Below are 950,826 nucleotides of genomic sequence, written 5' to 3' on the forward strand. Positions count from 1 at the left end.
TCAAATAGGGTCTTTTAGTTAAGTTAAAAATCACACAACACCATGTTCTAGTCCAACAGATTTATTTGGAAGTACAAGTTTTCGGAGTGCTGCTCCTTTGTCAGGTAGCTAGACTGACGAGGCAGCAGTGTTATGAAAGCTTGTACTTCCAAATAAACCTGTTGGACTAGAACATAGTGTTGTGTGATTTTTAACTTTATCCACTCCAGCACCGGCACCTCCACATCATGGCTTTTATTTAAGGCCATTCTGAGTCATGTGCCAACATGATGCAGCCAGAGGAGACATTTTGCACACTTTCTGAAATCCTGAGCTGTTGATTTTCTAATTTTCCAAATGGATTAACTGATAAATAAAGGACAGATCTTAGAATCCTACTTTGTGGAAGCAGGCCATTCAGCCCATCGAGTCCACACTGCCCCTTCAAAGATCATTCCACTCAGACCAAACCCCTCACTCTATCCCTGTAACCCTGCATTTCCTATAGCAAATCCATCTAAGCCTGCACAGCCCTGGATATTATGGGCAATTTAGCATGGCCAATCCACCTAACCTGCATATCTTTGGACGGTGGGAGGAAACCAAACTATCTGGAGGAAACCTACACAGACACAGGGAGAACGTGCAAACTCCACATGTACAGTCACCCAAGGCTGAAATCAAAACCAGGTCCCTGGCGCTGTGAGCAGTAGTGCTCACAATAAGCCACCTTTACTTTTAATGGAACAGAAGAAATGAGAATGGCATGGGTAGTTTTAATGGAAGAACTGCATTTCTAAGATACATTGTGCATTTGCTGTTCCAGTTTCAATTAAGTATATATTTGCACTTGTAATAGAAGACGATTCACAGTCCATGAGTCCAAAATTATACAAAATATTTAACATGATCACAGAGTGCATATTTAGTCTGGCGACTAGTATTGCAGAAGCTTTAAAGATGTACAGAGAATAATTGTGAAGAAGGTATATTAAAAGAAAGTGGAGAAGTTCAGAAGACATGCATGTGGCCAGGTGTCGTGTGTATGTAATGTCCATGAGTGGACTGTGAATACAAAGACCATGACGACATGTCCAAGCTGAAATATCAACTTATCAGTTCTCGCCACAGTTGTGGCCTGATTTGCAAGACATTTCCACCATTTTCTTTTAACATCCCTTTTAAATATATTTCAGTGCTAAAATGTTGGGTAGGAAACATGAGAAAAGTATCGAATTTATAAGACACAGGCATGCCATTTAGAAGTACAGACCAAAATTATACAAAATATTTAACATGATCACAGAGTGCATATTTAGTCTGGCGACTAGTATTGCAGAAGCTTTAAAGATGTACAGAGAATAATTGTGAAGAAGGTATATTAAAAGAAAGTGGAGAAGTTCAGAAGACATGCATGTGGCCAGGTGTCGTGTGTATGTAATGTCATGTTGTCATTGATTGTGTTCTGCAGTTATAATATACTTTATCCATTTGGTATGGAGTTGTATTTTGCAAATTTATTATCCCTCTGTTTCTCTCATATAATAGCACATATCTTTCTAATAGCAGACAGAATATAAAAGCAAGAATTATTCTAGAACTGTATAAAATACTTGTTGGACCACAGATGGAGTACTACATATAGTTCTGATCACCACATTACATAAAGGATATGATTATGCTAGAGAGGGAATTTACCAAATTGATGCCAAAAATTGAGAATTTTATCTATGAAGAAAGTTTGGTAAGGCTGTGGTTGCTTTGTTTTGAACAGAGAAGTCTGCAAAAGATTTAACAGAAATATGTAAAATTATCAGAGGTGTACCTAGAGTGGGAAGGAAGGACCTATTCCCTGAGCAAAGTAGCCAATAACCAGTGACATAAAAGTAAAGCAACTGATAAAAGACTTAAAACAGAGTTGAGCAATGTTTCTTCTATGTTTTTTCCACTGCACAGACATCTGAGATCCATGCATTCCAACACGTGTGCACTCACAGAACTCCATTAGACAGCAGCAGACTTGGGAAAGATAAGTTATGTCTTTTTTCTTTACAGCCCTACCTGCTATATTTAAATATCCAATTGGAATTTTAGTGGATGGAACGGCAAATAGGTATGTAAGTATGTGGGTGAATGGGTAAGTGAGTAAGGGGTAGTCTGGGTAATTGGTCAAATGGTTAGGAGGGTAGTTGTATGGTTGAGAAAGTAGTTGCTGGATAATGGAGGAAACTGTGTCCCAGTCAGTGAGTTATTCTGTGGTTGGGAGGATAAGTTGGGTCCAGGAGAGTATGTATTTAGGTGGTCAGGAGGGTAGTCAGGTGGTCACAAATGGCAGTGAATCAGCTATAGTCAGGTTAAATTGGTATGGTAAGTTGGATGGTTGGAAGGGTAGTTGGGTGGGTGAGTTGTCAGATGCTCAGAATGCGGGTGAGAGAGGGTTGAGTCATGTCAGGAATTAATCATAAGAATTAGTCATGTCAGGAAGGTACTTAGTGGATTAGAGAAGTATTGCACCAACTCAGTGGGAGGTAGTTAATTTCTGGGGGAGTCAGGTTTTCAGCTAGGTGGTTGGGGAGAAGTAGTCAGAGATCTGGGGTTGGGGTGAGATTGTGGACCCAAATAAGTTGTTACGCTATGTGCAGTCTAAGTTTTAATATGTCTAACATTTTCTGGGTAACTGTTCACATTAGTACACACAAACTGTCTGAAATCTCCAATTCTAACTCCGTTCTGGAGATACTTGTGGAAGGTTTGCAGAAGGTGATTTGTCTCAAATACTTATGATAACCCCTCTTAGTCAGAATGTTTCACAGTACTACTGTAACAAATGCATCCTTTAACAGCTCATGTCACTGGTACTATGTTCGAACTTCAATTTGAAAGCTTAACTAGAAAATAGCATTTAATATCTGTTGAAGTCGCTCAATACAGCAAGTCGGATGTCAAGTTTATACTGACAATTACATAATATTTCCAATTTATAGTGCTCTTCAATTTTCAACTAACACTATAACAACATGAGTGTCACTTGGAATGGAATAATTTCTGTCAAACCTGAAGTGGATCCATTTTTCCCAACTCTACTAATGCAGGAAAGAAGTAGAAGTGATTCTGGGGAATAAAACATGAGCCATTGTCGGTAGCGATGAACACAACAAAAATGAGCTAGATCTTCATTTTACCAGGACGTTGCTGGGACTGGAGGGTTTGAATTATAAGGAGAGGCTGGATAGGCTGGGACTTTTATAAAATAATACAGGGTATAGATAAGATGAATGGCAGCTGTCTTTTCCCTAGGGTGGGTGATTTCAAGACGAGGAGGCATATTTTTAATGTGAGTGGAGAAAGATTTTAAAAATACATCACAGGCAATTTTTTACATAGACAGTGTGGTTGGTGTGTGAAACGAATGTCCGGAGGAAGTGATGGATACAAGTACAGTTACAACATTTAAAAAAACATTTAGATAAGTACATGAATAAGGAATGATTGGAGAGATATGGACCAGGAGTAAACAGTGGGACTAGTTTAGCGTGGGACTAGTTTAGTTTGGGATTATGGTCGGCATAGACTGGTTAGACTAAAGGGTCTGTTTTCATGCTGTATGATTCTATCTCACTACCTAGCTCAAGCGATTCTAATCAAAATGTAGATGACCTGCTATCTACCTACAGTAAAAAAAAACAGATGTTAATTCCTATAATGAAAATTCCAAAATTTCTGGGTACAAAATAGAAAACTGTAAACAAATCTTTAAAACAGGCTGCATTTGAGAAATTTTGCCAATAGATACATTGTGATTTTACTGTTACTTTGATTCATCTGCTGTAAACATTTTGAATTCAGTCTCCATTTGCAAAGAGTTTTCAAATTAGCATGCTCCTAAAAGTGAAAAATAATTTCATAGCTGAAGATTGATTATTGATATTTTAAATTAGGCATAATTCACCTTGATTTCATTTTTGTATTGTTGAAGTGTAGACCAACAAAACTTGTGCATTCATATAACATGGCATTGTACAGTCAGTATCTTAAGATGCACAAATATTAAATGTTCCCTTTGCTTGTAGTCATCTGTCACATTTCCATGTGGAGTTGGTTTGGTTTCATTGCAATTTGGCTACATATATTAAACTAGATTTATATTTTCTGTTCAATATTTAGTTACACAACAGTCTTAGAAGGCTTATAGTTGATATTCCTTATTCGCATATTCTTCCCTGAAGTAATGAGGGCACCAAAACCCTGTTGATGAGCAAAAGCATATGCAGATCGACGTGCACTAGGCCGTTTCAAACGCCTAACCACTGGTTTTGGAGGAAGTGTTTTGATTTTCCTAATTTTAAGTTGCAGCTGAAAAGAAATTGCAATTGATTCAGTGTCAGTTCATAATTATACAGTAAATAGATTAAACAGCAAGTTTACCTCAAATAAATTTCCACGTACACCATTTGAAAGTTAAAGTGTCAAACATTTGCTAGAGGTTTATAAGATGATCAGAGGAATAGATAGAGTAGACAGTCAGAAACTTTTTCCCCGGGTACAACAGAGTGTTACAAGGGGACATAAATTTAAGGTGAAGGGTGGAAGGTATAGGGGAGATGTCAGGGGTGGGTTCTTTACCCAGAGAGTGGTGGGGGCATGGAATGCGCTGCCCGTGGGAGTGGTAGAGTCAGAATCATTGGCGACCTTTAAGCGGCATTTGGATTGGTACATGGATGGGTGCTTAATCTAGGATAGAAGTTCGGCACAACATCGTGGGCCGAAGGGCCTGTTCTGTGCTGTATTGTTCTATGTTCTATGTTCTATGTGTTACAAATACCACTGTATTTGCCATTGTCAACAATTCATACCAATATAGTATGGTCTGAAAATGTCAGGATAAAAGGTGAAACTATTGATGCAAACTTTGTGCGTAGAAGTCCACAAGGTGAAATGAATCATTTAAAATACCTGTTAAGTCTGATTTATTTTGACATATAATTGTCACATTTACTGAGCTATATGAAAAGCATTGTTTTGCATGCTATCCAGACAAATCATACCTTACGAAAGTACATCAGGGTATTCTCAAGTTGTAATGCCTATCCTTGTGGCAGGAATACAGATCCACTAGTTGTGAAATTGCTTAGTCCTGTCTATCACTAGCCACTAAACCATGTTTGGTATGCTTCTAAGCCTATGTTGTAGCTTCACCAGTTTAACAGCCCTCACTTTCTCCCATCAACTTGACATCTCAATATTAGATGCACCTGGTGCTGCTCCTAACATACCCCTCTTCCTTAACTGAATCAGGTTGAAAGTCACATGTCATCAGGTTCTGTCTAACAGGTTTATTTGAAATCACAAGCTTTTTGAGTGCTGACCCTTTGTAAGGAGGACAGACATCCTTCCCTAACAGACATTATTAAATGGATAGGCTTTTGCGACAATCCAACAGGTTTCAAGATCATCTTTAAATTTCAGATTTATTCTGAATTCAAATTTATTCCGAATTCAAATTTCACATTTTGTTGTAGTGGATTCCAACCTAGGTCTGTTTTACACTGGGGAGACGAACCACAGACTGGGTGACTGCTTTGCCCAATACCTTAGCTCTGTCTGTAAAGATGACCCCAAACTTCCAGGTACCTACCACTTCAACAAAGCGGCATGCCAATATTTCTGTTTCAGGCCCACCGTAGTGTTCCAGTGAGGCTTAATGCAAGCTGGAGGAACAATACCTCATCTTCCGCCTAGATAGGTTACAATCTTCAGGAATTACCAATTTTAACAATTTCAGAGCATGTTCTCTTCCATGTTTGTTAACTTTCCCCTACACCCTTAGTTCCTATTTGGTATGAGTTGCTCCCAACACAGCCAACCCATTTTCAACAATTTATACTTCTCATGAGTACTCTAACAAGCATAATCGCCTTCTTGGCTTTTCATCGCAATGTCTTTGTTTGCCTTTCCTTGTTTCTCTCTAGGCACTGTAGCCATGCACTCTATTTACAAAACCTAATCATCAGTGCTGCCCCCCAGGCGTCTCAAAAACACTAAAAAAATTATTCTCCTATGATTCGAGCTATCCCACCTCAATTCTAAACATAGCTAGATTTAAACTAAAACCCAGTTTATATTTTTAAAGTTGAAATCATGAAGATTGTATTATTGTTGTGGAATATTCTCTCAAGTAATAGTTAAAGATGTAATTACGAATAACAAACAGTTTTCTTTCAGATAGCCTTATTCTAAGTCATTCTATTCTATTCTCATTAAGAACATACTTTATCAATGGAGGTAGGTCTTAGCTCAGCGCTGAGGTAACGCACAATTATAATTGGCAGGACACACATTACTGCTGATAGAAAGATGGTCAGCCATACATGTGGTTGGTTCAAGGCATTCCTTGCAGTACCTGTACAAGATAAAATAAAATAGCAGGGTCAATTTAAAATATTCTATGCAGTTACTTGGTCAATGATAATATTTTCTAATGTATTCTCAATGGAATTTTTATAAACTCGTTCAGTTGGTTATTTTCAGCTTCTTTTTGCTGCAAGGTGTGAGTCATCCTCTTTCTTTTGCTGCTTCCTTACTTCCATGTGATGGTCCATGCTTGATGAGAACTGTAGCTGCTGGGCCAAATCTAAATGTAGGTGAGACTGTGGAATATTCAGCACTTCATTCTAATGTGGAGAAACTTTGTGATGCATGTTGGAGAGATACACCAGGGTTTTTACGCCGTTGAGATACCGAACAGCCTAATAATTGCTCCATAATCAAACTTATGTTCCTATTCTTTAGTTATGCCTCTGTTGCTCAGTTTTTCTGGGATTGCAGAGGGTTTACTGACCAAATGTTCCTCAGCAGTCTGTTTGCCACATTTCTGTGACATTCTGGGGGAACAGTTGAGTGCTGAGGATAAAAACATTCAGACAACTAGTTAAGTATTGTGGTATCCACTTTTATGTAACAAATAGTTGTAATGAAATAAAACCAGATTAACATAGGTAATTGGTTTGTTCTTGGTTAAACTACACCCAACTTAGTTGATCCTCAGTAGTTAGTTAAACACAATATCCACTTTAGAACTTCATGCTGACTCTTCCCAACGAACCTACTTTTTTTCCATGTGATTACTAATTCTATCCTAAATAATTGTTTCTAGAAATTTCCCTACCACCAAAGTTAAAGTAACTGGTCTGTATGCATTTGAAGCATGGTATTGGTATTTGTGATGTTTCTACTTCCACCAAGGCCTTGAATAATCAAGTGCTTTTCAGCTGATTATGGAAAAATGCCAGTTGTTTTCAGGAAACAGCCAGGAGGTTCTTGCCTTTGCTGGGACCTTCTGGGCTTAAATATCTAGTTGCCATATTTAAAGGCTATCTGGACAAACCTTCACTCACTGCTAACCTTTATAGAATCATTTGGAGGCACTGTTAGTCGCTCCTAACCACCACACCCATCATCCTATTTGTCCCTAAGTAAGCAATAACTACCTTCAAAGTTCAACCGCACCTTGTTACATGTTCTGCTTTAGGCTGTCCAGAAAAGAAGGAAGGCTTGCTTCCCCAGGCACAGCAGCTGTTTGCCTTCCCATCAGAAGTGGATGGCTATGGCCGAGGATGCCAGTACCAGCAGACCCGGATCCAGAACAAGAAGAGGGATGAATGATCCCTGCACTTCGTAAGGTTAGGTGCCACATCTACTCAGTGGAAAGAGACTCATATCACTCAGTGTAACTGTACCACTGCACAGGCATGCCACTTTGAGCAACTGTCTGTTGCTCCCAGCCAAAGACATCCTCCTAGTTTAGGTATAGCCTTTTCAAAATCAAAACAAAATTACGCAGTTGTACAAGACAGTGAGATTTAGTTTTGACTTGTGAACAAAAATGTTTACCACTCCAAATTCCCCTTTTTCATGCCCATCAAGTCTTGCAAGCCTTGTCACTACTCTGCAATTGTCCCTACTTCAGCCAATCCCTTCCATGTCACAAATTAATTTTCCATTTTATCCACGAGCCCTTTGCTACTCAGGTCCTAATGTCCCACCTGATCATTTACCCTCCCATAACTATGATCACCTGTACTATCACATTCCTTGATACTCTCCCCAACCTTGTCTTATCAAACACCATCCTATCAGATCAAACTCACCCAAGACAGTGACCATACCCTCTCCAAGAGAAATTACTGCCAAACACATCACTGCACATGAGTTTCTTACAAAGAGGACTATATACTGAACAGCCATTTCCCTTTGACACTCCCTTTCTAGCCATTGCCTCAGACTCCCAGGAAAACAACTTTTGCAAGATCCACACTTTCAAACCTGCACAAACAGTGTTCTACTCTTGAACAAATAATGCTCCCACCCGTCCCTGATTAAATCTCACGCTCTGCTTTTGGCACTTATATGTGGTCTTCAATAACCTTTGTTAAGAAAATTTAAACTTAGATTTAGTACTGGTGGAGATGAGGTACTATAATTTCCTGCATACTGTAGAAGTTTGGACACATATTTGAATTGGGTCAGGGTTAACAAGCTTAACTTAGTGTTCCTTTTAAACATTTATAAGGCATGGCCAACCACAGCACCATAAGATTATCTGCAGGACTGTATCAGTATGTACTGACTCTTGCCTTTTGAGCATTTTCAACTTTAATTGTTCCACAATCAGCAGCTCTACCTTCAGCTGATGGGGCTTTTAACTCTGAAATTTTTGCTCTAAATTCATCTTACTAACTTGTTACCTCCTTTTAGATTTTGCTTAAAAGCTTATTTCTTTGATCAAAGTTTTAGTAATCTAATTTAACATCTGTTTATGTGGCTCAGTGTTAAAACTAACATAAAAATGGAACCTGTTGCTGCTTTATTTAAATTTTCTGATAATACATTGACCTCTAGAGTCATTTGGATGTCCTGTTATCTCCCATTGTAAAAATAGAAATATACATGTGTTGCACAGATTATATTCGTATTTTGTGAAGGTGATCACTTCGGGATGGGACCATTTGCCACAGCAGATTCGTCGCCGATGATTAGCCACTGCCCTTTGACCGCCGAGGACGCTTAGCCACTGCCCATTGGCCACTGAAGACAATTCCACAAATAAGTAGATTCACCGCCAATGATTAGCCACTGCCCTTTGACCACCGAGCATATCTAAACTAAATAAAATTATTGTTATATTGGTTAAGGTAATGTTTGCATTGTTTCAGTAACAACTTATTTTTGTTACAGGAGAGTTTTTTTTAAGTTTGTATTTTTTTTCATTTACCCTCAAGTCTTCAAAACGGAAACAGAAATTATTAATAAACGTGGAAATAAGAATTTTTATCATGATGGTTTTATATATGTTTTTGATAAACTATCCAAGAGTGATTCAAGTATTAAGTTTTGGCAATGTGAACAAAGGGGCCGAGGTAATGGACAGATCCACACCAAGAGTGGCACTGTGATATAAACAATAAATGAACACACACATTCCCCTTCCGCAGCAAGTGTCCAAGTTGCGAAAGTGAAAACAAACTTAAAACTTTGTGTAGAAGAATCGCAGGAAGTATCTAGCATCTAGAATGTGTAGCTGATGTCCCTCAGTCAGTCCAAGCATCTTTACCGATGACAAGCAGCATGAAGAAAATAATTCGACAAAAAAGGAATGATATTAGTTTAGCACCACCAAACCCTACTGATCTTCAGCATTTGGTGATTCCAATTACATACAAAGTATATAAGCTGGATAACAGAGCAGAAGAAAAATTTCTTTTGGCGGATAGTGGTCAGCTGAAGGTAGGGCTGCTGATTGTGGAACAATTAAAGTTGAAAATGCTCAAAAGGCAAGAGTCAGTACATACTGACTCAGCCCTGCAGATAATCTTATGGTGCTGTGGTTGGCCATGCCTTATAAATATGATTTGATGCCTTATAAATGATACATCATTTAGCAGAATTGATGTGGTTTGTGGATGGTGCCTTCAATGTAGCCCTTATTTTATTCTCTCAGGTATATTGTATTTTAGCAAAAAGACTTGCTGGGGTTCATCTAATATTGTATATACTTCTACCAAATAAGCAGCGTTTAACGTATGTATGCATGTTTGAAATGGTGAAGTCCTTGGTACCTAATCCCAGACTGCAGTATATCCATTGTGACTTTGAGCAGGCAGCTATCAGTACTATGAGAGAATGTTTTCCTGAAGTTAGAAGTAGGAGCTGTTTCTTTCATTTGGCACAAAAAATGCATAGATATATTGCTGCAGTTGAAGCAACTTGTCAATACAACACCAATCCTGATTACGCTTTAAAAGCAAAAATGATAATTGCTTTGGCTTTTGTGCCACTTACTGACCTTGATACCTAAGTAGAAGCACTCGCAGATTTTTTTGCCTCAAGAACTACAACCAATACTAGATTGGTTTGAACTTAATTATATTGGACTCTACAATAGACGTGGCAGTAGCCGAAGGGCACCTTTGTTTCCCTATGATATGTGGTCGGTCTATGAGACAACAATAAACGATGAAGATCGCACAAATAATCACACTGAAGCTGCTCATTGGAGAACTGCTTTTGAACTCGGAGCTCACCACCCAACCATATGGAAATTTATTGGAACATTAATGAAAGTGCAAAAGGGGCGAGATTTATATATGGAACAGCTGATAGCGGGTTACCCACCACAAACAAAGCTAAAAAAAATTCGAGCCGCAGACGATAGAATAAAAAAAATTGTTCTTGAAAACGGTGAAAGGGATTGTTTGGAATATCTTAGAGGAATAGTGCATAACTATCAATTACTTTAACATAAAAATTATTTGTAACAGAAGTGATAACTATTAAAAGTACATACCAATAAAAGGAAATGAGGTTGGAAACATCAGATACATGCCATTGCTGTACATTGTAAAAGTTATTGCAAAGTAGACAGCAAGACTTCCCCAGATAAAAAAATGGTTGATAGCTGTCCAAAATGATGTATCCAGTGCGATCTGTTACCAAACAGCAAGGTTATTGCAGTCAAATTTCTATGTCAATTATTCATCATTAAATAAACATTTATAAACTTAGGGCAGAGTCATTCAGTCTCAAAGGCAGTAATCCTGTGCATGGGACACAAACTTAATTAGGTAGAACTGTGGCCAATCGGAATGGCACCACCTTCCTGTCTCCACTATATTTACATTGTAGACAGGAAGGCCTAAGTTCTACTTTCTTTCCCTGCCACCAACTAACCACTTGAGAGCCACTTAAGGAATTATCTCCACTTGGTTGTGACTATTTCAGCCTCAGCCAGGACAACAAAAAGGGACAGCCAACTGATTGACAACCAATATGATTGGCTGTTGATTTTGGAGGATTGGGGCTGTTGATTTGCACTAATCTATACATGACTAGGGGACTGTATGTGAAGCTGGGGATGGGTCTTAAAGCAGAGTAATAGCTGTGAAAACTTATCTCCTGCCCTTGCTTCTGACTCCTAGGACCCCACCCTATAGCCACCTAAATCCCTACCAATGACATTCTTTTGTTCCACTATTGCTCTATCCTTGGGATGCTGGAGCAGCAACAGCCACTGGCAGCTGGGTCTTTCTCAACCTGGGTTCTAATTCTGTAGAAACCTGACTGCTGGAAGATCTGATGGATTGCACATCCTAACATGGAGTTAGTTTACCTCCACTATTCTTTCTCACTTTCAGCCTTAGGCTGAAATCAGGAAAATACCAGCCTACGTCTTTTGAAAACCAACACATAATAATTTTGCAATATCTTTGGTACTTTACATTAAGATATTTGATGAGACATTGGTCATTATTCAGCATTATCTCAAAAAGCAGAAAAACATTTCAACATGAATTTGTGTGCTGTAACCAAGATATTACTTAACATAAGAACTTGGTGCAAGAATAGGTGGTTCAGCCCTCAATGCTACTCTGTCATTCGATATCTGATCTCATCTCATCCTTAGCTCCACTTTTTTACCCACTCTCCATAACCTTTCACTCCGTTATTCATTAAAAATCTTTCTGTCTCTTGCTTAAATTTACTCAATGTCCTGGAACTGCCCACAAGAGGAAACATTCTCCCCATGTCTACTTTATCAATTGCACTTAGCATCTTATATATCTCAATAAGATTTCCTTTCATTCTTCTAAATTCTAGTACAGGCCTAAACTGCTCCACCTCTCTTCATAAGACAAACACCTCACCTCTGGAATCAATCCAGTGAATTTCCTATGTGTCCAATGCAACTACATTCTTCCTCAACTAAGGGGACCAAAATTGCACACAATGCTGCAGATACATTCTCACTAATGCCTTGTATAGTCGCTGCAACACTTCCCTACTTTTATACTCAATCTCTTTAGCAATAAATGCCAAAACTCTATTTGCCTTACTAATTACCTGCTGCACTTATATATTAGTTTTCTGTGATTCTTGCACTAGAATGTCCAGGCCTCTGAACACAAAGTAATTGGTACAAAGACAATTATTTTTCAGAAATTGAATTATTTCTATTAAATAATTCATGAGCTATAATGATGAATTTTGCCACAAAATCCTTTCTGCTAACCACATTAAACCATCAGGAAATTTACCACTGAAGGTACAATCAAGGCGAATATAAAGACAGCCCTGTTATAAGTGCAAACAAACTCCTAAAAAGAAACAAGCCTAACAGGCCTTTACTTTGATGCATACAACATACAAAATGACTGTATCAGCAAACATCTGAGCCAATATTGCAACTGAAACCCCCGGATAGAAAAGAATCACATTAGCAATGCCAGCAACAAGCCTGTAACTCTTCATAACAACGAATGCACACAGACTAGTACATAACTACAATTTTATCAACCATTGTTATTGCTGAACTTCATACGTGATAATATATTCCAGAACATACAAGTTTGGTGGGAACATGTAATAATCAATGTTGATCAGGCACCCATTCAACACTCTACCTGATTTTACTAGAGAAATTAATGGGACTTCAAGTAGCTAAATCCCCTGAACCTGATAATCTACTTCTAAGAGTGTTGAAATAGGTGACTGTAAATGTAATGTGTGGCGATCACCTTTCAAAAAATTGTGGCCTCTGAAGTGGACCTTGCAAGTTGGAAAGTGGTACATGTAACCCCACTATTTGAGAGAGAGAAAGTGAAGGACTGAAAACCTGCTAGCCTAATGTCAACCACAGGGAAAAAGGCTAGAATCTATAATAAAGGTTGTGATAGCAGAGCACTTAGAAATAATGGTAGGATTGAGCAGTCATCAGGATTTATGTAAGGGAAATCCTGTTTGACAAATCTATTAGGAGTTCTTTGAGGAGGTAAGTGGAATAGATAAAGAAGCAGAGGATGTGGTATATCAAGATTTCAGAAGGTTTTTGGTAAAATTCTACATAAATAGTTCTCTGTGGAGAGAAACAGAGTTTCACAAACTAGTATAGTAGGCCTGGATTTGTGTTTCTGAGTTGAGGAGAGATGTAGCTGGCTTGCCATGTCCACATTGGATGGAATGTTCAAGGATGACAGGACAGTCAAGCTCTTACTCACCAGTACAAAGATTAGGAGCAGCCACTGGGAGAGTTGAGCTGTTTAAAAGAGCCACCATAGTTCTGTGAGACTTTATCCCAGCCATTTTGTTAAACATTAAGCCATCCAGTCCTTATGCCTCATCCCCCCCATCCATTCTCCAATGCCAACTAATGCCTCCCTCAGCAACTTCCAAAGGCTGTTCATACCTTTCTACCAAAACATGCTCAATTCATTCCTTTGGCCCCATAGCCCATATCCCAACTTAATGCCAACTCATGTTAACTCATTCTGCCAATTACCCCAAATGTTAAGCTAATGCCAACCTGTGCTGCTCCCCCCACCACCACCCCCGACCACCACCAGGACCCCTCATAGCCCCATATGTCAATCCATGTCCACCTCTCCACCACTATGGCCCCTCATATCCTTTATGCCAACATAATGCTAACTCATGCCAACCCACCCACCAATCTTTGCCCTTTGACTATTCACGCCAACACACCCAGAATTTACTAACAGGCAGTCCATTGCTAATAGTAGTCTTGGTGAAGTAAAACAAAATCAACGTCTACTTTTGAGTTCACTATCAAAACACACTTTCATTTGTGAAAGCCCACTGAAAATATTTAATCTATTCAAGTACTTAATCTCTTAATCAGTTTCAAAGAGAACTAATTCTTCAATTACCTCTTTGAGCTATCAACAAAATGAATTTATGAAACTGTACTGTGGATATCAATAGTTTGTAGTGTTGGAAGTTGGGTCCTTATAAAACTGATTTTCATCTATTTTATTCTATGTAGCATGAGAACTCACTTATGGCTGCTGTAACACATGCCTCTGTTCCCAAAAACAGAAGGTCAGAAGTCACATGACACCAAGTTATAGTCCAACAGGTTTATTTGAAATCACCACCTTTTGGAAGGCTACTCCTTCACCTGACATCACCTGATGAAGGAGCAGCGCTCTGAAAGGTGGTGATTTCAAATAAACCTGTTGAACAATAACCTGGTGTCATGTGACTTCTGATCTTCTCCACCCCAATCCAACACCGACACTTCCACATAATCCCAAAAAAACAACTTCTTCAGCAATTACAAAGGCAAGTTAAAGATAATAGATAAAAAGACTATCAGGCCACTAATTTATTGGTGCCCCAAGTTGTTTAGGAAAAACAGAAATCTTTTCTTCAGAAAAATGAAGACTGATTTTAAGATGGTACTACACAAGAGGAGGCAATAGTTATCCTAACATGTCAGTAGTTGTCCTGTGCTCACTGATTTTAAAACATTAAACAAGCTATTGACACAGCATAAATTATCATTCCCTAAGATAGTTTATGTCAATAAGAGGTCAGACTCAGAGGAGTTGTTCTTGATAGATGGCAGTGCTTACCAGATAGCTACCTCCTCTAGATCAAAAGTGGATTGTGAGAGGATGGAAAGGACCAAGGCAAGAAATCCCGAACACTTTAGCTAAAGAGCAAGATGTTGTCTTCACAATTTTAATGAAATTGACACACACTGTGCCAATTGTCTGTTCATCTTGAACTATCCAGATGTAACAGAATTGCCAGGAAGGTGGTGGTGATAGTGATGGAGGCTACTGAACAAGGGAGCTGAGCAGTTCACTGGGACTTCCACCAAGAGGTGGTAATCAGTTAGGGAGAGCAGCTGGAGCATTCAAATGGTCTCTTGCTGGGGAAAAAAAACTGATGTTTTGGTGGAAGGAGGGCTGATGGGAAAGAGGAGGGCACATCAACAAAAGATTTCTCAGCCCAATATAGGTGATACGCTTCATTCCATGTACATGGTGCCTGTGGAATAAAGAATCCCCGTTTCTGGGTTATCATGTGTTCAAGTCACATGTAATTTACATGGGTTGTATATGTTATTTTGTCTGATTACTTAACATATCATTTCTAAACTGCTGCTTCTCGACAAACTCAATAATCTGAAAATTCCTTACAAATGGTGAACTGTCATTATTAAGGAACAGTGGTTACAAACCCTCAAAATTGAACAGCGGAGAACAGCGAATTATTAATAATGTCATTTTGATAACCCTTAGGGTAACATCAGTAATAGCTTTTGTAACTGCTCAAACATGTCTTTATTTTACCTCTGTGAAAAGGCAACCTATTTGAAAAGGTTGCAGATTTAAATAACTTGACAACTCAAGTTTTTCTTCATCCTTCTCTGACACAGGGAGGCCTTACATAGAACATAGAACAATAGAGCACAGAACAGGCCCTTTGGCCCACGATGTTGTGCTGAACATTTGTCCTAGCTTAAGTACCTATCCATGTACCTATATAATTGCCGCTTAAAGGTCACCAATGATTCTGACTCTGCTACTCCCACAGGCAGCGCATTCCGTGCCCTCACCACTCTCTGGGTAAAGAACCTACCCCTGACATCCCCCCTATACCTTTCACCCTTCACCTTAAATTTGTCCCATTGTAACACTCTGTTGTACCCGGAGAAAAAGTCTCTGACTGTCTATCTATTCCCCTGATCATCTTATAAACCTCTATCAAGTCACCCCTCATCCTTCGCCGTTCCAATGAGAAAAGGCCTAGCACTCTCAACCTGTCCTCATACGACCTATTCTCCATTCCAGGCAACATCCTGGTAAATCTCCTCTGCACCCTCTCCAAAGCTTCCACATCTTTCCTAAAATGAGGCGACCAGAACTGCACACAGTACTCCAAATGTGGCCTTACCAAGGTCCTGTACAGCTGCAACATCACCTCACGACTCTTGAATTCAATCCCTCTGCTAATGAACGCTAATACACCATAGGCCTTCTTACAAGCTCTATCCACCTGAGTGGCAACTTTCAAAGAGCTATGAACATAGACCCCAAGATCCCTCTGCTCCTCCACCTTACTAAGAACCCTACCGTTAACCCTGTATTCCGCTTTCTTATTTGTCCTTCCAAAATGGACAACCTCACACTTGAGTGTTGAACTCTATTTGCCACTCCTCAGCCCAGCTCTGCATCATATCTAAGTCCCTTTGCAGCCGACAACAGCCCTCCTCAATATCCACAACTCCACCAATCTTCGTATCGTCTGTAAATTTACTGATCCACCCTTCGACTCCCTCTTCCAAGTCATTAATAAACATTACGAGCAGCAGTGGACCCAGAACTGATCCCTACGGAACTCCACTTGTAACCGGGATCCAGGCTGAATATTTACCATCTACCGCCACTCTCTGACTTCGACTGGTTAGCCAGTTCTCTATCCAACTGGCCAAATTTCCCACTATCCCATGCCTCCTGACTTTCCACATAAGCCTACCATGGGGAACCTTATCAAATGCCTTACTAAAATCCATGTACACTACATCCACTGCTCTACCCTCATCCACATGCTTGATCACCTCCTCAAAGAATTCAATAAGACTTGTAAGGCAAGACCTACCCCTCACAAATCCGTGCTGGCTGTCCCTAATCAGCAGTGTCTTTCCAGATACTCATGAATCCTATCCATTACTTTGCCCACCACCGAAGTAAGACTAACTGGCCTATAATTCCCGGGGTTATCCCTATTCCCTTTTTTGAACAGGGGCACAACATTCGCCACCCTCCAGTCCCCTGGTACCACCCCATTGACAGTGAAGACGAAAAGATCATTGCCAACGGCTCTGCAATTTCCTCTCATGCTTCCCACATAATCCTAGGATATATCCTGTCAGGCCCGGGGGACTTGTCTATCTTCAAGTTCTTCAAAATGCCCAACACATCTTCCTTCCTAACAAGTATCTCCTCTAGCTTACCAGTCTGTTTCATACTCTCCTCTTCAACAATATGGTCCCTCTCATTTGTAAACAATGAAGAAAAGTACTCATTCAAGACCTCTCCTATCTCTTCCGACTCAATATACAGTCTCCCACTACTGCCCTTGATCGGACCTACCCTCGTTCTCGTCATTCTCATGTTTCTCACATACTCATTAAAGGCCTTGGGGTTATCCTTGATCCTACCCGCCAAAGATTTTTCATGCCCTCTCTTAGCTCTCCTAATCCCTTTCTACAGCTCCTGGCTATCCTGTATCCCTCCAACCTTGTTTCCTCAACCTTATGTAAGCCTCCTTCTTCCTCTTTACAAGACATTCAACCTTCCCTTGTCAACCAAGGTTCCCTCACATGACCATCTCTTTCCTGCCTGACAGGTACATACATATCAAAGACACATCGTATCTGTTCCTTGAAAAAGTTCCACATTTCAACGACATCCTTCCCTGACAGCCTATGTTCCCAACTTATGCTCCTCAGATCTTGTCTTGTAGCATCGTATTTACTCTTCCCCCAATTATAAAACCTACCCTGTTGCACGCACCTATCTCTCTCCATAACCAAGGTGAAAGTCACAGAATTGTGGTCACCATCACCAAAATGCTCACCCACTAACAAGCCCATCACTTGTCCCTGTTTGTTACCAAGTACCAAATCCAATATGGCCTCCCCTCTGGTCGAACAATCTACATACTGAGTTAGAAAGTCGGACAATCTACATACTGAGTATGTAGATTCTTTTTTATCTTTAAAGGCTAAGTATTTAAATAACTTCACAGCTTGACATTTTGCAGACCTTATCCATTCTTCAAGAGTATTATAATCTCTCAAAAGGATTGCAATAGACACACTGCAAATTACGGCCCTTGCTGCAGGAAAATGGGATCTGCCCTGCTGATTTTGTATTGAAATGACTCTCATCCAACTCCATTTGTCCTACTGTTGAAAATCTGATTTGGCAAAAATATTGAGCAGGACTTCAGGATCTAGGTCAGTTGGCTTTTTGGAGTCTCCATGGAGTTTCCTCAGTATGCCAGTAAATCACATTGTTTCTTTACTTTCTTGGTAAAACGTGGCAGATTTGTAAAATGGAAATACCATCTTGGCTTATTGTTACATCAGTGGTGAACGACAGCTTGATGGAGCCACAGTGATATGTGCAAAGCCAACCACTTTTGAAATCCTGCATGCAGAAATTGTCACATGTGATGGCACTACCTAAGTGCCATCACATTAAGTGTGAGCTATTTAAATGTATTTACAACTGAGGCATATTGAGTTGGCAAAAAAAGTAAATATTATCATTTGTTTTCATAATAACATAAATATCCAGGGTTTCTTTACAAAAAATGTGAATACTCAGTTACCTGTAGAGTAACGGCCACAAGCAAGCATGTCTGAGCAATTAAAGCAAAAGACTGATAGTCAGATACTGTCTCTCCATCATCTCTCACTGCTTCAAATAGTGCACCATAGGGAATAAAAAAAAGAACCAAGGAACTATAAACTCCATGGATAATACATTTCACAAAAACCAATTTGTTGAAATAACGATTAAACTGTCCAGGTTCATAAAGTTGAGGATATGCCATACTCCAGCGGTCATTTACATCCTGCAACACAAAATCAGTTCCAATCAATATTGAATGACAAGCTATAAATAGATCCTTGGCATGTGTTCTTTTATGTTAGATTTTGCTTATATATCTACATATTTTTATCTTGAATTTCATCCTCCTCTCCCAAAACTGCAATATAATTCTGAAGCCAACAGTACTTCAGCCAGCTGCTTACTTTTCATGTTCTTTTTTATTCACACATAGGACATGGGTATTGCTGGCTGACAGCATTTATTGCCATTCCTAGTTGTCTTTGACAAGGTAGTGATGAGCTACACTCTTGAACTGTTGCAGTCATATATTGTAGGTAGACCTACAATGTCATTAAAGGGGAGATTCTAGGATTTTGACATTGAAACACTGAAGGAACAGCAATATATTTCCAAGTCAGGATGGTGAATGACTTGGAGGGCAAGTTGCAGATAATAGTGTTTCTACACAATAGCTGCTCTTGTCCTTCTAGAGAGAAGGTTGGAAAGGTGCTGCTTAAGGATCTTTGATCAATTTCTGAAGTGCATCTTATAGATAGTACACGTTACTGCTACAGTGGTGGAAGGAATGGATGCCTGTGGATGAGGTGCCAGTCAAGCGGGCTGTTTTGTCCTGTACGGTATTGAGCTTCATGTGTGTTGTTAGAGCTGCACCTGTCCATGCGAGCAGAAAGTATTTAATCTCACTCCTGGCTTGGGTCTGTAGATGGCGGTCAGGCATTGGAGAGTTAGGAGGGGAGTTACTCACCATAGCATTCCTCGCCTCTGACCTGCCCTTAAAGACACTAGTTTGTGTGGTGAGTCCAGTTGTGTTTCTAGTCAATGATAACCCCAAGGCGTTGATAGTGAGTGATGGTAACATCATTGAAAGTCAAGAGGAAGTGGTTGGATTGTCTCTTATTGGAGATGGTCATTGCCTGACATTTACATTTTGTTATTGTGTTATGGGTGCAAATGTTACTTCAATTTGTCAGCCTGGATATTATCAAAATCTTGTTGTATCTTATCAGGGAACATGTAGTGCGGACCAAGTAAGGATGGCAGTTTTCTTCCCTAAAGGACATTAGTGAATTACTGAACCAGAATGGGTTTTTCTGACAATTGACAATGGTTTTACGATCATCATTGGACTCTTAATTCCGGATTTTTATTGAATTCAAATTCCACCTTCTACTATAGCAGGATTCAAACATGGGTACCCAGAATATTACCTGGGTCTCTGGATTAACAGTCCAGAGATAATATCACTTGACTGTTGCCTCCAGCAGCCGCAGATGGTTGGGCCGAGGTCACTATTCTAATGAACTCCTGCAGACATGTCCTGGGGCTACAATTACTGATCTTTAGCACCCACAATCATGAATTAACCCTAAGTGTGATGGTTAGAAACCTATTCATTCATGTGGGGTAACATAACTGAAGCAGACTCTGTACTCACCCCATATTTATATAAATGCAATATTTATATTGCCTGTCCCGAGTTGCCCTTGAGAACTGCCTTCTTCAACCTCTGCAGTCTATATGCTGTGGTCAACCACAATGACTTAAGGAAGGGAACTCCAGGATTTTGACGGAATGATAATGAAGGAATAGCAATATATTTCAAATCAGGATGGTGAGTAGCTTCAAGGGGAACTTGAAGGTGGTGGTGCACCCATGTATCTGCTGCCTTTGTCCTTCTAGATGGAAGTGATCATGGGTATGTTAGGTGCTCTCTGAGGATATTTGGTGAATTTCTGCATTGCATCCTGTAGATTGTACACATTGCTGCTACTGAGTGTCAGGGGTGGAGGGAGTGGATGTTTGTAGATGTGGTGCTAATCAAATGGGCTGCTTTAACCTGGATAGCGACAAGCTTCTTGAGTGATGTTGGAGCTGCAACATCCCCAGATACCCCAACTTAATCTAGTCCCATTTGCCAGCACTTGGCCCACATCCCTCTATGTTGTGAAACTTGAAAGGGTTCAGAAAAGATTTACAAGGATGTTGCCAGGGTTGGAGGATTTGAGCTATAGGGAGAGGCTGAACAGGCTGGGGCTGTTTTCCCTGGAGTGTCAGAGGCTGATGGGTGACTTTATAGAGGTTTACAAAATTATGAGGGGCATGGATAGGATAAATAGACAAAGTCTTTTCCCTGGGGTCGGGGAGTCCAGAACTAGAGGGCATAGGTTTAGGGTGAGGTGGGAAAGATATAACAAAGACCTAAGGGACAACTTTTTCACACAGAGGGTGGGACGTGTATGGAATGAGCTGCCAGAGGAAGTGATGGAGGCTGGTACAACTGCAACATTTAAAAGGCATTTGGATGTGTATATGTATAGGAAGGGCTTGGAGGGATATGGGTCGAGTGCTGGCTGAAGGGTCTGTTTCTGTGCTGTACATCTCTATGACTCTATTCAGGCAGGGACTCTACCGCTGCAACACAAGGGACTGTAGTGAAACTGCTGAAGCAATATTATTCTTAAACTTATCATTTTACATCTTGATTTTCTATCATCAATTAAATAACTGTTTAAAATATTTTATATTCAACAAACAAATTATGTTTTATAATATCTCAAACAACCACTTCAGAAATGCTAGTTTCAATATTTACTACTGGGTAGGAAAGCACTTAAGTGAGCAATGTAGGCATAATACCAGGTATGCTTGCATAAGTTTAATAGCCAGGGCTACATTTTCATGGAACTTGTTGACATCTTGTATAAAACAGCCAACAAGAAATAGTGGGCCACCTGTTAAGATCATGACAGGTGGGGACATTACCAGTGACTAGAAGGAATGGAATTGGAACAATATGAGTTGGAAATTCTGATGGAGTGTTAAGTCAGGAAAAGAAAATATGTGACAAGAAATAATTTATCTGTCAAGCTGACAGGAAAACTTTGATTTTTTAAATTTCATTTAAATTTCAATAAGGGCTAATCCCTTATTGCTGAAAATGTGTTGCTGGAAAAGCGCAGCAGGTCAGGCAGCATCCAAGGAACAGGAGAATCGACGTTTCGGGCATCAGCCCTTCTTCAGGATTCCTAACAGGCCAAACCAGTGAGGAATAGGAGTCAGAGCCCTCGTTTCCTCCAAGCTATGGAAGTTAGAAGTTCTTACATAAACTGACCACAGGTCGAGTTACTGCATGTGCATTGCTGTGGAAAGAATTTGAAAGAACCTGCACGTTTGCTGAATACTGCAAAAAGAAATTGGGGAGATTGTTGCTCAGGACTATAATGGCTTCAATAAGATACTTTTGTTTAGTTCCTTTATGGACCATGAGAAACTTAGGAGAGTTGATGAATTATTGGTCTTATCACTGCTCCCCTTTTCAGACCTCAAGTTAAAATCACAAATGACACCTGATGATGTCATCAGTGCTTCACCTGTACATTTAATGGTCACCCCTACTACTGTTGTGGCAGATAATGTAAGGACAGCCCAAAGAGAGTTAAAAAAATGTAGTGACATACCTGATCAAACAGACTCATTGCTAATACAGGAAGAGATGTATACATTAAATTGTACAGTGTAATAAACCATTCATCATATACAGTCTGTAGAAAAAAAAGAATAGCACTATTAAGATTTATTAAGCCTGAAAATGAACAATTAGTTATATAGCACATTCAGATACACAGATTTTCATGAAATAATTCCAAAATAAAACTGAGAACTAAATAGAAATCATGTCAGTTCTCAAGTTATTTAGATTACAATGTATATTTCCACTGAAATTTTATTTAGGCACCAAATAGCTAGGAGAGGAGATAATATACTATTTGCATTTGAATTTTTGATTAAACCTAAAATTCAATACCGTAATCACATAATTGTTGATAAGACAGTGTGAAGTGGCAGGGTGTATTAATGTAGAGATTAGGTGAATATGGAATAAAAGCAGTGTGGAATTAACAAGTGATTTTAATTTCCATATGGAATGGGGTAAGCAGCTAAGTTCACATCAGAAATATACATTTTTTGAGTGTGTTCAAGATAGATTTCTGCAATATATCTTGGAACCATCAAGAATGGAAGAGAAATTAGATTTCTCTAGAATTTAGAAGGTTATGGGTGATCTGATAACCGGAAAAAACAACACAATTAAAGATAAACTATTGCCACTAGTTGGAAATTCTGGAACTAGGGACATAATCTGAGCACCATTTATCAGCTTTCACCAGCACATTTAATAGTCACCCCCACAAACCGACGTGCCAGATAATGCTAAGGCAGCCTGAAGACAGTAAACAATAGAGACCGGACTATTCTTGAGTGGTGTTAGGAAGCACTTCTACATACAAAAGGAGGTAGAGATTTGGAACTTTATGCCGGATCAATTGTTTATTTTAAGTCTGAGATAGATGTTTTGATCAGCAAAGGCAGATATATGGAATTTGGCAACAAATAAGCCTTGATTTCACTGAATGGCAGAACAACCTTGGTAGGCTGAATAGCATGCTCTGTTCCAATAATTAATAATAAGCAATGAGCCAGGTTTGGATAACAAGCTTCTGGTGTGTTAATATTTATATCACAGTGACCAGAAATTGATTGAATTCAATGCATTGCATGAAAAAGGGAAAGGGCAACACAATACTAAAATTACATAAGGCCAACAGGACAAGACTGAGTTTGCCCAGAGTAAACTAGACAAATCCATTACTGGTTAAAAATTATGCACATTTGGTGTGAAATGTTGAAAAACTAATCTAGCATGATATAAAACAGATTTATTCTTTTAAGGGACAAGAGGTCCAGTTTCTCTTGCCTCAAAAAAGCCATAGATGACTTATGAGGAAGGGACATCATCAAATTAGAAAAGAAAACCTGCAATAATGCATAACATAGCACAGATGCTGGCAAATGGGAGACTCTAAGTTATAGGATATAGGAGCAGAAGCAAGCCATTCAGCCCATTCGATCTGCTCCACGATTCAATGAGATCATAGCTGATTTGATAATGTTCAACTCTCTTTTCCTGCATTCTTCCCATAACCCTTGATTTCTTTACTGATTAACAATCTGTCAATCTCTGAAACTACTTAACAACGCAGCCTCTGCATCCCTCTGTGGTAAATAATTCCACAAATTCACTACCATCTATGAGAAGAAATTCTCCTTATCTCAGTCTTAAAAGTGCATTCTGTTATTCTGAGATTATTATTACTGGCTGCTTTCAATTGGTAAACTTGTGTAATGAAGAAATTACTTTCTTAAAGGTGTAATGTTCCAATTGACATTTCTCCTTACCCTGAGAATCATCAATTCACATTTCTGCATGAATTATATGAGTGCAAAACATAGATTTTGGAGCAGACTTACCTGTGCAGAAAATCCACAGAAAAATCCGTACCAAAAGTGAACAAATGTGAAGGCAAAATTTTTATAGAAAAAGTAACTGAGAAATCTGCACATGCGAAAATATGACCATCTTCCATGGACTAATAACAGACGTTGTAGATAACGAAATTGAGCAAAGGAGAAATCACTTGAAAGGACAGCCTGTGTTCCTTCTTCACCACTTATACCAACTCCAATGTGAGCAGCTGTGGAAAAATGAATTAGATATTATTTGAATAACTTTGCATCTTCATAAAGAATCTGGAACATTGAAGCTGGAATGGAATAACTAACCAGGGGATCATAAATCAGAATCTCTGAAATGACTACCAGTCATGTAATTTCTCGTCCATACAGGAGTATTCCTTTAAGAAACACAAAAACATTCAGCCCACCCCCAGCCTAGCCTCCAGCTTCATGAATCAAAATCCTGCCGAAATCTCCTCAGAATAATGTACCTAGGACACTAACTGTTTCTCTGATCCTGTTTGATTGTTTCCAGCCTCTAAAAATTAGCTCTTTTGGAAGCTGCCATTTCATGCTTGTTGTGGGAGGCCAGCTGTCAATGGGCTTATGGCTCAAGTTCACGAACAACATAAAAAAAATCACCAAGCTCTTATATCGTCAAGGTTGGGGAGCTTGGTACAAAATGCTGTCACAGTTTAAATGTATGTGATCCTTTATTGCCTGTGATCTGTAGATTATGTTTAGAAAGAGGTGTGCTTTTTCTTTCGAAGGTTGGGGGGGGGGGGGGGGCAGAGGGACAGTGAGAGCTAAAGGATGTTTTGTTCTGATGTGAAGACATGTAAGTCCCCTGACCCTGATGGCTTACATCCTTGGTTCGTAAAATAACAAGCTCCAGAGTGAATGGATGCAGTTGAAATTTTTCAAAACCTTTTGGACATTGGAGAAGTATTGGAGGTTTGGAAAACTGCTAAGGTAACACCCTTATTCAAAAAGGGAGGGACCCACAAAGCAGATAATTATGGGCCAATAAGCCTAATATCTATTGTTGGAAAAATGTTGGAATCAATAATTAAGTAAGTAATAACAGTACATTTGGAAAATCATCATGTAATCAGCAAGACTTCATGAAAGGAAAACCACTTCTAACCAACTTATTAGAGTTTTTTGAGGAAGTCTCAACCAGAGTAGATAGAGTGGAGCTAGTAGATGTGTTGCATTTGGTCTTCCAGAGGATATTTGACAAAGTACCTCACAAAAGGTTGCCATAAGAGCCTATGGTGTTGGCATGGATAGAGAATTAGCCAATGGATAGGAAATATCAAGTGGGGATAAGGGATTCTTTTTCAGGTTGGTGACCTGTAAGTAGTTGGGTTCTAATGGGATCAGTGCTGGGCCTACATCTGTTTGCAATATAAGTTAATGATGTGAAGGAAGACACTGAATACACTCCTGGATGACACAAATATAGGTGGAAAGGAAACTTGTGAAAAGGATACAAACAGTTTACGCAGAGCTGTTGATATATTAAATAAGTTAGCAAAAAGTTGGCAAATGGAATACAATGTGGGAAAATGTGAACTTCTTCATTTTGGAAGGGAGAATATCTGCAGAAAGCTACAACCAAAAGGCACTTGGGAGTACTTGTGCATGAAACACAGAAGGTTGGCATACAGGCAATCAAAAAGGCTAATTGAATGTTGACCTTTTTTCAAGGAGGTTGGAGTATAAGAGTAAGGAAGTCTTCACTGCAAGTTACACGGTGCTGTTGAGACCATATCTGTAACATTGTGAGCTGTTTCGTCTCCTTAGCAAAGGAAAGACGACATTGGCTTCAACAGCGGGGGAGGAGGGAGCTGTTCGATGGGACGGTTTCACCTGAATCTTGTTGGGGTCAAAGTCCTTACAAATCACTAAGACTGTGAGTAAGGCGTCAAACTAAATAGTCAGCAGGTGGAAGATTATGGTAAGAGTTAAAGAAGCGTGGAGGCTGAGCAGTGGTTAAAGTTTCCAGAACAAGTAACAGGACAGGCAGTATGAAAAAAACATCATGAATTTAACTTCAGGCACAGCAGATAAGGGAACCACTTTGTGTGCAGTGTATGAAAAAAGGTAAATGAGCTTATAGCACAGATTGAAATTGGCGGATATCACAGAGACGTGGCTACAAGGGGATCAGGGCTAGGAACTAAACATCCAAAAAACAAATCTTATTAATAGGACAGGCAGATGGATAGATGGGGCAGGGTTGTCTTATTAATAAAAAATGAAATTGAATTAATAGTAAGTGATATGGAGTCAGAAATCTGTGTGGGTAGAGTTCAGAAACTGCAAAGGAAAAAAGACCATGATGGAAGCTGTGTATAGACCTTTGAGTAGTAGCCAGGATGTGGGGAAGAAAATAAATCAGGAGTTAGAAAAGGCATGTAAGAAAGACAACAGTACAATAATTGAGGACGGGGTGGCTTTGATATGTAGGTGAACTGGCTTGGTAGCGGGTGTCAAGAAAGGAATTCATGGAATGTCTATGAAATGATTATTTTTAGAGTAGCTTTCAGTGGAGTATACGAGGGAACAGGCAATTCTGGATTTAATGAGGCAAACTTTATTAGAGCATGTAAAGTGAAGGAACCCCAAAGGGGTAGTGACCACAATATGAAAGAATTCAACTTGCAGCTTGAGAGGGAGAAGATTTGAATCAGAAGTAACAATATTACAATTGAGTGAAGGTAACCACAAAGACATGAGGGAGGAGCTGGCCAGAGTTGATTGGAATGGAAGCCTAGCAGGGAAGGCGGTTCAGCAGCAATGGCAGGGGTTTCTGAGGTAATTCAGGAGGCACAGCAGAAGTTCTTCCCCAGGATGAAGAAGGGAAATCAGGAATAACATAAATGCAAAAGAAAAAGCTCACAATGTGGTGAAGATTAGTGGGAAACCACTTGATTGGGAAGCCTTTAAAAACCAGCAGACTATAACTAAAAAAGCAATAAATGGGAGAAGATAAAATGTGATTAATTTAGCTAATAATTTAAGATTTCAAGAGTTTTTTTGTGGATATTTACAAGGTAAGAGAGAAGCAAGTGTGGATATTGGGCTGCTGGAAAATGAGGTTGGAGAATTAGCAATGGAGAACTAAGAAACGGAGCTGAACAGAATAGGTAAAATCAGCAACATACCAGAACTTCAAGACAGTCGGGGGCAGAGGTGTGAACAATGGCCATTATTAATGTGTTAAATCACCCAGATTGGATAGACTACACCCCAGAGTTCTGAAGGAAATCGGTGAGGAGATCACAGAGGCATTTGTGGTGATCTTTCAAGAATCTCTGAACTCAGGGAGGGTCGTAGAGGATAGGAAAGTGGCTTATGTAACACCCTTTCTTGAAGAAAGGAGGGAGGCAGAAGACAGGAAACTAATGAAAACATAGGCCATTTGCCTGACCTTGTCATTGATAAGATTTTAAAAGTCCATTATCAAGGTTGAAACTGCAGAGTACTTGGAAGTGCATGACAAAATACGGCTGAGTCGGCATGGCTTCATTAATGGGAGGTCATGCCTAACAAATCTGTTAAAATTCTTGGAGGGGGTAACGAGCAACTTTGACAAAGGAGAGCCAGTGGACATGATCTATTTGGATTTCCCAGAAGACCTTGACAAGGTCCTGCACAGGAGGCTGCTAAATAAGAGCCCATGGTATTAGGGGTAAGGTACTGCATGGATAGAGGATTGGCAAAAGGCAGAGAGTTGGGATAAGGGGTCTTGTGGAGTTCCACATGGGTCTGTGTTGGGACCCCAGCTATTCACATTATACATTAAAAATCTGGATGAAGGAACTAGGGGATTTTTGCTAATTTGTATATATGAAACAACAATAGGTTGGAGGGGGAAGTAATATTGAGGAGGTGGGAGGCTGCAGAAGAACTTGGACATGCTAGGTCAGTGAGCAAGAAAATGGCAGATGGAATACAATGTGGCAAATTGTCAGGTTATACATTATACAAGAGCAGAGCTATACTACTGAAGTTGTATAAGGTTCATGTCAGACCACATTTGGAATGTTGTAAGCATTATTTCTGGGCCCCAAATTAAAGGAAAGGTGAGCTGGCTTTGGAGGGGGTCCAGAGGAGGTTTACAAGAATAATCCAGAGGATAAAGAGCTTGTAGAATGTGGAACAGTCTAGTTCTGTACTCAATGGAGTTTAGAAGGATTTGTGGTGGGGGTAATACTGTGATGCCTGGATAGAGTGGACATGGGGAAAATGTTTCCACTAGTAGCACAGACTAGGACTGGCGGCACAGCCTCAGGGGAAGGGATGGTCCTTTAGAACAGAGATAAGGAGGAATTTCTTCAGTCAGAGGGTGGTGACTCTTAGGAGCTCACTGCCACAGAAAGCTGTGGAGCCCAAGTCATTGAGTGCATATAAGACAAAGATAAATGACTTCTTGACTTGTAAGGGGATTAAGGGTTTTAGGGAGATAGCAGGAGAATGCAGTTGAGAAACATATCAGTCATGATCAAATGGCAGGATAGACTTGATGGACTGAATGGCCTAATTCTGCTCCTATATCTTATGGTCTTGTGGAAAGATATTATTTCATTTGAGGTAGTTCAGAGACGGTCCACTAGAAGGATTATCTTATCAGCAAAGGTTGAACAGGTTTGGACTCTACTCATTTTGAAAAATGAAAAAAGATCTCATTGAAACACATATGATTTCAAGGCACTGACAGGGTAAATGTGGAGAGGATATTTGCCCTCATGGGAGAGTCTGGAACCAAAGGGCATAGTCTCAAAACAAAAGGGTGCCAATTTAAGACTAAGATGAGAACGAATTTCTTCTAACAGAGGAATGAGGATCTTGGGAACTCCTTGCCACAGAGAGCTGTAGGGCTGAGCCTTTACGTATATTTAAGGCCGAAGAGCCAAACAGCCTATTCCTGTCCCTATTTCTTACCGTCCCACTTTGATGGAGTATCCTGGTTAAATAGTTTTCAGGAACATTTTGTAAACGTCAAAAATAAAAGCAATTTTATCACACACTTTTCCTTTGAATTAAACACAGGGTCAAAAACATCTGATCTCATTCACATAGCCTCACAAATACGTATATCCATACACATAGAGCATACAGATTAAAGTATTGCATTGTTACTAATTATATTGATCACAATCTCTGATCTACGATGTTCATACGGCATGGTCTTTGAATACATTTGACACTTTAAAGTTAAAGTGAGAGTCTTGTAAAGGGGTCATAGGAGATATTGAAGTTTCCTGCAGATTTCATAGCTTTACACTGACACATGTTATGTGTTCTAACCTGCCAGCTTGTTTCCAAGTCTGATTCAGAGACTGGCTGAACTGATAGTTCTGTCACCTTTGGTGGACCAGCATGCAAACAACTCTTAACTGATTTGTGAAATTGACAAGGTAAAATGCTCCTCAAAATGTTAACTAAGGTATGGTGTTCTCATTAACTGCATATCCTATGTTGGTAAATGAACACCTCTGAGAGTTAAAATCATTAGGCGCAAAATCAATACAACTCCCTCCTAATATTAATTAATCTGCTCCTACTTTTGGTGGATTTAATCTGCTTTTGAGGGAGGTCATACTCAGGAATAGACTTGGAGGATTCTGGGACTTTGGCTGGAGCTATGATTTACTGAGTAAGATTAGGTCAGTCTGCTGCTCAATCAATCTGTAGGACAGATCTTCCAGTTTTGCCAATAGCCTCAGATGTGAGAAAGGGTTGACAGGGTGTGCCCTTCTGATGCTTGTGTTGATGCTGGGTGTTCCTTCTGGCTTTATTCCCTTTTGACTTTCCGTAGCTGTTTGATACAATTGAGTGGCTCCTCTGTCAATTTCAGAAGGTTGTTAAGAGTCAAACAGTGGCGTGTACCTGAAGTCGCATGTAGGTTAGACTGGGTTAGGATGGTATTTCCTTCCCTAAATGGACATTGGAGAGCCAGAAGAGAGCCAGACAATCCAATAGTTTTGCATTCAATACTATTGAGACCTCAAATACCTTGGTGTGGAAATCAATTGGTCCTGAGCACCACAATCTAAGCATGTCGCTCCTCAGTTTCCCAAATTTAAAGCCAATGATTCACAAAAATTATTGAGGTCATGATGTACCACTGAACTTATGATTTACACAACACTATATGTACTCTAAAATCAAAGTACTGCTTCAAAAAAATGTTTGTTCATAGAAAGAGTAGTAATTTAACCCTCAGGTGAAGGCAGGTCACCAGACAATGGATATCCTTGTATCATGCGAGCTGCCCATGATCATTGGCCTAAAGGATTTAGACAGGTCTTTGACACATAAATTGCCAGCCCCCAAAATAAAATACATTAAGCTGTAGTTGGGAAGTGAGTGTGTTAAGCAAGAGACAGAGACAGACAGCAAGCGCATGATAGTGTCCAGAAGAACGAGCCATGACCTTACTAACACAAGACCGCAAATTTGAGGGGAGAACAAAGATTGTTACTACCAACAAGTATGAACCATCAGGGATAAACACCACACTATTCCAAACTGCAGAGGTTCACCATCACTTTCTCCATTTTACAGAATGGCTTAGGAATCAGTAAAGTGTTCTCATCTGCTATGGGTCATATTTTTCCATTCTTTGTTTAATTAAGTAATGTAGCACATTAAACTGTTACTTCTTAACACACTCAATAAACTGTCTGAAAATTCCTACATATAATCTACAGCCTATATTAGATAACTGTGACCACGAACACCAAAATCTAAAATCACGAAGCAAGCATTTTCACTTTGTGTCACTCTCCTGCCTTCTCTCATTAACCCTGCAGATTGTTCCATTTCAAATAATTGTCTAACTCTTTCCTTAATGCTTTGATTGAAATGTCTCTACCACACTTCCTAACAATGCATTCCAGAGTCTAGCCACTAGGTGTGTGAAAAACATCTTCCTCATATCACATTTGCTTCTTTTAAAGCTGCACACTCTCATTCTTGATCCTTTCACAACTGGAGGCATTTTCTCTTTACTTCTATGTTAAAACCTCTTATGATTTTGAATACTTTTATCGATCTTTCTTGGCCTGAACATCTCCAAGGAAAAACATTCACGGTCAGCAGTGGGACCAGGTCATTCAGCCCCTTAAACCTGCTCCACCATTCAATAAGATCATGACTGCTCTGACTGTAACCTCAAATCCACATTCTCACCTACCCAATAATCTTTCAACACCTTGCTTAACAAATCTATCTAACCCTGCTTTAAAAAGATTCAAGAATTCTGCTTGCATCACCTAATCAGGCAGAGAGTTCCAAAGAGCCATGACTCTCTGAGAAAAAAAATCATCTAATCTCTCCTTAAAATAGATTACACCGATTTTTTAAAACATTGACACCTCCCATTGATTCTCCCGTAAGAGGAAACATCCCCTTCACATATACCTTGTCAAGACCCTTCAGGATTTTATATGTTTCAGTCAAAGGAAGAATGCAAATTGTAGAGATTCTGCCCACAAACCTTCATTTTTAAAAAAAATATGGGCCAGTACCAGAGAAATGGCGAATTTCAAATCACACAATCAGTTAGACATTTTGTAGTGCAGAACCTCAATATTGTTGAAATAACTAGCTGGATCATTGAGGAATATATTCTCTGGAGTTTAGAAGAATGGGCGGGTGAGATTTTTATAGAAACCGATACAATTCTAACAGGACCAGTGAGACTATTCCTCATGGCAAGGGAGTCCAGAACCAAGGGTCACAGTCATAAGGTACAGGGTAGGCCATTTAGGAATAAAATGAGAAGAAATGTCTTCACCCAGAGAGCCTATGGAATTCTGTGCCACAAAGAATAGCCAAAAATAACCTTCTAACTACACTAATTCCATTTTCTTGCATTGGCCTTGTGTGCCTTGGCATCACAAGTGCAAATCCAAACTTCTTCAATGTTTTTACAGTTTCTGCCTTGACCACCCCTTACAGACAGTGAGTTCCAGATTTCCACCAGCTTCTGGATATAAAATATTTTTCTCACATTTCTTCTGTCCCTTACCTTAAATCTATGCCCCCGATCATTGAACCCTCCATCACGGGAGACAGTTTCTCTCTGTCATCTATGTTCCTCATAATTTAAACATCGCAAGCATGTCTCCTCTCAACCTCCTCTGCTCTAAGGATAACAACCTAGTCTATCTAGTCTCTCTTCATAACTGAAAATCCCCAGCCCAGGCAACATCCTGGTAAATCTCCTCCACACCCTCTCCAGAGCTATAACATCCATCCTATAAACGTGGATTCCAGAACTGCTCACAGTACTCTAGATGTGGCCTTACCATCATTTTATACAGTTATGGGATCATCTCCCCGCCCTTAAAGTCTATGCCATGACTAATAAAGGCAAACATCTTAACCACTTTATCTACCATTCTTCCTTAAGGATTAGAAGACATGCATAGCAAGTTCTCTCTGATCCCTTAGTGATTCCCTAGGCTCGACCTTTTCTTTTGTTTCAACAATTATACTTTCCATTTATGTAAAGTTATCAAGTGAAATTTCTGCAAAAAAATCTGAATATCCAATTCAGTGTTATTCTCACTTACCTTTGATCATGCTTACATCATTTGCACCATCTCCAATTGCCAATGTTATTGCTTTTTTGTACTTTTTCACCAGTTCTATCACCTGAGCCTTCTGAAGGGGTGTTACACGACAACAGATAACTGTTTTACAAAGACAAGCTGTTTTTAAGAAGTCTATTTCCATATCTTCCAAAGCATATGCCTGTATTTGGAGAGAAATACACATTACCAGTGATTCAGTAGAAATTCGTAATTTTATCAAGTGATAGAAACTATCTAAAATGATTCTTTTTTCAAAGGGTTTAATGACACAATCATTGTGTAGCAATGATTTTAAAGGCATCTCTCATCCTGACATCGCTGTAATAATAGTGAAGTCCTGCTACCTAACGAAATCACCTCAGTGTGATAACACCACCAAACATATCTTCTCTTCCCTGCCCTTTCTAGCATTCCAAGGCACCACACCCTTGTGATATCCTGGTCCAGTCCAGAATTCCCCCATGCCCATTCCTTTCCATGACCAATTTCCACACAAACGCAGATTAAACATCTGTTCTTTTAATCTCTCATTCTCTTCTCACCATCCAAGGAATCAAACACTTTTTATGTAATATTCCCTAAAAGTTGCGCATGTGCAACTGTGCCCCAGAAAATCAAAACCTACACACGCCCCCTATTCTTTCACGTGCCAGATGGCCAGACATAGAGAGACAATAAAGGAATCCTTCCCAGACCTCCACACAACATGTTCCCAATGGCACGTACAGACAGCTATAAATCCTAGGATCTTCCATGTGCCAGAACAAAGCCGAGGTTTCTGAATTCACTACTCTGCTATACAATTGCTTCCAGCTCTAGACAAATTGTAAAAACTACTGATTGTCGAGCATGCTCTGGGAAGGGGAAGAATGTAAGGTCACATCACCTCTACTTGAGGTCAAAAGTTATAGGAACAAGGCACGAGACCTGAGAAGCAGGCTGCCATTCCATGGAAGTAAATATATCAATGTATATAGACAAATTTAAAATATGTCCAAAAGAAAAGCTTCAAGTCTTCAAGTTCCCTAAAAAAGAAATCCCGTGCACATTTCAAGAAGCAATGTTTTCCAAGGTCATCAAGATCAAAATGCCACCTTCAACACAGAAATATAACATACAAATCAGTGAGATTTTCATTTATTATGAAACGGATAATGTCATTTGCACTATTTGCTTTGAAGCAAACACCGGAGTTTAGTTCAGCACTGATAAAAAATGGCAGGATATTGGACTACTGAAAACAACATTTAAGCCAAAAAGTGAATATAGATGCCATTAATTAGTTTATGAAACCAAAGCATAGGTTAAATTTTACGAATGCTCATCAAAACACCAGGAAATTGTGAGACGAGGGTGAAGCATACAGAGCACATAAAGACAAATTCTGATATGGTGGAATTTCTCACTGATAATGTCATATTTGCAGTAAATATGAATGCATACTTGTTTTCTGTACAAGAAAGTCATGATCATGTGTTGAAGTACAGGTCGTTCTCCTATCATGCACATTTTGTCAACCCAATTTAGTTGGGCGAATTGGGGAATGATTTTTTTTTTAAAACGCGAACTCCCGTTGGCTTTAAGTGATTCCATTCCTGGTTACCTTAAATCCACTCGAAGTGTTTGCTTCAGGTCAAGAAAATGAGGTTGGATGTTGGGCCAAATTTTTTCTGACTTTATTGCTGATGTTTTCAAGAACATTTTTAGAAATTATTGCAGGAGAAAGGATTTGGATTTCAAGATTCTTCTCATTCTGGACAATGCACCAAGCCATCCTCTCACTATTGGTGAGCTTTCTAAAAACATCAAAGTGCTATTTCAACCTCTGAACACAACCTCCCTCATTCAACCCATAGACCAGGGTGCAATAGCAGCTTTTAAAGCTTATTATTTAAGGTGCAAATTCAGGAAGCTGATTGCAGTTACTAAGCAGGATAATAAGGACAGTGTTCTTCAATTTTGGAAGAGCTTTAACATTAAGAATGTTATTGACATCATTGTGGAGACATGGGGTGATGTCAATAAGGACTGCTTGCATGTTTTGCAGAATCTTCTCCCAAATTTTCTTCATGATTTTGAAGGCGTTGAATTGTCAGAGGAGTTCTTGCGAAGCAAGTTGGTTTTGAAGAAGTGGAGACTGATCTACAACAACTTGTGGCTGCGGAGGAAATTGAAGCTCAAAATAAAGAGGATGAAGTTCTTCTTTGCACTTCTCTTTTGTCTTTGATTCTGGGGAAAGTTGAGAAGCAATTGCAGCTCTTAGAAGATAATGATGACTATGCAGAACGCCGCAGGATAACAGATCATAGCATAAAGTCTTATCTGGCTTCTTTGTGAAAGAAGAAAGGTGGCAAAGCAGCAAAAACTAGACGTCTTTTTAAAGCCAACCCCCAAGAAACAGTCTGAGGACAATGAACCACAGCCACCCATTTCTGAAATAAATATTTTCTTTCGTCGTAACTCTGCATCCATAACTGCACTGGAAGTAATGATGATGCTGATGATGACCCTCAGCCCCTTAATATAGTACTGGAACTCAGCAAACTCAGAAACTCCTGAAAGAGTTAAATTTATTGCATTATTTCATTAAAATATATGATTTTAACATTTACTTAGACTGTGCTATTACTTGTGTTAGGCTAGGTGGTTTGCTCAACTCTGTTTTTCCCATAGACCCCGTTATTTCTATTGCGTGATTTCATATAACACGAGCTTGCATGAGAATGCAACACTGCGTGACAGTAGAACAGAATAAACAGTTTAACAACAACTCAGGCAATGCTATTTTCAAAGACCAAGATCAATAAACTGAATATTTAGTATCAAGGTAAATGTGTTTATTGAAGTGAAGCAATTAAGAAGGTTCTGCCTGCTCTCATCTGTGATGTGGATATTGCTGCAAATCTTCAAGATTCAACTGCTATGTAACCACTTGGAAAGCAGATTTCCAGAAGAGGAATTATGACAGTGACATGTATTTGCTAAGGCTGCAATCGCTGACACAACCAATTATGAATTTTGAAAAGACAATATTATGGGACTGATATCAAAATAGTCCACTTTTATAGATTAGATTACTTACAGTGTGGAAACAGGCCCTTCAGCCCAACAAGTCCACACTGACCCTCCGAAGAGCAACCTACCCAGACCCATTCCTCTATATTTACCCCTTCACCGAACACTAGGGGCAATTTAGCATTGTCAATTAACCTAACCTGCACATTTTGGGACTGTGGGAGGAAACCCACGCACACATGGGGAGAACGTGCCTGAGGCAGGAATTGAACCCAGGTCTCCGGCACTGTGAGGTAGCAGTGCTAATCACTGTGCCACCGTGCCACTCATTATACCCAACTATGATGAACATATGGCCAAAGACATATGTGAAGAATACTCTGAGTTCAAATTTATAGTTGTGAAAAAATCAGACATTTAGTCATTTAATGAACTGTGCCCTAAAACAATGACCAGTTTCAAGAAATGTCCATTCTTCTAGACATTTGTACAACATTTCAGTCATTAAATGCTGACTGAGAGTGTGGATTTAGCCACAGCAATTTAATTAAGTGCAAATCCAGAAATAGATTAGAAATAGGCCACTTACACAACTTGATGTCAATTAACTTGTATATTTCATCTGGACAAAATATCAATACAATTAAAGACAGGAGAGAAAAGTTCCCAACAAAGGATTAAATAAATTACTAGTATCTCTTTTGGTCATTCAGTATATGTGGTGTACACACTGCCCTCACTAAACAGTCCTCAGATTATCAGCTGAATACCTATAACAAGTAAATATCTATAACTGTGAAATAATATGAATATACATTTTTAATATTTCACATTGCATAATACTGCTATGTGCAGTCAGAATGCCTGTGTATGTCAGGGATGTCCACAAATAAATTTAAAATGTAATATATATAATAAACAAACTTTGAAGAAAATCACAATATCACTTCTGCTCAGTGTAGACAGTATACCACTCAAACTATACTAGCCTAGACAAAATAGAGGGAATGTTGTTTCCAGATGAAGTGGTGATGTATGTGTACTTCTGTTCAAGTTACTCTGTTGCAAGTTCTGACCACAATGTGGACTCCCTTACATTTAGGAGAACAAATATGGATTTGTGACAGCTTTACAGAACACTTTTGTTCAATCTGCAAGCATGATTCCAAACTCTTAGAGGTTGGTCATTTTAATTCTCCACTTTGCTCTCACGCTGACATTTCTTCCTGATTTTTCCAATGAAGCTCAACAAATAGCACTGCATTTTCCATGCCGTTCAAACTCAACATTAAGTTCAATAATTTCAGACCATAAATTCTCCCCTTCCATTTAGTTTCCTTTTCTTTCATGCTTTGGTTTTCTCTTATCTTTGCTTTCACACCGTAGCACACCTTCCTGAGGCATATCTTTTGTTTTGGTTTTTTCTTTTCTTCATTATCAACATTCCCTTTGCCCAAGATTAAATCTTAAATCAGTCAATCTTTCCTGTCTTCCACCCTATCACAGACCTTCCATGCCCTTGTCCCATCCACTCTTTACTCAAAAAGCTTATTATATCACTAGCATTTTCCAAGGTGAAGAAATGTACTGTTTTTAACAGATTTTAGTAGAAAAGATTATGAAGTTGTCTTCCTTTTCAGGCTATTGATTCCAATGATCTCACATGGTCAAGTCTTTTTAACCTAGGGCATGGACTGTTGCCTATGTTAGTCAAGATAAATTAGGATTGAGTAGAACTAGTACGAATTAGGTTTGTAAGTCTACTTTAATCGATTTTAATCTTTCCTATATTACTTTTATTGGATGGTGTGATGGTTAAATTGATACTGTGATTCGATTTAAAAAAAATAAAATTGAGTGGTTTCTGTAACAGCAGCAAATCAGAATGTTAAATTGAATCATGGGTGGTATTTTGAACTTCTATTCCTATTTATCTAGAAAAAGTGAAAGGAAGGTCTTATTTAATCAACTTGCTGGGATATATTATGACACACCTCCACAGCCTGAAGTCAGACTTGAATCCAGACCTTCGACTGGTGCATGACCACTGCACGACAAGACCCCTAGAAAGGTACTTATTAGTTAAGCATTTCTTCTGATCTTTAATTAATTTCAGAAGTGCAATTACAGGAATGTAGAATGGCAATTTGCATCCTTAAAGGGACACACCTGTTTACAAACATGTATGCCTCAGCAGAAAAAAAAACAGTGGGATATATTTTATTTCCCTCTGCTTGGCAGAGACGGTGAAGCAGAAGTAATACTGGATGTGTTAAACTTGACTTCTTGTGCCTGATCATCCACACTATATCCCAGATTTGGTTGTGCTGCACAAACTCAATTATTAATCAATCAAAATTAGTATCCAGTATTGTATGTAGGACTCCGATACTACTTTAACTACCTATTGTCTGCTATGTACATCCCATTCAATAACACTCGTGAAAGTAACAGAACAGGATGCTAAGGTTAGCATAAACAGAAATATCTGGAAAAAGTCTGGCAGCATCTGTGGAGAGAAAGCAAAATCAACATTTCAGGTCCAGTGACTTTTAGAAACATACAATCATTTTATAGTACAATAGGAGGCCATTTGATCCATTGTGTCTGTACTGGTTCCTAAAAGAGCTACCCAGCTGGTCCTACTGACCAGTCCTATCTCTGTAGCCCTCTAAATTCATGACTTTCAAATATATTTCCAACTCTTTTTGGAAACCTCCTCTGCAATTTGCCCCCACCACTCTCCCAGGCAGTGCATTCTAAATCCTAACAACTCTCTCTGAGTAAAGAAGTTTCTCCTCATCTGACTCCTGTCTTGCTGACAATCTTGAAATTATGATCTCTAGTTACTAACATAGTACTAGTAGAAACAGAATTTCCCTCTTTACCCTGACAAAATTGTTCATAATTTTGAACATGTCAATAAACTCACCTTTTCAAATTCTCTGCTTCAAGGAAAATAAGCTCAATATCTTTCATCTTTCTTTGCATTTAAAATCCCTCATTCCTGATATCATTCTAATAAATCTGCTTTACACAGTCTCCAAGGCTTTAACAACCTTCCTTAAATGTCCAAGAACTAAATAGTCCAAATGTGGTCTGACCAGCGATTTGTAGAAGTGCAGCATTGCTTCCTTGCTTCTATTTATAAATCCAAGGATCCAATAAACCGTTATGCCCGAAACGTCGATTCTCCTGCTCCTTGGATGCTGCCTCACCTGCTGTGCTTTTCCAGCACCACACTCTCGACTCTAAACTCCAGCATCTGCAGTCTTCACTTTCATCTAACTGTTTCAATTAGCCTAGCCACCTTCAGGGAATCAAACACTTGAAACTCAAAGTCTCTCTGCTCCAGTTCTCCCCTCAAATCTCTGTAATATCTCTCCATATTTCTTCTACCAAAAAGTACTATCTCACATTTCTCTGTATTGAAATTCATCTGCCAGATAGGTGTCTGTCCATTTGGCCAACTTGTCAATGTCTCTGTGAAGTCACTCAGTGTCATCCTTATAATTCATTATTCTCTCTAACTTAGTAGGGTTTGCAAATTTAGAAATTTTGCTCTCAACGTCCATCTCAAAATCGTTGGGAACACCACTTTCAACTTGTCTCCAGTTTGAGAAATGCCCATCCATACCTACCTTCTGTTTCCTACCTTTTAGCTCATTTCTAACCTATGCTGCCAAGGACTCATCAATCCCAAACCGAAACATTTACAATTTGCTAATGGTTCTGAAGGTGGTTCACTGAACCCAAAATGATTTTCCGCTTTCTCTCCACAGTTGCTGCTGTTCTATAGCTATTTCTGTTCTTGTTTCAGATTTCCAGCATTCAGTTTTTTTTGTGCTTTGCTTAGGGTGCTAAGATATTTTGCAAGTGCTAGGAAGGTGCCGGATAGCTGAACTCTTCCCCACTGTGAGAGATATCATTCTTGCTTTTATGGAAACTTTGTATACAAAAAAATCAGTGGAGTGTGTGCTACATTGTGCACAAATATTAAGACTGATTTATCAAGAATGTCTGATGGACAGTCAGGAGACAGAAGACGATTTCCCAGTTAGGAAGCAAGAATGGCTGACCACACCATCGAGAGGGATCACCATTATAAACAGATCACAATCACATTCAGACTGCCTGGATGGGGTCCACCTACTTAGTAGCCTGTTTCTGGCAGTTGTTCCTCCTCTTGACGAACCAATTCTCACCTTCCTCCTCCCAGACCTTCAACTGAGAACACTCGGAGACTTTCCTACTGATCTCAAATCCTCCGCCAGACTTGTCAACATATTATTAGTGGGTTAAGCAGCACAGCAATTCCAAGCTGCACAGTAAGCTCTATATGTTATAGCTCTAATCAGATATCTCCACAAGATGACTAGAATGTTTTCAACCTCATCATATTCTCTGGGATAGCATGAGCTATCATGGAAATTCTGCCAAGTTTCTCAATAATCACATTCAAATATTACTCTTCAATAAACAAAGGTAAATTACACCACCTTAAAGGTGCGATGCAAGGGTTTCTTACCAGTAAGTCTCCACTGATGACTAGCCCATACTCCCCATCAACATTTTCTTCAGGTATGAAAGTTGGTTTCTTTAACTGCTTGATGCTGATTTCTGTTTGGTCCTCCTTTCTCATTATTGCTGAAGCTTTTCTATGTATAGAAGAGTATGAATTATGTACCAAATACATGATGAAGGAAAACTTACAAAAATGTGTCATCCTTCTGAACACAGAGAAGTAGTAATTTGATTTGATATAAGATATAGATTAAGTTCTCTCCACCTTAAAATGTTAAATCATTAATTTTACTTTATCTACATAGGATACAGGCATAGAAATAGGCCTTTGGTCCAACCAGTTCAAGTCAGTGTTTATACACAAATTGAGAATTACTTAATCTAAATCAATAGAAACATAGAATATAGAATCAGGAGTCAGCCATTTGGCTCATCCAGACTGCTCCACCATTCAATATGATAGCTGATTATCCAAGTTAGTATTCCTGTATTCCTGCTTTCTCCCCATATTCTTTGATCCTTTAGTCCCAAGAGCTACATCAGCATCTTTCTTGAAATTCTTCAATACTTTGGCCTCAATAGTTTCCTACAGCAGAGAATTCCACAGCTCATCACTTTCTGGATAAAGACATTTCTCCTAATCCTATCCTAAAAGATCTACCCCTTATCCTTAGACCATGACCGCTGGTTCTGGGCTCCCCAGTTATCGATCATCAATCCAACATTTACCCTTTCTTAACCTGTTAGAGTTTTATAAGTTTCTATGAGATCCTTCCCCAACCCCCTGTATTATTCTCAACTCCGGAAAATATAGTCCTCATCAATTCAGTCTCCTCCTGTTGGTCAGTACTGCCATCTGAGGAATCAGTCTGGTAAACGTTTTTTGTACTCTCTCAATAGCCAATATATCCTTCCTTGGATAAGATCAAAACTACACACAATAATCCAGGTGTGTCTTACCAAGGTACAGTACAACTGCAGTAAAACGTCCCTGCACCTGAATTTGAACCTTCTCACTATAGAGGTCAAAGTATCATTTGCCTTCTTCAACACCTGGTGCACCTGCATACATGTTTACTTTCGCTAGCTGGTGCATGAAGACACTGTGCATTTTTTTTCTCTCCCAGATACAGCTTTCCCTTCAATGCATCTATACCATATCTTCAACCACTCTCTCTCGTAGGAAGCTCACATTCTCATAAATCTTACAGTAAAGAAGTTAGTTTCTGAATGTCCTATTAGATTTCTTGGTGACTATGATAATGATGGTCTATATGCTTGAACTCAAAAGAAGAAGTATTCTCTTTGTCTCCACTCCATCGAAACTTGCTATAAAATTAAATACCTTCACGAGGTCATCTTCTTTTAAGACAGAAGCCTGTTGATTATGCCATGCATTTCTGGCATAATTCTTGTAAATCTTCTCTCCTCCTTCTCCAAGCTTATAATATTACAAACTAATAAGAGTGCTAGAAGTGCATGGAGAAGAATGTGGCCTGAAAAAGGTTCAATACAGGTATAAGTTTCAAACAGAAAATGCTGGAGAAACACGGCAGGTCTGGACGCATCTGGGTTCAGCTTTGAACTGTTCTGAAGAAGGGTTATGTTGGTCTCAAAATGTTAATTATTCCACATTCCAAATTTGATGCCAGACTGCTGAGTTTCTCTAAACCTTTCTGTTTTACAGATGTAGGTTTACTCGCTGAGCTGGAAGGTTCATTTCCAGACGTTTCGTCACCCTACTAGGGAACATCTTCAATAGGCCTCAGGCAAAGCACTGCTGAACATTCCTGCTTTCTATTTATATGTTTGTGTTTCTTTGGGTTGGAGATATCATTTCCTGTGGCCAAGTCACTTCCTGTTCCTTTTCTCAGGGGGTGGTAGATGGGGTCTAATTCAATGGGTTTGTTGATAGAGTTCCGGTTGGAATGCCATGCTTCTAGGAATGTCTTTGTTTGGCTTGTCCTAGGATGAATGTGTTGTCCCAGTCGAACTGGTGTCCTTCCTCGTTCGTATGTGAGAATACTAGTGAGAGAGGGTCATGTCTTTTTGGTGTTCATGTAAACTGGTAGCTAGTTTTCTGCCTGTTTGTCCAATGTACTGTTTGTTACAGTTCTTGCATTTTATTTTGTAAATGACATTAGTTTTGCTTGTTGTCTGTATAGGGTCTTTCAAGTTCATTAGGTGCTGTTTTAGTGTGTTGGTGAGTTTGTTGGCTACCATGATGCCAAGCAAAACTAATGTCATTTACAAAATACCATACAAGAACTGAAACAAACACTACATTGGACAAACAGACAGAAAACTAGCCACCAGGATACACGAACACCAACTAGCCACAAAGAGACATGACCCTCTCTCATTAGTATCCTCACACACGAATGAACAAGGACACCACTGCGACTGGGACAACACATCCATCCTAGGATAAGCCAAACAAAGACACACATGAGAATTCCTAGAAGCATGGCATTCCAACTGGAACTCTATCAACAAACACATCGAGTTAGACCCCATCTACCACCCCCTGAGAGAAGGAACAGGAAGTGACTTCACCACAGGAAATAACATCACAAACTTAAAGAAACCCAAACATATAAATAGAAAACAGGAAACATCAGTAGTGCTTGGCTTAAGGCCCACTGAAGATGTTACCTAGTAGGGTGATGAAACATCTGGAAACGAACCTTCCAGCTCAGCGAGCAAACCTACATCCAAAACCTCAACCTGAGCTACAAATCTTCTCAAAATTCACTTCCTGTTTTATTTCAGTTTTTAAGCATCCACAGTATTTTGTTTTTATTTAACATGACTTTCCTATTTTTTAATTGTATTCCTCTGGAAAAAAATGCCAAGTGCTTAATATCTTTTTAATGGTCTTGCTAACCTGTGATGATTTTGGTATATTTACATTCCAAGATTCCCTTGTTTCTCTGCTTCACGTCGACTTGCACCTTTCAAATAAAAAGTGGCCTCTAGTTCTTCTTAAAAAAAATCAGTGTTGATATTCAATTGCCAATTATTTGTCTATTCTATAAGTTAACTTTAATACCTAAATACATAAACAGGACAAACTCCAGGAATTTTCCAGTAACCACCCCATCTGGAATAAGTGGTGCTGAGGAAGAGAATCCTTACTTTGCACATTTCTGAAAGATGATTGTAATACTCCTTTGGTATGGGAAGCCACTTCAGGTACCCACCAGCCTGAAGAGATCAATAATCCTGGTGGGAATTACCTGTTTCAGCTGGAACATGGAGGCTACAGAGCCCCAATCTACCAAAAAGATAGAATGGCCAATTCAATAACATGATGGTAAAAACCTCCTGTAAGCATTTATATTTTAGGGAGTTCAAAGCAAATTTCAAACACTGCATCTCGGTCAGGCCTATTAACAGTTTTGTAAACTGACAGATTGCAGGCTTAAGAAAATAACAATTTCTTCTCTCTGGCCATTGTTAGAACTTGGACAGCCAGGCAGTGGGGTATAAATAAAAGTCATTGGACAGTTGCGCACTTTGCATATTATGTATCTCCAACCATCTCTTTCAATCTGCATGCTATCATCACTGGAGGAGGGATCAAATCCCAGAGAAGAATAAAAAAGAGTAAAAGACTAAAAAGAGTAAATCTTATGTATGATGCATACTGTCCAATTAATCTTGCATACTTCAAATTGGAGGTCCAGTACGATCAGCATGTTTATTTCCATGAATTATGTTTTATTTCTGTGTGGAAATGCCCCCTTTTTATTTCCAATGCTCATTTGACCAAAAGACCTCTAAAAAAATACAATTTTATTCACTTGTGAGACGTGGGATTTATGGTCCATTCCGAGCTGTCCTTGAGAAAGTAGTGTTAAATTGCCTTTTTGAACCATTACAATCCAGTTCAGGAAGGTAGACCTACAATGCTGTTAGGATGGAAGTTTCAGGATTTTAACCCAGCAACACTAAAATCATATGGGAAGTTGCTTGGGGGGTGGGGGATCTTGCAGATAGTGGTATTTATATTCATCTACGGTCCTTGTCCTGCAGATAGAAGTGGTTGTTGGTTTCGAAGGTGTTGAATTTCACACCTTGGTGAATTTCTGCAGTGGATCTTGTAGACAGAACACAGAACATAATAGCGCAATACAGACCCTTTGGCCCTCAATGTTGCGCTGTTCTGTGGAACCAGTCTGAAGCCCATCCACCCTATACTATTCCATTCTCGCCCATATGCCTATCCAATTGCCATTAAAATGCCCTTAACGTTGGTGAGTCTGCTACTGTTGTAGGCAGTGCATTCCACACCCAACTAGTCTCTGAGTAAAGAAACCACTTCTGATATCTGTCCTTTATCTATCACCCGTCAATTTAAAACTAAGCCCCCTCGTGCTAGCCATCCGAGGAAAAAAGCTCTCACTGTCCAACCTATCTAACCCTTTGATTATCTTATACCTCTCAATTAAGTCACCTCTCAACCTTCTTCTCTCTAACGAAAACAGCCTCAAGTCCCTCAGCCTTTCCTCATAAGACCTTCCCTTCAAACCAGGCAACATCCTAGTAAATCTCCTCTGAACCCTTTCCAAAGTTTCCATATCCTTCCTATAATGTGGTGACCATAACTGTACACAATACTCCAAATGTGGCCGGACTAGAGTTTTGTACAGCTGCTGCATGATCTCATGGGTCCAAAACCCAATCCCTCTACCAATAAAAGCTAACACATCTTTCTTAACAAAGCTATCAATCTGGCTGGCAACTTTCAAGGATCTACGTACCTGGGCACAGAGATCTCTCTGCTCATCTACATTGCCAAGGATCTTACCATTAGCCCAGTACCCTGCATTCCTGTTACTCCTTCCAAAGTGAATCACCTCACATTTTTCCACATTAAACTCCATTTGCCCCCTCTCAGTCCAGCTCTGCAGCTTATCTATGTCCCTCTGGAACCTACAACATCCTTCATCACAATCCACAACTCTACCAGCCTTAGTGTCATCCGCAAATTTACTAAACCATCCTTCTATGCCTTCATCCAGGTCATTCAAAAAAAGGACAAACAACAGTGGACCCAAAACAGATCCTTGTGGTACCCTACTAGTAACTGAACTCGAGTATGAACATTTCCCATCAACCATCACCCTCTGCCTTCTTTCAGCTAGCCAATTTCTGATTCAAACCACTAAATCACCCTCAATCCCATGCCTCCGTATTTTGTGCAATAGCCTATCATGGGGAACCTTATCAAATGTTTAGATCAGAGTGGTGCTGGAAAAGCACAGCAGGTCAGGCAGCATCAGAGGAGCAGGAAAATCGACGTTTCAGGCAAAAGCCCTTCATCAGGTTTCCAGCATCTGCAGTCCTCACTTTTGCCTAACCTTATCAAATGCCTTACTGAAATCCATATACACCACATCAACTGCTTTTCCCTCATCTACCTGTTTGGTCACCTTCTCAAAGAACTCAATAAGGTTTGTGAGGCATGACATACCCTTCACAAAACTCTGTTGACTATCTCTAATCAAATTATTCAACTGTAGATGATTATAAATCCTATCTCTTGTAACCCTTTCCGACACTTTACCCACAACTGAAGTAAGGCTCACAGGTCTCTTCTTCCCTTCTTGAACAAGGGAACAACAACAAGGGAATAACCCCTTCTGCCTCATGAATGATCTGAAGTTCACCCAGCTCCAGCTCCAGTTCCCTAATGCGGTTTTCGAGGAGCTGGAGTTGGGTGCACTTCCCACAGATTGCTGCTGCTATGTAGCGTTGGTAGTGGAAGAACTGAATGTTTGTGGATGTGGTACCAATCAAATGACCTGCTTTGGACTGTTTCTTGAGTGTCGTTTCAAGTGCAACCATCAGCACAAGTAGATGCATTCCATATTATTCCAGACTTGTGCATTGTTGGTGCTGAACTGACTTTGGCGAGTCAGGAGCAGGTGGTGAGTTGTTTGTTTTCAAAGCCTCTGACCTGGTTGTAACCACAGTATGTATATAATTAGTCCAGTGAGTTTCTGTTTAATGGTAACCCCAAGGATGTTGACAGTGGGAATTCAGTCATGGTAATCCCACTGAACATCAAGGGGAAATAGTTAGATTGTCTCTTGTTGGAGATGGCCAATCTTTGTCACTTACTTGGCATGAAACTTATTTGCTACTTGTCAGTCCACGATACTGTTCAGGTTTTGCTGCATTTGAACATGGGATGTTTCTGTATCTGAAGTTGTGAATTTTGCTGAATATTGCCCAATCACAAGCAAACATCTCCACTTCTGATCTTAAGATGAAGGGATAGTCATTGATGAAGTAGCTGAAAATGTTGGGTGGCATAGTGGCTCAGTGGTTAGCACTGCTGCCTCACAGTGCTCGGGATCTGGGTTCAATTCGGGTCATTGTCTATATGGAGTTTGCAATTCTCCCAGTGTCTGCTTGGGTTTCCTCCGGGTGCTGCGGTTTCCTCCCACAATCCAAAGATGTGCAGGTTAGGTGAACTGGCCATGCTAAATTGCCCTTAGTTTTCAAGGATGTGTAAGTTAGGTGTATTAGTCAGGGGTAAATATAGAGTAATAGGGTAGGGGAATGGGTCTGGGTGGGTTGCTGTCTGGAGGGTCAGTGTGGATTTTTTGGGCCAAATAGCCTGTTTCCAAACTGTAGTGTTTCTATGATTTGGTTAAGGAGATTGTTCTGAGGGGCTCTTGTGGTGCAATTTTAGTGTCCCTATCTCTGTGGTCTGGGTTCAAGACCCATCTGCACTGTGTCACATCATCTCTGGCCAAGTTGAAGAGAAAATATTGAATTTGAGGAACTCCTGCAGAGAGATTCTGGAGCCGACATGACAGACCTCCAAAATATTGCAACCATATTCCTTTGTGTCAGGCATTGCTGATGAAGGGCTTATGCCTCAAACATCGATTCACCTGCTCCTCTGATGCTGCCTGACCTGTTGTGCTTTTCCACAACCACACTATGGACCATGATTTCAATGGTCAAAGCATCTTCCCATCAACTGTAGTTTGAAGGGAACCTTCATGTCAAACTTGGTCAAATGTGGTTTGATGGCAAGAGCAGCCACTCAGACCTCACCTATGGAATTCAAATCTTTTACCCATGTTTGTACCAAGGCTGTAGCTCACCAAGGCCCACTTTATCCCAACTCTCTGTCTTTATAAATTAGCCAATAGTCTATCCATGCTGACACACAAACCCCAGCGTGCCGTGGTGTATTATCAAAAACACTTTGGAAATCCAAACATACTAAAGCTACTGATTGCCCTTTACCTTTCATGCTTGTTACCTCCTCAAAGAATTTTAATAAATTTGCCATACATAATTTCCCCTTTGGGAGGCAAAATGCTGACTCTGCTTGAACGTATTAGGTATTTTGAAACATCCTGCTATTATATTTCTTAAAATAGACACTAAGATTTTCCAAATGATAGCTGTTAAGCTCATTGGCCTATTGTTACTTGTTTTTTAGTTTCACTCTCTTTGTGAATGAGGGTGTTATACTGGTTTACCCTCAAAGTTTATATCTTATGTCTCTATAATTTCTTTTTGTTCATCTTGATTGTTAAAATGTTCCCAATCCTTCAGATTACCATTTGCCATACTGCACATTTGTCTTTCAATTTTACACTATCCTTAACTTTCTTTTGTTAAGCTTTTTTAGAATCCTTAACTATATGAAAGAATTTACACAATTAAAGTATATTTGCAACATTGAATTCTTGGCCTTGTTTCTTGGACAAATCTGGAATTTTGCCACATATTCCTCATATTATTTTCCAATGTCACAAGAAAGAGTCAAATTTAGCGTATTTACCTCAGTTCTACACATACTTCTTCTGAATTGTTGCCGTCAATGATGAATATGTTTTTCATGTCTTCATTCAGCATATTACATGCATAACCAATATTTACAGCTGTCTCTGTAAGAAAAAAATGTTCTTTTCTATTTCATAGTTATTTTAAAAAATGCTTTTTCACAGCAAAGTCCAGATAGTTACAAAGCCTCTATTAAAGCTATGTTATTTAATACCAGATTTATTTATTAACAGAACTTCAACTCATATCTCCATATCATTAGCACAGGCTTCTTAATTATTATTCGAGAAATACAATAATGTGACTGGCCCTCCAATTAAATATCTAGAATATTAAAATAGCTCAGCAGAATTTTAACTGCCAAAGGAAGACAAAATCAGATACATTTGGGATGTGATGGGATGATGGAATTGTTTGGCCATTAGTGTCCAGGCCAACATCACCGGCATTGAGGCATTGGCCCTTGATCACTTACAATGAGCTGGGTAAATCATCCATGTGACTGACACAAGATTCTCTAAGCAGGTGCTCTACTCCCAACTTCAAAACAGCAGGTGAGCTCAGGTGGACAGAGGAAGTGCTTCAGATACCCTGAAGGCCTCACCGGCAAAATGCAACATTCTGACATCTAGAAATCATCGGTCCAAGACCAACCAAAGTGGAGGAGGAGCATCTGGAAAGGAATTGAGCACCTCGAGACTTGTTGTTGGGAAAAAATGGAAGTCAGGCGGAAACAGCTAAAGGAGTGCGCTGCCACACCCATACCCCACCCACTCCTTTCTGAGACCACCACTTACGCCAAGTGTAACAGAATAAAAACTGAAAGAACTACAGATGCTGTAAATCAGAAACAAGAACAGAAATTCCTGGAAAAGCTCAATAGGTTTGGCAGCATTTGCAGAGAGAAATCAGAGTTAACATTTCAGGTCTGATTCAGAACTGGCAGTTCTGAGGAAGGGTCACCGAGTCGTGCTCGTCTGCAAGGGACCACCGATGATAATACCAAAATCTTCCTTTCATTCAACTCATTAGAGCCAGGTTCAGCCTGGGGCAAATACCACACATTCCAGCTATTCCCAAAATGCTACACAGAGTTATAGAATCATAGAGCATAGAAACAAACCCTTTAGTCCAACCAGTCTATACCGAACATAATCCCAAACTAAACTAGTTCCACCTGCCTGCTCCTGGTCCATATCCTTCCAAACCTTTCCTTTTCATGTATCCGTCCAAATGTCTTTTAAACACTGTAATTGTCCCCGCATCCACTACTTTCTCAAATTTGGCCTTTTTCCCTCATTACATACATGTTCATTCATACATTTTTGAAAATATATTTCAATCATCTGTTAGAACTTTGACATACATTTCATTCTAATAAAAGACCCAAATAAAAAAATGAGCAAAGTCAGGAGCATTGGCAACACAATCATTACATAAGAACATTTAAAAAGTCCTGATATTCAAGTTTGCTTGCAAAACTGGAAAAGGAATACACATAAGAGACCATATACATTTATTTTAGATTAGATTAGATTAGATTCCCTACAGTGTGGAATCAGGCCCTTTGGCCCAACAAGTCCACACCGACCCTCCAAAAAGTAACCCACCCAGACCCATTCCCCTCTAACTAATGCACCGAACAATATGGGCAACTTAGCATGGCCAATTCACTTGGCCTGCACATCTTTGGACTATAGGAAGAAACCAGAGCACCCGGAGGAAACCCACACAGACATAGGGAGAATGTGCAAACTCCACACAGACAGTCCCCCGAGGCTGGAATCAAACTGGGGACCTTGGTGCTGTGAGGCAACAGTGCTAATCACTGAGCCACTGTGCCGTGTACGATTTTTTTGGATCATACCTTGAAAATCAGAAAAAGGTACACTGTGTTTGAAATAGGGGAGACTGCAAAATGGTTTGCCACTTGGAAAATCTAACTGAAGTGTATGAGAAAATATACAGAACCTACCTAGCTTCTGAATGAATTATGCATTGTCAAGATAGTTGAGACAGTGGCAGAAATTTGATTCTAAATATTGAGAGATAAAAGTCAGACTTACCAGGTTTTTGAATGGCAACAAGCGAATCTCAGCAGTGACTGTCACGTCATTCTTTTTGAATGCATTAGCATGCCGTAGTTATCTAATCTTGTCTCATTGATATGTAGTTTCCCATTCTACCAAAGCTGGATTAAAAACTAACTTGAAAGTCAGAGTGGATAACTGCAATTCCAGCTTGCCGCTTGCTTTACCGGGCATCCATCTTGGCCACCAATCACAAACAACTCAGGGATACTCAATTGGCAGTAACCACCTGTATTCACCACCGTTTGGCATAGACACGTCAGTCTTATCGCTCCCTCATGGCACATCGACAATCAACTTACAATGCAGTTCTTTTGTATTGAGGATACAGTATGCACCAGCAGCTTTCATTGGGATGCTGCTATGAGCATAGTGAATCAGATTGCAATTATTGGTGAGTCAGTCGGGGACTGCACAGAGGTCAGTTCGAGGTTTAGTCACCCATATGTTGGATCTGTCCATTCAAATTGGTTATTTTTCTTGAGAATGTAACGAGGAGAATTAATCAGGGGAGCCAGTGTATATGATTTACTTAGACCTTCTGAAGGCTTTTGATAAGGTCCCATGTAAAAGATTAGTAAGTAAAATTAAAGTGAATGGGACTGGGGTAGATTAATGACACGGATAGAGAACTGGTCAGAAGACAGAAAAACAAAGAGAGTAGGAATATGGTTCACTTTCTGTGTGGCAGTCCGTGACTAGTGGGAAAGCACAGCGATTAGCATTTGGATTCCAGATATTCACAATAGAGAGGAACCTCAATTATCCGAATGAGATGGGCGGGTACTATTTCGTTCACATAATTTATTATTCGGTTAATTGATTTTCTCTGGGGCTTAGAGTTTCCTGTGAAGCCTGCTCCCCATTCAAGAGACTAGGCAGCAGCACACGGCGCACAAGCCCCCACCCGCCTCCAAACCCCATCTGCTCCCACCCCTTCCCCCAACCCTGTCCACCTCCATCCCGCCCCCTGCCTGGCCACAATTCCATCCGAACCTACCCACCCCCCAAACGAGGGCAATGTTGGGGAGATTTTCTAGGAAGGGAGGTGGTTCAGGGTACACCCCTGTGTAGAATTCCAGGGAAAGTGTGGGAGACAGAGGATGGGAGGTCAACCATTTGGAGATGGTACTTGGACTGTCCAGGACTGTTCTCGGCAGTATTTCAATGAGCCAAGTTCGGTTTTAATCATTGTACTTGTAAACAAAAGACACGATCAAGGTTGAAACAACTCTGTGACATAATGTTTCTATCGGGACCTCGAGATCTCCTTTGAATAATCCGATATTCGGATAATCAAGATTCCTCTGTATATGTTAATGGTTTAGGTAAGGTCAATAATTGTAATATTTCCATGTTTGTAGATGTCACAAAGTTGGGTGAGAGGGTGAACTGTGAGGAGGCTGCAGAGTTGAGTACGTGGTCAAATTCATGACAGATGAAGTACAATGTAGATAAATGTAAAGTTATCCACTTTGACGGCAAAAACAGGCAGGCAGATTATTAACTGAATCCCAAAAGATTGGGAAAGGAGGAGGTGCAGCAAGATCTGGGTCTCCTTGTAAACCAGTAGCTGAAAGTAAACATGTAGGTACAACAGGCTGTGGAGGCAGCAAGTAGTATGTAGACCTTCACAGTGTGAGGACTTGAGCACAGGAGCAGAGGCATCTTGCTTTAATTGTACATTGTCTTCGTGAGACCACACCTAAACTAGTGTTTGCAGATTTTGTCTCGTTATCTGAGGAAGGATGCTCTGGCTATTGATGGAGTGGTTATGAGACTGATTCCTGGGATGGCAGGACTTACATATGAAGAGAGAAGATTGGCTAGGAATTGATACAATGGAGTTTAAAGGAATGGGAGGAAGTAGGGAAATCTTGCAGACTCTGGAAAGAAACAGGATGTTCTTGAGGACTGGGGAGTTCAGATTAGGGATCACAGTCTAAGAATACTAAGAATACTACAGTCTAGGCCATTTAGGATTGAAATATGAAGAAATGTCTTCACTCAGTGAGTGATGAGCCTGTGAAATTTTCTGCCGCAGAAAGTGGTTGAGCCCAAAATACTGAATGTTTTCAACAGGAGTTAGAAGTATCTCATAACATGAAAACATACTGGCAACGCAGGAGTGATGTGCTCAGCAGGGAATGTGAGGAAGAAAGTCTTGATTACTTTGTTGCCTTCATACTCATGCAACTCAAAAATGGAAATGCTGGAAATGGACAATGGCTGCGACCACGCCCAGAATGGGCTTAGTAAGTGTTTTGTTACTGTCGAAGAAAATGCACTCCATTTGTACCACAGCCACATTTGCTTCCTCAGTGCATGCCTCCGTAACCAACTCATCCCACACGGACTCCAGACCACCTTTAAACCAGCAGAGTTCGGACCCGAACAGGACAAACAGTACAGACTACAGATTCAAAAACACCAGCAACAGTTCTCCTTCAAGATCCTCCGCTCCACGCTTGCAGCAATGCGCCGTCACCTAACCTCTCTCCAGTCATCCCTGCCTCAGCTGAGGGCCACACTCTCTCAGAATCGCAAAGGACCCACTCTTTACTACATCCTCAGGAGAATTCATACTCTCAACAAACAGTATTTCAATTCCATCTCAAACATCAACAACTGTAAGTACAACAAACTTTTATCCACCCACCTCCATAACCAGCGCTCCTCAAACATTCCAGAAGATTCCCCGGGCCTCGGAAACGCCATTAGCCATGCGGCTGACGCAGCTACCACCCCCACGCTGAGCGATGATGTCACTTCCGCCCACATCATGGCCACTCCCACAGCCACTTCCGGCCCTCACATCATCGCTGATGCCACACGCTCAGTGACTTCCGCCACCCCTACTGCCATGATCACCACCACTTCTGCCTCCACCAGCGCCACTCACCTGCATTCTGCTGACACGCCCCCCCACAGACCCCACTGTCACTATTCCCACACCCCAGAACCCCGAGGGCAACATTACCCCAGCTCATGCCTCCACCCCCATTCTCCCCACCATCACACCCACTCCAGGTACTGGCTCCGACCCCACTCCCAGCTCCACACCCACACCAGATCCCAGCTTCCGGCCCTGCCGAGTCTTCACCATCCCTCCGGACCTCCCACTCACTGAGGACGAACGATCAGTCCTCAGCAAAGGACTCACCTTCATCCCCCTCCGTCCACGCATCAATGAATTTAATACACGACGTGACATCAAACAATTCTTCCGTTGCCGCCGCCTCCGAGCTTACTTTCACAATCAGGACTCCCGCCCACCTTCCGAGGACCCCTTCGCCCACCTCCAACACACTGCATCCACCTGGACACCCCGCGCTGGCCAATGACCTGCCCTCGACCGCTTCATTTCCAACTGCCGTCGGGACATTAACCGCCTCAACCTGTCGTCCCCCCTCCCCCACTCCAACCTCTTACCCTCACAACGCGCAGCCCTCCAATCCCTCTGCTCCAATGCCAACCTCACCATTAAGCCAGCGGATAAAGGGGGCGCAGTGGTAGTCTGGCGCACTGACCTCTACACCGCTGAAGCCAAACGCCAACTCGAGGACACCTCTTCCTATTGCTCCCTCGACCATGACCCCACCCCCCATCACCAAATCATCATCTCCCAGACCATACAGAACCTCATCACCTCAGGAGATCTCCCACCCACAGCTTCCAACCTCATAGTCCGGGAACCCCGCACTGCCCGGTTCTACCTCCTTCCCAAGATCCACAAGCCTAACCACCCTGGCCGACCCATTGTCTCAGCATGCTCCTGCCCCACTGAACTCATCTCTACCTACATTGACACTGTCCTATCCCCCCTAGTCCAGGAACTCCCCACATACGTTCGAGACACCACCCACGCCCTCCACCTCCTCCAAGACTTCCGTTTCCCCGGCCCCCAACGCCTTATCTTCACCATGGATATCCAATCCCTCCGTTTTGTCCTCTCCAGACGTCCCCAACAGTACCCTTCCACTGACACTCTCATTCGTTTGGCCGAACTGGTCCTCACCCTTAACAATTTCTCCTTTGAATCCTCCCACTTCCTCCAGACCAAAGGCGTAGCCATGGGCACACATAAGGGCCCCAGCTATGCCTGTCTCTTTGTTGGCTATGTAGAACAGTTGATCTTCCGTAATTACACCGGCACCACTCCCCACCTCTTCCTCTGCTACATTGATGACTGCATTGGCGCCACCTCATGCTCCCGCGAGGAGGTTCAGCAATTCATCAACTTCACCAACACATTCCACCCTGACCTTAAATTTACCTGGACTATCTCTGACACCTCGCTTTCCTTCCTGGACCTCTCCATCTCCATTAGTGACAACCGACTTGACACTGACTCCCACCGACTCCCATAGCTACCTGGATTACACCTCTTCCCACCCTATCTCTTGCAAAAATGCCATCCCGTATTCCCAATTTCTCCGCCTCCGCCGTATCTGCTCCCAGGAGGACCAGTTCCACCATAGGACACACCAGATGGCCTCCTTCTTTAGAGACCGCAATTTCCCTTCCCACGTGGTTAAAGATGCCCTCCAACGCATCTCGTCCACATCCCGCACCTCTGCCCTCAGACCCCACCCCTCCAACCGTAACAAGGACAGAATGCCCCTGGTGCTCACCTTCCACCCTACAAACCTTCGCATCAACCAAATCATCCACCGACATTTCCGCCACCTCCAAAAAGACCCCACCACCAGGGACATATTTCCCTCCCCACCCCTTTCCGCCTTCCACAAAGACCGTTCCCTCCGTGACTACCTGGTCAGGTCCACACCCCCCTATGACCCACCCTCCCATTCTGGCACTTTCCCCTGCCACCGCAGGAACTGTAAAACCTGTGCCCACACCTCCTCCCTCACCTCTATCCAAGGCCCTAAAGGAGCCTTCCACATCCAAAGTTTGACCTGCACATCCACCAATATCATTTATTGTATCCGTTGCTCCCGATGTGGTCTCCTCTACATTGGGGAGACTGGGCGCCTCCAAGCAGAGCGCTTTAGGGAACATCTCCGAGACACCCGCACCAATCAACCAAACCGCCCCGTGGCCCAACGTTTCAACTCCCCCTCCCACTCTGCCGAGGACATGGAGGTCCTGGGCCTCCTTCACCACCGCTCCCTCACCACCAGACGCCTGGAGGAAGAACGCCTCATCTTCCACCTCGGAACACTTCAACCCCAGGGCATCAATGTGGACTTCAACAGCTTCCTCATTTCCCCTTCCCCCACCTCATCCTAGTTTCAAACTTCCAGCTCAGTAACTGTCTCCTTGACTTGTCCGGACTTGTCCGACCTGCCTATCTTCTTTTCCACCTATCCACTCCACCCTCTCCTCCTTGACCTATCACCTTCATCTCCTCCCCCACTCACCCATTGTACTCTATGCTACTCTCTTCCCACCCCCACCCTCCTCTAGCTTATCTCTCCACGCTTCAGGCTCACTGCCTTTATTCCTGATGAAGGGCTTTTGCCCGAAAGGTCGATTTCGCTGCTCGTTGGATGCTGCCTGAACTGCTGTGCTCTTCCAGCACCACTAATCCAGTATTTGGTTTTCAGCATCTGCAGTCATTGTTTTTACCTACTCCATTTGTGAGTCAGGCACTTCCACACTACAGGCTAACATCATTTGCAATCAATAGTACCCTACACGTGAAATGCTGCAGTGTCTAATTGTGTGTGGTACAAGTACAAGTCACAAACAATCTTAACCATATCAGTGGTGATTAAAGATTGAAAACAGCCATCTATGTGAAGCAGAGGTGACCTTAAAAGTTGAATTTACAAGCCACTACTCACAAAGATAATCCAAGATCTCGTAGGCTGTACAGGGTTATGGAATTGATTTCCTCACCTTGAACTGTAAGTATTCACCACAACGCTCGTACATATAATGAAGCCTTTTTTTGGGGTGCTATGTGGGATGGGGTAGGAGTAAATGCAATTTCTGCTTGTTTATTGTTAGATTTTGCTGTTGCTACATAAAAATACACATTTTGAACTGTTTTTTGAACAGCTTTCCAGAGACTGCCTGCTCCTGCCCCAGCCCCATAGAACTCACCTTGACTTACCTTGAATTGATTTTTTTGATAGTGACACATTGAACAATGCATTACATTGGGCATTGGGGAAAAAGAAGCACTCCCTTAGACAGAATTCTATGGTGGGATGAGGCTAAAGACAAGTAACTTATGTAGGAATACATTTACAAATGTGCACCTGATTTGTGACAATGCCAACAATCTTTCCTGAAAAGCATCTGTTTTTGGTTCCTCCCCAAATACAATGTATGAATATAGAATATGGAACAGTACATCAAGGAACAGAAACTTTGGCTCACCATTTCTGTGCCAACCGTGATACAATTTTCAGCTAATCACATCTGCCCTTACATGTTCTATATCCCTGTATTCCCTGCCAGATCATGTGTCTGTCTAAATGCCTCTTAAACCTTACGAATGTATCTGCTTCTACTATCTCACCTGGCAACACATTCCAGGCACCTACAGTATAAAAACTTTTCCTCATCCAACTCTTCTTGTAACCTTAATGTTACCCTAATGCCTCCTTGTATTTGACATTTCTACCTGGGAAAAGACTCCAACTATCAATTGTATTCACGCCTCTCATAATTTCACATACTTCTATCAGGTCGTCCAAGAGCCTCGAACACTCTTGCAAAAACAGGTTTGTCCAACCAGTCCTTATAGCTAATACACCCCAAACCAGGCAACATCCTGGTAATCTCTTTTGCACTCTCTCTAAAGCCTCCACATCCTTCCTATATTGGAGGGACCAGAATTGTACCTAATAATTCAAATGTGGTCTATCACGACTTGCCAATTTTTATACTAAATGCCCTGATTGATGAAGGCAAGGGTGCTGTACACCTTCTTTACCCACCTTTCTCACTTGTGTTGCCACTTTCAGGGAGCAATGGGTTTGCACCCCAAGATCCCTCTGTATATCAATGCTTCTAAAGATCCTGCCATTAACTGTATACCTTTCTCTTGCATTCCTCTCCCTCTCCACTGCCTGGTCATAATCCCCCAACTCCACACAGCCCCCTTCTACCTCTTTCCCAAAATCTACAAACAAGACTGCCTGCTCCTGCTCCACAGAACTCACCGTGTCCTACCTTGTCTTGATTGTTTTTCTCCTGGAGTGCAGTCTCTTCCTGTGATTACATCTGTGATTCTTCTGACGCTTTACATCAGTTTCAGACTTCCCAGGTCACGGATTCCAGCTGCCTCTTCTTCACTATGGATGTGCAATCCCTTTACATGTCCATCCATAAGACCATAAGACATAGGAGTGGAAGTAAGGCCATTCGGCCCATCGAGTCCACTCCGCCATTCAATCATGGCTGATGCGCATTTCAGCTCCACTTGCCAGCACTCTCCCCGTAGCCCTTAATTCCTCTAGACAACAAGAACCTATCAATCTCGGCCTTGAAGACATTTAGCGTCCCGGCTTCCACTGCACTCCGTGGCAATGAATTCCACAGGCCCACCACTCTCTGGCTGAAGAAATGTCTCCGCATTTCCGTTCTGAAATGACCCCCTCTAATTCTAAGGCTGTGTCCACGGGTCCTCGTCTCCTCGCCTAACAGAAACAATTTTCTAGCATCCACCTTTTCAAAGCCATGTATTATTTTGTACGTCTCTATTAGATCTCCCCTTAATCTTCTAAACTCCAACGAATACAATCCCAGTATCCTCATCCGTTCCTCATATGCTAGACCTGTCATTCCAGGGATCATCCGTGTGAATCTCCGCTGGACACGTTCCAGTGCCAGTATGTCCTTCCTGAGGTGTGGGGACCAAAACTGGACACAGTACTCCAAATGGGGCCTAACCAGAGCTTTATAAAGTCTTAGTAGTACATCTCTGCTTTTATATTCCAACCCTCTTGAGATAAGAGACAACATTGCATTCGCTTTCTTAATCACAGACTCAACCTGCATGTTTACCTTTAGAGAATCCTCGACTAGCACTCCCAGATCCCTTTGTGCTTTGGCTTTATTAATTTTCTCACCATTTAGAAAGTAGTCCATGCTTTTATTCTTTTTGCCAAAGTGCAAGACCTCGCACTTGCTCACGTTAAATTCCATCAGCCATTTCCTGGACCACTCTCCCAACCTGTCTAGATCCTTCTGTAGCCTCCCCACTTCCTCAGTACTACCTGCCTGTCCACCTAACTTCGTATCATCGGCAAACTTCGCTAGAATGCCCCCGGTTCCCTCATCCAAATCATTAATATATAATGCGAACAGCTGTGGCCCCAGCACCGAACCCTGCGGGACACCGCTCGTCACCGGCTGCCATTCTGAAAAAGAACCTTTTATCCCAACTCTCTGCCTTCTGTTAGATAGCCAATCCTCAATCCATCCCAGCAGCTCACCTCGAACACCATGGGCCCTCACCTTGCTCAGCAGCCTCCCGTGTGGCACCTTATCAAAGGCCTTTTGAAAGTCCAGATAGACCACATCCACTGGGTTTCCCTGGTCTAACCTACTTGTTACCTCTTCAAAAAATTCCAACAGGTTTGTCAGGCATGACCTCCCTTTACTAAATCCATGTTGACTTGTTCAAATCAGACTCTGCTCTTCCAAGAATTTAGAAACCTTATCCTTAATGATGGATTCTAGAATTTTACCAACAACCGAGGTTAAGCTGATTGGCCTATAATTTTCCATCTTTTGCCTTGATCCTTTCTTGAACAAGGGGGTTACTACAGCCATCTTCCAATCATCCGGGACCTTTCCTGACTCCAGTGACTCTTGAAAGATCTCAACCAATGCCTCTGCTATTTCCTCAGCAACCTCTCTCAGAACTCTAGGGTGTATCTCATCGGGGCCAGGAGATTTATCAATTTTAAGACTTTTTAACTTTTCTAGCACTATCTCTTTCGTAATGGCAACCATACTCAACTCAGCCCCGTGACATACTTTAATTTTTGGGATATTACTCATGTCTTCCACTGTGAAAATTGACGCAAAGTACTTGTTAAGTTCTCCTGCTATTTCCTTATCTCCCATCACTAGGCTCCCTGCATCAGTTTGAAGTGGCCTAATGTCTACTTTTGCCTGTCGTTTGTTTCTTATGTACTGAAAGAAACTTTTACTATTATTTCTAATATTACTGGCTAGCCTACCTTCATATTTGATCCTCTCATTTCTTATTACACTCTTTGTTATCCTCTGTTGGCTTTTGTATCCTTCCCAATCTTTTGATTTCCCACTGTTCTTAGCCACTTTATAGGATCTCTCTTTTTCTTTAATACATTTCCTGACTTCCTTTGTCAGCCAAGGTTGTCTAATCCCTCCCCGGTTAATCTTTCTTTTCTTGGGAATGAACCTCTGTACAGTGTCCTCAATTATACCTACAAACTCCTGCCATTTTTGCTCTAGTGTCTTCCCGGTTAGCCTCTGCTTCCAGTCTATTTTAGTCAGTTCCTCTCTCATGCCCTCATAATTACCTTTATTCAACTGTAACACCATTACATCAGATTTTGCCTTCTCCCTTTCAAACTCCAGACTGAACTCTACCATATTATGGTCGCTACTTCCTAAGGGTTCCCTTACTTTAAGATCTTTTATAGAGTCTGGTTCATTGCAAAGCACTAGGTCCAGAATAGCCTGCTCTCTTGTGGGCTCCATGACAAGCTGTTCCAAAAAGCCATCCTGTAAGCATTCCATGAATTCCCTTTCTTTAGATCCACTAGCAACATTATTTACCCAGTCCACCTGCATATTGAAGTCACCCATGATCAATGTAACCTTGCCTTTCTGACATGCCTTCTCTATTTCCCGGTACATGTTGCGTCCCTGGTCCTGACCACTGTTAGGAGGTCTGTACACAACTCCAATTATGGTTTTTTTGCCTTTGTGGTTCCTCAATTCCACCCACACAGACTCCACATCATCCGACGCTATGTCATTCAATACCATAGATTTAATTTTGTTCTTAACTAACAAGGCAACCCCACCCCCTCTGCCCACCTCTCTATCTTTTCGATAAGTTGAAAAACCATCAGGATGGTCTCAACACTCTCTACGTTTTCCTAAAACAAAAAGGGCCTAAACCATCCCCAAACTCCACCACCCTCCTCCACCTAGCTAAGCTTGTCCACACTTTGAACAATTTCTCCTTTAACGTATCCCACTTTTTTCAGATCAAAGGGGTCACCATGGGTACCTGCAGGACACACAGCTATGCCTGTCTCTTTATGGAGTACATGGAACATACCTTGTTCCAGTCCTACTCTGGCCACCATTCACAATATCGGTACATCTAATATCATCGGCGCCACTTCCTTCTATGGTCTGGAATTGGAAAATTCATCAATTTCGGTTTGGTTTCCATCCTGCTCTCACCATCACTTGGTCCATCTCTGACTCCTCCTCTCCCTTCCTCGACATATGTGTTTGCATTTCTGGGATAAGGTGGCCACCAATATCCACTACAAATCCACCGACTCCCACAGTTACCTCAATTATACATCCTCCTACCCTACTTCTTGCAAAGAGTCCATTCCATTTTCTCAGTTCCTCCATCTCGATTACATCTATTCTGATGATGCCAACTTCAATAAGGGCACATCCAAAATGCCTGCTTCTTGCCTTAAACAAGGTTTCCCCATCATCATGGTTGACAGGGCCCTCTGCCAGTCCGATCAATCACCCATATTTTGGCGCTCACTCTCTCTCTTCCCTCCCATAACATCAATAGGGTCCCCTTGTTCTCAACTACTATCTCAATACGGTCCACATTCAAAGGATCATTAGCCACCATTTTCTCCACCTCCAGCAGGATACTAGACATATTCCCCTCCTCTCTCTTGTCAGCCCTCCACAGAGACCACGCCTGTGTGTGTGAATGTGTGTGTGGGGCCTATGGGTGGGGGAGGTTGGGCGGTGAGTACAGGCAACTCTCAAGGACGTGGTGTACAGACAAAAACTGAGGGCTTTTCAAAAAATAAAACTTCTCTATTCTTTGTTCTAATGTTGAATTTTATTTATGATTCTCTGTAATAAGTGCTATGAGCTAGTAAGGGTAGGAATAGGAGGATAGAGCAGATGAATGCATGGCGAGGAGCTGGTGTATGGGAGACGGATTCACATTGTGGGATCATTGGCATCTCTTTTGGGGTGTAAGTGACCTGCACAAGAAGGACTGATTGCACCTGAATTGGAAGGGGACTAATAGACTGGCAGTGAGATTTATTATAGCTGCTCAGGAGGATTTAAACTAGTAAGGTGAGGCAGAGGAAGACCCAGGGAGATACGGAGGAAGGAGCTCAATCTGAGACTGGTAAGTTGAGAAAAGAAGTGAGTTAAACAGTCAGGGCAGGCAGGGACAAAGCAGAAAAGAAGGTAGAACTGACAAATTAAACTGCAATTATTTCAATGCAAGAGGCCTAACAGGGAAGGCAGATGAATTTAGGGCATGGTTAGGAACATTGGACTGAGACATCATAGCAATTACAGAAACATGGCTCAGGGATGGACAGGACTGTCAGCTTAATGTTCCAGGATACAAATGCTATAGGAAGGATAGAAAGGGAGGCAATAGAGGAGGGAGCGTGGTGTTTTTGATAAGCGATAGCATTACAGCTGTACTGAGGGAGGATATTCCCAGAAATACATCCAGGGATGTTATTTGGGTGGAACTACAAAATAAGAAAGAGATGATCACCTTATTGGGATTGTATTATAGACCCCCTAATAGTCAGGGAAATTGAGAAACAAATTTGTAAGGCGATCTCAGTTATCTGTAAAAAAAAATAGGGTGGTTATGGTAGGGGATTTTAACCTTCCAAACATAGACTGGGACTTCAAAAGCATTCAGGGTTTAGATGGGGAGGAATTTGTTAAGTGTGTACAAAATACAATTCTGATTCAGTATGTGGATGCATCTACCAGAGAAGGTGCAAAGTTTGACCTACTCTTGGGAAATAAGTCAGGGCAGGTGGTGAGGTGTCAGTGAGGGACCACTTTGGGGCCAGCGACCATAATTCTATTAGCTTTAAAATAATGATGGAAAAAGATAGACCAGATCCAAAAGTTGACAAAAATTGGAGAAAGGCCAATTTTGACAGTACTAGGCAAGAACTTTCAAAAGCTGATTGGGGCAGATGTTCGCAGGTAAAGGGACGGCTAGAAAATGGGAAGCCTTCAGAAATGAGATACAAGAATCCAGAGACAGTATATTCCTGTCAGGGTGAAAGGAAAGGCTGGTAGGTATAGAGAATGCTGGATGACAAGAAATTGAGGGTTTGGTTAAGAAAAAGAAGGAAGCATTTGTCAGGTATAGACAAGAGAAATCAAGTGAATCGTTAGAAGAGCACAAAGGCAGTAGGAGTATACTTAAGAGGAAAATCAGGAGGGCAAAAAAGGGACATGAGACAGCTTTAGTAAATAGAGTTTAGGAGAATCCAAAGGATTTTTACAAATACATTAAGGACAAAAGGGTAACTAGGGAGAAAATAGGGCCCCATAAAGATCAGCAAGGCGGCCTTTGTGTAGAGCCGCAGGAGATGAGAGAGATAATAAACGAGTACTTTGCATCAGTGCTTTCTGTGGAGAAGGACATGGAAGATATAGAATGTGGGGAAATAGATGGTGACATCTTGAAAAATGGCCATTTGACAGTGGAGGAAGTGCTGAATGTCTTGAAACGCAAAGAAGTGGATAAATCCCCAGGACTTGATCAGGTGTATCCTTGAACTCTATGGGAAACTAGGAAAGTTATTGCTGAGACTCTTGCTGAGATATTTGTATCATCAATAGTCACAGGTGAGGTGCCAGAAGACTGGAGGTTGGGTAATGTGGTTCCAATATTTAAGAAAGATGGTCATGACAAGCTAGGGAACTATAGACCAGTGAGCTGACGTCAGTGGTGGGCAAGTTGATGGAGGGAATCCTGAGGGACAGGATGTACATGTATTTCGAAAGGCAAACACTGATTTGGGATAGTAAACATGGCTCTGTGTGTGGGAAATCATGTCTCACAAACTTGATTGAGTTTTTTGAAAAAGTAACAAGTAGGATTGATGAGGGCAGAGTGGTAGACGTGATCTATTGGACTTCAGTAAGGCGTTCAACAAGGTTCCCATGGGAGACTGGTTAGCAAAGTTACATCTCATGGAATACAAGGAAAACTAGCCATTTGAATACAGGACTGGCTCAAAGGTAGAAGACAGAGGGTGGTGATGGAGGGTTGTTTTTCAGACTGGAGGCCTGTGACCAACGGAGTGCCACAAGGATCAGTGATGGATCCACAACTTTTCTTCATTTATATAAATGATTTGGATGTGAGCTTAACAGATACAGTTAGTAAATTTGCAGATGACACCAAAATTGGAGGTGTAGCAGACAACGAAGAAGGGTACCTCAGATTACAACAGGATCTTGATCAGATAGGCCAATGGGCTGAGTGGTAGATGGAGTTTAATTTAGATAGATGCGAGGTGCTGCATTTTGGGAAAGCAAATTTAGCAGGATTTATACACTTAATGGTCAGGTCCTAGGGGGGGTTGCTGAACAAAGAGACCTTGGAGTGCTGGTTCATAGCTCCTTGAAAGTGGAGTTGCAGGTAGATAGGATAGTGAAGAAGGCATTTGGTATGCTTTCCTTTATTGGTCAGAGTATTGAGTACAGGAGTTGGGAGGTCATGTTGCGGCTGTACAGGACATTGGTTAGGCCATTGTTGGAATATTGCATGCAATTCTGGTCTCCTTCCTATCGGAAAGATGTTGTGAAACTTGAAAGGGTTCAGAAAAGATTTACAAGGATGTTGTCAGGGTTGGAGGATTTGAGCTATAGGGAGAGGTTGAATAGGCTGGGGCTATTTTCCCTAGAGTGTCAGAAGCTGAGGGGTGACCTCATAGAGGTTTATAAAATCATGAGGCGCATGGATAGGGTAAATAGACAAGGTCTTTTCCCTGGGGTGGGGGAGTCCAGAACTCGAGGGCATAGGTTTAGGATGACAGGGGAAAGATATAAAAGGAACCTAAGGGGCAATTTTGTTCACACAGAGGGTGGTGCGTGTGTGGAATGAGCTGCCAGAGGAAATGGTGGAAGCTAGTACAATTGCAACATTTAAAATGCATCTGGATGGGTATATGAATAGGAAGGGTTTGGAAGGATATGGGCTGGATGCTGGCAGGTGGGACTAGATTGGGTTGGGATATCTGGTTGGCATGGACGAGTAGGATCGAAGGGTCTGTTTCCAAGCTGTACATCCCTATGACTCTAAATACTTAAGCATTCTGTACCTAGGTACCCTGTGCCTAAGATAGTGCCAAAGCAGCAAGATTATAAACTTTTCATTGCACTGATTTGAGTGCACAGGATAATAAAGGTAATTCAATTCAGTTCAATTCACTCTGGAACACCATTCCTCCTCCACTCACAACACCTCCTCGCTAATCCCCACCCCCAATGGCTCACAGCACTTTCCCATGCCATCGCAGAAGGTGTAAAACCTACTCAGTTACTCTTTCCTTCTCCACTATCCAAAATCCCAAACATACCTTTCAGGTGAAGGAGCAATTTAATTGCACTTTACTCAATCTAGTTTACTGTATTCGCTGTTCAGTGTAGTCTCCTCTACATTGGTGGGATGAAATGCATACTGAGCAACTGCTTTGTAGAACATCTATGTTCTGTCCACTAAAATGCCTCTGAGTTTCTGGTTTTCTTTCATTTCAACACACCATCTCGTTTCCTGGCCAACATCTGTCTCATGCTTGCTACCATACTCCAGCAAAGCTCAGTGCAAGCTGGAAGAACAATACCTCACATTCTGCTTGGGAGCCATGTAACTTTTGGAATCAATATCAAGTTCAATAATTTTAGGGCCTGAGCACCTTCTTCATTGTCCTCACCAGAACCTCCACACACCAGACTTGTCATCACATGGACTACTATCACAACCCTTTGTCAGCCACTAACTGTCCCCATCAACAGCTATTCATTCTCTCAGGTTGACCTTTACCCATTCCTGTGTCTGCCCAATTATTTTTCTCTCTCTCCGGGCTCCATCTCCACCTATTGTTTATTCTTTCCCCTTTCCCCCAGCCCTTATATAGAAAATACACCAATCTGTCCAAACTCCAATTAGATCTAAAGAAGGGTCACTGGGCCCAAAGCATTAACTCTGTTTTCTCTCCACAGATGCTGGCAGACCTGCTGCTTTTTTTCAAGAATTTCTGATTTTCAGCACCAGTAGTTCTTTGGGTTTTTTCTGGTTGGTTCACTGACACTTTTATCTAAGTCATTTATATTATAAACGACAGAGATCCCAGCACTGAATCTTGTGGAACACCACTGGTCACAGACCTCCAGCCAGAAAAACATCCGTCCACAACTACCCTCTGTCTCCTGTGATCAAGCTAATTTTGTATCCAATTTTCTAACTTTCCATGGATTCCATGCAAATTAATCTTCTGAACCAGTCTAACATGAGGCAAGTTTTCAAATGCTTGTGTAAAGTCCATGTGGACAACATCCACTGCCCCACCTTCATTAATCAACTTTGTAACTTCCTCAAAAACGTCAATTAAGTTTGTGAGACAAGATCCCTTTCACATAAAACCATGCTGACCATCCCTAATAAGTCTACTTTTTTTCAAATGAGTGTAAATCTTGTCACTAGAACTCTTCTCTAATAATTACCATACCACTGCTGTGAGGCTCACTGGTCTATAATTTCTGAGATTATCCTTATTTCCCTCATTAAACAGAGAAACAACATTGGCTATTCTCCACACTTTTGGGACCTCACCTGTGGCTAACGAGGGTACAACGATCTCTGTCAAGGCCCCAGCAATCTCCTCCCTTACCTCCTTCAATATCCTGGGATTGATCCAATCAGGCCCCTCCCCCAAGTCCCTCCTCCCTCCCTTTTATCCTTGCCTGCTGGACACACTTTCCTCATTCCTGAAGAAGGGCTGAAGCCTGAAACGTCAATTCTCCTGTTCCTTGGATACTGCCTGACCTGCTGCGCTTTCCCAGCAACACATTTTCAGCATCGATCCAATCAGGCCATGGGGACTTTTCTACCTTAATGTTTTTCAAGAAATCCAACACCTCCTCCCTTCTTAATATCGACAAGCCTCAGAATATCAACATACTCCTCCCTAATCTTACCTTAGTGAATACTGATGAGAAGTACTCATTAACAACTTCCACTCACTTATTCTGGCTCCATCAATAAATTCCCAACTTTGTCCTTGAGTGGATATACCATTTCCCTAGTTAATATTTTGCTCCTAAAATATGTATAAAATCTTACTTGCCAAGGATATTTTGTGGCCCTGGCAAATTTTCCTAACTTCTTAAGTTCTTTTCTGCTTCCTTTCTATTCCTTAAGAGCCTTGTTTCATTCCAGTTTCCAAAACTTACATGTACATCTTTGCTCTTGTGACTTAAGCTTCCAATATTTCTTGTCATTCAAGGTTCCTAAATCTTACCATCCTTATCACCCACAGCATCAGATATGGATTTACACTCAAACAGCTACTTCCAATTTAATTTCTCCAGTTCCTGTCTAATATTGTTGTAATTAGCCTTCTCCCATTTTAGCACTTCCATCAGATTTATCCTTACCGATAACTTCCTTGAAGCTCACAGAATTATAATCATCATTGAAACTTCAATCACCTGGCCAGGCTCAGTCTCCATTACAAAGTCTTGTACAGTCCCTTCCATTGTACTATCTGCACATTGTTTCAAGAAACACTCCTGGATGCACCTAACAAACTCTGGTCCATCTATGTCACTAACACTAAGGAAATCTCAGTCAATCTAAGGTAAGTTAAATCACCCACTACAACAACTCTTTTCGCAGCAGAGAACGGTGGGAGCTGGGCGGAAGTAAAGTCAGAGCGCAACGCCGGTTGGGAAGTTAAGTGATTGTTATTTGAGTGGGTGTGTTCTAGACCCAGGTCTTACAAAGTAGGGCCTCTCTCCCACCCTCCTCCTCTAACCTAAATTAAAAGTCCACAGACTTGCCCCAAAAAGAGGGTCCAAGGAAGTTCCTGTGGATTGAAGAATGAGGCTTTAGCTCAGGAGTCTTTGACAAGGAAATTGAGTGATGTGATTACGCCACAGTTGAAGAGGGTGAAGACATGACTGCCAAGCTGGTTCAGTGTGCGTTGTGCTTGATGTAAGATGTCAACGACTCTGGTGTGTCTGGCTCGTATAAGTGTGGAAAGTGTGTGCACGTTCAGCTACTGACAGAGCATATTGCAGCACTGATGAAAGAACTCGAGGACCTTAGGCTCATCCGAGAGAACGAGATCTTTCTGGAAAGGATCTTCAGCGAGGTTATTACACCGACCATACCAGAAGAGAGCAGACGAAGAGGAGGGCAGAGAGGAGACAGGTGCAAGAGACGTCGGGGGAAGTACCTGTCAGGAACAAGTTGAATCTTTTGGAAACAGTAGAGACAGATGACACTGCCAGTCTGCGAGGCCGCCAGGTCTGTCAATCAAAGGTTGGCATGGAGACAGCCCGGAAGAGTTGGACATCGCACAGAGCCGTGGTAATAGGGGACTCCAAAGTGAGAGGAACTGACCGAGGTTTTTGTGGCAGCAGGCGGGACTTAAGGATGGTGTGTTGCCTTCCTGGTGCCAGGGTTAAAGACATCATTGACAGAGTGCAGGACATCTTCAAGGATGAAGGTGAAGAGCCAGAGGTGGTGGTACATGTCGGCACAAATGATGTCGGGAAGAAGAAGAAGAACATACTACAGCGAGACTTTGGAGAACTAGGAAGAAGGCTGAAAAGCAGGACGTGCAGGGTGGTTATCTCCGGTTTGCTACCAGTTCCTTGGGCTGGTGAGGCCAGAAACAGGGAGATAATGGACTTGAACGTGTGGCTGGGGAACTAGTGCAGGAAGCAAGGACTTAAATTCTTGGATCACTGGGGTATGTTTTGTGGTAAGCATAAATTATATAAGAGAGACAGTTTGCACCTTAATAGGTTAGAGACTGGTATTCTGGCAGGCAGGTTTGCACTGCAACACAGCTATGTTTAAACTAAGTAGCGGCGGGGGGGGGGGACAAACTGGATGTTTAAGGAAATTGAGGGGAAAGTTAGAACAGGGGAAGTCAACAAAGACAACTGTACCAATGAGGCAGAAAACTCAAAAGGGGATCATGCTGTAAGGTTGAGTGAAATAGGAGTTGATGGGAAGGGTGAGGGCAGTAACAAATTAAAAATACTATACATGAATGCACGAAGAATTAGAAATAAGATGGATGAGCTTGAGGCTCTTTTGGAAATTGGCAGATACAATATTGTGGGAATAACTGAGACGTGGCTTCAAGTGGACAGGGCCTGAGAAATGAATATTCAAGGCTACACGTGCTTTCATAAGGACAGACTGACGGGCAGAGGGGGTGGGGTGGCCATATTGGTAAGGGATGATATTCAGTACCTTGTGCGGGGGGACCTAGAATCAGGGGATGTAAAGTCAGTGTGGATAGAGCTGAGAAATTCTAAGGGTAAAAAGACCCTCTTGGGAGTTATCTACAGGCCCCCAAACAGTCATCTGGATGTTGGATGTAAGTTGAATCAAGAGCTGAAATTGGCCTGTCGCAAAGATGTTACTGCAGTTGTTATGGGGGATTTCAACATGCAGGAGACTGGGAGAATCAGGATGGTATTGGACCTCAAGAAAGAGACTTTGTGGAATGCCTCCGAGATAGATTCTTAGAACAGCTGGTGCTGGAGCCTACCAGGGAGAAGGCAATGCTGGATCTGGTATTGTGCAATGAACCAGAATTGATCAGGGACTTCGAAGTGAAGGAGCCATTGGGAAGTAGTGACCATAATACAATAAGCTTCAATCTGCAATTTGAGAGGGAGAGGGTACAATCGGAAGTGACAATATTTCTGTTGAATAAAGGGAACTGTGGTGCTATGAGGGAGGAGCTGGCCAAAGTTCAGTGGTGCAATACCTTAGCAGGGATGACAGTGGAGGAACAATGGCAGATATTTCTGTGCATAACGTAGAAGATGCAGAATCAGTTCATTCCAAAAAGGAAGAAAGATCCTAGGAGGAGGCATGGAATGCCGTGGCTGATGAGGAAAGTTAAGAAAAATATAAAGTTAAAAGAGAAAAAGTATAACATAGCAAAGATAAGTGGGAAAACGGAGGACTGGGAAGCTTTTAAAGAACAACAGGATTACTAAGAAGGAAGTACGCAGAGAAAAAATGAGGTACGAAAGTAAACTGGCCAAAAATATAAAGGAGGATAATAAAAGCTTTTTTAGGTATGTGAAAGGCAAAAAAATGGTTAAGACTAAAATTGGGCCCTTGAAGACAGAAACAGGGGAATATATTACGGGGAACAAAGAAATGGCAGAATAATTGAATTGGTACTTCAGATCTGTGTTCACTGGGGAAGACACAAGCAATCTCCCTGAGGTGACAGTGGCTGAAGGACCTGCACTTAAGGGAACTTATTTTTACCAGGAATTGGTTTTGGAGAGACTGTTAGGTCTGAAGGTTGATAAGTCCCCGGGGCCTGATGGTCTACATCCCAGGATCTACTGAAGGAGGTGGCTCGAGAAATCGTGGATGCGTTGGTGATTATTTTCCAGAGTTCGATACATTTGGGATCAGTTCCTGCGGATTGGAGGGTGGCTAATGTTGTACCACTTTTTAAGAGAAAGTGAGAGAGAAAGCAGGAAATTATAGACCAGTTAGTTATAGACCAGAGGGCACTGGAGGCCCAGTCTCTGGATTCATTTAAGAAAGAGTTGGATATAGCTCTCATGGATAGTGGAATCAAGGGTTATGGGTATAAGGCAGGAACAGGATACTGATTAAGGATGATCAGCCATGATCATATTGAATGGTGGTGCAGGCTCGAAGGGCAGAATGGCCTACTCCTGCACCTATTGTCTATAACTCTGTTGTATTCACATCAATCCCTGATCTGCTTACATATCGGTTCCTGGCTATTGGGAGGCCTATAGAATAACCTCATCATAGTAACTGGACTCTTCTTATTCTTAAGTCCTACACATATGGCCTTGCTGGATGAGCCCTCCAAGATATCCTCTCTCAGTATAGCTGTGAAATTCTCCTTAATTAATAATGCAACTCCTCACTCCTTTTATATCTCTTTCTATCATGTTTGAGATATTTAACCCTGGAACACTGAGGTGCCAGTCCTGCCTTTCTCTCAACTAAGTTTCTGTAATAGCTACCACATTATAGTCCAGGCCCTGAGTTAATCTGCTTTATCTGTTGTACTTTTTGCATTAAAGGAAATGCATTTCAGATCGCCAGTTCTGCCATGGTAATTAACCTGGCCCTGCCTGCTCTTCCTATCAGACTTGCTTGATTTAACTTCTATCTTCTCCTCAATACATTTGCTGATGTACTGTTCTATTTCCTATCCATTGCCACACTCATTTAAACCCTCTGAATTAACAATATCCTTCTTGTTTCACTGACTTTAATTCACAGAATTGTGACAGCTCGAAAGGAGGCCATTTGCTTCATCGCATCTGCACTGGCTCTCTGAATAAAGTTTCAATTGGTGCCATTTCCCTGCCTTCTCCCTATATTGATGGTGAAGGGCAACTCTTGGTTTGCATCCCTTAATTGGATGCACAGCTAGGCTTTAAATATGAAGCTGGCAATAGGAAGCCTTGGAGGTCCTGGTAGTGGTGAGTACTGTGGGTAAAACTGATACAATGAGTGGGATGCCATGGGTTGTGGTGCACAGAAATCAGGCAACAATAAAGTGAGAAATCTCGCTTTGTGAGAGAAACTCAATGAAACTCAATAAAATTGACAATTGGTCTATGTCTGGTAAAACTCAGCCCATAATTGTAATAACCAAAAGCAATGATTATTATTTACTGTTCTAGTTTAAGAGAGGTGGAACAAGGAACAACAGAAGCTACTTTCACTATTACTGTATGGTGTTGTTTGCCTTTAGATCGCAATCAGTCAAAGGTAAATGAGGACCTTTAGTACTTTCATTAAATCTCACATTTGCTGCAACTTCCCCCTTGCAAATAGTAGGTTTGAAATCCAATGCACTATCCCATGGAGTCGTGACAACCATCATTAAAAAAAACTGTCAGAAATCAAAATACTTTTGAAATGCTAGCTATTTCTTTCTTTCAGTAGCAAATCATAAAATGTATATACCTTGTTTGTCACCCGTAAGGACCCAAATCTTGATATTTGCTTTTGAGAGTGTTTCAATTGTCTGTGGAACACCATCTTGGAGTTTATCTTCAACTGCTGTAGCACCCAACAACTGCAAAAAGAAAAGCTGATGGAAACATGTTGGAAAATAAATTTTCCTAAATATCTCTCATATAATTGTCCTTGTTTATAAAATTATGAGAGGCATGAACAGGGTGGATAGTTGGGGTCTCTTTCCTAGAGTGGAAATGTCAAATTCTAGGGGGCATAGGTTTAACGGGGAAGGGAAAAAGTTTAAAGGAGATGAGCAAGGCAAGTTCTTTTTACACAGAGGGTGGTAGGTGCCTGAAATGCAGTGCCAGAGAGATGGTAGAAGCAGATACAATAGCAATGTTTAAGTTAAAAATCATACAACACCAGGTTATAGTCCAACAGATTTATTTGGAAGCACTAGTTTTCGGAGCGCTGCTCCTTCATCAGGTGATTGTGGAGTATAAAATCTTATATTCCACAGCCACCTGATGAAGAAGCAGTGCTCCGAAAGCTGGTGCTTCCAAATAAACCTGTTGAACCATGACCTGCTGTTGTATGATCTTTAACTTTGTAAACCTCAGTCCAACACCAGCACCTCCAAATCATAATGTTTAAAAGGCATTTGAACAGGCACATCAACAAGCAGGGAACAGAGGGATACAGACCATGTGCAGGCAGATGTGACTCGATTAGAATGGCATCATGGTTATCAAAGACATGGTGGGGTAAAGGGCCTGTTTCTTACCTGTGCTGTTATGTCTTATGTTCTATCACTGTGTTTGAAGGCCAGTATTGGCAGTGTTTTGCTATCATGTCATTGGAACTGTTTTAAGTTTGTTTTATGACAGTAATTATGTGACAGTTTTCAGCTTTTTATTCCAAATATTTATTTTATATATAATGTGTATCGTTATTTCTGATCATTTTCCCTACTTCCATCTTTAAGTTGTACTGGTGAAGGAAAAACACTGTGCTCCTATTCATTAAGATGCCAATTGCCTGGTGGCAAATTTATGCGGTTACACGCTTGTACATCTAATAAGTTACACTGCAAGTTTTTTTAGAACTGAGGGATGCAGAGGAAAAAAAAGCCTAACAGTCCATGCAGTGAGATGCCACACTCTGGCAGTTTCTACACAAACTAATGAATTTACTTTGTTCTACTCATCATGAACAAATTTCTTACAGAATTCCTGAAGTAGACATTAGGCTGCTATTTAATATATGCAAGGAGTCTAAAGCCCAGATGGGCCATCGAATGGGCCTAATGTTAGGAGTTCCAAATCTGTATTGGTATGTTAAAAGTGGGCACAATCGATATCAATTTCTACTCTGTTGTTTAGTAATGAGCTTAGGGGTATGAAAGATGTCAGGAATGTAACACTTTACACAGGCGGATGCAGTACATTGTTTGGAATGGCTCATTCTGTAGTGGACCTCATGATCATGTAGCTCTCAATTGTGGTTCCAAGTAGATGTCACCAGGCATCTTGGTGAGGATAGGCCACATCTTGGTGAGGATAGGCCTTATCGGGATCATTCTCATGGTGAGCAGCCATACGCTCTAGGTAAGCACAACGGCAAACACATTGATCTACTCTATCTCTTCATCAACTATTTTCTGTTTCTTGGGAAGGTTCAAGTGGCATATTGCACAATGTCCAAAACACCTTGAGCCTCTGCAACAGCAATGCCTCTGAGAAGGAAGCCTGTGAACCCGCAGAAGATGCATTGACACACCCTCAACCAGCATAGGGACATTTGCTTTGTTGGGAACTCTGGTGAGATGAGGTGAGACATTATCTTTGAGCATGTCACTGGCTTGAATGGAAGAAGAAATGCCCAAAGTTTCTGGCACTCAAAGGACTGTCAAGGAGTAGGCACTTGAGTCCTGCATAAAAAATGAGCATCCATGCTCAGCCAAACATTGCAAGGGCAACCTTCAGAAAGAACCGGGGACTATTAGTCAGGTAAGCTTGGACCTTGGACCAGATGGCAACCAGACAGTGATCTTTGGTTTTAAAGATAACAAGGTGTGAGATCCAGGTACTTATTAAGAGAATAATGCCACAAATGATGTAGATAATATTAAGTAGTTTACCGTTAAGTCTTTTTCAATTTCTTCATACAATTCAGACAGTAGTTCTTCACGATTTTCTAATGAAGTACTTGCTTCCTGGTACCGTTCTTGCCAGTTTGTAAAATATACTTTATTTAATTCTTTATATGCCAAGGCTAATGTGCGTAAACCATCACCTGCAAACTCCTATAATTTTGAAATTAGACTTTAGTCTGTGACTACATGGTAACAAAGCTATCCTATAAAACAGACATACTGCTCAATGATCTCAAAAACTCTGACAGGATAAATACAACTCACAATCCTAGGTTGGAATAATGGGTACTCATGAGTAGCTTTAAAAGGGTTGGGGTGCGCGCCAAAGATACTGACTGCTGAGAATGATTCTGAGCATGATGCTGCTGATTATCTGCCAATATTAACACATGCATCATCAAAAGAAGTGCCTTACCATGCACTTTCTCCTGTCCTTGCAGGAGAAAGAGGCACATAATACCCTGAAAATGTGGAAGGAATCCAATAGATAAAAAGACACCCATTCTGCAGAATATCGTAGTAAAGGTGGAGTGTGTAATGGTAATAGTCAGATCACGGACCAGAAAAATGTTGGCATTGGCAAAATGGTACACACAGAAGACAGGGATTGCCAAAGGCAATGTGCTTGTCTTCAGGATGAATTGTACTCAACCTTCTTGACAGTGTGCCATACAAAATTGTATTGTTTTATCTCCTGCTGTTTGTGATCTCCACCAATCGCCCCATCTGTTGTTGGAGTTACACATATGTACAGCATTCCTTTGCTCCACATGTCTCATGTATATCGACATGACAAGGTCACCATTCACCAAATAACAACAAAGGCACCCATAAATTAACAAATCAAAATAATTTAAACAGTTTAAAACTGAATATTACTACTACTGATTTTAATGATGTATTATATATTCACTTACATCAAGATGTGTTGTAGTTATGTCTCTTAATTGTTGAGATGAAGCACTAAGTCTCTCAAACACAATGGTGTCAGCCCCCTTACAGTATAAATAGAGTTTCCCATCAGGATGTCGAACTAAACAACAAAATAAAACATGAGGTAAACAAATGAATATTGCACATTACTCATAACCTCAATGAAGGTAAAATGATTTATATTTATTTCAAAAATAACAAACTCACCTACAACAGACATTCTTTTCCTTACATTATCAAAGTCCAGAATAGAAAGCAGTTCATAGACTACAGTTTTACCCATTTCAACTAGAGTTATTGTCTCAGGGGTACGGGACAAGAAAACAAAGCCAAAATTTCTTGCTGCAGTGACAAGTGCACCTTCATCTGGAGACTGAGCCTGATATATCAGGATACCTTCAGGAAAAAGGAAAGCATGTCATAAAGTGATATACATCAGAGAAAATTGCAGTTACATCTAATACCAAAGGGTTAAAATTGATTACTCAGGGGTTAATTAATTAAATAGAGATCGATGTTTTTACTCAGAGAGCAGTGCAGGTGTGAAATACCCTGACTGTAATAGTAGTAGACTTGCCAACTTTCAAGGCATTTAAATTGTCATTACATAAACAAATGGATGATAATGGAATAGTGTAGGCTAGATGGGCTTCACACTGGTTTCACAGGTCGGCGTAACATCAAGGGCCGAAGGGCCTGTACTGCGCTGTAATGTTCCATGTTCTAATATAATTTATTTCTTACAAAAATACAGTAGATTTTATATAGAGTCATAGAGATGTACAGCATGGAAACACACCTTCAGTCCAACTCGTCCATGCTGACCAGATAGCCCAACCCAATCTAGTCCCACCTGCTAGCACCCGGACCATATCTCTCCAAACCCTTCCTATTCATCTACTCATCCAAATGCCTCTTAAATGTTACAATTGTACTAGCCTCCACCACATCCTCTGGCAGCTCATTCCATACAGGTACCACCCTCTGCGTGAAAAAGTTGCCCCTTAGGTCTCTTTTATATCTTTCCCCTCTCACCCTAAACCTATGCCCTCTAGTTCTGGACTCCCGACCCCATTTATCCTATTCTATTTATCCATGCCCCTCATAATTTTGTAAACCTCTATAAGGTCACCCCTCAGCCTCCAACGCTCCAGCCTGTTCAGCCTCTCCCTATAGCTCAAATCCTCCAAGCCTGGCTGTTCAATAGATAGCATTTCTTTAAAATGTTAATTTGATTGCATTACGGCATTCTGCCGTTTCCTGCAGTTCTGCTATGCTAATTATCACATATAAAATCTGAGATTTTGTTAACACAAGGTAAGTAAGGAGATTAATCTGAGAAATGGTCGGGATATGCCAGATGGCGGTGGCAAAGGATGAGGGCAGTGGTAGTAAGCGGTAAGGTGGCACTGAAAGATGGGGGCGGCAATAGTCAGGGCCACGAGGGATAGTAGCAGCAGCGATGTGGTAGTCAGGGCTAAAACTTTGAGTGGCAGCAAAGTCTGGCATGCCCAGGTAGATCTTAGCCCCTTAGCCCATGTGGATGAAAGCATGCTCTGCGCAGGAGGGAGCAAGCCCTCTTGGGGAAGCCCAACTTGGAACATCTGCAGTCCCATGACTCAAGGGACCATAATGTTTGCCATTTTAACTTTGATTTCTTTATTTCTCAATTTCTGTAACTAAGATTTTGTACCTAAGATGGTGCCGTGTGAGGTGACATTGTATAATTTTTGTTATACTCTAGTACCTTGTGCTTGTGTACACATTATAATAAAACCTAAATCTAAATATCCTGCTTCTTCTCACCACAGGAAAGTAAAAAGAAGCTGAACCTCAGCACTTGCCATATCCAATCAGTAGTTTCTGCCTCAGATTTGCTGCCGGCCACCTCCTTAATTATGGTTATGTTTAAGTCATGCTGTTGATAAAGCCATCAAGCTGTTATTTTTAAATTTTAATCACCATCTCACTATAAGCCCTGTAAATGGTATGATTTGTCGTTTATTGATTATTGCTGAAAAAAGACCTATTTTGTTGAATATTTTGTTTTGCATTCATCAGAGTAATTCTCATGAATTTCAAAGAGAAAACAATCTTTCTATCCTGCAATTCTCTGGTTCATTTGTCAGGGCAATGCCTTTCCCAATCAAAGTCAAGATTAGAGTGGTGCTGGACAAGTACAGCAGGTCAGGCAGCATCCAAGGAGCAGGAGAGTCGACATTTCAGGCAAAAGCCCTTCATTGGGAATAAGGCCTCATTCCTGATGAAGGGCTTTTAACCGAAACGTCGACTCTTCTGCTCCTCGGATGCTGCCTAACCTGCTGTGGTTTTCAAGCACCATTCTAATCTTGACTTTGATTGGGAAAGGCATTGCCCTGATAAATGAAACAGAGAATTGCAGGATAGAAAGATTGTTTTCTCTTTGAAATTCTTGAGAATTACTCTGATGAATGCAAAACAAAACATTCTAATCTCCAGCATTTGCAGTACCCACTTCCACCTTTTCCGATCAAAGTCAACATGCCTTGTTTAAATTTGAGCAAAGATTGGAAATTAGCTCTCAGTAATCATATAACTAGTGCAACGGCCATGGCAACAGCTCTACCAATGAAGGTCCACTTGCTAATCAATCAGCCTGCTCTTCTCATCCTGTTAAAAAAATACTATTTTCCCATTGTAAATTATCCTGATGAATGTAAGACAAAATTATTCAAGCCCTCTTTGGTCCATCAAGGCTGAGGTGGGTCGGAGAGTGATAATGAAATATGAGGCCTTTAAGGTACTGCAGTGGTCTGAACAAAATGTAAACATTGCTAAAAGGAGACAAGAAATAAATATTTAATCTTGTATTCATCAGGACTAGAATGCAAGAAATATACTTGAAAAAAAGGGACCACAATTTATACAGCATGAGAAGGTGGTGCTCATTGATTGGGGAACCATTGGAATGGCAGCAGGTAGAGATAACTATTAATTATCATTGTCAGGATAGGCAGGTAGATACTGATTGGTCATGGTATTGCCATGCGAGTGCAGTAAATATCGGCAGTCTCCATGTCTCACTTTTGTTCAATTTATGTACAAATTCTTTTTGCCAACATAAAACAGAGTCTAGTTTATTAATATATGTAGGTCTAGCATGTGCAAATGCATTACACTACAAACCTGGCAGATAATCTTTAAATTGATTTTTGGTATTGTTCAGATTATTTAAAAAATGGTATCAATAGCAGAATCATAGATAATAGTGGATACATGGAGCACAGATGTCTCACAAGGTTATCAATAAGATTGATCCTATAGCCAGTGGAACTGCATGAATCCCAATGTGTATGTCACCCAGTATAGTAGCTCAGAACCCTACTGGCTGATTTCTCGACTAATATACCAAGGATAGGCAGCCTATTTGATTGCTGCATTTCAATGGTAGATGCGAGTGAGGATAAGGTTTATTAAGCTATGCAAAGAAATTCTTTAATGTAGCTCTGAACTGAAATATCACAATGGTCATATATCAAAAGTATACAAATTAGTGGTCATTTCATTTAAGACACACTATCATAGTTAGCAACAAAGGTTTGAGCAAGAGTTCGGCCTAGACAGGATCCCATGGCAATGCTAGCTATTTGTACATATATGGCACCATTGAAACAGAATTTAACTACATGAATTGCAAAGTTCCTGAATTCCCTGAAAACAGATTCAAATAACGTGGACATATAGGTTTGACCCCTGACAAGGCAGACATACCAGAAGTATACAAGGGATCAGAACCTTCAATTATCCAGAGAAATTGGGATATGGCTCAGCTAGCAATACCCACATCTCACAAGCGAATAAAAACCTAAATCCTACAGAAGGGAAGAAACGGGGAAGACTCAGAGTACCAGTATTCAATATAATGAAGGCTTCTGGTAGAGTTAAGAGTAACTGATATCATTGGCTGGCAGGCAGGTAGGTCCAGTGATCAGACGGCAAAGTTTAATGTAACTGGCAACAGAACCAGAGGACAGGTGACAGAGTTTTAATATAATGAGTTGCTATGAGCTAAATATACTGTCATCAGGAATGGTGGAATTCTAATGTATATAAAAGGACTGGATTTAAAATTAGAAAGGAACATTTTCAAAGCCAGAAAAAAGAGAAATAAAGAAAACGGTTCATTCATTTGTCCTAAAGTCTCATTTGTCATTGACTTCTCTTTATATTGCAATAATATCTTTTTGCTTTTGCTTCATAAGTCAACACATACTCAGTAGTTTCTAAAGCCCAGTGAATACAAGCCTAATCATCCCAATCTTTCCCGCAACAGTCCTGTCAGCCCAGGAACGAGGCTGATGAACATTTGATGCACTCCATCAATGACAATTGTATCCTTCCTTCGTCATGAAGATCAAAACTGCACACAACACTCCAGGTGTGGTCTCGCCACAGACCTATACATCTCTAGTAAAACATCCTTGCTCCTGTACTCAAATCGTCTTGCAATAAAGGCCAACATGCCATTTGTCTTCCAAACTGCTTGCTGAACCTACCTGCTTCCTTTCAGTAACTGTGTACGAGGACACTCAGGTCTAGAGTACATCAACATTTCCCAAGCTATCATTAAATAATACACTGCTATTCTGTTTTCTTTCTGACTGAGGTATAGAACTTCACACTTATTCACATTATATTGCATCTGCCATGTATTTGACCTCTTACCTAACTTGTCTAAATTGACTTGAAGCCTCTTTACATCCTCCTCACCACGTACAAATCACCTACTTTTGTGACATCAACAAATATGGGAATATTACATTTGATTCTCTCATCTAAATCATTGATATATATTATGAATAGCAAGGGCCCAAGCACTGATTACTGCGGTACTCTTCTTATCACCGTCTTCTACTCTAAACACCCATTTTTTTCCTACTCTGCTTCCTGTCGACTAACCAGTTCTCAATCTATACCAGTACACTACCCTAAATATCCTGTGCTTAAATTTGTACACTAGCCTCTTATGTGGGATTGTGTAAAAGCTTTGTGAAAATCCAAGCACATATAAATTCACATTGATTAACTTTATTGAATCTTTTGACGTTTTCTAAGTGTCCTGTTATCCCATCCTTTACAATAGGGCTTAGCACTTTCCAACTGCTGATGTTAGGCTCACCTGTTTGCAATCCCTTATTTTCTCTCTCCCCTCCTTTTCAGATAGTGGGGTTACATTTACACTCTCCAATCTGCTGAGAGTGTTCCAGAATGTACAATATTTCAGAAGAAGGCAACCAATGCATCCAGTAATTCCATGGTTACCTCCTTTAGAACACAGAGATGTAAATTATCATACACTGGGGTTTTATTAGCTTTCAGCCCTATTAGTTTATTCAGCACTTTAGTTCCACTTTCTCATAAGATTCTTCAATTCCTAGCGTTTCTAGGAAATAATAAGTGTCTTCTTCCATGAACAGAGACTTGAAGTAAATGCTTAATTACTTTCCTGTTTACTTGCTCTCCATTATAATTATTCTGTTTCAGATGTAAGGAGCCTACATTTGTCTTCACTAATCATTTTCTTTTTACATAATTATAAATGACTTTACAGTCTGCTTTTATGTTCCTTGCAAGTTTATTCTTATACTGTATGTTCTCATCTTAATAAATTTCTTGGTCCACCTTTGCTGAACTTAAAATATTCCCAACTAGCAGGCTAACCAATACTTTTAACAAATTTATATGGCTCCACTTTGATCTAATATTATCCTTAATTTATTTTGTTAGCCATGGTTGAGCCATTGTTTCTTGTGTTTTTGTGCCAGAAATGAATGCACAACTGTTGCAATAGATGTGTTTCTTTGTTAAATACTGTCAATTTGCCTATCCAACATCATGCCTTTTTTAAAAACTATCTAATATATTGTAATGACTTGGAAGTGCCAGTGTTGGACTGGGGAGGACAAAGTTGAAAATCATACAACACCAGGTTCTTGCTCAACAAGTTTATTTGGAAGCACTAGCTTTTGGAACATTACTCCTTCCTTACAACTACCCGATGAAGGATTGGCGCTCCAAAAGCTAATGCTTCCAAATAACCTGTTGGGATTATAATCTGGTGTTGCGTGATTTTGAATTTAATATATTGTAGACAACTTATCACTCATTCCTTTGCGGTATGCTATGTTTAGATTTTGGACCCTAGATTTGAATTTGACCACTTCGCTTTCCATCCCAATAAAGAATTGCATTAAGCTATGGTCGCCCTTCTCTAAAAGAAGATGCATAACAAAACAGCTAATCAACCCCTGCTCATTGCACAATACCAAATCTAGGATAACTTGTTCCCTAGTTGGTTCCTTAATGCCTTGATCTATAAAAACATCTTGTCTTTTGCTAACACAAGGAATTCATTCACTACAGTATTATTACTGGTGTGGTTTGCCAAGCCTCTATAGATAAAAGTAATCCATGATATGTAGCACTCCATTACATGTTTCTCTAATTTCCTTTGTTTTAGTACTGTTCATCTTACTAATACTGTTTGGAGGAGGCCCATAACCAAATCCCACTAATGTCCACCTTTGTTGCTTCTTAGCTCTACCTACATTTTTTTAATTTGCTCAAAGGATGTGGGGATTAACGGCTTAGCTAACAGTTATTGACCATTCTTAATTTCCAGGAGGTAAGAGTCAGCCATATTGCTTTTGGCCTCAAGACACATGTAAGCTAGACCAGATAAAATTGGCAGATTTCCTTCTGTAAAAGGAATTAGTGAACCAGATAGGTTTTTACAACGATCAACAATAGTTACATGGTTGCCGTTAGGCTAGTTTTTCATTCTAGATTTTAACTAAATTCAAATTTCACTATCTGCCATAGTTCATGTCCATCTTCGCGAGTTTGGATCACTAGTCCAGTGACATTACCACAGATTTGTTTGCTAGCTCAATATCCTTTGTCACTATTACACTTTTGTCTTTTGCTAACAATATCACTCCATCAGACCTTTCCTAAAGATTGAATACCCCTGGATGTTGATTGCTGGCTTTGGTCACCTTGTAGCCCTAACACTGTAATTGTAATCACATTATACCTGTTTTCAATTACTAGCTGTGTTAATTTAGCAACTTTACTGCTAATGCTACATGCATTCAGATACTGTAACTTTACATTTCTCTTCCTAATGCATTTTTAACATAAATTTTTCATACAAAAGCCCTACATGTTACCAGCCTTCATTTCCTCTGACTCCATTTTTGCTTTCTATTTTTCTACCTTTCATTTCCATCTTTGTTTTCCTTCCTCTTTTCTCCCACACAGAACTAACACATGTCCCTAAATGCTTTGCCAGGATATTGGTCCTCATCCTCCTGGGGTGAAGCCTCTTCAGCTTGAACAGGCCCCATCTTCCCCAGAATCAAACTCAATGCCTTAGAAATTCAAATGCCTCCCATCCACATCACCTTCCTAGTCATGCAATCCTATTAATTAATTCACTAGCATATGGTATGGGACATAATCCTGAAATTATGAATTTGCATTTCAATTTATTTCCTAACTTTCTATGTTTTTCCTGAAGGACTCCATCCCTCTCTTGTGATGATACTATGACTTTAAGAGGTATATTTTGTTCTGGATTGAGGCAGATGTGTCGAACAGTCTGTTCCAAGCCAATAAACAACCTTGGGGTATTGGGGCTTGTTTTTTTTAAAGTTGTAAAAAAATAGAAAGAGCATGAATGGGTAGAGTAGGCTTGCACAGAACCAAGATTTTGATTCAGCTTTCAGTAGTTATTGGGGTTCTGAAAGATTGAAAGATTGGAGTGACTGGGCTTGTATACCCTTGAGTTTAGAATGCTGAGAGGGGATCTGATCGAGACGTAAAAGATTATTCAAGAATTGGACACTCTGGAGGCAGGAAGCATGTTTCCGCTGATGGGTGAGTACTGAGCCAGAGGACACAGTTTAAAAATAAGGGGTAGGCCATTTAGAACAGAGATGAGAAAAAACTTCTTCACCCACAGAGTGGTGGGTGTGTGGAGTGCTGTGCCTCAGAAGACTGTGGAGGCCAAGTCTCTGGATACTTTCAAGAAAGAGTTGGATAGAGCTCTTAAGGATAGTGGAATCAAGGGTTATGGGGATAAGACAGGTACAGGATACTGATTCAGGATGATCAGCCATGATCATAATGATTGGTGGTGCTGGCTCGAAGGGCAGAATGGCCTACTCCTGCACCTATTCTCTATTGTCTATTGTCATACATCTCTCTCTGCTATAGTAAAACACTTGAATTCTCTCTTTCTGCCAGGAGTTTCTCTTGATGTTCTTTCCTACTGGACTGGAGAAACATTGAGTGTGAGACAATCTACTGAATTTGCCTTTGTCAAGGAGGAGTTTATGGGAAGTTATTACTTTGGAACAATATTGTATAGTATACAATATTGCTGATTAGTAGTTAAATAATCTATTATTGTATTAAGTTTTCCAATAGAGTTAAAGTTATACCAATTCTTCTTTCATTTGTTTGTAGCTTAAATATAGAGTAAGAATAAAGCATGTTTTGCTTAAAGCCAAGTAGTGTAACCAATTGAATTATCTCTGGAACACAGCACCTTACACTTACCTTTAAGTGAGATAAAAGTTAGATTCTAGGCTATGTCCTGATATATTTAAGGGGGGTTTCATATGGTCCATAATACTCTTATCTAATTTGTTGGAACTTACATGGATCAGACTTCTGCCTGTTTACCCTTGCCCTTCAGAGTCTGAATGTAGATATTTAATGACATCTTTGACTCTGGCAGCAGAGAGACAACATACCATACTAGTGTTGTATGTTGTATCTGTTGCCCCTATGTTAGAATTCCCAATAGCTATTGTTCTCCCACTCTATTTTTTCCCCTCAGTCTCTGCAGCAGCATAGTCCAACAGATTTGGCCTTTACTGCAGTCCCCTGGGAAACCATCTCCGAGCACTATCCAAAATGGAAAATCTATTAAAAAGGGAGATGAATCTCAGGATAGCTGTACTACCTGCCTAATGCTTTTACACTGTTTGGTGGTCACACTTTCTCTTTCTGCACACGCACTCATTATTTGTGGTATGACCATCTCACGGTATATACTCCATAAAGGCACAAATTTTAGGAGGCTCCATTGGATATCATTGGAAAGGAGACACACTGTTGAAGTTTTTTGTCATGCACTCATCACAACAGATGTAAGAATACAAATTCCAAACAGAACAATAAATTATATTACATGAGAAAAGGGTGCTCTAAGGTTGGCAAATGGACTCTGGTTGAGGTGTTACTGTGAATAACATACCAGTAAGTTATCCGGCAGGATTTTACTTAAATTTTAAAAATGCAACATGTCTTTGGTTGATCAAGGCATTGCTGCAGGGTATTCTTTTTATTTACTCATTCATGGAATGAGGGCGTTGCTGGCTAGGTTAGCATTCATTGCCCATCCCTAATTTCCCAGAGGACAGATAAGAGTGCAGCATATTGCAGTGGTTCTAGAGTCACATGTAGGCCAGATCAGGTAAGGATGACAGGTTTCGTTCCCTAAAGGGTATTAGTGAAACAGACGAGTTTTTTTCAACAACTGACAATGGTTTCATGGTCATCATTGGACCCTTAAATACAGATTTTTATTGGATCTAAATTCCACCATCTGTCATGGTGGGATTTGAACCTGGATGCCCAGAACATCACCTAGGTCTCTGGATTAATAGCTCAGCAATAATAGTACCAGGTTGCCACTTCTCTCCAAATACACTAGGAAAGAGCTGCCCCCATACTTCTATTTAGTTGAAAAAAGTACAGTATTTTGACCTATTCATTTTGTTATCTTTTGTGATAACTGAGCCACATTGTGAGCTTGTCTTAAACATTAATATAATTCTTCGTATACTTGGGATTGTTTGGTAAGATTAGATTAGATTCCCTACAGTGTGGAAGCAGGCCCTTCAGCTTAACCAGTATACACCGACCCTCCGAAGAGTAACCCATTCAGACTTATTTTCCTCTGACTAATGCACCTAACACTATGGGCAATTTAGCATGGCCAATTCACCTGACCTGCACTTCCTTGGCCTGTGGGAGGAAACCCACGCAGACACAGGGAGAATGTGCAAACTCCACACAGGCAGTCGCCCAAGGCTGGAATCGAACCTAGGAGCCTGGCGCTATGAGGCAGCAATGCTAACCATTGAGCCACTGTGCCATCTAAGTGCTATCTAATTATGGAATCACATCTCATTTTGGCCACCACATTCTGAGTTTTGCAAGTAAGGACTGGTTGAGTACAATCAGTACTCTGTTTGCTGTGAACAGACCAAATGGGGTTTGATTTAATCCACTATTCATTGAAACATACTGTCTACATGCCTGCATCACAGTTGAACTGAAATTCATAGGCTACATTAGTCATTTGTGTGGTAGGTGCAATGACTTTTGGGCTTGATAGCAGCATTCTCTTAAGAGGTAACACTGTGGCGTAATTGTATTAAACTGTTAGTTTCATCTTTGCTCAAAGTTTTGACATACCTTAGCCTTTGAGAGTAATCTGAAGAGACTGGACACTTTCCATGAGCAAAAATGATAGCTTATGGCTTATTCATGAGTGATATTTATCAAGCACTAAACTGATTGGGATAGCCACTAACCCCATAGGATAGCTCTGATGCATTCTATTTTGACATCATCAATCTCACCCAGTGTGCAAAAGACTTTGGGCTCTAATTATGGGTTTGCTGATAAGGCCAAGTTAGCAATGCATGGAACTAGTAGGAATCCCAACATGTAGACTGACCAGTGAAGGGAGACTGTAGTAGAAATCACAGTAACAAATTTCTCAGCTACCACATAAAAAAACCTTGTGAGACTGCTCCATTTTAAAACTGAATCTGAAATAGGTTGGAGCCATGAAGGTGCAGAAGAAACTTCTTAAAGTAGCTACAGTTACAAATATAGCAAACATATCATCCACATATCAGAAAGATACATCAGGTAAGTTAGGGGTCACTCCAATGAAAATGCATTTCTCATCAAGCCAATGAAAATGTTAGCAAGACCTGAACCTAAACTGGATCAACTGACAACACCATCTAACTGGGGATACATAATAACTGCAAGAGTTGTTGATAAGCTAATTAAGTTAATATAGTTTCAGACAATGGAGGCACATCTAGATGGTCATGACATAGTGCCAAGCACAATGACTATGGTTTTCTCGAGTGGCATGTTAGTGAATAGGCTCATAAGGTCGAATGAACACTTGGACATTCCACTGCTATTGATATGCATGCATTATATAGTCTTTGTAACTGGAAGATTTGTTCAGGACTTGTTGCAACTAACTCCACGGCTTGGCTGATTCACATTGTGCAAAACCTGTCATAGCTAAGTATGACATAAAAAGACATCAATTTTGTGTGTCTTCAGAAGCCCAAATATAAACAGATTAATGAACCATCAGAATGTATCCTATCATATGCACTGTCTTCCAAGTCTAACAAATGATTTTGAAATTTGCTTTTGAGGTGGGCTGAGTGGATGTGCTTAGTGACAGAGATATTACAAGTTTCATGTTCTATACTTCTTGTTTAGTGTCTAGTTTAGTGGGTTGGCCCTCACTAGGTTTCACTATTAAAGCTTATCTAGCAATGGCTTCTCTTTCTAATTTTTCACTGCTATGTTTAGGAACCATCTATTCTTGACTTTCGTCCTTCTTTTGTTTACATACTAACCTTTATCAGTATAATCCACATCAAGAAAATTTTTTTGTAGGACGTGGGCATCACTGGCTGGTCAGCATTTATTGCCTGTCTCTAGTTGCCCTTGAAATTCTGCGATCCACTTGCATCCACATACATGTTAATAGTATTGAGTAAAAGCATGATGTTACACTATGGTTATTAGAGGAATGGCAAGTTATAAGGATTGTGGGGCTTATTCCTGGCCACTAAGGGATCTCATCCCACTGCCAACGGTATTTTATCAACAGCAAGGAGGAACTTACATCTGCTGTCCTAATGATAAAATGCTCAATAGCTAATGCTCTCCCATGGGAGAGTCCATGCCTTCTGGCTGGGCCACGGGGCAACCAGGTGGGCCAGTGAACGGCCGCCAGTGGTAAGGGCTGACTCACTTAAAGCATTCTTTCTAGGCTCTTGATTGCTTCTCTCACCCTACTTGCCTCAGTTCCACTTCCCTTTAGTCTAATTTTTCTGTTGGTACAGGACCCATGACAATCCCAACAAGACCACTGCACACAGTTCTAGGAAGTGACACAGCACCAGAAAGGACCAGAAGCCACGGCTTCTCACAACTAGCTGGTTGAACTTTCTATCTGGTGGCTGGACCAAATGTCTCCATGTAAAATCCTGATCTTTACTTGCAGTTCAAACATTAATATTAGTTCCTTCCGGTTGGATACTTAATCATTTTCCTTAGGTCCTTTCTGTAATTACTTTAAACCTAATCATATAAACCTCTTTATTTACCAGATGTTCTCCCATGGAAACATATTCTACATCATTCAAAAGTGTCTGTTTCATTCAGAACTAGATCGAGCATTGCTTCCTTTCTCTTTGTAGTAGAAATACACTGATTAAAAGAACTTTCAATATACTTTTAGGAATTATTTATTCTTATTGCCTTTAAATTGTTTCTTCTCCAGTCCACAAACTTTACTTCATAGTATCTGCTGGAATGAACAGGGTGGTGAGTGGACACAGAGAAGTGACTTGGAGGCCACATGCCAGATTCGCAGCAGGTAACTATCAGTCATGAGGTCAGGTGCAGCAAGGTCAAAAAGTAGAAAACTCATCTGTTGGCAGTGGAAGTTCTATGACATGATTAACTGCCAACTTACAAATGACTTAAACGTAAATTAATAAAATTTATTCTTGTCATGCATACTTTGGAATCCTGACCAGCGAAACTTATTTGTGGCAGTCTTGGTTCACTGAGAAAGTCATTTGGACTTCCAAGAAACTGGTTCAAGGTTACTGGATTTAACTTGAGACATTTTCTACATGCTAAAGTTTGCTGACCTGACATTCTGAGAGCTTGGCTTTAGATAGGAGCTTTAGTCTCCAGAAGAATTCTTTCATTGAAACACTGCTCTAAGTCTCTAAGGGAGGTTGCCTTTAAGGAAAGGAAGAAATAGTAGTAGCAAGGAATCATCCACCATGTCATAGAGTCATAGAGATGTACAGCAGAGAAACAGACTCTTCGGTCCAACTCCTCCATGCTGACCAGATACCCTAAATTAATCTAGTCCCATTTGCCAGCACTTGGCCCATATCCCTCTAAACCCTTCCTATTCATGTACCCATCCAGATGCCTTTTAAATGTTGCCATTGTACCAGCCTCCACCACTTCCTCTAACAGCTCATTCCACACATGTACCACCATCTGCGTGAAACAGTTGCCTCTTAGGTCCCTTTTAAATCTTTCCCCTCTCACACTAAACTTATGCCTTCTAGTCCTGGACTCCCCCGTCCCATGGAAAAGACCTTATCTATTTACCCTATCCATGCCCCTCATGATTTTATAAACCTCTGTAAGGTCACCCCTCAGCGTCTAATGCTCCAGGGAAAATAGCCCAAACTTATTCAGCCTCTCCCGATTGCGCAAATCCTCCAACCCTGGCAACATCCTTGTAAATCTTTTCTGATCCCTTTAAAGTCTCACAACATTCTTCTTATAGGAGGGAGACCAGAATTGCACGCAATATTCCAAAAGTGGCCTAAGCAATGTCCTGTACAGCTGCAACTTGACCTCCCAACTCCTATATTCAATGTTGTTTTTCATTTTTGAAGGCATGTGCATGCTGGAATGTGACAACTCCAACCTCAGTTGAACCTCTTGATGCCTCTAAATCACTTTGTGTGATAATGTAGGAATATTCACCCTGGAGCTTAAAACACCTTTTGTTTTGGAGCTTTGTTAATAAGCCAGCAAGCCCACCTCCAATTAACCAAGGGCTTTAACAATAGTCCATGATCTTGCAAAGCCCTCAGGAAATGCAGGTTTCTTAATTTCAGAAGAACCCCAACCCACATGATTCAGTGACAAGACCATGGCACCTGCATCCATGACCTTGTTGCCATAGAATTATGTTGAGCTGACCACCATGGAACTCCAATGATTTCCAGGTCCATCAGCTTGTAGCATGACAGTCAGTGAACAGAAAGCCAAGAGGAAATCTGAAGAAGCATAAGTAAATTAAATTAAAAGAACTTTTCACCCAGTGATGGTTAATATTTAGAATGCAATGCTCGAGAGGGTAGTGTAGGCAGGTTCAATTCAAGTAATTAATAGGGAAATAGATGTTTATTTGAAAAGGAAGGATGTGTAGTGTTATGACAGAAGACAGAATAGCATAAAGTGGAATACTCACTTAGAGAGCCAATGTAGACATAATGTGCTGAACGAATTCCTTTTACAATGTAACGATTCTGTGAGTCTCTGTAAATCCGGCACTACTGCTCTATACAATGCTTTGGTCTTGCTCCTTCCCACTGCTCCCCAATTTGTTCTCACCACACCTGCAACATTTTTTCATTGAGGGGCGAGAGGGTCAGCAAGGTTCCAGCAGCAAACAGTAAGACCAGAAACAGGCTCTGCTCCCACCACTAGGAGTCGATTCAAGGTGTGTCATTCCAGACAGTCTCTGATTGTCTGAGAAACAGAATGCTTGATGACAAAGACCTTAATTCCAACATTGAGCTCATGGAAAGTAATGTTCAAAGACATAAACTATGTATAGCAAGCATCCACAAAATCCTGCAATTGCAGTAGCAGGATAGGAACTTCAGGTCTTGCCTTCTCAACTTTGTCCTTCACATGAGGCTTGGTGAGCCACAGGTTAAACTCACCACCAGACATTTCTCTCTAATGAGAGAACAATTCTATGATATCTTTGGGACCATGGTGACTTCACCTTTATGTCTATACATATAGGGAGGCAATGGCCTAGTGGTATTATCTGGACTGGTAATCCAGAGACCCAGGTAATGTCCTGTCCTGATTTGAATCCTGACGCAACAGACGGTGGAATTTGAATTCAAAAAAACATGTGGAATTAAGAGTCCAAAGATGATCATGAATCCGTTGTCAACTGTTGGAAAAAACCCATAGGGCTCACTAATGTCCTTTAGGGAAGAAAACTGCCATTCTTACCTGTTCTAGCCTACATGTGACCCTAGGCCCACAGCAATATGGTTGGCTCCTAACATCTTGCTGGGAAAATAGGAATGGGCAGTAATGGCGATGCCGTCATCCCGTGGATGAATAAAAAAGCCTCCAATTTCAATGTCCTCCCTCAGACCAACATCCTGAACATGAAGGCATTGAGTGAGCTGAATGATCTACATGCCTGACATAAGATTTCCAAAAACTAGTTATCTACAATGAGCTTTGTTACAGCAAGCAGTTACTAGGAGGATAAATAAACAACTTCAAGGACATCCTCAAAACCTCATGAATGTTCTCATGAAAAAATGCAACATTGCCACTGTTTCACAGTATCTTTTGCTCAAGACTGCACATTTGGAGAAGCAGCAGCCGCAAAGGCACCAATCATCTTGAACATTTCTGGCAGGCCCAGGTAGAGTCTAAACCCAAACAGCTAAAAGAGCAGGTGAAAACCTGAGCATCTCACCCACTCGTTTCTTCAAACACAATCTTCCTTACCCATCACGTATGAGCAATTCCAACATTGTTCAGCCTTAATGTCGCTAGTCCTCAGTCTCAAGGAACTATAAGTAATATTTTATAGTTTAAAACTGTCTCTGCATGTTTATTTATTATTTGTTTACATAACTATCATTATTTTCAATGTTAAAAAGAGAAGACTAAATGTTTCAATGAGTAACCTTCAAAGGAAAAAGTAAAATTCAATAACTTTCATCTTTATTAGTGAACCTGTTCTTTCTCAAGAATGAAACATTTCTTACCTTTCTGCTTTTCTTCAGGCATGACTGTATGACAAAGTGAAAGCAGACGAAAAAATTCATGGACTTCAGGATCACCAATTTTAACAGCTTCCAGGAGACTATGGTCATAGAACACAAATTTTGGGTCGGCCATAGGATTAAATGAAAAGTCCACCTTCTCTGTTTTCTTTGGAAATGAAATATGAAAACATTTTAGCTTTTTCTAAATCAATATGTATTCCTTGTGCATCAGGTATACAGAACTACTGACATGTGAACTCCATGATTGCCTACAGGAAAAGGATCATTCCCGTTTCCCGTGAGTCAAGCAGTAACACAAATCCTAACACAGATTTCCAAAACTAGTTCTCTACAATTAGCTTCATTACAGCAAGCGGTTACTAGGAGGATAGATAAAAGACTTCCAGGACATTCTCAAAGCCTCATGAATGTTCTCATGGAAGATGCAACATCGCCACTGTTTCATGGTATCTTTTGCTCAAGACTTCACATTTGGAGATGATAAAATATAGTTATATATGTAATTCAATGCAACAATATAAATTAGTTGATCATTTTAATTAACAATAGCACACAATATTGATGTGCAGTGTACACAGGGCCTGTTCTGCAAATAATACAAAATTATACAATGTGAATTATTACATGATAAAACATTTATGCAATAAATACAAGAGCAAACAAATGTAAAAAATACACCAATGTGGTACAATGCTGGTACCAAACCTCACTGTGTCAAAAATCAATTATGTCAGGTGGAACGCTGATTTACATACTAACCATTAACATCAGTGGAGAGTAAAATTAGACTAAATGTGTCTGGAAGAATCAGTTTCTCGTGATGTTATGCTGAACTGAATCTTATATTCTTTACCGGGAAGACATTAATCTTTTAAATACCTTTGATGCTACTCATGGCATCAGATTTTCCTTTAAAAATTCACTAAATCCTATCCCCATTTCTGACAGATTGCATTTTTGCTGGGAATAGAAATGAGTGAGTGAAAAATCCAAGCTCAACCTGTGTTAGTATGGTAACTTTCAGTACCGCATCAATACGGACACCCAGGTCTGTTTGATGTTCAAGACTTCCCATACTCACCATTTAAGAAAAAATGTTGAGCTCAATTTTCCCATTTTGAATTAAAGTTTTGTCAAGTAAGATTCATGGCTCAACCATGATCACAGCGACTTTTCTCACATAATCTTCCACCCTTCACCTTATTTGCTATGCATTTGGGTTTTACTGCACCCTTCTCATGGAAGTGCAATGCATGAGAGGCAGTCATGCTTGCCATTACCAAAATCTTCCAACAGTCATTCGGAGCACCACTTCACATGCTGCAAGCCAGGAATGATCCTTCACACTATGGTACATGACCTTCATTGCTAAGGACATGCCAAGAGATGGACATTGCCCAGAAAGGGAAGGTTGCCTTCTGCTCTGCTGATGGGACCAGGGGGTACTAGTGGATGGGGGCAATGAGCAGAAGGGCAGTGCATTCACTTTCATATATCCTTCCCAATCTTGTGTGATCCTGTCCTCAGTAAAAAAAAAAGAACCATACCAGCCTCTTTGACAGAGCATGCATGTTCCACACTAGCAATTAGTCTAGATTACAAAACATATTAGATTACTTAATTAGTCATGATTTGGAAATGCCGGTGTTGGACTGGGGTGTACAAAGTTAAAAATCACACAACGCCAGGTTATAGTCCAAGAGGTTTAATTGGAAGCACACTAGCTTTCGGAGCGTCGCTCCTTCATCAGGTGATAGTGGAGGGCTCAATCCTAAAACACAGAATTTATAGCAAAAATTTACAGTGTGATGTAAAACTCCGTTATCTCACTTTTTAGATTAGAATCAATCTAAACATCATGGCATAGACAGAGAACACAGGGGGCTAACACCTTCAACATATTGTTGGACTATAACCTGGTGTTGTGTGATTTTTACTTAATTAGTCTAATTCATTAGCAGAATCTTGATTTTAAGAGTAAGTGTGGAGGCTCACCTAAAAGCAGGAGGTACTTTTGTGTGGGACGGGTTGGGTTTCCCACATGATGATGTTTTTCTTAGCTTATTACATATGCATAAAATGTCAAGTTTTATTACTTTTTCTGTCGTAATTAACGTTTTAGTCTTTTGCTGGATTCCGACTTTATCCCAATCTTTGGAGACTTTTGCCTCCTTAAATGCTTTTTCTTTCAACTCAATACTCTCCTTAACTTCCGTGGTTAGCCATGGTTGGTTTATACCTCTCTTGGAATCCTTCTTCCTTACTGGGATATATTTCTGTTGGGTCATGAATTACCTCCTTAAATGCCTGTCACTCTTGGCTACTGTCATTCCTGCTGATCTAGCCACTTCGTTCTTCATTTCATTGTAATTTCTTCTGTTTAAGTTAAACACAGGTGGTACCAACCCAAGTTTCTCACTCTAGAACTAAATATTACATGCTATCATGTTATAATCACTGTTTCCTTGGGAATCTTTTACTCTGACCCCATTTATTAGACATGCCTCATTATCCATTACCAGATCCAAAATAGCCTGCTCCCTGATTGACTCCATGACCTATTGTTCTGGGAAACTAGCCCTAGTGAACTTGTTAATTAGATGTCTGAATTTGATTAGCCCAATAGACATGAAGATTAAATTCACCCAGAATTATTGCTATATTCTTTTTATATGCTCCTAAAATTTGTTGATTTGTTGCTTTTCCTACAGAATGGCAACTGTTTGGGGATTGTACACTACTCCCAACAATGCATTCTTTCCCTTCTTTTTTTGCTTCCACCTAAATGGACCCCACATCACCCAAACTTAAATCAGCTGTCACAACTGTCTTCATTTTGTCCCTTATTTACAGAGCACCCAACCACCTTTCTTTTCGCTTCAGTCTTTCCAAAGGTTAAGTATCCCTCAATGTTAAGTCTCCAGTTTTTATCTCCATATTTCTGTCATGATGATGACACCATATTCATTTACCTTGATTTACCTTCCAAATGTGGAGGAGCCAGTGTTGGACAGGGATGAACAAAGTTAAAAATCACGCAACACCAGATCCAACAGGTTTATTTGGAAGCACTAGCTTTAGGAGCACTGTTCCATGTGCTGGCATGGAACTAAAGAAAAAATGATGGTGCTGAAGGAGAGGTTGAATATCACAGATAACTTGTGTGAAACCTCCATTCTGCTACTACCAGCCAAATATCAAGCACCAACGTCTTACGTAAATCTTGGGTAAGGATGGTGGCTCATTACACAAATAAACTGTTATATTTTTCTATGCAGCATCCAGATCATACTCCCAAGCCAGGACAGAAAAAAATAAGTCCAAGCCCATCTCCAAAAGCCCCTCAAACCATACCTCTAAAGAACAACAATCACAAGTTTAAAGAAATGCACTATTAAAGCCTTAACCTAGCCTCCACCAATGCAGAACCATTCACTTTGATGAAACATCGATTCTCCTTCTCCTTTGATGCTGCCTGACCTGCTGCGCTTTTCCAGCAACACATTTTTAAACTTCGATGAGTAATCTATTGAGAATTGTCTCGGGGTCACATTTAAGTGAGCACAGTAGTCATACAAGCTTGGAGTTAGAGGAGGTTAAAAAAAAGCTGAGGTCTCTGTCACTTGGAAGATTGTTGGAGCACAGGCCCTTGTTTAGCCCAGTACAGTTTGTAATCCACTCAACATGACCGTTAATGAGCAGATGGAGATACATATCCAAGCATCAGGGAACATCAGGCATCTGCCAGAGACCATGTTCAAAGTGGCGCAATGGACAGAGGAATTCGCAATGTTCTGAATCCGACACACATGCTGCCTCTGTGGAATGGGTAGCAGCAGCTAGAGAAAGCTATGCTCAGCAGAATAGATAGAATCTTTAAGATTTGCATGGATCTTAATTCCACCACTCAAGCCATGGATGGTTCATTTGCTCTCTAGGTAAGAGGTGGATGTGGGACACTGGACTCCCACCGAGTATGCCATCCACTCGATTGAAGAGGGTGGGGAAACTACTCACTGACAGGAAAGAGGGGCAACAAAGTGATATCTCCAGAAGTGTCCTGCTGCACTTTCTCTCTGCCCAGGATCCAAATGCCTTCAACAAATCATGCCAAAGAGAGTACCAATAGGCACTAAACAACCAGAAGTCACCCATCAAAGTTTATCTGAAGAAGCTGGTAGTCAGCAGGCTTGTACAAGCTCAGCTGCCAAGGTGACATTAGGAAAAGAAAGATCACCAACACTGAAATTACCCATGCATGGGTGTCAATATTCTATACAATCTTACACTCGACAAAAATATAGCAATTTTACAACAGATTGTGTTTTTTTTCAATCTGTTAAGGCGACTGACTACTTACATTTTCCTTGTGGATCACCTCACATGCTCTCAGGCACATCTAGTACAGCAGCACAAGAGCACTGAGTCTATAATTCTCTGTTATCCTCTGGGAGGAATATAACACCTGGAAAGTTGGAGCTTTAAGCGCGATGTCATTATACTCAGCATAATTTAAACTCTCTACATATGGATGTATGAACAGTCACAAGAGTAAGGCTCAGTTTCTTGAGCCTTCTCTACCAGTCAGTGAGGTCATGGCTGATATTGTTTAACATTTCTATCTACAAATGAAAATTATCCCCTACCTTCCCCCAACTTATCAATTATCTATATATCCCTGTCTTAAAAATGATTGAAAAATATGTTTCCGTCACATTTTGAGGAAGTGAGTTCCAAAGGAAATGACCCTTTATGAGGAAAAGATTCTCCTCAGCTATCTTAAAGGGATGAACCCTTCTTTAAACAGTAACCCTGAGCTCCTGAATCTTCCTCAGGAGGAAATATCCTTTCCACATGGACCCAGCCAATACTCCTCAGTATCTTGCATATTTCAGCGAGTTGTATCCTACTCTTTTAAAGTTTCAAAAATTCATTTGTGGAATGTGGACACTGGTTGGCCAGCACTTACAGCCTGTTTCTAGCTGACATTGAGAAGGTGGTGGTGTACTGCCTCTTGAGCTGCTGCAATCCACCTGCTGTGGCTTGACCCACAATGCCATTGGAGAGGAAACTCCAGGATTTTGACGCAGCAAAGGAAAGGAACGATGATATATTTCCAAGTCAGGATGGTGAGCAACTTGGAAGGAAACTTGCAAGTGGTGGAGATCCCATGAATCTGCTGCCTTTGTCCTTCTAGATGGAAGTGGTCATGGAGAAGGTGCTGTCTAAGGAGTTTTGGTGAACTTCTGCAGTCCATTTTGTAGATAGCATACACTGCTGCCGAGCGTCGGTTGCAGGGAATGGATGCTTGTGGATGAGTTGTCAATCAAGCAAATCACTTTGTCTTGGATGGTGTCAAGCTTTTGCAGTCTTGTTGGAGCTGCACCTATCCAGGAGTTGGGAAGTATTCCATCACACTCCTGACTTGTGCCTTGCAGATAGAGGAAAGGTTTAGGAGTCAAGACATGAGCTACTCACTGCAGTATTCCAAGCTTCTGACCTGCTCTTATAGTCATGAATTATATCATAAGTGCAGTTGAGTTTCTATCAATGGTAATCCCAAGGATGTTGATCATGGGGTTTCAGTGAAGCTACTGCCATTGATTGTCAAGGGGTACTTATTAGATTGTCTCTTATGGTCATAGCCTGGCAGTTTTGTGGCTTGAATGTTACTTGCAACTTGTCAGTCCAAGCCTGGATATTGTCCAGATCATGTTGCATTTGAACATGACTGCTTCAGTATCTGAGGAGTCATGAATGGAGTCATGAACATTGTGCAATCATCAGCAAACCTTCTGATGGAAGGAAGGTCAGTGATAAAGCAGCTGAAGGTGGTTAGGCCTAGGACATTATCTTGAGGAACTCCTGCAGATGTCCTGGAGCTGAGATGACTGACTTCCAACAACTACACCCATCTTCCTATGCGCCAGGCATAACTCCAAGCAGCAGAGAGTTCTTCCCTTGATAACCACTGATTCCAGTTTTGCAAGGTTCCTTGATGCTACATTCAGTCAAATGCAACATTGATATCAAGCGCTGTCGTTCTCACTTCTCCTTTGGAATTCAACTCTTTTGTCCATGTTTGAACCAAGACTGTAATGACATTAGGTGCTGAGTGGCCCCGGTGGAACTCAAACTGGACGTCAGACAGCAGGCTATTGCTCAGCAGGTACAGCTTGATAGCATTACTGAAGACAGTTTCCATCACCTTATTGATGATGAAGAGTAAACTAATGGGACAATATTGGTTAGATTTGTCCTGCTTTATATATATAGGACATATCTGGACAATTTGCCACATTGTCAGTTGGATATCAGTATTGTAATAATATTGGAATAGTTTGGCTCGAAGAGTGGCAAGTTCCGGGGCAAAAGTCTTCAGTATTATTATCGGAATGGTGTCAGTGCCCACGGCCTTTGCAGTATCCAGTGTCTCCAACTGTTTCTTGATATCACATGGAGTGATATCTGTGATACGAGGGACTACTGCAGGAGGCCAAGCTGGATCATTCACTCAGCACTTCTGGCTGAAGATTACTGTGAATGCTTCAGCCTTATCTTTTCCTGGGCTCTTCAATCATTGATGATGGGGATACTTGTGTAACCTCCTCCTCCAGTGAGTTATTTAATTGTCCACCACCGCAACTGGATGCGGCAGGGCTCCTCAGGTACCATCCTCCCAACTTCGTATCACTTTTCCTCTTTGCTGGGTCTGTGCTGTTGGTGGAACAAGGCATATCAAGAGCTTAGATCTGATCCATTGGTTGTGGATAAGCTTACCTTTATTGCTTATTGCTTATGTTGTTTGGCTTGCAAATAGTCCTTTTGGTTTTATCACCAAGTTGACACCTCATTTTTAGTTATGCCTGGCGTTGCATCTGGCATGCCCTCCTACACTCTCCATTGACCTAGGGATTGATCCCCTTGCTTGATGGTAATGGTTGAGTGCACTTTTCCACCATCTTTGCTGGGTCTGTACTGTTGGTGGAACAAGGCATATCCCGGGATGGTAATGGTGACGACAGGAACACTGTCTGTGAGGTATGATTCCATGAGTATGACTATGTCAGATTGTTGCCTGCCCAGATTGTGAGACAGCTCTCCCAATTTTGGCACTGGCCCCCAAATATTAGTAAGGGGAACTTTGCAGGTTTGACAGGGCTGTTTCTGCCATTGTCTTTTCCAGCACCTAGGCTGATGCCAGCAGACACTAGAACGTCAAACCCTTCCTCATAAGATTGCACACCCATTCTAAATGTTAGTCTAGTATATCATCTTTAACTGCTCTAAGCGCATTTATGTATTTCCTGAATAAATTCAGCAATAATGTACTTAGTACTCCATATCTCACCAATGTCCTATATAGCTGAAGCATAACCTTCCTACTTTTGTATTCAATTGCCCTCACAATAAAAAAATAATGTTCTACTAGCTTTTCTAATTACTCAATGTATCTGCATACTAACTTGTGTTGCCTCTCCATTTTAGCTCCGCAATCTCTCAGAATTTAGACAATGTTTCCTTTTTATTCTTCCATGAAAGTGGTCAAATTCATACTTTCCTGTATAACACGCCATTTTTCAGATTGTTCCTCACTAAATTATAACAAATAGAGACCTCAGTACAGATCCCTGTGGTATTCCGCTTGGTATATACTGCCAACCATAAAACTACTCACTTATGCTGATTCTTTATTTCCACAAGCTGGCCACCTTCGATCTATATCAATATGTTATTCTCAACATCATTAGCTGTTATTTTTAGCAATATGCTTTGATGTGAAACCATGTTTTAATAATATAAGAACTAGCAAGGGTGGGTTATTCAGAGTCATGCATTCTTGATGAAGGTCTTATGCTTGAAACATCGACTCTCCTGTTCCTCAGATGCTGCCTGACCTGCTGTGCTTTACCAGCACCACACTTTTTGACTGAACTACTGTATCCACCCGGACAAATCCAAGCATGTGCATCAACTTCAGCAGACATATTTTCTGCTCCATAATGACCCTGGTTGACAAATGGCAGCATGTATCCTCAGCCTCAGTCAGGAGTTACTTAACAGAGCCGTCAGCAACTGAACAGAGCGTAGTCCTTGTCTGTCAGTAACCATCTTTGTAAGGTATCTTGTCTTTGAAACAAAGAAGGGACATGAGACTTTTTAAGGATCTCGGCATCATGGCAGCTTCCAGGGTTACTGGTGCAGACTTCTAAGATACAACACAAATGATCACAGATGGCTTGCGAATTGATGGACTGGAATCCTTTTCTATTAGTGAAGTCAGTTGCGTTATGATGCAGCCCTCTCAATGCAACATGTTTAGAGTCTATAGTTCCCAGCACCTGTGGGAAATGAACTATGTTGGACAAGTCTATTACCTGAGGCACAGCACTGACCTCATCATCGGACAACAAGATGAAGCAGTACGATCTTGTGCAAATGGGAATGGTAACAGCCTTAACAAATCTATAGGTCGAAGGTTGAGACCCCACTAAGATCCCAGTAACTCGGAAGAAGCGAGTTGCATAAAGGTTTAGATTAACTGTCACCCTCATGGCCATCCACTTCTTCATGTAGCATTTGGCACACACTTTGTCAGGGGCCTGAGACAACCGAAGTCTGTGGAGATATTGCGCCTTGTTCATTTGGAAGAAATGGAATCTAGGATAATAGATTCTGGGCCTCTTGTACCTCCTGTACACCAAGGTGCAACCACTTGAAGTGCACATTGTGCAGGTATGAGATTGACAAACCATGATGCCATACAGCAACAGGCCCACTCCCTTAACCAGTAACTGCTGATAAGCATGACAAGCTGCCCAGCTTTGTATCTGTGCCAAAAAGCAAGTCAAGACAAACACTGTGAGCCTTTAAGGTCTTGCTATGGTGGCATAGCATGAACAGAAAAGCCAAGGCAAAGCATTACAAGTAAGGCAGAGGTACTGCAATCATTCAACTATGTGAAAAACATTTGAGCGAGTGAACAACTTAGAAGCCCTGCCAGCAAATCGGGTGCCTATCTGTACGCACAAAGTGTCCTGACAGAAGGATTCTAACGAAAGATATTGGTGTGCTCTAAGTTGCAGCACTGATGTTCAGAAATGTATTGTACATGACTCATACGTGCCATGATGATGCAGAGAGGCTGGTATATGTTCCATGCCAATGTCCACAGGGAGGAGTTCATTCAGTCACTGCCCATGGAGTATGCCCTGAGATGTTGGTGACTGCTGTCTAAGATGTAGAGTCACAGGAATAAGCAGAGAGCAGGAGTCGCTGAGACACATTCTGAATTATATTTCAGGAATCAATGCTAACTCCCTGGCAGGAGGGAAAATAGGAAACAACATATAATTGAGGCCAGATTAACTAATAATGAGATGTTACTTGTCGCAAATAACCCTATCACCACTCACTGGTGATGTTCTCACCTCGCCATTCAACACTTGCTTAGAGTGTAAGACTGTTTGCCCTTAATATCGAAAATGTAATTACTGCTGATCTCGCCCAACTTTTCAAAATTCTTGCCAAAACTTTCGTTATTCAGGGGCTGAGAAAGTTCCACCCTAAATATCAAACAAACACTTTCAAAATTCTGCTGTGGACACTGCAATTGAATTTAACATAATTTTGTGATAGTTCTTTGGTTATGAAATTTTAGGGCACTAATAGCTCAGCAACATTTCTAAACATTTTGAAGACAATAATTTATAAGTCAAGCTGTATAACTGCATACTTAACTCTTTATGCTATCTTACATGAAAGATATAAATGTAGAATAAAGGAGAAAATTCCTTACTGCAGTAATATCAATCCTTTGCCCAGATAAATCGTGCACGTTTCCTGTGAACACATAAATGCAAGAAATGTTTTCAGCTGGGAAAGGTAAAACTCTTCGAAATGGGATCCTTCACATGTTAAAAAGTATCACATTCAAGTTGTACAACTTAATTCCACTAACAGGCAGATAGCAATTTCAATTACCGATAAACTGGTGTTAATAACAACTTGCTCTTAATTTCTTCTTTTTCTACTTTTATTTATCTATTTTTGAGGTGCTCCAGTTACCATAGAGTCAAAGTCATAGTCTTTATGGCACAGAAGGAGTATAAAAGCATAAAATGCTGGCAGTACTCAGCAGGTTGGACAGTATACGTGGAGAGATAAAACATATATAATGGTCCAAAATATTCTTATGAAATGCCAAAGATCTGAAATAGTTTTTTCTCTTGACAGACGCTGTCAATGTTGTCAGCTGATATCAGTGTCAGACATGAAATGTTAGCTTGCTGTCTGTCCATGGATACTGCCTGACCTGCTCTGATTTCTGACAACTTTTGTTTTCAGTACAGATTCCAGCATCTGCAGTACTTTGCTCTTACTACTGCAAGTACTTATGAAGCCCAACAACTCAGATGCATTTCTAACTGCCCCCTCAATATGTACTGTCATCTTTAAGATCTGTGCAAATTATTCTGAATGCTAGACTTTGTACGACAAGTATAATTTAAAATGTCTCATTTAACTTGCAGTAAAATGGGGAATGGTGGAAATATGTCCATGCAGTCTGGCTGCCATCACAGTGAAGCTCGAAAAGGAATCTATTAACGTCAAGAGACAATCTTTATACCTGCATGCAGTGACTCACAGTAAAGGAAAAATTGTTTTGTGAGACATGGTGTTAGTGGGGAGGATAGGGAAGAGGAGGATGAAGATAATACTGCTGTGAAGATGAAAAGAAGAAAACATTACTGTGGAAAACTATGATACTTGAAACAATTAAATTTGCTGTTTGAATAGAAGGGTACAGAGCAGACAAGACTTCTGAATATTAATGGAGCAATATATCATCAAATTGAGCCTTCCTTGTGGAAAATTCAGTTTGAGTGGCTGGACTTTCCAAGTTTCATCAAGGGAAACAAGGTTTTGTCAAGGGCAGGTCATGTCTCACAAACCTAATTGAGTTTTTTGAGAACGTGACCAAGCATGTAGATGAGGGTAGGGCAGTTGACTTGGTGTACATGGACTTCAGTAAAACCTTTGATAAGGTTCCACATGGTAGGCTGTTGGAGAAAATGCAAAGGCATGGGATTAAGGGTGATTTAGCAGCTTGGATTAGAAACTGGCTTTCTGAAAGAAGGCAGCGAGTGGTGGTCGACGGAAAATATTCAGCCTGGAGTCCGATAACTAGTGGTGTGCCACAAGGATCTGTTTTGGGACCACTGCTGTTTGTCATTTTTATAAAATGACTTAGACGCAGACATAGGTGGATGGATTGTAAATTTGCAGATGACACTAAAGCCGGTGGAGTAGTGGACAGTTGGAAGAATGTTACAGGGGACTTGGATAAACTGCAGAATTGGGCTGAGAGGTGGCAAATGGAGTTCAATGCAGCTAAATGTAAGGTGATTCACTTTGGGAAGAATAACAGGAAGGCAGAGTACTGGGTCAATGGAAAGATTCTTGGTAGTGTGGATGTGCAGAGGGATCTTGGAGTCCATGTACATAGATCCCTGAAAGTTGCCACCCAGGTTGATAGTGCTGTCAAGAAGGCATATGGTGTTAGCAAGTTTTGAGAAGATTTGTAGCTCAGGTTGAGGTTCTGGATGTAGGTTTGCTTGCTGAGCTGGAAGGTTCATTTCCAGACGCTTCATCACCCTACTAGGTAACATCTTCAGTGGGCCTCAGACAAAGCACTGTACATGATTCCTGCTTTCTATTTATATGTTTGGGTTTCTTTGGGTTGGTGATGTCATTTCCTGTTCTTTTTCTCAGGAAGTGGTAGATGGGGTCTAACCTGATGTGTTTGTTGATAGTGTTCCAGTTGGAATGCCATGCTTCTAGGAATTCTCATGTGTATCTCTGTTTGGCTGGTCCTAAGATGGATGTGTTGCCCAGTCGAAGTGGTGTCCTTCCTCATCTGTATGTATGGACACTAGTGAGAGAGGGTCATGTCGTTTTGTGGCTAGTTAGTGTTCATGTATCCTAGCGGCTCGTTTCTGCCTTTTTGTCCAATATAGTGTTTGTTACAGTTCTTGCACAGTATTTTGTAAATGACATTAGTTTTACTTGGTGTCTGTATAGCGTCTTTCAAGTTCATTAGCTGCTGTTTTAGTGTGTTGGTGGGTTAGTGACACCAAAGGGTCTGAGTAGTCTGGCAGTCATTTCCGAGATGTCTTTGATGTAGGGGAGAGTACCTAGGGTTTCTCGACGTGTTTTGTCTGCTTGTTTGGGTTTGTTGCGGAGAAATCGGCGGACTTTGTTCATTGGGTACCCATTCTTTTTCAAAATGACGGCCAGACTACTCAGACCCCTTGGCATTATGGTAGCCCACAAACCCACCAACACACTAAAACAACAGCTAATGAACTTAAAAAGACCCTATACAGACACCAAGCAAAAGTAATGTCATTTACAAAATACCATGCAAGAATTGTAACATACACTACATTGGACAAACAGGCAGAAAACTAGCCACCAGGATACATGAACACTAACATACCACAAAAAGGCATGACCCTCTCTTACATACAGATAAGAAAGGACACCACTTTCACTGGGACCACATCCATCTTAGGACAAGCCAAACAGAGACACGCACGAGAATTCCTAGAAGCATGGCATTCCAACTGGAACTCTATCAACAAACACATTGAGTTAGACCCCACCCACCACCCCCTGAGAAAAAGAACAGGAAATGACCACAGGAAATGACATCACCAACCCAAAGAAACCCAAACATATAAATAGAAAGCAGGAATCGTGTACAGCGCTATGCCTGAGGCCCACTGAAGATGTTACCTAGTAGGGTGACGAAACATCTGGAAATGAACCTTCCAGCTCAGTGAGCATACGGTTTATTAGGTTTCATTGGTAGAGGGATTGAGTTCCGGAGCTGCAATATCATGCTGCAACTGTACAAAGCGCTAATTTGGCTTGTACAGTTCTGGTTGCCATATTTCGGAAAGGATGTGGAAGCATTGGAAAAGGTGCAGAGAAGATTTACCAGAATGTTGCCTGGTCTAGAGGGAAGCTCTTATGAGGAAAGGCTATTCTCATTGGAAAGAAGAATGCTAAGAGGGGATTTGATAAAGACATACAAGATGATCAGAGGATTAGATAGGGTAGACAGTGGAAGTCTTTTTTTCTAGAATGATTACGTCAGCTTGTACGAGGGGACATAACTATAAATTGAGGGGTGATAGATTTAAGACAGATGTCGGAGGCAGATTCTTTACTCAGAGAGTGGTAAGGGCATGGAATGCCCTAGCTGCCAATGTAGTTAACTCAGCCACATTAGGCAGATTTAAACAATCCTTGGATAAGCACATGGATGATGATAGGATAGCGTAGGGGGATGAGCTGAGAATAGTTCACAGGTTGGCGCAACATTGAGGGCCAAAGGGCCTGTTCTGCGCTTCATTGTGCTATGTTCTGTGTTCTATAGTGCTGCAGGGAAAAGTTAGTCAAATGGAACTAGGTACAACTTTGGAATTTTCTTTATTCATTCATGGGCAGAGACGTCACCGTTAAACAGCATTTACTGTCCATCTCTAATTGCCCAGAGGGTAGCTAAGAATCAACCATATTGCTGTAGTTCACATGTAGGCCATACCATGTGATGACAGCAGTTTCCATCCTTGAAAGACGTCAGTGAATCAGATGGGCTTTCCCAAAAATTAACAATGGTTTCATGGTTATCATCAGACTTCTAATTCCAGATTTTTACTGAATATAAAATCCTTTGCCATGGCAGAATTCGAACTCAGGTGCCCAGAACATTATCTGTATCTCTGGATTAATAAATCAAGCAATAATACCACTAGGTCATCACCTCTCATTGTAATATTTCATATCTGACAGAAGTGTACTAAAGTAATAAGACATATCTTGATTGTATTAATTCATAGAAGAGTGCACTTCCTTCAGTATTTGCTGCCTCTTAAGTATTGTTTTGATTATATTGATTTTGGTTGTTACAATGCTTTCTTAAGATGAGAAATATTTTCCTTCAGGAATTTTGGGTGGTTGTTTGGGAAACTGATTTTTTTAAAAAAAAGATATCTACCTGAATCCTAACAAGGCGAACTTCCTTATGCTTCCATCCTAAACTATTTAGTTTAGTTTATAATGCAGGTCAATATTTCTTCTACCAAAGTGCATCACCTCACACTTCTCCCTACAATTCCATTTGTAACTTGACTGCCAATTCTGCTAATTATGGCCTATGACAGTTGATTGGTGTCACCTTGGATGTTAGCAACACCACCAAACTTAGAAATGTTGGCACATTTTAAAGTTTTACTCTACATCTGAGTAATTTTATACATCATGAAAGCAGCCATTGCAACACTGAACCTTTGGGAATAGCACATACTATCATCCACATTAGAAAATGACCATTGATCACAACTCACTGTTTTTTTACATCTCTATCAACCTTTTAACCAAAGTGAAAGTGATCCTTCTGTTTTATAAGTCTCAATTTTTAAAATTTAAATGTGATACTCAGTTAATATCTTTTTCAAAAAAATCATATAAACAGTGTGCCTTGTTTTCCTTTCATCTAACTTCTCTTTTACTTCATTAAAAAACTAAATTAATCAAGTAATTTGCATTTTACAGATCTATTCTGGCTCTCATGGCAAATGGAGAGTATTGCATCACCTCCTTGACCTACGTCTTATCGATAGTAAAAAGACGTTGGACAAATAGGAAGTGAGTTACTCAACAAAGCATTCCTAGCTTCTCACCTGTTTTGCTATAATGCCCCAGAGTCATTCTTCCAAATGAGATTTGCTCATGGGGAATCTGTGGAATACACACCGGTGAGGATTTGCCTGGGAAGATTAGATTAGATTCCCTACAGTGTGGAAACATGCCCTTCAGCCCAACAAGTCCACACCGACCCTCCAAAGAGCAACCCATCCAGACCCATTCCCCTACTCCCTACTAATGCACCTATCACTATTTAGCATGGCCAATTCACCTGACCTTTGTGACAGTGGGAGGAAATCCACGCAGACAAGGGGAGAATGTGCAAACTCCATGCAGACAGTCACCTGTGGCTGGAATTGAACCCAGATCCCTGGTGCTGCAAAGCAGCAGTGCTAACCACTAAGCCATCATGCTGCTCATACTCAAATTGCTTGGGCACCCAAAAGAGGCCAAATGCCAGTGTTAGAGTTGAGTACAACTATGGAAAATCCCAGGGTGTAAGGTATTATTTGGGCAAATAAACACTGAAAAAATTAAAAACACAGCGGTTTTTAAAAAAAATTTATTACTGAGAAATAGTAGGAAAATGAAACTGGTTCTCAGTGATGCTTCTTATGCAAATCTCTGTGATGAGTTCTCAAGCACAGGAGTGTCTATTATTTTTCTTGTAGGAAAAGGAGGTAAATGTAACCCTTTAGTCTGGGAAGCTAAAAAGATTAAAAGAGTAGGAAAAAGTACCTTAGCAACAGAAACCCTCGTTGTTGGTGTAGTGGTAGGTATAGTGCTTTTCTTAGTGAAAATATCGGAAGAAATTTCAGTAAGGGATTCAGCAGTAATACCCATTGAGTTCGACACAGATACTAAGTCATGATGGAATAACATACATTTCACAAGGTATGTGAATGAAAAATGACTAAGCATCAATATCACATTTTTAAAACAGATACTAGTGAATACACAAAGCTCCAAATTGAAATGGGTGGGTAACTGCAGTCAGATATTTGACTGTTTTACAAGGAAATAGCAAGCTCTAAGAAACTGTAGCGCATCATGGAAAAAGGACACTTAGAATTTTAAATTGCAAAGAAAATAATGGGAATAGCTGGCAGGTGGGACTAGATTGGGTTGGGATAGCTGGTTGGCATGGACAAGCTGTACATCTCTATGACTCTATGACGAATACAGGTAGACAACCCTTTATCCAAACTCCCAAAATCCGAAAATCTCCAAAATCCGAAGGTTTCTTGTGAAGTTTTAATCTCATTTACAAGGTTGTTTGGCACGCAACAGTTAACCCAACTCCACACCCACTCGATGCATGTCAGTCGATGCTGGCATGGCCCAGCACTGGCAGGATTCAATTCTGTCTCAGGGCCTGTTACTCACAGTGAGTCTGCTGTTCGGTAAGATTTTTCAAAATTCCACCGTTGAACTGTCACTTATTCCGAAATTCAAAAAATCCAAAAACCAGCTAATCCCAAGCATTTCGGATAAAGGATTGTGTACCTGTACATTGTCATTTCATATATTTTGTTTTGACTGTTTTTATTTTATATGTAAAATATATGTATTAATTTACTTAAAAAGAAAAGAATGAAATCAACTAATCAACTTAGTGGGCGGCACGGTGGCACAGTGGTTAGCACTGCTGCCTCACAGCGCCTGAGACCCGGGTTCAATTCCTGCCTCAGGCGACTGACTGTGTGGAGTTTGCACGTTCTCCCCGTGTCTGCGTGGGTTTCCTCCGGGTGCTCCGGTTTCCTCCCACAGTCCAAAGATGTGCAGGCCAGGTGAATTGGCCAAGCTAAATTGCCCATAGTGTTAGGTAAGGGGTAAATGTAGATGTAGGGGTATGGGTGGGTTACGCTTCGGCGGGGCGGTGTGGACTTGTTGGGCCGAAGGGCCTGTTTCCACACTGTAAGTAATCTAATCTAATAAGATCTAAAGGGATGCCTGAGACTTCATGGAATAAGGAGCAGGGATTAAAATACTGATTAAGGGTTAATTGGGTATGAATTACTTATATAAATATGGAGAGTACAGGCTTTGGGGTGTCAAGAGATAAGTAACATCTACATCTAACAATTGCCAGGCAGTGACCATCTCCATCCAGAGATAACCTAACCATCCCCTCTTGGTATTCAATTACATTGTAATCATTAAATACTCCACCTTCAACATCATGGAGTTACTGTTAGCAGAAATTGTCATATAATTGACTCATTTTCCCCAACAACTGCCTATCATCTATAATGAAGAAGGTCTGGTTACATGGAATGCTGTTGACTTGCATGGAAGATTATGATTCTAATAACACTCAAGAAGTTTACCACCATTCATGCTCAATAAAGCATCCCACTGCATTGACACCCAATTCATCAACTTAAACATTCGACCCTTTCATCATTGACACACAGTAGCAGCAATGTGTACTATATATGACACACTGTAACAACTTACCAAGGCTCCTTCAACTTTCTAAATCTGTGCCCGCTACCAACTACAAGGACCAGGGTAGCAGATGCATGGGGGTAATACCATCTACAAATTCCCTGCCAAGGTACAGAACAACCTGGCTTAGAAATGTATCACTGCTCCTTCACTGTTGCTGAATCAAAATCTTGGAACTCCCTCCCTAACAGCATTGTGGGTTTACTAACACAACACGGACTCTAGAAATTCAAGAAGGACCCTCACGACAACCTTTTCAAGAGCAATTATAGAGGACAATAAATATTGGCAGACCTGCAACATTCACATCCCATGAATAAATGAAAAAGGGATCTGGAAAATTCTGTGCAACTCTGGACCATATTATAGGAAAGATGTGAAAACATTAAAAAGATTTACAGAATTTCAGAAACAATTTACAAGAATGATTCAAGGAATGAGAAACTGCAGTTATGAGGACAGATTGAAGAAGTTGGAACTGATTCTCCTTCGAGAGAAAGACTAAAAGGTGATTTGATACAGGTTTTCCAAAACCATTAGTGGGCTGAATAGAATAGACAGAGAAGCCATTCACCATCCTGACTTGGAAGCATATTGCTACTCCTTTAATGTCACAGGGTCGAAATCCTGGAACTTCCTCCCTAACAGGGGGGAAGTGAGGACTGCAGATGCTGGAGACCAGAGTTGAAAAGTGTGGTGCTAGAAAAACGCAGCAGGCCAGGCAGCATCCGAGGAGCAGGAGAATTGACGTTTCGGGCATCAGCCCGAAACGTCAATTCTCCTGCTCCTCGGATGCTGCCTGGCCTGCTGCGTTGTTCCAGCACCACACTTTTCAACCCCACTTCCTCCCTAACAGCATTGGAGGCATACCTAAACAAAATGGATTCTAGCTGTTCAAGAAGGCAGCTCATCATCACTTTCCCAATGGCAATGGCTGAACCAGCAAAGTCCATATAACTGAATAAAAGTAAAAAAAAACTTGTTGCAATTCCTTACCATACATTTTGCCATTAATTGTGCATTTGTTGAATATCATGATATTCTGTGTCAGGGTCCCTGTTTTATCAGAGAATATATACTGGATCTGTCCAAGCTCCTCAGTTAATGTTGTCGTACGTGCTAATGCAGGAGTGTCCTTCTTTGGGTAATACATTTTGGAATCCCAATCAATGTAGAAGCTGCTGCCCAAGCGGATAACTTCAATGCTAGTGTAAAAAACACAGTTCAAAAAATCAATCATTTATTTTCTTTAAAATATTGACAATTTACCTTAAAAATGAAACAAATATCCATTGGGGTACTGCTTAAACATACAATTAAATTTAATTTTCCTTTTAATGATACATATTTCATTACAATAAGCCATGCTCTTAAGATATACTTGAAGTGCTCATACTTCCATCAGTTAGAACAAGAGAACCAGACAAACTAAACAGCATAGAAGGGGGCCATTCAGCCCATCTTGTTCATGATGAAACTAAAGATGTCAATGAAGAAATTAAAAATAATAAGATAAACTGATGAATAAATCACAAGGTGGATCAAAACATGAAAAGCAAAATACTGCAGATACTGGAAATCAGAAATAGGCAGAAAGTGGTGGAGAAACTCAATCAATCTAGCAGCATCTGTGGAGAGAAAGAGGATTAATGTGTTGAGTCTACAATTATTCTTCTTAAGCGTCAAAAACGTGTTGTCTTCCATGGCATAGCCATCTAGTTTCTCATTGTCAGCATGTTTAGGTTACATTAAGAAACATGGGCCACATTGATTTGTCTGTGAGCCAAAACATGGAACTGAAGTATAGTTATATTTTGTCACCTCCCAGTTGCTTGCTATTTCAACAAGCAATTCTTGAGGTACAAGTCATTCTCTGCCATTTCCACCACCTCCAGCAGGAGGCCACCACCAAACATACTTTCTCCTCCCCTTCTCTGTCAGCATTCCACAGGAATCATTCCCTTCATAACACATTCAGTAAAATCGATTGTCTCACAGGCAACATTTCTCCAGACCAGGAGGAAAGAACATCAAGAGAAAATTTTCAGAGAGAACACAAGTGTTTTGCTGTAGCAGGGATAGTTGTATAGCAGCTTTCAAACCTCAAAAGCTAGTGAAAGCTTAAACTAAAATCCTAGTTCTATGGGTGCTTGCCCCCACCCCATTCATGCTGCTTTTATTGTTCCAACCTTAAAGAAAAAAACCAAGGCCTCACAAGCTGTTTACTTTATTGGTTTGGACCAGATTGCTCTGACTTATTTTCTTCCTAGAACCTTTCTTACACCTATTAAAGCCATAGTGGCATCAAACCTCCCCCTTTTAAAAGAAAACCATCAATATACAGAGATGGCTTCACTTTTAAAAACCTTTACTTTTACATGATCAATGCACTACAATATATATACATTACACTGACTCTAAGCATGCAAGCATTCAATACTACAGTCCATTTCTTCCCACCACCAAACATCTCCATCTCCACTCATCAAAGTCGTGATGAGTCAGCAATTCTGCTTCTTGTCCTGCCACGTATATAAATTTAAAATTAAATGGCTGCATTAATAAGCTCCAACTAAACAGCCTGGAATTCTTATCCTTAATTTTTTCTAAAACTTTTAGGGATTATGCTTAGTACATTCAATTGTCTAAGACACTACCCAGGCAACTTAATTGTTGAAACATTACAACGCCAACACCAAACTCAATGTTTCCTTCTCAATTAGAGTCATGGAGATGTACAGCACAGAAACAGACTCTTCAGTCCAATCATCCACGGTGACCATATATCCTAAACTGACCTAGCCCCATTTGCCAGTATTTGGCTAATGTCTCTCTGAACCCTTTCTCTTCATACACACATCCAGCTGCCTTTTAAATGTAATCATTGCACCAGCCTCCACTACTACCTCTGGCAGCAATTCCATACATGCACCCACGCCCTGCATGAAAACGTTGCCCCTTAGTTCCCTTTTAAATCTTTCCCCTCTCACCTTAAACCTATGCCTTCTAGTTTTGGACTCCTCATTCCCGGGGAAAAGACATTTTGTCCACTTACCCAAACTACGCACCTCATGATTTTATAAACCTCAATAAACCACAGCATCCGACACTCCAGGAAAAACAGCACCAATCCATTCAGTCTCTCCCTAAAGCTCAAACCCTCCAACCCTGGCAACATCCTTGTAAATCGTTTCTGAACCCTTCCAAGTTTCACAACAGGTTAGGAACATGGCATCAATCTCAAAGGAGGGTGCCTGTAAACAGGAAAGTGACTTGAAATGTGTATACTTCAATGCAAGAAGTATACAAAATAAGGTAGGTGAACTTGCAGCGTGGTTGGTACCTGGGATTTCGATGTTGTGGCTATTACGGAGACATGGGTAGAACAGGGACAGGATTGGCTGTTGCAGGTTCCAGGGTTTAAGTGTTTTAGTAGGGTCAGAGGTGGGGGTAAAAGAGGGGGAGGTGTGGCATTGCTTGTCAAAGATAGTATTACAGTGGTGGAAAGGACGATGGATGAAGACTCGCCATCTGAGGTAGTTTGGGCTGAGGTTAGGAATAGGAAAGGTGAGGTCACCCTGTTAGGAGTTTTCTACAGGCCTCCTAATAGTCCGAGAGACGTAGAAGAAAGAATTGCGAGGATGATTCAGGAGAAGAGTGAAAGTAATAGGGTGGTTGTTATGGGGGACTTTAACTTTCCTGATATTGACTGGGAAAGCTATAGCTCGAGTTCGTTAGATGGGTCAGTGTTTGTCCAATGTGTGCAGGAGGGTTTCCTGACACAATATGTAGACAGGCCAACAAGAGGTGAGGCCATACTGGATTTGGTTCTGGGTAATGAACCAGGCCAGGTGTTAGAATTGGAGGTAGGTGAGCACTTTGGGGACAGTGACCACAATTCGGTGACTTTTACTCCAGTGATGGAGAGGGATAAGTATGCACTGCAGGGCAAGAGTTACAGCTGGGGGCAGGGAAATTATGATGCGGTGAGGCACGACTGAGGATGCGTGGCTTGGAAAAGTAGGCTTCAAGGCAAGGGCGCAATTGATATGTGGAGCTTGTTCAAGGAGCAACTATTGACTGTCCTTGATAAGTATGTACCTGTCAGGCAGGGAGGAAAGGGTCGTGTGAGGGAGCCGTGGTTTAATAAGGAATTGGAATCCCTTGTTAAAGGGAAGAGTGCGGCCTATGTAAAGATGAGGCGTGAAGGTTCAATTGGGGCAATTGAGAGTTATAAGGTAGTCAGGAAGGATCTGAAGAGAGAGCTAAGAGCAGCAAGGAGGGGACATGAAAAGTCCTTAGTTGGTAGGATTAGGGAAAACCCAAAGGCTTTCTATAGGTATGTCAGGAATAAAAGAATGACTAGGGTAGGAATAGGTCCAGTCAAGCATAGTAGTGGGAAGTTGCATGTGAAGGCTAAAGAGATTGGGGAGACACTGAATGAATACTTTTCGTCAGTATTCACTCAGGAACAGGACATTGTTGCCGATGTGAATAATGAGTCACAATTAATTAGAATGGACGGCTTTGAGGTATGTAGGGAAGAGGTGTTGGAAATTCTGGAAAGGGTGAAAATAGATAAGTCCCCTGGGCCTGATGGCATTTATCCTAGGATTCTCTGGGAAGCAAGGGAGGAGATTGCAGAGCCATTGGCCTTGATTTTTATGTCCTTGTTGCCTACAGGAATAGTGCCAGAAGACTGGAGGATAGCAAATGTGCTTCCCTTGTTCAAGAAGGGGAGTAGGGATAACCCTAGTAATTATAGGCCGGTGAGCCTCACTTCTGTTGTGGGCAAAGTGTTAGAGAGAATTGTAAGGGATAGGATTTATGAACATCTGGATAGGAATAATGTGATCAAGGATAGTCAGCATGGTTTTGTGAAGGGCAGATCGTGCCTCACAAACCTTATTGAATTCTTTGAGAAGGTGACTAAGGAGGTGGCCGAGGGTAAAGCAGTAGATGTGGTGTATATGGATTTTAGAAAGGCGTTTGATAAGGTTCCCCATGGTAGGCTACTGCAAAAAATTCGGAGGTATGGCATTGAGGGTGAGTTGGAGGTTTGGATTAGGAATTGGCTGGCTGGAAGAAGACAGAGTGTAGTAGTTGATGGTAAAGGTTCATCTTGGAGTGCAGTTACTATCGGTGTTCCGCAAGGATCTTTTTTGGGACCATTGCTGTTTGTCATTTTTATAAATGACCTGGAGATGGGGCTAGAAGGTTGGGCGAGCAAATTTGCGGATGATACGAAAGTCGGTGGAGTTGTTGATAGAGAGGAAGGATGTGGCAGGTTACAGCGGGATATAGATAAGTTGCAGAACTGGGCAGAAAGGTGGTAAATGGAGTTCAATGTGGGTAAGTGTGAGGTGATTCACTTTGGTATGAGTAATAAAAAGATGGGGTACTGGGCTAATGGTCGGATACTTGGTAGTGTGGATGAGCAGAGGGATCTTGGTGTCCATGTACACAGATCTCTGAAAGTTGCCACCCAGGTAAATAGTGCAGTGAAGAAGGCATATGGCGTACTGGCTTTTATTGTTACAGGAATTGCTTTCCGGAGTCCTGAGGTCATGTTGCAGTTATATAAGGCTCTGGTGCGGCTGCATCTGGAGTATTGTGTGCGGTTTTGGTCGCCATACTATAGGAAGGATGAGGAGGCACTGGAACGGATGCAGAGGAGGTTTACCAGGATGTTGCCTGGTATGGTAGGAAGATCGTATGAGGAAAGGCTGAGGCACTTGGGACTGTTTTCATTGGAGAAAAGAAGGTTTAGGGGTGACTTGATAGAGGTGTAGAAGATGATTAGGGGTTTAGATAGGGTTGACCATGAGAACGTTTTTCCATGTACGGAGTCAGCTATTACGAGGGGGCATAGCTTTAAATTAAGGGGTGGTATGTATAGGACAGATGTTAGGGTTAGATTCTTTACTCAGTGAGTCGTGAGTTCATGGAATGCCCTGCCAGTAGCACTGGTGGACTCTCCCTCTTTATGGGCATTTAAACGGGCGTTGGATAGGCATATGGAGGATAGTGGGCTAGTGTAGGTTAGGTGGGCTTGGATCGGCACAACATCGAGGGCCAAAGGGCTTGTACTGCGCTGTATTCTTCTATGTTCTATGTTCTAAAGTTCTTCCTATAGCAGGGAGACCAGAATTACATGCAGCATTCCAAAAGTGGTCCTGTACAGCCATAACATGACCTCCCAACTCCCATACTCAATGCACTGACCAATAAAGGCAAGCATAACAAACACATTCTTCACTATCGTACATACCTGTGATTCCACTTTCAAGGAACTATCAATCTGCGCTGCAAGATCTCTTACATCAGCAACAGTCCCCAGGACCTTATTGTTAAGTGTATAAATCCTGCCCTGATTTGCTTTTCCAAAATGCAACATCTCATATGATGTGAAATATGATGTGGAATATTTCTGTTGCTGACTATTCAGCTTTTTGGAAAAATACCCAATAGGCCTTTCTATCTTCTTGTCACTTCCTCGAAAAAGTACAGCACCAACGCCAACATCAGTTTTTATCAATAGTCCCTGGAATGTCGGAGACTGAGGGGTGACCCTACAGAGGTTTATAAAATCATGAAGGGCATGGATAGGATAAACAGACAAGGTGTTTTCCCTGGGATGGGGGAGTCCAGAACTAGAGGGCATAGGTTCAGGGTGAGAGGGGAAAGATATAAAAGGGACCAAAGGGACAACGTTTTCACACAGAGGCTGGTACGTGTATGGAATGAGCTGCTAGAGGAAGTGGTGGAGGCTGGTACAATTACAGAACTTAAAAGACATCTGGATGGGTCTATGAATAGGAAGAGTTTAGAGGGATATGAGTGCTGGCAAATGGGACTAGATAAGGTTAGGGTATCTCAGCGGCATGGACCAAAGGGTCTGTTTCCATGCTGTATATCTTTATGACTCTATGATAGTCACCTTGAATAGCTTTGAGTAATTAGGTGACTAATGCCAGAGCAATGGTCAATTCAGCTTTCAAGTTGTCAAATGCCTTCTGAGATTTCTCCGTCCATTGAAAGTTTCAACACTTTTTCAATAAGTCAGTCAGTGGATCAACCACATTGCTAAAATTCGGTACGTAATTCCGATATAAGCTAGTTAGTCCCAGGAATCATAGTACTTCCCTCTTCGTCAATGGTTTGGTAAACTCCCCAATAACCCAGATCCAGCAGTGATTCTTGCAACACAATGCTGGTCACAGGTCTCCAGTCCAAAAAGCCACCATCCACCACTACCTTCTGTCTCCTATCTTTGAGCCAATGGCTAGCTCTCCCTGTATTCCATGTGAACTAACCTTGCTAACCAGTTTACCATGTGGAACCTGGTCAAACCTATGCAATCTGGGCAAATGCGAAGTGATTCATTTTGGAAGGTCTAATTCTAGAGCGAGCTATACTGTATGAAGAGCCTTGGCAAAAGTTGATGAGCAGAGAGATCTGGGAGTTCAGGTCCATTGTACCCTGAAGGGAGCTGCATAGGTAGATAGAGTGGTCAAGAGGCATATGATATGCTTGCCTTCATCGGACAGAGTACTGAGTATAAGAGCTGGCAGGTCATGTTAAAATTGGACAAGACTTTGGATTGGCCGCATCTAGATTACTGTGTACAGTTCTGGTTGCCATATTATCAAAAAGATGTGGACGCTTTGGAGACGGTGCAGAGAAGGTTTACGAGGATGTTGCCTGGTATGAAAGGTGTTAGCTATGAAGAGAGGTTGAGTAGGTTAAGATTGTTTTCATTAGAAAAAAGGAGACTGAGGGGGGACCTGATTGAGGTCTACAAAATCATGAAGGGTGTAGACAGGGTAAATAGAGATAAGCTTTTTCCCAGGTTGAGGGATTTAATAACGAGAGATCACGCATTCAAGGTGAGACGAGAAAAGTTTAAGGGGGACATACACAGAAAGTACTTTACACAGAGGGTGGTAGGTGCCTGGAACACGTTGCCAGCAGAGGTAGTAGAGGCAGGCATGGTAGATTCATTTAAGGTGCATCTGAACAGATGCATGAGTAGGTGGGGAGCAGAGGGATACAGATCCTTAGGAATTGGGTGATAGGTTTAGACAATGGATTTGGATCGGCACAGGCTTGGAGGGTGTACATTTTCTTTGTTCTTTGTTCAATCAATTAATACTATTGTAAAATGTTCCTAAAATGTGAGAATATATATCAAGAATGCTGGTTTTATCACTGCCTGAAAGTTTCCAATTACCTGACATATATGACATATCTGGTAAGAATCAACCACATATCTGTGCAGTCCAGGCCAAGAAAAAATGTTTTTTCATTTTGTCTAGAGCTTTCCTTTCTCCTAAATGACCTTATACAGGTACCTCATGAGCTACCACTTTTCTACAACCACTGGTAATAAAACTTAATGAACTTTTGCCCATTTTTCATCACCTGAACATGTATTAGTCTCTGTTTTCTCATCAACACTTCATTTCTAAGATAGTAATAGTCTGGGATTTATTCAGATTATACTTCTGTGTATGCTGTTTGATACAACTGCTTTAGTGTTTCATCCTTCTGTTGTAATTTAGCTCGCTTCTCTGAACTAAAAATATTCATCTTGTTCTCTACCTGTCCTTGTTTTTTCTCAACAATTTGATCAAACATCGTCTCTGGTAATTGTTCTTCAATTTCCTTATCTTTATTCCGTGATTTCTACTCCTGTTTCAATCTGTAGCTATGTGATCTTGTTACCACACAGTCAGGTAAAATTCCAGGATGCACTTCCTGTAACACCTTAGTTGCCTGATTTTCCACTGTCTTTTCAACCACAGTTGTCATCACTCCCACCTGTGATCGAGCTATAACATTACCAAGGATAAACTGTATTTCTAAATCAATAATTTCTCTATTACTCAGACCACAACTTCACCACTTTTCACCAGACTCTCCAACCTCACTTTATATAATGGATCACTATTCTTCTCACCATGAATTCCAAATATCACCACCTTTTCTGACAACACTCCTTCTGAATTACGTATATTTTCAACTCTCAACACAAAAGACTGACTTGCTCCCATATCTCTTTAATTTTAAATTTCTTTACTTGCACTTCCTGGCACACATGAGTAAACCCCACCCATGCAAGAAAATTCTTTAAAAAGATCTCGCACTTTCTTTTCAACCAACTCCTGATCAGGTTGTACATTCTTCTGCAGCTTGTTAGCTTCCACTATGCTTTCCTTTACCACTTCAACAAAGCTCACTGACGTATGCTATTTTCTCACATTTGTGTTTCCACTGCTTTTTCTAAAACCACCAACACTGCGACTTCATGTGGCTTATTTTATGACAGTGAAAGTACCTGAGCTTTTTAACTTCTCTTTTCCCCTCACGTGTTTCCGTTTTACTGTGAGATAAACTATCCTCATTATCTTCAATGAGATCTCCTTATCCCTTACCACCTGAGGATTTATCTTTTCCCCAATTTCTATCCCTCACAGATCCAAGTTGATATCAGAAGCCAAACTTTGATTTCTGAACCAACTCTGAACCAATCTGCCATTTCCACTATTAACTTACAGTTTGAACTCTGCTCTTCCACGGAGTTCTCGCTACTTCAGGAACTGAATTTTTAAACTCTTCCAAAATAATTGTCTCTCCAAGAGCATCATATGTTTAATTTAGTTTCAATGCTTTTATCCACCTATTAAAGTTGCTTTGTTTGATCCTTTCAAACTCTATGTACGTCTGACCAGGTTCCCTCATTAGATTCCTAAAACATTGTCTTGTAGCACAAATAGCCAAGTTTCAGGTATTGAGACTGGCTCTAGTGCAATGAGGGGTACGTCGGGTTCCAAGAGATCAATTGTGTGAGAGGATTCTCTAGTCTAAGGTACAGACAGACGTTTCTGTGGCCAGCAGCGAAAAATCAGAATGGTGTGTTGCTTCCCTGGTGCCAGGATCAAGGATGTCTCAGAGAGGGTGCAAAATGTTTTCAAGGGGGAAGAGGGGCCAGCAAGAGGTCATTGTCTACATTGGAACCAATGACATAGGAAGGAAAAATACTGAGATTCTGAAGTGTGATTACAGAGAATTAGGCAGAAATTTAAAAAGGAGGTCCTCAAGAGTAGTAATATCTGGAATACTCCCAGTGCTACGAGCTAGTGAGGGCAGGAATAGGAGGATAGAGCAGATGAATGAATGGCTGAGCAGCTGGTGAATGGGAGATGGATTCACATTTTTGGATCATTGGAATCTCTTTTGGGGCAGAAGTGATCTGTACAAGAAGGACGGATTGCACCTAAATTGGAAGGGGACTAATATACTGGCAGGGAGATTTGCGAGAGCTGCTCGGGAGGATTTAAACTAGTAAGGTGGGGGTTGGGACCCAGGGAGATAGTCAGGAAAGCGATCAGTCTGAGACTGGTACAGTTGAGAACAGAAGAGAGTTAAACAGTCAGGGCAGGCAGGGACAAGGTAGGACTCATAAATTAAACTGCATTTATTTCAATGTAAGGGGCCTAACGGGGAAGGCAGATGAACTCAGGGCATGGTTAGGAATATGGGACTGGGGTATCATAGCAATTACAGAAACATGGCTCAAGGATGGGCAGGACGGGCAGCTTAATGTTCCAGGATACAAATGCTACAGGAAGGATAGAAAGGGAGGCAATAGAGGAGGGGGAGTGGCCTTTTTGATAAGAGATAGCATTATAGCTGTGCTGAGGGAGGATATTCCCGGAAATACATCCAGGGAAGTTATTTGGGAGGAACAGAGAAATAAGAAGGAGATGATCACTTTATTGGGATTGTATTATAGACCCCCTAATAGTCAGAGGGAAATTGAGAAACAAACTTGTAATGAGCTCTCAGCTATCCGTAAGAATAATAGGGTGGTTATGGGAGGGGATTTTAACTTTCCAAACATAGACTGGGACTGTCATAGTGTTAAGGGTTCAGATGGAGAGGAATTTGTTAAGTGTGTACCAGAAAAATTTCTGATTCAGTATGTGGATGTACTACTGGAGAAGGTGCAAAACTTGACGCACTCTTGGGAAATAAGGCAGGACAGGTGACTGAGGTGTCAGTGGGGGACCACTTTGGGGCCAGCAACCATAATTCCATTAGATTTAAAATAGTGATGGAAAAGGATAGACCAGATCTAAAAGTTGAAGTTCTAAATTGGAGAAACACCAATTTTGACAGTATTAGGCAAGAACTTTCAAAAGCTGATTTGGGGGCAGATGTTCGCAGGTAAAGGGACGGCTGGATAATGAGAAGCCTTCAGGAATGAGATAATGAGAATCCAGAGAAAGTATATTCCTGTTAGGGTGAAAGGAAAGGCTGGTAGGTATGGGGGATGCTGGATGACTAAAGAAATTGAGGGTTTGGTTAAGAAAAAGAAGAAAGCATACATAAGGTATAGACAGGGGAGATAAAGTGCATCCTTAGAAGAGCATAAAGGCAGTAGCAGTATACTTAAGAGGGAAAGCAGGAGGGCAAAAAGGGAACATGAGATAGCTTTGGCAAATAGAATGAACGAGAATCCAAAGGGTTTTTATAAATACATTAAGGACAAAAGGGTAACTAGGGAGAGGATAGGGCCCCTTAAAGATCAGCAAGGCGGCCTTTGTGTGGAGCCGCAGAAAATGGGGGAGATATTAAACAAGTATTTTGCATCAGTATTTACTGTGGAAAAGGATATGGACGATATAGAATGTAGGGAAATAGATGGTGACACCTTGTAAAATGTCCATATTACAGAGGAGGAAGTGCTGGATGTCTTGAAACGCACAAAGGTGGATAAATCCTCAGGACCTGATCAGGTGTACCCTAGAACTCTGTGGGAAGCTGGGGAAGTGATTGCTGGGACTCTTACTGAGATACTTGTATCATCAACAGTCACAGGTGAGGTGCCGGAAATCTGTAGGTTGGCTAACGTGGTGCCACTGTTTAAGAAGGGTGGTAAGGACAAGCCAGCGAACTATAGACCAGTGAGCCTGACATCGGCGGTGGGCAAGTTGTTGGAGGGAATCCCGAGGGACAGGATGTACATGTATTTGGAAAGGCAAGGACTGATTAGGGATAGTCAACATGGCTTTCTGCTTGGGACATCATTTCTCACAAACTTGATTGTGTTTTTTGAAGAAGTAACAAAAAGATTGATGAGGGAAGAGCAGTAGATGTGATCTATATGGACTTCAGTAAGGCGTTCAACGAGGTTCCCCATGGGAGACTGATTAGCAAAGTTTGATCTCATGGAACACAGGGAGAACTAGCCATTTGGATACAGAACTGACTCAAAGGTAGAAGAACGAGGGTGGTGGTGGAGGATTGTTTTTCAGACTGGAGGCCTGTGACCAGTGGAGTGCCACAAGGATTGGTGCTTTTCGTCATGATGATTTGGATGTGAGCAGAAGAGGTACAGTTAGTAACTTTGCAGATGACACCAAAATTGGAGGTGTCATGGACAGTGAAGAAGGTTACCTCAGATTACAACAAGATTTTCAGCAGATGGGCCAATGGGCTGAGAAGTGACAGGTGGAGTTTAATTTAGATAAATGCAAGGTGCTGGATTTTGGGAAAGCAAATCTTAGCAGGACTTATAGACTCAATGGTGAGGTCTCAGGGAGTGTTGCTGAACAAAGAGACCTTGGAGTGCAGGTTCACAGCGCCTTGAAAGTGGAGTCGCAGGTAGATAGGATAGTGAAGAAGACGTTTGGTATGCTTTCTTTTATTGGTCAGAGTACTGAGTACAGGAGTTGGAAGGTCATGTTGCAGCTGTACAGGACATTGGTTAGGCCACTGTTGGAATATTGCATGCAATTCTGATCTCCTTCCTATCGGAAAGATGTTGTGAAACTTGAAAGGGTTCAGAAAAGATTTACAAGGCTGTTGCCAGGGTTGGAGGATTTAAGCTATAGGGAGAGGTTGAATAGGCTGGGGCTGTTTTTCCTGCAGCGTCGGAGGTTGAGGGGTGACCTTATAGAGGTTTACAAAATCATGCAGGGCATGGATAGAATATATAGACAAAGTCTTTTCCCTGAGGTCGGGGAGTCCAAAACTAGAGGGCATAGGTTTAGGGTGAGAGGGGAAAGATATAAAAGAGACCTAAGGGGCAACTTTTTCACACAGAGGGTGGTACGTGTATGGAATGAGCTGCCCGAGGAAGTGGTGGAGGCTGGTACAATTGCAACATTTAAAAGGTATTTGGATGGGTATATGAATAGGAAGGGTTTGGAGGGATATGGGCTGCGTGTTGGCAGGTTGGACTAGATTGGGTTCGGATATCTGTTCGGCATGGACGGGTTGGACTGAAAGGTCTGTTTCTATGCTGTCCATCTCTATGACTCTATTCCTGGTACGAGCTCATTTGCACTTAAGTTAGCTTTTTTCACCTCATCACCTCATCATCCACCCCAGATACTTCCTCTGATAGAGATACAAATACCTCACTAGCTCTACCTACCAATTGTTATTGGATCAACAGCCATTTCATTTGCTTAGCTACTTTCTAAAATGAAACGAGAAAGGCTTCTGCATTCATCTTGTTGAACCTAGGCAATGCTTGGACATATTTAAACAGTCCCCACCAGGTCTTTGGCTGCAATCACTGTCCTCATCACTACTCCTACGCTTCACCTCTACACCTATCATTTTAGGTTGATTTTGAGTTTTCAGCTCCAACCTCTAAAGTACAAAAAATCTCTCTTTTTCCCATTCTCTCTCTCTCTCTTTGTTTTTCTTCTGCCAGAGCTATTCTTCCTTTTACTTATTCTTTTGTCACTTTCTTTTTCCTTGACCATTGCCTCTAATTCAAGCAGCTTCATTTGCAATTGAATTTTAGCCATTCTGGCAATTGTAAATGTTGAACTATTGTGACAATTATCTCCCCATTTTGCAAGGACAAAGGCAACCCCAACCCCAGTTTGTTTCCCAATTCCAAAAAGTTTGCCTTGCTCACTTTCTGTAAAACTCCAGAAGAGACTTCTTTCACCCTAAGGAAACACTTAGTGACTGAAAGGGTGTTTACTACACAACACCCTATTTAAACCAATTGAATACAAGACCCCATAAAACATCAACACTCACCACTTTGAATTCAATAGTCCTAAACCCAACCTGGAATTAGAGATTTTGATCCCGTCAAAAGCCCCCAATTTATATTGAGCAGAGCCTAAACCCCAACATTTTCTTACTTTTAAAGGCCAGCATTAGGCATTTGTGTTCCCAACGCAATTCTATTGGTCAAACTACCAGGCTTGAAGCAAAACACAATTTATTCCTACACTCCAGTTAAAATACATTTTCAAAATGCACTGCAGCAATGCATCAAGAATCCTTCGACAACACCTTCCAAACGCTTTCCACCCAGAACTACAACGCAGCAGATGCATGGACCACCAACTGCAAAGTGACTTCCAAGTCATCCTTGGTTGGAAATTTTATGAATAATACAAGGAACAGCACTTTGCAATTTACATGGCCTTTCTTGATCTCACGAAAGCTGTTGATTGCTCAAAGGCTCATTGAGTATCCTCCTCAAATCTGACGCCCTCGGAATTATTTTACAATCCTCTCCTTACTTCAGGATTACTTGGAAGCTGAGGTCCTCAGCAAAAGAACCACCACTTACACTGTCTCAAAGAAGTCTGTGTTACAGAAGTTTGTGTCATTGCACTAACTCTCACTACGTCCTTTCCCAACCAATTCCAAGAAAATAACACCTTTCTCCATTGATTGAGATCAATGGTGAGATCTTGAAAAATTTGGATGATTCTCCTTATCTTGGGAGCATATTTTCAATGAAGTGGCACATAGATGACAAAATTCCTCACGTACTGCAACATGCATGCTTTGTCTTTGGTTAATTGAAGGAAAGAATATTTGCAGACCAGGATATCAAATCTGAGACTAAGGTCATGGCTTAGCAGAAGCAAGACCTTCACGCTCCTATAGTAATACTTTGACAATCTACAGCAGCACCTCAAAGCATTGCAGAAAACACCAGTGAGGCCCCCATAAGTTCATCCAAATTCAGTATAAGAAAGGCAGTCCAACGGCTGCATTCTCTCCCCAGTCAATTTGCCCAGTATTGTGGAGTTAATTACACAAAACCAGGTCTGCTGTGTGGGAAATATAGCCTGAATGTTTGAGATCTGACATCTGAAGCAACTGCTCCATTCGGAATGCTATCATGGCAGAAGACTACCAGGAGGACAACAAAAATGCTGTAGGGATATTCTCAAAGCATTTCAGAAAACATCCCTGCTGACTTATGAGAATTCATAAGTTGGAGTTGACCAAATAGAGAACTTTCACCTGGGAAGGTATTTTTAGGGGATGTGACGGTGTGGTATTGTTGCTGGACTTGTAACCCAGAGAGGTAAAAACAATGGCTGCAGATGCTGGAAACCAGATTCTGGATTAGACTGGTGCTGGAAAAGGAGAAAGTGAGGACTGCAGATGCTGGAGATCAGAGCTGAAAATGTGTTGCTGGAAAAGCGTAGCAGGTCAGGCAGCATCCAAGGAGCAGGAGAATCGACGTTTCGGACATGAGCCCTTCCTCAGGATTCCTGAAGAAGGGCTCATACCCGAAACGTCGATTCTCCTGCTCCTTGGATGCTGCCTGACCTGCTGCGCTTTTCCAGCAACACATTTTCAGCTCTGGTGCTGGAAAAGCACAGCAGTTCAGGCAGCATCCGAGCAGAAGGAAAATCGATGTTTCAAGCAAAAAGCCCTTCTTCAGGAATACAGGCAGAGTGCTTGAAGGGTGGAGAGATAAATGAGAGGAGGGTGGGGGTGGGGAGAAGGTAGCATAGAGTACAATAGGTGAATGGGGTTGGGGATGGAGGTGATAGGTCAGGGAGGAGGATGGGAGAAGGTAACAAAGAGTACAATGGGTGAATGGGGGTAGGATGAAGATGATAGGTCAGAGAGGAAGGTGGAGTGGATAGGTAGAAAGGAAGATAGGCTGGTAGGACATGGGGACAGTGCTGAGCTGGAAGTTTGGAACTGGGGTGAGGTGGGAGAAGGGGAAATGAGGAAACTGGTGAAGTCCACATTGATGCCCTGGGGTTAAAGTGTTCCGAGGCGGAAGATGAGGCGTTCTTCCTCCAGGCGTCGGGTGGTGAGAGAACAGCGGTGAAGGAGGCCCAGGACTTCCATGTCCTCGGCTGAGTGGGAGTGGGAGTTGAAATGTTGGGCCACAGGGCGGTGTGGTTGATTGGTGTGGGTGTCCCAGAGATGTTCCCTAAAGCGTTCTGCTAGGAGGCATCCAGTCCCCCAAACGTAGAGGAGACCGCATCGGGAGCAACGGTTACAATAAATGATATTGGTGGATGTGCAGGTGAAACTTTGATGAATGTGGAAGGCTCCTTTGGGACCTTGGATGGAGGTGAGGGAGGAGGTATGGGCGCAGGTTTTGCAATTCCTGCAGTGGCAGGGGAAGGTGCCAGGATGGGAGGGTGAGTTGTTGGGGGGGTGTGGACCTGACCAGGTAGTCACGGAGGGAACGGTCTTTGTGGAAGGCGGAAAGGGGTGGGGAGGGAAATATATTCCTGGTAGTGGGGTCCGTTTGGAGGTGGTGGAAATGTCAGCGGATGATTTAGTTTATGCGAAAGTTGGCAGGGTGGAAGGTGAGCACCAGTTGGGTTCTGTCCTTGTTACAGTTGGAGGGGTGAGGTCTGAGGGCGGAGGTGCGGGATGTGGATGAGTTGTGTTGGAGGGCATCTTTAACCACGTGGGAAGGGAAATTGCAGTCTCTAAAGAAGGAGGCCATCTGGTGTGTTCTGTGGTGGAACTGGTCCTCCTGGGAGCAAATATGGCAGAGGATCCAGAGATCCAGGTCATGTTCTGTGGACCTTGCTTTGAATCATACAAGGACAATGAAATTTGAATTCAATAAAAATATGAAAATACATGTCTAATGACCACGAAAACATTGTTGATTTTGTAAAAACCCATCTCGTTCACTAATAGCGAATCTAGTATGTACTTTAATACGTAATCTAGGGAGGAAAAGTCTGCTGCTTATGCCTGGTTGACCTACATGTGACTCCAGATTGATGACAACATGGCTCACTCTGAATGGCCCTTTGAAATGGCCTTGCAAGCCACTCTTGGTGATTGATATTAAAATCGATAAACAAAAGGGTCTGTGGCTTTGCCACCTTCACTGCTTCCTCCAAGTTGTACTCATCAGCAAAGGAGTGTAAATTAACAGGAGGTTCCATGTCCATGTTTGAACCGATGCCATGAGACTTCATGGGATCCAGAGTCAATGTTGAGGTCTCACAGGGCATCTCCTTCCTGACTGTATACTCCTATGCCATCACAAATGCCGAGCCAGTCCCACTGTGGGACAGTAAATACCAGAAATGCTAATGGCACTATCTGGGACATTGCTAGTAAATATGATCACCATTACTGATGGAACTAGTCAAGTGGGCGGCATGGTGGCACAGTGGTTAGCACTGCTGCCTCACAGCGCCAGAGATCCGGGTTCAATTCCCGCCTCAGGCGACTAACTGTGTGGAGTTTGCACGTTCTCCCCGTGTCTGCGTGGGTTTCCTCCGGGTGCTCCGGTTTCCTCCCACAGTCCAAAGATGTGCAGGTCAGGTGAATTGGCCATGCTAAATTGCCCATAGTGTTAGGAAGGGGTAATGTAGGGGTATGGGTGGGTTGCGCTTCGGCGGGGCGGTGTGGACTTGTTGGGCCGAAGGGCCTGTTTCCACACTGTAAGTAATCTAATCTAATCTAAAAAAAGTCCTAAATGACATAGCTGCTAGAAGCTGTGGGAAAAACAGAAAGAAATAACATACTTTATCTCATCCTCACTAATGTGCCAGCTGCAAATGCATCTGTTCGTGACAGTGTCAGTAAGAATGACCATAGCATAATCCTTGTGGGTTATAGTGAGAATACGCTTAATCATGTGGTATAGCACCATCACTAAATGAACAGATCTAGCAGCTCAAGACTGAGTATCAAAGAGTCGTGTGGGTCATCAGCAGTAGACGAACTGTGCTTCAACACAATGTGCAACCTCGTGGCTCTGCATATCCACTGTCTCCCTGTGTGGAGATGTTGGTACAATGGTAGTGCTGCTAGACTAGTAAACCAGAGACCTAGACTAATGCTCTGGGAGCATGGGTTCAAATCCTACCATAGCTGATTGTGAAACTTGAGTCCAATAAAAATCTGGAAATACCAATTATCTGTCCTCTGAAATAGCTCCAACAAGCTATTCAGTTTAAGGGACAATTAAGGATGCACAATAAATGCTGGCCAAGCCATTGAATCCACATCCCATGCATATATACACTTAATAAGCAATTTTATCACTAACATTAAGTCACAGGATCAACTCTGGTTCAAAGAACAATGCAGGTTGACATGCCAGGCGCAGTACCAGGCATATTAAAAATTTTGTGCAACTTTGTGAAGCTACAAAACAGGAATATTTTGTATCAAACAACATAGGCATAAAAAGACAGACAGAGCTCAGTAATTTCATAACCAATGGATCAGATCTAAGCTCTGCAGTCCTGCCATATCCAGTAGTGATTGGTGGTACACATCCAAATGTCTCACTGGAGGAAGAGGCTACACAAAATTTCCCTTGCACAATGATTGGAGAGCACAGTACATCAATGCAAATGAAAAGGCTAAGCATTTGCAACAACCTTCAGCCAGAAGTTCCAAGTACCTAATCCATCATGGATACTTCCAAAGGTGACGAGCATCAGACCATGGGGTTGGGAGTAGTATATCAGCATTGACAGAGGATTAACTAACTAATGGAAGACACAAAAATAAAACAGAGGCGTGCAAATGCTGAAATTTTGAAACATAAAACCAAAACTGCTGTGGTTTGGCTGCATATACAGAGAGAAACAGAGTTAACATTTTGAGACAATGACCCTACTTCACAATGGGAAGAAGGAGGAGTGGGCTGAATGGGTTGGGGAACTGTGAGCTGGGAGGCTGTTGGGGGTGGGGTTGGTCTCCAGATGAGTTGAAGGGGAAGGAGGTAAAAGCAGGTCAAATAGAGTTGGGGGACTATGAACTGGAAATGTGTTGGAGAGTTAGATCCCTAGAGGAAATAAGGGACCAACAGACCATTGGGATAAAGAGTGTTTTTTTCAGAATGGTAACCTATAACCAGTGGTGGACTATGTGGTTCAGTGTTGGGCCCACAATTATGTACAATATATATTAATGACTTGAATGAGGGAAGTGAACATACATTGAATGATTATTTCGCTAAGTAGTGGAGTGTAGAGATATGGGGAAAAAGGCAGATTAGCCCAAGATAGCAGAGCCAGTGCAGGCACAGTGAGCCAAAAGGTTTCCTTCTGCATTGTAATAATGCTGTGATTCTGTGACTATAGCCACGTTTCCCGATGACACAAAAATAGCTGGAAAGACAAGTAAGAACTGGCTCAAAGGTAGAAGACAGAGGTTGCTGGTGGAGGGTTGCTTTTCAGACTGGACGCCTGCAACCAGTGGTGTACCACAAGGTTCAGTATTAGGTTCACTGCTTTTCGTCATTTATATCAATGATTTGGATGTGAACATAGGATGTATAGTTAGTAAGTTTGCAGATGACACCAAAATTGGAGATGCAGTGGACAGTAAGAAGGTTACCCGAGATTTCAATGGGATCTTGATCAGATGGGCCAATAGGCTGAGGAGTGTCAAATGGAATTTAATCTTTAAAAAGTGAGTTGCCACATTTTGGAAAACCAAATCAGAGTAGGCCTTATACACTTAATGATAAGATCCGAGGGAGTGTTGCTGAACAAAGAAACCTTGGAATGCAGGTTCATAGCTCCTTGAAAGTGGAGTCGCAGGTGGGTAGTATAGTGAAGAAGGCGTTTGGTATGCTTTCCTTTATTGGTCAGTGATTGAGCACAGGAGTTGGCAGCTGTGCAGTACATTGGTTAGGTCACTTTTGGAATATTGCATGCAATTCTGGTCTCCTTCCTATCAGAAGGATGTTGTGAAACTTGAAAGGGTTCAGAAAAGATTTACAAGAATGTTGCCAAGTTTGGATGATTTGAGCTAAAGGTTGAGGTTGAATAGGTGGGGCTGTTTTCCCTGGAGCATCGGAGGCTGAGGGATGACCTTATGAGGTTTATAAATTTAAGAGGGGCATGGATAGAATAAATAGACAAGGCCTTTGGGTTGGGGGAGTCCAGAATAAGAGGGCATAGGTTCAGGGTGAGAGGGGAAAGATATAAAAGGGACCTAAGGGGCAACTTTTTCACGCAGAGAGTGGTGTGTGTATGGAATGAGCTGCCAGAGGAAGTGGTGGAGACAGATACAATTGTGGCATTTAAAAGGCATCTGAATGAGTAGATGAATAGGAAGGATTTAGAGGGACATGGGTCAAGTGCTGGCGAATGGGACTAGATTAGGTTAGGATATCTGGGTGACATGGATGAGTTGGACCAAAGGGTCTGTTTCCATGTTGTATGTCTTTATGACTCTATGATGAGGATGATATAAAGAGTCTACAAAGGGATACTGATAGGTTTAGTGAGCAGGAAAAAAGTTTGCAGATAGATTATAATATGGGAAAACATGACGACACTTTGATAGGAAGTCTCAGAGATGAAAAAGACTGCAGAGAACTGCAGCAAAAAAGGAGTTTGGGGTTCTTCGAGCATAAATACAAAAAGCTTGCATCCACGTTCAGCAGGTATTAGTGATGGAAATAGACTGTTGGCTTTTATGTCCAAAAGGGAATGGAATATAAAAGAGAGGAAGGTGCTGGCCTTGCTGAAACTATGCAAGGCAGTAGTCAGCCACCACACCTGGAATACTATGAACAATTTGTTGCTCATGTGTAAAGAAGTCATGCTGGCATTGAAGGCTCACTTGGTTGAGAAGGTTACTAGGCTGGTATCAGGAATTAAGATTATGGGGAAAGGTTGAGTAGATTATCCTTTAGGTAAAAGAAAGACAAATCCAACTTGGCCAATAACTGCCCCACACTGATGATTGAGTCTACTCTTAATCATCAGTAAAGTGATGGAAGAAGTCATCAACAGTACTTTCACACAGCACTAGTATATCAATAACCTGCTCACTGATGTTCAGTTTGGATTCTGCCTGCCATAGTTCAAACATGGATGGAAGTGCTGAATTCTAAAGGTGAGGCCAGAGTAGCTGACCTTGACAATAATTTGACTGAGATTGGTTTAGGTGTTCAATCAAAACTGGAATTAATGGGAATCAGGGCAAAACTCTCTGCTATTTGGAGTTATGCTTGGCACAATGGAAGATTGCTGTGGTATTAGATGTCAGTCACCTCAGCTATGGAATATCTCCGTAGGAATTCCTCGGGTAGTGTCCTAAGCCCAACCGCTGTCAGCTGTTTCAATGACCTTCGCTCAATCCTAAAGTCAAAATTAGGTGATGTTGGCTCATGGTTGCAAATTTTCAGCAACATTCGAAGCTCCTCAATACCGAAGCAATCCATGGACAATATCCTGGTTTGGGTTGAGAAGTGGCAAGTGATCTTTGTACACAAAATTGCCAAGAAATGACTATTTTCAACAAAGAAGAATGTAAAAATTACCCCTTGAAATTCAATGGCATTGCTTTGCTGAATCCTCCACTATCAACATCCTAGGAGTTACCATTGACTAGAAACCTACCTCTTTACTTCCGAAGGAGTAGTCCATCATCTTCATGGCTTAAGTCAGGAATGTGTTGGAATACTTCCTGGTGGCCTAGATGAGTGCAGCTGCAACAATACTCTAGAAACATGACTCCATCCAGGACAAAGCAGCCCACTTGATAGGCATCGCATCACATATATTCAGTCCTTCCACCACCAATTTGCCATAGCAGTCGTGTGTAGTTGCTCCAAGATACACTGCAGAAATTCACCAAGGCTCCTGAAACAGAACTCCCCACACCCTACACTATGACCATCTATAAAGACACGAGCAACAGATACAGGCTAACACCACTACCTACAAGCTCCACTCTGAACTATTCATCATTCCTTCGGAATTGATTAGGAACAAACAATGTACATTTGTAAAGGCAGAGTTAAGAGTAACTAACCAAGCATATTGAGGTGGGAATCCTCTAAGAATTCTGTGCATTTTAATAAGATTACCACACATTGTTCATTGAATATTGGCTCATTTTCTCCTCACTGAACAGCCTATGTGGCACGGGGATCAGTCTAGTGAGCCTTTGTTCCACTCCTTCAAAGGCATGTTTTTCCTTAACAAGGTCAAAACTGCACAACTGGTGAATATCTAGCTTACTCTTACACTCAAACTCCCTTGCAATAAATGTTAACATGTCATTTGCAGTCCTAACTGTTTGCTTACCTACAAATTAAATTCATGTGACTTGTTTGCAAGAATATCCAAAACTCTCCAGTGCTGTACTGAGGGAGTATTGCACACTCAGAGGTGCAGTCTTTCAGATGATACGTTAAATGGCGGTCTCATCTGCCTGCTCAAGTGGATGCAAAAGATCCAATGGCACTATTTTGAAGAAGAACAGGGGAGGTATCCCCAGTGTCCTGCCCAATATTTATCCTTCCATCAACATCACAAATATAGATTATCTGGCCATTATCACATTTCTGTTTGTGCAAATTTTCTGAGCAAACATTAGCTGATACATCATGCAATAGGCTCAACAGTATGGGGGAAATAGAAGAGCTGATATGTAGACAGATTTCAGAAGTGTAGAAGTAATAGGGTAGTGATAGTCAGAGATTTCAACTTACTTAACATTATCTGGGGTAGTTTTTAATATGAAAAGTTTAGAGGGAGCTCATTATTAAAATGCATCCAGAAGAGCTTTTTAAGTTAGTATGCAGAAGGCCCAAAAGGAAGGAGCAATCCTAGATTAATTTGAGGTAATGAAGATGGACCACTATCAGTGTACAGAAGCATGTTGCAGATAGTGATCATAACTCCTTTAGATTCAAGATTGTTATGGAAAAGGTCAAGAATGGGCCTGAAATCGCAGTTCTGAAGTGTGAAAAGGTGATTAATAAGATCAGGTATGATTTATCCAGATGGACTGGGAGCCAATACTTTTAAATCTCTGTCAGAGCAGTAGATGCATTCAAGAAGGAAACTGGGAGAATTCAGAGTCAACATGTTCCAAAAAAGACAACGGGTGAAACCAATGACTGCTGCGAAACCTGGATATCAAGAGACATACGGGATTGGATAAAGAGAAAAGGGAAGCTTATGGCAGATACCAAAGATTAAAAACAGCAGAAGTCCTAGATAAATACAGAACATACAAGGGAAAACTTCAAAAGGAAATCAGGGGAGCAAAGAGGGGGCATGAAAGAATAATGGTTGGTAAAAGAAAAGAAAACCCTAAGTTATTTTACAAATACATTAAGAATAAAATGATAACTAGGGAAAACCTATGCCCCATTAAGGACCACAGTGATAATCAGTATGTGTAGCCATAGGCCAAAGGTGGTGTTTTAAAGGAATACTTTGTGTCGGTGCTCACTAGTGAGAGTGATGATGTGGAGCTCAAAATCAGGGAAAACTATGATATACTTAAAGAAATTAGCAGAGACAGAGAAGAGGTTCTCAGTAGTCTGGCAGGCTTAAAAGTAGATAAACATCTGAAACCAGATGAAATGTATTACAGCATGTTGAGTGAGGCAAGGGAGTCAACATTAGCAATAGTTTTCAATTCTTCCCTGGCCGGTACAGAGGTGCCAGATGACTGAAGGACAGTCAATGTAGTACCCCTACTCAAGAAGGAAACAAGAACTAAACTACGAAACAGACTACAGGCTAGTCGGCCTAATTCTAGTGATGGGAAGACTATTATTTGCAATTCTGAGGGATATAAATTAATTTGTACTTGGAGAGGCAGGGATTACTCAAAAACAATCAGCATGGGTTTGTTAAGGGGACGTCATGCCTGACCAACTTGACTAAATTTATTGAAGAGATAACCAGATGTGTAGATGAGGAAAATACAGTTAACGTAGTCTACTTGGACTTCAGCAAGGCTTTTGGTAAGGGTCATGTGGGATTGTAATAGAATGGTAAAAGCCTGTAGTATCCAAAGAAATTTGGCTAATTGGATACTGAATGGCTAAGTGGCAGGAAGTAGAAGGTGATGGTCAACAGGTATTTTTGTGACTGGATGCCTGGTCCAGTGATGTTACTCAGGAATCAGTATTTGGGCACTTATTGTTTGTGATATACATAGATGATTTCGAGACTTGAATGCAGGAGGGCTCTTCAGCAAGTTTGCATATGATACAAAAATTGGAGAGGTAGTAAGTAGTAAGGACAGCCTTAGATTAAAAGTGGAGACAGGTGATTTGGTCAGATGAGCTGATAAGTGGCAAATGGAATTCAATCTGGATAAGTACTGGGTGACGCACTTGGGCGGGACAAATAAGGCAAGGGAATACATAATGAATGGTAGAACTCTGGGAAAAACTAAGGATCAGAGGGACCTTAGTTTGCATGCACAACAGTCTCTTGAGTTAGCAGGACAGCCAGATAAAGTGGTTATGAAGGTATATGGGATACTTGCCTTTATCAGAACATCCATATAGAGCTCGAAGTTTATGCTGGAACTGTATAAAACATTGGTTTGGCCACAGGTAGAATATTATGTGCAGTTCTGGTATCCACATTAGAGAAGGAGTGTGATTGTGCTGAAGAGCAGATTTATCAGAATGTTGCCTGGTATAGAGAGTTTTAATTGTAAGAAAGCTTCGATAGTCTGGGGTTGTTTTCTTTGGAGCATTGGAGACTGAGGTGGGAACATGATTGGGATGTATAAAATTATGAGGGACATAGACGAGGTAGACAGGAAGAAACTTTTTCCCTTGGTGGAGGAATCAATGAGTGGGGGCATAAATTTAACGTATGGGACAGAAGGTTTAGAGAGGATGTGATGAAAATCTTTTTTCACCAAGAGGTTGGTGGGAATCTGGAACTCACTGAAACCCTCATAACATTGAAAAAGTATTTAGATTGCAATTGCGATGACAAAGCATTTAAATGCTATTGGCCAAGTGCTGGAAAATGGGATTAGAATAGTTAGGTGGTTATTTTTGACCAGGACAGATTCTTCTCTGTGCTGCAAACCTCTATGACTCTATTACAATGTAAATACAATTTAAAAGTACTTTATTGGCTTTAGAGCACTTTGAAACACCTGTTGGTCCTAGAACGTGCTAAGTAAACAACAGTTTTCTTTGTGAAAAATCAATTTTACTAGTCTTTGAATTTTAAGCTATGTTCCAATTCCCAACATTATGTAATGTCTGCCACCTTCTTGCCCAATCCCTTAACCAGTTTAGATCCTTTTTGCAGCTTCTTTGTGTTATTTCACTGGTTCTGTATTGCCACCTAACTAAAGCATTAATATAGATTGTAAGTAGCTGAAGCCGAAGCATCAACCTTGCAGAATCCACAAGTTCACCATCATTCCTTGATGTTTTTACTAACTTTTCTAATTTCTCTTCTCGTTTGCTAATCTCTTTCTTTTTACATTTATGCAAAAGGAGATCAGAAATGAAGAAATGAAACAATAAGAAGGCACGCTATCACCAGTATGGTGATAGTGGTGTCCTCCATGGATTCACATTAGGGCCTCAGTTTCTCCTTAAATTTGAAGAAGGAATAGAGAGAAATAAACATATGTTTGCTGGTGACACTAAGTTAGGCATCATACTAAATTGTGTCGGAGGCAGAAGAGAGAGGTTTTTCTTTAGATTACTTACAGTGTGGAAACAGGCCCTTCGGCCCAACAAGACCACACCGACCCGCTGAAGCGCAACCCACACAGACCCATTCCCCTACATTTACCCCTTCACCTAACACTATGGGCAATTTAGCATGGCCAATTCACCTAATTTGCACATTTTTGGATTGTGGGAGGAAACTGGAGCACCCGGAGGAAACCCACGCAGACACAGGGAGAACATGCAAACTCCACACAGATAGTCACATGAGGCAGGAATTGAACCCGGGTCTCTGGCGCTGTGAGGCAGCAGTGATAACCACTGAGCCACCGTGCACCCACAGTTGAATGGTCAACTGTTCCAATGTCCTCTGAACAAAAATCATTGTCTCTCACTCAATGTTTTCTCATGCAGCCAACTCAAAAGATCTTAATCATACACAAAGTAAACTCTGACCACTTGCTTGTAATATTTACCAACCAGATTCACCTACTCCTTATACAGCTACTTCCTCTGCATTCACTCTTGAATTCTAAGTTTTTCCATGTCCTTCTCTACTCTCTCTGGTTCTTGGCAAAAGTTCTTTATCAGAATCTGTTTCAGACCCCAACTGCTATTTTTTCTTTAGATGATTGGAAGAAGTGAAATGTTAAACAGCTAGAAAAAAATTTCTTAAGAGTTGCCTAGTGGATAGTCCAAGCTCAACTGGACAGCATTTAGACACCAAACTCTCAAAAATGTACTTCTAACATTCAAAGAACAATGGGATGAAAAGCCAATGTGTAATGATATATGTTGTAATTTTGGATTTGATTGTTTTCAAAAAAGAGAAGCAGATGAATGTGCATGGGTGCAGTGAAGGTTTTTTTTAAAAGTATCATAAAATATCCTGCAACAGTGACTGAAATGCAACAGTTCCAAGAAGACATATAAAAGCAATTAAGCCTGGAAGCTTGATTGGGAAGGTGTAGAAAAGTCCTGGGCGATAATGAAATAAGGTATATACTTTTATGTTTATGATGGGCAGAATAAAGAGAATAAAACGATTCATTTTGTTTTGCTTTTAGTTCAGAAGAAGATGATTTAGTTCAAAGGAGAACAGTTTTTTTTTCTCAGCAGGAACTTTTTTCAGTTCAGAATTGAAAGCATTTGGGCCATCAGAACTGGAAAGATTCATGCCATCAGAATCAGAGTGGAATCATAAAATTGTCTCAATGCTTCAAAAAAAGGAAACTAGAAAGTGTTAGTTACATAGAAAAGTAAAGAATTGAGAAAGAAGTATCCTTTCTCTGGATTTGAGTCTCCACAACAGTAGCACTGGGAAACAGGTTGAAGCATTATTTTAATGTTGTTAACATCTTTCCAACTAGTGAATTGGCTGGGCAGGAACCTGCAGGTAGTATTGTTTCCCTGTATCTGTTGGTTGCCCTTATCCTCTGGATGGTAGTCGTTATGGGTTTGGAAGGTGCTCAGGATTTTTGCAGTGAAGTCCTGTAGTGCATTTCAGATAGTACACACTGCTGCGACTGAGCATTGGTGGTGAAGTGACTCAATGTTTATGGATATGGTGCCAATCAAGCTGCTTTGCCCTGGATCGTGTCAAGCTTCTTGAGTGTACTTGCAGTTCCATTACCCAAGCAAGTGGGAAGTATCCTATCACAGTCTTGATTTGTGCTTTATAGAAGATTGGCAGGCTTTGGGGAGACAGGAGATGGGTAACTTAATGCAAGGTTCCTCGCCTCTGATCTGCTTTTATAGTCACAGGGTGTTCATACGGCTCATCCAATTCGGTTCCTGGTCAGTACCTCCCAGGATTTTGATAGTGGGAGATTCAGCAATGGTTAAGCCATTGAATGTCAGATTATCTCTTAGAGATGGTCACTGCCTGACAGTTTTGTGGAAAGATTCTTTTTTCTCAATTCTTTACTTTTCTATATAACTAATGCTTTCTAGTATCCTTTTTTTGAAGCATTGAGACAATTTTATGACTTGCCCCATGACATTCCAAATCTAGACATTGTGCAGGTCTTGCTTCATTTGAACAACAACTACTTCAATCTTTATTCAGAGAGTAGTAAGGGTATGGAATGCTTTGCCTGCAATGCTGGTAGATTCGCCAACTTTAAGTACATTTAAGTCGTCATTGGACAAGCATATGGACATACATGGAATAGTGTAGGTTAGATGGGCTTCAGATTGGTATGACAGGTCGGCGCAACATCGAGGGCCGAAGGGTCTGTACTGCACTGTTATGTTCTATGTTCAATATCTGAGCAGTAGCCAAACATTGTGCAATTATTAGCAACATCCACACTTCTAATCTGATATAGTGGGAAGGTTATTGATGACTCAGCTAATGATGGTTGGGCTGAGGACATCACCCTAAAGAATTCCTGCAGAAATGTCCTGGAGTGTGTATGACTGATTTCCAGCAACCACACTTATCTTGCTCTGTCTCAGATATGATTCCAACCAGCAGATAGTCTTGCCCCAATTCCCACTGACTTGCATTTTGTTGGCACACTCTGTCAAATGCAGTCTTGATATTAAAGGCAGTCATGTTGGCATCACCTCAGGGATTTTGCTCTTTTGTACATGCTTGATGGAAGTTGTTATGAGGTCAGGAGATGAGTGGTTTTGGTGGAACCCAAACTGAGCATCTGTGACCAGGTTAATGCTAAGCTAGTGCTGCTTAATAACATTGTTGATTACACCCTCAAAACCTTTAGTAATGATTTACAATAATTGGCCTGGTTGCATTCATCCTTTTGGTGCACTGGACTTAGCAGCGCAATTTTCCACATTACTGGTTTGATGCTAGTGTTGTAGCTGTACTGGAACAGCTTGTTTAGGGGTGCAGAATGTTCTAGAACACAAGTTTTCAGTATTATTACCAGAATGTTATCAAGGTAATATTCTTTGTCATATTATAAACAGCCTTTATACTATTCAGTGGCTCTAGCTGTTTTGCAATATCATGTAGAGTGAATCAAATTTATTAAAGACTGGCATCTATGATGTTGGAGACCTTTGGAGGAGGCAGAGATGGATTATCCACATGGCACATCTGGTTGAAGATTTTTGCAAATGCTTCAATCTTATCTCGCACTGATGTGTTTGGCATCCCTATTATTAAGGATGATGACATTTATACTCTCCTCCAGTCAGTTGTTTAATTGCCCATTGCTATTCATAACTAAACTTTGCAGAACTGATTGGATTAACTCAGATCTGATTTATTAGTTTTGCAATAACTTAAAGAGTGGGAGAGTCATAAAGCATGTAAACAGACCCTTAATCCAACTCATCCATGTTGATCAATTTTCCCAAACTAAACTAGTCCCATTTGCTTGAGTTTGGGCCATATCCCTCTAAACTTTTCCTATCCAGGTACCTATCCAAATGTCTTTTAAATGCATCTTCTTCTGGCAGTTCATTGAACATACCAACTACCCTCTGTGTGAAAAAGTTGCTCTTCAGGTCCCTTTTAAATCTCCTCTTACCTTAAAAATAGGCCCCTTAGTTTTGAACTCACCCAGCCTAGGAAAAAGACGTTTGCTTATCTATACCCCTCATGATTTTACAAACCTCTAAAAGGTCACCGCTCAATCTCCTACAACCCTGTGAAATAAGTCCTAGCCTAACCAGCTTCTCCTGATAACTCAAACCCTCTAGTCGTGCTCACATCCTAGTAAACCTTTTCTGAACCCTCTTCAATTTAATAATGTCCTTACTGTAGCACTGTAACCAGAACTGTACACAGTACTCCAAAAAATTGCCTCAATAATGTCCTGCACAATCTCAGCATGACGTTTCAATTTGTATGCTCAATATTCTGAGCAATGAAGGTAAGTGTGCTAAACACCTCCTTAACCACTCTGTCTACCTGCGATGCAACTTTCAAAGAAGTATGAACTTGAATCCCAGGTCTTTCTGTTCTACAACACTACCTAAGGCACTAAATTACACTCCATTTGTCACTCTTCAGCCCATTGGCCCAATTGATCAAGATCCCTTTGTAATCTACTCACTATACCGCCAAGTTTGGTGTCATCCGCAAACTTACTAACTATGTCTCCTAAATTCTCATCCAAATTGTTTAAATAAATAACAAACAGTAGATGCAGCACCAAAATCCCTGTGGAACATCACTGGTCACAGACCTCCAGTCCAAAAAATAACCATCCATCACCACCCTCTGTTTCCTACCGTCAAACCAATTACGTATCCAATTGACAAGCTCTCCCTGAATCCCATGTGATCTAACTTTACTAATCAGGCTTAACTAAAATCCATGTAGACAATGTCTACTGCCCTGCCTTCCTCAATCTTCTTTGCTCTACCTATCACTTGCTGCTTTGTAGCTTCAGCAGGTTGTCATCTCATTTTTACATACGTCTGGTGCTGCTTCTGGCATGTCCTCCTGCAATTTGTATTGAGTCAGTCTGATCCCTTGACTTAATAATAATGGTATAGCAGGGGATATACTGAGCAATGAGGTTGCATTTGTCTGGGAATACAATTCTGCTTCTATGGATTGCCTACCTGGCCTCATGATGCCCATTGTTGAGTTACTATATCTATTCAAAGTTTGTTCTATTTAACATGAATGTATGAAAAGGAAAGGAGAGGCCAAAGTATACATTGGTCCCTTCGAGAATGAGGCTGGGGAAATTAAAGTAACAGGGAACAAAGAAATGGCAAAGCAATTTTCACAATAGATGACCCTCATAATATTCCAAAATTACAAAATAACCAAGGAGTCCAAGGTGGTGGTGAAGAATAAAAATGAAGACAACAACTATCACTAGAGTAACACTTCTAAGGAAACTAAAGGGAGCTCTGGATTTGGTGAGTTGAATCCTAGATTTTAAAGAAAGTAGCTATAGAGATTTCAGTTGCACATGTAGCCATCCTATCAAAATTCTTAAGACTTTGGTATAGTCCCGGAGGATTAGAAAACTGCAATCTAACATCCTTATTCAAAAACGTAAAGGAGACATTTCAGATAGCCATAGACCAGTTTGTGTAAAATTTGCCATTGGAGAAGCTATTAGAGTCCACTATAAAGAATATAATAGCATAGCATTTAGAAATAAATAATAAAAACAAACACAGGCAGCACAGTTTCATGAAAGGGAAAGCATGTCTGACAAAGTTATTTAAGAACGTAACAAGCAGAATAAAGGGGAAATCAGTAGACACAATATATTTGGATCTCAAAAAGACATTTAATAATGTACTGCCCAAACGGCTACCTAATAAGAAATGAGCTTTGGTGTTGGAGGTAGTATATTACCATGAGTATAGGTTTACTTAACAAAGAGAATACAGAGTTGGGCTTAAGGGGGCATTTTCAGGATGGCAACCTGAAACTTTCCTGCATTTGCCCCAGAACCCTTTTTCCCCTACTGATCTAGAACCTATCTATCTCAGCCTTAAATATTCATAAATACTCTGTCCCCACAGCTCTCTGAGAGAATCTCAACCCTCAGAGAAAAAAAGTCCTTCTCATCTCAGTCTTAAATTGGTGCCTCTTTATCCTGACACTATGCCTTCTGGTCCAAGACTCTCCCTTAAGGAGACACATCCCCTCAGCTTTTACCTTGTAACTACTGGAATGCTACTCAGATCACCATTGGAGCCACTACAATACATATTAATGACTTGGATGAAGGAAGTGGCTATATAGCAGCCGAGTTAGCGGATGACTCAAAAACAGTTGGAAAGGCAAGCAGTGTGGATGATACAAAGAGTCTACACAGGGATATAGACAGGCTGAGTGAGTGGACAGCACTTTGGCTGGATAAATATAATGTGGAAAAATGTGAGAGCATTTTGGTAGGAATAATAAAATAATAAAATATTAATTAAATGGAAACAGACTTAAGAATGCTGCAGCACAGAGGGATTTAAGGGTTCTTGTGCATGAGTCACAAAAGGCTGGCATCAGCAGGAAATAAGAAAGGCAAATGGAATGTTGGCCTTTATTTCTCAGGGAAGATTTGACAGAAAAACAAGTGCTGCAGAGAATTAGTAGGTGTGGCAGCATCTGTTGGGAGAAAAACAGAGCTGGTATTTCAACAAAATGACCATTCATCAGAACAAACTCAAAATGGTAACTCTGTTTTTCTCCGAAAAGATGCTGTCAAATCTGAGTTTCTCAGTACGTTCTGCTTTTGGATGTGATAAAAATAGGGAGGTTTTGCTGAAACTACACAAGGCACTAGGAAGACCACAGTTGTGTGTCGCCTTGTGGGCAAATCTAGGATCAGGGTGCATAATATCAGAATAGGGATCACACCTTTAAGATGGAGTTGAGGAGGAATTTCTCCTTTCAGGGGGTGGTGAATCTGTGGAATTCTTTACCATAGAAGGCTGTTGAGGCTGGCATTTCATACATTTAATATAGAGATAGACAAATTTGCAATCAATAAGTGAATCAAGGGTTATAGAGATAGGCAGGAAAGTGGATTTGAGGATTATCAGATCAGCCGTGATCTCAGTGAATGGTAGAGCAAACTCAATGGGCTGAGTGGCCTACTTCTGCTCCTACATCTTATGGTGTATGGACTTCATTGGAAAATGCAACATTTGAGTTTTGACATGAAGTGGAGCCTCGTTAGATATCTCATCTGACTTCCCCAAACTCCTTGCCATAGCCCTATCATTCAGGGCCAAAAATACCCTGTCCATTGAAAATTGAATTGAATTAAAAATTTAAAATTGTCCATTTTGAGCTGACTCTACATTTACAATTAACAATAACTCTGAAGAAACTGTTGATTAGCATGCACCATAAAATTACATATTTAATGTAAACTTATTAATACTGTAGATGTTCGGTGGAAATTGTGTTGAGAATGACTTTTTGATGGAAAATCAACATGCCTTTTAAGGATACACTTTTTTTTCCAGGGAGGTATAATGAAATTTGTAGTACAAATACTACACTTTTAGATTTGGATTCTTTTAAACAGAGAGATGAATATGGGTTAGGGCTACGAAAGTTTTCTTGAAAAAAAATCAGAAAGTGATTCTGTAGCAATGACCTAAATATACAAGCTCCAATAAGATATATGTCTGCAGTCAAGTGCCTGACAGGCTTGCACAGCGTTCATGGAATAAAATGATAATGCTTTTGAGTTTATGATGTGTACAGTAATCAGAACAAATCCGGTTTTGACTTCAGTTCAGAAGAAAACAAGTCTTTAGTTAAAAAAAAAGCAGGTTTTCTCAGAGCAAGGAAATTTTTCAGTTTTGTTCAGAGGAAACCAGTCAGTGCAGCAGTGTTTTTTCATCTTGTAAAACTTCTAAATCAGAAACAAAAACAGAAGTTGCTGGAAAAGCTCAGCAGGGTATAAATCAGGATAGTTTGTGGTAGAGATAATCACGTTGTCAGAATTGAAAAATATCAGGCACTCAGAACTGTTCATACCATCAGATGTAGGCAGGAGTTGTAAAATTGTCTCTATAGTTCAAGAAGAAACCAGAAGGACTTCAGTCGAAACAAAAGGAAATGAGTCAGGAGTATCATTCTCTGGATTAGTCTATGTATCAGATAGTATTAGGAAAAAAGATGAAACATTGTTTTGATTTTTTTTTGTTAAGACCTTACTAACAGTAATACATATTACAAAGCTTGGTTGATTTTATATATGCATAGACTTGTTCTATTGTTAAAGGACATCTGGAGACTCATGTGCATGCTTCCGTGACTAACTAATACATTAACTAACATGTTCTGTTAGTTAGGTGATGTTCAATGCAAGATTAGGAGAATGCATTGGTTTATGTCCTTATGATATAATTCAAGTGGCTACACAGAACATAAATGGTGCCTGACAACAAAACTTTGTTACTTACATGGGAGGTTGAATGAAAAAATAAAGTGTGAGAGAAATATAAAAAATGCAAACAGATCCACGAAAAGGTGAGAAACTAAGAAACAGATTTAAAGATATCGAGAAACGTTTCAAGTGACTTTCAGAGAAAGTGAGAGCTTTAAAGAAATGGAGATAAAAGGAATGAACAAATTCTAGAAAGAGAAAGTTGAATGAATAAAAAATTTGATGATGTCGAGCATTGAATAGACGATACAACTGTGATAGGAGTGCAGAAATCAGAAAAGTAGATGTGAAGATAATTACAAAGAGACTCATAGGCAAACAGATAAAAAGGTAACAAAAGTATGTCAGTAAGAAAGAGAAGAAAGGATTAAAAGAATTAGACATTGAGAAAGATCAAAATATAAAAACAGATACTGGTTTTATTTTATACTCCTACAACATTTTTGAATGAGATATGCATTCAAAGAACTTTTAAATAAAACTGGACTGAAAGTTTAAAAATAAACCTACCTTACATAAAGGGATATTGGGACAACTGTATTCAGAATTATCACATACGACCAGAACATAAGAAATCCAGAAAATGAAGCATTTGGCGTATCAACGTCCCATGGCAAGTAGACCTGAAAGTAGTATCCTTTTTGAGATTCCCAGATACTATTTCCAATAGCCAGAACTGTACACATCACGATGAGGAAGCCAAAAATCTGAAAATCACAGGACAAATCACCAATATTATTTAGACATCAGTTGTAGGTAATACCCACCTGTAAATATGTGGATTTAAATGGTGGGGTTCTCAAATACTCGCAGAAACCGAAGACAAATAGCTGCTTACATTAATCTTCCAAAGTTAGGTTGAAGATCCAGAGAACCCTCATGGACATTACTGCCATTGGATGTTACTGCCCAGCCAAAACAAGTGACTATTTAGAGCACATAGATACATTAAGATGTATATGAATTTTGTTTTAGAAGAGAGTTTTATAGAGTCATATAACATGGCAACAGACTCTTTGGTCCAACTCATCCCCACTGACCAGATATCCGAAACTGATCTAGTGACATTTGCCAACAATTGGTCCGTATCCCTCTGAACCCTTCCTATTCATGAACCCATTCATTTTAAATATTGTAACTGTACTCACCTTGACCACATTCTCTGGTAGTTGTTCCACACACGCACTACCCTCTGCATGAAAACATTGCCCTTCAGGTCCCTTTTAACTCTTTCCCCTCTCATCTTTAACCTATGCCCTCTAGCTTTGGACTCCCCTAATCTAGGAAAAAGAGCTTGGCTGTTCACCTTATCCATGCCCCTCATGATTGTATAAACCTCTATTAGGTTACCCCTCAGCCTCTGATGAAAGCCCTAGCCTATTCAGCCTCTCCCTCTCACACAAGCCCTCCAATCTAACCAAACATCCTTGTAAGTCTTTTCTGAACCCTTTCAAGTTTAATTACAGCTTTTCGATCGCAGGGAGACCAGAATTGAATGCACTATTCCACAAGTGGCCTAACCAATGCCCTGTACAACTGCAACATGACCTCCCAATTCCTTTACTCAATGCACTGGCCAATGAAGGCAAGTGTGCCAAACGCCTTGTTCACAATCCTGTCTATTTGCAACTCCACTTTCAAGGAACTATGCACCTGCACCCTAGCTCTCTTTTTTCAGCAACATGTCCCAGGTAAAGGTTCTTCTAAACTAGCCTATGATCTTCAAATTCAGAAGATACAAATTAAATTGTAACAGCATTTATTGTGAGGTGCCTTTCCCTTAAGTGCATAAATATTTCATATCAACCTGTTCAGAGATATTAGTACACAGCTCTGGAGCAGATAGGAGTTGAACCTGTGTTGCTAGGCCCAGAGTTATAGATAGTAGCAATAGACCAGCCTTAAGTGCATAATGATGGGATTATATGAAGTGCTAATGGCCCCATCTACTAGCTGGAAAATCAGGAAGAACCTTGTCTCTGCCGATCATGGAAGTTCAAACTGGATTTTACACTGAATAGGCTTCCCTTGTTCTAAAACACAATGCTTCTAACCCCAATCCCCAACCTCCCTCCCCACCAATGGGCTACTAACCAATCAGGGTATAGTATAACTGGATCCAATCAGACAAACCCCAGTGAGGAGGGGGGTGGGAGTGGGGGCATCATTAAGAGGACAGTGGGAGGGTGATTTCTTCTAGCTAGGAATGTGCATTTTGCTGGGGACATCCTGACAAGGTGCTTGATTCGGACAAGCAGAAAGCTTTGGCTGCCACTTAAGGGCTTCAGTTAACTAAATGGGAAGTGGGACAGCCACCACTAATTGCATTGCTTGTGAAATCCCACTGATATTTAGCCGCTGCACAATTGCTGCTGTGACCAAATATTGTCATCACACTGAGAACACTGTTAATCATATGTGTGGTACTAACACAGTATTAAATGATATAAATTCAGAATGGACTTAGTAGCTCAAAGCTGGGTGTCCATGAAGCACAGCTGGCCAGCAACAGCAGGAAGATATTCAGCAACAATCTATAGTTTATGGTTTGCAATATTGCTTAAGCTATCATTGCCATGAAGCCAGGGGACCAATTATAGTTTGATGAGAAGTGTAAGAGAGATATTACGAGGAGCAGTATGAGACATATCTAAAACTGGGGAATGGGGCAACCTGGTGAAGCTACAACCCTGGTATATAAAAGAGCTAAACAGTAAATGCAGCATGAAGAAATCTTACAAACGATGGCTTGGATCAAAGTTTTGCATTCCAGTTTTGAATTGTGGTGAACAATTAAACAGTTAAGTAGAAAAGGAGGCTCCACAAACACACCAACCTCAATAGTATGTATCGTGTGCAAATACACAATAGAAACCTGCCAATGCATTCTCACCTCCTGATCTCTACAAAGTAGAACAATGAGGACAGGAGATGTAATTTTTTAATATTATTTATTCAAGAGATATGGGCTTCGATAACTTGACCAATATTCATTGTCCTTGAAAAAGTGATGGTGAGTTGCCTTTTTGCACATCTGCTGTTCTTGGAGTGCAGGTACATCCACAGGGCTGTTAGGGAAGCTTTCTAGAATTTTGACCTAATGACAGTGATATAGTTCCAAGTAAAGATTGTGAGTGGCTTGGAAGGAAAATTGTAGGTGGTAATATTTCCATACCTCTAGTGTTTTGTTCTTCTGGGTTGTAGTGGTAGTGGATTGGGGAGATGCTATTGATGAAGCCTTAGTGAGAAGCTACAATGCACCCTACATATGACACGCGCTGCTACTATTGTGCATTGGTAGTGCAGGGAGTTAATTGAAGACAGTTGATGAATGATTTGAAACCGGGTCTCCAGAACATTAGCCACGGTCTCTGGATAAATAATCTAGCAACAATATCAGTGGGCCATCACCCTCATTAAGGAAATCCAGGATCTTGATAAGCAGGGATTCAACAATGGTAATACCTTGAATATCAAAGCACAATTTTTAGATTTTTTTTGTTGGAGATAGTTATTGCCTATTTTGTGTTGTGAATATCACTTGCCACTTATTAGCCCAAGCTTTAATGTTGTCTTGGTCTTGCTGAGTATGGTTAAGGACCGTTTTAGATTCTGAGGAGTTGCAAGTGGTACTGAACCTTGTGCAGTCACCATCTAACATACCTAACTCTCACTGTATAGTAGAAAGCTAGCCATTGATGAGATAGCTGAGGATGGCTGGGTTGAGGACACTGTGCTGAAGAACTCCTATACAAGTATCCTGGGATTGAAATGATTGACTTCCATCAAGCATAAACATCCTATTTTTTGTGAGGTATGACTCCAACTAATTTCTCCTCATTGATTCCAATTTGCGAAGGATCCTTGCTGCCATCCTCTGGAAATTGCGGATTGATGTAAAGGTCAGTCACTCTCACCTCGCTTCGAGAGTTCAATTCTTTTTTTTCATGCTTTGACAAGGCTGTAATGAGCCAAATGGCCCAAACTAAGCATCAGTAAGCGAGCTGGAGCTGAGCAGTTTCAGCCTGATAACACCATCTTGTATCTACAAGGAGTGTGTGGTGGTCACTCCTATAAATGTTATTATGACCAGTTGCAGCTTTTCTTTATTTATTTATTCTGGTGTGGGGTGTTAGTGCTGTTACCACTGCTTGATTCCATCACTTTGCAGATGGCTGAGATTAGCCTGAAAAGGTGGTGATTGGCTAGGTTGGATTTATCCTGCCTTTTATGGTCAGGATATACCCAGGCAATTTTCCACATTGCTTGGTCAATGCTAGTTTTGTGTCTTTACCGGAACAGCTTGGCTAGGGGCACAGCTAGTTCTTCAACAGAGGTTTTCGGTACATGTGTGAGAATATGGAAGTTGTCGGGACCCATAGCCTTTCCAGTATCCACAACTTCAAGTATTTTCAGATATCACGTTGACTGAATCGAATTGACTAGAGACTGGCCTCACAGATGCTGGAAACCTCGAAGGAAGCTGACGTGGATCATCCCTGGGCACTTCTTACAAAATATGAATGCAAATGCTCCAACTTTGCCTTTTGCACTCATGTGCTGGGCTCTTTCTCCAGTGCAGATAGGGATATTTGAGGAACAATCTCCTCTTGACAGTTGTTTAAATGCCTACCATCATTTATAACTGGGTGTGGCAGGACTACTAAACTTAGGTATGGTGTGTTGGTTATAGGATTGCTTATCATGTGCCACTTCAGTTGTTTGCATACAAGTAGTTTTGTGTTGTTGCTTCACCAGGTTGACACCTCATTTTAAGGTGTTGTTCCTACATTCTTCACTGAACCAGAGTTGATCTCCTGGTTGATGATAATAGTAGAGTGGGGAAAATGCCAAGCAATGAGATTGCAGACTATGATTGAATATTATTTTGTTGCTACTAATGACCCAGTGGGCTTCACGGATACTCTGTTTTTGAGTTGCTCAATCTTTTCAGAATCTATCTAATTTAGCACAGTGATTGGGCCACACACCACAATAAAGAGTATCCTCAATGTGAGGGCGCAACTTTGTATGTGCAGGACTGTGGATTGTTCAGGTGGACAGATACAGTTTTTTTCTTTATTCTGCCATGGGATTTTGACATTGCTGGCAAGACCAGCATTTATTGCTAGTCTCTACTAATCTTTGAACTGGATGACACTAAGCCATTTCAGGGGACAGTTAAGAGTTACCCACAATGTTGCCGTCAGTAATGACGTGTAAACCAAAGAAATTAACGACAGCATACATCCTTCCCAAAAGGAGAACCAGATGGGTTTTACATCAACATTTCCATTTATTGAATTAAAACTTCACCACCTGCCAAGGCAGGATTCAAACTCATGTTGCTTTTCCAGCAACACATTTTCAGCTACAACATAGAACAGCAGTGATTCATTTGCGAAGAGGGGTACAGTAGATGGTGCTCAGCAGCAGGCCTTCTTGCTCAATTTAATCTGATGTAATGAGATTCTGTGTGGCTCAGAGCCAATGTTGAAGATTTCCAGGGCAGCTTACTCCCAGCTGTATACTACCACTGGGGAGATGGTGGCATACTGATAGTAGTGATAATGTCACTGGGATAATAATGCAGAAACTCAGGTGATAACCGGAGATGCATTCAAATCTCACCATGATACCTTGTGGCATTTCTATTTAATCAATAAATCTGGAATATAAAGATATCCTCAGTAACATTAACCATGACAACTACCACTGACTGTTGCAAAAACCCATCACATTCACTAATATACTTTCAAGACTGAATGCCAACTCTAAGACACTTCTTCCCAACTTCCCAACCACTAAACATTATGTCATTCCATCTACAACTGTCACTCACCTCATCTCCTATGGAGCTTCCCTCCACAGCTTCATAATTTTCAAACCACAAACAGTCTGTTTCTACCCCTTTCCAAAATTTACTGACAGGATATCTTTGACGGACCCATCATTTCTGCCTGTTTCTGACCCAACAGATTTCTTTCTTTCTATCTTGAATCTATTTATCTCCCCTTGAGCGACCTCCTCCAACCTACATTCATGATTTTCCTGACATCCTTAGTCATTTCAACTTAAATATGGCCATCAAATCTCTCTACATTTCCCACCAGTTCTGTTCGAGGACTCTTAGCTTTTCCCTTGAATGGATCTTTGAACAGTTACTACCTAACACCACCATTTTCTGCCGAGCTGAGCTTGTTCTTGCATGGAACAATTTCTCGGTTAACTTTTCATCCAAATGAAGAATGTGGTTATGGCTATCCGCTAGTTAAGCCAAGTTTCTGAGGGATTGTAAAATATTCCTTGTTTCAATCCTACCTGGTCCACCAACCAAAATTCTTAAATTGATGACTATATCAATGTCACTTCCAGCTCTCATCCAGATCAAGAAAATATTTGATTGCAATTTCAATCTTTCTCTCATCTTCATCTTGTTCATCTGACTCCACCTTTCCTCCTTTGACCTCTCTGTCTCAATTTCCAGCAATATGCTGTTTACTAACATTAATTACCACTCAGTGACTCCTACAGTTACCTCAACTACACTGCACCAGACATGTTGCTTCTTATAAGGACTCCATTTCATTCTCACAGTTTCTCCCTCAGCATCGTATCTATTATGGTGATGCCACCCCCCCCAAATTGGCACTCATGACATGTCTTCTTTTTACTTCAACCGAAGAATATCTCCTATCCCTCATATATTTGACAAGAACCACAACCATGCCTGACCCATTCCCCAACACATCTGCCCTCATGCCTGGCCCTCCCTCAAAGAATCATGACAGTATTCTCTTGTACTAACTTTTCACACCACCTGCCTCTGTATTCAAAGGATCTTCCACTCTTATTTCTTACACTTCCAAACACATCTTTCCAGCATTAAAGGGAAATTTATTTTTATATATAAGGTGCTATTGAGAGCTTCTTCTTTTTGGACTTAATGTCACTGACGGCATTCAAGACACAGTGTGATGACTGGTAGACATAGAGAAGTGATTACATAGCAGGGTCAGTCAAATAGATAGGTGACTGTCAAGAAAGGTAAGAAGATAGTTCAGAAATCTCCTGTGGCTATTTCTCTCTCAAACAGATATTCCTTTTTGGTTACTGTTAAAGAAGATAGTCTCTCCGATGAAAATAGAAGTGGCAGTCAGATCTTGAGCACAAAGAATGAATCTTACGTTAAGCAGGGTTTGTCAAGATTTAAAAGAATAATTGTTATAGGGGACTCTCCTATCTAGGTTACGTTGCTTTACTGGTGCCAGGTTAAGGATGTCTCAAAATGTTTGAAGCATATTGTCAAAGGGAAGAGTGAGAAGCTGGAAATTGATGTATGTATTGGTAGGAACGACACAGTTAGGAAAAGGTTTAAGGTTTTGCAGAGTGAACATGAGAGGTTAGGTAGAAGTTTAAAAAAACAGAACTTCAAAAGTAGTAATCTCTGGTTTACTCCCAGTGACAAGTCCTAATGAGAGAAGGAATAAAAGGACAGGGCAGATAAGTCAACGGCTGAAGAGATGGATTCACACTCTTCAATCATTGGGATCTCTTCTGGATGGAAAAGACTCATTCAAAAGGGAGGGGTTTCACCTGAACTGAAAAGGGGCCAATATTCTAGCATGGAGATTTGTTAGTCCTATTTCAGGAGTCTGTAAATTATTAGAGAGGAAGGTGGGGAAATTCCTAATTCGCTGTGAACATAGAAAGACAGATGAGGATGGTTCTGAATCAGAAAAGAACAAGTTACTTAGAAAAGGCAGACAACAGTAAGTCAGAGAATCAGGTAACTCTAAAGAATTAAACTGCATTCATTTCAATGAAAGGAGTCTTACAAGTAAGGCTGATGAACTCAGGGCATGTACCAGAACATAAGACTGAGACGTCATTGCTATTACAGAAATTTGGCTGAGGGAAGGACAGGACTGGCAGCTCACCTTTCTGGGCTTTAGATGCTATAGGAAGGGTGGAAAGGTAGGCAAGAGAGAGTGGGGTGTGGCATTATTGATTAAGAAAAACATTACCACTGTAATTAGAGAGGATATCTCTGAGGGATAATCCAGTGAAAATAGATAGGTTGAAACTAGAAATAAGAAAGAGATGATCACCTTGACAGAATTGTACGATAGGCACCCCCCCACCCCGCCAGACAGAGAGAAATTGAGAAGCAAATATTTAGAGAGATCTCAGATAAATGTAAGAATAAGGGTTGTAATAGTAGGGGATTTTAACTTTCCAAATATCGACTGGGACTGCCATAGTGTTAAAGGTTTGCATGGTGAAGAATTTGTTAAATGTGTTCAAGAAAATTGTATTTATCAATATGTAAATGTTCCTACTAGAGAAGAAGCAAAGCCTGACCTCTTGGGCAAGCGACTGAAATGTTAGTTGCGGAACACTTTGGAACTACTAATCATAACTCTATTAGTTTTGAAATAGTTATGGAAAAGGATAAGTCTTCCATAAAAGTTAAAGTTCTTAAATGGAGTAAGGTGAATTGCAATGGTCTGAGACTAGAACTTTTAAAAGTTGATTGGAGTGGACTGTTCGCAGGTAAAGGCATGACTGACAAAATGTGATAATGAGAGTTCAAAGAGGTATTATGTTCCAGTTAGAGTGAAGGGTAAGACTGGTAAGCTTAGGGAACAATGGATGAATAATGATATTGAGGTTCTAGTCATGAAAAAGAAAGAATCAGGTATTGGATATAGACATCTGAAATCAAATTAATCTTTTGAAGAGGGTTCGGGCATTCCTAAGAAGGAAATCAAGAAGGCAAAAGAGGATATGAGATAGCCTTGGCAGATAAGGTTAAGAATAATCCAAAGAAATTCTATGAGTACATTAAGAGCAAAAAAGAACTGGAGAGAGTAGGGTCCCTTAAAGATCCACAACTTCATCTTTGTCTTGAAGCTCAGGAGATGGGAGAGGTATGAAATGAATATTCTGCATCAGATTTTACAGTGGAGAAAGAAATGGAGGCTAGAGAATTCAGGAAATAAATACTGATGTTTTGAAAACAGTTTACACTACCACAGGGAAGTGCTAGAGGTCTTGGAAAACGTAAAGGTAAATAAATCTCCAGGACCCGATCAAGTGCATCCGAAGACGCTGTGGGAATTTAGGGAGGAAATTGTGGGGCCCCTATCAGAAATACGTATCTCAGCTATAGCCATAGGTGAGGTGCCAGAGGACTGAAGGGTAGCTAATGTTGTGCCTTTATTTAAGAAAGACTATTAAGGAGAAGTCTGGGAACTATAGACCTGTGAGTCTGACATCGGTGGTGACTAAGTTGTTGGAGGTGATTCTGAAAGATAGGATTTACATGCATTTGGAGAGGTAAGGAATGATTAGGAATAGTCAGCATGGTTTTGTGTGAGTGAAATCAAGTCTCACAAACTTGATTGAGTGTTTTCAGGAAGTGACTAAAAAGATTGATGAGGGCAGAATGGTAGATGTTGTTTACTCGGACTTTAGGAAAGCCTTTGATGAGATGCTGCATGGTAGTCTGACTAGGAAACTAAGATCACACGAGATTCAGGATGAGCTTGCCAATAGGATAAAAAAAAAGACTTGACAGTAGGAGACAGAGGGTGGGAGATGGCTGTTTTTTGGACTGAAGGCCTGTGACCAGCAGTGTTCCATGGGGATCAGTACTGGGTTCACTTTTGTCATCTTTATAAGGTGAAAATATAGGAGGTATACTTAGTAAGTTTGCGGATGATACCAAAATTGGTGGTATAGTGGACAGTAAAGAAGCTTTCTTTACTCAGAGAGTAGTAGGAGCATGGAACACACTATCTGCCACAGTACTAGACTTGCCAACTTTAAGGGCATTTAAGTGGTCAGTGTAACTGTACCTGCATCCACCACTTCCTCTGGCAGTCCAACCACACACGCTAACTACTCTCTTTAAACAAAAACCTTCCTCTCACATCCTTTTTAAGTTTTTCTCTGATCACCTTAAAAATATGCCCCCTAGTTTTGAACTCCCCTACATATGGATGAAAGTGGAATAATGTAGGATAGATAGGCTCCAGATTGGTTCCACAGGTCGGTGCAAAGTCGAGGATCGAACGGCCTGTACTGCACTGTGATGTTCTATGTAAGGTTTACTACGATTACAAAGATATCTTGATCAGTTGGGTCAATGGGCTGAGGAGTGGCAGATGCAGTTTAATTTGGATAAATGCAATGTATTTGCTTTTAGTAAAACAAACAAGGGGGGAGCATAGAACAATACAGCGCAGAACAGACTCTTCGGCCCTCGATGTTACGCCAACCTGTGCACTATTCTCAGCTCGTCCCCCTACACTATCCCAAAAACATCCATGTGCTTATCTAAGGATTGTTTAAATCTCCTAATGTGGCTGAGTTGACTACATTAGCAGGTAGGGCATTCCACGCCCTCAACACTCTCTGTAAAAAACCTGCCTTTGACATCTGTCTTAAATCTATCACCCCTCAATTTGTAATTATGCCCTCTCGTACAAGCTGATGTCATCATCCTAGGAAAAAGGGACCTGTACAATTAATGGTAGGACCATGGGTCGAACAGAGAGACTTAAGGGTTCAGGTACATAATTCTTTGAAATTTGCATCATATCTAGTACGTTTGCCTTCATTGTTCAGACCTCTGACTATAGAAGTTGGGGCATCACATTGATGGTGCACAGGACATTACTCTTCTGGAGTTGTGTTTGCAGTTCTGGTTGCTCTGCATAATAAGGATGTTACTAAATTGGAGAAGGTTAAATATCATTAAATTAGGAAGGGTTCAGAAAAGGTTTATTAGGATGTTGCCGTGAATAAAAGGTTTGAGTTATAAAGATGGGCTGGATAAGCTAGGACTTTTTCCACTGAAGCATAGCAGGTTGAGGGTTTAACTTATTGATTGATTGATTGTAATGAGCTTCAGTGAAAAGTGTTGTTTCGCATGCTATACAGAGAGATTATACATACAAAAGTGCATTGAGGTAGCAGAACACGTTATCGACGGTTATAGAGGTTTATAAAATCATGAGGGGCATAGATAAGGTGAATAGCAAAGGTCTTTTCCCTAAGCTGGAGGAGTTCAAAACTAGGGTGCATACTTTTAAGGTAATCAGACAAAAACTTAAAAAGGATAAGAGAGGCAGTTTTTTTTTTTACAGAGAGTGGTTCGTGGGTGGTTGAATTGCCAGAGGAAGTGGTGGATGCAGGTACAGTTACAACATTTAAAAGCCATTTGGATGAGTATATGAATAGGAAAGATTTGGAGGGATATGGGCCAAATGCAGGCAGGTGGGACAACTGCAATTTGGGATCATGGCCGCATGGACTAGTTGGACCAAAGGGTCTGTCTCCTTGCTGTATGACTTTATGACTCTAAATATTTCTCTCCCTCCCTTCCCATGTTAGCATTCGAAGGAACATTTCCTCCATGATATCTTGGACCACTTTTAAAACACCTCCAATACTTTAACACCCTTCTTTGGCATTTTCCAATGGAACCACAGGATATATTACATTTGGCCTTTTACTTCCTACTCACTGCCCAAGGTCCAAACACTTCTTTTAGTTGAAGCAGTAATTTAATTGTACTTCACTGCTCTCAATGCAATAATTTGCAGTAAATCATCTTTTTGATGGCAAGCATAACCTTGGTTGCTTGTCATTTCAATTAACCATCTTGCTCTCATGCTCACACTTCTGTCCTCGGACTGTTCCAGTATTCTAGTTAAACCCAAAACAATTCATTTTTCATTCAGGCACCTATTTGACTCAGTATTGAGTTCAACTACTTCAGGTTATAAACTCCATTATTCATTTTGATATTCATTCTTTCGCCAAAAGTAAGCATCTTGTTCTCATGTTTTTGCTTTCAAAGCTGACCTTTATTCTGCATATCTGAAGACTGCAGGAGGCACGTGTAAAAATGAGGTGTCATAAAGTTATAAAGCACACAGAGAGATACAGCATTTAGTGGGGCTACAAAACAGGACTCCCTACATGCCAAACAGCATTGGCAGCAAATAACAGACAGAGCTAAGTAACTCCTCAAACAGATGACAGATAAGCTTTGCAATCCTGCCACAACCAGTCATGAATGGTACTGGACATCTAAAGAACCCACTGGAGGAGGAAGTTCCACAAATGTTCCCTTTCTCAATGATAAATGAGACCAGCACATCAGGGCACGAGATAACTGATGCATTCGCAATCATCTTCAGCCAAAAGTGCCAAGTGAATTATCTATCTCACTTCCGACTGCAGTCTCCATATTCACATGTATCAGTCTTCAGCCAATTTGATTCATGCCATGTAATATCAAAAAATGACTGAAGGCATGGGATACTGTGAAGGCTGTGGCAACATTCCTGAAATAGCAGTAAAGACGTGCTCCAGAACATGTTGCACCCCTAGCCAAGTTGTTCCAGCACAGCTGCAAAAGTAGTATTTACCTGGCAATGTGGAAAATTGTTCAGTTATTTCTGGATACAAGAGCCTGGAGAAATACAGCCCAGCCAATTACTGCCTCATAATTCTAATCTCAATCATTAGTGAAAGTAAGAGGTAGTGTCAGCAACATTGCTATCAAGCAGTATCTACTTAGCAATAACCTGGTCACTGATGTCCAAGACCACTCAGCTCCTGACCTTTTATTGCCTTGGATCAAACGGGTAAAAAAAGAATTGAGTTCCAGAGAGGTTATTGTTCTTGGCATCATGGCTGCATTTGACCATTTAGTTGGTTCCATTCAAAAGATTTGCCGCAAACTTCACAATATACCCCATTACAGATTGTTTATATTATATTGATTGAGCCTGAAGAAAGTAAAAGGACTTATAACATGTACTTACCCACAAAACAAGAATATTCATCAGTCGATCTATATTAGTTCGCTTAAAAGCTGACAATCCACTATTCTGCATTAGTTTTGAGTCTTGTCCTTGAAATAAGAGTTTATAAATTATATGTAAGAAATACTATGTTCAGAATGGTTCATTGACTTCACAGTTAAAAGTAAAAATTAGAATTCTTAGCTTTATAAGATGCAGAGATTATGAAAAAGGGCAGACATCAAGGAAGATATGATTAAACTTTACAAATCAGTTGTTAGACTTCAGCTAAGACCACGAGGCCGTAAGAAACAGGGCAAGGAGTAGACCATTCAGCCCTTCAAGCCTGCTCCATAATTAAATAGGATCATGGCTGATCTGATATTCCTTTTGATAACTTTCTTGCATTTTCCCATACTTCTTGATTCCCCTACCGATCAAGAATCCACCTATCTCAGCCTTAAATATAGATTTCAGAATGCTCAGTAGCAAGGAGTTCCAAATTTCGTAACCATCAGAGAGAAGAAATTCTTCCCGTGCCTAACTCAAATGCCTGCCTTGGGTCTATATTCCCTGATACTCTTGCTTAAGACGAAATTGTCTCAGATTTAGATTTAACAACTGATTTAGCATCGACTACCAATTGAGGAAGCAAGTTCCAAATCTCCCCAACCTTTGCATGGAGAAGCGTTTTCTAACATCTTTCCTGAATGGCTGAGCACTAATTCTTATGCCCCCAGTTCTACAATCTTCAGTCAGTAGAATGAGTTTATCTCCCCTGTCTTTTCCCTATTAATATTCTGAAGATCTTGATTAGATCATCTCCTAAACTTACAAATTCTGGAGAATAAAGGCCTAATTTGTCTAATCTCTCCTCATAACTGAACCCCTTATTCCAGATATCATCTTTAAGAACAATGATAGAATTTTCTGTTAAAGCTCAGCCGTTCTAGCAGCATCTGTGAAGAGAAATCAAAGTTAATATTTCAGGTCCAGTGACCCTTCCTCAGAACTGATGGTAGCTAAGAAAATGTCGCTTTATATGCAGAAGATAGGGTCGGGGAGGGGGTAAGGAGGAAACAATCGGAGAGATAGAGCTCAAAGAATGAGAAGAACAGTTGAACAGACAAAGGAGTCCAGAACGATTTGGCTGGGAGGGTGAATAGCTATTAGTGGTGACTGTTAGTGGCTAACAATAGGTAGTGTGTAATGGCAGACTCTGTGGTAACAAGACCTGATGTGAGTGGTAGGGGGTTAGGACATGGGGGAGTACAGGTCCTAAAATTATTGAACGTGATATTGAGTCCAGAGAACTGCAGGATCCCCAAGTGGAAAATGAGATATTGTTCTTCCAGCTTGTACTGAGCTTTGCTGGATCACCGCAGCAAGCAGGAGATAGAAATGTTAGCCAGGGAACAGGGTTGTGTGTTAAAGTGGCAGGCAACTGGAAGCTCATGGTCAGAGAGAGGAGCAGAACTGTTTCAAGATGAGCCTCAATTTCTCTGCACCCTGCTCCCCCCCTCCCCCACCTAATCCAACATATCACCCTCCAAACTGATTACACTCCATGTGCTTAGATCAAACCTTGACTCTGTTATTCAGTTTGTCAACGGTTGCAGTCTGGCATACTGACCTCTACATTGCAGAGGCTGAGCGCCAGCTGTCAGATGCTTCCTCTTATTTTCCCCTGGACCATGACCCCACCATGGCACATCAGGCCATTGTATCAATGACCGTCACTGCCCAATTTCAACTAGTGATCACTAACCCCTCCCCCCAACTGTCTCTAAGCTGACGGTCACCCAGCCCCGCTCATCTCGTTTCTACCTCCTTCCGAAAATCCACAAGCATGACTGCCTGGCAGACCCACTGTTTCAGCTGCTCCTGCCCCAGAGAACCCATCTCTTCCAAATGTGACTTAGTTTTTTCTTCCTGGTCCAGTCCCTGCCCATGATCAATGATTCCTTTAATGCTTTATGCCAGTTTCAGAATTTCCAATTTGCAAGTTCCAGCCACTTCCTCTTTATCATGGATGTGCAATCCCTTTGTATGTCCATCCCCCACCTGGATGGTCTCAGGGCTCTTGGCTTCTTCCTGGAGCAAAGGCCTGAACCGTCCACACACACCACCACCCTCCTCTGCAGAACATCTATGTTCTGCCTGTAAAGAAGACCCTGAGTCCATATTCATTGACATACGTCTGTCCACCATCTTTGTCACCTCTTCACCTCCTCACCTCCAGTGAGTAGAGTCCCCAACTGCTTGGTCTATGATCATAACATAATTCCATCCTAGTCAAGGTTCTCCGAACTGCCTTCAATGATGCAATATATTCCTTAAATATGTGGACCAGAATTGTTCAGTACTCCAGGTATGATCGCACCAGCACCTTGTACAGTTGCATGAAGACTTCCCTGTTCTTGTACTCTAACCGCCTTAAAATAAGGGTCTATATTCCATTTGACTTCCTGATTATCTGCTGCACCTGTGTGTTAGCTGTCCGTGTTTCATGCACAGGCTGCCCCAAGTCCCTTTGTGTTGCAGCTTTCGGCTACTTTTATCCATTTGGAATTTTCCATTCTCCAGCTGCAAGTTTTGTGACAATTCTGGACACCCACTTAAGAAAGGATGTGAACAGGATGCAGGGCATTGACTAGAATTGTACCAGCCATGTGGATGACAGTATTCAGTTAGAGAGACAAGTGAAGCAGAGATTAATTCCTGCACAGCAGAGCACGCTATAGGGAGATTCAATTAAGTGAAAAACTACATAGGCTTTTGATAGAAGTAAATTGGGATAATTTAGGTTTGCTCATACAAGGTTAGAGACTTTTTTCAAAACAGCATTGTTATTGGGACACTGACTAAAAATGCCCTCTTGCTTTTCACCTACCTGCAAAGATGACAAGTCCATAACACCATTCTGTATTCCTCAAAGTGCAGCCACGTAATAGTATTTTTTCATTATCTAAAGGATACTTGTTTTCTTTGTAGGTAAGTGTTCCTTTAAATTTGTCCAGCCTGTTATTGGGTGCTTCACATCTAACCTCACCTAGGACAGAAAAGGAAGCATATATAAGTAAATGTTTTCTTGATAATTTCATCATCATGTCAAAACATAATTTTGGGCAAGAAGTGCTCAGAACTAGGCAGAACGAAACATAATTTGGGGATCCTGTGAAGAATGGGACATAACTCACTCTAAAAGGAGAATCTCTTTCCATTTGTCTTCAACATAAGTGGTTGCACCATTATTTCAACTAAAACGTTAAAAATACTTGGCTTAAGGGATATCAAGACAACTTTTCAGATTGGCAAATGTAATTCAGAATCTTTATTAATATGAATGAACAGAAACAAACACTCTTGCTTCCTGGTCTGACTCATTGGACAAAAATAAATTTTAAAAAAGATAATGAAATTTAAGGCATGAGAAGTGAAAACAGCAATGAAATGCCAGAAACAAAAGCAAAGACTTCTGGAGAAATTCAATTGGCCTGAGTTGTGATGAAGAATCAATGGACTCGAATTGTTAACCGTTTTCTCTCAATAGATGCTGCTTGACTATTGAGTTTCTCCAGCAATTTCTGTTTTTGTTTGAAGTTTCCAACATCTATAGTTCTTTATTTTGCGTTAATGAAATGTTAGAGTTGCTCCCCAACTGATCTATCCAAAGCATTTTGACGCTGAGGCCAGAATCTTTCCTCTAAGGTAAGTGCATAGGCAAGGTTTGCCACACCCACCTCAGGAAAAAAATTGCCCTGATTGACAGAATCTTAATTCTGGTACAGGCAGATGCAGGATGGAATGAGGCCTGCCATCTCTGGATGCAGGTCAGAAGTAGCCACAGAGACTGTCGAGTGTTGAAGCAGCTTAGCCAAAGTTTCACTTGTTGTTTTGTTAAACATTAGGTCCTCCAGGCTTCACCCTTCTTCACCACCCATGCCCTATTCAAACCCCCCACAAATCACCATGGCCTTTTAAAACCCTTATGTTAACATGGTATTAAATTATACTCTTTCTTTGTCCCAATCTACCATCCATTTCTCTTGTACACATGATGCAAGCCACCTACTACCCAGAGGCAAACCTCAAGAGCCATGCTGAGATGAAATAAAGGTCAAATTATCTACTCCAGATTAAATTATATAGAAAAACACACTACCATTCCTGAAATCACATTCAATGTATTTAAAGTACCTCAAGTATTTAATCATCATAACAACAAGTGGTTGTGTTTATAATCCTACATCAAATACAAGCTAAAACCCTTCACCTCTTTGAGCTCTCAATCAAACTGTGAATTTATAGTTCACTGGTGTGAATATTCAGGTTATGGAAGTAGTTATGCAGTATTAATGGTTTACTGAAAATACTGAGAGTTACACAACCACAAGGTATAGGAGCAGAAAAAGGTCATTTGTCAATCAATTATGGCTGATACATTTCTCAAGCTCATTCTCCTGCCTTCTCCCCATAACCATTGACCCCTTTTCTAATCAAGAATGTATCTATCTCTGTCCTAAAGATACTCAATGACATGGCGTCCACAGCCTTCTGCAGCAATGAATTCCATAAATTTACCGTCCTCTGGCTGAAGGAATTCCTCCTCATCTCAGTTCTAAAGGAATGTCCCTTCATTTGGAGGCTATGCCCTTGGGTCATAGTCTCCGCTATTCCTGGAAACATCATCTCCATGTCCACAACCATCCCTCTAAACTCCACTGATTACAGACCCATTGTCCTGAACGCTCCTCATATGTCAAGCCCTTCACCCCTGAAATGATCCTTCTGAACCTATGCTGGACCCCTTCCAAGGTCAGCACATCCTTCCTTAGAAACAGGGCCCAAAACTGTTCACAATATTCTAGATGTGATCTGACCAGAGCTTTATACAGCCTTAGCAATACAGCAAATGTTTTATTAACTGGCACCTATGGGACCAGGGTGTACCAGTTGATGAAATATTCTGGATAATCAAGCGGTAATCGCAGTAAATGCTGGCGAAGCAAAATTTTGAGACATCTGTAGCCCTCAATAAATCGATGTAAATACTTCAAAACACCTCCTAAAATCAATGTGAAAAGTAAGTAACAGAAAAATAATGCATCGCTATTATACTTTATTTATGGCATAAATAAGACATCGCGGTATATCGGAGTATTGCCATGGAGTGCAGTGGAAGCCGGGACGCTAAATGTCTTCAAGGCCGAGATTGATAGATTCTTGTTGTCTAGAGGAATTAAGGGCTACGGGGAGAACGCTGGTAAGTGGAGCTGAAATGCGCATCAGCCATGATTGAATGGCGGAGTGGACTCAATGGGCCGAATGGCCTTACTTCCACTCCTATGTCTTATGGTCTTATTTCAGGTATAAAATTTTTGCCAGCTTATCAAATGCCAGTTGATAAGGTACCATTACAATAAATTTTGTTGTAAATCCCTGTTCTCATATTCTATTTGTTTTGAAATGAATGCTAACATTGCACTTGTCTTCCTTACTGCCAAGTAAACCTGCAAATTAATCTTAAGAAAATCCTGAACTAGATCTTTTATGTCCCACTGTGCTTCAGATTTCTGAAGCCTTTCTCCATTTTGAAACCAGACTACGCTTCTAAGTTTTCCTGCCAAAGTGCATGTCCTTATACTTTCCCATACTGTATTCCATCTGCCACTTCTTTGGCCACTCTGAGCTGTCCAAGTCCTTCTGCAGCCTCCTTGCTTCCTCAACACTACCTGTCCAGCCACCTACCTTTGTCTTATCTGTAAACCTTGCAACAACACCCTCAATTCCTTCGTCCAGATCGTTAATGTATAAAGTGAATAGTTGTGGTCCTCATATTAACTCCTGTGGAAGTCCACTATCATGGGCTGCCATTGTGAAAAAGACCCCTTTATTCCCACTCTCTGCCTTCTGCCAGTCAGGTAGTACTCCATCCATGGGCTTTTATCTGAATTAGCAGTTTCCTGTGCAGCACCTTATCAAAGGCCTTTTCGGAATACAAACAGATCACATCTACTGGCTCTCCTTTGTCAGATATGTCAGGCATGCCCCCTCATTAACAAAGCTGTGCTGACTCAGCACTATTTTACCATGCATTTACAAGTAATCCACAATCTCATCCTTAATAACAGACTCTAACATCTTATCAACGACTGAGGTCAGGGTAACTAGCCTATCATTCCTCTTGTTCTGACTTCTTCTCTTCTTAAACAGGAGTGTTACATTAGCCATTTTTTAGTCCTCTGGAAACCTCCCTCACTCCAGGGATTCCTGAAAATCAGGACCAATGCCTCCACAATCTCCTCAGCACAGCCCATCTGGTCCAGGTGATTTATCGGCCTTTGGACTTTTCAGCTTTCCCAGCACCTTCTCCTTGGTGATGGCAACTACACTCACTTCTACCCCCTACTCTATTGAAGTTCTGGTGTGCTGCTGATGTCTTCCACCATGAAGACTAAGACAAAGCATCTGATCAATTCCTCTGCAATTTCTTTGTTCTCCATTACTCCAGCCTATTTTGCAGCATTTCACTATCCACTCTTGCCTCGCTCTTACATTTTATGTGTAAAAGTATTCTTGCAATCTTCTGTAAATTTACGAGCTAGCTTGCCCTCATATTTAATCATTTCCCTGCTTATTGCTTTTCTATTTGTCCTCTGCTATATTTTAAAGGCTTCTACATTCTCTGATTTCCCCCTCATCTTCAACACATTGTGTGCTTTTTCTTTTGATTTTATGTTGTCCCTGACTTTCCACATCAGTCATGGTTGTCTCATCCTCCCCTTCGTATGTTTCTTTGTCCTTGGGACAAATTTCCGCTGTGTTGCCTGAATTACCGTCCAGAAATTCCTGCCATTGTTGCTCCACTGTCTTCCTTGTTAGTTTCCCCATCAAATCAACAGCTATTGAAATCACAAAACAGTTTATTTTCAACTCATAGACAGGCTGTATTTTCAATTTTTCAAGATCAGGACAGTTAAATATCTTGACAGCGTGACAATTCTATATACTTTTCTCCCTTTCATGAGCATTTAAATATAATCTCAAAGTTTAGCACTCACTATCTACAGATTAAAACCCTTGGTCCAAAGAAAATAGGGTCAGTTTGGATTCAGCACTGAAAAAGGCCCTCCTGAGTTCAGGCACCCCAATGTCCGAATCAGAGCCCACTTTTCTCCTTAACTGATTTTACCATAGCTACTAAATTTACTTCCAGATTCAGGCTCCAGGTGACAATTATTTTCATGTTCTGCAATTCCCTGGAAATCTGGGCCTGAATCTTTGAAAAGCAGCTATGGGGAGTAAAGTAGAGAGGCAAAAAGAAAGTATGGAAGGGTGGCAGTTACGGCAATTTACATAAATGGGAATTCCAAACATTTCATAAGTGTTGTTATCACTCATTTGGGAAAGTTCATTGATTCACAAGCCTAGCTATTTTCAGGGTCAAAGTCCCAAGTTTACCTGTTTGCTGGAAAGTAATTAACAGAAAACTCAGACTAGTGCTATTTATTACAAATAAGTTCATTCTTATCATTACTAAAAAGCCATGAACTAACAACGTATGTCTCCACTAATTTAAACTTTAATGTCCTTCTAAAATTCCTGCAGACTCCTGTATATTAACAAAAAGGGAAAGGAAAATAAAAACCTGGAAAGCATAGTCCAATAGCAAAATGCCACAGGGTCGCTGAGAAGTTCCTTTTAGCTTGCAAGGACTTTCTATTCTTCAATCTCTTTTTTTCATGGATGCACAGGACATTGCTGAAGTATTAAACAAATACCTTGCACCTACCTTTATTAAGGACAGAATGCAACCAAGGCTTTGGTGAGAAGGAAGGTAATATAGTTGCTAGAAGGTGTTACAGTTGGAAAGGAGATATTGGATAGGTTGTCTGTACTCAACAGGTGACAGACACTGAGGTTAGATGAGATGCATTCAAGTATACTGAGGGAAGAGTTGAAAATATGGAGGCACTGAACATAATTACTGAGTCCTCCTTAGACTCTGAGATGATCTCAGAGGACGAGAGTATTCAAACTGTTACATCCTTGCTCAAAACAGGGTGTGAGGATAAGCTAAAAACATCAATGAGTTTAACTTGAATTGTTTGAAAATTTCTAGAAACAAGGGGCGGAATCTTAGCATTTTGTGTTGAAGTGTGAGTAGCATCAATTTTGTGCAGCGATTCTCGCTGCAGAGCCAAGTGAGTTTTCTTGCCAAATCTTACCAAATTTGTTGCATTATTTGCTGTTTGATCTCTCGCAGCAAGAAGAATCATGCCTTTTTGCCAGCCCATCTTGTTGTGCGCCACTCACGGAGGAACTCACCATTTGGTAGAGTCCTTCATAAAACTAGCAACCATTGGGATCATGCCACCTTTCAAAGTCCATTGCAGGACTGCTGCCGGCTGGAAGTTATCCCGATCGTCTGTGTTGGGAGTCAAGAAAGATGGCACAGAAAGGTTAGCTCGGACCATGCTTTTCTAAGAGGGACCTGGAGAGCCCTGCAAGACAAGAAGACCTCTCTTTCCAGAGGACCGGCAGAGGAGGCCACACCACAACAGCATGAAAGCCTGGTCTGAGATCGCCCCCAGTTCAGTGCCATCTTCAAAGTGAGAAGAACTTGGAAGCACTGACTCAAAAATTTCAATGACCTTCTCCACTCCACCAGTGTAAATGTAATACACTGTATTCTGCTACCTCACACTTATCTATTCCATTGCTATCAAGTAACACTTATGTAGCAGCAAACTGTTCACTGAGGCTCAATTTGGTTCTACCAGTGACACTCATTAACACCTTGCTCCAACAAGAGACAAAAAGATGAATTCCAGAGATGAGGTAAGACAGACTGCCCTTGACATCAAGGCTGCACTCAACCACATGTAGCATCAAGGAGCTCGAGCAAAACTGGAGTCAGAGGGAATCAGGGAAAGCTCTCTATACATAGTCTGTAGGTGACAATCTCTGAAGGAACCCCTCAGGGTAATGTGCTAGGCTGCTTCATCCATGATCTTTGTTTCATTGTAACATCAGAAGTGGGGATGTTCACACAATGTCCAGCACCATTCTGGATAATATCTGGGTTTTGGCTGACAAGTGGCAAATAACATGTGCGCTACACAAATACCAAGCAATGACCAATTCTGACAAGAGAGAATCTAACCAACATTACTTCACCATTACCTCAAAGGTATTACTATCGCTGAAATGTCTTGAGTCCTCAAAGCTTGAGGACCATCTATGGTATAAGTCAGGAATGTGATGGAATATTTGTAACTTGCCTGGACGAGAACAGGTCCAACAGCACTCACAAAGTTTGACATCATCTAGGGCAGAACAGCTCACATGATTGCCACCTCATCCACCAACATTCAGTCCCTTCACCAATGACACTTAATAGCAGCAGAATGTACCATCAACAAGATTCACTACTGAATTTCACCAAGGCTCCTTAGACTGCATCTTCTAAACCCACAGATACTTGGGACCATCATCACCTGAAAGCCACTCACCATTCAAAATTGGAATGTCCTGCCACTCCTTCAATATCATTGGGTCAAAATCATATAATTCACTCCCTAACAGCACTGCCAGTCTATCTACAGCAAAAGGACTGCAGTGGTTCAAGAAGGAAGTTCATCATCATTTCTCAAAGGCAACAAGTGATGCACAATAAATGCTGGTGCAGCCAGAGGATCTGGAATGCACTTTTTGAGAGTGTGGTGGAGAGAAGTTCAATCAAGGCATTAAAAAGGAGGGATTCAGCTGTTGTAAATCATCTGCAATGCATCCAAGATGAAAACATTTTGCATCTACAAATACTTAGTGATCATCTTGGGCATTCTCAACTATGATATAATGATGTGACTGACAGCTGCCAGAAGTCATTCAGTGTATTTCATGATAGCACATTCCTGAATTTGAATGTTTTTAATGCACTATTTTGGAAGTATCGTGAGTTTTATTTATTCCTATTAGTTCATGTGATGTCAGTGGCAAGGCTAGCATTTATTGCCTCTCACCGATTGTCCTTGATTCTGCTTTCTGGCTCCATTTCACTTAATGCCACCAGCCTGGAAAATTTTCAAATTTACTAATTTGAAAGACACAATGGGAATTTTGAAAGTGAGCTTTTATTCACGGCATCATCCACACTTTGTCATGTGGATGCAAGGAAACATTTTGCTCCATCTAATAGTGCTGATCATTTAACAGAGCATGTAATAAAATGCAATACATCCATTTTTCACATTCTTTGTAGCTTCAGACCATTTACAATTCCTCAATGACACTAAAAACTTTATTTAAATAATCATATAATTTTTTTTTGTCAGTAATATTTCCACAGATAAGCATTGTGTAAAGCCTCACAATAGGCCGAAGGGCCTGTTTCCACACTATAAGTAATCTAATCTAATCTAATACACCGATAATTGCTGAGTTCCAAGGGGAGTTCATTTGAACCTAGTTGTAATGATCGGCAAGATTCAATTTAGTTTTATTCAGAATAACAACATCACAAGTATTTTAGTGTACGACCTGCACCATAATGCCCTGTAGTAGAATCTCAATTGGAATTACTTAAGATGGTATTTCCAGTGGTTGGGTTGCAAATAAGGATCCAGCCAAAAATGAACTGGAATCAGACTGAGGTAGTAAGAACTGAGCACCACAAGAAATGAATGCTAACCCAAGAATTTTCTGCAGGTGGGGATTGTCAGAGCAAGTTCTTTCCCAAATCAGACTCTGACTTGAACTTAAAAATTGCAAGTTAGTGAAGAAACCTGGTTAACAGAAATTATCTGGAAGTAGCAGTTTTCTGTCAACCAACTGAAAGCAGTCAGCTGAAAGGGAGTTAATTACCGTCAAATGAAGTTTATTTAATGTATTGGAATATATTGTGGTAAAATGCCAAATGGCAGTATCAAGTGGGAAAATGTGAAGTTCATTTTAGTAGGAAGAATTAAAAAGCAGATTATCTAAACAGTGAGAAAACTCAGAACTCAGAGATCTAGGTGTTTTTATGCCTATACTGCAAAGGATGCAGGTACAGCAAGTAATTAGGAAAGAGTCATAGAGTTAAAGAGTTGTACAGCATGGAATCAGTCCGACTCTTCAGTCCAACTCATCCATGCCGACAGATATCTTAAAGTAATCCATTTGCCAATATTTGACCCATTATCCTCTAATCCTTTCCTATTCATGTAACCATCCAGATGCCTTCTAAATGTTCTAATTGTCCCAGCCACCACACTTCCTCTGGTTGCTAATTCCTTATATATATACCACCCTCTGTGTGAAAACGTTGCCATTTAGAAGCTTTATGTATCATTCCACTCTCATCTTAAACCTATGCCCTCTCATTTTGGAATCCCCTTCCCTGGGAAAAAGACCATGGCTATTCAAGCAAAAGTGAGGTCTGGGATGCTAGAGATCAGAGTCAAGATTAAAATGGTGCTAAACAAGCAAAGCAGGTCAGGCAGCATCCAAGGAGCAGGAAAATCGACATTTTGGGCAAAAGCCCTTCATCAGGAATGACACTTTTCCAGCACTACTCTAATCTTGACCTTGGCTATTCACTCTATCAATGGCCCTCATGATTTTATAAACCTCTATAAACTCAGCCCTCAACCTCTGACACGCCAGCGAAAATAACCCCAGCCTATTCTGCCTTCCATATAGCTCCAAACTTGGCAACATCCTTGTAAGTCTCTTCTGAACCCTTTCATGTTTCACATTATCCTTCCCATAGCAGGGAGATCAGAACTGAACACAGTATTCCAAAAGTGACCTAACCAATGTCCTGTGCAGCAGCAACATGACATCCCAGCTCATATACTCAATGCACTGACGAATAAAGGCAAGTGCACCAAATCCTTTCTTCACTACCCTGTCCACCTGTGACTCCACCTTCAAGGAACTATGAACCTTCATCCCAAGGTCTCTTTGTTCAGCAACACTCTCCAGGCCCCAACATTAAGTGTATAAGTCCTACCCTGATTTGCCTTACCAAAATGTAACACCTTACATTTATCTAGATTAAACTCATCTGTCACACCCCAACCCATTAGCCCATCTGATCAATGTGCCATTGTCCACTGAGATAACCTTCTTCACTGTTCACTACATCTCCAATCTTGATGCCATCTGCAAACTTCCTAACGATTCATCCTATATTCACACGCAAATCATTCATATAAATGACAAAAAACTGTGGATGCAGCACTGATTCTTGTGGGACACTGCTTATCACAGGCCTCCAGCCTGAAAAACAACCCATCACCACTAAACCTCTGTCTCCTACCTTCAAGCTAATTTTGTATTCAAATGGCTAACTTTCCCTGGATTATATGTGATCTAACCTTTGCTCACCAGTCTACCATGCAGAGCCTTGTCAAACACCTTGCTGGATTCCATGTAGACAACATCCATCGCTCTGCCTTCATCAATCTTCTCTGTCACTTCTTCAAAAAACTCAATCAAGTTAGTGAAAACACAATTTCCTATACACAAAGACATGTTGATTCTCCCTAATGAATCCTTGCTTTTCCAAATATATGTAGATCCTGTCTTTCAGAATCCACTCCAACAACGTAGCGACCACTGATGTCAGGTTCACCAGTCTATCATTCCTTGGCTTTTCTTTACCACCTTTCTTAAATTATGGCATCACATGAACCACCCTCTAAGTCTTCCAGTACCTCATCTGTGTCCATTGATGGTATAAATATATTATGTTGTAGGGAGGTTATGCTTCAACTATATAGACCACTGCTGAGAAAGTTACAGTGCTATGTACAGTATTGGTCACCTAATGTAAGGAAGGATATAAATGCATTAGAGGGAGTTCAAAGAGGGTTCACTAGACTAATTACTGGATTAGTGGTGCTGGAAGAGCACAGCAGTTCAGGCAAGCATCCAACAAGCAGCGAAATCGACGTTTCGGGTAAAAGCACTTCATCATTATTCCTGATGAAGGGCTTTTGCCCGAAACGTCGATTTCGTTGCTCGTTGGATGCTGCCTGAACTGCTGTGCTCTTCCAGCACCACTAATCCAGTATTTGGTTTTCAGCATCTGCAGTCATTGTTTTTACCTTCACTAGACTAATATCCATAATTGGTAACTCGGCTTATGAGGAAAGGCTGGACACTCTGGGCTTTTATTTGCTGGAGTTCAGTTTCATTGAAACATCTAAGATCCTGAAGAATCTTGAGAGGATAAATGTGGAGATGACGTTTCCACTTATGGAAAATCCAGAATTTGAGTGACTGTTTAAAAATCAGGCGTTACCCAATTAAAACAGAGACTGGTGGAACTCTTCCAGAAAAGGTGGGGGAAAAGGAGTCCTTGAATATTTTTCAGGGAGAGATATATTCTTGTAAGCATGATGTTAAAAGATTACCAGGATAGGATGAAATGTGGATTTGAGGTCACAATCAGATTAGCCATGATCGTATTGAATAGTGGAACAGACTCAAGGGACTGAATGACCTAGTCCTTTTCCTGACTCATATGTTAGCAGCTGCAGTTTGGGAGTAAGTCATCAGCCCTTTAAATGCAAACAGGTTTACAGAGCAGGAGCATTGAGTGCGACAATGAAGCTTTAAGGTAAAGAGCACTAAATGCTAAGTTACAATTTGATACAAATGGAAATTTGAAGCAAAATAGAAAAGAGGTGCTGTTTTTATATTCATTGCAATCTACATTATCTGAGCAGTATTTTTCTCTTATCTTCAAGTTGTGGAGGTGCTCACTGCACCTGACGAAGGGGGTGTGCTCCAAAAGCTTGTGTGGTTTCAAATAAATCTGTTTCAAATATAATCTGGTGTTCTGTGTCCTCTGACTTTGTCTTCAAGTTAGGAGACTTTTTATTACTTTAGCCATATAATTTAACAACCAGTTCACAAACAGGGAGGCAGTACATTATTGCCATGGTATATAATTGTACAGTATTACACCAGACTACAGCTCTGGTACGTATTGTCCCTGGATGTGTAATCCAGGGATCTAAGCAAATGATCGGGATGGATTCATAATCCCACCAAGGCTGGTGGTAAAATTTAAATTCAAATTATAAATCTGAAATTAAAAGTTAGCTTAATGATGATCAAAAGCCATGGTTGAGTAGTGTACAAAGCTATCTAGGTTACTCAAGTCCTTCAGGGAAAGCAAATCTGCCATCCTCACTTGATTTGGCCTACATGTAAGTTTAGATCTGCAGCAATGTTCTGGTCTCTTAAATGCCTTCTGAAATGACCTACTAAACCATTCAGTTGCATTGAACTGATAGAAAGTCTCATAAGAAAGGTGAAACCAAACTGACCATTTGCCATCGACCAAGGTATCAGAATGACAACGATGCACACAAAGCCACATTGACTCACAAAGTTTTCTTTGTTAAGGTCTGGGGTTTTGTGCCAAAATTGGAAAAACTATCAATGGCCTGACATAGCCATTCTCACAGAATTATACCTTACAAAAATGTCCACAACACGAAAGCCAACATCCCTGGCTATGTCCTCTCTCACCAATAGGACACAGATAACAGCACAGTGATATATTGTCAAGATGGAGTTGGCATAGGAGTGCTCAACATTCCCTCCAGACCCAAGGAATTTCATGGCATCAGATCAAACATAAAGGAACCTCAGGATGGTTATCACCTTGCATCTTGGAGTGCAAGTCAAACTGTTTACATTGTTCTGGATGATCTCAAACCTCTTGAGTATTATTGGAGCTGTGCCAATCCTGGCAAGTGGAGAAAATACCATCGCACTCCTGACTTGTGTCTTGAAGATGGTCAACAGGCTTTGGGGAATCAGGACGTGAGCTACTTGCTGCAGAATGTCTAGACTCTGACCAGCTCTTATAACCACAGTATTTATAATACTTATCCAGTTCAGTTTCTATCCTTTGACCTGCTCTTGTAGCTTGGTGTGCAGTGGCACATCACAGGGATCAGTGCTGGGTCCCTTATTGTTTATGATATTCATAAATGATATAACTGAGAATATGGAAGAGATGGTGAATAAGTTTTCAGAAGACAGAAAAATTTGGCAGATGGTTGAAAGCGAGCAGGAAAGTATTAGCTTACAAGTGGATATAAATGGATTGGTCAGATGGGCTGATCAGCAGATGTAATTTAAGCCTGATAAATGTGAGGTAATACACTTTGGAAAAAGGAATAATACAAAGGTGTACATGCAAGGCAAGTTACTCTGAAGCTCAGAGGGATTTTGGAGTGCTTGTTTGCAGATCCCAGAAGGTGGCAGGACTGATTAACAGGCATACAGAACACTTGCTTTCATAACTGTAGTGTGATTATAAGAGCAAGAAGGTAATGTTGGAGCTGTAGAGAACTTTGGTTAGGCCACAGCTTAAGTACTGTGTCCAGTTTCAGTCACCACACTATAAGAAAGATGTGACTACACTGAAGGGATGCAGAGGAGATACACCAGAGTATTACCAGTGAAAAAGACAGGCTGGATAAGCCTGGGTAGCTTTCTTTGGATCAGAGAAGTTTGAGTAGGATCTGATTCAGGTGTGTAGGAGTATGAGGGGCATGGACAGAACGAATTGAAATTAACTATCCTCTGAGTAGAAGGGTCAATTTCAATTCGGCACAGTTATAAACTGTAAGGCAGGAGACAGGGAGAGGATTTGAGGAAACCTTTTTCACCCAGAGAGTGGTGGGAGTCTGGAATGCACTGCTTGGGAAGCGTCACAACATTTAAAAAGTACTGCATGAGCACTTGAAGTGTCATAACATCAAAGTCCATTATCCCGTAAGATAGTGTAGGTAGTGTATTTTTAACAGTGCAAACCTGATGGGCTGAAGGACATCTTTGTACTGTATGATTTTATTATTTACAATATTGATATGATTTTATTATTCACTGTATTTATACAGTTTGTCCAGTTAAATTTCTATCAGTGATGCAGGATGTCGATAATGGGGGAGTCAGCGATGGCAATACCATTGGACGTCACAGAGCAGTTTTTAGATTCTCTCGTGTTGGAGATGGGAATTCCTGGCATTCATAGATGAAAAACAACTTTAAAAAACAGTAAAACCAGGACATGAATGTACTGGCTTTCCATTTTGAATTATGGAAGTTGAATGAGTATTTATGTTTACCAGTATTCCTGATTTCTGTCCATCTTGTTTGCATTTTACAAATGTTACTTGCTACTTGTCAGCCAAGCCTGGTACTGTGTATGAAGAGTCTAAAGTGGCATTGAAATAGTGCAATCATCAGCAAATGTCCCTTCCTCTGACTTTATGATGGAGCAAAGTTCATTGATGAAGCTGAAGAAGGTGGTTGGGCCGATGAGACTATTCTAAAGAACTCCTCCAGTAAAGTCCTTGGACTGAGATGATGGAACTCCAACAGTCACAAGCATTGTACTAGGTTTGATTCAACCAGCACACAGCTTTCCCCTTGATTCCCACTGACACTAATTTGCTTGGTCCCCTTGATGGCCTACGAAATGCTGCATTGATGTCAAGGCAAGTCGCTATCACCTAACTTCTGTTTTGTCAATTTTTTAACTAAGGGTGTAATGGGATCCGAAGCCAAATAGTCCCGCAGAATCTAAACTGAATGTCAGTATACAGATTATTCGTTTGTGAGCGCTGCTTTATAACAGTGTTGATGATCCCTTTCATCTCGTGGGCAAGTTGGACTTGTCCTGCATTCTGAAAACAGAACATTTGGACAATTTTTCCCATTTTTGAGTAAATGCTATTGTTTAGATGTATGCAGCTGTTTGGCTTGGGGCGCAGCTAGTTCTGGAACAAAATTCTTCAGTAGTTTTGTAAGAATGTTGGTGAAAGTCCATAGCTTTTTGCAGCATCCAGTGCCTTCAGCCATTTCTTCGTATCGTATGGAGTGAATTGAATTATTTGAAGACTGGCATCTGTGAGGATATTTTTAGACGCTCCTCCTGCAGTAAGTTGTTTAATTGTCCACCACCATTCATGACTGGACATTGCAGCATTTGATGTAATCAAGAGAACTATGTGCAGTTTTGGTCTCTACATTTAGAAATTAAGGAATATCAGGAGCAAGTGGGAATTCAATGTGAAGCCCAAAACTATCACCACCACGATCTCCTGAAGGGTAACTGGAGATGGGCAATAAATATTGGCCTTACAAGCCATATGAAAACAAAGACAGGACCTTTCAGCTATGCAAGAAACAGCTCTCAGCATCATAGAACACAAAGAACCAGAACTGATGCTGTCATGTTGATTTTACATGAACAATGTCACACTCAAAGGTTTAGCCTCAAGATCATGAAAACAGTGCCACAGAAGGTATCATGACAAATGCTTGAGATCACTGAACACAGAATCAAATGTGATGTCCTAACAGCAGCACGGAGGAGAAAGTGATGCTGGAAAAGCACAGCAGGTCAGGCAGCATCCGAGCAGGACAATCGACGTTTCGGACAGAAGCCCTTCATCAGGAATGACTGAATTCAAACAGTTAGAATCCAAAGTAAATCCTCCAAAGTAATAAACTCTGCATTATAATCTGAGACACAGCAAACTGGCACAAGATAAGTAAAATCAAGTAGTTAAATACATAGATCAAAGATGATGGGGTGAAAATGAGTTTCAGTTCATGGGACCTTGGCACCAGTACTAGGGGTAGAAGGGAGATGTTCCAGTCTGACGGGCTTCACTTAAATCAGTATTCTGGTGAATTGAATAAGTGGGGCTACAAAGGAGGCTCAGGGAGTAAAAAAGGTGCAGTTTTGGGTTTGGGACAGAGAAAATGTAGGCTTACAAAGCAAAAGGATATAGCAGAATTACAGGATAATGATGCAGAGAATGTGACAGAAAGGGACAGGATCTGCAAACATAGGAAAAGAGCATTGCAGGATCGAATTGGGAAAGACATGGTAAAAGGCAAAATAAATGTCGCTTTACTTTTACATGCGTTCTTTCGGAACAAGATAAATGAATTAACAACACAAATACAGGTTAATATAGGTGATCATATAGCTATTATGTAAACATGGGAACAAGGAGATGTAAGCTGGCAACCAAATTTTCAAGAGTATGTGACTTGGGAAAAGGGAAGATGGGTAGGTTGCTTTGTCATTACAGCATAGACTAAGTATGCTATCAAGATATCTTTGATTGGAAAAAAAGCAGAATCCGTATAAAGAAAAATAAGAATTAACAAGGGGAAAAAGAGATCCAGTAGAAGAAACTAATAGAACTTCAAAATTACTGGAACATTAAGGGGAAAAAAGGGGGAAGAGGGGATGAATGTAGTAGCTATCACTGCGAAAAAGTACTATGGAAACTAATAAGGTTAAAGATTGATCAGCCTCCTAGAACATAAAAGAAAAAAGCTACAGAGATAGTTAGTGCACTGGCAGTAATCATCCAAGAATCCTTAGATTCTAGAAAAGTGCTGGAGGATTGGATAACTTCCAAATTAACAGCTTTATGCAAAAGGGAATTTTATATCAAAGATTCTACGATGCTCAGGTAAGACGCCTAGAACTGCACACAATTCTTCAAGTGAGATCTCACCAGTGTTCTGTACAATTGAAGCAAGACTACCTTGCTCCTGTACTCAAATCTCTTGTAATAAAGCTTACTCATAGTTTGCCTGCCAAATTGCTTGCTGCACCTGTATGTCAGCTTTCAGTGACTTATGAGCAAGGACACTTAGGATCCTCTGGTCATCACGTGTCTCATTCTTCAAGGAATGCCTCTGTTCCTCCTTTCAAAGTGGATAACCTCATTATTAAGCATAATATATTCCATCTATCATACTCTTCCACTACTCCATCTGTTATGCTTTTCCCCTTCTTCACTCATTTAACCTGTTGAAACCCTCTTAAACCTCTCTACATCCTCCCCAAAACTCTCATTCCCAATGAGATTCATATCATCTGCTAACTTGGAAACATTACAATTGATGCCTACAAACAAATAATTGATTCAGATTATGAACAGCTTGATCCAAGCACTGACCCTTGCAGTACCTCTCATGCCAAGCTGAGAATGAAAGTTATTCCCACTCTCTACTTTCTGTTTGCTAACCAATGTGTTTAATCTTGTTTACTCTTCTCCTGTGTTGGACTTTATCAAGTGTTCCAGAAATCCAAATGTATCACACCCACCAGTTTCCCTTTTCGAATCTGTTTGTAACATTTCTATCATGCTTATCAAACATGATTTCCCTTTCACTTACACCAATGTCTCTCTCTCTCTTGCATGAAATGGGGTGCATCACATGAAGAATCCAAATTTGGAGAGGCACAGCAGTAAGGCTTAACCTCCAAGGCAGAGATGGAATTGGACACTGAGGGCAGGGCCATGTCTGAAGCTGTTGTCAACATTCAATTCAAGATGATGGTATCCTTATAACTAATATTCCTTCTCAACTTCCATTTTCTCCTCATACAACAACTTCTTCTGAACTACAAGTTGCAAATGGTGAGAACACATGCTTGTCAGTGTCTCCAATTCTCACATCAAAACATTGACTTTGTTTCCTTGGAGACATCGAGACAATTGTGGGCGGCACGGTGGCACAGTGGTTAGCACTGCTGCCTCACAGTGCCAGAGACCAGGGTTCAATTTCCAACTCAGGCGACTGACTGTGTGGAGTTTGCACATTCTCCCCGTGTCTGCGTGGGTTTGCTCTGGTTTCCTCCCACAGTCCAAAGATGTGCAGGTCAGGTGAATTGGCCATGCTAAATTGCCCGTAGTGTTAGGTAAAGGGGTAAATGTAGGGAAATGGGTGGGTTGCGCTTCGGTGGGTCGGTGTGGACTTGTTGGGCCGAAGGGCCTGTTTTCACACTGTAAGTAATCTAATCTAAAAAAAATGAAACCTTCACAGAGCAAAGAATTGCATGAAGATAATAATGATGACACAGGCCATCACTTGAATTCAACAGGGGTAAATTTCAATGAAGATATCCTTAATGATGCACAGAAATTTCACACATTGTTCCTTAGTGAGTTTCAAGTAAAAGTAATGCTCTCTTAACATCCTTGGAAGAGGGCTTTTCTCCTCATCCTAAAATTTATCCTGCTATTCAACCTTCAAGTCTCTATTCAATTTTCAGGTCATGTTGTCTTCCAAGTGGAATTCCTGCTAATGTTTCCCTGTTTGTAAGTAATTGGTTTGATTAAAAGTCTTGGAATCAGCAAAACATGTTCCAGTAATGGTCACACAATTGACTACATTCAAACAACTATGCAAAGTACCAAAAAGAAATAACAGGAGCTAGAAGAAATAAAAGTGAAACTTTGATGATCTCCTTATTGTGGGGTTAACAGGGGGCTTTTCAGGTTGCTTAATATGTTCAGCTATGCATGGTTCAGAGAGGACACCGGTTGGAATCTGAAGTTTCAACGTGACAACATTACTGTCAAATCAGTGACATAACCTGGCTCCTCAGTATATTAGCAGATATAAATTGCAAATATACAACTCCTTTACCAGTATGGTATGTCATCTGCTTTATGCCAGCAGTGTGCATGCACTGAAAAGGTCATTTTGGAACACTGATAGGCCTTGTGGCTTCCAATATTGGGTGTTAAAAAGCACAATTTCACCTTGTATCTTTGTTCAAGTCTTGAGAAACATAAGTAGTTAATTCATGGAAAGACACAAAGCTTATCTTTTCCAAAAAGAATGATACAAGAGATTAGAGCAGAAGCATGTGACCATTCTGAAGTTTGAGTTAGAGAAATGTCAAGTTTGTAAGCATTGCTATCTGTAAATTGTGTTAATTATCGGTAAAAACAACTGTTGGAAATGTTAAAATCCTTGATTGGCTTGAATCTAGATTGCTGTAAAATACAAAAAAAATGTTAAAAATAAATCTCTGCACCCTTTGATTCAGGGAGTAAATTTCTCAGAATATCCTTGATAATTTCTTCAGTCTTCAGGTTATTTAGTGTAACTGTCACATTCACCTAAAATCAACATTTGTGTGATAAGAAATAAAACAAAGAACTTGGATGCTCAAGATAAGAAACTCAATCTGCGATGAGATTGTTTTAAAATTAAATGGACAAAAAATTTTGTAGTAAAAATCAACCTACCATCAAAAGATGCCAGAGCCTGTGTGTTCTCGCCCATGTCTGAGGTCACAGTTAATGCCTGTTTAACCTTCAGATTTGTTTCCCTACAAAAATTAATATTAACATTCATAAAAAAGACAGAATAGTTGTACTTTACATTTCAGAAGGAGAACAGTGAATATTGTATATTGCAGTGAACAGTACAGGAGAATAACAGAAGCCCCAGAAACAAATAGAAAATACAATTATGACAGCAGGTTGGGGCATGTCCTGCTCATACCTATGGCAATCCTTTCTCTTCCACTGATCAACGTCACTTAGAAGAACCATGCAGAGTGGCAAGGACACAGAATACATTCTGCTTGGAGGACTTCAATCTCCATCACAAAGAGAGGTTCAATAGCATCATTACTGACCAAGCCAGCTAAGTCCTGAAGTGATATAGCTAACAGATTGAGTCTGCAGCAAGTGCTCAGGGATCCAAAAAGTGGGAAAATCTACCAATCATTGTCCATCAATTTACCTCATCAATCTAAATGCTGGAGCTCCATTCCTAACAGCATTGTGCCTGTACCTACACCAGACGGACTGTAACAATCAAAAGAGACACTTTAAAGCCACCTTCTCAAGGACACACTAGGGACAGATTACAAATGCTGGCCCAGCCAGCAATGACCACAACCTGTGAATGAATTTTAAACATGCATTTGTCAAATGCCCCATTGGTAAGACAAAGAAACATAGGAAACAGCACCAGAAATAGGCCATGGAAGCGCTCCAACATTCAACAAGATCATGGCTGGTCTCACACCTCATAACCATTTTTCCACTAGTAAGCCTAACAGCAGCTAAATACAGAATATAAAAGAGCTCTGACTGGAGGAACAAGCAAGCTATGTGAAAGAACCTAATTTCATTCAGCCTTAGGCCTGGAATGGCAGTGAGTCTGAGTTGTTGGGTGTGACTGCATGGGTCAGGAAGTCTACTGGGCAGATGAAGAGACAAAGCTGGAAGTTGGTTAGTGGATCAGAAACTCACTTGGTGAGGGGGTCAGGAGCCAAATTATCAAGCACGTCAGGGGAACAGGTTGTGAGTGGTACAGGACTGCAAGCGGTCAGGGAAACAACCTTCAGGGTGAGCAATGGTTTTGAAGACAAGATGAGACTAACTCCATCACATGCAGACAATGGTCTCCTGAATAGCCATAGTCAAGATGATGGAACACACCTACCAAACCCATGTAGCAAGCCTCCCAAATATGTGCAATGTATGAATGAGGGAATAAGTGAGGGAGAGAGTAAATGAGGAAGAGAGAGGGGAAGGGAGAGAGGGGAAGGGAGAGAGAGAGGGAGTTAGTGTGAGCAGTTCAGGGGAGGCAATGGTCTAGCGGTATTAATTGCTTGACTATTAATCTAGAGACCCAGATAATGTTCTGGGGACCTGGGTTCACATTCCACTATGGCAGATAGTGCAACTTGAGCACAATAAAAATCTGGAATTAAGAGTCTAATGATTATTATGAAACCATTGTTGAGTGTCCGAAAAAACCCATCTTGTTCAATAATGTCCTTTAGGGACGGAAACTGTTGTCTTTGTCTGGTTTGGCCTACATGTGACTCCAAAACCACAGCAATGCAGTTGACACTTAACTGCCCTCTGGACATTAAGGAATGAGCAATAAATGCTGGCTGAGACAGCAACGCTAGGTCTTGTAAATGAATAGAAAGAAAAAGCAAGGAGTCGAGAGTACGGATGGATTAACAGTAGAGAGTGTAGTGTGGAGCGAGGGAGGGGCAAGTATGTGTATTTATGGGAGATAAATGTCTGTGTGTGGGGGCAGCAATGGGGAAGAATGAAGGGGGAGGGAGACATGGTAGTGAAAGTGTGTTTGAGCACTAACTCAGTGAGACCGACGCACTCCCACTTTGCCCTTCCTCCTCCTCCTTGCATAAAATAGTCCTGAAAACAGGCTGGGAGAAGAAGAAAACCAAGGCTGAAAAGGCAGCCTATTTCTAATTCCTCTCTTCTGCAAGTACCATCTTGGAATATGTGCTACCAGAGGCAAAAACAAGTAAATGCATCTACTTCACTTGTTCCTGGTCCCCTCCCCTTCATTGATGACTTGGCTTAATATGTCTCTTTCTATACCTGCTTATGAACTGAAAAGCCAAAAATAAGCTTTACTTGTATCTTTGCTTTGTATTTTTAAATGGTAATTTTTATTAATCACTAATTTATTCAACAATTAATTTAATGTTTTGTAATTTCTAATAACATTCACGTTATGTCAAATCATATTTTTCCAAAATTTGCTCAAATTACCCCACCTGCTCTCCCCTCTCCCTCTAAGTGAGAAAAAAATGAAATGTGGCTGACCATGGTACTGAGAACTGGGTGTCCTTTAAACTTGTGTTAAACCAACATTCCATATTTGGTATTTCCCATATAACATTAGACCTCATGTAACTTTATCACATTTGTAACTTACTTCTTGCAAATATAAACAAATCTCTATATGAAAACAGGGAAAAGGCCACAAGAGTTATCAAGATCTTAATTCACAGAACCCCCACAGTGGAAGCAGGCCATTCAGCCTCACGAGTCTACACTGACCATGAAGAGCATCCCATTCAGACCCATACTTTTACCAAATCCCTGTAATCCTGCATTGCCCATGGCTAGTCCACCCAGTCTGCATATTCTTCAACACATAGGAAATTTACTATGGCCAATCCACCTAACCTGCACATTTTTGGACTGTGGGAGAAAACCCCGCAGACATAGGGAGAATGTGCAAACTCCACACTGTTGCCCAAGGCCAGAATCAAACCTGGGTCCCTTGCATTGTGAGGCAACAGTACTAACCACTGAGCCACTGTACCCTGCCCTCCACCCCCCACACCGACCCTGACCGTGGTAATGGTTTGTCACTCTCCCCAATGTATTTTATGGAAACAGAAAGTTTTTGGCCTCAAGGAGGCGATGGCCTAATGGTATTATCCCCAGATAACTAATCTAGAAACTCAGCTAATGTTCTGAGGAACCCAGTTTGAATTTTAATACAATAGAAATATCCAGAATCAAGGATCCATGAATGACCATGAAACCATTGTCGATTATCTGGAAATTCAGGGAAGGAAATCTGCCATCCACAGCTGGTCTGGCCTACATGTGACTCCAGATTTTCTGAAACACCCTACCAAGCCAGTTGTATCAATTATTACAAAGTCTCAACAAAGAAATGTAACCGGATAGACCGCATGTCAGCTGAAACTGCCTGGTCAATGTTGCAAAGTCCTCCTCACTAACATCTGGGGGCTAGTGCCAAAATTGGGAGAGCTGTCTCACAGACAAGTCAAACAACAGCCTCACACAATCATACTCACAGAATCATATCTTACAATATCCCAGACATAACCATCACCATCCCTGGATATGCTGTAGCAATACAGATAAAGCAGAAGTGGTAGCCCTGTGGTATACAGTTGACTGGGAGTTGCAGTGGGAGTCCTCACATTGACTCCAATCCCAATGAAGTATCGTAGCCTCAGATTAAACATAGGTGTAGGAAACATCCTTCCTCGGCTGATGCATTAGCATTCCTCCATATTGACATGACTTTGCGATCCTTGATTGGGATGGTTAACCTGAGCTAATCAGGGAGCCCTGACCGACAGACATAAACAGAAGACTCAGAAGGCCCCAAAGTCAAGGGACTGGCTTTGATTTTCTGCAAAAACAAATTCACCCCATAAGCTCATATGTATGCACATGTAGGGATGACAGATCGAGTGTGCATGTGAGTGTGTGCATGTGCGTGTCAGTGCACATGATTGTGTGTGTGTGTAAGCTTGGCTAAGTGTATGTGTGAGTGTGATGGGGCATGTTTAAGAGGGTGGTGTGTTGGTGTGAGTGAGGAGGGTGCATGTGTGTGAGAGAACTTGCATATGAGGGAGGGTCTGCATGGGTGTGTTTGTGTGTGTGTATGTGTGTATTGGGGGGGTGGAGAGAGAGAGATGAGAGAGAAAGACAGAATATCGTGCAGTGGGGTCACCAAGGTCCCGGTCGCGGCCATTCTCATGGGTACCAAACTTTGCTATCAGCTTCTGTTCAGCCACTCTGCGTCGTTGCTTGTCTCGAAGTTCGCTTTGGAGGTTGATCACCCGAAGGTCTGAGGCCAAATGTCCCGGACTGCTGGAGTGTTCCCTGACTGGGAGGGAACACCCCTGCCTGATGATTGTTAAGCAGTGTCAATTCATCCATTGTCATAGCATCTGCTTGATCTTGCCAATGTACCATGCCTCAAGGCATCCTTGCCTGCAGTGTTTGAGGTAGACCAAGTTGGCCAAGTCACATGAGTACTCGCTGCGTACATGGTGGGAGGTGTCCCCACGTGTAATGATTTTACCCGTGTCAATACTCTGACACATCTTGCAAAGGCTGCTATGGCAGGGTTGTACAATGTTGTTCTGAAGGCTGGGCAGTTTGCTACGAATCATAATCTGTTTAATGTTTGGTGATTGTTTCAAGGCGAGAAGTGGAGCTGCGGCGAAGGTCTTGGTGAGGCATTCATCCTCATCGATAATGTGTTGCAGGCTGCAAAGAACATGGCTTGATCATTTGGCACCTGGGAAGTGCTGAAGTGCTTTTCTGTTGCAACCTGTGTCTGTCTCCTGAGGAGGTCAATACAGTTTCTCGCTGTGGCATGTCAGAACTGGCGGTCGATATGAGGACATCCTTGAGCATTTTCAATTGTCTGTCATGTTCCTCTTCATTCGAACAGATCCTGTGTATGCAGAGGGTTTGTCCGTAGGGTATGGATGTTTTGATATGTTTTGGGTGGAAGCTAGAGAAGTGCAACATCGTGAGGTTATCTGGGTTTGGGGTAGAGTGAGGTACTGAGGTGCCTGCCCTTGATGGAGAATGTATCATATATCTAAGAATGATACAGATACCAAAGCTTGGTCCATGGTAAGTCTGATGGTGGAATGAAACTCGTTGACATCACTGTGTCGTTGTTTCAGTGACTCCTCACGATAGGTCCGGAGGAAGGAAATGTCAACGATATATCTGGTGTATAGTGTTGCTTGGAGGTGCTGTGCAGAAAAGAAATCTTATTCGAACTTCTGCATGAAGATGTTGGCATATTAGGGTGCAATTTGGTCCTCATGTCCATTTCGTATATCTGGATGAAGAACTGGTTGTCAAAGGTGAAAACGTTGTGGTCGGATGAAACAGATGAGTTGTAGAATGGAGCTCGGAGATTGGCAGTTGTTGGTATTGAGTACTGAGGCTATTGCCCTGATGCCATCATCATGGGGAATGCCAGTGCTGAAATGTCCACTGTGACGAGGAATGTTCCTTGTTCAACCGGTCCGTGGGTGCTGAGTTTCTCTAAGAAATCTGTAGTGTCGTGACAGAAGCTGGGGTGAATTTGATTTTACAGGATTACATTTTATTTTGCTCCATGAATCCATGTAAAACTCTGTAGAACTGTGCAGAGGGTTTGTCATAGCATTGGGAGCAGTAGGCTTCACACCTACTGTTTAAAAGCTTGAGCTATCTTGAGAATGTAATTTAAAACAATTTCTGGAATTTACATATCAAAGAACAGAAACCAACATATCTCATTATAAAAGATGAAAGTTTTAATCTGAGATTGTTTACTGTATCACATCTTCATGACACTGGACTTGTTTGGCTATAAATTCTATGAGCCTGCTCTTAATCTCCACAACCACCTGATGAAGGAATGGCGCTCTGAAAGCTTCAAAATAAACCCACTGGATTATAATCTGGTGTTGTGTGATTTTTAACTTTGTCCACCCCAGTCCAACACTGGTACTTCCAAATGTTGAGTCAGATTCATTCGACTTTCAAAGTAGGAATTTATAAACTATCACAGGAATTATAAAAAATCTTGACTGCCTACAGATTGTGTGCTTTTCGGACAAAATAGAATGAATCTGCAAATGCAATTCTGCAAATGCAAATTGACCCCCTTGACTTTCATGTGTGTGTGCATGCATGTGAAGGAGAGAAAAAGTGGGGAGGATGGAAAGAGAAGGTGTGTGTATACAACTTGATAGAGTGTGTGCGTGTGATGGAGTATATGCATATGCGCAAGTGTGTACATGCGTGTGCCTGAGAGAGAGTGTGTGTATGAGGGTCTGCGTGAATGTGTGAGTATGCAAGGGTGTGTGTGTGTGTGTGTGTCAGTGTGTGTGTGTGTGTGTGAGAGAGAGAGTGTATAGTGTAGTGGGGTCAACTATAGTGAACCCAAGGTCCAGGTTGAGGCCATCCTCATGGGTACCGAACTTGACTATCAGCCTCCTCTTGGCCACTCTGCGTTGTTGCATATCCTGAAGTCTGCCTTGGAGGATGGGCACTGAAGATCCGAAGTTTAATGTCTCTGACCACTGAAGTGTTCCCCAACTGGGAGGGAACGTCCCTGTCTGTCACTTATTGCACAACAATTGTGTTTGGAGATACATTCTATTCTATTTTGTTCAAAATGCACACAATCAGTAGGTAGTCAATATTTTTTATAATCCATGTGACATTTTATAAGTTCCTACTTTGAAAACAGATCCAGTCTGACTCAAGATTGGAATACATACAGACTCTAATCTCACGCCTTTAATGAATTGTCTAAGCTGAGATGTCACTTTTTTTCATAAAACTTTGTTATCTTGGGAATGTGACTTGAAAGAAGTTCAGGAATTTACATATTGATGAAGCAAAACCTGCAACCCATTCTAAAAGTTGAAAGACTTAACAGCAATCTAGATATGTTCAATATATTGTAATAGTTGTATGACACTATGATCTTGTGCTATAAATTCTGTATCGTGTGATCCTACTCCTCTAGCTACCTGACGAAACGTTCCGAAAGCTAGTGCTTCCAAGAACCATGGTGAACAACAAAAAACTAATAGAAGGATGAAGCTCCTCATATATACACATTCTCAATGATAACAGATCCCAGAACACTAATACAAAAAATAAGGCTGAAGTATTTACAACAAGCTTCATCCAAAGAGTCTGAGTGAATTATCCATCTCAGCTTTCTCCTGAAGTCACCAGGATTACAAATGCTAGTCATAGGCGGCACGGTGTCACAGTGGTTAGCACTGCTGCCTCACAGTGCCAGAGACCCGGGTTCAATTCCCACCTCAGACAACTATCTATGTGGATTTTGCACATTCTCCCCATGTCTGCATGGGTTTCCTCCAGGTGCTCCGGTTTCCTCCCACAGTCCAAAGATGTGCAAGTTAAGTGAATTGGCCGTGCTAAATTGCCTGTAGTGTTAGGCGAAGGGGTTAATGTAGGGGAATGGGTCTGGGTGGGTTGCTCTTTGGAGGGTTGATGTGGACTTGTTGGGCCGGAGGGCCTGTTTCCACGCTGTAAGTAATTTAATCTGACCTAATTCAACTCACTCCACACATAATAAAAAACATCTGGAAGCACTGGGTACTGAAAGACTATGGGCCATAACATCATTCCTACACGACTACTGAGGACTTACACTCCAGATGTGTTCCAATGCAGCTACAATCCATCTACCTGGCAACGAGGATAATTGTCTAGATATGTGTTCTTCACAAAAAGCAGAATAAATCCAACCCAGCCAACTATCACCCCAGTCTACATTCAAATCTTTAGCAAAATGGTGAAAGGCATCATCAACAGCACTATCAAGAAGCTCTCACGCTGCATAACCTTGATGCTCAATGTGGGTTCCGCCAGGGCCACAGCTCCTGACTTAATTACTGCCTTGGTCAAAGCCCTGTGAAAGAATAAATGAACAGGTAGATAATAAAGAATGGCACCTTTAGGATTGCAGGAATTGGGACAGATCTTCAAAAAGCAAACAGGAGTTGAAATCTGTCAATGGGAAAATCTGTAAATTATTGTACAATTTCAATGGATGCAGCCTTTGAGTGCTGAGTTTCATTTTATGTCATCAAGCAATTTGATTAGGTTCTCAGCTGTCTATCTCCATTTAATAAACATTTTTCAAAGAACCTCATCTTTGACTAATAATAACAGACCAATTCTAAATGCGTGGCATTAGACTCCAGCTCCTGACTGTGCCTTGTAAATGACAGTCTGGCTTTGGGGCATTCAGGAAATGAGTCATGTGGTTTAGGAATCATAGTTTCTGACCTGCTTTTGATGCCATAGTATTGATACAGCAGTCAGTTCAATTTCTGGTGAATGTTAACCTCCAAGATGTTGATTGTGGGGGATTCAGTAATGGCAACACCATTTGATGTCAAAGGGCGCTAGTCAGATGGGCAGCACAGTGGCTCAGTGGTTAGCACTGCTGCCTCACAACACCAGGGTCCCAGGTTCAATTCCAGCCTCAGGTGACTGTCTTTGTGGAGTTTGTACATTCTCCCTGTGTCTGCGTGGGTTTCCTCCGGGTGCTCCGGTTTCTTCCCACAGTACAAAGATGTGCAGGGCAGGTAAATTGTGTTAGATGCATTAGTACGAGGGAAGTGGGTTACTCTTCGAAGGGTTGGTGTGGACTTGTTGGCCCGAAGGGCCTGTTTCCACACTGTAGGTAATCTAATCTAGCTCGAGAGACCGAGGGGTGCATGTATGTAATTCTTTGAAGTTTGCATCAGATATAGACAGGGTGATTAAAAAGGCATTTGAGTATAAGAATGTTATTTCTCACTTGTCAGTCGAAACCCGCATATTATTCAGGTTGAGCTGCATTTGGACATGGACAGCCTTACTGTCTGAGTAGTCATGAATGATATAAAACATTGTGCAATCATCAGTGAATTTCCTCACTTCTGACCTTATAATGGAGGAAAGTCATTAACAAAGCAGCTGAAGATGGTAAGATCAAGGACATTATCCGAAAGAACATTTTCTGAACATTCCGAAAGAGATGTCGTGGAGCTAAGATGATGATGGAGACGATACCTTTCTGAGGGCATCCTTCCTTCTAGCCTATCCACCTCTAATTGATTGAGCACCACTATTTTGTCCAGGAAATGTTGCCTGATGTCTATGCCTGAGCAGAGTGGCAACCTGAAAAATTTATGAAAATCTCTAACTCTGCACAGAGGGCATCAAAACATTTGAAGAACTTAGGAGCAATTTATTTTGAAGCAGATAGTTGACAGGACAAAGGAAGCCTGACCAAAGTTTGTAAAAGCTTTTAAAAGGGAAGACAACAAAATATTTAGAAATGAATCATATAAAGCTGTACATAATCAATGAATAGGAACAGTTCTAAATTGGTAACCTTTCAGAGGTCTGGTTCAGGGTATCAAATGGACTGTAAGAACAGGAAGTATCCATTTAGTCCCGCAAGACTATTCCTCCATTCTGTTAAGTCATGTCTGACCAATACTTGAACTACAATTATTTATCCTTATTGAGTCCTTGATACATTTACCTCGCAAAAAAGTCTTCAATTTCAATATCCTAATTGATTTTGCAGCAAACAGTTCAACTTTTTTTGACACGTCTTTTTTTCACTCCTAAATGGCCAAGCTTTAATGCTAAGATTATATCCCGTTGGTCCTGGATTCTTTATTCATAAAAAATAGCTTTTCTGCATATATTCTATAAATTAGATAATAACTTTAAACAGCTGATGAGATAACCGATCTACTTTCTTAATTCCAGGGAACTGACTTCCTTCACTGTTGTAGAATTCAATATTTCTATGAAAAAACATGAAGAAATACATGAGATAAATTGCTTTGATACCAAATAAATCTTATTAAATTGCACTTCGGCATAGTAGGAAATGCTTTTAACTTTGAAATTTATTTACCCATCAAGCTCTGCTGTCTCTATGTAAGTCAAGCCGTATGGTTCACTGCTTGATAATAGTAGCATGTCTGCCTAAGTTGAAACACAAGTAATGAAGAACATAATATAACATGTATCACTAATTCTTCACAGGTACAGTAATGCTTTATGCTTTAATAGGGCAGGAAATGAAAAAAAAGCATTAAACAATTGTGCTTTCATGGACCAAATATAATCATTCCAAGCATGAATTTGAACATATCCATTCAATTTCTAGATTTTTTTGGATGAATCTTTACCTTCACTTTCCAAAACCAACCTTCATTGGTTCCTATCTGACAATCTCAACTGACTTAGAAAGAATAGTGGCATGTTTGAAATACTTTGGCCAGGTCACAAAATTTAAGTTCAGATCAATGACCTTTCCTTGAAACTGGAAAAAAGTTAGAGACATACAGGTTTTACGCAAGTAAACAATAAGGAAAATCGTGTGGGGAAAACAAAATGGAAGGTCTAAAAGAGGTGACAGCATAAAGCAGAAAAATGAATACTTTTGCTTTGAACCATGAATCCTTTTGTCTTTTGTTCTTTTCCTTCTACCTCACTTTCTCTGTCAAATGTCCTCAACCTGAAATGCTGGGCAGAGATTTCCCAGGCAGGTGGAGATGGGCTCCAGAGCTCAAGATTGACAAAATCCCAGAAATGAATGTCAAGCCAGGATACCACACTACTCTGGCTTTCCAATGGGATGGATTGCAAGTCCAATCAGGAACTGAGTCTTGGTTGAAAGCAACAAGGGTAATTTAAAAAGTCAAAAAGAGACTTTCAATCCAGAAAACTCTCTTTCCCAATAAAATATAGAGTTTAGAATTATCAGAGGGAATCAAAGGAAATATGTAAGATTTTGGCACGGTAGATTCTGACAACATTATCCCCCACTAGAGAAAATCTAAAATTAGTGGACACAATACACAAAAGAGGAATTTTTCTCAGAAGGTCATTCAAATTCTCTTCCACAGTGAGGCTGAATTATTGAATATATTCAAGGTGGAGTTAGATAGATCTACAAGGGAGTCAAAAGTTAAGAGGGAACAGGCAAGAAATTGGGAGTTAAAGCTACAATTAAATCAGCTAAGGTGCTATTGAGTAGCATCGAATGGCTCAATGAATTCCTACCCCTATTGCTTATGGACTCATCATTTGAACTTATGAGCTGGAAGTAGTGCTTTGGGAGGGGAGGTGGGAATAACCTGGCAATAAGATTCAGAAGCTTCAGCACTCAGTAAAAATAGAAAGAATTGCAACACATTAAACAAATGTTACTCAATAACATTTCAGGAAGAGGAGAAAGTGAGGATTGCAGATGTTGGAGATCAGAGTCCAGAGTGTGGTGCTGGATAAGCGCTGCATGTCAGGCAGCATCCAAGGAGCAGGAGAATCAATGTTTCGGGTGTAAGCCCTTCATCAGGCATGAGGCCCCCCGCCCCCGGCCCACAAGCCTCATGCCTGATGAAGGGCTTATGCCCAAAATGTTAATTCTCCTGCTTCTCGGATGCTACCTGACCTGTTGTGCTTGTCCAGCACCACACTCTTGACTCAGCATTTCAGGAATAGTATATCTTTCATGACATTTCCCAGGCCATAAATTGGCAGATTTTTAAAAACTAATTTTCTCAATTTGCTGTGGTGGGATTGAAATTCAGGGCTTCAGGCTGCAAGGCCAGTTCCATCACCACCACTAAAATATTGAAGGGAGGGGAGGAGAAAGTATAATTTGCTACTTACCGTCACAAAATGGTTATTTTCCATCCTAATTACATCGCCCACCTCAACATGCATCCATTTTCCTCTCTGCAACCTACAAGGAAAAAATGCCACTAGATACCATCAAAATGAAAAACATAATAGTGGATTGATAAAGGCTTTGAAGAGCAAAAGACAAAGAAGAATATACACGAGAACAGGCCCTTCAGTTCTTCAAACCTGTGCCAACACATTTGGGCTTATGCCCGAAATGGCAATTCTCCTGTTCCTTGGATGCTGCCTGACCTGCTGTGCTTTTCCAGCAACACATTTTCACCCCCATCACATTTTGCCCTACCATACTAAAACTGCCTTCATTTATAGGATAAATGCCTCTTTTACCTTCCTATTCATGTACTCATCCAGGTTCTTCTTGAATGCTGCTACTGTGTCTGTTTCCACCACTTCCTCTATCAATGCTTTCCAGGCACTCACCACTTTTTGTATGAAAACCATGCCTCGTACATCTTAGAACATAGAATATAGAACATTACAGCGCAGTACAGGCCCTTCGGTCCTTGATGTTGCGTCGCCCTGTATTACTAATCCGAAGCCCATCCCACCTACTCTATTCCATGTACGTTCACATGCCTGTCCAATGACGACTTAAATGCACTTAAACTTGGCAAATCTACTACTGTTGCAGGCAAAGCACTCCATACCCTTACTACTCTCTGAGATCTGTCTTATACCTATCTCCCCTCACTTTAAAGTTGTGTCCCCTCGTGTTTGCCATTCCCATACTTGGAAAAAGGCTCTCCCTGTCCACCCTATCTAACCCTCTGATTATCTTGTATGTCTCTATTAAGTCACCTCTCAACCTTCTTCTCTCTAACGAGAACAGCCTCAAGGCCCTCAGCCTTTCCTCGTAAGAGATTCCTGTCATACCAGGCAACGTCCTAGTAAATCTCCTCTGCACCCTTTCCAAAGCTTCCACATCCTTCTTATAATGCGGTGACCAGAACTGTACACAATACTCCAAGTGCGGCCGTACCAGGGCTTTGTACACCTGCAGCATACCCTCCTGGTTCCGGAACTCAATACCTCTATTAATAAAGATCAAAACACTGTATGCCTTCTTAACAACCCTGTCAATCTGGGTGGCAACTTTCAGGGATCTGTATACGTGGACACCGAGATCTCTCTGCTCATATGCACTCCCAAGAATCTTACCATTAGCCCAGTACTTTGCATTCCGATTACTCCGTCCAATGTGTATCACCTCACACCTGTCCACATTAAACTCCATTTGCCACCTCTGCTTCCTATCTGTCTCTCTGCAACCTAATACATCCTTCATCACTATCCACAACTCCACCGACCTTAGTGTCATCTGCAAATTTACTAACCCACCCTTCTAAGCCCTCATCCAGGTCATTTATAAAAATGACGAACAGCAGTGGACCCAACACCCGACCCTTGCGGTACGCCGCTAGTAACTTTACCCCTCGTCCCTGCACCTTGAACCGGTGTCCCCCAGTAATTGACCCCTCCACCCTGGGAAAAAGCTCTACCCATGCCATTCACAATCTTATAAATTTCTATCAGGTCGCCCCTCAACCTCCTGTGTTCCAGTGAAAACAAACTCAGTCTATCCAATCTTTCTTGATACTTAAAATCCTCCACACTCGGCAATACCCTGGTAAACGTTTTCTGTACCCTCTTCAAAGCAAGCACATCTTTCTGGTAGTGTGGTGACCAGAACCGTATGCAATATTCCAAGTGTGGGCTAACTCATGTTCTATAAAGCTGCAGCACAACTTGCCGATCCTTATACTCAGTGCCCCTCCTACTGAAGTCAAGTGGGTCACAGGCCTTTTTTTACTACCATATCTCTGTGTGCTGCCATCTTCAGTGATCTTTGTTCATGCTATTTTATGACAAGGTTACTGTAATGTATGATACATAATATACTTCTGTTACAGAAATTCACACTTAATGAAAAAAGAACAAAGAGCAATACAGCACAGAGACAGGCCCTTCAGCCCACCAAGACTGTGCCAACACATGATGCCTGTCTCACGTCAAAAGCTTTCGACTCAATGCAGTCCATAACTTTCTATTTCCTGCCTATTAACGGATCTGTCAAGATGCTTATTGAACATTGCTATTCTATGCAGGTCCACCACCTGCTCTGGCAGTGCATTCCAGGCACTGACAACCTTTTGTGTAAAAAGCTTGCCTCTCACGTCTCTTTCAAATTGACCCCCTTTACATTTACTCTTTGTCCCTGAGTAATTGACATTTCTACCTGGGAAAAAGACTCCGACAATCTATCCTACTTATGCCTCTCATAATTTTATACACTCTTATCAACCTCAACCTTAAATGTTCAAGTGAAAGCAAACCGAGTTTGCCCAATCTTTCCTCATAACTCGTACCCTTCAATCAGCCAGAATCCTGGTAAACCATTTCTGACTAGAACTGTGCACAATATTTCAAATGTGGCCTAAATAAAGTTCTATACAGCTAAAATGTGACTTGCTTTTATACTCAATGCCCCAACCCATGAAGGCACTCATAATCATACACCTTTTTGACTGCCTTATTCACATGTGTTGGCACTTTCAGGGAACTGTGGGCCTGTTTGCTACTAAATGTTTTGCCATTTACTGTATATTTCCCTCATGTATTAGTTCTTCCAAAATGCATCACCTCGCATTAATCCAGATTAAACGCCATCTCTATTTCTCTACCCAAGTTTCTAGTCTATCCATTTAGAGTCATACAGTCACAGAGATGTAGAGCACGGAAACAGACCCTTCAGTCCAACCCGTCTATGCCGACCAGATATCCCAACCCTATCCAGTCCCAACTCCCAGCACCTGGCCCATATCCCTCCAAACCCTTCCTATTCGTATACCCATCCAGATGCCATTTAAATGTCACAATTGTACCAGCCTCCACCACTTCCTCTGGCAGCTCATTCTAAACATGTACCACTCTTTGCATGAAAAGGTTGCCCCTTAGGTGTCTTTTATATCTTTCCTCCCTCTCACCCTAAACCTATGCCCTCTAGTTCTGAACTCCCCCTACCCAGGGAAAAGACTTTGTCTATTTACCCTATCCACACCCCTCACGGTTTTATAAACCTCTATAAGGCCATCCCTCAGCCTCCGATGCTCCAGGGAAAACAGCCCTAGCCTATTCAACCTCTCCCTATAGATCAAATCCTCCTATGCTGGCAATATCCTTGTAAATCTTTTCTGAATCCTTTCAAGTTTCACAACATCTTTCCAATAGGAAGGAGACCAGAATTGCATGCAATATTCCAACATTGGCCTAACCAATGTTCTGTGCGGCTGCAACATGACCTCCCAACTCCTGTACTCAACACTCTAACCAATAAAGAAAAGCATACCAAATGCCTTCTTCACCATCCCATCTATCCACGACTCCACTTTCAAGGAGCTATAAACCTGCACTCCAAGGTCTCTTTGTTCAGCAACACTCCCTAGGATCTTACCATTACGTGTATAAGTCCAGCTAAGATTTGCTTTCCCAAAAACTATGTCCTTTAGGACCTGACCAGCTCAATCAGTCGTGCTGCTGCAGAGCCACTGTTGGTGAAATCCCCCTGTCCATCCTTGCCATCCTCAGTGGTTCCTCCACAAGTTGTTCAATATGAAGGAGTACTGATTCATTTGTGGAGGTTGCATGTGGTAGCCAGCAGGAGGTTCCCTTGCTCATGTTTAACCTGAAGACTTCATTTGGTCCAGGGTCAATGTTGAGGAATCCCAGGGAAACTTGCTTCTGGCTGTATACCATCTTTGTTTGGTCTGTCCTACCGGCAGGACCAGACATATTCAGGGATGGTGATCACGGTGTTGTGACGTATGATTCTGTATGACTATGTCAGACTGTTGCTTGACTAATTTGTGAGAAAGCTCCCTCAACTTGACACTATCTCCCAGATGTTTGTGAGGAGAATTTTGCAGGATCAGCAGGACTTTGTCTTTTCCAGTGCCCAGTTTGATGTTATGTAGTTCGTCTAGTTTTATTCCTTTGAGAGTTTATCACAATTCTGGTTTGCTGGGCTAATTCAAAACATGTCAGCCAACTCAGGTGAGGATGACCTTCCCTGAAGGAAGGATATTAGTGAACCAGATGGGTTTTTCCAAGAAACGACAAAGGTTTCATGGTCATTGATAATTGCAATATATTTCCAAGCCTGGATGGGAGTGGCTTGGAGGGGAACTTGCATGTGATGGCATTGCCATGTAAAGTATTATCCTTGTCCTCCAAGACAGTATTGGTTATGGGTTTGGAAGGTGCTGTCTAAGAAACCTTGGTGAATATCTGTCGTACATCTTCTAGACACACACACAATGCTGATGTTCTGAGGCAATAAAATGTGTCCCAATGGAAGTTTAGTATCGCCTTTTGATAGGGAAGATGTGCCATTACTTTCATTGCAGATGGTCATGTCAACATGTGGCAAATGCTACAACAGTCCCAATGAAAAAAAAATATACAGAAGCACAGATAACATACAGGCAATGAACCTGCATGCCACTCAAATGTCCTCAAAATCTCTTCTTCTTACTGTGTTTGCCAATACAACTAAATACTGCCCTTCTATCCACAACCGATGTGGAGGCAACCTGCTGATTGCTATGACCTAGCAACTGTGATGTCTTGAGTGGGCATTCTCTGTGGGCTTAAAGCCTAGAGAACCCTGGACTGGACCAGAACCTCCAGCAAGACATCTGAACCTTGGGGCCAGTGTCGCCTGATCTGGGCAGTGAAGTGATAGTGACACAGGCCTCAGCAATGTTGCCTGGCCCTTTTAATAGCAAAGATACATAAACATTACTTTTGTGCACCTACAATGCTGAAGTATCATCCTACAAAATATTTAACTCAGTTCAAGTTTGGACAGGAACTAAGAAGGTATTCCAAGATGAAGGAAGAAAAGCTAAAATGACATTTGTTAGGAATTGTTTATTTAACAAGGACATACATTTTGGCCATGACTAAAATTATTTTTAAAAAGTGCGCAGGATCTTAGAATGATAGAGCACAGAAACAGACTCTTCTGTCCAATTCATCCATGCCAACCAAATATCCTCAGTTAATTACTCCCATTTGCCAGCATTTGGCCCATATCCTTCTAAACCCTTCCAATTCATATACTCCTCCAGATGCATACAGAACTGGAAATTCAGAACACAAATTCAAATCCCACAATCGTAAAATGTGAAAAGGAAGTTTTTAAAATAACAATTTAGAGTCATAAAAAAAGATTTTTATGGAAATCAAAAATGTTTCATGTTCATAAACTTGCCATCCCGACTGAATCCAGTATTATTAGTTAGACAGTATTAACTGTCAATTCACTACTAACTGACAGTAATTTCAATACGGCGAGAATACATCATCAATACATGCAAATGTATGTGCACAATACATTAAAAATGATTTCTACAAACAGGAAATGCGAAACTTCTGTCTCTTTTAAAAGCGATATTGATCTCTAACAGCTCTACAAATGTGATTTATTTGCATCTTCTCTTAGATTCAAGTTTTCATTTAATAAACCAAATCAACAAACTTTTACAAACATAAACTCTGGTGCCAAATCCAAACTAATGTATGTGAGAAGAACACCCATCTTTTTATTCAGTTCAAGGACACGGAATTTGTACATAACACAGCAACAATGCTCAACAAATTTTATAAAAGGAAAACTTCAACAGCAGTCTGAGTATGTCTTTCCCTCTCTGCTTTGATCGATGTATGGGAGTCATAAGAACATGGGAACAGGTGCAGGCCATTCAGTGCTTTGAGCCTGATCCACCATTCAATGAGATCATGTCTGATCTGTGGCCTAACTCCAACTTTGGTCTACATCCCTGAATAACCTTGCTTTAAAAAAAAACTATCTATTTCAGATTTAAAATTACCAACTGGCCTAGCATCCACTGCTGTTTGTAGAAGAGAGTTCCAAACATCAATCACTCTTTGCGTGTAGAAGTGCTTCCGAACATCTCCTCTGAAAGGTTTGACCCTAGTTTGCAGACTATGCTCCCTAGTTCTAGAATCCCCAACCAATGGAAATAACTAACTTTTCTGTCTTTTCTTATTAATATCGTGAAGACTTTGATCAGATTACACCTTAACCTTCTAAATTCTAGAGAAAAATTGTATAATCTCTTGTTAAAAACTAAACTTAAGTCTAGGCATCATTCTTATAAACCCAAGTTGTACTCCCTTATGTGAATGTTCTTTGAAGAACCTCGGGCTCGATGTCAAAGCATTACTGGTTGAAATACAAGATGACTTTTCAGCCTAAACATGCATGGATTCAAAAACTGGTCTGCATCAAGTCTGACCACGAAGGAAAAATGGGCATTGTTTAAATCCCCATTAATTTCCTGACTGCTAATTAAGTATAAGGATAAAAAAATACTGCTGCCTTTTATTATCAAATTGTTTTTCAAAAGCAGTTTTATGATTTTATAGCCAGTGACAAGTAGCATAAATCTTCCATTTTCCCTGTAGTTTATGCTGAAGCCTTCCCAGTATTTTACTGCATTGGTTGTATGCACAACACAGTGGACTGGTTGGTTACATTCGATATACAGCAGTCCAATGGTTTGGCAATGTATGCGATGCCAATTTGTTGCAAGCAGTAAGAGAGAGTGGTATTCTGCATCAAGCAACAATGAAGTACCAATGCCTCATCTCACCCAAACTCCTAGAAACCTATTTCCTAGTGTCTTGTACATCGAGTAGTGGATGTTGCTGTTGCTATGCTACTGAGGGCCTTTTAGAGCAATGCTTGCACTCAAGGTGGGAAGTTTGGTGGTTCTACCAATAGGAGAAAGTGAGGACTGCAGATGCTGGAGATCAGAGCTGAAAATGTGTTGTTGGAAAAGCGCAGCAGGTCAGGCAGCATCCAAGGAGCAGTTCTCCTGTTCCTTGGATGCTGCCTGACCTGCTGCGCTTTTCCAGCAACACATTTTCAGCTCTGGTTCTACCAATAGCTTGGGACAGGAACAGCCAATAGCTGATAGGTATTTCCAGGGATGCAACCTTAACAGTGAAGTGGCTCGAATTGTGAACATGAACAGCAGCTAGGTCCTGGCCCTTTGAAGAGGCAACAGCCAAGGAGAGGAGGAAGTTGGAAAAGAATTAAAAAGTAATTTGAAGAATGTTATTAATTTGAAGAATACAAGGTTGTGACTTACTTCCCATCCTTTAGAATCGTAACTTCCCGATTGTTGACTTGGTTGTCACTCCTGTAACGATGCTGGAAAATTAACCAAATTATAAAATTAGTTAAGTTCAGACAGAATTGTTAACTAACTGGATATCACATAACAATTTGTATTCACGTTATGCAAAATGATGCTTTCTGACTCATACATGCCTCAATAAAATTAATGCACATTTTCCCTCAATAAGAGCCTATTAGGTGTATTTTCAGCATGGGAGCATGTAAACTAGGTTGCGTGGCTAGTCCACCACCTTCCCAGCCAACCCTTTAAGCTCACCCCCAAAATACTGAGGATGGGAGAGCATCGAGATCAGCAGTTAACCCACATTTAGGTAAATAACTAAGAATTAATATATCTGATTCAAAACTCAACTGGCCCCAATATTACTCAACCCTTGCCAATAAATAGTTGGAATGGGAAGATTTAAATATTAAAAAGACAACCCACTCAGTAGGTATAACACCTCCTGATCCATGAAGGTGCAAATCGCTTCAAAACTAAGCAGCTCTACTGTGAAGCGGAACTGTGGCAGCAGAGGAAAGAGAAGCAAATACAGTGATGCAAATTCCATTTCCTCAAGCAACAATGAACCACTGCAGAAATACTTGGTGATTAAAATTGGGGTCCTCAGTCATCTAAAGACTCATCCAACCTGAGAGATGCCTTCCTCAATTCCAAGGGACTGCTGATTCTGACAGTCTTTCGTGTGGGATAACTCCATCCTACCTCCCAATCCTGTCATTTTCAGCCCCTAGTCTCAATTAATTGGACAGACAAATTTGATCAGCCAACACTAACATTTTAAAAGATAAATAATCTAAACTAATTTTATAGTTGTCTGGGAGCAGTTAAATGAGATCAGCTCAAATTGTAAACTACTTCCCTTTTGTCATTTTAATATTAAAATAGTAAGTAGAACATTGAACTTCAGAGGGCATAAAACAGAAAGATTAACCACTTGTTACCCAACTAAAGTTAATAGGAAGCAAAATGAGTCAGGGAGAATAATGGATTGATGATCCATTCACTGTAGCATTGCTCAAGTTGAAAATTCTGTCCAATAATTCTTGTGTTGAGCTGAAAAGAAATGCCTTAGAGGCAGCAGATTGGATTTTCTTGACATAAGAATTTGTGTATGTCCCCTTCAATTGAAAGGTTAGTTAGTTACAATGTTTTCATTACTGACATGGGAAACACTAAGTAAGAGAAACATTAAATGTTCTGCTCTATTACACATATATTTTTGGTAACAATCAGTCTTCATTAGCCAGTAATGACAACCACTGCTGTAGAATGTGTCACAGAAAATATATCATACTGCTTTGGTTCAAAATATGGTCCAATTAAACATAAGAACATAAAAATAGGAGGAGAAAGCCATTCAGCCCCTCTAGTCTGCCCCAACATCCTATAAGATCATGGCTCCAGGCTTCAACTCTTTCATGACAGCTCCTCATAGCCCTCAATTCCTTGATGTTTCAAAAAGCTTCTACATCCTCTTTAAATACTTTGAGTGAACTAACCTCCACAACTCTCTGGGGTACAGAATTCCAGACATTCACTACCCTCTGGTAAAATAAATCCTTTCACATCAGCTTTAAATGAATATTATCTCATTCTATGACTATGTGCCCCAGTTTGAGATCCCCCACTAATTGAAGCATCTTTTCAACATCTAACCTGCCAAGATCTCTGAGAATCATGGATGTTTCAACGAGATCAACTTTCATTTTTCTAAACTCCAATCAATATTGCAGAACTTAGCTGGGAACTGGCTTTTTCAATCTGGTCATATGTAATGAGGTAAGATTAATAAGAGATCCAACAGTTAACAGCCTTCAGGGAGTAGTGATCGCAACATAATAGGATTTCAAATGCAGTCCCAGGGAGAGTGACTCAGGTCTAAAATCAGTGTCCTCAACTTAAATAAGGGTAATTACAGAGATATGAGTCTAAAATGTCTAAAATGAGCTAGGAAAATAGATTAAGGGGAAGGTCAGGAGATGAGTAGTGGCAAAACATTAAACAAATGTTTCATAACACACAGCAAACATTTATTTCAATCAGGAAGTAGAATCGATGAGAAGAACAATGAACTAATTGGTCAGCAAAGGTGTTTGAGGATGGTATCCAGTTAAATCCTAAGGCATAAAAAAGACTAATGTGTTGATTTGTTCTTGATAAGTAAACTTTTTCGTTCCATGAATCAGTCTAGTCAATCTATTTTGAACTGCCTATGAGCAAGATGACAACAGAGCAGGAGAGCTGCATGTGGTCTCATCTGATCACATCTGCTTTCCTTCTTTTTTTCTTTCCTTTTGCTTCTACTCTTTTTCGGTTTTGTTTTTCTTTTCTTCTTATCTTTTAATCTTGCTGTGGCAGGTTGGTCAGCAACTTCTGCATGGCCAGGAGAGCAAGCGATGTGCAGAGTGGCGAATGCAGCCTCTTCTCATGCTTGGAGGCAGCAGCAACAAGGACGTCCTCCCAGCTTTTGGGGCTGATGGCACTGGCAGCAAGGAAGTCCTACCCATGTTCAGGGCCGGTGGCAGCAGCAACGTAAGCAAAGCTCCTCCAGCAATTGGGGAGGTAGCACTGATGGCAGCAGGAACGTGTTATGCCCAGAGCAGGGATTTTTGGACAATGATAGCAGCAGAGCCAGAGACACCTGATTGCGGTCACGATAGGCCCTGAGAGGGGACTTCTGGTTATCGACAAAGCAGCGGCAGCAGCAAAGCTGGGGACTCCTAGTTGTGGGACGAATGTGGGTTCAGCGGTGTCAACGAGGTGGCGAGATGGCGAGTGATGAAGAGATGGCGGCTAAAGTGTGGCAACTCCCATGTGGGCAGGTGTGGCACAGGCAGCGGCGAAGTGGTAGAGGTCTCTCTTCCAGTTACTACAGGCTAGGTGCCGACGTGAACTGGGTTGGAACAACTAATCTTCTGAACTTATTATTTCTTTACTTTTCTAATTTATTTGCATGATCTTTTCTTTATTTTTCTAATTTCTTTTTCCTAACAATTTATTCTCAAGAATCTGTACCTAGGTACCTTCGTACCTAAGATGGCATCCTAATGTGATGACTTGTAAACTTTTCACTATACTTATTTGAGTACATGTGACAATAGAGCTAATTCAATTCAATGTTAGTATATTCTTTCTTAGATACAAGGTCCACAACTGCACACAGTACATTAGTTGCTTTGAACCAACACCCTGTACATTTGTAACGAGACTTGTTCCATGTTTAAATTCAAAACCTGAGCAATAAAGACAAAAAAACCCGTTTTCCTTAATTACTTGTTATACCTGCATGCTAATGTTTTGTGCTTCATGCACAAAATCGCCCAGATCTTTCTGTACCACACTTTTTTGGAGTGTCTCTCTTTTAAAATAAAAATTTGCTTTTGATTCTTCTGACCAAAGTGACCCTGAAGCTTCCTAATTAAACTACATCAACCAAGTCTTTGGCTACTGAAACAACCTATCTATACTCCATTGCAGATTCCTTGTCAGCTCAGTATAACATTCTTTCCCACCTATTTTTGTATCATAAGCAAATATGAACATAATCCACGCTGACCCTCCTCCATATCACTAATATGGAGAGGGAAAAAATGGGCCTAAGACTAACCATGTGGAACTCCAAGGGTTAATTCTTCTGAACCTGGAAAAGACCCATTAGTCTCAACTCCTTGTCTTCTATATCAAACAATCCTCATCCGTGATATCCCCAATACCATAAGCTGCTATTTTGTGCAATAACCTTTTATGTGGCTTCTTAATAAATTATTTCTGAAAGTAGAAATTCACAATATCTACTTATTCATCTTTATCAACTCTGATTGTTTCAGCCTCAAAGCACTCTAGAAAATTTGTCATTTTCATTTCACAAAAGAGTATTGAATGTGTTTGATGATATCAGCCTTTTCTAAATGTCCTGTTATTTCCTATTTCCCATTTAGACAGGTTTTAAGGAAAAATATTTTCCGTCAGACAGCAGTGGGAATTTGGAATGCACTGCCTGAGAGGGTAATTGAAGCAGAAATCCTCACAGCATTTTTAAAAAAAGTACTTGGATGAGCATTTGAAATGTCAAAACATTCAAGGTTGTGGGTCAAGTGTTGGAAAGTGGAATTGTGTAGATTTAAAGTCGTTTTCGCTGAGGGCGATTCAAGATGGCAGGGACCCAGTAGGTTTGCTCTGCTGAGCTCTGCACCAGAACCCAGACAAAGTGGAGAACTCACCCTTCCTTCACCGTCCAATTTGTTAAAAATAACTATTTCCTGACCCTTAGAACTACTTAGCACCAGTTCTGAACAGTTTGGTGCAGATAAAAGATAACTAAGGGGAAAGGAGCACGGGGCTCGCATCAGGCAGCGAGTCCCCTGCAGCAACGGATGCACCCGTGACTGCAGTTTCAGCTTCTGTGGCCAACCAGAGGACTCACCTACTGAGCAGAGCCTGATCTCGGAGTTCGCAAAACTCCGAGAGAAGATCGACTCGTCGATGGAAGAGACCCAGGCCAGCTTGGAATCAATCATGATTATGACCTAGAAATCCAGCGTCTCGGGCAGCGTGTCTGGGGGGTTGCGGCGGAGCAACTGGCCGCCGCTTCTGAGACTGCAGCTGAATCCTCAGCGGACAGGCCCTGGAATGTTCCCTTGGAGGAACAGGTCGACGACTTCGAAAATCGAGGCTCCCACAGTTTCTCAGGCTGAAGATTGAGGTATGCCAGTGGGGGTCAAGTGGGCTCAGAAGGTCACAATGCGCAGGCCCGGATTGAACCAACTGCCTCCTCCCCCCACCCCCATCGATCCTAGTGCAACTCCAGAATTATAAAAACAAATAAATGATGCTGGAAGCCTCTAGAACACTGGGGAATGATCCCCACGCTATGGTATATAAAGGATCATGAATCATGCTTTTTCAGAACTTTTTCCCGGCCGTGATTCGCAAGAGGAAGACCGTTGATGCGGTAAAATTGCGGCTGAGGTACCTGAATATCCAGTATTCTGTTAGATGTCCGGCTAGCCGGGGGAGGGGAGAGGTCTTTTTGCTGTTCTACCGGGAGTCCCTAGGATTACAGTATGGTGGGGGTGGGTTGGGTGCCCACTTTTAAGTTTTTGTCATAAGATATTGGTAATTTTTTTCCCTTACTTTGTGTTGTCTGGGGCAAGGGCATGGTTCCAGCTAGAAGGAGTCATGGTGGAATTAATGGGTGGTATGAGCACCCCTGTGGACAATGGGGAAAATCTCTTTTCAGTTATGTTTTATACTGTTATGTTGTAGATGTAGTTGTTAGAAATTTTGATTTAGGAGTTTTGGATGTTGTACTTTTAAACTTATACAATCTGTTTATGGTTTTCACTCAGCATGTTATGAGTGGGGTTCTTCCTCTTAGGGAATCTCGGACAGTTTTGGATGATCATGGCTAGTCATTTGTTTAAATGGTGCACCTGGAATGATAAGGGAAGTCATGCAGCAATTAAGAGAAAAAAGATACTGTCACGCCTTAGAAAAGAGAGGGTCGATGTAGCTTTGGTACAAGAAACACACTTAACCAATAAAGAGCATTTGAAGTTGTAACAGGGAGGATTTAGCCAGATGTTTTTCTCATCTTTTAACTTGAAAAGCAAAGGAGTGGCTATTCTCATCTGGAAGAACTTCCCAGACCTCATAATACTTAAAGCTTTAATACATGGAGAGGAATATGGGATTCTGAATGCATAGTGCACACCCCATTAAATTCGTAACACATGGACTCTCTAGATTGATGGCCCTTGGAGCGTGTCTTACAATTATAGGGGGAGACTTTAACTGCATTATTGACCCTGAGGTGGACAGGATGCCTAGGGGTCTTGTGGGTGTGTCTCCACAATCCAGGTAGTTGGTGGACTTGAACAAGGAGTTGGGGCTGGTGGATGTATGGAGATGTCTTCACCCCGAAGGTAGGGATTTTACCTTTTTTTCTCATCAACATAAATGCTATACTAGAATTGACATTTTTTTTCCCATCGGCCTTTTTAACTTGGTACTGTTCTGCAGAATAGGGAATATAGCTATTTCTGAAAATGCGGTAGTGTATATGGAGGTCAAGGCCGGAGCTGGTGGGGCGGGGATAGGCCATATCCTTATTGAACATAGATTTTAAAATCCTGTAGAAAATGCTAGTGTTAAGGCTAGAGAAGGTATTGCCTTTTATTGTAAAGGAGGACCAGACAGGTTTTATTAAGGGTCGTAGGTCTACCAATAATATTAAAAGAATATTAAATATGGCCCAAATATGTCAGCAAAGAACGATCCTGGGTTTGGTAGTCTCCCTGGATGCAGAGAAACATTTCATCGGGTGGGTTGGCCATACGTTTTTTATGTCATGGAACAGTTTGGTCTTGGAGATGCTTTTACCAAATGGGTGGCAGCGCTATATAGTGATCTGAAAGCAGCAGTGATCACAAATGGCATAAGGTCAGATAGTTTTAGTGTCGGCAGGGGCTGCCGTCAAGGGTGTCCTCTCTCTCCACTACTATTTACATTGGTGATCAAGCCACTGGTGGAAGCCATTCGGACAGATCCCAATATAACTGCCCAGGAGGCAGGGTCAGGCAGGCATAAAATTATCCTCTATATGGATGATGTCTTCTCTTTTTAACTGATCCAATGACATCTGTGCCCCGCTCAATACAAGTGATTAATCTATTTGGTTTGTTTTCAGGGTATAAAATGAATTTCATGAAATCAGTGGCCATGCCTGTGGGGGGAGTCTTACTAGTATATCCAACTTTGGGGATGGAATCCGTTTCCCCTTCCGGTGGGGACAGGGAGGTTTTCTGTAATTCATAAAGTCAGGAAGTATGGGATACAGGGAGGTTTGGCTATCTGGACTCAGAATTGGCAGGCTGACAGAATGCAGAGAGTGGTTGTAGATGGGAAGTATTCTGCCTGGAGGTCAGTGCTGAGTGGGGTCCCGTAGGGCTCTGTTCTTGGGCCTCTGCTCTTAGTAGTTTTTATAAATGATTTGGGTGAGGAGGTTGAGGGGTGGATTAGTAAATTTGCAGATAACACTAAGGTTGGAGGTGTCATCGATAGTATAGAGGGCTACTGCAGGTTGCAGCGCGACATAGACGGGATGAGAGCTGGGCAGAGAAGTGGCAGGTGGAGTTCAACCTGGATAAGCGGCAATTGGATAGGTACATGGATAGGTGCTTAAGCTAGGACAAATGTTCAGCACAACATCGTGGGCCGAAGGGCCTGTTCTGTGCTGTATCGCTCTATGTTCTAAATGCAAAGTGATGCATTTTGGAAGGTCGAACTCAAATGCTGAACATAGGATTAAAGATAGGATTCTGAGGAACAGAGGGATCTGGGTGTGCAAATACATAGATGCCTCAAAGTTGCCACCCAAGTGGATAGGGTTGTTAAGAAAGCTTATGGTGTTTTGGCTTTCATTAACAGGGGGATCGAGTTTAAGAGCTGCGAGGTTTTGCTGCAGCTCTACAAGTCCCTGGTGAGACCACACTTGGAATATTGTGTCCAGTTCTGATCGCCCTACTATAGGAAAGATACAGAGGCTTTGGAGAGGGTGCAAAGAAGGTTTACTAGGATGCTGCCTGGACTGGAGGGTTTACCTTATGAAGAAAGGTTGAATAAGCTTGGACTTTTCTCTCTGGAGAGAAGGAGGAAGAAAAGGGGACCTGATCGAGGTGTACAAAATAATGAGAGGAATAGATAGAGTCAATAACCAGAGATAACCAGAGATGTTTCCCCAGGGCAGGATGGACCGGTACGATATGGACTGATGGACTGATTACTTCATTACTTCCAGGTTAGAGACTTCGTACAAAAAAAGACTACATTGATGGTTAATCCCTACAAATCGGACATGGCGAGGAGAGCGCACTGGTGTACTGGCACCCTCTTGGTTAGCACTCTATCACTTGTTAGGTAGTAATGTTTGGAAGGACATTGAATGGCTATATAAAATCTGGACTCAAGAATTATAGAACATAGAACATTACAGTGCAATACAGGCCCTTCGGCCCTCAGGATGGACTGATATTAGGAGAAAGGTATAAAGGAGACATCAAAGGTAGGTTCTTTATGCAGAGAGTTGTGAATGCATGGAATCACTGTCAGCTGTGGTGATGGAAGCAGAGTCATTGGGGACATTTAAGCGACTGCTGGACATGCACATGGATAGCAATGAGTTGAGGGCTGCGTAGGTTAAGTTACTATATTTTACACTCAGATTAAATCTCGGCACAACATCATGGTCCAAAGGGCCTGTTCTGTGCTGTACTTTTCTATGTTCTATGTATTTAGGCATTCTTATTACCCTGGTTCTCGATCAAGTATATAAAGCAAAATATGGGCAGCTGCTAGAGAAAATCAGGCAGGACCTTCAGCGCTGGGAAAATTTTCCAATACCCTGATTGGGCAGAATAGCTCTGGTTAAGATGAAGGTTCTTCCTCGCCTATTATATCCCATGAGAATGCTCCCTTTGAGGCGGCCAAGGCAAACACTGCGCAGGCTTTACAGCTGGTTTGTATATTTTATTTGGTATCACAAATGGCCTCTAATTAAGCTGGATGAGTTGCAGCTTCTGCAAGGGAAGTGGGGGGGGGGGGGGGGGGGGGGGGTGTCTAGATTTTCCAGACTTCAGGAAGTACCAATTGAGTTCCTTGTTATCCTATGTGGCTGAATGGGGCCTGTCACAATCCACGATCAATTTGGCTAGACATTGAGGCCTCCCGGACAAATGTCCCTCATTAATTTGTTGTTTATGGACAAAATAAGAACTGTTATGGATCACTGTAAAACCTCGACTGTCCTAAACACAGTTAAAGCATGGAGAATGATGCGGCAGGGCGAGGGCAATTTACAAAAAAACTTCCCTTTCACTCCCATAATGGGGATATTGGGATTCTAGCCAGGTTCGATGGATTCTGGCTTTAAGCTCTGGGAGTCCAGAGGAACCTCCTGTTTAGGAGATCTATTCGATGGGGAGGTCATGATGTCCTTTGAGCAGCTGAGTCAGAAGTACGAGCTACCTAGGAAGGATCTCTTTCATTACTTCCAGGTTAGAGACTTCGTACAAAAAAAGACTACATTGCTGGTTAATCCCTACAAATCGGACATGGAGAGGAGAGCGCACTGGTGTACTGGCACCCTCTCGGTTAGCACTCTATCACTTGTTAGGTAGTAATGTTTGGAAGGACATTGAATGGCTATATAAAATCTTGACTCAAGAATTATAAAACATAGAACATTACAGTGCAGTACAGGCCCTTCGGCCCTCAATATTGCACCGATCATACTAATCTGAAGCCCATCCCACCTACACTATTCCATGTACATCTATATGCCTGTACAATGACAACCTAAATGCACTTAAACTTGGCAAATCTACTACTGTTGCAGGCAAAGAACTCCATACCCTTACTACTCTCTGAGTAAAGAAACTACCTCTGAATTCTGTCTTATACCTATCTCCCCTCACTTTAAAGTTGTGTCCCCTCGTGTTTGCCATTCCCATACTTGGAAAAAGGCTCTCCCTGTCCCACCCTATCTAACCCTCTGACTATCTTGTATGTCTCTATTAAGTCACCTCTCAACCTTCTTCTCTCTAACGAGAACAGCCTCAAGGCCCTCAGCCTTTTCTCGTAAGACATTCCTGCCATACCAGGCAACGTCCTAGTAAATCTCCTCTGCACCCTTTCCAAAGCTTCCACATCCTTCTTATAATGCAGTGACCAGAACTGTACACAATACTCCAAGTGCGGCCGTACCAGGGCTTTGTACACCTGCAGCATAACCTCCTGGTTCCGGAACTCAATCCCTCTATTAATAAAGGCCAAAACATTGTATGCCTTCTTAACAACCCTGTCAATCTGGGTGGCAACTTTCAGGGATCTGTGTACGTGGACACTGAGATCTCTCTGCTCATCTACACTCCCAAGAATCTTACCATTAGCCCAGTACTTTGCATTCTGATTACTCCGTCCAAAGTGTATCACCTCACACTTGAGCACATTAAACTCCATTTGCCACCTCTCAACCCAGCTCTGCACCCTATCTATGTCTCTCTGCAACCTACTACATCCTTCATCACTATCCACAACTCCTCAGAGATGTGGGAGGATATCTGGGAAAATATTAGGAAGATCTCTATTTGTAATAGGACCCAGGTTATTCAACTGAAGGTACTTCATTGTGCTCACCGGGCACCAGAACGGCTTGCGAAATTCAACACAGGAGTGTCCCCAATGTGCCCCATGTGCAAAATGGAGGTTGGCTCACTGCTTGTGGTCATGCCACAAAATCCGCAGGTATTGGGATGACATAGCTTATGCTTTGGAAAAGGTTTTGGGAACTGAGGTTAGGTTGGATCCAATATCCCTCCTTTTCGGCCTCTCAAATCTTCCCTGCCTGGATATGCACGGGAAGAAATTGTTTAACGTCCTTTCTTTCTGCATGAGGAAGAACATTCTAATGAGCTGTGTCAGAGAATCCTCCAGGACTCTCGATTAGCATTGGACAGTCATGGAGCACATACCCCTGGACTTCTTTACGCGTATGGTGCACCAGAAAACAGAATTGTTTTACAGAACATGGCAGCCCTTTTTGAATTATATTGATGTAGACACATTAGTTTTACTATTCAGGGCCTTCATTTAGCCATGAGGACTGTGTCTGTCGGTTTGGGGCCCCTGGGAGGAAGAATCCTTACTAAATACGGGTCTACTTACTATTGTTCTGAGTGGTGGGAAGCCATGATGAGATTACGCTGAGTGCAGTAGTTTAATTGAATATCATTTAAGTTACTTTGTTATAACTTGGTTTAATTTTATTCTATCTGTTTATTTTTCTTCTTTCTCCTTGGTTATTTATTGAACTGTAGTCTTTATAGGGTTTTCTTGTGAGTTTCTGTTGTCTGTGGAGTCGAGTAGTAGTTTGTTTTCTATTATTGCTATTATATTATAAAGTTGTCATACTATTTTGTACTGGTTTTGTAATTTTGTTAAAAAACCTAAAATCTTTCTTTCAATAAAAATATTTATTAAAAAAGTAGTTTTTGTTGGTAATACTCAAATGTCAATATATCCTTTTTTAAATACAGGAACCAAAACTATACACAGTACTCCAGTTGCAGTCTCACCAAAACTTGAGGTCCTCTTCTGTACAGTTAGCTCTACTGTTGTATGTGTCTTTTTTATACGAATTGGCTTTAATGTGATTAAAGAATTTCAACCATTACTTACAGAACACAAACTTTCCTTATCTGTATTGACTATTTCGCAATTCCAGCCCCAATAGTTTAAATGGCTCAGGTATTGCACAGTTTTCTTACAACACGAGATCGCACAAGAACGGAACTATCACGTTATATCAGAACCGATTGTGCTGTGCAATCCTACACTTCTTCCATAATAATGGACTTGAGCACTTTCAAACAAATATGTGAATCAAATGGCCTATGATTTCTTGGTTTCTGTCTCCATTCCTTCTTGAACATGGACGTCACATCAATGAATGCTTTTTATGACATTTACTGTCACATGTATTTTACAGAGAGAAATACAATAAAATACAGTGAAAAGCTTTATTTGTCGCCACACTATGGTGCTATTTTGATAGTTTAAAAGCAAAAGAAAAATGAAAAGATATAGTTTAAAGAGCAACTGAACGAACTGCGGATGCTGTAAATCAGAAACAAAACAGAAATTGCTGGAAATGCTCAGCAGGTCTGACAGCATCTGTGAATAAAAATCAGGGTTAACATTTCGTGTCTAGTGACCCTTCCTCAGAACACCACAGCATAAAGAGAAGCCCATTTATGTTCATGTTCTGAGTCAGCTCAGAACCACTACCACCTCACCAGGCCCAACTAACACCAAAATCGCTAATCCTTCAGCACCATCTTTCGCCACTGGGCCAATACACCCACTAATATCTGAATCTCTTGACACAGCCCACCTTGATGTTGCTATGATGCCCTTTCACCACTGCTTTGCCGTATCAGCGACAGACCCAACCAATAATGTCACCGATCCTCAAGCACCATCTTGTGCCGCTGGGTCTACCTCACTGATGTCACCTCAGGACTCACTTTCTCCCGTACTGAGCTCACTCTCCTCCATGCTGGAGTCACTCTTCTCCGTCACAAGTCCACGCCAGGACAACTCGCCGCCACCAATGCAATCTGAACTCTTCACAAGAAGTAAAAGGTAATAACAATACCTTCCTTTACAAACAATATTACCTCACCTCCTTTTCTTTTTTGTCTATTTTTCTGCAGCATTCCATATCTCTGAATATCAAGTTCCCAGTTCATTACCTCACAAACATTTCTCTCTAACAGCTATCAATTCATATCAATTAAATTCTAATTATGGCAACAACTACTTTTTTAATGTTCATTCATGCATTTGCTACAGCTAATCCACCTTGCCTGCACATCCTTGCACACTACTGCAATTTAGCATGGCCAATCCACCTCAGCTGCACGTTTGGACGGTAGGAGGAAACCGGAGCACCCATAGGAAACCCACTGAAACACTTTTAATATTTAAATGATTCTCAAAAGATTCTTCTTCCTGAAGAAGGGCTTATGCCCGAAATGTCGATTCCCCTGTTCTTTTGATGCTGCCTGATCTACTGCACTTTTCCAGCAACATATTTTTAAGCTCAGAATTGAATTGGACCTACAACATCCAGCTAGGGCTGAGACAGTCACAGGGGTTGACGAGTGCCAAGGCAACTGGTTAAAAGGTACGCTTCAGTTCAATGGGAATTTCCCACTATTGTGGTGTTAAATATTAGGCACTCTGTCCTGCATCTCACACACACCTACCTTTGCCAAGCACCCCAATGGCCTTCATACTTTTCATGTCAACCCATGCCCCTCCACCCAATTCCAATGGCACCTTATAGAACCTGTGTCAAATTAATGCTAATTCATGACTCATCCCTATGGCCACTGTAGCCCTATTCCAATTTAGTACAAACTCGTGGAAAACCATGACTCATTCATCTCAGGTCCTCTTCTAGCCTCCCTAACTGTGTGAATATTGAGCTCCTAAATCAGGAAATGGAAGGATTTAGGAAATAAATTCCAAAGTTTGTGCACGCAGATGGGTGAAAGCTTTACCATCAAATTAAGACCAGTTAAGTACTTCAGAAACATCTTTTCTTTTGCAATGTACTCTGAAGTGACAGCTAAAGCAAGGTCCTTGCAGAGTGATTAAATAATTGATTATATAATTGGTCTTAGATGCGAGTGAATATATTGATATTAGTGAGAAGGTATATTTTTCTTACAGTGCAACAGGCAGATAGGATAACCACCTGGAAAATAGAACCTTTGATCCTTGCACAACTCAGCACTAATATACCAAACATTGTGTACTTACTTCTCCAGGTGGAATTTAAACCAAATACCTTTTGGTTGAAGGAACAGATACCATTCCAAGTCAAGACTAATACCCAAAGTAAGCAAATGCACACTAAAGAGATTAAAAAGTAATAGATACAAGTGGCATAACATCCGAAATGTCTAAATGTCTCATGGCACAAAGTTAAAAATCACACGACACCAGGTTATAGTCCAATAGGTCTATTTGGAAGCACTAGCTTTGGACTACTGCCAAAGACGACATGCAATTTTAAGATATTTACAATTGAGGAATGTCATTTGAACTATCCAAATTTATCCAAGTCACCTTGCACTCCTCCCCAATTGTTTTATCCAATATTGGAGTCCTTAATTCTCCTGCTATGTTTGGTTACCTTTCCAAGTGATGAAATACCCCGACACTTGGAAGTCAAGGCCACAATTCTAAGAGTTGCAACAAATGCGAAGATTTAATGACATTACATGAATCATGATTTGTTGCCGACTCACTGACTCTATTCAAGAAACAAAACACACAGGGATTTCCTCAGTCTCAATAAAAATAACTCTATTTGTTGTAGCACTCTTAAAAAATGTAAAAGAATAGGACCTCTATACAGTAGGAACAAATTACTGCAGATGCTCTCCATGGATGCTACCTGACTCACTGTGATTTCCGACATTCTTCACAATGGACTCCAAAATCTTACCAACAATGAAGGTCAGGCAAATCAGCCTGTAATTTTCTGTCTTTTGCCTCACTAACTTTTAAACAGGAGGGTTAAATTAGTGATTTTCCAGTCCTCTGGGACCCTCTCCGACTCCAGTGATTCCTACAAGAATCTCCACCATCTCTTTAGCTACCTCCTTCAGAACTCTGGGGTGTGGTCCAGGTGATTTATTCACCTTCAGACCTTTCAGGTTTTCTAGCATCTTCTCCTCGGTGATGACGACCACACTCACCTCTCTCTCCCACTTACCGTCCGACTCTCTTGAATTTTTGGGACATTACTCATATCTTCCCCCATGAAGACTGATACAAAGTTCTTGTTCAGTTGTTCCACCAATTCTTTCTTCCCCATTGCTATTTTTCCAACATCATTTTCCAGCAGCCCAATGTCCATTTTTGCCTCTCTTTTATCCTTAATATATCTAAAGAAACTCTTGCAATCTTATTTTATATTACTGACTAGCTTACCCTCATATTTAATCTTCTCCCTCATTTATTTTTAGTTGTCCTCTGTTATCTTTGTAGTCTTCCCAATCATATGGCTACCCACTGTGCTTCATCACATTATGTGGTTTCTTTTTTGCTTTTATGCTATCCCTGACTTCCCTTGTCAGCCATGGTTGCTTCATCCTCCGTTTAGTATGCTTCTTTTTCTGAGGGATGAATTTTTGCTGTGTCTTCCAAATTACTCCCAGAAACTCCTGCCATTGCTGTTCCACTGTCTTTCCTGCTAGGCTCCTCTCCCAGTCAATTCTCACCAGCTCCTCCCTCATGCCTCTGTAGTTGCCTTTATTCAATTGTAATATCATTATATCTGGTTCCAGTTTCCACTTCTCAAATTGCAGTGTAAGTGTTATCATATGATGATCACTGCCTCCTGAGGGTTCCTTCATCTTAAGCTCCCTTATCATGTCTGCCTCATCGATAAATCTAGAATTGCCTGCTCCACCACAAACTGCTCAAAAAGCCACTTGCAGACATTCCACAAATTCATTTTCTTGCGATCCACTACCAACCTAGATAGTTACATTCTCTCTTGTTGGTATGGTTATGGTATATTACCAGGCAGTCACGTGGCATGAATGTTACTTTCCACTTGTCAGCCCAAGCCTGGAAATTGTCCAGGTCTTGGTACAATTGGGCATGATTTATCTCAGCACCTGGGGAATTATACATGGTGCTGAACATTGCGCAGTATTCAGAGAACATCTCCACTTCTGACCTTATGATGAAAAGAAAGTAAACAAGTTGAAAATAGTTGGGCTAAGAACACTAACCTGAGGAATTCCTGCGGAGATGATCTGGAGCTGAGATGACTCATCTCCAACCACTGTAATCATTATGCCAGGTACAATTCTAACCAGCAGAGAGGTTTCCCCCTGATATCCATTTACTTCAGTTTTGCTAGAGCTCCTATATGCCATATTTGGTCAAGAGCAACCATTTTTACCTCACTTCTGGAATTCAGCTCTTTTGTCCATGTTTGAAACAAGGTTATGAAGTCAGGAGTTGATAGAACTCAAACTGGGCATCACTGAGCAGGTAAATAACAGATAACACTGTTGGCGACACCTTCCATCCCTTTACAGATTATTAAGAGTAGACTGATGAGGCAATAATAAGCCGAGTTGAATTTGACCTGCTTTTTTGTAATGGATATACCTGGACAATTTTCTACATAATCATGTCAGCACCCACATTGTAGATGTACTAGAACAGCTTGGCTAATAGCATGGTATATTCTGGAGCAAAGCCTTCAGCACTATTGCCAGAATATGATAACGGCTCATAAACTGTGCAGCTCCAGTGCCTCCAATGGTTTCTTAACATCAAGAGTAGCAAATTAAATTGGTTGAAGACTGGCACCTGTGTTACTGGGGACCTCTGAAGAAGGTCAAGACTGACCATCCACTTGACACTTATTGCTGAAGATTTTTGCAAATGCTTCAGCTTTATCTTTTCTATTGACATGCTGGGCAACATGTTAATGAGGATGGGGATATTTATGGAATCTCCTTCTTCTAATGAACTGTTTAGTTGTCCACCACCACTCAAGACCAGATGTGAGAAGTCTGCAGATTCTCCAGATAGTGTAAATGTTTCACCAGTGGGGGAACATCAAAATAGAAGGTAATCAATAATGAATCTAATGAGGAAGTAATTTATTCAGAGAGTAGTTAGAATATGGATCTTGCTCCAAATGGATACCATGTATTGCGTTGAATAGCAGAAATGGTTTTATCGGGAAGCTAATTCTTTCAAAAAGTACATAAGGGAAGAAGGAAGAGAAGAATATGCTGACAGGATTAGTAGGTTTGGATGGAGTTTTAAAATCCAAACGGCCGGTTTCTGCGACAAAAACAGTAATTGCTAGAAATGCTCAGTAGATCCAGCAGCATCTGTGGAGGGAAAGCAGAGTAACGCTTCAGGTCCAATGGAAGATGGGTCACTGAACTTTAAACCTTTTAATTCTGCTTTCTCCCTCCACTAATGCTATCAGATCTGCTGAGCTTCTCCAGTAATTTCTGTTTTTGTTTCAGATCTTCAGTTCTTTCTTTTGAACTTAGGGCTAGATTCTGTGGTATAAAATCTATGTACCTTCAGCTGAAAAGCCATGAAAATCTCAGAAAACAGTTTTTATGTCACTGAACTTCCAATAGATTGATAAATGAAATTCAGCTAAATCACTGAATCTGGGGATTATTTTCACAAAATAAGTAAAGATGTGGAATTGTAAAAAGAACTTACATAATCATCAATGGCATCTTTCACTGCAGTTATTAACAACACCAGCATTAAGGGTACAACTGTGGTATACCAGGACAGAGATGAAATTTGTGGAATAAACTGAAAGAAATAAATGGATTACAATTGATACATCCAAAGTAAATAACCAAAATATCTTGCAAATAACTGCTAAAAGAGGAATTACTTATAATACTGTGGGAGCACCAAATTATAATAAAATTACAATAAGTAGGTGAACTTGTTTGAAATAATCTAATTTACATTAGAGTCATATCACACAAATTCTAGACAAATGATCTTTTTCAACATAAGATTTGATTGTATTATGATTAATTTAGGCACTTGTAAAATAGCACAGCATAATCCCTTCATGACAATTCATTGAAATATTTGAGTCACTAAAATGAGAACAAATTGATGCAACTGTTTTATCTGGAACTGCTTTGATAGTTCTTCATTTGATATTTTGCACACACAATGGTTCATTCCTGCTCAACCAGGAGCTTAACAGTTTGGGATATCTCACCTGAAGACATAATGAATTAGGGATGCTCACTTGGGATCAGGTACATTTTTCAACTTTTGCTAAAAAAAGACACATTTTTGTCATTGCTTTATTGTCTTGGAGCTCTTTGGAGATATTTGTAAGAATTCAATGAGAAAATCAACATTTGTATACTGCATGAGAGGACCTTGCTGATTGTTTGTCAAATGGAATCAGAACAGTAGAGGAGTTGTCATGAAGAATCCACCAAAAGTTGCTGATTACAGTTAACTACCAGGATTTGTTGAAATTTTAAACCAGTCATGTCTGAGGAAGTACCAGCAAACAGCTGTCACTTATTTTGGTCAGTTGAAGCACCATGCCTTCACTCCCCTTATCTAAATCATTGAGGTAAATTGCAAAACTTTGAGGCCCCAGCATAGACCTCTGCAGGATCATCACATCCTGCCTGTCAGACGAAACCCGTGTGCTACTTGTCACTTATCAGTACAGGAAGAAATTTAATGTCACTTAGAAAGGTGTGTGGTGTTAAGAAAAAAAACAGCATGGATTAAAAGGCATCCGTGAAATGTGAAACCAGGTGATCAACCCATTCATGGACCACAACAAGCATCAATGCCCATATTGAGGGAGATAGATCACATGTACTCAAAGAAAACTTGACAAGCAAAAATCAATATCAAACCAAAGGTTGTCTATTTTAAGGTAGCACAACCACAGATGTAGATGAAAACTTACCTGCAAAACAAGTAAAAATAAAAAATAAGCATTGGCAATTCGTTGGAACTGTTCAAACAAATTGATTGGCAAGAATGTGAAAATATTGTATTTGGAAGTTTTAATTCGATTGTTCTGCAAAGGAAAAGAAATTTTGTTAAGTGTGTGAAAATAAATAATGCAGATTATTTCAAATTATAGTAGCCTCACAACAAGTTCAATTTTCCAGTGATGACTCAATATGATGTCATTTAACAACTATAGAAAAGTGGAGAGAGAATTTTGTTTATTTATTCTTATGCACAGTAATAAATAAAGAATAAGTGAGGACCAACAGACAAATAAATGGACGCCTTACTTTTGTAGTAAATTATTGACAGAAACCTTATAACAGTTTTTGCCTGTCATACAATGGAGTTGATTAATTATTATTTCTTATCTATTTAATGCTTATAAAAGTAAGATTTAGCTTTGTTGTCTTTGTACAATTTAGCTTTGTACAAATGAGCAAATATGGGCTGAACTTTCCTAACGTCATGAAGATAGATTTGACGCCTGTGTGGGGCACAAAAGCAGCAGGAAGCCCAAATGGAATGCCAACCACCCCCACTCCCCCCCCAACAATCTGAACTACCTCTGGGGAATAGCTACAGTTGCTAATGGATAAATCAGCTCATGAGGGTAGACACGTCAATTAAGGCGAGAAGGTTGAGCAATTCAACTTCACCAACACATTCCACCCTGACCTTAAAAAATCCTCCTCTTCCTACGTCAATTAAGGCCTCAATCAAGGATGCTTACCCCATTGCTGAAAGCTCCCTGTCACTGCATGGATTCACCATTTGTTGGGATCCATGTAGCATTGAGTACTTCCCAGGAGATCAGGTTCACAGGTGGTGAGAGGTACACTCACCCAAATACGTAACATTGTTAGGGGACTGATAGGTTATTTAGTGGAGAGATGATTTCCTGGCTATAGTGCTTAGAGTGTGGGGTTATACTCTCAGAATAAGGAATCAATGCTTTAAGAATGAATTGATTTTTCTTTTAACTCAAAGAATTGGATACATTTGAAATTCTACGCCCCAGAGGTTTGCGAAACTCAGTCATTGAGTATATTCAAGCCTGAGACTGATAGATTTCTGGTTATTAAGGAAATCATGGAATATTATCATAGAATAGATTCCCTACAGTGTGGAAACAGGACCTTTGGCCCAACAAGTCCACATCAACACTCCAAACAGCAACCCATCCAGACCCACTGCCCCCACCCTATGTTTACCTCCCCGACTAATGCACCTAACCTACACATCCTTAAATGTTATGGGATAATTTAGCATGGCCAATTCACCAAACCTGCATTTCTTTGGATTGTGGGAGGAATCTGGAACACCCGGAGGAAACCCAGGCAGACACGGGAGAATGTGCAAACTCCACACAGACGGTTGCCCGAGGCTGGAATCGAACCCAGGTTCCTGGCGCTGCGAGGCATCAGTGCTAACCACTGAGCCACCGTGCCGCCCTATGTTTCTGCTTAATATTTTACTGCTAATGCACAAGACACCATACCATGCATTTTCTCACTTCATACCAAGCTATTCAATATAATAACCCACTAGAAGTAGGTTTGCTCGCTGAGCTGAAAGGTTCACTTTCAGATATTTTGTCACCGTACTAGCTTCCGGACTTGGCACTGCGGATGATTCCTACTTTCTTTTATATGTTTGGGTTTCTTTGGGTTGATGCCATTTCCTGTGGTGATGTCTTCCTGTTCTTTTTCTCATGGGGTGGTAAATCGGGTCCAAATCAATGTGCTTGTCGATAATAGTTCCAGTTGGAATGCCATGCATCTAGGAATTCTCGGACCCCTTGGCATCATGGTAGCCGACAAACCCACCGACACACTAAAACAGCAGCTAATAAACTTGAAAGACCCTACACAGACAACAAGCAAAACTAATATCATTTACAAGATACTGTGCAAGGACTGTAACAATACTACATTTAGGGTGTAGGTTTGCTCGCTGAGCTATAGGTTTGATATCCAGACGTTTCATTACCTGGCTAGGTTACATCATCAGTGGCGACCTCCAAGTGAAGCGAGGCTGTTGTCTCCTGCTTTTTATTTATATCTTTTTCCTGGATGGGGTTCCTGGGGTTTGTGGTGATGTCATTTCCTGTTCATTTTCTGAGGGGTTCACAGATGCCTCTAGATCTATGTGATTGTTTATGGCATTGTGGTTGGAGTGCCAGGCCTCTAGGAATTCTCTGGCATGTCTTTGCTTAGTCTGTCCCAGGGTAGATCTGTTGTCCCAGTCAAAATGGTGGCTTTTTTCGTCCCTGTGTAGGGCTACAAGCGAGAGAGGGTCGTGTCTTTTTGTGGCTAGCTGGTGTTCGTGTATCCTGGTGGCTAACTTTCTTCCTGTTTGTCCTACGTAGTGTTTTTGGCAGTCCTTGCATGGAATTTTGTAGATGATGTTGGTTTTGTCCATGGGATGTACTGGGTCTTTTAAGTTTGTTAGTTTTTGTTTAAGAGTGTTGGTGGGTTTGTGTGCTACTAGGATTCCGAGGAGTCTTAGTAGTCTGGCTGTCATTTCTGAAACTTCTTTGATGTATGGTAAGGTGGTTACGGTTTCTGCCTGTGTTTGGTCTGCTTGTCGTGGTTTATTCTTGAGGAATCTGCGCATTGTATTTTTTGAGTATCCATTCTTCTTGAATACGTTGTATAGGTGGTTCTCCTCTTTTTTGCGTAGTTCGTCTGTGCTGCAGTGTGTGGTGGCTTGTTGGAATAGTGTTCTGATACAGCTTTGTTTGTGTGTGTTGGGATGGTTGCTGGTGTAGTTAAGTATTTGGTCAGTGTTTGTAGGTTTTCTGTACACGCAGGTTTGTAGTTCTCTGTTGTCCTTTCTTTCGGCTGTGACATCCAGGAATGCGAGTTTGTTGTCGGTTTCTTCCTCCTTGGTGAACTTTATGCCTGTGAGGGTGTTGTTGATGATGTTAAATGTCTCTTCTATCTTGTTTCGTTTTGTGATGACAAATGCGTCATCTATGTAGCGGACCCAAATTTTTGGTTTGATGGTTGGTAGGGCTTATTGTTCTAGTCTTTGCATTACTGCCTCTGCTATGAATCCTGATAGCGTAGATCCCATGGGTGTGCCGTTGGTTTGTTTGTAGACTATGTTGTTGAAAGTGAAGTGGGTGGTGAGGCACAGGTCCACTAGCTTCATGATGTTTTCGTTGGTAATGTGATTGTGGTGTTTGGTGTGTGTGTGATGGTCTCTTCTAAAAGTGTGGTAAGTGTTTCCTTTGCCAGGTCGAGGTTGATGGAGGTGAACAGTGCTGTTATGTCGAATGAGATCATTGCTTCGTCTTCCTCTATTTTGGTGTTTTTGATGATTTTTAGGAATTCCTGGGTGGACTGCTGTGACTCTTCTACTAGGTATTTCAGTCTTGCGTGTAGTTCTTTGGCCAGTCTGCAAGTTGGTGTTCCGGGCAGTGCGACTATAGGTCTGAGGGGGGGGCTCCTGGTTTATGGATTTTTGGTAGTCCGTAGAATCGTGGGGTGTTAGTCCCGTCGGGTTTCATTTTCTGGAATTCTGTCTTGTTCAATTGTCCAGAATTGTGTAATTTTCTTAGGAGATATGTAATTTTGTTTCCTGGTTGTGGGGTCGGGTCTAGGACCACCTGGTGGTAGGTGTTGGTGTCTGTGAGTAGTGCATTGGCTTTCTTGATGTAGTCCCTCTGTTCAGGATGACAGTGAGCCGACCTTTGTCTGCAGGTAATATAACAATGTTTTTTGTCTTTTTTGAGGTTTTCTAGGGCTTTCTGTTCTTGTGTGTTCAGTTTGTTTCCTTCCCTCTTTCAGCTCAGAGTAGGTGCAATTGTCTGTCTGATCGTTTGTTGCGTTTCTTCCGTGAGAGTGTTGTCCTTCAATGTAGTTTCTAATGTCGCTAGGAAATCCTTCTCATCAGTGTCTCGGTAATTGAAATTTAATCCTTTGACTAGTACCGCTTTTTCTGTGTCTGATAGGGTCCGGTCTGATAAGTTCTTTATCCATGCCCCTGTGTTATCGGTTTTGTCTTTTTTTTGTGAGTTTGTCCAGTTTTTTTCTTCAGGTCCCGATTTTTCTTTATCTGTGTTTGTCGTTGTTTGGTATTTATGGCTCGTTCTATCGCGTCTATCCATTCTTGATTTGTTGCTTGTTTGAATAACGGTTTTTGGCACGCAATTTCCCATTTGTGTTTTCGGAGTCTGTGGTGGGCGTCACTGATTAGTTCTCGGAGCATTTTGCGGCCGTTTTGTTCTGTTAAACTTCTGGCTTGAGATGTTTTTATCGGCGGTTTATATTGGAGACATTTTGGCAGTACCTGTTTTCTTAAACATTCATGCAGTAAGTACAGTTGTTCGCCGGTGGAACTCTCTCAGATGGCATTCCTTTCCCATCTTCGGGCAAGCTGTAGCATGTTGCGCCCATAGGCTTTTGCAAGGTTTGTAGCTCAAGCTGTATCAGAACACTATTCCAACGAGCCACCACACACTGCAGCACAGATGAACTATGCAAAACAGAGGAGAACCACCTATACAAGAAGAACGGATACTCAAAAAATACAGTGCGCAGATTCCTCAAGAACAAACCACGACAAGCAGACCAAACACAGGCAGAAACCCTAACCACCTTACCATACATCAAAGAAGTTTCAGAAATGACAGCCAGACTACTAAGACCCCTCGGAATCCTAGTAGCACACAAACCCACCAACACTCTCAAACAAAAACTAACAAACTTAAAAGACCCAGTACATCCCATGGACAAAACCAACGTCAACTACAAAATTCCATGCAAGGACTGCCAAAAACACTACATAGGACAAACAGGAAGAAAGTTAGCCACCAGGATACACCAGCTAGCCACAAAAAGGCACAATCCTCTCTCCCTCGTAGCCTTACACACGGATGAAAAAAGCCACCATTTTGACTGGGACAACAGATCTACCCTGGGACAGACTAAGCAAAGGCATGCCAGAGAATTCCCAGAGGCCTGGCACTCCAACCACAACGCCATAAACAATCACATAGATCTAGAGGCATCTGTGAACCCCTCAGAAAACGAACAGGAAATGACATCACCACAAACCCCAGGAACCCCATCCAGGAGAAAGATATAAATAGAAAGCAGGAAACGACAGCTTCGCTTCACTTGGAGGTCGCCACTGATGTTACCTAGCCAGGTAATGAAACATCTGGATATCAAACCTACAGCTCAGCGAGCAAACCTACACCCTAAATCTCAATCTGAACTACAAACCTTCACAAACCTTGCATACTACATTTGACAAACAGACAGAAAACTAGCCACCAGGATACATGAACATCAACTAGCCACAAAAATACATGACCCTCTCTCACTAGTATCCTTACATACAGATGAGGAAGACACCACTTCGACTGGGACAACTCATCCATCCCAGGACAAGCCAAACAGAGACACACATGAATTCCTCGTTGCATTGCATTCCAAATGGAACTCTATCAAGAAACACATCGACTTGGACCCGATTGATCACCCCTTAAGAAAAAGAACAGGAAATGACATCACCATGGGAAATGACATCACCACAGGAAATGGCATTATCAACTCAAAGAAACCCAAATACATAAATAGAAAGCAGGAATCAATGCTTCATCTGGAGGCTCACTGAAGATGTTACCTGGTATGGTGACAAAACGTCTGAAAATGAACCTTCTATCTCAGCGAGTAAACTTATATACAGAACCTCAACCCGAGCTACAAATCATCTCAAAACTCACTAATTATAACCCACTCAAAGGTTTTTAAAACTCAAAGGTTTAAGTCTACTCACCACATAATGGAATTTCGTATTGAAATTTCTGTCATTTGCCTTTAAATATCTCTCTTCCTCTGTAAAACAAAAGCAAACAGCACTGCTACACCTGTATATGTACTCAAAGACAACAAATTTGCAAGATTAAGGGAAAAGGTTGGGATTAAATTGAACAGTTCTTCAGACATAATTGGCTGAATTTTCTTTCCCAATATAATAAACATCTATGATTCTACATACCCATACAGATAATCAGAAATATGTGGCCAGTTAGGCAGTAAAGAAGGCAAACTTATTGTTGGCCTTCACAGCGAGAGGATTTGACTATTAGAGCAAAGATGTCTTGCTGCAACATTACATTGTTGAGACCACATCTGAAATAGTGTGCACGGTTTTGGTGTCCATCCTTTTAAGGGGTAGGCAGCACCCCAGTGGTATTATTGTTAGACCAATAATCCAGAGACCCAGGCAATGTTCTGTGGACATGGGTTTGAATCCGGCCATGGCAGACAGTGGGAATAAATTTAGTAGTAATCTGAAATAAAAGTTTGGTAATGGCCATGAAACCATTGCTGATTGTCAGGAAAAAGCAATCTGGCTCATTAATGTCCTTTACTAAATGAACTCTGCCATCCTTACCTGGTCTAGCTTTCATGTGACTCCAGATACACAACAATGTGGTTGACTCTTAACTTCCCTCTAAGCAATTAGGGATGCACAACAATGGTGATCCAGCCAGTGGCACCCAGATATGAATTAAAACAATCTGAGCAAGGTTTTCTTGTACAATGAAGGCTTCCCAAATTGCTTCCTGGGAAGGCATGACTGGCATAGGAGAAGAGGCGTTTTTATTCATTCACAAGATGTGGATGTCACTGGCCAGGAGAGCATTTATTACCAGTGTCAATGACATTGTTATGGGTCTGCAGTCACATGTAGTTCAGATCAGATAAGAACAGCAGTTTCCTTTCCTTGAAGGGCATTAGTGAATCACATGGGTTTTTTCAACAATCCAGATATTTATTGAATTCAAATTCCGCCAGGTGCCTCAGCAGGATTCAAACCCAGGTCCCCAGAACATGACCAGGGCTTCTGGATTAATAATCTACCAATAACACCACTAGACCATTACCTCCACTCAATTAGATTTAGTTAGTTTGAATTGTTGTTTTGAAGAATGAGGGGCAATGTCATAGAACAAAAGAACAAAGAATAAAAGTACAGCAAAGGAACAGGCCCTTCGGTCCTCCAAGCCTGTGACAATCATCACACCCTTACTAAACTAAAAACAAACCTTCTGCCCTAATTTAGTCCATATCTCTCTCTTCCCTCCCTATTCATGTAACCATCCAGACACCTCTTAAATATCGCTAATGTGCCTGCTTCCACCAACTCTTCCGACAGTGCATTCCAGGCTTCTACCACTGTCTTTGTGAAAAACATCCCTCTCATATCTCTCTAAAAATTTCCCCCTCTCGCCTTGAACCTGTGTCCCCTTGTAAATGATGCCTTAACCCTGGGAAAAAGCCTCTGACTACTCACCCTATCTATGCCTCTCATAATTTTGTAAACATCTATCAGGTCTTCTTTCAGCCACTATCTTTCCAGTGAAAACAATCCTAGTCATTTTATCCTTTCCTCATAGCAAATACTGAGACCAGGCAATATCTTGATGAACCTTCTCTGCACCCTTTCTAAAGCTTTTAGATCCTTCTGGTAGTGTGGTAACCAAAACCTATAAAATTTTAACAGGGCTAGACAGATTAGATATAGGAAGCATGTTAATGAGGCAGTAGCACTGGCAAAAGCTGCCAGCGTAGCCAGTCAAACAACCAGCTGAGCCCCAGTATTGTCAATAGATTCCAGGCCTCAGGTTAAGTGAAATTGGGAGGGGTGTTTCTGTCAATGGATCTCACCTTCCCATTATCAGACCAATTAATACAAAGACTGAATGGCTTAGAAAGAAGGCCCCTCCCAGACTCCAACACCAGATGCACCATAACTATGGGACCCTGCAAGCAGCCCCGCTGCAATTTGTTTGTTGAGTTGTCATGCTCCTCACAAAAGGACTTCATTGGGTTGAAAGTGTGAGGGCAACAGAGTCTCCATACAGCACTCTCCGGCCTGAATAAATGCACCCTAGCACCAAAATCTTTATGCGGGATGACACTGAATTGTGCCCCCTCCAAGAAAATTATTATTTCCATTATGCTTTCAAGGCAACTTTGTATCTTTATACCCCTCCTTTCAGCTTCCAGACAAGAGGGATGATAAATGAATATTCCAGGTTCATGCTGGTGAAAGGTCTACACTCAAAATTATATTGCGTATTTTTCTATCGTGATGACTTACTTTTGGGCCGAATTTTCTGGTGACATCGACAGCAGGAATGGAAGACAATGGACCCAGAAATACCAGCACTAGCTCGTATGAGTGTTTTGTGACACCATTTCCAGAACTCTCATGTTAATTAACCTAACAATCCCTGAATTATGGCTAATTAAAGTGTTTGAGGAGATTAGTAAGAGTTTATTAACAGGATATTTTCATGGAAGCATACAGACTTTACAGACTGCTTATTGCAAACAAGTGAAAGAAGGCAAGATAGGGTGACTGTCAGTCAATGCCAAGAAATTACTTTGGACCTAAAAAAGGATGAGCAGAGTAGAGAAAGACTTTGAAAACTGGTGACATTGACACATTGCAGGGGTGAGAACAGTGAATAATAATTGCTCCTGCATTGCAGGAGGTTATCATGCCCCTGGACTGTGATAATCTGGGCTGAGGCCAACTTCATGGATGGAGAAGTAATTAGCATATGAGCTTATGAAAGGCTGACGTTGGCACTGATTGCATAGTCATCAGAGTTTAGGTCAGCAGCAATCAGAATGAGACATTCCACAGGAAGAAAGCAGCCCAGGACATCAGGAAGTCAGGTTATGAGTTGAGGAGCAGGAGGGATTGGGAGATTATATTTTCAGCACAGGATCTTCCACTAAAGACAAAGCTTCTTGGAGATTACTCAGTTGTAAGAGACTGTGACTTTCCAGGTCAATAGATAAACCCTCATCGCCAAAGACCTCACAAATGGAGCTAACACTCAATCCAAGAGTTTTATATCAAAATCTCTGCCATTATCTTGATTATATTTGTTACTGCTTCGATTTTCTTATTTCTTTCTTTATTCTTTCATCTTGCATTCGGACAGCTGCTTTCAAGCCATATATAGCTAAATAAGGTTATTTAGTTCACCCATTACCATAAAATCACTTGTCAAGTAATCTCTCCACTTGAGATTAATTGAGTCTATCCCTTATTTTAGAACATAGAACAGTGCAGCATGGTACAGGCCCTCAATGCTGTGTCAACCTTTTATCCTACTCTAAAATCAGACTAATCTATATATCCTTCATTGTATTAACTTCCATGTGCCTATCCAAGAGTCACTTAATTGTCTCTAAAGTTGGATGCTGCCTGAACTGCTGTGCTCTTCCAGCACCACTAATCCAGAATCTAAAGTATTTGACTCTACTGCCATTGTTGGCAGCGAATTCCACGTGCTCACCACTTCTGTGTAAAGAACCTACCTCTGACACCTCCCCTAAACCTTTCTCCAATTACCTTAAAATCGTGCCCCCTCATGATAGACATTTCCACTATGGGAAAATGTCTCTGGCTAGCCACTCTGTCTATGCCTCTCAACATCTGTACATCTCTATCAAGTCACCTCTCATCCTTATTCGCTCCAATGAGAAAAACCCCCGCTCCCTCAACCTTTCTTCATATGACATACCCTCCAGTCCAGGCAGCATCCTAGTCAATCTCCTCTGCAACCCCTCTAAAGCTTCCACATCTTTCCTATAATGAGGTGACCAGAACTGAACACAATATTCCAAGTGTGGTTTAACGAGGGCACTATGAAGCTGCAGCATAACCTTGCAGCTCTTAAACTCAATCCCCCATTAATGAAAGCCAACACACCTTACACCTTCTTAACAACCCCATCAACCTGGATGGCGTCTTGGAGAGATCTGTGGACATGGACCCGAAGATCTCTCTGTTCCTCCACACTGCCAAGGGTAGGTCTTGCCTTACAAGTCTTATTGAATTCTTCGAGGAGGTGACCAAGCATGTGGATGAGGGTAGAGCAGTGGATGTAGTGTACATGGATTTTAGTAAGGCATTTGATAAGGTTCCCCATGGTAGGCTTATGCGGAAAGTCAGGAGGCATGGGATAGAGGGAAATTTGGCCAATTGGATAGAAAACTGGCTAACCGGTCGAAGGCAGAGAGTGGTGGTAGATGGTAAATATTCAGCCTGGAGCCCAGTTACAAGTGGAGTTCCGCAGGGTTCAGTTCTGGGTCCTCTGCTGTTTGTAATTTTTATTAATGACTTAGATGAGGGAGTCGAAGGGTGAGTCAGTAAATTTGCAGATGATACGAAGATAGGTGGAATTGTGGACAGTGAGGAGGGCTGTTGTCGGCTGCAGAGGGACTTAGATATGATGCAGAGCTGGGCTGAGGAGTGGCAGATGGAGTTCAACCCTGCCAAGTGTGAGGTTGTCCATTTTGGAAGAACAAATAAGAATGCGGAATACAGGGTTAATGGTAGGGTTCTTGGTCAGGTGGAGGAACAGAGGGATCTTGGGGTCTATGTACATAGATCTTTGAAGGTTGCCACTCAGGTGGATAGAGTTTGTAAGAAGGCCTATGGAGTATTATCGTTCATTAGCAGAGGGATTGAATTCAAGAGTCGTGAAGTGATGTTGCAGCTGTACAGGACTTTGGTTAGGCCACAGTTGGAGTACTGTGTGCAGTTCTGGTCGCCTCCCTTTAGGAAAGATGTGGAAGCTTTGGAGAGGGTGCAGAGAAGATTTACCAGGATGTTGCCTGGAATGGAGAGTAGGTCGTACGAGGATAGGTTGAGAGTTCTCGGCCTTTTCTCGTTGGAACAGTGAAGGATGAGGGGTGACTCGATAGAGGTTTATAAGATGATCAGAGGAATAGATAGAGTAGACAGTCAGAAACTTTTTCCCCGGGTACAACAGAGTGTTACAAGGGGAAATAAATTTAAGGTGAAGGGTGGAAGGTATAGGGGAGATGTCAGGGGTGGGTTCTTTACCCAGAGAGTGGTGGCGGCATGGAATGCGCTGCCCGTGGGAGTGGTAGAGTCAGAATCATTGGCGACCTTTAAGCGGCATTTGGATAGGTACATGGATGGGTGCTTAATCTAGGTTAGAAGTTCGGCACAACATCGTGGGCCGAAGGGCCTGTTCTGTGCTGTATTGTTCTATGTTCTATGTAATCCTGCCTTTAACCCTGTATTCTGCATTCAAATTCGACCTTCCAAAGTGAATCACTTCACACTTTTCCAGGATGAACTTTATCTGCTACTTATCAGCTCAGTTCTGCACCCTATCAATGTCATGCTGTCGCCTGCAACATTATCCACAACCACCGACATTCGTGTCATCACAAAACTTACTAACCCACCCTTCCATTTCCTCATCCAAGTCATTTATAAAAATCACAAAGAGCAGAGGTCCCAGAACCAGTCACTGAGCTGAATACTTTGCATCTACCACCACCTCTGTCTTCTAAGGGCCAGCCAATTCTGTATCCAGACAGCTAGATTTCCCTGTACCCCATGCTTCCTTACTTTCTGAATGAACCATTATCTCCTTGTATCTGCATGATCAGCGAATTGCACTTATCGAATATATCCGCGAGATATGCACAGTCGTGTTTTACGGTTTCAGCTTTCATACAGAGGTTTTCATTATTTCAGTGTAGGAATTCAATGACAAGAGGTAGGAAATGGTAGTGCAAACCACTTTGCCTCTTCGCTTAATAGCAGGAAACGACATCAGGTGGCATCTTGAATCCAAAAAAGGGGCTCACCCATTTGTGAAAACCGAATTTTCATTGCAGTGTCATTTTAGAGCTCTATCATTTCTTCCTGAAGGCGAATGTCCATTTCTTTTGCATATGAGATAAAGGGGTCAGTCAGCCATGTAGGGATCTCCATCTCAATAAGATCAGCAAATCGTATTTTCATATCATCCTGCAGTGCATGAATGTGAGCTGAGTAGATAAGTAATTGATCATCAGTAACATCCTTCGCGATATTGTTTAAACTCGGGAACTGGTAAAACTCACGACGACTGATATTCCGATGAAAGAGATGAAGTTTCGCAATAAAAGATGTAACAGTATTCCTTGCTTTTATGAAACTCACATTATCTCCTTGTATCTGCATGATCAGCGAATTGCACTTATCGAATATATCCGCGAGATATGCACAGTTGTGTTTTACGGTTTCAGCTTTCATACAGAGGTTTTCATTATTTCAGTGTAGGAATTCGATGATAGAATCGAACAATTCATGGAGGCATTCATGGAGGGTTGAGGCATTTTCCTTTCGGGAGCCTTTGCACTTCTGTGTGTAGCAGCAATTGCAGAAATTCATCTTCATTATCTTTACAGAGTTGGCGGAGAAGTCATTCATTCAAAGCATGTCTCTTTATATAATTTACCACATCTATCACCACTTGAAGAGAATGATTGAGGGCTTCACTAAGTTTCTTTGCAGCCAGATGCTGCCAATGGATAATGCAGTGTATTATGAAAACATGTGGCACTTTTCTCTTTAATAACGCGACAAATCCTCGATGTTGGCCAGTCATGGCACAAGCGCCATCCGTAGCACAAGCAACAATGTTTTTGAGGGGAACAGACTTTTTATCAAAGTAATCCTTGACGCAGTCGAAGATAGTCTTACCTTTGGTATCTGTCGGTAGATCCAGAGCAAAAAGTAGTTCTTTTTGTATTTCATTTTTTTCAATGAACCGTATGTACCCCAAAAGTAAAGCTTGATTTCCGCATATAGTACTTTCACCAGTTTGTAAGGCAATTTCTTTCGATATCAAAAGGGAACATAATTTATCCTCAACATTTGAGGCCATTTAATCGATGCACCTTCTCACAGAATCGTTGCTAAGAGGAATACGCGTGACAGTCATTGATGGTTCCTGATGTAACACAGATGATAATACTTCGGCAATAGCTGGAAGCACCAACGATTCACCCACGGAATGAGGTTGACCACATTTTGCAATTAGCTTCGCTATGTTGTATGATGCCACAAGGCCATCTATATTTGTGGCACCCATCTTTGAAAAAGCAGTGGAAATCGTTGGTCGCTGATTGAATTTATTCTTTAATGTTTGAAAATATGACAAAATCTTTGTCCTTTTTGTCACTGCGTTTCTTTTCCAAATGTTTAATAAGATGGGAAGGCTTCATGGCCTCAACGGAAAAACTTTGTTCACAGAGCAAGCACAGTGGTAACTGCTTATTAGATGGAGATTGAATAAAGCCATATCGCAAATAGTCCATGCTATACTGCCTGCACTTTTTCTCACTCGATGAGGCTATTTTTACACTGTCGCTTGAATAACCTGATGGAATCATGGGTAATACCTTATCACAATAATTTTAAGACGCTCGGACAAGTGGCAAAATTTGATTGGCTAATTAACTGTAATGTGCATTCATTCTGCCACCCGGTAGAACAGCTGAAAAGCTGTGTTCGTCTTCCTAGAAGCAACACGAGTTAGGTGAAATTGATTTCGGCAGTAGAATCAGTGCCAACTGCGAATGAGTTCAAATGGTTTGCCATTCAAGAGAAGACTATCAATAATAGTGCAGCAACCAATCAGAGTGCATGCCTCCATGGGTGCAGGGAAAATAACAGACTCGTGTTATGCAACTTTCCATCTGCACACAGCAATGTCCTTCAAGGGCATGGCAGTCTTCCAGTGATTGGTAAGCTCTCTACAAAGTTGCTCAGTGCCCCCTTGCCACCCCCTTTGACTTCAACGCCCACCAAAGGAAGGCAAACGCCCCTTAGGGGGCACTTCCGCCCCCGTTGAGAAGCACTGCTATAAATAAAGCCTCCTCGACAACCTCCCATTTTGCAGCTGTGATACTATCCCTGATTGGCAATGCCACTCCTCCATCTCCTTTATCACCCCCCACCCCCGCCGCAATTCCTTTTGAAACACCTAAACCCTGGAATATCCAACAATCACTCCTACCCCTGTGATATACAAGTGTCCATAATGGCCACAACATCATAGTTCCAAGTACTGATCCAAGCTGTGAATTCGTCACTCTTATTCCTGACACTCCTTTCATTAAAACTGACACACTTCAACCGATCACACTGACTGCCCTTTGCCCTATCAAATGCCTATCCCTCCTCACAGACTCTCTGCATGCTGCATCTGGCTGTTCACCACTTATTCCATCATTTGATTTGTAGCTCAGCTAACAATTCCTTCCCCCGCAATCTAGTTTAAATCCTCCCAAAGAGGTCTAGCAAACCTCCTAGGATATTGGTGCCTCTCCAGTTCAGGTGCAACCCGTCCTTCTTGTACAGGTGCCATTTTCTCCAGAAGATATCCCAATCATAAAATCATAGAATTCCTACAGTGTGGAAACAGGCCCCTTGGCCCAACATGTCCACACTGACCCTCTGAAGAGTAACCTACTCAGACCCATTCTCCTACCCTATTATCCTATATTTAAACCCTAACTAATGCACCTAACACTACGGGCAATTTAGCATGACCAATCCACCTAACCTGCATATATTTGAATGGTGGGAGGAAACCGGAGCACCAGGAGGAAACCCATGCAAACACAGGGAGAATGTGCAAACTCCAAACAGACAGTTGCCCAAGGCTGGAATTGAACCCGGGTCCCTGGCACTGTGAGGCAGCAGTACTAACCACTGAGCCACCATGCCACTCCAATGATCCACATATCTGAAGCCCTCCCTCCTACACCAGCGCTGCAGTCACGTGTTCAACTGCACTCGCTCTCTATTCCTAGCTTCACTAGCACTTGGTACTGGCAGCAATCTTGAGACTACTACTCTGCTTGTCCTGCCTTCTAGCTTCCAACCTAACTCCCTATATTCTCTTTTCAGATCCTCCTCCCTTTCCCTACCTATGTCATTGGTACTGATGTGTACCACAACTTCTGGCTGTTCTCCCTCCCCCTTAAGAATCCAATGGACTCGCTCCAAGACAGCCCTGACCTTGGCACCTGGGAGGCAACATACCATCCAGAAGTCTCGCTCGCGACCACAGACTCCCCTGACTGATCCTCTAACAACTGAATCTCCTGACTGATCCTCTCACGACTGAATCTCCTATCACTATCATTCTCCTATTCTTTCCCCATTCCCTTCTGTGCCACAGAGTAAGGCTCAGTGTCAGAAACTTGGCAGCTGTGGCTTTCTGGAGTTCAGTGGTACTGGAAAAGCACAGCAGTTCAGGCAGCATCCGAGGAGCAGTAAAATCGACGTTTCAGGCAAAAGCCCTTCATCAGGAATACAGGCAGAGTGCCTGAAGGGTGGAGAGTGAAATAGAGGAGGGTGGGGGTGGGGAGAAAGTAGCATCGAGTACAATAGGTGAGTGGGGGTGGGGATGGAGGTGATAGGTCAGGGAGGAGGGTGGGAGAAGGTAGCAAAGAGTACAATGGGTGGATGGGGGTGGGATGAAGGTGATAGGTCAGAGAGGAGGGTGGAGTGAATAGATGAAAAAGAAGATAGGCAGGTAGGACAAGTCATGGGGACAGTGCCTAGCTCGAAGTTTGGAGCTGGGTGAGGTGGGAGAAGGGGAAATGAGGAAACTGGTGAAGTCCACATTGATGCCCTGGGGTTAAAGTGTTCTGAGGCGGAAGATGAGGCGTTCTTCCTCCAGGCGTCGAATGATGAGGGAGCAGCGGTGATGGAGGCCCAGGACCTCCATGTCCTCGGCTGAGTGGGAGGGGGAGTTCAAATGTTGGGCCACAGGACGGTGTGGTTGATTGGTGCAGGTGTCCCAGAGATGTTCCCCAAAACGCTCTGCTTGGAGGTGTCCAGTCTCCCCAATGTAGAGGATATTGCATCAGGAGCAACGGATACAATAAATGATATTGGTAGATGTTCAGGTAAACCTTTGATAGATGTGGAAGGCTCCTTTAGGGCCTTGGATGGAGGTGAGGGAGGAGGTGTGGGCGCAGGTTTTGCAATTCCTGCGGTGGCAGGGGAAGGTGCAGGACCGTAGGGTGGGTTGTTGGGGGGGCGTGGACCTGACCAGGTAGTCACAGAGGGAACGGTCTTTGCGGAAGGCGGAAAGGGGTGGGGAGGAAATATATCCCTGGTGGTGGGGTCCGTTTAGAGGTGGCGGAACTGTCGGCAGATGATTTGGTTTATGCGAAGATTGGTAGGATGGAAGGTGAGCACGGGGCGGGGGGGCCGGCCTTGTTACGGTTGGAGGGATGGGGTCTGAGGGCGGAGGTGCAGGATGTGGACGAGATGCTTTGGAGGGCATCTTTAACCACGTGGGAAGGGAAATTGCGCTCTCTAAAGAAGGAGGCCATCTGGTGTGTTCTATGGAACTGGTCCTCCTGGGAGCAGATACAATAGAGGCAGAGGAATTGGGAATACGGGATGGCATTTTTGCAAGAGGTAGGGTGGGAAAAGGTGTAATCCAGGTAGCTGTGGGAGTCGGTGGGTTTGTAAAAAATGTCGGTGTCAAGTCAGTCGTCATTAATGGAGATGGAGAGGTCCAGGAAGGGGAGGGAGGTGTCAGAGATGGTCCAGGAAAATTTAAGGTCAGGGTGGAATGTATTGTGAAGTTGATGAATTGCTCAACCTCCTCGCGGGAGCACAAGGTGGCACCAATGCAGTCATCAATGTAGTGGAGGACGAGGTGGGGAGGGGTGCCGGTATAACTACGTAAGATGGACAGTTCTATGTAGCCAACAAAGAGACAGGCATAGCTGGGGCCAATACAGGTGCCCATGGCTACCCCTTTGGCCTGGAGGAAGTGGGAGGATTCGAAGGAGAAATTGTTAAGGGTGAGGACCAGTTCAGCCAAACGAATGAGAGTGTCGGTGGAAGGTTACTGTTGGGGACGTTGGGAGAGGAAGAAACGGAGGGCTTGGAGGCCCTGGTCATGGTGGATGGAGGGTGTAGAGGGATTGGATATCTGTGGCTTTCCCCTGGTAAGTGGTCTCCTCCAACAGTATCCAAAACGGTATAATTAGTATTGAGGGGATGGGCCACAGGGGGTCTCTGCACTGTCTGCCTATTCCCTTTCTCTCTCCTGATGGTCACCCAGTTTTGATTACCTTGTAACTTAGGTGTAACTACCTCCCTATAAGCCCTCTCTATCATCCCCTCAGCCACCCAAATGACCTGAAGTTCATCCAGCTCCAGTTCCCTGACGCGGTCTGTGAGGAGCTGCAGTTAGGTGCACTTTTCGCAGGAGAAGTCAGTAGGGACACCAGTGCTGACCCTTACCTCCCACATCCTGCAAGAGAAGCATGCAAACTGCCCTAGCTTCCATCCCCTCTGCTCTAAATTGCCAAGAGAGATTGAGTGAATAACAGAATAAAGCCTTACCTTACCAACCTTCCACACATGGTCTTTTTTTGGTTAGAGGAGGAGGACAGGTGGGAGACGCTACACATTTTCTTCCTCTCCCCATTGCCAATTAACTTGCTCACCTGCCCTCAGTTCTGATGAAGCCTCTCACCTGCTTTTGAAGCACTTTACATTGTGGAAGGTGACTTTGAACTTCTTGAGTGATGTCAGAGCTGCTTTCATCCAAGCAAGTGAAGAGCATTCCACCTCACACGTACCTTGTACTTAGAGTTAAGTTTTGGGGTGGCTGTCAGAGGGGAGCGATTTGCTATAAATTTCCTAGTCTTTCACCTGCTCTTGCAGTGATGGCAGCTCAGTTAACTGTCTGGTAAATTCTAAGCACCAGGATGTTGATGAAGGGGTTTCAGTGACGGTGTTGTTGAATGTCAAAGCAGAGATGGCTCGATTCTCATCTTGGAAATGGTAAATGCCTGCTGATCATTGTTATCACTGTCACTTGCAATTTACCGGTGCACTTTTAATATTCTCTCTGAATGGCCAGCAGATTTTGCTGGGCTAGGCTTCTGCCCCTCGAGACTTAATTTCATCGAAAGGACAGCTGCATGCTAAATTGTCTGACTGAACGAAGATACTTGAGGCCCTACTCAGAATAATCTGCTTGGTTGCCTTGCCAACTCTTAAGCAAGTAGGTGAGATGCCCAGCCAAAATTAAAGATTTTACCGATAAGCTCTGATTTTTTATCAATTTCAAAGTATTATTAAGATCCCAGCTGATGGTACTACTGGACGAGTTTTTTGAGGAGGTGGCGAACTGGTACAAAAAGTGAAGTCATGGTATTGGGGTGAGCTGGCAAGGTGGATATAGAACTGTCTCAGTCATAGGAAACGGAGGTAGCAGTGGAAGGATGCTTTTCAGAATGGAGTGCTGTGACTCGTGTTTTTCCAGAGATCAGTGCTGGGATGTCTGCTGTTCATAATTTACATAAATGATTTGGAGCTGAAAATGTGTTACTGGAAAAGCGCAGTGGGTCAGGCAGCATCCAAGGAACAGGAGAATCGATGTTTCGGGCATCAGCCCTTCTTCAGGAATGAGGTCAAGGTGAGAGTGATAGGCTGGAGTGGGGTGGGGGCAGAGAGGTCAGGAAGAAGATTGCAGGTTAGGAAGGCGGTGCTGAGTTCGAGGGATTTGACTGAGACAAGGTGGGGGAGGGGAAATGAGGAAACTGGCGAAATCTGAGTTCATCCCTTGTGGTTGGAGGGTTCCCAGGCGTTTCTGCACAGAAGCTCTTCAGCCACATTCTCAAACAGACTCGCTACCACAGCCAGGCCTGGGAACCCTCCAACCACAAGGGATGAACTCAGATTTCTCCAGTTTCCTCATTTCCCCTCCCCCCACCTTGTCTCAGTCAATCTTCTTCCTGACCTCTCCGCCCCCAACCCACTCCGGCCTATCACCCTCACCTTGACCTCCCTCCACCTATCACATTCCCAACGCCCCTCCCCCAAGTCCCTCCTCCCTACCTTTTATCTTAGCCTGCTGGACACACTTTTCTCATTCCTGAAGAAGGGCTGATGCCCGAAATGTCGATTCTCCTGTTCCTTGGATGCTGCCTGACCTGCTGTGCTTTTCCAGCAACACATTTTCAGCTCTGATCTCCAGCATCTGCAGTCCTCACTTTCTCCATAAATGATTTGGAGGCAAATGTAGCTGGTCTAATTAGTAAGTTTGTTGACAATACAAAGATTGGTGGAGTTGTGGACAGTGAGGAGTTTTGTCAGAGGATACAGCAGGATATAGATCAGTTGGACGCAGAAACATAGCAGATTCAGTCAAATGTGAGGTGATGCATTTTGGAAGGTCAAGAGTAGGTAGAAATTATACAGTGAATGGCAGAAGCCTTAGATGTATTGATATGCAGAAGGGATCTGTTGTACAGGTCCACAGATCACTGAAGGCAGCGCAGGTAGATAAGGTAGTATCTTGCATGCTTGCTTTCATTGGGAGAGGCATTGCATATAAGGATAGACAAGTTATACCGCAACTTTATAGAACTTTAGTCAGTCCACATTTGGAATATTCCGTACAGTTCTGGTCACCACACTATCAGAAGGATGTGGATGGTTTGGTGAGGGTACAATAAAGGTTTACCTGAATGTTATCTGGTATGGGAGATTTTAGGTATGAATAGGGTTTGGTTTCGCTGGAACGCAGGTGGTTGAGGAGTGACCTGATAAAAGTTAATAAGATTGTGAATGGCATGGATAGAGTTGCAAGTATGAGGCTTTTTCTCAGGGTGAAGGGTTCAATTACATGGGGACACAGGTTCAAGGTGTTAGAGGGAAGTTTAAAAGAGATGCGCAAGGCAACTTTTCCACACAAAGGGTGGCAAGTGCCTGGAAAACATTGCCAGAGGTGCTGTTGGAAGTAGACACAATAGTAGCATTCAAGAAGCACCTGGATGAATATATATGAATAAGAAGGGAAGAGAGGGACACGGATCCTGTAAGTGAATGCGCTTTTAGTATGGAAGGGTAAAATGTGTTGGCGTAAGCTTGGAGGGCCAAAGGGCCTGTTTATGTCTTTTATTGTTCTTTTTACGTTCTTTGTAAATCAGATCCCAGAATAAAATTTGGCCTGAAAGATCATTCACTAAAGCACACTCACATGAGGATGTAGGTTTTCTTATAACAACAGGAAAGACAGTTATTACATAAAAGACAAAAGCAAGAAAAAAAAGGACACCTCAATAAAATACATAAAATGTTACTATAAAAGTCTTAAAACACCCAAAAAAATAAAGTTTCAACCTATTACTCATCACCAGAAGATCATAAGACAAAAGTTGGCCATTCAACCAATCACATCTGCTCCGTCATTCAATGAGATCAAGGTTTATATGATAATCTTCGACTCCACTTGCTTCCCCTTTTCCAAGATTCCTTGAATCTTTATTGATTAAAATTGTACTCAACCACAGAGTCACTATCCCCTTAGAGAAGTAAGTTCTCCTTATTCAGATCTGGACAATATCTAGGCTTAGGCTGACAAGTGGCAAATAACATTCACACAACACAAATGCCAGGCAATGACCATCTCCAATAATACTGGATTAGTGGTGCTGGAAGAGCACAGCAGTTCAGGCAGCATCCAACGAGCAGCGAAATCGACCTTTCGGGCAAAAGCCCTTCATCAGGAATAAAGGCAGTGAGCCTGAAGCATGGAGAGATAAGCTAGAGGAGGGTGGGGGTGGGGAGAGAGTAGCATAGAGTACAATGGGTGAGTGGGGGAGGAGATGAAGGTGATAGGTCAAGGAGGAGAGGGTGGAGTGGATAGGTGGAAAAGAAGATAGGCAGGTCGGACAAGTCAAGGAGACAGTAACTGAGCTGGAAGTTTGAAACGAGGATGAGGTGAGGGAAGGGGAAATGAGGAAGCTGTTGAAATCCACAATGATGCCCTGGGGTTGAAGTGTTCCGAGGCGGAAGATGAGGCATTCTTCCTCCAGGCGTCTGGTGGTGAGGGAGTGGCAGTGAAGGAGGCCCAGGACCTCCATGTCCTCGGCAGAGTGGGAGAGGGAGTTGAAACGTTGGGCCACGGGGCGGTTTTGTTGATTGGTGCGGGTGTCTCGGAGATGTTCCCTAAAGCACTCTGCTAGGAGGCGCCCAGTCTCCCCAATGTAGAGGAGACCACATCGGGAGCAACGGATCCAATAAATGATATTGGTAGATGTGCAGGTGAAACTTTGATGGATGTGGAAGGCTCCTTTAGGGCCTTGGATAGAGGTGAGGGAGGAGGTGTGGGCACAGGCTCCTCCTTGACCTATCACCTTCATCTCCTCCCCCACTCACCCATTGTACTCTATGCTACTCTCTCCCCACCCCCACCCTCCTCTAGCTTATCTCTCCATGCTTCAGGCTCACTGCCTTTATTCCTGATGAAGGGCTTTTGCCCGAAAGGTCGATTTCGCTGCTCGTTGGATGCTGCCTGAACTGCTATGCTCTTCCAGCACCACTAATCCAGTATTTGGTTTTCAGCATCTGCAGTCATTGTTTTTACCATCTCCAATAATAGACAATCTGAACACTGCCTCTTGACATTTGATGGTGTTACCATCACTGAATCCCACACTACCAACAATCTTATGAGAAACTCAACCGGACTTGCAAACACAGTGGATATAAAAGCAGGATGGAAGCTGGAACGACGGTGGCAACTAACTTACCTACTGATTCCCCAAAGCCTTTCAACCATCTACAAGGCAGTAGACTGATGGAATACCCCAGTGCTTGGATGAGTGCAGCTTCAACAACATTCAAGAAGCTTGACACCATCCAGGACAAAGTGGCCCACTTGATTGGCACCACATCCACAGATATCCACTTTCTACACCATCAACACACAATGGCAGCAATGTTCCCATTACAAGATGCACTGCAGAAATTCACCAAAGATCCTTAGGCAGCATCTTCAAAACCCACAACCAAAAAGACAAGGTCAGCGGGGGTGGGGGGTGCTATTTTCCCTGGAAGAATACTTTCGCTGGAGCATCAGAGGTTGAGGGGTGATCATATAGATGTCTATAAAATCAAAGGGGCATGGATAGGATGAACAGCCAAGGTCTTTTTCCCAGGGTAGGCAAGTGCAAAGCTAGATGGCATAGGTTTAAGCTGAGAGGGGAAAGATATAAAATGGACCTAAGGGACAAACTTTTCACGCAGAGGGTGGTATGGAATGAGGTGCCAGAGGAAGTGATTTAATTACAACATTTGAAAGTCATCTAGATCGGTACATAAATAGGAATGTTTTAGGAGGGATATGAGCCAAATGCTGGCAAACGGAATGACATGAATTAGGATATTTAGTCACAATGGACAGGTTGGACAGAAGGGTCTGTTTCAACTGTAGAATAGTGTTGTACAACTCTATGACTCTATTACAGTCATTTAAAAAAAATTTATTCATGGGACATGGGCATTGCTGGCTGGCCAGTATTAATTGCCTGCCCTAGTTGCCCTTGTGAACGGGGTAGTGAGCTGCTTTCTGAACCACTGCAATCCATATGCATTAGGTTGCCTCACAGTGCCCTGAGGGAGGGAATTCCAGGATTTTGACTCAGAGTTAGTGAAGGAGTGGCAAAATATTTCCAAGTAATTCTGTTCGCCAAACTGGGAATTTGTCTTGCAAACATGTTGCTTGTCATCTGTGTGTGTGGCTACTAAGGATAGCTGGTCGTGTCGTTTCGTGGCTAGTTGGTGTTCATGGATATGGATCGTTAGCTGTCTTCCTGTTTGTCCTATGTAGGACCAGCTATCCTTAGTAGCCACACACACAGATGACAAGCAACATGAATTCGACTGGGACAACACTACCATTATAGGGCAAGCCAAACAGAGAACAGCCAGGGAATTCCTAGAGGCATGGCACTCATCCACAGACTCTATCAACAAACACATCGACCTGGACCTAATATACCGGCCACTACAGCGGACAGCTGGAACTGACAACCGGAAGCGGCAGAGACAGGCCACTATAAATGCCGGAGGAAACAGCACAGAAGCGCTTCACAGGAGGCTCCCAAGCACTGAGGATGTCACCTAGACAGGGGACAAAACGCTTGCAAGACAAATTCCCAGCTCGGCGAACAGAACCACAACAACAAGCACCCGAGCTACAAATCTTCTCCCAAACTTTATTTCGAAGTAAGGATTGTGAGTGGCTTGGAGTGGAACTTGCAGGTGGTGGTGTTCCCATGTGCTCCCCCTCACCCGGTGATCTTGTCTTTTTGGTCATGGGTTTTGAAGATGCTGTCTGAGGATCGTTGGTGAATTTCTGCAGACATCTTTTGCACTGACCAATTAAGGCACGTCTACCTTGTCTATCTGTGACTCCACCTTCAAGAAACTATGAGCCTGTGCTCCAAGATCTCTTGGTTTGTTCAACACTCCTCAGGACTCTATCATTAACTGTAGAAGTCCTGCACTGATTTACCAAAATGCAACACCTCAAATTTATCTAAATTAAACTTGAAGTGCCATTCCTCTGACCATCGGCCCATTTGATCAAGGTCTCATTGTACATCATGATAACCTTCTTCACAGTTCACTGCCCCACCAATTTTGGTATCATCTTGAAAACTTACTGACCATTCCTCCTATCGTCACATCTAAATCACTTATATAAGTGACAAAAAGCAACAGACCGAGCACAAATCCTTGTGTCACATCACCTATCATAGACTTCCAGTCCAAAAATAACCCTTCACCATCACCCTCTGTCTCCTACCTTCAAGTTAAGTTTGTATCCAAATGGCTAGCTATCCCTGAATTTCATGCGATCTAACCTTGCTCACTAGTCTACCATGTGGAACCTTGTCAAATGCTGGCAAGACATTTAAAAAAATAGCAAATGGCTCAAATGGGACTAGATTAATTTAGGAGACCTGATCAGCGTGGATGAGTTGGACTGAAGGGTCTGTTTCCATGTTGTACAACTCTATGACTCTATGGATCACAGCAACGAGGAAAAAATGCTCTAAGAAGGGGATAAGCCAGCAATGGTTTACCACTGAAGTTAAGGATAGCATCAGATTGAAAGAAGAAACATACAATGTGGCAAAACTTAGTTGTGAACCACAGGATTAACAAAGTTTTAAAAGCCAACAAGAGACCACCAAAAAAAAAGGGAGAATGCAAACTTTGAGGGCAACAGCAACAGCTTCTTTAAATATATAAAAAAGAAGCTAAAGTGAATATAGGCTTCTTAGAGAATGAAGCTGAGAAAATAATAAAAGGAAACCAGGAAAAACTCCAATGGTTGAATAACAATGGTTTTCACAGGGGAAGAAATTGATAACATCCAAAAATTACTTAATAATAGAGGGGCAAAAGGAGGAGAGGAAAAAAAGATGGCAATTATCACTAGCCAAAAAATGCTAAGAAATTTACTGAGGCTAAAGACTGATACTTTTTCTGGATCTGATGCATTCTAGGGTATTAAAGGAGTAGCTGCAAGATAGTGGCCACACTGGATAATTATCTCCTCAAAAACCTTAGATTCTGGAAACGTCCCACATTAAATAACTGCAAATTTATTTAAGAAAGGCAGAAGTAAAAAAAACACAAAAAAGATAATTATAAGCCAGTTTGCCTCATGTCTGCCATTGAGGAAATTAAGGATATTAGATTAGATTAGATTACTTACAGTGTGAAACAGGCCCTTCGGCCCAACAAGTCCACACTGCCCCGCCGAAGCGCGACCCACCCATACCCCTACATCTACCCCTTACCTAACACTACGGGCAATTTAGCATGGCCAATTCACCTGACCTGCACATCTTTGGACTGTGGGAGGAAACCGGAGCACCCGGAGGAAACCCACGCAGACACGGGGAGAACGTGCAAACTCCACACAGTCAGTCGCCTGAGGCGGGAATTGAACCCGGGTCTCTGGCGCTGTGAGGCAGCAGTGCTAACCACTGTGCCACCGTGCTGCCCACAAATGATAGCAGAACATTTAGAAATACATACTGTGATCAAGCAAAACCAGAATGGCTTCATGAAGGGCAAATAATTTACTAGGATTCTTTGCGGAGCATAGCTAAAGGTGAACCAGTGGATATAATATAATCAGATTTTCACAAGGCATAGATAAGCGTCCATGGTATTTGGGGTAATGTAATAGTATGGATTTACTAACTAACAGAAGACAGAACGTTTACATAAGGAGGTCATTTTCAGGATGGTAACTCGGGGCATGTCACAAAGATCAGTGTTGGGACGACAATTATTTATAATATATATCAATGACTTGGATGAAGGAAACTGAACGTACTTTAGTCAGGTTTGCACATGACCAAAAATAGGTGCGAAAGCAAGTGTAAAGAGTCTACAGAACGATATACTTCGCTTTTCCAGCAACACATTTTCAGTACAGAACAATATAGATAGGTTTCACGAGTGGACAAAATATTGGCAGATGGAATATAATGTGGGAAGATATGAGGTTATGAACTTTGGCAGAAAGAATAAAGTAGCTTATTATTATTTGAATGGAGAAAAACTGCAGAATTCTACGGAACTAAAATTTTGGGTTTTTTTAAAATTCCAGAATAAAGGTTGTTCATTTAAGACAAAAATTAGAAGGAATTTATTCTATCAGAGGGTAGTGAATCTCCAGAATTCTTTACCACAAAAGGTTGTCAACACTGGATCATTAAGTAAATTGATGGCTGAGATAGATTTTTAGTCAGTAAGGGAATCAAGGGTTATGAAGAAAAGACGGCAAAGTGGAGTTGAGGATTATCAGATCAACCACGACCTCATTAAATGGCAGAGCAAACCTAAATGGACCAAACAGCCTACTTCTGTTCCGACGTTACAAGATTACTATTATAAGAATGATAAAAACACAATTGAATATGAATTCAAAATAACAAGAAACATAGAAACAGCTTATCCAAGCTTATGTAGAAATCTTTGAAAAAAGGAAAATATGAGCAAAGACAGGTGTGGGTCCATTATAGGCAGAGGCATTGGAGTTTATAATAGGAAATAGAGAAGACATAAAAAATTCTCACAATTAAGTACCAAAGGGTTGAACAGAAAGACATTAAATTAAAAAAGGAACAATTAATGAAAAAAGTAGTACTGAAAGATGACGAGCCCCTGAGATCTTGAACTTTCATCCAATAGCATTGAAAGAGATGGCTACAGAGATAGTAGAATCATATTGATCATCTTATAAAATTCTATTACTACTATAATGATACCAGTAAATAAACCTCAGTGTTAAAGAAAGTAACGAGAGAGAAAACAGTGATCTACAGACCTTTTAGCCTGAACGGCAGTAGTAGGAAAATATTACCATCTATAATAAAATATGTGGTACGAACTATTAAGAAAATAATTGTCTGATTGAGCTGGGAGTTTGGTTTGCAGACGCTTCATCCCCTTTCTAGGTGACATCCTTAGTGCTGTGGAGTCTCCTGGGAAACACTGCTATACTGTGTTGGTTGGAATTTGTTTGGTTTCATTCCTGCTGCATTCATGAACATCAACTAGCCACTAAATGCCTTGACCAGCTGTCTAGTAGCGATGCACACAGGCAACAAGGACCACAAATTCAACTGGGACAATAGAACAATAATAGGACAGGCCAAACAGAGGACAGCCAGAGAATTTCTAGAAGCATGGCACTCACCTACAGACTCCAACAATAAACACATTGACCTAGACCTGATATACTGACCACTGCAACAAAATATCGGAACCAGCAACTGGAAGCAGCAGGAACAAAGCCAAATAAATTCCAATTAACAGTACAGCAGCGCTACACAGGAGGATCCAAAGCACTGAGAGATGTCACCTAGAAAGTGGACGAAACATCAGTAAACCAACTTCCCAGCTCGGCGAACATACCTACAACCAATGGATAGTCAGTCTCGATGCAGAAAGGATGTTTTCTCAAGCTCAAGAAGCTAGGACCAGGGGACAGTCTCAGAATAAAATCCAAGCCATTAAGAACTAAGAGAAACCTTTTCACTCAGATGGTGGTGAAAGTTTGAAATTCTCTACCTGTGTACATCCAACCATTAACTAAGCTCAAGACAAGGACTGATAGATTTCTAATTGCTCAGGACATCAATAAATATGGAAATAGCTGGAAATACGATATTGATGAAAAGGATCAGCCATGATTTAGAATGATGGAGCATGTCCAAGGGGCTGAATGGCCTATTTATACTCCTGTGTTCATATCTTACTAAATCTTACTACATACGCAGCCACTTATCTCTTCCTCCCAACCTAAGTGGTCATGCCTTCAACCACTTAAGACCTTAGTTTTGGAATTCTGACTCAAATGATCTGTGGATTTTATGAAAGCACTAACTTAACTTGGCTAAACATTTTCTCCCATTTTTATATTTCCTTAAGTGCTTAGTTTTACAAATTATTTTGATGTAAAAGTCATTCAACACTATCACAATGACATTAATACAGAGACATAAAGAGACAATGGTACCATTGTAGCGAAGCCTGAATTTGAAAAAGATACAAAATAATATAATTATCTTAGAGCTTACCTTGAAGTTTCGACCGGGTACAATCTTTACCAAATAGCGGCATCCCAAATATTCTTGTTTAAGTTCAGTATACATCAATGAAATTTCTGTTTAGAAAAAAAAGTAATTAATAAAGCCTGTGCCATTTGGTTCAGTGTGTCTCTCCTGTTTTTATTTTCTATTTAGTTTGACCACAGACAACATGGCTTCAAATATATACCAAGTTCTATGATCGAAAAGAACAAGATCCGCATGGGAACACTAAAACCTCCACTGCCCCTTTATGTCACACGCAAATATATTTCATTCATTTAAAGCCACTGGATCAAAATCTTGGAATAATCTCAACAGATCAGTCATAACATAATTCATACTTTTTATTCTTGTGAACATTTTGGACAATGATTCTAATGTAGTACAGGTAAATAGTGAACCTTTAGTTTATTACTCCTCTTACTAGCTAAATACATATTATGATATGGTCAAACTAAATAGAAAATAAAAGGGAGGGATTAAAAGAACTGTGGTTGTACCTATACAATATGGACCTAACAGTGGAAGGAGGCATTACGACCTTCTCACAAGCAATTAAGAATGGGTAGCAAATGTGTGTTTTCCCAGCCACACTCACATTTCATAATGAATAAAAAAAACCAAAGGAAACCATGACCAATTTTCATATTATCTGAGATTAACCCTCCGAGTTTCAAGTTTGCATCATTAAACCAAAAACAGAAAGAGACCCACACTGATCCCTGCAAAACCCCACTGAACAGAGGCTTCCAGTCACAAAAATGCCTCACAACTATCACCTTCTGCTTCCTGCCACTTCACCAATTCTGGATCCAATTAGCAAAATTTCCTTGGATCCATTTGGCTCGTACCTTCGTTATCAGTCTTCCATGCAGGACATTATCAAAAGTTTTGCTGAAGTCCAAGGAGACTACATCATATGACTGCCCTCACCTACACAGCTGGTCACCGCTTCAAAACAATTCAGTCAAGTTGGTCAGATGTGACCACTGTTTAACAAAACTACACCAACTGTTCTTGATTAATCCCTGCCTCTCCACGTGCAGATTAATTACATCGTGTAGGCCAGACTGGGTAAGAATGGCAGTTTTCTTCACTAAAGAACATTGGTGAACCAGATCAGTATTTCCCAATAATCAGCAACAGTTTCATGGTCATCATTAGGCAATTAATTCCAGATTTTTATTGCTTTCAAATTCCATCATCTTCTATAGCAGGATTTGAATCCAGGTCTCTGAAACAATACTTCACTCTCTGTATTACTAGTCATTGAGTCATACAACATGAAACAGACCCTTTCGTCCAACCAGTCCATGCCGAACATAATCCCAAATTAAACTAGCCCACATGCCTGCTCCTGGTCCATATCCCTCCACACTTTTCCTTTTCATGTATCTAGCCAAATGTCTTTTAAACACTGGATTTGGACCCAATCCATCACTTTCTCAGGAAGTTCATTCCACACACGAACCACCCTTTGTGTAAAATATTTGTTTCTTATGTCTTTTTAAAATCTCTTTCCCCTCACCTTTAAAATGTACCGCCCAGTCTTAAAATCCCCATGCTGTGGAAAAGACAACTACCATTAACTCTATCTATGTGTCTCATTATTTTATAAGCTTCTATCAAGTCACCTCTGAACCTCCTATGCTCCAGTGAAAGAAGTCCCAGCCCATCCAACCTTACTTTATAACTCAAATCTTCCTTACACACCCAGCAACATGCTGGTAAATCTCTCCTGAACTCTCTCCAGCTTAATAATATTTTTCTTTTAACTAGGTGACCAGAACTGGATGCAGTATTCCAGAAGAGGCTTCACTAATGTCCTGTACAACCTCAACATGACCTCTCAACTCCTCAAAGGATTGAACAATGAAGACAAGCATGCCAAATGCCTTTTTAACCACCCTGTCTATATGTGGTGCAAACTTCAAAGAATTATGTACTGGCACCCCTAGGTCCCTCCGTTCCACACTACCCAAGGTTTTACCATTAATTGTGTACACTACCCTTTTTTGTTAAACCAAAATGCAATACCTCACATTCTCACATTTCTCAGGGGATGGTAAATCGGGACCAAGCCAATGTGTTTGTTGATAGAGTTCCAGTTGGAATGCCGTTTTGTGGCTAGTCATGACCCTGTTTCACTAGTATCCTTACATACAGATGAGGAAGAAACCACTTAGACTGGGACAACACATCCATCCTAGGATAAGCCAAATAGAGACACGCACGAGAATTCCTAGATGCATGGCATTCCAACTGGAACTCTATCAATAAACACATTGACTTGGACCCGATTTACCACCACCTGAGAAAAAAGAACCGGAAATGACATCACCAACCCAAAGAAACCCAAGTATATAAACAGAAAGCAGGGAATCATCAGCAATGCTTCATTCGGAGGCTCACTGAAGACGTTACCTAGTATGGTGACAAAATGTCTGAAAATGAACCTTCCAGCTCAGCGAGCAAACCTACATCCAAAACCTCAACCTGAGTTACAAATCTCAAAACAGGCTAGTACCTCACAGTTATCCAGATTGAACTCAGTCTATCATTTTCAGCCCATTAACCCATCTGATTAAGATCCCTTTGTAACCTTAGAAAACCTTCACCATTTACAGTACCATCAATTTTGGTATTGTCTGCAAACTTATTAACATGCCTTCTATATTCCCATCCAAATAATTTTTTTAAATGACAAATAAAAGAGGACCCAGAAGTGATCCCTTTGGAACACTGCTGGTTACAGGCCATCCGTCCAAAAAGCAACCCTCCACAATTAAACTCTGTTTCCTGCCGTTAAGTCAAGCTAGTGATAAGATTTAATGTCTCCTTGACTCATATTCAAAGTTGACATAGCAGGAGAGTGGTATAATGTCAGTGTTGGCACCTTTTAGATATGACCCTAAATTGAGCTCTGTGCACTTATTTTGCACGATGTAAGCTATCCCATGTTACTTTTTGTCAAGAACAAAGGTTTCTCCCTCTCAAGCATCATCACCTCAACAGATTAATTGATCATTAATTTGCTTTAACTCTGTTAGTGGACTTTACACGCATGTTGATTGTTTTAGTTGGCAATGAAAGTAGGTAACTATACTTCAAAAATTAATTAATTATCTAGGAAAGTATTAATGGCATACGCGTCCATATCCAAATGCACTTCTTACTTCATAGACATAAAAAAAATCTGTTACATTTCCGAAATAATAGCAGAAAGCCCCAAGGTTTATTAGAGAAGTCCATTGTACTCCTTTACATGTCCGTCCACCATCAGAATGGTCTGAAGGCTCCCCGCTTCTTTCTGGAAAAAAGCCACCCCTATCCACCACCACTCTCCACCACCTGGTTTTTCCTCACTTTGAGCAACTCCTCCTTGAACTGCTCCCACTTTCTTCAAATCGAAGGTGTAGCCATGATTACCCTCATGGGCCCCAGTTATGTCTGGCTCTGTGAGGGACATGGAATATTCCTTTTCCAGTCCTACTCATATCTCCACCTTCAATTCTTTCTCTGATACATTGATGACATCATCAGTGCTGCTTCCCTGTCTCTTCCAAAATTGGAAAAGTTTATGTTTTGCTTCCAACTTCTACCTGGTCTCCTCTTCACCTGGTCCATCTCTGACTTCTCCCTTCCTTTCCTTGACATCTCTGTTTCCATTTCTGAGGATAGGCTGGCCACCAATAGCTACTACAAACCCACTGACTCAAACAGTTAACTCAACTCAAACCTTGATTCCTGTGTAGACTTTATTCTATAATTCCAGCTCCTCAATCTCCATCGCACCTGTCCAATGACACAAACTTCAACTAGGGGGCTTCCAAAACGTCCACCTTCTTCTTCAATTGAGAATTCCCCATCACTGTGGTTGACAAGGGCCCTCAGCCATCTTCGACCCATCTCTTGCACTTAGGCCCTCACCCGCTGTCTTCCGTCTTCCTCCCACAACAGCAATAGGGTCGCCTTGTCCCCACCTACTATACCACATGCAAAGGTTCATTAGAAACCATTTTTGCCCACTCCAGACACATGGTCCCCTCCCTTTTGTAGTCTGCCTCCAACAGGAACCATTCCCTTCGACACACCTTAGTCCACCGTCAACACCTCCCTACATCCCCATGGTACCTTCCCATGCAATCATAGAATGTGTAACACCTGTCCATTTACTTCTTTCTCCCTCCTCGATATGCAAGGCGCCACACACAGCCTCCAAGTGAAGCAGCAAATTACCTACATTTCACTCAATCTTGTCTACTGTATTCACTACTCATAATGCAGTTTCCTCTACAATGGGAAGACAAAGTGATCACTTTGCAGAACACCTAAGTTCAGTTTGCAAAAACAACTCTGAGCCGCCATTTGCCTGTCATTTCAACACACCATCATGTTCATTAGCCAATATCTCTGTCTCAGGCTTGCTGCAGTGCTCCAGCGAAGCTCAGTACAAACTGGAAGAACAGCTTATTTTCTGCTTGGAAACCCTGCAGCATTATGAATTCAATATTGAGTTCAACAATTTTAGGTAAAACAGAAACTGCTGGAATATCTCTGCAGGTCTGGCAGCATCTGTGGAGAGAAATCTGAGTTAACATTTCAGGTTCACTGATGCTTCTTCAGAACTTAACAGAAATATTAACACTATTTCTGGGAAATAGAGTTCCCAGAAATTTCTGTTTTTGCTTCTGATGTCCAGCATCTGTGCATCTTTGTTTTTCTTTTGTTAAGAGCATTCTTTAGTTGGGCATGTGATTCCATTATTTCTCCTGTGGATATCATACAGTACTACTTCCCCCTGTAAAAGGAAATTGCCATGCAGAGTGCCAGCTTCCACAAGTGGCAGAACAGTTTTGACCAGGAATGACAAATTAATCAGTTATTCAGTCACAATGTGTAGAAACATGCCAGCCTCTTAACAACATGGGCTACAGCAGGAAATTTGGGAAATTCAAGTGAGATGTCCAGTGAGGCCCTTTTCAACTTCACGACTAAAAATTAAATGTTGAGAAATGATTCTCACTCGTGAACAGTGAGAAGTCTATTAGCAAGGATCACTGCACATGATTACCATGGTTACAACTCAATCTCACCTCAATTATATGCAGTCGCCCATTCTTCCACTCACCAGACTGAAGCTAACCACCAAGAATTCTCATTATGGAATCAAAGTGGGTCCCTGGTGACTCAAGCTCTCCATTTGCTCCTCTGGACCTCCATCTTGAATACCTAGAATCAACATATCAGGGCATACTCTATGGATAGCAACCATGTACATTCCACATTGGCATTTAACCTGCACCAACCTCACCTCATCAGTGTCAGACATATCTGTTTCACTGGATTAGTGGTGCTGGAAGAGCACAGCAGTTCAGGCAGCATCCTGTGTGATGTGTGATCCTTTATTCCTGATGAAGGGCTTTTGCTCGAAATGTCGATTTCGCTGCTCGTTGGATGCTGCCTGAACTGCTGTGCTCTTCCAGCACCACTAATCCAGTATTTGGTTTTCAGCATCTGCAGTCATTGTTTTTACCATATCTATTTCACTTACAGTACATTTCTGCACTTAGTCATGGAGTCATAGAGATCTATTGCTCACCGAGACTGCACCAGTCAAAAACAATTACCTAACTATTCTAATCCATTTTCCAACACTCTAGCCCATAATCCTTTATGTCTAGGCATTGCAAGTATACATCTATAAACTACTTAAATATTAAATGAGGGTTTCTGCCTCCACCCCCTTACAGTCAATGACTTAAGCAGTACTTCAATACTGCGCTTTGGACTGCATCAACACCTTTCATCATAATGTTGCTGTAAGGACACTTTGGTGCAGGAGCAGGCACCCAGCTCATGGACTGCTCCAGCCTGTATCTCAAGGCTGTTCACTCGGTCTCTTTGCACCCACTCGTATTATACTCATTTTGATGCTTTGCCTGCAATCATATCTCAAAAGCTTTTCTGTCCTGCATTGGCTTTTACAGCAGACACAAAGCCAGGTAGTTTGTTATGCTTGTCGGCAGTCTTCAGTCAAGAAGGTGAACATGAGTCTGTATGGCACTGTGCTATGTCAATCTCTGACCTATACCGAGTGACAGATTCATATGTACCAAGCACACTACATGGCCATCAAACAGCAGCATCCTTTAGGCAGGGGTTTCTGGTACAGTAAGTCAAGGGCAGTCTTGATATCTTGGTCATGATCAATCAGCTTTTCCAAGATAACAGTTAGGGGGTTCCTCAGATATCAGTCAGGGATTTGGTCGCACATCGTTTGGGACTGTCCTGCTGTCACTTCAGGGGGTGGACCAAGGTCAGCCCCTGGAGTCCATCCACTTAACATCATGGAAAACTAGAGGCCACTTCTGTGGGAGGATAGCTGGGGAATTTAATTGTGGGGATTGGAGTCAAAATGCTGGGATACTGAAGGGATTGTAATATAGTAAGGGGTGGAGACAGAGCATTGAAGGGAAAGAGGTAATGCCGGAGGGTGAATCATCAACTATAAGCAGCATCCTAACTTTGATAGAGTGGATGGGGGAGACTGAACTACTAGATCTAGTATGTTTACTCGACATGCCTGGGACTGAGTTGGGTGAAACCCAAAGTTTCGATAGACGGGTTACATGGGAATTTTGGGAAGTTCAAAGCCTATGGGTTGATGGGGAGCACTGCCAACTTAGGAATATTTCCATTTGGGGATTCACCAAAGGCTAGTCTAAAACTCACTGCTTAGTAAGGGACATCTGCTGCTTTCCATTGTGCTGTAAATATCAAGTATGCAATGGAATTGAAAATGACTGAAGCCACAGATGGAATGAACAGGCTAAGAGTTTTCTTCTGAGGAAGAGGGTCTCAGTTTCAACCAATATCCAAAAGGGAATAACCTACATGCACACCATCACACAGAATAAAAAAAAACCTGTAAGCACTACACACTATGTGAACCTTGGCAATTAACCTGCTGTATGCAGTCAAGATCCTTGCCCCAAGTATCATATCATGCAACATAGAAATCTATCCCATTAATAGTTGTGATGCATACCCGGAAATATTACCCTTAGTTACCGGAGTAGCAATCACCTGCCATTTTCCCAGAATGTGCACATGGTGCAAAAACTGCTCACCTCAGCTTGGACCATTGCACATTATGTAATGCCAAAGATGGCTTGGATCTATACGTTCAATATTGTAGTTTCAGCTAAATAGGCATTCACACATACAGCTGAAGAAGTGAACCCTCTTCCATTGGGTTCATTTGAAATCACAAGCTTTAGGACCACTGTTCCTTCATCAGGTGAAGTGGGGGAACCACAGGCCCACAATATATAGGTGGAGAGATAATGGCAAGATAATTGCAAGCAGAGTATCAACAGATAACTACAACTAGGGAGAGTGGACTGTCAACATGCTGAATAACAAATCTTTGCAGGTGATCAAAAATGTTAAATGGTGCGAATAAATGGCTAAGTGGCAATTGAAGTGATGACCTATGAACTGATCAATTAAGGCTAAGAGATAATTATAAAAAATCAAAAATAGGATGGTGCTAGACACAAACCAAATGGCTGGAAATAACACAATAGGTGTCAGAATTGCATGACAAGGGTCTAACCAAAACAACAACTAATCCAAACCTGTACAAAATAATTAAGTTTGAGATGTAATAACAAGTTATCACGGTGATGGTGTCAAAACAGAACAGTAAAGATTTTACAAACACAGAAGTGTGGCGAGGTTACATGTAGGGCAACATGAACCCAAGAGCACAGTTGAGGCTGTACTCACAGGTATGGAATTGGGCTAGCAGTTTCTGCTTGGTGATTCTGCATATCTCGAAGGCCACCTTGATGGAAGCTTACCTGAAGATTAGAGGCTGAATGTCCTTGATTGCTGAAGTGGTCCCCAACTGGGAGGGAAACTCCTACCTCATAATTGATATGCATCCATTCATTCATTGTTATACATCTGGATGATCTCGCCGATATACCACGCAGAGAAGATTCCGAAAGAACTACTGATTGCAAATCCACTCAAGCCGACCCACAGACTACGCTGAGACACTCTGTCATTTCATCTCTCACACACTCCTCGACCACCTTATATACCAGCTCCACAGCAGTTGCTGCAACCCTGAAATCCAGATGGAGTCCATATTCTCAGCTTTCACTCAGTACACAGTGGACCAGAGTCAAGACACTGCCAACCAGATGAGGCAATGGAATTATGCCAATTACATGCACATCAAGAACAGGAAACTTGAGAAACTTGGCATCACTACCAGCAGTAACCAAGCCTCCTCTGGTATCACAATTAAAACATGATCATCATAGGGAAATCCATCATCAACTTGTCTTATTAGATTAGATTCCCTACAGTGTGGAAACAGGCCTTTTGGCCCAACAAGTCCACACCGACCCGCCGAAGTGTAACCCACCCAGACCTATTCCCCTATATTTACCCCTGCCCCTAACACTACGGGCAATTTAGCATGGCCAATTCACATAACCTGCACATTTTTGGACTGTGGGAGGAAACCGGAGCACCCGGAGGAAACCCACGCAGACACGGGGAGAATGTGCAAACTCCACACAGTCAGTTACCTGAGGCGGGAATTGAACCCAGGTCTCTGGCGCTGTGAGGCAGCAGTGCTAACCACTGCTGATCACCACCTTCAACCAGACAAAATCGAAGTTCTCATCCGAGGGTTCAACTTCTGCCCCACTACCAAAATGGACCCCATCGGTGTCACAGCAGATACAGAGGAATTCATCAGGTGAATAAAGGTCTGGGAATTCTTCCACAAACCACAAGACGTCAGCAGCAAGCCCAATGAGGCAACCAACAAACCGGAGCAATAAATGTGGGAAGCCTTGTTGAAGTTGTACAGAATATTGGTGAGGTCTCTGCTGGAGTACGGTGTCTAGTTCTGGTTGCCCTGTTATAGGAAGGATATTATCAAGCTGGAGATGGTTCAGAAGAGATTTACCAGAATATTGCTTGGAATTATGAAGATGTGGGTGTACTGTACCTTTAAGAGAAAAAGCTGGCAGAGCTACCTGACAACACCAAGAGTTCTGAATAATGTAACAATGTAACACTTGTTCCAACGCTAGATTAGCTGGGTTGCCTGGAAACGACCAAACAGATTCGAATTAGGCCATTCAGTTTAAATTATACCCCTAAAAAAAACTCCAATCAAGTTTGAATTTAGTATATTGACAATCTTAAAAGCCAGTGACACAATCTGATGCTTTGGGGGTATAAGACCAGGAAAAATTTAACAGTTGAGAGAAGAACTGCCAAGCCAACGACATCTGCAAACTGACAGAATAGCTCTCTTAAAGGTACCTTTACCAATCTGTGACCTGTGAAGCAGATATCCCTAAGACAAAGAAAAGAAGATTCAACAAATGGTTGGTTGCTTTGAAAGTTGAATTTTGGTAAATCTTAATCGGGGGTTTTATCAGACTGGTATGATAGAAGAGAAGGTAAAAGACAGCTTAGAGGAAGGTGTTGTAAATGTTCTTAGTTAATTATTCTCTGTAATATCTTAACAAATAAAGTTGTTAATTTTTACTTTAAATAGTTCTTGGCCTTTCAAATTTTCACAGATTACTGTATGGGATAATTCTTTTCTGTGTTGCTGGTTTAGGTTAAGCAGGAGGGTTTACCCTGTGTTGTAACATTGGGTATGGAAGGTTTGTGTTATATAGAAAGGCAGGATAGGCAGGGACTTTTTTCACTGGAGCGTAGTAGCTTTAGAGGTGATGTGTGAGAAGTTTATAAAATAATGAGAAGTGTACATTGAGTTAATGGATGTTGTTTTTCCCTTGGATGGGGAAATTCAAGACTAAGGGACACATTTTAAGGTGAGAGGAGAGAGATTTAAAAAAGACATGAGGCAATTTTTTTACACAGAGAGTGGTTCATGTGTGGAATGAACTTCCTGAGAAAGTGGTGTATGTGGGTCCATTTCCAATGTTTAAAAGACATTTGGATAGATACATGAATAGGTAAATTTTGGAGGGATATGGGCTAGGAGCAGGCAGGTGGCACTAGTTTAGTTTGGGATTATGTTCAGCATGGACTGGTTGGACTGAAGGGTCTGTTTCAATGCTGTATGACACTGTGACAAAGGTCTGCAGTGCAGCAACTAAAGAAGAAAGAGTCGAATTGGACCCTTCCAGATTTGGACCCCTCCCTGCTGCCCTAGTCTTGCCCTAGCTTCAGAAGATGGGCCACAGGCAGATTCATCAGCTGTGCTCACAAGATAGCCCGGAACATCATCTAAGCATAACGCAATGCCTCCATGCTCTCATACAGAATACAACAGACTACTGCAAAGTGGTATGAAGTTGAAGGACATATACTGTACTTTTAAGAGAGAGTGAATGCCATTTTACAAGCACCTGTCAGATGAGTAACTAGCAATCTCAGTACTGGAAAACTGAAACTATGTAAAATTTGACTGTGAAATAGATACCCTAGTTTCCTAGGATGGGGATTTCATGATGAGGGGGCATATTTTTAAGGTGAGAGGATAAAGATTTTAAAAAGACATGAGAGGCTAAAGTTTTACACAGAGGGTGGTTCGCATGTGGAATGAACTTCCTGACAAAGTGGATATGAGCACAGTCACAACATTTTAATGACATTTATATAAGTGCATGAATAGGAATGTTTTGGAGGGAAGTGGGCCAGGAGCAGGCAGGTGGCAGTTTAGTTGGGATAATGTTCAGCATGGACCGGTTAGACCGAAGAGTCATGCTGCATGACTGTATGAACAGTCAACATTGACATTTCCAGATTAAAAAGCTTCTCCCCCCTCCCCCAAACACAAGTGTAGACAGATGTACACAGACAAAAAGGCATTGGTGTCATAGATGGAGGGAAAACTGAGAAGGCAATTCAATGTTCCCTGGCCCCTGTCCACAAGGTTTGCTAAGGTTTGTTTATCAGGACTTGCTGTTCCTCGATCTTTCTTCTTCGAATGGTTTTCACTTGCTGGAGGCATAGAACAACAGTTTCACAAACTATGCAGCCTTTGATTTATTGGTTAAAATCCACAACATACAGCAACTGGTAAGGGAAAGCAAGCTGGCCTTCTTCAGTCTTGAGCTGTTTTTACTGAAATAGAACACCCTTCTGGCTATAGTATTCACATTCCCATTCACATTCACAAGCTGTTCATCTGCTTTGAGAGTCAGTTAAATAACTGTTGGCAGGCAGAAGGCTTTTGTCATTGAAAACTAATCATCAATCCACAAACCAATCAGTTCTTCCTGGTGCTAGTCTATCTGCAGTAAGCTGTCCTCATTGCTTGAATAAGCAACAATGTAAACAGCACATAGAATAAGTATGCAGAAGAGATATGCAGGATGTTGATTGGAATGAAAAGCCTCATTTATAAGGAGTTATAAGGAGAGACTATGTAGGCTGTGTTTGTTTTCCTCGGATCAGAAGAGGCTGACTGCGGATCTGAGTAAAGTATGAAAATTATGAGAGACATAGACAGGTAGATCCCGAGAATCTTTTCCCCATGGTAGATGTGTCTAAGACCAGATGTCCAGAGTTTAAGGTGAGGAGTGGGTGCTTTTAAAGGATATCTGAGGAAGCATGTTTTCACCAAGAGGTTGGTAGAAGTATCGAACATTTTGACTGAGAAGGTAGCAGAGGCAAGTACTCTAGCAACATTTAAGAAGCTTCTGGACGCCCAATTAAAATGATAGGGCATAGTAGGCTAGAGACCAAGTGCAGTTAAATGGGATTAGTGTAGTTTGGTGTTTGTTGGTTGGCGTAGACTTGGTGGGCTAAAGTACCACTCTAAGGTGGTGGGGCTTCTATCTCCACCCTGCCTACAACCTCAGCCCTGTGGGATTTCGTGCTGATAAGGGTACACCTGTCTTTAGGGCAAGTCACAGTCAAAGTCTGGGCCTTTGAGCCACACAGGCTCTGCGATTACCTAACCAAAACCCCAAGGCTCCACTGTAGGGCAGGCTCCCTCCACTCAGCTGCAGAACCTGGCACTATACCTAGACTTAGGGGAGGGAAAGAAATAAGGTTTCTGAGGGCACATAGGTGATGTAGGTGACCTTTCAATGTAATCCAATTTGATTTAATTTGACTTGTCGCATGTGTCAAGTTAGAGTGAAAAGTATCATTTTGCGTGCTATCTAGATAAATCAAATCTTACATAAGTACATCAGGGGAAATGAAGTATACAGTGTTACAGCCACAGAGAAGGTTAAGAAGATTAACTCAAATACATGAGAGGTCCATTCATAAGTCTGATAAAAGCAGGAAAGGAGATGGTCTTGAATCTGTTGATAAGTATTTTCAAACTTTTGCATCTTCGGCCCGATGGAAGAGATGATGTGGAGGTGCCGGTGTCGTATTGTGGTGGACAAAGTCAGAAATCATATTATACCAGATTATAGTTCACATACACAGCTGAAGAAGTGAACCCTCTTCCATTGCATTTATTTGAAATCACAAGCTTTCAGAGCGCTGCCCCTTCATTAGCTTAAGTGGGGGTGAAGTACACAGGCATAGAATATGTAAGCAGAAAGATAATGGCAGTATCAAGTGGTGTGAATAAATGGCTGAATAGCAAGTAAAGGAATGATGTGAACTGATTAATTAAGGCAGAGAGATAATTATTAAAAAAGTGAAATTTAGGATGTTGCTAACGACAAATTAAGTGGCTGGAATAACATGACAGGTATCAGATTGCATGATGAGGGTCTAACTAAAGTAACAACTAAACCAAAATTGTACAAACTAATTAAGGTAGAGAGATAATAACAAGTTATCAAGGTGATGGTGTCAAACAGCATAGTAAGGAAGATTTTACAACACAAAACAGTATGGTGAGGTTCCATTTAGGGCAACATGAACCCAAGATCATGGTTGAGGCCATCCTCATAGGTACAGAATTTGGCTATCAGTTTCTGCTTGGCAATTCTGCATTGTTGTGTACCTCGAAGGCAGCCTTGGAGGAAACTTACCCGAAGATTGGAGGCTGAATGTCCTTGATCGCTGAAGTGTTCGCTGACTGGGAGAGATTGCTCCTGCCTCACAATTGTTGCACGGTGTCTGTTCATCTGTTGTTGCAGTGTCTGCTTGGTCTCACCAATGTGCCATGTCTTAGGGCATCCTTTCGTGCAGCGTATGTTGCAGACAACATTGGCCAATTTGCATGAGTACATACCATACACTTGGTGGATGGTGTTCCCACATGTGATGTTACTATTCCATGTCAATGATCGGACATGTTTTGTAGAGGTTGCCGTGGCAGGGTTGTGTGGTGTCGTGGCTGCTGTTCTCCTGAAGGTTGGGTAGTTTGATGTGAAAGAAATGGTCCACTTGAGGTTAGGCAGCTTTTGAAGGCGAGACGTGGAGGCACAGGGATGGCCTTGGCATGATGTTTGTCATCATCAATGATATTTTGAAAGCTGTGAAGAATGTGTAACTTCCCCACTCTGGGAAGTACTGGACGACAAATCGGTCATGTTTCCTGTCTATCGTTTGAGGAGGTTGTTGCAGTATTTCGCTGTGGCCTGTTAAAATGTCAATCGATGAGCTGAACATCGCATCCCGTTCTTATGAGGGCGTCTTTCAGCGTCTGTAGGTGTCCGTTGTGTTCCTCTTCATCCGAGCAGATCCTTTGTTCTGCAAGGCTTGGCTGCAGGGGATAAGAGTGTGGTGCTTGAAAAGCACAGTAGGTCAGGCAGCATCCGAGGAGCAAGAGAATCAACATTTCAGGCATAAGCTCTTCATCAGGAAAGACACCTACTGTTAACCCTATCTATGCGCCCCCCATGATTTTATAAACCTCTACAAGGTCACCTCTCAACCTCCTCCAAACCAGTGAAAGAAGTCCCAGCCTATCTCACCACTCCTTCTAAGTCAAACCCTCCATTCCTGGCTATATCCTGGTAAATCTGTTTTGAACACTTTCCAGCTTAATAATATCGTTCCTATAAATGGGGCAACCAAAACTGGACACATTGTACCAGAAGAGGCCTCACCAATGTCCTTGTACAACCTCAACATGCCTTTCCAACTCCTGTACTCAAAGGACTGAGCAATAAAGTCAAGGATACCAAACGTCTTTTGAACCAACTCACCTATATGTGACGCAAATGTCAAAGAAATATGGACCTGAACCCCGGGTCCATCTGTTTTACAACACTCCCAAGACCCTACCATTAACTGCCATTCCTGCCCCTATATGTTGTACCAGAACAGAATACCTTGCATTTATCCGAATTGGACTCTATCTGCCATTTTTCAGCCCATTTACTCATTTGGTCAAGATTCCTTTGTAACCTTACAAAACCTTCTTCACTCTCTACTATGCTACCAATTTTGGTGTCATCTGCGAACTTACTAACTATGTCTTCTATATTCTCACCCAAATCATTTATATAATTGATGAACAAAAGACGACACAGAACCGATCCCTGTAGATCATTGCTGATAATAGGCCTCCTGCCTGAAAAGCAACTTTTTTGACAATTTCAGAAATAGTGGGGTTTAACTTTGGTGCTACCCCATCATAACATGAAAATTGTAACCGAAATTATTTAGTAGTTAATCAATACTATTTAAGCTTGGGTGTGAGCTATAAGTGTATTTTATCCCACGTGATGACACAGAATACACTTCTTGAAACAGTAGTAGAAATTGTTTCAATATAATAATAATAGGAATCTGACTCCCATTGTTTATTCACACTCCCTGTTTTAATGAGAGATGGCAGTCAATTTCTGCACACGGAGATCCCACAAACCCTTGAAAATATTATACAAAATGCGGAGGAATGGGATTGTGGGAGACATAGCAGTTTGGATCAGTAATTGGCTTGCTGAAAGAAAACAGAGGGTTGTAGTTGATTGAACATGTTCATCTTGGTGTCCAGTTACTAGCGGCGTACCGCAAGGGTCGGTGTTGGATCCACTGCTGCTCGTCATTTTTATAAATGACCTGGATGAGGGCTTAGAAGGGTGGGTTAGTAAATTGCGGACAACACTAAGGTCGGTGGAGTTGTAGATAGTGACAAAGGATGTAGTAGGTTACAGAGAGACATAGATAGGATGCAGAGCTGGGCTGAGAGGTGGCAAATGGAGTTTAATGTGGACAAGTGTGAGGTGATACACTTTGGACGGAGTAATCGGAATGCAAAGTACTGGGCTAATGGTAAGATTCTTGGGAGTGCAGATTAGCAGAGAGATCTCGGTGTCCACGTACACAGATCCCTGAAAGTTGCCACCCAGATTGACAGGGTTGTTAAGAAGGCATACAGTGTTTTGGCCTTTATTAATAGAGGGATTGAGTTCCGGAACCAGGAGGTTATGCTGCAGCTGTACAAAGCTCTGGTACGGCCGCACTTGGAGTATTGTGTACAGTTCTGGTCACCGCATTATAAGAAGGATGTGGAAGCTTTGGAAAGGGTGCAGAGGAGATTTACTAGGATGTTGCCTGATATGGAGGGAATATCTTACGAGGAAAGGCTGAGGGCCTTGAGGCTGTTCTCGTTAGAGAGAAGAAGGTTGAGAGGTGAATTAGTAGAGATGTACAAGATAATCAAAGGGTTAGATAGGGTGGACAGGGAGAGCCTTTTTCCAAGTATGGGAACGGCAAACACGAGGGGACACAACTTTAAAGTGAGGGGAGATAGGTATAAGACAGATGTCAGAGGTAGTTTCTTTACTCAGAGAGTAGTAAGGGCATGGAATGCTTTGCCTGCAACAGTAGTAGATTTGCCAAGTTTAAGTGCATTTAAGTCGTCATTGGACAGGCATATGGACGTGCATGGAATAGTGTAGGTGGGATGGGCTTCAGATTAGTAATACAGGGCAGCACAACATTGAGCGCCGAAGGGCTGCGCTGTAATGTTCTATGCAATATCTTCACAATGGGAATTAGTTTTATACTTCTAAAATATAGAATTTGCATAGCCGTGGGAAAAGTCTAGGGAGTGGGCATAACTGAATGTTTCTTTCAAAGAACCAACAAAGGCTTGATGGGAGTAAATTAGTGCAGATGCTGGAATCTGTCCCGAAAACAAAAAATGCTGAAAATTACAGCAGGTCAGGCTGCACTTGTAGAGAGACATCAAGCTAACATTTTGAATTTAGATGACTCTTCTTCAGAACCATGAAAGGCATGACAGATCTAATGGCATCCTTCTATATTAAAAAAAAATGACCTTGTATGGATATTTCTCATTTTCCCTTCATATGATCCTTCACACATTATACTCTGGAGGAGGAAAGGTGATGGATCACTGTTAGGTATTAGTATAAGCATGGATGTTATCTGATCCATAAACTATAGCTTACTTGGTATTATGTGGGGAAGAAGTGAGATATAGCCAGAAGAGGAGGATAAGGTCAGAGGATTAATAATTCAGATCCCCAGGCCAATGGTATAAAACCATAGATTCAGTACCCATTCCAGTGGAATTTAAATTTAAAGGGTTGTGCTGTCAGGGTATGACAAGGTTATTCTGTCCTTATTTTATGTTTACCTGAGGGGGGTCATAAAGACAGAGGTGCCAAAATGTCTAAACTGGCTACTTTAATAATGGCTAACACATGCCGCCTAAATCAACAATCAGAAAAGGCTTTCAGGTTTTTTTAAAACACTTTTATAATGAAAAAGGAGTTGCCAGTTCTCCTAGTTCAGGGTTTTTTTTTCTAGTTTTGGGTTAGCTGGGGACCCAAAGAAAAAACTCCATGCTGATCCTCTCTCTCGCTGATACCTCTCTCCTGTAAGAACCTGTGTTTGAATTTACTCTTTTGCCAAGGATTATGTTTGTAAGGTGTTGCAAGAAATTGTAAAAGTTCTTGGTTACATGAGTTTTTGTGACATTTGGGTTTTCAATAGTTATGTCATTCTAAATGTGGTTTTCTTTTCTTCGTGTGTAAATAAATCCTGACTTGTTTAAAACCAAGTGGTTTGACCAGCTGTGTCACTCCTCGAATAATCACCTTACATCTGCTTAAAACAATAAGAAATGTTCGGACAAGCGCAGACAGTGGGACGAGTACAGTTTGGGATTATAGTCGGCATGGACCGGTTGATTGAAGGATCTGTTTCCATGTTGTATGACTCAATAATTATAATTAAAAACAATAAACTAAAGAAATTAGGTTCTGGGCTACCTTCTTAAAATGTTTTGAGGAGGTCTGGTCTGGTCCAAAACACAGGGGTAATATCTTTCAGATGATATCCTGTATGAGCATCCATCTCAGGTAAATATGCAAGATCTTTTGGCACTGCTTCAAAGTAGGGGAGTTATTCCTGATATTCTTGACCAATTTTTATTGATGAAATAACATCATAAAAATATAGACATGGTGATTATCACTTTGCTGTTTGTGGGAACTTGCTGTACACAAGTTGGTTACCATGTTTCCAACATTACAATGATGACTCCAGTTCAAAAGTCCTCTACTGGTTGTAAAGCATTAGATAAACATAATTCATTTTCTTCTGCCTAGAAGACTTGAGTACTATTATGGTGGTTTTCTTTGCCTGTACTTGATCTAGCATATCTACAGTCATTTGAATTGTATAATTAACTAACATTGATACTGTCTTAGTTGAGAAGCATCTTAATTATTCATGCCAGATTCTATCATTTCCTCTAATGCCAGCCATTCTCTTAGCATTTCCGGAGATCTAAGGGGAGCAGTTCACATGGGAAGCAGCAGGTTTGTTAAAGCTTTGCGAAATGTGACTTTTTTTAAATACCCCCGTTGGGAGGCTGACTACAAGTGTGTCCAAATTTTTTGCCAACCTTAGTTTCCCTCAAGAATATGTTGGTGAACCTGAATTCCTGCAACCTGCATGGAGAATGAATGAGCACAAGCTGCTTAATCATTAAAATTAAACATTTGAGAAACATTTCCATCAATGATGTTTGATAAACAGCTGGCTTTCCATACTTTTCTTCTTTACATCCAGAATGGAGAAAACAATATTTAAGTCGCCACAGTAAAACTGAAATTTGTCAGTGTTGCATGAATCAACTCCAAGTATGGTTCAAGAAAGTTACTTAAGGATTTAGTCAAGTATGTTTACACATTAGGTCTTTTTTCATTGGATCAGTACCTTTCTTCAGACGCAGTATTTGTTAATTACTGTTTAACAAGTAGATTGTTAATTTTCTAATTTATTTCTTGGGTACGCAAGTTCTGTAGGGTGTCATATAGCTGTAAACTGTCACCACTAGATAGGTACTACTGCAATAACTCCATAGTCAATTACACCATTAATTTTTTGATTGCTTTGGTAAAGGTATCGAAGTTCCTTGCAACATATTCATATTAGTTTCAGGATTTAATGTAACAGAAACTGAAATCAGCCATCTTTATTAGATTTCTCCCCCAATCCATGTGATCAGGAGAATAAATAGGACGTTGGATAAAAAAATAAGATGGTTACTTCATCTTTATATCTATGCCAAGAGATCAAAGTTTCATATTGATTTTTTGATGAACTTGGAAAAGGTTACTACATTCGGGATCTGGGAGACTGAGGTATTCTGAGACAGCGAGTGACTTTCATTATGACTACTTAGCTGGCTTGCCATAAAAAAAACACCATGTTATATAAACAAGGGTGGTGACAATGTCGTAATCTGCATTCAGAACTGACTGTAGATGGCAGCAACGCGGAGCAAACCAAAATGGAAAATAAGGAAATAATGTAATTAATTATTTTGCATCAGATAGCAACACACACAGATGCAAACTTCTTTAATATGAAAAAACATAAACAAATCATCTTAGTTTCTTCTGACAGAATGGTACTTTTGCGTACCAAAATTAAAAGTTTTGTCATTTGGTCTCATGCAGTAAATGGTTAGCTCTGATAATGTAGAGCTGTGACATTAATAGAGAATTTGTAGTGGAATAATTTAGAACCTTTTTCATCTCAAACCATTGTACAGCAAATTAACACCACTCAAGTTATTTTTATTGATTCATGAAATACAAGCTTCACTGGCTGCCAAACTTTACTGCTTATCCCTAGTTGGCTTTCAGAAGGTGGAAGTGAGCTGCCTTCCTGAACCGCTGAAATCCATTTGGTATTTATACAACCAAAATACACCGAGGGAAGGAGTTCCAGGATTTTGTTCCAGTGACACTTGGAGACATATTTTCAAGGCAGAATGGTGAATGCTTTGGAGCAGAAACCTGTAAGTGATGACGTTCCCATGTATTTGTTACCCTTGTGCTTCAATATAGTAGTTGCCATGTATTTGGAAGCCATTTAAGGAGTTTCAGGGAGTTGTTGCAGTGCATCTTGTAGAGTACCTACTACTACTACTACTACTACTACTACTACTGAGTGCCAGTGGGTCAAGAAGTGAATTTCATAAATGTTCATGAATGATGGTGCCTCTAGAGATTTCAGTGAGGACTATTCCCCAAAGAATTGAAGACATGGCTTCCTGCTCACACATTCAGCATGTTTGCCACGCACACGTGGAGCAGGTGGCATGTAAGAGACTGATGTAGCATACTGACATACAGTAAGATTTGATCCCTATGATGAGGACTACTTAGCAGCAATGCAAACTGCCTGCAAACTGACTGTGCCACTTGACATGGTATAGCAAGAGAAGACAAGGTTGTGTGAACATATAGGTGGGCAATAAGTGAGCAAGTGCGAAGAGAGCAAGCAAGCATCCAAAGATGCAGCCTGGTCCAGTCTGTGGGATGGGTGGAATCTATAAACACACATTACACCAGAACTACTCAGTCATAAGCGCTCGACTTCAAGAAACAAAGTGGTCACAACTCATTACCATAAGCTAGTTAGCCATCAACAACAGTTTACAATTACCAGCAACTAGACACTACCAGTGGCAATAAATCCTTAAAAACTAAACAACATAATTCAAAGAGAAGCAGTAAAATCCATGGCAGGTGAGAAACAAGAGAACTGGGACCATTGGGAGAGATAGTGGGTGGAAACTTGTGACCTTCCTCATGGTGAGTTTAATAGCTGGGTCACATTTCATCAAATTGGGTAGTAGGTAAGAACACCACCATCCTTCCATCTACATCCCAATTAATACAGATATAAGGGTCTCATACTGCCCCTACTATTATTAATCCAATTGTTCCCAGGGTATTAACCATGCAGGGTTTCTTTTGTCCTGCTGGGTGGAGAGGTGGCCTACCATTTAAAGGCAGTGTCTGGTCAAGGAAGTCCACATCAGAAAGGGGACCTGTGAAATCACCAGCAGGAGAAGCAGTAGGCAAATAATAGGAACTGACAGCAGGACAGTCCATATTAGTAGGAGCAGGGTTAGGCATGTGATGGGTTAAATGAATGGGAAATAAGATGTATGATTTAAGAAACCGTGAAACGATAAGAATTAAGGAAAGTGGAACTTTTTAAAAGAGTTGAAACTTTTAAATGTTGACATTCACAAGGACTTGGGTGTACTTGTAAAAGAAACACAAGAGGTAGCACGTGAGCATAATGAGCAATTAAAAATTATTTGGGAAGTGGAGTGTAGTGGTAATGTCATTCGACTAATAATGATTGGTCTGGACAAATTATCCATTTGGCAGATGGTGAAATTTTAATTCAATCAAAATATAGAATTAGAAGCTAATCCAGTGTTGCAGACTGCTAAATATACCAAACTAGTTCATTAAACTCCTTTAGGCAAATAAATCTGCCATTTTCACTTAATGGCAGTGGAAACATTTTAGAATCAATTGGGAAGGAAGTAATAGCAAAACATTTGGAAAATCAAATTCAAATTAAGCAGGGCCAGCATGGTTTAATGAAAGGAAAATCTGTAGGGGAATCATCATTTATGGGAAAATGCAGGAAAGTGGACATAAGGAAGCTCAAATCAGCCATGATCCTATTGAATGGTGGAAGGGGCATGAGGAGCTGAGCTGCCTACTCCCTTTCCATTTCTTATGGTCTTATAGTTTACTCGTGAATCCAAACCTACAGCAATGTGGTTTGTACTGACTAGCTCTCTGAAATGGCCAAGCAAACCATTCAATTCAAGGTCAATAAGAGATGGATAATAATCAACAAGCCCAGCCAGCAATGTCCACATGGCATGTTGATCTTACTTTCAAGGATATTGCAGTATAAAGTAACAAAACATCTTGTTGAAACTGCACTGGGAGTTGGTGAAATTACATCTAGAATACTCTGTAATGTTGGTCTTCATATTTAAGGAAGGATGCATTGGAAGCAGGACAGCAAAGCTTCACAAGAGTGATCTCTTGGGTGAGTGGTCGGCTCTGCAGTGAGAGACTGAGTAAATCAGCCTACTTAGCCTCTCCCTAAAACTCAACCTTCCAACCTCAGCAACATCCTTGTAAATATTTTCTGAACCCTTTCAAGTTTAAAAACATCTTTCCTACAGCAGGGAGACCAGAACTAAATACAGTATTCCAAAAGTGGCCTAACCAATGTCCTATACACCCTCAACATGACATCCCAATTCCTACACTCAATGCATTGAATAATAAAGGCAAGCATACCAAACACATTCTTCACTACACTATCTGTGAATCCACCTTCAGGGAACTATGAACCTGCATTTTATTTGGCAACACGCTCTAGGAGTAAGTCCTCCCCTGATTTACCTTACCAAAATGCAATACCTCACATTTACCTCAATTAAACTCCATCTGCCACCCATCAGCCCATCTGATCAAAGTCCCATTGTACACTGAAATAACCTTCTTCACTGTCCACTACACCACCAATTTTGGTGTCATCTGCAAACTTACTAAGCATTCCTCCTATATTCACATCCAAATCATTTTGAAAAGTATGGACTCAGCATCGATCCTTGCAGCACACCGCTGATCACAGGCCTCCAATCTGAAAAACAACCATCCATCATCACACTCTGTCTCCGATCTTCAAGTCATTTTTGTACCCAAATGACTAGCTGTCCGTAGATTCTATGTGATATAAGCTTGCTAACTGGTCTACCATGTGGAATCTTGTCAAACACCTTGCTGATGTCCATCGCTTTGCCTTCTTCTTTGTCACTTCTTCAAAAAACTCAATCATGTTAATGAGACACGATTTACTATCCCTAATCAATCCTTGGCTTTCCAATTACATGTAAATCCTGTCTCTCAGAAGCCTTCTGATAATTTACCCAACATTGACAAAAAGCTCACTTGTCTATATTTCACTGGCTTTCCCTTACCATATTTCTTCAATAATGGCACCACATTTACCACCCTCCAGTCTTCCAAAACATCACCCATGGCTATCAATGACACAAATATCTTAGCAAAGGACCAGCAATCACTTCCCTGGCTTCCCACGAAGTAGTCTGAAAGTCAAAGCAGAAAAGTCCGTATTAAGGTTAAAGAGTTGTCTATGCTCAGTCAGTTCTGCAAGTGCAGGCTAATCAATCCAGAATTTACACTTATGTCAGTCAGGGAATTGTGAAGACAGCAACTTAAGGGCTGTGTTCGATTGGGGTTGGCCTCACAAGTCATTCTGAGGGAGGTAGAAAATGGTCAGTCTCGAGTTTTTGAACCAATAGTGGGCAAAAAGGTTATTAGGGAACAATCTATTGAATCTTGGAGAAAGTGGGAAATTCAAGTCTGAGAATCGGCAGCATTGTGTGGTGATGCTGAGTGAATAATGACAGTGAAGGGGCGGGCAAATCCAAAAATAAGGATGAAATCTAATAATACCACACAGAAGGTCATGGTGTACCTGAAGGGGGCACAGGAGGCTTCACAAGTTACCACCACTCTGGCTTCAATGAGAGAACAGAGGATAACTATAGTGGGTGCAGCTATGTGGCAAGCTATGCTCTTATAGGGAAAAAATGGCTATTTAAGGTCAAATAAATGAGTTAAGTAGGAATGTGGGAAACCTCAAGCTGATGCAGCGTGACAGGGACAGCAACATGAAAGGGAACATGAGGGATAATCCTGACTATCAAATGCAGCTTATAATATTCTCAAGAGCACAAACCAGATTTCATACCATTTTCAAACCAACCTCAACTGCACAATAAGGAAGACAAATGGGGGCCAAAACATTCAGAGTGTGTGGAATTACTTAACTAGCTTGTGGGCTGGTTAACCATGTGTGATCTTGCTAGCGATAACAACATTAATCAGGCACAGATTCAGCCACATACATTTTTGCATCCATAATGGAGGTGGGTGGGAAAGTGAAAAATTATTGGTGCTATTAATTGCATGAGTTTGTCAATATGTTCTAAATGTTGGCTCGGACTGAGGCAAGAAAGAGACCCACTCAATTTAGATTATCAGCCAAATGAGCTCATTAATGAACTTGCTGTCAGCTCAAGGACCAATTTAGAATTATTCTGGACACACAGATTACACAATGGATCAGGCACCAAGTGGAAGGGGGTGATGACAGCAAGGCAGGGAGAAAATACTCTAACTTGTCATGATCACACCGTTCAAGTAGGTTGCCCAATTAAAGAGTGCACAGTTGGAAGTGCAGCTGACTGCAAACAAGGCAACTGCTGAATATTTAATAAGATTCAGGTGCTTAGTGATAAGGTTGAGGAGTGATGAGAAATAAAATCCTTTGGTGCAAATGCAAAGATATGTGTCAGGGTAGAAAAGAAGAACAAGGAACAGTAATACAAGGAAAGTCATGCCTTCAAAATTAAGTGTACCAACTATGGAGAAGCTACCTGGACAAGCAAGAGAATTAGTACTACAGAAGACTGCATCTATTAATGCAGGTTATAACTGTGATTTATGTGCTCATTGAGGAAGACCTCAGAGTGACAGCATCTCTAATAATGTTCTTAAACAATCATCAAAGTCACTTGTAATGGATGCTGCGCCTTTAACTCGGTTCTGTTATCCTTGGGTTTTTTTCAGATAGGTTGTAAAAGACCTAAAGTCCTAAGGACAAGAAGTCTAAGTTTGAAGGGTTTTAGGGCTAACTTGATTATGATCAAGTGATACTGCCTCAGGCAAAAGGCTTTTAAGTTTTTTTTTGAAAATTATACAATGAAAGGGGAGTGACCTGTTCTCCCAGCTCAGGCTTTCTTTGATTTAGTTTTTGTTTTTCTTGCTCTTGCTTTCACTCTCAGATAGGTTAAGTGTATTCTGTTCTCTTTTGTTTGTGTTTCATTTGGTACTCTAGTGTCAGCAAAACTGAATTTATTTACAAAAGAGGTTTGATTAGTGTCTGGGCTATTTTCTTGAAACGTTTTGAGGGGGTCTGGCCTGGTCCAAAACACACTGTCGTATTGCATGTCACTTGAGACAAAAGTTCGGGAACAGACTTTGATACTGTCTTAAAACATGAACAGACCAATGTATCGTACAGGTGTTGAAAACAAGGCAGGATGTACAATTTTAAATAGAATCTCAATGCAAAGATTGAAAAGATTTTCCTCCAACACTTCGTCCATGTGTGCTCCACTATCCTACATTCAGCAATATAGGATGCCACAGTTCTTCATTTCACTACTGAAAGGGGCAAATGGATTCTACAAGACAAGGAAGATCCCTTGAAGATATAAGTACCACTCATTCCTAAACATGATACTGCAATTGAGGCCCAGATGCAATGCAATCAAAGTGCTCACAGGGTAAATTAAGCATTGTAGATAACAACAAAATTATGTTTGAGTTGTTTTAATCCCAGAAGATGTTACTGCTAGACAATCATATCTCTGGTCTGCCTTGCTAGGTGGTATTTTATGTTTCTTTTATCTAACATGACAGTCTTGCACTGAAACACAGCATACAGCTGCAGATTTGGTTTTAATAATAAAACAGAAGGGTTTTTTTACACGGCAGAAATAAGCTATCTACATATAACAATTTTCAAAATTTCAAAACACATGGCAAAACCAAGTCTCATCTACTCTCCAACACTAACATTTTACACTTAATATCCCTTAACAAATATTTTATGTTTCTTCCCAGTTCCAGTAGTAGGAACAGTGAAGTCTTTTTCTCTGACTCACACAACTGAGATTTGATGCTTTCTCAGTTTCAAATAACCAATGCAGCTTTCTCACAAAATACTCCTTGCCTGGAAATTTTCACAACTGACACCCTTTCACAAAGGTAACATATTTTCTTAACTGCTCTGAACAGCTCTTTTGCGAGGAGAGACCATACTTGTTCATTCTAGACTCGTCTAAGTTAATGGCTAAATACTTTCTCTCTGGTTGTAAACCTGCACTGTATATTTGGAGAGAGTAAGAACTGCAGATGCTGGAGACTCATCGTGGATAGAGTTGAGCTGGAAATAGCACAGCAGGTTGATCACCATCAGACGAGAAGGGGAGTTGACGTTCTACCTGATGAAAGGTCCCAACCTGAAATGTCAACTCGCCTCCTCTGATGCTGCTTGAATTTCTAGCTCAACTCTCTATCAACCCTAACTCCACAATATAAACAAACTACCATTAATAATCCAGGAGACATATATTGATTAAAAAGTCATGGTTCCAGAAAGACTGACTCAGTTAATGTTTAAACCCCTTCACAAAAATGGACCATCTCCTATATTCCACTAGATTAAATTCCATATTAGTAGATCAAACACTATTCAATATACCTGCTCCAAAAAAAGGAATGAAAAAGCATTTGTATTTCCAATCAAAATATCTTATTTCTGTCATATTAACAGAAATACTTATATACTCAATACTGAAATATAAGAGTTTCACAGCAACCAGATTTTACGTAAACCCATTTGCATCACAGCATTCAGCTTTCTTTATATGTGTTCTTGTTAAAACATCAACTATGTTATACACTGAAAGAAAAACGCTTTTGGACAGAATCCATTAATTTGGGGATCTAGCAATTGGTAGGTTGAAAGTTGGATGAAATGTGATTCACTTCATCAAATCTTTATAGTGAGACTTTGTAGAAAGACAGTAGTTACGCTAATGCTGCTGACATCAACATTGAGTTTGAATGATTTCTTATAATATGGTGCTGTTAAAATCAGTGCAGTTGTCATAACAGTTATACAGTTGTCAAAGTTATTCTGACATTCTTGTGTCCATCCAAGTTCTTTTTAAAAAGACCCATGATAGTACTGATGCATGGAATAATCCTCCAATAAAATCAAAATCCACCTTATGCCCTAGGTAGAGGGTAATCCAAAATACCCCTAACTTTCAATTTCAATTTCTACGGTGCTACCTGGCTTTGTCCCACAGTGTAGTTCAAATAATTCACTTTTACTCAAGAAAATTCACTTTCACTCAGATTATAACTAAGTTGGCTTTTTGTAGCTAACCAAAAAATTCAGTCAATTGCTTTGAATGTACTTCCCAAGTTTGGCTTATTGCAACAAATTATGTCGTTACATGGCCCTTCAATAAGTTTAGTGGTCAATTATTTGAACATTACTGATGCATTTTTTCAATCTAATTGGCATGACTTCACTCTGGTAAAGTCTATCTAGTCTTAAAAAGTCTGAGATTTCTTGAAAAAAGATCAAAAGAACTGCAGCCAACTTACATGCTTCGGTTAGTTTCTCCCAGAAACACAAAACTTAGGCTAGATGCACAGTCTCTGATAATCTATTTTTCTTTCGTCAATTTAAGTGGTCTCCACACCTCACATTCATATAGCAGTTCAAAAGGTGTGAATCTAGTGGACTCATAATGACTATCCATGATGGTTAATAATAATAAGTGAATTCTTTTATCCCAATCATTAGGGCGATTCGTGACAATAAGTTCTAATCAAACTTCAAAGTTTGATGTCATTTTTCAAATGCACCTTGTGATTGTGGGTAATAAGCGGATGTAAATTATTTTATTCCCAAACTCATCATATCTTTGAATAATAAATTTTGAACCTTGATCTAATTGCATTTCTCTAGATAATCCATATCTTGTATTAAACTGAAATAATTTTTCATTATCATTTTAATAGTATATTTTCTTGCATTGCTTCTGGAAATTTTGTTGAAACATCTATAATTATTAAAATATATTGATTTCTATTCCTGGTTTTAGGTCGGATGTTCTACATGTTCTAATAAGACTGTGCTAAAGATTCTTTGGAAGCTGGTATTGGGTTTAAAAGCACAGATTTAATTGATGGTTGGGATTTCTCACTTGCTGACATGTACTGCACGCCTGGCAAAATTTGACCACGTTTATGAAATCCTGGCCAATAACTTTTAAAACGTATTTTATCCCATATTTTCGTAATACCCAAGTGATCTGGAAGCACTCATGGTATTTTATTATGATACTCAAGACAGCACTATGACCTTACAGATCATTAGTATGGTGGTCTCATTTCCTCATTAATCATACATCTTTCAAGTAGTAACACTCAGATATTGCAACTGATTCAAATTCTGAGTAGATGAAAATAAAACAAAGACCTACAGATGTTGGACAGCAGAAACAAACAAACAACATAAATTACAGGTGTGGCAGCATCTGTGGAGTGAAAATAGTTAGTATTTTGAGTTCAGTGTCCTATCTTCAGAACTGGTAGCATCTAGGAAAAGATAGTATTCATGCTGATGACAGTGTTGGGGAAGAAGTGGAGGCAGAGCCAGTAAGAAAAAAACAGTGACAAAGGAAATATTGATAGTAAGTCAGTGAGGAACAGAAGTTGGATGGTGATAATGGGGACTATGAAAATGAAATGGCTACGCTAAACATGGAAGGAGGTGTTCAAGCTCTAAAGTTATTAAACACGATGTTGAGTCCTGAAGACTATAAGGTCCTCAAGTGGAAGATGATGAGGTGCTATTCTTCCAGCTTGCGTTGAGCCTCGGTGAAGAAGTACAGCAGGCCCGAGAGAAAAATGATGACACGGAACAACAGTGGTGTGTTGAAGTGGCAGCAACTGGAAGCTTAGAATCGTCTTTACAGAGTGGTCATCCAGTCTGCACTGCGTCTCCTCAGTGCAAAGCAGAATGCGCTGGGAGCACAAATACAGTGAACTAGATTGAGTGAAGTGCAAACAAATTGCTGCTTCAGTTGGAGGGTGCATCTAGGGCCCCAGATTGTGAGGAAAGAAGAGGTAAACTGTCAAGTGTTTTACCTTCTATGATGACATGGGAAGGTGCCATGGATGTATGGGGAGCTGTTGAGAGTGGAAAGGCATGGACCAGGTTGTCCCAAAGGGAAGAGATACAATGGAATGCTGACAAGGAAGTGGAGGGGAATGTGTGTCTGGTGGTGGCAGAAATAGTGGCTTATATCCATATTTCTTTACCTTCTTCCCCATCATTTAAATTTTCAAAAACTGTATCCAATAACTGAATTTTCAAGTCATCTTACTGTTTCATCTTCCTATCTAATTCTATGGCCTGAGATCTAGAGCTCAACAATCAGGAAACAATCCAAAATGTTATTCCTGTAATATCTCAGTTTCTTTTACTTCCACTGGTTGCCCCACCACCTTGGTGAGACCATATTTTCAAATGAGCCAGCTGATTTGCCAAGATAAAATCAATTTCTCCTTCTAACCTCTCCACATCACCTCACTCCATACACACACATCCACAGAACAACACACAAACAGAAAATACATTGGCTTTATGGCTAAAGGGAAAAATAATGAAAGTCACTGTTCAATAGCATCAGTCCACAGGGGTCACTGAGATTCTCCTTTCAACTCCATAACTTTCTGTTCTTCCATCTCTTTTCTCCTGGTCTTTTTCATTTCTTCACAGCAGGCACAGACAATTGGTATGTTAAGTCACTAAGTTACTGGTTAATAGCACAGCTTACAGTAACTCGTGGGAGAAAATAACTGTCTGACTTCAGGCGTCAGGTGTCTTTATGACGGCAAGAGAGAGATACCACCTCCTTTTCCAAAGGTGCCATGGTTTCTTGACTATCGTTCAAATTCAAAAGCAGTTCAACTCCCCAGGGGCTAATCTGATAGTTGTTGTCATGCAGGTGGATTTTGACATCCACAATTGGTTACAAATCCTCAAAGTAAGTTGTGTCATTGCCAAGTCCACTGTTGTCAACCTGCCGACAAACAGCTTCTCACACTGCTTGAACAAAGCAACAGTGTAAATATGACTTACAATGAGTTTCAGAAACTTGTTTTTTAAATATGTAGCAATTCCTTCCACAATTCTTCTTTTTAAAAACAATCCTTTTTTCCAGTTCAGGCCGCAATCAAGAATAAAGTAAAATAAAAAGAAACTTCCTTCACAACTATTGCTATAGTTTTAATATCTATCTCCCTTTTCTGATGATTCTTTAAATATTCCTATCACTGCAATAGGTCTCCTGTTTAAGACTCAACAATTGGCTTTGGTATGTTCAGTCTTATTACAATGGAAGAATATTATTCATATCAATTTTTAATTCTAGCCATTCTTCTTTAATATTGTGGCATCTTCTGTTATTTTTTTCTCTAAAACCAATAACTCTTCCATCCACAGTTTTCAATTCTACCAATTTCCTTCTCAATTCCCATATGTCCTTATCCCCATCTGTAGCTACTTGTTACAGTTTTTTTTATTCACTTCTTGAATGTGGGCATCACTGGCTGGGCCAGCATTTATGGCCTATCTCTAGTTGCCTTTGAGAACGTGGTGGTGAGCTTCTTAAACTCCAGCAGTCCATGTGTTGTGAGGAGACTCACAATGCTGTTAGGGAGGGAATTCCAGGATTTTGACCGAGTGACAGTGAAGGAATGGTGACATAGGTCAAGATGGTAAGTGTCTGGCAGGGGAATGTGCAAGTATTGGTGGTCCCATGTATCTCCAGCCCCTGCCCTTCTAGATGATGTTTGAAAGGTGCTGTGTAAGGACCTTTGGTAAATGTGTGTACCAGTCAAGTAGGCACCTTTTTCCTGGGTGGTGTCAAGCTTCTTGAATGTTGTTGGAGCTGCATCCGTCGAAGCAAATGGGAAGTATTCCATCAAACTCCTCACTTGCACCTTGTTAACAGTCATGAGGTGAGTTACCCTTTGCAGTATTCCTAGCCCCTGACCCGATCGTGTAGCCACTGTACAAATATGGTGAATCCACTTGAGTTGCTGGCCAATGGTAACCCTGAGATATTGATGTGGGGGTTTCAGTGATGGTAACACTATTGAATATCAAGGAGCAATAGCCAGATTATCTCTTATTGGAGATGGTCATTGCCTGACACTCATGTGGGGTGAATGTTATTTGCCACTTTTCCGATCAACCATAGACAGTGTCCAGGTCTTGTTGCACTTGAACATGGATTGCTTCAGTATCTGAGGACTGATGAATGGTAATGATCATTATGCATCTCCTTGTGATGGAGAGAAGGTCATTGATGAAGCAGTTGAAGATGGTTGTTCCTTGGACTCTACCTTGAAGAATTTATGCAGAGATGTACTTGAACAGAGAAAACTGGCATCCAACAATCACAACCATTTTCCTTTGTGCCAGGTATGACTCCAATCAACCTAAGGTTTTCCTTAATTCCCGTTGATTCCAGTTTTGCTAGGAGTGCCTGATGCCACATTCGGTCAAATGCAGCCTTGCTATCAATGGCTGTCACTCTCCCTTCACTTATATAACATAAGTTCTGCAAGAATTACTGCTTTTCTGATCTTTGATATTTGATGTTCATCTAAATATGTCTTAAATTTTCTGGAATACTATTTCTGAATTACAGCATGGTCACAACTGCAAGTTGAATATCCAGGGATATCAAACTATTTGGAAGGACAGTCAAGAAGATAAGGGAGGTGGTGTTGCTCTGATATTCAAGGACGATTCAGAGCAGTGCTGAGAGATGACATAGGTTCTATGGAGAATAAGGTTGAATCCATTTGGGCACTAATTAGAAATTCTAAGAAGAAAAAGTCACTGACAGGCATAATCTATAGGCCACCAAATATTGACATCACACTGGGGTGGGCAATAAACAAAAACAATAATGCCTGTAAAAGTGGTATGGCAATTATCATGGGGAATTTTGATCTACATGTTGATTGGTCAAACCAGCTCGATTAGAGTAGCCTTGAGGAGGAGTTAACTGAGTGTATCCATGATAATTTTCTTGAACAGTGTGTAACGAAACCGAAAAGGGAGCAAGCTATCCTTAAGATCTGATCCTGTGTAATGAGACAGGAATAATTAATGACCTCACAGTAAGGGATCTTCTTGGAAGGAGTGATCACAGTATGGTTGAATTTAGAATACAGATGGAGAGTGTGAAGATAAGATCCAGTCCCAGGATCCTGTACTTAAACAAGAGAGACAACAACAGACTGAGAGAGGAGTTGGCTAAAGTAGGCTGAAAACAAAGACTTTATAGTGAGACAGCTGACGAGCAGTGGAGGACTTTCAAAGCAATTTTTCAAAGTACTCAGCAAAAGTATATTCCAGTGAAAAGGAAGGACTGTAAGGAAAGGAGTAATCTGCCATAGGTGTCTAAGGAAATAAGGGAGGCTATCAAATTGAAAGAGAAGGCATACAAAGTGGCCAAGATCAGCGGGAAACTAGAAGATTGGGAAAGCTTTAAAGGCCAACAGAAAGCCACAAAAATAGAAATGAAGAAATGTAAGATAGATTATAAGAAAACAAAACTAGCACAGAATGTAAAAACAGATAGCAAAAGTTTCTATAAATATATAAAACGAAAAACAGTGGCTAAAGTAAATGTTGGTCTTTTAGAGTATAAGAAGGGCATTTAGTCATGGGATATGATGAAATGGCCAAGACATTGAATAGGTATTTTGGGTCAGTCTTCACAGTGGAGGACACGAATAACATGCCAGTAATTGACAAGCAGATGAAGGTAGATGAGGACCTGGAAACAATCATTATCATGGAAGGAGTAGTGTTGGACAAGATAATGGAGCTAAGGATGGACAAGTCTCCTGGCCCTAATGGAATGCATTCCAATGCACTTGTGGTAATTTTCCAAAATTTGCTGGATTCTGGGACAGATCCAGCAGATTGGAAAACAGCAAATGTGATGCCATTGTTTAAAAAGGTGCTAGAGAAAAGCTGGGGAGCTATAGACCGGTTAGCTTAACTTCTGTAATGGGGATGATGCTTGAATCTATTATCAAGGAAGAAATGGCAAGACATCTAGATAGAAACTGTCCCATTGGGCAGAAGCTAGGTTGGAAGCTCAGAGCTAGAACGAACAGAGTTGTTGTCTCTGGTTTGTTACCCGTGCCACGTGATAGAGAGTCAAGGAATAGGGATAGAGAGGAGTTAAATGCGTGGCTACAGAGGTGGTGCAGGAGGGAGTGATTCCGGTATTTGGATAACTGGGGTTCTTTCTGGGGAAGGTGGGACCTCTATAAACAGGATGGTCTACACCTGAACCTGAGGGGCACCAGGATCCTTGGGGGGAGGTTTGCTAGTACTCTTTGGGAGGGTTTAAACTAACTCTGCAGGGGCATGGGAACCTGGAGTGTAGCTTTAGGGTACAGGACTTTAAGTGTAGGGAGGTTAGGAACATGGCATCGATCTCGAAGGAGGGTGCCTGTAAACAGGAAGGTGGCTTGAAGTGTGTATACTTCAATGCCAGAAGTATAAGAAATAAGGTAGGTGAGCTTGCAGCATGGGTTGGTACTTGGGACTTCGATGTTGTGGCCATTACAGAGACGTGGGTAGAACAGGGACAGGAATGGCTGTTGCAGGTTCCAGGGTTTAAATGTTTTAGTAGGGTCAGAGATGGGGGTAAAAGAGGGGGAGGTGTGGCATTGCTTGTCAAGGATAGTATTACAGCAGTAGAAAGGGTGATGGAGGAAGACTTGCAATCTGAGGTAGTTTGGGCGGAGGTTAGAAATAGGAAAGGTGAGGTCACCCTATTAGGAATTTTCTACAGGCCTCCTAATAGTCTGAGAGAATTAGAGAAAAGTATTGCGAGGATGATTCAGGAGAAGAGTGAAAGTAGCAGGGTGGTTGTTATGGGGGACTTTAACTTCCCAGATATTGACTGGGAAAGCTATAGCTCGAGCTCGTTAGATGGGTCGGTATTTGTCCAATGTGTGCAGGAGGGTTTCCTGACACAATATGTAGACAGGCCAACAAGAGGTGAGGCTATACTGGATTTGGTTCTAGGTAATGAACCAGGCCAGGTGTTAGACTTGGAGGTAGGTGAGCACTTCGGGGGCAGTGACCACAACTCGGTGACTTTTACTCTAGTGATGTAGAGGGATAAGTGTGCACTGCAGGGCAACAGTTATAGCTGGGGGCAGGGAAATTATGATGCGGTGAGGCATGACTTAGGATGCGTGGATTGGAAAAATAGGCTTCAAGGGAAGAACACAAATGATATGTGGAGATTGTTCAAGGAACAGCTAATGGGTGTCCTTGATAAGTATGTACCAGTCAGGCAGGGAGTAAAGGGTTTTGTGAGGGAGCCGTGGTTTAATAAGGAATTGGAATTCCTTGTGAAAGGGAAGAGGGCGGCCTATGTAAAGATGAGGCGTGAAGGTTCAGTTGGGGCGATTGAGAGTTATAAGGTAGCCAGGAAGGATCTAAAGAGAGAGCTAAGAGCAGCGAGAAGGGGACATGAGAAGTCCTTAGTTGGTAGGATGAGGGAAAACCCAAAGGCTTTCTATAGGTATGTCAGGAAGAAAAGGATGACTAGGGTAGGAATAGGTCCAGTCAAGGATAGTAGTGGGAAGTTGCGTGTGGAGGCGGAGGAGATCGGTGAGACACTAAATCAATACTTTTCATCAGTATTCACTCAGGAACAGGACATTGTTGCCGATGTGAATACTGAGTCACAATTAATTAGAATGGACGGCTTTGAGGTATGTAGGGAAGAGGTGTTGGAAATTCTGGAAAGGATGAAAATAGATAAGTCCCCTGGGCCTGATGGCATTTATCCTAGGATCCTCTGGGAAGCTAGGGAGGAGATAGCGGAGCCATTGGCCTTGATTTTTATGTCGTCATTGTCTACAGGAATAGTGCCAGAAGACTGGAGGATAGCGAATGTGGTCCCCTTGTTCAAGAAGGGGAGCAGGGATAGCCCGAGTAACTATAGGCCAGTGAGTCTCACTTCTGTTGTGGGCAAAGTCTTAGAGAGAATTGTAAGGGATAGGATTTATTTACATCTGGATAGGAATAATGTGATCAAGGATAGTCAGCGTGGTTTTGTGAAGGGCAGGTCGTGCCTCACAAACCTTATTGAATTCTTTGAGAAGGTGACCAAGGAAGTGGACGAGGGTAAAGCAGTAGATGTGGTGTATATGGATTTTAGCAAGGCGTTCGATAAGGTACCCCATGGCAGGGTATTGCAAAAACTACGGAGGTATGGCATTGAGGGTGCATTAGAGATTTGGATTAGGAATTGGCTGGCTGGAAGGAGACAGAGGGTAGTAGTTGATGGTATAGGTTCATCTTGGAGCGCAGTTACTAGCAGTGTTCCACAAGGATCTGTTTTGGGACCATTGCTGTTTGTCATTTTTATAAATGACCTGGAGGAGGGGCTTGAAGGCTGGGTGAGCAAGTTTGCGGATGACACGAAAGTCGGTGGAGTTGTGGACAGCGAAGAAGGATGTGGCAGGTTACAGCGGGATATAGATAAGTTGCAGAGCTGGGCAGTAAGGTGGCAAATGGAATTCAATGTAGCTAAGTGTGAAGTCATTCACTTTGGTAGGAGTAACAAGAAGATGGAGTACTGGGCTAATGGTAGACTACTTGGTAGTGTGGATGAGCAGAGGGATCTTGGTGTCCATGTACACAGACCTTTGAAAGTTGCCACCCAGGTAAATAGTGCTGTGAAGAAGGCATATGGGGTACTGGGCTTTATTGGTAGAGGAATTGAGTTCCAGAGTCCTGAGGTCATGTTGCAGTTGTATAAGACTCTGGTGCGGCCTCATCTGGAGTATTGTGTGCAGAGGAGGTTTACCAGGATGTTGCCTGGCATGGTAGGAAGATCGTATGAGGAAAGGCTGAGGCACTTGGGGCTTTTCTCATTGGAGAAAAGAAGGTTTAGGGGAGATTTGATAGAGGTGTACAAGATGATTAGGGGTTTAGACAGGGTTGACAGTCATGCTAATGAAGTCAGCTGTTACCAGGGGACACAGCTTTAAATTAAGGGGTGGTAGGTATAGGACAGATGTTAGGGGTAGATTTTTTACTCAGCGGGTTGTGAGTTCATGGAATGCCCTGCCAGTAGCAGTGGTGGACTCTCCCTCTTTATGGTCATTTAAGCAGGCATTGGACAAGCATATGGAGGTTATTGGGCTAGTGTAGGTTAGGTAGGCTTCGGTCGGCGCAACATCGAGGGCCGAAGGGCCTGTACTGCGCTGTATTTTTCTATGTTCTATGTTAAGCAGCATGAGATTATGAAAGAAAGTTCAGGATCAACTAATGTTTTGAAATTCTATGACGACATTATGAACATGGTGGAAAACGGGGACCCAAAAGATGTGGTGTACCTAGATTTCCAAAAGGCCTTCAATAAGGTGCCTTGCAACAGGCTGCTGCAAACAATAAAGATGCAGAGCATTACGGGTAAAGTATTAGCATGCACAGAGGATTGGCTGACTAACAGGAAGCAAAGAGTGGGGATAAATGAGTGCTATTCAGGTTGGCAATCAGTAACTAGTGGTGTACCTCAGAGATCAGTATTGGAACTGCAATTATTCACAATTTACATGGATGATTTGGAGTTGGGGACAAGATGTAGTGTATCAAAGTTTGCATATGACACTAAGATGAGTGGTAGAGCAAAGTGTGCAGAGGACTGTGAAACTTTGCAGAGGAACATAGATAGTTTAAGTTAGTGGGCAAAGGTCTGGCAGATGGAATATAATGTTAATAAATGTGAAGTCATCCATTTTGGTAGGAATATCAGAAAAAAGGATTATTACTTGAATGGTAAAAAGTTACAGCATTCTGCTATGCAGAGGGGCATGAATCACAGAAGGTTGATCTGCAGGTGCAACAGGTAATTAAAAAGGCAAATGGAATTTTGTCCTTCATTGTTAAAGGCACTGAGTTTCAAAGCAGGGAGGTAATGCTGCAGCTGTATCAGTTGCTGGTGAGGCCACACCTGCAGTACTGCATGCAGTTATACAATCACAGAATCCCTACAGTTTGGAAACAGGCCCTTCAGCCGAAAATGTCCACACCGACCTTTTGAAGAGTAATCCATCCAGACCCATTCCCCTACCCTACTACTCTACATTTTACCTCTGACTAATGCACTTAACCTACACATTCCTGAAAACCATAGGCAATTTAGCATGACCAATTTACCTACCAGCACATCTTTGGATTGTGGGAGGAAACTGGACCACCATGAGGAAACTCACAGAGACATAGTGAGAATGTGCAAACTCCACACAGACGGTTGCCTGAGGCTTGAATCGAAGCCAGGTCCTTGGTGCTGCGGTAGCAATGCTAACCACTGAGGCAACATGCCACCCCATTATGGTCTCCTTACTTGAGAAAGGATTTACTGGCATTAGTGAGGGTGCAGAGGAGGTTCACTAGGTTAATTCTGGACTTGAGGGAGTAGACTCAGGAGGATAGACTGAGTAGAACGGGATTATATTTATAGGAATTTAGAATAATGCGGGGAGATCTTACAGAAACATACAAGGTTATGAAGTGAATAGATAAGATAGACATAGAGAGGATTTTTCCACTGGCAGGTGAAACTAGGACAACAGGAAATAGCCTCAAAATTAGGGGAAACAGATTTAGGACTGAATCGAGAAGGAACTTCTTCACCCGGAGGGTTGTGAATCCATGGAATTCCCTGCCCAGTGAAGTAATTGATGCTACTTCAGTAGATGTTTTTAAAACTAAGATAGATATTTTCTTGAACAATAAAGAAATTAAAGGTTATGGTGAGAGGGCGGCTAAGTGGAGCTGAGGCCACAAAAAGATCAGCCATGATCGTACTGAATGGTGGAGCAGGCTTGAAGGGCCAATGGCCTACTCCTGTTCTTAGTTCTTATGTAATTCTTCCATGATCACAATTTCCCTCATATTCTCAATTTTTTCCTCTAACTTTAGTGATTGAAACCATCGAAGATACCATTTTGATAAACATGAAAAATATTTTGATGCACATTTGCATGTCCAGTTTTTCTCCTACAATTAAAAAGTCTACATATTTAAAGTAATTTGACTCATTGCAAACAAGCAACTTATCTGAAAATATTTTGGACAAAGTCTTGGACAACGTGGCATACATTAAAATATTTGGCATGTGTAAAATACCTTTTAAAACTAAACTTTTCAAGTAACCACAAAGGATTAAAAACTTAGAAAAACAAATCAGGAGAAAAACTTATACTTTTGTTTAAAACAAATTGGTTCCCTTGATTATTGGTTCCAATCCAGATCTTGTTTAAGGAGGTACCTGAAAATAAGATAAGGCATAATACAGCAGCCTAATTCTCACAGTGTTGAAAGCATAGAAATGTTTTTAAAAATAAATCTATAAAGTATATAAAGAACATGAAGCCAGTTGTTTTAATATTTCCAAAAGCAAATGTCTGCAGATACATTTTGATTCCCATCACCATACTCAATGGTATCCATCCATCCACCCAATATGTGAACCTAGACAAAAGCTTTCAACCACTAACAAGGAATCATAAAATGTTTGGGGCTTCAATATAGAAGAAGCTGGTAGGTTTTTTGTGTGAACTCCATGAGACTTGTGTGTTAAGTAAGTGAACATAAAATAGTATCCAAGATGTGGAAATGCCAGTATTGGACTGGTATGGACAAAGTCAGAAATTGCACGACGACAACTTATAGTCCAACAGGTTTATCTGAAATCACAAGCTTTTGGAGTGTAGCCCCTTTGTCAGATGAAGGTGATTTCACCTGAGAAAGGGCTACACTCTGAAAGTTTCTGATTTGAAATAAACCTGTTGAACTATAACCTGCTGTTGTGTGATCTCTGACTTTGAATAAAACAGTATAACACAGGAACAGGCCCTTTGGTTCACCATTTCTGTGCTGTCTATCATGCCATTCTAAACTAATCCCACCTGCCTGCACATGTATCCCACTATTCTATGCCTGCTTGTGCGTCTGTCTCGGTGCCTCTTCAATGCTGTTATTATATCTGCTTCTACCACCTACCACTGTGTAAAAAACATTCCTTCCACATCACCTTTAAACTTTCCTTCACTCACCTTTAACCCTATGACTGCCAGTATTTGCCAATTCCACGCAGGGAGAAAGACTTTGACTATCCACCCTATCCATGCCTCTCATAATTTTATTTACTTCAATTAGGTCACCCCTCAGCCTCTGATGGTCTAGCAAAAATGATTCAAGTTTGCCCAACATCTCCTTATAGCTATCCAGACAACATCTTGGTAAACCTCTTTTGTACCATCTCTAAATCCTCCACATCTTTCCTATGGTGTGGCAATCAGAGCTGCACACAGTATTCTAAATAAGGCCTAACTAAAGCTTTATACAGCTGCAATATGGCTTGTCAAGTTTTACACTCGTCCCTACCAATGAAGGCAAGCATGCCGCACACTTTTTAAAACTACCTTATTCACTTCTGTTGCCACTTTCAGGGATCTATGGACTTGTACCCAAGATCCCTCTGTGTATAAATGCTCCCAAGAATCCTGCCACTAACTGTACATTTTCCTCTTACATTTGACCACCCAAACACCTTTATATAATTGGGATAGTTTAATTCATTTAGCAAATATCACATTTGATACAGGTAAAATAAAAAAAAAGGCATATGATGCACACATTTGCACAGATTACAAGAGAAAAGTAGTTTCTAAATTTGCTTTGCTTATAAATGATTCATTGACGTTTCAAAACCAAGCAGCAACTATCATGTATGTTCTTATAAAATCATCTAAGGCTTCTATGATCATTACAAAAACATAAGTACACATAAAATAGGAGTAGCAGTAGACCACTTGGCCCCTCAAGACTGCTCCATCAATCAATATAATCATAGCTAATATTATACCTCATACCCTTGTTCCTGCCCACTCCCTGTCCGTCGGCGCCCTGACAGATCAAACATCAACATCAATCTTAAATATAATCAACAATGAAGTATCCACGAATCTATGGGTAAAATGGCAAAGATTCATAGCCATGAGTGAGAAAATGTCTTATCTAAGTCCTAAATGAGGAGTCCCTTATGACAAGCTGTATTTTTTTTAAAATGACCATATATCATCTTTGTCATGAGTAAACAATCCTTCCAATTGCGGATACATTATCAAATAAAAAATAAGTGGAAATAATTCTCACCGTAACAATTCTTGTATGGTTCTTTAAGTTCAGCTTTTCTTCAGTGCTCACTCACACAAGGGAAATTGTAACTTCAAACCTTAGCACCACAAGCTGTTTCTTCCGTTACCGTCAACAAATGTCAATGACAGCGCAGAACTACCCAGTAATTCAATCCATCAAACATCGTTTTAGCTCTCGTGCTCTCAAAACTGAAAAAGAAAATTCAATAAGCCTTGAAAGTTACACAAAAGCTAGAATAACTCCAGATATTTAACTAAACAAGGACGAGGCTGTTACAAAGATCTGGCTTGAACCCTTAACTGATAGGTACACAGGGCAATTTTAGTGACGAGGTGGGTGGATCAAGCTGGTACGGGTAGCACTAAACAAACAAAGTTAATTGATCGTTGGACCTGTCTGTCTATTACATCATGTGTACATAACACCTGAAAAGGCACTGACTCAAATCATTTCTCTGATAAGGCACTTCAACAGTCTTTTGTGTGGGTCAGAACACAACATCACTGCAAAAATATTATAATATAAATTTCTAACGAGTTTAAAAAACTCCAAAAAAGACACACCAAGTCAAAACCTGACATAAAGAATTACTATTGTTTTAGAGGTTAGTGAATAGATTAGATTACTTACAGTGTGGAAACAGGCCCTTCAGCCCAACAAGTCCACACTGACCTGCCGAAGCACAACCCACCCAGACCCCATTCTCCTACATTTACCCCTACACCTAACAGTACGGGCAATTTAGCTCGGCCAATTCACCTAAACTGCACATTTTTGGACTGTGGGAGGAAACCGGAGCACCCGGAGGAAACCCACGCAGACACGGGGAGAATGTGCAAACTCCACACAGTCAGTCACCTGAGGTGGGAATTGAACCCAGGTCTCTGGCGCTGTGAGGCAGCAGTGCTAACCACTGCGCCACTGTGCCGCCCACAATTATGCAAGCTGTTGTAAAACTATGTTTCAATATAGAAGAATATATAACTATGTTGTTTTAAAATAGATGCAGCGGAAGTATTTCATAGACATCCAAAATGTCAGAAGTAAACTATATTTCAGCATTTACAATAAAACAAAGGTATACCATTTGGATATTCAGAAAAATAGTTGGTAGTTAAGTGAGGTCAGGTATGGGCAAACTGAATAACATAAGGATTTCAAGCAAATCTTACCGCACATTTCATAAGACTGAATGCTATTGCATTTTTGCAGTGAGAATATTTAATCTATAATGTTTTATCTCTAATGCTCATCACAAATGTATCCTTCTAGTCACTCTACACAAATTGTTCATATATACAGAATATATGTGTTAGTCATGCAAATCAATAATGCGGGTGCACTGACAGCTTTCAGAAGAGTACCTCCTGTTGAAAGTCCTTGTAACTTATGTAAAATGTAAATGAAGCATTAAACAGCAACCTTTTCTCTGTAACAGTTTGTATTTATCCAACACCTCTAGAAAGAGACTCCAGAATAGTATGTTGCCTCCCTGCTGCCTTGGTCATGGTTGTCTCTGAGTGGGGACACAGCATCCTCAAACAGGAGCGTAAACAGACAGAAATCATTGTCTATATTGACACAAATGACATGGGTAAGAAGAGTGACAAGGTCCTTCAACGACAAATCAGGGTGTTAGCTAGTAAACTAAAAACCAAGACATCTAGGGTAGTAATCTCAGGATTACTCCCTGTGCCATGTGCTACTGAGGCTAGGAACAGACACATAGCAAAATTGAACACGTAGCTGAAGAGTTGATGTAATGAGGGAGGTTTGATAGTGCCAGAGGACAGGGTTAAACTAGTGTGGCAAGAGGATGGAAACCAGAGCAGCAGATCATTAAGTATAGAGACTGGGGAAGAGCTTGAGACTAAGGCAAATAAAGCAGTCAGGGAGATTGCTGAGCTCAACAGAACTGGAGACTAGAACTGTATTTGCTTCAGAGAATCATAGAATCCCTACTGCATCAAAACAGGCATTTCAGTCCATGTCCACACCACCTCTCTGAGCCCTGCCAAGTGATCAAAGTTTCAATGGATAAGCATTTTGGCAATAGTGACCATAATTCTATGTTTTAAGATACTTATGGATTAGGACAAGAGTGGACCATGGGTAAAGGTGTTAAACAATAACGGAATTAGGCAAGAACTGGAGAATGTGGATTGGAAGCAGCTGTTTGAGGATAAATGCACATCTGACATGTAGAAGTATTTTAAAGACCAGTTGATTAAAGTGCAGGACAGGCATGTTCCTGTGAAAATGAAGAACAGGAATGGCAAGATTCAAGAACCTTGGATGACAGGGGAAATTATCAGCTTAGTCAAAAAAAAAGGAAGCATACCCAAGATCTATGCAATTAAAAACAGACAAAGTCCTTGAAGAATATAGAGAAAGTAGGAAGGAGCTCAAATGGGGAGTTTAGAGGGCTACAGGGGCCATGAAATGTGTTGGCCAGCAGGGTTAAGCAGCCTTTTATATATCTGCATTAGTCATTGGGGACTCCATAGTTAGATGGACAGATAGGGGGTTCTGTGCGAATGAGAGAGACTCATGGTTGGTTCGTGATGTCTCAGATTGTGTTTTTGGGATCCTTGAGGGGGAAGGGATGCAGCCCCAAGTTGTGGTCCACATAGACACTAATGACATAGAAAGGAAAAGGGATGGGGATTGAAGGCAAAAATTCAGGGAGCTCGAGTGGAAGCTTAGCTCTAGAACACGCAGAGTTGTTACCTCTGGTTTGTTGCCAATGCCACATGCTAGCGAGGCGAGGAATAAGGGAGTTGAACATGTTGTGACAGGGATGGTGCAGGAGGGAAAGTTTTGAATACCTGGATGATTGGGACTCATTCTGGAGTAAGTGGGACCTCTACAAACAGGATGGTCTACACCTGAACCTGAGAGGTACCAATATCCTGGATGGGAAATTTGCAGATGTTCTTCAGGAGGATTTGAACTAATTCAGAAGGGGGATGGGAACCTAAATTGTAGTTCCAGTGTTCAGGAGCAGTGAGCCTTACTTCAGTTGTAGGTAAAGTGTTGGAAAAGGTTCTAAGTAATAGGATTTACAATCATGTGGAGAGGAAAAGTTGATTAGTGATAGTCAACAATTTTGTGAAGGGTAGGTCGTGCCTCACAAACCTTAATGAGTTCTTTGAGAACAGTGAGGCCAGAAATGAAGTTTCAAGGTTGCAAGAGTTCATTGGCAAGCAGGAAGGCGATTTGAAGTGTGTCTGTTTCACCTTATCCAGAATAAGGTGGGTAAACTTGCAGCATGGGTTGGTACCTGGAACTTCGACATTGTGACCACATCAGATTTCGTACTGGGTAATGAACCTGACCAGGTGTTAGATTTGGAGGTAGGTGAGCACTTTGGTGATAGTGACGACTATTCTGTTATGTTTACTTTCACAATGGAAAGGGGTATGTATATACCACAAGGCAAGAATTATTGCTGGGGGAAAGACAAATATGATGTGATTAGGCAAGATTAGGATGCATAGGATGGGGAAGGAAACTGCAGGGAATGGGCAAAATTGAAATGTGGAGCTTATTCAGGAAACAGTTACTTTGTGTCCTTGATGCGTGTATACCTGTAAGGCAGGGAGGAAGTGGTCAAGCAAGGGAGCCATGGTTTAGTAAATAAGTTGAATCTCTTGTCAAGAGGAAGAAAAAGGCTTATGTTAGGATGAGACATGAAGACTCAGTTAGGGCACTTCAAAGTTACAAGTTAGCCAGCAAAGACCTAAAGAGAGCTAAGAGCCAGGAAACGTTACTGGCAGATAAGATCAAGGAAAACCCTAAAGCTTTCTAGAGGTATATTAGGAGTAAAAGAATGACAAGTGAAATATTAGAGCCAACCAAGGATAGCAGTGGGAAGTTGTGCGTGGAGTCCGGGAGATAAGGGAAATGCCGAATGAATATTTTTCGTCAGTAGTCACACTAGAAAAAGACAGTGTTGTCGAGAAGAATGCTGTGATACAAGCTACTAGACTAGACAGGACAGGATTGAGGTTCACAAGGAAGAGGTGTTAGCAATTGTAGAAAATGTGAAAATAGATAAGTCCCCAAATGTAATTTATCCTAGGATTCTCTGGGAAGCCAGGGAGGAGATTGCAGAGCCTTTGGCTTTGATCTTTATGTCGACGTTGTCCACAGGAATTGTGCCAGAAGACTGGGGGATAGAAAATGTTGTCCCCTTGTTCAAGAAGGGGAATAGAGACAACCCTGGTAATTGTAGACCAGTGAGCCTTACTTCAGTTGTAGGTAAAGTGTTGGAAAAGGTTCTAAGTAATAGGATTTACAATCATGTGGAGAGGAAAAGTTGATTAGTGATAGTCAACAATTTTGTGAAGGGTAGGTCGTGCCTCACAAACCTTAATGAGTTCTTTGAGATGGTGACCAAATAGGTAGATGAGAGTAAAGCAGTTCATGTGGTGTATATGGATTTCAGTAAGGTTCCCCATGGTAGGCTATTGCACAAAATATGGAGGCATTGGATTGAGGGTGGTTTAGTGGTTTGAATCAGAAATTGGCCAGCTGAAAGAAGACACAGAATGGTGGTTGATGGGAAATGCTCATCCTGGAGTTCGGTTACTAATGGTGTAATGTAAGGATCTGTTTTGGGGCTACTGCTGTTTGTCATTTTTATAAATGACGTGGATGAGGGCGTAGAAGGATGGGTTAGTAAACTTGCAGATGACATTAAGGTTGGTGGAATTGGGGATAATGCTGAAGGATGTTGCAGGGTATAAAAGGGCAGAGATAAGCTGCAGAGTGAGCTGAGAGGTGGCAAATAGAGTTTAATGCAGAAAAGAGTGAGGTGATTCTCTTTGGAAGGAGCAACAGGAATAAAGATTATTGGGCCAATGGTAAGATTCTTGATAGTGTAGATGAGCAGAGAGATCTCGGTGTCCATGTTCATAGATCCCTGAAAGTTGCCACCCAGGTTGATAGGGTTGTTGAGAAAACATACGGTAACCGCATTATAGGAAGGATATGGAAGCTTTGGAAAGGGTTCAGAAGTGATTTACTGGGATGTTGCCTGGTATGGAGAGAAGGTCTTACGAGGAAAGGTTGAGGGACTTAAGGCTGATTTCATTAGAGGGAAGGTTGAGAGGAGACTTATTTGAGACACATAAGATAATCAGAGGGTGGACAGTGAGAGCATTTTTCCTCGGCTGGTGATGGCTCTCACGAGAGGACATAGCTTTAAATTGAGGAGTGACAGATACAGGAGAGATGCCAAAGGTAGTTTCTTTACTCAGAGAGTAGGAGAGGCATGGAATACACTGCATGGAAACAGACCCTTCGGTCCAACCCGTCCATGCCAACCAGATATCCCAACCCAATCTAGTCCCACCTGCCAGCACCCAGCCCATATCCCTCCAAATCCTTCCTATTCATTTACCCAACCAAATGTCTCTTAAATGTTGCAATTGTACCAGCCTCCACCACTTCCTCTGGCAGCTCATTCCATACACGTACCATTCTCTGTGTGAAAACGTTGCCCCGTAGGTCTCTTTTATATCTTTCCCCTCTCACCCTAAACGTATGCCCTCTAGTTCTGGACTCCCCGCCCCCAGGGAAAAGATTTTGCCTATTTACCCTATCCATGCCCCTCATAATTTTGTAAACCTCTATAAGGTCACCCCTCAGCCTCTGACGCTCCAGGGAAAACGGCCCCAACCTGTTCAGCCTCTCCTTCCAGCTCAAATCCTCCAACCCTGGCAACATCCTTTGAAATCTTTTCTGAACCCTTTCAAGTTTCACAACATCTTTCCGATAGGAAGGAGACAGGAATTGCATGCAATATTCCAACAGTGGCCTAACCAATGTCCTGTACAGCCGCAACACGACCTCCCAACTCCTGTACTCAATACTCTGACCAATAAAGGAAAGCATACCAAACGCTTTCTTCACTATACTACCCACCTGCGACTCCACTTTCAAGGAGCTATGAACCTGCACTCCAAGGTCTCTTTGTTCAGCAACACTCCCTAGGACCTTACCTTTAAGTGTACAAGTCCTGCTAAGAATTGCTTTCCCAAACTGCAGCACCTCGCATTTATCTGAATTAAAGTCCATCTGCCACTTCTCAGCCCATTAGCCCATCTGGTCAAGATCCTGTTGTAATCTGAGGTAACCCTCTTCGCTGTCTACTCAAAATAAAACAATCTCCTCTGAACAATATATGTGACTAAATAAATAAACTTATTAATTGAATCCTTATTTAATGGAATTTTCTTTAATGTTTAATGAGGTATATTGTTTCATCTCTCAGGGGTGTTCTTAAAACATCCTTTTAAATTTGTTTTTCTTAACGTCGTTTTTGTGGATCTCTAATCCAGATGGTAACAGATATAACACTAAGCATACCAAATGTGTTGGTACCCCATGGGATCTCGAGATGCTACAAAGCTTATCTTGTGACTTTAATACTAAGAAAATGCAGAACTCCACTTTGTAAACAGAACAACATCTCAATGAATGTAGTCTCATGTGAATGTGCACTTGGGATAAAATATACCTAGCTAACTTAATCATCAGATCAGTTTCACTCATCCACTATTGGGCAAAGTAAATCCCTAGTTTGATGCAGTTGTAATTTTGAAGGCTTGCCCTTTGTTCCAATGTAGAGTCTAAATTTAAGGAAATGGTACTACTGCAATTATTCAGTTATTGTTTATTAAACATCATAGTATATCATGTCATTACCTAAAAACTATAGATTTATTAATTGTTTACTGTCAGGGAAGTTTCCTTTTTAGAAGAAATTCAATTCTATATACAAACAAGAATTCTATGTCAATGCATGAGAAACTGAAGGACTAGGCATAATCTAAACTTTTTTACTGTCACAATCCTTTCTTCTCAATACAACTTTTTGATAAAGAATACAGACTCCATACAGTAAATGAGCTGTGCGATTACAACAGGCAACTGTGTATAAATAATCATTTATATATTTTTAATTCTGATACCTGAGTTCCTAATTCATTAAATCCTTCAGAATCATCTTTTTTAAACTAAAGAAACGAATGAGTTTTAGAGAGGAACTTCATGCCTACTTACGAGGCTTACAATAAACAGAATGCAAAACTGCTTTCAAAAAGGGGAAATAAGTGATCAGGGTAACAAACCAGCTCTTTTCATCAGCCATGTAAATTTTAACTCCAACCCTCCCAGGAAAACCGTCTTCCTGTTGGTAGATCAAGCAAAGCATCAAGATCCTACATCTAACCTCGCACTTCCCAGTTTTTCCACCTTGTGTTTGCTTGGTATTTCTAATCTGAATCTTAAACCAGGCAATGCCCCAGGAAGATCACGGAGTTTAAATGTCTACTTTATTTTGTACATACATAGGAGAAAGATCAAACTCTTAAATTCCACATTAATGTCAATGGCACATTTTTCCACGGTGTTGTCATTATTTGTAAAATTCAAATTTAACTCGTGTTATGTGTGCATCAACGCCCTTTGCAGGTTCTCACGTTGCACCTTACGTTTAAGCAAAGATTTTAAAAGAATGATTGAGATTTGTGTCATGCCCGTTTGAATCATGGGTGTCCTCAACCCCGTGAAAGTAAAAAATACTTTTGTTCTTTTCAATTTTGACTATGTTTATGCTTGTTGCATAAGGGTCACCGTTTCACAACTAGCTCGTGCCAAAGTAACAGCCAAAGATCGACAGGAAAGTCACACCTCACACACCCCTTTTTCGTGTGTTGGAGTGATGTCATGTAACAACCACAATTTCAATCACTCACTCTCACCCACATGAGCAATTCCATGAAACTCCGAAAGAAGCTTTGCACCCCCGCTCCCGTTCCATCGTCGCAATTCTAACCCTGTCCCTATCTCTCACCAAGTGCAGGGCTCTCACTACCGACATTGGCCTCCATTCCTCGCGCTCTCTCCACAAACCGACTCCCGCCCGGGACCCAACGTTTGAAAACCCAGCTCGCGCCCCTCGCGGTCACAACCCCACCCGCACGTGTCGCGACCCCCTTTTCCCGGGCACATCATCATGGCCCCTCCCCTCGCACATGGCTTCGCCCTTCTGCACCTCCTCATCCTTTTCATTGTCCCAACCTATGTACACAGCCCCGCCCCTTCACTTGGCTCCACCCCCTCGCTCAGTGTCCCGCCCCCGTTCATGCCACGCCCTCTTACTGCATTGCTGCCGTCACATGACCCCGCCCCTTCGTCGCTCCTATGTGAAGATGCAAAACATGCCGTCTGAAGGCCACGTGTCCTTCTCTCACTGGGCAAATGCAGGTGGTGCGAAGAGTCAATGTTTGGATTATGTATTTGTTTAAGTTTAATTCATTCTGGGTGCCAGTTTGAGAATTTTGAAAAATTAATTTACTCCCCCACACCCAGGAAATTATGGAATCTCTACAGTCTGGAAACAGGCCTTTCAGCCCATCGAGTCAACACTACCATATACCTGTGGGATATAGGTAAATGAATGTTACTTCTGCAATTCTGCAATTATAATTTCTGATACAAAGTGAATGAACTCACACCAGTGTGTAATTGTTTCAGCCAAGAGCTGAGCCAATAAGAATGGAAACTATGTGGAGGAAATATATAATTGTTTTAGTATTAGCTAAAAATGTATGCACGAAAGAAACGGGACTGCAAAACAATGGTAAATATTACGGGCGAATAGATAAAATGCTGTGAAGAGAGGCAGTTAAATTACATATGCCTGTATAAACAGTAGGTATAAACATCTGTTTCCCACTTTTACAGAAACACAGGAACAAAACCCAATTAAAAGGGCTTATGCTGTGAGGGAAAGGTACAGATGGAGGGGGTAGATAATGATGAAGAAAGAATATGCCTAACAATGACCTACAGTGGGATGAGGTCAAACGGCCTTGTGAGGCCAGAAATAAGCATTTTGTCACAGACAAGGCAGGATAAGGCAAGAGATAAACAGGAGTAATGGGGCCAGTCTTAGGGAAGTGGAGGATGTAAACAGGGGAGGAGCATACCTGTAACCCCACATTTACCATGGCTAATCCACCTAGCTGGCACATCCCAGACACTGTCAATCCACCCAATCTGCACATCTTTGGACTGTTGGAGAAAACTGGAGCACCAGGAGGCAACTCACAGACAGAGGAATAATGTGCAAGCTCCATATAGATAATTGCCTGAGGCTGGATTTAAACCTGGGTCCCTGGTGCTATGAAGCAGGACGGCTCACCACTGAGCCATCATATCATCCCTTATTAAATTTAAACCTTTGGCAAAGATATACTCTTCATTCCTGGCATTAATGCTTTGCAGTTTCAAGTTGTACGGAAACATATCAAATATATTCTGTCACTAAGGAAGGATTGTTAGGACTATACAATTTTGCTGAGCAAGTTGGTTCTTGAGAGATGACACATCTCTCCCAGATCGTCTCAATGCCTTCTATGCTTGCTTTGAGCAGAATTTTGGCAGAGAGGTAACACCTATTCCGACAAGTCTTGACGAACCTATCCCAACAGTCACTGCATCAGAGGTTAGATCAGTTTTCCTTTGTGTGAATCCAAGGAAAACTATAGGACCAGATGAAGTACCAGGCTGTGCACTCAGAGCATGCGCAGATCAACTGGCAAAGGTCTTCTTGAACATCTTCAACCTCTCCCTGCATCAGGCCACTTCCCTGCCTGTTTCAAGAGGGCCAACATCATCCCTGGGCCGAAGAAGGCTCATGCAGCATGCGTGAATGACTACCGCCCAGTGGCCCTAACCGCAGCGGTCATGAAGTGCTTTGAAAGGCTGGTCATGGCATTAACCAACTCCAGCCTCCCCACTACTTTTGACCCATTCCAATTTGCCTATCGGACCAACAGATCCACGACTGTATTCACTGTATACCCATGACTGCGTCACCAAATACCAAACTAATGGCATTTACAAGTTCGTTGATGACACCACTATGGTCGACTGAATCTCAGATGGTGATGAAACAGATACAGACGGGAGGTGGAAGACCTGGAAAAAAGCTGCACTGAGAACAACCTAGCTCTCAATGCTGGCAAAACCAAGGAATTCATTATTGACTTTCGGTGGGATGTTACTCTTGCCTCCCTATATGTTAACAGCACAGAGGTGGAACACCTATAGAAACCATCTACCAGGCCCACTGTCAAGGAAAGGCCGCCAGCATTCTCAAAGATCCATCCCACACTGGCAATGTTTTTCTACAACCTTTACCATCGGGGAGAAGGTACAGAAGGCTGAAAACATGCATCAGCCGGTTATGAAACAGTTTCTACCCTACTGTTGTTAGAATAGTGAATGGATTCATAAACTCTTAGCATTCGCCTGTACCTGTGTTTTTGTTTTTGCCGCTGCTTATCTATTATTTACTTATCTATGCTACTTCGCTCTGTGATCTGCCTGGATTGCTTGCAAGACAAAGCTTTTCACTGTGTCTTGGTACACGTGACAATAAATTCAATTCAATTCAATTCAATTCAATTTAATTCAATCTAACAGTTGTATTTCACTTCAAAATAAGGGTGCAACACAATTATTGCAAGACAATTGATTAATGGTAGTGTCCTTTGCATTGGAATTTCTTCATCGTGTTTTATGAACAGAGTAATGATTAAGAGGAGGTGTAGGTAATCCTGCCCCTCAAAAACTGCTCCACATTCAAAGAGAAAGCTCTGATTCTGGCATTGCCTTCACTTTACTGTGAATCCCTGATATCCCTTTATACCTCGTTAGTCAATTATCTGTCTCATGCCACATTTAAAACATTGAATGACCCAGCCATTGCAGTCTGAGGAATGATTGTACCCCTTTCCAGTCCCCTCAGGATCTTATGTTTCAATCAGATCATCTTTCATTCTTCTAGGTTCAATCAGCCCAACATTAAATTAATCTAGTGAACCTTCTCTGAACAGCTTCTAATGAAATTATGTCCTCTCTTAAATAACAAAATAGTAATTGTACATAGTACTCTAAAATGTAGTTTTAGGTTCTGTACAACTGTAGCAAAACATCCCTGTTTTTATATTGCATTCCCATTGCAATAGGTGATACATCCAGCTTGACTTGCAAATCACTTGCTGTACATGCATTTTGAGATTAATGTACCAGGGAACCTATATTCCTCTGTACTTTAAAGTTCTGTGATCGCTTTCCATTTAGTAGTATGTGACTTGTTCATTCTTTCTTCAAAAATGGACAATATGAGGAACTTGATTCTTGCAAATAGCATGTATAGGAACATAGGGCAGAATTTTCCACTCCCTTGAGCAATGTGAACAATGCCAAGAAAGTTTTACTCTTCCATCCTTTGTCCACTCAAGTGGGTTTAGGTATACAACAAATTTCATCACAACATCATGCCTGCTATTGGATCAACTCACACATGACATCAGCTCAGGGACACTAATGACTTGTTCTGCCAGTTAGCTTTTCACACAGGGAATAGACATCTCATGCATTTACAATGGATGCTCTTTATGGCTCTAGTTTCATTACTTAGCACAGGCTCACTTTGCATTTACTTGCTTGATTTTTAGCAATTATTGTGCTAAATACATGCTTCTCGATTATATATAATGTGTATGTATTATATATATATTTTAATCTCATATATTCCATGAGGTTCTTGATTCTCAGTGAATGAGAGACATTTGCATGTCTGAAGTTTTCTGTATTCATGGTGATTTATTTGATAATTTTTAAGGAAGAGCTGTTAGATCGTAAGTTCATAAGAAATAGAAATACTAGTAGGCCATTCAGCCCCTCAAACCTGCTCCACCATTCAGTGGGATCATGGCTGATCCGACATTCTTCACATCCACTTTCCTGCGTTTTCCCCATAACCCTTGATTCCCCTATTGATCAAGAATCTATTTATCTCAACCTTTAATATACATAATGACTCTGCCCCCACAGCTCTCAAAGATTCACACCCTCCGAGAGAAGAAATTCCTCCTCAACTCAATTTTAAATTGGCATCTCTTAATTTTGACATTTTGTCCTCTGGTCCTTGACTCTTCCATGAGAGGATAAGTCTTCTCAGCATTTACCCTACCAAGCCCCTTAAGAGCTTTATTTTATATGCTTCAATTAGATCATGTCTCATTTTTCTAAATTCCAGTGAGCAATGTCCCAACACGTTGAGCTTTTGCTCATAAAACACTCCCCCCATACTCATGATCATCCTGGTGAACCATCACTGAAATACCTACAAGTAAATCGGATCTTTTCTGAAATAAGGTGACCAGAATTGCTCATAGTATGACAGATATGGTCTCACCAGTGCCTCGTAATGTTGAAGTAAGACATCTTCACTCCTATTCTCCAAACCCTTGAAATAAGGGCCAACATTCCATTATCCTTCCCGATTACCTGCACCTGTATGCTAGCTTTCTGGGTTTTTTTTGCACAAGTCTGTGTGTTGCATATAGTGAAATTAGATTACCTCAAAGGAAAGAGTTAATGCTAGTTTCAGACTAGAAGTATCAAGATAAAATCCTGGACAGGTATTTTCAAGCTGAGTATATTTAAACTCACATACTGAATAGTTCCAGGAAGAAGCCATCTGAATTCTAATCTATAAGTTAACATCACAAGTGACTTAAACCTACTTAGTTGCTAGAGACATGGACTCTGAGCACTATACAAATGGTACAGTACCAGAGATGTATTTTGGGTACTATACAAAAACTGTTGTTTTTCTGTCCAAGTTGTAATGGAATGTTTTGGCACTAATAGAACTACACGTTTACTGAACTTTTTTTAAATTAATGTGTTGTAAGTAGATAGTTTGGTTTGTGCTTTTTTTTTCTCTTTTTGTTAATCACAAGGCCCCTTTCAGTCATGGCTGACCATGGGTTGCATCCTCATTGTTCTGGCTTACTGCTTCCCTGAAGCAACGTCGCTTGTGACTGAAGAGACCAATGCTGGAGTGACTGTCCCGATCGCAGAGGTCATATCTGTATGTGTCATTGATCTGCTAGAGCCGCTGCACTCCTTCCTATGTGCCTGCTTGTCTGCTGCAGTGCTCATCAGCTTCTTTTGCCCTGTTTTGAGGTGTTGGTCCAGGATGCTGTTCCATGTCATGCAGTCTGCTGCAATCCTCTCCCAGGTCTCCGTAACGATACAGCGGATACTCCTCAAGTGGAAGGTGTTCAGTCTTCTCTCCTGTCTGGCATAAGTAGTCCATGTTTCACTGCCGTACAGTAGTGTGCTAAAGACGCAGATGTTGTCTTCACTTTTTTGTCTTCACTGTCAGCTTGGGATTTGTCCATACTTGAGTCGTGAGGCAAGCAAGAGTTGAGGTTGCTTTCCCGATCCTCTTGTTGATCTGTGTGTCCAAGGGGAAGTTGTCAGTGGTGGTAGAACCAGGGTACATAAACTGATGGATGACATTGAGTTCGAGGATCACAGCAAAAAAACCCAAAGCATGTGGGAGCAAGTTCGCAGCCTTGTTTGACGCCGCTGCGGATGTTGAAGGGCTAAGAAGAGCTGCCGTTGAACTGCACTGTCCCCCTCATGTTACTGTGGAAGGATTCTATCACGCTCAGCAGTTTCGGTGGGCAGCTGATCTTCAAGAGAACCTTGAAAAGGCCGATCGATGAAAGCGACATATAGGGGCATTTGACAAAGGGTCAGTTAGACTCGAAACGTCAGCTCTTTTCTCTCCTTACAGATGTTGCCAGACCTGCTGAGATTTTCCAGCATTTCTCTTTTGGTTATTTTCTGTTTTCTGCACTTCTCCTGCAGTTGGCAAAGGGAGAAGATCATGTCTACTGTTGACCTTTTAACTCGGAAGCCTCACTGTGACTCTCTTTTTGTGAATCAGCCTTTGTTTTACTATTAAAGCAATATCTGTGGCATTGTGAGTAACTTTTAGTGAGAGTCCACTTCAGCAAAACCAAAATAAATCAAAATATGATTAATCAAAATTGGTTTCAGTCTGGGACCTGGCTTGTCCAGTAGTAACATCAGCGAGGATCATGACAAAGGGGAGAGCAGCAGTTGGTCATAGTTCAGAGTACTGAACAGTCAAAGGGATGGACATGTTCCTTTATGGTACAGAGATATCTTACTGTATGATTCCCCTCTATCCACTCTGGTTAAGATTTCCTCGAAAATAATAAATTAGTCAAACATGATTTCCCTTTCATGAAGACGTGCTGTCTGCTTAATTAGACTATGATTTTCCAAATATTCTATTATTTCCTTAATAATTGATTCCAACATTTTTCTAACAATAAATGCTGGGCTAATCCACCTATAGTTACCACTTTTTGTCTCCCTCCCTATTTGAATTTAGCATTTTTCCAATCTTCTGGTACTTCCTCCAGAATCCAAGGAATCGTCGACAATTACAACTAATACATTGCTGTGTCTGTAGCTACTTCTTTTAGGTTCCTAGGATGTAAGCCATTACATTCAGTGGTCCTATCTGTCTTTAGCTCAATTAGTTTGACTAAGACTAATTATATTCTGGATTAGTGGTGCTGGAAGAGCACAGCAGTTCAGGCAGCATCCAAGTAGCTTCGAACTCGACGTTTCGGGCAAAAGCCCTTCATCAGGAATAAAGGCAGTGAGCCTGAAGCATGGAGAGATAAGCTAGAGGAGGGTGGCGGTGGGGAGAAAGTAGCATAGAGTACAATGGGTGAGTGGGGAAGGGGATGAAGGTGATAGATCAAGGAGGAGAGGGTGGAGTGGATAGGTGGAAAAGAAGATAGGCAGGTAGGACAAGTCCGGACAAGTCATGGAGACAGTTACTGAGCTGGAGGTTTCGAACTAGGGTGAGGTGGGGGAAGGGGAAATGAGGAAACTGTTGAAGTCCACATTGATGCCTTGGAGTTGAAGTGTTCCGAGGCGGAAGATGGTTCTTCCTCCAGGCATCTGGTGGTGAGGGAGCGGCGGTGAAGGAGGCCCAGGACCTCCATGTCCTCGGCAGAGTGGGAGGGGGAGTTGAAATGTTGGGCCACGAGGTGGTGTGGTTGATTGGTGCGGGTGTCCCAGAGATGTTCCCTAAATCGCTCTGCTTGGAGGCGCCCAGTCTCCACAATGTAGAGGAGACCGCATCGGGAGCAACGGATACAATAAATGATATTAGTGGATGTGCAAGTAAAACTTTGATGGATGTGGAAGGCTCCTTTAGGGCCTTGGATGGAGGTGAGGGAGGAGGTGTGGGCGCAGGTTTTACAGTTCCTGCGGTGGCAGGGGAAAGTGCCAGGATTGGAGGGTGGGTTGTTTGGGGGCGTGAACCTGACCAGGTAGTTGTGGAGGGAACGGTCTTTGCGGAAGGCGGAAAGGGGTGGAGAGGGAAATATATCCCTAGTGGTGGGGTCTTTTTGGAGGTGGCGGAAATGTCGGCGGATGATTTGGTTTAAGCGAAGGTTGTAGGGTGGAAGGTGAGCACCAGGGGCGTTCTGTCCTTGTTACGGTTGGAGGGGTGGGGTCTGAGGGCGGAGGTGCGGGATGTAGACGAGATGCGTTGGAGGGCATCTTTAACCACATGGGAAGGGAAATTGCAGTCTCTAAAGAAGGAGGCCATCTAGTGTATTCTGTGGTTTTTACCTAAGACTAATTATAGTCATGGTAATTCATTTCTCCCCCATATTCTTTAGTATTATTGCTGTATTTGAAATATCTTGCACCATAAAGACTGGTGTAAAATATCCATTTAAATCTTCTGCATTTCCTTTTATCTCGTAACTATTTCCCCAGATTCATTTTCTAAGGGGCCTATATTCACTCAGACCTCTCTTTTCCTTGTTATAAATTTAGAGAAGCTCTTATTGTTGGCTTTTATATTCATCACTAGTTATTTTGAGGTTATTTCTCTCTCTTTAGTCCTCCTTTGCTGGATTCTGAGTTCATCCCAGTGTATGAGTCTAAGCCATTGCTGAATGGAGGTTGAATCTCCTCCTCAGTAGTGACCTTTTGAGAGTGGTGACAACAAAGCTGTGAGAAGCATTCATTATCATCCACAGTCTCTCTTCTTCAAGATTTATGGGATCAATTTTGAGTTTAATTATTATTGTCACATGTACCGAGATATAGTGAAAAGTTTTGTTTTGCATCAGTACAGGCAAATCATATCAAACAAAGCGCATTAAGGTAATAGAACAGAGCGAAGAATATAATGTCATGTTGTTATGAAGGTGTAGAGATGTATTGTACCTTTAAGAGAGATGAAGTACTTAGCAAGCACACACAGTGCTGGTGAATTTACAATGTAACATTTGGTCCAGCAACAAGCTGTACCTGGGTTGCTATGAGACAAAAAACAAATTCACATTCAGCCAATTAGTTTAAATTATGCCCCAAGATCCTAATCTCCAATCAAGTTTGAATTTGGTAGTTTGACAATATTAAAACCAGTGAAACGATCCAATGCTTTGGGGTATAAGACCGGGAAAAATTGAACAGTTGGGGGAGAACTGCCAAAAGACCAGCAGATGTAGTCTGCTAGTAAGAACTCCCTGTGAGGTACCTATCTGGAGAAGGGGTTTGCAGGAAAAAAAGATCAACACCGACCAGGAGAGCAAATCTACAGAGAAGGATGCCAAGAGAAGATTCAGCAGCTGGCTGGTTTTGAAATTTGAAGTTTTCTCTAAATCTTAATTGGGCATTTTATTGGACCAGTTTTGAAGAGTTGAAGGTAAAAGTTAGGTTTATATAAATGAGTTGTAAAAAGTTGTTAGTTTATTATTCTCTGTTGGGCTTTAAAAAATTAAAGTTTTTAATTTTTACTTTTAATAGTTACTTTTGGGGTAATTCTTTGCCTCTCGAGTATTAACAGATTATAGCATGGGTTGAATCATTTCTGTGTTGCAGGTGTAAAAAGCAGAGGGGTTTACCCTGTGTCATAACAATGGCTTCAGAGAAGGTGCACAAAAAGTAAGATCAACATTTAAAATTTGAGAGTACAAATCAGAAGTCTGATAACAGTGGGGAGGAAGTGTTCTTGAATCTGTTGGTATTTGTATTTAAGCTTTTGTATTTTCTGCCTGTGAAAAGGTTGGAAGAGATTATAACCAAAGTGGGAGGGGTCTTTCATTATGGTGGCTGCCTTCCCAAGGCAGTGAGAAGTATAGATAAAGCCAATGAATGGAAGGTTGGCTTGCTTAATGGACTGGGCTGTGTTCTCAACTCTCTGTAGTTTCTTACAGTTCTGCAGAGAGCAATTGCCATACCAAGCTGTGATGCATCCAGACAGAATGCTTTCTACAATGCATGTATAAAAAAAGCTTTGTAAAAAGAATCTTTACAAACATGCCAAATTTCCTTGAGGATAAGAGGCGTTGTTGCTCTTTCTTGACCATCCCTTCAATGTAGGTGGATCAGAACAGATTGTTGGTAATCATCACTCCTAGGAACTTGATGCACTCAACCATCTCTACCACAGGATCATTGATGTAGCCAGGGGCGTGCCCTTCACTTTGCTTCCTGAAGTCAATGACCAGCTCTTTTATTGTGCTGAACTCCGATGTAAAGATTGTTCGTTTTACACCATACCAGCAAGCACTCTATCTCTTTCCCATATTCTGTCTCGCCATTGTTTGGGATCTGGCCTACAACAGTGGTGTCAACAGTGAACTTGTAGATAGAGTTAGGACAAAATTGGGTCAAACACTCCTGAAGATGTAGGGAGCATAGTAAGGGGCTGATTACATGCTTTGCGGAGCGCCAGTGTTGAGGATTATCGTGGAGGAGGTGTTGTTTATTCTCACTGATTGCTGTCTGTCTGTCTGTCTGCCTGTCTGTCAGGAAGTCGAGGATCCAAATGCAGAGGTTGAAGTAAAGGCCTAGGTCTCGGAGTTTGGAGATTAGTTGGAATTATGGTGTTGATGGTGAAACTGTAGTCCATAAGTAGGAGTGTGATGTAGGTATCCTTATTATCCAGATGTTCCATGAGTGTTGGGCCAGGGAGATGGTACGTGCTGTGGACCTGTTGCAATGATAGACAAATTTCAAGGGATCAAGGCAGGCTGGGGAGGCTAGAGTCAATGTTAGCCAGGACTAACCTCTTGAAGCACTTCGTAATTATGGAGGTCAGAGCCACCAGGCAGTAGTCATTGAGGTAATTTGCATGACTTTTTCTTGGCACCAGAATGATGGTGGGCTTCTTGAAGTAGGTGGGGCTTTAGATAATAGTAAGGACTGGTTAAACATGTCAGTGAATACACCCACAAGCTAGTATGCACAGGATGAGAGTGCACAGCAGGAACTTTATCTGGGCAGTCACTTTCCGTGGGTTCACTCTCAAGGCCGATCTGATGTCTGTAGCAGTGACTGAGAGAACAGGTGCATCGAACGTTGTCGAGGCAAGTGACATCGTTTCGCTGACATTTTGTTCAAAACAAGCATTCAATGAATTAAGAGCATCAGGGAGGGATATGTTTTTGTCTGCTGTTCTGTTCTGGTTTGTTTTGTAGCCCATTATGTCATATAGGCTTTGCTACAAACGGTGGGTCTATGTATGGTTTGTTTGGGTCTCCAGTTTAGACTGTTTTTGCTTCTTGGCATCTCAGTGATTTTATAAAGTTTGTATTAGGATATATATAAAGGTCAAGGTCATTTGACTTGAATGCCACGCACCTGGACTTCAGTTGGCAATGGATCTCCCAGTTCATCCGTGGTTTCTGGAACATTTGGATTAACTTCTTTGGTGTGCAGAATTCTACACACTTGCTAATGAGGTTTGTAATGATGGTGGCATCCTCATTTAGTTCTTGAATATGGACCAGTTCACCAATTCCAAGCAGTTCTCTAGAAGCTCTTCCAATAGCTCAGACCAGCACTGTACTACTTTCTGTACTGGGTCCTTATGCTTCAATTTCTGCTTGTAGGCCAGTAGGAAAAACATAGTGTTTGTGATCTGATTTTCCAAAATGTGGATGGGGTTTGGAGTGGTAGACATCTTTGATGTTCATGTAGCAATGGTCAATGACGTTCAGACCTCTGGTGGGACAACAGACATGTTGATGGTGTTTTGGTATTACACTGTTGAGGTGGCCTGGTTAAAGTCATGGCTATGATCAACAAAGCCTTGGGGCAATCTGTCTGAAGTCTATTTGCAGTATCTGTTATCAATGGAGGTCAACCGTCCCCTCCCCCATGATAACTAAAACAAACACCCAGAAAGGCTCACTATGTCTCATAATCTGTTTAAAGAAGTGTGACAAGTGGTATAACCTACCCCTCATACATAATCTGTTATAAAGGAATGGTTAAATGAAATAAAATCCTTTCACTCACTCTATATGAACAAGTAACAATTTATTTATCTAATTCCAACAGTGAACAAATTAACAGAACCACTAACAAACAGAACAATTCCCCTCTAACAACTAACTATTCCCAAATAAAACAAAATTCAAATGGTATGGTATTCAAACTGATAATAAATACCAGTCCTACTTATATAACAAAATAATAGAATATAGTCTCTCAAAATTACAGCCAGGTTATGTCTTCTGTACTTCTGTGTCTTCCCCATTGATCACCTTTTAGGAAAGCCTCTTCCTTCAAATTCTTGCATCAAGAATGCCTCTCTCTGCCAAATTCATGTGTCAGGAATAGTAGCTAAGATTGTCACCGTACCTTTAGTCAGATGATGGTTACTCTGAGAACTGGGAGAGCTGATCTCTTCAGATGGCAGTTTGCTCTCCACTGATTTTCAAATCCCATCATCTTTTTACACTGTTGCTATTAATTTCTTTACAATTGGATTAATTGTAGGTTGTCAAAATGATCAGATTTAAATTGAATTGGTCCTTAGTTTCCAAGTGCCTGGTTTAAATTAATTGGCTAAATTTAAAGATCTGTTACCTTGGTAAAAATGCTGCTTTGCTTGCTAATGGTATAGCTTTTTGATACAAATGTTTGAATTTGAGCACCTGCCACTGGCAATGCTACCCACACTCACTCATTTTCAAATCGCCAAGTATAGAAAAAAACACAATCCTTTAAAGGGATTACACACTTTTCCCCCCATATCACTTTACAAACATCAAATTCTAAAAAGCTGTCTTCCAATCCACAAATACTCTACCCAAATTTGCAACACACTGTATATTTTATAAAGTGCACTCTTCACTTCCACATGGGGTGATATGTAGACTGCCGTCAGGATAGCGGAGGTGAGCTTGCATGGCAAGTAGTAGGGATGGCATTTCACTTTAGATATTATAGGTTAGGGGAACAGTAACTTTCTAGAATCACCACGTCTGAGCAGTAGGTTGATGAGGAGGCAGATACCACTACCTCTTGTCTTGCCTGAGGACGCTGTGCGGTGCATGCAATGTATAGTGAAACCTTTGTTTTGTTGAGCCAGTGTGCACTGATACATAACTTATGTCTTTTTTTTAATTCATTCATGGGATGTGGGCATCATTTATTGTCCCAGAGGACAATTAAGAGTCAACTACATTGCTTTGAGTCAGGACTGATATGTACGCCAAACCAGCTAAGGATGACAGATATCATTCCCTAAGGGAATTAAAGAACAAGATGGGCTCTTCCTGACAATGATTTCATTATTGATGTGATCATTAGATAATTACTTCCAGATTATTGAATTCATGTTCTACATTTTGTCATGGCACGTTTCAAACCCAGGTCCCTGGAACATTTCCTGGATTTCTGAATTAATAGTGTAATAATGATATCACTAAGGCATTGCTTATCCCATTTAACAACATTCAAGGCTAGGCTAGTTTCTTGTATCCAGAATTGAAAAACTTAAGAGTAACTTGCAAATTTCATGCAGAGTGAGCAATGATACAGCAGTCATCTGCATCTGGAGATTATGTATGTCTATGCTAGTTTTGTTTTGACAGAGGTGACTAAGGTTAAACAGTTTTTTATCTAGATGGTAGTTCTTTTCTCATGAGGCTTGTTGCTGCACTGAGAGTTTGGGTTCAAGATAGACTGGTTGAGAAGAAGGCAAAGCCAAGAAGTATCTTTAAACTTAGAATTTATAGTAATACGACTTACTTTAATATTAAATGCTACTATATGTGGTAACCAAAGACAAATCAGGCTGTGATCTTGTAGTTACATTGGGGAAGGACTGCTTGATGATCTACAGAAGTTCTTAACTGTGTACTCTCAAGTCTCTATCATACTAGAGAATATTGTTTCTGTGTATCCTTCTAGAGAGAGTTCAGTATAGTTTAACTCCACCCACACCTTGCTTTTTATATTTGGTACTGTGCAATTCCATGAAATCATTGCAAGATAACTCAAGCATCCTGAAAGCCTTGCACAACATTATTGTATGGATTCTGCTAATGGACTAGTAATTTACACATTGTGTCATAGATTCACTCAGCATGGAAACAGACCCTTTGGTCCAACTCGTTTGTGCTGAACAACATCCCAATCCGAAATCGTCCCATTTGCCAGCATTTGGTCCATATTCCTCTAAACCATTCCTATTTATATGCCCAATCAGATGCCTTTTACATGTTGCAATTGTACCATACCCACTCCTCCACCACATTCTCAGGCAGCTCGTCTATAGATGCACCATCCTCTGCATGGTCCTTCAGGTCCTTTTTAAATCTTTCACTGAGAGTCAGAGTTCTGCAGCACAGAGACAGACCCTTTGGCCCAAACTGGTCCATGCCAACTAAAATGTCCATCCAAGCTAAACCCATTTGCCTGCACTTGGCCCATATCCTTCTTAACCTTTCTTATCCAAATTTGTCCAAATGCCTTTTAAATGTTGTTAATGTACCTGCCTCAACCACTTCCACTGGCAATTCATTCCATACGTGCTACCATCCTCTGTATAAAAAAGTTGCCCTTCAGGTTCCCTCTTATTCTTTCCCTTCTAGCCTTAGTCTTTTTCCCAGATTTGTGGAATCAAGGACTAGAAGGCATCAGGTTGAATGCATTCACCCTATCCTGCCTCTCATGTTCTTACACACTTTTTAAGATCCCTCCTCAGTCTCCTATGCTCTAAAGAAAAAAAATGTACTAGCTTGTCCAACCTCTCCCAATAACTCAGACCCCTCACCTTAAATGTATGCCCTCTAATTTTGGACTCACCCACTCCAGAAAAAAGACCTTGGCTATCTATGCTCCTCTTGACTTCAAACCTCCATAAGGTCACACTTCAGTGTCCAACGCTCCAGGGAAATAAAAACCCAGTCTATTCTGCCTCTCTCTATAATTCAATCCCTTCAGTCCCAGTAATAGCCTTGTAAATCTTTTATGAACTCTTTCAAGTTTAGCAATAGCTTTTCTACAGAGGTGCAATCAGAATTCTACACAGTATTCCAAATGTGGTCTCACCAATGTCCTGTTCAGCTTCAACATGATTTCCCAAATCCTATACTCAATTTCGACTGGGACAACTCATCTATCCTGGGACAGGCTAAGCAAAGACATGCCAGAGAATTCCTAGAGGCCTGGCACTCCAACCACAACGCCATAAACAAACACATAGAGCTAGATCCCATCTATCAACCCCTCAGAAAACGAACAGGAAATAACATCACCACAAACCCAGGAACCCCATCCAGGAGAAAGATATAAACAGAAAGCAGGAGACAACAGCTTCGCCTCACTTGGAGGTCGCCACTGATGATGTTACCTAGTCAGGTAATGAAACATCTGGATATCAAAACTACAGCTCAGCGAGCAAACCTACACCCTAAACCTATACTCAATGTTCTGACAAATGAAGGCAAGCCTGCCAAATACAGCCTTCATTATCGTTGATTATCAGGGAAGACGTCCCCAGCAGTACCCTTCCACTGACACTCTCATTCGTTTGGCCGAACTGGTCCTCACCCTTAACAATTTCTCCTTTGAATCCTCCCACTTCCTCCAGACCAAAGGCGTAGCCATGGGCACACGTATGGGCCCCAGCTATGCCTGTCTCTTTGTTGGCTATGTAGAACAGTTGATCTTCCGTAATTACACCGGCACCACTCCCCACCTCTACCTCCGCTACATTGATGACTGCATTGGCGCCACCTCGTGCTCCCGTGAGGAGGTTGAGCAATTCATCAACTTCACCAACACATTCCACCCTGACCTTAAATTTACCTGGACCATCTCTGACACCTCACTCCCCTTCCTGGACCTCTCCATCTCCATTAGTGACGACCGACTTGACACTGACATTTTTTACAAACCCACCGACTCCCACAGCTACCTGGATTACACCTCTTCCCACCCTATCTCTTGCAAAAATGCTATCCCGTATTCCCAATTTCTCCACCTCCGCCGTATCTGCTCCCAGGAGGACCAGTTCCACCACAGAACACACCAGATGGCCTCCTTCTTTAGAGACCGCAATTTCCCTTCCCACGTGGTTAAAGATGCCCTCCAACGCATCTCGTCTACATCCCGCACCTCCGCCCTCAGACCCCACCCCTCCAACCGTAACAAGGACAGAACGCCCCTGGTGCTCACCTTCCACCCTACAAACCTTCGCATAAACCAAATCATCCGCCGACATTTCCGCCACCTCCAAAAAGACCCCACCACCAGGGATATATTTCCTTTCCGCCTTCCGCAAAGACCGTTCCCTCCGTGACTACCTGGTCAGGTCCACACCCCCGTACGACCCACCCTCCCATTCTGGCACTTTCCCCTGCCACCGCAGGAACTGTAAAACCTGCGCCCACACCTCCTCCCTCACCTCCATCCAAGGCCCATCAAAGTTTTACCTGCACATCCACTAATATCATTTATTGTATCCATTGCTCCCGATGTGGTCTCCTCTGCATGGGGGAGACTGGGCGCCTCCTAGCAGAGTGCTTTAGGGAACATCTCTGAGACACCCGCACCAATCAACCAAACCACCCCGTGGCCCAACATTTCAACTCCCCCTCCCACTCTGCCGAGGACATGGAGGTCCTGGGCCTCCTTGATCGCCCGCTCCCTCACCACCCGACGCCTGGAGGAAGAACGCCTCATCTTCCGCCTCGGAACACTTCAACCCCAGGGCATCAATGTGGACTTCAACAGCTTCCTCATTTCCCCTTCCCCCACCTCATCCTAGTTTCAAAATTCCAGCTTAGCACTTTCTCCTTGACTTGTCCGACCTGCCTATCTTCTTTTCCACCTTTCCACTCCACCCTCTCGTCCTTGACCTATCACCTTCATCTCCTCCCCCACTCACCCATTGTACTCTATGCTACTCTCTCCCCACCCCCACCCTCCTCTAGCTTATCTCTCCACACTTCAGGCTCACTGCCTTTATTCCTGATGAAGGGCTTTTGCCCAAAACGTCGATTTCGCTGCTCGTTGGATGCTGCCTGAACTGCTGTGCTCTTCCAGCACCACTAATTCAGTGTATAATTACTGCCCTGGTTTGCCTTACCATAATGCAACACCTCACATTTGTCTAAATTAAACTCCTTCTCCCACTCAATGGCCCATTGGCCTATCTAATCAAGGTTCCATTGTACTCTGAGAATCTTCTTCATTGTCTATTACATCACCAATTTTGATGTCATCTGTAAACTTACTAACCATGCTTCCTATATTCACATTCAAATCATTTGTATACATGATGAAAAGCAGTGGACCCTGCACTGATCCCTGTGGTACACTGCTGGTCACATGCCTCCAGTCTGAAAAGTAACCCTCTACCATTTACCCAATCTCCTTTCGTCAAGCCAATTTGTATCCAATTAGCTAGATTCCCCTAGATCCCACATTACTAACCAGACCACCATGCAGAACCTTGTCAAACACTTTGCTGAAGTCCATATAGACAACATTTACTGCTCTGTCTTCATCAATCTTGTCACCTCTTCGAAAAACTCAAATCAAATTTGTGAGACATCCCATGCATAAAGCCATATTGACTATCCCTAATCAGTTGTTACCTTTCCAAATGCATGGAAATCCTGTGCCTCAGAATCCCCTCCAACAAAGTAAGACTCACCAGTCTGTAGCGCCAAGGATTTTCCTTACAGCCTTTCTTAAATAATGGCATCACATTAACTAACCTTCAGTTCTGACACCTCACCCATCATTATTGAAGATACAAATATCTCAGCAAGGGACCCAGCAAAATCTTCCCTAGCTTTCCACATAGTTCTGGGAAACAATTGATTAGGTTCTGGGGATTTACCTACCTATATGTGTTTTCTGACCTCCAGTACTTATCCTTTTATAATATGACTTCATTATTTATTTCCCAAGTTCCCTAGCTTCCATGATGCAAAATATGCCATATTGATCTTTAAAGGGTTCCTGTTCTCTCCTTAGTTTTTTTTTCTTTAGTGTATTTAAAGAACGCTTTAGATTCTCCTTAACTCTATATGCCAAAGCTATCTCATGTCCTCTTTTTGCCCACTTGATTACCCTCTTAAGTATGTTTCTACTGCCCTTATTCTCCTCTAAGAATTCACACCATCCTAGCTGTCTATACCTGACATATCCCTCCTTCTTCTTGATGACAGCCTTAAATTTTTCTAGTCATCCAGCATTCCCTACACCGACCAGCCTTGCCCTTCACACTAAAAGCAACATAATGTCTCTGAACTTCCGTAATCTCATTTTTAAAGGCCTCCCACTTCCCAACTGACCTTTTACCTGTAAAGAGCTTCCCCCAATCAAATTTTGAAAGCTCCTGGCTAATACCTACAAAGTTGGCCACAGACCAAATAACCTTAAAAGTATAGAACTAATCAAAAAGTTATGTTAAATATTTTAAAACTAGTAGAATTATGGTCACTGGCCCCAAAGTGCTCACCAACTGACATCTCAGTCACTCGCCCTGCCTTACTTCCCAACAGATCAAAAATGCTCTTCTCTTGTAGATACATCCACATCTTGTACTCACTTAACAAATTCCTCTTCATCTAAGCCCTTAACACTTTGACAGTCCCAGTGTTTCCCTACCTTAAAGTCCCCTACCATTACTATTATTATCTCAAATATCAGAGATCCCCTTAAATATTTATGTCTCAATTTCCCACTGACAATTATGGTCCTCTCATGTGTCAGTACTTTGATGTAGCAGAGATGCTTGGACATCCTGGCAGTGCCATGAATAATGCTATCAGCAGCTGAAGGAAGATTGGCAGTGATTTTTGTATCCACATAGTTAATTAGAGTAGGGTCTTGGATGCAATACCAGAACTTCCAAATTATGCAACTTAAAGTTTCATGAATCTTCACCTGCAAGTTATTAATCTTTGAATGTAATATGTTTTACTCTGACTTTGATGAAATACTGACTGCTATCCCAAAAGAAGGAAAGGTCATGCAACTGGGACCACATGGCCGGTTCTTACTGTAATGTCTCAAACAGAACTAATAGGTAAAATGGACTGGGAAAAGACAATGCAAATGAAATCCTCTGCTGACAAAGTATAATCAGCAGGACCTCTTTATAATTTAAACAGTCTCTTCCACCAGAACTTATGCATTTTCACACATCACACTGAGAATTTCAAAACCTGTAATGTGGACACATTGAACAAATGGTATTTGCATGCTTAGTGCTTAACTGATCTTAACTTTTTTTTTAATACACCAGCCATAAATATTGTGTAATACCTATCAGTAATCAAATTAAGCATTTCCTCATGACGTATGTCAGCACATGTAACATGATCAAATGTACTGTAGCTGTTTCTAAATTTTTCTGAATGTCTTTCACTTGTCATTTATTTTTTTAAAAATCGTCATGTGCCACTTGATGTGTAGCAGAAGATTACAGACATTCAGATCATGATTATTGTTGGTTAAAACAAAAATTATGGAAAGTCAACAAGTGTCCTACTGCACTGAACAGTTGCCATCATCGTTGTCATTCCTTTACTGCACTGAGACTTAGACTGTGCATCAGTGACACTTAAGAAACTTCATCAGCCAGACTGTATCCTCTACATTCAATGACAAGACTGTCAAACAAACATTAATGTGTTTCTTGATGCTATTCCTACAAGCTTTCAGACAAAACTACAAAAACAATTCAATGTACTGAAAAAAACAGAAATTGCTGGAGAAACTCAACAGGTCTGACAGCAGTTGTGGAGAGAAAATAAAGTTCACATTTTGAGTCCAGTTTTTCAGAACTCATAGCAGCTAGGAAGAAATAATTATGCTGATGACACGGGCTGGGGTGGGGGGAAAGGAGTGAACAGATAAGTGGAGTAAGTGCTCAGGGAGAGAGGGGGAAAAAACATTGTGCATGCAAATGGATTGTTGATAATAAGCCAGGGAAGAAGAAAAGCCTGATAGGCGAGAATGGAGACTATGATTCATCATCGGGCTTATGCCCGAAACGTCAACTCTCCTGCTCCTTGGATGCTGCCTGACCTGCTCTGCTTTTCCAGCAGCTACAGTCCTCACTTTCTCCCACTATGATTGGGTGAAAATGCATTCACTGTACTGAAAGCAGCCCATGTCATGACAGGACCTGGGACATTGGGATGGTAAAAGACGTGGAAGGAGGTGATCAGACACTAAAATGATTGAAATCAATAAAGTCCTGAAGGATGCAATGGCCTCATGAGGATGATGAGATGTTCCTTTCTGGGCTCTGTCTGGTGGACATCATACCCATCACAAGTCCACTTCAGTTTCTGGTAATCTTCAGGATGTTGACAGTGGGAGATTCAGCAATCTTAATGCCATCGAATGGTAAAAGTTGATGGTTAGATTCTTTCTTGTTGGAAATTGCCTACACCGGCCACTTGCATGGTGGTAATATTACTTGCAAATTGTCAGCAAAGGCTCGAATCTGTGCTGCATTGGGATTTGGACTTCAGTATCTGAACAGTCATGAATGGTGATGAAGATTGTGCTATCATCAGTAAACATCTACACTTATGACCAAAGGACGACCATTGATGAAAGAGCTGTAGACGATTAGGCCTATGACACTACCATGAAATACTCGTGCAGTGATGTCCTTGGACAGAGATGGTTGACCTCCAACCAATCTCCTATTTGCTTGGTATGCCTCCAATCAATCACTTCTTGTTGACGATACCTTTAGATTGTATGATCCCATAATGAGTCAAATGGAACATTGATGTCAAAGACATTTACTCTAATTTCACCTCTGGAATTCAGCTCTTGTGTTCACATTTGGACCAAGGCTATAATGAAGTCAAGAACTGAGTGACCCGGGAAGAAACCAAATTGAATGTGTGATCAGTGTGTAAGCCATACTAGAAATGTCTGATTTTTGTTTTGCTTAATTCACTTTTCTCAGCTTTCATTCACTCTTAAAAACAATAATTCAGGTAGGACTTGATCTCATTTGCATCAAAATGCAGTTATTCAGCTATCGATTAATATCAGTTGTGTCAAACAGCAATCATGGTACAACTACAACATTTAAAGGGCAGCAGGATGGGTTTATGTTGTGGGGGGGGGGGGGGGGGTGGTATTTGGAGGGATGTAGGCCATGTGATATAGGCAAATGGGACTAGATTTATATGAGATATCTGGTCCCATATGTTGGACCGAAGAGTCTGTTTCCAAGCTATACATGTATTTGACTCCCTATATATGACAGGAATTTAATTTGATATTTAAATTTATTAACGGGCATAGAATCCCTACAGTGTGGAAATAGGCCATTCGGCCCACGAGTCCACACTGATCCTCTGAAGAGCAGCCCACCCAGACCCATCCTTCTATTCCTGTAGCCCTGCATTTCCCATGACGAATGAACCTAACCTACACATCTGTTAGGGCTGCCCATAACTAAGATACACAAAATGGCTGACAGCTAAGCTGTCCCTCTAGCCCTGCAGAAAATGGCTGACAATAGATAAACAGCATTTAAGTGAGATCATAAATTAATACAATGGTAACTTTGAGCAGGTGTTATTCTGAGGTAGAAGAGCATAAATAGCAACTATAAAAGGTCTGTTGGAGACAGGTTGATAAGAAATGTCCAAGGACAGACAGCTTGAAAATTTGTAACAAACACTGAAAAGAAAAGTATGGGATTATGGCTTGTAAAAATCTAGAAGATTAAACAAGTTCATCAAGCTGTGAAATTGATTTGAGTTTCAATCTTATCAATGAGAAAGACGTTGTTCCATTAGGTGAAAAGAGTAAATCAGGACAGATGCAGTAAATCTCATCCCAGATGACAGTATGTGATCAGCATAGGTCAAAGTGCAGCTGCAAAAACAACAGATAAAGACATCTCACAATAATTAATTAGGTTCTAGTTAAAGACTCTTCAGATAATCACAGAGATAGATTATAGTACTTATGGATACACATATGTATAAAAAAAACACAAAGCATTTTAGGAAAAGATTCAAATACAAATATGAAAGTTAACCAGTCGCCGACAGTACAGCAGCTCCCTTATCATTAAAAGCATGAAATGAACCAGGCACAGAAGACTAGCAGACAGTGGGATGTGGCCTGAAACACAAGGATAAAGGTAGGGGTGCTCACAACTCATCAGCTAAAGGATGCAAACAGTGGGGGTAGATATAAAACTTTACTAAATTTATAGTGGAACTAAAGTTATGAATTTTATGGCAGTAAGAACCAACTTCTTTTGTATCTTTTATAAGTAGGATAGTGAGAAATCTAAGATTGCCAAAAATAGGAATATCAGCAGCCCCAACACATTCTAGTGAAAAAATGAAAAATTCATACTTTATAATTATATTATACAATTAACTTACTGCCCCTTTTTTCAATCTTGAAGTACTGCTAGATAATCTAACAGTGACAATACTTCTGTGCTTTGCCAGGTGACTTTATTATAGTATGATACCTTGTAGAAATGGCATGTTACATGTATATATAAGAATGATACAAATGGTTTCCCCAATGATAGGTGCACAGGTAGCACAGACAAAATATTGGAATGTAGAATTTCTGTAGGGGTTCTCTCAATTACCCACTGTAACTTCAGCAGAGTAAATGCTATTTAGGTTTTTTTCCCCAAGGCTTCTGCAGATACTTCACCAAAGTTACAACAGATGATTGGATGAACAATGAGAAATTCATTGCCTAGAGATAAATAATTATTTCCCCAACAAAACCAAAAAAATGAATATGAATTACAAAGGAGATTATTTTGTACAGCCGTCACTTAAAATGTTAACAGAAATGCATACACAGTATTTCATGTATTCCTGAATGAAGCTCAACAAATATCACCATTGCACAAAGCCATTTGTAATAATTTTCAAAATATTTAGTTTCTAAGGATCGTATCTTCAGATAGCTAAGAAACTACAGAAACAAAATTGGTAACAAATTCAGGATAAGTTTCACAGTTTATCAGAAATCTAATAAAAAAATCATAGAATAAACATTTGGTCAACCTTTCTTCCACACCCTTATTCACTTATTGCCAAATTAATTTGTTTTTTTAATTTCTAAAAACTATTCATGTTATAACAAAGTGACACTTGTTTAAAAAAAATCAAGAACATAACTTTCATACTAAAGTCATACTGATTTGTTTCATGAAACATTAATTAAACTATTACAAGTTTCAAGCTTGACAGTGTGGCTAAAAGATTCTAAGCATAAACTATTCTTTCTTTATAGGAACTTTGTTGTATATAGCACTGTATTTTCACGGAAAAGATTTAACTGTTTTAGTATCTGTACTCCTATATGTGAAATGCATGATTTCATCAACAGTGTAAAGAAATCCTTGGCAATCTGATTGGAGGGACATGTAAACTAGGATATACTGTAGGTTTGTGTTCTCAGTTTTACATCTCACTCTGAAGGGTGGTGTCACAGTGCTCAATAAAAGTGAAAAAATACTTTGGGACTTCCAGCCTCCAGTCAGTTCATAAAATTATTTACATGAATATAAGCATCCTATTTTTTAAAAGCAATAACATTTTATTCTAAACATGATTTATATTTCTGCTTTCTATAAATAAATAAAATTCACATAAAGATCTATACTTTGATTGGTGTACAACACATGCTTATTAACAAAACAAAGTAGTGCACAGAGTTCCATTTACAAAAGAGAATTTGTTGAACACTTGCACATATTGGCACGAGGTATAAATTAGAAACCAAAAAAAATGCAATGGCCAATGGCATTGAAATAAAGAAACATTCCTCGCAAAATCCAAGATTCAACTGCTTTCTTCAGCAGATCGTGATTCAGATTTCAGTTTGACAAATTCTTTTGCTACTTCATCATTGGTTCTTTGTGATAGTATACGAAGAACAGTTAGTCCTGTCTCATCCATATGCATTCTGCGGCCCAGTGGACACCAGCAAGCACAACTGCCTTTTTCTGCAATATCTCGTAGCTGTACTAAAGCAATCCCAATAATTCGATCTTCTCTGGCAAAGCAATAATCCTTCACACAGACTTGCAGTTCATATGAGTCTGGACCATCCTCATTACCTAATATACTGTGAGAGGAACAAAAAAAAATTCTATTCAGATTTGTTGCGACATATTAACATTGCTTTAAAGCATCAAAAATTATTGAAGACAATGAGTGACACGTTAAATTTATGTTCTAATCTTAAACTTTTCATAATATAGCCCCTGAAATTTCTTGGGGTTCCAACTATCCAATTATAATCCAGGTGTAACATATTAAAAAAAAGATCGGTACTCAGATGTGCTGTGTTTCTGTCATTTCCAGTATTTTCGGTGTAAGATACTGAAGTTTACCGATTTCATTAAAGGGGAAATACAATCCTGGTGAGAAGGATTCTCTTTGCTGGCTACTTCTGTTTCCTGGAATGAGATGGTGTATCCTATATATTACTGGAGACTGATACAATGAATAAGATAAGGAATGTTGGCTTTTGAGTATGAGGTAATATTGGCCACATGGAGTAGCTAATTTAAGTAGTATCAGTGAACTTAAGAAGAAACTAGGCAAGTGGAAAGCGATGGTTGAAAGATTACGTCGTTGGAGTACTAGTCCAGAGCCCTGGGCTACTGCTGTGGGGACAAGGGTTCAAATTCCACAAAGGCATAAATTTAGATCCATTAAAAAAAATCTGGAATTAAAAAGTAGCTTAACGGCAACCACGAAACCAACAGTTGTTGATTATCGTAAAAAAAATCTGGTTCACTACTGTCTTTAGAGCAGAAATTCTGCTATCCTTACCCAGGTGAATCTGCATGTGACTCCAGACCTACAGCAATGTTATCGACTCTTAAAGGCTTAATATGCCAATCAGTTTAAGGGATAACTAGCGATGGGCAATAAATGCTGGGCTTGCCAGCGATGCCTATGTCCTATATAAGGGTTAACAACACGTAAGGGTGAAAGGAATAGAAAAATACACAAATAGGATTAGATAAAGTATAATGGAAGGCAGTTCACATGTAGCACAAAGACCCAGCACGTTCCAAATAGATATTTGAATAAATTTAAGAGGAGTAGCCTATACAGCTCCTTATGCCAATATGCCATTCAACTAGATTGTGCTTGATCTAAAGATGCCAATTTCTACCAACAGATCAACATTCAAGTTGCTTGGTGATCATGTGACTGTGGTTGGTGTAATTCCCAGTGTGGAAATTGCTCTCTTGGCCCTACCACTTTTCCATTAAGGGTTATGTTTGAAGTGAATTGTGTCCTGGGCAAATTTCAACCTGATTAAGTTCTAGGGAGACCCGATATCTTTGGTTCTTTGCAGAAATCCTGTTTCTGCTGGTTGTCCTGTGCCTTAGATCCCCATTTGGAGGAATACCGGTCAGACGAAATTTGGATCCTGTCTCTTCAGCAGTGGATTCTTTCACCTTCCTTTATAAAAAATGAGCCACTGTATTCTTTGTCAATCCAGCGCTTTCTGTGTAGATTCTGAAGAAAAGTCATTTCGGACTTGAAACATTAACTCTGCTTCTCTCCACAGGTGCTGCCTGAATTGCTGAGTTCCGCCAGCACTTTCTGTTTTTATTTTATGCCCAAGTGTAATATAGTCTCTTTTGAGTTTGAAATGATTCAATCCTTCCCCGAGTACATGTTTATTCCCTAAGCACACATAGATTACAAAAAACTTTTACATGGATTATCTTTGTTGCTGTTTGTATTTTAAGTGTATGAATTTTGAAAATGCCGACATAAAATTATTGCATCTAAATCCAATATTTACTCACAAGTGAAATGTCTCATTGTATTTTGGAGCCCAGTTGTTGCTCTTCGATTTAGTGGTAAACTTCCTTTTCTTGTCACTGAGGTGTGGTCCAATCATCGTGACCTCAACAAATGGCCGAAACATACCATTTGTCTGCCATTTTAGATCATTGGCCGCTACCACTGTAAAACACCAATCATCCCCACACTGTATTAACTGGTTCAACAAATCTCACATCAAATCCCAGAAAAAATATTGAGCTCTTTAGAAAAATCACTATGACTTGTAGATTGCTGTTTTTAAAAGTCATCTATTTCCTGAACTTTGAATCTTTGCACCCAAAAGTAATAAAAAGAAAAACACAAAATAAGTAATGTTAGAAAATTGGTGGTGATTATCAGCAAAATACTCCTGTGTGTACCTTAACTACAACATGCAGAATCACCACATAACTTTATACTCTGCTGGTCACTTTATACTGAGAAACTGCACCAAAAATATTCAGTGCTATTGATTTTAACTAAAACAGACTGATAAAACAAACCAATCATTTTCTAAAGAAATGTCAGATTTTAGCTGCAGACTTGAGGTGAGATATATAAAAAAGAAAATCAGTGAATCAAAGATAAAAACTAAATGCATTTTTTCTTTTGTTTTACATATCTCTAACACAAATATATCAAAAAAAGTGTTATTTGCAAGTCATAACTTGATGACATCGTCTATCTGCAGTTGGGGCACTATAGAGTGCACAAAGACAAATGACACAAACTAATTACAGAAAAATCTAGGAGCTCAACTAAATGTAGTGTCACGATTAAAAATCTTGCTGGTGGTACAAAAATTGGCTGTGTGGTTAACAGTGTAAAATAAATCGTAAAGGTAAAAGATAAAGTTGCTATAGTCTTACCAAACCACAGAGCTGTTTTCTCATTAGAGAAAGATGACAAGTGGTGGCTTAATCTCAGGTTCACCATACCTCAGGCAACAGGGCAAGTTGAAATGGATAGCCTTCAACCGGTGCAGGAATGGAACCCATGCTGTTGGCAACCATTTGCATTCTAAACCAGCCAACAGGTGGTCTAGCCAACTGAGCTAACTGACTCCCATGAAATAAATAGGAGATTTCGCCTTCAACTAAAATATTGCATCCAGTTGTGGTTACCACATTTTAGAAAGGATGTGAATTTACTTTACAGGCTGAAGAGCAGATTTAGTATAATGGCTCTGGAGACAAAGAAATCTAACCAGAAGGTTAGCTTAAAGGACCTCAGGGTTGTTCTCCTTGGAAGAAAGGAGATCGAGTGCTTGATCTCAACAACTTCTTAAGGGCAAATATGATGGGCATTAAATGCTGGCTGAACAACGAACATATAATAAAAAAGAGAAAGGCATTAGTAGAAGCAGTGCAGATTTCCAAAATCATTCCATTAGGTGCGACACAAAAGATTAATAAACCACTTAAGGGCTAAGGTATTAGCATTGATAACCAATTTGTAAATGGAAAAGAGGAATGAAGAGTGTTTTGCCAGTTAACACTTTATATGAAGAGAAAAACATAGTGAGCGGCAGTCTTTCGATTTGGCACAACTGCAGCTTGTCAGTTTCACAAAAGGTTTCTGAGTCTGCAAGTCTCACTTAAGAAGTACTCTTCCTGTGCTCCTACCAGTTGAACCTGATGAATTACAGACTATTTAGGAAATGAATGCACTGGTTGTCAAAGACTAGCAATGAGATCTGGGGATCAAGCTGGCCCTGGTGAGGTGGGGTTCACAATGCTGAGGCTTCGGAGCGCATTGCTGCAGAGATGTTGAATTCTGATCAGCATTTATTATCCACAGTTGCCCTTGAGAAGCGGGTGAGCTATATTCTTGAACCGCTGCAATTCATTTGGTATTGGTCGACCTACAATATCATGAGGGAGGAAGTTCCAGGATTTCGACCCAGCAATATTGAAGGTATGACGGTGAGTGGCTTGAGGGGAATTTGAAGATGGTGACATATTACATATTTGAGATCTCTCTACATATTTGCTTCTCAATTTCCCTTTGACTATTGGGGTGGGGGGTGGGACCTCCCAGCCTCGGAACACCTGGCCTCCGACCTGGCTGTCTCAGAATTCCTGGCCTTGGAACTCCTGGCCTCAGCACATACCTGACGAGGTGGCCTCTCAGCCCAGCATGGTAGTCTGTTGGCCCGGCATGGCAACCTGCCAGCTCAGCAAGAGATCCTCTCAGCACAGCATGGCAATCTCCAAGCAGCCTAGTGTGGTGGTCTTTTGGTGGTACGTGACATCCTCTTGGCCTGGCGTGGCAATCTCCCAGTGGCCAACTGTGGCCATCTTCGGGGGGGTACGTGACGGTCTGTGGCCTGGTATGGTCTCAATGTGACTTGCTGATCTCGGGGCGGATAGATCAACATGGACTGGTTCGGAAGACCATTCTTCTGTACATTTTTTCTGCATTTTATAATTTATTCCTAAATCTGCAATGCTGGACATTTTTTTAAACTTCTCTATTTTTCCATGAACTATAACTAAAAAAGCTGCACCTAGTGAATTTTGTTCCTCAGATGGTGCCATAAGCAGCAACTTGCACAATTTTCACTATACTCATTTGAATACATGTGATAATAAAGCTAATTCTAACACAATCCTATCAATGTGATCATCCCTTTCTTATTTCAACCCATATATTATCATTAAATGATCACTCAGAAATATCTTCTCTAACTACAATACTAATGTTTTCCTTAATTAAAAATGCTACTCTCCATCCTCTCTAGCCTTTTTTTCTATTCTTCCTACAACATCTCAAACCCAGAACACTGGGTTGCCAGTCCTGTCCTTCCCTCAGCCAAGTTTCTGTAATAGCTGCAATGTGTCAGTTCCAAATTCCCATACATTCCCTGAGTTCACCAGTCTTACCTTTAATACCTCTTGCATTGAAACAAATGCAGTTTAATTCTTCACAATTATTGCATTCCCTGGCTTGCTCATCTGACATTTGTTGTTAAGTTGCTCTTTTCTGTTTCAGGACCATCTTCACCTTTCTTTCTACTTTTACTGTTACTTAGGAACCATCCCCAACCCTACCTCCACCACCATAACCTCTATAAGTTTACAGGCTCCTGAAATAGAACTAGCAAGTCTCCCCAGCAGGATATTGGTCCCTTTCCAGATTAAGTGAAACCCATCCTTTTCATCTTTTCTGTTCCAGAAGACAGCCCAATGATCCAAGAAACTGAATCCCTGCATATTGTATGCCTCTTCAGCCACTTATTTATCTGCCTTATCCTTTTATTCCTTCCCTCATTAGAACCTGGTACCAAAAGTAAACCAGAGATTACTTTTGATGTTCTGTTTTCTAACCTTCAACCTAAACCTCTTATATTCACTTGACAAATTCTTAACCCTTTCCCTAACTATGTCATTCTTATCAATGTGTACAACTTCCAGCTTCTCACTCTCCCTTTAGATAATGTGCTTCAAACGTTTTGAGATGCCCTTAAGTCAAGCCCCAGGAAAGCAACACACTATCCCAGAGACATGCTCACTGCCACAGAATTTTCTGTCTGTGGCCCTGACAGGAGAGTCCACTATAACAATTATTCTTTCAAAACTTGACAGATCCATTTAAGATAAGATTCATTCTTAGTAGATCTGACTACCACATCTATTTTCATCTGAGATACTATCTCTTTCATCAGTACCCAAAACAGAATACCTATTTGAGAGTGGAATATCAACAGTAGACCTCTGAATTACCTTGTTACCTTTCCTGACAATCAACCATCTATCTGACTGATCATGCTGTGTAATGACTTCTCTAAATCTACTAGTCATCATACACAGTGCCTCTTGCAAGCCCTCAGCGACATTAATCCTAAATAGCTCTCAATAGCACCTTTATATGAAAATAAACTACCTTTCCTTCCCTGCGGCGTTGCTATTAAGGATGTAAAACAGAAAAATAATTGAAACATATAAATATTTAAAATAAATCAAACACTTGGCTGAACCAATGAAAAAACAATTCAAATAATCCAACATCCAGCTTTCCATGTCCAGATTTTTAAAAACCCTGTCTAGAGCCATCCACATATAGGCCTCTCCACAAGCTCTGTATATAAACAATATTTTCTTCTTCATGTACTATTTTTATGTAATATTTTTTTAAAAATCACTTCATAGATCAAAACTTGACAAACACAAACTCTATTGAAAAAAAAGCTGTTGTAAAAAACTCCCCTTCACAAGTGTAAAATAAACTCTCCTTCGCAGGAGAGTTTTTAAAACTTTTTTATCAGACCTATATTTTTTAGAAATATAAAAGCTTAAAACAGAGGAAGGAAAAAACAAAATTTCGCAAAGGATCAATACTTGACAAACGTGTGGACGCCCCTCTCAAACAAACTCCCTCATAAAATGACAGTGGAAACTGCAGAGGCACTGGCCATTATCTATGGGTCTTCCCTGGAGTCAGGTAGGGTGGTGTCAGAGAACCGGATAATTACAAACATTTTGTCTATGTGGAAAAATGGTTGTGAGGAAACACCCAACAATTACAGAGCAGTCAGCTTATCTTTGGGAGGAGGGCAAATTCTGTAAATAATATTCAGGATCGAATAAATCGTCACATGGGCAAATGATCTAAATACAGAGAACCAACACTTATTTCTTAAGGGAAAATCTAGTTTAACTAACTTTCTGGAGTTCTTTGAATGATAATAGAGAGGGTTGACATGGGTGATGTTGTTGATGTGCCTGCCAGAGGCATTTAATACAATGCCACAAAACATATTGGTGAAAAAAAAACTGTAGCTCACGGGACGAAAAGGCGAATAGCACATGGAGACAAAAATTGGTTGTGTGACAGGAAAGTAAGAGAAATAGTGGATAAAGATTTGCAGTGGCACTCTCTGGGAGTCAGTATTGGGATCTTTACTCTTAATGATTTATATTAATTAATTAAACTTGGAGGGGACAATTTCAACACTTCCAAAACTTGGAAGCATTATAACCTGAGGAAGACAGTGCAAACACTTTAAAATATGTTGACATGGTGGTGGATTGGGTGGGTAGGTGGCACATGCAGTTCAATGTGGAGAATAGCGGTGATATATTTTGGTAGAAAGAATATGGAGAGACAGTATAAGGTAAAGGCTACTACACTATAAGATATGCAGAAGCAGAGAGACTTTGCCAGATAAATTATTAAATGTGGCAGGTCAGGTAGGTAGCTGTTGACAAAGCATACAGTATCTTAGATTTTTTAACTATCGTAGAGAGTTAAGAGCAGGTTTGTTACGTTGAACATACACCTGGTTAGCAAAAGAGAAAATGCTGGAAAATCTGTAAGGAGAGAAAAGAGCTGATGTTTTGAGTCTAACTGACGCTGTGTCAAAGGTTTTATACATCTGGTTAGACCTCACTCTTCAGAAAAGATGTCATTGCATTGGATGGAGTGAAAAAGAGATTTATGAGAATGGCCCCCCCAGGCATGAGAAACGTCTAGTACAATGATAGATTATATTCCTTCAAGAGGAGAAGGCTACAAGGAGATTTACAAGGAAGTTCTGAAAATCATAAGGATTCTAGACAGAGTAGACAAGGAGAAACTGGCCCTGCTCCCAATTGGATCAAGAAGGAGGTGGTGAAGATTTAACATGTTTGCAAAAGAAGTAAACATGATGTGTGAAGAAACCTTTTCATGCAGCAAGCATTCGGATCTGGAATGCACTGCCTTGCATTGTGCAGATGCAGGTTCAATCAAGACATTCAAGAGGGCATTTGATGATTATTTAAATAATGTGCAGGGCTAAAGGAAAGGGCAGCAGATTGCTCATTCATCATGATGCTCATTCATTACTAATGAGTGCAAACAGAATGTCAAAAGGCCTTCTGCTACAGTATAATAATTCTGTGACTTTTGATGTGGTTCCAAAGACACGTCTTCCAAAGTGAAGACTTGGAATCCCTTGTAAACTTTCACTGAGATTTGGTGAATTGTACATAGGACCCTGGATTGACTGCATTTGCTATTTAATGTGCTGAGGGGTGTTCAACTACAGTTTGTCCATTATCCATGTTCACTTCATGTTATTTCTGAATGTTTGAATACAGGTTGCAGACAGAGTCATGCAACATGGAAACGGACCCTTTGGTCCAACTCGTCCATGCCAGTCAGACATCCAATATGATCTAGTCCCACTTGCCAGCATTTAGCCCACATCTCTCTAAGCTTTTCCTATTTATATACCCATCCAGTTATCTTTCAAATATATGTTGCAGATTGCATTACTATTCTAATCTTATACAGTACATTTTATTCTATTTGTTCAAAACTGTTGAATCTTGTGGCTTTATTCTCTTTTCAAGTACCTGGAATCTCACATTTTGACTACTTCATAAATAAATGACCAGTCCTGAGCCAAACTGTAACACAAAATTTGGTGGCCTCATCAGGGATCTTAAGATTATGAACGTTAGTGGTTTCTCCATCATTGCACCACAAAATCCAGGGAAAGCTGAACTACATGATATAATATTTCTGCCTTTCAAAGAACATTGTAATCTAATTTATGAGCAATGCCACAAGAGATCTGCTAGCTTCTTAAATACCACAAATCACAAAGTTAAAAATAATTATTACCAGAAATACATACAGAGAGAATAAATGGAAGTAAGAATCAGATGTATTAGCTAAGGGATGGATTTAAAAGAGTAAAATTGTAATAAAAATTAACAAATTATTAGGAGATAGTTTTGAACTGCAAGCAATAATAGCCAGAAAAACTGACTTTAAACCATGTGCTTGTGAAAATGTTTTCCAGATTGTTGCATTGGAGCCTGGATTCTTGTTAAGTATTTTGGGGGAACCTCGCTATTTGAATGCTTGTTTGTGATATTGTTCTTACCTTTCACTGTTACTTTATGCTCGCCTGTTCCTGGATGGGTGAAAAGATCTATTTGTATGGAGACTTCACCCACTGGGTCATCCACACCAGAGCCTGATTAACAATTGAAACAGAAAGATAAAATATAGAATTACAGACTTATTGCCACATTTGTAAAAGATTACTGTGTAAATACTTAAAAGAGCTATGACATTAAGATAAATTGCTTTCATGCTTGAATACATTCCAATGTGATGTCACCCATGCATAATATTTCCACATATCACCCATGCATGCATTCCAACAAAACTAATCATTGAAGAGTGCCTCGAGGCAGAATGCAAGGAGCCACTGGCTGAGGAATCGATTGCTTTATTTGTGTTCATGAGATTTTCGATAATACATCGTTACGATTGAATGATTTCTGGATTCACTTCTAAAACAGTTAGATGCAGTAGATTACACCTAATATTTATAGAGTCATAGAGTCAACAGCAAGAAAACAGACCCTTTGGTTCAACCAGTCCATGTTGAACACAATCCCAAACTAAACTGGTCCCACCTGCCTGCTTCTGATCTTATCCCTCCAAACCTTTCCTATTCATGTATCCAACCAATATCTTTTAAACGTTGTAATTGTACCCACATCCACCACTTCTAAGACTTTTCCACAAAGATGCACTTAACTGCATGAAAAAATGCTGTGAAGGCTGGAGGACAGTACAAAAGGGTCAAATACTAAAATACTCAGCTGTTTAGAGACCTAAATTACAAAGACCATCTTGGACAAATAAATGTTGACTCCAGGCAGTGTAACATTAACACAGTTTTCATGACTGTAGTAATGCAGAAATATATGACATTTTTCCAATTTGCAAATACAGATCCAAAGGCAGTTAGCTTTGGGTTCCAGGTTACTATTAATATGGATCAGTATTTTTTCAAATTGAACACTTTTATACTTATGGGCCTGTAATTATTTTTAACTGCCCTGTTCAGACATGATATGACACACTTCTAGGACAGGTGGGGCCTAAAAAACCGTTTACTATCACTGTGCTAAAATACCCTACAATTCACTGTGTACTTGTGTTTTTCATATTCATAGATATGATGTAGGCTTCACTGGCTGGGCCAACATTTATTGTCTATCCCTAACTAACCTTGAAAGGTTATGACAAGTTGCCTTTCTCAAACGCTGCAGTACTAGGTAGTAGGACCTGTCCGGTTGGTGAGACAGGACATACCTAGGGTTGGTGATGTGCAATATTGTGATACAGAATGATGTATTACAGACCATTTCAGGCCACAGCTTCACTTGTCTATGGGACAACTCGCTCAATATTAGCACAAGCGCCCAGCTGTTACTAAGGGGGACTTATCGAGGATTGTGTCGAGTGTTTAGGTTGACACTGGGTGTGCCATGCAGCTTCATTTCTTTTAGACTTCCTAATAGCTTGATAAATCCAAATAGTTTTCAAGCCATTGTATCAGAGAGCAGTTAAAAATCAACATGATTACTGCATCTGGAATCATACATTGGCCACAGTAGTGAGGACAGCAATATACTTCCCTGAAGTTGCTTCTGCGTCAGTAGCTAAGGCAAAGGTTTCAATTCTTTGCAAGTCAAGTCACGAAATAAACATACAGTGAGGTATCTTTACAAAAGAACAATTACTAATTTGTAATGCGTATACGGATGATGTAGAATTTAATACTTTTGCGAAAGTAACTAAATCCAGTCAAACTAAACATTTTTCTATCCACATAAATATTAAACATTGAGTGACACAATATGTACATCAATTGTAATTTGCACAGCTGCCACTCATTTCTGAATTAGCAGTCTGGCAAAACTTAAGGAAAGGAGACTCAGACAGGAAATTTATATTGGATTAACAAATATAACAGATTTAGATGTGAAATTACTCAGTTTGCCATATATGATATTTTGTGAGTGACATCGATGACCCTTTTTTTCCTTTCTCCTGCCCTTATTCTTTACTGTTTCCTCTTTATACCATTCCCTGTTGAGGGTAAGTTAATAATCTATTGGTTAATGTTTACCTAGTCATTCAGAGCATACAGAAGTGTCTAGGAAACTGAATATATCTGTGATAGCTCTTTTCCTTGTTATGACTCATTTGTCAAATTTTCCCTCCTTTCTTACAGCAAAATGCAGTTAGAATTCAGGCACTCCCTCAGCCGCAAAACTTAAGACTGGAACTTGACGTGTTTAAATTTCAGTTAGGATCACTCCTGTCCTTGAAAAGATAATTTTCTTACATATGCTTATTGATACAACTGGAAAGTCGTTAATTATTATAGAATTAAACTAGGTGTGGTTGAAATCTAATGCTAAGTAGCAAAGTTCAGGTCAAACAGGATGTGCCTGTATAAAGTCAGATTTATTCATAATAAGGATTTCAAAAGTTGTTGGCAAGGCTTAAGTGAAAATTAATTAATTTAATATTGATATTTAAAATAATTATAATGGAGATTTTTCCAAATATTAATATTAGACCGAGGCACCAGAAAAGAAAATGGCAGAAACAGCCCTGTTGATCCTACAAAATCCTCCCTACTTATATCTGGGGCTCGTGCCAAAATTAGGAGAGCTGTTTCACAGAGTAGTCAAGTCTGACATTGTTTATCAGGTATGATTCCATGAGGATGACTATGTCCCAGACATCACCATCACCTGGATATTTCCTGTCGCAATGGCAGGACAGACCCGGAAGAGGTGACAGCACAGTAGCACACAGTTGGGAGGGAGTTATCCTGGGAGTCCTCAACATCGACTTCAAGCCCCATGAAGTATCGTGTCTTCAGGTTAAACATGGGCAAGGAAACCTCCCACTGGTTACCAAGTACTACTCTTTCTCAGCTGATGAATTAGCACAGGGCGGCACTGCTGAGGATAGCACTATTGCATCACAGCATCAGGGACCCAGGTTCAATTCCATATTCAGGTGACTGTGTGGAGTTTGCACATTCTCCCCCCTGTGTGGATTTCCTCTGGGTGCTTAAGTTTCCTCCCACAATCCAAAGATGTGGACTAGCCATGCTAAATTGCCCATAGAGTGCCAGGATGTGCAGACTAGGTAGATTAGCCATGGAAAATGCAGGGTTACAGGTTTAGGTTGGGAGGAATGGGATGCTGTTTGAAGGGCCACATAGGCTGAATGGTCTGCTTTCACACTGTAGGTATTCTATGATTCTACAAATCACTATTCTTCCATGTTAAACAATAAATGTAGTCTGGCTAGGGCATTTCAATGCCTGCCATGACAGCAGCATGACTGATTGAGTTGGTTGGATCCTAAAGGACACAATTATTAAACTGGGTCTGTGACAGGTGGTGAGGGACCAACAAGAGGGAACTTCATTCTTATCAATCGCCAGGCTGCAAATGCATCTGTCCATGACAGTATTAGTAAGAGTGACCATTGCACAATCCTTGCTGAGATGAAATTACCAAACTGGATTACTCACATGCCAAACAGCACAAGTAGTAAGTAACAGACAGGGTTAGACGATCCCACAACCAATTGATCAGATCTAAGCTCTGCAATCCTATCACATCCAATCGTGAATGGTGGTGGACAATTAAACAATGCTCTCGAGGAGGAGGAGGCTCCCTAAACATCCCCATCCTCAATGATGTAAGACCCCAATATATCAATGTAAAAGATAAGGCTGAAACATTTGCAACAATCTTCAGCCAGAAGTATTAAGTGGATGATCCATCCAGTGGTCTCCATCATAATGGGTACCAGTCTTTTGTCAATTCGATTCACTCCATGTGAATTCAAGAAACAGTTGGAGACACTGGGTATTGCAAGATTCTGGCAATAATACTGAGGTCTTGTGCTCTAGAACTTGTCACTCCTTTAGCAAGCTCTTCCAGTACAGTTACAACACTGGTATCTATCCAACACTGTGGATGTCCTGTACACACAAAAAAAGACAAATCCAATCTGGCCCATTACCGCCCCATTAGTATGCACTTGAACATCAGTAAAGTGATGGAAGGTGTCATCAATAGTGCTATAAAGCAGTAGTTATTCAGCAATAGCCTGCTCAATGATGGCCAGTTTGGGTTCCGCCAGGGCCACTCAGCTCCTGATTTTGTTACAGCCTTAGTTCACACATAGACAAAAGAGCTGAATTCCAGAGGTGAGGCAAGAATGCCTGCCGTGACGTCAAGACCACATTCAACAAATTGTGGTATCTGGAAGTCCTAGTAAAATGGGAATCAAGGGGTATCCAAGGTGCAAACTCACCACTGGTTGGGGTCACGCATGACACATAGGAAGATGGTGGGGTAGTGTCCTCAGTGCAACTTTCTTTAGCTGTTTCATCAATGACCTTCCCTCCACCATTAGGGCAGAAATAGGAACGTTCGCCAATGATTGCTGAGTGTTCAACACCATTCACAACTCTTCATGTATTGAGTCAAAAAGTGTTGTGTTGGAAATGCACAACTGGTCAGGCAACATCCGAGGAGCAGGAGAGTCAATGTTTCGACCATAAGTTGTTCATCAAGAATGTGCTTATGCTCGAAACATTGACTCTTCTGCTCCTCGGATGCTGCCTGACTGGCTGTGCTTTTCTAGCACCACACGTTTTGACTCTGATCTCCAGCATCTACAATCCTTTCTTTCTGCCTCTTCATATACTGAAGCTGTCCGTGTTCAAATATAACAAGATCTGAACAAAATTCAGGCTGGCTGACAAATGACATGTAACATTTGTGCCACACAAATAACTGGCAATGACTAGTACCAATAAGAGAGGATCTAACTAACACCCCTTGACATTCTAGATGGTAATTGGCTGGTTTGGATTTATCTGATTTCTTGTATAAAGGACACATATAAACACATTGCCCCTTGACAATGTGTTACCATCACTGATTTCCCTTACTACCAATATCTTTGAGGTTACCATTGACCAGACATTCAACAGGACTTGCCATTAAACACAGTGGATACATGAGCAAGTCAGAGGTTAGGAATACTGTGGTGAATAGCTCACCTTCCGACTCCCTCTACTTGGCACAAGTCAGGAGTGTGTCAGGCATGTGTGTCACAAGTCAGGCAACCACTTGCCTGGTCGAATGCAGTTTCAACACCACCAAAGCAGCCTGCTACAATCCAGGACAAAGCGGCCCCCTTAATAGGCAACACAGTCACAACTTGCTCCACCACTGACGCTCAGTAGCAGCAGTGCATACAAGATGTACTGCAGAAATTCACTAAAGATCCTGAGACAGCACCTTCTAAACCCACAACCACTTCCATCTTGAAGAGCAAGGGCAGTAGATCCATGGGAACAACACCATCACCAGCAAATTCCACTCCAAATCACTCACCATCCTGCCTTGGAAATATATCACCTTTCACTGTTGCTGGGTCAAAAGTCTGGAATTTCCTCTCTCTGGGCATTATGGGTCAACCTATGGCATATGGGCTGCAGCAGTGCAAGAAATTAGTTCACCACCACCTTCTCAAGAGCAACTAGGGACAGGCAGTAAATGCTGGACAGCCAATGACACTTGCATCTGAGTAAATAAAAAGATTTTTTTTCTCTTTCATAGCAGTTGCTTGTGCATCTGCTTGGCTCAATTGTTTTGTTCCTATGTTAGTCTGCTGTTTCATAGAGAAAACAATGCAGTAGAACTTTTCCTTTGAAAGCAGAGTTATATATTTCCTTGAAGAATGCCAAAGGTTGAGGAAATGTCGGATTTTTTTTCCTCCCTCCCACCGAGTCCAGGGATGCTGAAACCATTCTGTACATCACTAACTCCCATCTTGCAGATTAACTAACTTGACAGACAAGCGATTAAATTACATAATTCAGCATTTTTGAGGGGCATTTAAAATAATTCAATATAATTCATGAATTTGAAACAAAGAAAGATAAATATGTAGGCTATTGATGATTCTAAAATCAAATCAAGAAGTAGAAATGACCAAGCTTCTCTTGGTGTTGCACAGTGAATGAGTTATGATTTTAAAATCTCAATGCTCTAGAATATGTTTGCTGGACAAAATGTTGAGTATCGTTTAAAAAATCTTTCGTATAAAGTCAAATTCTAGAACAGCATCTACCAGTCAGTTATTTCTAGTAGAATCCAATTTTATACAGATCGTTTTAACCTGTAAACCTAGATTTAAAATTAGAATGATCTTAGCAAGCAGATGAGCTACATGCAACAAATTTATACAAGCATATTAAGTCAAGATTGTATTAATGATATTCAATGGAAATAGGCAGTGTTCAATCAAAAATGCAGATATCTGGTTTCTCGTGAGTTACTGGTTGAATAGATTTTTGTATTTCTCTTTAATTTGCTTATATCTCTTTATTTCTTTGATCAGATTTTTGTTCATCTCCTTTTTGATAATCTTTTTGTGTGGTTTGGTGTTATTTTGCTTTATAAAGTTTGTTTTATCCTGTGACTAGATTGTATAAATTATGTTAAATTATGCATAAATGCTGAAATTAGGCAACTACTTAGCAAAGGCAGAGTAGTTTTAAGGGGATTTTAAACTGAAAATGGACTGGGAGAGACAGACAAGCATCTGCTAGAAAGTATGTGAATTTTTAGACTGTGTCAAGATAGTTTTCTTTGGCAATATGTCTTGGATGTGACAAGGGAACAAGCAACATTGGATCTAGTAATCATAATATGATTGCGTTTCATGTAAGGTCTATAAGAGATAAGCAAAGATTGGAAAGTAGAATTTTGGATTGAAGTAAGGCAGATTTTAATAGCATGAAGCAGAGACTTGCAACAGTAAATTGGGAAGCTCTGCTAATATGTAGAACAACTGTGGAACAGTGGAAGATGAACAAAGAAACATTTAATGCTATTCAGAAGCAGCACTCATGAGAAGGAGAAGTTTAACTTCACAAATAAAACAGCCATGGACATTTAAGGAGATAAAGGACAACATAAAATTAAAAGAAAGGGCTTATAAAGATAAAAAGAACAGTACAGATCCCACAGAATGCAACAAATATAAAGACCAACAAAGGACAACACAGCAGTTTACTAGAATGGCTAAACAGATTATGAAAGGAATCTTGAAAGGAACATCAAAGACAATAGGAAGAGATTTTATTCTTGTATAAAGTGAAAATGACGAGTTAAGAATATAATTGTCAAGACGAGAGTGTTGCTGGAAAATCACAGCAAGTCAGGCAGCATCCGTCGAGCAGGAAAATCGATGTTTCAGGCAAAAGCCCTTCATCACGAGGGGCTTTTGCCCGCAAAGTCAAATTACCTGCTCTTTGGATGCTGCCTGACCAGCTGTGATTTCCAGCAACACTCTCATCTTGACTCTGATCTCCAGCATTGGCAGTACTCACTTTCGCCTAAGAATATAATTGGTCCTCTGAAGCAGAGTGTTAATTACCATGGGGAAATGGCAGGCACACTAAACAATTATTTTGCTTCAGTATTCACAGCAGAAAAGGAGGATAGCCTGCCAGAAGTCCCAAAGAAATTAACAGAGAATCAGGGACAAGGTGTAAATAAAATTGGCTAAAATAAATCATCAATAATGGGGGACCTGAAGCATGACAAATTCCAGGGCCTGATGATTTCCATCCATGTGTGTTAAAGGAGGTAGGGTAGCACACCACCAATGTCCTAATCATAATCTTTCTGAGTTCCCTGGATCCAGGAGTTGTAACTCTGGATTGGAAATTTGCCAATGTTACTCTACTCTTTAAGAAAGGTGACTGAGGGAAACCAGGGAATTACAGATGAACATCTGTGGTGGGGAAGTTGTTGGAGTTTATAATCAAGGATAGGATAACTGATCATCATGAAAAACTTCAGTTAATCAGAGAGAGTCAATTCATGAAAGGTAGGTCATGCCCGATAAACTTCAGTGTTTTTTGAAGAGGTCACAAAGATGGTGGACAGAGATAAGTGGAGGAATGTTCTTTATATTAACTTCAAGAAGGCTTTTGATAAAGTCCCACACAAAAGACTGTTAGCTATGATTACTTACAGTGTGGAAACAGGCCCTTCGGCCCAACAAGTCCACACCGACCCTCCGAAGAGCAACCCACCCAGATCCATTCCCCTACATTTACCCCTTCACCTAACACTATGGGCAATTTAGCATGGCCAATTCACCTGACCTGAAAATTTTTGGACTGTGGGAGGGAACTGGAGCACCCGGATGAAACCCATGCAGACATGGGGAGAATGTGTAAACTCCTGCCTGAGGCGGGAATTGAACCCGGGTCTCTGGCGCTGTGAGGCAGCAGTGCTAACCACTGTGCCACTGTGCCACCCACTTCGGACATTTTATTATGCTAAATATAAGTTGATAAAAAATACTTTTCAAAAACAAAAGCAATATGAAATTATTAAGAATATGAAAATAAACTGCATTAGATATTAGGGGTGTCTAATATTACCAACTAACTAGTTACCAAGTTATTATTTTCTGATAATATGATCTTGTGTTGCAATAATTATACTGCATTTTAAAGAAATTAAGTAGATAAATTATTCTGCCAGAAAGAACATCTTGAATTATCTGCATACAAAATGGAATTTGAATCCACTTAGCACAGTAACCATTGTAAGTGAAATATTCTTCATTGTGTTATGAAATCTTTAATGTCCACCTGAACCACAATAATTTGCAGTGTGGTTTAATACCTTAACTGAAAGATGCATTACACTACAATCCAATATGTATGTTACAGATATATGTGATGAAGACACAATGAACAAACGAGCTGCAATATCTTTAGGGAAAACACAGGATAGGTTCACATCAAATACAGCGTAATACTACATCACCAGTTGTTTTTATGGAAACTCAACCTTTGGAACAATAAATCAGGTGGCCTTATGTCAACATTTTACAGGTCCATTGGGTGTACGATAACTGAAAAATATTATCCTTAGGCTCAGTGAGTTTTATTTATTGCATATAACATAATCAAATTAAAGTTATACATGGTAGAAAAGATTGGAGAAATTCAATAGAATTACCTTAAATGAAAGTGATAATTAATTTCAGTGCATCAATTACATGGTATTACAAAAATGAATTAAAAACAAAACAGAAACAATTAATTTCGTTACAGATATTGCTTTTCTGTGAATATAAAAGAGTTACTTGCTAATCATTAACTAATCATTGCTGCCAGAGACACCTTCAGGCAAGCAATATGACTAGAACTAAAAGCAGAACATGGATTCAGAGATCAAAAAGTCTCATATTCAGAATTTCAAGTATTCTGTATACATTTATTTGAAATTTAGTTTTAATTTTAATATTTTGTGGTTATATAGGTTTTATGAACTTCCAAACATATTTTCACCTTGTTCTCTTATAGCGCTGGTACAGCACCAAATGTTTGAAATATATTTTATGTTAACATTTCATAGTTCTGTGAAAAATGTAACTAGAAGGCTTTTGGCATAAAATATTTATTGATTACAAAGCGATAAATTAGTTGGTATCATTCTGGTAATATGGAACAGATAACCTGGGGCATGAAGTCATTTCTGACTGCATAACCTAACGAGTTTTGCCAATGTGTATTTTCTGCTGATAAAACCTAACCTCATTCATACACCACCCTTTGGCAATAAGAGCAGTTAATTAGCTTATGACATTGCAATTTTAGTTTGTTTTAACAAAACAGAAAATATATTAATGGAAAATGTTCCAAACTGCCTCACTGTTAAAAACAGTAAAGCTAAAATCAGATCATATTTGCACTAATATATTGTTTGCATTTTATCTCAAACATTTCTTTAACTCCTTGCGCTACTCAATTTTTATTTTTTGCATTACATAAGATTACATTATTTGTGATTGTGTGTATATTCAATACAAGTAATAGCTTTATTCTGAATCCAGGCAGCTTTTGCAGGTTATACAAAAGCTCACTATTAAGAAGCTATTTTTCTATGGTATAATCAACAGAATCATCAGCAAGGACTGACTCTATATCAAGAAAGCGCAGCTCTCTGAAGCATTCCATGGACATTGGAACTTTAGCAAAATAAAGGCTTGTTTAAAACCAATGTTGTCATGGCTGGGCAACATTAGGTGCAGACATACCCTTGTCAGGAAGAGCGTCCTCATTAGCGGTAACCCTAATACCCTTTCCACCATGCACTGATTCATGTTATGAAAGCAGGATAAAAGGGAAAAAAACATGTAGTGAGTTTATAGATTACACCATCAAATCCTGTAGCAGTGGTAGGTGAGAAAACTATGGAAATGAAGCACAACCAAACTTCCTAGCCTCACCTGCAGGCATAGTGAAAGAAGCTCAATGTTTGTAGAGATGAACACTCAATGCTAAATTCAAAGAATAATACAAAATGAAGAAATAGCCTCTCTGTAGCATTTTTTTCTCCCAAATATACACAGCAATAGGCTATAATCAGAAATCTCACCTCAGGTGGAATGCAGATACTTATAGCTTCAAAATTAAACCATTAAAAAAGTCAAGCTTGTGGTCTTTCTGATGTCACCAGGGTAATTAAAATACTACTGAAAAGAACAGGAGTTTGTAAACGTAATTACGCCCTCCAAAAGTCACTTCAAAAATCAGGCAACTAAAAACCTTGGAACCAGTTTAATATCATGGGTTGATATAAAAAGCCATAAACTGTCCAGGAGCTGACTTCACCAGATCTCTGCCCTACTTGGGAGCTGATGTCTGATTTTTATGAAGTCTGCCACAAACAAGGACAAAAAGTTTGAAGGAGGTCTGTCGACAGCACAATCCTGATTATGGGAAAGCAGCAGGCTGGAAAATTGTGTCAGATGTGGTTTACTCAGCTTGGTAAAATGTGTGTTGGACTGAATTTTTGAGCAGGCCCATAATTTGTTTCTTTGCATACCCCTTACAGCATTCCTACTCACCATCTCCCCAGAATGATTCACTGCCTCCAACGACTTGTGGCACCATAGGCACATACATGTACGAGTAAGAAAGGAAATAATAGCTGTAGCTTCACTGTTCGTTGTACAGCTAATTCTTATAGTGATTTCTACTTTATTTACTGATCATGGTTCCATTATTGGTTGCCATTGGATGAGTAGATTTTGTAAAGGACTATCTTTTATACATCATTGAGTCTAACATTGGTCATACATAATCAGCAGGCATTTTTTTTAGATTAGATTACTTACAGTTTGGAAACAGACCCTTCAGCCCAACAAGTCCACACCAACCCTCCGAAGAGCAACCCACCAGACCCATTCCCCTACATTTATCCCTACACCTCACACTACGGGCAATTTAACGTGGCCAATTCACCTAACCTGCACATTTTTGGACTGTGGGAGGAAACCGGAGCACCTGGAGGAAACCCACACAGACACGGGGAGAATGTGCAAACTCCACACAGACAGTTGCCTGAGGCGGGAATTGAACCCGGGTCTCTGGCGCTGTGAGGCGGCAGTGCTAACCACTGTGCCACCGTGCCATCCATTTCATGAGAAGTGTTGATTAATCAATGAAATAGCTTATAAATAGAATTTTTAAAAGGGTTCACTCTTTTAAACATTGCAGTCACCTAAAACAAATCAGTTAAGGGTATCAAACCTCTGGCCATGTGGTTCTAATCAAGTTATTCATATGCAGCTGTTAAACGTTCATAATGGAGCAATCATGAAGCAACATACAGCACCAGATCTTCTGAGCACACTGGATTTTGGCCTTCTATTTTCCTCAAACAAAGACACCAGAGTTCAGGGGATGCAGCTGAGGAGCAGTTCCTTGGCTATGGAAAAGTAGTGGGCTGGGACACTTCAGTTGAACCAATTCACTGCCACATTCTCAAGGGCCACTTGGGATGGGCAATAAACATTGGCTCAGTCAGTGACTCCCACTTCCCATGAATGAATAAAATAAAATCCAATGATTGAAGTGAGGAAGCTTGAAGTTCTCCATAGCTTGTCTTTTGGTCCTCTTAGAAAGCAGACCAAGGGATACTCTCTGTTTTATTCTTAAGGAGATGGTACTGGTGAGCCAGCCTGTCACCATCCTCCCTTTCCTGTGATACATCACTTTTTGTCGGGTTACAGTCAAGAAATTGTTCCAAACATCACAGCTATATGTACAAAATAAAAATGACTCTTAAGTTCCTGGGAAACTTAACTACCTAAATATACAATTGTTTGTACTTTGTAAATTCAAGTTACTCATCTTCACTCATTCCTTCTTATGGAAAGACAGGCTACTAATTTCTCTAATTTTCATGCGCTATTTCTGTCATTCAGTTCAGTTAACAGAAACCCGACTGAGGTTATTGCAGCTGGTATTATCATTACCTTCCTTTTAGCTGGTACTCCATCTAGTGGGCCACCTGATAACTAACAAACTTCCCTCCAATAGATTCAGGTCATGCCACAGATCTAATTTTCAAATCTATCTTGATTCAATTATGAGAAAACTGAAACCTCAAACTGATCATAATCTTTTGAATGGGCCAGTCCACATTTGACAGAAAAATAACACAAAAATAAAACTTAAAATATATATTCTCAATTTTCAGTAGTTCTATAGCATCATAATGCAGCTTTCCAGAAAGTCAGTATCACTTTTTTGGGGAAGAAAACTAAATGGTGTGCATACAAAAATATGTATGTTTGACAATGTTTGAATAGAGGGAACCTTGACAAAGAAAGAGTGTCAGGTTTGCCCATTAGTCTAAACAGAAATACATAGTAACTACAGAGTAACTACATTCTCCCTGTGTGCCAAGAATTGTTCTTTCAAGAACTTACCCTGAGCAGTCTGAGACTGGACGAATGTTTTGATGAGGGTATCTGTGGTTTGAGTGTAGAGTGAGAGTGCATATCGCAAGGACTGAAGGTCTGGACTCTTCTCCAGGAAAGTTTTTTTCAGACCATTTCCACCAGCATGGAAGTATTGCTGTAACGTTAAAGTTTGAACATAAACAATCTGACCTCGTGAATCACGATTTAGTCTTCAGCTGTCATTTCATATAACTTTCTAACAATACTAACAAGGAAGTTATCACCAAACCTTAGCAGGTAAAAAGGTCTTTCCCATGTAAACACAAAATATAATGGCGTAAACTAAACCGAACATTTTGCCCCCTTGAGACACTGTCATTCATTTATCATATTTGTAAATTAGTTCCATAAAATGATAATTTCCCCTTTTAACTGTATCTACAAGTAAAACCTTTCCTGTATTAACTGCCCTTCAAACAGGCAACCAAATCCCCAAAACTGCTTTCTATATTTTGATCCAGAATGAGATTTCTGACTTACATACCGTTGGTTTGCCAGTACAAGAAAAGCTATCTTAAACACAGTAAATGCAAAACAAAGTAAAAACAGAATACGCTTTTGCTTGATCTTAGTGAGTCGACAGAAAATGATCAATTGCATTGAACCAGTTCTAAATAACCATAGAGGAGAACACACTCTTAATTGAAGCAATTGTATTATAATACTTATTCAGCTGCAGTATTACCAACTTAAAAGTGCTATGAGTAATTAACAGGAATGTAATTCAATTTATTTGTGTGCAATAGAGTCATAGAGATGTACAGCACGGAAATAGACCCTTCGGTCCAACTTGTCCATGCCAACCAGATATCCCAACCTAATCTAGTCCCACTTGCCAGCACTCAGCCCATATCCCTCCAAACCCTTCCTATTCATATACCCATCCAAATGCCTTTTAAATGTTGCAATTGTACTAGCCTCCACCACTTCCTCTGGTAGCTCATTCTACACATGTTCCACCCTGTGTGAAAAGGTTGCCCCTTAGGTCTCTCTTAGATCTTTCCCCTCTCAGCCTAACCTATGCCCTCTAGTTCTGGGCTCCCCCACCCCAGGGAAAAGACTTTGTCTATTTATCCTATCCATGCCCCTCATAATTTTGTAAACCTCTATAAGGTCACCCCTCAGCCTCCGACTCTCCAGAGAAAACAGCTCCGGCCTATTCAACTTCTTCCTTTAGCTCAAATCTCCAACCCTGGCAACATCCTTGTAAATCTTTTCTGAACCCTTTCAAGTTTCACAACATCTTTCTAATAGGAAGGAGACCAGAATTGCACACAATATACCAAAAGTGGCCTAACCAACATCCTGCACAGCTGCAAGATGATTTCCTAACTCCTGTATTCAATACTCTGACCAATAAAGGAAAGCATACCAAACATCATCTTCACTATCCTATCGACTTGTGACTCTACTTTCAAGGAGCTATGAACCTGCACTCCAAGGTCCCTCTGTTTAGCAACACTCCTTAGGACCTTACCATTAAGTGTATAAATCCCACTCAGATTTGCTTTTCCAAAATGCAGCACCTCGCATTTATCTAAATTAAACTTCATCTGCCACTCCTCAGCCTATTGGCACATCTGATCAAGATTCCGTTGTAATCTGAGGTAACCTTCTTCGTTGTCCACTACACTTCCAATTTTGGTGTCATCTGCAAACTTACTAAACAAACAAGCTGCAAGAGCAAATGATTCTTGTTAACTAGGTTGGAACGCTCATCCTAGCATTAATGGCCTGATTCACTCAGTCTCTTGACTGAATTATTACAACTACAGTGATGACAATGTTTGCTTAAAAAGGTAGGAGACAAACGTGTGAACTTTCCAAATTGTTAAAGAGTGGTACTCCAGTTTATTAGCAATATTTCAGAGTCCAATCCTCTTCTGCCTTTTGAGCTTAAAAATAAACAATTTTAAAAAATACTTTAGATTTAAATCAATGCAGTCACACAGAGTTCAATAAAAGCTGACAGCATTTCGATATTTAGGGTGGGAATTTTCATATGTTGGTTTTTTTTTGTTTGAATTGAAACTAGTTGCAAACATTTCCAATAATCCTAACTGGAATTACATTTTACATTAACAAAACAAACGTTATTCACCACTTATCACATCAATCCCTGGTTCAAAAGCCATGGCAGCCCAAAGGCAATGATTATGGAGACAAATAATTGATTTCAATATCTTAATTGAGCAGGTCTTTTTTTTTGAAGAAGTTTCAATATCATTAAACCAAACCATAGAAGCAATTTCTTATGAGGGTCAGACCAAAGCTTGAATGTAGACTTTTCTCTTTTAGATGCTAATTGAATTAAGAGAATTTCAAAAGATTTCTGTATTTATGGCAGAACTCTTAGGAAAACGGACATACAGAGAGATCTGGATGCACAGGTCCACAGAACTCTGAAGGTGGATAAGGTGATCAAGAAAGCATATAGCACACTTTTGTTCATTGAGCGTGGCACCAAATATAAATGTTGGCAATGTTGCAATTGTATAAAACTTTAGTTAGGCCACATTTGGGGACAGTCAAGTCATATTGTGTGTAGTTCTGGTCACCACACTACCAGAGGCACATGGATGCTTTGAACAGGTTGCAGAGAAGGTTTACTAGAATGTTGTCTGGTCTGGAGGTTTTAGTTATCAGGAGAGGTTGGATAAACTCAGCCTCCATCTTTCCAGTAAAAACAATCTAAGGGGTGACCTGTTAGAAGTCTACAAAATTATGAAGCATAGGTAGGGTGGATAGTAAGAGGCTTTTTCCCAGGGTGGAAAGGTCAACTGCGAGAGGACACAAATTCAAGATGAGAGGAGGAAGTTTAGCAGAGAACTGCTAGGCAAACCTTTCACACAAAGGGTGGTAAGTACATGGAACGCACTGCTTGTGGATGTGGTGGAAGCAGGAACATTAGCAACATTTAAAGTGTATCTTAACAGACACATGACAGGATGCCAACAGAGAGATAGAAAGTACGCATGGGCAATAAATAGCAGTCTAAATAAAGATTTGGAATCGGCGCAGGCCTGGTGGGCCTGCATTGTATTAAAATTTCAAAATAAATGAGGCTAGAAATTACTGAGGCAATAACATCAGTCAAGTGCTTTCGCATGACAACCCCCTGTTATTTTACTGAACTAATAAGCATGTAAAAGAGAGAATAAACACCTCTGCTAAAACAGCTGTCAGAGGACTGTCACTGAAACACATTAAATAGCGATTTACTATTATCATCAAGAGAAATTTCAAAACTACATAATTTAATTTCTTCCCTGTCAAAGTTTCATACATTGAATAAAATAAAGGCAGAAAAATGATTAAAAAGGAAAATATACATAAAATGTCATTTCACAAATCCAGAAACTTGAAACCTATTCAAAATAAAGTAACATTCACAAAGTAAACAAAATTGAAAATAACATTCAAGTTTATAGAACAATGTACAGCTCACTCAGAAAGGCAAAAACTTGTGTCACAGTGTAGAAACGTTTAACTGCCAATTCTCCAGTACTACTGGCATACTCAAATAAAAGTAGTGAAAAAAACCTCATACAGGGGAACAACCAATTAATCTTGAAGTACCAGCTTGAGCCAGTGCTGAAGAAAACAAAACAAAAGCAGAATATTGCAGAATCTGAAACATACACAGAAAATGCTGGAAAAACCCAGCAGGTTTGGTAACATCCAAGAAGAGAGAAAAACTAAGTTAACAGAGTTCAACTTCAAGCAACAGTTTGAGAATTATAGAATCACACAATACGGAGGCCCTTTGGCTTATTGAAGCTGCACCAAAAGAAAAATTACATTAAATCTACACTTGCCTCACTTTCCAGCACTTGGTCCAGAACTTTGAGTGTTATGACATTTCAAGTGCTTATCCACATACTTTTTAAAAAAAGGTGGTGAGGTATAACAAGGTGGTCATATGTTGAAATACAAACCATTTTAAAAAGATGGCAACTGACACTTACATGCTATCAGAGGAATACCCACAGACATGTGAATAAAGTTGTTCTGATGATGAAGAGACACCAGACTCAAAATATTAACTCTGCTTTCTCCCCACCTTACTGGTTTCTTCAAGAATTTCTGTTTCTCTTCAGATATCTAGCATCCATAGCTCTATGCTTTAGTTTTGTGAAACAAAAGGTAGCTTTGAAGGAAAAGAATAATGTTACATATTCACATTTCCTGGAATTCCCAATATTTGCCTTCAGATTTAATTCTGACATAAGATCAGAATGATTCACAATTTTTCTAATCTCAGTTAGATGGAATAATTTTAAAATAAAGCTGCATTCCTCTCACTTACCTTAATTGTATCAAGTGCTAAATCCATAATAGCACATTGTTTTGGTGTAAGGCTTTTGGCTTCTTCCCGAACCATGTGATCCTGGAAAAATCAAATCTTGCACGGTTAGATATTTCATAGAGATGAGAATATTGCTCACTTGTACATATTTATGAAGTTTCTTTTGGCCTGATAAAGGGAATAACATATTCAAATGAACTTGTTTTGTGTCTACCGATAAATAATTTGTTAGCAGTCCAATGATGTCCTCAGTTTTGTGTGGAGAATCTCCTAATGGGTTTCGAGCTGATCATAAAAGTAAAATGTTTGCATTAGCAAGACTTTCTTTGTCATTAATCTTAGTCAAAGAACACAATAAACCTTTCTTGCTTAAAAGAAGATCAAAACTATAAATGATGATATTTTTTAATGGAGATGTGTCAGAGAACTTGCATGACTGCTCATATTTGTTTTGGAACAGTCAATGCTATTAAAATATTAGCTATAAGATTTAACCACAAAGTATTATTTAATATTTGTGGATGAATATTAAACCATCGAGTTTGTTTCCTTCCCTCAGTCTTATTAAACAGAATTTTTACTTGAGCTTCATTCCAGAGAAATTGTGATAAGTACAGAATGCACCTGAAAATGCACATTTTTGCTTTACATGGAGCATTCTGAGTTCAAGTTTATGTCACAGAAAACAACGGTTTTGATTTCTCATTTTTCATTGCTACAATTATAGCTGGCAATAGCATACAATGCACACTGCAAAAGCACTTTTTTTAAAACTAAAAACTAATTTCAAATAGCATTCTTGCATTTCATGAGAGCACCATAATAATTTATAGATTTGAATTTCTGACAGACAAGAATATATTTTAAAAATACACCAAGCTTTCTTTCCTTTAAATACAGGTCAAGCACTTCTCTATACAGCACACAGATTTATTGCTCATGCAATAAAATACACTGATACCTTCAGTTTTGATAACTGCCCCAGTTCTTTAGCTGCAGTGAAAATCAGCTGTGTTCCCTGCGATTGCATGTATTAGAAGGAAGAAAAACCAATCAAAAGTTGAATTTTTTACAAAATCTTTAAAAAGCAATTTTATTAAATGGACTGCAACATGTGTTACATATACACATATCCATATTTGAGTTTGGGTTTCCTGGTCAGCATAACACCAGCACTTGCCATTAAAGAATGTTTCTCACAAAGACCTAGCAATGTTTTTGCCTTTGCTAAGGTTTATATTGGTCAAGGATATGCTCAGATATTCAGTGATGTTACCTACGGGATTAATAACATTGAAGAAGCCACACCGACAGCAAAATACAAAACTGAATCCAGTGAATACTGTACACATTTTACATGTTTTGTGGAGAAAAAAAACAAGTTGGGATTTCTTAAGCAAATTTTTAAAACACTTATTAAAACCTGTGCATATTTTGTAATATTGAAATTTGACATTCTGTAAACATAAAATTTGTATTTCAAGACTACAGAAGCTGTTCATATGACTTACCATGCCTTTAAAATTATATCAGACCTCATTATGCAAGGTGTAACATTTTTAGAGTTATTTTCGTGATATTACACTGTGAAGATGACATATATGTTCAGTGATTTCTGAGATTGTTATCTGCAGAAACTTCAACAACATAACTTGACAAGTAACAGGGAATTACTGTCAGCAATTTATGGACATGTGAGCTTAATTGTGCATCTGCAGGCACCAGATTTTACTGTCAGTTTCACGCATATAATGATGACACTAATAGCTTTGCCATCAAAACTTACATTATCTAGGCTTAAATATTGTACCCGTAATTAAGGTATGGAATTTTAAAGCAGAAAGCATTGAATTATTTCAATATTGTTGTAGTATGAATTAATTCATTATTATTCAAATAAAGCAATCTCCAGTGCCTATTAGAATATTTTACTTATGAATTAATCTGCTACATAATATTTGAGGTAATAATTTATCCATCAGGAGCCCAATATATTCCCAGGGTTAAAAGAAACTACCATGACTGAACTGGAGATTTGCACGGTTCATATCCATTTATATACTGTAATTAAATGTCGTGTAACTATTATAGCCTCAGAACTCTCCACAGACTGAAAAATATTTGGTTTTAAAAAACCTCCACCTGGTCACTCCAAATAAACATACATATCCCATTAACTAAATGGAAATCATCCTGTACGCTGGCTTGCAAAGTACCAATTGATTCACAATGATCACCAGGAGTAAAAGCTCTTGTGGTGTGGTGGTAATGTCTCTACATTAGAGCCAGGAAACATGCCAAATCCCACCTGCGGTGCGCACAACACATCTGGACAAGCTAATTAAAAATATCTAGATGAGAGGAGAAATGACCCTCTTATCCACTCTGTCTAGTAGTCAGCCAATCTTCTAACTATGTTCTTATTTTATTAAATAGCCTACAGCATAGTACCTTATCGGATGCCTTCTGAAAATCCAAATATAAAACATTCATGGCTTTCCCTTTATCTATTCTGTTTGTTATCGCCTCAAAGAATTCCAATACATTTGTCATGCATGAATTCCGCCTTGTGAGGTCATGTTGCCTCTGATTGATCATATTTTGCATTTCTAAATAACCTATAATTACATCCTTTTAAATAGTGATATTTCCCAAATGACAGATCTCAAGCAAATTAACCTGTAATGACCTGATTTTTTTTTTTGTTACCTTATTTTTCTAAGTAAATGTGTCACATTGGCAGTTTTAATATCTTCTGGGAATTATTCCAGAATCTAACGATTCTCGATAGATTAGCAGCATTTCAGTAGCTACTTCTTTTAACATCCTAGCATGAATCCCATCATGTCCAAGGAACTAATTCATCTTTAGCTTAAGTAGTTTCCCTAAATTTTTCTAGCTGAGCTTATATTGCCTCCAATACACACAACCATCTTCCTTTGTGCAAGCTAAGTCTCCAACAACTGGAGAATTTGCATCCCGATTCCCACTCAGAACATGGAGAGGCCCTCCGCCAGGTTAGTTCTCAAAGAAATTCAGGGAACTGACCAGATTCTAGCCCATGGAATTGAAGGGATTGACATCCGAGCATTTATGGAACTTGGGGAGGCATTTGACAAAATGCAGAAAAGGTGTACGAGAATAATTCTGTGGTGAAGATATTTCCAATATGAGGATAGATTTGAGAAGCTGGGCAGTTCTCCTTAGCAAAGATTTGACTGAAGCATTCCAAATTGGAAGGAATAGAATGAGAGGAAGAAACCCCACTGGTTAAAGGGTTGAGAATCATAGATATAGCTGTAAGATTTATCACAAAAGAACCAATAACATGAGGAAAGACTTATTTTATGCACTGCCTTAGTGAATGCCAGATATAGACTGAATTTTAACTTTCAAAAGGAAACTGCAGAAGCAACTTAAGAAAAACCATTTAAGCATTCCAAACTGGTCCCCTTCTTTCCTCAATCTCAGCCTGCCAGCACCTCCTAAACCACTCACATCAAACATGCTCCTGGTACAAATAAATCCCAGCCCAGAATCCATTTCCAAGAATGCAGTTTTTCAGCTTAAGGCAGAAACTTGCCAAAAATGATGAGTAGATTTGCTTCACTAAACGTGCAGCTATTTTATCTTCAATCACCAGAGGGAGATGTACATCGCAACTTGGAACTCTATTTGAGTCTCTGTAAGTACATTATTTCCCCTTTTAGTTTGTATCATAATCTTATACATTATTAACTGAATATCAGAAATAATGGCTAAGTAAAATCTAAGTTTATTATTTTAGGCACCCTAGACCAATGGTGGGCAGAGATCAAGGCACATGTTTGCAACTAGAGATCCTGGAAATACTGGGATGATGAAGGTCCTGTCAAATTTAATAGCAAAATTTAATTCACACTTTTAAAAAAGTGGGGATTGGTTGTTAAAGATCTCAAAGGTTAGAGGGATCCAATGAGACATAAGAAATAGGAACAGGAGTAAGCTGTTTGGTCTCTTGAGCCTGTTCTGCCATTCAATAGGATCATGGCTTATCTAACATTTCTATTTTCTTGCCCTCTCTCTATAACTCTCGATTCCCCTACTGATCAAGAATCTATCTAGTTCAGCCTTAAATATATAGAAGAAATCTGCCACCCCTGCTCTCTCTGGCAGAGAGTTCCAAAGACTCTCAACGTTCTGAGAGAAGGAATTCCTCTTAATCTCAATATTAAATTGGCACCCCTTAATTCTGAGACTGTCTCTTCTGCTCCTAGACTCCCCATGAGGGGATATACCCTTTCACTATTTATCCTGCCAAGTCCTTAAGAATCCTGTATGTTTCAATGAGATTACTGTTCATTCTTTCAACTTCCAATGACTTCCAAGACAACCTGTTTAACCTTTGCATATAAGACAATTCCTCCAAACCGGGAAATCATACTAATAAACATTCTCTGAACAGCCTCCAATGAAATGATGTGGTGCTGGAAAAGCACAGGTCAGGCAGCATCCAAGGAGCAGGAAAATCGATATTTGCCCTAAACATCGATTTTCCTGCTCCTCGGATGCTGCCTGACTTGCTGTGCTTTTCTAGCACCACACTCTTGACTCCAATCTCCAGCATCTGCAGTCCTCACTTTCGTCCAATGAAATGATGTCTTTTCTTAAATAAGGGAACCAAAAGTGCTCCCAATACTCCAGATGTGGTGTCGCAGCACCTTGTACATTTGTAGTAAGACTTTACTACTCTTCTTCTCCAACCTCCCACCATTCCATTAGTGTCTTTGATTACTGGGTGCTAGCTTTCTGTATTTCATGCACAAGTACTCACATGTACCTTTGTATTGCAGCTTTCTGTAGTTTTTCTCCATTGCATTAATATTCTGTTCTGAAGTTCTCCCTTCCAAAATTAAATACTTCACATTTTCCCACATTACATTCCATTTTCCACATTCTTGCCCACTTACTTAACCTATCAATATCTCTTTCTAAACTGGTTACATCCCTCTTACAACCCTTTTCCATTCATTTTTGTGTCATCTGCATATTTGGCTGCAGTTCTTTTGCTTCCTTCCTCCAAGTCATTCCTAGTAAACAGCTGCATTCCCAGCCCTGATCCTTGTGGAGCCCCACTGGTTGAGGGTCATCATCCTAAAAAAAAGAGAACCCCTTACCCTCACTCGCTGTTTCCTGCCCATTAGCCAATTCTCTTTCTATGCCAGTATACCATAAGATCATAAGACATAGGAACAGAAATTAGGCCATTCAGCCCACCAAATCTGCTCTGCTATTCAATCATGGCTGATATTTCTCAACCCATTCTCCCACTTTCTCCCCATAACCCTTGATAATTAAGAACCTATCTAACACCATCTTAAATATACTCAATGACCTGGCCTCCACAGCCTTCTGTGGTAGTGAATTCCACAGATTCACCACTCTCTGATGAAGAAGTTTCTCTATATCTCTGTTCTAAGATGTCTTCCCTTTACTCTAAGGCTACGCGTCCTTGGGTCCTAGTCTCTCCTACCAATGTAAACATGTTCCCAACATCTACTCTGTCCAGGCCATTCAGCATTCTGCATGTTTCAATTAGATCCCCTCTCATCCTTCTAAATTCAATTGAGTATTGATCCCGAGCCCTCAAATGTTCCTTATATGTTAAGCTTTTCATTCTTGGGACATGCTCGTAAACGTCCTCTGAACATACTCCAGGGCTAGTACAATGTTCTTGAAACATGGGGCCCAAAACTGCACACAATATTTCAAATGTGGTCTGACCAGAGCTGTATAGAGCCTCAGAAGTACATCCCTACTTTTATATTCAAGTCCTCTCAAAATAAAACCATCATTACAATTGCTTTCTTAACTACTGATTCAACCTGCAAGGTTACCTTGAGAGAATCCTGGACTAGAACTCCCAAGCCTCTTTATACTTCAGACTTCTGAATTTTCTCCCACGAAGAAAACAGTCCATGCTTCTAGCCTTCTTACCAAAGTGTATGACCTCATACTTTCCCACATTGTACTCTATGTGTCACTTCTTTGCCCACTCTCCTAATTTGTCCAAATACTTCTGCAGTCTCTCTGCCTCCCTACCTATCTTTGTAGCATTTTGCAACCTTAGACAGAATGCCCTCAGTTCCTTCATTAGATTATTAACGTATAAAGTGAAAGGTGTGGTTCCAACACTGACCCTTGCAGAATACCACTCGTCATCGGCTGCGATCCTGAGAAAGACCCTTTTATCTCTACACTGTTTTCTGCTAGATAAACAATGCTAGCCATTCTATCCATGCTAGCACCTTGCCTCTGACACCATGCATGGGCCCTTATCTTACTCAGCAGCCTCCTGTGCGGCCTGCTTGAAGTCTAGGAGGATAACATCCATTGGCTCTCCTTGGTCTTACCTGCTCACTACATCCTCAAAGAATTCTAGCAGATTTGTCAGGCACGATCTCTCCTTGATGAAACTATGCTGACTTTGCCTTATTTTACCATGCACTTCCAAGTATTCAGAAATTTTAACCTTCACAATGGACTCCAAAAAATACCACTTCCAACACCGTGGCTCCTATCTAGTGACTTAACCTTTTGTGAGATGCCTTGTTGAATGCACAATGGGAGTCCAAATACAACATATCTATTTTTTTTCTTCTATCCAGATGAGACTGCCTCAAAACTCTCTAATAAACTAGTCAGACACAATTTCCCTTTCACGAAGCCATGCTGACTCTGCTTAATTAGATTATGATTTTTCAAATGTTGAGCTATTATATCCTTAATAATTGATTACAACACTTTTCCAACAATAGATGTAAGGCTAATTGGCTGAGAGTTGCCTGTTTTTTTCTTGTTTCGAATAGGGGCGTCACATTGGCAATTTGCAAAATCTCTAGTATCTCTCCCAAATCCAAGGAGTTTTGAAAACTACAACCAATGCATGTGCTATCTTTGTAGCTACCTATTTTAGGATCCTAGGATACAAGCCATCAAGGTCAGGGGATTTATCTGCCTTTAGCCCTCTTAGTTTGTCAGAAAGTACACCTCTAGTCATGCTAATTCATCCTCCCGTATTCTTCATTATTAATGGGGTGTGCAAAATATCTTCCAGTAAAACCTGATGCATTAATCTTTTTAATTCCTGCCATTTCCTTCTTCCCCATAACTGTCTCCCTAGATTCATTTTCTGAGGTGCCTATGTTCACGTTGACCTCTCTCTCTTTTGGTATACTGTATTTGAAGAAGCTCTTATGTCAGTTCTGATATCCTTTGTTAGTTTGCCCTCAGAGCTTATTTTCTCTGGCTTTAGTATCTTTTTAATCCTCCTTTGCTGGTGTTATGGACTAGACCAAAACCCCTCAACAGTATTAAGATGATAGTCTAGACCCTAACTTTTTTTTTAAAGACAAGTGCCAGGCATTGCATTCCCAATGAAATTCAATTGCTCAAACTACCGGTCTTAAAGCAAAATATGCTTTATTCATGCACTACAGTTAAAATACAACAGAAGAAAGAAAAAATTAGGAGTAATTTAACTCTATTGGAAAATGTAACAGAATAATAGATTATTTAAGTGCTAAATACTAACTGTCTCAATATAGTATCATCCCATAAACACACACTTGACAAAGGCAAATTCAGTATAGAGGATTATCTCACTTGCAATTCTCCAGTCCAGGAGGAAAAGCCATCAAGAGAAAATTGAGGGATGAATAGCAGCAAGACATGTACTCTAGCTTCCAAACCCAGCTTCAAAGCCCCAGCAACTGCTACTGAAAAACTAACATTAAAAATTCTGTGACAGCTTGACCCTATCCATTCATGCTGCTTCTATCGTTTCAACATTTTAAAAAAAACAATGCCTCACAAGTTGTTTATTTTGTTGGCTTTGGAGCAGACTACCCACTACCTCTGTCACATAAAAATAACCAAGACAAAACACACCTCAAAGTCTTAGTATCATCACACTGGATTTATCCCACTGTTAGGGCTATCATAGATCTTGCCTCCTTACAAAGTTTTTCTTTCATACTCTATTTCATCTCCATTGTTAGTTTATCCCACCTTTTGAATCTTGCCTCCTTACACAGATGTATTTTTTCTGAAAGTCATAATGATCTCCTTAAATAACTGCCACTGCATGCTAATCTATCCACCTAGGTGCTGTTCTTCCAGCTTGCACCATGAGCTTCGCGGGAGCACTGCAACAAACCCGAGACAGAGATAAAGGCCATCGAACATGGTGGTGTGTTGAAATGGCAGCACATCCCCATCATCCACATCCACATCCACATCCAAAGGATTATTAGCTGGCATTTCTGCTACCTCCATGATGCCACCATTAGACACATTTTTCCCTCTGGGACACCTTGGTCCACTGCTTCTCCTCCTAAAATTCCCCTCCAGCACCTTTGCATGCAGAAGGGGCACAGATAAGGTGAAAAGCCAAGGTCTACTCGCCAGAGTCCGGGATTCTAAAACTGAAGGTCCTCGATTTAAGGAGGGAGGGAAAAGATTTAAAAGGGACCTGAGGGGCAACATTTTCACACAGAGAGTGGTGCATGTATGAAACGAGCTGCCAGAGGAAGTTGTGGAGGCTGGTACAATTACATAAAACATATAGATAGGTGCATGGAAAGAAAAGGTTTAGAGGGATATGGGTCAAACATAAGCAATCCTGGTTGTTAAGAAGGCATATGGTGTGTTGGCTTTCATTAGCAGGGGGATTGAGTTTAAGAGCTGCAAGTTATGCTGCAGCTCTATACAGCTTGGAATACTGTGTTCACACACTTGGAATATTGTATTCAGTTCTGGTCGCCTCATTATAAGAAAGAGGTGGACGCTTTCGAGAGGGTGGAGATGAGATTTACTAGGATGTTGCCTGAACTAGAGGGCATGTCTTATGAAGAAAGGTTGAAGGAGCTAAGGTCATTCTCATTGGAGCGAAGAAGAGGTGACTTGATAGAGGTGTATAAGATGTTGAGATGCATAGATAGAGTGGATAACCAAATACTTTATCCCATGGCAGAACTGTCTATCAAGAGGGGGCATAATTTTAAGGTAATTGAAGGAAGGTTTAGGAGAGATGTCAGAGGTAGATTATTTACTCAAGAGAGTGGCGGGTGCATGGGATGCATTGCCAGCAGTGGTAGCATAGTCAGATACATTAGGGACATATAAACAACTCTTCATAGGCACATGGCAGATAGTACAATGAAGAGTATGTAGATTAGTTTGATCTTAGAGTAGGATAAAAGGCCAGCACAACATTGAGGGCCAAAGGGCCTGTACTATGCTGTACTGTTCTATGTTTCATAGCCCATTTTGGGAAATGTATTCAGCATGGACGATTCGGGCCAAAGGGCCTGTGTCCATGCCGTAAACTTCTATAACTCTAGATCACTGGAAGAGATTGTGGCAGATGGTCTATTTGAGTGACCAGTGAAACAATTCTGTTGCTCCCAGCAAACGATCAATGCTGAAAAAAAACACTTACTTATTGAATCTGGCAGTTTAGCTGCTATATTTCTTTTCATCCATTAAATTCAAATTACAAAACCTGAGGAAAACTCAGGGCAGCCAGGGTCAAGGAGATAGGGTGAGTTAAAGGTATTGGTATTCTTCCAGTTGCTGGGTGGTTTGGACTTGTGGTGGAGGAGGGCGTAACGAAGGAGTCACAGAGAGAATGGTCTCCGCAGAACACAGATAGGGGTCGCCAGGGAAATACGAGCTAACAGTCTATTTACCTTCTGTATTGCTTGCTGAATCAAGATGCTCACATTTTGTGACAAGTGGGGGAGGATCTCTCTGTGCTGGAGCTTTGTGCAGTCTTTCCCCATTTATAAAATATTCAGTTCTTTGATTCTTCCTGCCAAAATCCATAACCCCATATTTTAGTGTCATGGCGCAATGAGAACAACCATTCTCTCAACATTGGCAAAACTAAAGAACTGATCATTAACTTCAGGAAGAAAGGGGAAAGAGCATGCCTCATGTACATAAATGGAGTGAGGTCGAGAGGATTAAGAGCATCAAGTTCCTCAGAGTGACGATAACTGACAATGTGTCCTGGACTTCCCACATAGATGTGACAGTTGAGAAAGCACAACATCTCTTCTTCCTCAGGCAGCTCGGGAAATCTGGCATGTCCATAAATGTCCATAGAAAGCATACTGTCCGAATGCATGACGGCCTGGTACGACAACTACTCTGGCCAGGGTCGTAAGGAACTACGAAGCCAACCTTCTATCCTTGCACTCCATTAACTTGGTCCTTTGCTGTGCAAAGGCTGCCAACATCATCAAAGATGCATTGCACCCGAATAATGCGCCCCTACAACCTCTTCCATCAGACAGAAGATACAGAAGCTTGAACACATGCACCAGTGGGTTCAAGAACAGCTTCTTCCAAGCCATTCTGATGAATGGACTCTCTAACTTCAAATAATGCTGATCTTGCTAATGTTGATCTTACCAAGTGCATACCCTGTGCAATGTAACTTGTATGCCGCTGTCTTTCACCCTACGATCGGTATGTCCTTACTATGATCTGCCTGTACTGCTCGTAAATAAAGCTTCAAAAAATAAATAAAATAAAATCATTTTGCCATGTTATATTTCATCTGTCAAGTTACTGTCCATGCAATTAACCTGTCAATATCCCTCTGCAGACTCTTTGTCATCCTTATCATTTGCCTTCCCAACTATTTCTATACTACCAGAAAACTTGGTGATAGTGCATTCACTTCCATCATCCAAGGCATTAATAAACATTGTAAAACTTATTGTGACCCAGCACTGATCCCTGTGGCATCAGAGACAGGTTGCCATCCTGAAAGTGCCTCCTTTACTCCAAAACAATGCCTCACAAACTGTTAGCTGTTATTAGCTAGCCAATTCTCTGGTCATGCTAACAGACGAGCCACAAATAAGAATAAAGTGCCAGGGCTTCCCAATATGTAGTTCAGGTCGTGAGCTTAAAATTTTGGGATTCTTGGCTCCAAGGTAGCAATGGCTCCAAGGAGCTCTGAGTTATAAAAACTGTGTTCCCTCATAGGCAGACCTCCACTTTCACAGGCTCACCCTTGATCTTTCTTTCCCTGTTCAGTTCCCACCTTAGAGGTCAGAGCAATTTTCAAGTCTAAAAATGGTGTCACAGAGGCAAAGGTTTTTGGGAAGCACTGACCTACAAGGACAAGAGCAGTAGGTGCATGGGACATCACCACACAAGACTTCCCCTCCAATCTAAATACTTTTCTGACTGAAACTATGCCAGTGATCCTTATCTGTTGCTGGGTCGAAGTTCTGGAACGTCCATCCTAACAGCACTATGAGTGGCCCCTATGTACCAAGGACTACATCAAGATGGCAGATTAATTAAAACTTTCTTTAGGGCAAGTAGGGATGAGCAATGAATATTGGCCTCGCCAATGATGCTCATATCCCACAAATTAATTTTTTAAAATGATCTCTGATCTCTTCATGATGTTTGGCTGGGATCATGAAAGAAAGAAAATATCATTCCAAGTGTAAGTTTGCAGACAAACAGCCTAATTAAATAAGCAGCCTAAAATTACTCCAATATAATTTATTTAGCAGACAACAACTATGTGATCATTTGCTGAGTCAATAGTACAACATTTGTCCCAACAAATCAATAATTCAAATATATTCAGAGAGGCAGCATTAATTCAAGATAAACACGGTGCATTGTTTTACACTGTTTGGTTTACATTGTGAAAGTTATGCTCCAGCAGCACATTAAGCACGCATGATACATATGTCCAAGTCAAGGCAACGTGAACAGTGCAAAGGCATTTTCATTTTTATGAAGTTTTCATTGGCACAAGCCTTCAACTTCAGTTGTGAAAGGGTTAAATGGAATTAACACAAAACTGATTTTGCAGAAATGATCACAATGGACAATCTGTTTTGTAGAAGGCTGCCTCATTCTTTCTGTATGATTGCTTGACAGCTACCGTAATAAACAGCTGGCCATGGTGTCATGCACAGAAACTAATCTTTCAGCACAAACAAGCCTCAATGTGGTGAGACATTCTTGGAGATTGATGAGACCTTTATGTCAGTGTAAGCATGTGTGATTATTGTCAGCTTTCTGTTATATATTTATGGTATGCAGATTATAAAACAGATTTAAGTAAGTGCAGAGGAATAAGCAATAAAATTTTAAACAAAATTACTGTAATGCCATTACAGCAAACAGATTTATAGATGATATATTTGCAAACATTCTGTCTCAACTGTAGATCAATACAGCTTATATCATTACTTAGAGTCACTTAATCTGAAATAATATTTTTTCATTTGCTTTTAACACTTTTGAATATTAATAGAAATATAGCATGGGCACAAAAATATTAAGTGACGTTTTCCTCATCAGCCCCTGTATTCATTCACTTGGTGCTGTTCATCCTTCTTCCTTTATAAGTGGAGGCTAAGACATCCACTTTCTGGTACGTCTGGGAGGTTTTGACACATGCACAGAGAGGACAGAATATGTGGGCTCTGCACAGAGGTCCTTTTAAAACATTTAAAAGTCATGCTAAAAGTGTCAATCCAGCATGAAGCCTGAGAGTCATGAAACTCGTATCAGCCCTACAAGAGGGCGCGCTCACAAGACCCAAGGGTTTCTCAGATATTGGAATGCTGAAAATCTGACTGCAGGCAGTTATTAGGGATACAGAAGTTCTGAAAACGCTAACTAGGACAAGGAAAGCACTGGAGATGGTAGGTCAAATTTTCCAAGGAAAGGCAATCACACTCAAATTGCCACTTTGCTCCTCCTTTACATTAAGAAAGATCTCTGAAGTTTTGACAGGAGATTTTGATCAGGGTTCTTTTAGAAATTCAGAAACTGTACTTTAATCCTGACAAGCCCTTTGAAGGGTAGGATAGTCAGGGGAATCAACACTACCTTGACAACTCTTGTGAAAGGGTAAGCATCTATAAGTGAGTTTGGATTGCCAGGTGACTCCTCTGGTGGAGGGGGTTGCAGGGGACATCCAGGGCCCCAGAGCTGAGGGGGGGGGGGGGGGGAAGAGACTGGATGTAAAGGATGTAGAGGAGGGGCAGTTATGGATTGCCAGTTTAACAGTTAGACTAGGTCTTTACTTGTCTAACATTTTCGGTGTAACTATTTATTTGACTGCAGTGGAACCGTCTGAATACTCCAATTTAAAAGGATACTTTTGGAGCAAAAGTTCCGGGTACAGAGGCATTGTCTATTGGAATCTTTAATTTCCCAGGCAATTACCTCTTATTTCAAGAATTCCACAAGTTCCCAATGGGCAACTCCCACTTATACCGCACAAATGACTATCTGCCATTGGAAAGTCTTGTCTGTTATCTCGGAAATCTAAAAGAGGGCGGTAACAAGAAGGATCCTAAAGTTTGAGAAAAGTAACCAAAAGATCAGAAAAAACAAAAACCATCAAAGGTAACACAATATTCAGGAGAACAGCCTTTCAACATCCACCTGTTCAAATCCTCTCAGGGTCTTATATGTTTCAATAAAGTCACCTTTGCCTCTTCTAAATTCTACAGGATAAAGGCAGAGACTACCTAGCCATTCCTCATAAGGCAATCTATTCATTCTCGGCATTAGTCTAATAAACCTTCTCTGAACTGCTTCCAATGCATTCACGTTCTTCTGTAAGTACGGTGACCAATACAGGTCATTCACCTATAACGTGCGTTTCATTAATGCAAATTCGCTACAATGTGATTGATGAAGTGAGGACAATTTTTCTATCGTGCGAACTTTTTAAGCATGTATTGGTTATAATGCGATTCTGGCTCCATTAGTTTAAATGATGCTGCTATATGCAATTTTCTTATAACAGAGGAGTGCACAAAAAACGGAACTACCACGTCATAGCGGTACTGACTGTATTGTACTCAGTACTCCAGTTGCAGTCTCACCAATGCCCTGTATAACTAAAGCCTAACCTGCCTAGCCTTGCTATCCACTCCCCTTGCAATAGACCATTTTACTGATTTTTGAGAATATTTATAGCTCAGGTTGATGTAAGTTAGCTTGCTAAACTTGAAGGTTTGTTTTCAGACTTTTCGTCAACATACTAGGTAACTCTCTGTTACCTAGTATCACCATACTAGGTAACTCTCTGTTACCTAGTATGGTGACGAAAAGTCTGAAAACAGACCTTCAAGCTCAGCGAGCTAACTTACATACAGACCATATTAGTTTTATTAGCTTTCGTGATTATTTACTGAACCTGCAAACTAATCTTGGGTGATTGATGCGTTAGATTACCCAGATTTTTCTTATCTTGGAACTCTGCACTCTCATAATATGCTTCTCTTATTATTCTTTCTGCCAAAATGGACAATTTCACACTTTCTCACATTACATGCCACTTGTCAGATCTTTGGCTAGTCACAACCTATCCATGTCCCTTTGTAGGTTCTTTATGTTCTCTTTACAACTCACCTTTCTTCCTATATTTTGTGTTGTCAGCATATTTGGTTCCTATACCTTATATCCCTTTATCCAAATCAATTTTATAAAGGGTTGGACCCCCAGCACCAACCCCTGAAAAAGACCCATTTATTCCTACTCTTTGTTTCACATTAGCAAGCCAATCTTCTTTCCAAGTCAATATATTATCTATTATTATTGCCTCATGTCAATTTTGGACCGAGTACAACATAAATATTGTAACCTTTTATGTTTTTGACTCGAAATAGTAATGTTTATGCTTGGAATCCTAAGGCTTTAACCTATTCATAAGGATTTGGGTTTCTCAAATCTCACCTACTTTAAAAAGATAATTGACCCCTACTAGACCTTCACCAATTTGAGAGTCTGGTCTTGGATTGTAAGGTCAGCAACTTCTTGCCCCTTGCTTGAGTTGAGAGATGTATGCATTCTGTCCAACCTTAAGCTCACTATCATCCTCCAATGAGTTATTCTTCTTTTACCTTTCAAATACTGACTGTTCTGAGCTTATGTCACCTTCTCAAGTTGCAAAGCTGTAAGCTTTTCAACAAAGAATTAACTTATCATTATTTTATTCATGTTATGTGAAGTTAATGTGGATAGCATTTATTCCTTATACCTAGTTTGCATTATTTACATAAATAATTTGGTTTCACTTTCACAGATACAAATGGAAAAGTTTAGAAGAGCTTTAAAATTGTGTTACAAGCCATTGTTGACAGTTCTACTGATAGAATATGGCGTTATAATTGAGAAGAATAGCTACATCTCTCAAGCTAAACATCCAAGCGTCAATTTTCTCTTTGGATACAGTTAATACAGAAGATACTAAAGGAAAAATTGAGTGTACAACTTTACACATAATCAGTAAACCAATGAAACTCCTCAGCTTTTACAAATAAGGGAGACAATTAGTATTCCTGCAAGTAGCACACTATCCAGTGTTGCTGTGGTGTTAAGACTGTGGAACTTTGTGCAGAAACATATCAGAAGACAGAACATTTAATTTAGCAGAAACACTGCAAATCTAGATGTACGGCAAGTAACGAAGCTAACTGTACTTCAAGTGACAAAAGTGCTATTACATTAACAGAAAGAATGCGACAAAAACACCTAGTGACAGACACATAAGCAATATCATACTTACAATCATCTGTAAAAACCAGCATGGAGAACAATTAAAGAAACAGTCATCAGTCAACTTAACACCAGATCCTTATATTTTCTGATTACATTTTATAGACAAGATTGATAGCAATTAAAATGATTTTTAAATGTGAAACACCCTTAAGTTATTTGACTTGCTATCCCAAGGAATGACTCAAATCCAATCCCTGCTCTGTGCTGAATTAGTATACCAAATAGGGAAAGGAAATTAAAATCGGTCTCTGCCCAGTATGGAGAAGACCCTGTCAGAGGACTTTCAAAGCAGTGATGACATTAGTATTTCTAAAAACAAAATGTCAAGTTTATGTTGTGGTGAGGCAAGTCCAAGATAAATCTCAACTTTGGCTAGATATCTATTTGACGTTCATGTAAAGTTAAGACATGAATAACAGGCACTTTATTGAGGTGGGACAGGGTCACAAGCTGCTTTGAATTTTAAGACCATTAAATTAAACTCTTTGGGATACAGGAGTTGTTTCCTGGCCTGTACCCGGTACTATGTAGTGGGTGCCCAAATCTAGAGGTCCAAGAATCCTCAGATTTAATCTACAAACTGAAGATGAAACATTAATACAGTTAGATCTCTACAGAAGCTTCCTAATAAGAAACATTAAATACTGTCTGACTACCTCAGCATCAGCAACCCTTAGAGAAATTTCAAAATGTGGTTGGAGCCAGCAACAGTGAGGAAAGCAGGGATGAAGAATGGTGGTGTAAGACCTACTGCTACTGCAGTAGAGCCTCCTCCAGGCTACAAAGATCTTTTAATTTATCTGAAAAGAAGCTTATAATTTGTAATCAATGGGAATGTTGAAGAGTTTTGAGCAGTGGAAGACTAAATCTTGCCCTGCACACCAATGCAAAATGTCCTTTGCCAGCATTAGACTTATAATTAACATACAAGGTGTCCAACACTAATTCTAGGTAACTGGTGGCACACCAAAAATATGTTAATTTAACTTTGTATCCAAGGTCAGCACAGATTTCTTGCTGGCATTCCCACTGTTCAACTGATATATTCTATGCCTGTTGTGCATTCAAAAACAGGCACCATGAATACTATTTCTACTCTCATGAGTTTAAACTTTAACATATTACAGTTGCAAAATGAGAGGTCTCACAGCTTAAAATAGTTTTCATTGTGTCACACAGGTTTCGTCAGGTTGAGACTTCAAAATATCTGTAGATAATACAGATTCTAAACTTGAATTCCTGGCTCCCATTTTACTTGAATGGTCATCCTGGGAGCAATATTTCAACAAACTTATGAGTAAATCCATTCAATCTGAAAATGCAACAGCTACAGAAGGGTTATTTAGTCATTAATTGGAGAGCAGAGAAAAGAAGAACGTATAAAACAGGAATCACAATTTTTTTTCTGAAGGATACTTTTTCTGTATCTACTCACAGGAGTACATTTGATCAGTGAGAAACTCAACAGCCAATTAAAAAGTCCAATCAAAGATTTAAAACATGTAAAGTACAAATAGGTTAAACTGTGAGCAAATTAATGTTACAAACAGATTCTTCAGAGACCAATAAAGTGCAAGTTCATCGTCACAAGATTCCTTTTGTTTATCAAAAGGTACCTTTGCTGAGGAAATAGAAGCACAAAAGGAGGCTACTCATTCATTTGTCTGCACCGGTTCTAATACCGTGTGCCAAACACTGCTTTTCCTCACATTCTTGCCCACCAATTCAATCCAAATAGTCATTCAATGTCCTCTTTAATGTGTCAATTGAACTTGTCTCCACCACATTTTCAGACAGTGTGTGAGAATCTCATATCACTTTTCTTCTTTAGCACATCATTTTTATATCCATGTGCCTTCATTATTTTTTTCTTTTAAAAGCAGATCATCCTCTTCCTATCTACTCCATCCAGCTGTTCATGGTTTTTAAAACCTCAATCAAATCTCCTCTCAGCCTTTCTCTCCCCAAGAAAAACAGCCCCAACTTCTTCAACCTATTCTCATAACAAAGTTTCTCATTCCTGGAGCCATTCTTGTAAATCACTTTTATGCTGTCTCCAATGCATTCACATCTTTCTGTATTGTGAAGACTACAACTGTATACAATACTCCAGCTTATGTCTAACAAATACCTTATTCAACTTCAACATCACCTCCTTTCTCTTCCACTTTATACCCCTATTAATAAAGCTGAGGATACTGTAGGTTTTACTTACTGCTCTGTCAACTTGTCCTGTCATTTACAATAATCTGTGCATATACACCCAGGTCCTTCTGTCCTGCAATCCATCTCTTAGAATTGTACCCCCTAATTAATACTTTCTTTCAAAAGCTCTTCTGACCAAAATGCATCACCTTACACTTCTCTGTATTGGATTTCATGTGCCACTTATCTGCTCACTTCACCAACTTATTTATGTTCTTATGGAGTTGTACACTCTCCTTCTCACAGTTTACAATTCTTCTAAGTTTTGAATCATCTATAAACTTTGAAGTTGTCCCCTGCTCACCAAGATCATTAATATGCATCAGGAAAAGCAAGGGTCCCAATGCTGGCCCCTGGAGAATTCACAACAAACGTTCCTCTGGCCCCAAAAATATCCATTGATCGTTTCTCTTTGTTTCTTATGACTCAGTCAATTTTGTATCCATTTTGCTACTGACTCTTATTTCATGCCATAACTTTCCTCACAAGCTTGTTGTGTGGCACTGTGTCAAACACCTTCTGACAGTCCATGTACACTACACATCAACAGCATTACCCTCATGCAGCCTTTCTGTTACATCTTCAAAAACTCCAGCAGTTTAATTAAATATGATTTTCCTTTTAGAAATCCATGATAACTGTTCCTAATTAACTGACCATTTTCCATGTAACTACTAATTCTAACCCAAATGATTGTCGCTGGATGCTTATCCACCATTGAAACTAAGCTGACTGATCTATAACTCTTGGCTTATTCTTACCACCTTTCTTAAACAAGCTGTGATTTTTTTGCAATTTTTCAATCTTCTGCTTGCCCCCACAAGTCTAGGGAAGAGTGAAAGATTGTGGACAGTGCTTCTACAATTTCCCCTCTCACTTCCTCCAAAATCCTTGGACACATCTCATCCAGTCATGGTGCCTTGAAACTTTAACTACCAATAGTTTGTCCAATCAATTTTAAACCTTTCCAGTGACTGGGTTCCCTCCTGTCACCATGGGTGGTTGTACCTTGCTCTCTCTTTGGTAAACACAGATGAAAAGTATTCATTTACCACTTCAGCCATGCTTTCTTCCTCCAGGTATAATTCCCATTTTTGGTTCCTAAACAGTCCTACTTCTCCTTTTACAATCCTTAGAATACAGAAAAGATAAGCTTATCATGACATCATAAAACTATCAATCAGGCAGAGGGTTTCTTTCTTCGCATTCACGAACAAAGTAAAATCTTTTGCAGAATCTGGGTTTTCATCCAAGGATGCAAAATGAAATTGACAAAGAGCCTAGACTCTTAAGAAAGAATAATAATGCTGAGGGCAAGCATATAATTGAGAAGGGGGCCAAGGACAGATCATATAGGGATACCAAATATAATGCTATAAGACCACAAACTGGAACCATTGCAATTAAATATCTGGACAAAATTAGAAAAGAATAGAAGCAGAGGTGAGCAGTCCCAGAGAATTAGTCAAAAATAGAGAGACATTGAAAAAGTCAATCAAAATCAAGCGTTGCAAGTCAAGAGGATGAACAGAGAAATACTTGTCACAATGATATGCAATGCAATTTGTGACATTTATAATATTTTTATATTTACTCATGGGACTTGAACGTTACTGGCTGGCCAGTTTTATTATGCATGCCAAGCTGCCCTTGAATTGAGAGGCTTGCTAGACCATTTCAGAAGGCAGTTGTGAGTCAAAACTTAGGCCAGACCAGGTGAGGGTGGCAGATTTCCTTGAAGAACACTGGTAAGTCAGATGGGTTTTTCCAACAATCAACAATGGTTTCACGGTCATCAGTAGATTCAAAATAATTTTTTTTATTGAATTCAAATTCCACAATCTGCCATGGTGGGATTCAAATCCAGGTCTTTGGAACATTAGCTGAGATTATGGATTAATAGTCTAGCGATAATACCACTAGGCCATTGCCTCCCTGAAGCAATTACATGAGCTGTAATGGTCTGATGTAAGGTGGAAAACTAACGAAAGGGTTTCAATTGTGAAATTCTGGTAAAGATGAAAGTGGATTTGGGAGGCAACAGCGCATTCAAAGATTTTGGAAAGAAAGTGGAGGTTGGAGATGGTTTGTAAGGTGATGGATCAAAGTTTTGTTTATGATTAGATTAGATTCCCTACAATATGGAAACAGGCTCTTCAACCCAACAAGTCCACACCGATCCTCTGAAGAGTAACCCACCCAGACCCATTCCCCTCCATTTACCCCTGACTAATATACCTAACACTATGGTCATTTTAGCATGGCCAATTCACCTGACCTGCCCAGGTTTGGGCTGTGGGAGAAAACTGGAACGCCCGGAAGAAAGCCACGGGGTGTATGTGCAAACTCCACACAGACATTGCCTGAGGTGTGAATCAAACCTGGGTCCCTGGCGCTGTGAGGCAGCTGTGCTAACCACCGAGCCACCATGCTGTCCCAAGAAGAATGGTAGATTTAAAGGAAAGAGGAACAACGCATGAACAGAGAGAACTGTTAACAATATTGGCAAACATAAGGACTAGGAAGGAATGTTAGATGGTCAGCAGTTTAACGAAAATAGGGTCAAGATGAAATAACTCCACACAGCCTGGTATCCTGTCACCAACTCATCTTTATTTACATGTGAACAGTCCGTGACTTTAGTACTGCCGCTTCAGAGCCATCCCCGAGAGTAAAGAGAACTTCTGATACACTTGTTGAAATCTGTCAGTCATGCTGATTAACTGCCCATATCAGGGCACCCATTATTTATGAGGTCCAGCTGGCTGACCTCATTACAATCACTATATCCGTTCCCATCTGAGTCTGAGGACATAGTCTAGTTGTTTTTCTTGGAGAGCCTCCTGGGGCATTTTAGCACCAGGTCAAGTTCTTCTGACTCAGCCTCTAAAACAGTAATGCACGGGAGCTCATCTCTTGGGCCAGCAGTGTTTCAATTGAATTTCATTCTCTTCTTCCGGCAGCAAAGGTGTCAAGGCAGCTACATCCATCATTTCCATCTTTGATTCAAAAGAGTCATAGAGATGGGCAGCATGGAAACAGACCCTTCGGTCCAACCCGTCCATGCCGACCAGATATCCCAACCCAATCTAGTCCCACCTGTCAGCACCCGACCCATATCCCTCCAAACCCTTCCTATTCATATACCATCCAAATGCCTCTTAAATGTTGCAATTGTACCAGCCTCCACCACATTCTCTGGCAGTTCATTCCATACACGCACCACCCTCTGTGTGAAAAAGTTGTCCCTTAGGTCTCTTTTATATCTTTCCCCTCTCACCCTAAACCTATGCCCTCTAGTTCTTGACTCCCCGATCCCAGGGAAAAGACTTTGTCTATATACACTATCCTCATAATTTTGTAAACCTCTATAAGGTCACCCCTCAGCCTCCGATGCTCCAGGGAAAACAGCCCCAGCCTGTTCAGCCTCTCCCTATAGCTCAAATCCTCGGAAATCTTTTCTGAACCCTTTCAAGTTTCACAACATCTTTCCGATAGGAAGGAGACCAGAATTGCACGCAATATTCCAACAGTGGCCTAACCAATGTCCTGTACAGCCGCAGCATGACCTCCCAACTCCTGTACTCAATACTCTGACCAATAAAAGAAAGCATACCAAATGTCTTCTTCACTATCCTATCTACCTGCGACTTCACTTTCAAGGAGCTATGAACCTGCACTCCAAGGTCTCTTTGCTCAGCAACACTCCCTAGGATCTTACCATTAAGTGTAGAAGCCCTGCTAAGATTTGCTTGCCCAAAATGCAGCACCTCGCATTTATCTGAATTAAACAGAGAGGGTGAACCCATGGGTTCCGGCAGCATTTCTAACTTTACCAAGGGCAGAGCACATTTTCTCCCACACAGTTTGTGAATTTGTGACTTTCATTTGGTCCATACTTGTTCAGGACCGTTGCACTGGTCCTGACCTCATGTCGACAATACAGGGCCATTTCTGTGACTTTTGCACCAAACTTCATCCCCTGTACCAAAATGCCCCTCTTGCTTGGAGGAGTCTTGTATCTGGCATTGACAATCCCGATGCCATTACACTCTCCCCACCATGTCCAGGAAGATCAGACTTAACCTGGTCAGAGTCTTCCATCCATTAGCAACTCTGCCGGTGCTATAGCTGTAGTTGCATTGGGCTGGTCCTATGATCAAATAAGAATTGTGACAGCTTGGAATCTAGTGAGGCTTCAAGGTAGATTTCAAAGTTTGGATAGCTCTTCCTGCCAGGCCAATGAATAATGGGTGGTATGGAGCTATCTTTACATGTTGAATCCCATTCAACTTTAGGAAATCTTCAAACTCCTGCTGGGAAATGATGGTCAATTATCTGTGACCAACACTTTCAGGAGTCCATGTCTTGAAAAAAAGATTACACAGTTTTTCTATCGTCGAAACTGTGATGAAACGCCACAGAAGCCGGTACTCTGTCAGCAACTCCTCTTTTATTTCCATGTATATACTACTTGACACTGGTCTGGCTTTCTCATATCCAGCTCTCAGGAATGAACAGAACCTCTGATGCTCCTATTTCTGTCTGTCAGCCAGGACTCCCTGACTGGACCAAGTTAACAGCTCCAATCAGGGAACTCATATTCTATTAGGTCCACCTGGCTGACCTTGTTACAAACATTACATCCCAACCCTCTCGGTATGGGGACGTAGGCCTGTTCTTTGTCTTGGAGCATCTCATGGGTCGTGTTTGCATCTGGTTCCTCTATCTCAGCCTCAGGCATGGGATGTGCCAGATCTTACTTACCTCTTGCTTATTTCAGAAGAAATTCATCCTCTTAGAATCGTAGAGTCTACAGCACAGAAACAGACCTTTTTGTCCAACCTGTCCAAGCCAACCACATATGCTTAAATAATTTAGACCCATTTGCCAGCATTTAGCCCATTGCCCTCTAATCCGTTCCTATTCAAGTACCAATCCAGATGCCATTAAATTTCATAATTATACTCACCTCCAACACTTCCTCCGGCAGCTCATTCTATACATGCATCACTTTCTGTGTGAAAAGCTGCCCTTAGTTCCCTTTTAAATCTTTCCCCTCTCACCCTAAACCTACATGCTCTCGTTTTGGACTTGGCTATCGTGAGGAAAAATACCTTTGCTATTTACCCTAACCCTGCCCCTCATGATTTTATAAACCTGAAGGTAATGAAGGCATCGAGGCTGCAACATCCTCCATGTCTATCGCAGATTCAGAGGTTTCTTCCTTGCGAGACAAAGAGGGAGAACTCATGGGTTCTGACAGCCTTTCTGGCTATTCTGAGGGGCCGGGTATGTTTTGCAGCTTTCATATGGTCCACATACTTCTTTAGAACTGCCTCACTTACCCAAACTTTATACATCATGGGACCTGACCTCATATCAACTATGCCTCTTATCCATGCAGGGCCAATTCCATGGTTTTGGCACCAATCTTCATCCCCTGAAGTAAACTATCTTTCTCATTTAGACGAGTCTTGTATCCAGAATTTGCGTTCCTGATGCCGTTTCACCCTCCACCCCCAGGTCCGGTAAGATCAGAGTCTTCTCTTTGTTAGCAACTCTGCTAGAGCAATCTCTGCAGTTGCATGACAATGTGGTCCATTAATCAAATAGGAACCAGGACAGTTTAGTATCAAGTAAAGCTACAGACTACTTCTTCAAGCCTGTCTTCAAAATTTGGACTGCTCATTCTGCCAGACCATTGGACAATGGATGGTACGGAGCTGTCTTTATGTGCCGAACATCATTCAACTTTAGAAAATACTCAAATTCCCTGCAGATAGATGATGGCCTGTTGTCTGTGACCAACACATCCGGGAACCTATGTAGTGAACAAGATGCTCACAGCTGTTCTATGTTGGCCCTGTGTTTGATGATTGAACTCTATGAACGTTCAATCACTTTCGGTGGACATCCACAATGACTACAAACAGTGAGCCCATGAAAGAGCTGGCACTGTTGAAGTGAAACAGAATCCAGGGTTTTCCTAGTCATTCCCACAAGTGTGGGGGGAGCTGCTGGTTGTACTTTATGTCCTTATTGGCACTCTGGGCACTGCCCCACCAATACGGCTATGTCCGCATCCAATCCTGACTACCAGATCTAAATTCTCGCCAACATCTTCATTTCGGACACCCCTGAATGACCCTGATGGAGTACAGTATCTGACGACGATGTTTGCTCGGAATAATCATTTTTGCTTCCCATAAATAAAGTGCCATTTTGTACAGTGATCTGCCTCATTGGGTGCAAAGAGGTTCTGATTGTAATTATTTTTTTGTTTCCCCATCACCACTGGCTGTTTTTAACAGGGTGGAGTCATTTTGGGTCCACAGTCTGATATTGTCAATAGTGATCAGAAGGATGTTCAAAACATTTAAAATCAATCCCGTGGCGGCACCACCAGTGGTGCATCAGCCAGCGGAGACGGTTCAAGGTTCATTTGCTACCTGGCCTCCCAGTGTTTCAACTTATATTTATAAGCACTTAGTATTAGAAACCACTGCTGAATGTGGCCCAAAGCGATGGGTGGCATTGCCTTATTGAAGCAGACCAAGTAGGGGTTTCTGGTCTGTAATCATCACAAATTTTCGACCACGAAGGTATAGATGGAACTTTCTGACTCCAAATAGGACTGCCAAACCTTCTTTCTCTATCTGAACATTTCACGCTCTGCATTAGTCAAAGTCCTAGATGCATACACTATTAGGCATTCCTCTTCATTGGGCCAGCTATGAGCTCATACCACTCTGATGCCATAAAGGGAGACATCACATATCAGCACCAGACCTTGCTTGGGATCATAATGTGCGAACGCCTTCGAGATTGATAGCTGCTTTTTTACGCCACTGAAAGCTAGGACTTGTTGATGCAGCTATTTCCAAGGCTGATCCTTTTTTAGGACTTGATGCAAAGGTGCCTGGATGGACACCAGTTTATGTACGAACTTTCCATAAGAATTCACTAGCCCAAAACATGATCTAAGCCCAAGCTAGCTGATCTTGTTAGAATCACTACAAAGAGTAAGACATGCACCTCGCAGACAAGTTGAGCTTGAAGAGGGCATGAGAAGAGAAAGAAGATCTAGAGAAAGATGAGTGATTAAGGCTAGGGCAGGGAGGAGCCTTTCCCTGAAGCATTATCGGAAGGGAGGGCTGCCACAGAAACTGCTTGCTTCAATTTTGTGACAATAACTCTCTAAGGTTATCAGTCTTATTGATGGAGGTTAATGTGGAGGGGTTTTACAAAACAATCATCAGTGCTGAAAAAAAAAGCTGGAGTTATATTTGCATTGCAGAATGATCCTGGAGTAATGAACAGCTTTGGTGTCATTTTACATTTTCCAAATAGATCTTGCAGTAATGGCTAAAAACTAGTGGTTCATTACTATTCACTATATCCTGCTGTGTCTGCATGCTTTGGAATTACAGCAGTGGAGATGACAGCCAAATGAGGGGAATGGCCAGGGTAAAAGAAAATAATGATTTTATTGGTGACCAGAGCATCAAAGGTGGTAGGCAAATTTGCAAACAGGATGTTACATGAAGCATGGTCAGCAAAATATAAAGCATGAAAAGATTATATATTAGAGAAATGTTTTGCGATGTATTCCACTAAACATCTATTTATTCAAGGACACTAACATGGTTCGATTATACAGGCTACCATGACCAATGCACAGTTAAAACTAGAGCCATTGGTAATATGTTTATTAAACAATTGAATAAAGTGAGCACTTCTCCCTTATTTAAAAAATAGAAACAATTATCAAAAATATTATTTATAAAACATACTGAAAATTATACTGGCGATTTTTAGGAAAGATTTGTTTAATAACAAAAATTATGAAAAATAGATTAATTGGACTCATCAAAGCTCATTGAGTTGGCACACAAACAGCACATAATATAATATAGTATTGATTTAAACTGCTTGAAACATAAGCTATCCATTTTCTGTTACAAAAATGCCTCGGTGCTGTTGAATTGTCGAAGGGTCCAAAACACTAACATGACTACACTGCCTACACACTAATATTCTGTACATAAACAAAACAAGCCGACAGTTGTTTGTAATATAGAATACAAGATTCAGGAATGTGGAACTTGCAACCACAGCACAGATTAGGTATATGGTATAAAGATCTTTTAAGGGGAGTTTGTAATAAGCATATGAAAGAGAAGGGAATAGAAAGTTATGTACTATTTTCTGTGAGGAAGGATGGAGGAGACTCAAGTGGAGCATAAACACTCTATATGTAACTCTGTATAGTTTTACACATGCATAACACTGAAGTTTCACATTGAAACCATTATAACCCCTTGTAAAAATATCAGCCATATTTTGGTTACTTACCGATTGATCAGTGAGAGGAGGCAGCACAATAGTCCTTTCTATTGTGTTCACCACAATTTTCCACAGTTCCTTGAGAACCCGTTTCAACACTGTCTTTTCACAGACTTTTGCAAACAATGTCAGACTGCAAATTAAATAAAGGCAAATAACCTTGTTTCAGTTGGCTACTTTTTGTTACTCAGCAATGCTGTTTAATTCAGACAGAATATTTAGGATATTTGAATCTAGAATATGTATTGTCAAATATTTTCATTTTTTGGTTTTCTCAAAGGAAAATTAAGTAATTTATTTTATTTCTTCAAAGAAACAACTTGGATAAAGGAAAGCTGGTGAATGTACTGAAGAGATTCACCAGGATGTTCATTGCACTGGAGTAATTCAGCTATCCGAGACTAACTAGGTACTTTGAGGGTGAGAAGGCGAAGATTAGGGTGAAGAATCAGATTGAGGTATACAAATTTCTGAGAAGCACAGATGGGGCAAATAGGAAGAAATGTTTTTGCAAGGTTTGTGAAGGTTTGTAGCTCAGGTTGAGGTTTAGGGTATAGGTATGCTCGCTGAGCTGTAGGTTTGATATCCAGACATTCCATTACCTGGCGAAGTAACATCATCAGTGGCGACCTCCAAGTGAAGCGAAGCTGTTGTCTCCTGCTTTCTATTTATATGTTTGTTCTGGATGGGGTTCCTGGGGTTTGTGGTGATGTCATTTCCTGTTCATTTTCTGAGGGGTTGATAGATGGCATCTAGATCTACATGTTTGTTTATGTTGTGGTTGGAGTGCCAGGCCTCTAGAAATTCTCTGGCATGCCTTTGCTTAGCCTGTCCCAGGATAGATGTGTTGTCCCAGTCGAAATGATGGTTTTTTTTCATCCATGTGTAGGGCTACGAGGGAGAGAGGGTCATGTCTTTTTGTGGCTAGCTGGTGTTCGTGTATCCTGGTGGCTAACTTTCTTCCTGTTTGTCCTATGTAGTGTTTGTGGCAGTCTTTGCATGGAATTTTGTGGATGACGTTGGTTTTGTCCATGGGTTGTACTGGGTCTTTTAAGTTTGTTAGTTTTTGTTTGAGAGTGTTGGTGGGTTTGTGTGCTACAAGGATTTCGAGGGGTCTTAGTAGTCTCGCTGTCATTTCTGAGACTTCTTTGATGTATGGTAAGGTGGTTACGGTTTCTGGCTGTGTTAGGTCTGCTTGTTGTGGTTTGTTCCTGAGGAATCTGCGGACTATATTTTTTGAGTATCCGTTCTTCTTGAATACATTGTATAGGTGGTTCTCCTCTGTTTTCTGAAGTTCGTCTGTGCTGCAGTGTGTGGTGGCTCGTTGGAATAGCGTTCTGATACAGCTTCGTTTGTGTGTGTTGGGATGGTTGCTGGTGTAGTTAAGTATTTGGTCAGTGTTTATCGGTTTTCTGTATACGCAGGTTTGTAGTTCTCCGTTGTCCTTTCTTTCGACTGTGACGTCCAGGAATGTGAGTTTGTTGTCGGTTTCTTCCTCCTTGGTGAACTTTATGCCTGTGAGGGTGTTGTTGATGATATTAAATGTCTCTTCTATCTTGTTTCGTTTTGTGATGACAAAAACTACTAAGACCCCTGGGAATGCTAGTAGCACACAAACCCACCAACACTCTCAAACAAAAACTAACAGACTTAAAAGACCCAGTACAACCCATGAACAAAACCAACGCCATCTACAAAATTCCATGCAAAGACTGCCACAAACACTACGTAGGACCAACAGGAAGAAAGTTAGCCACCAGGATACACGAACACCAGCTAGCCACAAAAAGACACGACCCTCTCTCCCTTGTAGCCCTACACACAGATGAAAAAAAACCCACCATTTCGACTGGGACAACACATCTATCCTGGGACAGGCTAAGCAAAGACATGCTAGAGAATTCCTAGAGACCTGGCACTCCAACCACAACGCCATAAACAAACACATAGATCTAGATACCACCTATCAACCCCTCAGAAAACATACAGGAAATGACATCACCACAAACCCCAAGAACCCCATCCATGACAAACATATAAATAGAAAGCAGCAAACAACAGCTTCGCTTCACTTGGAGGTCGCCACTGATGATGTTACCTAGCCAGGTAATGAAACGTCTGGATATCAAACCTACAGCTCAGCGAGCAAACCTACACCCTAAAGGAAGAAATGTTTCCACTTAGTAGAGGGCCAATAACTAGGAGGAACAGTTGAAGGGAGAAATAGGAGCTTTAGAGGGGATTTAAGGAAACTATTATTTTCAAACAAAGGGCTGTGGCTATCTGCAACTTAGTGCCTAAGAGAGGTGGTAGAGATAGGAACCTTCAAGACACTGAAAAACTGTTATCAGATAGAAGTATACAGGCGAAGTGCTGGAATTTAGGATTAAAATAGACTGATGCTTGATGACTGGCAAGGACATGATGGACTAAAGAGCCTGTTTCCATTCTATAAAAACTCTATGTGTAACAAATGTATAAGATAGTGTTCACCCTTTTTTGATTATGAAATAATCATCTTTGGAAAGCACAAAGTGAATAATCTTGGATAAGTATCATTTTAACTTCATTCAATTACCTTCAGAAATTAGGAGCAACTCAGGAATTATTTTTAAAATTCTATGTAAAAAATTTATAAACTGTCATTAATCAGCTTCCAAAAAGGAAGAGTTTCCACACCTGCCAAATTAACAACTGTGGTAACATGGACCAAACAGTCAGCTAATTTCTCGGTTTATATTTTAAGAAATGCATAACATCTAGTAATATAACACGCAGCAAATAAAGGCAATTAAGAAAGAGGTTAAATAGGACAACTGAATAACAGGAAGGCAGGACTGTTAGGGATGGCACAGGGGTTTCTTTTGTTATTGTCAAGTTAATTTTCCACTAATAGTCCAGTATTGGAGTAGCATGAGTAGAAAATAATCTCTACAATAACTGTTTGTTAAAACTACAACCAGAAACTTGAAATGTACACTTTTTAATGAAATTTGTAGTTGCTACTCCAAAATGCCTCATACATTCTATTATAACTCACTGGCTTTTCTGTCTCAAGACTCACTTGCCATCCAAGAAGTCCATTAATGGTCCGAGCACATTATCAGCATCCTGAGCCACACTATTGCGAGCAGTAGCAGGCACATTCCCAGTCCCTTTGACCTGGCTGAGGATATCTCCCATCTGTTTTACACACTCATCAAGGCGAGGCTGGAAACTACAAATTGCAAAAGTTAATATCAACACAATTTCAGAATAAGAAAATGTCCCCATGTCAAAAAAAATACACTCAGTTGAAATTTTTAAAAGATGTACACTGTAGTGATTGTAACAAAGTCACGTCAAGTGGACCTCACAGAATATGAATTCCCTGACTGGGGCTGTCAACTTGATCCAATAAAGGAGCCCTCGGTGATGGATAAGAACAGGAGTGTCAGCTCTCCTATTCACTCAGAGTTGGCTCTGATGAAGCTGGATTAGTGTCAAGGACTCTCCAAATAAAAGGTGACTTGGTGGCGGAATACCAGTCTCTGTGGAACCATTTCATATATTACATGACTATTTGCAAGAATAGCAATGAGAAGGGAAACAATATTTATACCGTATGGGAGTAAAGTGCTGCCTGGTTGACAGAGAAAAAAATGGATATACTGTGTATGTTTCATCTCAACAAAGGAGGTTACATTCTCTTGTCCAATTCTCAGGGCAATGCCTTGACCAGAGTCAGTCAATGTTTCTGGTTCAATAAAGGTTAGCAGTCAGCTGTCTGTTATCAGGTATAGATGGGAATGTGGAATTCCAACCATAAACACATCAGCTATAATCTGACTGAATGAAGGATTAGGCTCAAGAATTTTTCCTCCTGTTTCATATGTTCATCAGTCATCATAACGTACTTCAACATGAATGAATGTGGAGCGGTTTGCTTTGAATTACAGAATTCCTACAGTGTAGAAAGTCGCTGTTCAGCCCGTCAAGTCTGCACCAACCCTCCAAAGAGCCTATCCCCATTATCCCACATCTACCATTGTTAATCTACCTAGCCTGCAGACCCCTGGACACCATAGGATAACTTAGCATGGCCAATCAACCTAACCTGCACATCTTCAGAATGTAGGAAGAAACTGGGGCACGTTGTGGAAACCCGTGTAGACATGGGGACAATGCCCAAACTTCACAAAGGCTGGAATCGAACCCAGGTCTCTGGTAGCCCATTGAAAAATGAATGAAATGTGAAAAGAATGAAAAAGTAGAATATAATTTAAATGGCGAATAATAGCAGAATTGTAAGGTGTGAAGGGATTTAGGTGTTTGAGTGGATAAGTCACAGAAAGTTAACATGCAACTAAGTATGCAACCAGGAAATCTAATGCAATGCTATCCTTCATTATGAGAAGAACTGAACATAAAAGTAAGAATATTATCCTTCAGCTGAACATAGGTGAGACCATACCTCATCTCCTTATTTAAGGAAGAATTTAAGTATATTGAGGGCCATTCAGAGGAGGTTTACTAGATTAATACCTGGAATAAACAGGTTCTCTTATGAGGAGAGGTTGTACAGGTTAGGTTTGTTTCCACTAAAGTTTTGAAGATTGAGCGACGAGCTGGCTGTGATAGTTTGAATAACTGAAAGGTATGACAATGGCAAAGCAATGACTATTGTTTAAGGAACAATTGCATGCATTGCAACTGTTCACATGCCTTATGGGAGAAAAACCTAACAGGAAAAGTGGCCCAACCGTAGCTAAAAAAAGAAATTAATGATTGTGTTAGATCCAAAGGGGAGTATTATAAAGTTGCTAGAAAAAGCAGCAAGCCTGAGAACAGTTAAAATTCAGCAAAGAAGGATCAACAGGTTCATTAAGAAGGGAAAAAGTACAGTATAAGATTAATTTTGAAGGGAAAGATAAAGCAGATTGTGTGACCTTCTACAACTTTATAAAAAGAAATTTTTTTTAAAAGATAACGTAGGCTTCTTACAATCTGAAATGGTAAAATTGATAATGGAGAATAAGGAAATGGCAGAGCAACTAAACAATTACTTTAGTTCTGTCTTCATAGAATATGACACAAATAACTTCAAGAAATGTTACATAAGTAAGGATCTGCTGGAAAGAAGGAAGTCCATGGAGATTAGTATCAGTGGAAAAAAATAGTAATGCTGGAGAAGTTAAGGGGACAGAAAGCTGATAAATCCTTCGAGCCTGGGGTGTCCTTCTATGCTAATCACTGAAAGTAAGCATGCACGTGCAGTAGTCAAGATTAGAGTGGTGATGGAAAAGCACAGCAGGTCAGGCAGCATCCGAGGAGCAGGAAAATCGATGTTTCAGGCAGGAACCCTATATCAGGAAGGGCAGGAGCCCTTCATTCCTTATGAAAGGCTCCTGCCCGAAACATCAATTTTCCTGCTCTCGGCTGCTGCCTGACCTGCTGTGCTTTTCCAGCACTAATCTAGACTCTGATCTCCAGCATCTGTAGTCCTCACTTTTGCCAATGCATATGCAGTAGGCATTTACGTCAGCATGGAGTAAATTGACCTTTATTGCAAGAAGATTTGATGAAAGTATCAAGGAAGTCTTACTGTAGTTTTACAGGTCCTTGGTGAAACAATACCCGCAGTGCTGTGTGCAGGTTTGGATTCCTTATCTCAGAAAAGATATACTTGCCATGGAGGAAGTTCAGTAAATGTACACCACACTAATTTCTAGGATGGCAGATTCATCACATGAGAAGAGATTGGGTTGCCTTGGTGTGTATTAACTGGAGTTTACAAGAATGAGAGGGATACTCATTGAGAAGTGTAAAATTCTGACAGGGCTGGACAGACTAGATGGAGGTATGATTTGTTTCCCCTGGCCATGGGGTTCAAAACATGGGAGTGTGGTCTCAGGATACACAATAAGCCAATCTGGACTGAGATGACATGAAATTTCTTCACTTCGAGGAGAACAAACCTGTGGAATTTTCTACCATAGAAGCCTGTGGAGGCCAAGTCACTTAACATATTTAAAAATTGCTGTCTAGAGGTTAAAGGTAACAAGAGGGGAGAGAGTGGGAATATGGCGTTGTGACAGAGGATCAGCCATGATCATGCTGAACGAGAGAGCAGACTCGATGGACTGAACAGCTCACCCGAGCTTCGATTTTTGATTTCCATTGGTATTTCTTGGAAATTCATGATTTGGAGGTGCTGGTGTTGGACTGGAATGGATAAAGTTAAAAATCACACAACATGGCATTGAGAGCTAGTGATTCCAATTAAACTTGTTGGACTATAACCTGGTTTTGTGTGATTTTTAACTTCTTGCAAATTGACCTTGTGATTGCAAGATGAAATACTGTGACAAAATGTCCTTTTTAAGCACTTCTCACATATACATACAGTTAAAAAGGCAAATAAAGTGAAATCCATTTTTCTGTTGACACTGGAAGAGGTTACATTGAAAACTCAGAAAAAATAAATACCTGTACTTTGAAATTTAAAATCATATCACTTCAATTGCTTTCTCTTTTTTTTTAAATGAATTGTTCATCTTTCCTGTATTGAAATCAAACAACTTCTTGCTGGATTGAAATTTAAGACATTTAACTATTAAATTGCTAAAACTCATCTAAAAGTTTACACAGTGACACTGGGTTATTCTGCTGAAGGGACTGTCACAGCTCAGTCTGGTCCAGCCCTCACTTGTGGTTCACATTTTTTTCAGTAGGAATTATACTGATCAAAAGAAAAATGATGACTTGCTCGCTCCCTTGCACATGTGGGTTGCTAAAACCATTTGTTATGTCCAAATGCAGGCAACTAATTGAACAGAATATAAATCCAAGCTCCAAAAATACACACAATCTAGTTATGCAATTGTTTTAAGAATACCATCTCCCAATGATTTTATGATCCTAGGACTATTGAATTAACTTTGGAAATTTGATGGCGTATCAATCTTTATAATACAGATAAATGTAAAAAACAAATTACCTACCTAACACCAAAAACATCGCTGAGATCATCGAGAACATTATTAAGTTTCACTTGTAGATCTTTTAAACTGTCACTTGCCTCAGAATCCAGCTATTAAAGATAGATATTATGTCAGTTTCAATACTTATAACAATACATCCCTAAATATACCACAGTATTTCTTTCTGAATGGAATCTAGATACCAAAGCGTCCCATTTGGAGGAGAGGGGCAGGCATCTGCAATGACAACGAAGCAACAGGGGAGAGGGAGAGAGAGAGAGTGAAAGAGAGAGAGAGAGTGAGAGTGAGAGTGAGAGTTCAACAAGATAGGAGACAGAACTAGAGAGTGAGGGAAGAAAAGAAAAAAAATTACAGAGTAAAATGAAAAGGTAAAAGCAGAAGTGAGGGCAGAAATGCTCCCTAACTTGCCTCACTGACATTGAAATATTGTAGGATTACTTCCATTCACCTATGATGTCTAAATTTTTACCTCTTGTATTTATAATCAATTATTCCCTCCATATCCATGGATATTTTCAATATCTTATCCAAACTAAACACTCTCCTGGCCAAGCTACATAATTCTTCCCAGCCATATGCGATCCTCCCACCTCCACCTTCTATTATCTCTGCCATGTTTCCTTTTTTCCCCTCTAGGTTCTATTCCATCTCATCCCCACCCCCGCCCCCGCCCCCGCTCCCGCTCCCGCTCCCGCTCCCGCTCCCAAAAAAACTGCAATGCCCTCTAGGAATTCATCCCTCTCAGAAACTGACCTCCAAACCATTTTGTTCTTTCCCCACCTAATTACTGACGACTCAACATTTTGTGCTGTTCCTAATGCTAGCTAACAATGTTAATTCTGTTCTGTATCCAGAGTTTCACCTCTCATCCTTTCATAATTGCTGTCAGCAATGCTACTCAAAGACCCATCTCTGAATAATCAATCTTCTACTGCAAACATTGTAACGCTATCTCTTAATTTTGATCAAGATGATTGAACATGTCATGTGTAAGTGTGCTAGTAGCTTTTACAGTTCAAATTGCTTCACTGCTATTTAATGCCTTTGTTGCAGCTCCACAATATACAGGTGACTTTTACAATGACCATGAAGTCATCAATTAATAAGGGTAAGAACAGGTGAAGGTGATTTAGCCCTTCAAGATTGCTCCATGGTTTTTCTTCTCCTGATTCCCACTGACTCCTGCTTTGTGAGGTCTCCTTGATGGCACACTCAGTCAAATGCAGCTTTGAAATTAAGGGCAGCCAATCTCAGCTCACCCTCTGGAATTCATCTTTTTATGTCCAAGCTTGAACTACTGCTGTATGAGCAGCTGAGTGACCTTGGCAGAACTCAAATTGCACATCAGTGAACAAATTATTGCGAAGAAAGTGTTGTTTGATAACATTTTACTGATGGTTAAGAATAGATTAATGGGGCTGTAACTGGCTGGATTGGATTTCTCATGCTTTTTGTGTATAAGACATAGCTTGAAAATAGTCAACATTATCAGGTAAATGTCAGTGCTTTAGCGGATTTGGAACAGCTTGGTTTAGGGTGTGATGACATCTCGTTTTTAGGTCCTCCCACCCCCTTCACTGTACCAGGGCTGACCCCTGGTTTGACAGTAATGGTAAAGTAAGAAGAAGGGCTTATGTCCAAAACGTCGATTCTCCTGTTCCTTGGATGCTGCCTGACCTGCTGCGCTTTTCCAGCAACACATTTTTCAGCTAAAGTAAGGATCTGCCAGGCCATGAGGTTGCTGATTGCGGGGAGTACGACTCGGCTGCTGCTGCTACTGCTAATGGCCTACAGATGCCCAGTCTCGAGTTGCTAGATCTGTTCAAGGTCTGTCCGATTTAGGGGTAGTACCACACAACATGATGGGGGTAGCCTCAATGTGAAGATAGAAGTTCATGCCCACAAAGTCTGTGGTGGTCACTCCAACCTGATACTATTATCATTAGGTACGTCCTCAGCAGGCAGATAGGGGAGACTGAAGTGAGGTTTGCTTTTCTCCCTTGTTGGTTCACTCAATACTTGCTGCAAACCCAATCTCAGAATTACGTCCTTTAGATTGGAACAGCTTGATCATCAGTGCTGTGCTACTCTTGATGATGGACAGTGAAATTTCCCACCCAGAGCGCATTCTGCAACCTTGTCACTCTTAGTGCTTCCATTTAAGCAGTGTTCAACATAGTCGATAACTGACTCATCATATGAGGGTAGGCAGTAGGTGGCAATCAGCAGGAGGTTTACATGTCTATGCTTGACACAATGCCACAAAACTTTGTGGGGTCTGAAGTCATGTTGAGGACTTACATGGCAAATCTTTCCTGACTGTATACCACTATGCCATCAGCTCTTCTGGGTAGGTCTTGCTAGTGGTACAGGACATACCTCGGGCTGATGATGATGGTTACTGGGTTTTCGTCTGTAAGATAGCATTCTGTCGGTGTGACTATGAGAGGCTGTTTCTTGACTAGTCTGTGAAACAGCTCTCCCAATTTTGGCACAAAGCACGAGGTATCAGTGAGGATGACCCCTTAATGAGTGCTGACAGGGCCAATTTGTCATTCACATTTTAGTGCCAAGAGCTGACTGGTTTCAAAGCTTTTTTGAACACAAATGAACCCGATAGGTTCTTACAACAATTGACAATGGTTTCTTGGTCACCATTGGACTTTTAATTGCCCATATTTTTGGTTCAAACTGGCCATTGTACAATACAAACTCGAATTCCCAGACTATCATCTGGTTGAATGATAGGGTATGTGAAACAGGAGACTGCCTCGAGGTGCACTGGAATAAATGAGTAAGGAGGTGACAAAGAGCTTCAGCAGGGCAGGCTGAAACACAGTGAAGCAAAACATTTCATCATTCTAGAAAACCATTGCTGCCTCAACAGGCTAAACATTTTAAGCCTTTAAGATTACATTTTAATGATTAATTAGATTTACAGATAATATTTGTGGAGTTGACTAAAACAAGGGGACATCACCCATGAAACCTTTTCTCTTGATGGACAGATCAATGACTAGGTGGGGGTGGGGGTGGGGGTGGGGGTGGTGCACAGATTTATTGTAAGGGGCAGAAGGTTTAGAGGAAATGTGAAAAAGAACATTTTCACCCGGCGAGTAGTGGGAATCTGGAACTCTGCCTGTAAGAGTAATCGCGGCAGAAACTCTCATAACATCAAAAGAATATTACATCCTATGTACAAACAAAACAAAAGCCTCGTGAAAAAAACATAGAAACAAGATACTATCCTTTAAGCCTGCTCCATCATTCAATAAAATCATGTCTGAAATAAAATCAATATACTGCAGATGTTGGAAATCAAAGTAGAAAATTCTGGAGAATTGCAAAGGCATACAAGGGCCAAGTGCCGGAAAATGAGTTTACAATAGTTGGGTGATTATTTTTGCCTGGTGTGGATGCAATAGGACAAAAGGCTTTTTTTTGTGCTGTAGATTGCTATTAAATCAGGTCTCCCTTTTATGACAGATGAAAAGAAATTATTAGAGTGTAGAGTTTCCTTCCCCAGATGGTGGTGGAACCTTGCCCTTTTAAATTCATTGAAAGTGCAGTCACATTTTTGATGGACAAGGTTTCTTGGAGGTAAACATAAAACGGTGGAGTTGAGATCATGATAAGATCAATCAGAAACAACAGGAATGGCAGCCTTTTTGGTGACAGAAACAGAGTTGACGTTTTGAGTCTGATATGACTCTTCTTCATGCTGACTTTCTCAAGAATTTTCTACTTTGATTTCCAACATCTGCAGTATATTGATTATATTTCAGACATAATTTTATTGAATGATGGAGCAGGCTTAAAGGATAGTATCTTGTTTCTATGTTTTTTTCACAAGGTTTTTGTTTTATTTGTACATAGGATGTAAGCATCGCTGGTTAGGGTCTATCCTTAACAGAACAATTCATCTACAACCATATTCTGTGGGTTTGATGTTACATACAGGCCAGATCAGTCAAAGATGGCAGATTTCCTTCCTTAAAGAACATTAGTGAACCAGATGGGTTTCTGTCATGATCAATTGTCGTCATATGGTTGCCTCTAATTTAGCTTATTATTCTAGATTTCCTTCAATTCTAGAGGTAAAAACAATGACTGCAGATGCTGGAAACCAGATTCTGGATTAGTGGTGCTGGAAGAGCACAGCAGTTCAGGCAGCATCCAAGGAGCTTCGAAATCGACATTTCGGGCAAAAGCCCTTCATCAGGAATAAAGGCAGAGAGCCTGAAGGGTGGAGAGTTAAGCTAGAGGAGGGTGGGGGTGGGGAGAAAGTAGCATAGAGTACAATGGGTGAGTGGGGGAGGGGATGAAGGTGATAGGTCAAGGAGGAGAGGGTGGAGTGGATAGGTGGAAAAGGAGATAGGCAGGTAGGACAAGTACAGACAAGTCATGGGGACAGTACTGAGCTGGAAGTTTCGAACTAGGGTGAGGTTGGGGAAGGGGAAATGAGGAAACTGTTGAATTCCACATTGATGCCCTGGGGTTGAAGTGTTCCGAGGCGGAAGATGAGGCGTTCTTCCTCGAGGCGTCTGGTGGTGAGGGAGCGGCAGTGAAGGAGGCCCAGGACCTCCATGTCCTCGGCAGAATGGGAGGGGGAGTTGAAATGTTGGGCCACGGGCCGGTGTGGTTGATTGGTGCAGGTGTCCCGGAGATGTTCCCTAAAGCGCTCTGCTTGGAGGCGCCCAGTCTCCCCAATGTAGAGGAGACCACATCGGGAGCAACGGATACAATAAATGATATTAGTGGATGTGCAAGTAAAACTTTGATGGATGTGGAAGGCTCCTTTAGGGCCTTGGATAGAGATGAGGGAGGAGGTGTGGGCGCAGGTTTTACAGTTCCTGCGGTGGCAGGGGAAAGTGCCAGGATGGGAGGGTGGGTTGTAGGAGGGCGTGGACCTGACCAGGTAGTCACGGAGGGAACGGTCTTTGCGGAAGGGTGAAAGGAGTGGGGAGGGAAATATATCCCTGGTGGTGGGGTCTGTTTGGAGGTGGCGGAAATGTCGGTGGATGATTTGGTTTATATGAAGGTTGATAGGGTGGAAGGTGAGCACCAGGGGCGTTCTGTCCTTGTTACGATTGGAGGGCTGGGGTCTGAGGGCAGAGGTGCGGGATGTAGACGAGATGGGTTCTTTCAATTCTAGTTTCACTGTGTGTCATGGTGGAATCTGAATCCATGTCCCCAGGATATTAGCCTGGGATTCTAGACATTTGCCACTTGGTGGCAGAAGCAGAATCTTTGAATATTTCTAAGGCAGATGTAGATGGATTCCTGATAAGCAAGGAGGTGAGAGAGATTACCAGGAGTAGGCAGGAATGTGGAGTAATTTGACCACCTGTGATCTTAATGATTGGTGGAGCAGACTCAACAGACTGAATCTGTACCTTGTATATACATGCTGGATGACTGTGTATTCTGATTTACTAATCTGCTAGTCTCATCCTAAGTATAATAAACATAGTTCCCATGAATAGAATTACAAAGCACAGCTTCAAGCACACAAACGTTATTTCAACTTTAACAAAAACTACTTACTGCTTCAGCCACACAAATGAGTTACAAACGCACAGCAATTATGGGAATATTTCATAAAATGTAGACAAATTTATATATTCACATATTTCCAATTTTAAAGAATGAGTTGTGAGGTGGTATGTACAAGGTGGTGTTAGGGCTGAATGTTGACTGCAATACAGCTGCAGCCACCTTCTGAAGCAGTTCAAAAAGAACTTAGACAATTGCTCCACAGTTTTTATATTTCTGATGAAAAAAGCTGGGTTCATGGAGAAGTTTAGTTGCTGATTAAAGGTTAACAAGCAGCAGAACATGCTTGCACTAAAGTACATAGATATACAAATGTGCACATAGAGAGCTCTGTTTTCCAGTTCAAAAATGAGTGAGCATTGTCTGCAAATGTGACCAATTCTCTTACTTTGCATTGTTCAATGCTCCACTCCCTGCTGCTTTAGGGGAAAGGGAGGATTATTTCAGTGGCTAATGCCACACTTGACAACTGACTAAGATTGCAAACTTAACATCCCAGATTTAGTACAGGTTTAGCATTTTCTTTAATTTAGTTTTGTGTGTCACAGCCAAGGCTACGTCTTTCTGTACATCCCAAATCCCCCTTAACTGAGTGCCTTCTTGAACCACCTTATGGGGGCAGTTAAGAGTCAGCTTTATTTCGAAGGATTGGAGACAGATGTAGACAATTTCCTTACCTAAAGCACAATAGTGACAATCAATACTAGTTTCATGAACCCCACCACTGACACTAGTTTTACATTTTAGAATTATTAATTGAATTTAAACTACACTAACTATGTGATAGGATATGAATCAATGTACCCAGAAAAATAGCTTGATGACAATTCAAGTCACTTCCCCTCTCTGATGCAATTGGCAAACATATTACAGTCAGTTAGCTGTATGTAGATACCTTCAAAATAGTTTCCAAAATATTTCAAAACAGATTTCCTGCTCTTGATACTGAAATATATTTATAGGTCACTTTTCTAACGCTCATATCTTAGCTTCCCAGTTAATTTGTCATTATTTAATGGTCTACTGCTGATTGGAATGAAATTTTGCTACTTGTGTATTTTGAAGCTAGTGTCACAGAAGAGAAGATGCATTTTTATTTGTAAGGGCTCTGAAATTATGCTTCATGACTTGCAGACAAAAAGTATCACTGCTTCGAACAGCATTTTACAACATCATTAAAATTCTGGTCTGTACAGAGGGAACCTAGAAGTTCTGTCTCTTACCTCTTTTCCACCCATAGCTTCAAACATCTTTTCCAGCTGAACCCGCAGTTGTTGTACATTATTCATCAGAATACAAGGCTAGTGGATAGAAATGCAAAATTGTTCAATAAAACATTGCTCCAGATTATTTGAATTTCATCCAAATCTGCATTCAGTCTTGTGCATGTTATACAGCTTTAATGAGTTTCATTGATATGAAGGTTACTGTTCAACTTGCAATTCTCGCTGAGTTAAATCAGTTCATTAATGTAATGCCACAGCATAGAAGTATTGATAAAAGATAAAAAACAAAGAATTGTGGTTGATAAATACTTTCAGACTGGAGGAGCGCAGGAATACAATTCCATATAAATATGTATTGGAACAATCGTCCTTCTCAATATTTATATGTATGAGTTGAACTTGAGTAAATGTACGAGAAAATTGTCGACACACAGGGAAACAGGAGTAAAAATAATTGGAATGCTCTTCAAAAGATTCAATGAGCAGAATAGCCCCTTTCAGTGCTGTATTGATCTCTGATTCTTGGCATTGATCTTATCTGTGAGGCATGTTGTTAGCCGAGGTAGCAGTGGTTAAGTTGGGAGTGGGAAGTCCAAAAGAACAGACTTTTCAAATGTCTTAATAAAACCAAAATAACTGTGGATGCTGTAAAATCAGACACAAAAATAAAAATTGCTGGAAAAGCTCAGTAGGTTTGGCAGCATCTTTGGAGAGAAATCAGAGTTAATGTTTTGAGTCAAGTGACCCTTCCTCAGAATTGAGTTCTGAGGAAGGGTTACTTGAATTAAAATGTTAACTCTGGTCTCTTTCAGAGATGCTGTCAGACCTGCTGAGCTTTTCCAGCAATTTCTATTCTCAGATGTATTGCAGTTATTAACATTTATTAATATTTTCTGTTAGTTTTCCATCTATAGCCAGCCTGATTGACAGTTGCCTGTTGGGCTAAAAAGCTGCAGTAGAAGTCAGCAGCTGAGTAGGAACAGGTGGTGATTATGTGGCAGGGGAGATTATGAAGATGCTGGTGTGGGAACAGATGGTGACCATGGATGGTTTCCAATCACAATAATACGTGTCTAACAATAGGTGGGTGGAAGGATATTGGGCAAGTCACAGAGATTGCTGTTGGAGCAGTTCTACATCTAAGCTTGTTGAGCTTTAAGAAAACACTGCTGCTCCTCCTGGTCCACAAGCAGTGTTGTAAAAGCTCTTATCTCATTGGATTAGCTATCTTTGCCTCCTTTCAACTGCTATTTTAGCCCAAACCAAGGTAAACCTGACTGACTGCCATTAAACAAAGATTAAATGTTAAAATGAAGGCACACAGCCTTATTCAAATCTTCAAATAACTATTTGTGCTGTAAACCTATCTATCTTGTTACAAATGCTCATGTATTCAAATGAAGAGCCTGAAGGTTTGGTTTTTTTTACCATTATTACTCTGTCAGTTCCAATTTATGCTGCACTCATCTGCATTTTCTACCACTTCCTATCACACTTTGATTATCATTCACTTCTTCAATGCCTTATACCTCTGCTCTCGTTTCTTTCTTGATTTTAAAAGTTTCCCCTTCAATTGAAACTACCTCCGGAGTGCACAATCTATGGCCTCTTGGCTGTATGGTCCAGCATCTGCCTCACTGACAAATGTATAACTCATTCACAGGGTTCCCATAATTAATAATTACACAACCTTACATGAGAGCAGTTATAACCCAGTTTAAAAAAAAAGCTGTTTCTCCAATCATAGGCTGTTTCCCTCCACGTGCTCTGCTTCAAGTTTATAGGGTGAGTCTACCCACAGCAAATGTCGGAGAAAACCAGTCTGTAATTTGAGCAGTAGCAAGCAGCCCATATCTTGGAGCAAAGAGCAGCCCCAGGCATGGAGCTAGGTGGTGAGCCTGTAGGTCAGGTATGGTGAAGGGGGCTTTCAGGGAATCTCTGGCTTGGTAGGGAGGGAAGGAAATAAATGAGGGGCCATGTGGAGAAAGCAATGTGCTGGGTGGGGATGGGAAACTGTAAATCAGGCAATGACAATGAGGGGGTGAGGGTGGGGTAGCGAGGTGGGAAATGATTACACTGAAGTCCTTCAGAGGAAAAAAACTTTCATTTCAATGCAAAATATTTGTTTTTGGGTAATAGTGCTGGCGGAAGTTGAAATGTTGCATTCCCATGCAAAAATGCTGGTCAACCCTGGTCTTGGAGGCAACGTATTAGCATAGATAGAGGATCATTTGACTAATAGGAAACAGAGAGGAACATAAATGGCTGTTTTCAGATTGACCGGATACGACAAATGTTGTGCCACAGTAATCAGTTTTGGAGCCTAAATTACTCAAATTATATTAATGACTTAGCTGAGGAGTCCAAATATTTGGTTTTTAAATTTGCTGATGATAAAAGATATGCAGGAAAGTAAATTGTGAAGAATACATGAACAGTCTGCAAAAGGATATAGATAGCTCAATGCAGAGGCAAACATTGGCAAAATTAACACAATGCAGGAAACTGTGAACTTCTCCATTTGGGCAAGAGGAATACAAAGAAACATATAACTTAAATGGAGAGAGATTTCAGAACTCTTTAGTACAGAGGGATCAGGAATCCTGATCCATGATTTATATAGAGCTAGTATACAGGTATAGCAAGTAATTCGGAAGGAAAATGGAATGTTCTTGTTTATTGCAAAGGGAATGAAACATAAATGTAAGGATGTTTTCAATGGAGAATTAGTCAGTCCACATCAGTTTTGACCTACTTATTACAGAAAGAACGTAAATAGACTCATGACAATTCAGACAAGGTTCATGGACTGACACTTGAGACGGAGGAATTATCTTTTGAGGATGGCTAGCCTTGTATCCATTGAAGTTTAGAAGTATGAAGGCAATCTTTATGAAACATGCTCATGAGGGACTTGACAGGGTTGATGCTGTTTCACCTTGTGGGAGAGACCTGAACTAAATGATACAATTAAAATCTGAATGGAGGTGGTTGGGGAGATTGGGGGAGCAGGAGAAGCGAGAGTGAATGATACTACCAGTTAAGACTGACATGTGAGGACTTCTTTTCTTTTAGAGTCTCTTGAGTCTTTGGAACTCTCTTCCCCAGTGAGTGATGGAGGAATCAATTACTTTTGAGTGCATAGATTCTTGATTCACAAAGGTGTCAACAGTTATCGGGGTAGGCAGGAATATGAAATTGAGGCCAGAGGCAGGTCAGCCATGATATTTTATAATGGTGGAACAGCCAGAGACACTGAATGGTCTGCTCCTGCTCCAAATGTATACATGTAAGATAAGCACAAGTTTATATAGATGGGAAGCAGAGCATTACAGTAGTCAAATTTATGGGTGAAAAAGGCAAGATGTGAATTTAAGCGACAGATGAGCAGAAGGATGATCCAAGTTAAGAACATCACAGAATTAATCAGGTAGTCTTATCAATTATGTCACTATGTGGTGGAGGTCAAACACAGCACTGAAGTTTGAATGTTCTGGTTAAGCTTAAAGACAAATATCAGGAAATAAAATGCAGCTGGGGCAAAGGTCAGTCTTCCCTATTAATAGTTGCAGGAATGTTTGTGTCATCCAGCATTGATTATGGACAATTTTCAGAAGACATCGATTAGTTGATTGCAATGAATGATGCTAAATCAAATTCATGCAGAGAAATATGGTATGATAAAGATGCCCAGGAACAAAATTTTGGACAAACGCATTAAATTATGCAATAAAAACAGAATTCTATAAAATGGTAGGTCAATGCTAATTTTGTACAAAACCATATGATCTTACATTTTATTAATAGGAACATAAATACCTTTCTTCTGTTACAGAGAGATAGCTAAATCTTAAACAATAACTTAGTCAGAATTAGAATAAAGAAAATATACTGACTAGTGTCTCCTTAGAACAGTAGCTCTTAAAGTTCTTCAGAATAATGTCGGCATACTGTAGCAGCACTTTGCTTATTGTCTGCCAAATAGAAAGAAACATTTATGACCTCAATTCCTTCTGCAAATGTTCATGAGCAATAAACATGTTATTAATTGCTAACAATAAACAGAGTTGGTACAAATTTTAAATACAAGTTTACTGGATGCAGGTTTGCTCGCTGAGCTGGAAATGACTGCCAGACTACTCAGACTTCTTGGCATCATGGTAGCCCACAAACCCACCAACACACTAAAACAACAGCTAATGAACTTGAAAGACCCGATGCAGACAACAAGGAAAAGTAATGTCATTTACAAAATACCTTGCAAGAATTGTAACAAACACTACATTGGACAAATAGGCAGAAAAATTGTCACCAGGATACATGAACATCAAGTAGCCACAAAAAAGACATGACCTCTCTCATTAGTATCCTTATATACAGATAAGGAAGGACACCACTTCGACTGGGACAACCTATGTCTCAGTAAACTTCATTACACAGAAATTAAACATCAACACAAAACATCATTTTGAAGTCTGCTTAGCGTATACAATGAATTATAGTATTATCAGAAGCAACAGCAAAACTAATCAATTACATGTTTAAAAGTAGGAGAAAAAAGACAAACAATTAATTTCTGACTTGAACTTACTGCCTGGAGTCTTGCAGCTGCCGTTCTGAGGCAGATGCCAAACCACTAAACTTGCACAGTGTGCTCAGGATACTCCAGCTACCTGATCTCTTTTTATGGGCCTTCCAGCATCCTTCCTGAATTAGCAGGAATTGATGGATGATTTAAGGAAGCAAGAGAACACGTGGGCATTTGAAGGAATGGTTTATGGATAATCAAATTGGAAGAGGTGGTCAGGCCAGCATTATGACTGTGGGAGAGAAGCATACTCACTCCTCCATGACTGCAAACAAAGTTACCTGTCAGGGTCTTCTCTGGCCTTGTTTTGTTTTGTCAAAACGTTGGCCTGGTCTAGATGTCACACAGCTTTGCCACACAGACACCATGTTAAAATTTCAATCTGGACCTCACAGATATCTTTGGACCTTGCTGTCATTTGGTGTGTGTTCCTCTTTATTGTTCACAGTAGAATTGGATGGTGTAAATTAAAATAGCTATTTTAACTGACTGACTACCTGGTTCTGTTGGTGGGAAGGGTTAAAATTGATCCTTTACTAAGAAAACAATGATGTAACAAGTCACTACCAAAGTTCACATGTTGTCATCAAATCCTTTCAGCTTGAAATTTTGAAAAGAATATTTTTACCTTTGCAAATCGCCTCATGTAATGAGCAACTATCTCTGGATCAGGACACTCGAGTTTCTTGATAATTTCAAAACTCTGATTTAATTGTGTGAAAACATCCACCACCGAGCAGGAGAATAAAGCATGCTCAGATGTTTGCTGGAACTGATGTACAACATACAAATTCAGTAAAGAAATCAAAGAATTTAAAATGAATACAATAAAAAAAACTTAGAGAACACGTGTTAAATGTTCTAATTCCCAAATTATACATTAACTGCTTGGATTCACTTTGGATTCCATTAATCAAAACGGAATTCTTGTTTACAGTTTAGGAGATTCAGGAATGCTTTCTTTCTATTTGATACTTTTACATTTTTATGTTGTGCCATAGTTAAAGTAATCGGAACACTTTTTTCATTTGCAACCAGAAGCAAAACACCACTATTCCTTATCAGTCTTCAGTTTTCAAGAATGCTAGGAGTTTCAAAATGTAATTTAATATTAAACAACACAAGTCAAAAATAGGTTAGACAGAGTCCACTAATATACATTTCTAGTTAGAGTTTGATTTCAATGTACTCATCACAAAATCGAACTCCATCATTATAAGAGGCCATTATAGATGTGCACATTCTAACCCTTCTGTCAATATCAGATCAGCCTTTTGTGAAGAAACTTTTCGAAACAGATGTATACATTTTCATTTTTGTGGCTGTTTCACTGAGGATGGCGCCTACAATCACCAGGCCCCCGACTATATCAGTTTGTCTTTGGCAACTGGGTCAACCAATACTTTACTTCCTTCACCGTCAGGATAGATTACCTAAACTGTGCTGGAAATATGGTTTAGATGGGCCAGGGTGTGCCCACAAACTTGGGAGGAGCGTATTGCTAACGTGAGGCAGAAACTAGATTTTTGGGAGCACCGCTCCCTCTCAATTGTGGGTAAAATTCTGGTCATGAGGTGTGGGATACTGTCGGTGTTGTACATGGTGCAGGTCTGGCCTATTCTCAGAACCTGCACTGTCGCAGTCACCCAAGCCATCTTGCACTTCGTCCGAAGATCTAAGATGGACCACATCTACAAAGACATCATGTTACAAAGCTCTGGATAAGGAGGTAGTGGTGGTGGTGGAGGTCGGGGGTAAATACCCAATAATATTCTTATCCTGATGACCACCCATATGTATGTTTGCATTCAGCTGTGCCTTGAATTTCAGTATGAAAACACCAAGTGTTACTACAAACTGAGGTTCTGCCTGTCTCTGGTGTTGCAGAGGATGGGTCTGACCTTGAACCAAGTAGTTGGACTGTTCCATATCACAAGTCCTTCGTGGAGAAATTTATAAAGAAAAACACCTTTGACCATCAGGAAGTGGTCAGTACATAGTGTCTTCGACACTCTGCAGGAAAACGAGAGGGTAGATCTTGTTGGATTGTTTCCTGAGCAGACTGTCAAACTCATTTGGCAGAATGTGTTATTGCCAGAACTTTCCAACAAGCACCAAGAAATAGTTTAGCTGATGGAGGGATGGGCACTGCCTATCATATCCTTTATGTATGTGTAGTCTCTCTGCGCCATTGCACACTACCCACAAGGCAGGTGTAGAGGGGTACAGACTATCACACATTTTCTTCTTCAATGTGCTTTTACAAAGGAAATCTGCAGAAGATGCAGTGGTTCTTGTCAAGGTTTGTTCCAAGTAGTTCCATGATTCAGGACTCTGGGCTGTATGGTCCGTTTCCTGGGATACACACCAAAACAAACATGGACTGCATCTGGAGGACCATCAATTCAATGAAATCTTTGGTCTGCCAAAAACATGTTGCTTTTTGAGAGTATGGAATTTACCTCGACAGAGTATTGCAGACTGGCACATTCCAAGGTCCAGGACCACGTGCTGAGGGACACAGTTTGGGACAACTGCCATCAGGGTACAGTGGGGAAAGACCACTGTCTAAAGGCTTTCAGTCAAAGTACAATGGAGGTCTGTTCAGTTATCGGTGCCTCAAATGCATGTAGATATAGTATCTTGTATAAATAAAAAATGCCTGGGTTTGGAACTATCAGGAAAGTCAAACTCCAATGTTTGTTTGATCTCCATATGCTAAAATTATAGAAAAATGAATTGCTTTAGTGACAATACATGGATTTTTTTTTTCTCGGAATATAGTATATTTTTGAAATAAACAAAAATCTCAGTTTGGCATGGGGAAGCTTGGCATTGGATTTTCTCTCAAACTGCTTCTGGGAAGTCTCCAACAAAGCTCCCTGCTATTTTCTCAGTCCACTTGCTCCAATCCCATCTCCTCAAGGCTAGGAAATTCAGCCCATTAATTCTTGTAGCTAAGACTAATGCAATGCTCAGGAGAACTGCTTTGCAGAGACACAAAAAGGAAAATCAAAACAGGCTTCATAAAATACTTTGGTTTGCATATAGACTGGAGACTGTCTGCACTCTGTTGAAATGTCAGTCCTTGAAGTCTGCTATGTCAGAACTATATAGCCATTGTAGGAGAACTTCCCAACAGAGGCTGGGGAGCAGTACTTAACTAAATCTGAAACTGGAAGGTCAGATAAAAATCAAAGTAGCATCCCTACTAGCTCTAAGCTCTGACTCCTGTACCAAACATACACCCGGAGATATTATATTGGGTAGGGGATGGGTGCAGTGCCTGGTGAGAAGGTAGAAGGTATACCTACAAGTTCAAATAGCTGAAATAAATACAATAGGAGTGTTTTTGAGATTGCTTAGTATCAAAAGGCAGTTCCTTATCAAATATCTAACTTTCAATTTTCCAAACAAGCTTAACATAAATCCTGGATACATACCCCATCTTTTTTATCTCTCTCAAGAGCTCCATGTAGGAATTCTAATGAAACCTCCTCATTCTCATCCAACCACTGCATTACAAATTGTTCAAACCACCTAGAGTATGCAAGACCAAATCCAGTCATCAAGGTGTAAATGAACTTCAGATAAACTTATAATGAGTCAGTTAGCATTTTTTCAGTCATATTATTAGTATTTTAATACACAGAAAATTCTTGAAAGTCAAAAAGAAATACAACACTATGAATCATGCACTAATGACCTCAGGCCCAGAAATGAAAGCAGCACATTCAATCCTGTAGGCTTGTTAATTCCTCCTTTTTAACATCTGGGGCTTACAACAGAATTGGGAGAGCTAATTCAGACTAGCCTAGCGATATCTTGACATAATTAAAATCACCAGATTATACCTTAGAGTCAATGTCCCAAGCACCAGTATCACTATCCCACGAATATTCTAGTCCACTGGCAGGATAAACTCAATAAAGGCACAGTGGAATACAATTGGATGGCAATTGCTTGGGGTTCCTCAACATTTGACTTCAGACACAGTAGCATCAAGTCAAACACGGGCAAGGTAGCCAACATACTGCCCTCCTTCAGCTGATTAATCATGCCTTCTTCATGTCCAACATGACTTGGAAGAAGTGCAGAGGGTGGCAAAGGTACAGAATCTACTCTGGATCGGGGAGTACAATGTCCATGTCCAAGAATGACTTAGTCGCACCACGACTAACGGGGTTACCAAGGCCTCAAGGAGCTAGATGTCAAATTGGTCCTGCAGCAGCCAACAACAAATCTAAATATAGACCTTGTATTCAAGAATCTACCGATCACAGATGTCCATGATACGATCAGCAGGAATGGCCTTTATTGAGTCAAAGTACTGTCTTCATATTGGGGATACTTCCATTATATTGAGTGGCTTTACCACCATTTATACAGGTTAGATTCAGATATGTGTAACAGCTCAAAACTAGGGATCTATAACACACTGATCTATCAACAGAAGCAGATTTATATTCAACCATAATCTGTATCCTTATAGCCTGACGTATCTCCACTCTACATTTCCTATCAAGCCAAGGGATTGTAGAAACATGGAAGACAGGTGCAGGAGTAGGCCAGTCGACTTCTCGAGCCTGATCGGTCATTCAATATGATCATGGCTGATTTTTGAGCTCAATACCCTAATCCCATCCTCCCGCATACCCTTTTGGCAAAATCTAAATCCATATCCTTCCTGAAAGCACATATGTTTTGGCCTTAGTGAAACTTTCTGTCGTAGCAAATTCCACAGGCTCACCACTCTCCAGATGAAGACATTTCTCCTCATTTCAGTCCTAAAATGTTTACCCATTATCCTTCAACTATGACCCCTGGCTCTGGACTCCCACCACTGGGAACATCCTTTGTCACAAAGCTGGTCCTTTTTTTAAAAAGCTGTTCCTTTTCTCAAGGATACTGTGTCCTTGATTTTTTTCAGAGAAGTCATAAAACATCCCAGGCTCTGAATCGGCTGAAGTGGTACAGAGATGAAAAGGGAGGCCCTTTTGTTTATACCTAAACAGATGAGACTCCAAGCCAAAGTTTTTATGTTTTAAAAGTAACCTGTATAATAAAAGGGGGTGTGGCCAGCTCTCCAACTGTGGAGTTCAGTTCAGAATTTTGGTTAATTCAGTTCAGCCATGGTGTGTGTGAAAAAGGCTGTTGAAGTCAGTTTGAAACTGGAACTTCTCCCTCTCCTTCTGCCCTTCTAACTTTGACCTGCCAACCTCTGTTTCAGTTTTACTCTGTGTTTATGGAGTTTGTTTATTGGAACTATTGTGTGTTTTTGGAACAGCATAATTAAGTCTAGTCTGGATAGACTGAGTTCGGTGAGTGTTCTATAATCTGTTCTTTGTGTTTCATTCCGTAATTTTGTGAACAAATATTTTGCCTGTTTTAAAACCTGGTACTCAACCGAGCTACTTACTCTGGGTAATTTTCACTGTACACTTACCAAAACAAATAACAAAGTTACGGTCTGGGCTGCCTGCTTAAGAATGTTTTGAGTGGTCTGGCTTAGTCCATAACACCATCCTACATAAAACCCTTCTAGTCCTGTTAGAATTTTATAGCTTTCTATGAGATGTCCCTCATTCTTCTAAATTCTAATGATTACAATCCTGATTAACTCAATCTATTCTCAAAGCTCAGTCTGGCCAACCCAGTCTATAACCTGGTAAACCTTCCGCTGCACTCTGCCAGAGTAAGAGTATCCTTCCTCAGATAAGGAGACCAAAACTGCATACAATATTCCAGTTTGGCCTCACCAATGGCCTGTATAATTGCAGCAAGACATCCTTGTTATTGTACTTGCATCCTCTCACTATGAAAGCCAAAATATGGTTTGCCTTCTTAAAAGAACAAAGCACAAAGAAGATTTACAGCTCAGGAACAGGCCCTTCGGCCCTCCAAGCCTGAGCTGATCCAAATCTACTGACTAAACCTGTCGTCCAATTCCTAAGCATTTGTATCCCTCTGCTCCCCATCTACTCATGCATCTGTCCAGACGCATCTTAAATGAACCTACTATGCCTGCCTCTACCACCTCTTCTGGCAACGCGTTCCAGACACCTGCCACCCTCTGTGTGAAGTACTTGCCACGTGTATCCCTCTTAAACTTTTCACCTCTCACCTTGAAAGCATGACCTCTCGTTATCGAATCCTTTACTCTGGGAAAAAGCTTGTCTCTATCCACCCTGTCTATACCCTGCATGATTTTGTAAACCTCAATCAGGTCCCCCCTCAATCTTCTGTTTCTAATGAAAACAAACCTAACCTACTCAACCTCTCTTCATAGCTCGTACCTTCCATACCAGGCAACATCCTCGTAAACCTTTTCTGCACCCTCTCCAAAGAGTCCACATCCTTTTGGTAATGTGGTGACCAGAACTGTACACAGTATTCTAAATACGGCCGAACCAATGTCTTGTACAGTTTTAACATGACTTGCCAACTCTTATACTCAATACCCCGTCCAATGAAGGCAAGAATACTATATATGCCTTCTTGACCACTCTATCCACCTGTGCAGCAACTTTCAGGGTACAATGAACCTGCACTCCCAGATATTTCTGTCCATCAACTTTTCCCAAGGCTCTTCTGTTCATTGTATAATTCTCTCTAGAATTAGTCTTGCCTAAATGCATCACCTTACATTTGTCTGGATTGAAATCCATCTGCCACTTTTCCACACTTCTCCAGTCTATCTATATCCTCCTGTATTCTCTGACAGTCCCTTACAGTTTCTGCTACTCCACAAATCTTCATGTCATCTGCAAACTTACTGATCATACCAACAGTGCCCTCTTCTCAATCATTTATGTATATCCCAAACAACAGTGACCCCAATACTGACCCCTGTGGAATACCACTGGTCACCTTTCTCCATTTTGAGAAACTCCCTTCAACTAATACTCTCTATCTGCTGTTGCTCAACCAATTCTTTATCCACCTAGCTAGAACACCCTGCACACCATGTGACTTCACTTTCTCCATTAGTCTACCATGGGAACCTTATCAAACGCCGTACTAACGTCCATGTATATGACATCTACAGCCCTTCCTTCATCTATCAACTTGGTCACTTCCTCAAAGAACTCTATTAAGTTGGTCAGGCACGATCTCCCCTGCACAAAACCATGTTGCCTATCACTGATAAGCCCATTCTTTTCTAAATATAAATAGATCCTATCCCTCAGTACCTTCTCCAGCAACTTTCCCACCACTGGCATCAGCTCACTGGCCTGTAGTTACCCAGAATATCCCTACTACCATTCTTAGAGAGGGGAACAACATGAGCAACCTTACAGTTCTCCAGTACCTCAGCTGTGTTTAAGGATGCTACAAAGATATCTGTCAGGGCCCCAACTATTTCCTCTCTCGTCTCACTCAGCAACCTGGGATAGATCCCATCCGGTCCTGGGGATTTGTCCATATTAATAACCTCTAGCCTAACCGATACATCTTCCCTACTTATACTAACGTGATCCAGACTAATCAAACTTCTATCTCTAATCCAAGATTCATCATAACAAAAGCAAATTACTGCAGATGCTGGAATCTGAAACCAAAAGAGAAAATGCTGGGAAATCTCAGCAGGTCTGGCAGCATCTGTAAGGAGAGAAAAGAGCTGATGTTTCGAGTTTAACTTACCCTTTGTCAAAGCTTTGACAAAGAGTCAGTTAGACTCGAAACGCAGCTCTTTTCTCTCCTTACAGATGCTGCCAGACCTGCTGAGATTTTCCATCATTTTCTCTTTTGGGTACAAGATTCATCATGTTCCTCTCCTCAGTGAACACTGATGCAAAGTAATCATTCAGAATCTCACCCATTCTCTCAGGTTCAACACACAGCCTTTTTTCTTTATCTTTTAGTGGACCAATCCTTTCTCTAGTTACTCACTTTCTTCTGATATAAGAATAAAATGCTTTGGGATTCTCCTTAATTCTGCTCGCTAAAGCTATTTCATGCCCACTTTTAGCACGCTTGATTCCTCGTTTAAGACTTGTCCTACTCTTCCGATATTCCTCCAGGGCCTGTTCTGTTCTTAGCTGCCTAGACCTTATGTACGCTTCCCTTTTCCTCTTGGCTAGTCGTACAATTTCTCCTGTCATCCACGGTTCACGAGTCTTTCCTTTCCTATTCTTTGCCTTCAATGGGACATGCCTATCCTGCACTATCTTTAACTTAACTTTGAAAGCCTCCCACATATCAAAATGTGGACTTCCCTTCTAATAACTGTGTCCAATCCACATTTCCGAGCTCCTGCCTAATTTTGATATAATTGGCCTTAGCCCAGTTTAGTACTTTTCCCTTAGGACCACTCTCATCTTAATCTACGAGTATTCTAAAACTTACAGAACTTACAGAATTGTGGTCAGTGTTCCCAAAGAAATCCCCCACCGCAACGTCTATCACTTGTCCTGGCTCGTTCCCCAATACCAGGTCCAATATGGCCCCTTCCCTCGTTGGACTATTGACATACTGCTCGAGAAAACTCTCCTGGAAGCTTCTTACAAATTCTACCCCATCCAGACCTCTGACGCTAAGTGTATCCCAGTCAATGTTGGGAAAATTAAAATCTCCCATCACCACTACCCTATCGCATCTACAATTTTCCATAATCTGTTCTACCTCACGCTCACTGTTGGGAGGCCTGTAATACAGCCCCAATAGTGTGACTGCGCCCTTCTTATTTTTCAGCTCCGCCCATAATGCCTCCTTACCCAAGACCTCCATAGTGTCTTCCTTTAGCACAGCTGTGATCTCATCCCTGACCAGTAATGCAACTCCACCCCCTCTTCTTACTTCCCTGCCTGTCCTGTCTGAAGCATCTATAACCAGAACATTTAGTTGCTAGCTGAAAAATGTGTTGCTGGAAAAGCGCAGCAGGTCAGGCAGCATCTAAGGAGCAGGAGAATCGACGTTTCGGGCATAAGCTCTTCTTCAGAAATGAGGAGGGTGTGCCGAGCAGGCTAAGATAAAAGGTAGGGAGGAGGGACTTGGGGGAGGGGCATTCGGAATGCGATAGGTGAGAAGGAGGTTAAGGTGAGGGTGATAGGCTGGAGAGGGGGTGGGGGCGGAGAGGTCGGGAAGAAGGTTGCAGGTCAAGAAGGCGGTGCTGAGTCCGAGGGTTGGGACTGAGTTAAGGTGGGGGGAGGGGAAATGAGGAAACTGGAGAAATCTGCATTCATCCCTTGTGGTTGGAGGGTTCCTCGGCGGAAGATGAGGCACTCTTCCTCCAGGCGTCGTGTTGCCATGGTCTGGCGATGGAGGAGGCCAAGGACCTGCATGTCCTTGGCAGAGTGGGAGGGGGAGTTAAAGTATTCAGCCACGGGGTGGTTGGGTTGGTTGGTGCGGGTGTCCCAGAGGTGTTCTCTGAAACGTTCCGCATTTAGTTGCTAGCCATGCCCTTCCTTCAACCAAGTCTCTGTGATTGCAATGACATCATACTCCCAGGCACCAATCCAAGCCCTAAGTTCATCTGCGTTACACACTGTACTCCTTGCATTAAAGTAGATGCACTTCAGGCGACCAGTTCTTTTGCACTCATCTGCTCTCTGTCTACTCTTCCCCTTATTAATGCTATCTTCATGATTCTTACAGTCTCCAGTTTCCACCTCGCTGCCTACTTGTTTTCTCTTCTGGTTCCCAGTCCCCTGCCACATTAGTTTCAAACCTCCCCAACAGCAGTAGCAAAAACTCCAAGGACATTGGTTCCAGTCTGGTTCAGATATAGACCGTCCATTTTGTAATAGTCTCACTTTCCCCAGAACCGGTCCCAATGTCCAACAAATCTGAACCCCTCTCTCCTACACCATCTCTCAAGCCACATGTTCATCCTGCCTATTTTTTTCATTTCTACGCTGGCTAGCACGTGGCACTGGTAGTAATCCCAAGATAACTACCTTTGAGGTCCTCCTCTTTAACTTCTCTCCAAGCTCCCTGAATTCTTCTTTCAGGACCTCATCTCGTTTTTTTACTTTTATCATTGGTGCCTATATGCACCAAGAATCCTTTATTGCCTGTTGCATGGGCTTGCTTACTGTCAGTGACTGATGCATGAGAACACCCAGGTCTTGTTGAATATTCCCTCTCTCAATTTAGAGCCATTAAAAGAATAGTCTGTCTTCCTATTTCTGCAACCAAAATGAATAACCTCACATTTATCCACATTATATTGCATCTGCCGTGTAACTGACCACTCACTCAGCCTGTCCAAATCATTTTGCAATCTCCTCCTTCCATCCAGTTTAATGTCATCTACAAATTTTGAGATATTACATTTGGTTCCCTTATCTAAATTATAAACATAGAATGTGACTAGCTGGGTACCTAGTACCGATCGTGTGGCACCCTGAGAGTCTAGTCACTGCCTGCCATTCAGAAAAATACCTATTTATTCCTACTCTGTTTCTTGTACGCTAACCAATTTTCTATCCAACTCAATATAATACCCACAATCCCATGCGCTTTAAGTTTACACACCAAGTATTTTGTTGAAATTATTCTGAAAATTGAAATAAACCATATTCGCTGGTTCCCCCAAACAACTCTACCACTTATATTCTCAAATAATTCCAGTAGACTTACCAAGCATGATTTGCCTTTAGTAAATCTATGTCCATAAAGTGTGGCACTGGAAAAGGCACAGCACATTCGGCATCATCTGAGGAGCAAGACAGTCGACATTTCGGGCATAACACTTCATCAGGACTCATCAAATCTATGCGGACTGTGTCTGATTCTACCACTGTTATCCAAATGCTCTGCAATAAACGCCTTAATAATGGACTTGAGTGTCTTCCTTACCAGTGACGTCAGGCTCACTGGTCTATAATTTCGTTTTCTCTCTACCTCCCTTTTTAAATAGTAGGTTACATTAGCTAGTCTCCAATCTGTAGGAACTGTAACAGAGTCTAAAGACTCTTGGTAGATGATCATCAATTCATTCACAATTTCAAGGGATGCAGATTATCAGGTCCTGGGGATTTATTAGTTTTTGATCCTATCAATTTCTCCAACATCATTTCTTTACTAATAGATTTACTTTAGTCTCTCAATCTCACTAAACCTGTGCTCTCCACCTTTTCTGGTACATTATTTGCATCTTCTTATGTGAAGACAGCGCAAAGTATGAATCTAGTTCATTTAAAAGTACAAGCTTTTGGAGCGCTGCTCCTTCGTCAGGTAGCCAGTAGGACAGGATCATAGGAAACAGACTTTATCGTTAAAGATCAAAATGTCATACAACTGATGCAATACATGAGTGAACCTAGATTACTGTTAAGGAGGAGAAAGTGAGGACTTGCAGATGCTGGAGATCAGAGTCGAGAGTGTAGTGCTGGAAAAGCACAGCAGGTCAGGCAGCATCCAAGGAGCAAGAGAATCGACGTTTCGAGCCTAAGCCCTTCATCAGGAATGAGGCCTGTGGATCGGGGCTGAAAGATAAATGGGAGGGGGAGGGATTTGGGGGAAGATAGCTGAGAAAGCCAGAGGTGGATGAAGGTGAGGGAGAATGTGATAGATCGGGGGGGGAATGATGGACAGGTTTGAAGGGTAGTGCTGAGTTGGAGGCTTGGGACTGGGATAATGTGAGGGCAGGAGAAATGAGGAAGCTGTTGAAATCCACGTTTATCCTGTGTGGTTGCAGGGTCCCAAGGCGAAATATGAAGCGTTCCTCCTCCAGACGTGGGTCATAATGGTTTGGCGGTGGAGGCGGCCCAGGACATGCATGGCCTTGATGGAGTGGGAGGGGAAGTTGAAGTGTTCAGCCACTGGGTGGTGGGGTTGGTGGCTGCGGATGTCCCTCCCTGATGTACAGGAGACCACACCGGGTGCACCAGATGCAGTAGATGACTTTGGATGAGGTACAGGTAAATGTTTGACGTACGCGAACTCAGACATGCACTCTCTCTCCTACGCATGCATGCATACACACACACACACCTCCCTAAGTCAATGGGGTGAATTTGTATTTGCAGATACATTCTATTTTGTTCAAAAAGCACACCATTTGTATGCAGTCACTCTGACTCAGAGTTGGGATACAGGCAGACTCTAACTTCACACCTTTAATGCATTGTTTGAGCTGAGACGTCAGCCTTTTCTTATATACTGATAAAATCTTATGTTATCTTGGGGTTGTGACATGGAAGAAATTCTGGGATTTACATATTAATTAATCAAAACCTGCATCCCCATGCTACGTGATTAAAGATTTAACAGAAATCTTGGTTTGTTCAATACATCACATCATTTGTGTGACACTTTGATCTTTTACTATAAATTCTGTGTCCTATGATCCTGCCCACTACCCATCTGATGAAGGAGCAGTGCACTGAAAGCTTGCGCTTCTTTGCCCACCCCAGTCCAACACTGGCACCTCAACATCATGAATTTAGTTTGTCAGCCTTTGTTCCCCATTATAAATGCCCCGATTCTGACTGGAGGGGGGTACGTTAGTTTTCACCAATCTTTTTCAGTTTTCATACGTATAGAAACTTTTACAGTCAATTCTTGTATTCCCTGCAAGCTTACTCTCATACTCTATTTGCCCCTTCTTAATCAATCCTTTAGTCTTCCTTTGCCAACTTTTAAACAGTTTCTGAACCTCAGGACTATTGTTTATTCTTACCAATTTGTACATTTTGTTTTTGCTATGGATTGGTCACTGTTCTCTTTGTACTCTTATGCCAGACGGGTATAAACCATTTTCTACTTCAACCATTTGCTCTTTGAATGTTTGCCTTTGCCTATCCACTGTTATTCCTTTCAATATCATTTCCAAAACCATTAAAGCCAACTCATGTCTCATGCCATGGTCGTTTCCCTCATTAAGTTTCAGAACGGTGGAACAGTGGTTAGCACTGCTGCCTCACAGCACCAGAGACCCAGGTTCAATTCCCGCCTCAGGCAACTGTTTGTGTGGAGTTTGCACATTCTCCCCATGTCTGCGTGGGTTTCCTCTGGGTGCTCCAGTTTCCTCCCACAGTCCAAAAATGTGCCGGTTAGGTGAATTGGCCATGCTAAATTGCCCGTAGTGTTTGGCGAAGGGGTAAATGTAGGGGAATGGGTCTGGGTGGGTTGCTCTTCAGATGGTCGGTGTGGGCATGTTGGGCCGAAGGCCTGTTTCCACACTGTAAGCAATCTAATCTAATCTAAACAACCCTAGTCTCAGAATCAACTTTCTCACTCTCCACCTTGATGAAAAATTCTATCTGATAATGGTTCTCATTCACAAGGTCTCTTACAACGATATCACCAAATATTCCTTGCACATTGAACAATACCTACTCTAAGATGGTCTGTTCCTGACTTGGTTCCTCAAGTATTGGGCAGAAAACCATCCTGTATCCACTTTAAGTATTCCTCCTCTACATTATTGTAACTAATTTGATTCGTCCAATTTGCATCAAACCTGGTTCAATGTTGAATGTAGGAGTGCACACTAACAGCAGCAAGGCAAGCCGAAAAGCAAGCTACTAATCTGGTAAAGCTACAAAACAGGAATATTTGCATGCCAAAAGGTAGCAAAATAAGCAATCCCACAACCACCAGATCCAATCAAAGCTCGGCAATTCTGCCTCATTTCGTAGTAAAAGATAAAGCTGAAGCATCTGTATACATTTTCAGTCTGAAGTATCTGGAAGATGATCCATGTCAGTGTCCTCCTGTAGTCCCCAGCATCACTGATGCCAGTTTTCAAACAATTTGATCTATTCCACACGAGGTCATGAAACAAGGGAAGGTACTACATACTACAAAGCCAATGGACCATGACAACATCCCAGAAGTGCTACTGGAGAATTATGAAGAAGCCACAAGATTCACTGTTTAAATCAGAAGCATTTTACCTATCAAAAATCAAACTTCGTGAATACTGATAACTGTAATGCTAAATATACAATTAAGTGAACAATGAATACAGTCACTTTTTCTCTAAGTTTAAATTTCCTTCTGCACCCATTTAATTTGCATCTCCAAAACTTAAACCAGATTCTTACAAAAAAAGTTAAGATTTACCACTTTGTCTGCGTACTGTTTTAACACTGGTATGAGGGTTAAGGTTTTTTGGGATTCCTACTTATTTCTGGTAAGGATTTCCCCTCAAATCTCCACCAACCCTCCCAGTATTGTAAATTCCCAGTTCAATACAGGCATCAATAATGTTTTAAGCACAGCCACCTTGGTCAGAATTGTCCTGTTCTAATATCCTTTAATAATAGAGTTTTCTCTCTCTCGCTTCTCAGCTTTGCTAACCTAGAGGTCTAACTCACTGTTAGTGAAGTCTGTCAGTTATTAGGAGTTTTAAACTCTTGTAGGCAGCACACAGATTTCAAATTAATTCTGCTGGTCTGTAGCTAGCTTTTTCTAAACTCAAAAACCTGATTGAAACAAATCCACTCAAACAATCCAATACCCCGCACACAAACTTAATGTTGATCCTTTTTCTGTTGTTTATCTCCCAAGCAACTGTCTCACATGATCAGATTCTAGAAACAGGATGCTTTATCAAAAATCATCTCCCACAGAAACCTAATTCTAAAAAGGATTTGCACCCAAGATAAAATACTGTTTTTTCTCCAAAAGTACATAGCCCATCACAATACTCACGCTGGATATTCAGGTACAGTCTCTTTCATAGCTGGAAGATCTCTCACATATTCATTATACAGCCATTTCACTTTGAAGTGTAAGTTCATGTAATCTGCACTTTTGCAGAGCCTGTGCTTCTCATGCTCTAAAGAATAAAAATATAAAAATATATTATCATAAGCATATTACATAAATATTTTCCCTTAACATTATTCAATTTCAAACTTGCGGCAAGACATATTTTATTATTAAAGTTAAACCCATGCTGACCTTATGATGGAGGGAAAGTTAGGAGGGAAAGTGATGTTGGGTCAAAATCCTGAAACTCCCTTTCTCTCAACATTTTGTATAGAATTTAGAAGATTAAGGGGTGATCTGATTGAATTCTCCAAGTTAGTAAAAGGAAAAATTATGGGAAAATTGCACTTAATTCATTGATAGAGCTTTATGAAAAGCTACCAGAGATAGTTGGTGAGGGTAGTGTTGTTGATGTGGTATGGACTGACTTCCAAAGAGCTTTCAATACAGTACAACTCATCAGACCTCTGAGAAAGTTACAGCTCATGAAATAAGTGGGACAGTAGCGACAGGAATACAAAATGGCTGTGGAAAACGAAGCAAAGAGAAATGGTTAATGGATTTTCTGGGTCAAAAGGAAGGCTTACAATTTTTGATTATGGGACCCTTACTTTTCAGATATCTATTAATGATCTAAATCTTGGCTTGCAGGGGACAATTTCCGAGTTTGGAGATGATACAAAAGTTGGAAACATTGCAAACTTGGGTGGGGGACAGCTTAATAAGCTGGTCTTGAGCAGATAGGTGGCAGGTGAATTTCAATGCAGAGAAGTGAAAGAGGATATATTTTGATGGAAAGGGAATGATTGCATAAAATAGAGATAGCTACCCTAAAGGGTGAGGTGGACCAAACAAACCTGGGTGTACATGTGCATAAGTTGTCTAAGTTATCAAGACAGGTTGAGGAGCAGGTAACAAAAGATACAATATGCTAGGCTTTAATAGGTTTTGGGAACAAAGAGGTTATGCTGACCTCATATGAGACAACAAATTGACTTCAGTTGGGGGTTTGTGCTCGGTTCTAGGGAGAGGAAGAGAGCAAGCGAGAGAGAGAGAGAGAGAGAGAGAGAGAGAGAGAGAGTGAGAGAAAGAGTGAAAGGAGTGGACAGGTGAAGTCAGAACCCAGAGAAAGAGAGGAAAAAAAATCAGGCAGACATCATTTTTACTCGAAAATTCGAGAACCGGGGAATCCATATCTGATTCAACTAGGTTAAAATGGCTGGCAGAAGCATATGAATTTACTTTCACCCTTCATGAGATGCTTAGACATTGTTTGATATGTGGGATTAATGATGTGACTATGCAAAAACACATATTAGTTGACGTCCAGAGGACATAGGCAAGTCCTTTTTCTTAGAGTGCCTTTTGAGGATTTCTTTTTAAGCACCGGGTCAGGTTCCTCTGATTTTGTGACCAATATGGGCAGCGTGTAACTCCTGGGAGCTTGCCCCTTATGCCAGGAGTGCCTCAGTAAAATTTCACTCTCTTCTTCCAATGGCAAAAGTGTCGAGGCAGCTACATCCATCATGTCCATCTCCGATTCTGAGGACTTATCAATGTATGCAAGTACCCCTGGGTTCACCCTTTCTGTCAAACATTGAAAAGTCCTCAGAATCAGAGATGGATATGATGGATATCACCACCTTGATGCTTTTGCAGCTGGAGGGAGAGATTAAAATTCTGGAGCAAGAGTCAAGCTCCCTTCTGTTATAAGCCACTTGTAGCAGTCACCTAGTGCTAAAACGACCCAGAAGACTCTCCAAGAAAAAGGACTGCCCTTATCTTCAGTCTCAGAGGGGAAGGGATGTAGTGATTGTAACGAGGTCAGCCAGCTGGACATCATAGAATACCAGTTCCCCATTTGGGGCTGTTGAACTGCTCAATCAGGAAGCCCTGGCTGACAGATAAATAAGTCGTGTCAGAGATACTGCCATTCTGACAGCTGAGATTGAACAGGCAGTACTAAAGTCAAGGACTGTTCACGTGTAAATAAAGATTAACCTGGTGACAGGATACTGGCATCTGTGGGAGTAATTTCACAACCTTTCCAATAACTCTCTTTCATTGTCCAGTTCAGTGTGATGGCCTTGCATGTGCTAAATAGATTATAACTCACTAGATTAAAACCAAACTATATCTATAAATGGTTTATGCTCCCATTATTACTTTGGAACTTCAGGAGACTATCCTTGGGCCCCACCTTTTGGCAATACCTTCCAGAGGCATTCCAAATGCAAAACCTAGCAACCATGCTTCATTTACCCCTCTCCAATTATACTGCCTTACAAACCAGTCCACTTTCTCCAGATAAATATTAATAAGACTAAAGTCATCATCTTGAGCCCTTGCTCCAAACTTTACATTCTTGCCACCAAATTGCTGTATTTAACCTAGAACTGAGCTCCTGATTCTATGATCTGTTCATCATAAAGACCTTTATTTGTTACACTGCACATGTCTACGCATCCCAGTCTATCTGCTGTTAAAAGCTAGGTTCATGCTTTGGTCACCTCCAGACTTGATTACTACAATGATCACGGGCAGCACGGTGGATCAGTGGTTAGCATTGCTGCCTCACGGCACCAGGAACTCAGGTTCGGTTCCAGCCTTGGGTGACTATCTGTGTGGAGTTTGCACATTCTCCCCGTGTTTGTATGTGTTTCCTCTGGGTGCTCCGGTTTCCTTGCACAGTCCAAGGATGTGCAGGTTAGGTGAATTGGCCATTCTAAATTGCCCATAGTGTTAGGTGTATTAGTCAGAGGGGAATGGGTCTGGGTGTGTTACTCTTTGGAGGGTCGCTGTGGACTTGTTGGGCCGAAGGGCCTGTTTCCACACTGTAGGGAATCTAATCTAAACTAATCATCCAGTTGACTTCCTTCATCATCCATACTCTTCAACATATAAATCGTTTCAGCCTATTACCATAACTCATTGAGAATTCCTTTCATCTTTCTCCCTTCTGTTTGCTGACCTACATGAAAGCCTGGTCTATGAATGCCTTGGGATGCTCTTCAACTTGGATGCATTATGGAAACATACATTTTTGCTGAGAAAAATTAACTGCACACAATTACACAATCAAGATTTCCCCAGTCATTTATCTAACTTGTTTCTTAATGAGCTTTTTTTTTACAGTTTTGAGAGTTATTCCTATGAACTTTATGTTGGCAAGCCCGAATCTAATTTAGAACATGCAAATTATGTTTCTTAATTTAGCACATCTAATGCTAAACGCCAAATGTGGAGTTACAAATATTATGCCGCACACCCACACATTTTCACAGTTATTCTCCCTGTAAATTTTTCAATCTTTATTCATAATCTCTTCAAGGTATGATTCATATCAAGTTGCAAAGATATTAACAATCATGGGCACTAAGCCCAACTGTTCATTTCTGTAGTGTTAACATTTCTTCTATCTTGTTAACTTTTCCTTTCTTGAAAGTACTGACTTTGAGGCACGTTGCCACTAATCATTTGTAAACTTAGACAAAATGGGTAGAAGACAGAAGAGAGTCAGGTTAAAGGGTTAAAGGCTTAATTGACAAGTATTGGAAACCCTTCCCCAACATGCCATATCATTGTGGTGGCTGAATATCCTACCATTTCCAAGGGCCACTGGCTACAACCTATGCCACTGTTTATTTTCCCTATTTGGCTAGGCTATCAGCATGGACGCTAGATAGAAAATGGAAGAATAAAATGTCAATGACTGACATTAAGCTTGGCAGGACCTCAGCACCCTCTACCTTATCTAGTTCTTTCCTGATTTTGGATTTCTCTGCATCTTCCCATCTTCTATTTCTCACTCAATAGCCACACTTCAGTGGACATGGAAAGGATATTCCTCTTGTGAGCAAGAATACAATTAGGGTGGGTACTATTTTAAAATTAGGGGTCAGCCTTACAGGAGAGAAATGCAGTAAGTTATGCTCTCGTGGTGAACTGAGAGCTTTTGGAAGTTTCTGCCTTGGGCAGTGATGGAAGTAGATCACTGAATATTTTTAAGCCAGAGGTAGATAGATTTCTTATCAGACAAAGAAATCAAAAGTTATTGAGGTATATAGGGAATTGGTTCTTTTCTTATTGGTGTGTATATGTTGTCTGAGGCTCATTTTCTCATCAAATATGATGCTGAGGTTGGGAACAAACTGATTTTGCCTTCATCAGATGCCAGAGAGGGGGATGGAGTCAGGAGCAGAGAGAACATTGTTTGAACTGGAAACAGAAGGCAATGGCTTTAGTCTTCTGAATAATTATGAAGAAAACATTTCTGCTCTTCACATATAAGATGTTTGACAAAACAATTGGTTTTACAGCATACTTGTAGGATTGTCCAAGTCCAAACATCCAGCATATGAACTCAACCACTCAAGCTGAGAGATAATAAAGACTAGACAAAGGTTTCAGCAGATTAGCTGAGGTATGGGCAGAATTGAGGGATGTTATGGATTGATGGAAATTGGTGATATGTAATAATGTGCAAGGAACAATAATCTATAGGTGAGCAGTCAGCTCCAGGCACATCATGTAAGGAAGCTACAATCTGGACACACCTTCTGCAGTTAAAAGTTTGGTATACTAAATGATTCATTTGGCTCAAAATTATACACACAAGTAATAAATGTTTCCTGTTTTGCTTTAGAAAGCAGAGATGCCTCAGAACTAGTGTGATGTCCTATATCTCCAAACAGCTGAGGTGCATTCTTCAATGCCACAGTTTCCAAATTTAGAAAACAGCTGCTAAAGAATTGCTGTTCTGAAGAGGTGGTATTGAATATAGATCAGCCAAAATTATCAATAGCAACAAGACCCCAGATGATTAAAGAATACAAGAACATTTTGGTATCCTGATTTTAGATTTTATTTTAGCCAAATTTAATTTCATTTTGGTGCCATGTAAGCTTTGATTCCTTTTCATTGTGGCTATAATTTTAGAGTAGAATCTGATGTTACTCAATTGTTTCCCTGCAGTGATGCACTTACCCATTGTCTTCCTCCTTAATTCTACGCAAGAATTTCAATTTAAGTGGGAATGATAATGTAGCAGAGTTGAAAAGTGTGGTGCTGGAAAAGTGCAGCAGGCAAGGATCTCAGTGAGTCCCTCTCCCCTCTACAATGATAATGTAGCAGCAATGGATTAATGAACACACTCACGAGTAGATTGCAATCATTTTTGTCATAACACCAAAGTTCTTGGTTCTTCAAAACTGGAGATTGAAACGCACCCCTGCCTGACAAACATTTCCATGAATTCTCTGAGACTGTGTTTTACTTCTCGAGTGGTCTATCTATAACAATCAAAAGAAATTATCCCTTTTGCTTTACTATGTGTCACTTTCTTACCAACATGTAAATATCCATAATTTGAACAACACTGTTAGTCAGTCAAAGGTGACAAAGAAACAGGACTGGTCTTTACATGCCTTTATTGTGCATGTTTTTGGTGGGCATGTAAAGTAAGTTGGTAAAAACCAAAAGAACTGTGAATGCTGGAAATCATAAATAAAAACAGAAATTGCTGGAAAAGCTCAAGAGGTCTGGCAGCATCTGTGGAGAAAAATCAGAGTTAACATTTCGGATCCAATGACCCTTCCTCAGTGTTCCAAACAGAAACTTCATAGTGCTTCAGTGCAGAAAATTCTTGGTCTCTTCGTGCATGAATCGCAGAAAACCTTATATGCAGGTATAGCAGGTAATAAGGAAGATAAATGGAATTTAGGCATTTATTGCTAAAGGAACAGAATATAAAAGCAGGAAATGTTGCTGCAACTCCATAAAGCACTAGTGAGATCACAGCTAGAATAATGTATACTGTTGGTCCCTTTACTTGGCATTCGATGTAGCTGTATTGGACGCCACTCAGAAGAAGTTCTGAAGATTCATTCCAGAGACAAGCTTATGAAGAGAGATTGAGCAGAATAGGCCTATACTCTCCAAAATTTAGAAGAAGGAATGATCTCATTAAAGCATATTCCATGCTGAAGGGAACTGGTTGCAGATGTAATTGCATGTGTCTTCCCAACATACTTTTTCACCTATCTTGGTGTCAACTGCAAATGTAGTTATCAAGCCTTCTCTCCTCTCATTTAAGTCATTGATAAAAATTACAGCTTTTTAAAGTTTTAAAAATTATCAGAACCCTGCACACACCACTGCAGGACTCCAATCATCACATTCTACTAACCAGATACAGACATAATTATGCATATCCTGTTTTCTGCCTGCCAGCCAATCTTCTACTCATGCTAATATGTTACCCATCAAAATTATTTAAGAAAATTATATCACATTAAAAATGGTTATGGTTAACTCAGTATGTTTAAAAATACTTGTTGACAAAATAGAGTTATTAATGTGTTCTTGAAACCAACCAACTTTGACCTTTAGTAAAGTAATATTACAAGATACAAATTCTTCCAATTATTGCAGCTTTATTTAAATACAGTGAAGCAAAGAAATTAACTAAGGATGCAAATTGGTTGCCCGGCAGCTTAACAGCTAGGCATCATGCAGTAGACTCAAATTTAAATCCCAATCCTGAATGGTATTTATACCATTTAACTATAGCAACAATAAATTTTCCATACTTGTTTCATTATTGACTTTTTCTTTCATAAACTTAGGTGAGAATGGAAGTGAGCAAAGGAGTGAAAAGAGGGAAAGAGAAAAACATAATAGACTTAATCTTTACAAGAATGGAACTTGAATATTGCTGAGAAAATGACATTTGTCAAAACTTTGTCCTGTAGTCGACACAATATCACAGCAATTCAAAGGACAATTGTAAAGGACAATCACGCTTTTTATATTGTATGAGATCAGCATGCTAATTGGCTGGCAATGTAACTTGATTACTCGAGGTGTTGCCAAGGAGAATGCACCAGTTTGATGATGTTGATAATTAACTGCCAAGCTTTATTGAAATTTAAACGGAGCATGTTGACATTGATTGGATAAGACAATGTCCTGAGAAGCGGATCATGGAATGGCTATCCCCTATTATGTTCAGTTGAAACTGGTGCAGTGTATGTACATGTTGTTTGTCATTGAGGAACAGTTAATTAATAAATGCTATTTTCAGTACTTGCAAGTTTATGACTTGGTGAACCTGAATAATAGATATTTGTCAGCAAAATTCTTAGCACACTCAGGGTTATTTAGCAAGTGCTTCCTAATCATAGAACCATATCTAATGTTGGACACAGTATTTAAACCTTTACAAGCACAGGCTGGTTGGTTATGTTAGTATCTTCGAGGAGAAAGTGAGGACTGCAGATGCTGGAGACCAGAGCTGAAAATGTGTTGCTGGAGAAGCGCAGCAGGTCAGGCAGCATCCAAGGAGCAGGAGAAGGGATCATGCCCGAAACGTTGATTCTCCAGCTCCTTGGATGCTGCCTGACCTGCTGCGCTTTTCCAGCAACACATTTTCAGCTATGTTAGTATCTTCTCTGTTGTAAAGTAATGTGCAGTTGATACCTTTCTCCAGGTTTTGGAACATAAAAGCTACATGTCAAGCACCATGCATCATTGCAATTCATATACCACATTAATCATTTGTGAGTATGTCTCATTAAAGGTGAATGGCACGAATGCTGTCATTGCTACTGATGAATGGCTCAGCCCAAAGTGTCAATTTTCCTGCTCCTCAGATGCTGCCTGACTGGCTGTGCTTTTCCAGCAACACACACTCAACTCTGATCTCCAGCATCTGCAGACCTCACCATCTCCGAATACTGCTACTGCGTAGGAGCAACCTGAAAAACTGGTTTTACCTGTTGTCAAATTTTTGAGATATCTTATATTGGGCACTTTTCGTGGCTGCAAGTGGTAAGTTAGGCCTTTTCATGAGTTTGTGCAACACAGTGAGAATTGACCTGATCAGTGTGGCCATTGTACCACAGGAGAGATTTGCTGTTCCCTATTTGAGTATTGAACTTGCATGGTAAGCAAATAGCTTTGAATCTACTTATGAGGTCACCAAAAGCCTAACCTTGCTGAGTGGAACTGTTGGAATTCCAAAGCATACATTGCCCAGTGGAGTGAAGTTTGCAGTGGACAGTTATAAAGAAACCTTCGGCAGATTTCTTATTTACATATTGATAGCAATACCTTGTCCCTGTGTTCCTTTGACATTGTTAAAACATCCCCCATTGTGCAAATGACTTTTCACTGATCTTACAAACTCAAACTTGTGCTGTTCAGTTCAATTTTAATGACATCACATGCACCAAATAGATTGTTACCATTAGATCCCCTCTAGGCCCAACATTCTCAAACATCATTTGTGGGTTCCATGTGAAATGTGGCTACAATGGAATGACACCAAACATAAACCTTGCATATTTCCAATACATAGATAAAATACTCATCACATTTTCACGAGCTTCAACTTCTACTTAAATTCAACTTTGAAATCAACCAAATTACTTCTCTCACCTGGATGTGCCAAATGAGAAGTCACCAAGAAGTTTATTATCACTGTCTACTGCAAACCCACTTCCAATGGTGAGAGTACACATGGGATTCCTACTATTTCAATGTTATACAATTGGCCCTACCAACAACTTTGTGAATAGAGCCTGAGCTCACCTTGATGCTGAAATTTGGAATACCAAGCCATACTGTGAGATAATGGCAACACTGATCAGAACATTTCTCACTGTACATCACAAGCAATCATGAAAGGGGGTGAGGTGACCACTTTCAAAAAGAGGTCAGAGCACCATGGATTACTCTGAAGGAATTGCAAAAATTCAACCAACAGGTTAATTTAACTGTTTCGTGCTGTCACTTTGAAGTAGTAACACTGTTTGCCATAACGTGTTGCTGCCATCAAGCTAAAAAGACATTCTGTTTATCACACAAATGAGTAACATGGTACAGCGTGGTACACCAGTGCCAGTGTGACTTTAGTTAGGTAGCTCCAATACCCCAAAGTGGATCTGTACCAAACAGTATGCTCTGTTAGCTGTTCCCAAAAGATAATGGCTGTACCCAACTAGCCTCTGCTTGCAAAATACTAAACATAGTTCCAATATTAGATGTGTTACCACAATTGAAAAACATTCCTTATTCACTTGCAGGACCTGGGTGTCAGTGACTGGGCCAGCATTTATTGCCTCGTCCATAATTTCCCTCAAGCCGATGGTGGTAAGTTGCCTTCTTCAACCACAACATTCCATGCGCTGTAGGCAGACCAACAACATTGTTAAGGAGGGAATTCCAGGATTTTGACTCAGTGACAGTAATGGAATAGCAATATACCTCCAAAGCAGATACTGAGTGGTTCAGAGGAGGAACTTGCAGGTGGTCATTGAAATAACTCCACAAAAGTTAGAATCCTGTTACCAAGTTACCTTGGATTTACACGTGCATAGTACATGACACTGACCCGGTCAGTCCAGAGCCAGGTCCCAGAGTGAGCAGAATACCTGACACTCCTGTTTATATCTGTCAGGTAGGACTCCTGATTGGATCTGTTAATCTTGTCCAATCAGGGAACTCTATTATATGAGGTGCACCTGGCTGACCTCCCCTCTGGTAGTTGTCTTTTCCCTAGGTTGGGGCATTTCAAGACTAGGAGACACATGTTTAAGGTGAGAGGAGAGAGATTTTAAAAAGACATAAAAAGCAAACGTTTTGTAGAGAGTGGTTTGCATGCGGAATGAACTCCCTGAGGAAGTGGTGGATGTGGGTACAATTACAATATTTAAAAGACATTTGGATAGGTACATGAATTGGAAAGGTTTGGAGGGATATGGGACAGGAGCAGGCAGGTGAAACTAGTTTAGTTTGGGATTATGTTCAGCATGGATTATAGAATGTAGGGAACTAGATGGTGACATCTTGAAAAATGTCCATATTACAGAGGAGGAAGTGCTGGATGTCTTGAAATGTATAAAGGTAGACAATCCCCAGGACCTGATCAGGTGCATCCTAGAAGTCTGTGGGAAGCTCGGGAAATGATTGCTGGGCCTCTTGCTGAGATATTTGTATCACCAATAGTCATAGGTGGGGTGCTGGAAGACTGGAGGTTGGCTAATGTGGTAACACTATTTATGAAAGATGGTAAGGACAAGCCAGGGAATTACAGAACTGTGAGCCTGACATCAGCCTGACAAGTTCTGGGAGGGAATCCTGGGGGACAGGATTTACACGTATTTGGAAAGGCAACAACTGATTATGGATAGTCAATATGGCTTTGTGTGTGGGAAATCATGTTTCACGAACTTGATTGAGCTTTTTGAAGAAGGAACAAGGAGGATTGATGGGGGCAGAGTGGTGGACGTGATTTAAATGGACTTCAGTAATGCGTTCAACAAGGTTCCCCATGGGAGACTGGTTAGCAAGGTTAGATCTCATGGAGTACAGGGAGAACTAGCCATTTGGATACAGAACTGGCTCAAAGGTAGAAGACCTTTCAGACTGGAGGCCTGTGATCAGTGGAGTGCTACAAGGATCGGTGCTGGTCCTCTACTTTTCGTCATTTATATAAATGATTTGGATGTGAGCATAAGAGGTATAGTTCGTAAGTTTGCAGATGATACCAAAATTGGAGGTGTAGTCTATTTGCTTCTAAATGGGTAGAGATCTTGTTCCTGTGAACCTTTTTCAATAATTTCCCTACCACTGACGTGAGCCTCTCAGACCTGTAACATCCTGGATTATCCCTGTTTCCCTGAGAATCTAAAATCTGGATTTAGGCTGTTGTCAGGAGCAACCATTTAATGCATGCTTTTGCTAATTACAAAATGGCTTCTTAATGCCAGTAGCATAAAATAACATAACAAAATGGCTTCTAGGAGCAATGGCATCCAACTCTGTTGAAAACTGCATTCCTGAACTAATTGAAAGAGATTAGCAAACAATGCCCTGTTCATGGTATGAATTAACTAAGCAAGATATGACATTATTGAAGTATTTGAGCTGGCCTTGTCAATGCTGGTGCAGAGAGATAAAAACGTGCAAACATGTAGTGCCCAGGAAATATCACTGGCTTAATTTTATGTCTATTTGTCATTTTATTGGATTAATTTTGCAATTAAGGCTGTTCTGTTTGTTAAGAGACCAATAAAAATTGCTATTGTTTTAAGCTTTTCCAGAGTACACTGAGGTGCTATGCCCGGCGTCATAATAAGTTGCTAAATCTTGCTGAAATCAGACAGAGCTGCTTGTGTTTATTTGACTGATCGCAGAACCGAGAGGCCCCTCCTGGGGATCCAGTTTTACAACCCTTCTTTAACAATGGAACACATTCTCAATTTCTCTGGGATGCTACCTATGGCCAAAGAGGATACAAAGGTGTCTGCCAATGCTCCTGCAATTTGTTAGCTTGCCTCTTTCAATATTTTGGGATAGATCCCATCAGGATCGAAAAGCTATCTGCCCTAATACTTTTTAAGGCACATAACACCTCTTTTAGAATAGCAACTTGGCTGAGAAGTTTGACACTCCCTTTCCTGGGATCATCCTCCACCAATTCCTTCTGTCCAATAAATACCAACACAAAGTATTCGTTTAGGGCCTCATCTACCTCTTCTGGCTCCACACAGATTCCCTCATTTGTCCTTGAGTGGGCCAACCTATCCCTGGCCACCCTCTTGCTGTTTTATATATCTATAAAAAAAGCCTTGGGATTCTCCTTAATCCTGTTATGACCCCTTTTAGCCCTTCTAATTCCTTGGTTAAGTTCTTGCCTATTTTTTTCATATACTTCAAGGCTTCATTAGTTCCGATCCTCCTAGATCTTATGTATGTTCCTTTCTCTTTTTGACCAAGGTCATAATATCTGTGGTTAGCCAAGATTCACGTAACTTATCATACATATCTTTCATTCTCGCTCCTGAACTCTTATCAACTGCCGTTTGAAATATTCCATTGTGACTGATGTGGATTTACCCTCAAGTAGCTGCCTCGAGTCAAAATTCTCCAATTCCTACCTAAAATTGTTATCGTTCGCCTTCCTCTAATTTAATACCTCCACCCGAGGACTGCTGTTATCCCTATCCATGTGTATCTTAAAACTCACGGTATAAGGTCACTACTCCCGAAATGCTGAAATTTCACTTACCTGGCCAGGCTCATTTCTCAAAATCAGATCCAGTCTAACCCCTTCCCTGGTTGGACTATTTACATTCTGCGTCAAGAAACCCTCCTGAATGGTTCTTACAAATTCTGTCCCATCCAAGCCCTGAGCACAAAGTGAGTCCCAGTCAATATAGGGGAAGTTAAAATCACCCACAACAACCCAGCTGTTTTTACATCTTTCCAAAATATGTTGACATATTCTCTCTTCTGTCTCCTGCTTGCTGTAGGGAGGCCTGTAGCATTCCCCCACATTGTGATTTCACCTTTCCTATTCCTAAGTTCTACCCATATTGCCTCAATGCACAAGTCCTCTGATGTATCCTCCCTCGATACAGCTGTGAGATAGTCCTTTAGCAGTAATCCAACTCCCCCACCCCTTTTACATTCTCTTCTATCACCTGAAACATCTCAATCATGGGTCATTCAGCTGCAGTGCTGTCCCTCTTTCAGCCAAGTCACCATAACCACAATAACATTATAGTTCTAAGTACTGGCCACAGCTCTAAGGTCATCTAGCCTTGTTTATTATACATCTCACATTCCAGACCACCACCCCTACTCTTTTCAGTAGCGTTTCCCTGCCTGTTCTTGTTCTTGTTCATGTTTGCCTTGGTTTCTACCTCTCCCTCAAGTTCTGGATCTACTGTCCAAGCCTTCGGTTCCCATCCCCTTGCCACACAGGTTTAATCCTTCATCAACCACTTTATCAAGTAATGCCAGCCCCCACCCCACATACCAAGGACATCAGTCCCGCTCCTGCCCAGGTATAACCCATCGAGATTGGACAGTTTCCATCTCCCTAGAACCGGTCCCAATGAATCTGAAACCCTCGCCCTCACACCATCTTTTCAGCTGTGTTCATCCTCTATATCCTGCTGTTTCTCCTCTTAGTAGCTTGTAGCACTGGTCATAATCCTGAGATAACTACCTTTGAGATTGTCCATTTCAACTTTCTTCCCAGTTCTGTCTTCTTTTAAGATCTCATCCCTTTTTTTATCTCTGTCATTAGTACTATGTACCACAACCACTGGCTGTTCACCCTCCCCTGTTCTGCAACCGCTTTGAGACATCCAGGATCCTAGCACCGGGGAGGCAATACACCATCCTGGATTCTCATTTGTGGCCACAAAACACCTATCTATTCTCCTTATGATTGAATCCCCGATAATTATAGTTTTTCTATATCTACTTCTCCCTCCTTGTGCAGCAGAACCAACCATAGTGCAATGAATTTAGCTGCTACTATTATCCCGAAAGGCCATTCCCCTCAACAGTATCCAAAACAGTATATCTGCTTTGCAGGGGAATAGCCACAGAAGATTCTTGAACTGCTTGCTTAGTCCTCCTGCTCTGCCTTTTGGTTATTCATTCCCTTTCTGCTTGAGGAGTCTGGGTCTGCGGTGTGACCAACTCTCTATCCATAATACGCTCCTCCTTCCAAATGCTCCACAGTGTTCCCAGACACTACTCCAACTCCGAAACTCAGGAGCTGCAGCTGGAGACATACAGGTACGCTGGAATGTGCCCGACTCCCCACATAGGGTAAGAGGAGCAGACTATGATAGTCTCAGAGACTAACAAATAAAGTTTGACTGTTGCTCCTTCATAAAGTGGAAACAAAGTTTTTTTAAAAAAGTGTATCAATGATCAAATCAATACAATAAAACTTTTCAGTGGGCAGCACGATGGCACAGTGGTTAGCACTGTTGCCCTCACAGCACCAGGGTCCCAGGTTCGATTCCAACCTCGGGTGACTGTCTGTGTGGAGTTTGCACATTCTCCTCATGTCTGCGTGGGTTTCCTCCTGGTGCTCCGGTTTCCTCCCACAATCCAAAGATGTGCAGGTTATGGTGAATTGGCCATGCTAAATTGCCCACAGTGTTAGGTGCATTAGTCAGAGGGAAATGGGTCTGGGTGGGTTAGTCTTCAGAGGGTTAGTGTGGACTGGTTGGGCTGAAGGGCCTGTTTCCACACTGTAGGAAATCTAATCTAGCTTATTACGTACCCTCCATAGCATATTTCATGTCCTGCGCATATAGGTTCCACATTACTTCTGCACTTATCTTTCCAACGTTAAGTTCCTGAGGAAATCTGAAATAAAGGAAATGTAATTTGAGAAATAGAATGTGGAGTTAATATTACAAAAAGTTACAAAAACATATATATAGCCATAAACACCTAAGGGGAATACTTGGTTAAGGCCTTAAAACTGACTCTGAGAATATGAAGCACGATTAGCCCTTTTTTTTAAAATGTATTTTTTGTGACATATGGGTACTGCTGGCTGGTCTGCACTTTTTGCTCTTCTCGTGTTGCCCTTCAGAAAGTGGTGGTGAGCTACCTTCTTGAACCGCTGCAATCCACCTGCTGTGGTTTGACCCATGTTGCCATTACGGAGGGAATTCCAGGATTTTGACCCAATGACAAACGAAGGAACAGTGATATATTTCCAAGTCAGGATGGTAAATGGCTTTGAGGGAAACTTGAAGGTGATGGTTTTCCGATGTATCTGGTGCCCTTGTCCTTCTCAATGTCAGTGTTCATGGGTTTGGAAGGTGTTGTCTGAAGATCTTTGGTGAATTTCTGCAGTGCAACTTGTACATAGTACTTGCTGCTGCTACTGAGCGTCGGTGGTGGAGGGAATAGATGGTTGTGGATGTAGCGCTAAACAAGTGGCTGCTTTGTCCTGGGTAGTGTCAAGCTTCTTGAGTGTGGTTGGAGCTACAGCCATCCAGGCAAGTGGAAAGTATTCCACTACACTCTTGACTTGTGCCTTGTAGAGGCTTGACAGGCTTTGAGGGGTCAGGAAATGGGTTACTTACTGCAGTATTCCTAGCCTCTGACCTGAGTAGCCACTGTGTTTATGTCTCGAAGAGTGTGGTGCTGGAAAAGCACAGCTAGTCAGGCAGCATCTGAAGAGCAGGGGAGTCGACATTTCGGACATAAGGCCTTCATCAGGTCCTGATTTATACCCTCATATCCCACTTTCCCCAAATGTAGAATCTTGGATGATTTATAAGTCTCAAACAGTTGCTTTTTTCACCTTGCTTCTCACAACTCGATGCTTATGCTTTTCAATACTCAGAATTGTCAAGTCTAATCCCAAACAAGCCCAGATGTGCATTTTTTTAACTCATCAGAACTGATGCCAGTGCCACAAGAATTGAAACTTCTTTGAGCCACACTCTTCTCTATGCCACCTGTTTAATTCTCCAACCTGCTTGACCCTACACCGGTTGGTGTTTGTCACAGTTAATAATCTATACAATAGGTCCTGCCTATTAATTTGGACTCTAACTTCTAAATCTCTCTCAGCACAATATAAGTCCTAGTTTTATCTCTGTTGTTGGTTTCTATATGGACTAAATGCAGAATCACTCCTTGTTGAATTTACTAACTTTAGACAACTGTAGAAAATTCAAAGCACCTCTACAAAGTCAAAGGTAAAATAAATTAACCAGCATTTAACATGAAATTAGTTGATTCCTTTAAACAAGACTTGTGATGGTCCTTCTTGTTGTTGAACTCTAGTTCAGCTCTGTGTTTTTGAGATGACATGAGTCGGAACAATGAGGTCCAAAATGACAATGCTGATGTCACTCAATGTTACACACTGACAGACATCACAATCTGCTTGCTCCATTTACTTGGAGCACATGCTCCAACAATGTGTGCTAATGTCTTCACCAAAATGGCCTCCAAGAACTCAAAGACATACACAAACTTTGCTATTGCTGATGGCACCAATCAACAAACCTTCCAAGTGTTCCACCTCACCTAGGTGCAACGTTGTCCCCACATTCTTTTTCCAGTAGATTAATATCTGGGTCATTTTTTCTGCAGATCATTTACCTTATTTCAAGCTTAAAATTCCTTTTCAAAATGAAACAATTTGTCAAAATTTGTGTTATTTATTGTTTTTCAAAATCTTTTAAACATGATGATATCACTTCTCAGGTTCCTACTTTCCTGTGGGAATATGCTCAAGCTCCATTACCTTTCTTCACCATATCATCCTTAATTTCAGGGAATTATTTTGCTTGCATGCCTATTTCAATAGCTACCATATCCTTATTGAACAATGCAGATCAGAACTATATACTGCGCTTTAAGTATGGTTCTACCAATGATTTATAATATGACAGAGTAGGGAGGTGTTGGCTTAGTGGTATTATCACTGGACTGTTAATCAAGAGGTAAAAACAATGACTGCAGATGCTGGAAACCAGATTCTGGATTAGTGGTGCTGGAAGAGCACAGCAGTTCAGGCAGCATCCAAGTAGCTTCGAAATCGACGCTTCATCAGGAATAAAGGCAGTGAGCCTGAAGTGTGGAGAGATAAGCTAGAGGAGGGTGGGGGTGGGGAGAAAGTAGCATAGAGTACAATGGGTGAGTGGGGGAAGGGGATGAAGGAGTTGCAGTGGGAGAGGGACTCCCTGAGATTCTTGTAGAGAGAGGAGGAAAACTTCTTCAAGGCAGGCATCCTTGCAAGAGGATTCGCAGTAGGGTTAAAATCAACGAGGTAAAAACAATGACTGCAGATGCTGGAAACCAGATTCTGGATTAGTGGTGCTGGAAGAGCACAGCAGTTCAGGCAGCATCCCAAGAGTCAATGTTAGAGTGGTGCTGGAAATGCAGAACAGGTCAGGCAGCATTTGAGGAACAGGAATATCGACATTTCGGGCAAAAGCCCTTAATCAAGAATGAGGCTGGGAGCCTTGGGGGTGGAGAGATAAATGTGAGGGAGTGAGGTGGTGGGGCTGGGGAGAAGGTAGTTGAGAGTGCAACAGGTGGATGGAGGTGGGGGTAAAGGTGATGTGTCGGAAAGGAGGGTTGAGCAGATAGGTGGGAAGGAAGATTGGCAGGTAGAACAGATCATGAGGACGGTGCTGAGCTGGAAGGTTGGAGCTGGAGTGAGGTGGGGGTACGGGGAAATGAGGAAACTGGTGAAGTCCACATTGATGCCATGGGGTTGAAGGGACCTGAGGCGGAAGATGACACATTCGTCCTCCAGGATTTGGGTGGTGATGGAGTGCCGATGGAGACCCAGAATAATGTTCTGGGGACCCAGATTCGAATCTTGCCAGAGCAGATGGTGTAATTTGAATTCAATGAAAATCTGCAATTAAGAGTCTAATGATGATCTTGAATTCATTGTCAATTTTCCAGAAAACCCATCTGGTTCACTAATGTCCAATAGGGAAAGAAACCACCATTCTTCTTACCTGGTCTAGCCTACATGAGACTCCAGTTCCACAGCAACGTGATTGACTCTTAACAGTACCTGGGATGGGCAATAAATGCTGGCCTAGCCAGCAGCAACCTCATCCCATGAATGAATTTTAAAAAAACCTACAATCTGTCAACCAAAGTTAACACTTAAGTATATTCCATTTTGTGCATTGTTGCTATTGATTCAATTTTTAAAACATTTAATTCTTCAGAGCTCCTTCATTGCCTAAGCAATGCTCAAACTATACTTGATCCATTAAAATGGCAACTCAACTGATTAGAAAGTTTCCATTAATTTGTATAAAAATTATCAGTGAGTCCTGCTTACTGATTAAGAACTGGTGTATATGAATTCTTATCTTCTTCAATAATAGAGACGATAAGAGTGATAAGCTTAGGCCAAAAATCCAAATTCTTTATACTTGGTCCCTGCTCCTCAGGAGGCAGTTCCTGTTTTTTGTTCTGCAAAAAAAAAAGAAACGTACACAGCATTCAACACATGGATGACCATGAAAGAGACAAATTTTACAACATGCATAACTGACATATATCAACTCACTAGTTGTACTTGAGTATTCTATCAAATCAGGTTGAACACAAAAGCTTTTCTATTCAGTCCTTACCACATAGTCACTAAGATATAATTCCATGGTCATTATATATATGAAAATCTGGAAAGCACTGACACATGGATTAAATAGTTGAGCAAGGGGCAGCACCAGCACTTCGCAAGGGCCAATTAGGTTTGAGCAAATATGTCGGCTGAGTCGGCAATGTACATATCCCATGAAGAAATATTACAGTCAACTTATCCTCACTTGGGTTTGTCTATCAAGGATGGTCACCAGGGATATGACACTCATGATTTTCCACTTCGAAATGCCAGTGAACGGAGGCCAATATTTGTATCCCTTTCACTATCTGATTAAGATGAACAATTTGCACAGAGCAGGCAGTGAATCTGGCCCTAAAATAAATCTTGTACTCTATCAACTACGTAAGGTCAATTATTATTCTCTTAATAATACGGAGTGAATTAAGTAACAGCACATAAAAGTAATAAATATTGATTCTCTGTTTTATTTCAGGAGATCATATGGTTTTGTTAGATCAAAGAGAAAAGAATTTGAGTTATATATTATATTGTATTGGCTTAGAGAATGTTTATTGTCTTGTACTGCTTGCTGATCATTTATAATCTGTGAACAACCTTAGGATATTTAATAGATTGAAGGAGAGTCATTGGATTCAAAACTCTGCTTCTTTCCACCAGCAATTTTTGTTTTTATTTCAAATTTCAAAGAAAGAACTTTATTTTGGTTCATATTTGTATGGAGGCAATGGCCAGGATTTTACTGGCAGGGGGCAAATTGCAACATTAGCTCCAAATGCAGGTGTAGAGCTCATTGGGGTGAACAGAGGGACTATGGCAGAAACTTTCCTGGGGTCAGCCTCGTCATTGACCAATTGAGTGACGTGGAGGGGGGGGGGGGGGGGGAGGGGGAGTGAGTGAGTGAGTGAGAGAGAAAGAGAGAGAGAAAGAGAGAGAGAGAAAGAGAGAGAGAGAAAGAGAGACAGATGGAGAGGAGCAGAGATAGAAAGGGAAAGCGAAAGATAGAAAGAGAGAAAGAAAGAAAGAAAGAGAGAAAGAGAGAAAGAAAGAGAGAAAGAGAGAAAGAAAGAAAGATAGAAAGAGAGAGAAAGAAAAAAAGAAAAGAGACAGAGAGATAACTGCTGAGGTTGAAAGGTCATCAAATGCTTACAGCATCATTTTATGGCCCCAGCGATCAGAGGGAGTGGGCGCCTTCAGTGACAACACTGGTTCTGGATAAAGCTGTCCAGGTCGTTGTCTTTCAAATAGGTCCTCCCTGGGAAACTGAAACCTGAAATACCACCTCCACACTGCAAGCAATCTCTTCATACTGGAAGTGATCTTCAATTGGATTGGTCATTTTTAAGATTGACTGCCTGCCTTCTGGTAGTCATCACCTTTCTTGTTGCTGGATAAAATACCCAATGGTGAAGTATAGTGGGGAGTCCTCTTGAAGTGGGTCTCCAATATTTTATTGCCCCTGCAACTTTCTATGCTGTCACTTAACGGCTGAGAAAATTTCAACCAATATAAAATTGAAGTGCCTCATAAAGAGAACGATTAATTTGTGTTCTTTGCAATTCCACAAGAAATTTGTCTTGTTTAAGGGGTCTACCTGATGACAAAATTTTGTTAATTTTAAACAAAAATTCTGCTGTGTAGAACAAGAGGAAAGCGGTAGACGTGTGGTTCAAAGATTAGTGTCAAAGCAGCGTTTTTGGCATCATGGGGCATTGGATACTAGGGCAGGAGGGAGCCTTTCCAATGGAACGGGCTCCACCTGAATCATGCTGGGACTAGAATGCTGGAAAATTGCGCAACCAGTGCTGTGAACAGGGTTTAAGCTAAAGTGGGTGCAGTTGCATGGAAAATTATATAAAGCATTAAAGGAGGGAAGGGCTCAGCAGAGGTTCTTAAAGTTTCCAGAAGAAGTAATAGGACAGAGTGTGGAAAGGGTTAGGAATCTAACTTCAGGCACAACAGATGAGGAGACAACTATGAGATTGGGGCAATCAATGCTGGACTGACAGTATTGTAATTAAATGCATGCCGTACATGAAACAAGGTAAATGAGCCTGAAGTGCAGATTTAAATTGGCTGGTGTGATAATCTGGCTATCAGAGAGATGTGGCTACAAATGGATCAGGGCTGGGAAGTAATTGTCCAAGAATACGCATCCTGTTGAAAAGACAGGCAGATGGGAAGAGCAGCAGGGTTGCCCTGTCAGTAAGAAATGAAATCAAAGACTTGAGGAACTGCAAAGGAAAAATGACCCTGATGGGAATTGTGTATAGCCTTCCTAGCATTAGTCAGAAAGTGGGGAAGAAAATAAATCAGGGGATAGAAAAGGCACATATGAAAGGCACTATTACAATAATCATGGGGGACTTCAATATGCAGGTAGAGTGGGAAAGTGAGGTTGGTTGTGGATCTCAAGAAAAAGAATCTTTTTTGGAGCAGCTTATGGGAAAGCTCACTAGGTAATAGGCAATCTGGATTTGTGATGTGTAATGAGGCAGGCTTGATTAGGCAGCATAATGTAAAGCAAACTCTCAGGGACAGTGACCATAATATAGTAGAAATCATCCTGCAGTTTGAGAGGGGAAAGCTGGAATGAGATGTGATGGTTCTACAATTGATTAGAGGTAACTATAAAGACAGAAAAAAGGAACTGGACAGTTGATTTGATGGAAAGCCAAGCAGGGAAGACAATGGGGTAATTCGGGAGGCACAGCAGAAATTCATTCCAAGAATAAAGAAGCATGCTAAGGGGATGATGGGGCAACCATAGCTGAGAAGGGAAGCTAGTAACTGTATTAAAACAAAAGAAAAAGCATACAATATGGTGAAGATTAGTGGGAAGCCAGAGGATTGGGAAGCCTTTAAAAACCAGCAGAGGATAACTGAAAAGCAATGGGGAGGGAGAAGATGAAACATGACAGTAAGCCAGCTAGTAATAAAAAATATTGCAAGAGTTTTTTCACATATTTAAAACGAAAGGGAGAGTCTTTTGGACCAGTGGAAAAGTATTAATGGAGAACAAATGGCATAGGAGCTGAATAAGTATTTTGCATCCATTTTCACAATGGAAGACATCAGCAGCATACCAGATCTTCAAGAGAGTAAGAGGGCAAAGCTGAGTGTATGAGGACACCACTAAGGAGCAGGTGCTTGGGAAGCTCTGAAGGTAGATAAAACACCCAGACCAGACGCGACCTACATCTCAGAGTTCTGAAGGAGTTAGCCAGGAGATTGTAGGTGCATTGGTGATGATCTTTCAGGAATCACTGGAGTCAGGGGGTCCCAGATGACTGCAAAATGGCTGATATAACACCCCTGTTTAAGATGTGAAGTAGGCAGAGGGAGGCAATTATTGACTGGCTAGCCTGACCTTAGTTGTTAGTAAGGTTTTAGAGTCCATTACTAAGGATGAGACTGCAGAGTACATTGAAGTGGGTGGTTAAATAGGGCCAAGTCAGCACAGGTTCTTTAATGGGAGGTCACATTTGACAGATCTATTATGATAGAGTCATAGAGCTGTACAGCATGAAAACAGACCCTTCGGTCCAACTCGTCCATGTCAACCAGATATCCTAAATTAATCTAGTCCCACCTGCCAGCTATTGGCCCATATCCCTCTAAAACCTTTCTATTCGTATATCCATCCAGATGCCTTTTTAAATGTTGTTATTGTACTAACCTCCACCACTTTCTACACATGCACCACCCTCCACAAGAAAAGGTTGCCCCTTAGATCCCTTTTAACTCTTTCCCCTCTCACCTTAAACCTATACCCTCTAGTTTTTGACTCCCCCACCTCAGGGAAAAGACTGGTCTATTCACCCTATCTATGCCCCTTATGATTTTATAAACTTCTGTAAGGTCAACCCTCAGTTTCCAACACTCCAGGGAAAATATCCCAGCCTATTCAGCCTCTCCCTATACATCAAACTCTCCAACCCTGGCAACATCCTTGTAAATCTCTTCTGAACCCTTTCAACTTTCAGAACATCCCTCCCATAACAGGGCGTCTAGAAGTGAATGTAGTATTCTAATCGCGGCCTAACCAATGTCCTCTACAGCAGCAATGTGATCTCCCTATACTCAATGTAAGAATGTTTTGAGAAGGTAATGAGCAAACTAGACAAAGGTGAGTCAGTGAATGTGATCTATTTGGATTTTCAGAAGGTGCTGAACATGGGGCTCCTAAATAGGACAAGAGCCCATGGTGTTAGGGGCAATGTACTGGGATGGATAGAGGATTTGCTGACAGAAGGCAGAGAATAGGGATAAAGATCTTTTTCAAGTTGGCAACCAGTGACTCGTGCAGTTCTGCAGGGATCCGAATTGACTAGAACCCTTCATGTTATTCATGAACAATCTGGGTGAAAGAATATTGTTGCTACATTTTCAGATGACACAAGATAGGTGGAGTGTCAGGTAATGTTGATGAAGCGAAGAGGCTGCAGAAGGACTTGGACAAGAGCGTGGGCAAATAAGTGGCAGATGGAGTACAATGTGGGAAGATATGAGATAATGCACTTTGGTTGGAAGAATAAACTATTTTTGAAATGGGCAAAGACTTTGGATATCTGAGTTGTAAGTCCTAGTCTTAAGGTTAACATGCAGGATCAATTAGCAGTGAGGAAGGCAAATGCAATTATAACACTAATTTCAAGAGGCTAGAATACAAGAACAGAAATTTATGCTGAGACAGTGTAACGCTCTGGTCAGATTGCATTTGGAGGAATGTGAGTAGTTTTGGGCTCAGATCGGAGTGCATGCAGAGGAGGTTTAGAAGAATGATTCTGGGGATGAAGGGTTTGTCATAGGAGCAGCAATTGAGAATCTTGGTACATTCTCAATGGAGTTTAGAAGGATGAGTGGGGGTTTTATTGCAATTTATGGAATATGAAAGGCCTGAATAGAGTGAGCATGGAGAGGATGTTTCCACTAGCAGGTGAGATTAGGATCAAGGGTACTGCTTCAGTGAAAACTGAGATGAGGAGGAATTTCTTTAGTCATAGGGTAATTAATCTGTGATACTCATTACTGCAGAGGGTGTGGAGGCCAAGTTATTGAACGTATTTAAGTCAGAGACAGATAAGTTTCTTGTTTGGCAAGGTGATCAAGGGAGAAGGCAGGAGAATGGAATTGAGAAACTCATAAAACACGATCAACTGGCAAAGAGACTTGATGGGCCGAATGGCATAATTCTGCTCGTATGTCTTACAGTCTAGTCCCTGTCAATTTTTTTCAGGATGGATGCTAATAGCTGGCAAGTTCTTGAGTGGTTTCAGGTGAATGACTGGTACTTTGCCATCTGTTTTGCAAGCTAACCAGTCAGACTTTATGCTGCCCAATCATGCATGCTATATTCATCAAATTTCCTTCACTGGTCTTCAAAGTCACAATGACTTACCTTCTAGTCAATACAGTGCAGTTAGATTTATACCCCAAAAGTCTGAATGCCTTACACATCGTAACCTCTAAAATTTGAATATCCTGTGAGATTGCACACAAAGAGATTGTTAACTTTGTCACTTACGGGATCAGTTTGATATTCGCGACTGTACAGTTCATGGCAATTGTTGAAAATATATTCATAGGTTGAATTGAGGCAAGCTTTCACACAGTCCTTCACGACTTGACTGGCTCGTGGTGGGCTCTGCAATTCTTGTACCTAAATTTAAAAAAAAATGTCACGGATGCATTATTATTTGCGTGACTTCTAATATTATACATTGGAAATGAATAGCTGTATCAGGTTTAAATAAAATTAGAAGAAAAATTAAATAAAGACACTGATATTTAATATTTTTAATTAAATTCCACTCAACCAAAAAGACAGAAGCAATGAAATGATGAAATATGAATTAAATGACTGCAGGGTTCACTTCATGCAGTGCAGGGCACAGCTGTAGCTGTCACATTACTGGACCAAAAAGTCATACTTGTGAAAGTACTCATGTGACATTAAAAACTGACTAAGTACACCCCGCAGTGAGGCCAACAAAGCTTCTTTCTCTACACCAAAAGTACTTGGGTGGTTTGATGTGTTGTCAACTGGAAGTTAGACAGGATGCCATCATGCAGTTCTTCACAGCACATAACAGATCTGCCAAAAGGCAGATAGAAACAGCATCAGCTACATCTCATACAGAGTCATAGAGATGTACAGCACGGAAACAGACTCTTTGGTCCAACTCGTCCATGCCAAACAGTTATCCTAAATTAATCTTAGTCCCATTTGCCAGCAGTTGGCCCATGTCCCTCTTAAAACCTTCCTATTCATATACCCATCCAGGTGCCTTTTAATTGTTGTAATTGTACCAGCCTCCACCACTTCCTCTGGCAGCTCATTCCATACACACACCCACCCTCTGCAATAAAATGTTGCCCCTTAGGTTCCTTTCAAATCTTCCCATCTCACCTTAAACCTAAGCCCTCAAGTTCTGGACTCTCCCACACCAGGGAAAAGACCGTGTCAATTTACCCTATCCATGCCCTTCATGATTTTATAAACTTTGATAAGGTCACCCCTCAGCCTCTGACACTCCAGGGAAAACAGCCCCAGCCTATTCAGCCTCTCCCTATACTCAAATCCTTCAACCCTGACAACATCTTTGTAAATCTTTTCTGAATCCTTTCAAGTTTCACAATATCCTTCCAGTAGGCGAGAGACCAAAACTGCACACAATATTCCAAAGTGGCCTAACCAATACAGCTGCAACATGACCTCCCAACCCCTATACTCAATGCACTGACCATTAAAGGAAAACATCCCAGCCACCTTCTTCACTATCCTATCTACCTGCGACTTCACTTTCAAGGAGACAATGAACCTGCACTCCAAGGTCTCTTTGCTGAGCAACACACCCTAGGACCCTACCATTAAGTGTATACATCCTGCTAAGATTTGCTTTCCCAAAATGCAGCACCTCGCATTTATCTGCCACTCCTCAGCCCATTGGCACATCTGATCAACATCCTGTTATACTTGAGGTAACCTTTTCGCTGTCTACTACATGTCCCAATACTGAAAATCATTCGAGTATTTAGCACAATTGCATATAATCTACATCAGGGTGGGAAAAATCCCAATTAGATGAGTATTACACCTTTTTGTGGTCACAGATTAGTTCTCAAAAGAGAGATGGTCTCAAAGAGGTAGGGAGAAAAATGAAGTTATGATTTATTAATTAGATTGCATTACCAGAACTACTCTAGACTAAGATAGGTTGGCTTACTATGAAAGGTTGCACAGGCTTGGCTTTTCTTCTCTAGAACTTACAGAAATACAGAAAATTATGAGGGATCTTAGCAGAGTGTATATGGGAAGAATTCTTGTTAGAGATTCTAGAATTTGGGCTGATAAAAATAAATAGCTGCCCATTTAAGAAGGGAACAAGAACATTTTCTTTCTCACATAGGATCATGGGTCTTTGAATTGCGCTTCCTCAAAAAGACAGTGGAAGCAGGATCTTTGAATCTTTTGAAGGCAGAGGTAGATAGATTCTTGATAAGCAAGTGGTGAAAAGCTTTTGTGGGTAGGCAGGAATGTGGAGCAATTAGGTCAGCCATGGTATTCTTGAAATAGCACAGCAGGTTTGAAGAGCTCCTGTCCTACTGCTGCTCCTACATATATTCATATGTAACTGTGGCTTAGATGAGTTAGATAGAATAACGTATAGTCCAGATGACAACTGCAGAACATTATATTAACACTTGAGAGTCAAGATTTAGTCAAAATCATAATGCCAATACAACCAGTCTAGATTAAATACCTGGTCACTGAATAAAATGAACTCTGGAGAGAAATACAGTCTGGACAGTTTCCGTGACCCAGTAGGAGAGTCCAAAGAGCAATATGATCAATGGGTGGAGTAGGGAATTTGGTGGGATTAGTTCCCAGTGGGTGATGAGAGGTAATTTATTTAACAATTTTTCACAGGATACGGGTGTTGTTGGCTGGGCCAACATTCATTGCCAATCCCAAAGTGACCAGGAGAGAGTGGTGGCGAGATGCCTTCTTGAACAATGGCAGTTACTGGAGTGGAAGGACACTGTTATGAAGTAAGATCCAGTATTTTGATACAGCAACAGCAAAGGAATGGTGATACATTCCAGTCAAGAAGCGGTGGCACTTTGAGAGATGACAAGAGGTTGTAGGTTTGGAAGAAGATGTTGTCAAAGGAGCCTTAGTGAATCATCCACCCTGACGTAATCTGATGCAGATCCTCTGTCAACAGACCAATTATCGCCTCATAGCATCAGCAATCTATGTGCCTCATGTGTTTTCATTTCCTAAGGAAGGATAGACCTATCATTTGGGGATTGCAGCCATAAGCTAGAGTCCGATTTGAGGGACAGTGGCATTGTCAGATGAGGAGACAGTGTTGTCTATCTGCAGAGACTCTAAAGGCAACTTAGGTGAGGTAAAAATAAATGTGACCCGGCTTTAGAGACATTTCCCCAGCTGCGGTCTCTAGGAAACTGGAGGCTCTAATCCTAGAGAATAGACTCTTTCAGGCTTGCATCTCTGTTCTGTCCTCCATGGTTTATTCCATGCCGAAGATATTGCGAAATATCAATCAGTCCACACACACTATTACTTTGTGGCAATTTGCTGAATGCTATGCCATGTGTTCAGGAGTGAGACTGGCTCCATGGGAGTGGAACGTAACTGAGCGTGGTTTTCCAACAATTGGACTCAAATCTTGCCCCTACATTCAGTCAAAAGTTCCAAGTGTTAAATCTACCCACCCAACAAGTTCCCATTTCGGGGACTTGTTGCCAGCACCTGCAAACAAGGCTTCTTTGTGAAAAGATACTTTATTAAAGTGAGGATTAAGACATTTGAACCTCCCCAAATTTCTCCCATTATGCTTCATCTATAACCCCACCCCCCACACAAATTCCATTGTGTGTTATCTTTGAAACCTCCCACCTCGGGCTGCACGGTGGCTCAGTGGTTAGCACTACTGCTTCACAGCACCAGGGACCCGGGTTCAATTCCTGCCTCAGGCAACTGTGTGGAGTTTGCACATTCTCCCCGTGTCTGCATGGGCTTCCTTCGGGTGCTCCAGTTTCCTCCCACAGTCACAAAAGATGTGCAGGTTAGGTGAATTGGCCATGCTAAATTGCCAATAGTGTTAGGTGCATTAGTGAGGGAGTGGGTTGCTCTTCGGAGGGTCGGTGTGGACTTATTGGGTCGAAGGGCCTGTTTCCACACTGTAGGTAATCTAATCTAATCATCTTTTTCTATTGACCTCATTAGATTGATTTTCCGAGTCTCCCTCTGAGCTCCAAGTATATATGCTTCAAAGCCAATCCTGACCTCAATCCTTCCTATTTTCCAGATGATATATACATTCATTTTTCATAACACCCCTTATAAAACCATGAACTACCCACTCAGGATTCTGGAATCCTCACCCTATACTTGCAACTTACCCTCAAACTCTGATGATCATCAGGAATGTGCTGGGGAAGGGCTTTTGCCCGAAACATCGATTTTCCTGCTCCTCGGATGCTGCCTAACCTGCTGTACTTTTCCAGCACCACACTCTCTCCTCCCCCATACTGCCTTTGCTCTATTTGGAGAATCCATACTGCAACTCAATCATTTACATTAATTTATAATGTTACTGTCATGAGGACAAAGCAGCAATATTCTTATATCTAATAAAAGATCCCTCAGCAGATGCACATCTCTTATGTACAGTCAGGATTCTGAATGCATGCATTTCTGGCTTGAGTAAAATTTAATTAGGACAGGGCACTTAATATCAGCAATTTAGACTTTTAATTAGATGCAAATATATTTAAAATATGCTTCTTGACACCTTCAGTCAGGAAGGGTTGACACACTTTTTAAGGTCAAAGAACTTAATTGCAGAGGTTTATTCCACTGTCAAGATCCTCAATTTTGAATTCTCACCCAATTAAGTTTCCCTGCCTGCCATTGTTCTCACCTCCTCTGGTACTGGAGATTCCACCCATAATTTAGTAACACTATTTGAATACCTATCTACAGCTGCTAGCAAGTTTTCACATTTAATTGAATGGCAGCTGAGAGCAAACTAAGAAATGAATAATGGTATAATCATGCTACAATCTTCGAATCAGTAACACTGCTGTGAAAAGCTCGTGCCAGAATTAAAACAATACTTTATAAACTGTGGTACTGTACATTCGTGGAGGGTATGCAGATAACAGAAGGAAGTGGGAGAAGGGTTATGACTCATGTAGGGTGTAAATGGAAGGGAAAAGAAACGAGAGAGAGAATAACAGGAGTGAGGGCACAAGGAGTGTAAGAGAAAGCATAGGGTAAAGAAAGGAGTCTTTTAAAAATTTACAAGGTTGGTTACTACATGTACCAAATTAGTTACACTTGGGAGCAAAGGTCTGTGCATTTTCCAATTGCCTTGAGTTCAGTGTATCATAGTGCCAGTCACACAGGAGATGGCAAAGGATCAGGGTGAGAATGCATGCAGATCCGGTTGGCAAGGAACCAAGAGGCATAATAAATCAACAGACCAACTACATTCTGTGCCAGCGCATCATAGATCAGCAGGAAAACTAGTGAGCAGTGGGGTTATCCAAGGGCTCTTTTTGATAAAGGCAAAGTTCAACAAGTGGCTCTGAATAGTGGTTGGTAACAATTAAGTAGGAATGCTTCAGAGTCGAAGAGATATGACATTGATTTCTGATAGCAAAGCATTGGAGCAAGATTTCCACAAATATGTCTGAAAATAGAATTACACAGACAAAGCAGGAGAGGTTGATAACATTTTATTAATATCTGGACTTTGGTCAGAGGCAGCAGGCTGATGATGGGAAAATTGCAAAGTAAGTCCTAAAAAGCTGTTAATTACAAGTAAAATAGCGATCCTTACCTTCAGGAAGATATTTTCCTCCTTTATGATTGTGAAATTACTGCTCAAATTTGTTCAAAATTGCAGAATATAATGACAGTAGAAAGAAATTACCTTCATTCTGAAGAACGTTATGCTGGTCAGGAGATCTACTGTGGATTTCAAATCTTGCAACCGCTCAGGGCTACTTGCTGGAAAATTGTTCTGTTAAATAAAACAAATAATTTTGAGGATAATAAAATTCAAAATTAAAATTATACTTAACATATATGTTAATTCTTTCAGAGTGTTCCACAGACATCAACTTTCAACACATTAGCCAAGATGCATTTTAGATTCTGAACAAATGAGCAAGTGTTCAGCTTATATTGAACAATTTACTTTATTTACATCGAGACGCAACAAAACAAAATGCAAAAATTTATATCAGCAATAACGATGCCAAGTACACAGGAATAGAATTTAGAATAGACGATAGAAAAAAATTACTTTTTGTTGAAAGCAACTACTGAATTCTTAATTGCATTATCAGAAAGAGCTTAAGATGTTTCTAATAGTTATTAAGTATTTAATTGACATGAAATCAAAGCTCTAATTCAGAAGTGTTCCAAAGGACATTAAAGTACACAATACTTAATTTTGTCTCAAATCTACTTGAGGAACGAATGACCATGTTCAAACTAATTTTTTTGCCTGCATACTACTTGACTGAATATGAAACATCCCTTCTCATACATTTTAACGATAACATTACAACGCAATAAGATAATTTGAAGTAACATAGGACTGGATTTAATTCCCAATTCAAATTGGTGGCAAAGCAAGGGAAACAGTGGAATGAACTCTAATTCTCCTTTTCCCTGGATTTTATTTTGCTAATGGTGGGCCTGTTGCTAGTGACCCCTTTCCTCAGAATGTAGTGCAGAATGTACATTGCGGTAAGAAGGTGGATCTTAGTAGCCGAATCCATTTTGGTTTTTCTTGGCCTTCTTAAGGTGCTTCTCTGGATTGGCTGATGGAAGGTGGAAGGAGATCCAACACAGGAGTTATGGCCCCAAAGGCCAAGGGGTGAAATGAGTGGTTAAGATAAAGCACCTTTCCCTTCACTCCAGTCATAAAGACGCATGTATTGGACCTTCTCCACATAGAGATCTTGTCTGTCACTTGAAAAAACTGATTTTGTTGTTCACTGCTAGTCTGCAGGGAGCAGTCGGAGGGCGGAGCAGCAGTACACAGTAAGTATAAAACTAACTGGAATCGGGGGATGCGGCCTATCGGCAGGGAGCATTCAGAGAACAGAGCAGCAGCACACAGTAAATGTAAAACTAGCTGGAGTCAAGGATCATGGCGTAGTCAGCAGGGAGCAGTCGAAAAGTGGAGCAGCAGCGCAGTAAGTATAAAATGAACTGAGCTCAGGGATCATGGTCTAGTCTGCAAGGAGCAGATGGAGTGGGGAGCAGCAGCACACAGGAATTATAAAACTAACTGAGCTCAGGGATCATGGCTGAGTCTGCAGGGAGCAGTCGAAAAGTGGAGCAGCAGCGCAGTAAGTATAAAATGAACTGAGCTCAGGGATCATGGTCTAGTCTGCAAGGAGCAGATGGAGTGGGGAGCAGCAGCACACAGGAATTATAAAACTAACTGAGCTCGGGGATCATGGCTGAGTCTGCAGGGAGCAGACAGGGTTGGGGGGAGGGGGGGAGCAATAGTACACAGTGAGTATAAAAGTAATTGGAGTCGGGATCATGGCCTAGTCTGCAGGGAGCAGTCAGAGGGCAAAGCAGCAGCACACAGTGAGTATAAAACTAACTGAGCTCTGTGAACATTATAGGTGCCAAAAACATTGGAGTAAACAAAAAGCTGTGACCTGATTGGCTCACACGAAATCTGCTCTAAATGTGAAAAAGACAGCAAACAAGTATTAATAAATTAAAGTAACTTATTAATAAATTGATATAAATTAATAAAGTAATTGACTAAGTAGAAATAATTGAGCAGGTGATGTGCTGTAGATGTATGCTGTGTGAGTAGGCAGTTTCTGAGCTGCAGTGACCACAGCAGCAGCAAGTGTTGGTTGCTTGATGAGTTTCAGCTTCGAGCCGATGAGCTATAATCTAAGCTTCAAACACTTGTATGGAATGATCTGCCGGGGAAGTGGTGAGGCCAGTACAATTGCATCATTGAAAAGGCATCTGGATGGGTATATGAATAGGAAGAGTTTGGAGGGATATGGGCCGGGTGCTGGCAGGTGGGACTAGATTGCATTGGGATATCTGGTTGGCATGGACGGGTTGGACCAAAGGGTCTATTTCCATGCTGTACATCTCTGTGCTTCTATGCCTCTATGACACTGCAGCACATCTGGAAGGGGGAGAAGTGTCTGGTTGCTTTATTTCAAGAGGTAGTCACACCTGGTAGATTAAGCCATGATGTGGAGGAACCAGTGTTGGACTGGGGTGGACAAAATTAAAAATCTCACACCAGGTTATAGTCCAGCAGGTTTATTCATAAGCACTGCTGCACAATCATCTGATGAAGGAGCAGAACTCCGAAAGCTAGTGCTTCCAAATAAACCTGTTGGACTACAACCTGGTGTTGTGTGATTTTTAATCTGGTAGATTAAGTACTTCAAAGTCAGTCAGCAATCAGGGACAGCAGGGTGTGCTTGCAAGCGAAGAAAGTAGGGGGATCCTGAGTTCAGGTGGTGAGGAGCCTTAGCTCTTGACCTTGTCCAACAGGTACTTGCTCCCTGTTAGGATGAGGAAAAGGGCCGTAGGGAGAATAAACCAGCTGATCACTGCTCCACGGTACAGGGAGCCACTCAAGAATGGGGAGCAAAAAGAAAATTGGTAATTTTAGGGAAGTTTATAATTAGGGGCATTCTTAGCATCCTTTGTAAGCTGGATCAAGAGTCCTGCATGGTTTGTTGCCTGCCCAGTGCCAAAGTGAGGGACATCTCTGATAGGCTTGAAATGATATTGGAGTGGGAGGGGGTGGATTCAGTTGTTGTGGTCTACGTTGGGACAAACAACATAGGCAAGGTTAGGAAGAAGGACCTGTTGGGATTATCTAGCAGTAGGAATGAAATTAAGGAACCTCAAGGGTTATAATTTCCGGATTACTATTCGAGCCACATGCAAATTGGCTGAGGGATAAGAAAATGAGGGAAGTAAACAAGTGGCTAAAGGAGTGGTATACGAAAGAGGAGTTCCATTTCATGCAGCATTGGCATGTTTTGGAGCGGAGGTGGGGGGGCATCTTTACTGATGGGATGGTCTCCACCTGAACCAATCTGGAACCAGTGTTCTAGCGAAAAGGATAAATAGGGTGGTCACTCGGACATTAAACTAGTGAATTGGGGAGAAAGGAAAGGGAAAATGACCGGAAGTAGAATGGTAAATAGAGAAAAAAGCAAATTAATGTGTGTGCAAGGGTGGGGTGGGGTTAACTACATCAAAGATTATGAAAGAAGTTAAAAGGAAGGAAAGCTCAGGAGATATTATGAATGGAAATATTAGTATTCAAAAAGAACGGATAACAACTTGATTGCTTGTAGCATTCAATACAAGGTAGAGGAGTTAACAGCAGAAATCATTGCAAACGAGCATGATCTCGTAGTTATTATGGAGACATGGTTGCAGGATGGTCATGACTGGGAGTTAAACATCCAGGGGTATCAGATTATTTGGAAGGACAGTCAAGAAGGTAAGGAGATGATGGAGCTTTTATATTTAAGGATGATATCAGGGAGATGGGGAGAAATGATATAGGTTCCACAGAGAGCAAGGTTGGTGCAAATGAGAAATTCTAAGAAGAAAATGTCACTGACAGGTGTAGTCTATAGGCCACCAAATAATAACAACACATTGAGATGGGCGACAAATAAAGAAATAATTGATGCCTATAAAAATAGTACAGCAAATATCATGGGGGATTTTAATCTCAATGTGGATTGTTCAAATCAGGTCGGTCAGGGTAGCCTTTGAGGTGGCGTTCATTGAGTGTATCCACAACAGTTCTTTTGAACAGTATGTAATGGAACCGACGAGGAAGCAAGCTATCCAAGATCTGGTCCTGTGTAATGAGACAAGGATAATTCACAATCTCATAGTTAGGCATCCTCTTGGGAGGAGCGATCACAGTACGGTTGAATTTAGAATACAGGTGGAAAGTGCGAAGGTAAAATCCAGTACCAGGATCCTGTGCTTAAGCAAAGGAGACCAAAATAAGATGAGGGAGGAGTTGGTTAAAATAGAGTGGAAGCAAAGACCTCATGATGGGACATCTGACAAGCAGTGGAGAACTTGCAAAGCAATTTTTAAAAGTGCTCAGCAAAAGTAGATTCCAGTAAAAAGGAAGGACTGTGGGAAAATCTGCCATAGGTGTCTCATAAATAAGGGAGGCTATCAAATTGAAAAACAGAAGACATACAAAGTGGCAAAGAGCAGTAGGAAACTAGAAGAATGGAAAACTTTAAAAGGTCAGTTGAAAGCCAGAAAAAAAAGCTGTAAAGAAAAGTAAAAAAGATTATGAGCGTAAACTAGCTGAGAATATAAAGACAAATAGCAAACATTTCTACAAATATATGAAATGAAAAAGAGTGGCTAAGGTAAACATTGGTCCTTTACAGGATGAGAAGGGAGGTTTAATAATGGGAAATGAGGAAATAGCCGAAACATTTAACGGATAATTTGTGTCGGCCTTCACCAGTGGAGGACACAAATAACATGCCAGTAATTGACAAGGCAACTAAGATAGGTGAGGACCTAGAAATGATAATAATCAAGCAAGAGGTGGTTTTGGCAAGCTAATAGAGCTAAAGGTCGACAAGTCTCCTGGCCCTGATGGAATGCAAGCCAGGGTACTAAAAGAGATGCTGGGGAAATAGCAAGTGCACTTGTGGTAATTTTCCAAAATTTGCTGGACTCTGAGGCTGTTTCAACAGATTGAAAAACATTAAATGTGACGCCACTGTTCAAAAAATGAGGTAGACAAAAGATGGGGAATTATTAGCCACGTAGCTTAACTTCTACAGTGGGGAAAATGTTTGAATCTATTATTAAGGAAGAAATAACAAGACATCTAGATAGAAATTGTCCCATTGGACAGTTTGACAATGATGCTCCTTAGTTAACGCTGTCCTCGACTTTTTTTTTCCCCAGAGAGGTCGTAAAAGCAGCGATTGCAAAATGTCTGGCTTGGATGCGTTTTAGAGACAGCTTGATTACAGCTAACAGTTACTGCCTCAGCTAAAAGCCTTTAAAGTTTAAAAGAAACACTTGTACAATGAAAGGGGAGTGACCAGTTCTCCCAGCTTAGCTTTCCTTTGGTTTTGGTTTGGTTTTAGCAGGCAATTAGTTGTGAAGCTGCTGGACCCAAAGAAGCAGGTCCATGCTGACCCTCTTTCTCTGACATCTCTCCTGTAAGACCCTGTGTTTGATTTTACTTTTTGTGCCAAGGGATGTTTATGGGGATTGTTGCAAGTATTTGACTCATTAAATTGGGATCATAACGAACAAAAAAAAAGAAAATTACAGCACAGGAACAGGCCCTTCGGACCTACATCTAAACCTGTCACCTATTTTCTAAGGATCTGCATCCGTCTTCTCCCTGCCCATTCATGTATCTGCCCAGATGCATCTTACATTACGCTTGCATGCCCGCTTCTACCATTTCCACTGGCAATGTGTTCCAGGCACCCACCACCCTCTGCGTAAAGAATTTTCCACTCTTTTCTCCCTTAAACATTTCCCCTCTCACCTTAAACTTGTGACCCCAAGTAATTGAGTCCCCCACTTTGAGTAAAAGCTTCTTGCTATCCATCCTGTCTATAACTCTCATGATTTTGTACACCTCAATCAGGTTCCCCCCTCAATTTTCATCTTTCTAATGAAAATCATACTAATCTGCTCAACTTTTCTTCATAGCTTGCACCCCCCCATACCAGACAACATCCTGGTGAACCTCCTCTGCACCCGCTCCAAAGCATCCACATCCTTTAGATAATGTGGCGATCAGAACTGTATGCAGTATTCGAAATGTAGCCAAACCAAAGTCCTATACAACTGTAATGTGACCTGCCTACTCTTGTACTCAATGCCCCATCCAATGAAGGAAAGCATGTCATATGCCTTCTTGACCTGCGTTGCCACCTTCAGGGTACAATGGACCTGAACACCCAGAGCTCTCTGCACTCCAATTTTCCCTAGGGCTTTTCTATTTACCGTACAGTCTGCTCTTGAATTGGATTTTCCAAAATGCATCATTTGCCTGGATTGAACTCCATCTGCCATTTCTCTGCCCCCAGCTCTCCAATCTATCTACTTTCTACTGCATTCTTTGACAGTCTTCTTCACCATCTGCTACTCCATCAATCTTAGTGTCATCTGCAAACTTGCTAATTAGATCACCTATACCTGCCTCCAGATCATATATGTATATCACAACCAACAGTGGTCCCAACACGGATCCCTGTGGAACACCACTGGTCACAATTCTCCATTTTGAGAAACTTCCTTCTTCTACGACTCTCTGTCTCCTGCTGCCTAGCCTTCTCTATCCATCTAGCTAGTACACCGTGCACCCTATGCAACTTCACCCTATGCACAACCTACTATAGATAACCTTATCAAACCTTACTGAAGTCCATGTATATGACATCTACAGCCCTTTCCTCATCAATCAACTTTGTCACTTCCTCAAAGTAGTCTAAGTTGATAAGACATGACCTTCTCTGCACAAAACCACGTTGCCTATCACCAAGAAGCCCATTTTTTCCAAATGGGAATAAATCCTATCCCTCAGTATCTTCTCCATCAACTTCCCTACCACTGACGTTAGGCTCATCAGTCTATAATTACATGGATTGTCCCTGCTACCCTTCTTAAACAAGGGGACAACTTTAGCAATTCTCCAGTCCTCTGGGACTTCAACCGTGTTCAAGGATGCTGCAAAGATACCTGTTAACGTCCCAACTATTTCCTCTTTCACTTCCCTCAGTAACCTGGGATAGATCCCATCCGGTCCTGCAGACTTGTCCTCCTTAATGCCTTTTAGAATACCCAACACCTCCTCCCTCCTTATGCCTACTTGATCTAGAGTAATCAAACATCTGTTCCTAACCTTAACATCCATGTCCCTCTCCTCTCAAAGTATTCATTGAGAATCTCTCCCATTTTCTCTGACTCCACGCATAACTTTTCTTCTTTGTCCTTGAGTGGGCCAACTCTTTCTCTAGTTACCCTCTTTCTCCTTATATACAAATAAAAGGCTTTGGGATTTTCCTTAACCTTGTTTGCTAAAGATATTTCATGACTCTTTTTAGCCCTCTTAATTCCTCATTTCAGATTAGTTCTACTTTCCCGATATTCTTCCAAAGTTTCATCTGTTTTCAGTCACCTAGACCTTATGCATGCTTCCTTTTGCCTCTTAGCTATTCTCACAATATCACCTGTCGCCCATGGTCCCATAAACTTGCCATTTCTGTACCTCATTGTCAAAGGCACATGTCTGTCCTGCATTCTAACCAAGCCCTCTTTAAAACCCTCCCACATGTCAAATGAGGATTTACCTTCAAACAGCTGCTCCCAATCCATTTTCCCCAGCTCCAGCTGAATTTTCCTATAGTTGGCCTTCCTCCAATTTAGCACTCTTCCTTTAGGACCACTCTTGTCTTTGTCCATGAGTATTCTAAAACTTATAGAATTATGATCCCTGTTCCCAAAGTAATCCTCTACTGAAACTTCAACCACCTGGCCGGGCTCATTCCTCAACATCAGGCCCTTTCCCAAGTTGGACTATTTACATACTGCTCTAGAAAACCCTCCTGGATGTTCCTTACAAATTCTGCTCCATTTAGACCTCTAACATGAAGTGAATCCCAGTCAATGCTGGGGAAATTAAAATCCCCTATCACCACCATCCTGTTGCTCTTACAGCTATCCATAATCTGTTTATACATTTGTACCTCTATCTCACGCTCGCTGTTGGGAGGCCTGTAGTACAGCCCCAACACTTACTGCACACTTCCTATTCCTGAGCTCTGCCCATATTGCCTCACTGTTCGAGTCCTCTATGGTGCCCTTCTTCAGAACAGCTGTGACACCTTCTCTGACCAGTAACTTAACACTTTCACCCCCTTTAACCTCCCTCTCTATCCTGCCTGAGGCATCTATATCCTGGGATATTTAGCTGCCAATCATGCCCTTCTGTTGGGTTTTTGGATGGATTAAGTTATTCGGTATCCTGTTCTCTTTTTTACTTTGTGTTTCATTCTATAATCTTGTAAACAAATTCTGTTTTGTTTAAAAGTAAGTGGTTTGACCAGCTGGATCTTTCCTGGAATATCAACTATACACCTGCTTAAAACAACTAGCCAAGTTAGAATCTGGGCTACTTTCTTGAAATATTTTGAGGGGTTCTGACCTGATCCATAGCAGCAGACGCTGCATGGGTTGATAAAAGGCAAGTCATGTTTAACTAATTTACTGAAATCATATGAAGACATTATGAGTGCAGTGGACAATGGGGACCCAGTAGATGTGGTGTATCTAGATTTCCAAAAAGCATTAGACAAGGTGCTGCATAAAAGGCTGTTGCATAAGATAAAGGTGCATGGTGTTAGAGGCAATGTATTACTGTGGATAGAGGATTGGTTAACTAACAGGAAGCAAAGAGTGGGGATAAATGAGCGCTTTTCTGGTTGGCTATCGGTGTCTAGTGGTGTGTCTCAGTTGGAACCACAATTGTTTACAATTTACATAGATGATCTGGAGTTGGGGACCATGTATAGTGTGTCAAAGCTTGCAGATGACATGAAGATGAATGGTAGAGCAAAGTGTGCAGAGGACTCTGAAAGCTTGCAGACAAATATAGATAGCCTAAATGGGCAAAGGTCAGGCAGATGGAGTACAATGTTGATAACTGTCAAGTCATCCATTTTCATAGGAATAACAGTAAAAAATATTCACTTGAACAGTAAAAAATTGCAGCATGCTACTGTGTCCTTGTACATGAATCGCAGAAGGTTGGCTTGCAGGTGCAACAGTTAAATAAGAAAGCAAATGGATTTTGTCTTTCACTGCTACAGGGATTGAGTTTAAAAGCAGGGATATTATGTTGCAGCTGTACAGGGTGCTGGTGAGGCCATGCCTGGAGTACTGCATGCAGTTTTGGTCTCTTTACTTGAGGAAGGATGTACAAGCACTGGCAGGGGTGCAGAGGAGATTCACTAAGTTGATTCTAGACTTGAGAGGGTTGGTTTATGAGGAGAGACTGAGTCAACTGGGATTATATTCATTTAGAAGGCGGTGGGGGGGGATCTTATAGGAACATATAAAATTATGAAGAGAATAGACAAGATAGAAGCAGGGAGACGTTTCCACTGGCGGATGAAACTAGAACATGAAGGCATAACCTCAAAATAAGGGGGAGCAGATTTACAACTCAGTTGAGGAGGAACTTCACCAAATGGTTGTGAATCTGTGGAATTTTTTGCCTAGTGAAGTAGTTAAGGCTTTCTCATTGAATGTTTTTAAAGCTAAGATAGATAATTTTTTGAACAGTCAATGAATTAAGGGTTATGGTGAGAGAGTGGGTAAGTGGAGCTGAGGTCACAAAAAGATCAGCCAATCTTATTGAATGGTGGAGCAGGCTCAAAGGGCCAGATGGCCTACTCCTGTTCCTTATGTACTGATATTCTTATGCTGCAGTGATATCATGGCAAGCCCTCTCTGGGATTGTGGCTCACATGACAAATAATGTTAAAAATCACAACACCAGATTATAGTTCAACGGGTTCATTTGGAAGCACTAGCTTTCGAAGCACTGCTCCGTCTTCGGGTAGCTGTGGAGCAGGACCATAAGACACAGAATTTATAGCAAAAGATTACAGTGTCACACAACTGAAGTGATATACTGAACAAATTTAGATTGCTGTTTAGTCTTTCATCGTTTAGAATGGGTTGCAGATTTCAGTTCATTAATATGTAAATCCCAGAACTTCTTTTAAGTCACACTCTCAAGATAACTTAAGGTTTTCTTAAAAAGAAAAGTAACATCTCGGCTCAGACAATGCACTAAAGGTGTGAGGTTAGAGTTTGTCTGTATCCCAATCTTGAGTAAGACTCGCTCTATTTCCAAAGTGGAATTTGTAAAATATTACATGGATTGTCTGCCTGCAGATTATATTTTTTTGAGCAAAATAGAATGTATCTGCAAATATAATTCCACAAATGCAAAGTCACTCCATAGATGTTGGAAGCTAGTGCTTCCAAATATACATGTTGGATTATAACCTGGTGTCGTATGATTTTTACCTTTGGTCACCCAGTCCAACACTGGATCCTCCACATCATGACAATTAACATCTGACCCAGGAAATTTGATCAGTGTTGAGCCAGGGAAGAAAGCAAATCAGGAAGTAATGAAAGGCCTCCTTCTAACAAATGAAATTCTTTGTATGGAAGAACCACAGTGAATGGATCTGGTGAAGCTGCAGCCAAATTTAACTGGTTTGATTGGACAGACCTAAACTAACAGCCCAATTTTGGGAAATACATGACATTAGCCTATAATGGTTCAGAATATTTAATTAATATAGCTACCATTAATAGTTAACTGCAATATTCAACAATATAAATTAGTCATAGAGTCCATTCAATACAAACAGCATGATCAGTTCAACTGGAGAGCTAGAATAAATCATTACAAAAGCAATGATAATGTGAAGCTATATAATGGCTTTCTGCTTCTCTTTGACAATGTAGAACAGTGTGAAATACTGAGAATAAATGCAGGACTTACTGAGAAATCTATTATTTGGTACTTTAGAGCTTTATCTCCAATTCAATAGGTAACACCATTTACACTCACCCTATACATGGAGAGGTCAATGCGAAGTGAATTGTGTAGTTGGTCCAGTAGTTTCACAAATCTTTCTTTCTGATTTGTTCAAACAGAAGTATGTAATTAGAATTATCACTTTACAAGCATTAAAAGTTTTCTTATTAAAAGTCTTCCAGTTGCTAAATAGCAGTAAATGAATCAATGATCTAAAGTAAAATACATTTTTTATGCAATACTCTATCAAGGGCAGGCTAAAGGAATGAAACAGACAATGCTCTTAAAAATAACCTTGAAATTAAGTTACAGAATATGCTCAAGTTGCTTAATTATTCTTAATATTACAATAGTGAAAAGCATACAGAGCACAGATAGCAAACAAAGCAACAACTGAGGATTATAATTTCCCACACAGTGGTTTCTCAATCTCACACTGACTGTTTTAGAGAATCAAGGTATGGAAATCAGGAGACGAAGAAAAAGCAAAAGGCAAATCACCTGGTACTGCTCTCACAGACCTCAAATTGTCCAACTCTGGCAGCACACTGGACAAATTGCCTGTGCAATATTTTTCCAAACCCCCCAAATTGTAAACTGTATACAACATTGAAAAGAGAACAGAGTGGAAAGAAAACAGCTGATGAAAAATAAAGATGCAACATTGGAGATTTCTGTATATAGAACATACCCCAAAATTTGATGCAGCAAAGCGATCAGAGGCAGATACATTGGTAGAGGCAGTGGTGTGTGCATAGTATGCATTGATATTGGCTAACAAGGTGCTCATTACTGCTGGCACTCCAGGGCACATGTACTTAGAAGACAAACAAGCAAAATGCCTGCAATAGCAGAAGCATAAAATTAGGTATTTAATATACAGGACTCACAGCAGAGCCAAAAATTGCAACATTATTCATGGTAATAAAGAAACTTCATTTGAGTTCTAATATATATTGTAAAAAATTGTAAGCAATACAAGGTCAGCTGACATCTGGAAAAAAAAATCAACACTTCAGGTAAAAACTTCTTAAGTACATCAATTCTGAAGAAAGATATCCATTTAGCACAATCTGTCTCACGTCAAAAATGCCCATCTCACTGCTCAGACTGATGTTGATAATCTTCTTTCAGCAATTTCCATTTGAAGTATCTGAATTATTTACAGCTTTTCTGAGATTTCAGAAAATGAAAAAGTCATTGATATGAACTCCATTTCCTCAGACAAGAAACTTGAAAATTACAGAAAAAGCTTGAAATGGAGTTTGTTGTTTTTTTCATCCCCATTAAGCCAATATACTGAAAGAAATTATCATCTTACCTACATGATGAAAACCAAGTAGGCAGATAAAATTGCTTGACTTACCTGCCAACATTCTCAGCCCTTTCCACACACTTCCATTTTAAGCTGTTGTTTTCAGTAGGTGAGAAGGATATCCGCTGGGAAATCAGCAGAATCTCTCTTTAAGTATGTAGATTGTGATCAGATTTGAAATGTTAACTTAAATCGTGGCATAGATAGAAAAGCCTTTGTAATCTGCCAAGGTTACCTAGCCAAAGAAGAATGGAGCCAGAAGACCAAGCTGTCAAATCTTTTAACTTTGCTTTCCTTTTAGGACAAAGAATGCTTCTCTATACCCATGGGGAAATTTAGGCCTCCTTGTCTTAGGTTCTCCATCACCTCTCGCTGTGGCTTTGGCCCATGGCCTGAGCCTCTAGGCTGAAATAGGTTACCACCTGTCTCTGCAGCCAGTGCCCAATGCTGCCCTGAGTAAAGGTCAGGATTAATTTCTCTTTTCAATATATTATGCTTATAAAGACACAAACTATAACATAACTGTTATATTGCTAAAATTTCATTTAAACTGTATGACATTACAATCCTATTCCACTTGTTACATTGTTTGGTCATGAACAGAAATGCTCAGGTTATATTTTACCAATCAGTTATTAAGTCTTCCTAAAAAATTGTTTTAAAACTTACGTCATTGCCTGATAAATGGATTCTATTCCGTAACGCATCGCAAACTCATCTACTATTTCTTGTGCAGTCTCATCAAAATAAACCTTCCATGCATCATCACCTTTTGCATCTGGTATTTTCACAACACCACTACTCTGAAGGTCTGTGAGAGAGTGGAAAAGGTTCTGTAAAAAAAAAATGATAAGAAACTTAGCATTAAACAACACTCAATAGCACAGTACGTAATACATGGAAACTGAAATACTCTCCATTTGTTGGTGATAAACTCAGTATTTTAAAATCGATGCAGAACCCAATGAATTTAAAAGAAGCATTCTGGGTTATGATATTTGGTCATATTCTATACATTGTCAGTCTAAATTCCTCGCAGGGCCAGGAGAACCAGTCAGCAACAAGACCACCAAAGTTACAAACCTGGACGTAGAGAGACCACCCTTACACCAATCTTACAGCTCACTTACAGTCTCACATACCTTGGATCAACAATCACCAGCAATGTGTCCTCTAATGTCACAACTGGTAATAGCAAGGCAACAGCTGCCAAATTGAAGTTAGACTGTGGACCAATAGGAAGCTAACCAAAAATGCAAAACTCTTGTACAACAGGTTTAGTCCTCAGGATTATTCTTTACAATAGCAAAGCAGAGACAACTGATGCAAACCAATAAAAATGGATGAACAGCTCCCACTTTTGCTATTCCAGACAAATATTGGGCATCTCCTGCCAAGACAAAGCACTGAATATGAAAGTAGGGATCCCTAGAATATTTTCCTGAGTAAGCAGTGATTCTAATGGCTTTTATTTTCCAAAAGTGGACAAGTTCACATTTTTCCACAGTACATTCCATCTGCTAAAATTTGCCAACCTATTTAACCAATCTATATTTCTTTGTACACTCATAATGTCCATTTTATAACTACTATCTTATCTACCTTTGTATTATAAGCAAATTCAGCAAACATTTTTGATACCTTCCTCCATGTAATTTCTCTATGTAAATTTACTGTGTAAAAATGCAAACTTGTCCACTTTTGGAAAATAAAAGCCATTAGAATCACTGCTTACTCAGGAAAATATTCTAGGGATCCCTACTTTCATATTCAGTGATTTGTCTTGGCAGGAGATGCCCAATATTTGTCTGGAATAGCAAAAGTGGGAGCTGTTCATCCATTTTTATTGGTTTGCATCAGTTGTCTCTGCTTTGCTATTGTAAAGAATAATCCTGAGGACTAAACCTGTTGTACAAGAGTTTTGCATTTTTGGTTAGCTTCCTATTAGTCCACAGTCTAACTTCAATTTGGCAGCTGTTGCCTTGCCATTGCCAGTTGTGACATTAGAGGACACATTGCTGGTGATTGTTGATCCAAGGTATGTGAGACTGTAAGTGAGCTTTGCAGTGAGATTATCAAGATTGGTGTAAGGGTGGACTCTCCACGTCCAGGCTTGTAACTTTTCCAGCAACACATTTTCAGCTCTGATCTCCAGCATCTGCAGTCCTCACTTTCTCCTAAATAAATTCACCCCCAACACTTATCTTCAAATTGTGCCAATCCAAAAATGACCCATTCATGCTCATCCTCCATTTCTCACTAGCCAATAATTTATCCATACTAATATGTTACCCATGAGTCTTATTTTGCATTGTAACCTTTGATGTGACACGTGACAAATGCCTTCTCAAATCTAAGGAGAGTATATTAACTGGTTTTATTCTATCTACACTGCTTGCTACTGCCTCAAAGAACTCTAAATAAATAGTTAAACATTATTTCTCTTTTACAAAATCATGTGGATCTACTTGATTGCACTGAGAATTTCTAAGTGCCTGCCAGAACCTCTTAAATAACAGGTTACAGCTTTACTCCATAACAGAATTTAGGCAAACTAGTCTATAGTTTTGCCTGTCTCCCCCTTTCTTGAACAGAGAAGTCAGATTCACTATTTTCCAATTTGTTGGGACCTTTCCAGAATCTAGGGCATTCCAGGCAATTAAAGTTGCCAGCTCTCTCATACAAACAAAAGCAAAATACTGTGGATGTGTAAAGTACTGAAAAATATCCAGCAGGCCAAGCATTTACAGAGAGAGAAACAAAATTAATAGTTCATGTCTATGACTTGTAATCAGAAGAACTCACATCTTGCAACACAGTTTGATGCACAACTTAAAACCTTTGTTCTTCACTCATTTCCACATGCTGGTTTCAAACCTTTCCTTCTTATTAAATGTATCCAAATGTTTCCTTTACAAGAGAGGCCCTTTACAAATTCAAGGTGTTTTAATTTGTGTAGCTTTTGATATTACATAACGTCCGTGGGTTTTATCCTTTCTTCAAATTAACATTGTGCATGAGACACGAAAACCAACAAATCATGTAATAGAGAAAACTGAAAACTGTGTTTAAGCCTTGGCTAAGTACAGACCATAACACTATAAGATATCGGAGTAGAAACTCAACCCATCAAATCTGCTCTACCATTCAATGAGATTGGGGTGTTCTGAAAATTCGTAACTCTATTTCCCTCTTTTCCCTATAATCCTTGATTTCCTTATTAATTAAAAATGTCTATTTCAGCCTTAAAGATACTGAATGACACAACTGAATAGCCCCCGCAGTGAAGAAATCCACAGTGACCACCATTATCTCTGTCTTAACTGGCAATGCCTTACTCTGAGACTTTGCCTTCAGGTCCTAGACTCCTCTGCAAGGGGAAGCAACCTCTCCACGTGGAGTTTGAAATACTGGAAGACAGTCATGAGGTTTAACCATGATGATAGATTCAGGTATAACAACAGGGATAGGATAGCATTGACAGGCAAAATCGATTCTCTTTAGAAAAGATATACCTCAGGAAACCGCTGAAATATTTTACCTTAAAAAAATGCTTTTAGCAGTTTTTCTTGATAAATCTGAATTTAAATGATCTTTACCTAAAATGCTACAAATACAAGCTGCAGAGGCATTGATGTTGACTGTAATACTCTCCCTGTAAATACAACTAAGATCAATAAATCGATTTGGCAAAGGACTGAACCTGTAAATTTCTCTTTATGGGGCTCAATCACAGTCCTGATGAACAGACTGTGCATAGGGGTGACTGCTGACTTTTGCATCTAATGGTGAATTAGGCATTATTTGGAAAGTCACAGGAGGTTCAAATTAGCAAATATCAACAGCAAGAACTACCTGCTATGATATTTTATATATGTAAATGAACACGACCTGTCAAATGAACTAAATTACATTTTTACTGCAGTTTCAAATACGAAAGGCTTTTAAAAATGTCCACCTTCCATGTACTAGCTATTTTACCACATATCTTTATTCTTGTTCTTCAATCTCAATCACAATCCACAGACTCATAATGCAAACGTTTTCCTCAAATGTTCTGTCCTAAAAGTCTAAAGAACTTAATTCACCGGCTCCAAGACTCAAATGAGAAATGAATATCGTGGACAGAAACAACTTAATTACTACTAAAATGTGCAGCCTTATGTTTGGAAATGCAGTCTCTTCATTCCAGCTATATTCTTAATCCTACTGTTTTAGGTGCATCCCACCGAAGGGATTGAATGAGATTTAAGTAATTTCTGTATTCTCTCTGAATTTACATGACTAGGTGAATTGTGTGGTCATTCAAATAACAAATGCCAGTGACTGGGAATGGAATGCTTCAAATTTAGGTTCCTATGCCCCAATTTTCACTCCTGGGTCTGGTACACAGATGTGGAAGAAATCCGGGTTCTGTGAATTCAACCTGAAAACTTCATTTTCAGTCTTGGGTGTGGGCTGGTTTGGGAGTCAGACTGCCAGTTCCCAAGATGGGCTGGATGGGAAGCTTAGGAGAAAGTGAGGACTGCAGCTGCTGAAGATCAGAGTAGAAAGGTATGGTCCTGGAAAAGAATAGCTGGTCAGGCAGCATCCGAGGAGGAGAGTTGACGTTTTGAGCATAAGCTCTTCATCAGGAATGAGAGGGGGTGGGGTCCCAAGGGGGCTGAGCGATAAATGGGAGAGGGGTGGAGTTGGGGGCAAAATAGCTGGGAATATGCTAAGTAGAAAAAGGTGGCGAGTGATGGTGATAATATGGAGAGGAAGGTGGAGCAGATAGGTTGGAAGGGAGATAGACAGGTCGGACAGTTCAAGAAGGCAGTGCCTAGTTGGAAGGCTAGATCTGGGATAGGGTGGGTGCAGGGGAAATGAGGAAACTGATGGAATCAACATTGATCCCGGTGAGGGGGTGGTGGGAGGTGTGGGAGCAGGTTTTGCACTTCTTGCAGTGGCAAGGGAAGATGCCAGGAGTGGAGGGTGGGTTGGTGAGGGGCATGGACTTAACAATGGAGTTGCAGAGGGAATGGTCTCTGTGGAATGCAGATAGGGGTGGGGAGGAAAATATCTCTCTCTTGGTGGGGTCTGTTTGCAGGTGGCGGAAATAGCGGAGGATGATGCAACATATCCAGAGGGTGGTGGCGTGGAAGGTGAAAGCCTGCCTTCAGGCATCAGCAAAAATCAAAATGAAAGTATAAAGCATTAAATATTTCTCTGCCCTCATGTCTCAGACTCTCCTCACTTCTCATGCACTATCCATGCCACTTCATATCATCCCCTGGACTCCTTATCCATACCCCATGGCCTTCATACCCCCATGCCAACTGACTGCCTACTTTTCAGCCAATATTGTTTCTTCTTCATCGACCATGATAGCTCACTTAGGATCCACAAGTACTCATTTACAAGGAGGAGGAGGAGGAGGAATTTCTATTACTTTAACTTCCAACCATTCCTTTCATTTTTTTTCTCTTTTTCTTCCTCCTCTTGTCTTTTTTCCCTCTTCTCTTTTCATGGCCTTAACTCCCAGCCTCCGACCTCGCAGCCTCAGAACTCCTGGCCTGGGAACTCCCAGTTTCAGAACAAAGACAGTATGGCAGTCTGCTGGTGTGGCATGGTGATCTCACAATGGCCCGACTTGGTGACATTTGGGCAGGATGTGATGGTCTCACAGCCTGGCATTGCCTCGGCATGAACTGGACTCATGGCACCAGTAAGGACTGGGTTGGGAGATGACTGTTCTTAACTTCTTTTTCTCCATTTTATAATATATGCCTAAAATCTGCAGTACTGGACATTTTTACTTCTCTCTTTTTTCCCCAAGAATTAGGATCTTTGTCCCTAAGATGGCATCTTGAGTGGTGACTTCAACATTTCTCACTGTACTCAGTTAAGTACATGTGACAATAAAGCTAACTGTAATTCTAATAAACTAAGCTCTACTGGGAAAAGCGCTCTCATTCATAAATAAAACTATTTTGACAGTTCTTGAAACTCTCAAAGCTACTGGACAGTTCTACTGAGTTTATGCACCTTTTGCACACAATATTCCCCATAGTTTAAAAACCCCAAAGAAAATCTGAACCCACAAATGATATCTGAACTTCATGCTCCAAGTACTGAGAGAGTATATGCACAGGTATATCTCATCTCTAAAGGGGTACCCTGGCTATCCAAACAAAAAAAGCACAAAAAAAGACTGCTCGTAGTTTATCTAATCTCCATACTTTGGGTTCCAGACACCAGTGACTCTAAAATCTGAATTGAATGGAGACAGTTGATCATTTAAATGACCAGCTATCTGAGGAACTATTCTTTTATAAGAATCCATAGTCCACTCTCATCAAAATGTGAAATTGGATCACTGGTAGGACTTTTGAATGTCTTTTGTTATTTTGCCACAACGGACAGGATCGCCATTATTGCAAATTCTTTTCCCTCGAGTCAGGAACTAAGAATCCCAGATGACGCCAGAATGTGGCAACATTTTGCGAGCCGTCTACAGCAGATCTTATTCTTACATATCTTATAAGCTTATAACTTCAATTCTATGTCCATCAGAATTACTAAACCTACTTTCAGGTTTAAAGATTCCACAAATGATGAGGCTCTATTAACGATGCTGGAACTATGCGGGGGAGTAAAGGGAATTACTGGCTTCCTGCAAGCCTGAACTCCTCGTGGAAACCTGAAACCAAGGCCTGACCAGTGTGGGAACAAGACCTGAACACATGGTGACCAGACATCGAGGAGGTCCAACCAAACTGGCCACAAGACCCCCTTGAATGCTCAAGGCCATGACTGGTGCCCATGACCCCATCAGGAGGACACACTTACCTCTTGGAGTAGCAGACTTCCTTCCCCGATGCCCAAAATCAATGAGGAGCTACCTCCCCTCCTGATGTGGGAAATGTCAGAGATATGCTGGACTTTAGGTGGGACTGAAACTTCAGGATTTCGAATCTCCGCCCTTCCCAGCATACTTTTGGAAAACTGGTCAATATTCAAGAACTCAGCAGCCAATCTAAATGAGTATGCCACTACTATTACAGACTTCACTAGTGAGTATGGAGAAGACCACTTGTCAAAGAAGTTAATCTGAATCTTTCCCAACCAGAAACTATGGGTGAACTGGGAGATCCATTGAAGACCAGGTCTGAGGCTTACTAGTCGGGCAACTCTGACCTATACAGGAAATTGAGTGCAACGTTTGTAAGGCCAGAGACATCAAAGGGCAATACCAAACTAAGTTTGAGACCTAGACCAATTATACGGACACCCGTTGTTTGTGGCAAGGCTTACACGACATAATGAACTACAATACGAAATCGAACAGAATCGCAGGCAAAAGCGCATTCTTATCCGAGGAGCTCAATGCATTCTACGCTCACTTTGAACAGAACATAAGTGAAACAACGTAACCTATACAAACGCCTTGCACATGGGGTACCTACTGTCACTGCCACAGATGTTAGATTGGCTTTCTTGAGAGTAAGCTCTTGGAAAACAACTGGCACAAATGGAGTCCCCGGCTGTGTATTCAGACACTGTATGGACCAGCTGATGGGCGTATTCGCAGATATATTTAACCTCTCCTTACTATGATCTGAAGTCCCCACTTACTTTGAGAAGGCCACCATCATCTCATTGCCAAAGCAAAATTATGCAGTGTGACTCAATGACTACCACTCAGTGGCTCTGACCTCCATAATAATGAAGTCCTTCGAGAAATTAGTCATGGCTCACATGAACTCCAGCCTACCAAACTGCCTTGATCCTTTGTAATTTGCCAACCAGTGCAACAGTTTCAAAGTAGACACCATCTCCCTGGCCCTCCACTCATTACTGAAACATCTAAATAACAAGGATACCTAAGTCAGACTCCTTCCTATGATCTACAGTTCCACCTTCAATACGATAATTCCAAACAAACTCTTCTCTAAACTCCAAGACCTAGGTCTTGGTTCCTCCCTCTGTAACTGGAGTCACTTGACCCACATACCATATTTATTAAGAAGAGGTGACAATACCTCCTTCTCCATAATCCTCAACACTGATGTCCTGCAACACTGCATACTCAGCCCCCTACTATACTCCTTATACACTCATGACTGTATGGTCAAATTCTGCCCCAAATCCATTTGCAAATTTGCTGATGACACCACAGGAGTCAAACAGTGACGAGACATAATACAGGAAAGAGACTTGAGTGCTTACAGCATGGTTTGAAGAGAACACTCTCTCCATGAACATCAGCAAAACGAAGGAGCTGATAATTGACTTCCTGAAGTAGAGTGGAGGGCAAGCCACTGACTACATCAATGGTGCTGAGGTGGAGATGGTCACGAGTGTCACGTCCCTAGGAGTGATGATCACCAACAATTTGTCCTGGTCCACCTCAGTCATCGCGATGATCAAGAAAGCACAACAATGTCCATTTCCTGAGGAGTCTAATGAAATACAGCATGTCCACAAGGACCTTGACCAATTTTTATACATGCACATTAAAAAACATCCTGTCGAGGTGCATCACAGCATGTTATGGCAACTGCTATTCCTGAGACCATAGGAAACCACAAGAATTAAAGAGCACCGCCCAATCCATCACACATGGCAGCCATCTACCAATTGACTCCATCTATACTTCCAGCTGCCTCAGGAAAGTAACCAACATAATCAAAGACCTCTCCCACCCTTGTTATAAGATATACAAGTTTGAATACATCAATGAACAGATTCAAGAACAGCTTCTTCCTGCTATTATCAGACTTTTCAATGGATCTCTCAAATATTAATTCTGATCTCTCTCTCTCTCTGTACCTTCTCTGCAGCTGTAACACTGTATTCTGCACTCTGTTCTGCTACCCTAAAGCACTTTGTATGGTACAATCTGCCTGTATAGTATGCAAAACAACACTTTTCACTATATCTTAGTACATGTGATGACAACAAATCAATCAATCAGATTATGTCCAACACGGTTCAATCAGATTATGTCCAACACGGTGCAATGTAGAATGAAGGTATCTTTCTCTGTACCTTAACACAAAACTTAAGTGATTCTTTTAAACATGTTTGCATGTCTCACACTAGTTGTTTTTGTGTGTTTATCTTTTGGAGAAAGGCCAATTATAAGCTCTGTGATTGCAAGCCATTGTTGGGCAGGAGAGAGGGAGTGTGCACAAGTGAGAGAGCAAATATTACTAATTCCATCAATCATAATGTTGATGAATTCAGATTCCAATATGGAAGATCAATATTCTAATTGTTATAAAGAGGTTGATCCCCCTCTAAGAACTAAAACTGAAACACCCAGGGAGGAGCACCTTGCCCTTTAATCTTTAAAAAGAGCGCAAGAGGTGATATAACCTGCTTTTCAGCAATTTCTAGTGTTCAAATAAAGTAAATCCCTGACATTCATTTCAAAATCAACAAGTAACAATTTCTTTACCTAACTCCAACAGTGAACAAATTATCTAAACTATGAACAAACTGAATATTTCCCTTCTAACAACCAACTATTCCTGAATAAAACAAGATTCTAATGATACGCTGTTCCAATAAATACAAGCCCCATTCAACAAAAATAGTCTCTTGAAATTACAGCTAGGTTGTGTCTCTTCTGGAATGTTCAGTGCCTTTTCCGTCATTTCTTCGGTTAGGAATGTCTTCTCAATTGTTGGTACTGTTATTATTTAGATGCTGCTTTCTCTAATACATGGATGGTTGGGACAGCTAGTAATTCTTTCATTGAGATGACAGCTGTGAAGTCTGGCGGATGGCAGCTTGCTCTCGAATGTTTGTCCAATTGTCCCCTTCTTTTATACCCTTGATGACAATATTTCTTACAATAGGATTGGTCCTATGTTGTCAAAACCATCAAATTTAAATACAATAGGTTTTTACTATCCAAGTACCTGGTTCAAATTGATTGGTTAATTTCAAAAACATGTTGTCTTGGTAAAAACTGCTGCTTGGCCTGCTAACTGTTCAGCCTTTTGATACAAATGTTTCAGTTCAGGCATTCTGTATCCTTGCAAACTCAAGCTGCTGCTCACATACATCCATTTTAATCTCTAAGCACAGGAAAATCTTTTAAAGGGACCACGTAATACTTCTGCCCCTAGAATTTTACAATTTTACAAACACCAAGTTCTAACTTCCTACCTCCCAATCTAAAATTACTCTACCCAACTTCACAACATAATGCACTGTCTTACCATTGCTTTAACTTGGAAAAATTAGATTTCAAAATAATTTAATGCCACAATATTAGAAAGACCCTGCAGCACTATCAAGGTAACATCAAATTTATAAAAGACTAGAAAAAATACTTACCATCAAGTTTTACAAATTATATCATATGTCTAATTTTAAGGCTCAGTTGATAATCAAATTGGTTGCGCTTTACTTTCTCAACTTATTAAATCTTAAACTCTGGATTGGACAATTGCCATTCGACACCCAGACATATCTTAGATGTGTTTATAAGGACCACACATCATTAATTACTTTGCAAAATTAGTATTTTGTAACAGTTCATTTCCACTTTGATTCAATCATACTTCATACATTCCAAACTTACTTCATGCAGACAAGTATACTGGATGTGATAGGGGGCAACCTTTTCTTCACCTTTGATTTCAACACTGATTTGCAGTCGAATAGCACCCGAGACTGCAGATTTATCCGTTCTTTTCTCTAGAAAAGGAAACAAATTACCTCAAGATATTAGCTCTTCATCATCATCTGCATTAATGAACAGTTCATTAGACTGGAGGTGACAGTCTCATGAAATTATCACTGGAGTGTTAATCCAGAGACACAGGTAATGTTCCTGGGACCTGGGTTTGAATCCTTTCCGAACAGATCGTGGAATTTGAATTCCTTAACATTTGGAATTAATGATGACCATGAATTTACAGAGTTTGACCAAAAATGATAATCATATTCATGTGAAAAAAGTTAACATCAAATGTCATTTCAGCAAAGAAAGGGCAAAACACAAAGTCTTGCAGAAGAATTAAATGCAGATTGATTCAAGGCCTGATGACTCAATAGCAAATACATCTTTCAATCTTAAAGGCAATCTGAATTTAGCAGAGGAATAATACCTTTAAGTATGGTCTAACACTTCCTGTCTTCATAACTAAAGGATTGGAAATTGAGCGTGCTCTATTACAGGCATTTAATGTTTGAGTCTGGCTTTCCCAATTCACTCTGACCAATTATTTAGACTGAAATAAAAAAAAGAGGAAAACCTACTTCTGTGTCATGTCCAAAATGGCTCTGCTGGAGCATATTCAAAATTTGTAACACTGCTTCAATTTTCTCACCAGAGAGTCCCTTTATCTGCCTAGCTAACTCAAAGAACATATCAAGAAGTCTGCAAAATAAAAACCTGCAACTCTCAACTATATATGCCCACTATTAACTGTTATAACAATTTAGCTGTCTGACTAATGTTATCCATGGGTGTGCAGTAGCTGTACCAAAGTAATTTGTTTGCCAGTAAAATTTAATGAGAATATCATTCAACTGACAAAGTACAACTTCATACATAAGCATCGAGCTGATCAGGTTCATACATGTATATTTTAAGGTATTTAAAGTCCAACATTATTCATCTAGATGACCACAGCAACAAGGGGATGTGATGGCCGAGTGATATTATCACTGGAGTGTTAATCCAGAGACCCATGGAATGTTCTGGAGATCAGGGGGATTCGAATCCTGCCACTGCAGCTGGTGAAATTTGAATGCAATAAAAATCTGGGATTAAGAGTCTAATGATGACCATGAATCCATTGTTGATTATTAGGAAAGACTTATCTGGTTCTTTAGGGAAGGAAACTGCCATCCTTGCCTGGTCTGCATACATGTGACTATACACCCACAGCAATGTGATGACTCTTAAATGTACTATGGGTGATTAGGGATGGGCAATAAATGCAGGCTTAGGCAGCGACACCCTCATCCCATGAATGAATAAAAAGAAAACAACTTTCATTTATTATGCACTATTAACACTGTGAAGCATTCAGAGAATTATCGTAGGAGCATAATCAAACAAAATTTTCACAGAAGTCCCGTAGGCCACATGACACTTATGATGTTTGCTCTCTGAATCCTGGACAGAGACAGCACATCATAAGCCTTCTCTTCTAATTCTTGAGTTTAAAGTGGCAATTTCAGTTAAATTAATCACTGTAGTATCACCTGGTGACACAAGATCACATTCTCTGACATGTAACAAGTAATTTAAAGCAGTAAGCAGGTTATGTGCAAATACCAACAGGTAACTCTCGATAAAAAGGAATAATGTTGACTCTGCGTTTTCTTCATAGATGCTGCCAGACCTGCTCAGTTTTGTTATTTCTGTTATTGTTTTTGATTTGCTGCTTCCTTTGATGAATGTCAATGAACATCATTCCGATTTTTCTCAGAGTACCCTTGAAGGACTTTTTAGAGAAACTTTCGGTGGTTGAACAAGGCTGGTTACACCACCATGAATAACTGCAATAAAATTATTTTGCAATCTAACTTCAGCAACAGCATCACGAACAAGATGTGACCTAAACATTTCCAGAGAAAAGTCATTTTCCTTTTTAGAATTTCTGACCAGGAGTACCACATACTTTGAGAAAGTGAGGACTGCAGATCAGAGCTGAAAAATGTGTTGCTGGAAAAGCACAGGTCAGGCAGCATCCAAGGAGGAGAATCAACGTTTCAGGCATAAGTCCTTCTTCAGGTCATTCCTGAAGAAGGGCTTATGCCCGAAACGTCGATTCTCCTGCTCCTTGGATGCTGCCTGACCTGCTGCGCTTTTCCAGCAACACATTTTTCAGTACCACATACTTACCTCAGCCATATTTTCAACCAATTTTATCCATCCATCCATCCTCCTCATGAACATGGATGAACTCTCCTTTCGGGAATTGCTATTTTGTAAGTTATCTTCTCTTAGGCTTAAACTTTGCCTTATCAGGTGTTTACAACAGCACAATATGATTCTACTCTTTACATGGGAAGTTGTCTTCACTAGCATTGTTTTCTCTCCAACGTCACTCACTTTTTGACTTGAATGGAAATTTCATCAATGTTCCATCCATGGTCCAAGAGCATGGCAATCTGTATCCATTCTTCTTTCACTGTTTGATTATAAACTGCTAGAATAAGGGAACTCTGTCATCAAGTCCTGCTGGAAAATATTATGAAATCTTGGTCTTCTCTCATGGTAAAAACAGTTTCTCTTCATAAGTGTGGTACACCATCCAAGAGTCGATTTGAACTCGACAGTTCTAAGTTTCCTTGCTAGCGCTGCAGTTAATATTCAAAGTTATCTTCAAGAAACAGCATGTTTCTTCTGGCAATTTTCATTGATGTATTTGCAACTTCATCCTACAACTGCAGCCACGTGCTCGGATTTCCTGTATTTGCACATTTATTTTTGGGCATTTATTTAAAGTGTAGATTCATAGATTCATACAGTGCAGAAAAGACCCTTCAGCCCATGAAGTCTGCACAACATAACCACCACTAAAGGTGCACAAATCACAATTTCCTGCACTTGTCCCAAATCCTTAAATGTTACGATATCTGAAGTGCTCATCCAAATATTTTTTAAAGGTTGTAAAGTTTCCGGCCTTTACTGCCTTCCGAGGTAGAATATTCTAGATTCCCAAGTGCTAAGTGAAAAGGTTTGTGCCCAAATCCCCCTCTGAATGTCCTGCCCCTTATCCTAAAACTATGCCCTCTCCTGATTGGCCCTATAACCAGGGGTAAAAACAATGACTGCAGATGCTGAAAACCAAATACTGGATTAGTGGTGCTGGAAGAGCACAGCAGTTCAGGCAGCATCCAACGAGCAGTGAAATCGACGTTTCGGGCAAAAGCCCTTCATTTTTATTCCTGATGAAGGGCTTTTGCCCGAAACGTCGATTTCGCTGCTCGTTGGATGCTGCCTGAACTGCTGTGCTCTTCCAGCACCACTAATCCTATAACCAAGGGGTACAGTTGCTCTCTATTCACCCTGTGCATACCTCAATCATGTTCTCCCCACCTCTCAGTCTTCTCTGCTCTAAAGAAAACAATCCAAGGCTATCTAACCTCTCCTCATAGCCCAATTTTTCCATCCCAGGCAACATCCTGGTGCACCTTCTCTGTACACTCTCTAGTGCTATCAATCCTTCCTGTAGTGAGGTGACCAGAACTGGACACAATACTCCAGCTAGGAGAAAGTGAGGACTGCAGATGCTGGAGATCAGAGCTGAAAAATGTGTTGCTGGAAAAGCGCAGCAGGTCAAGCAGATCCAAGGCGCAGGAGAATCAGGTCATTCCTGAAGAAGGACTTTTGCCCGAAACGTCGATTCTCCTGCCTGACCTGCTGCGCTTTTCCAGCAACACATTTTTCAGCACAATATTCCAGCTGTGACCTAACTAACACTCTGTAAAACTCCAGCATTACCTCCTTGCTCTCATACTCTATGCCTCGACTGATGAAAGCAAGTGCAAGCAAATATGCCTTCTTAAATATCCTTTTCACGTGCTCTGCTGACTTCAGGGATCTGTGAGTAATTAACTAAAGATCCCACTGTTCCTCTAAGCTACCCAATGTACTACTATTCATTAAGTAGTCCCTCATCTTGTTTCTTCTTCCAAAGTGCATCACCTCACACTTAACAGGGTTAAACACTATTGCTACTGGTCTGCCCATTTGACCAATCCAAATATATGCTCCTGTAACCTATAATCATCTTCTTCACTATTAACCATTCTATACATCTTGGTGACATCTGAAAATTTGCTTATCAATTGCCCCACATTTTCAACTATATCATGTATATATAAAACAAGCACAAAGTACTGATCCTTGCGGTACACTGCTGGACACCAGCCTGCAGTCACTCGAACAGCGTCCTCCCACTACCCTCTATGTCCTTCTACTAAGACTGACCCATCTCACAAAGTCATACACAGCATGAAAACAGAACGGTCGGTCCAACTAGTCCACGCCAACCATGTTCCCAACAAAACTACTTAATTTTCCTGCGTTTGGCCTATATCTCTCCAAACCGTTCCTATTCATGTACTTATCCAAATGTCTTTTAGTTGCTGTCACTGTACCTGCATTAACCACTTCCTCTGACAGTTCATTCCACATACGAACCACACAGTGTTAAAAAAAAGTTGCCCCATGTCATTTTTAGATCTTTCTCCTCTCACCTTAAAAATATGCCCCCGAGTTTTGAACTCACCCACCCGAGGGAAATTACCCTTGCTATTCATCTTATCTATGCCCCTCATGATTTTATAAACCTCTATAAGGTCATCCCTCAACCTCTGACATTCCAGTGAAAGAAGTCTCAGTCTATCTTTATAACTCAAAATTTCCATTCCCTGCAACATCCTGGCATAGAAGCTGCAGAGCTGGGCAGAAAGGTGGCAAATGGAGTTCAATGTAGCTAAGTGTGAGGTGATTCACTTTGGTAAGAGTAACAAAAAGATGGGGTACTGGGCTAATGGTCGGATACTTGGTAGTGTGGAAGAGCAGAGGGATCTTGGTGTCCATGTACACAGATCTCTGAAAGTTGCCACCCAGGTAAATAGTGCAGTGAAGAAGGCATATGGCGTACTGGCTTTTATTGGTAGAGGAATTGCGTTCCGGAGTCCTGAGGTCATGTTGCAGTTGTATAAGGCTCTGGTGCGGCCGCATCTGGAGTATTGTGTGCGGTTTTGGTCGCCATACTATAGGAAGGATGTGGAGGCACTGGAATGGGTGCAGAGGAGGTTTACCAGGATGTTGCCTGGTATGGTAGGAAGATCCTATGAGGAAAGGCTGAGGCACTTGGGGTTGTTTTCATTGGAGAAAAGAAGGTTTAGGGGTGACTTGATAGAGGTGTACAAGATGATTAGGGGGTTAGATAGGGTTGACAGTGAGAACCTTTTTCCACGTATGGAGTCAGCGATTACAAGGGGGCATAGCTTTAAATTAAGGGGGGGTAGATATAGGACTGATGTTAAGGGTAGGTTCTTCACTCAGCGAGTCGTAAGTTCATGGAATGCCCTGCCAGTAGCAGTGGTGGACTCTCCCTCTTTATGGGTATTTAAGCGGGCATTGGATAGGTATATGGAGGATAGTGGGTTAGTGTAGGTTAGGTGGGCTTTGATCGGTGCAACATCGAGGGCCGAAGGGCCTGTACTGCGCTGTATTCTTCTATGTTCTATGTTCTATGTTCTATATATTTTCTGAACTCTCTCCAATTTAATAATAGCCTTACTATAGCAGGGAAACCAGAACTGTACACAATACTCCAGAAGAGGCCTCACCAATATCCAGTACAACCTCAGCAATGACATCCCAACTCCTATACTCAAAGGTCTGAGCAATGAAGTCAAGCATACTAAACCTTTCTGAACCACCCCATCTACATGGGTTACAAATTTCAAGGTTTTAAATACCTGAACCCCAAGGTATCTTTGTTGCACAACATTACCCAGGGCCCCACCATTAATTGTATAAGTCCTGCCCTTGTTTGTTTTACCAAAATGAATTTATCCAAATTAAACTCTAACTGCCACTCTTTAGCCCATTGACCAAGATCTCTTTGTAATCTTAGATAACCTTCTTCACTGTCCACAGTACCATCAAGTTTGGTGTCATCCACAAATTTACTAACTATGTCTAGAAATTCTCATCCAAATTGTTATATAAATTACAAATAAAAAATCTTGCCAGGTTTCTCTCAATTCTATATGCTTTAACTGTCTCTATCAGTCTCCTATACTGACCTTGTCAAAAGGTTTGCTAAAATCCATGTAAACTACGTTAAATGAACTTCCCTCATCCACACACTTGAGCACATTTTCAAAATATTCTAACAAGTTTATTAGGCATGACTGCCACCTGACAAAGCCATGCTGACTATCCCTAATTATTCCATGCTTTTCTAAGTGGGCATTAATTCACTCCTTCAGAATTTTCTCAAATAGTTTTCCTATCAGTGATGTGAGACTAACCAGTCTGTAATTTCCTGCTTCCGCTTTACCAACCTACTTGAAAAGTGGAACCATATTAGCCAACCTCCAGTCCTTTGGCATTTCCCCTGTGGCCAGAGAGGAATTAAAAATTTGTGGCAGAGCCCCTGCAATCTGCTACCTCGCTTCTCACAGCAACTTGGGATGGAATTCATCCAGGACAGGGGATTTGTCTGTTATTAGGCCTGATAGGAAATAAGAGATATTCGAGGCTCTATGTCAAACTGTGTAGGCTCCTCATAGTCACTTTTCCTGAATTCCATACTTACATTCTCCTTTTCCAGAGTGAAGACCAAAGATACATATTCATTTAACAACCTTCTGATATCCTGTGGTTTCATACAAGAGTTGCCCTCTTGATCCCTAATGTGAATTACTCTTTTCCAGGTTAACTTCTTCCATTAAATACACTTATGTCTTAGGATTCTCCCTAGTCCTGTTCTACAGTCTTGCTTCATGCCCCCTTTCTGGTCTTCTATTTGCTTTCTTAAGTTCCTTCCTGCATTTCCTGTATTCCTCTGGCACTGCAGCTGAATTGCTCCCTTTGGACTTGGTAAAAGCTCTTAAGTTCTTACTCATCCAGTGCTCTCTGAAATGTTTGTTCCTAATTTCCCTCTGAAGCTTACTTTTTCAAAGCTCCCCATTGCTCCACTGTAGACTTTCCTGTAAGAAGCTGTATCCAGTCAACTGTAGCCCGATGCTGCTTTATTTTAATAAATCTGCCCTCCCCTAATCCAAAGCCATCTTTTTCTTTGCTAAGAGAAAATTTGAACTGCATCGTGTTGTGGTCACTATCACTAAAATGTTGCCCCACAGCCACATCAAACACTTGGTTAGCTTTATTCCCAGAACCAGATCTAGCACTAGGCCATTTCTTGTTGGGTCTTCTTTGTATTGATACAAAAAGCTCCCCCGGATACAGTTCAGTAAATCCACCCCCTCTAAACTCTTAACAATATGACTATCCCAATTTATTTTGGAAATTTGAAATCCCCTAGAAAATTACCCAATTATTTCTCTTATAGACCTCTGTGAACTATCTACATACTTGCTCCTCTATTCCGCATTGACTCTTTGGGAATTACACTCCCAGTAAAGTGGCTGCCCCCTTACCATTCCAAGTTCTACTCACAAAGCCTCATTTGAGGAGCCTTTCAAGACATCATCTCTCTTTATTGCAGATTGACTCCTTAATTAATAGTGCGGCACCACCACCCTTTTTACACCCTTCTCTGTCTCGCCTAAATATCCTATACCTCAGAATGTTAAGTTGCTAGTCTAGCCCTTCCATCAACCTTGTTTCTGTAATGGCAAAGATATCATCCTTCAATTGTATCAATCCATGACATTAACTCACCAGTTTTACCTACTACATTCCTAGCATTAAAGTAAAGACCACCCACTTGCCTTACTCCCCTGACACTCAACATTGCTGAATGCACTGTGACTGGCTTCCTTTGCTGTAGCATGATGTATCAATATTCATCAATATGCTGTGTCTTCTCCCTCTGCCAGACCAGTTTACGCTCCATCCAACAGCACCAGCAAAGTATATCTGCAAGGATGTTGGTCCCAATATGGTTCAGGTGCAGACTGTCCCATTTGTACACAAATGTGAAAACAGATAAACTGCAGGGGATGGACACATTAGAAATGTGGAGCTTATTCAAGGAAAAGCTCCTGACTGTCCTGGATAAGTATATACCTATCTGGCAGGGAGGAAGCTGTAGAGCACGGGAGCCGTAGTTTACGAAGGAAGTCGAATCTCTGGTCAAGAGGAAGAAGAAGGCTTCTGTTAGGATGGGACGTGAAGGCTCAATTTGGCGCACTTGAGGGTTACAAGGTAGCCAGGAAAGACCTAAAGAGAGAGCTCAGTAGAGCCAGGAGGAGACATGAGAAGTTGTTGGCGGATAGGACCAGGGTATGGCTTTCTATAGGTATTTAAGGAATAAAAGAATGACGAGAGTAAGATTAGGACCAATCAAGGATAGTAGTGGAAAGTTGTGTGTGGAGTCAGAGAAGATAGGGGAAGCACTTTAAGTACATTTAAGTCGTCGTTGGACAACCATATGGACATACATGGAATAGTGTAGGTTAGATGGGCTTCAGATTGGTAATGACAGGTGGTGCAACATCGAGGGCCGAAGGGCCTGTACAGCACTGTTATGTTCTATGTGCCACATTCCCCAAAAACGGTCCCAGTGATCCAGGAATCTAAAGCCCTCCCCCCTCTTGCATTAACTCTTGGGCCATGCACTCATCTGTACTATTTTCCTATTTTGAATTTGAATAATTTATTGTCACCAGCATTTTTATGTTGAAAAATACAGCAAAATACAGTGAAAAGCTTCAAGTGTCATCACAATCCAGCTCCATTTGGAATAGGTTAAGAATAAAAAGAACAAAAAGATATACCTGAAAGACAGTCCATCTTCCTTCCACCACCTCCACCATGAGACCTGAGTTGACTCAGCGGCGATACGACACTTGCACCACCATCCCTCCTCCACCACCTCACTGCCGTCTACACCGTTGTAGGAGTTGCCACTCTTTAAGTACCATCTCTTCCTCCTTCACTGACAACAAGTTTCATGTTGAACTCACACTCACCATGCAACCAGCTGCTGCCGCAACATCACCGATAACTAGGAGTCCCTGTTCTGCTGTCGCGCAGTCACTGCCTCACCAATGCCAGATATCTCACTCTTGCCTGATTGCAAGCAGGAGTCCCTGACTTTGCTGCCAGGCCAGGCCACCATCTCGCCAAGAGTCCCACTCTGGCTACCTCCAAGATCGCACCTTGCCAGTGCTGCTACCCTGAAGAATCCCCTGCTGTCACCACCCACCTCTGATCACTGGAGGAGCTTTGTTATCGCTGCTGTCGCTCCAAACACCAGGAGGATGTCCTTGCTGCCACAAACTCCAATCACCACGAGATATTTGAAAATTCACTAGCACATGGCACTGGGTGTAATCTAGTGATTACGACCTTTGAGTCCTGCATTACTGCCTACTTCCCTGAATTCTTGATGCAAGACCTCATTTCTCACTTTGTCCATGCCGTTGGTACCAACATGTACCATTAGCTCTAACTCATCACCCTTCCTTTTCAGGATGCCTTGCTGTAGTTCAGTGCTATCCCTGACTCTGGCACCAGATATGTAACACACTATCATAGAATCATGTCTTCAGCCACAGAAATGTATGTCTGCTCCCTGACTAAAGAATCCCCTATCACTATTGTTCTTCCTTTCTTATTCCTCACACCCTGTACTGCTGCTTGTGGTGCCAGAAACGTGACTCTGAAAGCAATCGTCCTCCAGTTGTGGTGAGAGTTCAAACTTTTCACTGTATTTTACAGTATTGCTCATTGTAGAGTACATAATAAATCATCATTCATTCATTGTCCATGAGGGTACCTTGCCTCTTCAGAAGGTTACCCATTGTCCTAAAGCTACTGGTTTTATTTAGTTAGACTTCAGATTTAAGTTTGGACTTTCTCTTAAATCATACAAGTTGTGTTTCAAATATCTCACTGGCAAAAATCAAACATAATGCAGCTGCAATTTAATACATTCAGTTTCCTCAGTGAGCCAGGAATGTATACATTAGAAACGGTCCCCGTTCCCCTCTCTGTGCGAATGGATGTCATGTTCTGGTGTGGTACTTTTGGATTCCTGCCAAGTTTACTGGATTATTTTTGATCACCTAGGTAGGTTAGAGATAAGTTATATATATTACAATCACAGAATGCTTTTCGGATAAGATAAGACAACTTGACCCATGATGTCTAGAATAGCCCTCTGCAAGAGCAACTCAGTTAGTCCCACGATCTATCTTCACCCCTTTCTTTCAACAGGCATTTTTGCTAAGACAAAAATAAAATCTCCCATCAGTATGAAAACAGACAGTACAGTACTAAAGTAATGAAGTTGTGGTGAACCAGTATAAAACAGTAGGCTGCAACTGATGTACTCTACTGTGACAAATTCAAGCACAACATTTTAGGAAGGATATAGAAAACAATTGACAGGTTGGCTCTATGAATGAGGGAGTGACATGGATAGATTGAAGATGAATTGAGCCACTCTTCTTGAAGGAGGGCATGTTGAAGAATGATGGGTAGCTCAGTTGCTCTTGCAGAGGGCTGGCATGGACATGATGGGCCAAACCATTTCCTTCTGTACTATGATTTATTGAATGAAATTTAGTTCCGAAACATTCAGGTGATCAGAACTACTCTGGTCCTAGATTCATTTGTTAAAAATGATGTTCACCTAACCGGAAACAGTTGCAGCTCTTGCATACAGGAACTCAAAATAATTAGCACCCATTATAGAACCTATTCGGGAGGTATACCATTCTGTGAAAAAAGAACTACCTCCTCACATCTTGCTGAGGCATAGCCCTTCACAACTTGGAATTCAGTTTACAAAACTGGTCCTTCCTAACTATTTAATTGGAACAGCCTGGGAAATTAAATCTACTCCTTCCATTATCTTGTGATTCTTAATCAGGTTGCCCCCAAGTACGCACCTCTTTAAATTAGTAGTGGGATGATAGGTTGATTGTTAGTCTCCTGAATTCTATTATTCAACAATTCTAATTCGTGAAATATTATTGGAGACAATGAGAGACTTGAAGGTGCAAGAAAATCAACCATCACTGTACTTTTCTTGATAAATGTATTGTATTATGCATTTTTAAAATTCATTCATGGGATGTTGCGGTGGTGGGCGGGTGGGGGGGGGGTCTCTGACCAGACCATCATTTATTGCCCATTCCTAATTGCCTAGAGGGGTAGTTCAGAGTCAGCCACATTGCTGTGGGTCTGGAGTCACATGCAGGCCAGACCAAATAAGAATAGCAATTTTCTTCCCTAAAGTACGTGAGCAATCAGGTGGATTTTTCCAACAGTCAACACATCGATTCATGGTTATCATTTGACACTGTTGTGGGTAAAATCATGACAAGTTATCTTTAATTTGTTTACTTATTCAGAAAGGGAGGTTATGCTACAGCTATATAGGGTGCTGGTGAGGGCACAACTGGAGTACTGCATTCAGTTTTGGTCTCCTTACTTGAGAAAAGATGTACTGGCATTAGTGGAGGCTCACTAGGTTGATTCCAGAATTGAGGGAGTTGGCTTATGAGGAGAGACTGAGTACATGGAGATCGTATTCATTGGAATTTAGAAGAATGAGGGGGGAATTTTACAGAAAACATAAGAAACGGTGAAAGAAATAGATGAGATAGAAGTAGAGTGAAACTAGGACAATAAGCCCGAAACATCGATTCTCCTGCTCCTTGGATGCTGCCTGACCTGCTGTGCTTTTCCAGCACCACACTCTCCACTCCGATCTCCAGCATCTGCAGACTAACTTTCTCCAAGAGGGCACAGCCTCAGAATTAGAGGGAGCAGATTTAGGACTGAATTGAGAAGGAACTTCTTCACCCAGAGGATTGTGAATCTATGGAATTCCCTGCCAAGTGAAGTGATTGAGGCTTCCTTAGTAAATATTTTTAAAGCTAATATAGATAATTTTTGCAACAAAGAAGGAAATAGGGGTTATGGTGAGAGGGCGGGTAAATGGAACTGAGGCCATGAAAAGATCAGCAATGATCTTATTGAATGGCAGAGCGGGCTCGAAGGACCAGATGGCCTACTCCTATTCCTAGTTCTTATGTTAACTTCAGAACATTGTTTCTTCATGCAGACCTAATTGCCCATTTGTCACTCAGTAGCAAGTTATCAAACAGGTGTCAAAACAGTTTATTTTAACGTAATCTTGCAAGACATGACTAATTGCTTTCAGTCTTCATCCCTTTCATCTCAAGAAACAGTTTATTACAGAAAAAGTTATTGCTGATTCTTTCAATCTATTAAGCTATGAAAGTTGTGAAGTTTACATTGTCACAACTGTCAGTTCCAGATTTTTATTGAATTCAAGTTCCATCACCTGCCGTGGCAGGATTGAAACCCACTCCTCAGAACTTACTTGGGTCTCTGGTCCCTGCCTACGGAACTGACTGACCCCGCATGGATTCCGGACTACATTCAAACCAATTATTAGGGACACCCACACCAACCAATCCAACCGCCCCGTGGCTGAACATTTTAGCACCCCCTCCCACTCCGCCAATGACATGCAGGTCCTTGGCCTCCTCCATCGCCAGACCCTGGCCACATGACACCTGGAGGAAGAGCGCCTCATCTTCCGCCTAGGAACCTCCAACCACACAGAATGAATGTAGATTTCTCCAGCTTCCTCACTTCCCCTCCCCCAAACTTATCTCAGTCCCAACCCTCAGATTCAGCACTGCCCTCTTGACCTGCAATCTTCTTCCTGACATCTCCACCCCCACCCCCTCTCAGGCCTATCACCCTCAACCTCACCTCCTTCCACCTATCGTATTCCCAGCATCCCTCCCCCAAATTCCCTCTCCCCTATATTAGGGTGGCACGGTGGCACAGTGGTTAGCATTGCTGCCTCACAGCGCCAGAGACCTGGGTTCAATTCCCGCCTCAGGCGACTGACTGTGTGGAGTTTGCACATTCTCCCCGTGTCTGCGTGGGTTTCCTCCGGGTGCTCCGGTTTCCTCCCACAGTCCAAAGATGTGCAGGTCAGATGAATTGGTCATGCTAAATTGCCCGTAGTGTTAGGTAAGGGGTAGATGTAGGGGTATGGGTGGGTTGCGCTTCGGCGGGGCGGTGTGGACTTGTTGGGCCGAAGGGCCTGTTTCCACACTGTAAGTAATCTAAAATAATCTAATCTAATCTACCTTTTATCTCAGCCCGCTTGGCACACCAGCCTCATTCCTGAAGAAGGGCTTATGCTTGAAACGTCGATTCTCCTGCTCCTCAGATGCTGCCTGGCCAGCTGTGTTTTTCCAGCACCACATTTTTCATCTCTGGATTAACAATCCAGCAAAATTACCACTGGACCATCTGGTACTCCTCCATACCCTTACCAAAGCTTCACTATCACCAAACTTATTTAAAGATCAAAATTGTCCACAGTATCTCAAGTAAGAATTAGCCAAGGTCTTACCCTTTGAATGCATCCCAGTATCCCTCTCTTTTCAGCTATTACTTTATAGCATTGCGCATGCAACTTTCGAGATGCCCAGGATAGAACACCCATATCTCCAGCTTCTTTAATGATCATTGAAGTGTGCATGAATGTTAACTATTCAACTTGTCCACATGCATAAAAGCACTTTGCCAAGGTATACGTCATGCGTCAATCATGAGACCAATCGCTCAACACATCTGATCCAATCATTTGCCATCTGTGCCAAGGGCAGCCAGGTAATTTGTCCTTGTCTTCTGCCAACTCTCCATGTAGACTTGTGACAGTGATATAATAACTCACATGGTTTATGCTTTCTTCATGAGGAACATTAATTTTTCCATCAAATTCCTCTCTATAGTAGTCTAAGGGCAACGGTGTAATCTCACTTTCTCAGGTCTACAGAAACTTATCTTTATTTCTTGTTGCTGCATCACCCAATCATCCAGTACTTATAATTTTGTGCAGCATCAAGGGACTGAGGGGTAGAATTCAAGCTCTCATGCTAATTGCAAAGATTTAAGAGTTCTGAGAGGGTCACTGAACCTTCTGGAGTTGACATGTGAAAATTGACCCCATTTCTCAAATTAGCCAAAAGTTTTTGTTTACTCACCCAGATTATACCAGACATCCATTTCACCACTTAGTGTCCGAACCTCAATGATTGTTTGCCCTAAGAAATCATCAGATTCTCGTTTTAGCCTCTGTTTGACACGGGATTTGATGTCATCATCCTCATCCCACACTCGTACTTTGATTCGATCAGAGGAATTATGGCACTCACTGTGGAGCAAATAGGATTCATATTTTCAAGCGATTTGCGGGAAGGCTAAAAGATAGCTCAAAAAAATTCAGTGAGTTTACTCTGTGATTGTTTAAGGTCTATGGTAAATAACCAGTCAGAGCTAAACAAACTGATGTTAACGAGGGCATTTTTTTGGACAAAACTTGGTCAAAGTAGTCACAGAACGATGGGATGAATGACTGCCCCCTGTATTTTCTAGACCTCCAATTAGTGCAATATTATTGGAGACACAGAGACCCGCAGGTGCAAGAAAATAAGCCATCACTATGTGAGTGGCAGTAACAATATAATTTGAAAAATAAATTTAAAAAGCAGAAAAACTAAAACACCTTTGAAGATTATGTAAGCTACAAGGCAGTCTAGCTAAAGAAAGCCAAGGTAATTTCTGCCCACATCTCAAAGTGCTCTCTTTTCCCTCTTCCCAAGGGCAATCAATACTTTTGGAACAGTTCAGAATTTGCCTTTGTAAATGCAGGTTCCACTTAAAGTGCATGATTTAAGATATGGTCATTTGTGACTGTTACTTTAAAATGGACTGAAATTTAGTGATCTGACCTCGACTCAAATTTGCAAACTCCCCACCACAATGGTGTTTGAATTACACGGTCTCAGATTTGGATATCTTTGCACTAGACTCATGTCATTAAACTGATTTATAACTTTGATCTTCAAATTAGAATGGCAGCTGTTAGTGAATGTAAAGATAAAACTGCAACCCAGTGAGAAAATTTTTCCCTGCATTTCTTTCCCAAAAAAAAAGAACAGCATTAAAATTAAACATATCAATGACTATCAACATGCTGCTATACAATGTGGCAATTATTACAAAATGAAATCGGCTGAATGAATTATGCAAATTGAATGCATTGTACCAGGCTATTTTTAAATACAAGATTATGAAAACATGAACAGTCTTCTTTGTGTCAGGTTGCAAGCATCAAACTAAATGGGAACTGAAAGATAGTATAGCTGTGACAAAATGGAGCACAGAAAGAGAAAGGTTAATGTGCTTGATACAACTTACAGAGTCAGATTTCAAAAACAGAAAATGTCGATGCTACATTTAGAACATCCACAGCTCTTTCTGTTTTTAAATGGAGATGCTACCACCAGTTTAGTAATGTGTTCATTTGATAACTTCCAAAGCCTCAGTGGCTTTTTAGATTAGATTTCCTACAGTGTGGAAACAGGCCCTTCGGCTCCACGCCGACCCTCCAAAGCGTAGCCCACCCACTCACTACCCTCTGACTAATGGACCTATCGCTATGGGCAATTTAGTATGGCCAATTCACCTGACCTACACATCTTTGGACTGTGGGAGGAAACTTGATATAGCACAAACACATTTATCCTAACTACAAGTTTACTTTTGAACATCTTTTTTCAACTTATTTTCTTACTATTAAATTCTTCAGTTAAAAAAATAAAGTTAGGCTGAGGATAAGAAGATACAAGACCAGCATTAAGAAATTGACGAAAGTACAAGATTTTGTGATAAATAAGGTTCAGGAAGTAAAATGTAAATAGATTAGGAAGCATGTATAGCTTCATAAGAAAGAATAAGATTAATTCCTAGTCAAACAAGTTTATATACAATCACGAGATAACATGAAAGCATTCAAGTAATTATAACTAAATTACAGAACTGTTATGGTGCAGAAAGAGGTTGCTTCTGCACCCTCTGAATGAGCATTATTACTTCATGCTCTTCTCCTGCCTTTTCCCTATAACCCTGAACATTATTTTGGTTTAATAATCATCCAATGCCCTGATGATTACCTTCATGGAATCTCCCTCCAGCATACTTTCAGGCACTGTATTCCAGACCCTAATGACTTTCTGTGTGAAAGGTTTCTTCCCCTGTCACAATGACTTGTTTTACAAATTAGTTTATATTGTACTCTTTAGGTCCAAGTGCTTTTATGAGGGAGAACAGTTTCTCCCTCTTCACTCTGTCTAGCACCCTCAGGATTCTGAAAACTTCGATCAAGTTTCCTCTTGGACTTCTGCACACTGATAAAAACAGCGCCAATCTCTCAATCCATCTCCATAACAGATGTTTCTTATCACTGGAACTAATCTCAACCTCCTTCTTACCAGTGTGCTCACACCTTCTTGAAGTGTTGTATTTAGAACTGTACACAATACTCCACATGAGGTCTAACATGTTCCTTGTACAAGTTCTTCTTTAGTCTATGCACCTATTATTAAAATCAAGAACACACCAGATGGCCTCCTTCTTTAGAGACCACAATTTCCCTTCCCACATGGTTAAAGATGCCCTCCAACCCATCTCGTCCACATCCCACACCTCCGCTCTCAGACCCCACCCCCCTAACCGTAACAAGGACAGAACGCCCCTGGTGCTCACCTTCCACCCTACCAACCTTCATATAAACCAAATCATCCGCCGACATTTCCGCCACCTCCAAAAAGACCCCACCACTAGGGATATATTTCCCTCCCCACCCCTTTCCGCCTTCCGCAAAGACCATTCCCTCCGTGACTAACTGGTCAGGTCCACATCCCCCTGCAACCTACCCTCCCATCCTGGCACCTTCCCCTGCCACCGCAGGAACTGTAAAACCTGCGCCCGCACCTCCTCCCTCACCTCTATCCAAGGCCCTAAAGGAGCCTTCCACATCCATCAAAGTTTTACTTGCACATCCACTAATATCATTTATTGTATCCGTTGCTCCCAATGTGGTCTCATCTACACTGGGGAGACTGGGCGCCTCCTAGCAGAGCGCTTTAGGGAACATCTCCGGGACACCCGCACCAATCAACCACACCGCCCCGTGGCCCAACACTTCAACTCTCCCTCCCACTCTGCCGAGGACATGGAGGTCCTGGGCCTCCTTCACCACCGCTCCCTCACCACCAGACGCCTGGAGGAAGAACGCCTCATCTTCCACCTTGAAACTCTTCAACCCCAGGGCATCAATGTGGACTTCAACAGTTTCCTCATTTCCCCTTCCCCCACCTCACCCTAGTTCCAAACTTCCAGCTCAGCACTGTCCCCATGACTTGTCTGGACTTGTCGTATCTGCCTATCTCCTTTTCCACCTATCCACTCCACCCTCCTCCCTGACCTATCACCTTCATCCCCTCCCCCACTCACCCATTGTACTATATGCTACTTTCTCCCCACCCCCACCCTCCTCGAGCTTATCTCTCCACGCTTCAGGCTCTCTGCCTTTATTCCTGATGAAGGGTTTTTGCCCGAAACGTCAATTTCGCTGCTCCTTGGGTGCTGCCTGAACTGCTGTGCTCTTCCAGAACCACTAATCCAGAACCTATTATTAAAGCTGAGGCAAACGTATGCTTTAATAGTTGCTTGTTTTACCTCTCATATATACACAAAAATATGTTTGCTCCTGGTACCTTTAGAGTACCATCCTTTATTTTGTACTGTATATCTTATTTTGTACTGTTCTTTCTACCAAAATGTATTGCCTCACACTTCTCTGCATTGAATTTCATTTCCCACCTTTCTGCCCACTCTGTCAATTTGTCAATATACTTTTGGAGGTTTACACTGACTTCCTCAATGTTTACAATGCTTCTGCAAACTTGGAAACTGCCTTTTACACACCAAGATCTAAATAATCAATGGTTATCAGGAAAAGCACGGATTCAAAAATTGACCCGAGGGGAAGTACACTACAAGTACACTGCTTTCCACCAGCCCAACACATGTCCATTAACAATTACTCTTTGTTTCTTATCACGCAGCTAATTTTGCATCAATGTTGCTTCAGTCATTTTAGACACATAACTTTGATAATTTTCCTTATGAGTCTACTGTATGGCATTGTACTGAATACCTTTTAGATGCCCATATACACCACATCAAAAACATTACCCTCATTAACTCTGTTATTTATTCTGAAAGTTTCAGCAAGTTAGTTAAACATGATTTTCCCTTTTGAAATCTACGCTGGCTCATATGACAACAGTGTAGAAGTGATGATATTAGTTTGTTTAGCCATAACTATGACAACAATCTAGAACTGATGACATTGAATTGATCAGCTATGTCCAATTTCTAAATCTAAAGGGGTGTATAATTGATGGCCATTTTGACAAAATCGAATGAAAATACAGAGCAACAGTGAATTAATTCAATGGCTGTACAGCCTACGCCTGTTCAATATGTTTTACATTCCGACTGATGAAGAGTTAAAATTATCTTTGTAACAATCTTTTTTGAAGTAGTGAAGTTCCTGAAGACAATCCTGACTAGAAATATGGGCATTGCCAAAACCTCCCATTAAAGCCCATAGAGCCAGATACTTATTGAACTGGTGCAGGCAGAGGAAACAAATGTAATAAATATTTTACTTGTTACTTACAAATCTGAAAGCCTATAGTACCAATAGACTTTTTTAAAAAATTCAAATCACAATGAACAAAACCAATCAACCTTCTGATTCATTTTAAAAATAAAAATCTGAAGCAGAAAACTTACAAATAAAATTTCTCTTCCCACACAGGATTTAGGTTTCCATAGATAGTCTTCGTTCTCTTCTTGGTTTTGCCAACCTGAACAGTGACATATGGATCACTGGAGCCAGTTTTATCCTTTGCTTGAAGTCCCTGAGCACATACCACTGCCAAGAGTTGGAAATCAGACATGAGCACAATTTGAATAGATTTTGAAGTCTTTTTTCCAACTAAGAAATAAAAACCTAGACTATAATAATCACCAATAAGTTCTCCATGATTACAGTGTCATCATAGTTTACATTGAGCAAAAATCAAACATCTGTCTGATAAACGATGAAAGTCTTTGCATTTTATGTCATGTTTAATCATTTAAATTTACTGTTTAACAGAATTAAGAAAAAAAATGTCAACTAGCTTAAGTAAATCTGTGTTTTATCAATGAAACTTGAGGCAAGATTTAATTCAGAAAATTTAGTTTGAAGAAGTATTTTCAATTCAAAACACTGTTTATTTTCAATAACTGAATTAGTTTTACCAGCTTTTTTACCATAATTTCATGCTCAAAACTCTAAGGAGAATCAAACGTGCATAAAAGCAAAAAGAATACATGCAGAAGTAATTACAAAATTTATTACGACTATATATTTAGAAACTAAATGGCTGAACAAATCAGGAATTTAGTTTATCCATTGCTTTAAAACATCCTCAAAACCATTCTAAATGCCTTCGATAAGGCTTTTGATAAGGTGTTACACAAAAAAATTAGCACGTAAAGCTGAAGCACATGGAATTAGTGGTTGTGTACTGAAACGAGTTGAGAACTGGGGCTGACAGGAAAAAGCAAGCATGAATAAATTAGTCTTTTTCTAAGTGGCAGGCAGCAACTACTGGGGTATCACAGGGATCCCAGCTTTTCACAAAATACTTTGAAGATTTAGATAAGGAAACTGCGTGTCATATTTCCAAATTTGCAGATCACACAAAGGTGGCTGGGAAGAAATACTATGAGAAGGATGTGGAGAAGCTTCATTGTGACTGAACAAATACATGGCAGCTGCAGTACACTGTGCATAAATGTGAGGCCTCCCACTTTGATAGCAAGAACAGGCAGGAATATTTTATTTGAATGGCAACAGATTGGAAAAGGGGGAGGTTCAATGAGACTCCAGTGTCTTTGGAAATAAAGTAAGCATGCAGGTAGAGAGGCAAATAGTATGTCGGCCTTCATAGCGAAGATCGTGGGACTGACATGGGGGAGAGAAACTGGATCGGTTCGGACTATATTCACTGGTATTTACAAGAATGAGGAGGAGCTCTCCTCTAAAATTGTAAAATTGTAACAGGTATTAGACAGGGCTCTTGATGAGCAGGAAGTCCAAAACCACTGGTCCCAGCCTAAGGAGAAGAGGTCAGCCTTTTAAGACAAAGATGAGGAGAAATTTGTTGATGCAGAGAGTGATGAGGCTGCAAAAGATTCGGCTACAGGAAACTGTTGATGCCAAAACACTGAAGACTTTAAAGATAGATGCACATACAGCTGTTAGAACTAAAGGGATCAAAGGATGTAGGGATTAGCTATGATTGTATAGAATGGCACAGCAAGCTTGAAGAGGCCAGTAGCCTACATCTGCTCCTATATTCTGTTTTTATGTTTAGAGCTATGGACCCTGTAACTGTGGGCTTGTGCCAAAATTAGTAGAGCTGTTTCACAGGATAGTCAAGCAACAGTCTGACAAAGGACAAAGTGAGGACTGCAGATGCTGGAGATCACAGTCAAGAGTGTGGGTGCTGGAAAAGCACCGCAGGTCAGAGAGCATCTGAGGAGTAGGAGAATCGGCGTTTCGGACATAAGCCCTTATTCAGGAATGCGTCTCATTCCTGATGAAGGGCTTATGCCCAAAACATCAATTCACCTGCTCCTTGGATGCTGCCTGACCTGCTGTGCTTTTCCAGCACCAGACTCTCGACAACAGTCTGATATAGTTAAACTTCTGGAATACAATCAAACAAACATTCTAATCAGGAGCAGGAACAAGCCAATCAAACCACTGGGCCTGTTCTATCATTCAATAAAATCATGGCGAATACACAAATCCACATTCACCCCAACTCTAATCGCCTTTCAATCAATCCACCGCTTCCTTTTAAATATCCAAGGAGTCTACTTCCATCACCCTTTTAGGGAGAGAGTTTCAGAGACTTGAGCCTCAGCGGAAAATAGTCCTCTGATTTAAATGGGTGACCCCTGATTTTGATGTAGCAAATTCTAGTTCTACATTCTCCCATTAAAGGGAACATCCTCTCCACATCTACCTTGTCAAGACTCTTCAAGATCTTATATGTTTCAATCCTATTCTTTCAAACTTCACTAGCTCAAAATTTGGATTGTCTAACTTTTACTCACAAGACAACCTGTTCATTCCAGATTTTAGTATTATAAACTTTCTGAACTGATTACAACACAATTACAGGTTTCCCTACGTAAGGAGACCAATATTGTACAGAATACTCCAGATGTGAACTCACCAATGTTCTGAATACCTGAAGCAGAAATGCCATACTTCTGCATTCAATTCACCTCACAATAATCAATAACATTCCCTTTGTCTCCCTAATTACTTGGCATATCTGCAGACTATTTCCGTAATTAGTGCACTATTATACCCAGATCTCTATGAATCTCACCTCTTGTCCTTAGACTGGGACCAGTTTTGGACTCCCTGCTCATCAAGAACCCTGTCTAAGGCCTGTGGGAACTTAATTGGTTTCTATGAGAGCCCCTCTTCATTCTCCCTCTGAGTTCTGCAATCTCTCCCTGTTTAGATTAATCAAAGTGGGAGATTAAAATGTCCACCACCAAGATTAGCTTGGTAGCACCACCAATAACTCAGCTGTGCCATTTTTGCATAAAGGACGAACTGCTGCATGGAATTAACAAAAAGAGACAAATCTACCGCAACTCTCCTCACCAATCTACCCACTGCAGACACACCTACTCAAACATACCATATCTACAGGTTTCTTTTTATTCATGCTACTTATGATTTCCTCAAAAAAAGTTTGATAATAAGACAAATACGCCCTTTCACAAAACCACATTGACTCTGCTTGATTGCATAAATATTTTCTGAATGTTCTGCTACAAAATCCTTAACAATAGATTTCTAGCATTCTCCCTATGTCGGATTTTAGGCCAACTGACTTTCTGTCTCCATTGTTTCTTGAGGTTCAGTTGGCAGTTGGGAAGGCAAATGCCATGTTAGCATTCATTTCAAGTGGGCTAGAAAACAAGAGCAGAAAGGTAATTCTGAGGCTCTGTCAGACAGTATTTGGAACATTGTGAGCAATTTTGGGCCCTGTACCCAAGGAAGGACGAACTGTCATTGGAGAGGGTCCAGAGGAGGTTTACAAGAATGATCCCATTGATGAAGGTTCTGTCATATAAAGAGCAATTGACGACTCTGCGTCTCTACTTGATGGAATTTAGAAGATGAGTTGGGATGGATGGGATCTCATTGAAATTTACTGAGCAGCCTGGATAGAGTGGATGTGAAGATGACGTTTCCACTAGTAGGAGAGACTAGGATCTAAGGTCACAGCCTCAGAGTGAAGAGGCACCCCTATTCAGTCAGAGCATGGTGAATCTGTGGAACTCAGTATCACAGATGGCTGTTGAGGCGAGGTCTCCGTCATTTAAGACAGAGATAGGTAGCTTTTGATTAGTAAGGGGATTTAAGATTATAGGGAGAAGGTGGGAGAATGGGCAGCAAACTGGCTCAGTGATTAGCACTCTGCCTCAAAGCGTCAGCGACCTGTGTTCGATTCTAACCTCGACTGTGTGGAGTTTGCATATTCACCCTATATCTATCTGAGTTTCCATCAGGTGCTCCTGTTTCTTCCCATAGTTCAAAGATGTGTAGATTAAGTGGATTATTAAATAGTCCATGTGGGTTCGCCATGGTAAAACAAAATGTGGGGTAACAGGGATAAGGTGGGGAGCTGCGCCTGGGTGGGATGGTCTTCAGATGGTCGGTGAAGACTCAATAGGCCGAATGACTCTTTCCGACTGTAGGCATCCTATTAATGGGGTTGAGAAACATACCAATCATGATCGAATAGCAAAGGAGATATGATGGGCCAAATGGCCTAATTCTGCTGCTTTTTCTTATGGTCTTAAACTGTCAGCCCTGATTTCGAGGTTACTTCTGCAGCTAGGTTAATCAGTGAAAGCAAAAATCAAATCTAAATGGCAAAAATGTGATCAATTTACTTTCAGCAATTTAAATAAATCGCTAAGTCTGAGAAAATGCTGATTTCCTACAATGTACATTAAAAAAAAACATGGTCCAAAGAAATAGTACAGAACTGAAGATGAAGTAATGAAGACAATCTGATTTTCATCTATTAGTTTAAATGGATGGAAAATTAACTCCAGTTGTCCTCATTAGTTTCACTTCTATATGCTCTGTTTCAGTGATCATTTCATGGCCAAGAACTAAAAAGGATATATGTTTCTTTAAAAACAGAGTAATTGCAGAGGTTTCATCAGAAATAGGGCCAGCAATCGAGATCTCCAGTAAACAGATCAGTAAAGAGACAACATTAACAGTCACTTGGACAAATATGGATTAATCAAGGAAAGCATGGACTTGTTAAAGTCAAATGGAGTTAACCAATTGAGTACAAGAACAAGGAGGTACAGCAAACTTGCATGAGACACTAGATCAGTCTCAACTGTAATATGTATCATGTTCTGAATGTGAAAGAATTGGAGAGTGCATAAGTTTTTTGGATAATAGTTCCAAGGATGAAAAACAGTTGTGAAGATAGACGAACAAGTTGGGACTGTGCTCCTTGGAGATGAGAAAACAGAGAGGGAATTTGATAGAAAAATCATGAGTAAATAGGAAAAAAAGCTTCAAATTTACAGTAATTCATAATGGAAGCAAAAATAATGAGAAAACAGTTATCGTACAAGTGGTTAGAGTCTGGAATGCACCCGCTGAAATTGTGATGGAGGCAGATTCAGTTGAATTCAATTTAATTAAAAACAAGTAGATGGTTATTTGAAAAAGAACATTAGGTAGAGCATGGAGAAAAGGTGGCAGACTCGCACAAAGTGGCATAGGTCATTCTGCTATAACACGTTTCGTTAACATGAATTTACGATAACGTGATTGACAAATTGGGGACATTGTTCTAAAGCGTGAACTTTTGAAATGTTTTTTGGCTATAATGCAATTACATCACCAACACTCTAAGTGCTGTTTCTAAAGTCCAATTTTTCTACAATGCTGGGTTGCACAAAAACACAACCATTGCGTTATGGGAGAACTACCTGTATATTGAATGGCCTCCTTCTGTGCTGACAGCCCTTCCGCCCACTGAGTCTGCACTGACATACCTAGCAGTAAAAGTGCACTAATCCCAGTTTCCAGTATTTTTCTCCCTCCTATAGGAAGGATGTTGTGAAAGTTGAAAGGATTTAAAAAATATTTAAAAGGATTTTACTAGGGTTGGAGGGTCTGAGCTATAGGGAGAGGCTGAATTGGCAGGGCCTGTTTTCCCTGGAGCATCGGAGGCTGAGGGTTGACCCTTATACAGGTTTATAAAATCATGAGGGGTTTGGATAGGATAAATAGACAAAGTATTTTCCTTGGGGTGGGCAAGTCCAGAACTAGAGGGCATAGGTTTAGGGTGAGAGGGGAAAGATATAAAAGCGACCTAAGGGGCAACTTTTTATTACAGAGGGTGGGTGTGTGCATGGAATGGGCTGCCAGAGGAAATAGTGGAGGCTAGTACAATTGCAACATCTAAAAGGCATCTGGATGGGTAAATGAATAGGAAGGGTTGAAAGGGGTATGGGCTGGGTGCTAGCAGGTGGGGCTAGATTGGGTTGGGATATCTGGTCGGAGTGGACCAGATATCCCAACTCTGTTCCCTACAGTTAGCAGAATTGCTGATAAAACTGGGTTACTATAAAGGCCAGCACTTTAAGATCATTAATGATCTTCTCAGAATATACCAGGGTCAGATGCAGTATTGTTCTTCTAACTTTGCACTCCATTTATGTAGCTCATATGTTGGAATATTGCGTGCCATTCTGGTCTCCTTCCTATCGGAAAGATGTTGTGAAACTTGAAAGGGTTCAGAAAAGATTTACAAGGATGTTGCCAGGTAGGCTGGATGAAGCCAGGAAGAGGCTGAATTGGCGGGGGCTGTTTTCCTTGGAGTGTTGAAGGCTGAGGGGTGACCTAATAGAGGTTCATAAAATAATGAGAGGTTTGGATAGGATAAATAGACAAGGTCTTTCCCCTGGGGTGGGGTAGTCCAGAACTAAAAAGGGTATAGGTTTAAGGTGAGACAGGAAAGATTAAAAGGGACCTAAGAGCATCTTTTTCACGCAGAAGGCATTTCGTGTATGGAATGAGCTGCCAGGGAAAATGGTGGAGGTTGTTACAATTACAACATTTTAAATACATCTGGATGGGTATATTAATAGGAAGAGTTTAGAGGGATATGGGTGGTGAAATGGGGACAGGTTAAGCCAGACAGAGGATATAATCTGATTGTCAATTGGAAGAATGAATCTGGTTAGTGACTGGGAGGAGAAGTAGGGAGGGGAAGGGGCTGGGAAGGGAGTCAAGGGAAGGGAAGAGAGGTCATTTGAAATTGGAGAACTCAATGCTGAGTCTTCTGGGCTGCAGGCTACCAGGCGGAAGATGAAATGTTGTTCCTCCAATTTGTGGTTTGGTTCGTTGTGGCAATGGAGGAGGCCAAGAATGGTCATGTTGGAAAGGGAGTGGAAAGGAGAATTAAAATGGGCAGTGACTGGGAGGTCTGGTCGGCCCATGCGGGCCCGGCTGAGATGTTCATCGAACCATTCCCTAAGTTTACGTTTGGTTTCCCCGATGTAGAGAAGACCACATCATGAGCACCTGATGCAGTAAACTACATTTATTGCGAACTAAGGACTATTGAAGGGAATGGTACTTGTGGAAGGCAGACAAAGGTGGGGAGGATCCTTGGTTTGCACCACTCTCCCCACCAACCCCCGAATCCCCAGTTACCTTCCCCTGCAACCGGAAAAGGTGCAAAAGCTGCCGGTACACCACCCCCCTCACCTCCATCAAGAGCCCCAAACAGTCCTTCCAAGTGAGACAGAGGTTCACCTGCCTCTCTTCCAACCTAGTTTACTGCATCAAAGAGACTAAATGTAATCTGAGAGAATGGTTCTCCAGGCATCTCAGCCAAGGCCACGGGGCCAATAGGACCTCCTAGTCACCACCCATTTTAATTGGAGGACTCAACATTGAGTTCTCCAATTTCAAATAATGTCCCTTCCCTCCCCTCGACCCCCTTCCCAGCCCCAACCCCTCCCTTCCACTCCTCCCAGTCACCAACCGGATTCATTCCTCCCACTGACCAACCACGTTGTACCCTCTCCCTGTCTTCACCTATGCCTACTTGACCACGCTGCCCCCGTCACCCCCTTTATCTGCAGCTCCCCTTACACCCACCTCCAGTCCTCAAGAAGGCTGACATGTGAAATGTCGACTTCTCCACCTCCGAAAGCTGCCTGGCTTGCTGTATTCTTCCAGCCTCTTGCTTGTCTACCTCCCTGCTCCACTATCTTCCCAGGCAGTGCACTCCACCATCCACTGAGCAAAAAAGCTTTTCCCCAAATCCCCTCTGAATCTCCTGCTCCTTACCCTAAAACTATGCACGCTTGTGATCGACCTCCCAACCAAGGGGAACAGTTGCTCTCTATTCACCCTGTCCATATCCCTCATAATCTTTTGCACCTCAATCATGTCCTCCTGGCCCCAGTCTTCTCTGCACTAAAATAAAACAATCCAAGTCTACCTAGTCTCTCCTTATAGCTCAATTCCTCCATCCTAGGCAATATCCTGGTGAACCTCCTCTGTATCCCCTCTCATGCTATCACATCCTTCCTGGAGGGAGGTGATCACAACTGCACACAGTACTCCAGTTGTGACTTGTCCAACACTCTGTAATCTCCAGCTTGTCTCCTTGCTCTTTTCTTGATGCCACGACTGATGAAAGCAACTGCAAGGAAACATTCCTTAACTATCATATTCCCATGCTCTGCTGACTTTCATGGATCTGTGTATAATTGTCTCTACAAGATCCCTCTGTTCTTTAAAGCTACCCCAGTATCCTATCATTCATTAAATACTCCCTCATCTTCTTCCTTCTTCCAAAGTGCATCACCTTGTACTTATCAGGATTAACCCTGCCATTGGTTTGCCCATCTGACCAACCCATCTAGATCTTTCTGTAACCTACAAACATCATCTTTACTAATAACCACCCTACCAATCTTGATGTTGTCTGCAAATTTGTGTACTATTCTTCCTGTATTTTCATCTATATCATTTATGTTTGTAACAAAAATAAGGATGCCACTACTGACCCTTCTGGTACACCACTAGTCACTCAAACAGCCATCTAGGTTGGGATGAGGTAAAATTGATGAGAATGATGTAAATAAATACATTAACAAAGCATTAACATAGATTGATGATGAACCTTCATGTAACATTGGACAAGATACTTCAATCAGGCCAAAACCAATGCTGGCCACCACAGCTTAGTAAGGGTGCGAAAAAAATAGTGAAGGTGCAAGGAAATGCAATATAAGAGAATTGTTCCAAGCGTAAGGGATTCATCATGTAGACAAATTGGAAAAATATAGGTTGTTCTCCTCAGAAATGCTAAGAGGAGAATTAATAGAGGCATTCAAAATAGGAGGTGTGTGCATAGAATGGATAAGGATAAACTGGCCTCATTGTTGAGATGGTCAAGATCTAAAAAAGATTTAAAAAGAGAATTGCCCAAGAACTAAAAGCAACATGAGAAAAATGTTTCATGTAGCATGTAGTTAGGTTCCAGAGGCAAATTCAATTATAGGGAAATGGATCATTATCCAAATGGAAAACAATTGCAGGGTTATATGGGATGGGCGCAAGAGTGACATGAGCTGATTTGCTTGTGCAGAGAGCTGGTAGATACAATGGGAGAAATGGCCTCCTTCTGTGCTTTAATCATTCTGTATGTTTCTGTGATTTTACAAACTGCAAAGCTCATTACTGTTAGTGACATGTAACAGCAATGCCACTGGGGAAAATTTAGATCTGTCATGCAGCACTTTATTGCAAGGAATTGTGGCATTGGAGATTTTAACATAAACCTCAGGAATTTTCTAGAATTGCTTGTCTTTATTTGAAATTACTGGAAAAATGCACAATATGGAATATAACTGATATTTAAAGAGCCTGGTCCATAAAATAGGTGTTGGTAGCTTTTGCACTGTACCAGTTATAGTAATCTTTGCTGACCACTTAGATGTTCCATCAAGTACACTTTGTTTGATGGTCTTCATTTGCTGTGCATGTGTAACTTTTATCACTCCAAAGACATCTCTGATGAGTTCAAAGATTTCTGGCTTGTTCCGTTCTCGGATTTTCATCCTGTCTTTCATTGCCATGATAATATTTTGTGTTCTGTCTTCTGCACCATGCTTGGAGCTTTTTTCAGCTGCACCTGTTTGTAGAACATATACCATTATACATAAGAACATAGAACTTTACAGTGCAGAACCAGCCCTTCAGCCCTCAATGTTGTGACGACCTGCGAAATTAATCTAATATCCATCTAAGCCCAATGCCAGTTTAAATGTCCTTAATGTCAGCGACTCTACTACTATTGCAGGCAGGCTGTTCCATGCCCCTACTACTCTCTAAGTAAAGAAACTACCCCTAATATCTATCCTAAATCTATCACCCCTCAATTTAAAGCTCTGTCCCCTCATGTTAGCCTTCACCATCCGAGGAAACAGGCTCTCACTGTCCACCCTATCTAATCCTCTGATTATCTTATCCATCTCGATTAAGTCACCTCTCAACTTTCTTCTCTCTAACGAAAACAGCCTCAATTCCCTCAGCCTTTCCTCATAAGGCCTTCCTTCCATACCAGGCAACATCCTAGTAAATCTTCTCTGAACCCTTTCCAAAGCTTCCACATCCTTCCTATAATGCAGTGACCAGAACCGGACGCAATGCTCCAGGTGCAGCATTACCAGTCTTGTTCAGCATAACCTCCGGCCTCCAAAACTCAATCTCCTTACCAATAAATGCCAACACACCATATGCCTTTTTAACAACCTTATCAATCTGGATGACTTTCAGGGATTTATGCACCTGGACACAGAGATCTCTCTGTTCATCTACACTGCCAAGAATTTTACCATTAGCCCAGTAGTCTGCATTCCTATTACTTCTTCCGGAGTGAACAACCTCTACGTTTTGGCATTTCTCAGCCCATCTCTGCTCTTCTTCCTCCTTCCCCTCTGAGCAACAGGGACAGATTCTGCACCAGAGATCTGTGCCCCATTGCTTCCCTGGTAAGTCATTCCCCCCACAACAGTATCCAAAACGGGATACTTGTTGTTGAGGGGAACCACCATTGGAGATCCCTGCACTGCCTGCCAGTTCCCTTTCCTACCCCTAACGATAATCCATCTACCTTCTTTATGTGGCTGTGGAGTAACTAACTCCCTGTAACTCCTCTCAATAACCCCCATTGCTTCCTAAATGATCCAAAGTTCATCCAGCTCCGGCTCCAGTTCCCTAACACGGTTGTCAAGGAGCTGGAGTTGGGTACAATTACAATTCGTATCCAAAAGTGGTTGTGAACAATTACTATATTTTCTTGATTGTGATCATTGTACAGCAAGAAAGGACATGAGACTAAAATAAATAGTAAATATTGAATCAATGAGTAATGTGATTCTCAAACATTTGATCTTGGTGGAAACGTTTTCCCTTCCTATCACAATTTTCCTTTTACTTTTATTAATTTTTTGAAACGTTTTTCTGCATGCTTTCAGCTGGATGCTCAGTACATACAAGGACACAATTAAGTAGGAATCTAACATGCATCTAACTTGCACAATTAACAAAGCACAATGTCTGAAACAGATGCAGTCAGCAATATATCCCAATGCAAAGGATGGGACAGAAATGCGATTTTAGGAGTAGAGTTTAATGAATGTGGGAAAATTGCAGTGGAGATTAGGTGATGAAAAGCAGAGATGCAAATGGTGGGTTCAGGGAGGTAAAGTATCCACAACAGATGAATGTTAGAGAAATGCAGTTTGTGTTTGAAGCAGGGACAGAGATTATAGGGCTGAAGCAAATGATAGATGTAAAGCAATCTAAACAGGAGAAGGAGAGTCTTATATTGGAGTCATTAGGGGATCAGAATAAATGTCAGTGTGACAGGAATGACAGGAGGATGGGAATTGGAGCTCAGTTTTTGACAATCTGCAGTTTGTAGAGCGTAATGAGCATTGAACATCAACCAGGCAAGCATTATAATTGACCAGTCTGAAGTGACAAGGAATGAAATCAGATTTCAGTAGCAGATGGTTGAGAAAGGAATGAAGAGAGATAAGCTTACCAAGGTGGAACTAGGAAAACGTTGCAATGGGGATGTTTGGGTTCAGATGCTCAGCTCAGTATCAAAGAGGATGCTAAAATTTTTAAGTGCTTGATTCAGCCTGAGATGGTAGCCAGAGAAAGGATAAAACAGGGCTATGAAAATTGTATCGGATGACAGTGCTAGTTTTGGTCTTCCCAATGGCCAAATGGAGGAATCTGCAGCTCATTCAAGAAGAAATGCTGGACAAGCAGCCTAACAATAGCTAAAGGCTTGAACTGGTTGGTAGGGATGTACAACTTGGTAGTATTAGCACATTTGTATATGCTACCACAGTTTTTCAGACAATGTCAGCAAGAGTCAAGATGAAGTTAAAGAAGGGGAGAGGGCTAAGTACAGATCCCTCGAATTGCATGAGGGTCACAAGAGAAACAATTACACCAGGTTATTTCGATACCAGAAAAATTTTGCAGCATTAACAAGAACAAACCTCTCAAACTGGAAGAGGAACATGGCATGGTTAACTGTGTGAAAGGCTGCAGGGAAGTCACAAAAGAGATGTGTAATAACATATTATGGTTACAGTCAGAGAATAGACTTAGCAAACCTCTGATTTCAGACATTGCTGGACTGAATATAAATGAATATAAACATGCAGCAAATCAGCAAATACACAGAAGACAGACTTACGTTGTAAACAATCTGCATTTAGGAGATCTTGGCACTTTTCATGGCATTTTACCCCACATTCAGTGCACCGCATTCCCTGACGAGCAATACCCCATAGTAAGCCCTCACATTCATAGCAGTATGTAGGTGTGGTGGCAGTCCAGACCTCAAAATTGTGGGGTGTGGTACAAGAAATAGGGTAAATTAAGGCTTGGAGGGTCTTTTTATAAACATGATTTTTCTGCAGAAACAAATACAAACATGATTAAAAATATGCATGACATATTTTAAATCTGCATGATTCTCCCAGCAGTTTTTTTCTCTAAATTCCTATTCCCACATAGGCAACTGGTGTTGCAAATGTATGACTTGTCATGTTGAACTGCACTCTTGTATTGAAAACGTGATAGATGCACCACTGCTAAGAATGTGTCTATCCTCTGAGGCAAAACACTCCAATGTAATAATGGCAATGATACACTCCTGTTGCATAAATCTGCAAAAATAAAATGATTCTGTATATTTTGTCTTCTGGATTACCATTTTTGGTGAATGTTGAGGAAAAGATCATTGCTTGTCATTTCACAGGGAAATTGGCTTTTTAGCTAATTGCACAACCACCTGTTGTTACTGTGAACAAACAGGCAAACAAGATTAACAAATAATGCAGCATTTATGAAATGTTACTTCCTAAAGAATTATGTATTTTTACAGAACAACATGTGCAGTACTGTAGAAACACATGACAAAACACTGTTTGAATGCATCTTGTGCAACAGGGCAATGTGGACATTTGCGTGCAGGAGTTATGAATAGAATGCATTACGAATGTGATTCTGTAACACAGCTGTATTATATAATTACCATTTGAGAATTTGATTTTTAAAATAGAGGCAGGTGGGAGCACTTTCAGTTCTGTGAAAATAACGTTATCTAAAAGAACAGAAAGTAGACCATAAGATACAGGAGCAGAATTAGAACATTCACTCCATTGATTCTGCTCCACCATTAGATGATGGCTTACATGTTTCTCAACACCATTCTCCTGACTCTTTCTTGTAACTTTTGATCCACTTATTAAATCTATGTCTTAAATATATGCAACGACTTGGTAATGATTTCTACAGATTCATCCCTGCTGGCTGAAGAAATTCCTCCTTATCTCAGTTCTAAGGGTCATCCTTTCACTGAAGGTATGCCCTTGGGTCCTAGTCTCTCCTACTATTGGAGACGTCTTATCCATGTTCACACTATGCAGACCTCTGAGTATCCTGCAAGTTGCAGTGAAATACCTTTGTCATTTTTTAAATTCCATTGAGTACAGACCCAAAGTGCTCAGCTACCTCTCATAGGAAAAGCCTTTCATCACTGGGATGATTCTTGTAAACCTTCTCTGGACTCCCTCTAACATCAGCACACATTCCCGTGATACTGGACCCAAGACTGCTTATAATCTCTCAAATGCGGTCTGACAAGAATTAATGATGAATTGGGGACACTGTTTCGAAAGCATGAACTTTTAAAATGTGTTTTGGTTGCAACGCAATTACATCGCCAACACTTTAAGTGTCGTTTCTAAAGCGTGATTTTTCTTTAATGCTGGGTTGCACAAAAATGCAGCCATCGTGTTACAGAAGAACTACCTGTATAGCCTCAGTAGCATATACCTGCTCTTGAATTCGAGCCCACTTGAAATGAATACTAATATTAGATTTGTCTTCCAAACTGCCATATGAACCCATATGTTAACCTGAAGAGAATCCTGAATTAGGACTCCTAAGTACCCTTGGGCTTCAGACTTCCAAAACATTTCCCCCATGTAAAAAATGGTCTATGCCTCTATTCTTCATACCAAAGTGCATAACCTTATACTTTTCCACATTGTATTCCAAATGCCAGTTTTAGAGTCATAGAGATGTACACACTCTCCTCGCCTCTCCAAGTCCTTCTGCAGCCTCCTAATCTCCTTACCATGACCTGTGCAGAGGGGAAGAGGTGCATTTTGCTTACTTTTTGATTTAGCGTTTCTAAGGACTTCTAACAGTATAAACTGAAACCCAAGATCCAGGGCTGAGCACAAAAGAAATAGTCATATCACAAGAAAGCATATGCTCATTGGTTAGTAATAGCTGCAAATTTGACAATCTACTGTAGGTTACTTTCAAATTGAAGATAAATAGGAGAATTATGTACAGGTTAAAAACTATGAGGAGGTTAGTCAATGCAGGACTGCAGGTGTTGTACTTCAACGCACACAGTATACCAAACAAGGTGAGCTTGTAGCGCAGATTAAAACTGACAGTTACAATATCATGGGTATCACAGAGACCTTGCTGCAAGGTGATCAGGGCTGGGAATATCCAACCTATTGAAAGGAAATCTGCAGAGGGAGCAGGGTTGCCTTGTTAGTAAGAAAAGAAATTAAATCAAAAGCAATATACAGTCAGAAGGCATAGAATCTGTGTAGATAGAGTTGAGGAACTACAAAGGAAAACAACCTTGATGGCCTTACATATAGGCCTCCTAGCAGTAGTCAGTAGTGGGGCAGAAAATAAATCAGGAGATAGAAAAGGTATTTAAGAAAGGCACTGTTATAATCACCATGGAGGATTTCAATACACAGGACTGTAAAATTCAAGTTGGCAGTAGATTTCAAGAAAAGCAATTGTGGAATATCTACGGGATGGGTTTTATGGAGCAGCTTGTGACAGAGTTTTCTAGGGAACAGGCAGTTTTGCATTTGGTGATGTTCAATGGGGCAGTCTTGTTAAGGGAGCTTAAGGTAAAGGAACCTCTAGGGAGCAGTGACTATCATATCACAGAATACCCACAATTCGAGAGGAAGAAGCTGGAATCAGATGTAACAGTATAACATTTGAGAGAAGGTAACTACAAAGACATGAGGAAGGAGCTGGCAGAGTTGATTGGAAGGGGTGCCAAGCTGGGAAGGCAATGGCAGAGGTTTCAGGGTAGTTCAGGAGGCACAACAAAAATTCATCCCAAGGAAAACAAAATATTCTAAGAAAAGGACGAGGCACCAGTGACTGAAGTCAGTGTTAGCATAAAAGCATCTTGTAGACATTCCCCAAATACCTTTTTTGGGGATTTTCCCAGTCCATCTGCATATTGAAATCCTCCACGATTACTGTAATAATGTCTTTTTTTTCCCTGCCTTTTCAATCTCGTGATTTATTTTCTACCCCACAACTTGACTAATGCTAGAAGATCTGTGCATAACTTTTATCAGGATCTTTTTTGCTTTGTGATTTCTTAAATCTACTCACGGAATTGATGCCTTCCTACCTTTTAATTGCACTTGATATTTATTTAATTTAATATCTTACTAACAAGGCAACCCTGCCTCCTCTGTCCATCTGCCTGTCCTTTCAACGGGGTCAACAGCCCTGATCCCCTTGCAGCCCACAATATCACACCCATCAATTTCAATCTGCACTACCAGGCCATTTACCTTGTTTCTTCTACTGGGAGCATTTAAGCACAACACCCTTAGTCCAGTGACGACCACCCCCCTTTTCATATTCTCTGTCCTGTTACTTGTCTGGAAAATTTAATAAACTCACCTGAGCCCTCCCTCACTTTAACTAGTTTAAAATCCTTTGAAAAGTGATTTACATTTCCAAAACAAAAAGCACATGACTTTGTAAGTGCTATCCAGCAAGCTGAGGTGTTAATTCATGAAGTGTTTACATCACTCAGTTTAGGACATGGAGAAAACAAATGATGAAGTGTCATTGATAGTTAATTTGAGTTTAGTTACCAAGAATCAGGTTTTAGTTTGATTTGAGCAGAAGGCCAGATTCATCCTAGCAGAAAATTTGGACTTTTCATTTGAGAAGAGCCATTTTTATTCTACCAGCAGGCTTGTGGAATCCTCAGGTCATAAGATTTTGTGGAAGTCACTTGACTGTCAAAACTGAAAAGGAATCCAGGCCCCCAGAACTGAAGGAGGTACATGTCATCTGAACAGGAAAGAAGTATTAAAACTGTTTCAAAAGTTCAAACATCTCGACGGCTGTATGTGGGATAGCAAGATGAAGAGCAGATTATGGCCAAAGGGAGAAGATTGGGCAGGTCAGGGTAACAGGTCTCAGAGTGCAATTCAGATGCTGGCCAGAGGGTTCAGAACAGCACAGAGAACAGTGATAGAGACAGGAAGATGGTAATTACAGGAAAGCTGGCTGGACATGAAGGATATTTCTTCAGCTCTTCTCAACTCACAAGCGGTCTACACTTACCTTATGGATCCTACCCCTCTAGTCTCCTTTTATGTGCTATCTTTCCTGAAACCTAGGAATCTTCTTCTGTTTCAGAAATGCAACCTGCCACCTGACCAAACACGCCTGTGTTTTTGGAAGTGAAAATTATCCTTATATGCACAAAAATGTAATAAGGTGCAACTAGAATGAACAAACTGCAAATTACGATCAGTTGTGATGAACAATAACTGATTTGAAGCATTTCTTTGGTTTCTGTTCATGGAAGCTGCTAGACCTGTTCAGTGTTTGCAGCATTTTCTGTTTAGGTTAATAAAAAATACTAACACATGTACTCTTTTCAAACATGCTGTTCTTACCAGTTCTTCATCTTTTAGAGAGGTGCGAGTAGCCATTGCAGAGGTAATGCCAGCTTTCCTTGACTGCACAAGTGACTGTAATTTGAAACCAAGTTCGTATTATAAATTCAAGATCAATGCAATTCTTGAATACAGAAAAAATAATGCAGGCAGAATTCACAAAATTAAATGTGGGTATACATAATATAACTCAATAACCACATGTATCACAACTGACAATTATGAACTAGTTTAAGGAAAAGAAAAATTCCACAAACTAGTTTGATCTATTTTATTGAAAGAGTGAACCTTATAGATACACGACTGTTGTAAAGGATACTCTTTGAATGAACAAGACTGACAAGATATTAGTATTATTGGAGTAATTAAGGTCACTAATTATTCCAGTGGTAAGTTCTTTTTTAAGTGTTTGCTCTCAGTCAAATGGTTGAATTTTGCTCATTTGATGTGAGACAAATCTCCATCAGATGGAAGAAAATAAAGACGGGTGGGACCCAATTCCCCATTCTTGTCATGTGGTGTTCTTAAAAGTGTGCAATCCAGAAGCTGTGCTATTCAACTGTGCACATGGTCATTTCACACTGACAGATTTTCATGTCAATGGGAGAGCATCAAAAGCAAATGTCGTTCTTGCCAGCCCATGTTTTAAGGTCAGGAACCACGTGGATGATACACATTGTTGTCAATACACATCGAAGGTGGAGGGAGTGAATGGCTGTGGATGATGATGGTGACCTCCGGAGAAGGCCAAGATCCATCCATTTGACAGTGAAAGCATTTTAAAAAGTTCAGCAGGGGTTGTTGATACACCTATCAACTGGATTGTGAACTTTCCTGTTTTATGAACTCCTGAGATGACTGATGGCTCTATATAACTGCTCAAAAGGATTAAAGTTATTTTCAAATGGGATTTAATGGCTGAGTTTGATCAACTATTTTATGAGAATGACATTTTCTTCTTTCCTAGTGGAGTTGCAATAGCTGCTGTTTATTGTGATAATTTTATAAGCATCTCAAAGACTTCTCAAACATAACACAATAAATCATAGAAGTCATACAGTGAGCAAACAGGCTATTTGGCCCAACAAGTCCACACCAACCCTCCAAAGATTAACCCAGCCAGAACCATTCCCCTACTACTCTACATTTACTCCTGACTAACGCACCGAACCGACAGATCCCTAAACACTATGGGCAATTAAGCATGGCCAATTCACCTAATCTGCACATCTTCGCATTGTGGGAGGAAACTGGAATGGGCACACAGGGTGTTGGGTGAGGGCTAGACTGTCTAACACTCTTCTTTAGAACTGAGCTGAGATGCCAAAGAGCAGAGGACCGACGAAGCAGCCCACCTTGGCTTTCACTCACTGATATATTCAATTTGGAACTTTTCTCGGAGGCAATGCTTCTGTTTCCAGTTCAACCCTTCCACTCTACCATGAAAGGAAAAGTTAGCTGTCACTGTCATACAAGAGATGATGTCATGACATCTGCAAAACTCACGACTAACAGTTCCCACCACAAAGAATCTGCACTGTTTGCAGATCTGAGCTTGCAGGTAAAAGCGTGCTACCCTGGTTTTAGAGTAAGAAAATATCAGTATAAATTCTTATTCAAGAATTCCACCCAGTGGCCACTGATAGAACCTGCCCAAGATATCACCAAGGGACAGCTGTATGGATTTCAACTGAAATTTCATCCCACTCCCATCTCCCTTTGCACAACAAATAACTTGCATTTATTTGGCAACACTGTTCATTCCAAAGTGATATACAACCAATCAATGTTATAATACAGGAAGCATGGCAGTGAACTTCAGCAAAACAAGCCTCCACAATCAGCAATGTGTTGTTGACTGAATGGTAAATATTGTTCACAATACTGAGTATAACTGCTTTGTGTTTCTTTTAAAATAGTTGCTACAGGAATTTTTACATCCAGCTGCAAAGGCAGATGGAGCCTTAAATTGGTGCGTGGACTGGAGAAGAATTTTCTGATGTAATAAAGGGCCTCCAAACAGAGGTACACCTCTCTCACCAACACAAGCTTGAGTTACTTGATTATCCAAAGCCTGGGCCTTTCCTTGCAGTGGTAAAGCTGCAGTGGGTACCAGATAGCCACTTAAGTGGTCAATAGTTGGTCCCTCAAGAGCCTCTATAGACCAAAAGGACAGACAGGTTGCTCAATGCCTCTGTGCACCCTTTATAATGAAAGATAGGTTGGTGAAGACTAGGGCATGGTGGACGGACTTCAAATCTGCAGACAAGACACCATAAAATTCCACCATATATCTTTGTTCATGCACACAAGCCACCAATGTCTAAGAATCTGCATTTTGGGAAAACTTTCACCAGAAAAATACATCAAGAGAAACTGTAAATGTAGTGTAGGTCTTACAAAGAATTCTCATTACATCATATGAAAAACAATTAAATTAGAAAGTTGACAGTTGTCGTTGCTTTGAAAGCGTGGTTGCAACATTAAGAGAACCTTTATGGGCAGAGATGCTTTAGGTGGAAAGATCAATGGCAATAAAAGATTGAGGAAATTTGGATGCATGTAACTCACATTCAAAATAGTGGGATTTTTAAAAACTATGTAACAGGATTGTGCCCATGTTGCATACTTGCCTGCGTACAAATACAGAGGTAACTTATGACACTTGTGGTAAACTTAAAGCAGTGTAAATGAGGGATGGGATAAAATTAATGGTTTCTACAACAGTGACGAGAACTAATATATCATCTACTAACATCATGATTTAACAATAAAATTCTACACCATTAATCCTTTACAGAAAGCAGCTTTGTATATAAGGTTCATGTATATTACACATTCAAAACAATTAATATGCAGGAGTGGAAACTATTATGGAATACTGAAAAATATGATTAAAGAAAAAAGAGGAAATTGAGGGTCAACAAGCATAATGCTCCTTTATCATTTATTGGGGAGATTGTAGTACCACTTACCATGGCCTGCACAAAAGGAATGTTTGCATACAAAAAAATTACAATATTGTTATTGCAGAGTTCAACTCTTCTGATGCCAAAGCAATCAAGTCATATTGTTATACTGCACTATGAGAATAGGCCCATTTCAGAAAATATAGCACTAATTTTCATTTGAAACACTCTGAGTACTAGTTTTCTTTGGACACCTAATCACCTGATTTACAACCTGCTCATTTCTACAATCTTTTTATCAACATTCCTGAGTTAGGTGAATATTTCTTGTTAAATTACAAATCATTCTCCCTTTTAAAATAAATTGCCTTCACAGAAACTTAGAAGCCAAACAATTGGCTCGTCTTTCCCTGAAACCATAAGATGCAGAAACTAAACCTTCTCGCAAACAACAAAGCTTCAATTATATAATGAACAAAAACATTTTTCAAAGATTTTAAAACAACTGCCGAAAGAGAACAAATCATTGATTGTCAAATTAATCTGATAAACTCTAGAAGAACACCAGATTAGTGGAGGTCTGTTTTAAAAATGATGTTGGCCAATATTAAGCTGAGAGTAACATTCTGAAAAAATATGCAAGAACACTTACTAAATGGGCAACAAAGAAAGGGCAGCGACCTCAAAGATACTGAGGCAGAAATCAATACAGACATTTGTACCAAAGCTGATTTTAACAGAATGGCTTCAAATATTTGAAAAAATACCAAATGATCCTGTTTTGGAAAGCGTAATTAAGTCATTGCCATGAAAATGACTCAATGAATAGAAACATGAAAGGTATGTTAAGGTGCTTTAATACACAAATTAACTCTGTAGCATTTCCTGCTCAAGCAAACTTCCATCAGGTATAAGACAGATCTTAAGCTGATCACCCACAAAACAAAAGGCAAAAAGTTTAGTTTAATGTCAAGCAAAATATCCCGGTTATTTCAGAATTCTGACCTCACTCATAGATAACGTTGAAGGCAAAACAACAAAGTGAAACCAAACATAAAAGCATGAGAAATGGCAGTAACAAAGACTAATAAATCATGCAACATAAAGATGATTATCTGGAAGGGAAAAAAAGTGACTTACCAGATCGCTAACAAGTGGGATTGGTTTTTTCTTCCGCAGGTCTGGCATACTGTCAATACCATACAATCCGCCTCCAGTTCTAGAAACAATATCAACATAGTGTTGTATTTTCGGTTTTGGAAAGTTGGATTCAATTATGTGATCGTATAGTTTTGTGGTTATGTTTCTGCATCAGTAATCAAAAGACTTGAATTAATCATCTATAAAATATGAGATCAGATTCTACCATGTACTTTGAGACATATACTTTAGGACAGCTGCGAAAACAAACCTCACTCCATGACGAATGCAGGAATTTATGCCAAGAAGAGTTTGAGCATAATTAAAAGACTGCCCTTGACCTCAAAGCATCATTTGCTCACCCAGGAGTCCTAGCAAAACTGAAGTCAATGGTAATCAGGGAGAAACTCTTCACTAATGTTGACCTTGATCAAATGGATCAATGGGCTGAAAAATGGCAGATGGAGTTCAATTTAGATAAATGCGAAGTATTGCATTTTGGTACAAAGAACAGGGGGAGGACTTATACAATTAATCGTGGGGCCTTGGGTAGTGTTGTAGAACAGAGGGATCCATGGGTTCAGGTATATAATTCTTTGAAATTTGCATCGTTTATACACAGGTGGTTAAAAAGACATTATTTGGAGATGCCTGTGTTGGACTGGGGTGTCCAAAGTTAAAAATCACACAACACCAGGTTATAGTCCAACAGGTTTAATTGGAAGCACTAGCTTTCAGAGCATCGATCCTTCATCAGGTGGTTGTGGAGGACACGATTTTTAGACACAGAATTTATAGCAAATGTTTACAGTGTGATGTAACTGAAATTATACATTGAAAAATACTTTGATTATTTGTTGAGTCTTTCATCTTTTAGAATACCATGATAGTTTGACTTCTTTCATTTGTAAATCACTAAACATTTTTTTAAAAGTTACATTCTCAGGTTAACTGCAACAATTGGTATCAGCCAGATAATATGTTGAAAGTGTTAGCCCCCTGTGTTCCCTGTCTGTGCCAGAATGTTTAGACTGATTCTAATCTAAAAAGTAAAATAACAGAGTCTTACATGGATTCATGCAGCTTTTGAGCAAAGTACAATGTATCTCTGCAGGTACAAATTCACCCCACAAACGTATATGTGTGCATGTGGGTTTTTGTGTGTGTGTGTCTGTCTCCAAGGTCTCTTTGTTAGCAACACTCCCTGGGATCTTACCATTAAATGTATCGGTCCTGCTAAGATTTGCTTTCCCAATATGCAGCATCTCGCATTTATCTAAATTAAACTCATCTGCCACTTCTCAGCCCATTGGCCCATCTGATCAAGATCTCATTGTAATCTGAGGTAACCTTTTTCGCTGTCCACAACGCCTCCAATTTTGGTGTCATCTGCAAACTTACTAATTGGACCTCTTATGCTCACATCCAAATCATTTATATAAATAACAAAAAGTTGAGGACCCAGCACCGATCCTTGTGGCACTCCACTGCTCACAGGCCTCCAGTCTGAAAAACAACCCTCCACCACCACCCTCTGTCTTCTACCTTTAAGCCAGTTTTGTATCCAATGCCTAGTTCTCCCTGTATTCCATGAGATCTAACCTTGCTAACCAGCCTCTCATAGGGAACCTTTGTCTGAATCAGTTCAGTAAATTTTAACCAGTACCAGGATTCACTTGAGTACATTTGAGACCTTTTAAAGTCATTAGAATTCTCCATTATCAATGTTATTAATTTTATTAAAAATAGAAGGATTTTGCCCATTTTCTGTGCAAATGGTGACTGATTATAACAAGGTCACCGGCATTGTCAAGGCAACATAGTACCTTCATTGAATATCATTTTGCTTTGCACACATTATTTGTTGGGCATGCAACAGTAGATGCATGATTAATACAAATCTATGATGTGGAAGCAGAGGTAGACCGTTCGGCTATTCAAAACTGCTTCACCCTTCAATAAAATCATGGCTGATCTAGTTTTGAATTCTATATTCCCATCCACTTGCAAAATCCTCTGATTTTTGGGTGAAGAGCACAATGTCTGGAACCACAGTTCTTGACCTCACTGATTTATTAAGCCAAATTTTAGCAAGTCATAATACCACACAGAAATAGGAACAGAAGTAGGCTGTTCCATCCCTTGGGCTCTGCTCCATCATTCAATAGGATCGTGGCTGATCTGATATGCCTCATGTCCACTTTCCTGCCATTTCCCTATAAACCTTGATACCCCCACTGTTTGAAGAATATATCTATATCTCCTTTAAATGTACACAAAGACTCTGCCCCTACAACTGTTGGTGGCAATGAATTCCAAACACTCACAATGCACTGGGAGAAGAAATTCCTCCCTATCTCAGTCTTAAATTGGCATGCTTTTATTCTGAAACAATGCCCTCTGGTCCTAAACTCTCCCAAGAGAGGAAAACATCCTCTCAGCATTTATGTTTCAATGAGGTCACGTCTCATTCTTCTAAAATCCAATGAGTAGAGTCCCAACCTGTTTAGCCTTTGCTCATAACACAATCCTTCCATACCAGGGATCATCATCATGAACGTTCTCTGAACTGCCTCCAATAAAATGATATCTTTCCTTAAATAAAGGGACCAAAATTGCTCACAGTACTCCAGATGTGGACTCGCCAGCACCTTTTACAGTTGATTAAGAGACTTCCTGCTCTCATACTCTCATCCCCTTGAAATAAGGTTCAAACTTCCATTAACCTTCCTGATTACCTGCTACACCTTTGTGTTAGCTTTCTTCGTTTTTGCACGAGTATTCACAAGTTCTTTTGTGATGCAGCTTTCGCCATTGAATTAATAGCCTGTTCTTTTGTTCTCCCTTCCAAAATGAACAACTTTGCATTTTGCCATATTATGTTCCATTTACAAACTTTCTGCTCACTTACTTAACTGATCAATATTTCTCTGTAAACTGTTTGTATCCCTATTGCAACCTACCTTTCCATCGATCTTTGTGTTGTATGCAAATTTGGCTGCAGCACTTCAGAGTACATTCCATTTCTGATGAACGTGATTATTTTGTTTGAAAACATTAATTTTCAGAAATTCATTCAGTAGTCAGAACAATTATTGAGTCATTTTTCTTCCATTTATTCATTTTATTAATCAACTGGAGGCAATGTTAAGGTCTTCATGTTAAAATATTCCTCTGTCTCATCAAATTAAAATTACAACAGTAATAAACTTGAAACTGAAGAAGTAGGAACATTGGCCAAATGGAATTTAAGGTAACCATTACTGCTTTCTGGATAGTTGATCAAAAATAAAGTTTCAATTATTATAGTTACTTAAGTAGGAAAGGTGGTAAGTCAAAAGAGTGGGTGACACAGGTTAAGTTAGCAAGTCAGAAGCCTGGCAAGTCCCCACTTAACATTATTCCCCTTAAAAATTGATAAATTAATATGGCCTTTACAAACAGATGTCAAAATGGCAATGCAGCATATGTTTCTAAAAATGCTTGGAATTATCTGTATGTATGAAATTTTCATGGTGTCGTAAGCTACATTTTTATGGAAAACCACAACTCTTCTGGATGTAACAGGAAACTTATTATAAAGAAAATGAAAAAAACTCTCCTGTGATAGATATATATAAATGTGTGTATGTGTGTGTATATATCACACACACACACGTACAATCAGCAATGATAATGATTTAAGTGATTTTTTAAAAAATGTGAAATGACATTTCTCGGTTTTAGAAACTTTTGTGTATATTAGAATTAAGTGAAAATTATACATAACTACACTTCATCAGATCTTATATTTTAATTGGAATGAATCAATGACAATGCTGGAGAAAGATTACTTCAAAAATGTCAAAATTTCTTAGTTAGTTAATAGATGCTTCTATACTATATTAATTGCAGGGGACAACAGAAGAATTACTTACCCTCCTTTAAACCAAGGTGTCTTTGAAGGATCTCCATCACCTCCAAGTTGAGCCTGGCGTTTTTTTTAAATTCAGAAGAGAAATTAATATTAAAAGTTGCAAATCAATCAGGCAAATATCAGAAAAGATCAACTCATGCTGCTACTGTGCCATTCTGTTTCCAAATGTAAAAAACACAAACATCTGTGTTTTAAACACAAGAACACAAAGTGCAACAAATGGGGAAAATTTTGTAAAGTTTCCTTATTAACAGAAAGTTAAATGATCTGTTCAATAAAGATTGAACAGGTTTCAAAAAATATACTTCAATTAAACAAAAAAAAAGTCAATAATAATATAAAGCTACATGGCTACCAGAGTAGAAGATAAATTGGAAAGAATAAATTATGTATTTAGTGTGAGTTGACTCCAGAATGATGAGACTGAAAATTTAAATAGGTTCTGGTGGTTGCTGACTACTCTGCAGCACAGGTTTATTTTAATAATTGGTTCATTGTGATCTAAATAGTGCTGTTGTCCACATGTAAATTGAGGTTTGCATGCACCCTCAGCCAGCACTCAACTATCTTCAATTGCTTCATCAATAACCTTCCTTCCGTATGGGGATGTTCGCCAACAATTGCACAATAGTCAGCACCATTCTTGACATTGAAACAACCCATGTTCAAATGTAACAAGATTGGACAAAAGCTAGGCTTGGGCTGACAAGTGGTGAGTTACATTTGCACCACCCACATGACAATATCCAATGACAATCTAACAGCTACACCTTTACATTCAATGGTGTCACCATCACTGGATCCCCCACAATTAACATCGTGGGGGCTGCCATTGGCTGGATACTCAACTGGACTCAACACATAAATACAGTAGCTGCAAGAAGAGGTCAGAGGCTAAGATACTGCGGCAAATCAAAGACAGTCCAACATCTCCAAGTCACAATTCAGGAGTGAGGTGGAATACTTCAGACGGACCCAGAACACAACTTGTGGGCTTTCATATTTTTCAGCGGAAGGTCTAATTTATCAGAATTCTTTGGAGGAGAGGTAGGGTACTCTTCTGGAGTGATCAAGGGACAGTTTTATTTTGGTGATGGGATTGGTAGGGGAGGGAAGAGGGGTGTGTGCTTTGGGAAAGGCCAGGTGTGTTTTGAGATAGTTAAGGTAGATGTGAATGCACATAAAAAATGGATCAGGACAATGGAACCATCAAGACTTCAAGGTTTTTAAATTCCCTTGGAATTACCAAGGTATCGAGGCATTTAAATTGTTTTTTAATAATCAACAATTTCAAAGAAATCAAGCTTGCTATTTCAGTTTCTTGCTATGGACTGAGGGTGATCATTACAGAACATGTGCAACATGATTGATTTCATAATCTATGACTATCACAGGAGGGTTCCTGTCAGTTTAGTTTGACTGATGGTTCCAAGTAATTTTAAAGTCTGACATGGAGCTGTGAACATTTGTGCTTGTTTCTATAGGGGAATAAATAGTTGAAAGAAATTAAGTGTCATGAACGGGTTTTATCAATTACATTAATTTGAGAAGAGTGAACTAATCAATTGATACTTACAATGTCACTTACTTTCATCTTCGCATACATCCTGAGGTTTACTAAAAGTGGATATTGATTAAGTTGCTTTGGAGGGTCTAAGGGCAAAGAGACATGAGTGGGAGCACATGAGTTGTCAATAAATTGGCATATTGGCTATAAAGGACCAGAAGGTGGGTAGAAGAGAACAACTGCACATGGATGGAGCATAAGAGATGATTGCCATTTGGCGTTTTATACCTTTTTTGTTTACCATGGGACAAAGTGGCCTCAGCACCTAGGCTGGCCTTTTATATTGTCTGCCTCTGTATCCGGCAGCCCCCACAGTTTTCGCTCCATTATTTCTGGGGTTGGTAGGTTTAATGTTCATTCATACTTCATCCCAAAATGACAACCTGACCATCTGATACAGCAAGTTGGACTCGTGGAGTTAGGATTTTCATGACTGTGCTCTTTACCCAGTGGTGAAAATTCTGGCCAATGCCTCTCTCAATTTATAAAGCCATTTTCTGTGCACTTTATTAACCACTTTCTCAACTTGCCCTACAACCTTCAATGAATTTTGCATATATAAACAAGATTCCATAACTCCTACACTTCCTTTAGCATAGATTGTCACACTGATTTGGGCGGCTGGGTGGCATGGTGGCTTCATGGTTAGCACTACTGCCTCACAGCGCCAGGGACCCGGGTTCAATTCCAACCTCGGGCGACTGCCTGTGTGGAATTTGCACATTCTCCCCATGTCCGTGTGGGATTCTTCTGGGTGTTCTGGTTCCCTCCCACAATCCAAAGATGTGCATTTTAGGTGAATTGGCCATTACCCATAGCGTTCACGGATGTGTAGGTTAGATGCATTAGTTTGGGGTAAATGTAGAGAAGTAGGGGAATGGGTCTGGGTAGTTTACTCTTTGGAGGGTTGGTATGGACTTGTAGGGCTGAATGACCTGTTTCCACACTGGAGGGATTCTATGATTAAAAAAACAGCAGAGATGGTATTTGTAGATCCAGATTTTGAGTACATAAACTGATTGTTTCCACATACGACCCCCACCATCCTGCACAGTTATTAAATCCTTCAGTTATAACTGGTGCAGAGAGAACAACCTTTTCCAGCTGATAAAGGAAAATAATTCTCACTAAACCCTAATGCGTGACGAACACATTGAACTTCATCAGTAAAAGTAGCTAATGAGTAATATGAGAAATAGTTTTAATTTAGAGTGTTTGTAGCTATCACTCACTTACCTCAGTGTTTGCAGAAATGAGAAAAACCTGCATTTTCTGAGTTCAATCAGCATTGAGTAGACTTTTAATAACTCTGAATTATGTATTTATAAACATAAATTACCCTCAATTTGAAATGATCTTAACTAGTTATAGAGTCGTACAGCACGGAAACAGACCCTTTGGTCCAACCCCTCCATGACAATCATAATCCCAAACTAAACTAGTCTCACTTGTCTGCGCTTGACCCATATCCCTCCAAACATTTCTTATTCATGCACATATCTAAATGTCTTTTATATGTTTTAACTATACCTGTATCCACCACTTCCTCTGGAAGTTAATGCCATACATGAACCACTCTGCATAAAATAAAATGCCCCCGTGTCTTTTTTAAATCTTTCTCGTCTCAACTTAAAAATATGCTCCCTAGTCTTCAACTCCCCACCCTCGGGAAAAGACACCTGCCATTCATCTTATCTACACCCATCATGATTTTATAAACCTCCTACATTTCAATGAGAAAAGTCTCAGCTTAGCAGTCTCTCCTTATAACTCAAAACCTCCCATTCCCAGGAACATCCTGATAAATCTCTTCTGAACCCTCTCTAGCTTAATAATATCCTTCGTATAACACAGTGATCGAACTGGACACAATACTCCAGAAAAGGCCTCACCAACATCTTGTACAGCCTCAACATAATGTCCCAATTTCGATACTCAAAGACTGAGCAAAGAAGGTCTGTGTGTTAAACAGCCTCGTAATCACCCTGTCTGTATATGATGCAAACTTCAAAGAACTATGTACCTGAACCCTTAACGTCTCTGTTCTGCAACACTACCCAAGGCCCGCTTTTTAAATATATAAGTCTTGTCCTTGTTTGTCTTACCAAATTGGAATACCTCACATTTATCCAAGTTACATTCCATCTGTCACCGTTCAGCCCATTGAACCAATTGATCAAGATCTCTTTGTATCTTAGATAAACTTCCTCATTGCCCACGATCTCACCAATTTTGGTATCAATTGCAAACTTACGAACCATGCCTTCTATATTCTCATCTAAATCATTTAGATCAATGGCAAATAAAAGTAGACCCAGCACCAGTTCCTGTGGAACACAGCTGGTCACAGGTTTCCAGTCCGAAAAACAGCTAGTTGACAAAAATAAGGAGCTAAGCAGAATAAGATGATTATATATAGTATACAGATATATCATTGTTGATATAATGCATTATTTGCCAATAGATAGTAAACCAATAACATCTATTGATAGTGCATAATATCTGGATTCTTAATTGCAGAAATTCAAAAAGTTAGAGATATTTTAACCTGTAGTTCTGCTGTACACCCCTTTGCAAAATCAAAAAATGAAGCGCGCACAGACATAATAGCCAAAACACTGTCAAGTTGTTGTGCAAGAGACATTTTATTCTTTAATTAGTTGCTAACATAAAACACAGGCATTATGGAAAAAGGTACACGTAGTCCAAGCTTTTCTATTTGCAATCATCAGGACAGAATTACAATACCAAATCTCAAAGGAAACATTTTTTCTGCATTAGCACGGTCTTCTGGAGCAATATAACTAACTCATTGTTCTGACCTGATGAGCGCAAGGTTAAAAGCTTTGAATGCTTGACTTTTTCCAACAATTTTATCCTCTCCTTGGACGTGCTTATTTCTCGTTTTCTTCTGCATATCAAAGACAAACTAATTTGAGGGTATTAATGCTGATCTGAGTTTAGGCAGTTTGAAGCAACATCAAGGATTGCTGCTGTTGAACAACTCCTCTCACTAAGTGACAGCACATTTTTGTTCAGACCTCCAATTTAAAAGACGATCCACGACTTGGGGCCAAAAAATGAAAACTCACGCTGACCTGCTCTATGACAGACTGCAGGAATGCCAAAAAATTTACTTTTAAAGCTTTAAATGCTTTTACTATTCAAAATTTTTATAATGTTCAATCCTGCCCAGGAACAAGGGTGAAACTTGTTCCCTGAGTATCAAGAGCTCAGCGCTAAATTATACAGCAGAACCACAAAGATTGTAATCTCTGAATTACTGCCTCATCTACATACAAACTGACATAGGGTACATAAAATTAGAAAGATATATACATGGCTCAAACACTGCTGCAGGAGAAGTGGATTTGACTAACGGGCTATTGGCAAATTTGAGGCAGTACTGTTGAAGGATATACATTTGACCTGTGCTGGGGCCAGTGTTCTTGCCAACTGCATAACTCAGGAAGCAGAGAGAGTTTTAAACTAAATAGTGGGGGTAAGGGAACAAATATGGAAAGTTGTGATTTACCATAGAGTAAAATCAAGCAAGAAGGGGAAATAAGAAAAGTCAGAGAATAGCAGAAAGAGGCAGTGAGAAATAAGCTTAGGAACATACTAATCACTCAGACTAGATGTTGGAAAGATAACAAAAAGAAAAAAATAATGTTTGCACCTTGACATTCATAACAAAATAACTATCAAGAATTTTGACACAACCGGCAGCAAAACTGCTAGTTTGGTTTTCACCTCGTCTACCACCTCAACATGCACTCCTTCCACTGACACATAGGCAATAGTGTGTAGCAACCACAAGGAGAACTGCACTAGTCATAGAGTCATAGAGATGTACAGCATGGAAACACACCTTTTGGTCCAACTCGCTCATGCCGACCAGATATCCCAACCCAATCTAGCCTCACCTGCCAGCACCCGGCCCATATCCCTCCAAAACCTTCATATTCAAATATCCGTCCAGATGCCTTTTAAAAGTTGCAATCATAGCAGCCTCCACCACTTCCTCTGGCAGCTCATTCCATGCACGTACCACCCTCTGTACGAAAAGGTTGCCCCTTCGGTCTCTTTTATATCTTTCCCCTCTCACCCTAAAACTATGGCTTCTAGTTCTGGACTCCCCCACCCTAGGGAAGAGATTTTGTCTATTTATCCTATCCATGCCCCTCAATTTTGTAAACCTCTATGAGGTCACCCTTCAGCCTCCGATGCTCCAGGGAGAACAGCCCCAGCCTGCTCAGCATCTCCCAATAGCTCAAATCCTCCAACCCAGGCAACATCCTTGTAAATCTTTTCTGAACCCTTTCAAGTTTCACAACATCTTTCTGATAGGAAGGAGACCAGAATTGCACGCAATATTCCAACAAAGGTCCAACAAATGTACTGTACAGCCACAACATGACCTCCCAACTCCTGTACTCAATACTCTGACCAATAAAGGAAAGCATACCAAATGCCTTCTTCATTATCCTATCTACCTGCGACTCCACTTTCAAGGAGCTATGAATCTGCAGTCCACGGTCTCTTTGTTCAGCAACACTCCCCAGATCCTTAGCATTAAGTGTATAAGTCCTGCTAAGATTTGCTTTCCCAAAATGCAGCACCTCGTATTTATCTAAATTAAACTAAATCTGCCACACCTCAGCTCATTGGTCCATCTGATCAAGATCTCATTGTAATCTGAGGTAACCTTCTTCGCTGTCCACTACATCTCCAATTTTGGTCTCATCTGCAAACTTACTAACCATACCTCTTCTGCTCACATCCAAATCATTTATATAAATGACGAAAAATTGTGGACCCAGCACCGATCCTTGTGCACTCCACTGGTCACAGGCCTCCAGTCAGAAAAACAACCCTCCATCACCATCCTTTGTCTTCTACCTTTGAGCTAGTTCTGTATCCAAATGGCTAGTTCTCCCTGTATTCCATGAGATCTAACCTTGCTAACCAGTATGCCAAGAGGAACCTTGTTGAATGCCTTACTGAAGTCCATATAGATTACGTCCACCGCTCTGCCCTCATCAATCCTTTTTGTTACTTGTTCAAAAAAACTCAATCAAGTTTGTGAGACATGATTCCCTATGCTCAAAGCCATGTTGACTATCCCTCACCAGTCAGTCCTTGCCTTTCCAAATACATGTACATCCTGTCCCTCAGGATTCCCTCCAACAACTTGCCCACCACTGACGACAGGCTCACTGGTCTATAGTTCCCTGGCTTGTCATCAAGGCTCCTTTGACAACAAATTCCAAACCTGTGACTTCTGTCTCCTAGGAGATGTGTGGCAGAATTGGACCATTGTGTACACAATCCCAAGCTCATACATCATCTTGACTTGGAACTAAATTGCTGTTCCTTTGCTGTCACTTGATAAAAATCAATGAGGGTGCTCCCTCCCTATATGGTCTCTGATATCAGGGTTCTTAGCAGAGACGGTAATGCAGAGACTCAAACAAACAGCTCTGCTAACCATCCAACCCAAACTTTGGGCCCGCTATGTGAATGACACCTTTGTCATCACTAAACAAAACAAATTAGAGAGAACCTTCAAGACCATCAATAATACCCTTACTGGCATAAAATTCACTAAAAAGAGGAGGAAACCAACAAACTGCCATTCCTAGATGTCACAGTAGAGCGAACAGTCTTCAATCTGGCGTCTACAGGTTAACAACACATACGGACCAAATATTGAAGCAATCATCCCAACATCCACAAACGAAGCTGCATCAGAACATTATTTCAATGAGCCACCACACATTGCAGCACAGAGGAACTACGCAGAGCAGAAGAAAATCACCTATACAGTGTATTCAAAAAGAATGGGTACCCAATGAACACAGACCACCGATTTCTCAGCAACAAACCCAAACAAGCAGACAAAACGCATCCAGAAACCCTAGCCACTCTCCCCTACATCAAAGGCATCTCAGAAATGACCACTCAGACCTCTTGGCATCATGGTAGCCCACAAAACCCACCAACACATTAAAACAGCAGCTAATGAACTTGAAAGATCCCATACAGACAACAAGCAAAATTAATGTCATTTACAAAATACCGTGCAAGAACTATAACAAACACTACATTGGACAAACGGGCAGAAAACTAGCCACCAGAATAGATGAACATCAACGAGCCACAAAACGACATGACCCTCCCTCATTAGTATCCTTACACACAGATGAGGAAGGACACCACTTCGACTGGAACAACACATCCATACTAGGACAAGCCAAACAGAGACATGCACGAGAATTCCTAGAAGCATGGCAGTCCAATAGAAGTGCTATCAACAAGCACATTGATTTGAACCCCATTTACCACCCCTGAGAAAAAGAACAGGAAATGACATCACCCACCCAAAGAAATTCAAACATATAAATAGAAAGCAGGAATAATCAGCAGTGCTTTTCCAGAGGCTCACTGAAGATGTTACCTAGTATGGTGACGAAACGTCTGAAAATGAACCTTCCAGCTCAGCGAGCAAACCTACATTCAAAACTCTTCTTTTCTGGAACTTTCAAACAAAAACACTTACTCAGAGATAATCTATTTTTAACTTTTCTGATATAACTCCTTGCTCTCTCTTTCACTGCAACCCCCAGCTCATCTCCTCTGCCCTGAAGCTCTTCAACCATGCACTGACTCTTGCCCCCACCCTCCTCTCTGACCTATCAACTCCATCCCCACCCCCATTCACCTACTGTACTCTTTGCTACCTTCTCCCCAGCCGCCCCTCATCTCCCCCCCCGCCCCCACCCCAATTTATGTCTCCACCCTGGAGGCTTCCTGCCTCTATTCCTGATGAAGGGCTTTTGCCCGAAATGTCGATTTTCCTGCTCCTGGGATGCTGCCTGACCTGCTGTGCTTTTCCAGCACCAATCTGATCTAAACTCTGGTTTCCAGCATCTGCAGTCCTCACTTTTGCATAATTGCATAACTGCGACTCCTCTTGCAAGGAAGTTCTCCTCCTCCCTCCACAAGAATTTCAGTGAGTCTCTCTCTCTCTCACTGCAATCCCCAGGTCATCTCCTCTGCCCTGAAGCTCTTCAACCACGTACTGACTCTTTGCTACCTTCCCCCACCCTCCTTTGCCCGAAACGTCGATTTTCCTGTTCCTCAGATGCTGGAGATCAGAGTCAAGATCAGAGTGATGATTTGGAGATGCCGGTGTTGGACTGGGGTGGACAAAGTTAAAAATCACACAACATCAGGTTATAGTCCAAAAGTTTATTTGAAAAGTACAAGCTTTCAGAGCACTGCTCCACTAGCTACCATTCGAAGGAGCAGCACTCCAAAAGCTTGTACTTTCAAATAAACCTGTTGGACTATAACCTGGTAGTGTGATTTTTAACTTTAACTGAACCAGTCACATCGATACTGTGACTACAACAGCACGTTGAAAGTAAGAGAATCAGGAGTGAGTAACACAAATTCTGACCTTAAAAGCTTTCTTGCCAACCACATGGCATGAGTCTTTTTTTTAACATGTTCATTTGTGACAAGTGGATATTGCTAACAAAGCCAGCAAATGATCAGCTGTTACGGAATGCAGCTAATCACATCACTCTGGGTTTGGAGTCATTTGTGAATGAATAAGGTTTTAATATTAATTATAGTTTCATGCTTATCACTTCTGAGACCAGCTTCAAATCCAGATAATTTTTCATTTATTCAATAATTAATTACATTTAAATTCCATAAGCTGTTGCCATTTGAACTCACATCCCCAGAATATCATCTTAGGCCATTGAATTACTAGTCTCATCTCGTCACATTACAATTATACCACCCCTGTGATGGAATACTTCCTACTTGTCCTGTAAGTGTAGCTTCAACAACATTCAAGAAACAATGTGATAGAGTACAAATCATCCAGTTTGACAAACATTTAATCCACCAGTTTAAACATTCACTCCCACCAACAACATTGCACGTGTCAACCATGTGCATTCTACGTGATAGCCAGTGTAGTAACTTGTAAAGGCTTTTTGATCACCCCTTTTCACTGGACCCAAAATGTTAATCCTGCTTTCTCTCAACGATGCTCAGTTTTTCCAGCAATTTTGGTTTTTGTTTCTGACTTCCAGCATCTGCAGTTCTTTGTTTTCTTTTGGTTGGTTATGTACCATTTTTCAAACCTGCATCATCTACTATCTAGAAGAATAAGGATAGCAGATATATGAGAACATCATCATCTGCAAAGTACCCTGACTGGTAAAAAAGGTTAATCAATATCCCAATCTAACAGTATAGTGAGAATATCTTTAAGACAGAGATAGCAGAGTTTCAAGATGGTTGTTCAGCACCATCTGAAGGACATATAGTCAGAGAGTCATAAACACGGAAACAGGCCCTTCGGCCGAACTTGTCCATGCTGACCGGGTATCCAAAACAGGACTTTCCAAGTCCCATTTGCTTGATTTGACACATATCCCTCTATACCTTTCCGATCATTGTACCTGTCCAAACTTGGTTTAAATGTTCTAAGTTAGCCGCCTCTACCACTTCTTCTGGTAACTCATTTCATAAACGCACCACCCTCCATGTGCAAAATGTTGCCCCTCAGGTCCCTTTTAAATCTGTCCCATCTCACCTTAAACCTACGCCCTTCAGTTCTGGATTCCCCTAACCCAGAGAAAAGACTATCGATCCACCTTATCTGTGCCTCTCGTGATTTTATAAATCCCAATAAGGTCACCCCTCAGACTCCTACGCTCCATGGAAAGAGTCCCAGACTATCCAGCCTCTCCTTATAAATCAAACTCTCCATCTCAATAATTCCTTGCAAATCAATTTTGCACCCTTCCAGTTTAATTACATCCTTCCTTTAGCAGGGTAATCAGGATTGTGTGCAGGACTCCAAATGTAGCCTTACCAATGTCTGGTACAGCTGGAACATGATGTCCCAACTCCTGTACTCAATCCTCTGAATGATGAAAGCAAGCATGCCAAATGCATTACTCACCATCCTGTTTACCCGTGGTGCCACTTTCAAGGAACTATGTATTTTCACCCCGGGTCTCTCTTTTTGACAACCACCCCAGGGCACTAATATTAATTGTGTAGGTCATGCCCTAGTGTGCCTTACCAAAATGTAACACCTCATATTTATCTGAATTAAACTCCATCTGCTATTCTTCAGCCCACTGTCCCAATTGGTCAAGATCCCATTGTTCTCTAAGACAACCTTCTTCACTGTCTACTATATTAGCAATATTGATGTCATTTGCAAACTTACAAACCATACCTTCGATATTCTCATGCAAATCGTTTATACATTTGACAAACAATGGACTCAGCACTGATTTTGTGGCACACAGCTGGTCACAAGCCTACAGTCTGAAGAACAGCTCTCTACCACCATCCTGTCTCCTACTATCAAACCAATTGGCTAACTCCCCCTGGATTCCATGTGATCTCATCTTTTTGACAAGTCTACCATGCAGAACCTTGTCGAAGGCCTTACTAAAGTCGTTGTAGACACCATCTACCACTCTGCCTTCATCTATTTTCTGGGTCACCTGTTCGAAAAACTTAATCAAATGTGAGACACAACTGCCCACACACAAAGCTATGCCGACTATCCCTAATTAGTCCTTGCCTTTCCAAATGCATGTAGATCCTGTCTCTCAGAATCCCCTCCAACAACACAGGCTCAGTGGTCTGAAGTTCACTGGCTTTGCCTTTACAGCCTTTCTTAAGTAATGGCATAATAATAGTCACCACTGGTCTTCTAATATCTCACCCATGGCCGTCAATGAATCATATATCTCTGCTGGAGGCCCTGCAATTTCTTCCCTCCTCTTGATGTTCTGCGACACTTGATTAAGTTTTGGGAATTTATCTACCTTTGAGTTTTAAGACCTCCAGCACTTTCTCTTTTGTAATGTGGACTCTTTTCAAGACATCATTATTTATTTCCCTGCGTTCCCTGTCTACCATGCTTTTTCCACAGTACATACTGACGACAAATATTCATTTAGGATTCACCCATCTCCTGTAACTCCACACCTAGACAACCTCATTGATCTTTAAGGGTTCTATTCCCTCCATAGTTACTCTTTTGCCTTAATATACTTTTGAATCTCTTTGGATTTTCCTTGACCTTATCTGCAAAAGCTATGTCCCCTTTCTGCCCTCCTGATTTCCCTCTTAGGTGTACGTATAGACCACCTATTATCTTCAAGGGAGTCACTTGATGCCAGCCATCTACATCTGACATATGACTCCTATTTCTTAACCAGAGCCTCAAATCTCTAGTCATCCAATGTTTCCTACTCCTGCCAGCCTTGCTCTTCACACTAACAGGAGTGTGCTGGCCCTGAACTCTCATTATCTTGTTTTTAAAAGTCTCGCATTCACCAGATGTCCCTTTCCCGCGAACAGCTTGCCCCAGTCCACTTTTGAAAGTTTCTGTCTATTACCATCAATATTTGCCATGCCCCAATTTAGAAATTGACCTTGTAGAAAAAGATAGACCTGGTCCACAACTATATTAAAACTAATTGAGTTAGTGTCACTGGTCCCAAAATTCCCCCTACTAGCACCGAAATCACTTGCCCTACCTTATTTCCCAAAAAGAGGTTGAGTTTTGCCTCTTCTGTAGTACAGCCATCTACATATTGATTGCAAAAGTTTTCCTGAACACACTTAAATTCCTCCCCATCCAAGCCCTTGACATTATGCCAGTCCCTGTCTATGTTTGGGGAGTTAAAGCCTCCTAATATTCTTAAAGCTAGCTGCAATTTCCCCACACAATTGTGCCTCAATTTCCTGCTAACTACTGGAGAGGTTATAGTACAATCCCATCAAAATGATCACCCCTTTCTTTTATCTGAGTTACAACCATATAGCTTCACTGGACAATCCCTCAGGAATATTCTCTCCACGTATTACCATGATGTTTTCCCTAATCAAAAACACCATTCACCCTCCTCTCTTGCCTCCCCCTTCTATCATTCCTATCACATCTTTACCCTGGAACAATGAGCTGCAGATCCTGACCCTCCCTCAACCATGATTCTGTAATAGCTATGATAACCCAGTTCCACGTTCCCATCCAAGGCTTCATCTGCCTTATCTGTCGGGCCTCTTGCATTGAAATAAATGTAATTTATCAGCTTTCTCTTGTTCCCTGTCATGCTTTTGCCTGCTTGCTATATTTAACTTGCTGTCTTTAACTTCTACACTAGCCTCAACCTTCTATTTTGTCTTTCAACTGTTTACGGTCCCACCTTCCTATAAGACTAGTTTATACAGTCTTGAGTAGTTCTACCAAATCTTCGTGCCAGGATATTGGTCCCCCCACCTCCAGTTCAGGCTTTTTTTTTAATCATTCATGAGATAAGGGCATCAGTAGCTAGGCCAGCATTTATTGCCCATTCATAATGCCCAGTGAGCAGTTAAGAGTCAATCACACTGCTGTGGGTCTGGACGCACGTGTAGGTCAGACCAAGTAAGGATGGCAAATTTCCTTCCCTAAAGGATTTTAGTGAACCAGATCTTTTTTTTCCTGACAATCCATAATGAATTCATGGTTATCAGTAGACTCTTAATTCCAAATTTTTATTGAATTCAAATTTCACCATCTGCCCTGGCAGGATTCGATCCCGGGTCCCTGGAACACTACCTGGGTCTCTGGATTAACTAATACCACTAGGCCATCACCTCCCCTGAAGCTGCAACCCATCTTACATGTACAGGTCCCCTCCATTCCAGAATCAATCCCAATTACCCAAAAGTCTGAATCCCTGCCCCGTGAACCAGCTACTCAGCCTTGCATTCATCTGCCCTATCCTCCTATTCCTATCTCACTGTCACATGACATCGGGAGTAATCCAGAAATTAGTATCCATGAGGTCTGGCTTTTTAACCTCCTGTCTCATTCTTTTTATTCACTGTGCAGGACCTCATCCTTTTCTTGATTTGTACTACCTGCCTACTTCTCCTGGTGGTCACCCATCTACTTGATTGAACCTGCGGTGTGGCCATCTCCCTGAAGCTACTATCCATCACACTTACTGCCTCCTGTATGCTCCTTGGTGTGTCCAGCTGCTGCTCCAACCTATCTATGTGGTCTGAAAGGATCTGCAGCCGGACACACATTGCAGATATAGTCACCAGGGATATTCAACTGCTCCCTGATCTCCCACACTGCCAGGAAGACCATACCAGTCCACTGACTGCCATTTCTGCCTTATCAACAACCAGCAAACTTGGGGTGGGGAGGAAGGGGAAAAAGTCTCTCTTGTCCTTACCTTGTTGCTGATTGCCCTCCTCAACTAAGCCAGGTATTCACTTAGGCCCACACTTCAACCTCCAAGCAGCACATTGACCACAAAGCAGCCCCTCTCAAAAATGGCCTCAAGAATGGTTAGAACATGATGAAGCATTGCCTCCCTCCCTCAACTCTCTCACTTATCTCAACTCTCAGCATTTTCACTCTCTGCAGTTTGGACTCTAGTTCAGGATGATCAATGTATTTATATTATTTTCAGTTCAGTGACTTACATGACAACAATTTAACTCATGTTTGACCAAAACTTTAACAGAGAGAACACACTATTTGTGGAAGGTTCATTGGAAATTCAGAGCTTGCTTGGCACTTCAGATACAAATATATATGAATTAATTCAAATTACAATTGAACCAGCATATTACTATTGTGCATTATACTTCTTGTGGGATTCTACAATTCATTGCTTTAATTGTTCCGACTACACCAATTCTTCAGACTATTTAACTAAAAAGTACTGAATAAAGGCTCAGTAAATAATGTGCTCTTGTAAATATGCTGCGTAAGTGTCTTGTGCCCTCTTTTATATTCCATAGGAGATGATTCACCCTTTCAAATAAAAATTATTATTCCAGTTACTACCATTGTAAAACTGATGGAACAAATGGGATTTTGTATAAAACAAGGCACAAATATTTAGCGGTCATTGATCTCTACAGCAAAGATCTCAACAATTCATCGTCTTAATCCGTCTCGGACATTTTAATTGATCATTTGCTTCACATCTATCCCATTTAATAACATAAGCAGAGGGGAAGCCAGTGGTAACATCTCTGCAATAGTATTTGAAAAGCAAATCCGACTACAGCACATGGCAAAATTTTAATTCAATAAAAATTTTGTACAAAAACACTGGTCTAATGGCAATCCCGTAACTTTGTTAGAAAACTAACGAGTTCACAAATGTCTTTTAGGGAAGGAAATCTGCCACTCTTAAATGTTTTCTGATTATTAGAGATAGATAACAAAAAGGTACTAGCTAAGCAACAACGCCCACAAGCTAGAATGATTAAAAAAAAATCCCTTCACTAGCCTTCTGTCATAACTATCAGTTATCCACAAAAACGACCACAAACACGACTGGCTAAATATGATGAATGGAAATGTTTGCTATTATCGTACTTGCATGTTAAAACTACTTAATATTTTCTGAATTGCAGAGTTTGCATTTATATAACTTCAACTTGTCAATAAACCATTTACACCAATCACAGCTCTGGTTCTAGCACTAACTTGCTGGATTGGTGCCTGGGAGAATAATGTAGAGGAAAGGATAGCAAAGATGATATGTAGAGGAAAGGATTGCAAAGATGATTCTCAATAGGAGTGAGAGAGACAGAGTAGTTGTCATGGGGGACTTCAACTTTCCAAATATTGACTGGGAACACTACAGTACGAGTACTATAGATGGGTCAGTTTTTGTCCAGTGTGTGCAGGACGGCTTCCTGACACAGTATGTAGACAGGCCAACAAGGGGCAAAGCCACATTAGATTTGGTACTGGGTAATGAGCCCGGCCAGGTGTTAGTCTTGGAAGTAGGTGAGCACTTTGGTGATAGTGATCACAATTCTGTTATGTTTCCTTTCGTGATAGAAAGAGATAGGTGTATACCACTGGGCAAGAGTTACAGCTAGGTGAAAGGCAATTATGATGCGATTAGGCAAGATTTAGGAAGCATAGGATGGGGAAGGAAACTGCAGGGGATGGACACATTAGAAATATGGAGCTTATTCAAGGAAAAGCTCCTGCGTGTCCTAGATAAGTATGTACCTGTCAGGCAGGGAGGAAGCTGTAGAGTGCAGGAACCGTGGTTTACAAAGGAAATGGAATCTCTGGTCAAGAGGAAGAGGAAGGCTGATGTTAGGATGAGATGTGAAGGCTCAGTTGAGGGTTACAAGGTAGCCAGGAAAGACCTGAAGAGAGAGCTCAGAAGAGCCAGGAGGAGACATGAGAAGTTGTTGGCGGATAGGATCAGGGTAAACACTAAGGCTTTCTATAGATATTTAAGGAATAAAAGAATGACGAGAGTAAGATTAGGGCCAATCAAGGACAGTAGTGGAAAGTTGTGTGTGGAGTTAGAGAAGATAGGGGAAGCACTAAAATATTTTTCGACAGTATTCACTCTAGAAAATGATAATGTTGTCAAGGCGAATACTGAGATACAGGCTATTAGACTAGGTGGGATTGAGGTTCACAAGGAAGAGATATTAGAAATCCTGTAGAGTGTGAAAATAGATGTCTCCTGGGCCGGATGGGATTTATCCTAGGATCCTCTGGGAAGCCAGGGAGGAGATTGCCGAGCCTTTGACATTGATCTTTAAATCGTCATTGTCTACAGGAATAGTGCCAGAGACTGGAAGATGACAAATGTGGTTCCCCTGTTCAAGAAGGGGAGTAGAGACAACCCTGGTAATTATAGACTAGTGAGCCTTACTTTAGTTGTTAGTAAAGTGTTGGAAAAGGTTATGAGAGATAGGATTTAAAATCATCTAGAAAAGAATAATTTGATTATAGAGATAGTCAGCACGGTTTTGTGAAGGGTAGGCCATGCCTCACAAACCTTATTGAGTTCTTTGAGAAGGTGACCAAACAGGTAGATGAGAGTAAACCGGTTAATGTGGTGTATATGGATTTCAGCAAGGCATTCGATAAGGTTCCCCACAGTAGGCTATTGTATAAAATGCGGAGGAATGGGATTGTGGGAGATATAGCAGTTTGTATCAGTAATTGGCTTGCTGAAAGAAGGCAGAGGGTGGTGGTTGATGGGAAATGTTCATCCTGGAGTCTAGTTAGTAGTGGTGTACCGTAAGGGTTGGTGTTGGGTCCACTGCTGTTCGTCATTTTTATAAACGACCTGGGTGAGGGCGTAGAAGGGTAGGTTAGTAAATTTGTAGACGGCTAAGGTTGGTGGAGTTGTGGATAGTGACGAAGGATGTTGTAGGTTACAGAGAGACATAGATAAGCTGCAGAGCTGGGCTGAGAGGTGGCAAATGGAGTTTAATGCGGACAAGTGTGAGGTGACTCATTTTGGTCGGAGTAACCGGAATGCAAAGTACTGGGCTAATGGTAAGATTCTTGGTAGTGTAGATGAGCAGAGAGATCTCGGTGTCCAGGTACACAGATCCTTGAAAGTTGCCACCCAGGTTGACAGGGTTGTTAAGAAGGAATACAGCATTTTAGCTTTTATTAATAGAGGGATCGAGTTCCAGAACCATGAGGTTATGCTGCAGCTGTACAAAACTCTGGTGCGGCCGCACTTGGAGTATTGTGTACAGTTCTGGTCACCGCATTATAAGAAGGATGTGGAAGCTTTGGAAAGGGTGCAGTGGAGATTTACTAGGATGTTGCCTGGTATGGAGGGAAGGTCATTTGAGGAAAGGCTGAGGGACTTGAAGCTGTTTTCGTTGGAGAAAAGAAGTTTGAGAGGTGACTTAATAGACACATATAAGATAATCAGAGGATTAGATAGGGTGGACGGGGAGAGCCTTTTTCCAAGTATGGTAACGGCGAGCACGAGGGGGCATCGCTTTAAATTGAGGGGTGATAGATATAGGACAGATGTCAGAGGTAGTTTCTTTACTCAGAAAGTAGTAAGGGTATGGAATGCTTTACCTGCAACGGCAGTAGATTCGCCAACTTTAAGTACATTTAAGTTGTTGTCGGACAACCGTATCAACGTATATGGAATAGTGTAGGTTAGATGGGCTTCAGATTGGTATGACAGGTCAGTGCAACATCGAGGGCCAAAGGGCCTGTACTGTGTTGTAATGTTCTATGTTCTGACGCTATTGCAATCACAGAGACTTGGTTGAATGAAGGGCATTATTGGCAACTAAATGTTCCAGGATATAGATGCTTCAGACAGGACAGGGAGGGAAATAAGGGGGGAGGGGTTTGGAGTTGCACTGCTGGTCATTGCTGGCTGTGAAAAAGGAGGACACTATGGAGGGCCTGAGCAGTGAGGCATTATGGGTAGAGCTTAGAAATAAGAAGGGTGCAGTTACATTGTTGGGACTGTATTACAGGCCTCCCAAAAATGAGCTTAAGGGAGAAGAACAAATAGGTAAACAGATTATGGACAGTTGTAGAGGCAACAGGGTGGTGGCGATGGGAGATTTTAACTTTCCCAATATAGACTGGCATACACTTAGTGTCAGAGATCTGGATGGGGCAGAATTTATAAGGAGCATCCAGGAAGGTTTTCTAGAGCAGTACAATGGAAGGGACCATATTGGACCTGGTTTTGGGGAATGAGCCAGGCCAAGTTGTAGAAGTTGCAGCGGGGGATTTCTTTGGGAATAGTGACCACAATTCTGTAAGTTTAAAAATACTCGCAGACAAAGATGAGCGTGGCCCTAAGGGAAGTGTACTAAGCTGGGCCAAGGCCAATTATATCAAAATTCAGGAGGAGCTGGGAAATGTGGATTGGGAGCAGCTATTTGAGGGGTAGTCCACATTTGATATGTGGGAGGCTTTCAAAGATAGGTTGAAGATTGTGCAGGATAGGCATGTCCCTTTGAAAACAAGGGATAGGAAAGGCAAGATTCGTGATCTGTGAATGACAGGAGAAATTGTGCGAATAGCCAAAAGGAAAAGAGAAGCGTACATAAGGTCCAGGCAGCTAAGAACATAACGGGCCCTGGAGGAATGTCTGGAGAGCAGGACCAATCTTAAACGAAGAATGAAGCAGGCTAAAAGGGGTCATGAAATAACTTTAGCAAGCAGAATTAAGGTGAATCCCAAGGCCTTTTATTCATATATAAGATGCAAGAGGGTAACTAGAGAAAAGGTTGGTCCACTAAAGGATAAGGAAGGAAGGTTGTGTGTCGAACCTGAGAAAATGGGTGAGATTCTCAATGATTACTTTACATCAGTGTTCACTGAGGAACGGGAGGTGATGAATGCTGAAATTAGAGATAGAAGTTGATTTACTTTGGATCACGTTGACATAAGGAGGGAAGATGTGTTGAGTAGGCTAAAGGATATGAAGATGGACAAAATTTCAGGACCAGATGGAATCTATCCCAGGTTGCTGAGCGAGGCGAGAGACGAAATAGCTGCGGCCCTGACAGATATCTTTGTAACATCCTTAAACACAGGTGAAGTCCCGGAGAACTTGAGGGTTGCTCATGTTGTCTCCCTGTACAAGGGTAGTAGGGATATTCTGGGTGACGTCAATGGTGGGAAAGTTGCTGGAGAAGGTACTGAGTGATAAAACCTATTTATATTTGGAAAAGAAGGGACTTATCAGTGATAGGCAACATGGTTTTGTGCCAGGGAGATCGTGCCTTACCAACTTAATAGAGTTCTTTGAGGAAGTGACCAAGTTGATCGATGAAGGAAGGGCTATAGATGTCATATACATGGACTTTAGTACGGCATTTGATAAGGTTTCCCATGGTAAACTAATGGAGAAAGTGAAGTCATATGGTGTGCAGGGTGTTCTAGCTAGGTGGATAAAGAACTGGTTGAGCAACAGGAGACAGAGAATAGTAGTTGAAGCGAGTTTCTCGAAATGGAGAAAGGTGACCAGTGGTGTTCCACAGAGAACAGTGCTGGGGCCACTGTTGTTTCTGAAATACATATATGATCTGGAAGAGGGCAATGTTGGTCTGATCAGTAAATTTGCAAATGACATGAAGATTGGTAGAGTAGTGAAAAGCATGGGGGACTGTCAAAGAATACAGTAAGAATATAGATAGATTGGAGATTGGGCAGAGATTAGGGAGTGGCATGGTGGCACAGTGGTTAGCACTGCTGCCTCACAGCACCAGGGTCCCAGGTTCGACTCCAGCCTCAGGCAACTGTCTGTGTGGAGTTTGCACATTCTCCCAGTGTCTGTGTGGGTTTTCTCCGGTGCTCAGGTTTCCTCCCGCAGGCCAGGTGAATTGGCCATGCTAAATTGCCCATAGTGTTAGGTGCATTAGTCAGAGGGAAATGGGTCTGGGTGGGTTACTCTTCGGAGGGTCAGTGTGGACTGGTTGGGCTGAAGGACCTGTTTCCACACTGTAGGGAAAACAAAAGTGGCAGATGGCGGTCAATCCAGGCAAATGTGAGGTGATGCATTTTGGGAAGTCTAATTCTAGAGTGAACTGTACTGTAAACAGAAGAGTCTTGGGAAAAGTTGATCAGCAGAGAGATCTGGGAGTTCAGGTCCAATGTACCCTGAAGATGGCTGCACAGGTGGATAGAGTAGTCAAGAAGGCATATGGTATGCTTGCCTTCATCAGACAGGGTATCGAGTATAAGAGCTGGCAGGTCATATTAAAATTTTCCAAGACTTTGTTTCGGTTGCATTTAGAATACTATGTGCAGTTCTGATCGCCATATTACCAAAAAGATGTGGACCATTTGGACAGGGTGCAGAGAAGGTTTCCAAGGTTGTTGTCTGGTATGGAAGATGCTAGCTATGAAGACAGGTTGAGTAGGTTAGGATTGTTTTCATTCGAGAAATTATAGACAAGGTGGATGGAGATAAGCTCTTTCCCAGGGTGAGGGATTCAATAACGAGAGGCCACGTGTTCAAGGTGAGAGATGAAAAATTTAAGGGGGTTACATGTGGAAAGTACTTTACACAGAGGGTGGTGGGTGCATGGAACGCATTGCCAACAGAGGTAGGAGGGGCAGGCATGGTAGATTTATTTAAGGTACATCTGGACAGATGCATGAGTAGGTGAGGAGCAGAGGGATACAGATGCATAGGAATTGGGCGATAGGTTTAGACAGTGGATTTGGACCGGCTCAGGCTTGGAGGGCCAAAGGACCTGTTTCTGGGCTGTAAATTTTCTTTGTTCTAACTTCAAGCATGGGCATTTATACACATGCGCAGTGTTTCTCTTGACAACGCTCAGTGGGAGAGTCTGCAATCCATAAATAAATATGCGCCATCAGCTAGGTTTGAATATTACCCATCATGTGCATTTCTTAAGCCTAAGTCGAATACTGCATCATAATGAAAACAAAACACATTACTCCTTTCTTTGAAAAGATTTACAACATCTATCATTAAGCCAACAAGACCATGGCTCTGGAAATCGTCCTGCAATAATTCTTAAGTTGTACTGTTAATACACCCTCATTTTTGGTCGCTAGTTTCAATTAGATCTATATTGAAATCTCTAATTTGTACTCCTTTAAATAGTTTGCTTGTAAGTTTCAACTTGCAATTTAAAAACTAATCTCATAATGAACGTAAGCTGATAAAGTTTGATGTTTATATGCATATTCTTAACTTGTAATTTTAATAGATCAGAATACCATTGGCTGGCATTATCTTCCATTGTTTTTAACTTTTTTTATTGTCTCTCCTCAAGGACATTTCTAAAATTATGCACTTATTTCTTCAATTTTTTAAAGAACTCTGCATACTGACTGTTGTACACTGGTTCTGCGTTCATGGTTTTTTGGTTGTAAACCAATTCTTTTTCATTTGTCACTTACATCTGGTCTTTCACAAGATGCCAACAGTGTTGATCTCCTGAAGAATAATCAGCCTTGCAAGTTAGCAAATTCTGTGGTGAACATTTCAGTCTTTCACATTGGTCACAAATACAACAACCATCAGTTAAAGGTATCTTGTGATCTGCCCTGGCTTCACTGAACAACTGTTTTTCATTTAAAGAATCTTTGAATATATCTGTACTATAATTTCTGTTTTCTTCCTTCAGATGTTCAACACTGTAGGATGTTTTTTGCTATATTACAGTTGTTAAAGTCAGATAAGTTGAAATTCAGCAAATTCATGACTGTGAATTTTTATTGTCTGATCCTGTAAAAGCTTCCTCAGCTTTTTCAAGTTAAATCTTAGACCTGTGGAATTAACTTTTCCTTTGTCATGATACCCAACTGCTCCTAAGTCAGCAACATTTTGCTCTGGAAAATGGCTCCATTTGTGGTCATCAACATTTCACCATATGACAATAGTCTGATTTTGCTTAAGGTCGTCTCTCCCATAAACTCTACGCTGAATAACATTATATCAGTGTTACTTTGGGAAGTTTCAGTACAGCCATTCGTTTCAGCAGCGTGCAATTCTAGTACTTGGTTGGGAGGGTCAGGCAATTTGTCTAAGGGCTCGATTTTTTGATTCTCAGAGCTCATTTTAAGATGATAGTCTCTCTGATTTTTGTAATAGCCTTTCTATTGCACAATTTTGGCACTCCTTGCTCTGAAGAGGACAATTTCTGAAAACATTTCGTTATATTCCGTAGAGACAACAAAGCTTCAACACAGATGTACTTATTTTTAGTCTGATCTGAATTTATGATTTTTAGATGTAGCCTTATTTTCCAGCTTTTCTGTACCCCAACTTTGAAAATAATACTTTTCGAAACTTTATTGGTGAAGGCAGCATTACTTTGAAGGGTGTCCACATTGGAAGTCTTAAAACACATCAGGGTAACTAAATCCCCAGAACCTGATGAAGTGTATCCCAGAGCTTGGTGGGAGGCTAGGGAGGAAATTGCGGGGCCCCAAGCGGAGATATTTGTATCACCACCAGCCACGAGTGAAGTGCCTGAAGACTGGAGGGTGGCTAATGTTGTGCCATTATTCAAGAAAGGCTGCAGGGAAATACTTGGGAATGACAGACTGGTGAGCTGAAAATCCACTCTGTCTAAGTTGTTAAAGGAATTCTGAGAGACAGGATCTACAGGCATTTGGAGAGGCAAGGATTTATTTGGGATAGTCAACATGACTTTATGCATGGGAAATTGTGTCTCATGAATTTGAATGAATTGTTTGAAGGGGTGCCCAAGTAAGACATAGTCAACATGAACTTTAGCAAGGCCGATGACAAGGATGTTGAGCAAGGTTAAATTTCACGGGAGAGCAGGGCAATTGAATACAAAATTGGTTTGACAGTTGAAGTCAGAGAGTGGTGGGAGTGGGTTGTTTTTTAGACTAGAGTCCTGTGACCAGCGGTGAGTCACAGGGATTAGTGCTGGGTCCAGTGTTATTCATCACTTACACAAATTATTTGGATGTGAATTTAGGACAGATGATTAGTAAGTTTGCAGATGACACCAAGACTGGTGGTATAGTGGACAGTGAAGGAGGTTATTTGGGAATGCGGTGAGATTTTGATCAATTGGGCCAGGAGGCTGAGGAATGGCAGACGGAGTTTAATTTAGATAAGTGCAAGGTCTTGCATTTTGATAAGGCAAACTAGGACGGGACACAGATAGAGTTAATAAAATGTCTGTTCCTTTGTTACAATTACAGGATAGTACATAGGCTGAAATTTTGGATCTAGAATACAGAAACAGATCAACAAAAAAAAACATAAGTACAAATACAGCATTGAACAAAAGGGCAAGTGTTAATAAAGAACTGCTCTATGCTCTTATTTTGAAGCATTATATTAAATGTGTTCCTTTTCATTTTGTTTACATACATTATTTATAGCTTAAGAGAAGAAAAACACGAAAACATACACAGCAAGAGACGGACACACTTCCTATGAAGCATTATGAACTTGTTACTTTGGCCTTTTGGTACACACTCTCCTCCTTTTAGCTCACCATTGGTAGTCATACACTCAGCAATCTCAAACCCATGCTTAGAAAGACTTTCCTTAAACTTACCTGTCTTCCATCTCTTCAACCACTTCACTATCAACATTTACAACATACCTTGATTTTGGCTGGCATACTTTTACCTATTTGTATCTCTATGAAGCAACTTTTGACATTTTCTACATTAAGAATGGTTCATAAAGGTAAATTGTAATTTATATTTGCATATTTCCACTGTTAATTGAGAAGCTCCAAGCAGCTTCAATGGTGCTGAATGAACTACTCATAATTTAACTGAAGAATAAACCAACAGAAAAGTCAGTGTATTTTGTTAAATTGGATCATTATACATTGTGAACCAATGTAAACTATGTATACTTGTCATATGCTACTATATTTCTCTGTCTATTTCTGGTGTAACAAGATGACACTGACAATTGAATAAACGACACTTACTGTTTTCACCCTAGGTATTGAAGGGGAATAACATATGTAAAGAGATTTTCAATCTGTGATACTTTATAAATTAAGGAACAAAATCGGCCAGGCTTCTCCGAGTACATACTGCTGTGATATTGCTAAATAGCATTATGTCACTAGCAGAAATACAGGGAATACAACCTCAGTCTTACCACTTGGCTCATTTGTGCAAATAGAATAATTGATGGCAAATGCAACTAATGACATTACTGAGATATTGAGAACTAAAAGCATTTCTTCATCACCTATATCAAAAACAATTCTGACTTTTGTTAATCAACAATTGCTCCTCAACTAATTAGAAGCTAGGTAGTCACAAACCACGATAATCCACAATTTCAGATTTGTTTGATGGCATACATTTCAGAGATCAATTACACTCAATTACGACCTCCATGAGCTACTCTGATATCACAAATGGTAAATGTAAAACTGCACTGAAAATGTCTCTTTTCCCTGAAATGTCCTGTCACACTGGGTTATCTTCCAGTTTGGTTATCTCCAAATCTTGCAATGGTTTATTTTAATCTCTATGTCATTACAGACCAATGACAATATATGAGCAAATAAAGAAGCTGACCATTACTTCTGGATTTAAAACTCAATATAAATACAATATTCCAGAAAAACTGATACAAACTACAACTAAAAAAACAAAATCCTAAGTTTTTCCAACTTCTTTATGAGTTAGATCTTGCCAAAGTGACTGATAAAATTTAGCCTTCGGTGTCAAGCCATTACTTACAATAGCGTTTTTAAGGTAAATAATTTTACAAACCTCCCCCAAAGGTATCACTTACATTTAACCTGAAAAATTACCTCGGCCTCTTGCAATTAATAAATAAAGGACTGATCATCTTTAAACATGTAACTAATACTTTCCACACAAAGTATATTTTGAACCAGTGACAATGTCGTGCGACACTCCTACATTTAAAATGTTTGCTGTTCCACATTGAAGTATTTATGAAGAATTTATGCAAATTTTTCCACTATTAGAGGTGGTGTTGAATGTATGATAAAACTCCCAGTCCTGATCAGATATACCCAAGAACAATGCAAGAGGCTAGAGAAGAAATTGCAGGGGGCCTGGCTGATATTTTTAGATTATCATTAGACACAGTTGACATCCCAGAAGACTGGTGGGTAGTGAATATTGTGCCCTTATTCAAGAAGGGCTGCAAAGAAAAACCTGGGAACTACAGACCAGTAAGACTAACATCTGTGATAAGTAAGTTGTTTGAGAAGATTCTGAGATAAGATATACATGCATTTGGAAAGGCAGGGTTTGATTAGGAATAGTCAGCTTTGTTCATGGGAGATCATATCTCACAAATTTGTTAGAGTTCTTTGATGAAGTGATCAGGAAGGTTGATGAGGGCAGGGCAGTAGACGTAGTCAACATAGATTTCAGTAAGGCTTTTGATAAGTTTCCACACAGTAGCTGCTCTAGAAGGTTCAATCACATGGAATCCAGGGGGAGCTGGCAAATTGGATACACAATTGGCTTGATGATAAAATGCAGAAGGTCATAGTGGAAGGATGCTTGTCGGACTGGAGGCCTGTGACTAGTGGTGTGCCTCAGGGGTCGGTACTGGGCCCATAGCTGTTCATTATCTACATCAATTATTTGAATGAGAATGTACAAGGCATGATTAGTAAATGTACAGATGACACTAAAATAGGAGGTATTGTGGATAGTGAGGAAGGTTATCAGAAATTGCTGCAGGACCTTGATCAGCTCGGGAAGTGGGCGAAAAATGGCAAATGGACTTAAGTGTGAGGTGTTGCATTTTGGAAAGTCAAATCAAGATAGGAGTTTCATGGTGAATAGTAGGGCCTTAAGGAGTGTGGTGGAACAGAGGGACCTTGGAGTTCAGCAACACGGTTCTCTGAAAGTGGAGTCACAGGTAGACAGGGTAGTGAAGAAGGCTTTTAGCACAATGGCCTTCATCAGTCAGGGCATTCAGTACATAAGTTGGCAAGTTATGTTGCAGTTGTCCAGGATGTGGGCGAGGCCATACTTGGAAATTGTGTTCAGTTTTAGTCACCTTGCTGTAAGAAGGATGTTATTAAACTAGAAACAGTGCAGAAGAAATCTTCAAGGATGTTGCCAGGACTCAAGGGTCTGAGTTATAGAGAGAGGTTAGACAAGCTAGGACTTTTTTCTTTATAGCGTAAGAGACTAAGGGGGGGACCTTAAAGAAGTGTTTCAGAACATGAGAGGCATGGATAGGGTGAATGCAAACAAATCTTTTTCCTAGTGTTGAGGAATCAAGGATGAAAGGGCATCAGTTTAAGGTTAGATGGGAAAGAATAAAGGGGAACCTGAGGGCAAGTCTTTTACACACAGGGTGGAACGCATGTGCAATAAGCTGCCAATAGAAGTGGTTGATATCGGTACCTTAACAACATTTAAAAGGCATTTGGACAAATACATGGATATGAAGGTTTAGAAGGAAATGGGCCAAGTGTGGGGAAATAGGGTTAGCATTGATGAATATTTTGGTCATCATGAATCAGTTTCGGCCAAAGGACCTGTCTCCATGTTCTAAGACTTGATGACTCTATCTTATGAACTCGTGACTTATAAATACACATGTTGCTTAGCTAGCATAAAGGAATTACATTTGCACAATTTCATCTTTAGCAGAGAGTTTGAACCCTTGGTTGTGTTTAAATATGAGGTAACCATTACATTTCATGACATGTATACATTCAAGTCCATGCACAAATCACTATGATTACTGAACATGTTCATCCAGTAATACAGTGAAATGAATTGATGACAGTTATTGATAAAGAGCTGGAAACAATCAAAATTTTTGATTTATACATTTGAAAACAGGATCAGTTAGGTTTTGTAATCCAGAAATTGTAGCACTACCTCTTGAATTTGTATTCGAACTTTGTTGATAACTCGAATCCAGCGTGCTCGGGCAGGGGAAAATGGAGGTGTACCAACTTCATCATAGCTGAAAACAAAATGAATTCATAATGATTAGCAATACATGAAACAATTCTAGCAACCATTACAGTCTTGTTCAAAGATATACAAAATCTACTAGGAGAAAGTGAGGACTGCAGATGCTGGAGATCAGAGTTGAAAATGTGTTGCTGGAAAAGCGCAGCAGGTCAGGCAGCATCCAAGAAGCAGGAGAATCGACGTTTCGGGCATGAGCCCTTCTTCATTCCTGAAGAAGGACTCATGCCTGAAACGTCGAATCTCCTGCAGCTTGGATGCTGCCTGACCTGCGGCGCTTTTCCAGCAACACATTTTCAGCATATACAAAATCTAAACAACTTCAAAGAACTATGAACACTAAGAAAAATGACAAAAATTACAAGATCAATGGCAGGCTGGGAGATCCCCTGATCTGATTGCTCTCCAACCTTAGGATGGAGTTGGAGTGTCTGTTACAGGCTGCAGAGACAGTGGATCCATTGACTGTAATCCTCCAACATTCCTTACATTCTTACAGAATGGCTGTGTTTTTGTGGATTCATATGGATTGGAGAGCCACAAACGTAACAATATATTCAGGAAAGGAAGAAGACAGAAAGGAGAAAACTACAGACCAGTTAGTCTAACATCTGTCATTGTGAAAATGTTAGAATCCATTATTAAGACAATAGTATCATGACACTCAGAAAGTCATAGAATTGGTACAATGCAGAATGAGGTTATTCAACCCATTGGGTCTGCACTGATCCAGACTCACCTGGACTGTGGGAGGAAACCAGACCACCCAGAGGAAACCCACACAGATACGAGTGGAATGTATAAACTCCACACAGTAGAATCAAACCCAGGTCCCTAGTACTGTAAGGCAGCAGTGCCAACCACTGTGCCACCTGTCATAATGTAATCATGCAAAGTCAACATACTATTTTTAAAAAAGGATATAAAGTTTGACAAAATCATTAGCATTCTTTAAGGATGTAGCAGGGAGTATAAAGAGGAACTAGTAGATGTAGTGCATTTGGGTGACCAAAAGGCAAAATAATAGTGTTTTGCACAAAGGTTACTCGCGAAGAGGTCATGATGTTGGGGGTGGTATACTGGTAAACATGAAGTATTAATTAAGAGGAAATTGAGGGAAACAAAAAGCTTGGGTAAATTTCAGAGGAGCAAGTGTTGGATATCTTGAAAGACATAAGAGTGAATAAATCCCCAGGACTCGAGCAAGAATACCCTAGAACTCTGTGGGAAGCTAGGGAAGTGATTGCTGGGCTTCTTGCTGAGATATTTGTATCATCGTCATCACAGGTGTGTTGCCAGAACATAGAACATAGAACATAGAACAATACAGCACAGAACAGGCCCTTCGGCCCACGATGTTGTGCCGAACTTCTATCCTAGATTAAGCACCCATCCATGTACCTATCCAAATGCCGCTTAAAGGTCGCCAGTGAATCTGACTCTACCACTCCCTCGGGCAGCGCATTCCATGCCCCCACCACTCTCTGGGTAAAGAACCCACCCCTGACATCTCCCCTATACCTTCCACCCTTCACCTTAAATTTATGTCCCCTTGTAACACTCTGTTGTACCCGGGGAAAAAGTTTCTGACTGTCTACTCTATCTATTCCTCTGATCATCTTATAAACCTCTATCGAGTCACCCCTCATCCTTCGCCGTTCCAACGAGAAAAGGCCGAGAACTCTCAACCTATCCTCGTACGACCTACTCTCCATTCCAGGCAACATCCTGGTAAATCTTCTCTGCACCCTCTCCAAAGCTTCCACATCTTTCCTAAAGTGAGGCGACCAGAACTGCACACAGTACTCCAAATGTGGCCTAACCAAAGTCCTGTACAGCTGCAACATCACCTCACGACTCTTGAATTCAATCCCTCTGCTAATGAACGATAATACTCCATAGGCCTTCTTACAAACTCTATCCACCTGAGTGGCAACCTTCAAAGATCTATGTACATAGACCCCAAGATCCCTCTGTTCCTCCACCTGACCAAGAACCCTACCATTAACCCTGTATTCCGCATTCTTATTTGTTCTTCCAAAATGGACAACCTCACACTTGGCAGGGTTGAACTCCATCTGCCACTCCTCAGCCCAGCTCTGCATCATATCGAAGTCCCTCTGCAGCCGACAACAGCCCTCCTCACTGTCCACAACTCCACCTATCTTTGTATCATCTGCAAATTTACTGACCCACCCTTCGACTCCCTCATCTAAGTCATTAATAAAAATTACAAACAGCAGAGGACCCAGAACTGATCCCTGCGGAACTCCACTTGTAACTGGACTCCATGCTGAATATTTACCATCTACCACCACTCTCTGACTTCGACCGGTTAGCCAGTTTTCTATCCAATTGGCCAAATTTCCCTCTATCCCATGCCTCCTGACTTTCCGCATAAGCCTACCATGGGGAACCTTATCAAATGCCTTACTAAAATCCATGTACACTACATCCACTGCTCTACCCTCATCCACATGCTTGGTCACCTCCTCGAAGAATTCAATAAGACTTGTAAGGCAAGACCTACCCTTCACAAATCCGTGCTGGCTGTCCCTAATCAAGCAGTGTCTTTCCAGATACTCGTAAATCCTATCCCTCAGTACCCTTTCCATTACTTTGCCTACCACAGAAGTAAGACTAACTGGCCTGTAATTCCCGGGGTTATCCCTATTCCCTTTTTTGAACAGGGGCACAACATTCGCTACTCTCTGGAGGTTGGCTAACGTGGTGCCACTATTTAAGAAATATGGTAAGGCAAAGCCTGGGAACTATAGAGAAGTGAGCCTGACGTTGGTGGTGGGCAAGTTGTTGGAGGGAATCCTGTGGGACAGGACGTACATGTATTTGGAAAGGCAAGGACTGATTAGGGATAGTCAACATAGCTTTATGCGTGGGAAATCATGCATCACAAACTTGATTGAGTTTTCTGAAGAAGTAACAAAGAAGATTGATGAGGGCAGAGCAGTAGATGTGATCTATATGGACTTCAGTGAGGCTTTCGACAAGGTTCCCCATGGGAGACTGATTAGCAAGGTTAGATCTCGTGGAATACAGGGAGAACTAGCCATTTGGATACAGAACTGGCTCAAAGATAGAAGACAGAGGGTGGTGGTAGAGGGGTGTTTTTCAGACTGGAGGCCTGTGACCAGTGGAGTGCTACAAGGATCTATGCTGGATCCACTACTTTTCATCATTGATACAAATTACTTGGATGAGAGCGTAGGAGGTATAGTTATTAGGTTTGCAGATGGCATCAAAATTGGAGGTATACTGGACAGCGAAGAAGGTTACCTCAGATTACAACAGGATCTTGTTCAGACAGGCCAATGGGCTGAGGAGTGGCAGGTGGAGTTTAGTTTAGATAAATGTGAGGTGCTGCATTTTGGGAAAGCTAATCTTAGGATTTATACATGTAATGGTAAGGTCCTAGGGAGCGTTGCTGAACAAAGAGTGCAGGTTCATAGCTCCTTGAAAGTAGAGTCGCAGAGAGATAGGATAGTGAAGAAGGCATTTGGTATGCTTTCCTTTATTGGTCAGAGTACTGAGTACAGGAGTTGGGAGGTCATGTTGTGGCAGTATAGGACACTGGTTAGGACACTTTTGGAATATTGCATGCAATTCTGGTCTCCTTCCTGTCGGAAGGATGTTGTGAAACTTGAAAGGGTTTTGAAAAGATTTACAAGGATGTTGCCAGCGTTGGAGGATTTGAGCTACATGGAGAAGTTATATAGGCTGGGGCTGCTTTCTCTGGAGTGTTGGAGGCTAAGGGGTGACCTTAGAGGTTTACAAAATTATGAGGGGCAAGGATAGGATAAATAGACAAAGTCTTTTTCCTGGGGTGGGGGAGTCCAGCACAAGAGGGCAGTACGTGCATAGAATGAGCAGCCAGAACAAGTGGCAGAGGCTAGTTCAATTGCAACATTCAAAAAGCATCTGGATGGGTATGTGAATATGAAGGTTTTGGAGAGATATGGGCCAGGTGCTGGCAGGTGGGATTAGATTGTGTTAGGATATCTGGTCGGCATGGACGAGTTGGACAGAAGGGTCTGTTTCCATGCTGTACATCTCTATGATTCTATGATTCTGCCAACTGGGCTATGGTCCATTTACAAATAGCAACTGGTGACATCCCACAAACCTCAGAGGTGGAAGAAAAGAAAAAGCCAAATGATTGCAGATATGGATTTTCATTAGTATCTGTCTTGTGGCTGTTTTGCCTGGATTAATGTTCTTCCAGCGGGTACAGGATGATGCAAGGAAGACTGGAAGACTGCAAATGGCCTCATAGGATAGCTTCAAATGGCTCTGAGCCTGGAAAACCAAGTTTGGATGACAACATCTTAGCATGGACAGCAGCAGTCTTAGCCAGCCAGCTGACAAGCAACAGCAAGGGCACTAGTGGAATGGTAAGGTTTTTAGGACAAGGACTGATATCATAAGACAGGTGCTCCACAGAATCACTGCCACTGAGGTACTACCTCAGCAATCCTCTGTAATGTGTTAGAGAACAGATTCCTGAACTCCTGAGAAACTCTCTAAACCTTTGAACTCAGGTATCTACAACCATGGTGGCAACTGGCCTGAGTCACATGGTTGCGATGGCAAGAAATGAGATGAGGTCAAAGTGACTACCTTTAACACCAAAATCTAGGAGCTCTAGCAAACTTAGAGTCAAATGAGAATCATGGGGGAAACTCTGTGCTGGGTGGAATCATACTTGGTAAAAGGAAGATGACTGAGTATCTGGATGTAGGTTTGTTCGCTGAGCTGGAAGATCCGTTTTCAGACGTTTCATCACCACACTAGGTACCATCATCAGTGAGCCTCCGGATGATTGAGTATGTTAGACATCTATCATCTTAGCTCCAAGATATCGCTGAAGGAGTTCTTCAGGGTAGTGTCCTAGGCCCAACCATCTTCAGCTACTTTGGAGCTCCCCTCTCTATGGAGATGTTTGCTGATGATCGCACAATGTTCATCACTATTCATGTATCTCCAGATACTGAAACAATCTGTGTCCAAATGTAGCAAGCTTTGAATAATATCTGAGCTTGGATTTGATGTGGCAAGTAACAGTGACACCACACAAGGGTCAGGCAATGACCATCTGCATCAAAAGAAGATTGAACATTGTCCCTGGACATTGAATGGTATTACCATAATTGAAACCCGTTATCAACATCCAGGATGCTGCTACTGATCAGAAGTGAACGTGACTCACCGTATAAATACTGTAGCTAAAGGAACAGATCGGAGGCTAGGAATCCTATGCAAGTAACACATGACCCTGCAAAGCCTATCTTTCATCTATAAGGCAGAAATCAGGACTGCAATGGAATACTCCCTACATGCCTGGATGAGTGCAGTTTCAAATACACTCATGAAACTTGACACCATCCAAGACAAAGCAGACTTATGGACAGGCATCAATTTCACAGTCATTCACTCCCTCCACTGCAGAAATTCACCAAGACTCCTCAGACAGTCTTAGAAGGACAAGAGAGGTAGATACATTTCATCATAGTCACACGCCATCCTCACTTGGGACTATATGAGCTACTGCTTTACTGCATTAGTGTGTAACTGGACTTTCTGTGAAACAGGAGGAGATGGAGAAAAGGAAACAGAAGGAAGAGGCGAAATAGCAGGATGAGGTGAAACAGGAAAACAAAGTGGTGGTGGTAGTGGAGGAAGTGGAGGAGATGATCAGTTCCTCTTTTACTCTCATTGACATTAAACAGAAGTACTCACTAGTGTAACGTCTTAGAGAACTTAGGGCATAAGTGGAAAGTGGAATCAGAGACTCTGATCAGAAACTGAGAAAACCAGTGACTTCACAGGAAAAGGTGTAAAATTAATTGGTTGGTAAGTAACTGCTAAGTTGAATGGCTATTCCAAATTGTTTTCATATTAACGGTAAATTGGAGAACAATTTTACAGATTAAAAACTGAAAACAACTCGGGAATTTAAAAAAACAAATTAAAAATGAATTAAGTAATTTAGAGATGCTGGGCCAGGTACTGTGTTGTACCTGCACAATGTGAGAGTTGGTAGACCCCCAATGTGGTTCATAGCAAACACATCTGTTGGAAGTGTTGGTTGGTCAAAGAACTCCAGATCAGAATTGATGAGTTGGAGCCTCAGCTTTGAACACTGTGACACATCGGGAAGGGGCAGAATCACATCTGGGACCAATGTCCTCGCAGAAAGGCTAAATAGGGTGGTCACAAAGACTTTAAATTCATAAATAAGGGCAGGGAAGGTTCAAGGAAAGCCAATCCAGTTTCAAAATCAAGTAACATGACATAATAAAAACAGGCAGAAATTCTACTTCAAGTACAGCAGGTAATGTTAAAATTCAGAGGTATACTGATTAAACTGGAACAGAAAAATAATAAACAGACAAATAAGGTATCAGTGCTGATGTATGGCCCAAATAAGAGTTCAAAAGTGGGGCAACAGAAAAGCACAGCAGGTCAGGCAGCATCCAGAAAGCAGGGGAATCGACGTTTCGGGTATAGCCCTTCATCAGGATGCTGCCTGATTCAGTGCCACACTTTTCAACTCTGACTCTCGAGCATCTGCAGTCCACAATTTCTCCCAAATAAGAGTTCTACATACGAATGCATGGAGCATAAGGAATAAATTAAATGAGCTGCAGTCACAAATTCAAATTGGAGATTGTGATATAGTAGACATTACTGAGACAGAATGGTCAGGAATGGGAACTAAATAAACCAGACTATAACGTTAACAGGATGGACAGGGAAAATCGTGAAAGAGATGCATTTGCCTTACTGATTAGAAGCAATGTTACTTCAATGTTGAGGCAAGATATAATGAGGGGAAAGCATTCAGTGGAGCCGTATGATTGGAACTGAGGAACATCAAAGGGTCTAAAACTGTAATAGATGTTACATTCAGACATTAACGGGAAAATATATCGTAGGTAAACAATTCCTGCTGGTTGGGGATTCTAGAACTGGGGATATAGTCTAAGAATTAGGACCAGATCATTTAAACCATCCATAAAGAAGCACTTCTATACATAAATAATGGCTGCTTTTTTGAACTCTCTTCCATAAATAATGGTGGATACTGGAACAAAATTAAATTTCAATCTGAAATAAATAAACTTTTCTTTAAGGTATCAGCATATATGGGCCAAAGGTAGATTATGAAGTTAGGCCACAGATCAGCTATGATCTTAACGAATGATGGAATAGGCTCAAAATGCTGCATGGCTTATGCTTGTTCCCATGTTCCTATATTGGCATTCCTTCAGTGGCCCTGGATCAAAATGTTATAATGCCCTCCTTAACTGCGTTGTGGGTTTACCAAAACCAATTGAGCAACATTGGGTTAAAAGGCAAGTCAGCACCACCTTCTTAAGTGTAACAAGGAATGGGTCATGTATGCTGGCCCAGCCACTGATATCTAATGCCCTCTCATGAATTTAATAAAAACAAGACTTCATGATCTTAGGCTGAACTTCTACTGCTAGGTGGAAAGTGGCTTCTGCTTGAGTTGCAAAGAAAGCAGAGACAATAACCATTAGATGCTTCATCATGGTTGGGTCTACAAGTTTGCTATGACGAATGAATTCAAAAGAATGTGGCTCCAGAACTGTGCAAGGCATTGTGCCTTCTGAGGAAGGGTCACTTGACCCGAAATGTTAACTCTGATTTCTCTCCACAGACACTCCCAGACTTGCTGAGCTTTGCCAGCAATTTCTGTTTTAGGTGCTTATGCCAAATGGTGTTGAACTCCTCCATACTCCTCGATAATGATAGCAGACTTTCAGGCAACTTTTTCCACGCACCAGGAACTTTTGTGCATGTCATTAAATTTCTTCTATACATTTCTTTTGAAGTCCTCAGATGAGTTCCTTGTAAAAGAAATCACGCCTGACCATACCTGCTGGGAAACTGGCACCTGTCCTAACTTTAGGACACTTGTGCCTCGTGAATCAATATGCACAGATCCCACCTCTGTCCTAAAGTTTGTGTGCTAGTATTTGCAAGTTTGAGACTGAACAAATATGTTGTTCCCTCAATGTTGTGTTGTACCTATTGCACTTTATGGTCCTGCAAGAGTAAATCACCAGATGGCAGTTCTTGGATCTTGGAAAGAAAAGAGGTGCAAGTGTAAAGAAAGTAAGAGGTACATGCTTACACTATCTACAGCTTGACAATTAGAAGAGATTCTGGAATGACAGGGTTGTGAGATGTGAATGGGTGGCTGAGGCAAAACATGCAAACACCTTCCATGGTTCAGCCTCACCCCTGGCCATGACCAGTGAATGCCAGCATCATCTCCTTCAGGAGTACTATGATCATCTCCTTCAGGAGTACTATGATACGTGGTTTTGCCTGTGCCATCACCAGTTAGAGGTTTCTGTCGATTCAAGAATTATGTGCAAGGAAGTGAGTCAGTTTGTGTAGGATCCTTTTGAACTACATCTAGATCCTTGGAGACAGATTTCTCACATTGGTTGTTATTGTCTAGAACTCTCCAGTCTCTTTATATCCTGCTCACTATCTGCAGCTTCCTCAATCTTTGTGTCAGCTGCAAATTTATTAATTAATCTACCTTTATTCTTCCTCAAATCATTTATATATATTACGAACAACAAGCATTCCAGCACTAATCCCTGCAGAACACCACTGGTTACAGATCTCCAGTCAGAAAAACACCGTTCTACCACTATTCTGTCTTCTATGACCAAACCGGTTCTGTACTCATCTTACAAGCTCACTGTGGATCCCATGTGATTTCTCCTGTGTCAATCTGCCATGACAGACCACTGGGACTGAAGAAGTTACAAATATTTTGTACCAGGTCCCAGCAATTTCCTCCCTTACTTTCAATCAGGTCCATTCAACTTAACGACCTTAATGCATTTCAAAACACCAAATACCTCTTCTTTTTAACATCAACATGCCCTAGAATATCAATATACCTCTTTTTAGTTTCACCATCCACCAAGTCCTCCTTCTTTGTGAATACTAATGCAAAATATTCATTAAGGACCTCACCCACTTCCTCTGGGCCCATGCATAAATTCCCTTCGTCTTTCAGGAGACCCACTCTTTCCCGAGCTATTCTCTTGTACCTTATATATGTATTAAATGTCTTGGTATTTTCATTAATCCTGTTTTCATGACGCCTTTTAGCCCACTTAATTACTTGTTTAATTTCTTTCCTACTTTATATTCTTTGAGGGCTCGGTCTGTCTTCAGTTTCCTAAACCATATTTATGTGTCTTTTTTAAAATTAAACTCTCAATTTCTCTTGTTACCCAAGGTTCCAGAATCTTGTCATTCTTGTCCTTCATTTTCACAGAAACTGCTGGTCCTCAACTCCAATTAACTGGCTTTGAAAAGATTCTGATATGCCATATGTGGATTTACCCTCAAATAAGTTGTTCCCAAACTACATTCCCCAGTTCCTGCCTAATATTGTGGTTGCTAGCCTTCACCCAGTTTAGTACCTTCACCCAAGGCCTACTCTTTTCCTTATCCATAAGTAATTTAAAACTGAGAGACTTATGGTCACTGTCCCTGAAATGCTCGCCCACATAAAGGATTTATACTTAGAGGTTAATGCCTGTATTAAAATTACATTGCTTTTTGAAAAAAAAAACAAAATTACTCTGGATTAATAATGCAAACAGTAAATTCTAGACTTGAACTTGTTACTGGGTTGAAATACATACTTGCAAAATTATACAATGCCATGCTGGTCTTTATCACAGACTTCAATCTTCAGTGCTCTATGTAGTTAGAGCATCTGTCTCAAACAGATTGAGCAGATATTGTTTTTTTTTGTTTCAAAGGTTTTTAAAGATCATAATCCAAAAAACTAAACAAAAGAAGGGTAAAATACTGTGTATGCTAGAAACTGAAGCAATAAGTCATAATACTGGAGAGCCTCAGCAGTTCTGGAAGCAGCTGTGGAAAAAGAAATGATTGCCATTGAATCCTATATGAAGCTTTCTCAGACCTGAGGAACAGTTATATCGGACTCAATCTTATCTCTGTTGCTCTCTACACAGACGCTGCCAAAGCCCGCTGAGTTTCTCCAGCATTTTCTCTTTTTGTTTGAAATTAAATAAAACCAATTACAGAAGAATAACACATAACATAATTGCAGTATTCACCTGTCGTGCAGTTTAGTAATCTCGAGTTGTGGGGAAATACTGTTGGTGGGAATCTCATCTGCAGTTTCATCAACTTTTTCAGAAGCTTGACGATGCTCAACTTGCTTGTGTTCATTGAAATGTTTCTGTTGTCCATCATCTTCACTGTACCATTCCTGGGTATCTTGTCTTAGACTTCCTGAGCTGTGATGAGAATGATATGACTCTTGATCTCGCTTGTCATCCATTCCAGACCCATGGATGCTCTCATTGTCATGATCAAATTCACTAAGCTGAGAACTGCCTTGGCTGAGGTTTCCTGATGAGCCATATCTACTACTTCCTGCAGGGCTGTGGAACATGAAGAGAAACTTCAGCAACTAATCCAGAGCAATTGCAGCAAAGCTTGTACGCATATTGCATAACAGATACGGCAAATATGGAACTTAAACTGCTATTGAAATCAGGGACAATTTTTACTTAATGCTCATTTTTTTTTTAAAATTACACATACATGAGACAGGATTACTAATTCCACAGTAGGAAAGAATGGAACTTTTAATTTATTTCTATGTAAGCCCTCACTCCACTTGAAAAATATATTTTTGTGTACATTAGTGCTGGTTCAAACATAGCAATTAATTAACTGAAAGTTTATGTTGCTTAATTATTTTGGGAGTTCGTCAGTATAATACTGCTGTTATGCATATACATGATACTTAATGTACTAGTTCTTAGCTATCAGTTTCTTTAACAGGACATTTCACTAAGTAATTATAATGGCATATGCCAAGAAGCAGTAACACACAGTACCAGAAGCAGCAGTTGCTACTACACTGAGCAGACTAAAGACAAAACTGCCACATAGTCAACTTCACATGAAGCAAATTAAAGCTGAGAACATCCACAAAACACTTCGATTATACAAGATATTTCAAATAAAATTTAGATTTTCTCAACAAAAGTTGTTATGGTATTAAATGACAATTAAAACAAAGACCTCTAACTGAAAGTAAATAGGTCAAGTGCTTACTTCATACACAATAACATTATATTGTAATAGGCAATTTACAAGTGATAACACTCAGAGCTCCAACATTCAAAAAGGTCATAAACATGGATGGACCCATCACTACTCCCGACTTTGGAAGTCACAATAATTCAAAATCGTCATGCAATCAAGCCTATATATTGATTTTAAGTACTATGCATTAAATATACTAGGGAATATTCAGTTATGCAGTTCTAAGTCATAGTGCTTCCTTGGATGCATGTTAATTCAAAATACATCATGTATCATTTATTTGTGTTGATTATACTCAAACAAGTGTAATTTTAATTCATAAATTTTAAGCAACTAAACACCTGACCCAGCTATATGCCAAATAAAAATAATTTCTCTGTAGACTTCTCCTATTTCTTCCATTACTTCTAGCTTTTTGCATTCTGTTATGATGCGCTCTCTCCCCTGCCACCATCCCACCACCGCCCCCCCCCCCATTCCAGTGAGATTGTCTGTCATTTCAAGTGTGGTAGGAGATATACCATTGTGGTGCCATTCTCACATTCCGATCACTTATTCTGAACTATCAGCATCTTTTCTCTACCAACACCCTACATTCATTACTCCCACCTACCCCCTCCAAAGCTAAACAATAAAGGCTTTATACTCCACACTTCATTTCAGCTCTGATGAAGAGTCATCTAAATGTCAGCTTGTTCTCTCTCCATGGATGCTGTCTGACACTGTGATCTGCATTTGTTTCGCACAGATTCCAGCACCTGCAGTAATTTGCTCCCCCTCAAAATATGTCAAGGCAATGGCCTAGACCCTAAATTTTTATCTTATTTAAATACAAGTGAAAGGCACTGTAAGGCTGACATTCCGGCATCACTGTGGCAACACCTCTCTGCAAGAGAGGCAGCACAGAACAAATCTCTCATAAAAGTACAGTTCCATCACACAAACAGCACAATGTGAGGGGCTATTCCTGGCTTACAGCTTTTGAAGTGGTATGCAGCTGAATTTTAAATGTGCAGCTTGTGGTGTGAATACCGGAAGGTTGTTGCAGTGTTTTCTAAAAACAGCAATGCACAGTGAACAATCCTTTGTATGGGAACATTTAACACCATGTATTCCAACTGACAGCTTGCACAATCAACAGCACTTGATCAAATCCTTCCAATAAGCATGAAATCAGTTAACAGGCTGTTTGTTTCACTTTAGAATTTTGTTTTACTTTCAATTCATATGCCGTATTTTTGATTGTGCTTTCTTAGATAACAAACCAATTTATTTGTTCTCATTCTGTCATAATTTTTTTAAAAATGTACTGTTTCCATAAAATGAAACAGATGTGCATTCTTAAAATGATAGATAAATGTATATCGCCGTGTGTAGTGGATGTTTGTGGTGGAAACTTGTTTGTAGAATTTGCAAGAGCTTGCTTTACTTCAGCTGACAACCCATTGTAAGTACAAGCTCAGCAGGTCTGGCAGCATCTGTGGATGAAAATCACAGAAGGGTCACTCTACCCAAAACATTAATTCTGATTTCTCTCCACAAAAGCTACTCAACTGTTGAATTTTCCAGCAATTTGTTTTTGTTTTCAATTTACAGCATCTGCAGTTCTTCGGTTTATAACCAATTGTAAATGATGGTCTGAAAATTATGGGACATAAAGGGTTGGAGCCCTGAGTGTAAAATTAATTGTTTCAATATAAAAGGTTGGGTTAAAAAAAAAACTACAAGTCTACTTCAAGACATATACTTTACTAATACATAGCTAATGCATCATAAATGATTCACCTTTTGGTGCCATTTATCATGCTCAAATTTAAACTGGCCTTTTCACATTCAAAGGGTCCAAACTGTGTGAGGTTTGCTCCTGTGATCCAATCACCACCGCTGGCAATGAACAGGCCGAAGGTGAGATAACCGTTTCATTCTCTGGTACCTTCGCCCAGTTAACAAAAAGTTGTTCCGGTGATTCCTCAGAAGGTACTACATCTTGACTATGTTGCAAAAAATCTACATTTTTATCTGTAAGCAATGATTGGTCTGTCCTCGTATTGGTTTGACTTTCACCTTCAATAATGTTATCTATAGCATTTGATGTTTGCTCTGACTGTCCTATTCTCACCTCATCAGTTAACATGCTACTCTGGCTTTTTTCAGCTACCTTATGAACTAATAAGTCAGATGTTAAAGTGTTGTTCATATGCATTTCTTCTCTTTTTAAAGGCTGCTTTGTGATTACAGAATTAAAATATTTGGCTGCATTCTCTTTTTGACTCGAGGTATCTCCCAGTTTTCCAAATAAATTACTTTGCCTATTCGCCTCACTTTTCACCATTTGATCAGCATCCCCTTCAAAAAAGGTCTTGGAAAACCTCTTGAAACTGGATAAAATCCCAGTGTTCCCAAATGAACCAATTTTAGAAGATTGTTGCTGCGAAAACAATGAAGTAAAGGAGTTGCCAAATTCTCCAGAAGAAAGAAATTTAAATTTAAGTGGTTTGACATTAGGAATTTCAGAACCTGACTTGGGAATCTCGCAATCAATCTTTTGCAAAGCTGGTGGACTACCTGAATGTAGCGTATCATAAGAATTGACATTGGTCCATATATCAGCTGCATCTTTATCTTTAACCGTAATACTGGTGACTGCATCATCCATTTCAATACAAATATTTTCCATGGGTGAAACCCCAAATCTTGTGGCATCCCCAGTTGGCAACTCTTCCTTTTCAGGTCCATCTGAAGTTCGCATATTTTCACTAATTTGAAGAATTTCTGGAGGTTTGGGCTCAAATGTGCAATCGCATTTTATTTCAGTAACTGCTTCATTATTATTACCTGCTTCTTGGCCATTAGTATTCTCATGTACCAATTGTTTCTTTTCAGAACAGCACTTATATTCTTGTTCCAGTAAGCATGAACTAACGTTATTACAATGAACAATATCCATATTACATTCAGAAACATCAGACAGTTTTTCAGAATTCCTTAAAGTTCCAAAGAACTTTCCTTCCTTAACTTCACCGACTTCTTCATGCAACAAAGTAGCTTCTGAATTAGCAGCTGGTTTTGTTTTTTCGGGAAGGAATTTGAAAATGTTGAGTAGGTCACTTTTAGTAGATGGAGTCTGGCTACCTTGTGACAAATTTAAAACTGAGCTTTTCTGCTGAATGCCAGATTCTGAGTTTAAATTTGTAAACACTGACTGGAATGATGAAAATGAACTATTTGAGTTTTTATTAGAGTCACTAGCAGAAAACAACTTCAACTTTGTCATAAAACCAGAAAACATTTCTACTGACGAGTCAACCAAAGACTTTTCACAAGTAGGCAGCTTCAAGTTTTCATTAGAATTTTCTGGTCCAAGAATTGCACAGGATGTTAGAGGCTCTTGTTCTTCATTTGCCAGTTTCAAAAAATAATTTGTTTGAGAACTATGCAACTCCCAATTCATTTCCTTTTCTGTACCAATCTTGCTTGAATTACTTTTCATCTCAGGACACACATCATCAGATGTATTTTTATATGATGTTTCAACCACATCAACTGAATTGCTTATCAGATCAGTTTGTAGTCCACTGTCATCTAAAGTATTAGCATAAACATTCTCATCCCCAGTACAATTATCAGTGTCAACATAATTTGGATTAGGATTCTCAACAAAATTAGAGTTGGATATGGTGGCACAATCTCCTGTTCCTACAGTTTGAGCATCATAAACATTAGAATGACATGTTATATCAAATGTATTCTTATTTCCATTTTGATTTGAAAGCAAGTCCATGGTAACATTGTTTCCATCATGAATACCATTGCTGACTATAAGTTCCTTGTTTTCATCATTTATTTCTGAGCTTTCAAAGAATGATATATTGTTATAATTATGATTACCAACAGTATTGTTTTGCTGCTCAACTGATGCCATAATGTCTAAATGTACCATTTCTGTGGCATCACCTATTTGACTAGGAGTTATTTTTTCATCCTGGTTTATATATCTTTCAATTTGTCCCATAAAACTTGGTTTAAAAGGTTCTGGTTTTGTTTTTTTCTCATCAATGAATGCCATATCAAAGAAACTAAAAACAGAGCTGTTTCTGTTACTTCTCTCAACTAAGGGAGTCGATGAAAAAAAACTTGGTAATTTGAAGAATCCTTCTGAATTGCTGGCTTCTTTGGCAGTAGGTGAGAATGGACCACCATTCGGGTCTTGGGTAGGATTCAATGTTTGATCTGCTGTACTGAAGAAAGAAAATATATTTTTATTTGTTCTTTGTTGTTTCGAGCTTGAAATGCTTGGAAGTTTCCAATCATTTCCTCCAAAGGATAAATTAAAGAAACTTGATTTGGATTTTTGTTCTACTTTTTCTGCATCGACTAACGAAGGAGGTACATGGCACTTATTTTGATTCTGGTCAGATTTTTGCAACTTTGTCATCAATTGAGAACTGTTTTCTTCCAAACCAACTTTGTTATTCAAGTCTGTAATAGTAGACTGATTCGCAACATTTGGGAGTTCTTTAATATCAAAAAGCTCTGCCTTCATAACATGCTGTCCAGATTTCACATCAGTAACAGAGACAGGTTCAGTACAAAGTACAGGAGATTCACTGATCAATGATCTACCATTATTTGGACTGATTTCATTGCCCAGTATCAGACAAGGTGGATTTTTTTTAAATTCTGTCCCACTAGCAGCATCTTTTACATGTACAGATTGATTAGTATCACAATGTGATGATTTTGGTTTCAGTTCTGTTTTATCAGATTCATCATCAACATTCCATTTCATTAGTGTGTGCTGCTTTTGCAAGCCTCGCTGCTTTGGACGTAATGTCTCATGCTTTGAGAACTCCAAGTGAATGCTTTCCTCTTTCTTGCAGAATTTATTTTGCATGCTGCTCTCATCTAAAATTAAAGTTTTCTTTTCATTTTGAGCTGAGCTTAAAATGTGTGGCTGTTGAACTGGATCCGCATCCCTTTTAAAGAAGCCTTCAACTGACCCTATAAGAGATGAAATGCCTGAAAGATGCCTTTCAGTAGTACTACTTGAATCCTCCTTGACTGTTTTCATTTTATCCTCAGTTCCTCTTGAGAAATTCAACCATGATGATGCATGCTCTTTGTTTGATTTGACTGCTCGAAGAAAACCAAACATATTTTGAGTTTCCTCATCACTTTTGACTCGAGATTGACTTTCTGAAAGGTTAAACGTTTTCAAAGGGTTTTTAAAGAATGATCCCTGCTCAGTCATGGTGGAGGTTTCAGGAGCAACTTGGTGTGACTGAGATTGTATCTCAGTTGGTGCTACTTTGATTTGAAGTGATGCACTAGCTACATTCTGATTTTTCTGGCAGATTCTCTCAGAAACTGGTTGAAAACATGTCATAGTTGGGTCTGTACATAAGTCACGGTGTTCATCATATGACAACTGATCATATTTGGGCAAATTTTGATTTGTTAGATTGTATTTTTCACAAACAGAGATTGGCTGCTCTTCGTGTAGCTTTGCATGTATTTCACAGTTATTGGAAATAGGTTTTAACCTTCTTAGCTGATGTGAAAATACATTATTTGGTGTATGATCATTTTGAACGACTGTAGGATGTACATTTGCAGTGTTTAGCTGTTCTTTATTTGCAACACTCAGTGGAGTAGTTTTATTAGAGTAGTCAAATGACTTCATTGCCAAGTAATCAGATCTTTCATTTGCTAAAACAGAGTTACAATTGTCAGAATTTTCCATGGCTTGTTTCCCAACTAAACTACCCAATGCAGAGAAAAAATGTGTGATTTTTCTAATAGGTTGTTTGTGATCTTCAGATAGTTCCTTGAGTTTAGAAATATTTTGTTCAGAAAATGAAGTATCTGCTAATTTAACAGAAGAATGAATTTGACTTAATATGCCTGTTGAGATAGGCTGTGACAAGAATTTAGACTGCGATTTTGTAAACGCACAATCACTTGCTAACCCTGCATCAATTACAGTTTTCTTATGTATTAAATGATCACTTTGGTTTACCCTAAGATCAAAAGCAGTAGCCTGAAGTTCATTATTGAAATGAACTGGTTGGTGTTCAGACATGAAATCCAACTTAAGTTTTTTCAATCTGCCTGATGAGTGCTTTGATGTAAAGTCTAGTGGTTCTTCTTTGTCCCATTCTATCGGCTGCTTAAATACTTGTGAAAGATTACCCATGTGCTTACTGATTAACTGTTTATTTTCCTCAAGAACAACAGAAAGGTCAAGAGGTTCATCAGTTTCTGATTCAATTTGTTGTCCTCCTTGATACCAAAATAAGTCTAAATCCCATGAAATTGGCATTTCAAAACCACATTCAGAAATCATGTTTTCATCAAATTCCACATCAGAATCACCATTCAAATGTTGATTTAGTTTCCATTCATATTGCTCTTCATCTGCCTCTGGTATCCACACGTATACATATTGACCACTGCCATCAGTAAGCAGGGAATATATATATTGATCATCACTATAAAGGTAGTATCCATATTCAGCATCTTCTGAAGGATACCATATTCCATGTTCAAGTAAGGTTATCCAGTCTTCATATTCTTGATAATTATTGATGTAAAATGTATTTTCTTTCTTATTAAATTCTTGATGATCTGTAAACAACCAAGTAACTGCACTGCCAGTTGAGCTTAAATCAATTGGCATTTCCACAAATAAATTCCTTTTACCAGTTTCTTCTGAATTCCAATAAGTCTCCAAATTTCTGCTCATCCATCCCTCATCTTTTTGGGCAATATCGAGACATGAAAATGGTAGATTGAAATCACCTGATTTTATGCCAAGATTTAAGTATTCAAGTTCTAAATTACTTTCAATCTTATCTGTAAGTAAATAGCCCCATTCTTCAACATTCGCATCTTTCTCACATACTGCTAAATTTTTTACATTACAGTCTTCACCTGTCCCATGATTCCAATCTCTATATTGAATCAGGAAATCCTTCTGATTTGCAGCAAACTCATCTAACCAGTTCGTACTAGCATCATGTGAGTAAATCTCAGACAAATCATTAGCTTTTATATTCCATTCAGGATTAAAATTGCTTGAATTGTTGCAATGTTTAAATGAATGTGACAATTCTGTTGAACTTTCATCATTTGTTCGTGATAAATCGCGTACAAGACTGTCACCATATGAATCATTCCAGGGAACCTCATACTCCAGTTCTGTAGTTATATCTTGCTTCAATTCCTGTAAGCCTTGGTTAACACAGTCATTGTATTTTTCTACAGATTGAGCCTGGCAAATATTCTGTACTTCAGGGAAGCCATTTTTATTCATCTTTTGTTGTTGTTGACTCTTACATTTATCATCAGTACTCTCTGAAGTGAAGAAATGTTGTTTGAAAGGCCAAAATGATTCTGTCTGTTTACCATAGTTCTCCTTAGATTTTGATTTTGTGTCTTCTTTTTTATTCTCCTCTGATTTAGAAGAAAACTGTTCAGATAAATTGAAAGATGGTTTTTCATCAGTCTGCCTTCCTACCATATTGAAAATATTTGTGAAGAGAGAATGTACCTTATCAGTCTCACCCTGGTTATCACCTCCTCCTTTACCAGATTCGGCTTTATTCAAAAATTTTAAAGAACCTAAAGGGCTTTCTGTTTTTGAACTTGTGCTCTCTTGCTTCTTTGTTGACCAGTTAAAGAAGCCTGAGAAAAAACCTGACTGATTTGTGTCATCTACGACTTTTCCAGCTGCTTGGCTTGGTTTTACAAACCTAGTTTCATCTTTAACCAATATATCAGTTTGATCAAACAAATTTAATGACATATTCAAAGAAGTGTCTTTAATATTTTCTTCTTGTTCTCCTTTTTTGATTGTTTTATACAAATAGTCTTTGCTACTAACTTCCTGCTTTCTTGTGAATAAATTTTCATTTGAAATACACTTTGGTAAGTCTGAAAAATATCCATGCACATGATGGTTTAGTTTCTCTGTTTCAGGTGTATTGTAATCACTTGATGTCACATGCTCACAGTCCAAAGTAAATTTAGTTGCTGCATCTGAAACTGTTCCTTGTTTATTTAGATCAATTTGTTCAGATTTTGTTCTGACAATGTTGGCTGTACTATCTTTTTCATTCAATTCAGACTCGGCTGTAATTACGTTTTTGCTTGAGGAAAACTTGAACAAGCCTGAAAAGAATCCATGCTGGCTACTGTTCTGTTTCTCTTCTTCAACAGCATCAGTCCTGAGCACTGAATTTGATGGAAATTTTAAAATATCTGAGAATAAACCTTGCTTGCTCTCTTTGTCATCCAATGTTCTATTTTTATCAGATTTCAATTTATCATTTATTCCTTGTTTTGGTATAGATTGTTTTTCATTCTTAGGAAACTTCACGGAAAAAAGTATTCCCTCAGGTTTTGCTTCTTTTTGAATTTCAGAAGAAAAGAAGGGCAGTTTTAACTTTCCAATAAGCGAAGAAGTATGATCTGCTTTCATTCTCTCTTTCGCGTCTCGATCATCCTCCGTAATTTTGTAAGAAGAAAATCTGGAGTTAGTACCAGAAGAGATCGGTGTTTCGTGGTCCAATGAAGAAGAGAATACCTGACTTATTGACTTTTTAAGCGGGTTAAAAAATCCCAAGTTAATTCCATAATTGTTTGTTGGGTCAGATTTCAAATGAGATTTCTGAGAATTGTTTGCTTCTTTCTCTATTTCATTATCTTGAACATTATGTGGCCTCAGAATTTCAGGGACATGATCATCTTTATTTTCCTGAATGGAGTGCATTGATGGCCATATTGTTTCTGACGTATTATCCAATTCAGATACACAAGCTGCAAATTCGTTTGATGTAACCCAATCCTGCTGTTTGTCAACAATAGTTAAACAACTATTCTGCTGGTGGCAATTGCAATCAAAACTGTTTTGTGTATTGTCAATTTCAGGGCAGAAATATTTTTGTGCAACACCTTTCTCTTCAGCATTTGAGATTTTACTTTTATTAGAAATATCATTTCTGTTCTCAGGATCAGAAGTTTGATATTTTTTATCCTGCCCCTTGTCCTGAAAATCACTCGATAAATCATTTTCTGCAAAGAAATTTAAAGCATTTTCTTTTTCCAGCAATGAGTCAATAACATTGTTTTCTGGTGATAATGATTCAGTTGTCATTGAAGTATTTTGATCTTGTTGACTGTGTGATATAATTGAAAGTATAGCTTTGTCCTCGGATGTATTAAATATAACAGGACAAACAGACCCTTTATTGGAAGGTTGCAAAGGAAATTTGGGTAGCAAGTTTCTTTCTAGTTCATCTTCCAAAGGATTTTGCATCAGTGAAATATTGGTTATAGGCTTTTTGTCTATACTTCCTGAAATAACATATACTGCTTTTTCCGCAGATGACTGGTGATTTTTACTCATTCCAACCTTTTCGCCTATTGAGCTGAACAGAGACTGTATGGTATTTCTCACTACTGTTAAATCTGATGTTGAGTCCAGTTTTTGATTGCTATTCTGAGAACTACTTCTGATAGCAGACTGATTCATCCATTTCTTTTCTTCTTGCCCTTGTGTATGACCAGAGCCAGCATTACTTTCACCAATATCTACACAGATATTCTTTTCCTCTTCTTGAGACTTCTTGCCAATTTTGTTCTGGGCTTTTGGAAGTGACCCAAATTTGCTAATTTCTTCTTCTTTCTCTGCTAAATATTCAGACACAGATGCTACTAGGCATTGCAATTCATCCATTGCATCAACAAAATGTTCATTCATTTCCTCACTGCATGATGTATGTGGCCTCCTTCTTATTTCAATGAATCTTTCATTAACTTTGTCATCATGGCTGAGTTTTAGTCGATATTTGCTCTGGAAGACATGTGGAATAGATATACTATTTTTACTGTAGTTAACAGAATTGTTGTCACTTTTCAGCCATGACTGTCCATGTAACAAAGCCTCTTGCTCATCATCGGATGCAAGTGAGCAGCAAAGGTCATCAGAATCACTGCTGTCATACACGCCACATATTTGAGGTAACTTGCTTTTTTCCAAGATTTGCTGATCATATATATCTTCCAGATATTCTTCTACATCTATTACATCTTCAGGGTCATTGCTGAATGTCTCATTCTCTCCCCATGAGCTCCTTTTCACCACTGATTGCCTTTTATACTGCTCATCTGTGTCATTGCTACAAAGCAAAGGGTCACTGCAATACCAGTTCAAATTTATAGATTTTATGCCAGAAAGATCATGAGTAATTCCTTCATCAGTGGTATAATTACAAAACCTATTTGAATAGTTTTGCCTCTCCATATCACTATCTTCCAAACTACTGTGCCTGCATTTCATTTTTCTCCTCCTATCTATTGTGTTATATTCATTTGGATAACTAGTATATGGCAAATTTGATTCTCCATTGAGAAGTTGATTTTGCCTTAATATTGTTTGATATGCCTGATCTGTATTTTCTCTGCATTTAGAGGTTTGTCTCACTACATGATTCTTGTTTGGGGTTTCTTCTTGCCAGATTTTCTGTCTTTCTATGAACATTGTATCAGAGAGTTGGTGGCCTGATTTCTCATATTTACTTTCCCACTGTTCTTCTCCAACACCAGAATCCACTGGTATGATCCTGACTTTTCCTTTTGCTGGTAAGGAGTTCCAGCTTGTTAAGGTACAAGGCATGCATAAATGGATAGCAGAAAGTTTTGGAAACAAATAGTTGGGGATAGGATAAAACAAAAAGAGAATCACATTGAAAAAGATCAAGTCAATGGAATATAAAAATAAGATAAATCATAAAGTAAACGAGTTAAAACTTAAATTCTATTTGCTCATATTCATAAATGTAGTTGTACCAGTTTTATTTTATGCTTATATAATACATTTTGCATAGTTTTATCCCAAACACTGACATGACACATATGGAAACATTAAAACATGCAAACAGTTGTGCCAACGCCTTCTTCATTGCACCACACCACATGGTAAACATGGCAACATCAATGCTGTAAAGGAGAACAGAACCCACCTATCCGACAGGTCTAGGGAATGCCTACTTTCGAGGGAGTATTGACGGCTGGTTAGCTGACTAGACTCAGATGCAGACTCTAGATCACTACGGCCATTTGTAGCAGAATCTATGCTATCATATCGTCTGGTGAGGAAAATGAATGACAGAGTGGGAAACAGGAGGACACATAATTATTTACTGTGCACTGCAGTATATTCCAGTCCCCATATTGGTTAATATTTATATCAACTGCATTCAAATTAAACAAAAGCATCAATGGTGTTGCTACTTTTTATTAAATGTTGTTCATATCAAGAGTATATTACCTTGGGTGATAGTTTTTTAAACTTTGCATTTCAATTGCTTACAATAAGCATTCATAAAAAAACTTGTTCCCTGTTAATAAATAATGATAACGGGACAAATTAATTGAAAAAGAGGCAAAACATTGCCATTATAAGAAACACCAGAAATTAATTTACTTTAAAATTATGCTGAGAAATTCCTGAGGTGGTGTATAAATACCACTGTCACTTTGTCGTTCCTTCAGATAATTTGATTTTCATGCATTATCTTAAAGTTGTCAACATTCCAGAGTAATACTGCTCATGCATAAAGGAAGTACTTTGCCATTCAAACAAAACAATCTCACATCGATCAACAAATAACTTTCTCTAACATATATCACACACTGGTTAAAAACAAGAACTCATGTACTTGTACTCAAAACATGATTCATATTGGCTGGTTTCTGAAACCAAATGTCATTATATTTTTAAGATAAATATATTAGTGTTGTCCCAGATTTAAAACTTGAAGTGAATTTGTTGTACACTGTTACTTTCATGTTCAGCTGCTGATCAGAGAAGTAACCAGAACAGACATAAAGACATTAAAACATGAAAGAATTTAAAAGAAGGAGTAAAAGACTTTTTTTCAAAGCTGATACTTTGGGACCAAAATAGTAACTTTTTATTCAAATTACAGTGAAAGAATAACATTTCCCTTAATTTAAAAAAAAATTTCAAATCTTGGGTCCCTTCAAACATTCAAAATTTAAGTACAAATCCAAGAAATTAATTAAATTTAAGAAATAGGAGCAGGAATAAGGCGATTCAGCCCCTCAAGCAGTATTCGATAAGATCTTGGCTGATCTGCCCCAGGCCTCAATTGTTCTTTCATGCTAGCTCTTTATAGCCCTCAACTTTTCCATTTTTAAAAAAAATTAGCTGAATCCTCTTTAAATAATTTCAATGATCTAGCCTCCATAACTCAATGGAGTAGAGTATTCTGACATTCACTACCGTCAGAGAAGAAATTTCTCTGCATCTCAGTGTTAACTGAATGTCCCCTGATTCCTAATTCTGGATATTAGTGATGCTGGAAGAGCACACCAGTTCAGGCAGCATCCGAGGAGCAGTAAAATCAACGTTTCGGGGGCATCAGGAATAAAGGCAGAGAGCCTGAGGAGTGGAGAGATAAGCAAGAGGAGGGTGGGGGTGGGGAGAAAGTAGCATAGAGTACAATAGATGAGTGGGAAGGGGATGAAGGTGATAGGTCAGGGAAGAGGGTGGAGTGGATAGGTGGAAAAGAAGATAGGCAGGAAGGACAAGTCATGGGGACAGTGCTGAGCTGGAAGTTTAGAACTGGGGTGAGGTGAGGGAAGGGGAAATGAGGAAACTGTTGAAGTCCACATTGATGCCCTGGGGTTGAAGTGTTCCGAGGCAGAAGATGAGGCGTACTTCCTCCAGATGTCTGGTGGTGAGGGAGCGGCGGTGAAGGAGGCCCAGGACCACCATGTCCTCGGCAGAGTGGGAGGGGGAGTTGAAATGTTGGGCCACAGGGCAGTGTGGTTTATTGGTGCGGGTGTCCCGGAGATGTTCCCTAAAGCGCTCTGCTAGGAGGCGTCCAGTCTCCTCAGTGTAGAGGAGACCACATCGGGAGCAATGAATACAATAAATGATATTGGTGGATGTGCAAGTAAAACTTTGATGGATGTGGAAGGCTCCTTTAGGGCCTTGGATGGAGGTGAGGGCGGAGGTGTGGGCACAGGTTTTGCAATTCCTGCGGTGGCAGGGGAAAGTGCCAGGATGGGAGGGTGGGTTGTAGGGGTGCATGGACCTGACCTGGTAGTCACGGAGGGAACTGTCTTTGCGGATGGTGGAAAGGGGTGGGGAGGGAAATATATCCCTGGTGGCGGGGCCTGTTTGGAGGTGGCAGAAATGAAGGCAGATGATTTCATTTATGCAAAGGTTGGTAGCACCAGGGGCGTTCTGTCCTTGTTACGGTTGGAGGGGTGGGGTCTGAGGGCGGAGGTGCGGGATGTGGACGAGATGCGTTGGAGGGCATCTTTAACCACGTGGGAAGGGAAATTGCGGTCTCTAAAGAAGGAGGCCATCTGGTGTGTTTTATGGTGGAACTGGTCCTCCTGGGAGCAGATATGGCGAAGGCGGAGGAATTGGAAATACGGGATGGCATTTTTGCAAGAGGTTGGGTGAGAAGAGGTGTAATCCAGATAGCTGTGAGAGTCGGTGGGTTTGTGGCCGGGGAAACGGAAGTCTTGGAGGAGGTGGAGGGCGTGGGTGGTGTCTCGAACACAAGTGGTTGAGGCCAGTGCGGGGTGTCCAGGTGGATGCAGTATGTTGGAGGAGGTCGGAAGGTGGGCCGGAATCCTGATTGTGAAAGTAAGCTCGGAGGCAGAGGCGGCGGAAGAAGTGTTCGATGTCACGGTGTGGGTGGAGGGGGATGAAGATGAGTCCTTTGTAGAGGACTGATCGTTCGCCCTCAGTGAGGGGGAGGTCTGGAGGGATGGTGAAAATTCGGCAGGGCTGGGAGCTGGGATCTGGTGTTGGTGTGGAGCTGGGAGTGGGGGCAGAGCCAGTAACTGGACTGGGTGTGATGGTGGGGGGAATGGGGATGGAGTCATGAGCAGGGGTGGTATTCCTCTCAGGGTTCTGGGGGCTGGGGATGGTGACAGTGGGATCTTTGGGGGGCATGTCAGCAAAATGCAGGTGAGTGGCGTTGGTGGGGGCGGAAGTGGTGGCTGACACGGCAGTAGGGGTGGCGGAAGTCACTGAGCGTGTGACATCAGCGATGATGTGAATGACGGAAGTGATGTCACGTGTGATGCATGCGGAATCGTGAGGGGCGGAAGTGGCTGTGGGACCGGCCGTGATGGGGGCGGAAGTGACATCAGCAATCAGCGTGGGGGTGGCAGCTGCACCAGCCGCATAGCTAATGGCGTCCGAGCAGTTGCAAAGGCTGGGGGAATCTTCTGGAATGTTTGAGGAGCGTTGGTTATGGAGGTGGGTAGATAAAAATTCGTTGTACTTACAGTTTTTGATGTATGGCCCCAGCTATGCCAGTCTCTTTGTTGGCTACATAGAACAGTTGATCTTCCGTAATTACACCGGCACCACTCCCCATTTCTTCCTCTGCTACATTGATGACTGCATTGGTGCCACCTCGTGCTCCCACAAAGTGGTTGAGCAATTCATCAACTTCACCAACACATTCCACCCTGACCTTAAATTTACCTGCACCATCTCTGACACTTCCCTCCCCTTCCTGGACCTCTCCATCGCCATTAATGATGACCGACTTGACACTGACATTTTTTACAAACCCACCGACTCCCACAGCTACCTGGATTACACCTCTTCTCACCCTACCTCTTGCAAAAATGCCATCCCTTATTCCCAATTTCTCTGCCTCTGCCGTATCTGCTCCCAGGAGGACCAGTTCCACCATAGAACACACCAGATGGCCTCCTTCTTTAGAGACCGCAATTTCCATTCCCACGTGGTTAAAGATGCCCTCCAACGCATCTCGTCCACATCCCGCACCTCCGCCCTCAAACCCCACCCCTCCAACTGTAACAAGGACAGAATGCCCCTGGTGCTCACCTTCCACCCTACCAACCTTCGTATATATCAAATCATCCGCTAGCATTTCTGCCACTTCCAAAAATACCCCACCACAAGGGATATGTTTCCCTCCCCACCCCTTCCCGCCTTCCGCAAAGACAGTTCCCTCCGTGACTACCTGGTCAGGTCCACGCCCCCCTACGACCCACCCTCCCATCCTGGCACCTTCCTCTGCCACCGCAAGAATTGGAAAACCTGCACCCACACCTCCTCCCTCACCTCCATCCAAGGCCCTAAAGGAGCCTTCCACATCCATCAAAGTTTTACCTGCACATCCACCAATATCATTTATTGTATCCGTTGCTCCCGATACGGTCTCCTCTACATTGGGGAGACTGGGCGCCTCCTAGCGGAGTGCTTTAGGGAACATCTCCGGGACACCCGCACCAATCACCCACACTGCCCTGTGGCCCAACATTTCAACTCCCCCTCCCACTCTGCCAAGGACATGGTGGTCCTGGGCCTCCTTCACCACCGCTCCCTCACCACCAGACATCTGGAGGAAGAACCCCTCATCTTCTGCCTCGGAACACTTCAACCCCAGGGCATCAATGTGGACTTCAACAGTTTCCTCATTTCCCCTTCTCCCACCTCACCCTAGTTCCAAACTTCCAGCTCAGCACTGTCCCCATGACTTGTCCTCCCTACTTGTCCTATCTTCTTTTCCACCTATCCACTCCACCCTCCTCCTTGACCTATCACCTTCATCCCCTCCCCCACTCACCTATTGTACTCTATGCTACATTGTCCCCACCCCCACCCTCCTCTATCTTATCTCTCCACCCTTCAGGCTCTCTAACTTTATTCCTGATGAAGGGCTTTTGCCCGAATCATCGATTTTACTGCTCCTCGGATGCTGCCTGAACTGCTGTACTCTTCCAGCACCACTAATCCAGAATCTGGTTTCCAGCACCTGCAGTCATTGTTTTTACCCTTTTTGTTAATGTATATCCCTTAGTTCGAGATTCCTTCTGTTCAGTTTCCTCTTCTTAACTCTAACAAATAATAACCTAGACTGCTTGTTTATTCCTGATAATTCAAAACCATCATCCTAGAAATAATCTTGTCAATCTGATTGAAAAAGTATCAAGCTTTTCTGAACTGCCTTCAATGCCAAGCTTTTTTTCCCAAAAACACAGGGACCAAAACTGTATAGAGTACTACAGATGTGGACTCACCAACATCCCTGTACAGTTGTAACAAGACTTCCCTGTTTTTAAAGTCCAACCCATTCGCAATCAAGGCCAAAATTCTACTTGCTTTCTTAATTACTTGCTGTAACTGCTGTAAGTTTTTTGCGTTTCATGTAAAGAAATATCCAGGATCCCCCTGTGGAGCCTCTCTCTGGAGAAATAATAACCTGTCTTTTGATTCTTCTGAGCAAAGTGCATGATTTCACATTTTCCCACATTAAACTCCCTTGCCAAAATTTTGGCAACTCTCACAACAGTTCTATATCCCTCGCAGATTCCTGATTTCCTCATCAGAATATGCTCACACACCTACTATTGTATCATCAGCAAATGTAACAAATTACACACTCTTCTCTCTTCCAAATCATGAATATAGATAGTAAATGATTGAAGCCCCGGGACTGAACCTTGTGACAATTCAGTAGCTATTGCTTTCCAGTCTGGAATTTCTTTTTAATTCACTCATGAGACACGGGCATCCATGGCTGGCCAGCATGTATAGCCTGTCCATGGTTGTCCTTGATAAAGTGCCTTCTTGAACCACTGCAGTTCACGCGATCCACAATGCCCTTAGGGAAGGAATTCCAGGATTTCGAAGCAGCAACAGTGGAGGAGTGGGATTAGATTTCCAAGTCAGGATAGGGAGTAGCTTCGGAGGTGAACTTGCATATGATGGTGTTCCCATGTATTTGGTGTCCTTATCCTTCAAGATGGAAATGGGGGTGGGTTTGAAAGGTGGCGTCAAAGGATCTTTAGTAAATTTCTGCAATGCATCTGGTAGATACCAGCTACTGAGCACAGTTGATGGAGGCAGTGGATGTGATGCCAATCAAGCAGAATGGTGTCAAGCTTCTTGAGTGTTGTTGGTGCTGTACTCACCCATGCAGGTGAGGAGTATTCCATCACACACCTGAGTTGCAGATGGTGAACAGGGTCTGGGGAGTCAGGCAGGAGGTGAGTTATTCAGCACAATATCTTAGCTTCTGACCTGCTTTTGTAGCTACTGTGTTTATGTGGTGAGTCCAGTTGAGTTTCTTGTCAATAGTAGCCCCAGGATATTCATAGTGGGGGAAATTCAGTGATGGTTACAATATTCAATGTCAAGGGATGGTGGTTAGATTGTTTTTTATTGCAGAGGTTATTGCTTCAGTCTCTGACGAGTGGCGAATGGCACAGAACATCATGCAAACATCAGCAAACATTCTGACTTCTGACTTTATGATGGAGGGAAGTTCATTGATGAAGCAGCTGAAGATGATTGGGCCCAGGACACCACCCTGAGGAACTCCTGCAGAAATATCCTGGAGATGAGATGAATGAACTACAAAACCATAACCATCTTGTGTTGCATCAGATATGACTCCAACTAGTGGAGAGTTTACCCTCTGATTCCAGTGTTGCTGGGGCTCTTTGATGCCATACTTGGTCAAATGCAGCCTTGATGTCAAAGGCTGTCACTCTCACCTCACTTCTGGAATTTACCTCTTTTGTCCATGTTTGAACCAAGCATGTAATGAGTTGAGTCATCCTGGCAGAACCTAAACTGGGTGTCACTGAGCAGGGTATTGCTGAACAGGAGCTGCTTGATAGCACTGTTGATGACACCGTCCATCACTTTCTGGGATGGGATTATAATTGGCCAGGTTGGATTTGTCCTGCTATTTGTGTACAGAACATACCTGAGCAATTTTCTACATCATCTAATAGATGTCAGTGTTGTAACTGTTGTTGAACAGTTTGGCTAAGGAAGCGACAATTCTGAAGTACAAGGCTTCAGTACTATTGCCGCAATGTTAATCAGGGCCATTAGTTTTTGCATTATCCAGTATCTTCAACCATTTCTTGATATGATGTAGATTGAAATGAGTTGACTGATGACTGGTATCTATAATGCAGGGGACCACTAGAGGAGGCAGAGATTGATCATCCACTTGGCACTGCTGACTGAAAATTGCTGTGAATGCTTCAGCCTTATCTTTTGCACTGATGACTTGGGCTATTCCATCATTGAGGATGGGGATATTTGTGGAGCCTCCTCCTCCAATGAGTCGCTTAATTGTCCATCACCATCATAACTGGATGTGGCAGGACTGCAGATCTTAGATCTGATCCATTGGTTGTGGTAATTCTTAGCTCTAATACTTGCTGCGTGTTATGTTTGGCATGCAAGTAGTCCTGTTTGGAAGCTTCACCAGACTGACACCTCATTTTTAGATATGCTTGGTACTGCTCCTACCATGCCTTCCTGCACTCTCCATTGAACCAGGGCTGATCCTCTAGCTTGATGGTAATGGTTAAGTGGAGAATATGATGGACCGTGAGGTTGCTAATTGTGCAATTCTGTATAATTCTGCTGCCATTGATGGTCCACAGTGCCTCATGGATGCCTAGTCTTGAGTTGCTAGATAGATTTGAAGTCTGTTCCAAATACCATAGAGATAGTACCACACAATACAATGGAGGGTATTCTCAATGTGAAGGCAGGACCTTGTTTTCACAAGGTCTGTACTTTATTGTCTATTCCCAGTTGCCTTTGAGAAGAAGGCATTGAGCTGTGTGACAATGTTGCTCCTTTAATAAGATTATATAAAAGACACAGACTCTGAAAAGTCTGGGTCTCAATGGGTTTTACAGCCAATTTGATAATAGCTAACAGATACTGCCTCCAGCAAAAGGTTTTTAAGTTCAAAAGAAACACTTGTACAGTGAAAAGGGAGTGACCAGTTCTCCCAGCTCAGCTTTTCTCTGATTTGATTTGGTTTTTGGCAATCTGGCTATTCACTGAAAGCAGTCAGACCATTGTAGAAGCTGTTGGACCCAAAGAAGCAGATCCATGGTAGTCTTCCTCCCTCTGTGACATTTCTCCTGCAAGACCCTGTGTTTGATTTTATCTTTTGTGTTAAGGAGTATTTATGAGGATTGCTGCAAGTATTTGGAACAGCATCATTAAATTGGGATGATCTGCTGGATTTTCGGATAGGCTTAGTTATTTGTATTCTGTGCTCTTTTGTTTGGGTTTCAATCTGTAATCTTGTAAATAAATTCTGTTTTGTTCAAAACTAAGTGGTGTGACCAGTGGCATCTCTCTTGGAATATCCACTTTACACCTGCTTCAAGCAACTAGCAAAGTTAGCGTCTGGGCCACTTTCTTAAAATGTTTTAAGGGGGTCTGGCCTGGTCCATAACAGCTATCTCTTTAAACCACTGCAGGTCAGTTGCTGTAAGTAGACCCACAATGCTTTTAGGAAGGGAGTAGCTTACACTGACCCAGCAACACTGAATGACAGTATAATGTCAGAATGGTGAGTGGCTTGGAAATAAGCTTACAGGGGGTGGTGTTCTCATTTATCTGTTGCCCTTTTAGGCGGTAGTGTTTATGGGTTTAGAAGGAGCCTTGGGGAATTTCTGCAGTACATCTTGTCGATAGTACACACTGCTTCGATAGTGGAGGGAGTGAACATTGTAGATGTGATGCCAAATGAGCAAGGTGTTTTGTCCTGATTGACACTAAGATACTTGGAAGTTGATGGAGTTGCACTCAATCAGGCAAGTGGTGAGTCATAACTTGTACCTTGGAGATGGTGGACAGACTTAGGGAGTTACAAGAGTTCCTAGCTTCTGACCTGCATTTTTTTTTTCACATATATGGCTTGTCCACTTCAGGTTCTGATTAATGGTAAGTTAATGGATGTTGATGGAGCTCCAACAACCATAACTATATTCCTTTGTGCTAGGTATGACACTAACCAGTGGAGAGTATTGTCCATGCCAAAACAGACTCTAGTTTTGCTATACTGAGAGTTAAATCAAACATAGGCAGGAAAGCAAATTTTAAGAAGAATTTAAAGTATCTGCAAAGGGAAGTAGATAGCTTAAGTGAGTAGCTAAAGTTAGGCAGATGGAGCACAACTGAAAGGTAGTATCGGAGAAATTAACGGTACTGGGGGTTAACAAATCCTGGGGACTCGATGACCTTCACCATAAGATGACGATTAAAATGGCTACGGAGATAGTGGATTCGTAGTGATCACCTTTCAAAATTCTCTTAACTCTGCAGTGGTCCCTGCAAATTTGAAGGTGACAAATGTAATCCCACTGTTTAATAAAGGAAGGGAGAGAAAACAGGGAATTACCTTTTAGCTAGTCAGTAATTGGAAAAGTACTAGAATTTATTATAAAGATTAGATTAGATTCCCTACAGTATGGAAACAGGCCCTTCGGCCCAACCAGTTCACACCGACCCGCCGAAGAGTAACCCACCCAGACACACTTCCCTCTGACTAATGCACCTAACACTACGGGCAATTTAACATGGCCAATTCACCTGAACTGCACATCTTTGGACTGTGGGAGGAAACTGGAGCACCCGGAGGAAACCCATGCAGACACAGGGAGAATGTGCAAACTCCACACACAGTCACCCGAGGCTGGAATTGAACCTGGGGCCTTGGTGCTGTGAGGCACCAGTGCTAACCACTGAGCCACCGTGCCGCCCTAAGCCACTCTGCTGCCCTATAATCATAAAGATTATGATTACTGGATATCTACAAAATAACTGTCTGATTGGGCAGGGTAAACATGGATTTATGAAGGGGAAATCATGTTTGATAAACCTCCATGTTTGGTATCATTGGTCTAGTTTGCAAGTCTACTCTGTATTCAAGACTCATTTATATTTAGCACAAAAAGCAGTGATCCTAGAACTGTTCCAAGGGAACAACACTTTAGACTGTCAACAAAAATTTTCTGTCCTTCGGTGTTTTTCCATTTGACACTGACTCGTGTATTTGATTAGTCTCGATGGTATTAATTAGACCTTTATACGGTCTTAATGAAGATGCTTTTTTTAAAAATTCATTCAGGCAATATCCACCTTATTTCTGTCATAACTTCCCTTTTACTTCATCAAAACATTCAATGAAATTAGTGAAGCACAATTAGTCTTTTTACATATCTGTGCTGATTATGCTCAGCTTACTCAAGTACTCGAAGTGTCTCTTTATTTCTTCCTGGTTGTTTTAAAATCTTACCCATGACCGATTAGTTATATTAAGTGGCCTGCAGCTGCTAAGACTGGTTTCATGATTTCTCAAATAAGGTGTCACATTTGCCATGATCCAATAGTTTGGCACTTTCTGTATACTTAGAGAAGGTACTTCTGCTTACCCCAGCAATCTGCAATGCATACCACAAGGGTGGTGCCTTTGATGCCCGGCATACTGACCTTTACAGTACAGCCTAACTCCCAGGGAACATGACCACGCCAAGGAACACAAGGCCACTGTGTTCACAATGGTTACTAATTACATTTCATCTGGTGATCTCACCTCCCACTGCCTCCAAGCTCATAGTGTCCCAACCCTGCATAGTCCACTTCTTCCAAACAGGACTGCCTGGGTGGATCCATTGTTTCTGCCTGTTCCTGCCCCATAGAATTTGATTTTTTTCTCCCCTTGTCCAGTCCCTTCCCACTTCAATTTGCGAATCTTCTGATACCTGCCAACATTTTCAGAATTTCCAGTTCCCAGGTACCAGCTGCCTTCTCTTCATCCTTCACATGTCCATCCTCCATCAGGATGGTCTTAGGGTTCTTTGCTACTTCCTGGAAAAAGGCCTGAACTGTCCCCATCTACCACCTTGCTCTCCCACCCACGGACGAGCTCATTCTGACTCTGAACAGTTTCTCTTTTAACTCATCATATTTTCTTCAAGTCAATGTGGCCATGGATACCTGCATTAACCCCAGTTATGCCAGTCTCTTTGTGAGGTACATGGAACACTCCTCCTTCTAGCCCACCCATAACTCTCTCTCTCCGGAATATCAATAATATCATCGGTGCTGCTTCCTTCTCTTGCTCAGATTAGAAAAGTTTATCTATTTCACTTCCAATTTCAACGCCATTGTCACTTTCACTGGTCTATTTCTGACTCCTCCCTTCCCTTTCTCGACATCTAATTGCATTTCAGGGGATAGGTTGGCCACTAATATATCCACTACAAACCTATTGACTCCCACAGTTACCTTGACTATATATCCTCACACCCTGTTTCCTGTAAAGACTTTGATGATGTTAACTTTGACAATGGGGCCTCCGAGATGTTCACCTTCTTCCTCACACAAGGATTCCTCATCACCATGGTTAACAGGATCCTCAGCTGGTTTGAACCCATTTCCAGCCCTCACATCCTCTCTTCATTCTCACAAACGTGATAGAATCCCCTTGTCCTCACCTAGCATCTCACCTGCATCCACATCCATAGGATCAGTAACTGTCACATTCAGCAGGATGCCACCACCAGGCACATGTTCCCCTCCACTAAAATGTCAGCCTTCCTCAGGGACTGCTCCCTCAGGGGCACTCCAGTGAACTCTTCCTTCACTCTCAACACGGCCCCACAGCCCCATGGCACCTTTCCTTACAACTGCAGAAGATGTAACACCTGACCATTTATTTCCTTCCTTCTCATTATCCAATGTCCTAAATACATTTTTCAGGTGAAGCAGCACTTTACCTGACTTCACTCAATCTAGTCTGTTACATTACCTGCTCACGATATGATTTGCTTTACATTGGGGAAAGTGCAGACTGTGTGACTGCTTTGCTGAATACCTACGTTCTGTCCTCAAAAAAGATTCTGAGCTTCCAGTTACCTGCCACTTCAACACAGCACCGAGTTCCCTGGCCAACATCTCTGCCTCAGGTTTGCTACAGTGTTCCAGCAAAGTTCAGTACAAGCTGGAAGAACAGCACCACATTTTCTACTTGGGGACTCTGCAGACCTCTGGACTGAAAAATTTGATTTTAGGGCTTGAGCACTTTCTCCCATGTCCTTACCCTAACCCCCATAGACCAAACTTTGTCATCACATTGGCTGCTACCACACACAACCCATTGTCAGCACATAGTCCCCATTCTGGATTAGTGGTGCTGGAAGAGCACAGCAGTTCAGGAAGCGCAACCTGGATCAGAGATTGTAGAAGTGTTATTGATGATCTTTCAAGAGTCACTAGAGTCAGGAAGGGTGCTGGCTGACTACAAAATGGATAATGTAACACCACTTTTAGATGGAAGGGAGATAGAAGACAGGAAACTGTAGGCTTGAGAGCCTGACCTCAGTTGTTAAGATTTGAGAGTCTGTTATTAAGGATGCGATTTCAGTATTTGGAAGTGCATGTTAAAATAGGGCTTCGACAAGGTGTGGTCAAGCCTGACAAAACTGCTACAATTCTTTAAGAAGGTAATGAGCAAGTTAGAGAAAAGAGATCCAGTAGTTGTGATCTATTCAGATTTCCAAAAGGTCTTTCACAAGGTGTTATACAGGAGGCTGCTAAATAAGATAAGACTCCGTGGTGTTAGGAGAAAGTGAGGACTGCAGGTGCTGGAAATCAGAGACGAGAGTGTGGTGCTGGAAAAGCACATCAGGTCAGGTAGCATCCAAGGAGAAGGAGAATAAATGTTTCGAGCATAAAGCCTTCATAAGGTATGCAGCACCACACTCCATGGTGTTAGGGACAAGTTACCAACTGAGATAGATGATTGGCTGTTTGGTAGAAGACAGTGAATAGGGATAAAGGAGTCTTTTTCAGGATGACAGCCAGTGATTAATGGAGTTCCGAAAGTGTCAGTGTTGAGACCACATCTATTCACATTATGCATTAACAATCAGGGTGGAGGAACTAGGGACACTGCTGTTAAGTTTGCAGATGACACATTGATAGGTGGAGGGACAGGTATTGTTGAAGAAGTGGGGAGACTGCTGAAGGACTTGGACAGTCTAAACAAATGGACAAAGAAGTGTCAAATAGAATACAATGTGTGAATATATGAGGGTATGTACTCTGGTAACAGACTCTCAAATCTTAACAACAACTGACGTCAGGCTCTCGAGCCTACAGTTTCCTGTCTTCTATCTCCCTTCCATCTAAAAGTGGTGTTACATTATCCATTTTGTAGTCAGCCAGCACCCTTCCTGACTCGAGTGACTCTTGAAAGATCATCAATAACACTTCTACAATTTCTGATCCAGGTTGCGCTTCGGCGGGTCAGTGTGGACTTGTTGGGCCGAAGGGCCTGTTTCCACACTGTAAGTAATCTAATCTAAATACTTCTACAATCTCTGATCCAGGTAATTTATCCACCTTCAGACCTATTAGCTCCCCCAGCACCTTCTCCTTAGTGACAGCCATAAATGTACCTCTTTCCCCTGGTTCTCTTGCAGTTCTCGTGTGCTGCACACGTCTTCCACTGATGCAAAGTACCTATTTAGTTCCTCCATCATTTTTTTGGTCTTTTCTATTTCTCCAGCAACTGCCTCCTCTTGCCTTTCTCTTACGTTTTACAGATCCAAATAAAACTCTTACCATCATCTTTTATATGACTAGTCATCTTCTTCTGCCCTTATTGTATTTTTCAGTTATCCGCTGCTGGTTATTTTAAGTCCTCCCAAGCCTCTGACTACCCACTAATCTTCACTGTGTTGCCCCTGCCTTTCTTCATTAGACATGTTTCCCTCATCCTCCCTTTAGTATGCTTCTCCTTCCTTGGAATGAATTTCTGCTGGGCCTCCCAAATTAGCTCCCACAACACCTGACATTGATGCTCAACAATCTTTCCTTCTAGGTTCCCCTTACAATCAACTGTGGCAAGCTCCTCCCTTGTGCCTTTGTAGTTACCTTCACTCATTCTAATGCCATTTCATCTGATTCCAGCTTCTCCCCCTCAAACTGCACAGTGAAAATTCTAGAGCATTGAGTAAAGGAGTTGGGAGGTCATGTTGTGAATATACAGGACATTGGCTAGGCCACTTTTGGAATAGTGTGTGCAATTCTAGTCTCCCTCCTATAGAAAGAATGTTGTGAAACTTGAAACGGTTCAGAAAAGATTCACAAGGACGTTGTCAGGGTTGGAGGGTTTGAGCAATAGGGAGAGGCGAAACAGGCTGGGCTGTTTTCCTTGAAGTGTTGGAGTCTGAGGGGTGACCTTATAGAGGTTTATAAAATCATGAGGGGCATGGATCGGATAAATCGACAAGGTCTTTTCACTGAGGTAGGGGAGTCCAGACCTAGTGGGCACAGATTTAGGGTGACAGGGGAAAGATATAAAAGGGACCGAAGGGGCAACCTTTTAATGCAAAGGGTGATGTGTGTGTAGAATGATCTGCCAGAGGAAGTGGTGGAGACTGGTACAATTACAGCATTTAAAAAGCATCTGGATGGGTGTCTGAATAGGAAGGGTTTAGAGGGACCAAGTGCTCGCAAATGGGACGAGATTAGGTTGGGATACCTGGTCGATATGGACGAATTGGACCAAAGGGTCTGTTTCCGTGCTGCACACCTCTATGACTCTATGATATGGTCTCTGTTTCTAGGGGTATCCTTCACCTTTAAGCTCCAGAATAGAGTCTGCCTCATTACACGTCACGAATTACTGAATTACCTGTTCCACAAGCTGCTCAAAAAAAGCAACAAACTTTCCATACATTATTATTCTTGGATTCAACTACCAAAATGATTTTCCCAGTCCACTTGTACATTGAAGTTCGCATGATTATAGTGCCTTTCATGCTTTTTCTATTTCCCGATTTACTTTCTTCCCCACATCCCAACTACTGCTGTACACAACTCCCCATCAGAGTCTTTTTTCCTTTCTCAACTCTACCCACACAGGTTCTATGCCTCTGACTACATTTCACTTCTTGTTATCTATTTCATTTCTTTTCTTTTCACAAGGCAATCCTGCCTCCTCTGCTTGTCCCTTTGGTGGGGCACATATCCTTGGATATTTCGTTCCCAGGAGAAACTGAGGATTGCAGATATTGGAGATCAGTCAAAAAGTGCAGTGCTGGAAAAGCACAGCCAGTCAGGCAGCATCCTAGGTGCAGGAGAGCCGACATTTTGAGCATGAGCTTCATATCAGGAATTGGGGAGCAGGGGATGGTGGGGGAGGGCAATGGACAGACAGATAAATGAGAGGGAGGTGGAGATGGGGGGGGAAGGTAGCTGGGAATGCGATAGGTAGATGAAGGTGAGGAGTGATGGTGATGAATTGGAGAGGAGGGTGGAGCAGATAGGTGGGAAGGGAGATGGACAGGTAGGACAGTTCAAGAGGGCAGTGCCGAGTTAGAGAGTCGAATCTGGGATAAGTTGACGTGAGGAGAAATGAGTAAACTGGTGAAATTAACATTGATCCCGTGTGGTTGGAGAGTCCTAAGGCAAAAGATAAGGCATTCTTTCTCCAGGCGTCAGGTGCAAGAGTTTGGTGATGGAGGAGGCCAAGAACACGCATGTCCTTGTCAGAGTGGGAGGGGAGTTTGAAGTAGTCAGCCATAGGACAGTGGGATTGATTGGTGCACATGTCCAAGAGATGTTCTCTAAAATGTTCACAGAGCAGGAGGGTTGATTGGTGCGTGTCCCCCAGACACACACACCAATCAACCCCAATGCCCTATGGTCGAATATTTCAACTCACCCTCCGACGCTGCCAAGGACATGCCTGGAGGAAGCATACTTCATCCTCCGTCTTTGGACTCTCCAACACACGGGATCAATGTTGATTTCACCAGTTTACTCATTTCCCCTCCCCCCAACTTATCCCAGATCCGACCCTCTAACTTGGCACCGCCCTCTTAAACTGTTCTTACCTGTCTATCTCCCATCGCACCTAACCACTCCACCCTCCTCTCCGACCTATCACCATCACCCCTCACCTTCATCTACCTATCACATTCCCAGCTACCTCCCCCCGAGCCCCACTCCCATCCCATTTATCTCTCAGCCCCATTGGGTCCCCCAGCCCCGCATCCCTAATGAAGAGCTCATGCTGAAACATTGACTCCCCTGTTCCTCAGATGCTGCCTGACTGGCTGTGATTTTCCAGTACCACATGTTTGACATATTCCGTTCCCAGCCCGGATTCCCTTGCAACCACTTCTCTGTGACACCCGCAACATCGTACCTTCCAATTTTAATCTGCACTACAAGCTCATTTGTTAAGTATACTGTGCGCATTTAAGTATGACTTCCTCAGTCTTGCGGAGGAAATGAGGACAGCAGATGCTGGAGATCAGAGTCGAGAGTGTGGTGTTGGAAAAGCACAGCCAGTCAGGCAGCATCCGAGAAGCAGGATAATCGACGTTTTGGGCATAAGCCCTTCATCGGGAATGAGGCTTGTGGGTCGGAGTTGAGAGATAAATGGGAGGGGTGTGGGGTGGGGTTGGGGAGTGGTAGCTAGGAAAGCAATAGGTGGATGAAGGTGAGGGAGAAGGTGATAGGTCAAAGGGGGTAGTGATGGATGGGTCCGGAGGGCAGTGCTGAGACTTGGGACTGAGATAATGCTGGGGGAGGGGAAATGAGGAACCTGCTGAAATACACATTTATCCTGTGTGGTTGCAGCGTCCCAAGGTGGAATTAAGGCCCTCCTCCTTCAGGAGTCAGGTGGTAATGGTTTGGCGATGGAGGAGGCCCAGGATCTGCAAGTCCTTGATGGATTGGGAGGGGGAGTTGAAGTGTTCAGCCATGCAGCGATGGGGTTGGTGGGTGCGGGTGCCCCAGAGATGTTTTCTGAAACAATCCGCAAGAAGACGTCCTGTCTCACTGATGTAGAGGAGACCACACCGGGTGCAATGGATACAGTAGATGTACTGATAGGGGTGGGGAGGAAAATATATCTCTGGTGGTGGGGTCAATTTGGAGGTGGCGGAACTAGCAGAGGATGATGTGTTGTATGTGGAAGTTGGTGGGATGGAAGGTGAGAATCAAGGGGGGTTCTGTCCTTGTTGCGTTGGGAGGGATGGGGTTCAAGGGCGGTGGTCCGTGAAGTGGAGGAGATATGCTGGAGAGCATCATCAACCACATGGGAAGGGAAGTTGCTATCGTGGAAGAAGGAAGCCATCTGGGACTTTCTGAGGTGGAACTGGTCATCCTGGGAACAGATGCGGCGGAGGCAGAGGAGATGGGAATAAGGGATGGCATTTGTACAGGAGATAGGGTGGAAGGAGGTACAGTCTAGGTAGGTGTCAGTCCTCAGTCCTGCGTTGACTACTCCCCTTATCTGCTGTGCTTCATGTTAAATTTCTGACCATTTCCGTACTCACTGTGCTATTACTTGTTCTGGAAACTGCTATAATTTCTGCTGAGCTCTCCTCCCCTCTTTAATGTTTTACATAATTTTGCATGCAACTGAATGTCCTCCCCACTTAATGCAGGTGGAGTGCATCCCATCAGAAAAGCTAGCTCCTTTTCCAGTACTAGTGCCAATATCCAATGAATTCAAACCCATTTCTCCCACATCAATCTTTGAGTAACAAGCTTATCTCTGTAATCTTGTTGACCTGTGCTAATGTGCTCATGGCTCAGGTAGTAATCCAAATATTATTACCTTTTTGGTATCCTTCCTCATTTAGCCCCCAGCTGCATATATTCCCTCAGCAAACTTCTTCCCACTTTCTACTTGCATTGTTGTACCTTTTACTCCAAGTTCCTCTGCAGTCCAGTTAAGATATCCTGAATGTGTGCACACGCAAGTCAACACAGTACTCTCAATCCTGACCACACTGGACAGTGTCTCTTTCCCTGCACTGTCTGTACTGTCCACAGTTACAACTACATTTTACTTTGCTCGCCCATCTTGAATGGCTTCCTGTACCACAGTGCTAAGGTCAGTTTGCTCATCCTCCATTTAGGCTCCAATCTCATCCACACAAGGAGCAAGAATCTCAAAACTGTTTGATAAGCTCAAGGCTGAGGCTCTTTTGGCACTTCTGCCTGGATCCCTTGACTCATTGTAGTCACACTGACCCTGACCACCAACCAATTTTGACTGCTGATGACTTAACCTGAGGGTCACCATACCTCAGGCAAGGGGAGAGGTTGAGAAACAGATCAACCTCAGCTGGTGTGGGAATTGAACCCATGCTGTTCACATCATTTGGCATCGCAAACCAGACATCCAACCAAGTGAAGACTGTTTGAATACTGAACATAATACATCTTGAACGAGCTGTATGAGACTGAGTCAGTCATCCATCCAAGATGTGATCAGGATGGAAGAAGTGAAGACCTTGCTAAGGGCATGGAAATCCGAGGTGAGGGAGAGGTTCAGAATATTAAGTCACAGTGGTGTTCTATGGAGTCATAGAGATGTACAGCACAGAAACAGAGCCTTCGGTCCAACCTGTCCATGCTGACCAGATATCACAACCCAAACTAGTCCCACCTGCCAGCACACGGCCCATATCCCTCCAAACCTTTCCTATTCATAAACCCATCCAAATGTCTCTTAAATATTGCAATTGTACCAGCCTCCACCACTTCCTCTGGATGCTCATTCCATACACATACCAGCCTCTGCGTGTAAAAGTTGCCCCTTAGGTCTCTTTTATATCTTTCCCCTCTCACCCTAAACCTATGCCCTCGAGTTCTGGACTTCCCGACCCCAGGGAAAAGACCTTGTCTATTTATCCTATCCATGCCCCTCATAATTTTGTAAACCTCTATAAGGTCACCCCTCAGCCTCTGACACTCCAGGGAAAACAGCCCAGCCTTTTTAGCCTCTCCCTGCTCAAGTCCTCCAACCTTGGCAACATCCTTGAAAGGGTTCAGAAAAGATTTACAAGTTTCACAATATCTTTCCATAGGAAGGAGACCATAATTGCATGCATTATTCCAACAGTGGTCCAAGAAATGTCCTGTACAGCTGCAACATGACCTCCGAACTCCTGTACTCAATATTCTGACTGATAAAGGGAAGCATACCAAACGGCTTCTTCACTATCCTATCGACCTGCGAATCTACTATCAAGGAGCTATGAACCTGCACTCCAAGGTCTCTTTGTTCAGCAACACACCCTAGGACCTTACCATTAAGTGTATAAATCCTGTTAAAATTTGCTTTCCCAAAATACAGCACCTCGCATTTATCTAAACTAAACTCCATCTGCCACTTCTCAGCCCTTGGTCCATCTGATCAAGAACCTGTTGTAATCTGAGGTAACCCTCTTCGCTGTCCACTACACCTCCAATTTTGGTGTCATCTGCAAACTTACTAACTATAACTCTTATGCTCATATCCAAATCATTTAAATAAATGACAAAACGTCGTGGACCCAGCACCGATCCTTGTGGCACTCCACTGGTCATAGGCCTCCAGTCTGAAAAACAACCCTCCACCACCACTCGCTGTCTTCTCCCTTTGAGCCAGTCCTGTATCCAAATGGCTAGTTCTCCTTGTATTCCATGACACCTAACCTCGCTAACCAGTCTCCCATGGGGAACCTAGCCAAACACCTTACTCAAGTCCCTATCGATCACATCTACCGCTCTGCCCTCATTAATTCTCTTTGTTACTTCTTCAAAAAATTCAATCAGGTTTGTGAGACATGATTTCCCACACACAAAGCCATGTTGACTATCTATAATCAGTCCTTGCCTTTTCAAATACATGTACATCCTGTCCCTCTGGATTCCCTCCAACAACTTGCCCACCACCGATGTCAGGCTCACTGGTCTGTATTTCCCTGGCTTGTCCTTACCACCTTTCTTAAACAGTGGCACCAAGTTAGCCAACCTCCAGTCTTCCGGCCCTTCACCTGTGACTATTGATGATACAAATATCTCAGCAAGAGGCCCAGCAATCACTCCCTAACTTCCCACAAGAGTATCAAGTATGGAAGTATGCTTAGGGGCTAAGGTTTGCTCTTTTGAGTATTCAGTATGATTTGGAACCTGAGGAAATTATTGCAGTTTGAATACGTTTAAACAATAATAAAAGAAAATGTTTTTATCACTTAAGTATAATAATTAGCAACTGCTAAACTGCATGTTATACACAAGTGAAAATACAAAATAAATATCACAAACTGGACTATGTACCTCATTCCTTTTTTGTCACGATAATCTAATTCAGAGCTTTGAATTGAATCAGTATACGAGTCCCGTGAACCTTCTTGGAGCTGTGGCCGTGATGTAACTGGAAACTGATGTACAGATGCATTGGGTTGGGAAGTGGTATGGTAGGGTGGTGGAATGCTGTTACTGGTCTCGCTGCGATAATCACTATCTCTATCATCAACAGCACTATCAGGATCTTCAAATGCTGAAATAAAAAACAAAAGAAAACATTCACATCGATAATCTATGACATGCTCAGTTAGATAGGTGTGCAATAGTTCAGGTTTTACATAAAAATAAACTATTTTGACTACTTTAGAAGGCAAGTCAAATCAACAGACAACATGAAAATATCCTTAGACCAAAGCACCATTTTCAGCCTACAGGATTTTTAAAGCAATATTAAACTAAATGAAGAAACCTGTTTTAAACTAAATATTCTGTTCTCTGCACATCAAAACAAAGAGGTAAAACATTTTAATTTTCACTTACAGTCAGTTGTTTAATTACACAGAAATCAGGTATTTCATCTAAATTTCAAATTACAACTCTTTCTGATGTGCAGATATCAAAGCAAAACTGTAGCTTTGAGAGGGTTCATGCATGCTCTATTTGATAAAATTCATGCATACATTATTTTTCTTGTCATTCTTCAAATACAATAAAAGGAAAACAAACATATAATGATTGCACATCACACGTGGCAGAGAAGGAAAGCAAGCTATGCTGATAGCAACTACATGAGGAAAAATGTAATCATACAATGAGGGATGTATGTATCCCCTATTTGCATGAATACTCCAGTTCTCTCCAGTTGGAGCATGCTAATGTAGAAGTCAAGGTACTTGTGAGCAATAAATCATTACATACTTTGCTGCTCTCCCCATCCGAAATAACTCCAATTGCCTGGTGGATGCAAATGTTGGCAAAGAAGGGGAAAAAGAAGACTTCAGCAAAACAAGGGGTATAACTGTCTTTGTTCTAGATAGAAATCTTAATGTTTTATCTCCTTGCTAATACAATGATGCAAAATAGCATAACAATTTGAAAATAAAGTTGTTTCACTACAGCCTGGCAATTGTTAAGAGCGACGTTATAATCCAAGCATGTATCTCTTCTCCTTCCTTCCTTTAAATCAGTGAACAACTTAAAAATTTTGATGTTTAGGTTCTTGTATGTGTGTGCGTTGACTAAATACAAACTAGGTTATTGTATTATTCCGAAGCAAATTTTTTCAACAATTGACCTAAAACAATATTCTTAATTTCATTAAAAAACATTGTTCAATATGATTAATAAGAATTTATATTCAGGTGACAAATTTATATTCAGGTTGAATCAATATTCTGCTCAACAGAATTATAGAAATGGTATTTCATTCAAATTTCCTCACAAATTACAAGACATTCTCACAGTACAGACCAAAAAATAACTTCATTCAGCTATTTCTCAGGGCATTTCTGGTTGGTTGAAAGTATCGGTTGGAGAACCTTCAGGTTGCACATGGTATTTATTAAACAGAGAATTGGAGGTGGAGGAACCTAATATAAACTTGCATTTGTAGAAATACAGTTTTACTGCACATGAATCCTACAGGTCCTGAAGTGCCATTCAGAATTACATTTGTTACGCTTGAAAACATTAGTTGCATGACCAATTACACAGAGGTTTTAAAAGATTATAAAGCTTGTAACCGGTGGGGAGCAAAAGGGGAATCAAGGCATACATAGTTTTAAAGATCAGCAAAACATGATTTGAAAAGATGATGTTAAAACACTTTTCGTTAATTTAAGCACAGATAGCAGGTTTTCTTACCCAGACAAAAGCCAAGTTGCTAAGAAAGGCAACCGGCTGATACTGGTTGCCCTGCATTCATTTAACATTTGACAGGACACTAATTAATAAAGGGCAGGACTTCTGGCCTGTTACAGATCTCTGTGGCAAATTTTATAATGGACCCTAAAAGTTTGCCAACGACAGATGCTACCTGGCCAATAGTTACTGTTTTTGTTTACCTCCATTTGTTATTAAGTGTTTTTTATTTCTCTTTGTGAGTCAAGTTATTCTAACGCTGGAAACTTTACAATTTTCTTTAACTTTTCCAAAATAGAAGGATTGTTGGGAGATTAGTAATAGTGGCTCTATCTTTGTAGTTACTTCCTCGGTGCAACCCATCATGTCCAGAGGAATTATCAGCCTTTAGTCTCATTCATTTCCAAGTATGTATTCTCTCATGGCAGTTTATTTGCTCTCTCCAACCCAATGTAGTCCTTGATGACGTGGTTTTTTTGCTACTAGTGTTCTCTCCTGTGAAGACTGATGCAAGTATTTGTTCAACTCCTTTGCCATTCCCTGATTTCCCCATAATTATTTGCTCAGCCTCATGTTCTAAGCGATCTACGTTAACTCTGGCCTCTTTCTTCCTTTCTATGCATTTAAAGAGGCCCTTCCAGACTGGTTTTAGATTACTTGCTATTTTATCTTTTTTATTACTTTTGGTCATCTTTTGTTGGCTTTTAAACTTTGACGACTCTGCTTTACCAGTAATCATTGGCTCATTGTATGTTTTTTATTCCCCCAATTTAAGTATCTGCAAATGTATGAAATGCAGGCAAGGCAAGATAATTCCATCCTGATATCATCATTAAATTCATTTTATAATGCATCCTTGTGCTATATTTCCAAGCTGCTATAATGCCAACTTCAAAGGCTGCATATAGCGACACTTCTAATCCCAGGTAATGAAGATGCAAAAACAAAAATTGCTGGTGAAAGTTGGGTCTGACAGCATCTGTGGAAGAAGGCAGAGTTAACGTTGAGTCCAGTGACGCTACCAGAACTAAAAATAACACAACACCAGGTTATAGTCCAACAGGTTTATTCGAAGTACAAGCTTTTGGAGCACTGCTCCTTCAATAGGTAGCTCCCTGAAGGAGCAGCGCTTTGAAAGCTTGTACTTCCAAACAAACCTGTTGGACCATAACCTGGTGTGTGATTTTTAACTTTGTCCACCTCAGTTCAACATCGACACCTCCACATCAATATACATCAGAACTGTGATAAGCTAGGGAAAAGCCAGCATTCCACAAGATACATTGCAGCTGGGACACTTTGGTTCATTCCTCTTCCATTTCTCCTCATACCACCTTCCTGTAGAAACACAGGAGGTACAACACCTGCTCACTTACATCCTCTTTCCTCACCATACAAGGTCCCAGACATGCCTGTACACTACTCTTAGCTCTTATTATCACTTATTCGGCTTTTCTTCTGTCCTGGATGCTGTCCATATCTTCATGCTTTTGTACCTCTTTCATATTTCTCTTTCTCTGGGCTCTGGTTCCACCTTTTCTATCACCTCTCCCCTTCCCACCCCATCCTTCCACAACTTTGCCATCAATATAAACACCACTTTTTCCGAGCTGCTAACAGTTCTGATGAAGAGTCACTGGTCTCAAAATGTTAACTCTATTTTCTTCCTACAGATGTTGTCAGATGCTGAGTTTCGCCAGCAATTTCTGTTTTTGTTTCAGATCTCCAGCATCTGCAATTTTGCTTTTATTGTAAGGAAGGGAGATATCTGCACGTAAAGGACATGTATGAGCCAGATGGAAATTAGGGCAATTGATAATGGTTTCATGGTCACTTTTAAACTTTTAATTCTAGATTTTTACTGATTGCAAATTCCATCATCTGCCATAATGCAATTTGAATCCAGGTCCACTGAATATTACCTGGGTCACTGGATTACTAGCTCAACAACAATATCCTTACACCATCTCGTGTCCGAAGGAACTTCAAACAATTATTATTACTCAGGGAAAAGTTCTCGGAAAATTAACAACAAAAAAATGACAAGCCCCCTGGACCAGACGACCCACAATCTGAAGAGTAAGATGCAGAGATAATGGTTGTAATCTTCGAGGGTCGTTAAGAAGGAAAACAGTGTGTTAGTTTTTATTGGTAGAGGGATTCAGTTTCAGAGTGATCAGATCATACTGCAGCTGTACAAAACTCTGGTGTTGCTTAACTTGGAGTTTTGCGTGCAGTTCTGGTCAACACATTACAGGAAGGATGTGGAAGCAGCGGAAAGGGTGCAGACTAGATTTACTAGGATGTTGCCTGGTATGGAGGGAAGGCCTTATGAGGAAAGGCTGAGGGACTTGAGGCTGTTTTCGTTACAGAGAAGAAGGATAAGAGGTGACTTGATGGGGCATACAGGATGATCAAAGATTAAAGAGGGTGGAGAGTGGAAGCCTCTTTCCTCGGATGCCCTTTTCAAGGAGGGAGACAAAAAGCACAAAACTGCAATCAGCCTAAAATCTGTCATTTGGAAAATGTTGGAAGTCATTAAAAAGAAAGTAGTAGCAGCATAGGGCAAGAATTAAGGAAAGGAAAGATGCTGGTTTGGCCTAAACAGTACTCGTGCGGATATGTATAACTTAATTGCAGTGTCAGTTGTAATCCGAAATCACCTAGTAACCTACGGTGAAAAAGCAGATGAGTGGACTAGGTAATGTCGCAAATTTAAAGTGCAGGCATGATGGACTGAATAGCCTCCTTCCATGCTGTAACAGTTCTGTGATTCTGTGAAATCACTTTAAATCTACACCCGTTCATCTTGCAGACCTTTGGAGTGTATGCTTTGACCAATTGGGAAGCTGAGGTTGTGATCAAAAATGTCTTTTTCCTTCGAATCTTGTTAGAACATAGTACAGTACAGCACAGTACAGGCCCTGCAGCCCTCCATGTTGTGCTGACCTTTTATCCTTCTCTAAGATCAAACTAACCTACATAACCTACATTTCACTATCATCTACGTGCCTATCCAAGAGTCTCTTAAATGTCCCTAATGTATCTGACCCTACTACCACAGCTGGCAGTGCATTCCACGCACCCAACACTCTGGGTAAATAACTGACCTGAGACATCTCCTCAAACCTTCCTCCAATCACCTAAAATTACGCCTCGTCATGATAGCTGTTTCCGGCCTGGGAAAATGTCTCTGGTGATCTGCTCTATCTGTGCCTCTCATCATCTTGCACACCTCTATCAAGTCACCTCTCATACTCCTTTGCTCCAATGAGAAAAGGCCTAGCTCCCTCAACCTTTCTTCATAAGACATGCCCTCCAATCCAGGCAGCATCCTTGTCAATCTCCTCTGCACTCCCTCTTGAGCTTCCACATCCTTCTGATAATGAGGCCACCAAAACTGAACACAATATTCCAAGCATGATCTAACCAGGGCTTTACAGAGTTGCAGCACAACATCATAGTTCTTAAACTCAATCCCCTTGCTAATAAAAGCCACCACACCATACACCTTCTCAACAGCCCTATCAACTTGGATGGCAACTCTGAGGGATCTATGGACGTGGACCCCAAGATCCATCTGTTCCTCCACACTGCCAAGAATCCTACTTTTAACCTTGTAATCTGAATTCAAATTTGACCTTCCAAAGTAAATCACTACACACTTTTCCAGGTTGAACCTCATCTACCACTTCTCAGACTAGTTCTGCATCCTGTCAATGTCCTGTTGCAAAATACAGCAGCGCTCCTCACTATCCACAACTCCACCAACCTTGTGTCACCAGCAAACTTACTAACCCACCATTCTACTTCCTCATCCAAGTCATTTATAAAAATCACAAAGAGCAGAAGTCCCAGAACAGATCTTTGCACAACACCACTGGTCACGGAGCTCCAGGCTGAATAATTTCCATCTACTACCGAACTTTGTCTTCTGTGGGCCAGGCAATTCTGTATCCAGACAGCCAAATTTCCCTTTATCCCATGCTTCCTTACTTTCTGAATGAGTCATCCATGGGGAACCTTATCAAAAGCCTTGCTAAAATCCATATACACCACATCCGTGTGGGCGGCACGGTGGCAGTGGGCAGCATGGTGGCTCAGTGGTTAGCACTGCTGCCGCACAGCGCCAGATACCCGGGTTCAATTCCCGCCTCAGGCGACTCTGTGTGGAGTTTGCACATTCTCCCTGTGTCTGCGTGGATTTCCTCCGGGTGCTCCGGTTTCCTCCCACAATCCAAAAATATGCAGGTTAGGTGAATTGGCCATGCTAAATTGCCCGTAATGTTAGGTGAAGGGGTAAATGTAGGGGAATGGGTCTGAGTGGGTTGCACTTCGGCGGGTCAGTGTGGACTTGTTGGGCCGAAGGGCCTGTTTCCACACTGTCAGTAATCTAATCTGATCCTCTGCTATACCTATAACAATGTGTTTTGTCACAAATAATTCACGATGGCTTATGAGGTATGACCTGCTCCTCACAAAGCCATGCAGACTAACCAAGCTATGCTTTTCCAAATATTCATAAATGCTGTCTTTCAGAATCCTCTCCAATAATGTGCCCACCACCAACGTAAGACTGACTGGTCTGTGTTCCCAGGGTGTTTTCCTATTCCCTTTCATCAACAAGGATATGACATTTGTCACCCTCCAAACATCTGGTAATATTCCAGTGGACAGTGAGAACACAAAGGTCATTGCCAAAAGCGCAGCAATCTCTTCCTTCGCTTCCTTTAGTAACCTTGCATATATCCCTTCTGGCCCAGGGGACTTAACTACACTCATGTTTTTCAAAATTTCCAGCACATCCTCCTTAACATTAACCTTTTTGAGCGCATCAGTCTGTATCATGCTGTCCGCACAAATGACAAGGTCTCTCTCACTAGTAAATACTGAAACAAAGGATTTACTAAGGATCTCCCTTACCTCCTCCAGCTCCAGGCACAAGTTCCCTGCATTATCCCTGATCAGTCCTACCCTCAATCTGACCATCCTCTTGTTCCTCACATAAGTATAGAATGTCTTGGGGTTTTCCTTAATCCTACAAACCAAGGCTTTTTCATGCCCCCTTCTAGCTCTCCTACACCCATTCTTCAGTTCCTTCCTGGTTACTTTGTAAACTTCTAGAGCCACGCTGATCATTGCTTCTTCAACCTTAAGGCAGCTTCTTTCTTCCTCTTGACTCGATGTTCCACATCTCTTGTTATCCAAGGTTCCTTCACCCTACCATCCCTTCCCTGCCTCACTGGGACAAACTTATCCAGTACTCGTAGCAAGTGCTCCCTAAACAACCTCCACATTTCTGTTGTGCATTTTCCTGAAAACATCTGTTCCCAATTTACGTTTCACATTTCCTGCCTAATACCATTGTAATTCCCCCTCCCCAATTAAATTCTTTGCCTTACCATATGTTACTATCCCTTTCCATGACTATAGCGTCACCAAAATGCTCTACCACCAAGAGATCTGACACCTGACCTGGTTTGTTGCCAAGCACCAAATCCAATATGGCCTCCCCTCTCTTCGGCCTATCTACATATTGAGTCAGGAATCCTTCCAGGACACACCGACAAAATCTGCTCCATCAAAACTATTTGAACGAAGGAGGTTCCAATCAAGATAAGTGAAGTTAAAGTCACCCACGATAACGACACTGTTACTTCTGCACCTTTCCAAAATCTATCTCCCAATCTTCTCCTCAGTGTCTCTGTTGCTAATAAACTCCCAATAAAGTGACACCTACTTTCTGGTTTCTGACTTCCACCTATATTGACTCAAAAGCCAAACTCTCCTTGATGACCTCCCTTTCTGCAGCTGTTTAGCAATGCCACTCCCCACAACCTCTTTTACTTCCCTCCCTATTCCTTTTGAAACATTTAAACCCCGCAACATCCAACAACCATTCCTTCCCCAGTGATTTCTAAGACTCTATAATGGCACAACATGGTAGCTCCAAGTACTGATCCATGCTGTAGGTCCATCACCCTTATTCCTGACAATTTTTGCATTAAAACATGATTTGGAGGTGCCGCTTTTGGACTGGGGTGTACAAAGTGAAAAATCACGCAACAACGGAGTTAAAAATCAGACAACACCAGGTTATAGTCCAACAGGTTTATTTGGAAGCACTAGTTTTCGGTGCATTGCTCCTTCATCGGGTGGTTCATCAGGCCATTCACTTGATGAAGGAACAGCGCTCCAAAAGCTAGTGCTTCCAAATAAACCTGTTAGACCATAACCTGGTGTTGTCTGATTTTTAACTTTGCATTAAAATGGACACACTTCAACACATCACACTGACCAACTTTGACCTAGCAACAGTCTATCCTTCCCTACAGACTCTCTGTACTCTGTGTTTGCCTGTTCACCAACCACCCCAACCTCTGACCTGTAGCTTCAGTTCCTATCCCCCTGTCAAACTAGTTTAAACCCTCCTGGAAAACTCTAGTAAACGTCCCGCCCAAGACATTGGCACCCCTCCAGTTCAGGTGCAACCCGTCTTCCTTGTTCAGGTCTCATCTTCCCCAGAAGGTATCCCAAATACCCACATATCTGAAGACATCCCTCCTAAGTCAGCTCTGCAGCCACTTGTTCATCAGCACTCATCCTCTGTTCCTAGTCTCACTAGCCTGTGGCACTAGTAGCAATCTGGAGATTACTACTGTGCTCATCCTGCCTTTTAGCATCCAACCTAACTCCCTATATTCACTTTTCAGGTCCTCATCCTTTTTCCTAGCTATGTCATTGGCATCAATGTGTACCATTACTTCTGGTTGCTCACCCTCCTCCTTAAGAATGCTGTAGTCTCAATTCAAGACAGCCCTGACCCTGGCACCTGGGAGGCAGCATACCATCCGGGAGTCTCATTTACGACTACAGAATCCTGTCTGTCCCTCTCACCACTGAATTTCCTATCACTAAAGTCTATTCTCCCCCTTTCCCTTCTAAGCCACAGAGCATGGGTCCTTGCCAGGGACCTAGCCCTCATGTTTTTTTTCTGGTAGGTACCTCCCCCAACCAAAGCGGTATACTGATTATTGGGGGGAACAGCCACAGTGACTCCCTGAACTGAATGCTATTTCCTTTCCCTCTCCTGACGGTCATGCAGCTATCTTTATCCTGTAACTTAGGTGTGACTACCTCCCTATAAACCCTCCCTATCACACCCTCAGCCTTCCAAATAATCCGAAGATAATTCAGCTCCACAGATCACAAAATGGTCATCAGTGAGCATAATTTGCTCCCGAACATCACTATGCTTCAAAATTAGATGCTCTGACGAATGTCGACTTCCAGAATAACTGTGAATTGAAGGGAGATGATGAGCATTGTTTAATCACTACAGTCATGATTTATACAATAGCCACATGGAGAGTCTCACATTCCAGTACTACACACTGACCCCCTGAAAAAAACACTAAGTTAATCACCCAGTTTGAAGGTGCTGTTTTCCACATTAAGACACCTATTCTCAATTAATGTTTGATCGGTATGGTGAGATTCCAACTTTTGTTTTGAGTGAGGGACTTGAAAGCTGTCTTTGCAACTCATGAATTAACCTCCACTCTTCATGCTCCCCTATTATGTTGTGATACCCATAAAAATTTAAATTGAATCTCTAAAATGAAATATAATTAAGTTCTACTAATTGTCTCCAGAATCAAGGCAATCAAGAGGGCATCAGATGATTATTTAAATGAAATAATGTTACAGGGAAAAAGCAAGAGACTGTCCCCAAGTCATGATATTCATTGGAATCCTCTGTGCAGACATGATAAATTCGAATGATCGTTTTCTGTACGGTAGGAACTCTAATTCAGAAAGCTGCTGTGCAGTTGAAGTTGAGCCAATTTGTCATCTGACTGTAAATTATTTTCATTTACATGAACTGTGTCAGTTTCTCTTGATGTGGTCTCCTCTACATTGGAGAGACAGGAAGCCAACTCACGGAATGTTTCACAGACCACACACCAAACAATCCTTGATGAATATAAAGGAAACAGGAAATAATTTAAACAAGGAATTAGGAGGGTTAAAAGTGGCCATGAAATGTCTTTCACAAGCAGTATTAAGGTGGATCCCAATGCATAGATTAGGACCAAGAAGGTAACGATGGAAAAGGTTGGTCCACTCAAGGCAAAGTAGGGAATTTATGCAAAGAGCCAGAGGTGAAGTCCTTAATAAGTACTACACTTTGGAATTCAAAAGGAGAAAGCCATGGATGATAAAATTAAGGCGGGATATGCTGATGTTTTGGGGCATGTTGATATTAGGAAGGTGTAGGTTTTGGAATTCTTGAAAAACAGTAAAGGTAGTTAAGTCACCAAGGCCTGAAAGGATCTATCCAAGGATACTGAGGGAGACAAGGGAGGAGAATGCAGGGGCCTTGACAGAGATTTTTATGTTCTCTTGAGCCACATGCGAAGTCCGAGAAGATTTTAGAATAACTAAAGCTTTTCCTTCGTTTAAGGGTAGCAGGGACTCGGCAAGATGGCGGCAATTCTGTAGGACTGCTGTGGACAGCTCTGCCTAACAGCCAAGGCATACTGGTGTTTTTTGCCATCCCTGGCCAACTTATGTGGTGGAAATATTAGTTTAAAACCTTACAGAACACATATTTGTTAATATTTGGGAGTGGGAAGGATGCCAAAGGGAAAAGGAGCAAGCAAACAGCAGCAGGGAGGACAGTCCCCTGCAGTACCTACCACACCAGAGACTGCAGCAGCAGCCTCTCCTGAACCCCCCGGGGACCTGATAGACTCACAGGAATTGGCTGCAGCGATGGAGAGATTTACCCTGAAAGTTGCGGCTGTGATTGAGGAAATCCGTGGGAAGATTCGTGCCCAGGTGCAACCTATTGCATCCATGCTGCAGAAGCACAAGCAGGAGATCCAGGGCCTCAGGGAGAGGCTGGAGGAGGTGGAGGGTTGAACGAAGGCCTCGAAAGCTGCAATGGACTCATCCAGTCGAATCCAGGTGCTAGAGCGAGAGGTGAGGGCCTTGCGAAACCATATCAACGACCTTGAAAATCGAAGTTGGAGGATAAATCCCCAAATTGTCGGGCTCCCTGAAGGCGAAGAAGGTGTATCGGGTTACAGTGCACAGGTCAGGCCCAGTGCAGGGCCCCCGCTCGGTCCTAGTGCACTTCCACTCATATAGGGACAAGCAAAAAGTCATAGAAGCTTCCAGATCCCTGGGAAAAGATCCACAGGCGCTGCTGTACAAGGGGTCAAAAATCATGTTTTTCCAGGATTTTTCAGCAGCTATAATCCGAAAGAGGAAGTCCTTCGATGAAGTTAAAAAGAGGCTGAGGAACCTGGGCATCCATTACTCCATGAGATACCCCACAGTATTTCATTTCAGCCACGAGGACTCAGTTTATACACTTGACTTGGCGGATAAGGCTAAAAATTTTGTGGACACTTTGAAATAGACAGATTGGCCTGAAGAATATGGTTAATGTTTGTTCTCTTTTTATTTTTCTCCATGTTTTCCCTTCCTTTTTTTAATTCCTTTCTTTTTCCCTAATAATTTCCTTTTTGGAAAGGGGGGAAAAGACTTTGGAATAAGTTGTTCCTTTTTTTAATAACTGGATTTTCTGATGGGAAATTTTGTGGATGTTCTTTGTTGTCTCTTTCTCTTTTTTTTGTTTGTTCTGCTTCTCTTTTAGTCACAAGTAGGGGTGTCATGAAGCCAGGGATGGGTGGAGTGCTCATCCTGACTTTGTCTTTTGATTTAAGGATCATCTCCTTGTTTTTTTTCCTGGCCTAAGGCTGGGGTACAGTCCAGGTTTGAAGGAGCTGTGAAGGAGGGGATGGGTAGGGTGAGTGCCCCCTATGGGCAGGGGAGAGCCTTCCATTCAAGGTTCTATAGTTGGTTTTCTTTGTTTTTTGGTAGTAATAGTTGTTTATAATTACGATAGAGTAGTTTTTGTGTATATAGTTTTTCGATTCTATGAGTCTTTATTTACATGCTCAGCGCTTTGCAAGCAGGGTTCTCCCTCCGAGGGGTTCAAGGGTGTCTGAAAGGGGATATGGCTAAGTGTCTTATTGAATGGTGCACCTGGAACATTAAGGGAAGTCATTCGCCTATTAAAAGGAAAAAAGTGCTTTCTAGCCTTAAGAGGGAAAGGGTTGATATTGCTTTGTTGCAGGAAACCCATCTTGATGATGGGGAACACCTGAAATTACAACAGGGGGGTTATGACCAGGTATTCTGTTTATCCTTTACTACTAAAATTAGGGGGGTTGGCAGTACTTATCCAGAAAAATCTTCTGTTCACATTATTAGAGCAGGTGAAAGAAGAGCAGGGACGGTTTGTGATACTTAAAGCCCTGATACATGGGGAGGAATATGGCATTTTAAACATCTACTGTCCTCCGGTGCATCCTCTCAAATTTTTGATTAGTGCTTTCTCTAAGTTGAGTGCTTTTGGAACACGGGGCACATTATTATAAGGGGGGATTTTAATTGTCTTTTGGATCCGACAGTGGACAGGATGCCTTGTGGGCCCCCAACTATTTCTTCACAGGCCAAGCAGGTGGTTGACTAATGTGAGGAGTTAGGGCTGGTGGATATTTGAAGATGTCTTCACCCTACCGGCAGGGACTTCACCTTTTTTTTCAAACCCACATAAATGTCACACGAGGATTGACCTCTTTCTGGCTCCCTTGGCCCTTCTGGATTTGATTATGGGTTGTAAAATTGGGTATATAGCTATCTCTGATCATGCGGCAGTATATTTGGAGGTTAAGGCCAAGAGTGAAGGGCTAGGTTTGCGGCACTGGCGTTTGGACCCCTTTCTCCTTAAGGATTCCAAATTTGTGGAATACCTTTTGAAGGAGTTTCAGGAATTCTTGACATTCAACTCAGGCACGACTAGTAGTCCATCCATGCTATGGGAGACTGCTAAGGCCTTTGCAAGGGGATTAGCTATTTCCTATTCGTCTTGCCAGAAACGACAGAAGGAGGAACAGCAGCGTCTACTTGAGACGCAGTTGAAAGCCACGGAGGCAGCACATTTTGCGTGGCCTTCGGTGACTAAGCTACAGCAGATCACGGCCCTTCGGGCTGCCTTGAATTCAATACTGGCACAAAACGCAAAGAATGAACTTGCTTTTGCTAGACAGAGGCTGTTCAAATATGGGGATAGGCCAGGGAAGTATTTAGCGTACCTGACTAGGAAAAAGCGTGTTCCCCAATCCATTGCTGCAATCAGAGACAGCGCGGGGTCCTTACATACGATGCTAAAAAGATTAATGAGGCTTTTCGGAGCTTTTACTCTGAATTGTATCTGTCTAAAGGTTGCGAAGAATAGAGTGCTAAACTGGAGACCTTTTTTAAGAAGCTGGACCTCCCAGGAGTAACCTTGGAACAGGCCTCTCTCCTTAATGCCCCCTTGACAGTTCAGGAAATACAGGAGGCAGCTAGGCAACTTCAGAGTGGGAAAGCGCCTGGCCCTGATGGTCTCCCAGGTGAGTTATATAAGGAGTTTATAGGAATTCTGTCTGGGCCAACATTGGAGATGTACAATCACTCCTATATGCATGAACGCCTACCACTATCTTTGAGAGAAGCTAATATTTCCTTAATTCTTAAGAAGGGGAAGGTTCCTGAGGATTGTGCCTCATAAAGGCCCATCTCTCTATTAAATTCAGATTTCAAGATTCTATCCAAGATCCTGGCGCTGAGATTGGAAAGGGTGTTGCTCCATATTATTAAAGAGGACCAGACAGACTTTATAAGGGGCCATAGGTCCTCTAATAATATTAGAAGGTTGCTGAATGTGGTCCAAGTTTGTCAGCAACGATCGATTCAGGGGTTGGTGATTTCCTTAGACGCAGAGAAAGCATTTGACCAGGTGGAATGGCCGTATCTTTTTTATGTCTTAGAACAGTTCGGGTTGGATGGAGTCTTTGCTAGGTGGGTGGAGGTTTTATATCGCCACCCTCTGGCCGCGGTCATCACCAACGGGGTGAAGTCTGAGAATTTTACGATTGGTAGGGATAGTTGGCAAGGCTGCCCTCTCTCACCGTTGTTGTTTACTTTGGTGATAGAGCCACTGGCAGAGGCCATTCGTCAGAACGTCCACATAACCACTCCGGATGTGGGGTCGAGGGCACACAAGATCACACTGTAGGTGGATTATGTCCATCTGTTTTTATTGAACCCGATCACCTCCGTACCCCATTTGATACAATGTATCAATTCATTTGGAGCTATTTCAGGATATATAAGATTAACTTTGCAAAATCAGAGGCTATGCCTTTGGGGAACCTTAAGGATGTGCCAGAAGTTGAAGGTGGCTCTAATTTCCCTTGTAAGTGGTCACGGGCAGGGTTCTAGTACCTAGGCATTTTTATTTCCCCCAAGTTTGATCTGTTATTTCAGACTAACTTTGCTCATTTGCTCGACAATATTAGGCGAGATCTCCAGAGATGGGAGGTTCTTCCAATTTCATGGCTGGGCCGAATATCTCTCATTAAGATAAATGTTCTTCCTCCTTTGCTTTATCCCACGTGTATGCTCCCTATAATGTTTCCCTATAATGCTGCAGAAGCTTATGAGGTGGCTTGGTTCCTTTGTCTGGCATCATGGGTGGCCCCTCATCAAACTTACTAAATTGCAGTTGCCTCAAGGAGGGGGAGGAGTTGATTTCCCAGACATCAGAAGGTATCAATTGAGTTCCCTGCTGTCCTTTGTCTGCGATTGGGTAGGTAACAATCCAAACTCAATATGGCTGGACATTGAGGCCTCCCAAGCAAAGTGCCCTCTTATTAACCTGTTGTTCATGGATAAGATGAGGACAGTTATGGACCACTGCCGGAACCCCATTGTCATTAGTACAGTCTAGGCAGGGAGGGCGATGCGTCAGAGTGAGGGTTGTTTATCCAAGACTTCGCCACTTACACCTATAGTTAGCATGCCAGGGTTCTGACCAGGGATGATGGACTCAGGGTTCAAACTATGAGCAGCGAGAGGAGTTTCTAGTTTGGGAGACTTGTTTGAGGGGGAGGTTATGATGTCTTTTGAGCAACTGAGCCACAAATACGGGTTGCCCAGCAGAGACCTTTTCCGTTTTTTTTTCAGGTTAGGGATTTCATCCAGAAGAAGACTACGCTTCTCACTAAGCCCTATAAGCCCAATACAGAGAGGTTGTTGCTACGCTCCATAAGTACCCTTTCAGTTACTGCCCTCTATCACCTGCTGGGTGGCAGGGCCTGGCAGGATATTAACCGATTATGTGAGGTCTGGGAGCAAAAGCTGGGAGCGGAGATCTCTTCTGAAACATGGGAGAACATATGGGAGAATACACGAAAGATCTCAATCTGTAGCAGGACGTGCGCTACGCAGTTAAAACTTCTGCCCAGGGCTCATCTGGCACCAGATCGTCTGGCAAAATTTTAAAAAGGGGCATCTTCAGTGTGCCCCAAATGTAAAATAAGTGTAGGTACTCTTACCCATTGCTTCTGGACATGCCACAGGCTCCATGTTTATTGGAGCGCTGTGGTGGGAGAGATAGGGAGGGTATTGAGGACTGAAGTCAAAGTAGACCCGATATCTCCCTTCTTAGGTCTACTGAATTTACCATCTTTAGACGGGCATGGGAAGAAGTTATTTAATATTCTTGCACACTGTGCACAGAAGAATATTCTGATGAATTGGGTGTCTGAAAGCCCGCCGGGCTTGCTGGGATGGCAGAAATTAATTATGGAGCACATTCCCTTGGACTTTTTCACAAACATGGTGCACCACACAACAGACAATTTTTTTAACACATGGCAGCCCTACTTGAGTTATTTGGATATAGATTTATCAGTTATCTTAACTCGGGCGTTTGTTTAACCAGGATGATTAGATTTGTCAAGTCCTGGGCCCTGGAGGGGGTCTCCCGAGTTAATACGGGTGTGTATACAATGCTCCCATTCCTTTGTTTGGGAGCCTTGCGCCGAGCATAGCTGTTCTGTATTTTGTTTTTTTTTGCTTTTCTTGCTTTTTTGTGGTGTTGCTTTGCACAGTGTTAGGGTTTGCTTTGTATTATAGAGTAGGTTAGTAGTTAGTAGATAGTAGTTGTATTGTAATTTTTTTTTCTTTTTATTATATTGATATTTGTGATTGATTGGTTTTTTTCAATAATTTTATATGTTTGTAAAGTTAAAAAAATGCTAATAAATATATTTCCAAAAAAAAAAAGGGCAACAGGGATAATCTAAGATTTTGTAGGCTGGTGAACATTACGTCATTGTAGAGAAATTACAGCAGAAGAATTATTGGAGAGGACTCTCAGGAAAAGGTTTTCCTTGCATTTAGAAAAGAACGCACTTATTAGGCACAGCTGAAAATGAGTTGCTGGAAAAGCGCAGCGGGTCAGGCAGCATCCAAAGAGCAGGAGAATCGACGTTTCGGGCATGAGCCCTTCTTCAGGAATGAGTTATTAGGCACAGTCAGCATGGCTTTGTGCAGCGAAGTCTTGTCTCACAAATGGATTAAGTTTTTGAAAAAATGATGAAGATGATTGATGAGGGTTAGGCAGTAGATGTAGGCTGTGGACTTTACTAAAGCATTTGACAAGGTGCCTTGTGTTAAAGTGGTCCAGAAGGTTTGGTCACACGGGATGCAAGGTGAATTGATAAGTTGGATACAAACTTGGCTTGGCCATGGAAGACAGAGGGTAGTTGTGGAGGAGTGTTTTTTTCTAACTGGAGAGCTGTGACCAGTGGTGTTCCACAACAATCTGTGCTTGGACATCTGTTGCTTGTCAAATATATAGAAAATGATTTAGATGAAAATGTAGGTAGGTCTAATCAGTAACTTTGCACATGACACAAGAAACTGATGGTGTTGTAGACAATGAGGAAAGTTATCAAAAGGTGCAGCAGGATATACATCAGTTAGAAAATCTGCACAGAGGAATGACAGATGGAGTTTAATCTGTACAAGTGTAAGGTAATGCGTTTTGGGAAATACAAAAAGAATTTCCAAATCTCCCTGCCCCACCCCACTTATCCCAGATCCAATCTGCCAACTCGACACCTGTCCAACTTCCTTCCCACCTAATCGCTCCACCCTCCCCTCCGACCTATCACAATTACCACGTCCCCTGCCCACCTGCATCCACCTACTGGCTTCCCAGCTACTTTCTCCCCAGCCTCAACTACCTGCCCTCCTATTTATCTCAGTCCCCTTGTTCCCCCTCCACCCCCACCCCCCCCACCCGCCCAACATTCCTGATGAAGGACTTATGCCCAAAACATCAACACTCCTGTTCCTTGGATGCTGCCTGACCTGCTGTGCTTTTCCAACGTCATACGTTTCAACTCTGACTCTCCAGCATATGCAGTCCTCACATTCACTAAGGGGGTCTATGGTTTGATTCTCTCTTCTGTTTTATAAATTAAAGAAGCTTTTGATTTCAGTTTTGAAATGACTCGTAAATGTATTCTCAAACATTATTTTTGCTAATCCTTTGCTGGCCCAAAAAATTTTGCCAAGCCTCAGGCTTGCAACTAATCCTGGTCACATAGAATTTTGTTTCTTTCTATTTGAAGCAACCTCAACTTCCCTTGTTAACCATGATTATCTTGTCTCCTTACAAAATCCTTTTCTCTCATTATACCATTGTTGTATTATCCCGTATTATCAAAACCATTAACTATTTTCTTAAACATCTGCCATTGCTTCTCAACTGTCTTTACTGTTAAATCCTTCCCCAGTGCACTTCAGCTAGCTCTCCCCTCATTCATAGAGTCATACAGCATGGGAACAGACCCCTCATTCTACCTCGTCCATGCCGACCATAATTCCAAACTAAACTAGTGCTACTTGCCTCTGCTTAGCCCATGTCCATCCAAACATTTCTTATTCATGTACTTATCTGAGTGTCTTTTTCTATAAAAGAACTAAAAATCAGTCAAAATAAAAACCTTATACTACTGACATGCAATAACTGTAAGAAATCTAGAAGTAAATCTCGAAATAAGCCATACACCACAGGTGTTAATAATATATGTTTCTTCTTTCAAATTGAATGCTTGTCTTCCATGTTCTGGTCACTATTTCCCAGGGATCTCTTACTCTGAGATAATTTTTTTAAACCAGCCTCATTACACATCACCAGATCTAAAATAGCCTGATCAGGAGTTGTATTCACAACATACTGTTCCAGGAAACCATACCAAAAATGTTCTTTGACTTCTTTCTTGCAGCTACCTCTGCGAATCTGACTTTCCAAATGTGCAAGATTAGGGTCAACACAATTAACATAAGACCTTTTTTAATGCCTTCATCTACTGGGTTATTGTCTGTTCTCCCATACAACTCATCACTATTTTCTTCCTCCTTGTTATTTCTTACCTCCACCAATATGGACTCTACATCTTCTGATTGAAAATCGTTTCTTACTATCGTACCTAAGCTATCCTGTATTATCAAAACCACCTCAACCACTCTTTCCTTCCTGTCTTTTCAAAAAGTCACATATCCCTGAAAGTTTAGCTCCCAGTTTTGATCTTCTAATAATTCATAATGGTTTTAACACCATACCAAACTACTACTACTTGTACACTGACAAGAACTTTTGATTGTGTAATTCCATATTAATTGGACAGTTTTAGAATTAGCCTATAGACAGGCAATATCAGGGCCGACTGAAAATGCACCCAAAAAAGATACAGCACAAACTGGCCAGCAAACAGCCAAATGGATTCAGGTGAACGGCCTTGTGAAGGCTCACAAATGAGCAGGTGAATCATAGACAATTTTGTGGGAGGAGTAAAAAAGGCCACAACTTTGAATGCAGAACATGGAGAACAGTCTTGCTCCTTCTGAACTTGCAAAGGCAAATACACACTTACCTTGAAGAGTCTCTTCGGTCTGCAGAATAGTTCCAGTCTGAATTGGACTGAATGGAAAACTTTAGATGTTGTCCCACTCAAGCTCCAATTAAAATGGCATCATAATCCTTCTGACATAACAGGACCCTAATCTGTACAACTCATGAGACCTGTTTTTGTTTCAGGATGGTGTTACATTTGACCGCAACAGCCTAATGTTGAAATGTGTAATGGGTTAAAAGGTTTAAGTCTGAGCAGCCAAGTAACAAACTTGATTTCAACAATCCTACTCACGTGGAGTTTGCCAAGCCATGTATAAGTCAGCAGTTTCTTTAGCACACTAAAGCTAAGGATGGAGAGCCACAAAGTTGTAAGTTTGTTTCTAGTGCAGTATATATCTCGCTCAATGCAAAGCCACAGCTTGTAACTGATTCATTTTATAACTCAAGTTAGAAATTTGTTGTCCCCATTAGGCAATTAAGGCTTAAATCAGGGCTAACATAATTCAATGTTTCACGTTCTTACAGACAAAAGTTCAGAATACAAGAGAAACAATAACTAGGTGTATTTTTATACTGGTCTCAGCATGTAACTTCTTGACATTTGTAGTGCCTTCAACATAATGAACTGTTCAAGTGTTTCAAATTTGTTACAAGTAAACATAAAAATAACCTAAGACATAGCATTAAGTGCAGGACATTCAGCCCTTGAAGCCTCCTTCCCCAGTTCATATGATAAACAAACAACTCTACTTTCCTTGCACTATTCCCAAATATTCAACAATCTATGAAACTCTGCCTTGAATATACTCAACAACTTATCATCCAGAGCTCTTTGATGTAGAATATTTTAAAGATTCTCAACCCGTGGGAAGAACAATTTTTACTCTTAGATTGCAACTTCTGTAGTCTCCTCAGCCAAACCAAACATTCACCCAACATCTGTCAACTTCATAAGAATTTTAAGTTTCAACTGGATCACTCCTCATTTCTCCATGACTAAAGATTCTACTTCTTAAAGTTAAAGAAATTAGATAAATACTATTCACTGTTTCTATGTATCTTTGCTCGTGGCATATTAATTTTATATTAATTGCAGAGGAACCTCAATTATCGGGCATTTGATTTAACCAAATTTCAGATTATCTGAACAAGAACGCAAGATCCTGATGCTTGGCTAACCATGTTTTCTGGCATTCAATTAACTGAACGAAATAGTCACCGACTGTGTCCTTCAGATAATTGAGGTTTATCTGTAAATGGTTGCAATAAATTCTTACATTTATTTTGAACAAATTTGGAACCCTTTAGACACAGATGTTCCAACTCAATACTTTCATTATGTGGTATTTCACTTGCATGGTATTAATTTTCCCAAAAACTGAAGTAAGTCATGTTTCTAAAATTGAAATATCATACATAATACTAAGAACAAGCTTGCTAGCATTGAAAACTATCCATATTTTCTAAGTGTGCATACTTGAGAACATTAGAAGTGATGCACATCTCAATCTCCTCTTTTGACACACAAAGGAATAATTTTTCTGAAAAAGCAAAGCAACAGATGTATGTCCAGTGGAACAGTAGATATCTCAAGGGTGTATTCTGAATACAATATCGGTGAATTATTCAAATATGATTCTCAAATAAAAGGCTGCGAGTGAATATAAGAAAACAATGCTTTTTAGATATGAGAAATAAAAATACAACAAAAAATCTTCTTAAGCAAGCATTGAACAGTGATTGAAGCTGCAAAAACTTGATGGTAATCACTTTTTATGAAATAAAACTTACAACACTGTGAGGGAGCAACTGGTAAAGATTTCTTCTGCACTTCTTCACTGATTGAATACTGGATAAGACAGAAGAAAGTGAAGAGTTCATCAGAATACAATCAAATATTATATTTACTAAAAATTACCACTCGGGAAGCAGCAAAAATATTGGGGCACTAGTTGTACCAGCATTGTTAAAACCTTCAGAAATAATTTCTCAGAATGTGGTTTGAATTCTGAATTTATTAATGTATACATATATCAATGTATATATTCATACGGATCTAGACAATCTGAAGGAATTACTAGCAACATACACAGAACACTCAACTCAACATTCAGTTTCATAGAGTTTAGTCTGGATTGCTGGTGTGAAGTTTAGATGTAAATTTTGGCTGTATGCATAGTGCAACATAAGCATTGGTGGGGGGAAAAAAGGCATCACATCTGAGAGATGCACAAGGCTGAATTTTTCAGTTTCTAGGCTTGGAATCCAGTTTGCCGTTGGTCTCTGCAACTATTCTCATGCAATCTTCTGCTCTTCACCTCATTAAATAGGCATCTTGCTCCACAAAGCCCTTCTCATGAATAGCACAGCAGGCTAGGCACAAGTGTTCACCATTGCTCGGACTTTCTGGTGTTCACACCACTGGCACCATACATAAAACCCAGCTATACAGCACTTCACATGGTGTATATTAGGAATTGACCCGACACACTCACTGATAAGAATATGACTGTGAAAACAATTTATTAATATTGCATTCATTTTACAAGCATCTATTGGGCATTACATTATACATTGGATTAGCACTGATGATTGCTCTATTTCCTTTACCCACCTCATCATGGCCCTTCAGTGCATTTAACTGTTCTAGTTTCTGAGTCCAATATTTTGCTTCTTCTTCTGGGATATCTGTAAATAAGACATTACTGCAGATATTAAGTCTTTGGAAAAGGAACTTTTCTCTAACTGTAAATCTAATCTTCTTGCCCAATAGAAAACATAACAAACAATAAAAGCATTCAAAATGTGATGCACTGAAAAATATTTAGGTCTCATATTTTACAGTCTCTTCTCCTCCTGTCAAGAGTCAACTTCTCTTTTCAACATGATGTCTTGAAGCCAGTCTTGTGAAGCAAAAACAGCCACTCTGGCCAGTTTTCTGATGTTACCAAATATTAAGCCTCTGTTTGACTCCTCCTCACACAGCCTCTTGGAGAGAAAATTATCGCCATGATCTTGGCGTGCATCATAACAAAACCTCAATGTGATTTAAATTATTCCAGATATTTTAAATAAACATTTCTTTTTTTCTAACCTCCTGACTACATCACTAGTTCTGCATTCAAAGAACAGTCTTTTAAAAAAAAATTTCATGGGATGGACACCCCTGAAATAACCAGTGAATGCTGCCTACTCCTTGAACTGAGTGTCTTGCCATGCCGTTTCAGAGTGCAGCTAAGAGTCAATTACATTGCTGTGGATCTGAGTCACACACAAGTAAGACCAGATAAAGACAGCAGATTTCATTCCCAAAACAAAAGACATTCGTGAACCACGTGAGGTTTTGCAATAATTGATCATAATTTCATAATCATCATGACTGAAAGAAGTTTTCAATTCTAGATTTGATTAAATCACTGTCATGGGATTTAAACCATGTCGCCAAAGAGTTAAGCTGGCCTCTGGGTTACTAGTCCAGCGACATTACCATTGCAGCACCAACTGCTCATATTGTGTGGTTGCTCTTCCCAATTATGTTGCCTAACCAGCGGATGGTTAAGATTCCTTTAGACGTCATCGTCAAACTGCAAGACAGTGCTCATGGAGCAGGTTGCATCATACAAGGTGGAAGGGAGATTGTAAAGTTGGCAAGGAAGGCATTCTCCAGTGATTTCACAACAGCCAATCAAACTGTGATAACTACAGCCAAGAAGGAAAAATTCATAATAAAGACTATCCTCTTGAATTATCTCAAAGGTATGATACTAATAAAGGATGAGAAATTCTAATGTGAATGCCGTGTTAAAAACAAACCTGCTGGGGAAAGAAATGTAAATTGCATGTTGAATATTAGAAAATACTGAGAGCCCAAAAAACCCCTTGGGAACATCCGTTCACAGAATGCAGTTTCTCATTTTAATATTGCAGTTTGTTTTTTGGTCAGGAATATTCTGAGTAGAAAAGTCAATGAAAAGTGTCAAAGAAAATGTTAAATACTACAACAGCTTAATGGAAGCCAGTACTTGGAAGTACAACACTTTCAGAGGTTGACATACCTACACCAGAATAAATTAATTTAGTCATCAAAGTTGGCGATAAAAATATTCAAAGTGGCAATATCTAATATTTTTACTTCAAATTTTATTTCCAAATAGCAAGTTCAGGATTTCACATGCATATGAACAAACCAAAGAAAAAATTAAAATTCTGTAGAATACCACACAAGTGAAATTTATAGTGAAACATTGCTTTCTACAAAGGAAACAACTTATTTTAATTTATCATCTTCAAACTCACTCAACAAAACACATTCTGTCTCAGAACAAGACACACTGCAAAAGAAAAATCACACTCTATTCAAAATCACACAATGTAGTGCTTTATCTTACAGTGCACGTCCAGCATCATCATTGTTGCTTTCTGCAGGTGAAGAAGATTTCTGATTAAATTGCCTTATCAACTACAAAAGCAAGGCATTATTTAATGGATTTCATCCCATTAAATATGAGTAAACTACTAGCATAATAACAAAAATTATAAAAATTTACATTCTTGGAAAAGAGCTAGAATAAAGTTTGAATAAGCAAGTATTTACAGAATTGTTGCATCTTAGTACGAAGGGTCAAACATTTACATGCTCAGAAAACAGTTCACAAAGGCATTAGGCTAGACAGGTTTGAAGACGGTAAAAACAATGACTGCAGATGAAGACAGAAAGCTTATAAAATCTAAAATGACACCTTCCTACTCACTGTATAAAACTTTCTGGCGGCCTGCCTTTGGTCAAATACAAGTTATTTGGTGGAATATTAAGTGTCTCATCACACCGCTGTCACACTTTTACATGGTAAAGAGAGGTTCATGTCAAGTGGATAACTCAAGCGGCTGGTTTAAAGTGGTTGACTCTTAATTGTGCTCTGCATTAGCTGAGCAAGCCACTCAATCATGTTGAAAAAGATAACTCACCTTCTTAACAGTAACTAAGGATGGGCAATTAGTGTTTACTCCAATGTCTTCCTTAAGAAACTGGGGTTGTATCATATATTTTAGTCACGATTCATGTCAGCTCATAGTGGAAAGGTAACCTCTTATTTTCTGTTTACTATCACTGAATTAAAGTAATTAATATCAAGCTGAAGCTTAATCAGTAAGATTCATTTTGCCCCCATATTACATTTGTCACCTATTTCTAATGCCGCTTATGAAATTGAATGTGTGACTATAAATTTGACAGAAATGGGTAAGTTCTGACAGGAATGATCTCCACTTATATTAACCCTCTGCACTTATTTATAAGGGTTGATGGTATGTGTGCTCGACTTGAAGGCAGATTCTTGACTCATTGTCTGCTGATGCTTCATCCTGAACCATTTATGAGACATAGTCTTTTGTCAGTGCAGCTTATTGCTTTGTACTCATTGGAGTGGGTGGAGAGGCAGATTCCAAGGTTTCCTCAATTGAAGTAGGAAATAATCCTGCACGACTGGCATTATTCATTAGCCATCAAGGCAACTGATATAAAACTTTAATAAACAAAACAAGGAGTCTCTACACTCAGTTGCACAGTACCTGAATTGATTGATGCTGATACTGTGTACTTAGAACAGTTGTAATATGACATAGACAATTATTTAAAAACAGAGGCAGAATTTTAGTCCTATTCTCCCACAGCATGGTGGAGGTGTTAAGGGAATAACATCTGAAATCAATAGTTGCTGAAGTGGGCTTTGCCATGGCTTTAACTCTGTCACACCAAAAGCATCCCACTTTCGGGTTTCACGATCAATCCACAGAGGTAAAGCATGATAAACAACGTATACCTGTCAATGGAAAGATTTCAAATATTTGGATGTGGTAGGGGTTAAATGAGAACATTCCAGACTCTAGGCTTCAGGAATGCCAAACGAAAGATAACTTGATACACATCATTCTGGTAGTATGATTTTTCCCAGCAATAAGCTGTGAGACCCTATAGAGTAGCATTATTTCCCAGAGGTGGGAAGAAAATATCAGACTTCCAGATCAATACATGCAGATACAATAAGCAACTGGAGCGTAATTCCTTGGCATGGATATAGTGCCATATGATCTCAGGAGGCCAGGAATATTGAATAGCATATTACTTTCAGGTTTGAACTTCATTGACCGACTTCCCCAGCATTTTTTCCTACACACTCCTCAGAATAGCAGTTTTCAGCTCCACTCGTTCCCTTCCTTCTAACTACATCTACAGGTTGGGACTTTTCTGTGTTTCTGAATGAGCAACAGTAGAAGTAGAAGCTAAGTAAAATCACAATGTGTTTCCAAAATAACTGCATTTTCTGGGATGTATCACCCATTTGCATTTGAACACATATCTTTGCCAGTTAAAATTATGCCCGACATCTTTTCTATCCGAATAGCCATGGAGATTTTGTGAAATCAAATCAATACAAGGAATTCTAAGCATTTGGAACCTGATCAATCAAATGTAATTAAGTCCATACCAGCAAAGAGAAGAAGCCATGAATTTTTCATCAGCAACAGACAAGTGGGATCTTATCCAGATGGAATGCTTACAGTACTCAACCAACCTAAAACTAATTATGTTAACAACATTCTAATAGTGAACATTAAAAATTCAACACAATAAGTTGACAATACACCCAGTACACATGTTCTAACACTTGTTCCTCAGGGTTTTAAAGCAAATCATACATGATGTCTCAAAAAAAAACCTTCTCACCAGTGTCATTTGGTGCTACTGAAACAATCCCAACTCAAGGAAAAGTGACTTTTTATCTTTTTAAAAATCTGCCATTTATTGGGAATAATATTTATCCAAAACTATTTTCACTACAACTGTTACAATAAATGGTCCACACCATTAGTTGGTGGGAGAAGACTGGCTAATCTTACAGACAAGGTCAGGCAAGCACTCACACTCTTGTACTTTTTCCCTTATTGTCCATAATCAGTTTTCCTTTGCTGAAAAGGAAGCCTTTGGAATTTGCAAGTTAATTTAAATAACAGCATCAATTTTGATGTTTTTTTAAAAAGAGGATTATTTATCCTCTCACACATACCAAGAACGTAAATGTTAAGAAAAATGCAATTTAAGAGAATAGCACACTTTTACAAGTTACAAATAGAAGAATAGTTCATAGCTTATATTTAAAGAAGCTCTTACTGTCAGTTTTTACATTTCTCACTCGTTTGCCCTTTTCTCTCTCTTTATGTTTTTTAGTCCTCCTTTGCTGAACTGTGAATCTATCCCAGCTTTTAAGGCTACCACTGACTTCGGCCTCCATGTACGTATTTTTTCAACTTAATGCTCTCCTTAACTTTTTTGGTTTACCAGGTTGTTTATTACTCTCTTTAAATCTTTTCTCCTTATTGGCATTTTTTTTGTTGAGAATCACAAACTACCTCCTTAAATGTTTGCCACTGTTTGTTTACTGTCTTTCCTGCTAATCTTTCAGCCCAGTTCATTTTAGCTAACATTATGCTGCAATTTACATGCTAACTCTTGATTAAACTTCCATAAAATATTGGTCTCAAGTTAATCTGGAGCAGTATTTATAGAGAAGCATGACTAAGCTATTTTCTGCGTCTGCAGATTGTTAAGGTGAAAAGATAGCCTTTAATGTGCCTTTCCTGTCAGTTGTAAGAGATCAGGGAGAATTTCAATGTTCCTGATGATCATGTCTGTAGGAAGTGAGTCTGGTTGCAAATCCTATCGGATTGCATGGATAGGTTAGAGATGATGAGAAAGTTACAAGAGCCAGAGACTGTGATAGATGGCAGTTTCAGGGAGGTAGAAATACCACAGATGCAGTCAGGTAGATGGGTTACCTTTACGAAAGATAGAAGAGGTCAGCAGTAGTACAGGAAACTGTCAGGAACTGTGTGAACACCAGATTCATCAGCCACAGTCGAGTCAGAGCAGTATGTCACCTGAGCACAATGCAACATCATCCATGCTTTCCAGACCAATCTCAACATTGTCATCAAGCCAGCAGACAAAGGGGGACCCATCGTCATAGAGAACAGAACTGGAAGGAAGTGTACCAACAACTGAACACAACAGGAAACTACCAGCTGATCCAACTAAAGAACACATCCATAAACATTGATCAAGACTTTTGATCCAGTCCTTCAGAGTGCCCTACGCACTCTCATCTCCCACATACTTCTTGCAAAGTGGACTTCAACTGCCTTCCAAAGATCCAACAAATCCAATACACCTGGATGTCCCATCATATCAGGCAATGGGACCCTCTGTGAGAACCTCTCTAGGTATGTTGAAGGCATCTTGAAACCCATTGTAAAGGGGACCCCCAGCTTCTGTCATGACACGACAGATTTCTTACAGAAACTCAGCACCCACAGACCAGTCAACTAGGGACATTCCTCGACGCAATGGACATTTCAGCATTTTACACCAGCATCCTCCATGACAACAGCATCGCAGCAACAGACTCAGTACTCAACACCAACAGGCACCATTCTACAAACCCATCCGCTTCATCCTTGACCAGAACGTCATCACCAATGACAAATAACTCTTCATCCAGATACACTGAACAGCCATGGGGACCAAATTTGCACCCCAATATGCCAACGTTTACATGCACGAGTTTGAAAAAGACTTCTTTGTTGCACAAGACCAGATACATTGATGACCCAATCTAGTCCCGCCTGCCAGCACCTAGCCCATATCCCTCCAAACCCTCCCTATTCATAGACCCATCCAAATACCTTTTAAATGTTGCAATTGTACCAGCCTCCACCACTTCCTCTGGCAGCTCATTCCATACACGTACCATCCTCTGCATGAAACAGTTGCCCCTTAGGTCTCTTTTATATCTTTCCTCTCTCTAGTTCTGGACTACCGCACCCACGGAAAAGACTTTGTCTATTTATCCTATTCATGCCCCTCATAATTTTGTAAACCTCTATAAGGTCACCCCTCAGCTTCCAACGCTCCAGGGAAAACAGCCCATCCTATTCAACCTCTCCCTATAGTTCAAATTCTCCAACTCTGGCAACACCCTTATAAATCTTTTCTGAACCCTTTCAAGTTTCATAACATCTTTCCAAGAGGAAGGAAACCAGAATTGCACGCAATATTCCAACAGTGGCCTAACCAATGATTTAAAGGTTAAAATTCTAAACTGGAAAAACGACAATTTTGTCAGTATTAGGCAAGAAGTTTCAAAAGTTGATTGGAGGCAGATGTTTGCGTCTAAAGAGACAGTTGAAAAATGGGAAGCTTTCAAAAATGAAATAACAAGAGTCCAGAGACAATATGTTCCTGTTAAGGCTGGTAGGTGTAGGGAATGCTGGCTGACTAGAGAGATTGAAGTTCTGGTCAAAGAAAAGATGAAAATGTGTATCAAGTATAGACAGCAGGGATGAATTGAGTTCCGAGAGGAATATAAGGGCAGTACGAGTATACTCAAGTGGGAAATCAGGAGGGAGAAAAGGGGACATAAGATAGCTATGGCAAATAGGATTAATGAGAATCCAAACTTATTCTATAAATATCTAAGGACAAACGAGCAATTGGAGAGAGAATATTGCCCCTTAAAGGTCAGCAAGGCCGTCTATGTATGAAATCACAGGAGATGGGGGAGATAACAAACGAATATTTTGCATCAGTGTTTACTGGGGAGAAGGATATGGAAGCTAGAAGACTTGAATGAATAAACACCAACGTCTTGAAAAGTGCCCATATTACAAAGGAAGAGGTGCTGCATGTCTTAAACTGCATTAAGGTGCAGAAATCCCCAGAATCTGATCAGGTGTACCCTAGAACTCTATAGGAAGCTGAGGAAGTAATGGCTAGACACTTTGCTAAGATATTTGTATCATCAATACCCATAGGTGAGGTGCCAGTAGACTGGAGGTTGACTAACATGGTGCCATTATTCAAGAAAGGTGGAAAGGAAAGTCTAGGGGAACTATAGACTAGTGAGCCTGACATCAGCAGTGGGCAAGTTGTTGGGAGGGGATTCTGAGGGACTGATTAGGGATGGTCAACATGGCTTTGTATGTGGGAAATCATGACTCTCTAACTTGATTGAGTTTTTTGAGGGCGGCACAGTGGCTCAGTGGTTAGCACTGCTGCCTTACAGCGCCAGGGACCCGGATTTGATTCCCGGCTCAGGCAACTGTCTGTGCAGAGTTTGCATGTTCTCCCTGGGTTCTGCGTCGATTTCCTCCGGGTGCTCTGGTTTCCTCCCACAGTCACAAAGATGTGCAGGTCAGGTGCATTGGCCACACTAAATTGTCCATAGTGTTAGGTGGATTAGTCATGGGTAAATGTAGGAGTCTGGGTGGGTTGCTCTTCGGAGGGTCGGTGTGGACTTGTTGGGCCGAAGGGCCTGTTTCCACACTGTAGGGAATCTAATCAATCAAGAGGATTAAAGGCGGCAGAGTGGTCTACATGAACTTCAGTAAGGCATTTGACGAGTTTCCATATGGTAAACTGGTTAACAAGGTTAGGTATCATGGAATACAGGGGGAACTAGCCATTTGAATATGTAACTGGGATCTTGATCAGCTGGGCCGAGGAGTGGCAGATGGATTTTAATTTAGATAAATGTGTCGTACTGCATTTTGGTGCGGTAAATTAGGGCAGGACGTTTTTCACTTAATGGTAAGGTCCTGCTGGATTTTGCTGAACAAAGAGATCTGGGAGTGCAGGTTCATAGTTCCTTGAAATTGGAGTTGCAGGTCGACAGGATAGTGACGGAGGTGTTTGGTACACTAGCCTTTATCGGTCACTGCATTGAGTATAGGAGTTGGAAGGTCATGTTACGGCCATATAGCGCATTGGTAAGGCCACTTTTGGATTATTGCATTCAATTCAGGTCACCCTCCTATAGGAAAGATGTTGTGAAACCTGAAAGGATTCAGAAAAAAATTACAAGTATGTTGCCAGGATTTGAGCTGTAAAGAGAGGTGGAATAAGCTGGGGCTATTTTCCTTGGAGGGTCAGAAGCTGAGGGGTGATTTTATAGCGGTTTATAAATCATGAAGGACGTAGATAGGGTGAACAGCCGAGGTATTTTGCCCACGGTAGGAGAGTCCAAAACTACAGGACATAGATTTAAGGTGAGAGACAAAAGGTTTAAAAGGGATCTAAGGGGCAACTTTTTCATGCAGAGGACGGTGTCTGTATACAATGAGCTGCCAGAGGAAGTGGTAGGGGCTGGTATAAATTACAACATTTAAAAGGCAGCTGGACGGGCACATGAATAGGAAAGAAGGAGATGGCCCAAATGCTGGCAAATGTGGCTAGATTAGGATATCTGATCGGCATGGACAAGTTGAAGTCTGCTTCAATGTTGTACATCTCTAAAAATTTATGACTCTAATTCTCTTTAGTTAAGTTAAACACAAGTTTTTTTCTGATTGGAGTTGCCCATTCTTGAAATGAATACTGAATTCTATCATGCTCTGATCACTTCATCAACAGAACAGAGGAAGAGTCACTCTGATTTTTCACTGTAGATACTGCCAGACCTGCTGAGCTTTCCCAGCAATTTCTATTTTTGTCTCAGGATTAATAAATTACCTCCAAGTAAATGAGTCCTGAGGAAGAAGTGATGATAGCATGATAGAATTCAGTATTCACTTCAAAAGCCTCTATCTCTCTCAGTCACACTTATACTCTCTTCTTCCTAACTACTGACCAAAATGAAGGTACTTAATCTCAAGGGTGTAATATACTCCTGAAACACACAGTGTCAGGTAACTCTCTCCCTCCTGGACATGTAGCAGTGTTTGAAGTTCAGACTGCAACTCATTAACTCTGAGCCAGTGTTCATCGAGCAACCAACACTTGCTGCAGGTGCGGTCATTATGAACCACAATAGGGTTCATCAGTTCCCACGTCATGCAGGTACAATTCATAGACTGGCCCTGCATCTCTATTTCATTTATTTAGTTCTTAAATTGTTTTATAAAAAAGGGTTTCTTATTGGTCTTTTAGCTTGTAACCTGTAAATGATTATCCTATTTATCTTCAATTTGAAAGTAAACTATAATAGACAATCAAATTGGCACCTATTACAAACCAATGCTTTTTTCTGTGATGTTGCTTTGCTTTGTGCTGGGCAGCCAAACTTGGGCTTAAATTTGTCCTGTTAAAAAGTCCAAAAAAGCATGTAAAATGCATCACTTCCCTCTCCACTGAATACCCATGCTGTTTCAAAATCTCTGAACCATATACTCACTTGGGCTGTGTCTCACTGCAAAGCCCACTGATCCTCTACAGGCCACCTCTAACCCATTTCCCAATCTCTCACTTTAACTTTGTTCCTTTCATTCAAGGAACTATTGAATTGCCCTATAATTTTGATCTGGTTAATAAAGTTTCAACTGAAGTTTGACACAGCTGCACAACAAATCAAAAACTCCTTGTGACTGACCAGGATGGGTTCAAAAGAGATTAGCTGACCACCTTTCTTCATCTGATCTTAATGGTGGGGATGTTTGCTGATGACTACACAACATTCAGCACTATTTGCCATTCCTCAGACAGTGAAGATGGCTGTACCCAAATACAAGACGTGAACAACATTTAGACTTGGGCTGGTATTTGGCAATAAATAGCCACACCACACAAATTATCAGCAAGATCTCCTCCAACTAAAGGAAGATTCAAACCATCATCTCTGGAAATTCAATTGCATTATCATTACTGAATATCTCCATTGGAGGGTTAGCATTGAGCAGAAATGGAACAAAACAATCACGTTAATACTGTGATAGCAAGAGCGGGTCAGTGGCTGAGAATTCTGCTGCAAGTAACTCATTTCATGACTCCTGCAAGTCTGTCCACCACGAACAAGGCAGAAGTCAGGCATGTGATGGGACACTCTCCACTTGTCTGGGCAACTACAGCTCTAAAAACACTCAAGAAGATTGATACCATCCAGAACAAAGCATCCTGATTGATTGGCATCCAATCTAACACCATCAACATTCACATCCTCCACAACTGATGCATAGAGTTTGTTACCATTTACAGATACACTACAATAACTCATGAAGGCTTTTGCGTCAATACCTTCCAAAGCGACAATCTCCAGCATCGAGAAGGATGAGGGCATCAGACACATGGGAACACCGCCACCAGTAAATACCCCTCAAAACCACAAATTACCCAGTCTTGCAACTATTTTCACCCATTTGTTCAATGTCACTCAGTTGAGATACTGGAATACCCTTCCTTATTGCACCACTGGTATATCTATACCATTTGGACTGCAGTGGGATTAGATTACTTAGTATGGAAACAGGCCCTTCGGCCCACCAAGTCCACACCGACCCGCCGAAGCGCAACCTACCCAGACCCATTCCCCTACATTTACCCCATCACCTAACACTACGGGCAATTTAGCATGGCCAATTCACCTGACCTGGATCAAGGGAACTCACCACCATCTACTTCACAGCAAATAAATTCCAGCCACATGCAGATCACATGAACAAATAACTTGAAAAACACAACAATTATCATGTCAATGAACATTTTAAAGCTAGTTTGTAAATCAACTAATTCACATATATCATTCAAGATTTAGGCTGTTGTTAAGACCACTTGAATTATACAGAGGAAAGAAATTAAGCTTCAAGGATTTTTATTCCATTGATTTGTAGGGAAATAGATGGTGACATCTTGCAAAATGTCCAGATTACAGAAGAAGTACTGCTGGACGTCTTGAAACGGTTAAAAGTGGATAAATCCCCAGGACTTGATCAGGTGTACACGAGAACTCTGTGGGAAGCTAGAGAAGTGATTGCTGGGTCTCTTGCTGAGATATTTGTATCATCGATAGTCACAGGTGAGGAGCCGGAAGACTGGAGGTTGGCAAACGTGGTGCCACTGTTTAAGAAGGGCGGTAAAGACAAGCCAGGGAACTATAGACCGGTGAGCCTAATCTCGGTGGTGGGCAAGTTGTTGGAGGGAATCCTGAGGGACAGGATGTACATGTATTTGGAAAGGCAAGGACTGATTCAGAATAGTCAACATGGCTTTGTGCGTGGGAAATCATGTCTCACAAACTTGATTGAGTTTTCTGAAGAAGTAACAAAGAAGATTGATGAGGGCAGAGCAGTAGATGTGATCTATATGGACTTCAGTAAGGCGTTCGACAATATTCCCCATGGGAGACTGATTAGCAAGGTTAGATCTCATGGAATACAGGGAGAACTAGCCATTTGGATACAGAACTGGCTCAAAGGTAGAAGACCTTTGGTGGTGGTGGAGGGTTGTTTTTCAGACTGGAGGCCTGTGACCAGTGGAGTGCCACAAGGATCAGTGCTGGGCCCTCTACTTTTTGTCACTTACATAAATGATTTGGATGGGAGCATAAGAGGTACAGTTAGTAAGTTTGCAGATGACACCAAAGTTGGAGGTGTAGCGGACAGCAAAGAGGGTTACCTCAGATTACAACAGGATCTGGACCAAATGGGCCAATGGGCTGAGAAGTAGCAGATGGAGTTTAATTCAGATAAATGCGAGGTGCTGCATTTTGGGAAAGAAAATCTTAGCAGGACTTATACACTTAATGGTAAGGTCCTCGGGAACATAGAGACCTTGGAGTGCAGGTTCATAGCTCCTTGAAAGTGGAGTCGCAGTTAGATAGGATAGTGAAGAAGGCGTTTGGTATGTTTTCCTTTATTCGTCAGAGTATTGAGTACACAAGTTGGGAGGTCATGTTGCAGCTGTACAGGACATTGGTTAGGCCACTGTTGGAATATTGCGTGCAATTCTGGTCTCCTTCCTATCAGAAAAATGTTGTGAAACTTGAAAGGGTTCAGAAAAGATTTACAAGGATGTTGCCAGGGTTGGAGGATCTGAGCTACAGGGAGAGGCTGAACAGGCTGGGGCTGTTCTCCCTGGAGTGTTAGAGGCTGAGGGGTGACCTTATAGAGGTTTACAAAATTGTGAGGAGCATGGATAGGATAAATAGACAAAGTCTTTTCCCTGGGGTCGAGGAGTCTAGAACTAGAGGCCAAGGTTTAGGGTGAGAGGGAAAAGATATAAAAGAGACCTAAGGGGCAACATTTTCACGCAGAGGGTGGTACGTGTACGGAATGAGCTGCCAGAGGATGTGGTAGAGGCTGGTACAATTGCAACATTTAAGATGCATTTGGATGGGTGTATGAATAGGAAGGGTTTGGCAGGATATGGGCCGGATGCTGGCAGGTGGGACTAGATTGGGTTGGGATATCTGGTCGGCCTGGACGGGTTGGACCAAAGGGTCTGTACATCTCTATGACTCGAACATCTCCTCATTGGCCTTACCAATATGAGGGAAGTGAATTGAATAAGTAGAATGAATAGAAATATATTTGGGGTGGCACAGTGGCTCAGTGGTTTGCACTGCTGCCTCACAGCGCCAGGGACCCGGGTTCAATTCCAGCCTCGGGCGACTGTCTGTGTGCACATTCTCCCAGTGTCTGTGTGGGTTTCCTCCAGGTGCTCCAGTTTCCTCCCACGGTCCAAAGATATGAAAGTCAGGTGATTTGGTCATGCTAAATTGTCCATAGTGTGAGGAGTATTAGTCAGAGAGAAATGGGTCTGGGTGGGTTGCTCTTCGGAGGATCGGTGGGCCTTTTTCCACACTGTAGGGAAGCTAATCAAAAATTTGGCCATCGTACAAATACATGTATCTCAATCAAATGTCTGCAAAAATGACAAAGAGCTAATCTCCTTTGACAAGATACAGTTCTGCATCCAAAAATTTACAATAAATAATGAAATTATTGATTGTCCCCAAGTGTATTTGTTAGATTAACAAACAATAGATTAAAATCTTTCCTTCTACAGTTCAAAACATCAAGTTTTATATGCATGAGATACACAATGGTAGTGTACAGCAGTTTATTCCTATTGGTACAGGTGATCAATTTAACCATACAAGCAGCAGCTTCTTGGGTTGTCTGTTTTTCAAGCTCTTTGAATAAATGTTGAAAACCATGCTTCTTAAATTGTCTACATCAAAGAACATGTCACAAATAAGGCCACATGATGTTTCTGTTGTCAAATCCTTTGAAAACAGTCTATTTACATAAACAGGCTTGCTTGTTCACTTCAAAAACACATGATCAATATCATCCAAGTCACTCATTTCCTTGCATAAGCATGTATTGTTATAAGTTTGAAACAGAAACCAATTTATCCTTTATTTTGTGACACTGTGCTGCTGTTGGCTTCATTTTGAAAATTCTGCTGCAACAAAATACATCAGAATCTGATTACTGAAACTTAATCCTCTGAGATGCAATATCCCAAGAAGTCCATTTTCTTTATTACAAAGAATTGAATGCCCTGTCTCCTTTTCCTGGCATTCTGATGGTAGGCAAGACAAAATGGTTGCTGTTGTTTTTCTCAGCTAAAAGGTATCCCCACTTCTGGCTTTATGATGGAAGGAAGGTAATTGATTAAGCAACAGTAGATGGTTGGGCCCAGGACACAACTCTGAGGAACCCCTGCAGAGATGTCCTGAAAGTAAGACGATCGTATTATCTGCAACCATCAACCACAAACATCTTCCCACATGGCAGGGTATGACTCCAATCAGTAGAGAGTTTGTCCCCCTTTTTGTATCTATTCCAGTTTGGCTCGGGCTCCTTGATGCTATACTCAGTCAAATGTAGTCTTGATATCAAGGGCTGTAGCTCTCACTTCACCTCTGGAATTCAGCTCCTTTGTCCACATTCTCACCAAGGCTATAATTAGGTCAGGAGCTGAGTGACCATGGCAGAATCTGAATTGAGCATCAATGAGGAGATCATTGCTATGCAGGTGCATCTCCAATCACTTTACTGATGATCAAGTGAAAACTAACAGGGTTACAGTTGCCCGAGTCAGATTTGTCCTGCTATTTTGTGTACACGACATACCTGGGCAATTTTCCACTTTGTTGGGTAGATGCCAATATTGTATCTCTACTGGAACTTTGGGTGTGGCAAGTTCTGAAGTACAAATCTTCCTGACATGTTGTCAGGGCCATAGCCTTTACAGTATCCAATACTTCTAACTGTTTATTGATGTCATTACTTAAGCCTTATCACTTGCACTGATTGCTGGCCTCTTCAATAAATGAGAATGGGGATATTTGTGCATCTCCTGCTCCAATCAGCTGTTTAATCATCCACTAGATTCAGAACTGAATATCACAGAAGTTCTGAGGAAGAGTCACCGGACTCAAAACGTTAACTCTGATTTCGCTTCACACATGCTGCCAGAGCTGCTGAGCTTTTCCAGCAATTTCTGTTTTTGTTGTGGACATTGCAAAACTACAAAGCTTATATCTGATCCGTTGGTTGTGGGATTGAGGGCCATCAACTTGTTTTTGATTCAGGATTAGAGAGGATTGATCTTACTTTAGAAAAACCAGAGATTACAAGTTTTGGTCAGTCCAGAACACATCTGGCAGGATGAGAAGCAAATATAGAAGGAGCACAGAACAGTTCAGGGATAGCTCCATTACTTCTGTAGAAAAGTTTAGTTTGTGAATCTCTAGAGCAGGACTGCTTGGTTAGAAATTTGTTTTTTATAAGAAAATGAGAAAATTGAAGTTCTCAGATTTGTGATTACTTACAAAATTGACTTCACAGTCTCCAGTAAAAAACTGAGGAGAATTGGCTACTATAATACAGATGATCATGGGGAGATGCCGGAGTTGGACTGGGGTGGACAAAGTCATAAGTCACACGTTTAGTCCAACATGTTCATTTAAAATCACAAGCGTTCAGAGTGCTGCTCCTTCGTCAGCAGAACTGATTTTAAAGAAACCTGTTGGATTATAACTTGGTGTCGTGTGACGTCTGACTATGCTACAGATGAGTAGTGTCTCTGATTTGAATTGCTGTAAAGTGATGTTTGGAGAATAGATTGAAACTTTGTTTTGCTGGGTGCTTTTTTTACTTGTGCTCTATATTTAGATAACTTGATTTATTATTTTTATTTTCATCTTTTGTATTTAATAAACTTTTGTTAGGTTGTCAAACAAGTTCTGCAGCCTCATGTGACTAAGGGTCAGTGAATGATGACATTTTAAAAAAATTGATCTGTCAGACCAGATTTCACTCTGGCATCTGACTTGTTAGTAGCACCATCAGCTGTATTCATTACAGATGGTTGATTCAAGTCACTGCTGATGTATTCTGTTTAATATCTAATTCTATATATTTAAATGAACCTGAAACCTGACTTCTAATCTTACATTCTCTTTTTTTTTGATCTGCCACACATTGCTCAAATTCCATAGAAACTCCCTGCAGAAAATCATCAATTCCCATTACAAAAATGTCTGCCAGCTTCAGTTTGCAAGACCAGCAATTGCTGGGTCTTCTTTAAAGTGAATGTAGCATCCTTTTAACAAGGTGGACCCACTCCTAAATACATTGGTTTAACTTCCATACTTTCCCTTATGTATTATCTGCTTCCATGGGTGGTTTCAAAACTACTTCCTTTAAAATGTATCCCCTTGCAAAAATACAGCCTTTATTCTGATTGACTGATATTCCCAGGAGTATGTCACTCAAAATGTAAGATGATCCTCAGTATCACTTTTCCTGCAGTAGGGGAATCCAACCCAACAATTTGTTCACCAAGTTTCTCTTGGAAACCCTGAATCACATGCCTCACTTTAACCTTATACGTCCTATCAGAGAGCACGTTCTCAGGATGAGAAAGTATCTGCCGAGTTCCTCAATGTGTGCACCAACTTCTTGCCAACTTTTTGTTTGACATCCTTTATCAATTTATTTCTTAATTTGCTTGCAGCCTTGATCTTCTTAATCATCAGGGGTTCTATTTTTCATGGGTACCTGACTGTTGCATTGTCTTGCTCTTTTCAAATTATGACCTCTCTACCTATCCTATCATATTCAGGACTTCAATTACAAGATCTCCCTCTTCTATAAGCAGAATTCCTTTTGCAAATTGGTGATCTTTTCCTCAGGCCATATTTACTTCCAAGTCTTTTTTCTGATCTCATACTTTTCTGGTTTTTCACATCTTCACCTAATTTGGCAAATTCTCTTGACTGATCAGTACCAATATTTTCTGCTTGCAAACCTGTCTTAAGTGTAATACTAAAACCCTTGTAATTCTGTTTAGGACAATTCATTGCATAATGGTATTTCAAGTCACAACTAAAATACCTGATGACAGAACTATTGGAATTCATTGGCTTCATTCTTCTCGTATAGTTCCCCAGCTCCTGCCATCTGCTGGAATTGCAGGCAGCATTATCCTTGCTCCTTTCAGCTAAGATTATCCTTTCATATTGACATTTGTGTCCTGTACTTGGATGGTTTTGAGATGCTGCTCACATTGCCTCCTCCAATTTTTGTGTCACTGTTGAATTTATGCAGAGAAGCTGTTGAAAATGAATGTTTGCCCACAATGTTTTTTTAAAAAGCTTCAGTCATCTGTTCCAAAAGCATGGCTCCAGTTAATAAGGAGTCTACCATATCTGACACCCCAACACAATCCAACAACTTAAAAGTGAAAACTAAGTTAGGATCCCCAAGTAGAAGTTTTTAACCATGCCTGTTATGCATTTATAGTGTCATCTTTCTGAGTTTTTCCCATATAGTTTAATAGCTTATCCAAATCTTTCTGTGTCCAATTGCTCCAAAACAGCTTGCACCTTATTGAGCTTTTGTTAGGACAATTCATTGCATAATGGTATTTCAAGTCCCAATTAAAATACCTGATGACAGAACTATGGGAATTCATTGGCTTCATTCTTCTCGTATAATTCCCCAGCTCCTGCCATCTGCTGGAATTGCTGTTATTTCTTTGGTCAATACTTTATCCCTGTTCATATATTCAGTGAACATCTTCACTAATCAAGGTTCCATATCAGAACATCAGTGGGAAATTGTACTTTACACTTGGTTTTAGTCATTCTTCTCCAAAATAACTTCAACTACTGTCAAAAAAATCTTGGTCTCCAATTTTTAACTTCAGGCAATCACCCTGTACTACCACATTAAATCAGATTCAATACTGTTGGCAAAATAGAAATCAATTTAGTGATTATTTATTGCTTAGTTTGACCGCGTTTGTCATATTCCAGTAAATTAATTTAGTAAACTAACTCCAATCACTTGTTCAACAAATTGCACCAATCATTCACAACACATATGCACACCTTCTAATAAGAGTTGCCCAGGACACCACTTTGGTGAACTGTTCACACAGGCATACAAGGATTGCCAAAATGGATCCTGTGGTGCAATGGTAATTTCCATGGACCTCTGAATCAAAAGGCCTGGGTTCCAGCATCCCTCTCATGACTGGGTTCAAGTATCACCTACTCCAGATGTGTGTCTTAACATGTCTGATTAAAAATATATACAAGGATTATAGTTTGATTAAAAATATATACAAGGATTATAGTTTGATTAAAAATATATACCAAAGGATTGCTCACAGAACCCTGCACAGTAGGTAGATTGTACTGTCAATGTGATTTGATACCAATGCTAATAAAATGGGGAATTGGCACTCAAGTTAATATCATTCCTTAATCTCAGAACTGAACATGCATTCAACATCAAAAAGGACTCTCAATAGTACTATTTAAAAGAATCATCAATTGCTTTCGGATTAGCTGTGATTTTGTTTTAAATTATTTAGATATCAATGTTTTCTAGAGTTTGTAAAAGATGCTAAAATCTAAAAGAAAATGATGTGGCAGGTGTAGAAGGACTTGGTTCTGACTTCAAGAATTCTGCACAAACCAACTGCTCTCAGACATCACTTCAGTGGAAAGCATTCCATTGGAAAATACCCAGACAGCAAAAATGCGAAGAGGTCTGAACAAGCCAAGTTGTTAGAAGAGGTTGGATGAACAAGCGAGTAAACCTCTCAACAGGAGATTATTTGCACCCAGGGTGATAAAGGAACAAACCTTCTTCTTGTGATAAACCCAGGGTTGGTATTGGTCAATAAGATTTGTCCTTTCATATCATAGCACATGACTCAGGTGCACAATCCGCACTATGGTTCATCATATTAAATAAAAACAAAGTAGGCCTTTGGGGTGCTTGCAACCTTGCTATCACATTTGACCCATAGCAGAAATCCAATTTCATATTTGCACAAACATCCAAAATGGCAATGAACACCTCCATAGCATCACTTGACATTACAAACATCTCAGCTACTGAAATCTTCATTCATGTCAAGAATTTGATTAATTCCATGTAATACCATGAAATGGCTAAACACAATGGATGTTGAAAGGCTACAGACTTTAACAACATTCCAGTAACAGCAGTGAAGACAGCTATTCCCTTAGACAAACTTTTCCAGGACAGCTACTACACTGGTCAACAATGTGGAAAATTGCCCAGATATACCCTGTGCACAAAAAGCAGGATAAACCCAATGCAACCAGTTACTGCCCTTGAAGCCTACTCCTGATCATCAGCAAAACGACAAGAGGGGCTTAAGAAAGAAATATCAAGTGGCACTTGCAAAGCATTGACCTGCTCACTGGTGCTGTGCTGGTTTCCACACTACCACTGACCTCATTCAGGCCTTCATCAAAACTTAGCCAGAACAGTTAAACTCCAGATAGGAGAGTCTGACAGCTGTTCACATCAAGCCATTTATGGAACACCAGAGTATGGAACAACAAAGAGCTCAGCAAAGTTGGAGTTAATAGAAATTTGTGAGGGGTAGTATTTCTATGCTGATTAGAATCATACATAGTACAATAGCAAACAACTGTGCTTGAATCAAGGTGATCATTTCAGCCCAGCACATCATTACACAAGTTCTTCAAGGTAATGTCCTAGGCTCAACTGTCTTTAGCTACTATATTAATGACTTTCCCTCCACCATTAGCTTAGAAGAAGAGAGTAACTCATCCCTCCCCAGTGAGCTGCACCTATCCAAGCATTTGTTTTTATTAATTTAAGGAATGTAGTCATCACAAGTTAGGCTTGCATTTCTTACCAATCTCCTTCACCCTGGAGAAGGTGGTGGTGTCCTTCAAGCAAACAAACATACATAAGAAATATCCGATGATTTAACCTAGCAACAATGAAGGATGAACAATATAGGTCGAAGTTAAAGCAGTGTATGGTTTTGAAGGGCGTTCACAGATGGTGGTGTTTCTATCTTCTGATACTGTTCTTCAAGATGGGACAGGTCATGGGTTTGAAAGGTGCTGTTAAAGGTTGGGTGATTTATTGCAATGCATCTTCTGAACAGTACACACTGCTGCATGTGCATCAGTGAAGGTGGCAAATGAGGTGCCAATCAAGCAAGCTGTTTCATACTAAATGATGTTAAGCTTCTTCAAGGTTATTGGAGCTGCACATTTTCTGGCCAGTGAAGTGTATTCCATCACACTCCAGATCTGAGCCTTTTGGATCGAGAACAAGGAGTGGGAAGACAGGAGGCAAGTTGCTTGCTGCAGAATCTCTAGCCTCAAACCTGCTCTTGTTGCTATAGTATTTATAGGGTTGGTTAATTTGATTTCTAGGAGAAAGTGAGGACTGCAGGTGATGGAGTTCAGAATCAATAAGTGTAGTGCTGGGAGAGCACAGCTGGTCAGGCAGCATCCGAGGAACAGAAGGATCAACTCATTCCTAATGAACAGCTTATGCTCGAAATGTTGATTCTCCTGCCCCTCAGATGCTGCCTGACCGGCTGTGCTTTTCCAGCGCCACACTAATTTGTTTTCTAGTCAAAAGTAATAGTCAGGATTTTAATGGCAAACTGACATTTTGTGGGACTCAGTAATGGCAAATGGACTTCAAAGAGCAATAGCTAGATTATCTCTTGTTGGAGATGGTCATTGCCAGGCACTTGTTTGGTGCAAATATCACTTGCCACTTATCAGCCTAAGTCTGCATGGTGTCTAGGTCTTGATGCATAAGTAGCTTGGTCTACTTGTACTTGATTTAACTGAATTAGTACGGCACAAGGAAAGCATACGACTTCAAGGTTGAGAAGCTGTGGACTGATACCATTTTACAAAATACCTAAAGCACCTTTTCACAGACTTTGACACCTTTTGCTAAGAGTGTAACCGAAACTTCAACACAAGGCACTTGCGAGGGCCAACCAGTTTTGTAAAACAATTTGACCTATATTAAGATTGATCTATCATTGCCATTGATTACAAATTTCAAGACAATAAGGGGTCAGTTAGCTCAGTTGTTTGTAATGCAGAGTGCTGCCAACAGCATGGATTCAATTCCCACAGTGGCTGAGGTTACCATGAAGGACGCTCCCTCTCATGTTCTCCCCTTACCTGAGGTGTGTGATCCTCAGGTTAAAGTACCACCAGAGAGAATGGTGGGGTGTGCAGCAGGATTATGGTTTTTACTTGATTATATTGTCAACCATAAAAGCTGAGTGGATGACCCACCTTGGTCTCCCACTGATCCCCAGCATTACAGATGCCAGTTTTCAATCAATTTGATTTAGTCCACATGATATCAAGAAATACCAGAAAACAATCGGTATGGAAAAAGGCTAGGAGTCCTGACAACATTCTGCCAATAGTACTGATGGCTTATGCTCCAGAACTAGCCTGGCTTCTTGACTTTCAATGGCATTACCATCTCTGTATTCTCCTTTTATCAAAATCCTGGAGGTTTCTATTGACCAGAAGTTGAACAGGACAGAGGCTGGGAAGCTTACAGTGAGTAACTCACCTCTTGACTCCCTATTTTCTGTCCACTATCTACAACATACAAGTCAGAGATGTGATGGAATGCTCCCCATTGGTCTGAATGAATGCAGCTCCAACAAACTTAAGAAGGTTGACATCATCCAGGACAAAGCAGCCTGTTTGATTGGCACCACATCCACAAACATCCATTCTCTCCACCACCAACACTCATTAACGTAGTGTGTACTATCACAAGATGCATTGCTGAAATTCACCAAATATCATTAGACAGTACATTCGTAACCGATGACCATTTCAATCGCAAAGGTCAAGGGCAGCGTATACATGCAAGCTCCACCACCACTTCCAAATTCCCCTCTAAGCCAGTCGTCTTCCTGTCTTGGAAATATATCAACATTGCTTCACTTTTTCTGAGTCAAAATCCTGATATTCCCTCCTTAAGAGCATTCTGGGTCTGCCACAGCACATGGACTGCAGTAGCTCAAGGTGAGTTCACTGTGGGTGTCTCTTTTAGTCTTGCTGACCCTATGATTCAGGTAGCAATCAGGATACGATCTTATTTGGTTATGCTTTTTCATATAGCTATTGCAGCAGTTTAAGAAGGCAGCTTATCAACAGATTCTCCAGATAGTAAATATGGGCAATAAATGCTGGCTTAGCCACTAAAATCCATGTCTCATAAATGAAGAGAAGAAATTCTACAGCACAATTCAGCCCATCACCTCGTAACACCTATTCCGACAAGTCCTGATAAACCTATCCCAACAGTAACTGCATCAGAGGTCAGATCAGTTTAACTTCGTGTGAATCCAAGTAAAGTAATGGGACCAGATGGACTACCAGGCCGTGCACTCAGAGCACGCGCAGATCAACTGGCAGAGGTCTTCTCAGACATCTTCGACTGCTCCCTGCAGCAGGCCACTGTTCCTCTCTGTTTCAAGGGGGCCAACACCATCCTCTGCTTAAGGAGGCTCATGGAGCATGTCTCAATGACTACCGCCCATTGGTTCCAATATCGGTGGTCATGGAGTGGCTTGAAACTTCATGACTGCGTCGCCAAATACCAGACTAATGCCATTTACAAGTTCGCTGATGACACCATCATAGTCGGTCGAATCTCAGATGGTGACAAAACGGGAGGTGGAAGACCTGGAAAAATGGTGCACTGAGAACAACCTAGCTCTCAATGCCAGCAAAACCAAAGAACTCAATATTGACTTTTAGCAGGATGTTACTCATGCCCCCTACACATTAACAGCACAGAGGTAGAACGAGTGGAGAGTGTCAAGCTCCTGGAAGTGGTCATCCACAACAAGATTTCTTGGACTCATCATGTGGACTCACTGGTTACAAAGGCCCAACAACGTCTCTTCTTCCTCAGGCACCTGAGAAAATTTGGCATGCTGGCAAATACCCTTGCCAACTTTTAAAGGTGCGCCATCAACAGCATTCTGTCTGGATGTATCACTAACTGGTTTGGCGACTGTACCAGTCAAGATCAGAGACGGTTACAGAGAATGGTGAACTCGGCCCGGACAACCACAAAGGCCAACCTCCCATCTATGGAATCCATCTACCAGGCCCGCTGCCAAGGAAAGGCCACCAGCATTCTCAAAGATCCATCCCACCCTGGCAATGCTCTTCTACAACCTCTACCATTGGGGAGAAGGTACAGAAGCTTGAACACATGCACCAGCTGGTTTCGCAACAGTTTCTACCCTACTGTTGTTAGAATACTGAATGGACTCACAAACGCTTAACATTCGGGTGTACCTATGTTTTTGTTTTTGCCGCTGTTTACATATTATTTACTATCTATGCTACTTAACTATGTCATCTACCTATAATGCTCACAAGACAAAGCTTATCACTGTGTCTCAGTACATGTGACAATAAACTGGATGGCTGTGTTGTCCCAGTCGAAGTGGTGTCCTTTCTCATCTGCATGTAAGGAAACTAGTGAAAGTGGATCATGTCTTCTGGAGGCTAGCTAATGTTCATGTATCCTGGTGCCTAGTTTTCTGCCTGTTTATCCAATGTAGTGTTTGTTACAGTTCTTGCATGGTATTTTGTAACAAACACTACATTGGACAAACAGGCAGAAAACTAGCCACCAGGATACATGAATATCAATTCGCCACAAAATGACATGACCCACTTTCACATACAAATGACGAAGGACATCACTTCCACTGGGGCAACACATCCATCCCAGGTCAAGCCAAACATGGACATGCAGATCCATGCTGCAGAAGGCTCTTGAGAGGCCAAATTATTAAGTGTATTTGAGAGAGAGATAGATAGGCTCTTGATCAGTGGGAGATCAAGGGAATCAAGGTTTCAAGGGAGAAGGCAGGAGAATGGAAAACATACCAGCCACGATTAAATGGTGGAGTAGACTTGATGGGCTGAATGGCTTAATACTGCTCCTATATATTATGGAATTCATCTGCAACCTCATGGTCTAGCATATCCTCCACTCTATCATTACCAACAAGCCAGGAGATCAACCCAGGCTCAATCGAGTGTGCAGGAGGGTATTCCAGGAGCAGCACCAAGAATATCTGAATATGAGGTGTCAATCTTGTGAAGCTACAAAACAGGACGACTTGCATCCTAAGCAGCTTTAGCAGCAAGTGATAGACACAGCTAAACTAGCTTATAACTAATAGATCAGATCTAAATTCTACAATCAAAGAACAAAAGAGAAGAATAACACAGGAACAGGCTCTTTGATCCTCCAAGCCTGTCCCTCCATAACTAAACTAAAAAAACAAACCTTCTGCCCTTACTCAGCCCGTATTCTTCTACTCCCTCCCTATTTACGTAACCATCCATATGCTTTTTAAATGCTACTAATATGCCTGCTTCCAGCACCTCTTCTGGCAGTGCGTTCCAGGCTCCTACTGCTCTGCATGAAAAACTTCTCTTGCACATCTCCCTTAAACTTGGCTCCTCTCACCTTCAACCTGTGACCCCTTGTAATTGAAAATTCAACATTGGGAAGAAGCCTCTGACCATCCACTCTATCTATGTGTCTCATCATTTTGTAGACCTTCCACACCCAGTAGTGAATGGTGGAGAACAAACAAGTCTTTGGAGTAGGAAGCTCTATAAATTTCCCGATCCTCAATGACAGGAGTGTCCATACAAAAGATAACACTGAAACATTTGCAGTAACCTGCTGTCAAAATGCCAAACAGATGATGCATCCTGGCCTCCTTCAGCAGCACAGATGACAATCATCAGGCAATCTTCAGGCAATTCAATTCACTCAATGTGATATCAAGAAGCAATTGGAAGCACTGGATGCTACATAACTCTTGACAATATTCTACCAATAATACTGAAGTCTTGTGCTCCAGAGAACTTTCCATGCTCCAGCCACGCTGTTCCAGTACAGTTACAATAGTTCCATCCACCTACTAATACAGAAAATTTCCCAGGTACTTCTGGACAAATCCAACTCAGCCAATTTGTGTCCTATAATTTATTTTCAATCACGATTAACGTGATGGAAGATATCATCAATAGTGCTATCAAGCAGCACCTGCTCACTGACATAGAATTTGGGCTCTGCCAGGGGCATTCAGCCCCCGGACCTCATCACAGCCTTGATTCAAACATGAACAAAGGAGCTGAATTCCAGAGGTGAGGTAGCACTTGACATTAAGGCAACATTTCATTGAGTGCTGCATCAAGGACACCAGCAACACTGGAGTCTATTTAAAACAGGAGAGAAAATCTCTAATAGTTGCAGTCATTCCTAGCACATAGGAAGATAGCTGTGATTGAAGGTCAGTCATCTCCAGCTCCAGAACATAGCTGCAGGAATTCCCCAGGATAGTGTCCTTGGCCCAGCCATCTTCAGCTGCTTCATCAAGGTCAGAAATGGGGATGTATACAGATGATTGTATGAAATTTTGCACCATTTGCAATCATATACTGAAACAATCCATGTTCTAAATCAACTGGACCTGGACAATATCCAGGCTTGGCTGCAAGATGAGAAGTAACATTCATGCCACACAAATGCGAGGCAATGACCATTTTCAATAAAAGGCAATCTACCATTGTCCCTTGAAAGTTACTGGCTTTACCATCACTGAATCGCTCACTAACAAACATCCCGGGGTTTACAATTGTCCAGAAATTCTTCTGGATTCACCATATCCATAAAGTAGCCACATGAGCAGGTAAGAGGCTAAGAATACTGCAGGAAGCAACTCAGCTCGAGTGTCCAAAGCCTGTCCACCATCTACAAGACATAAGTTAGGTGGGTGATGGAGTATCCCTCACTAACCTTGATGACTGCAGCTCCAACAATACTCAATGTTTAACACTGTCCAGGACAAGCAGCCCACTTGGTTTACACCATATTCATAAGCACCACTGACACTCAGCAGCAGCAGTATGCACTAATTGCAAGATGCAGTGCTGAAAGTTGTGACAATGCTGTCACTTTAAAGAAGTCATTTTGTCCTTGAGGTTTTTGAAGAGAGGTCATAAAGGCAGAGGTGAGCAAGAGTTGAGAGTGTGGTGCTGGAAAAGCACAGCAGGTCAGGTCGCACCCGAGGAGTAGGAGAGTCAACATGAGAAACATTGACTCTCCTGCTCCTTGGATGCTGTCTGACCTGCTGTGCGTTTCCAGCACCATACTCTCAATTCGAATCTCCAGCATCTGCAGTCCTCACTTTCACCCAGAGGTGAAGACGACTCAATGGAGTTTAACAGTTTAACAATGAAGGTTTGTTTAGTTTTTTTTAGCTGTAGCAGTCACAATGTATTGGAGTTCAGAAGTGTTGCAAGCTTCCGTAAAGGTTTCCTCTGACTTTTTCTGAAATCTCTCTTTGGATGCTGTTCCCTCCTGCCTGTAAGAATCTATGTTTTAATTACGTTTTTGCTCAGGAGGTGTGCTTATGGTATGTTACTGTATTGGAACAGTTAATTAATTAAGTTGCTGCATTGGGTCAGATAAGTTTTCCAATAGTTAAAGTATTCTAAGTTCCACTTTCGTGTTTGAATTGCCGCGTTTAAATTAATTCAATTTTGCTTAAAGCTGAGTAGTTTGACCAGTTGCACCACTTCACATCAGCCTTTAAAATAATGGAAAAGTTAGGGTCTAGGCTACCTTCTTAAATATTTTAAGGGGTTCTGACCTGGTCCATAACAAATTCACCAAAAATCCTGAACAGCACCGTCCAAATTCAAACTACTTCTATCCAGAAGGACAAGAGTAGCAGATACATGTGAATACTGCTACTTGCATGTTCCACTGCAAGTCAGTCACCACCTTAAATTGGAAATACATCACTGTTCCTTTACTGTCACTGGATCAAAATCCTGGAAATTCCCCCCAACTGCATCGTGGATCAACCTACAGATCAGATACTGCAGCAATTCAAGATGACAGCTCACCACTACATTCTCAAAGGTGTAGTGGATTATATCACTGGACTAACAATCCAGAACCCCAGGTCACTGTTCTGGGATATGTGTTGAAATTCTGTCATGGTACATGGCGAAATTTGAACTCAATAAAACCTGGAATAAAGAGCTGATCTAATGACAACCATGTTACCGCTGCTGATCATCATAAAAACACATCCAGTTCACTAATGTCCCTTCAGGAAGGAAATCCTTTACCTAATCTGGCCTACATGTGATCCTAGACCCACAGTCATATGGGATTCCTGATGAAGGGCTATTGCCCGAAACGTCGACTTTCCTGCTCCTCTGATGCTGCCTGACCTGCTGTGCTTTCCCAGCACTATGCTAATCTTGACTATAATCTCCAATATGTGCAGTAGCCACTTTCGCCACTGTCTAATGGTTGATTCTTAAATTCCCTCTGAGCAATTAGGGATGGGCAATAAATGCTGGCTCAGCCAGTGGGCCCAGGTCTCTCGTTCAAATAAAAATAATGTATTCTGATTGCCAATCTTTTGTCCACTCGGTTAACCTGTCTATATCCTGTCTATATCCCTCTGCAGGTAACGTGTATCATCCTCACCAGTTACCTTCTCACCTATTTTTGAGTCATCCGCATACTTGGCTACAGTACATTTGCTTTCCTCATTCAAGACAAATCATTGTGATCCCATCACTGATCACTGTGGCACTCCACTAGTTACAGGTTACTATCCTGAAAATGTCCCTTACCCAAACTCTTCTTTATGTCAGCAAATCCTCTCTAAGAAACTACATGCATCATCATATGAAATATTCTAACGTGTGATACATTATCAATTGCCTTCTGAAAATCAAAAATATATTACATCCAGTGCTTCCCCTTTATCTCTCCTACTTGATTAACTCCTTGAAAGAACTGTACCTTGGCAGTGTCTGCAAATTTAGCTACCATGTCTTGATTCCCCTATTCAAGTCACCGATATAAATTGTGAAAATTTGAGGTCCCAGCACAGACCCCCACAGACCATTCATCACATCCTGCCAATCGGACATAACTTATTTATGCATATTCTCTGATTTCTGGACATAGAGCATAATTTACTTCTTTAAAGAATTCCAACAAATTGGCTTAATACGATTTCTCTTTGACAAATCAGTGTGATTCTTCTCTATCACCTCAACTTTTTTCTAACTGCACAGCTTTAATTGTTTAATGATCTATACTAACAATCTTCCCGATGACATACGTCAAGCTAACTACCCTTAGTATGCAGTTTTTTGCTTTTCTTCCTTCTAAAGAAAAGGGGTTATATGCGTTCTTTTCTGGAAAAGGAGCATCAGGCTAAAACTAAGAATTTTGGATAATTAACAGTCAACACATCTAACAGCTCATTAGCCACATCTTAAGACCTCAGGATGAAGTTCACCTGGACCAGAGACTTACCAGCCCAGAGTTCCATCAGTTTGCTTCATATCCGTTTCCCTCGCGATTGTATTTTTTCTCAGTTTCTCTCTCCCTTCACATTCTGACTGATAACTACTACTTGAATGAGAAAAGATACAAAATATTTGTACTTTACAGCTGCTATTTCCTTTTTATCTACTACTAACTCCCTGTTCTCACTTAGCTTACTTGTTAAATATCTCCAGAAACTTTGTTTTTCCATCTTTACATCCCTGTAACCAATGTAGAAATATTCTCTGTCTGGAAGGGATATTTCCTAACTTATAAAAAGGGAAATAAGAGTGAATATTGAGGGGGATCTGATCATAATGTTGCAATAGTCCATGGCATGCTTACCAACTGAATCCTGCATTTGTAATCTCTATATTTAACTATTTCAACAAACTCCTCGTCAGTCATCTGAAGTAAAGACCATTCAAAGTACTTTTGATTACACACATACCAAGTCCACTTCACAAACTTCCACAATGCTGACCGAGCAACACTGCTCTGATTTCAAATTTCTTATCTTGCTTTCAAATATCAACTTGACCTCACCTCTGCCTAACTTTCATCTCCTCCAGTCTTCATCCAATTCTGGTTTCAAACATGCTCTCCCCCTGTCACCATTGGTGACCATACTTTCAGGTGCAAAGTCTCCAAATTCTGCATTTCCCCATTGCAAATCTCTTGGTCTCCCTTCCTTTATATTGCTCCTTTAAAACCATCTTTTTGACTAAGTTTTTGGTCATTTTCTCAAATATTGTTTTGTAAGGCAGTATCAAATCCTGTTTTGTATTTTTTGCAATAAGTTATTTGGATATCTAAATTCAAATTATGTTTTAAAAACTTGATTGAATTCTTTGAATTCAACAAAGGGGTGATGATTAATCTTAACAATTTTCAAAACTATGTTCGATAAAACACCATAGTACAAAATTAATTTAATTGACTATAAGGAAAGACAGTGGCAGTTAAAAAAATACTGAGGAATAGAAAGCAGTGATTAACAGTCCACACAGGATTCTTGGTGGAAATGGCTTACGTTGGGAATACAAAAGTTGAAAGATAGATCTCTGAAGAGTCATTGGTGGTATAGCCTACAATTAAGGTGAAAGACATGTTTCCACACAGTAACTCATGCTGCACCAAATAACGAGAAACATATCTCCATCACTCATTCAGCTTCAGCCTCAGCATTGAAACTGACTGAGCAAATTTGCCACATAATTGACTGACCACAACATTACAACAAAAATAAATCCTCTTATGCTCCAACTCACTTCACAGTTCAGACCCACATCAACCATTCAACTCTTCATGCATTCAGCACAGCTCATTGTTAAATTGCAGGTGAAGTAATGGTCTATAGATGCCAAAGCACCCTTAAAAATTTAGACAGAAAATGGTTTGTGTTTGGCCACCACTGGCCTCTTTTTCAGTTATTGCTGTTAAGTTCAGCATCATTGGAATAGCAATGTTCAATTCACAAGGACCAATGGAACGGTAGAAATTGCCTTTGATAACCATTTGGATCCTTAAAACTCTGCAAGCAAATAATTGGCAATGATATGATTGCTGAGGTTCACAATCGCCTGCTTCAGGTATTGAACATCCTATTAGTCAGCAGATGTGAATCCTGAGTTTTCACCCATCAAACTGACACTGATTGTACCTGCCTTCAGCATTACCCCAGCCATTTTCCAGTTCCAAGCAATATCTAGAGAGTGAAAAGTAATGTCAGGGAACGTAAATGTGTTGCATATCATCAACACGTCTCTGCCTGGTCACCAGGTACCACCCCAGACCCTACATTACCCATTTTATCTCACACTATCCACACAGCCCATTTCCCATCATCTACACAATTTGAAGATGCACTATACTACACTTCATTTTTAACTGTCTTCCATGCCCCTGAACCCCAATATCACACCTTAATGAGTCCACCTTGCTCCTATACAATCTCCTTGTGGAGGACACAGTGCTCGCTATGCTCGCCAATGCTGTTCCACTATTTCACCATACACATTCCGTCCCTCCATTTTGCAATAACCATCCTTGTCTCTACCTCTATACATGCCTGTTTTCCAACCCCAGTATCAACTTTTCTATCTCTACTAACAAAGCCCACAGCTGTCCCTACAGGCTCCCTTGCACTCTCCTTAAAAAAAAAATCAACAGACCAATCCCCAGGAATGGAATCAACCCAGACCTCTGACCAACTTCAATGCGCAGGCTTCTGTTATGACTGACCAGATTCCTGCCACATCTTTGCAGATGCCTTACTGACATAAACGATTCCCAACTATTTTTGATGACCCTACAGGACTGACTATTGCTCAATCCTGGGACTACACTTGGGACATATCCCCTACCAATGAATGATCCAAGTGGACAATTGACTATAGCAAAGCCCCTAGACTGACTGTGCACTGTATCCAAGACTGACAGTAGCAGGATCACAACAGACAATCACGGCCATGTCTTTTGACTGAAATGAGGACCAGTTCTCCCATTCAGTTTGCGACAAGGCCATTTTGTTGAAAGAAATTGTTTTTGATATGCAGCCTAAAGCAAAACGTTGCCACCCTCCTTCAACATTTTCCTGCTGACAAGCATGTCAAGCAGTATGGCTGTGCACCTATGTGAAACAGCACAGCGATACAATAGCACGGACAGATTTTGGCTCAAGGTAAAGTGCCAATGTGCTAACAGGTATGAGCTTGCAGATAGACACTAACAATGCAAATGCTAAGGGAGAAAGCAAGAACGTCTATGATAGAGCCTGGTCTAATCCTTTAACTGGGGACCTGTCTTTATAGGAGAGAGTGAAGACTGCAGATGCTAGAGATTAGAGTTGAGAGTGTGGTGCTGGGAAAGCATTGCAGGTCAGGCAGCATCCAAGGAGCAGAGAATCAACATTTCGGGCATAAGCCTTCAGGAATGAGGCTTGTGGGCGGTGGGCTGAGTGATAAATGGGTGGGAGAATAGGGCTGGGTGGATTAGACTGTCAGATGTAGAATGATCCTTTGGGAGATTGGATGGAGGTAGTGTGGGCACAGGTTTTGCGCTTCTTGTGGTGGCAGGGAAAGGTGCCGGGAGTGAGTGTGGGCTGGTGGGGGTAGGGGGCATCGATCTGACAAGGGATTCACAGAGTCATCCCTCCCGGCCCACAAGCCTCAATCCTGATGAAGGGCCTATGCCCAATATGTCGATTCTGCTAATCCACAGATGCTGCCTAACCCCTGCTGTGTTTTTCCAGCACCACATTCTCGACACTACCTGTCTTTTCTGGCCAAGTGCCCTTGCAACAGCAGTCTTTCAATGTTATTGTTGGTCATCCTGTAACGCAAGCCCATGCTTCCTGAGTGTCCTCCAAGTGAACTGGAGAATTGCTATTGTAATTGTGTGAAACTGGCCGTGAGATCTTGGATGCCAATGTCCGTGATGAAGGGTGAGTGCCAATGGTGGCAGCAGTTCGTGCCCTGAGATATTGTTTGATGATGAGCAAAATAAAGGTTCCTCACAGCCAGTGGTGAGCTGGAGTCGTCAGATATTGACACTGACTTCCATGTCAAGAATTCTCAGTGACTAGCTTCATCAATGAATTTAAGATAGGAATCTGAAGATAAGTGAGGAAAGTTGCAGCATTAAAAGCTATGTCAAGCTATACTCCCCCTTAATTGGCAACTTCCTACTGCCTAATGAGATACTCTCCTTGCTGTTTGGCAAATGCATAATAGATGCAGTGAGACAGTTTCAAGGACAAGATTGGGCTGTTTCCATGCTGTGTGACTTTAGATCTTGCCAAACATCTTGTCTGATACCCCACAAATCCTGCCTTAGTCCATGTCACTCAGACTCCCATAAAATTCTGACCTCTACCTTGTAGCAGAAGGATTGATACTGCCTTGAATCTTGTCTTAGCTGGCACCACTAAGACCCTATTAGATTCTGCACTGTATCTTGCAGCAGAATTCCTAATCAGATACAAATTTAAAATGATTGGCACAAGAAATGAGGAATCATTTGGACAGGTCCATTTACATAATTAACTGAAAGTGTCTACAAGTGTGGAGGAAGCAAATTCAAAAAGTAACTTTCAGAAGAAAATTAGGCAAACACCAAAAGAAAAACAAAGAGGGAAAATTGCAGTGAAGTAAGATTAATTAGATATATCGCTACCAGGTGCCAGCAGCAGAACAATAGGCCAAATGGTCTCCTTTCATGTTACATTATTTGACCACTTCAAACTTGTTCCATTTTGACTCAAGCAGCTCACCTTCGGTTAGAACATTGTGCATCTTTAAATAATAACCACATAAAAGTAGGACTATTAATTAGGATCTGTTACTGTGATTTAACTGTGAGATCAAAGTCTTGCGCCAATCTAAATAAAAACACTAATCACTTTGAGGAAGCTGATATTACTAACACAAGTGAAGTGGAACGCGTGTGGGTAGAGTTTAAAACACCATGGGGCAGAAAATGATAGTGCGAGTTGTATATAGACAGTAGTAAAAAGCTGGGGAAGGCATTATCCAGGAAATTAGAGATACAGGCAGTAAAAGTATAACTGTAATTATGGGTGATTTTAATATGAATTGGGCAAATCAAATCAGTAACAATGCCAGGGAGGAGGAATTCCTGGAATGTAGATGGGACAGTTTTCTTGCCCAACATGTTGACAAACCAACGAGAGAACAGGCCATCCTAAACTGGATGTTGTGTAATGAAAAAGGCATAATTGGCAATCTAGCTGTGCATGACCTTAATATAATAGAATTCTTCATTAAGATGGAGAATGATGTGTTTGATTCTGCGACTAGGATCCTTAGTCTAAATAAAGGAAATTATGATTGAATGAGACATGAGCTGGCTATGATGGATTGAAGATGTACTTAAAGGGATGGTGGCAGATAGGGAATTGCAAACATTTAAAGAGCACATGGAGGAACTGTGAGAATTATTCATTCCCGTCTGGAACAAAAATTAAACAGGAAGTGAGGCCCAACGATGGTTAACAAGGGAAATTTGGGGTAGTATTAGATCCAAGAAAAGGGCATACATATTAGCCAACATAAGGATCAGATATTAAATTGTGAACAGTTGAGAATTCAACAAAGTAGAACAAAGAAAATAATTAAAATGAGGAAATGGAGTATATCAGTAAACTTATACTCAACATGTCAAAAGAGTGTAAAAGCCTTCTTAGGTATGAGAACAGCAAAAGATTAATGAAGACAAATATACACCCTGACATCAGAAAATGGAAATCATGAAGAGGAACAAGAGATGACATCAAATATGGTGGCACAGTGGCTCAACACTGCAGCTTCAGAATGTCAGGGATTCAGGTTCAATTTCAGCCTCGGGCAACTATCTCTGGGGAGTTTACACACTCTCCCAGTGTCTGTATAAATTTCCTCCCACAGTCCAAAGATGTGTAGGTTAGATGGATTGGCCAAGCTAAATTGCCCATTGTGTCCAGACTAGGAGGATTAGCCGTGGGAAATGTGGGGTCACAAGGGTTGGAGGGTGGGGGGGGCGTTGTCGATATGGGATGATCCTTGGAGAGTTGGTGATAGTGTGGAAAAAGGCCATTCAGCCTAAGTGTTCTATTCTAATGAAACATATACTTTAGTCTGTCTTTTCAAAGTAGGACAGGATCAGACAGAGTCAGCATGGATTTATGAATTGGAAATCATGCTAAACAAAGTGAATGGAATTTGTTTTGAGGATGTAACTAAAAGAGTTGATATGGGGAACCAGTGTACAAACTTGTACTTTCAGAAGTTTTTCGATAAGATCCTACCTAAGAGATTAACATGTAAAGTCAAAGCGTGTGGGATTGGAATAGTGTAACAACACAAACAGACAGCTGGTTGGCAGACAGGAAATGAAGAATGGGAATAAACGTTATCTTTTTCTAAGTAGTTGCCAGAGGAATCAGTGGTTGGACTCCAGGATTTCACAATATGTATTAATTATTTAGATGAGGGAACTAAATGTAAGTGAGATTTTTGGAGAAGATTTATAGCTCAGGTTGGAGATCAAATCCTCAGTTTGCTCTCTGAGCTAGTGGGTTTGTTCTCACATGTTTTGTCACCATCCAAGGTAACGTGATCAGTGAACGCTAGTGGTGCACTGTGTTTTGTCCTGCTTGCCATTTGTGTCTTGGTTTGTTGTGGTGGGTGATCTCGTTTCCATTTCTGTTTGAGAGTTTCTTAAATGGGGTCCAAATCTATATGTATATTAATGAAGCTCTGGTTTGAATATCAGGCTTCTAGAAATTCCCATATGTGTCTAAATTTGGCCTGTCCTAGTATGGTTGTATCGTCACAGTGGAACTAGTGTCCCTCTTTGTCCATGTGTATTGGGTACCAGTGAGAGTTGCATGTATCCTGGTGGCTAGTTTCCTAACAGTTTTCCAATGTAATGTTTGTTGCAGTCCTTGTAAGGTATTTTGAACATGACGTTCGTTCTGTTGGCTGTAGGTATGGGGTCCTAATTATAGAGTCACAGATATGTGCAGCACAGAAACAGAACCTCAGTCCAACTCGTCCATGCTGATCAGATATCCCAACCCAATCTAGTCCCACCTGCCAGCACCTGGCCCATATCCCTCCAAATCTTTCCTATTCATATACCCATTCAGATACCTTTTAAATGTTGCAATTGTACCAGCCTCCACCACTTCCTCTGGCAGCTCATTTCATACACATACCACCCTCTGTGAAAAAGGTGCCTCTTCGGTCTCTTATTTCTTTCTCCTCTCACCCTAAACCAATGCCCTCTAGTTCTGGACTCCCCCACCCAGGGAAAAGATCTTGTCTATTTATGCTATCCATGCCCCTCATAATTTTGTAAACCTCTACATAATGTAACCCCTCAGGCTCCGATGTTCCAGGGAAAATAGCCCCAGCCTATTCAACCTCTACCTATAGCTCAAATCCTCCAACCCTGGCAACATCCTTATAAATCTTTTTTGAACCCTTTCAAGTTTCACAACATCTTTCCGATAGGAAGGAGACCAGAATTGCATGCAATATTCCAAAGGTAGCCTAACCAATGTCCTGTACAGCCGCAACATGACCTCCCAACTCCTGTACTTAACACTCTGACCAATAAAGGAAAGCATATCAAACGCCTTCTTCACTATCCTAACCACCTGCAGCTCCACTTTCAAGGAGCTATGAACCTGCACTCCAAGGTCTCTTTGTTCAGCAACATTCCCTAGGACCTGCATTTATTAAATTTAACTCCATCTGCCACTTCTCAGCCCGTTGGCCCACCTGATCAAGGTCCTGTTGTATTCTGAGGTAACTTTCTTCGCTGCCCACTGCACCTCCAATTTTGGTGTCATCTGCAAACTTACTAACCATACCTCTTATGCTCACATCCAAATCATTTATATAAATGACAAAAAGTAGTGGACCCAGCACCGATCCTTGCGGCACTCCACTGGTCACAGGCCTCCAGTCTGAAAAACAAACCTCCACCACCACCCTCTGTCTTCTACCTTTGAACCAGTTCTGTATCCAAATGGCTAGTTCTCCCTGTATTCCATGAGATCTAACTTCGCTAATCAGTCTTCCAAGGGGAAACTTGTCGAATGCCTTATTGAAGTCCATATAGATCACATCTACTGCTCTGCCCTCATCAATCCTCAGTAGTTGTTTTAGTGTGGTCGTAGGTTTGTGGGCTACCATGATGGCTAGGGGCTGGAGTAGTCTGGTTGATATTTCTGAAATGTCTTTGATGTATGGTAGGGTGACTAGAATCTCTGGGCGTAATGTATCTTCCTGTTTAGGACTGTTGTGCAGGCATCGGCCAACTGAGCTTATCAGGTAACCATTGTTCCTAAAAACATTGGATAGGTGTTTCTCCTCGGCTTCTCATAGTTCCTGGGTGCTGCAGTGTTGTGGCTCATTTAAATAATGTCCTGATGTAGCTCCATTTGAAGGTGTTGGGATGGTTGCTTCTGTAGTTGAGTATTGGTCAGTGGGTGTGGCCTTCCTGTAAACACTGGTCTGCAGTCCTCCATTGACTTTTCGTTCTATCCTGATATCTAAGAAGGGGAGTCAGTTGTTGTTCTCTTCCCCTTTGATGAATTTTATACCAGTGAAGATACTGTTTATGGGTTTCTTGTGTTTGTGGGTTTCTTTGGGCTTGTCGCGTTTCGTGATGATAAAGGTGTCATCTACACAGCGGACCCAAAGCTTAGGCTGGATCATGGGAAGGGCTGCTCTTTCTAACCTCTGCATACTGGTGATCCCATAAGCATCCCACTGATTTGTTTGTAGACATTGTCGTTGAAGGTGAAATGTGTTGTGAGGCACAGGTCCAATAGTTTGATGATGCTTTCTTTGCTGATGAAGTTGGCGCTGTCGAGTGTTTGTATGCCTGGTTCGCCTAGCGGTGAGGCTAGTGTTTATCGATGTGAATAGGACCGTCACGTTGAAGGAAACCATGACCGTGTTGTCCTCTATCTTGGTGTCTTTGATGATGTTAAGAAGTTCCTGGGTGGCATGGATGGACTGGGTTGTTTCATCTACTGGGTGTTTTAGTTTTTGTTGCAGTTCCTTTGCTAGCCTGTGTGTTGGTGCGCTGGGAACTGAGACTCTGGTCGGGGCGGGGGCGGGGAGCTTGATTGTGCAGCTCTGGTAATCTATAAGAATATGGTGCATTGGATCATTCTGATTTCATTCTTTGGAAGCCTGTCTTATTAATTTCACCTGCTTTGTGTAGTTCCTCAGGGCTCCTGTAATGTGAAGTTGAGTCCATCGTTACCTGTTGATAGGTGTTAGTATCGTTATTAGTGTGCTCACCTTTTCCATATACTGTGTTCTGTTCAGGATGACGGTCACGTGCTGTTTGTCCACAGGTAGGATTACAATATTTCTGTCTTTTCTGAGTCCTTTCGGAGCTTTCCTTTCAAGTGTATCAAGGGTGTTCCTTTGTTTCTTTCTGCTAAGTGTTGGTGTTACCGTCTGATGGCCTGCTGGGTTTCTTCTGTCAGTCCATTGTCTTTAAGGGTGGATTCCTAGGAAGTCCTTTTTGTCTGCCTCCCTGTGGTTGCAGTTCACCCCTTGTACTAGGACAGCTTTTTCAGTGTCTGAGTGTGGTCGGTCAGATAGACTCTTGATACAGGTCTCTGATTTGTCCATGTCGTTGCTGTGGGTGAGGTTGGTTACTTTCTCTTGTACGGCCAGTCCATTCTTTGTTCAGCTGTTTCAATGAGATTAGATTCTCTACAGTGTGGAAACGGGCCATGCCGACCCTCCGAAGAGTAACCCACCCAGACCCATTTCACGCTGACTAACGCACCTAACACTATGGGCAATTTAGCATGACCAATTCACCTGACCTGCACATCTTTAGACTGTGGGAGAAAACCAGAGCATCCAGAGGAAACTCACGCAGACACAGGGAGAATCGAAGGCTGGAATTGAACCCAGGTCCCTGTTGCTGTGAGGCAGCAGTGTTAACCACGGAGCCACTGTGCCACCCCTTGTTTAATGATGCTGGCTCATTCTAGCATAGTTGTCCATTCATGGTCAGTTGCGTTAGTGTTTTCATGTGAAATTTCTCTTTCGTATTTGTGGAGTTGGTTGTGGGCACCCCATTTATCATTGCTTGTAGTCGTTCTGTTCTGCTGTTCTCCTGGTTTGTGGAATGTTGAGATGTGGTTTGTATTTGACACATCGTGGTAATACCTGTTTTCTGAGGCATTCATGCAGGAAGTACAGTTGCATCTTACAAGATTGAATGTAATAATGTAATATTTCCAAGTTTGCAGCTGACACAAAGCTGGGGTTGGATGGGAGGTTGATAAATGGGGTCCAAGTTAATGTGTTTGTTGATAGAGTGTCAGTTGGAACCACCCTCTGATAAAAAGAACAGGAAATCATATCATCACAGGAAATGACATCACCAACCCCAGGAGATCTAAACACAAATAGAAAACAGGTCACTATCACCAATGCTACCTAGTATGGTGACAAAACATCTGAAAACGAACCTTTGACCGCAGCAAGCAAACTTACATCCAGAACCTCAAACTGAGCTACAAATCTTTGAAAAACTCACTCTGCAATCCATCCCTAATTGTTTAGAGTTAGCCACATTGATGTGGGTCTAGAGTCAAATGTAGGCTAGACCAGGTAAGGACGACAGTTTCCTTCCGTAAAGCACATGGGTGAACCAGATGGGTTTTTCCTGATTATCGAGAGTGATTTCATGGTCACTACTAGACTTCTAATTCCAGATACTTATTAAATTCAAATTTTACCATCTGTCATGGCAGAATTTAAACCCGTGTCCCCAGAACATTACCAGAGTCTATGGATTAATAGTCTAGCAATACCATTAGGCCATTACCTCCCCTCAAAGGACTGGAGGACAATGTATGCAGTAGGATTATTCAAGAAGTGTGATAGTAATGAAGCAGGTAACTCTCGGCCAGTGAGTCTAACATCAATGGTCATGAAGCTAATCGAAAAATTTCTGAGGCACTGCATTCACCTCCATTTTAAGAGGCAAGAACAGTCAGCATGTCTTTTTCGGAGGGACGTTACATCTGACAGGTTTGATTCAGTTTTTCGAAGAGCTGACGAGGCATGTGGATGATGGCAGTGCAGTTGTTGTCTACATGGATTCACTAAGACCTTTGACAGGGTATTGCATGCCAGACCGGTTAAGAAGCTAATAGCGCATGGGATTTAGGGCTATGTGACAAATTAAATCTAAAATTGGCTCAGTCAGGAGGGATAGAATGATAGCTGAAAGTGTTTTTATGACTGGGTGCCTATGTCCATTAAATCACTGGGCTTAGTGCTGGGTCCATTCCAGTTTGTCGTCAACTTTAATGATCTACACATCAGCATACAGGAGATATCATCCGTAAGTTCGCAGATGATAGAAATTAGATGTGTGATAAATAGTGGGGAGACATAGCTTACATGACAATGTAGATGGGCTAATCAGATTGGAGAACAATGCAAACTGGAATTTAATCCTGAAAAGTTTGAGTTGCTGCATTTTGGGAGGTTTAACACAGCAGGGAGTATACGTAGAACGGTAGGACTCTAAGAAGTAAAAAAGATCAGTGGGACTCAGTGTGTATGTCCAAAGATCCTTAAAAGAAACAAGACAGGTGGATAAGATGATCAAGTAGGCATATGGAGTATTTGCTTTTATTAATCGAGGCACTGAATACAAGAGAAAGGAGATTACGACGGAGTTACACAAGATATTTAGGCGACAGCTGGAGCCTAAATTGTGTACAATTCTGGTCACCACACTATGAGAAGGACAAGATTACATTAGGGTGCAGAAGACAACTATCATGTTGCCTGGACTGAAGTGTTTTAACTGTGAAGAAGGACAAGATAGGCTGGACTTGTTTTCCTCAGCTTGGGGAAGGCTGAAGGAGCACCTGATTGAGGTGTACCAAACAAATGAGGGGCAGAGATAGGAAGAAACTTTTCCCTTCAGCAGAGGGATCAAGAACCAGGAGGCATAGATGTAAAGACAGACAGCAAGAGATTTCAGGCAGGCTTTTTTTCACCCAGAGGGGAATGGATATCCGGAATTCACTGCTGAAAGGCTGGATGCAAGAACCAACACAAAATTTAAGTAGTGTTTATGTCATCACTTCAAGTGCCATAGCATGCAAGGCTATAAGCTAAGTGTTAAAAAATGGTACTAGAGTTGAATGGTGTTTGATGGCAAGCATGGCTCCAAGTCCTCTTTGCATGCTGTAAAACCCTTAGACTCCAGCTAAAGACATTTAAATAAGCATAAATGACAATAAATGCCTACTCGTGGACCTCAACATGTCAGTGGGACAGGCCACCCCACCAAGAAGTCAATCATGGCAGAGGCAGGATGGTAGCAGAATCCTCACCTTTTCTTTGTTTAAGTGTCTCCCCGCCATCAACCTTTCATGCAAGACATTAAATTTTACAAAGAATATTAACTGCCAAAATATCATTAGTAATTAATTCACACAACACTGAAAGTTTTCTTTTCTGATGGAAATGAACGTATAACATGAAATATATCGCATTTTTCACAGAGATAAATAAAGAACACTTAATACAATCACAATAACAAAACAGCAACGGTTACTCGCCTACATTTTTTAAAAGCTTTACATCCATCCATGTAATAAATAGAATCAGGCAATAATCTGTCTTTTATTCATGATAAGATTTGTAACAAAAGACTTACATCATCACCACACAGTTATATGATCTATGTATCAATTGACAAAAGTCTTTAAGAAGGATACTTTTTGCAAGCTAATGCTGAGAACACTTAGCATCCATAGAGAGGAGCAGGATCTTTTCCAGTATTTTGCTTTTAATTACAGATTTCCAGCACCTGGAGTATTCTGCTTTCAAGTTTAATGCAAAGCTAATGTTTTTGCCTAGACTAAATACTGAAACATAGAAAATAGGAGCAGGAATAAGCCATTCAGCCCTTGGAGCCTGTTCTGCTATTTAAAATGAATACAGCTGACCATTCAACTCAGTTCTTGCTTTCTCCCCATCTTGGATGCTTTAGCTCCAAGAGCTACTTCTAAATCCTCCTTGAAAGCATTCAATATTTTGGCCTCAGCTGCTTTAATTTTATTAATTTACAGGATAAGGGCATTGCTGGCTAAGACAGCATTTATTGCCCATCCCAGAGGCCAGTTAACAGTCAATCACATTGCTGTGGATCAGAGTCATACAGCACAGAAACAGCCTTGGACTCAACTTGTCCATGCATACCCAGTTTCGTGAACTGAATTGGTCCCATTTTCTTGTGTTTGGCGCATATGCCTCTATGGAGAAAGTGAGGATTACAGATGCTGGAGATGAGAGTCGGGAGTGTGGTGCTGGAAAAGCACAGCAGGTCAGGCAGCTTCCAAGGAGCATGAGAATCGACGTTTTGAGCACAAGCCTGATGAAGATCAATTCTCCTGCTCCTTGGATGGTGCCTGACCTGCTGTGCTTTTCCAGCACCATACTCTCAACCCACATGTGTCTCTATACCTGCCCTATCTATGTACCTGCTCCAATGTCTTTTAAATGGTATAATTGTATATGCCTTTACCACTTCCTCTGACAGCTTGAAAATGTCAGTCTTCAGGTCCCTTTTATATCTTTCTGCTCTTACCTTAAACTTATGCTCTCTAGTTTTGGACTCCTCTACCCTGGGGAGAAGATCTTGGCTTTTCACCTATTTCTTCGCCTAATTTTATAGACCTTGATCACGTCATTCCTCAGCCTCCTACACTCCAGTGATAGAAAGTCCCAGCTGATCCAGCCTCTCCTTATAACTCAAACCTCCCCCCTCCAGTCTCAGTAAGACCCCTTGGAAAACTATTCTGTACCCTTTCCAGTTTAATGACACTGTTTCTATAACAGGGAGACCAGAATTTAACGCAGTACTCTAAATGTGGCCTTACCAATGTCTTGTACATCAGGAACAAGACATCCTGACTCCTGCACTCAAAGCTCTGACCGATGAAGGCAAGTGCACCAAATACCTTCTTCACCTCCCTGTCTACCTGTGATGTCACATTCAAGGAACTATTGACGTGCACTCCAAGATCTCTTTGCTTGACAACACTCCCCAGGGCCCTACCCTTAATTGTGTAAGTCCTGCCCTGGTTTGTCTTACCAAAATGCAACACTTCCCATTAAGCTAAATTAAATTCCATCTGCCATTCCTTGGTCCATTGGCACAGTTGATCCAGACCACATTGTACTCTTAGATAACATGCCAATAATTGATGACAAGTAGGCTATGACAGGTGAGAACCGAGAAATGATCATTATCATGAAAGAGGTAGTTAAGCTAATGGGACTAAAGGTAGACAAGTCTCCTGGCCCCGATGGAATGCATCCCAGGGAACTAAAAGAGATGGCTGAGGGAAAAGCAAGTGCACTCATTGTAATTCACCAAAATTTGCTGGACTCTGGGGTGGTTCCAGTCGATTGAAAACAGCAAATGTGGTGCCACTGTTTAAAAAAGCAATCAACATAAGGCAGGTAATTATAGGCCTGTTAGCTGAACTTATGTACTGGGGAAAGTGCTTGAATCTATAAACAATGAAAAAATAATGCAACATCTGCACAGAAAGTGTCCCATCGGACTAACACAGCATGGGTTCATGAAGGGCAGGCCATGTTTAATTAATTTACTGGAATTCTTTGAGGGTATTACAAGCGTGGTGGATAACAGAGAATCGGCAGATATGGTGTATCTGGATTTTCAAAAGGCATTCGACAAGATGCCACACAAAATGCCACTGCATAAGATAAGGATGCACGCATTACGGGTAATGTATTAGCATGATTGGTTAACTAACAGAAAACAAGAGTGGGATAAATGGGTGTTTTTCTGATTGGTGATCAGTGGCTAGTGGTGTGCCTTAGGGATCAGTGTTGGAACAATTGTTTACACTTTACATAGACGATATAGAGTTGGAGACCAAGTGCAGTGAATCAAAGATCACGAATGACACTAAACTGAATGGCAGAGCAAAGTGTGCAGATGACTCTGAAAGTCTGCAGAAGGCAATAGATAGGGGCAAAGGCCTGGCATATGGAATACAAAGTTGGTAAATGTGAGGTCATCCATTTTCTAGGAATAATGGCAAAATGGACTATTATTCAAATAGTGCAACATACAGCTGGACAGAGTGACTTAAGTGCCCTTGTGCATGAATCATGTAAAATTATTTTGCAGGTGCAGCAGGTATTAAAGAAAGCAAATGGAATATTGTCCTTCATTGCTGGAGAAGTGGAGCTTAAAACATAGGGAGGTTATGCTGCAGATGTACAGGGTATTAATGAGGGCACACCTGGAGTACTGTGTACAATTTTGGTCTTACTGGCATTAGTGGCGGGGCAGAGGATGGTCACTACGTTGATTTTGGAGAAGGTTGAGAAGATTGGCTTATGAGAAGAGATTGAGTAAACTAGGACTATACTCGTTGGAATTTAGGAGAATTAGGGAACCTTATAGAAACTTACAAAATTATGAAGGGAGTAAATAAGGTAGAAACAGAGAGGTTGTTTCCACTGGCAGGTGAAACTAGAACTGGAATGGCATAGCCTCAAAATAAGGGGGAGCAAATTTAGGACTGATGTGGGGAGAAACCTTTCATCAAAAGGGTTGAGAATCTGTGGAATTTCCTGCCCAGTACAGCAGCTGATGCTACCTCGTTGAATGTTTTTAAGGCAAAGATAGATTTTTGAATAGTAAAGATTAGCAGGCGGGTAAGTGGAGCTGAGTCTAAGAAAAGATCTGTAATGATTTATTGAATGGCACTACAGGTTCATGGCCTACGCCTGCTCCTCTTTCTTATGCTGTTGTGTTCTTATGTTATGTTCTTAAGCACGGTCTTAAATACCCAACCTTCTTCACTGTCCATTATACCACCAATTTTAGAGTCATCCACTGGAGATACTTAAGCCTGACCATGAAAATTTAGCAGTTTCCTTCTTTAAAGGACATTTCCAACAATCAACAATGGATTTATGGTCATTAGACACTTAATTCCAGACTTTTATTTTTAATTATTGAATTCAAATTCCACCATGTACCGTGATGGGATTCAAATCCAGCTTTCCCAGAACATTACTTGGGTCACTTGTTTAGTAGTCTGGCAATAATAACACTTGACCAACAACTCCCCTTTCATGGCAGAGAGGTCCACAGGTTCACACTTTCTGGGTGAAAACATTTCTCTTCTTCTCAATCCTGTATGGCCTACCCCATATCCTTGGACTGTGACTCTGGTCTGAACTCCCCAGTCAACCTTCCTGCATTTTCCCTCTATTCCTGTTAGAATTTTTCTAAGATTGTTCCCTTGTTCTTCTGAACTCATGAGTATATTCCTAACCAATCCTGTCTCTTCACAGACCTCAATAACCTGAAAATATGAGAAATACAAAGCAGTTAAATCAGCATTTCAAACTCATGGTTCATAGATTAGAACTGACATAGATGGAAAGAGTAGTACAGAATGGTGGAAAGGAAACAACAGGGAAAAAAAGTTCAGATCGATAAATTACTCAAAATGGATTTACGACATAAAAATTTTAATGCACAGGAAAAGTGATAGAGATTAAAGGATATTTACAACAAAATCAATTTATAATTTCAGATTTAAGCATTTTTAAACTCATTCAGTTGTCAACTGTACTTTGAACAATTTGTTCCCCTCCTCCAAATGTGATTATAAGGTACTTACCAAAAGGCAATTCAAAACGGGTGTCTAATAGGATTTTGTGTGGAGTTGGACTTTTGGTTCCACATATTTCATCTTCCTTCATTAAAACCTCTGCGTCCAATGTTGACCAATCTCCTGGCCCTTCCTATTAAAACATGAATCACAGGAAGTTAAAAGACCTAAATAAATTATAGCCTGTAAGCTTAGATGGACCAAAATGGATTCTGATTTAGGGGTCAAACATAGAATTCTCAATTTTGAGGGTAGCATAAGACAAAGAGTAGTTATCTGCTGACTGCTTTATGTCTTGCCTACTTTTCCTATCAATCAACTCAATGGGATAGCAAGTGATCTGTTTAATGTGCAACAAACTCACCAAAGCCAAAATGGAATGCTACATCCCATCTAAAATTATTTATTACATCTTCAGAGGCTAATAAAATTATTATAACCATTTAAGTTTTATTATATAACTTCTAACCTATATAAACCTACTGAATGATTTTCAACAAGCACGTCTATTGATAATTATGGAGAATGACCCTTCTGGACAACAATATGACTTGACACTTCGACTCCAAGTATCAGTATGAATGACATCCAAGTCAAGATAAATACAAGCAACAGGAGAATGAATATGAGTCTATCCCTGTGAAATAATGGGGCTTGTTCTCAGCCTCAGAGGCTATTTCCCTCCTTATGGAGAACATGAGCACTGCAGATGTTAGAGATTGTTGTTGAAGAGTGTGGTGCTGGAAAAGAACAGCTGGTCAGGCAGCATCCGAGGAGCAGGAGATTCGACATTTCGAGCAGAAGCTCTTCATCAGGAATACTGACATTTTGAGCATAAGCTCTTCATCAGGAAGATACCCACGTAAAAATATTCCAATATTCCAATGCATACAGGCTGCTGGTTGCAACTGAATTTTATGTTGTGAACAACGAGCGACTCAAAAGGTGGAGACAATCTCCCTGTCAGTTGTCAGTCTGTAATATATTCAGACTCAAGTTCTAGAGTTGAAAGGGCAGTGCTAATCCCTATGTTCCAAATGACACCCTTCTTCTGTTTAGCGTTTCTTCAAAAATTGGAACTTAACCCAAAACAATGTTTTTTTCCGTTTATCAATCAATAAAGGCAATCAAGTGAACTCTTAGTCAAAGATTCAAGAGACACTTCTGACAGACCAATGTTGCAAATCAGAAAATAGTTATCATTGAAAGAGTTATGTAACTGTCATCATTTATTTTAACCTTTAATTAATACAACTCCAGTACTAAATTTATTTATTACTTTAGAAATAGAAAACACTTTTTTGGACTACACAAAAGACATCAAAAATGTTACAATGAAAAACAGCAACTAATATTCATTAATGTGGTAGTGATCTAAAAGCGCACTTCTGGGCTTTGACATACATTAGTTGCATTTCCTGACAGGATTGCAATGGTTTAACCTGCAGGGAAAATCATCAAAAAACAAATTTACTGTTTTGCAATTGTTGATAGCATATAACAACAATGTCCACTCAACGTCATGATCACCAGATGCCCCAAAATACCTTGCAACCAATCCAGTTGGAAGTATAGCCGTTTCCCCAAAATACCTTTCTTTATTATTGGATTTATAAAAGCTCTACGTTCTGAAGTCAGTGTTCATATAAAGCGCTTCATGATAATCATGCTTATCTCACTTGTGAAAAATAAAAAAATTTCAAACACTTTTCCAAATATTAGTTGCAAGATGGAAATATTGCATTAATAGTAATTCCAGAAATATCAAGGAATTGCAAGTTTATTACCATGTTCTCTTGCTTAAGGCAGAGTGGGAATGGATGACTGCTAGACAGAGTCAACCAAACAGATGGCTAGGGAATCCCTTGAGTGCATCTCTTACAAACCCTTTCTTGATCTTAGAAAATGGCTGGAGTACTGTTATGAAGATGTAGGGGTACTGTACCTTTAAGAGAGTTGAAAAGTTAGCAAGGACTGATAGAAGCCCAGAGAGTCCGGAACAAGGTAACAATGTAACATTTGGGTGAAACAACTAACTAAGAGATGTGTTGCCTGGATACAAAAACAAATTCAAATTCGGCCAATCGGTTTAAATTATACACCAACATACAAAATTCCAATCAACTTTGAATTTAGTATTTTGACAATATTAAAACCAATGAAACAATCCAATATTTTGGGTTATAAATATCAAACATTTTGAACAGTTACCCAGAGCGGCAAAGAGTAGCTAGAAACAACAAGAGAGACTGCTTACAGAAAGATCTGCTCTCTAAAAGGTACCTTTATCTATCAAAGACCTGTGAAGCAGAATTCATCAGAAGAAGAAAAGAGAACAGAGGAAAATCTAGAGGACACTCGGCAAAGCTGCCTGGTTTTGAAACGTGATTTTTTTTGTAAATCATAATCAGGAGTTTTATTGGATTTGTATTGTGGGGGGAGGTAAAAGATAAGTTTAAGAGAAAGGAGTTGTAAATAGCTGTTAGTTAATATTCTCTGTCAGACTTAAAGAAATAATGTTGTTAATTTTTATTTTAAATAGTGACTTTTAGGATAGCTCTTTGCCTCTTGAATTTTAACAGATTATAGCACTGGGTGAATCTTTTCTGTGTTGCAGATTTAAATTAGCAGAGGGGTTTACCCCATGTCATAACAGATCCAAGGCCATAGCAGTATGAGTGGTTTCGATGTTCAACAGGGGAAGGAAGAAATGTATAAGGACACTCATGGTATGGGATTTGTTGGTTTTGGGAGTATACAGGTGTTTGTTCAGTCCAAAAGGTGACTCCAGAATGGTATGTTGCCTCCCAGGTGCCAGGGTTAAGGATGTCACAAAATGGTTTCAGGGCATTCAGAACCAGGAGGGTGAAAACAGCAAAATGAAAAGCAGGACTTCAAAAATTGCAATCTCTGGATTGCTATTCTCTTCCACATAAGAAGAGAATGATAAAACAGATGAAGGTGGGTCTGGAGAGTGAGCCAGGAGGAAAGGCTTTACATTTGTCAGGCGTTGAGATATGTACAAGTTGAATGGGTCACATAGAATAAAACAGTATAGAAGAGGCCCTCTGGCTCATCAAGTCTGCTCCAAAAAAACCCCTAAGTCTATGCTAGTCCAATTTTCCAATGTTTTGGCCGTAGTTTTGCATGTTATGACATTTTAAGTACTCATCCAAATACCTTTTAAAGGTTTTGAGGTTGCTTGCCTCAACTAATTTTCTACACAGGGCATTCCAGAATCCCACCACCCCGCGACTGGATGAAAAAAAAGTCCTCAAATCCCCTCTGACCCTCTAGCTTTGCACCGTAAAACTATGCCCTCTTCTTATTCATCCTTCAACTCAGGAGGATAGCTGCTTCCTATCTACTCTGTCCATGCTCCTCAAATCTTATACACCTAAATCAGGTCATCTTGCAACCTTCTCTGCTCTAAAGAGAACAACCTGAAGTTATCCAGGATGTGAGCATAAGAGGCACAGTTAGTTTACAGATAACACCAAGGTTGGAGGTGTAGTGGACAGCAAAGATTACCTCAGCTTACAACAGGATCTTGACCAGATGGGCCAAAGGGCTGAGAAGTGGCAAGTGGAGTTTAATTCAGATAAATGAGAGGTGCTGCATTTTGGGAAAGAAAATCTTAGCAGGACTTATACACTTAATGGTAAGGTCCTAGGGAGTGTTGCTAAACAAAGAGATCTTGGAGTGCAGGTTCATAGCTCCTTGAAAATGGAGTCGCAGGTAGATAGGATAGTGAAGAAGGCACTTGGTATGCTTTCCTTTATCGGTCAGAGTATTGAGTACAGGAGTTGGGAGGTCATGTTGCGGCTGTACAGGACATTGGTTAGGCCACTGTTGGAATATTGCATGCAATTCTGGTCTCCTTCCTATCGGAAAGATGTTATGAAACTTGAAAGGGTTCAGAAAAGATTTACAAGGATGTTGCCAGGGTTGGAGGATTTGAGCTATAGGGAGAGGCTGAACAGGCTGGGGCTGTTTTCCCTGGAGCATTGGAGGCTGAGGGGTGACCTTATAGAGGTTTACAAAATTATGAGGGGCATGGACAGAGTAAATAGGCAAAGTCTTTTCCCTGGGGTCAGGGAGTTCAGAACTAGAGGCCATAGGTTTAGGGTGAGAGAGGAAAGATACAAGAAACCTAAGGGGCAATATTTTCACACAGAGGGTAGTACGTGTATGGAATGTGCTGCCAGAGGAAGTGGTGGAGGCTGGTACAATTGCAACATTTAAGAGGCATTTGGATAGATATATGAATAGGAAGGGTTTGGAGGGATATGGGCCGGGTGCTGGCAGGTGGGACTAGATTGGCTTGGGATATCTGGTCGGCATGGATGGGTTGGACCGAAGGGTCGTTTCCATGCTGTACATCTCTTTGACTCTAGGATTTCTCACAGCTAAAATGCTCATTCCAGGCAGCATCCTGATGAATCTCCTCTGAACCCCCTCCAATGCAACCACATCTTGCCTATAGGGCAGTGGCCGGAACTGTACACAGTACAAAATCAGAAATTGCTGGAGAAGGTCAGTAGGTCTGATTGCTTTCTCTCCATAGATGTTGAGTTAACATTTTGTGTTCAGTGACCCTTCTTAAGAACCAATTGTAGCTAGGAAAAGGATGGTTGATGCCTGGCTTCCTGACTTCTACCTTGTGGAGGTTGAGCACCAGCTCACTGATACCTCCTCCTATCTCCCCCGATCATGACCACACCACAGACCACTAGACCACTATATCCACAATTGTCACCGCCATTCGTTTCATCTGATGATCTCCTTCCAAGCTCATAGCTTTCCAACCCAGCACAGCCCACATCTACGTGCTCCCCAAAGTCCACAAACAGGACTTCCCAGGCAGACCCACTGTTTCTGACTGCTCCTTCCCCACAGAACTCACCTCTTCCTACCTCGAGTTGATTTTTTTTCTCCCCTTGTCCAGTCCCTTCTCACTTAGACTGCAATTCTTCTGATACTTCACATCAGTTTCAGAATTTCCAGTTTGTGGGCTTCAGCCACCTCCTCTTTATGCAATCCATTAACTTGTCCATTCCCCATCAAGAAGGTCTTAGGACTCTCTGTTTCTTCCTGGAAAAAAGGCCTGAACCATTACAATATGCCATCATACTCCTCTGCCTGACTGAGCTCGTTCTCATTCTGAACAACTTCTGTTTTAACCCCTCACACATTCTTGAAGTCAAAGATGTGGCCAAGGGTACCCACATTGGCCCCAGTAATGCCTGTCTCTTTGAGGGGTAAGTGGAATATTCTTTGTTCGAGTCCTACTCTGGACCCAGCCACAACTCTCTCACCAGTATATCAATGACATCGTCAGTGCTGCTTTCCTTTCTCGTGCTGAAGTGGAAAAGTTTATCGATTGCACTTCCAATTTCAACAGACCTCATCTTCACCAGGTCCATCTCTGACTACTCCCTTCCTCGACATTTGTTTTCCTTTCTGGGTATAGGATGGCCACCAATATCCACTACTAAGCCACTCACTCCCACAGTCACCTCGATTATACATGCTTGCACCCTGCTTCCTGTAAAGACTCTATTCAATTCTCTCATTTCCTCCATCTGTGTTGCACCTGTGTGGGGATGCCAATTTTGACAAAGGCTCCTCCCCCATGTCCACCTTCTTCTTCAACTAACGATTCCCCGCTGCTGTGGGTGCAGGGTCCTCAGCTGTGTCATACTCATCTCCATACTTCAGCCCTCACCCCCCTCTTCCCTGTCACAAAAACGATAGGGCCCCTTCATCCACACCTACCATTCCATCAGCATCCACATCCAATTGATCATTAGCCTCAATTTCCACTACCTCCAGCAGGATGTCACCAGACATATATTCCCCTTCCCTCCCTTGTCAGCATTCCAGAAGGACTGTTCCCTTCAGGACACCATGGTTCCCTCCTCCCAACATCTTATCACAGGGCACCTTCCCATGCAATTGCAGAAAATGTAACACCTGCCTGTTTAATTCCTCCCTCCTCACTATCCAAGGTCCTGGACACACATCTTCTGGCTGAAGCAGCAATTTACCTGCACTTCACTCAATCTAGTCTATTGTATTCACTTCTCACAATGTGGTCTCCTCTACATTGCATAGATGGGCGACCGCTCTGCAGAACACCTAAGCCTGCCTACAAAAATGACCCTCAGGTTCCAGCTGCCTGCCATTTCAACACATCACCATGTTCCTTTGCCAATATTTCTGTCTTGGGCTTTGCTGCAGTGCTCTAGCAAAGCTCAGCATAAGTTGGAAGAACAACACCTCATTTTCCGCTTGGAAACCCCGCAACTTTCTGGTCTCAATATCAAGAGCCTGAACATGTTCTCTCATGACCTTACCCTAACCCCCACAACCAGGCCTTGTCACCAAATGGACTGCTACAACAAACGACCCATTATCAGCCATCAATAGTCCCCATTTTACATTCTCCCAGGCTGACCTTAACCCATGCCTTTGACTGTGCGACTGTATGCCACCCTCTCAGGGATCGATCTGCACCTATCGTTTACTCTTTCCCCATCCCTCAATCCCTTCATGTACCAACCTTTTCTTAGCTACAACCAGTCTGAAAAAGGGGTACCAGATCTGAAACGTCAATTCTGCTTACTTTTCACAAAATTTGCCAGATTTGCTGACCTTTGCCAGAAATTTCTGCTTTTGTTTCTGATTTCCTTATTTTGTTTACTGCACACAGTACTCCATCTATGGTCTAACCAAAGTCCTTTACAACACCAAATAACCTCCCCACTTTTGTAGTCTATGTCATGATAATCAAGGCAACTGTCCCCAGTGCCTTCTTAATTACACTATTACTCTATCCTGCTGCTTTCAGGGATCTATAGACAAACCACTCAAGGTCCCTCTGAGATTCCTACTGTTCTGCCATTCATCGCATACTCCCGTGGCTTGGTACTTCTTCCAAAATCCATCATCAGGGATAAATTCCATCTATTCACCTGACAATCTGCCTGTAACCACCTGTAACCTCAGGCGTTCTTCCTCATTGTCAACCACCCAACTCATCCCCATGTCATCCACAAACTTAGACATCACTTCCTCTCATAGTTTATTTTATATTATTTACGTATATCATGAATAATAAGGAACACAGCACTTCATATGCCACCAGACACAAATAGCCTTCCACCACCATCCTCTGTCTCCTACTAGTGAGCTAACATGGATCCAACTTTCTGAGTTACACTAGATCCCATGTACTTTTACCTTCTTTTTCAGACTCGAGTGTAGAACCATGTCAAAATCTTTGCTGTAATTCAGAGAAATTATATCAATCATAATAGCCTTATCAATATACCTTGTCACCACCTCGAAATCCTGAAGTTTCAGTCCCACCTAAAGTCCAGCATATCTCTGACATTTCCCACATCAGGAGGGGAGGTAGCTCCTCATTGATTTTGGGCATCGGGGAAGGAAGTCTGCTACTCCGAGAGGTAAGTGTGTCCTCCTGATGGGGTCATGGGCACCAGTCATGGCCTTGAGCATTCAAGGGGGTCTTGTGGCCAGTTTGGTTGGACCTCCTCGATGTCTGGTCACCATGTGTTCAGGTCTTGTTCCCACACTGGTCAGGCCTTGGTTTCAGGTTTCCACGAGGAGTTCAGGCTTGCAGGAAGCCAGTAATTCCCTTTACTCCCCCGCATAGTTCCAGCATCGTTAATAGAGCCTCATCATTTGTGGAATCTTTAAACCTGAAAGTAGGTTTAGTAATTCTGATGGACATAGAATTGAAGTTATAAGCTTATAAGATATGTAAGAATAAGATCTGCTGTAGACGGCTCGCAAAATGTTGCCACATTCTGGCGTCATCTGGGATTCTTAGTTCCTGACACGAGGGAAAATAATTTGCAATAATGGCGATCCTGTCCGTTGTGGCAAAATAACAAAAGACATTCAAAATTCTAAGTCCTACCAGTGATCCAATTTCACATTTTGATGAGAGTGGACTATGGATTCTTATAAAAGAATAGTTCCTCAGATAGCTGGTCATTTAAATGATCAACTGTCTCCACTCAATTCAGATTTTAGAGTCACTGGTGTCTGGAACCCAAAGTATGGAGATTAGATAAACTAAGAGCAGTCTTTTTTTGTGCTTTTTTTGTTTGGATAGCCAAGGTACCCCTTTAGAGATGAGATATGCCTGTGCATATACTCTCTCAGTACTTGGAGCATGAAGTTCAGATATCATTTGTGGGTTCAGATTTTCTTTGGGGTTTTTAAACTATGGGGAATATTGTGTGCAAAAGGTGCATAAACTCAGTAGAACTGTCCAGTAGCATTGAGAGTTTCAAGAACTGTCAAAATAGTTTTATTTATGAATGAGAGCGCTTTTCCCAGTAGAGCTTAGTTTATTAGAATTACAGTTAGCTTTATTGTCACATGTACTTAACTGAGTACAGTGAGAAATGCTGAAGTCACCACTCAAGATGCCATCTTAGGGACAAAGATCCTAATTCTTGGGGAAAAAAGAGAGAAGTAAAAATGTCCAGCACTGCAGATTTTAGGCACATATTATAAAATGGAGAAAAAGAAGTTAAGAACAGTCATCTCCCAACCCAGTCCTTACTGGTGCCATGAGTCTAGTTCATGCTGAGGCAATGCCAGGCTGTGAGACCATCACATCCTGCCCAAATGCCACCATGTCGGGCCACCTCGAAAAAGTGGGAGCTGTTCATCCATTTTTATTGGTTTGCATCAGTTGTCTCTGCTACCAGAGACAGATTTGAAAGGCATGACCTCCCTCTTAAAAAACCATGGGACTATACCTGATCAAATCTTGCCTCTCCAAATGGAGATTATTGATTTTCCTCAGAGTTTTCTTTCAGTTTCCCTACCACTGGTATAAGGCTTACTGGTCTTAATTCACTGGTTAATCTCTTTTACCTTGCTTGAAAAGTGGAACTACATTATCTGCCCTCCAGTTCTCCAGCCCTCTGGCACTTCTGTGGCCAGAAAGGAATTATAAATTTGGATTAGAGCCTTTGTAATTTCCACCTTCAGCTCCAACAGCAGCCTGGGACACAAGTCATCGTGTCCAATTTTAAAATCTCTGATACCACAGCATTCCCTCTGTCAAACTGTTCGAGAACCTCAGACTCCCTCTTCCTGAATTCTGTAGCTAAGTCGTTCTTTTCCAAAGTGAAGACAGATACAAAGTACTCATTTAACACCCTACCAATGTCCTCTGGCTCCATGCATATATTGTTCCTTTAATCCCTAACGGACCCTACTTTTTCCCTGGTTATCCTTTTCCTCTGAAATACAGAATATATTGGGATTATCCCTACTCCTATAGGCCAGTGTGTTTTCCTATGCCCTCTTTGCTCTCTTAATCGCTCTCTTTAGTTCACCACTGTGCTTTCTAAACTCCATGAAGAGCTCTGTTGATGAGCTTTGCACCTCATTAAACGTCTCTTTTCCTTCTTATCTAATCCTGATGGTTTCTGGACATTTGGGATTCTCTGGGCTTGTGGCTCCTACATTTTTCACTCTGTTGGGCATTTACAGTCTCCAATTCTATTTTCAATGGCCGCTATGTACTGCTGTCAACTTACCGAGAAGTAGCTGTCAACTTCAGTTAGAACTGTAAAAAGTTCTTTGAATACATTTCAAGAAATCTGCCCATTCACTCTGTGGCTATTCTAATTAATGTTGGGGAATTTAAAATCTCCAAATATAATTGTTCTATTATTGCTTTTACACAGTGGAGTGTCTACATATCTGTTTTCTATTTGGGGGTCGATAATTTAGGATAATTTAGGATGCCTGGCAATGTATCTTCCCTTTTTTCTCAAAAGCTCTCCTTTGGACCCTTTAAAGACTTTTTCAGGGTATCGTCAATCCTTATTGTAGTAATTGACTCCTTAATTATGAATGTGACACCACCTCTTTCACACCGTCCCTCTCCTGCCCGAATATCCTAAATCCCAAAATGTTGAGTTGCCAGTCTTGCCCCTCCCTCAACACTCCAGGTGATTGTACTGAAAATGTCATTATCTCCAGAACTTGCCACACATCCCTAGCCAAACTGTTCATCCACAGCAACAACACTACCACCTACCTGAAAAGGTGCAAAATGCCCAGGTATCTCCAATTACTGCTCCGGTTTACTCCAGATCATCCGTAACAGAAGCAACAACTGCTTTATAACAACCTGCTATTTTGACACTCAATTTGGGTTCTGCCAGGGCCACTAATTTCCTGAATTCATAACAGCCAAATACTGACAAAGAGGTGAGGTGAGAGTGACAGCTATTTCTCAGGGTCTAGGTCCAACTATTTTCAACTACTACATTAATGACCTTCTCTCTATCATAAGATCAGAAGTGGAAGTACTCACTGATACTTGCATAATGATCAGTATCATTCATCACCCGTCAAATGTCCAAATGCAGCAAAATCTGGACAAGATGCAGGTTTGGATTGATAAGTGGCAAACAATAAGCACAGGTGCTAGGCACTGACCATCTCCAGATAGAATCTACCCAGTGGCCCTTGATGTTCAATGGCATTACCATTATTGAATCCCCAACTACCAACATTGTGGGGATTACCATTGACCAGAAATTGAACTAGACTAGCTACTTAAATACTATGGCTACAAGAGCAGGACAGAGGCCAGGAATTGTGCAGCGAGTAACTCATCACTTAACTCCCAAAGTTTATCCACTATCTACAAGACACCAAGTCAGGAGTGTGATGGAATACATTGCATATATCTGGATGAGTACAGCTCCAACTTGAAGCTTCACGCAAAATCATCCAGGACAAAACAGTTTGCCTGACTGGCACCACATCCACAAACATTCACCAGCAATGATATATACCATCCACAACTCTCACTGCAGAACTTCACCAAGGTCCCTTAGAAAGTGCCTGCCAAATACACAACACCTTCCATTTATAAAGGACAATGGCGGCAAATGCATGGGAACACTGCCACTTGCAAGTTCCCCTCCAAGACCCTCACCATACCGACTTGGGAAATATCCTGCTGTTTCTTCAAGGCCACTGGGTCAAAATCCTGGATCTTGCTCTCTTACTGCAGTTTGGATCTACAACATGGATATCTTAAAGAATCAGCAAATAAAGCAAATTTGATCAAAATCTACCAGGAAGTAACCAGGTATGTTAAAGACTAATGCATTTTATGCTGTCTATATGGATTTTTATTCAGGTCTCTGATGGCAGACTGGTCAAGAAAGTAAGAGTGCATAGGATCCAAGGTAAAGTGACACATTGGATCTGCAGGGCTCAGTCATGGGACCTTGCTTTTTATGCTGTATCTTAATGATTTGGACTTAAAGGCAAGGGGTAAGATCAAGAAACTTGTGGCTGAGAGAAAAATTGATCAGGTGTTAAACAGTGAGGATAAACTGTACGGAGGGTTTCTATGGAATTATTAGGCAGATAGAACAATGGCAAATAGAATTTAACTGAAAACGTGTGAGTGATGCTCTTGAAGAGGGTTAGCAAGGCAAGAAATAAATGTACCATAAGTGGCAGTTCCATGAAAAATACAGAAGATCTGAGAGACAATGCCTGCACATCCACACATCCCTCAAGATAGCAGATGTGATGATGCTGTGGTTTCAAGAGGTGAATTTTGTCCTTTTTTGAAGAGAAGTTTTAAGACAGAGGGGGTGACCTGTCTGTTTGAATCCAATAAACAGTTGGTAGCCTTTGGTTTCTTTTTAAGTTAGAATGAGTGCAGTCATGCTTCCCCAGAGTCAGGATTTTTAGTTTTAGTTTCTCAGTAGAAGTTGTTAGGATTTTCAAGCTGGGTTTGGAAGCTATAGTACATCTCTACTTGCTAATCGCTCTTTCTCTCGAAGTTTTCCTCCAGACTAGAGAATTGAATGTGAGATAATCTATTTGACTGAATTTGTCTTTGCCAAGGCCGTGTTTATGGGATGTTACTACATTGGAACAGATAGCGTTTAGTAGTTAAATAATCTATTATTCTGTTAAGTTTTCCAATAGATTTAAGTTATTCCAATTTCTTCTTTCTTTTCTTCTCTTTTAACAATAGTGTATGAATAAAGTGTGTTTTGCTTCAAGACTCATAGTTTGACCAAACGAATTGCACCTAGAATGCAATGTCTGGCACTTGCTTTTAAAAGAAGTTGGGTCTAGGTTATTTTCTTAATATTTTTGAGGGTGTTTGGCCTGATCTATTACACAGGGAAGACAGTGGTTAAACAGGCTTACGTGATATTTGCCTTTTTTTTAAGACGAGCTAGAAAGATTCTGCTAGAATTGTATAAAACGCTGGTTGGGTCATAACTGGTGTACTGTGTGCAGATCTACTCACCAGATTAGGAAGGATGCGATTACACTAGGAAGTTTGCGGAGGAGATTTACCAGGATCCTGCCTGGGCTGAATAAATCTGAGCTTAATCAGTCTGGGGAAGTCTGAACAGGCTTTGGTTGTTTTCCTTGGAAAATCAAAACTTTGAGAGGAGACCTGTGGAGTTGTGTACGATTATGCATGGCATTGCTAAGTTGGTTGTATAGGTACTTTTCCCAATCCTGGAGGGTTCATTAAATAGGGTCATAAGTTTAAAAGGTAAGTAAAATAGTAACTGGGGAGTTAAAGATAATTTTTTGCTGGGTTTAGATTTCAATGGCTGAAAGGGTAGTTGAGTCATAACATTTGAACAGAATTTGGGTGGCTATAGCCTCCAGGGCTATGGGCCAAGAACTGGAAAATGACATTAGTCTATCAGATCTTTGTTGACTGATTCAATCACAATGGGCTGAATGGCCTCCTTCTGCATTGTAAATGTTTATGTATCTATATAATCCCACTGTGGCAGAATTCAATAAAACTTGAATTCAAAAGTTAGTCTAATATTAGACTAACATTAGACTAACTTTGAATTCAAGTTTTATAGACTATATTCAAGACTATAGTCTAATATAGTCAATGTTAACACTGTCATTTTTTGGAAGCAGCCATCATATTCACCAATATCCTCCACAGAAGGAAATGTGTCATCCTTACCAGCCAACGTGAGTCCAAGCCTACATTAATTTGGTTAATCCTTAAATACCCTGAGAAAAGGCCTAAAAAGCCAAGCAGTTGTAACAAACCAGCAGCAAGTCTAAAGAAAGGATCAAATGCAGAAGTACCATCTTGACCTTTGGATTAGAAATAGCAAAGGCAAATGCATCCCTGTTACTCCTGCAATGTCCTCCTTTCCAGTATCTGATCACTTGCTATAAAATTTGAAAAGCTTCCCATAGACTAGTGAAACAATAGCCTGACCATTCCTCAGACATTGACATTGACATCAGAAGAATTGCACTCATCCAGACACATGGAAAGTATTCTCTCCTGACTTCTATATTGTAGATGGTGGAAGGCACTGTGGTGAAGGGAGGTGAGTGATGCAGAATTCCTTGTGTCAAACCTTCTTGCATGCTCATTTAATTATATGACTAGTCTAGTTTATTTTCTGGTCAAGGGTAACCCATAGGATGCTGATTGTGGGAGATTCAGAAGTGGTCATACACTCAGAAGTACATCTCATTGAAAATGTCCCAGACACCGTTACTATCGTTCCTCCCGATGTCATGTTCTAAATGCATGACTGATGCAGCAGAGGTGTTCACACAGCAGTGTATGGTCTGCAAGGAAATGGGCTGGGAATCATCATTGACTCCATATTCTGTGAAATCTTATGGCATCAGGTCAAACATGGCAAGGAGACATCCCCCGATTTATGATTCCCAATTGGCTGATGCATCAATACTCAGAGGGTTGCAATAGCACAGAATATACTCTTGGTGGAGGAGTTGAGTGCCCATTGTAAGAATGGCAGTAACCGGCAAAGCTGGCCAACTCCTAAATAACATAGCTGCTAGAAAGTTCTGTAACAGGAGTCAAAGAAACCCACAAGAGAGAAATATCCACTTGACCGTATCCTCAGCAGGACTGAGGATCTGTTGCACCACATGCCTGTACATTACAGTATCGGTTGGAGAGGCAACTGGATAGTGCTTGCAGAGATTAAATTGACCCTTGATATTCAGTGGTATTAGCATCACTGAATCTCCCACTTAGAGCATCCTGTGGGTTACCATTGACCAGAAACTGAATTAAACTAGCCATATAAATACATGGCTACACAAGGCGGCCAGACTGTGTCTGGTTAATTCTTAAATATCCTTAAATCACTCATCTCCCTTTTCCCCAGTGCTTTCCACCATCTATAATGTAGAAATCAGGAGAGAACACTCCCTATGTGCTTGGATGAGTGCAGCTCTTTTGGATGTGAATCGAAGAGTAATGGTTAGTAAATTTGTAGATGACACCAAAATTAGTAGTGTCGTGCACAGTGAAGACCGGGACATTGATCAGATGGGCCGATAGGCCGAGGAGCAGCAGATACAGTTTGATTTAGAGAAATGTGAGGTGTTGCATTTTGGGCAGGCAAATCAGAGCAGGACTTATTCACTTAATGGTAAGGTCCTATGGAGTGTTGCTGAATAAAGAGACCTCGGGGCGCAGTTGATAGTTCCTTGAAGGTGGAGTCACAGGCAAACAGGGTAACGAAAAAGGCGCTTAGTACACATGCCTTTATTGGTCAGTGCTTTGAGTACAGGAGTTGAGAAGTCATGTTGTGGCTCTAAAGGGAATTGGTTAGGCTACTATTTGAATACTGTGTTCAATTCAGGTCTCCCTATTATAGGAAACATTGATAAACTTGAAAGTGTGCAGAGAAGATGTACAAGGATATTGCTGAGGTTAGACAGTTTGAGCTTTAGAAAGACGCTGAACAGATAAAGGCTATTTTCCCTGCAGTATCGGAAGCAGAGTGGTGACCTATAGCAGTTTACAAAATTAATAGGAGCATGGATAGGGTGAATACAGAAGGATTTTTTTTGCCCCAGGATAGGGGAGCCCAAAAACTCGATGGCATAGGTTTAAGGCGAGAGGGGAATGATTTAAGAGACCGAAGGGACAGCTTTCTCACACAGACTGTGGTGCATGTGTGGAATGAGCTGCCAGAAAAAGTGGTGGAGGCTGGTAGAATTACAACATTTAAAAGGCATTTAGATAGGAACATAAACAGGAAGTGTTTAGATGGATACGGGCCAAAAGTGGGAGTAAATTAATTTAGTATACCTGGTCAGCATGGACAAGTTTGACTGAAGGGTCTGTTTCCGTGCTGTACAATTGTAGGACTTTATGCTCAAGAAATTGGATATCATCCAAGACAAAGCAGCCCACTCGACTAGCACCCCTCCACCACCTCTAATATTTCTGCCCTTCGCCACACAAAGTAGCAGCAGTATGTGCTATCAACACAATGCACTGCAGTAATGCAACATAATTCCTCTGACAGTATCTTTCAAATTCCTAGTCTCTGCCATCTAGAAGATCATAGACAGCAGATGCATAGGAACACCACCATCTGCATGTTCCCTCCAAATCACATTCCATCCTGACTTGGAAATATAAACTGTTCCTGTCCTGACACGGAGTCATAATCTGAGAACTCCCACCCTCACATCACAGCAGGTTTAGTTACACCACATGAACTGTAGCAGTTCAAGAAGGCGGCTTACCACCACCTTACCAAGAGCAATTAAGAATGGGCAATCAATCCTCACCCAGTCATGGATACCTATGTGCCGTGAATGAAAAATATATAAGTCAGCATGAACCATTGACAAATAGTCATCAAAGTGTGGAGACTGTATTTGAGAGTGGGTGAATACAGTTAATGCTATCACTTTAAGGAGTAGCTTTGAAGTGTTTTCTTTGTCCTTCCCTGAAACAAAAACCATTTTAAAGTTGAGAGAAGTGGACCTGACAATGGTGAAGGATTTTTTTTGCCATCTGGACAGTCTCCAATCCACTGAAACAAATTTTGAAGGAGTTTGCCTGATTCTTGAGAACTAGCTTCAAGAGGCCACTAGCATTTGTTTGATGATCTTTGCACTGAATCCAGACAATGCAGTGGAGGCACGGCTGATGGAATTTCTCTCGGCTCTTTACATGTCATTCATGCACAGACCTGCTGTAAGTGGAGTGCAAGTGTGGTGACCAGAACCATTTTGTATAATCAGACTTGCCTAACTTTTGGAGGTCTTCATTGTCAAAAACTTGGTGTTTGTGCAGAAGACTGATCTGGCACAGCTAATCCACTGCTGGACAGCCCAGTCAATGATCATCTTTTGACAGAAGTGGGGTACCAAGTTGACTAGGTGTGGGCTGCTATGAGTTTAGCTTTGACAATTTTTAAGAATACGCCAAGTCTACCGTGAACACATTTAAAGAAGAATGATTTGCAAATCTAGTGCACAGTGGACAATGACACTGCAGCTATCTTCAAACTATAGATCATGTGAGGAGGAACTTGTTACAATTGCTCAAAAAGGCAAAAATCTGTTAATTTTGCTGCCTCACAGTTTGAATTGCAACATCTTCCTTATGGGGCATAGCAGTGCCACAGAAGGAACGAAAATGAAGTAAAATCCCACATTTTGGATCTCATGACTCCATGGGATGTCTTGACCCATGTGCCCCAAAGACATGTATAATCAGCTGTTCAGGAACATGAAGACCCATGATAAAAACTCTCAACACTAAGTAGGAGTCACCCTCAAATAATTGCTGATGACCAATATACAACATTACTAAAAGGATTCAAATTACCCAACAGGCAAATTGTTCCAAATTTGTGTAAAATCGGATCCCTTTTTACAGTGTTATATGATGTGCCTTGGTTCATTGAGCTGTTATTTTAGTTACTGCCAGCAGGGGGTACTCTGGTTAGAATCCTTAATTTCTGAAATTATCAGATGATCAGCTCATTTTGTCTGACAATCTAATTATACCTTTTTCAGACCAGGCTAAATTATAGTGGCAACACAAATTCCTTATTTATTTCAGAAGACTTACATCTCTGGCGAGAACTACCCGGTCTAAAAATAATTCTCTATTCACATGCATGGTACCCAGTTCTCAGTTTGTTCCTGCCAAAATGCAGAATGTAATTAAATCCTCTTTATAATATTAAGCAAATATCCTGCAGCTGTTTCAGAAAACTACGGGTGTGAAGTGTACTGGTGCCACACCTAATTGGAGAAACACACCTCCTCATAATTAGTGTGACTCATACATTGCTTCAACTCCACACAGTAAAATGTTAAAATTGCTAAAACCATGCCAAGTCAAATTTATTTTCTGGCCCTTTTGCCATTGTTCCATTGTGTTCTGAATCACCGCACAGTACATAGTGGTTATGTTATTGGAATAATGATCTTGAAGCAAGAGTTCAAATCCCATAAGAGCTGGGGAAATTAAATTGATTCATTAAGTAAGCACAGAATATTTCAAAAAGGAAATATTAATAATGTTGACCACAGAACAACTAAACTGTTCTAAAATTACATGTAGACTGTCAAATAGAAAATATAATGATTTTATCCAGCCTCGGATGATTGTGCAAACTCCACACAGTCATTTGCCCAGTGTCGGTTTCTGCTGGGGGCTCTGGTTTCCTCCCACAGACCAAAAGACATGTGGGCTAGATGGTTTAGCTGTGGTAAACATGGAGTTACATGGATGGGGTGGGTCCAGGTAAGATGCACTTTGGAGTTCAGTGCAATCTTAACTGGGCCAAATGGACTTTGTCTGCACTGCTAGGATTCTATGATTCATCATGGCTACCACTGACACCAAAAACTGCTAGCCCAAATTGGACAAGATCTCCAAAAAGATCGCACATATCGACACAGACATCAAGTTTCTGCAGAAATACAAGAAAGCAGAGAAGATCCCGAAAGGACTACAGACCACAACCCAAACTTATCTTGCAATGAACACTCTGCCAATGAATTCTGTGCCTGTGCACTTCTCTCCACTTCACATGAAGCAGCAGCACTCCAAAAGCTTGTGATTTCAAAAAACCTCTTGGCTTATAACCTGGTGTCATGTGCTTCTGACATGATTCTTCCAGATAAAAAAAGAAAATAACTGTGTTGCAGACAGTAGAGAGAAGGTTCATTAGATTGATCTCTGAGGTGAGGGGGTTGTCCCAATATGAGAGCCGAAGTAAATTGGGCCCATAAATGAGTTCTGAATGTAGTCTCACTACCATAAATGATGACTGAAGATAACTAAGCAGCTTGACACAGTGGAGGTAGAGAGATTGTTTTCCCTGCCTCTCAAGGGGGCACAGTTTTAAAAGAAGGGGCAATCATTCAAAACTGAGATGAGGAAAGGTTACTTGACTAAACGGTTGAGTCTTTTCACATTTCTCTACCTGAAGGGGTTGTGGATACAAATGACTGAATCAAGCTGATATAGATATATTTTTGGTTTCTCAGGAAATCAAGCGATGAAGGGAACAGATGGATCAGTGACAAATGCAACCAGGATCGTACTAAATAGCAGAGCAGGTTTGATAAGCCATACTGGTCTTCTCCTGCTCCTGTCTCTTACGTACTTATCCTCAACTTCCCATCTGAAGGTGGTGATGAGCTGCCTTCTCAAAAGCAGCGAGCCATAATAATAAATGCTGGCCCCAACCAGCAACACCCATGTTTCATGAATGAATTTTTTAAAACTGGCCATCCTCATAGATGATAGAAGGATGCCGATGATAACATAGGAGAATTGAATTTAAAGGGTACTCTTGTAATTAATCAAAGTTTAGCCACTTTGAATTAATTCCTTCAAATGATAGCACAGGGGCAAAAGGGAATTGCACAAATCTATCAGCACTAAATCTCATTGGATCCAACTTAATTAAATTCAGATTTTAGATAATTTGCCTTGTTTTTTTCTTTATAAAAAAATTCATTCACTGTCATGTGATTTGAGTGAATGCTGAAGACAGATATTAAAAGTAATACATTTATTAAGAGCCAACCTTGCTTCAATACTCAAACTAATCTTTTTTCTTTACAAAGCAATTAGCAGAGTAAAGTAATTAATGTAGAAAAGCATTCATTTACATGATATAAAACAAAATAAAGATGAAGATTAGAATGAAGGTAAAAACTGAAATATAAACATACTTTAAAAATCTACAGGCATTTTTTAAAATCATGGAATGAATAGATTTTACACTCCTGAAATACAAAATTAGTTTTCAGAGCCAGACAGATTGTTCAGAAATAATTACGGCATTATACATTTTAAATATTTTGTTACACTTCGTTGAATAAGGCATAACATTTTGAAGGGATTTTTACAAAGAGAATATACAAAATGTGAAACTCAGCACAATTTAGTGATTTTAACTTGTTTTCTGCCAGTAAGGACTTAACAGTGCAACCTGCAGAGGAATTGGGAATACTGAAATTAGTTTGAACTTTTGAATTTCGCTGTATGGGTGTGAAGTCCAAAGTTTTCTAAGCTTCACAAATCATTGACAGTAAACATTGATAATTTTGTTGTTTTTCAACCAACAAATCTGAAGGAGCATTGTGCTGTGGGACTGGAAAGCTACCAGTATAAAATTTCCATCCAGAAGAAGGCAAACTGAACGGGGCAAAAATAAAAACAAAAGTGGCAAGCAAACCTAGAGGATCATTAAGTCAAAATAAAATGAGAGAATATTTAGTAATGCTTGGATATATGGAAAGGCAACTGATATTTCACCAACGGAATTGTGATTTTTCAGAATTATTCAAATGAATAAGCAGATGCAACATTGAAGTGTATATGGATAATTGGAAGGCATACGAAAAGATCTTCAAGAGTGTTTGGTAGAAATTTGGTTCATAGACAGTTAATAAAGGGACAAACCCTGTTGCTTATTTAGAAGTAATGTACACAACGGTTATTAGTAGGACCACGTTATCTATACATGTAGACAAGTTAGATCGGAAAACAGCACAATTTAGAAAACATAACAAAACAAAGTAGCAACTGTTTTTTTTCAGCACCACACTCTTAAGACAGTGAAACATTTCTGATTATTTTAAGGAAGAAACTGCCTCTTTTGCCATGTTAACCAAGTGTTAAGATGTCTGCAGCATCACCCAACAGTAATCTGCACTGGATCAGCACCATCCTTAGCAATGGTGCTAACCTTTCCTGTTCCCCTACAAGCATCATGATGCACATGAACGTTCTTGCCGATGCCCTTACCAGCATCAACAATTCTGAGAAACATGCGAAACACCAGGCTCTCATCCAGGCATGCCCCAAAGTGACTGTAAGATTCCTGACTGCAATGATGAAATATGGCCACATTGCAGAGTTTGAGATTACTAATGACATAGAGGTGGGAAAATATTTGTCAATTTCACTTGCATACTAAAACAAGGTGTGGTGTCATTAGTCCCAGATGTAGATGTTCAAGTAAAAAGCTCGAAAGGAGTCAAAAAAAGGTTTACTGCATCCAATCAGTAAGAGTGCCTCGTTCGAACAACCTCACCTTGGGTCACTAATCATGAAGAGACCAAACTAAGCCCCAAAGATTTTATTTCTAAGATTCCTTATTTTATCGTATAAAACACTGGAAATAAAGAAAATGGAAACAAGTATTCATACGATGTCTTTAACATTGTCGAAAATATACAAAAGCACAGTTCAGAAGCATACTAAAATAATTTAATCTTGGATATTTAATAAGGAATCTGATAATTTACAGGAATAGTGAAGGAGTCAAGAGAAGTGATGATGAGATGGTGGAATGATCAGTGTGGTCACCATGCATGTGATAAATAAAGATGTGCTTTTGGAGGCAAAATATAGATGGGAAATGGAAGGGGACCAAGAATAAGTCTTATGGTGACATCAGATATAATGGTCCAGGAGTGAGAAAAGTGATATTCGAGCTACAATTGGACTCATAAGAATTAAACGAGGTCAGAACAAATCCATTCAACTGGATGACAATGGAGATATACTGCAGGCGGATGGTGTGCTCAAGTGCCGACATGAAGAGGGATGAGGTTTACTTTCAAAACTGACATACAGAATATAATTTATGTATTTGGGAAGAACAATTTTTGTATAATTGAAGGGGTGGAAAACTGATTTGAGGAATTCAAATATGGAGTTCTGGTAAAGATAGGAATTTGGGAGGCAAAGCCATATTCAAAAGTCAAGAGAGAGGAAAGGAAAGTTGGAAATAATGCAGCAGTTTTCAAGGACAATGTGCCATGGGTTTTTTTTTAAAGAGAGGTGATGTCTACACATTTGAAGAACAGAGAGAATATCTAGATCAGAATAGCTATAACATGGAGAGCAGGTGGGACAGTTGGTTGATCAGCAGGTTAGTGGGAATCGGGTCAAGCTGACATCTCTCTGCTAGTGCAAATTTAGGTAAAAAAACAACTAAAGAAAGGTCAACAGCATACTAGGTTTTAAGAATAGGGACAGCAAATACAAAAGTTAAGTAATGTTCAAATTGTACCAAATATGACACGACACATAGTACTCTAGGTAGCTTTGGACACACCTGTGCAGTGAAGTTAAATATCACACAACACCAGGTTACAGTCCAACAGGTTTAATTGGAAGCACTAGCTTTCGGAGCGCTGATCCTTCATCAGGTGGCTGTGTTGTGCAGCGCTCCAAAAGCTAGTGTTTCCAATTCAACCTGTTGGACTATAACCTGGTGTTGCGTGATTTTTAACTTTGTACACCCCAGTCCAACATCAGCATCTCCATATCTGGGCAGCAAAGGTATTTTAAAGTCTTTGAGAAACTTAAATTTGTGAGAATGATACCAGGAATATCAAACTGTACTTTGGCGAAGATATTTGAGCCAATGAAACTGCTTACATTCAACAAGAATAGCTTAAAAAAACAAGAGTTGTCACAATAAGTAAATATGATTATAGAACAAAAATGAAATGGCAATTTCCTCTAGATGACGAGCCAATGACAAGAATTTACTAATTTAAAACGTCTCTCAAATAATAAGGGCAATGTGAAATTTTTAGCTGCAGTGGGTTTTCATGCAAGGAGAGGGATTGAGGCAAGGACATGACACGTTAAAAGGGAAAACTGGATAATCATTTGATATAGAACAAAGTATTAAGGGCAATGGAGAGATAGCGAGTCTGTGTATTGCTTGAACAAAGGAAAGGCAAAACAACTGGGCAAATGGTTTTCTTCTTGCACTGTACCCAACAATGTTTCCACATCTGCTGTTGCTTGCGTTCTAAACTTTCCAATGCCTAGATGAATCCTACATAAAATGCAGTCTTTAAAATTGAAACAAATATGTTGTTGCAATGCTGTCAGTGACTTAATATTTAACGAAATATTCAATCTGATGATCAACTGAAAGAAGTTACACAAGATTCCACTGATAAAGTAAACTAATTTAACATGCCAATAAATACAACAAGCAAGCACTAACAAATAAACATGATCTTAGGTGAATATATCACAATCACATGTACTTTAAACTAAAATTCTCAATTGAGCTCCTTTTTTTAATGGCTTTCCCTTAGTCTTTGGCTGTTTCAAAGGTTTCTTCACTTCCTGAGACCAAACCAAAGGGCCACAGCTCTCAGGAACTCATTTTGATTTTCCTCAGTTTTGCTCTGGTCGGGACCCTTCCACAAGCTTCCAGAAAACAGCCATTCATCACATTCCTTAAGCACTTCATGACTGCAGACACCTCAGGAATAACTTTGATTTTACTTTGGGCCGACAGCCATGCTGCAGTCCCCAGCTCCATCTGCTTGCACCCACTAATTTGGGAGCTTTCACTTTTAACCCACATGGTGTCTTGAAAGCCATCTTGCAAATAATTTCCCAGAATGCAGAGGCATTGACTTAATGGTATTATCGCTAAACTATTTGTTCAGAAACTCTGCAAATGTTCTGGGGACCCTGATTCAAAGCCTGTCATGGCAGATGGTAAAATTTAAATTCAATAAAGAATATAGTATTAAGAATCAAATAAAGGATCAGTGGTGGGTGGACTACTTTTCATCATTTATATAAATGACTTTGATATGAACATAGGAGGCATAGTCAGTAAGTTTGCAGATGACACTAAAATTGGACCAAGTTAAAAATCACAAACACCAAGTTATAGTCTAACAGTTTTATTTGGAAGCACTAGCTTTCAGAGCTCCACTCCTTCTTCAGTTGGTTGTCGAGTAGGACTATAAAACACAGAATCTTTACCAAAAGATTACAGTGTCATGCAAATAAAATGTTATCTTTAACAAACCTCGATTGTTGTTAAGTCTTTCATCTTTTAGAAGTTATTACAGGTTTCGGTTCATTAATATGTAAATCCCAGAACTTCTTTTAAGTCATACTCTCAAGATAGGTTAAGGTTTTATACAAGAAGTGACATCTCACCTCAGAAAATGTATTAAAGGTGTGTGTCTGTCTGTATCCCAATCTTGACTCAGACTGGTTCTATTTTCAAAGTGGAATTTACAAAATATTATATTTTGACTGTCTGCATTGACTGCCCACTGGTTGTGTATTTTTTGAGCAAAACAGAATGTATCTGTAAACGGACAGGGGGGTAGGCAGAGGCATGGACAAGACTGGTGGAATGTGGGCAGGAGTGTGGTTGGATGGGTTTGGGGGGGGTCGTATGGGGCAGGTTGGGGGTAGACGGGGGCGGAGACTCACACAGTGTGCTGTGAACTAGTCTTCTGAATGGGGAGCAGAATTAGCAAGTGCTCACTGTATCAATCCCATTGAACTGATTAGGGCGGGGGAGGGGGACTTCAGCAATGCCACAGGTCCCTTATACACAAGTTCAGAAACAAACCCTGAGACAGACAGAGGAAGCAAGTCAGGCAGAGTGAGAAAAAAGTTAACTTCAGAAAATTCCGAGCCCCAGAGGAGAGGCATTGAATCAAACCAAATAATCAATCATCCTAACAAAATAGTGCCTGCCCATCTCGTTTGGATAATCGAGGTTCCTCTATACCCGAGAAAGGAGTAGCGCTCTGAAAGCTTGTGCTTCTGAATAAACCTGTTGGATGATAAGCTGGTGTTGTGTGAATTTTGACTTTGTCCACCCCAGTCAACACCAACTCCTCCATATCATTGACCAAAATGGGAGGTACAGTTGACAGCGAAGAAGGTTTCCTCAGAATACAACAGGATCTTGATCAGATGGGCCAATGGATTGAGGAGTGGCAGATGGAGTTTAATTTAGATAAATGTGAGGTGCTGCGGTTTGGAAAAGCAATTCAGAGCAGGACCTATACACTTAAAGGTAAGGTCCTGCAGAGTGTTACTAAACAAAGAGACCTTGGATTGCAGGTTCATAACTCCTTGAAAATAGTGAATAAGGCAGTTGGCATGCTTTCCTTTATCAGTCAGAGCACTGAGTAGAGGAGTTGGGAGGTCATGTTGCAGCTGTACAGGACATTTGTTAAGCCACTTCTGGAATATTGCATGTAATTCTGGTCTCCTTGAAACTTGAAAGGCTTCAGAAAAGAGTTACACAGATATTGCCAGGATTGGAGGGTTTGAACTATGTGGAGAGGCTGAACAGGCTGGGCTATTTTCCCTGGAGTATTGGAGTCTGAGGGGTGACCTTATAGAGGTTTATAAAATCATGTGGGGCATGGATAGGATAAATAGATAAGATCTTTTCCCTGGGGTGGGGGAGTCCAGAACTAGAGGGCATAGGTACGGGGTGAGAGGGGAAAGATAAAAGGGACCCAAGACGCAACGTTTTCATGCAAAGGGTGGTACATGTATGGAATGAGCTGCCAGAGGAAGTTGTGGAGGCTGGTACAATTGCAACATTTAAAAGGCATCTGGATAGGTATACGAATATGAAAGGCTTCGAGGGATATGGGCCAAATGCTGGCAAATGGTACGAGATTTGATTAGGATGTCTGGTGCATGGTCAAGTTGGACCGAAGGGTCTGTTGCCATGCTGTCCATCTCTACGACTGCGATATCATTGTCAATATCAGGGAATAAAATCTGTAGTCATCTTTACCTAGTCTGGTGGACATGTGATTCCAGACTCATGGCAACGTGATTCACTCTTAATTGCTCCCTTATCAATTAGGGATGGGCAATAAAAGCTGGCCTAGCCAGAGGTGCCCAGACCTCATGACTGAATCTTTTAAAAATTCTAAGCAAGGCTCCAATGCAATGGAAATGGAGGTTAATTGAAATGTCTGATAGATTTTAGATTAACCAACTTGCAACTCTAAAATCAACTTTGGAGATTCTGGGATCCACCTGAATAATTGGAAATTCTAATGTAGTCAAAGCCAAGATTTACCCTCTCTAGTTCTCCAGCTAAATTAGGACCACTGACCATTTTATGGCTTTCACTCTCCTAACTCTGATCTCATAAGTACACTCTGAGCTGTAATTTCCCTGATCGGTTTACCAGATCCTCAACCACATTAGTCATAGCGGCAGTAGTGTAATTTCCAAGCTTGATACTCTCCCTTCAGATGAAACAGCCTGCAAACTGATGAGGGGGGGAGTAGGAGCCACACCCACTACCTGCAGAAAGAGCTCAGAGGCAGCTGGGTATGGACAGTCTGGTAAGAGGCCCTTCTCTGTGCTAATTACATAGCTACAGCACTTCCATTTCAATTCATCCATTCTAAACTGTATAGAATTAATGAACTTTGTGCTTTTGTAATGACCACCTGAGATGTAATTTTATTTTGATAAAATAAACAGTTGAATAGTTGGGAAAACTGCAGTTGTTAAAACAGGAACAATGCAATAAGGAAGGAAAATTACAACTCAAGTCAGAAAGATTTTCACATCACATATCTAAAAGGTGCCAGGTGCAACATGTCTCATGCAGATATATTTAATTTGAATGGAAGCAAGTAAAGAATAAAAATAGAGTAAACAATGTGTTCAATGAAATATATCCTTAATCGGGTTGTCAGTCATAAAGCTTGGTAACATACTTCATTTAACTGCTATAAATGTATATAACCCAATATAAAATTAACAAGAGTGTTGTTAAGTCCCAAAAACAAAGACAATGAAGAGTATGTTATTTAGTGGTTTAGAAGATCATATAATCTGTTTATAGAACATAGAACAGTACAGCACAGAACAGGCCCTTCAGCCCACAATGTACCGACCATTGATCCTCATGTATGCACCGTCAAATTTCTGTGACAATATGCATGTGCAGCAGTCTCTTAAATGTCCCCAATGACCTTGCTTCCACAACTGCTGCTGGCAACGCATTCCATGCTCTCACAACTCTCTGTGTAAAGAACCCGCCTCTGACATCCCCTCTATACTTTCCTCCAACCAGCTTAAAACTATGACCCCTCATGTTAGCCATTTCTGCCCTGGGAAATAGTTTCTGGCTATCGGCTCTATCTAGCCTCTCATTATCTTGTACATCTCAATTAGGTCCCCTCTCCTCTTCCTTTTCCCCAATGAAAAGAGTCCGAGCTCAGTCAACCTCTCTTCATAAGATAAGCCCTCCAGTCCAGGCAGCATCCTGGTAAACCTCCTCTGAACCCTCTCCAAAGCATCCACATCTTTCCTATAATAGGGTGACCAGAACTGGACGCAGTATTCCAAGTGCGGTCTAACCAAAGTTTTATAGAGCTGCAACAAGATCTCACGACTCTTAAACTCAATCCCCCTGTTAATGAAAGCCAAAACACCATATGTTTTCCTAACTTAGAAATAACTTTTATTCCTCTTTCCCAAGATATTTCCTAAAAAGAGATAAAAATGAATTTGAAATGACTTTTAAGACCTCTTACCTCATCAGATTGTCGAATGCACTTCAGTGGTATCCATACATTGCCCACCATTGTATCCCAAATTAGTCCTTTGTTCCAGACCTCAACAATCAACCCAAGTTCCAAACGGCTAATCTCGCTGTAAAACAAAATTATTGCACTGTTTAATTACAAAATTATGCCATGTTCTTCGCAAAGAACCATAGACTACTATCAGAATCCAGTTCTATCTTTCAGTGTAGAAAATACTTTTTATCTGCACGAGACAGTTTTATTGCACTTGCAACCAAACTGGAGCAGTTATTGTTTAGTAGTTAAATAATCTATTATTCTGTTGTTTTCCAATAGAATTGTTATTCCAATTTCTTCTTTATTTTGTTGCGTTTTAACTATAGTGTATAAATAGACTGTGCTTTGTAGCAAGACTGGTAGTTTGAAAAATTGAATTGCATCCGGAATGCAAAGCCTGGCATTTGCCTTTAAAATAAGCAAAAGAGGGATGAGGTCCTGCAACAAGAATTTAAGGTGCTTGGTTGTATTAAAAATCTGGACCATAAAAGGTTGTAACCATGATTACTCCGACTGCCATGTCTGAGTAAATATGGCAACAGCTGAATAGAACAGACTAATGTATGACTGAAGAGTTGGAGCAGGAGAGGTGGTTTTAGATTCCTGGATCACTTCGAGGGAAGATGGGAACTACACAAATCCAATGGGCTGCACTTGAACTGGAACAGGACCAAGAGCCTTGCAGGGAGGTTTGTTAGTGCAGTTGGTGGGGTTTAAGCTAGTTTTGCAGATGCTGGAAACTGGAGAAACTCAGTTGAACAAGGGAAAGTAGTTCTGCTGATTGGAGGTCATCATCTCAGCTCTAGGACATCAATGCAGAAGCTCCTCTGGCTAGTATCTTAACCTCAATCATTTTCAAAGTTAAAAATCGCACAACACCAGGTTATAGTCCAACAGGTTTAATTGGAAGCACACGAGCTTTCGGAGCGACGCTCCATCAGGTGATTGTGGAGGACTCGATCGTAACATAGAATTTATAGCAGAAATTTGCAGTGTGATGTATCTGAAATTATACATTGAAGAATTGATTGTCTGTTAAGCCTTTCATCTGTTAGAATACAGTGATAGTTTCAATTCGCTCATGTGTAAATCACAAAAGCCTTTTTTTTAAAGTTACATTCTCAGGTTAGCTGTTAACAATGGTGGTAGCTAGAGAATATGTTGAAGGTGTTAGCCCCCTGTGTTCTCTGTCTATGACCTGATGTTTAGATTACGCTTGGGAACACCTCCCACCTTGTACATGACAGGTACTCATGTGACTCAGCCAACTTTGTCTATCTTATAAGTTGCAGGTGAGAATGCCCAGAGGCATGGTACATTGGGGAAACCGAGCAAAGGCTACGACAACGGATGAATGGGCACCGCACAACAATCAACAGACAGGAGTGTTCCCTCCCAGTTGGAGAACACTTCAGTGGTCCAGGACATTCAGCCTCAGACCTTCGGGTGACCATCCTCCAAGGTGGACTTCGGGACAGGCAGCAGAGGAAAGTGGCCGAGCAGAGGCTGATAGCTAAGTACGGTACCCATAGGGAGGGCCTCAACCAGGACCTTGGGTTCATGTCACATTACAGGTGATCACTATTGCACCACACACACACACACACACACACACACACACACACACGTACACACACACACAGGTACACACAGACACCCACACTCACACATGCATCCCCTCACAGACTTAAGACACTCTGCACTCACTACACACACACACACACACACACACACACACAGACACACAGACACACACACACACAGACAAAGACCCACATGCACACATATATTTTGTATGGTGAATTGTTTTGTACTTGCAGAGTTACATTTGCTCAGAAACTACAAACTCTGAGCTCAAACACTGCATGAATTTATGTAAAACTCTGTTATCTCACTTTTTAGATTGGAATCAATCTAAACATCAGGTCAGAGACAGAGAACACAGAGAGCTAACACCTTCAACATATTGTCTAGCTATCACCATTGTTAACAGCTAACCCGAGAATGCAACTTTAAAGAAAAAGGGTTTTGTGATTTACACATAAAAGAAGTGAAACTATCACTGTATTCTAACAGATGAAAGGCTTAACAGAAAATCAATTCTTCAATGTATAATTTCAGTTACATCACACTGCAAATTTTTGCTATAAATTCTGTGTTACGATCGAGCCCTCCACAAGCACCTGATGGAGCGTCGCTCCGAAAGCTAGTGTGCTTCCAATTAAACCTGTTGGACTATAACCTGGTGATTTTTAACTTTGTACACCCCAGTCCAACACCGGCATCTCCAAATCAATCATTTTCAGTTGTAATATGAGACAATATAATTACCAACTCTTAACATTCCATCACTGGATCTCCCGCTAACATCCTAGAAGCCACCAAAAGACAATAGACAATAGGTGCAGGAGTAGGCCATTCTGCCCTTCGAGCCTGCACCACCATTCAAAATGATCATGGCGGACCATCCTTAATCAGTATCCTGCTCCTGCCTCATCTCCATAACCCTTGATTCCACTATCCTTGAGAGCTCTATCCAATTCTTTCTTAAATGAATCCAGAGACTGGGCCTCCACTGCCCTCTGGGGCTGAGTATTACACACAGCCACCATTCTCTGGGTGAAGAAGTTTCTCCTCATCTCTGTCCTAAATGGTCTACCCCGTATTTTTAAGCTGTGTCCTCTGGTTCAGCACTCACCCATCAGCGGAAACATGTTTCCTGCCTCCAGAGTGTCCAATCCTTTAATAATCTTATATGTCTCAATCAGATCCCCTTTCAGTCTTCTAAACCCAAGGGTATACAAGCCCAGAACCACTAATCAAAGACACCTCTGACATCAAAGGGCTCTGGCAAAATGTGAATCAATGGGAATGAAGTGAAAACTCTCTTCTGGTTGCAGCCATACCAGGCACATTGGAAGATGCTCTCGGTTGTTGGAGACCAGTCATCTCAGGTTCAGGACATCTCTGCAGAAGTTCCTCATTGTGTTGTCTTAGAACCAATCATCTTCAGCTATTCTATCAATTACCTCCCCTCCATCATAAGGTCAGAAATTGAATTTTCACCAATGATTTGCACAATGTTCAGCATCATTCAGGATTTCTAGGATACTGAAGCAGACTATACTCAAATGCAACAACATCTGGTCAATATCCATACTTGAGCTGAAAAGTGGTTGGCAACGGCCATCTGCAATAAGAGGCAGATAATCTATACAATGCCCTTTGATATTCTACGGCATTGCCATCACTGAATCTCGCACCATCAACATCCTGAGAGTTACCAGTGACCGGAAACTCAACTGAACTATTGGCTTTTAAGATGGTCAACATACTCAATTCAAACTTGATTGGAAGTTGATTTTTTTTTAAATTGGAGTATAATTTAAACTGATTGGCCAAATTTGAATTTGTATTTGTCTCCAGGCAACAAAATACTTGAATTGTTCTACCCAGTGTTGCATACATTGTTGCTTTATTAATAACACTTGGTGCTGTTTCAGTAATTCTGCTGTTTTCTAACTGTCATACAAGTACACCAACATTTCATAACACCATATATAAGTTAACTATGAAGGAATTATTTATTTTGGTTTTCTTTGGACAAGCAATGAACAGGATAGAAAATACCTAAAAATACTGTTCCACCTGAATCAAAATAAGATGATCAAAAACGATGCTAACTCAAGTGAGGATTACATTGTACTGCTTTTCAAATGTGTTCAAAGTGTAGCTTACTGTACATCAGATGACACAATAATCAACACAAAGCCACACCAAAACTATCAAAAAACTAAGTGATGCATTGACAAGTCCAGTGCTCTAACAGCAAACAAACTTATTTAACAAGAGTGCAATAGAAAATTATTTGACCAAGTATAAATATTCAATCAAAATATAGAAAGCACAGAAAACACTTTTTTAATAGTCACAGGTTGGGCCAAAAATATAAATTACACAAAACAATTAAAATAATGCTGCACAGAAAATTATAATTTATTTGATATCAATACATTATTAATAATATTAACCAATTGTTTTTTAAAAAGTTAAGCCATGCAGGAACAGGAATAGACCACTTGGCCCTTCAAATCTGTTCTGCCATTTAATGATATCATGGCTCATTTGTATATTATTTCAATCAACCTACATTTTCCTAATATTCTTTTAGATATTTGACTCAAAAATTTAACATTATCAGGCACAAAACAATTACTTGATCTCGATCATCTGCTCTTTGTGAGATCATATTGTACATTTCTTTCAGCCTTTGCAGGAAGATTTTTGCTCAGTTCTTTCCTTAAACTTGAATTCTGAGCCAGATCGCATGATTCTTCACTCTATGAAATACCTTCTCTCTCCAACCTATCAATTTCTTTCAAAATCACACAACACTCAACTGAATCATGCTATAACTTGCTTCATTCTAGGAAGCACAAAGCAACTCCATGTTATCTCTCATCTACTAACCACTGGAGCTCTTGTCATTTTCTGGCCAATCTACACTCCAATCCTTCCAAGAAAGGAGAGTTAATTCAGTTAGCTGGATGGATAGTTTGCAGTACAGTGGGGTGCCAATAGTGCTGGTTTCAATTCCCACACCAGCTAAGGTTATCATGAAGGACAGTCCTTCTCAAACTCACCCTCAGGTGAGACCACTGTAGTCATCTCTTTTTAATGAGAAAGCAGCCCTGTGATTCAGTAGGACTATAGCAACTTTACTTTTTACCTTCCAAGATCAGTATACGTTTTAGGTGTTGTGCCCAGAACTATACATAGTAGTCCAGATTTGGTCTAACTACAGCTTTGAACAGCTCGAGTAAAAATTCCACTCCTTCATATTCTAGCCCAATAGTTTTAAACACCAACATTACATTGTGATTTTATTTTAGAGCTAATCCCTACATTTTAATGATCTATATAAATAGGCTTACAAATCTCTTGGGATAGCCATTATTCTTAGCTTTACACGATTCAAATAATATTCACATTTACCCCTTTTTGTCCAAACTCTGATTCCGAACCAGACCGTACCATTGCGTTCTTCATTGATTTCCAATGTTCTACTGTCCGGACCACAACATACCAGAGCAGGAGTATGCCATTCAGCCCTGTCAGTAAGCTCCATTCAATGAGGTCATGGCTGATCTAATAATCTTCAACACCACTTTCCAGCCTTTTCCCTGTGTGCTTGATTCGCTTATTGATTAAAAATTTGTCTATCTCAGCCCTGAGTATACTTAGTGACTCAGACTCAAACAGCCCTGTGCGGTAAACAATTCCACAATTTACTACTCTCTGGGAGGGAAAAACTCCTCCTCATCTCTGTCTTTAATGGGTGATGCCTTATTCTAAGATTATGCCCTCTTGTCTTAGACTTTCTGCAACCACCTTGTGAAGCCTTGTAAGAATCGTATCTGTTTTAACAAATTCACATTTTATTCTTTTACGCTCCAATGAGTACAGGTCCCAATCTACTCAACTTCTCAGATAGTCCAGCCATACCTGGAGTAAGGCCAGTGAACTTGCTCTGGACCACTTCCTATCCCAGTATATTTCCTCAGCTAAGGGGCCCAAAACTGGTCACAGCATTGCAGCTGCAATCTGACCAGTGTCCCGTATAGTTTTAGCAAAACATCCTATGTTTATTCTCCATTCTCTTTGAAGTAAAGGCCAACATTACATTTACCTTCTCTGTTACCTGCTGAAGTTGTGTGCTATGTTTTGTGATTTACACACAGGAATTCTTAAACCCCCTGTGCTGCACCTTTCTGTGGCTTTCCTCAATTTAAATAACATTCAGCTACTCTACTCTTCCTATAAAAGTGCAAAATGTCACATTTTCCCACATTATGTTTGGGCAGTGGCACAGTGGCTCAGTGGTTAGCACAGCTGCCTCACACTGCCAGAGACCCAAATATGACTTCTATGTGGAGTTTGCACATTCTATCCAACTTTGCATGAGTTTCTTCTGGGTCCTCTGGTTTTCTCCCACTGTCCAACAATTTACAGGTTGGAGAATTGGCCAGGCTAATTTGCTTATAGTGTCCAGAGATGAGAAGAATGGTGGATTAGTCATGGGAAAATGTAGGACTAGAGGAATAAGGTAGGCGGTTTAGTATGGGCGGAATGTTTTTCTGAGGGTCAGTGCTGACTCAATAGGCCAAATGGCCTGCTTTCACACTGTAGGAATGCTATGATTCTATGACTCCATCAGCCAAGCTTTTACCCACTCACTTAACCTGTCTAAATCCTTCTACAGACACTTAATATCATCCTTATCACTTGCCTTCCCAGCTATTTTTGTGCTTTTTGCAAACTTGGTGACAGAACATTCACTTCTATCATCCAAGTTATTAACATATATAGATATAGCATATTGTAAATAATTGTGACCCCAGCACTAACCTGATGACATCCACAACTTACAGGGAACTAGTCTGAAAATGCCCACTATATCCAAACCTGGTCTTCTGTTAGTCAGCCAATCCTTCATCCATGCTGATATATGACCTGAAACACCATGAGTTCTTATTAAGCAGCTTAATATATGGTGCCTGAACAAACATCTTATGGAAATCGAGAGATATTACATCCTCTGTATCTATGCTGCTTGTTACCTCCTCAAAGAATTATAATATATTTGTCCCTTATACTTTCCTTTCATGAAGCCATGCTGACTTTACTTAATCATACAATGTATTTCTAAATGTACAGCTATTGCTTCCTTTATAAAATACTAAATTTATGGAATATTAAAATAAAATATTAAACAAAATATTAACCTTTTCTGAAAAACAGATGTTAAGCTAAACAGCCGATAGTTTCAATTTAATCTCATCACTTGTTGACCTACATTAGTTCCAGGTCATAAAGCACCTTGACATTTAAAATTTTCTTCCGGAACTTTCAAAATTCTAATGGTCTCAACTTCTCTGTATCTCTAATCTCCTCCTGTGCCACTCTGTCGCTGCATACCATTTTATTAACATTATATTAATATCTTTAATCAAAAAGGCAGCTCTCCCTTCTTTTCCAGTTTCCTTATTCTTTCCAAGGAGTTCATTATCTGGAATATTTAATTTTTAAAAACAAAAATAAATGATAGTAAAGTATGTAGACATCACATACTGTGCATCACAATATCCTCTAACTGCATTGCAGCTAGTATTGATTTATTATCCTATTTGTGTTAAAACTCCCATTTGGACATAAGACTCTAAAGTCTTTCTGCTGTGCTGCAATCTTTCTCACTGCAATTACTTGAATTATTTGGCTAATCCAGAGTTAATGTAGTCCAGAACTTTAGATCACATGGATCAGCTGACTGGATTTGCTACTCTGCTAGTGGAATTGCCGATGACTTTGACAAAACCAGAATTTCAAGTTATCTGAAACTGATGAATCATAATTTCACTACAAATTATTTTTTGCGAGCTTAACTCTGCTTTGTGATCTTGCCGGAGATGAACTTGGTCTGGACCAATGTACGCTCCTCCTAATTATGGTGACCGCCGATATAATTATTGCTCCCTTCCACGACCAATTCTACATTCCTCCTGACTCTTACTCCCCCTTTGAATTGTACCCTTACTTTTAAAATTGCCTTTCTTTTGCTGCACTACGTTTTACCTGCCACATATTGCCCCATTAGGCTCCATCTTCCATTCACTGCCCTGCTATCTTACTTTCACCTCACTCCATGTAAACCATCAATCATGGTCACACCACTAGCCTTGATAACTCATACAGGCTCATTTGTACCAAAAACAGATGATATATTTACCAATCCTGTGTGATTCTCCGCCCATACCGCTCTTTCTCATTAAATCCTTTAATTGTTGAATTAATTTTTGAAGATGTCTCATTTAAACTTGCATCATGTGCAGGCTGCACCTTTGCCTGTAGATTGACTAGTCACACAAATCAAAATTGACCATTTTGCCATTGTCAACAGCAGAGGTGCAGCTTGGTCGATGTTCTCCACTCATTGTTGATGTTCGATTTCCAATGGAAGCATCAATTAGGTTTTGGCTGGGAACCTTCTGGTACAATTTTCAGCGGTGCTCAGGAGTGCTGGAATGGGTGAGGAAACCTAGCATTTAAACTACCGGAAGCAAATATCTACAGGGAAGGAAAGTCTTAAAGAAAATATGTCTGTGCACTTAAACGGAATAAAATCCAACGGCATGAGTGAAATAACTCAAGACAGGCCAGTATCCTGTGACGAAACCACCCTTTATTTACAGGTGGAAAGTCCTTGACACTGATCCAGCTCCCAGAGTGAACACAACCTCTGAGACTTCTGTTTATATCTGTCAGCCAGGACTTCCTGTTTAGATCAAATTAACAGCCCCAATCAAGAAACACATTCCATGTGATACACCTGGCTGACTTCCTTAAAATCACTACAGTGTGGTGGGAGCAATTGCCTTTTAACATCAAAGCAACACTTGACCGATATGGCATGAAGCAGTCTGAGAAAAAATGAAGTCTACTGGAATCAGGAAATACTCCTCAATGGTGAAGTCATATATCACACAAAGGAAGATGGTTAAGACTAAAAACAAAAATTGTTGGAGAAACTTAGCAGGTGTGGCAGAATTAAAGTTCCAATTCTTCAGATGGATAAAGATGGTTGAGATTGTTGGAAACTAGTCATCTAACAAGGACATCATTGCCAGAAGTGTCTATGCCCACTCAAGGTAGCTCACGAGGCCCAACTAACTTTATCAGTTTTCAAAACATCAGCAGTGGCATGTCCATAAGACTATAAGATCTTGGAGCAGAATTAGGTCATTTCACCCACTGATCCACTCCCCCATTCAATCATGGCTAATACGCTTTTCAAACCATTCTCCTGATTTCTCCCTATAACACTTGAACTCCTTGGAAATCAAGTCCTTATTTATTTTTGTCTTAAATATACTCAATAACTTGGTTTCCAGAAACTTCTGCAGCAAAGAGTTCCCCAGGTTAAACACCCTCTGCCCGAGTTCTAAATGGTCATCCCTTCACCCGAAGTTCTACCCTTGGTCCTCGTCTCTCAAAATACTGCAAACATCTTCTCCACATCCACTCCATCTGCAAGCTAAATCAGATTCCCACCCCATCCTTCTAAACTCCATTCAGTATAGACCCAGAGACCTCAGCCACTCCCCAAATAACAAGCCCTTCGCTCCAGAATCGCTCGTCAGTGAGATACAGAGCCCAAAACTAATCACAATATTCCAAATATGTTCTGGTCAGAGACTTATACAGCCTCAGCAGTACAGACAGTTCTTCTATAACGCAAAGGTTGTGTTCTTGTGCAACCCTGTATTATAGAAAGATAGTGTTTTAGAAGTATTGGTGCTGTAAGCCTGTTCTAGCTAATATACGTTGGGATATCTGTTCAGCTTGGTCAAGTTGAACCGAAGGGTCCATTTCTATGTTGACCATCTCTATGATACTTAATTATGTCAAGTTGTTTTCATACCTATGGATGCACCCATCTGTATCTGAATCCATTCTAACATCTTGTGGAAGCAATGCCAGAAAACTCTGAGTTATAAAAATGGAGAAGAAGGAGGCACAAGGCAATCCCACATACTTTTCATCAACGGTCATAGAGACATAGACATGTACAACACGGAAACAGACCTCTCGGTCCAACTTGTCCATGCTGACCAGATATCCTAACCCAATCAAGTCCCACACCCCTCCAAACCTTCCTATTCACAAACCCATCCAGATATCTTTAAATGTTGCAATTGTACCAGCCTCCACCACTTCCTCTGGCAGCTCATTCCACACACGCACCATCTGCGTGAAAAAGTTAGCCCTTGGGTCTCTTTTATATCTTTCCCCTCTCACCCTAAACCTATGCCCTCCAGTTCTGCACTCACCCACCCCAGGGAAATTACCTTGTCTATTTATCCTATCCATGGCCCACATGTTTTTATAAACCTCTATAAAGTCACGCCTCAGCTTCCGGCGCTCCAGGGGAAACAGCCCCAGCCTATTCAACCTCTCCCTATAATTCAAATCCTCCAACCCTGACAAAATCCTTGAAAATCCTTTTTGAATCATATCACATTTCACAACATCTTTCCGATCAGAAGGAGACCAGAATTGCACGCAATATTCCATCAGTGGCCAAACCGGTGTTCTGTATAGCCGCAACATGACGTCCCAACTCCTGTACTCAATACTCTGACCAATAAAAGAAAGCATACCGAATGTCTTATTCACTATCCTATCTACCTGCGATGTTACTTTCAAGGAGCTATGAATTACACTCCAAGTTCTCTTTGTTCAGCAACACTCCCTAGGACCTTACCATTAAGTATATAAACCTCGCTAAGATTTGCTTTTCCAAAATGCAGCACCTCGCATTTATCTGAATTAAACTCCATCTGACACTTAGCCCATTGGCCCAGCTGATCAAGATCCTGTTGTAATCTGAGGTAACCTTCTTCTCTGTCCACTACACCTCCAACTTTGGTGTCATCTGCAAACTTACTAACTGTACCTCTTTTATGCTCACATCTAAATCATTTATATAAATGATGAAAAGTAGTGGACGCAGCACCGATCCTTGTGGCACTCCACTGGTCACAGGCCTTCAATCTGCAAAACAATCCTCCACCACCATCCTCTGTCTTTTACCTTTGAGCCAGTTTTGTATCCAATTGGCTAGCTCTCCCTGTATTCCATGAGACCGAATCTTGCTAACCAGTCTTCCATGGGGAACCTTGTCGAATGCCTTACTGAAATCCATATAGATCACGTGAACTGCTCTGCCCTCATCCATCCTCTTTGTTACTTCTTCAAAACATTCAATCAAGTTTGTGAGGCATGATTACCCACGCACAAAGCCATACTGACTATCCATAATCAGTCCTTGCCTTTTCAAATACATGTACATCCTGTCCCTCAGGAATCCCTCCAACAACTTGCCCACCACCGACGTCAAGCTCACTGGTCTATAGTTCCCTGGCTTGTTTTTACCATTTTTCTTAAATAATGGCACCATGTTAGCCAACCTCCAGCCTTCCGGCACCTCACCTGTAAATATCAATGATACAAATATCTCAGCAAAAGACCCAGCAATCACTTCCCTAGCTTCCCACAGAGTTCTAGAGTATACCTGACCAGGTCCTGGGGATTTATCTACTTTTATGTGTTTCAAGACATCCAGTTGCATTTAAATTCAATCTTTCAGACATGATTATAGAAAAACATTAGCTCAATTGCAAAAAGAGATATTACATCACTATTAGCTTAACATGAAGTAAAAACACAAACAGCAGTCTTGTCCAATAAGTTGCCACCTGTGGTTAATTAGACATCCAGAAATAAGCAACCGCATTCTTGATAAACAAACAAAATTAACACAATCAGTCATGTGATCTCAATTTTCATGGTACATACATCCGCACTTTTAAAATTATTGCTTGTTTGGTTGTGACAATACAAGATGAAATTTAGAGGTGTTGGTAATGTTTTGCAATTTTTGGTAACCAAGGAAGTATGATTCACAAAAAGTGATAGGTCGCCATGAAGTGGACATACACATCTGAATACATGAATTTGTAGCATGAGTATGAGTCGGGTATTCACTATCGGGCACTATCACAGCAAAGCCACACAAATGACTCGTCAAATGTCTACTGGATAGTGACCTACAATGCTCAGTGTACTTTGTAAATTATAATATTTCCATGTGAGATGGCATATAGGCACGTGCAATATTTATTTACTCTTAGATTAATGATCTCAACATTTGAAGGTTTAAAGTAAATCAAGTTAGGAAAAAAAAATCAAAGGTTTTCAAATAACCACATGTCAATTAGGGTTATTGTGCACCAGAAATTCTGAACAAAATCAATGATGTAAGAGTCAAGTGTTGGTCACCACAACAATAATAGCTGCACACAAAATGAAATTAATACCTATTTACCTACTTAATGGTCAAATATGCAAAAGGATTTCATAGAATTAAGCGATCAACAGAAAATACTCTGAAAGCAATTACCGATTATTTGAATTCAAACAACAAGTTGCACATAAGGCAGTGGATTCAACTCTCAGAGGACTGTGTTCAGCTTCCACATCACATAATATAATAGAATAATGATATAACAAACTTGCGCCAATACAATTGAGTGAAAACTGAACAAAAAAGCGATTCCAGTTATAAGACTTGTATAAGATTAATAAATTTATGTATTTTTCAACATGTGAATATGAATTAACAAAAAGAAATTAAGAATTGTCAATATTCTGTCAAAGTCTTTATTAATAAAGGACCAAACAATTCCAGAGACATTCTTGTGGGCATTATTAACTGTGATGTAAAGATTTTGTATAAAGGAAGGACTGTTTCTTTGTTAAGAGACACACCCCTGGATATGCCTCACAAGCATGATAGTAACAAGTGTTCAGAGTTTCTCCAAAGCTTGTACTGTACTGTGCTTAATAAAATTTGGTTGTTGTTCACAGAAGTTGGCGTATTGCAGTTACATCAAGTGTGTAAGAACCTCAGGAAAAAGAACTCAACATACCTTTAGCAGTATCAGCTTGCCCAACATTACCTCTTTCATGATAATGATCATTCCGAGATCTTCGCCTATCTTAGTCTCCTTGTCAATTACTAGCATATCATTTGTGCCCTCCACTGTGAAGACTGATACAAAATACATGTTCAATGCCCCAGCAATTTCTTCATTTCCCATTATGAAATTCCCTTTTCATCCTGTAAAGGACCAATGTTTATCTTAGCCATTCTTTGTCGTTTCATATATTTATAGAAACTTCTGCTGTCTTTATATTCTGAGCAAGTTTACTCTCATAGTCCATCTTACTTTATAGCTCTTTTGTGGCTTTCAGTTGACCTTTAAAGTTTTCCCATTCTTCTAGATTCCTGCTGCTCTTTGCCACTTCGTATGCCTTCCGATTGAATTTGATAGCCCCCCCCCTTATTTCCTCAGACACGCAAGGCTGCTTTCCCCTTTTCCTAAAGTCCTTCTTTTTCATTGGTATCGAATTTTGCTGAGCACTTTAAAAAATTGCTTTGGATGTCCTCCATTGTTCAAGAGACAATAGAAAATAGGTTCTGAGGTAGGCCAGCACCACCATTCATTATGATCATGGCTGATCATCCACAATCAGTATCCTGTTCCTGCCTTATCTCCATAACCCTTGATTCCACTATCTTTAAGAGCTTTAAGACTTGGCCTCCACTGCCTTCTGGGACAGAGCATTCCATATATCCACCACTCTCTGGGTGAAGAAGTTTCAACTCAACTTTGTTCTAAATGGCCTACCCCTTATTTTTAAACTGTGTCCTCTGGTTCGGGACTCACCCATCAGCAGAAACATGCTTCCTGCCTCCAGTGTGTCCAATCCTTTAATAATCTTATGTGTCTCAATCAGATCCCCTATCAGCCTTCTAAACTCAAGCATATACAAGCCCAGTCGCTCCAATCTTTCAACATATGATAGTCCCGCCATTCCAGGAATTGATCTTGTGAACCGATGCTGCACTTCCTCAATAGCCAGAATGTTCTTCCTCAAATTTGGAGACCAAAACTGCTCACAATATTCCAGGTGCGGTCTCACCAGGGCCCTGTACAGCCGCAGAAGGTCCTCTTTGCTCCTACACAATTCCTCTTGTTATGAAAGCCAGCATGCTGGACCTGCATGCTTGCTTTCATTGACTGATGTACAAGAATACCTAGATCTCGTTGTACTTCCCCTTTACTTAACTTGACTTCATTTAGATAGTAATCTGTTCTTCCTGTTCTTGCCACCAAAGTGGATAACCACACATTTATCCACATTAAATTGCATCTGCCATGCATCTGTCCACTCACCTTGCCTGTCCAAGTCACCCTGTATTCTCATAACTTCCTCCTCACATTTCACCCTGCCACCAAGCTTTGTGTCATCAGCAAATTTGCTAATATTACTTTTAATGCCTTCACCCATATCATTAATGTATATTGTAAACAGCTGTGGTCCCAGCATCAAACTTTGTAGTACCCCACTGGTCACTGCCTGCCATTCCGAAAGGGACCCGTTTATCACTACTCTTTGCTTCCTGTCAGCCGGCCAATTTTCAATCCAAGTCAGTATTTTTCCCCCAATACCATGTGCCATAATTTTGCTCACGAATCTCCTCTGTGGGAATTTATCAAAGGCATTCTGAAAGTCCAGGTGCATTACATCCACTGACTCTCCCTTGTCTATCTTCATAGTTACATCCACAAAAACTTTCAGAAGATTAGTCAAGCATGATTTGTAAATCCATGCTGACTCTGACCTAACCTGTTACTGCTATCCAAATGAGTCGTCATTTCATATTTTATAACCGACTCCAGCACCTTTCCCACCACTGACATCAGGCTAACCGGTCAATAATACAGTTTTCTCTCTCTCCCACCCTTCTTGAAATGTGGGACAACATTAGCCACCCTCCAATCCAAAGGAACTGATCCTGAATCGATAGAACATTGGAAAATGATTACCAATGCATCCACGATTTCTAGAGCCACCTCCTTAAGTACACTGGGATGTAGACCATCAGGTCCCAGGGACTGATCAGCCTTCAGACCTAACAGTCTATCCAACACCATTTCCTGCCTAATATAAATTCCCTTCAGTTCATCCATTACCCTAGGTTCTTCAGCCACTATTACATCTGGCAGATGGCTTGTGTCTTCCCCAGTGAAGACAAATCCAAAGTACCTATTCAACTCTTCTGCCATTTCCTTGTTCCCCATAATAAATCCACCCATTTCTGTCTTAACAGTTTTTTTTTCTTTTCACATACCTAAAAAAGCTTTTGCTATTCTCCTTTATAGTTTGGCCAGATTGCCTTCATACCTCATTTTTTTCTCTGCATATTGTCTTTTTAATTATCCTCTGTTGCTCTTTAAAAGTTTCCCAGTCCTCTGGCTTCCCGCTCATCTTTGCTATGTTATACTTCTCTTTTATCTTTATACAGTCCTTAACTTCCCTCATCAGCCACGTCTGCGGCTGACTCCCCTTAGGTCCAGTACCATCTTGATTCTCCCAGTCTACCTGCATGTTGAAATCCCCCATAACAATTGTAGTAATACCTTTGCGACAGACCAATTTCAACTATCCATACTGACTCTACATCGCCTGATGCTGTGTCCCCCCCTCTCAAGGGACTGAATATCATTCCTCACCAACAGGGCCACCCCACCCCCTCTGCCCATCAGTCTGTTATTTCGATAGTACATATAGCCTTGAATGTTCAAGTGGACAGGGCCTGGGAAATGAAGCCACGTCTCAGTTATTTCCACAACATCGTATCTGTCAATTTCCAACAAAGCCTCAAGCTCATCCACCTTATTTCTTATGCTTCGTGCATTCATATATAATATTCTTAATTTGTTACTCCCCTCACCCTTCCTATCAATCCCTATTTCATTTTACAATACTGTTTGATCCCTGCTTGAGTTTTCTGCTCCATTGATTCTGCTGTATTTCTGAACTTCTCTTACTCTAACTTTCCATATAACATCCTTCTTAAATTTCCAGTTTGTCCCCTTCCCCCACTAGATAGTTTAAACACACCTGCGTGACAGTGGCAAACCTGCCTGCCAGAATGCTGGTCCTCCACCTATTAAGGTGCAACCCACCCCTCTTATATAATTTATCCTTACCACAAAACATACCCCAGTGATCCAAGAATTTAAATCCTTGCTTCCTGCACCAGTTCCTCAGCCACACATTCAAGTCCATTATCTCCCTTTTCTGCCCTCTCCATCCCGAGGAACTGGAAGCAAACAAGAGATAACCACCCTGGATGTCCTGCTTTTCAGCCTTCTTCCGAGTTCTCTGAAGCCCAGCTGTAGAATGTCACTTCTCTTCTTCTCGACGTCATTTGTGCTGACATGCACCACCACCTCTGGCTCTTCACCTATGCCCTTGAGGATTCCCTGCACTCTAGGTAAAAACAATGACTGCAGATGCTGGAAATCAGATTCCTGATGAAGGGCTTTTGCCCGAAACGTCGATTTCGAAGCTACTTGGATGCTGCCTGAACTGCTGTGCTCTTCCAGCACCACTAATCCAGATTCCCTGCACTCTGTCAGTGACACCCTGGATCCTGGCACCAGGTAGGCAACACACTATCCTCAAATCCCGCCTATTGCAGCAGAAAACCCTTTCAATCCCTCTCACTATGGAGTCCCCTATACCACGGCTCTGCATGATGTCTGACTCCTCGGCTCTGCCTCCACACCAATTTTCGATTGGCAGAGCTGTCCGCTTCTCAGACTGGAAGTGTCGTCTGCCTCGACAGTTTCCAAGAGATTCAACCTGTTCTCAAGAGGTACTTCCCCTGGGTCTCTTGTACTTCAATCATGTCTTCCTTCCTCATAGTCATCTATCTTCTTCTCTCTTCTGTTATGCTCAGTGTAATGACCTCGCTGAAGATACTGTCCAGAAAATTCTCGTTCTCTCAGATGAGCCTGAGGTCATCTAGTTCTTTCTTCAGTGCTGCAACATGCTCCTTCAAAGCTAAATGTATACACACTTTACACAGCTATAGGAGGGAGAGACACCATCAGTGTCCCTGACCTCCCACGTCATGCATGCAGCATACTGAATCAGCTTGGCAGTCATGTCTTCACTCTCTTCAACTGTGGTGTAATCTCCTCACTCAGCCTCTTCGCAGAAGACTCCTGAACCAAAGACTTGCACTGTTCTCACCAGACACTTCCCTTGACCATCTTTTTTTTGCTGCGAGTCTGTGGGCTCTTAGGTCAGAGGAAGCGGATGGAAGGAAGAACCTACTATGTAGGACCTGGGGCCTAGAACACACCTACTTAAATAGAACTCACTAACCTTCCCAACAGCTCTGTGCTCCGACCTCACTTCCGCCCAGCTCCCACCGCTCTCTGCTGCAAAAAAAAGGGCCCAAGGGCCTGTACTGCGCTGCAAAAATAAAACTGGCCCATCATAAAGTCTTTGCTTCCAGGCTACTTTTGCCAAATCCTCCCTCATCCCACTGTAGTCTCCCTTGTTTAAGCACAGGATCCTGGTATTGGATCTTACCTTCTCATCTTCCCTTCTCATCTTCCAACTGAATTCTAAATTCGCTCCTTCCGAGAGGATCCCTAACTACGAGGTCATTAATTATTCCTATCTTATTTCACAGGACCAGATCTAGGATAGCTTGCTCCTCGTTAGTTCCATTACATAATGTTCAAAAAAACTACCACTGATCCATTCAATGAACTCCTCCTCAAGGCTGCCTTGACCAACCTGTTTCGACCAATCGACATGTAGATTAAAATCCCTCATAATAACTGCCATAACTTGTTTACAGGCAATAGTTATTTCTTTCTTTATTGCCCGCCCCAATGTGATGTTATTGTTTAGTGGCATATGGACTATCCCAAATCAGTGACTTTTTCTTAGAATTTCTAGTTTCCACCCACATGGATTTAACCTTATTCTCCACAGAACCTATATCATCTCTCCCCACCTCCCTGATGTCATCCTTAAATACTGGAGCTACAGCACCTCCCTTATCTTCCTGTCTGTTCTTCTGAACAGTCTGATACCAAGGACCTTTAATTTCCAGTCATGACTATCCTGCAACCATATTTCCGTAATTGCTATTAAACATATAGAACATAGAACATTACAGCACAGTACAGGCCCTTCGGCCTTGATGTTGCGCCGACCTGTGGAACCAATCTGAAGCTTATCTATCCTACACTATTCCATTTTCATCCATATGTTTATCCAATGATCATTTAGTCATTTGCGATGATTTGTACTGTTAACTCATCTACCTTGTTTTAAATGCTACGAGCATTCAGGTAAAATGCCTCTATGCTCGTTTTTATACATTATTTTTGAATTCTAACATCTCCATTAATTTTATCTCCTGAGTTTTCCTTCCTTTTAATTTCTTTCATAGTCTTCAATATAGTTAAACCCTCCTGCACACATGTTAACTTGCTGCTTTCTTTTCTATTTATCATTATTCTTCCTGTCATTTTCCCCTTACCTTCTCCTCCAGTTCACTAGTTTAAAATCCCAATGACCACCTTAGTTTTCACTAGAATACTGATTCCAGACTGGTTCAGGTGGAGACCATCCCAACAGTCAGATCCCTCCTGTTCCAAAACTGATGCCAATGCCCATGAAATGGAACCCCTTTTTCCCACACCATTCCCCCAGCCACGTGTTTACTTCCCTCATTTTCTTAATCCTAAGCCAATGTTTTGTGTAGGAATGGGTGACAGCAAGCAAGGGTGGGGCAAGTATAAGAAGGGGCATGATGACATCCGTTCAGAGTTTGAGGTCAGAACTGAAATTGTGGTTTCTTGCCATTGCCCTCAAAAACAGCTGCCTATAATCATCTGTCAAGACTCCGGGCGCAGCTTTCACCTTTTCCAACTTTAACTTCATGCTGGCTCCAGATGGAAGAGATCTCAAATGATGTCCTCAGGCAGGGAACAGACTCAATTACCATAAGACTATAAGACAAAAAAGCAAAATTAGGCCATTTGGCCAACTGAGTCTGCTCCTCCATTCAATCATGGCTGATATATTTTTCTATTCCATTCTCTTGCTTTCTGCCTCTAATCCTTGATCACCTAAACAATCAATAACCTTTCTACCTTTGTCTTAAATACACACAAAGACATGGCCTCCACAGCAGCATTGAGTTCTGCAGATTCACCACCCTCACACTGAAGTAGCTCCTCCTCATACCAGTTATAAAGGGTCATGCCTTCATTCTGAGGCTGTGAGCTTCAGTGTTAGAATCTCTTAAATGCTAACTCAGATTTATAAAAATCTGAAAGTATCTCCAAGTGAACAAAAAGGGAGAGATTAGCAACAGTAAACGTCGATCCCTTACGTGCAAAGAATCGAAAAATTATAATTGAGAATTGGAAAATGCCAGAGACATTACACAAATAGAAAAAGATCAAGTGCTGGAGAAGCTCTGCAGATCTGGCAGCATCTGTGAAGAAAGAAGCAAAGTTAACATTTCAATTCCAACATGACTCTTCCTCAGAATTGAAGTTCATACTCCAAAGAAGAGTCATTGTAGACTTAAAACACTATCTCTTTGTTTCTTCCAATATGCTGCCAGACCCACTTGGCCTTTACTCAGTACTTGGCCTTTATTTCAATCTCCAGCACCCATAGCATTTGGTTTTTATGTGATATATGTTTTGTCTCTGTCTTCCTGGTAAAAGATACAAAAATATTCCAGAATTTGAAATTTTTGTCTAACTGCATTTGGTGTGCATAAATGGATGGATTACTCTTCAGAGGGGTCGTGTGGACTTGTTAGGCCGAAGGGTCTATTTCCACACAGTTGGGATTTTAAAAAATTGAGGAACTAAATTGGAACTTAAAGAAATTAGAGCTACTGAAGGAATACTCCTGGCAAAAAATAATGAAACCAAAAGCTGACAAATCCCCTTGATCTTATGGCCTACACCCAAGGAATTCAACAGGAAAACGTGGAAATCCACCAGGGGATCTGGCAGATGCACTGGCTTTGACTTTCCACAATTCTCTATATTCTAAAATAGTCCAAAAGCCTACCTGTCAGGAAGAGAGTGTGGAAATAGGGAACTAAAGGCCAGTCAGCCTTACAGTACGAGTCAGAAAAATATGACAATCTTATCATTAGATATGTGCTGACAGATTATTTGGAAAATCATAACTCAATTTTGACTGACCGTATTGTGAAAGGGAAACAACCTGACACATCTCTTAAAAATAATAAGGGTGCAATTAGGAGGAAAGACAGGTAATAAGTGGATATTATGAATTAGATTTTCAAAATGTATTCAATCAAGTAACATATTGAGATTGTGAGGAAAAGTAATGCAGAAAATCAGGGCCATGAATGTGGGGAAATACATGTTTCTTAAAATGATTTATTAATAAAACCAGAGTTTTAGGAACATCCAGCAGTTGTTGTCCATCCCAACTGACCTAGAGAAGCTGGTAATGAACCTTGTTGAACAGCTAAATTTGTTGTAAATGTAGTGACAGTCTATTTAGAGTCAAAGAGTCATACAGTTGTACATCATGGTCCAACTCATCTATGCTGACCAGATATCTCAAATTAATACAGTCCCATTTGCCAGGATTTGGTCCATATCCCTCTGAACCATTCCAATCTATATACCCATCCAAATGTTGTTTAAATGTTGTGATTGTACCAGCCTCCACCACTCCCTTTGGCAGCTCATTCCATATAAGCACCACTTGCTGCATGAAAAAGTTGCCCCTAAAGGTGGTTTTAAACCTGGGGGCGGAACGGGGGCACAGTGGTTAGCACTGCTGCCTCACAGTGCCAGAGACCCTGGTTCAATTCTCGCCTCTGGCAAATGTCTGTGTGGAGTTTGCACATTCTCCCAGTGTCTGTGTGGGTTTCCTCCGGGTGCTCCGGTTTCCTCCCACAGTCCAAAAATGTGCAGGTTAGCTGAATTGGCCATGCTAAATTGCCCGTAGTGTTAGGTGAAGGGGTAAATGTAGGGGAATGGGTCTGGGTGAGTTGATCTTCAGAGGGTCGGTGTGGGCTTGTTGGGCCGAAGGACCTGCTTCCACACTAAGTAATCTAATCTAAATATTTCCTTCTTACCTTAAACCTATGTCCTCTAGTTTGGGACTCCCCTATCCTGGGTAAAAAAATATGCTATTCACCCTTGTTATAAAGTGGAGGTTGACCCTGCCCCTCAGAACTAAAACTGAAACACCCAAAAGAGGAGTAATTTCCCCCCTTGCTGTAAAAGGAGTGTGAAAAGTGTATAACCGGCTTTTTGCAACTTCAATTTCTTACTCAAGTCTTCCTTTTTGTCATTCTCTGCCATTTTATATTCTGGCCAATCATCTGACCTGTCATAGAACATAGAACATAGAACAATACAGCACAGAACAGGCCCTTCGGCCCACGATGTTGTGCCGAACTTCTAACCTAGATTAAGCACCCATCCATGTACCTATCCAAATGCCGCTTAAAGGTCGCCAATGATTCTGACTCTACCACTCCCACGGGCAGCGCATTCCATGCCCCCACTACTCTCTGGGTAAAGAACCCACCCCTGACATCTCCCCTATACCTTCCACCCTTCACCTTAAATTTATGTCCCCTTGTAACACTCTGATCTTTATGCAACTGTACACTTTATTCTGAAGTTTAATGCTGTCCTTAACTTCTTCAGATCACCATGATGAATATTCTCCTTGGAATATTACTTCTTAGTGGGAATATATTTATTCAGAGTATTTTGAACTACCATTTTGGACTATTAATAATTAACCACAAATTAGAAGCACATATTATTAAGGGATGAACTGAGAAACAAGAGGTATGAGTGAAAGTCAAGGCCAATATAATCAAATGTTATATGTAAGCCAATGTAGAATAAGGGAAGGAGAATAAAGTTAATTTCTAAGTAGTAATTTTAAAACTGAGTACAGGTATATATCCCTTCATCCGAAATGCTTGGGACCAGCTGCTTTGCGGAAATCAGAATTTTGCAGTTTTCGGAACTAACGTAGTGTCCCCTGTAGGGTGCAGCAAAACAATCAAATATAAATACTGTATTGCAGCAAAAACGTATGAATACTGACACTAAGCGGGATAAATAAAGATTAGAAGAATGACCACACTTTATTTATCGAGTAGTGTACTGATAAATGAAATACATCGACCATAAATATTCAATAACATTTTTTGTTAAAAAACATTACAAGAAAAACATTTTGGAAAACAAATGTATAAAGCTTATTTATGGAGTAATATATACAAATTCATGAAATACGTCGACTATAAACATTCAACAACATTTTATCTCCATAAAAAACATTCAGTAAAACTCAAAACAAACACAGCTTCAGCACTATGGCAGGCAGCGGTGGTTTTAAAAGCTTCTTCAAGTGTCATCTGTCTCATTAACATCGGTTTCTGTCGAAGCAATCTCTCTTTAATTCAGTAAATTGCCATAATCTCTTGAACAATGTTCATTTATCAGTGAGCAAGGCCAGCAATTAACAGATCACACATTTTCACCATATCGTCAATGGGGACTTTTTCAACTGTGTTCACTAATTCATCATCATCATCATCACTACTACCCTCATATTTATCTGTACAGGAACCCGTATTTAAAACCATTTCAGCAATGTTCCCATCGCTCAAGGAATGCACGACAGGCACATCATTGTCAATGTTCAGCATTTCTTCGGTGTCAGCTTCAAGTAATTTATTTACACTTTGGTCCAATAAATTTTGTGCGTAAGTAACAAGGCTTGCTATCATCTTTTTCTCGTCAGTGACATGAAATCCATTCAAACTCTTCATCTGCAGGTTCATCTACAAAAAAGATTGTTGCTTTATCAACACCATTCCAAGCATTACCAACTGTGTAAATGGCATCCTCAAGACTAAACTCTACTGGGAAGTCTTGAATTCCTACCTCTCTGTTGACTGCAGCAAGCATACTGTTTAAAAAATAGCGTTACACTTGCTCTTCATGGGGCATATAATTTCTTGGTCTCAAGGCTGTAATACCGATGTCACATTCGGGGGCAAGTAAATGCTAAAAACACTACTTTTCACAAGCTGTTCGGCAGGGGGACGTGCGGAGCAGTTGTCTAGGAACAATAAAATTTTACACTTTTCTTCCAGTCCAGCTTGTCTGCAATGAGCTTGTGCCACTGGTACAAAGTGTTTACTGAACCAGTCGGAACAAATTTCTCTGGTTACCCATGCTTTCGTGTTTGCATAATAATGCACAGGCAAATTGCATACACCTTTAAGACATCTTGGATGTTTGCTTTTTCCCATTACTGACAATTTCACCTTGTGTGTGCCTGCAGCATTGACACACCCAAGAATAGTTAAATCTGTCCTTAATTTCCTTAAAACCAGTTGGTGCTCATTCATTAGCCGTTGCTAACGTTTCTCTCGGGACATAGCGCCAGTAGAGAGCTGTTACATCAGCACTGTAAATTTGTTCAAGACTAAGGCTTTTATCAGATATCAGCTTGGCAAATTCACCAACATAATTTTCAGCTGCTTCATAGTCAGCAGAAGTCTTTTCGCCACAGATTTTCAGGTATTTCACACCATTAGGCTTCTTGAATTTCTGCAACCAACCGTCTGAATATTGACATTCACCTTTAATGTTCAGTTCTTCTTGATATTTTCTAGCTTGTTTCATGACCGTCAAACCAGTCAGTGGCATACATTCACTTCTTTTGTTGTCTAATCCACTCCATCAACACACGGTAAAGATCTTCATTTTGTTGCCCTATGCAGTGTTTTCCTATTTTTCATTAGTTGATGGTCATCACTGTCACCATAAAACTTCAGTAACTTGTCTTTCTGTTCCTTCAAATCATAGACAGTGGTAGTTCTGACACCATATTCTTCAGACAGACACCAAACAGCCACACCACAATCAAGCTTCTGCAATAACTCTACTTTCTGCATTATTGATAATGACAGATGCTTGCTTTTCTTTATACTATTGTTAATATAAAGATGTACCTGCACCTCTTTTTGACATTTTTACTCTAAAATTAAACAATTTAACACAGTAAATACAATACACAACTGACACCTCTGAGTGCCACATGGGTCAAGTAGGCGAGGCCTTCGCCCGCCAAGAAAACCCCATTATGTTACGCAGACATGACTGACACTGCATTCTCCATGAAAATCTTCGGTTTTCGGAGCTTTTTGGTTTTTGGATGCTCGGATAAAGAGATACGTACCTGTAATTAAGAAAGCATGTAAGCACACAAGTACAGGGAGTTGTTGACGTGGTGGGATATTGCAAGACTATTAATCCAGAGAAGCAGGTAATGTTCTGGGTACCAGAGGTTGAATTTCACCATGTCAGATATTGGAAATGGAATTTAATACTTTTTTCAAATCTGGAATTAGGATTAAGGTGACCATGAAACCATAGTCAATTGTCAAAAATAAAGTCTGCTTCATTAATGTCCTTTAGGTGGGAAATCTGCTGTCCTTAACTGGTCAGCCAACATGTGAATCAAGATCCAAGGCAGTGTTGCTGACTCTTAACTGTCCTTTGAAATGGCCCAGCAAGCCAGTCAGTTGTAATAATCGTTATTGAGTCTCACAAAAGACATGAAACAGGACAGACTACATGGTATCAACCTAGATGATAGAAATGACAAGAACAGACACGATCATGTCGACCCTGCAAAGTCCTTTCTATCATCTGGGGCTAGTGCAAAAATGCTTTACAAACTAGTTAAACAACAGCCTGATATAGGCATAATCACAAAATCATACCTTACATGCAATATCCCAGACACTATCATCACCTTCCCTTGGTATGTCCAATATAACCGGGAAGACCAGCACAGCAGAGAAGGCAGCATGGTGGTAAACAAACAGTCAGGTGGAGTTTCCTTGGAAATCCTCAACATCAGCTCTGAACACCAGCTGAGGCCTTGTGGTATCAGGTCAAACACGGGCCAAGGTGGAAATGGGTTAAGGGCCATTTCCATTGATAAGTGAGATTAATATAGACACATCAGTGCAGACTTGATGGGCCAAAGGGCCTATTCTGTTGTATTACTCTATGAAACCTCATGCTGATTCCATAAACTGTCCTCTCTTGGCTGATTAATCAGTGCTGTTCCACCACTCAGAGGAAATACTGAGGGTGGCAAAAGTACAGAATGGACTCATGGATGTCAGGATTTCATGTCTACCAGTAAGAGTTACAATGGCAGCAGTACTAATGATTGAGCTAGTTAAGTCCTAGAATACATTGCTTCTCGACTAAGTCTGTTAGTCGATGGTGCAGGAACCAACTGTGGAGGGGAGGAGGGGAGAAACATACTTAACCTCATCTTCACCAAACAGCCTGCTACAAATGATTTGTCCATGACCGTGACAGTCCAGAACAAATGCAGTTCTTGTGGAGACAAAGTCCCGCCTTTATATTGAGAATACTTCATATTGTGTTATGTAACACTTCCACCTTACTAAATGGGACAAACTTGTAACAGATAGAGTCACAGACTTGTACAGCCCAGAAACAGACCCTTCGGTCCAACTTGTCCATGCTGACCAGATATCCTAAATTAATCTAGCCCCATTTGCCAGCATTTGACCCATATCCCTCTAAACCCCTCCTATTCATATATCCATCCAGATGCCTTTCAAATGTTGTAATTGTATCAATCTCCACCACTTCCTCTGGCGTACACACACACACACACACAACCCTCTGCATCAACAAGGTAGCCCTCAGGACCCGTTAATATGTTTATCCTTTCACCTTAAACCTGATGCCCTCTAGTTTTGAACTCCCCTACTGGGGGCAAAACACTTTTTCACACCCCTCATCTTTTTACAAACTTCTATGCAGTCACCCCTCAGCCTCCGATGATCCAGGGAAAATAGATCCAACCTATTCAACTGCTCCCCATAGCACAAACCATGGCAACATCCTTGTAAGTCTTTTCTGAACCCTTTCAAGTTTCATAACATCCTTCCAATAGCAGGGAGACCGGCAATCTAGCAATTCAACTGAGAAATGGCAGTCTCTCAAGCAGCATAAATTTAAGGGGAAAGGCGGTAGTTTAGAGGGGATTTGAAGGAAAACATTTTTCACACATAAGGTGGTGAAGGTCTGGAATGCACTGTTGAGGCAGGTAACTGCACAACCTTTAAAAAGTACTTGGATAAGTACTTGAAATGTCACAATATTCAAGGGTTTGGGTCCAGTGCTAGAAAGTGGAACGAATGTAAAATAGCATAACTTTGGTGGTAAGACTTAATGAGCTGAGGAATTCTGTACGATTCAATGATTCCAACACTGGGCATCCATGATGCACTGTGGACAATCAGAAGCAGCAGATCATACTCCAACACAATCTACAATCTCATGGCCTTGCATATTCCCCATTCTACCATGGCTTAGGTGTTAAATGAATGCTATGCATCTATCTTCATTATGGAACAGAATGCTGTCCAGGCCATGGTGACAGAGAAGAAAACTCGGTTAGTGGACATTAACAAGAGTCAAGGATGTCACAGATGGCAAGAAGATATTACTTTGAGAAGGATGAATAGCCAGAGGTTGTGGTCCATATTTGCACCAACAACATAGGTAGCAAAGGCAATGTGGCCTTGCCATCAGATTTTAGGGAGTTAGGTTGAAAGTGAGCAAGCAGTGTCTCAAAGGTGGATTACTCCCACTGCAACATGAATAAGTGAGTACAGAAATAGGAGGACAGGACAAATAAATATGTGACTGGAAAGATAGTACAGGTGAGAGGGCTTTAGATTCTCGGGACACTGGGACTGGATCTGGGAAGGTGGCAGCTATGCAAGCTGGACCAGTTATACCTAAACAGAGCTGGAACTGAGTTCGTTCTGGGACATTTTGCCAGTGATGCTGGGAGGAATTTGAACTTAACAGAGATGTGGAAACTAAGAGAGAATACTAGAGGAGAATACCAACGTTTGCAAAATACTTGGGATTCAACTGGCACTAGCATAGAGTTAATTGGTGAAATTGGAGTAAGGACAGAAGAAGCCAAGTTCAAAAAGGAGTTAATCTGCATGCATGTAAATGCACGGAGTACAGTAAATAAGGCTGGGGAGTTACAGATGCAGATTACCATGTGGAAATACCTTTGTGGTGATAACAAGGGCAAGTTTGGATGTGAAGTATTCCTGAGAAAATGTTGTGCAAGAAAGTTTGAAAAGGAAGCAAACAAAGTGGGGAAGCAGTAAAACAAGGCATCGCAATGCTGGACAAAGTGGGTTCAAGGGCAGAGTCAATTTGACCACAGCTAAGATATAAAGGTGATTGAATTACATTGCTTGGTGCAGTCGAGAGACTAACAGTAAAAAGGATGTAGAGAAACAAAGGAGCAAGAAAATTACAGAGATATGCCACATTGTAAAGTAGTTATAATGGGGAATTTCAATTTCCTAGATATGAATCGAGTAAGGGGTCAGTGCTCTTAGATTGTGTTCAGCAGGAAGGATGCATTATTGGACCTAGTCTTCAGAAATGAGGATAAGTTTGGACAGGTTTCAATGGGAGAACATTTAAGGGATAGTGACCACTGTATCATAAGGTTCAAGATAATGGTGGAGAATGATAAATAACAATCCAAAGTAAGAAAAAAATCAACTGGTGGAAACAGCCAGGCAGGACTGACAATAATAAGAGATCGTCAAGAAAAACAGTAAATCAACAACTGGCTACTTTCAAAGAACAGATGGTTCAGGTACAATCTAGACATACATGTATTCCCTGAAATAGGAAAGGGAAGACAAAAAAATCTAGACCTCCTTTGAATCACAATGGAGGCAAAAATTAACATTTGAAAGAAAAAGTGTGCTTCGGGTGGCATAAAGCACAATGTATTGAGAATCAATAAGAATACTGAATGTTTAAGAGGAGAAGTGAAATAGCAATTAAAAGCAGAGAGGAATTATGAAAAAAGGCTACCATCTGATGAAAAGGGGAATCCCAACATCATCTGCACATATGAAAATAATAATAAAGAATGGTTAAAAGGAGGAGTAGCACACATTAGAGACCAAAAAGATGATTCAAACACGGAAGCAGAGAACATAGCTTAGGTGTTGAATGAATTCTCGGTATCTGTCTTTAATGAAGAGGAGGATGCTGTCCAGGTCATGATGCCAGAGACTCCATCACTGAACATTAATAAGGAAGCAATGTTGCATAGATTGTTAATACTTAAAGTGGAAAAGGCAGACACATCCAAGTATTTTCCAAGAAGCGAGAGTAGAAATTGATCATGATCTTTCACATGTTCCTTGACTCGGAGGAGGTGCCAGAAAACTGGAAAATTGCAAATATTGCAGTCTTTCTCAAGGAAGGTTGCAAGGATAATCCGAGCAATTTTAGTCTAGTCATTTAACTACAGTGCTGGGGACGTTTCTGGAAACAATTATTTGAGATGGAAACAGCAAACACTGAAAAACGGGGATTGATTCGCAACAGTCAGTAAGGATTTCTTAAAAGGGGAAATCATGTTTCACGAAGCTGCTGCAGAATTTTGAAGAAGTTGCAGAAAGGCTTGATGAGGATAATGTTGTTGATGTTGATCTGACTTCCTATTTTTGCTACCAAAGTGCATAATCTCACATTCATCCACATTAAACTTCATCTGCTAAGTATGTGCCTCCTCACTAATCTTATCCAAATCACAATGAAGAATCTATGCACATACTTCACTTTCAACCTCCCTCAATAGCTTTTCAGACATTTGTAAACTTCAAGACATTACATTCAGTTCCCTCAACTAAGTGATTAATATGTAAATACCTGGGATCCAATTCCTGATCTCTCTGGTACTCCACGAGTCACCAGCTGTCACTCAGAAAATAACCCTTTTATTTCTATGTTACCCCCGTCTATCAACCAGCTCCCTATCTATATCAGGACACTATTCAAAATCCCATGCATTTTAATTCAACATGTTAATTTATTTTAAGGGACCTCATCCAAAGCACTAGTAAAATACATCTATTCATTTACCCCATATCAACTCCATTCGTTCCATCTTCAAAAAGCTCCTGTAGGCTTGTCAAGCATGATTTTTGTTTGTGCATCTTGTAATGAACCAGGCCAGACCACTCGAAACATTCTTGAGCAGACAACCGAGACTATAATTTTGCAATTTGTTTTGGTAAGTGTACAGTGAGAATTACCCAGAGTAAGCTGGCTAGGTTGACTACTAGGTTTTAAAACAAAGAAATTTATTCACAAAATTACACAATGAAACACAAAGAACAGAATGAAGAACCCTACAGAACACCTACAGAATTTTGAAATATTGCATGCAATTTGGTTTCCTTCCTATCGGAAGGATTTCGTGAAACTTGAAAGGATTCAGAAAAGATTTATAAGGATGCTGCCAGGATTGGAGGATTTGAGCCAAAGGGAGAGGTTCAATAGGCTAGGGCTGTTTTTCCTGAAGCATTAGAGGCTGAAGGGTGATCTTACAGAGAGTTATAAAATCATGAGGGGCATGGATAGGATAAATAGACAAAGTCTCTTCACTGGGGTGGGTGAGTCCAGAACTAGAGAGCATAGGTTTAGGGTGAGAGAAGAAAGATATAAAAGAGACCTAAGGGGCAACATTTTCACACAGAGAGTGGTACGTGTATGGAATGAGCTGACAGAGGAAGTGGTGGAGGCTGGCACAATTGCAACATTTAAGAGGCATTTGGATGGTATATAAATAGGCAGGGTTTGGAGGGATATGGGCCGGGGACTGGCAGGTGGGACCAGATTGAGTTGGGATATCTGGTCGGCATGGACGAGTTGAACAGAAGGGTCTGTTTCCGTGCTATACATCTCTATGACTGTATAACTCAGTCTATTCAAACGAGACTTAATTACGCTGTTCCAAATATACACAACAGTCCCAAGAAGCAACCCCCTTAAAAAGCAAGTACAAATGGAACACATGCTTACAGGTTGAAGTTAGACAGGCAGAAGGAAAGAGAGAGAGGCTTCACACAGCTGAACTCCTGACGAGTTCTGGACTGAACTGCTCAGCTAGAACACTGACCACTATCCTTTCTTTATACAGGTCATTTCTAAAACATGACCACTTTGGCCTGAAGTCTCATCTGTTTACATATAAACAAAAAGGCCTCTCAATGCTCTTTAATCTCTGTAACAAACCAGTCTAATCTGCACCGGGAGCGTTTTCAACCCCTCTGAAAAAAAAAACAAGGACATAGTATCCTTGAGGAAAGGAAAAGCTTTTAGGAAAAAAAAGGCACCAGCTTTGTGACAATCTACGTTGACTGCCCAATCCCATTGTTTTCCAAGAGACCTTGTTGTTGGTTTCATGCTTACTGACCATTAGCCCAGGTCTCTAGGTTACTAGCCCAGGTTAGCAACCTTTACAACAAAACAGCCCAACTGCGCTACATTTTTTCCAGGTGTGGACATTGCAGAGATTTCTGAATCTATCATAAATATAAGCTTGAGATATACAAATGTAAATCTAGTGTTAAAAATTAATATCAGCTCTTGAAGAATTATAATAAGCATCTGAAATAAATTTTTAAGACAAGTTAATGTGGTGACATTGTTACATACCAGAATTGTAATCTGCATATAAAAGCATTTAATAGTCAAGAGACAATAGAGGCTGTCATGAACTCTGCAGGATGACAGCCATAAAAGAAAATGCAGTCCAAAGCACGCTGCCATAACTGCAATCTTCCTGCTGGCCTTAATTAACTGGAGCATCTGCACTGATACTTTATAAAACCTACAGTGGTGAATGATTGTCACTAATTTGTGCAAAACTGCTTTTATACAAGCTGCTCTCAGTCTTATGGAGTTCTCTGAAAAAACATCGGAACCAGAAATTGTTTGATGATGGCAGTAGTCTGTCAATCATCACTGAATTTGACTTTTCCTTTCTAGTCATGAATTACTACCAATAAACAGCATCAAAATTAATGTGCAGACAAATGCTTCATAAGGGATCACATTTTCAAAGATATTCAATTAGTTTGTTCCATCATTGGAAAGGCTTAATTTCACTAAGGTTTTAAAATGCACAGAATACACAATGTGGTCTCCTCTACATCGGGGAGACAGGACACCTTCTTGCGGATCATTTCAGAGAACATCTCCGGAACAACCACACCCACCAACCCCACTGTCCCGTGGCTGAACACTTCAACTTCCCCTCCCACTCCGTCAAGGACATGCAGGTTCTAGGCCTCCTCCACCGCCAAACCGTTACCACCCGAGGCCTGGAGGAGGAACGCCTTATATTCCACTTTAGGACTCTGCAACCACACTGGATAAATGTGGATTTCAACAGCTTCCTTATTTGCCTGCCCCCCACATTATCCCAGTTCCAAGCCTCCAACTTTGCAATGACCCCAGATCTATTTATCAGTCCCCTCTCTGACCTATCACCTTCTCCCTTATCTTTATCCACCTATCACTTTCTCAGCTACCTTCCCCCCAATCCCACCCCCTTCCCATTTATCTCTCAGCCCTGGCCCACAAGCTTCATTCCTGATGAAGGGCTTATGCCCGAGATGTCGATTCTGTTGCTTCTTGGATGCTGCCTGATCTGCTATGCTTCCCCATTCAGCCCAACAAACGCATCCCTTTTGCAGACATAAATTCATTTATTCAACAAGGACAAACATTCTACTCCAAATATCTTCTGGAAAAGGTATTTTAAGCTCATTTCCCATTGGATAAGTGCATTACTTCTCTTTATCCTAACATTCTTGATTATAATCAATTCGGGGATGCAATGGCCTGGTGTATTATCACTAGACTGTTAATCCAGAAACCCAGGAAATGACCTGGGGACCATGGTGGGATTTGAATTGAATAAAAATCTGGAATTACAACTCTAATGATTACCGTGAATCAATTGTTGAAAAAGCTGCCTAGTCCATTATTACATGTAATACATGTGACTACAGGCCTCGGCAATCAAGTTGACTCTTAGCTGCCCTTTGGACAATTCACATGCAAAATAAATGTGACAGTATAGTGGCAGGCCCAGGTTCAAGCCCCACCTTCAGGGGTATATAATAATATCTCTTAATAGGTTGATTATCTATTTTACAAATGTCCCCCCTCCCACAAGTAACTAAAATTTTGCATTTCCTGGTTATTTCAAAAAACAGTTCATTAATTCCTTTTAAAACCTGAACAAACCTCAGTTTATTGTTGAATGCATGAACTTTTTAAAAATAAGAGTCATTTCATATGTTGGAATTTGCTTACTGTATTAGTCAGTGGAAATTTTGTTTATTTAACAATTTTCTCAAATTAAATGAAAAAGGCTTCTACATCCTTTTTGTTGAACCTTAACAACACTTGAACACGTTTAAACAGATACCCACCAGATATCTGGCTAGGATGGGTATGCTTTCATCTCGGCTATTTTCACTTTTCATTGCCAACTTTCAAAGTTCAACATCTCTCTCTTTATTCCTTTCTTCGACAAGGCCATTCGTTCTTTTCCCCATGCCATTGCCTCGAATTCAGACCGTTTCATTTGCAATTGAATTTTAGTGATTTTCAATGATTCCGATTGCATTTTTGGCAACTGAAAATTGAGCTATTGCTGCAATTATCTCCCCTTTCCTCATGACACAGGCATTACCAATTTCAGCTTGTCTGCCAATTTTAGAAGCTTTGCCTTCCCTTCATCTTCAGGAAACCAACCCAAGTGACTTCTTCCATACTAGAGAAATCTTAGCTATCGAAAGAATCATTGTGACACTCCTCAGTTCAACTAATTAAATGCAATCCCTGAAAAGAGAACACCAATACTCACCACTCACTGTCCAATAATCCTAAACGCAATCTGAATTCAATAACAAATCTGTAGTTAAGAGTTTGTTGCTTATTCTCAGCAAAAGCCCATCTGGTCAACTAATGTCTTTTAGGGAAGGGAACTGCCATCCCTAGCTGGAATGCATGTGACTTCAGACCTCAGCAATGTGGGACTCTTAACTGCCCTCTGGGAAATTAGGCATGGGTAATTAATGCTGGCCTAGCCAGCAATGCCCTCATCCCACAAATGAATTTTTAAAAAGTGGTGGCTCCATAGATCTGCCGTTCTTGTCCTTCTAGAGGGTAGTAGTTATGGGTTTGGAAGGTGCTGTTTAAGGAGCTTTGGTGAATCTCTGCAGAGCATCATGAAGATGGTGCACACTGCTTCCAGTAAACACCTGTGGTGTACTGGTTGAATATTAGTGAATGTGGTGCCAATCAACAGGCACCTTTGTCCTGGATCATGTCGAACTTCTTGAGTGTTGTTGGCACTGCAGAGAAATATTCCAACATTCTCTTGACTTGGATCATAAGACCACAGGATATTGGAGAAAATCAAGATCACTTATCCCATCGAGCTTTCTCCACCATTTCATCAGGGCTGATATGCTTCTGAATCTCATTCTCTTGTCTTCTCCCATAACCCTTGATCCCCTTATCAACCAAGGACCTATCCCAGATTTCAATACACTCAATGAGCTGGCCTCCACAGCTTTCTGTGGCAATATTTTCGATAGACACATCCAACCTCTAGCTGAAGAAATGCCTCCTCATCTCACTGCTATAGGGCAGGCTCTTCACTCTGAAGGCTGTGCTCGTAGGTTGTAGACTCCAATGAGTAGAAACACCTTCTGCACATTCACTCTATCCAGGCCTTTCATTATCCTGTAAGCTTTAATCAAACACCCCACCATCCCCCATCCTTCTAAACACCATCAAGTATCTATCTCGAGTCCACAACGGTTTTTCACATTTCAAGGATCATTGTTGCAAATATCCTCCAGACTCCATCCAATGCTTGCACATCCTTCCTCAGATATGGTGCCCAAAATTAATCACAATATTCTAAATGTCACCTGACCAGAGCCTTATAAGTCTCAACACTACATCGTTGCTCCTGTATTCCAATATTCTTAAAATCAACGTCAGCATTGTGTTCGCCTTCCTAACTGCCAACTGAACCTGCATATTAACCTTACGAGAATCCCAAACTAGACTCCCAGCTCCTTTTGTGCTTGAGATGTCCGAAGTCATTTACCATTTCAAAAAGAGTACTCTGCTATTCTTCACAAAATGCAAAACCCCACACTTTCCAACATCATATGCCAACTGTTACTTCTTTGCCCACTCTCCTAGCTTGTCCTTCTGCAGCCTCTCCACTTCCTCAATACTATCACTCCATCTATCTTCGTTATTTGCAAGCCCCTACAGATCTCCACTAGTCACCAGATGCCATCCTGAAAAAATAACCCTTTATCACCACTCTCTGCCTGTGAGAGAGGCAATCCTTGATCCATGCCATTACCTTGCCCCTGACACCAAGGGGTCTTATGTCATATTGCAACCTCCTGCGCAGTACCTTATCTAAGACTTTCTGGAAATCTATACAGGTCACATTCACTGGCTCTCATTTGTCTAACTTGGTCATTACCTCCTCAAAAGAATTCTAACAGATTTATCAGGCATGGCCTCCTTTGACGAAGCCATGCTGACTCAGCCCTATTTTACCATGCACTTCCATGTCCTCTGCAATCTCATCCTGAACAATGAACTTCTAAATCTTATCAATGACCAAGGTCAGGCTAATTGGCCTGCAGTTTCCTATCATCTGCCTCCTTCCCTTCTTAAAACAGGGCTTTTACATTAGTCATTTTCCATTCATAGAGATATAAAGATGTACAGCATAGAAACAGATGCTTCAGTCCCAATTCATCCATGCCGACCAGATATCCCAACTCAATCTAGTCCCACCTGCCAGCACCTGGCCCATATCCCTCCAAATCTTCATATTCATATACCCATCCAGATGTCTTTTAAATGTTACAATAGTACTAGTCTCCACTACTTCCTCTGGCAGCTCATTCCATCCACGTACCACCCTCTGTGTGAAAGTTGCCCCTTAGGTCTCTTTTATATCTTTCCCCTTTCACTCTAAACCTATACCCTCTAGTTCTGGACTTCCCCATCCCAGGGAAAATACCTTGTCTATTTATCCAATCCATATCCCTCATGATTTTATAAACCTCTACAACGTCACCTCTCAGCCTCTGACGCTCCAGGGAAAACAGCCCCAAGCCTATTCAGCTTCTCCCTATAGCTCAAATCCTCCAACCACAGTAACATCCTTGGAAATATTTTCTGAACCCTTTCAGGTTTCATAGCATCCTGCCGACAGGAAGTAGACCAGAATTGCACGCAATGCTGACCAAGAAGGAAAGCATACCAAACGCCTTCTTCACTATCCTACCCACCTGCGACTCCAGTTTCAAGGATCTATGAACCTACACTCCAAGAGCTCTTAGTTCAGTAACACTCACTACAACCTTTTCATTGCTGACCAAACAAACATCTGCCTGTGCCTCGGATAGATTCATTGCAGATATAATCTTCAATAACACGCAAACTCTCCTTAAACTCCCACATCCGACAAGAGGAGCATATTGCTCTATTCAGGGCCATTTTTGCTTCTTCCAATCTACAGACCCAGAAAACTGCACCATCGTATTCCTCTACAAATCATTGCTCCAGGCTAACTTAATAATTATGGCTTATATTTTTAAATATAATCAAGAGACATATCTCAATAAAACATATAAATCAAGAAAAAAACCCACTCTACTCACTGTTGTAGATGCACAGCAAGGCTATAATTAAAGGTATTCACTTATGTGTTTCTGTGGTGTGACCTCTCCCAAACAGGTTCCTGCAAGATCAGTTGTGAATTTCACTGTTAAGTTTTCCTAGCCGCACTCCAATGTCCAGCGATACATAAATTCAAACAGCAAAGGCAGTCACTGCACAGGTTTACTGCCATGTCAGTTAGCAGTGTGGGTTTGTCTCTCTTTCTCCTTCACTGACCCTACCACGTGCTGCCTATTCTGCCCCAGTACCTTTTAAAAGTGCCGTTGTTTTTTTTTCTCCAAAGTTCCAAAACAATGCAACAGCATATAAAACAATAATTGCTGCTCCTGAAATTCGAGGAAATCAGCTTCAACACCTAAAATACCTCAAAAAAGGAGCAGCCTGTTACAGCCAGAAATTTTACCTGTCCTCCATCTTGGATTACCCAGAATCCTATCAGACCCACGATGCTAGTGATTCAATGCTTCGCCAATCTCCTCAGCTATCTCCTTCAGAGCTCTGGTGTCTAGTCCATCTGGTCCAGGTGATTTATCCACCTACAGACTTGTCAGCTTTTCAAGCAGTGTTTTCCCTAGTGATGGCTATGACACTCACCTCTGACCCTGATTGTCTTGAAGTTCTGGTATGCTGCTGGAATCTTCTACTGTGAAAGCTATTGTAAAGTGTTCTTGAATTTTTCCTCCATTTCTTTGTGCCACATCACTACTTCTCCAGCCTCATTTTTTCAGTCATCTAATGTCCACTCCAATAACCACAATCATCTGACTTGGTGCTAGTTATGACTCCAGAGAGCTTCTCCCAATTCACATTAACTCTAGTTTTGCCAGGGCTCCTTGATGCCAGATTACGTCAAATAAAGCCTTCATGCCAAGGGCATTCACTCTTTCCTCACCTCTTATGTTTGGCTGTTTTATCCAACTCTGAACCAAAGCTATAAAGGCAGTCATGAGATGAGTGGCCCTAATGGAACCAAACGCTGCTTAACAGCACTGTTGATGACTCATCCTCAAATTTTAAATATGCACAGTGCTGCTCACAGTCTGCCATTCTGTACTGTTCATTGAACCAGGGTTGATCCCCAAGTTTGATAGCAATTCACAACAGAGTTAGGAGGGAGTTGGTATACTGGACCACAAGATTGCAAATTGAATTTGAGTACAATATGGTTGCTGATTATGGCCCAAAACAACTTGATGGATACCAAGTTTTGAATTATTTAATCTGTTCGAAATCTATCCTATTTAGCACGATGATAACTGTTAAATAGAGGGAATCCTCAATGAGAAGTCGGGACTTTGTCCCCATAAGGACTCCTCATGGTTCTGCCATGGATAGATACATCTGAAGCAAGCAGATTGTTGAGGACGAGATCTATGTTTCCCCTTTCAATGGTTCCCTTACCACCAGTCTGGCAGCAATGTACTTTGGGACTTTACCAGGTATTGTTAAGCCATTTTGTGATGGACATGGACACTGCTAGATTTTGTGCCCTTGGCACCAGTTCTTTCTCCAAGTGGTGCTCAACATGGAAGAAAATTGAACAGAAAATCAGGAGTACTAGCCAAACGGATCAAAGTTATGTGGTAATCAGCATGATATTTCCTTGTCTGTATTTGATCTGATACCATGAGAGTTCATGTGTTCCACAGTCAATGTTGAAGACACCCAAGTGTTTTGAAGATGTGGGTGTACTATACCCTTACGAGAGTAAAAGCAAGCAGTGACAATACAAAGTGTTCCCAATAAGACACAATGTAACATGTGGTCCAGCTACTGGGGCAACTGGTTGCCTGGAAACTACAAAACAGATTCAAATTAGGCCAGTTTAAATTATATCCCGAAAAAAAACAAATTCCGATCAATTCTGAATTTAGTATATTGACAATATTGAAAGCTGATGACACGATCCGACGATTTGGGGTATAAGACCGGGGAAAATTGACCGGTTGGGAGGAGAACTGCCACCCGACCAACAGATGCAGACTGCTCGTCAGAACTCTAAGTACCTGTCTAGAGAAGGAGCTTGCACAGAGAAAAACCTCAACACTGACCTGGAGAGCCAATCTACCAATGAAGAGAAAGAGAAGATTCACTCACTGGCTGGTTTTAAAATTTGGATTTTTCTGTAAATCTTAATTGGGAGCTCTATTAGGCTAGTATTATGGTAAGAGATAGGTTAGAGGGAGGAATTGTAAATAGTTGTTAATTATTCTGTTATATTTTAAGAAATAAAGTTATTAATTTTTATTTTAACTAATTCCTGGCCTATTGAATTTTCACACATTACTGCAAGGGATAAATTTTTTGTGTGGCTGATGTTAAGTTAAGCAGGAGAGTTTACCCCGTGTCGTAACCCAAGACAACACCCAATGAAATGTATACCACTGTACCACATCTGCAGGGTGTGTGTTATCCTACCTTCCAGACATAACCAGGGTGTCTAAACCATTGTCAGAAAAGTATGATTCCATGAGTATGGCTATGTTAGTCAGTTGCTTCATTTATCTGCAAGACATCTATTAATTTTTGCAGTATTCCTCAGATGTTGTTAAAGATGAGTGGCAATGCTGACAAGGCCAAATTTGCTGCTGCTATTTATAGTGCCTAGGCCAATACCAGATAGTCTGTCCAGTTTCACTCATTTATTTCAGATTCTTTAGCAGTTGGTGCAACTAAATGGCTTGTTAATAAAGAGTCATAGAGTCATGGAGATGTACAGCATGGAAACAGACCCATCAGTCTAACTCATCCATGCTGACCAAAAATCCATAATAAATCTAATCCCATTTGCCAGCATTTGGCCCATATCCTTCTAAACCCTTCCTATTCATATACCCATCCAGACGCCTTTTAAATGTTATAATTGAACCGACTTCCACCATTTCCTCTGGCAGCTCATTCCATACACATACCACCTTGTGCATGAAAAAGTTGTCCTTAAGATCCCTTCTTTCCTGTGGACTCTGGAACAATTTGATAATTTCTTTCCAAGTTTGTTGGCATGTTGGAACAATTTGATGATTTCTTTCCAAGTTTGTTGTCTGAACTCAACTCAAAGCAGAATTAATTCTTTAATATCTTTAAAGTGCAAGAAATGCAGAAGTATAAAATCTTTTCAATAATACCACAGGGCTCTGCAGTAATATGCACTCTGAGCAATTATGGATATAGGTCTAATTCCATAACGACTAACTGAACTTTTAAAAAACGTCATAACAGTAACTCATCTGAATTTAAAAGAACTAAATTCCAAAAGTTATATAATACAGCTGTAAAATTTAGAATGAATCTGACTACTGGTTGTTAAAAACATAAGAAATAGGAGCAGGAATCTAGCCCTTTGAGCCCACTCTGCCATTCATGGCTGATCTTTTTGTGGCCTTGGCCCCACTTACCTGCCCTTTCAACATTACCCTTAATTCCTTGACTGTTAAAAAACATATCTTAGCTTTAAAAACATTCAATGAGGAAGCCTGAACTACTTCACTGGGCAGGGAATTCCACAGATTCACAACTCTCTGGGTGAAAAAGTTCCTTCTCAATTCAGTCCTAAATCAGCTCCCCCTAATTGAGGTTATACTCTCTCATCCAAGTTTCACACACCAGTGGAAATATCCTCTCTACTTTCATCTTATCTATTCCCTTCATAATTTCATGTTTCTATCAGATCCTGCCTCTTTCTTCGAAATTCCAATGAATATAATCCCAGTCTACTCAGTCTCTCCTCATAAACCAACCCCCTCAACTCCAGAATCAACCCAGTGAACCTCCTCTGCACCCCCTCCAGTGCCAGTGCATCCTTTCTCAAGAATGGAGACCAAAATTGCACACAGTACTCCAGATGTGGCCTCACCAGCACCATATACAGCTGCAACATAACCTCCCTACTTTTGAACTCAATCCTTCTGGCAATGAAGGACAAAATTCAATTTGCCTTCTTAATTACCTGTTGCACCTCCAGACCAACCTTTTGTAGGTTCTGAAGGGCCCAGTCATACTACACAGCAGCATGCTGCAATTTTTTTAACCTTTCAAATAATAGTCTTTTTTACTGTTATTCCTACTAAAATGGATGACTTCACATTTATTAACATTGTACTCCATCTGCCATACTTTTGCCCACTCACTTAAACTATCTCTAACCCTCTGCAAAGTTTTGCAGTCCTCTTCACACTTTGCTCTACCACTCATCTTAGTTTCATCCACAAATCCACACTACACTTAGCCCCCAACTCCAACTAATCTATGTAAATTGTGAATAATCCCAACACAGACCCCTGAGACACATTACTTGTCATTGCTTGCACTTATTTATCCCCACTCTTTGCTTAACCAATTCTCTATCCATGCTAATATATTACCCATAACACCACACATCTTTATCGTATGCAGCAGCCTTTTGTGCGGCAAGTTGTCAAATACCTTTTGGAAATTTTAGATATACAACATCTACTGGGTCCCCATTGTCTACCATGCTCATAATGTCTTCACTGAATTCCAATAGATTAGTTAAGCATAACATAACCTGCCTTTCACGAACCCATGCTGCGCCTGCCCAACGGGACAATTTCTATTCAGATGTCTTGCTATTTCTTTCTTAATAACAGATTCAAGCATTTTCCCCACTAAAGAAGTCTGTAATTCCCCATCTTTTGTCTATCCTCCTTTTTTAAACAGTGGCGTCACATTTGCTGATTTTCCAATCTGCTGAAACTGCCCCTGAGTACAGTGAATTTTGGAAAAATACCATGCGTACACTTGCTATTTCTTCCACCACCTCTTTTGCCACCCTGGGACGCATTCCATCAGGACCAAGAGACTTGTCTACCTTTAGCTCAATTAGCTTGCCCAAAACTACCTCTTTGATGATGATTGTTTCCAGGTCCTCACATACCTTCGTCTCCTTTTCAATTGCTGGCATGTTATTTGTGTCCTCTACTGTGAAGCGCAAGACAAAAATACCTGTTCAATACCTCCGCAATTTCGTCATATCCCATTACCAAATCCCCTTCTCGCCCTACAAAGGACCAATGCTTACCTTAGCCACTCCTTTTCGTTTCATATATTTGCAGAAACTTTTGCTGCTTTATATTCTGAGCCAGTTTTTTCTTATAATCTATCTTGTCTTTGTAGCTCTTTTTGTGGCTTTCTGCTGACCTTTAAAGTTTCCCCAATCTCATAGTTTCCTGCTGCTCTTTGCCACTTTGTATGCCTTCTCTTTGAATTTGATAGTCTCCCTTATTTCCTTAGACACCCAAGGCTGCATACCCCTTTTCCTAAAGTCCTTCTTTTTCATTGGTATCTAATTTTGCTGAGCATTATGAAAAGATTATTTTGAAAATCCTCCTTGTTCCTCAACCGCCCCACCATAAAAGTCGTGGCTTCCAGTCTACTTTAGCCAACTCCACCCTCATCCTATTGTAATCTCCTTTAAGAACAGGATCCATCTATATTCTAAATTCAACCATACTATTCTTGTTTCCTCCAAGAGGATCCCTAACTATTGCCTACTGTTAAAATATGATCAAACATCTCGCTGATTGAGTAGATTAGATTCCCTATGGTCTGGAAAAAGGCCCTTCAGCCCAACAAGTCCACACCGACCCTCCGAAGAATAACCCACTCAGATCCATCTTCCTCTGACTAACGCACCTAACACGACGTCTGACCTGCATATCTTTGGATTGGGGGAGGAAACCAGAGCACCCAGAGGAAACCCACGCAGACACAAGGAGAATGTGCAAACTCCACACAGTCGCCCAAGGCAGGAATTGAACTCTGGTCCTTGGCGCTGTGAGGCAACAGTGCTAACCACTGAGCCACCTTGTGGGAGGACAAGAATATACAGCACAAAAGGAAACCATTGAGTCCACTGTACTTGCGCCAGCCAAAAAAAAAATCATGTTTGTACAATAATATCTAGCAAACCACTTTCTCCCTAAAATGTGTAGATAAGAAGTCTTTACAGCATATTACAACAAATTATTATCCTTATTTAGAGTCATAGAGATGTACATACATTTGATTCAGCTTTAAACAGTTCTACTTTCAAACAATGTTGAAGTACTAAAGGAAGTGTTGTACATGATAATCGTATGCCTGTGCTCAGATTAATTCTCAGAATAAAGGATATGGCAAACAGCTGCCATATATTTTAGTAACAACTTGCCAGTTATTGACTTTACTGCTTTATCCCCCACAAAAAGAAGCATATTAGGTCATGTATTTTGCTCCAGACCGAAAGTCAAATAAGTATTTGTGACAACCATTTTCTCATTCAACATTTATTCAGCTATTTGATAAAAGGGCCTTGTGACTTAAGCCTACAGCTGTACCATTTCTGTAATTTCCTTTGCAGAGTTACATGATTTTAAGGATTAAAATTTACATGACTTGAAATAATCTGCTTAATGGATTAAGCATAGTTTCATTTTACATTGAACATACTCTTGCTAGAACTGGAATTGGAACAGAAGTAGGCCATTGAAAACCCTTCAAAATTGTGCTGTGTTCCATACTGATCGGCTGATGTATACCTGTAAAGTCATAGAACAGAATCATAGAATCCCTACAGTGCAACAAGAGCCATTTGGCCTGTCAAGTCTGCACTGACCCACCAAACAGCATCCCAGCCAGACCTCCACCTCCCACAAGCACCCCATTCCCATAACCCCGCATGGAAAATGGAAGACACCAAGGCTTCCAGAGGAAACGCAATCAGACATGGGGAGAACTGTGCAAACTTAACACAGACAATAGTATCCCTTCTCTGTTTGTCTGTCTGTCTGTCTGATGTGCATGGGGTTTTATGATCGAAACTCATGTTAAGACATTGATATTAATTAGATTGCCATGCTGTTTATTTGCATTCTACTAAAGTTAGATTATTAAATAACAAAAATTAATAATTTATTATTATGAACTTGGTGTCCAAGATTATTCATAAAGTCTAATTAGGAACCAGTGAACAAATTTGAGGGCCATTGAATATTTTAATTTCACTATGTTTAGGATCCAGCGATGGTGAGGCTCATTTGGTTTAGTTTGTGAAATAACTGCACAGAGGTTGGTATCCCATCACCAAGTCCTCTTTTATTTGCATGTGCACAGTGCATTGGCTGTGGCCAGCCAGCTCAGAGTCAGTCCCTGGAGTCAGGAGACCCTGAATCCCCTGTTTAGATTTTTTGCCCCCGTCACCAAGTCACCCTTTATTTACATGTGCACAGCACACTGGCTGTGGCAAGCCAGTTTGGAGTCAGTTCCTGAAGGGAGGAGATGATGAATACCCTGTACTTTTTTTTAAACAAAATCCCCTGTTTATACATTTTTTTCAATTTCTTTTATTTTATTAAACAGTACAAACAGTAAACATTAACAACCGTATACAAGAAACAGCAATTTAGAGGGGAAAAGGGCGTCAAGCCAGACCCCAAACCCCACTGTCCAACCAGTCTGTAGGGAAACAAACCTCAAATCCCACTTTACATTATCAAAACAGAAACAGTAAACAGAATCACATACAAACAGTCTGATAAACTGAACAATGAAACAGCGCATATAGCACAAAAACCCTGGCAACCCAGCAAACCAATCATCCTTCCCACCTTCTGGCCACTCAAAGGCAGCCCGCCTCCATGAACATCCGGCTTTCAGTCCGCCCCATGCCTCTTTCGGCAACTCTCGGACAGCCCGTCTTGTTTCCCCACACACCCCAGGACAACAGTGATCTAGGGTAGCACAGTGGCTCAGTGGTTAGCACTGCTGCCTCACAGCATCGGGGTCCCAGGTTCGATTCCAGGCAACTGTCTGTGTGGAGTTCGCACATTCTCCTTTGCTCGAGTTTCCTCCGGCTACTCCAGTTTCCTCCCACAGTCCAAAGATGTGTAGGTCAGGTGAATTGGCCATGCTAAATTGCCCATAGTGTTAGGTGCATTAGTCAGAGGGAAGTGGGTCTGGTTGGGTTACTCTTCGGAGGGTCGGTGTGGACTGGTTGGGCCAAAGGGCTTGTTTCCACACTGTAGGGATTCTAATCTAATCTACCCACCTAACCGCTTCCGCCCATCTCACAGCACACACTGATGTTCAGTCTCTGTAGGGGCCTGGCCCATCCATAGAGAACCAGGCCCACTCACAGGAACATAGTACGTTGTAAAGGTGCAGTTAACTCACAGGAGTTTGGTCCATTCCCGAACTCCACGATACAGCAAATACTCAACTCCCAGCACACAAACACAGGTGCTCAGTCTTCGCAGAGGCCTAGTCCTAGGACCAGGCCTACCCACAGGAACAGCTCATCCAGAAAGTTGTATTTTCTCACAAGGGCTCAGTCCAAACACCAAAAAAAAGTGAAGACATTTACAAAAAAACAAAGAAAACTAGAGTCCAAAGGCTAAGCCCTGCCACAAAATCAATATTTACTTTGAGAAAAGGACAAAGAGAAAAGAATAAGGTACAGGCTGTAACCAGCCAGTGAAACAACAGTTCCGAATCAGAACAGAGTTACACCTGAAACAGACTGTGTGGATCAGCAGTTTAGAAATCAGTCCTCACTAAAAAAGGAATACCAGTTAACAAACTGGCTATATAAATCAGGTTTCCCCCAGAAAAAGCAGAAACCAGCTGCAGCACTAACACACTGACTGTGGCCCAGCCAGCTCAGAGTCATCCCCCAAACTGAGAAGATTCTAAATCTCCTGGTTATATCAGTCAGCCTGGGCTTTCCTGATTGTCTCAGTTAACAGTACACACTGACTGTGGCCCAGCCAGCATTCAGTCCCTGGAGTCAGGACACACTGAATCCCCTGTTGTGTGTGCAGGTGTGGGACACAGTGAAAGACACAAGGTGTACAAATCTTCAATTTCCACCACCAGGAAGAAAGAAAACACCCAAGTGGCCAGTGGCAAGCAGTGGCCTCCTTTGAGGGCAATGCTGTGTGATCAAACAGTGAAGGGGAGGACAGGGATTAAATCAAAATAGATCCCCTGTTGATATGTCATCCAGAGCTCCTTGATTGGCCCAGCTTAGCAACCTTAAATCGAGGATTTCATGATCAATAAGATCCATCTGGTTCCAATCACTACATTTGCTATTTTTCTATCATAGCAATGAGAAAAATAATTCTTTTGAATAAGCAAGTGCAGGTGGTCCTTCGGACAGCCTGCGATTATTCCACATGGCAGAGTTTCACTTCCAGTTCTTGTAAATGTCTTCCTTCACAGTTATATTTTTCCATACCTATGAGAATTGTATGGTTCGATATTCTGGAAAACTTGTGCTCTGTTCACAGATATGTCCTTAATGAAAACACTGGTATCTGCTAAGGCTTGCATTTCTGTGGACATAAAAACATGTGTCTGGAATAAATTGTGTTGAAAGATGTTTTGTCATAAGGTGCTTGATCCAACAAGGAGAGATTGGAGGGAATATTAAGTTTGACCTGTCAGAAGCAGAGGGGATATTACTTCACAGGAAAACCAGAAATTGTAGTTTACCTACATGCTGTGGAGTTTTAATCCCACTGTATGCTCATGCCACCATGACTGACATGTTCACCACTCAGAAGTTAAGTCTAATTTATGGATTTGTACGGACAGGGAACTCTGGGGAAGAGAATGCAGGGCCAAGTTTTCCATGGAGGGCAGTCAGAGATGGGAGGTTCAAAAAGATCAATTTTCAGGGAATTGTTACGAACCAGACCAAGCCCCTTCACATATGTTGAGAAGATAGCCTAAACACTAATTTTTAACTTTACCAGATGTCAGAAGAATTGGTATAAATTTAAATCTATTGGTAAATAGATTAGTAAATAGCAGCTGTTCCAATATAGTGACATCCATTAAACACAACCGTGGCAAAGGCAAATTCAGTAACTTAGGTTGTCTCATATATGATGTTTCTCTCGTCCAGAAGAAACAAGCACCAAGATAAAACTGTGAGAGGGAATAGCAGCTTTCACAACCAACTTCAAAATACCATCAACTGCTGAAAACTAGACAAAAATGCTAGTTCTGTGAGAGCCTGACTCCACCTGTTCTTGCTGCTTCTATTGTTCCAACTTTATAAAATAACCCCCAAGGCCTCACAATCTGTTTACTTTATTGGCTTGGAAAAGAGTTTGGCTCCTATGGCTCACAACCTCGCTTCAGCAAAAAAACAGAATAAAATACACATTCTTAAAGCCATAGTATTGTCACACTGTTATAAAATGATCTACGCATCTATTCTCCAAAACAAAGTGCATAACCTCACACTTGACCACACTGTGTTCAATCTGACACATCTTTACCCATTCTTTAAGCATATCCAAATCCTTCTACAGACTTTCCACTTCCTTCACCCTGTCCGTCCCTCCACCTTTGTGTGTTATTGGCAAAATTAGGAACAAGACCCTCTATTTCTTCCTCAAAATTGTCAGCATCAGTCATCAGGTTCACAATCTCACTGTCCAATTACAGAGTACAGAGCAACCTCAATTATCCGAATAATAGGGCAGAGAGTACTTTTGTTCAGATAGTTGAATGTTCTGATAACACAGTTTACCCAAGCATCTGGACCTTGAGATCTTGTTCAGATAATCCAAAATTTTCATAATTGGTGTTTGGATAACCGAGGTCGCACTGTATATAGATTTCCACTTTCCTCAGCCATATATCCACAGCTAGTCCGCAGATACAGACACTTTGTGCCATTCAGTCTTTTTTGGCCAGTCCTGTTCCTATTTTCATTAAACTGTCATGCCTACCTTTTTCTCTTCTTGAAAATTTCCCTTGCTCATATTGTTGTGAATAGTACCAGCCTTGGGCTTCATTCTTTAATCTGATCCAATATACTGTGATTGACTCATTCTTCACCTCCTGCAACACTACCACCTCCTCTACCAATGTTAGCAGCTGCAGTTGCTATTTGAAGTCATATTTTCTTCTTCATTCAGTCATACCTTCTGTTCATTTCAACAACTCTGTCATCACTCATGAATGATCATCAAGCTGTGTTCCACTTGCATCCCTGGTTACTTATTTCAACTGGCTTTTTTTTTAATCTATGCATGAGTTTCCCACCATTATCTCATTTCAATTGTCTTGATATCAGAATTGTTCACCTCAAGTTGCCAGTAATGGTTTTCTGAAGAGCATTTGAACTCCGTATCGAGTTCAAATCAACTATGTCCTACAATAAAAGGATCAGACTTTTAGAAGACTAGATTATTTGATACCAAAAAAAAGACATTACAGCAAAGTTGAGGAAGAGAGATTTGGAAATGGGGTAAAGTACATTGGGAAAGAGCAAAAGACAGACATGCATTTATTTAACACTGTTTACAATTATAGGACAAAGTGTCTTACAACTGATTAAGGAGATCTATTGTTGTAATCTAATAAATACAGTAGCTAAATTGTGCAAAGCTCCACTGTTATGGACCAGGCCAAACCACCACAAAGCCTGTGAAGGAGATAGCCGAAACCCTAACTACTACTTTTAAAGACAAGTACCAGGCGTTGCATTGCAGATGTAATTCAATTGTTCAATCTATCAGACTGAAAGCAAAATACACTTTATTCATATACTATGGTTAAAATACAGACAAAATAAAAAATAAAAGAATTGGCTTAACTATAAATCTAATGAAACGTGTAACAAAATAATGAACCACTTAGTAACTGATCCAAAATTGCAACATCGCAAAAGCGCAGCCTTGGCAAAGGCCAAGTCAGTCAAATAGATTGTTTCACATCCAATTCTAGCAGCAGGAAGAGAACCCCAACTTTAAGCTGAAACGGAGGTAAAAAACTTCAACATCCAGCTTCAAGATAACAGCAACTGCTGAAAGCACAATTTTTAAAATCCTGGTTTTGTGGGAGGTTGATCCCACCCATTCAGGCTGTTTCCATTGTTCCAACTTAAACAAAAACCCCAAGGCATCATAAGTTGTTTACTTTATGAGCAGACCATTGGCTACCTCTGTCTCAACCTCTCTTCATAAAAAAATGCCTGGACAAAATCTTAAAGTCACAGTATCATCATACCATGACCAGAATATTGTTCTTTTAATAGTGAAAAAAGGATGAAAATATTGGAAAGGACAGCATGGTTAACTCCTCTGGGCCCTTTAAGATAATACAATGAGATATTTTAGATATATCTCAGAGAACTAACAGGGTTTTAGTTCAATTTCTCACTCAAACATGTTGCCATTGGCAGTGTAGCTTGCACTTAGTACTGCACAGGTGTGTTAGCATTGACTTTTATGTATGCTCAAGTGAGTAGGCCTATGACATTTTGAGACAGAAGGAAAACAGCAATCAACGAAGCCATGACTTGTGACAAAATGATTCAGATAAGTGCAGAGTGGTAACTATGAAGACAAGACAGCATGAAATTTCAGGCAGGGATGAGAGAGGAGATGGAATAAAACAGGAGTAAAAATAATTCTAGGTGAGTTAAACAAAACATGGACAGAGTTTAAAGCTCAGTAAAGGACAGCAGGGCCGGCATTAAGCAAGAGGGTATCAGGCAGATAGGAAGGATGTACAGGAAGTAATAATACAGAAAGTAATCCTGTAAATGGAGTGGTTAGGTAATTGCAGATAAGTCCAATTAGCAGCAACATACATTACTCGGAAAGAATTTAGTGTAATTCCCTTTATCTTATTATTTGCTATTCCAAATATAGTCAAAATAATTGCTCCAAAACAGGACTAAAGCTTTACAATTTGTTCTGCCAACCTCAGAGAGGAAAATAAAGTAAAAGGTCTCAAAGAGGTGACGAGCACATACAGAGCAAAGATCTAAAAAAAACAACCATCACAAGCATAGTGATGCCTGAAACAGTTTCTGCAATTTATTATACACAGTGCCAAACTATTGATTGTAATTATTTTCTACTATTTGAAAAATAACTACCTAGTTCTTCCCAAGTTCCTTTCTTGTCTATTACAAGTCAAAGAGAGCCAATGGTAAAGACCAGTAATTCAGTAGCCCAGATGAATGCACTGAGAACATGGATTTGAAACCACCAGGGCAGATGGTGCTACCCAAGACATGTATTTCAGAATTAGTCGTGTCCCTAGCCAAACTGTTCTAGTATAGACATATGACAAAAAAGCAGAAGTAGGCATCTTGGGTCTGTTCTTCTATTCAATAAGATTGTGGCTGATGTGATAATACTTCACTCCATTTCCTGCCTTTGCTTCATATCCCTCAATTCCCTACAGATTAAAAACCTAACTAAGCTTTGAATATTTTTCTCAATCCAGCTTTGACAGCTGTCTGTGGCAAAGAATTCTGCTGATTCATTACCCACAGAGAAGAAATTCCTCATCTCTGTCTTAAACAGACAACCCCTTACACTGAGAGAATGCCCTTTAGGCCTAGATTCTCCCACATGGGGAAATAACCTTTCAGCATCTACTCTGTCAAGACCTCTAAGAATATTACATGTTTTAGTGAGATCTCCTCTAATTCCTGTAACCTCCAGTGAGTACAAGCCCAACCTACTCAAACATCCCTCACAAGAAACTCTCTCTCTAACCAGGATCGACCTTGATTAGAATCCCTTCATTGTGGAAACAGGCCCTTCGGCCCAACAAATCCACACTGACCCTCCGAAGAGTAACCCACCCAGGCCTATTTCCCTCTGACGAATGCACCTCACACTATGGGCAATTTAGCATGGCCAATACACCTAACCTGCACATCTTTAGACTGTGGGAGGAAACTGGAGCACCCGGAGAAACCCACGCAGACACAGGGAGAATGTGCAAACTCCACACAGACAGTCACCCGAGGCTGGAATCAAACCTGGGTCCATGACGTTGTGAGGCAGCAGTGCTAACCACTGAGCCACCATGCCGACCTTATGAACCTGCTCTGAACAGCCTCCAATGCCAGTATATCTTTCTATAGATAATGGAAATAAAACTATTCATAGTATTCAAACTGTAGTCTGACTAATGTTTTGCATGACACAAATAGTGTGTACTGGAGAAACACAGCAGGTCTGGCAGCAACCGTAGAGAGAAAACACAGCTAATGTTCTGAGAACATCAGAACTGCTCTTATGAAGGGTCATTAAACACAAACATTAGTTTTTTTTTCTATAGATGCAACCAGACCAGCCGTGTTACTCCAGCACTCTCTGCTTTTGCTTCAGGTTTCCAGTATCCACAGTTTTTTGTGTTTATTTTGTGCCATGTATAGTTTTTGAAAAATTTACGAACTTTTATACACTCTACCCTTTGAAATAAAAGTGAATATGGCATTTAGCTTCACTACCATCTACTAAATGTGGATTTTCTTTTTGTAATAGAAATGCAAAGGGTTCCAAGTCCTCTGTGCTGCAGTTTCCTACAGTCTTTATACATTTAAACAATATTCAGTTCCTCTATTCTTCCTGCCAAAATGCACAATCTCACATTTTTTCACATCATATCCCATCTGCAAAGTTTTTTCTCCCCATTCACTTGACCAGTCACCTTCAACTGTTTATATTCCTCTAAACTAATCATGTGTTCCTCATCACTGGCCTTGCCACCTATTTTTTGTGTTATCAACAAACCCGGCGATAGTACATTTACATACCTCACCTAATTAATATTAGTTAATATAACTAATTGTAGCCCCAGGACTGATCCATGAGGCACTCACCTAGAACAGGTTACCATGATGAAAACACCATTTTATTTCTGCTTTCTTTTAGTCAGCAAATCCTCTATCCGTGCTCATATATTATCTCCAACAGCATGAACTCATCTTATTAAGTAGATTGATGGGAGGTACCTTCTGGTATACTAAGTATACTACATCGACTGATTCCCCTTTATTTTTCCTGCTTATTATTTCCTCAAAAAATTCAATAGATTTATGAAGCATAAATTTGCCTTCATGATGCCATGCTGTCTCTGGTTGATTATATCATGTATTTCTGAATGTACTGATCGACATGCTCAATAATAGACTTGAATATTTCCCATGACAGATGTTAAGCTAACTGGCTGTTGGCAGTTACCTGTGTTTCTGTCTCCTTCCTTTTTAAATATACAAAGTCCTCAGGCTACGAATGGTTTCCATTCTTGACCAAGTCAATTCACACAAGTTGGAACACAACACAGTACAGTATAAAATATCCATTTGTAAATACAAGCAAACATGCGCATGCCAGATCCTTAAAATTAATGGTAAAACAGGATCTCATTTGTAACTACATGTATTCTTAAGTTGGACACTCATAAGTCACGGACCACCTGTAGAGATATTATACTGGCAATTTTCTAAAAGCTGAGACTTTCCCAGAATCAAAACATTCATGAAAAATTACTACCAGTGCATCCACTATCTCTGTAGCTACTCCCCTTAGTATTATAAGATGCAATCAGTCAAATCTAGGGAACTTATCAGCCATTAGACCATATGTCTCCCTCATGCATTTTCTTTGGTGATCTTTGCTTTATTTATTTCCTCCTCCTTTGAAGTCTTTAAGTATTTAGTGTTTTTAGAATGCTTTTAGTCTTCTTTACCATAAAGACTAGTGCAAAGTATTTAATTCATCTCCTCCACCATATCAATAATTTGGCTCAAACAGCAGAGGGTGGGAATTCTGTGGCACCACCTGTCTCTCCAAACGATAGCCTTAACCAACAAGACCAACACTGTATGAAATGATTAAAGGTAAAAGGCTAACTGAGAATGTCACAAAAATTAAATACTATTCTATAATTCTAGCAACTTTATTTTTATATCGTTGAAAATCACTCAACACCAGGTTATAGTCCAACATGTTTATTTGGAAGCACTTGCTTTCAAGTGCTGCTTCATCAGATGGTTGGGAAGCAGGACCATAAGACACAGAATTTATAGCCAAAGATTACAGTGATACAATGATACATTGAACAAACCTAGATAGTTAAGTCTTCGAATGGGTTTGCTGGTTTAGGTTATTTAATATATAAATCCAGAATTTCTTTTAAATCACATGCTCAAGATAACTTAAAGCTTTTATAACAAAAGGTGACATCTCAAGTCAGACAATACCTTAAAGGTGTGAGATTAGAGTCTGTCTGTATCCAAACTTAAGTCAGACTGGTTCTATTTCCAAAGTGGAATTTACAAAATATTACATGGATTGACTGTCTGCATTGACTACTTGCAGATTCTGCATTTTTTGAGCAAAACAGAATTTATTCACAAGTATTATTCTGTAAATACAAATTCACCTCATAGGCTTATATGTGCGTGCGCATGCAGGAGAGAAAGAGACAGACAGATAGACAGAGTGTGCATGTGAGTGCGAGTGCATGTGATAGGGTGTGTGCTTGTGCGTGTGCAAGCTTAGTAAAAAATGTGTGACAGCATAATGGGAAATACGCCTGTAAGAGGGTCGTGCATGGGTCTGAGTGTGGGGTATGAGAGTGGGGGGTCTGTGTGAGAGTGGGGTCGGGGGTGTGTGAGAGTGGGGAGTGTGTGTGAGAGTGAGAGAGAGAGAGTGCAGTGGGGTCACCTCTAGTGTGACATAAACCCAAGGTCTCATTGAGGCCATCCCCATGGGTACCGAACTTGGCTTTCAGCCTCTGCTCGGGCACTTTTCACTGCTGCCTGTCCTGAAGTTCGCCTTGGAGGATGGTCACTTGAAGTTCCAAAGCCGAATGTCCCGGACCGCCCAAGTGTTCCCCAACTGGGGAGGGAACACTCCTGTCTGGAGATTGTTGCGTGGTGTTCATTCATCTGTTGTCGTAGCGTTTGCTCAGTTTCACCAATGTACCATGCCTCAGGGCAACCTCACCTGCAGCATATGAAATAGACCACGTTGGCTGAGTCATAGGAGTACCTGCCACGCACATGGTGGGTGGTGTCACCACATGTAATGGTAGTATCTGTGTCGACACTCTGACATGTCCGGCAGCAGCTGCCATGACAGGGTTGTACAGTGTTGTTGCCCTGAAGGCTGGGCAGTTAGCTGCGAACAATAATCTGTTTAAAGTTTGGTGGATGTTAAAAGGCAAGAATTGGAGGCTTAGGGAAGGTCTTGGCAAGGTGCTCATCCTCATCGATAATGTGTTGCAGGCTGCGAAGAACATGGCATAGTTTTTCGGCTCATGGGAAGTAGTGGACAACAAAGGGTACCTTATCAGTTGCAGTTCATGTCTGTCTCCTGAGAGGGCAGTTACAGTTGCTCACTGTTTTTATAGTTATTCTTTTTTTTTCTTACTAACAAGCAAGCATCTGTAACAAAGATCCTACTATTGCAATTATTCCAATGGAAATTTGTCTAATGAAGAAACAGACATTCCACAAAGAGGTAATAATCAAGATCAGTATGACCAAAGTAAAAATAATGTTTTTTTTTAAATTCTCACAAATAAAGTGATCTCTGTTCGATCTGCTGTGATGGCTCAACTAGGATACCTACAAATCTAATGAGCCATCTCAGAACAGTGAAACAAAATCTAAATGCTGCAGAAGCTGAAAGACACAAATAAATCATAAAATGCTGGAAACACAGATCAGGTCAGGTGTGAGTTAGAATTTCAGGTTGTTAACTAACCATCAGAACAGAGGAAACACAGAAACTAACAGATTTTAAACATGCGAAGAGTTGAGGGTGGTTACAGCATTGACAGGGGAACATGTGAGGGAAGCATTTGAGTTTAAATTCCAACATGTCCAGAAGATAGTCCAGATTGATTGTCAAGTGGACTTTGATTGGTTGAGGCATCACCATAGAGAGCTTAACACTGATGTAGATTGGCGATTAATTTTTAAAGGAGAAAGTGAGAACTGCAGATGCTGGAGATCAGAGCTGAAAATGTGTTGCTGGAAAAGCGCAGCAGGTCAGGCAGCATCCAAGGAGCAGGAGAATCGACGTTTTGGGCATGAGCCCTTCTTCAGGAATGAACTAATTTTTAAATCAAGAACATTGGTTGGTCAAGGTAATCGGAAGTAAATTGGGCACTTTTTACAACCAGAAGTGATTACTAAGGTTTTCCATGAAATCAAGGAATCAAGGTTAAGGTATCTCAAAGGTAAGGCATTTCAAGGAAGGAATAACAGGAATGGTGTTCACCATGAACAAGATGCTGCCGTCAAACCAAAAAGACTTTCTGCATATGAATAACATGGTATACTAATTTCAGTGCCAGTGTGATTCTAGGCAACTGGACCATCTCAAAGACAGGCAAATCAGCTCATGCTTTTAACCACTCTCAAGGAATCTACTGATCAACAAAACCAGCCGGCACCTGCAAAACTCACTAGTGCCTGATGTTAGCTATAGTTATGTAATTAAGACAGACTTTACAGTATAATTGTGGAAGCTATTTTTCCATAATGAGGCATTTAGTCATAGATTCATAGAGTAATAGAGATGTACAGCATGAAAACAGACCCTTTGGTCCAATCTGTCCATGCCCACCAGATATCCCAACCCAATCTAGTCCCACCTGCTAGCACCCAGTCCATATCCCTCTAAACCTTTCCAATTTATATATACCCGTACAAATGCCTTTTAAATGTTGCAGTTGTACCAGCCTCCACCACATCCTCTGGCAGCTCATTCCATCCACGTACCATCCTCTGCGTGAAAAAATTGCCCCTTAGGTCTCTTTTATATCTTTCCCCTCTCACCCTATGCCCTCTAGTTCTGGACTCCCTCACCCCAGGAAAAAGACTTTGTCTATTTATCCTATGCATGCCCTTCATGATTTTGTAAACCTCTATAAGGTCACCCCTCAGCCTCCGTTGTTCTAGGGAAAACAGCCCCAGCCTGTTCAGCCTCTCCCTATAGCTCAAATCCTCCAACCCTGGCAACATCCTTGTAAATCTTTTCTGAACCCTTTCATGTTTCACAACATCTTTCCGATAGGAAGACCAGAAATGCACGCAATATTCCAACAGTGGCCTAACCAATGTCCTGTACAGCCGCAACATGACCTCCCAACTCCTGTACTCAATATTATGACCAATGGAAGAAAGCATACCAAATGCCTTCTTCACTATCCTATCTACCTGTGACTCCACTTTCAAGGAGCTGTGAACCTGCACTCCAAGGTCTCTTTGTTCAGCAACATTCCCTAGGACCTTACCATTAAGGTGTATAAGTCCTGCTAAGATTTGCTTTCCCATAATGCAGCACCTCATATAAATCTGAATTAAACTCCATCTGCCACTCCTCAGCACATTGGTTCATCTGATCCAGATCCTGTTGTAATCTGAGGTAACCTTCAATTTTGGTGCCATCTGCAAACTTACTAACTGTACCTCTTATGCTCCTATCCAAATCATTATTGCTTGTCTAGCTTAATCACTTGCCCTGGGTGGCCTCTACTATGCTAGAACATTATGCATTAACCACATAACTTCCGCTCATTTATCTGCAGCCACCTGCTAAGCAAAAGTGCAACCCAGCCAGACATGATCAATGGGTGGAATGTGCATTGACTCGAGGTCTGAGAACAGTAGCTTGTTACGTACATTCGTAGGTAAGGCTGACCTCAGACTCTGTCTGTTGTATAGCCACGTAGGCCACCTAGCAAATATCTAGTGGTTTTGTGCCTGATTGAGCAACTGTCAGCTCGGCATCTGTTGTACCTGATAAATTTGCAGCAATCTGGAGCACTTTGGTGTAGCATCAGACTGTGCTAGCAAAAGGTATGGTCCCCATGGTATCAGGTAATAAAGTTTGTCAATGCTCAAGGTCTGAGTCCAGGGAATTTCTTCAACAATAATCCTGAATGGGAGGCCAATAGGTAGACAACTAATTTAGGAATGTCAGTCAGGTTTGGTGTATGGAGACAGGCCACACATTAACCATGATCTCAGTGACTGGTGGAATAGGCATGAGGGGCCTATTCCTGTTCCTATTCTCCTATGTTCATAGTGTGGCACAGTTGTGTATACCTGAAGCAACATGTCATTTTACACAGGGCCCTACTCCTTCTTCAAGGTAAGACCTCTACTAATCAAGCCGACCTATCAGTATTCTCCTCACCTGCACTACAAATGTTGGTTTTCCTCTTGATGACATAGGTGGATTCTTGCAGCAATACTGAAATGTAATTGGTCCTCTGCTTGATGGACATTGCTTGATGCAAAGTTGGCAATACTGTATTTAACAAAAATAATGAAACTATATTTTTAAAAATGGTAAATCACTTTTGAAACCACAGGCAGTACAGTGATTAGCACTGCTGCCTCAATGCCAGGGACCAGGATTCAATTCCAGCTTTAGTGACTGTCCGTTTAGAGTTTGCATATTCTCCTTAATTCTGCATGTTTCTGTCATGTGGTCCAGTTTCTTCCCACAATCCAAACTTGTGCAGGTTTGATGGGCTAGCTATGGTAAATGTGGGGTTACAGGGATAGGATAGGGGACTGGGTCTGGATGGGATACTCAGAGTCTGTGCTGACTCGATAGGCCAAATGGCATCTTTCTATAGTGTAGGGATTCTATAATTCTGAACAATGACATTTATCAGAGACTATCAATTCTTTCTTTTTGGTAAAATTAACTCTAAGTGAATAGACCATAAGTTACAGGATCAGAATTAGGCCATTCAGTCTATTTCATCTTCTCTCCCATTAAATCATTCTCAACCCCATTCTCTTCCTCCCAGAAACTTTGATCCCCTTACTTATCACAAACTACCTATCTCTCTCAAATATACTCAATGGCTTGTCCTTCACAGCCTTCTGCTGTAATGACTACCACAGATTCACCCAACCCCTGGCTGAAGAAATTATTTCTCATCTAAAGGGCCATCCCTTTACTCTGAAGCGTGTCCTACAGTTCGAGACACTCCTACTAGTGGAAACAGCTTCTCCACATCCATGCTATCCAAGTCTCTCAGTAATCGAGATAACTTCCACAATTCTACCAATTTATACTTTTCAGAGAACATTTTTTCACGTAGACTCAGAGAGGTTCAAGCGTGCAGCAAAATGATACACATTTATTTTGGGTTTCATCTCCATCCCATTCAAAATTTCCTTTATTTTGATAAATAATAAACTATCAATGTGTTCTATTAAATAGAGAACATAACTGGCAACCACAAAGAAAAAAAAGCAAGTTTGTAGTACCAGATGTCGTCAATTATGCATCATGGAGAAACAAAAGTGAGATGAAAGTAATTTCAAACACTGTATAATAGACTGTCCAGTACATGCTTATCAATAAGTACAAGTGATAAGAAAAGTAAAAATGTCCTGGTGTGTCTTGGGTAAGCACAATTTTTCAGCACATTGTCCAGATCGTCAGTACAGGTCATTAAGGGCAGTTTGAAAGTACTGAACATAGTTTTAAAAACTTTCATTTTTAAAATTTCAGGCACACTCATTAAAATAATAAAATTCTATAACAATAAAGCATTGAAAATTGAAAATATTTTTAAAATTTCATTGACAGACTCACTTAATTCTCTTCTCCTGCTTCCATAAGCATAAACCTGTAATCTAATGTGACTCAGAGTTCAAAACTGACTGAATTGATTTCTATCGTATTTGTTGTCTGACGGATATTGGACAGCCAGCTGGTTTTTGTTGTAGATACCTGGTCAAAGCCAGTTTGCCACTTGACAACTAATTAAGATAAATTATGGTTCATCGGTATCATTTACATATTGCACGGTGGCATAAATTGCTGTCTGTTACTATTTTCCCTTTTTAAAAGTGTGGCAAAATGCCAAGATTCTGAAAAAGCCCATCAACTTTCTCTGTTGCACTCAACAAAATTTTATTTTAAATTAATTTTTTCAATCAAAGAGATGTGCATGCATTCTTAGCCAGTGCTATGTCAGTTTTGAATTTTGACAGCAAATCAGAGGAAAGCACTTTCAGTCCCAGAATAGCACAGAAGAAACTATATAAGGAATAAAACATATGGCACATTGAACTTGCTTTGCCATTCAACAGGATCATGGCTACATATCTATAAAAATTCCACAATCTCACCCTTTCTTAGTATCTCAAATGCCCAGATTTCAGTAGAATATACTCAATAACAGATAGTCTTCAGATCTTCCTGGTTACAGAATTCCAAAGATTCAGAAATGAGAATAAATAAATTGTTTCTGTTATTTTTAAATATCAACCTATTATTCAGTGATTTTGACTTCTAATTCTATGTCAGTCAGGAGAAACAACCTGTCAGTATTAAGAAGTGCAATCTATAACATTACTGGAGGGTTTAATGAAATCACTTTTTATGCTTCTAGAGTCCTTCAAATAAAGGCCCAATCTATTCAATCTCTCCTCAAAGGAAATTCTCTCATCCCAGGAATTGATTGGGGTCATATCTGGCATATAGTAAGATAATTGGAGTTGTAGGAGGTCAATCATCTTAACCCACTGAGATATTGATATTATTGTTGATCAAATGGCTCGATTGTCACTTTTTCAATATGGAATGTCTGTTTCTTCAATAGCCTAATTTCTGCCTATACAGGAGTTCTTCAGGGTAGTGCCCTAATCATAAACATATTCAGGTGCTTTATCAATGACTTCCCCTCCAAACTTAGGTCAGAAGAAGGGATTTTCATCAACGATTAAACATTGCAACACTTTTTGTACTCCTCAGCTGAAACAATCCATTTTCAAATTCAACAAGGTATGGGTAACATTCAGGCTTGGATTGGCAAGTGGCAAGTAACATTCATACCAACATCCTGGGGTTACCATTGACCAGAAACTCAAATGGACTCACCACATAAACACAGTGGCTACAACAGCAGGTAGAGGCTAGGATTACTGTGGCAAATATCTCACTTCCTGTCTCCCAAAAGCCTGCCCCGCCATCTACAAGGCACAAGTTAGGAGTGTGAGGAAATATTCCCCACTTGCTTGGATTGGTGCAGCGACAGCAATACTTGACACCATTCAGGACAAAGCAGGCCATTTAATTGGTACCACATCTACAAGCATTCACCTCTATCTAAGCTATACATTTGGTGCCTCATATGTTTTCATTAAAAAGGCTGGTTAGGAACCATTTGGGCAATTTTGAGGGTCACTGAATGCTTTAATTTTCTTGTGTCGCAAATACAGGGCTAGGGATTTGATTTTTTTGTTCATTCACAGGATGATTGCTGGCTTGGCTAATGCTTATTGCCCATCCCTAATTACCCAGAGGGCAGTTGAGAGTCAACCACATTGCTGAGGATCTGGAGTCACATGTCAGTCAAAACAGGTAAAAATGGCATTTTCCTTCCCTAAAGGACATTAGTGAACCAGATGGGTTTTTTCCAACAACTTACAATGGATTCATAGTCATCATTACAATCTTAATTTTCAGGGCAGGATCTGAACCTGGGTCCCCAGCCATTTTGATGTATGTCTCCGCATTGTCAAGAGCGTGTTGCTGGAAAAGGACAGCAGGTCTGACAGCACTCCAGGAGCAGGAGAATTGATATTTCAGACGTAAGCCCTTGATCAAGAATTATTCCTGATCAAGAGCTTACGCCCGAAACGTTAATTCTCCTGCTGCTTGGATACTGCCTGACCAGCTGTGCTTTCCCAGCAACACACTCTAGACACTGATCTCCAGCATCTGCATTCCTCACTTTCTCCCTGTTTCTGTGTTGTAACAATTTTAATACATTTTGAGTGCCCGCTCTGCTGTCAGTGATATTCTTTTCTATAACCTTAAAAAAAGCACTGAGTGACATTGTATAAAACTGTACAAATCTAAATATGGTTTTGCTTGAAGAATTTTAAAAATTTAATGCATTATAGTGTACAGAAATTAATGTGAGACTCCATGGAGATCTTTTGTTTTATAAATAAAAATTTAAAATGTAAACTTAAAAAGAAAAAAGTTATAATAAATATTTCTGGTTTCACGTGCACTACCTTTCAGGGCAGCATCAGCAGGAACAGTCTCTGATGTGGCAGCTGCAATAGCAAAGCAATAGTAGAGAGTGGATTCCAACCTCTCCAAAATAAGAGGGATACAACTGTAAAAGTTGACTTCCCAGTTTGAGACTAAAACATTAGGCTTGGAAACTCTACACCTACACAAGTAGATTAAAATTCATTTGGCAATTACAGTCCAATTTGGAAGCATAAAGACTTCTTGCACATCGTTACTTTACTCCTATGTATTCAATGTATTATCTGATTTGGTATCATAAAACATTTAGCAGTTGTACATGACTTCTCAGATGGAAATTATGGAGGTGCTGATCATAATCTTACAACTCTTCTTCAATTCAGAGCTGGAACCAAAGGACTGGAGATTTGCAAATGTTCTACACTCAAGTATTGTTGAAAACAAGGACACATTGTCCAAGTTTTTTACCTTGCACTCATCAGGATAATTTGCAAGTATATTATACTGTGAGCCTTACTGGCAATCTTAAATTGGTTGTCAGCACTAATTCTTGGCATAATTAGGATTATCCAGCAAATGTTGTCCATTCATGGAACTATGTCAAATGCTGAAAACAGTGCTTGAAGTTTCGCAAGCATGAACAGATTGGGGTACAGTTTGTATCTTGCTTGTTGCAAACTGAACAGATACATCGTTTAGTCAGTTCCATTGGTCGTAGAGTCGACATACCTAGCACAATGGTACTGGACTTCATATACCGCATTGCTCATTTCTTTAACAGGCAGATTAACATTTTAATTCTTCACCCTCTCCTGTTGGTGGCAAGCATTGTCTTGCAAGCTTTACCTGCTGCTCAGACTTTTAGACACAGTCTTATCGGCATTTACAAAACTGTAGAAGGCCATTCAGCTCATCATCGCCATGCCTGCCAACAAAAATATGATTACACTAATCTTCTTTTAAAGCTTTTAATCCATATTTCTGGAGTCTACAGCACAGAAGTGAATGCCTAAATGCTGCTTAAAAGATGAGAGTTTCAGACTCAACAACCCTTTGATGCACTATGTTCCAGACTCCCCTGACCCAGTGAAAAGAAATTCTCCTCAACTTTCCAGTCAGCCTTTTGATTCTTACTTTAAATCTATGCTTCCTGGTATTTACCCCTCTACTAATGGAAAAAGTACCTCCTACCCACCATATCTAAGCCCTACATTATGTTATACACCTCTACCAAGTACCCTCCCCATCTCCACTCCTCTCAGGAAACCAACTAGACTATCCAACGTTTCTTCAAATCTCAATCCACAGCACGCTGTTTATGCACTTTTTCCAATAACGTGGGAACCAGAACTACTTGTAGTCATCAGCTGTGACCTCACCAGCATTTTACACAGTGACAGCCTAACAACCTTGGCTCTTATATTTTATGTCTTGCTTAATTAAGGTAATTATCCCATGTGCTTTCCTAATCACCATATCTACTGGCCCTGCTTCCTTCAGGGATCTGATCTTCATTATTTTCCAGGGTGCTACCATTCATCCTGTTGTCCACTTCCTTAGCCTGGTCCAAATGCTATTGCTCTACCCGATTAGCCTCACTATTAACCACCTTATCAATTTTAATATGATCCACACACTTCTCAATCTGCCCCCTACACTTAAATCAAAATTATTAATGTGCATGACAAACAACAAGGGCTGCAGCACTAAGCCCTGCTGAGCCATTAGAAAGTGACTTCAAGTCAGAGAAATATCCCTGTGCTATCACCCTTTGTTTGCTGTCTCTCAGCCAATTTTGGATCCAATATTCCACTTTGCCATGGATTCAATGAGCTCTTAATTTCTTGACCAGACTGCTATGAGAGACCTTTTTGAAAATTTCACTAATGTCAATCTCAGACCACATCAAATTCACTACCCTCATCAACACCCATAGTTACCTCTTCATAAAAATTCAAACTGTGTCAAACACGATTTGCCCTGAACAAATTCATGTTGATTTCCTGATTAATCCATGTCTCTGAGTGCTGATACATTCTTGCTAATAACTTCTGAGATATGTTACCCTTCCAGGGCAATCCAGGCACACTAGGCATATCTGCACAGTAAATCCGCTCAAACAGTTTGGTAATGCAATTAACAGTACCACTAATGTCATAAATCTCTACTATCTGATAGCAATGAGTTAGTCTTTCAATCATGCCTTCATCCTACACCAACGGAAACAGGTATTGAGCTCAAACTCCTCTATACATAGCTTTTCTGTCGCCACTGATAATGAATCCTCGAAGGCTCATCAAGTTGTATTATAACACAAAGATGTAGAAGCAGAAGGCCACTCAGCACATCAACCACTCTGTCATGCAAATTAGACCATGGCTGATCTGATAATCCTCATGCCACTTTCCCATACCCCTTTACTCCCTTGCTGATTAAAAATTGGTCAGCCGACCTTGAATATTTATCACACAATTCTGAAAGGTATGTCTGATTTGCTCATGCAAATTGCATGTCTAGAAGGCTTCAAAGCCAACAAAGACATACATATTGTTGCATCCAACTATTAGGAACCAGAACAAAATCTCCTCAAAATATGTTAAGATATCCTCGAGCCCAACCTTTTCTTATTTTCAAGACAAGTGCCAGGCATTGCATACCAGATGCAATTCAATTTGTCAAACTACTGGACTTGAAGTAAAGTACACTTTATTCACACATTACAGTAAAAATACAGCAAAAGGAAGAAATGGGTATAACTTAACTCTATTGGAAAACTTAATAGAATAATATATTATTTAACTGATAAACAGTAACCGCTCCAATATAGTACTATCCTTAGAAACACACACAAGTTCGTTAAAATAGCTTGTCTCAGGCAATTCTCCAGTCCAGGAGGAAAAACCTCAAGAGGAAACTCAGAATAGGTGGGATAAATGTCCTACAGCATCCAAACCCAATTTCATGATCCCAGCAACTGCTACTGAAAATTAAAACCAAAACTCATGGTTCTGTGGGAGCTTGACTCTACACACGCAGGTTCCTTCTATTGTTCTAAATTTAGAATAAAACCCCAAGGCCTCACAAGCTGTTTGTGAGCTTTGAAGCAGACTACTCATCACCTCTCTCTCAAGCTTTCTTCATAAGGAGTTCCATAGATTCACCACCTCTGGCTGAAGAAATTTCTCTTCTGAAAGTTCTGAAATGTCGTTTCTTCACCTTGAGGCTGTACATTCAGTTTCTAGTCTCTCCAACTAACAAAACAAGTTTTCCACATCAACTCTATCCGGCCCTCACAGTATTCTATAAATGTGAATCAGATCTTCTCTCATCCTCCTATACTCCATCAAGAAAAGACCCAGAGTCCTCAACCATTCCTCATATGAAAAGCCCTTCATCCCTGGGATCATTCTTGTAAACCTTCCCTGGACCCTATCCAACGACAGCACATTCTTCCTGACATATGGGGGCCTAAATCATCTCACAGTATTCTAAATACAATTTAACCAGAGCCATATACAGCCTCAGCAGTGCATCCCTGCTCCTGTATTCTGGTCCTCTAGAAATGAATACCACAACAGTTACCTTCCTAACTGCGAATTGAACCTGCATGCTAACCTAAAAACCTAAAGAGAATTCTGAACTAGAACTCCCAAGTCCCTTTGTGCTTCAGATTTCCAAATCCTTTCCTAATTTAGAAAATAGTCTATGCCTCCTTTCTTCCTACCAAACAGCATAACCTTACATTTTCCCACATGATAGTCCATCTGTCATTTCATTGCTCAGAAGAAAACTGACACCTCAAGAGCTCAGGAAAAGAGAAATATTTTTGCAAGATCCTTCAATATGCTGGGAAGAAAAGCGGTTCAACAGCAAAGTGCTCTCCCAAACAAACACGACTAATATCAAGGTGTTTATCTCTCAAGACCAATTATGCTGGGTTGGATACCTAATTTGTATGGTAAAAACAATGACTGCAGATGCTGAAAATCAAATACTGGATTAGTGGTGCTGGAAGAGCACAGCAGTTCAGGCAGCAGATGCTGCCTGAACTGCTGTGCTCTTCCAGCACCACTAATCCAGTACCTAATTTGTATGTCTGACACCAGATTCCTGCTGTAATAGCTCAACTTGGGAGTTGAGGACAGGGATCACCTAACTAACCATCTCTGAACCATCACCAATACTCAACATTTTTCCTCAGATATGGGGCCCAAAACTGAACACAACTTTTTTGCTGCAGTTGTGCTTTGTATAGTTTCAGCAAAACCTTATTATTATACTCCACTCCCTTTGAAATATAGGCCAACATTTATTTGCCTTACTTATTACCTGTTGAACTTGGATAATAGCTTGCATAACCCCTAAATTCCTCTGTGCTACAACTTTCTGTAGTTTTCTCCATTTAACTGATATTCAGCTCTTATGTTCCTCCTACCAAAGTGCAAAGCTTTACATTTTCCCACACTGTATTGTATCTGCCAAGTTTTCATTCACTCAATTAACCTGCCCATATCCCTCGACAGACACTTTAATGCCATTCTCACCAGTGGCATTTTCAGTTATTTTTGTGTCATCCCCAAGCTTGGTGATAGTACACTCACTTTGCTTATGCAAACCACTTACGTATTGTAATTATTCATGTGGCACTCTAAGTTTCAGGTTGCTATCCTGAAAATTCCCCTTTATCCCAGCTCTCTGGGCTGAATTTTGTACTTTTTATTAGCAAGTACCAGTTTCACGGAGTTTCACAGAGGGTTACTCTCTGTGATGTCAAAAAGGTGTCATTTTATCTGACCAAACTCACCTCATTAACTATCTATCCCTCCCCTATGATGCCCTCCTTGTCCAATTCTAGCCCCATTTAGCCACTCAACAACCCTGACAGCCACTCAACCTTTTAACATTTTACTTTATAGACCAGATCCAAAACAGCCAAATCCACAAAATATTGTTTGACAAGTACTAGCCTTATGAAACTGGCCTTATCAAGCTTGTTGAAGGACAGTCTTTCTGAAAATGTGACAATGGGAAAATGGTGCTGCAATTCTCCAACAGGGACCTTGACATCTTGTTGAACAGGGTGGTCCAGAGGAGGACCAGAATTTTCCAGGAAGACCATAAGTTGAGGACACGTGACCGGACCCTGGTCAGTGCCGTCTCCATGGTCTAAAAGAACAGCCAGGTATGTAGCGGTAAAGTCAACAACATTCTCTGCACTGGCAGGGTAATTGCTACACTCTTAGGTATGTACTCACCCCCTCCCATGGCTCACACAGGCAATGCATTCAAACTGCCAGTATTTAGGCAGCCGACGGGTTTGCGCCCTGTATGGGTGTGTATGGGTACATGTACAAATCGAAAATCTCATATCCTCCTCTGTTTCAGCTTGATACACAGCTGAGCCACTTTGGTTGTCACTACAGCCATTTTCTTTCATTTGTATGGTTTTAATTTCCAGTATCATGGAAGGTGACAGCTATGGGCAGTAATTTTTTCTATTTTGTTTTGGGAGAGTGCAGAGGAGGAGGGGAATCCTTGAGAAGATTTGTAGCTCATGTTGTGGATGAAGTATTGGATTCATTCGCCGAGCTGGTGTGTTTTTCTGCAAACGTTTTGTCGCCTCGCTAGGTGACATCATCAGTGCATCTTTGATAAGGTGTTGGTGCTTTGTCCTGCCTGGTATTTACATGTCTGCCATATGAACAGGCATACCGACCAGATACTGAACTATAACAGCAACCACCACAGCATCCTCAAACTGAGTTGCATTAGGACATTATTTAAACGGGCAAGGACACATTGCAACAACCCAGAATTTAGAAGACAGAACAGGAACACCTATTGAACTCCAAGAGCACTGTCCTCTGGTACTTACAGGACAAACCCAAAGAAGTAAGCACTACACAAACAGACATGAGAGCGACCATACCATACAAAGACATATCAGAGATAACCTCCCAACTACTCAGACCCCTGGGAGTCTTACTGCCCACAAACCAATAAACACCTTCCATCAGTTCCTCACAAAGGGTAAAGACCCGACACCCACATCCAGCAGGACAAGCATTATCTACAAGATACCTGCAAAGATTGTGAAAAACACTACACAGGACAAACAGGAAGAAAACTGACCATAACAGTGCACGAACATCAGCTCACCACTGTCAAACATGACCAGTATTCTCTCATTTCCAACCATACAGACAACGAAGGACACAAATTCAACTGGGATGACATAACCATCCTGGCACAGGTGAAACAGAGACACGCCTATGAATTCCTTGAAGCCTAGTACTCCAACCGGAACTCAATCAATAGACACATTGAACTGGACCCCATGTACAAACCACTCAGATACAGAACTGGAAGTACAAATGAACAGAGACATATAAATACCATGCAGGACAGAGCACCAACACCTTATCAAAGATGTACTGATGGTGTCACGTCGTGAGGTAACAAAATGTCTGCAGAAAAACACACCAGGTGGACGTGGAAGGTAATGCTGCTACCCATAAATTGTGAGCTGAGATGTTTATGCATGGTGATCAACACCAGAGGCTCTTCGCAGACAGCCCTCTCCCTCTATACAAGATTGTTACAAGAGCAGTTTTCCAATCGTCTGGGACTTGCCCAGATTCTTAGCATGCTTGAAAGTTTACCATCAACCATTTGTGTAAAATGTATATCCACCATCTAAAGTCAAAGAGTCATAGAGATGTACAGCATGGAAACAGACCCTTCAGTCCAATCCGTCCATGCCGACCAGATATCCCAATCCAATCTCGTCCCACCTGCCAGCATCCGGCCCATATCCCTCCAAACTCTTCCTATTCATTTACCCATCCAAATGCCTCTTAAATGTTGCAATTGTACTCGCATCCACCACTTCCTCTGGCAGCTCATTCCATACATGTACCACCCTCTGCGTGAAAAAAAATCGCCCCGTAGGTCTCTTTTATATCTTTCCCCTCTGACCCTAAACCTATGCCCTCCAGTTCTGGACTCCCCCACCCCAGGGAAAAGACATTGTCTATTTATCCTATTCATACCCCTCAATTTTGTAAACCTCTAGGTCACCACTCAGCCTCTGACGCTCCAGGCAAAATAGCCCCAGCCTATTCAACCTCTCCCTATAGCTCAAATCCTCCAACCCTGGCAACATCCTTGTAAATCTTTTCTGAACCCTGTTAAGTTTCACAACATCTTTCCGATAGGAAGGAGACCGAATTGCATGCAATACTCCAACAGGGGCCTAACCAATATCCTGTACAGCCACAACATGACTTCCCAACTCCTGTATTCAAAGCAAATTCCACAACATCCTTAACTGGAACCGGTCAAGTCCAAGAGAGTAATCAGCCTTTAGCCCCATTACAGTCCACAGAATTTTTTTTCAAATGATTGTTACAGTACATACTTCCTCTCCAACTTTTTCCCCTTGATTATTTGATATTTTTAGAAAGCAATGAGTATTTATTCAACTCCTCTGTCATTTCCTGGATTCCCATTGTTTTCCCAGCCTCATTCTCTCAGGGCTCATGTCCACTTTGACCCCTCTCTCTTCCTTATTTATTGTTAAAGAAACTCTTGCTCTCAGTTTTGACATTTTCTGTCAGTTCACCCTCAACCTCCCTCCTAACTTTGTTATCCTTTGTTAATTATCACGATCCTCTGGCTTCCCACTAATCTCTGCCATATTATCATTTTTTTTGTTGTTAGCCTTAACTTCCCTGGTTAACCATATATCTTTGTTGCAAGCCATGAACTATTTGATTAACCATATGCCATTGCTCATTTACTGTCTTTCCCAATTCCTTTCCCAATCTACTCCAGATAATTCTTCCCTCATTCCTTTGTAACAACACTTCATTTACGTTTAGCACAGTTGCTTTCAACACACGTTTCTCACTCTCAAACCGAATACTAAATTCCATGTTATGGTCACTGTCTCCAATGTTTTACTCTCAGCTCATTAATTAAACCTGCCTCATTATTCATTATCAGATCCAAAATAGCCAAATCCACAAAATATTGTTTGAAGAAACTATTCCAAATATACAGATTGAATTCCCACCATGTCTCTACTCAAACCATCCAAATGTGCATGCATCTGCTCACCTTTCCCCCAGGCTCTTGATGTATGAATTAACCATGCCAGGTATGGTCATAAATTGGCACACCCTTGAAGCCAGTAAAATATCAATACTAAGGTCTTATATATAATTGGCTAACTTTATGAATTGAGAGAGAGAAGAAAAAGATGAGAGATCTACACAAAATATAGACCATATTTTTACTTTACAGACTAAAAATATCCACCAACTTTACTCACCAACCAGCTTTCCTAAATTTGCGTCACATTTTTGTTTGGGACATTACTCAACTATTAGTGTCACAACCTCTGAAACTGTGTCTTTAATGCTTTCACACTCAGCTTTTGCTAAGAGACTTCACTTTGAGTAGTAAACCTTCCTTAAAGCACCTCCTTTCTTGACTGCACCAAATTTAAACCTTGAAATAAACACCCAGACATACTCATGCAGCCTTTGTTTCACTTGAACAAAATCTCCACTCATACAGACCCCTGAATGACTGGGAGTCCCTTGGAATGTGACCAACCAAAATGGCAAACGTTCATTTGTGAGCCAACAAATAAATCAAGAGAATAAGTTAAGACCATGCAGAGACAAAGTTTAAGCATTAGAGTGAGCCCACAAACCTCCAAACAATTCATGAACCTAACCGTTCAAACACCACCTGCCCTACACATATATCTAAACAGCAGACATCTGAGAACCCATTGAATTGAAATACAGGCAGGTTATCCCTGATTCCAAGGGACTGGTTATGATACAAGGTGATCTACAGATACTTTATTATTTATTTTAGAGCTTCTGTTTTGATTTAGTGGCATGTGGGTTTGGTCTGGGTCTACAAAGCCATTTAGCAATAACAAATATGCATTAGGTTTCAGGTGGAAGGTTCCATATGGAGTTGTTTGTAGCTTAGACAAAACACCAATAACCTGAAGAAAGTCAATTCAATTTCAGTTTTACACATGTTTCGGCTGAAGATTAAGAAGAAGTAGATTAGCTCAGTATAACCATTTTATTTTGAAATTTCCAGACCAGAAGTGCTTACTTAAAATCCTTAAGGGGTAATTGTATCTAAGAAGCTTTACACTCAGTTATCTGAAGACTCACTGAAGAGGGTATTAGATTCTCAATACCAAGAATTGAAGCTTCTATTAAGTTGAACCTTTTGGAAGGGAATTCACTCTGGTGTTATTACGAGAAAGGAATGCTGCTCGATTTCGGTGTGTTATATGTAAATAGATCAATTTTTAAACTAGTTTGGTTTTTCTTTTGCATTATAAACTGTTTTATTGTCAAAACCAAATCTGCCACAATGCACATTTGTGCTTCTGTAGAAGACCACTTCATTTCAACACATCAACAAACAATATGATCTAGCAACAGGATTTCAGTCTGGAATCTGATTGGTCCAGTCATAACATCAACTCAGATCATAACATTGCCTTAAAAGAAAGGAAAAGAAAAAAGGTACTTCCTAAACAAACACTCTTTCTAAACACCTTCTCATTTTGTATACCTCAATTAAATATCTACTCAGCCACTTTTATTCCAAACATCAAACAATCCAAACATCCAACAAATAAAATTCTCCATTTCTTTTGAGAGAAAGCAAGAGGCAAGGCAGGAAAGAAATCATAATCTACTATTCTCCACCTTCGTGTCATTGAACTATAAGTATTAAATAATTACATTGCTTTGGAATTGCATACTCAGCATTCCAGGTCCAGGAAAGAAAATGGTGAGGGGGAGCAATTGGATGTGGTTTATTTAAACTTTCTGAAGGCTTTCAGAAAATCCATATAAAAGATGTACATGTAAAGTTTAAATGCACGGGACTGAGAGTAGTATTCTGAAATAGAATCATTGAATCGCTACATTTCACCCTTTTGAGTTTGCACCAACTTGCTCCTCACCCTATTCCTGCAAGTTCTATGGCCAATCCACCTAACCTGCACATATATGGAATGTGGGATAAAACCAGAGCACCCAGAGGCAACCCTTGTAGACATGATGGAGGAGAAAGTGAGGACTGCAGATACTGGAGTAGGAGAACTTCTTCAAGTTAGTCATCCTTGGAAGAGGCTTCGCAGTCGGGTTGAAATCAATAGCAGAAAGTGAGTACTGTAGATCCTGCCCATTCCTGATGAAGGGCTTTTGCCAGAAACATCTATTCTCCTGTTCCTCGGATTCTGCCTGACCTGCAGTGCTTTTCCAGCACCACACACACGACACTGTAGTTGGAGAACTGGCCGGTATTCAAGAAACAAAGAGTCGGAATAACAGGTCTTTTTCAGATTGGCAGCCAGTGACCAGTGGGGTACCACAGGGATCAAGCTATTCCAAATATACATAAACAACTTAAATGAGGAAACAAAATGGGATACCTCCAAGTTTGCAGATAACACAAAGCTGAATAGGAGAATGAACTGTGAGGAGAATACAGAGACACTTCAATGTGATTTATATAACTGAGTGACTGGGCAAATGCATGGCAGATGATTTACAATATAAATAAATGAGGTTATCCACTTTGATTACAAAAACAGGAAGGCAGATTAATATCTGCATGGTGATTGGGAAAGTGGGAGATGGAATGAGTTCAGAGTGCTCTTGTACACTAGTTGCTGAAAGCAAGCATGCAAGTGCAGCAGACAGTGAAGGCAACAAATGGTATGTAGGCCTTCATAATGTGAGGATTTGATTACAGGGACAGAGATGTCTTCCTGCAATTGTGCAGAGCCTTGGTGAAACCATACCAAGTATGGTGTGCAATTTTGATCTCTTTATTCAAGGTGTTCTGGCTATGGAGGAGTGCAACAAAGACTTGTCAGACTGTATCCTGGGATGGCAAGACTGATGTATCAAAAGAAACTGGAACCGTTAGGTCTATATTCACTTGAGTTAAGCAGAATGAAGGATGAATCTCGCCTGTGAAATTCTAACAGAACTCAGCATGGCAAATGCATGAAAGCTGTTCCTGACGACCAGGGAAGACCACAATCAGGGGTCACAGCATACAGACATGGGATAAGCCATTTAGGACTGAGATGAAGATCAAATTTTTCACCCATGACGTGGTGAGTCTGTGGAATTCTCTGCCAGAGAAAGTGTTTGATGTCAAAGCATTACCTACTTTCAAGAATCAGTCAGACATGGTTCTTAGGGTTAAAGGGTATTATGGACCATGCCAGACCCCCTCAAAACATTTCAAGAAAGTAGCCCAGACCCGAACTTCACTAGCTGTTTTAAGCAGGTATAAAACAAGATACTCCAGGAGGGATGCAGTTGGTCAAACCACTTAGTTTTAAACAAAACAATTTATTTACAAGATTACCGAATTAAACACAACAAAAGCGAACAGAACACTGAATAACTTAACCTATTCAAAAACCCAACCTACCAACATTCTTGCCATATACAGTCTTTCCAGGCTGGAGATCTAAATAGCCCTGAAAAGGTAGAAAACTGACGTGTAGTGATTTATTTTGGGAACATTTATTGAATTGATTTGAAATTATTGTCATGTGTACGGAGGCACATGATATTTGCGTAATGACCGATCTGCTCCTAATAAAAGCTTTATTTCATACAACATCTTCGACATATGTAGCACCTATGATATGTTAAACCTCACCAAAGTGTTTCATAGGTCCATTATCAAACAAAATTACATGTCAAGTTAAGGAGATACAAGGGATGACGACCAAACATTTAATCAAAGAGGCAGATTTTAAGGAGCAGCTCAAATGTCAGACAGACAGTTTAAGGCACAAGCACCAAATGGTGGAGCAATTAAAATCATGCAAACTCAAAGTCTAGAATTAGATTAGTTCAGATACTTCGAAGGTATTGGACCTAGATATTAAAAACTTGGGATCAAGTATAAAATATAGTGACAAACTGGTTTCATCTCAGCCGATTGCCAGGAAGACGGACGGAATTGAAGCTGAGTTTGGAGTTGAGACGAAAAGCAATGATTTCGGTCGTTGAGCTCTAAATGAAGGCAATTTCTCCTTATTTAGTACAGGATGTTCAATAAATGGTGTGATAATTTAGCAACAGTGGAGCTGTCAAGAAAGGTGGTATTGAAATAGAGCTGAGTGTCATCAACATACACGTTAAACCAACTGCTGCGCTTTTAGGCAATGCCAAAGGGAAGTGTACATATTAGAAATAGGGGGAGCTCAACGATAGATCCTTGGAGAACACCAGAGATAATGTTGAAAATACAGGGAAAGAATCCATTGTAGGTGACTACTATTTGATCATAGTAAGGTTCAGCTTGAAGCCAGGCCAGTGCATTCCCACTCAGTGGGACAACAGAAAAGATACGCTGCAAGTCTTTGTTAAGGTCAACTGCCAAGTTGCAGAAAGGAAGACAGGACATGGAGGGATAGTTTATATTTGCTATAGTTATGTAGCAAAGTAACAAATGATAGCCAATCTTGTAACTTAGCAGGAGCAGAATTCTGATTGGAGGATTCAAAATGGAGTTCTGTTACTGAAAGACACGGATTTGGAAGGAAACTTGCTCCAGAACTTTGAAGAGAATTGGAAGATGCAGTTGGAAATGTGTTATTAGTTTACTAGGACAGTGATGGTCAAATGTTGTTTCATTATTGAAGAACAAACTATCAAAAGGAGATTTAAAGAGACAAAATTGGCTAGGTGGCTCCGTGGTTAGCACTGCTGCCTCACAGCATCAGGGATCTGGGTTTGATTCCACCCTTGGGCAATTATGTGGAGTTTGCACATTCTCCCTATATCTGTGTGGGCTTCCTCCAGGTTGTCTAGTTTCCTTCCACAGTCCAAAGATGAGCAGGTTTGGTAGACTAGCCATAGAAAATGCAGGATTACCAGCATAGGATATGGGGTATGGGGTTTTGCGGAATGCTCTTTGCAGGGTTAGTGCAGACTCAATAGGCCAAATGGCCTGCTTCTGCACTGTAGAGATCCCATGTTCTGAAGATGGGTCACTGGACCCAAAGCATTAAGTCTGATTTCTCTCCACAGGTGCTGCCAGTCCTGCTGAGATTTCCCAGCAACTTCTGTATTTGTTTTTGGTTCCCAGAAAATGCAGCTTTTTAGTTTTTTTTTGAAATCAGACAGGACCCAAAGAGAAAAAAACATTAACAAAAATAACCAACAGATCAGGAAGGGAAGTTGGGTGGGAATGCAAATGCAAGTGTTTGTCACAATGAATATTTAAAGCAATCAGGGCCAATCCTGCTGACTCTGTTAACTGTTGAATGTATCCGTTTAAGACCCTCTTTCTGCTTAATGGAAGAAGGAATATATTAGAATTAGAATATCCTTTTTTGTCACTTGTATTCAAGTACAAATTTTCAGGAGTATAGAGAGGTTTTATAACTGTCCGTGTGGAGTTTGCACATTCTCCCCCTGTCTGCGTGAGTATCCTCAGAGTGCTCCGGTTTCATCCCACAATCGAAAAATGTGCACGTCAAGTGATTTGGCCGTGCTAAATTACCCACAGTGTTAGGTGCATTAGTCAATGGTAAATATAGGGTAGGGGAATAGGTCTGAGTGGGTTATTCTTCAGAGGGTCAGTGTGGACATCTTGGGCCAAATGGCCTGTTTCCATCTTGTAAGGAATCTAATTTTTTTTAAATTTAGGTACAAGTACCTCAGTTCAAATCTTAGATACAAAAAGAGGAATAAAAAAGAAAAAGTAGCTGCGTTACTTTACAGAAATAAAACAGTTAAAAGTTAGTCATTACAGTCATATAAATAAATTACACATAAATATTACATTGCAATAGCTGAGCACAGGGGCTTTCACATGTGGTCTGACAATCTGCATCAGACCCCAGTGCAACAACCGTCCCCATTCCACTCCAAGTCTCCAGTCCACTCCTCACAGGCACTCAGCCGCTCCAAGGTAAGTTTTCTCCTGGACCCGACTCCCCTCGCCAGCCTCCACCCCGGGACCCGCCTCCCCTTGCCAGCCCGGGACTGCTTCCCCATGGCATGAACATTAAAACAAATTTCAACAGGTTCAAATTTCAGGTGAAGTGCGATTTCCAAACTAGTTGAAAACATCTAGACAACTTACCAACAATTGAAAATCCCCTGCAGTCCAGTTCTGTGCCATGGAAGGCATATTTCTATGCATTATTTCTTTGTTCTTTTCTTTATCATGATCATTCTCCTTTCATTCTGCTATATCAATGAAAATTTGCTAGAAGCACTTCTAATCCAGCTTTCCTTCTTCAATGATAATGGTAACAATTTTGATACTTTAGAATAAAGGAATCATCCTTTTTCCTTACTTTCACTAATTTAATTCCTACATGAACAGCATGTGTAAACTATCATTGAAAAGTCTCTGAACTGAATTTCTTCTCATTAAAAATGGGTGTGAAAGTGACAAAACATATCCTATTGCTTCTGCTTAATCAATAGATTCACTGTCAGAAGCCCTCCATGGTCAAGTTTGAAACTGACTCCATACTGTGGTTATATTCACAACTGGTTTGTATTAAGAAGGAACACCTAAAGCATAAATCAGTGACAAACCATGTCTTTAGTAAAGAGAAAGTAATTTAATTTATCTCTACAATTGAGAAGTGGTATGAAGTCTCATTGTTATTTGAAGACAGTAATACACAAAATAACGTCATGAGAAAATCAGAACCACCAGTAAGATATTAAAAATCCCACTAATCCCAAATGAATAAATATTACTGGAAAGGATTTAATTTTTAAAATCCACATTATTGGAGACAAATATTATTGTTCACTTATAATGATGTATCTGAATAATGACAGGCCGAGCACATCAACATTGTCATAGGAATAGATGGTGAAGTAAATGGAGCCAATAAGCATCTGGGGACCTTGTTGCTGATCACAGATTGTCATTTTCTGCAAATGGTCAACAATAACAAATAACAAAAAAAATCATCAAATTGGATGACAACTATAAACAAATCTCATTGAGAATTTATTTATACATTTATCATATGGGGTACATACCATATATTTAATATTCTGCTCATTACTTAGCTTGTTGTACATTGCAAAGATGTTGAACTAGTTATTAACAGCCTCTGTAAATAATCATATTGTCCTGCTAAATCAATTAGATATTTTAGATGAGATGTATTTTTGTTTATATTTTTAATAACAAAAAGGTGATTACTTTAAACAAAAAAGAATCTATATCCCCAAATTAAGAGTGAGGAGGATAACTTGAAGCAACAAACAGTGGAAGCTAGATCACTACAAGATAGCTACATCTACAAACTTGGAGGTATAAACAGTACATAACAACATACCACAATCAGCAGTAAGGTAAATTACCATAACATCTGATGATTGAGCAAGTGCCTTTTCCCTTGTTGTTATTCAACTGATGCCATGAGATATTTTACATCCATATGGGGAAACTGACAAGGCCTCAGGAGAATGCAAATAGCAAGTGAAAACATTTAGAAGAAATTCATAAGCAATTCTCCTAGAAACTGATGGATGAATTTTTTGGAATCATTACTGGATTTTAAAAAAAATCAGTTTCCTGATCATATGCAAAACCAAACTTACATGTAGATATTTTAAATAAATCATTCCATCTAAATACACAAAAATAAAGTATTAATCTGAAAGGCAAAACAAATTAGCGCTTTTGTTTTCCTATCTTCACTTTCTCATCAAATATCTCTCCACAGTATTGTCACATTAACAGAATTTTCCGTAAAATTCTCAAAACAGCACCTGCATTTAGTGAAACATAACAACTGGTTCAGAATTTCATTTCTAAATGTTAGTACACTCCTTCCAAAGTCAGCTATCTTTTTGTATGAACAATCATTGTTTTTATACTCAGTACAGACATAAATATAAGAACTCAATACATCATACTGCATTGAAATGAAGCTTGACATTTTTAAAAGTGGTCACATCCAGAACCTCCAAAAATATTTTTTCTCATAGGAGCAGAATTTTGGGATGTTATAATTTTACTTTATTTCAACATTTCACACAAAAATCAATTTGTTTTCACTGCTTTAAATGTGACTTCTATAAGCATTTGTATTCTTCATACAAGAAGAGAGACAATGTTGATGCATTCATCATTGTTGAAGGCCCACAAATGGTGCTAATAAGTTTCTTTGAGGTTGCCTTGTAGGTATTATTGCTGCCTCTGAGCAAGCTGCAATGGGTGTGCATTCCACCCAGAATTTGATGGCCAAGCAACAAGAGTTAAGATGGCCAAGAAAGTCGATTATCAACCTGCAAACCTTCCAAGAAACATGATAAAAGCAGGAGAGAGTTTTTGTCAGCCATATGATGGAAAGAAAGTTTGAGCCTCCATAATGGTTGATTATCGACTTTAATACTTGTTAAAGTATTCAGTTTTGACAGTATTCTGGGATACAGAGAATTCCAAAGATTCATCACCCACCTCACCTCAGTCTTAGATATCTTATGCTTCATTCTGGGACTGTGTCCCTCAGTTCTAGACAAAAGTTAGAGGAACATTTTCTCCACATCAACCCAGCCACTTCCTGTAAGAATTTTCGAAGGTAATCTCTCAGTCTTCGCAATTCTAGGAAATACAGACCAAAACACCTCAGATTTATGAAAAGGTTAGGGTTTATGTGGTGAACTTCCATTCTACTCCCTCTGTGACAAGTATATCTCTCCTTAGATAACGGGACCAAACATTTATACGTAACTTCAAGTGAGGGCGCACCAAGGTTCAAAACTGCAGCAAGACACCTTTATTTCTGTACTTGAATCCCAAAAGATAAAACGCCAGCATACCACTTGTCTTACTAATTTGTTGCTGCACTAGCATGTTATTTTTTAGTGGCTCAAGAGCACCCCTAACCTTTTGATTATATCCAAACTTTCAACTTCATATCATGTAAGAAATATTCTGCATTTCTGTTTTTACCAAAATGAATGATTTCACACTCAGTTACATTATTTTCCATCTATCATGTTCTAGCCTCATCATTCAGCCTGTTTAAGTCAATTTGAAGTCTCCTGGTATCTTCCTCACAACTCGTGTTTCCAAGAATAATGTTAACAATTCTGAAAATATTGCAGAACTGGCCTCCACATCCAAATCATTTCTACAGATCATGAGCACTTGTAACTGCCTACCATTCCAAGAATCATCTGTTTTCTGTCAATTGTCAATCCATAGATATGCATTTCTCCCTTTCCCATGTGAATTAACATCTCCTGTGTTAAACCTGAACATGTCTGCTGAAAATTCAATTTCCCAAATCCAATTTTCCTTTGTCAGTTCTATGAGCAATATCCTCAAAAAACTCAAAAAAGATTTGTCAAACAGGATTTATTTTTCATAAATCCAGGATGACTCTGCCCAATTTTACTCTTCTTCATTAAATCTGTAATTATCACATTCTTTAGAGAACAATCCCTCATTTTCCCCAATTACAGACATCAAGCAAACAGGTCTGTAGTCTCTGTTCTGGCTCGTTCTCCCTCCTTAAATAGAAGTTACATCTGTATGGTCCAGTCAGCAAGAACCTTTCTACAGTCAAGACAATTTTGCAAGTTAAGCAGCAATGCATCCACTATCTCTCTAGCTACCTGCCACTTCATATTGGGATGAAACTCATCTGGTCCAGAGTATTTATCAACCTTCAGTGCAGCCAAATTTTCCATATTTTGTTAACTAATTTCTTTCTGTTCCTCAGTTTTGCAAATCCCTTGGTTGCCTCGTATTTCAGTGAAGACAGGCACAAAGTAACTGTCCTCTTTATTTATAACCAAACTATTCCTAATAACCTTAGAATATAGTGATGGAGCTGAATACAAATCTAAGAAGGTAACAATTAAACTATATTGTTGTCTAGACAAACTACTCCTTAAATTCTGTGTTCTGGTTTCTGGAAACGAGACAAATTTGATTCCTAGAAGTATGGCAAACAACAGATATGGTTGATCCAAAGCATGAGAATCTGAGTTATTCAGAAACGTTTGCCAATAACAGTTTGTAGAGACATATAAGAAGTGATCTTGTGGGAGACTGCAAGATTGCTATGTCTAAGAAAAAAAACATTCAATTAAGTTTGAAATTAAATTGAAAGAAAGAATAGAAATACAAAGAAGTGCAACCAAGGAAAATATTTTTAGATTCTTCTTCATTCACAAAATGAGTGCATCGCTGGCAAGGCCAACAATTATGGCGATCCCTGATTACCCAGAGAGCAGTTAAGACTCAACCACATGCTGTGGGTCTGGAATCACATGCAGGCAACGATGGCAGTTTACTTCCATAAAAAACATTAGTGAACCAGATGAGATTCCAGTCCACCCGACCCTACCTCACCTCACCACTCCCCCCCACCCCGCCAAACAAGTGACAATAGATTCATGGTCATCAGTGGATACTTAACTCCAGATGTCATTTTCATTTGAATTCAGGTTCCATCATCTGCCATGACAGAATTTGAACCCGGGTCCCCAGATTGTTACCTGGGTCTCCCAATTAACAGTCCAGTGATAATACCACCAGGCCATCATCTCCCTGTATGGATAGCTCAAAAGCATTTTTTCACAGAAACAGTAACAATAAGAATTGTAAGTAGTAAATACAATGAATTTCAGAAATGAATACAAAAGCTTTGGTTTCCTTAAAGAGGCAACAGAATGCTACAATCGGCAGCAGTTGGCATCTCTCTGTGGCTAAATTAAGTAGTACCATCCTCAACTATAATCATTTCACCATCTTTAACAGTACAGATCCTTAAATAATACACAATGATTCCAGAAGATTCTAGTTCCTGTATTCACAATTAATATGATCCATTAATTTAAATTTAATATGGACTCAATATGTCATCCCTTTTCTACAAATGCATTTTGAAGTTTCCTGCAAAATCTAAAAGCTTCAGTTTTCAGAAGTACGTTTTCAGTCCTTGTTTTCTCAACAGCAAGTTAAAACTACTTACCTTGCACATTTAAGTCAATTCTTACTGCATTATGAACACAGCAACCAAGAAATTCAGTAGCTATCAACACTACGTACTAATTCATTAATCTCCAAAAAGGCACTGTAATGTCAACAATGGTACTGTTGAAAAAGGTCAGTAATGCATGACTGTGGTTAAAAAAAAACTTACACAACTGAGCCTAACAAGTATTGCTCAGTGAGGAATCCCAAACTCAATTCCATTCACTTTTACTGCAGCAACTGTACCATTAAAAGTAGATCAAAGACCTCCAACAAGCTATTTTATCCAATGCACCGATGCCTATGTCATAACAAAGTGGTGTGGATATTGTGATATTGAAGAATCCAACAGACAAGTACTACAATTAACCCTTGTGTATAAATATTACATTTTGGGTACAGTATGCTTCTAGCAGAGTGACATGCTTTAGGTGATCTGGGATAACATGTAATGTGAGATTTTTATACCATTGGGTCTCATGTTGAGATACAGTAACAACATAATAAGCACAAACATATCTCTTAACTACACACAGACATATTGACCATCTCACCAAAGCTAGTCTGCCATCTAAAAGGCACAAGTGTGATGCATTGAAAAAATATAAATTTGAGACACTGGTTAACAGAACAGAGAACATAGGACATTACAGCACAGTACAGGCCCTTCGGCCTTCGATGTCGCGTCAACCTGTGGAACAATTTGAAGCCCATCTAACATATTCATGTATACTGATAGGGATGGAAGGACAGTCCACACAAATTGCACCAAGAAATCAATTACACTTCTCTTTGGATAAATAATACACAGCTGGGTCACTAGTGTTCCTTAGCTACAGGCTTTCACTGCTCAAGTGGAAGTTACAAGAAGTCGTCACAAGCATATTGTTTGGTCTATGTTTGTGCTAGGATGTGTGCACTTTTGACAGAACAAGATAGATAAATAGGTCTGCACATTTTGATCACAACGACAAATTTACAAATTAAAAAAAAGAGAACATGCAGGAGACATCCAGCAGGTTTGGCTGCAAATGCAGTGAGAGAAGCAGAGTTAACATTTCAAGTCTGATAGGTACCTTCTTTTGAACTCAAAACTAACAGGGGTAGAAAAAGAAACTAGAGATGCACAATTTGATCACAACAACAGAAGTATAAGTGTATTCAAGTTTGCTTCCTAGCCACACTTAAGTATAATTGATAACAAGCATCATCCCGAATTTAAATTAAATTTCAACATAGTTTCTTTTTAACTGTAGAGACGATAAGATTATCTACTCATTCAAATGCTACAGTACACAATCATGCAACATAGAGATGAGCTCATTAGACTTCAATAACAAGTGGCTCAGAACAAAGCCCTGAACAAGTGCATAAAGTTCCAATATTCTCACTCAAGTGGATTCTTAATTTGGAGATGTCGGTGTTGGACTGGGGTGGACAAAGTTAAAAATCACACAACACCAGGTTATAGTCCAACAGGCCAGATGACCATCCTCCAAGACCGACTTCGGGACAGGCAGTAGCGAAAAGTGGCCGAGCAGAGTCTGATAGCTAAGTGCGGTACCCATAGGGAGGCGCGCACATGCACACACACAGTGGTTAGCACTGCTGCCTCACAGCACCAGAGACCTGGGTTCAATTCCCGCCTCAGGCGACTGACTGTGTGGAGTTTGCACATTCTCCGTGTCAGCGTGGGTTTCCTCCAGGTGCTCCAGTTTCCTCCCACAGTCCAAAAATGTGCAGGTTAGGTGAATTGGCCATGTTAAATTGCCCGTAGTGTTAGGTGAAGGGATAAATGTAGGGGAATGGGTCTGGGTGGGTTGCGCTTCGGCGGGTCGGTATGGACTTGTTGGGCCGAAGGGCCTGTTTCTACACTGTAAGTAATCTAATCTAATCTAATACTCTCTTTCATAGACACTCACAACCCCCCACACCAGACACACTTACACACACAAACCCACATATACACATATGTTTGTGGGGTGAATTTGTACTTGCAGAGTTACATTATACTTTGCTCAAAAACTGCATGAATCCATTTTCAGTGATAAATTCTGTCTTACAATCGTGTACTCCACAACCACCTGATGAAGGAGCAGTGCTCTGAAAGCTTGTGCTTCCAATTAAACCTGTTGGACTTTAACCTGGTGTTGTGTGATTTTTTAACTGTGGATTCTTAAGGAGTGGTGGGATACAGAAAAGAGAAACTGAAATTGTTCCATCACACAGGATGTCCTCACTGAAAACTGTGGCTACATTCGTAAAAATCATAATTTTAAAACACCCCCACAATGCACCCTACCTCTCCCCACCTTGCCCCCTGCCTCCCCACCTCATCCCCCTTCTCACAATTTCCTTTCTCTCTCACACCCACTCACCCCCACCACACCACATCCACCCTCACCCACCATATGCTATCAACCCCTCCCCTCCTTTAGCCTCCTCAGGACCCCCAAGACTTGCCACATTTTCACTATCCCACCCGACCCCGAACTCTGAGGCCAAATGGTCTACCCTCAGTAAAGGTCTCACAGACATGCCCCTCCACCCTCACCTCAACGAATTCTGTACCTGCCGTGACGTGGAGCTCTTCTTCCCCACCTCCTCGCCTTCTTTAACAAAAACTCCCAATCTTCGTCACAAAAACCCCTTTCCTGCCTCTAACCTTGCTCCTCCACTTTGTCACCCCCTGCCAGCCTTGTATTTGCCCTAGATGTCTTCATTGCTGACTGCCGACATGTAATCGGCTGCCTCAATTTCTCCACCCCCTCCTTACCCACTCCGCATCAATCCCCGTTTCACCATCAAACCCGCTGACAAAGGTGGTAGTCTGGAGAACAGACCTTTATGTCAGAGGTGGAAAGCTAGCTCTCTGACACCACATCCTACCCACCACCCCCTTGATCACAACCCCACTGTGGCCCATCAAGCCAAAATCACTCATTGTCTGTGACCTCATTGCCTCCGGTGATCTCCTCTCCACTGCCAACAATCTCATCGCACCCCCCACTGCCGCACTACTGGTTCAACCTGCTTCCCAAGATCCACAAGGCCAACTAAACCAGCTGATCCATCCTCTCTGCATACCCTTGCCCCACCAAACTCATCTTGTCCAACTCGCCTCCATCCTCTCCCCCTTGGTTCACATACTTACCACTTACATCTGCGACACTAACCACACTCTCCAGCTCTTTCGTAACTTCCGGTTCCCTGGTCCCCAACATTTCATCTCCATGATGGACATGTTGCCCTATACACGTCCATACCTGACAAGAATGGCCTTCAGGCCTTCAGATTTTTCCTCTCCAACAGACCCATCCAGTTCCCACTAACTTTGCCTTTAATTCTTCCCATTTCCTCCAAATCCAGGGGGTGGCCATGGACACTCAGATGGGCCTTAGCTAAGCCTGCCTCTTCGTTGGCTATGTCAAACAGTCCCTGTTCAGTACCTACGCAAGCACTCTGCCCAACTCTTTCACCATCACATCGATGGCTGCATCAGTGCCACATCATGCACTTCGGCTGAACTGGAGCAGTTCGACTTTGCCCCCAACTTCCACCCTGCCCTCATATTCACTTGGTCCATCTCGGACACCCTCCCTTTTCTTGACCTCTCCATTTCCATCTCTGGCAACAGTCTCCATATGGATGTTTGCTTTAAACCCACAGACTCCCCTAACTACTTGGGCTACAACTCCTCTCACCCAGTATCCTGCAAGAACTCAATCCCATTCCCCCAATTCCTCTGCTTCCACCCAGACAAGGAGACATTCCACTTCCAAGCAATCTGCGCATTTTGATTACAACAACAAATTTACAAATAAAAAAAACATGCAGGAGAGACTCAGCAGGTTTGGCTGCATCAGTGTTGAGAGAAGCAGAATTAACATTTCAAGTCTGATCGATACCAACTTTAGAACTCAAAACGAAAAGGGGAAGAAAGAAAAACTGGAGATATACAATTTGATAAGATAGCTTTTGCAAATACGGCTAAGGAGAATCCAAATACATTAAGGACAGAAGGATAACCAGGGAGCAAACAGGGCCCCTCAAAGATCAGCAAGGCAGCTTTTGTGGGAGCCGCAGGAGATGGAGGGGGGGATACTAAGCGAGTATTTTGCAGCAGTGTTTACTTTGGAAAAGAACAAGGAAGATATAGAATGTGGGGAAGTATATGGTGACATCTTGAAAAATGTCCATATTACAGAGGAGGAAGTGCTAGAGGTCTTGAAACGCATAAAGGCGGATAAATCCCCAGGACCTGATCAGGGTGTATCCTAGAACACTGTGGGAAGGTAGAGAAGTGATTGCTGGGCCTCTTGCTGAGATATTTGTACCATAGATAGTCATAGGTGAGGAGCCAGAAGACTGGAGGTTGACTAACGTGCTACCAATATTTAAGAAAGGTGATAAGGACAAGCCAGGGAACTGTAGACCAGTGAGCCTGATGGTAAAAACAATGACTGCAGACATGGAAACCAGATTCTGGATTAGTGGTGCTGGAAGAGCACAACAGTTCAGGCAGCATCCAACGAGCAGCGAAATCGACGTTTCGGCCAAAAGCCCTTCATCAGGAATAAAGGCATTGAGCCTGAAGCGTGGAGAGATAAGCTAGAGGAGGGTGGGGGTGGGGTGAAAGTAGCATAGAGTACAATGGGCGAGTGGGGGAGGGGATGAAGGTGATAGGTCAGGGAGGAGAGGGTGGAGTGGATGGGTGGAAAAGGAGATAGACAGGGAGACAAGTCCGGACAAGTCATGGGGACAGTGCTGAGCTGGAAGTTTGGAACTAGGGTGAGGTGGGGCAAGGGGAAATGAGGAAACTGTTGAAGTCTACATTGATGCCCTAGGGTTGAAGTGTTCCGAGGCAGAAGATGAGGCGTTCTTCCTCCAGGCGTCTGGTGGTGAGGGAGCGGCGGTGAAGGAGGCCCAGGACCTCCATGTCCTCAGCAGAGTGGGAGGGGGAGTTGAAATGTTCGGCCATGGGGCGGTGTGGTTGATTGGTGCGGGTGTCCCGGAGATGTTCCCTAATGCGCTCTGCTAGGAGGCGCCCAGTCTCCCCAATGTAGAGGAGACCGCATCGGGAGCAACGGATACAATAAATGATATTAGTCGATGTGCAGGTAAAACTTTGATGGATGTGGAAGGCTCCGTTAGGGCCTTGGATAGAGGTGAGGGAGGAGGTGTGGGCACAGGTTTTACAGTTCCTTGGTGGCAGGGGAAAGTGCCAGGATGGGAGGGTGGGTTGTAGGGAGGCGTGGACCTGACCAGGTAGTCACGTAGGGAACGGTCTTTGTGGAAGGCGGAAAGGGGTGGGGAGGGAAATATATTCCTGGTGGTGGGATCTTTTTGGAGGTGGCGGAAATGTCGGTGGATGATTTGGCTTATGTGAAGGTTTGTAGGGTGGAAGGTGAGCACCAGGGGCGTTCTGTCCTTGTTACGGTTGGAGGGGTGGGGTCTGAGGGCGGAGGTGCGGGATGTGGACGAGATGCGTTGGAGGGCATCTTTAACCACGTGGGAAGGGAAATTGCAGTCTCTAAAGAAGGAGGCCATCTGGTGTGTTCTGTGGTGGAACTGGTCCTCCTGGGAGCAGATATGGCAGAGGCGGAGGAATTGGAAATACGGGATGGCATTTTTGCAAGAGATAGGGTGGGAAGAGGTGTAATCCAGATAGCTGTGAGAGTCGGTGGGTTTGTAAAAAATGTCAGTGTCAAGTCGGTCGTCATTAATGGAGATGGACAGATCCAGGAAGGGGAGGGAGGTGTCACAGATGGTCCAGGTAAATTTAAGGTCAGGGTGGAATGTGTTGGTGAAGTTGATGAATTGCTCAACCTCCTCACGGGAGCACGAGGTGGCGCCAATGCAGTCATCAATGTAGCGGAGGAAGAGGTGGGGAGTGGTGCCGGTGTAATTACGGAAGATCAACTGCTCTACGTAGCCAACAAAGAGACAGTCATAGCTGGGGCCCATACGTATGCCCATGGCTACCCCTTTGGTCTGGAGGAAGTGGGAGGATTCAAAGGAGAAATTGTTAAGGGTGAGGACCAGTTCGGCCAAACGAATGAGAGTGTCGGTGGAAGTGTACTGTTGGGGATGTCTGGAGAGGAAAAAACGGAGGGCTTGGGGGCCCTGGTCATGGCGGATGGAGGTGTAGAGGGATTGGATATCCATGGTAAAGATGAGGCATTGGGGGCCGGGGAAACGGAAGTCTTGGAGGAGGTGGAGGGCGTGGGTGGTGTCTCGAACATATGTGGGGAGTTCCTGGACTAGGGGGGATAGGACAGTGTCGAGGTAGGCCTGATGTCATGGTGGGCAAGTTGTTGGAAGGAATCCTGAGGGACAGGATTTACATGTATTTGGAAAGGCAAGGACTGATTAGGGAAAGTCAACATGGCTTTGTATGTGGGAAATCATGTCTCATAAACTTGATTTTGACAACGTAACAAAGAGATTGGATGAGGGCACAGCAGTGTATGTGATCTATGTGGACTTCAGCAAGGGGTTCCACAGGTTCCCCATGGGAGACTGGTTAGCAAGGTTAGATCTCACAGAATACAGGGAGAACTAGCCATTTGGATACAGAACCGGCTCAAAAGGCAGAAGACAGAGGAATGGTGGTGGAGGGTTGTTTTTTAGACTGCAGGCCTGTCACCAGTGGAGTGCCACAAGGATCCACTATGTTTTGTCATTTATATAAAGGATTTGGATATGAACATAGGAGATACAGTCAGTAAGTTTGCAGATGACATCAAAATTGGAGATGTAGTGGACAGCGAAGAAGATTACCTCAGATTACACTTTTGGGAAAGCAAATCTTAGCAGGACTTATACACTTAAAGGTAAGATCCTTGGGAGTGTTGCTGAACAAAGAGACCTTGGAGTGCAGGTTCATAGCTCCTTGAAAGTACAGTCGCAGTAGATAGGATAGTGAAGGCGGCGCTTGGTATGCTTTCCTTTGTTGGTCAGAGTCTTGCGTTTAGAAGTTGGGAGGTCATGTTGCAGCTATGCAGGATGTTGGTAAAGCCACTTTTGGAATATCGTGTGCAGTTCTGGTCTCCTTCCTATCAGAAGGATATTGTGAAACTTGAAAGGGTTCAGAAAAGATTTACAAGGATGTTGCCAGGGTTGGAGGATTTGAGCTATAGGGAGAATTTGAATAGGTTGGAACTGTTTTCCATGCAGCACCGAAGGCTGAGAGGTAACCTTACAGAGGTTTATAAAATCATGAGGGGCATGGATAGGATAAGTAGACAAGGTCTTTTCCCTGGGGTGGGGGAATCCAGAACTAGAGGGCATAGATTAAGGGTGAGAGGGGAAAGATATAAAAGAGACCTCAGGGGCAACCTTTTCATGCAGAGGGTGGTACGTGTATGGAATGAGCTGCCAGAGGAAGTGGTGGAGGCTGGTGCAATTGTAACATTTAAAAGGCATCTGGATGGGTATATGAATAGGAAAGGTTTAGAGGGATATGGTGCAAGTGCTGGCAAATGGGCCTAGATTAGGTTGGGATATCTGGTCTGCATGGAAGAGTTGGATCGAAGAGTCTGTTTCCGTGCTGCACACTCTCTGACTCAATGATTATCTTTTCTGTATATTCTAACCAGCAAAGAGGAAAAAAAGCATCTTCAACGTTGCTCAAAAGACTCCGTCAGAGCTTTAGGCTTTGCATTAGGACAGAAGACACAGATTTGAAAAAAGGACACCAATTTATTTTGTCCAGGGAAAGTATAGCCATCACTAATATGGGTTTCAACAGAAAGATTTAACTGTCAATCTGAGAATCTTCTCACATTGTATAAATTGATGCCCTTTTTTCGAGTCTGTTTCTTGCAACAATTTCCTGATGAGTGCAAAAAGTTTTGATTCTTCTTTTAGCAATATTTAAATTCTATTTTACCAAGTCATTACTTATCAATCATCTTCATTTGACAGAACCAAATTATACCTTAGCATCTTTGAAAACACTTTCAATTAATTAAAAAAAACTAAAATTGTTTGAATGACCTGAATCAGCTCAATTGTTCTTTCCTCACATCTTCTAGAACCGAAAGCTTTCTGGGTATTTTAAAAACTAAACCATGTGAATTATTTATTTCCATGTTTCACATTGCAAATTAATTTTCAAAAAACCTGAGCCACTTATTGATAGGACCGCAGCACACAACATAAAGTCAGAATGTTATGGCACAGTCGTTATTTTTCACAGATCAAGCACCCAAGACACAGAGTAGAATTAGATGTCAGGTATAAAAGCACAATAAAATCTTTATTTCAATTTTTACCCAAAACAATTAACCAAAAAAGGTCAAATCGTTAAGACAACTCATTTAGCAACAAGTAAAACAACAATCTTGCTGATAGTCAGTGTTTTCTGCAGGTGGGATTCAACATTATGTAGCGTGTTGCATTCCCAACCTCATTTCCAAAGGAACATATGATGTAACAGATGCAAATGTGTCACATATACCACCATTGCATAGTACCACTCTGGACCAATTATTGGATTTTAAAAACTGTAAGAAATATGATCGATTTTTTTTCAAAAGCAAAGTTGGGAAGTTTTAGCAATAGCCTGGAACTCCCAAATTCATTTTAATAGATCAATGTTGATTTTTGCTATTAGAAATCATATCATGATTTTCAATTTAGAAAACTAAATTGCACCAAATTACTGAAAAGGGTAATCTTCAAAGTCTACAATCAGGCAAGCAATCATGAAGATCTGAATTTGTCAGTGACCTACTTTCTCAAGGTAACTTTTAAAGAGATGAAGTCTTCATGAAGAATCTTAGAGATAATTTAAAGAATTTACAATATAGGAGGAAGCCATTCAACCCATTGTGACTGCACTGGCTCCTGTAAGAGCTACCCAGTTAGTCCCATTTTCCAGCCCTGCCTCCATAGCCTCCTCAATTCATTAACTTCCAAAAATTGATCAGGCTTTCTTTGGAATCCTCATATGGAATCTGCTTCCACCTTTCTCCAAGGCAGTGCATTCCAAATCTTAACAAGTCAGAGCAAATTACTACTGGAATCTGTTCTGAAAACAAGTGCTGGAAATCACAACAGATCAGGCAGCATCCAAGAAGAGACAGAGAGCTAACATTTTGAGTTGAGATGACCCTTCATCAGAGCTCATGTGAAGCGTGGAGGGGGCAAAAGGTGCAGGGTGGAGGACTGGAGTGTTGGGGGAGAGAGGCTATCAGCAACCTTCCCCTCCGCACCCCACCCCCTCCCCAACACTGTAGGATAACTGCTGCGCATCCACACTTCACGTCAGCTCTGATGAAGAATCATCTTGACTCAAAACGTTAGCTTGCTCTCTCCATGGATGTGCCTGACCCACTGTGATTTCCAGCATTATTTTGTTTTCAGTCCAAATATTAACTTTGAGTGAAGAGGTTTCTCCTCAACTCACTCTTAACTGTCTTGCTGTCGATCTTGAAATTGTGACCTTAAATTACTGAAATACCATCAAATGTGAACAGGATAATATTCTTCTTACCCTGTCAAAACCGTTCATAATTTTGAACACATCAAAAGGTCACCTCTTAATCTCTCTGCTTCAAGGATAATAATCTCAATTTCTCTAATCTTTGCTTGCATTTAAAATTCCTCATTCCTGATATCACTCTACAAAGTATCCTTTGTGTTCTCTCCAGGGCTTTAACATACCTTGTTGCATCAGATGTCCAGACTGAACACAATATTCCAAATGTGGTCTGTCCAATGATTTGTACAGACATTTAAACCTGTTGGACTATAATCTGGGTACTTCCAAATAAATGTGTTGGACTATAAACTGGTGCTGTGAGATTTTTAACTTATCCACCCCAGTCCAACTGGCACCTCCACATCATTTGTGTATGTAGCATTACTTCCTTGCTTTTATACTCTATGCCTCTATTTATAAATCCAAGGATCCCCTAAACCCTCTTAACAGCTGTTTCAACTTAACTGGCCACCTTCAAAGAATTACGAACATGAACCCCAAACTCCTCAGCTCCTGTACTCTACTCAGATATGTAGCATTGAGCCTGTATTGTCTCTATGTTTCCTCTACCAAAGTGGCTTACCTCACATTGCTCTGGATTGAAATTCATTTGCCTGATGTCTGCCTTCTATTTACTATCTTATTCTATCTTTGAATCGATGTTGTCAAAGACTTACAAAACTCAAATATTTCTAATTTACTAACCAACCTGCCATGTGGTACTACTTCGGAATGCCTCTGGAAGTCCAAATACACAGTATCTACAACACTTGCCTTGTCCACTGCCTGTGTCACCTCATCAAATAACTCAAATTTGTCAGACATGACCCACACTCGACAGAGCCAGGTTGACTACAAAACATTAATTTGTTTTCCCCTGTACTATGGCCTCCATCAGTTTTCCCACTACTGACGTCAAGCTGATAGACTAAGCCAGAAGGTGACAGACTTTGCCCCTTTCTTTAGTAACTGGCAGATGGGACTAGCTCAGTTTGAGATCATGGTGGGCGTGGACTGGTTGGACTTGAAGGGTCTTTTTCCATGCTGTATGATTCTATAACTGTGTCACATTTGAAATTCCTGTGATTAATTCTGTATTCAGAGGGGCCTGGAGAATTTCTGTCAACTGCTCCGCCATTTGCTCCTCTCTTTCTCTCAGCAATCTCTAACGCGCAGGCCTGGCAACTTCTCATCGTTCCATTGGTTTCCAATGCTCGTTTTTGTTAAATTTTCAGTTGTGACAAAACAAATCCTCTTTTTTGCATTCTGGTTGAGATTGAACATCTGTTTGTTAAATCAATACTTACAACATGAAGTCTTGCTCCCAACAAGGCTGATCTCCTCGTACTGCTATTGTAGTACTTTTTACATTCTGTACTTTCAGTGTCACATAAGTGTTAAATTTATCTGGCAAGAGAGAAGAAAAGGCCTTTTAATCTTTCTGTTCCACTAGCTCTTTTCTTGCTTAGGCATCTAGTCGTGGCTTTAATGGCAATTAAAAACAACTTGCATTAATATACCAGCTTTAACACAGTAAAAACATCACATTTCGCTTATACAAAAAGCATGGTGTTCAATAAGAGGACTTGATTGAACTGAAGCTTAAGGTGTTTCCTACAGAATGTCTGCCTTGTTGTCAAGGCCATATGACGACAGCAGACGAGGTCAGACAATCTTACATGATGCTTGCCTATCAATCCAAACATACCCCTGCAGACATAAAAAAGGAGCAGCAGCTTGTACATTTTCAATTTACCCAAGTTACAACAAAATACACTACTCTTCTGTCTCAAAAGTTCATTATTTCCATTAGAATTTGTGTATGCATTGGGCACAGTCCTTAAATCATGCTGGTCTTCGTGGTACATTTGCATGCTGTTGTTGGCTGTTCATCTGGATATATTTCACCAGGGTGTGTTATTCCTGTGACATTTCTATGGATCTCTGGGTCTGATGGTTGATTCGTGTCAGTAGAAGTGGCGCATTCACTGCTTCCTCATCAGCTATCTGCACTTCTGCAGTTGGATGCATGTGCCAGCAGTCATGACGGTATAATTGGCCCACTTCTACCACTACTGATTGAGGTGGCAACTGCTCCACGCAGGTCCAAAGTTGGACTGGCTTTCATTAAGATTGTTGAATGTTTGCACTGTGAATGGCTCTTCAATACTCAATGGTTTAGTAGTCTTGCCAAAATGATATTTGGCTTTCTGCCATTTTGCTTTTTTTTCACAAATATATACAAATTCACTCACTACTACTAATATGAGGTCTTTTTTGGCTATTAGAAATATAGCATTTGCAGCTTGACATTAGCAACTTTCGTTAAGATTTGTAGCTCAGGTTGAGGTTCTGGATGAGCTGGAAGGTTCATTTTTAGACGTTTCATCACCATACTAGGTAACATCGCCAGTGAGTCTCCAGACAAAGCACTGCTGATGTTTCCTGCTTTCTATTTAGATCTTTGGGTTTCTTTGGGTGGGTGATGTCATTTCCTGTTCTTTTTCTCAGGGGGTGGTAAATGGGGTCCAAGTCAATGTGTTTTTGATAGCGTTCCAGTTAGACTGACATGCTTCTAGGAATTCTCATGCACGTCTCTGCTTGGCTTGTCTTAGGACAGATGTGTTGTCCCAATTGAACTGGTGTCCTTCCTTTTCTGTGTATAAGGATACCAGCGAAAAAGGGTCATGCGTTTTGCGGCTAGTTGATGTTCATGTTGCCTGGATAATTTCTTTATGATGGCCCTGGTGATTTTCACTGACAGCCTTTCCATTTGACTAGTAGTTTGGAAATGAGGACAGATGTTGAATTTTTCAACCTTTGATCATGTGACTGAATTCTTCACTCATGAACGGAGGGCCACTGTTGTTCGTAACAGTGTTGAGAATGCCACAACTAAAGTATGCTTGCAGGCATTTGACAGAATAGTGAATGGCCTGGACAAAGTAGATGTTGGGAAGATGGTCTGGGTATGGATAAATCATCTAGACCAGATAGACTACACCCCAGAGTTTCAAGGGAGATAGCTGAAGAGACAGTGGAGGCGTTAGTGGTGATCTTCTCAGGAATGAGCCAGGGAAGGTCCCAGAGGATTTGAAAATCACTAACATGAAACTATTTTAAGAAGGGAATATGGCAAAAGACAAAAAATGACAAACCGATTAGCCTTATCTTGGTCATGGGTAAGATCCTAGAATCAGTTGTGAAGGATGAGATTTCTAAATACTTCGAAGTATATGGTAAAATAGAGCCAAGACAGCATTCTTTCATGAAGGGGAGGTCATGCCTGACAAGTCTGCTATAATTCTTTGATGAAGTAACGATCAGGTTTGACCAAGGAGAGCCAATGATGTTATCTACCTGAGCATCAAGGTAACAAGGAATTGCACAGGGGTTTAGTGAATAAGGGAAGGGCGCATGGTGTTAGAGGCAAGGTGCTAGCAGGGATAGAAGCTTGGCTATCTGACAAAAAGTAGAGAGTATGTGGATTAAAAGGTCCTTCTCAGAATGGCGGCTGGTGACAAGTGGTGTTCCACAAGGCTCAGTGTTGAGACCACAACTTTTCACTTTATACATTAACAATCTAGATGAAGGAACTGCGGGCATTCTGGCTAAGATTGCAGATGATACAAAGATAGTTCGAGGGACAGGTAGCATTGAGGAGGTGGGGAGGCTGCAGAAGGATTCGGGCAGGTTGGGAGAGTGAGCAAAGAAGTGGCAAAATGTGGGGTCATGCACTTTGGTAGGAAGAATACAGGCATGAACTATTTTCTAAATGGGGAGATATTTCAGAAGTCTGAAGTACAAAGAAACTTGGGAGTTCTAGTCCAGGATTCTTTGAAGGTAAACTTCCAGATTGAGTTCGTAGTTAGGAAAGTAAATGCAATGATGGCAGTTATTTTGAGAGAACTTGAGAGCGCAGATGTACTTCTGATGCTCTGGAAGGTTTGGTCAGACAATATTTGGAGTATTGTGCACAGTTTGGGCCCCATTTCTCAAAAAGGATGTACTGGGCCATGGAGCGTGTTCAGAGGAGGTTCATGAGAATGGTCCCAAGAATGAAAAACTTAACGTATGAGGAATGCTTGAGGACTCTGGATTTATCCTTGATGGAGTTTAGAAGGATGAGGGGGTGGAGGGATCTCATTCAAATTTACAGAATACGGAATGACCTGGGCAAAGTAGATGTTGGGAAGATGTTTCATTGGTTGGAGAAAATAGGACCCAAGGCCATAGACTTACAGTAAAGGGAAGACCTTTTAGAATGGCGATAAGGAGAAACTTCTTCAGCCACAGAATGGTGAATCTGTGGAATTCATTGCCACAGAAGTCTGTTTGAGCCTTGTCATTGAGTATATTTAAGACTGAAATAGATAGCTTCTTGAGTATCAATGGGATCAAGGGTTATAGGGATAAAGTGGGAGAAAGGGGTTGTGAAACTTATTGGTCATGATATAAAAATGGCACAGCAGACTCGATGGACTGAATGGGCTAATTTCTGCTCTGATGTCTTATCGTCAAATTGATCACAACAGCATGATACAGGAAGCTATTCAAGAGGGAGGAGAAAAGACAATTGTCTTCATAATCGGGGATAGTGTACTCAGGGGAACAGACACTATTCTATGGCCAGGATCGAGAGTCCTAAAGGCAATGCCACCTGCCTTTTTACCACATTCAGGATGTTTCACCTAAGCTGCAGAGGGATTTTAAGTGGAACAGAAACAATCCAGTTGTCATGGTCCACATAGGTACCAATGATAGAGGTTGGTAGAGGAAAGAGTTTCTGCTGAGGGAATCTGAGCAGCTAGGGCGTAACTTAAAAAACAGCATCACAAAGATAATAATGTTTGGATTACTCCCTGAGCCACAAATTGGCACAGAGCAACCAAGATTGAAGAGGTAAATATGTCGATCAAACATTAATGTGGGCGAAACAGGTTCGATTTCGTGGGATATAGACACCAGCATTGGGCAATGAGGGAGGGGCTCCACCTGAATCATGCTGGACAAAATCCTTGTGAACTGCGTAACCAGAATGGCCTGAACTCCCCCTTGTCCTAGCCCACTGCCACACACACACCAGACCTTGTTATCACATGGTCTGCCATTACACACTATTCACTAACAGTCTCCATTAACAGCTATTGACCCTCCCAGCCAGGTTGTTATCCGCTCCTTTGTCTGTCTAATTCTTCTTCAATCTCTTTGGACTCCATCCCTACCTATTGTTTCCTCTTGATCCCCTTCCCATACCCTATCCTTGGCATATAAACCGGCATTTTGCTAGCTACCAGTCAGAAGGGTCAACGGATCTGAAACATTAACTTTGACTCCTCTTCACAGGTGTTGCTGAGCTTTTCCACCATCCCTTGTTTTAGTTTCTGATTTACAGCATCTGCAGTTGATTCTTATGACAGAATGGGTTGCTTCATTAGGAAGAGTTGAAATAAAATCAATGGCAAGTAGTGATACAGAGCCAGAAGGCGCAGTTTGCAGGTGACACTAAGACCGGTAGAGGGACAGCTAACGTTGAGGCAGTTGGGAGGCTGCAGAAGGATTTGGACATGCTAGGCAAATATGCAAAGAACTGGCAGATGGAATACATCTTGCTTGAAACAATAGAGGCATTAACTATTTTCTAAATGTGAAAGGCTTCAGAAATCTGAAGCGCAAAGGAACTTGGGGTTCTAGTTCGGGATTTTCTTAAGGTTACATGCATGTTCAGTTGGCAGTTAGGAAGATAAATGCAATATTGGCATTTATTTCAAGAGGGCTAGAAAAGAAGAGCAATAATGTACAGCTGAGGCAATAAAAGACTCTGGTCAGACTGTATTGGCAATATTGAGAGACTTTTTGGGTCCCGTTTCAAAGCTAAGACATGCTGGCATTGATGGGGATCCAGAAGAGGCTTACAAGAATGATCTCAGGGATGAGTGGCTGGTCAGAATGAGATGCAGTTAAAGACTCTGGGGCTGTACTCAATTGAGTTTCAAAGGATGATCGAAACTTACAAGGTACTAACATGCCTGGATACAGTGGGCATGGAGAAGATACTTCCATTAGTAGAAGAGACTAATAACTAGGGCACAGTCTCAGGGTGAAGGGGGAAACCTTTAGAACAGAAATGAAAAGCAATTTCTTCAGCCAGAGGGTGGTGGCTTTATGGAACTTATTGCCACACAGGGTTCTGGAGGCTAAGTTACTGAATGTATTTAAAACAGAGGTAGATAGGTCTTGGATTAGTAAGGGCATCAAGGCTTACAGAGAAGGCAAGATAATGGGGTTGAGAAATGGATCAGCCACAATTTAACAGCAGAGCAGATTCAAATGGCATGAATGGCCTAATTTTGCTCCTGCGTATCATGGTCTTGCTACTTGATAGCTCATATTTTTGTTAGTTTTAATTTTAATGAAGTGGTCCCTCAATGAAACATAAGCATGCAATGCAGTAGATTTTGCTTTTAACAATACAAGTTTGCTAACAAAAGGAACAAAGATAAACTATTTCATAACATCAATTCAAAGATGTTTAAACACAAAATACAAATGCAAAACACTCCTTCATAAATTGAAAATTAATAAAACAGCATTTATATCACTGCCAAAACATACACCTGGTGCAATGCCCAAAACATGACTCATAACAAAGTCATGCTCATAATAATAATAATAATGCTCATAATAAAGTCCCTCTATCCAACATTTTGACTGTAATGGTTAGAGTGGAACTACAATAGCTTCCTTATTGTACACCTAAGCCCATGCAAGTTTTAAACAACTTCTTCAGGGGTTTATCTACACATTTCTGATTGGAGACAAACTCTTCACTCTCAGATAATCGAGCTCACTCTTTGATTTCCATTCTCAGGAGCATTACTGTATAAAACATTTTCATTTCAACAATGTTTTCATCAGTTGTATGACCCTTTGATCTTTTACTTATAAAACCTGTGTCTAAGATCTCCCTCTCTCACTAGCACCTAACACTTTGCATTTTCAAATAAACCTGTGGGACTTTAATCTGGTGTCATGTAACGTTTGACCAAGAACATTATAGAAGAGTACAACACAAATGAGGAAGGTGTAATTAAAAGTGTTCCTCTGGAAATTATGGGTGCTTCAATTAAGCTCAAACAAAACAGTTCCAGGCACCTCTAACAATGTTTGAGGCCCTATTACTTAACTTTCCAGGTTATGAAACAATCTAAGATGAATAACTAATCTACTACTGGTATACGTAAATACATTCGCTCTCAAGCCAGTCTCAAAAACTATTTTTCAAACAAATCACCATGGTTGCAGAAATACTTATAACTTTTAATAGCTTGTGTCATGCAGAAAACCTACCACCTAATAACACAAGCAAAAACCCAAACTGACAATAACTAACTGAATACATGCCATAGAATATATCACATGTCTTTCAGGCTAACATCAGGGACAACTGGAATTTCCTTCACAGATACTGAATTAATTTTTTATTCTTATCTACTTGGAGATGATATTTTCTGGAAGTCATCCTAGCTCTGTGAACAGATCTTTGTACTCATATTCGATATGTTGCAAACTTAAAATGCATGAGGGCATGCCAGGAGCAGCATCAGATATACCTAAAAGTAAGGTGTCAATCAGGTGAAGCTACCATACAGGACTACTTGCATGCTGTCCAACAAATGATAGGCAGAGCTAGGCAAACCCACAACCAATGGATCAGATATTAGCTCTGCAGTCCTGCCAATGTTCATGGTAGAAATCCCACTTTGCCTCAAAACTCCAGTAATTTGAACAGGAATTGGTAGTGGAAAAGTTGCTATAATCTTCTCTTGTGGTGTTTTCAATGTGGTCTTCGTAGTTATTTTCCAGTGTCAGCTCACTGCTCTGAAGGTTTGTTTTTATTTCAGCCCTGGACATTGACCTTAGTGCCTCTTCTAACACCATGTTTCAAGTACACAACACAGTAATGCGTTTAACACAAGGGCTTTATTGAAGTGAAACTCAAGTTGCCTGCCTACAGGGGGTGCATCTCATGGTTAAGATCACATGACGAGCAGACTATTAGGACAGTCATTTGTACATGAATGCACCTGTACAATCCATACAGGCATTATCAGATAAAGTGTTAATGCCAAGCTGCATGAAAAGATTTCTACAAATAGGTTTTAAAGCCCTTTAACCAATATTGGTGAAGTTTACTGACAGTATAAAATTAACTCTAAACATTTTATTATGACTAAAATATTTTGACTCATTAACGTGCAATAAAGAGGTCAATTCAGGTGAAGTGCTGCAAATGCAGCTTCTGGGGTGTTCAGGATGCCAGTTAATCCTGGGCAAACATGTTGGTAGTAAGTGAACGTACTGCAGGATTGTCAGCTCAGAGTCAGAGAAATCGCTACCATGTAACAACCGGGAAGACTAACCTCATCGCTTTATTCCAGAACTTATCACAACCCCAAATAGTTAATTGATTTGGCCAGTGCTCAGGGACAGGAGGGTCACTCCGACTGCAAATGAGGCAGGTGTTAGACCCAGAAAGCAGGAGTCTCATTCTTTGTAAACATCTAACAGATAAAGAGTTCTTTCAGCATGCTCGGATGAGAATTGGGGGCTGCAAGGTAAATGAATTAACACCATGGTATAAGAAGTAATTCAAGTAGAAGGATCAAAAAGGGGTATGGAAATAGCAAGGGACAGTATCATGAATCAGATTGATACAGCAGCAAAGAGCACGGGTTCAAATGGTACTGTTGATTTCCTGCTTCCAGGGTTTGGGCTTCAGAATAATTTGCAGTGGGACAGAATGGATCCACTTGATATGGTCTGCATTGGTACTAATGAGGCCATTGTGCCTCATCAGGGTAGCATGCTCGAAATTAAAATGGCGATGTTCCTGGAGTTAGAAAAGTTAAAGATCTTCAAACAAAGTCAGAATTCCCTTTTTTGCCTTGCTTTCAGTCCCAGGTTGGTAGTAAGCATGGACTAGATTTCTATTCTTAACAAAAAACATGACGCATTGCAGTAAATAGATTCTAGCTGGAGATAAACAATTATGAACTGTCGACATACAGATTTATCATTAAAATTTGAACCACTTTATAAGCTCCCCTGAAAACTTACAAAAGTGGGTGTTGTGGAAAAAAGACTGGAGGTCTGATGGCTTCTGCCTGTGTTATTCACACCCCTAGCTATCCAAGAGCCAATCGCATAGCTATTGGCAGATAGAAGGCTTATATTATCACAGCAATTAACAAGAGTAGGCTATTTGGCCCTATGGGCCTGCTCCACCATTCAACAGAATCATGGCTGGATCTGATTTTAACCTCAACTCTATATTTCTGCATTTCTCAATCATGTTTCATGTTCTTGTTTTATTTACTCATTCATTAGGTGAGGGAGTTGCTGACAGGGCCAACGTGTATTGCCAACCTAATTACCCAGGGGGGCAGTTAAGAGTCAACCACATTACTGCGGGTCTGGAGTCACACGTAGGTCTGACCAGGTCAGAATGGTAGTTTCCTTCCCTAAAAGGATCTTAGTGAACTAGATGGGCTTTTCCTGACAATCAACAATGGTTTCATGGTCATCATTAGACTCTTAATTCCAGATATTTATTAAATTCAAATTCCACCATCTGTCATGGCAGGATTTGTACCAGGGTCCTCAGAACATGACCTGGGTCACCGGATTAACAATCCAGCAATAAAAACACTTGGCCATTGCATCTTCTACATCTTGGTAATCAAGGATCTCTTGACTTCTGCCTTAAAATAAATTATGTATTCTGCATCCATTTCAGGGGCAATTCAAAACCATCTAAACATTCAGAGAAAAAAATGTTTCCTCATTTTTTTTAAAATGGGGAACGCGTATTTTTATGATCCTTTGTTCTAGAATCTCCCCCAAGAGAAGAAACATCCACCCAGTCAAGAGGATTTGTACTGGCAATCAGGATTAAGTACCATCTGCCACAGATCTGCCTCTATGACCGACCTATACCTATCTTCCTGTAACCTACAACTATCTTCCCAACTATTAACCACTCCAGCAATCCAGGTGCTGTCTGCAAGTTTGTTTAATATTTACCCCACATTTTCATCGATATCATTTATGCAAATTACACCACTGGACACTGGCCTTCAGTCACTCAAATATCCTTCTACCACTACCCATTACATCCTATTACTAAGCCAGTTTCTGATCAATCTCATCAGGTTTCCTTCAATTCCATGCTTTTTAACCTTATCAATTAGTCTCTCATGTGGGACCTCATCAAAAGCTTTGCTAAAATTCATATAAACTATATCAACTGAATCTCCCTCATCCATACACTTGATCACATTTTCAAAAACTTACAACAAATTTGTTCGGCATATCCTCCCTCTGACAATGTATGTTAGGCCGACCATTCCAGGGATCATCTGTGTGAATCTCCGCTGGACACGCTCCTGAGGTGTGGGGCCCAAAACTGGACACAGTATTCCAAAGGAGGCCTAACCAGAGCTTCATCACTGCTTTTACATTCCAACCCTCGAGATAAATTACAACATTACATTTGCTTTCTTAACCACGGACTGAACCTGCAAGTCAACCTTTCGAGAATCCTGGACTAGCACTCCCACACCCCTTTGTACTTTGTCTTTATGAATTTTCTCACCATTTTTTCATTTGCATCAGCCATTTCTTGGACCACTCTCCTAAAGTGTCTAAGTCTTTCTGCAACCTTCCCACCTCCTCAGTTCTACCTGCCTGTCCACCTAACTACGTATCATTGGCAAAGTGCCAGAATCCCCCCAATCCCTTCGTCCAGATGATTTATATATAAAGTGAACAGCTGCGGCCCAACACTGAACCTGCGTGACACCACTTGTCACGAGCTGCCAATCCGAGAAAGAACCTTTTATCCCAACTCTCTGCCTTCTATCAGGTAACCAATCCTCAATCCATGCCAGTAGCTCACCTTGAACACCATGGGCCCTCACCTTTCTCAGCAGCCTCCCGTGAGGCACCTTATCAAATGCCTTTTGGAAGTCTAGGTAGATAATATCCACTGGGTTTCCCTGGTCTAATCTACTTATTACCTCTTCAAAAGGATTCTAGCAGATTTGTCATGCAATACCTCCCCTTTCTAAATCCATGCTGACTTGTTCTAACTCGATCCTGCACTTCCAAGAATTTAAAAATCTCATCCTTAACAATGGATTCTAGAATTTTACCTACAACCAAGGTTAGGTTAATTGGCCTATAATTTTCCATCTTTTGTCTTGATCCTTTCTTGAACAAGGGAGTTACAACAGTGATTTTCTAATTGTCTGGGACCTTCCCTGACTCGTGATTTTCAAAAGATTACAACCAACACCTTCGCTATTTCTTCAGACACCTCCCTCAGAACTCTCGGATGTAGCCCATCCGGGCCAGAGGCTTTATCAATTCTTAGACCTTTTAGCTTTTCAAGTACTTTCTCTTTTGTCATGGCTCCCAAACTCAACTCTGCCCCTTGACTCTCCTTAATTGTTGGGATATTACTCAGGTCTTTCACTGTGAAGACTGACACAAAGTACTTATTAAGTTCTTCAGCTATTTCCTTATCTCCCATCACTCGCCTTCCTGCATCAATTTGGAGCTGTCGAATCTCTACTTTTGCCTCTCGTTCGTTTCTTAGGTATTGAAAGAAACTTTTATTGTCATTTCTAATAGGTTGCCTTGCTGATCTTTAAGGGGCCCTGTACTCTCCTGAGTTAATCTTTTGTCCTTAATGTATTTGCAGAATCCCTTTGGACTCTCCTGAACTCGATATGCCAAAGCTGTTTCATGTCCCATTTTTGCCCCCCTGATTTCCCTCTTCAGTGTACTCCTACTGCCTTTATACTCTTCTGGGGATTCACTCAATTTATAAACCTCTATAAAGTCACCCTCAGTCTCTAACACTCCAGGAGAAACAGCTCCAGCCTCTCCCTATAGCTCTATCCCTCCAATCCTGGCAATATCCTTGTAAATCTTTTCTGAATCCTTCCACATTTCACAGCATTCTTCCTATAGCTGTCTCTCCCTGATATAATATGCTTCCTTCTTTTTCTAGACCAGAACCTCAATTTCTCTAGTTACCCAGCATACACATACCAGCCTTGCCCTTCACCTTAACAAGAATATGCTATGTCTGAACTCTCATTCACTCATTTTTGGAAACTTCCCATTTTTCAGTTGTCCCTTTACCTGCAAATATTCACCCCCAATCAACTTTTCATACCGTCAAAATTGGCCTTGCTCCAATTTAGAACTTTCACTTTTTGATCTGGTCTATACTCTTCCATCACTATTTTAAAACTAATAGAATTATGGTCACTGGACCCAAAGAGCTCCCTCACTGACACCTCAGTCACCTGCCCTGTCTTAATTACCAAGAGTTCGTCAAGTTTTGGATCTTCTCTAATAGGTGCATCCACATACTGAACCAAAAAAATTTCTTCTGCAGACTTAAATTCCTCTCCATTCAAGCTCTTGTGACTATGACAGTCCCAGACTATGTTTGGAAAATTAAAATTCCCTACTATAACCACCTTATTACTTTCACAGGTAACTGAGATCTCCTTACGAATTTGCTTCTCTATTTCCTGCCAGCTATTGGGGTGTCTGTGGTATAATCCCAGTAAGGTGATCATCCCTTTCTTATTTCTCAGTGCCATTCAAATACCTTCCCTGGATGTATTCCCAGGAATATTCTCCCTAAGAACATTAGTACTGTTATCCTTAAGCAAAGCACCACTCCCTTTTCTTTTCTTTGAGCATCTATACCCCAGAACATTAACCTGCTAGTTCTGTCCATTTCTGAGTCATGCTTCTGTAATTGCCATGATAGCCAAGTCCCATGTTCCCAACAATACTCTCAGTTCATCTGCCTTCCCTGTTAGGCCTGTTGCATTGAGATTAATGAAGTTTAATTTAAGTCCTACCTCGTTCTCTGCTTTGTTCCTGCCTGCCCTGGATATTTGATTCGTTCATTTTCCCAACTGTATTTCCCAACTTGCTCTGTATTCTTAGACTGCTCTCTTCCTCACTATCTTCCTGGGTCTAACCCACCACTTTACGAGCTTAACACCTCCCGAGCAGCTTGAGCAAAGCTCCCCATCTGTGTATTAGTCCCCTTCCAATTTATGTGCAATCTGTCCTTATACAGGTTACTTCTATTCCACAAGAGATTCCAATGATCGAACAATGTGATTCCTTCACCTCTGAACTAGCTTCTCAACCACCTGTTCATCTGCTCTATCCTCTAATTCCTACCTTCACAAGCTTGTGACACTGGGAGTAACACAGGTATTGGGAGTACTTACCCTCTACATCCTCCTTTTTAAATTTCTGCCAACATCCTATTTTCTCTCCCCAGAACCTCGTCCTTATCTCTTCTGGTGTCATTGGTTCCTATGTGTACAACAACCTCCCACTGGTCCCTCTTGCCTTTGGGAATACTCTGCACCCTCTCCAAGATTTCCTTTATATTGACACCAGGAAGGGCACACACCATTCTAACATCTCGCTGTCAGCCACAGAAACATCTGTCCGTGACTCTGACTACAGCGTTCCCTATCACAATCAACTATTTGGAACCTGGCATATCCCTCATTACATTAGAGGCAGTCTTGGTACCGGAAACTTAGCTGTCAGTGCTACATTCCCCTGACAGTCCATTACCCCATACGTTTTCCAAAACAGCATACACATTTGAGATGGAGACAGCCACAGGATGCACTACCTACCTCTCCCTCCTACTGTTCCTGGAGGTCACCCACCCACCTGACTGTATCTTCACTTTATCTCCTTTGTTGCAACTTCTATCAATCACACCCCTTAGCTCCTGTAAATTCCTCATTGCCTCAAACTGCTGCTCCAACTGATCCATGTGATCCAAAGTGATTCCCAACCAATTGCACTTCCTGCAAACATAATCATCAGTAACGATGGAAGCTTGCTCTAATCTTCCACATCTGACGGGAACAGCACACCACTCTACTAAAGGCCATCTTTGCGCCTTAATCTACAGACCCAGGACATAGCAGTCTTACTGCTCTAAAAACACTGCTCCAAGTTAACTTAATACCTATGTTTTATATATTTAAAATTTACTCAAAAACATATCTCAATAAAAACATATAATCAAAAAGAAGGCACTATAAAGAGGAACCTTGATTATCTGAATGTCAATAATCCGAATATCAGATTATCCGCAGAAGATTTCAAAGTCCCACAAAAACGTTACATCAAAGAGGTAAGTGTATTCGATTTTTACTCAACTGTACTGAAGAAGAGGTGAAAACGCTTGCAAAAACAAAGAAACACAAGCAACTCAAGCATCAGTGACTGGATACTTTTTAGGTAAGGGTTGTTACACAGCCCTTTGCGAAAGTACATGTTTTACAGTATTCCTGTCACTTTACCAGGCCATTCATTTAAAAAAAAGCCCGAGAATGTAAACATATGCACGAACCCTTCAGTCTTTCTATCTCGAGACCGAGTTCCCGGAAACTGATATTGTAAATCATCTTGTGATCATAGAACCTTTTCAGGAGCTTGTTTAACACTGGGATTTCATGGCAAGGGTTTAGTTCTTCTCAGTTTAACCTGCAATTTGCAGACTGCAACAATAGTTTAAATGGCAGACTCATTAAAATTATAGATTTAAACAAATTCTCCAGTAGAGCGCAGCATTAGATCAGTATGGTTTAAGCTAAAACTGATTATCCGAATAATCAATTATCCGAACGAAATATTGCCCACCCATGTTGTTTGGATAATTGAGGTTCCTCTGTACTCAGTGCTGCAGAGTTACAAAACAAAAGTCGCCACTTAGCTGGTCCCCTGCTATCGTTTCTTCAAGGTCAGCTGTGAATTTCACTGTTTTTTTTAAGACAAACTCCAATGTCCAGAGGTACCAGCAGAGTGAGTAGCTGTGAAGGTTCACTGCTCGGTCAGACAGCAATGTAGGTTTCTTTCTCCATTGATTCACTTGCCACCATGTGGTAACCGCTTTTGCCTCCCCTCCTCCTTTTTTGATGTGCCATTGTTTTGATTTTTTTCCCCAAATTTCCAAATCAATGCATGAGCTTCTGAAACAGTAATTACAGATTGTAGAATTCGAGGAAATCAGCTCCAAAACTTAAAGTATCTCAAAAAGTAGCTGCTATTAAAGCCACAATTTTTTTCCCCATTCTCTATATTGGATTACTCAGAATCCAGCCAGAGTAGCATGTTGGCTCAGTGGTTAGCACTGCTGCCTCACAGCGCCAGGGACCTGGGTTTGATTCCAGCCTTGAGTGACTGTCTGTGTGGAGTTTGCACATTCTCTCAGTGTCTGTGTGGATTTCCTCTGTGCGCTCCCACAGTCCAAAGATGTGCAGATTAGGCAGATTGATAAACTGCCCTGTAGTGTCCAGCATTATGTAGGTTAGGTGGGTTAGCCACAGTAAATGTGGGGTTATGGAGACTGAGGGCTGAGTCTGGATGGGATGTTTGTTGGAGAGTTGATGCAGACTTGATGGGTTGAATGGCCTCTTTCTCCACTGTTTGAATTCCATGACGATGCAGGGAGGATATTTTCCTTGGTTGGGAAGTCGAGGGCCAAGGGATACAGTCTAAGGATATAGGTTGGGCCATTTGGGAATGAAATAAGGAAAGATTTCTTCACTAAAACAGTAGCGAACCTATGGAGTTGTCTACCATAGATGACTGTGGAGGACAAGTTACTGAATATATTCAAGAAAGAGACAGATAAAATTTCTCAATTTTAATGGCATGAAGCAGGAATATGGCATTGATATACAGGATCAGTCACGATCATACAGAGTAGTGAAGCAGGCCCTCAGTCAAATGATTCATTCATGCTCCTAGTTTCTATGTAAAGATATGGTCTTTCCTATAGACAAGATGATGATTTGGGAGAACCTATCACTGGGAGATAAATAATGATGGTTAATTTGAATCTCCACAAAAATAAAAAAATCAGTTTATACAATGCTTTTGAGACAGTTTCTTAGAGCAACATGTTCTGGAACCAACCAGAGAGCAGGCTTTATTAGATTTGGTATTATATAATGAGACCCAATTAATGAATGATCTCAAATTAAAGGCAGTATACAGCAGTGAAACAATTTAATTGAGTTTTATACCCAGTTAGGAAGTGAAAACAGTGGTTCAAGTCTAGTACTTTAAACTTAAATATGGGCAACTATGTGAGCATCAAAGCTGAGCTTGTTGATGTTAACTAAGGCGATATATCACAAGAGAGATGCAGTGACATATACTGAAGAAGCTATTTCAAAATAAGCATATTCCTACTATTACAAAGAAAAATTCTTAAGGTAGGACTCACCACGAAGTTAATTAGAGTACCTAAGGAAAGCATTGAGTAGAAACAAAAAGCACATAATTGTGCAAACATGATGGCAGGTTATATGATTACTATTCTTTATATTCTGACCAAAGAAAGATGAAAATAAATCACAGTTTGAGCTCGCTACCAACATATAAAACAACAGCAAAAGTTTCTAAAAAGGGTCAAAACAAGGGAATGAATAAATAGAGTGTTTGCTTTCTCAAGACCAAGAATGAGGAGTTAAATCTATATGGCAATTGGTGAGATCAAACCTGGAGTATTGCGTGCAGTTTTGGTGAGGAAGAATCTTCTGGCTATGGAGGGAGTGCAACAAAGTTCAGCAGGACTGACATATGAAAAGAGACTGGATGAGTTAAAACCATATCCAATGGAGTTTAGAAGAATAAAGGGGTATCTCATGCAAATGGATGACATTTTAACAAGACTAGACAGGGTGAACACAGGAAAAATGTTCCCAATGACCAGAGAGACTAGAATAAGCAGTCACACTTTAAAAATACCGGTAGGCCATTTAGGACTGATATGAAGAGAAATGTATGCACCTGAGAGTGGGAGCCTGTGGAATTCTCTGCCACAGAAAGCAGTTAAGGCCAAAACATTGAATATTTTCAAGAAGGAGTTAGATATAGTTCTGAGAGCTAAAGGGATCAAAGGGTCTGGGCAAGGAGACCATCATCATAATAAATATTGGTACAGGCTCAAAAGGGCTGAATAACTTCTTACTGTTCATATTTTCTGTTTCTATAACAAGGAAATAACTCATGACATGAAATGAATATCACTTGTCCCCACTTAAGAACCATTCTGGTATGGTTATAAATAGTTATTCGTGGGTAGGAGGGTTATATAAATCTGGTACAATTACAATAACCAGGTGCTGGCTGTCAAGATGGCTTATAAACCCATTGGCGTTAAATTTCCAAAGTATGTTCAATTCGGTCTAAGTTCCATCAGGCTAGAAAGTAGTAAATACAACCCCCCTGTTCAAAAAGGAAGACAAAACACAACAAACCATGAACCAGTTAGCATGACATCTGCCATGGAGAACTGATCGTTAAAGAAGGTTACAGCTGGGCATTGGGAAAACCTGAAGATTCTAGGGAAGAGTCAGCATGTTGTGTGAAACAGAAATCATGTTTAAATGTTAGCTTAAGTTCTTCCAAGGATCACATCCAGTCTTGTTTTTGGTGGCACTGACATAATAATTTTTGGATTTCCAGAAGGCATTTAAAAGGTACCACTTACAGTCAGTCCTGCTACAATGTGTGTTTCTTCAACATAAATTAGTTTTAATGTGATTGAAAAATTTAAAACGTTATTTGTAGAACGTAAACTTTCCTTACCTGTATTGTCTGGAATGCGATTCTGGGCCCATTAGTTTAAATGACATGACTAATGCACGATTTCCTTATAACACACAATCACACAAAAACAGAACTATTGCATTATATCAAAACAGACTGTAAATTGGTATGATGCAAATTCAAAGTATATGGTCTCAGAGATAACATACTAACACTTTGGGAGATTGTTTTCTGCCAGGCAGCTAAACTATGCAAAAATGGGTCTTTTTCTGATAGGCAAGATTTGATAAATGGGGTTCCATGGTGGTCTGTGCTGAAGTCTCTGAATTGAATTTGCAGATGACACATAAATGTTTAAGAAAGCATGTTGTGCACAGTAGGTTGCAGACTTTGCATGAGAATGCAACAATAAAGAAGATGCAAGTATAATCTGGGAAAATGTGAAATTGTTGACTTTAGCAGGAAAGAATTTTAAAAGCAGAGTGACATCTAAACTGAGAACAACTGAAGAATTCTGGTGACACATTTTCATGTTCTAATGCACAAGTCAGTAAATGTTAGTATTCAGGTATAGCAAGTGATTAAGGCAGCTAATGGAATACTATTATTATTGAAAGAATTGAACATAAAAGTAAGGATATTATGCATCCGTTATATCAGAGACTAGGGAGACCACATACTGTGCATAGTTCTGTTCTCCTTATTTAAGAAAAGATGTAAATGTATTGGAAACAGTTCAAGGAAGGATTACTTGATTGATACTTGTCAGAGAAAATTTTCTTAATGAGGAAAATAGTCAGGAGTAATGAGGAGAATAGTCAGCAAGGCTTTGAGAGTGGGAGATCATGACTCACAATCTTGTTCGAGTTCTTTTATGAAGCTCCTTGGATGCTGCCTGAACTGCTGTGCTCTTCCAGCAGCACTAATCCAGAATCTGGTTTCCAGCATCTGCAGTCATTGTTTTTACCTTCTTTTATGAAGTGATTAGGAAAGTCGACAAGAGCAGGGAAGTAGGCATAGTCTATATGGATTAGTAAGGCCTTTGATAAGGTTCCACATGGTAGGTGGCTCTAGAAGATTAGATCACATGGAATCCAGGACGAGCAAGCTGGACATAAAATTGGCTTAACGGTAGGAAGCAGACGGTAATAGTGGAAGGATTCTTGTCAAACTGGAGGCCTGTGACGAATGGTGTACCTTGGGTTGGTGCTGAGTCCATTGCTGTTCATTATTTATATCAATGATTTGGATGAAAGTGGACAAGTAAGTTTGCAAATGACAAGAAAATAGGCAGTATCGTGGACAGTGGGTAAGGTTATCTGAAATTGCAGCAGGATCATGATCAGCTGGGGAAGTCGGCCGAGAAATGGCAAATGGAGTTTAATACAGACAAGTGTGAGGTGTTGCATTTTGAAAAGTCAAATGAAGGTAGGATTCTCATGGTGATTGATAGGGACTTAAGGAGTGTAGTGATACAGAGAGATCTTGGGAGTTCAGACGTACAGCTCTCTGATAGGGCAATTAAGGACTGGCCTTCATCAGTCAGGGCATGGAGTACAGAAGTTGGGAAGTTATGTTGCAGCCTTACAGGATGTTGGTGAGGACACAGTTGGAGTATTGTGTTAAGTTTTGATCACCTTGTTTTGGAAGGTTGTTATTAAACTGGAACGAATGCAGGATGTTGCTTGGGTTCAGTGGTCTGAGTTATAGGTTGGCAAAAGTGAGGACTGCAGATGCTAGAGATTAGAGTCAAGATTGGAGCGGTGCTGGAAAAGCGCAGGTCAGGCAGCATCAGAGAAGCAGGAGAATCGACGTTTCGGGCATGAGCCCTTCTTCAGGAAGTGTGTCTAGCAGGCTAAGATAAAAAGGTACAGTCCCTGTACACCTCCATCCCCCATCACGAAGGATTCAAAGCCCTCCGCTTCTTCCTTTCCCGCCGTACCAACCAGTACCCTTCCACTGACACCCTCCTTCGACTGACTGAACTGGTCCTCCCCCTGAACAACTTCTCTTTCCAATCCTCCCACTTCCTCCAAACCAAAGGAGTAACCATGGACACCCGCATGGGCCCCAGCTATCCCTGCCTCTTTGTAGAATATGTGGAACAGTCCATCTTCTGCAGCTACACTGGCACCACCCCACCTTTTCCTCCGCTACATCGATGACTGTATCGGCACTGCCTTGTGCTCCCACGAGGAGGTTAAACAGTTCATCCACTTTATCAACACCTTCCACCCCGACCTCAAATTTATCTGGACCATCTCAGACTCCTCCCTCCCCTTCCTAGACCTCTCCATTTCTATCTCGGGTGACTGAATCAACACGGATATTTACTATAAACCGACCGACTCCCACAGCTACCTAGACTACACCTCCTCCCACCCTGCCCCCTGTAAACACGCCATCCCATATTCCCAATTCCTTCGTCTCTGCCGCATCTGCTCCCAGGAGGACCAGTTCCAATACTGAACAACCCAGATGGCCTCCTTCTTCAAAGATCGCAATATCCCCCCAAACGTGATCGACGATGCTCTCCATCGCATCTCCTCCACTTCCCGCTCCTCCGCCCTTGAGCCCCGCCCCTCCAATTGCCACCAGGACAGAACCCCACTGGTCCTCACCTACCACCCCACCAACCTCCATATTCATCGTATCATCCATCATCATTTCCGCCACCCTCCAAATGGACCCCACCACCAGGGATATATTTCCCTCCCCTCCCCTATCAGCGTTCCGAAAAGACCACTCCCTCCGTGACTCCCTCGTCAGGTCCACACCCCCCACCAACCCAACCTCCACTCCCGGCACCTTTCCCTGCAACCGCAAGAAATGCAAAACTTGCGCCCACACTTGCCCCCCTACTTCCCTCCAAGGCCTAAAGGGATCCTTCCATATCCATCACAAATTCACCTGCACCTCCACACACATCATTTACTGCAATCGCTGCACCCGATGTGGCCCCCTCTATATTGGGGAGACAGGCCGCCTACTTGCGGAATGTTTCAGAGAACATCTCTGGGACACCCCGTGGCTCAACATTTCAACTCCCCCTCCCACTCCACCAAGGACATGCAGGTCCTTGGACTCCTCCATCGCCAGACCATAGCAACACGACGGCTGGAGGAAGGGCGCCTCATCTTCTGCCTAGGAACCCTCCAACCACAAGGGATGAACTCAGATTTCTCCAGTTTCCTCATTTCCCCTCCCCCACCTTGTCTCAGTCCCAACCCCCGAACTCAGCACCACCTTCCTAAACCACAATCTTCTTCCTGACCTCTCTGCCCCCAACCCCACTCCGGCCTATCACCCTCACCTTAACCTCCTTCACCTGTCGCATTTCCAACACCCCTCCCCCAAGTCCCTCCTCCCTACCTTTTATCTTAGCCTGCTAGACACACTTTCCTCATTCCTAAAGAAGGGCTCATGGCCGAAACATTGATTCTCCTGCTCCTTGGATGCTGCCTGACCTGCTGCGCTTTTCTAGCAACACATTTTCAGCTCTGATCTCCAGCATCTGCAGTCCTCACTTTCTCCTTAGAAGGATATAGGCCAAGCATAGCGAAATGGGGTTAGCATGGAGGACAATTTGATCGGCATTAATCAGTTTAGGCCAAAGGGCCTGTCTCCATGCTGTAGGAATCTATGACTCTGTGTTTGGAGAGGGTCCTCAGAAAAAGCAAATAATAAATAGGGGTTATGGACCAATTAAAAACAAATGTCGGCACGATAATAGACAAATAAGGAAATGACAGATCGGCTAAGTTATTACTTTGTATTTGTTTTCACACACAGTCTAAGTAGGGCAGTATACAACAGTAAAAGAAGGAAATCAAAAAGATGTCAGTTCATCTTTGTGAACTTAACCTAAGTAAATAAACTGTATTAGAGAAAATAATTAGAATTAAGATAAACAACTCTACAGGCCTTCTACAGGTTCCATGGAAGCACTTTGATTTCAAATCATTAACTCTGCTTTTATTACAGATACTGCCAGACCGACTGAGTTTCTCCAGTGTTTTCTGTTTTATTTCAGATTTACAGCATCCACAGAATTTTGATTTCATTCCACTGTATAAAGAAACTGCAGAAGTAGTAGCCTTAATTTTCCAAAGTTTTCTCAGATCTAGAATTGTACATTTCAATGAAAAACTACAAATGGCAGCTCCATTCAAAGAACAGAGCTTGAGAAACCAGAAAAGTTAAATGTCATTATAACTTCAGTTGCGGGCAAATTATTAGAATCTCAGACAAAGGTGGACTCGGCCTTTGGAAAAGTTTGAGCTGAACAAAATAAGACGAACAGTCAAGTTGAATTTTACAAGAGGCCCCTGGTGTTTGGGGGAGTACCAATGAATTTTATGTGGACTCCTAAAAGCCATTTGATGAAGTTCTATGCAAGAGATTACTTGTCAAAGTATCTGGAATTGGAAATAACACTGATATAGCTGTTGTGTATAATACAAGGTATAATACAAGGTGGAAATAAAACTGATATCGCCTAATTAACAGGATATTACACCAGAGTAACATAATCTATGTTAATTAGTTTATTCAAGGAATAAGCAGTTGTATATTCAAATTTGCAGACTGCCCAAGATTAGAAGGCATACGAAGTTGGGGAAATGGGAAGAGAAGAGTCTGAATCACATACAGATACCACATTAGGAAGCAAAGCTTTTCAATGAAAAATTAAGTTTTTTTTTAAAACTCTGATTTTTCTCATGGTGTGGCCTGAGAAGCTGCAGGGACATACTTTGCATCACTGTGGCAGCATATAGACAGTTAGTACACAGGAACAAAAACATACTGAAAAGCTTAACTTCCTTCCACAGGGATGGAAATACAATAATTAAATAACACTTGAGTTGTGCAGTACTTTGGTCATAGTCTGTCTAGGTACTGTGTAGTGTCAGGTAGAATGGGCTTGGGAAACATTCACTAGAATGACACTAGTTCTTAAAACATTTCAATTAAGAACAGGTTACATAAACTTGGTTTGTATTCCCTTGAGTTTGAAAGGCTTTGGAGTGATGTAGCTGAAATGCTTAGAATTTTAAAAGGATTTAAGAGAGCAGCCAGGAAGAATCTATAGAACATAGAAAAACATAGAACATAGAAAAATACAGCGCAGTACAGGCCCTTCGGCCCTCGATATTGCACCAACCGAAGCCTACCTAACCTACACTAGCCCAATAACCTCCATATGCTTATCCAATGCCCGCTTGAATGACCATAAAGAGGGAGAGTCCACCACTGATACTGGCAGGGCATTCCATGAACTCTCAACCCGCTGAGTAAAGAATCTACCCCGAACAAACCTCCTATACAAACCTCCACTTAATTTAAAGCTGTGTCCCCTAGTAACAGCTGACTCCATACGCGGAAAAAGGTTCTCACTGTCAACCCTATCTAAACCCCTAATCATCTTGTACACCTCTATCAAATCTCCCCTAAACCTTCTGTTCTCCAATGAGAACAGCCCCAAGTGCCTCAGCCTCTCCTCATACGATCTTCCTACCATGCCAGGCAACATCCTGGTAAACCTCCTCTGCACCCGTTCCAGTGCCTCCACATCCTTCCTATAGTATGGCGACCAAAACTGTACACAATACTCCAGATAAGGCCGCACCAGTGTCTTATACAACTGCAACATGACCTCAGGACTCTGGAACTCAATTCCTCTACCAATAAAGCCCAGTATGCCATATGCCTTCTTCACAGCACTATTTACCTGGGTGGCAACTTTCAGAGATCTGTGTACATGGACACCAAGATCTCTCTGCTCATCCACACTACCAAGTAGCCTACCATTAGCCCAGTAATCCATCTTCTTGTTACTCCTACCAAAGTGAATGACTTCACACTTAGCTACATTGAACTCCATTTGCCACCTTTCTGCCCAGCTCTGCAACTTATCTATATCCTGCTGTAACCTGCCACATCCTTCTTCGCTGTCCACCACTCCACCGACTTTCGTATCATCCGCAAACTTGCTCACCCAGCCTTCAAGCCCCTCCTCCAGGTCATTTATAAAAATGACAAACAGCAATGGTCCCAAAACAGATCCTTGTGGAACACCGCTAGTGACTGCACTCCAAGATGAACCTTTACCATCAACTACTACCCTCTGTCTCCTTCCAGCCAGCCAATTCCTAATCCAAACCTCTAATGCACCTTCAATGCCATACCTCCGTAGTTTTTGCAGTAGCCTACTATGGGGTACCTTATCGAACGCCTTGCTAAAATCCATATACACCACATCTACTGCTTTACCCTCGTCCACTTCCTTAGTCACCTTCTCAAAGAACTCAATAAGGTTTGTGAGGCACGACCTGCCCTTCACAAAACCATGCTGACTATCCTTGATCACATTATTCCTATCCAGATGTTCATAAATCCTATCCCTTACAATTCTCTCTAAGACTTTGCCCACAACAGAAGTGAGACTCACTGGCCTATAGTTACTCGGGCTGTCCCTACTACCCTTCTTGAACAAGGGGACCACATTCGCTATCCTCCAGTCTTCTGGCACTATTCCTGTAGACAACGACGACATAAAAATCAAGGCCAATGGCTCCGCTATCTCCTCCCTAGCTTCCTAGAGGATCCTAGGATGAATGCCATCAGGCCCAGGGGACTTATCTATTTTCACCCTTTCCAGTATTCCCCGGACCTCTTCCCTACATACCTCAAAGCCATCCATTCTAATCACTTGTGACTCAACATTCACATCAGCAACAACGTCCTGTTCCTGAGTGAATACTGACGAAAAGTATTGATTTAGTGTCTCTCCAATCTCCTCTGCCTCCAAGCACAACTTCCCACTACTGTCCTTGACTGGACCGATAACTACCCGAGTCATCCTTTTATTCCTGCCTTAGGGTTTTCCCTAATCCTACCAACCAAGGACTTTTCATGTCCCCTTCTCGCTGCTCTTAGCTCTCTCTTTAGATCCTTCCTGGTTACCTTATAACTCTCAATCGCGCCAACTGAACCTTCACGCCTCATCTTTACATAGGCCGCCCTCTTCCCTTTTACAAGGGGTTCCAATTCCTTATTAAACCACGGCTCCCTCACAAGACCCTTTCCTCCCTGCCTGACTGGTACATACTTATCAAGGACACCCAATAGCTGCTCCTTGAACAAGCTCCACATATCATTTGTGTCCTTCCGTTGAAGCCTATTTTTCCAATCCACACATCCTAAGTCATGCCTCACCGCATCATAATTTCCCTGCCCCCAGCTATAACTCCTGCCCTGCAGTGCACACTTATCCCTCTACATCACTAGAGTAAAAGTCACCGAGTTGTGGTCACTGCCCCCGAAGTGCTCACCTACCTCCAAGTCTAACACCTGGCCTGGTACATTACCTAGAACCAAATCCAGTATGGCCTCACCTCTTGTTGGCCTGTCTACATATTGTGTCAGGAAACCCTCCTGCACACATTGGACAAACAACGACCCATCTAACGAACTTGAGCTGTAGCTTTCCCAGTCAATATGTGGGAAGTTAAAGTCCCCCATAACAACCAGCCTATTACTTTCACTCTTCTCCTGAATCATCCTTGCAATACTTTCCTCTACATCTCTCGGACTATTAGGAGGCCTGTAGAAAACTCCTAACAGGGTGACCTCACCTTTCCTATTTCTAACCTCAGCCCAAACTACCTCAGATGGCAAGTCTTCCTCCATCGTTCTTTCCACTGCTGTAATACTATCCTTGACAAACAATGCCACACCTCCCCCTCTTCTACCCCCACCTCTGACCCTACTAAAACATTTAAACCCTGGAACCTGCAATAGCCATTCCGGCCCCTGTTCTACCCACGTCTCTGTAATGGCCACAACATCGAAGTCCCAGGTACCAACCCACGCAGCAAGTTCACCAACCTTATTTCGTATACTTCTTGCATTGAAGTATACACACTTCATGCCACCTTCCTGTTTACCGGCACCCTCCTTCGAGATCGATGCCTTGTTCCTAACCTCCCTACACTCAAGGTCCTGTACCCTAAAGCTACAGTCCAGGTTCCCATGCCCCTGCAGAGTTAGTTTAAACCCTCCCAAAGAGCACTAGCAAACCTCCCCCCAAGGATGCTGGTGCCCCTCAGGTTCAGGTGGAGACCATCCTGTTTATAGAGGTCCCACCTTCCCCAGAAAGAACCCCAGTTGTCCAGAAACCGGAATCCCTCCCTCCTGCACCATCCCTGTAGCCACGCATTTAACTGTTCTCTCTCCCTATTCCTCGACTCTCTATCACGTGGCACGGGTAACAGACCAGAGACAACAACACTGCTCGTTCTAGCTCTGAGCTTCCAACCTAGCTCGCTGAAAGCCTGCCTAACATCCTCACCCCTCTTCCTACCTATGTCGTTGGTGCCAACGTGGACCACGACCTGGGGCTGCTCCCCCTCCCCCTTAAGGACCCGGAAAACACGATCAGAGACATCACGTACCCTTGCACCTGGGAGGTAATATACCAAACGTGAGTCTCTGTCGCCCCCGCAAAACCGCCTATCTGTGCCCCTCACTATTGAGTCCCCAATAACCATAGTTCTACCTTTCTCCACCCTTCCCTTCTGAGCAACGAGGACAGGCTCCGTGCCAGAGGCCTGAACCTCGTTGCTTACCCCTGGTAAGTCGTCCCCCCCACAAGTATCCAAAACGGTATACTTGTTATTGAGGGGAACGACCGCAAGGGGTCCCTGCACTGGCTGCTTCCTCCCAGTCCCCCTCACTGTCACCCATCTGTCTATAACATTCGGAGTAACTACTTCCCTAAAGCTCTGATCTATGACCACTTCTGCCTCCCGAATGATCCGTAGTTCATCCAACTCCAGCTCCAGTTCCCTAACACGGTCTTGGAGGAGCTGGAGATGAGTGCACTTCCCACAAGTGTAATCAGCAGGGATGCTAATGGCTTCCCTCATCTCAAACACCTTGCAAGAGGAACATTGCACTGCCTTCGCTGCCATCCCTCTAAAAGGTAAACTTTAAAAAGAAAACTGGATCTAAAGAAACAAACAAGCAAAATGAAGCACTTACCTGCTTACCACAACGGGTCTTATTGTTAGATTAGAGGAGAGGGCGGGTGGGAGGCTCTACCCCTGTAGTGCCTCGGGTTCCTCGCCTGCGCGCTTTTATACTGATGGAGCACTAACTTAAAATTAGAGCAGCATCTTTCAAGAGTCGATTCAGGAATTCATTTCATAGAAACAGATGGGCAAATCTGGAACTTTTTCCAAAAGGACTGTGGTTCCCTAGATTAATTGAAATATTAAGATTTTTTGTGACCGGTGGAATCAAGGGACATGAATCGAAGGCTAGTAAAATTGTGTAGCTGTACAGATCAGTCATAATCTGAATGAACAGTTGAACTGTACCATTCTTTTTTTTAATTCACTCATAGGATGAGGGTGGCACTGGCTAACCCAGCATTTATTGTCCATTCCTAATTGCCCGGAGGACTATTAAGAGTCAACCAAGTTGCTGCAGGCCAGACCAGGCAGGATGGCACATTTCCATCCCGAAAGGACTTTAGTGAACCAGGTGGGTTTCTCTGACTATAGGCAATGCTTTCATGGTCATCAGTACACTCCTTATTCTGGATTCTTTTTAGTGAATTCAAATTCCATGGAACATTGCTGGGTCTCTGGATTAACAGTCAAGTGATAATACTATTCCGTCATACAACACCTTTGTTTACTGAAGAAATATAGTTCATAATAATAATTCATTATTTGCTTTAGTTTCCCATGGTGTCAGAATTATGCATGAAGAGTGCTTTATTTTCAAGAAAAGCACAGACTGACAGGCTGATGAAGGCAGTTTGCACTATTGCATCACCAAGTTGCAACAACAGCCTCACAACCAGCTTCACTTAGAGGGCCAAGAACTTAATTGTGTGGCAGGCAAATGTTGATAGACAGATTTTCTCTTACTAATATAAACTGAAGATATTATCTAAAAATCAAAGAAGAAATAAAAATTGTGAGCAGGAAATGTAATCCATAATTTTGGATGTCAAAATCTGTATTTGATTATGTGAATGGTCCAAACATGTCAGATGCATAAGATGGAATGAGGGAACTCACAGCGATGTAATTAGTTGTAAGAAAGATATGAATGATAAGTATAAGCTACAGGAATACAAGCGTAAACAAAACATGATTAGTTAAAAAGAAAGAAACTTGCTTATAGGCACAAGTTGTAATAGTAAGATACAAGACTAAACTCACCATCTTTCCAAGAACACTAGATTTCAAGTTCAATTCAAACTCCATGACCATGAACATAAACTAACTTGAATAACCAAATCAAAATTAGTATAGAAACATGCCTTTCCGCCCACCTTTGCTGTGTCAACCAATAAACATCAAACTACTCTAATCCCATTTACCTGCACTTGGTCCATAGTCCACCATGCCCTGTGTTAAGATGAAGGTGTACTGTACCTTTAAGAAAGTTAAAAGCTAGCAAAACTACCCAACAACACCAAGTGTTCTGAACAAGATATAACATAACCTGTCGTCCAGCAGCAAGTGGAGCTGGTTGCCTGGAGACAAAATCAAATTTGAATTGGGCCAATCAGTTTAAATTATACCCTCCAAAAAAACCAAACTCCAATCAAGTTTGAATTTAATATATTGACAATATTAAAAGCTAATGACACAATCCGATGGTTTGGGGTTATAAAATCAGGTAAAATTGAACAGTTGGGAGAGAACTGCCAAAAGACCAACAGGTGTAGGCTGCTAGTCATAACTCTCAGGAGGTACCTATCGAGAGAAGGAGTTTGCAGAGATAAACCTCGACATTGACCTCGGCAGCAAATCTACAGAGGAAGATATAAAGATTCGATTGCTGGCTGGTTTTGAAATATAAATTTTTCAGTAAATCTTAATTGGAGGTTGTATCAGACTAGTATTATAGAAGGGAAATTAAAAGATTGTTTAGAGGAAGGAGTTGTAAATAGTTATTAATTAATTGGAACGAGCTGCCAGAGGAAGTGGTGGAGGCTGGTACAATGACAGCACTTAAAAGGCTTCTGGATGGGGACATGAATAGGAAGGGTTGAGTGGGATATAGGCCAAGTGATGGCAGATGAACCTAGTCGGCATGGACGAGTCGGACCGAACGGTCCATTTCCATGCTGTACATCTCTCTAACTCTATTCTGTTATACTTTAAGAAATAAAGTTGTTTTTTTTTACTTTAAAATAGTTCTTAGCCTCTCAAATTTTCACAGATTACTGCACGGGATAAATCTCATCTGTGCTACTGGTTGAAATTAAGCAGGAGGGTTTATCCAGTGTCGTAACACCTGGCATTTTAACTTCTCCTCCAGATGTTAAAATGTTGCAAGAGTACCTGCCTCCACCACCTTCTCAAAACAGCACATTCCATATTTCTACTACCCTGTGGATGAAAAAAAAGTTTCCTCACATCTCCTCGAAAGCACCTACCCATCAGCTTAAAATTCTCTCCTTGGTTTCAGAAATATCTGCCACAGGGAAAATGTCCTCACAATGTACTCTGTCTATGCCTCTGAAATGTACAAAATTTGAATCAGATTCCTCCTTGTGCCCCAACCAACCCCCCACCCCACAAACTGCCCCAGTCTCCTCTGCTCCAAGAGAAAAAAACCCAGCCTGTATGTATAGTCTCTCCTGATACAGAGATGTTTTATCCCAGGCAACATCCTGGTGAATCTGCTTTGCACTCTCTCCATTGTAACCTTGTCCTTCTGATACTGTAGAGACCAGAGCTACAGAAAGTATACCATCTGTGACCCTACTACTGTTTCATAAAGTTGCAACAAAACTGCATTGCCGAAATACTCTATGTCCCAGCTAATGAAGGCAACCATTCTGCATGCCTTGTTCATCACCCTGTTACCTGTGCTGATACCTTCAGCGATCAACAGACCTGTTCATCTGATTCCTCAATACTCCTTGGGAACCCATCATTTATTGTATATATCCTTCCCTTATTAGACCTCCCAAAATGCATCACCTCACATTTATCATCATTATTCTGTCCAATTTTCCAGTTGACTGTCACCAAAGATCATCCTTCTCACTAACACCACTAATTTTCATTTCATCTGCAAATTTATTAATTATACCTTCTACATTCATATCTACCTTCTTAACATACTCAACAAACACTGATCCCTGGTCACAGGCTTTCACAAACAAAAACAACCTTCCACCATCAATTCTGAAGAAGATTTATGCCCAAAATGTTGATTCTCCTGCTCCTCGGATGCTGCCTGACCTGCTGTAATTTTCCAGCACTACACTCTTGACTCAATCATCACAGCCAATTTTGCCAACTTGCCTTGGATCCACGGGCTCTTACCTTTTGGACTCGTCTTTCATATGGAACCTTGTCAAAGGCCTTAATGAAGTCCATGTAAACCATGTCAACTGCACTACCTTCAGCAATATATTTTGTCACCTTTCCAAAAAACTCAATTAAATTAGTTAGACTGGATCTACCTTCAATAAATTTATGTTGACTATCACTAATCAATGGTCAAGTAGTTACTGGAAAACATGCTGTGAGTGGACTTTCAAAGCTGGAAGGTCAAGTCGGGACAAAGTTCCTTTAAAAAAAATAAAAAGTAGCCAGCTACAAAGTGATCTATGCAGCTATGGCCATATTGGTTAGGATGGTCTCCAAGGCCACCCCTGATCAATTTCTGCCTTTACAAGTGTTGTGTAATCCTGTCCCTCAGAAATGTTTCCAAGAATCATTTACACAGGAAGATTTCATAATCAAAGACCCTAATTGGGCCAGATCCTGATGATGATATGCACTGCATGCAGGCAGTAACTAACTCCACAAGGAAATTTTCAAAAGCATATTACCAGCAGGGTAGGGTTAGCCATTGCCTGGATAAACAAAATAAATAATCAGAGGCCAAAGAACCTCACAGTACAAACAAGTGGATAAATGCTCACTCACCAACCAGGTGAGTAAATTCTGCTCTGTTCAAGGAATGGCTTAGTTTGACTATCTATTTCACTCCCTTCCAAAGACTGGACATCAGCAGTCATAATAAACAAGGACTCTTGCTGTGCAACTGACAACTGTGCAAATGTATTCTGAATTGTTCACCGTTCTTCTTAAAAAAAATAACAACAAATTGCTCAGAAAAGTTCATGTACACTTCTGGAACAGATGGGATTTCAACCCAAGCCTTCTGGATCAGAGCTAGAATTATTAGCACTGTATCACAACAGCCGAAGGCTTTTCCTGTTCTTAAATTTGCAAACTGGATTAAGTCCCTCTCCAGCCCTCAACATGGGGAGGTAGTACAGGTTGGTGACTCCCATGCTTCCCTCTCTTTTAACATTGTGGAGTGCATGTTTTGCAAGACTGATGTGCCATCTACACCTCACCTCACTCCCAGAAGTGACCGAAATTCAGCCCAGCTTTCCTTAAATTTTGTATTATTTTACTAAAGCTTAAAAAGAATCTACCCCTAACATCTGTCCTATACCGACCACCCCTTAATTTTAAACTATGCCCCCTCGTAATAGCTGACTCCATACGTGGAAAAAGGTTCTCATGGTCAACCCTATCTAAACCCCTAATCATCTTGTACACCTCTATCAAGTCACCCCTAAACCTTCTTTTCTCCAATGAAAACAGTCCCAAGTGCCTCAGCCTCTCCTCATACGATCTTTCTACCATACCAGGCAACATCCTGGTAAACCACCTCTGCACCCGTTCCAGTGCCTCCACATCCTTCCTATAGTATGGCGACCAAAACTGCACACAATACTCCAAATGCGGCCACACCAGAGTCGTATACAACTGCAACATGACCTCAGGACTCCGGAACTCAGTTCCTCTACCAATAAAAGCCAGTACGCCATATGCCTTCTTCACCGCACTATTTACCTGGGTGGCAACTTTCAGAGATCTGTGTACATGGACACCAAGATCCCTCTGCTCATCCACACTACCAAGTATTTGACCATTTGCCCAGTACCCCATCTTTTTGTTACTCATACCAAAGTGAATCACCTCACACTTACCCACATTGAACTCCATTTGCCACCTTTCTGCCCAGCTCTGCAGCTTATCTATATCCCGCTGTAACCTGACACATCCTTCCTCGCTGTCAACAACTCCACCGACTTTCGTATCATCCGCAAACTTTCTCACCCAACCTTCTAGCCCCTCCTCCAGGTCATTTATAAAAATGACAAACAGCAATGGTCCCAAAACAGATCCTTGCGGAACACTGCTAGTAACTGCACTCCAAGATGAACCTTTACCATCAACTACTACCCTCTGTCTTCTTCCAGCCAGCCAATTCCTAATCCAAACCTCCAACTCACCCTCAATGCAATACCTCTATTTTTTGCAGTAGCCTACCATGGGGAACCTTATCACACGCCTTACTAAAATCCATATACATCACATCTACCGCTTTACCCTCGTCCACATCCTTAGTCACCTTCTCAAAGAATTCAATAAGGTTTGCGATGGGCATTGGATAGGCATATGGAGGATAGTGGGCTAGTGTAGGTTAGGTGGGCTTGGATCGGTGCAACATCGAGGGCCAAAGGGCCTGTACTGCATTGTATTTTTCTATGTTCTATATAAAGTCACCAGAGTTACTCTCAGAATGCAAATGGGCGAGACAGGGAAAAAGTTGGAATGTGGCAAAAGCAAATTGCCAGCCTATTCGACATTCCTCCCAACTTTAATTTCTGTTACAGCAATTACCCTTTTATACTGTAAAATCCTCACTTTGTTTGGGAAAGGAGGAGGTTTCTTTACCTACTGTGAAACTAGTTTTAAAAGGTGAAAAAGTTGGATTTTTTCACAATATAGTACAAGTATTCATATTTTAACTATTTAGTTTACATGATTTTAAAGCCATTCACTATCTTGCATCAAGACATTCTATTGGTCTAAAATAATCAACTGTGATCCAGATCACCAAAAGCAAATGGTAAGTGATGGTGCTTATTTTATTGTCAGACTTTGAGGACAGACACAATGAGTTTAGTACACAGCAAAGTTATTTTGTTTTCACACCAAGTCTACCATGTGTAATGTAATTTGCAGATGATACAAAGCTAATTGGAAGTGTATATTGTGAGGAATATGTAAAATGGCTTGAAAGGGATTGGGACAAGTTGTGTGAATGGCAAGAACAAAGTAGATGGAATATGTTGTGGAAAAATGTGAAGTGATCCACTTTGCTCAGAGAACAAATGTACAGAATATTTATTTAATAGAGTTTGGAAAGTGTAGATGTACAAAGGGGGATGTGGGAATCCAAACTAACTCGAAGATGAAATAAAAAGTGAATATGTCCCAAAATCAAGCAAAGTCCTGACTCCAAATTCTAATTATAGCATAACTTCTGTATTCATGAAAAATTAAATCACTTTGAACAGAGTATTTGAACCGAAAATGCAGCTATATTCCTCCAGTATCCTGGCCCAAAATAGTCACAAATTTATTCTGTACACTTCAACCTGCACACTGCAATACCTCCGAAAGAATCTTTGCTGCAGGTCCCTTCAAGTGTTTGTTCATACGACAATTGGTTGTTGAGGCCCAGGATGCTTGAGCCACAGCTTGTGACCCTCCTACTGCACCAGAAGATTGGGTTCAAGTGTCTTCTGCTTCAGAGGTATCTCAAAGCATGGTTGAACTGGTTGATTTTCCAGATACTTTTGAAAATGGGTCTTCACTTGTTCGGCATTTTTGATAGTCTTGATACCCTGCTAACAGCAATTCTCACACGGGTTAGCATGCCACCATTCCTCCTCCTTGGAGGATAGGAATAAGAGAACATTCAGCCCATTGAGCCTGCCCTGCCATTTAATGTAATCATAGCTGATCCAACACTTGAATGCCTTTCACCAAGCCCATTCAAACTCGATAACCCTGTAAACCACTAGTCATCAGAAACCCAGAAAGTCTCTATCTCAAATATACTCAAAGACTGAGCTTGACTTTGGTAGACAATTCCAAAAGGTTCATGACTGTCTGAAGAAAAAACAATTCTGCTTATTTCAGGCATAAATGGCATCCCCTTAAATTTTAAGTTGTGCTCTTGGTTCTAGAGTTTGAAGTGGGGAAAACATCTTACCTGTGTCAACCACGTCTATTTCTAATCTAATGAGAACATGCCCAATCTTTCCTCATGAGACAGCCCTGCTATCCCAAGAACAAGTCTGATGAACCTTCACTGCACTCCCTCTATGGCAATACTAGCTTTACTGAGATAAGGCGATCAAAATAACATCCAGATACGACGGAATCAAACTCCTCTATAACTGAGGTAAGACTTCACTTCTTCCTTGATCAAACTTTTTGCAATAAAGGCTAACATTCCATTCACCTGCTGAATAGCTTGCTGCACCTGCAATTGAACTTTCAGTAACTTGTTGACAAGGACTCCCACATCCCCCTTTTTACACCTACACTTTCAAAACTCTATTAAATAAATATTCTGTACATTTGTTTCTCTGAGCAAAGTGGATCACTTCACATTTTTCCACAACATATTCCATCTACTATGTTCTTGCCATTCACACAACTTGTCCCAATCCCTTTCAAGCCATTTTACCTATTCCTCACAACATACACTTCCACTTAGCTTTGTATCATCTGCAAATTTGGAAATAATACTTTTGGTCCCCATCTCTATTGATGGATCATATCAACAATAATATATCAGTCTGCCAATGGGAAATTACCCATTTGGTCCCACTCCCTAATGTCTCTCTGCTGAACAATCATTAAACCATGCCATCATTTTACTTCCCATCCCATGTGCCTCCATTGGGAATATTATCAAAAGACCTCTGGAAATTAAATTCCAGACCATATTCATCGTCCCAACCTTGTTCTTTGCATCTTCAAAAATCTCTCAACAAACTCAAACACAATTTAGCATTTGCAAATTCATGCTGACTATGCTCAAACAAATCATCACCAATCAGGTGTTTGTTTATTCCATCCTTTTTCAAAGCATTTTCTCTATGACTGATCTAAGGAATCACAGATGATAACTTGTTATCTCACTTGCTTCTTTCTTAAATAATGGAGTGATATTTGTTTCCTTCCAATCTGCAGGAATCATTCCACAATCTGTAGAACTGTGGAAGATAATTACTAACCGTCTCAATAGCCTCTTCTTTCAACACTCTGGTGACTCTCAAGTCCTGGAGAGGAGTCAACTTTCAACCCAATAGTAATATTGTACTGTAAATATTAATGTTAATTTCCTTCAACTTTCACAGAAAAATCATATCAGATTTGAAACGTCAACTGTTTCTTTTGCCACAGGAAGTTTCCAGATGCGCAATTCTTTTCTCCAAGACTTGGTTTCTATTTCAGATTTCTGGCAACACATTTTTCAGCTTAGAATATAGGAGGCCTGGTTACTACGTTTGCGGATGAGATCAGAATTGGTGGTATAGTGGACATTGAAGAAATTTATCTCAGAGGAACAGCAGGTGGACTTGAAATTTAAATAAATGCGATGTCTTGCATTTTGAAGAGACAACTCAGGGCAGGACTTAGACAGTTAATGGTAGGGCCCTATGGAGTGTTGTTGAATAAAGAGACCTCGGGGGACAGATACATAGTGGCGTCAGGTAGACATGGTGGTAAAGGAGGTGTTTGACATGCTTGATTTGGAGATGCCGGTGTTGGACTGGGGTGTACAAAGTTAAAAATCACACAACACCAGGTTATAGTCCAACAGGTTTATTTGGAAGCATTAGCTTCCATAGTGCCACTCCTTCATCAAGTGGTTGTCAACTAAATTTATTTCCTGGATTGTAGGAGGCTGAGGAGTAACTAAATAGCGGTTTATAAAATCATGAGGGGCATAGAGAAAGGGAATTGTGAACGCTTTTTGCCCCTAGGGTAGGAAAGTCCAAAACAAGAGGACATAGATTTAAGGGGAGAGGGCAAAGGTTTTAAAGGGATTCTAAGTTGCTGAATCAAATGGTTTCCTCAACTGTACTTCTGTTATACGGTGTCCAAACTCTGTTCAGTTTGAGCAATCTTTCACATATTTTGCTAAATTCGTATTTCATTGACATTTGAATAACACAGTCCAATCCTAAATTTTACCCCAAAAAGCTAAGGATGGTTCTCCCTCTTGCTCTCTTACTCTTTCCAAGAATACATAAACCGACATTCGTATTCTAACTTACTTCAGCCAAATTAATGTCTCAAAATCCAAAGTCAAGTTCCAATCTTTCCCAGATCATCTGGCGAAAGCACTCAATAGACAATGTAAAGCAATGTTTTGGGCCACTAGCTATTCCAGGCTGATGGTTAAAACTAATATAGGATTATTCCCAACATGTCATGAGGAACCTTCATTAATTATAGAAAAAGCACTCAATGTTCACTGCAACACAACAAATTCAAACCTATGTGTAATTATGATCCATATAGCTGGCCTGCTCAATCTGTATTTCATAAATATTTAATGGTTGTTTCCTCGGGATGCATGGCAGAATTTCCATTTTTTCTTGCTTTCATGGATTGAAATATAGAGTTATTGTCAAGTACTCAAGAAAGCATGATGAAATAAATAAAGTAATTCTGCTACACTGGAATGCACACTTACTTTTTCTAAGACTAATAAGATTGCCATCACAGAATGCAGAATGGGTATTCAAAGTTAACAATCATTTGCTGTTGCAGTACTTTATACTTGTAAATGCAGGAAACACTTTAAGATAATAGAGCAGTGAGTTCCACTAAGTGGTGAAGGAAAATAAATCATTTAGAGGAACAACTTTTCTTGACCAATTTCCAATCTCTTAAGTTCTTACCACATCCGTAAATGTGTAATGTGTCAGTAAACTCTGAATGTAATAATTTTATTTCTTCATTCTGCTGTTTTTTGTTAAAACACTTTTTTTGCATTCCCTAACCCAAATCTCAGAAAATATATGTTTCAGGTTAAAGTTTCAAGTGAATTTCTAGTCGTGCCGATTAATTAATGCCACTGGATCCAACATCCCCAGCATGAATGGAGTCACTCAGTCATGGTGGAAGTATGGTAAAGTTAATACTATACTAATATTGTAAAATATCATGTCCTGGACTGAGACAATGGGCCATTTAACTACAAGTTTTCAAATGCTAGTCAGTTCAACTCGATTAGTGGCAGCATCAAGAAAACAGTCCCAAATCACGAAGGCTCCCCTCACCGAAAAAGAAATCCAGTTTCTGTGATATTGATTATCTTTAGGAATTGGAGAGCAAAAAAGAAATCATACAACATCACTAGTCCCATCCTCCCCTTTCAATTAGTTCAGCCACTATTCCAATTTTTTATTTGATAAGGAGCAGTCATACTGAGTTAATTTAAATTTCATCCATTTTCCTTCACAGAATCTTTGGAATCTTAGACCTATATCTATCACCCCTCAATTTAAAGCTATGTCCCCTCGTGCTAGCCATTGCCATCACCATCCAGAGAAAAAGGCTCTAACTGTCCAACCCATCTAATCCTCTGATTATTTTATATGTCTCAATAAAGTAGCCTCTCATCCAATCTTCTCTGTAATGAAAACAGCTTCAAGTCCCTCAGCCTTTCCTCGTAAGACCTTCCCTCTATACCAGGCAACATCTCCTCTGACGTCTATCCAAAGCTTCCACATCCTTCCTATAATGCAGTGAACAGAACTGTATGCAATACTCCATTTGTGGCCACCAGAGTTTTGTACAGCTACAGCATGATCTCATGGTTCTGAAACTCAATCCCTCTACCAATAAAAGCTAACACACTGTCTGCCTTCTTAACAACCCTATCAACCTGGGTGGCAACTTTCAAGGACCTATGTACCTGGACACAGATCTTCTGCTCATCTACACACCAAGAATCTTGCCATTAGCCCAAAGCTCTGCATTCCTGATACTCCTTCCAAAGTGAATCACCTCACACTTTTCCATATTAAACTCCATTTTCCACCTTTCAGCCCACTCTGCAGCTTATCCATGTCTCTCTGTAACCTACAACATCCTTAGTCATTATCCACAACTTGACTGACCTTAGTGTCACCCGCAAATTTACTCACCCATCCTTCAATGCCCTCATCCAGGTCATTTGTGTAAATGGCAAACAGTGGACCCAAAACAGATTCTTGTGATACCGCGCTAGTAACTGACTTGCAAGACACAAGACAAGAGTGTGGTGGAATACCCCCAGTGCTCCTGGATGAGTGTAGCCACAACAATACTTGACACTGTCCAGGAAAGAGCAGCCTGATTGATTGGCACCACATCCACAAACATCTACTCCCTCCACCATCAGTACGAGCACAGTGTGCCATCAACAAGATGCACTCCAGAAATCAAAGGCTCCTTGCATAGTGCCTTCTAACCCATGACAATTGCTGCCCAGAAGGTGTAGGGGAGCACATACATGGGAACACCACCATGCAAGTTCCCCTCCAAGCCACTCACCATCCTGAGTTAGATATATGTCACCTTTCCATCAGTGTCACTGGGTCAAAATCCTGGAATTCCCTTAATAATAACCTTGGAATCTACCTACACTAGTTGCATTGCTTTGATTCAAAAAAGGAGCTCACCACCTCTTTATCCAGAGCAACCCAAGGGCAAGAAATGCTTGCCCAGCCAACAAAGTCCACATTTGTTGAATGAATAAAAACCTTTATAACATACAGATTTGCTGGAAGGAGGTTCTACAAAAGCATAAGAAAGTGATGACCTGAAAAGCTGAAGAAACAGAGGGACCTAATCGTAGATCACAGGACACAAGTAGGAAATAGTAGATGATGCTGCATGGTTCCTGGCAACATCTCCAATCTCAACATCTACTGGTACATAGATAGACGAGGAGAATGGGCAGACAATTAGCAAATGAAAGGATGAAGTGTGAAGTGTTGCGATGTGGCATAAGGAGACTTCATGGTACATTTCTAAAGTGTGTGTGTGTTGGGACAAAAGGGCTTGGAGGATGCAGCTACACCATATGACCAGCCACATTCAAAGATCTGAGTGATGAGCAAAGTATAAGGAATCATGGAGTGCTTATCTGAATGTATAATAAAGGGACTGTAAAGAAGAGAAGAAATATTTATTTAAAGCTTATGATAAACAAGCAGCCAATCAGGTTATGCTAGTTGCAGAATGGAATAGTGAAAGACTCTACCAAGCATTCATACTCAAATTACATAGAAAGCAATATCTTAACAAGGTTTGACTGCCTGGGAAATTTTCAGTGTTGCAAAAGAGCCACCATGAACAGAATGACAGTTTAGTAAAGAAAACCTATTAACGAGGGCAGCACAGTGGCTTAGTGGTTAGCACTGCTGCCTCACAACACCAGAGACCTGGGTTCAATTCCCGCCTCAAGCGACTGACTGTGTGGAGTTTGCACATTCTCTCCCCATGTCTGCGTGGGTTTCCTCCAGGTGCTCTGGTTTCTTCCCACAGTCCAAAAATGTGCAGGTTAGGTGAACTGACCATGTTAAATTGCCAGTAGTGATAGGTGCAGGGGTAAATGTAGGAGAATGAGCCTGGTTGGGGGCAGGTCGGTGTGGACTTTTTGCCCCCGAACGGCCTGTTTCCACACTGTAAGTAATCTAATCTAATCCAAAATAAACAATGAAATCAGGCTTTTCAGCAATGAAAGCAATTTTTTTTCAAGTTATCTTAACTGATGTCAAACAGCTTCAATTGATTAGCATTTAATGAGGGAGAAGGACAAAAACAGAAACTGATCAACAGAGCCAGACGTAAATCATTGAGTAAATCATGTTGAAGTTTCTGAGAAAGAAACCAGCCCAGAAAATAAGGATATGTTCATGTTGATAGGCATTAGTAAAATAACTTACAGAAAATAACAATGTACACTGAAAGTAGTCAAAGCTAGAATTGGAGGCAACAAAAGAGTCTGCTTAGGAGGAAGGATACAGAGGAAAATGGCAAAACGTGATTAATGATGTCCCCCGCAGATATATCAGGAGTCCCTGTTCTTTTACAATATTATAAATAACTTGGATGAAGGAATAGAAAGCCATATACTGAAGTTTGCTGGAAGTATTAAGTTAGTTAACACAGTAAATAGTACAAAGAGGTTCATACCATTGGAAGACAGTGATAGATTACAATACTGGCATCAACCCAAAATGGAAAATTGCCTAAGTACATCCTAACCACAAAAAGCAATACAAATTCAATCCAGTCAATTACAGTCTAATCTATTCTAAATCATTAGCAAAATGATAGAATGTGTCATTGACAATGCTATTCCACAGCACCTACTCACCAATAACCAGCTCACTGTTGCTCAGCTTCGCCAGAACTGCTCCACTCCTACCTCATTATCTGCTTGGTCTAAACATACATAGAAAAACTGAATTCTATGGATGAGGATGAGTGTGGTTAACCTGATCATAAAAAAAGAGCCCTTGAAGAAGTGTGGCATTAATGAATCCAAATAAAACTAAAGTCAGTTGGAATCACAGAAAGGCTCTCCATTGGCTGAAATGATATTGAGAACATGGAACACAATTTTGATTGTTGGAGGCAAATCACGCCTGTACAAGGAATTCACTGCAGATGCTCTAAACAAAGCTCAAGGTAGGGTCCTTAGTCCAACCATCTTCACCTGCTGGCGAAACCCAAAGTAGAGAGTTCTGATTCTAAATTCGAAGCACTTGTAGCCTCTGGTCTATTATCTCTGGATGTCATCGGATTTCAACTTGGCAAACAATCCATCAAATTGACTCTCAGCATCCTACAGGGCATTTGACTGAAGTTGCATACTTTTGAGGAAGTATCTTTAGTTCACTGTTCCAAATTACTTTCACACCTCAAAAATAAAAAACATTTACCTTCTCAGAACTGAAACCATGACTATTTTACCTTAACATTAAAATGCAAATTTCCAAATAGTAATAAATTATGCACCTTAGTCACACAACAGAGATCATAATAACTACGACATAGAAAGTGAACTAACGAATAAAAGTGAAAACCCCACAGAACATGAGGCCACATTTTCAACAAATATAGATCCTGGTGTATTAAGTTACAACTTCCTCCTAGCTATTCAATAAGAAGTCTTCCCTCCGCCCCTCCCCTCAATAGGAGTGCTATTTATGCTATAAATCTGTGCTTTGTAGACAATCCGAACTGTTTTAAAAGCTTGTTCATGAAATGCTAGCATCGCATGCCTTTGTTGTACTTCAGTAATCCTCTGAAAATGCTGCAGTACTAGGGGTATCGGGATAACACAATGCTGTTAAAAAGGGAGTTTCATTGTCATCTCCCATGCAGCAGTTGACGTCAGGTGGTCCACTCTAGTTCTTTGCATTCTGTAGACTTTGTGGTAGTTTGATGTGACTGAATAGCTTGCTCGGCCATTTCAGAGGACAGTTCAAAAGTTGACCACACTACTGTGCATCTGGAGTCACATGTAAGCCAGACCTGGTAAGAATGGCAGAGTTCCTTCCAAAAAGGGCACTCATGATCAAGGTGTTCTTTTATGGCAATTGGTGATAGTCTTACTAATGGTAGAAAGTGACTACTGCAGATGCTGGAGATCAGAGTCAAAAGTGTGGTCCTGAGAAAGCACAGCAGGTCAGGCAGCATCCGAGGAGGAGAATCAACTTTTCGGGCATAAGCCCTTCATCAGGAATTCCTGATCAACAGTTTATGCCCAATGCATCGATTCTCCTGCTCCTCGGATGTTCCGTGACCTGCTGTGCTTTTCCAGGACCACGCTCTCAACTGTAGTCTTTAAATTCCAAATTTTACTGACTTCAAATTTCATCATCTGCCATGGTGGTGAATCCATGTCCCCAAAACATTAGCATAGTGTTCTGAATTACTACTCCACAGATGCTACCACGAAACCACTGCCTCCCTTAAAAGGAGGAGACAGAAGTAGAACAACTGCTCTATTCTCCACATAATCAGCATTCCAGGAACAGTATTTATTTCTTGCTAAGGCTCGCAGCAGATCTGAATTCCCATTCTCTTTTCAGACCATCCCATGAGCCACTGTGTGTCATTTGTCTGTGATCATAGCTGCTGTTTAGTGGTGACGTTTTGCATCTCTGATTATTTTAAGTAAGTTTTTTATTTCCCTCTGCATTTTGTCTATTTTCTTTAACCTTTTTGCAGCCGTACTACAGTATCCCTCATTTACTTCACATTTGATCATACAAATATAAGCAGACGTAGACCATACACCTCAAACCTACTCTACTATTCAATAAGATTTGCTTATGTTTTGAATTCTAAAGTCCCATTTACTCCCTTAACCCCTCCCAATTCCCCTGTCCAACACGCAAGTACTTTTGTCTGAAAAATATCAATGAGCCTCCATCCACTATTTTCTGAGGCACATTCATCCTTGATCTGCTGATAGAAATAGTCAGTATCAAGAGCCGCCCATGCATTAATTATATTCATCCTTAATATCAAACAGCACAATCCCCTACTTTCTTGGTGGTCATTGGTCTCACTTGCGGGGAAGAGAAACCAGTTGGATGCTTTCTCAAAGCTTCCCTCACACACGAAGTGAAAATGTTGATCAATCACTAAATATTGGTGTACTTCACAAGAAAAAATAGAAATTAAATCTTCCAAGAAAATGAAGAGTTTTCAAAAACAATTTGTAAGTCTTCAAAAGTAGAAAAATCAATTAATCCAGATGCGATATATCCAAAGTAGCTGAAGACAGAAAGCATATCTTTCCTCATTACATTTTCCAGAATGCATTATTTTATTTTTCTCTGTTACAAATAGAATCTGCTTATTTGACCTTCTGTGACTTGCTTAAGATTTTTGTGAGCCTCCAAACTGTTTCTTATTTATCTAAGTTCATGCCAGCTGCAGCAATGAATTAAACTGGTTATAAAATTTAAGAGGAAAGTTTTGCAGGTCAAAGGAGTAAAATCGTGAAATAATGTTAATTGGATCGCACTTTCAAAAAAAAAATGAGAGCAAAGGTAAATGAGCTAGTTTATACTTGCAATAGTTTGTGGATTAAATTCTAAGGATAGTGAATGCAAAGTGTGTGCAGTGGAGTATATTTGATCTTGAGGTTTAATATTTATATTCAGGGTTATATGGTTCAAACTAAAAAGTAGGTTAAGTTACTGCCAAATGACATTCTGCAAACTTAACAAAAAGATCACTCATTTAGAAAACATAATACATTGAGGTAATTTGAAGCCATTTTTGACAAAGTCTGGGCAATTAATTGACTAAATCATCCATGATGTATGGAAATTAACTGACATCAGTAGATGCATAATAATTAAAGCATATCCACATAGTGTGAAATATAAGATTGATGCAGTTCTTACATCTGTCCAATTTAGAACTGATATAAGACAATTATAATATGAAAACCGTGAGCTAAATTCTTCCATGTTTTAACTAAGCGTCAATTTTGGGGGTTTCTTGGAGAATTGCAGAAGCTGCAGAAGAGCTTCCAGTTCCAGGACCTTCATGCCACAGGAACCATTGTTGACATTTTAAACACTGCAAGCCAGAAACTGCCCTCAGTGTGTTGCTGTGTCATTCCAAACAAAAAGACCAAGGGGGTGCAAGTTTGCATCCAATTTACTGGAATCTAAAAAGGTCATAGTGCCCAAGATGGTGTAGAGGAGGGTTGGCCTCATTATCTCGAATTGCCAGAGCAGACCACAATATTCCTAAAAATTACTTTAATGCTAAGCACAGTTCCAAGCAACCTGCTGTGTCAAATAGCAAGTCAAGACATCCAATGTTGCAGAACCTCATTGGAATTCAGTAGTTTTAAAAGACATTCAAGAATATAGGTTCTGTCCTTACACTCAAACTTCACTCACTACAGAAATCAAAATCCAGCAAAGTGAATCATGTCCACGCGAGTTTCTTTTCTAAATGGAGACTCTTTCTTTGTCTTCATTTATTTACTACTTTCTGGCTAATTGAGGAAAATCTGCATTTCACTTCTGCAAATTTTTCAATTCTCCTATTTTCAAGGTATGAACCCTTCTATATATAATATATAATATATCTTCGCAATGATTCACTACAGAATGGAATTCTTTACAAGGTTGCCAGAATGTTATTCCCTTAGGAGAGGAAAAATTGTCTACTCTCAGCTATAGTCTTGCCCAACATCCAACACTAATTATACAGCAATCACAAAATACCTACAGCACAAAAAAGACCAGTCAAGTTGATCTATGCTAGATCTCTGAAGAGTTATTTTCCCAGCGCTACTCCTCCAACTTCTACTCATAGCATATTCTTCCTTTTGAGATAATGATCTAGTTCCCTCTGATTTAACTTGCTTCCACTACAAACTCAGAACCACTGTGCAAAAACATTTTGCCTCCTGCGTTCATTTCTTTTTCGCCAATAACCTTAAATCTGTGCCATCTTATTATCTACCTTCTCACCAGTAGAAAAAGTTTCTCTCTAATTTGTCCACCCTCCCTCATGATATTAAATACCTGATAAATTTCCTCTCACTTTTCTTCTCTCCAAAAGAAGATCCCTGAAAGTTGCCACCCAGGTTGATAGGATTGTTAAGGCGGCATACGGTGTGTTAGCTTTTGTTGGTGGAGGGATTGAGTTTCGGAGCCAAGGTGTCATGCTAGAGCTCTTCAAAACTCTGGTGCAGCCACACTTGAAGTATTGCATATAGTTGTGGTCACCATATTATAGGAAGGATGTAGAAGCTTTACAAAGGGTTCAGAGGAGATTTACCAGGATGCTGCAACAGTCATCCCTCCCAACAGTATCCAAAATGGGATCCTTGTTTGAGGGGAAATGACCATGGGGATTCCTGCAATCTTTGACTATTCCCTTTGCCTTTCCTGGTGGTTACCCAGCCACTCTCTGCCTGCACCTTAATGAGATGGTCACACCTAAAACTCTTATCTACAATGTGCTCAGCATCTTGGATGATGCTGACTGTATCCACCTTCAGCTCCCAAACATGATCTCCCAGGAGCTGTTGCTGAGTGTACTTTCCGCAGACGTCATCAAAGATGCTGGAATTCTCCCTGAGCTCCCAATACAGAAGGAACATGTTGAGAAAGTTTATGGCCTGAAAACTTGTCCTTAAACATTTAGACTAAAATGCAATTTTGCAATATAGAACGACATTTGCTGCACACTAGAAAATAGACAGGCAGGGAGGGTAAGACAATTAAGAACATTTGCCTTAACATCAGTGAATCTGTTTAAACAGGACACCAAGTGATAACATTCATAACTATTCCTTTGTAAAATCAATAACAATGTCTGATTCTGACCTCAAATCGAAACTCCATATCAATTAACTTCTCTCCCGAATTATTGTCCTTCACCATTATCTGTCCAGTTCAGAACATGCAGTGCATTTGTTAACTTTGTGTTTGTGACAGCACAGCTTTTGTAAACTTGTGTATAAAGGTAGTCTGTTTGTGATAGTACAGAGTAGCCTGCCAGGGCTCTTGAAGGAAGAGCGATGTCCTACTCTCCTCAGTTATTCGAATCCAGTCCACTTGACTTAAAAGGTATTCGTGTTATGTTGTAACAGTTATGTTATTAGTAAATGAAGGGGATAATTAAAATTAAACTAAACTGTCTGTAAGAGTTTTTTTTTTAATTCCAGACTACCAAAGGTACGATCTCTGTGACAAACCAAGACAGGCTCAAAGGTTGAGTTCATAAGAAATTCCCTGGACTGTCTCAAATCTGTACTTGATCAATGTGACTGTCCTAACTGCCATCTCAACTGCTCTCAGACTAAACAGAAAATTTAAAAGAACTTTATCTGACCTTACCTGTACTTTTTGCCAAGCCACTGTTCACCTCAGACTCTCGATCCAAAGCCTTACTACTCACCCTGCCACCAAATTTTCAAACGAGACTTTGAAGGGTTAATGATTAAGATTTAAATGAAGTAAAATGGAAAGTACATGAAAAAGAAGACCAGACAACCACATGACACTGAATTGTCTGTGAGAACACTGCTGTTGTGCAGTCATATGGGGCTACTTGGACTTGTTTCCAACTTTCAAACCTGCAGTCACTACAAAATAGAGATTCAGCACATAATTTAGATTCAGAATAGTATTAACATCAAGGATTTTGCCTCAAACAGATTTTCCCCATTGGGCACCTTATTGGGATTGTATTATAGACCTCATAATAGTCAGAGGGAAATTGAGAAACAAATTTGTAAGGCGATCTGTAAGAATAATAGGGTGATTATGGTATGGGATTTTAAATTACCAAACATAGACTGGGACTGCCATAGTGTTAAGGGTTTAGATGGAGAGGAATACGTTCAGTGTGTACAAGACAATTTTCTGATTCAGTATGCTGATGTACCTACTAAAGAAGGTGCAAAACTTGACCCACTCTTGGGAAATAAGGCAGGGCAGGTGATTGAGGTGTTAGTGGGAGAGCACTTTGGGGCCAGCGACCATAATACTATTAGTTTTAAAATAGTGATGGAAAAGGATAGACCAGATCAAAAAGTTGAAGTTCTAAATTGGAGCAAGGCCAATTTTGACGGTATTAGGCAAGAACGTTCAAAAGCTGATTGGAGGCAGATGTTTGCAGTAAAGGAACGGCTGGAAATTGGGAAGCCTTCAGAAGTGAGATAACGAGAATCCAAAGTAAGTATATTCCTGTTAGAGTGAAAGGAAAGGCTGGTCGGTATAGGGAATGCTGGATGACTAAAGAAATTGAGGGTTTGGTTAAGAAAGAGAAGGAAACATATGTAAGGTATAGACAGGATAGATCGAGTGAATCCTTAGAAGAGTAGAAAGGCAGTAGGAGTGTAATTAAAAGGGAAGTCAGGAGGGCAAAAAGGCGACATGAGATAGCTTTGGCAAATAGAATTATGGAGAATCCAAAGGGTCTTTACAAAAACGTTAAGGACAAAAGGACAACTAGGGAGAAAATATGGCCCCTCAAAGATCAGCAAGGCGGCCTTTGTGTGGACTGCAGAAAATGGGGGAGATACTAATGGGGTTGGAGGATTTGAGCTATTAAGGAGAGACTGAACAGGCTGGGGCTGTTCTCCCTGGAGCGTCGGAGGCTGAGGGGTGACGTTATAGAGGTTTACAAAATTATGAGGGACGTGGATAGGGTAAATAGACAAAGTCTTTTCCCTGAGGTTGGGGAGTCCAGATCGAGAGGGCATAGGTTTAGTATGAGAGGGGAAAGATATAAATGAAACAGAAGGGGCAACTTTTTCACAGAGCGGATGATATGTATATGGAATGGGCTGCCAGAGGAAGTGGTGGAGGCTGGTACAATTGCAACATTTAAGAGGCATTTGGATGGGTATATGAATAGGAGGGGTTTGGAAGGATATGGGCCGGGTGCTGGCAGGTGGGACTAGGTTGGGTTGGGATATCTGGTCGGTATGGACGAGTTGGACCGAAGGGTCTGTTTCCATGCTGTACATCTCTATGACTTGATGACTATATGACTAGATTCATGAGACCAGTACCATTGAATCAGAGATAAAACTCAGAGTACCCTCATGACTAAGGTTCCCAACAGATATGTTGTATTAAAGCCAACAGATATATTAAAGCCAACAGACTCATTCCTTAGTTTGCATATATCTTTAATACACAGTCAGTTGTGTTATAATGTGTCTCTTCAATTGGAATTGGCTTCAACGCGATTGAAGAATTTAGACAGTTATTTGTAGGTCGCAAACTTTCCTTGCCTGTATTGGCGACAACGTGATTCCAGCCCCATTAGTTTAAATGGTGCAGCTATTGTGAGATTTTCTTACTACACAAGATCACACAAGAACGGGAATATTGCATTATATCAGAACCGACTGCATATATTTATTAAGCTAATAAATGTTTTATGCATCCAAGTGCACAGGTCTTGATTTTGATCGAACCTTAAAATGAACCAGTTAGGTATTTGCAGCCTCAATACCTCCCCCGCAATGAAAAATTCACAAATTCTCAACCCTCAGAGACAAGATCCCTCCTCATCTTGGTCTCAAATCAACAATCCCTTATTCTGAGATTATGAACTCTGGTACTAGGCTCTTCCACAAAGGAAAGCAACCTTGTTGAGGGGCCCCAATAATCTGATGTTTCAATAAAGAAACATGGACAATAGAAGCAAGAATTAGCTATTCAGCTCTTCAAGCCTGTTCCACCATTTTATATGATCATGGCTGATCATTCAACTCTGTACCCTGTTCCCATTTTCTCCTCCTACCCTTTGAATCCTGTAGTTGTAAGAACTATATCTACTTCGCTCTTGAAAACGCTGACTGCTTTAGCCTCAACCAATTTTGTGGCAGAGAATTCCACAGGCTCACCACTCAATGGGTGAAGAGTTCTCTTCATTTCAGTCCTAAATTGCCTACTCCATTTACTTTGACTGTGACCCCACTGCTCGACTCCTCAGTCATGAGTAACTTCTTTTCTCTGTTTACCCTGTCTAGTCCTGTTAAAATTTTATAGGTTTGCTCGAGATCCCCCACTTTTTATTCTAAACTCCAATGAACATATTCTGAACTAATCCAGTCTCTTTTCATATGTAAATTCTTCCATCTTAGGAATCAACCTGGCAAAATTTCATTGCACTCCCTCCATATCCTTAGAAACCCTTCCTCAAATAATGAGACCAAAACTGCACACAACACTCCAGGATAGTCTCACTAAAGTCCTGTGCAATTGCAGAAGACATCCCTATTCCTTTACTAAAATCCTCTCGCTATCAAGGCCAACAAACCATTTGCCTTCTTCACAGCTTGCTACACCTGAATGCTTGCTTTCAGGTGACTGGTGTACTATGACACCAGATCATGTTCCACTTCATCCTTTACCAATAAAATCAAATGTTCAGATAATACTTTCCCTACATGTTTCTGCCAATAAAGTGTGGCGCTGGAAACAGCACAGCCGGTTCAGCAAGATCTGATTAGCAAGATAGTCAACGTTTCAGAGCCTTATGCCTGAAATGTCGACTCGCTTGGTTCTCAGAGGCTGCCTGAGCTGCTGTGCTTTTCCCAGTTTATCAACTCTGACATATCCAGCATCTACATCCTCACAATCTCCTACTTCCTGTTTTTAACCACAAACAAGGATAACCTCACATGTATCCACACCATACATCATCTGGCATGCATTTCCCACTCACTCAACTTGTTGAAATTACACTGAAGCATTTCCGCATCCTCTGCAAAGGTCACTCTACCACCCACCACTGTGTCATGTGAAAACTTAGAGATGTTACACCTTGTTCCCTCATCCAGATCATTAGCATATATTGTGAATAACTGGGATCCAAGCACTGATCTCCAAGGCTATTGTTACTCACCGATTATCACTTGTAAAAAATATCTTCTTCCTTTGCTTCTCATCTGCCAACCAGTTCTCTATCTGTGTCAGTACACCACGTGCAATCCCATACGCTTGAACTTTATATGCTATTTTCTTACGCAAGACTTTATCTAAATCCTTCAGCAAACAATATCTCCTAGCTCCCCCTCATCAACTCTAGTTGTTACATCCTCAAACAATTCTAATCGATTTGTCAAGCAGGATTTTCCTTTTGTAAATACAGGATCATGTCACTGTTTTCCAAGTGCCCTATTAGTAAATCTTATGATGGACTCTCGCACTTTCCCTCTTAGCAATGTCAGGCTGAGTGATCTATAATTCCTTGTTTTCTCTCCACTTTTTTTAAAAAAATAATGAGTTTATCAGTAATGAGGCTTGTGAGCTGAGGAGATGGAGAGATAAATGGGAGGGAGATGGAGCTAGTGGAGGGTGGGTGGGGAAGTAGCTGAGACTGCCATAGTAGCTGGAAGGTGGGAGTAATAGTGATAGGTCAGAGAGGAGGGTGGAGTGGATTGGTGGGAATGAAGATGAACAGGTAAGACAAGTCATTAGGGTGGTGCCGAGTTAGAAGGTTGGAACTGGGATCAGGTGGAGGGAGCGGAAATGAGAAAACTGGTGAAGACCATATTGACGCCATGTGGTTGGAGGGTGCAAAGGCAAAGAACGAACCATTGTTGCAGTTCATCTAAGCGCTATTTAAATGGTGTTGCACAGTTCGATTGCCAATTATTCCTTTTTCAGTACACAATATCTGGTGTCGGATGGCCTTTTCTCAAATTGGTTTCTCAATGTCTTGATCCAGAAAAACATCCCATAACATTCCAGGAATTTCTCCTCTACAGTTACTGATTTGAATTGCCCAATTAAAGTCACTTAAAATTACAGCTGTACCTTTATTGCTTGCATCTATAATTTCCTGTTTAATGCCTTCCCCAACATTACCACAACAATTTAGGGGTCTACATATAAACTCTATCATTTTCTATCCATTCGTATTTCGAAGCTGTAAACACCCAGGTTATACTTCACCTGAGCTAATATGCTCACTATGATGTTAACTTCTCTTCAACCAGCAACGCTGCCCTCATTTTCATCTTTGACTGCTCTTTATAAAACGTGAGTAACTCTGCATATTCAGTTCCTATCTGTGGCCACCTTATAACCACGTCACCAAATTCCCAACTGTGTCACACCCATTTACATCTATATGCATGGCTCATTCACCCACTGCATTGTGAATGCTCTACGCATTTGAAGTAAACCCTCAGACTGCTCTTAAAATAAAATAACGTTAATTGTTATAGTTGAAAAATCAAAAGAACCAAAAATCTGAAAAAATACAGAAATTGGTGGAAAATCTCAGTAGGTCTGTGGAGAGAAATCAGAGTTAACATTTTGGGTCCAGTTACCTTCTCCAGAACAGGTCAGACCTCCTTACTGTAGTCTTCTTCTTTGGACCTCTACCAATTATAAACCCAAAATAAAGACCTCTCATACCCTAAGTGACAAAAATGGGATAAACGTTTTCTTCATTCACAGGATTTCACTGGTTAGGCCAGCATTTATTGCCCATTCCAAATTGTGAAGAGTCAACCACACTGCTGTTGACCATGTAGACCAGACCAGATAAGGGTGACAGATCTCCTTCCCTGTAGGACGTTAATAAACCACAAAAAGGTAGATGGAATTTTCATGACAAATCAGCCATGGTTTCATGGTCAGCCTGAGACTCTTATTTCCAGATATCTTTTTCAAAATTTAATTCGAACTCCTCCATCTGCCATGACAGGATTTTGGGCAGCACGGTGGCACAGTGGTTAGCACTGCTGCCTCACAGCGCCAGAGACCCGGGTTCAATTCCCGCCTCAGGCGACTGTGTGGAGTTTGCACATTCTCCCAGTGTCTGCATGGGTTTCCTCCGGATGCTCCGGTTTCCTCCCACAGTCCAAAAATGTGCAGGTTAGGTGAATTGGCCATGCTAAATTGCCCATAGTGTTAGGTGAAGGGGTAAGTGTAGGGGAATGGGTCTGGGTGGGTTGCGCTTCGGCGGGTCGGTGTGGACTTGTTAGGCCGAAGGGCCTGTTTCCACACTGTAATTAATCGATCTAATCAAACCCAGATCCCCAGAACATTACCTGGGTCTCTTGATTAATATCCTGGCAATAAAACCACGAGGCCATTGCCTCCCCAATATTCACTTGATCAGCTACTTTTTCTTGCCTCATGTCACTTTTGAATCCTAATATTACCTCAAGAGCTCCACCTTTGGATTCAACAAAGGTTTGCTCCTGCTGCTGTTCTCACTGGAAACCGGGTTTTATTGGGATGCCCTGCTACCACCATTCACCCACAGGCTTGCTCCTCTCCCAACCCCTACCATTTGTTCTTCTAAACTCTAATGAGTACAAGCGTAACCTACCCTATCTTTCTTCAAAAGATAATTCCACCAGACTCAGAATTAACCCAATGAACCTTCTCTAGACTGCCTTCAGACCAGAACACATATCCCCACATAAAGGGTCCAAATCTGTTCACATATTCCACCTGTCATGTGGCAAGTGCCCTGCATTGTTTTAGCCAGACCTCCATATTTTTATATTCCAATCCCTTTGAAATAAAAGCAAACCTTCCATTTACTTTCCCCACTACCCAATGGATTTAGAATTTGCTTGATTTATGCACAAGTTCCCTTTCTCTCTCAGATTTCAATACCACTTGTTCTGGGCCCCATGCAACAACACAAAAATCTCATCACCCACACAACTGTTAGGCAGGAATCACCAAAATGTCTCATTAAGCAATCGTCACCCATACAGAACAAGGTAGTCTGCATGATCAATGCTCTATTCACCACCCTAGCACAATGACTGCAATATGCAACATCCATAAAATACACTGAAGCAACTTAATAAGGTTCTTTTTCAATCTCACCATCCAAAGCTATTATCTCTACCACCCAGAAGGCTAGGATAGCAGGTTTATGGGAACACCACTCATTCAACTTCCCTCCAAGTTACACACCATCTTAACATTGAAATATGTTACCTTTCTTTCATAATTGCTTGATGAAAAATTTTGGCACTTTCTGCCTAATAGTCTTGCGAGAGTACTGACATCACAAGACTATGTTAGTTCAACTACAGGCACACTACCACCTTCACAAAGACAACTGTGAATTAACAAAAAGACTCTTGCCTTGCCAGGGATGTCCACATCCTAGCAATGAATTTTCAATTACTCAGAATGAAAGTTGCATTTGTACTTGTGCAATATTAATTTTGCACATGAATTGTTAGATGCACCTCATGTTTGAACAATAGTCCTGGCAATTCTTCCAAGATATACACTTATTGAAGATCTTTTGATAACCAGACATCAATTTGATGCAAATTGATTTTATCATATTTATAAGATCTTAAGTGCAAATGCAACTCAATGCTGGTTAAACTAGAGGGCTGTATTTTTAATAACAATGCCAACACATTACAAAATAAGTATGCAAGGTAAATACCAGCAATTTACTGCCCATTCACAAGTTTAGTAGTTGAAGTTAGATTTACAATGAGTGTTTTGATTCTACTTTTATGAGGAAATATCCAAGTAATCCTTACAGGAAGGCAGAATAGCAAGTTGCAGGTGACAATTTAATTTGAATATTTGTTCTGCCAGTTTAATAAAAATTTGATGTAAAAATTATTAACATAAAGCATTCTTCAAAATCGACTTTTTTTACATAACTCAATTTCACATCACCTTCTTTAAAGTCACTTGAAATTATTCACAGCAGACTGCCTCAGACTATTATTCAGCAGTCATTCGGTTGTACGTGCACGTAACAGGAATCACTTACTAATGTCTATGAAATGGCCTTAAATTAGTGTAGTATGGGCATCTGTATGACAAGCTGTCCTGAAATTTCCATCGAATTTCCACAGCATTCATCACCAATAGTTAAGAATTCAGATTTCACGGACTTTCCTCTGCCTGTTTTATTCCTAAAGCTAACTTTAATTTGTCAACCAGAAAAATTAAAATATAGTCATAATCAGTCAGTATAGTTCTGCCCTAAATTGTGACAATTAGCGGTTTGATTGAGAACGATCAGACTGAATGTGAATAATTGACAAACTGAATTTTAATTCTATTTCTATTAAGAAAATAAATCGGAGGACACTTTCCTTGAAGAAATTGTTCCTTTCACAGATGTCAAGTATGCAATTGCCAAACGTAGCAATTAGAGTGAAGCATTTGAATTGCAATTTATACATATTATAGATTCATAAGATTGCTAAAGGCTAACATATTGAAACATTGGAGGAAGGTGACCAATAGGTAACCTTTCTAAAAAAAATTGTTCAAAATTAGAGTTACTTAAGAAATGTCTGCACATTCTAGTTCAAATCTCCAAGTTAACTGAATCTCATGTTGGAGTAAAGTTCCAAAATGCTAATAGCTCTATGGTACCTCATTTGCAAATATGTGGGTGCCAGTCAATACAGTTTGTCTTGGTATTCTACTTCATATCCTAATGATTTAACCAGAGGGGACAGGCATGGAAACACAGCATTGCTTTAATTGTAACTTTCATGAGAAAATAGTTATTCTACTAAAACAATTCAGTGCAATTTTAAAAACGTAATGTTACAAAACAAACAATATCACAAAGAATTGGACTTAATCAAGTATACAAGTCTTACCTGGAGGTCCGCTAAGGCTGGCTTTCTTAACTACAAAGGAAGGGTAAAGAGAAGGAAGAGAAAAAAAGAGAAACATTAGCTCAAAGCAAAAATTATTTTACATCGACATTATTAATGCAGTGAACAAACAAAAGTCGTTGTACAAGAAATTAATCACCTTTTTGACATTTAAAGTGTGTTTAAGGTTAGGAGAAACATTGATAGGATGCCGAAAAAGCAGCTTAGACAAAGGGTCAAGAAGACTAGGGTACAGTATTAAAAGAAAGTTGAGAGGGGTTTTCAGGAAAAGTTTTGTCACCCAGAAGACTGTGGTAGTTGTTAACCTCACAACCTTTAAGCAGTACTTCTTGGATGAACATTTCAAGTGTCATAACAATCAAAAGTATGGGCCGAGTGCAGGAAGTGAGAGGAGTGCAGGTTGCAGTGTATTTTTGGTGATACAAACTCGATGGGCTAAAGAGTGTCTTCTATGCTGTATGATTCTATAAGCTTCTCCCAAGAAAAGCTGAACAGTTATATGGTCAGAATGAGATTATGTGGAAAGAACAAGTTAATTTGTAATCTGAACATTATCTAGGTGGTCCTTTTGGCAGCCAAGCCACAATGTTGTTGAAGTCTGTCAATTGGTAAGGTCCTAGAGAGTGTTGCTGAACAAAGAGATCTTAGAGTGCAGGTTCATAGTTCCTTCAAAGTGGAATCACAGGTATATAGGGTAGTGAAAGCAGGTGCCTGGTATGCTTGCCTTTATTGGTCCGAGTATTGAGTACAGGTATTGGGAGGTCATGTTGTAGCTGTACAGGACATTGATTTGGTCACTTTTGAAGGACTGTGTACAATTCTGATCTCGCTCCTATGGGAAGAACGTTGTGAAACTTGAAAAGGGTTTAGAATAGATTTACAAAGATGTTGCCAGGGTTGAAGTCACCTTATTGGGAGTTTTCTATCAACCCACCAATAGCAACACAGACACCAAGCAGACTGGGAGGCAGATTTTGGAAAGATGCAGAAGTAACAGGGTTATCATCATGGGTGACTTCAACTTCTCCAATATTGATTGGAACCTCCTTTGTGCAAATCGTTTGGATGGAGTAGGTTTTGTCAGGAATGTCCAGGAAGGATTCCTGACTCAGAACGTAGATAGGACGACTAGACAGGAGGCCATATTGGATTTGGTGCTTGGCAACAAACCAGATCAGGTGTCAGATCTCTCAGTGGGAGAGCATTTCAGCAATAGTGATCACAACTCCCTCACCTTTACTATGGTGGTGGAGAGGGAAGGGACCAGACATTATGGCAAAGTTTTTAATTGGGGGAGGGGTAACTGCAATGCTATTAGGCATGAACTGTGGAGCATAAACTGGGAACACATGTTCTCAGGGAAATGCACAACAGAAATGTGAAGGTTGTTTAGGGAGCACTTGCGAGTGCTGGATAGGTTTGTCCCACTGAGGCAAGGAAAGGATGGTAGGGCAAAGGAACCTTGGAACATCTAGTCAAGAGGAAGACTGGAAGCTTACTTAAGGTTGAGGAAGCAAGGATCAGACAGCGCTCTACAGGGTTACAAGGTAGCCAAGAAGGAACTGAAGAATGGACGTAGGAGAGCTGGAAGGGGCATGAAAAAGCCTTGGCGGGTAGAATTAAGGAACATCCCAAGGCACTCTACACTTATATGAGGAACGAGAGGATGGCCAGATTGAGGGTAGGGCCGATCAGGGATAGTGAAGGGAACTTGTGCCTGGAGTCACAGGATGTAGGGGATGTCCTTAATGAATCCTTTGCTTCAGTATTCACCAATGAGAGAGATCATGTCATTTGGGTTGCTGATACACTCAAAAAAAGGTTGATATAAAGAAGGAGGATGCGCTGGAAATTTTGAAAAACATGAGGACACCTAAGTCCCCTGGGCCAGACAGGATATACCCAAGGTTACCAAGGGAAGTAAGGGAAGAGATTGCTGTGCCTTTGGCGATGATCTTTGCGTCCTCACTGTCCACTGGAGTACTACCAGATGATTTGAGGTGGCAAATGTTGTTATTTCCTTGTTCAATATAAGGAATAAAGACAACCCTGGGAATTACATATCAGTCTTACATCTGTGGTGGGAAAATTATGGGAGAGGACTCAGAGACAGGATTTATGATTATTTGGAAAAGCATAGTTTAATTAGAGATAAGTCAGCATGGCTTTGAGGGACAGGTCATGCCTCACAAGCCTCATTGAATTATTTGAGGATGTGACAAAATCACAGTGATGAAGATAAAGCACATAGATTTCAGCAAGGTATTTGATAAATTTCCCCATGGTTAATCATTCAAAAAAGTGAGGTGGCATGGGGTATAGGGAAATATAGCTATCTGAATACAGAATTGTCTGGCCCATAGAAGACAGAGGGTGGCAGAGATAGAAAGTTATCAGTCTGGAGCTCGGTGACAGTGGTACTCTGCAGGGATCTGTTCAGGAACCTCTGCTCTTTGTGATTTCTATAAAAGGACTTGGATGAGGAAGCGGAAGGGTAGGTTGCTAAGTTTTCCAATGACACAAAGGTTGGTGGAGTTGTGGATACTGTGGATGGCTGTTGTGGGTTACAAAATGACACTGGCAGGATGCAGAGCTGAGCTGAGAAGTGCCAGATGGAGTTCAACTGGAAAAGTGTGAAGTGATTCATTTTGGAAGGTCAAATTTAAATGCTGATTACAGGTTAAAGGCAGGGTTTGTGGCAGTATGGAGGAACAGAGGGATCTTGGGGCCAGGTCCAAAGATCCCTCAAAGTTGCCTCCCAAGTTGATAGGGATGTTAAGAAGGCGTATGGTGTGCTGGGTTTTATTAGCATAGGGATTAAGTTTAAGAGCTGCATGGTTATGCTGCAGCTCTATAAAGCCCTAGTTAGATCACACTTGAACTATTGTGTTCAGTTTGGGTCGTTTCATGTAAGGAAGAATATGGACGTTTTAGAGAGGTTGCAGAGAAGATTTACCAGGACTAGATAGTATGTCTTATGAAGAAAGACTAAGGAGGCTATGGCTTTCTCATTGGAGCAAAGGAGGACGAAATGTGACTTGATAGAGATGTACAAGATGTTGAGAGGCATAGACAGACTGAATAGCCAGAGACTTTGTCACAGGGTGGAAACGGCTATCACAAGGGGGCATAATTTGAAGGTGATTGGAGGAAGGCTGAGGAGAAGTGTCAGAGGTAGGTTCTTGATAGAATGGTGGGTGCGTGGAATGCACTGCCGACAGTGCTAGTAGAGTCAAATACAATAGAGACATTTAAATGACTCTTAGATAGACGCATGAAGATAGTGCAATGAAGGGTATGTAGGTTAGTTTGATCTCAGAGTAGGTTAAAAGGTTGGCACAATATCGGGGGCTGAAGGGCCTTTACTGGTTTGTTCTATGTTTGTGTTAGAGGGAGAGGCTAAACAGGCTGGGGCTATTTTCCCTGAAGCGGAGGGTGAGGGGTGATCTTATTGAGGTTTATAAAATCCTGAGGACCATGGGGTGGGGGAGGTTAAACCTAGACAGCATAGGTTTAAAGTGAGAGGAGAAACATATAAAAAGGGACCCAAGGGGCAACATTTTCAGGCAGAGGATGGTGCATTTGTGAAATAAACTGCCAGAGGAAGAGGTGAAGACTGGTACAACTACAAGTTTTAAAAAACATCTGGACGGGTATATGAAGAGGAAGTGTTTAGAGGGATGTGGGCCAAATACTGGCAAATGGGACTAGATTAATTTAGGATATCTGGTCAGCATGGATGATTTGGACCAAAGGGTCTACTTCTATGCTGACTAGGAGTTAACTGAAATGGTCTTCAAGCCATATCTTCTACTGCTCTCAATTCAACATCACTTATTTAGTTCAATTTGTTAAATCACTTTTCATGTAAACGTTGTTTCAAATTACTGAATAATCTGGACATGAAAAATGACAAAACAATAAAACATCAGATGTGAATTGCATTGCCCTTCAAAGGCTTTACATGTAAAATAAGCGAGTGGAACACAGCTGATTTAGTGGTGCTAGTTAGTAAGACAAAGTGAGGACCATAGATGCTGGGGATGAGAGTCGAAAAGTTTGGTATTAGAACAGATGCTGCCTGACCTGCTGTGCTCTTCGAGCACCACACTTTGACACTGGTGGCAGTTAATAAATGATAAAGACCACATTGTGCATAATGGGCTTTGCTTGTAAATATTTACAAGACTACACAGGTGAGCACTGATGGTGGTTAGTAGTTAAAGGAAAAAATGCAAAAAAGTATTTATGGTGATTTTGGTGACTGGAGAATTGCTCAGCTGTGCATGATAGCACTTTTGGGTGCAAAGAAAAAAAATGACAAAAAGCCATTCGTGTGTGATAAGACTTACAGATGGAAAAGAAAAAGGTGTGGTCGGCTCCTGTGCACAGTGGTCGTGTCCATATCTCAGAACCAGGGGAGACTAGTGTTCAAGTTCCACCTGCTCCAGAGGTGTGTCAAAACAACGTGAACAGGTTGATTAAAAAATCTATTTTTATTTTAAAAAAACAACAGATTGGGATTTTAACAGTTAAGAATTGCAAAATACATGCATGCTTGGTTCCCGCAAAACTATCAGTTCTGTTCAAGACTGCATCCACTATTCATTTGTGGAAGTCATTATTTCAATTTTTCATTAATAACATTTTACAAAAACTTTAATGATGTATAAATTCAATTATGCTCAAAAGATAGGCACAAGGGGATAGTTCTTGCATTCCAGATGCTTATTAATACCATCAGAAGCAATACATATTGTAATAAACAAGCAGCACAAATATGAAATCAGCTCGATGAACCATATTCATTAGACAAATTTGTTTAGTTGGTCTGGTATCAGGCATCTTTCATGACACCTACAGACATACAGCATCTTTTAAAGGGGAGATGTACTCTGGCTGCAGTCAACAGAAAACATAAAAAAGCACAGGGTGTAAAACTTGGAGACTGGATCCACACAATCCTCGGATGCAGTCTTGAAGATCCAGAAGCAATCATTCAAAGTAGAAGATGCTCTTCTTACCCAAGGAATAATTAACCCTCCAGGCAGAAACTCTACTGCCAATCAGAAGAATTCAGAATTGCCTCATACCAAAATTTAACTCCAAGACATGACTGTGAAGCCTCAAATTGTCAGCAGTTTCAATGCTTCAAACAAAACATACTAGTTGTCATGAGTAGGGCAGCCTCAAGAGCCACAGTGACTGACAGTTATAAGCACTACTAATACTGCAGTGTATGCTTGAGATGTCACTGCAACTTGGTGATCACCTCTTTTGTAAAACAAGGACAACTTACATGTTGATCCAGTGATGCTAAAGTAATGCAATGCATTTACCTGTACTTCGTACCATGAAGTTTCACTGTGGGCTTGGCCTCATATTGTGCCCTTATTCTGCATTTCCCTAATTGTGCAGCAGCCCCTAGTCCTATCTTCTTTCCTGTTAACTTCTATCTTGGCCATACTGAAAAGATCTCTTCACCGGAGCAAAGCAAAATTTAACACTGAGCCACAGAAAGTAATTGTATGGACAGATAAACAAAAGCTTGACTGAAAAAGATACATTTAAAGTAGTGTCTCAAGAGGAAAGGAAGAAATGTGACAGAAATCTAAGGAGGAAATTCCAGACCTTGGCAGCTGAAGGTACAGATACCAATGGTGGAACAATTAAAATTGGGGACATTAAAGATGCCAAGCTTATCTCAGGTATTGTGGAACTGGTTAACATTACAGAAGATTGAGACCCATGGAAAGATCTGAAACAGGGAATGAGGTTTAAATTTAAGACACTGACTTCTGGTTCAGCAACAAACGTGAATAAATAAAGGGTGATGGGAGAACATTGTTTGATGCAAGTTAATACTAAAATATGCTGTCCATGAATTGTGTTTATATTTTGTACTGCATGTTCATGCAGTGTATAATTTGGAAGAGTGATCAGAAAGGTGTTAAAATAAGAATTTTAGGCACACGTGAATATTTCAGCAATAGATGAGCCAAGGCAGGGACAGATCAGGCATTGTTACAGCATAGAAACAACCTCAGTGATGGTGGGAATTGACGGGTGTAAACTAATCTCAGGGTCAAGGGCAAGACCAAGATTGCCAACAATCTAGTTCAACTTCAAATACAAGCAGTGGGACAGAGCCTACAGTAGGTAATCAAGACTGTTGCAGAGACCAAAGTCTCAATGTCCCTTTGGTCTTCCCAATACTTAATTCATGAAACCTCTTTACTTTTCTAGTACAGTGGTTAGCACTGCTGCCTCACAGCGCCAGAGACCCGGGTTCATTTCCTGCCTCAGGCGACTGACTGTGTGGAGTTTGCACTTTCTCCCCGTGTCTGCGTGGGTTTCCGGGTGCTCCGGTTTCCTCCCACAGTCCAAAGGTGTGCACGTCAGGTGAATTGGCCATGCTAAATTGCCCGTAGTGTTAGGTAAGGGGTAAATGTCGGGGTATGGGTGGTTCGCGCTTCGGCGGGTCGGTGTGGACTTGTTGGGCCGAAGGGCCTGTTTCCACACTGTGAAGTAATCTAATCTAATAATCTACTACATGTATGGCACAGTTTGACAACTTAAGGCAACATATAGATCAAGTGAGGTCATAGTAGAGTTGGTTTTGCTCACTTTCAAATTTCTGCACAAACAAATTTCTCTCAGACCTTGCAGCACGAGTGACACTTACTTGGAAAAGTGCATTCCAAGGACACTGAGCTGAGGCCTCAGAGCTGGGCAAGCTGCTACAAGAGTGATGAGGAAGAAGATGACAAAAAAGTGCTCTAAAAGGGAACAGATACAGAATTCTCACAGAACAATTCTCCAGTCTGACCTTCCACGAAGGATCAATGTGAGAGACATCTGATTCTTAAGTACACCCTCACTGAAGTCTGGCAGATGATTAGTGGAAGGCAAGTCATCAGCCTTCAAGTGCTACATTATAGTTTAATCCTAAAATGAGATTCCAAATTTGACCACTGCTTCCATACTTAAAAGACTGGGCTCCAATCCCTTTACAAAGCCTTATGTCAAAAAATACTGGACATCTCAAACCTCCTTGACACAGACTGTAATTGCTTTGCAGATTTACCAATGCAAAAAGCATTTTTTCAACATGCACTATTCCACCTTCTTCTGTATCATGTGCCAAACTGCTCATCTTAATTCTCTCCAGAAGTGAAGGTGACCTCATCCTCTAGAAATGTCGCACTGATATTATATTCCCGTCCCTGCCCTGGATACAATACACATGCCTATTATTACTAAGTGGAGATTCCATTTCTTGTTTGTCCTCCAAGATACACAATCTTAGAATCTGAAACAGTGACCTACAGTTTCCCTCCATTGGAAATTTCTTCGTTGTCTTTTTCTGTTGTTTTTTCCAGGTTTTGAATGTGGAAAGTAAGTGGAAGTGGAAGTCCATGGAGAGGGGAGGGAAAAATGTACTTCTTACGCTGTTTCCCTTTTATATCAGGATAGATTGTGAGATGAGGAGAAAGCAATGTGTCAACATATACCTATTTTCTGCTACAACTAAAAACACCGGTGTAGAGTTCTTCACTTGTATGACCTTAACCATGAATGTCAGAAGGAGTTACATCCGAAACATTGATTCTCCTGCCCCTTTGATGCTTCCTGACTTGCTGTGCTTTTCTCCTGCCACACTTTGACTCCACTTTCTTGTCGGTTCGACTGTCAAGTTACAGAACTGATGTTATTTTATTTATTTTCACCATATTTTGTAATAAAACAGATGTGACAAGTTTTTCTATAGTCTTGCCATCTGAAAACATAGGTAAAAACAAAGGCTGCAGATGCAGGAAACCAGATTCAAGATTAAAGTAGTGCTGGAAAAGCACAGCAGTTCAGGCAGCATCAGAGGAGCAGGAAAATCGATGTTTTGGGCAAAAGCCCTTCATCAGGAATCGAGCCTCTATCCTGATGAAGGGCTTTTGCCCAAAACGTCGATTTTCCTGCTCCTCGAATGCTGCCTGAACTGCTGTGCTTTTCCAGCACTAGTCTAATCTAGCATCTGAAAACATAGAAAAATAAACCAAAATTTAGAATATAAAAAGACAGAAAAAGAACTGAAGAAAAAGTGTTCAACTTTTCAGCCCTTCTTGTTAAGTACTCCACCATGTGTCATTGCACTGCTGTTCCACACCACCTCGCCTCCACCGATGTCCTTGCCACTATGAGTCCTTGCCACCTACACCACCGGTACCACATTGGCCCAAAGTTGACTCGATCGCCACAAGTCCGCTTCAGGCCCACCGTGCCTTTGCAGCAGCTACCGATCATGCCAGGTCTCATGCTGGGCCCAACCCTGCTTCCATGAATCTGCGCTGGAAATAGATTCAACCAGGGACCCAAAGTGTTGGAAAAGAGATAGGATTTATAATTATCTAGAAGGGGATAAGTTGATTGGGGACAGTCAACACGGTTCTGTGAAGGGTAGGTCATGCCTCACAAACCTTATTGAGTTCTTTGAGAAGGTGACCAAACAGGTGGAGGAGGGAAAAGCGATTGATGTGTTGTGTATGGATTTCAGCAAGGTATTTGATAAGGTTCCCATAGTAGGCTATTGCACAAAATACAAAGGCATGGAATTGAGGGTGATTTAGCAGTTTGGATCAGAGATTGGCCATCAGAAAGACGACAAAAGGTGGTGGTGAATGGGAAATATTCATCCTGGAGTTCAGCTACTAGTGGTGTACCGCAAGGATGTGTGTTAGATCCACTGTTGTTTGTCATTTTTATAAACGAACTGGATGACTGCATCGAAGGACGGGTTAGTAAAATTTGTGGATGACACTGAGGTCAGTGGAGTTGTTGACAGTGCCGAAGGACATTGCAGGTTACAGAGGGACATAGATAAGCTGCAGAGCTGGGCTGAGAGATGGCAAACGGAGTTTAATGCGGAGAAGTGTGAGGTGATTCACTTTCGGAAGGAGCAACAGGAATGAAAAAAAAAGAGTACTGGGCTAATGGTAAGATTCTTGGCAACGTAGATGAGCAGAGATATCTCAGTGGCCACGTACATGGATCCCTCAAAGTTGCCACCCAGGTTGATAGGGTTGGTAAGAAGGCACATGGTGTGTTAGCTTTTATTGTTAAAGGGATTGAGTTTCAGGCCACGAGGTCATGCTGCATCTGTACAAAAGTCTTGTATGACCACACTTGAGTATTGCGTACAGTTCTGGTCACCGCATTATAGGAAGGGTGTGGAAGCTTTGGAAATGGTTCAGAGGCCATTTACTAGGATGTTGCCTGGTATGGAGGAAAGGTCTTATGAGGAAAGGCTGAGGGACTTGAGGCTGTTTTCGTTAGAGAGAAGGTTGAGAGTTGACTTAATTGAGACACAAGATAATCAGAGGGTTAAATAGGGGGAACAGCGAGAGCCTCTTTCCTCAGATGGTGATGGCTAGCATAAGGAGATGTAGCTTTAATTTGAGGGGTGATAGATGTAGGACAAATGTCAGAGGTAGTTTCTTTACTCAGAGTAGTAGGGGCATGGAACACCCTGCCTGCAACACTAGTAGACTCTCCAACTTTAAACACATTTAAACGGTTACTAGATAAACATATGGATGAAAATGGAATAGTGTAGGTTAGATGGGCTTCAGATTGGTTCCACAGATCGACGGAACATCAAGGGCCGAAGGGTTTGTACTGCGCTGTAATGTTCTGTGTTCTAAAAGTAAAGTACTGCAGATGATGGAGATCTAAAATAAAAACAAACTGCTTGAGAAACTTAGCACACTAAGAACATGACAACTCATTGAAGCATTTCTCTGTAGTTATGGAATAAGCGCAAATTCATTTCACGGAGTTACAACTTCCAGTTGCTGTATAACAAAAAAAAAGAAACAAAACGAGGAAAAGAAGAAAATAAGTCAGCAAATTAGGGCCAAGGAGATGGCTTGGAGTCCGAGGAGGAAATGTGGAGAGGGAAGGATAAAAGTATCCATCAAACCAACAATAGATTCCATGAATAAATAAAGGCACAGGTTCTGTTAGCCCCAAAGAAAATAAACTAGAACACAAAACTTGGATCTCTAACTGTCAAGAAGCACAACTGTAAATAGCACAAACTGTAAATAATCCTGGGTCACGAAGGAACATGGATGTAGATTTTGTAAGAGGCAAGTCTTCTCAGATCCAGTACTTCATTCCAGGAATTTCTTGGGGTAAGATTTTATTTTTAAAATCAACCCATTCAGAGGTTTTATTCTGCATCTCTGGAGTCAGAGGGACTTGAATCTCGGCCTCCTAGCCCAAAGGTAGGGACACTACAATTGCCCCACAGAGCTCTTGTCTAGATTGTCTTCGGCTGCTTCATCAATGATCTTCTCTCCATCATAAAAATCAAAAGTGGAAGCTGTGCAACATTCACATCCTCTGACACTGCAGCAGTCAACATCCATATGTAGTAAGACATCAACAACATTCAAGTTTAGGCTTCGAAGTGGTAAGTAAAATTCATGCCACACAAAGTACCAAACCGTGACCATCTCCAGCAAGACAGAATCTAATCACTTGTGTTAATATTCAGTGACAATTTTACTCTCCCTCAATTTACAACGTCCTGGGTGTTACTATTGACTAGAAACTGAACTGGACCAGCCATATAAATATTGTGGCTACAAGAGCTGGTCTGATGCATGATGTACTGTGTCAAGTAACTCAACTATTTCCCCATTGCCTATTCACCATCTACAACGTGCAACTCAGGGGCGTGATGGAATATTCTCCATTTGACTGGTTGAATGCAGGTCCAACAACACTCAAACAGCTTGACACCTTTCAGGCAACCAGCCTGCATCATCAATATCCTAGTGACCACACTAACATTCACTCCCAAAGATTAATAGCATTGCAACACTGCACCAAGGCTTCCTCAATAGCATCTTCCAAATACACACCCTCTAGCATTTAGTAGGACACAGACACATGAGGAAGCACCACCTCTAAGTTCCAAACTATACACTGTCTTGACTTAAAAACAGACCACCGCAGCTGAGCTGTCAAAATAATGGCATTCAGGAGGGTGTTCCAACTTGGGTGTACTGACACTGCACCTACAACCTTCTCAAGGTGAAACAATGAACAATAATTGCTTTGTCTACAAATCATTAGATGATTTAAAATAAATATATTAAGTGAAGATATGGAATAATCATTACGCAAATTGACAGCTGCAACTTCCCAGAACAATAATTGCTTCCACATCATCAAGAGGTAACAACACTAAATAGAAAAACTGCAATCCCAGTCGTTAGTCACAGGTTTACAATAGTAGTATAAACTGCAATCATAGACATGCAGCAACGTCGAGAATTTTGAAACCAATTGTCTCAGTCTTTGCACACGGACAGTATAGATATTGGATTGGCTTCGGTGGGGGGGGGGGGGGGGGGGGCTGCACGTTTGACAAGAGCTTCAGACCAACAGTAACCATTAATGAAAATTACAGCATTATACATTATTGTTCAATGCACAACTGACTGGCAGCACTTCATTTAGTCGTAACACTAGGTCACAACACAATTTTGCAACATCCTGTTATAAATCTGAACTGAAGCAACTAATTAGCATTAAATTACCACTAATTTGTTTTCAGTACGATTCCCTTGACTGCCAGAAGTCCCATTCTTACAATTATTTTGGCACAGTGGTTAGCACTGCTGCCTCACAGCACCAGGCACCCGGGTTGAATTCCCACCTCGGGCAACTGTCTGTGTGAAGTTTGCACATTCTCCCCGTTGTCTGTGTGGGTTTCCTCCGGGTGCTCAGGTTTCCTCCCACAGTCCAAAGATGTGCAGGTTAGGTGAACTGCCCGTAGTGTTAGGTGAAGGGGTAAATGTAGGGGAATGGGTCTGGGTGGGTTGCTCTTCAGAGGGTCGGTGTGGACTTGTTGGGCCGAAGGGCCTGTTTCCACACTAAATAATCTAATCGAAACTAAAATATTAGTGTTGATCTCTCTCTGGATTCATACCACAATTCCGCATTTCAGCATTGAAACCATTTGGGCCAGTGATGCAAGATGTCTGTGGAGCTATCCAAATCAGTCCCATGCTTGAGGCTATTCCTACAGCCTGCAAATTTAATTATCCTCAAGTGGCCCTCCAAACTTTAAAATAACCTGCTAAGGCAACTGTTATGCTCTGTCTAAAAAGGTTCTTCCTCATGTACCTTCTGTATCTTTTACAGAAAATCTCCCACCTGTGTATCCTAGTTATTGTAACAAGCAACTAAAGAAAAACTAAAAAAAAACTGCAGACCCTGGAAGTTTGAAACAACAACAGAAATTGCTGGAAAATCCCAGCAGGTCTGGCAGAACCAATGAGAAGAAATTAGAGTTAACGTTTCTGGTCCAATGGCCATTCTTCAGAATTCCTGAAGTTTGTCAGTTCTAATTAGCTAGAACTAAATGGGGATAGTTTTTCTTTTTCTACCTTATCCAGACCAACAATAATCTTGTATATCTGTGTGGTAACCAGAAATGTATGCAATACTTTATGAAGCTTTGTGAAGGTTCAGCTTAAAATCCTGCGTTTGTCATCAATACTTTCATTAACTTTTCTGATATACTTATGCTAATTATTCTCTCAACTCACTCTATGCAGTCAAAATGACTATGCAGTCAAAGTCATTTGGACTTCAGGTTCTTCTATACCAGTACAGTTCTAAACGGCATACAGTTAAATCAATCTTGCCTCTCCCGAACACTAAAATGTTTAACACTAAAACGTATTGCCTCATAGTTCTCTGCACTAAGTTCAATTTACTGCTCACTAATTTGTGCCCTGTTGCAGTCGATTGTTATCATTGTTGCTGTTTGTCACAATTCCAAGTTGGTTAGCACTGGCAAATTTTGAAAATTTCACTGTTCCTGTCGTTGCTGTTATATTCCAATTAGGGTGGCAGAAAAGCAGAGAACATGATAAACTGTGAGTGAACAGAAGTTAATGGATAGTCAGGTTGAATAGTTAGTTTCAAAATATATTTGAACATGACAGTGAGAGCAAGATGTAATATTACAACACAGTAAAACTCAATACAGATTCTTACAGAATACCAACAGAATTTGCAGTAGGCCATTTAGTTCCTTCTAGCCCATTCCACCATTCAAGAAACATCATTGTTAATCTTCATTAAATCTACCTACGCATACTACTTCCATATCCCTTAGTGTCCAAAAATCTATTGATTTCTGCTTTGAATATGCTCAACCATGTTCTGGAGAAGAACATTACTGTCTCCATTAGAGATTCTAGATTCCCTTTTTAAAATCATACCAGACTGGATTGTTGTAAATATTCAAATAAACCTTTCTACAGTTTCAACTGTATCAATTTAAATGTTCATAATTTATCTGTAAAAGACCATTTTATTTGATTTTCTCTATTTCTGATTATGTACTGAAAGTAAAAAAGGATTGCTTTAAAACTAAGAATTGAAGAAGGAATTGATTCACTATTAAAAATGAGTTACTGAAACTCTTTCTTTGTTTTACACTGTTACTCAAGCAATGGGGAAGGCTGTTTGTAAATGGTTGACACCTGGGTATACATGCAGGAGGGAGGAATTTGGTCAGCAACAAAAATAGCTGATTGGATACAATTAGAGAAACCAGTCACGGCTACCAAAGGTCATCAGCCTGACAACAATTGTGATTGGTTCCTGGGTAGGCTTATCAGTGTTAACAATTTAGTAAGACAGCCTTTAGACCGCTGAAAAGCAGGTGGTCTGATGACTCTCCCTGCAGTAAAAATAACTAGTCAAAGGATGTCAGTTATTTTCTCCAATCAGTTGCTCTAAGCTTGGTATTTAACCAGTAATATATAGACTTTATGGCTGGTGCACCATCACCCTGCATCTCCTGTACAAAAGTGAAGGAACCTAGAGAAATAAAATCAAAGAAAATAAAGCTCTACCAAGTACAAAACCTCTACACTATAGTATTGCACAGAGAATATCCATTTTTTTATTTTTGTTCCACACACAAAACCTTTTTGTGCCTGTTTATGTCTCAAAGATTTAAAAGGGTTTTAATTTTCACGAGAGCCATATATTCATAGTTCATAGCTATTTACTTGTGTTTGGAATTTATTTGTTTGCTTTAAGTAGTAATTCTTGTTAAGTACAGAAATCTGGTCTGTGCTTTCTGCTAAGTTCATTTGAACAAACACATAAATTAGGGACTTTGCATGCTTTGATTAGATTATTAACTTTTATGACTACCTCTGGAGTAGTGGGGCTTGAGAATCAGCATAGTTTCCTGAATAGGTCATAGATTTGTCTTGTTAAACACCTCTATTTTACAAAAAAATCAAAGCAACAGTTAGGAACTAAATTTTGTTAAAACACTGTACAACATGTATTTGCAAAATAATATCCAAGAATGAAGTGTGTAATAAAACTTCACCAGCAAGTTGTTTGAATTAAAACAGAAAAAGCCCTTTGCAAGATGATTTCCAGTGAAGCATTGTCTTTTCAAATCTCCTGAGCAATTTTTTGGTTGCTTGGTTTCACTAAAAGCTTACTTTGCAGACATGTTGAGGCACAAGGATTTTCTAACACAATGAGCAAAATGAATGCTTCCACTTGTGTATGGGAACAAAATCAATCATTTAGTCTCGGTAAATAAACAATTTCTGCTTGGCATCTTAATCGCACTGTCTTGATGCCCAATTTGAAAACAAACAGCAGTTTTAAAAGTACATCAAAAAAACTCTCCTCAAATCCTCCCTGTGGAATATCCACTAATTCACTAGACACAGCATTTAGCAATTTTCAAACCAATGAACAGTATTGAAGCACAAATGCAATTTGTGCATTGTTGATTTATAGTTTGCAAGAAGATAGAACTCTGAAGGAAAAACAGAAGATAGAAAAACACAAGTTGGAATATTCCCAAATAATTTATCACAACAGCAAACAAAGAACACGATAATATAAGAAACAAGAGAAGTAAACCATATAGCCTCTCAGCGTGTTCTATCATTCATGATCATATCTGATCGTCCACCCAAACTCTATTGTTGCCTACTCTCCATATCCCTTGCTTGGCTGAAAAATCTATCAATCACACTCCTGAATGTAAATAATAATGGAGCATCTACATTCCACTGGGGAAAACAATTCCAAAGACTTACAAATATCTGCATGAAGATATTTCAAGAAGGTAACAAAACAGGTGGATGAAGGTAAAGTGGTTGATGTGGTATATGTGGACCAGTAAGGCATTTAATAAGGTTCCACATGATAGGCTATTGCACAAAACATGGAGTTTCGGGATTGAAAGTGATTTAGCAAATTGGATCAGAAATTGGCTAGCTGAAAGAAGACAGAGGGTGGTGGTTGATAGGAAATGTTCATCCTGGAACTCAGTTACTAGTGGTGTGCCGTAAGGATCTGTTTTGGGCCCACTGTTGTTTGTCATTTTTATACATGAACTGGATGTGGGCGTAGTAGGATGAGTTAGTAAATTTGCAGATGACACTAAGGTAGACAGAGTTGTGGATAGTGCTGAAGGATTTTGTGGGTTACAGAGGGACATAGATAAGATGCAGAGCTGGGCTGAGAAGAGGCAAATGGAGTTTAATGCAGAAAAGCTGAGGTAGTTCACTTCAGAAGAAATAACAAGAATGCAGAGTACTGGGTTAATGGTCAAATCCTTGGCAGTGTAGATGAACAGGAAGATCTCAGTGTCCAGGTGCATAAATCCCTGAAAGTTGCCACCCAGGTTGATAGGGTTGTTAAGAAGGCACATGGTGTGTTGGTGTTTATTGAGAGGGGATTGAGCTTTGGAGCCACGAGGTCATGCTTCAGCTGTACAAGATACTGGTACGGCCGCACCTGGTGTATTGTGTGCAGTTCTGGTCACTGCATTATAGAAAGGGTATGGAAGCTTTGGAAAGGGTTCAGGGGAGATTTACTAGGATGTTGCCTGGTAGAGAAGGAAGGGCTTACGAGGAAAGGCTGAGGGAACGGAGGCTGTTTTCGTTGGAGAGCAGAAGATTGAGGGGTGACTTAATTGAGACATAAGATAATCAGAGGGTGAGATAGGGTGGACAGTGAGAGTCTTTTTTCTCGGGGATGGTGAAGGCTAACACGAGGGGACATAGCTTTAAATTGAGGGTGACAGATTTAGGGCAGATATCAGGGGTAGTTTCTTCAGTCAGAGTAGTAGGGGGCATGGAACAGCCTGCCTGCAACAGTAGTCGACTTGCCGACATTACAGAAATTTAAATAGGCATTGGACATAGATATGGATAAGAATGGAGCGGTGTAGGTTAGATGGGCATCAGATTAATTTCACAGGTCGGCACAACATCGAGGGCTGAAGGGCCTGTACTAAGCTGTAACATTCTGTGTTCCATGTTCTACATTTGTCATCTTACTCCAAAATGATCAAGTCCTCAACCTGAAACTGTGCTGTGGACGTGTTCTAGATTGCTCAGCCAGGAGAAACAATATTAGTGTCTACCATCAGATCCATTCAGAATCATGTACATTTCACGAGATCATCTCTTATCCTTCTAAACTCCAGAGGATGAAGGCTAAATTTATACAGTCTTTCATCAAAAGGACAACAATCACATCTTAGGATCAAATGTGGTGTGCTTGCATGTATTAGAAGCTCCATATAATACATGGGGCATTGCTCATAGAGACAGAAAGAACATGCATACACACGGTGTCTATTTCAACTCAAAGTAGGTGAAAGGCATTCACTAATTGATTTCTCAAGGCAATACTAGAATTGAAGTCAACCTGGCTGATATAAAATTTAAACAAGCCTGGCAGTTAACAGTCAATCATCACTGCATTCTCTAATGGCAACACTTTTACCAAACAGTCCATATGCCAACAGATCAGCACTCTCTTATACAGTTAGTTAATGTTAGTTTCCTCAAATTTGTATACTTGCAATTTGCCAAGATGAGTGCAAGACCAAAAATTTCAACAAAATGGGTCTTTTTAAAAAAAAAATCAATACTCAACTTCTAAACAATGTACAAGCTATGTGCTTTTTCAAATATTCTCTGCTTTTCTATTCTCAAGACCAAATTTGTATAACTTCACACTTCCTCCAATATTCCATCTGTCATCCTGCTAACGACTCAATTAACCTCAAGAACTATTGACTAAAGTCTTTGTCCTGCTTATAGCTGAAATTCCTAGCAATCATTGAAGGCAGTGCATTACTGCCAGTCACAAAGTCATTAATATAGATTAGAACCCTGTAAAGCCTTACCACTGCAACATTCTACGAGTTTTAGCCTGGAAAACTGAAAAGGCGCGGTTTATCCAGACTCTCTCCGACCTCAATCGATTAACCAATCCATTGTCCTTGCTGAAATAGGTCCCCCTGCTCACTAAAACGCTGAAAACTTTCCTACTAATCTTCCTATGAAAAATTTTCATGATTTTATACTTTCCCTCTCCACAATGTGATTTCACAGCATATTTGGAAGACTTCCTTAATAGTTTGCAACATTTGTGGAAATGAACTCACTGTTTCCAGTTTTCTGTATTCCTCCTTTCTTGAATTGGTGTGTGAAATTTGTAAAGACAAATATAACTTTTACTTTTTTTAATTGTGAACTGAAATGAGAAAACAGTTGTTTTAAACCAGGGACAGCAAGCATTGCTACATGGTTTGAAAGCAACTAACTTAATATCCATTGTGAACATTGGTTGCACAGCTGTGGGTTACAGCAGTGGTTGCAGATGAACTTGAACCAAAGGGTTGTATACAAATACAGCTTTGGTTGGCAACAAGTAGCAGGTTAGTCACTGGTTACTAGTCCAGAAACCAATTAATTAGGTCTTCTACCTGCCAATAATTATGTGATTGGTTCTCAGGTAGCCAAGGGCTTGGGGCTTTGACCAAGATACAAAGAGGTCTTCAGATCATAACCAGCTTAAGAGCTCTCTCTCTCCAGCACAAGAACAATTTCAACAGATCCTGGACATTATTTTCTCAGTTTTCCCTTTACCCATGTGTTCCCCACTCCCAGTCTATATTTGTGTGCATGTTTGTGTTAAAAGGATAATAAGTTGATTCTAGATTTTATTCATGGAATTATATGCCGACATTTCACAATTGTTTTATTGAGGCTAGAGACATATTACTTGCCATAAATAGTAATCTGAATCTGGTCTGCGCTAACTTCCAATCTGAAAAAGGCAAGGATTTATTTCCAAATGGAATGGGCATATACCTTCCAAGTTCTTTTTAAAATAAAAGAGCAATAGAATCTGGCTATTTGAACAGAGACCCGTGCACCTATGTCCTGCTTGCTAATTTCCTTCCAAACTCCCAAAGCCTGCCTTCAAGACCTCCTCAGTCTTCTCCCTATGTCATTGGTACCAGCGTGGATCATAACATATGGGCCATAGTCATAGGGGATTCTATTGTGAGGGGAGTAGATAGGCGGTTCTGTGGCCAAAAACGGGACTCTCAGATGGTATGTTGCCTCCCAGGTGCTCAGGTCAGGGATGTCACCGATCGGCTACAGAGCATTCTAATAGGGGAGGATGAACAGCCAGTTGTCTTGGTGCATATAGGCACCAACGATATAAGTAGGAAATGAGATGAGGTCCTGAAAGAAGGATTCAGGGAGCTAGGAGAGAAGTTAAAGAGGAGGACCTCAAAGGTAATGATCTCGGATTATTACCAGTGCCACGTGCTAGCCAGCGTAGAAATGAAAAAATAGGCAGGATAAACACGTGGCTTGAGAGATGGTGTAGAAGGAAGGGGTTCAGATTTGCTGGGGATGGTGGGACTATTACAAAATGGACAGTCTACATCTGAACCAGACCAGAACCAATGTCCTTGGGGGAGCTTTTGCTATTACTGTTGGGGAGTTTTTAAAACTAATGTGGCAGGGGGCTGGGAACCAGAAGAGAAAACAAGTAGGCAATGAGGTGGAGACTGGAGACTGTAAGAATTATGAAGAAAGCATTAATAAAGGAAAGAGTAGGCAGAGAGCAAATAAGCGCAAAAAAAACTGGTGGCATGAAATGCATCTACTTAAATGCGAGGAGTATAGTGTGTAAGGTAGATTAACTTAGGGCTTGGATTGGTGCCTTGGGAGTATGATGTTATTGCAATCACAGAGACTTGGTTGAAGGAAGGGCATGAAGATTGGCAATTAAATGTTCCAGGATATCGACGCTTCAGACAGGACAGGGAGGGAAGTAAAAGGGAGGGGGGAGGGGTGGAGTTGCATTGCTGGTCAAAGACGAATTCACGGCTGTGCTAAAGGAGCACATTATGGAGGTCTTGGGTAGTGAGGCATTATGGGTGGAGCTGAGAAATAAGAAGGTGCAGTCACACTGTTGGGGCTGTATTACAGGCCTCCCGACAGTAAGCGTGAGGTAGAAGAACAAATAGGTAAACAGATTATGGAAAATTGTAGATGCAATAGGGTAGTGGTGATGGGAGATTTTAATTTTCCCAACATTGACTGGGATACACTTAGCGTCAGAGCTCTGGATGGGGCAGAATTTGTAAGCATCCAGGATAATGTTCTAGAGCAGTATGTCAATAGTCTGATGAGGGAAGGGGCCCTATTGGACCTGGTAGTGGGAAACGAGCCAGGACAGGTGGTAGAAGTTGCGGTGGGGGATTTCTTTGGGAACAGTAACCACAATTCGGTAAGTTTTAGACTACTCGTAGATAAAGAAGAGAGTGGTCCTAAGGGAAAAGTACGAAACTGGGCCAAGGCCAATGATATCAAAATTAGGCAGGAGCTCGGAAATGTGGATTGGACACAGCTATTAGAAGGGAAGTTCACATTTGATATGTGGGAGGCTTTCAAAAATAAGTTAAAGATAGTGCAGGATAGGCATGTCCTGTTGAAGACAAAGGATAGGAAGGCCAAGATTCGTGACCCGTGGATGAAAGGAGAAATTGTACAACTAGCCAAGAGGAAAAGAGAAGCATACATAATAAGGTCTAGGCAGCTAAGAACAAAACAGGAAGAATATTGGAAGAATATTGGAAGAGTAGGACAAGTCTTAAAAGAGGAATCAAGCGGGCTAAAAGGGGTCATGAAATAGCTTTAGCGAGCAGAATTAAGGAGAACCCCAAAGCATTTTATTCTTTTTTAAGAAGCAAGCAGGTGACTACAGAAAGAATTGGTCCACTGAAGGATAACAAGGGAAGGCTGTGTGTCAAACCTGAGAGAATGGCTGAGATTCTGAATGATTACTTTGCATCAGTGTTCACTGAGGAGAGGAACATGATGAATCTTGAGATTAGAGATAGAAGTTTGATTAATCTGGATCACATTGACATAAGTAGGGAAGATGTGTTGGGTAGGCTAAAGGTTATTAAGGTGGACAAATCTCCAGGACTGGATGGGATCTATCCCAGGTTGCTGAGGGAGGCGAGAGAGGAAATAGCTGGGTTCCTGACAGATATCTTTGTGGCATCCTTAAATACAGGTGAGGAGCCACAGGACTGGAGGGTTGCTCATGTTGTCCCCCTGTACAAGAAGGGTAGTAGGGATAATCCGGATAATTCCAGACCAGTGAGCCTGGCGTCAATGGTGGGAACATTGCTGGCGAAAGTACTGAGGGATAGGATCTATTTATATTTAGAAAAGAATGGGCTTATCAGTGACAGGCAACATGGTTTTGTGCAGGGGAGATCGTGCCTTACCAACTTAATAGAGTTCTTTGAGGAAGTGATCAAGTTGATAGATGAAGGAAGGGCTGTTGATGTCGTATACATGGACTTTAGTTAGGTATTTGATAAGGTTCCCCATGGAAGACTAATGGAGAAAGTGAAATCATATGGCGTGCAGGGTGTTCTAGCTATGTGGATAAAGAACTAGTTGAGAGACAGGAGACAGAGAATAGTAGTTGAAGGGAGTTTCTCGAAATGGAGAAAGATGACCAGTGGTGTTCCACAGGGATCAGTGTTGGAGCCACTGTTGTTTGTAATATACAACAATGATCTGGAAGAGGGCACTGTCGGCATGATCAGCAAGTTTGCAGATGACGCAAAGATTGGCGGAATAGCAGAAAGCACAAGGGACTTTCAGAGAATACAGGAGGACATAGATAGACTGGAGTTGGACGGAAAAGTGGCAGATTGATTTCAATCCAGACAAATGTGAGGTGATGCATTTAGGCAAGACTAATTCTAGAGCGAATTATACAATGAACAGAAGAGCCTTGGGAAAAGTTGATGGGCAGAGAGATCTGGGATTGCAGGTCCATTGACCCTGAAGGGTGCTGCACAGGTGGATAGAGTGGTAAAGAAGGCATATAGTCTGTTTGCCTTCATTGGATGGGGTATTGAGTATAAGAGCTGGCAAGTCATGTTAACACTGTACAAGATATTGGTTCGGCTACATTTAGAATACTGTGTACAGTTCCAGTCGCCACGTTACCGAAAGGATGTGGATGCTTTGGAGATGGTGCAGAGAAGGTTTACGAGGATGTTGCCTGGTATGGAAGGTGCTAGCTATGAAGAAAGGTTGAGTAGGTTTGGTTTATTTTCATTAGAAAAAAGGAGATTGAGGGGGGACCAGATTGATGTTTATAAAATCATGAAGGGTATAGAAGGGTGGATAGAGACAAGCTTTTTCTCGGGTTGAAGGATACAACGAGAGGTCATGCTTTCAAGGTGAGAGGTGGAAAGTTTAAGGGGGATACACGCGGCAAGTACTTCTCGCAGGGTGGTGGGCATTTGGAAGGTGTTTCTAGCAGAAGTGGTAGAGGCAGGCACGGTAGATTCATTTAAGATGCGTCTGGATAAATGCATAAGTAGGTGGGGAGTAGAGAGATACAGATGCTTAGGAATTGACCAACAGGTTTAGACAGTACATTTGAATCGGCTGAGGCTTGGAGGGCCAAAGGGCCTGTTCCTGGGCTGTAAATTTTCTTTGTTCTTTTCTCTTTGTTCTTATATGGCTCCACATTCTCCCTCCAGTATACCATCAGCAGCATTCACATGACATCGTTCACCCTGGAAACTGAAGGCAATAACAGCCTAGAGCATAGCTGCCTGATCCCTGACTATAGGATCCTCTCTACCACAATTACTCAAAACTCTTATTACTTCAATTCTTACTCCTGTACAGCACAGTCTCCCATGGTGCTACAAGTATGGCTCTGGATTCACTTCTCTAAGGAGCCATTGCCCTCAATTGTATGCAAAATGGAAAACCAATGAGGAAATAATATAGACTGAGGGAACTCATTCACTGCCTGCCTACCTCTGAAACACATTAAACCAACACACTAAAACAGCAGCTAATGAACTTGAAAGATCTTACACAGACAACAAGAAAAACTAACGTCATTTACAAGCTAACTTGCAAAAACTGTAACAAACACTACATTGGAAAAACAGGCAGAAAATTGGCCACATGAACATCAACTCGCCACAAAAAGACATGACCCACTCTCACTAGTATCCTTACATACAGATGAGGAAGGACACTACTTTGACTGGGACAACACATGAATCCTAGGTCAAGCCAAACAGACATGAGAATTCCGAGAAGCACACTGGCTCCACTCCTCTGCTTTGTTCCGTTAATCGTTAAGGACAAGCTAGAGGCCCTGAACCTAACAAGGCTTCTGCAAACTGAATTTGTCCAATTTACCTGCATTTGGCTCATATCCCTCTAAACAGTTCCTTTTCATGTACCTGTCCAAATGTCTTCAATGTTGTAACTGTACTTGCATCTCCCACTTCCTCTGGCTGTTCATTCCACATACAAACCACGTGTGTGAAAATGTTGCTCTTCAGGTTCCTTTAAAGTCTTTCACCTCTCACCTTAAAATTATGCCCTCTATTTTGAGCTCCCCTACGCTGGGGAAAAGACCTTTGCTTCACCTTACCTATGCCCCTTATTTTATAAGCCTCTTTATGCACCAGCCTTTCCTTATGACTCAAATCCCAGCCAGAACCATTTTGCATCAATCCACAGCAGGTAAGTTGTTGCAAGCAATTTTGACGCACAGGATTTACATGTATTTGGAAAGCAAAGGACTAAATTAGCGATAGTCAATATGGCTTAGCACGTGGGAATTCATGTCACACTAACTTGATTGAGTTTTTTTTAAAAGAGTAGTGACAAAGGGGATTGAAGGAGGCACAACAGTGTCTATACTGACTTCAGCAAGGCATTTGACAAGGTTCCATCTGGTGGACTGGTTATGAAATGTTAAAGGGTTAATTTATTCTGCTGACAGTTAAGAAATTGGATGTCCTGGAGGGATGTGTTTTTCTGTCTTGCAGACAGGATGTGACAATCTAATCAGACACGGCTTTAGAGAATAACCCAATCAGACACAGCTTTAGGGAATAACCCAATCACTTTACACTGTGTCTTGAATGGCATGTGACTGTAGGGGAATGGCAGGGGATTGTCTTGTGGGCATTACTGGTGATGTAAAATCCTCTTTAAAGGAGAACTGTTCCCTTGTTCAGAGATTCTTGCTTGACATGCTCCACAAGCATTGCGAAGAGTGTTAAGTAATCCTCCAGAGAGCTTGTACTTGCTTAATAAATTTTGGCTGTTCACAAAGTTGGCATATTGCAGTTGCATAAGTATCTAAGAATCTCAAGAAAAAGAACCTAGCAGTTAGCAAGCTTAGATCACATGGAATACAGGGACAGCTAGCCACTTGGATACAAAATTGGCTTGACGGTAGGAGACAGAGGGTGGTGGTTTTTTTCAGACTGGAAGCCTATGACCAGCAATGTGCTGCAAGGCTCGGTGCAGGGATCACTGCTTTTTGTTATTTTTGTGTAAATGATTTGGATGTGAATCTAGCAAGTGGTGAGGAAGTTTGCAGATGACATCAAAATTGCTCGCTGAGTACATCGCGAACAAGGTTACCTCAGAGTACAACAGGACCTTGATCACATCAGTAAATGCACCAAAGAGTGAAAACTGAAGTTTAATTTAGGTAAATGTGAGATTCCCCATTTTAGTCAGGCAAATCAAAGCAGGACTTGCACACTTAATGGTCAGCACCTGGAGAGTGTTGCCAAACAAACTCACCTTGGGGTGCTGGTTCATAGTTCCTTTATTTGCAGAGACAAATGGTCTTGAAAGCAGCATTTGGCATGCTTGCGTTTACTGGTCATTGCATTGAGCATAGGATTTGGAAGGTCATGATACAACTGTACAGGACAGTGGTTAAGCCATTATTGGAATACTGTTTTCGATTCTGGTCTCCCTACGACAGGAAAGATGTTGTCAAACTTCAAAGGGTTCACAAAAGATTTAGAAGGATTTAGATGAAGTTTGCTCGCTTAGCTGGAAGGTTTATTTTCAGACGTTTTGCATCAGTGAGCCTCCAGTGAAGCATTGGTAGTATGCCCCACTTTTCATTTGTGTTTAGGTTTCCTTGGGTTGGTGATGTCATTTCCCATGGTGATGTCATTTCCTGTTCTTTTTCTCAGAGGTTGGTAAATGGGATCCACGTCATTGTGTTTGTTGATAGAGTTCTGGTTGGAATGCCACGCTTCTGGGAAATTCTCATGCATGTCTCTGTTTGGCTTGTCCTAGGATAGAGGAAATCTTCAAGACCATCAACAATACCTTTACTGGCATAAAATTCACTAAAGGGAAGAAAACAACAACAAATTGCTATTGCTACATATCACAATACAGCGAAGTCCATGGGAACTTCAAACCAGCAACAACAAGAAAACAACACATACTGACCAAATACTGAACTACAGAAGCAGTCATCCCAACATCCACAAAACAAAGCTGCAATAGAACATTATTTCATCACACACTGCACCACAGAGGAACTACGAAGAGCAGAGGAAAATCACCTATACAGTGTATTCAAAAAGAATGGGTACCCAATTAACACAGTCCACTGATTTCTCAGTGACAAACCCAAACAAGCAGACAAAATGTGCACACAAACCCTAGTCACTCTCCCCTACATCAAAGACATCTCGGAAATGACTGCCAGACTACACAGACCCCTTGGCATCATGGCAGCCTACAAACCCACCAACACACTAAAACAGCAGCGAATGAACTTGCAAGACCCTATACAGACAAGCTGAACTAAAGTCATGTAGGTGTTGTGAAACATGAAAGGGTTCAGAAAAGATTTACAAGTATGTTGCCAGGGTTGGAGGATTTGAGCTATAGGGAGAGGCTGAACAGGCTGGGGCTGTTTTCCCTGAAGCATCGGAGGCTAAGGGGTGACCTTATGGAGGTTTACAAAATTGAGGGGCATGCTTAGGATAAATAGACAAAGTCTTTTCCCTGGGGTGGGGGAGTCCAGAATTAGAGGGCATAGATTTAGGGTGACAGGGGAAAGATAGAAAAGAGACCTAAGGGGCAACGGTTTCACACAGAGGGTGGTACGTATATGGAATGCGCTGCAGAGGAAGTGGTGGAGTCTAGTACAATTGCAACATTTAAGAGGCATTTGGATGGGTATATGAATAGGAAGGGTTTGGAGAGATATGGGTCTGGTGCTGGCAGATAGGATTAAACTGAGGTTGGATATCTGGTCGACATGGACGGGTTGGACCAAAGGATCTGTTTCCATGCTATAAAATATCTTGACTGTATAACTCTATGACCACTTCAACTGGGACAACATATTCATCCTAAGACTAGCCAAACAGAGACAAGCATGAGAATTCCTAGAAGCATAGCATTCCAACCGGAACTCAATCAACAAACAATGGACTTGGATCCCATTTACCATCTGAGAAACTGAACATGAAATGGCATCACCGACCCAAGGAAACCTAAACAAATAAAAACTGGGCCATACCACCAGTGCTTCACCAGAGGCTCACTGATGATGTTACCTGGTATGGTGAAGAAATTCTAAAAACAAACCTTCCAGCCCAGCGAGCAAACTTACATCCAAAACCTGAACCTGAGCGACAAATCTTCTCAAAACTCACAATTTACAAGGATGTTGCTAGGGTTGCCAGACATTTTATCCCTGCAGCACAGGAGGCTGAGGGGTGCCATTACAGAAGGTTATAAAATCATGAGGGGAATAGATAAGATGAATAGCCAAGGTCTTTCCGCGAGGGCATAGGTTTAAGGGACCCAAAAGGACAACTTTTTCCACACAGTGATGTATGTATGGAACAAGCTACCAAAGGATGTGGTCGAAGGGAGTAGAATTAGATGTTTGGACAGGTACACGGATATCAAAAGACTTAGATGAGATGAGCCAAATGCAGGCGAGTTCAACTGGGACTAGTTCAGTTTGAGAAACCTGGTCAGCTTGGACAAGTTGGACTGGTGGGTCTGTTTCTGTGCTGTATGACCCTGTCAGCAAAGTGCAGCAAATCTCATTTTCCTCTGTCCTTTAAAATGAACGATCAGATAGATTTTCCATATAGAGTCATGTAAAAGTCGATATCATATAAAAGTCGACCTTTTATTTTTGGCTGGCCTAAAAATCTTGTATTTTTCATATATCTCGTGTAAAAGTCGACCCTACTACATCACATTATAAACCTCATACCAATGAAACTCCATGTTCCCATTAACCCACTTAAACGAAATCACATTCATTCATACTGGTAACTTTACTCATCAGCCTTTGTTTACTATATTGCGTCTCTTCTCATTCATAATTCTATTTTGCCCACTTGGTTTACTACAGCAGGTTTTGATTCATTCACTCATTCAGTCCCGAAGTCTACCAGTACTTATTGCACTTTGTTCACTGTACATTTAAAAGCTTTTATTGTTAAAAAGTTAATCATTTTAATTGTGCCATTATATCTGAATAAAAGTGAGATATACTAGCTAAGTATCTTTAATTCTTTGACAAATTTGAAAATGCTGCTGAGGTTTATAACATACGCAAGTAAATGTGAGGGAAATGGAAGAAGTTCAAGAAGCTTACACATTCAGAATTTAATAAATGTTTCAACCAGGCCATAACAATGTTGAACAGTGTGATTTTGCAGGATTTCCATGAATCTTTGACGTTAAATTTTATTTATACATACTGGAATGAAAATTTATGACTGGTAATTCATTCATATTTCTCTTGCTTTTATTCAGTAATTACCTTTACCGTAATTCATTGTGTGTGTTTTCTCTTTACCCAGGATTAAGTTGAGTGATCAAATGGACTTCTGCTAATCATAATGTGAATTCAAACTGCAGCGTGAAATTTCAGCCCCTCAAACTAGTGCCCATGTTAGTTGAACTTTTAAAAATAGTCTAAAAATTTTGACTTTTACACAAGTATATACAGTATAGTTCAGAAGAGGCCCTTCAGCCCATCAAGTCTGTATTGCCAAAAAGATATAATCCACCATTGTTATTTTTGCCAGAGAGATGTGGATTCAGGCCCAATTTCAGCAAGTACAAAATCTAGTAACACCAATGCAGTACTGAGGGATGTTGTTGAAAGTGCTGATTTTGGAAAATGCTGAAATGGAAAGTGCTAAACCTAAGGTGCCACCTTCTCTTTTAAGTCCACATAAACAATTCCAATGCACCACATTAAAGAGCAGTGTGGTCCCTTGACCTGGTCACAATTTACTCTTTATCAACATCACAAAAAGTAGGTTAGCTGTGTTTGGACTAGACCAAACCCCCTCAAAATATTCAAGGATAGTGTGGTCCCTAACTTGTTCTTATTTTAATGGTAAACTTAAGGTGCTGCATTCCAGGTGCAATTCAATTGGTCAAACAACCAAATTTAAAGCAAAGTACACTTTATACATTCAGTATGGTTAAAATCCAACAAAAAGGAAGGAATTGGATGAATTGAACTTTATTGGAAAATTTAACAGAATAATAGATCCAGTAACTACTACTAAATAACTGTTCCAATATCGTAACATCCTCGAAATATACCTTTGGCAAAAGGCAAATTCAGAAAACAGATAGTCTCACATGCAACTCCAGTCACATGAAAAGAACCCCCAACTTTTGGCTCTAACCAAGAGAGGGAAAAAAAACTTCCACTTTAAGACCCCAAAGGCAACTGCTGAAAGCTAAAACCAACACTCATTTTTTGGGATCTTGACCACAACCACTCAGACTGCCTCTATTGTTCCAACTTTTATAAAAAAAAAACCCAAGGCCTCACAAGCTGTTTACTCTCATGCCCTAGTAGACTGCTCCGCACCTCTTCCTTAAAACCTCTCAACAGAAAAAAGGGCACAGTACACCACTTATAGCAACAGTATCATTACATCTGGTAGTTATCGCATTGCTATTTTGTACGTTATCATATTTCAGCTGTCCTTTATTAGCTGTAAAGCATTCTGAGATATCCTGACACTGTAGGAGGCATATCTTCTCTTTACAGCTATATTACACATCTTTTCTGGATTATGTACCTGTTATTAGAGCAATTTGAGAGCTTGGACACATGAACAAATAGATTGGAAAATGCATAACTAATTTTAGATAGTTAGTTGCCAGAGAGTTAGCAGTCAGCCAATGGTGCTATTTCATTAAACTAGCCAATTTTGAATCCATGTCCCAAAGACTTATCAACTTTATAAGATATGAAAGACACCTACCATTATGCACATCTAAACACATGCTTTGGGAGTTTTTCTGTTAAAATTGGAACAGTGACATATGCTGATTGCACTTACAATCTCCAGGAGGAGACAGCAGCACAGCACATGGAGGAGCAATGAGAATGAATACTGAGCACCAAGAAATGTGATGGGCACAGCCAATGGTGACTGAGAAAATACAGTATCAGTTTCCATGTATTGCAAAACTATCAACAATGATTATGCAGCTCAGGTCTCCAGTTTGAAGTAACAACCCAACTGTATTCACCATCTCTCTAGCCCATCTTGCTATTTCCCCATCCTCACAGCAGTTCAATTCTTGCACCAATGACCCAGTACATTACTCCTCAACACACTTTCTTTTGCTATCAATCCATATGTCTTTTGTCAGCAGTCTCCAAAGTCACCATCCATCAAGCTTGTCAAATCATTCTCCACAAACTAAAATATGGTTTCCTCCTTTATTCTCAACATGCAGGTTCAAAGAAAAAGAAAGCCCTCATGCAGGACCACCCAATAACCATCCCATTCCAACTGTTTCAAAATGCCTCCCCACACAAACAAACCATCTTTTCCTTCATTTGTTGCCTCTACCATCATGGACAGATCGCTAACAAAGTACAAGTGAATCATGGAAAGACAAGCTTCAGTCAGAAAAATAAAACAATGAAATGTTCAGAACAATGCATGCTTTGGACTTATTCTCCATTCACTTCTCTCCTAGAATGCCAAATTTACACCATGATTTGGAGATGCCAGTGTTGGATTGGGTGCACAAAGTTAAAAATCACACAATAAAACAGGTTATAGTCCAACAGGTTTAATTGGAAGCATTAGCTTTCGGAGTGCCACCTGATGAAGGAGCGGCGCTCAAATTTACACCAATATCATTGCATATAGTGGAAACTGTAGCTTTGAACTTGGGAAAACAGAATGACTACTCTTTTTTTTTTGGAAAGTAATTTTATGACAGGAAATTTGTATTAATGCAAATATATAACTTCACTGAAAATTATAGTGCACTTTGAGTTTGGGTTTGATCATCATGAAGTAAGCTCATGTAGATTGAACAATATTGGTGGTTTTTTTTGCCCCGACTCAATTATTCTTTTAAAAAAACTCATTCCAAATTGTTATGATCCCAGCTGATGTTATTAACCGACAAGTTAAATATCAGACAGAAACCGAGCTTGATACATTTGTTCTTCTGTTCTAATGAAATTATGTCTCACTGAAACGTAAACATGCAATGCTGAAGATTTTGTTTTGACAATAAAACAAATTTATTAACAAAATATAAAAAAAACCAAACCATCTACTTATAGTACCAATTCAAAGATTTTTAAAAGTATAATTCCATTAATCCAAAAATACTCCCTCATAAGAAAACAAAATAGCTTTTGCATGATACTGCAAAATACATTCGTGATACAGTACCCAAAACACCATTCGTACAATACTCACACCACAGTCCCTGATCTACCACCTCAGTACATTCATATCAATGTGACTTCAGCTTTTAGACTGGAACTGCAGATACCTTCTTCATGGATGTATTATGGCCTGCTTAAATGTACTCAGTTGCAGGTCGGGTTTTATCTTTGGGTTTTATCACATCTTGCCTGGGATTAATAATAACTCCCACTCTCAAATAAACTAGTTCACCATATCAAATTTTAATTTCTTAGGATCACTGGACGACACAATCCCATTCCAATGACTTTGGAGGACTGCCCAAAATTCAAAGTGAAACATAAAGGAAACATTTCCCTCTCGAAGCCATAAATGTTTCTCTTTTAAAAATTCCAGAAATCTCAAACAAACCTTGCAGCCTCTTTATTTCTCTTGCTGGGTCACAAAACAATCCAAGATAAATAGCAAATCCATTAGTGGTACACATGAGAATATAGAAGGCATGGTTAGTAAATTTGCAGATGAAACCAAAATTGATGGTCTAATGAACAGTGAAGATGGTTATCTAAGATGACCACAGAGATCTTGTTCACTTGGATCAATGGGCTGAGGAGTGGCAGATGGGAGTTTAATTTGGATAAATGCAAGGTATTGCATTTTGATAAAACAAAAAAGGGCAGGATTTATACAATTTATGGTAGGACCCTGGGGGAACCCTACACGTTCAGATACCTAGTTTTTTGAAGTTTGCATCACATATAGACAAAGTGGTTAAGGTGGCGTTTAGGACACTTGCCTTCACTGCACAATGTTTTGAGTATAGTGGCTGGGACATCATGTTGAGATTGTACAGGAGGTTGGTGAGGCCTCTTCTGGAGTGCGTGTGCTGTTCTGGTCGCCTGTTATAGAGGGATATTATTAAATTGAACAAGATTCAGAAAAGGTTCACCAAGATGTTGCCAGGAATGGAGGGTTTGAGTTATATGGAGTGTCTGAATAGACTGGGACTTTTTTCAATGGAATTTGAGGCTAAGGGGTGACCTTATAAAAGTTTATAAAATCATGAGGGGCACAGATAAGATGAATGGCAGGAGTCTGTTCTCGACAGTGGCAGATTTCAAGACTAGGTGGCATATTTTTAAGGTCAGAGGAGAAGATTTTAAAAAGACCTGATGTGCAATTTTTTTTTAAAGAAACACATAATGTTTTATGTGGCGAATGAACTTCCAACTAAAGTGGTGATTTGGGTTGAGTTACAACATTTAACAGACACTTAGAGGAGTACATGAGTAAGGAATATTTGGAGGTGTACAGGCCAAGCGCAGGCAGGACTAGTGTCATTTGGTCAGCAAAGGGTCTGTTTCCATATTGCATGACTCTATGACAACCCATTCACTCTAAACCCAGGCTGCAAAAACTGCTTTTAAAAAAAAATCACATGGAGTCAGAAATACGTACAAGGTAATTATTAATTCCATACACATGGAAATCCCAAAAATTAAAAATCAATACTTACAATAAATAATATTAATCCCATATTAGTCTCCCAGCTTACATGACAAAATATTTACTTTTGTTAATTAAGCTGTGATGTTTAAAAACATGCTATAATTAGCAGTCACCTCATTAAATGTTCTCATTAAACCAGAGTAAAAACATTCACAATACAGAAACTGCCACATAAGAGACTGTCAAGCAATAAATATTTCAACCAAAACTATCTCCTCACATTCCATTTCTTGTCCTCTGCTTGTATATTCTTTCTTTTCAAATTCTGATTAAATATCAGTTTATGAGTAAATTGGGCATTTCCTCTGAGGTGTTTACAAGAATGAGGAACTTGAGCAAGACGACAGGAATCCGGTTTCTGTCATCGATGTTGGTACTAATAAAGTTGAAAGGAGAAAGTGAAGGCTGCAGATGCTGGAGATCAGAGTCAAAAGGTGCAGTGCTGGCAAAACGGAGCTAGTCAGGCAGCATCCAAGAAGCAGGAGAGTCGATTTTCGAGTGTAAGCTCGAAACATCAACTCTCCCGTTCCTCAGTGCTGCCTGACCGGCTGTGCTTTGCCAGTACTACACTTTTTGACTCTAACAAGTAGTGGAAAGGATATTCTGCTTAAATATTTTGAACATTGATGAGCTAAACTAAAAAAACATAGGTAACAATCACATGATTACTACCTAAACCACAAGCAAACTGACATAGGGTAAATGAAGTAATAGAGTTAAAATGTGTGGTTTAAAGATTCCTATGGGAGGAGTGGATTTCATGAGGCACGAGCATCAGTACTACAGTCAAAGGGACAGACCTTTGTTCTGGTTGGACAGACTTCACATGAACCATACTAGGAAGTGTCCAGGGACCTACAGAGACAGGCTTTGAGCTAATGAGAGGTGAAGGTAACATTTAGGAGGGTAAAAACATTGGCTTCCATTCCTCCAACTGACACTCCTTTCCAACTTCAAACTGGATTCATTCTTCTTACTGACCAATCATGTCGTATCCACTACCTGTATTCAACAATCACCACCTCACCACTCTGTCCCTCTCCCCACCTTTATATTTTGCCCCGCGTACCCCAACATCCATTCCTCAATAAAGGTTATGCCCGAAATGTTAACTTCTCCACCTCCTGATGCTGGCTTGCTTGCTGTGTTCTTCCAGATTTCTGTTTCTCTACTTTGGATTCCAGCATTCTGTAGATTTTTTGTCTCAAACAAAAAGATATGACAACATCCAGGCCAAATATTTTGTCAATGATACAAACATTAGGCAAGAATGGGCAGAATTTACAAGCATTAAAAAAACAGATGCATAAAGATTATAAGACCGTACAGGTTATCAAGTCTGGGCTGCCATTCAATTATGGCTGATGTTACTTAACCCCATTTTCATACCTTCTCTCCATAACCTTGGATCCCCTTATCAATTAGTAATGAGGGAACAAAAATGTAATAAGACAAAATTAATAGTTCTTTACTTCAATGAATATAGCATTCAGAACAAAATAAATGAACTAACGGTACAAATGGGGGATTAATGGATTTGCTCTGAAATTCATTACCGATACACAGTTACAAGAAGTCTGAAGCCAAGAACTCTCTGTTCAGGGATATGTGACTACTTAAAAAGGATAGGCAGCAAAGGGGTGACTGGGTGTACAAGATGGAATTCATACATTAGCAAGAAAGGATCTTGGACAAATCATGTAGAATCCACGTGGATGGAGCTAAGAATCAACAAGGGGAAGATGATACTGGTACAGAGGAACCTTGATTATCCAAACGACACAGGCGGGGAATATTTTGTTGGATAATCGAACGTTCGCATAGCACAGTTTAGCCAAGCATTGGGACCTTGCCAGATAACTGGAAATTTGGATAATCAAGGTTCCTCTGTAATTGTTTATAAGTCCCTAATAGATGCTGTTCTGTAGAACAGAGAATAAATCAGGAGAGAATGAAGGCATGATAAAAAAATGCAATGTTAATCACAGATGCTTTCAACCTTCATGAGGATTGGGAAACTAAATTGACATTAGGTAGCGGTGAGAAAGAATTCCCAGAGTTTATTTCAGATAATTATTGGAACAGTACATTGTTGATCTAACCAGGAGATGGCTATTTTAGCTCTGCATCTGTAATGAGGCAGGTTTAATAGTCATTGAGTTACACAACACAGAAACAGATCTTTTGGTCCAACTTGTGCATGCCGACCAAGTTTCCCAAACTAAACTAGTTCCCTTGCCTGCATTTGGCCCATATTCCTCTAAATCCTTCCTATTCATCTATATGTCCAAATATCTTTTGAATGCTGTAACTGTACCTGCATTTACCACTTTCTCTGGCAGTTCATTCCACACACAAACCACCCGGTGTAGAATGGAGAACAACTGCAGAAAGCTACAATGCATATATGATTGAAACACCAAGCTAGCATACAGGTGCAGCAGGTAACCAGGCAAGCTAATGGAAGGTTAGTCTTTATTTTAAGGGGCTGGAGTAGAAGAGTAGGGAAGCCTTAATGTAACTGTTCAAGGTGGTGCTCCAGATCACATCTGAAGTACTATAAGCAGTTTTGATTCCCATATTTAAAGGAAGATTTAATTTCACTGGAGGCAGTTCAGAGAGGATTCACTAGAATGATCCCCAGTTTTGAGGGATTCCCTTATGAGCCAAGGATAATGGATTGGGACTCCTCTCACTGTTCTAAATTTCAGTGGGTAGAGACCTCATTGAAACGGATAGGATTCTTATGGGGTTTGACAGAGTACATGCTGAAAGGATACTTCCCCTCATGGCAGAATCTAGGATCAGAGATGTAGTCTCAGAAATAAGGGGCACTAATTTAGGACTAAGATCATAAAGAATTTCTTCTCAGAGAACTGAGTGTCTTTGGAACTCCTTGCCACAGAAAGCAGCATTGTCAGAGTCCCTGGATATACTTAAGGCTGAAATTGGGAGATTCTAGATCAATGGGGATATATAGGGTGACGGGAAAGGGCAGAAAGGTAGACATGAGGTGTGATGCTATACAATAATCCTATTGATTGGCAGAGCCGTCTTGAGGGGTCAAATGGCCTACTTCTGCTCCCATTTCTTATGATCTTACTCCAACTCTGTCTCCGAAGATTAGCCAATCCTGTGTCCATGCTAAATGTACTACCTAAAACATAGAGTCATAGAGACGTACAGCATGGAAACAGACCCTTCAGTCCAACCAGTCCATGCCAACCAGTAGTCTTACATGCAGTGCCCTTTGAAAATCCAAGTACATTACATACACTGATTTCCCTTCAAAAGATCCTCATTTATACTAAACATAAGTATTTCTGAACCCAATCAGCTTGTATAAATTTGAAAATTGTAACACATGTATGTGAGGAATCTAATCTTATATTCTTCATTTTATAATATGACAGAACTTTAAAGTAATCCCCAGTAATCAATCTAATTACATTTTTACATGGAAAAAGATGGAGTGTAATGACCAGCATTGTTGAAATTTTTTTTAAAAATCATGATTTTTGTTCAAGTTCTACCTCAATCGCATTAATAGCAAATTACAAATTCCTATACTGATCAAGATGTCAAAGCTTGCTCTGATTAGATTAGATTAAATTAGATTACCTACAGTATGGAAACAGGTCCTTTGGCCCAACAAGTCCACACCGAACCTCCGAACAGTAACCCACCCTGACCCTACATTTATCCCTGACTAATGCACCTAACACAATGGGCAATTTAGCATGGCCAATTCACCGAACCTGCACATCTTTGGACTGTCGGAGGAAACCAGAACACCCGGAGGAAACCCACACAGACATGGGGAGAATGTGCAAACTCCACACAGACACAGACAGTCACCCGAGGCCAGAATTGAACCTGGGTCCCTGGTGCTGTGAGGCAGTAGTGCTAACCACTGAGCCACCATGCTGCCCCTTTGATGTATACCAAATAGAAAAAGCTGCTAAAAAAAAAGTTCATTTTGAAAATTACTTTTAAAACAGAACACCTTAACACTAATAATAACAAAATCAAAAATGATTAACTGGGGGATTCAAAATGGCGGCGACCCCGCAAGTCTGAGTCTGTAGTGCTCTGTCTAAGATTCGAGCAAAGTGGAGCACCCGCCTTCACCTCACCCATCAAATAATTTAAGACAGCTTTTGCCCAGCATAGTTAGTCATTTTACACCAAACGTGGACAGCTTGGTGTTGTTTTTAAAATGACTGAGGGCAAAAACTCCCGCAGTTTGCAACAGGCAGGGACCCCTCCCCCACCCCCTTCACAGCAGCAGAGACGTCCGCAGCCATTTCAGGGGACTTACCTGCAGAGGTGAGCCTGATCTCTGGGATTAACAAACTTCAAGAGAAGATTGACGCCTTTACTGAAGAGTCCAGGTCCAGGTGGGAGTCGTTCTCGGTCATGCTTCTGCAGCATGACCGAGAAATCTAAAAACTTGAACAGCGCATTGGAGGGGTGGAGCAACGGGCCACGGGAACTTGGAGCAGCACATCAACGACCTCAACAATCTGGGCTGTCGAAAAAACGTTCGGTTGCTGGGCAATTTTTGCATTTGTGAATTTTCTATGGTCTTTATTCAAGGTATTTTGGGTGGGGTTTTTCCTCCTGGGGGGTCTCGATCATGGCTAGCCATTCACTTAGGCAGTGCATTTGGAATGTCAAGGGAAGTAATTCACCAATCAAAAGGAAAAAGATATTATCAAGTCTCAAAAAAGAAAGGGTTGACACAGCGCTCCTACAGGAGACACATCTACTTGACAAAGAATACTTAAAGCTACAACAGGGTGGATTTGATCAGGCTTTTTTCTCATCTTTCAGTTCAAAAAGTAGGGGAGTAGTCATTCTTATTTGGAAGAATCTTCCTTTCCAAATGTTAAGCCAGATAAATGATGAGTCTGGATGGTATACACTGATCAAAGCCCTCATATATGGAGAGGAATATGGAATTTTGAATCTTTATTGCCCCCCCCCGGCACACCTCTTTAAATTTGTAACGGAAGTGTTCTCTAAGTTGATGGCTTTTGGGGTCCGCCATACAATCATAGGAGGAGATTTTAACTCTATTATGGACCCAGAGACAGATAGGATACCTCAGAGCACTACGGGTATATCTCTTAGACCGAGACAACTGGCGGATCTGAATAAGGAGCTTGGGCTAGAAGATGTGTGGAGGTGCCTTCACCCCCAGGGTAGAGACTTCACTTTCTACTCTAACCCACATAAGTGTCATACCAGAATTGATATGTTCTTTGCTCCCTCGACCCTTTTGAATTCCATATTGTCTTGTAAAATAGGTAATATAGCTATTTCTGATCATGCCGCAGTATATATGGAAATCAAGACGAGGGATGATGGAATGGGCCCCCGACGTATGGATCCCCTCTTATTGAAGGATAGCAAATTTATAAAATACTTTTCGCAGGAATTCACAACTTTTTGGGAAATTAATTCAGGTACGGCCAGTAACCAGTCAACAATGTGCGAGGTCATTAAGGCAAATGCGCGAGGTTTGGTCATCTCATACTCTGCGACCCAGAAAAGACAAAGGGGAGAACAACAGCACCTGCATGAGGCTCACTTGAAAGCAGCTGAGACAGCGTATGTTGACAGACCCTCTATTACTAAGCTACAAAGAATCACAGCCCTCACAGCAGCCTTGAGGGCTGTGATCCTTACCCAAACAGCAATGAGGGAAATATTATTCACAAAGCAGAGATTATTTGAATATGGGGACAAGCCTGGCAGATATCTAGCGTACCTTGCTAGGAAAAAAAAGGCTCCTCAAGCTATTGCGTCCATTAGAGAAAGTGCTGGTACCTTGACTTGTGATCGTAAAAAGATTTTAGAAAGTTCTATTTTGAACTGTATAAATCGTAGGACTGCGAGGATAGAACTGAGAAGATGGAGTCGTTCTTTAAAAACTTAACCTTCCCAGACTTAACCTCGGAGCAGGTGTTGATCATGAATGCCCCCTTGACAATCCAGGAAGTACTCAACGCAGTTAGGCAGCTTCACAGTGGCAAAGCGCCTGGACCAGACGGATTCCAAGTTGAGTTTTATAAAGAATTTATAGGGAAACTGGCTGGGCCACTCATAAGTATGTATAGTTACTCTCATAGACAGGGCTGCCTCCCATCTTCATCGAGAAAGGCAAATATCCTTCTCATCCCTGATGTCGTCAGGGATGTCCTCTCACCATTATTATTCATGCTAGTAATTGAACCACTAGTGGAAGCTATACGAACTGACCCTAACATAACGGCTCAGAGGGTTGGTTCGGGTAAACATAAAATTACTCTCTATGCAGATGGTGTCCTCCTCTTTTTAAGTGACCCATTGATATCTGTGCCCCACCGAATTCAAGTGGTCAATCTATGTCGTATATTCTCAGGATATAAAAATCAATTTTTCGAAATCAGAGGCCATGCCGTTGGGTGTTCTTGCCAGTATATCCAACTTATCGGACAGATCTTGCTTCCCCTTTCGGTGGTCACCAGAAGGGTTGCTGAACTTAGGTATTTTTAATTACCTCAGAATTTGATTAACTCTATAAAGCCAATTTTGTGCATTTATTAGAGAAAATAAGGCAGGACCTTCAATGCTGGGGAGATTTCCCAATTTCCCGGTTAGGCAGAGTAGCCCTAGTTAAAATTAATATTCTACCTCATTTTCTTTCTCCTATGAGAATGCTCCCTCTGATGTTGCCAAGACTGGCATTGGGTAAGCTTTACGGCTGGCTCAGCTCCTTTATTTGGAATCATAGACGGCCCCTTATCAAACTAGAAAAGCTGCAACTTCCACAGGCAAGGGGAGCACTGGACTTTCCAGACTTTAGGAGGTATCAGTTGAGCTCTTTATTATCTTATGTAACTGACTGGGTCTCTTGTGACCCACAATCAATTTGGTTAGATATTGCGAACTCACAAAGCAAAGTATCCCCTCATCAATCTCTTACTTTTGGACAAGATGAGAGCTATTATGGACTATTGCAAAAACCCTATTGTATTAAATACAATTAAAGCCTGGAGGATAATGCGACAAGATGAGTGTAACCTGCAAAAAACCTCCCCTTACATTCCTACAGAGGGAGCATCGGGATTCCCTCCAGGACTAACAGATGCTACATTTAAAACTTGGAAATCCAGAGATATCTCCTGCTTGGGAGACCTGTTCAATGGGGAGGTTATGATGTCTTTTGAGCAGTTGCACCAGAAGTTTGGACTGCCTAACAGGAACCTTTTTTGGTATTTCCAAACACGAGACTATATACAAAAGACAACCACACTGATCATTAATCCCTACAAATCGGATAGGGAAAGGAGAGTACTATGGCCGATGGGGCCGACCTCAGTCAGTACTCTTTATCACTCATTATATAATAAGATATCAAAGGACATGGAATGGTTATTTAAAACATGGAACCAAGAATTGAATCTCTTCAGAAATGTGAGAGGACATCTGGGAAAATACCAGAAAGATCTCTATTTGTAATAGAACTCAAGCTATTCAATTAAAGCTACTCCACAGGGTTCATATAGTACCTGAACAACTCGCAAAATTTAAGGTAGGAGCATCCCCAATGTGTCCTCAATGCAAAATAGAAATTGGCACTCACACTTGCTGAAAATATGTTGCTGGAAAAGCGCAGCAGGTCAGGCAGCATCCAAGGAGCAGGAGAATCTACGTTTCGGGCATGAGCCCTTCTTCTCTCACACATTGTCTATAAGATTCGCAGGTATTGGGATAGAGTAGCGAATGCCTTGACACAGATCTTGGGTACAGAGATTAGATTGGATCCAGTGTCCCTACTCTCGGGCTCTTCAGATTTTTCCCTCCCTGGATGTGTACGGGAGGAAACTATTTTCCATTCTCTCCTTTTGTGGAAGGAAAAACATTTTAGTGAATTGGGTAGCTGAGGGCCCTTTAGGACTTTCAAACTGGCACAGGTTAGTCCTGGAATTTATCCCCCTTGACTTCCTTACAAATAACAGAATTATTCTAAAAATATGGCAGCCCTTTTTGAACTATAATCAACAGTTATTTCAGCCATACTGTCCAGGGCTTTTGTCAGGCTGTGGTAATGGTTCTGGCTAGTTTGGGGGCCCCTGGAGGGAGCACTTATTTGGAAGAATCTTCCTTTCCTAGCACTTTCTCTAATGGACGCAATGGCTTGAGGATCCTTTTTTTTCCTAGCAAGGTACGCTAGATATCTGCCAGGCTTGTCCCCATATTCAAATAATCTCTGCTTTGCGAATAAATACGGGTTTTATCATGACTTGATGTTAATTTATTTTGAGCATGGATCTGGTTATTTAATTGTTTTGTTGTTTATTGCTAGAAATGTATGATATCCTATTTTATGTTTTGGTTGTTTGTGGGATAGATTAGTAGTTAGTTGGGTTTTTTACCTTTCTTTCGGTTATTTTTTATTTCTCTTCCTTTTTCTTCTTTATTTAATTTTATATTGTTGATTATAATTGTTTGTATTACTTAAGTAATTTTGAAAAAAAACTTTAAAAATTTTTTTCAAAATAAAATCTAAAACTTTTGAAAAGATCTGTACACAATTCATAACTTATTCCATTGAGAGCTTTTATCCCCAATACACAAAACAGAAAATTATGTTTTATATTAAAATTGAATAAAACAATTGTTTGAATCCAATATGCAGGCAGATTAGATTTGTTCAGATAGTAATCGGAACTCTAGCAATGTCACTGTAAAAATAAAAATAAGTTAAACACATACTTGGTCTTTCGTTTGTGAAGTGACAAAATTAAAGATATATTGAATGAAAGGGAAAACTAAATACAATTGATATTGCACTGTGGTGGTTACTAGCGGAGTAAATTATGGTGTTTGGAAAAAAATTATGGATTTGGAAAAACTGGGATTTCAAAAAGCAAGATCAAAGTTTGAACGCACCTTTCAGGAAATCTGGAAATACAATGCAACAGCCAACTTACAAGTTATAAAAGGTTGCATGCAAAGCTTTCATGACTAGTTGAACTGTTTTGTAGGTATATTGACGGAGGAATAAATATTGGCCAAGACACCTGCACGACACCCATGGTCTTCTTCCAAACAGTGCCATGTGATCTCATACTTTCATCTGAGTTGACAGACAAAAATCTCACTTCAATGTTTCATTCAAAAGCTCGCACATCCAACAATGCAGTACCAGCTTAGCACTGCAAAGGAGAACATCCTGTTCTTCCAATTTGTGACAGTTCACTTTTCTCAATTTCTTCTCAGATAAACTGCACGGTTATCAACTTTGATCAGGAGTACAATTCTGATCAGCCATCTCCAACTCAACGCATGACAATTACAACTGGTATAATTCACTGACCTATTCGGCATCCTGATGTACAACAAACACCTGCACACACAGGTCTGATTTGACAGTTTGTTTAAATTATTTTCCTTGTATCTACTGCTGTCCAAGGCAACTGCAGAGTTCAACAAAATATGTTATCATCGAAACCAGAATCCCTACATAGAATCATAGGGTTCCTACAGTGTGAAAATTGGCCATTTGGCCCAAGTCCACACCAACCCTCCAAAGAATAACCAACCCAGGCTCATTCAACTAACCTATTACTCTACATTTCCCCTAACTAATGCATCTAACCTACAAATCCCTGAATACTATGGGCGATTTAGCATGGCCAATTCACCTAACCTGCACATCTTGGGACTGTGGGAGGAAACGCAGACATGGGGAGAATGTGAAAACTCCTTTCAGACAGACACAGTCACCAGAGGCTGGAATTGAACCTGGGTGTCTGACACTTTGAGGCAGCAGTGCTAACCACTGAGCCACCGTGCCTCCTGTGTTGATATCATACCTCCTTAACAAGAAAGCAACATGGGAACTGACTTCCACTATTCAATTTGATGAGATGAAGTTTTCCTGAGTACAGGTATAATCTTCATTTGGATTTTGATATTCTTTTTGATGTCAAAGGGTCATAAAGTCATGTGCTTTGATAAAGCAGTTGTATCAGAGGCCATTATTACTAATACAATGGAAATCATTTTTTATTAATAAACTACTGAAAACAATTATAACAATTGCATTGTTCACTGCAAATTGTATGGAGAGCTGATTTTCATGAAGAAAAGATCTTTCTGAATCCTAAAAATTCAATACAAATTTTATCAGAAACCAAAGTATCCAAGAAATCAACTGCTCTGATAATTTCTGGCGAAAAAATGTTGAATTTTTAACTTCAAAACCAAAAAGATGAACAAGTAGTCAGTTGGTATTTTAAGCCTAATCTGAAACACAGAGATAAAAATATTTTACACTGATTAATACAGCAGAGTGCTTCAAAATCCAGTGCTTACTAATAAAAGCATGTGGGAAAACTTTGTAATCAAAAAGAATATCAAAATCCAAAAGAAGATTATTCTCAGGAAAATTATATTTCATCAAGTTGAATAATGGAAATCAATTCCATTGCCATATTTTTAACAAGGTATGATATTAATGAAAAAAGTTGCAATGATGGAACATTGCTTTTTATAGCAATTATTCCATACTTATTCTGATTTACAAGAACACTATTTAGTACAGAGCAACATGTCACTGGGTGACATTTTTCCAAACAGCTTTGTTTGGCCAGACTCTGGATTACAAATTCACACCTTGTCAAGGGACATATCTTGATGATTCAGCAGCATGGTACCATGGTGAGAGAGTATATTTATGAGGAAGGCTTGGGAACGGTTTTCATTGAAGCAGGGGGTGGAAACAGCAAATTTCGTGCATTACTTTAATTATGTAACTCCAAAGGAAATTTTTAAAAAGGACATTACAAAAAAAAGTGTTCCACCAGTTGTTCAAGTATAAGATATTCGTAGTGACCCTATGATTCTACGTAGGAATTCTGGTTTATAATGGGAATTTCAGTTGGGAATTCTTTCCCAAGTTTCTGTGTATAGTCTCTGCTGTTTTTGCTGCAGTGGTATTTGTGTTATTAAATTTGGGATCATTATCCCTGGATTTTAAGAGAATTTTTAGTCAGTAAAACATAGACTGATTTTTGTGGTGTCAGTGGTAAGAGTGAGCAGTGACATGAAACTGTAGAAGTAGACTGAGTGAGAGTATGTTCTAAATAAAGGTGTTCAGCCTTCCCATGGACTAGTTTGCCCAGCTGGTGCTTCCTGTTGTACAGAGCTGTATGGTTAGGCTGATGATTTTTTGCTGTGCATGGGTGCTGGAGTACACTTTTTTTTGGTAGTGCCAACGAGCAGAGGAAGCGGTTTCCCAGCAATTTGTCTGATCACCAACTGACATACTTTTATTGCACCTTTTTCACAGTAAGAAGTTGTTTTTGCTTAACAATAGATATTCTAAGAAAAGGCCAATATTTCTAGTCAACAGACAACAGTTTTGGATTATCACACTGGAAGATTAGAGAGGTGTTTTAAATTTTCTTTAGAGGACAGTTAATACATTTTACCATGTGGTTATTGGAGCAGAGATTTGAAACTACATTTTGTTTCAGACTGGTACATAAAATGATAGCAAAATGGAGGAAATTTTATCTTCGAGTCTGAACTGGACGAGCTAGCTGTGGTTGTGCTCTCTGCTTACCTTTTGGATTCTCTGTCCTAATTTTTATAATTTTGCTTTTAAATCAAAGTTGTAAACTGGAGGATGTTTGCTCACTTATTGAGGTCACTAATTTGTTCCCACTGAAATGTACCAAATTATGAGGTAAAAACAATGACTGCAGATGCTGGAAACCAGATTCTGGATTAGTGGTGCTGGAAGAGCACAGCAGTTCAGGCAGCATCCAAGTAGCTTCGAAATCATTATGACAGACCTCGTTTGTATTTTGCTGATTTCTTTGTGAATTGCTTTTACGTTTGTTTAGTTAGACTGTGGGTTTATATATGAGTTGTTTTGAGTCAAATTAGGTACTTCCACTTGTGGGGCTGAAATCTTATTTTATTATGTGAAAATTGTAGATTTTGAGGGGAGGCAATAGTATATTGTTAATGCCACTAAACTTTTAGATCAAAGGCATAGATTAATGCCAAGGTAACAAATGTTCAAATCCCAGCTTAACAATTGCCAAATTTGATCTAACATTTGAATTTTTTTATTCACTTGTTGCCTGTCCTTTTGTTACATTTGTTAGTTAATGTAGTCTATATGGAATTTTAATAAGGCTTTTGACAAAGTTTTGCATGGGAGACTGGTTAAGTTCAACGCATGGGTCGCAGGGTAATTTGGCTGAATTGGTTAGTGGCAAGAAGCAGAGGGTGATGGTTGAAGGATGCTTTAGTGACTGGAAGCCTGTGCTGAGTGGCATACCAAAAGCTTTGGCGCTAGGCCCTTTGCGTTTTGTGTACACTAACGATTTAAACATGAATGTGGGAGTTCTCATCTGTGAGTTCACCGATGACATAGTCATAGATGTACAGCATGGAAACAGATCCTTCAGTCCAACTCATCCATGCTGACCAAATGTCCTAAATTAATCTAGTCCCATTTGCCAGCAATTGGCCTCTATTCTGCTAAACCCTTTGTATTAATGCACCCTTCCAGATGCCTTTTAAATGGTGTAATTGTACCAACCTCTGCTACTTCCTCTGGCAGCTTATTTTCATATGCACCACCTTTTGTGTGATAAGTTGCCCCTTAGGTCCCTTTTTTATCAATCTTTCTCCTCTCACTAAACCTTTGCCCTCTAGTTCTGGACTTTCCTGCTACAGGTAAAAAGACCATGTCTATTTACCCTATCCATGCCCCTCTAGATTTTATAAACCTGCTTGAAAGTTTGCTTGCTAACATTTCATCACCATACGAGGTAATGTCATCAGTGAGCCTCTGGTGAAGCGCTGGTGTTATATCCTGCTTTATATTTGTGTTTTCGGTTTCCTTGGGTTGTTGTCATTTCCTGTTCTTTTTCTCAGTGGTAGATGTGTTTCAAGACGGTGTTTGTTGATAGTACCAGGCTACTCAGACCTCTTGGCAACATGGTAGCCCACAAACCCACCAATGCACTAACACAGAAGCTAATGGGCTTAAAAGACCTTTTGCAGATGTCACTTACAAATACCTTGGAAGAACTGTAACAAACACTACATTGGACAAATGAGCAGAAAACTAGCCACAGAAAGACCTGACCAATATCACTGGTATCCTTGCATACAGATGAGGAGGAACACCACTTTGACTGGGACAACGCATCCATCCTCGGACAAGCCAAACAGAGATGCTTGAGAATTCCTAGAAGCATGGTATTCCAGCTGGAACACTATCAACAAACACATTGCCTTGGACTCCATTTACCAGTGAGGAAGGATGTGGCAGGTTACAGCGGGATATAGATAAGCTGCAGAGCTGGGCAGAAAGGTAGCAAATGGAGTTCAATGTAGGTAAGTGTGAAGTGATTCACTTTGGTAAGAGTAACAAGAAGATGGGGTACTGGGCAAATGGTCGGATACTTGATAGTGTAGACGAGCAGAGGGATCTTGGTGTCCATGTACACAGATCTCTGAAAGTTGCCACCCAGGGAAATAGTGCGGTGAAGAAGGCATATGGCGTACTGGCTTTTATTGGTCGAGGAATTGAGTTCCGGAGTCCTGAGGTCATGTTGCAGTTGTATAAGACTCTGGTGCGGCCGCATCTGGAGTATTGTGTGCAGTTTTGGTCACCATACTATAGGAAGGATGTGGAGGCACTGGAACGGGTGCAGAGGAGGTTTACCAGGATGTTGCCTGGTATGGTAGGAAGATCGTATGAGGAAAGGCTGAGGCACTTGAGGCTGTTTTCATTGGAGAAAAGAAGGTTTAGGGGTGACTTGGTAGAGGTGTACAAGATGATTAGGGGTTTAGATAGGGTTGACCATGAGAACCTTTTTCCACGTATGGAGTCAGCTATTATGAGGGGGCATCGCTTTAAATTAAGGGGTGGTAGTATAGGACAGATGTTGGGGGTAGATTCTTTACTCAGTGAGTCGTGAGTTCATGTAATGCCCTGCCAGTAGCAGTGGTGGACTCTCCCTCTTTATGGGCATTTAAACGGGCATTGGATAGGCATATGGAGGATAGTGGGCTAGTGTAGGTTAGGTGGGCTTGGATCGGCGCAACATCGAGGGCCAAAGGGCCTGTACTGCACTGTAATTTTCTATGTTCTATGTTCTATGGTTTCTACGATAATATACTTTGTTGAACTCTATAGTTGCCTTGGACAGGAATAGATTTGAGGAAAATAACTTTAAAAAGCTGTCAAATCAGAACTGTGTGTGCAAGTGTTTGTTGTACATCAGAATGCCTAATAGGTGAGTGAATTTTACCAGTCGTGACTGTCATGCGTTGAGTTGAAGATGGCTGATCAGAATTGTGCTCGATCAAAGTTGATGACCATGCAGTTCGTCTGAGAAGAAACTGAGAAAATTGAACTGTCACAAATTGGAAGAACAGGATGTTCTCCTGTGCAGTACTAAGCTGGTGCTGCATTGTTGGATGTGCGAGCTTTTGAATGAAACATTGAAGTGATATTTTGTCTGTCAACTCAGATATGAGATCACATGGCACTGTTTGGAATAAGATACTTGGACATTGGAGGTAACTAAAATAGAGATTTTATCATTTGATAAACTGCAGATAAACACTTCAGACACAAGGATAAAATATAGCTATAATAAATGAAGAAGCAGATGATTGGTTTTGAAATGCACCACCATAAACCAGCACAGAGAGAACAGAACAAAGTATGCTATAAAATATACAATTATTTGCTTCAAATGTCAAGCGTATCTTTACAATTTCATCCCTGTCACAGTTAATATGGGCGACTAGAAAATACTGAAGAGGAACATCCAGTTGCACAGAAACGTGCTGAATAAGAACTGGTGTTAAGGGAAAGGCATTGGTATGGGTAGAAGATTGGCTGACTGGCAGAGTATGGCTTAATGGGATGTTTCAAAGAATGGCAGCCAGTGACAAGTGGAGTTCTGCAGGCGCTGGATTGGGACCATACCTCTTCACATTATACACTGACAATCTGGATGAAAAAAACTGAGCGTATTGTTGCTAAGTTTGCAGATGGCATAAGATAGGTGGAGAGTCAGGTAGTATACAGAAAGCAGAGAGGACTTGAACAGGTTAGACAAGTGGGCAAAGAAGTGTCAGATGGAACACAAATGCAGCAAAATGCAAAGTTATGTATTTTGGAGGGAAGAATAGAGGCATAAGCTATTTTCTAAACAGGGAAAGCCTTCAGAAATATGAAGCACAAAGGGACTTGGGAGTTGCAATTCAGGATTCTCTTAAGGTTAACACGCAGGTTTAGTTTGCAGTTAGGAACCAAATGCAACCATTCATTTTCAGAGGATAGAATACAAGAGTAGAAAATGTACTGCTGTGGCTGTTGAAGGCTCTGGTCAGTTCACATTTAAAATATTGCAAGCTGTTTTCAGCCCCATGTCTGAGGAAAGATGTGCTGGCACTGGAAAGGATTCAGAGGAGATTTATAAGAATGAGCCTGGGAATGAAGACCTGTCATATGAGTGGTTGAGGACTCTGGGTTTTTACTCAATGGGGTTATAGAGTCATCGTCATACAGATGTACAGCACGGAAACAGACCCTTCGGTCTAGCTCGACCATGCTGACCAGGTATCCCAACCCAATCTAGTTCCACCTGCCAGCACCGAGCCCATATCCCTTCAAACCCTTCCTATTCATATACCCATCCAAATGCCTCTTAAATGTTGCAATTGTACGAGCCTCCACTACTTCCTCTGGCAGCTCATTCCATACACGCACCACCCTTTGCCTGAAAAAGTTGCCCCAGGTCTCTTTTATATATTCCCCTCTCACCCTAAATCTATGCCCTCTAGTTCTGGACTCCCCCACCCCAAGGAAAAGACTTTGTCTACTTATCCATGCCCTTCATGATTTTATAAAGCTCTATAAGGTTACCCCTCAGCCTCCGATGCTCCAGGGAAAACAGCCCCATCCTATTCAACCTCTCCCTGTAGCTCAAATCCTCCAACCCTGCCAACAGCCTTGTAAATCTTTTCTGAACCCTTTCAAGTTTCACAACATCTTTCCAATAGGAAGCAGACCAGAACTGCATGCATTATTCCAAAAGTGGCCTAACCAATATCTTGTACAGCCGCAACATGACCTCCCAGCTCCTGTACTCAGTACTCTGACCAATAAAAGGAAAGCATACCAAACGCCTTCATCACTATCCTATCTACCTGCGACTCCACTTTCAAGGAACTATGAACCTGCACTCCAAGGTCTCTTTGTTCAGCAACACTCCCTACGACCTTACCATTAAGTGTATCAGTCCTGCTAAGATTTGCTTTCCCAAAATGCAGCACCTCGCATTTATCAAAATTAAACTCCATCTGCCTCTTCTCAGCCCATTGACCCATGTTGTAATCTAAGGTGACCTTCTTCGCTGTCCACTGCACCTCCAATTTTGGTGTCATCTGCAAACTTACTAACTGTACCTCTTGTGCTCACATCCAAATCATTTATATAAATAAAAAATAGTGGACAAGCACCAATCCTTGTGGCACTCCATTGGTCACAGGCCTCCAGTCTGAAAAACAAACCTCCACCACCACCTTTTGTCTTCTACCTTTGAGCTAGTTCTGTATCCAGATGTCTAGTTCTCCCTGTATTGGATGTAGGTTTGCTCGCTGAGCTGAAAGGTTCATTTCCAGACGTTTCGTTATCTTACTAGGTCACATCTTCAGTGGACCTCATGCGAAGCAACACTGAAAATCCCTGCTTTCTATTTATATGTTTGGGTTTCTTTGGGTTGGTGATGCCATACAAATAGAAAGCAGGAATTTTCAGCGTTGCTTCGCAAGAGGTCCACTGAAGATGCTACCTAGTAAGGTAACAAAACGTCTGGAAAAGAACCTTTCAGCTCAGCGAGCAAACCTACATCCATAACCTCAACCTGAGCTACAAATCTTCTCAAAGCTCGCTCTCCCTGTATTCCATGAGATCTAACCTTGCTAACCAGTCTCCCATGGGGAACCTTGTCAAACGCCTTACTGAAGTCTACATAGATCACATCCACTGCTCTGCCCTCAATCTTCTTTGTTACTTCTTCAAAACATTCAATCAAGTTTGTGAGACATGATTTCCCACACACAAAGCCATTTTGACTATCCCTAATCAGTCCTTGTCTTTCCAAATACATGCACATCCGGTCCCTCAGGATTCCCTCTAAAAACTTGCCCACCACCAGCATCAGGTTCAGAGGTCTATAGTTCCCAGGCTTGTCCTTACCACCTTTTTTAAATAGTAGCACCACGTTTGCCAACCTCCAGTCTTCCGGCATCTCACCTGTGACTAGCAATGATACAATATCTCAGCAAGAGGCCCAGCAATCACTTCTCTAGCTTCCCACAGAGTTCTGGGGGTACACCTGATCAGGTCCTGGGGTTTTATCCATTTTTATGCATTTCAAGACATCCAGCACTTTCACCTCTGTGATATGGACATTTTTCAAGATGTCCCCATCTATTTCTCGACATTCTATATCTTCCATGTCTTGTTCCACTGTAAATACTGATGCAAAATACTCGTTTAGTATCTCCCCTATTTTCTGCAGCTCCACACAAAGGCCACCTTGCTGATCTTTGAGGGGCCCTATTCTCTCCCTAGTTACCCTATTGTCCTTAATATATTTGTAAAAACCTTTTGGATTCTCCTTAATTCTATTTGCCAAAGCTATCTCATGTCCCCTTTCTGCCCTCCTGATTTCCCTCTTAACTATACTCCTACTTTCTTTATACTCTAAGGATGCATTCGATCTGTCCTGTCTATACATATGCTTCCTTCTTCTTCTTAATCAAATCCTCAATTTCTTTAGTCATCCAGCATTCCCTATACCTACCAGCCTTCCCTTTCACCCTGATAGGAATATACTTTCTCTGGATTCTTGTTATCTCATTTCTGAAGGCTTCCCAATTTCCAGCTGTCCCTTTACCTGCAAACATCTGCCTCCAATCAGCTTTTGAAAGTTCTTGCCTAATACCACCAAAATTGGCCTTTCTTCAATTTAGAACTTCAACTTTTAGATCTGGTCTATCCTTTTCCATCACTATTTTAAAACTAATAGAATTATGATCGCTGACCCCAAAGTGTTCCCCCACTGACACCTCAGTCACCTGCCCTGCCTTATTTCCCAACAATAGGTCAAGTTTTGCACCTTCTCTAGTAGGTACATCCACATTCTGAATCAGAAAATTTTCTTGTACACACTGGACAAATTCCTCTCCATCTAAATCTTTAACACTATGGCAATCCCGGTCTATGCCTGGAAAGTTAAAATCCCCGAACATAACCACCCTATTATTCTTACAAATCTTTACAAATTTGTTTCTCAATTTCTCTCTGACTATTAGGGGGCATATAATATAATCCCAATAAAGGTGATCATCCCTTTCTGATTTCTCAGTTCCACCCAAATAACTTCCCTGGATGTATTTCTGGGAATCCTCAAGACAGCTGTAATGCTATCCCTTACCAAAAACACCACTCCCCCTCCTCTCTTGCCTCCCTTTCTGCCCTTCCTGTAGCATTTGTATCCTGGAACATTAAGCTGCCAGTCCTGTCCATCCCTGAGCCACGTTTCTGTAATTGCTATGATATCCCAGTCCCATGTTCCTAACCATGCCCTGAGTTCATCTGCCTTCCCTGATAAACTATATTTATTTCAATGCAAAAGGCCCGATTCATCAGTCCTACCTTGTTCTCTGCTTGGTCCCTGCCTACCCTGACTGTTTGACTCGCCTTTGTTCTCAACTGTACCAGTCTCAGATTGATCACCTTCCTCACTTTCTCCCTGGGTCACCACCCGCTCCCCAACCTGACCTTACTCGTTTAAATCCTCCCAAGCAGCTCTAACAAATCTCCCTGCCAGCATATTAGTGCCCTTCCAATTTAGTTGCAATCCGCCCTTCTTGTACAGGTCACTTATAGAGTCAGAGAGATGTAGAGCATGGAAACAGACCCTTCGGTCCAACCCATCCATGCTGACCAGATATCCCAACCCAATCTAGTCCAACCCGCCAGCATCCGGCCCATATCCCGCCAAACACAATCGATTTCTTGGAACCCGACGTACCTCATTACATTCAAGCCAGTCTCAATACCAGAAACTTGGCTGCTCGTGCTATGTTCCCCTGAGAATCCATCACCCCCTGCATTTTCCAAAATAAACTACTTGTTTGAAATGGGGATAGCCACAGAACAGAGTTAAGGAGGATCAAGGGGGATCTAATTGAAATGTACAGAATATTGTACTCAAGGGCCTGAATAAAGTGGACATGGAGAAGATATTTCCACTGATAGGAGAGACTAGAACAGAGAGGCACAGCCTCAGGGTGAAGGGATGACATTTTAGTAAGGAGAGGAGGAGGAATTTCTTTAGCCAGAGGGTGGTAAATCTGTAACTCATTGTTGCAGAGGGCTAAGGAGGTTTAAGACAGAGATAAATAGGTTTTTGATTAGTAAGAGGATCAAAGGCAACAGAAAGGGGTTGAGAATCATAACAGCTGTCAACAAATACTGAAGCAGACTCGATGGGCTGAATGGCTTAATTACGTTCCTATGTATTCTGGTCTTATGATGGTGTTCTCACTTTGAAGAGAAAGGAAGTGAACAATTTTGAGATGTCCTGGAAATGTGCAAGGTACTTCATAAATGCAAGAATTTTATTAGTCAATATTTAAAGGATTCATATTTACTTTCCCAAAGTTCCCCATATTCCCAATTCCCTGAAATATCAAAAATTTGTCTTTCTTAGGCTTAACTTAGGCAACAATGGATCATCCACAAACAAATGGGGGAGAGAAGAAGTCCTAGTAACAGAGTCCTTCACTCTCCATCAAGACATCCATTCCCCTCTCACCCCCAAGCCTCTCCTCCCTGCTGCGATTTAGAGCCCCCACACTTAGCTACTTGCATACTCTGCTGTCAACAAAACTAGCCCTTCACTTGGAGGAGTGGCATCTGATCAAGTAAGGGATGGAAGTTCCAACTCAAGCCAATTTTTTTTTTATTCAGACCACTTGGCTGAGCCAGCAATTATTGTCCTTTCTTAATGGTCCTCCAACTGTGGCTTGCTCAGCCAGTTCAAAGGGCAATTAGGATTCAATCCCAGTGCTGTGGGTCTGGGGTCACCTGTCAGACAGGTGAGGTGAGGATGGCAGGTTTCCTTCTCCCAGGGGATTGAAGTGAAATAGTCAATTGATAATAGTTAGATGGTCACAATTCGCCTAACTTTAAATTCAAGCTTATTTTCAATGGTAGGGTTCATAAAATTAGCCTGGCATTCTATATCCAAGCCCAGCGACATCACCACAACACCATGGCCCCTCAGAACATGCCTGCTGTGGGTCACCTTCTAACAATGAATAAGAGTGGCCTCATCAATTCTTCAGATGGCATGTGGGAAATTCCAAAAAAACCTTGCCCACAAGCCTGCTAAGGACATTCAGTTCTAAGTTTCCACTCCTTGATTCAACTGCTTGTTTAACCTCTCTGCTATCTCAGTCTTGGCAAGATGAGTCATCAATATTTAATCCCAAATAAGCTATAATTTCCTCTAGCAAGAAGGAAAGAAAATTGTCTGAAATTCCTAGTCATTGGTCTGATCCAGACAGTTTGCAACTTCGACATTCTGTTTCAGCCCAAGTTGTGTTGCTGACCCTATTTCCTCACCATCATTTCATTCCATAATCATCACTAAACTGGCATTTATCACATGCCTTTCATATAGTTACAGAAGTTTAGGTTCTGCACTTGACAACTAAGCGTCTTGACAGCTGAGGGCAAAGCCACAACTAAATGGAGTAATGGTGATGTCAAGAGCCCAAACCTGAAGAACTCCAATGGTTTTAGACACATCTGTAATTCATATCAAGGGAGAAAGGCCATGGACAGATTTGAAAAAGAGGATCAGCATCATTTTTTTAAAAATCCAATGCACTGTTTAATTGCGAGTTTATGTTAGTCAGTACTGATAAGGGTGATCCCTTTTACATTAGCAGCCAGTTTCTTGACAAACTCTTTGTCTCACTTATACATTTTTTAATTCATCTTCCAATATTTTTGCTGCCTTTGTCCTTCTATGTGGCAGAGGCTGCATACTTAAAGTATTGTCAACAAAAACTTTTCAGAGTTGCTGCAGTGAATCTTCTCTAAGGGAATACACTACTGCCACTGTGCTTGAGTCACAAGAGATTTAATATCAATGGTAGTTTAGGGGTAGGTAATTAATTTGCCTGCTTTGTCTAACTTGGTAATATAAAATGTTGTTGGAGCTGGTCTCATCCAGGTAACTAGAATATTCCATTATACTCCTGACTTGTAATCTACAGCCAGCAGACAAGCTTTGGGTAGTCAATCAACACATTTTTCTTTTCTAATTAACTTGTTTAGGGATGCTATTACATAGCTCTGGGACAGGTAGGATTTGAACCTGTGCCTCCCAGTCAAAAGGGAAGAATCACTCCACTGCAGCACAAGAGGGTGCCTCAACCACTCACTCACTGTGAATTCCTTACATCAGGTAAACTCTTGCACCACACTGTTTAGTTGGCTCATCGAATTAAGTTTCCAAAGGATTATATACTTGGTATATTTTGGTATTAATGCCAGTGAATGTCAACAGGAAATGTTTAGATTTTCCGACAACTTCCACCTGAGTTACATAGAACCTAGAATAGCACAGGAACAGGCTCTTTGGCACACCACATCTGTGCTGACCAATGTTGCTGTTCTAAACTAATACTATCTGCTTACACATGGGTCATATCCCTCTATTCCCTGCCTGTTCATGTGTCTGTCTAAATACCTATTAACCTTTGCAAATATATCTGCTTCTACCACCTCCCCTGGCAGCCTATTCCAGGCACCTACCACAAAATAAAACAAACATTCTCCCCTCTCACTTGAAACCTATATCACCTAGTATTTAATATTTCTACCTTGGGAAAAAGATTTGACTCATAATTTTACATACTTCTGTCATGTCACCCCTCAGACTCTGACACTCTAATGAAAACAATCCATGTTCAGCCAACCTCTTCTTATAGCTAATACACTTCAATCCAGGCAATATCCAGGTAAACTTTCTTTGCACCCTCTCCAAAGCCTCCACATTCATCCCATGTTCATCAGAACTGCACACAATACTTCAAATGTGACCTGAGTAAAGTTTCATACAGCTGCAACATGATTTGCCAACTTAGCCACTCAATGCCCTGACTAAAGAAGGCAAGCATATTTTATTTTCCACCTTGGTTATAGACAAAGTGCTGATGCTGGAATCCAAGGTGGACAATTGGACCTCCCAGTCACCGCCCATTTTAATTCCCCTTCCTATTCTCTTTCCAGATTGGACCATCCTTGGCCTCCTCCATTGCCACAATGAACCAAACTGCAAATTGGAGGAACAATACCTCATCTTCTACCTGGGCAGCCTACAGCTCAAAGGACTCAACATTGAGCTCTCCAATTTCAAATATCGATCCTTTCCATCCCCTGATCACATTCCCTGCCCCGCTTCCTCCCTTCCACTCCTCCCAGCCACTAACCAGATTCATTCCTCCCACTGATCTACCAGGTCTTATCCTCTACCATTTAGGACTGAGATAAGAGAACGTTTGTTCACACAAATAGGGAGAAAGCAAGAATATGGCATTCAGAGAGGATTAGCCCTAATAAGATGGAAAGACTGTGCAGGCTCAAAGGCCTGCACTGTGTAAACTGATTAACATTTGCAGGCGAGGCAAAATTCTACAATGATTGAAGAAACAATAAGGTACTACACCAGGAGAAATCCATGGATTTTCCATTTAAAAAAAAAATGACTAAATTCTCTTCCTTTTGTGTAATAATCTTTTGACCTGGAGAGCTAGCACAATACCAAAGTACATTTCTATAACGACTCAACATTTCTCTCCGACTATTTTAGTCTTATAATTTGGTTGCTACAAACACCTATGAGATGTAGTATAAACCATGAAATGCATAAAATGGCATGTTTGTTTGAATTCCACAATTAATTCAGATCAGTACCATCATTAATAGTTGCTGGTTATTCAATCGTTCAAAAAGGGAAGATATACGAATATGCTTATAATTCAGTAAACTATATTTCACCACAGACGTTGCCCATATTAACCTGCAGTTAAAACTGAAACGGTTTTTTAAAAAAAATTGCATGAAACAATTAATTCTCCAAAACATTATCCTTAATAAAGGCAGATGCTGCCAGACCTATTCAGTTTCTCCAACTTTTTTTTTGATAAATAGGCTATTCCTTAGTACTATGTGCAGCTGAAAAAGATGTAATACAACAAAAATCTCCAATTAGCACACAATTTGTTTTTTCACAGTTTGCCAACTGCCCCATGAGGACCAGAATCAAGAAACACCATTGAGGCTGTTGTTACAAATGCATAAGAACAGAGAAATTTTCAGTGTTGGTCAGAAACTAAGAAGCACCCTTGGAAGTTTTTTTTTAAAACCTTGCTACACACATTACTCCAGATTTTATCTGGAGTTGCAATACAAGCACCAAATCTAATAAAAAAGAAAAAGCACTTCAGTGTTAAGAAAAACAAAGCCTTGGACTTCAAACAAAATAAATGCAGCCCTCCAAGCAAAAGCTAGCAGGAATCAGAATTTAGTGTTGGTCATCATGACCTAAACTCACTGATTACAAAAAGGCTGAGCTATAAACTGCCAAGAGTGAAGCTGCAGCCAAGCAACTATGAGTGAGAATTATTACGACTATCAGGTGGGAGGTTCCAAACCATGGTGGGACAAACGGAGGTTTCAAGATCCTTACAATAAGGAACTAATAAAAGGAGGTCTGAAATGAAAACACCAAATGGAGAAACACTGCAGGTCTGGCAGCATCGATGGATCAGAAACAGAACTAACATTTTAAAACCAATAAAACTCTTCATCATAACTGAAGGAGACTGGAAAATTATCTTTTTTTATGCTGTACAGGCTGAATCACAAAGTACATTCAGGACTGAGACAGAAAGATTTTTAATGCAAGGGAATTAAGGGTCAAGAGCAAAGAACAGGAAAATGCAATGGAGGGTCATCAGACCAACCATGATCACACTGGATGCTGGAGCAGACTTAGTGGGCTAAACTGCTTCTACATCTTGTGATCTGTTGACAAAAAGAAAGGACAAATAAATTGGAAGAGATAGTGAGGTGGCGCTGAAGGAAAAAACACAAAATGGGCACATAAATAACAGTAGAGTCATGATATAACTAGAATCATAGAAACAAACAGCACAGTAGAGGCCCTTCAGTATATCATGTCTGTACTACCAAAATATACTTCTACACTAGTCCCACAGCCTTGAATGGTATGACACTGCAAGTGCAAACTTCAACCCAATTTTTAAAAGGTTCTTAGGTTTCTTACATCATTTACCCACCCAGTCAGTGCACTCCAGACCCTGACCAACCTTTGGTGAAAGCAAAGTTAAAAATCACACACCAGGTTATAGTCCAACAGGTTTAACTGGAAGCACACCAGCTTCCAATTAAACCTGTTGGACTATAACCTGGTGTTGTGTGATTTTTAACTTTGTACACCCCAGTCCAACACTGGCATATCCAAATCATGTCTACTATTGGTGAAAGCAGTCTTCTTCAAATCCTCTCTAAACCTCCTGCCTTTCAATTGATTATTATGCCTCTTGGTTATTGACCCTTCAACTAATGGGAACAGCTACTTTCTATCCACCCAGTTCATGCCCCTCAATCTTACAAACTGCGATCTGTTCCCCCCCAACCAAACCTTCTCTGCTCCAAAGAAAACAACCAGAGCTTATGCAGTCTCTCTTAACAACTGAAAAACTCCAACCCAAGCAATTTCTTGGCGAGTCTCCTCTGCATCTCTTGTGCAATCACACTGTTCTTACAGTGTAGTGACCAGAATTGCAGACAATATTCCAGCTATGGCCTAACCAAATTCCATACAGCTCTAGCATAACCTCCCTACTCTTATCATCTATGCCACGACTGATAAAAGCAAGTGTCCCATTTGCCTTAACTATGCTATTAACCTTCAGAGAGCTGTGGACAAGCACTTCAAGATCCCTCTGTTCCTTTGAGCTTTCTATTGTCTTGCCATTCATTGGCTATTTTCTTGTCTTGCTCCTTCTTCAAAAGTGCATCACTGTACATGTATACAAGGTTAAATTCCATCTGCCATCGATACGCCCAAGTGACTGGTAACCTCTTGTCACCAAAGATATCCAAAGATGTGCAGATAAGGTGGACTGACCATGCTAAAATTGCCCATATAGTGTCAAGGATGCGTACGCTCGGTGAATTAGCCATGGGAAATACAGGGTTACAGGGATAGGGTAGCAGGGTGGGATGCTTGGAGGTTTAGTGTGGACTCAACGCACCGAATGACCCGCTTCCACATTGTAAGGATTCTACGAAACCTAACAAAACGGCTTCTTCCTAACTGTCAACAACCTGGTCAATCTTTGTGTCATTGGTAAACTTATTCTTCCCACATGCTCATCTGCAGCACCAATCCCTGTGGTTTGCCATGGCACACCAGGCTCCAGTCAAACAAAAAGCCAACAACCATCACCCTATATCTCCTACCACAAAGCCACTTTTAGATTCAGCTTGCCGAGTTACCATGGATCCCATGAGCTTCTAGCTTCTTCATTAAATACCCATGAGGGATCTTTACATGCTGAGAGCATGTAAACTCCATCAATTGCTCCACCCTCATCTAATCAGTGAATTACCTCCTCAGAGGATCTCACCACATTTGTCAAGCATGACCTCCTCTGAAAGTCATGCTGACTATCCCTGATGAAGCCTTACATCTCATTGGAGATTAATTTTCTCTCTCATCATTCATAGTTTCATAGTAATAGAAGCAGGAGTTTGGGCCATTTGGCCTGATGAGCCTGCTTCGCTATTCATCAAGATCATGGCTGAACTATCCATTATCTCAGCTCCTTGTACCTGCATTATCCCCATAACCCTTAACTCCCGAACCATGCCAAAACACATCCAACTGTATCTTGAATATATTTAATTAAGCTGCTTCTACTGCTTTCTTTGGGCAGAGAATGCCATAGATTCACTACTCTCTGTTCTCAATCTACTCCCCCTAAATCTGAGGCCATGTCCCCTAGCCCTTATCTCACCCACCAGTGAAAATACGTTGCAGGTCTCCATCTTACCTATCCCTTTCATACACCGGCACCACTCCCCACCTCTTCCTCCACTACATTGATGACTGCATTGGCGCCACCTCGTGCTCCCGTGAGGAGGTTGAGCAATTCATCAAATTCACCAACACATTCCACCCTGACCTTAAATTTACCTGGACCATCTCTGACACCTCGCTCCCCTTCCTGGACCTCTCCATCTCCATTAATGACGACCAACTTGACACTGACATTTTTTACAAACCCACCGGCTCCCACAGTTACCTGGATTACACCTCTTCCCACCCTATCTCTTGCAAAAATGCCATCCCGTATTCCCAATTTCTCCACCTCCGCCGTATCTGCTCCCAGGAGGACCAGTTCCACCATAGAACACACCAGATGGCCTCCTTCTTTAGAGACGCAATTTCCCTTCCCACATGGTTAAAGATGCCCTCCAATGCATCTCGTCCACATCCCGCACCTCCGCCCTCAGACCCCACCCCTCCAACCGTAACAAGGACAGAACGCCCCTGGTGCTCACCTTCCACCCTAAAAACCTTCGCATAAACCAAATCATCCGCCGACATTTTCGCCACCTCCAAAAAGACCCCACCACCAGGGATAAATTTCCCTCCCCACCCCTTTCCGCCTTCCACAAAGACCGTTCCCTCCGTGACTACCTGGTCAGGTCCACACCCCCCTACGACCCACCCTCCCATTCTGGCACTTTCCCCTGCCACCAAGGAACTGTAAAACCTGCGCCCATACCTCCTCCCTCACCTCTATCCAAGGCCCTAAAGGAGCCTTCCACATCCATCAAAGTTCTACCTGCACATCCACTAATATCATTTATTGTATCCGTTGCTCCCGATGTGGTCTCCTCTACATTGGGGAGACTGGGCGCCTCCTAGCAGAGCGCTTTAGGGAACATCTCCGAGACACCCGCACCAATCAACCAAACCGTCCCGTGGCCCAACATTTCAACTCCCCCTCCCACTCTGCCGAGGACATGGAGGTCCTGGGCCTCCTTCACCGCCGCTCCCTCACCACCAGATGCCTGGAGGAAGAATGCCTCATCTTCCGCCTCTTAACACTTCAACCCCAGGGCATCAATGTGGACTTCAACAGCTTCCTCATTTCCCCTTCCCCCACCTCATCCTAGTTTCAAACTTCCAGCTCAGCACTGTCTCCTTGACTTGTCCGACCTGCCTATCTTCTTTTCCACCTATCCACTCCACCCTCCCCTCCCTGACCTATCACCTTCATCTCCTCCCCCACTCACCCATTGTACTCTATGCTACTTTCTCCCCACCCCCACCCTCCTCTAGCTTATCTCTCCACGCTTCAGGCTCACTGCCTTTATTCCTGATGAAGGGCTTTTGTCCGAAACGTTGATTTCGCTGCTCGTGGGATGCTGCCTGAACTGCTGTGCTCTTCCAGCACCACTAATCCAGTATTTGGTTTTCAGCATCTGCAGTCATTGTTTTTACCATTTAAATAATACTCTGACCCACTATTTTTACATCCAAAGTGGATAACCTCACATTTACCAACATTGTACTCCATCTACCAGACCCTTGCCCACCCACTCAACCGATCTAAACCTCTCTGCAGACCCTCCACATCCTCTGCACAGTTTGCCTTTCCACTCAATTTAGTGTCATCAGCAAACTTGGATACGTTACACTCAGCCTCCTCTTCCAAAATCATTTATATATATTACGAACAGTTGCAGGCCCAACACTGACCACTGTGACACCCCACTCGCCACTGGTCTCCAACCAGGGAAACACCCATTTACCCCAACTCTCTGCTTTCTATTAGTTAACCAGTCCTCTATCCATGCTAGCACATTCCCCCCAACTCAATGCATAATTAACTAGTGGATGAGTCTTTTATGCGGCACCTTATCGAATGCCTTCTGGAAATCCAAGTATACAACATCCATCTACTATACTTGTTACATCCTCAAAGAACTCAAGTTTGTCAAACATGATCTCCCCTTCCTGAATCCACGCTGTGTCTGCCTGATGGAACCCTTTCCATCCAGATGTCTCTATTTCTTCTTTTATGATAGCCTCCAGAATAATCAACCCCATAATTTTTCTAACACTGATAAAAGATTTGCTAGTCTATTACTCCACGGTGTACGTCGACAACCCTTCTGGTAAAGTGAAATCACATGAGCTATCCTCCAATCCACTGACACCTCCCCCAGTGCCAGAGAAGATTTAAAAATTTGGGTCAGGGTCCCTGTAATTTCTTTCCCCATCTCCTAAAGCAGCGTGGGATACAACTCAGTCTACTTTTGAATTCACCAACATATCCAATACTAGCTTGCTTCTGATATCAATCTGCTCAAGAACTTCACAGTCCACCTTTGAATTCTGTACTTGGATCCTCCTTCACAAGCAAAAACACATGTGAAGCTCTCATTTAAAACTGTACCCATGTTGTCCACCTTCCTGCACAGATTTCCTCCTTGGTCCCTAATGAGATGTTTTTCCTGATTATGCTCTTCCCCCTCGAGACATATTTTGGGATTCACCTAACCTTGTCCATCAGTATTTTCTAATGCCCCTCTTTACTCTCCTAATTACAAGATTGAGATCCCCCCAGCACTTCATATTCTCCACTAGGGCCTTTGTTGTTCTGCTCCCTTTATACCTGTTATACATCTCTCTTTTCCTTTTTGCGCAGTCCTAAACATTCCAAGGCATCTATGGTTTTCTAGGATTATTTGTCCCATTTTGAATTCCAGAATGAACATGTTGCCAAATAAACAGTATTAGGTTTTATCAAAAGTTTCAGTTTTTACATTCAACATCCTAAATGATGGCAATGGAGCAACAGGCCAATCATATTGAATTATCACTCCATGGTGTGTTCCACAGCATGATTCTGGCTGGTTATCATGGGATACATTGGAGCTGACCTCCACTCTGAAACCTCAAGTTTGATCCAGTAGTAATTATGAGGTCCTTTAGAGGAATGCACCAAGGCTTCTGTAACAGCTGCTTCTAACTCACGTTGCAGCTTTCATGGTGGAAGACATGAGTAATATCACAAAGATTCAACTGAGAGAAGGAGCTGAGCTCAGTATGGTAGCCATTACAAAGGAGAAGGTGGATAAATCACCTGGACCAGATAGACTACACCCCAGAGTTCTAAGAGAGGTAGCTGAAGAGATAGTGGAGGCATTAGTGGTGATATTTCAGGAATCGCTAGAATCAGGAAGGGTCCCAGAGGACTGAAAACAAAATCGCTGATGTGACACCTCTCATCCAACATTTGATTATCCAGAATTTGATTAACCAAACAAAATACTCCCCGCCTGTGTCCTTCGGATAATCAAGGTTCCTCTGTATTATAATCCCATTTTCGAATACTTGGCCCATAGTCTTATATGCCTTGGTATCGCAAGTGCACATCAAAATACTTCTTAAATTGTCATTATGAGGTTTTCTGCCACTACACTCAGCTCAAGATTGCCACCATCCTCTGGGTGAAAAAGTTTTCCTTCCAAATCCTCTAAATCTACTGCCTCAACCTTGAATGTACGCCCCTCATCATTGATCCTTCCACCAAAAGGGGAAAAGTTTATTTCTGTCTACTTTATCTATGCCCCTCATTTTTATGCATTTCAGTCATGTCCCCTCTCAATCTCCTCTACTCCAAGGAAACTAACTGTCTGTCAAATCTCTCTTTATGACAATTCTCCAGCTCAAGCCATCAGCCTGGTAAATTGCCTCTGCACCCTCCCCAGAGCTATCACATCCCTGCTATCATGTGGATCCCAGAACTGCATACAATTCTTTAGCTGTGGCTTAACCAACATTTTATACAATTCCAGCATAACCTCACTGCTCTTAAACTCTATGCCTAGGCCAACAAAGGCAACTATCCCATATGCCTCTTTAACCATTCTATCTACCGGACCTAATGCCTTTAGGGGCTGGTATAAATGCACACCAAATGTTCCTCTGCACTTCCCACGGTCCTTCTGTTCACACAAGTACCCTTGCCTTGTTCATTTTGCCCGAATGCATCATATCTCATTTATCTGGATTTAAATTCCGGAGGCAGTGACCTCAGCTAAAATTCACTTGCTAGTTTTCACATCTTTATATAAATATAACAAAAGCAGCTGGTCTTATTGAACAGACTCTTCGTCAGACACAGAGATCTGGATGGGGAAAACACTGTCTGCTGTATCGTGCAGAGGGACAAACTGTTTTAAGGACCAAACAGAATGCAAACAAGAACCAATCATGCTTCAAGAGACTGAACTTATCGTCATAGAGACGTACAGCATGTAAACAAACCCTTCAGTCCAACTCACCCATGCCAACCAGATACCCTAAATTAATTTAGTCCCATTTGCCAGCATTTGACTCATACTCCTCTAAACCCTTCCTATTCAGATGTCTTTTAAATCTTGTAATTGTACCAGCCTCCACCACTTCCTCTGGCAGCTCATTCCATGCACACACCTTTTGCATGGAAAAGTTGACCCTTTGGTCCCTTTTACATCTTGCCCCTCTGACCTTAAAACTTATGCCCTCTAGTTTTGTACTCCCCCGTGCAACCCCCACCCAACCCCGTGGAAAAGACCTTGCCAATTTACCTTATCCATGCCCCTCATGATTTTATAAACCTCTAAGATCTGCCCGTGGGGCCCCAGGAGGAGGAGACTGGGGGAGAAAAGAATCCGAGTATTGTAGATGGTGCTCCCAGGGATGGAAGCCTCAGTGGAGGTGTGATGACTGAGACAGAATAAAGTAGTGAGATATTATTTAATTTATTTGAATTTAGTTTAAGTTAGTATTTATTTAATATGTTTGTAATGTAGTTTAAGTTAAGTAGATATGTTTGTTCTGGTAGAATGGTAGGTTGTTCAATAACAATGTACCGTGGTATGGCTTTGTTGTACTGCCTTCTTTCTGTTTTGATGGTTTTTTTGGGAAAGATTCAAAAAGGTTTTCAATAAAAATATTTATTAAAAACCTCTCTAAGGTCACCCATCAATTTCCAACGCTCCAGAGAAAATAGCTGTCATCTATTCAACCTCTCCCTATAGCTCAAACCGTCCAACCCTGGCAACATCCTTAAAAATCTTTTCTGAACCTTTTCAAGTTTCACGCCATTCTTCCTATAGCAGTGAGACCAAAATTGCAGCAGTAATCCAAAACCAGCCTAACCGATGTCCTGTACAATTGCAATATGACCTCCCAACTTGAATTTAGTGAGACTTAAAAGGCAGAGGAGTTGACAGAGGATGCCTTGTTACTAGAAGTAAAGACACAATCAAAAGGCTATGAAGAGAGACTAGAGATTGGTTACAACAATATTCAGTGGAGTTTAGAAGAATGAGAGGGACAATTTATAAACTTCTAAGAGGACTGATAAGAGAAATTCCTTCATGTGGAGAGTGGGGAGCATATGGAATTCTGTCAGAGAAAGCAGTTAAGGCCAAAACACTCAACATTTTCAAGAAGGAGTTTGATATCCTTCTTAGGGTTAAAGGGATTAAAGGGTATGCGGAGAAAGCAGGAACAGGGAACTCCCGTTGGATGACCAGCCATGATCATTATGAATGGAGGAGTGGGCTTGAAAAGTCACCCTTGAACCCCACCCTTCTCAACACAACAAGGACAGAATGCCCCTGGTTCTCACTTTCCAACCCACGAACCTCTACATACACCGCATTGTCCTCTGCCATTTCCACCATCTCCAAATGGACCCCACAAGAAATATTTCCCTCCCTACGCCTATCAGCTTTCCAGAGAGACCATTCCCTCCGCAACTCCCTTGTCAGGTCCACATCCCCACCAGCCCACACCCCACTCCTGGTGCCTTTCCCTGCCACCTCAGGAAGTGCAAAACCTGCGCCCACGCGACTCCTCTCACCTCCATCCAAGGCCCCAAGAGATCCTTCCACATCCATCTGAAATTTACCAATGTCATCTACTGCATCCATTGCACCCGGTGTGATCTTCTTAACATCAGGGAGACAGGATGCCTTCTTGCGGATCGCTTCAGACAACATCTCTAGAACACCTGTACCCACCAACCCCACCGCCCTAGGGCTGGACACTTCAACTCCCCATCCCACTCAGTCAAGGACATGCAAGTCCTGGGCCTCCTCCACTGCCAAACCATAACCACCCGTCACCTGGAGGAGGAATGCCTCATATTCCGCCTTGGGACCCTGCAACCACACAGGATAAATGTGGATTTCAACAGCTTCGTCATTTCCCCTTCCCCCACATTATCCCTGTCCCAAGCCTGCAACCTGGCACCGCCCTCTGGACCTGGACATCACTCCCCCATCTAACCTACCTTTTCCCCCACCTTCACCCACCTATTTGCCACTCCACCCCCTCCCATTTACGTCTCAGCCCCGACCCACACACCTCATTCCTGATGAAGGACTTATGCCTGAAACATTGATTCTCCTGCTCCACGGATGCTGCCTGATCTGCTGTGCTTTCCCAGCAATACACTCTTAACTTTAATCTCCAGCATCATCACTTTCTCCTCTTTGAAAGGTTGAATGGCTTACTTCTCTTCCAATTTTTTTTAAGGTTCCTTGATAGAGCAAAGGGACTTTGAAATACGTCACTTGAAAACTCTTCCTGGTAAGTAGGGATAAGACAGTCTTTTGAACATGGGAAGCTTAGTTTGGCACTTTGGGACTTTAGTAGGAGACTGTGTGTTTGCCAAGAGCATGGCAAACAGCATTAAATGTGGTGTAGAATTTGCAGTTATTAGATGTGGAAAACACCTCTATGATGGCATTTGTTGCCCAAGTAACGTTTCAATGTTAATTCAATGGTCAATATAAATCTAGCAACTGAAAAGAATATTGATGAGGGGGATCCAAGATGATGGAGATCTAACAGGTGATGCAGAGCTCAGCAAGGCAGATAACTCGGGTGAAGTGGTGCTTTTACACCCCCCCACCTAAGCTATTTTGGAGAAAAACCTATAATTAAATATTGGTAGAATTGCTACATACCTTTTTTTCCTCGCAAGGGAAGATGACTGGAGGCAAAGGACTGAATAAATAGCAACATGCAGATATTCCCTTGCAGCATCAGACAAGCCTGCGGCCTCAGCTTTGGCATCCTCTGAAACCACAATAGACTCATCTACTCAACAAGGCTTGGCTGAGGAGTTGGTGAAGCTCTGGGAGGAGGCTGAAGTATCAATCCAAGAAAATCGCACCAGGCTGGAAATGATCTCGGCCATGTTTACAGAAGCATATACAGGAGCTGGAAAGACTTGGAAAGCAAGTGGAGGAGGTCAAGCGGCAGACTGTGGCGGAGATCAAGGTCACGTCCTCAGTGGGACAGATTAAGGCCCTCAAGAAGTAGGTACAGGCCTTAATGGAGCAGGTCGATGACCTCAAAAAATAGAGATTAAAGAAATAACATCCAGGTTGTCAGGTTGCTGGAGGGAGAGGAAGGCGAGCAGCCAGCCAGCTTCTTTGAAGACTGGCTGCCACGATTTCTTGGCTGGGAGGGGCTGTCTGAAGATCAATAGAGCTCAGCAGGTTGCGGTGCACAGGCCCAGTTTGGACCAGCACCCCTATCCATCCTATTGAGATTTAAGTGTTATACAGACAATACAAGGTAATGGAAGCCTCGAGATCACTTGGAAGCATTCATCGGCCCTAATTTACAAAGGATCCAAGATTATGTTTTTCAAGGGCTTTTCTGCGGCCATGATCTACAAGAGGAGGTCCTTTGATGAGGTGAGAGGAGATGGAGGTATCTTGGTATTCAGAACTCTGCAAGGTACCCCACAGTGCACCGTTTCAACCATGAGGGGTCTGTGTGCTTATTTGAATAACCAGAAAAAGCGAAAACAACTTTCTGGATGCTTTAAAATAGACTGAATGGTCCAAAAGGCATGGACATGGTTTTTTTTTTCTTCTTTCCTTTTTTCCCTTGTGTACCTTTTTATTACAGGAAGTATTGTTGAATTTTTTCCAATGTTAATTGAGGTCAATGTATGGCTAGGGATGGGTGGAATGCTCACTTTTAATTTCTTTGTTCATAACAGGGTGGAGTATCCAATCAAGTTTTTGTTTTGTATTTCATATTTGGTTTAGTTTGTTGGTTTTTAGAAGATGTAGTTTTTGAGAGCTTCGTTAATATAGCTTTAGTATGTGTATTTTCTAGGCTCTCGGAGGTTCTATTTATTTATACTCGGCACACGGGATGTAGAGTTCTTCCTCTCTGGTTCAAGGGTTGTTATAGAGGGATATAGCTAATTTTCTTCTTAATTGGTGCACCTGGAATAGTAAGAAGAGTCACTCGCCAGTCAAGAATAAAAAGATGCTCAAGTCTCAAGGAAAGAATTGATATTGCCCTTTTACAGGAAACCCACCTTGATAAAGAACATCTGAATTTAACACTAAGAGCAGGGGAGTGGCTATACTTGTTCAGAAGAATCTGCCAATTAAGTTATTAGGTCACTTTAAAGCTGGGTATGGGTGGTTTAGTCCTTAATACATGGTTAAGAACATGACATTCTAAAATGTCTATTGCCCCCCAGCACATCCCCTTGAATTCCTGACCGATGCACTCTCCAAACTGATTATCCTTGGAACGTGGCATACTATCATAGGGGGAGATTTTAACTGTCGCGTGGACTCCACGGATAGAATGTCTAAAGGCCCCCCAAAACCTTTCTCTGCAATTTAAGTAACTGGTTGACTTATGCGTGGAATTGGGGCTGGTGGATGTTTGGAGATGTCTCCACCCAATGATTAGGGACTGCCCATTTTTTCTAATCCACACAAGTGTCATACGAGCATTGACTTTTTTTTAAAAAGTCCCCTCGGTTTTTCTGGATTCGGTGATGTCATGTACAATAGGAAATACTGCCATTTCCAAATGTATTGCTGCGTGATTGGAAATCGAGATTACGGACAATGGAACAGGTTCGTGGCATTGGCAAATGATCCTTTTATTCTCAAGGATACTAAGTTTATTCAGTACTTCCAGTGAGTTCAAAGCGTTCCTGGCCATTAATTCGGGTACAGCTAGCAACCAGTCTACACTCTGGGAGAGCTACAGGGATAATTATCTCTTACTCGGCCACTCGAAAACGACAGGAGGGAGGGCAGCCATGTCTGCTCAAGGTACGTTTGAAGGTAGCCAAGACAGCATATTTTGATAGTTCATTCGTGACTAAACTGCAGTGAGTCACAGCTCTCAGGGCTACTTGGCATTCCATGCTCAGACAGCAAAAAGTGAAATCTCTTTTGTGAAACAAAGGTTGTATGAGCATGGTGATAGGTCGGGCAAAAACCTGGCATATCTGGCCCAGTAAAGGAACACCCCTCAATCTATTACATCAATCAGAGAAGACGTTGGGATTCCTCCTTGCGATTCTAAAGAGATCAATGCTGCATTTCGGAGATTTTACTCCGAACTATACTATTTGGAACATTGAGAGGATAGGTTGGCGAAGATGGATTCTTTTAAGTACCTGGACCTTCCAGGTGTGACCTCTGAGCAGACGTCTCTTCTTAATGCCTCCTTAACAGTGCAAGAGATACAGGAGGCAGTAAATCAGCTCCAAAGTGGGAAGGCGTCCAGCCCTGATGGTCTCCCTAGTGAATTCTGTAAGCAATATCTAAATATATCATCAAGGCCGATGCTGGATATGTACAACTATTCATACAGTCATGACTGCCTCCAACCATCTCCAAGACAGGCTAATATCTCTCTCATCCTCAAGAAAGGGAAGATCCCAGAAGACTGTGCTCAGTATAGGCCTATCTCGCTAAATTCAGACTTCAAAACTTTTGTCTACAATTCTTGAGTTAAGTTTAGAGACGATATTGTTAAGGAGGACCAGGTGGGTTTTATCAAGGGCTGCAGATCCTCCAACAATATTAGAAGATTACTGAATACAAGTGCATCAGGATAGATCGGTTCAGGGATTAGTGATCTCATTCGACGCAGAGAAGGCATTCGATCGGGTGGAGTGGCCATATCTTTTTTACACCCTGGAAGTGTTTGATCTCGGTGAGATTTTTGTCAGATGGATGGAGGTCCGGTATAGTGATCCTCTGGCTTCGGTTCTTATAAATGGTGTAAGATCCAGTAATTTCAGATTTGGTAGAAGCAGTCGGTAAGGTTGTCCTCTCTCAACTCGACTCTTGATGTTGGTGATTGAGCCACTGACAGAGACCATCCTTAAGGACCCTAACATAGCTGCCCCAGAAGTGAAATCAAAAGGTAAAAAGATCACATTATCCGCACATAATGTTCTCCTCTTCTTATTCAACCTGGCAGTTTCTGTATCCCATTTAATACAATGTATTAATTTATTTGGCTTTCTCGGGATATAAGATCATGTTGCAAAGTCAGAGGCTATGCCCATGGTGGGGTCTTCGGGAAATACCTGACACTGAGGGTAAATCACAATTTCTTTTTAAATGGTCACAGTTGGGGGGGGGGGTTCATTAAGTATTTTTGTTACTCCCACCTTTGATCATTTGAGACTAATTTTGTTCACTTGCTTGGCAAAATTAAACAAGATCTTCAAAAATGGAAAGATGGGAGACTCTCCTAATAAACTGGCTAGGTTGAATAGCCCTTATTGAAATGAATACCCTTCCTCATTTGTTCTCTCCCATGCGACTGCTCCCTCTGATGTTTCCCAGGCAATCACTGCAGAAACTTACTGGCTGGTTGAGTTCTTTTATTTGGCATCACTGGCGTTCTCATTACCTTTGCCAAATTGCAACTACCCCAAGGACTGGGAGGAGTAGACTTCCCAAGATATTAAGAGATACCAACTCAGCTCCCTTCTGTCTTTTGAGTGACTGGGCTTGTGAGGACCCAACATCAATATGGTTGGATATTGCGGCCTCCCAGGCGAAGTGCCCTCTTACTAGTTTGCTTTTATGGATAAGATGAGGACAGCTAGGGAATGCTCGAGAGGTCTGGGAGAAAAAGAGTTGAGATCTCCTCCAAGACATTGGAGGACATTTGTGAGAACTTGAGAAAGATCTCAATCTGTAACAGGACACACATCATGCAGTTGAAAGTTCTTCACAGGGTTCATTTGACCCCAGGTAGTCCTGCAAAATTTTCAAAGGAAGCATCTCCAATGTGCCCCAAATGTAAAATAAGCATAGGTACCCTCACTCATTGTTTTTGGTCATGTCACAAACTTTGTAGGTATTTGAGCACTGTGGCAGGAGTAATAGAGTGTGTGTCTTGGGGACCAAAGTTAAGGTAGACCAGGTCTCTCTTCTCCTGGACTTGCTGAACTTACCATCCTTAGATGTACATGGGAAAAAGCTTTGTAGCATCCTCATTTTTTTGTGCAAGGAAGAACATTTTGATGTGCTGGGTGTCTGAGAAATGCCCAGGCCTGTCAGGCTGGTGCAAGTTAATTATGGAAAACCTTAGGATTTTGTCACAAATATGGTGCACCAAATATAATGAATATTTTTGGAAGACAAGGCAGCCCTTTTTGAATTTCCTGAAAGCAGATTTGTCTGCCATTTTAATTAGGGCCTTCATTTAGCTATGATGGCTAGTTTTAGTGAACCTGATGCTCTGAGAAGAAGAATTTCAAATAAATGTGGGTGTAATAATTAATGCTCTCGATGGTTGGGAGCTTTGGTTTTATTGTGCTGAGTGGTGTTATTTATTTATTGATCTGTTGCGAGTATAGTTTTGATGTGTTCGGTTGAGTAGGGTAGTAGTTTATTGCCCTTTGTGTGGAGCCACAGAAAATGGGGGAGATACTAAATGAATATTTTGCATCAGTATTTACTGTGGAAAAGCACATGGAAGATATAGACTGTAGGGAAATAGATGGTGACATCTTGCAAAATGTCCAGATTACAGAGGAGGAAGTGCTGGATGTCTTGAAACAGTTAAAAGTGGATAAACCCCCAGGACCTGATTAGGTATACACGAGACCTCTGTGGGAAGCTAGAGAAGTGATTGCTGGGTCTCTTGCTGAGATATTTGTATCATCTATAGTCACAGGAGAGGTACCGGAAGACTGGAGGTTGGCTAATGTGGTGCCACCGTTTAAGAAGGACGGTAAAGACAAGCCAGGGAACGATAGACCAGATATAGAACTGGCTCAAAAGGTAGAAGACAGAAGGTGGTGGTGGAGGGTTGTTTTTCAGACTGGAGGCCTGTGACCAGTGGAGTGCCACAAGGATCAGTGCTGGGCACTCTACTTTTTGTCTTTTACATACATGATTTGGATGGGAGCATAAGAGGTACAGTTAGTAAGTTTGCAGATGACACCAAAATTGGCGGTGTAGTGGACAGCGAAGAGGGTTACCTCAGATTACAACAGGATCTGGACTAGATGGGCCAATAGGCTGAGAAGTGGCAGATAGAGTTTAATTTAGATAAATGCGAGGTGCTGCATTTTGGGAAAGCAAACCTTAGCAGGACTTATACACTTAATGGTAAGGTCCATGGGAGTGTTGCTGAACAAAGAGACCATGGAGTGCAGGTTCATAGCTCCTTGAAAGTGGAATCGCAGGTAGATAGGATAGTGAAGAAGGCATTTCGTATGTTTTCCTTTATTGGTCAGACTATTGAGTACAGGAGTTGGGAGGTCATGTTGCGTCTGTACAGGACACTGGTTTGGCCACTGTTGGAATATTGCGTGCAATTATGGTCTCCTTCCTATCGGAAAGATGTTGTGAAACTTGAAAGGGTTCAGAAAAGATTTACAAGGATGCTGCCAGGGTTGGAGGATTTGAGCTATAGGGAGAGGCTGAACAGGCTGGGGCCGTTTTCCCTGGAGCGTCGAAGGCGGAGGGGTGACCTTATAGAGGTTTACAAAATTATGAGGGGCATGGACAGGATAAATAGACAAAGTCTTTTCCCTGGGGTGGGGGAGTCCAGAACTAGAGGACATAGGTTTAGTGTGAAAGGGGAAAGATATAAAAGAGATCTAAGGGGCAACTTTTACACGCAGAGGGTGGTACGTGTATGGAATGAGCTGCCAGAGGATGTGGTGGAGGCATTTAGAAGGCATTTGGATAGGCATATGAACAGGTAGGGTTTGGAGTGATATGGGCTGGGTGTTGGCAGGTGGGACTAGATTGGGTTGGGATATCTGGTCAGCGTGGACATGTTGGACCGAAGGGTCTGTTTCTATGCTGTACATCTCTATGACTCTATTGTTATTGTTGTTATAATTTTATACTGTTATATTTTGGTAATTTATAACTTTGTAAAGAAACATTTCTCAAAAGTATTTTCAAAATATCGACGACCATGATACCACTATCATAAAATCCCATGTGGTTTACTAATGCCCCTTAGGCAAGGAAAACTATTGTATTTGCCTCCTCAGCCTACATCAATGTGATTGGCTCTTAATTGCCGTTGCAAGCCTTTCAATTTGATCAACATCTAAAAATTCTGAAAAAAAGCAATGAAACTGGACAGACCACCTGGCATTTTAAGGCACCACAAACAACAATGGCAAACTCAGTTTGATCAAAGCTGCAAAGTCCTACTTATCAACAGAGGGGCTAGTGCCAAAATTGACTAGGCTGTGAGACAGATCACCCAAACAACATCCTGACACTTGTGAAATCATACCTTGCAGACAAGCCCCAAACGACATCATCACCATCCTTAGACATACAGGCACTATAGACAATGGTGGTAGAACAATGGCACACAAGTCAGAATAAAGCTATCTTGCTCAAACGTGGGCAAGAAAACCTCTCACTCATTATCACATTCTGTGCCTCCATCAGGTGATGAGTCAGAACTCAACATTGAACACCAAGTGGAGAAAACACTGAAGGTGGCAAGGCTGCAGAATGGACTGTTTGAGGGACTTCAATGACTACAGAGAGTGGCTTGCCAGTGACCAAGCTGGTCAAGTCCTAGAAGGACATAGCCCCTAAACTGGCTTTGCAGCAGTTGGTGACGGAACCAAAGGGAAAAATATACTTGACTTCGTCCTCAGCGATCTGCCTGCTGCAGATGCATATATCTACGACAGTATCACTAAGAGCGACCATAGAATCACAGTCCCTGTGAAAACAAAGACCCGCCTTCACATATCCTCCATCATATTGTGTCACTTGATTATGCTAAAATCGCACAGACTTAACAGACCTAGCAACTCTCACAAGTCTGCACTTGGAGCCATCAGCAAAACTGTATGACACAATCTACAAACTCATAACCTGGCTATCATTACGATAAAGCAAGGGGATTAAACACCAATTCAATGAGGAGTGCCGGGGCATGCCAGGAATAGCAGCAGGCATATTTAAAAATGAGGTGTGAACCTGTGAAACTACTTGCTGCTTGTGCTGTTTTCACACACAAATGCTAGACAGGTGAAGTGGCTCCACAGCAAATGGATCAGACCTAAGATCTGGAGGAATTATGGCTGATGAAGCCATGAATGGTGGTGGACAGCATGAGAACTCATTGGACGAAGTGGTTCCACAAGTATTCCCCCCCATCATAAAATGATGCGTGAGCCCAGCACATTTATGCAAAAGAAAAGGCTAAAGCATTTTCAAAATCTTCAACAAATGCTAATTTGATGATCCAATGGTGGCTAGTATTCTGCCTGTTTGTCCGATATAGTGTTTATTGCAATTCTTGCATGGTATTTTGTGAATGATGTTAGTTTTGCTTGTTGTCTGTATAGGGTCATTCAAGTTGTTTCAGTGTATTGGTGGGCTTGTGGGCTACCATGATACCAAGGAAACACAGTCTGGAGATTTCTCAGCAACAAGCCCAAACAAGCAAACAAAATACATCCAGAAACCTGAGCCACTCTCCCCTATAGCAAAGACAACTTGGGAATGACTGCCAGAACACCCAGACCCCTTGGTATCATGGTATCCCACAAACCCACCAACCCACTGAAACTGCAGCTCATGAACTTGAAAGACCTTATACAGACAAGGAAAACTAAATGTTATTTACAAAATACCTTGCAAAAACTGTAACAAACACTACATTGGACAAACAGGCAGAAAACTAGCCACCAGGATACATGAACATCAACTCGCCACAAAAAGACATGACCCACTCTCACAGGTATCCTTACATTCAGAAAAGGAATGTCACCACTTCGACTGGGATAACACATGAATCCTAGGATAAGCCAAACAGACATGCACGAGAATTCCTGGAAGCATGGCATTCCAAAAACACATTGACTTGGATCCCATTTATCATCCCAGAGGGGAAAACAAAAGAACAGGAAATGCCGTCACCAGAGGAAATGCTAACACCAACCCAAGGAAACTCAAACACATAAATAGAAAGTGGGCTACACCACACCAGTGCTTCATCCAGAGGCTCACTGAAGAAGATGTTACCTAGTATGGTGACAAAACATCTGAAAACGACCCTTCCAGCTCAGCGAACAAACCTACATCCACAGAAAGATCCTCTACACAAAAAAAAGGATAAATCCAACCAAGCTTACTACCATATGATCACTCTATTCTCAATCAATCTGCAAAGTGACAGATGGGATCAGCAACAGTGCTCTCAACTGCATGTGTTTTGAAATAACCTGCTCATATCTGCTCATTTTGGGTTTCATCAGGGCCACTCAACTCCTGATTTCATTATGGTCTTTAGAATTCAGCTCCTTTGTCCATGTTTGAATAGAGTTGGGGTAAAAGTGACTGCCTTTGATAAAGAAATACTGTGACTACAAGAGCAGGTCAGACACTAGGAATCCTGCAGCAAATAACACTTCCTGACACATGTTCCTTATAAAATTTTGACTTCGCTCGGCACAGACCTCAAAACAATCTCTGAGCAGCAGTAAATTCTGAAACCAGACTTCAATGCTGGGAATGGCACTAGCACAATCATCCACGTATACACTCTCTCAGAAGATCATTGCTCCAGACTAACCTAAAGCAGTCCATGCTCTGCAAGGCAAAAATCAACAATACGATTGAATATGCCCCCAACCTGCCCTGGTGAGTGCAGTTCCACCAACACTCTAGCAGCACTATCAAGAAAAAAAGCAGCCTGCTTGATTGCAATCATACCCACATTCATTCACTCCCTCCATCATAGACTTAGAGAGCACCTTCCAAACCCACAAGAAAGACAAAAGCAGTAAATACATGGGAATACTCACAACCCTGACTAGGAAGTATATCAGCATTCATCAAATATCATTGGATCAAAAATCCTGTAACTCACTTCCTAGTAGCATATAGGTATGCCTGAACCAAAACAAACTGCCATGGTTCAACCAAGCAGCATACTTCGAGGGTCGCTAGGGAAAGGCAATAAATACTGGCCCAGCCAGCAACACTCAAGTTCTGAATGGTATTATTAAAACCTTTCATTTGTCTATTATTTAGAAGTCTTAAAACGTAATGCCTTGCACAATTCATTGCAGACATAAGAAATTCTCAAGTTATTGCGGTCTCTCTGGGATCACAACAGTTCCATTGTAAAATAATCACAGTCAAATGAAATTTCAAAATTGAGCCTTGTTAGAAGGAACACTATTTCTAGAAATTTTTTTGTTATTTTTATGTTAAAATGACAAATGTTTGCAAAGATAAAGAAACATGTAAAACACTAAGCTGCAATTCTGCTGCTTTTCAATTCAGATGGGCGGCACGGTGGCACAGTGGTTAGCACTGCTGCCTCACAGTGCCAGAGACCCGGGTTCAATTCCCACCTCAGGCAACTGACTGTGTGGAGTTTGCACATTCTCCCAGTGTCTGCGTGGGTTTCCTCCGGGTGCTCCGGTTTCCTCCCACAGTCCAAAGATGTGCAGGCCAGGTGAATTGGCCGTGCTAAATTGCCCATAGTGTAAATGTAGGGGTATGGGTGGGTTGTGCTTCGGCGGGTCGGTGTGGACTTGTTGGGCCGAAGGGCCTGTTTCCACACTGTAAGTAATCTAAAATCTAAGTGATCTAAAAAAAATGACTTCTGCATAATCCATCCACATTCCAGATAATGGTCCCTTTAAAAACAACTTTTCAATAACATGCTTGAAACCAAAACACTGCATAGCAACATACGCTTTTGAACCACACCATGCTTAGATGATCATGCCCCACCATTAAAAACTGGCAAAGTACAAAGGATGCATCAACATTTGAAATAACTAGAAAAAAGGTAGAGATCAGAAGTTATTAAATCAAATTTCTCACTTCCAACTTAAGTTCTTGCACATAAAGGCTGAATAATCCAATTTCCTGTGCTGAATGCCTCACTCTACTAAGAAATGGAGCATTCTGATCTATTTCAAGTCTGTTAAATGGTATTACTTGCCTTGTACCCAGTTTATTAAAACTTTTAATCCAATTTTAACCCAATCATGTCCAGGAAATCAGTGACAGGGGCCATACTCCTGTCCTACTTGAAAGTCAAAGAAACAAGCTTTCGAGCAAGTCTTATCATGAATTCTAAATAATCAGACTCCAGTATTTTCATTTCCTAGCCCAGACATGGAGACATGGTTGAATGCACCTGCTCAGTCCTAGTTTTGATCAGACTAACTTTGTAAAATATATGTCAATACAAATTTAATTGAAAACCATGAAGCTGGAGGACAATGGCACTACAGTTTTAAAAAGGCCTTTAAAAAGACAACAAAACACCAATTTAAGAATTTACTTCATTTTGGAGCAGAAGTGGCAAATCCAATAAGATGGACTAGTCATGACAAACCTAACCATAGTCCTCAATGGTGTTACTTTAGGATCAGCTGGTCTTAAGTATGATGAATCGCAATCCTGAAATATGCAGCCTGTCACTTATTTGTCTCTCCCAATAGCTAAGCACTTCAACAGCCACCTGGGGCAGCATCTGACAGCCTGGACAAGATTGAAAACTTACAGCTAAAAGAAACCCAACTGTCATTATCAACCACAGCTGTGATTTCAATCTGGTGTATCTTGAATTATACAGTGTTAAAAGGAAGAACTGAATGCTAAATTTCCATATTTACACGTTGAGGAAGCTAGAATCTTTTAAGAAAACTTTCTGGAACAGACTTAAAACTCAGTTTGAAACTGCATATATGTATGCCTTCCTGAAACATGTAAAATATAGTTTTGCTCTGTTCAGCGGAGTCCATCAAAAGACAGCATTTAAAATTTTTCATGCAAAACGCACAACGTAAGCTTAAAAATACCACAAAAAATTAAGTGGCCAAAATGTTATTACTGACTCCACTGCTTAAATTTAGCTATTAGTCTTCAGAGTAAAAAACATTTTTTTTTAAAAAGAACATACTGTTAGGTTGGACACTAATTGTTTACATTCCTAAATGTAGCCTAATACTGGTACACTAATGGATGTATATTTTAATAACACAATTACTGAACTACTTAATGAGACCAGTTCCACCTCCTGAAAGTATACTCTTATCATTATGGCTCAAAAAATTGAATTACCATCAACATGTTAACATTATTTTGTGTGTTATTCAATCAGCAGATTCTACAAAATAAAGAAATCACAGAATCACATCATGGAAGCCATTCAACTCACTAAGCCTGCTCTTTCAAAGTACTATTCAATTCATTTTATTCCACCACCATGTCTCATAATTTGGTGGCAGATGGTCCAACAGCAAGTGTCTTTTCCCAAGATGACGTACTCAGCAGTAAGGTGGTAATCACTCAAATGTCTGCCAAGCAGAGTGGATTGTCATTTGAATGCCTGAACACACAGTTCTACTCAGAACACAGTGACAAGAGGAGACTCCCAGGTGGTCAGCAAAAAGAGTTTTGAACATTCCCAAAAAGGAGCCTTTGAAGGGATCAAGCAGCCCTGTCAACTCTTGGGAGACACTGGTCTTGTATTAAAATAGGGAAGCTTTTATTCAGGAAGCTTATCTTGAAAAGCCAGGGACAGTGCACAAAGCTCTAAGTCAACTACCCATTCACCCAACAGTTCAAACACTTCCTGGGGCAACACGGTGGCTCAGTGTTAGCACTGCTGCCTCACAGCGCCAGGGATCTGGGTTCAATGCCCACCTAAGGTTACTGTCTGTGTGGTATTTACACATTCTCACTGTGTCTGCGAGGGTTTCCTCCGGTGCTCCAGTTTCCTTCCACGATCCAAAAAAATGTGCTGGTCAGGTGAATTGACCATAGTGTTAGATGTATTAGTCAGGAGTAAATATAGGGTAGGGGAATGGGTCATGGTGGGTTACTCTTTGGAGGGTCAGTGTGGACTTGTTGGGCTGAAGGGCCTGTTTCCACACTATCGGGAACACAACCTAACCTCCTGCCCCATATTTTGAAAGAGTTTTCTATCACACATTGGTGGTCAGGGATCTTATAGTGCAGCGGAGTCAAGAATCCTAGCTTCAAGTCCCATCTGCTCCAGAAGTACATAATAACATCATATGATTTGAAAATATCTAACACATACTGGGAGGGCACATGTGGCATAATCAAAAATGTCCCTACCTCTAGGTCAGAAGGCCTGTGTTTAATTCTAAACATATGCTGGGATGATCAGCTATCTTAAAACCAAAAGAGGAAATGGATCATCTTGGAACCCAAGGGACGACCTAAGAAGGCTGATAAAGGCACCTGTCATAACGGAAAGACAAACTCTGTATAATTTCTTTTTTTTTAAAGATTCCCTACAGTGTGGAAACAGGCCCCTCGGTCCAACCAGTCCACACCGACCCTCCGAAGAGTAATCCACCCAGATCCATTTCCCTCTGACTAATGCACCTAACACTATGGACAATTTAGCATGGCCAATTCACCTGGCCTGCACATCTTTGGACCGTGGGAGGAAACTGGAGCACCTGGAGAAAACCCACACAGACACGGGGAGAATGTGCAAACTCCATACAGTCAACTGAGGCTGGAATCGAACCTCGGACCCTGGTGCTGTGAGGCAGCAATGCTAACCACTGAGCCACCGTGTGTTTTATTGTTTCAAATGAATGTTGAGGTTTCTGGTTAGGATGACATTTAATTGCCCAATTGCCATCAAGAAGGGAGTCGTAAACTAACAACTTCATCATCTTGAACTGCTGTAGTCCTTGGAGTAGATTCAGAGTACTATTAGCAAGGGAGCTCCAGAAATTTGACCCAACAACAGTGAAGAAACAGCAATATAATTTCACATCAAGATGGAATATGACTTGGCAGGGAACCTGCAGGTTGTGGTGCTCCCATGCATCTTCTGTCCGTTTTGGTGATAGAAATCACAGGTTAGAAGTTGCAGTCAAAGGAGTCTTGGTGAGTTCCTGTAGTGGATATTCTAAGTGGTACACAATCCTGCCAATGAACATCAGTGATGAAGGGTGTGGATGTTGGAGGTGGTCGATGGTGGATGGGTACCAAACAAGACAATATATCCCATATGGTCAATCTTCAGTGTTATTAGTGTTGTGCCTATACAAATGGGAAACATTCCATCATATTCCTGAAATTCCTTGTTATAATAGACAGGCACCGAGAACCTGACAAGGAGCAAATTGGGTTTGCGGGTTTTGCGGGTTTTTGAGCAGTTAGTTACCAATAGCCAAAGGCAACAATCTGATTGGTTCTCAGCTTCAATCTGTGAACAAGATACAGCAAAGCCTTCAGACCACCACCTGTCATGGGGTTCTTCTTTCTCTGCAGACAATATCACTTTAAAACCATAGAAAATCAATTTATTTCTCCTTCGGTCATTGTTACAAGCTGTGACCTTTAGTCAATAAATCAGATTATCTTTTAACAGTGAACCAAACAAACTGCTCATCGTGCAAAGCATCCAAAAAAAAAGGAAAAACCTGAAGCAGCAGTGTGGTTATCACAGGAATTACCTTGTGAACTGGAACCATTGAAACGTTTTCCCAATTTCTTCCTTCTGTCCATAACAGGTTTATTTTTGTGTGTGTATATAAAAAATGAGGAGTTCATAAGTGAAACTAGTGTTTTAATTACTAGAAAATTATATCTAAGAACTCAAAAGTTATTTACTTGTTGCTGGAATCTAGTTACTTGTGGAAATAGGTTTTTTTTTTAAGTACAGAAAGCTGGTCAGTGTTTAAACCTCAGTTAAATTAGGGATTTTAAAAAAAAACTGTTTGGAACCTTTTACTTTTGTGAAGACTCCACAAAGGAGACTTGACTTCCAGTGTGCTGCCCCAGTCGGGCACAACATAGTCCAGTTCAGTTCAGGAAGGGCTCATGCCCAAAACGTCGATTCTCCTCCTCCTTGGTTGCTGCCTGACCTGCTGCACTTTTCCAGCAACACTTTTTTCAGCTCTGATCTCCAGCATCTGCAGTCCTCACTTTCTCCTAGTTGATTTTAACCCACTGCAAATCCTCTTACCAAGGATGCCTTCCTTGAAGAAGCTCTCTTCCTCCCTTTACAAGGATTTCAGTGAGTCCCTCTCTCACTGCACAACCCAGGTCATCTCCTCTGCCCAGAAGCCATGATGCCATTGAAGGTCAAGTGACCATGGTTAGATTGTTTCTTGTTGGAGATGGTCATTGCCTGCACTTATGGCACAAATGTTACTTACAATGTGGCAGGCCAATCTTGGACATTGTCCAGGTCTTGCTGTATATGGATATGGTCTGCTTCAAAATCGAAGTCGACACGAATACTGCTGAACACTCATGATGTTCCTCTAATGAAGCCAAGCTTGTTGGTGGACAGCTGAAGGTGGTTGGGTCTGGGACACTACCTTGATGAACTTCTACACAGCTGTCCTGCAGCTGAGATGACTGACCTCCAACAAGCTTAACCACCTTCTTTTGTGCTAGATAGGACTCCAGTCAATAGACTTTTCCCCAATTCCCAGTTACTCCTGTTTTGCTAGAGCTCCTTGATGGCGTATTCAGTTAAATACAGCCTTAATAGCAAAGATAGTCACTCTTACATCTGGAGTTCAGCTCTTTTGTCCATGTTTGCACCAAGGTTAGGAGCTGAGAGGCCCTTGAAAACCCAGTCAGTTACAGGCAATTCCTTTGCAAAGGCCACTTAACCTTTTGATGATACCTTCCTTCACGTTACTGAAGATGTTGATGTGGACTGATGGAGCAGTAATTGGCTGGGTTGGGTTGAATCTGTCCTGCTTTTTGTGTACAAGACACATCTGGGAAATTTCCCAGATGTCAGTGTTGTAGAAGCACTGGAACAACTTGGCTAGGGGTGCAGTTAGTTCTGATACACACGTCTCAAATATTATTCAAAAGCAGAAATTGCTAGCAAAACTCAGCAGCTCAAGTGAAGAATCAGACTCAGAACATTATCTCTGCTTTCTCCCCACAGGTGCGGTCAGACCTGGAGTTGCCAGCAATCTGTTTTTGTTTCAGATCTCCAGCATCCACACAGTGCTTTGTTTTATTTATTTCAAATATTATTGCCAGAATGTTGGCAGAATCCACAGCTTTTGCAGTACCTAGTGTCTTCATTTATTTTTTGATATCACCGTGGCATCAATGGTTGATAACTGGAATCTGTCCACTGCTTAAAAGCAAAGTATTGAAGATGCTAGAAATCTGAAATTAAAACAAAAATTGATGGGGAAAGCTCAGGATATCTGAAGAGTCATTTCTGAACATTTTCTCTTTCCACAGATCCTGCCAAACCCCTGAGTTTCTTCAGTACTTTGCTTATAATTCAGTGCTCTGCTTTTCAGCCTTTCACTCCAAGAGCCAGCCATGCCTTTCTTCCACTAGATAAACCACTGAACAACAAAGTGAGCTAACTACAAAGCTTGGGGAATGAAAGAACAAATCATCTAGGTTGTTACACATGTGTTGAAAAATCCCCGTCATACAGCAGTTCAGCTGTAGGTAAACTATTCTTTCAGTGCGACAGTTCTTGACAATGACAACTTGTGTGTTCCAACTACATTTTCTTAGGTCCAAGGGTAGCTCACGGGAGAACAGAAGAATGCAAAGATGTAACAATACTGCTCGTCAGTTGAGCAGAACAGAAAATCTCGATAACTCATTCATGATCACAAGGTGAAATTAAATTTCTGACATATAGAACACCCTAGGGCAAAACAATATCTAACAAAATTGTGTACAGTAAAACATCATTTCCACATTTTCGGAAATGTTTAACTGCTTCGTCAAAATGAGAATTTATAGGTGCAATTAAACGGCAAGTTCCAAACTAATCTGAAGACATGGCAATGCGATATTGTCACTTAACAGGTGGAAAGTGAAGCACCACATATGGCCCAAGATGAAAATCAGTGGTTTATTTTCCTCCTCATGCCTTTTCCGGTACCCAATGTATCCCACGATACTGAACAGTACAGATATGCAAAGACTTAATGATTTTGTATTGCTGTAAAATCCAATTAAAAAAGGGATGATACTGAAATCTTTGCAAATTATGACATATTTTAACTAGGATAATGAAATAAGAACTACAGTAAAATAAAGCATTTAACAGGTTAGAGAGCGACGGTTCCTAAAGCATTGGACGCATCGGGTTCCATATGCGTCTTTACTCTGAACAAATCAGCATTAGCAATAATAAGTCTTGTTTGTGCGGGTAAAATGACAATTGCACTTACATTCAGTCACCGCGTCTTAAAAAAAATAAAACAATACTAAGTTTCTTCATATGTCCAACATTTATTAAACAACCAAAACAAAGCGAACAAAAGCAAACTGAAACCGTTCTGCCCAGCCAAGCTCAGCGGCCAAAGGCATACCCACTATTACCTTTCAGTTACTGTTAAAAAAAAGTTTTCGACTAATAGCACAAATCATAAGTCAGAGTGGAAAGAAATATACTGATTTAAAGTCTATTCATCCTTTTGTGTTTAAGTGAGGCTTCCCATCATACAAGTCTTGACTGGATCTCACTTCATCTAGAAAAGCTCACGTGTACATCAAACGGACGACACCCTTCAATTTATGCTGCAAACGTTGATAGCTTATCCCATCCGCTTATCTGCTGCAATAGCTGCCTTCCAAGAGGAAGCTTTAGATCAATTACCATAGAAACGGACTTGATCATCACCCATCCTGTTTCAATAATAGGAGATAACATTCTAGCATATACACTCAGATGAGATCCAAAGACTAGTATTTAAATCCTGGACTGATTCTTCTGGTTAAAGATTTCAGATCGGGAAAGTAACATACAATCTGCGAAACGAAAAGTTTTATTCACTACCACAGTTTGAAATATAAACCAGTAGCTTGATCGAAAAATTCCCAACACGTAGTCGAAACGGGGTGGAAGATGAGATTAGGGAAAAGGTAGATCCTGCCGCAGAAACAGCTACACTTCAGTCAAACCTGTTACATTGATTAAATTTAAGTGTACAAAATTCAAAATAAAAAGAAACAAGTGCTGGATGCGACAGCAACAAGTCGATTGACTTGTTCAAAAAGAGGGGCGACAAACACTTTCAGTCCAACGACTGCCATGGGTTACGTGGAGCAGGCGAGCCGATGCCAGGAAGACATCAGGGTGGGTACCACCCAATTTGTGCCCCAGGCCTCTCCACCCCAATCACCCACCCCCTAACACACCCCTTAGCAACACTCACCTCTCACACAAAGTAGAGACATAGTGCACCAAAGTCCTCCTCAACGCCTAGCACCCAGGCTGAAAACAACAAAAACCTTTTTTTTATTGATGGAGTGGAAGCACTCGCTGTCCGCCCATCGTCGCCCGTACCATCTCGAAGTAACTATGTGTGTGTCGGCGCGATGGATGACAGCTCATCGCCATGTTGACGAACCTCTTGATTCCACAAGCGGAAATAGAGGGGCGGGGCAAAGGGTGGGTTCTCGCCGCTCCAACTAATGGTGAAGCGCTCCATCCTAGAGGTTAGCCAATAAGGAAGGGACGCGGGCGGGGAATGGGCGGGGCTGCCGGAGCCGTTCAGCGCGTGATCGAGCTTTGTCAGGTGAGTGACGTCAATTGGAACTCAGCGCCGTTCCTGGGGCCAACGTTTCGCGTTCCAGGTAAACGTTCAGCCCCTTCTTCATTTCCGGACACCATATCCTGCAAAGCTTGGCACTCAATTTCTCAAGGAATTGCAGTAACATTAAGTTAACTGCATGACCGAGCAACTAGACCTGAGTTGGTTGGTCTTTCTCTGGTTGGTAGTAATGATTGTACAACGAGATGTCCAGGGTTTTTAAATCTGCACAGTTTGTCGCGGTATGCTTTGAAATATACAATTGCCACTTTTCATATTTTTAAGGGAACTGAGCATTTCCAGCTTTCGATAATTGGACTTAGGTGGAATTCCTCTTTCTGTTCTACGAAATCAAAATAAATTCATCCAAATTAACCGTACCGATTGTTATTCGGTGTAGAATAGTCAGTTACTTAGGGGTATTTTTTTTAATTGGCCGTATATCCAAATGAATCATAAACTGGATTTTTCATACATCACAAAATTTAATTTAGATAATTGAATTAGAAATACTCAAAGTGCATCTGACATAATCTGTAGAAGCCCCTCCAACCTCCAGCAGATAAACTCAAGGCTAATCGAGATGTCAAGTGCATATATGGCACAGATATATAATTTTCCCTAGTAAATATGTTGATGTTAGTTCCATATTACAGCATAACGAATAAAACTTCCAGAGAGACCAACTTTGTTAGTACAATATAAATAAATGCCAGCTTCCCATCACGTTTTCTTTAAACATAGTGCTTTGAAATCAATCATATATATGTTTGAAATTCTTACATGTTTGAAATACCATTAATGGATTGGAGATTCATCATTGGGATTAAACACAAATTAGCTATAAGGACGTTGCGATGATAGGTCGTCGACCTGATTCGTTAACTCTGGCAATTTCTAAACAGATGCTGCGTGATTTGCAGAATAATTTCAACGTTATTTCACATTTCCACCATCCGCAGAACTTTCCTGTTGCTGTAGCCATCGGCAGGATGACACTGAATCATGATGTGACGCACCAGCTCACAGATCCTTTAAAAACCACCCAGAAACTGCAATACTTTTCTGTAAACTTATTCACAAAGTAGCCACAGAATCGGTTGGACTACGGTGAAAATATGTGTGGGTAATAAATGAATTTGCAATCTGCTTTTTAATTTCAATTTTTGACCGATTGTAAGTGATGCTTCTAAACAAGAATTAATTGGTGCAGGTGAGGTTTGGCGTTTGATGCTTTCGATAGTACCTTTTAGAAATTTTTAATCAACCTATGCAGACATATTCGTGACACAGCTCCAGAACAGGTATAGGACTTGACCCCAGGACTTCTGACTCATATGTGGGGGCACTACCACTGCACCATAAACCCCCTAAATGGTTCCTTATACTTTAGCTATTTATATAAATTTCACACTTGGTGAATGGCTGAAATTATAGATAAATTGAATAAGGCCTAATTGGCAGATACTCATAACAGTATTCGTATCTTGTCAGTTTATGATCTTTTATACTTGTTAATACTTGAACACAAGTATTATCCGCTCGTCTTACTGTAATTTAGCTGTTCCTGTCTGTTAAAGGAGAATGAGCATTTATTAGCATATTTACTTCTTTGTAGATAACGATAACCATTCAAATAAACCATCTTTGGTTAACATGGATTGTAGGTTCGATAATTATACAGTTAAGATAAATAACCTTTTCTATCATTTACATGCGCGTTTTAATACTGATGTTATAGTCTCTGCCAGATATGGTGGACGCCATTTGAAGAATCATATTGTAACAAAACTCTGAATGTTTTTCGGGTGAATATCAGATTTTATTCATAAATACGGTAAAAAATGTGATATTTCTCAAAGATCGCCTCATTCTTTCCCACTCTTCTGCATAAATTTAGAACTGATTCTGTGGACCATGTAATGTACGATCAGTTTCTTGTTAAATTAAACAAGTAAAATGGAAACAGTAACATTTCAGTGTATCTTCAGAAATATGCAGATTTTTAAAATCTAAATTAGTTTGAAATTCAAAATCATGTTAATAAGTCTTGGTAATCGTATTGTAGTCTTGATATAAAACCGAGGCTGAAGAGCGCTACAGTCACGGTGGAATTCAGCTCAGATGCGCATTTTTCAAGACTTTCCTTTTAAGAGACTACACTGTTATATGAACACGAAAATACTCATGGCAGCAGTAACTATTTGTTTAAAACCCGCTCATAACAAAGGGCAGAATGTTTCTACCACACTGAAGTTTTGTGCACATTAGATGGAAAACACTGCCACCTGCTGCGCATAGGAGATGCGTTTTATTCATTTCGAATACTAAACTTTTTCTTTCAAAAGTGTGCGATTCCCCAGAACTTCTCCACGATACGCATAAAAAATAATAGGATCTATTATGCTTTTTTGCAACCACCATCCACACTGCGAACAACATTGTCATAGTTGTGCTGAGACTGCTGCATTAGGCAAAGCGCTAGCTCGGATACACAGGGTCTTCGGTTTTACATCAGGAACCCTTTGCTATGTGCTCATCATAGTTAGCTGCTCCTTAATATTAGGTGTAGTAATTTACATTACATCACACTGTCACTTACATTGCCAGAGAGGAAGCAAGGTGATGGAATATATTTGCATGCACGTGGTCTTGGTTCGTGCACTCACACCGTGGTTGTGGACGGAAATATTCATGGTGCCTCGTCCTGTTAGCTACCTGCTTGGACTGATCTTGACTGGATGTGACAGGGCTAAATAGTAATTTATTCCGCAGTGGGAGGTAATCATTTGACTAGATCAGTTTCTACTCATGGTAAAAACAATGACTGCAGATGCTGAAAACCAAATACTGGATTAGTGGTGCTGGAAGAGCACAGCAGTTCAGGCAGCATCCAACGAGCAGTGAAATCGACGTTTCGGACAAAAGCCCTTCATCCAAATCTGAGGCCAGACGAGTCTAGAAAGTTCCTCTGAATGTGTTTCACACAGGAGGGAAAGCTCAGGCACTTGCAGCATTGAGAGCGCATATGTTGTGTGTTACGTGGGCTAGAGTTGTTTAATTGGCTTCATGGTAATGGTTGAGGCAGAAGAAGAAGTTGGCCTCATGTCTGATTATAACACCACATACAGAACTGAAGCCTATCTTCAGTACTTCAAATGCTGAAAGTTTGAAATAAAAGCAGTGACTACAGGAAGTACTGAGCAGGTCAGACAGTCAATGTGGAGTCAGGAACAAGAGTTAATGTTTTAAGTTGATGATATTTCATCAAACTTGGGAAAAGTTCACGGTGTAATACAATTTGAGTAAGGCATGGGTAGGCTAGGAAGATCTCTGACTGGATGGAAGACAGTGGAGATTGAATAATAAAAATGTTAGTTTTACAGTTCAAAGAGTTTATAGCTGACATTCTGCTATCTGAAAGCAAAAGTTAGAAAATCATTACAAAAGGAAAACAAAATGATGCAACAGAATTTGCAGTCTAAAATTATTGAATTCACTGTTGAATCTGAAAGCCTTAGTGAAACATGAGATGCTGCTTCTCAAACTCACGTGCAGCTTCACTGAAACAATGCAGAAGGTCAATGACAGAGATGTCAGTGTAACAACAAGGTGCAGAATTAAAATGACAGACCACAGGGAAGCTAAAATGATGCTTGAGGACTTTTTCAGATACGTTGCCATAAAGCAGTCACCTAATCTGCTTGATCACTCCACCAAAGAGGAGACCACATGCGGAACAGAAAGGCAGTAAATTGAAAGAAGGAAATGTAAATTGTTTTTTAACCTGGAAGGAGTGATGGGGCCTTGGACAGTGAGGAAGAAGGTAAATTGATGTATTTACATCTCCTGTCTCTACATAAAAATGTGTCCTAGGAAAAAGGTGGCTGTGTGTTTGAGGAATGCACCACAGTATCATGGAAGGAGCATCCCTTTGAACTGCTGAAAAGGGAGAAAGTGAGGACTGCAGAGGGTGGAGATCAGAGTCAAAAAGCGTGGTGCTGGAAAAGCACAGCCAGTCAGGCAGCATCCAAGGAGCAAGAGAGTCATATTTCAAATATAACCTCTTCATCCTGATGAAGAGCCTATGCTCGAAATGTCGACTCTCCTGCTCCTCGGATGTTGCCTGACCTGCTGAAAGGGGAGGGAAGTGGATGACATTTTTTGGTCACCTCACACTGGAGGTAGTGGAATTAATGGGAAATAATCAGTTTAATACAGAGGCAAGAATATGAGGGAAATGGATGGCCAATACCTTAACATGTTTAGTGGGGAAAATGCTTGAATCTGTAATCAAGGAAGAATTAGTAAGATATCAAGTAGAAATTATCCCATTGGGCAGACACAGCATGGGTTCATGAAAGACAGGTCATGTTTAAGTAATTTACTGGAATTCTTTGAGGACATGACAAGCTCGGTGGAGACTGGAAAAACCAGTGGATATGGTGTATCTGGATTTCCAAAAGGCATTTGACAAGGTACTGCACAAAAGGTGCTACATAATTTAAAGATGCATGGCGTTACAGGTAATGTATTATCATGGACAAAAGATTGGTTAACTAACAGAAAGCAAAGAGTGGGGATAAATGGGTGTTTCTCTGGTTAGCAAGCAGTGGCTTGTGGTGTGCCTCAGGGCTCAGTGTTGTGACTGCAACTGTTTGGAATTTACATAGATGATTGAGAATTGGGAACCAAGTGTAGCATGTCAAAGTTTGTAGATGACACTAAAATGAGTGGTAGAGCAAAGTGTGCAGAGGACACTGAAAGTAGAGGGATACAGATAGGTTAAATGAGGGGGCAAGGGTCTGGCAGATGAAGTACAATGTGAGAGAATGTGAGGACATACATTTTGTTAGGAATGACAGCAAAATAGGCTGGTGAAAAACTGCAGCATGCGGCTGTGCAGAGGATCCTCAGTGTCCCTGTGCATGAATCACAAAATGTTGATCTGCAGGTACAGCAGATAATTAAGAGGGTAAATGGAATATTGTCCTTCATTGCAAGAGAGGTGGAGTTTAAAAACAGGGAGATTATGCTGCAACTGTATAAGGTGCTAATGAGACTACGCCTAGAATACTGTGTACAGTTGAGACCACACCTTGAGTACTGTGAACAACTCTGGTCTTCGTTCTTGAGAAAGAATATACTGGCACTGTAGAGGGTGCAGGAGAGGTTCACTAGATTGATTCTGGAATTGAGAAGGTTGCCTCATGAGGAGAGATTGAGTAAACTGGGACTGTACTCAGTAGAATTTAGAAGAATGGGGTATCTTATAGAAAAATATAAAATTATGAAGGGAATAGATAGGATAGAAGCAGGGAGGTTGTTTCCACTGGCAGGAGAAACTAGAACTAGGAGGCATAACTTCAAAATAAGGGAGAGTACGTTTAGGATTGATTCGAAAAGTGTGGTACTGGAAAAGCACAGCAGGTCAGGCAACATCCAAGGAGCAGGAGAATCAACATTTCGGACATAAGCCCTTCATCAGGAATGTCAAGACTGAGTTGAGGAGGAACGTCTTCACCCAAAGGGTTATGAATCTGTGGAATTCCTTGCCCCGTGAGGCTACCTCACTGAATGTTTTTTCAGGTAAAGATAATTTTTGAACAGTAAAGGAATTAAGGGTTATGATGAGCGGGCGGGGAAGTGGAGATGTGTCCACAAAAAGATTAGCCATGATCTTACTGAATGGTAGGGCAAATTCGATAGGCCAGATAGCCTACTCCTGCTCCTATTTCTTATGTTTGGAAGAAGGATTCTGGGAGGACGAGGAAGGGATGAAACCCTGTTAAGGACCCTGTCAACCTCTGTTGGGACAAAACAAACACATCTAGAAACACTGGAATGGAATGTATCATCACATGTGATGGATATAGAGGAACAGGGAGAATGGAATAGAATCGTGACAGGGTTGAGGTTCAGAGATGTGTAGTTGAGATAACAGTGGGAGTCAGTGGGCTAATAATGCATATTAGTCACCAACATATTACCAGAAATGGAGAAAGAGAATTCAAAGGAAGAGTCAGATGTGAAACTAAAAGAAGGGAGGAAATTAATGAAATTCTGATGGAAAGTCGTAAATTGAAAGATTAATTCCCTTTCTCTCTCCACAGCCACTGCCTGATTTGTTTAATGTTTCCAACATTTTCTACTTTTTAAAACAAGATTATGACAGGTTTGAGTAAGGTAAACAAGAATCCCCACAGAGTGGAAACAGGCCATTTGGCCCAACAAGTCCACACTAACCCTCCAAAGACTATCCCACCCAGATCCATCCCCCTACTCTATAACCCCATATTTCCCTGACTAATGCACATAACTAACACATCCTTGAACACTATGGGCAATTTAGCATGGACAATTCACCTAACCTTCTCACCTTTGATTGTGGGAGGAATTTGGAGCACCTGGAAGAAACCACACAGGCTCAGGGAGAATGTGTAAACTCCACACAGATAGTCGCCCAAGGCTGGAATCGAACTTGGGTCCCTGGTGCTGTGAGTCAGCAGTGCTAACCATTGAACCACTGTGCTGCCCTCAAAAATCTATTCCTTTTTGCTGATGATTGTTCAAGGATTAGGAGAAACAGATTTAAGGTTTTTGGAAATAAACACAGAAATAGAGGATTGATTGGATTGCAGAGAGTCATCAATATAGTGGAGGAAATGGTGGGGAATGGTGCCACTGTAGCTGCAGTGTAACCCTCTCACCTCCATCCAATGTCCCAAAGGATCCTTCCACATCCGGCTGAGATTTTCCTACACACACAAACACCTCATCTACTGTGTCCTTTGCTCTCGATGTGGTCTCCTCTACATTCTACCAACTCATAGAACCTTTCAGAGAACATTTCTGGGACACACGCAGCAAACAACCCCACCGTCCTGTGACCGACCACTTCAACTCCTCCTCCCACTCCACCAAGGATATGCAAGTCCTGGGCCTCCTCCATCGCCAAATCCAAGCCACCTGATGCCTGGATGAAGAACGCCTCATCTTCTGCCTTGGGACTCTCCAACCTCATGGCATCAACGCTGATTTCCCCAGTTTCCCCATCTCCCTTCCCACCACCTCATCCCAGATCCAACCCTCCAACTTGGCACCGCCTTCTTGAACTGTCCTATCTGTTCATCTTTCTTCTCACCTATCTTCTCCACCCTCTACTCCAACCTATCACCATTACACCCCTGCTTGCATTTACCTATCGCTTTTCCAGCTACGTTCCCTCAGCCCCACCCCCACCCTTCTATTGGTCTCTCAGTCCCCTTCCCCCCACCGCCCACACACCCCTAACATTCTCAATGAAGGGTTTATGCATGAAATGTCAATTGTCCTGCTTCTCAGATGCTGCTTCACCTGCTGTGCTTTTCCAGTGCCACACATTTTGACTCTTGAGAGTTTGAGCCAACACATCTGGCCTGAGACTAGCACTAACTCTTCACTCGAAGATAACCTTGTTTATTATATGTCCTCCCCTTCTCAGGAACATCAGTCTACACAGCCATCCTATTCCAAGGACTTCACAGAACTTCCCCACTCAGAATCAAAAGAGAAACTAAGCATCTCTCTCTCTCCCAGCTGGAAGTGTTTACCTTAAAACCAAGTTCCAGAACTCTCCACAAAACCTTGAGGTCCCATTATTTAGTTTGTTTGATCTCAAGCAATCTAAACAAAAACAACTGTTTAAAAGAAATCTTCATGACTATGGAAATGCTTAGAAGTCAATTATTAATTTCAGGCACACAGAAAAGTCTTGGGTTACTGGCCCAAAAACCAGAAACTTGAAGTCACAGCAAAAAAGCATTAAAAGTCATATATATAAGTCATACAGTTTTCACCTCACCAGAAACTTGTGTAATGCCAATGTAACTTGCCACTTCTCAGCCTAATCCTGAATGTTGGCCACTTCTTGCTGCATATTGATGACCTATTTAAGTATTTGAAGACTCACAAATGATGCTGAATGTTATGCATTGATCAGTGAACATTCTCATTTCTAATCTTATTTGGAGGGAAGGTCTTGATGAAACAACCAATTTTGATACATTGTAGACCCGCTAACAAATTACAAAACAACTGAAAGAGCAGAGCTGTGACAGAAACTCTCTTGAATTAGATAATATTCTTAATCATTCATTTATTTTTATACTTAAAGTCTCAGAAATTTTTAAATAAAAATAAAAATGTAAACTTGTATATTGTATATAATTGTAGCATAAATAACAGCATTATGTGAAATGTTTAAATTAAAAATGTTATATTTTGTTTAGTGAAGTAAACACTGAATTAAAAGACAATCAATTGCAGAAATATTTAAATGAAGTGTAAAAGTACCATGTTGTATAAATTTGTACCAAAAACTTCAGTTTTGTGAACAGTGGAATATGATTCACTGAGAAAATTACACTTCACAAGACTCACATTGTATGTAAGAACCTTACGATGCCTGTTAATCCTGCTTGCAAAACAAAAAAGAAGTAGAGCATTAAATAATTTTATCCATGTTGCTCAGAGAGAATACTGAAAAGGAGGTAAGTGGCCATTTAAACCTAGACTGCTGAACATAGGATCAAATATTCAAAAGTGGATGAACACTCAAGGCCTTCTTGTATGACAGTAGTATGTATGGTTTTTCAAGCAAAGTTTATTTTCCTTCATCTAATAAGAGGATGTAGGTGTTGCTGCCAAGGCCAGCATTTGTTAGCCAGCCAAAATTGCTTTTGATCAGGTGCTGAGTAGGAGCTGCTAAATAACAATTATTGATGACACCTTCCATCAATTTTCTGATGAGCAAAAGTATATTGTGGGGTAGTAATTGGCTTATTTGGATTTTTCATGCATTTTGTGGACAGGATCCACCTGGACAGACAATTTCCCACATTACTACATAAATGCCAATGTTGTGGCTGTACTTGAACAACTTGGCCAGGGATGGAGCTGTTTCTGGAGCATGTCATCTATATTTTTGGTGAAATGTTGTCAAGCCTTTAGCTTTTGCAGTATTGATACTTTCAGCCGTTTCTCCCTATCCTGTCGAGTGAAACAAATTGATGGAAACATCTATGATGTCGGGGTGCTCAGAAGACTGAAATGGATCAGTCACTTGGCATTTCTGATTGAAGATGAATGCAAACACTTTAGCCATTTTTGCAGTGATGTGTTGATCACCCATTATTAAAAACAGGGATATTTGTAAAGCTTCTTCTCCAATGAGTTTAATGTCCACCACCATTCTTGAATGAAAGTGGCAGGATTGTAGAGGTTAGAACTGATCTACTAGTTGTAGGATAGCTTAGCTTTATTTATGTTATTTGCTTGTGCTGTTCAGCATTCAAGTAGTGATGTGTTATAGTTGCTCCAGGTTGACACCTTATTCCTAGGTAAAGCTTGTGCTGCTCCTGACATGCTCTTCTACACTCTTCATTGAATCAAGGTTGTTTGCAAGGCTTAAAGGGAATTGCAGATTGGGGGAATGCCAGGCTATGAATTTACAGTTTGTGTTTGAATACAGTATTGATAGTGCTGATATGCCAGAACATCTCACGGGTCCCTAGTTTTGAGTTGCTAGCTCTGTTTAAATTCTATGCCATTTAACACAGTGGTGTCACACAACTCAATGGAGGCTATCTTGTGTGAAGACAGGACTTTCTCTCTGCAAGAACTGTGTGGTTGTTAATCCTACCATTTGTTATTGACAGATGCATCTATGACAAGGAGATTTGTGAGCACAAGGTCAAATAGGTTCTTCTCTCGTTGCAGTCTAACAGCAATGTCCTTTTGGACTCAGCTACCACCCCCCCCCCCCCCCCCCCCTCTTTGTGGCAGTGTTATCGAGCCACTCTTAGTGATGGATATTGAAGTCTACCAGCCTTTGTATCCTGTGCTCTTGCCACCCTCTGTGCATCTTCCAATTAATGTTCCTCATAGAGGAATACTAATTTGTCAGCAGAGCGGCTGCATTAGTAATCAACAGAAAGTTTACTTGCCCATGTTTGACTTGTTGAGTCAATATGACCTCATCCATTCTCGAATCAATGTTGATGAATCCCCCAGGCCATTTATCTCCCACTATACATCAAAGCCACCATTTGTGTGCAGAATCTATCCAGGCATAATGATGGTGTCTGGAACTTTGTTTCGAAGATTTGATTCTCTGAGTATGGCTATCCTATGCTGTCGCTTGACTACATTGTGGGATAATTTCCTAATTTTGACACAAGACTCCAGATGTTAGTAACAAGGATTGAGCAGAGTGTGTCATTGTCATTTCTAGTGAAAAGGTCAATACAAAGCAGTCTGTCCAGTTTCATTCTTTTTCTCAGTACTTCTCAGCAGTTTTTGTATACTATATGGCTTGCTAGGACATTTTGTAGGGCATTGAAGAGACAACCATAATGGCATTGGTCAGGAGTCATTTAAGCACAACAGGTTTCCTTCTCTAATGGCATTAGGAAACAGATGGGTTTTCACAATAATCAACAATGATGTCATGATCACATTACTAAAAAGAAGTTTTAATTGCAGATTCATTAGTAGATTCAAATTCCACCATGTGCCAGGGTGGGATTCAAAACCATGTTCACTGAATATTAACCTGGGCTTCTGGACTGCTAATGACATTATAACTGCACCAGCACCTCCAGTTAGTGGAGCTAGTGTCATAGAGATTTACAGTAAAAGGGCTTTTGTTCCAATGAATCCACACCAGTTGAAAATAACCATCTAACTATTCTAATCTCACATTCCAGAACTTGGCTCATAGCCTTGTATGCCTTGTTATCGCAAGTGTATATTTAAGTATTGTTTAACTGTTATGAGGTTTTCTGTATGTACCACCCTGCCAGGCACTGAGTTCAAGATTCTCACGATCCTCTGGGTGTAAACATTTTTCCTCACATCTTCTCTCAACCTTCTGCCCCTTATCTTAAATTTGGTCATTACTCCCTACATCAAAGGGTAAAAATTCTTCCTGTCTGCCCTATCTATGTCCCTCTTAATTTTATACATCTCAATCATGTCAACTCTCAACCTCTTCTGCTCCAAGGAAAACAAGCCCAGTTTGTCCAATCTCTATACATAATTGAAATTCTCCCACCCAGACAACAACCTAGTAAGTCTCCTCTGCACCCTTTCCAGTGCCATTATATCCATCCTATAATGTGGATTCCAGAGCAAAGCACAATATTCCAGCTATGTCCTAACCAACGTTCCAGCATAACTTCCCTGCTCTTTAACAGTAAGCCTCAGCTAATAAAGGCAAGTATCCCACATGCGCTCTTAATCACTTTATGCATACACACTAAGGTCCCTTTGATCCTCTATGCTTCTCAGGGCCCTATCATTCATTGTGGACGTCCTTGCCCTGTTTGTGCATTACCTTACATTTATTCGCATTGTATTTGCCACTGATAAGCTCAGATTTCTAGCCTGTTTATAGTCTTCTGTGATCTAAGGCTATCTTCATTAATATTTACCACTCCATCAATTTTTGTGTCATTTGTGAACTTACTGATCAACTCTCCACATTCAAATCTAAATCATTTATATAAATAAAAAACAGCAATGACCCCACACTGACCCCTGTAGGATCCAACTGGACACAGATCTCAGTTAGAAAAACCCCTCAACCATTATCATTTGCATTCAGCCACTCAGCAATTGTGGATCCAATTTGCCAAATTTCTTTGTATCTCATGGGGTCTATCCTATCAATGTCCCATGTGGAACCTTATCAAAAGCTTTGCTAAAGTTCAAGTAGGCTATATAAAAAGCATTGCTGTCATCAACATACCTGGTTGTTTCTTCGAAAACTTCAATTGAGCTTGATAAACCTGGAATTATAATCAGAGGAAATACATGTTCAGGTGGATTCTTAGAAACATTTTGCGCACTATTTAGCAGATTTATTTGGAATTCATTGAAATTTCATGCTTTGATGGTTGAAATTCTGAATGCATTTCAGACCTCTCTGGCTTATGCAAGAGTAGTAGACCAGTGACAACTTACAAGAGGTAAAAACAATGACTGCAAATTCTGGAAACCAGATTCTGGATTCGTGGTGCTGGAAGAGCACAGCAGTTCAGACAGCATCCAAGGAGCTTCGAAATCGACGTTTCCGGCAAAAGCCCTTCATCGGGATGCTTTATTCCTGATGAAGGGCTTTTGCCCGAAACGTCAATTTCGAAGCTCCTTGGATGCTGCCTGAATTGCTGTGCTCTTCCAGCACCACTAATCCAGTGACAACTTATAACTTGTCACTTTCATGCCATTTCTAAGATCATTGCTTGCTGTTCAGGAAAAAAGAAACTCAACAATTCTCAATATTTTATTGATCAGCAAAACGATAAAACATTTCAGAAAAAAAACAAATAATTTATTAGATTTTGGAAACAAGATATCTATTTATTTGTTATTAGGCACAAGATGGCAATGAGTATTATACCATGTAATGTACAACCAATGCAATAATCACTAGCTATTTAAAAAAATTACCCCAGTGCATGTGAGAGATTTTATTATTGTACATATGAACGGCCAAAATATCAAATAAATAATCTCATTCCCTTCCTATCAGCATCTTTATGGCCACACAATGGCGATTTGGTCATAATGCTTTCATACGTGATTAGCAAAACAGTTACTAAAACACATCAACCCCATGCACACTCTCATCCAGTTTTAGAATTAACAATGGATGGTAACCCTATACTTAATTCCCCCAGATAATGAAACAACAAAACCAGTATGGTGTCAAACTGCCATAACGGAGAAAAGAAAAACACAGTAATAATCTTGTTCAAAATGGAAAAGGTTTGTTAATATTTGACATTTAGAATTCCAAATGGTTTGGAATGAGTAATGCAGCCATAATATTGTAAACAAGTCAAATCCAATGGTCCTGGTGAGAAAATAATACAATTTTTATTGGGATAAAGAGCAGATTCTGTGCTGTGGGCAATTCTTCATGGGCTAGAGTTGTGACGCATGAAAAATTCTGCCATTTGTGTTAAATCTAAATTGATCAAGTTGTGTGTAATCAGTGCTAAAAATATTTTTCAGAGATCACACTTTCCATACATCATACTGTACATTTTCTGCAACACCTTATTTATCCTCCACTGGATTTAATTTCACCACTAGTGCTGTACTGTTTGTACTTATCTGATTAAAAAGTCATATATGTGATTGTGATTTACAACTGTTTCAACCATTTCAGAGTGCCTGATTTTAGGCTGATCTTGAATCTTAGCAGATACAGATTCAAGATGAAATACTTGTTGACAAATAAGGTACTGGCAAAATGGATCAGCACAGACGGAAGCTTGGGAATAGGTGGCGTGTAAAGTGATATGGATCATAATATAAAAGCAGAGTAACAGGAGAAGCTTATTTAGCCCCTCGAGCCTGTTTTGCCATTCAGTGAGATAATGATTGATTTGTGACCTCACTCATTTTACACATCTTTGGCCAATATCACATGGTATCTTTATTAACAAAACATAGAAAATAGGAGTAGTAGGCCATTCAGCCCTTTGAGTTTGCTTTGCCATTCAATTTGATCATAGCTGATCATTCAACTCAGTACCATGTTCCTCTTTCCTCCTCATATCCTTGATCATTAAGAACTATATCTAACTCATCCGTGAAATCATTCAACATTTGATCTCAACTGCTTTCTGTGGCAGAAAATTCCACAATCTCACCATTCTTTGAGTGAAGAAATTTATTCTTATCTCAGTCCTAAATGGCTTTTACTCATATCTTTAGACTGGGATACCTGCCCTGGACTTCTTGGTCATCAGGAATATCCTTGTTGTGTTCACCGAGTCTAGTTCTGTTAGAATTTTATGTGTTACTATTAGAACCCCCTCATTCTTTTTAAACTCCAGTGAAGATAGTCCTCATGGATTCAGTCATTTTTCAATCATCAGTCCTGCCATCACAGAAATCAATCTGGTAAACCTTTGTGCACTCCCTCATACCATGAATATCCTTGTGCAGATAAGGAAACCAAAACTGCACACAATACTCCGGATGTGGCCCTGCACCATTGCGGCAAGATATCCTTGCTCTTGCATTCGATTCCTCTCAATATGAAGGCCAACATATCATTTGTCTTCTTCATCATACGTCATAGAGATGTACAGCACAGAAACAGACCCTTCAGTCCAACTCGTCCATGCCAACCAGATATCCCAACCCAATCTAGTCCCACTGCCAGCACCTGGCTCATATCCCTCCAAACCCTTCCTACTCATATACCTATCCAGATGTCTTTTAAAAGTTGCAATTGTACCAGCTTCCACTTCTTCCTCTGGCAGCTCATACCATACATGTACCACCCTCTGAGTGAAAACGTTGCCCCTTAGGTCTCTTTTATTATCTTTCCCCTCTCACCCTAAACCTATGCCCTCTAGTTCTGGACTCCCCCACCCCAGGGAAAAGACTTTGTCTACTTATCCTATTCATGCCCCTCATGATTTTATAAACCTCCATAAGGTCACCCCTCAGCCTCTGAAGCTCCAGAGAAAGCAGCCTTAGCCTATTCAACCTCTCCCTATAGCTCAAATCCTCCAACCCTGGCAACATCCTTGTAAATCTTTTCTGAATCCTTTCAAGTTTCACAACATCATTCTGATAGGAAGGAGACCAGAATTGCATGCAATATTCCAACAGTGGCCTAACCAATGTCCTGTACAGCCGCACTTGCTGTATCTGAATGTTTACTTTCAATGACTGGCGTACAAGGACACCCACGTCTTGTTGCACGTTACCTTTTCCCAATCTATTACCATTAAAATAATGATCTGTCTTCCTGTTTTGCTACCAAAGTGGATAACCTCACATTTATTCACATTTCCTTCATTTCCCATGCATTTAACCATTCACTTGACTTGTTCAAATTACCCAGAAGAATCTCTGTATTCTCCTCACAGTTCACCCTCCAACCAAACTTTATGCCATCTGCAAACTTGGAGGCGTAACATTTGTTCCTATCATCTAAGTATTAATATATGTTGTGAATAGCTGGAACCCAAACACTGATCCCTGTGGTACCCTACAAGTCTTTGATTGACTCTTAATGACCTATTTATTTCAACTCTTTGTTTTCTTTCTGTCACAAGTTCTGTATTCATGTCAGTACATTACCCTCAATTTTATGCATGTTAATGTTACATGTTAATCTCTGATATAGGGCTTAATTGAAAAATATATTAATCTCATTTAAAATGAACAAATCATCAAATTAGCAAACATCAAATGCCATTTTCAGAGAAGTTCAAGCTTATATTACACTTTGTATTAGTGTTTAACCTGAAAGGTTTGGCTGTAATTTTTCAGGTTATATTCCTTAGTTTAAGAATTACAACTAGCAGAAATAATTTCACTTTGTCTACCCTATTTACTCCCCCTTAGTACCTTGAACATTCGATTCAATCATCCATTAATTTTGTCAATTGTAGGTGTACTCCATGTAATTTCTCTACATACTTTAACCCTTAGAGTCCAGATATCATTATGGTAAACCTATGCAGGACTTCTTTCAAGACCAATGTAAGATAGATAGTGGATACACTGTGAGTAATCTTCCCAGAATCTGTAGATTCTGAAAACACCTCAGAGGATTGGAAGAAGATGAAAAGCAGGCCACTGTGGAACAGTTAGCTTAATATCAGTCATTGGAAGAACATTTGAGTCTATGAGAAAGAATGTAATAGCAAAGCATTTGGAAATACATAATATGATCAAACAGAGTGAGCATGGCTTCATGAAGGGGAAATCATGCCTGACAAATTTACTAAAATTTTTTGAGGAGGTAACAAGCAGAATAGATAAAGGGGAAACGGTGATAAAATATATTTGGATATTCAGAAAGTCTTTGATAAGGTGCAATAGATTGGGCTACTTAAGAGGTAGCAAATGACGAATTGAGTAACTAAGAGAAGACAGAGTTGAGGTAAGGGGGCATTTTCACAATGACAACCTGTAGCTAGTGGATTGCCACAGGAATTAATATTAGGGCCACAATTAATTCCAATTTATAATGACGATTTAGGTTTTGAAAGTAAATGTATTCTTGCCAAATTTGCAGATGACACAAAAAGAGGTTTGAAAGCGAGTAGTGAAAATGGCAAAAAGGGTCTGTAGAGATATGGACAGGTTAAGTGGTTGGGCAAAATGTTGGAAGATGGAATATAATGTGGGAAAACATGAGGTAATACTCTTTGGCAGGAAAAGTAGAAGAACTGAATGTTACTCAAATGGAAAAATAAAACTGCAAAAAACTACAGTACAGAGGGATTTGATTGTCCTTATCAATGAATCACAAAAAGCTTGCATCCAATTTCAGCAGTAGTAGGGAAGACAAGTGGAGTATTGGCCTTTATTTCAAAGGCAATGGAATGTAAAAATAGGGACATTTAGCTATAACTATAAAGGCTGTGGTCAGCCCAGAGCTGGAATAGTGTAAACAGTTTTGGGCCCTTATCTAAGGAAAGATGTACAGACATTGTGGCAGTCCAGTGGATGTTCACTAGGCCAGATATGGAGGAACTCTCTTATGGGCAGAGATTGAGTGGCTTGAGCCTGTATTCATTAGAATTTATAAGAATGGGAGACAACCTTATTGAAACGTATAAGATTCTTAGTGGACTTGACAAGGTCGATGCTGAGAGGTTGTTTCCCCTTGTGGGAGAATCTCGTACTAGATGGTGTCATCTCAGAATAAGGGGATGCGTATTTAGAACAGAAGTGAGGGGGATTTATTCTTCACTGCAAAGAGCTGCTGAGACTGGGCCATTAAGTTTATTCAAAGCTGAGAGAGACATTTTTTTGTCAGTAATGGAATCAAGGGTTTTAAGGAAAAGACAGGAAAATAGAGTTGAGTATTATTAGATGGGCTGAGTGGCCTACTTCTGCTCCTACATCTTATGATCTTATATCCATATTAAGGTGGAGTTGTCAGCATTGATCCCATTATTCTACATGCAGTCTAACCAGAGTTTCGGATAATGCAGCATGGCTTCTATCATCCTGTATTTTTACTCTGTAGCTTTGTTTTCAATATTTTCTCTACATGGTCATTACATTGAGTGCTTAATGTACCCAGATCCCTAATCTCCACTGTTATAATTTCTTACTTTTAATGAAATTTGAGAGAATTTAAAGGGCAAAAAGAAAAAGACAGTTGAAGAGAAAATGGCCAGCTGATAAGTTCATCTATGAAGAAATCTAAATGCAAAACAAGTCCTCTTGTAGGTGGCATCATTGAAATTTTAACATTAATAATTTATGAAGGACTTTGAGCTTGTAGTGAAAACTTCATATTAGCCAGTTCCAAACCGAATCAAATTATGTTATTTCTCTTGATTGGACAGTTTTATTGGTATTATGTGCTGGGATCATATTCTTAAGCAAAAATTGTGCGAAACTGCTATTTATTACTGTGTAGCACCCTCTATTGGATATATAAGACATATAAAAGTATACTACAATGATTACAGTGTTTTACAGTTCAAAGAGTCTGGATTTCATAGATTATAGATCTAAAGTGCTGTTTATAAAATTCTTTTGGATTATAAGTACAGTCAGTTCCTCTATAACATGCATTTCTTCAATGCAGATTGGCTATCGCGTGATTGAAGAATTTAAGGCCATCATTTGTAGAAGGCAAACTTTCCTTACCAGTATTGGCTATAACACGATTCTGGTCCCATTGGTTTAAATGGTACTGCCATTACACAATTTTCTTATAATGCGGGATCACACAGGAACTGAACTATTGCATTATATCAGAACAGACTGTACATACATTTATCCTGTCTAGTTATCTCTATAACACCAATATCTTTTCTTTGGGGTTACAGAAGAGATTACTCCTTTTTGGTGTTTTAAATTTAATCTTTTCACTACGTGTGATATTCATAAATGAAGGTCACTGATGCCAGCCACAAGCAAGTACATCTTGTTCCTGTTGATGAGTCTCAGTCTTCCCTCCTTAACTTTGGGAATAAGTTCTGAGTCGGACTCATATCAAACTTAGAACATAAACTTTGTTTGTCTCTCCACAGATGTTGCCAGAACCACAAAGTTTCTATGTTTGATTCATATTTCCAATACCTACAATATTTTGATTTTATCTCAGGACCTACACCATAGTGGAGTCAGTAAAATGAAGGTTCACTAAATTGGCTGTGTGATACCAGAAAGTTGTCAGAGGATCAAAGGCTGAGTAACTTAATCTATGGTAGAGACTTGGCAGGGTAGACACTGAGGGATTGAGTATCCAGTGTGGGGAGTTCAGAACCCACGAGTAGGCTCAGGATAAGAGGTTGGTCATTTAGGCAGAGATGAATAATTCTTTCATTCAAGGCATTGTGAATCTATAGCGTTCTTTATCTATAAGATTGTGGATACTCTCATATTGAGAACAATTGGGAAGCAAATGATTACATGAAATTGTGGCAGATGATTGTATTGAATAATGGAGCAGGTTTGAGGGTCTATACAGTACATCCTCCAAACTCTTACTGTAGTACACACTGTCATGGCTTTGCACAGGTTTGGTCTAGAGATGTTGGGTTCCAATGTCTGTTAATCCTAGTGCCAGTCTGCTAGGAATCATCAGGATGGTATCTTAATAACCCCTTAAACCACCTCGTTAAGATCCTTTGACCGCCTCCCATTAAACTTACAGAATATGTTGCAGGGATTCCAACAGCATGTGCATGATGGGAATAGATGTTAATGACTGGCAGCAACTATTAACATCCGTACTACAACCCATCAGAATGAATCAAGCACAATCAGTGTTATGATGATGGACCAGAGCCTTGAAGTATTTATCAATATTTTTTACTTTTAAATTCAAAATGTGTTATTTTTCAACAGGTTATCTGCTAAAGAAAAACAGCACATTTAAATTCAGGGACTGGAAAAGTTCTGTGTGGGGCTAATGGACTGTAACCTAAAGTGTCGAAAAACTTCAAGTGTCACTGGACCCAAAGGTTCAGCTCTGATCTGTCTGTACAAATGCTGACAGACCTGATGAGTTTTTCCAGCAATTCCTGTTTTTGTTTCAGATTTCCAGCATCTGCAGTTCTTTTGGATTTTCAAACAGATTGGACAATGATCTCATTACTAAAAACAGGAGTCTGATGTCTCCCTGCTCAACAGTAAAACAACTTCTTTGGATTATACCAAACTGTGGCACATTTTGTGTTTTCCCTTTGAAGCCACTGGACATGAGCAAAAACTAGTTTCAATTCTACGGGAGTGGATTAGCAGGTCTGAATGCCAGGATTAGTTCAGTTCGCTAACATATATTGTAAATATTACAGTTAAAGCACTAAATCATAGATTAGATTAGATTATTTACAGTGTGGAAACAGGCCCTTCGGCCCAACAAGTCCACACCGCCCCGCCGAAGCGCAACCCACCCATACCCCTACATCTACCCCTTACCTAACAGTACGGGCAATTTAGCATGGCCAATTCACCTGACCTGCACATCTTTGGACTGTGGGAGGAAACTGGAGCACCCGGAGGAAACCCACGCAGACACAGGGAGAATGTGCAAACTCCACACAGTCAGTTGCCTGAGGCGGGAATTGAACCCAGGTCTCTGGCACTGTGAGGCAGCAGTGCTAACCACTGTGCCACCGTGCCGCCCAATATAATTACTCCTATGTTTCAGGTAAAAGTCCATCTCTAACTCTGAGTGCTGCAAACTGGAAAAAGCAATAAAAGGAAACGCGAGATGGTGACCAAACAGGTGGATGAGGGTAAAGCACTTGATGCGGTGTATATGGGTTTCAGTAAGACATTTGATAAGGTTCCCCACAGTAGGCTATTGCACAAAATGGGATTGAGGGTGATTTTGCAGTTTGGATTAGAAATTGGCTCGCTGAAAGAAGACAGAGGGTGGTGGCTGATGGGAAATGTTCATCCTGTGGTCTAGTTACTAGTGGGGTACCGCAAGGATCTGTTTTGGGGCCACTGCTGTTTGTCATTTTTATAAATGACCTGGATGAGTGCATAGAAGGATGGGTTAGTAAATTTGCGGATGGCACAAAGGTCGGTGGAGTTGTGAATAGCGTTGAAGGATGTTGCAGGTTACAGCAGGACTGCAGAGCTGAGCTGAGAGGTGGCAAATAGAGTTTAATGTAGAAAAGTGTGAGGTGATACATTTTGGAAGGAGCAACAGGAATAAAGAGTACTAGGCCAATGGTAAGATTCTTAGAAGTGTAGATGAGCTGAGAGATCTCTGTGTCCATGTACATAGATCCCTGAAAGCTGCCACTCAGTTTGATAGGGTTGTTAAGAAGGCATACAGTGTGTTTAATTTTATTGGTAGAGGCATTGAGCTTTGGGGCCACGAGGCCATGCTGCAGCTGTACAAAACTCTGGTGCAGCCACACTTGGAGTATTGCATACAGTTCTGGTCACCGTATTATAGGAAGGATGTGGAGGGTTTGGAAAGGATTCAGAAGGGATTTACTGGGATGTTGCCTGGTATGGAGAAAAGGTCTTGTGAGGAAAGGCTGAGGGACTTGAGGCTGTTTTTGTTCGAAGAAAGTTGAGAGGTGACTTAATTGAGACATATCAGATAATAAGATAGAGTGGACAGTGAGGGCCTTTTTCCTTGGATGGTGATGGCTAACATGAGGGATCATAGCTTTAATTTGAGGGGTGATAGATATATGACAGATGTCAGAGGTCGTTTCTTTACTCAAAGAGTAGTAGCGGTGTGGAACGCACTGCCTGCAACAGTAGTAGATTCACAACTGTAAGGTCATTTAAATGGTCATATGGATGAAAATGGAATAGTGTAGGATAGATAGGCTTCAGAGTAGGCCCACAGGTCAGCGCAACATCGAGGGCTGAAGGGCCTGTACTGCACTGTAATGTTCTATGTTCAATGTTCTAAAAGTCTCCCCTTGAAACTTGGAATTTAATCATGTTCGAAAGGCATGACAACTGCAGAATCTCAACCAATCTGCAAAAACTGAGGATTGTGAATTTGAATATTCACCCCGAACATCAATATCAAAGTAACCTCCAGTGCAATGGCAACAACTTTCAACTATCCGTTTTATGAACATTTGGGAGAATGATTATTTTGAATCATTTCTTTTAGTGTTTTCCATTACTTATTTACCACCATGCTCTTTAGCCTATTACTGCAAAGACCTTTAACCAGGTGTCCCCTCATAATGCTGTAATTAGATTTAAATTTAAAATCTTGTTTTAAAATTGCTTATGTTACTCTCAAACTTCAAATGAAATTTAAATTATTATGATCAGTTTCATAAACAATCTTTTATTGTGAAAGAACTAATTAAACCTGCATTATTGCAGAATACTGGATCGAAAATAACTTTGTTTCTCATTGTTTCCAACCATATTGCTCCAGAAAACTGCATGAAAGTTGGAAACATACCTTCAAGACACCAATGAGCAACTGCAGTATCCTGAATGACATGAAGGGGCTACTTGGAGGGCACCAAGCTTGAGTCATAAAATCATACAGCATGGAAACCAACTCTTTTGTCTGACTAGTCTACACCAACTAGGTTCCCAAACTAAACTAGTCCCATTTGCTGCATTTGGCCATATCTCTCCAACCCTTTCCTACTCATGTACTTATCCAAATGTCTTTTAAATGTTGGAACTATACCTGCATCCACCACTTGTTCTGGCAGTTCATTCCACACACAAACTTCTCCAAGTAGACAATGTCGAGTGATCTGCCCTCATCTGTCTTTTTGGTTACATCCTCAAAAAACTCAATCAAGTTTGAGAGATTGAGTTCCCTCGCACAATGCCATGCTGACTATCCCTAATCAATCCTTGCCTCTCCAATGCATGTGAATCCTATCTTTCAGAATCATCTCCAACAACTTACCCACCACTGATGTCGGGCTCACAGGGTCTGTGATCCCAGGCTTCTCCTTACAACTCTTCTTAAATAAAGGCACAACATTAGACACCCTGCAGTCCTCCAGCATCTTACCTGTGGTTATAGATGATACAAATATTTCTGCTAGGGGTCCCGCAATTTGTTCTCTAGCTTCTCGCATATCGTGGGATACACTTGATCAGGTCCCAGAGATTTATCCATCTTTATGTTTAATAAGACCTCCAGCACTTGCTCTGAACTGTTAATAAAACATCAATATTTATTCTCCTGAGTTCTTTTGCCTCCACTTCTTTAACGACAGTAAAAACTGACGTAAAATACTCATTTTGTATCCCTCCCATTACCTGAGATTTAACACATAGACAACCTTGTTGATCTTTAAGCGACTCTATTCTTGTCTCTGTTCCTCTTTTGCTCTTAATGTACTTGCAGTATCTTTTTGGATTATCCTTAACCTTATCTGCCAAAGCTATCTCATGTCCTTTCTTTGCCATCCTGATTTCAGTCTTAAAAATGTTGCTACACTCTTTATACTTGAGATTAATTTGATCCCAGTTGTCTGTATCTAATATATGATTCTTTCTTAGTCTTGACCAGAATCTAAATATCTATAATCATCCATGGTTCCCTACACTTAGCAGCCCTATCCTTCATTCTAACAGGAACATAATGCCTCTGAACTCTCATTATTGCACTTTTGAAAGCCTCTCACTTGTCAATTGTCCCTTTATCTGTGAACAGAGCGGTGCTGGAAAAGCACAGCTAGTCAGGCAGCATCCAAGGAGCAGGAAAATCGACGTTTCTGGCAAAAGCCCTTCATCAGGAATAGAGGCAGGGAACCTCCCGGGTGGAAAGATATCTCTCCACCCTAGAGGTTCCCTGCCTCTATTCCTGATGAAGTGCTTTTGCCCAAAACATCGATTTTCCTGCTCCTTGGTTGCTGCTTTTCCAGCACCACTCTGATCTAAACTCTGATTTCCAGCATCTGCAGTCCTCACTTTTGCCCCTTTACCTGTGAACTTTTGAAAGTTCTTGTCTCATACCATTAGAATTTACCTTACTCCAATTAAGAACTTTAACTTTTGTGAAAGGTTCATCCTTTTCCATGTTACAAAGTTGAAAAGCAAATGTTCACTTTAAACTAGAAAAATAAATTTAAAGTACAACCACAGCTGCCAGAACAGCTCAGAGATGGCTGTTCCAAAATAGATACATGTAATAATGGGCTGTTAAATGGACACCTGAGTTTTGGTTGCTGATTTGACAACAATTTAAACTAAACCAATTAATTTAAATTATGCCCAGGATACTAAAACCCAATTGAGTTTAAATTTATTCTATTGATAACATTGGACCAATGAGAGGGAATGATGCTGGGATAATACAAATGCAGGCATTTTGAAAATTGGTCAGAACAACTGTCATAGAACTGGAGAGCTAAATGCCCATCTAACATCCTGCTGTCAAAGAAATAAGAAGGCACTCTTTATCAAAAGGTACCTTTTTCTGGAAAAATTACTCACAGTGAAAAGAAAGAAGATGACCCAGGGAGATCATCAGATGGAAGGTTGAAGACATCATAGAAGACAGAGACAGTGTGGACTTGAGATTTGGTTAATGTACTGTGTAATAATTGTGTTATTTAAGCATCATTTTTATAGAGTTGGGGTCATATCATAATTAGTTAAGAGAAAGAGTGTTCAATTTTTAAATAATTTCATCTAGTGTTCGCTATTAGAGTTATAGATTCATAGAGTCATAGAGATGTACAGCATGGAAACAGACCCTTCAGTCCAACCTTTCCGACCAGATATCCCAACCCAATCTAGTCCCACCTGCCAGCGCCGGGCCCATATCCCTCCAAACCTTTCCTATTCATATACCCATCCAAATGCCTCTTAAATGTTGCAATTGTACCAGCCTCCACCACTTCCTCTGGCAGCTCATTCCATACACGTACCACCCTCTGCATGAAAATGTTGCCCCTTAGGTCTCTTTTATATCTTTCCCCTCTCACCCTAAACCTATGCCCTCTAGTTCTGGACTCCCCGACCCCAGGGAAAAGAATTTGCGTATTTATCCTATCCATGCCCCTCATAATTTTGTAAACCTCTATAAGGTCAGCCCCAGCCTCTGATGCTCCAGGGAAAATAGCCCCAGCCTGTTCAGCCTCTCCCTGTAGCTCAGATCCTCCAACCCTGGCAACATCATTGTAAATCTTTTCTGAACCCTTTCAAGTTTCACAGCATCTTTCTGATAGGAAGGAGACCAGAATTGCACGCAATATTCCAACAGTGGCCTAACCAATGTTCTGTACAGCCACAATATGACCTCCCAACTCCTGTACTCAGTACTCTGACCAATAAAGGAAAACATACCAAATGACTCCACTTTCAAGGAGCTATGAACCTGCACTCCAAGGTCTCTTTGTTCAGCAACACTCCCATGGACCCTGCCATTAAGAGTATAAGTCCTGCTAAGATTTGCTTTCCCAAAATGCAGCACCTCGCATTTATCTAAATTAAACTCCATCTGCCACTTCTCAGCCCATTGGCCCATCTGGTCCAGATTGTGTTGTAATCTGAGGTAACCCTCTTCGCTGTCCACTACACCTCCAATTTTGGTGTCATCTTCAATCTTACTAACTGTACCTCTTATGCTCGCATCCAAATCGTTTATGTAAATGACAAAAAGTAGAGGGCCCAGCACCGATCCTTGTGGCACTCCACTGGTCACAGGCCTCCAGTCTGAAAAACAATCCTCCACCACCACCCTCTGTGTTCTACCTTTGAGCCAGTTCTGTATCCAAATGGCTAGTTCTCCCTGTATTCCATGAGATCTAACCTTGCTAATCAGTCTCCCATGGGGAAACCTTGTCGAACGCCTTACTGAAGTCCATATAGATCACATTTACTGCTCTGCCCTCATAATCCTCTTTGTTACTTCTTCAAAAAACTCAGTCAAGTTTGTGAGACATGATTTCCCACGCACAAAGCCATGTTGACTATCCCAAATCAGTCCTTGCCTTTCCAAATACATGTACATCCTGTCCCTCAGGATTGCCTCCAACAACTTGCCCACCACCGAGGTCAGGCTCACTGGTCTATAGTTTTGGGAAAATTAATTGTTATTCCTCTTTAAATAGTGGAAATTAGGAGTTCTCTTTCACTCATACTTATAACAGATTATGAGGCAAGGTGAGTTTTTCTGGGTGTGTGGTTTTAATTAACAGAGGAGTTTGGCATCTGCATCTTAACTGTTTTAAAGCTAATAGAATTATGATCATGAGTTCCAAAGTGTTCCTCTACTAACACTTTAGTCACTTGCCCTGTCTTATTTTCCAAAAGAAGGTCAGGTGTTGCTTCTTCTCTAATAGGTATAGAACATAGAAAAGTACAGCACAGAACAGGCCCTTCGATCTACGATGTTGTGCCGAGGATTCATCTTAATGTAAAATAAAATAACCTAACCTACACACCCTCAATTCACTGCTGTCCATGTGCATGTCCTGCAGTCACTTAAATGTCCCTAATGTCTCTGCTTCCACCACGACAGCTGGCAACGCATTCCATGCATTCACAACTCTCTGCACAAAGAACGTAGCTCTGACGTCTCCTCTCTACCTTTCTCCTAATATCTTAAAACTATGACCCCTTGTGCTAGTCAGTCCTGTCCTGGGGAAAAGTCTGTAGCTATTGATTCTATCTATGCCTCTCATTAGCTTGATCAGGTCACCTCTCTTCCGCCTTCTCTCCAGAGAGAAAAGTCCAAGCTTAGTCAACCTCTCTTCATAAGACGACCCCTCCAGTCCAGACAGCATCCTGGTAAACCTTCTTTGCACCCTCTCCTATAGTAGGGCAACCAGAACTGGACACAATATTCCAAGTGTGGTCTCACCATGGTCTTGTAGAGCAACAGCAAAACCTCACAGCTCTTAAACTCGATCACCCTGTTAATGAAAGCCAAAACACCATATGCTTTCTTAACAATCCTATCCACTTGGATGGCAACTTTGAGGGATCTATGTACTTGAACACCAAGATCTCTTTGTTCATCCAAGAATCATGTCTTTAATCCTATATTCAGCATTCAAGTTCAACTTTCCAAAATGCATCATTTGGAATAATCCAGGTTGAACTCAATCTGCCATTTCTCAGCCCAGCTCTGCATCCTGTCTATGTCACACTGCAGCCTGCAATAGCCCTCAATACTATCAATAGTACCTCCAACCTTTATGTCATCTGCAAATTTACTACCCCACCCCTCAACCTCCTCATCCAAGTCATTTCTAAAAAGTACAAAGAGCAGACACCCAAGAAAGAGCCCTGTGGGACACAACTCAACACTGACCTCCAGGCAGAATACTTTCCATCTTCAACCGCTCTCTGCCTTCTGTCAGCCAACCAATTTGGAATCCAGATAGCCACATCTCCCTGTATCCCATACCTCCTGACTTTATGAATGAGTCTGCCATAGGGAACCTTATCAAATGTCTTACTGAAGTCCATGTACACCACATCCACTGCTCGGCCTTCGTCAACCTGCCTTGTCACCTCCTCAAAGAACTCAATAAGATTAGTTAGGCATGACCTGACCCTCACAAAGCCATGCTGACTGCCTTTAATCACACAATGCCTTTTCAAATAGTCATAAATCCTATACCTCAGAATTATTTCCAAATATTTATATATTGATAAAGAAAATTTTCTTGAACACATTAAACAAATTCCTCACCATCCAAGCCTTTAACATTGTGACAGTCCCAGCCAATGTTTGGAAATTTAAAATCCCCGACAAATACAGACCGATTATTGTTACATATATCTGAGATCACTCTACATATTTACTCCTCAATTTCCCTCAGACTATTGGGTGATCTATAGTACAATCCCATCATGATAATCATCCCTTCCTTATTTGTAACTTTGATCTGTACACTTTCATTGGACAATTCCTCAGAAATATCGCAATCATAGTAGTATTATTTTCCTTAGTCAAAAACACCACACTGTCTCCTCTTGCCTCTCTCTCTGTCCTTCAGATTGCATCTAAAACCAAAAATATTGAGCTGGCAATCCTGTATTTCCCTCAGCCAAATTTCTGGAATAGGTATGACCTACAATTCCCACGTTCCCATCGGCCTTACCCATAAGACCTTGCGTTGAAATAAATGCAATTTAATTGTTATGATTTGCCTCATTCTCTGACTTGCTCTTGTCTGTGTTTTTAAATTAACTTGCTCTTTTCTGATTCAGAACCATCCTCATTTATCTTTCTATTTTTACTGCTACTCAAGAACGCCCTCACCTCCATCCCAACCACAGCCACCACTAATTTAAAGGGCTCCCGAAAAGAGCTAGTAAATCTCCCCACCAGGATATTGGTGCCTATTCCTTTTGAACAGGTCTTTTCTGCCCTAGAAGAGATCCCAATGATCCAAAAATCTGTATTCTTGCACATTGCACTATCTCTTCAGCCATTGACTTGTCTGCCCTATCATTTTATTCCTAATCTCATTAGAATGTGACACTGGGAGTAAACCAGATATTATTACGTTTGAAGTTCCACTTTTTAACCTTCTACCTAACCTCTATCATTCACTTTGCAAAGCCTTAACCCTTTCCCTAACTATGTCATTCCTATCAATGTGGACAATAACACATGGCTTCTTACTCTCCCCTTAATATGGGAAGGGAGGCTCAGAATACTCTTGTTCTCATGTGTTTCCCCAACCCTTACTGTTACAGGCATCTAGCCAGATAAAGAACCACATTCCCAGTACTCAAAATACACTCACTTCAGCTTTAAACCCAGATCACATTGTTCAGTAGAACGTGTTTCTTTTGCGAAGTGAAAATAGTAATTACACACATGCCTTGGTCATCTGGCACAAGCAAAGAATCCTTGTGATGACAATGCCCTGCTGACTGGTCACTAACATTTCATGGAGACATTTATAAGCCAAGCTAAACAATTGTATTGTGAAGGTTCTAGCAAATTTATGCCAGCAATATGAATCTACCCAGTCAAACTTATTATCAATTTAAAGCATCAACCAAGAGAGATTTCAGATCACCAAGGAACCTAGGTGGTTTTATCAGTTACAGGCTGTGACCTATACTGAGATGTCTCCTATCTCAGGAGTCTTCAAACCAAGAGTACAATCATAAGGTCGAAAATATCAACAGTTATACTATCTCAGAAACAATTTCTATTTTATGTTTACAAAGCACCACATCGAACCTTAATTCAAGAAATTAAGTCTATTGCAACCAACAGAGAGGGTAGGTGAATAAAGATGGCCAATTCAGCTTGGCAATTTAATTCCTTTTCTCAAAACACCTTAACCCTTGAAACATCAAGTAGCAGTGGTGTAGGTTCTCCATATGGTCGCAAAGAGAAAATACTGATAAGAGATATTAACAACACTGATTCAGATATACTGTTCTGGAATTAATGTGACTTTGCTTTTTGTGTTTATTTATCTTTGGATATATTTCAGCATCAGGCAACAACAAAACTATCCTCTTGCACCTGCTCTGTGGTGAGTACCCTGCTGAAATAATTGTGCAGCATGTAACATTACTCTTATGTTGGAGACCTTTTCACCTGAGTGCAGCAAGACATCCCACAATCCACCTGTCCTTGTTTCAGCACATGTATTGATATTGTCATTTGTATTACTATCATGGTATATGCCCCATTGTAGTTTATTTTTGGTGTATCTTGTGGAATCCTAACCAGTGTCATCAACTCCTGCTTCAGAAGGTATCCTTGGTCACCAAGATCCCAAGATCCCAAAATCCCCTCTCAATACCTCGGGATGTACCTTCATTATAATGAGCAAAAAAACATGAGAAGAATATCTTGCTCACAAAAGGCATTACAGGTACTTGATGCAAAATGGAGACTGACATTCTATTTAATTACAAAGGGAATGTTGCACCAAGAGAGGATGTGATGTTAAATCAAGGAACCATCTGCTCTCTCAATTTGATGTATTTTGAAGAATAGTGTAGCTGTCTCCAGTGTTGACTGCTAAAACAGATTAGTTATTGTCTTGTTTCTGTGTTTTGGAGCTTGTCATGCAATATTTGACTGCCACTTTCCTATTTATAACAGCGAATGAATGAAAACAAACTTAATTAGCTATAAACTGCTCTGGGGTCCTTTGATTGAAAAGTGCAACATCAATGGAAGTCAAATCTTCTTTCACTGTTCTCGAAACAAGAAATAACACATACTCTTTGTGAAACTTTCCAGAGGGGATTCATACTCCGATGTGTACCGTCTGTTATAACATTATTATGCTCACTCTCTAGAGTATTCAAAATCAGTGAGAGAAGCTAACTGAAAAAGCTATTGAGTTGCAAAGATAGATTGATCTCTGCATTTTAAAAGATATAGAACATAACGGAAAGTGAGAGAAATTAATTATACTTCTTCATTATTAGAACTACTTCAAAAATAACTAAATTATACTTTAATGATATTACAAATAGCATCTTACTATGAGCAAACATGACATGACTGTGTTTCTAATTAACATCTTGAGCTGAACATAAATTCTTCAGTGACATACCAGGAGATATTCCAAATTGGCTATCCACTTGTTGGCGCATGCAACTTCTCCCTGAAGAGGACTATTGGCAGTTAACATTTTTCGCCAGATATTTCACTGGCTCTTTTTGAAAGAGTCAATTAACACAGCATCAATTTGTTATTCTGAGATTGTTAATAATTGTTTCAGGATACAGAAAAAGACTACAATCCTGTGCCTTTATTCATAATGAGTTCAAATACAAAATCAAAAACATTGTAGGTCTGTTAAAGATTAGGTGTTACAAATACTCATGTACAACATTGAGGTTATGTGGAAAAATAATTCATTTCAGCCAGCTAAGCACAATTTACAGCTTTCAGATGCCCCTTTTCTTCCTCTCCCAATCTATGTCTATGGTTTTATACTACTTATATTATTAATAGCTGCATTACACTTTAAGTGCATGAATTCTATAATCATTTTGATTCAAGTTTCTATCAAGGTGCCTCAGCTATTAATACATGACCCTGAAGTAGTCCATAAAGCATTGATGTTTGGGTGACAAAGCAATAAAGTGAAAAATTAGCCTCTCATTGGGATGCAATCAAAGTCTGATCGATACAGGACATCAAGGTACGACCTTCATAAGGCAATCAGAGATGCCTCGGGACAATGCCAAAGTAAGCTTGAGACCCAGAATAACCACATAGGCACCCATCATTTGTGGCAAGACTTACACGACATAAGAGGCTACAAAGTGAAGTCGAACAGAATTGCAGCCAGCAGTACATCCTTACTCAATGAGCTCAGTGCTTGTTTTGAACATGTGGATAGCAAGGATACCAACACCACATTCCTGTCTTCAACATCATAATTCCAAACAAACTGATCACTAAACTCTGAGACCTAGGTTTCACCTCCTCCATCTGTAACTGGATCCTTGACTTCCTGAACCACAGACCACAATCAGTAAAAATAGTCGACAACATCTCCTTCTCCTGTTTATAGTCAGGGTAGTGTATATGTGTGTCTTGTACTGAGTACTCAACCACCAACTCCACCCCCCCCCACTATACTCATTATACACACACAACTGTGGCCAAATTCTGCCCCAGCTCCATTACTGATGACACCATTGTTTAGGTTGGATCTCAAACAACGATGAGAGAGAAGACAAGAAAGAAATTGGGTGCTTAGCAGCATGGTGTAAAGACTACAATCACTCCATCAACACCAGCAAAATAAAGGAGCTCATCATTGAATTCAGGAAGTGGAATGGAGGGCATGCCCCTGTCTGAATCAATGGTGCTGAGGAGGAGATGGTCGAAGGCTTCAAGTTCATAAGAGTGATGATCTTTCCTGGTCCAAACATGTCAATGCAACAGTCAAGAAAGCACAACAACATCTCTGCTTCCTCAGAACGTTAAGGAAACCTGCTTTTCAATCTCACTTTCTAACAAGTATGTTATTCCACATACAATTTTTATAAATTCATTAATGGGATGTGGATTTCAGTGACTAAGCCAGAATTCATTACCCCTTCCTGTTGTGGACCAGGCCAGACCATTCAAAATATTCTTAACTTTGCTTTGTGCTTTGGTAAGTGTACAGTGAAAATTACTCAGAGTAAGAGTAAGTTAGCTAAGTTGACCAACATATTTTAAAACATATAAAAATTTATTCACAAAATTATGGAATGAAACACAAAGAACAGGATATAGAATACCCACAGAACTCAGTCTATCCAAACTAGACTTAATTATTGCTGTTCCGAAAAAAATCCAATAAACAAACCCCCTAAACATAGAGTAAAACTAAAACAGAGGCTTACAGGTTGAAGTTAGAAGGGCAGAAGGAGAGAGAGTCTAGAAGCCTGTTTCACACATCCCCTGCTGCAACTGAACTGACTAACAACAAGAATTCAGCTTTCAGGGCTGACCACTCCCCTTTCATTATACAGGTTACTTCTGAAACATGAAAGCCATGGCTTAAAGTCTCATCTGTTTACATATAAACAAAAGGCCTCTCAGTAAACACTTTCAGCTCTGTACCAAACCATTTGTTTCAAAGCCCGGTTGTTTTATAACCCCTCTGAAAAAAAACAAGGCCTTGGTATCTTGAGAAAAGGAACAGCCTTTAGAAAAAAGGACCAGCTTTGTGACACCTCCTCCCTTAAAAAATAATGAACCATCAATATCCAAAAATGGTTTCATTTTTAAAACCCCTAAAAAAAACTGATTATGACTCTAAGACACACATATACACTACCCTGACTATAAACATGCACAACCACATTCAAATTCAGGCCATGGCACACCCATCATTGAACGCCTCCATATCTCATTCAAGTCTCAACAAATCATCGGCTATCACGTTTTTGCAACCTGCCACATGCACAATTGTCAAATTGAATGGCTACAACAACAAGCTCCACCTAAACAGTCTGACATTTTTGTCCTGAAATTTCTCCACAAATGTCAGTGGGTTATGATCAGTGTATACAATTGTCTCAAATGCGTTGCTGGTAATATAACACTGAAATGTTGTAATGCCAACACCAAGCTCAAAGTCTCTTTCTTGACTATTGAATATTTCTGTTGATGAACGTTCAACTTGCTGGAAAAATACCCGATGGGTCTTTCTATCCCCTCGTCATCCTCCTGCAGGAGCACCGCACTGACACCCACATCACTGGCATCGATGACCACCTTGAAAGGCTTTGTGTAATCAGGTGTGGCTAATGCTGGGATAATAATTAACACAGTTTTTAGGATGTTAAATGCCTTTTGACAAGCTGATGTTCCATGAAACATCTTGCCCTTTTTTAATAATTCAGTGAGTGAAGCAGCCACACTGCTAAAATTTGGCACAAACTTTCAGTCAAATCCATTCAATTCCAGGAATTGCTCTTTTTATCAATGGTGTGGGAAATTCCCCAATTACTTTTGTTTCGCATCCCATGGGGCCATTTGTCCACCATGGCCCAGGAAGGTGACTTCGGTTTTGGCAATTCTGGGCAGTAGATATCAACCAGAATACATTCATCTCAGCTGCAATAAACCTAAAGCTTAGAGTAGTACCCCAAAACCTGCCAGACGTGATTTGCAGGCCACTAATCCATTGGCTTCTGAATAGTTCCTATCAGATTAGAAAATGTTCTGCAGGTCTGCTGAATATCATCTCAAAGTCATAGAATCATACAGCACAGAAAGGGGTCCTTCTGCCTACCATGTCTATGCTAACCAATGAACATCAATCTAGAATAAAACCATTTACCTACACTTGTTCCATTGTCTTCTTCAATGTTGAACATGTATGCCTGTGAACATTTTAACCATTACTTGTTTGGGAAAGACAAATTGACAATGAGTCTGACAACAAACAATTTCAAAAAATGTGGAATTGAAGGTACTGTACCTTTGAGGGAGTGAAATTTGAAAAACTAGCAAGCACCAGTCACAGAATGCACTGGACAATTTGAAGATGTAACATTTGAGCTGTAACTCAGACAATGAATTGTTTTCACAACCATTTGAATTCAATTAATCAGTTTAAGTTATGCCCTAAGATACTAAAACCAAATTAAATTTGAATTTTACTGTTTCAACAATATCAACCAATGAGACAACCCAATGTTTTGGAGTATAAAAAGCAGGCATTTTGACCAGTTAGCTGGAGACAAAGAGCCATTGATAGGTTGTCAGCCAACCCTCTTTCTAAAAGGTAATGTTTTCATATGATGCATCTTTGCAGCAGAAGACCAAAGATGACCCAGAGGAAATCTACAGACAGAGGAAGTCCAACAACAAGACAACAACTGGTTTTGAAAATTAATTTGCTTTAAATTTTATAGGGGAATTATCGAGTCAGTATAGCATTATAGAGTGGGAGGTAGATAAATAATTAAGACAAAGGAGGCTTACAGTTGTAGGCAGTTGTTGTTTAATGTTCTCTTTACGAGTTAAAGAATAAATTGTTATTTTTTTCTTTACATAGTGGAATTTGAGTAGTTATCTGTCACTCAAAGTTTAACAGTTTACAAGGCGAGGTGAACTCTTCTGTGTGTTTGGTTTAAGTTAGCAGAAGGAATTACCCTCGTGTCATAACAGTTTGGGGGCTCAGGTCCGTGATTTGCATAGGTTTAGACAGATCCAGTCTGAGATTGGGACAGATTTGAACAGATAAGATCCCAGAAGATTTAAACATTTGCCAATTAGTGTCCGAGATCTTTAATTAAAGCATGGGTGATGCAATTTGTTTAATTTCAGTTATTTGTAGTTGGTTAAATTAAAAGTGAGAGAAATGGCTCTGAAAATTGCTAAAGAGGTTATGGGTTTTGAAGTCGACTCCCAAATTTGCCAAGAAAGTTTAGAAGGGAAAAACGTGCCTTACTTTAAGAATTAACAAAGAGGTTGGAATTGGGTTAACCAAGGACAAAAGTAAAGCTTAAAATTTAAGGACTTAGAGGTGTGTCAGAGAAACACTTAGAGGTGTGTCAGAGAAACAGACAAGTGCAGTAGAGTTAGAAATACTTAAGTCACAATTGAGGAAAATGGAGTTAGAAGGTAAACAAAGGGAGAGAGAAAGAGAGAGAGAGAGATAGAAGAAAGAAAAGAAGCTGAGCAGAGAGAGAAGAAAGGAAGAGAGAGAAGAAAAAGAAAGAGAGTTGGTTTTAGCTGAGCAAAGAGAGAGAGAAGAAAGAGAGAGAGACAAAGTGAGAATTTGAACTTGAGAAGTTGCAACTTAGTCAGCAAAGTCAAGTTAACAGGATGGAGATTAAAAGAGAAGGTAGTGATATATACAAATATGTTAAAACTGCCACATTTGGATGAGAAAGATGTCAAAGCATTCTTTATTTCATTTGAAAAATTGGCTAGGCAAATGGAGTGGTTAGAGGATTCGTGGGTAATGCTAGTTCAGGCTACACTGATAGGCAGAGCTAGTAAGGTATTTGCAGCACTGTCAGATGAGGAATCCAGAGATTATGAAGAGGTCAAACAGGCTATTTTAAGCGCTTATGAATTGGTACCAGAAGTGTATAGACAGCGGTTCAGAAACATAAAGAAGGAACCAGGTCAGACTCATGTTGAGTCCAAAAGACTTAAATGCAGTTTGATAGATGGGTGCAGACCTTTAAAATAGGTAAGACCTATGAGGGTCTGAGAGAGATTAGTCTGCTGGAGGAGTTTAAAAACTCACTTCCAGAGATGATAAGGATTCACATGGATGAACAGAAAGTTCAGGAAGTGAGAAGAGTGGCAGAGATGGCAGATAAATACACATTGGTACATAAGGCAAAGTTTAGCTTCCGGCAAGAATTTCATCCTGTAAGGGGTAGAAATTGGGAGAAGGGGAGATCTTACACTATGAAACAAAGAGTAGAGAACACTGGTAATTGTTTACCACAGGCTAAAATAGAATCCCAAGAGGGTGGAAAGGAGGTGAAAGGCCTCAGGTGTTTTCACTGTAATGGAGTGGGACACAGAAAATTACAGTGCTGGTGGTTTCAGAAGGGCACCGGGAAAAGGTGTTTTCACTGCCAGAAAGTGGGTCACTAAAGAAAGGCACTGTGGGAAAATATGTAGTAAAAGAAGCTAAGCCAGTGGCATTTGTGGAAATAGTAAAGGAAACCCCAAGAAAAGTGAAGGAGTTGCAACAGAGTGTACAGCTAATGCAGGGGCTGGTTATGGAGTTAGTGTCTGATCTCTATAAAGAATTTTCCTCTGTAAGTAAAGTTTACTCAGAAAAAATGGGGGGGAAGGGCAACAAGTTATAATTTTGAGAGGTACAGGATCTAATCTGTCTCTAATGGTAAGAGATGAATGTCTTTGCACTCTTTCTGACCTGTTACCCAAGTGAGTGATGATTTGTGGGATAGACAGACAGAAATGTAGCGTTCCCTTATGTAGGATCAGGTTGGTGTACCAACTCAGGACTGAGGAAGTAACAGTGGGGGTGATTGACAGAGTATCAGTTCCAGAAATCCAGTTTGTTCTTGGGAATGATTTAGCAGGGTCCAAAGTGGGAGTGACAACCCTTGTTCTGGAGAAGACCAGGGAACTGAGGAGTTAAAAGAAAACACCCTGGTATTTTCCCCGACTATGTAATAACAAGATCCCAATATCATAAGCCACAGCATGAAACAAAAACTAAAGAGAAAGATGAATGGATTCAGTTAGAGAACACCCTGTTTGACATAATGGTGCAGGAAAAACCTAAACAGGCAGATGGTCAGGCAGAAGTGTTTAGACATGAAAGACTAATCACCTTGCAACAGAAAGATGAGCCAATAAAAGATATATATGTTGATATGTACTCCAAAAAGGAGGCAGTGAATATTTGTGAGGATTATTATTTGAAAGGTAGAGTCCGAAGACGAAGATGGAGACCATGGCAGGTTAGTGCAGAGGACAAATGGGCAGGAGTGCACAAGATTGTGTTGCCAATAGCACACAGACAGAAACTACCTGTAGGAGGTCACCTAGGTGTATGAAAGACTCAGGCTAAGGTACAATAACATTTCTATTGGCCTGGAATGCACAAGGATGTGGTTAACTTTTGCCGTATGTGTCATATATGCCAAATGGTAGTTAAGCGACAGGCAGTAAGAAAACTAGCATCTTTGTTGCCAATTCCCGCATTTGAGGAACCTTTCATGTGGGTTATGATTAATTGTGTAGGTCCCCTCCCGAGAACTAAAAGTGGGAACCAATACTTGCTAAACATAATGGGTGAGTCTACCAGATTTCCAGAGGCAATTCCATTACGGAACATTAAGGCAAAAAGGGTGGTATAGGAGTTAGTAGCATTCTTCATGTGGTATGGGCTACCCAGAGAGAATCAGTCAGACTAAGGGTCCAATTTTACTGCTAGGCTGTTTAAGGAAGTCAAAGATAGCTTAGATATACAGCATGTTAAATCAAGTACGTATCATCCTGAATCCCAGGGAGATTTAGAAAGGTGGCCTCAGACCCTGAAGACCATGTTAAGAGCATACTGTCCGGATTACCCAAGTGATTAGGATAAAGGTTTCCCATTCATATTGTTTGCCATTAGAGATACCCCAAATGAATCTACTCAGTTTACTCCCTTTGAATTAATATTTGGGCATGAAGTGAGAGGCCCTTTGAGAGAAATTGACAGGACCAAAGTCGGAGATCTCACACTTGGATTCTGTATCGGAGTTGAGGGAGAGATTAAATTGAGTAAGTGAGTTAGCTAAACAGCACCTGAAGAGGACACAGCATAGAATGAAGCAGGTGACATATAAACATTCTGAGATTAAGATGTTTTCCTGTGGGGACAATGTATTAGTATTTTTACCAGTGATCCCTTCAAAGCCAGGTTTAATGGTCCTGATCAAATTGAGAGAGAGTTGAATCTGGTGAACAATCTGGTAAAGTTGCCAGATAGAAAATAACTGTACTAGGTATGTCATGTGAATATGTTGAAACCCTGTTATAATAGAGAGAAGGATCTGGAAAAACAGGTGTTAGGTACCGCCCCACAGAGCGAGGAATCAAATCCAGATGTGGAATTTGGTGTGCCTCAAAATATGTTAAACAATGAGGAAGTCCTTGAGAAATGGGGTAGGTTACTAAATTATCTGTTTCACGAGCAAAGAACACAGTTGAAAGGTTTTGTTACAGTAGAATGAGGACATATGCATGAAAAATATGGAGGGACTAATACTATTGTGCATGAGATAGAAGTAGGGGATGCTGTTCCAATAAAACAACACCCCTATAGGTTTAATCCTCTCAAAGTCAGACAGTCCAGAAGGATGTGGATGCAATTCTCGATGAAAATATCATTGAACCGAGTCAGAGCAAGTGGAGTTCGCTGATCATGTTGGTTCCCAAACCTGATGGGACTCAACAATTTTGTGTGGACTATCGGAAGATCAACGCCGAAACAAAATAGGACTCATACCCGATACTGAGATTGAACAACTGTATAGAAAAAGTTGGACAAGCTAGTTATATCACAAAGTTGGACTTCGTGCATGGTTACTGGCAGGTACCTTTATCAGAAAAAGCATAAGAAATTTCTGCATTTGTAATCCCAAATGGGCTATATCAATTCAAAGTGATGCCCTTTGGAATGAAGAATGCACCCACCACATTCCAAAGACTCATGAATAGGGTTGTGGTTGGGTTAACAAACTGTGCAGTCTATTTGGACAATGTAGTGATCTTTAGTGAGTCCTGGTATAGTAATCAGAGCTCATTACACGATTAAGAGATGTAAAACTGGTAGTAAACTTACTAGAAAACAGAATTTGCAAAAGCAGAGGTGACATTCTTGGGGCACAACATCGGTCATGGAAGGTTGACCCCAAGGAACACAAAGACAAAGACCATCAAGGAATTTCCACAACCAACCTCAAAAAAAGAGGTACTTTGATTTTTGGGACCAAACGGATTTTAACAGAAGTTTGTTCTAAACTTCAGCAGCATAGTGGTACTGTTAAAAGAATTTTTGAAGAAGAACTCAAAATTTCAGTGGACAGAACAATGCCAGGAGGCATTTGACAGTTTAAAAGCAGTATTAGCCACTGCACCAGTTTTAGCTACACCAAACGTTTTGAAACCCTTCAAAATTGCAATTGACGCTAGTGACATAGGATTTGGTGCTGTACTGCTACAGGAAGATGATGTTGGAATTGACCTGCCAGTTAGTTACTTTTCAAAGAAACTCAACATCCACCAGAGAAAATACTTGACGATCGAAATCGAATTATTGAGTTTGGTACTGACCTTGCAATGTTTTAATGTTTGTGTCACAAACAATGTGTCAGAGACAGTTGTGTACACAGATCTTACATTCTTGGAATGCTTTAAAGACAAGAATATGAGACTATTTGGAGTCTTATGTTGCAGACTTCTAATTTAAAAATTGTACATGCTGCTGGTCATAAGAATGTAATAGCAGATGTGTTACCGTAGCCTTAATGGATAAAGTATCGATGAGATTGAATACCAATGTTCATATGTGTGTGTGTGTGTGTGTGTGTGTGTGTGTGTGTGTGTGTGTGTGTGTGTGTGTGTGTAGAAGTTAATATGAACTTAGATGCATGTCCTATGTTGGTCACGGTAATGTGGTTAAGAAATAGAACAAAATGAAGCTATCTTTTCATTGTTTTGGGGTTTTTTTCTTCAGAGGGGAGGTGTTGTGGAGTTGAAGGCATGCACTGTACCTTTAAGAGAGAGTGAAATTTGAAAAGCTGGCAAGCGCAGAGTGTCCTGGACAATTTGAAGATGTAACATTTGAGCTATAACTCAGATAATGAATTGTTTTCACAGCCATTCAAATTCAATAAATCAGTTTAAATTATGCCCCAAGATATTAAAATTCAATCAAATTTGAATTTTACTGTTTTGACAACATCAAACCAATGAGGTAAAAACAAGGACCGCAGATGCTGGAAACCAGAATCTAGATTAGAGTGGTGCTAGAAAAGCACAGCAGTTCAGGCAGCATTAGAGGAGCAGGAAAATCGACGTTTCAGGCAAAAGCCCTTCATCAGGAATAGAGGCAGAGTGCCTGCAGGATGGAGAGATAAATGAGAGGGGTGGGGAGAAAGAAGCATAGAGTACAATAGGTGAATGGGGGTGGGGATGGAGGTGATAGGTCAGGGAGGAGGGTGGGGGAAAGTAGCAAAGAATACAGTGGGTGAATGGGGTGAGGATGAAGGTGATAGGTCAGAGAGGAGGGTGGAGTGGATAGGTGGAAAGGAAGATAGGCAGGTAGGACAGGTCATGGGGACAGTGCTGAGCTAGAAGTTTGGAACTGGGGTGAGATGGGGGAAGTGAAAATGAGGAAACTGGTGAAGTGCACATTGATGCCATGGGGTTGCAGTGTTCCGAGGCAGAAGATGAGGCATTCTTCCTCCAGGCGTCGGGTGGTGAGGGAACGGTGGTGAAGGAGGCCCAGGACCTCCATGTCCTCGGCTGAGCGGGAGGGGGAGTTGAAATGTTGGGCCACGGGCCGGTGTGGTTGATTGGTGCAGGTGTCCTGGAGATGTTCCCTAAAGTGCTCTGCTAGGAGGCGTCCAGTCTCCCCAATGTAGAGGAGATCACATTGGGAGCAACGGATACAATAAATGATATTGGTGGATGTGCAGGTAAAACTTTGATGGATGTAGAAGGCTCCTTTGGGGCCATGGATGGAGGTGAGGGAGGAGGTGTGGGTGCAGGTTTTGCAATTCCTGCAGTGGCAGGGGAAGGTGCCAGGATGGGAGGGTGGGTTGTTGGGGGGGCTTGGATCTGAGCAGGTATTCACGGAGGGAATGGTCTTTGCAAAAGGTGGAAAGGGGTGGGGACACATATATATCCCTGGTGGTGGGGTCCGTTTGGAGGTGGCGGAAATGTGGTCGGATGATTTGGCTTATGTGAAGGTTTGTAGGGAGGAAGGTGAGCACCAGGGGTGTTCTGTCCTTGCTACAGTTGGAGGGGTGGGGTCTGAGGGTGGAGGTGCGGGATGTGGACGAGATGCGTTGGAGGGTATCTTTAACCACGTGGGAAGGGAAATTGTGGTCTCTAAAGAAGGAGACCATCTGGTGTGTTCTGTGGTGGAACTGGTCCTCCTGGGAGCAGATACGGCCAAGGTGGAGAAATTGGGAATACGGGATGGCATTTTTGCAGGAGATAGGGTGGGAAGAGGTGTAATCCAGGTAGCTGTGGGAGTCAGTGGGGTTGAGCAATTCATCAACTTCACCAACACATTCCACTCTGACCTTAAATTTACCTGGACCATCTCTGACACCTCCCTCCCCTTCCTGGGCCTCTCCATCTCCATTAAGGACAACAGACTTGACACCGATATTTTTTACAAACCCACTGACTCCCACAGCTACCCGGATTACACCTCTTCCCACCCTATCTCCTGCAAAAATGCCATCCCGTATTCCCAATTTCTCCGCCTCCACCGTATCTGCTCCCAGGAGGACCAGTTCCACCACAGAACACACCAGATAGCCTTCTTCGTTTGAGACCGTAATTTCCCTTCCCACGTGGTTAAAGATGCCCTCCAACGCATCTCGTCCACATCCCGCACCTCCGCCCTCAGACCCCACCCCTCCAACCGTAACAAGGACAGAATGCCCCAGTGCTCATCTTCCACCCCACCAACCTTCGCATAAACCAAATTACCCGATGACATTTCCGCCATCTCCAAACAGACCCCACCACCAGGGATACATTTCCCTTCCCACCCCTTTCCGCCTTCTGCAAAGACAATTTCCTCCGTGACTACCTGGTCAGGTCCACGCCCCCCCAACAACCCACCCTCCCGTCCTGGTACCTACCCCTGCCACAGCAGAAATTGCAAAACCTGCGCCCACACCTCCTCCCTCACCTCCAGCCAAGGCCCCAAAGGAGCCTTCCACATCTATCAAGGTTTTACCTGCACATCCACCATACCATTTATTGTATCTGTTGCTCCCAATGTGGTCTCCTCTACATTGGAGAGACCGGACGCCTCCTAGCAGAGCGCTTTAGGGAACATCTCTGGGGCACCCGCACCAATCAACCACACCACCCTGTGGCCCAACATTTCAACTCCCCCTCCCACTCAGCCGAGGACATGGAGGTCCTGGGCCTCCTTCACCGCCGCGCTCTCACCACCCGACATCTGGAGGAAGAACGCCTCATCTTCCACCTCGGAACACTTCAACCCCAGGGCACCAATATGGACTTCACCAGTTTCCTCATTTCCCCTTCCCCCAGCTCAGCACTGTTCCCATGACTTGTCCTACCTGCCTATCTTCCCTTCCACCTATCCACTCCACCCTCCTCTCTGACTTATCATCTTCATCCCGACCCCCATTTGCCCATTGTATTCTTTGCTACTTTCTCCCCACCCCCACCCTCCTCTCATTTATCTCTCAAACCAAGGAGACAATCCAATGTTTTGGCATTGAAAAAGCAGGCATTTTGTACCCCTAGGCCACAGGGCGGTGTGGTTGATTGGTGCAGGTGTCCCAGAGATGTTCCCTAAGCGCTCTGCTAGGAGGCATCCAGTCTCCCAATGTAGAGGAGACAAAGAGCACCTACTGCCACTCTCTAAAAGATACCATTTTCATATGAAGCATCTTTGCAGCAGAAGACCAAAGATGACCCAAGGGAAATCTACAGATAGGGAAAGTTCAACACAAAGACAACAACTGTTTTTGAAAGTTGATTTGCTGTAAATTTTATGGAGGCTTTATTAGATCAGTATATTTTTCTAGAGTGGGAGGTAGATAAATCTTTAGGACAAAGGAGGCTTACAGTTGTAAATAGTTGCTATTTAATGTCCTCTTTTGGAGTTGAATAACAAATTGTTATTCTTTTCTTTAAATAGTGGAATTTGGGTAGTTCTCTGTCACTTATACTTTAACAGATTACGAGGCGAGGTGAGCTTTTCTGTGTTTTTGGTTTAAATTAGCAGAAGGTCTTGTGTCTTAACAAAAGCAACTTCTTCAGATTACTTCTATTGGTTCCAAAGCATCTGCACAGAAAATTGCTTTTTTTTTTGCAGAGGTATCATCTGGATGTAAAGTATAAGCAAGGGAAACAGATATACATTGCAAACGTGCTGTTGAGAGCAGCACTCCCTCAGAAGAAACTTGGGAATACAAGACATAGTTTGAAATCTTCAAGATTCAATGAGAAGCAATAACTGGACAAGAAATGGAATTCCTGAAGAAGGACTTATGCCCGAAACGTCAACCCTCCTGCTCCTCGGATACTGCCTGGCCTGCTGTGTTTTTCCAGCACCACATTTTTCAACAAGAAGTGGAATTTGTCAATCCAGCAGAGACACTGAATCTGAAAGACAAGCATTTTGTTCAAATCGAGCAAACTATGCAATAAGGTGCACCTTTCCAGGAGAGTCGACTAGAACTTGTGAAGAAAGGATGGCATTAAAGTACTGAGGATTTTCCTGTTGCTTTAGGGAGCTTTGGACCTACAGAGATAATATGATTCCTGAGATGGCATGTTGTACAAAGTGACTGGAGTCAGTATGCGAAAAGGGATACTGACTTGCATCTGTGCAAGCCACCAGGGAACTGTGTCATCTGAGGAAGGAAAAAGAAGTGTTCAAATAGCCAAACATGAGAAATGAGATTCAGGACATTAGCCAGTACTGTATTTATAATGAATCTTAAGCCAAGTAAACTATAAAGAGCCGCTTGCGACACATTATATCCCAGACAGACCATGGATATGCTAAGAAAAGACTTTTACAGAAACTTGCTACCTTGTCATTATAGACTGTAATTCTGACAAGAGTTATACAAACTGATGTCAGCTGCAATGGATGAAACTGCAGAAAATATGAAAGTGCACTTCAGTAATTACAACATTCTAGACTTTGTGATGAGTAATCATGGCCTTCAATTAACAAGGGAAAAATTCAGCCTCGTCATAAAGGAGTGGCAAATTCAACACTATCACCAAATCAACTTCACACTGTTCCTCATCAGATGGAAAGGCTGAGGTGGCACTGAAAAATTATAAAAGGAGTCATAAAGAAATTGAGCAAGGCGAGAACAGACTTGTACAAAGCAATGTTGAGTGGAGAAATACAATTACTGAAGATGTGGAAAGTAGTGCAGTACAAAGGTTAATGTTATACTGCACTCAAATTGTTCTTCCAGTAGCAAAAAACTACTGAAGGCAGGAATAGTAACTAACTTGACTGACAAAATCAAGATCAGACAACAGAAAGCCAAATTTTTCTTTGGTAAACATGCAAAGTCATTGCCAGAGCACAGCATTGGAAATGCAGTTAGATAGCAAACATGCAACCTCTCAACAGAAGTCAGCTGACTGTGTAGAGCAGTTACCACTTTGATTGTATGTGGTGAATGTGAATGATCAGATATATTGTCATAATCGCAGACATTTTTGGAATCAAAGCAATAGTAAGAAATGAGAAAAGGCTGAGGCTAGCACAGTAGATAAAGGGAGCAAGCCGATAGTCAAGGCAGAAAAGACCTTGACACAGAATGAGGTAAGACTGATAAATTAAACTGCACTTACTTCAATGCAAGAGGCCCGACAGGTAGTGTGGATAAAGTTAGGATATAATCGGGAACATGGGACTGTGAAATCATCGCTATTTCAGAAATGTTGCTTAGGGATGGACAGGACTGGCAGCTTAATGTTCTGGTGTATACATATTATAGATGGGTAGAAAGGGAGGCAAGGGAGGAGGGGGAGTGACATTTTTGGGATAACATTATGGCTGTACTGAGGGAGGATATTCCTGGGAGATTGTCCAGTGATGTCATTTGGGTGAAACTGAGAAATAAGAAAGGGATCACCTTGTTGGGATTGTAGGCCCTTCAGTAGTCAGTGGGAAATTAAGGAGCAAATATGTAAAGAGATGTCGGATATCTGTAAAAACAATAAGGCTGTAATGGTGGGGAATTGTAACTTTCCAGACATAGACTGGGACTATCATAGCCTTTAGGCTTGGATGGGGAGGAATTTGTTCAGTGTGTACATTAAAAACTTTATTTTTTAATATGTAGATGTACATACTAGAGAAGGAGCAACTCTTGACCTTCTCTTGGGAAATAGGCAGGGCAAATGATTGAGGTGTCAGCGGGGGAGCACTTTGGGGCAAGTGATCATAGTTCTATTAGTTTTAAAGTAGTTATAGAAAAGGATAGAACTGAATTTCTAAGTTTTGATGGAACTTTCAAAAATTGATTGGGGAGGCTATTCACAATTAAAGGGACGGTTGGGAAGAAGGAGGCCTTTAAAAATAAGGTAATGAGAGTTCAGAAACAGTATATTCCCGTTAATGAGAAAGGCAAAGCTGACAGGTGTAGGGAATGCTGGATGACGAGAGAAAGAGGGAGGAATATGTCAGGTGTAGGCAGCTGGGATCGAGTGAATCCCTAGAAGAGTATAAGGGCAGTAGGAGTATAGTTAAGAGGGAATTCAGGAGGGCACATAGAGCACATGAGATAGCTTTGACAATTAGAGTTAAGGAGAATCCAAAAATATCCTATAAGTACGTTAAGGGGAAAAAAGTAACTCGGGAGACGATAGGGCCCCTTAAAGATCAATGTGTCAGTCTATATATGGCACAGCAAGAGATGGGTGACTAAATGAAAATTTTGCGTCAGTATTTATTGTGGAGAAGTACATGGAAGCTAGGGAACTTGGGGAAATAAATAGTGATGTCTTGGAAGGAGTTGATATTACTCAAGGGAGGTACTGGAGGTCTTAAAGTACATAAATGTAGATAAATCCCCAGGACCAAATCAGGTGTCACCCAGAACTTTGTGGGAATCAAGGGAAGAGCTTGCTGGGCCCCTTGCTAAGATATTTTAATCATCACCAGTGATGGTTGAGGTGCCAGAAGACCAAAGGTTTGCTATTATTTGTTGCGTCATTATTTAAGAAAGGTGGTTAGGAAAAGCCAGGGAACTGTGGAATGGTGAGCCTTCAGATAGTAGTGGGCAAGTTTTTGGAGTGGATTCTCAGTGACAGAAATTACATGTATTTAGAAAGGCAAGGATAGTCAATGTGGCTTTTTGTGAAGGAAATCATGTCTCACTAATTTGATTGAGTTATTTGAAGAAGTGACAAAAAGATTGATGAAGGCAAAGCCATATATTGTTTATATGGACTTCAGCAAAGTGTTCAACAAGGTTCCGCATAGTAGACTGGTTAGTCAGTTTAGATCATGTGATTCAGGAGGAGCTAGCCAATTGGATACAAAATTGGCTTGAAGGTAGGAGATAGAGGGTGGTTGTAGAGGGTTGCTTTCCAGGCTGGAGGCCTGTGACCAGTAGCGTGCCCCATGGATTTGTGCTCAGTCCACTGCTTTTTGTTGTTTACATAAATGGTTTGGATGTGAATGTAGGAGGCAAGGTTAGTAAGTTTACATGATAACACCAAATTAGGTGTTGTGACAGACAGTGAAGAAGATTATCTCAGAGTACAACAGGACTTTGATCAGATGGGCCATTGGCTGAGGAGTGGCTGATAGAGTTTAATTTAGATAAATGTGAGTGAGATGTTGCATTTTGGTATGGCAAACAGATTTATACAGTTAATGGTAGGGCTCTGGGGAGTGTTGCTGAACAAAGAGACCTGGGGTGAAGTGCATAGTTCCTTGAAAGTGGAGTCGCAGGTAAAAAGAGTGGTGAAAAAGGCATTTGGCAGAGTTGCCTTCATTGGTCTCAACATTGAGTATAGGAATTGGGATGTCATGTTGGGGCTGTACAGGAAATTTGTGAAGCCACTTCTGGAAAACCGTGTACAATTCTGGTTGTCCTCCTACAGGAAGGGTGTTGTGAAACTTCAGGGTGTGCAGAAAAGATTTGCAAGGATGTTGCTGAGACTGGAATGTTTGAGCTATGGGGACAGTCTGAATAAGCTGGGACTTTTGTCCCTAGAACGTCGGAGACTAAAGGATAACCTTATCGGTTTATAAACTCATGAGGGCCAAGGATTGGCCAAGGGTTTTTCCTAGGGTGGGGGAATCTATAAATAAAAGGCATGGGTTTAAGGTGAGGGGGAAAGATTTAAAAAGGGCCTGAGGGTGACTTTTTCATGCAGAGGGTGGTGCATGTATGGAATGAGTTGCCAGAGGAAATAGTGGATTTGGGCACATTTACAACATTTAAAAGGCATTTGGATGTATATATGTATTGGAAGGGTTTGAAGGGCTATAGGACAAATGCTAGCAAATGGGACTAGGTCAGATTAGGATGTCCCGTCACTGCAGATGGGTTGGACCAAAGGGTCTGTTTCCATGGTGCATGAATCTATGATGCTATATATCTCAAGAATCTGTGTCTTCTTTGCAGGTTGCTGGCCAGGAAGAAGTGATCTTGCCACCTGCACAGAATGACGATCAGTTCCAAACATACACTGGCCCCTAGCAACAGAAACAAATGAGTAGCAATGGAAACCATGGCACCAGTATTCTCAGCAGGATCAACAACAAAGCCATTTCTTCATTATCACTGGGTTTAAATCCTGGAACTGACTTCAGAGCAGCATTGTCTACTGATACCAAATGGACTATGACAGTTCAGGAATACAGTTCACCATCACTTTCTCAAGACTGATTCAGGATAGGCAACAAATACTGGTCCAGTCAGTGATGCCCATATCGCCTGAATGTTAAAGTAAAAGATAAAATGGATAGATACTCATTACTGAAGTTTGAAATGAAACATTATTTGGTCATCATTACTGATCACTCACTGAGAGGTTATAATCAATTTGAAGCTTTATCAATCAATCAAATTAAATATTAAAGAATTTATAGGACCCTCTTGTGGTGCATCGTAACATCGCTAGATGAACAATCCAAGACCCCGGGTCAGTGTTCTGAGGACATGGGTTTAAATCCCACCATAACACATGGGGAAATTTGAATTCAATAAGACTAGGCCTGACAACCACATAACCACTGTCAATTGTTGTAAAAACCCACTTGGTTCACTAATGTCCCTTCAGAGAGGTGATTTGCCATCACTACTGGATCTGGTCTATTTATGGCTCAAAACCCACAGCCTTTGGTTGACTCTTAACTATCCTTCTTAGCAATAAATATTAGTCTGGCCAGTGATGCTCAGTTACTCTATGATTCTACTCTTTTTACAACCAACTCTATGACTCTTTGACTCTCTTGTTTAAAAGGGTTAAATAGCAATAGAATGTCTTGTTTTTTTAAGATGGTGCAATATACTTCTAACAGTTAAAAAATTTAATATAAATACACATACATGATTAAAAATATGAGTTATCAGTTAGTGTCCAACTTGGACAAAAGATTAAGGAGAGAATCTTGTGAATTTGACAGAGTTTTTGATCTCCAGCTGCACAACCAGTGAGACTTCCATGTCATTTCTTTATGGAAAGATCAATTGCATTTTTTGCAATTAATAAGCCAGCAGCAAATCTTCCCACAAAATCAAAGACCCCAGAGATTCTAGCCAATCAGAGGCTGGCAAACATTCCAAACTCAGCAGCATCAACAACGAGTCAATGGCCACTGCTTGTATTATACCCATGAAGCTTCACATCCAGGGACTGAAAACAGGAAGGAGCTTGAAAAGTGAGCCTTGTAGGGAGGGATGCTAGCAGCTTGAGCTTAGGCATGGGCATGGGCATGGGCATAGACATGGCAAGGCTCGGATAAAGCCTCCAACCCACCCCAATTGCCAAAGGTGTTGTTCAATTGGACACTGTTTGCCTTTAAATGAGAGACATTTCCTGAGAGCCAGCAAAAACATACCTAAGTATTTGGTTGTTATGCTATCCACATTGAGACCTCCATTCCCACATCTGAAACTGGGTTATTACGAGAGGTGAGGCCTTTAATTGGGTACCAACTGTCCATTTAAGGTCTTCAACTAATGGTGAAGTGGGAATGCTGTTCAAAAGCCTTCAAAGTCCACATTTAATCATGGTGGAGGCAGAAAGGCGGTGGGATCACCTGCCACCCTCTTGTTGATTCAATGTCTCTGCCACCTGCCAGAAAGAGGGCACAAGATTCCGGTCTCAGAGTGTGGTTCTGATTCAATTCATTATGGTGATACAAATATGAAAATTAAAAGAGACGACTAAAAAAAATGGTGATACTTATCTTCTGTGTTTAATGCACTCGCTGAGAAGTTAGAATTGGAGCAGAGATATTCAAACAAATGACAGCCAACAATCCGCCATGCCAAACTCTGTTTCTAATTAATTTTTTTTAATATAAACTACTGGGTTTGCTTGTTGAACTGAATAGCCCAGGGGTCTATTCTCAACATCAGTAATTAATTTAAGATTAAATTATCAATGAGGGAACAGCATTAAGAACAGGCCCGACATGTCAATAAAATGGCATTAAAACCATTGAAAATACAAATAGAAAAGTATAAGTGTGGAATAGCTCTCAATTCCTGACTGGGAGATATGTGACTCCTGAAGCAACTAATGACTGAAAAACAAAGACTCTGAAATTTTTATGTCCTATTACATAAGCTTTATTTGAAAATTGAGGATGCATTTCTCTGCCAACATGACATTCTCTCATCCAGATTGATTAGTTTTGATGATGCTTTAATTAGTACATAACTCATTTAGAATGAACAAGTAAGCAGGATTGGATTCTGGAAAGTCGACAATGAGTGAATAGTGCAGTAGCTATTTTCACTGTTGGCTACAGCTTCTGTACTATGTCACAGATTCAGCTATCAAGTATATGAATTCAACTTTATCATGTCATGAATGGTTTGCAACATAATTTGTTTTCCTATTTGCTTCTGCAATATTTTGGCTCTCTCTGACCATACGCATTTTGGGTCATTGTTTCCCACGGCTGAGGGTGGTTACTGGGATGCACCTAAAGATTCTGTAAGGGGGATCCAAGATTGCAGCGATCTGAAAGGTCTGCTTTGCTGAGCTCTGCATCACAACTCAAGCAAAGTGGTACTTTAACCCTCCCCACTTAAGCCATTTTGGTAAAATTTGACATTTAAACAGCGTTAGAAGCTCTAATAATCTAGTTTTGTCGATTGAAAATGACAGAACATGGAAAAGGTCCAAGTAAGTCCCAACACTTGGGATACCTGCCAGAGACATCGAGGATGCCCACGGGCACGGCTCCATCCCCTCTGCTAGTTTGTTGGATTCAATCACTTACCAGGCCTTGTTTGCAGAGTTTGTGAAGCTGTGGGAAATTATTGAGACTTCGATCAAAGAGTCGTTCTGCAGTAAGTTGAATCCAATCTCAGGCGTGCTTCAGCAATATAAGCAACACCTTGAAGGCCTCGAAAAGAGAACTGAGGAGGTCGAACGCTGGTCAACAACCTTGAAAATAGAGGTAGGAGGAATAACATTTGTATCATCGAACTGCCGGAGGGAGCAGACGGCAGTCAGTCAGTGAGTCATCTTTGTAAGCTTACTGCCGCAATTTCTTCATTTTGCGGCTGAAGCCGGCTGGGAGAAGATCGAGAGAGCTCACTGGGTCATGGTGCACAGGTCAGGCTCTGACCAGTGCCCTCGCCCAGTCCAAGCGTGATTCCACAGTTACAGGGACAAGCAGAGAGTTATCGAAGCCTCCAGAACACAGGGGAGGGATTCACAAGCCTTAACTTACGAGTGCTTCAGGATTATGTTTTTCCAGGACTTTTCTGCAATGGTGAGCCAGAAAAGAAAGTCCCTTGATGATATTAAGAGAAAACTGAGGGACCTCGAGGTTCAGTATTCTGTAAGGTCTCCAGCGGTTCTTCATTTTACTTACAATGGATCTGCGTGCTCATTTGACTCCTCAGAGAAAGTGAAAAACTTTGTGGACACTTTAAACTAGGCTGAATGGTTTAATGTACATGGACAGTAGTGATTTTTTCCTTTTCTTGAAGAAAGTGTTGTTAGAATTTTTCTAATATTAATCAGTGTTAATGTATAGTTGGGGAAGGGTGAATACTCACTTCTAACTTCTTTGTTAATTTGCTTGAGTTTGTGGTGCAGCTCAAGCTGGAAGAGGTTCTGAAGATGGTTGTGGGATGTCTAAGTACCCCCTGTGGGCAGGGGGTAAGTTCCCTCATTGAGTGCCTTTGATACTTTGTATTTTGTTTTTTGTTTTTTTGTGTATATAGTTCTTGAAAATTTTGTAATTTAGTTGTAATAGTTTTAGTTTTTGTAGTTTTTAGGCTCTATGCGCCCTTTTTTGGTGATGCTCAGCGATTTCGAAGTTGAGTTCTTCCTCTCGGGAGTTCAAATGTTGTTGCAGAGGGTTATGGCTAGTGGCATACTTAAATGGTATACTTGGAACATTAAGGGGATTCATTTACCAATTCAGAGGAAAAAGGTACTGTCTAGCCTTGAAAAGGAGAGGGTGGACATTGTCCTATTGCAGGAGATGCAGCTTAATGATAAGGAGTATTTGAAATTGCAGCAAGGTGGGTTTGATTGGGTGTATTTCTCAGCTTTTAATACTAGGAGTAGGAGAGTGGCCATACTTGTTAGGAAGTACCTCCTGTTTAAACAACTAGATCATGTTCAAGATGAGTGTGGTTGTTTTGTAATCGTTAAAATCTTGATATATGGGGAACAGTATGGTATTTATTGTGCCCCAGCACACCCCCTTAAGTTCCTGGTAGATGCATTTTCCAAGCTGAGCACCTTTGCATCGCGGCACATTAACATCACGGCACATTATTACAGAGGAAGATTTTAACTGTCTTATGGATCCCACGGTGGACAAAATGCCCAAAGGTCCCCCAATACATTCTTTGTAATCTAAGCAACTAGTCGATATTTGTATTGAATTAGGGCTGGTTGATGTCTGGAGGTGGCTCCACCCCACAGGCAGGGACTTTACTTTCTTTTCTAATCCATACAAGTGTCACACTAGCATTGATCTCTTCCTCACACCCTTGGCATTCTTAGATTTGGTGGCGTCCTGCACAATTTGGAACATTACCATTTCTGATCACGCAGCAGTACACAGAGGAATCTCAATTATCTGGCATTTGATTATCCGAATTTTGGCTTAGCCGGCAAGATTGCGATGTTTGCCTAAACTGTGTTATCCGACAAAATATTCCCTGCCTATGTCGTTTGGATAATCGAGGTTCCTCTGTACTTAGTGGTTAAGATAAAGGGCAATGTTAGGTGAAGCTTTGGGAGTCGTTGGAAGGATACCCGTTGGAAGGTTTGCAGCACTGGTCAATGGATCCCTTTATTCATAAGGACAGTAAGTTCATTGAGGACTTCTCTGATGAATTTAAAGTTTTCTTAGCCATTAATTCAGATACGGCCAGCAACCCATCTATCCTCTGGGAAACTGTGAAGACTTATGCTAGAAGGATAATTATTTCTTCCTCTGCCAATCAGAAGGGAAAGCAGCAATGCTTGCTTGAGGCACGGCTGAAACGACATATTTTGATAGACCATCGGTGGCTAAGCTGTAACGGGTTGCAGCGCCTCAGTCTACCTAGAATTCCAGCTTTACACAGACAGCTAGGAAGGAACTTGCTTTTGTGAAACAAAGGTTGGTTGAGCATGGTGATAAGCCGGGTAGGTATCTAACATATCTTGCCAGGAAAAAAAGAGCACCCCCAATCCATTACCTCAATCAGGGAAGGGATTGGGACTGTTATCTGCGGTTTTAAGAAGATGAATGCTGTATTTTGGAAATTTTACTCCAAATTATATCAGTCCGAGCATTGTGAGGATGGGTGGGCTCGGATGGAGTCTTTTTTTAAGAGTCTGGATCTTTCAGGTGTAACTTCTGAGCAGGCATCTTTCCGTAATGCTCCTTTAACAGTGCAGGAGGTACAGGAGGCTGTGAAGTAGCTTCAGAGCAGAAAGGTGCCCGACCCTGATGGTCTTCCTAGTGAATGCTACAAAGAATTTGTAAACTTATTGTCGGAGCCGATGGTTGACATGTACAATGACTTGTACAGTCACGATTGCCTTCCGCCATCCTTAAGAGAGGCTAACGTCTCTCTTAGCCTTAAGAAAAGGAAGGCCCCGGAGGATTGTGCTTCCTACAAGCCCATCTCACTTTTAAATTCTGATTTTAAAATCTTGTCCAAGACTTTGGCACTAAGTTTGGGAGCTGTTTTGCCTTGCATAGTTAAGATGGACCAAATGGGTTTTATAAAGGGCTACAGATCTTCCAACAATGTCAGGAGGTTACTCAATTTGATCCAAGCATGTCAGCAACAATCTATGCAGGGTTTAGTAATCTCCCTAGATACAGAGAAGACATGTGATCAGGTTGAGTGGCCATACTGTTTTTACACTCTGGAACTGTCTGGGTTAGATGAAGCCTTTGTTCTAGCGATCCTTTGGCCACAGTTCTCACCAATAGTATGAGATCCAGTAATTTTAATATTTGTAGGGCAGTCGACAAGGTTGTCCCTTTCACCATTGCGGCGATTGAGCCGCTGGCAGAGGCTATCCATAGGGATCCCAACACAGTTGTCCCAGAAATGGGATTAAAATCACATAAGATCACATTGTATGCAGATGATGTTCTTATATTTTTGTCGAACCCTGTGGTTTTAGTACTTCATCTGATACAATGTATTAATTGATTTGGTGCCTTTTCAGGTTATAAGATTAATTTTTCTAATCAGCGGCCATACCTATGGGAGTCTTTGGAAGGATACCCGACATCAAAGGCAAATCGCGATTTCCCTTTAAATGGACGCAGGGAGGTTTTCTGTATTTACTCCTGTCTTTGATCAGTTATTTAAGGCTAATTTTGTCCACTTGTTTGACAGAATTAAGCAAGAACTGCGAAGATGGGAGACACTTCCAATACCTTGGTAATGCCAAGCAGCCCTTATTAAAATGAATGTCCTTCCTGATTTGTTATGCCCTGTGTGAATGCGTCCTTTGATCTTTCCTAAGCAAATATTCCAGAGACTTAATGGCTGGTTTCGCTCTTTTATCTGGCATCACAGGTGACCTCTTATCAAGCTATCCAAACTGCAACTGACTCAGAGATTGAGAGGAGTGGACCTCCCAGACATTAAAAGATACCAATTAAGCTCTCTTTCACTTTTTGTGAGTGACTGGGCCTGTGAGGACCTCGCGTAAATATGGTTAGATATTAAGGCTTCTCAATCAAAATGCCCCCTTATTTGTTTACTGTTCTTAGACAAAATTAGCACTCTCTCCATTAGCACTCTATCACCTGTTGGGGGGGGGGGGGTGGCCCCTCAGATGAGACTGAGCGGCTTTGTGAGGTCTGGGAGAGAGAGTTGGGGGTTGAGATCTACTCTGAGACATGGGAGGATATTTGTGAAAATGCGAGAAAGATTTCAATCAGTGATAAGACCCATGCCATGCAGTTAAAGATTCTTCTTAGGGCCCATCTGGCCCCAGATTGCCTCTCAAACTTTAAGGTGGGAGTATCCTCAGCATGTCGCAAGTGTAAAGTAAGTACAGGTGCTCTCACTCATTGTTTGTGGTCCAGCCACAGGCTTCATACATACTGGAGCGCTGTGGTGGGAGTAATGGAGAGGGTCTTGGGAACTGAAGATAAGATGGACCCGGTCTCTCTTCTCCTGGGCTGGTCCAATTTGCATTCTTTAGACACTCATTGAAAAAAGCTTTTTAACATCCTTACTTTCTGTGTGAGGAAAAATATTCTGGTGTGTTGGGTGTCTGAAAACCCTTCAGATTCTCACAAATATGGCAGACCAAAAAACTGAAAATATTCATAAGACATCGCAGCTCCTTTTGGATTATCTGGATGCAAACTTGTCTGCTTTTGTACAGCCACGATGATTTGATTTAGCAAACCAGGTACCCTGAGAGGAAGAATTTTAAATAAACGAGTTTGTAATATTTAACGCTCTCAAAAGTCGGGCGCGATTGTTCTGTTATGCTGAGCTGTTTGAATTATTTATTATTTCTATTCATTTGTTTATTTTGTTGTTTTATACGTATATGCACATGAGTATAGTTTTGTTCTGTTTGTATTGTTGTTCTTTTTTTCCCCCTTCTTTATTGAGTAGTGTTGTTGTTGGTATATTGTAATTTTATATAAAATTTTTTTCAATAAAAATACCTAACAATAGAATTCTGTGGGTCATTTGTAGGTGGTACCATAGCTAGATAGGGAAGGCCATGTTGCATGGAGGACCTGCAGATCAGACATATGCTGGTTCACTAAGCCCTTGTTAATGAAAGGAGGACATAATACAGTTAAAGCATCTGGACTGTGTTGCAATCCAGCAGAACCCATATGTTGAAGATGTTAGAAGGAAGGTGTTAAATTCAGTATTGTTAGGTTGAGTTTGACCTTTTGCAACCTTCATTGAGATAATTTTCCAGTCTCCACTTCCTCCTTTGTCATCCCCTACAAAGACTGAGAAACTCTCCTGACCCCATCATGACTGAGGAAGTTTTCAAATCTCCATCTGCACTGCTGAGATAACTTACCCACCCAATGGCCAGTGTTTTCCCTTACCATAGAATTCACTGAAAATAATTTGATACAAGGTATTGTTGAATGTTGCTAAACCTTTTCTTTTTGCACTCATCAGGACAAATGCAGGATTGTCAAATTTCAAACAATCATAATAAGCATTCAATTCTGGTTTCTTGATAAAGTTCATGCAGAAAAATAAACATTTTCTTTGGTCGGAAAATCCAGAACAAGTGGACACAGATGGAAAATTCGAGTTAAGCCATTCAAAGTTCACTCAAAGGGGACTCGAACTTTGGAACTTTCTCCACCCCCAAAAGCTGCAAACGCTGGTTTAGTTGAAAAGTTCAAAACTTAAATCAATAGAAGTCTGTTAATTAAGACTGTGGGAGAAAATGGTGTAAACAGGAAATGACAAAATCGAAGGGGGTTTGGGGGTCGGGCAAACAATTTCACAGGCAGGTATTATACTAAATATTGAAAGATGATTTTGGAGATGGATGGCCTCATGAAATGATGGCTGCCAGTGGACGTTCTGAGTGGCAGGAACTGCAGGAGCCAATTAATATTCTCGCCAACACTTCTCTGGATGTTAGAAATGTTCACTGAAATAACTCCACAAAAGCTGACAGGACTGGCATAGTCAACATGTAACTGAGTTCAGGGTTTACCCAGCCAATCACACAACTGTGGGGGAGTTGCTGTTGGTACTTTTTGTCCTGTTGACATTCTGGCGCTGTCTCACCACTGCAGCTACATCTGCATCCTATCTTGGCCACTAGACATAACTTGTTGTCAACATCTTCATTTTGGAAACTCTTGGATGACCTTGATGGATTCAGCCAGTATCAGCAGGTGACCTTTGCTCGGGGCAATCACTCTTGCTCCCCATCATAATACGCTGTGCTCTTGGTGATCTGGTCACACCGGGTCCAGAAAGGTTTCAATTTTGATTGTGATGACCCTTTTGTTTCCCCCATCACCATAAGCTGTTTTAGTTTTACCAGGACAGGATCTTCTTGTGTCCACAATCTGATACTGTCAGCAGCAACCATAAGGATGTTGAGAATGTTGTAAACTATTACTGACCTGTTTTGTGGTGGCACCACCTATCCACATTTACCATTTGGTCGCCCTGACAGTTTTCAACCTTGTAATTATATGCATCCAGAATCAGAGCCCAGCGCTGAAACTATGGGCAGCATGGCCCTGATCTCTTTAAGCAGCTTTGGCAGGGGTTTGTAGCCCGTTACTACTACAAATTTGTGTCTGTAAAGATATTAGTGGAACTTGCCCCACTAAAGATGGCTGCCAAACCTTCCTTCTTTATCTGAGTATATCTTCAATCAACATCAGCCAAAATCCAGGAAGCAAATGTTATTGGGCATTCCTCTCCGTTGGGACAATGATGACCTGAAACTACCCTGATGGTATACAGAGAGGCATCTCATGTCAGAACCATATCTCACTTGGGATCAGAGTGTGCTAACATTTTAGGCGACGTTAGCTGCGTCTTCATTTACCAAAAGGCTACATCTTGGCTATGAAATCATTTCCAAGGTTGACCCTTTTTCAATAGCAGATGTCAAGGTGCCAGGGATGGAGGAGAGGTTATGTATGAACTTTCTGTAATAATTAACCCGTCAAGGAAAGACCTAAGCTCTGGTACAGACGTGGTAGCCAGGGCACCTTTTATCTTCCTCACTTTATCTTCCAACAAGAAGATAAAAATATAATGGTGTAACTCATTCTTGTCAACTCTGTAGTCCAAGTAGATCACCTGGGGTGCCTGAAACACACATTTTCTTCCCTCCTAAGGCATACACACACACCTTGCAGAAATGTTTAAGCACCATGTCCAAATTCTCGAAATGCTCTTTTTTTTCTCTTTTTTCTGGTTATATTATTTTTCATCCCCCCTGCCTGCGACATATGTATATAGTTATTGGACACAGTGAAGAAAAACCAAGTGCAGAAAACGTTATTCGCATTCCACAGGATAAAACACCAGAGTGACCAATGACCAGCAGTGCTCCGTTCCTTAAGGCCAAAGCCTGCATCAATGAAAAAGTGTAGAAGAGGCCAGGGGTTAAATTCAAATAGAGTTGGCAGGGGAAACAAAGCACTCCACACCCCACAGTGCCCACCTCTCCCTGAAGATCTCGAGAGCATTGGTAGACACCACTTGCTCCTTCTCCAGGGATACCCAGGCCAAAATACATCTACATGCTCTTTTGTTGGTCTTCCCAGTTATTAGCACGTCATCCAGATAAATAGCAAGTTGTAGTAAACCTTCTAAAATGTTCTCCATCATCCGTTGGAAAATGGCACATGCTGATGACACCCCAAAAGGCAGCCTCATATATTGGTACAAACCCTAATGAGTATTAATTGTGGCATATTTCTGGAAATCCTCAGCTGATTACAACTGCAGATATGCATGGCTCATGACCAGTTTTGTAAAGGACAAACTCCCCCCACCAGTTTTGCTTGTAAGTCCTCCATGCAAGGGATTAGGTATTTATTCAGCTGTGAAAAGAGGTTTGTGTGAAATCTACATAAAGGCAAACCGACCCATCAGGTTTCACAATCAGTAGGACCGGTGCTGATCTGTCCACAAGCTGTACTAGTTAGATGATTCCTGCATTTTCCAGCCTTCTGATTTCAGCCTCTACTTTTGTACATAATGTAAATGGCACTGGGCAGGTCTTGCAGAATTATGGAATTGCATCTTGGTCAACATGTAGGGTGGCCTTGGTCCCTTTGATAGTCCCGAGACCTTGCTGAAAAATGTCCGGATATTTCATTAGGACTTCATTCAGGCGGTTATTTTATAACTGAAAAATGTTAAGCCAATCAAATTGAGTTTTCTCAATTAATTTCAGCAAGCTTGGGTCCGAGCCTTTTAATACATACAGAAACAGATTCTTCAGTCCAACCAGTTCATGCTCAACATAATTCCAAACTAAACTAGACCCACCTGCCTGTTCTTGGCCCATATCACTCCAAACCTTTCATATTCATGTACTTTATCGAAGTGTCATTTAAATGTTGTAACTGTGCTCGCATACACCACTTCCTCAGGAATTTCATTCCACATGCAAACCATCCTCTACGCAAAACATTTGCCTCATGTCTTTTTTAAATCTCTCTCCTCTCACCTTAAGAGTATGTGCTCAGTCTTGAAAACCCTCATCCTCGAAAAGACACCTACCATTAACCCTATCTATATCCCTCATGATTTTATAGACCTCTGTAAGGTCACCTCTCATATGCTCCAGTCCCAACCTTTCTTTATAACTCAAACCTTCCTGGTAAATCTCTTCTGAACCCTCTCTAGCTTAATAATACCTTTCCTATAACAGGGTGACCAGAACTAGAAGTATTCCTCACCAATATACTGTACAACGTCAACATGACTTCCCATTGTCTTGTCTTTCAGTGCAGTGCTGTATTATCCAGGCCCAAAAATCTCACAGTATTGCTGTATTGATTTATATTTAATGAAGACACAACAAGACTATGTGTCATGTCATGTACAGCACAGTGCTACACAAATCTCTCACCAACAGAATGTGACAGTTGCCTGTAAAGCAAACACACTGCATCATTTTTCACCCAAATGGCCACGTCTGTGGAAGTGAGTGGGGGTTGGTAATCCTCCATTGAGTCCAGAGGTAGGGGAGAGGTCTGCTCTCAATCAGTGGACCCCATACCATCAGTTCATGGAAGGGTCCAGGCCACAGTCACTCACATGCTTGGGTGCTGATGGTCAGGGAATCCATCTGACTCAGTCCAGGAACTGGACCACAGTCAGTCCTGTAGGGCAACTGTAAGCCGTGAGGGAACTGGCATAGTGTCAGGAAGCTGTAAGGAGATTGGCTGGGGTGTGGTCAGTCTTTACATGGACAGTCTATAAAAGTCAATTGAGGGTGGAGAGCAGTCATTCCTGTTGGTCTGTATTTGGCGGGAGAGGATAAGGAGGCCTGGAGTGGAAAGGGGTCACTGTGTTGATAAGGATTTGGGGGGTGGTTCAATGCGGGGGTTGAAGACAGAAGCATGTTCTGAATTGGGGACAAGGATAGAGATGGAGGAAATTGTTCTGGGAGGGGACAGGTGGTACAGAATGGACGGGTATGGAAGATTACAGAGTGTGAGTTACTGATACCCTGTGATCGGACAGGACCATGTTGAGAATCAATGTTGGGGCTTGAGTGCAAGGAGGAAAACCTAAGGCAGAGTTCTATCTGGCAGAGTCCGCATGGGGGGGACAGGTGAAAATGGGCTGTCTGGGTGCAGCAAGTTGAAAAGTAATGCGGAGACTCCACTTGCTGTATTTACTAATGACAAAGCCATTTGTAATGTCTTTTTGAAGTCCATTTGGGCTTCACAAATAGGCACTTTTTCATGGACACATCATTAAACCCACATACCAAATGGTCTCTCAGCATCTCACTTAGGGTTAAACCAAAATCATTTGCCTCTGCCAGTTGTCCTCGTCTTGTCAAAACTCCCGCTATTGATTCCCCTGGTTCTCAAACTGCTGAGTAAAACTGATAGCATTTTAGAATTAGAGGAGTCTTGGTGTCATAATAGTCCTTTGCTACATCCATTAACTCTTGAAAGGTTTTAGCCTAAATGAATGTTAAGTTTTTAATAATTGAAAAGGTTGTGATTCCAAAGTTGTCAGGAGAATTACTCATTTCTTTTCATCTACCCCATGTCATTTGCCCAGAAGAAATATCGCATTCTTTCAACATATTGAGTCCAATCTTTGACGGCAGGATTGAACAAGTTTGTGAGCATATCTCTTGGGTATTTCTCTCTTATCACCACTAAATAACTCCATAAGGGGCAGTATCCTGTCACAAAGTTACCCTTTATTTATACATGCCTAGTGCATGATATTGACCCGGCTAGCTCAGAGTTGGCTCCGAGAGTGAACAGAACCCTTAACCGAGAGTGAACAGAACCCTGTTCTGATCTGTCAGCCAGGACTCCCTGATTGGATCAGGTTAAAAGCCCTAACCAGAGACTTCATATACCATGAGATCCACCTGGCTGACCTTATTCCAATCACTGCACTCACCCTCTTTTTATAAGGGAAAACCACCAGGTTCATCAATGTACCAGTATTCCAGAAGTGGCCTCACCAACGTCTTGTACAACTTCAACATAGGGTGCAGGTAAGGTAGAATGTTCAACCACCTCAGTCACAGGAATTGTTACACTGTTGCAGCGTTTGGGCAATGACAGCCATTGCATCCCATATGCGCATCTGCTGTTCCTGATCCACCTTGTGCATTTGAGTGATGCCCCTCATCACCAAAACCATAAGATACCCCCTTGCTGGCTGCTGAGCAGGTGCCTGGTCTCTGGCATTTCTCAGAGTGCCAATGGCCTCCTTCCTCACCCATTTATGGAAGAGTTACTGTACCCTGTTCATCAGCCTCACAATCCCACACTCTGTGCACATATGGAATCTATCTAGGTCTCTGTTTCTGAGTTGGTGGGAAATGTAGGAGGGAGTCTCCTGATGCTTTCTCTGGTACCTCAACACTCATCCTCAAAGGTTGGAGATTTGCCTTCTGGGAGAGATGGGCAATTACTGGCAGATGCAATCAGGAGGCTACTGTACCTGTTAGTCAAAAGAGACAGAAGGTGTCATGGCCAGTGGTTAGAGGTTGTGTGTGCTGCATGAAACTGTCCACATGGTTAATTTGAGTGTTGCAGTGGAATGATAAGTTGTATTTACCTGGTTGCTGGGGTATGAATGCCTCGACATTTCTAAAAGAGTGGTCTAGGTCTTGTCCTGCGAGGGCAAGGATTTTCTCCTTGTAGGGGATGAGAACATCAATTTGGCCCCACATCTAGCAATGTTCTGTCCTGAGATGGGATGCCTTCTCCTGATATGGTATAAAAGGGATGAATGAGTAAGATGTAAATAGATGGCATGGCTGTCAGTGCTGGTGCACTGAGAGCAAAATAGAGGTGTCATATCATGAGCCTTGCTGGGAGGTGAATCTTGTGGCAGAAACGATTGAATGATTATGAGGTAACAGAAAGCAGAATATGGCAGTTACCCTGGCAGAATGGAGGTCATTGACCTTTGTTCTTCACTGGAACTTGGTCCTGTGCACTCGAGATGCTATTCTCCAACCAGGCTGACATCATCTGTCAATTCTCCAGGAAGAAGACTCCTCTTCACTGCACCACCCCATTGACCATGGCCTGTAGGGCCCTGACTGAACTTGATACCAATTTCCCCTTCCCAGGCATCTTTCCTCACTGTTTCCAAGGCTGAACGGAGCAGCTTTCAGATGTCAGCATTCCTCCACTGTACAGTGCAGATGCTAGGAATGCTGCTTTTTGGGCAGATGGTGGATGGTGAGTTCGTCCGGGAAAGGTGCATGGTAAAATAAGGCAGAAATTAGATGTGAGGAGCACTAGGGGCAGATCAACAATTAATGTGGCAAGTTTGATAAGCTATGGTGAGAAGGCTCACTGCATCTCAGAAAATTTCCTCTAAAAACTCAACATAATTTGGACTTCACCAAAAAATCATGAGATTCAGACCACTGTGTTTGTTGTGTAAATTCTGAAATACCTTTATTTTGAAATCTGGTGAATCTTAGACATGGAGGAAAACTGTAGATACTTTTTGTTCTTTCTTGGACGTACGTTTCACTGGCAAAGCCAGCAATTGTGGCCCAGCCTGACTGATATTAGAAAGGTGATGGCAAGTCACTCTTGCACTGCTACAATCCATCTAATGTAGGTACACACAGTGCAATTAAATGGTGACTTTATATTTACCTCTGATGACTGACTCAAGCAGGCAATGATTTTGTAGACTGTAAAAATGTCAGATGTTATTGGTGGGGCAGTCAGGAAGGCCACTTTCTTCTCCAGATCTTACTGACTGTCACTGGTCTAATTGCTCAGTGAAAAGTATGACAGCAGCAGCAGGATGATTTTCATAAGTCACTTTCCCTGTTCACATGCCAGTCTGCCTCATGATGTAATAGATCAACATCATGGCATAGTTCATTAAGTCCATGTATTGTCCAATTTGTCAAGACGAAAACTGTGCTTTGATTCCCTCTAAACACAAGTTGCTATCAGTCTCCCTGTGTTTGGTATAAATTTGAGAGGTTTTATCAACATAATAAATACAATAACATATGTTATGTGCAGCAAATTCCGTGTGGTAATGCTCCAGTTATAGTTGGAAATTTTAATTTTACAGTTGAGTGTGTGTTACTGGAAAGCACAGCAGGTTAGGCAGCATCTGAGGAGCCGAAGAATCATGGTAAAATAAGGCAGAAATTAGATGTGAGGAGCACTAGGGGCAGATCAACAATTAATGTGGCAAGTTTGATAAGCTATGGTGAGAAGGCTCACTGCATCTCAGAAAATTTCCTCTAAAAACTCAACATAATTTGGACTTCACCAAAAAATCATGAGATTCAGACCACTGTGTTTGTTGTGTAAATTCTGAAATACCTTTATTTTGAAATCTGGTGAATCTTAGACATGGAGGAAAACTGTAGATACTTTTTGTTCTTTCTTGGACGTACGTTTCACTGGCAAAGCCAGCAATTGTGGCCCAGCCTGACTGATATTAGAAAGGTGATGGCAAGTCACTCTTGCACTGCTACAATCCATCTAATGTAGGTACACACAGTGCAATTAAATGGTGACTTTATATTTACCTCTGATGACTGACTCAAGCAGGCAATGATTTTGTAGACTGTAAAAATGTCAGATGTTATTGGTGGGGCAGTCAGGAAGGCCACTTTCTTCTCCAGATCTTACTGACTGTCACTGGTCTAATTGCTCAGTGAAAAGTATGACAGCAGCAGCAGGATGATTTTCATAAGTCACTTTCCCTGTTCACATGCCAGTCTGCCTCATGATGTAATAGATCAACATCATGGCATAGTTCATTAAGTCCATGTATTGTCCAATTTGTCAAGACGAAAACTGTGCTTTGATTCCCTCTAAACACAAGTTGCTATCAGTCTCCCTGTGTTTGGTATAAATTTGAGAGGTTTTATCAACATAATAAATACAATAACATATGTTATGTGCAGCAAATTCCGTGTGGTAATGCTCCAGTTATAGTTGGAAATTTTAATTTTACAGTTGAGTGTGTGTTACTGGAAAGCACAGCAGGTTAGGCAGCATCTGAGGAGCCGAAGAATCATGGTAAAATAAGGCAGAAATTAGATGTGAGGAGCACTAGGGGCAGATCAACAATTAATGTGGCAAGTTTGATAAGCTATGGTGAGAAGGCTCACTGCATCTCAGAAAATTTCCTCTAAAAACTCAACATAATTTGGACTTCACCAAAAAATCATGAGATTCAGACCACTGTGTTTGTTGTGTAAATTCTGAAATACCTTTATTTTGAAATCTGGTGAATCTTAGACATGGAGGAAAACTGTAGATACTTTTTGTTCTTTCTTGGACGTACGTTTCACTGGCAAAGCCAGCAATTGTGGCCCAGCCTGACTGATATTAGAAAGGTGATGGCAAGTCACTCTTGCACTGCTACAATCCATCTAATGTAGGTACACACAGTGCAATTAAATGGTGTTTTGACCATAAGCCCTTCATCAGGAAACGTCCTGATGAAGGGCTTATGTCTGAAACGTCAATTCCTCTGTTTCTTGGATGCTGCCTGACCTGCTGTGCTTTTCCAGCAACACACTCTCAACCCTGATCTCCAGCATCTGCAGTCCTGGCTTTCTCCTAACTCTAATTTTACAGTCAACAATAAAAATGTTAGTTTCTGAACAAATTTGTGCAGTAACCGGTGACTGACAGCTATCCAGTTAGAATATTCATTTAGATTTTTAGAAGGGACCTTACAAAACTTCACGCGTGAGGTTTTTAAAAGTCAAAAATTGAAAATGTATTTGGCAAAGTGCTGATGGACTTCTGAAATTGCACCAGTTCTGAGTCAGCCACTCTTCACACTATTCATAGATAATATGGAGGTGGTGGATATTTCCAATATAAAATCTGCTGATCTCTGCTCACTGTTATTAGAAATGTCAAAACTCCAGACAAATTATGTGCTGAGCTACGAATTAAAAAGTGAATGTAAACGCATGATTATCAGGTAATGCACAGTGGAACAGAGCGTGCGCATGCATAGTTTCCATGAGCAAAGGCAATGGTTCTAATTATGAACCATTCATTGAAAATATCAGCGAAGGCCTCATAAACAGACCTGTGAAATAGTAAGATGCAAAGGTACTTGATTTGAAATTGAATCAAGTTGCAACTCATTGTTGCTAAATATCTAATCATAACAAACATTCTAAAGTGGGGCAGTGTGATGAGGACCAAATAATCACGTTCGTCATATTTGTCGCTATTTGTGCCTCTGCATTTTTTTCAAAGAAATTGCTTGATAAGACAAAGCTAGATACAAATTGTTCAGGTGCTTTATTTCACAGCAAGTAAATGTACAGAACAATGGCCACAATTAGATGAATTAAATACAACTAGCACAACTTAATTACATGATTATTAACAGGCTGCATTTTCCAAGATACTGGCTTGTTTTATTAAACAAATGATATGCACTAAAAATTCTATTAGGCTTGTTTGCAGTTTGAGAGATGCTGGCAGCTTATATCAGGCTCTGTTGAGACAGGCAGAACATCTATGCAGCCTCCTCATTCAAATGACTACTTTATTGACATAAGCAGGGCACGTTACTGGCTGGCTCAGAGTTCAGCAGGGAACCCAATAGCATACGTGATAACATATGGCCCATTTAGTCCTTTCCTCTGAAAGGCAACTTGCCTCCCTTAAAGGGGAGCAGCACCCATTAGGACAAATTTACTGCTCAGTAACTGCAATGGTACTGTTTGAAAAACAAACTGCACAAATGAAAGGGAGGTGATCAGATGGGGAGAGGTCATATTTTCACACAGGTCAGGGGGCTATCAAGGATCACCTTAAGAAGGGGACGGGAACAAATGATGAGGGAGGTCAACTCCCAGATCTGGCCTGAGGACCCAGCAGCAATACAATCATTAATGTCACACTCCAATATTCAGATTCTTCACATGACTGTCACACATTCCAATGGTGCCCGCTTCTCACTAGTCTCCTGCCACTTCCATGCATTTGCTATTCACCTGTGGTAGGCACAGCATCAAGACATAGTGCAACACAATCACTGGCTTTTGTCTGTATCTTTTTGGCAAACGAGGTGATCCATAATCTCCAGTAGTGGTGCAGAACGAGTAGGAGCCAAGGACACCTATTATCCACTGAGTCCCTCAATTGATGCCCTGCATCCTGGGATTGCACTAGTACCTGTGAGATCTATCATCACTGAGAACAATCCAGATAATGGTATTATTTTGCAATACGCTCTTTTCAACTCTCATCTTATCCTCATCTAGCCATTGGACGTGATGTGCAAACTGCTGATGGTGTGACCACAAACCTCGTGTTTTCCATTCCACTTAAAATTACCTTTCTCATTCTGATGAAGCATTGTCACTTCATCTGACAGAGCCACCAGCTAATATATTGGCACTGTGCAAATCTTATTGGGTAGCACAGAATCAAGATGCAAACCTGGTCAGGCACTGCCTGAGTCCAGTCAGGGCACAGGAAAAGACATTCATGTGGCAGCTCATTGTATGGTGAGAGCATGGATGGGTTCTCTTGCGGGGGCCTCAGATATTAGCATTGATCAGCATACAAAGAGAACACTGAGAATATGCACCCTGAGATGCTCTGAGCATTCGCAATGCTAAAAGATAGCTGCTTGTCACTCTCAAGGAACATGATAGAGATCTCTGCAGTGTGTTACATTGCAGTCAACTCGTCATTACAGTCAATTCTTTTCAACTTGGAAGTTCCGGCTAATTCCATGACAGCACTTGACAATCCACCTATGATGCAGGTCCTGGCAGCAACATTATATTGTGTCAGAAACCATCCAACATCTGAGTGTTGTAAGAGTTCGGACTGAGGTCATGCGATCCATGCATCATCATTTCAGTGCTCAACCAAGCATTCAGGTCCTGATAGCAGTCCAGCAATCAGCCCTGCAGCAGATTAGTAGGACCTGAGGCACACCCAAACAGGAGTCATGATTTGGAGATGCTGGTGTTCGACTGGGGTGTACAAAGTTAAAAATCACACAACACCAGGTTATAGTCCAACAGGTTTAATTGGAAGCACTAGCTTTTGGAGTGCTGCTCCATCATTAGGTGGTTGTGGAGTAGAAGGTGTTGTATGCTTTTTAATCAGAGGAATGGCAGAGACATCGTGGAACATAAACATGCTGTCCTCAGTCAGGACAGAGACAAAAAAAAGGCAGATGTTGGAATCCAAAGTCGACAGGCAGGAGGCTGGAAGAACACAGCAAGCCAGGCAGCAGGGCTGAAGAAGAGTTACACCTGAAATGTCGGCTTCTCTACCTCCTGGTGCTGCCTGGCTTGCTGTGTTCTTCCAGCCTCCTGCCTGTCCTCAATCATGATGACAGCATCTACACTTATACTTGTGCCATGGCAATGTTGTTGCCTATGCTACAAACTCCATGGAGACAACAGCTTTTGAAAAAGTATTTGTTAATTGAAAGAATAACAAGACTTCATGTTGTGGTGTATTATGTTGGCCACTGGTGGGTTCATAATTGTAATACATCTGTGTGTCATGAACACACATGAAACCTTTTTCAATAAACTTCTACCTTCAAGATAAAGTCAGTGATGCATAAAAATCTTTTGGCCTGGTTCACAATCATTTAAAGATGGCATGTACCTGTCAGCTTTGAGGAACTCTGGGTCTGGTCAGTGGTCATCTTTGTTTAGCTTTTTTAACACGATGGTAGGGAATAAAGAATGGATTCTTGCATTAAATCTCAAGACAAGCAAGTGTGAATCAATGGTGAGGGGGATTATGGGGTGTAGTCAGAGGCATAGAGGAGTGAAGTAGAAAAGGCTTGGAGTCTTGGGTTTGGTTGTGGGAACAGTCATTCAGTTAAGGTAAGAAAATGCAGGACTGAAAGATCAATTCCAATATTGACCAAGTGTTGGTTATTCTCAGGATGTTGGCTGCAGAATCTTCAGAGGGCTTTCAGTTCATCTACTCTAAAAGGTTACATACAATATGCAGTAAATAAGATCACAGGGGATAAGCAGGGTGTCAAGTGGGCAAGAGTTTTGGTTGGCAGGTAACCAGATGAGTGTTTCAGGTAGGGAGGTTGTTGGATCTGGTGGGTGGGAGACGCTTGTTTTTGGGCTGTAAGGATGGGGGCAGTATGTTGAGCCAGTGTGATGGTGATGGTCTTGGGCAGGGAATTTGAATGGAGGATGGCAAGTTGAGTGAGGTCAGGAAAGAATACAGGTTAGATAATAGGGGCTAGGATTAGACAGTAGTGGGTTTGGACTGGGGAGGGAAGTATGTTAGGAGTGGTCAGGTCAGGCTGCAGAATGGAAGTGGGTTTGTCACCTGGGATTTTAAGGGGAGGGGGTGGGGGTTCAGGTCAGGTTATCAGATAATAGTCAGATCTTGTTTATGGGTGTCCAGGCTCAGAGTTGTAGTTGGGGGTGTCAGATGGCAATCAAGGATCAGTTGAATAGCTCCCCAGGAGCTGGAGAAAGTTTCTCATCCTCTAATCTTTCTTGGGTAACCTTTAAGCTTAAGTTGGAACCCTGGGTGTTTTCTGACTTCAGGGTTATTTTCAGAGGCTGTCAAATGTAGGTGAAATACCCATAGGAATTTTCCACAATCTGGGCAATTTCCTCAGAGTCAGTTTGGTGGGGATTTCCATATGGTCCTAATACCCAGCTCCAGATCTAAGCTGCTACAGCAACATCTGGCCATTAGAATATTTGGGTCATCATTTCTTCCACAGTCAAGGAAATGTCCTCAATTCCTTTGTAAGCATCAGTGAAGCATGCCAGCACATTTATGTTCTGATTAAGCTAGTCTCAACAAAATAACAATGATGCACTCTTATATAAAATGAAACCAGCAAAATATGAAATAGTGAAATTTGATTTTGAGAAACTCCCATGGCATCTTTATGTTCAAAAATATGTCAATGGCAATGACCTTTGGCAGGAAAGTTGTGGCTGTCCATGATGCAGGGCCTCCCTGTTTGATCAGGTTACTCTATAATTGGCCACTCCTTGATGCAGAATTATCAGCTGATGACAGCTTCATGAGTGAAATATTTTCTCAACTACTAAATCAAATGTGTTTTGCATGCGCAGTGCTGGAACATAGAATTTTAATTACAATAAAAAAGATAAAAGAAAATAGAAGTGGCATATAGTTCAGGTTATGATATGAAAGATGATCTGATGTTGACAAAATCCAATCCTGAGTCTGCTCATAAACTCAGAAGTCACTGCCACTGACTCCAAACCTAAATATCTTGAAAGTTCTTCCAAGTAAAACAATCCAAGGTTTCCTTTGATCTCTAACAATCAAATCACCCAGGTTTATTGTCACGTAGGCTTCAGAATAAGTCACATAAATTTCATTTTCCATAAATTTTAAATATAAATAATATTAATCTTATCAATCTTCCAATTCTAACATCTTTCAATCAGCCAGATCAGATTGTTGCTGCCTATGCTGAGAGCAGTCAGGCCCTCAAGGCCAAGAGATGATTCAGCTCATCCTCAAGGCTAGCTGCAGTCTTCCCCACAGAAAGGCAGCTGCCTTCCACTGGCAAGGCAAAAGTGAGGATTGCAGATGCTGGAAACCAGAGTTTAGATCAGAGTGGTGCCGGAAAAGCACAGCAGGTCAGGTAGCATCCGAGAAGTAGGAAAATCGACGTTTCAGGCAAAAGCCCTTCATCAGGTATAGGCTCTCCAAGTGACTGGCTATGCTGCAGTCACTGGGAGAGCACCGTACAAAGCAAAAGACCAGACAAGGCCACCTTCAGAACAGGCACTAAACAAACACACCGCAGTGGGAGGTACAGTGCCTTGCCTCATACTTTAAGTTTAATCTTTATGGCTCAGGTATCATTCTGGTAAATTAACATTACACTCCCACAAAGCTTAACATTGTCTTTCCAACGCTTAGTGGCAGAACTGCTCTCAATACTCCAGATACAATCTAAACAGAACTATGTTTTGCTCAGGCCTAACATCCACCCCTTATATTCTAGTTATTTTGATGCAAAGTCCAGCATTCTATTGATAATTTTATGCAACTGTTTATGACATCTTAATAATCCATGTATCTGTAATTCCAGGTGCTAGATAAATGAAAGTATTTATTATACAAATAGGGATGTACTTTGAACAAAATTAAATCCTTTTGGTCTCTCATTTCCTTTGAGAACAATTTAAATCTTTAATGGGGATTTTTCATCATGCTTGTGCCTTGTTTTTGGTTAGGTTTATTTTGTTCTTGGATTTCAAAAGAAATGATTTGCATTTTGTAAATTTGAAGTAATTGAAGGATATTTTTGTTCTTCATCAAGGCAACTTTTTTCTAATTCTTCATTGTTTTTCAGACTCTTACGTACTGTCAATTATCCACAGCACTCTTACCACAGAAAGAGATTTGATATGAAGCCATTTCTTCAGAACGCTTGCATGCTGATAATGTTGTACAAAGGTCAAAGCATCAACAACTAAATGTTAATCGCTTTAAAAGCAGAAGATTTAGTTTTTATTCCAGTGATTACAGGTAGGTTTAGAGACAAATAAATGAATCAGCTTTATTGCCTTTCTGCATAATATAACCAGGCTGGAATCAGGTTGAAACAAAGATGGAGGTTATTCTTTCCATTCACTGACAAGTCTTCAATGGTGGGGTAATTAGGAAGGCAGCAGCAATTTATATTTAAATAGTATCTTTAATTAAATAGGAACATTATAAAGTAAAGAGTGACACAGAACTACGCAAGACGATTTTAGGTCAGATGACCAAATATTTAATCAAAGAGATCTGTTTTAAGGAGTGGTGCCTTAAAGGAGGAAAGCAAGGTGGAAAGATGGAGACTTTCCAGAACTTGGGGACTAGACAACTGAAACATAACCAAACATGGTGATGCAATTAAAACCTCAGATTCAGCAAAAATACCAGTTTTTCCTCGCTGATATCAGTTCTGATTAAGAGTCATTGGGCTCAAAATGTTAACTCTGCTTTCTTCCCAAACATACGTACATATGTTGCTGAAAGCAGCACCCATGAGGAAAGGTTAAGGCGGGATGCAAAATCTTCATTCTTCCTTGCTGATTCACATATTTTCAGCTGGAAACTCATGTTGCCTTTTTTTGTGGCTGGCCTGCTTACAGCTCTGGCAATCCACATCTTTTCACTCCAAAATTCCTGAAACCATGTTAGAAGTGTTTAATGACTTATAGACTACACACAAAGGTACTTACAGCACAAGTGAAGGTCACGTGACTATGGCAAGCCAGTCAGCAACAACTGCATTTCTTTAAAAGCTGAGGGGGAAAATATAGAAAATGGCTTTCACTAGCACTTGACAAGGTGAAATAACTGCAAATAGGCCAGTATCTAATCACCAAGTCACCCTTTATTTACATGTGCTCAGTACATTCAGCCAGTTCACAGTCAGTTCCCAACCTGAGGAGATCCTCCAGCAGAAGGTGTCATTATCAAAACAGTTGAAAGAGAGATGGAAAAACTGGGAGAATGGAATGGAGTCCCTACAGGAAGCAGGGTATACTGATGTGCAGTCAAGGTAACTTGGGAGTTGATGGGTTTGTAATCGATATTAGTGGCCAGCCAATCTCCAGAGATGGAATCAGAAATATCAAGGGAAGGGAGGAGTCAGAGATGGATCAGGTAAAGGTGAGAGCGGGATGGAAATTGGAAGCAAAATTAATCCATTTTTCCAATTCCAGATGAGACAGGAAAGCAACACTTACGATTTCATCAATGGACACAAGTAAGACTGGAGTGAGGAATGTTTTGCGTAACCCACAAAGATACAGGATTTACTGGGGGCCTTGCAGTTATCCATGGTTACACCTTTGACCTGAGAAAGTGAAAGGTGTTAAAGGAGAAGTTGTTGAAAATGAGGATGAACTTGACCAGGTGGAGGAGGGTGGTGGTGGATGTAGGTGGTGCCAGCAAACTGGATATTTTGAAACCAACATAAAGAATCAGAAGAATTGCAGATTTGAGTGGAAAGGGACTGGAAGGGGCAGAAAAAATAAAGTTGAGGTCGGAAGAAACAAGTTTTGTGGTGTAGGAACAGGCAGAAACAATGGCTCTGGCTGGCCAGTCCTGTTTGTATATTTTAAGAAGAAGGGAGAAATGGGATATACAGACTTGGGAGAGTATGAGGTGGGAAGCTGTGGAACAAGTGTCCCTGCAATCAAGCCAAATTTTTATCCAGTCGGCTACCCCTCCCTGGATCCCACGTGATCTAGCCTTAATAACTAGTCTATCATGTGGAACCTTGCCAAGGCCTTGCAGACAACGTATTCCATTCTGCCCTCATCAATCTTCTTTGTCATGTCCTCAAAAACTCAATCAAGAGACATAATTTCCTACGCAGAGTCATGCTGACTCGCCCTAATCAGTCCTTTCCTCTCCGAATGCATGTAAATCCTGTCTCTCAGAACACCCTCCAACAACCTACCAATTGAAGCACTGAATTGGTAAGGATTTTAGAAAGCTTCACCGCACAGATTTTTGAGAATCTTTGTGCATTACTCACAAAAAGGCTAGCTTCCAAATTAAGAGAAGGTAAATGGACTGCTGGCTTTCGGTTCAAAGTAGTGTAAAAATAGGATACCTTGCAAAAACTATCTAAGGTACCAGTCATCAGTAAACAGTTTTGGGTCCTTTATCTGATATATTTGGTATTGGAAGTAGTCCAGAATAAGTTCACTAGGATGATTGTAGGTATGGAAGGACAGTTTTATCAGTACAGGTTGAGTAACAGGGGCTTGTATTCACTGGTATTGAGAAGAATACGAAGATGCTTTATTGATCTGCACAAGATTTTTAAGGGACATGACAGGGTGGATGCAGTGATGTTATTACCCTTGCAGGGAAGTCTAGGGCCAAGGCCATAATTTCAGAGTAAGGTATCATCCATTTAAGACAGAGGAGGATTTTTTTCTCAGCTTAAGGTCAATGTGTAGAATTCTTTACTGCAGAAGGCTGTTGAAGCCGGTTTGTTACATATGTTCAAGGCTGAGTCAGACGGATTTTTAATCAGTAAGGGAAACAAGGTTTATGGGAAAGACAGGCAAGTGAAGTTAAGGAATATCAGATTAGCCATGATCTCAGCAGATTCAATCAGTTGAGTGGCCGACTTCTGCTTCTACATCTTCTCATCATTCTAATGTCGAAACATTGAAAATAGGAGCAGAAGCATGTTATTTGGATCATCCAGCATGCTCCACCATTCAATATGATCACGGGTGATATTCTGTTTCAAGAACAAATACTCCTGCTTTCTCCCACAACACTTGACAACTCTAGTGTTCAGATATCTATTTCTGAAATATATCCAGTGACTTGGCTCCCACAGCCTTGTGTGGTAAGGAATTCCAAAGGTTAATTCCACAGTGAGTGAAGAAGTTTCTTCTCATCTAATATTAAATTCTGAAAGCCTGACCCCCAATCACCCGACCTCTGAAACAGGGGTAACATCATTCCTGCATCCAGTCTGTCCAGCCCTGTCAGAATGTTATGTGTTTCACTGAGATCCCCTCTCATTCTTTTAAACTCCAATGACTATAGGCCCAGTTGACCTGATCTCTCCTTATGCAAAAAATTTACCATCTGAGGAATCAGGGTGAACCTTCACTGCACTCTCTTTATGACAAGTATATATTTCTTAGGTGATGAGAATAAGTGTACTGCCACCTCTCCTGGGGCTGCCTTGCCAGTAGGATAGGTTGTAACCAGGAATAGTGTTATTTGAGTCTAGAGCATAATCTTAGTTCCAGAACATACTTTACAGACAATATCAGGCTGATGCTCAATTCATCTGTGAGACAGCTCTCACAATTTTATCACAATTTAGCAAAAAGGATTTTGCATGGATAGGGTTGGGTTTCATTCTTTCTTTTAGACATTGTAGTGTTTACCTACAATTGAGTGGCATTCTTAGTCATTTCAAAAAGTATTTAAGAATCAGCCACATAGCCAAGAGTCAGGAATCACATGTAGGCCAAACTAGATAAGTACAATAGATTGTGTTCTCCAAAAGGGGATTCATGAACAAGGTAGATTTTTACAATTAGCAATGGATTTGTGATCACCATTTGAGTAGATTTAATTCCAGATTTTCTGATTGTACTCAAATTCCAGCATTTGCTGGGGTGGGATTTAAACCCATGTCCTCAATGAATCCAATGACACCACCAATAAATCAGCATGTTCCCAGCTCAACATTTTATGACTTATGCGCAATTAAACCACCCAGGTTTCCCAATCATCCCTCGTCTCTCAATTTAAAAAATATGCTTTTAATTGTTTCTTCCAAAATAGATGACTTTGTATTTCTCCCATTATAGTCCCTGAGATAAGTTTTTTTTTTGTCCACTTGTGTAGTTGTTTATCTCCTTTCAGCCTCTCCAAAACACTGAAGGGTCATATCGACTTGAAATGCTGTGTTTCTTTCTTCAGATGCTGCCTGACCTCCTCCGTATTCCCAGCAGTTGTTCTTATGATATATATAAAATTACATTTTGGTCATGATTCATTTGAGGTTCCTTTTACCATAATGTAATTAATTAACCCTGTCACACTGTATGATATCAGGTCTAAAATAGCCTCCGCCGTGTCTGCTCCCAGGAGGACCAGTTCCACCATAGGACACACCAGATGGCCTCCTTCTTTAGAGACCGCAATTTCCCTTCCCACGTGGTTAAAGATGCCCTCCAACGCATCTCGTCCACATCCCGCACCTCCGCCCTCAGACCCCACCCCTCCAACCGTAACAAGGACAGAACGCCCCTGGTGCTCACCTTCCACCCTACAAACCTTCGCATCAACCAAATCATCCACCGACATTTCCGCCACCTCCAAAAAGACCCCACCACCAGGGAGATATTTCCCTCCCCACCCCTTTCCACCTTCCGCAAAGACCGTTCCCTCCGTGACTACCTGGTCAGGTCCACACCCCCCTACGACCCACCCTCCCATTCTGGCACTTTCCCCTGCCACCGCAGGAACTGTAAAACCTGTGCCCACACCTCCTCCCTCACCTCTATCCAAGGCCCTAAAGGAGCCTTCCACATCCATCAAAGTTTCACCTGCACATCCACCAATATCATTTATTGTATCCGTTGCTCCCGATGTGGTCTCCTCTACATTGGGGAGACTGGGCGCCTCCTAGCAGAGCGCTTTAGGGAACATCTCTGAGACACCCGCACCAATCAACCAAACCGCCCCGTGGCCCAACATTTCAACTCCCCCTCCCACTCTGCCGAGGACATGGATGTCCTGGGCCTCCTTCACCGCCGCTCCCTCACCACCAGACGCCTGGAGGAAGAACACCTCATCTTCCGCCTCGGAACACTTCAACCCCAGGGCATCAATGTGGACTTCAACAGCTTCCTCATTTCCCCTTCCCCCACCTCATCCTAGTTTCAAACTTCCAGCTCAGTAACTGTCTCCTTGACTTGTCCGGACTTGTCCGACCTGCCTATCTTCTTTTCCACCTATCCACTCCACCCTCTCCTCCTTGACCTATCACCTTCATCTCCTCCCCCACTCACCCATTGTACTCTATGCTACTCTCTCCCCACCCCCACCCTCCTCTAGCTTATCTCTCCACGCTTCAGGCTCACTGCCTTTATTCCTGATGAAGGGCTTTTGCCCGAAATGTCGATTTCGCTGCTCGTTGGATGCTGCCTGAACTGCTGTGCTCTTCCAGCACCACTAATCCAGTATTTGGTTTTCAGCATCTGCAGTCATTGTTTTTACCTTGTTACACAATATACCAATCCAGAAATTTATCTTGAATGCAGTCCAGGAATTTGTCCTCCAGACTAATACCATTATTCCACACTATTGTTAGCGTGCAGCTAGGTTACTGTAACTCTGACTTAGTGGGATCTTAGATCAAGACTCCCCCTTGGGAATTGAATACAAAAAGTATAGCTGACACTCCAGCGCAGTACCAGGAAGTACTTCATTGTTGGACGTCCTATTCCTTGGATGAGTTCTTAAGCTGAGACCCTGTCTGCTCGCTCAGGTTGTTACGAAACATTCCATGCCAATATTTCTAAGAAAAGCAGGGAGTCTTGGCCACTATTAGTGGAAAACTACCAAGTCAGTATAGCTTCTTGCTTTCTTATTATCACAAAAAGGATATTGGAGTTACTGTCAGCTTTAAAAATTATGGGTCAGTTTTTGGATGGTTTCTGGATGCCTTGCATTCTCTGTGACAACTTTTGATCTCCTAACCACATCAATAATGGCAGTCAAGAGCAATATAATTAGGTCATTCCGTGATCCTAGCCCCATGTGTGCTTCAATACTGAAATTCCCAAGTTGTTCTTTTTGTAACGAAATGTCATGCTGTGGCAAGTGGCTCAGTTAGTAACACTGTCACCTCTTAGTCAGATAGTTGTCTGTTTAAGTTCCACTTTAGGACGTGAACACAACATCAAGGCTGACGTTCCATCAAGTGCTGTAGGAATCCCACTTCTTGGATCATAAGTTAACCCAAGACAACGCCTGATCTCTGAGTTGAAGGTGGATGATCCCAAGGCATTATTTTGATGAAGAACAACAGCAAATGCACAGTAGAATCTGTGGAGACAGAAAAACAGTTGGCATTTCAAGTTGAAGATCTTTCGGCAGAACTGAGTAGTACCCAACATCCTGACTAAATCCTGATGGGTGGGATGGTGGCTCAGTGGTTAGCACTGCTGCCTCACAGCGCCAGAGACCCGGGTTTGATTCCACCCTTGGGCGACTGTCTGTGATGAATTTGCACATTCTCTCCGTGTCTGCGTGGGTTTCCTCTGGGTGCTCTGGTTTCCTCCGACAGTCCAAAGATGTGCAGGTTAGGTGAATTGGCCACGCTAAATTGCCCATCGCGTCCAGGGCATGTGTAGGTTAGGTGCATTAGTCAAGGGTAAATATAGGGTAGGGGGGAATGGATCTGGGCGGGTTACTCTTTGGATAGTCGGTGTGGACTGTTTGGTACGAAGGGCCTGTTTCCACATTGCAGGGATTCTATTCTATGAATATTTATTCTGCAATTAATTCTTTCAAAAAAACTATCCCGTTATTAGCTCATTGGCTGCCCAGTTTCCACCCTCACTGTACTAACTACATTTCAAAAGTATAACATAGGCATTAAAGCACCGATGCCCACTGTTTGCCAAAGGTATTACTGAAA

General features: G+C 41.0%; 2 protein-coding genes across 13 annotated transcripts; both read right to left on the bottom strand.

The window, feature by feature from the left end:
• Positions 1-280: 280 nt before the first annotated feature.
• Positions 281-278,842, bottom strand: atp8b5b (ATPase phospholipid transporting 8B5b). Its single transcript, XM_072571671.1, has 28 exons — positions 278,638-278,842; positions 239,413-239,498; positions 217,910-217,968; positions 212,070-212,183; positions 210,827-210,925; positions 193,928-193,989; positions 186,717-186,789; positions 184,954-185,024; positions 175,173-175,255; positions 156,974-157,132; positions 154,102-154,190; positions 141,767-141,963; positions 108,701-108,909; positions 100,335-100,378; positions 90,515-90,680; positions 74,769-74,957; positions 74,546-74,661; positions 73,614-73,778; positions 71,480-71,591; positions 48,192-48,297; positions 40,380-40,509; positions 32,816-32,996; positions 24,237-24,460; positions 22,385-22,468; positions 18,682-18,927; positions 10,823-10,961; positions 6,249-6,379; positions 281-4,332 (listed from the first exon to the last, which is right to left on the bottom strand). Exons 2-28 carry the CDS (start codon positions 239,453-239,455, stop codon positions 4,144-4,146), a joined length of 3,480 nt encoding a protein of 1,159 aa, XP_072427772.1. The 5' UTR covers positions 239,456-239,498; positions 278,638-278,842; the 3' UTR covers positions 281-4,143.
• A 29,490-nt stretch (positions 278,843-308,332) lies between these two features.
• On the bottom strand, positions 308,333-874,939 carry LOC140478155 (protein unc-13 homolog B-like). 12 transcript variants are annotated; one of them, XM_072571661.1, is made up of 42 exons: positions 874,729-874,939; positions 792,486-792,515; positions 740,033-740,132; positions 651,079-651,196; positions 624,370-624,493; positions 580,192-580,265; positions 579,369-579,426; positions 559,805-559,840; positions 558,917-559,139; positions 538,947-539,072; positions 526,920-527,249; positions 516,658-516,745; positions 489,888-489,940; positions 485,971-486,049; positions 481,922-481,996; positions 477,349-477,568; positions 474,535-474,762; positions 465,218-465,359; positions 460,555-460,724; positions 446,417-446,532; positions 436,507-436,670; positions 435,214-435,364; positions 434,556-434,624; positions 423,798-423,887; positions 418,352-418,486; positions 412,540-412,673; positions 408,985-409,070; positions 394,830-394,956; positions 383,666-383,762; positions 380,851-380,994; positions 379,531-379,608; positions 375,632-375,709; positions 368,853-368,941; positions 364,934-365,086; positions 361,879-362,002; positions 336,674-336,730; positions 335,713-335,793; positions 331,371-331,518; positions 328,689-328,745; positions 318,598-318,690; positions 311,702-311,861; positions 308,333-309,993 (listed from the first exon to the last, which is right to left on the bottom strand). In XM_072571661.1, exons 1-42 carry the CDS (start codon positions 874,748-874,750, stop codon positions 309,708-309,710), a joined length of 5,013 nt encoding a protein of 1,670 aa, XP_072427762.1. In that variant the 5' UTR covers positions 874,751-874,939; the 3' UTR covers positions 308,333-309,707. The 12 variants fall into 12 exon arrangements, with proteins under 12 accessions (XP_072427762.1, XP_072427765.1, XP_072427764.1 ...); XM_072571664.1 differs by lacking the exon at positions 538,947-539,072; XM_072571663.1 differs by lacking the exon at positions 336,674-336,730.
• Between the last annotated feature and the right edge of the window lie 75,887 nt (positions 874,940-950,826).

This window comes from Chiloscyllium punctatum, chromosome 1 (genome assembly GCF_047496795.1).
Source record: "Chiloscyllium punctatum isolate Juve2018m chromosome 1, sChiPun1.3, whole genome shotgun sequence".
In the NCBI taxonomy this organism is placed as follows: domain Eukaryota; kingdom Metazoa; phylum Chordata; class Chondrichthyes; order Orectolobiformes; family Hemiscylliidae; genus Chiloscyllium; species Chiloscyllium punctatum.

Excerpts from the sequence above, each read along its gene's own strand:
- atp8b5b (XM_072571671.1), bottom strand. The coding sequence starts at position 239,455 with ATGCCGCTATTTGGTAAAGATTGTACCCGGTCGAAACTTCAAG. Across the intron at positions 32,997-40,379 it reads TCATCAGTGGAGACTTACTG|GCATATGCTTTGGAAGATAT; the intron begins GTAAGAAACCCT and ends CTCCAAATACAG. Across the intron at positions 18,928-22,384 it reads CAATGAGTCTGTTTGATCAG|GATGTAAATGACCGCTGGAG; the intron begins GTATGTCACTAC and ends TTTGTGTTGCAG.
- LOC140478155 (XM_072571658.1), bottom strand. The coding sequence starts at position 874,750 with ATGTCTCTACTTTGTGTGAGAG. Across the intron at positions 740,133-792,485 it reads CAGCCTTAGCGGACCTCCAG|ATAAATTTAACACTTATGTG; the intron begins GTAAGACTTGTA and ends CTCTCTTGCCAG. Across the intron at positions 624,494-651,078 it reads GCATTCGACAATCTGATGAG|GAAGGGCCAGGAGATTGGTC; the intron begins GTAAGAGGTCTT and ends ATGTTTTAATAG.